The sequence below is a fragment of the Triturus cristatus genome, chromosome 3_2, assembly GCF_964204655.1.
Source record: "Triturus cristatus chromosome 3_2, aTriCri1.1, whole genome shotgun sequence".
Taxonomy (NCBI): domain Eukaryota; kingdom Metazoa; phylum Chordata; class Amphibia; order Caudata; family Salamandridae; genus Triturus; species Triturus cristatus.
The window spans coordinates 823,323,290-824,356,804 of NC_140584.1; the positions used below are offsets into that span (position 1 = coordinate 823,323,290).

The 1,033,515-nt window shown below is 45.7% G+C and overlaps 2 protein-coding genes across 3 annotated transcripts; both read right to left on the reverse strand.

Moving 5' to 3' along the window:
- Positions 1-150,383: 150,383 nt before the first annotated feature.
- Positions 150,384-200,880, reverse strand: BZW1 (basic leucine zipper and W2 domains 1). Its single transcript, XM_085649033.1, has 12 exons — positions 200,786-200,880; positions 181,245-181,317; positions 180,773-180,949; positions 179,677-179,771; positions 174,722-174,787; positions 173,734-173,869; positions 156,915-157,024; positions 156,371-156,541; positions 153,042-153,188; positions 152,315-152,453; positions 151,385-151,507; positions 150,384-150,857 (listed from the first exon to the last, which is right to left on the reverse strand). The coding sequence occupies exons 2-12, from the start codon at positions 181,306-181,308 to the stop codon at positions 150,826-150,828; spliced, it is 1,260 nt and encodes a 419-aa protein (XP_085505159.1). The 5' UTR covers positions 181,309-181,317; positions 200,786-200,880; the 3' UTR covers positions 150,384-150,825.
- A 210,229-nt stretch (positions 200,881-411,109) lies between these two features.
- On the reverse strand, positions 411,110-953,647 carry AOX1 (aldehyde oxidase 1). Of its 2 annotated transcripts, none has more exons than XM_085649034.1 (35): positions 953,455-953,645; positions 909,121-909,178; positions 880,096-880,192; positions 864,072-864,180; positions 861,880-862,006; positions 843,909-843,970; positions 840,070-840,150; positions 836,898-836,978; positions 834,575-834,719; positions 800,184-800,276; positions 798,843-798,994; positions 798,259-798,352; positions 796,452-796,555; positions 795,253-795,437; positions 789,836-789,998; positions 781,944-782,036; positions 775,903-776,072; positions 730,536-730,653; positions 707,606-707,728; positions 663,090-663,186; positions 657,157-657,278; positions 654,342-654,475; positions 650,988-651,075; positions 647,054-647,140; positions 599,573-599,764; positions 579,136-579,366; positions 578,050-578,145; positions 538,832-538,960; positions 534,415-534,489; positions 524,006-524,058; positions 520,786-520,900; positions 449,776-449,841; positions 448,804-448,992; positions 416,152-416,319; positions 411,110-412,379 (listed from the first exon to the last, which is right to left on the reverse strand). In XM_085649034.1, the coding sequence occupies exons 1-35, from the start codon at positions 953,506-953,508 to the stop codon at positions 412,329-412,331; spliced, it is 4,002 nt and encodes a 1,333-aa protein (XP_085505160.1). In that variant the 5' UTR covers positions 953,509-953,645; the 3' UTR covers positions 411,110-412,328. The 2 variants fall into 2 exon arrangements, with proteins under 2 accessions (XP_085505160.1, XP_085505161.1); XM_085649035.1 differs by having other exon boundaries at positions 412,225-412,379; positions 416,148-416,319; positions 953,455-953,647.
- Positions 953,648-1,033,515: the final 79,868 nt, after the last annotated feature.

Here is a 1,033,515-nt window from a genome sequence, read left to right on the forward strand (position 1 = left end):
TGTTAAGATAAGTCTGTGAGAGCCTGAACTGGGTTGAGACCTGGGAGCCGGGCTTGTTTACCTAGGGGGGATCCCGGGAGGTCGGGTATCCTGAGTACGAGGAAGTGGCCTCTCGATTAATATGGTAATGAGGTTCTCCTTCCTTTTTTTAAACTACAGTAAAGGTTGAAGGTCTCGTTAATTGTTGGAAGCATTGGGAGTGCGGGCTGCCGTTGGAGCAGCAACGCCCCTATCAGAGAATAGGTCCGCCGGGGAAGCTTGAGAGTAATCTCGCACCCCGGTGTAACCACCTCTCTTGCACAGCGTTACTTGTTATGGGTAATGGGGGGTATGATGGCTTATATGGACCTGTATATTCACATTTACACTGCTGCCCAGCGGAGGGGGGGAAGGGTTGCAAAAGTTCCAGTTCCTGGAAGTTTGTTTGGGATCTACGGGGTCACACAGAATTACACCATGATGCACAAGTTCTGGTTGAGATGGGAGGGACGCCCGGGGCAGGGAGAGCTGCACACCTTGACAATACTACCACCTTGCAATGGTTGTTTAAGCACTAACGTTCCTTAACTGTAACGTTTGAGGGATGGCAGGCTTAGTTAAATGCCGTAGAGAGCACGCTTTGCTGAAGAGGTATGGGGTAGACATTGCAGGTCTCCAGGAAACATATCTGGGGAGACACCATAAAATGTTTATGTAAACGGTGGAGGGGGCAGATAATTGCCACATCCTATTCTGGTTTTGCACGGGAGTGTTGGTGTGGGTAGCACCGGGGGTTCCGTTCCAACACCTCCACCACGTACCGGACCCTGAAGGGCGCTATGTTATTCTGTTCGGGAGGTGGAAAGGAAAGGAATTATGTATTATTAATGTGTATGCGCCCAACCTGTACTACCCCTATTTTTTATCAGAACGTGTTGAAGGCAGTACATAGGCGCATAGATACTTCTTTTTGGTGATTTTTAATTGTATACTTGATGGGACTTTAAATAGGGAGCCCCCCAGTGACCGTACCAAACCCCTTATGGTGAAATCCCTTTTGGGTATTCTACGGGGCCTGCAGTTGCAGGATATATGGAGAGCCCGTAATCCTGATAGAAGGGAGATTTCCTGCTACACTCCCTCAGCCAACACCTTTTCTCGGTTTAATAACTGCTCTCTCATGGCCGGTCTTGCTGACACGACAGAGGCCGTCTCTTATCTGCCACTATATCCGTCTGATCACGCGCCATTGCTGTTAACCTCTGACCTCCGGACCGGGTAAATCGCCCATTCCATTATGGCGACTTCAAGCTGAGGCCCTTACAGATCCCCCTTATGTACAGACTGTGAAGGAGGCTCTCCGGTATTACTTTGAGGAGAACTGGGGGTTCACTGCCACGAGGTGCATGGAGTGGGAGGCCATGAAGGTTGTTCTCAGGGGGGTCTGTATGAAGACCACCTATAGGGTCCATCAACAGCTTAATACAGATATTGAGTCCCTAGAAAAACGCTTGAAAACCCTGGAGACTACACTGCATCGGGCATCTACTGATAAAACTGAGTGGGTGCGTGTTAAGGGGGAGTTACTTGCAGCCTGGTCGTGACTGGAGAAATACAAATACACCACCTATAGACAGAGGCTTCATATGAAGGGCGACAGGTCAGGAGCGCTACTAGCTCGGTTGATTAAGACGGAGACGGACCGCGCTCCGGTGTCGCAGCTCCGCGATACCATGGGGAACATGGTATACACACAGGACGCGATTGTCCGGGAATTCGCGTCACACCTAAGACAGACCTGTTCGACCGTAGCCCGGGCCGGATCTCTTGCATTTTCAAGCCTTTTTCAATGATAATAATATAGTGTTTCCTACACTTGGCGATGATGAGGCGTAGGCCCTTGGGGTGCCTCTTACTAAGGAAGAACTACTGACCTCCATTAAACAGCTGAAGAACGAAAAATGTCCCGGGAGTGACGGTCTCAAGGCCGAGTTTTAAAAGACATTTGCCCCAGAATTGGTGAATCACCTTCTTGAGGTATACGCGGAGGCCCTAGATAAGGGGATACTTCCCAACACTATGATGTAGGCACTGGTTTCCATGATCCTTAAGCCGGATAGAGATCCCCACTCCCCGAGCTCTTACCGGCCTATATCCCTTTTAAATATTGACGAGAAAATATTGAGCGGTGTCCTAGCGGCACGACTCTTGCCATACATGACTCAATTGGTCCACCCTGACCAATCTGGGTTTATCCCGAGTCGGAATACCACACATAATTTGCGCAGATTTGCACACTTGTTGCACGCGCCGGATCTCCGGGATTTTGTTAGATATTCGTCAGTCCTTCAATACTGTTGAGTGGGAATATATGTGGCTGGTTCTTGCCCGAATGGTATTGGGGGGAAAACTACTTAAGATTGCTGAAATTGCGCTACCGTAAACCCACAGCTCGGACTCGCCTCCGAAACCAGGTATCGGATAGGCTGGAACTCCGAGGTACCCGACAGGGCTGCCCCCTGTCGCCGCTCCTCTTTGCCCTTGTGATGGAGCCTCTGGTGATTGCCCTCACACGACGAATGGAATGCTGGGGACTTCAGTTCATGTTGTGTCTATGTACGCCGACGATATTATGGTATACCTCCGACACCCTGAAATCGGCTGTCCCTGAGCTCCTCCAGGAGCTCACTAGTTTTGGTGAAATTTCAGGACTTCGCCTTAACCCGGGGAAATCTAAACTTTTCCCCATGGGCAACCTATGGGACGTGGGAATGGACGCGCTGCCTGTAGTGGGGATAAGTTGGGTCACTGACATGGTCCGCCACCTTGGGGTCCGACTGACACACATGCAGGAAGCCTACTTAGAACATAATGTGGGGAGATGTGTGGAGGGTGTTCAAAACTCCATTGATTCTGCCGAGACCTCCCCTTATCCCTGATGGGGCGAATTGCCCTGATTAAATTGGTGGCCCTTCCACGCTGCCTATACGTCATGCAAAACTCTATCTATCGTATCCCATGGGCATATTTTCGAAGGCTGGATTGACTGTTGGTAGAACTCCTGTGGGGATCCAAACGGAAGAGAGTGAAGCTGGATACTCTGCAGAGGACGTGGGACCAGGGGGGGCTGGAGGTGCCATTACTATATAGCGACACAACTTCAGCATGCTATACAATGGCTGGATGAAAATGACAACTGGGAGAAACGGCTGTTGAAGTGTACTCATGGGGGGACTAACCTTTCTGATCTCATGATGGGATCAAGGGTAACTGCGTGATTCCCTTATATCATAAGGCATGTGGCTGCAGTATGGGAAACTGCAATCAAAACTGTGGTGAAGCGAGCGCTGTATGCTCCGGAGGCCCTGCTTTGTGCAGTGATACCGTTCAAAAGAATAAGTCAAAATATGGCCATCACTAGATGGACGGTGGGAGGTTGCACCACTATGGGGAATCTATACATGGTGCAACAATTCCTCACAATGGAGGAAGCTGAGTCGATGTTTGATTTGGGTCGGGGACAATATCTCCAGTATGCGAAGATCTCAGCAGTCGCACTGGAGATATGGCCATAATTTCCAGAGGAACCACCCATAACTGCCACACTCCGGACCCTCATTAGGATGGTTGGGGGCCGCAGATTGGTATCCCAGATATACAGGGCGTTAAGAGAGGACCTTGCCGCAGATCTGCCGCTCCCAGTGCAGGCTAGATGGGACGGACTACTAGAAGAGCCCTTGACAGATTCAGAGTTGGGAAAGGTACATGAAGGGGTCAAAAAAATTAGTTCTAATGTGGGATTTAAGCTCACTCAGTTCTAATGTGGGATTTAAGCTCACTCAATTCAATATTGTGCATCAAACATACCTGACTCCACATACATTACACAGAATTTACCTGGATCGCTCCGCTCAATGCCCCAAGTGTGGTTCTAATGACGCCCAGTTCTTACATATGACCTGGGACTCCCCGAATTTGAAACTCTTCTGGAAATCGATCTTAGAACGTTTAAAGCAGGTGATGGGTGCGGGATCCCACACTCCATCAAGCAGGTACTTTTGAGACTCATCCCAAAGCCCAAGGGTAAGAAGCTTTCAATCCTCCTTGACCTTCCCTCTACGTTTGACACTGTCAATCACGACAACCTACTATGCATTTTTAAGAACAGGATGGGTCTCTCTGGTCGGGTGTTGCAAAAGTTCTCTTTCTTCCTCCACCACAGATCACAAAGAGTCAAGGCGAACCACTCCCTCCCCCAGCCCTCTCCAGTATCCATGGGTGTCCCCCAAGGGTCCGCCCTATCTCCTATACTCTTCAACTTGTTCTTGGAACCTTTAGCTAATGCACTAAGCTCCTCGAACATTCTCTTCCATATGAATGCTGATGATACACAACTTTATCTGAAAATCTCCTCCCCGGATAACCTCATATCGCTCAACACTACTCTAATGTCTACTGAAAACTGGTTAACTGAGAACCACCTCCTGCTCAACACCTCCAAAACAGAATTCCTTCTAATTTCTCCTCCGAATCACAAGCCCAAGCTAGACCTTTGGATGAACCACCTCACTGCCTTCAGCTGCTCCCCCCTCATTATAATCTCTCGGAATCACCCTGAACAAGCATCTGAACATGAAGAATCACATCAGCAATGTGTGCAAGGGAGCTAATCACCTGATGAGGATACACCGGAATATCAAACCATTCCTTCCTCAAGCTGATTTCAAGCAGGTAGACCAAGCGCTTGTTTTGCCGAGACTAGATTATGGAAGTGATACGCCCTGTTGCCTCCCCAAATATACCTTGGCCCCACTAAGGGCATCATTAAACACTGCTGCCATATTGGTTACGGGGACCAGAAGAAATGAGGACATATCCCCAGTCCTAAAATCCCTTAAGTGGTTACCCTATGAAGCACAAATTCAGCTAAAGATCAGGAGGTGGTAGACCCTCAAGAAGTGCTGACTCGTTCCTCCTGAAACCACAGATCTTTCACAAAAAGAGAACGTGCCACCGTGCATTCTCCATCTCTGCCCGAAGATCTGGAACTTTCTTCCACCAGAAATACGCAGAATCTCCTCCATGGTTGCTTTCAAATTGTAAGCCAAAAGATTCCTTATGAACAAGTTCTTACCTTAAATGTCAGTCAGTCAATACTTTATTTCGGCTAACAATAGCCATAAAAGTCAACACATAAAACACAATACATGAATCCATGATACAAATACACAATACATAAGTCCATGATGAACAAATTACATACAATTTATGATGGTGAATATTTATCCATGATTAAGCAATACCAGATAAAATATAAATAACACATTAAATTAGCTAAAAGCCAGAATTCTTATAGTAAGTAATATAAACAAGCATTTACAATGCAATGGTCTCGGCAATATTATAGGTAGAGCTATTGGTATTGCTCATTATTTTTTTATCATTTTTGTATCCCTAAATAAATGGCATTGTCATTTCTATTGGCATTAGCTTTTTTTTGCATATGTGATACCTATTGCATTAGCAGAGAGAGAGTGAGGTAGTGAGATAGAGTGAGGTAGATAGAGAGTGAGGTAGTGAGATAGAGAGAGTGAGGTAGTGAAAGAGTGAGGTAGTGAGGGAGAGGGATGTTGTGAGGTAGTGATATATAAGCATAGAGTGATGAGCCTGAGTCAGGAGGTAGATAGTGAAGTCTTCCCAACAGTAAACATTTTGATGTGGGGGCATGTAACAGCAGTCCGGTAATTGATGGGGGCACAGTGTCCTTTTAATGATTTTAGAGGCAAAACATTGTTGGGGCCCCTTGTATCAAACAAACTTGATTTTTAGTACCCATTCAATCCCACATGATGCTAAACAATACTAAATTAAATGTTAAATTTCAAAAAGGTCAAATAAAAACAGTTGACATATGTCTTTGCCTGTCACCCAAGAATCCTTAAGATGGCACTGGTTTTCCGCAGTAAGAGTTACGTAACAGTAGGTTGTGAGGTTAAATAGAGAAGTAAAATAGACAGAGGTCAAATAGAGAGATGGTTCGGTTTTTACAGGGGGGGGGCTCTTGGAAGGTGGGGCCCCTGTGCACATGCCAGCTTTGCCCATGCCTCAAAACTTATCTGAGGGGGCATGGCCCCTAGGAGAGTTATGAATGATATGGATTCATACCAGTGGAGGGCATCCCCCCGACCAACCAAACAAATAAAACGTCACCCTCATTATATTCAGGGCACCGGCCATCTCCTCACCATGCTCTGATTACCTTGGGAGGAGGTCGGAAGAGTCCATGATGTTGGCCCAACTTTAGGCAGCCAGGGCGCTCGGTGTCAGTCGGGAGTCTGATCACAAATTCATAACCCGCCACGGATTCATCCGCCGGGGTCAGAGGGCGCCGATGGAAGTGGCGGCTGTGGAGTGAGATAATTCAGTGGCGAGGCCCTGGGAGAGATGCGCACACAAGCCGGGCTTTGTGCACCGGGCTAAAAATACCACCGGCTCTGCCTCTCGCTGTCACAGTGGGCACCGGCTTCACAGGCCCCAGATTACTTTCAGAGGAATTTTTTTTTTTATTCTTCTTCTTTACTACAAAAAAGGGAGAGGCGACAGTAGATAAATCAAGGTAGTCGCAGTTCATAAGAAACTGCTGGCAGTGCGGGGAGTTCGTTAAATGAAAAAAAGGGAGGTTTTCAGCACAGAGAGGTGCGCGCGCGGCAACGCGGAAATCGGCCTTTCTCCAGAGCCTGTCTCTGGCCAAGGCACTGGTCAATGTTGTTTGTCCGCAGAATACAGTCATTTGCCGGTAAGACAGCCGGTAGGGTGAATGCTCCTGCTACTGCGGTTTGTATGTGCAACTTGCTGCAAACCAAGTGTGTTTATCCAGCCGGGCCCTCTTTCACTTTCATTCTTCCCGGAACAAAAAGCAGTGGTCACTCAGTTGCCCGTTGTTGTGGTTCAGGGGTTGGAGCTGCCGGGCTGGGGCGGCATCTGCAGGGACTGGGCTTCTATTAACGCTGCCTCTGACGGGCTAATTCTTTGCTTCAATGGTGCGGAGCCTCAGCCTCGGAGCCGCTGCATGTGTCACCCAGTCATGGCGGGTCCCGGCCGATACAGGGCCTAACTAGGCGGGCAGCGCGCGAGAGCGACAACAAGAAGATCCTCACGGCCAGACACCAGCTAAACAATGGCGGATGGAAGCTCCGAAACTTTTTCGGATTCGGGGGCGTGTTCCTGCTGTTCTAAAAGGGCGTGGCTAAAAAGTAGAAAGAACAGCAAGGAACACGCCCCCGATTCTGAAAAAGACGGAGCCTATTTGGAGGGACGGCTCTCTCCTCCAATGGCGGGCCTCCGTTTAGGAAGCCAGCCAATGGAGGAGAGGCAAAAAGAGAGGCGGGCTAAGGAGCCACTCTAGGAAACATTAAATCTCGACTTCCGGTTCTGCCTTCGGCAGACCGGTAGTCCTCGACCTAAAAATTAGGTAGACTTGAGAATAATCTGGTAACTAAAGTAGTCCATGGTTCCTCTTTCTATGATTACAATTTATGACCACAGCGTTTCCTAATAAGGTATACATTGAATAAATATCTACTTATACCATATACCATTACTTGGGAGGAATTGAATTTTAATATGCGCTCAGCTACTTTATATGACTCAATCCCCATATTCCTACAGAGGGGTTTAATCCAAGAGGTCCTTGGTTTCTTGTAAGCCGGACAGAAAAAAAGAATGTGGGGAATATCTTCCCTAGCCCCAAGGGGACACATAGTACACAAATCCAATCCATTTTCTCCAGCCCACCTGCATGTGTAGGAGTTTAACAATAGAACCCCATACCTAAATTGTAGATAGAGAGATTTTGCTAAGGGAGGAGCAATCTCATCCATAAATTCCTCAAAATTAGGTGAATCTTTTGCGTTTAAAAAATTCTGGGTCAAAGTACCAATACGAGAACCCAGGGTTAGTTCACCATTAACGTGGGACCAAAAGGTTGCCTTGAGGAGTTTTTTGGAAAACTGAGTCAAATTATGGGGTTCCTCCCAAAAAGTAAAAAGCCCTAATCTCTTAAACGATGTACAAATATATTTCAGCCATGGGGTTTTCAAATACACGTCCACTTTAATTAGTTCGATCAACCCATCCTTATAGTCTATCAGCTCAGGGGTTGACCATATCCTAATCCAGTACAATAATGGTCTTAATGAAGCCAAGTGCTCTGTTCTTTTGAGATTGATGTCTAAAAACAGGGGGACAACTGGAGTACGAGTCGGTATTTTAAGTAGACTACGCACAAATGTATTTTCTATCATCCCAAATTTGGTAGAATTACTGTATCCCCATATCTCGGCACCATAAAGGGCTGCTGATTGAGCCTTGGCTTTAAAGACCTCCAGTGCTGGTGTAATGGCTTTGGAGCTACTTGCTCCGTGCACCTTTAGGATAGGGAAAGAATTCTGTTTGAGAGACAGTAAGCTTTTATTTAGCTGGCCTTGCCAGGACAGCTTGTTATCTAATATCAAACCCAAATAGTTAAAACTTTCTACCTTTTCCAGTGTGCGGTTATCTAAGAGCAAGTTTTTCCTAAACGTTTTGGTTGGGTTTATGGCCATGTATTTTGTTTTCATTGGGTTAATTTCTAGCCCCTTTTCCACGCAATAATTATGGAAGGTATTAACCAAATTTTGCAAACCTCTCGGGGTCTGAGAGATAAGGATAGTATCGTCGGCAAAAAGTAAGGAGGTAATTGATTCACCGACTAGTTTTGGGGAGTCGTGAGCACAGTTCCTCAGGTATGTTGGAATATCATTAACGTACAGTGAGAACAATGTGGGTGCTAATACGCATCCTTGACGCACCCCTCTATCTACAGGAATCGCTTTAGATAGTTCTCCTGCTTTTCCCCATCTGATTTTTGCATAATTCCCTGTATGGAGTTTGATGAGTTCATTAAGTAACTCGCCAGGGATGTCTAGCTTCTTTAGTGTAGACCACAGCAACTTCCGGGGAACGAGATCAAAAGCAGCCCTTAAATCTATAAATGCAACATAAAGACTACCCTGTCTGATCTTTATGTATTTCCAACAAATACACATAAATCTGAACACCTGATCGACTGTGCTTACTTTAGATCTAAAGCCAGCTTGGTATTTTGACAGTAGTTTCGTCTCCTCAATCCAAATTAAAATCCTATTTAAAATATGTCTGGCGAAAATCTTTTGTAAAACATCAATTAAACTAATGGGGCGGTAGTTGCTAGGATCATGGCGATCACCTTTTTTAAAAATTGTTATAATTTCTGCCCCTTTCCATGATTCTGGAATAGGTGTACCGGCCACAATTGAGTTACTTAAAAAGTTAATGTACGGCCCCCACACATTGACATCGTGTTTCAACAAGTCACCAGGAATTTTGTCAGGGCCTGGGGCCTTACCTATTTTTACAGCTAATAATGCCTGAACTGTTTCTTCTAAGGTAAAATGTAATGGTACAGTACTACTAACTGGATTAACGTCTACATTAACTAGGGACAAATCATCCTTACTAATCGTGTAAAGTTTAGAAAAGTGATCACACCAGGTCAGTTCATCCAGAAAAATATCCTTGGGTGATCTACCCTTTTTATTTCCCTTAGCAATTAGATTCCAGAACGTACTTTGGTTATGTAATTTAGCTGCACTCAGTAAGTCATCCCAAAGATTAGCATCCCATGCTTTTTTAGCTTGACTCTGGGTGTTTTTATAGATCAGTCTTGCATTTTTTATATCACATTGGCTCCCATTTTTTACTACGTGAATCAATTGTGATTTAGCAACCCTACAATCTTGGTTATACCATTGGTTTCCTGGTTCGACCTGATCCATGGTTTTATTCCCTTCTTTTTTATAAACCTTACTCAGAAGGGGAGATAATGCGTCGACCAACTTCAAGTGTAAGTCAAGAACTCCCCGGGTGCCTAAGGATGGCATTTGGGGAGACCCTATGATTTCACTGAATTTGTTATAAATGTTGGCCAGCGCTTCTTTTTTACCCGCAATGTAAGACCATTTTATAGCACGTCTATTATTAGAAATCTGTATATCTCCAATTTGGAGATTCAATGGGCCTTCTGCAGGTAATCTTAGAAGGAAAAGGGCAGGGTCTAACCATAATTGGAGGGGAAAGTGATCACTCTCTATTCTGGAGTCAACCTTAAAATCAATTAATGATCTCCATAAATTTCGAGAGGCCATTACGAAGTCAATATGTGATCTGATACTTCCCTTGAAATAAGTGGGAGCTGACGGAGTGTCTGAAGGAAAGCGACCATTACATGATCTTAGATCGTGTGATACAGTCATCTGTAGGATCTGTGTGGCAGCTATTGTACTTTTAGCATAACTTATGGCCTCCAGGGGCATGATACCACTAGCAGTATCTTGTTCAACAAACAGACTATCAAGAACCTGGATAGGTTCGTATTTACAGTTAAAATCTCCACAGATTAAAACACGAGCATTAACTCCCAATCCATCTAGGGTGGAGTCCAGGGTGTCTATCAACTTAGATTCTCTATTTGATGGATAAGGTCTATTGTATATGTTTAATAAGTAAATAACACTTTTGTTACTGGTCACAATTTTTAGTCCTAACAAGTCCGGGCAGGGAGTAGACAACTGACTAACCTCTATTTCTAGGGAAACTTTAACCCAGATAACCAGCCCCCCGGATGCCCTTCCCCTATTGGATGGCATCGCTTTAGAGCAAAAAGTTTTATATCCTACTCTATGAGGGGGTTCTACCATCCAGGTTTCCTGAAGGGCAATTATATCATGTTTTCCAAAAAAAGAGCATACTGCCACATCCATCAGGTTCCTAGAGAGGCCAGCAATGTTCCAAGACAATAGGCTGACATTAAAATCCTCAATTATCTTTGGAGAAATTCCCCTTAATCCAATGTCGTCACTAGTATTATTAGACGCTGGCAAGTTATCTAATACCATTGTATATTTATCAATGACAATTTTATTGCCTAATGTCTTTGCCTGTGCTGTAGTTATCTTTGGAACAATATCAAGCCCAGCTTCTACTTGTACTCCCTGCTTACTTCCAAAGGGCCCATCCGTCTGTGACTGCTCATCCAGTAGGTTAGAAGGAAACCCCAGTGCCACCGTATTTTTAGAGCCAGGGATTCCACAACCGTTAAAAGTCTCTAAAGGGTGAGTAACCAGCAATGAGACTAGGCTCTTATTTATATCAGCCTCTGGGAGTCAATCATTTTCATCTAGGTCCCTCAACACTGCATATCTATTTGCCATAGGGATTTCAAATTGTAATGGTTTATTATCAATGCGGATAGGACTATCCTCGATTGTTCTTTGGAATAATCTATCTGGGTGTCTGTAAAAATAACCCAAAGGGTGTACACGTACAGCATTTCCTCCTGATGCAAGGGAAGCTGCCCTTAGGAGTGTAGTTGCCACATGCTGGGGATGTCTGAAGTTTATTATAACACAATCCCCCTTACATGTTTTCCTTGTATTACCTAACCAGGCAACTCTTCTAGTGGACAATATTTGGTTTGAGAAGTTCGTGGGGAAACCACAGTTTTTATTTAGCCAAGCAACTGATTTCCTCTTAAGTGAATCATGAGATTCATCCGAGACTTTAAGAGTACCAGGGACAAGTGGGGGGACATTAGACAAAATAACCACATATGGTTCACAAGCTGGTGGAAGGTTGGCACAAATTGGTTTTTGTGCTATAGGTATAGGACCCTTGTTACTAGATGGATCTGTGTTGGTTCGAATACCACCACCAGCTGGTTGTAATGTTGTCATGCAGCCAGTTAAAGTTAAATTTCCCTCCTCTAGAGGGGGATCCGGAGCAGTATGAACAGGTTTCAGTGGTACCTTAGGCGGTATGATAGGCGGTATAATATGCTGTTTCAATCCCTCCACAAGACCACCCAGCCTTGATACCTCTAATGACAGGGTTTCAATTTTGTCTACAAAAGGCTTGATCATAAGCACCAATTTTTCCTCCAGAATTTTGGCTATAGTCTCAGCGAGAGTAAAACTCTCAGCTTCATTACGTGTCTGTGTTTTAGCATGAGCCACAACGGGCCTCCGGGGTTGATCTGACAATGATTTATGGTGTACACTACCCTTCTTAAATTGAGACTTTCTACATTTTCTAACTGCTCTTTTCGGAGGAGAAGGAGGGACTTCAAGCTCGCTCTGGGACTCCGATATATCTTGGCTTACAATATTAACCTCATTGTCCACAATGCAATCAGATGAGTTCCCCACTAAGGTTGCTTCGGTTAAAAAGTTCCCTATAGCTAACCCGTGGGCACCATCATCTATACATAACTCTGGATTATCTTCCGGAGTCACCTTCCCAAGGGACTTCCGTCTTTCATTATTTATCATGCTGACCCTTTTGACCAAGTAATTGTCCATCGTTATTTTAGCCTTTGCCATCATAAGCACTGATTAGGTCATAGACAATTACAATGTAGTTGATATCACAAATAATCCCAAGGAAACAGGATTAACACTAGTACACTATAGCAGTAAATTTAAAACTTTTACACCAACAAGTTAGGAATTTTTAAAGACAGAACAGTAACCAATAATAATACACTTAAATGTATAACCTATGAACACACGACTCTAACACAATCAAGAGAAGCTCATGTCTGACTGAGTCCATTAAAAGGGAATACTTGCAAGAGCGTGTCCACTACGCAATCAAGGGGGGTGGCCCGACCCGACCGCCTACGACCTCCTAACGGCCTCACAACGGCCCGCCCTTTGCCCGGGCTTAGCCCGGCGTCGCCCGCGCGCGTCCCGCGTCACGGGGGTCGCGGTGGTGTTATATGCGCCTCCTGGCGCGAAAACTGCGTGGGCGGCTTCCCTGCCGCAACCGGTTCTGGGGAATGTAGTCCCGTCCCCACTCCGCGGCCGCAGATGGTGGAAGCGGCGGCGGGGGACGGAGCTTCGGTGACAGGGGGTGTCCGGCGTCAGGGAGCAGGAGCGGCAATCAGCGATATCCCTGGTAAGTCCAAGTGAACAGTGGCTTTGGATCATCTGCTCTAAGTCAGTGGACTTACAACCTTACGACCTGCACTGGGTGCTACACTTCTTTAACCAATCATTTGCTCCCCTCTTGTTCTCTATGTACCGGTTATTGTATTACTTTCTATTGACCCCTTTTGTTTTGAAACTGTTATTTTGGTTATTCTTATTGATGCCGGTACTGCAATTTATTACCTTCCTTCCCTCCTATTGTAAAGCGCTCTGATATCCTTCGGGATCATGTTCGCGCTATATAAAACTTTATAAATAAATAAATAAGGAGGTTTCTACAACTAGGGCTGGTGCTGGCTAAAAGACGATTGGAATCAGCTGGATGGGTGTGCTGCACCCCACAATGACAAACTGGGCTAAACACATAGAGGAATGGGCCACAGCGGAACTACTCCACATGAGACAAGTCCGTAGGGATGACAAATTAGAGGATGATGTGAGGGCATGGCAGGTTATGATCTCAGAAGTCTCCCCTGGAGAGAGTCCCCTACACATGCCAATGAGGAAACGCAGTCGGTCGGACATAGATCGGAGGAGGGATCACGACCAGCAACTAATCCCGGTTCGTAACCCTCTGGTGAGCCCCGAAGAATAGTTCTAACTATTCGGGGAGGTGTATTCCAAGGTAACGGGGGGGGGGGGACGGACGTTGAGGCTCACTGTGTATGGGCTCATCTCGGAAAGAATGCACACTACTATGTCAGTACTGGTGATTATATGTATTGACTTGTTACATTTGGAGGGTGTGATCGGGAAGTTTATTTCATTTCCTGGAGCGGTTTCAGACATTACTTTCCAGCAACTGCCACTACAACACATATTGGGATTGGCAAAGTTGCTGGATTCTTAGAGGGGTAGTCTCTTTTTCAGCTCTACAAGACTGCTGCCTATCAGCCTGCGTTTTTCACTTCATTTCAAAAATGTTTTTCAATGTCGTTTCGAAGCAACAAATTGAGATATGCTGCAAAGAGGTTTTCACCCTTTTATTGTCAGAAGTGTTTTTCTTCGTTTTTAAAAAGGGAGTGGAAAGCTTGAAATTTGGAAAAATTGTGCAGTGATAGGCCGCAATGCTATTCTATTTCTGGCACTATGAATACAGTTATTTGTACCATTTATTTCTATATGGTATAACTATTTATGGTAAAAGAAGTGTTCCAGGATCCCTTGTGGAACGGGGCAAATTTGAAGATGCCAAAACTGAAGAACTAGAATTACAAGTAAGCAACTTTCCCATATTCAGTTTCAGAAATAACTCCAGGATTCTGTTTAATGGGTTTGTTTCCAGCCACTTGGGCTTGATGGTCTCCTTAGGTATAATTATGGTACGCTGAGTTTTTTGTCTGGATTTAATAGGTATGATCACCATGAACTCGACCGAAGGTATTGGAGCACTTTACCGGTTCAACGGTTACATTAGACAAGGACACATTCAGTGTATAGACAGGGAAGAGTACATAATTTGCCTATAATCACAGGATGGTGGAGCCGACGCTGAGACTTGAACTTGGTTCCCCAGCTCAAAAGTCTGCAGTTCTGGCCATTATGCCACAACCTCTCAACTAAGCTTTGCTTCAGAAGATCGCCGCTTTTAGCTATGCTGAAAGTAAAAGCAAAACAATGTTATTTTTTTTACAAGATTATCACCTCTAACACAGAAAGCATATATTTCTCTCTACAACCTCCCTTCTCATCCTAGAGCTAATTGGCAACAATCCTTCAGACTGTGCTCTTTGCTAAAAAAAAATTACATTAAATTTGAGGGCCGCATGATTCTTTAAACTTTACTTTTAACCATGCTACACAGCCATGTTGCTGCATAACATGGTTAAGACATTGGCAAAGCCGATAGCTCTTGTATAGACGAGACCTGTTGGTTTTGCCAATGCTTGTTTTTCTCCTGCAGTTAAAGAGCGCAGATGCCATCGGGTCGTTTTGTTTTGCAAACAGTGAGTGAAGGTGAGTGGGAATTGGGATCTTTAGCCGCAAAAGCTGGAGGTGTGTTGAGATTTGCATCTCACCCCATTGGCATTTCTAAGTGAATGTCCTGGTTATCCGGCTACGGATGGCTCTGACCACCTGGGCGGCGTTGGCAGCGACAGAGAAAGCTTGTTGTGCCATAAAGCTAGTGCGTTGCGTGGTGGTTGCCTGCTAGGGAGGTCTGGTAATTGAGAATAAAGATGGTTTACATCCCTATGTGACGGGCACTTCATTGGAAGCGCTGGGACGAGCACCGGAGCTCTCTCGGCCACCAGTGTTGTGCATGTCCATAATCAATCCAGGGCTTCGAGGAACACAGATTAATGGCGAGAGGCGAGCACTGTGGGATCAACGTACACACTGATGGAGGAGGGACACAGAAAAACAGCTGTGAGAGAACCCAGCCAAACATGTTCTCCACACTGGGACACAGTAATGCTCTATTACTTACCGGTAATCTTCATTACTCCGGGTCCCGTTGTCCTCGTCCCATTCATAACTATGTGGAGATAACCATCTCCCGACAGAAAAAAAGGGTCAGAAGAATGCTGGGACACTAATCCCGCCCCTCCCACTGGGAGTACATAAGGGGTACTTACCCAGCATTCCGCCTGAACAACCAAGCTCACAACAGGAAGGCCGGCCGTCCGGGAGGGAGGGCGGGTAGTATGAATGGGACGAGGACAACGGGACCCGGAGTAATGAAGATTACCGGTAAGTAATAGAGCATTACCCCCAGGTCCCTTATGTCCTCGTCCCATTCATAACTATGTGGAGAATACCAAAGCAGAAAAGCCGGCCTTCCCAAACAAAACAGAAGCAAACCCCGGAAACCACACCAAGGCAGCAACCGCAGGAAGCAAAGGGCAGAACCGGCGAAACCCCAGGCAGAGCCCCCGACAAGTGGGAGCCCCACAAATACAGGACACACTCAACAAAACAACGGGAGAACAACCAGAGGACCAGACCGCACAGCAGGAACACTCCACAGCCAACCAGAGAAGGGGAGAGCACGGGCACACACGCCAACCGAGGCAAGAAGGAAACAACAGCGAGGAGGCAACCCAAAGAGAAGGGCCAAGAGCCACCAGGCCAGCAAGCCAGAATCGGGCAACAGGAGCCAAACCCAGGCACAGAGAACCCATGCCAGCCGAACAAAGGCCACGAAAGAAAGAAACACCCAGGGCACAAGAGGGCCAGAGAAACGTGAAACCCCAACCAAAAACAACCAAAGCCATCTCCGGAGAAAAAAGGCAGAGAAGCCCACCAAGGGCAGGACGAAACCAAAAGAGAAGGGAAGCAAACAACCCGAGACCAGAGGACAAACCCCCGGAACCCCAGAAAAGAGCAGCGAGCCCCATGAGAAAAAGGGCAGCAGCAGCCAACAGACCACCAGCACCCAGCCCGGAAGGCGAGAAAAAGCCCACAGACAGGGAAAGAGGGAAAACCAAGGCACCGGGGAAGGAGAACAAACCCCGGCAACCAACCCACCAGGCCCGGAGAGACCAGGAAACAAGGCACCAAGGGAACCAGCACCTCCAGGAAGCCAGAGCAGCAAGAACCGACAAGGGCAACCAACCAGGACAAAGAGACCCGGAAAAACAAGGAGGAAAAGGGAAAAGAAGGAACCACAGGAACCCCAGAACACAGCACCAGCAAAACACCCCAACTACAAACCGGAGGAAACCGGAGCAGGAAGCAACAGCCCGAAGAAGGCACACCCCGAACACCAGAGAAGGAGGGCAACCGGACGGACAAACGACCCAGAGAACCCAAGACCAAAGCAAGGGAACCCCAAGGGAACCAACACCAACAACAGACAAGCCCAAACCAGAGACCGGCCAGGCAGAGACGACCCCAAACAGCCCAAGCAGAAGGCAGGGCCAAAGACACAGAGGCCAGCAAGATCGAGGGCCAACAACCCCTAGAGGACCCGAAGGAGCGGGCCAGGCCCAAACACCACAGCACGGAATCCCAACCCACCAGGGGAGAGAAAACACAAAACAACCCGACCACAGAAGCAACAGAAGCCAGGGCGGAACGCACAAGCATCCAAACCCAACAGCCCGGCACAACCCAAGGCAGGGCACGCGCAGGAGAGGAACAGCCAGGGCAAAAAACCGCAACCGAGGACACAGTCGGGAAGCCAAAGCCACCCGCACGACCAGAAGGACCCGAAGGCTCAACCCAAAAACTGGGGAAGGCCAAAGAAGGGAAGGCCCCAGCCGAGCACGGGCCAGAGAGCAAACAGCCCTGGCGCAGCCCAAACGAAACCCAAGAGGAGGCAAGCAGGGAACACAGGAGTGGGTGACAGATCCAAACAAGCACAGCCAGAACCAGAGGCCACAACACCAGGAACACACCACACCAGCAAGGCCCGGAACCCGATAGCAGAGGGACCAGCCACCCCACAGGCAGAAAAGACACCCGCAAAGAAGAGCCAGGCCACCCAACGAACCACCAACACCCAGCAGGCAGCAGGCAGGGCAGGACCGCAGCAAGAGCGGAACCAGGCAACCTGAGCAGGCCGTACCAAACAGAAACCAGCAGACAGCCAAGCACAGGAGCCAACTGGGAGGAAGCCTGAAGGTAAAAGCAACCAAAAGGAGGCACCGCCCAAGGGCAAGCAGAAGCCACCGCAAGCCGGCAGACCAGGAGAGACCGATACACGGCCCCCGGAACAACAGGAGTACAGGTAAAAGAGGCAAAAACTCCGGCAAAAGGACCACCAGAAAGGGTAGGGATAACACCTGCCCCCTCGAACCAAGCCAGAGAAGAACATCGTAGGCCAGAAGAGACCCTGTGGAGGCCAACAGCACCCGGGGTACCCAGCCAGGCAACAAACACAAACCACCCAGCAACATCACTGATACCAGACAAGACCAGAATAGGCAGGGAGAAAAGGCCAAAGGAAGAAGCAGAGCCAACAGCCAAGAGGTCAAACACAAGAAACCCCAGGGGAAGCAAAAATCCACAGAGGCACCAGAGCGGACGAGGCACCAAGAACACCAAGCAGCAGCGAGGAGCAGAGAGGACCACCAGGGCATCCTGAAGCACACCGGCAAGGGATACAGACCCTGAAAGTAAGCCAGACCAGCACCACAAGGCCCACCAAGAACCAGCAGCCCGGGGAAGCAGAAAAAGAGGAACCAACCCCAACCAGACAACCCCAGCGGGCGACCCCACCCAGGAGAGAAGCCATCCCCAGGGGGGAAAGGCCAGAGGCAAACACCCGGAGCCCAGGACCGCAACCACCAGGTCCAGGACACAGCCAAGGCCGAATACATGGATAGCAGACAACCAGGGCAAAATGCAGCACAAATAAGCGAGCCAGGAAGAACCACACAGAAGCGCATGCAAAAGCAACATGGAAAGGAACCACGAGAGGCAGAACAGCGGCAGGATGAACAGAGACAACAACCTGGCACCGCAGCCACGGGCACATCCTCCAGGACAAGCAAGCACAAGCGCAGAGCACCACCGAAGAGACACAGAAAAGCCAAGTCCCGCAAACACGGAGAGAAGGTCGGGACCCCACCAGGAACAAGGCCCCCACCCCAACAGAGACAGCCCAAGGCAGCCACGAAGGCAACGCAGAACACAGGACCCGAGCAGAGCCCAACAACATGCTCCAGCCCCGTCCAGAGGAGCCTGCCAAACGGGAGGTAAAGGCAGCAGCCCAAGAAACAGGGCGCAAAAGACACTGCCAGGTCATGGCAACAGCGACGGACCCCCTCCACCAAAAACGTAGGAGAAGCAAAGCAGAAACCCACGGAGAGCTGCACGCCTCCAGGGAGACCGAGCGAATGACCAGCAAAACCAACCGGACAACCGCAGGAGTGAGCGCAGAAAGCGAAGCCCCCCCCCCCCCAGGCCAGAACCTATGGCAGACACGAAGCACACAACCATGCGCCAAGGAGCAACAGGAGAGCGCAGGACGCCAGGCCGCACCCACGAGTGCCACAAGAAAAAGCACAGACAACAGGGAGCACACAAAAACAATGCACCCCACACAGCCAAAGCATGGCACAAACAAGGGAGACCAAGGGACGCGCCCAGAATCACCCGACCCCAAAGCAAGAGCACCGTCCGGGACAACAAACACGGGACTCCATGCCCCGGGACACTCTGAAGCACAACACCAAACGGAGCAGTCGGAAACACAGCGCCACCCAAGCTGGACAGGAGGCAGCACATGTGACACAGTGCAGAAAGGGAACAGGAGTGAAAAACCGTCAATGACCCAACGCTGGACAGACGGACACACCCCACACCACAAGGCACGGGGTGGAAGAACCCCGTAAACCCCAGACTCAAGCCATGCGGAACAAGAACGGAGGCAGGGAGCCAGGCAGGCATCACAAAAGAAGGAGGAAAACAGGGCGTGCACGGGAAGCACCGCAACATAGCGGGGCACCAGAGTGCTGAACAAGAGCACCACAGCCACAACACACATGCAGGCACAGGGAGGGGAGAGCAAGCGAAGTGCCCAGAACCACAGGAGGTGGACGCGACACCGAGGCACGAACCCCGGACTCCAGCACCAAAGTCAGCAGCCAAGCCGACGGACCGCATGCGCACCACAGCAACAGGGAACACAACAGCCAAACGCCCGGATCCCCCCGCCAGACACCACCACCAAATCAGCTGCAGCAGCCAAAGCAATGGAGAGCGCACGCTCAGCACGCGAGAGGCATTGGGAATGAGGCCCGCATCCACTACCCCAAACCAAACTCATGAGGGCAGAGGCGGGGACGCAGCACAGTGCAGGAGAGAAACAAAACACCGCTACGCGGGACTCACCCGGAGTGGGGGCCGGAACACCAACAGGAACAAGGCCCCCACTCCAACATCCAGCTCCGGAAATCCATGGGACAGCAAGCGCAGCGCGTCTTCCATCCGGCCAGGCCCCAGAAAGACGCGCTCAGCTACCCGGAAGCAGCCGGGAGGCGGCGCACCAGCCGCAAAGGGCCGGCAACCAGGATTTCCAGCCAGGAAAAGCCATGACTCCCAGCAAGCCCGGCAGGCCGGGAGGCAGACCAACAAAGAAACATCCCCCCCCCCCGCCCGCGAAGCCAGGCAGCCGGGCGGGGGGAGGAGAGAAGAAGCGCACTCCATCCCAGCCCAGCAGGAGCAGGAGCAGCACCAGCATCCAAGACCATCCTGTCGACAGACAGGACAAAAGAACAGGCGGAATGCTGGGTAAGTACTCCTTATGTACTCCCAGTGGGAGGGGCGGGGTTAGTGTCCCAGCATTCTTCTGACCCTTTTTTTCTGTGTCGGGAGATGGTTATCTCCACATAGTTATGAATGGGACGAGGACATAAGGGACCTGGGGGTAATGACAATTCCTCAATGTGTAACCAAGTTAGTACATATTGACGATTTAGATGATCTTACAGTGTGACCTGAGGTCGCACAAACGAGCAGTTCAAGTGAATGGGCAGGTTCTGGGGCAGCATGAATTCACTTTCAGTGGCAGATAGATTATCAACCACAAGAATAGACACAGATGTGACCCTGACTGAGGTGTACCTACAAGTTTGTCTGTAATGTGTCGATCCCTTGAGACCACAACCATCTTTGATAAACTAAAATGGCTTGTGCACGAGGGGAGACATCACAAGTCTGTGCCTATCTTTTATCTTACAGCAAATACCCATCATGGGTATGCTGTACTAGTGAGCGAGACACAGTGACATCAGTGCCCACATCCAGGACAATTGCCTAGCAATACTATGGTGAGCTAAAGGAAAAACACCAGAGTGCCAAATCTTACATAAGCCTGCTACTGTGTCACAAATGACCAAACACCTACATTTCCTTATTGGATGAACCAGAAATGCCCAGTCATAAGTGTGTAAATGCATTTAAGCTGTATATGTTGGCTTCTGCAATTCAAAGTTTATTAGACGGCCTTAGGCCAATTTACTACATTGTTTAGGTAAAGAAGAACAAGTTACTTACCTTCAGTAACGATGTATCTGTAAGATACATATGTTAGTTATAGATTCCTTACCTTAGAATTACCCCCAGGTGTCAGACTGGATCTGGCCAAATTTTTTCTTAGCATTACCCCTGCGCGTTGGTAGGTGGCGTCGGTTGACTCCGCGTCTGTCGTCGGCATTCTGGTCACCGGGATGACGTCACGGTGCCTACTTAGATGCCGCCCCTGCATGCTGACATCAGTTCTGACACATTTTTCCATGCCAGAAGCGTAGAGCCATGAAAGACACTGACCACTGGTGCGCCACAACTAGGGCCCTGCAAGGGAGTCCCTGTCCCTAGAAATCAGTTTGCAGAGCATGGAGGATGGGTGGGGCGGTAAGGAATCTATAACTAACATATGTCTCTTACAGATACATCGTTACCAAAGGTAAGTAACTTGTTCATCTGAAAGAGACTGTTAGTTATAGATTCCTAACCTTAGAATGGATACCCCAGCAATACCATCTCCGAGGAGGGACTGTGAACTAAGTTCACACCAGAAAGTCTTGGAGGACTGAACGGGCAAAATAGACGTCCCTCCAGACTTGGCTGTCCAGGCAGTAATGTCTGGTAAACGTGTAAATAGATGCCCACGTGACCAACTGGCAGATGTCAAGAAGTGGGACTCCATGTGCTAATGCAGTGGTTGCAGCCGTAGCCCTAGTGGAGTGAGCACGCAGCCCTACTGGAGGTTCCTTTTTCGCAAAAGCATAACAGATTTTGATACAAAGGACAATCTACAGAGAGATGGTATGCTTTTGAACAGCCCAACCTTTCTTGGCACCTACATAGCCAACGAAGAGTTGATCATCTACCCGCGCAAGGAGGAGTCTCTCCTCCTTCTTGGAAGGGTGCGGAGGTAGGAAAAAGGTGGGCAAAGTGATTGTTTGTCCTATATGAAATTGTGTAACCACTTTAGGAAGGAACGAGGGCCTTGTCCTAAGCAACCGCGGTCCGTGCAGCTACAGCAGTGGGGCCCGGTGGGGGGAGCTTTCGAGGGACAACACAGCCCCACTGCTCCACCGCTGTTACCTGCACAGACTGCAGCTGGTCCTAAGCACAACTTTGTCGGTATGCGCAGAGAAGGAAGGGGGCTTAGAAGATAGAACTTGAAGCTCACTCACTCTGCGAGCAGAGGTGATGCAAACAAGGAAGGCAGTTTTCAGAGTGAGGAGCAGAGAGGACAGTGTGAAGAGGCTCAAATAAAACACACGTGAGATAAGTTAAAACAAGGATTCAAGTCCCACAGGGGCATTATGAAAGGAGATGGAGGAGAGAGATGAGTAATGCTCTTAAATAATCTATTTACAATAGGGGACTTGAATAAGGATGGCTGATCTGGCAGATGAAGAAAAGCAGAGATAGCAGCAAGATAACCTTTGAGAGTGCCCAGGACTGAGCTCTGCTGGGCCAAGGAAAGTTTATAAAAGAGGACCTCTGAAAGAGGGGCAGAAAGGGGATCCACAGCCTTTGCTGTGCACCATGCCACAAACTTGTTCCATCTATAGGCGTATACCATTTTAGTGGATGGACGATTGGCTGCTAAGATGACATTACAGACTTTGGGAGGATGGTCAAAAGCTGTCACCTGTTGCCGCTCAATCTCGACGCAAGAAGGTGGAGGCTGGACAGGTTCAGCTGATGAACTGTCCCCTTATGCTGCGACAGAAGGTAATCTGAGTGTAGGATCGATGGCCATGCTCGGGAGCTCTGGGTACCAGACTCTTCGTTCCCAGTCAGGTGCCACAAGAATAACTTGGACCTGGTTGTGCTTGATCTACTTAGGCACTCTGGGCAGAAGTGGTACAGGTGGAAAGGCGTACAGGAGGCCGCAGTTCCACTCACGAAGAAAACTGTCGCCGAGCTAATGCCGCCTTGGAAACTCCAACTCGCTGACATTGCGCGTTCTCTTCGGTGGCAAACAGAACTAACCAAGGCTCTCCCCACCGTTGAAAGAGGCTTTGTACCACCTCCGAGTGAAGACGCCATTCATGATCTACCAGGCACCGATGGCTAAGATTCATCCGCCCTTGCGTACAGATAACCTGCCAGGTATTGAACCACCAGGGTCATTCCCTGATGTTCCAGCCATTTCCAGAGGCGAAGAGTCTCTTAACATAGGGTCCATGACCCCATCCGCCCTGTTTGTTGCAGTATCACATGGCGGTGGTGTTGTCTGTGAACACCTGCACCACTTTCCCCTTGAGAGAGGGAGGAAATACCTTCAGTACCAGGCGGATTGCCTGGAGCTCCAGCAGGTTGATATGGAACCCGGACGCAGCCGGAGACCAGACGCCTTTGCCCTGCAATTCTCCCAGATGGCTGCGCCATCCCAGAAGTGATGCATATGTCACTACTGTGAGATCTGGTTGGGGAAGGGAGAGGAATCTGCCTCTGACCCAAGCTTGGTTCGTTAACAACCACTGTATTTGTTGTGTAGTTCCCTCCGAGATCTGGACGTAGTCAGAAAGATTCCCACGATGCTGCGCCCACTGGAATTGCAGATCCCACTGCAGAGTCAGCATATGCCAACTGGCATGATCCACCAGCAGGATGCAGGAGACCAGGAGGCCCAGCAGCCTCAGGGTCATTCTCTCCAAAATGAGGGATAGAGGCTGAAACATTGGTTATCATATTCCGAATATCCCAGACTCGCTGCTCAGGAGGATAAGCCCGAAACTGCACTATGTCCAGAACAGCTCCAATGAATGGGAGCGTCTGAGAGGGAGTAAGGTGTTTCTTAGGCACATTGATAGTGAACCCCAGCGCATGCAGGAGGTCTGCCGTAGTCTGGAGGTGGGAGACGACCACCTGGGGCGAGCATGCCTTCAACAGCCAGTCATCGCGTTAGGGGAAGACTAGAACCCTTGATCTGTGCAGAAGAGCACGACCACCGCCATCACCTTCATGAGCACCGAGGGGCACTGGTAAGGCCAAAGAGGATTTGGTGAACTGAAAATGCTCATGGCCTACCGTGAACTGTAGGTAGCGTCTGTGGTCTGGCAGGACGGGGATGTGGAAATAGGCGTCCTGAGGGTACAGCGCCACCATCCAGTCTTCAGGATCGAAGGCAGACAGGACCTGAGCCAATGTGAGTAATTTGAACTTCTCCTTTCGGAGGAAACGGTTAAGCCAGATGTCCTCAACCAGGCCTAGCACCGAAGGGCTATCGATGTGGCAATAGTTCTGCCTAGTGAGTCGGTGGTATCCAGTCCACATCTTATTGTGAATTTGACTGTGTCTCTCCCATCCGCCACTGCCTGGGAGAGAATGGCCTGTGCCTCCTCTGGGCACTGAGGCAGCACTTGCGCAACCGAGTCCCAAAGAGGCATGCGGTATTCACGGACTGCAGTGCTAAGCTGGAGGAAGAGAACATGTGCTTCCCAAGGTGATCCAGCTTCTTGGATTCCCTATCCCCTATTCCCTGCTCTCATGTGCAAGCACACCATGCACACTCGTGTGGCCTAAAGCTTTCACCTGTCTTGATCTTCTATCCAGAGTGCTTCAACGCACACTCAATGGCAGTCTGGGTTGAAGCACTTGGGTAATTCCGCGGTGCCCGATCTTTGAACAAAGTGTGGCTACACGATTGCACCGATCGCATGACCGGTTTGAACTGCATGACCCTTGACATAAAAAACTAGAGGAAAATCCTCAAGATAGAAGATCAAGACAGGTGAGAACTTTAAGACTCACAACTGTGCATGGTGTGCATGCACCTGAGAGCAGGGACACATAAAACACAGCCCTGACGAAGGCTCCAGACCCGATCGGGCTCTTGAGTGGGACGAAACATGTTGGCACAGAGGGTATAACTGCAGGATTATATTCAATAAAACCCAAGAGATTTATTTCATACCCCAGGTACCCTCAAAATAAAGAAGAATCTTTGGGTATACCTAGAGGTATTTTTAATTAATCACTCTTCTGGATCCCTGCTTGTCCAGCTTGACTTCATCCAAGAACTCCCTTTCCATCTATGGTTGAGTCTGCCCTGGTGGTACCATCTTACCAGGGTGGGGCTAGGCGCCGATGATGAAGTATGTCATGCAGAGGTGCTAACCAATATCTTGAAATAGAGGTGATTTATTTTCTTCCCCGGTTAGCCTCCTAGATAATTCAGTTGCTTTGGTGTTTGAGTATCGTCAGCAGGAGAGTGCAACTGGCTTGATCGTCTCTTGCTCTCCGTTGTGATGTGTTGGGTAAGGAAACTAGATCGCCTGGGGCCGGGCGATGGCGGCGGGCAATCATCCTCTCCACAGGAGCTCCTGTGCTGGGCTTTGACCAGGTGCCCAGGAGGACGTCATTGAGGGCTTCATTGAAGAGCAATAGGGGTACAGAAGTGAATGCCACAGGCTGAAGCACCTCTGTTAGGAGGTTAGTTCTGACTTCCACTGAAGGGAGCTCATGGCCCAAGACCTCGGTCACCCTTCTAACCACCACAGCGTAGGATGCTCCCTCCTCCGTAGCCACAGTAGGAGGAGAAAGCATGCCAAGGTCTGGAAACGTGTCCAGACCACTGGCGTCACCCATGTCCTCTCTCTAATCTGGTTCTTCTAGCTGGTCTGCTAAAGGGTAGGAACACCAGGGATGAACAGGGGAACAAAAGTACCCTCGGGCATCGGCTCCGACATCTATTGACGGTGGTCCGGCTCTGAGTCCATCTCGGGGGTGAAGATGGGGACGGTGTCGGCCAGGGGCACAGCCGGTGCTGGGGGTCGTCGTCTCTGGGGAAGGTCGAGTAAGATTGACCGGCGCTGATCCGGATCTAGGCCTGGATTCTCAGGAACCCTCCGATGCCGGGGCTGGAGCCGCCGGCATCGATGGCCTAGGACCTCAGACCGGCTCTGCTGGGCCCAAAGGCGCGCCAGCAACGTAGGGCTGCTCAAAGACGAGGTGGAGGGCCTTGTAAAACTTGCAGAGTTGGGCAGGGGATGCTCCGGCTCCCGTAAACAGGGGAGATGTGGAGTTATCCCTGAAGAAGGCACCGGAGCCTTAGAGCAATGATGCTCCAAGTCCCGTGTAGCGTCAGCAGACCGATGGGGACAAGGCAATGAGCGCCAGTGCTTCTTTGCCTTCTTCTTGTGTTTTGACTTACCCGAAGACCTCGAAGGACTAGGGGTACGACAAGGTGTGAGGGCTCCGTGAGCGGGCTCGAGACCTTCCTCTCGAATGAGACCGGTAGTGACGCGGAGCCGACCACCCGGCCTCCAAGAGCATTTGGGACTCCTCCTGCAAAGACTTTGGATTCATGGACCCGGCAGTCGGAGCACGACTTCGGGTCGTGGTCGCAGTGTGCGGCGTGCAGCAGTGTGCTGCGTGCAGCAGTGCGCGGCGTGCAGCAGTGTGTGGCGTGCAGCAGCATGCAGCAGTGTGTGGCGTGTAGCAGTGTGCGGCGTGCAGCAGTGTACGGCGTGCAGCAGTGTGCGGCGTGCAGCAGTGTGCGGCGTGCAGCAGTGTGCGACGTGCAGCAGTGTGAGACGTGCAGCAGTGTGAGACGTGCAGCAGTGTGCGGCGTGCAGCAGTGTGCGGCGTGCAGCAGTGTGTGGCATGCACTGGCATGCAGCAGTGTGTGGCGTGCAGCAGTGTGCGGCGTGCAGCAGTGTGCGGCGTGCAGCAGTGTGCGGCGTGCAGCAGTGTGAGGCGTGCAGCAGTGTGAGGCGTGCAGCAGTGTTTCGTGTAGCAGTGTGGGCGTGCAGCAGTGTGCGGCATGCAGCAGTGTGTAATGCAGCTGTGTGCGCAGCAGTGTGTGGCGTGCGGTAGTGTGCGGTGGCAGCAGTGTGCGGCGTGCAGCAGTGTGCGGCGTGCAGCAGTGTGCGGCGTGCAGCAGTGTGCGGCGTGGTTTGTAAACAACAAGAAAAGCGGACATCAAAGGAAGGGTGGGAGGGAACGAGCATATGGGGTGTGAGTTATAACGAAAGTTAATTGTTGTAAGAGGGGATGCAGGAAGTGAGGCCGAGCTCGCGCTGGTGAAAGCAGTCTGCTGCTTTCAAGTCCGATGCCAGATGCCAGCTTCGCGCTTGAATGCCTCACATGCACTGGCCATAAACCGCATTCCTACGGTCTTGTGCCCCTTACTAAATCTCTCTGAATGCGTGAGGCGGCGCACGTTCAGGAAGTAGCTGGTGCCAAATGGAATGCGCGTGGTTGTGCGCGTAACCGCCACCCGATCCGCCTGGGAAGCCTTTGGGAGCATTTTCTTAAGCCCCTACATAGGTCTCGCTGAGCAATCGCTTACGCGATAGCCAGGCGAGACCTAAAAAGCATAGCAGTTAATAGAAGGTTTTAAGACTTTAGTTACATTATAAATCATTTGATGATGGTACCATACTCATTTTAGGAATTGTGGTGTGTTGTGGAATTGTGAATCTAAGGTGATTTTACCATGTGAAAAAGCCTTCTGCTGGGATATCATGAATCATGTTTGAGAGAAAACTATTTTCTCATGCTTTTCCCGCAGAGGTTTGGAAGGTGATCTATAAGCTAAACTGAGAGTATATTTTCTGTAAATTCACATTATCTTTCTCAGTCATGTGAGAATGAAGTCTGACATTCTCAGTAAAACATGTGCATCCAACAAGGGCAGAGACTGTCAGTTGATTCCTTTGCGTTCTACTGCAGCTTCCCAGAGTGTTCTAAAAAAACAACTAGAGCGCTAACAGTCCTACTTATGACAAACATATTGCACACCTGAAGCCATCTTTATTGGAATAAAGTGGTAACTCTTAAAACATTTAATTTAAAATGGAACAAAATGAGGGGGTTAATTTTGCCATATAAAGTATGATTAGTGCTGCAGAAAGAAACATTAGGGCACATTTTGAGTGACTTCTCAAATCCTCTTCTATTTCATTAAAAAATTCTGATATGCAGACTGAAACATGCACTTTCAATACCAGCAGCAGACTTCCCTGGTGAGCAGTAGCTTTACTACAGTGATCTAATGAGCAACTAGAGTGCTAACATTCTGAATTTATGGCAAATGTGTGACACATCTGAATACCTTCTTGATGGAATCAAAGTAAAAAACAAAGTATTTCCTACTGAGGAGACTGTGGTAAATGAGGAAATTAGGAAACTTCATAACAAATAAGTCTCCCAAGATGGCCACCAGAGACAAAAGAGCGCAAATGTAGCACAAATATCACCCAGATGTAGCCCAAGTATAGCCCAATGACAGAATGTCCCAGAGTGTTCTAAAGAACAACTAGAGCGCTAACAGTCGTACTTATGACAAAAGTATGGCACACCTGAAGCCATCTTGATTGGAATAAACTGGTAACACTTAAAACTTTTATTTTAAAAAGGAACACAATGAGGGCGTTTATTTTGCCATAGAAATTATGATTAGTGCTGAAGAAAGATAAATTAGGGCACATTTTGAGTGACTTCTCAAATCCTCTTCTATTTCATTAAAAACTTCTGACATGCAGACTGAAACATGCACTTTTAATACCAGCAGCAGACTTCCGTGGTGAGCAGTAGCTTTACTACAGTGATCTAATGAGCAACTAGAGTGCTAACATTCAGACTTTATGGCAAATGTGTGACATATCTGAATACCTTCTTGTTGGAATCAAAGTAAAAAACTGAAAGCATTTCCTACTGAGGAGACTGCAGTAAATGAGGAAATTAGGAAACTTCATAACAAATAAATCTCCCAAGATGGTCACCAGAGACAAAAGAGCCCAAATGCAGCACAAATTTCACCCAGATGTAGCCCACATGTAGCCCAATGACAGAAGTGTGAAAAACACTTTTTATTTTTTGTGTTTTTGCAGTTTTATATAGTGCAGACTTGGCAGGTATTGGAGTGCTTTACATGAGCATTGGTTACATCACACAAGAACAAATTCATTTTGGTTGTAGACATGGGGAGATTAAGTGATTTGACCAGAATCACAGAATGTCGAGCTGAAGCAGAAACTCCAACCTGGTTCCCCAGTTGCAAAGTCTGCAGCTCTGGAAGTAACACCACATCCTCTCCACTAAGTGCAACATTTAATCAAGTGGTCAACTGGATAAAAAAACATAAAGATAACAAATAATTTAAAAGCGCTTTGTCGCTATTTGAAAACTCAGAAAATATGTCCTCATTTTAGTTTTTTAGAGCACTAACCATAATTTTGATGCAAATAAGACCCTCTCATATATGTAATTTCTAAAGGAAATTCTCTAGGTATTATAGCTTTGATTACATCAAGATGACGTTAGACTTTCCACACTTTTGTAATAAATCTAGAATGTTAGCAATCTAGTTGTTCATTAGGATACTGTTGAGAGGCAGAGGCCAGGGGCACGGACTCTGAAAATTGAAGGCAGGTAGGAGGGTGCAGAGGCAACAATTTGACCACACTGGGCAGGCAGGAACGGTAGTGGCAGCACACCAGACTATGGAGGGCAGTGGAAAGAGGGGCAGGGGCAGCAAACCAACAATACAGGACTGGCAAGAGAGGCTGTGGCAATATAATAGACCATTGTGGGCAGAAGGAAGAGGCAGTGGTAGTACAACCATACATGCCAACAGACCCGATTCAGCCAGGAAACGTCCAATGTTTTTAAGCTCAAATGGGCTTTATTTGATCTGTCTCCTGTCTACAATCTCCTCTTTTTCAATGGAACTCAAAGGGGAAAATCAATACCCCAGTTTTGTTTCAAAATCTCCCTCTTACTAAGTTCAAAATGTTCGCAAGTATGGTACATTGGATCATGGAAAGCAGGAGGAATTGGGGTAGGGACATGGACTCGGATAACAGACGACAGGAGGGACATGGAGGGGTGCACCAAACTGACCCTACAGGGCAGGCATCAGGGTTTGCAGCAGCACAATACACCACACAGGGCATGCGGGACGGGAGTGCAGCACAACAATCCATAGAAAGCAATAGGGAGGGGACAGGACCATGTACATGGACAACAGAGAACAGAGGGGAAAGAGGCAATGGTAGCTAGCTGACCATAATGGACAGACAGGAGAGAAAGCTGCAGCATAACAGACCATAAAGGGCAGGAGGGACGGATCAGGGGCATTACAATGGAACAGACAAGCCAGGAGGGAGGGAATAGGGGTCTGCACATGGAAACAGAGGGCGGGGGGCAAGGGGGCAGGGCAGGAGCAGCAAGTTGACCATGGAGGTCAGGCAGGATGGGCACTAGAAGCAAGACACACCATGGAGAGCAACAGTGAGACTATGATGGCATACACACAGACCATGGAGGTAAGGTGGGAGGGGGTCAGGGGCAGCTAGCTGACCACACAGGGAAGGTGGGAGGTGCCGTGGCAGCACAGAAGACCATGCATGGCAAGCGGGAGGGTTAGTGGCAGCACAATGGCCATGATGGGCAAGAAGGAGGGTGTAGGGGCCAGGGGCGTAGCTAGAGTCCGTGGCGCCCGGGGCCATCCCACAGACTGCCGCCCATGGCATCCGCAGCCCCGTGATCGTGCGAGGCCAAGTCTCGACTCTAATTTCGAATATCACCCCACTGTCAAACCTCGGGCACAAATATTTCTCACATGTATCACCGGAATGCCAGCTCCACACCGGTCCACCAACCAGTGCAAGCAAATGCCAACCATCTAAACTCGCAGCCGCAGAGGGCCACGCGCAGCACCCCGGGGCCACTCGCCCAACCATACCGGTGTGATTCTTCCAAATACCTCCAAACATATCCGTCAGTCTGCCTGACTGTGATCTGCACGAGCGTCACACTGGCTCTCCCAAGGTCCGCCCATCCACCATGCCATCACCCACATGCTCACCGCGGCAGCCGGAGTCCGCCAGTCAGCTCACTCCAATGAATCCACGTTATAGGCCCAAGTCAATCGAGATCCGTGCCAGGGACTCCCACACCCCGCCACAGTCTGGGCCCATCTCTCACCGCCCCGACCCATGTGCCGAACGGCCTGTGTCCCACTCCACCACCAGCACAGAACAATTCCACAGGTGGGCGCAGCCACCCTCAAATCCTGCTCACCACAGCATTCAACACACCCAATGCAATGTGTCCCGTTCCCACACATCGGTCCGAGTCTCAACTGCTCCCCTATCCCAGCAATTGTGCCACTGCGTGGCAGCCACATCCATCCACTGGCTCCAATTCACCCAGTCACACAAATCCAAACATGTACATCATGGAACTGTTGTGAAGCATGGGCTATTATGCAGCTGTGACATAGGGTTGTTTCTGAAAGGTCTTTAGCAGGAGGTACAATCCTCTCAAATGTTTCTTGGCCTTGAAGTTCAGTAATACATATTATATAGGGCATAGCTGCCAAGGTTTGAGATTGCTTATGTGTGGCGTTTTCATAGTTTCAGTGTGACTATGAGTGACATTCAATGGCCAAATGTGTGACACTTAGGAGTGGAACTGTCTTGCGAGTAAAATAAAGTAATGCAGTCCACAGAGAAAGATAAATATCAGAAGTTACACCCATATGAGCAACGAGAAACTAAGGTCTTGAAACTACTGCAAAGCGTCTGAAATAGAAGGGTACTAACCTCTCTCTTTCATGTGTTCCATTGGTTTTAATGAGCTCCTCATACCAGTGTAGGGTGTCAGAGCACTTTACATCATACATACATTATGCAGAGACAACGAATTGTATGTGTGTAAATCAGTCTACGGAAAATGATCCATATGACAGTGAGGATTACAAGTTGTAGGAATCTCATGCCATCCATACAAGTAGGCAGTATATTTTTTAAGTGTTTGATCCGGGGAAGTACAGGCTCAGGATTTAAAAAATACCTTAGTGGTTGGCTGTACTATAAAAAGAATGTATTTCCACCCCAAAAAAAACCTTTAACAACATTAGGATAATTAAAGACTGGAGGTAAAAATAAAGTTTTAACATACTATGCAGTTTGAATGCAGCTCCTTGATGGGAGTTCATATGTAATTGTGCTATTAGGATTGTAACTTATGAACTGCAAGTAACCCAAGGAGCTCTGTGACTAAATGCAGGAACTCACTCAGATAGACACATAAAATGCAGTTTAGTGAACTGCATGGTACACGTTCTTTGCAGCAGGCACATTAACCCTATGCGCTACTTCATGATCAGTGAGATTCATGAACAGTGATATCTGCAAGTAGACAATATGCTGATCTTCCTTCAGCAGGAACAATTTTTACTTGTGTTATGACATTTTTACCATTTCCTGAAAACATCTGGACACACAAGGAAACTTAACTTCAGTGTGGCTGGTGAAACAAAACTGCCAGTAGATAAAACTTGGCCCTGTCAGCAGGAGCATCAATAGCAGCAAGTTATTTGGCTAACCTGCGCACCTCAGAATCTTACAACTCTGTGCTGCAGCAGCCTGCTGCCTTAAGTGCCCATGAGCCACACTGACTACAGACAGTTGCTGTGGTCCTGGACATCACGATTAAGTCTATGGCGAGATGCTCTGAGTGGTGGCACCACTGTCTTAATTTTAGAGATCTGCAGTGTATGCACTTTTTAAAGACACTCAGCAGCTCTGCTCTCAACATCACCAGACACCTCCATTCAAACGATAGGGCAGCAGGAAGCAGCATGTATGTTGAGGTCATGGAGAACAGCCAAACTACGGTGGGCGGCAGCAATTCCAGGGGGCCCCCATATCCACTATAGCATTCGCTTAATTTCCACTTCCAGTCTTGCACAGTTGAATCGATCCTCCCGCGCGTGGCAAGAAGTGAAAGTCCCTCGAGGCCCTGCCCAGACCACAGCCGGGCTAATCAAAAAAGCAAAAATTTACTACCGAGCCTGCCCCTTGTGACCACATTGGACCAGTAGTCACTCCGGGGGCGGAACAGCAGGATGAAGCAGAGCCGTCACACTACCAATGATTGACGGCCCTGTCAAACTTACTGCATAAGCTATGCAGCGTGCTTTCCCCTCATTCAGCCAGCCAATCCCCGCTGCCTGTGTGCCACTTAGTAATGATTGTCTGCGCCGGCCCAGCCTTAAATTTGCACACAATGGGACAAATATCTGCCCAAAATAAAGCCACCCGCCAAGTATGGGTTTTTCCCGCACAAATGGGAAAAATGTCACCCATTTGTGCAGGAAATAGCCCAAACTGGGAACACTGGCTGCCGCCCCCAAAATAGAGCCGCCAGGGATGGACTGCCCCCACTGCCCCCCCTAGCTACGCCACTGGAACAGGATAAGCAACGTATACCCCGCTTTTGGTGTTCTGCTAATTTCTACAAGTTTGGTCTGAAATCGTGGAGTCATGTGTGACAGATTTCTCCTTCACCACACAGGTCAACAATATGACCTAGAGTGGGTTCTTTCACCTCTCTTGCCTGCATGGAAACTGTTCACTCATCAGTATTGTCCTCATGATGGCCTTTTAAAGCATTGATTAAATTAATGATTTATGAATGAACGGGCATTTGTAAAGCGCACTGTTACTTCATGAGTGTCCTGGAGCTCTGCACCATTTGGCGGTCTGTCTTGAAATACGGCGAGAAAATCTCAAAGACCTGAAAACGTTGCTGTCTGGCTGCTTTTGGAAGCATGTCTCGCTTGTAGGATCAAAGTGCTGCCTGCATTGATAACACTTCACTGATTGCCAGTCGAATGGAGGACTGGATTAAAAACTCTCTGTCTGGTTCATAGGAAATAACATAAGAATTAGCCTGACAACCTTTCTACACTATGCCTCCCATACAATCCAACCAGAGGCCTAACATTGTCTTGCCAACGACCTTTGTCACTGATGCAAACAGCTGTTAGAAAGTCCCCCATTTTGTATAACCATCTTGAGAATCTATTGTCCAAGCTCCTACGTGTGGGGTTAGCTTCAGGATATTGTGCAAACATCGGACAACCCACCTATTCCAAAAAACCCTGACACTTCAATTAGCCAAAGTTATCTTTCTAATGTTTCTCCTATTTTAACTCCGCAGTCTCGACGAGCACTTTGAAGCATGTTGTGGGTGCATCTGCACTTTACAAAACGTATGCATAAATGAATTAATTATATTCTACCAAATCAACAAAAACGAGTTAAATAATGCATTGATTCTACCTCTCTCAATGTTGTCTACGTTTCATTATTTGGCCAAGTACTCTTGTCAATTTAGTGATTAGGTAGAAATCCTGTTCACGAGTTTACCTTGCTTCTTTCCCCATCACACATCCTCTGCGATGATGCATGGTGTTCAGCGCGACATGCAGTGCTCGATTAAACACCTGCACTGTCCGTGGGCTGCGCTGCCGCCTCTGATGCAGGATCCAGGGTTCAAGCCTCGAGGTCGCGTCCACATCCTGTGATTCTGGGCAAATCACTTAATCTCCCCGTGCCTGAATGTGTAATGTAAATAGGGTGCTATGTAAAGCGCTCCAATACCTTCGAGTCGAGTTCACGCTATATAAATATGCGGGGAAAAAAAATTAAAGCTGAGAGGCAAATTGCGCTATGGCGGGAACCAGCGTTAGAAGAAAACAAAGTGAGTCTCTCACATTAACGTACTGTTAGAGCAGGTGATAGCAGGTGTAAGGTCTCATTCCCTGAACAAATGCATGATTACATGCGATGAATAGCAGAACGGATGTACATCGCCACCCGGCATGCTGAGGGCAGTATTTCTACGACTGAATATCATCCTTTCCTCCACAGGGCGACGCAGCCCCGCTGCGCAGCATCAAACACGCACGCTTCTCCAGGCAGACGTAGAGGGAGGGAGGGAACGACGCAATTTGTCATGCACCGTTAGGTGAGAAATGGGTTTGCCGCAGCCTCGTCTCTATAAATCTCTGCCACATGAGCAGATTTCGGAACTCGAGCAAAAGTACAATTTTTTTTTAAGGAAATAGCCAAAACTAGCCGCCGCCCACAAAATAGTGCCGCCTGGGGCGGACCGCCCCCACCGCCCCCCCCTAGCTACGCCACTGGTAGGGGCATGCACAAAGGACCATGAAGGATAGAAGGGAGGGTCAGGACCTGGGCACAGAGAGTTCAGGGGAAGGGGCCTCACAACAGACCACGTGGAGCAGGCAGGAGGAGCAGTTGCAGCACAACAGACCGGGGAGGGCAGAAGCGTGTTGCAGTACAATGGACCATGGAGGACAGGAGGAAGGGGATAGGGGCATGGAATCTGGGCAGGCAAGGTGGAGGTGGCAGGGGCAGGTTACAGTTATCTGACAATGCTAGGAAGTGGGAAGGGAGTGGCAGCTCAACAGAACACTCAGAGTAGAGAGGAGTTGCAGGTCCATGGAACATGGTGGGCAAAAAAGATGGAGCAGGGGCATGCACAAAGACATCGGAGGGCAGGGGGAAGGAGAATAAGGGCAGCAAGCTAAGCACAGAGGCTAAGCGGGAGGTCAATGATGGGGCATAGAATTGGGCAATGGAGGGCAGGAGGAGTGGACTGGTACATCATGCTAAATGGAGGGCAGTGGCAGTACATCAGACCATGCATGGCAGGAGGGAGGAGGCTAGTCCATGGATTCAGACAACAGAGGATAGGGAGGAGGTGGATGGGGCAGCAAGCTAACTGTACAGAGAAGGCGGGAAGGCCAGTGGCAGAACAACGGCCACACAGGGCTGTAATAAGGGAACAGAGACATGGACTTGGACAATGGATGGCTAGGAGGCGGGAAGGCCGGAGTAGCAAGCTTGGGTGGGGGCAGCACAATGCCAGGCCCTGCTTCCAACCCCCCACTATCCATTGTGATATGCATCTTACTTAACGTTAAAAAAAAAACTAGAAATTTGCTGAAAAAAACAAAGATTACAGGACGGTATAGTTAGACTCAGATTTCACTCATACACAACCAGTGAAATTCAGCAGTTATAGTTACCTAAGCTAACTATAACTTACGCCCCGCAATGTACTGCTAATGACCTCAGACATTACAACATTCATGACATGTCAGTTACATCACTCATGACATCTCTAATGAGCAATGAATGGAATGAAACTGTAATCACTAGGACTTTATTTAGGGATAGTGTGTGTACATTAACACCTCTTTTTTTCCTATTCTTTCGTGTAAGAACCATTATAATATGCAACGTGCCCAGATTAATATGGCAGATAGCCTTTCACTTTAAAGTAATGTGTAGTCCATTGTTTATGTTGATGTTTGCAATTCTAAGTATGTTTATTATGAATAAGTCATGTTGACGAACATACAGGTATGGCGGTCAAGGGGCAAGATATGCTGAGATGACATTGTGTGCATATTAACACTTGTTTTCTTTTCTTTATTGTATCAATTCCTGAATTTTCACATTGTGACCAGGCCAATATGGCCGCCAGCTTTTTGGATTAAAGTAATGCACTGCTGATGATGTCACATATTACATCACTCATGACATGGTCAGTGACATCACTGATGACATCATCTACATGATCATCTGATGCACCTCCTCACATCCTAAAATACAGACTACCATTCTCTAAACCATAGACACACCAATACTAGTACAGCTACAATATTCTGTGCACTATGCATGCAGACCTCTAATCAGCTACATAGCTTTAATACAGTCTTTTAAATACTCAGTTAGTACCTATGCAGTCTAGGAATCCTTCTGTCTGTCCCATGCACTTCTCCATTCAACCATCCAGCACTATCTACGTATCCTATCACTCTGCCAATACCTAAGCACTAATACATTTAGAATGCACTCTCTTTGCAGCACTGAAATTACTCCAGTTATTAGTCATATACTTAAGGAATGGCCTAGCCACTAACACAAGTGCAGGTACAATATTTTGTACACTATGCATGCAGACCTCTAACCAGCTACATACTATTGATACGCTCTTCTAAATACCCAGTTAGTACCTATGTAGTCTAGGAATCCATCTGTCTGTCCCATGCACTTCTCCATTCACCCATTCAGCACTATCTACCTATCCTATCACTCCACCAATACCTAAGCTCTTATAAATTCAGCACGCACTTTCTTTGCAAAACTGAAATTACTCCAGTTATTAGTCGTATACTTAAGGAATGGCGTAGTCAAAAACACAAGTGCAGGTACATTATTTTGTACACTATGCATGCACACCTCTAACCAGCTACAAACTATTGATACGCTCTTCTAAATACCCAGTTAGTACCTATGCAGTGTAGGAATTCTCCGGTCTGTCCCATGCATTTCTCCAATCACCCATCTAGCACTATCTACCTATCCTATTACTCCACCAATACCTAAGCACTTATAAATTCACTATACACTCTGTTTGCAATACTGTAATTATTCTAGTTACTAGTCATGAACTTATGGAATGGCCTAGCTACTAACACAAGTACATCTATAATATGTTGTGCACTATCCAAGAAGAACTCTAACTAGCTACATATTATTGATACACTCTTCTAAATACCCAGTTAGTACTCATGCAGTGTAGGAATCGTCCAGTCTGTCCCATGCACTTCTTTAATCACTTATCTACTTATCCTATCACTCCACCAATACGTAAGCACTTATAAATTAAGTGTTCACTCTGCTTGCAGCACTGTCATCTTTCCAGTTACTAGTGGTATTCTTATAAAATGACCTAGACACCAACACAAGTACACATAAAATATTCTGTGCATAATCCCTACAAATCTCTAAGCAGATACATACTATTGGTTCACTCCATTAAATACTGAAGTAGTACCCATACAGCTTAGGATACCTCCTGTCAGTCTCATGCAATTCTTCAATCACCCATCCAGCACTATGTTCTTATTGTATCAGTCTGCCAATACCTAAGCACTTATGGGGCAGATTTACAAGCACCCTGCGCCACCAGTACGTCACTTTTTGTAACGGCGTGGTTTTTCCCCTCCTTGTAAACACGACCCCTTCATACACAGAACATTGCGTTGAAGGAGTGTCCCATAGGTGTTGCTGTGGGTGTTCCCACGCAACACCCATAGAACAAGACACATCTCCAGATTTATGAGAAATCGTTAATCTGGAGATGTGTGTGAATCCTGCGCCATCCTAGAGTTGGTGTAGCAAGGCGCAACGAGGAGAATTGTTTTTATTTCTCCTCATTTTTTCCTCTTTCCTTGCATGCTGCATTCCACAGCATACATTGAAAGAGGAAAATGCCTTTACTGATTGTCCTTTCCTGCACAAAAACAATCTCCACACGACACAGACATCCTTGCACCATGGTGCAAGGGTGCCTGTGTCACCGCATGGCTGCAGTTTGTGCAGCAGTGCAGACGGAAGCACAGAGTTGCAACATATTCATGTACATATGTCACATCCCTGTGCTTTGGAAGAGCCACAGTGCAGTGCAGCTAAAGAGCTTGCAGTGTCACGCTGCAGTACTTCCTCATAAATCTTCATCTGTAAATTCACCATACACTACTAATGCATTCTTTCAGTCAATTATGCTGTATACATATATTCAACCAAACTTTCACACATTACCTTGCAATTATAGTTCTTTCTTTAACCAGATACGGTAGTTCTGATAAGAACTTTTTTTTTTCTTTTTTTTTCTTTTATTTTTTTTAACAATTTTGTATTTTTGTTTTTTTTTTTCAAAAAATGAACAAATAAAAGAACGAATAAAACCGGAAACATTTTGAATTACTTATCATTCCAAAAACAAAAAAATTAACAACGATGGTTGCGTTGCGCAGCACAAACTGCATCCACCGACTGCTCACCGAAGCATATACGTTTCTTATACTTCACGCAGTGTTGTTCGAGAAAGGCGAATTCTGGCCTAATGTCCATTGCAGGTGTTCCTGAGGACGCTCCAGATGTACTTGCCACAGCAGGTGAGGGGTTCAAAGCAGCTCGCCTCATTTCCTCCCGAGCAAGATTGAGAGGATGTGTGGTCCGGAGATGCTTGTACATAGAAGCAGTGCCACAAGAGAATTTATTTTCACTGCCTCTTGACGGGACTCGGTCACAAATTTTGCACGTCACCTTTCTCGCATTTACTTTCTTCTCTCCAGTTGGAAAAGGGTAGAATTTCCACACAACAGATTCCGGCCTCTGTGGACGTGGTGCCTCCTGCAAGAATTCTTCTTCAGAAGATACTTCCTCTTGCTGCTGCTGCTGCTGTCCAGATGCCATTTTATTTGATATTTTTTGAAAAACACCCAAAAAAACAAGCAAAAAGGGTTCTTGTAGGAAAAGAGATGTCTCTATAAAGATGCTCCAACAAGAATGAGTAAAATGGGTTCAATAGTTACAGTGGGAAATGTTATGAACCAATGAAATCTTTTTTTTTGAGGTCACATGGGATCCGCGCACTCTGCGCTCACGAAGCACGCATCCGACGCGACTTCACGAAAATATATTTCAAAATAATATAAGTTTATTATAAGTACAAATATATAATTTTGATGAATATCTTAGATAGTCTCTTGCCCTAATATGTATACTAAACACACATACATATCATTTTAGACCATAAAAAAAATTCGCAGGAATCACGCACCCAGCACGCCCCCAGCACGTATATGACGTAACGCGGAACCCGCCACCGCCCAAGCGTCGCGTACCGTAATGCACATATGTCGCGAATGCACGGGAGCAGGAGTCGCAGACTGGTCGCATACCAATCGCGCACATCACGTAATATTTAGGTGCCGATTCCGGTCCGTTAAAAAAATTTACCGTCCGACTCGTATCCGTATTTTTTTACGTACGAATCGTACAAGTACCGTACAAACTGCAAAGTACGATTCGTACGTGAAAAATACATCCGAATTGCGTCGGGAAAATGGTCCGAGAGGGAGCCATAAATTTTTACGTCCGAATAGCGTCGGGAAAAGTGTCCGATAGGGAGCCGGACATTTTTACGTGCAAATCGTAAAACAGAAGTCCGAGCGAGCAAGTACGATCCGTACCGCCCGTCCGAATACACAACCGCATGTAAAAGGCCCCGTACGGAGCAAACGCTGTAGCCTACATGTACACGGGTAAACTTGTGCCCGAATACGAGTCGTACAGCCCCCCTTACCCCGCACATGTCAGCACCGTACCCCAACACCGTAGCCCAGCCCCGTACCTGTACGCACCGTACCCCAACACCGTAGCACAGCCCGCACCTGTACGCGCCGCACCCCAACACCGTAGCACAGCCCGCACCTGTACGCGCCGCACCCCAACACCGTAGCACAGCCCCGCACCTGTACGCACCGTACCCCAACACCGTAGCCCAGCCCGTACCTGTACGTACCGTACCCCAACACCGTAGCACAGCCCCGCACCTGTACGCACTGTACCCCAACACCGTAGCCCAGCCCATACCTGTACGCACCGTACCCCAACACCGTAGCACAGCCCGCACCTGTACGCGCCGCACCCCAACACCGTAGCACAGCCTGCACCTGTACGCGCCGCACCCCAACACCATAGCACAGCCCCGCACCTGTATGCACCGTACCCCAACACCGTACCCCAGCACCCTCACCCAGCATCGCGTATGTACGGCCCGTATCTCTATGGCGTACGCCTACGGCAACACTACCATAGTGCTACGGGCCCTACACACGCGGGTATGGCCCGTAGCACTAGGGTAGTGTTGGCGTAGGCGTACGCCCTAGAGATAGGGCTCGTACCCGCGTATGTACGGCCCGTATCTCTACGGGGTACGCCTACACTACCCTAGTGCAAAGGGCCGTACCCGCGTGTGTAGGGCCCGTAGCACTAGGGTAGTGTTGCCGTAGACGTACGCCATAGAGATACGGGCCGTACATACGCGGGTACGAGCCCTATCTCTATGGTGTACGCCTACGCAAACACTACCATAGTGCTACGGGCCCTACACACGCGGGTACGGCCCGTAGCACTAGGGTAGTGTTGCCGTAGGTGTACGCCATAGAGATACGGGCCCTACACACGCGTGTACGGCCCGTATCACAATGGCGTACGCCTACGGCAACACTACCAAAGTGATACAGGCCCTACACACGCATGTACGGACCGTATCACTGGTGTAGTGGTGCCCTAGGGGTACGTCAGGAATGCACCGTACCTGTGTGTGGATAGTGAAATTACATAGGTGATGCATGAGGGACAAGTATAAGGGCCTAAATGCATGCTGGTTGTCATGGAGACCGAGTTTCCAGTTCAAAATTTTGCATCAGGTGGCCAGCAAAAGTCGGTTGGAGACAATATACTATGTTGCAAAGTGGTTGTTGACTTGACATCATGCTCAAATTTTGAACCATGCAAAGGCCCTCACTGGGGTAGGTTTAAAGGGATTGGAGGAAACGTAGCATGCAAATGAGATTGACCAATCACTCTGTACTCCTGTTAATGAAACAGCCCAGCAAGGGAGATATAAGGCAGCCAGGACCCATGAGAGAGCACTTGCCTGCGCAACCTTTCATTCCACACCACTGCTGCTGCTCGTGATTCCTCTGGCACCATGTCTAGGTCTGTGGAGAGGGCCCAGCCATTCACCCAGGAGGAGAATGAGGCGTTGCTGGACGTCATCCTCCCACAGTACCCCAGCCTATATGGGAGACCAGGGGAGCAGGTGAGTGCTGACTCCACTAGCTGTGACTGTGCCCCTTTTTTGTGTCTGTCACTTCTGGCATTGTGTCCAGGTGTGACAGACATGCAAAGTTGTTCATGGTGGGTCCCAGGGGGGGAATGCCTTATGTCTCCCATGCAGAGCCTGATGTGGTTCATATCTGCACTCCTCACTTGCATTGTGCTTACTGTGACAATCACTGCATGGTGCATGCCACATTCAGCCTGGCTAATCCCCTTGGGAATGTTGTTTCCATAGTCCTGATGTGATTGTGTGGTCCCCCCAGTGTGACAGGTGACTGTACCCACAGATGTGTGTGAGTTGAGTGTACCTGTGGTGATAGTGTCCAAATGATGTGTACGGCCCCTGGACATTGGTGTGTGTGTAAGTCCCCTGTCATGTGGGTGAGTGTCTATGTGGAGTATTGCACCCCAGCTGCATGGAGGATGCATATGCCCTACCCATCTGATGTGAGCAGGGAGCCGTGCTGTGTGTCTGATGTGCTGAGCTAGGCCCACACCTGTGACTCCCCCCAGTCAAGTGGCACATGTGCAGAGTGATGTTTGTACCCGCAGTTGCCAATGGCAGGTGATTGTCCTGTGCCTGTGTGTGTCTGTGTACTCCGCTGAGGTTGCGTCAGTGGCCTGGGGCATGTGACTGCTTTGAGGTGCTGTCCATTATCCTGGTGTTGCTTGTGATGCACAGTGTGAGCCATGATCATTGATTCTGTCGCACCCCTCGTGCCACCTGTGTACTTTAAATGCCACATAGTGCATTTGGCCTTCCCCAGAGGATAATGTCCCTATGACAAAGGTGCAATAAGTTTGCTGCATACTATGCCCTGTTCAAACAAGCCCAATTGTTCTAATGTGTGTCTCTGTGACATGGAGCAGGTGTATTGATGTTGTCTCACTTTGTCATCCTCACAGGTAGCCGCCTACGCCAAGGGGGAGATTTGGAAGCGGGCCGTCAGGGCCGTGAGGTCGGTGGAGGGTCGCAGTCGGCGCCTGGCCCAGGTGAAGAAACGCTGGCAGGATATCCGGTGCTGGACCAGGAGGATCGCCCGGGTCCTGCTGAAGGACTCACCTCCACGCAAACACGGCGGGCGCCGGCGCCTGACCCACCAAATGAAGCGTGTCCTGGCGGTGGTCTTCCCTGACATGGATAGGCGGCTACAGGAGAAGCAGCAGCAGGAAGGGGGTAGGTACATGTGTGTTTGTTGTGTGTCACCAGCTTTTGGAAGTGCTCAGTCGCCTGGATACACTGCCAGGGTTTATATGTGCAGTGCATATCCTGTTCCCCAAAGTCAACCGGTCCTGTTCTTCCTCCCTTCCCCTCCTTGACATGTGTTCCGTGGTCTGTGTGTAGTCACTCTTGCACAAGGTAATCTAGGCTGGCAGGTAATCCAAGTGCCCAATGCTTGCAGCATCATGTGTGGGGGTGGTCTGTGACATGTGTTGGGACCTTACCTAGTTCAGTCATTTGGGGGTCCATGATTGTTGGCACTGATGCAGTCTCAACATAGGAGTGTGAGGCTTAAAATGAACTGCCTTGCAGCATGCATGACCGATGTTGTGGCCTCAGACATGATGTGCATGAGGGGGAGATATGCATAGTGCGGGGACGGTTGCTCCTGTTGCAGTCAGATCTATCCAGGACCATGGAGCAGTGTGGCCACTACAGTCCCCTGAGACACCTTTTCCTAGGAATCATGTGTATCATCCAACACTGTGGACATTCTCAGTGTCTTCAGCATAGGTTGGCCTCTGTGGCATTGTACCCTGGCCACATTTGTATTTACGTAAAGTGTGCTACATGTGTACACTGTACAGGGTGACCCAATGTGGCTTGTGCATCCTCACACCGGCCAGTGCATGTGTGTCTGTGTACAACTATCTGATGATGGTTGTTTGTCAATATTATGTGTGGTCCGCCCCACGAGGGGTAGTTAGAGTGCAATTAGGATTTAACGGAGCCCATTTTTGTGATCCCTGATTATGAGGTGAAGTCCTTCCTCTGTCTCAATCACATTGTCTCAGGTAGGGGGGGGTTGTGCAGGCAAGGCCTACATGTCCAAAGCTTATGTCTCCTTGCCAGGTCTGGCCTGTGTGTGATGATAGTCGGAACAGACACTCAACAAGTATTGACCCAGTCATGTTGTGCAGGGTTTAATGTTTGTGCTTTGCAGCATGTGTCAAAAGTTAAAAGACATGGTTCCTGCTCATCCATTTTTTGCAACGGTGTGTGGTCCAGATGCTGTGCTCGACTGTCCACAGACACTAGCTTCTCTGTATAATTCGATATCAAGTTCTTTGCTGTTGTGTCATGCTCTCCATTGTATCAAAGTGGCATGGTGGGTCAACCAACTGTGTAGTGCAGGGCCTACATATGTGCGTAGTATTGTAGATGTTACTCATGATGCGTTTCATGCTATGCTCTGTGACCTATGTAGTTTGGACTCATGTGTCATATGTATACAGGTGTCTGATTATTTCCTGTCTCTTCACCTTGCCCACAGCATCGTCGGGGGACACCGAGGGAGACACTGGCATGGACGTGGAGGAGGGACAGAGATCTCCATTGCTGTGTCTCTCCATAGGTAAGACAACCCCTTACCCCGATGTAATTGACTGGTTTTAGAATTTCCTCACTTAGGCAGCCTCTGACTAAAACCTCCCCTCATTTTCAATTCCTTTAAGCTCGGATTGTAACATATTAGAATATAGAAGCAATACCTCGGCGCATAGAAATGTGGCCCATCTGCACCACAATCTAACCACCCAACAGCAGATCCGGGCAAGGAGCAGCACGCTCAAGCACCTACCAAGGTTTATAGAAACCTTAATTGCAAGGTATGTGCCCTAGACGTAATTACATCCCAATCCTACATCGATTATGACACACCAAATCCAACTGCAATGTAACTTTTTTCACAGCGACCAAACCAAAAGCAACATCCTTGACGTTGGTCTTCATTGCCAGTTTCCACTCTGATCTGCCATATGTGATACCCCTATGTCCTCAATTGGGGTAAGCATACACCTTACACTTATTTTTCTCACTGAGTCATGCGCCATTCCGAAATGGATAACACCCCCGGTCACTTGTTTCTCATAACTTCACGTCTTCCCGATACCGGTTCTCAAAATTTCTTTCAATAAACACGACTGTCCCCCATGCCGCTCACGATCGGAATGCGTATTCACACACCTTTTAATATCTCACGCGGTTCTAGTTTTTAAACCATCTACGTAGGAACTAGGTAGCCTGCTGAGGCCTTAACTTCAAAACACCTTCAGTCATTCACCATTCCCCCATTGAATGTCACTTATAAAATCCCGCTTGCCATAGCACACTCACAAACAAATCCCCACTCACTTGACCGGAACAGGCCCGAGCACGATCGTTTGAACCACAACTCCATGTGCACAATTGATAACCCTGACCTTCTGACATGCTATAACTTTCGAGCAATCTTAATATGTTCTAAGTTTTTCCCTTGTTCACACAAGCTATTTTCTTTGTTTTCTTTACTCTAACAGGCGTTAAAAACCAGGCAAATGTTATAAATTTAGTCCTGAAGATGATCCCGTTAATCAAGGAGCTTGGGATCGAAACGTCGACTTTGTAAAAAATAGTGCCACAAATATCCATTGTGCTTACTCGTTGTGGTCTCTATTTTGTCAAACTTGCCACAACTCCATGTATGCCTGCAAGTTGCTACAGCTCTCAGTCTTTGCCTGTAACTGTTGTTTGTCCAAAACTGTCTGCATTGTTATTCCTTTTTTCCCCCGCACGTTCCCCATGTTGTAGGGTGCAGGATTGTGCCCCACGATAAATGTAGTGTTTTCATTATCCTTGACCATATCCTTGAGTATCTGATGAATAAAAAAACCCCTGTCCGGCTGGACATCGGATGTATATAGTAACCCATTGTGGTCTATATTCAATTTTATGTAAAATTTAGTGTTTGCTCAGGACCATTGTTTTCTACATATATAGTGGAGGAGGGATCCAGCACCGGTGCCACCAGTGCTGGGGAGTCTGGCGCAGCAAGTGGCACGGAGGGCGAGGGGAGTCAGGCGGAGGACCTGTCCAGTCCCAACACGACTATGACGCTGACGGGTCCGAGGCTGAGCTCCCAGAGGGGGCGGAGGCTGCTCCCACAGCTGAAAGCAGCAGTACATATCTCGCCGCCCCCTCCATTCCCATCACCGCCCTCCCACTTGCTCGGGTCCCTTCTGTCCGTGCTAGGCGACCACATGTCTCCTTCGTGCCAGGCACCGCACCCCCTGCCCCTGTCTCCCCTGCTGCCGTCAATGCCGAGTCTGTGGACATCCTGCGGCAGTTGCAGGCTGGTCAGACATCGCTGCTTAATGTCCTCCATGGCCACACCAGACTGCTGACACAGATGGTGTCGTACATGGAGGGCATGTCATCAGCGATGTCTGACCAACGGATGTTGCTGAGGTCCATGGACTCGTCACTGACGGCAGCAGTGGGTCTCCTGCAGCGCTCCGTCCCCCCCCCACCCCTGCCCCATTCACACTTCCCACTCCCATGCCTGTCCCAAGCACACCCAGACATCCCCATGCACGCACCCCACCAGACACAGGCAGCACACCAACAGGGAAGGCCAAGCGCACACCTCCAGTCACGCACACACAGGGAAATAGGCACACCCACTGGGTCGGGTGGCAAACGGCAGCCATGCAGCCACAGTGGGAGTCCGCAGTCCTCACGACCCACTTCCTCCAAAACCACTCCCCTTAGCTCCCCTGCCCAACAGCCGGACAAAGAGTCCTTCATGGCCAGTCTGTCCCTCAGCCCCAGTGTGACACCACCCCGCAAGCGGTCGAGGAAGTCCCCAGGCAGGGGAGTTGAGTCCCCCCCCCCCCCCTGTCCACACCCTCCCCCAGTAGCGCTGCAACCCATCCCTCCGACCCCCCCACCCCCCTCCTTGGGGCCTGTGGTTCCTTCGGGTGCAGGGGACACGCTGGCAGACCTTGCAACCGTGTGCAGCGCCATCCTAACCACCACCTTTGGCGCTGCCCCACCCCCTGTGGTGGAGTCGTCCGTCCCTGCACCCACAACACCTACCCTTGCCCCTCCTGTCCCTGCGGTGCCTGGTCCTTCCCCCCCCCCCACATGATGCCCCCCCCCCCCTGTGGATGGAAAGGATCTCTGAACTGTGCAGGCAAGCTAGGGGAGACGCGTCCCAATGTGTCCCCCCCCGGAATTCGCATATGGACTGGCCTATGGGCCTTGTATATAGTGTACATTTCAAATCCACTCTTTTTTATGCTGAATAAAGCTTTTTGTTTTTCATTTGCACACGAATGCTTTTCTGGTATTGCTGTTGGTGCTGCTGCTCCCTGAGTTGGGGTGGTGATAATGTGTTAGGTGTCTGGGAAATGTTGTAGTGTGCTGCTCATGGGGAGGGCCCTGGTATCTGCGTGCCATCACAAGGTCTCTGCAAATAATCTTTGGTCATGTAAGCTCTTACTGTATGGTGACATTGTCCCAAGGAGTGTTCCTTCCTCTGTGGCACCTGACTTCTTCCCTGCAGGGTGTTTCCCAATTGTTGTGCTGACCTGTGTCTACATTTCCTTGCTGTGTGAGGGATCCCTTCAACTTTACCCATGCCTGCTCAGCAATGTCTCCGCCTGCATCGTCCGTGCCATCCTTGGTAGTCACTGTACTTGTGTATGGGGTATGTTGCCATGGCTTAATGTGGACATGGTCCCTTTTCCGCACTATGCATGTGTGTACTCCCAGCCTAGCACACGTGTGTTACTTGTTCTGCAGGGTATTTGGGCACCTGACTGACAATTGTGGGCATTGTATCTGTGGGTACTCCACCCTTTTCCTTCCATGGGAGGCAACAACTTGTTGGCTGCCCCAGCACCTGTACATTCCTATCAGTTCTGGAATGTGGGTGACAGTGTGTGTTCCCTTAGGCTCTCTTAGTTTAGTGGGGTTTCACATGAGGATATAGTCTTGTTGCATGATCTCAGTGTGTGTATTGTGCTGCCACCGCCAGGGGTGGGTATGCATGTGTAATTTGTCATCACACCCACATGTGGTGTGTCATGCAGTGGGGGAAGGGCATCCATCCTCATGGGAGTGGGACACTGCTGTCAGTGATGTGTTGTCATGGCACTATCAACATAGTGGCACATTGTGGATGCCTTCATGCACCCATGGAGTTTTGCTAATGGGAGGATGATGTACACACCCCAATGTCTCTGTCCACTGCTGGGAGGCATCTGCACCCACCCCTCACATGTCTGGGCACTGCTGGGAGTGATGGGCACCCACCCCTCATATGTCTGGGCACTGCTGGGAGTGATAGGCACACACCCCTCATATGTCTGGGCACTGCTGGGAGTGATAGGCACCCACACCTCATATATCTGGGCACTGCTGGGAGTCCTCTGCACCCACCCCTCATATCTCTGGGCACTGCTGGGAGTCCTCTGCACCCACCCCTCATATGTCTGGGTACTGCTGGGGGTCCTCTGCACCCACCCCTCATATGTCTGGGCACTGCTGGGAGTCCTCTGCACCCACCCCTCATATGTCTGGGCACTGCTGGGAGTGATAGGCACCCACCCCTATGTCTCTGTCCACTGATGTGGATCGTAGCACGACACCCACCCACCCGCCCACATGCTCTGAAGGCCTGGGTACGGGGCGTACCACCATTGTTGGGGTGCCGTAGGGGTACGGCCCGTACCCCAGGCCTACAGAGCGTGGGTACGGGTCGCACCACGCGTACCCCTACATCACCCCAACAATGGTGGTACGGCCCGTACCCACGTTCTGTAGGCCTGGGTACGGGCCGTACCCCTACGGCACCCCAACAATGGTGGTACGGCCCGTACCCACGCTCTTCAGGCCTGGGTACGGGCCGTACCACCATTGTTGGTGTGACGTAGGGGTACGCGTGGTGCGACCCGTACCCACGCTCTTCAGGCCTGGGTCGGGCCATACCACCATTGTTGGGGTGACGTAGGTGTACGCATGGTGCGACTCGTACCCACACTCTTCAGGCCTGGGTACGGGCTGTACCACCATTGTTGGGGTGACGTAGGGGTACGCGTGGTGCGACCCGTACCCACGCTCTTCAGGCCTGGGTACGGGCCGTACCACCATTGTTGGGGTGACGTAGGGGTACGCTTGGTGCGATCCGTACCCACGCTCTTCAGGCTTGGGTATGGGCCGTACCACCATTGTTGGGGTGCCTTAGGGGTACGGCCCGTACCCAGGCCTACAGAACGTGGGTACGGGCCGTACCACCATTGTTGGGGTGACGTAGGGGTAGGCGTGGTACGACCCGTACCCACGCTCTTCAGGCCTGGGTCGGGTCATACCACCATTGTTGGGGTGACGTAGGTGTACGCATGGTGCGACTCGTACCCACGCTCTTCAGGCCTGGGTATGGGCCGTACCACCATTGTTGGGGTGCCGTAGGGGTACGGCCCATACCCAGGCCTACAGAACGTGGGTACGGGCCTTACCACCATTGTTGGGGTGACGTAGGGGTAGGCGTGGTGCGACCCGTACCCATGCTGTTCAGGCCTGGGTACGGTGCGTACCACAATTGTTGTGGTGACGGGACGCGTCCACGTCCACATCCGTTGTGGCGGGACGCAGGCCTTGGTGGACACGCCCCCCCCCCCGAGTGACCAGTCCCTGGAGGTACGGTATGTACAGGGCATGTATACATTTTGCCTTGGGTGGGGGTTATGTTTCCTGCCCCTGCCCCCCACATTTGCCCATAGGTGTTGTTCTGACCTTCTGCCGCATCTGAGTCGGTTCCTGTGCACCAGGTCGTAGGCTAGGAGGGCCGGGATGACACGTAGGATGGGGTCCATGGCTGTCCATCGCGTACAGGTGCTCCTTCCTCACATCCTCCTCAATTTCCCGGCAGTTTTTGGCTCCCGTAAAAAATGCTACGTGCGGAGTGACGTCGGCACGAATCGTACTTGCTGGTTCGTAAAACGCTGCCTGACTCCGTCCGGACGTCACGTACGCGGTGTCCTGGATCGGAATTGTGGGTATATTTTAGCCGGTAGGTGTTTTGTACGAATCGTACGGAAATGGTATTTCTGTACGAATTGTACTTGTGGGTTTGTAAGGTGGTTTTCCCAGGTACGAGTCGGATGCAGAAAACGCTCCGTACGACGGTTCGTACCCGGGTTTTACAGGATCGGAATCGGCACCTTAATGTATATGATGTAACTGAAAAACATGCAGCCGTCGCAGACCATACGCGGATCCTTCACGACATTTCTAAAATGGCGGCTAGAATACGCGCACCCACCGTGATGTGTACGCTTTGGGTGCGCGACTCCGAAAAAAAAATGGGATTTAAAAAAAAAAAAAAAAGAAAATATAATAAATATATTAAAATACAAAAATAAAACAAAAAAATGTAACAATATTTCAGATGTAATTTTTTTTTAATTTTGTTTTGCAATTTTCAGAAAAATATGTTATTTAATGAATAAAATATTTATAAATAGTTAAAAAACTGTAGAAAATCAGTACAAAAAAATAGGTATAACTACTTTTACACTTAAAAATTAGCATTTAAAAAACCTTTGAAATTCACTGAAAAAACCATAGGTTTCAGAGACGTTATAGTTAGAAATTAGCATTTAAAAAAGCTTTGAAATTCACTGAATAAACCATAGGTTTCAGAGACGTTCTAGTTAGAAATTAGCATTTAAAAAACCTTAGAAATTCACAGAAAAAAACCATTGGTTTCAGGGGTGTCATAGTTAGCTGGACATTTCACTCATACAAAACCATAGAAATTCCTCCGTTATAGTTAGTTCTGCTAACTATAACTTGCGCGCCCGCAATGCACTGCTGATGATGTCACATATTACATCATTCATGACATGGTCAGTGACATCACTGATGACATCACAGATGACATCTCAAATGACATCACTGATGACATCATCCATGTGACAATCTGATACACCTCATCATACACTAGTATAACCTTTCATCACTCACTGTAAAATACAGACTACCATATTTGAAACCATTGACACACCAATACCAGTTACGACGTACACACTCACTGATTCCTAAGTCTACACACACAACTACTCACTCAACAACAGAATCACATATACATGCAGTCACTAATTAATAGAACACTATCAAATGCACTTATACACATATATAGACATCGACACATCAGCAGTCATCCTACTCGCTCATGAAAAAAATGAATCACACTTACATTCACTCACTTACACAATTATACACACAACACCTCATTTATTCAAACACATAGTAACTCATCGTTAATATGTTAAAAAATCACCATTACAATTATACACTCCTTCATATAGTTACTCTCACAATCACTGACTCTTATATATACTTATTTATATACACCAACTCTCACATACAATGCCTTTTATTTTTTTACTTGGTTGAAGATGTACAACTAAAACATATATTCGCTCACCAGCACACAAATAAATACACTCAGTCACCCAAACAACTGTTTCCACATGCACTCTTAAACCTATAAACCTAGTCAATCAACCATTCACACATCTATGCATAGTTACACACACCCCATCCAACCACACACAAACTCAGTGTCTCATATAAATACTCACCCAACTAATCAATAACTAATATACACACTCATGTAGTTAGTGACCAACTGATGCAGCATGTTATACAACAACAAAGACAGTGATGCACACATTCACATAGTTTAGTTACCAATCCATGTATTAAGTGAGACACTTTTAATTACTCACTTAAACAGTCAGACAGCTATTAAATCCTCCATCCAGACAGTTATATATCCACTCAATCTTCAATACAGATTGGTATATATATAATACATATTTAAATTTCAAACTAAACCACATTCACTGGATGATGTCATCAGTGATGTCATCAGTGATGTCATTTGAGATGTCATCAGTGATGTCACTGACCATGTCATGAATGATGTAATATGTGACATCATCAGCAGTACATTGCGGGCGCGCGAGTTATAGTTAGCAGAACTAACTATAACGGAGGAATTTCTATGGTTTTGTACGAGTGAAATGTCCAGCTAACTAGAACACCCCTGAAAACTATGGTTTTTTTCTGTGTATATGTGTATATATATATATATATATATATATATATGTATATGTATGAGCTCGATACACGGGACTCAATTGTGGAGCACAGATCTTGGATCTAGAGCAGTGACGCATTCCAGGGCTCACTGAGGGCTTTATCGAGCATTTAACAAGAAGGCATCCATCAGAGGACCTACGGAGGACTGCATTTCCCAGACTGCAACGTGTTGCTCATCCAGAGCGGACCAATCAGATCCCACGATTTAGCATAAGTAGGAAGTGGCAGCCCTCCTTGCCTTCTCTCGACCGCCAGTGCCTATGAGGAAGAGTTAATCTCGAAACGCGTCAGGCAGCGGTCGGCTGCTTTTAATGGACTGAAATGTGTACTGCTCATACCAATAAAGGCTTTTTATTGGGGAAAAAGCGGTCTGTGGTTTCGAGTGCTGCTCGCTTGTCGGACACCCCACGGAGCATGATTTATTGGCGGCCGTCCTGCCGCCGAGCAAGCACCATCCCAGAAACAGGGGGCCACTGAGCTCGATACACGGGACTCAATTGTGGAGCACAGATCTTGGATCTAGAGCAGTGACGCATTCCAGGGCTCACTGAGGGCTTTATCGAGCATTTAACAAGAAGGCATCCATCAGAGGACCTACGGAGGACTGCATTTCCCAGACTGCAACGTGTTGCTCATCCAGAGCGGACCAATCAGATCCCACGATTTAGCATAAGTAGGAAGTGGCAGCCCTCCTTGCCTTCTCTCGACCGCCAGTGCCTATGAGGAAGAGTTAATCTCGAAACGCGTCAGGCAGCGGTCGGCTGCTTTTAATGGACTGAAATGTGTACTGCTCATACCAATAAAGGCTTTTTATTGGGGAAAAAGCGGTCTGTGGTTTCGAGTGCTGCTCGCTTGTCGGACACCCCACGGAGCATGATTTATTGGCGGCCGTCCTGCCGCCGAGCAAGCACCATCCCAGAAACAGGGGGCCACTGAGCTCGATACACGGGACTCAATTGTGGAGCACAGATCTTGGATCTAGAGCAGTGACGCATTCCAGGGCTCACTGAGGGCTTTATCGAGCATTTAACAAGAAGGCATCCATCAGAGGACCTACGGAGGACTGCATTTCCCAGACTGCAACGTGTTGCTCATCCAGAGCGGACCAATCAGATCCCACGATTTAGCATAAGTAGGAAGTGGCAGCCCTCCTTGCCTTCTCTCGACCGCCAGTGCCTATGAGGAAGAGTTAATCTCGAAACGCGTCAGGCAGCGGTCGGCTGCTTTTAATGGACTGAAATGTGTACTGCTCATACCAATAAAGGCTTTTTATTGGGGAAAAAGCGGTCTGTGGTTTCGAGTGCTGCTCGCTTGTCGGACACACCACGGAGCATGATTTATTGGCGGCCGTCCTGCCGCCGAGCAAGCACCATCCCAGAAACAGGGGGCCACTGAGCTCGATACACGGGACTCAATTGTGGAGCACAGATCTTGGATCTAGAGCAGTGACGCATTCCAGGGCTCACTGAGGGCTTTATCGAGCATTTAACAAGAAGGCATCCATCAGAGGACCTACGGAGGACTGCATTTCCCAGACTGCAACGTGTTGCTCATCCAGAGCGGACCAATCAGATCCCACGATTTAGCATAAGTAGGAAGTGGCAGCCCTCCTTGCCTTCTCTCGACCGCCAGTGCCTATGAGGAAGAGTTAATCTCGAAACGCGTCAGGCAGCGGTCGGCTGCTTTTAATGGACTGAAATGTGTACTGCTCATACCAATAAAGGCTTTTTATTGGGGAAAAAGCGGTCTGTGGTTTCGAGTGCTGCTCGCTTGTCGGACACCCCACGGAGCATGATATGTATATGTATATATATATATATATATATAATATATATATATATAATATATGTATTGATTACAGCCCTGATGAAGTTCAAGTTATCTATTTGAACGAAACGCGTTGGCTGGAAGTTTTATATATGGAAATAAATGATCAGAAAATAAAAGAAAAAGGAACACCTATCACTACGACTGTTTGCTTCATTTTGGATAAGAAGTTGACTGGAGCACCATTCCAAATCAAGTACAAAACTCCTGCCATTTAGTGTTGGGCTCAGACATATGAAAGTTGTTTTTCTTCAAAGTCTTTTCTAGTCAATAGTTATGGTGACTCCACCTAATGCTGGTAATGTGCCTGGGCATCGGGTTCATTGGCAGATTGTTTTTTTCACACGAAGGGTGAGGATCTAGATGGAGCACAGAGATACAAAATAGGTGACCATGAGAAGGAAAGATTAAGGATGAAATTGGAAAATGTCTGCAACATCTAAAGGAGTCGGGAGAGTAAGGGGAGAGCATGTGACTCTACAGCACTACATGCTATGAACAGATACTTACAGGTTAAGTAAAATTTTCCGTTTGTGGCATGTGTAGCTGTAGAGACACATGCTGTGCATAGACTGTAAATCAGTCCTCCCAGAAGCAGTGGCTAGCCTTAGGATGTTGCAAATGATTGGAAAAGTATGTGAAGGAAAGCCTAACCAACATGAGCTTGTTGATGAGCTAAGGCATCCACACAGTAATGTTTTGTGTATGTGTGAGGCGTAGACCATATAGCTGCTTTGCAGTCATCAGCTATAGAAATATTACCCAAGAATGACATAGAAGCTCCTTTTTTGCTGGTTGAGTGGGGTCTGGGAGGGACAGACAAAAGTCTTTTCACTAACATAGTAGGTTTGTATGTATATGAACAGCCAGCGTGCTATATCTACCTTAAAGAGAACACTCCCTTTGTGTGGTTTGGAGAAAGAGACAAAGAGCTGTTGTGTCTTACGGAAGGGCTTTGTCCTGTCAATGTAATACTTAAGTGGTCTTTTGACATCTAGTGTATGGAGAGCCCATTCTGCTACTGATTCTAGATGTGGGAAGACTACGGGGAATTCTATGGTTTGATTGAGGTGGAAGCCAGAGACCACCTTAGGAAGGAATTTAGGGTTTGTCCTGAGGGCTACCCTATCATGGTACACTTGGAAAAAGGTGTTTGCAGAGGAAGAGCCTGTATCTCACTAACACGCCTGAGAGAAGTGATGGCTACCAGGAAAGCCACCTTCCAGGAAAGAAACTGTAAAGGGCAGGAGTGGAGGTGATTCAAATGGAGGGCCCATTAGCACAATGTTGAGGTTCCACACAGTACCGTGTGGCACCCATGCTGGAATAACCCTTTTCAGCCCTTCTATTAAGGCTTTGATAACAGGTACCCTAAAAGCAAATTCTGTTCTCTGTTTTGTAGATAAGCAAAGACAGCAGCTAAGTGAAGTCTGATAGAAGTATAACCCAGGCCTGACTTCTGCAAGTAAAGCAGGTAACCAACAATTTCTTGGAGGATCAGTGTGTGTAGGGAGACAGTAGTGTATGAACTGTTTCCATGTAGCTGCAAAGCAGGCTCTGGTTGTAGGCACGTGTGCCTCTTTAAGAATGGTCATGGCATTCTGTAGGCAAATTGAGGTAAGTCAAATCGCAAAATTCAGCTGTTTGGGGTTGGGATGCCTGAGAGTGCCTTTATTTTGGGAGAGAAGATCTAGCTGGTTGGCCAGCTTCTCATGAGGCACTGAAGTGAGGTCAGGAAGGGTAGTGAGTGAGCCAGGGCTGTCTAGCCGATGCTGGGGCTTCTAAGATCTATGTGAGGGGTGTTTGCTGAAAGTTCTGATCCACAAATGGAACAAGTGGGAGAAGGGGAATAGTATAGGCAAATATTCTCAACCAGTTCATCCATAGTGCATTTCCCATGGGCTTTGGAAGGCTGGAGGCAAAGTTTGGGCATTTTGTGTTTTTGGCAGTGGCAAACATGTCCAAGTAGGGGAACCCCCAACTGTGGAAGTATGGGAGTAGGGTTGAGTTCCCACTCTTGGACTTGATGTATCCCGCTGACAAGGCTTTAAAGACATTGTCCATCCCGGCTATGTACTGTATGAGGAGATGGATTCTGTGATGTATAGCCCACCTTCAACTGTTCTGCCATAGAGAAGACAACTGCAAGGAGTGTGTGGCTCCCTGCTTCTGTAAGTAAAACATGGCAGTTGTGTTGTCCGTCTGGACTAAAATTACCCTGTGTTTAATGAGAGGAAGGAACGCCTTGAGGGCTAGCTGGATCGCTAACAACTCCTGGTGGTTGATGTGGAAGTTCCGTTGGTCAGGCACCCACACCCCTTGTATGGTCAGGTCTTGAGGGTGGGCTCCCCAATCAGTGAGTGAGGCGTCCGTGGTGATAGTCGCTTGCGGAACTGGGTCAAGGAAGGGCAGTACCTGCAATAGATTGCTGGCATTCCACCACTGAAGAGAGCGATGAGTGCGGCTCCAGACCAACACTAAATCCCCCCATTGACCTTCTACCTGTGACTGTTGTGCCGCTAGGCACTCCTGCTTGAGGCGCTTGTGTAACCTAACATGTAGGACTATGGCAATGTAAGAGGCCAACATACCTAGGAGGCGCTTGACTTTCCTGATCGTTATCTGGCGATCTGGCTGAAAAAGAGGTAGCAGCGTTTGAAATGCTTGTACCCTTGCTGGACTGGAGCATGATTTCTCTACTTGGATAAAAAATGGCCCAGACAAAGGATTTCCTTGCAAAGGACGGAGATAGGACTTGGTGACATTGATGGTGTGCATTAGGCATTTCTGCAGTGTTGCGCTCTTAATCAGCCAATTATCCAGGTAAGGGAAGAAGTGGACACCGCTCCTTCTGAGGTGATCGGCTACCACTGCAAAACACTTTGTAAACACTCTGGGAGATGTGGTTCCTCCAAAGGGCAGCACTTTCAACTGATAATGCTGGTCACTTACCACAAACTGGAATCTTCAATGTGCAGGGTGGATGAGAAAAGAAAGTAGGCCTTCTTCAGTCGCCTTGCTGTAGTAGAGGAATGACATCCTGGAGTGTCACCTTGTGGAAGGGCTCTGACAGGATTTACTTGTTGAGGGGCTTGAGGTGGAAAATAGGCCTTAGGAACCGGTCCTTTTTTGGGAATCGAGAACCATCAGGAGTATACCCCTTTGCCGCAGTGTTGTGGTGCATGCATCTCCTCTTGGAGCAGACGCTGGTGTTCCGTGCAGTACCGCTGTGCTATATCTAGAACACACTGGTACAAGGTGATCTCCACTCAATGGGGCAGAAACCCTTGCAATCTTCCCCCAATCTTCCCCCAACAGGTGTTAGATGGTCAGGGGGAAGAGTAAGAAAGTCACTGTTTTGAAAGTGCGGCTCCTTTAGGAGATGCACCTTTTTCCCTGACACTTCCATAGTTGCCTTTGTATCCTCCCGTGAAGTAACCCCAAGAGAGTTTGCTGCTGTCTGGAGAAGGATGTTAATAGCCCCTCCACGATATGGTGTGTGGCGCAAAGGACCCGCATGCAGATGGAGACAGATAAAGACATAGGTGCCATACAGACCCCTTGTCCTTCCGAATTTCCTCCAACATCTTATCAACTTGCTTGCCGAATAGATGCTGGCCATCGAACGGCAAGGTGAGAGGAAGATGTTGCATCTCTGGTTTGAGTCCAAAATGCGCAGCCGGGCAAGTCTGTGATGGATGACCCTGGTGTTAACACTTTGAGCAGCAGTGTCTGCTGTATCCAAAGCACATCTAATGTTGGCGTTGGAAATATTCTTACCTTCCGCTACAAACTCCGACTGAGTTTCCTATATTGGTTTGGGACGTGCTGAATTAAGCCTTCTATCTCATCCCAGTGGGACGGGTCGTACGGGGATAGCAGGGCCACTGAATTTGCGATACTCCAGACAGGGCGGCGACACGTTCGCCTACTGCATGAATCTTTTTGCTCTCCAGGTAGGGAGGGGTCCACCTTCTGTGCCCTGGTTATTACCATGCTTTTGTGCTGTGTGTACACCCAGGGAGTCAGTGGTGGTTGACCCCTGACGTAAGGTGGGTAAGAGGGAAATGCTTAATCATTTTTGTCCATCCTAGGTGTGATGACTCACTCCTTCACCGGCTCTTTAAAGATGGGCAGGCCTAAGCACCCCTTTAAGATAGAGGTCTTCAAAAGTTTTCGCTCTGAGTCCTCCCCACCAGCAAAAGGTTTTAAAGTTGGGCCTTCCCTCCAAAACTACGGCAAGGCTTTTTTTCCCTTCATTTTTTCATTTATAGAGCACCTGAAAACACCAACCAGAGTGTCGCTGGACTTTGCAAATTCGAAGGAATAAAAGTAAAGAGGAATTCAGGGCATATACTACATGGAGATGACTAGATTAGAAGGCAGTTGCTGAAGATCCAAGTTTTCAGTTTTTTTCTGAAATCCATTTCGGAAGGGGAGTCTCTGAGAGCCCTTGGGAAAGAGTTCCACAGTTTGGGTGCTAAATAGGCAAAGGATCTTGCTCCCATTCTGACCCTATTTACCTTAGGCACCCTAGCTAAATTTGCATCCGGGCATCTAAGACTGCGCGTGGGCACATACATTTGCACCAGGGCATAGAGGTAGCTGGGGCCCTGTTTCTTTAAGATTCGTCGGCAAATGCATAAAGCTTTAAAATTAATTCTTTTCATCGCCAGAAGCCAGTGAAGTGAATTAAGAGCATTAGAGGCTGATGATCTTTTAGGGAGATTTAAGACTAGTCAGCTGCTGCATTCTGAACTCGTTGCAGCAGTTTGAGGCTTCCTTTGGGAGCACCTAGATAAAGTGCATTCCCACAGTCCAGCTGTGAGATAATAAGTGCATGAGCTATGGTTTTTCTTGATCTGGTGGGAATTAGATCAAGAATTTCCTTTAAAACTTCCAGAACCCCTCTCGTTGAGTGGAACTAGTCTGACACACAAGATTTAAGAGTAACCTGAAAGGATCTGTCCTGTTGAAAAGAGCTAAACCATTTTAGGGCATTGCCTCTAATACCGGTCTCCTGGAGTCTATGAAGTAATATATCACGTGATAGCGCCTCAAAGGCTGCACTCAGGTCGAGTAGTATCAGAGCCGACGCTTCTCAGCATTCTGTCTCAATGTTTCTTCTGACAAAAGGAGAGCGGATTCAGTGGAAAAGGTTGCTCTAAAACCCGATTGAGTGGGGTCTAGAAACTCATTGGATTCAATGAACCTAGTCAGGCAGTTGTTAACATGCTTCTCCAGTATTTTCGCACCAAATGGGAGAAGTGAGATGGGTCTCATGCTATCTAATACGGACGGGTCTATTGAGAGATTTTTCCTGATAGGCATTCCCATTGCATGTTTCCAACATTTAGGTACAGTGCCCGAGCTAATTGATAGCTTCAAACCTCCTGTAGAGAAGGGACTATCACTGAGGCCCCTAATTGCAGGATTCTAGGTGGGGCTCAGTCCAGTGGAGAACCTGATTTGAGGACGCTACTGACAGAATGGGGAGGTCTGTTAGGTCATTAGATTGTTCCCTACACCTATCTGTGCATTTCTCACTAAAAGAGTCTGAAAAATGTTCTTATATTTTAGCCACTGTATTAGAAAATGTCATTGCACAGCTTACGTGATGAAACGAGGGTTGCGGAGGTGTGTTCCGCCTTCGTTAAAGATTTAAGAAGGGAGAATAATTCTTTGGTAGGATTGCGCGCAGAATCAATTTGATTGGGCATAGTATTCTTTCCGTTCTAGTCTGATCTGTTTATGATAGGTCTTCAGAGCTGTTTTAAGGTGAGCTTGGGCCGTCAGGCTATAATCCTTCCGCCATTTGCGCTCAAGGCACTTGCATTGTTTTTTAACATGACTATGAGTTCATTGTACCATGGCAAAGAGGGGGATTCTCTCACGTTCTTTCTCATGGCTAACGGAGTCAGAGTGTCGATGGTTTCAGTTAACCATGTCTCATATTGGGAGTTGGCAAGTGCCATCTGATCTTCCTTTCCAATTTTAGGTTTATTTTTTTCGAGTGCTTTTATAAGTTTTTCGGGTGTACTTTTGGTCCAGTTCCTACTCAGGACTGCTGGGGCTACTACCTTGGTCCACTTACTGTCAATCGGAAATCTAAAAGGAATTAAAAAGTGGTCGGTCCATGGTAGTTTCACCGCATTTTCCACCGTTAAAAAGGGATAATTAGAACATATGGGGTCTAGTGTGTGACCTTTTTTGTGTGTGGGACCTTTAACTAATTGGAAAATGTCTTTCGTTTTGCACTCAATCTCAGAGATATGATCTCTTTTGTGAAATTAAACTCAGGTAAATCGGAATTTATTCAAGTGTAACTTGAGTTTATTAACGGTTAATAAACTCAAGTTACACTTGAATAAATTCCGATTTACCTGAGTTTAATTTCACAAAAGAGATCATATCTCTGAGATTGAGTGCAAAACGAAAGACATTTTCCTATTCAGGAACGTGCTATCATTATCTACGATTTGAATTCCCTACTCAGGGGGATTAATTCGTTTGCACCAACTAATTTTGCTTAAAATATTGACCTGGAGAAATTTTGAGTGCGCAACTTCTGTTCTAACTTTTCATATGAGTCACCTTTAACTAATTGACATAGTTGAAGAGTCTGCAGGTCACCAATTAGAGAAAGTGCTGTATAGCAGTCCTGTGATTCAAAATGCAAATTGAGGTCCCCTAGTATAACCAATGTTTGTGCCTTAAGGCTAGCACAGTGGCAGATTCCATTAACTTAGCAACAAAGTTAGTTGGTGGACCTGGGGGGCGCTACAGCAATAGGCCCATCAGGGATTGATTATTGGACATATGAATGGTGAATTGAGCCTCCTCACTATCCAAGTAGTCTATTTTATAAAAAGGAACAAGTCCAAATATGTTTAAAAATAATGGCAATACCGCCACCTTTTTGCCCTATTCACACCTTACAATGCTATAGCCTACAGGTAACGCATCTAAAACATCTGGCCTCAGAGCAATCACCCAGCCAGGTCTCGACTAGAAAAAGTGCATCAGGGGTTTGTTCAATAAATATATTTGAAAATATCAGACCTGTGTTTCGAAAGGGAGCAGCAATTAAGCAGAAATCCGTTAAAAGAGCTAATTTTGGTGCTTGGATTGTCAGTCAGACTAAGGTTATTGACTTGTGCTGACTTAAGGGAGAAAGAGCAATGGCTACAATGTTTTTTGCCATCACTTCAGTGGTCGAAGTGGAGGGAAAAAGTAGGGGAACTGTGGGTGGAAAATCAGAGGGCGGGAATAACCCATAGACTGAGTCAGTGGGCGGAGTCAGAGGTGTGGCCAGAAAGAGCAAAACATCCTAATTTTTAGTATTTGTTTGGTATTTCACTGACCATTTACAACTTATTACATTATTTAATCCAACCAAGGGATACACATCTTTATTAAAGGTTGAATATGAGTTATTGACATTAAAATGTATTCACAAAGTGGGATACGTTTCCAATCACAGAATGTCCCAAATACACATAAAAGTGAAAGTACAAGACATTTGTCTCCAAGCCATGCAGTTTCTGTCATCAGCACTTCTCTTCCCTTTTTCCACAAGAGCAGTTCAAACAAGAATGACCAAATATCCCAGTTTGCACATGTTTTCCACCTAATTATGGCTCTGCCATATTTGACACATAATACGCCATCTGCTGCATAATTTGATGATTTTAACTAATAAATTGTTAATAGCTCAAATGGATCAAAAGTTACAAAAAATGTGACTTGTGTTGCTGCGAAGTGGAGGGCCCTTTGCAAAGGTTGACTGGTAACCTTTCTCACTGATGCATTTGACTGTTACACTGGTACTAATGAGTCAAAATATTTGCAGAAACCTTTAGTATGTATAAAAAATGTAAAAATAATAAAGTATCAGAAAATATACCGCATTTTGCTACAGACTTTTTGTTTGCTGCATAATTTAGTCAACACTTTGGCATAATTTTGTTCTCTCTTGCTGCATAATTCTACTGGCCCCAAAGCAGGCAGCACATGTTAAGAGTGCTTGTGCAGGGAGCAGAGAGGCCGTGAAGTTTGCGAACTTAGTTTGGTGTGCGTGCAAATCGTACATTGCCGATCCCTGGTGAGTTGCACTACTATTGCTGAAACAAGGCCAATTGAGGTACCAGTGGGTGAGGCAGACTGACTTCAAGGGTCCTGTGATCTCAGTGACCAAGTAACTGTCACTCTGTGGTGTGTTGCTTTGTAAGCCTGCCCGAAAGACTGGAGGTGATCTTCAGAATGGATTGTGGTGGACAGGCATTCATGGGTAACCCACAATTGCCACTGCTAGGGCCCACCTTCTGGTGCTAAGACACCTGGACTCCTACAGTCTAACTGGGCCTTCTAAGGTCTAGCATGGGAATGTGCTCCCTCTGGAGAGTGGTTTGGTGGAGTGGTCAAGAAGGCTGAACTTGGTTCCCCAGACCCAAATTCGGCAGCTCTGGCCATAGTGCCACATCCTCTCCCACACTGAACACCATCCCGCCCCACTGAGTGAAACTCGCACTGCCTTCATCTATAATCCAGTTCTGCTGTGCTATAAACACCTGGATGTGACTCAATTCAAATTATGCACTAGACAAGTAATATGCTGCCTGGAAAAAAAAGTAATAACATCTTGGGAAAATCAATTACTCATAGGGAATGCAAGATTAAGTAAAACATGTCAAATGTAAGCAGGAACAACGTGGTCTTAACAGGGCACAACAAGGAGAAATGCTTTATTTCTCCTTGTTTTTGCTGTTTTCATGTGTGCTGCATTGTGCAGCACACATAAAAGCAGCAAAACCCCAGGCATGATTGTTTATGTACAGTAAGGCGTCCCTTCCTGCACATAAACAGTCATTTAAAAAATGACCAGTTGCAACTTCTATTTGTGCTGCACAAACCAGCACAAATAGCAGTTACAAATCACCATTTAAGATTGTTTTTGTGCAGGAAGGGACACCTTCCTGCACATATTCATTCCGCCGCAACGCAGGCACCCTTTCACTACAGTGCAAGAGAGACTGCGTTGGCAATCGGAAGCTAAAATTATCACCAGCGCAGGGGGAAATACAGGGCTGCATCGTATTGTTGTAAATACGGTGCAGCCCTGCATTTCAGAAGTGGCGGAGCGAGGCGTTAAGCCATGAAGGCTAACTCTGCGCTCTGCCACTACTTTGTAAATATGCCCAGTTGTTTAAAGAAAGATGACAAAACAAAAGTGGCGCTTCTCTGGCAAACTCTGTAAAGGGGCCCTAATGTGTTTTGTTGTGAATAAAACCAATCTGGCCACTTTGCGATGACTCTGAAATGTTTTATTTAGTTATTTTTAGTATTTTGAACCATTTTTCTCTCCGCCCTGAGACTGCCCTCTGGAATAGGAAAATGTCAGAAAAAGACATTGTGGCATGCTATGTCACTATTTCTTCTCTGTTAGGTCTATTTGTATGTAAATTGGTATTAGTAAGGCTATTGGATCCCTTCATGTTCTAGGTCGGAACTCTGTTGTGTCTATTTGAACTCTACAGGTCTTCGTGCTCCTGGGCCCTTGATACCCAGAGTTTATCTTCAGCCTACAAATAAAAAACGACTAAATTCTTTATGAGAAGCATCTTCAATACATTACAGACATTTGCTGCAAAAGGGCTTCATTCTTTTTTTGGATCCATTTCACAGGGAAACAAATAAAGGAAAGAGAGAGTAAAATTAACGGTTTTCAGCAACAGAGAAGGAGCCGCACAGAAAGAGAGGCAATGAGGGGAAAGAGAGGCAATAAGGGGAAGACGTGAGAGAGATGGGGGGCAGCTGCCAGCTGCAGAGTGGAAGCGGACACTGTCCTTGTCTTCCCTTGACAAGAAGGAAGTGAGAGAGAGAGAGAGAGAGAGTCCTTTTCCTTCTATGACCACCCTGCCCGTCCCCGCACCCCCATGAATGGCCGAAACTTATCTATAAGCTTTCGCTATTTCTGCCGTCCCGGGACACATTTCTAAAAAAGAAAAGTAACGGATTGCTTACATTTTAAGAAGTAGGGGCGCGCCGTGCCCTTCCGATCCCGCCCACTTCGACCACTGCATCACTTACTTGATTAGAACCTTTACAGGCTTCTAGGGTTGGAGGGGTCAGATTCGTAAGAGTATCCGAGGCGAACTGCAGCCGGTGGCTGTTCAAACGAGCAGGGGGACTGGCCCTTGGCCCCGGACGGGTGCAGACGGGCTTGCCTTTGGCGAACCAGCAGCATGTCCGCACATTGAGCATGATCAAGTAGCCTCGTCAGAGGAGGCAGCGAATCAGAGGAAGGCGGGCCGCCTGAGCTGGCGTCACCCAGCAGTGGTGAGCGAGGATCTCTCAGGGGTAGAGCTTGTCCAGAGTGGTAAGGCAGCAAAGCAAGGGGGCCAAAGAGGGGTGCCAGGCACTTCCCAAGCACCGTAGGTGCTACAAGGAAATAAACTGGGAAGAACAAAGGCAAAAACACAGTCTAACAAGCATTTGCAATGCAATAGGTCTCGCATTTACGCGAGTTTGAGCTATTGACATTATAAATGACAATGCCTTTTACTTACATTTTAAAAAACGAAAACAAACAAAAAAAGGCATTTTCATTTACAATGTTAATAGCTCAAACTAGCGTAAATGCAAGACCCATTGAATTGCAAATGCTTGTTTTCTTTACACTGTATGCCCCTTTAATGAGCAAAATACTGTTTAATTTTAGGGGACCAATTAAGTCATTCAGCAATTCACACAAGGGGTACCACACCCCTGCCCTCCTCCAGAGAGTGTACACCGAATAGAAATTTAAATACAAAACGATCTTCCCTAGAACTGCACCCCTGGTTAAACAAATTAACACATTTTCCTATTTTATCACAGAATACAGATACTCAAAAATGCTACAGTATACAGATACCTGCTTTCAGTGAACATATTCATTCTTGGCTGGTAAAAAAAAACATTTTTCAAGCCTTTCTAAACTAAGCCATGGGATAAAAATGCAACATGTTACGTGTATCTCATTGTTCATCAGTGCAATCTTGGAGTACTTGTGACATTTACAAAGCAGGTGTTCTTTGGCCACCTACTTTTAACCACTGATGTTTCTAATATTTATATAAAACTTGGTAATGCATAAAATCACCAAATTTAGTAAATTCCATGCTTTGTTACTTTAGACTTCGACAGAAAACAACAAAGCACCAAAAAGATTCAAAACATTACACTAGTGGGACATTACAATTAATATAAATTAGAAATCATAAACTTTCTAGCGTCGTCTTTTTCCTACTCACACCCTGATATAGAGATTAAGCTGCATGTACAGAGTTAGCTAAACTGAATGTCATTTTTTGTGTCTTCAAAACACCGCTGTTTACTCACTTTCTTATTTACATCTACGTATACATCAACATTAGGTATAATAAACAAGACTGAGGCGCAAAAGTGAAAGCAGGCTGGCTGGCGAGTGGTGTGCGATGTGTGCGCACCATGACGAGAGAGGAAAGCCATATGGCGCCTCTGCTCGTCATTGTGCGCGTAACCGCACGCCCGTCGCCAGTGCACGCGCCAGTGGGCTGAAGTGCTTCCCCAAAAGTGGATTGCATGGCGGCACGATGCACGTTATTGTGCGCGTGCTCGCCATGCAATCCACTTTTGGGAGCACTTTTGGGAGCCCCTTACTAGAGTCTCGCATAGTGATTGCTACGCAATAGCTAGGCGAGACCTAAAAACGGGAGCCAGGCACCTCCCACACATAGTGTTACAAGGAAATAATATGATTTAAACACAGCAGCAAACAGGTGACTTTTAAAAACACTCCAGAACTAATGAGAGAAATACTCGGGCAGGAGTGGAATTTGAACTCCAGAGTGGAGTAAGGACTATCAGGTTCGATTCGTCCGCGCATAATCAAATAGCCTCGTCAGAGGAGGCAGCCAATCATAGGAAGACTGGGCTGACTGCCAGAGCGGGCGTCACCCAGCAGTGGTGAGTGAGGATCTTTCGGTGGTAGAGCTCGTCTAGAGCGGTAAGGCAGCAAAGCAAGGGGGCTAAAGAGGGGAGCAAAAACCAAAGGAAATGATGGACGGAGTGTTGAACATTGCAAGCACTCACCCCCAGTCAACTGATCTGGGTTTAATCCATCATCGTTCTTTAGCCCACTCTGCCACCCCAGTTCAGACATGGCCATGTGCCTGGCTAAAGAGGGGAGCCAGGCACCTCCCAAGCACCGGAGGTGCTACATGGAAATAAAAAAAGGCACAAACACAGTCTGAACAAGCATTGGCATAGCCAATCGGTCTCGCTTTTGGGACCTTCTAAGTATTTAGTTATGCAGCACAATATCCTTGGTGCAACCCCATCAACTGTTGCGTGGCTAAACACTTATAAGGTCCCAAAGGCGAGACCTATTGGCTATGCCAATGCTGTGTGTGTGTGTGTGTGTGTGTGTGTGTGTGTGTGTGTGTGTGTGTGTGGTTGTGTGTGTGTGTGTGTGTGTGTGTGTATGTGGTTGTGTGTGTGTATGTGGTTGTGTGTGTGTGGTTGTGTGTGTGTTTGGTTGTGTGTGTTTGTGTGGGTGTCGTTGTGTTTGTGGGTGCGGTTGTGTGTGGATGTGTGGTTGTGTGTGTGTGGTTGTGTGTGTGGTTGTGTGTGTGGTTGTGTGTGTGGTTGTGTGTGTGTGGATGTGTGTGTGTGGTTTTGTGTGTGTGGTTGTGTGTGCATGGTTGTGTGCGTGGGTGTGTGTGTGGCTGTGTATGTGCGGTTGTGTGTGCGTGGTTGTGTGTGTGGTTGTGTGGGGTTGTGTGTGTGGTTGTGTGTGTTTGAGCGTGTGGTTGTGTGTGTGTGTGTGTGTGTGTGGTTGTGTGTGTGTGGTTGTGGTTGTATGTGTGGATGTGTGTGTGGTTGTGGTTGTGTGTGTGTGGTTGAGTGGTTGTGTGTGTGTGGTTGTGGGTGTGTGTATGTGTGTGGTTGTGAGTGGTTGTGTGTGTGTGCGGTTGTGTGTGTGGTTGTGCGTGTGGTTGTGTGTGGTTGTGGTTGTGTGTGTGACAGTAATACTAAAAGCATCTCAAAATAAAGGAACACAAACATCGTGTTTGTTGAAAGAGAAAGCACGTTGTAAGTCAAATGGGGGCAGCAAAGCATTAACACAACAACAAAACAAACAAGATCACTTAGTGAAGACTGAGTGCTGATAATGGATACACACGGCCCATCATCTTAAGAGTTCGATTGCAGCCAATGTGCACTCAAACCTGCCCACTCCTTGTGAGTTGCACCCCATATTTCATGAGTTGTAACTGCTGCACCCACCATAGCGCTTTGAGATCTAAAGCGCTACATAGGTCTAAACAATTAACCAGTCGCCAACATGCTGTGCTTTTAAAGAGAATGTGCCAAAATTTTCCAGCTTCCTTATCATGTCCTCATGAAAGAATCAACGAAAGGACTCACTGAATGGTGCAACGGACATGAAGCAGTCGCTGCGATCAGAAATAAACACTGTGAACTTTGTCCAGTTTCACAGTAACATTTCCTTAATGTTCTTTAAGTCACAAAACAGTAATACTAAAAGCATCTCAAAATAAAGGAACACAAACATCGAGTTTGTGGAAAGAGAAAGCACATTGTAAGTCAAACGGGCGCAGCAAAACATTAACATAACATGTTCTTTGATGTTTGATGTTCTTGAACGAGAACATCAAAGGGGCGCCGCAGAAGTGAAAGTGATCGCGGGCGCTTAATGAGCATGGCGAGGTTTGCCAGCATCTGCTCCTAAGTGCGCGCCCGCGCACATGCACTGTAGCTATAGGCTGACCTTGGTAGCATTTTTTGAGCCCTCACAAAAAGTCTCGCCAGACCAGCGCATGCGCTGGGTCAGGCGAGACCTAAAAACGGGGGCCAGGCACCTCCCACACATAGTGTTACAAGGAAATAATATGGTTACAACACACCAGCAAACAGGTGAGTTTTAAAAACACTACAGAACGAGTGAGAGAAACACTCGGGCAGGATTGGAATTTGAACTCCAGAGCGGAGTAAGGACTATTCTTCTGAGATCAGGTCCGATGCGTCCACGCATTGGGCATGATCAAGTATCCTCGTCAGAGGAGGCAGCCAATCAGAGGAAGGTGGGGCGGGGCTGACTGCCAGAGCGGGCGCTACCCAGCAGTGGTGAGCGAGGATCTCTCGGGGGTAGAGCTTATCCAGAGCGGTAAGGCAGCAAAACAAGGGGGCCACTGCTTTGGGCAGTGGGAGGGATGATCGCAGGCAGCGGAGTACATGAGATCATTTCAGTGGTGCCTTTCTGTTGCTCGTCACGCCCCACAGTTTGAAAACCTCTGGTTTAAGCGTATGCAAATACTGCATAGACCTATGTGCGGAGGAGAGGTTCTCCATAACAAAGTCATCCTCCTTAGGCTGCTTATGCATCTCCACCTTGTGAAAGGGGGCTGCCCAGTTCTCGTGTTATGAGGGGGTGTCTGGTGGTAAAGGCTTGGACGGATAGAGGTCCGGCTCAGTGTAAGCAGTGGAGGGAGATCTATGTCACGGTAATCCTAATGTTCCAAACAGTATTACTTTTCCCAGAACTATCTCAACTAGATGGACACTATGGAGATGACTTCAGGTCAACAGCACTACATATGTGTCACTGTGGACATGGAGATCTCGGGCGAGCACTTTGCTCCAGTAGGCAGCTGTCGTGTACAGCTCCCTTGCAATCCCCCATGCCTCAACATGTGCAGAAGTATCTTCCAGTCCAGTCAAGGGGGTGAGCTGTCCTGCAGCTCACATGCTCACCTAATAGACATGTTGCATCAGTTACAAGCACGCAGCCAGGCTAACACTTCCAGAGCCAGAATAGAGCCCCATTATTCAGAAACGCAGACAATGGTGCCCCGGAAGAGGCGTTGCTGAAAAGCTGAGTTTAAAAGGCTTTTCAGGGACTTCCATCCTGACGACTGACAGCTGATTGAAGTGGAAGCACTCACCTGGCATTTCCACAAGACACCAGGATGATAAAGGCCGACGAGGCATGTCTTAGTGGCATTAGGAGCCATTCAATCTTTACCAGGCCACTGTTACATCTGCATATTATATCCTAATCCCAATCCCTTTATCACTCCTGGAATCAGCCTTGATTGCAGTTCGTCACTGTCCTTAAAGAGCATTCATTAAGTATGGGTAATAGAGCTTTACGGTTGTCCTTTGTTGGTTCAGGGATTCTTCATTGCATGAGGTCACACTCCTCTGTAATAGCAGATCTAATGGTCTGTAATAGCGGGTCCTACATGTTTGTTAATGTAGCATTATGTAGACATCTGCACAGTAGGTCCTCCCAAACAGTTACCATGTGACCGTGTCAATTCAAGCTGGCCTCCCATACTATGTTCTATACAGATTGTGTTCACAGTGCCAATGCAGGGACATGTGAGGTTTTCCCATATATGTTCAAGGAAGCTCAACAGTCAGGAGGGCACCAGATCCATTGGTCTTCTCTGAGTTTTGCATGTTCCACGACAAGGGGGAAAAAATGCAAAACACCTGACGTCCAGCACAAGCTTCCTACAAGATTTGAAACAGACCCCATATGTGGCAGAGTTCCAATGGCCATACGGAGATGAACAAGTTACTTACCTTCAGTAATGCTATTTTCGGTGGATATTCTAACTGCAGATTCCTCACCCTACGAATATTCCCAGGTGTCAGACTGCAGCCAGTAACTTTTCAGCAGAACCTTTATGTGCTGGTAGGTGGAGCCATGCAGCTCTGCACTGTCATCGTTGCACCTCAGATGTGACGCATGGAGCCATATAGAGTGCCACACATGCATACTGACAGCAGCTGCTTTCTTAGGCTTGTCCATGGCCTCGAACACAGAGCCCATTGAAAAATTGGCATGACCAGTGTGCAGAACTTCAGACTAGACATTTTTTTTTAAGATGGAAAACGAATTCATCTCATAGAACAGGGAGATGGAGGGTTGGTGAGGAATCTGCAGGCAGAGTATCCACCAGAACGAGCTTACAGAAGGTAACTAATTTGTTCTTCTGAAGGATACTTCTAACCGCAGATTTCTGACCTTGTGGAGAGATACCAACACCCTTGAGCCATTCCAGGAGGTAAAGGCAACGTGTCAACTGGGTTGCTGGAAGGCTGCCACCTGCTTGGGATTAGGATGCAGCCTTGGTCAAGAATAGTTCCGCTGGAAGTAAGAGAGCATGATCGGGTGCACCTCTTCCTTCTGCATCAATGCTAGAAGGTCCAGCGCAGGCCATGACAACAGGACAGAAGGTAGAACCAAGCTAGAAGGTCCATCGCGGGTCATGGCAACAGGATTGAAGGCAGAACCAAGCCAGTGCGGAAGCCACTGCGGGCTAAAAGGTCCTAGCTGGCGTGGAGGGCACGCCTGCCAGTGGGATTCCAGTTGGAAGTCCTCGTAGTTCCTTGAGTCCAGAAGGCTCACCAGAGGGAACCAGTAGGGCACCAAAAAGATGAAGCATAGATCCATAGAATTCTTTTATCTGCTATGGCATCACCAATGGACTCGGAAATTCAGGTTGCCTCAGAATAGCTCAGATTGGCTCTGAAGATGATCAGCTGCGAGACTGAGGTAGGTTGACACCCTCATGCCTTCTCCGGAGTTTCAGAGTGGCAGGAAGGGGCAGAGTCCGCTTGGACGTCTTGTGCTGCTTTTTTGACTTACCAGATTATTTTGACAGAGACAATGATCTGCTGTGGGAATGGGACCTCTCCTTTGAACCTGACCGGTCACAGCACAAGTCTTTTGATATTCGGAGACTTAAAGCTTCTCCTCACAGTTCCATATGGCCTTTGTGTTCGTCTGGCGGCAATCTCTGCAGACTTTGGAGTTACCCCCAAACTCCAACCTACGAAAGACATACCTGTTGGGGATATCACAGACATCTGTTTGCAACAGTCGTTACAACGCTTTAACCCTGCAATCTTGGTGTGCAACACCTCCCTCGCACACTGGTATATTTTTTAACTTTTGATAGAAAATAGTCTTGTCAGAGATAAGAGGGTAGCTTTGGATCAAGCAACAGATGTCAGCATGCATGGGTGGGGCTTATATCCACAAGGTCACCTACCCACGCAGGGAGGTAGCGCTGAAATGTTTGAGGATCCAGTCTGAGACACCTGGGGAATATTCACCAGGTGAGACTTCTACGGTTAGAAATAGCCATCAGAAAAGCTATTTCCAAACTCGGGACGACACAACTGCACCCCTATTGACTTTTTCAATGTATTTTTTACTGAGACAGTGTTTCAAACTAATTTCTACGCCAAGAAGTATTCAAGGCAGAGCAGTGACATGCTAGTGCCATATTTAAGACTACACCAGTTGACTCCAATCTTGAGTCATGTAGTTTTTTTCTCTTCTTCATCACTAGACATCAATAACATTATTGAGAGGTACCAGATTCTGATTATATGGTTGAAGCTCATACTGGACTCAACCACTTTCCAGCATTTTCTTGATATGTAAAGCTGGACAAAATTTAGGATTAACCAGCAGTGTGGTAGCAGAGATAGCTGATGTTCATGCAGTCCGCCCCAAGCATGAGCATGGAACAGTATTATGTTGAACCTATTTTATGATAGCTTTGAGTAACACCGAATCATTTAGCCCAGGCAGGGACAAACTCTAGCTTTTTATCTTTAGTTATCAATGTGAAAATGGATTGTGATCTTGTGTCATCTTTCAAACACTTTCAAGAGTTGCTTTCTATTCCTGCATCTAATACAATCAGAAGCAACAGAAAGGGGTTTCTCAAACAACTAGTGGTTAAGAAACTTACAAGAGGACAATACTTTGTTTATTTTATTTGAAAGGTTTTATAAAGTGCAAACATGACCCGTCAGTGTATCAGAGCGCTGTACAAAAAGCATGCAAGATAATTAGGGAAAGGTAGCAAATTGAACATGTAAGTACTTGAAGGTAACATGCAGAACAAATGCATCATTGATCGTTAAAACAAAGCTGTAGATCAGAAATAAAAGTTAGTTCAGGTGGCTTCCAATCTATCATTGCAGGTGGTTATTCAGGAGCAACCATTTGACTTCTTTTTTTAATGTGGCAATCAAGCGGTTAGATATGATTTCGGGAGGACGAGTGTTCCAAATTCTCAGAGCAAGGCCGGAGAAGGCATGGTTATAAGTTCTCTTCTTATTGAATTTTTGTGGTTTCAGGAGTAGATTATTAGAGCTTAGGAATCGATTCATGCCAGATAGTTCAAGTTTTTTGCCAGGTAAACTGTAGTGTTATGGTGAATTGCTTTGTGCGTCGAGCAGGCTATCTTGAAACAAATCCTTGATTTGAAGGGGAGCCACTTGAGATGAATTAAGTCTGGTGTGATGTGCACACATTTGCTTGAGCCCGTGATGAGTCTGGCTGCAGAGTTTAGAGTAGCCCTTGAAGGGGCTTGTTTGGCTTTGGGAATTCCATCCAGGGTAACAATTCCGTAATCTAAGTGGGAGATAACTAAGGATTGGACAGCAAGCTTCATGTCGTCAGGAGGAGGGGTTGAATTTTATGGCATGACACGGAGGCCAACATTATGCAAATTCTCCTTTATTGCCACAGCTCAGCAGTAACAATGAAGAGAATACAGAACTTGGGGAGATTCTATAAATAGTATAAAGTCCATGAGCACACAGCCATCATCCTTCTTTGTTGCTGCTGCTCATCAAGATAAGTACTCTCTTTTGATTTGTGCTTATTCAATTATATGTGTAATGGTTTATATTAATTTTTATATAAATTTTTCCTCTATCACATGACTTGGTCCCATTGACCCTACTATGTGATATCTTTTACCTATTATACGTGTTTTAACACGCTTTTCAAATACTTTTCTATGTATCTTCATGACTTTATCCCTTTAGTCTGGGTCTCTTAATATTTTGTGTTTGTTCCTTAAATCGCTCCTTATTAATTCATAAGCCTTTCGCTCTTTTCTATACCAGGCATCATTTAAAATAGACGCGAGTACTTGGCTCGCATGTTAGCGCTCGTGAGAAAAACACTGGTTGTCTGGCGACATATACAGCGCGAACCGTAGCTTTCACCGGGACGCGTCTCACCCCTCCTTCATTGCTTTGCCTCGACACATGCTCTTTCCTCCGACACACACCCTTACCGCTTGCACCGGACTTAACTTAGTCCTGGAGCCGCCTCGATTCTCTCGTCTTCCCCTCCGCAGTCTACGTTTGATCGCGTACCGCGGAGGGAACGTACCTTTAAGAAAAGAACCTTAGGAACGACCACGCTCATTAAACAATGCGTGGTCGTCTAGATTACAGCAGCAAACTTGACAGTTGCTGCTGTAACTCGATCGTGAATAAATCAATAACGCGCGCACTGAGCCCTTTTTAGCATTTTATATGTTATAAACCCGATTTTAACTCCTTATAAACATTACCCCTACAAAAAAAAAAAAAAGGGGAGAAAAGAAGAGGAAGATTAATGCTAGAAAGGTAGGGATGGATAGACATACCTGATTAGACACTCTTTTTATTACCAAATTCTATTAATTAATACATTTGATTAAAGGGGAAAGACAAGTTTGGTCTCACTTGTCTTATACAACTATTCACCACCCCCCTTTTTTTCTACATTATGTCTTCCAACCCTGATACCTCACTAGAAACCAATTTAGATTTAATGGTTTCAAATGCCATGGATAAAGCCATGCATTCATTTAATGAACTTAATAATAAAAAATTTAATGACACCATCAACAAAAAGTTTGAAATGTTTACGAGGGGATGGCCCTCTACTAGCGGCACTCATTATTTAAGCGCCAAAGAAGGGACAGTTAAGGTCCCCAAGAAAAGAGCCGGAACAGACCAACCTGGTTTAAACTCAAAAAGAACAAAGGTGTCATCCAAATCGTCTCGATCTCGCTTCCAAGGCGGAGAGTAGAATGATGCAGAGGGCATCACAGACGGGCAAGAGATAGGCCCAGAAACCCATATACATATTGATAGCGATGACCAAAACGAAGCGGAGATAGATCTCTCCTGCTCATCAACCTTTGATTCGGACATTGAGGTCCAAGAAGACAATTCAATTGAAAATTCTTACGAGGCAAACAAGGCCTCAGGATCAAAAATGGGTATAACTGACCCTTTTGGAGACAATATGTTCGATCCACTGTTAATAAAACACCCCCTATTTCTCGAATGGCTACCATCACAACACATAGCAGACTATATTAGCTTCTGGCTAAGAAGGGAGATCCCTAAAGAAGTCAGATCCAGGTTAATTTATAGCTAAAGGTGCAAAGGCTCCAAGGAAGGGCATAGACCAAAGTATTAGGTCATGTCAAGACCGCCTACTTGATTTAATTAATACAAAAAACAAGGGTCCTAACTCAATAGTTACCACAACACAATAATGTCATTCAGTTATATCTTTTCAAGTTTAGAGCTAAGAGAGAACATTTAGGGTAGCTCAGAATATTCAATATAGCATTCTAACATGAAGCGATGCAACATCCAGTACTTGATTCATCAATATTTATTTACAAAGAGAGTATAAATTGCATAATGTTCGGCGCATGGTTGCTCCAGAGGGAACGTGCATAAAACGAGAGTGCTGAGAAGTGAATGTGTAGAAGCAGAAGATTAGGAAAACAATAGCGCAATTATTAAAAACCTTTACAAAGTACACGGTTATAATTCACCGTAAAAGGTGTCCTGGTAACGTTTGAACATATCAACAAACCGTTTTGGATATTTTATGCACAGAATTTAATTCATGTTGTAGCACGTTGGGGAATGGCGTATACCAGGCTTAACAACAAGAGGGTGTCGACGTTTCGACCCGTCTCTGGGTACAGAGGTATTTTGAGACCTTGACCGTGCGGGTCTTCTTCAGGACAGCAGGGAGGGGGAATTGGGGCAACCTGACGTAGTCCTCGACTTGACTTCTGTGTCTGAAATAATGAGAAGGGGTGATGAGGATGTTGCATTGATGGTGCACATTAAACACCAGTCAGAGGGGGTGTAGGCTTACCTAATATGAATCCAGGTCTGACTCTACCACAGATCGCGAGTCACAATAATTCAATTAACATGTGTGCAGTCCTGTCTAGTTAATTCCACAGGCTGTCGAGCCGAAAGTAAGCAGAAGTGAAAATAATGAAGGTGCGGGTCAGCGATTAACTCGCTCTCTCTACAGTACCGGGGGCATAAAACTGATAGGTATCAACATTACCTGCAGTTGTAGAATCAATCAATTGTACAGTGTCTCGGGCCTTCTATTTAAGGGAAGGAAACGGAGTTCATTTGGGTATCTCGTTTCCAGCCGCTGGGCGCGCTGTAAGGAAACAGAGTGGGGAGTATGAGTAAGTGATTCCCAACGGTGTAACCTGAATCACTGGAAGGGGTCCTCGCAAACTCCTACCTGCGTCCATATAGGTACGTGCTTCCCGTAGCGTCTCAACCGAGAGTGGCGGGAGCGCGTTAGGCTCTAAGTATATAGAGTCACCGGGCAACCGTTCACGTAGTGACGGTGCGTCGATGAATGTCACGGTGGAAAGACTCACCGGAGCCGTACAATTGTAGTTCAGTCAAGGTGTGCGGAAACATCCGTAGTGAATAAGGACCGAGTGAGTGATAATATTCAATGTGTGACTTAACCGTAAGTAGTTTAAAGCCCAATGCACAGTCGGGGATTAAATTACAATTATAGTTGCAAGGGGCGCCTTATAAGAAACTGAGGTCCCAGAACGCCATGGTACATGGGAGAAGGGGGGAGTGCAATCTCGCGGTTTAAAAACAATTGTGAATACATAATCTCACAATAGTATCAACAACAATATCTTATTTATATGTCATTACAATTAATGATTAAGAAAGGATAAACAAACAAATTGAACAATTAGACTGATAATGACACGTACATATACTTATCAAACAAACATATAGTTAGAAGGTCCCTCGGCTGTCCATATATAGGGTTAGCTATCCAATGTTGATCAATTGTAACCATGAACAATAGAGGGGTATACCAATATGTCATTACAATGAATGATTAGGAAGGACAAACAAATAAATTGAACAATTGGACTGATAATAACACGTCAAACAAACATACAATTAGACAGTCCATCGGCTGTCAATATATAGGTTTAGTTATCCATTGTTGACCAAATGTAACCATGAGCAGTATACCTGAATCAAGAACAGTCACAGACCCCATTAGCCATTGCTCATAATGGAGATCTGTCTATTAATCTCCTCCAGTTCATTCAATCCTCTGTTAATTGTGTCTAAGGAATGTATCCATCTACACTCCCTTCTGTTTAGTATCATGCTGAAGTCCCCTCCCCTGGGATTGGGCTTGATCTTTTCAATCACCCACCATTTCAAGCTGTCTGCAGTGTGACCAAAACTCGTGAAATGGTCAACCAAGGGTGCTCCCACTGTTTTACAGCGTATGCGGCTACAATGCTGAAGGATGCGACATTTAACCTTTTGAGTCGTCTGTCCCACATACATGAAGTCACATGGGCAAACAATTGCATATATGACCCCTGAGGAGTTACAGTTACTGAAGCCCTTCAAAATGTGTACCTGTTCATTGTGCGTGAATTCACTGATTTCCTTGGTCAAGGAACAGGCTTTACAGGATCCACACTTATGGTGTCCCACAATCGCCGGAATACCCCATAAGGTGGTCTGACCAGCATTCTGAGCCATGGGTAGTAGAGATTTAACCATGTGATCTCTCACATTTTTGCCTTTCTTGAAAGCATGCAGGGGCGTTGGTATGTTACCCAATTCATCCGACACTAAGTGCCAATGTTTATTTAATATCTTTTTGATGTCATTACTTTTTGTGCTGAACGTTGTGACACACACCAGTCGTTCTGCCTTGGAGGTTTCCTTAGATTTAGGGATCAGAAGCTATTCCCTATGATTATGCCATGCCCTTTTCCGAGCTTTTTTAAGGAGTCTAATAGGGTAGCCCCGATCAGTCAAACGTGCTAGAAGACCAGCAGATTCTTCAAAATAGTCTTCCTTTTTGGAGCAATTCCTACGTAACCTCAGGAACTGTCCGAAAGGTAAGTTATCTCTGAGGTTACACGGATGGTGGCTAGAATAACGTAGTAAAGTGTTCCTTTCACTACTTTTTCTATAGAGGCTAGTGTGGAGTTTGCCCTGCTCAGATTTTATAAGAATGTCAAGGAAACTGATGGTTTCTCTACTGAATTCAATAGTGAATTGTATGTCCCTCGAACATGTATTGAGCCACTGATGGAACCCTTGAAGATCTTCAACATCACCACGCCAAATGATGAGCACGTCATCAATATAACGGCGCCATATTTCTATATTCTCCCTGTATGGGTTAAGATCGCTAAGGACATATTGCTGTTCATAATGGTTCATATAAATAAAAGCCAAGTTAGGAGCAAAGCTAGCCCCCATCGCTACGCCTTTGGTTTGAATGAAAAACTGTCCCTGAAAATTAAAGTAGTTCCTGGTCATGGCAATCTCGAGAAGTTTTATGATGAATTCTGTGGGAACTGGATGGGGTGCAGGTCTGGTGTTCAGAGCCTGTTCCATACAATTTAGTGCCAGATGTTGCGGAATGTTGGTGTACAGGGCAGTTATGTCCATCGTCACAAGCACTTGGGTGTTAGAATCAAAGGGATAATCATCCACTAGTTGGATAGTCTGCATGGAATCCCTTAGGTAAGTGGCAGTGTTATCTGCTAAAGGTTTTAGAAAAATATTAATGTATTTACATAGAGGCTCTAGAATAGAACCACAGCCGGAGACAATTGGTCTCCCCGGAGGGTCTTTCATGCGTTTGTGTATTTTGGGGAGGGTGTAGATTGTGGGTAGTCTCGGATGTTTCTTGTTTAGATATTCATACTCCAATTTATTCAAAAAACCTTCTCCCAGAGCATCTTTTGTCACTTTATTTATCAGCTTGCCCAAGTCCTGTGTCGGGTCTTTATTGAGCCTAGAGTAATTACCTTCAACAGCTGTAGAAGAAGTGGGACGGTTGACTAAGGAGATCCTTGAATTAAAAAAGGAGATCATCGAGGATAGATCACTACTTAATGCGAAAGAAGCCTTAGATAGATTAGAAAGGACCATACAGGAGTTTGACGTCTACACACAGGCAACTAAGCTTGATAAGGTAGCAAAGGACATCAAGTTTTATGATAAAAAAGTAACCTATCCTTACCTCCAGGAAGGATACTACATAAGGGAACAGCAGGGCACCTTCGCGAGCAGAGGGAGGAGTGGTTTCAGAAGGTATACCACCTTCTCGGGATCGTCACTGGGGAGCAGTTCTGACAGTGACATAGAACGTCCAGGCCCCAGTGGAGCAACCTCTACGGCGGGACCTAACTACCCCAATCAACAGCCTTTTTTAGCAGAGGAACCATGGTGGGGTCAACGAGGACGTGGCCGCCCCTGGGGCAGACCCAGGGGGGCCAGAGGACAAATGTGGAATCAAGGGAGAGGCCAATCCAAGAAACAGACACACTTCCAAGAATCTCATGGGGAAATACAGACACGCCGCCAGCATTACAGATGGTGATTCATAAGTCAGACAACCCCATAGTCAATCTCTCTGACCATATACTCACTCCTAATGAGCAAGGGATTCTTGCCAAGGGTCTCTCCTTTGTCCCCACTTGTATGCCCAATGACTTTAACTTGAAACTTGAATTGCACCATTTCTTCCGGAAAGTCCGTTTAAAACAGTTCTTCTTAAAAACCCCTTACAACCCGGTCTTCTCAGGTAGTGGTCTTCGACCACCATCTAAGTTCAATCCCCCAGTACATGCGGTACCGCACAAATTACTGGCGTATGAGCAAGTGGTGATGAGGGACGTTGAGAAGGTATTATCGAAACGCCAATATGTTAGATATAACATAACCAGAGAGGAACGAGATGCCCTAGAATCCTTGAAGGTGAATGGCAACATTGTAATCAAACCCGCTGACAAGGGGGGGTGCCATTGTGTTGCAAAACACAGAGGATTATAAGAAAGAGATCCTCTCACAACTAGCTGTTGAAGGTAATTACTCTAGGCTCAATAAAGACCCGACACAGGACTTGGGCAAGCTGATAAATAAAGTGACAAAAGATGCTCTGGGAGAAGGTTTTTTGAATAAATTGGAGTATGAATATCTAAACAAACATCCGAGACTACCCACAATCTACACCCTCCCCAAAATACACAAACGCATGAAAGACCCTCCGGGGAGACCAATTGTCTCCGGCTGTGGTTCTATTCTAGAGCCTCTATGTAAATACATTAATGTTTTTCTAAAACCTTTAGCAGAGAACACTGCCACTTACCTAAGGGATTCCATGCAGACTATCCAACTAGTGGATGATTATCCCTTTGATTCTAACACCCAAGTGCTTGTGACGATGGACATAACTGCCCTGTACACCAACATTCCGCAACATCTGGCACTAAATTGTATGGAACAGGCTCTTAACACCAGACCTGCACCCCATCCAGTTCCCACAGAATTCATCATAAAACTTCTCGAGATTGCCATGACCAGGAACTACTTTAATTTTCAGGGACAGTTTTTCATTCAAACCAAAGGCGTAGCGATGGGGGCTAGCTTTGCTCCTAACTTGGCTATTATTTATATGAACCATTATGAACAGCAATATGTCCTTAGCGATCTTAACCCATACAGGGAGAATATAGAAATATGGCGCCGGTATATTGATGACGTGCTCATCATTTGGCGTGGTGATGTTGAAGATCTTCAAGGGTTCCATCAATGGCTCAATACATGTTCGAGGGACATACAATTCACTATTGAATTCAGTAGAGAAACCATCAGTTTCCTTGACATTCTTATAAAATCTGAGCAGGGCAAACTCCACACTAGCCTCTATAGAAAAAGTAGTGAAAGGAACACTTTACTACATTATTCTAGCCACCATCCGCGTAACCTCAGAGATAACTTACCTTTCGGACAGTTCCTGAGGTTACGTAGGAATTGCTCCAAAAAGGAAGACTATTTTGAAGAATCTGCTGGTCTTCTAGCACGTTTGACTGATCGGGGCTACCCTATTAGACTCCTTTAAAAAGCTCGGAAAAGGGCATGGCATAATCATAGGGAATTGCTTCTGATCCCTAAATCTAAGGAAACCTCCAAGGCAGAACGACTGGTGTGTGTCACAACGTTCAGCACAAAAAGTAATGACATCAAAAAGATATTAAATAAACATTGGCACTTAGTGTCGGAAGAATTGGGTAACATACCAACGCCCCTGCATGCTTTCAAGAAAGGCAAAAATGTGAGAGATCACGTGGTTAAATCTCTACTACCCATGGCTCAGAATGCTGGTCAGACCACCTTATGGGGTATTCCGGCGATTGTGGGACACCATAAGTGTGGATCCTGTAAAGCCTGTTCCTTGACCAAGGAAATCAGTGAATTCACGCACAATGAACAGGTACACATTTTGAAGGGCTTCAGTAACTGTAACTCCTAAGGGGTCATATATGCAATTGTTTGCCCATGTGACTTCATGTATGTGGGACAGACGACTCAAAAGGTTAAATGTCGCATCCTTCAGCATTGTTGCTGTAAAACAGTGGGAGCACCCTTGGTTGACCATTTCACGAGTTTTGGTCACACTGCAGACAGCTTGAAATGGTGGGTGATTGAAAAGATCAAGCCCAATCCCAGGGGAGGGGACTTCAGCATGATACTAAACAGAAGGGAGTGTAGATGGATACATTCCTTAGACACAATTAACAGAGGATTGAATGAACTGGAGGAGATTAATAGACAGATCTCCATTATGAGCAATGGCTAATGGGGTCTGTGACTGTTCTTGATTCAGGTATACTGCTCATGGTTACATTTGGTCAACAAAGGATAACTAAACCTATATATTGACAGCCGATGGACTGTCTAATTGTATGTTTGTTTGACGTGTTATTATCAGTCCAATTGTTCAATTTATTTGTTTGTCCTTCCTAATCATTCATTGTAATGACATATTGGTATACCCCTCTATTGTTCATGGTTACAATTGATCAACATTGGATAGCTAACCCTATATATGGACAGCCGAGGGACCTTCTAACTATATGTTTGTTTGATAAGTATATGTACGTGTCACTATCAGTGTAATTGTTCAATTTGTTTGTTTATCCTTTCTTAATCATTAATTGTAATGACATATAAATAAGATATTGTTGTTGATATTATTGTGAGATTATGTATTCACAATTGTTTTTAAACCGCGAGATTGCACTCCCCCCTTCTCCCATGTACCATGGCGTTCTGGGACCTCAGTTTCTTATAAGGCGCCCCTTGCAACTATAATTCTAATTTAATCCCCGACTGTGCATTGGGCTTTAAACTACTTACGGTTAAGTCACACATTGAATATTATCACTCACTCGGTCCTTATTCACTACGGATGTTTCCGCACACCTTGACTGAACTACAATTGTACGGCTCCGGTGAGTCTTTCCACCGTGACATTCATCGACGCACCGCCACTACGTGAACGGTTGCCCGGTGACTCTATATACTTAAAGCCTAACGCGCTCCCGCCACTCTCGGTTGAGACGCTACGGGAAGCACGTACCTATATGGACGCAGGTAGGAGTTTGCGAGGACCCCTTCCAGTGATTCAGGTTACACCGTTGGGAATCACTTACTCATACTCCCCACTCTGTTTCCTTACAGCGCGCCCAGCGGCTGGAAACGAGATACCCAAATGAACTCCGTTTCCTTCCCTTAAATAGAAGGCCCGAGACACTGTACAATTGATTGATTCTACAACTGCAGGTAATGTTGATACCTATCAGTTTTATGCCCCCGGTACTGTAGAGAGAGCGAGTTAATCGCTGACCCGCACCTTCATTATTTTCACTTCTGCTTACTTTCAGCTCGACAGCCTGTGGAATTAACTAGACAGGACTGCACACATGTTAATTGAATTATTGTGACTCGCGATCTGTGGTAGAGTCAGACCTGGATTCATATTAGGTAAGCCTACACCCCCTCTGACTGGTGTTTAATGTGCACCATCAATGCAACATCCTCATCACCCCTTCTCATTATTTCAGACACAGAAGTCAAGTCGAGGACTACGTCAGGTTGCCCCAATTCCCCCTCCCTGTTGTCCTGAAGAAGACCCGCACGGTCAAGGTCTCAAAATACCTCTCTACCCTGAGACGGGTCGAAACGTCGACACCCTCTTGTTGTTAAGCCTGGTATACGCCATTCCCCAACGTGCTACAACATGAATTAAATTCTGTGCATAAAATATCCAAAACGGTTTGTTGATATTTTCAAACGTTACCAGGACACCTTTTACGGTGAATTATAACCGTGTACTTTGTAAAGGTTTTTAATAATTGCTCTATTGTTTTCCTAATCTTCTGCTTCTACACATTCACTTCTCAGCACTCTCGTTTTATGCACGTTCCCTCTGGAGCAACCGTGCGCCGAACATTATGCAATCTATACTCTCTTTGTAAATAAATATTGATGAATCAAGTACTGGATGTTGCATCGCTTCATGTTAGAATGCTATATTGAATATTCTGAGCTACCCTAAATGTTCTCTCTTAGCTCTAAACTTGAAAAGATATAACTGAATGACATTATTGTGTTGTGGTAACTATTGAGTTAGGACCCTTGTTTTTTGTATTGATTCTATTCCCAGGTCCCTGACTTTCGGGGTAACCCCATTCTTTGTAATGGCCTACTTGATTTAATTGGCCCGCTAACTAAAATCTTTGACATGGCGAAAAACGCCTACGTTGGTGGTATTTCTATTGATCCCAAGGAACTACGAGACTGGGTGCAAAGATATATCTGCCTTCTTGGCAATGCGAACACTGCCATATCAAATGAACGAAGGAAGGGGATACTCCTTAAAATGTATCCCAAACTAATAGAATTGGCTAACAAAGAGGCAGGTCCCACCTCACAAGGACTCCTATTCGGGGAAGACTTCATCCGCGACATGGCCAAATATGTCGGAGCATTCAGCTCGATTCAAGAGTGCCAACGCAAAATTAAAAAAGTCTTCCAAGACAGAATTTTTGGACGGGCCGGGAGAATGCGGGGTTGATTCCCCGGCCGTGGACAATGCACCTCAAGACCCTTTCTGGGACGAGGAACTAGGTTCCAACAAACATCTTTCTACGGGAACCAAACCTTCTATCCTCAGAGACAACGCAATAGAGGAAGATCATTTAGAGGCGAAAGGAAGACTAGAGTTTTCTCAACAGGTAGGTGTATCGACAGTCCTTTCAGATACCCCTGTAAAGGTGGGAGGGAGACTAGCCCTTTTCTCTGGCAACTGGATATAGATAACCCAAGATCCCTGGGTCCTACAAACCGTAAAAGGTTACGAAATACACTTTATAGACCTTCCCTTCCAATCAGAAACACCACGCAAAATATTCTTCTCCCAAGAACAGAAAAAACGTGTGTCTCAGGAAGTCAACAATCTTCTCGCCAAAGGGGCTATAAGAGAGAGCTCCCAAATAGGTTTCATCAGCAATATTTTCTTGGTCAAAAAGAAAGACAACAAGAAATGTACGTAAGAGGGCCCCTGAAAAGCTAGATGATAGGGGAGGAGGGCAGGGGAAAATGAACATAAGAAATAACAGTACCTCCCCCAAATATATTTAAGTCGGTAATGACTCCCACAAATAATAAGTTAGTGCCTCATTTAATCACAGAGACATGAAAAAATAACTTTTTAAACCATTTTATTATTTATGTAAGCAAAAATGTAAAAATAGGACTGATACAATAAACATAGTTTCAATATTTAACACTGACAGAAAGCCAAGTGACGCCCACAGGGAACATAATTTTAACCGAAATACATTTTTAAACATACAAATAACACAAAAAATGGACTTAACATATAACCATACTACACATGAGACATATACAAAAAAACAACATAAAGATAAGCCACCTACAAAGAAAAAATTCTCATTAGTAGCACAAGTTATTCATATCAGTAGTAAGAACAACACAAGCGCCGACGCGCGTTTCGGGGTGGACCACAAAGTCCACTAATTCCTTCGTCAGGGCGCAAAAGTAGATGAATAGAACAATGATCTGTGTTTTCATCAATCGAATCTTTGTTTAGTGCATTAAGGCAACGTGGAGAGCAAGGCTTAAAGACAGGGCTTCTTGGCAACCCAGAGCATACTCAAAACGAACTCTGTAAAAGGAATGAATGAGGCAAACAATGAGCCAATATATACAAATTAAAAAACACACAATGATCTATTTCTGTAGGAGCAAAACCATCACCAAACGAGGAAAATCGATAAAAGTGCCAAAATAATCAAGTAGAAAGTGCACGCTAATAGTAAGTTAAAAAGGAATATTTACTACAAATCCAAAGAATACACCCAAGTGTTGGGAAGATACAGGTGGTATGAAGTGACAGAAATGAAGATCCCAAAGAAAAAAAGAATTGATAATAACCAGGGGAAATAAAGAATAACAAGCTCAGCAATTATATACCTACTGGATAGAAGAGTAGCTGTGAATGTTCCAATGGACCAATAAAATAGGACAAAAAAGTGACAAGGCCAATGCAAGCGATAATATTAGGAGACAGCAACGCTAGGAACAAAATGAAATAAACCCATAAATATGTAGATCAGTTAGAGAACACTAAATAACGTGGGTAAGCAAGGAAGTCACAACTTACACCGGAATTGAGGTCTGACGTAAAAATGGAAAGGAGAATATGGAACAACAGCTGTGCCAGACAAAGATACAAGCCAGCCTATCTCATAGATGATGCAGAATAATGAGACCTAAGTGCGAAGATCGTCACAAGGAATGGATCAAACGAATCCAAATAAGTACGTTGACAAGTTTCTCAAGCCACTTGCCAGTGGACTCCGAGGATATGTTAAAGATACAGGCCATCTTATCAAAACTATCGAAGGCCTCCCATTTATTGTCCATACTGAGATACTCGTATCTATGGATATTGAGGCACTATATACTAACATCTCGCAAATTGGTGCCTTAGAAGCAGTTAAACACACGCTGGAAGCTGTCAATAGCTCAGATGACAAACTATTCATTCTGGAATGTCTCAGCATAGTGCTCCAAGACAACTACTTTGAATTCAACAAATCCATTTACAAGCAAATCCAAGGAGTCAGTATGGGGGCTGCCTGCGCCCCAAATGTTGCTAACATCTATATGGGGTGCTTAGAAACTCGTTTTGTCTTTAATGAAGTGGCACCATTCTCCGAAAACATCACCCACTGGCATCGATATATTGATGACATTTTCTTTATATGGAATGGACCAGAAGAAGATCTCACTGAATTTATCCTATGGTTGAACCTATGTGACCCTAATCTCAAATTTAGTCCTAACATCAGCAAGACCATGATTGAATTCCTGGATATATGGATCCAGGTGGTCAATGGTACCATCGAGGTATCCCTGTACACCAAGCCCACGGCCAGGAACACACTCCTTCAGTACCAAAGTTTCCATCCTCGTAGTCAGCGCGACAGTATTCCTTTTAGCCAATTTTTGAGACTACGTAGAAATTGTACCAACCTCAGAAACTTTGAATGCCATGCGGAGGAACTACGCAAAAAACTACTTATTCGTGGTTATCCCCGTAGACTGGTGCGAGACTCCTATAAAAGAGCAAAATATTACAACAGAGATGCCCTTTTTTCGGATAGACCCACCAAAGACCAAAATAAATTGGTTTGTGTCACCAGACACTCAACCATAAATAACAAATTACGTCAGATCATTTGTTCACAATGGCATATACTAAATTCGGGTCAGCTGATTACTCCCTTACCCAGACCCATTTTTGCCTTTCATAGAAACAAAAATCTACGTAATTTCCTGGTCAAATCTAAACTTGAGAACACTAAATCCATCAATCAGAAGTCCATTATTGGCAGCAACCCTGTGTTAGGTAACCACAAATGTGGTAATTGCCATGCCTGCAGTACTGCCATTGTATCCTCTGAATTAATATGGGAAAAACATACATTTCAACTTCAAGAGATGACCAACTGCAGATCTGCCAACGTTATCTACCTTATTCTCTGTCCCTGCAACAAGGGATATGTGGGGGAAACTGGCAGAGAATTCAGAATCCGCCTCAGTGAACATAAGTCGGCGATTAAAAACAAACGAAGAGGGGCTCCTCTCGTCCAACATTGGTTAGATCACCAACATGCGGATAATGAATTCAGATGGACGATACTTGAAAAAGTACACACTCCGAGTGACAAAAATATCAATGGTCTCAGAGGTAAGAGAGAAGTATTTTGGATTTTCACTCTACGTACTGCCATTATTGGACTTAATGAATACTGTCCTTGGCAGAATGACTTATTATGAAAATTTCTGGCAACGTTCCCTGTTCCCTGCAGGTGAGCTATTCTTGCCTTTCATTTTTTGCGTACTTCCTTAGCCTTTATCATACAGCATGAAAGAAGTGTTCTTTCTTTCTGACTAGTTTTCACATTGTTGTCGTTGAATACCTTCATCTTTTTATTTACCCTCTATCCCATAGTCTTATTCTTTTTCCTCTTCATTTATTTTTTCATACCTATATTCCTTTTGCCTATTTTTCTGAGTAGCTCTCTACCGTGTATTATGGACCTTCTGTCTTTTTTACAGTCTGTTTTTTATTTATATTTGTGTTCTATAGTCTGTTTTTTATTTTTATTACTTTTATTCATTCCTTTTTTGACAACTCTGCCCCCTTGGAAATTCATATAATCCTTTATTTATTCTTTAGACACTATTTCTGCCTTCGTATTTTTGCTTCTCGTTAATGTGCCACCTAGGAGAATCGAACGCTCTGAGCTCTTACTTCCGCATACTCCCAAGATGGCGGCCAATCTTCTACTTCCTAGATGTTGGGCCGTTCACGTTTTTCACGTGGTCCTTCAGGTGTAGATCTTTGAATCAGGGATTTAAAGCCAGCCATAGCGTGTACCTCCGCCAGACCTAGCCGTTACTTTGTTGGATATCGTGTTCCATCCTCAAGTAAGTTCACCTACGGGAATTTCCAACTTTGGCAATCAGAGTAGCAGGTTTCACTTTATTTATGTTATTCGTTTTACTTGTTTATTAGATCGGTGGGCATCCGCACGTTATTGACTTGACTCCACAGGCGATGACAACTTTGTATGTATCCTGCCACTAAGCTTATTTTATACTCTACTACAAGTAAGTTTTAATTTTTTCTCGGGACTGCTATATTCTATTACTTATTTTAGGACCCTTACTTAGTTTTCATATCATTTCCACAGGAGTTCCATGTCCGTAACTCAGTAATTTGGGTGGCAGCTGCTCTTATTTGGATTCGTTTGATCCATTCCGTGTGACGATCTTCGCACTTAGGTCTCATTATTCTGCATCATCTATGAGATAGGCTGGCTTGTATCTTTGTCTGGCACAGCTGTTGTTCCATATTCTCCTTTCCATTTTTACGTCAGACATCAATTCCGGTGTAAGTTGTGACTTCCTTGCTTACCCACGTTATTTAGTGTTCTCTAACTGATCTACATATTTATCGGTTTATTTCATTTTGTTCCTAGCGTTGCTGTCTCCTAATATTATCGCTTGCATTGGCCTTGTCACTTTTTTGTCCTATTTTATTGGTCAATTGGAACATTCACAGCTACTCTTCTATCCAGTAGGTATATAATTGCTGAGCTTGTTATTCTTTATTTCCCCTGGTTATTATCAATTCTTTTTTTCTTTGGGATCTTCATTTCTGTCACTTCATACCACCTGTATCTTCCCAACACTTGGGTGTATTCTTTGGATTTGTAGTAAATATTCCTTTTTAACTTACTATTAGCGTGCACTTTATACTTGATTATTTTGGCACTTTTATCGATTTTCCTCGTTTGGTGATGGTTTTGCTCCTACAGAAATAGATCATTGTGTGTTTTTTAATTTGTATATATTGGCTCATTGTTTGCCTCATTCATTCCTTTTACAGAGTTCGTTTTGAGTATGCTCTGGGTTGCCAAGAAGCCCTGTCTTTAAGCCTTGCTCTCCACGTTGCCTTAATGCACTAAGCAAAGATTCGATTGATGAAAACACAGATCATTGTTCTATTCATCTACTTTTGCGCCCTGACGAAGGAATTAGTGGACTTTGTGGTCCACCCCGAAACGGGCGTCGGCGCTTGTGTTGTTCTTACTACTGATATGAATAACTTGGGCTACTAATGACCATTTTTTCTTTGTAGGTGGCTTATCTTTATGTTGTTTTTTTGTATATGTCTCATGTGTAGTATGGTTATATATTAAGTCCATTTTTTGTGTTATTTGTATGTTTAACCTTTTCGGTGCTCATGACGGAACGGTTCGGTCATGAGCGTCGGTTGAGCTGTGCTCATGACGGAACCGTTCCGTCATGACCACGCCCGCGCAAGAAACGGTCAGCGCTGAGCGGGAATCGGCGCCGCATCGAAGAGGTTAAAAATGTATTTCGGTTAAAATTATGTTCCCTGTGGGCGTCACTTGGCTTTCTGTCAGTGTTAAATATTGAAACTATGTTTATTGTATCAGTCCTATTTTTACATTTTTGCTTACATAAATAATAAAATGGTTTAAAAAGTTATTTTTTCATGTCTCTGTGATTGAATGAGGCACTAACTTATTATTTGTGGGAGTCATTACCGACTTAAATATATTTGGGGGAGGTACTGTTATTTCTTATGTTCAAAAAGAAAGACAAGACACAGAGACCTGTCATAAACTTAAAAAGCCTGAACAGTTGGGTATCCTACCATCACTTCAAGATGGAAGGAATACATCTCTTAAAAGAGATGTATTGAGAAAAGGCGACTGGCTAACACGCCTAGACTTAAAAGACGCCACCTGGGAGAAAAAACTCTGGGAATTCTGCAGTCTTCCATTCGGTCTATCATCAGCCCCTTGGTGCTTCACCAAGGTCCTACGCCCTGTAGTAGCATGGCTAAGGGAAAGGGGTGTAAGACTAATAATCTATCTAGACAACATCCTTATCATGGCCCAGTCCAAGACGATAATTTCCTACCACACGGACCTTACTATCCACCTTCTGGAACATCTAGCGTTCGGCATAATTACAAAGAAATCTTGCATTATCCCTTCTCAAGAAACCCAATTCCTGGGGTTTATGGTAAACACGATTTCGGGAGAATTAAAGTTACCAAAGGTAAAGATAAAGAAACTCAGAAAGGAGTTAAAAAAAGATGCTTTCTCTGGAATCTTTCCCCTTGAGACTTTTAGCAAGAATTCTAGGTCTCCTCTCCTCAACCATTCAGGCAATATTTCCAGGCCCTCTCCACTGCAGGGCACTTCGGAGACTCAAAGCAAAAGCCTTGAAATCGAGTCTGTCTTACTCCCAGATTACTTCCTTAGACCTAGATTCGAGGAAAGAACTCTCTTGGTGGCTGAAAAATGCAGAAGCCTGGAATAGCAAAGCCATCTTCGGGGAAAGCCCAGATTTGATAATAGAGTCAGATGTGAGTCTAGAGTGTTGGGGTGCAACTTGCGCCAACTTTTCCACAGGGGGGCGATGGACACGCAAGGAGAAGAATCTGCATATCAACTACCTGGAGCTTTTAGCTGGTTCCTTTGCAGTTCGAAGCTTTACCCAGAATTCGATGAAATGCTCTATAAAGTTTTCTGGGACTATTGTTTGAACAAGGGACTGTCAGTTACGGCAGAACCCATCCGGGTTTGAGCAACGGAGTAGCAGATTGGTTCTCCAGAAATTTCAGGTATTCCAGCAACTGAAGGTTGAACAGGGAAATTTTCTTGATCATTCGGCCTCTTCGCAGACAGATTAAACACTCGGATGGTGAAATTTTTCAGTTGGAGGCCGGACCCTCAGGCATCAGGGGTGGATGCTTTCCTCCAGAACTGGCAAGGCTTAAGACCATATGCCTTCCCGCCTTTTGTAATGCTTCCGCGCCTTCTCTTACACGCTCGTCGATACCTTCAGAGTATGGTGGTAGTAACCCCCCTCTGGAGGTCTCAAGCATGGTTCCCAGTCATCTTGGAGATGACCATAGACTTCCCAATCCTAATTCCATCTTTCAGTCGTCTTCTCCTGGGTCCTCAAGGCGAATCTCATCCCCTCCTAGATCAAGAAATCTTAGTCCTCACGGCATGGAGGATTTCAGGCGACAGTGGAAGATCCCTGGCCTTTCGATCAATGCTTTCCGACTCATATCTGAATCTTGGGCACCTGGAACAAGGAAGGCATATCGATTGGCATGGAACAAATGGCTTCGCTGGTGTCTTCAACGACATTTCGATCCCGTTTCAGCTGATTTAGTTCACGTAGTCAATTTCCTATCGGAGAAATTTGCTTCTGGTCTTTCTTAGAACCGTTAATGTTTATAGGTCAGCAATAGCTGCAGGTCATTCCCTAATCAATGGTGTATCCGTTGGTCAATCTCTCTTAACTAAAAAGATTATGAGAAGCATGCGGGTTCTCAACCCTCTAACTCCAAAATATACAGCCTTATGGGATGTGAGAAACATTTTACATCTTATCTACTCCTGGGGAGATAATACTTCTCTCTCTCTCAAACGGATTTTTTATAAGCTTACTGCCTTACTTTGTTTAGTTTCCTTTAGACGTACATCAGATGTAAAATCTTTAGATTTTACTAGCAGACCTTATCAACCAGAGGGAGTTTGTTTTTATATTAAAAAAAGGACCAAAACTATGTCTTCCTCTATCTTCTATCCTTTCTTTCCTGAGAACGAAAGTTTGTGTGTTGTGAAATGTCTTAAAGAATATGAAAAAAGAACTGTTAGCTTAAGAGGAACTGAAACACAACTCCTGATCTCCCATAGATCTCCTCATAAGCCAGTTTCTTCTCCCGCTCTCACGAGATGGGTGAAAGAAGTGATGAGTGAATGTTGTGTCAACATTTCTATATTTGGCGCACACTCTCTTAGAGGTGCATCAGCTTCTAAAGCTTTTATGCTTGGTGGTGGGCTCCAAGATAGAGCCGCTGACTGGTCTAATGAGAGTATGTTTAAAAAGTGTTATTTTAGACTAATCAATAATGTGATTGACAATGTTCTTCTCAATTCACTTTAAACTTTCATAATGTTGGCCTCCATGTCATGCCATAAAATTTAGATTTTTCACAGCCTGCTGGGCAGAAAATCTGGATTTTATTAAAGACACGGAGGCTAATATTATCCCTCCTCTAATTGCCCCTCCCTGAGGGTTTCATCTTTAACCTTTTCTATATTTCTTCTTTTTCAGAATAAGAATATCTACGTTGGTTAATGGAAATGACTCCTTCAACGTCATATTTAAAAGTTTGGATTTACTGACTTTATTCTTTCGGTTCGCAGCATCGGACAAAGAAGGATGATGGCTGTGTGCTCATGGACTTTATACTATTTCTAGAATCTTCACAAGTTCTGTATGCTCTTCATTGTTACTGCTGAGCTGTGGCAATAAAGGAGAATTTGCACAATATTATCCTCCGTGTCTTTAATAAAATCCAGATTTTCTGCCCAGCAGGCTGTGAAAAATCTTAAATTTTCCTTAACATTTCGAGTTGGTGATTAGCTCCTCTAGTTGTTGCATATTCAGGTGTTTGTCCAGAGTTATGCTTAATGATCTAGTGGAATCTTCCACATGAGGAGTGTAATTGAGTGCTGTTAGTTGTTTGAGCCAGTCCTGAATGGGTGAAAAGTGGTTGTGAGGGAAAATCAGTAGGAATTCCATTTTCAAAGTATTGAGCATAAGGTGATTGTGAGTTAACCAAAGTTGAGTTTTCAAAAGTGCAGAGTTGAGAGTTATGATGTCATCTGGTTTAGAAATGTTCATGTACAATTGTGTATCATCTGCGTACATGTGGTAATGTATGTTCCATTGGGTTAGAATTTCGGTGAGAGGATCCATGAACAAGTTGAAGAGCATGGGTCATAGTGCAGACCCATGAGGCACTCCAATTTAGACCGGGGTATTGTAGGAGAGGAAAGGGTGGACTTTAACTCTTTGAGTTCTATTATGTAGGAACAAGGCAAACCAATTTATGACTGGTCCTGATATCCCCATCCTTTTTTTAAGTAGCTCAATCAAGATGTCATGTATGACCATGTCAAACGCTGAGGAAAGATCAAGGAGGATAAGTAGGCAACTTTCATTCTGGTCCAGTAGTCTCAAGGCGTCGTCAACAATGTGTGTCAGTGCAGTTTCAGTACTATGTACCGATCTAAAGCCTGATTGATAGTGGTCAAGTAGTTGAAATGTTCGATGTGATTACATAGTTGTGTGTCTACGCATTTCTCAAGTAGTTTGACTAAAGTCATAATATTGGAAATAGGTCTGAAGTTGTTAGGATCAGTTAGGTGTGCATTTGGCTTTTTTGGGACCGGGGAGACTTGTCCAACCTGGAGGTAATCAGGAATTAGTCCTTGCAGGAGAGATTCGAGGGCAATTTTAGACCAGAGTGGGAGCACGGAGGATATAAATTCTACAAAGAGATTGGCAAGAAGAGGATCATTGAAATGATCTGAAGATTTTAATGTATATAGTTTTGAGTAACTGTACATCATCTGGGAGTATAAAGGTATTCCACGATGCCTGTTTTTTAAGAGAGTAATACATAGAGCCAGAAAGAGGGGAAGTCATCTGGGGTAGGGGAGAGGCAGTGGGCTGGGAAGGAGAGTGCATATTTGGTGTGATGCGTAATTGTTCTAGTTCGATCTTTCTTGTCTTTTCAATTAAGTGCGTAGAAAAGGCTACACTGCTAGGGGTTAAGCCATTGAGTGTTTGTTAGTTGAGTAGTTAGCTTGCTGTTTGATGATTTCAAACAATTTTTATTTCAGTTGAAGCAGTGCCTGCAAGCACTTTCCTTGGTCGGACAACACTTTGCATATAGAGAGAAACCCCACCCTTATTAAAGGTGCCAAGTTCATACCAGACAGGAAACGAGACCAGAACCACAATATTTTACTTTGTACCGAACAGAGAAAGTTTTGAAGAAGTCTTTAAAAAGAAAGTTGTGGTACAGCTCAAGCTTCTAGTTTGTTTGCAATATTTTCAGAGCTTATATTGTACCTTGCTAGGCAAGCATCTTGGTTTGCATGAGAGACAAGGATGGACACTTCTGCACGTATGGTTGACTTGGTTTCTAATAGTTTGTTAATGGGCTTAGATGACAGCCCTCTGGTAGTGTTCTAGAGTGGCAGTGTTTGCTGGATGACTGAGAAGCAGTGCGGCTGACATACAAATGTTGGGGTATTTTGTGCCTGTGGCAAACCGAGTTACAAAAGAAAGATGGACTGGGATGTGGACAACAGTAATTACCAGTGGCTGGGAATAATCAAGCCTTCCATCCATCCCTTTTTAGGTCTCGGCCTGCGTAGGCTGCGCTTGCACAGTCTCGCCGACGAGATCTTATGTTTCTTAGTGTGGGGCTTGAACCAGCCCCTCTTCTCCATTGGCTGGCAAAAGGATGCCAGCCATTGGAGGAGAGGGGCGTCTGTCCATTTAAGCCCCGTCTTTTTCAGATTCGGGGGTGTGTTTTTTAGTTTCTTTCTCTCCTCTGGAATGTAAACATTCCAGCCAATGGGAAGAGGACAGAAAGAAAAACACGCCCCCGAATCTAAAACTGACGCTGCATTTCTCTGAGGCATTTCTGCTTGACCTCGGAGAAAGATGGTGGTGTTAATGGCGTCATCCCCGTCCACCATGGTACCCCGTACACGGCCCCGCTGGTGCTCGTCCCCTCTGAAGTTCTGCAGTACCGGGTAACTCCTCGAAGTCTATTTTTGGTTGCAGGCAGCACAGACAATATATGTTTATTTTCGGCTACAAAGTCATCAATCTTTACAATAAAGCGTGTTCTCTCAAATTAAAACCGGCTTCGTTGGTCAGCATGCTCCGCAGACTGGGAACACTCAATGAGCTGAAGAACCCCAGGGCTCCTTCTATCAGAACGGGTGCTCGATTCCCTACTTTCCATCTTCTATTTCTCTGGGTGTACACCGCCAAGTCCTTCTACTGTTTCCATCGCCTATCTTCAGGTGGATGCTTTCCAAATGCAATGTCTCCCAGGCAGTCGGATCTGTAAAGGTAAGAGCCTGGGGCTCCAGTTTTTCTTGTCACCCGCCCCCTGGCCAATAGACGTGCTCCATAGTCGTCTAATTGCCATGAGGATCGAATGTATTCACCACGTTATTAGCATCCAGGACCACGCCTCTTCCACAATAAATAACTTGTCCTCGGACCGGCTTTTAGTGCAGAGTAGCCCCTCCTACTCATCAAAGGCTATAAAGGTGGGAAAGGACTCGTTCTTTTCTGGTGCTCGCTGAGCCCGACGGAGATATGGAGCCGGGAGCTGTGGGATGGATGCAGGAGGAGTTACCGGGCTGCAGGTAAACACTCCTACCAAATCATAGGAGAAAATGATAGTTTCGCCCTGCTACGATCTGTCATTTCCCGGCCGATACAATGTCTCACGTTGCTGACCTTATGCCTTCGGTTCTGTAGCGAACTACGCTGATCTCTGCAGATAAGAAGCCCAGTTCATACATCTCTTCACGCCATAATTCAATAGCATGTAACGGAAACCCCTCCCTTGCGAGTAATGGTCTATCTTGAGTGTAACGCGTCCCCCATCACGTACCGCCCCCTCTCCTCGGCAACATTCACGTGCTCATACCCATCAATGCCGGTTACCCCCTATCCCCCCAATATTTCTTATCGTAGGTATATGAAGGTATAACTAAAGTGAGCACTTTTATTACTGCTCTGTGCGGCCCTGACTCTCTATGTACGTTTTAAAAATCAGGAGTTTTACCATAAAAATGCCAACTAACGTTGGCTTTTAAAAAAACTTTTTTTTATGTCCCGTGTATGTTTCGAAATTGAGTACTTGGCTTCGAAATGACACTAACTGGCAGCTTAAACGAGTGCTGCCCGTTTGAAACCATTTATAAACCTCTTTCCAATACGTAAACGTGTCTTTAAAACGAATTTCTTGCAGTAATGCGATTTTGGTGTTTCACCGGCTTCCAAGCCCAAACTCACTTTGCATGCCCGTTAGATGGAAGGGCTAATGATGTGTTCTTCTCACCCCTTCACAGATAAGCGATTTAGTTGCAGCTTCCTGTTGAGCCATTCTCACAGTGGGTGCTGACAGTGGAATGGGCTGTTAACACACTCTGTAGCCACATTGCAAGGAAATGTTTGTAGATGCACACGACCAGCACCAGGGCATACCATAGTGAGGCCTCCATCAGCCAAGGTAAACAGCTGTAACTTCTTAAAAATGTTGGCGGGAGTGCAGCCCGTGTCCATCTCAGACTTGTGCCCAGATTGTGATAATTTGTTAGTTAACCTTTTATTGTTAGGTCTCGGCCTGCGTAGGCTGCGCTTGCGCAGTCTCGCCAGCGAGATCTTATGTTTCTTAGTGTGGGGCTTGAACCCGCCCCTCTTCTCCATTGGCTGGCTTCCTAAACGGAGGCCAGCCATTGGAGGAGAGGGGCGTCTGTCCATTTAAGCCCCGTCTTTTTCGGATTCGGGGGTGTGTTTTTTAGTTTCTTTCTCTCCTCTGGAATGTAAACATTCCAGCCAATGGGAAGAGGACAGAGAGAAAAACACGCCCCCGAATCCGAAAATGACGCTGCGTTTCTCCGAGGCATTTCTGCTCGACCTCTGAGAAAGATGGTGGTGTTCATGGCGTCATCCCCGTCCACCATGGTACCCCGTACACGGCCCGGCTGGTGCTCGTCCCCTCTAAAGTTCTGCAGTACCGGGGGATTAGTGGGGGTTTAGTAGTGCAACGAGGAAAAAAATGTAACTATAGAAATGTACGCTCTAAATTGGTGCTCATGTGAAGCGCTGCAATAACTTTGTGTCGAGTATGCGCTATATAAATCTGAAAAGAAAAAAAACAGAGGGTGCCGTGCTAGAGGAGTGCAGAGCTGCACCCCCTGAACAGAGGGCAAGGCAGGGTGACATGGGAAGGACGGCCTTGGTCCCAGTTTCCCTCCCCATGCCCCCGCTGTACCTTGTCAAATAACGAGGAGCATACGTGAGCCCCCCGCGTCACCTTTTTTTTTCCGAGTTCAGCAGTCTCCGGACACACCCACTTCCTGAGCCGGTCCCGCCCACTGCAGTCACAGCCAATGGGTGATGATAAGGGCCCCAAGCACCACCCCCGCCCCAGACCTCCCGGGGACTGTGAGAGGCTTGGGGGAGGCGAGTGGGACATTGTGAAGCTATTTGTATTGTTGTGGGGTTGGGGGAGTGCGGGGAGAGGGAGGGCGCCGAGATAAAGAGGCAATCTCCTCCTGCTGGGCCCACCTACGACCCTCGTTCCATATGTATGGACAGCCTGGGGTTTGGAGAGGTGGCGGATGAGTGGGGGTCGTGGTGCGTAGGTGTTGGCACTGATCTCCCACTCGGGCTGCTCTGGAGTAGATAACACCATGCGTGGAATAAAAGAGGCGAGGTAGGGGGTGCTTGCATAATAGCACAAAGCCACCCCCATACATTTGGCATTTGTTAAGAAAACATTAATGTGGTGTTCTACTTGCATAAAGATAATTTAACTGCTTTCGCTGTCAGAGCTCTCTAATTGACCCATGTGGGAGGAGATGTGGGCTAACGGCTAGAGCTATCGACTTTGGAATCAGCTTCAGAGTCCCGGCGTCGGCTCAGCATCCTGTGATTCTGGACAAATCACCCAATCTCGCCTTAAACACATTAATAGTGAATCTGACCTTGTGTAAAGTCATCTGCTGCGTATGTAAAGTGCTCCAATGCCATTGGGCCTAGTTCGCCTGTTTAAAACTGCAAATAAAAATAAAGCGTTTCGCCGTGTTCTGTGAAAATTAATGAATGAGCGAGTTCAAAGCTGGTCGATGAACCAGAGAGTGCAAAAACTGATGAATTGGTGAGGGGGGCTGTTAAAACTCCCCCGTCCTTCTGCTGCCCACAATGTGAAATCCACGGGATGCCAACTCGTAGGAGGAGTCCTTGTCTATCCATGACTGCCAACCATCACCTACTCTTAGCTGATGCCTCCTCGTCACCATGGACGCAAAGCTCCAGTCTAGTACTTTTCTATTTCGATTGATTGTTTTTTAGGTCTTTTAGTTTAAATGGATGAAATTAAGTGAACTAAAATTACAAATCCTTGTCTGCGTTAATTTTTTTTAAGATCCGGGACTGCCATTTAATTATGTGTTTTTACACAGCGCTGACATTTCCCAAAGGTGTCCCAACGCTTTACAACAGAGCAAAGAGCGTTACATTTGAAATTATGAGTAATAGGTGACAATACATATAGCTACTACGGTATTCATGACAAGAGTTACATATTTTTAAGTTACATATTCATTACAGATTACATATTTAGAAAAGTTAAAGAGATTAAGGTTACACAAATACATATTAAATATTTACAGAGTCAATGCCAAAAGGCTGTTAAAACTTTCAAGAGTGGCATGTAACAGTCAGGCTACCATCTTGTAATCGTACCCACAACACTTAACCACAGATCCCCCCCATTCAGCGCCTTGAGACCTTTACTGTTTTTGTATGGGTGGCTTCGTGTGTGTGGCTCTGTGTGTGGGTGCAAATGCAATAGGTCTCGCATTTCAGAGTGATTAAGCTATTGACATTGTAAATAACAATGCCGTTTCTTTAAATGTTTTAAAAACAAAAATAATGTCACGAGCAATGCCAATAGCTCTAACTTTAACAATGCCGAGACCATTGCATTGTAAATGCTTGTTGTATACTTGTGAGCCGCCTAAGTGGGACGAGCATGCCCAGACTTGGGTCCCATGCACACAGTGTCACAGGAGCCAAGCTATACCTGCCTGATGAGCCCCAAACTGAAATCGGTAGTGGGTTTGACCGATTTGCAAATGGCTGGGTTCAAACTAAGGTGGTATGGTGTTAAAAAGAACAGTGGTCTGGGATGCAGTCCAGAGTTATCACCAAGCTGAGATTATTTCAAGCATTCCATCCACCACTTTTTGTATAATTTTGAGTGTAGTTGGCAGGCAGGCAAGTGATAGGTGACTTTCAGTTGGCAGATGACTAGATGTGTGAATCTGTAGCAGTATGTAAACTGGACAAGTGGTGGTATGAGGGATGTATGAATTGACAGCAATACTGTTGGAAATTAGAAATGGCTTTACTTCTCACATGGATAATATCCACGCGCCAAACCAATCTCTATGATAGAGTGGTTGTTTTTCTAGTGGCCATCTTGTATCGTTATGCGGTGTGTGATTTAAGATTTGGTCATACAAATCCTCCATAATTGTAATTCGCTTACTACCCCTGACGAGGTGTCAAATCACTTTTTCTGCAAGTGGTACACTACTTCGGAACAAAAAAAGGATTAGTGGTGAATTAGGATAGAGAATTATGAAATTAATTTGAGTGGTGGACATGTTAGCCTGTTATTTGGATTTAAAAGGATAGTGAAGGGTTAGAAGAGGGGAGGGCCTAGAAAGTATTTTTTTAGTTCATATCAGTAGGAGGAGGTTTGGGCTGAGTAAAGATCACGTGGAGTGGGATGAGTGAGAGGGAAGGGGAAAGGCTTGTTTGGGAGATCTGAATTGTAAGAAAGGTAGGAGAGGATGCAAGGGGGTAGAGGAGGAAAGAGTCTAGGAAGGGTTATTTTGGAGATCATAGTAATGGAATGGGGTTTGGGATGAGTGAGCGAGTGGAAGTAGAGGATAATTTGAGAGAGGTATAGGGTGAGAAATAGGGTAGTGCATGGGAAAGAGTAGTAGAACGAGATTTGAGATGAGTCAGAGTTGAGGTAGAGGATATATTGAGAGGTTTAGGGAGACAAATGGGGTAGTGCATTGGAGAGAGTAGTTGAATGCTGTTCAGTGTTAAAGTGCAAGTGCTCCTACTGTAAATTGTGTTTATGGATTGGTGTTTCCATGTTTGAATTATTTGATTTACTGTTAAGTCCCTAGTATAGTGCACTGTGTGTGCCCAAGGCCTGTAAATCCAATGCTGCTAGTGGGCCTGCAGCACTGATTGTGCCACCCACATATGCAGCCTTTCAAAGGTGTCTCAGACCTGCCCCTGCAGTGTCTGCGCGGAGTTTTTACTGCCAAGTCGACCTGGCGAGTGCCCCTACTTGCTAGGCCCTAATCTTCCCATCTTTACATGTAAGGCACCCCTCAGGTAGGCTCAAAGTACCCCCGTGGGCTGGGTGCAGTGTATGTGGAAGGAGAGATGTCCTGGTATGTGTGACATGTCCTGATCGTGAAATACTGCCAATTTCATTTTTCACTATTGACAGGCTATCTGTCCCAGAGGCTAACATGGGAGTTGCTTTGTAACCTCTTACAAGCCTAACATTCCATTGAGACAAGATGGCGAAATAGAGTTTAGTATGCCTGAAATCAGGATTTAAAAATACATCTTTTAATAAAGATGATTTTTAGGTTGAGCCTGGGCAGCGCATGCGCTGCCAGGCGTGCTGTATTCACTTATGGACTTGAAGCTACGCCCATATTTTCAATTGGCTCCTGTTACTGTCCTTTTTAAATCCTTGCTTTAGATTCTTAAATAGGCTCAGTAGCCCCTCCTTGGTACCGCCTCGTCTGCATTTGTAACCTTCCATCAGGACTGGACTTTTTACGTGTGTTGTTACACGGTCTGCTTTATCTAATCTGAGCACTATTTTCTTTAATGACACAGCACTGCCTCTTTAAAGGAGGCTTTAGCGTACCGACCCCCACCCCCCCTTTTCTTTTTTTCTCAGAGCGCCTTGGGTTTTCCGTTTTAAAATGGTGGTCGCACACACCACTTGCAGGAGGCTGTTCTTGAGGAATAATGGCGGGAGATTCTTGTTTTAATTTATAGTGCGCCATGTGTGCTTTCACTTTCTTTTTGTTTTCAGCGCGTCATGCGCTTTCCGTTTTACATTGCGTACCGCCCACACTACTCATGGGACGCTGTACTTGATGAATAATGGCTTCTTGTAATTTTTGGCACCCTTGCTCACTTTCATTATTTTTCTTGTCAGTTGTCATACAGCCACACTGTCATTTTCGTAGGATGACTTTGCATTACTGTTGTTTAGATGACAATGACTTATTTTTGCAGGTTTTTTTAAACACAAATAAAAGGCATTACCATTTACAATGCCACAAGTTCAAAATGTTGCAAATGAGAGACCCATTGCATTGCAAATGCTTGTTATGTGTGAAAATACCACTTTTAGAAAGTGGGTATTTTCTTGACTAACCATTCTGTGTGCCTCTGCTTGTTTGTGTATTGACTGTCTGGTTTTGGAATGGCAGAGGCTGGGGCTGTGCATTCACTATAGAAAGCCACAAAGGAAGGGGGGGCGGGGGGAAAGGTGGGGTGACTCATGGTTGGACTGAAAAGGCCTGGTCTGAATTTAGAGTGGTAGGAGTGGTTTTCACTAGCACCTGAATAGACAGCGTTTCCTCTGCACAATGCGAGCTCCACCTCCTATAGTGAAGCTCGGCCTGAGAGGGCAGAACTGATTTGGGCTGGGCTCAGAGACCCTTGCCACTAAGAGGACAAAGAGAAAATGTGATATAAATATTGGGGCCCTGACCCTAGGACTTTAGAATTCTTTCGGATCAAGGAACCTGCCAAGAAGAGGAGCTGTAAAAGCTGTGAGAAGGAACTACCACTTTTCTGTGTAGGCCTGTAATGTCTGCTCCTGTTTGGGCAGAGAAAGGAGTGGACTGAACTTTCTGCAACTTCTTTGAGTTTCTACATGGGCTTGGGGTAGAGCTTCCCTTCTGTTCAAGAAGTCTCAGAACAGCAAAGATTTCATGTTCATCTGCTTCCAGCCCTGGGAACGGTGTTTTGTGCTCCAACAGAAGAAAAAGCAACCCAACGCCACTGCCGGCTCAGTGTCCTGAAGGCACTGTAGAGGGCACCACCGCACTGCAACCCTGGTCTCACAGATTCCGCCCAACGCTACCACCGAGCCACTGTTTGCTCCATGACCTGTGCACACTGCACTTCACACCGCCGCCTTGGTATCCCAGACAACACCGCTCCACGCGGACCTAGACGCCACTGCTTGCACCGTGGTTTGAAGGCACCACCCCGTCTCACACCGTGGCCATGGCCTACCGACACCATCAACTCCGGTTCGCCAGCTGACAACAGCCCTTAAGCAACGACGACGCTGCTTGCACCATGAACTACCAGCTATGCACCACAGCCCTGGTCTCACAGACACCCCTGGACCACCGTCACGGAGCCCAATCTGAGGGCACCACATGCCACACCGTAGCCCCGATGCCCACCGGCACTCCTGATTTCAACCACACAGTTCCATCTGCCAAGTGTGTGACTTCAAGGCCCCGACGCTTCCTGCACCGACCTCCGAAGCTCCCCGCAGCCATGAATTTCTAAAGGTACTGTTTTGCAGGTCTTACCGACACCATGGCTAGCCCATGACACCAGGTCAGCCAGAACTGTTTGGATTTGTTGTTCATGCCACTGTTATAGTACCGGATGGAGCTATTTACTTCAAGCTACTGTATTTTAAGCCTATTTTTTCTTATTGCTATTGTTTTAGGTCTTGCACAGATAAAGTATTGGATATTTTTTTTTAAAACTGGTGCGGTGTACTTTTGCAGTGGTATTACTGTTTGTTATGTGCAAATGCTTTACACACTGCCTGAGATGAGCATGACTGTTCGAGTCAAGCTACAAAGGGGGTGAGCAGGGGTTATTTTAGAAGTGTATGTCGCCTTACCCTGACTAAGAAGGGTCCCTACTTTGACAGGGTAACAACCTGCCAACTAGAGACCCCAGTTTCTAACTGTAATACTGGGGAAGAGCCGACGGTCTCTGGAAAGATGGTTTCTTCTTCCCCAACAGTGATCGGGAGGGTTGCACCTCTCAAGATGTCCATTTTACCCTTATTTCTTTTTTTCTAACGTACCTTTAAAAATCAGTATATTCAAGTTTATTTCAGACATAAAAACTTATGTTCCAAAACTTTTCAAGGATTACATTTTCAGGCAATAGTAAATCTCAATAAAAAAAAAAAGCTCCATTATAAAAGTCAGAAAATTAAAACAGATACATGGGCAAAAAAGCTATTATCAATCCCATGTCTGACTAAGCAACTAACCTCCAGATTAGTTCTCTTTGAGTATACGATTAAAACCATATTTGAGATGATCTTCTGTTAGATCTGCTCTATCGTTACGTTAGATTTGTTGCGAACAGATATTTTATATACGGTAGCGTACTTGCAGCCATCATGGGGAATGTCCAGAAAAAACACAAAATAGGAAGCAGCTGGAGAGAGTACAGTCATGTTCTCGAACTAAGCAGTCTCACCTTTCTAGCCTAGTTATTCTAGCCTACAGTTTTAGATCCTTCACTTTCCTTATTAACCCCACTAAAAAAGGATTTGCTTACAGTAAAAAACAGTGTAAATAGATGTGTCACCCTTCAATAGCCTTAGGGTCTTCATGTGCCTCCAGGTGTCAAAACGGCCTAAGCTCTTCCGTGGTCTAGATTCTCATCCAGGATAAGAGGTGACCTTAATCTAGCGAGATTTCAACCCCCCCCCCCCCCATTACACAATGTCAAGAAACATAGTTGTTCATGCACAAGTTACTACTTGTGTAACAATATATCTGTAAGAGACATTAGTGAGTGATAGATTCCTTACCTTAGAATATCCCCAGGCATCAGACTGGATCCGGAAAGTTTTGCTAGCAGTATCCCTGTGCGTCAGTAGGTGGCATCGTGCGGCTCCGCATCCGTCGCTGGCGTTGTAAGCGCCGAGATGACGTCACGGAGAATACTTAGGCACCACTGATGCGCGCGGACATCAGTTCTGTACATGACTTTCCGTGCCAGGAACACAGAGCCATGCAAGAAACTGACCACTGGTGCCAAGAAACTAGGGACCTGAAAGGGATGACCTTAACCCTAGAAATCAGTTCGCAGAACGGGGAGGATCGGTGGGGCGGTAAGGAATCTATCATTAACTAATGCCTCTTACAGATATATCGTTACACAAGTAGTAACTTGTGCATCTGAAAGAGACACGTTAGTGATAGATTCCTTACCTTAGAATAGATACCCCAGCAATACCAACCCCGGAGGTGGGTCTGCGAACAGATTACACCAGAAAAACACGGAGAACGGAACGGCCAAAGAAGTAGTCTCTCCGGACTTGACTGTCAAGGCAGTAATGCTTGGTAAACGTGTACAGCGAGGCCCACGTAGCTGCCCGACAAATGTTCTGCAAGGGAACGCCGCATCCCAAGGAAGTAGTGGCTGTAGTTGCCCTAGTAGAATGGGCACGCAGCCCCACAGGAGGCTCCTTCGTAGCCAAGGAGTAATTGATTTTTAAGCACAGAACGACCCACCGAGAGATGGTCCGTTTGTGCACGGCCCAACCTTTTTTGGCACCCACGTAGCCAACAAAGAGCTGGTCATCCACCCGAACTGTCGTGTACGTGTCAGATAGAACGAGAGCGCGCGTTTTGGGTCCAGACGGTGGAGCCTCTCTTCCTCCCTCGAAGGATGTGAGGGCGAAAAGAAGGCGGGCAAAGTAATGGTCTGCCAGATGTGGAAGGGCGTGACAACCTTTGTCAAAAAAGAAGGACGGGTCCTTAACACCACCTTGTCCGGATGAACAGAAAGGAAGGAATATGCTACTTACCAGTATGCATCTGTTCTTGGCATGTAGAGCTGCAGATCTACACACTTTTGCATAGATCGCCATCTGGTGTTGGGCCCCGATGTTTGCAGTTTGTTTTTCCTCTTGGAAAGTCACGAGGTCGGTGACTCCTCCCTTAGTCCGTATTGCGCATGGTCTTCGGCTCTATCCTCAGATTGTTTTTCGCCAACAGGGAAAGATGGAGCGTAGTAATAATAGTGAAGACACGCATGTGTGTTGTATCTAAATAAGATAGACTGGAACAGATACAGGTAGCCGGGGAGGCGGGTGGGCGTGTGTAGATCTGCAGCTGTACATGCCAAGAACAGATTCATACTGGTAAGTAGCATATTCCGTTCGAGGCATTTGAGCTGCAGATTACACACTTTTGCATAGACTATATAGCAGTTCCCAACCCTAGCGGCGACCACCGGTATCTGTTGCAGTGGTTTGAAAAAGTGTTTTTAGTACAGCCTGGCCCACACTAGCTTGTTGCTTGGTTTGCACATCTACACAGTAATGTTTAGTGAAAGTGTGCGGTGTTGACCATGTAGCTGCTTTGCAGATATCATCTAAAGGGATGTTCCCTAGAAAAGCCATAGAAGCCCCTATCTTTCGTGTAGAGTGGGTGTGGTAGCAAATCTGTATGCATTTTACAATCCACCTAGCTATCCCTGATTTAGAGATGGGGCTGCCTTTATGTGGTGGAGAGAAAGAGACTAACAGTTGTTTTGTCTTTCTGAAAGGTTGTGTTCTCTGGATATAGTAAAGTAAGGCCCTTTTAACATCCAGTGTGTGTAGAGCCCTTTCTGCAACAGTTTGAGGTTGCGAGAAAAAACCCGGTAATTCTACCGATTGGTTTAGATGAAAGGGGGAAATGACTTTGGGTAGGAATTTTGGGTTGGTACGGAGGACAACCTTGTTCGGGTGCATTTGGAGAAAAGGTTCTTGTATAGTAAGTGCTTGTATCTCACTGACCTTTCTAAGGGAAGTGATGGCTACAAGGAAAGCTGTTTTCCATGTGAGAAATTGCAGTTCACATTTATGCAAAGAATTGAAAGGCGGTCCCATTAGCCTTGTGAGAACTATGTTTAAGTTCCACACAGGTGAGGGTGGTACTCTGGGGGGAATTATTCGTTTGAGGCCTTCCATGAAGCCTTTAATGGCAGGCACTCTGAAAAGTGATAGGTGCTGTCTGTTTTTTAAGTAGGCGGCAATTGCTGCGAGGTGTAGCCGGATGGATGTATATGCTAGGTTACACCTTTGTAGATGGAGTAAGTAGCATATGATGTGCTGTATAGATACGTCTAGAGGGTTGATTGTGTTGTTATGGCAATAAACAACAAATCTTTTCCACTTTGCCGCGTAGCAGGCTCTAGTAGTAGGGCGTCTAGCTTCTCTGATGACATTCATACAGTCAGGGGGAAGGTTAAGGTATCCGAATTCTAGGATCTCAGGAGTCAGATCGCAAGGTTGAGCTGAGCTGGGTCCGGCTGTCTGATCTCTCCATGGTTCTGGGTTAGTAGGCATGGCGAGAGGTAACTTTTGGTGTGGCACTACCGAGAGTTCCAGCAGCGTGGTGTACCATGGTTGTCTGGCCCATGTTGGAGCTACTAGAATCAGTGAGGGAGTGCTGTTGTAGCTTTCGCACCACTAATGGAATTAGTGGGAGTGGTGGAAAGGTGTACACAAATTTGCCTGACCAGTTCATCCATATCGCATTGCCTTCGGACAATGGGTGTGGGTATCTGGCGGCGAAGCTTGGGCATTTTTTGTTTTCGTGGGTGGCGAAGAGGTCTATGTGTGGATGCCCCTACATCTAAAAGAACGGGTGAAGTTCCCACTCGTGGATCTGCTGCGTTTGTCTGCTGAGCAGATCTGCCATGGTGTTTTGTACTCCTGGGACATGTTGGGCTAGGAGAAAGATTTTGTGTGGAATTGCCCATCTCCATATGCTCTGTGCTAGTTTGGAGAGCTGTGGAGAGTGTGTGCCGCCTTGTTTTTGTATGTAGTACATGGCCGTCATGTTGTCTGTGCGAATAAGGACTGCCTTGCCTAAAATGTGAGTGTGAAAGGATTTTAGGGCTAGAAAGATTGCCAGTAACTCCAGATGGTTGATGTGGAGTAACTTTTGTTGCAGCGTCCATGTGCCCTGCACTGTGAAGTGTAATAGATGAGCTCCCCAGCCGGAGAGCGATGCGTCTGTTAGGATTATTTGTGGAACCGGGTCCAGGAACGGTCGACCTCTGGAAAGATTCGTGGTGTTCCACCACTGCAGAGAGCGATGGGTGCAACAGTCTACCAACACCAGATCTGTCAGTTGCCCCTGGGCCTGGTTCCATAGGCGCGCTAAGCCAGTGGCGTAACGAAACCTGAGGGGGCCCCCCTGCAAAGTACAATGAGGGGGGGCCCCCCCCCAGCGGCCCGGCCCACCACCTACCACTTTGCCCCACCGACAAAAATAAGCAGTCACCTAAAGCCGTATTTTCAGCACTTATCTATGCATACTTCGAACAGCAAATATAAATAGAATGCACTTTAATTGTGTTCTAGGGCTGCCTGAATGATGAGATCCATGACTGATAATTAAAGGGAACAAAGACAGAATAGTCACATTACAAATGAATACATAACTTTTTTATTTATAAACCTATTTAGTGCCAAGACGAGGTCTTTCCAGGCTCTTTAAACACATAGCTGGCATTTTTCTTTTGGCAACCCTACTTTATATTCCTTTTCATGAAATGCATTCTCACACTACAGTAGTAAATGTAAATTTCAAATGCAAGGAATAGGCAGAGTGGGGGCCCAGGGGGTACTGGAACCAGAAAAAATCTAAGCCTCGGTAACCAGTTGACAAAGATATGTTGACTGTGCACCTCGCATAGAGCATACAGCTGACCGTTGTGGTGCACTGTAGCACCCAACGAGACTTTTCAATAATGTACACCAGACGCAGACATGTAATAGCGCTCACTGGGTTGAGCTTATATAGCACATAGCTCAGAAATACCATACTGTCTGGCTAATTTAGAGACGACCCCAACAACAGTTAATTATTAACTCAATATACATTAAAATCGAATATTTCCTACCACCCAAGAAATTCTTATCGTTTTGGGGCCTGAAACAGTCCAAACTGTTACACTTGTAAGAGTGTGAATGTTAGTACTTGTGCTGTCACTGTCATTGGCTGCGATGGCAGGGGCAATGTGTGGTGCAGGGTGCAGTGTCCTCCTGATGACAGCCCTGGCACTTATTTTTCTACAAATTAAGCACTGCTCCAAACCTGGTAGTGGGCAAAGCACTGGGTCAATGCTGTGCCCTTCCCCGGGGTGTTTGCAATAAGTCCCGGCAGCACCGGCACTGGTATCCTAGAAGTAGGTATAACGGGTAGCCCATTCCCTAGATCCGCCATCTTAAGAAGGCAGAGCTTCCTTCATCATTATACACATGCTTGCACTGGCTGCCAATGTGAGGATACCCCATTCTCCTTGCGGGTAGCCCCCCCCTAGTGGTAAGGGCCCCACAGGGACTCGCATACGGCGTGGCCTAGATACCTGGTGAGAGAAACCACCAGGGGAGTTCAGGTTATGGGCTGATCCAACTAATCTGAAGGTAGGTTGTTTGGAAGACCTTTCAGGGTTTTGTGGGAGCGTTTGTGTCTCTATGTGACCCCTGACCATTACCAAAGCTCTGGGTGATCGCCCCAATGTGTTTGTCCCTGTGGGAGCGCCCTGTACCTCCCTTAATACATGAGTATTTAGCACTTTGCTTTGGCATCCATAGTGGGGGAGAAGGGAGGAGACACGGGTGCAGTGGCAGGGTTCTTCAGTTCCTGGATGGCTAAAATTCCAAGTCCTAGTTTCGTTGTACGGAGGTACTGTACAAGGGAAGACTTGCACTGCACACACCCTTGCTCTGTGCTTTTACCCACCTCCTACTCATTCACCACCAAAGTATCTAGTTCCTAGGCATGTGGCGACAGCACGTTACACCCTGATCTAAGGCCATCATTGTATGAGGCGGGGGTGAGGCTGCAGAGACTACTGAGGGAATGGAGGACTTAAGGGGGTGAAATTTTTTTTAAATCGAGTGGGGCAACAGGAATAAAGGGTTTAAGGAGATGGGGATTTAAAGGGGTAGAAAGAATAGGCGTGCAGGAGCTCGGGAGGAAGAAGCTGCGGATGGCTTCATTCCCACCCCACACACCCACTGAGACTCCTCGCCACCACGGACCACTCCTGCCTCGGCTCGGCTCGGACAGACTCACCTGAGGCCTGGCCTGCAGCTTCAGTGGCAGGCGCAAGCGGGCAGCAGAAGAGGGCAAAGGCAAGGCTAGCTACGCAGGGGCTAGTACTAATTAAATTATGGCTGGGGGCACCGCACGGTGACGGCCTTTCTCAATATTCTGGCTGGGTCCTGGGATGCCTCACCTCACTCACACTTTTAATTGCGCTGCTGCGCAATTGCCATGACTGTATGGCATTGGTCACCAGCCCCACTCTATGCCCCACCCTGAAGACGCGCAGACACAGTGACATCTGTATAGCTGCCAAGGTTTCAGATTGCCATGTGTGACATTTTCATAATTTCAGTATAATTATGAGTGACATTCAACAACTATGAGTGACACTTTCTCGCAAGCAAAATCAAGCAATGAAGGCAAGGGAAACAAATATCAGAACCCACGCGCTCCTTATAAAGTGAATTAAAGGAGTGGCACAACTTTGCAGACAGACTAGTGACTGCTGAGTTTGGTGTGCCCTCGATCTCTGTATGACTCGGAGCACTGCACGCATCAGGTCTTGGCCCCATGTGCAGAAGCCCTCAAACAGTCTAGTATTTATTGCACTGCCCCTTTTGGCTGCAGGTTGTCTATGTATAATAGACTGCGGGTTCATTTTGTGTGTAGCAGTGGGCACCACAGAGTGTGCAGCTGTGTGATGCTGTTTGTGTGCAGGTGGCTTGCATCTGTGTGCACAGTGTAGTTGTACACGATGCTATGTGCATGCAGGAGGCTTGCAACTGTGTGACCAGTGTAGCTGTGCACTATGCTGTATGGATGCAGTAGGCTAGCATCTGTGTGCACAGTGTAGCTGTGCGCTATGCTGTATGGGTGCAGGAGGCTTGCGTCTGTGTACACACTCTAGCTGTGCAAGGTGCCATGTGCATACAGGAGGCTTGCGTCTGTGTGCACAGTGAACTGTGCGCTATGCTGTATGGGTGCAAGAGGCTTGCGTTTGTGTGCACAGTGTGGCTGTGCATGTTGCTCTGTGCATGCAGGAGGCTTGCGTCTGTGTGCACAGTGAACTTTGTGCTATGATGTATGGGTGCAGGAGGCTTGCGTCTGTGTGTACGGTATAACTGGGTGCAGCAGACGTTAGAGATCATGCCTCAGGCCGCATCTCTCAGACTCTGCCTACATGCGGCTGGATGTCTGTGTGCAGCAAGCTTCAAACTGCATACAGTGCGCCCCGGCCTCAAACTCTGTGCAGCACGCCTCAGATTTGTCATCCAGCCCCATGGCTCTGACTCTGTGTGCACAAGACCCCTGTCTCTGACTGTTCGCTCCAGTTTAAGGCTTTTGCTGCTCAGCAGGCCTCTGGCTATCTAGCGAAGCAGGCCTCGTGGTGCTTACGTTTAGCATTGTGAGGTTCAGTCTCCAAGTATATGTTTATTTTACTTTGCCATTTTCTATAGCGCGAACAAGACCCTATGGGGTATCAGAGCGCTTTATAATTAACCCAAGGCACACAGTTACTTGAAATTAATATGCTGCTGTATTTCCATATATCTGACGCCAGCAGCCTCAGTACTTTTAATCTGTTCGAAAAGCACCTGGCTGCCAATAAATACAGGTAATCCCGTCCCCGCTTTCAGTATTGCTGAAATAAAATGTCTTAAAATGTCCACGGTCCGGATCGCATTTCATTGCAACTCAATTCTAGAAAGCACGCCTCTTAACACTATATATTCAGCAGTGATCGACGGGAACAAACCGGAGACCTGCAGTCGACCGGTGATCACTCTTTTCTGAAGTTTCTCTACTAGTAACTATTTAAGGACATTGCAGATGCCCGTGTTTACAGTGCGCACAAGCTGGAGCCCATTAGAACTTACTTTTGGGGCGAGATAAGCGTAAACCAACTCTATTACACTGAAATAAATTGACACACGTTACCTCATTGTCGTGAAGCCTATGGTAATTCCTCAGGAGACAGATCATTGTCTTTGGCACTGGAACAGACATGGTATGAATCAGGCGGTGGAACCAACTTGTTCAGGGGAAAGAAGAAAGATTACCAGCCTTGCTCGCCAATTTTAATTGCAGCTCTTCTGATAGCGGAGCATAATGCGGCGGGACGGTGGAAGCAGGCAGCTCTGCTGCGAGCGCCATGATTCGCCGCAAATACCTCTAGCCAGCCTCCCACAACATGCAGCAGGATGTGACGTCAGTCGCACCGCGGCAGGATTAGGAATCAATCACTATTTCTGACGAAATACTCTGGCCCTGGCGCGCACTATTTAATTCATAAGGAGGCAGTGCACCATTTAATTTATAAAGAGGAGCAAGCAAGCCTCTTTATAAATTAAATGGTGCACGGCCTCCTCATGATTTAAATCAAGCAGCCACACGCCCAAGCTGTGTGAGGGGGCCCCCCTGGAGTGAGGGCCCCCCCCCCGCAACGCAGGGGCTGTGGGGGCCTGTGTTACGCCCCTGCGTTAAGCACTCTTGGAGTGGACGCATCTGGAGTCTTGCATGAGGCACTACGAAAATGCAAGAGGCCATCATCCCTATCAGTTGCATAAACACTCTTGCTGGGAGAGTGTTGAGGTATGAATCTTTGACGCAAAGCCTGAATGCTTGCAATCCTGGCAGGATTGGGGTAGGCTATGACTTTTGAGGTGTCTATGGTGGCACCAAGGTATTGCTTTGTGTGGGATGATATTAGCTGGGACTTTTGGTGGTTCACCGTGAAACCTAGCTGGTGAAGTAGTTGGATTGTAGTGGCGGTGTGAAGTACACATTGGTTGTAGGACGTGGCTTTTATTAGCCAGTCGTCCAAATATGGGAAGACGTGAATGTGCTGTCTTCTGAGGTGTGCCGCTACTACCGCTAGGCACTTGGTGAATACCCTTGGTGCTGTTGTGACCCCGAATGGGAGCACCTTGAACTGGTAATGTTGCCCGTCCACTACAAATCTGAGGTACTTTCTGTGAGCATGGTGTACCAGAATGTGAAAGTATGCGTCTTTCAAGTCCAGTGTGGTGAGAAAGTCGTTCTGGGTGAGGAGCAGAAGTACCTGCTGAAGTGTTACCATGTGAAAATGGTCCGAATGTATGTATGCGTTTAGAGGCCGGAGATCTAAGATAGGTCGTAGAGTCTCGTCTTTTTTTGGTATCAGAAAATATAAGGAGTAGACCCCTAAATTTTGCTGATTGGCGGGGACTTGTTCTAACGCCTCTTTTTGTAGGAGGGAGATTACCTCGTTTTAGTAACGTGGAATGTTCTTGTGACATTGGGCGTTGCCTGGGTGGAATGTTGGGGGGGGTAGATGTCAATTCTAGGCAGTACCCTGAACGAATAATTTGGGTCACCCATCTGTCTGATGTGATGGACTCCCAGACGTGAAGGAAATTTTGTAGTCTGCCCCCGACCGCAGTGGGATGGTCTGGAGGGGGAAGTCATTGGGTAGGCGGTGTGGCAGAGCGGGCGGTATTTGTTTTGCCTCTGCCTTTATTGTTATTGCCTCTATAGCCGCCTCTTTGATAACCCCTTGTGAAGGTGGATTGAGTAGGTGATTTGTAGGAAGTGGACGCGCTATCTGAGGAGTAGCCTCTGCCCCGAAAGGAAGAGCGGCGAAAGGAGCGCCTAGGAGGGTGTGACTGCAGGGCTCCCATAGATTTTGCCGTATCTGTGTCCTTCATCTTCGAGGGCCTCATCTACCTTTGGACCGAATAGATGTTCTTGATCAAATGGATGATTTAATATGGAGGCTTGTACCTCAGGTTTAAAGCCTGAAACTCTCAGCCAAGCATGGCGACGGAGGAGGACGCTAGTGTTAATGGCCCTGGAGGCTGTGTCTGCTGCATCTAAGGCACAGCGTATAGAGGTGTTAGTTATGGTCTTACCCTCTTGAATTAATTCATTGGCCCTATTTCTGTATTTTTCTGGGAGATGTGCATGATGGTATCTAGTTCATCATAATGCGCTCTGTCGTATCTGGCCAATAGCGCTTGCGTGTTGGCGATACGCCATATATTGGCTGCCTGTGACGCAGTGCACTTTCCTGACGTGTCCAGTAGCTTTGACTCTTTGTCAAGTGGTAGTGCTTCGCGTGACGCCTGGGAGTTTGATCTCTTCCGTGCAGTGGATACCACTAGGGAATTCAGTGGCGCTGGCCCTTTGATGTAGGCAGGATCTGTGGGGGCAGCTTTATACTTTGTCTCTATGCGTGGGCTAATGACCCTAGCCCTGACTGGGTCTTTAAAAACCTCTGGCGCATGTTTTATTACCCCTTTGAACATAGGTAGTATAGAAGTAGACCTATGTGCTGTATCAAAGGTGTCGAGGAGGAAATCTTCCTCTACCGGGTCAGTGTGTAGCTCTACCCAGTGATAAAGTGCCGCCCTCTGAAGTAGGTGGTGAAAACCTAATGAGTCTTCTGGTGGAGATGGCCTGGATGGATAAAGGTCATCTTGTGGGACATCTGGAATGTCTGGATCATTATAATTGTCCCATGGGTTTGGGGATCCTGTAGGGGTGGGGTCTTGTGGCACATCCCCTGGATCGTAGTATGGGTCCCCCTGATCATAATGGTCTGGAGACTGGGTCGGTGAGCGATGAGGCAGGGGTGGAGAAGGCGGAGGGGGCGGAGGTGGAGAGGGTGGAAGAGGTGGGGAAGGCACTCTGAAAGGGGAGGTAGCACAATCTTTCCTCTTTGGAGGTGGAGGCGGGGCTGGTTTGTCCAAATGTCTCTTTTTAGAAGAAAGTGCCAAATGTCCAGTTTTTGGATCCTTGGTAAGTGTCTTTTGCAAAGGATCTGGTGTAAACAGTTCTTGAGACAATGGTTGTTCGGTCGGCGCCAAAGGTTTCGGGGCAGATGGCTTTTTAGGCTTGTCTGTGCCGTGCTTTTTTGGAACCTCCAATTTTTTGGTCGGCGCCGAGGCAGGCTTTGGCGTGGGAGTGTCGGTGCCAAGGGCCTTATGATGTTTGGTCGGTACCGAGAGGCTGGGTTTCGACACCGAGGTCTTTGGTGCGGAGCTCGGTGTCGAGGTAGAGGCCGGTCTCTTTTTCGGTGCCGAAGTGTGTTTATCGGCACTGCTGGCAGGCTGGCTCGAGCCCGAGCCGCCGGAAGGCTTATTAGGCTTCTTCACCGGGCCCGAAGGTGGGGGTGTTCGAAGCAGTGTCTTTGGTCTTGCCTAGGCCCGGAGGCGAAAGCGTGACCGAAGCCTTTTTGGGTGTCGGCGCGGGTGTGGGAGGGGGTATTTTACTCACGACCCTCTGCACCGGGGTGATGTCCTTCACATCCGAGTCGTCGGCTTCGGAAGCACTGACTAGGTCCTCTTCGGTGTGCTGCTGTCCCGGAGCTTCGACGTCGTCCCCGAAGATGTCGAATGGAACGGAGGTGGAGGAGTGCACCATGTTTCGTCTGGCCCTTCAATCTCGAGCCTCGTGTTCAGGGAAGAGGCAAAGGTTGCACACCTCATGAAGATCGGTGTGGGGGAATTTGGACCCACATCGAGGGCACTTCTTGAATGGAGTTCTTTCCATGAGCCGGGACCGGCGCTTAGATAGGCCCGAAGGCCGCCGTCGACGACTGGAGTCGAAGAGAAGGAGATTGAGGAGATGAGGATCTGAACATTACGGCGATGACCGAGGATTCCGCTTCGATCGTCGAACTGGAAATGTTCGGAACCGGAGCGCGAAGTATTACATCCGAGCCCGATGGCGGAAAAAAAACAATCTGAGGATGGAGCCGAAGCCCTTGCGCAATACGGCCCAAGGGAGGAGTCACCGACCTCGTGACTTCCAAAGACTTTCCAAGAGGAAAAACAAACTGCAAACATCCGGGCCCAACACCAGATGGCGATCTATGCAAAAGTGTGTAATCTGCAGCTCATATGCCTCGAACAGGAGGTTTAGAAGAAAGAGCCTGGAGCTCACTGGCTCTTCTGGCAGAGGTGATAGCTACCAGGAATGCAGTCTTGAGTGTGAGAAGATGTAAAGGACAGTTATGAAGGGGCTCAAAAGGAGCGCACATCAGAAAGGTCAAGACAAGATTCAAGTCCCATTGAGGCATTATGAAAGGCACGGGAGGAAACGTGTGCGAAATGCCTTTCAGAAAACAGTTAGCAACCGGGGACTTAAAGAGAGAAGGCTGATCTGGAAGCCTTAGAAAGGCAGAGATAGCCGAAAGATAACCTTTAAGAGTGCCCAGAGCAGAGCCCTGCTGGGCCAAGGATAGGAGGAACAGAAGGACCTCAGAAAGAGGGGCAGAAAGAGGATCCACAGCCTTAGCTGTGCACCATGCCACAAACGTGTTCCACCTGCAGGCGTACAATGTTTTAGTGGAGGGACGCATGGCTGCCAGAATAACATCACAGACTTCGGGAGGAAGATCGAAAGCTGTCAACTGTCGCCGCTCAATCTCCACGCATGGAGGTGGAGGCTGGACAGGTTCGGGGTGCAGACCATCCCATGCTGCTGCGACAGAAGATCCTCCCGAAGAGGCAGACAGATCGGGGGATCGATCGCCATGCTGAGTAGCTTGCGATACCAGTATCTTCATGCCCAATCCGGAGCCACAAGGATGACTTGGGCCAGGTCATGCCGAATCTTCTTCAGCACTCTGGGCAGAAGTGGTATAGGCGGAAAGGCGTACAACAGACCGCAACTCCACTCGCGACGAAAAGCGTCACCGAACGAGTGCCGCCTTGGAAATTCCAACGTGCAGAACTGATGACATTGCGCGTTCTCTTCGGTGGCAAATAGATCTAACCAAGGCCCTCCCCACTGCAGAAAGAGACCTTGCACCACATCCGAGTGCAGGCGCCATTCATGATCCATCAAGCACCGGCGACTGAGTTCGTCCGCCCTGGCGTTCAGAGAACCTGCCAGGTGTTGAACCATCAAGGTAATGCCTTGATGTTACAGCCAGGTCCAGAGGCGCAGAGCCTCCTGACATAGGGTCCACGACCCCAACCCGCCCTATTTGTTGCAATACCATATGGCAGTGGTGTTGTCCGTGAACACCTGCACCACACTTCCCCGGACAACGGGAAGGAATGCCTTCAGTGCCAGTCAGATCGCCCGAAGCTCCAAAAGGTTGATATGGAGGCAGGACTCCGCCGGAGACCAGTCCTCTGATCTCCACCTCTCGCATGTGGTCTCCCCATCCCAGGAGGGACGCATCAGCCCCCACCGTGTGCTCCGGTTGGGGAAGGGAGAGGGATCTGCCATTGACCCTATCGCGATTCGTGAGCCACCACTGCAATTGTCGTGCAGTGCCCTCCGAGATCTGGACATGATCGGACAGGTTGCCCTGATGCTGCGCCCACTGGAACTTCAGGTCCCACTGCAGAGACCGCATATGCCATCTGGCATGTTGCACTAGCAGGATGAAGGAGGCCATCGGGCCCAGGAGCTGGAGGGTCATCCTGACAAACCCGGGATAGAGGCTCAAAGATCGGAATCATAGCCTGAATATCCCAGACTCGCTGCTCGGGAGGATAAACCAGAAACTGCGTTGAATCCAGGACCGCTCCGATGAAGGGGAGCTTCTGAGAGGGACTCAGGTGCGACTTCGAAAGGAACGAAAACCAGGAGCGGCTGAGCTTTTCGTGGAAAGACCGAAGGACTTGGCCGTTGCCTGCGAGTCCTTAAAACGCTCCAGTGCACTGTCGGCCTTATCGCCAAACAGGCGAGTGCCATCGAAGGGCATGAGCGAGCTTTGGACATCTGGCGAGAACCCGGTAGATCACAACCAGGCGTGGCGACGAAGCGCCACAGTCGTAGAAATCGCTCTACCCAGTGAGTCCGCGGTGTCCAAACCACACCAAATGGTGAACTTAGCCGCATCCTTACCCTCAGCAACACCTTGGGACAGCACAGCCTGGGTCTCTTCAGGACACTGAGGCAACACCTGTGCAACTGTATCCCACACTGCGTGAGAATAGCGGCCCAATAGGCAAGCAGTGTTCACCGACTGCAGCCCGAAGCAGGCCGAAGAGAACAACCGCTTACCGAACTGCTCCAGCTTCATAGAGTCCTTATCCGGCAGAGCCGTGGGAAAGGCACCGACGTCGAGGCTTAGATGACCAGGCTCTCAGGCATAGGATGAGTGGTCAGAAAAGCGGGGTCACCAGGTGCCTGTCGGTGACGCCTGGCGACATTCTTATCCACAGGGGCCCCTGTGGCAGTCGCGACCAAGTGCCCAGCAAGACGTCAGTGAGGGCGTTGTTAAATGGTAGCAGGGGCTCCAACGAAGCGGATGCCATCTGGAGCACTTCAGTGAGGAGATTAGTTTTGAGGTCCACTGTAGGGAGATCAAGGTTGAGGACCTCAGCTGCCCGACAGAGCACCATCGTGTGGGAGGCGCCCTCCTCCATGGTAGGCAGGGGGAGAGGCAAACCCCGGGTCAGAGGAGACGTCGAGGTCGCCAGCATCCTCCAAGTCGTCCGCCCAGTCCTGCTCAAAGTCACACTGACGGGCAAGAGGGTCCTCGGACCCCTCCCAGTCGTCCTCCACCTCATGTGGTACACACCGCGGCGGCAGAACAGGAGCAGGAACAAACGGCGTCGGGAACGGCGCCGGCCGGAGCGGAGCCGGCGCAGTGTCCCAATGTGGTTCCTAGGTAGGAACAAAATGGTCCTGGAACCTGGGCAAGGGCGGGACAAATGGCACCCACTGCAGCACCAGAGCCAAGGGTGGCTCTGGGGTGGGAGCCAGCAGCGATGGACCTTGCGGCGCCGGAGCTAACAGCGCAGGATCCTGTGGCGCCAAAGCTGGGTCCGCCGGCGGCCCAACAGGATCCTGACACGGGACCGCGGGGCCCCGAGGGTGCGCCGGCAGGAGCCCGAGGCCTAAAAAGGCAGTCCATGGTAGCAAGAAATTCAGGCACCTGAGCAGGAGTCGCCGACGGACCCGTGTAAGGTGGTTAGGCAGCAGGACTCTCGAGCTCTGAAGGAGCCGCGGGGGCAAAGCCCCCGTCCTCTGCATCCGAGGACCCACATGCTTCTTACTGTGTCGTCTCTTACCCGAATCCGAGGGTGATGACTTGGAGCCCGAAGAGCGACGAATGTGGCCTCGCGAGCGCTCCCTGTCACGACCCCTGGACCGGGAACGGTGCTGGAACGAGTGCCAGACCTCCAGCAGCTTCCGGTGCCACTCCCTCAAGGCCTTTGGAGCCATGGCCCGACAATCCCGGGAGTCGTGGTCAGCCTCCAGGCAGTAGAGGCAGACATCGTGGGGGTCCGCCACTGACATGTGATTTAAATACAGGCATCCCTACGTGCACCAAGGAAACCAAAATAGTACAGAAGACAAAAGTCTCAAAAGGGTAGTCAATAAGTGACTAAGGTACATGCTCTAACCGGATCTGTGCTTTCTGGCACGGAAAAAGAAACAACTGACGTCAGTGCGCATAAGTGCGCCTAAGTAGTCTCCGTGACGTCTCGGCGCTTACGACGCCAGCGACGGACGCGGAGCCACACGACACCACCTACTGACGCGCAGGGGTACTGCTAGCAAAACTTTCCGGATCCAGTCTGACGCCTGGGGATATTCTAAGGTAAGGAATCCATCACTAACATGTCTCTTTCAGATATAGTGCACTTAAGGAGATGGAGAAACAAGCGAACAAACTTATTTTCGCTTGCAGTGAAAGGGTCTATACTAGCATGGTCCTAGACTTCATCCCTGTACAAGGCTGCTGATTAGGCCTTTAGTTTGAATAATACTAGGGTTGGGAGTAGGGCCCTGTAGGATGTTCCCTGGTAATTCTTCTAAATCGTTGCAGCTGGATACTGGGCCACAACCTTTTTTGATATGGGGAGACCATGATAACCTCTTATCAAGCATTATACCAAAGTACTCGAATCGAGAAATGCTTTCATTACCCAGGGACAGAGTATGTTTAAATAATTTATTGAGTCTAAATGACATGAACTTAATTTTTGAAATATTTATCTACAAGTCCTCGGAAGAGCAGAAAGTACTAAAAATCACCAAAAGCTGCTAGAGTCCCATGGGAGTCTGAAATTTGAAGGGTAGCAACTGATAAAGGTAGTACTGGCACCCTAGACTCATTCAATTTTGGTACATCTATTTTGCCTTGTGAAAGGGTCTCCACTACATCATTGAACTATAGGGAGAAAAGAATATGGGCCAATACGTACCCTTGCCTCACATCTCTACATATTAGGATTTTGTCTGTTAATTGCCCCTGGGGACCCCATCTTACTTGGCCAGTTATTGTAGTGGGGGTTTAGGAGTTGGACAGCTTCTAGGACCCCCTGGGTCCCTTAGGGATTCCCAAAGCAGTCATCTAGGGACCAGGTTGAAGGATGCTTTGAGGTAAACAAAGTCAATGTAAATGTCACCTTCCGAGTCTGGCGTATCTCCAAATAATGAGCAGTAATCTTAGAACTTAGTCAATGCTACTGACTTTGGGCTTAAACCCTGCTTGATAAGGGGTCAATTTCCGTACTCTCAACCCAGTCATTTACTTGATTAAGCAACTGTCTTGAATAGACTTTCTGGAGGGTATCCAGAAGGCTAATTGGCCTGTAATTAGCAGGATTCCCCAATTCCCCCCTTTTAAAGATGGGAATAATTTCCACCCCTTTCCACGTATAGGGAATTAAGGCTCCTGATGAGACTGCATAGGTCAGGCAATTAACGCAGGGGACCCACCAAACAGACACCGTGACACAATAAATCCCCTGGTATGTGGACCTTGCCCAGTTTAACAGAGGCAATTGCTACCCTCGTATCCTCTAATGAAGATCGGGGGGTTAATCTGAAGGGGCAAGGAGGCACTTCTAGCAATGTATGGGCCTCTTCATACAACTGGGTGAAGCAATCTACCCAGGACCATGGGTTAAAGTGACAATCTGTGGGGTTTGGGACCTACTCAATATGCAAATATTTTTGCAAAATAGCCTGTCCTCCCCCTCTTTTGCAGCCATGACCAAGTCTCCCCAAACAGGCGTCCTCCCACAAGTTCCGTGCAGTTCTTAGTCTTTTTATATGCGCCCCTCAGTATACAAACCTTTTGCAAAGGTTTACCTTTGAGTGCATCTACTAGAGCTTTTTTAGCTTCACAGCAATCATTTGAATACCAAAGGTTGCTTTCCTCGCTATGAGTTTTGACCAAGGCTTTCGTTATTAAAGGTTTGGTCAAAACCAATTTCAGGGATTCTGCCAGCTAAATACGTATATCTGTTATATTGATTATAGAATTAGCAGAGACAGGTGCTTCTGATATGGCCTTCATAAAAGTATCATATACAGGATTAGGGTCTCCTGGTTACCCCAGCATGAGGGCCATTTCATGGTATAATTTAATTATTTCCCATTACTGGGGTGAAAGTTAAGGATGCTGAAGCGCACGGGATGCTAGACCAACAATTCAAAGCTTTGGCATTGAGGGGGCTATTAGTCACTCTCTTCCCCAAGGTCCATCTTAAAACCCTCCAACAAATCCCACTTAGGCTTTTTGTTCAGAATGTAATCCAGTTTAAATGATAAAGACTTTTCTAAATGAGGGCGCTCCCTGCATATCGGACATGGATCTGCCGTTATATGCTCTCTACCCATTAGATGATGTAAAGCTAACAACCTGTATGGCAGCCACTGAGCTCAGGACAAGGTGTTTGGAGTTATGGAAGGGTGTGCCCCAGCACTTGTCCTCTTCAAGGATCATATCATAACCATATATCAGTTCAAAGTTTATATTAAGGTCTCCCCCTATAATGATCCGATCTTTAGGATTAGTTATGTGGATAGTGTTGCAGGGTAATCAGAGTAGATGATTCTGCACTCCTACTTCTAGGCCTACAATAGACATTATACAAGTAGATAAATGTCCCTTCTGGTGAGGATATTTTCAGACCCAAAATATCAAGTGAGTCAATGTTTAGAGTCACAATATGCAGATTTATATCTATTCTTACCCAAATTCCCCACGAGCAGTCAGTAGAGTATTGATATATGTGGTGTAGCCCAGTTTATACAAGGGTCCATGGCCCCTGTCTCTTGGAACAAACCAACATCAAATGATCACTATATACTATCCAGCCCAGTGCCAAGAGGTTAGAATTGATGCCTGCAATGTTTTAAGAGGAGGTTGTTTGCAACAATAGGAATGTTTTTTGTCCACTGTAGAAAGGGTCTGCTACCCTGATTTTTAGGTATGGGTGGTAATGTAGATGGGATTTGTCAATGAGAGCACAACCAGTCTAGTTCAGTTGAAGACAAGGGGGCTTTTACAAGTGGATCTAAGACACCTGCATCGGCGGGTGCTGTTTTCAGTCACCATCAGTCTTGGACATTCAGGGATGCTAATGGCTTGAAGGGACTATTTATTGGTACATTACAGGTTGTTTGACCAGGAGTGGCAGTGATTCTACAGTGGCAATGTACAAGCCTTTTAGATCTTGTGGTGAAAGGCAAAGGTTTATAGAAGTAGCACAGGAGAAAGGCCTTTATTTTTCCTTGGTGCCAATGGTAAGCTGCTTAGGCGCAGATCCACTGACATGGGGGATTTAAAATTCACCAGAACACAGTCCCATTCACAGTCATTTTGTATTGATGCCAAGCCATGAAGCTCTTCTTACCAAAATGATATCCTGGGCTAAATCATAAGGCCAACTTGAATTCATTCAGTCTTATTTTTCCAAGGCTTGATAGATTTCGGCAAAAGCTACTTCCAGGAGCTGGATTCTCTTATAAGAGGTTTTGTTCGTAATAAGAGCCCTTAGGGTGAAATACTCTGTTTTGCATTTGGAAAAGGCTCAGGAAAGTCTGGTGCTAACCCATATGCAGACATTATCAAGGGGCATTATTGACATCACAGCAAGACTTTTGGAAGGCAGAGGTGTATTAGATACCTTTTTTTAATTTTAAAGAAAAATGGTGCAAGGATCTGTAATAAATATACCAGCCTTTATCAAAACAGCAAAATTCCCCCAAGAAGACTAGGTACAAGACACTCCAGGAGTTTGGTGGTCAGATGAAAGCAGTTTAAATCACATCAGATCCCAATGGGCTACATGCACCTTAAACTGCAGAAGTGTTATTATTTAGGGCTGACTGTATCTGGAACAGAGACGAGATTCTGGAATTCTCTCAGCTTCAAGGAGTTAGGTGATTTTCTCTTAAGGGGCAACTGCACTACATGGAAAGAGCTCAACCCAAGGTGTGGGGCTCAGTGCCACGGTTTTAAAAATAAAATTAACAGATAACCCATGTTATAGTTATTGATTCCCAGGTAATGAGTCAAGAAGTTCATCCAGGTATGCACACTCACAAAAGTAAGCTTGTGGGTTACTGATATAAGTTGCTACACAAACATTCGATCCAGGCCCAAGTTACCAATTTATTGGGGGGAAAACACGATGTAGATTATCTGAAGGAGACTGGCATGTCAGAGATTGGATATAAATCTTTGAGCGCAGCAAAGATTAAAAGGACGTCATTTTTGTCCAGATGGATGAAATACAGACCTTCATGAAATATTTGACAGTTTCAGATCAATGTTTGTCAACAAGAAGGTGCAGGGGACTGGCTTCACACTTTTTATACATGTCCAAAACTGTGGCCATTTTGGGGAGGACTATTTATTAGCCAGGGTGTACAGATTAAGATAGTTCTGGCAGCAACTCTAGCGTTATTTGGGGTGAATCAATAAGCGGGGGCAGTTTTAAATCTCTATAGCACTAACGATAGCCCGCTCATTGATTCTCTAAATTGGAGAACACAACTAGTTCCAAATTTACAGGCTTAGAAAGGTTAGGGGGGTGGGAGTGGAAACATCAAGAATGAAGTAGTATGAAGAGGCATTTGCAAAACATGTGGGTGATTGAGAGGTTTACAGCCATATGCCATTATTTGGAGCTTACTGAAACCAACCAGAGATATAGTACTCCAATAGAGTAATTTGGAGTTTTTAAAGTATCGGTTTCTGCGAGGTTTTGCACTTTTTGAAAGCAGAGTCCACACGATTTGTATCTTAACTTGGTATCACTGATACGATACAAGGATAGTGCATTGTCACTTTACCTTGATATTAACTGTAAACACGTATTTGTGTATTTAAAAAAAAAAAAAGTTTTTTAGTCTACTTAACAGGGTTATTAATGATGGAGAAATAATTTTTTGGGAGTCAATTTATCAACTACTGTCATAGCACTATTCATCAGCAATACATTACTTTTCCCTTTGTAATGGAAACGTTTATTATTAGCATAGTTGCACTTAAACATTTACTTTGGAAAAAAAGGGACCTGCTTATATTCTGCCTGGACAAACTAGAGTATGCTGCTAACCTCTTCTGTCTGAACTATGTGCTAGGTCAATTTAGGTTTGCTATATGCTGTTCATTATTTACATCTCTTGTTTTGCTAGCCTGCTTCTCTTGGTATTGACTGTGCATTTCTGCTCAGTAATAAAAAGGCTTGCCTAGTCTACATTCTACCCCATGCCTATTTCTTCATCCACCCAAATATATATATATATATATATATATAACGAATATTCCTCCGCTGGCTTTCACCAAACGGCTCCCGAAGGATGGACACAGACCCAGAAATTTGTGCAAAGTTATTCCTTTATTCCTTTGTCGCCATTACGCGTTTCGGCTCACCTGAGCCTTGATCACATGACCGAGAATGGAGAACCAAATAAATGCATGGTGAAGTGAAATTTGATTCCACAAGAGGAAGGATGAAAGGGGTGGAGGGAGAAATCGCTAGACAGTTTTCAGACCAACTCCCAATATTTCTGCCCTGCATTCACTTCAAATCGTCCTCACCCATACTTTACCTGTGCTGTGTCCTGCGAGTTTGAAATGCACCTTTGCCAGCACACGATATGTAAAAATGTGCCTGTTTTGGCATTTCGGGCCTTAGCGTGGGCTACAAACACTTCTTAAATGACCCACAGGCTTGGTAATTGAGAGTCCATCTTAGAACTTTTACTACAAATTCGGAGCAATCGTAGCATTTTCTTAAAAACCTTTCAAGGTAGACGATGTGGCCTTACAGCTAGAGCGGTCAACCCCAAAGATGGGGAACAGGGTGCGAGTCTCGGCAGGGACGCTCAACAAACTGCGATTCTGGGCTAATCACTTAATCTTCCTGTGCCCAACGAACAAGTTACTTACCTTCGGTTACGTTATATCTGTAAGAAACATTAGATTCCTTACCTTAGAATATCCCCAGGCGTCAGGCTGGATCCGGAAAGATTTCAGCAATACCCTTGCGCGTCGCTAGGCGGCGTCTGCGGCTCCGCGTCAGTCATGATCGCCGGGATGACGGAGTACTTAGACACCGCCCTCGCACGCTGACGTCAGTTCTTGTACATGCTTTCCGCGCCAGGACCGCAGAGCCATGCAAGAGACCGACACTGGTGCCATGAATCTAGGGCCCTGAAAGGGATGACCTTAACCCTAGATATCAGTTTGCAGAACGGGGAGGATGGGTGGGGCAGTAAGGAATCTACCTAATGTTTCTTACAGATAGATCGTTACCGAAGGTAAGTAACTTGTTCATCTGAAAGAAACACGTTAGATTCCTTACCGTAGAATAGATACCCCAGCAATACCAACCCCGGTGGTGGGTCTGCGAACCAAGATCACACCAGGAAGTCCTGGAGAACGGAACGGCCAAAGAAGCAGTCTCCTAGCTTGGCTGTCCAGGCAATAATGCTTGGCAAACGTGTGCAGCGAGGCCCACGTTGCTGCCTGACAAATGTCCTGCAAAGGGACTCCCCATCCCAGGGCAGTAGTAGCCGCTGTGGCCCGAGTGGAAAGGGCCCTCAGCCCCACAGGAGGCTCCTTTTTAGCCAAGGAATAACAGGCCTTAATGCACAAAACAACCCACCGAGAGATGGTTCGCTTGTGCACCGCCCGCCCCTTCTTAGCACCCACGTAGCCAACAAAGTTGTTCGTCCACCCAGAACTGTTTTGTGCGGTCCAGATAGGACAGCGCCCGTTTTGGGTCCAGATGGTGGAGCCTCTCCCTCTTTCGAGGGATGCGGAGGTGAAAAGAAGGTGGGCAGTAACAGACTGGCCCATGTGAAAAGCAGTTACCACCTTAGGGAGAAAGGAAGGAAGAGTCCCTAGAACAACCTTGTCCAGATGGACAGAAAGGAAAAGAGGCTTAGAAGATAGAGCCTGGAGCTCACTCACCCTTCGAGCAGAGGTGATGGCAACCAGGAAAGCAGTCTTAAGAGTCAGAAGATGAAGAGGACAATTATGAAGTGGCTCAAAGGAAGCACACATCTGATAGGTTAACACCAGGTTCAAATCCCACTGAGGCATTATGAAAGGGACAGGAGTAATGCCCTTAAAGAATCGAGTAACAGGGGATTTGAAAAGATCAGGCCTTTGCTGTGCACCATGCCACAAATGTGCTCCACCTGCAGGCGTATACCGATTTAGTGGAGGGACGCCTGGCTGCCAGAATGACATTACAGACTTCAGGAGGCAAGTCAAATGGCATCAACTGTCACCGCTCAATCTCCACGCATGGAGGTGGAGGCTGGACAGGTTCGGGTGGAGGACCGTCCCCTGCTGCTGCGACAGAAGGTCCTCCTGAAGAGGCAGTCGAATCGGGGGATCGATTGATAGACTGAGTAGCTCGGGATACTAGTATCTTCGTGCCCAATCCGGAGCCACAAGGATGACTTGGACCCGGTCGCGCCTGATCTTCGGCACTCTGGGCAGAAGTGATATAGGCGGAAAGGCGTACAACAGACCGCAACTCCACTTGCGACGAAAAGCGTCTCCGAGCGAGTGCCGCCTTGGAAACTCCTAACGTGCAGAAGTGATGACATTGCGCGTGCTCTTCGGTGGCGAATAGATCTAACCAAGGCTCTCCCCACTGTCGAAAGATGCCTTGCGCCACGTCAGAGGTCAGACGCTATTCGTGATCCATTATGCACCGGTGGCTGAGTTCGTCCGCCCTGGCATTCAGAGAGCCCGCCAGGTGTTGACCCACCAGGGTGATGCCTTGTTTCAGCCATGGCCAGAGGCGCAGAGCCTCCTGACAAAGGGTCCACGACCCCACCCCGCCCTGTTTGTTGCAATACCAAATGGCAGTGGTGTTGTCCGTGACCACCGGTACTACACTTCCCCGAACAGAGGGAAGGAATGCCTTCAGTGCAAGCAGGATCGCCCGCAGCTCCAATAGGTTCATATGGAGCCGGGACTCCGCCGGAGACCAGAGGCCTCTGAGCTCCGCCTCTCCCATGTGGGCCCCCCATCCCAGGAGGGACGCATCCGTCACCACTACATGCTCCGGCTGTGGTAGGGAGAGGCATCTGCCACTGACCCAATCGCGGTCCGTGAGTCGCCACCACTGCAACTGTCTTGCAGTTGCCTCTGAGATCAAGATGTGGTCGGACAGGTTGCCTCGATGCAGGGCCCACTGGAACTTCAGATCCCACTGCAGAGCCCGCATCCGCGACCTGGTGTGATGTACCAGCAGGATGCAGGAGGCCATCAGACCCAGTAGCCGCAGTACCAACCTGACCGAAAACCGGGATAAAGGCTGAAAGATCGGAATCAGAGCCTGAATATCCCGAACCCGCTGTTCCGGAGTCCAGAACCGCCCCGATGAAAAGGAGCTTCTGAGAGGAACTCAGATGCGACTTAGGCACGCTGATGGAGAACCCCCGCAAATGCAGGAGGTCGGCCGTAGTCTGGAGGTGGGAGACTGCCTGGGCCAAGCCCACCTTCAATAGTCAGTCGTCGAGATGGGGGAAGACTGGAACCCCTAATCTGCGCAGATGAGCTGCGACCACCGCTATCACTTTCGTGAACACCCGAGGGGCACTGGTGAGGCCGAAGGGGAGCACGGTAAACTGAAAGTGCTCGTGGCCTACTGTGAACCGCAGGTAACGCCGGTGGGCCGGCAGGACCAGGGATGTAGAAATAAGCGTCCAGCAAGTCCATCGCTACCATCCAGTCTCCAGGGCAGCCAGAACCTGAGCTAAGGTGAGCATCTTGAACTTCTTCTGGAGGAAGGCGTTGACGCTCCTGAGGTCCAAGATAGGGCGTAGGCCCCCTTTGCCTTTCTTGGGAACCAGAAAGTAGTGGGAATAACAACCCCAACCTACTTCTGGGCCAGGAACGCGCTCGATGGCCCCCTTGGCCAAGAGGGCCGTAACTTCCTCCTGCAGAAGTTGCAAGTGATCCCCCGACATGCGGTGGCATGGCTGGAAGGGTCGCCTCAAAGGGGAGGGAGTAGCCCCTTCGGACGATTTGCAGCACCCACCTGTTCGATGTGATGGTACGCCAGTAGAGCAGGTGATGGCGAACTCTGTCTCCCACTGGCATGGAATGGGCCTGAAAGCTCAGACTAGGAGGGCTTTGAGGCGGATGCAGCTGGGGCAGATGTGGGCTGACCGGCTCTGTTCCCCTGCTCCCCCTCGGCAGAATCCACGTCCGCGACCGTGTTGAGGCTGGTTCTGTGGCCTGTGGCTAGGACGTGTGGGGACACCCCTTCCTTGGCCATGAAAGGGGTGAAAAGCAGAAGTTTGCGGGCGTGGGGTCGTGAGGCCCAAGGACTTGGCTGTAGCCCTGGAGTCCTTAAAGTGCTCCAGCGCACTATCCGCTTTGTCGCCAAAGAGGCGACGGCCATCGAAGGGCATGTCCATGAGGGTGCTCTGGACATCCCCGGCGAAGTTCATGGATCTCAGCTAGGCGTGGCGACGAATCGCCACTGTGGTCACAATTGCCCTGCCTAGCGAGTCCGTTGTCAAGCCCACATCGTATCGAGTACCGTGCTGCATCCCGCTCCTCGGCAAGAGCCTGGGCGAGCAGTGTCCGGGCCTCCTCCGGACACTGGGGCAGTACGTCTGCCACCGTATCCCACAAGGAGTGGGTGTAACGGTCCAAAAGGCACACGGTGTTGATAGACCGCAACCCCAAACTAAGGGAGAACAGTTTCTTCCCAAACTGTTCCAACCTTTTGGATCACCGACCCGGGGGAGCGGATGGGAAGGCGGTCTGGGAGGTAGAGGCCTGGATAACCAGGCTCTCGGGCGTGGGGTGCACCGACAAAGCTGGGGTCGCCCAGTGCGGTGGCGCCGGGCCACGTCCCGATCCACAGGAGGGACTGTGGAGGGCTTGGACCAGGTGCCCATCAGAACGTCTGTCAGTGCTTCATTGAACTGCAGCAGAGGCTCCAAGGAGCATACTGGTGGTTGAAGCACTTCAGTGAGTTTAGTCCTCACGGCCACTGCAGGGAGCTCCAGCAGCTCTGCGCAGCACCACAGAATAGGTAGCACCCTCCTCCGTAGCCACGGAGGGAGGAGAGATGAAGCCAGTGTCAGGGGAGGTGTCAAGACCACTGGCATCCCCCAGCTCTTCTGCCCAGTCCCGAGATAACTGGCACTGCTGTGCCAGAGGGTCCTCAGACCCCTCCCAGTCACTGTCATCCGACTCCTGGTAGACAGGTGGAAAGGTCGGAGCCGGGCGGCAGATGAATCTGTCATCCATCGGCGCCAGAGACTGCAACGGGTGGCACCGCTCCGACGCCGGGCCCGGACCGGGACTAAACCAGGGGACGACGTAGTCCGAAGACTGCGCTGGGGGCGGCACCGAAGGGGTCAGCGCCGGTGGAGGGGTTGTAAGGTCGACCGGGATCCCACGAGGGCCTGCGGCGTTGGGACCGAAGACGATGACTGGACCGGGGCCGGAGCCGCCGGCTCGCTAGGCCTCCCAATCAGGCCTGCGGGGCCCAAAAGCACGCTGGCAGGCCTAGACATCGGGGCCAGACTCCTCATGGCCACGAGAAAGTCTCGGATCTCCGCCGGAGTCGCATCAGACCCAGGGACCGGAGGGTATGGGGCCGGACCAGACTCCAATGGAGCTGCGCAGGTGGTGCCACCCGAACCCTCAGCCAAGTCGCGCAACCGGCGAGGTGCGTCAGAAGAGCAATGTCACCTCTTCGACGACATCTTATTGTGCCTCAACTTACCGGAATGCGAGGACTTCGACCCAGACGAGCGGAGATGGCTGCGGCTCCGCAACTGGTCCCTCGACCTCCTCCTTGACCAGGACCTTAAGCGGCGCGGAGCAGACTGCCGGATCTCAAGCAGCTTGCGGGACCGCTCCCGCCTAGCCTTCAAGGTCAAGGCCCGGCAGTCAAGGCACAACTTGGCATCATGGTCGACCCCAAGGCAGTAGAGACACCGGCGGTGGTGATCTGTGACCGACATCAGGCAGTGACAAGCGTCGCACGGCTTGAACCCAGGCATCCCTACCGGCACCAGGATTCGAGGTCGACTCGAAATGGGAACCAAAAAGTTTAGTCAAAAAGTGACTAAAAGGGTATGCTCTGCGCTTACTGGCACAAAAAAAAAAAAAAAAAAAAAAAAAAAAAAACTGACGCGAGGGCGGCGTCCAAGTACTCAGACGACGTCATCCCGGCGATCACGACACCGGACGCGGAGCCGCAGACGAAGCCTAGCGATGCGCAAGGGTATTGCTGATGAAAAACCTTTCCGTATCCAGCCTGACGCCTGGGGATATTCTAAGGTAAGGAATCTAATATGTTTCTTTCAGTTAAAAATGAATGCGCGTCTGTAATGCTCAAAGAGCGATCCGATACCTTCAGATTTCACAAGAAAGTGAACTTTTTTCCATATACCTAGATGTCCGTACGAGAAGTGTAAACACATCTGGCTGTAGAAAACTGTATTGTAATTGCATTTAGAGAGCACTTACTACTCCTGACGAGGCGTCAAAGCACTTTATCGGCAAGTAGCAAGCTAACTCCAGAACCCATAAAGGATTGGTGTTGAATTAGCATAGTGAAAATATGAAAGTAATTTGAGAGTGGAATAGGTTAGTCAGGTATTTGGATTAAGAAGGATAGTGGAGGGATAGACTAGGGAAAAAGGTTTGCATTTATAATCCGCTTGCTACCCTCGATGGGGTGTTGAAGCGCTTTTTCGGCGAATAGCACGCTACTTCAGAACCCATAAAAGTAGTACAGGGGAATTATTATAGTGAAACTATAAAATTAATTTGAGTGGACAGGTTAGTCTTATTTGGATTGAAAAGGATAGTGGAGGGATAGCAGGAGGCGGCTTGGGATGAGTAAAAGGGAGGTGGAAGAGTCAGAGGGAGGGTTTAGAAAGGTTGGTTTTGGGGGATTGGAATAGTAAAAGATGCAAGGAGGAGTGGAGTAGGGAAGAGTCTTGAAAGGGTTATTTTGGGGATCATAGTAGTGGTATGAGGTTGCCAGTTTGCATGGATATACAACACCCTCACCCAGTAAGTACCAGATATACCGACAGATGCAAAATAACAGCCCACAATGTAGGAAGGCTTCATATAACTGGGTAGCAACAAGCCTAATTGGAAGGACCCTAACAAATACTTCGCCAGTAGTAGGAAAGTGCCTCCTTTTGACACGGTCACCCCCACTTTTTTGCTCTAGTACTGATGCTTTGACTGAAAGTGCACTCGGTCACTGCTAACCAGGTCCCAGTGTCAGTGCTCTATCCCTTAAAAAAAGTTAAATGTCTAATTGCACCACAATTGGCAAGGCCTTTAGCATCCCTGCAAGTCCCTAGTAAGTGATAGTCCTGGTACAAAGGGCATCAGTACTAAAGAGGGTCCCCAAGGGCAGCTAGCTGTATGTATTTTGCCACCCTAAGGGACCTACATACAAATTGCACGCAGACTGCCACTGCAGGTTGCGTGAAATGGTACAAACCACATTGAAAACACCTGGCGCACTGTGTGCCATGCCCACTGCATTTACTATATGCAAGTCATCCCGACAGGGTGCATTATAGTATAGGTGAGGACCTTTCTGCATAAGTAGACATGCCCCTTTGAAGTCTGGTTGCATTGACACATTGCAAGTGTTCAGGATGCCATCATGAGTATACGTACTGTGCACTGGTCATGAAGAGTTATCCAGCTACATGATGGCTCCCTGAACATAATAGCGTTTGGTATCAAACACCTTGTCTTGACAAATCCATACTGATGCCAGTATTGCATTTGTCCTGGCGTGCACCCAGAGGGCACCTTAGAGGTGCCCCACGAATCCTACCAGTCTTAGTGTGCTGGCTGACTGGAATCACCCAGCCTGCCACCACAGACAAGGTTGGGTGCATTTGGTCAGAAAACAGGCCTGATCGAGTGTTCACACCTCCTCCAGCAGGATGGCTAGATTTAGCATACCAAATACAGAGGCTTCAAAACATATACCGCCTTTGATATGTGGGAGATGCCACCCCTGCCCCGAGTCCCATTTGGCACCAGGACAGGTGGGAAAATTCTCTTGTCAGAAGGAGTGCTCACTCTCAGGCTAGTCACACCCCAGAGGTGGGCTACCGGAACTGAGCAACAAAAGAAGGGTCCCACCATCTTGTTTTTAGTGTAACTAGGAACTCTGGGTCCGGTTTATGCCCACTCTCCACAGAAAGTCGTCATTTAGGGGGTGTAGGCATCCCAGGAGTAGGTAGCCCATTGGCGACTACCTTACACTCCCCGTAACACCCCTAAATTGATCATTTAGGTGGCCCTCTGAAACCAGGAACTCAGATTTGTCTACTGGGAAAAGAATACCAGAAGAGCTGAAAACAGGAACTGGACCAGCCAAGGAACTGGCAGCAAACAGTGCCTGCTGCTGTCCCGACAACAGCAAAGAGACTCGTCCAAAAGCTGAGCAGCCTCCTAAAGCCTTGGCAGGCGGCACTTCAACCAGTCAGCATCTCACTTGAAGTGGAAGTGCCACTTCCCTGCAGTCACCAGGTGCATCAGCCTGGTATACCGTTCTGCTGACCTCTGGCTTCACCTAAGAAGCAGCCCCCCAGGAGAAGGACTTAGTGGCTCCACGAGGCCAGCCCCGTCTCACAAGCGAGTTTTGACCCACTAGACCCTCCAGGAGCACCCATACCCTGGGTACCAGCGCCCTTGCAGCAGCCAAGTTTTAAGTGTCCAGTCCGAACACCCACCCTTACAAGACCAGAAGAGGGACATCAGCATCACCATGGCCCAGCTTTCCTCTTTGCCCGCGGATGCCCCACCCTCAAGAAAAGAGCCCCCACCCCTTTGGGCTTTGCAAGTCTTGACTCCACCCGTCCCAGTACCCCACTTGCACCATTTTCCTTGTTGCACAAGTTACTACTTGTGTAACGATCTATCTGCAAGAGACATTAATGATATATTCCTTACCTTAGAATATCCCCAGGCATCAGACTGGATCTGGAAAGTTTGTTAGCAGTACCCCTGCGCATCAGTAGGTGGTGTCGTGCGGCTCCGGGTGCGTCGCTGGCGTCGTATGCGCCGAGATGATGTCACGGAGACTACTTAGGTGCCACCCATGCGCGCAGACGTTAGTTCTGTACACTACTTTCCGCGCCAGGAACGCAGAGCCATGCAAGAAACTGACCACTGGTGCCATGAAACTAGGGCCTTAACCCTAGAAATCAGTTTGCAGAACGGCGAGGATGGGTGGGGTGGTAAGGAATCCACTACTGTCTTACACATATATCGTTACACAAGTAGTAACTTGTGCATCTGACGTTTGTGATAGATTCCTTACCTTAGAATAGATACCCCAGCAATACCAACCCAGGTGGTGGGTCTGCGAATAGATTACACCAAAAAGTCACGGAGGACAGAATGGCCAAATAAGCAGTCTCTCCGGACCGGACCGGATTGTCAAGGCAGTAATGCTTGGTAAACGTGTGCAGCGAGGCCCACGTAGCTGCCGGACAAATGTCCAAAGCAGTCGTGGCCGCCACTGCCCTGGTAGAATGGGCACGCAGTCCCACAGGAGGCTCCTTCTTAGCCAACGAGTAACAGGCCTTGATGCAGAGAACGACCCACCAAGAGATATCCGCTTGTGCACAGCCCGACCTCTTAACGCCCACGTAGCCAACAAAGAGCTGGTCATCCACCCGGAACTGTTGTGTGCGCTGCAGGTAGAACGAGTGTTACAGCAAACAAATGGACGGAATGTTGACAAAGCAAACATTGTCCCCTAGTCAAAAGATATGGGTTAAATCCATCGTTCTTTTGCTCACTACGCCACCCCAGTTTGGACCCAGCCATATGCAAATCAGTCTTGACCCTGTGCGCCATGGGAACCGTCCAGACTGAACTGCCAGGCCAGGTCGGGTCGGGGGTGTCAGACTTGCTCACTCTGCCACTGGATTCAAGATAGCCTGGCTGATGAGGGGGATGAACCCGAAACCGGTCCCCGAATGCTTGTTTCCGGTCCAGGGAAGACATGGCTTGGCAGTTCGGGCTGGACTGTTCCCATGAGGCACAGGGTCAGACTGATTTGCATATGGCCGTGTCTGAACTGGGGTGGGGGAGTGAGCTAAAGAATGATGGATTAAACCTAGATCAGTTGACTGGGGGTGAGTGTTTGATTTGCTCAAATGCTCAGTCCATCATCCCCTTTGGTTTCGCAGGTAGAACGAGAGCGCACGTTTTGGATCCAGACGGTGGAGCCTCTCCCTCTTTCGAAGGATGCGGAAAGAAGGTCGGCAAAGTGATGGATTGCCTGATGTGGAAGAACGTGACAACCTTTGGCAAGAACGAATCCTTAAAACCACCTTGTCCGGATTAACAGAGAGGAAAGGAGGTTAGGAAGAAAGCCTGGAGCTCACTCACTCTTCTGGCAGAGGTGATAGCTACCAGGAAAGCAGTTTTGACAGTGAGAAGACGCAAAGGACAGGTATGAAGGGGCTCGAAGGGAGCGCACATTAGATATGTCAAGATAAGGTTTAAGTCCCATTGAGGCATTATGAACAGCACAGGTGGAAAAGTGTGCGTAATGCCTTTTAGGAAACGGTTAACAATCGGGGACTTGAAAAGAGAAGGCTGATCTGGAAGCCGTAAAAAGGCGGAGATGGACGAAAGATAAGCTTTGATAGTGCCCAGAGCAGAGCCCTGCCGGGCCAAAAAAAGGAGGAACAGGAGAACTTTGGAAATAGGGGCAGAAAGGGGATCCACAGCCCAAGCTGTGCACCATGCCAAAAAAATTGTTCCACCTGCAGGCGTATACCGTTTTAGTGGATGGACGCCTGGCTGCCAGAATGACGGACTTCAGGAGGAAGATCGAAAGCTGTCAACTGTTGCCGCCCAATCTCCACGCATGGAAGTGGTGACTGGACAGGTTCGGATGGGGGACCGTCCCTTCCTGCTGTGACAGAAGATCCTCCCGAAGAGTCAGACGGATCAGGGGAATCGATCGTTAGCTCGGGATACCAGTATCTTCACGCCCAATCCAGAGCCACAAGGATGACTTGGGCCTGGTCACGCCGAATCTTCAGCACTGGGCGCAAGTGGTATAGGCGGAAAGGCGTACAATAGACCGCAACTCCAGTCTCCAAGCGAGTGCCTCCTTGTAAATTCCAACGCGCAGAACTGATGACATCGCGAGTTCTCTTCGGTGGCAAATGATTCTAAACAAGGCTCTCCCCACTGCTGAAAGACCTTGCACCACTGAGTGAAGACGCCATTCGTGACCCATCATGCACCGGCAGCTGAGTACAGAGAACCCGCCAGGTGTCGAACCACCAAGGTAATGCCTTGATGTTCCTGCCATGTCCAGAGGTGCAGAGCCTCCTGACATAAGGTCCAGGACCCCACCCCGCCCTGTTTGTTGCAATACCACATGGCAGTGGTGTTATCCGTAAACACCTGCACCACACTTCCCCAGACAGAGGTAAGGAATGCCTTCAGTGCAAGTCGAATCGCCCGAAGCTCCAAAAGGTTGATATGGAGCCAGGACTCCGCCAGAGACCAGAGTCCTCTGATCTCCACCTCTCCCAAGTGGCCTCCCCTTCCCAGGAGGGACGCATCCATCACCACTGTGTGCTCCGGTTGGGGGAAGGGAGAGGGATCTGCCATTGACCCAATCGCGATTCGTGAGCCACCACTGCAATTGTCGTGCAGTGCCCTCTGAGATCTGGACATCCGACAGGTTGCCGTGATGCTGCGTACACTGGAACATCTGGCATGTGGCACCAGCAGGATGCCATCAGGCCCAGGAGCCGCAGGGTCATCCGGACTGAAACCCGGCATAGAGGCTGAAAGATTGGAATCAGAACCTGAATATCCCAGACTCGCTGCTCGGGAGGATAAACTCGAAACAGCGTAGAGTCCAGAACCGCTCCGAAAAAGGGGAGCTTCTGAGAGGGACTTCAGCACGTTGATGGAGAACCCCAGCAAATGCAGGAGGTCGGCCGTAGCCTGAAGGTGGTTGAAGACTGCCTGGAGCGAGCCCGCCTTCAGCAACCAGTTGTGGAGGTAAGGGAAGACTGACACAACCGACCTGCGCAGGTGAGCTGCAACCACCGCCATCACCTTTGTGAACACCCATGGGGTGCTGGTAAGGCCGAAGGGGAGCACTGCAAACTGAAATGCTCCTGGCCTACCGTGAACCGCAGGCAACACCGGTGGGCCGGCAGGACGGGGGTGTGAAAATATGCGTCCTGCAAGTCCAACGCTACCATCCAGTCTCCAGGGCAGCCAAGACCAGAGTCAACATTCTGAACTTCTCCTGGAGGAAGCGATTGACGTTCCTGAGGCCCAAGATAAGTCACAACCCCTCCCCCCCCCCCCCCAGTCATTTTTGGGGACCAGAAAGTAGTGGGAACAACCTCTCTCTACTTCTGGCCCAGGAACGCACTTGATGCCCCCCCTTGGCCAAGAGGGCCGTGACATCCTGCCGGAGAGTTGCCAAGTGTTCCTCTGACATGCAGTGGTACTAAGGTGGCATGGCTGGGTGGGGGGGGGGGGGGGGGGGGGGGAGAGAAATGAAAGGGAGTAACCCTTGCGGATGATCTGCAACACCCACTTGTCCGACGTGATAGCGTGCCAGTGGGGGATGTGATGGCAGATCCTGCCACCCACTCGTGTGGGGTTCCGCCCCCCCCCAAGCTCAGATTAGGAAGGTTTGGAGGTAGAAGCAGTGGGGCGGATGTAGGCTGACCCCCACGCTGATTGCCAGACCCGCCCCTGCGGAAGCCACGTCCACGGCCACGCTGAGGCTGGTTCTGTAAAGGCTTGCTGAAGGAACTAGCCTGGGCGCCCCTGCCTTGGCCACAAAAGGAACGAAAACCAGGAGTGGCTGGGCTTTTCGTGAAAAGACCCAAGGACTTGGCAGTAGCCCGCACGTCCTTAAAACGCTCCAGCGCACTGTCTGTCTTATCACCAAACAGGCAGGTGCCATCAAAGGACATATTCATGAGGGAGCTTTGTACATCTGGGGAAAACCCGGTAGATCTCAACCAGGCGTGGCGACGAAGCACCACAGTCGTAGAAATAGCTCAACCTAGCGATTCCGTGGTGTCCAAACCACACCGAATGGCAAACTTAGCCGTATCCTTACCCTCAGCAACAGCTTGAGACATCACTGCTTTGGCCTCTTCAGGACACTGGGGCAACACCTGTGCAACGGCATCCCGCACCGCGTGGGAATAGCAGCCCAAGAGGCAAGCGGTGTTCACCGACCGCAGCCCTAAGCTGGCTGAAGAAAACAACCGCTTCCCAAACTGCTCCAGCTTCTTAGAGTCCTTATCCGGCGGAGCTGTGGGAAAGGCACTCTGGGACGAAGCTTGGATGACCAGGCTCTCGGGCGTAGGATGAGTAGTCAGAAAGGCAGGTCACCGGGCGATGACACCTGGCGACATTCTTATCCACCGGGGCCTCCGTGGCAGGCCGCGACCAAGTGCCCAGCGAGGGCGTTGTTATATGGCAGCAGGGACTCCGACAAAGTGGACGCCATCTGGAGCACCTCGGTGAGATTAGTCTTTAGGGCCACCGTAGGGAGATAAAGGTGGAGGACCTCAGCAGCCTGACGAAGCAACATCGTGTACGAGGTGTCCTCCTCCATGGTAGGCAGAGGAGAGGCAAACCCTGGGTCAGAGGAGAGATCAAGGCCGCCGGCCTCCTCTAACTTGTTCGCCCAGTCCTGCTCGGAGTCACACTGACGAGCAAGAGGGCCCTTGCACCCCTCCCAGTCATCCTCCGCCGTATGTGGGACAGGCTGTGGCAGCAGGGCAGGGACCGGGGAAGGAACAAACGGCACCAGCAACGGTGCCGGATGGGGCCGAACCGGCACCGTGTCTCAGTGCGGATCCCAGGTAGGGACAAAAGTGTCTGAGAACCGGGGCGGGACAAATTGCACCCACTGCGGCGCCGGGGCAGAGGGCGGCGCTGGGGCCGGAGCCGGCAGCACGTGACCTTGTGGCGCTGTGGCCGGAGCCAGCAGCGCAGGATCCTGCGGCGCCAGAGCCAGGATCCTGACACGGGGCCAGAGGGTACACCGGCAGGAGCCAGAGGCCTAAACAGGCAGTCCAAGGTGGCAAGAAATTATTGCACCTGAGCGGGAGTCGCTGACAGACCTGGGTAAGCCACAGGACTCATGGGCTCCGAAGGAGCTGCAGGGGCATAACCCCTGTCCCCCTCATCTGGGGACTGACGTGTGGGGGGGGGGGGCTACAGGACAGAGCGACAACGCTTCGTGTCGTCTCTTACCCGAATCGGAGGGTGAAGACTTGTACCCAGAGGAACAATTAAGATGGCCCCGCGAGAGTGCCATGGAATGGCCCCTGAACAGTGAGCGGCGTGGGGACGAATGCAGGACCTTAGCTTCCGGCGCCACTCCCGCAAGGCCTTCTGGGCCATGGCCAGACAGTTCATACAGGACCGGAAGTCATGGTTGCTCTCCAGGCAGTAGAGACGTGTTGTGTGTGTGTGTGTGGGGGGGGGGGGGGGGGGGAAGAAGGGTTCGCCACCGACATATTGTGATGGCAGGCCCCACAAGACTTACGGCGCAGAAATAGGAAGAACTGACGTCAGCATGCATGGGTGGCACCTAAGTAGTCTCTGTGACGTCATCTCGGCGCATACGACGCCAGCAATGGGCGCGGAGCCGCACAACACCACCTACTGACTCGCAGGGGTACTGCTAACGAAAAAAAAATCCGGATCCAGTCGGACGCCTGGGGATATTCTAAGGTAAGGAATCTATCACTAATGTGTCTTTCAGATACTGGGCAAACTTGTATTTAACAGTTAGCGTTTGAGGGTGCCATTGCAACAAGCATCTCTGCACCTGGACACTAGGTCAGGTAAATCCAAACTGCTGGTTGTTCTTTGTACCTTGGCCCCTAAGCATCTCAAGTCCAGGAGAGTAACCCAAACAATCGCTTGTAAGTACCTTTGCAGTGAATGTTTCTCCCATAGGATAACATTACTGCGTTCAAGGCTCATGTCTCAAATCTGGCAGCTGTGATTTTCTACCGTTTTACCAGTTAAACTCTATAACGTCTAAAGTACTTAACCAATTCCAACGATCTTAGGGTCCAAAAGAACAATGCTACTTACCTAGAATGCATCTGCGCCTGGCATGTAGAGCTGTAGATTCACATGCTGTGCATAGCCTGCCATCTAGTGTTGGGTCCAGATGTTTGCACTTTGGTTTTCTTCGAAGAAGTCTTTTCCAGTCACGATGTAGGGACTCCTTTCGGTGATAGTGTGCATGGGCATCGACTCCATTGTTAGATTGTTTTCCCCGCAGAGGGTGATAGAGTTAGTAAGAGTAGTAGAAAGAGATGAACATATATGTATCAAAGTAAGATGTCACTGCAACAGGTATAGGTACCTGGGGAGGCAGGTGGGCGCATGTGAATCTACAGCTCTACATGCCAAGAACAGATGCATACTGGGTATCATTTTCTATGTGAGGCGTGTGAGCTGAAGATCACATGCTTTACATAGACTATACAGCAGTGATCTCCCAAAGCGGAGGCTTACCTGTAGCTGTTGCAATTGTTTGAGATAGTGTACAGAAAACTGCTTGGCCCACACTAGCTTGCTGTCTTGCTAAGACATCTACACAATAGTGTTTTGTGAATGTGTGTGGTGTCTACCATTTTGCAGCTTCGCAAATGTCATCTATGGGTATATTTCCTTAAAATGCCATAGAAGCCCCTAGTTTGTGTGTGAAGTGCGCTCTAGGGGGGAATGGTCAATGTTAGTTCTGCTTTTGCATACCATGTCTGAATGCACTCGACTATCCACCGTGCAATACCAGATTTTGATATGGGATTGCCTTTATGTGGAGGAGCAAAAGCCACAAATAGTAGTTTGATATTACAGAAAGGTTTTGTCCTTTCCATGTAGTAGAATAATGCTCTTTACACATCGAAGGTATATAGCACGTTCTGCACACAGAATCTGGTTGAGGGACGCACACTGCATGTTCTGGTGTACTCAGGGTAATTTTCCTGCCCACTATTCTGGATTTAATCAAATAATTCTCTGTTCCATCACCTCATTTCACTAAAGGTCCTTTTTCAACTACCTGTAGGTGCCCCCACGGTCTTGATGAAGACCCATCTGTAAGGCCTTGAAATTCCTACTTCAACCCTGGGTCGAAACGTCAGCCTTATTTTATATTTACCAAATAGAGACCAGTGTGATAGGTTCACCGGTTTCTCTCAAACATTATGGTTGTATAAATGATTTAGCCTCGATTAAGGCTGGATAGGCTCTTATGTTTGATGTATATATTGTTCACTGCCCTTCTGCTCTCACCCTCACTTTGGCACATTGCTACACTTCTCTACCCCTCCCCTTTTGGGCACCTCGTCGCAATTATATGGACGAATGTGCTGGTTTTTTGACAGGTCATTCTAGTTGTCCAAACTTCATTCAATTTACTCAAACATGAATAAGTACTGTTTGTAATTGATTTAACGGGTGATGTTGATGTTAATTTATTATTGCATCTCCACTGGGACCTGCCCCTTCATGTACCAAGGGATGAACACAGTCAACGCAACAAATTGGTTGATATGAAAGGCAGAAATGACCTTTGGTAGAAATTTAGGGTTGGTCCGAAGAACCACCTTGTTTTGGTGTACTTGTAAAAATGGTTCTTCTGGGGTTAGTGCCTGAAGCTCACCCACTCCTCAGTGATGTGATGGCTATAAGGAAAGCTACCTTCTAAGTGAGAAATTGCAGCTCACATCTGTCAATGGCTCAAAAGGTAGACCCATCAGTCTGGTGAGGACAATGTTGAGATTCCACACTGGAGCCGGTGTAAGTTGTAGGGGAAATGACTCTTAAGTCCCTCCATAAATGGCTATTCTGAAGGTATGCAGCTATTGCAGCAAGATGTAAGCGTATGGATGTGTACACTAAGTTTGAACGCTGTAGATGCAATAAATAGCATATGTTTTGAACTGAAGCATCAAGCGGGTTGGGGACTGGATTGTTATTACAGTATATGACAAACCGCTTCCATTTTGCTGCATAGCAAGCTTTTGTGGGAGAACATCTAGCCTCCAATGTTCATGCAGTCTGGCGTGAGATTGAGGTAGCCAAACTGACTTCAGGTGCCAGATCGCAAGGTGGATAGGATTGGGATCTGGATGTCTTATCTCTCCATGGCTCTGCGCGAGGAGATTGTGTGCAAGATGTAGTTTTTGGTGAGGAACTGAGCGCTCCAACCGGGTGGTGAACCAGGGTCGACTGGCCCATGTGGGAGCAACTAGAATTAGTGTCAGGGACGCCTGTCTGAGTTTTCGCACCACTGATGGAATGAGTGGGAGAGGCAGAAAAGCGTCGGCAAATATCCCTGACACAATTCATCCATTGTGCATTGCCTCTGGACAATGGGTGTGGATACCAGTTTGCGAAGCTTGGGCCTTTTGCGTTTAGATGTGTGCTGAACAGATCTAGGTCTGTGAAGCCCCACATCTGAAAGAATAGGAGGAGAACTCTAGGGTGGAGTCCCCACTTGTGGATCTGCGGTCTTTGACGACTGGGCAGATCTGCAATTTGATGGTTTATTCATGGAAGGTGTTCTGCGAGGAGATACTTTGTGACGTAAAGCCCACCTCCAGATGGTCTGTGCTAGTTGTGACAGCTGGTGTGTGGTTCCAACCCCCCCAGTTTCTGTATGTAGCACATTGCTGTCATGTCTGTACGTATCAGGACAGCTTAGCCTACTAGATGAACTTTAAATGGTTTGAGCGCTAGAAGAATCGCTAGCAGCTCTAGATCATTTATGTGAAGCTGCTTTTGCTGCAATCTCCAAATGCCCCGAATTGTGTGCGTTCGGAGAAGAGCTCCCCAACCAGTGATCGTTGAGTCTGCTGTTAGCACAATCTCGGGAACCAGGTCGATTAAGTGCCACCCTTTTGAAAGGTTGTGGACTCCACCACTGCAGAGAGCAATGGGTGTGGCTGTTCAACACTAGATCTGATAACAGACCCGAGCCTGGTTCCACTGACGTGCTAAGCATTCTTGAAGGGGACGCATTTTAAGTCTTGCGTACTGGATTATTAGGATGCAAGATGCCATCATTCCTAGTAACGGCATAAACACTCGAGCTGGCAATAAGTGTTGAGGCTGAAACAGAGTAGAGTCTGCATATTGAGGATTCTGGTCAGATTGGGGTAGGCCAGAGCCTTGTGTATCTATAGTGGCTCCCAAGTACGCTTGCGTGCTGGATGGTTTGAGAAGAGACTTGGACAGACGACCTGTGAGTCTAAGATCGTGGAGCTACTGCACTGTTTTGCGAGTATGATTTAGACAGTTTTGTTGCGAGCTGACTTTTATGAGGGTATGGGAAGACGTGAATGTGTTGCCTTGGTAAATGGGCTGGGACTACTGCCAGGCATTTGGTGAAAACCCTGGGTGCGGCGGTTACTCCGAATGGGAGCACCTTGAATTGATAGTGCTGAACCGGAGGTACTTGCAGTGAGCGGGGTGTATTGGGATATGGAAATAGGTGTCCAAGTTCAGAGTGGACAGAAAGTCGCCTTGCTGGAGTGTCACCATATGAAAGGGTCTGAGTGTCTAGCTTTAGTTCTGAGTTCTAGTATGGCCTGAGAGAGCCATCCTTCTTGAGAATTAAGAAGTACATAAAGTACACACCAGCCCCTTGATATTGTAAAGGGACTGCTTCTATAGCTTCCTTTTGCTTGAGAAGGTTGAGATGTTCTTGTGTCATTGCGTGTGATCTTGGAAGAACGTTTGGGGGAAGTGTAAGTTCCAGGCAGTAACCACATTGGATAATTAGAACACCACATTTGTGTGAGGTTATTGTATTCCAGACAGGTAGAAATTGGGAGAGACCCCCCCGATAGGAGTAGAATGATCGGGGGTAGCAGAAGGAAGTCACGGATTGTTGTTTGCAGGGGGAAGTGCGTGTTGAGTTGCCTCTTCGCTTTCAGTGGTTACCTCTAAAATAGCCTCTAGATGAGAACGTTCGGCTGTGGCCTTTGTAAGTGGAGCCACCCCTGTAAAAGGAGCAATGAAAGGATCTGCCATTTGAAGGTAATTGTAAAGCCCCCATGGTCATGGCAACCTCCGTGTCTTTAATTTTTTCTAGCCAAATGTCCACTGCTTGGCCGAAGGTGTTCTTTGCCAAATGGTTGAGAATAGAAGCTTGAACCTCCGGTTTGAATCCTGAAATTCTCAACGAAGCATGCCTGCATACCAGCACGCTAGTGTGGACTGCGCGTGCTGCGGCGCACCTGATGGAGGTATTGGTGATTAATTTACACTCGTGAATAAGGTCATTAGCTTTTAATTTGTGTTCATCAGGCAGAAACTGCATTTGTTTCTCTAGCTCGTCGTAATGAGCTCAGTTATAGTGAGCTAACGAAGCTTGCGCATTAGCAATGCACCAATGATTGGCCGCTTGTGACATTACCCTTTTGCCCGAGGCAATTCATTTTGACTCCTTATCAGGAGGAGGGGCCTTACATGTAGTCTGAGTCAGCTATCTTGCGAGCGTTGGGAACGACAAAAGAGTCTAAAGGCAGCTGACCTTTGATATAAGCGGGTGAGTAGGTGCTGGCTTATACTTTTTCTCCACCCTGTGTGTAATAATTCTTGCCCTCACGGGATCTTTAAAGATCTCATCTGTATGCTCAAGAATCCCTTTGAGCATTGGTAGTGTACGAGGAGCTCTGAGAGAAGCTTAGGGTTTTGAAGAAATCCTCTTCTAGGGCCTTTATGTAGCTCCACCCCATAATTAGCAGCCCTGTTAAGTAGCTCAATGTATCCTATGTGGTCGTCGGGTGGTGAGGGTTTGGCAGGACATAGATCAAACTCATTATTAATGTACGGATCAGTGTCAGTCTTCACATGGGTCAGTATCCTGTGGCCTACCCCCTTCATCCTGTGGGTCAGGTGATAGTGGTAAATTTGTGGGTGTGATGAACAAATTGGGATCAGTGGGCAAAGGAAGTGGAATGTAAGGCGGAAAAGGGTTAGTACCCACATTTTTTCCTCTTAAGAGGAATGTGGTAATCCTCCTGCAGGCCCATTTTCCTCTTTACTGGTAAATTGGCATGAATATGTCCAGTGTCTGGATTACCAGTTTTTTGTTTCGAATCAGAGAGCGGAACGTCGGACAGATTTTCTTGATGCAGACCTTGGCACAAAGGCAGATGAGTGACCAGAGCCTTTTACTTGGCTTGCTGGGGCAAGGGGGTTTCTGTACCTACAGTACGCTGACCCAGTGTAACTTGCTCAACTTCCATGTCGGAGTCGTCCTCGGACACAGATATGCTCTGCTTCTTCGGCTCCTTGAGTGTGGTATTCTTCTGTCGGAATCTTCGCTGAAGAGGTCAGGTTCAGAGCCGCTCTGATGTTGCATTTCGTGATGTCGAGCCAGACGGTAACGGAGCGTCTTTTTTGACTGGAATGATTGACATGTGTCGCAGTCTTTTTTGGTGTGTTCTGGGGATAGGTAGAGGTTGACACTTTGTGCAAGTCGGTGCGTGGAAACTTAACGCAAAACCCTGGACGGGGCTTGAATGGAGTCTGTTCCATCAACTGCTAGCAAGCTTGACGTGGGGTAGGCCCAACGGCCCGCCACGAGTTTTCCGATCGAAGACGTTTGATTAGAAATTACACGCAAAATGGGAAACGCAATCGAGAAATGATACAATTGAGTAGTGGATTGCGTGTTGAAGGGAACCTGAGAAAGTGACGAACAAAAGCGCAGCAATTCACATCTGAACCAGATAGCACTGATGTAGCGCCTAAAGGTTTGAAAATTGTAGGGGTTCATCATATTCACTGTTAGTTGGCACCCGCATATAATGAATGTATCTTTAGCAATGCTGCGTGAAACGTATTAAGAAATGTGTTAGCTATATCGCAATGTAGAAGAATTGGGAGACGCGAAAATGTATAAGGGAATGTATTTAGCAAAATGCATAACGATAAGTTTGTTTAATGCAATGTACTAGACTAAACGTGTAACCTGATTTAATTAATTCATGTATGTCGTTTATCCACGTATGTGAAAGTAAAAGCACTAATGTTAGAATGTATTTTAATAGTGTGTTTAACCTAGTAGAGGCCCGAAGTCACATATTGTTGAAGAGAAAGGCCTGGTATTTATGTTAACAATTACGGTAGGCCGCAAGCGATTTATTCTAGTAGAGGTTTTGGGCTGCAGTAAATCGTAGAGTTAAAAGATGCGAAGTATTTCTCTATCCCATGATCTCACCGCAGGTGCAAGGACAGTTGGTTCGTTAGTACAAAGGTCTGTCTAACAGTTGAATTATGGAGGAAGCCAGACATGGGAGTGCATTGGAATGTGCCAATCGCAGCTCCTAGTGCCGACGGTGTCTGGGACTCAAGGCCAAGCTGATGGAAGATGGACGGAGCCGGATGGAAAATTACTGGAAGAAGACCTGGTTGAGGAGGTGTGCCGGAGGGCGTGTTCTGTGTTTTAGGGTTTCGTATTAGGGACAGCGCCCCGAGGGTTGAGAAGAGGTAGGTGAGGAGCTAGAAGGAACGTGTTTTAGATCAAGCTCTCCAAGTGAAGACTTGTAAGGAAGTTCACTTCTGACACCTTTTCAGGATCTCTTGGGTCTTAAGGGAATGGTAAGCAGGGATGTCATCTAGCATAGAGTAGGGACAGAAATGCTTTGGTTTAATGATTCCCAATATCGACATTAGCTTGGTAGTTCTCTACCTCATGCTTTTAGAAGCTGTACTTTTGTTCATATTCAGTCGTATGCGGATTCTTCGTAGAGTGGCATTTGCATTAGTACCCATTTACCTGTTGAGCCTTGTGCTAAGGTGCATGTATCTGCAGATGTTTTTCTTGATAATAAAATCCCGAGAGAAATAGAAATTGACTTTCGAGTCTTCAATTATGTCAAATTGTGGAAAGTATTCTTTGATAATTGTTTGCTCCCTCCACGCTATTAGGCAAGTAAAAAGATCCAGTCGACCAGAGTGGGTTCTTGAGATAAATGGATACTAGAAAATTGGGCCCCAGCAGTTGGTAGCAGAGGATGGTTACTTCCGATAGCGAGGGACGATAAGATAAGTGATCCTTGAGACCCATAGACGATGAGTAATGGTGAATCATTAGATGGTGAGCGGCAGACGACTGCGGATGATGAACATAGACAGCGAGTAGCAGTGCAGCAGGAAGCAGCAGTTCGTGGAGTGAGTATGAACAGGATGAGATGTGTAGATTGCGGTGTTGATTTGTTGTGTGATGTCTTGCGGAGTTAGAGTGAATGTTGAGTGATTGTGAGATCAGGCTGTGAGCGCGCACAGCCCGGGAATTGTGGTGTAGAAGACATCGATCACCTGGACCGAGATAGGGGGAGCGAATGTGTGAGTGCATGACAACTCTACGCTGGTCGTGGGTTGCTGTATGTGGATTTGAGTATTTGTAACCTATCAGAGGCGAAGTTTCTGCCCGGACGGGCACAGAGTTGCCAACCGAGGTCAACAATTTCGAGAGACTGTGGACAAACAGTCAGAGGCTGTGGACAGACAGCCAGAGAAGTAACTTGTTTGGGATAAACGGTTATTTCAGTGTATGAATGGGACGAGTGCAGGCGTGAGACGCAAACAGTAAGGAAAGGGAACTGCTGCGAACACAGGAAAGGTGCCGTCAGAGTGTGTCGCGCTGTGATAGGTTGGTTGGTGTTAGTCGCGCTGTTATTGGAGGGTTAGACATCAAGAGGTAAACAGCGTGTGAGATCGAATTGTGTCAGTCATGAAGTGTTTTAAGGTCTTTCAAGAATTGTGTAGAGGCGATAAACATGTGGTTACTCGAGAGGGAGAAGAAGCCCCTCCAGAGGATACTCCAGCACATTATATGGCAAAGAATGTGGGATTGCATACGATCATTTGGCTTGAGAATTGGCATAAAAGGACTCAAAGTGAAGGGGAATTAGCATTCCCGAGGTATGGCTCGTTCAGGCTAGCAGTGTTGTACCAGTTGAAATCTGTAATGGCAGGCTTACGACCTTTGCCAAGGCCAACACAGTTCGAAGCACTACATACGTGGATTAGAGCAGCGCATGATAGGGATAGAGGAAGGAATCAGGAAAGGGTGAAGGTCGATCAGGGCTTACCAGGATGCTAGATGGGACGCAGCAGAGAAAAGGTAGAGAGTGCAGGCGATAGAGGGAGAGAGACTGTATCCCTTATTGATCACATCAGAGGGGGTAAGGAATGCAAAGCCAGAAGAAGAGGAGGATGAGTGTGAGATAGACGATGACTTATTGGAAAGATTGTTGCCAGAGAGACCACCTCCGTATAATCCGGAGGTCCCAGAGGGGACATTGGTTCAAATAGAAGATGCTAGAGGAGTAACAAGCCATCCAGAAATGAGAGTAGAAGGAAGACTCAATAGGAACAGAGAGTACGAGGAGCCCGTCCGAGGCAATCATAAAGGGTGAGGGAGAGAGGTTACCGGATGCTTTTAAGGTACCGGTTACCATTGGACCCATTGTTTCGATTTACCACCCAGATACAGAGGAGGGCGAAAACCCAGAGCAGACAGCCGAGGGGGTTAGGAGAGAGGTCACAGAAAGTGGCCAAACGGGTGCAATGGCCCGGAATCCGAACCCTATAGAATGGAGTACAGCCATGTCAGATTCATCTGGGGAACAAAGAGAGCAGAGACCAGAGAGGTCGAGGTCCCTGATGGAGTCGAGATCAGATTTACGATCATGGGTACCGCCCCTGAGAGGCCAGGACCCAAGGGTAAGAATGGCAGAGAGAGCAGGTCAGCTTCGGAGATCGGTCCGCTCCAAGGGAAATGTTCCGAGAAGGGAGGTCGCAGGACCATGAATGTGAGGAAGACGGTAGAGGAAGGGTGGTCTGCCGAGAGGTGCTGAAAGGAGCCCTGGGAGCCGGGATGATAGATGTAGTAAGGTTAAAAGCAGAAGTGGATGAGATAATAAGCGGAAGCTTATCCCTTGAGAGAGTGGTAACATATGGACCGGATGAAACTCTGTGGCGAAGGATGTGACTCAGAAGGCACGAGTTGTACATGAGAAATTGTCAGAATTGGCTAGGCGATACGAGGTAGATTTGTCTAAAACTAAAGCATTGCAAGGAAGCCATAGGTTGCAGTACAGTGACCAGGAATTGGAGGAGAAAAGGTTTGTCGGATTGAGGGCCCATAGCAGAGATTTGATCCTAGCCATGCGTATATGGATGACGTTTGATAAATGGGAAGAAAAATGGTCCAGGAAGAAAAGCTCTAGGGGAATGATAGGAGGGACCCCACCTCCGGGTGGAGGGCAGATAAAGATAGGGAATTTCCCTTTAAAGGAAGTGCAGAATGGAGGATACATGTACGTACCCTGGAGCAGGGGCAATTTGGCGGCTTTTACCAATGATTTCCCCCGGCTTAGGGAGAAACCAGTAGAGTGGTATAAGCAGGTTGATCGGTTTGATAAAATCTCAAAGGTATTGTGGACCGATCTGAATACTTTATTCGACATCGTGGTCCCGGGAGATTTGTTGGCGGCATGTAAGACTGCCATTGATTGGCCAACTCAAGAGCCTGAGAGAAATGCATATACGAATGGCCCATCACCGGCAGTAATGAGGATGTATGATCGAGTGATTGCCTGGTTGAAGGAGAAAGTCTCACCCCAAGACAACGATTGGGTAAAGATAGACAGGACAGTGCAGGAACCCAAGGAAACGGTACATGAATTCTATGAGGGACTCTTGCAGGCTTTTAAGCAGTACAGTGGCTTAGATGCGTTGGACCCAAAGGATATGGGACAGTTTGTTTCAAAGTTTGTGTTGGGATTGAGGCCAGAAGTTAGCCTTATGATACAGCAGCATTTGATTTGCTGGCAGAATAAACCGGTTGACGAGATTTTGCGCTACGCTAGGTACTGTACGGATGAGATTGAATCCAAGCATAGGAAATTGAAGGATAACTTGATGCTTCTTCAGATGCAAACCGCTTAGGGACAGCCTAATGGGGGAGCCTTGGTAAGGAGACAGGGGAATTATCAGGCGGGAAATCAGAATGTTCCGGGGCAGGGAAGGCCAAGGCCAATAGACCCTAGGACAGATGTGGCGGCATTGAAAAGGACTACAGCATGTCATCAGGTTGGACACTGGAGACGCGTGTGTCTCCTGAACCCATGGAATCAGATGCAGCCGGAAGGAGAAGTAGTTCAGGTCCCTGGGGCGGACAGTAACTAGACCTAGGACGATGAAAAGGGGGGGGGGGGGCTGGTGTTCCGCAGGTGCAGGTTCCCCAGCCACCCAGAATACAGACTGTACAGCAGGGAGCTCACACTTATTTGCAGATGCCAATGTTTGAAGTGAGTGAGGGAAATGATACAAGCTTGTTGGCACGATTAGGGTCAAAAGGAGACGCGGATTGTATGCTTAGGGCCATTCTAGAAGTAGATCAGGCAGGGCCCTTTGTGGAAGCAGATCTTGATGGTCACCCTACAACCTTTTTGGTTGATACGGGGGCTACCAGATCGACCATAAGGTCGGCAGTGGTTCCACGGTTGGCCCTTTCTGGACAAAGTATCCAGGTTGTTGGAGTGGCAAATAAGAAGTTGGTTAGTCCACTGACGGAGCCAATTCCAATCAGGATAGGAAATTTCAGTGACCAACACCAGTTCGTGGTGTGTGACTGTAGTCCGGTTTGCTTGTTAGGAAGAGATCTACTGTGCAAGCTCAACTGTACAATCTACTGTACCCCAAAAGGAGTGGAGGTACAGACGAGAGACGATAATGCGACCTTTAAGGTTGCAAATCAGCGTGTGTGCGTGGAAATGTACCCAGCATCAACGGTGGAAGAGCTTCCACTTGATCTGAGGGACTCGGTGTCCATTGACGCATGGGACCTTAGTGGTGAGGAGATTCGTTTAGTCAATGGAGTAGATCCAATGAAAATGCAGATTAAACCAAATGTAGAATTTCCGAGGACACCCCAGTACAAGTTATCCCCTGAAACTATCGCAGGGATTAAACCTGTGATTGAGTCTATGATCAGGCAGGGAATACTGATGGAGATTATGGGTAGCCCATGTAATTCGCCCATTATGGGACTGCAGAAGCCAAGCGGGAAATTTAGGATTGTGCAAGACTTGCGAAAGATAAACGAAATTGTTCCATGTTGTCCAGTGGTACTGAATCCATCTGTGATCCTATTTCAGATCCCATGCGAAGCTGAATGGTTCACAGTAATTGACTTGTGTCAAGCATTTTTCTCAATTCTTTGCATGAGGACAGCAGATTTCTTTTTGCATTTAGGCTGGAAATCACTTGGAGATCAAGCTCTCCAAGTGAAGACTTCTTAGGAAGTTCACTTGTGACACCTTTTCAGGATCTCTTGGGTCTTAAGGGAATGGTAAGCAGGGATGTCATCTAGCATAGAGTAGGGACAGAAATGCTTTGGTTTAATGATTCCTAATATCAACATTAGCTTGGTAGTTATCTACCTCATGCTTTTAGAAGCTGTACTTTTGTTCATATTCAGTTGTATGCGGATTCTTCGCAGAGTGGTATTAGTACCCATTTACCCGTTGAGCCTTGTGCTAAGGTGCTTGTATTTGCAGATGTTTCTTGATAATAAAATCCCGAGAGAAATAGAAATTGACTTTCGAGTCTTCAATTATGTCAAATTGCGGAAAGTATTCTTTGATAATTGTGTTTGCTCCCTCCACGCTATTAGGCAAGTAAAAAGATCCAGTCGACCAGAGAGGGTTCTTGAGATAAATGGATACCAGAAAATTGGGCCCCAACAGCAACAAAACGAAAAATTGAGTCGAAGCCCATGCACACCATCACTGAAAGGAGGAGTCACCTACCTCGTGACTGGAAAATACTTCAAAGAAAATCAAAATGCAAACATCCGGACCCAACACTAGATGGCTATGCAAAGCATGTGATCTACAGCTCACATGCCTCGAACATGGTGTTATTTTTCTAAAATGGTAGAGTATCTCATTTATTGACTGTACAACAAATGCTTAACACTACCCTCTGATGAGCCTTAACTGCTCGCCCATACTACCACATATAGATCATTTGTGACTATTAATTTAATCCCTGCAAACCAATAAGGGCTGTCTGGACTTTCTGCAGTGTACCTCATTTTGGTACACTATATGGAAAGCCAGTTTCTTACAGCAACTGTCTCCCAGTTTCTCACTAAGCTCCAAGCTACCCTTCATCCAAGTGACAGCAGGAAACACTGCAGCACTATCCATTCCTCATCCACCAGAAGTCCACATCCTAAGGAGCAGAAATTTCAAGTGAGCAGGGAATGCCGCTCGACAGATAGGAAAACCTTATCAGGTTGGTATGACTAGAGGCTGCGATCAGAAGAAAAATTCTTTCTAGGATACAAGGCACAGGTTTATCACATGGTATTTAACTTTTATATGTGCAACAATAAAACTCTTTAAAACGGAACCAAAGTCACCAAGTAACAGCGATCATTTACAATGCTTTGCTATTGTATGTGACTGCAACCAACAAATGTTTTCACTTAACAGATTGAGCTGGCCTGTTCGGCGCTTCACACTTCCAGAGCTACCGCTAAATTGAACTCCACGGGAAAATGCAAATCTCTGGCACTGATGTGTGCCCCACACGGTGAGCACATGTTCCAGGTTTGAAAATTATCCACATTTAGTTTTGCTTTAATTTCCAGGCAGATGCGTGGGTAGAAAAATCAGTTTGGATTACATTAGTGCAATGTGACATGCACCTTGCGTTTCCAATTTTAGGTGTTAGGCGCCTTAAGGACAAGACTAAAGATATTTATCTGTTCCCACTGCCGACTATTTCAGTGGCTTAGTTTCTATGTCTTAATAAGTGACATTAAGGTCCGGCTGGCTTTCAGGACCAAAGTAGAAATGCAGATGTAAGTTTCACGTCCCCTGTATTACAGAGGTTGGTTTGTCTTTAATCACTGAAAATACCCTCCTTTGCTGGTCACTCTCAGTGGGTGCACATCCAAATCACTAAATTGCTTGTCACAGTTCTAACAGTCTATACCTGTTTGTTACTAATGGAGGATACAAGGCATAGGCTGTACATTGATACGATTAAGTGCAGGATCAAAGTTTAGATACCTAAAGCAAAACGTTTAATACAAGTAAAAAGAAAAACATGGCCAAAAACGATTGTAAATAAATTGGGTCTTCCAGAAAACATTGTCAAACAGTTTTTTTTTTTTTTTTTAACAGATGTAGGCAACAACTCACGTTTTCAAAATAATTGTGCATTTGTAGTACTAAACTGGTTGGGCTGCAAATCCATCACAATTTAATACATATATTAAGTGTAGTAAGATACTCTGTGGCGAGACTGATGGTAGAGTAACGCTCCACATGAGGGAAGAGTCAAATTAACAACAAAAGAAATAGGAGTTTTTGCTCCCAAAGTTCTGCATGAGTTTATGTAGATGTGCTACTCTGTTCATGATTACATTAACCATATTGCATTTCCTTGGATTACTGCTGCATGGGAACGTTACTCACATTTATCAAAAGGATCTTTATTACTAGGATAAAGAGTCCGACAGCGCAAGTGAACACTTTTGTAAATCAGAGCATTGATTATTCAGATCAGGAAAGCACAAAAATAATCTAAAAACAAAGTAAATTTGACTTTGAACACTTCATATAAAAGTCATTTTTAATTTTGGATTATCGCCATTTAATTTGCAAATAGTTTGTCCATAACAAATTTGCCAAATCATAAGTACTTGTAAACTTTATTTATGTAGAAAACCTGGGGGGTAAAATGAATTGCTCATTTTGAAAGGCCTTAAATTACATTATTACAGTAGAAAATACAGGAGGTAGAATATAACTGAAGGGGAATAATGTAACATCTGATTCAAATCTTGTCATCCTGCTGCTACTTAAAACATGGTTTGAAAACTAAACCGACATTACTTCACCACAGAAACAATTAAAATAAAAATTTGCCATGAAAGCCCTTATATCATGCTTGATACAGGAGGTAGGATGTAAAAACCAGGACACATAATGAGACGAGATGCAACAGTTTTATCTACAGCTCCTGTGTTTGCTTACTGGGGACATGGTTTAACAACTCAATCACCCTCTTCGGTTTCAGACTCTGATTCTGTTGGATAGAAATAAACACGTTAGCAGTATTAAAATAATCAGCAAAATAGGTTAAACACGCAAGTCACTCCCATCTTTTGCATTTCCAATACTGCAAGACAAGACTGACAGAAGAAACCATGCAGTGTACTGCAGTGCCTGCCAGACCCATTCAAAGACATGGCCATATTAATCTGTGGAAAACCAAGCTAATGAAATTTAACTTGGACTACGAATGAACTGCCAGGGGTAAACTGCTAATGCAATGTTTAAAGTATCACATTAAAGTGCACTACTAAAAAGGCATTCTGTAGTAACCGTTTAGGGGGAAGGAGTTTCTAAAACTCGACAACCAGAAACGGTGTTAAAATGCCTGAGCCATTTTCTTATTCAATTCGAAGCACTATTTTCCTACCATACTTTTGCAAGGGAATGACCACAGCTGGATTACCTGCAGTCTCAATTAATGCACCATACAACCCCCCCCCCCCCTTGTGTCAAGTTCAGACTAGTCTGGGTAGTTCATTGGACACAGAAAGAGCTTACCTTCTTCAGCATTCTTCAGCCATTCTACAAATTTTTTCATTTGTTCCAGAAAGACACTTTTCCCCTTAGCAAGATGTGCGTCTTTATACCATTTCAAGATGGGCTCCTCGCTCAGAACTTCAGCTGAAAGTTAAATCAATTAGGTCAAATGGAATGGCATTAGCTTTTGTGGTTGTGCAGCTTCAATATCAGCAGACATGCAAGTTGGCCACTACAACAGCACATCATATTATCAGTGTGATGCTAGAAGCTGGACATGCACCAAGCTTGCTTTAATGTATAATACATTAAAGATAAGTTTTTAAACGATATTTAGCCAACGTGTTACTGCTCTTCGCTTTCCACAAGAACAGTCTAAAATGTTAACGTTTTCAGCTGAGATTTACAATCCAGATATCTAAAATTTTATAAATCAGAAGTATTTGCTTCAATTCTGACAATGTGAACTCAGAACTGGAAAACAGGTATGGCAGTCTTCTGGAGGAAAACTGGTCATTTAGTAACAGCGTATTTGCAACATGGTCTTACCTCATACTGCAAACCAAGCAATCCGTAGCCTCCTCAATACTGCACTTGTGCGTATTCTTGGTACCAAAAGTACATAAACTGTCCTAGGTGTCTGTTTTGAAGAGTCCTTGTTGGCAACTGCCAATTGTCATAGTACAACGTTTGGCATGGTTACACCAGGTTACAAAAAAAATGCCCATTCACCTCCCCTCAAGAAAAAACAGTTGAGTGCCTTATGCGAGGTCAGTGAGATAAGACAAAGGAATGCATTTATATATTTTTTCCCCTTAAGAGGAGCATTACGGAGGAGGGAATGTTTCTAAACATTTGAAACAAAGACATGTATACCATAATGCACAAGATGTTTAGCAGTTCAAACAGGAGCAAAAAAAAAAAAAAGGGGGGTAGGAAACCCCCACATACCTTTATAAAAAAGCACCACGATTTTCTGGAAGGACTTCATGAAGTGAATGTTGTCATAACAGTACTCCTGAATCTTCAGCAGCAGAGTCAGCTCGGACTGACCTTGGGTAGTAAAGGCAGCAAGGAGAGGGCTGTATTGCTAGAAAAGTTGCAAAGGGTCACCGACCACAACAAACCAGTGTGTAAATATAAAAGTACAACAAGCAACACATGACCTTTTAGGCAACAAATCAGATTTGGGAGGACAAAAAGCAACATTCTATTCCCACCGCACTAGAAGCCCAAGTTAACAACAGGTCAGCTACTCTGATTCACTGCATAGTAGCCGGTCAGACTGCATGAAAATAGGGGCCAGTCTCAGATTTGCTGAAGTGCACTGCAGCCTCATTGACTCAGGCGACTTAACCTCATACTCCGAACAGGAGGGTTGCAGATTAGGTCGAAGGCCACAGCATCTCGTACCGCTATCTATCCAGGTCAGAAATGTCCATTAAAGAGGGCCATAGAGTAAGGGGTTAAAAGAAATTGGTTTGGGGTGTTCATCCCTTCCTAAAACCACACTGTTCAAATGTTACTGCATCACAGCTTAACTCGCTGCTGTCATTCAACCGTACACACTTCATGATTAGTAGGAACATTTTTTTACACTTAAACTTTTTTTTAAATTCAGTCATAGTAATCGAGTAGTAGCAACAGTAATCGGACAGTCACAATAAGAATAATATACCTTCAAGTGCTTGATGGCTTGCTCCGTTACCAGCTCCTCCTTTTTGTTCCATTCAACAAGGCTCATAACACTGGACCACATGATACCTATTACAGTTTGTTCAGAGATGTTGTTTTTCTTCATCTCTTCCTTGACATACAAGCTAATCTATAATTAAAAAAAAGAATTAAAAAAGAAGCATAGAAATGTTGCCTTTAATTTTACTGCCAAACATTTAGAAGGATAGATTTGCAAATGGTATACAAGCATACAGCAACAAGCATTTGCAATGCAATAGGTCTCGCATTATGAAAGTGTGAGCAGTTGGCATTGCTAATAATGCAACACTAGCCATTGTAAATGATGCCATTTATATAGGGGTTTAAAATATGCATTGTCATGAACAATGACAATAGCTGAAACTTTCGCAAATGCGAGACCTATTGCATTGCAAATGCTTGTTTTGAGAGGGGGGTTGAAAGAGCCCCATACGTACTTTCACTTTAATGGTAGCCGAGCCCCTTTCTGTATATGCGGCTCGCTGTAACCTGTAAACAGCAAGCAGCGTCTAAAGAAAGGGGCACGGACACCATTAAACTGGTCTCACATTTGCGAGAGTTTGAGCTATTGGCATTATAAATGACAATGCCTTTTATAGGAGTGTTGGTTTTCAAAACACAAATAAAAGTTGTCACTTACAATACCAATAGCTTAAATTCTACAACATTTAAGCCCTATTGTATTCCAAATGCTTGTTGTGTAATGGGATCAGTGTTCTCCACTTTCGGAGAGTCTTTCGGAGTGTAACAGCTGTTACGTATTTTGTGACTCCGGACAGAAATGACTAATCAGCAGCGAAAATAGGCTTGACTATTCAACCGGACGAGTAATTCTGCAATTGTTATGGTTCTCTAAACCACAACGCTCCGGAAGTACTGTTCCTGACGTTGGGCTACCAGCCCTCTGACGTCTTGATAGGTGGGCTGCCTGAATATCGACCCCTTTCACCACTTCACTGCCAGAGTACTGGCCCAACACAGACCTGCAACCTGATCTGTAGTGCCCTGCTCCAAAACGGCTGACCTGAACAAACGCCAGTGACCCCACCAGAGTGTGTTTTTGCCATTAGATCGTGTCAGACTGTGAAGAAGCTTCTCTGTAGGGCTTGTTTTCATGCCCTCGTCTCAATTTAGATCTCCAGCGTCACAGGGAGAGACCCCAATCGGTTACACAGCTGAGCTGGTAAGGAAGATAGGCCCATGGGGGAAAATCAGCTCTCCCTGTGCTTCTTAAGGCCAGAGGGCAGCGTAACTCGTACAAACAGCCGATAGGGAAAGCAGGAAAAAATGATCTGAAAGGCAATGGTCACTGAATGCTTGGAAGGGCTGGAAAATGGGGAATTTCACACACACAAGCCACTATACAAAGCCCAAAAGTTCCCATCAGATCTATGCCTCTGAAACGCTGCGGGAAAAAGGCAGGCATTAAACCTTGCCGCAGGAAGTCAGTTGCAAATTACTAGGGAAACCTCTCAAAGTAAAACAAGCATTGGCCGTATGCGCGCCTCGCGCTTAAGTTTAAAAAAAAAAGAAAAGAAAAAAATAACTCAAACAGGTCTGTTTTTTATAAGCACCCTAGACGAGAAAGGGAGGCTATTTCCGTCATTTGTGAGCGGAATGTCACTCTGCAGGAACCTCCATCGCTTTACCAGAAGCTGCACGAATATCATCTTGGTCACTGAGCCCTTCAGCGAGCTTCATGCTGGCAGGGAACGACAAGCACGCAAACAGCAGAAAGGAATGAAGGTGTGCAACTCGCGCTGAATAACGCAAAATGAGGAGGGAATGTACAATCAGAGACGCTGACGGGAACGAAACAGGAGAAAAAAAAAAAAAAAAAAAAAAAAAAAAAGGAAAGGAGTCAGTGTGGAGGACTGACTCAATGTAACACGAGGAAGTAAGATAACATGCAAACACTGAGTAAACAAGACAAGCCCGGCGGAGCGTAGCGTGCGCGCTTGGGGGCGGGGGAGCACATTCCAGGCGGGGGAGCGGACCCTTTGAAGTGCTCCCAAAGGCGGATTGCATGGCGGCACGATGCGCGTGATTGTGCGCGTGCTAGCCATGCAATCCGCTTTTTGGGAGCACTTTTCAACCCCCTTACAATAGTCTCGCTTTGCGATCGCTTACGCGATCGCAAGGTAGAGACGTAAAAATGACAGCTCTCCATTTGGTTTACTTTATACCTATTCGAGGCCTATCAGATTTCCAGTTACTCCTGCTTTGGCGTTTTAGTCATGCTATGTTTGAGGTTACTTTAACTAAAATTAAGCTAGCATATGTAGGCTAGCTCCTAATCACAGGCAGATCGGTAATTCTCTACAGCAGCAAGGTGGCAGAGGGCTTTCTGCGACTTCAGCCTAGCATGGAGGGAGCAGGGCAACCCTGCAGTGGTTCCAGTCCAGGCTTCAGTATCTTAGCCTTTCAAAGTGCTTGTGCACAGTACCACCTTGGTAATAAACGATGAACAAACTACAGGCTGAGGCAGCCAGTGTTTTTACTCCATGGCCTATCCAATCAGGAAGCCTGCAATTAAATCCCAGGGAGTATTCTTCCCCTAATTAAACTCACATTTAGAGGTTCTGCTGTTCACCTGAATGCTGCCTTGGTGAGCCATTTTACAGGGGGTTGATGTATCATGGAATAGAAAGCTTACATGAACCTTTATGGGGAGTAAGACAGGCCTCTTATAGAAGTAAATACGATCATAGCTTTACTACTATGTGAAGTCTGCTTTTTTTTTTAGAATGTAAACCTCCAACTGTATTAAAGTCAAAAACCAAGGCATCTATTTAGTCAAATGCAGCTGTACTCAGTGACAGATCAGTTACACATAGCACTCACTTGCAGTTAAAGATACTGGCAACTGGTCCAAACCAGGTTTGTCAAATCTGCAGGGTGAATCCCACATGCCCTCTCACACCCAATTCTTATTTAAGAATCAGTACTCTGCACCAATATGGGAGAAAACATACCAATGAAGTTGACCACTTATTCTTGAACACATACTGCTAGTGAAATACTTTACAAACACGCACCAAAGAGCCTATACTCTTTTGGGCGTTTTCCAGGAAACCACGATCAACCTGGGACAAAAAGAATTGCCCCGTCACTCAGGTAAAACAATGTCCTAAAGTTTGATATAACTATGAAAAATATATTTTTTTAAACCCACATTATCCAAATTAGCAAACGCAACAAATCCAATCCGCAACTACACAGATTCTCTCGTAGGACACTACCTAGAATACATTACATATTGAAACTCATTCAGAACAAAAATGCACTTACGTCTTTAAGAGGTTCTCCATGAGACATCATCTCTGCAAGTTCCTTCTGAAGCTCTTTGCGAGCTCCAATTGTTTGCTGGTTCCGTACATACTCCGAAAGCTCTTTCAGTCCAGCATCAGTAAAATATTTTGTGAAGTGTTCCACGCTTTGTTTATTAGCAGGAAAAAGTTCCTTCAAGAAATATCAATGAGACTGCAAGTCAGGCCGAAGCGATTAAGAAAAGGTGGTCAAAATGCAAAGGAGGAATTGTTATGGCTCAGTGTCGATATGAAAAACAAACATTGCCAACTGAAGATTATTGGCAAAATGAGACAATGCATTGCTTGGAAATAGAAGACAGCCACCATTAAGTCTTTAAACTTGAAAACAGCCCACAGAACAACTGATCCTAGAAGGAAAGCCAACATGGCTTATGGAAACTAAATGTAAACAGTTAGAAAAATTCACATTTCAATCACTTAATATTTAGATATTTGTGGGTAGAGGTTGAATGCAACCAAGAAACTAAACAGAAGGCAATTAAAAAGCATCAGCTTGAGCTTACCATAAGTCTATTGTCCATTCCAACTTTACGAAGACTTCCAGCCACTGCGTTTATGTCTTTTTCGTTTATCCATGATTTGAACAGTTTGACTGCAAAGGCAGCAGAAACACCTACACAGAATAAAGCAACTATGACTATTGGCAAGCTGTCATTGTGGACAAATGTGCATCACATTAGCATCAAGCCAAAAATAGCACATCAAGACTAGCTTTGAGAAAAGGCAACAGTTTAGGTTACCTGTACTTCAGACTGGTGATCAGCTTAGTCAACATATGTCTGCAGGCAACATGCACCTTCCACAGCACGGTCCATTTAAGCAGCCCATCAGGGGTTCCAAAATGATCAGAGTGCATTTGCGGCTAACCCATCTAGGCTAGAAAGCAGGAGTATCTCTAGCAGATGACAAACTGAGTGCTCAATTTTTCCACTCAGCTTGCTCACAATTAGCTGGCCAAGGCCAGACATTTGTCAGTGAGGACCCAGATTTGTACATTGCTACTTGCGAGAGGACTGGTGAAGTCCAATCAAAGCTGAACAGAGGAAATATCCTGGGAAAAGGTTATTGAAAGTGAACTAGTGTTTTAAGTATGCCTAAACTTGTTGGTTATATTCCGTGTATTACTTCAATTACAAAGGTCACTTTAATCCCGATATGCTCATTTTTAGGGCGAGCCTTGTTTATTTTGGTAACTAGCAGAACACGTAGTACTGTTTTATAATTAACTGTTGCTGCAGCACGGCTTTCCACTGTTTTTAAACAATACAGAGCACCTCACTTGTCAACAGCATAATCAGCATGTTGCTCGCTCAATTTGTCAGTGCCTCCGTCTATATCTTTTAAGGAAATTGGTAGCAATGTGTAAATGGGCGAGGCTAACTTTGTGAGATGCCTAACGGATTTTTCCAATGGTACAGCAATGTTGGATAACTATTCATTGTCTTGCTCCTAAAAACCTTTTGACATTGAAGGAATCTTAAGTCCAATAATGTCTTTTGCAATTACATTTTCTTTAGGATTGTTCTGTTCATGGCATGCTTTAACGTGCCACTGAGGATTTACAGCTGGGCAATAGACAGACCAATCTTCAGTATGAAGTTAGGGGCTGGAATTGCCAAAATAATATTTTTTTCTTGGAGGTGCCCTTTAAAAAATGTATTCTCAATGGCTGTAAATTCAGAATTGACAACATTTGAGCAAACATACAAGCACTTCTTCTGATTACAGGAGATTAAACCAGCTCCTGTCTGCGCTTATAGCCTTCATACCCCCATGCTCCACCTGACCAACTAGAAACAAGGGCAGAAGTGTGTGGATTTGGCACTTTATTTTGAATAGCAAAAAGTTGTGATTCAGAGCAACTGGAATAAAAGTACGCGTGCAAAGTCAAATTTGCTTGTTATGCACTTCGTGTGTCTGGCTAATGGTGCAGTATTATAATATATCAAGAAACTATTGTGCCATATGTATAACAAGCCAAGAAGATCACACCGCCTAAAAAACATAGTGCTTCTAATGCACGCACCAGTTTTTCTACAGAGTAAGCTATCGTCCCCCCCCCCCCCCTCTAAAGCAGGAGTCTCCAACTAGTAGCTGCTGTAGCTCTCCAGCTACCTCATAGTAGCCCACCTGTGTGCAACCCAGCTTCTTAAATCAGAAAGCTTTTGCTGAATTGCATATAAAATTTTAATTATGCAACACTATTATTTTGTCAGTTCAGAAAAGGTTGGAGACCCCCTTGCTCCAATTTCTTTTTTTTTTTTTAAACTATATATATATATATTTTCACTGAAAGGCAAAATTTACAGGTGGGAAAAGTTGTTAACGCAAGAAGTGTGATCAATAGCAAGCGTACAATTACATCAATGGACCATAAGTCATGTTGCAGACTTTAATACTAAACACTCACAAAACCCCCATAATTCCCCCCCCCCCCCCCCCCCCCCCCCCCAGCTAGATCCAGCTTGTAGTACATCAGCCATGGGGACCAAATTCTCCGGAATTTACGTGGGCATCCCCTCGCTTTATAAACTACTTTCTCCGCAGCCATGTAGATCCATATTGGATTTCCACTCCGTAAATGTAGGAAGGTGTTGCGCCACCCAATACTTGGCTATGTCCCTTTTGGCCACCACTAACCCAAGATTGGCCAGTAAAAGCCCATAGTGTGGCAGGTCAATATCTGAGAATACCTAGGAGTAAGAATTTCACATCCAGCCCTAGGCTCGCCCCTAGTATTTTGTTCAGTTCACCCATGATCGCCCTGCTCTAATTTCAACCTTTTTCCCCACTTGGTCACCTGATCCACCCAGCTCCATATGGTCTCACTTTTATAAGTGGACGCACAGATACGTGACATCAAGAATCAAGACCAAGTCAGTTTTCCAAAACTTGAGATATCAGTACAATCATATGGTTGTTGCTCTCAAATAAGGCTCCGCTTTAGCGGATTTTTACAGATAAATACAGAAAGGATTATGCTACTTACCAGTATGCATCTGTTCTTGGCATGTAGAGCTGCAGATCTATACACTGTGCATAGATCGCCATCTGGTGTTGGGCCTGGATGTTTGCAGTTTGTTTTTCCTCTTGGAAAGTCTTTGGAAGTCACGAGGTCTGCGACTCCTCCTTTGGTTCGTATTGCGCATGGGCTTCGGCTCCATCCTCAGATGGTTTTGCGCCAGCAGGGAAAGATGGAGCGTAGTAATAACGGTAAAGAAACCCATGTGTGTTGTATCTAAAGAAGATAGACTGGAACGGATACAGGTAGCCAGGGAGGCGGGTGGGCGTGTATAATAGATCAGCAGCTCTACATGCCAAGAACAGATGCATACTGGTAAGTAGCATATTCCGTTCGAGGCATACGAGCTGCAGATTATACACTGTGCATAGACTATATAGCATTACCCAACCCTAGCGGCGACCACCGGCATCCGTTGCAGTTGTTTGGAAAAGTGTTTAGTACAGCCAGGCCCACACTAGCTTGTTGCTTGGTTTGCACATCTACACAGTAATGTTGTGAAAGTGTGCGGTGTTGACCGTGTCGCTGCTTTGCAAATGTCATCTAATGGTATGTTCCCTAGAAAAGCCATAGAAGCCCCCATCTTCCTTGTAGAGTGGGCTTTAGGGGGGGGAACAGATAGCGTTAGTTTTGCCTTGTGGTAGCAAATCTGTATGCATTTTACAATCCACCTAGCTATCCCCAATTTAGAAATAGGGTTGCCTTTATGTGGTGGAGAGAAAGACAAATAGCTGTTTGGTTTTTCTGAAAGGTTGCGTTCTTTGGATGTAGTAAAGTAAGGCCCTTTCAACATCCAGTGTGTGTAAAGCCCTTTCCGCAACCGTTTGAGGTTGTCAGAAAAAGGATGGTAATTCTACCGACTGGTTGAGATGAAAGGGAGAAATGACTTTGGGTAGGAATTTTGGGTTGGTGCGGAGTACAACCTTGTTCTGATGCATTTGGAGAAAAGGTTCCTGTATAGTGAGTGCTTGTATTTCACTAACCCTTCTAAGGGAAGTGATGGCCACTAGAAAAGCTGTTTTCCATGTGAGAAATTGCAGCTCACATTTATGTAATGTTCCAAAGGCGGTCCCATTAGCCTTGTGAGAACTATATTCAAGTTCCAGACAGGTGAGGGTGGTACTCTGGGTGGAATTACTATTTTGAGGCCTTCAATAAACGCTTTGATGGCAGGCACCCTGAAAAGCGATAGGTGCTGCCTGTTCTGTAAGTAAGCAGCAATTGCTGCGAGGTGTGACCAAATGGATGTATATGCTAGGTTACACCTTTGTAGATGGAGCAAGTAACATATGATGTGCTGTATGGACACATTTAGAGGGTTGATTGTGTTGTTATGGCAGTAAACAAATAGTTTCCACTTTGCAGCATAGCATGCCCTAGTAGTAGGGCGTCTAGCTTCTCTGATAATATTCATGCAATCAGGGGGAAGGTTAAGGTATCCTAAATTCTAGGACCTCAGGAGCCAGATGGCAAGGTTGAGCTGAGCTGGGTCCGGGTGCCTGATTTCTCCATGGTTCTGGGTTAGGAGGCATGGTGAGAGGTGTAACTTTTGGTGTGGTACTACCGAGAGTTCCAGTAGTGTGGTGTACCACGGTTGTCTGGCCCATGTTGGAGCTACCAGGATGAGCGTGAGAGAATGCTGTTGTAGCTTTCGCACCACTAATTCCATTAGTGGGAGAGGTGGAAATGCGTATGCAAATTTGTCTGACCAGTTCATCCATATTGCATTGCCTTTGGACAATGGGTGTGGATATCTGGCGGCGAAGTTTGGGCATTTTTTGTTTGTGGGTGGCAAAGAGGTCTATCTGAGGATGCCCCCACTTCTGAAAGAATGGGTGAAGAACCGGTGGGTGAAGTTCCCATTCGTGGATCTGTTGAGTTTGTCTGCTGAGCAGATTTGCCACGGTGTTTTGGACTCCCAGGACGTGTTGGGCCAGGAGAAAATTTCTGCGGCATTGCCCATCTCCATATGCTCTGTGCTAATTGAGAGATCTGTGGAGTGTGCCCCCCTGCTTTTGAATGTAGTACATGGCAGTCATGTTGTCTGTGCGAATGAGGACTGCTTTGCCTGAAATCTGCGTCTGGAAGGATTTTAGGGCTAGGAAGATTGCCAGTAACGCCAAGTGGTTGATGTGGAGTAACTTTTGTTGCGGCGTCCATGTGCCCTGCACTGTGTGATGTAACAGATGAGCTCCCCAGCCGGAGAGTGATGCATCTGTTAGGGTTATTTGTGGAACCGGGTCCAGGAACGGTCGACCTTTAGAAAGGTTTGTGGTGTTCCACCACTGCAGAGAGCGATGGGTTTGACCGTCCACCAACACCAGATCTGTCAGTTGCCTCTGGGCCTGGTTCCACTGGCGCGCTAAGCACTCTTGAGTGGACGCATCTGGAGTCTTGCATGAAGCACTATGAAAATGCAAGAGGCCATCATCCCTATAAGTTGCATAAACACTCTTGCTGGGAGAGAGTGTTGAAGTATGAATTTTTGACGCAGAGCCTGTACGTTTGCAATCCTGGCAGGATTGGGATAGGCTATGGCTTTTGAGGTGTCTATGGTGGCACCGAGGTATTGTTGTGTGCGATGGTACCAGCTGGGACTTTTGGTGGATCACCGTGAAACCTAAGTAGTTGGATTGTAGCGGCGGTGTGGTGCACACATTGTCGTAGGACGTGGCTTTTATTAGCCAGTCGTCCAAATATGGGAAGACGTGAATGTGCTGTCTGAGGTGTGCCGCCACTACTGCTAGGCACTTGAATACCCTTGGTGCTGTTGTGACCCCGAACGGGAGCACCTTGAACTGGTAGTGTTGCCCGTCCACTACAAACCTGAGGTACTTACTGTGAGCATGGTGTACTGGGATATGAAAGTATGCGTCTTTCAAGTCCAGTGTGGTGTGAAAGTCTTTGTGGGAGAGGAGTGGAAGAACCTGTTGAAGGGTTACCATGTGAAAATGGTCTGAATGTATGTAAGTGTTTAGAGGTCTGAGATCTAGAATATGTCGTAGAGTCTCGTCGCTTTTTGGAATCAGAAAGTATAGGGAGTAGACCCCTAAATTTTGCTGATTGGTGGGGACTTGCTCTATGGCTTGTTTTTGCAGGAGGGAGATTACTTCGTTTTAATAACGTGGCATGTTCTTGTGACATTGGGCGTTGCCTGGGTGGAACGTTTTTTGGGGGGGTGGGGGGGGAGGGGCTAGATGTTAATTCTAGGCAGTACTTCAAAAACCAAGAGAGGAATCCGAGGTCTAATTCTACCAATCTTGATCAGTGATTCAAGAGAGTTGGCTAATAGCAAATTTTATGCCAATAGAAAAAGGTAAACATGTGATAGGACAATACAACAGATGAAAGGTGCAGAAGGTGAAGCAAAAAAGCTTGATCTAAGGATAATCAGCATCCCATCATTACACTCTTATAGTGCCCAGTGTCATCATCTGGGTTACCAAACAACTCTTCACAGGGTCCTCTTAATGTATCGAGGTTAGATGAATGAGTTGTATCCTCTTCTCAAGAAACATCCAAAAGAGGAGGAAAAAGCAAGAGTATATGAAAGAGTGTAAAGAAAACAAATGAATGTTTTTGTATTTATCAGTGCTCATAAAACAGAATACACAATTGATATGTACTAGATATACGTAAGTACTAGACTGTGCCTCATCAATCGTGTTTCTATCTAAAAAAGTGGAAAAAAGGAAAAAGGAGGCAGGTAACCAACGTTTACTGCCCACCGTGTGGTCGACATGTTTCAGCCATCCGGAGAAACTCTCCTTGGCTTTCTTCAGGACCTCATAAACAAAGTCCCTAATATTTGGACTTTGAGAAAAGCAACTGGGTTACTACCATACCCTTCACTATGTCTTCAATTCCTCTATGTGATTTGCTGATGTTCGTTGACATCAAACAATATCTGAGGACTGGGACTCGTACTGGGATGGACCTCCATCCCAGTACGAGTCCCAGCCGGAGGTACCGACGGACAGAGCGGGGCCTCTTCCTTGACTCAAGCTGGTGCCGAGTGAGGTGGGGCTTTTTCCTCAGATATTGTTTGATGTCAACGAACATCAGCAAATCACATAGAGGAATTGAAGACATAGTGAAGGGTATGGTAGTAACCCAGTTGCTTTTCTCAAAGTCCAAATATTAGGGACTTTGTTTATGAGGTCCTGAAGAAAGCCAAGGAGAGTTTCTCCGGATGGCTGAAACATGTCGACCACACGGTGGGCAGTAAACGTTGGTTACCTGCCTCCTTTTTCCTTTTTTCCACTTTTTTAGATAGAAACACGATTGATGAGGCACAGTCTAGTACTTACGTATATCTAGTACATATCAATTGTGTATTCTGTTTTATGAGCACTGATAAATACAAAAACATTCATTTGTTTTCTTTACACTCTTTCATATACTCTTGCTTTTTCCTCCTCTTTTGGATGTTTCTTGAGAAGAGGATACAACTCATTCATCTAACCTCGATACATTAAGAGGACCCTGTGAAGAGTTGTTTGGTAACCCAGATGATGACACTGGGCACTATAAGAGTGTAATGATGGGATGCTGATTATCCTTAGATCAAGCTTTTTTGCTTCACCTTCTGCACCTTTCATCTGTTGTATTGTCCTATCACATGTTTACCTTTTTCTATTGGCATAAAATTTGCTATTAGCCAACTCTCTTGAATCACTGATCAAGATTGGTAGAATTAGACCTCGGATTCCTCTCTTGGTTTTTGAAGTATTTAGGAAGGGGGCTTTGGTATCCTTATAGGTCTTTAAATATTTGCCCTCAGACCCTACCTGTTTTGATTGATAATTCTAGGCAGTACCCTGAATGAATAATTTGAGTCACCCATCTGTCTGAGGTGATTGTCTCCCAGACGTGAAGGAAATTTTGTACTCTGCCCCCGACCAGAGTGGAATGGTCTGGAGGGAGCGGGGGAAAGTCATTGGGTAGGCGGTGTGGCAGAGCGGGCGGTATTGGTCTTGCCTCTGCCTTTATTATTATTATTGCCTCTGTAGCCGCCTCTTTGATAACCCCTTGTGAAGGTAGACTGAGGAGGGGATTTGTAGGACGTGGATGCGCTATCGGAGGAGTAGCCTCTACCCGTTCCCCGAAAGGAAGAGCGGCGAAAATAGCGCCTAGGAGTGTGTGACTGTAGGGCTCCCATGGATTTCGCCGTATCAGTCTCTTCATCCTCGAGGGCTTCATCAACTTTTGGACCAAATAAATGTTGTTGATCGAATGGGTGGTTCAATATGGAGGCTTGAAACTTAGCCAGGCGTGTAGACGGAGGAGGACACAGGTGTTTATGGCCCTGGAGGCTGTATCTGCCGCATCTAGGGCACATCGTATAGAAGTATTAGTTATAGTTTTTCCCTCTTGAATCAATTCATTAGCCCTATTTCTGTATTTCAGGGAGATTGTGCATGATGGTCTCTAACTCATCATAATGCGCTCTGTTGTATCTGGCCAATAGCGCTTGTGTTGGCGATACGCCATATATTGGCAGCTTGTGACGCAGTGCGCTTCCCTGACAAGTCTAGGAGCTTGGACTCTTTGTAAGGTGGTGGTGCTTCGCCTGACGCCTGAGAATTTGAACGCTTCCTAGCTGTAGATACCACTAAGGAATCCAGTGGTGCAGGGCTTTTAATGTATGAAGGATCTGTGGGGGCGGCTTTATATTTTCTCTATACGTGGGTTTAGGACCCTAGCCCTGACTGGGTCTTTAAAAACGTCTGGTGCATGTTTGATTACTCCGTTTAGCATAGCAGTAGACCTATGTGCAGTATCGAAGGTGTCTAGGAGAAAATCTTCCTCTACTGGGTCAGTATGTAGCTCTACCCCGTGATAATGTGCCGCCCTCTGTAATAGGTGGTGAAAACCTAACGAGTCTTCTGGTTCTGTAATAGGTGGTGAAAACCTAACGAGTCTTCTGGTGGGGATGGCCTAGATGGATAAAGGTCATCCTGTGGAACATCTGGGAAGTCCCGATTGTTAGTCATCCCAGGGGTCTGGGGATCCAGTAGGGGTGGGGTCTTGTGGCACATCTGCTGGATCGTAGTAAGGGTCCCCTTGATCATCATGGTCTGGAGACAGGGTCGGAGAGCGATGAGGCAGGGGTGGTGGAGGTGCAGGGGTGGAGGAGGTGGGGGGGGAAGGCACTCTGAAAGGGGAGGTAGCAGTGTCCTTCCTCTTTGGAGGTGGAACTGGTTTGTCCAAATGTCGCGTGTCAAATGTCCAGTTTATGGATCCTTGGTAAGAGGATCCGGTGTGAAAAGTTCTTGCGACACTGGTTGTTCGGTCGGCGCCGAGGTTTTCGGGGCAGACGGCATTTAAGGCTCGTCTGTGCCGTGCTTTTTTGGGACCTCCGATTTTTTGTTCGGTGCAGAGAGGCTTCGGCACGGGAGAGTCGGTGCCAAGGGCCTCATGATGTTTGGTCGGCACCGAGAGGGTGGGTTTCGACACAGGGCTTTGGTGCTGTGCTCGGTGTGGAGGTGGAGGCCGATATTTTCTTCGGTGCCGAAGGGTGTTTTTCGGCACCGCTGGTAGGCTGGCTCGAGCCCGAGCTGCCGGAAGGCTTAGTAGGCTTCTTTACCGGGCCCGAAGGTGGGGTGTTGAAGTAGTGTCCTTTGTCTTCCCTAGGCTCGAAAGCGAAGGCATGACCGAAGCCTTGTGTATCGGAGGGGGTATAGTACTCACGACCCTCTGCGCCGGGGTGATGTCCTCCACATCTGAGTCGTCGGACTCGGAAGCACTGATGAGGTAGTCGTCTTCTTCGATGTTCTGCTGTTCCGGAGCTTCGACGTCGTCCCCGAAGATGTCGACTGGAGCGGAGGTCGAGGAGTGCGCCATGTTGCGTCTGGCCCTTCGATCTCGAATAGTCTTTTTCGATCTATAAGACTTGTAGGCGGGACAGTCTCGAGCCTCGTGTTCAGGGAAGAGGCAGAGGTTGCACACCTCCTGAAGATCAGTGTGGGGGAATTTGGACCCACATCGAGGGCACTTCTTGAAGGGAGTTCTTTCCATCAGCCGAGACCGGAGCCAGGATAGGCCCGAAGGCCGCCGTCGGCGACTGGAATCGAAGAAGTGTAGAAGAGAAGGTGATTAAGATGATTTATTATCTGAAGAATCTCGATGAGCGAGGAAATTGCGTCGATCGTTGAACTGGAAAAGTTCGGAACCGGAGCGCGAAGTATTACATCCGAGCCCGATGGCGGAAAAAAAAAAAAAACACAATCTGAGGATGGAGCCGAAGCCCATGCGCAATACGAACCAAAGGAGGAGTCACCGACCTCGTGACTTCAAAAGACTTTCCAAGAGGAAAAACAAACTGCAAACATCCGGGCCCAACACCAGATGGCGATCTATGCACAGTGTATAATCTGCAGCTCATATGCCTTTAACCCCTTCAGCGCTGGGCGAATTCCGCCGCGGTGCTGAAGGGTTCGTGCGCGGGCGGGCCGATGACGGAACGGTTCCGTCATGAGCACAGCTCAACCGTGGCTCATGACGGAACCGTTCCGTCATGAGCATGGAAGGGGTTAACACCATTTTCTTGTCTGTATTTATTTTTAAATGTGTATAAAAACAGAAATTGGGAGCTTTGACCGATTCTAAATACACTTTGCCATGACTGCCAGGCCAATAACTGTGTGGATGGCTAGGTAAGGGTGTTAAGAAAGGAATTTTAGTGAACAGGCTTAACACAGCAAAAGATATGTACAAGGCTGATCCGGACGTGCATATTAGTGTATATACAAGTGCATTGATTCATCTTCTGCAGGTGTTCATATCACTGAAACATGAGGCATTGAAGCAGGACTGCATATTTATTGGTCAAGTAAATGTGGATATATGCCAGTTTCAGCCTCCGCCACCCCACAAAAACCATAATATGTATAAATACAGATAAAGTTGACAATAAAATATAAATACAGAGACGGAACTGTCAAAAAATTAAATACCATAAACCAGGTGGCCCTACTACAAACATCCCATGTGCTGCAGAGACCACAATGTCAAAAAAGTCCAATGGGGCATACCCAAATAACCCTCCCACGCCTGGGTAAGGAACATCTAGTAGATATAAAGAAACTTGGCTAAGAGGGATCAATCTCTTGTTTATTTTTACTCAAGAAACAATCAATTTTCTCGGTAATTACTTATTTCTTATAAGAAAGTGTATTCATCATTATTTATCAGGGACGAATATCTCTTGGTAGACATCAGAACACTTCAACACATAATATATACAAATTTAACAGACATGAAAACAAAACACCTCTATCTACAATTTCATTAGATCATATAAATACACATACACTTTATGTACACAGCAAATCATCAAATGTCAATTCCCCTAATCGTGATTCCAAATCGATGTATACTTGTTATTTACAGTAATACATTTGGAGGTAATCCTTTTTGGCATCCGAGGTATTACTCCTCTCCTATTGTTTTATGTGTCTGCCAAACAAAATAATTCTTGGATCAACACAATCAGTGGATTCCTTCTACGTCAGTATGTCGACGCGTTCGCGTTTCAGCCTCCAAATATTTGGCCTCTTCAGGACGGGGATAACAGACTATCTACAGAATAATGTAATAAAATAAAAATAAATTAACAACAACTATTTATCTCAGGCTATCCCAGATTAGCCCATGCAGTGTTCGGAAGGACCACGCGTGAAAGACTCCGCGGAAACACGGAAAATCAACCTTAATCCCAAACAAATATTTGAATTTGATTGGGATTAAGGTTGATTTTCCGCTGAGTCTTTCACCCGTGGTCCTTCCGAACACTGCATGGGCTAATCTGGGATAACCTGAGATAAATAGTTGTTGTTAATTTATTTTTATTTTATTACATTATTCTGTAGATAGTCTGTTATCCCCGTCCTGAAGAGGCCAAATATTTGGAGGCTGAAACGCGAACGCGTCGACATACTGACGTAGGAGGAATCCACTGATTGTGTTGATCCAAGAATTATTTTGTTTGGCAGACACATAAAATAGGAGAGGAGTAATACCTCGGATGCCAAAAAGGATTACCTCCAAATGTATTACTGTAAACAACAAGTATACATCGATTTGGAATCACGATTAGGGGAATTGACATTTGATAATTTGTTGTGTACATAAAGTGTATGTGTATTTATATGATCTAATGAAATTGTAGATAGGTGTTTTGTTCTCATGTCTGTTAAATTTGTATATATTATGTGTTGAAGTGTTCTGATGTCTACCAAGAGATATTCGTCCCTGATAAATAATGATGAATACACTTTCTTATTAGAAATAAGTAATTACCGAGAAAATTGATTGTTTGAGTAAAAATAAACAAGAGATTGATCCCTCTTAGCTAAGTTTCTTTATATCTAGCAGAGACCACAATGTGCACAACCAAAATCCATTACATTTTAATTTATTAGAGATCTTTGCAAAGCACATCGGTATAAATCTCCCTAGGGCAATTGTGAATGTAAGAAGAGATTTTCAAGTTACTCTGAAATTTTAGAAGTATTAGGTACACTCCCACAACTTATACAGGGAGAGAAGCATCAGGAACAGAGACAGCTTTCATAACATTTCAACATACACAGGTAACCCTTCGGTTCACATCACACCATCAACAGCAAGTAAAAAAAAACACTGGAACACCAATAACTAACATTCATTAGGCCAGCGTCTCCATGTTTCATGTAAATCCACCTTATTCAACAGTTTTTAAAGCTTCCAAATACACTTTAGCTCCATACACACGAACACCCTTGATAATGTTGGGACTTCACAGAGTCCTAAATCTTCAAATCTACCTCGGCAGCACCTCATGTATGAATAAAATACATTTTGTTTTAATGTTGCTTCTCTCACCAGTCTAGTCTACACTGGAAAATTACTCAACATTGCCTAGTGTATCCAAACCGCATTTGTGCCAATTTGTACCCAGCACGCTCGCACATAACTCAAAAAAGTATCCTCTACGGTCATGTGAATTATCAGCATACATACATTCACCAGCTCTCACTTTTTGCCAGTCTAAACTACTCACCAGCAACCCCTGAATGCTTTCTTCAACCAACTTCACACATTCTCCTGCCCACTGGTTTGAATGCGCGATACAAAGCTACAACTCCTTTATTTGAAGAAGCAAACAAGCCTAATCATAATTTTCAAACCCCACCCCCTCGGGCACAAAATATAGCTATACTTTCAGAGAACACTAAATCACTAGTACCAGAGCATATTGCATTCCTCTGAATTATGTACCAATTGACCAACTAAATCACAAGCATCTTCATCACTGGCCGCACAACTCCGCATTCTGCAAACGCCGCACAACTCCGCATTCTGCAAACGCCGCACAACTCCGCATTCTGCAAACGCCGCACAACTCCGCATTCTGCAATATGCAGAGTTGTACACCACAACTCTGCATTTTCCAAACGCTGTACTTATTATATGTTTATCTAGTCACAGCCTACAAGCGTAACCTTTAAGCTTAAGTTAGGCAGGGTGTTGGAGGCCTAAGCATTTACACCTATAGTATGGTTCCAACTTCCAATCAATTGGTTTGAGTGTAACCGAGTTTTTTTTTTTCTAAATTCAGGACAACCTCTACCATGTTCATTTTGACATGGTCGATTTCTTAAAACAATTTTGAATGCAGGATTTGGTAACCGTATTTTAGGGTTGAGGAAGAGAATGAGCTAGCACAAGTCTCGCTTGCAAGACGTGAAAAAAAAAAAAAAAGGACTTGGAGCCCGCCCATAGCTTACAATTTGTTGGCTTGATATTTGTATTGCAAAGAGACACTGTGTAACTTCTGAAATGCTTTAACACAACTGTGCAGTACACGCTAATTTGCCCCACCACCTCATTCCATAACCACACCTCCGTCCATTACAAACCACCCAACCGCAAACAATTTCAATCCAACCCACATAAATCCAGACCGCACATCCACACCTCAGACCCACAACACATGGGTAAAATACATTGACATTTTTTTTTAACTCACGCAAATGCGAGATCTACTGGCATTGCCAATGCAGGATATCCAGTTGTAACAAATGCAAAAATAACTATTGGACAGAACGCAGAACAGTGTCATACATTCACCCCAGTACAGAGATCTGGGCCTAAATCCATATTTTTTTGCTCACCATGCCATTCCAGTTTGGACCCAGCCATATGCAAATCAGTCTTGACCCTGTGCCCAATGGGAACAGAGCAGCCCTGTCGGGCCAGGAGTCAAGCTATCCTGGCTGAAGAGGGGTGAAACCCCGAAACCGGTCATAGGATGCTTGATTCCGGTCCAGGGAATACATGGCTTGGCAGTTCGGGCTGGACTGTTCCCATGAGGCACAGGGAAAGACTGATTTGCATATGGCCATGTCTGAACTGGGGTGGCGTAGTGAGCAAAATAACGATGGATTAAACCCAGATCCGTGACTGGGGGTGAATGTTTTGCCAATGTGCAACATTCCGTCCATCATCGTGTGTTTTGCTGTTATCCATTTTAACAGCCTACCAGGATAGAATTAGTTTCACTCTACTCAGCTATCAAATGTGCAAAAAACACTTCATCACCTTATAGTAAAGGCAATGTCGTATTGCTGACATTGCAAAAAACACACCTTAGCTGAACTTGCATCCTAGGTCTAACGAGATACGTTTACCCAGTAATCTAATAGCCCTCCCCTGCTGAGGACATGGATACTATGTATGCGACAAAAGATGTGCAAATGTTACTACAAGCCCCAATTCTTTCGTTTTGCAGAACGGAGAGATCTGTGCATACCATGCAAGACAGGTGCAAGTGTTGAACTTCTGATATACAGACCCATCTCTGTATTAAGGTTCCTAGGGCCACATCCATCAGGTGCAGATATTCATACAAAAAAAATAAAAAAAAATACCAAAAACTAAAGAAATCCAGCATTTACCCACCACGCTTTGGCAAGAGACAAGGGACGAGCTGGTGGGGCACGTCTGCTTGTGTACGATTTGAAACCTCAAGTTCTGTTTAACGTGCTGCTTCTTATCTTCAAATCAGGTCTTTAGTTTAAATTAGCTCATGTATTTTAGCAACTGACTTTGGCTTGGACTTCACAGAACAGTAAGATTGTGGGTTGAGCTCTTGCAAGCTGAAAGGGCTTATCAGCTCCCATACTTGCTCTGTTAAAAGACAAAGTTATCCCTAAATTACAATCCATTTTGTCACCAAGGCAATCAATACAGGAAAAGTCCACAAGGAAGAAATGAGCCTATATTAATTCTGGCCTTTTATCCAGTTAACACTAATCACAGTAGCTGGAATTTGGTAGTGGGCAATTAGAAAAAAGGATTCTACAGCAGGCCATAGCCAGGCTTGTCCATATTTGGTGGGAGAATATGGTTATCGCCAAAGTTCAAAGGCAGTGGTGCCTATAGCAGGAATCACTAGAGCCCAACTTGCTGGCTCCTGAAGTGAATCGACACCCCCCCCCCCGTTTCAAATACTTGGTATAAACGCACAGCCTCTCTGGACCGGAACCTCCCATAGTCTCCTCCTCTGAGCCCCCTGACCAGCAGAGGCGTGTTTACCTGGATTGTTTATTTATTTATTTGAGGTATTTGTAGAGCGCAGCATTCATCCCAAGGGATATCAAGGCGCTTAATGAGAAAGGGCTGCTGAGGTTTGGACCGGGGGTTTATTATTTGGGGAAGAGATGAGTTTTGAGTTTTTGCCTGAATACAAGGAGGTTCGTGGTGTGTCTCAGATCCGCCGGTAGTTCATTCCAGCGTTTGGCCGCCAAATGCGAGAAGGCTCGTCCTCCTGTTCTTGTTTTGTAGATACGCCTGGGTTTTGCTAGGGCTGAATTAGTGGATCTTAAGTTTCGGTTTGGAATGTAAAATTCAATTTTCCCTTGCAGGATAGTAGGGCCTGTTTTATGGAGGGTTTTGTGCGCATGACAGAGTAGTTTGAATGTGGCGCGCTGGCGCATCGGCAGCCAGTGGAGTTGTTTTAAGCATGCCGATGCTGAGTCCCTTTTGCCTTTGTTACATACCAGCTTGGCAGCCTGGTTTTGCAGGACCTGGAGGCGAGAGAACAACTGCTCGTTCATTCCTTCGAATAGAGCATTGCCGTAATCCAGGCGGCTAACTAGGAGGGCCTGTGTGATTGTGCGACGACAGTCCAGTGGGATCCATTTGAAGATCTTGGCGAGGAGTTTCAGGATTGCAAATCCCTTACCCCAAAGTGTGCGTACGTGGTCCTTCATGGATAGTGCGTCATCCATCATGACACCCAGATTCCTGGCGTGTTGTTTCGGGGCGGGGGCTGTCCCTAGAGCCGGTGGCCACCAAGAATCATTCCATGATAGTTTAGCTCCTCCGAACAGTAGAATTTCGGATTTTCCGGCGTTGAGCTTAAGACAGTGATTACGCATCCAGTCGGCCATTTCGGAGAGGCAACTGTGGAGTTTATTTTTAGTTGTTTCTAATTTCTCCGATCTTTCATCCAAGGTCACCATCAGCTGCGTGTCGTCGGCATATGAGCAAATGTTCTAGGACCCTTCTCTACCACGATTGGGATTTCAGTTGCGATATGTCGCCACTACTATAGAAATAGGAGTAACCTGTTCCTGATGGCCTAAACACTTCAACAGGCCGAAACGCCGTCGACTTTCAGCGACAATTTCGGTGCTATTTCCTCAAGGATACCCAGCTTGATTTCTTTTATACATTAGCATTTATTGTTTGGGTATCCCGACAATGTAAATCTCACCACCATTTGTATTTTGTTGTTGCGCCACTTCCTGTCGCTGTACATACTTTCTCACTTGTGAGCACTTGGGCATCCCACATGTTACATGCCATTTAACGTAAAGCAGTGCTATTTGTACATGTTTGAACGTATGAAGTTAAAAGACAAATATAGGTATCTACTAAACTCAATCCTATGTTGCCAAATTGTTCTTTTGTCTCCATGTTTCTCCTTCCGCTCCCAGCAATTAATTGTGCTGCTTTAAATGGACCTTTAACACCCTTAGAAACATTGTTGTACGTTACATAAGCAGGAATCAGACCGCACTCAGTTTTGCTACTCCTGCTTGGTAGGAGTCATATGCATGCAAAAACTCAGCCAAAAAGATAGGCATGAAACAGACTACATAAAACTGAAGCAGGCCTGGTTCAAAGTCTGGTCGGGAAGTGAGAGACTAGGAAAACTCTGCACACCATACAAAGAATACAGCTAGTAATACCACAGAGACAAGTTCTCATTATTAATCTGCCAAATGTAACCGCATCACAAAACTTACCTTCCTTGACCAAGTTCTCATTATAAAGGCTGTTGAGAATTGATGCAGAAAGGTTACCATTGGCCAACAAAATGCCAGTCAGCATGGCCAGCTTGTTTCGCTCAGACTCTGTAAAACCCTTTAGAAATAGCAGCAGCTGAAAAAAGAATGTATGCACAGTTATATTAAAGTATAACACGTCCAGATGACCACCGATTGAAACGGCGACAAAACTAACAGTTTAGTTGACATTACAACTGCCCAGTATAAAGCAACAGGCATCAAATCAGTTAACCAATACACTCGAGATCACTGTATTAAGCCAACATTTTGTTGTAGTGTTGTGCTCTACAAACTGTGGGTACACCCATCAAATGGGTGTATTACCCATGCTAATCCGTAGAGCAGCCAACGTATTTTAACATTTTACCTGCCACTTGCAGCAATAACTACCATTCAGTACTTGTTGGATGGAAGCAAAAAAAAAAAAAAAATCAAAATAGATAAGGCATGTGCAAAGCCAATTGGTATTACCCACACTTGAGTGCTGACAAAAGCAATTCAAAATACCTGGCCCAAAGGCCAATAAAATCATACAGCAGGAAATTCAGCTAGGAATATAGATGGACCCAGAAAAATCTTACTTCAGAATAACTATATAGTGCTGCTTTATGCAATTGAAAGGAGGGAGGGCAACTATGAGATGGAAAATACTGTGGTGACAGTTAAATAAAATGTATGATGTGCTGTTACCAATAAAATGGTACCAAAAAATTAGATGCAGACGACAAGCGCCACTACACAAATTGCCATGACTGACAAGCCCAATTACGCAAGCAAAAAATTAGAGCAAAATCCCATGGCTCCAACAGGCAAATTCAAAAAAAATTTGCGCAGTAGAGTCCTTGATGAGAGGAAATGTTATAAGCTAACAGAAGCACGCAAAAACAAACATGCAGTCCCCAAGCAAGACATTTATGTTCAGAAATCAAACTATTGCTAGACCAACCTTTTTCACCTCTTCTTCGAAGCCTTTCTCCAGGTACTTGTAACGCCGGATTAGCTTGTTGAAAACCTAAAAACAGAAAGTCGGTCATCTCATTTGTGATAGATTAAACATTTATAAACCTATACAAAGCTACAGGCTACAACCTGAGGGGGAACCAGAAGTCAAAGGGAAGACAAAAAAATAAATAAAGGAAAAGCAACTGAACCATACTCTACCCAGCCCTCTCACTCATTAGGTCCCAACACGTTCTTTCCAGCTCTCCTGCCAGTAGACTTACTATGCCTACTAACTAGGACGGGACTTACATGCAGTAGCTTATGGTACTTAGGACGTGTAAATTGACAGAATTCAGTTGAGAAAGTGTGCTATATAGAGATTATCTCCCTGAATGATTATCCTTCATGTTCTTTAGAGTGTGGTATTCAGTGCCAGAGCCTATAATGCCAGTTAGTGTAATCTGGAATCCTGTCCGTGTCTCAAAAGGAAATTGCCTGGAGTGCAGCATAAACCGCAAGAGCAATTTGTCAAATTCCTAATTTTACGCAGAAATATTTGCTTAGGAGGTGGTCCTAATATTATGCAAGGCCGGAAGTGCAGGCTGTGTACATTTAATGTTTTCTATATCATACAAGATACTCTCCCAGTATAGTCAACATGGGACAATTCCACAAACTGAAGGAGTGTACCCCCCACAACCCCACCAGCATTCCTTTTCAAATCTGGGCACCATTTCAGAGTCAGAGCTGGGGTAAAATACCAATGTATTGCTATCTTGGTCATTGTTTTGCGGCTAAATATTCCTGGCTGTATTTCTGGTACGGTAAAAAAATCTTACATTTTTATTTGCACTTATGCCCTAAATCAGCTTCTGACCAGCGGATCTTTCCAAATTGTTTGGCTAGTAAAGGATATTTTTTGAGATTAAGAGTATAGTTGTCATTAGGAAATTTCACTTTTCGAATGATTGGGGGGGGGGGGGGGGGGGGGGGGGAGAAATCAAAAACACAAGATGGACGGAATGTTGCACATTGGCAAAACATTCACCCCCAGTCACAGATAGGGGTTTAATCCATCGTTATTTTGCTCACCACGTCCCCCCAGTTCAGACATGGCAATTTGCAAATCAGTCTTGACTCTGTGCCTCATGGGAACAGTCCAGCCCGAACTGCCAAGCCATGCATTCCCTGGACCGTTATCAAGCATCCTAGGAACGGTTTCGGGGTTTCACCCTCTTCAGCCAGGATAGCTTGACTCCAGTGACGTAGTGAGCACGGGACCCACGTCTGGGCATACCCTTCCCACATAGGGCGGTGGGGGGGTTGTCAGGGACTGCTCGTTGGGGTCTGTGTACCTTTGTTTTAACTGAAGGGTCTGTGCAAACATCTGAATCAGTGTGCCCATATTTAGTTATTTGCTGTCAAAGGGCATGAGCCCATCTGTGTCAAATAAATTGCAAACCAGTTTGCTGTGGTGTGCCAATAAGATAAATATCCTCCAAAAGACCTGGGGTGAAGTCTGGTTTAAAGAGGACTGGCATCAGTGGCGATGAGGTCAAACCCCTCCTTGCTGCCACCCAATCCCATCTGCCAAAGAGGCTTTGGTTATAGGGGCGGATATAGGCCCCATGCTGCATTTTGGGCTGCCAGAAGACATTCCAGATGTGTATGCTTACAATCACTTGATGTACCAATGCTTTTCAGATTCCTCACTTCCACCATACCTCAAGAGGAATGCCCAACAATATAGAAACTACAAGAACACCCTCATCTATAGTACATTTGTGGCTTCTGCCCACGCTTACAGATTTAGATCCAATGGTAGTGTGTTAAAGGGCGATTGTAGATGGAGCACCTGGAATAAAAACAAGATATTGGGTAGGGCGTTAGTCTTTAAAAAGCAGCAATCCATCCAAATCAAGAAAGGTAGTACTGCTGCCAGAGACCTTGTTTAACTGGTCTGTGAAGCGGTTGGTAATCGAGGTCCCATTTCCACAGCAGACTTCGTGATTTGTGGGGTGCAAATTTAAAAATGGCAGTCTCAGCACAAGCTGTCGGAAATTCAGCACGAAGAATGTTGATGCGTAGGGGATATGCGGAGTATCTGAAATTTAAACCATGCTCTGTACTCTAAGAATGTCTACCAAGGCGGGCAGAGAATGGAATTGGCAAGCGCAGCTAGCATATAGGCTGATAGTATGAAACTCCCGAAAACCTTAGCTCTTAGATATCCGGGTTCTCTCAAACAATTTGAGGCCGTAGCTCATAGAGGGCAAAAAGGAGCAGTGACTACAGGAAGTCCTGAAACCTACTGGAAGTGAAGTTCACCTGCATCATTGCCTTGAGGAAGCTAAACTGCACAGTATTCCACCAGAGAAGCAATCCCCAATACCAAAATATTTTAAGTCTGGATGCAGCAAGGCCAGTGGACCCTGTCAAACACCTTTTCGCCACAGATTGCAAACAGCAGGGCTTCCTTTTTGAGACCTTCAAAACTTAAGTACACTATGTGTAATATTCCCCCCCCCTCATTTTCACTCCAGGATAAAAATCCACCTGGTCCGGCTCCAAGAGGTTGGACATACAGGGATTCAGCCTGGCAACCAGGATACTTGGGAAGAGTTTTGCATAGATGTTACATCAGCAACACAGGACTATGAACTACAATGCTGTTTATTTTTTACTTTACTTGGATGATAGACTTCTGTAGCAGTTATCACCAATTGCTTTCAGCAAAGGAGTTAAATAGCTTGGTAAGTATCGGTGGTATAGTCTAGCAAAAGATACAATACTAAGGTGTAAATCCATCCAGACCCAGATATTTAAAGGGCTTCAACCTGGCAATAGCAGATGTTACTTTTATTATAGGTTTGTCTTGGTCCGACAAATCCAGGGGTTAATTTGGTTTTATGGAGTTCTTTGTAGACAGTGAACTTATACCAGTGTTATCTTCTTGTGATGAGTAATGGGTCTGATGAAAGTCCACAAATTTCACAGTGATCTGGTCATCCAGTCATCTCCACAACCATGACCATGATAAAGTGTAAATTGGAGCACAATCTATGTGCTAGTAATATCCTGCATTGCTGCCACCCACATAGCATTATATGAAGCAGAGCATATCCTGCTCAGTCCAGATTTAGTCATATTAGTTGCGCTCTGAGTCTAGTTTATGCCGCATTCTTTAATGAATGGCTTCCAGTTCTTGCATCAGCTTTCTCAGTTCCTTCTCTCTCTCTTAGGCCTGTTTTCTGTGGCGAATAGGACCATCAGCTCCCTTCAAACCACTGAATCCCTGTCTTTTTCTTGCACATACTGAAAAACGAATAACGGTTGGGTGCACAGCTTTTAGATTGGTCTCCTGTGGTATAATTCTGTCCCGAAGCTCCATGGACTGAGTCTTCCCTTTCCACACACAATCTGAAGAATAGACACTGGAGTGTGGTCAGAACGTGCTTCTATACACACTCTGAACGCCAGCATTTCAGGCCAATTTACAGAGATTAGTCTAAAGAAGCACAGGTTTTATTGGAAGCTGAGAAACTACTAATCTCTCGGGGTAGGGAAAGTTTTTTTTTTTTTTAAATGGAGAAAAAAAAAAAAGTGGTCAGACTTAACCAGGTCATCCCTTCCTTGGTTAAGACACCAGTTTGATCAAAACGTTGGCATGACCTATCCAAGTCGCAAATCACCACAATTTATTCCCAGCAGGATAGCAGAGTCTGGGATTTGCATGATGTTTGATCGCTTGTTTCATGAACTGCTCTTCATTCTGGTTAAGAAACTAGACCATGGCTATAGTAAAATGTTGCTCCTCAACTTTTAGAAGTTAAGCAAGTATTCTTCCACCACTACTGCCCATCTTATCTGCCACCTATTTAAATGCAAGATAACTATGGCAACCAGTTGTTTCTTGGTCGGACCAGAGTACAGCAAATGTTTGGAAAACCATTGTGATTTTATTCTATACCAATCCCATGAACGGCAAGTTTACTTAAGTAAAGAAGTATCACAACCTCACTGCTTCAGCATAGACAGTATGGCTATCAGCTTTGCTGAATTGATCAAGCCTCATATCCGAATATCAAAGCTGTTGGGGGTTTTAACAGCCATGAGGGAGAGGGAGTGTGTGGGGGGGGGGGGGGGGGGGGGGGGGGGAGCAGAGAGGCAAGTCTAATGAGCGAGAAAACCAACAAAACCCAAAACTACATTGGAATAAGTTAATGATCAATCCAAGAGGCCATCAAAAATAGTTAATTTGTAGTCATGCCTACTGAGCGCAGCCTGGACCGTGGGAAAACCACCATACAAAGAATAGCAATTAGTGGAGGCTTAACCCTCCTCCCTGCCTGTACCACTGGCAGGAAGATGGTGGTCATACAGGGACCCCAGCGACAGCACCAAAGTACCTAATCTTTCACCAAAAGTCATGTTTTTTTGTCTTGAATCGCTGCCAGCAGGAGGTTAATGAATGCTTTCAAAAAGCAGATATAGTGCGTCCAGTCACTCGAGCTATACTTCACCCACACAGGCCAGCAGCAAAAAGTTGATCACCCTTTAATACTTAAGTCATAATTTGTGGCAGAGCCTCAAACACTAATCAGGCATGCTGGAACCAACGGGATGAGCCCTACGAATTGTTTGCATGTGTTCAATATCAAAGTCGATCAGGAGGGGCGAAGACCGCTGTTCTGGTGTTACGTGGGGGCAGTCTTTGACATGCTCTACCTCTGACATCAGGCCACCCAGTAGATCCCACAGTGCCAGGGCGACTGACTAGCTTTATCCTTCCTTTCAGTCCGAAGAGTAATCCTCTCCGCAATCCATCTCCGGAGGGTGGGGAGGGGGCGGGAGATTTTAACACGTGACCTACATATTTCTAAGGGAAGAGAACTTATCCTATTAAGCTTTTGCCTTCCAGATAAATCTCATAGTGCCTAAAATCTGCCAATGACTCACCGAGGCAAATGCTTGCATGGTCTCTAGGTCCTCCTGCGCCTGGAAGACGCAGACATCTGTGTGTATCACGTCATCTGCCAGAGTACCTCCTGGGGCTGGAAAATAAAGTGAATGCAAAGCCAATAAAATGGTCATAAGCCGTGCCATCAGCAGTCAATGTTTTATTCACACAATTGGGAATTCTTTACACTTAACTCGAACAAGAAGGGACTTAATTTTAGCTGATAAGCAAGTTTATGCATTGCCATCAGGTTTCCAATGGGTTCTCACAAGTTGATAAAAAAAAAAACAATGTGGCTCTGATGGCAGATTTTCTTCAGCAGCTGCAGCCAGATAGTACAAAAGAACGCATATGGCCACTCACCTTATATCTTGGGTATTACACTAGACAGGAAGCGAAAACACATTAGTTAAAACTCCGTGTGTGTTTGGGGGCGGGGGGGGGGGGGGGGAGGGGGGTGGGGGTGGGAAGAGAATGAAACAGGAAACAAAGAGAGGGAGAGGATCACTCTCCTGGAAATACTAGTAGAAACAACAAAAGAGTGATAGGTACACAACTAGAAAAACTAGCCAGTAAAACAAAAACATTTTTTGGTAAAAGAACCCTCACTCACCAACCTGGTTGGTGACACGCTTCATCATAGGGTTCCCACCAGAGAGGCAGAGTGCCTGACTGGTGTGCTTCAACGCAGAGTTACAGCGGAGCAGGTTTTGTTATGGGAGTGATTGTGACAAGTCCACTTGTCACAATCACTCCCCATACAAAACCTGCTCCGGTGGGAACCCTATGATGAAGCATGTCACCAACCAGGTTGGTGAGTGAGGGTTCTTTTACAAAATATTTTTTTTCTCCCACACTGTTTTACTGGCTAGTTTTTCTAGTTACGTACCAACCACTCTTGTTGTTTCTAAGAGGATAAAACAAAGCAATTCAACTCTGTTGATTTTAAGAAAACTAAAAGCCAGTGAAGGTGTCCCGAGTTAATGCTAGGTTCAAAGTCAAAATGTAAACCCTCATGGTGATAAAGTATATTAGATAAAAAGTAAATGGCTGCCACATGATGAAAAACTGGGGGAACACTGCTGCCCTGCTTACCCAGCATCCCGCCAGCCACCAGGATGTCGAAGAGAGTCTCTGCATAGCGGCGGTAATCAAGTTTTGCTCCAGAAGCATCAAGAAACTTGGCTACAGCTTCCAAATCACTTCCTGTTTCATTCAAACCTTGAATAATGCAGTCTTGAAACTGAGTAGGATCAAACCTCTCTTTTTCATCTAAAGAAAAAAAGATGTTTGAGGATTTCAGTGTCCTGCATAACTGAAGGAAAAAACAAGTGTTGCCAAGTGGGTTAACGAAGCAATTTTTACCCTACCTGAAAATTTCTCCATTTCAGAAAGGCACACAATAAAATGCATTATCTTTTATGGAGGGCTACATCTTTACATGAACCCTTGCAGGCAGTCAAAAAAGTAGCCCACTTAAACAATTATGAAAACGCATGCAGGAACGCAAACAAACCAAACAGAAGGATTTACTGATCACAAGGTCTGGTATTAGAAGGTCCCGTACCTCTTTTTCTAGTCTTAAAACGCTGGCCGGATAGCGTTGGCTTCTGCTGCTTTTGATTACTCATAAAAGACACCTGTGAAGAAACAGTCATATTAGATTAGCATGAAGACAAATTCTCATTTGTCTAGTTTATAACAAGCAAAACGTACCCACTAAACATTATACACTATAGTCCCAACTATGACCGAGTTATCCAACACAGGCACTGGCATGTTCAAAATTAATTCTGAGAGAGAGGATCTATTGGATTGTTAGAGGTTCTAACGAGCAGCTACTTGCCAAGCTATACGTCAACCTAGATTTATGAATTGCACTTAACATGCACTCTGCCACAAGACAGACTTGCAAGCACATTTTGACCATAGTTTTCCTTCTAACCCTCTAGTTCATTAGCTAACATTATTCAAGATAGTTGTATAGCGTTTGATAGTGACAGGCCATGCCAGCTCATGTTTATCTAGATTAGGAAGACTCCGCATACTCGGCAACCTCTTCATACAAGGGGGCGAGTATGCCTGCACGAATGGCAGACATTACAAATACCCCACTTTAGAGAATGGGTCTTCTAGAAGAGAAAGCTCCTAGACTCATGGTTTGGAGAACCATTACTTATCACTATGTGCAATAAATCTAGTAGTATTGTTAACAAATGTAAATCAAAAAAAACAGATGTGAGAATTTCTATAAAAATGTCCAGGGTGTTAGTCTACCGTGAGCTGGGCAACAGAAGCAGGACTCTAGAGGGAGCAGCTCAGAGTAGGGTTGGGCAGAAGCATCACTTCTCTTCAACCTTTACAGTGCTGGCTAGTAGAGTGACACAGCCATCTTTAAATGAGTCGGTTATAATTTTACAAATGTATTCCAAGATAGCCATAGTGGATGTACGTGCATCAGCAGTGCTCATTTTTTAATGCATGTGCAACAGCTACTCACACTAAAACAAAACTGGATGTGAATGCATCTGCCAGTCGCTGAACTGTTTTTTTCAAATACAAGGACTCACGCTCCGCAGAGCTCGAAGTGTAAAAAAGCAAAAAGCGGTGCACTGATTTTTAGCGACAGGAGTTACTCCAGCGCTATAGAATCAGCGTGAACTGCACCATGCGGAGTGCCAGAGGGAGGCTGCTTCTTTCTCCCACTAGAGTACATCTACTTGAGCAGGAACTCTCAACACACTTGACAGCGACCTGCCGCAACTGCACACATTTAGATATCTCGCTGAAGTGGTCAAGTGCACATTTTCTCTTGCTCTGCAAGCTGCGCGAGAGAAAGCTCTGCATCACTTGCAGATTTTTTGGGAACTCAGCATGGAGTGAGCAAAAAGCTGGTGGAGTGGAATTCTTTGCCCACCCCTAATACAAACCCATTTTCACCTTTTAGTGTTACAAATTCCCCAGACATTGACAAACACAAATTTCCCACAAGCCAACATTCCAATACTTGCTCCATCAGTACCCCACATTGTGAGTGGTTCTATTACACAGAAGAGAAACAGGGATAAACTTTAACTATGAAGATCACATTAAGAGTATGCTCAGTTGCTTGTTCAGGTTATGATGGTCCCATGAAAACAAGTTACTACTTGTAAATAGACCAAGTGAGAAGAAAAAAGAAGCATTGGCATAGCCAATAGGTCTCGCCTTTGGGACCTTATAAGTATTTAGTTATGCAGCACAATATCCTTACTGCAACAACATTAACTGTTGCATGGCTAAACACTATAAGGTCCCAAAGGTGAGACCTATTGGCTATGCCAATGCTTGTTTTATGTTGACACGGTAGCAAAGATAAGCCTGAATCCATGCTTATTCCTAGGTTTGACTTCTTGGAGGGCCTCGAGTTTTGCTTTCATTTGTCGTTAATCTATGTGATGGTCTTATTGGTCAACCCTGGGCGTTGTCCATTGATATCGGTCTGTCCAATGCAGTGAACATCCAGGTGTGAATGTCTTACAGCCACATATTTATGGAAGTTCTTCAAGATGAGAGTTGAGGTCTAATTAATTTTTACCCTTGTCTGTATGCGGGTTTGTAGTATGCTTGCGATGGCTTACAAGTTGCCATTGATAGGTGAGTCGATCTTTTACGTGATGAAGAAAAACACCCCCCCCAAAAATAAAAATCAATGGTGTGGTTTGACTGGTTTTTAGATTTGATTTTTTATGGATGATAGGCCTCCTCTAATTTTGCGCATACGATTTTTATAGATCAGGCAAAATTCAGGAGGGATGGCTTTGTGCCACAAATGTGCAAAGTCCTTGCTGAGCCATATTTCTGTAATGAAGATGTCTGGTGTGGTTTCAGAGAGTAGATCAGAAACGCTGACGTTTGTTTGTGGATCTTGTGTTGAAAAGTAAGGATTCCAGCTAGGTTTCCTTGCTCGTGTCATGGTGTTTTGAGGAGGAGGGGGGGGGGGGGTAGAATGTGTAGTATGGGAAGAGGAAGGCTCCGGGGGTGGTGGGGGGGCGGGTCTTGTGCATAGGGGCAAATGCAATTTATGAAAGTACAGGTCACAAATTGATTTTCAGAATAAGATAGTGTAATTTTTGAATCATAAAATGGTAGAAATCCAGGCGAATTGAATTTTCAAACTTGGTAAAGTTACACTATTTTTTTTACAGCGGGCCATTGTTCAAATAATGTGAACACAAAATCCTGGGGTTAATTTCAGAACCTGGAAGCGTACAAATGTATGCCTGTAAAGGGCAGAGTAAGTTGTGTTCCAGGATAGGAAACTTAATGGAAACAGTAATTACCCACTTGATAGGGGTTTAGGGAAAGGAGTTTCCCCTAGGGAAAACATATTTTAGGGAGAAGATGGAGATTAAGTAGCTCACATACTAAAAAGCCAGGGAACCAGTTTCCAGGTGAGCATTGGACTCTAGGTTCTAATTTCCCGCACTGCTGGTGGTTCTACGACTTGGCACATTTAGTGCATATTTATAATTGAGTTCCACTGTGCTTGTTTAAGTTGGCTGCCATTTGGTAGATCATGTGACCTATAAATATCCACTGTTCTTTTCAAACCATCTGTGCCATTAGCTCTGAAACTCTAGTGCCATCATACCATACCAAGTAAAACAATATACGCCTTCTCTGTAGCAGTGACAGTGTTCTTCCCAGGCGGCATAGCCAAATTACACACATTCCCAGAGTGCAGCATGATTAATAGGAGGCTCACTTTACATTCTACTTTGAGCTCTTGACTCAGCACGGATACATTTTCGCTTTACAAAAACAGGTCCGGGGTAAGCGTCCATCACGTCATTTGTGCTATTTCGTTTTGGTAGTTTGCTGCAGGAATTTAGGAAAAGTACCTCATGGATCAGCAAAAACCATTTCTGGTTTGGCTGTGTTGAAAGTACTTTGACATGGCTTAGAAGCCTCCATATTCATGACATTTATAAGGAACAAAGGCATTGCCACTGAATAAGAAAGTTCAGTATTCACGTCTATGTGGTTTCAACAGCGACATACTCTACTTTGCCCCCTTATTCATTCAAACTTCGAAACTGAAGTAACAAGCATTGCGGCACCAACGCTTTACTTTTAGTTTTAAAAGTAAAGCGCGGGTGCCGCGATTATACCAAAAGTAAAGAAAACAAGTATTGGCCAAAAGTGAAAGTGATCGCGTCAAGAGGCGGAGCGAGGCACGCTTGTGCACGCAATAGCAAGCTGGTGGCCTTTGGTAGCACTTGAAAAACCCGCTTACTAAATGTCTCGCTAGACCAGCGCATGCGCTGGCTCTAGCGAGACCTAATAAAGTGTCGCTGGTAGAATTTAGCTGCTAACCACAAATTCCACAACTTGGTCACTGAAACCAGAGTGATTGTTTCTCTCTAAATATAGGTTTGTACGTTATACTGTGTAAGAAATAAACTGCACAAGCCACAACACAAGGGGACTTCACAGGTGGCAAGTTAAAGAAATGTTGGCAATGTACCTAGGCGCAGACTCAGCCAGGTGCAATATCACATTTAGACTGCATACCCTCGCTACCTGGACAGTACAGAAGGGGTGCAGTTGGGATCAGTTTACAGAGTACTAGGCTAGACACCCAAGAACCACAGCTAAGGTGCAGTAGGCCTGGCCTACCCTGTGGTACCCAAAGGGTTTATGTATGGAAAGGGTACTGGAAACAGTGGATAGAAGAAAGGAACAGTGGAACAAAAATGTAGGTTACCTAGACATGCAAGTACCCACTCAGGCTCCCATTTCCAGCAGCCCCAACACCTTTAAAAAGAGCCATGTACTAACACGATTTAGCGAGGCACAATTTGAGACTCGCTAAATAGGATTAGTGACTATTAGGAAGGGGCGTTTCGAGGACGTCTCTTCCTAATAGTGAGTCTGGGCACTATGAATGACTGTTTAGCGGCCACCTAACAGTCGCAGTTTACCACCCTTCTCAGAAGGGTGGTAAAGCACTCGCAGAAGGGACCCCTTCCCCTTTGTGAATGCAGAGGAAAATAGTTTAGGGGCAGGCAGTGGTCCCAGGGACCACTACCTGCCCTTAACCCGTTCAATGCGTGCACGGAGGATGGCCGGGAGCCGTCCGAACTATGCCAACTGTTTTTCGCCCGCACCGTGGCAGAGTTTACGCTGCGGTAAACTGGTTAAAAAAAAAAAAAAAAAATTAATACATCCCATATACCTTTTAGGAAAACGGGCTGCATAAAAAAAATGCTTTATTTAAAATCAGCCCCAGACATGGTGTGTTGAACCCAGCAGGCCACCATACCTGGGAGACCCAGCCATTCTCAAAGGGGTCGCAAATTACAAGTGCCTCAATATTCATGAGGTATGCAATTTGCAACCCCATTGGGAATCGCAAACAGTGTCTGACACTGTTGTACATTGCGATTCGCAATTTGTGAGTCCCTACTCACAATGGTCGTACATCTGGCCCAGAATCCCTGCTTTTGTTCTGTGTCCAAGTTCTGAGCAGAGCAAGAGTGTCATATTTTAAGAACAAGTATATTGAGTAATAGCAAAATGTTCTTTTAACACTCAAACAGAATGTAAGCACTAAAGAAAGCCACTTTCTGAACTTCTTTGGTCCCATCACTTGTTAAAAATAAGTTAGTTAAGCTTACAATGTGTATTAAGGGCGACGGGAATGCCCAATATCCCTCCCAAACATGTGAGCAGTGCAGCACCCCCCCCCCCCCTGCCCACAAATCTCCATATGAAACAGATTCTCAACTCCAGAGCTTCCACTAATCCAGCCAGGATTAGGAACGGAAGTACAGAAATGACAACAGCCTCCTGAAGGAAATTCAAATCTTTGAACCCTCGCACTAATTTAGTTTACAAGTTAGTGCTTGTAATTATATTTCACCATTTTTTTAAGGACAAAAAAAAAAAAAGTCTTTTTTTAAGGATGTCTTCTAAAGGCGAAGGCCCGATACCACTGGTGTCAGCAAGTATTGCATACAACACAAAGCTACTGAAATATCTCATTAGTTCATCTTCAGAACTGCTGTAAAAGGTGATTTGCATTTCCTTCCAATATTGTTCCAGATACCAAAACAAGCATTTGCAATAGGTCTCGCAGTTATGAGAGTTTCAGCTATTGGCATTGTAATTAATGCCTTTTACAGGGGTGTGAATTTAATAGAATATCTACTTGTCCATGGGGCAGGTTGCTTCATATATCTACTTGTCCTGTAACAAAATCCACTGGTCCCTTTTGTGCCATGTAATGTGGCGACAAATTACGGCAGCAATCTCATTACGCAAGAGTTCTGATAAAGCCTCCAATTATGCCAGGGCTTGTACCATAGTAGGGTTTGAATACTAGCAATTCCCTTATGTTGCTACGTTTCTGAAGGTCTACATACAGGGGCTGAAGGTAGTGGTAAGCAATAGTTCAAGGGTTGGAATGCCCTTTTGAGTCAGTGCAAACCTACTAACTTGCATGTTTTAAGGGTTTTCACCAACTCTTTTCTAATCTTTTCCCATACTGAAAAAGGTTGTAAATTTACTCCTGGCAGTGGCAGATGTAAAACTTCAGGGTTGGGGGAAAAAGTGGTGGGGGGGGGGGGGGGGGGTGAAAGTGAATGTGGAACTTTCAGATCTTTCACATGAGCAAATCTACACATGCACATTTGCTCATGCTAAAATGCAGTTCACAAGTATTTTCTAGGAATACTATTTCTTGGCCTACTTCTGTAAATTATAGTGAATGCATGGAGGCTGTATATATGCACTTAATGCAAGGATATATACCATGGATGCACTTTGGGTCTCTTTAATAATTTGGCCTCTAATTAGGTCTGGGGTTAACCATGACCGTTTGTGTCTAGTAATATTATGTCTTCCTCTCTCTCTCTGCCCTTCTCTCGGTCTAGCAGCTGGCTTCACTGTGAGTGACAGTATTCTGCTCTATTACAAGGAGCACATAAAGTAGTTTTGTTCAGTGCCTGGAACTGCTGTGGCAATGTGTGCTTTGAGACCAAAAAGTCTCTTTTGCCAATGCTTGTTAGAATGGCGAGGGCCCCACAGCTCCCACACAGGTAAGGTTTTACAAAAACCATGCCTAAACAAGTCACGCATTGCCAAAACCAAAAGCCTGACCACCAATTTTAGACCTACTGGCTTTGCCAATGCTAGTTTATTTTTGTTTCCCAGAATCATATTTTAACTGGTTACACTGATTTTCCATTATGAATATTTTTGGGAAATACAAGCATACATCGTGTCACTAAATGATGCTGCAGTAGTTAGCAAAATATTTTTCCTACTTGCATTTTTTTGTGAACTTTGTTTTGAAACAAAGAATCACTGTTCCTTTCAAGCTTCTGCAAATATTTGCATATACCCGAGAGCATTCTACATAGCCTCATATTACTAAACTTTGAAAACGTGTGTACACGTTTATACTGGAACCACCGTCAGTAGTGCAGGCAGAGCTAACATTTACTTTTAGTGCTCACCCTAATAATAAAGGCTTTGCATTAATGAACCATAAATACAAGTTTGAACAGTGTTAACACATGGACACATTACCTTAACTGATGTGGTACTGTAAACTGGCAGCTAAAGGGTTTGTGCTGTAGGGTGTTGGGCCTACTTGTCCCAATGACAAAATAGACATTAAAACATGTTGCCCTTGACCACAAACAATGTCCCGGGCTATAGGAATTTCACATCCCTGCTTTTATTTATGTTTTTAAAACAAAAATAAAAGGCATTATTATTTGCAACGTCAATAGTTCAAGTGGCAGGGCCTATTTTTGATGCCAATCAAACCCTATGCAAACCTATGGCATGTCTCAGTGTGGGGCACGAGCCTGGTCCCCAAGTAAGAAGGAAGGATTATCCGCATCAGCAGATGCAGCCAAGCCTGCTATGAGAGGCTGGGAGATGGGGCCAGTACTGCTATGGGAGGCTGGGAGGTCTGGCTCTGGGGGCGGCAGGAGAGCTGAGCTGTGAGTGCAGCAGGGAAGGGGCGGGAGTGCGGTTGGGGCAGGGCTGGCTCAGGCTGCAGGTGCAGGTGCTGTGCTGCCAGCGGCTAGTAGAACTGCTTGGCTACCAACAGATGTGGAAAACCATCTCCTAGTGCGATAAGAGATTGATAGCTTAGACGTTTCATGCAATATTGCATTGTGGAGAGAGGTTCAGAGATCTTAAGTGTTCATTTTGCTCCAAATCCTTTAACAACAGTGTCAAAGCTGGGCAGTCCCACAGGACATGCACTGTGTTGCAGTCATTTTGAGAAACACTCATAAGATAAGCCTGCTGCTCACAAATGTGCTAGAGGCTAGCGCAGAGCATGCAGCAGGCTATGCCTTTCATACACAAATGAAATCCGACCAATGATGACCGAACTACGAGAATATAGTGTTCGGGTGTTTATATTGTGCTTTCAGTGACAAAACACCTTTCCAGGATTGGTAGGGGACTTTACATCGTAAAGTTTTGTTAAATACTTGCCAGATTGTGGTCTCATTTTCTCAATTACTGGAGCACGCGCTCAGAAGCAGTCTGACCGCAGCGAGCGCTACAAACACAATAATCTAGAAAATTTTACGTAACAGCTAGAGGCATTTGCTTCATCTGAACAGTGGGGAGCAAAGCGTGCACACTTCTTCATGCCTACAGTTCAGAAGGAGGCACAACAGCAGGGTATTCATGCCGGAGTGTTTGGATATGTGGATCCCCCTGTGTGTGAGGGGCTTGAGGGCAGGCAGGCAGTGTCAGTGCTGCTGCACGGAGCAGCTCGGAGGTCCCGGGCAGTGCAGAAAGGGGGCTGTGTCCCCTCTTCCTTCCCTGCGAGCGGCAGGGTCCGTGGCTATGTCATAGACACCTCCCCCCCCCCCTTCACGAAAAAAATAAATCTCCTCAGATGTCCGGGCATGCCAAGAGCTCGAGGTGAGCCCTGCTCTCAGTATTCCTGCGTAAAATGTTCGGCATTAGGGGCCAAGGGGAGTTTCTGCTCATCGGGGCACTTTTCAAGCGTTCACTTCAGCTAGTCCGAGTCACTGGCAAGAAGTTTCCTCCAGGAGCCAGCAGCCCCCGCCTGCCTGTCTCTGCCCCTCCCCCCCCCCCTGAACAGCCGAAATGCTGGACGACAAGGTAAGGGGGAGGGGGGGGGGGGGGAAGAACATGCTCGTACGCTTACAAATTTAATATTCTAAAGGAAATGGGAAGGCAGCGTGTGGATTACTGTATCTGTGAAAAGATGACTAGACCGTCCCCAAACTAACCCTATTGTCTCCTTCAAATAAACGTTCCTACTTGATAGAGCTGCGCACTCCCTGGGTTTGGTCATTTATGCCAACTGAAACCAAGCGTGTGACTGCCTTGTAGTGTGAGCACGCACTGGGAGCGCGAGAGCCAGAAAGGAGACGCCATGTGGGCACGCACATGTACTGAAAGCCAAAATGAAGCACACAGAGAGCCTGTAAAACAGAGGAGACGCCATGTGCGCGCACATCGCCTGTCCGTGCGCGCACATGGTTTGTCTCCCTTTGCTAGCAAAACCAACAATAGTCTCGCCAAGGCGAAGCAGTGCATGCGCTGCGTTCGCTAGGCGAGACCTAAAAGTGACTGGGCTACACCTCCAGAAAAAGAAATAAAAGTCGGCCTGGTGCTCGTTTCATTACAAACTGAGCACTGGGTAAGATGCTCCACAGTCTACAGGTTTTTAAAAAGTGGTGTGATTGGCAACAGTGGCATTCTTTATCTAATGCAGGGCAACTGGAATGCTGAGGACCAAGTCATGTGGCGGAGTGGACTAAATTATGGGGCAAGAAAAGGCAAATTATGCCGTACTTAATTCAGTAGTATTACATCATTTTTAGGTCTCGGCTAGCGAAGGCTGCACTTGCGCAGTCTCGCTCGCGAGATTAAATGACTTGGAGAAGAGGGGCTTGAACCCGCCCCTCTTCTCCATTGGCTGGCCTCTTGAATGCTGGCCAGCCATTGGAGAAGGTTTGTCTCTCCGAACAGGCCCTGTCCTTTTCGGATTCGGGGGAGTTTGCTACTTCTCATTATCTCCTCCAGCCAATGGCAAGAGGAGAGAAAAGAAACACGCCCCCGAATTCGAAACCGCCGCTGCCTTTCTCCGAGGCATTTCTGCTTCGCCTCGGAGAAAGGCAGTGGTGTGCTTGTTATAAGCATATTTCGGAAATGTTTCGCCCCTTATTTATGAGAAGCTAACAACGTTTCATTAAAACACACTCGGACACTGTATCTGAAACATACCAAGTCCGAGATTTGTGCAAACTTGTCAAATGGTTTAACGCAGCTAGTCAGAGAAGGCCCTATAACGGAGTCTCGCCTCCACCTCTAAAATACATATTGTGCGATCTTGGGTAAGTCGCCACCGACCGAGAGATTTCCCGGTAGACAATTCATTCTTTCCGAGCTTTCAACTGCCTTGTGCAGCAAAGTTAGCAAGTGAAATGCCAACAGGTCCTTGGCTGAATCACGTTCAAATGCCTACTAAGCATCTGCCACAGCTCGATCTTCAGGCGCACTGCGCTTTTTGTTTGGAAACAGACTGGCTTCCCGAACAGGTAGCCAAAATAATGGATAAGTGCCTTCAACCGCAACCCCGTCAAATTTCTAATTAGAATTGCAGATCACATGCTATTTGTGAAACAAGCACTTCGGGGCGGTGGGCGGTGTTTCTCGGGCCAGCTGAGCAATCTGTTCCGGGGCAGAATCCTTTTGTGACCAATCGCAGAACAGAGGAGGGTTGTGTGAGACCTCACCTAGTCCCTTCTCGTTTGCTGTAGCTTGTGGTATGATGTGGTGTGACTTGCCTGGCTCCTCGTTTGTCTTCGCTGTTTGAAGTCACCTGGTGTCGTATGCAAGAGGGAAGCGTTGCGACTTAATGATCCTGCGTTAGGAGGTAAGACTGGCGCCCTGAAACGCTCTCCGGGATCACGGAGGGGCAGCCCCACGCTCATCTCCGGTAAAGCCTCACTTAAGAACCGAGACACACATCTGTAACAGAGAACTGTTGCATGGTACTTTAATTTAAGCACCCATCACCAAAGGCACACGCATCACTATACATGGTTTGGATTTCTTTTCTATTTACTCATGTAATATGCTGGCGGCCCTAAACCATTTCAAAGAGGCGCAGCAGCGAGCCTGGCGTAGCATAGTGCCTGGTTCGCGTGCACTCCAAAACTTTTTGTAAAGTTTGACACCTGACGGCCTGTCTAAACAAGCATAGTTAGTAATGCTGTTGGGAGGCTGCTCTAAATAACTATGACTTAATAGGGGACAACTCATTCCTAATTCTTGAAACACTAAAGAATCAACAGTTCTCAAATGACCACAAAGTCTTTCAGGATGCTGTCTTGCAATATCACCTAAGCAAGAATGGCGCTGCTTTGTATGAGGTTCTCTTCTGAATGCTGCCCTCACTTCACCACCAAGACGAACCTACAAGGAGAGCAGTGACGGAGACATAGCCCCCCCACCCCCGGAATAGCTTTGAGGAGAAACACAGCCCTGTGTGCCTGCTAGTGTCAGCACGCTAAGCTGTTCGAAAACAGTCTACGGCTTCTCACAATCAGTGGAAATGCGAATCAGATCAGGGACCATAAGTGGGATGTTTGTTTTCGGTGTTTGCCTGGAACTCGCTTAAAGGTCATTTCATTGTGGATGTGCATGTGGTAGGACTTGATCCCATTCAGTCTTTAAATGTCCTTCCACACCTTTCAACCCACCTTGTTCCCTAAATCCCAGTGCGCGGCCTTCCTCCTACAACTCTCCTCCAAACCTCACCACCTTCTCTTTCTTCCCTCTTCACACCAACTTACCCACAACACATTATTTCACCAATCTAGGTTGGTTGCCCACAGTTCTCCATGCTTCACCACAATGTCTTCCCCACACTTCACTGAGCCTCACCACACCTCTCCTTCATGCACCAACATATTGTCCCCTGCCTCTTTTATGCCGTACCACACTCCACCATCGCTCACCACACTGTCCTCTTCACTCTTCTTTACACCTTTTCCTCAATCCCACTTGCCTCACCTTTCTTCTATTCATCGACTTCTCGCCTTTCCTCAGTCCTCCTGTACTGTCTCACCTTTCCTTAGTTCTCCTGTTTATCTCCGCTTTCTTCTATTTTGACTTCTCTCAACTTGCCTCAGTGCTCCCGCTTGTCTCGCCTTTCTTCTGTTATTCTACTTCTCTCATATTTCCTCAGTCCTGCTGGTCTCACCCTATCATCCCCAGGAGTTAATGAATGCTTATTGAATGGATTCATTGTCACTTAACACAAACCTACCTGAGCGGAGCTAAGCTCTGCACTTTAGTGAATGTTGTCAGATGATGCAAAATCAAATACATTAAGTGGAGATTTACTTCTTTTGAATTATATAGGTGCATCACAGGCTACACATTTACAATCGTAGGCACAGGGAGATTAGTCAAAGTGCTCTGTTCATGCGTCCAGGTTAATAAACTGCTTTTGCGCATGATTGGCACTAATCGGCATGACGGGTCATAGGGCGATCACGCGGGAATGGGGAAGGTGGCAGCTGTCTCCACCCTCAGCCCGTGTGTTGCATATTTCCTAACTGCACCAGCTGAATTCTGAGACAGCCGACAAATGGGTGTGCACGTCCGAGGCCCGCTACTTAACGTGACCTTCAGTGGCATGGGTGAACCTGCTTTCCGGGATCGACATACGTCAGCTCCCTGGCTCTCCAGTGCGCTGTGGGAATTGTAGTGCACCGTGTGCTCCTGGACAAATTCCTTTGTTTCCGTTCGCCTACTTTTCTTAAGCTATTGACATTGTAAATAACAATGCAGTTTCTTTAAATGTTTTAAAGACAAAAACATAAACAAAAATAATGTCATGAGCAATGCCAATAGCTCCAACTTTAACAATGCCGAGACCATTGCATTGTAAATGCTTGTTACACTTAATATGGTCTGGGCATAGGTTTCACCTCAGTGCCAGTTTAACATCCATATACAGCAGAAATGTGACCACTCAATCTTCGTGAAGGGCCGTCAACTGTGCAGCAACATGTGAACGTTTAGGAATTTTGTTTGAGCTAAATAGTTTGTTAAAACCTGCAGCATAAGCAATAGATGGCTAGTGTGGAAAATCCTCAAGTATGTGGGAAATGCAGTGGTTACAACAACAACAACAAAAAAAAATCCTTTGAGTAGCCCTGATGTAAACTTTCCTGTGCTGGGATTGGAGGACCTGGTCGAGTGATGGCAAAGAACTTTTAATGATATTCTTGTGACCAGTAGAGAGCAGTGGAGTGACCAGATCGGTTAAAGATGCAAACTTGCCTGGCTGAGTTATCACCATAGCCCAGAAGGCAGCAGATACAAGAAGCCACCCCAAGCAAGATGATCACAAGTACCATGTACACAACCGGTAATTCTGCCTACAAGAGTCTCATTGTGGTTTGACACTGCCAATGAGAAAAAACCATACAGAAGAATCCTTAGCCAAGCAAAAAGACTGCTAAGAGAAGGGTGGAGAGTTGTACCCGAGCTTGAGACTTGACCACCAGAAACTAAAGTGCATAAGAGCTTCACCAAGGCCCCAACTTGAAGCACATGAACCGTGCACCCAAGTTTCGGATATTCTTTTCAGCACTGAAATGAGCTTACGTGCTACAACAGACAGCACTCCAGCTGCAAATAAGTGCAATCGTGGATATTGTCCATGGGCAGTGCCATACATAACATACAAGTCTGGAGCACAACATATAAAGAGTGATTTCTGATGTTTAAAGTGTGAGCTGGTGGCATGCAAAACTGCATTACAGGAATTAGGTTTCATATAAAGGCTGGAGGCAATGCTTCGGTTGTGTAAATAGTAACGTATAAAAAACACAATGGACGTTTTACTATGACGTGAATCGAAGATTGAATAACAATGAGTACAAATATAATACCAACTCATTACAGGAAGAATCAGATCCTGTACACGAGAAAAATGTAGTCAATGTACCTTCCCCAAGACAAGAGGTTGTCAGTTAGGGATGGTACACATGACTTCCGGAGATGGAATTTCTCAAAATACCCCATGGTATTGTCTGCATGCTCTTTTCCATTCATTGGTGGAGTTTGTTTAGAGTCAGCATGTTCCACACTTTGTTGACGTTATATAGGTGTTTACCAACTTATGACATAACGCGTCTTTCTGACTCTACAGCCCTGAGAAAGTCTGGGATAAAGACGCAACACGTTTATGTAGAATGCGCTGGATATTAGGATTGTTTTTATTTATTATTTTACAGTTTTACAATGGTAGGAGGGCAGTTTAGTGGCGTGATGGTCTTGATCCATTCCTGGATTTGGTTGGGTGGGGAGATCAGAAGGAATTCGGTTTGGTTTGCGTTGAGTTTAAGCTGGTTGGCACTGAGCTAGTGGACTGTTAGCTTCAGTGCCTTGTTTAGGGAGAGAATGTCCTGGGGGGGGGGGGGGAATGAGATTTTTATGTAGACCTGTGTGTCGCCGGCGTACGTAAGGTAGGAGATGTTGGCGGCACGAAGCACCTCGGTGAGAGGTTCAAGATAGAGGTTGAAAAGGGTAGGAGAGAGGGTTGATCCTTGGGGGACTCCCACGGAGACTGGAGAGGGGGTGGATAGATCGCCATTGATGAGGAGTCTTTGTGAGCGGTTTTAGAGGCAGGGCCATCCCTCTTGCACCTGGCTGCCCATAGCAGGCAGACTCTTGCCACTAGAGGTAGGGGGGGGGGAATGAGATTTTTATGTAGACCTGTGTGTCGCCGGCGTACGTAAGGTAGGAGATGTTGGCGGCACGAAGCACCTCGGTGAGAGGTTCAAGATAGAGGTTGAAAAGGGTAGGAGAGAGGGTTGATCCTTGGGGGACTCCCACGGAGACTGGAGAGGGGGTGGATAGATCGCCATTGATGAGGAGTCTTTGTGAGCGGTTTTGGAGGAAGGATCTAAACTATTCAAGGACGGTGCCCTCCAACCCCATCCTGGATTTGAGGTGTTAAAGGAGAATTTCGTGGGTCACCGTATCAAAGGCAGAAGAAAGGTCTAGAAGGATTAGGAGACATGTTTTGCCTAGATCTAGGGCTTGGAGAGTGTCATCAACAATGTGGAGGAGGGTGGTTTCTGTGCTGTGTCCCGGTCTGAAGCCTGATTGAAAGTGATCTAGCAGGTGAAAGTTGTTGATGTGAAGGCTTAGCTGCTGCACACATTTTTCCAGAACGTTGGCAAGGAGAGGATGTTGGAAATGGGTCTATAGTTCTCGGCGGAGGCAGGGTCCAGCGTAGGTTTCTTTAGGATGGGGACAAGCAGCTACCGCCACACGTCCTGAGGGAATTCTCGTCTCAGAAGACCTTGCTCCATGGAGGGAGGGGCCACCAACACACACTTAAGCGCCTGCTGAGACCCGGGACACATGCGGGCCAAGGACAGGCCTGTCTTTGCCAGAAAGAGGCAGGGCCATCCCTCTTGCACCTGGCTGCCCATAGCAGGCAGACTCTTGCCACTAGAGGTACTGTGCGTGTTCTTTCTCCTCTTTCGATCAGTTGGCTCGGGCAAGGTCTGGACTTGTACTTCTTTGATTTCAAGCAAACTGGGTCTGCCTGTTAACACATTTTGTGTAATGGTTATGGACCTTTGCCGCTAGTCGTTTGATCTTATTCCATCTTTGCCCTGCCTCGGCCCAATTAGTGATCTTCTTGTGGCAACTTTTTTCTTGTCCCACAGGCGGCCCAAGTAGTGGGGAGAAGTTATTTAGGCACCCACCACTTTCTACTAATTTAAGAATGAATCCCCTTGCCTAGCCCCAACCCCTCACTACCCAGTTACTAGGCTATAGCCCACCGAGTGATTGTGTAGGCTACTTGTTGAACCAAGTATTTACTTTATTACCACTGCTCTGCTTTAATATTGATAGGAAAATGGTTGGGCTGGCTTTCATCTGCCTTGGACCACGTGCGAGGGATGAGAAAGAAAAACTATGGAGGGTGATGGTGGTGGGCAAGTGGAAAAAGGTATAACTTTTGTAAACCACAAAAAAAAAAAATCAAACTGCTGAAACACCCAGGCAATTGCATTCTAGATCACATTGATAACCTGATTAGCGAGTGCGAAGGCATTCTAGAAGATGAATCTGCTACCTAGACACCTCATCTGGCCAGCCCCCATTCCAGATTCTCTAGCCCAAGCCGTTCACCCACCATCCCAGCGATGTTCCAAAAAACACTATATAGGAGGGACCCTTAGATACAATCAGGAAGCATTATCTGACACTGCGAGGGTTCACACACCCCCCATTCATCCCTAGCAACATCACTCCGCAGCTAGGACCTGCTATTCCTGGTGTTAGCAGGTTCACTCCTTTATTGAACTGGTCTGATGACCCCAGGGAAGACACTCCACCAGACTTATTTTGGGATTGCTGATGCGATTGCATCAAATTTAGAACTCCAGAACACCCACCAACTTATTAATACGCTCAGGGTTGAAATGGGGACAATGACATCCATGATTGAGAGCCTCACCATCTTAATTGAATTACTGTAGAACGGCTCACCTCCTGAATAGCTTGGCATCCTTGCGCCAGGAGCTCATTTGCAGCCTACCCGTAATCACCACATGCCCCACCAGGCAGCTATCCGCAGAAGGGGCACCACTTCTCATGGGCCTACTCTTCTCAACCCTGCTATTCCATTTCATACCCAAGTACCATTCGAACCCACTGCCAACAGAGTTAATTCAACCAACACAGTTGTAGTGCATGGTCTCCCTAATCATTCTAGAAACACCTATCTACCCCAGAGCCAACTATTGCCAAGCCACAGCCGGAATCAGCTGACTCACTCAATTCCATACTTTTCACCTGCCCAGAAAATCTATATTGTTAATGTCCCCAAACTTGATAAAAGGAAGGGGTATGAGGGTGAAGATTCAGACTACTAAAGCGATCCACCGGATCCATCATGTATGGGGCTGTCACTCAAATTTGAGACGACATTAGGGCTCAGAGGTGTATTTTTCCTGCTCAACCATTTGATTGCATCAAACTCACCCTAAAAAGGGCAGATCTGCCCAGAAACATCCTTGCCTTGAAATTTCGAATCCCCCTTCCGATGCTTTTTCTATCCAGTTTAAGCTCTTCACACCCCATGACCAGAGCAGACTATCTGTACACCAACCACTTGGCTGATCTATTTGGTGGCTTCAACTTGGAAGTCAATGGTTGACTTCCAAGGGAAGTTCACCAGCATCCTGGGTTACGTACTACTTTTTAGCTATGCAGAAACCCTACTCAGTACTGAGGTTCAGCAGATGGTGCCCCATCCAAGACAAGACAGCCCCCCCACCCCCCCAAAGAGTGAAAGCAGGTATGAGCAGCGCCCTTACCAACATTTGTGAGGTGGTGGGTGTGGATTTTTCCACAAGTCAAAATTCTCAAGCACCTTTACAGGCTCTCAAGCACCTTTACAGGCCCCCCCCCCCCCCCCCCCCATCAGCCACTGCATCCCTACTTTAAAATGCTGCACCTGGCCCTGCTTCTCACCAACAGCTTAGGGTAGTATCATTGAATCTGGCTGGGTTAAGGAGCAAAGTGTCCCACCCCCACTGGAACGATCTAATTGAGGGTTTTGACATTTGCATCTTCCAGGAGACCTGGAGTTGGGTTCCTCTATTCAAACCAGGCTTTGTATGCTTTTGCTCACCAGCAACTATAGTAGGGAGAGGGCGTCCGGCAGGGGGGATTGATTATCTGGGTATACGTTGCCCTGGGTTGCCGGATCACCTGCCACACAAGCCCCGATATTCTGGGAGTTAGTATCAAGGGACCCCGGGGAGGAGGGGGGAAGGGAGGAGAGGGATTAGGAGAGTTCCGCCATCTACTTGTTCAATGTTAATGCAAGGGGGAATACAGGGCTAGACCCTCACCTACCATTACTCTATTGGAAGAGAGATTAGCCAGTGGCTAACCTCATTATAGAGTGGTGGTAGCAAGAGACTTTAATAGCACCTTTGAACCACTCGATAAAGAAGAACTGCTAGGCATCGAGGATGACTACACCAAATGGTCTTTTCCCCCCTTAAACCTATCCCCAGTAAAAAGATGGATGCAGACGGTGCTCCAGCTTAACGCCCTTAATGTAGAGTTCGGCTTGAAGGCAGTTAATGGCAGAACCTCCCCGGATAGGCAGGGCACAAATACATGCAATAGAGTAGGCTGCCCGTCCCGCATTGATTACAGCCTTTGATGCAAGACTCTGGGGAGACTTGATTGACGTGTTTGGGCACCTCTGTCCAAGCATGAATCCTTTGTGGGAAGCTCCTTACTATCCCAGTAGTAGCTCACCCCTGACCCTTACTAGGGAGATAAATTAGTGTTTCTAATACAATTTCTCACTACAGAAAGTGATAATTTTGAAATCACTATATGTCGTGCTCCAGACTTGTGTTCGATGTCATTCCACTAGTTCTTGTCACAGTACAACCTGATTAAATTTCAAACAGAACCCCCAGTCACTATGGAGTTAACACCAACAAATGGAGTATCAATGTTTCAGGGTCAGTCAAACACTTATTTATGTTTAGCAAACAAGAAAGGGAAGGACACTAGTGGTTTCAGCTCACAATGAAAGCTATAACGATTAGAACAATTTACGTTTCTAATTAGACATCACCACCAGTTACTTCCTAATAATCCTGTGATAAATTTATGGTGAAGGGAGATTTCCAAACCTAGTTTTTAACTCTGGAACATTGCTTCTATGGTAATTTAGTATGCAGATTACTACTGCTGTGACATTTTGCAGTTGTATTCTCGGTAGTATTCAACTTTGTGAAATAGCCCAGAAGCAAAACAGAACAGAACACAGCAACACATTTCCAAAGCATGCACACCTTTGGAACAAGACATCAGCTTATCCCCACAGAACCTGCCTTCGCAATGCTACACATCAAAAGCACTAGGTACATTGGAGCAGAAGTAATCATCCAACAAATTAGGAACAAGAATTCCAATACCACCATCCTTTAAGATGATGGCTAGCATTTAAAACAAATCGATTGCATCTCAAAGCAACCAGACGCTTTATTGCATTTGGAAATTGGAAATTATTCACTTCGGTATTTTCAGTCATCTGCTCTTCTTGAAGACACATGCAAAGCCATAAATAGGCATCACTGCTGGCACATCATAAAAGCAATTAAATGTCTTCTAGAAAGATAACGTGGCGTGCTGTCAAGTGAAAATATTTTCTGCGATGCTATTGCATTAACTAAACTTGAGCAGTAGTTAAACTAAAAAAAAAAAATTATATATATATATACACAAATTATAACGTTTTGTAGTCATCCCGGCTGGAGAGCGAATACACAAGACGTTTAGTAGGCACCCATTATTTTAGGACATGAAATCCATAGGACAAAAATAGAAGGGTACAGGAAGTCAAGAGTTTATGAACGTGCCACTTGGTTGGATGTAAAAACTGAGAAGTCTTTGTAACAGGCGGGCAAAACATACCACGAAATGTCTGAAAGCCACGGCATTAGATTAATACAAATTCAGTAATCTGCGTGTTGAAATGGAAAACTTAAAGGTCCATGCGTACAGTTAGCCCAACTATTCATTTAGACAGTGTGTGCCTTAGAATCATCTGGCCGGTGTCAAGTCCGCATGACATTTCCGACTAAGCACCGGCTCCGCACTGACACCCCGTTCGTAAAAAATCTTTCCGACTTAGATCTTTAATTCAACGACCGATAGAGACAAACGTGAGCCGCAGGAGAGTGAGCAATGGATATGTTCTCATTAGGACTCCAGGTCGCTCTGTATAAAGTAAAGGATTAATCCATGTACCCCCGCCACCCCATGACAGAAGATCCTGAGGCCTTCCCGGCCGCCAAAGAATGACATAGAAGCCTTCACAGCACCGGAAACATAGGCCAGAACCATAACCGGCCTTTTGGAGAATACTTCACCCTTCTAGACAAGGTGCCGCCGTGGCCAGGAAAGACCGGACAGCCCCTATCCAAGCAAAATAGCATGCTCATGCCTTTCAGTGTACCAAAGGACTCGGTCACAACTCACCGAATGAAAGTCTGAAAAGAAACGGGCGACGTGAATGGGCTGAGCAGCGACGACTGTGCGGACTTCCCCCCCTTTACGCTGTGCGACGCCGAGAGGAGGGAAAGAGGAGAAAAAAGGCTTATTAACGTCACGCAAAATCGTCATCGCGAGAGTTCATGTAGTCGGGTGAGTCCATTCCGCTAGTGGTGTATGTGTTAAGTCTTCCTATTCGCCTTTGGATACACTTCACGCCTGTAATACTGTAAGCGGTCACTAAAGGGAGTGATGTTATTAAATATTTATATACAACTTGATATTTGCGGCTGCCAGTGCCCCTTCAGAAGATTTAAGTTACAATGGCGCTTTAACTCCCCTTTTTTTATTTATGGACCCTGCCCTAAACATTGCGTAATCACGCCACAGGCCTCTTCCTGGCGAGCACCAGATTTATCCGACATGGGCGGAACCTTTGGTAATAGACAGAGAAGAAATATTGAGCTGTCACGTCGCAACTGGTCAAGTGCCAGTGGCAAGTGACTTCAACGCAGCACCCATGTTGGATTGTACAATTTACTGAGTGAGCCGTGCAGTCTTCAATTTTGCATTAAGTTAATTATCTATAGAAACAGCGAATGTTGTTTTGGTTGTAAAAAATAATTGAGTTGTGCTGAGTTCAATAGATATTTTAAGTCGGAAAGCTCCAATCTAACTTTTTTGTCTTCGCTTTTGTCAGCAAGAAACCTACTAGATAGATAGAGAGTGAGTGAGGTAGTGAGATAGAGAGTGAGGTAGATAGAGAGTGAGGTAGTGAGAGAGTGAGGTAGTGATAGAGTGAGGTAGTGAGGGAGAAGGATGTTGTGAGGTAGTGATAGATAAGCATAGAGTGATGTTGTGATGTAGTGAGATAGAGAGAGAGGTAGTGAAAGTGAGTTAGTGAGATAGAAGTAGTGAGGTAGTGAGATAGAGAGTGATTGAGGTAGTGAGTGAGAGAGTGAAGTTGTGAGGTTGTGAGCTAGAGAGTGAGGTAGTGATGTTGAGAGAGAGAAGTTGTGAGGTAGTGAGATAGAGTGGAGTAGTGAGGTAGAGAGAGTTATGTAGTGAGAAAGAGTGAGGTAGTGAAACAGTGAGGTAGTGAGGGAGAGGGATGTTGTGAGGAAGTGAGATGGTCGGTGGTTGAGATAAGTAATGACTGGCTGATACTGGCCTTCATTCTTGAGGGGTCCGTTGGTGGCTGGACTGTAGCCCACATAGGGAGCTGTGATGTAACAGGGCTTCAGAGACAGGTTTTGAAAGTAAAGTAGTGTCACTTCTCGTGAATATATCATGACGTTCACGGGACACAACTGACTCATCTCATAAAATAGTTAACTATGGTAGGATATTGTTAGCATGGTCTTTAAGGCTTCCGTACTTGAATTGGGACAGCTACAGGAACTTCTCTGCACAATGAAGTAGTACTGGCGGATCTCAAAAGGACTCCTGTGTGTCAGATGAGAGGGACTGGCCTGTATCAGCTGTAATCGAACACTTTCTGTCGGACAGTGTACGCACGCCTATGGATCATTTGAATACTTTTCATGGGACAGCCGCTGCAATTCTCAGCTTTTTTCTAATAGTTTTAAGGGACTGTGCAGATTTTTATCAGCAGGTATAAAATGAACTCTACAGTGGTGGCGCTTCTTTACAGGATTCCTGTTGTGTGATGGCACTGGCACTTATCAAATGAAATCATGGCACATCTCAAAAGTATTATGTTACTTTTAAAGTGACATCACTGCCACACTACTCGGCGCTGGCACTTCTCAGCAAAATCCAAACACTTTTCATGGGACAGCCGTACCACACTGCTAAACATGACGCTACTCAGCAAGATTCTAGCACTTATAATGGGACAGTAGTATCATGCTGCTCAGCAGTGACACTTCTTAGCAAGATTCTAACACTTTTAATGGGCCAGCAGTAACACACTGCTCAGCATGGCATTTCTCGGCAAGATTCTAACACATTCGATGGGCCAACAGTACCACACTGCTCAGCACTGGCACTTCTCAGCAAGATTCTAAAACTTTTGACGGGACAGCACTACCACACTGGCACTTCTCACCAAAATTCTAACCGTTTTAATTGAACAGCGCTATCACACTGCTCAGCACTGGCACTTCTCAGCAAGATTCTAACACTTTTAATGGGAATTCAGTATCACACTGCTCTGCACTTGCACTTCTCAGCAACAGTTTAACACTTTTCATGGGCCAGCAGTACCACACTGCTCAGCACTGGCACTTCTCAGCAAGCTTCTAATTATTTTAAAGTGACGGGAATCGATACTCTCCACAGGATTATAATGTTTTCAGTGAGCCAGTACTCGCTCGTAATTCTGTGCTCTGTTGCAGTATTTGTCAAAGTTAGTGTGCTGGCACAACTGAGCAAGATGCGAGAACCTTTAAAAGTCTTATCCACAGGATGGCTTTGATTTCACTGGGTAGAGGCGGCACTTCTGGCAGGGGCTCCAGACAAGTTGTAAAGCGGTATCAGCGACCCTGTAAAAGTCCAGAGCATTGAATTTGCCTTCTCAAAAACTGTGGGCCTGAGAAGCACAGGTTCCAATCCCGCAGGGCACATCCAGCCATTTCTCCTTCGCAGGTATACAAGTCCCTTCCAGGATGCTGTTTCCATCAGTGCTCTTTGGTAGATTTGACGTGTTCTTGTTGGTGCCTCACAGGTCGGCCTGCTTCCAGAGCTTACAGAAATGTTGATGTTTGTTGTGGACACTATATGACTGGCAGTACATCAGGGCAGACGAGAAGGAGAACATGTGTAAAATGGGCGTTAAGGAACATGGTTTGAAAATGGCAGCTTCTCACACTGGACAGTATGAGTGCAGCCTGGATAAAGTCAGAGACTAGGTAGGCCTCTAGGTTCGGGGGTAACCGACAAGAGGGTATGAGAAGAACAGAGTGGTGTTGTTTTCCAGTCGTCACTTCAAGTGATTTTTGGCTAATCTCCCTGCCTACACCACTTCAGGCTGATGTGTTTCCCTAAACAGTGTGATATTTTTAGACATTTCCTGTGTTTACGCGAGCTGCAAACACACCTCAAATTGCACTAAACATCTACATCACCACACCCAGAGGCCTCTCCGTCAGTGGCTGTAATGGCGAGCTTTGGAAGTCTTAGCTATTCCGAAGAGAAGGCAAGTAACGCACTAGCTAACACGGGCCTCGGTAGACGCCATGCCAAGGCCTGTTCGATGAACTGTTTCATGCAGTGGTGAGAACGCTTCCTTCCAATAATGTTTAAATCCCTGAAGAACCGTACACAGACATGCAAGGCCCGCATCTGCCAAGTGGGTCCATCTCACGTGTGGCATGCTCGACCAATCCTAGCTTCCAGCAAAGAGCCCGTGCCATTATGGGAGCAGAAGGCAAATACATATTTTAGCAAGAGTGCAATGAGAAATCCTCTGATGTACACTGGTAGCAGAGAGGCATGGCCGGCTAGCTGTGTGACACGTGAAATTAGGTTACATGGCAGCTAACATATTTCTGCTGGATTCAACGCTAAGGATTCCAAATGGCGTGTCACTCTTTCCAAGTGGGGAGCACCTTTACAGCAACCGTATGTTCATTTCAGTCAGACAGCGGATACTGGACAATTGTTGACACACACGACGATTTAGGTAGCGGTCGATGCATTCCAATGCCGATTTGAAGGGCTGCAAATAACAGGTGTGCGTTTTCCTATTCCAAACAGTGCTGCACTTATTTTCACATGCAGGAAAGTGCGTTCTGAAAAGGGTATTTTCTCCTGAATTGTGGTAAATGCAGGCTAGATTGGCCCACAAAAACTGGCGGAGCCAAAACCGTCCTCAGTTAATTAAGTCCCGGATGACAATACAAGGAAACAATGGCGCTGACTAAACAAGGCGAAGCTGGAGACCGCACAGGGGCAGACAGGGAAGCACGGGAAGGCTGGATGGGCCGTGGCTCCGACTGAGAGTGCACATTCGCACCCGTGCCATCTCGAGAGTGCACATTCGCACCCGTGCCGTCTCTTTTGAGGATTCTAAAAGCGGTTCTTGTCATGATTTCTTGCAAAAATCCGATCTGAATGAGCCGTGTGCTTTTATAACGCGTGGAATAACGGCGCATGCGCAGTGGGACACATTCGTCGCCTCACATCCCTTAGCTGCAGTATGAAAACCAGAGCCTGGGAAGGTGAACCCCCTCTGAACACACACGGAACCTCCAGGCCAATCTGCCATTCGGATCTTTCCACCCTACCGCCCTACGCGCTCTTCAACTCAGTCTACAAATCTAAACCATGTCTGAAGTCAGGATTGATCAAAGTGATAATAGTGAACAGCAAACACAGCCACTCCTCGTTCCCTACTTGTGTAAGGGGTCCTGGGGTCACACGAAGAACGTGATACATAAAGTAGTAACACTCTCAGCAGGTGAGATGGTACCCTGCATTGAGTGCCTGTTGTTGATGTGTGTATTAAGCCCACAGGAGCGGCCCCAGCAATCTCTCCTTGGTGGATGTAGTGTGCACTGAAGTGTGGTACTGGTAACGCGCTTATTCTACAGACAACGGGCAGTTCAAGTTGCAGTATGTGCTATATAAAAATGACTAATGTAGTTTGCGGTATTTTTATGAAAACGCGCACAATAGGTTACGCTGCTGTTACCAAATTTACTGAAGAAAAAAATACATGAATACATGGTTAATTGCTAAACAAAGGATCATATCTGCCTCGTTTGCTCACTTACCTTCCCCTCATACACGAGATTGTTTTCCAGGCCACGAAACGTCCGTCTGTCCGCTCTTCACGAAGGCGGGAAATGGCAGCAGTTAAGGGTTAGGGGTGAACGGAAACAGAAGGAAGTAAAGGGAGAGATAAAGTGAAGACAAGCGGAGTGCTTCATGCAGTGCCGGGAGGGAATGGGCACGTGTTTCGAATGCTGTCTTTGATCTGTTTCTAAGCGCTACTTATTTTGGAACACCAGAGAGCTAAATTACATGGAGAGCTAGTGATTTGATAAAGATCACATGGTTTGGTACAATATGGTTGAGCTGCGATTAGAATCGATTTGAGACCTGCTGGTGCCACAACTCGCAAGTCAACAACTGCCAGTTTGCTTGCCTCGTCCACGCGTGAATCTCTGCTACAATTAGCTCCGGAGGCACAAGGGGGAAAGGCGTCCAAAGCATGGTGCGGTTCCCTGCTCATCGAACTGGAGCCTGCCCCGGCAGCGCCGCCACCAGCACAACAACACGGCGCCGGACGGATGGCAAAAAAATGGCGGATGGAAGCTTCGAAACTTTTTCGGATTCGGGGGCGTGTTCCTGCTGTTCTAAAAGGGCGTGGCTAAAAAGTGGAAAGAACAGCAAGGAACACGCCCCCGATTCTGAAAAAGACGGAGCCTATTTGGAGGGACGGCTCTCTCCTCCAATGGCGGGCCTCCGTTTAGGAAGCCAGCCAATGGAGGAGAAGCAAAAAGAGAGGCGGGCTAAATAGCCACTCTAGGAAACATTAAATCTTCCGACTTCCGGTTCTGCCTTCGGCAGACCGGTAGTCCTCGACCTAAAAACGGGGACAGGTCATAGACATAGAAGTAGGACTACGGTTTGCAGTAACCATCGACATAAAGGTAGGACTATTTGACAGCTGCCATGGACATAGAAAAAGGACTATAATGACAGCTCCCTCCACAGACCGAGATGAAGCATTACAGACGACAAATCAGAGGTCTTTTATTGGCTGTAACCATTAATTCCATTAAAACAGACTTTGCCTCAACATTTGCTATAGTTGGTGACCACGGCTTTAGTGCTGGTGGCGCCCTGTGCGACAGTGTTTGTTGGCGCCCCCCCAAGACCACCTCCACCACGGATTCTCTCACTAGCACCCTTTAACAGTGACCAAGTCTCCATAACCACACTCTCTCAGATGCATTGAATTAGTTATATAGCGCCACTCATACCAGTGTAGGGTGTCCGAGCACTTCGCATCACACACACATTACACAGAGACAATCAATCATGCATGTGTAATCAGTGTATAGGAAATGTTACATAAGCCAAAGGACTAAAAGTGTAGGGAGTCACATGTCATCCATACTGGTAGGCAGTATAGTTTAAGAGTGCTTTGTGTGGAGAAGCACAAACGCAGAGTCGAAAAAGAAACAGCATAGTTGGGAGTTTTCTTTAATAATAAGAATCGATTTCTAGCCAAATTATCCCTTTTTGCAACATTAATCAATGCTCTAATAATGTATACTTTGCAGTGTGTATGCAGTTCTAGGATGAAAGTTAATAGCTCACTATTCTATATCAGGACTTTAAGTTATAAATTGCAAGTAACAAAAGGATATCTCTTTTGAAAGCAGTAATCTGCTGATCTGTTTACATCATACGCACTCTGTAATCTACTTGGTACAGGTTCTTTGCAGCAGGCATGTTAACCCTCTACACTAACTTCACCGAAGTCAAAACCTCAACTATACAAAATGCTGATCTCTCTCCAGGAAGATTATTAATCACACGAGTTATCTTGACATTTATGTGAGGCCTGGTAATTGCTGGGGGTAAAGAAACGCTGCAGCAGGTGCTTCAAAAGCATAATAAACTTTAAAACACGGCGCCCCCAGGAAGCCAGCACCCGGTGCGGTGGCACTCGCACCGCCCTAAAGCCGGCCCTGGACACGAAGTACAAACAGGTTACTGTTTCTAAACAAGGATATAAGCAGGTCCTGCAAGTAGGCTTTTACAAAATAAAGACATTCAAAGACGCACTGCCATCAGTAGCTGTTGGAGCAGGAGCGCTGCATTAACAAAACAAAGGTATCTCTGGAAGCACCCTAAGTGACCGGCATTCAGGTGTGAATGTATGCAGATTGCATCCTTTGACTTCTCGGCCTGGAGACAGAGGTCACATTCAAAGCGCTGAACCTCGCGCTGTGGAATAAAAGGAGCACCTCTCCCCACCCCCCATCCCATTCAAAGCCCGATTTCCCTTCCTGCTACAATGCTCACCTAAACGTCACGCTTTAATCAGTGCAAAGAGAGCATGCACGCGCATGCTCAAACAACCGAAACAAACGAAAAACCGGGACATTTGTATGTTTAACCCGGACACTGTTTAAAAACCCGGACATTTCATTGAATTGGAGAAAAGTGTCGGGACACGGGGACACTTCTCCAAAAACGGGGACCGTCCGGGGAAAACCGGGACGTCTGGTCACTCTACCTTCACATTGCTATTCAGCTTCCTCTTTCTTTGCCTCAAGTATCAGCAAAACTGTTAAAAAGTCAGAGAGCCCGAATCGAATGTCCTGGGTCCAAGGGATCCGAAGTCCTCTGCTTGCGACAACAAGAAGATCATCACACGAAGAATCCAAATATCACTGGAGAATACTTTCAGAAACATCGAGCTTCCACATGGCATGACACGCTTGTCCTTATTTCCTATGAAAAATGAAAACACTAAAGCCCTAAGCACTAGCTCATATATCAGAAACTATATCAGAAACAGGGATGTGGAATTCCTATAGCCCAACACCCAGGACATATTGTTTCGGGTCAAGGATATCAAGTTTTCATGTGTATTTGGTCCTTGGGGCAAGTAGGTCCAGCGCGCTGAAGTACAAACCCTTTGGCTTCCAGTACCACATTATGGATCAGGGAGGGTAATATTTTTGCCCGTATGTTAACACTGTTCAAACTTGTATTTATGGTTCATTAATTGAAAGCCTTTATTATTAGGGTGAGCATTCTAAGTGAATGTTGTAAGCTCCAACTGCACTACTGACAGTGTTTCCAGTATAAAAACGTGTACACACGTTTTCAAAGTTTAGCAATAAAAGGCTATGTATAATGTTCCCAGAATGGTCTCTGATTTGATGCAAATATTTGCAGAAGCTTGAAATCAAGATTGATAATTCTTTGCTTTCAAAATCAAATATTCATAAAAAAATTAAAGCAGGATTTTTTTTTGCTAAACTCCTGTAATTTCAGGTACCATTTCTTTGCAACATCATTTAGTAACGTGTTGATGCATTCTAGTATTTCCCAAAAATATTCATAATGAAAAATCAGTGTAACCCGTTTCAATAGGATTATTGCAAAAAAAAGAAACAAGTATTGGCAAAGCCAGTAGGTCTGAAATTGGTGGTCAGATTTTTTGTTTTGTCAATGTGTGACTTGTTTTGGCTTGGTTTTTGTAAAATCTTATTGGTGTGGGAGCTGCCTTGCCCTCACCATTATAACAAACATTGGCAAAAGCAAAAACTGTTTTTTGGTCTCAAAAAGCACACACTGCCACAGTAGTTACCGGCACTGAACAAAACTACTTTGTGTGCCGAGAAAGAGGAGAATGCTGTCACTCACAGTGGAGCCAGCTGATATATATAGAGAGAGAGACAGAATTTTAATAAGCACAAAAGGTCACGGTCAATGCCAGACCAAATTAGGGGCCCAATTATTAGAGAAAGTCTCAAAAGTGCACCCATGGTATATGTCCTTGCATTAAGTGCAGCTATACAGCTTTCGTGAAGTCCCAAGAATTTAAAGATGTAGGACAAGAAATAGTACTCCTAGAAAATATTTGTGAAATGCATTTTAGCATGAGCAAGTATGTATGTGTAGATTTGCTCATGCGAAAATCTGAGTGTATGCAAGTTCACTTTCCCCCCAACCACTTTTTTTCTCAACTCTGGAAGAAGGTTTACATCTGCCATTGTCAGGAGTAAATTTCCAACATTTCTTAGTATGGGAAAAGATTAGAGAAGAGTTGTTGAAAACCCTTAAAACATGCAAGTTAGTAGGTTTGCCTGGACTCAAAAGGGCTTTCTAACCCTTGAACTATTGCTTACCACTACCTTAAGCCCCAGTATGTAGATCTGTGGAAACGTGACAACATAAGGGGATTGCAAGTATTGAAACACTGCTATGGTATGAGCCATGGCATAATCAGAGAGGCTATATCAGAGCTCATATATAATGAGATTGCTGCCATAATTTGTCGTTGCACTACATGGCACCAAAGAGGCTAGTGGATTTTGGTACAGGACAAATTGATTTTTGAAGCAACCTGCCCCATGAACAAGTAGATATTTTATTAAATTCCACACCCCAGCAGAAAACATCATGAAATAATCAATACTACGAGGGAGGGAAAAATACATACACCATATAATTCATTCAAATACATATATGTGCAAATGACTAAGTGGGATAATCGTAGTCTCTGTGACCTTAATAGAATTGAAAATTCTTGTTGCGAATGCTAGAACATTTTTGGTTCTATGTCACGACCGATTATGCCACTGACTGAGCCACCACCACAGAAGCAACATACATCCACAATCGGCTTATAATAGAATTACTTAAACGCGATATTCTGACAACCAATCTGCCGCTCTAAAGATGTCCTCTAAACGTGAACCTAAAGCAAATGGTTTTGAAGCCATTGCCCCTGTAGCGGAGTGAGCATCAAAAACAAAGATATCAATGCCCACTTCGGACAATAACCAATGCATCCACCTAGCTAGTGGTGAGCTGCTACAGGTCTAAAATGTTTCTGTAAAGCAAACAACAATTGACCTCTCATATCAGTAAGAAATTCAGCAGTACTTATCTCGTATGCTTCAGGCACTGAACCACGCAAAGCTTAGAGTTATCTGAAACGTCAGGTAGGATACTGACCTGGAATTGTATTTCATCTATCTGGAAATAGAAAAAGAAAGGCCCTAAGGCGAAAAAACTCACCTAGCTAGGTCTGGGACACACATGCCAGACACTAGCCTACATGAAATTAGACACAAGAGCATAGTTAATTTAGCTGTTGTTTCCTCAATAGTTATTTATTTTCAGGCCAAGATTCTAAAAACCACAGGACTATGTTAACGTCCTATAAAACAGAGTACTTTGGTTGAGGTGGTTTCACCATTCGAGTACCTCGCAATAACTTACACACCATAGGGTCTTTGCCAATCGGCTTACCAGCAACCGACAGATGCCATGCCGAAATAGGAGAGATGAATTTGTTCACTGATCGATAACCAATGCCAGACGAGGCCAGCGACGACAAACAATGTATGACTAACTGTTAGACCTACGTCCTAGGGGTAGCTTGGCTCCGGTCACATGGCTCACCAGTCCGTTTGGCTTTTCAGGCCTGCATCCTACTCAGCTCGCAATCTTGCGCAACACCACTCAAAAAGAACAATACACCGATTTTGTATAAGGTTTACTGTGAACTTTATAACATTTCTTTCTTATTAAAATCCGGTTTTCAGTTTGACATTACAATCTGAACCATTTCATTTCATTTGCATTTGAACCTCTATCTATATTCTAAGGCTAAACCTGGACGTTACTGTAGTAGATAAACTCTTCTTCAAAGGCTTCTTTTTCTTCGACTCTTAACACCCTGTTTCATTTACAAATGGCATTTCCAGGTATGACTTGACAACTTTTGACATGAAATATTATTAACAACTTGGCATCTTACTACCACTCTTCCTGAGGCCTATGCACAGCACTTGAGCTCTGGAAGGACCTCTAATCCCCTGTGTAACCTTGCTCGGTAACCGCCCCCTATTGCACACCCTCCAAGATTTTACATCCTTCAACACATTAGTGGATTAAACAGCCTATACAAGGTCCTACTGACACGACTCCTTTTACTGGACCTCCTGATCCTTAAGGAAGGTTCTCTAGATTGCCTAACAGCAAATTACTTTAGTACCGTTTACTAAGGCCCTCTATTGAAGCTATGGTTCCCACCCGGGCATCCAGAGGCTTATAAGGATTCCAAACGTGTCATTACATCAGTTCACAGCATTATATAGGCTTTAATCCCCTCATGATCTATGCTGGTCTACCATTGATCGCGGCTTCCCATAGATTAAAAATAATAAAAGGTTCCATTAAGACGTATCCTGAACCCAGCTGTGGGCCACGCAGAACTCTCTCTCCCCCTCCCCTCTCTTCAGGGCCCAGCTTACGGTACAGTCCCGTGGTCCTCTGCTCCAGGAGTCCCGCCGGAACTGGGTCGGCTGTCCCTTCACGCTGGGGGAGGCGGGGCTTTCCTTTCCCGCATGGATGGCGCAAATCCGGGTACTTCCCCAGATCTACACTCCCTTCCCTCCGGGTCAGTGCCTCGCTCCGCCACGGCTTCTTGACAGCCAGCCGCGGTAACACCAGATGGGGACCTGGGAGTTTCTTGTACCCCGCCTCCGAAGCCAGGGTAGTGCAGACTTCCTCCTTCTCGTCAGCGAGGGGCGGCGCTACGGCCCCTCTTCACGTGATCGGGGGACGGCGGCCTCCAGGCCGGACCCGCCTCCCTTGCCTGCTTTCTGAAGTGACTCTCCTCAGATCTCAGCGGTCTCGCTGACCCCCAGCTCCGCTTTTCCTCCAGCCCACGGGGCACCGCATGTCCACTCCAAGGACCACCGGCCACCCGACGATCTCAGAGTGGCAATGAGGTCCGCTTCAGGTAGGGACTCGTCGCGGGTGTTTTACGAGGGGGTGGGGGGGGGGGGGGTCTGGTGCTGCACGTTGCTACCGGGTAGGCTCCGGGACAGTTGGACAGAGTGGCCCAGTCCTCTCGCTATGGCGGCAGTCCACTCCTCGACAATTATGGATGGGGGGGGTTACCACCACGGCCAGTCTGTTTCTTCCCCTGCTGCCAGAAAGGTACTCGGGATGAGTCGGTCCTAGGTCACAATCCTAGACTCCCTCCATGGGCTCCAGCCCCTAATGAAAATTCCGGTATTACGCTGCTCCTCCAGTTCACTGCCTGCATTCAGGGACCGGTCACAAGGGTAGGGGTGGCGTTACTAGGCTTAGGACTCTGTGCAGACCCGTGGACCTGTCCGTTCCCCTCTAAGTACAACCACCTCCTCACACAGGCGCCTTACTCCTGAACCTTCCGCAGTTCTCACCTATTCTAAAATGGCTGCCCTCCTGCCACCTCTATTTATCACCTTGGGCCTGACTTGCCAGAGGGGCCCAGAAGGTTCCGGAACCTCTCATGGCAGTCATGGCCCAGGTGCTGAGGTGACAGTTGGAGCCACCATTTTGTGAATCCCACCTTCCTCATCTATCTACCTCAGTGGAGCACCTTGCGCCTTTCCCTCATGCGGTGAGGAAGAGGCACCCAGAACCTCTACATCAGCACCCCAAAAAGCTTGGTAGACAGAAAAAATGAGAAGGGGAAAAGGGACAAAAATAATAAAATGAGGAGGGAACTGCCAAAGGGCTGACAGGTCTAACACGCGTCCCCCCCCAGCTGAAAGTGGGGAGAGCTACCCAACCCCTTGGGAGTCCTCTTCACTAAGGCGGAAATACCTGGAGAGACCGTCAGCATTGGCGTGGTCCACTCCTGGGCGATGTTCCACCCTAAAGTCCATCCCCTGTAGGGAAATGGACCACCTCAACAGCTTGGGATTCTCGCCCCTCATTTGCATCAGCCACCTGAGGGGCCGGTGGTCGGTCTGAACCAGGAAGTGCGAGCCAAACAGGTATGGCCGCAGCTTCTTCAGAGCCCACACCACCGCAAAAGCCTCCCTCTCAATTGCACTCCACCTCTGTTCCCGGGGGAGTAGTCTCCTAGATAAGAAAACTACCGGTTGGTCTAGACCCTCGTCATTGAGTTGCGACAGCACTGCCCCAATACCATGCTCCGACGCGTCTGTCTGGACAATGAACTCCTTGGCGAAGTCAGGGGCCCTGAGAACAGGTGCCGCACACATGGCCTTTTTCAAGGTGTCAAAGGCTTGTTGACATCCCTCGGTCCAGATTACCCGTCGAGGGTGCTTTTTGGAAGTGAGCTCAGTCAAGGGGGCTACAATTGTACCGTATCCCTTGACAAAGCGTCGGTAGTAACCAGTGAGGCCCAAGAAGGCCCGGACTTCTGTCTGAGTCTTGGGGGGTTCCCAGGCCATGATGGTTTCGATCTTGGCCTGGAGAGGTTGCACCTTGCCCCTACCCACCAAGTGACCGAGGTACACTACCGACCCCTGCCCGATCTGGCACTTACTGGCTTTGATCGTCAGACCTGCCTGCTGCAAAGCCTGAGGAACAGCCTGAAGGTGACACAAATGGTCCTCCCAGCTGCGGCTGAAGACAGCAATGTCATCCAGGTACACAACTGACAAGGCTTCCATTCCAGAGAGGACCTGGTTCACCAATCACTGGAACGTAGCAGGGGCGTTCTTGAGCCCAAAGGGCATCACACAGAACTGGTAGTGACCCTCGGGTGTGGAGAAGGCTGACCTTTACTTCGCTCCATCCGTCAGGGAAATCTGCCAGTACCCGGATGTAAGGTCAAAGGTACTGAGATATTGGGCAGCTCCCAACCGGTCAATGAGCTCATCCGCCCTCGGGATAGGATGAGCATCTGTCTTTGTCACTGAATTCAGTCCCCTGTAATCCACACAGAACCGGAGTTCTGGGGTAGTGCCCGGTGGGGCAGCTTTGGGTACCAGTACCACCGGACTGGACCAGGGACTACTTGAAGGCTCAATTACTCCTAGCTCTAGCATCTTAGTAACTTCCCCATGGATGCTAGCCTTCACCTTATCCGACAGTCGGTAGGACTTGGACTTCACAGGTGGGCTGTCCCCTGTGTCCACGTCATGGGTACACAGATGAGTCCTTCCCGGGATAAGGGAGAACAAGGAAGCAAACTGCTCTAGTACCTGGCGACAGTCCTTCCGTTGTTCAGGAGTTAGTGACGGTGAAAGGATCACTCCCTCCACCGATCCATCCTTCTCTTGGGACGCAAACAGATCGGGAAGAGGATCACTTTCCTCTTCCTCTGACCCATCAGTCACCATCATTAACGTGACCTCGGGTCTCTCTTGGTGAGGCTTGAGGCGGTTAACATGGAGCACCCGATGGGGCTGCCTGGGGGTCTTAAGATCTACCACGTAGGTAACCTTGCCCTTCTTCTCAACCACCTCAAAGGGGCCTGACCAGCGATCCTGGAGGGCGCTAAGCTCTCCAGGTTCCATCACCCATACCTTCTGGCCAGGCTCCAGCTCCACCGGGTGAGCGTTTCAGTCATACCATTCCTTCATGACCGTTTGGCTGGCTTCTAGGTTTTCAGAAGCTTGCTTCCACAACCTAGCCATTTGGCTACGAAAGGCCAGCATGTAGCTCACCACATCTGGGGGAAGTTTTCTGGGAGTCTTTTCCCATCCATCCTTCACCAGGCTGAGTGGTCCACGCACAGGGTGCCCGTACAACAGTTCGAAGGGGCTGAAGCCCACTCCCTTCTGTGGTACCTCCCTGTAAGAAAACAGCAAACAAGGTAGGAGGACGTCCCATTTCCTCCGCAGGCTCTCGGGCAGACTCCGGATCATGCCCTTTAAGGTCTTGTTAAACCTTTCCACCAGACCATTGGTCTGGGGGTGATAAGGGGTGGAGAACCGGTAAGTGACTCCACACTCCTTCCACATAGCCCGCATGTATGCCGACATGAAGTTGGTACCTCTGTCCGACACCACTTCCTTGGGGAATCCCATCCGGGTAAAAATTCCCATAAGGGCCCGTGCCACTACGGGTGCAGTAATGGTCCTCAGAGGGATAGCCTCTGGGTACCGTGTGGCATGATCCACCAGAACAAGGATAAACCTGTGACCGGCAGACGTTGGTGGATCCAATGGCCCAACAATGTCGATGCCCACCCTTTCAAAGGGGGTGCCAACGACAGGCAGTGGTTCCAGGGGAGCCTTCAGCTTCACCCCTGTCTTCCCACTAGCTTGGCAGGTTACACACGTCCTACAAAAAGTATCGGACGTAATCCTCATCTGAGGCCAGTAAAAATGAGGGATAAGTCGAGCAAAGGTCTTGTATTGTCCCAAGTGTCCTGCCAAGGGTATTTCGTGAGCCAGTCCCAATAGGAAGGCTCGGTAACGCTGGGGAACTACCAAGGCCCGGGATGAACCATGCACCGGAGCCTTGGGTTCGCTATACAGGAGTCCATCTTCCCAATATACGTGGAAGTTCCCCGAATCGTAACCCGCTGCCTGGGCTTCGGCCTGCCGCCGTAATCCCTCAAGGGTAGGGCACTCCTTCTGGGCCCGACAAAACTCTTCCCTAGTAGGTCCTCCCTCCACCTGCCAGTCTGCAGGGGTAGGTAAGCCCTCCAGGGAAGTTACATCCCCCTCCGTAGACTCCGGGACTACTTCAGTTGCCCCATCCACCTTTGGAGGGTCAGATGCCAGGGCAGGTTTCCCCCTACCCCGTTTACCCTTTCCGGCAGCTGGTTGGGCCTTTGTCCCAGGCTCCAACCTCGGTGAACTCCCTCTTCGGGCAGTCACGGACCGGGTGTTGGCACACGTCCACTCAGGGGTCCCCAACATTTCCATGTTGGCCCTGAACTCAACCTCCTTCCACGCCGAGTGTTCAAGGTCGTTTCCCAACAGGCAGTCGACCGGCATGGCAGGGCTAATCGCAACTCGTAGAGGACCCGCAACCCCTCCCCACTCAAAGGGAACCTGGGCCACCGGATAGTGACCCTCTCGGTTGTCAGCCATCACAACCGGGTGGACTACACTGGGAACCACCTGCTCTGGGGACACCAGCTGACTCCTTACCATAGTCATGCTGGCTCCTGTGTCCCTCAGAGCCTCCACCCTCTGGGCATTGATGGTGACCCATTGCCTGTACTTAGTAGTATTCGAGGGCATCTGGGTCTTAGGAACCATCTCACAATCCCCTAAGGACAGTAGGGTTAGCCCTGCCCACTCACCTCCCTTATCTAGGGGCAACTCCTCCCCGAGCACTACACTCGCCACCCCAGGGGTCTTTCCTCCAATGGGAGGGTGTGGTCTCTTGGGACACTTGGCATCCCCCTTATAATGCCCAACCTCGCCACACTCATAACATCGGACAACCCTAGGCTGCTGACCACGGTCAGGATAAGGGGGTTTGTGGGGGCCAACCTTAGGGGGGAATCCTATTCCCCTCCCTTGGGAACTCTTTTGGGGGCCTTTAGAGAACTCCCTCTTTTTGTCTCCCCCCTCTTTCTTCTGGGGGGTGCCCTGTCCAGCCCCTTGGAAATTCCCTCCAGACCCTTTTGAGGATACCCGGGTACTCGCCCAGATATCCGCCTCCTCTGCAAGCTTCCTGGGATTAGTTAGCTTGCTGTCTACCAGGTGCTGACGCAGCTCCGGAAAACTTTTCTCGAGGAGGTGCTCCTTTAAAATTAAATTGTACAGTCCCTCATAGTCCTTGACTTCACTGCCCTGCACCCAGCCCTCTAAGGCCTTCCTGGCATAGTCCAAGAAGTCCACCCAATTCTGGGTGGGCAACTTCTGACTGCCCCTAAACCTCTGCCTCAATTTTTCAGGGGTCAGCCCAAATTTCCTTACTAGGGCTACCTTCATGATGGGGTACCTGGTCTGGTCTGGCTGTTCTAGCGCTAACAAGGCATCCCTCCCCACCGGAGGCATATACCTATACAGCCCACCCCCCCACTGAGCTTCGGGGACCCCATGGGCTCTTAGAGAAACCTCGTAGGCAGCCAGCCATTTCACAATGTCATCCCCTACACCATAGCTAGCAACTACATCTTTGGGCAGGTAGGGCCTGGACTCTCTCGGGATTTCTCTCGGTATGCTGCCACCATTTGGACTGCTGGGGGTTCCAAGTTGAAGGGCTTTGAGCTCTAACTCCTTTAAGTGGAGCTCATGGAGGAACCTCCTCTCCTCCCTCTCCTTTTCCAACCGGGCCAGATCCATTCTAAGCTGCCTCTCTTCCCTCCGGTCAACTAGGTCAGCAGAGGACAAGCTCCCCCCGGAGGCGCTACTACCCACTCTTGATGGGGCCCGGGACCCAACGTCCATGTGGCCGCTCCCAGGGGGAAAAAGGACTTCTGGTTCCTCCAGGGGGTCTAGTCCTGGTTCCTCCTCCCGTTTCCCGCTAGGGTGGGCCATGACCCAGGCTCTTAAGCTTGCTTGGAGCTCTATTTTCTTCGCCCCCTGCTTAAAGAAGAGCTCCCGCTCCTGGCAGAATTCCTTCAATTGGGCCACCGTATATTCCTCCAGCCTACCCAATTCGAATTCCATCCTACCAGATCGGACCCCAACACAGTCAAAAAGAACTTCACACTGGAAGACTTTCCCTAGAGAGGAAGTAAAACACAGGACAATTTTGAAAACCCCCAATCAGAAAAATAATCTGGAGAAAACTCCCGTTAAAACAATCAGGTGTAGGTGGTGACACGCGCAAAACTGCTACTAAGCGGATGCAAGCACTGAATAAGTAATCCCACCGCTGAGCACCAATTTGTTAGACCTACGTCCTGGGGTAGCTTGGCTCCGGTCACATGGCTCACCACTCCGTTTGGCTTTTCAGGCCTGCATCCTACTCAGCTCGCAATCTTGCGCAACACCACTCAAAAAGAACAATACACCGATTTTGTATAAGGGTTACTGTGAACTTTATAACATTTCTGTGAGAAGTTGGCCTGGTATATGATGTTCACTAGTTAAAGTGACCACCTTGTACCATGCCAAGCAACCCTTATGGTGTGGTTGTAAGTCAACCTTTTCGGACCAGCTGCCCTAGTGGTAGCGTAGGCTAAGCAGTCTTTGAGGCTAAACTCGTGAAGCGTGTTAAGCAGGCTGTTTTACCAAATGTAACCCCCTTTTATACCAATGTAAGGACACCACACAGATATATATTGAAAATATATATGTATTTATTTCTCAAAGTATCCCCTAGACTCTTTATGAGCACAGGAGCACAAATCGTTAAACAAGAATACGTTAGAATACACAGAAGTTGCACTTTATATGGATAGGCCCTGGTGGCCACTCGAACCATATACTAAAATAGTGGTATAAGTACCACGAACAGAAAAGGGAAAAGGCCTAGGGCCTCTAGAATCGCTGGGCCTACAAGGAGCTAACTTTAGTTAGTGACCAGGAGGTCCTCGGGTTGCGTGTGCAGAGCAAATAGTCACACGCGAGCTCCCATAGGTTTTCAATGGGTGCGTAAAAGTTACAAAGTTACTGCAAAAAGGATCTTCCGGATGGACTATGAACTCAAGATTGGAAACACATGGAGGAGCCAAGATGGCGACCGGGACGGCAGCGTAGGCTCCCGGCTCCGTGAACCTCCACATCCCGCACAGATATCCTGCATGTGATCCTCAGCCTGCGCTACATGCCCGTGTTGGTGATCGAGAGCGGCAACCGATCGTGTGATCCTGAAGCTTCCAGCGGCGGTACCGCCCGAGAAATGCTCATTTGAAGTTTGCGGCCTGTGCAGCCCTGGAACCGGGACCTCGGGTGGACAACATGGCCGGGCGGCAGTTCAACAACAGCGGCCATTGGTGACCGGGTGGAGTCGGACTGCCGAAGCGGCGCGAACATTGGCCTGAATCTCGCAGTGGTCGCTCCTATCACCGAGAGTAGCGTGACGGGTGCATACCCGGGGTGACGATTCCAGGGGTTTATCGGCGATCGCCTGGACCCTCGCCAGTGAACTGATCGGACGCGGCCTGTGGCTCGTCCCGATTTGCGCGGGCTGCTCCCGGTTTTCGCGGACACTGGCCCAGGGGGAGAACGACTGTTACCTGTGGCCGCACACGGTATACACCTTTTGCCTGCCTCCGGACCTTTGTTTGCAGGGATATGGAACTTGCTGCGCCCGTGCCTGAGACCCGGTCCCCATCTGGGATGGCCCTGCCCTGCGGCCATCTTGATGGGATGGACTCTGTTATCCTGTACACTGGGTCACAGCAAGATTGGGAGTGTGTGGCGCAAAGGAGCGTGGCGGAGCGAGCGCGGGGGACCGTGCTGGGGTACGGTGACCTTCTAGATGCTCTCGGAGCCCTTCATTCCACCCTGGTCCACGGCACCCGGGTATTGGGGAGGAAGCTGGATGGTATTGCGGCAGCTTCGGAAAAGTTGCGGTCTGCCTGTCCCCAGGTACATAAGGCTCTGTCTCACCTTCCACAGGAGGAAAGTACCGTGACCGCCTCTGTGAATAAGGGACGGATGGAAACTTTGGACACTGTGGCAGCGTGTGGTCGGCTGGCTGTGGGGTCGGTCTGTTCCGGAGGTTTTGGATTTGAGCAGACGGTGGTGACTTTGTCCCATGCGCGGCCTCCGGCGACCCAGGTAATCTTCACGCAACGATCGCCTGCTCTGGCCGATTTCTCCTTCCTGGACCTTGTGTGCGGCGCGGGCCCTGGGGCAGTACTGGGAAAGGTGATCTTCCATGACGATGACTGTGCTGATGTTTCGAAACGTCCTCCCCACATGTGTGTGTCCCTTCCTAGTTTTCTCTGGACGCTCCTCTTCCTTGAAACTTTGGACATGATGGTGGGTCGATGGGTATGCACTGGTGGATTCGCAAAGAGTGGCCAAGGATAAGGCTGATTCTTCCGAGGTGATCAATTAATAGGCGGGCGGGCTGGGGGGTTGTGTGCTTTCACGACGTAACTAATAGTGTAGCCAGTGCATAATGCTCCCCATTTCTCTTAGATATGGCCGAATTTTTGCTGTTTACTGTTTGCGCTGGGGAGGAATATATTGTGCGGGAGGGAGAAGCCGGGGGCATGGTTGACGGCCCTCCTCCGTTTTTTTTTTTTTTTTTTTTTTTTTTTTTATTACTCTCTCCCCTTTTCTGTTAGGGGGGGTTTCCTCTCTTTCCCCTTTTTCTCTGTTTCTTCTATATTTCGGGCCTGGTTCTGGGGCGACAGGCACGCTGCGGGGGGGGGGGGGGGGCCGTAGTCATCTGCAGAGGTGCAGGGTGGGGGGGTGGGGGAGGGGCTTCTTTAGTCCTTTACTTTGTCTCTATGGCCTCCTTTTTCTTTTCTTATTCTTCTTTGTCTTTTTCTGGGGTCAGTGCGGTAGGTGTCCTTCGTGGCCAATCATTGTTTTTCATTTGTGCCGCATTTCAGTGGGGTTTTTTGGGTCCTAGGGCAGGAGACTGCAGGCGCAAACGGCTCGTGATATTCCTCCACATCCTGAACATTCTGTTTCTGCGCCATTGACTTGATAGCTTGCCATTTATTGTTGACGTTCATTATTCTGCCTGCCTTTTTTCGCTGCTGAGAACTTGATTGGCACCTGATCCTTCTATCCCTTATTGTAAAATGAAAACCTTTTATATCCTGGTTCCCCTCTTGGGCTATTCGGTGGACAAGAGAATAAATACTAGCATGGAAAATCTGCTTCCCGAGGTGCTACATGTGATTAAAATCTGTTTGCTGTTAATTTCACTGCTTAGCGGCCGGCCCCGAGGGTTGTAGGCCCATACTTGTCTTTATTTGCAATGTCAATAAAGGTTTTCCAAAAAAAAAAAAAAAAAAAAAAAAAAGATTGGAAACACAGACACTAGAGATGATACTCTACACTTGGGCACCGGAGTACCAGCTTTACCTCACCCACAGGAAGCGGGTGCATAGGTCTCGAAGTGCGTCGGGTTTCTTCTATATGTTCAATGGAGCCTGAAGACAAAGATGCTGCAGGCGGTCGGTCCGGAAGGGATGCGGTGGATCCAAGGGTGGACCGGAGTTGTAGAAGACCTGTAAGCAGAGGGGACAGTGTTCACAGTCACTAGCCAGTGACCAGCGTGGCACCAGGTGGGTACCAGGCGATGTCGGGTGCAAACAGGAGGAAAGGTGCAGCTTGTCTCTGCAGCCACGTGGTCCCTGAAGGTCGACGACGTCCAGGAGTCGGTTCACGAGCTGTCCCACGCAGGCTCTCGCTGTCAGCGGTGTCGGCGACTTGGTCGAAGCAAACAAGCCTTGGCAAAAGCAATTGTTGTGGAAAACGAAATAAGCTGATGGTTCTGACCAGCAAGGTCAGAGGGAGTGCTCCTTTGGAGGGGAGCAAGGGCCAGTCTGGAGCAACCAGACCAGTGGTGTAGTTCTTGAAGTTCGCCACCAAGATGGCCACTAGCCAACGGGCCAGCAACCGGTTAGGCGCGTCGAGTGGCAAAATGCAGAAGGGCCCCACGCAGATCGTGGAGATGCTGGAGGGCTCACCTTTGGTGCAGATGCTGCTCGAGGGTTGGGCTTCTCAGATCCCAAAGCACAACTTGGAGGGAGCCTCGGTTGTTGCGCTTGCAGCTTGTCGTGGTCTTTTCAAGATGGATGGCTCCACGTGTCTCGGTGCCTCCACGGGTTCCTTCTTTTCAGGGACTGTGGATCGGGCGGTGAGAGGTCTGGAGGTCCAGGTCTTGTCAGTCTCTGGGCTCGGGCTCCGGCGGGAGGCGGCGGCAAAGCAGACGTTGATTCGCTGGATGGTGCTTGCGTTAGCAAGGTGGTCACTCCATGACCACAGGGGAGATTGGCTTCACTCCTCTGTGCGGCAGAGCGTCGAAGTTCCCGTCTTCTTCTTGTAGTTAATTTGATTCCAGGATGTCTAAAGTCTTAGGACACAGCTCCTACCTTTATTCGGATTCTAGGGGCCGGACTACCTGCTAGGTCCCTCCCTAAGGGTGGGACCAGGAAGGGGGGTGGTTACACCCCCAATCCTTTGTCCAGCTCGCCCCAGGTCCAGGGCTGGTGTGCCCCAGGACCGGTTTGAACTGGCATATGCACCGAGGCTCCTTGTGAGCCTCAGGCATGTCTGGTTTCTTTCAAGCCCTACCTGACCAATACACAAAATCCTGTCTGGGGTGGTGCACGCACCTCCCCTGGCAGGAAACCCTTTGTCCACACCTCCCAAGCTGGAAGGACTCCCAGCAGCAGGAGGGCAGACTTGTGTCTGTGGTGGCAGCATCCATTTTGTGGAGCTGAGGCTATGTCTGATTTTACCCGGGTTTCAGGTACTGTACATGTCGTGTCCCTCTAGAAGGGTGGAATGCTAACCCTGTCGCCAGAATTGGCGAGGGGTTAGTATTCCAATTCGTATGACACCTTACTCGACATGTTTTGATAAAGCCAAACCAAAGATAGCATTTAACCGCGAGGTTCATAATGCACTTAAGAGTATATGGTATGACGATATCTGGAAACAGTAGAAGGAAGTTGTTCCGACCACTGCAGACAGGCTCAGCTCATGCCAGAGCACCATCTCACATGGAACCAAGCACTCTGCCTTCAGGATTGTTAAGGCCTGCCATAGGAGTGACTTATAGGTTAACATGTGTCCCATTTAAGGTTAGGTGTAGGTATACTACACCTAAGTAAGAGGTGGTTACACCAACTTACCCCAGCTGAGTGATCAGCCAGTTGTGTCAAATTTGTTAGGCCAGGCCAGGGGTGGCACAATACATGCTTCAGCCCCTGGTAGGCCTTAGATACACCAATGCCCTGGGTACCTAGTGTACACTGGTACAGGGGCTCACAGGGTGATCCACTTCCAATTGGTTATGCACCTAGGGTGCATAGTGTAAATTTAGTAGAGAGAACAGCAGGCTGGGGGTCTGATTGGCAGGCCCACAGCCTCAATATGTCAAAAACCAGTGAAGCAAAAAGCAAAAATTTGGGGTGACCATAGGATAGCAGACTCTACTTTCCTACAATTTCTTTCTTATTAAAATCCGGTTTTCAGTTTGACATTACAATCTGAACCATTTCATTTCATTTGCATTTGAACCTCTCTCTATATTCTAAGGCTAAACCTGGACGTTACTGTAGTAGATAAACTCTTCTTCAAAGGCTTCTTTTTCTTCGACTCTTAACACCCTGTTTCATTTACAAATGGCATTTCCAGGTATGACTTGACAACTTTTGACATGAAATATTATTAACAACTTGGCATCTTACTACCACTCTTCCTGTGGCCTATGCACAGCACTTGAGCTCTGGAAGGACGTCTAATCCCCTGTGTAACCTTGCTCGGTAACCGCCCCCTATTGCACACCCTCCAAGATTTTACATCCTTCAACACATTAGTGGATTAAATAGCCTATACAAGGTCCTACTGACACGACTCCTTTTACTGGACCTCCTGATCCTTAAGGAAGGTTCTCTAGATTGCCTAACAGCAAATTACTTTAGTACCGTTTACTAAGGCCCTCTATTGAAGCTATGGTTCCCACCCGGGCATCCAGAGGCTTATAAGGATTCCATACGTGTCATTACATCAGTTCACAGCATTATATAGGCTTTAATCCCCTCACGATCTATGCTGGTCTACCATGGATCGCGGCTTCCCATAGATTAAAAATAATAAAAGGTTCCATTAAGACGTATCCTGAACCCAGCTGTGGGCCACGCAGAACTCTCTCTCCCCCTCCCCTCTCTTCAGGGCCCAGCTTACGGTACAGTCCCGTGGTCCTCTGCTCCAGGAGTCCCGCCGGAACTGGGTCGGCTGTCCCTTCACGCTGGGGGAGGCGGGGCTTTCCTTTCCCGAATGGATGGCGCAAATCCGGGTACTTCCCCAGATCTACACTCCCTTCCCTCCGGGTCAGTGCCTCGCTCCGCTACGGCTTCTTGACAGCCAGCCGCGGTAACACCAGATGGGGACCTGGGAGTTTCTTGTACCCCGCCTCCGAAGCCAGGGTAGTGCAGACTTCCTCCTTCTCGTCAGCGAGGGGCGGCGCTACGGCCCCTCTTCACGTGATCGGGGGACGGCGGCCTCCAGGCCGGACCCGCCTCCCTTGCCTGCTTTCTGAAGTGACTCTCCTCAGATCTCAGCGGTCTCGCTGACCCCCAGCTCCGCTTTTCCTCCAGCCCACGGGGCACCGCAAGTCCACTCCAAGGACCACCGGCCACCCGACGATCTCAGAGTGGCAATGAGGTCCGCTTCAGGTAGGGACTCGTCGCGGGTGTTTTACGAGGGGGTGGGAGGGGGGGGGGGTCTGGTGCTGCACGTTGCTACCGGGTAGGCTCCGGGACAGTTGGACAGAGTGGCCCAGTCCTCTCGCTATGGCGGCAGTCCACTCCTCGACAATTATGGATGGGGGGGGTTACCGCCACGGCCAGTCTGTTTCTTCCCCTGCTACCAGAAAGGTACTCGGGATGAGTCGGTCCTAGGTCACAATCCTAGACCCCCTCCATGGGCTCCAGCCCCTAATGAAAATTCCGGTATTACGCTGCTCCTCCAGTTCACTGCCTGCATTCAGGGACCGGTCACAAGGGTAGGGGTGGCGTTACTAGGCTTAGGACTCTGTGCAGACCCGTGGACCTGTCCGTTCCCCTCTAAGTACAACCACCTCCTCACACAGGCGCCTTACTCCTGAACCTTCCGCAGTTCTCACCTATTCTAAAATGGCTGCCCTCCTGCCACCTCTATTTATCACCTTGGGCCTGACTTGCCAGAGGGGCCCAGAAGGTTCCGGAACCTCTCATGGCAGTCATGGCCCAGGTGCTGAGGTGACAGTTGGAGCCACCATTTTGTGAATCCCACCTTCCTCATCTATCTACCTCAGTGGAGCACCTTGCGCCTTTCCCTCATGCGGTGAGGAAGAGGCGCCCAGAACCTCTACATCAGCACCCCAAAAAGCTTGGTAGACAGAAAAAATGAGAAGGGGAAAAGGGACAAAAATAATAAAATGAGGAGGGAACTGCCAAAGGGCTGACAGGTCTAACGCGCGTCCCCCCCCAGCTGAAAGTGGGGAGAGCTACCCAACCCCTTGGGAGTCCTCTTCACTACGGCGGAAATACCTGGAGAGACCGTCAGCATTGGCGTGGTCCACTCCTGGGCGATGTTCCACCCTAAAGTCCATCCCCTGTAGGGAAATGGACCACCTCAACAGCTTGGGATTCTCGCCCCTCATTTGCATCAGCCACCTGAGGGGCCGGTGGTCGGTCTGAACCAGGAAGTGCGAGCCAAACAGGTATGGCCGCAGCTTCTTCAGAGCCCACACCACCGCAAAAGCCTCCCTCTCAATTGCACTCCACCTCTGTTCCCGGGGGAGTAGTCTCCTAGATAAGAAAACTACCGGTTGGTCTAGACCCTCGTCATTGAGTTGCGACAACACTGCCCCAATACCGTGCTCCGACGCGTCTGTCTGGACAATGAACTCCTTGGCGAAGTCAGGGGCCCTGAGAACAGGTGCCGCACACATGGCCTTTTTCAAAGGTGTCAAAGGCTTGTTGACATCCCTCGGTCCAGATTACCCGTCGAGGGTGCTTTTTGGAAGTGAGCTCAGTCAAGGGCGCTACAATTGTACCGTATCCCTTGACAAAGCGTCGGTAGTAACCAGTGAGGCCCAAGAAGGCCCGGACTTCTGTCTGAGTCTTGGGGGGTTCCCAGGCCATGATGGTTTCGATCTTGGCCTGGAGAGGTTGCACCTTGCCCCTACCCACCAAGAGACCGAGGTACACTACCGACCCCTGCCCGATCTGGCACTTACTGGCTTTGATCGTCAGACCTGCCTGCTGCAAAGCCTGAAGAACAGCCTGAAGGTGACACAAATGGTCCTCCCAGCTGCGGCTGAAGACAGCAATGTCATCCAGGTACACAACTGAAAAGGCTTCCATTCCAGAGAGGACCTGGTTCACCAATCGCTGGAACGTAGCAGGGGCGTTCTTGAGCCCAAAGGGCATCACACAGAACTGGTAGTGACCCTCGGGTGTGGAGAAGGCTGACCTTTACTTCGCTCCATCCGTCAGGGAAATCTGCCAGTACCCGGATGTAAGGTCAAAGGTACTGAGATATTGGGCAGCTCCCAACCGGTCAATGAGCTCATCCGCCCTCGGGATAGGATGAGCATCTGTCTTTTTCACTGAATTCAGTCCCCTGTAATCCACACAGAATCGGAGTTCTGGGGTAGTGCCCGGTGGGGCAGCCTTGGGTACCAGTACCACCGGACTGGACCAGGGACTACTTTAAGGCTCAATTACTCCTAGCTCTAGCATCTTAGTAACTTCCCCATGGATGCTAGCCTTCACCTTATCCGACAGTCGGTAGGACTTGGACTTCACAGGTGGGCTGTCCCCTGTGTCCACGTCATGGGTACACAGATGAGTCCTTCCCGGGATAAGGGAGAACAAGGAAGCAAACTGCTCTAGTACCTGGCGACAGTCCTTCCGTTGTTCAGGAGTTAGTGACGGTGAAAGGATCACTCCCTCCACCGATCCATCCTTCTCTTGGGACGCAAACAGATCGGGAAGAGGATCACTTTCCTCTTCCTCTGACCCATCAGTCACCATCATTAACGTGACCTCGGGTCTCTCTTGGTGAGGCTTGAGGCGGTTAACATGGAGCACCCGATGGGGCTGCCTGGGGGTCTTAAGATCTACCACGTAGGTAACCTTGCCCTTCTTCTCAACCACCTCAAAGGGGCCTGACCAGCGATCCTGGAGGGCGCTAAGCTCTCCAGGTTCCATCACCCACACCTTCTGGCCAGGCTCCAGCTCCACCGGGTGAGCGTTTCAGTCATACCATTCCTTCATGACCGTTTGGCTGGCTTCTAGGTTTTCAGAAGCTTGCTTCCACAACCTAGCCATTTGGCTACGAAAGGCCAGCATGTAGCTCACCACATCTGGGGGAAGTTTTCTGGGAGTCTTTTCCCATCCATCCTTCACCAGGCTGAGTGGTCCACGCACAGGGTGCCCGTACAACAGTTCGAAGGGGCTGAAGCCCACTCCCTTCTGTGGTACCTCCCTGTAAGAAAACAGCAAACAAGGTAGGAGGACGTCCCATTTCCTCCGCAGGCTCTCGGGCAGACTCCGGATCATGCCCTTTAAGGTCTTGTTAAACCTTTCCACCAGACCATTGGTCTGGGGGTGATAAGGGGTGGAGAACCGGTAAGTGACTCCACACTCCTTCCACATAGCCCGCATGTATGCCGACATGAAGTTGGTACCTCTGTCCGACACCACTTCCTTGGGGAATCCCATCCGGGTAAAAATTCCCATAAGGGCCCGTGCCACTACGGGTGCAGTAATGGTCCTCAGAGGGATAGCCTCTGGGTACCGTGTGGCATGATCCACCAGAACCAGGATAAACCTGTGACCGGCAGACGTTGGTGGATCCAATGGCCCAACAATGTCGATGCCCACCCTTTCAAAGGGGGTGCCAACGACAGGCAGTGGTTCCAGGGGAGCCTTCAGCTTCACCCCTGTCTTCCCACTAGCTTGGCAGGTTACACACGTCCTACAAAAAGTATCGGACGTAATCCTCATCTGAGGCCAGTAAAAATGAGGGATAAGTCGAGCAAAGGTCTTGTATTGTCCCAAGTGTCCTGCCAAGGGTATTTCGTGAGCCAGTCCCAATAGGAAGGCTCGGTAACGCTGGGGAACTACCAAGGCCCGGGATGAACCATGCACCGGAGCCTTGGGTTCGCTATACAGGAGTCCATCTTCCCACTATATGTGGAAGTTCCCCGAATCGTTACCCGCTGCCTGGGCTTCGGCCTGCCGCCGTAATCCCTCAAGGGTAGGGCACTCCTTCTGGGCCCGACAAAACTCTTCCCTAGTAGATCCTCCCTCCACCTGCCAGTCTGCAGGGGTAGGTAAGCCCTCCAGGGAAGTTACATCCCCCTCCGTAGACTCCGGGACTACTTCAGTTGCCCCATCCACCTTTGGAGGGTCAGATGCCAGGGCAGGTTTCCCCCTACCCCGTTTACCCTTTCCGGCAGCTGGTTGGGCCTTTGTCCCAGGCTCCAACCTCGGTGAACTCCCTCTTCGGGCAGTCACGGACCGGGTGTTGGCACACGTCCACTCAGGGGTCCCCAACATTTCCATGTGGGCCCTGAACTCAACCTCCTTCCACGCCGAGTGTTCAAGGTCGCTTCCCAAAAGGCAGTCGACCGGCATGGCAGGGCTAATCGCAACTCGTAGAGGACCCGCAACCCCTCCCCACTCAAAGGGAACCTGGGCCACCGGATAGTGACCCTCTCGGTTGTCAGCCATCCCAACCGGGTTGACTACACTGGGAACCACCTGCTCTGGGGACACCAGCTGACTCCTTACCATAGTCATGCTGGCTCCTGTGTCCCTCAGAGCCTCCACCCTCTGGGCATTGATGGTGACCCATTGCCTGTACTTAGTAGTATTCGAGGGCATCTGGGTCTTAGGAACCATCTCACAATCCTCTAAGGACAGTAGGGTTAGCCCTGCCACCTCACCTCCCTTATCTAGGGGCAACTCCTCCCCGAGCACTACACTCGCCACCCCAGGGGTCTTTCCTCCAATGGGAGGGTGTGGTCTCTTGGGACACTTGGCATCCCCCTTATAATGCCCAACCTCGCCACACTCATAACATCGGACAACCCTAGGCTGCTGACCACGGTCAGGATAAGGGGGTTTGTGGGGGCCAACCTTAGGGGGGAATCCTATTCCCCTCCCTTGGGAACTCTTTTGGGAGCCTTTAGAGAACTCCCTCTTTTTGTCTCCCCCCCTCTTTCTTCTGGGGGGTGCCCTGTCCAGCCCCTTGGAAATTCCCTCCAGACCCTTTTGAGGATACCCGGGTACTCGCCCAGATATCCGCCTCCTCTGCAAGCTTCCTGGGATTAGTTAGCTTGCTGTCTACCAGGTGCTGACGCAGCTCCGGAAAACTTTTCTCGAGGAGGTGCTCCTTTAAAATTAAATTGTACAGTCCCTCATAGTCCTTGACTTCACTGCCCTGCACCCAGCCCTCTAAGGCCTTCCTGGCATAGTCCAAGAAGTCCACCCAATTCTGGGTGGGCAACTTCTGACTGCCCCTAAACCTCTGCCTCAATTTTTCAGGGGTCAGCCCAAATTTCCTTACTAGGGCTACCTTCATGATGGGGTACCTGGTCTGGTCTGGCTGTTCTAGCGCTAACAAGGCATCCCTCCCCACCGGAGGCATATACCTATACAGGCCACCCCCCCACTGAGCTTCGGGGACCCCATGGGCTCTTAGAGAAACCTCGTAGGCAGCCAGCCATTTCACAATGTCATCCCCTACACCATAGCTAGCAACTACATCTTTGGGCAGGTAGGGCCTGGACTCTCTCGGGATTTCTCTCGGTATGCTGCCACCATTTGGACTGCTGGGGGTTCCAAGTTGAAGGGCTTTGAGCTCTAACTCCTTTAAGTGGAGCTCATGGAGGAACCTCCTCTCCTCCCTCTCCTTTTCCAACCGGGCCAGATCCATTCTAAGCTGCCTCTCTTCCCTCCGGTCAACTAGGTCAGCAGAGGACAAGCTCCCCCCGGAGGCGCTACTACCCACTCTTGATGGGGCCCGGGACCCAACGTCCATGTGGCCGCTCCCAGGGGGAAAAAGGACTTCTGGTTCCTCCAGGGGGTCTAGTCCTGGTTCCTCCTCCCGTTTCCCGCTAGGGTGGGCCATGACCCAGGCTCTTAAGCTTGCTTGGAGCTCTATTTTCTTCGCCCCCTGCTTAAAGAAGACCTCCCGCTCCTGGCAGAATTCCTTCAATTGGGCCACCGTATATTCCTCCAGCCTACCCAATTCGAATTCCATCCTACCAGATCGGACCCCAACACAGTCAAAAAGAACTTCACACTGGAAGACTTTCCCTAGAGAGGAAGTAAAACACAGGACAATTTTGAAAACCCCCAATCAGAAAAATAATCTGGAGAAAACTCCCGTTAAAACAATCAGGTGTAGGTGGTGACACGCGCAAAACTGCTACTAAGCGGATGCAAGCACTGAATAAGTAATCCCACCGCTGAGCACCAATTTGTTAGACCTACGTCCTAGGGGTAGCTTGGCTCCGGTCACATGGCTCACCACTCCGTTTGGCTTTTCAGGCCTGCATCCTACTCAGCTCGCAATCCTGCGCAACACCACTCAAAAAGAACAATACACCGATTTTGTATAAGGTTTACTGTGAACTTTATAACATTTCTGTGAGAAGTTGGCCTGGTATATGATGTTCACTAGTTAAAGTGACCACCTTGTACCATGCCAAGCAACCCTTATGGTGTGGTTGTAAGTCAACCTTTTCGGACCAGCTGCCCTAGTGGTAGCGTAGGCTAAGCAGTCTTTGAGGCTAAACTCGTGAAGCGTGTTAAGCAGGCTGTTTTACCAAATGTAACCCCCTTTTATACCAATGAAAGGACACCACACAGATATATATTGAAAATATATATGTATTTATTTCTCAAAGTATCCCCTAGACTCTTTATGAGCACAGGAGCACAAATCGTTAAACAAGAATACGTTAGAATACACAGAAGTTGCACTTTATATGGATAGGCCCTGGTGGCCACTCGAACCATATACTAAAATAGTGGTATAAGTACCACGAACAGAAAAGGGAAAAGGCCTAGGGCCTCTAGAATCGCTGGGCCTACAAGGAGCTAACTTTAGTTAGTGAACAGGAGGTCCACGGGTTGCGTGTGCAGAGCAAATAGTCACACGCGAGCTCCCATAGGTTTTCAATGGGTGCGTAAAAGTTACAAAGTTACTGCAAAAAGGATCTTCCGGATGTACTATGAACTCAAGATTGGAAACACAGACACTAGAGATGATACTCTACACTTGGGCACCGGAGTACCAGCTTTACCTCACCCACAGGAAGCGGGTGCATAGGTCTCGAAGTGCGTCGGGTTTCTTCTATATGTTCAATGGAGCCTGAAGACAAAGATGCTGAAGGCGGTCGGTCCGGAAGGGATGCGGTGGATCCAAGGGTGGACCGGAGTTGTAGAAGACCTGTAAGCAGAGGGGACAGTGTTCACAGTCACTAGCCAGTGACCAGCGTGGCACCAGGTGGGTACCAGGCGATGTCGGGTGCAAACAGGAGGAAAGTTGCAGCTTGTCTCTGCAGCCACGTGGTCCCTGAAGGTCGACGACGTCCAGGAGTTGGTTCACGAGCTGTCCCACGCAGGCTCTCGCTGTCGGCGGTGTCGGCGACTTGGTCGAAGCAAACAAGCCTTGGCAAAAGCAATTGTTGTGGAAAACGAAATAAGCTGATGGTTCTGACCAGCAAGGTCAGAGGGACTGCTCCTTTGGAGGGGAGCAAGGGCCAGTCTGGAGCAACCAGACCAGCAGTGTAGTTCTTGAAGTTCGTCGCCAAGATGGCCACTAGCCAACGGGCCAGCAACCGGTTAGGCGCGTCGAGTGGCAAAATGCAGAAGGGCCCCACGCAGATCGTGGAGATGCTGGAGGGCTCACCTTTGGTGCAGATGCTGCTCGAGGGTTGGGCTTCTCAGATCCCAAAGCACAACTTGGAGGGAGCCTCGGTTGTTGTGCTTGCAGCTTGTCGTGGTCTTTTCAAGATGGCTGGCTCCACGTGTCTCGGTGCCTCCACGGGTTCCTTCTTTTCAGGGACTGTGGATCGGGCGGTGAGAGGTCTGGAGGTCCAGGTCTTGTCAGTCTCTGGGCTCGGGCTCCGGCGGGAGGCGGCGGCAAAGCAGACGTTGATTCGCTGGATGGTGCTTGCGTTAGCAAGGTGGTCACTCCCTGACCACAGGGGAGATTGGCTTCAGTCCTCTGTGCGGCAGAGCGTCGAAGTTCCCGTCTTCTTCTTGTAGTTAAGTTGATTCCAGGATGTCTAAAGTCTTAGGACACAGCTCCTACCTTTATTCGGATTCTAGGGGCCGGACTACCTGCTAGGTCCCTCCCTAAGGGTGGGACCAGGAAGGGGGGTGGTTACACCCCCAATCCTTTGTCCAGCTCGCCCCAGGTCCAGGGCTGGTGTGCCCCAGGACCGGTTTGAACTGGCATATGCACCGAGGCTCCTTGTGAGCCTCAGGCATGTCTGGTTTCTTTCAAGCCCTACCTGACCAATACACAAAATCCTGTCTGGGGTGGTGCACGCACCTCCCCTGGCAGGAAACCCTTTGTCCACACCTCCCAAGCTGGAAGGACTCCCAGCAGCAGGAGGGCAGACTTGTGTCTGTGGTGGCAGCATCCATTTTGTGGAGCTGAGGCTATGTCTGATTTTACCCGGGTTTCAGGTACTGTACATGTCGTGTCCCTCTAGAAGGGTGGAATGCTAACCCTGTCGCCAGAATTGGCGAGGGGTTAGTATTCCAATTCGTATGACACCTTACTCGACATGTTTTGATAAAGCCAAACCAAAGATAGCATTTAACCGCGAGGTTCATAATGCACTTAAGAGTATATGGTATGACGATATCTGAAAACAGTAGAAGGAAGTTGTTCCGACCACTGCAGACAGGCTCAGCTCATGCCAGAGCACCATCTCACATAGAACCAAGCACTCTGCCTTCAGGATTGTTAAGGCCTGCCATAGGAGTGACTTATAGGTTAACATGTGTCCCATTTAAGGTTAGGTGTAGGTATACTACACCTAAGTAAGAGGTGGTTACACCAACTTACCCCAGCTGAGTGATCAGCCAGTTGTGTCAAATTTGTTAGGCCAGGCCAGGGGTGGCACAATACATGCTTCAGCCCCTGGTAGGCCTTAGATACACCAATGCCCTGGGTACCTAGTGTACACTGGTACAGGGGCTCACAGGGTGATCCACTTCCAATTGGTTATGCACCTAGGGTGCATAGTGTAAATTTAGTAGAGAGAACAGCAGGCTGGGGGTCTGATTGGCAGGCCCACAGCCTCAATATGTCAAAAACCAGTGAAGCAAAAAGCAAAAATTTGGGGTGACCATAGGATAGCAGACCCTACTCTCCTACAATTTCTTTCTTATTAAAATCCGGTTTTCAGTTTGACATTACAATCTGAACCATTTCATTTCATTTGCATTTGAACCTCTCTCTATATTCTAAGGCTAAACCTGGACGTTACTGTAGTAGATAAACTCTTCTTCAAAGGCTTCTTTTTCTTCGACTCTTAACACCCTGTTTCATTTACAAATGGCATTTCCAGGTATGACTTGACAACTTTTGACATGAAATATTATTAACAACTTGGCATCTTACTACCACTCTTCCTGTGGCCTATGCACAGCACTTGAGCTCTGGAAGGACGTCTAATCCCCTGTGTAACCTTGCTCGGTAACCGCCCCCTATTGCACACCCTACAAGATTTTACATCCTTCAACACATTAGTGGATTAAACAGCCTATACAAGGTCCTACTGACACGACTCCTTTTACTGGACCTCCTGATCCTTAAGGAAGGTTCTCTAGATTGCCTAACAGCAAATTACTATAGTACCGTTTACTAAGGCCCTCTATTGAAGCTATGGTTCCCACCCGGGCATCCAGAGGCTTATAAGGATTCCATACGTGTCATTACATCAGTTCACAGCATTATATAGGCTTTAATCCCCTCACGATCTATGCTGGTCTACCATAAATTAAAAAAAAAAAAAAGGTTCCATTAAGACGTATCCTGAACCCAGCTGTGGGCCACGCAGAACTCTCTCTCCCCCTCCCCTCTCTTCAGGGCCCAGCTTACGGTACAGTCCTGTGGTCCTCTGCTCCAGGAGTCCCGCCGGAACTGGGTCGGCTGTCCCTTCACGCTGGGGGAGACGGGGCTTTCCTTTCCCACATGGATGGCGCAAATCCGGGTACTTCCCCAGATCTACACTCCCTTCCCTCCGGGTCAGTGCCTCGCTCCGCTACGGCTTCTTGACAGCCAGCCGCGGTAACACCAGATGGGGACCTGGGAGTTTCTTGTACCCCGCCTCCGAAGCCAGGGTAGTGCAGACTTCCTCCTTCTCGTCAGCGAGGGGCGGCGCTACGGCCCCTCTTCACGTGAACGGGGGACGGCGGCCTCCAGGCCAGACCCGCCTCCCTTGCCTGCTTTCTGAAGTGACTCTCCTCAGATGTCAGCGGTCTCGCTGACCCCCAGCTCCGCTTTTCCTCCAGCCCACGGGGCACCGCAAGTCCACTCCAAGGACCACCGGCCACCCGACGATCTCAGAGTGGCAATGAGGTCCGCTTCAGGTAGGGACTCGTCGCGGGTGTTTTACGAGGGGGTGGGGGGGGGGGTCTGGTGCTGCACGTTGCTACCGGGTAGGCTCCGGTACAGTTGGACAGAGTGGCCCAGTCCTCTCGCTATGGCGGCAGTCCACTCCTCGACAATTATGGTTGGGGGGGTTACCGCCTCGTCCAGTCTGTTTCTTCCCCTGCTGCCAGAAAGGTACTCGGGATGAGTCGGTCCTCGGTCACAATCCTAGACCCCCTCCATGGGCTCCAGCCCCTAATGAAAATTCCGGTATTACGCTGCTCCTCCAGTTCACTGCCTGCATTCAGGGACCGGTCACAAGGGTAGGGGTGGCGTTACTAGGCTTAGGACTCTGTGCAGACCCGTGGACCTGTCCGTTCCCCTCTAAGTACAACCACCTCCTCACACAGGCGCCTTACTCCTGAACCTTCCGCAGTTCTCACCTATTCTAAAATGGCTGCCCTCCTGCCACCTCTATTTATCACCTTGGGCCTGACTTGCCAGAGGGGCCCAGAAGGTTCCGGAACCTCTCATGGCAGTCATGGCCCAGGTGCTGAGGTGACAGTTGGAGCCACCATTTTGTGAATCCCACCTTCCTCATCTATCTACCTCAGTGGAGCACCTTGCACCTTTCCCTCATGCGGTGAGGAAGAGGCGCCCAGAACATCTACATCAGCCCCCCAAAAAGCTTGGTAGACAGAAAAAATGAGAAGGGGAAAAGGGACAAAAATAATAAAATGAGGAGGGAACTGCCAAAGGGCTGACAGGTCTAACACTAACTACAATTTGCTCCAATGGGATCTGCGCTCCATTCACAGTACCAACTCCTCCATGTTTAAGCATATCTCCTGTGTGTTATTGATGACCATGCTTGGCAGACGAAAGCATTAGTTTCCTGCGAAAGGCCTGGGAGACTCCATCTTTCCCAGAAACTCTCCAAGTCACCAGAGAAAGATGTACCAACAGGATCAGTTGATGTGGAACGCCCACTGGATCCACAAGAAGATTCCAATGGGAAGAGATCAAAGCCAGGCATGCACAAATCAGTTCCAGAATCACCAAAAACCAAGCTTTTGCTCTGCAGTGTGGGGTCACTAAGATCAAGCCTGCCTTCTAGCATCTCATCTGTGCCCGAACCCTGGAAGTCATCATAAAAGGGGGAAAGGCATAGCTCAGGAAGGGGGAACAGTCCTGGAGAAATGCATCTGTGGCTTGGGGTTCCGGATCCAGGCACAAACTGAAAAAAGTCAGAAGTTGACGATTGAGACAAGATGCAAAAATGTCTACTGAGCTCAGTCCCCAACTGTGGGGAATGGCATGGAAGACTTTTGGGTGAAAACTCCAGTCACTAAAATCACACAGATGTCAAGAGTGCCAGTCTGCAATCATATTGCGTTGTGCTGGGAGATATTCTGCCACTACCGAGATTTGCTGTTGAAGGCAAACATGCCAAAAATCTTTGTCTGTCTCCGTCCTGAGACGTGAGTTAGTCCCGCCCAATTTGCTCACATTCCTGACCATGGCACATTGTAGAAGGATGCAACTATCTGTCTTCTCCGGCAAGAGATTCCGAATTGCAATAGAACCCACTTGGAGTTCCAGACAACTGATATAGAGATCCATTTCCGCCCTGGACCAGCGACCCCCGGTGGAGATCAGACCGCAATAAGCACCACACCCCGGCGGCTGGCATCTGACTCTATTATCATCTCTGGAGTCGAGCCAAAAATTGTCTTGCCAAGTCAGTTCCAGAATCACCGAAAACCAAGTTTTTGCTCTCCAGTGTGGGGTCACTAAGATCAAGCCTGCCTTCCAGCGTCTCATCTGCGCCAGAACCCTGGAAGTCATCATAAAGGGGGAAAGGCATAGCTCCGGAAGAGGGACCAGTCCTGGAAAAATGCATCCGTGGCTTGGGGTTCCGGATTCAGGCACAAACTGAAAAAAGTCAGAAGTTGACTATTGAGGTAAAATGCAAAAAGGTCTACCGAGCACAGCCTCCAACTGTGGGGAAGGGCATGGAAGACTTTTGGGTGAAGCTTCCAGTCACTGAAATCACACAGATGTTAAGAGTGCCAGTCTGCAATCATATTATGTTGTGCTGGGAGATATTCTGCCACTACTGAGTTTCGGTGTTGAAGGCAAAAATGCCAAAAATCTTTGGCTATCTCCGCCAGGAGACGTGAGTTGGTCTTGCCCAATTTGCTAACACACCTGACCATGCAACATTGTCCATACTTAGGAGGATGCAACTATTCATCTTCTCTGGCAAGAGATTCCGAATTGCAAGAGAACCCACTAGGAGTTCTAGACAACTAATATGGAGATCCAGTTCTGGCCTGGACCAGCGACCCCCGGTGGAGATCAGACCGCAACAAGCACCACACCCCGGCGGCTGGCATCTGACTCTATTATCATCTCTGGAGTCGAGCCAAAAATTGTCTTGCCATTCTAGGCTTCCATGTGGTCTAGCCACCAAGACATTTCCATCTTGGTCTCCTCTGATAGAAGAATTGATAGAGGAATCTGTTCCGAATAGCTGAGACCCTTGCAGAGATGCTGAATTTTGAGCTGCTGAAGGGTACGATAATGGAGGGGACCTGGAAAAATGGTTTGGCTCGATGAGGTTAACAGTCCCACAAGGTGAGCTATCGACCTCAAGGATACAGTGTGTTTGCTCAATGCTGACCTCAACTCTTTCTTGATGTTTGACTTTTTAGGTTGGTAAGACATGTTGAGACAGCAGAGAGTTTACTGCAAAACTCAGGAATTCCAGATGTTGGGAAGGGGTTAGGATTGATTTATGACAAAACCCAGATCTTGTAGAAGAAGGATTGTCTACTCTAGATGAGCCAAAGCCAACTGGGGGACAATGAGCCATGATAATTATGTTGTCCAAAAAGATGATCAGATGCACCCCTCGAGCCCCATGGACTCCACAACAGGCCTCCTGATCTTTGTGAAACACCTTAGGGTGGATGAGAGGTAAAAATGGAGAACTCTGAATTCGTAACAAAGACCCTGACAAAGAAACGGAAGAAAGCGTCCATGCAGAGGAAAAATAGGGACTGTTAAGTAAGCGTTTTTAAAATCGAATCAAACCATCCAATCTCCCTCTTGGATGATGTCCCTCATAAGCTAGATGTCCTCCATCTTGAAATGACGGTAGACTATCCAACCATTGAAGTCTTTCAGGTTTAACAGCAAGCATGACCCACCCCCCTTTCTCCTTCACCAGAAAGATGCAACTGAGAAACCCATTCGGGTGGGGGGGATACCACTTCTATAGCCTTCTTCTCTGATAGAGTTTGGATTTTTGAGGAGATAAAATCTTGCTCTTGTTGGGAAATATACATTGTGGGCGGAAATCAGGGTTGGACAGGGGTGTTGTAAAACTCAAACTTGTAACTGAATAGATTCAAGAATAAAAGGGTTCCACGTTAGACTCTGCCAATTGCGAATAAATAACTTTGTTCTGCCCCCCAGTAACACTTCTGAAAGTGGAATAATTCTTACCTGTAGAACCAGATTTTTTTTTTTTACTTATTTTTATTGTTGTTGGCATAGTAGATGTGATCAGAATCAACATATCAGTGGAGTATTCGTTATTAGAACCATATTTTTAGAATGATCCTTGCAAACCCCTGTATCGCCCTTTCTTGAAGCGATTCCGGCTGCCACGGGAATGGGAAGAGTAGAAGATGAGTATTTGTAGGATTCCTGATTTCCTTCTCTACCTCGTTGGTAGAAGTCTTGTGGGGCTTGGTGGTAGCCGTGTCCGAACGCACACCCTCCGAAGCATCCGCTACTACCAAAAAGTGGGCTGACTATCTTTTTAAGGGATCTATGTCAAGATTGCTATAAGGAGCCACAAACTTAGAAAGTTCTTTTAGAAAAGGGGTCCCAAACAAAAGGCCTTGAGCTATCGTCCCTTAATCAGACGGCGCAAGGTCAGTGAGCTTTGGGTAAATTTTGAGGAGGATGGATCATTGACGTTCTCTGGATATAGCGCAATTCACAATGCCTAGTTGGCACACTGCTGTTTGGGCCCAACTGACTAAAACATCTGGATCTATGTTTTTCGATTAATTCTTGGCCTGATAAGCCTATTCCAGGATTTTAGTTAGTGGGCCTTAAACATCCAGTAACTTTCCCTGGGTGCTGCGCCAAGCACAATCTAGTCCCTTTTTAGGATCCTTAGAGTATTTCTTTAGGAAGGTCACTGTGTTGCTTCTGACTTGGAATAATGGGGCACACTTAAACTCAGCACTCCCAACATGAGGCAAATATGTGTTACTGCACCTTTAAATGACACATGTAGAAAATAAACCCAGCACTCTCAAAATGAGGCAAATAGGTTGATTCAGGTGCATTTAAAATGAAATGTGTATTTATTAGTACCACACCTTTAAAAGGAAGACAAAATATATGTGTAATAAGCCAACTTCTTCCCAGACGTTAAATGAAAGAGTCAAATATAAAAGGCATGTAGACACAGCATAAAAACATATGAAATATGTACACAAAACAATGCAGCTTATAGCATATATACACAAAATAGGTAAGAGAAATACATCACAGAAAGAGTTTCTTTCAACATTCTGGCCAGCACGACTTGGGCGACCTTTTACAATCAGGCAGAAGTGTCGATTAAGACCCTCAAAAGTTTCCTGCAGCGACACGTCTGTTCCACAGCGAGCTCCTGTCTGACAGCCAAGATTCCCTGTCTTTAATACCTTTTACTCAACCAGAGGAGAGATTTCTAGAAACCTCTCCCCCTTCCTTCTGTTGCAAAAACAAGGCTGGCAATACCGGTCTGCATCGGTCACTCACAGAAGCTGTCCAGGCCCCTATGTTTGCTTCGAGGCAGAGCTGTACATTCTACACATTTCTCTGGCAAGAACAATCTGAATCCTGTGAACGGTAGCAAGTACGCATCCCACATGATATGTTTCAGCTTATTCGGCACGGTGTAGAACAAAAACTAGTAAAGAGCAAATTCATCCCCTTCCCACCATGCACATGAGTGAGAGCATATAAAATGGAGTCAGTTATTCAAAATGGAGCCGATGGTCAATTTCTCGTTTCCCATTGCATCTCACTCCACATTTTGATCATACCATATTGGTCTGAAATCAACAGTTTTAGGTCGAAACATAGATTGAAGATTGGGCACACACTGAACACAACACCATAATAATATCAGAATGCAGATTGCCATTATTATTCCACCTAACACAGAGCAAAGTTTACCAAAGTCTGGCAACCACCCGAAAAGCCAATCCCACCATCCTTTATCTACATCCTGTCTGACTCCTTTGACCAGTTTGTTTAAAGCTTCAATGTGAGAATGGATTGATTTAGAGTGACCTGAAAGGTTAAAACAACACATACCCTCACATTCTGAACACCCATGATCATGTTTCAGAAGTAAATGATCGATTGCTTCTCTATTCTGTAAGATAACCTTTATTGCCCCTAGCATATCTAATAATAAGTGTGCCAAAGCAATAGATGTGTGATTAATATTTTTAACCATCAAAAATGCTAATTCATTAATAGTCCTATAATTCTAAATGGTGAAACTGGAACACCTACTATTGAAGCAGCTAAACTTATATATTCTGACTTAGATAATAAATGAACATCAGAGTCACAATCTGCATTGAGCTGAATAGTTTCACTCATATTCCGGACATGCAATGCTGGATTCAACTGAAACTTCATAAGTCTTAACTGCATGAAAGCACACGGTCAACCTGATATATTTGCTGAAATATAGGAATATGTAACATTAGCACAAGAGAATATCCATCCTATTGGCAATTTAACATGCTTGATCTGAATAGCAGCAGATACCACGGGGCTTATTATGATGGCGGGCAGACATCAGTCCGCCCGCCAACATAACGGTTTTGGGACCGCCCGCCAGAGATGCGACGGTCCCGCCACTGCAATTAGGATGCGCCTGCCATACTGGCAGGAGCATCCTGGCCTTTTCACATTGCGGACGGTACTGCTGGCTGCAGCACTGTCCGCAATGTCAAAAGAGCATGCACAGCATTTCCCTGCGTATAATCAGAAGGGGGGGACAGGAGAGCTGGTTATTTAGAGAGGTCCTGTTCTGATGCTCCCTAGGGTATACGTAGGAAAAAACAGAAAAGAATAGTTCCTCTTAATGGCCAAGTTAGTAGGGATCGCTATTAGCCAGCTGTTAGATCTAATCTGGGAGGGAAATTTAAATTTCAGATCTTGTTGCCCTCACACACCTGTTAGGGTGTCATGCTTCATCATTGGGCGCTCCTCGTCGGACCGGCGCTGCAATGTCCAACGGGCCTGGTGGCATCTTTAGCGGAGATCTTCTGATCTGAGAACGCCGTTATGTGAAGACCATGTGTGAAATTGTGGAGGACAGTGACTCCTAAATTATGTGGGGACTCGAAAAAGCTAAAATAGACCCTGGCCCCTAAATGATTTTAATTAGGTTATGTAGGGCTGGGACTAAATAAAACCAGGGAGGCTACTCATGTGATTCTAGGTATCAGAGTAGCCTATAGTTGACAGAGGTCAACATGTTTCGTGTCGTGAGTGCTCAAAATCGAGCGACACTTCTTCAGGACCGTAGGACCACCAAGAAGTAGATATACCTCAATTCTTATCAAAGGGTACCCTGGGTCAACCACAAGCAATGCTAAACCCTAATTAGGGTCCAGATATGAAGTCTCCGCCTAAAAAGATGGAGATAAAATGGAGAGGACAAACAAAAGACCACCCATTAACAGCTCGATCAAGGAAATATTGTCCAAACATATTACGGAGGGGTCAAAGATACCCCTCCAAAGGACTAGGAGTTCCTGCTCTCAATAACAAGCTAGTTAGAGAGACTAAAAATAAAAGAAACAGAACATAAGCTAATACAAGTAAAACCATAATTAGCGAGATTTTCAAGCAACAATAGACTCGAGTGGCCTGGGATGCCACAGGAGAGTAGAATTTACTAGTTCTTACCTCAGAAGGGAAGGGTCAGAGCTTCATAGATGATGGAGAAGCAACCGGACCACTGGAACGGTCCCACTATAATAAAACAGAAGAGAACAAAGACATCGCCAAGGAACACGCATGCTATACATCAAGGACCAGGGGCGTGAAACTACCCGCTCTAAAAACACTATGAGCGTGGAGGGTGTTGCTCAGACCGGTCAAATTGCCAAAATGTCAGGAGAAAGGACATCTCTTGTTAAACATTAAATACCAGGATAATATAGTTCACTCCATAGACCTGCACCTTTGTGTTTACCCATATTATGTACCGGTGTCTTATCAGTATTCACTCGGGACCCGGAAACTTCAGGGACCACTACTTACATTTCGTATGTAGCCGGGTGCACTCCCTACGTCCGACTTCACTTTGGGACTTGCTTCTCACGAACTATGTCTAGAGGATAGAGATGTCCTTTCTCCTGACATTTTGGCAATTTCACCGGTCTGAGCAATACCCTCCACGCTCATAGTGTTTTTAGAGCGGGTAGTTTCACGCCCCTGGTCCTTGATGTATAGCATGCGTGTTCCTTGGCGATGTCTTTGTTCTCTTCTGTTTTATTATAGTGGGACCGTTCCAGTGGTCCGGTTGCTTCTCCATCATCTATGAAGCTCTGACCCTTCCCTTCTGAGGTAAGAACTAGTAAATTCCACTCCCCTGTGGCATCCCAGGCCACTCGAGTCTATTGTTGCTTGAAAATCTCGCTAATTATGGTTTTACTTGTATTAGCTTATGTTCTGTTTCTTTTATTTTTAGTCTCTCTAACTAGCTTGTTATTGAGAGCAGGAACTCCTAGTCCTTTGGAGGGGTATCTTTGACCCTTCCGTAATATGTTTGGACAATATTTCCTTGATCGAGCTGTTAATGGGTGGTCTTTTGTTTGTCCTCTCCATTTTATCTCCATCTTTTTAGGCGGAGACTTCATATCTGGACCCTAATTAGGGTTTAGCATTGCTTGTGGTTGACCCAGGGTACCCTTTGATAAGAATTGAGGTATATCTACTTCTTGGTGGTCCCACGATGCTGAAGAAGTGTCGCTCGATTTTGAGCACTCAAGACACGAAACATGTGGACCTCTGTCAACTATAGGCTACCCTGATACCTAGAATCACATGAGTAGCCTCCCTGGTTTTATTTAGTCCCAGCCCTACATAACCTAATTAAAATCATTTAGGGGCCAGGGTCTATTTTAGCTTTTTCGAGTCCCCACATAATTTAGGAGTCACTGTCCTCCACAATTTCACACATGGTCTTTACATAACGGCGTTCTCAGATCAGAAGATCTCCGCTAAAGATGCCACCAGGCCCGTTGGACATTGCAGCGCCGGTCCGACGAGGAGCGCCCAATGATGAAGCATGACACCCTAACAGGTGTGTGAGGGCAACAAGATCTGAAATTTAAATTTCCCTCCCAGATTAGATCTAACAGCTGGCTAATAGCGATCCCTACTAACTTGGCCATTAAGAGGAACTGTTCTTTTCTGTTTTTTCCAGCATTTCCCTGCACCACGTGGCAGGCACCACGCGGTGCCTGCCACTTGGTGCATTGAACTGCAGGGGGGTACCATGGGTACCCCCCAGTGCACCCCCCACCTACACACAGAGGGGGCCCACAACAGGCCCCCAAAGCCAGTCACCGCCTGTCTTTCTGCGGCGGGATATCTGCCGCAAAAAGACAGGCAAAAGGGCAAACCCTAATGACTACGGCGGTGCCTGCAGAGCACCGCTGCAATGTTGCTCTGGTTCCGGGTTCCGCAAGGCAGGTGGAAAAGGACCACCTTGCGGAACCATAACGGACGGACTTTCCGTCCGCTGCGGAACCATTGTGATTCCCACCGCCATCCTAATTTGGCGGTGGGAATTTTCAGTATGATGGCGGAAGGACCGCCACCGCCAGCCCAACGGTGGCGGTCCTTCCACCATCATAATGAGCCCCTACATTCTCACATGACATACTGTTATGCACATTTTTACACATATTTTCATTTCCAACTTCTACTTAAAATTTGCTGTTTTTGCTGGATCACTGGTTAAATTGTAGCACACCTCACCCACAGTGATATTGTATGTTGTCACTTGAGTTACATTTTCCCAAGTATCGTCAGTAGCTTCTAGATAAAATCGACAAAATTCATACTGTGACATTTGAGTTCTCACATGACTTTCTTCCACTGCCCCGTCTGCACTTGTGGTATTGAATGCCTGCAGTAAAACGTTAACGGGGTAGGTATGGCTACCAAGCAGGTGTGAATAATATCCATGGTTCTCTTTATGTTTGTAATGCAAAAATATGACCTGTTGAGGACAGTCTGTGCGAGATAGTTCCAGACATTGTCAGGTCAATTCAGCAAAGATGTCAGTCTGCGCTGTTGGCTGGTCATTTCGGAGTCTGTACAGTTTCGGAGCATGCAAATCAGGACCTGCAGCCTCTGGTGTCACCTGGTATGGTCCGACGGTTCCGGGCATTGTCTCCCAGTACAGAAAAGTATTAGTGGCCACATGAGTTTGAATCTGCAAAGCTGGTGTTAGCATCTGCATCAATGGATCTCTGCATCAGCAAAGGGTCTGTTGTTCAATATTTGTAACGGTTCATTCAAATGATCTCTCTAATTTTTTAATGACCCATGTGACAACTTTCCCAGTTGGTCTTTCAACAATCCGTTCATCCGATCTATAAAGGCCGCAAGCCTGCGGGTAGTAAGGAATGTGAAAGATCAACTTTATATTGTGTTGTGCACCATAATCCTGCACCAATTTGCCTCTAAAATGAGATCCATTATCACTTTGGATCTGCAGAGGAATTCAATTGTACAGAATCAACAAGCCTAACATTTTGCGTGTATTCAACTGAGTAGCATGGTTATATGGAGTATGTATCAACTGCTGTGCATGCATATTGACATCTTCGACTATTTGACGTGGGCCCAATGTAATCAATCTGCCATATCTGCACTGGAAATTTTTCTTTACCTAGCTGACCTCTCACTATCTGTGAGACTTGGTCGGTGTTGAGTGTGCTGACAAATAGGGCATTGTATAATCACAGTTTAAATCAAATCTTGGGGAATATGCATCCTTCTATTCTCTGCCCACCTGTTAGTGGCTTTTTCTCTCAGGTGTACACATTTTTGGTGTGCTTACTTAGCCATTCCCACCAAATCAGAAGCCTGCGCCACCACCTCAGCCTCCGATATTTTAGCCTTTTCATCTGTAAGGGAATTCACTTATCTAGTGAATCCGTGGGACAGTGGGCGTCTATATGATACACAGTAACTGTGCTTTGCTGGGACATTTTTCCAGATCTCTTGCTACAACTCCTTATCCCACACCTCTTTGAATGTATCATCGAATTATGAGCATGCCATGTGGGAAGCCAGGTGGCTAGCCCATTGGTAGTAGACCACGAAGCTGTGTAAATGTGGCACTTGCCTGGCTATTCTTGCTTTAAAGCCTGATACAAGTGGCTGGCTACTCTTTCCCTCTCCGGTTGTAGCCAACAATTTCTTGATCACAGGATTGTATGACACTGCTTTCCAATGCCTCTTAGCTCCCACCTACCTGGCTGAGCCATCAGTAAACTACACATGTCTCTTGTCTTCTGAAGGCAATTCTGCAAATGGCTCACCCTACTTCACAGTGGACTCCTGTATCTCAGGCACATTGTGGAAGTCCTCTGTATCCTACAATTGGGCCTGTGCCACAGGGCCGGACTGGCCGTAGCGGGCACCGGGCAATCCCCCAGTGCGCCGCACGGGTGGGGGCCGGTTTTGGGCCCCCAGGGGCCGTTTTTGTTACAGGGCCGTTTTTGCAGCATAGCTGCAAAATTGGCCCTGTAACAAAATTGGCCGAAAACCGGCCCTGGCAAAGAGCTCGGCAGCAAACCGGGGTGCCGCTGAGCCCTTTGCCAGGGCCGGTTTTGGTTCCCAGTCCGGCCCTGCTGTGCCACCTGCTCATGCAACACTGCAGTGCTTTTGGGACCTACTCAGGCCCTGTCCTGTGTGTGTGTACCACTTCCACTTGATTATGCTAGCTTTTTGTGCATGCCCTATTCTTTGAGTTTTGGGGGAAATCATCACTGCATTATAGGAATCTCAGGTTTTAAAATCACATTGTGCCCAGGGCAAATTGTTCAGTGTCCACGAGAGCCCAATAACATGAAAGTGTGGGAAAGTAGGATGTGCTTCTTATAGTTACCCCCACTTTTTGCTAATGTGATACTGTTTTTGACTAGTCTGACTGGGATTCTGCTAATCAGGACCCCAGTCTATCTGTTTTCTCCTTAAACTATTATGTTATGTACTAAGGTACACTCCAGATTGGATACTCAGATACCCTTGTCAGTCCCTAGTATTTGGTACCTATGTACCCAGTGCATAGGTACCCCAGAGGCCTCCCTTGGGCTGAAGCATGTATTATGCCACCCATGAAAGGCCATGCAAAATGGAACCTACAGGTCCGCCATTGCAGCCTGTGTAAGTTGGTGCAGGCACCACTTACTTAAGATATAGGTTTACTATACCTAAGGGTCACTGCACTTAAAACCTATGTCACCCCTCTAGCAGGCCTTTACAATACTGAGGGCAGGGTGCTTGGTTCTAAGTGAGAGGGTGCAACTGCATGATCAGCACACCCGCGCAGCCTACGGAATCCATTCTCCTGGCTTGTCAGTGAAGCAGCCATATACAACATATAGAGGGGCATTACTCGACCGTGTGATGACAACTCTAAAATGGATGAAACTAACCCAATCGTGTTTGGTGTCACACTTGTTGGAATCATACCCCCACACCTGTAACCAGTGTGGGAGGTATGGTTCCACCCCTCAGAAGCGAGCTTTGAGGGGGTCCCTGGTGTTCCCGGTACCAGTCTTCTAGTCCCGGACAGCACAAAATGGTTGCTGCGGACCAGAGACACATTTCTGCCCTCCTGCTGCTGAGCCAAGCTCGAGCAGGGGTAAGCAGAACAATAGGCATCGTGTCCCAGGGAGGTGTGACCATCTCCCACACAGGATTTAATGTATTAGGGCTAGGTGGGTGTGGTTGCCAGCGACTGAAAGTCTGCACGGGGGGCACATTTGGTGTCCTTGTGCATAGTCCAGTTCAAACCAGTACTGGGAGGCATTGGCTCCCACTCTGGCACGAAACTGGACAAAGGACATGGGAGTAACCTCCCCACTGTCCAGACCCTCGCCTGGGAGGGTCCCCTGAATCTTGCCAACCCTCTTCTGTGGGAACAAAAAGGCTTACCTGTCTGTAGGACCTTAGATTCAACGTGGACAAAATTCTGAACTAGAAACCACTGAGCTTCGACCGTCTGGACACTCGGGACTTCGCTGGACTTCGTTTGGGCCTGACTTTGTCCCCCATTCAGTCTGCTGCATTGTCTGTGCCTGTGCACCATACAGGATCCATGCAGGACCTGTGGAGCATCAATGACAACCGAAGATATTTCCCTTGGAGTGAAGGAGTCACTCCCCTGCATCCACAGGCACCTCAACAGTGCTGTCCAGTCTGCTGATCCTTTGCTCCTACGGACTTCAAAGGCTTCAGCAACACAGCAGGTGGGTTTCTACTTCCCTCGAGGTCCGAGCCCTCCTCTCACCAAGATTGAGTTCAGAATCCCTTGTGGGGGCTGCAATACCCGAACCCCTGTGCACTGAGTACATTTGCAAGTGCCCATGCTTGTTGGCATTTCCCAAACAAGAGCATTGGGCTCTGAGTTGCCCCAGCCTCTGGCACCATTTCCTACGAAGAACTTCAACCTCTTCGCACCGAGTGGTCTGTGGGCTGTTGATTGGTGAAATCGCTTGAGGTCCTCTCACGACTCCTGTGCCTCCGGCCTGTGGGTCCATTTGAGGGTCCACCTTTCTTTTCTTGGGCTCCCCTGGTTGCTCCAGGCTCGCCCTGACTTCCCTGTACTTGGTGAGTGTCCTGACCTTGCTGGTCCGAACCGTACACATCTTTGACCTTCTGCGTGGGTTGCTGTTGCCAAGACTTGTTGCTGCTCCCGCCGGACAGCGACCCCTCAGCACTTGACATCCTTTGTGGGATAGCTCGTATCCGGCTCCTGGTTGTCCTCGACGTCCCCGTAGCTGCAGAGTCAAGGACTCCATCAACGCACCTGAAGTACCTGAAGCACCCAACATCAGTGGGCATTCATCTACGAGCCCCTGGTCACTCCTAAGTGGCCCAGACTCTGTCTCCTCTGCTTTCAGGTACTCTTCAACAAGAATCCACCTTTGGATTCCAACTGCCACTTTTCTTCCTTCCAGCAGCGGCTCTTCTTCGAAGTCCTCCATTGGGTTTGACAGAAGTTTCAGATGCCACTTCAGACCTATGCACCGGCTTCCCTGGGATAGGTAACTTGGGTATCTCGGTATCCACGAGTGGGGTGGTTCTCCAACCTTCTGTCTTCCACGGGGTTCTTTGAAGTCCACTGGGAAAGGTCTTTAAACTCTAAAACTTCAACCGCGACTTTCCCATAGAATTGTACGGAGCACGCGGTCGTGTTCCCACACTACACCCGTCCTCCATGGGGTCCCTACTTACTCACCTTGGGCGGTTCCTTCGGATCCCAGTGATTCTACGTCCTCTCAACACTGTCTTGACTCAAGTCGTGGTTCTTATACCACTTTCTTAGTATATGGTTTGGTCTCCGCCTGGGGCCCACTGTGTATTAGTGCTATTTACTGTCATTTCTGTACTTTAGTATTGTGTGCTTTGTGATTATCTCCATGTAGGATATACTGTGTCGTACTAGATAGTGTTATACTAATAAATACATATTTGTATAACTACTGTGTTGTTCTCCTTTCATTTAACCAATACTATAAAGTTGCATTCTGGAAAAACAAGCTGCTTAACATTCCTTCAAAGACTAAGCCTGAAGGCCTCTCTCCACAGCTACCACTCGGATAGCTTTCTAAGGTTATCTTTGACCTCGCAAACCACCAGAAGGGCTGTTTGTACGGGTGCAAGGTGCCCACTTTAATTAGTGAACAGCATATACCAAGCCAACTTCTCACATTGGTGTGCAGCGGTTAGGATTCAAGCCTGCATTGTTTTACCAGATAAATATTTGTATTGATTGACTGAAAAACCACTAGTACTAGGGTCATATAATACTAGCTTAGAAAAAATAATTTGTATTGTAGTGGCATGCGTTGTAATGGCATGCGTTGTAGTGACATGCATTGTAATGACTGCGTTGTAAAGGTAGTGTGTTGTAATGACTGCATTGTAATGGTTGTTTGCCGGTCGACTCTGATCTGACTTCTCCCCAAGCACTGGGAAAGAAGGCAGGTAAGTGGGTTAGAACGAGAGTGAAGCAGAAAAACCAGAACAATGGTGGTGACCAGAAGAAGCAAGATTCTAAAACTCCAGATAAGGTGGGGCCAAGGATAAAGATCAAAAACAGTCTTCATCAAGGCCCCAAAAACCTGCATCTGGAAGGGCGTCACAATCCAACAAAGGTAAAGGCTTCGCGTACCACCACTGTCCCTAAGGCAACTGCGCCCCCTAGCACAAGTACAAGTGGTGGTACAGGGAACAAGGGATTAGTAGGGTTAACCTTGGGCTCTGAGATGGGTTCTGGCCTAGTCAGAACTCCAGCTTAGGCAGTGCTTGTCTTTGATGGTGGCATGGATATTGCCCCCTATTTGTCAGTTCCAGTAATCTGGACAAATACAGGCCTTTAATTTAGCCTTTAATCAATGGTAAAGAAGCCATGGCATACAGGGACACAGGTACAACTGTCACTATGGTGACAGAGGATCTTGTGGCCCTGACCACATCATACTTGGAGAAATGTACCAAGTGACCAATTCAAACAATGTCAGGAATGACCATTCCTTGGCAGTTGTTAATTTCAGCTGGGGAGGGGTAACTGGCCCTAAGAAAGTTGTGGTTAGCTCAGACCTACCAGTAGAATGTTGTTGGGCAATAATTTGGAGCCTTTAGCCTGGGCTGAAGTGGAATTTAGGACTCATGCAGCAATGCTGGGCATCTCTGCAGATTTGGTTGCTGTGGCCAGGTCACAGGCCAAACTGACTAGCACTGAACTGGCCTTGGATCCTGGAACAATGGACCAGGTGCCTTCCAAGAGAAGGAGCAGGAGGGGTAAGGTTGTGTTTTTCCCCCAGACTCAGAGTGAGGCTCAGTCTCTTGAGGGAGATGATCTTATTCCCTGTGAAGGAACTGTCTCAGATGAACTTGAACCTGACCAGGTTGAGTTCTTGGGGACAGGGGGCCCTTCCAGGGCAGACTTGAGTTTGGAGAGCAAACCTGCCCCTCTCTTAAACCCCTCGGACAGCAAGCTGTTGCTGAGGCTACTGGGAGTGTCAGTGGATCCCACAGGATCTATTTGGATGAGGGACTCCTTTACTCAGAGGGTTGAGACCCCAAGCCTGGTGCCACCAGGAGGTTGGTCATACCTCTGAAGTTTAGGGGCTTCCTACTCACCTTGGCACATGACATTCCCTTAGCAGGACACCTAGGCCAAAGTAAGACTTGGGACAGGCTTGTCTCTCACTTTCACTGGCCTCACATGTCTGAGTACACCAAGGAGTTTTGTCACTCCTGTATCACCTGCCAAGTCAGTGGTAAGTCAGCTGGTACCACAAAGGCCCCCCTCATACCACTACCAGTGGTGGGGGTTCCCTTTGAGAGGTTTGGGATTGATATCATTGGTCCCATGAACCCTCCTACAGCATCTGGACACAGTTACATACTAGTGGTGGTGGACCATGCCACTGGGTATCTAGAAACAATACCCCTTAGAACCACCACAGCCCCTGTGGTGGCCAGGGCCCTCCTGGGAATCTTTTCCAGCGTTGAGGTCATAACTGACAGAGGTACAAACTTCATGTCAAGTTATATCACTGCAATGTGGAAGGAGTGTGGAGTGAACTAAAGGTTCACCACACCCTATCACCCACAATGCAATGGGTTAGTTGTAAGGTTCAACAAAACCCTGAAGGGCATGATCATGGGCCTCCCAGAAAAGCTTAGGCGAAAATGGGTTGTTCTGTTGCCCTGCCCACTCTTTGCCTAAGGTTTTATACCGAACTCCCAGGATCGGTCCGATGCTCAAGTGGGTCCACCTCTCAATCATCCCACTCTCCCAAGGCTATCATAGCACAGATGGTTGGGGGGATTAACCAAGGGAAGGGAAGGATGGGGATAGCGGGGAGGGAGACCTATAAGACAAAAAACATTATAAGAGATCAATAACTAACTTCTTCTTAACTAAACTACTATATGTTTGTAAAGGTCTCCATTCACATGTAAAGAAAAAGAAGGCTGCTCTGAATATCACCATATAAAAGTGTTCCTTGTTTTATGCAGAAGCTCTTCTCTTTATCTGTGCGTGTTTGTTCTAAAACATATATGAAAAAACACCATTAGCAGGAATGTATACGCTAGTTCCTACCATTCATACTTATTCATGCATCTTCACCTACCACATATAGTAGACTACGGTGGATCACAGGGGAGGTTCCTTCAAATCACACACCAAAACACCCCTGCTAAAACAAAGGAAATATTCGGCATACATCAATACAGCAATTAACATCCTGCTGCCAAAGGCATTATTGAGCTCATGCCCTTATTCCATGTAGAAACCAAGAAACTGATGTTTTACTTCACATCAGTAAAACCTATACTATGAGACTGCGTACACTCAAATATCAGCATAATGTAATTCGCAATACAGTGGTTTGTATGAATCGCAGCACGAAAACCAATTGCACCGTAAGGTAAGCTTTTCCTTGTTAACCTTTGCTTCAAGGCCAATGAGTAGATATAGTTCCGTAATAGTGAGGAAGTAGAGTCGGGCGACCCCTTCCACGAACTCAACTTAATAGTACTTTCCAATAAGGCTTTTCGCTGATACGCACTAATGTTCCAGATACAATCCTCAAAAGGGTGACTTAGTCACCCTTACCGCCTTATCATCAAGGGTTATTCTCAGGAAGTTTTCTCTGACAACGAACAGATCCGGATAGGAAGAGAATACGCAACAAGTGACAGACACCGAAACGATTCCTTTAGCGTCCGGGTCACTGTGTCGTCACTTGCGCATCAGAGAGGGTGCCTCGATCCAGGCCTGCTGGGAATTGTGGTCCGTGTCTCGCGCGGCGTCCAAACGAGAGGAGGTTGTCCGGAGACGCCGATTGTGCACAGCTATGGAAGTGTTAGCGACAGCATACACAGCTATGTGGTTTTCTTTATTTTTAGGTATGTGTAACACCTACAGAGAGGTCCCACAGAAGGGGGTTGGCTACAGCGCTTTTGAACTTCTGTTTGGGCATCCAGTTAGGGGTCCCCTGTGTTTGGTGAAGGAGGGATGGCCTTGCTGTGTTTACCCATTCTCTGTGCAGCTTCTCATGTGCCTACTCTCCACTTTTGACTGGCCACTGGCCTTGATGTTCATTGCTGTGATTGCCCATTCCCTGTGCAGCTTCTCATGTACCTACTCTGCACTTTGGACTGGCCACTGGCCTTGATGTTCATTGCTGTGTTTGTGCCCATTCCCTGTACAGGATCTCATGTACCTACTCTGCACGTTGGACTGGCCACTGGCCTTGCTGTGTTTGCCCATTCCCTGTGCAGCTTCTCATGTGCCTACTCTGCAATTTTGACTGGACACTGGCCTTGCTGTGTTTGCCCATTCCCTGTGCAGCTTCTCATGTATCTACTCTGCACTTCGGACTAGCCACTGGCCTTGCTGTGTTTCGCCATTCCATGTGCAGGATCTCATGTACCTACTCTGCAATTTGGACTGGCCACTGGCCTTGATGTTGATTGTTGTGTTTGCCAATTCCCTGTGCAGGATCTCATGTACCTACTCTGCACTTTGGACTGGACACTGGCCTTGATGTGTTTGCTCATTCCCTGTGCAGCTTCTCATGTGCCTACTCTGCACTTTGGACTGGACACTGGCCTTGATGTTCATTGCTGTGTTTGCCCATTCCCTGTGCAGGATCTCATGTACCTACTCTGCACTTTTGACTGGCTGCTGGCTGCTGGCCTTGATGTTCATTGCTGTGTTTGCCCTTTCCCTGTGCAGATTCTCATATACCTACTCTGTACTTTGGACTGGCCACTGGCCTTGATGTTCATTGCTGTGTTTGCCCATTCCCTGTGCAGGATCTCATGTACCTACTCTGCACTTTTGACTGGCCACTGGCCTTGATGTTCATTGCTGTGTTTGCCCATTCCCTGTGCAGGATCTCATGTACCTACTCTGCAATTTGGACTGGCCACTGGCCTTGCTGTGTTTGCCCATTCCCTGTGCAGCTTCTCATGTGCCTACTCTGCACTTTTGACTGGCCACTGGCCTTGATGTTCATTGCTATGTTTTCCCATTCCCTGTGCAACTTCTCATGTACATACTCTGCACTTTTGACTGGACACTGGCCTTGCTGTGTTTGCCCATTCCATGTGCAGCTTCTCAGGTACCTACTCTGCAATTTGGACTGGCCACTGGCCTTGATGTTCATTGCTGTGTTTGCCAATTCCCTGTGCAGGATCTCATGTACCTACTCTGCACTTTGGACTGCTCATTCCCTGTGCAGCTTCTCATGTGCCTACTCTGCACTTTGGACTGGACACTGGCCTTGATGTTCATTCCTGTGTTTGCCCATTCCCTGTGCAGGATCTCATGTACCTAGTCTGCAATTTGGACTGGCCACTGGACCATGCTGTGTTTGCCCATTCCCTGTGCAGCTTCTCATGTGCATACTCTGCACTTTTGACTGGGCACTGGCCTAGATGTTCATTGCTGTGTTTGCCCATTCCCTGTGCAGGATCTCATGTACCTACTCTGCACTTTTGACTGGCTGCTGGCCGCTGGCCTTGATGTTCATTGCTGTGTTTGCCCTTTCCCTGTGCAGATTCTCATATACCTACTCTGTACTTTGGACTGGCCACTGGCCTTGATGTTCATTGCTGTGTTTGCCCATTCCCTGTGCAGGATCTCATGTACCTACTCTGCACTTTTGTCTGGCCACTGGCCTTGATGTTCATTGCTGTGTTTACCCATTCCCTGTGCAGGATCTCATGTACCTACTCTGCAATTTGGACTGGCCACTGGCCTTGCTGTGTTTGCCCATTCCCTGTGCAGCTTCTCATGTGCCTACTCTGCACGTTTGACTGGCCACTGGCCTTGATGTTCATTGCTTTGTTTGCCCATTCCCTGTGCAACTTCTCATGTACATACTCTGCACTTTTGACTGGACACTGGCCTTGCTGTGTTTGCCCATTCCATGTGCAGCTTCTCAGGTACCTACTCTGCACTTTTGACTGGACACTGGCCTTGATGTGTTTGCTCATTCCCTGTTTAGCTTCTCATGTGCCTACTCTGCACTTTGGACTGGACACTGGCCTTGATGTTCATTGCTGTGTTTGCCCATTCCCTGTGCAGGATCTCATGTACCTACTCTGCAATTTGGACTAGCCACTGGACCATGCTGTGTTTGCCCATTCCCTGTGCAGCTTCTCATGTGCATACTCTGCACTTTTGACTGGGCACTGGCCTTGATGTTCATTGCTGTGTTTGCCCATTCCCTGTGCAGGATCTCATGTACCTACTCTGCACTTTTGACTGGCTGCTGGCTGCTGGCCTTGATGTTCATTGCTGTGTTTGCCCTTTCCCTGTGCAGATTCTCATATACCTACTCTGTACTTTGGACTGGCCACTGGCCTTGATGTTCATTGCTGTGTTTGCCCATTCCCTGTGCAGGATCTCATGTACCTACTCTGCACTTTTGACTGGCCACTGGCCTTGATGTTCATTGCTGTGTTTGCCCATTCCCTGTGCAGGATCTCATGTCCCTACTCTGCAATTTGGACTGGCCACTGGCCTTGCTGTGTTTGCCCATTCCCTGTGCAGCTTCTCATGTGCCTACTCTGCACTTTTGACTGGCCACTGGCCTTGATGTTCATTGCTGTGTTTGCCCATTCCCTGTGCAACTTCTCATGTACATACTCTGCACTTTCGACTGGACACTGGCCTTGCTGTGTTTGCCCATTCCATGTGCAGCTTCTCAGGTACCTACTCTGCACTTTTGACTGGACACTGGCCTTGATGTGTTTGCTCATTCCCTGTGCAGCTTCTCATGTGCCTACTCTGCACTTTGGACTGGACACTGGCCTTGATGTTCATTGCTGTGTTTGCCCATTCCCTGTGCAGGATCTCATGTACCTAGTCTGCAATTTGGACTGGCCACTGGCCTTGCTGTGTTTACCCATTCCCTGTGCAGCTTGTCATGTATCTACTCTGCACTTTGGACTAGCTACTGGCCTTGCTGTTCATTGCTGTGTTTCTCCATTCCATGTGCAGGATCTCATGTACCTACTCTGCAATTTGGACTGGCCACTGGCCTTGATGTTCATTGCTGTGTTTGCCAATTCCCTGTGCAGCTTCTCAGGTACCTACTCTGCACTTTTGACTGGACACTGGCCTTGATGTGTTTGCTCATTCCCTGTGCAGCTTCTCATGTGCCTACTCTGCACTTTGGACTGGATACTGGCCTTGATGTTCATTGCTGTGTTTGCCCATTCCCTGTGCAGGATCTCATGTACCTAGTCTGCAATTTGGACTGGCCACTGGACCATGCTGTGTTTGCCCATTCCCTGTGCAGCTTCTCATGTGCATACTCTGCACTTTTGACTGGGCACTGGCCTTGATGTTCATTGCTGTGTTTGCCCATTCCCTGTGCAGGATCTCATGTACCTACTCTGCACTTTTGACTGGCTGCTGGCCGCTGGCCGCTGGCCTTGATGTTTATTGCTGTGTTTGCCCTTTCCCTGTGCAGATTCTCATATACCTACTCTGTACTTTGGACTGGCCACTGGCCTTGATGTTCATTGCTGTGTTTGCCCATTCCCTGTGCAGCTTCTCATGTGCCTACTCTGCACTTTTGACTGGCCACTGGCCTTGATGTTCATTGCTTTGTTTGCCTATTCCCTGTGCAACTTCTCATGTACATACTCTGCACTTTTGACTGGACACTGGCCTTGCTGTGTTTGCCCATTCCATGTGCAGCTTCTCAGGTAACTACTCTGCACTTTTGACTGGCTGCTGGCCGCTGGCCTTGATGTTCATTGCTGTGTTTGCCCTTTCCCTGTGCAGATTCTCATATACCTACTCTGTACTTTGGACTGGCCACTGGCCTTGATGTTCATTGCTGTGTTTGCCCATTCCCTGTGCAGGATCTCATGTACCTACTCTGCACTTTTGACTGGCCACTGGCCTTGATGTTCATTGCTGTGTTTGCCCATTCCCTGTGCAGGATCTCATGTACCTACTCTGCAATTTGGACTGGCCACTGGCCTTGCTGTGTTTGCCCATTCCCTGTGCAGCTTCTCATGTGCCTACTCTGCACTTTTGACTGGCCACTGGCCTTGATGTTCATTGCTTTGTTTGCCCATTCCCTGTGCAACTTCTCATGTACCTACTCTGCAATTTGGACTGGCCACTGGCCTTGCTGTGTTTGCCCATTCCCTGTGCAGCTTCTCATGTGCCTACTCTGCACTTTTGACTGGACACTGGCCTTGCTGTGTTTGCCCATTCCATGTGCAGCTTCTCAGGTACCTACTCTGCACTTTTGACTGGACACTGGCCTTGATGTGTTTGGCCATTCCCTGTGCAGCTTCTCATGTACCTACTCTGCACTTTGGACTGGCCATTGGTCTTGCTGTGTGTGCCCATTCCCTGTGCAGGATCTCATGTACCTACGTTTCACTTTGTACTGGCCACTGGTCTTACTGTTGTCTACTTTTGATGCCTAGCTGTGTAAAATGTGAATAAAGACAGTTACTCCTGTTGTCTGCTTTGTCAGTGTCCTTGCTAAATAAAGGGTTTTCTGTGTGGGTATGGTTTAATGTGACACATGCTCTGTATGCCACTTTAACATTGCCAATGGCTGTTTTAACTTTTTTCAGGGTTTTGCAGAGGTGACAGGCACTTCAGTTCTTGACGCTTTGGCTTGGGGGTGCAATGATGGTTGTTTGTGATGAGCTACTGTTATCATAATCAATCTATGGTGATGTTAGCTAAATTGTGCACATGTGGGAGTTGTAAGCTGTGGTCTGTGCGGTGTGTTGGTGTGTCCTTGCACTTCTGGGGACACCTAATTGTTGTTGGTGCCAATTGTGAGTATGCAGAGTGTGTGACTTGCAAGTCATTGTTGTGTTATGTTGATCAGCCATGTGTCTTGCTACTGTTTGTGCTCACTGTGCAGACCTGCTCAGCCACACTGACAATGTGGGTGTGTTTTCTCATGCATTGCTGTCAATTGAGGCATTTATTTCTCAAGTATGGCATGTGGGATGTGGAGTTGTAACATCCCCTATATGTGCTTCTGATGCCTACCCATTGTAAATGAGCACTCCATCTATTTGTGTATGGTGCACTCCTGCCATGTCCACTACTGATGTACACACCACTTCACTCTCATGTAAGCTGTCCCCTTGTTGCCAGTGTGTGTGCCTCCCCACCACTTTATTTGTTACATTATGCTTTGTGGTGCTGATTTCTGCACAGGACCAATGTGCCACTCAGGACAGTTTCCCAATTGGTTATATGTGATTTTCTTGTACTGTTTTGCAGTCATTGTTGCTCATATGCAGTTCAACTGTTTGTGCTGCACAGTCCTCTGGTCATGTTGTTTTCACTTGGGTGTCCCGGACTTGTGCATCTGTGGGTGATGGGTGAGCTGTATGTGTGTTTGCTGAGGTACTTCTTTCCTTCCTGAGTGTGATGTCTGTGTGCTATGGTGATTTGTGTTGTGGGGGCTTCATGGTGTGGCACTCCTATCTGTGTGGAACTGGTATGTTTTGTGTGCACACATTGCTTGTCGTGCATGCAGTGCTGTGAGTGTATGTTGCCTTGTACTTGCCTGGTGTGCATCCCCTAATGTCCAGTTGTGTTTGCAATGTGATGTATTTGCATGTGCATCTGTTGTGTGTTTGATGTGGATGTGTGCAGTGTTTGGCCTGTGTTGTCTCTTGCAGCTGACAGATGCTCTGTGTGTGATGTTCTATTTGCATGTCATAGTGTGTGATTTGTTTATGCATTGTGATACATTCAGATGTGTGTTACTTATGTGTCTGTCAAATGCACCTAGGGCTATTCCTGTCCCTCTTATATTTGACCTGTCACTTGTCAGGATTGTGCATGTGCAAGCATGTGGTACACTATGACACCATGTTGACTTAATGGGTGTTGTGGTATGTCTGTCTGTGTTTTCTTATTGGCCCATTGCTCCCAGTTTGCGTCCATGATTGTTTTGAGATGATGCACTTCTTGTCTGCGTTGGGGTATGTTGTCTGTGCATTGTTCCTGAGTGATGATGTTGTGTATTCCTGTTCTATCTGGGCTCCCATCACCTTTCCACTGTTTTACTGCACAGGTCTGGGCTTATTGTACTTCTGTGTATGTTGTTAGTGAGTTTTCTGTTTGGCTGTTGTTTTTGTGCCTGCATTGGTTCAGGCATCCCTGAGTGTGTGTGTGTGATGTTTGTGTATACCCCCCAGGGAGTGTGATTGTTTGTCAGTGTATTCACAGGACATTATTGGCACCATTCTGAGTGTTTGACACTGGTGTTGAGTGTTGCAGGTGTGAGGTGGGTGGGAGAGAGGTGTGTGTGAGGGATCCAAATTGTGTTTGACAGTCATGGAGTGTGACAATGGGCCCTGTGTGTTGTGCTGTTGACATACACCTGTCAATTGTTGGATACAGATGTGTGGCTGATCACTGTTTGACTTCAGAGACTCCCTATCATCCCTGTGCCTATGCATAGGTTGCCCTGCTGTCTCCCTGAGTTATTGCATAGAGGAGACTGTGGTTTAATTTCACTCACTGTGCCAGCCATGTGTGATTTGATGAGCTAAGGGTGTTGTTTTATGTTCCCTCTCTTGCATGTGATGTAAACATGCTTTGTGGCTAGCTCCTTGGCTTTCCATTAGTGTCCACCTCACGTTAGCTTTGCCCATTTCTTGTCCTCCATTGCTGCTGACATCTGGTCTGTGTATGTCTCTGTGTGTCAGTGTTGGGTGTGTCTAGTTGAGTGATTGTTGATATTCATTGTGAGTGTTCATTTTGTGATTGGACTGAGTTTGCTTGACATGAATGTAGTTTTGGTGTGGTGCGAGGGTTGCCCTGGCCCTGAGCTTCTGTGCTGTGTGTTCCTCTGTAGCCCCACCTGCTGAGACTGTCTCCCTGGTTGTTTGGTGTGTGGTGCAGGGTGTGGGTTCACCTGGCTGGGTATTGTGCATGGTGGAGCACAGGAGGGTCACATAGCATGTCCCTTCATGGGTGTGGTGGGCATAGTGTGTGGAGTGGTGGCCTATTGATCTTTGTGGACTGTCCATGTCTGGCGCTAGCCCTGCCTTCTACATTGTGCGCATGTTTTCCTGTGTCTTCACCGCTGCGGTGACGTGACCGGGACATTGCATTGATATCACGTTAGATGGGTGACCTGGATGCTGAGGGGTGATTTAGTGACAGGTAGGATATGTGTGGGTACACATGTGGATGTCTTCCTGTCCCCACCAGGGTGTCTGGTGTGGACAGGAACCGTATATCAGCCCTGGAGTTGTGTGTTGTGGTAGTGTGCGGAGTGTGTGTTTGCGTACCTGCGTCGTCGTCCGTGATGGTGCTTAACTTGCTAGTAATGTATCAAGTACAGCACCGGGAAGACGTGTAGAGCTGGATCCAGTGCGGTTGGGACCGGGTAGAGGGGACTGGGAATCTGGTTTCGCGCTCCGCAGTCGTGCTTCCGACATCTCGAGTTGGTCGGTTTCTTCGCTGCGGTGTGACTGTCTGTTTGGGGCATCCTGATTTGCACGGCGGGAGGGATGCCATTACGCACGGCGGTGGGTCTCTATTGGCTCCCACCGCCGCTGTGTCGTGAGCATTTCTATGGCGCTTCACGTCGCACCGCGGTGGACGGGAAATGGGCTATGTTTGGCCATAATAATATGTGGGCGTGAGGACCACTGCTGGCGTGCGGAAAATGGCATTTTCCGCCACCTCCAGCACCGCGGTGGTGCCTCCACCCACCATCATAATGGTGCCCTTAATGCAGAGGGTCAGGATCAACCAGTAGCTTTTATCAGCAGAAGATTGACCCCCCAGAGAGAAATGTTGGTCAGCTGTAGAGAGGGAAGCTTTTGCTGTGGTCTGGGCCCTGAAGAAGCTGAGGCCATACCTGTTTGGCACTCACTTCATTGTTCAGACAGACCATAATACTCTCCTATGGCTAAAACAGATGAAGGGTGAAAACCCCAAATGTTTGAAGTGGTCCATTTCCCTACAGGGGGTGAACTGTACAGTGGAACATAGACCTGGAAGTAACCATTCCAATGCAGGTGGACTCTCCAGATACTTGCACTTAGAAAATGAAGACTCAAATGGGCAAGGTTAGTCTCATCTTCTTACGTTTGGGGTGGGGGGTGGTGTTGTGTAGGAAAGTAGGATCTACTTCTTATGGTTACCCCCACTTTTTGCTAAATGTGATACTGTTTTTGACTAGTCTGACTAGGATCCTGCTAATCGGGACCCCAGTCTATCTGCTTTCTCCATAAACTGTTATGTTATGTACTTAGGTACACTCCATATTGGATACTGGGGTATCCTTGCCAGTCCCTAGTATATGGTACCCATATACCCAGGGCGTAGATACCCCAGAGGACTCCCTTTGGCTGAAGCATGTATTATGCCACCCATGAGAGGCCATGCAAAATGGCACCTACAGGTCTGCCATTGCAGTCTGTGTAAGTTGGTTCATGCACCACTTACATAACATATAGGTATACTATATCTAAGGGTCACTGCACTTAAAATCTATAAGTCACCCCCCTAGCAGGCCTTGATAATCCTGAGGGCAGGGTGCTTGGTTCTAAGTGAGAGGGGGCCACTGCATGAGCAGAACACCCCTGCAGCCTACGGAGTCCATTCTCACGGGTTGTTAGTGAAGCAGCCATATACAACATATTGAGTGGCATTACGCGACTGCGGATGACCAACTCACAAACGGCTGAAACTAACCCTATCGTGTTTGGTGTCAAACATGTCGGAATAATACCCCCACACCACTAACCGGTGTGACAGGTATGGTTTCAGCCCTCCCATGCGAGCTTCGTGAGGTCACTGGTGTTCCCGGTACCAGCCTTCTAGTCCCGAGCAGCACAAAATGGTTGCTGCCAACAAGAGACACATTTCTGCCCTCTTGCTGTTGAGCCAAGCTTGAGCAGGGAAAGGCAGAACAATAGGCGTCCTGTCCCATGCGGTCCGAACTGTCCTCTCACCAAGTTTGAGGTCAGAATCCCTCGTAGAGGCTGCAATAGCCGAACCCCTGTGCACGCGTATATTTACCAGATCATATGCTTGTTGGACATTGGACTCCAAGTAGCCCCAACATCTGGCACCATTTCCTACCAAGCACTTCGACCTCCTCTCACCGAGTGGTCCGTGAGCTGTTGTTTGGTGTAATCGCTTGAGGTCCTCTCGCGACTCCTCTGCCTCCGGCTTGTGTGTCCATTTGAGGGTCAACTTTGCTGATCTTGGGCTCCCTGGTTTCTACAGGCTCACCCTGGCTCCCCTGTGCTTGGTGAGTCTCCTGGACCTTGCTGGTCCGAACCGTACACATCATTGACCTTCTGTGCTGGTTGCCGTTGCCAAGGCTTGTTGGTGCTACCGCCGGACACCGACCCCTCAGACTCAACATGCTCCGTGGGATAGCTCGTATACAGCTCATGGTCATCCTCGACGTCTCCTGGTCCCCGTAGCCTCAGAGTCAAGGACCCCATCAATGCACCTGAAGCACCCGACATCGGTGGGTATTCGTTTACCGAGCCCTTGGTCACTTCTAAGTGACCCAGACTCTGTCCCTTCTGCTTTCAGGTACTCTTCGACAAGAATCCACCTGTGTATTCCAATGGACACTTTTCTTCCTTCCAGCAGCCTTCGAAGTCCTCCATTGGGTTTGATGGCGGTTTTCGACGCCACTTAAGACCTATGCACCCGGCTTTCCTGGGATAGGTAACTTGGGTACCTCGGTATCTACAGGTGGGGTGGCTCTCCAACCTTTTGTCTTCCACGGGGTTCTTCGAAGTCCACTGGGAAGGGTCTGTAAACTCTAAAACTTCAACTGCGACTTTCCCATAGAATTGTACGGAGCACGCGGTCGTGCTCCCGCACTGCACCGTCCTCCGTGAAGTCCCTACTTACTCACCTTCGGTGGCTCCTCGGGTCCCAGTGATTCTACGTCCTCTCAACACTGTCTTGACTCGAGTCATGGTTCTTATACCACTTTCTTAGTATATGATTTGGTCCCCCCCAGGGCCCATAGGAATCAATGAGAAGACATTCTCAATTTGCGATTCTCAATTAGAGAATCGCAAAATTGAGAATGCAATTTCAAGGGTGCAAGGGTGTCAAGACGACACCCCGTTGCACCCCTAAAATCGATCTGTGCACAAATGTTGCGCACACACATGTCCAAAGGACATGTGTGTGTGTAATCTACGACTTTGAAAAATGCACTTTAGTGCATTTTTCAAAGTTTTCGCTATTTACCATGTGGTATGATTCCACGGTAAATAGTGGGCCCAAATAGCGAAATCGCTATTTTTAAAGGCATCTTGCATCGCAGTTAAGGAATCGCAATTTGCGATTCCTTAAATGCAATCACAATTTAAGAAATCACAAACATTTGCGATTTCTTAAATTGCGAGTAGCAAGTTGTTTCATGCATCGCAAAAGCTATTTTTGCGATCGCAAACGGCCGATTTTTGCCAATCGCTCCGTTTGCGATCGCAAAAAGCTTTGATGCATGTGCCTGTAAGCCTGAAGGCTACTCTCCACAGCTACCACTTGGATAGCTTTTTAAGTTTATCTTTGACCTCATAGATCACCATAAGGGTTGTTTGGACTGGTGCAAGGTGCCCACATTAATTAGTGGACAGCATATACCAGGCCAACTTCTCACAGCAAACAACTGCTTTTCAAAGGGAGTGTACCACTCTCCAGCATCTGGTAACTTCTTTGCCCAAAATCCTAAAGGCACCCTCTTCTTTTCTCGTTTCTGCCACAAACTCCAATTGGCATACTGCCCCTGGACTGTCACATGCAGCTCAATATCCATCTCTCGTACTGGCCACAAATCTAAAGCAGTCTGTATAGCCTCCTGTACTGATTCAAATGCATTCTGTTGCTGCTCTCCCCATTCAAACTAATTTTTCTTTTGTGTAACTTTGTACAAAGGGGCCAAAATCTGACTCAAGTGAGGAATATGCTGTGTCCCAAAATCAAACAATCCAATGAACCTCTGAGCTTCCTTCCTGTTTTGAGGCACAGCAAATTCTTTAATCTTTTGCCTCACTTGCGACACCACCTTTCTGTGTCCCTGATGCCATTGGATACCCCAAAATGTCCTATTTTGAGAGGGTTACTGTACCTTTGCAGGATTTATCTCCCATCCTTTACTCTGCAAGTGTTCCAAAATCCTGTCCAGTTGGATTTACACCTGTTCTTGTGTCTCTCCCCGTATCATCATTTCATCAAAGTAATGGCATAGCTGAACCCTGGGAATGACTGATACCTCATCCAAGTGCTCCGCCACAAGCCAGTGACAGATGGTAGGACTATGCGAATACCCCATAGGGAGTCTTTGAAATGTAATCTGCCTACCGGCCCAGTAGAAATCAAATTGCTCTTGGTTCTCAGGGGCTATTAGTATAGAAAAGAAAGCATTAGCATTATCAACAGTCGCATAAGAGGTCCCAGTTTGTTTCTGTATTTTCTCAATCAAAGTAATCGTATTTGGGACAGCGGCAGTCAAAAGAGGAGTATACTTGTTCAATTCGCAATAATCAACTGTCATGTGCCAACTATTATCATTTTTGCACACGAGCCACAAGTAGGGTGACCAACTGACATGAGTGCAAATTCAGGATTGCGAGTGTAAAAATTCAGGACAAAGGGTCAAAATTCAGGATACAAATATAATAGGACGGGAATCCCTCGCCGTCCTACACTTGGGTAATCAACTCCCGTTGCCCTTAGTACGCTATCCAGTTCATTAATATAAAAATTAAATAAAATAGGGGTCAAAATACAGCCCTGCCGGACTATGATATTAAAATCCCTCGTGACCTGCAATCCTGTGAGAGCCTGACATTAGCTTTAGTTGACATGTGCAGGTCCTCCAGAAAATTGACAATACTGTTCTCCACTCCCATTTTCCTCATGGACTGTCATAGCTTGTTCCTGTTGACACAGTCAAACGCAGATGACAAGTCCATGAAGGCAAGGTGAATGGTCCCAGTACGAGCAACAGTATATTTGCTCAGTATCATAAATAAATTAAGTCACTGAGCAACGGTGGAACTTTCCGATCGAAAACCATACTGGACTTCCGACAAAATCTTGTTGTCCTCCGCCCAAGTTGATAATCTCTGTAAGAGGACCCGTCCTACCACTTTAACCACTGAGTCAATGAGCGAAATTGGTCTGTAGCAGTGGGTACTATTTCTATCGCCCTTTTTAAAAATAGTAACTATAGTAGAGGTTGCCCAAGACTGGAGACAACCATTCTTTGCTGCAGCATTAAAAACTGCCACCAGGGGGGCGTGGCTAGCGCCCGTGCAAGATGGCGGTTCCTTCGTAGATCTCCCGGGCGACGCGGAGAATGCGGCACTCAGCGAGACTCCTCACAGCGATTTAACCCTTAATAACTATGGGTTTCTACTTTGGAATCGGTGCAGGTCTGCTGGGAAAATTTCGATGCCTAAATTCATCTGTGGGTAATCCTCTCCTTCAAAATACTGTGTAACGTCGTTACTTGAGATTACGGCCGCCATTTTGAGTTAACGCTTACGGAGCTCCGCTCCTAGCGTTTTTCGGCCAATTACGGTGACTGAGGATTCATCTACATTTCTCTACATCTTTCTTCCCCTGTCAGCCTACTAGCCAAGCTGTGTGCCCATATACCCTTTACTAAGTACTTGGGCTCTTATTAGCGCGTTTTTGTTTTTGAGCGCTCTGGATTTCCTATCATCGTGCTTGTTACTATTTCTTCATAATGTTGCTGCAGCTTGAAAGGAACTCATTTTGACGATACATCCTCATACACTTCAACAACTGTGGGTCAAATGCTACTTACACTTCTTCGTAATATGCTATATTTACTTCACAATTACCGAAGAGTCGACCTCTGAAATTGTGGCCGCCATTTTGTGAAGCTGCTGACAGGCTTGAGGCGTTAAAATGTTATCTTATTGTACTCTACGCCATTTAATGTCCCATTGTTAGGATATGTTGCATGTTCTTTTGCAGAGATGTTTTGCCTTTCTGGTCTAAATTGCTGTTTCTTTACTCAATTTTATTATGTGGCTCTTTCAGTTGTAGCGTTTGTTCATAGCGCTTCACTCCATTGTATTTACTTATATGCTTTTTAGTCCACCAGCTCTTTTCTGATGGTTCTTTTGCTTTAATCCCTCAACACTGTTTTGGGCTACAGTTGTCATTTTCTATATGGGTAGACTATCTAAGGACTTGCGCAAACCTTCTCCTTCTACAACTTCTCGCAAATTTCTCCTCTATACGGGTTCTAGATACCAGTGTTTACAAATGGATGACTCTTCTGACCCCTCTGCTAAATGTCCTTCTTCTGCTTCAGCTTCACAAACGAGCAGTGCCACCAAAGGTTCAATTAAAAGACTAAAAAATGACCCACCCTCTCCTCCCAAGCCAACTTCAACAGTAACAATGGATATTCTTTTAGAAGAAATTAGGGCCTTACGCCCTTTTATTGAAGAAACTAAAACTACGCTGGATGACATCAAAACTACTCTTCAGTTGTTATCCGACAAGTGGTCGAATATTGATGGCCATGTTACCCTTTTAGAACAAACTGTCGATACTCTTACTTCATCTGTTGCCAAAGTTGATCCACTATATGCCCAAGTCTCTACTCTCCACAAGCAACTTGAGAACTTAGAGAACAGAAATAGGAGAAATAATCTTCGCATCTACGGCCTGGCGGAAAATTCAGAGGGATCCAATGCTCTTGCTTTTTTCAAATCCTTCTTGCCAAAAATTCTTCAGTTGCCAGAGTCCACCAATTTCAACATACAGAGAGCTCATCGTTTAGGTCCTCCTCCTGCTGGGATTTCTACCACCCATGTTAAAAGGCCGAGAGGTGTTATCCTCTATTTTCTAGAGTATACGGATTTACTCACAGTTCTTTCCGCAGCCAAGGCCCTCCCTCGAGTTACCTGGTCGGGTAATCAACTTTTCTTTTCTCAGGATTATGCTAAACCTACTGCTGACCGGCGTAAGGAATTTCTTTCACTTCGACCACAGTTGCGTTCTATGGGAGCGAGATATGGTCTTTTTCACCCATGCCTTTTTAAGGTGACTTTTAACAACAAGACTACTACTTATGAGGACCCGCTAAAATTAAAGAGCTTTCTGTACTCTCATAATGTCAACAGCATGGATTTTGCTGCTTCATCAAGTTCTTCATAACTGGTTTTCATTCATTTGTTTTGTATTACTGCGTTTATGCAATGTTCCTTGCAGGTCTTCATGATTGTTTGGTCTACACAGTTTTTCTAGTTGTTTGTTTTATATCCATCTTCTTTGTTCTCAATATTAAATACTCATCCTTTTTTTTTTTTCTTTTCTCTCCTGTACACAGATTCCTCCTTCACGTCATTACCCATCTTCTTGTTCTTGGAGTTCGTTGCAGTTGTCTTCCTTCCCCGCCTTCCCTATGGAGCTTAAGGCCCGTCTTTGTTTCATGTGGCCTCCAACCTCCTCTCCTTTTGTTTGTTCTCGACAATTTGTAAGTCTTTTGGTTTTTTTCTTCTGGTATTATGTTCTTACGTTCTTCTCTCTGTCTTCTTTATGCTCCTCAATTACTTCCTTCCTTCTTGGCTATGTCTCTCTCCACTGTAATTTCTACCCTCCTTTCTTAATCCAGCCACTTCATTTTCCATCTTCTTTGCTTCTATCTTCTTTATATCTCCTCTTTTTTACTTTCCCTTTCTCTTTTCATCATGTAACTGGCTTTTACCTTGTTACTTTTTATGAAATTTCCTTCGTTTATTTCAGATGTACCTTATTATTATGCCTTTATGCTTTACATGTTCTTCTTTTTCAAGATCATTCCTCAACTGGTTTCTGGGTATGCATATTTAATGATGTTTTATGCCTTTGAAACTTTTTTCTTGGAATGTTAGAGGTTTACATTCACCAATTAAAAGACAAGAGTATTATCCCATTTGACCAAGCTTAACGCAGATATAGCCTGTTTACAAGAATCACATTTATCGGCAGTTGAATCTGCTAAATTGTAAAGGGGTTGGGTGGGTGAAGTGTATTTTTCCCCGGGCGATGGCAAACGCAATGGCGTTTTGATTCTGTTTAAAAAATCTCTACCAGTCAAGTCAATGACGCATTTTGCAGATACTTCGGGTAGGTGGGTGTTAGTTAGTTTCATTCTAGACAATATCCCTCTTTCCATTTTAAATGTGTATGCTCCGACGAGTGGTGATGCCTCTTTCTGGACGTCTTTAGCTCCGCTAATCACTCAACACTGTGTTGATAACTTTATTCTAGTGGGTGATTGCAATGAAGTTTTTGACCCCTTTTTGGATAGGCATTCAGCTAGCGCATACACTCCACATAAATCACAAAAATCTTTCACTCACCTCATTGCACAATACAAACTTACTGATGCTTGGAGACTATGTAATCCTACTCTACGAGAATACTCTTTCTTTTCACCCCCTCACCAAACTCAATCTCGACTAGATTATTTTTTTATTTCACATCACTTTACCCAATCCCTTATTTCTTCTGATATCGGCTCCATCTTGATTTCAGATCATGCCCCAGTTTCTATTACTCTGGATGTATTACGAAAGCCTACTTCTATTAAAAAATGGCGTTTCAACAACACTCTCCTCCTTGATACACAATTTGTCTCTTCCTTTACGTCCTTTTTCCACGAATATTTCCTGCTTAATCATACGGGTGAAGTTTCATTCCCTGTTGTTTGGGATGCTTTCAAAGCATCAGCCAGAGACTTCATCATTAATTATGTCTCTCGTAAGCGGAAGAAATCCCAACAAGATACCAATCTTCTACTCTCTAACATTAAACAATTAGAACACCTATATTATACTTCTAAATCTAAAGATTGCTTAAAAGATCTCATTTCTGCTAAATTTCAATTTAATTAAGGACTCCACTTTTAATGCCTCTAATTATCTCTTAAAGTCTAGCGCTAAGTTCTACGGTGGGCAGATTAAGGCTGGGAAGTTGTTGGCCAATTATTTAAAGGTGAGACAAAACAAAATCAACATTGAATCTATTTATGGTCATGACGGGTTATTAAAACACAAAAGCGAAGACATCTTGCAAGAATTCTTACACTTTTATGAAGCATTGTACTCTTCCGAAGCATCCTCGTCTGAACAGTCCATCTCCCAATTTTTGTCGACCATCTCTTCTCCTTTCGATGCTCTTCCAGACCTTTCTTCTTTAGAATCCGATCTTACTCACAAGGATCTCTTCCAAGCTCTTCACTCTCTCAAACGTGGAAAAGCCCCGGGGCCGGATGGCTTCACTGTTGAATTCTTTTCTTGTTTTTCAAATTTGCTCGTCCCCAAATTACATCTGCTTCTCTCTACCTTTCTTCAAACTGGTTCCGCTTCCGTCTCCTTCTCTGATGCCCTTATTTGTATTATCCCGAAACCGGGCAAAGATCCACAGCATTGTAAAAATTATCGCCCTGTTTCTTTAGTAAATATTGATTATAATTTTTTTTCCAAAACATTAGCTTTGCGCTTAGAATCTTTATTACCCGATCTCTTAGGGAAAGAGCAGTCTGGCTTTGTTAAGGGCCTTCTGTTGTCAGATAACACTAGATTATTTTTTGACATTCTCTCCAAGACCTCTCATTATCCCCATTCCCTCGCAGCTATAGCTTTGGATGCGGAAAAAGCTTTCGATCGGGTTGAATGGCCTTATTTGTTTAAAACTCTGAAGTGGTTTGGTTTTGGTTCAAAAATTTCCTCTCTAATTTCCTTCCTTTATTCTCGTCCTAGAGCAGCAATTTCGGCAAATGGGGGCTCATCTCCTTATTTTTCACTAGGAAGAGGGGTTAGACAGGGCTGCCCACTTTCACCTTTTTTGTTTAATCTTGCTTTAGAACCTTTCCTTCTGCGTCTTCGTCAGAATGATAACATCCATGGTTTTAACTTTCACGATTCTGACATTAAAATGGCAGCTTACGCTGATGATGTTCTATTATTTCTCTCCCAACCAGATACCTCCATCCCGGCCTTTTTAGACGAAGTTCATTCTTTTGCTCAAGTATCGGGTTACAAACTAAATAAAGACAAGTGCGAAATTTTACCACTCACTAAAGCTACTTTTAAAGATGACTTCTCTGCTTCAGGTTTTACTTGGAGCCCTAACTCTCTTAAATATTTGGGCCTCAATTTTCATTCCTCTCTTTCTGGTACTAACACTAAGTGTATGGAAGATTGCATAAAAAAATTAACCACTCTCACTACCAAATGGCATCCTCTTTATTTATCTTGGTGGGGAAGATTGGACACAATTAAGATGATGCTTTCTCCCATTGTTTTATTTACAATTTCTAACATACCACTCGCTATCCCCTTGAAATACTTCAAGAAGATAAACTCTATTCTCTCTTCCTTTTTGTGGGGGCACAAAAAATCCCGTATGTCTTTGTTTAAGCTTATGTGCTCTAAAAGAGAGGGTGGAGTGAACTTTCCAAACTTTTCCTTATATCATAAGTCCTTTCTCTTACATCAAGTCTCTCATTGGATTGATGATTCCTCACCATCCTCTCCTCTCTGGTTGACCTTAGAAAAGTTTTTCATTTCTCCCTTTTCCTTCAAAGAATATCTTATGTTTTCTCGCAGACCTCAATCTTTATCAACCCCCATTCTTAAATACACCTCCAAAATTCTTCCTTGTCTACCTCTTTCATCCTTTTTTGATCAACCTCTTTGGCATAACACGTCTATTTTAATCAATAATAAGCCAATTTTTTGGGAAATCCTGGAGAATGCGTGGGCTTATTTGGGTGCGTCAATTGTTCCACCATACTCAGATTATTTCCTTTGATTTAGCTGCCACATCTTTTAATCTTCCTCTCGCTTGTCGAAACAAATATTTGCTACTGACGCGTGCGTTACAACAGGTCTTCGATGCTTACACTGCTAAATATCCTTCATCAATCCATATATCTTCCGATACTTCCTCGCTGAATTCTTTACTTGTTAATCATTCTAAGGCTTCAAAGATATACGCTTTCCTTCACACTTTGTCCTTACCTCGCATTAAAACTGCAATAGAGGAAGATTGGGAAAAAGATTTTGCTATCTCTTGGTCTCTTGAGTTGTGGGATAAGTTGTGGTTGAAGATTCGTAGATCTTCTAGAGCCGCTAATACCACCCAAACACTATTTTTTATTTATAATCGTTTATTACTTTCACCACTTACTCTCAGCAAACATTTCCCAGAAGCCTCTGACAAGTGTTGGTCCTGCTCCTCACCACGTGCAGATCTTTTTCATATGCTTTTTAGCTGTCACCTTGCACTTAGTTTCTGGAAGCAGGTTTGGTCTCAAATTAATAAGATTTTTTCCTCCACTCACTCCTTTTATTTTCTCATATTTTTTTGGGAAGCCTTTCCCCCATCTGGGATCATTGCACCTGTACCACCAGAATAATAGACTTGTTATTAGCAGTAGCATTCCAGCAAATCACTAAAAATTGGAAGGATTATACCAAACTATCTTATAAGGCTTGGTGGTATGCCGTTTGCTACAATCACAGATTAGATACGACTTTTGTTTACCCCTTAACCTTAGCTACCAAGCGAAGAGAAATGTGGAATCCAATTACAGTTTTTTTTTACTTGAGTGCTCGTACCTCTCTGCCTTTATCCCCGCTACAGCAAGAAGTTCCTAAACCTCCATGATTTCCTGTTCTTCATCAAACATGATTTTCCTTTTTCTCTCTTTATTGTTCTTTCTTATGCTTGTGATGTATAGCCCATATCTCTTTATATTGCTTTATTTCATGTCAATTGCCAGTTTTTGCTTATAATCATTCTCAATTTTTTTTTTTTAATGTTTCTCATTATAGCAAATGTTTTTGCCATTATTTACCCTGATATGTATTTTTAATTGTTAGCTTTTCTTATCTTTCCTTTATTTTGTAACACTTGAGCATAATCTTTCAATAAAATTCTTTTTGAACTTAAAAACTGCCACCAGTATCGGCGCCCAAAAGGAGGGGTCTGACTTAAATAAGTCTGGGGGGATCCCGTCAGGACCAGGCGCTTTACCAACAGATAATCCTGTGATACCTTCCAGGATCTCACCCTTCTCAAATGTTAATTCTGGGTCCTTCCTGTCCTGGGAGTTCCTGCAGTTAAGTTCAGACGGGCAATCAAACATAGTTTTAACATGCAGTACCCACTCCTCCTCAGTGATGAATGAGCCGAGCCCCCCCCCCCCGGCACCCCCCCCCTTCATGGTCAAACAGGGGCCTGTTCACAACACTGCAGAACCTCGAGCTATTTTTGAGAGTGCTGGAATCGATCAATTCCTTCCACGTTTCTAAATATGAGACTGGACAACCCAGGGCAGTAACCATATAAATAGATAAAAATCATATGAAATACCACAAAAAGACCTACACAGTTTCTCAAAGCTGCGCTCCTACCACACCCGTGAGCTGCATGATTGTCTCAACCTAATTTAAACTTATTTTGACTTATACTTATGTTGGTTGTCTATTTACTTACTTATATATTATTGCGTGACCTCCTCTGATGTGTCTATAAAACGTACCTTTCGTCTAGAATTTTTGTCCCGAAAAATGACCGTCTGCCCTGAATTTGTATCCTGAATTTTGACCCATCATCATCAGAAAAACTTTATTCGGTTTTTGCTTTCAAACCATAAAAGTTGCATTAACATAAAACAATTTAAATAAAAATGCATAAGTTAAGACAACAACCAATACAGCAGTTGAAATGACATGAAATAAATAAATGAAAAAAAGCCTGAGGAAATACTCTTTACACATCCATATAACTCCTAGATTTAACAGTGGCTTTTAAAAACCCTACTATAAAAAAATATACAGTCCTCTTTCAATAATTGCAGGTACAGAAGTGCCGGTCGAGCCTGTCTAAAATTCATTCTTTTTAAAATAGAAAGCGTTTACGCGGAATTTCATATAATTTACATAAAAACAGGAAATGCAGCGTATCCTGCGAAGACTGTCCGTCGCAGCCGCAGGGCGCTAGCTCTTGACCTCTATTAAAACCCTTGGGTCTGGCGAGCAAAAGATGAAAAAGGTTCAACCGCAACCTGATTAACAAAAATTTCTCATGTGTGGACAGAGACCCCATGAGGTAGGGTTCCATCATGGGGGTTGTTTTAAGCATTATATACGTCCGCACGCTAGGTTTCAACACCTCCTTGGCTTCCCTTTCCATTTACCTCAATGTCAAAAAGGCTAATTTGGTCGAATCCACATCCTTCTTTGTAATCAGGGTTGGCAAATAAGTCCTCCCGCCCTAACCCATCAAGGCTTTTTTTAATATATCTCAGCCACAGAATACGAGCCGAGTTGTCCAGAGACATGCATTCTCTTAGGATCAGGTGGGTGAGAGAAAGATCTTTATTTAACCAACATTTTAGCCAAAAAATCAGGGGTCGCAAAGCAAGTGCATCACTTAAATAGGGAACCCCCAGTTCCTCGTGGACCGCTAAATTAGATGTGCCACGGGGAACACATAGTAAGCATTTCAAAAAATCATTTTCCGCTATCTGTAAGGTTTCTGCAATAGTGTATCCCCAAATTTCACTGCCATAAGAAGCTATGGGCAGGCTTTTGGCCTGATACACTTGCAGCATAGCTCCTGTTGGTTTCTTCCCTATTTTAGATGCAAAATTAAAAATTGCTGAATTAACCCTGGCCAGATCCCCTTTTTTTCTGTAATAGGGGGCCCCATTTGAGCTGGTCATCAAAGAGGACCCCTAAATAGGAAAATACATTTGTACGGGGGATCTTGGAATCACCTACACTAAACTGGAAATTCTTTTTCCCCAATTGCACCACTTGCATGACATACAACTTGGTATTATTAATGGCCAAATCCCGGTTAGTCATGAATCTGGAGAAGGCAGTTAAAAGCGATTGCAGACCGAGTTCAGTCCTGTATATGAGGACGGCGTCGTCTGATATTTTGTTTACAGTTTATGGTCCTGAGCAGACAAGTTTGGTGACAGAAGTGGTCGGGAGGATCTGCTCGGATGGACTGTGTTATTAGCATCTCATATCTGAGTGCCATTCTGAGATGTAACACAGCATGCATGAATAGGGTGTAGTTAATTGGGACCTGCAGTGCTGGACTAGAGTGCAGTCCTCCGAGTGGCCAACTTTATGTGTCAGATCGCTTCAGGTATTCCATGTCTATTCAGCTGTTGATGACTGGTTTAGGGGCTGGTATGGTGCTGAGTGATGGCTAAGACCCATAGCAGACAGGTCTTGTGTGAGGGTAAGAGCATTAGGCAGGAAAAGAGAGTTATTAACCAGCCTGCATGAGCTGTAATTGGCTGCAGACTACTGAGGGTTATGGTACTGTATGCCAGAACAGTTAGATAGGAGTTAACATTACTATATAATGCCCTGGCTAGCTATATATCAGTCCTCTTTACTTTACCTGTAAATGGAAAATAGAATACGGATTGGACTGTTTTATTTCTGTGAATTCCAAACTGCAAATTCTCATTGATGCACAGAAGTGTGCTACAGACTCGAAACTGTATACATTGTTGAGGCATTATTGTAGGTCAGAAGGAGGCACTGTCTCTTACATACAAAACATTTTCCATTGAAATGGCAGCAACACCAACATGCAGTTTTACTGCTAAAACTATATAGCACTCAAACAATAATGCACGGAAATGTGGTTTCAGCAAATATTTATCATTTGAACATCATCCAGTAAAGTGTCTTTAGTCATCACACTTCTGAATTACAAACAGGTGCTCCATTTGTGTTTTCCTAACTGCTGATATGTTTTGAAACAATTGCACAGTTCATTTACAGGTATTTAAAAGTTGTTCTGTGTTACAAAAAAACTGATAGCTTACATCCTTTGTTTTCACACACTCTTTACCACCACTACAAGACTGTCAACTAGTCCACTCTACTATTCTGGGGTCGATTCCGATCCAGGTCGGACAGCTCTCCGAGAGCTGGCCGTAGCCGTACCGTGCGGCCGACACATACCCGTAGCCGGTCCGTCCTGTAGATGAAGTACGATGCGCATAACTGCCAAAAACCCGACTGACACGTAGGCTGTGATTCAAGCTTCATTCTCCGTCCGAGCCGTAACTCCGAACGCCGAACCGAGTTGCCCGGAAGCAGTATCCATAGCAGTATCCGCCCTGACAAGTACGATGCGTACTTCCTACGCGCCGGATGGGTCGCCACGTACGGCACGTCACAGCATCCGGAAAAAAAGCATATCAGCTACGATTCGCACCACAACTCAATCCCCGGATACGAGACGGACCAGCTTGCAACGGGTACGAGATGGAGCAACAAGCAGCGTGTACGAGACGAACACATCATGAAACCCTTCGCGCAGGTCATACCAGTACTCTACATCTATGACCGGATTAGGAACCGGCGCAGACGGTAAGTCAGACACCTACCACACAAACAAACGACACATATCCGCAAAATGGCACACACACACAGGGGATCCACATCCTGGCCACTAACAACAGGCCACAATAGGGGTTGTATGGCCAGCAACACTACCACCCCCACTCATAGGGCTTATGTTGCGCATCACCCCTGCCAACCCCACTCATAGGGGACCTGTTGCCCATCACTGCTGTCACCCCCACTCAAAGGGGACCTGTTGCCTAGCACTACTGCCACCCCCACCCATAGGGCTCCAGGTTGCCCATCACTACTGCCACCCCCACACATAGGGGACCTGTTGCCCATCACTACTGCCACCCCCACTCATAGGGGACCTGCTGCCCAGCACTACTGCCACCCCCACCCATAGGGCTCATGTTGCCCATCACTACTGCCACCCCCACACATAGGGGACCTATTGCCCAGCACTACTGCCCCCCCACTCATAGGGGACCTGTTGCCCATCACCCCTGCCACCCCCACCCATAGGGGACCTGTTGCCCATCACCCCTGCCACCCCCACCCATAGGGCTTTTGTTGCCCATCACCCCTGCCACCCCCACCCATAGGATGGGTGATGCGCCACACATCCATCACACTCCAACATTAGGTATGTCAGCAAAATACATCCCCCCTAACATCATGACAACAGTGTGTAGTCTGTGACAAATGCCCACAACAGTGATTATAACTTCGAACACACAATGTAACTAACAGCACATGTGTGACTAACAAATGAGTGTGCCCTACACAAGGCAAGCATCACTATAGCACTGTGTCAATGTAAAACTAACACTCCCTCACTGTGTAGAACACAAGTTAAGTGTGGGGTTCCAAACTGCAGCAAATGTCGAGCATTGTGGTGATGGGGTCAAAACCCCCCCTCATCACAGTGACCAAAAGGTAAGTGTCATCATGGTCAAAGCTGCAAATGCCAAACAGCATGTATGATCCCTACTCCCAGCACATTAAACACTTCTGGGGCAAACTAGTGGTTATGTCCCATACCCACAGAGATGTGGTGAGGCTAACAGTGCAGTGAAAACAAAACATACTCTCGGCCATGTGCAGACAAGCACCACAAATGGGGGCTGACAATGCATACAGTGTACAATGACACAAGAGCAGAAGTGACCATCACAAAGCATACACACATCTCGAAAATAGACACACTAATCAAAACAACCTGCATAGACTGTAGGTGTCAGCTCACAAACTCCCATTCCATGCCAGCAATGGCACCTAACAACCAGGATGAATGTGCACAATTATGTGATATGACTCACAGGGACAGCAGGGAAAATCACAGAAACAGCATCCAGACAATGGCCTACAACAGCAATACCAATGCACTGATGCAGATGCACAAACACAAACAGGCAACCTCACACTGCACATCTGACACAACGTGTGTGTGTGTCTCAGTATCCCTAGGCAACTACACAACACATGAGGGGGGCTGAACCACAGTGACACAGATGTGGACACAGTGCCATACAAAAGTGGGAAATCAGGCATTGTGAGAGGAGAGGGAGCACAGCAGACACATGTGACACAAGCTGGAATGAACACCAACTAACACAGCAAAATACTGACACACAACAGCACTACCCCCAGGAACCAGACATTGGGGTGACACAAGCATGCATGACACCTCCACTGTGATGACAAAGGTAGATGTCGTACAAACTAGGAAACCCTGTTTCCTGTGCCACAAACAGGGTGGCACTGTACCACAAACTTACATCACACCTATACAAACACAAATCACTCAGCATGGCCCGTCATCCATGGACAAACGGGAGCTAGGGGCCCATCCATGCAAACATTTACATCAGTCCACCCTCAACACCACACACCCTGAACTGCAACAATGTGCATCTGTGAAGCCCACATGGACAGGAGACAATGCACATGCACCCATGACAAACACAGGAATGTTGGGAGGAACTACGGTGCACAGACTCATCACACAAGGACAGTTTACAACCCTGGTGAATGACAGACATACTGCACAGTATGCGGTACATGGCCATGACGTCAAAGCTCACGTAACCTTCCGAATACATGCCACAGTCCCAGGGCAATGCAGAACCCAAGGAGAACCACAAGACACACATGCTGACACCTGCAAACATTGCAGCCCTGAACCGAACAAGTGGGAGCAGTCACACACACATACACATGTCTCAATCACTGAAAGGTACCACCTAGGGACAATTACATGATATTGCGAACAAACAAGTGCCTTGGGGACCCCTGACTGTGTCCCATCTGTGTCTGACCACATCATCACCACTCAGAACAGACAAATCCCAATGACGAACCACCAATTAACAGTAGTGTGTCATGCACCCACACATCTGGTAGCCCATGGCAAAGTTGTGGGATGAACACAGTACCACTCAGCAAGCATCAAAAACAGGAACATATCAAGGGAACACTGCCTGTGTATGAAAAGGGATGTGGACACACACACACATGCTCACACAACACACACCATGGGCCAGGCTATGTCACGGGACAATACATCCGTGACATAGCCTGAGGGGACCCAACTCCTGTGTAAGTCCAGCTGTGCCAAACATAGTCACAGCACTTCCCACTCATGTCAGCAGAACACTTGGTCAGTCAGCCATCAGTTACCACACAATGAAGGCTCTGGGCACAACAGCCTGGGTATGTGAGTCTCCCCTTAGTCATCTGCACATAGTCAACACATATGTACAGCAAGTTGCACAGAGGACCCAGTTGCTCCTTTACCAATGATGCCCACACCTGTAGGTCCAGTGGAGATGCGCCCAAAGTCAGGGAAATAGACAAATTGGACAATGGGAAGCACATCATATGTGCATGGGTGCAAGCCACAGATGTGACCATGCAAATGAAATGTTCACAGAGAGGTCCACAAATTGTTGATCATGACACACCCAGTTAGCTGCAGAGGATGAAATGGATACCGACCAGAATAGGATACATATCTCATGGACCACATGGAGTACCTCACATCAACACCTCAGTATTCAACATTGGAAGCCAAGCATTACAGGTGCAAAGGCATGCTAAACGTCATCAACCTAATGTACAGCTAAATCAAGTTCACAAGGATAAAGAAAAAAGCTTTATTCAGCATATGAAAATTGAAACGTCCGTTCAAACAAAAGGCCAATGGCCAGTCCATTATCAAATTACAAGGAGTGAACTTGAGTGACAACTGTCACATGTTGCTTGCCTGCACTGGAAGGACAGGTGACATCACCTCGGAGAGGCATACATGGGGGCAGGCCAGGCACCGCAGGGACAGGATCAGGGCGCAGCAGAAGAAGGCAGTGAAGGGGTGGTGGATGCAGGAGAGTCACTTGCAACTGCAGTGAAGCTGACTGGAGTGGTGGGTGCAGTCACAATTGTGGGGCACAAGTCAGATGGGGTGGGTGCCGGCACAACTTCAGTGGGCAGGTCAGATGGAGTGGATTGGGTCCCCACTGCAGTGCCCAAGTCAGACGGGGTGGTCGTGGACTCCACTGCAGTGCCTAAATCCATGTGAGCGTAATGGGGTGCAGGTGAGGTCTGCAGGACAGAGGGGAGGGACATGGTCCCACATCAGTGGCACTAACCGTCTGACCGGGTGTGGAGGAGCAAGTGGTAGGGGGGGGAGGGCCTCAGCATTTTGGGGATGGTGTATCTGTGGGTGGGGGAACCCGGGGCAGGGTGTGGCGGGGGAACCTCTGGAGTGGTGGCCTGGGGGATGGAGGACGGAGACTTTGCCTTGGAGCTGTTTGGCGGTGGTGGGGTCTTGCTCTTCCTGCTCTGGGGGGACTTGCGGGTGGGGGCCTCAGTCTGACTGCGCCTAGGGTAGGGTGTCCGGATGTGAGGGGCACTCCCCTCTGTGTGTGGGGACTTCCTTTTTCCCTTGTAATCTGGATCTGCTGGGTTGGTGGGGAAGCGGCCAAGGTCACAGAGGAAGAGCTTCTGTGGAGATGGGGTTGCAGGTGAGGCAAGGGAAGGGGGCTGGGAGGGAGAGGTTTCGGAGGACTGCGGAGTGATTGTGGATGACTGTGTGTGTGTCTGCAAACCATCCCCTGTGAGTGTGGAATCAGTCCCCTGGGCTTGCTTGTGTGCATGTCTAGCCCTTCGTTTGGATGTTTGTGTGCTGCCCGTGTCTGTGGCTGTGTGAGAATGTGCAGGTGTGTGTGTGTTTGGGACAGGTAAGCTGCTAGGAATCGTGGGTGGTGCAGAGGTAGGAGGGGTGCGGGACTGTTGGAGGAGGGACACTACTGCCGTCAGGGAGGAAGCCACGGACTGATTGGTCCTCTGTAGGGCAGACATGCCTGATGAAATGCCCTCCAGTTGTGTCAACAGAGTGGTGTGTGCATGGAGGACACTCAGCATCGATGTCTGCCCTACATGGATCTTTCTAAGTAAGTCCACAGACTCCTCACTCAGGGCAGCAGGGGACACAGGGGCAGGGGGTGCGGTGCCTGGCACAAAGGAGACATGCTCCCTTACTCGGGAGCCTCCATGGACCTCTGGGATGGGAGCCGATGGGAGGGTGGTGATGGTTGTGGTAGGGGCGGTGGCGGGGACAGCCTCACTCGCTGGGGTTTGGTGGCTGCTGACACCCGCCTCCACAAGGGAGTCATCCTCAGAGCTGCTGTGGCCCTCAGCTGGGGGGGATGGTGCTGACGACTCCTCGGTGTGGCTCTACTCGCCCTCCGTGCCACTGGGTCCCCCCGACTCCTCTCGTTCTGTCCCTGTCAGGCTCTGTGGCTCCTCCTGGTCCGTGGAGCTGTCCCCTCCTGTGGCCGTGGATGTATCTGGATAGGAATAGGAAGAAAGAGAACAACATCAGTCACCTGCACTGACTGCACACACCACAGTGAGTACATCACATCACAGGGCAAGGTCTGGCATCATCAACTGAACACTGCTCAAAGTGCCAACACTGTTTATAATAAGCCAATTGTCATTCTCAACATCAACCATGGCACACATATCCCTTCTTGACTTGCACCCATATGTCTGTTGCATGTTGGATGCTAGTACCCCAATGTCCCGACATGCACCACCCACACATCAGTTGGACATGCAAGTGAACATGTAGGAGTATGTCACTATACACACAGCACATCTCTTACCACTGACTCAGTACAGGTGTTCGGATGAAGGGATGGGCAGAGACTCATTTCACATGCTTGTGATGCATGCCAGCAACACACACTATGATGTTCTCATGTCCTGATAGTCAATGCCACAATGGGGTGCATGGTGTACACTTGAACACAATGCAGGATCACTCATAGCAAATTAATTGCCATGGCACTGGCATGCCTGGAAAGTCAGTCAACACTGTCTCCTGTCATAGGGGCAGGGCATCCAACAATAACAGTATGCACTGTGTCACAATCATAGCTCAGGCATAAAGCTAACTCTGCAAACAACATATCAAGGACCCAGAAGACCACACATCATGCAAATCAGACATATGTGTCTCTGCAAACACAACTCCATGTACATTAGCACATCACAGTCTGCCGTGCATGTAACTCAGCTGCCTGAAGTACACAGTTGCATACACCATTGTGCGCTGTCAGATGATCACACACCTATATGTCACACAGGTCTTGTCTCTCACAGTCACATCTCAGATGTCCTGCTGACCCTCAAAATCATGGACACCCAGTTGTACCTAACAGGAAGCCACACCATAATGACACAGAGGCAGACACCTGAAGGCACATGTCACTAAGCACAACCTGTAAGTGGATACACAGGAGTGGGATTACAGAGTGTTTCTAGATGCCCTTGAGGAGGCATGACTGCCCAGGTCTACGTGAAACAGTGTTTGGCCCTGGACAGTAGTCAGGTGGCTAAGCAAGTGTGACATGCTTGATATACATACTCCTGAGGCCCACAAATTGGAGTCCCCTGCTGCATGGTTTTGTTTGAAATACCCCTGCCACATGTGGCGAGTCAGACCAGCAACTGCAACACATATCAAGGGCACACACAGATCACATGTCTTGCCTTGTGGTGTGTACGTGATACGCCATGCCCATGCCAGTGTCGATGTGCAATACAGGGACCCTGGGTATCTGCATGGCAAAGATCTGTGATGCCTGGGAGACATCAGGCCTCACTTGTCACTGTGGTGTGTGTTTGTAACGTCACAGCAGAACAGCCTGATGATTGGCCATTGCACTACATGAGACTCATGTGGACATGTGGAATTGAGATGTGAGGTGATGGTCATGTAGGTGACATATGTGTCCATGCCCAACAGTACACACCTCAGTACATTGTGTAATGTCATGATGTATCATGTGATATTGAGCCTGGTCATGGCCACATGGGTGGATGAACCGACAATCTTCCTTTGTTCATCTCTGTTCTGCAGGACACCAGCTGTCCATCGACCGTTCCCAGACCTTGCAACCATGCAGGAACGTGACTGCAACCGATGGTACCGCTTCACCAGACCACTGATTGAGGAGTTGGCGGAGCAGTTGCTGACACATCTGCTACCTGGCCAGACATACCTTACAGCACCGACCCCAGAGGTGAAGGTGATGGCAGCCCTGCACTTCTTTGCTACTGGTACCTTCAAGTACACTGTGGCTACGGCAGGTGGGATGTCGCAAACTATGTTTAGTCGTGTGCTACGCGATGTCTTGGAGGGGATGTTGCATTTCCTTGACCTGTACATCAAGTTCCCTAGCCCAGCTGAACTCCCTGAAATAAAGGATGCCTTTTATACACTGGGGAGGATGCCGAACATCATCGGATCGATTGATGGGACACATGTGGCCCTGATACCACCACAGGCACATGAGCAGGCATACCGTAACAGGAAACATTTCCACTCGATCATTGTTCTGGTGGTATGTCTTGCAGACATGTGTATCACACATGTGTGTGCACGATTCCCTGGTTCTGCGCACGATGCCCACATAATGAGGAGTAGTCACATTGCAACGCTGATGTCACAGATGCCAGCTCAGCATGCCTGGCTTGTCGGTGTGTACCAACTGTTTATCATTGTGTGTGTTTGTCAATGTTGTATTCCGCACACCTACAAAACTCAGCTACTTCTTAATTTTTGTGTGTGTAGGTGACTCCGGATACCCCAACATGCCGTGGTTGCTAACACCCCTCAGGAACCCTGTGACACCAGCCGAGATGCGCTACAATGAAGCATATGGTCGGAGCAGGAGGGTGATTGGGCGGACATTCGGCCTCTTGAAAAGCCGCTTTCGCTGCCTGGACAAGACCGGAGGGGCCCTCCCATATGAACCTGCAAAGGTGTGCAAAATAATCCTTGTATGCTGCATGCTACACAACATGGCAGTGCAGAAGAAGGTGCCTCTCATCCAGGATGACAATGACGATGACCAACCTCCGGCACCTGTGGAGGATCCCAGCCTGGGCCAAGATGCCAGTGATGATGAGGATGAGGGTGACGTCCGCTCACAGCTCGTCAACAACTTCTTCACCAGAATGTGAATTTCCAAGGTTGTTATGTGAATGTATGGAGTTAGCCTGGAATGTGTTGTGGCTACTCTGTTGCTGTCTGAGTGTGTCTGTGTGCCACTTGACTGGATGCGTGCAGTGATGTTTCCATTCAGGTGGTGTGTACTCCACAATAGGGTAGTACTGCTAACTTGTTTTTGTGTAGGTTTATTGTGACATGTTTTGTGTCACAATAAACACAAGGGTGTTCCTATTTATCGCTGGGGGAAACTTGATATTAATGGATTTAATCATCATCTCTCCAATACTTGCCCCAAGGAATGCATGGCTTCAGTTGGTGAGATGAACACAGCCGTCTCTAACTGGCTTACAAACGCTGTGACTACTCTTCTTCCGCCTTCTGCTATTCATGTCAGATCACACCGCCCTCCGGCGCCATGGTTTTCTACTGATTTGAAAGCCCTGCGCACTAAATGTAAGGCCCTGGAGCGGAAATGGCGACTATCTTATTCAGTTTCTTCGAAGTCTGTCTATAAAGAAGCTCTAAGAGATTACCATCAAAAATGTAAAACCGCCAAAGCGGTTTACATTGCGGACACTGTCACTCAAGCCCAGAATTGTCCTCGTACTCTTTTTACCGTTGTTAAAAAACTGACAGGAGCTGATACTATTCCAACTCCTCCAGCACTAGACGAGGCTCAGTGTAACTCTATCGCTCAATTCTTTATAGCCAAGGTTGAACGGATCTACGACTCTATGAGCCCCCCTTCGAACTCAGAAGAATTGCGTCCTGAACTGATTGGAGATATTGATTTGTCCCCTCCCAGGGTAAAATTGACACAATGGGAATTGTTTGACGACACTTCATTCTCCATCTGTTTAAATAGTATACGCTCGGGCTCACCTCGTGATCCTGTTCCTGCAAAAATCTTGAAATCATTAGATCTCACACCTCGTAGGGTTCTTATGAGACTTTTAAACGCCTCACTACGTGAATCCCAGGTATTGCGGGACTGGAAACACGCAATGGTTGTCCCACTTCTGAAAAAGGCTGGAGCAGATGCGTCTAATCTCGCCAATTTCAGGCCGATATCGTTGCTACCCGTACTTTCTAAAGTGCTGGAGAGACATGTTAACACCCAACTATACACTCTAGTGGAATCGTCAGACTTTCTGCACCCATCTCAGTCTGGTTTTCGTGCTAATTATTCCACTGAGACCGCCCTTCTTGGAGTTACAGAGAGTTTAAGACACAGTGTCGACCGCGGTGAAACATCGGCGCTTATCCTTCTGGATTTAAGTGCGGCGTTCGACACTGTGTCTCATTCCATTCTTCTTAGCTCTCTCTGTTCCCTGGGACTGGACGGTCCAGCTTTAGCATGGATTGCCTCCTTTTTAAGTGAGCGCACCTTCCAGGTCTTTTCTACGAAAGCCTCCTCTTCCACTTATACATCAGCATATGGCGTTCCTCAGGGGTCTATACTCAGCCCTCTGCTGTTTAATATCTATATAAGACCCCTTGCCTCCATAGCAGAAGACGCTGGGCTGACCATCTTTTCATATGCTGATGATACCCAGATTGTTTTTTCCCTCTCCAGCTGTGAAAGCAACGACATATCGGTTTTGAAATTAGGGTTGTCCCGTATAGCTGGGTGGATGCAAAGGCATCTCCTTAAGCTAAACGGTGACAAAACCGAAATTCTTATTTTCGGGAAAAAGAAAGATCTATGGGGCCCCCAACATTGGCCTACCGAGATGGGACCTCTCCCACAGCCTTCTTCAGTGGCCCGCAATCTTGGCTTCCTTGTAGACGATAAACTCTCTATGCGACAGCAGGCCACTCAGGTGGCCGCCATCTGTTTTACTACTCTACGATGGCTCCAGAAAATTCTATGGATGCTGCCTCCATCTACTAGGAGAACCGTCGCACAGGCGCTGGTAACTTCCCGCCTGGACTACGGAAATGTCCTCTACCTTGGTGCCGATGCGGCCACTGTCAACAAACTTCAGGTTGTCCAGAACTCTGCTGCCCGTCTTCTCTGTAACATCCCGAGAAGACAATCAGCTAGGCAGGCTCTACGCGAATTACATTGGCTTAGGATTCCCAGCCGCATTAACTTTAAAGCCTTATGCTATCTTTTTAAAATCAAGCAAGGCTCGGCTCCAATGTATCTGCGCAACCTCGTTCAACCTTACACACCAATTCGAACACTAAGATCGTCTGCTAATTGTGATTTTGTCATTCCTCGATTCAAACTTGTTAAAATGGGAGGGCGGGCTTTCGCCCATCGCGCCCCCAAATATTGGAATACGCTACCTTCCTCCTTGAAAAATGAGACTAATTTTCTTGCATTCAGGAAACGTCTAAAAACGCTCTTATTCTGCTGATTTGCATGGGTATTTAATTGCCTCAGGGAGCTGCTAACAATGGTCCGTTCTCTTCTTTAGTCTATCCCTCTGCGCCGGGAAACCCACTGTGGGTAGCTGTTGCGCGTTATAAGTTTAAATAAATAAATAAATAAATAAATGTGTATTGCATTTCTCTCCTGTTCTGCTGAGCTTTTGACTGTGTCTTGTGTCTGTCCTTCACAGGGTAATTTGCCTGTTGTTTGTTCAACACTGACCCCCAAAACCCAGAATCCGACACCAGTGCGGGAGTAGTCAATTGACAACAAGTGATGTGCCACACACCCCTGCACTACAATTCTCAGACACTCTGTGACCGTGTGTCCACATTAACGTACATTGCCTTGCAACTATTTTTGAATAAACATGTTGCTGATGTGTAATGAACCTGTGCTATGCTTTGTTAGGTGCGTTGTCTGTCTTCCCACATCTGAATGACATTTGCTTACCTCACCTGTGGACTTGTTACCACTGACTGTGGATAGGTATTGTGTTTGTGCATACCTATGTGTTTCAGGTCAACATCATTGTGTGGGATGAGTAACATGGCCATGGTGAGTATGTGTTGTGTTGCCATAGTGGTGTGTCTCCCTCACATGTGTCACATCACCATGACTCACCTAACGTTGGTCACATTGTTGCAGTATTTGGCATGCACTGTGTTATGTAGCAGATCGATATCTCCATGACACATGACAATTTGGAATCACAACAGAGGCAAGTTTGGTGTACTGGTGAATTTATTTTCGAACATGTGTGAGGAAAGTGCACAGGATGGTGGGTGCTGTACATTTGTTTTGGAATCCAAAGTTCACATTAGAGTTGGAAGTGCTGGTAGATGAAATGTCCAGAGTAAAGTCCACAGTCATCTGCTACATTGGCCCAACATGAACCCTCCATGTCATGTGGGCGAGTTGTGTGTGATTGGACAAGGTGAACGGGTTGCGCACAAAGAACATTGTCCAGAACAGGTTTAGAGGTCCTGGAGGATGTGCTGGGACATTTGCCTCTCACATGTCCTTCGGACGACCCCTCTTCTTCCTGGGAGGGATCCTCAGGTGCAGGCCTCTGCGGTGCAGGGGACTCTCCGCCAGAGTCCTCCTCCCCCCTGTGGCACTGGCAGATGGTGTTGCAACAGATGTTGTGGCCACACAGGGAGGTGTGGACAGGTTTGTGTTGATCTGGCGGAGGCATTAGAGTATGTCCCGATGCACCGCAGTAAGGGCATCCCACTTTGCCTCCATGCGGGCATGGTGGCCAGCCTGCTCCTGTTGCATGTCCTTGAGGATTCCCACTACCTGGCCAAATCCTCCGGTGCTATCCTGGTACGCATCTATGATGCGTGCCAGTTGGGGGTCATCATGCAGTCCAGACCCTTCTGCAAGGCGCGTCCTCTGCCTCCCACCCCTCGCAGCCCCCTATCCACATGGGCAAAACCAGCGGCGGGACGCACAGGTGACACTGGGACCCCTTGGGTGGTGTTGCTGGTGGTGTTTGCTGTAGCTTCCGGTGGGTCCTGTGTCCCTGTGCTGTGGGTGTTCAGTGGCCTTGGTCTGTCCGTGTTGGCGGGGGTGCCCTATCAGTTTCCAGATGCTGGAGGTGTGGGTACAGGGGGTGCAGATGTTGATGCTGCTGGTGCTGCATGATGACTCACACTGGAGGGGCCAGGTTGGTCGTCGTCATCCGAAGAGGACAGAGACAGAGTCAAACCAAAGAGCTCAGTGTCCACCAGGGTCTGGGACTGGGAATCCTCTTCGTTTGGTGCTGGGTCCCCAGCACCACCTGTGTTTGGGAGAGACACACAATGTGAGTTATGTTTCTACAGGCATCAATGGTTCACAAACATGACATTTTCTACTGTACGAACAGATGCCTGCCTGTACACTGCTTTTTTCCAGCTTGTCACGGACAGAGTTTGATATTGTTGTTGCCCATTTCCCAGCAGGGCCTTGTACTCCCCACAACAGAGCCTAGTGTCAGACATCTTGTCAGTCCCTTCCCACTCCCTGTGAGGCAAGCATGGTTCAGTGTATGCTTGCTGGGCCATGTGGGTGGGTGTAGATTGTCTGTGACTGCGACTCCCATCATACTCTTGGCTACACCCCCCTTCCCAGCATGCCCATACTTCCTCCCTCTTGACTCTGCTTCGCTGTGAACGGGTGTGACAGCAATGGCAAGATGGCTGACTGTGAAACCCTGGTGTTTGTTTGGCTACAAGTCCAAAGAGAGCCCCTGTGCTTCACACAGCAGCACCCAGTACGGGGTATCTTTTGATGATATTTCACAGAGGTGTGGGTCAATGCATTCTACCCGGTGAGTTGTGTGGAGTTTGTGTTGAGGGGGGGTGTCTCCACATGCTGGTAAGTATGGTTAGAGCTGTCAGTCCTCCTTCCCACTCGGCCAGATATCCCACCATGAAACCTGCTTCCATTGGAGGGCGTGCAAGTTGTCTTTCAGGATGTCAGTCAGTGGTGTCCTGCTTCTGATTTGCACACATGCCCTACCAGGGCCTTGTGCTCCGCACAGCAGGACCCAGTGTCAGCCATCTTGTCAGTCATTTTCCACTCCCTGTGATGTGGGCATGTTTCAGAGAGGCCTTGATGGGCCAATTGGGAGGGGGAGCATTATCTGTGACTATAAACCCCATCATGCTTTTGGCTACACTCACTTCACCTGCATCCCCACTATTCCTTCCTGTCAGTCAGCTGCACTGTGAAGTAGTGTGTTTGTGGTGGCAAACTGGTTGGCAGTGTCTATTTAGCTTTGTGCCACTGCCTTGCTCTATTTGTTTGTAGGTTGGTGCATGTCATGACACAGTTCCAAGTCACTATGAGATGGCAGGTATTGTGTTTGTCTGACTGGCATACACATCTTGGGATGATTATTGGTTACTGTAGCTTTGCTTGCGGTGCATGGTTTCACTGTCACCTTGCCACACAATCTTGGGTATGTTGTTTGTGTACTCACCAGGCTCTGGTATGTCTGTTAGACCATGGACGCTCTCTGGTGGTAGGATGTCCTGCACCTTCTCCTCCCAGGTCCTGAAGCAGACTGGTTTGGCAGGAGGGCCACTGCCGGTGCACTGACTCAGGGCATGATCTTTTTCAATGAGTTTTTTGACCCTCCTGCGCACGTCATACCACCTGTTTTGGATATCGTCGTTTGTGCGCCTTGCTGGTGCTTGAGCGTTCACCTTGTCCACAATCCTCGCCCACTTCTTGGTTTTCTGTGACATGGGGGTTCTTTGGACCAATGTACCAAACAAATGTGGCTCTACTCTGATGATTTCGTCTACCAGCACTTCTAACTCACTATCTGTGAACTTTGGATTCTTCTTTGGGGGCATGGTGATGGGTGGTGGTGGTGAGGGATGTGTGTGTGAGGGTGCAAGTGAGGGTGGGTTGGTGTTGGTTTTGCTGGCTGTATGTGTGTGTGATTTTGGATGAGGTGCTGATGGTGTGTGAGTTGTGTTATGGGTGAGTTGTGAGTGTGTCTGTGGTTGCTGTGTAATGGTGTTTGCTGCTGGCTGTGTCTCCTGTTTGCAAGGGATCATGGTAGTGATTGTTGTCCTTTATATATTTAGAGTTGTGGGTGTGTCTTTGTCCCAGGTTTTTTTTATTTGATATTTATTGGCTTTGTCATTGCTTGTTTGGTCCTTTTTTTGTCTTTTTTCCTTAGGGTTTTGTAGGCATGAAGGAGACGTTCATCTGACGGAAACGGACGCTGATGTTGGCTCGTGCGGGCTTCTCCGCATAGTTCACGCTGCCTATCTTCTGTGTTTCATACGCGTCGGTCGCGGAGATCTCTATTACTTGTGGGCCCGGTTTTCTGTGCGTGTCGGTTGTGCTGCTTGGTCTCCGTGCGAGTCGGTCTGGGTTTACACGCATTGCATCGTACTGCGCGGATCGGACATCGCGGGTTCGGGTCGTTCGGGTTCATTCCGGGTTCGTGTCGGTCTGTGAAAATCACGTTGGTTTTCCGGCCGGTTCACTATTTTCCCTACGGCTCGGTCATACGGCTTGTATTCTGTACGTGTCGGTTGTAATTCACATGCGTTGCATCGCACTGCACAGGTCATAAGCGCTGGTCCGTGTCGGTCGGTATCCGGTCCGGGTCCGTGTCGGTCGCTACAATTTGCGACCGGAATCGGAATCGGCCCCTTTGTCTTTGACTGCAAAGTTAGAGAATGGTCAGGTAGGCGTTAAATGGGCGCCTGGGTGTTTCCACACATATTGATGTCAACCCATATTAATAAAGACTAATAAACAACTGTTTGTGCAAAATGGTGTGCCTATCTGAGGTAGGTGCAAGAAGAAGAGATATCATCATTCCTCCTCGTTACTTCCTCTTTGCATGTGTGCTGTATTCTGCAGCACACATGGAAAGAGGAAATGGCTGCAAAGGATAGGTTTCCCTTCCTGCACAAAAAACATACTTTGGCCGCAGTGTTTTTAGCGCTAGTCAGTACAAGTACCCCAAAAGTAGGACAGAGCAGAACTGCACCATATGTTTGAAAATACTGTGCTGTGGTGCTCTTTCTGTTTCAGGCAACACAGTGCAGAACTTCCCTTCCTGCTCTGTGTTGCATGAAATATACCCATCATAAATTTGGCACAGGTTTTTAGACATATATATTGTCTTGGGCATTGTACAGTGCTCTGCTGCCTCCTTGGCTAGGGTCACACTACATAAATAACATATACACACATACAGATAGAAAATCACAGCTTGTTAGGAAGAAAAGGCTATTTTTCTAATAATGAGGGAGAAATTAATCCAAGGCTCCAGCTCGGAGCATTTTCTGACAGGTTACATTGGGGCACTGCAAGGTTTTGCAATTAGTGCACACTAGTTTTGTTATGTTAGACATTTCTAATGGTTCTATCCATTCTACGTTAACTGGAAATGGTGAAATAAAAACTGTACAGAAACACAGGTTATAATAAAATAAAATCCCTCTGTTTATAGGTTATGTCTTCCTACTAGTCTGTCCTACATTCAGCTCCTGAAGTGCTTTTACCTCAGGGCCTTGGCCACAGCCTAGCCTGCAGAAATTATAGCTACGACCTTGGCAGGGACAGCTTTAGTGCTTGTGGCACCCGGTGCGACAATCTTTGTTGGTGCACCCTCCCACAAAAGTAGTGGCATAACGCAAAACTATGGGGCCCCCGGCAGAATAAAACATGGGGCCTCTGAGTCTCCCATATCTCACATATGTACACTGGATTTAGGCCAGAGGTCTTTAAACCTTTGTCGGCTGAGCCCCCCCATCTAGACCTCTTTACACGTCGAGCCCCCCCACCACCACCACCTGACCAAAAAGTTCTGGAAGCTGGTACTCTGCATCATTGATGGTCATTCCCTCCTGCAGAGCCCAGGTCGTATAGGGCAAATAATATTAAATAAAGTAAAAGTTTTTAGTAAAGTGAAGTTTTTGTAGTGCTTGTGCTTATTATAAAGTTCAAATGAAAAGTCTCCAAGAAAACATTAGCACAAAAAATTACATTGGTGCTTTATTTTTCATATAAAATACAAAATTTAGGATAGATCAGTAAAAACACTCCCAAAACATAGGTGAGGGGTGTGCTTGTTTTTCTCCACAGAGACAGTCAATGTGTGGATGGATTCTTGCTTCTGCCATCCTTAGGTTGTGCTCCACTTCCAGTCTTGAGCAGTACCTGGAAACTGGAGTGCTCACAAAATTTTGTAAAATATTCTTTGCAGTTTTATATAGTGCGAGCATGACCCAAAGGTATTGGAGCGCTTAACAGGAGCATCTTTTACATTACACAAGCACAAATGTATTTTTTTAAGCACAGGAAGATTAAGTGATTTGCCCAGAATCACAGGATGTTGAGCAGACACCAAGGGGTCTATTAGTATGGTGGTCGGAAAATCACCTGACAGCCATGGTAGCGGGAAAAGACCGCCCGCATGGACCGCGGCATAACCGCTGGTCCAATTAGTATGCTCCGCGGTCGAAATCCGACCGCGGCAGTACGATCAGGGCCTTTAACATTGTGGCGGGCGGTGTTGCCAGCAGCACCACTGCGATGTTGAAAGGAGCATGTCCTGCATATCCCTGCTCTGAATGGCAGGCACTGCACTGTGCCTGTCACCTGGTACAGGGAAATGTAGGGGAGTTCCACGGGTACACCCCAGTGCACCCACATCCCCCCAACACATTGGGGGCCTGCAATGGGCCCCCGGAATGAGTCTCCGCCAGCCTTTCAATGTTGGTTCCACCTCTGCGGAAAGGCTAGGTACAGTCGGCATCCTAATCGTGTCGGCGGAGCCTGGCAATGCACCGCCAGCATTATAGTGGTCCAGCACCGCACGCCAGGCCAGCGGGCGGATTGCTACCGGCCAAAAAGCTTCAGGTTGGATTTTCTCTCTGCCACGGTCACCACCGCAATCCAAATTGGACCGGTGTGTTCCGGGTTTCGATCGCGGTCAGATTTCCACCGCCGGGCCAATAGACCCCCAAGAATTGAATTTGGTTCCCCAGCTCCACAGTCATCAGCTCTGACTGTTGTGCCACATCCTTGCCCCTAAACAAGATATTAGAAAAAGGGGTTCCACAAAACATGCTTTCTGACACAATTGAAAAATCTGTGATTACATGGAGTATAGCCAGGTGTTGCTATGCCGGTGGGAGGCTAGCCACAGTTTTCCAAGAAGGCCTAGGGGACATTTACATCATACACATGTGATATAAGTGAATCAAGAGGATATATACATCTTTATTCTCTAGCAGCATCAAGAGTCAATTTGTTAGCGTAGTTGGCTTATAAAGAAGATCACCTTCCAAAGCTTCAGAAATAGCTGCACACAAAAGCATTTAAATTTGGTCTACCAAAGAAGTGAGGACAGATGGTAGGCATACTTCACAATATTTGTTATATTAGGCTTGTGGACTCAGCTCTAGGGATTGGAACATGTTGAACAAGCACCAGCGACTGTAATCAAGGTCAAATTCTTTTTTTGTAAGTCATTGGTAAATTAAGTGATTTTGCCCAGGATCACATGATGTTGAGCCGATGCCAGGACTCAAACTCGGGTCCTGAGAACCGTTAATGGCATTAATGCCAAATCCGCTCCTCCTTGAAACATCCAACGATCCCACTAGTAGTAGGATGAAGGGGAAAGGAGCGAGGCTTTAAAAAAATATAAGAAAAAGCTCTTCACTCTTATCTGCCAGAGAATGGAATCTTCAGGATGGATACAACCGTTGTAAATTCCTTGCAGTGAAATGCAGTAGCTGTGAGGGTACAAACCAGGATAACCTTGAGGGGGAAGGGTTCAAGAGCAAGGCAAACTGCAGCAAACAGATGTTAAATTCAGCAACCACGAGGCAAAAGGCAACTGTGAAAAAGTGCTGTTTCATCAACAAAGTTGAAGTATTTTGCAGCTTTAGGTATACAAAATTTGCGGCACTCCCTGGCATCTCTCCTGCTGCCCAGTTCATTGGAGGAACATCAGTGCTGACGTCAAAGCAGTGCTCTGCTGCAGGAACTACACGCTCATTGGCGGTTCTGAATGACTACTCCAATCAGAGAGCTCTAACTCGAGATGGGGGAATGAAAAACAGGCAGCAAACGTAATTCCGATGTGGGAAGCAACCACGGGCGCAACTAGACCCGAACTTTGGGGGGGCTAAGACTCCCAGCCAGGGCTGGGCCTAACACGTGTTGCGCACCGTGCAACAGTCTTTTTATGTGACCCCTCTCCCATTTCCTCCTTCTCTATGAATTCCCTCACTACTACTCGCCAACAATGCACCTCATCTCTCTATAGCCTCTTTCTGACCAACATTTCACTTTTTTATAGGGCTACCCGTAGTTTACTAACAAACAGTTCTGTGATCTGCATAGTACACATTTTTTGTAGCAGGCACATTAGCCCTCTGCGCTGTGTGGGTGACAGGAGTGCCCATGTGAGTGCACGGCGAGCGATGCGACAGTGTTAGAGTAGGGGGAGAGGTGACTGCAGGGTGAGTGACATGACCATATGAATTTGAGTGCTGATGTAAGTACAGAGTGGGACAAATGAATGTATGGTTAGTGATGGGCTTGTTTGAGTGAAATTACACAGCGAGCATTGAGGGGGACAGGTGAGGGAAGTGTCACTTGAGCAGGGTGAGTAGTGTGCTATTTGACTGCAGAGTGAGGTACAGGGTGAACACCGCAAGAATATTGTGAGTGCAGAGTGAGCGGTGTGCTCATGTCACCGCAGGGTAAGAGGAGGGAGAACGGTGTGAGTTCACGGCAAGTAGCATAAGTGCAGTGTAGTCACTGTGAGTGCAGGGTGAGCGGGTGGCGTGAGTGCATGGTGATCAGTGTGAGTACATTGTGATCCCTGTGAGTGCAGGGTGAGTGTGAAAGTGAAGGGCGAGAATGTGGAGTGAGTTGTCTTAATGCAGGGTGCATTCCCAGACACTTGAAGTAACTCAGCATGTTATTGAGGGCTGACGTAGGGTTTCAGATATAAGTTTAACTATTGCTTTTATGGCATTTTTCAATAACCAGGGATCGAGGGCGGAGGAAATAAATATTGTGCTCATCCTGCAACAAACTTTCAGTCTTGCACTTAGGGTTGCCAGTTCATTATATTGATGTCTCATGCAGTACAAAAATAAGCAGTCCCCTAAAGCCTATTTTCAGCACTTATCTGTGCATACTTGGAACAGCAAAAATAAATAGAAAGAATTTTTAATTGTGTTCTGGGGCTGCCTGAATGATCCATGGCTGATAATTAAAGGGAATAAAGATTGAAAAGTCACATCATAAATTAATACATAGGGGCCGATTCCGATCTGGATCGGAAGGGCACCAAAAGCGATCCGGCCGGAAAAACTACGCGCCGTATGCGTGTTTCCCGCCGACTCGTACAGCTGTACGAGCGAGCAAGTACGATGCGAGCTCCATGAAATTCACCAACCGACTCGTTTCTGGGTCCGAACCGCTCCGTACATCGTAAGCTAACCGTGGCGTGCAACGGATGCGATCCATGACCGAGCCAGTACGATGCACGCGTCGGACAGCCTATGCGAGCCATAGTGTCTGGCTCGCAAAATGTCTGGGTGGTTGCCTTTGGGGGTCCGCGTCGGACCCCCTGACACCCGCAGCCCTATGACTCGGACACAGGGGGAGACCCATGGGTCTCCCGAACACAGGCATGTATGGTGCGGATGGTACCGACTCGTACTCACTGTAGGGGGTGCACTTGTCCGCGACGTACCCATTCAGTCAATGGGAGCCCATGTACTAGTCGTACGACCGGCTCCCATTGACATCTATGGGAGTCCGACCAAACCGAGTCCGACAGCATACGGCCGTCTGTTAAAGATCGAGTTTTTCACAGATCTTTAAAGACCATTTGCATATTTACATACCTTTTTAAACTGGTTACAGAGGGTGTTTGTTTTCTGTTTCCAGTACCCCCTGGGCCCTCACTCTGCCTATTCCGTACATGTGGATTTTACTTTTTACTGCTTTAGTGTGAGAATGCATTTAATGAAAAGGAATATAAAGTAGGGTTACCAAAAGAAAAATGCCAGCCATGTGTTGTTTAAAGAGCCTGAAAAGGCCTTGTCTTGACACTAAGGGGTCTATTAGGATGGCGTGGGGATCGCCACCGCCCTACCGGCGGTGGCAATCCACACGCCAAAGCACCCCGCCGGTCGGCCTTTCACCCCCGCCACATTAGCATGGCGGGGGTACCGAGGCGGGATGTTGGGTTTATTGGGGATAAGGGTGGGGAGTAATTTAAAAATGTAGATGAAAAAATTATATTATTATTACATTTTTTATATATTTTATTAGTGGGATTTTTGGTTCATAGGGGATAAGGGTGGGGAGTAAATTATTAATAATTGTTTTGTAAAATTTCTTTTTACATTTTTGAATTTCTTTATATTTCGGAAAAAAAGTGGTAGTGAAATTTTTCAAGTAAATATTTCGAAATTATTACGATTTTTTATAATATTTGAATTAATTATTTACAATTATAAACAAGATGAAATTTTTAAATGAATTGGAAGATATTTTAAAATTAATTGCAATTTGTTTTATTATTTATGAATTTGTAATATTTATAGACAATTTTAAAATATTCATTCTTTTTATTTTTTGGAAAAAAATTGTATTTGTTTTTTAATTATTAAACAAAAACGTAAATTCTTTTTTTGTGAATAATCTAATTTTTGGGGTTTAAAAGAAAAATGTAGGGAGGGGGGTTTATTTATTATTTTCCTTTATTGAAGTTTTTTTTGTTGGAATAGTTAAATATTATGGTTTACTATCCAGCACTGTAGTGAAGTTCGTTATCTATATATGTACAATGCTAAGTTAGCACAACCGCGTTAGATGTTAGAAAGCCATCTTGCCGCTTTTGCTGCTTTTGCACACAACACTGTAGTCACATGTTATTAACTTGAGAAATGCTTGCTCGACTTTGCTTCACATGAGAACTGTCTGTTGTTCACATCCCAAACAGTGAGCAGCCACCTTGGTCTGTACATCGTGTAAAGAAACAGTCTGGGTCGCTAGACGGTGCATGTTGTTGGGTTCAGGTTGATCGGCCCACTATTTAGCCATAACACGCACACAGCTGCAAATACCTGAAAGTCGGGAGCTTTTAATATTGCAGTGTTACATGTTTTCATTACATTCGGAAGAAGAGCTTTCCCAGGAGCAGAGCCTAGCTGATCCTGCGATGCGATCTCACTGAGCTGATCTTTATGGTATGGGGTTCCCCATTCAAGCCTAGAGACCTTTTACTAGTCTAATAATAATAATATTAGTTTGCTAGCGAAAGGAAGGTGGCTGAGATCCACTGTCATTTTTAGTATGATTACTCCTTTCATTTTCTATGGTATTGTAACTATGCTGATAGTTTTAATTTTAATCGTTTGTCTGCTTATGTTAGCCAAAGTACTGCATCTTAGGACATGAGGTTTATAAAATAAACTCTTTAAACTTTACCGTGTCTCTGTTTATTCTGTTGTGGACTGATACGAGAATAATTACGAACAGGTATTTCTGATTCCCACCATTCCTGAGAAATACACTAAGTCGCTTGTTCTGGGTTGTCTATACATTGAGACCGCCGAGATAAACCTCGGATAACGAATGGGACACTGATGCTGGTCGGATAAGGGGTTCTGGGTTCTGAGGTGAGTTTTTGGTACACCACTATTCACTGAGGTCCTGGTTTCCTGTGCATAAGCAGAATCCCTGCAACATGGCACACCTAACGTTTGGTCTATTGATTTGAAACGCCTTAGTAGTGCTTATATTAGTCCACAATTCCCTCACTCTGGTTTCCGGTTGACGGGAGTGACGGTTTAACCTACCTGTGTTTCGACTAATAGGTTCCTTCAAGCTTGATCATTAAAAAGGTTATTTTTACTGAACCCCAGTGCTACTGTTGATATCGTTGATTCTCTTTAGTGTGTCCTAATGGCGGTTGACATAGCCGCGCATAGTCGTGCACCTCTACGCCGTCATTTGACGATGTATGGGGTGCCAGATGATGGGTTGGCTGTTATTTTTGTGGTGAGCGCTGATGCGTCATACCCGTATGAGTTGTTTTACTCATGGGTGACTTTTCCGGTAGTGGATGACGATGATACGTTTCATACCTTTACTCCCACACAGCTGCCTGCAGTCTATACCCCGTATAGGACACAAGAAATTCCAATCTCTGCCTGGCAGCATACTATTTGGTTTAATGGTGCCCTTCCCCATTCGGTTGCACTGGCGAGAATGGGCCCGTTGTCTATTGCAGGGGCCACATGGCCGGTGCTGGCCGGTTTTACGCCTCATCCCCGTTATCTCACGGTGACCGTGGCTGAGTTGCGGGTGTTGCACACAGCCCTAATTACCGTTCATAGGGCTTTGGTGCAGTATGTGTCACGCAACGTGCAGGTGGGGGTACCTTCTGTTGCGGGACAACCAACGGACCACCACGTGGTGGTTATTAGTCCTGTTATGGTTAATTCGGTAGTCGACAAGCACCCACAAAATAAGGATGAATTTCCTTACTGGCTTGCTGAGAAATTTGACCAACTGGAGGCGGTTTTTCCGCATACCACTCCTGTGGAGAAACACAGGATCCTCACCATTAGTTTGCCGAAAGACCTGGTCCCGGATATGGCCGATTGCACTAACTGGGGTAAGGTCTTTGCCGCGACCTATTCGAAGTGCTATGGCACTCCGTCTATGTCTGTGCTACCGTCCGTCATCAAAAAGGTTCAGGAGAATCACGGTGCGGAGGCTGCTATTGAATTGGGAATGAGGCTTGTCGACAGCTTCGATGTGGTATGCTCCATGGTAATGGGCAACCTCAAAGGAGATGCCATGCAGTTCCAAGTTGCAAATATGATGGACCGCGTGGATGACGTCGACAAGCCCAAGGAGTTCGCTAAAATAATTGCGAAGGCATACAGGACCGTGGGTCGTAGTGCTTTGGGTGTAAAACCAACTGTAATCATTCCTGATATAGTACAGCAAACTAAGGTGAGCTCGTCTACTAAAGACGAGCGCCCCAATTTTCCTAAACAAAGTTGGAGAGCAAAGAAACAGGGGAAGCAGCAACAGAAACAGGGGTCTCGTCCTGCCTCACCCGTACAGTCGTCTAACGAACGCACATATGATCTGCGCGATCGATCTCGTATTAAGTCACCTGATAGATTTCAGGTTTCTGAACAACGCTCTCCTCGTTCTTCACAGGAAACATCGGCTTCACAATCCGGTGGCGGAGACCGTGGGAAAGGAAAGGGTGCCCAAGGTCGTGAGCAACCCTGCCAGACTGACGGCAAAGGCAAGCAGGACGAGTCTGCGCGTCAACGTCCCCCGTTTCAGAAGAAGAAAGTTGCTGCACTAACAGCGAGGTATGCCACAGATGGTGCGGACGCAGCTTCTGAACCTGACATGGGCACTAACGCTGCTCGACAGCGCGGCGGAAGTTACAGTAGTGCGACAAGCACTGCGTCCATATCTGGTGGCGACAGCAACTGATACGTTCATTACTGTAGAAACTGCTGACACTAGAGTGGCTCCCCCTGACAGACTATATAACATAGTCCTTTTAATTGAAGGTGACAGTCAACGCACGATTAAAGGGATTTTTTGGGATCATCTGACCACTTCATATGATATTCTATTAGCTGAGGCAGATTGGCCCCCGGCTTTCGTTTTAGAAGCTCCTAGAGGAGAGGAGGTAATCCTCCCGTCCTTTGCGCACACAGTGCCAAAGGTCCAAGCTAAAAAGTTCGCCGAGGAGTGGGCTCTGGTGCTTGCACCTGCGCTGTATCGTAATCAGGTAGGCTGGGATAAATTGTCCCCCAGCCATGAAATTCCGTTGCGGTCCACGCCCCAGCCACAACCCCAATATCCCATGCGTCGCGAAGCAAGACCCCACGTTGCGGCTATCCTTGAACAATTGGAATATCAAGGAGTAATTGAAACTTGTGTGTCACCAATGAATAATCCTTTATTCACTGTGACGAAGCCTGACGGGTCGTACCGCCTAGTTTTGGATTACCGGCATTTAAACTCTCATTGCCGGACATGCGCAGTGCAAAATACCCACAGTTCGGCTCTCGTCGATAGTCTCGTGAGAAAAAGGTTTAAAACCACACTTGACATTTCCAATGGCTTTCATAGCCATAACCTGTCCTCTCTTAGTAGTGAGTGGACGGCATTTACCTCGGGTGGCAAACAAAAACATTTCAAAAGATTACCGATGGGCTATAAAAACAGCCCTGGTGTCTTCGCCGCTCGCGTGGTCTCTCTGTTAGAGAGCATAGACCCTGATGCGTACTCGTATGTGGATGATATTTATCTCACAGATGACAAGTTGGAACCGCATCTCCGTCGCGTTGATCGCATTATTGTTTTGTTTGCAGACTTCGGTTACAAATTGAACTTTGCGAAGTCTCACATTGCGGAATATACAGTGTTGTTCTTGGGGTACGAACTCAACAATGAAGGTCGAGGATTGGCTCCGCACTTCCTAGAGAAATGCGCATGCCTACGTGCTCCCACGACACTGAAGAAATTACAATCTCTGCTGGGTTTTCTGAATTTCGGTCGAACTTACATTCCGGATTATGCCCAGCGTATCAAGCCGCTTTATGCCCTGATACAACCTACTTTTTGCAAATCTTGTTGGCTGCCAGAGCATTCAGCTATATTGCAGTCATTGCAAGCTGATCTTCTTGCTTCAAAATACTTACTGACGCGTGATAACCACACTAACCTGGTCATAAGAATTGTGCCAGGCGCAGTGGGTTTCACATACTTAACGTTCAATGAGGGCGACACCGTCCCCATTGCCTACAAATCTCACTTGTACACTTCGGCTAAACTGCGATTTTCCGCTGTCGAGAAAGTTCTGACGGCAGTGCAGATGGCGATTCTGAAAGAACGAGCGCTATCGCAAGGTAAACGCATGTTGGTGGTAACACCGTATCCTGCCCTTGAGGCGGAGACGAAGGCTAGTGTACCAAATTCTAAGGCTTTGCATCCAAGGTGGATACAATGGGCCACATCCTTGACATCGTCTGACGTCACATATATCTTTGACGCGGCACTTCAGACTCAGGAGTTTTTGCAGTATGAATTCGTTCATCCAGCTCCTCTGTCTTTGCGCCGGCTCGAGGATTACCATTGTGTCATTTACATGGACCGTTCTGCGCAACCGGCAACTGGATCTAAGCACGCCTATTCAGCGGCCTGCGCAATTGTGGTCGGTACTTTCGTAAATGGTGATTTCCAATCCGATGTCGTGCATACGCAGTCATTGGGTGATTGTACCGCGCAGTTGGCGGAGTTTCATGCTCTGGTACTAGCGCTAGTGTTTGCTGATCCCCGAGTCACTACTCTTATAGTGAGTGACTCATTTTATTGTGTCCAATCATACAACGACAATCTACATTTTTGGTCTCAGACTGACTACCATGATTCCAAAGGTAGCACGATTAAGCACAAAACGCTTTGGGTTCGAGTGGCAGAACTTAAAGAACATCTGCCTCTCGTGAATTTTATTCACACTCTTGGTCACCAACGAGTTGGTGTCCATGCTGTCGGCAACAGCCTGGCTGACGAGGCAGCAAAAATAGCAGTGGCGACATACTTAGTAGCAGCAGTTACAAGATCCAAAAGTAAGATCGATGATGACATCTTGGCAGCTATTGCTGCTACAGAGAAGGGAACGAAATTTCCTAGAGGTTTCCCTTCTCGTTACCATTTTCGCTTAAGTCCTGATAACGTCCCATTAGTGAGGATTAATGACGTTGGTGACAGATTGATTCCCAACGTGGACTGCAGACCATCTTTGATATTAGCAGCTCACGAGGGCATGGAGTCCGCGCATGCCGGCGTTGCAGCTACTGTATCTCTGTTACAACAACGTTACTGGTGGTGCGGTTTATATAAACAAGTCCGAGCTTATGTTCTTAATTGTGACATTTGCCAGCAGATAAAACCTTCAACTGAGGCGCGCCCACCACAAACTCAGTTGTACATATCTAATAAACCACTGGGTTGTGTTTATTTAGATCATTGCGGTCCATTTACCTCTGATACTGCGTACAAATACATCTTGGTTGCAGTAGATTAGTGCACAAGTTTTCTGTGGGTGTGGCCACAAAGGAGTGCTGATTCCCGTACTGTCATAAAGGATTTGCGTGTCTTTGTTGGAAGTTTTGCATGTGGTACCTTTCATTCTGATCAGGGCCCTGCGTTCGCCTCTAAGGCGTACAAAGAAGCCATGAGAAATTTGGTGTTCCAAGTCAAATTTTCGCCTCCATACCGACCTGAGGGTAATAGTGTAGTGGAGCGAATGAACCGTGACTTAAAGCTATCTTTGACAGCCAGGGTTTTAGGTACTGACCGGAACTGGCTAGCCCACTTATATGACGTGCAACGTGCACTTAATAATCTCCCTAGAAGGTCTCTGGGTGGGCGGACCCCATACATGATGCTCTTTGGCATACGAATGTTTGTCCCGGACCTTGATGGTCTAGACATGGCGGCGTCAGCCGCACCCTTTGACGTAGATGATCACTGTGCTGTATTGCAGACTCTCCAAGAAGCCAGAGACAGTCTAGCGAAGGAACACGTACCCTCCTCATCTGATGCTGCGCTTCAGGTTCCGGTAGTCGGCTGGCTACCTCGAGTTGGTGATCTGGTCCGTGAGAAGGTGGAGAACAAGAAGGAGTTCGGCCCCTCGCATCGTGCACCAGTTCCAGTGCTTGGAGTACAGGGTACACGAACAGTCATTTTACCTCCACTTCCTGGTCGAAAGGATAACAGGTACATCTCTATTGACAATGTCAAGCTACAGCGAGTGGCCGATTCTTCTTAGTATGACACCGGAAGTTTCTTGCCCTTCGACGCTGAGAAATTCTGTTGTGGCCCAAGCTTCTAACACCGTGCCTGAGGTTGCCGTCAAGATGCATACAGTTACTGGTCCTTTATTGCCACCGACACCTGGTGGTGTACCTGAAGATGTTGAGTATGCTTATCCTGCGGATGTTACATTGCCTGTTTTACAATCCAAAACAGTTGCCCACTGACAAGACTCTTTTGACTCTAATTCGATGACTTGCATTGCCCCGTCCAAAGTTTCGATTTTGGTGGCCTGGTTCAAAAGACATTTTTTAATTCCCCCTTGGACTTACATTTGGCTGGTGCTCATATGTATTTTTTTGTTTATGTCCATTGGCTTTGTGGTAGTGTTTTTTAGACTTATCAATGGACACTACCTGAAAGAAAGATCTACAATTCGACTAATTGATGGAACTTTGGCCCCCCACTCCTCATCACATATCATGAAAAGGGACCAGACTTTTGTGAACATTACTGCCTGGCCCGGTGCGTGATGGGATCGCTTGGGATGCTGTAAAATTTCAAATTCATGGCCCCACTGAAGTAATCAATGTGCCAAATGTATTTCGTGTTTCTATGGGTGATGTAGTTAAGCAGAACATTCACTCGGATGACTGGGTTGTTCAAGCCATAGAAGCACTGTTTTCTGATTTGAAATATTATGCTGCATTTGATGCTGAGGATTTGTATTTAGATACTGCTAATTATGATGAGCAATTCTGTTATCAACATTATGGCACGCATTTCCTACACAAAGCAAATACGTTTAGGAATTTTGTAAATTTCACACAATGGGAACACTGTCCCGCCCCTAGGCTGGGCAGCTCCGCCACGTTAGTGGACAAATTCACTTATTTTTCTGATTTCAGTGTCAAATCCGGCCTCCTTTTATTTTAAGGTTGCGCCTGAGTCTGCTTCTAAAGTTAGACTGACACACACCAAATTGTTGTATTCCAAGTCCTTTATGGACGAGATGGCAATTGGAGGATATGATCTGTGGAAAGCTACTATCGATCTTAAATCGGTTTGGGGTTCTAAACCATGGCAGGTACAGGGAACAGAAGCTTTGCATCGTGCCTGTCTTATCCCGAATCACATGTTATTTTTAAATTTGTCAATTTTTCAGACTACCTGTTTTGGATTGGCTACTTCTAAAAAATTAAATTCTCCCTCCATTCCGGGTCTGGGTGCTTATCCAAATTGGGGTAATCATACGGATCTGTCCCTTGCTACGTTGCAGACATACGTTTCCAACACATCCTTCAATATTTCTGAATTGAATCCAGAAGGGTGGTTGGTGTGGCAGACGAGTTCGGATTCCTGTCAACATCGGTTTCTGGATTAGCGCAGGGGTATACACAAGTTCGTGTAGACCCCCGTTTTGAATCTTCTCACACTGTAACTACCTACTCCGTAGGGAAGTTATGCCAATCTTGGCTGCAACATTCCACCTTAGCATCAGTTAAACTTCATTTAGCACGATTAAACGACAAAATAGATTTGAATGATTTTGTTAAGGGTCCTGCGGTTGGCAGGTCCAAAAGATGGGTATATGCTGTTTATAACGAAGTTTGGAAGTTATCACAAATTGAGGCTGCATCCAGATTACGTGCTATTGATCTAGCCAATATGGAAAAGGTATTGTCTGTAATAGATAATAGCATTAACACCCTGTCTTCCAGACTTTATACCTTAGACAATATTGTTTCATCTGTGGTAGACATTGTGCAGGATGATTTGTCTGTATTGTATCATGGTCAAAATCAATTGCGTTCTATTATGCAGTTTGCATGGACGTTGCAAACGTTAAAGGCTGGGAAAGTCCCTTGGGATTACATGAACACTTCATCTTTGTTCCTTCCTTTTAATTTAACTGCTAAACAACAGTTCATGTCCATGAAAGATGCTACATACTCATTACTGCACATTGAAAAATTAGAACCTTTACCTTTCTCTGTTGCTGAATTAAATTCCGCTGTGTGGCTTATACATGGGTTGATCACATTACCGTTCCCTCTGTTTAAGTTCAGTTTGTGCATGAAACATTATGGTCTTGGCAGATATGAACAACTTGGTACTGCCTTCCTGCATAAAGTTTGGTCACTCCCATTCACGTATAGATGTGTGAGAGACGGCAAAGAGGTATACTTAAAAGGTGAAGAGTGCACTTCCACTCCGGATCACTCTGTAGTGTGTAGGCACATTCAATTGCATGGTGCATGTAATGTGCACGCCCCCAATTTAGCTTGTGTCCTGAAAGGGATCCCTGTGCCAGTTATAACACCGTCTTTTATGCTGCTTGCTAACGGTAGTTATTTGCTATTGAATAATGAAGCTTGCTGTGGGATGTTAGTGGGAATTCCATACATAGTGACTGTATCACAGAGAGTAGTTTGCTGTAATAACGTCCTTTTCCCACCCCCACATGGACGGCTCGATGTATCCATCTGGCCTTCCATTCCAACCTTGAAAGCAGAATATATAGGTTTGCTAGGTTTCCCTAGGTGCCGGCAGGGCTAGGGTTAAAAAACTACAGCTAGTCACTTTGGCAAAAAAGGGTCATTTTTCACTGCAAAATTGAGGTGTGACCACGTTGCGTTTTGCGCCGTTTCCTGTCGCGGGCACTAGGCCGACCCGCACAAGTGAGGTACCATTTTTCTCGTAGGACTTTGGGGAACGCGGGGTGGGTGGAAATTTGGGGATCCACGCAGATTCCAGAACCTTCCATCACAGAAATGTGGGGAAAATGTGTTTTTTTTGTCAATTTTTTAGGTTTGCAAGGGATTTTGGGTAACAGACCATGGTGGGAGGCACTCAAGTCACCCCATCCTGGATTTTCCTGGGTGTCTAGTTTTCAAAAATATATAGGTTTGCTAGGTTTCCCTAGGTGCCGGCAGGGCAAGGGTTCAAGAACTACAGCTAGTCACTTTGACAAAAAAGGGTCATTTTTCACTGCAAAATTGAGGTGTGACCACGTTGCGTTTTGCGCCGTTTCCTGTCGCGGGCACTAGGCCGACCCGCACAAGTGAGGTTCCATTTTTCTCGTAGGACTTTGGGGAACGCGGGGTGGGTGGAAATTTATGGATCCATGCAGATTCCAGAACTTTCCACCACAGAAATATGGGGAAACGTGTTTTTTTTGTCAATTTTTAGGTTTGCAAGGGATTCTGGGTAACAGATCATGGTGGGAGGCAGTCAAGTCACCCCATCCTGGATTCCCCTGGGTGTCTAGGTTTCAAAAATGTATAGGTTTGCTAGGTTTCCCTAGGTGCCGGCAGAGCTAGGGTTAAAAAACTACAGCTAGACTCTTCGCAAAAAATGTGTAAATTTGCAGTGAGAAAATGTGGTGTGTTCACCTTAGGTTTTGAGCCACTTCCTGTTGTGGGCACTATGCCTACCCACACAAGTGAGGTACCATTTTTATCGGGACACTTAGGGTAGTTTATATTTGTAAAGCAACTGTTATTACCTATTGATTTTTGATGCATTTCTCCCTTCCAAATGAAAGACATTGTGTAAAAAAAAAAGTAATTTTGAAAAATGACCAATAATTGTCATGCAAGTATGAGTATTCCCAATTTCGAAAATGTGCAAATATGCACTGTTTCTAAACTCTGTAATTTGTTCCCATTTCAGAAATACATAGGTGTCTTTCATACCAATTTTTCCATGTATACATTTTCACACTATAATTGCCATATACCCGGAACAAAAAAAAAAAACATTACAAAATGCTGCTCAGTTTTTAGGTCTCGCCTTGCTATCGCGTAAGCGATCGCAAAGCGAGACTATTGTAAAAGGGCATTTCAAAGTGCTCCCAAAAAGCGGATTGCATTGCTAGCACGCGCACAATCACGCGCTTGGTGCCGCCATGCACTCCGCTATTTGGGAGCACTTCAAAGGGTTTGCTCCCCCGCCCCCAAGCGCACACGCGCCACGCTCCGCCGGGCTTGTCTTTTTTTTTTTGTTTTTTAACTTTAAGCGCGAGGCGCGCGTGCGGCCAATGCTTGTTGTACTAAGTTTCGAACTAGCTCCTCTAAAATGACTCTCCCTGAAACAAAAAAAGAAGCTCAAATACGGTGTCTGTTTCATGGAAAGGGTGGTTTACTAACCTTCATTTTAACTTCTTGGTGTTGGCAGGTACGGTCTGGCCCCTCCCCCCGCGACCTTTCCCGTGGTACGCTCTGACACCTGATAAGAAGGCGGCGTGGGCGAGTAACTAGACTGTTTTACTGCTCAGTGGGGATGAATCAAAGTGAGGTGGAGAGACGCGGCACCCAGCAACAGGAGGAGAAGCACCACCAGGATGTGGGGCTCGCAGACCCCGTCGCCGCTGTGGAGCAGGGCTCGGACCAGCGGGCCTGTCAGTGCTCAGAGGGGAGGGAGGAGACTCCCAAAGGCTGCTGCCCCGCGCCCTCCCCGGCGTGCCTGTTACTCCTCAGTGATGAGGTGCTGCTGCTGGTGCTGGACCCCTTCTCCCTGCTGCGGGCCGCCTGCACGTGCACCGTGCTGTGGCGCGTCTGCTCCACCGCCTCCCTCTGGCGCAAGCACTGCACGGTTAGTCCCGCACAAGAGTATGGTGTTAACTGCTGTAGACGAGTTTAAGTGGGCTGGGTTCTGCCGGTACTCAGCACCGGCAGTTCTAAAAAGCAGGTGCGGAGACGGGTCTCTATCGGGCTCTCCATTTTTTGTTTAAGTTAGCGAATGCGTTAATAGTTTTATAACGGCAGCTGCATGTCCGCTTAGTTCACTAGGGAACGGGCTATTGTACCAAACCGCGCTTCCTTAAGGGCTAGCGCAGCGATGTATACCTGGCAAGAGTTTATGAGGAACGATATTAGTTTTTTTAACGGCCATGTGTTATTTTCCACCATTACATTGCATCCTGGGGCGTGTAGTTTTCGTTTCCGGTTGTGTACGCCTTGACATTGGCCATTGGCTAAAGGTCCAGGACTGGTTACAGGGCGGGTCCACTCGCAGTCTTGCATGATAAACGATCGCCAATATTTTCGTAAACAGCTGAAAAGTAATGGTTTAGAATGCTGCATTGGTTAGATGGCCCGCGCTAAAGATGCACGCATTCCTCAAAGAAACCACGCAGGTGGCGGTGTGCGCGGCGCTGTGCAAACGCTCTGATGAATTACATTACTGATCTTAAATGATAGATAAGAAACTTGATTTTTTTTTTTTATGATGTCACAGGCAGTGGTGATATTACCTGTCAAGGGCATGTGGATGGGGGTCTGTGCAGCCAAGCTTTTTGCCGCCTGCATGGGTGAAGGTGAGGTTAGCTTCTGTTAATGGCGGGTTAGCGGCTTGAGTGGATGGGGCAGCTGCGAAGGACATCTGGGATCTGTGATGGGCCCTATGTGCATCTTGGTGGATCTGTGAAGTTGTGGGTGTCGAGGGGCGAGTGGGTTCCAGAAGGGATGGCTTGTGAGGAAAGGAAGGCACTGAGAGTCCCCTGAGAGAGAACAATAGAGAACAATAGAGAGAGGCAAGGACAGTGATGCAGGAGTCTACGTTGGTGGATAACAATGCCAGGCGTGGAAGAGATTTGGCGATCAGCCTTGCTCGAGTGTGTTTCGTGCAAATACCTGTGGGACTTTCCAGTCAGGATCTTGGAGAGCTAGAAAGTTGTTTGTGTGCTGCATGAATTCGCTAGCACCAGGCAAACTACAACTGGTGTAGATATCTAATTAAGCAGCTTTCCCTTCTTTGGTGCGGATCAGTTTCAGGCCTGTGCAAAGCTCTGAAGTCTTGCTCACCGGCTGCTATTCATTCAAGCCCGATGGTTCTCTTCCTTGGGTACACCAGGGAAAAGACCCGTCCTCTTTCCATCAATTGGTTCTCTTCAAAGGGTAGCTTCTAGTCAGTTCAGTGAATGAATGACTGTGCACAGCAAAGCTAAACATGTCAGCCTGGGGAGGGATGACTTATCCAAGAACGACTGACTGCGTGATAGTGTGGAAAAGGCTGCTTTAATAAAACCGGTGCACACGCTTTATACCTACCTTGACTCTACCCTTTACATACTAACTCAATCTGGCCTCCCTATACATTTTTATAACTTTCCAAATCCTCCTCCCCTAAGCAACTCTTCCCAACCAAACACAATCCAGTTCCAACTCTCCTGACTCAAACTCCCTGCATCCAAACCTCGTGCATACAGCACTGTTGCCACTCATTCCATTAATAAACTCTGCCCCCCCTAAACTTCAACTGGGTCTAAACATGATCAATGTTTTTTGCAATAACTCTTGAACTTGTGTACCAAACTGACACCAGACCCCCCCCCCACCCCCCCATTCCCCCACATAAAAAATGTGTACTTTGCCAACCGGCAAATGCAGCATCTCCACCAAAGCACTTCGTACCTGCATCAAATACAGCCCCCCCCCCCCCATAGATGGACAGATGTACCCTGTCGTCATAAAAAAATACCTCCAGCAACTCATATTTGATATCGGAATGTTCCATAAATATCAATTCCTCCGCTTCGCAAAACTTCCGCAGTTTTCTTTTCCCTTTCCTTTGTTCCCTGTCAATAGCCCAGGTTTCTTTGCCCCACCAAACTCCTCTCAGCATTAACTGACAGAGCAACAGTGGTACCATACCAAAACACTTTTATTTGCATCAAATCTTCCTTATGTTCACCAGCCCTTTTAACTGCACTAAAACAAGTCTCCCAGGTGCAAAACCAGGAGGCTGCCCTTCACCAAAACATTTTGTTGTTTACCTTCCATGCCACCTTGCTGACTGAATGTGCCCCTCTGGGGACCGCACTGAGTAAGCATGTGCTCCACCGCACTTGGAGCAATCAAGCCGATATTAGCAATGCTCCCACAAACCCAATTGCTACCAAGGCACGCCTGCTCCCCTCTTGTCCCCGACCTGCCCCATCCAAACTACCTGGGTGGGATGCCCTCGCACGGGCTTGTAGGCCAGCCACTAATTTTATAAGCCGATGGGGCTAACCGCTTGGGCGTCATACTCTGAAGAAACCACTCATTGTCTAGCTGTCCCCAAAACTCCATCTTTCATTTCAGCGAGCACCACACCTTCCGCGGATCTCTGCTTTGTCTCTCTACATGTGGGCCACCCGCTGCTTGCAGGGCCCCCTCTGCTAGCAGGTCCAACCAGCCTGCCTCCTTTAATACCTGCAGAGCCTGGCACACACTCTGGTTAAGCCATGGCTAATACCAAATTTCTAAACTGTGTATAAAATCCACTGTACAGCAAATGAGCCACTAATCGAAACCATTATCAAACAAGCATTTGCAATGCAATAGGTCTCGCATCATAAAAGTGTGAGCAGTTGGCATTGCTAATAATAATGCAACACTAGCTATTGGCTTTGTAAATGATAATGGCATTTATTTATATGTTTGTTTTATAAAATAGATTTAAAAAGTCATTGTCATGAACAATGCCAATAGCATAAACTTTTGCAAATGCGAGACCTATTGCATTGCAAATGCTTGTTTACTCTAGGTTTGTTGGGCTCTTGGTGAACCTACAAGTCCTATATATCCCCACAACCAGGAAGGTCCAGCGGATGTAACGGTACATTGCTTTCTAAGAGATGTCATAATTAGAAGAAGTTACAGGTGAAAACGTTGACACAAAAGGCTGCTTTTTTCAACTAATTTAAAATTTTTCCTATATTTAACTGTTAGTTTCTATAAAGAAACCTTGATGGATCTACACAAATGACCCCTTGCTGAATTCAAAATTTTGTCTACTTTTCAAAAATGGTGTGTCAAAAAATAAGGTACGGGAGTGGTACACAACCTGCAAGTGAGCTGGGAACTGGAGAGAATACATGATTTTTAGATCCTTTAGGCACACCTTGGATGTCTGGAAAGATTGCCATTGCTACAGAACCATTCTGGTATAATCCAGTAATATCATGATTCGATGTGAGTCGTAAAAGAGGTCTCCTTTCATCCTGGCATGTTTGAGGACAAGGTCACGGTCGTGATAATTTAAAATGCGTGCAGTTATGGGCTGTGGCCTAGCTCCTGGTGGTGGGCGCTGCAGTAGGGATCTATGTGCGCATTCTATGATGAAGCATGGAGAGAGGACATCTCCCGGGATCCATAAGGTAAGCAACTCCAACACAAATGTTTTGGGGTTGTTACTTTCACAGTTTTCAGGGAAGCTCACAAAGCGGAGGGTATTTCTGCGGGCCTGCCCCTCAGCGTCCTCCACCCGCGTCTCCAGGCCCTTGGTTAGTTTTTCTGGGGACGAAATTTTTGTGTGAAGCACAGAAACTGCATCTTCCACTCCTGAGAACTTGGATTCTGCCTCTGTTAGTCGCTCGCCCACTACCCGGAGGTCCTGGGGCAGTAGCGACACCTCTGAGCAGACTGGTTCGATATGGGTCTCTAGCGCTACTTGTTTGGATGATCACTGCTAAATATGCAGCATTGTCTAGCGGTGTATTAGGGCTCCCCTCTATGACTGCAGCCTTGGCCCCAGCGCCTGTGTATGGGTCCATGGTATTCTGCTTGGCGGCACTGCCTGCCGATTTATCTTTGGTCGTGGTGGCGCTATGTGGCTGTTGGGTTTCTCCATGTAATGGGCTTATGCTAGCAAGCTCTGCTTTGATGCAATGCAGCGAGATCTCTCAGTCCCTTATGGCGGTCGCTATGGTATTAGGACGGGGATGGCCCTCTCATACCACAAGTCACACCTGGATCTAGCCCAGCCTCTTCGGTGAGCGCAATATGACACCCCCCCACCTTTAATGGGCGCCTTACCTCTCCGTTGTCTTCGCCCCGGTTAAAAACACTCAGTTGGGCGGGGGCCTTGAACCGACTCCCAGGTGATCCTTGGGGAACCGATCAATCCTTCCCCATGCAGCTCTCTAGGTCGGTACCTTGGAGTGAGGCAAGAGCAATTTCAGTGTGTTCCTCGATGTGACTCACGCTCTCAGGAACCAGCCCTGTTCTCTGCAACGATGCCCACTGTGCAGTTGCGTGGGTGTGCCTGGCCCAATTCCGCACTGGGGGCACCCTTTGCCACGGTCCAGCAGCTCACTGCCCCGATTACAGGCAATCCGGGACTTTTGTCCAGCCCCGCCTGGTGCATGCACACCCGGCATCACCACAGTCCACGGTCAGGTCCAGGGTCCTCGTCAAGCAGGCCTCACTCACTGCGCAGCACTAGGTCCAATCACAGGACGCCTTCTTCTACAGACGCACACCCCAGCGCGTCTAAGGCCTCATTTTACGGCCGTAAGATCTCACTCTGCGGGGTCTCATTCGCCTTCGATTTTTGGCCGCAGCTAGTCACGGATCCTAGGCTCCGGCACCTCCATCTCTCAGCACGCTCGTGTTTCGCTGCCGCACCAAGGCCGCCGATGCGCAGGCTTAATGTCTACCGCTGATCCTGGCTCCGAAACACTACTATCTCACAGAGTTGAGCTCGGTCAGCAACGTGTCCGCTTCGTCAGTACTTTCGGGGACTGTTGTGGGAATTGTGGCAGTAACTGGCACGGTTTCAGCTAGATTAGAGATTGGGCTGGCGGAGCTTGTCTAAAGTGCTTCCGCCTTGTCGGACCACTTAGCCACGCACCTTTTTAGTTATTTTTTCACTCATTTGAGCTAGATTTTTTAAAAAATTAGAATCTTCAGATTATGCAGCCGATGATGAATTATGTGGCAAATGCGGCAAATCCATAATCAGCCTCACAATCGCATAATTCCAGTGGCCTGGAATACATGTTAAGAGTGCTTGCCCTGGAGAAATACAAACTCAGGATTTAAAACACAACATAGTAGTGGGGGCTGTCCCTACTAAAAATATTTATCATAATCCAAATTAATTATTTGATCTGCATGTTACACTTTGTGCTTTGCAAGAAGCGCATTATCCCTCTGTGCTTCTTTATGATGAGTCAAGACCGGGATTAGTGAAAACTGAGATCTCTCCAAGAGATACATTAATTACCAGAGTTAAATAGACATTTTTATGAGAGCCCGTCGTAACAACATAAGAGTGGTGGGGGTGCCTGAAGGGGCAGAAGGGCCGAGCGTGGACCTCTTCATAGAAGACCTTATCCTCAATCACCTCAAACCCAAGAGACTCTCCCCGCTATTTTCTATCGAGAGGGCGCAGTGGGCTTCAATCCCGAAACCACGGCCTGGTGCAGCGCCCCGCACTATTATTGCCAGTATCTTGAACTTTCGGGACCGGGATGCAATCCTTCAAGCAGCTAGGGTGAAAGGAGATCTCCCTTATGACAATGCGATGATTAGATTCTTCCCGGATTTCACCCTGAAGGTCCAGCGAGACCGTCGTTCCTTTGAAGGCATCAAACCGGTGCTCAGGGACAAGGGTCTCAAATACATGATGTTCTTCCCAGCTAAACTGAAGGTACTAGATGGAGAAAAATCTTGGTTCTTCACGACACCGGAAGCCGCACAACGATGGCTTGAAGGGGGCTCGGCTGCGTCCCAATGCCGAAGAGAAGAAACCGTCAATAGAAACGCCAATTCCTACTCCAAAGACTCTGATCGCAGACTCGAAGACAGGCGACGCTCCCCGTCAAGATCCAGAAGCTCTAGATCTGGGAGTCCTGGCAGCGACACCGCACGTTCCGGGAAATGAAGGACTGCAATGACAATGGTCGATAGATATCTTACTTACTGTCCTGTCTATGATGGTGGGTAGACAGGTCCCAATCTGAACACGTCAGCGGCGCCCATGCACGAACTTGGGGTGCACTGTTTCAGTGGGGGATTGGAGACAATTATCTGCGTTATTATGGAAATACAATGTACTTTGGGAATGCTGCGTGCCCGGTAGGGAGAGACTACTAGGCGCTAACATCGCGCAACCCTACGTTTATGATTTAGTCACTGTTGGGGATCATAGACACTCTGCTATTGGGGAAGTGGGTAGTTTTGAACCTACTAGGCAGGGATGCAGGGAGGGGGGATGTGTTCGGGGGGGAAGGGGTAGGAAGGACATTACCAATACCGGTGTATTTCCTCGGTAGAAATGTTCTTCATGTTATAGTGCTAATGGTTATGGATCTGCAATTGTCACTGTATATTCACTTTGAAAGTATGCAAATAATGATTTTCACACCTCAACATGTCACGAAGACAAACATACCCAATGGCATCACATGACCTAACGACACAGCGCACCACACGGCCAAAACTGTCCTTCCTCTTCTGGAATATCAATGGCCTGCGGGATAAGATAAAACGTGGACTGGTGCTACAGTACTTAAAACGCATGTCTCCGGCCGTTATACTGCTACAGGAGACGCACCTAACTGGCTCCACCTGTAGGGCCCTTGATAGATGGGGGTTTCAATTAGTGTCCCATTCAGAGTTCACCACCAGATCCTGGGTGGTGGGGATTCTGATACGAAAACGGTTTCCCCTCATCATCCATCGTACATTTAAAGATGACCAGGGCCGATTTGCGGCAATCTCAGTTCAATGGGAAGGGCGGACGATCAATTTTATATCTGTCTACATACCACCTGCGCTGCAGGTCCCCGCCCTTCAAGATCTGGGCAAAATTCTCCTAGCGTTGCCAGATGGAGATTTAGTAATAGGGGGAGATTTTAACATGACCGCAAATGACGCACTAGACCGTTCACCTATTCACCCACAACATCGTGTCAGCTCACCTTTGGCCGAATTTTTAGACGCACATGGCCTGTTAGATGTGTGGAGGTTCCAAAACCCATGTGAGAAGCAATACACATTTCACTCAGACGCTCATAACAGCCTTTCCCGTATAGATTACATACTCGTAGCAATAGACAGCATAGGTAAGCTTGGCAGAGCCGCACATTTGCCCAGGGGAATCTCAGATCACTCACCGGTTACGTCTGAACTGTTGACACATTGTACTACTCAAAGTCGTATGTATCCTATATACACGTGGTTCCTCCTGAACTCTAAGATCAGAAAACAGCCTTAATCAGGGCAACCACTATTTTCAAGATAACGAAGCGTCAGTCCCCTCCCCAGTTACGTTGTGGGAAGCTTACAAGCCAGTGATAAGAGGTCATGCTATTTTGCATATTGAGGGACATAAGAAGGGGAAAAAACTGGATATAGAGACCATGGAGCATGAGTTAGAGCAGTTGGAATCCCGGCAGGCGGCGAACCCCACGGATGGGAACAATCACACACTGCGCACAAAAAGACAGGAAAATCATGAATATCTCCGGAATAATGCCATGTCCCGCATGATAGCCACCCAACACCAGATCTATGAGCCCGGAGATAAAGCGGGCAAGCTCTTCACATGGCTTGACAAACGGGAACAATCACATAGATGGATAGCGCAGATAAAAACGGATAAGGGCAAAACTACATCTGACCCACAACTCATAGTGAATCCACTGGCACGGCACTACGAGCGAGTTTACACTTCCACGAATACCACCACTATACAGGAAGCACTCGCCTTCCTTAAGGATATTCATATACCGCGGCTCACGCCCCAAGAAGCTGACAGGCTAGAAGCAAACATAACGGTGGACGAACTCAAAGTAGCTATCACTAAAATACAATCTGAGAAGGCCACCGGTCCAAATGGTATTCCAATAGAATTATATAAGTGCACAGCAGACAAGATAGCCCAATACTTGTTACGTATATATGATACAAGTCAAGAATTGGGGACACTCCCTAAAGACCAACGGTTAGCTACTATTGTGGCCATACATAAGCCAGGCAAACCAGTGGACGAATGCTCATCGTATCACCCGTTCTCATTAATTAATGTGGAAGGGAAAATATTAGCAAAAACATTGGCGCTTCAACTTGCACCCTATCTCACCAAACTGATTCATCCGGACCAGTCCGGTTTTATGCCCGGTAGAAACACCGCACTAAATCTAAGACGCCTGCACGGCGTATTGGGCAGACAACACACTATTCTGGAAGACGCCGCAGTCCTATCGCTGGATGCAAATTTGGCCTTCGATTCGGTGGAATGGGCCTTCCTATTTACGGTACTCCAACATTTAGGATTTGGACCAAAATTTTGCTCATGGATACACTTTACACCAACCCCATAGCGCACGTAGTTGTTAATGGTCACATATCAAAGGAAATCACCCTGGGTAGAGGCATGAGACAGGGCTGTCCATTATCGCCCCAGCTATTTGCATTAGCCCTAGAACCATTGGCGACCTGGATAAGGTGGGACCCCATGATACGAGGTCTAAAGTGGAGGGAGGAATGGGAAGACCGTATCTCCCTCTATGCTGATGATGTATTGCTGTATATCACCTCGCCTACGCGATCCCTTCATGCAATACTTAATATCTGTGCTGTGTTCGGCTCTGTATCAGGATATGCCATTAACTGGGACAAGTCGGAACTATCTGTCCTACATGGGGCATCCCCACAGTTGTCGAGAGACTGTAAGGTTCAGGTAGTCATGAATAGTTTTAAGTACCTGGGCATCCATGTCACCTCAGATCAAGATTCCTTTTTTGCCCTCAACCTACAGCCCCCCTGGCAAAGACTGAAACGGGACATTAAGCATTGGAAGGCACTACCGCTCACGCTGCTAGGTGGAGCGGCCCTCTTTAAAATGATGGCCCTGCCCAGATTCCTTTACGTCCTGCATAGTACGCCATATACAGTCCCCGACTCATACTTTAAGGCAGTGAACTCTGAGGTTGCGGCCCTTGTATGGGACGGCAAACCGGCCAAAGTGGCTGCACACAAATTGATGCAGAGTTGGTACGATGGCGGGATAGCCCTGCCAGATATAAAGGCGTACTATTGGGCCTCGCAACTCACGGTAATCAACCAATGGCTGCACATATCACCTAGACAGAATGACCCTGGGGAATGGAGGAGTTATTAGAGCACTTTACGCCCAACGAAGAACCAGTAGCTTCATGGGTCCAGCGATGCATACTGTTCGCATATGGCATATGGTTAACAGACACCTGGGATGGACGGGCAGATTTACACAACACACGCCCTAATGGGACACAGGCCGACTAGGAACATTAGGCAACAGCAAAGGGTTTCGAAACTGGGACGTGATTGGTATCTCCTGGCTGGGGGACCTTTGGCGTAAGGGAGAGGTAGTCAGTTTCGCCTATCTGCAAGAACAGTACAAAATGACCCAGAGGGAACAGTTCAGGTATATGCAAATAAAACATGCCATAGAGGCGGTCCTCCCTCCTGCAGAGAGTCTCCCGGAATCGTCACCCCTAGAGGACCGATTGCTCACGGACCACTTGTATAAACGAGCAACTTCACTAACATATAAAAAAATCATCAATAACCGAGCAGATCCACTCTGCCGACTCAGGGAAGCCTGGCAGTTAGTGGTGGTAGACATGGGTGATCCTGACTGGCGAGATGCTATAGTGTCGCCCAAGGAGGTGGCAATCTCCTCTAGACTACGGCTGGCAGAGTTCAAAATATTACATAGGACCTACTACACCAGGGTGGTTTTACAAAAGATGGGAAGGTCCCCTGACCCGGGTTGTCTTCGACAGTGTGGGGACATGGGTACCTTCTACCACTCTGTGGGGCTGCATGAAACTGGGACCATATTGGGAGACAGTGGTAAGAATCATTGCAGGGAAACGAGTCCCGCAGGAGCCTAAATGCTGTCTTTGAATATGTGGGAGTATACGGATCTTACTTACGCCGAACGACAATGGGCAACGACAGGCATGATGATAGCCAAGAGGAATAGTTCACAAAAATGGGGGATCGAGAATGTACCATCTGTGATGCAATGGGGTAATGATATGGATGTAGTCATGGTAGCGGAGAAGACCACATTTATTAATAGGAAATGCCCCAAAAAATGGAGTAGAATATGGGGAAAATGGAATACATATGGGGAGACATCTGCACCCCCCCAGAAGAAGAGAGTGACTCAGATGATGACGTGTAATAGTGAAGAGGGCATATGTGAAGTCTTAAGTTCATAATTTGTATTGAGTAACTGTAATGAAGTGTTGTGCAGATGATAAATGTACATGCAGATCTCTGTTGTTTACAATAAAATGTTAATTAAAAAAAAATAGAAATTTTTGTTATGGTCTGAAAATTGCAGGCACACAAAGCACTCAGAAGTCTTTACCTTTAATCCTGTTGGACATTTCAAAATGCAGCATAGTCCTCCAGCTTGGCTCCCAGACAAAAGCAGAATGCCATAGGTACGCCACATGCTGTAACTACACAAGGGTCTATTGTCATTCTATATGTGATTTTCAGCTGTAGGCAGAAAGACAAAAAAGGGACAAAATGGGGAGTAGAGAGGTACCACTCAACATGAGTAGTGGAGGGGGATACATCCTCCCGAGGTTAAGTTTATAAACATAGTGATCCACCCACAGGTTTGTATGTACGTCAGGTCCTCCCAGATTAGGTATGTATCCCTACAGTGGTGGAAAGTACACACTAGTTGTTTAAATACCCCTCACACACCAAAAGGGCCCTTGGTGTCATGCTTCATCATAGGGGTCTTCCCGCCCCTCTACGGGACGGGGCGTGCTGCGACCTACGTTTGCGAGGGAGCACTGTTGTTGTGAGACAACTATGTGTTGTGTAGGGGTGTGAGAGGAAGGGTCAGGGGTGAATGGGAGAGTGAGTTAAAAAATACCTGGCTCGATGGTCTAAAAAATTTAATATACCTTTGAGCTGGTATTAATAAAAGGTGAGGGAGGAGGTGCGTATGCCTCAATGAACTATGCCTCCTATATCTGCCGACATGTTTCGAAGCTCCCCAAGCTTCTTCTTCAAGACCTTAAGGATCCCTTCCTATACTCACAGTGATGTGTTATATCGTCATAAATGTATGGTGTAGGAAAAATTATTATGCATGAGAATTTGCTGCATGAAATTATAAAGCCTCAATTGGTCTTTGTAATCGTTAAACTTGAAGTTTGTAAGGTTAATGCACCATGAGCCTTTGAACGGGTGGAGGGAGTGCCTGATAGGCTATGACTCCTGGGACAGTTCCCTGCCTCGTGCAGCCTCCCCGAACGGCGGAGTCATAGCCTATCAGCACTCCCTCCACCCGTTCAAAGGCTCATGGTGCATTAACCTTACAAATTTCAAGTTTAACGACTACAAAGACCAATTGAGGCTTTATAATTTCATGCAGCAAATTCTCATGCATAATAATTTTTCCTACACCATACATTTATGTCTCAACATTCAATAAAGGAGACAGTAACCTATGGCCGGAGAGCTTGCGGCCATGGTAAGAGACAGCACCTTCCCTTTGGTCATGCTGGAATTACTGATTTTCATAACACTTGTTTACTCCACAGCCCCAAAGGAATGTCATTGGATTTGCAGAAAAAGGCATGATGAACAACTATTTGAAGTTGTTCAATAAAAAAAGACTGAACTCCTTAAAATGCTATTTTTTTAAATGAAAAACAAATTGATATCTGTATGGTTTTAACATGTCGTGTTAGGAGTCTGCCATTTATAGTAGTTCTGGTGAAAGGCATCACAGTAGTGCTTTAAAAAAATATTTTAAGAAAAAAACTAATTTTTGTTGATTTTTATACCAAAGGAATTCACATAATTACTATTCATCTACAATTGCTTCACTATTAGGGGGATATATATAATATAAATAAAACCAAATAAATTAACTTAACCCTTTCCCTGCGTGCGTCGGCCAACGGCCGTCGCGAGCACTACCTCCGTAGTGCTGCGCACGTCCGTTGGCCGATGAGGCCCCGCCCGCGCACGGAAACGCCCACACCGCGGCGGATTTTCTGCCGCTGTTAACGGTTAAAGTACAGCAAAACTTGAAGGTCTGGGTTTATTTAATATAACTTAAATCTAGATAAATTACCTTACTAATAGATACATACCTTCCATGTACTTTTGGATCTTTATATGTATTACTTTACTTCTAATTCAGCATCTCCAATGCACTACCCTATATCTCACCCCATACCTCTCTCAATATATAATCTATCTTAACTCTTTGACTCATCCCAAACCTCAATCTACTACTCTCTTCAATGCATTAATCTATTTCTCACCCTATACCCCTCTCAATATATCCTCTACCTCTGCTCTCGCTCTCTGACTACTGTGACCCCCAAAATATCTCTTTTTAGACTCTTTCCTACTCTACCCATACTATGGTCCCAAAAATAACCCTTCTTTGGCTCCTCCCTCCTCTGCCCCTCCCTTGCATCATCTCAAACTTTTTTTACTATTCAAATCTCCCAAACAAGCCTTTCTAAAACCTTCCCTCGGACTCTCCCTCCCGTCTTACTGATCCCAAACCTGCTCCTGCTGCTATGATCTCTAAATAAACTCTTTCCAAACCCTTCTCTCGTCTATCCCTCCACTATCCTTATCAATCCAACTAACAGACTTGCAAGTCCACCGCTCAAATTAATTTCATATTTCCTTATACTAATTCACCACTAATCCTTTTTGAATTCCAGAGTACGTGCTACTCTTCGAAAAGTGCTTTGATCCTCATCAGGGGTGCCAGGCGCTATATAAATGCAAATCCCACCCTCTTCTATCCGTTCACTGTTCTTTTGAACCCAAATAACAGACTCACATGTCCCCTGCTCAAATTAATTTCATATTTCCCTATACTAATTCACCATTAATCCTTTTTGGGATTTGGAGTAGCTACTTCCAGAAAAGCACTTCAAAGCCTTGTAAGGAGTAGTAAGCGCTATTTAAAAGCAATTACAATTACAATTACAGTTAGCACAATGCTTTGTCCCTTTCCAGACACAGTGATGGGGCAGCCTCAAAACATCGAAGGTAAGTCATTCATAGGTCGCTACTGTTGAATTATTCAATTAAAAAGTCTTATAAATGGCTGAGTATTGCTTTTGTGATGTCGCACGCATCCTAAGTTCCTAGATAGACCGTCACTTATGAAACTCAGAAAACTTGTCATGTGTGGGACTAAATCAACTTCAAGGACTGGAACGTCTGATACCATCTAATAGTGTGATACAGGTCCCCACTGTTACAACTTTCAACTACATAACCCATTGCCCTGCTACTATATAGGGAAGAAGTCAACTGTCCTCTCAGGTGACTACAATATTCTGCAGCCAATGAGTTGGTGAGAGAAAATAAAGGCACGCAAAACTTCCACATACATTTCCTGAAGAAGACCAGTTAAACTCTTTGGGGCCCATTAGGATGGCGGGTGGATCGCCCCGCCGGGACGGCGGTAGCCACCATCGGCCCGGCGGGGGGGATCCGCCCACCATCCTTCCAAGAATGACCCCCCGTCACATTAGGATGGCTGGGGGGGGTCGGCGGCGGACGGGAAGACCGTCCGCCGCTTTTCCGCCGGTCGACTCGACGACCGGGCGGAAAAGTGCCTGCATATGGTGGCGGTGTCTGCAAAACACCGCCATCCATATTGGGATGCATGCCTTCTCATGTCGGTGTTTCTGCATGGAAAGTCATGTGGTCCTTGCCTTCGGGGGCCCGTTGAAGGTGTGGTGCACATGGGGGGTACCTATGGTACCCCCCTACATTGGCATAAACAAGGTGGCAGGCACTGGGCGGTGCCTGTCACCGGGCGGTGCCTGTCACCTTGTGCATGCCAATGCACAACGTGCATCCACAGCATTGTGGAGGGCACAATGTTGTGGATGGGGGATGCCACGGTGGCGGTGGCATCCTAATTTGCATGGCAGGACCACCACAAATTCGGCCGACGGTCCCGCATACCATTACGGTGGCGGGTGGACTCATTGTAATAGGCTCTTAAGTTCCTGAAAATATTAATTGTAGGCAGCCTTGTAAACATACACACCTGAGTACCTCCATAGAATCGGATTAAGAGATGCGTCTTGCGTGCGCTGCTCCGCGAGGCCGGCTACCCTTGCCCATCTGGCCTGGTCATGCCCGGGGGTGGCGAGATACTGGTGGGATGTAGGTGCAATAATCGCTGATGTGATTGGGGCCCCCTTCTCATTGACATCCAAACGATGCCTATTAGGTTTTGTAAAAGACGCCACAGACCCATACCGTAGACTGATTGCACTGCTGCTGGTGCTGGCTAAGCGAAGGGTAGTGATACATTGGATGCGGAAACTGGTGCCCACGACATGTGCCTAGCTGCATGATGCGGCGCGACATTTCAAGCACACCTCCTACTGGGACCTTATGCCCCCGAGATGTCGCCCGATAGACTTTTGGGAACCCCTGGTGATATATCTGAGACAAAACAACGCCGCTGCATTGCCCCCGCTAATATGTGTTGCGCCGGGCCCCGGGCTTGCCTCTGACGGTAGCACAACTCCGGGGGAAGGTAATTAAACCAAGCTGAAGGGGTGAGTGTGCATAGCACCTGTGAGGTACCTGCGGTCAACATGTCCCACAAGAAGAATTGCCATGATTCTATTTAGATATGCATGCGCTGTTAAATCTTACCATGCTGGGGATAGTTAGCTCTGAAAGAAATGCTGATGTGTTTTTTTTCATGTCTGTAACAACACTCCAAAGTCCTTACTGTATGTACGGATTATGTTTAAATAAAGGTTTTATAAAATAAAATATAAAACTCTAGATTAATGGATTGGCGTGAAAATGGCCTCATCTCTGATGGGGAATATACTTATTTAACAGTCAGAGACCCACGCTCTCCATGTATTTACATGTTTCCAAAAATTCACAAAGGTGGCTCCTTTAACCCAGGACGCCCCATCATTTCTAGAATTGACTCATCCATAGAACAAATGTCACAGTATGTAGATAGATTCTTACAGCCATTTGTAGTCAACTTACCGGCTCACATTCAAGACAGTAGGGATATACTACACAAGTTGGAAGCAGTGACTTGGTCTAATGACTTAATGTTTGTCACTATGGATGTCACAGGATTACACACTCGCATACAGAAACAATTTGGGATGATGGCGAAGCAATCTTTTTTACGAACCCGCACTGCAGATCATATTGAACACAATGAAATGCTCAGGGAGATCATTGATATCATCTTGTCAAAAAACGTTTTCCTGCACATTGGGGATTGGTACCATCAAACACAGGGCACCACCATGGGTTCCAGGTTGGCACCTTCTTACGCCGCCCTGTTCATGGGCTGGTGGGCTGGTGGGAGAGGGAGCATGCCTGGGGCAGATATGCCTCCCCCTGGATGGACTTCATTGTCTTTTGGAGAGGTATATAGATGATATAATTTTACTATGGAGAGGTACTGTATAAATGCTGATGGTGATGGATTTTCACATTTTTTCTGAATGAGAACCCATATAATGTGTCTTACCATCAAACATAGCCACTCAGAAATTGAGTTCCTTGATCTCCTATTCTATGCGGAGCATGACATCATACAAAGCACTATGTTTCGTAAGCCAACTGCATAAAACAGCACCTTACACACCACTACTGCACACCCTAGGTCTGTGATCAGGAACATTCCATTTGGAGAAATAATACGAGTCAGACATAATTGTAGTTCATGGGATACATTCAGAGATAACATCACCGCTGTGAAAAGCAGATTTAAAAATGGGGGATATAAGGAGGAAACTTTGATGAAGGCCGAAAACAGAATCATGAAAGTTACTAGGGAGACAACTCTAGCCAAAAGATCTAACTTGAGCTGCTAGAGTAGAAAATATACTCATCTGGCTTTTATCACACAATACACTACCAATAGTGACAAGGTATACAGAATTTTTAAGAAACATTGCGGCATACTATGTGAAGTACCCAGTCTCAAGGAGGCCATTCCGGCAACTCCTAACATCACTTACTGGAGGGGAAAAACACAATAAGAAGCATGCTCTGTCCCAGTTACATAACAACTAGAACCAACAAAACATGGTTGCCCCCGGCAATACATGGGTTTTTCATGTGTCAGGAGTGTTATATCTGTCCCATGGGAAGGAATAAAATAACGAGATTCAGTTACAACTCAGACAGGGAGTATGAGATTAGACACTGCATAAGCTGTAAAACAAAGTATGTGGTCTATGCCATTGGTTGTGATTGTAATAAAATATATGTGGGGAGCACAGTGAGGCCATTAAAACTAAGGGGCCGATTGCGATGGCGGAAGGACTGCCACTGCCAGCCATGTGGTGGAGCTCCTTCTGCCATCGGACCACGATTTTCTGCCTGCCACATTGCGATGGCGGTGAGATTTGCTGTCGGAACACAGCGGACGCAAAGACCGTTCACCACAGAACCGCTACAGGCAATCGTTCCGATTTCCTGGCGGGGCGGTTTGCATCCATAAAATGGTGGCAGTGCCTAGCAAGCACCGTCCGCCAAATTCCGATGCTGTCTTCAGCCAGCCTTTCCATGGTGGCTAAACGGTCATTGAAAGGTTGGTGGAGATTGGTTTTGGGGGCCCATTGCGGGCCCCCCATGTGTTGGGGGAGGTGTGGGTGCACTGGGGAGGTACCCATGGTACCCCCATACATTTCACTGCACCAAGTGGCAGGCACCGTGTGGTGCCTGCTTCGTAGTTCAGTGAAATGCACAACATACTATTTTAACATCGCAGCGCCCACCGCAATGTTAAAGTGCAGAATCCGACCGCCATGGTGGCGATCCCATCATAATTTGGTGTGCGGAACCGCAGCATGTATTGCGGACGGTCCCGGTCACCAGCACGATTGCGGACGGACTCCAGTCCGTCCGCCATCGTAATCGGCCCCTAAGTATACAAGAGCATGTTCGGGCGACAAAGAACAATGACATGAGATACCCAATGTTGTTTTCACATGGGTGAATGCTATGGGGGAGACTGTAAAATCTTGGTTCATGGCATTGACCACATCCCACCGATTCACGGGATGGGAATCGAGAGTTGGCCTCTATAGCTGTCTACACAGGTACCCTGGAGTTATATATCTGGTGTCTGTGTGTTTGGGTCTGACGGCCTATTCCGCAAATATGTATAGCTTTTTTGAGTCACCCCTTATCTCTTGGATCACATCATCACTGCAGCATCGATAACCTCGCTAAGCCACCACTTCAGGCACCCTGGAGTTTAAAAACCTGACACCTATGATGTTGTTTTGACGGCCCATCCTTTTTAGGCATACATACTATCTCTTTGAGCCATCCCTTCCCTCTTGGGATTGTGGGGCTGATCAACTTACCCTCTCATTATAATTGTGCCATAGAATTTCTCACATTCTTTGGCTTTGCACTACACTCGCATTATCCACTTTCCAAGATGGCAAACTCAGTATTGATGGCCCATTTCATGTATTAATAATAATAATAAAAATATAATTTTTTGAGCCATCCCCTATCTCCTTGAGACTATATGTTCGATCCATTTACTCTTTCTGTTTTGCTTTATTTTGTATTTTGTATAATATATATTTTGGCTATCTCTTCCCACTCACAATATTCCCTTCCTAGACGGCGGGTCTTCTCACCATCTTAGCTCTATTACTTGTAAGGACCACGTGACTCTGTCACGTCTTCCGCTTGGGCAGCTGCGCACACAAAAGACGCTGAAGAATTGAATTCGGCTTCTTCATGTCTTTGCATTGAACGTCGAACTTCGGAGGAATTTCTCCGGTTTCCTGACAACTCAGCACCCATCGAAGTGAGTAGGGAAAGGGGACCAAGTTGTTTTAGGGGGATCACTGGAGGAATGCTTTTAGGTTGTTTTCCGGCTCATTATCATTTTCTTCTGTTGAAGGTTTGTGCATTTTTCACATATACCTACACTCTCTCTCAGTTTGTCGCTTTATCAAGTCATTTGCCAGTGCCGTTTGTAGTGCGCTGTATTAACATGCAACTTTTGGCCATGAACTGGAATCATGCCTTAGCCAAATTGGCCCTTGGAGAGATCCTGTTATAAAGTATTTGCTTCTCTATATAAATTTGTTTGCATCAGCTTAATTCGCAAATGTTTGTTCCATGGCATATCATTTCAGTGCATTGGCAAAATTTATATTTATATGTTCCGTGCACTACATTTACACCGTCATCTCATCGCTTTTCTTGTCTACAGGTGCCGTGTATAGGGTGGACATTCCCCTATTGAAATACTGTTGCCATTGTGATAATCTGAGCTCCATACCTGGGGGTGTACTTGAAAACCTTGGTCTTAAAGTGCACGACTAACACTATATTTGATACAGGTATGCATTTCTTCCATCAGCAATATTAAGAGCTGTGCTTCCTTAAAATGGTTCAACCATGTTCATTGTTAACTTATTCTCTGTTACGCTTTTTGCTCTTGGTTTCTCCATTTGCAAAATGTATATGTAAGGATAACACTCTCGCTCTTCATTAGGATTGTGTCTATTATTTGTAGATGCCACATCAGAAAAGGCTCTGCACAGTTTATGTGTATAGTTTGTTTATATGTTATACGTATGTTTACAATTTACAGCCCTGAAGAAGTCCATTATTTATTGGATGAAACACGTTGGCTGGTTTTCTATGAACTTTTTATACGAAGCAATAATAAATGAAGAATATCACTGGACCACTCAAGAATTATTGTTATTTACTATGAAATATTGATTTGTTAACACTGTTCTTTCATTCGTATATGGTGAAACTCTGTTCCCTGTATCTGTATGAATTTTTCCCCCAGTGTGGGGAGCACTTTGTGGGCAGAAAGTGCATATAGAGTAGTGCACATAGGATATAGAATATTATCCATCTGCTATTGATTCTAAAAGGGAATTTACTGTGCAAGTGCTTCAGCTGTGCTCAGGTCCACTGCTCAGTTCTAAATTTCTCACTGTCATGGATGGTTGGGGGGGGGAGTACTCATGGATGTTGCCAGAGTCTCAAATTCCAGCAGTTAGTTTCATTGTTATTTAGAAGGACTTGTGTCTTGTAGGAGTTTAGTATTAAAATGTTGGAGTTCATCCAACCACAGATGAGGTTCAATGCATAAGGCAGTCTTTTATATTTAGTGGAATTCTTACCTCCTAAACGCAGAAAAAGCTGAGTGTCATCCAGGGGAAAGAAAAGGCAATGTCCACCGTGTGCATCATGAATACTAGAGAGCACATGTAAAGGTTAAAAAGATGAAGGGAGAGGTTAAGGTAAAAGCTTCAAACTGGATCAATTGACTTTGGTCTGAGAGAAAATATTTAATTGATTGGAGTACTACTGTTCTTATAAATGCCTCAGACAAACGTCCAAGCACAATCTGGTGGTTTGGCATGCTAATAGATCTAATAATATCAGGACTTTGACACTGCCATCATCCTTTACTGTTCTCAATTTAGTGAGCATTGAGGTAAATACTAGCTTTGTAGTAACTTTGGGGTGGAAACCGGTATGACAAAAGCCCAGAATGGAATTTTCTTCAACAAATGTTTGCAGAGAAACAAGTATACAAACTTAGGGGATGTCCAAATAAATGGGGAAAAGTCGGGAAACCCGGCAACAGTATATACACATATGTGTTGGGGTATAGCCTTTGTAAAGATGTTACACTGTCAAGGAAGGGAGCAAATGATGTAGAATTGAGGGAAAGATTATGATGGCTCATCAGTGTCGGAAATAGATGGCTACATTAACTATATGGAGAAACTGTTAATTGTTAAATGTCTTGTTGAATGTGGCTGTTGATTGTTTCTTTGTTGTAAACTCCAATGAAAATATTTGTGAAAAATACACAAATTATGGAATATTTTATTTAAGTCACTTTTTCAAAATGTAATTTTATTTCCAAAAGATGAAGTGATTTGCTAGATTCTAGCAAATTATTTTGTCTTTTTTGTTCCTACTGAATGCTCTCTTTTTGTGGCATATTCGAGTGTTGCTTCAAATAAGAACACCAGTCCTCCATTCTAGATTTTGCTAGCTGTACTTGTGTTTCTCCCATGAATCAATATAAGGACACCAACTTAGGGGCAGATTGAGAGTTTGGTGGAGAAGGTTATGGTACCCTAACCACAAAACTGAAGGTTCCCCCACCTGATTTACAGATGGGGGGGACCTTCAGTATGTAGACAGCGGAGACTACTCTGCCTCTGCCGCCTACATACCGCTCCAATGCCCAGGCTGAGTGAGGGCCCATCAGAGGTTTTGCCATGTATCTGCCCACCTAATTTAGAGTGGGCGCACACATGGACAATTTTTACTTTTGTAAACTGCCACCCATAACATTGCGGTATGTAAAAGTAAATAATTTTCAATGACTCCCCCCTTGGCAAGGGAGAAATCTCCCATTTTTTTTTCAAAAACAAAATCCCACTTAGGGATTTTGCTATGTAAATAAAAAAGAAAAGAAAATGAAAGTGTGCTGTGCTGTCATGTTGACGGAGCCTCATGGCACACCTTCAATGCATCTACAGGAACCGCCAGAACAGTGGTTCCTGAAATGCAACAGATGTCCACTGGGACGGTGGACAGTTCTAAATTTGGTGGTGTATTACCCATGCCATGGCGGGAGTGAAGTACTCTGTCATGGTGATGGTTTACTCTAGAATCCTCGGCTGATGGACTGTTGGTGTCTGCCTGGAAGTGTAGAGGGTAGAAATAACTTTTCATATCAGACCTGAAAACACCACGATTTATGACTCCCAAGAATCACAGACTCCAGGTTCTAAGTTTTAGTGGTTTTTTTAGAAAGCCAAAAATAACTGGACATACAAGCACCTCAAGATGAGGTTGTAAAAATGCATTGGAACTAATACAAAGCCAAACCTGCGGGCAATTCTCAATCTTTGGATCATGAAAAGGATGACGAATTCTAAGACCAGGACACAGGCAATAAGTGCCCCCACCTCAAAGATTCGACTTCATTGAATGTTTGTAAGTAAAAAGCATTAGTCTTTCCCTACACTACAACTAACGTGACATCCCTACTTAGCACTTCCTAGGCAAGTCAGGAAAAAGGTGTCAGCGCATGAAGACTTCCTAAGAAGTACACTCACGTTGCATGGGTCAAGAAGCCAAAGGCTACAGAGCTCGTTCTAAGATGCTCCTTCCTCACCATCTATCTCCTTTCCTCTCCTTACTAATCCCTCGGGGCACTGTCCCTAATTCAAACACCACAATATCAGATCACGCCCACTGCTCATCTTCCGATCACCTCATCCAGCTAGGCACTCCTCATAGGCGATTTTCCATTTAGTTTCGATACTCCCAGCTCCTGGCTCGATGACCTTGATTCTAGGCCCTTCTCCAGTGAGAAAGACCACCTTCTCACATTATCAGCACTTGTGCGAATGTATCATCTCCTCCCCTGAGCCTAACTCCTAAAACAAAAGCCTCATTTTAACTAACAAAGACGGGTTTCTCCACCTGCAACAGAAACGTGAGAAAGGAACAAATCCAATATGCACATGAAATTCAATTATTAAATCTAAAAAGCGAGAGCATCTGGGAGAATACATTTCAGGCTTACATAAATCGGCCAACATAAAAGAATAGCATATAAGCCTCATAAATATATATATATAAATGAACTCTTCTACTGAGCATTTCTAAATCAACACGTTACATGGGCGCATCTGATGCATGAATAAGTGCAAGCATCTAGAACAATTTTACACGTTCATATTTTCAGCTAAACACACATATACTGCAACGATTCACGTTTATGTGGAAAATACACCCAGCACATCACATTTAATTTTAAAACAACAAAATAATAAAAGTAAGCGCAAACTACTCATGATTATAATGCACCCCTACAAATGAAAGAGCAGAATCGCGCTCTATCAGCACTAACCTGTCCACCAAAGTCAAAATCAGGCTATTAACTTTTCGCTCCCAATTTTAAATTCCTTATCATTTATGTTCCTTCACATCTATATATGTGCTTTCTTAATCTGCTAATAATATTTTATTTTCTACGGTGTGACAGACCTCCTGATTAGGTGTGGCAGACACTCAAGGGTCCATGGACCACAGATGTAAAACCATTGGTCTAAATCTTGCTCCATTGGACCTTTGTAATGTTGTAAGAGTATTGTAGGGTCACACAAGGACACATCAACCTTGGCATAGTTAAACTCTTGGCTGATGATGACTTCAAGTGCTAATTCAAAAATTGTATTCCAAGAGTGAGATTTAGGGCCTAATTATGATGTTGGGTGGACTCATGTCTGCCAGACACCGTGCGGAATCGGGACCGACTGACCTCTGATCAGCCGTTGCGACAACAGCATTGCAATGCGCCGCACATGGTACGGTCGCATACTCCCATTTCTCTATGGGAGCTTGTGCTGCAGCCGGAAACTGGCTGCAGGGTGCAGGGTTTAACATAGGTGCCCCTCGGCCCCCAACCGTTCGCCGCAATGAGGGCCCCCTATGACCCTTTCCGACAGGCTTTCCATGTCGGATAGCCTGACATGAAAATCCTGTCAGAAAGCAACATCATAATCCCTACGGCAGAAACGCCATCCAAAGAAATTATGGTCAGGCCTCTGAATGACCGTCCAGTTTCCCTTTCGACCGCCTGCATCGTAATGCGGCAGTCGAAAGCGAAACACGCGATGAGACTCGGAAAGCCTCTGATCTGCGGTTGGAGGCTTTCCGAGTCTCATCGTAATTAGGGCCTATGTCTTTAATAATTTATCTGTTTCTAATTTTATGACCAAACCACTTATTGAGAAGCGGATTAAAAAGTGATCAGGCCTAGTTATTCAAATTGGGTGTCAATTTTTAAGTTGTCAACTAAGGAGAAAATAAAAGCAGGTGTATAACCTGCAGCATCAAATAGCAGACTCACCCTTGTTTTAAGTCCAAGGACTCCAGGATGATTTTTTTAAAGCTTTATTTATTGTTTACAACAATACAAACAGTGCATTTAGAGTTGCTGACGTTGTTATATAAATACATCACGCTTATATGTCAGTGGGGAATACCATGCTATCTGTGACACAGGCTGCTATTATACAATGCTTCTTATAGAGACACATTTCGGCTCCACCATCTTCCCTGTTTTGCATTTACTATTTCAATCAAACTACGTTAAGAGGGTCGTATGTGCAATATCTATCTTTTGCTTTATGGTGCGCTTCAAGTCTATGATGTTTCACGTGTTGGCCCTCTCTCCGCTTTGTCGCCCTGCTCCTGTTCACAGTGTTCTGAATGTTGGCTATCTCTGTTGGCGCCAGTGCTTGTCTTACAGCTTGAAAGGGCCTCCACACATTCCGGAGTCTGCTTCGAATCCGCCTCGATGCGTTATAATTATCTGAGTTCTTGTTGCAATATACCATGTCTATGTGCCACTCACCACTACCTCTCATCCAGCACATAGCCACTCGCCTTTTAGCCAGCAGCAGGCCCATTGCCACTAGTTTACGGTCTTGCTTGCGGACTGTTGTGTCTAGTCCAAGGAGGACCAGCATTGGGGATACTGGTACCGCTGTTCCTACTAGCCCTTGCAGTTCTGCTATTACTTCCAGCCAGTATGCGTGTATTTTTGGGCAAAACCAGGCCAGATGTGCCAACCCGGCCCCCTCTGAGCCGCAGCGCACACACCTGTCATCTTCCCACAGTCCGTATCTACGTAATCTGGCCGGGGTATAGTATGCTCTATTAAGATATTTAAAGTCTACCAGCTGGTGTCTGCCATTTTGCGATACAGTTTTGGTGAGGGAGCAGCGATACACCCACTGTTTGTCCGTAATTGTTGCGTCCAGGTCTGTCTGCCATTCTAGCTGCTCTTTCTTACTATGTGTGTCGTCTGTGTGCCGAAAAAGCTTATAGAGTATGGAGGTCCCATGTTTTGGGGACGTTTTTTGCAACAAGTAGGTCATTGGAGCTATTTATGGTGACTCTGCTCTGTTTGCCTCTAGTTGCATCCGAAGCGATTGATACGCTCTGTGACATTCATGTATGTTACTAGGAGTAGTTGTGGGCATAGATGCTTGGAGCTCCCTATAGGACTTTGACTACATGATGTTGGCAGTGCTTTATACTGACTGGATAATTGACAATGAGCCCAATGTTGAAGTTAGTTAAGATGATTAATTTCTCAAAGTGGGCAATTCAATTAAAGATGGATTCCTCAAATCATTTGAGAAAGCCTCCTGAGGTAATCGCAGATATGTAAAGAAGGAGACAATTAGGTGGTTTGATTACAATTAATTCTTTAATAATTTGTTTCATTTTTTTTACTGCTGAACTCCTACTTAAGAGAGTTTGTGACATGGATGTTGGAAAGGAGAACTCCTCATGTAGAGGATGATCCATTTGAGAGAGCAGATGCAGGAGATTAGGTGAGGGTAAACAGGGAGAAGGAAGACCATGCAGACAGAGGGAGCGCAGAGTGTCTCCATCACTGGTTGGCATAATCTGAGCATATGGACCACCCGTATCCAAGGACCAGATTGTTAGATGGAAAAGAGCACCCACACCTTGATGTGCAGTGACAAACTCTGAGCTTCTCTGCATGAGGTCTCTACCAGTACCAAAGCTTTCCTTCTCGACGGCCAGCTCACCAACCCTGCCCAAACCCAGGAGGGAAAGCATTACTACGTGTGTGCTGTGTGGCTCTTCCCACATCAGTGTTGGTTCAGTATTAACCTGGCTGAAGGACCACAGATTGCTGTGCAACGGGTGTAAGGACAGTGGGGGTAAGGAAGTGACAGCCACTGAGAGGAGGGGCTCAGTAGCCCTCAGTTACAGGAAAAGACGAAGCACCTGCACCGGAAGCAGGGAAACGGGTGCAAATGTATAAAGGGTGTGAAACACTGATCAATGGGCGGAGAATGCACCAGTCAAATAGCCCACTGACTGCACAGGGTCAAATGAGGATTTAAAGCCCCATGTTTTTGTCAATGGTCATTTGATGTGGGGGCAAGCAGGCCAGGAAGTGGCCTCGGTTCTGGACAGATAGAGGGTTCATAACGAACATAAACTTCCTGGAGCTCTTCGCAATAAATATTAGTTGCAGTTAAAGTTTGGCAGCATCATTTGCGTAATATGGAGCTAACATTATCGCCAGACAGTCAAGGGATGGTACCAGGAGCGTCCCATGCAGGTAAGAGCAGTACCTTTCCTTAGAATTACCCCCAGGCGTCAGAACGGAGCCAGAACGTTTTTTCGTCAGCAGTACCCCTACATGTCGGAAGGTGGCAAAGGTGGCGTCGGTCGACTCCGTGTTCGTCGTCTGCATCATGGTCGCCGGGATGACATCGCGGTAGCTATTTAGACGCCGCCCTCAAGCGCTGACGTCAGTTCTTTCTTTTTCTGTTCTAGCAAGCACAGATCCGGAGAGAGCGGTACCTCCAGTCACTTTTTGACTGAATTTTTCTCGACTTTTGTCAACTTCGTTTTTTGAGTCCATCAAATCCTGGTGCACGAGGGATGCCCGACTTCAAGGCTTGCGGTTCCTGTGACCGACTGATTTCGGTGACGGATCTGCACCGCATGTGCCTCTACTGCTTGGAACGCGACCACGACCCCAAGTCGTGCTCCGACTGCTGGACCATGGCCCAAAGTCTTTGCGGGAGCGGTCCTGAAAGCTACTCGAGGCCCGGCAGTCGGTTCCACGGAGGTTGAGGGACCGGTCGCGGAGCCAACACCATTCTTCATCCAAGTGTTCGCACTCGGGGTCAGGTAAGTCAAAGCACAAGAAGAAGTCGAAGACGCATTGTCGCTCTTCGACTTCTCCCCGTCCGTTGGCCGACGCGACGAGGGATGCAGGTGGTGCCCCTCCCGCGGCTCCGCGTGCGGAGCCCGTAGGGTCGGCCCCGGGTTTCCCTCCCTTCCTGGGACTGGGAGCGACCCCTGCCCAGCTTCTTCAGTTTTACAAAACGATGCACGCCATATTTGGGCAGCCCGACTCCGCCGGCGCGCATTCGGTCCGCGGACTCAGCTGGGAGCCCTAGGCCTATGACGCCGGCGGCTTTGGCCTCGGCGCCGTAGGGTCCCCTTGGATCCAGGCCTGGATCTGGATTGGCGCCGGTCGACCTTGTTACGCCTCCCCCGGTGCGTCCACAGTCGACATTGGCTGTCTCCCCAGCCGACATCGTCCCCGGCCTCCACCTCGAGGTAGACAAGGAGCCGGACCGGCATCGATCGACACTGGTTCCGATGCCGATGGGTACTTTTGTGCCCCTGTTCTACCCTGCTTTTTGAGACCATATTGGCAGCCAGAAGGGGGTGAGGAGGACTGGAGAGGTCTGTGGACCCTTTAACCGACCAGTTAGGTTGTGAACCGGACTGGAGAGAGGAACTGGGGGAATCCAATGGTCTGGATACCTCCCCAGACCTTGGCATGTTGTCTCCTCCTACCGTGGCTACGGAGGAGGGAGCGTCATACACAGTGGTGTTGCATAGGGCGGCCGAGGCTCTCCACCTTGGGCTACCTAACGTGGCAGTCAGGACTACACTCCTGACAGAGGTGCTTCAACCAGCAGCGAGCTCTTCGGAGCCCCTGACGCTGTTTAATGAAGCCCTCACGGACATCCTTTTGGGCACCTGTGAACGGAATGATTGCCCGACGCCACCACCCGGCCCCGGGCGACCCCACTTTCCTCTCTCAACACCCCACCCCTGAGAGCTTGGTGGTCCAAGCCTCCACCTCCAAAGGTTCATTCTTTAACACACCCCCGATAGGGAATCCAAAAAACTGGACCCCCTTGGGAAGAAAATGTTTTCATCCTCCAGCTTGGGATTGAGGTCAGTAAACACTGCATGCCTGTTGAGCCGTAAACTCCCACTCTGTGTGGGATACGGTAGCGCAGGTGCTGACCCAGTGCCCGGAGGAGGCCCGGGCCGTGCTCTCCCATGCAGTTGCTGAGGAGAGAGACGCAGCAATGTTTACCATCCGCTGTGAGCTGGATGCTGCTGACCCACTAGGCATGACGATTTCCACGTCGGTAGCCCTTTGACGCTACGCCTGGTTGAGGTTAACTAGTTTTTGGGGGATGTCCAATTCAGTCTTATGGACATTTCCTTTGATGGCCGTTGCCTTTTCGGCGACAAGGCAGACAACGCGCTAGACCGCTTTAAGGACTATCGAGCTACGGCCAGGTCCATGGGCCTCTCCACCACCCGCCCCGCGCAGTCTGCCTTTCGCCCCTTTCCTGGCTACGGAAGGGGTGCCCCACCATGTCCCGCCCAGAGCCACATGCCGGTGCAAGCTGTTCAGCCTCTGCACGGCCGGGGATGTAGGAATCAGTGGGCCAGTCCACCACAGCCCCCGCTGCAGCAGCCTCTAACTGAACCCTCCTAGTCCGACCTTTCAGGGCCACCAAACGCCTGTGGGCGGCAGGATTCGCCATCAGTTCCCCCACTGGCGCACCATCACGTCGGAAAGGTGGGTTTTGCAGATAGTACAAAATGGCTACTCCCTACACTTCGAGACTTCCCCTCCATCTATAACACCTCAGTACCATCGCATGTCGGAGGATCATCTGGCCCTTCTCCAACCGGAAGTTTCGTCACTCTTGGCCAAGGGAGCCATTGAGCGCGTTGAGAAGTAGGTCATGGTTGCTATTCCCACTACTTTCTGGTGCCCAGGAAGGACAAAGGCCTGCGTCCTATCTTGGATCTCAGGAACGTCAACCGCTTCCTCCGGAAAGAGAAGTTCAAAATGTTGAAGCTCGCTCAGGTCCTGTCTAACCCTCAACCCTGGAGACTGGATGGTAGCTTTTGACTTGCAGGACGCTTACTTTCACATCCCTGTCCTGCCAGCCCACTGGCGCTACCAGAAGTTCACGGTAGGCCACAAGCATTTTCAGTTTACCGTGCTTCCCTTTGGCCTTACCAGCGCCCCTCGGGTGTTCACTAAAGTGATGGTGGTGGTCGCAGCTCATCTGCGCAGAGCAGGGGTTCCAGTCTTCCCCTATCTTGACGACTGGCTGTTGAAGCCGGGCTCTCCCCAGGCTGTCGTCTCCCACCTCCAGATGATGGCCGACCTCCTGCATTTGCTGGGGTTTTCCATCAATGTGCCAAAGTCACACCTGATTCCCTCTCAGAAGCTCCTCTTCATCGGAGCGCTTCTGAACACGACTCAGTTTCTGTCTATCCTCCCGAACAGCGAGTCTGGGATATTCGGACTATGATTCTGATCTTTCAGCCTCTATCCTGTGTGTCCGTCAGGATGACCCTCAGACTACTGAGTCTGATGGCCTCCTGCATCCTGCTGGTGAATCCTGCCAGATTGCATATACAGGCTCTGTAGTGGGACCTGAAGTTAAAGTGAGCCCAACATCAGGGGAACCTGTCCGATTGCGTCCAGATCTTGGAGGGCACTGCACAACAGTTGCAGTGGTGGCTAACGAACCAGGATTGGATCAACGGCAGATCCCTCTCCCTTCCTCAACCAGAGTTCACAGTGGTGACCAACGCATCAGTTCTGGGATGGCGCGGCCACATGGGGGAGGAGGAGATCAGAGGCATCTGGTCTTCTGCGGAGTCCGGGCTCCATATCAACCTTCTGTAGCTTTTTTGGCGATTCGTCTTGCACTCAAAGCATTCCTTCCCTCTGTCCGGGGAAGAGTAGTGCAGGTGTTCAAGGACAACACCACCAGCATGTGGTACTGCAACAAACAGGGTGGGGTGGGGTCGTGGACCCTATATCAGGAGGCCCTCTGCCACTGGACATGGCTGGAACATCAGGGCATATCCCTAGTGGTTCAACACCTGGCAGGTTCCCTGAACACCAGGGCGGACAAATTCAGCTGCAGGTGCATGATGGATCACGAATGGTGTCTTCACTCGGAGGTGGTGCAAGGTCTCTTTCAGCAGTGGTGAGAGCCTTGGTTAGATCTATTTGCCACCAAAGAGAACGGGAAATGTCAGCTGTTCTGCATGTTGGAGTTTCCAAGGCGGCACTTGCTAGGCGACGCTTTTCGTCGTGAGTGGAGTTGCGGTCTTCTATACGACTTCTGCCCAGTGTGCTGAAGAAGATCAAGCGCGACCGGGTCCAAGTCATTCTAGTGGCTCCGGATTGGACACGAGGAGTCTTGTATCCCGAGCTGCTCAACATGGCCATCGATCCTCCGATCCGACTGCCTCTTCGAGAGGATCTTCTGTCGCAGCAGCAGGGGACGGTCCTCCCCCCGAACCTATCCAGCCTCCACCTCCTTGCGTGGAGATTGAGGGGCGGCAGTTGGGGTCTTTTGACCTGCCTCCTGAAGTCTGCGATATTATCTTGGCAGCCAGGCGTCCCTCCACTAAGATGGTATACGCCTGCAGATGGAACACATTTGTGGCATGGTGCACAGCTAAGGCTGTGGATCCCCTTTCCGCCCCTCTTTCTGAAGTTCTCTTGTTACTCCTTTCTTTGGCCCAGCAGGGCTCTGCTCTGGGCACTCTAAAGGGCTACCTCTCAGCCATTTCAGCCTTCCTTAGGCTTCCTGATCAGCCTTATCTTTTCAAGTCCCCTGTTGTAAATAGATTCCTTAAGGGCATTACTCATCTTTTTCCTCCTGTTCCCTTCGTGATGCCCCAGTGGGATTTGAACTTGGTCCTTACATATCTTATGTTCACTCCCTTTGAGCCGCTACATAACTGTCCTCTCATACTTCTCACTTTGAAAACTGCTCTTCTGGTGGCCATCACCTCTGCACACAGGGTGAGTGAGCTACAAGCTCTTTCTTCCAAGCCTCCCTTTCTGACTGTCCATCCGGACAAGGTCATCCTTAGAACTAGACCGTCCTTTCTTCCCAAGGTGGTTACTTATTTCCACATTGGCCAAACCATCATTTTGCCCACCTTCTTTCCGCTTCCGCATCCTTCGAAAGAGGAAGAGAGGTTCCACCGTCTGGATCCAAAACGTGCGCTTTCCTTCTACTTGGATCGCACCAAACAATTCCGGGTGGACGACCAGCTCTTTGTTGGTTACATGGGTGCTAAAAAAGGTCGGGCCGTGCACAAATGGGCCATCTCCAGGTGGGTCATTCTGTGCCTCAAAGCCTGCTACTCTTTGGCAAAGAAGGAGCTTCTAGTGGGGCTGCGCGCCCATTCCACCAGGGCGACGGCAGCTACTACTGCTTTGGGACGAGGAGTCCCCCTAAAGGACAGCTGTCAGGCAGCCATGTGGGCATCACTGCACACGTTCACCAAACACTACTGCCTAGACAGCCAAGTCCGGAGAGAAGGCTTCTTTGGCCATTCTGTTCTCCAGGACTTTCTGGTGTGAACTTGGTTCGCAGACCCACTTCCGGGGTTGGTATTGCTGGGGTATCTATTCTAAGGTAAGGAATCTATAACTAACTGTTTCTTTCAGATGAACAAGTAACTTACCTTCGGTTACGATATATCTGTAAGAAACATAGGTTAGTTTTTTTAAATTTTTATCTATTTTATTGGTTAATACAAACAGCTACAAGACACAGCAATGCATCATGACAATGCGCTCAGTTTTCAATGTGAACAGTTGCCACTTTAACATCAGTGCGCTTCTAGATGGACATTATGATACACAGGTAACAACACAAGAGCACCCATATGCTCTTGGGTATAGGCAATGTCAATAAATATACAAGACCCCTGAGGTGAAAGCCACCAATATGCATGATTAACATACAGTAGGACTGTCATGTACAGAATCGTCGGTGGGCTCAATGCAACCCTGGTATTGGGACTCGTCATCAGCAGCAGTAGCAGTTAGCAGGTAAGTAGTGTATAATTTCCAAAAAGTATTTTGCCTGTTTCGTGGAGGGAGTAGTTCACTATTAACTTCAGTCTGCGTGCTATAGTATGTCATGTCCTCTTTCCACCTCAAGATTGTCGGTAAAGGACCCCTTAATCGCAACCCTGCGTTTAGCCATCAGTAGCCTTATGTCTATCAAACGTCTCCCCCACCCCCTTGGGTAGTGGTTTGAAATAACCCAACAGTGCTAGTGCTGGGTCAGGCTCAAGGACTAACTTTGTAATATGACTCAATTCTTTAAACACCTCCACCCAAAACGACGAAATGCCTGGGCATCCCCATGCCAGATGGAGGAAGTCAGCTACTTGCGCCCTACTGCGGTCACATGCGCCACTATCCCGTAACCCATATCTGTGCAGTCTCTCCGGGGTGCAAGTATTTAAAGTGCACCAGTCGGTGTCGGCCGTTGAGAGAAATTTGTTTCGTGCTTGTACAGCAATAGGTCCACATGTCATCATCTATTGCTATCTCTAAATCACGCTGCCACGCAAGATGGGCCTTCGTATACTGGTGCGCTCTGTGTGCCATCGTTATGCTGTATAGTCTGGCAACCAAATGTTTCGGGATGTAGTACCAATAATGTACGTAAAGGCAGACACATCCGGGGACTCAAGGTATTCATCCCCTAGCAAATCCCTCAGCGCTAAATCGGTTCTGTGAAATTGGAATCTGGTCAGGGCGGTAGGGTGGTGGTCAACATTACTAAAGTCGTCCCATACCTTGCAGACCCCCCTATAAACAAGTCCCCGACCGAGTGGGCTCCCAACATACCCAGTGCCCTTGTGACTCCCCTTTCATTACAAGGGGCTATCCAGGTGCACCAGTCCAGAGGAGTTTTCGGTGAGTATAATATAGCACCCGCCTGCAACTGTAGTAGCTGGTGCCAGGCATTTGCAGTGGAGTTAATTAAGTCTAGGATGCATGTCCTACGATCTATATTCTGGAACAGCATCGCAGGCAGTGGCAGTAGTGCTGCCACCTCTGTTTCTATCCTAAGATGCGATATGTCAGGGGAGTCATGTATCCAGTAGTGAGCATGTGCACATTGTGCAGTTCTATAATACAATTCAAAATCTGGGGCTCCCAGCCCGCCCAAAGAATAAGGCAAAACTAGGATTTGCCACCTGACTCGCGGTTGCTTGCCTGCCCATGCTAACCGGATCATCAAAGTCGTAAGTCGATCAAAAAAGGCCTCCGGGAGCACCATGGGGATATTTGTAAATAAGAATAGCAATCTCGGTAACACCACCATTTTCATGATAGATATTCTACCCAGCAACGACAGGGGTAGCTTAATCCATCTCTCCACGTCATCCTCTAATTTACTGAAGGTCGTTCCGTAATTTTCCCGGAAGACTGTCTCGGAGTCCGTGTGGATCCGAATGCCCAAATATCGCACCGCATCCGTGGTCCATACGAGGGGGTAGTCTAATTCAAATTTAGAAGTATTCAGCATAAGAGGAAAGATAATTGACTTGGACCAGTTAATATGGAGTCCCGACAGTCCGCCAAAGCGCACTACCTACCGGAGTACGACTGAGAGGTTAGTGTCAGGGTGTCTAACGTACAGTAGTGTGTCGTCAGCGTAAGTTGAGAGTATAATTTTATAGTATGGAAAACTTATTCCCCTGTGCTGGTGATATTCCCTTAGCGCACACGCCAAAGGGTCCGCCACCAAGGCATACAATAATGGCAACAGGGAGCAACCTTGCCGCGTGCCCCTGGTAATGTGTATTGGGCCTGTGACTATGTTGCCTATTTTTATTCGGGCTGTAGGTTTACTGTACAAGGCATCCAACAACTGGAGAAAGACAGGGCCCACTCCCATCCTGGATAAGACATGTGTCATGAATGGCCATTCAACGGAGTCAAACGCCTTTTCTATGTCTAAAAAGACCGCCGCTGCCGGTGTGTCCGGGTTAAGATGTTGCAGGGCACCAAACACAGTGCGTAGGTTATAGGTGAGGTTCCTACCAGGGACAAATCCCGCCTGCTCCGGGGCTACTAAGAGTGGGACCAGCGGAACTAACCTATTAGCAAGGATTTTAGCAAACAATTTAGTGTCCACATTTAGCAGGGACAGTGGACGGTACGAGGCACAGTCGTCTGAGTCCTTGCCGAGTTTGAGAAGCACAATTATCACAGCCTCCGACATGGTAGGCAGCATAGTACCTGCAACACAGATGTAATCGAAAAGCGTAGCAAGCTGCGGGAGTAGCAGATCGATAAAAGTTCTATAGAACGTGGCTGTGAGGCCATCAGAGCCCGGTGCACTGCCTGCACGCATGGAAGATAAAGCCAGTAATATTTCGTCCCTCTCTATAGGCCTCATAAGAAATTCCCTGTGCATGTCAGACAACCAAGGCAGTTTGATATGCGCTAGATAGTCAATTATATCCGCATCCGCAGCGACAGCGTGGGTGGCGTACAGTGCTGTGGAATATTGACTAAATCTATCCGCCACCTCTTTGGTGTCTGACAGTATTGTGCCCTCCGCAGACTTAATCTCTACAGTCTGCATCGCTTCCTGACGATTCTTAAGCAGCTGTGCCAAAACCCCTCCCGGCCTTTCCCTCTCTCCATACGTCCTAGCCACGTCATATTTGCCCAGATGTTTAATCTCATCATCTGCCTTCTTGCTGTAGTCACCCAGTGCCTCTGCAAGTTTCCCTTCCACCTCCTCGTCTGTACATTGCAGCAGTCGGCTCTCTAGACCTTTGATCTTCCCCTCCAGGTCATGTAACTGGTTGCGTATGGCCTGGAGAGCCCCCGAGTGTTTTGCTATAGTGATCCCCCGGATATATACCTTAAAGGTTTCCGACGATTTAGTAGTCTTCTACCGATTCCACATTCTTTTCGAAGAAGAGCTCTATAGCCTCGGAAAGCTCTTCCTTAAACACCGCATCTAACAGAGAGTAAGGAGGGAACCGCCTGCTGGGTGTCTCTAACACTAGGAGAACCGGAGAGTGGTAGGAAAGCGTGCGTGGAAGTACCTGACAAGTGTGGATTTTATCGCATAGCGAGCTAGAGGCGAGGCAATAATCTATACGAGTGTGGATGTTATGATATGCGGAATAGTGCGTGTAACCCCCCGTGTGCGGGTGCTTCTGATGCCAAACATCGCATAGGTCAAACCTAACCAGAATACTATCCAACTCCTTGGCCGCCGCAGTAGTGCGCCGTGTAGGGCCCCCGATCTTTCCAAGCAAGGATCATGGACCAGGTTGAGATCTCCTCCCCACAGTTGGGAAATACCACCATGACAACCCACCACACATGGCTTGGCAGTTTGGGCTGGACTGTTCCCATGAGGCACAGGGTCAGACTGATTTCCATATGTCCATGTCTGAACTGGGGTGGTGGAGTGAGCTAAACGAATGATGATGGATTAAACCCAGATCAATTGACTGGGGGTGAGTGTTTGATTAGCTTAAACGCTCCGTCCATCATCCCCTTTGGTATCGCTTTGTTCACCCTAAGTTGGCAGGGTATGCCCAGACGTGGGTCCCTTGCTCACTTTGCCACTGGATTCAAGATAGCCTGGCTGAAGAGGGTTATGAACCCGAAACCTGTCCCAGGATGCTTGTTTCCAGTCCAGGGAAAACATGGCTTGGCAGTTTGGGCTGGACTGTTCCCATGAGGCACAGGGTCAGACTGATTTGCATATGCCCATGTCTGAACTGGGGTGGTGGAGTGAGCTAAAGAATGATGATGGATTAAACCCAGATCAATTTATTGGGGGTGAGTGTTTGATTAGCTTAAACGCTCCATCCATCATCCCCTTTGGTATCGCTTTGTTAACCCACCACACATGCAAGCTCTGAGAAAAATTCCAGATTGTCAAAATTAGGGCCATATATGTTGACCAACAACAGATCCATGTTCTTCCCTCTACATCTAGTAAGTGCATATCTCCCGACATTGTCGGTGACTATTAGTGTGATGGTGAGGGCTGATTTAGGATTGACCCATGTAAGGACTCCACACGCATGTGTGGTAAATCCCGCTGCATGTATGCTCCCCAGTAGGCCCTTACAACGTAACATAGGGGAAATAAGCGGGAGATGCGTTTCTTGCAAAAATGCTACATCTATGTAGTGCCTCTTCAAGTAGGCAAGGACTTTTCGTACTTTTCTATAGTTGTTCAGTCCACGGACATTCCATGTTATCGTTTTAAGTGTGTCCACCCCCGGGACCTGCCCTTCTTCAGTCACCTGTGTCATAAATTCGTACTAAGTCACCATCGCTAAAAATTATGCAACTAAATAGAACTGTGCTGTAGGCGAAATCAATTAAAGCGAGCATACAACATTGCTTGTGTCCCGTACCCCAACCTCCCACCACCCACATCAAGGCCCCCCCAACCAGGACCTGAAGGAAAAAAGACCCGAAGTGCCCCAGGAACAAAACATACATACTACAAAACTTAAACAAAACGACCCCCCCTCCACTCCCCTCTGCTTCCCTCTCTAAGGTGCAGCAACAACAAACTCCCCTGTGTGTGATTCACTCGTGGGCGGAGGTTACCACCTATGCACTACTAAACCAACCGTTGGGAAGGTGCAGGCTAGTCCGCACATCAACTTAATAACGTTACCCATTGATGTGCGAAATGGTGAACTTACTTACAGTCCAAAGAAAGACTCCAATCATTTGCCCACCCCTGCACTTCAAAACTGCACAAAAAAGATCAGCCCGAAGAGCTAACAAATACTTCTGAAATTTCCATACCCCATCATAGTTAATACAAGTTCCAATTAGTCCCACAGCCCACACCCTGGCCCAGAAGACTGATTAACTCTATATTGCAATACCCAGTCCCATAGTCACAGGTTCCTTATCTGATTGGTGTTCAGTCTCGTGGTCAGTCCTGCTCATCAAGCGTTCCTCCTGCAGCCTCAGCTCCTGCGGACTTTTCCGGGCTGCCCCTTTGCTCCCTGGACCAGTCTTTGATCACTTTCTGCAGTGCCTTTGGGTCAGTGAAAAATAGTGATCTACCTTGCCGGTTGACCCGGAGTCGGGCCGGGTACAGCATTGCGTAGTCGACGTTCTTTTCTCTCAGCCGTTTTTTGAGTGGGGCGAACTGGGGACGCGCCTCCTGTACCCTCGCTGTAAAATCAGGAAACAGGACAAGCACTGATCCCTCATAGTGTAGTGTCTGCTTCTCCCTGGCGACTCTCAGCGCTGCGTTCCGATCGTGGTAATTAAGCATTTTAGCAATGATGGGCCGCGGTGGTTCGCCTGGTGCCGGCCGTGGACCTAAGGATCGATGCGCCCGCTCGACCACGAACATGGGCGGGAAAGTGTCACTGCCCAGCAGCTGTGTCAGCAATGTCTCCATGAATTGTTCCATGTTTCCGGTGGGAGTTGATTCTGTCAGGCCCGTGATTTGTAGGTTTCTCCTCCGTGACCTCGCTTCTAAGTCTTCGGCCTTGTCCTGTAGTGATTGTATCACCTCTTCCATGTGCTTACGACTTATCTCCACGTCCGTCTGTGCTTCCTCCACTTCGGTGATCCGACGTTGAGCCATGTCGAGACGTTCCGCATGTTTGTCCACTCTTTCGGACATCCTGTCTGTGCGGTAGGAGAGGGAGTCGATCTTTGTGCCCAGCACAGTTAGCGAGTTTTGTAGTCCTTTTTCCATCGAGGTCAGCATGGCCTTAATGTCACTGTGCAGTAGTTCCAAGGACCGCTCCTCACTTGCGCCTCGATCGCCTGCCGAGAGCGCACGATCCCTGGGCCGGCGCTGATCAAAGGATAGTTTCTGCTGAGTTTTGTCTGTCCGGCCCATAGTAGCTGTCAGCTGTAGCAAGCTTCCAGGCAGTGATGGCACTCTGCAGACCAGTCAATGTTGCCACAAGGGAACACAGGGCAAGGCGTGCACAGGGGGAACCGTCAGGAACCCTAGCCCGTCGTTAGGCCTCCGACGTCTGCAGAACAGCACAGGGCGTCATCCCACGCAGCTCCAAGTCCGCCACTCAAATCGTTGCAATGGAGCCTACTACTCAGCACTTCCCAATCACCGACACCGACGCAGTCCAAATGTGGGCTATGCACCACGTAGCCCCCAAGCGTGATGGCAGGCAGGCAGTCCTGGCGGTACTGACCCAATTGGCCGCGATGTACAAGGAAGGAGCTTGGATTAGCCGTGTCTCTGCCCAGAGCTGCCAAGCAAAGACTGTCTTCGCCAATCCACCAGTGTTCAAAAATAGCGGGGGAGTGCCGGAGGCATCGGGGGCGCCCAGCGGACAAGGGCTATGGCGGGACTCCCTCCGCGCAGCAAGGATCGTGCCCCACGTAGCACTGTCCACGGGCCCCTGCCGTGTATCACCTTTGGGGGGAGGGCCGACAGGGGAGGTCAACAGCGCGTGTGGGAGAGTGCGCCAGACCGGAGCACCCCGCCGGACCCCGTACCCACTCAGCTCCCACCTCCTCTGTTCAGGCGCAGCGAGGAGCGAGGCGCAGCGAGGAGCGGGACGCAGCGGTCGTACCTGGATTCCGCTCGCTGCCCCGCTTGTCCCGCTATCCGGTGAGATACTTCCCTTTCCAGAGCTGGGGACACGCAGTCTCTCGGCCCCCTGCGATGTCGGCGAGGTTTGCTCTTCCTAGTGCTTTTTCAGGCGTGCTCGCCCAGCCAGCTTCAACTTGCGGTCGGCCTGATAAATACGAGAGGCCGGGGATGCACGGCCTTGTGCACATGCCGCAGCGTCTCCGCCGGCACGGCTCTCAAGCTACACCAAGGCTGGAGCTAAAGGGCTTCACAGGTACTGGGTGCTTCCTCCTATTCGGAGCTGCTCATTTCGGGGCAAATAGCGTATGCCAATGTCGGATAATTGCCGAATCATTAATGTTAGCGCGGAGCTCTTCTGTTAGGCGGCCGGCAAGCTCCGCCCCCACCTGAAACATAGGTTAGTTATAGATTCCTTACCGCCCCACCCATCCTCCCTGTTCTGCGAACTGACTTCTAGAGTTAAGGATTTCCTTTCTGGGCCCCAGGTTTGTGCACCAGTGGTCAGTCTCTTGCATGGCTGTGTGCTTCTGGCATGGAAAGTCGTGTACAGAACTGACGTCAGCGAGCGAGGGCGTCATCTAAGTAGCTACCGCGACATCATCCCGGCGACCGCTACACCGACGATGAACGCGGAGTCGACCGACGCCACCTTCCGACGCGCAGTGGTACTGCTGATGAAAAAAACTTTCCGGGTCCAGTCTGACACCTGGGGGTAATTCTAAGGTAAGGTATATATAACTAACCTATGTTTCTTACAGATATATTGTTACCGAAGGTAAGTAACTTGTTCTTTAATGACGTGTTGCGTTTATTTATTTATGCCTCCAAGATTACATAATTAATGTATGACTTGATTTATGTCTTATTTTATTTTATGACTTGATTTATGGTTTGATTTATTTCGTACATGAGTAGAAGGAGCATCATTGTAGGTCCCAAGTAAATCCGGTACCTTGAAAACTGTTTGATTACAGGGAAAGGCTTCCTACCTCACCACATGTAGCCTGGGCACAGTCATGGTTGAAACATGTGTAAGAGGGCAATCCTGCAAAGAGGCATGCCATTCAGTGCCATTTTACTCCATCAGTGTGGAGTAGTACTGGAGCCTGAAAAGATTTATGGAAGATGCCAAGTGGGGAGGAATGACATAATTTTACAAAACAAAGCTTACTTGGAGCCAGGCTGTATATGCCTTGTTAATTACATGAGTCTTGAATTAATAAGAAAGATGGGGAACTTTGCACAGTGAGTTACAGGAGATGAGAGCCATATTTTATTACCAGGATCTCGATTGTGGATAAAGTTGAGACAGAATCTGAAACTGATTTGAATGTTGGGTGTCTTTAGCATATTGGTAGATTGTGATGTTACGTGATCATCAGAGTATCTGAAGCTTTCATGTAGAAGGTGAATAGGGTGTGTGCAAGGTTAGAACCTTGAGGAATGCCATGACTGACAAGGAGTGCGGTTGATCTGCATGTCACCCATGGGCGTCGATTCACCAAAATGCCAGGGGTAGCGAAGGTGATATCACATACACTTTAACCGTAATAACGTCACAAAAAGTTTCATCATTTGACCCTTGTCCCAAGTTCTTTCTATGAACGCATGTCACATGACCCCAACATCACACTCGCACTCAATTACCGCTTACACACATTCTTATTCAATTTGACTCACATGCATTCACACTTAATCTCACTCATACTCACTCATTTTTACTGACACTAAGGCCCAGGTTTACTAATGCTTTGCACTGGGTTTGTGTCACTTTTGTGATGCAAATCTAGAGCAAAGTGTAAGGGTGGGATTAATAATCCAACATATATTCTGATTTGTATGGAATAGTGTGTCAAAGTAAAGCAAAATTAAGCTATGCACTGCTTTGTGTTATTTTGTATCAAATGGGCATTCCATGAATGGCGCATGGGCATTCCTATAAACCACCTATGGGTTATGACGCAAATCCTTATCTACAAACATTGCTAGAGAGGAATTTGCCCCAAAATCTTACAACTGCTTGAGGCAGGCATAATGAGGAGAGATGTTTTAATTTCTCCTCATTTTTCCAATTTTGCATGTGTGCTGCATTGTACAGCACACATCCGAAGTGGGAACGCCTTAAAACATAGTTTCTGTGCTGGAATGTACCCTTCCAGTTCAAAACCTATGCTTCAGAGAAGGTACACACCCTAGCACTGTTGTGGAAAAGTGTGTACATTGGTGTGTGGGTGTCAAAAGTTCATTTGCGCACAGGGAGAGGAACAATGCACCTCCTAGTAGATATGTTTCATTTTTTCTCTCCCTCTCATGCAAGACAACGCAGCATATTTTGTGCTGCGTTGCCTTCTGTAAAAAAAATCGAAAATTTGGGCCTCAATTTTACACAGTCTTAAACACTACCTGTCACTGACTCTCACTCACTTTCACTCACAGACACATGCTTACACATATAGACACATGCTCACACATGCGCACCCGCAAGCACACACACAACATACATTTAAGAATATTTGTACTTACTACAGCAGTCACCAAACGTTCTGTGCCAGCTAAGTATGCTCCATGTTCTTTTGCACTAATATTGAATAACTGAACAACATTCACTATTGAAATAAAGTAAAACATGCTAAATATATGGAATGTGGAGCTGCCCCATGTTCTTGGCACTGAATTTGCCACCTCTAAGGCCAGGGGTGGCAAAGCCAGTGACAGGGGTCGCAAGGGGCAAGCAAGAGTCACAGCTGTGACCCCTGCTGACCCATAAATGATGTCCATGATGTCACCATTTGGACCAGTTGATGGTGACAAACAATAAAGTAGAACCAGTGGAGGACAAACTGAGTTATACCCGTTTAATATTTCCTCTATCCACAATATTAAGTAAGATATTTTATCACTTTTATGAGGGTGGTCTGGGCTTACTGCATCTGGAATGTACACCAGCTCTATATGGCTTTTGATGGTTAGTGAGAGACTGCAGTTGAACTGTGTTGTAGCTTTATGATGTGTCAGAATTTTGAGGACTTTGTATTACATGGTTTTTACTGTATTGGTGTTCTACTCTTGGGCAGTTGGTACCCAGCTGTCCTCTTGAAGGAACATCAGGGCTCTTGTCCAATAAAGTCTTCTGTTTCTCATCATGTGCTTGTCCTGGCGATACCTACATTTTGCGAGTATAGGTCAGTGGCTGTCACTGCAGGACAAGACTGTGATGAAGTAAGAATCCACCCCGGACAGAAGCAAGGCTTAGCTCACTCTCTTTTCTCTACCTGGAAGTGACTATGCCTGGCAAAAGGGACAAATATTTTCCCTGGCGTACTTCACTGTTGTTGACCTGTAAACATTGTATATTACTATTGCTGGGCCTGGTTGACACTTGCACTGGACCTAGAGCCCAACGGCTCCCTGGATACTGCAGTGCTTGCGCTGCCTTTGTTAGTAGGGTGTATTGCACTAACACCCATGCGCACTCTTGGTGGCCTTGATGCACCGGGAGGCGTGCACAGCTCCCATTCACAAGTATCCTCTCCACCTTTGCTACAGTTCCACAGGAGTGCAGCTCCTCAGCAGCGCTTCTCTCTGGCTGAGTTGACTGAATTCTGTGGGAGACACAGAGCAGTCAGAAAGTTACACGAGAGAGGACCAACTTATTTTCCTGGAGCCTCTGCTCACAGCTGCTAGTCTTAAAATAGTATTACACATGTTCCCACAGCTACTGAATGGGCAGTTACTGCTATCTGTTGTTTTTTCCTGAGCCATAGCAGTCATTTCAGTTATATACAAATGTAACTTCTTAGCTCTTCATCAACATCACTCCTTGACTTTGTTGTTGTGGGGCATTTTGAAGTGTTTACCAGAACAACACCAGTGACTACCTTTTAGCCTTCATTTGTTTGTCTTTGTTTACCTGGAGCTGCATCATGGAATCTACACAGCCCACCATAATCCCATTGAATGTTGTCCATCAAGAGCTGGGACTGGGAGCAGAGCGAGAGCTGGTGTGCTTTTTTCTCGCCGTTGGGTCCCGCTCCTAAAAGACCAGTGCAATGTGCTTTCTCTGCTATTGTGGATGTTCCCCCTGCTAGCACTATATCGGTACCTTATTGGTACAGCGCGGCATAACTGGCAGCCTTCTCGTTTCTTGGAGCCTTCCTGTTTCTTGTTGGTGTTTCTTGGAGCTGTGGGGAGTGACTGCCTGTGGGGGAACAAGACTCACCTTTTTTCTCCTTGTGCTTTGGTATTTCCCAATCTGGAGCCAGGACTACGGCTCTCAGGCTATCAGGCAGAGAGAGGAGAATTGAAGTTTTGCTGCTTTTTCTTCCTCTATGCCATTGGGATCACCAGGTTTCTCTCCAAGAGGGGTAAGTGCACGTGCTTTTCTTACCTGCTGGCATATGGGGGTTCCCTATACTACTTGGTTGAGGGTCGCTGGGGGTTGTCCCATGTGCTAATTTTGGCTACCTTGTTACGAGGTCTGCTCGACAACTTCATTATGCAAAATCTCACTAAAGGCACTGTAGCAGCCCACTCCGACTCCCCAAGCCTGGGTCTAAGGGTGAAAAAACGCGATGGTCAGGCTGCTGCTTGGGCAAACCGCGCAGCGGCTCTTAGAAAAGATCTGGGCCCGCACACTGAAAACGTTGAGATGGCAGGTCCGGAGTCTGGTAAACAAGACCACCTTGGAGGTGCTTCTGTGGACTTGGATTCCAGCATCAGCCCCCTCTCTATTGCCTCTTCCAGGGCAGGTACCTCCACTTCATCAGATCTGGCCAAGAGAAAGACAACGACGCTAGTCGATTCAGCTGGGGAAACCAAGGACCTTAAAAAGTATCCTTTATTTTTCAAAGTCAAACCCGGACTATCATCTGCCGAGGCGGAGGGGACTGGGAGCGTGTTTCCTCTAGTCAACAACCCTCCGGACCGAGTAAAGATGGATGTCCCAGGGATGGCAGCCACTCTCCTCCTCAATCACCTCCTCTGCCTTCTTCTGGGGGGAGCTCATCTAAACTATCCGCTCTAGTTGACGCTGGCTTGACCGTTCTAGTTGAATCTATATCCTCTGACCCACTAAAGACAACGACGCTGGTCGATTCAGATGGGGAAACCAATGACCTTAAAAAGTATCCTTTATTTTTCAAAGCCAAACCCGGACTATCATCTGCGGGTGGCAGCCACACTCCTCCTCAATCCCCTCCTCTGCTTCTGCCTTCTTCTGGGGGGGAGGCCCATCTGAACTATCCGCTCCCGATGACGCTGGCTTGACCATTCTAGCGAAATCTATATCCTCTGACCCACTGGCTTCGCAGTCTGAAGTTGGGCCGGAATTGACCCAGGGCAACTTTTCCCAGGATAATAGACCCTTCTCTATGCAATGGGATGCTAAGACCCTTCTTAATTTGATTCTGTATGAGATCCGAGATCTGAAAGCCTCTCAATCCACGGAAATTGCTGCAATCCACGCTCGCCTAACTAAAATTGAAGAAAACATGGCTCAGGTCCCGGCACGTTTTCTTGAGGCAGAGACTAGGATTTCGCAATTGGAGGACCAAGTTTCAAGTATGAATAATAAAGTTGCTGCCTTTCAGAGCCCAAAAACAGCATTGGAGTTCAAACTGGAGAAATTGGAGAATCATTCTAGATGTTCCAATCTTCGCATTCTTGGCATTCCGGAGGGTCTTGAGGGCCAGGAGACACTACAATGGGTCGACTTGTTTATTTAAAAAAATGTCCTCCCGGAGTTTAATGGTGTTCTGACTCTTATGCGAGCCCATCGGGTGCCAGCACATCTTCCTCCCAATGCTACATTTCCGCTGACAATCATGGTTAATTTTGGGGATTTCAGGGTCAAGGAACAAATTCTAGCCAAGGCCATAAAGCAGCCACAGTTTACCTCGTCAGAGGTCCCACTTTGTCGTATCTTCCCGGACATGTCGGCTGCCGCAGCCAAAAGGCAGAACGAGTTCATTAAAATGTTACATCTGTTTAAGGAACAGGGGGCACAGGCAATGATTGCCCAACATAGCAAACTAAAAGTGCTTGTCAAAGGCAGATTCCATGTATTATGTGTAATGTCCCGGAAGCTCAGGAATTACTCCAACAAATTTCTTTGGATAAGTCCTAATGGCTTGCAGACTTCAAAATGTTAATGTAATGTCAAAATGTTAATGTAATGAGTTTACAAATGTTTTCAATTCCTTATTTTGGGCTTCTTATCCTGACGTCTCTTCCCTTTTAGGCATATCCTCTTAGGCAGCCTTTTTTTAGGCTGCTAGTGCTTATTTTTTTTTTTTTCTCTCTCTCTTTCCTGCTTTTTCTTTTATTGAAGGGGGGTAGGTAGACCGGTAGCACTTGGCACCAAGTCATAGTGCCAGTTAAGGTGGAGAGGGACAGCCTGTTATGTGTGAGCAGGGACGGTGGTCTATACACTGTGGCATTGGGGGAGGGTGGGGTTACAGGGGTGGTAGAGGGAGCAAGAGGGAAAAAAGAAATCCATTTTTAAAATTCAGACTCATCCATTTATTATCAATAAACCCATATTTGGCTAGGCCTTGGATGGGGTTATTGATTGATGCCTTAGTTCTCCAGAACACTTTTGTCTATGTTGCTAGGCTGTCCGCATTATATCTTGCCATCTGCTAATGGATAAAAAGGAAATTTTGAAAGTGGTCTTCAATGTTAATGGTCTTAACAATAATAAGAAAATGCGGGCCATTGAGGCGTGGATTAAGACAGAAAATCCAGCTGTCATTCTAATACAAGAGACTCATATACCGGCAGGGAAACTAGTAGATTTCCAAATGTATAGGTCCCGGGCAGCTTTTAGGGGCTTCTCCTCCTCTTTGGCGTCTCATCGTGGCACGGCGATCTTCCTGGGTAAAAAAACTTCAGGCTGAGGTAGTTAATTTTGCAAGCGATCAGAGGTGGTGCTGGGTTACCTGCAATCTCGGAAACAGACTTCTAACTTTGGCCAGCATATATGCCCCAGTAGAGTATAATCATATGCCATACGAAGAGTTTTTTCAATCTTTAATTCAAATACCTGGTGAATTGATCATAGGGGGAGATTTCAATTTTTTAATGAACCCTAAAATTGATTCCTCAGCTATATCCAAAAAACAGCTAAAACCAAAAACTTTAAAAGTTTTACAAAATTATGGCAAGACCCTGGACATATCTGATCCATGGAGGGCAGTATTTCCAGCTAAGATCGCCTATACCTGTTTTTCGGGTAGATTTCGCACTTCTTCACGCATTGATTTTTTCCTCATCTCCAGGAGACTGGTTTTTAGCCAGCAGAGAATCCTCCCAAATGGATTTTCGGATCATGCGATGGTCATACTGGAGTTAGAGTTAGGTAAATATATAACGATTCCTAAAAGGTGGATGTTAAATAGGCAATATCTAGAAGAAAGATGGGTGCTTTTTGTCAAAACGGAGATGAAGGAGTTTCTTGGGTGAAATCATGGCTCAGCACCACCGCATGTGGTTTGGGACTCGCTCAAACATATGTACGGGGACTAGCCATCGGAAAAGATGCCTACAATTCAAGGAAAGTAAAGGAAGAAAAGCAAATTTTAGATCAGAAAGTGCAAAGGTCTTTTGATATCCTTCTTAGTAGCCCCTTGGATTTTAACCAACGGCAATTTGATCAGGCTAAACGGGAACTTAGCGAAAAATATTATGTTAAAAGTGAATCCTTTTATCAGCTCCATAGGCTAAAGGTCTATGAAGAGAGCAACTATACCGGGAGGTTTCTCGCGTGGCAGGCCAGGGAGCAGGCAGTAAGCAATCAGATAAGCGCACTGAGATGTCCTATAACGGGTATTCGTTCTGATGACCCGGGAGTCATAGGGGATATAATATCACAACATTATAGGAATATATATGGCCAACAACAGCCTATTGACAGGGCATCTTTGGGAGACTTCCTTCAGAGATATGAAATGCCCGTACTTTCAGATGATGAAAAAATGAGTATGGCGCATCCTTTCACGAAAGAAGAACGGGGGGATGTTATTAAAAATCTCCCGAATGGCAAAGCCTGTGGCCCGGACGGTCTCCCGGCTGAATTTTTAAAAAGCTTTTCGAGCGCCATTTTGGATGAGCTTCTGCTGATTGCTAACTCAATTTTAGAGGGTGGTTTAATATCATTTTCATTTAGAAAAGGGAATATAGTTCGTTTTTTTTAAAAAAGGAAAGGATTGTGAAGACCCAAATTCTTATCGCCCCATCACGCTTTTCAATTCTGATTATAAAATTATTACTAAACTGTTAGCCAACCGATTTAATGTAATTGTCTCGCACCTGATCCATCCTGATCAAAATATTTTTATCGCAGGGAGGCAGCTTGGGACCAATACGCACTATCTGGCTGAAGCACTTGATTATTTTGAGATTTGGAAGATACCAGCTCTGGTCTTCTTATTAGATGCTGAAAAGGCATTTGACCTGGTTGTCTGGGGGACCTTATTTTTTATTCTGTTACATTTTGGCATACCTCCCAAATTTACGGGGCTGATTCATAAATTATACTTGAATGCAGAAGCCAACATTATCGTCAATGCCTCGGAGGTAGGCCAAGTCAGTGTGAAACGGGGGACTAGACAAGGCTGCCCACTGTCTCCGGTGTTATTTGCCTTTTTTATTGAGCCTTTGGCGATAGCAATTTGGAATAGTGTGGATATTCGTCCTCCTCTACCAACTATGGGAAAATTGAAATTATACGCCAACAATATCATGCTCATAATAAAGCCTCAGAAGGAGGTGCAAGCAAAAGCTTTTGAGAGTTTTGAGCAATTTGAGTCGCTTGGCGGATATAAAATCAATTTTAAAAACCCAGAAATAATACAGTGTGGCTGTGAGCCTGCGGATTTACATCTCAACATTCTTCCATGCCTAAATACAAAACCGAAAAGATATCTGGGTGTTTATTTTACAGCTTGAATTTGCGAATGAAGAGATTTAAATTGTGCTCCACTTCTGCGAAAAGTTCAGGACTTATTCCTTCGATGGAATTCTCTTCCATTAACCATTATAGACAGGGTCGCATTGACTAAAATGTCTGTTCTTCCGTTATTTAATTTCCTATTTCCTATTTTCTGCGACTCCCTGTGTTTTAACGACCTCTTTCTTAAAATTAGAGTCTATGTTTACATCATTTGTCTAGGGCAAGAAGGTCCCCCGGAATACACTTAGAACTTTATATGAGGTGCTGGAAAATGGTGGATTAGCTCTCCCTAACCTTAGGGATTATTATTTTGCATATTTCGCACAATATATGTCAAGGTTTAAACCGGAACTACAAATGGGTCTATTTATCAATTATTTTGTAAACTTAATTTGTAAAGAGAATCAGATTCACTGCCCACTAAAAATCATAAAATCTCCCAAACTGGTATGTTATAAGTGTATGCAGTTATCGGGCCACATTTCACTATCTGGGATTTGTCTGTAATTACACAAAAATGGGCCAAGGTTGGCTTTGGGAAAAGCTCCGATTTCTTAAGGAATGATAGATGGCTGAATACAGCTGAAATGTCTCATTTAATTCCAAATGATTTCCTTCCCCTTGGGTCATATAACATTTTTAGCAAATTTTGAGTAAACTCGATTTGGTTCGGATCAGAGAACAGAAATACTTAGGGGCCGATTAGGCCCGCCACCCTAGCGATGCAGGGACCGGCCGCCAGTGGTGCAGCGGTCCCGCACCTGCAATTAGGATGCCACCGCCACCGAGGCGGTGGCATCCTCTATTCCCAGCATTGTGGCGGGCGGTGCTCACTGCACCACCCGCAGCAATGCTGGGAATGCCCTGTGTGCATTGTCATGCACAAGGTGACAGGCACTGCGAGGTGCCTGCCAACATGTCCATGTGCACCCCCCAACCCTCCAATACCCTGGGGGCCCGCAGCGGGCCCCCGAAAACAGACTCTGCATGGCTTTCCATGGCGGGGTCTCCGCCATCGAAAGCCATGAGCTGCTGCCCATGCTAATATGGATGGCGGTGTCTAGCAGACACCGCCACCATATATAGCCCCTTTTCCGCCCTGTCACCTGTGTGACCGGCGGACAGTCTTTCCGTCCGCCGGGGTCCCCCCCGCCATACTAATATGGCGGGGGAAATGGGTGGCGGGCGGGGAAGGATATAGGGCGGACCGCCACCACCATGCAGGCGGTGGCGATCCGCCCTACATCCTAATCGACCCTAAAGTATATGAATTACTAGACAAAAGTACATTTAAGAAACCCGGGGAATTGAAACAGCGTTTAGCCTCTATGAAAGGCATGGATCTTGTGGAGAAAGCAATAACCAAATGGGGAAAACATGAGGAGTTGGAAATTACAGCGAGTATGTGGTCAGTAGTAAATAATCTCAACTTCAGTACGTTAAGGGGCGCTAATTTTCATAGGATGTTATTCTTTAGCAAATGGCTATTATATAGAACCCCACTTTTCTTATCTAAGGCTTATCCCAACCAATCTGGGCAGTGCTTTTGTTATCTTAACCATCCTTCAGCCAATTGGACACATATCATATCACAATGCCCCTTAATCCAGGGGTTCTGGAATGACATTGCCTGCTATTTGGAAGCCGAATGCTTAATTACAATAGATTTGAATATTCAGCTGAAAGTGTTTGGCTATGACCCTGCTCTACATCTTTCTGGCAAGGTGATCAAATTATGCAATGGCAGTTGCTAGATCACTTTTGCTTCAAAGATGGCGATCGGATCTTATACCAACCAAAGGTGAATGGGTTCGGAAAATGAAGCAAGTAAAGAAAAGTTAATGAGTCTACGCACTGCGAATTGGGGGGCTTAAGAAGTTTGAGATGGTTTGGACAGCCTATTTCGATTAAAATCTTAAAATTGAGCCTATATTTCAGGAGGTATTGTCAGCATGTTCGAATCTTATGTATAGTAATATTAGCACTTTAATGTACTATACGACACTTTAAATTTATTGCTACATAGCTGTATTGTTTGATATAGGATTAAATATTATTCTGGGCATACTTGTTGATTTCTCTGTATACATTTAAGGTACCGAAGGTTCAATCAATTGTTTAGTTTGTGTTAATATTGGCAGTGGATGCTGTTCTCAAATATTATGCGTTGCATTAATTTTTTTAATTATTAATTTTGTTTTAAAGTCAGAGTCATAAGATTTATTAAATTCATCTTCTTGCTCTTTTTTATGCAGTATTTGAGATCCTCAAATCGTTGGGGAAGGAAATATCTATTGTAGAGGATCGAAAGTATCTTGGGAACAAACCATCAGTACATTTCATGAATATTGCTTGGGAAGATAATCAATGCTTCCCGTATATTGATAGGCTACCAGATTGTGGATTACGGAGGGTGGTCCTTAGGGTAAGAGTTGGGGTAAACCCATGTTATACAAACCATATGGTAAAAAGCGCCATGGTCGACAAGATGGGAAGATGTACTTACACTTTGAACACACAGTGCGATTTGTTACATATATTATTAGATTGCCACAGGCTTTTAGAATTACGATGCATGTTTTTAAAACCATTATTTAAGTTATATGAGATCAAAACAAGGATACAGGCTGTCGCACTGTTAACCGAAATGACTAATTTAGATATTGCTGTTGCTATGGGGAAGTTTTTGCAAAAAGTGAAAGTATTTTTGAATACTTTTATTGAGCTGTAGCAAATAGATCACATGCAACTTAGGTTATAAAGGTGTTTAAATGAGTTTTTAAGATGTATTTTAATGTTTTAAAAGAAATGAACTTTTTAAGATGTAATTTTATATATTGTGTGTTTGGTTTATGGATCTACGGTCCGAATAAACGTGAATTAAAAACAAACAAAACGAATGCTGACTTAAATGCATATATTGTCTCTTTCTTACTGATTTTAAGATTTACTGTTTTCAGGCCTACTGGGTTAATTTAACGATTTTGTATTACTCAACACATTTAATGAATTATATGGATGTATGTATTGATAAAATGTTTCTTTTTATATGGATTTCAACAAAATAATATACAAAAAAAAATAATGATAATTTTGTCCCTCAAGACAGTACCCCTGACATTGAAAGGGATGAGTTGATAGCGACTTTTGAAAACTATTTGTAGGTGAAGTTAGTCTCGACTTTTCATCTAGCCCTATTACTAAGATCTTTAAGGAGAGGAGGCCAACTTGTCTACTTTGAGTATTTACCAGTTGCATTGGATGCTCAAGGTCTGGCCATTTTGAATGTCTGCATGAGACAAAAACAAGGGTAGAAACCATCAATCATATGATGTCGCAATGACTAGGCATTCACTTTATATGTCACCAGTGACATGGGTTGGAGGCAAGATTGCGTGAACTCACCATAAAATTCCAATTTGGTCTAAAGACTGATGAGCTAATTAAGAATCAGATCATTGTCCAGTGCCCCTCCAGGAAGATACAAAAGCCCTGTGGTGTCTTCAAGATGCCAGCTGGGTACCTACCTGTGTAGTTGGAAGATGATTTCCCTTGATGTCTTAGAGGGGCACTCATAGGATGTGACAGAGTTATACTGTTATGTTTCTCGACTGTTAGGGCACTGTTTTGTTTTAATGTTGGTTTTCTATCTTAATCACTTTTCATGAATATTTCAACATGTTTATTGTGCTTATGTGAATATATTGTTTCGTTTTCAATTGTATTATTTGTTCTCTGCCTTCTATTTATTTATTTGATTTTCTTGGGGATTGGAGATGTTTTATGACTTTAAGATGCGTCAGAATGTTAAGGTGCCTTAATAATATGTTTTTCTCCTATGCTTATGTTCTACTCTTGGGCAGGTGGTATCCAGTGGTCCTCTTGGAGACACCACAGGGCTCTTGTTAAATGAAGTGTTCTTCTTCTTACCATGTGCATGTCCTATTGATGACTTCAATAAACTACTACCACTTCCTCTAGAATTTTGCTAGGGAATGCTATTGGGTGATGGGACAGTAACAGGAGAGTTTGTCGGCATCCAAATGATGTCATTTTAAAGAGAGAAGAAGACAAGATGTGTCTGTCTTTTAAATGGGACAGAGGAAAGAGAGGTAATGACAATGTTGATAAAATGAAGGAGAGCTACTCACTAGGATCAGCATAAACACAACCTAGGAGACATGCCACACATTAATAAACAGTATTGTTTAAGATCACAAACATAAAGTTACCAAGAGACTCCATGTCATCATGGAGACAATGTTCCAGATTATCCATCCTGGCCTTTCCTTTAACAGGTTATTGTATTCTTAAGGTTGTATGCTTTTGATATTTCAACGAAGTCAGTTGGACTAACACACCAGAAAATACGTTATTTCAAGTTAGAAAGTTCAGAATTGGAACATGGTGTCCCTGTGTGACAGGGACTGATTTAGTAACCTTGCACTTACATCAGAACAGAAACTCTGAAAGTGGGTTATATATCACATCCAATATATTCTGAACTCTGGGGTGTTTTTTTAATCTTTGCAATAATACCGAACACCCCCTTTAAGGCACTTGTATTTATGCCCTAACATGTACAAAAGGCAACAGCAGTATGTAAGGTTCCAGCACCATGTCCAGCAAACACTAATGAAGCATCATGATCCACAAACCAGTTTAAAACGAAATAGTTTATTTTGACATATGTTAATTTGTGGCCATGGACATTCTGGGTCAGGTTCACAAAGGTAAGTATGTATGTGTTTATTGACTCGTGTATTTCTACTACTACACTGAGGCGCAGTTCTCCATTACTTGTTCTCCATTTTTTGCTATTCACCATTTCTGAGTGGAGATTACATTTCTCCCCTCTCTCCAATATGAGGGTGGGCATCCCATGATGGTGTTTACGACCGTAAAGTTACTTTACAACCACATTCATGTTCCGACTTGGTTGTCATGTCTGCCACTGCAGCAGAAACTTCTGCCATGGAGATGGTGAGCTCCCCATATGAAAATTAGGGAAATTAATAAAGTTTAATTTAAAATTTAAAAAAAGTTTGCAATGTGCACTATAGGCATAAATTAATTTAAAATATTTATTATTAACCTTGGAATAATAAAATAACATTTAACAGCACATTAACTCCACAAAATAAATGTGTTTTAAATAATAAATTATTTTAAAAAATATATTTAAATGTAAATGTTGTAGACTTGTAAAGCGCACAGCTGCCCCAGCAACGGGGCGTCCTGGCGCTGTAGACCGCTGGGGAACCTGTCCTGGCTATCCCTGTGAGATGGTCCCTTTCTGGGTATCTCCAAGGTGAAACCAGGCATCCCCGGCGTCTGTGGGGTCCGTTGTAGAGATGAGGCAAGCTTAATGCCCAGAGTTGCCGAGTGTGTTCCTGGTTAGAGTAGGTACCGAGGCAAGAATTATCGAGTCCGTTTTGACCCTGGTCCACAACCCTGCCGCGTCGGGAATTGAACCCTGGTCCCTGGCCGATTCTCTGCTTACGAGTCTGCTGCCTCTAACCAGTGAGCCACACCTCTCCATTAATCTCTTATAAATATTAATTTATATATAATGAAATTCAAAATCACGATTTTTTCCAATAGTTAGTAAACTTGAGTAAAAAGCTATATACTAAATTAATTTTTTAAAAACATTTTAACATTTTAAGTTTTTTTTTGTAACTCTTTTTTATTGAAACCTACAACATCTGTACAACAAAGAGCTTTAATGGTACGGCCACAGTTGTTCTGATTAGTACAGTCATAACCACATTATCTTACCAAAAATAATGATTGATACAATTGGATCGAGCGGTCCCTTCTATCCTCAGTCTTGTTCCCTCCTTTATAGACCCCGATTTGTCTGCCATGCCCCCATATTTTCTCTCCTTTATTGGGTCAACCGCTACTTTTATAGATAGTTAACTCTGCTTGCCAGCACCAATCCATATCGCTTTCCCAATCTTCCATTTAAGTTATTTTTTAATTACGTTTTTCATTACATTTAAAAAATAATTATAATAATTGTACATTTAAATGTTCAACTAATTTAATTAATTTAATGTATTATTTAATTTACCTGCCTCCATTAATTTTAATGAGTGTGTGTTGCAGTACCACTGGTAGGCGATGTGTAGTGTTTGACTTACTCCAAAGCTGGTTTTGTCATGTTCGAGGCTGTTGTAACTTTAGAAGTGTATTTTGTGACTTGCAATGTATTTCTCTTTTGTGGGTCCGTGTTGTGTAATAGATTGTCGCTCTCTCATCCTCCTTAATTTTACCTCAAGCAATACCTTTTAGTAGTATTTTCCATTTTGCAGCCAATTCAGGGCCGGACTGGCTGTAGCGGGCACCGGGCATTTCCCCTGTGGGCTGCCAGGGTGGGGGCCCATTTCGGGCCTCTGGAGGCTGTTTTTTTTTTAACTGGGCCATTTTTGCAGCATAGCTGCAGTAATGGCCCCTGTAACAAATTCGACCAAAACCGGACCTGGCAAACAGCTCGGATGCACCCCCGAGAGCCCGGGGGGATAGCCGAGAACTTTGCCAAGGTCGGTCTTGGTTCCCAGTCCGGCCCTGAGCCAATTCCCATTGTCACTCTCAAATTTACTAGAAAAACGTATACACACCTGTGCGAAGATCTCTAATCTCCACACAAAAATGTTAGGAGATGTCTCCAGTCATAGATTTGTGAATTGTCTGAGAAGGTGGCCTGGTATATGCTGTCCACTAATTAAAGTGGGCACCCTGTACCAGTCCACACGGCCCTTATAATGGATGAGGTCAAAGATAATATTTTGAAAGCTATCCTAGTGGTAGCTGTGGAGAGCAACCTTCAGGCTTAATCTTGAAGGAATGTAAAGCAGCTTGTTTTACCAGAATATCACCTCCTGAATGACTAAATGAAAGCAGAACCACACAGCAGTTCTATAAAAATATTTGTTTATGAATATAACACTCCCTACTATCCTCTACATGAGGTTGGAACACAAAGCACACAATACTGGATGAATAGAACATTCGTAAGTAGTACAATACTCAGCGGGCTCCAGGGGGAGACCGAACCATATACTAAAGAAATGGTATAACAATCACGACTTGACTAGAAACAGTGCCTAGAGCACGAAGAATCGCTGGGACACCAAGGAACCACCTAAGGTAGTGACACAGGGAGCCCACGGAGGATGGGTACAGTGAGGAAACACGACTGCGTTCTCCGTACAACTTTATAGGAAAGTCACGGTTGCAAAGTTACAGTTTAAGAACACTTCTACGAGGACTTCAAGCAATCCCTTTGGAACATAGGAGGTTCTAGAACCAATTCACCAGTGAGTACCGAAGTACCCGTGTTACCTATCCCAGAGGAGCCTTGTGCAAAGGGGTCAAGTGGTGTTGGAAACCTTTGTCGTTTCCAGTGGAGAGCTGCAAAGAAGTACTGCTCCTGGGAAGGCAGAGAGTGTCCGGTGGAATCCAAGCCAGGATTCTAGGTGAAAGGAACCTGAAAGCAGAGGGGACAGAGTCTGGGTCACTTCAGGTGGCCTAGGGGCTCAGTAGTCGAATGCCCACCGATGTTGGGTGCTTCAGGTGCGAAGAGGGGATGCTTGACTCTGCAGGCACGGGGACCAGGAGATGTCGAGGATGACCAGGATCCAAAGGTGAGCTGTCCCACAAAGGATGTCGAGTGCTGATGGGTAGATGTCTGGCTGGAGCACCAACAAGCCTTGGCAAATGCAACCCACGCAGGAAGGACAAACAGGTTACGGTGTGCACCAGCAAGGTCCAGGGGACTCTCCAAGCAATGGAGTGTCAGGGCACATCTGGAGCCACCAGGGAAGCCCAAGAACAAACAAGGTGACCCTCGCCAGGACCCACAGGCCATTGGACCCGGAGTCGCGAGGAGACCTCAAGCAAGTTTGCAAAGCACCAGCCCACAGCCCACTCAGTGCGAGGGGGCCAGATTTCTTCAGTGCAAATACTGGTCGGGGACGGGACTACACGGAGCCCAATGCGCAAGCTCGGGAATCGCCAACAAGCATATGCACATGCAAATGTACGCGGTGCACAGGGGTTCGGGTCACGCGGTCCCCACGAGGGATACTGGTCTCAGAAACGCTGAAATGGCAGATCGACCTCAGGGACCTTCGGAAACTCACCTCCTGTGTTGCTGAAATCTTCAGAGTCCTCAGGAGCTCGGGAGAAGCAAGCCGGTCAGATGCGCTTAGGTGCCTGCTAGTGCAGGGGAGTAACTCCTTTACTCCAAGGGAGATTCTTCAGTCGTCCAGCGTCATGCAGACAGTCAAAGTACTTGGCTTCTTCTTAGTAGAATATCGTCCAGGTAAAATCTAAAGTCCTGTAGCCAGGTAACCCACTTTATACCCACGGTAAAGGGTTGGACAGATTCAGTGGACCCTCCTAGGGGAGGGGCAGGACAGAGGAGTGGCTACACCCATGTCCTTTGTCCAGTTTCGCAGCAGAGCAGGAGCCAGTGGCTCCCAGAACTGGTTTGAGCTGGATTATGCACAGGGACACCAAATGTGCCCCTAGTGCAGACTTTCTGGCACTCTCAGAGTGCACCCACCCAGCCCCAATACACTAAACCCTGTCTGGGAGGTGCTTACAGCTCCCTGTGACAGGAGGCCTATTGTCATGCCTTCCTCTGCTCAAGCTTGGCTCAGCCGCAGGAGAGCAGAAACGTGTCTGTGGCTGGCAGCATCCATTTTGTGCTGCCCGGGCCGAGAAAGCTGGTACCGGGTAGACCGGTGACCCATGAGGCTCGCTTCTGAAGGGTGGAATCATACCTCCCACACCAGTTACTGGAGGTATGATACCAAGGTGTTTGACACCAAACACGACATGTTTCTAAGCAGCCGTTTTAAAGTTAGCATTTACCGCAAAGTTATAATGCAACTTAACCTATATGTCTGGCTGCATCACAGACAACTTTGGAGAATGGTCTCCGAAGGCTGCAGAGTAGCCCTACTCGTGCAGGGGCACCCTCTCGCGTAAAACCCAGCACCCTGCCTTCAGGATTGATAAACCACTGCCATAGGGGTGACTGATAGGTTTTAAGTGTAGTGATTTACATAGACATAGTGAACCTATATCTAAGTAAGTGGTGCAAGCACCAGCTTATACAGGCTGCTGTAGCAGACCTGTTGTGTCATTTTGAATGGCCTCTCATGGGTAGCATTATAGATGCTTCAGCCGATGGGTGGCTTCTGGGGTACCTATGCCCTGGGTACATGGTGTACCATATACTAGGGACTTATATGGGTACCCCAGTATCCAATCTGAAGTGTACGTAAAGTACATACATAGCAATTTAAGGGAGAAAGCAGATAGACTGGGGTCCTGGATAGCTGGATCCCAGTCAGACTAGTCCAAAAACAGTGAGACATCAGCAAAAAGTGTGGGTAACCATAAGAAGCAGATCCTACTTCCCTACACAAACCCCCCTCAAACGCAAGGACTTTAAACTAACCTTGACCAGTTGAGTCTTCATGTTCTAAGTGGAAATATCTGGAGAGTCCATCTGCATTCGCATGGTTACTCCCAGGTCTATGTTCCAATGTATAGTCCATCCCCTGTAGGGAAAATGGACCACCTCAAGAGTTTGGGGTTTTCACCCTTCATCTGAACAATGAAGTGAGTGCCAAACAGGTATGGCCTCAGCTTCTTCAGAGCCCAAACCACAGCAAAGGCTTCCCTTTCCCTTTCAATAGCTGACCAACGTTTCTCTCTGGGGGTCAGCCTTCTGCCTATAAAAGCTACTGGCTGATCCTGACCCTCTTCATTCAATTGTGATAACACAGCCTCTACCCCAATTCAGATGCATCTGTTTCAACAATGAATTGGTTGGAATAATCAGGACTTTGCAGAATGGGAGCAGTGCACATGGCCTGTTTCAGGTCATCAAATACCTTTTGACAGCTAACTGTCCACTGAACTTTCTTAGGCATTCTTTTATAGGTAAGATCATTTAAGGGGGTCACTATAGATTCATAACCCTTTACAAGCCTACTGTAGTACCCAGTCAGGCCCAAGAAAGCTCTGATCTGAGTCTGGGTAGTCGGAATATCCCAGTCCATGATGGTCTGGATTTTGCTCTGCAATGGTTGAACCTGGCCTCCACCCACAAGGTGGCCCAGGTACCCAACCTAACTCTGCCCTATCTGGCACTTGGTGGCCTTGATAGTGAGGCATGCCTTTTTCAGGGCCTCCAGAACATTTCTCAGGTGGACCAGGTGATCCTCCCAGGTGGAGCTAAAGACAGCAATATCATCAAGATAAGCTGCACTATAGGCTTCCAGACCTATGAGAGCTTTATTCACCAGCCTTTGAAATGTGGCAGGTGCATTCTTCAGTCCAAAGGGCATCTCCACACATTGGTAATGCCCACTAGGGGTTGAGAATTCTGTTTTGGGTTTAGCATCCTCAGATAATCTGATTTGCTAGTAACCAGCTGTCAGGTCAAATGTACTTATAAATTTGGCAGAGGCCAAAGTGTCAATAAGTTCATCTGCCCTTGGAATTGGATGAGCATCAGTCCTAGTGACTGCATTGAGTCTCCTGTAGTCAACACAGAACCTCGTCTCTCTTGTACCACCCTGGGTGTGAGGTTTTGGTACCAAGACTACTGGATTAGCCCAAGGGTTATCTGAGGGCTCAATCACTCCCAGTTCCAACATTTTCTGGACTTCTGTCCTGATACAGTCCCTGACATGGTCAGGATGCCTGTAAATCTTATTTTTAACAGGCAGACTGTCACCTGTGTCCACCGCATGTGTACACCAGGTAGTCTGACTTGGAGTCAGTGAAAACATATGTCTATACTGATTGAGGACTTTCCTGCAATCAGTCTGTTGCTATTCAGTGAGGCTGCCTCCCGAGGCTACACCATCAACTGAACCATCATCAGGGTTCTGTGAGAGGAGGTCAGGGAGTGGGTCACTCTCTTCCTCCTATCCCTGATCAGTAGCTGTGAGCAAGCCCATGTCTGCCCTGTCCACATATGGCTTGAGCCTGTTCACATGAAGCACCCTGTGGGGGCTCCTGGGAGTTCCAAGGTCCACCAGGTAGGTAACCTCTCCATGTTTCTCAAGAATGGTATAGGTCCCACTCCACTTATCTTGGAGGGCTGCTAGGGCCACAGGCTCCAACACCCATACCTTCTGTCCTGGCTGATACACAGTCAAAACAGCCTTTTGGTCATGCCAGGATTTCTTTAATTCCTGGCTAGTCTCAATGTTTTTGGATGCCTTCTTCATGTACTCAGCCATCCTGGAGCGGAGACCAAGTACATAGTCCAGTATGTCTTGTTTAGGTGGTTTGAGAGGTAACTCCCATCTCTCTTTAACTAAACACAAGGGACCCCTAACTGGATGTCCAAACAGAAGTTCAAAAGGGCTGTAGCCAACCCCCTTCTGAGGAACCTCTCTGTAGGCAAAGAGAAGGCAGGGCAAAAGGATATCCCATCTATGCCTAAACTTTTCAGAGAGACCTTTTATCATGCCCTTTAGGCTTTTGTTGAATCTCTCAACTAACCCATTGCATTGTGGGTGATAGGGTGTGGTGAATTTGTAATTCATGCCACACTCCTTCCACAAAGCAGTAAGATAACCAGACATAAAGTTTGCATCTCTATCTGATACAACCTCTTTAGTGAAACCCACCCTGGAAAGATTCCCAGGAGGGCCCTGGCCACAGCAGGAGCTGTGGTGGTCCTAAGGGGTATTGCCTCTGGATACCTAGTGGCATAGTCCACCACCACTAGTATGAATCTGTGCCCAGATGCAGTTGGAGGATCTATGGGACCAACAATGCCAATCCCAACCCTCTCAAAGGGAACCCCCACCACAGATAAGGGTATCACGGGGGCCTTTGTAGTACCACCTGCCTTACCATTGGCTTGGCAAGTAGTACAGGAGCGACAAAACTTCTTTGTGTCCTCTGACCTATGAGGCCAGTGAAAGTGAGGGACAAGTCTGTCCCAGGTTTTACTTTGGCCTAAGTGTTCTGATAATTGGATGTCATGTGTGAGTGTTATTAGGAAGCCTCTAAACTTCAGAGGTATAACCAACCTCCTGGTAGCACCAGACTTGGGGTCTCTACCCTCTGAATATAAAAGCCCATCCTCCCAGTAGATCCTGTGGGACCCACTGACACTCCCAGCAGCCTCAGCAGCAGCTTGCTGTCTAAGGGGTTCAAGAGAGGGGCAGCTCAGCTGCTCCTGGCTCAGATCTGCCCTGGAAGGGCCCCCTATCCCAAGAACTCAACCTGATCAGGTTCAAGTTCCTCTGATACAGTTCCTTCACAGGGACTGAGATCATCTCCCTCAGGAGACTGATCCTCACTCTGAGGCAGGTGGGAAGACACTGCCTTACCCCTACTGCTCCTTCTCTTGGAAGTCATCTGGTCCATTATTCCAGTATCAAGGGCCTGTTCAGTGGAAGACATTTTTGCCTGTGACCTAGTCACTGTAAACACATCTGCAGAGATGCCCAACATTTCAGCATGTGTCCTGAGTTCCACTTCAGCCCAGGCTGAAGTCTCCAAATCATTGCCCAACAAGCATTCCACAGGGAGGCCTGAGCTAACCACAATCTTCTTAGGACCAGTTACCCCTCCCCAGCTGAAATTAACAACTGCAAAGGAGTGGTCTGTCCTGACATTGCTAGCATTGGTCACTTGGTACATTTTACCAAGTATGATCTGGTCAGGGCCCACAAGATCTTTTGTCACCATTGTAGCACTTGCTCCTGTGTCCCTAAATGGCATGGCCTCCTTTCCATTTATCAAAGTCTGTTGTCTGTACTTGCCCAGGTTACTGGACTGACAAATAAGGAGGCAATATCCATGCCTCCATCACAGACCAAAACAGCCTGAGTTGGAATTCTGACAAGGCCAGAATCCATCTCAGATCCCAGGGTCAACCCTACCAAACCCTTGTTCCCAGTACCACCACTTAAAGCTGAACTAGGGGGAACAGTTGCCTTAGGGGCAGCGGTGGTGTTGGCAGGAGGATCCTTGGCCCTTGAACAATTGGCATCTCTTGTCCAATGGGTTTTCTCCTTACACAGGAAGCACCAAGGTTTATTTTTGTTTGTACCCTTGATAGATTGTGACTCCTAACCAGATGCAGGTTATTGGGGCCCTTGTGAAGACATCTGGTCTTTACCCTTCTCCCTACCCTTATCTGAGGTCTTAGCATCTTGCTTCTTTTGGTCATCACTTTGATTCTGAGCTTTCTGCTTCACCCTAGTTCTGACCCACTTATTTGCCTTCTTACCCAATTCTTGGGAAGAAGTCAGATTAGAATCAACCAAGTGCTGATGCAACAACTGATTTTGGCAATTATTAAGGATCTGCTCCCTCATAATTAACTTGTACAATCCTTTAAAATCATTCACTTTGCTGCCAAGTAACCAGCCTTCCAGAGCCTTAGTAGCACAATCTACAAAGTCTCCCCAGTCCTGTGTCTGTGTCTTCTGGGTGTCTCTGAACTTAATCCTGTACTGTTCAGTGGTTAAGCCAAATCCATCAATAAGAGCACTCTTCAGGACTGAATAATTGTCAGCATCCTCTTCTCTAACATAGAGGAGCTTATCTCTACCTTTGTCAGCAAAGGAGAGCCGCAAGATAGCTTCTCACTGCTCCTGAGAGACCCTCTGTACCCCACAGGCCCTCTCTAGTGCAGTTATCCATTTGTGGATGTTATCCCCACTCAGGTAGGGAGGGACTATCTTGTTCAGGTTTCTATGATCATGAGTATATTCCTTAACCCTAGGGACACTGTTGCTGCCACTATGGAACTCCGGTCCCAATCTCTTTGTAGCCCTCTGGAGCTCTCGGGATTCTCTGTCTAGAGCCAACTGCTCCTTCTTGAGCCTAAGCTTGATTTTCTCAAGCTCCAGAAGTTGGCACTGTCTATCATAAGAGGATTCCCTCTTATTTGATATGGAAATCCCTACAGAAGTTCCTGAGTGTCGAGATTCTACAGAGGGAGATCTGGATTTCCTAGGTAAACTCTGTACTCTTCCTGGTGGAGTAAAGAGAGGGCCACTGTGGCCTTTCCCCCACCTAATGGAAAATCTATGTTGTCCAGGTTAGAATCATTTTGATCCTCCTGGTCAGGGTTTGAGTCCAGGTCAAAGAAGGTTTCACTTCCTGGCCTTTTCTCATTCCCTGCCCCGCCCACTCTATCTACCCCATCAGACCCTGGGGTCTTCCTAAAGTCATCCAAGTTTAACACCTCAATGAGACGTTGGGTGTTTGCACTTCTCCCTGTCCTCAACTTCCTAGACACACACATGGCTTTCAATTCTTGGAATGAGAGGCCTTTGTACCTAGTTGGCAGAGAGCCACTGGCTTCTCCTCTAGAAGACATACAAGTGTTATGTGGTGTAGGCAATTATCTAACCTAGAGGAGACTGAACTCTCTTGAGTTGGAGAACCCAACTCCAAGTTCAGCAGAACTTACTTATTCAAATCTTAGTATTATATGTGCCTAATACTTAGTGGTTTTCAGTTAATCAATCAATGAGATTTATCTGGTAAAACAATACAGGCTTGAATCCCAAACGCTGCACACCAATGTGAGAAGGTGGCCTGGTTTATGCTGTCCACTAGTCAGTCAGTCAGTGAAAACTTTATTCGGATCATTGACAATCCATAAAAGTACAAAAGAAACAATTATAAAATCATGCAATAAAATAAAATACTGTTTACACATGAGGAATAGTCCATCTAAACTTTAAGACAATGTAGACCGGGCACGAACCGCAATTTTTAAAAAAGAGCTCACACGAAAGACAAGTTCATCATCGTCTAGGGACAAAATCATTGAAAATGCAAGTTCCAGGCTAATTGGTTTTGATTTTTTAAAATACGGAGTTAAAAACCATTTAATATACTTCATATAAAATTTACAAAAGAATAAAAAATGTAGAGTTGTTTGCCTACTCTGGGAGTCACAGGGGCATGGCTCAACACATTGGTCATTGAAATTCCATAAAGGGAAGCTAAGTGCATGTTTAATGGTGCCTGCCCTAAGGCGAAATATAAGGCCTCGCTCCCAATGGCTCAACGGAAGAGTTAAATATCTGGGTGTGGGATATATTATAAAATTACAGGCTAAGTAACCAGAAACACTAGATTTCAAGGACTCCCTTGCTACCCTTTCGACATCAAATAACGTATAAAGTGCTTTTTTAAGTTCACATTTAGTGGGGGGCTTAGTGGTGGAGGGTTTCAGGAAAATGTCTTCAAAATTCACGCTGCGAGGAGTGCTATGCACCCCTGATAGCCAGGGAATGGTCATGCCCCTGTCGCAGCGGAGACAATCCTCAATGATGTCCCTAGTCAGTTCCAGATCGACAGCCAAAAAAGGGCTGGACGAGCACGAATAAAATCCCCTATAAAATGCAAACCCAATTCCCTATGGCATATAAAATGTGGGGAAGTAATGGGAACACAGAGAAGTTTCCTACAAAATCTATGTTCCTCGGTAATTATATCAGAGCAACTGGCAATACCCCAAACCTCAGCGCCATAAGTAGCAACCGGGACGCATTGAGTTTTGTATATTTTTAGGATAGCAGGCAATGCCCCGGTCAGTTTTGGACGGGGGAGGCTCAAAATTGAATTAATGGACTTTGAGAACTTACTCCTGGCGTGGGCAATATGCCCACTCCAGGAGTTGTTCGCAGCAAAGACCACTCCCAAATACGGGAAACTGCCAGTTGACCCCAGTCTTTCTGCCCCCACTACTATGCTGCCAATGTGATGCCTCTTCGGGCCGCAAGACATTACAAAAGACTTTTTAAAATTGGTCTTCAGATCTAGGGAGTCCATATGTGCAACAAAGCCATTCACCAATATACGTAGTGCGTTTGGGGTGCGTCCCATAAGGACCGCGTCGTCTGCATATAGCAGTGCGGGGAGATGGTTATCTTTTATAAACGGGACATCACCGGTTAAAGAAACCAAATATCTGTGTAGGCCGTTAATGTATATTATAAATAAAAGGGGGGCTAGGACACATCCCTGTCTGACCCCTCTATTGACTGTAACAGGCTCAGAAACCTCACCCCCAGTGCCAATCCTGACACAGGCCTTCAAATCCCTATGCAAATAGGCCAAAAAATGTACCAGCGATTCATCCAAGCCGTAATCCAATAAGGCCTTCCAGAGTAATGACCTATTGACAAGGTCGAAGGCGGTGGATAAGTCCATGAAGGCCAGATAAATTGGGCAATTACGTGCTACGGTGTACTTGCCCAAAATAAGGTTCAGATTAAGGCATTGCTCCGCAGTTCCCACTTTATTGCGGAAACCCAACTGACAGCTCTCTAGAATATGGTTATCCTCGGCCCATAACAGGATTTTATTATACAGTACTCTCCCTAAAATCTTTAGAGTATTGTCAATAAGGGAGATAGGGCTATAGCATGATGGTTGTGAACGGTCACCCTTCTTAAAAATAGGCACTATAATACTAGATGACCAGGTTGGAGGTGGTAAAGAGGTAAAATTTAAATTCTTAAAAACATTCAATAAGAGTGGGGCCCATAAATCAGGGTGGGTCTTAATAATGTCAATTGGGAGGCCATCTGGGCCAGGGGCTTTATTCCCCGCGCTCTGTGCGATGGCCTCCATTACCTCAGATAGTAATATATCAGCCCGTGGGGGGCTGTTAAATATTGGGATGGCCGCCGCAGAAGGTGGAACCGCATAGATCTTAGAAAAGTGGTCCACCCATGCAGCTCCAGGGATGGTACAATCTATTGGGGTCGCGACCTGGCCCGCGCAATGCAGGTCTTTGACCGCGGCCCAAAAAATATCTCCCCTACCACGGGCAGCAGTTTGTACTAGCACCTCCCAGTGCTCCTCGAGAATCTCCTCCTTCCTTCTCCTAATGGCCAATTTATATCGTGACCTAGCGTTTTTTACATCAGTCAGATTCCTCGGGCTAACAGATAAGGCTAGTCGCAATTCGCGGTTGGCCAGGGAACACTCATGATCAAACCATCCCTGGTCATCCGTCATGGCGCGCAAAGGAATCGTGAGCTGTGCACGAAGGACTGAGCAGATCTTGACAAAATCGTCTACTACCCCAGGGTTAGGACTTAAATCGGACAAACATGAGAGGAAAAGAGGAAAGTTATCTCTGACCAGGGTCTGTACAGTCATCATCACATTAATACCCCTCCATTTTAGTCTGAGATTATTTGAGCTTAAGGAAAGGTTCCTAGCGCCGCATTCCTTATTGTAGACCGGTCGATGGATAATCTTTAACTGATCTTGATAGGATTATGGTCCCTTTGGGACATTGGAATTACCTTGGCCTCACTGATGCGGTCTGTCAGGCCAGGGGATATAAAAATGTAATCAATTATTGAAGAACAATCTCTACCTCTGAATGTTGGCACTAGGGGGACAGTGGGAAAGCGGTCCATAACATTCTCCAAATTATGTGTACTCAAAAGAGTAGTTAATTCCACACCCCTTTGGCACCCCAGACCTGAGTTACAATCCTTAAAAGTTGGGCAATCACCATTTAATTTAGCATTAAAATCACCACCCAATACAAGGCCGGAGGTATCATTAAAATCATCCCTAGCCTCCAGAGTGGTGATAAAATTAAAAACGTTCCTAAAATGTGTATTAGGTAGTGAGCTAAAATCATTATTATAAAAATTTACCAGGAAATTAAAGTGGGCACCCTGTACCAGTCCACATGACCCTTATGATGTATTAGGTCAAAGATAGCCTTTAGAAATCTATCCTAGTGGTAGCTGTGGAGAGCAGCCTTCAGGCTTAACCCTGAAGGAATGTAAAGCCAGAATACCAGAATATCACCTCCTGAAAGACTAAATGAAAAGAGAACCACATAATAGTTATATAAAAATATGTATTTATTAATATAACACTCCCTACTACCCTCTACACGAGATTAGAACACAAAGCACACAATACTGGATGAATAGAACATTCGTAAGTAGCACAATACACAGCGGGCTCCAGGGGGAGACCGAACCATATAATACCAAAAATGGTATAACAATCACGACTTGACTAGACACAGTGCCTAGAGCACGTAGAATTGCTGGGACCCCAAGGAACCACCCAAGGTAGTGACACAGGGAGCCCACGGAGGACGGGTGCAGTGAGGAAACACGACTGCGTGCTCCGTTCAACTCTATGGGAAAGTCGCGGTTGCAAAGTTACAGTTTAAGGACACTTCTACGAGGACTTCAAGCAAACCCTTGGGGACATAGGAGGTTCTAGAGCCAACCCACCAGTGAGTACCAAAGTACCCGTGTTACCTATCCCAGAGGAGCCGGGTGCATAGGCGTCAAGTGGTGTCGGAAACCTTCGTTGTTTTCAATGGAGAGCTGCAAAGAAGTACTGCTGCCAGGAAGGTGAAGAGTGTCTGGTGGATTCCAAGCCTGGATTCTAGGTGATAGGAACCTGAAAGCAGAGGGGACAGAGTCTGGGTCACTTCAGGTGACAAGGGGCTCGGTAGGAGAATGCCCACCGATGTCGGGTGCTTCAGGTGCGAAGAGGGGATGCTTGACTCTGCAGCCCCGGGGACCAGGAGACGTTGAGGACAGCCAAGATCTGGAGGTGAGCTGTCCCACAAAGGATGTTCAGTGCTGAGGGGCTGATGTCCGGCTGGAGCACCAACAAGCCATGGCAAATGCAACCCATGCAGGAAGGACAAACAGGTTACGGTGTGGACCAGCAAGGTCCAGGGGAATCTCCAAGCAATGGAGAGTCAGGGCACATCTGGAGCCACCAGGGAAGCCCAAGAACAAACAAGGTGACCCTTGCCAGGACCCACAGGCCAATGGACCAGGAGTCGCGAGGAGATCTCAAGCAAGTTTGCAAAGCATCAGCCCACGGAGCACCAGTGCGAGGAGGCCGACTTTCTTCGGTGCAAATACTGCTCGGGGTCAGGACTACACGGAGCAAAATGCACAAGCTCGGGAATCGCCAACAAGCATATGCACTTGCAAATGTACGCGGTGCACAGGGGTTCGGGTCAGGCGGTCCCCACGAGGGATACTGGTCTTAGAATTGCTGAGAGGGCAGATTGACCTCAGGGACCTTTGGAAACACACCTCTTGTGTTGCTGAAATCTTCGGAGTCCCCAGGAGCTCGGGAGAAGCAAGCCAGTCAGATGCGCTTAGGTGCCTGCTAGTGCAGGGGAGTAACTCCTTTACTCCAAAGGAGATTCTTCAGTCGTCCAGCGTCAAAGTATTTGGTTTCTTCTTAGTAGAATCTTGTCCAGGTAAAATCTAAAGTTCTGTAGCCAGGTAACCCACTTTATACCCAAGGGAAAGGGTTGGACAGATTCAGTGGACCCTCCTAGGGCAGGGACAGGACAGAGGGGTGGCTACACCCATGTCCTTTGTCCAGTTTCGCACTAGAGCAGGAGCCAATGGCTCCAAGAACTGGTTTGAGATGGACTATGCACAGGGACACCAAATGTGCCCCCAGTGCAGACTTTCTGGCACTCTCAGAGTGCACCCATCCAGCCCCAATACACTAAACCCTGTCTGGGAGGTGGTTACAACTCTCTGAGACAGATGCCTATTGTTATGCCTTCCTCTGCTCGAGCTTGGCTCAGCAGCAGGAGAGCAGAAACGTGTCTGTGGCTGGCAGCATCCATTTTGTGCAGCCCGGGCCGAGAAAGCTGGTACCCGGTAGACCGGTGACTCATGAAGTTTGCTTCTGAAGGGTGGAATCATACCTCCCACACCAGTTACTGGTGTGGAGGTATGATTCCAAGGTGTTTGACACCAAACACAACATATTTCAAAGCAGCCGTTTTAAAGATAGCATTTACAGCGAGGTTGTAATGCAACTTAACCTATATGTCTGGCTGCATCACAGACAACCCCGGGGAATGGTCTCCGAAGGCTGCAGAGGGGCCCTACTCGTGCAGGGGCACTGCCTTCAGCATTAATAAGGCCTGCCATAGGGGTGACTGATAGGTTTTTAAGAGTAGTGATTTAGATAGTTATAGTGAACCTATATCTGAGTAAGTGGTGCAAGCACCAGCCTACACAGGTTGCTGTAGCAGACCTTTTGCATCATTTTGAATGTCCTGTCATGGTTATCATAATACATGCTTCAGCCCATGGGAGGCCTCTGAGGTACCTATGCCCTGGGTACATGGTGTACCATATACTAGGGACTTATAAGGGTACCCCAGTATCCAATCTGGAGTGTACCTAAAGTACACACATAGCAATTTAAGGGAGAAAGCAGATAGACGAGGGTCCTGGATAGCAGGATCCCAGTCAGACATCAGCAAAAAGTGGGGGTAACCATAAGAAGCAGATCCTACTTTCCTACACATTGCATTCTATATTATATCAGTAATGCCCTGATTACTGACTTCAGATGGTTTGAGCATGGAATAAAATCCAAGCTTCGGATCATGACGCCTTACTTTCTCACTCAAGCATCATTAAGGAGACCAGCCCTGTCCAGATGGCTGAGGACTATTATAATTGGCTCTACACAGCCCTAAAAGTGGTAGCTCCTGCTAGGATTTAGAAAACCATTGACAGTAAGATCTCTCAGCCGTGGTTTACGGATTCGCTCAAAGGACTAAAACAAGATTGCCGGAGGCAAGAACGCAAATGGCGTGCTGTGTGCTGCAGTGAGGAATGGGCAAAATTCAAATCTTGTCTCAAAGAGTCTATTCTGCAGGCCAAATCCAAATACTTTACAGCTCAAATTAACTTAGCCACAAATGCCTATAAAACCCTATTTCAAACTATTAAAAAACTGACTATCCCGAGCGGAATTGAAATGGCTTCCACCTCTCTAGAGCTCTGTAATCCTCCTGCCAAAACCTTTCAGTCTAAAGTCCTGAATATCTTTAACAACTACAACAATGGCGGTGCATTAACCAGTCTCGCTAACTCCAGCCCCAAGCCAAAAACCTTTAGGCAATTTACCTCTTCCCCAGCAGCACAGATTGCGTAACTCATACCCAAGATATATTCGGTATCCCCTAGGGACCCATGCCCCCCTAGGGTGGTTCATACGATACCGGAGGTTATAGCTTGTTACCTTGCAGCTATCTTTTCCACTATGTTCAAAACTGGTGTCTTTACTACTAGCTGGAAAGCTTTATCTGTGCTTCCTTTATTAAAAAAACCTACCCTTGATCCACTTGATCCTCATAACTATGGATCAATCGCTCGACTTCCCTTTCCAGCCAATGTAGCATGAATAACCAACTCTCTGTCTTTCTTGAGGCCAATTATCTTCTGGATGATATGCAGTTCGGCTTCAGAGAACACCACAGTACTGAATCTGCTCTGCTTACAGCCTCTGAGGAAATCAGGCCATCGCTCGATAAGGGAGGAAATGCGATGCTGATCCTTCTTGATCTTTCAGCGGCCTTTGATACGGTCAACCACAACGTACTGGTTGACCGTCTGCAGGACCTGGGAATTAGCGATTCAGCACTGGTATTACTCAAATCTTTCCTCTCAGGTTGGCAACAAATGGTGTAATTGGGGATTTTTAACTCAGGAACTTTCTGCCTGTCTTGGGGGTTCCCTCAAGGATCCTCTGTGTCCCCAACTTTATTTAATGTGTACGTTACACCACTTGCTGCTCTGATCAGATCTTTCGGGGTGTCATTGGCATCGTACGAAGATGATACTCAAATCATAGTCTCAATCCCCAAAAATGAAATGGGGGCTGGCGAGAATTTCAACAAATGTATGAGCGCAATCAATAGCTGGATGGCCAACAACTGTTTAAAGCTCAACTCCTCGAAAACAGAAATCATTCAATTCGGTAATAATCCAGCACTCTGGTCCCCCCAGTGGTTGCCATCAGACTTGGGCAGGGCTCCTACTCCAACATCCAAGGTAAAAAGCCTGGGGTTTATGCTTGACAATGAACTAAAATTCGAAGAACAAATCAACCTAATCACTTCCTCCTCTTTCTATTGGCTCAAAATTGTCAAGAAAATAAAAAACATTCTGCCGGCTGACTTACTGAAAATGGAGGTCATAGCCCTGGTTCTTTCGCAAACTCGACTATTGCAATAGTCTCTACATTAGCCTCACCAAAGGCTTACTTAAAAAACTGCAGGTCATTCAAAATACAGCTGCACGGTTTCTCCTAAGAATCCGCTAGTAGGCAATTGCACTGGCTTCCAGTTTGCCATCACATTTAATCTAAGGTTCTCTGTTTAGCGTACAAGGCAATTTATGGAAAAGCACCTGCCTACTTAAAGGCAAAGCTGGTGCGCTATTCCCCAAACAGAAATCCTTGCTCCAGCTCAGCTACCTTGCTGAGGATTGCCCCCTTCAAACGGGCCACTTGGGGTGGGAGGAGCTTCTTTAGCACATCTCTTCTTTGGAATCGCTTGCATTGGAACTGAAATCAGAACCCACGCTCCTGGCTTTTAGAAAGAATCTGAAAACGTGCTTATTTAACCAATGATCCGGCAGTTTATGGCCCTCGTATTGTTCCTTCTTGATCTCTTCAGCCCCAAGACGCCTCCGGGTATTTGTGCGCTTTATAAGATGTATCATTCATTCCTTCATTACTTACTGGTAATCTTCATTTCTCTTAGTCCTACTCGTCCTTGTCACAGTCATTATGACATGAGCGTGACTCCATGCTCCTAACAGAAAAAACACACAGGGGTATTTGTAAGCCCATCCCCTCCCTACTGGGTACCAAGGGTATAAGGCATGGGCTTGCCCAGACTCCTCCTGAAATATGCAAGAAAAACAAAATGCTCAGAGGGAAGATCAGAGGGATCATAATGACTGTGACGAGGACGAGTAGGACTAAGGGCCTGATTTAGATTTCGGCAGACGGTTTACTCTGTCACAACGGTGATGGATGTCCTTTCCGCGGAATCTAAATGCCATTATTTCCTATAAGCTTTAGATTTCGGCGGACAGGATATCCGTCACCGTTGTGACGGAGTAACCTATCTGCCGAAATCTAAATCAGATTGCCAGTAAATAATCAGAGCATTACTACTACGTTCGTCGTCCTTGTCCCAGTCACTACAACATGAGTACTGAATAATCAGCCTTTGATAAAAGCACATTGCACAGCAAGTATGCACACCAATGTTTTAATGCAGACTGAACTAGGGGCAGCTCCTCCACTAGTGGAGGAGCGTCACCCAACAAGTCCCAGAGCTGAAAAATAAAACAGTAATAAAGTTTAATTATTACCATTTTATTTTTCAGCAACTGTCCTGAACTAAGTGTCAGGATTGGGCAGGCCAGAGCTGCCAAGTGACAGCAGCAGAGAACTATGCACTTTAAAAAGCGCATGTTTCTTTGCCCGGCCGACTTGGGACGGCCAGCCAAACATGCACATTTTAAAGTTCTCTAACCTAGCTGTCTTACTCAGCTGGGTTAGAGAAAGTGCAGGCTTCCAGTTCTCTTAGGAGCCCTGAGAGAGGCCGCTCTAGCCAATCCTGGTGCTGCTTGCATGATGTGAAAGCAGCGCTAGGACTGGGAAGTGCAGTTTCCTGCTTCCGGGCTTCCAGAAGATACCGGAGGAAGGAGGACGTCACGCAGCGATGAAAGGAAGGTAAGTTCATTTTCTTATTTTTGTTGTGCCCCCTGCCACCCACCCTGACCCTCAGTAAATTGCCAGACACCACTGCACTGAACCTGTGAAGTAATAGAGATTAAGTTAGGCAGTTCATTTCAAAATGAAACTTAACACCCCACACCAACATTCTTAGTACAATCCAGAACATTATTCAGTCTGTAATGTCTCACAAAAAAGAGTCCGAAGACCAAGTGGCTGCTCTACAAATGTCTGAAAGAGAGACACCCTGGAATTCCATTCAGGAGGCAGCAATGCGTCTGGTAGATCAACCCTAAATCAAGCCACCTCCAGAAGGGCCCAGTTGAGCCTGCAGGATAGTGTCCTTTAACCAACTTTTCAATGTGGCTCTAGTTGCAGACCAGCTTGCTCAAAAGTCACAAAATGTCTATCTGTCTTCCTGAATGCTTGAGACCTGTCAAGATGAATGGTGGGAGCATGTTTTAACATCCAGAGAGTGAAAAGCCCTTTCCTCCTCCAAGGAAGGCGAGGAAAAGAAAGAAAGAGGGGAGAAACCCCCCTTGGGAAACATGAATGAAGGTGAGTGATCAGGTATGAATACGCAACAGCTGCTACCGATGATGCGACATGCACCACCTCGATCAGCCAGTACCACATCTAGAACCATTCGCTTCTGGAGAGCTACAATCCTTGCAATTTGCAGCTCCTCCGTAATGTTCCCAAGTGCCATAGCTGTCTGATTGGTAACAGCTTCCACAACTCGTTAATCGTCTTACTTTCCTACTGTTTAATGCAGCACCCACAAAGAAGAAAAAACCTAAATTAAAATCGACATATTGTTGCAGAGTGGTATCAGTTTGGTCTACTTCGTCAGTACTTATTGTCCTCTTGTATCTATTTCTAGAGATATTGTTAAATAATTTAAGGTCCCGGTGATATGATGCAGGTGCCAGAAACACAGGGGGCAATAGAAAGGACACATAGCACACACCTGACCACCCAGCATGTAGTTGATAATATCCGTGGCTACCACAGACAAAATAGGTATTATGTGTGGCTATAAAACTGCTATTATTTATACCTTCAATAGTCAGAATTAGAGTACATTCCATTTTCCCCACTGGAATTCTCCCAATACTGCTTACACATAGATCTGCTTTAGCTCTAGTAACAGAAATCACAAATTGTTCATTACTGGTAAAAGTTCTCATATTTCTGAAGACATATGGTGTTGAAATATTGTCCGGTTAATACTCTTCCCGTTCCCATTTGGTCCCTTTGGCTTGAGGATAACCATCTTTATCTTGGTAGCATACTTTATTAAGGCGAAAAAGAAGCCCGCCTACTGTGCGTCTTCCAGATGCAAACAAAAGCGCATACCAAGCTTGACAAGAACCATTATGAGAAAAGGGAAGAGGAATAAAAGGTGTTCCTCCTTTCTTTTGATGTGCAGGTATCATCCCACACACCCAACAGTTGGTAATATTTGTGGCATTATGAGTATGATGCAACATCTGGATAAATGTATTATTTAAATAAGATTGTCGATGCTTCTGCTCATGGTAGGGAAGCGTAAAGTAGTGGTGTTCAACTAATACTGGAGTAGTGGCGATCAAAAGCTCTCGAGCAGGAGCCACTTTCTCAACGAACCAGGTTATTACTGCTACCGCCACCATAGCAACAACAAACCCTATAGCACAAATGATCTTTCTCTTAGCAACAGTTGATTTCATTGTGGACATGATCAGCTTGTCGTTGAAAACAATCGTTGGAGCTCTTATCCCTGGGCAGCCGTTGGTTTCTTCACCGAGGGTCAAGACGGGTGTCGCTACACTATACAAGACTGATCCTCCCCCCTTGCCACATCGGCATTCCGTTTCACTAACCCAGGGCGGTTGCTCAACCAGTCTATTTCGACGATGCGGGCTCTTTCCGTTGTCTCAGTTGGTATCAGGATACTCCAGGAATCCTGTGGTCCGGGAAGACTCCCTCAAGTTCGTCAGGTGATATGGCTTGGCCTGTCTCTGTATCCAGGATGTCCCGATGGTCGATTAAGGCAGCAGGATCCACCAAGGTAGATTGCACTTTCTTGCAATGGGTGGAGTGCACCCAGTTCCTCCTGTTCGTCACTCGGACCGCAGTTCTCGTTGAAAGGAGCACCTGCTCTGGGTCGCGCCACCTCGGTTCCAAGCTGCTCAACCTCTGGAATGATCGGATCATCACCTGGTCTCCAGGTCGAAGTCCATGGCCTTCACCTGCAGACCTATCAGGAAGAGCTTCTCTAACCTGTTGATGAATAGAAACCAAACTGTCAGTCAATTGTGATAGGTAGTCACTCATCAACACACATGGTACATCATGTATGGGGCGTGGTTTAGGAATTCCCCAAATGTTCATAGGCCTTCCAAACACCACCTCATATGGTGTAAGACCAGATCGCGAATGTGGCACTGATCTAATGGACAACAGTGCCAAAGGTAATGCGTCTGGCCAATTCAAGGATGTTGAAGCTAGTATTTTCGCCAGTTTCAATTTAAGTGTGGCGTTATACCTTTCCACTAGCCCTGCTGATTGTGGATGGAAAGCAGCGTGGAACTTGTGTTTAATTCCTAATCCCTTCAGGACATAGTCGACAACTTGGCCAACAAAATGGGGTCCGTTATCACTCCATAAAAGCTTACAGACACCAAATCTAGGGAAGAATTCCTTCAAAAGTACCTTTGCTGTAGTGAGAGCTGTATTGTCCTTCGTAGGGTATGCCTCTATCCATTTACTGAAGGCACATACCACTACCAAAACATACTTTAAGTTATTGCAGCGCTCAAGCTGGATGTAATCCATTTGCAAAACTTCAAAAGGTGCGGTTGGCGTAGCAAACCCTCCTGTAGGAGTTCGTGTCCCTTTACCAGGATTATGCTGAAGACAAATCAGACAAGACTGCACCATCTTTTTAGCTGTGCCGGCAATTTCTGGATGCTCCCAAACTTGCGTGAGCAATTTTTGTGATCGAGGAGGCTCCAACATGTGCCGGCCCATGTGCCATATGAATCATAGGTTGTAAATAGGCTGTAGGCAGTCTCCACTTGCTCATCTCTTTATTCCTCCAACAGCCCTCATCGTCCAATGTTCCCTCCTTAGACCATTGCTCAATTTCTTCTGCAGAAGCAGATCTCTGCATATCTAGCACTTCCTGTCTGGTATCATGCCAACGTTCAGCCTGTGACTTCACTACGTACATAGACGTGGTGCTTCGCTGCATGGCAGTTTCACAGGCTGTTTGGTCTGCAAAAGCATTGCCTTGTCCCATCTTATCAATTATTTTCTTATGTGCGCTACATTTAACAATTGCTATTCTCTTCGTGTATGTTAAAGCAGTCAAGAGAATATGTACTAATTCTCCATGCATTATTTGCATCCCGTGGGATGTAAGAAAGCCCCTCTCCTTCCAGAGTAGCCCAAAATCATGAGCCACTCCGAAAGCATAGCGGCTATCTGTATAAATGTTCACAGATAAGTCAGTACTAAGTTCACATGCTTGTGTTAAAGCTATTAGCTCAGCTGCCTGAGCGGACTTCTGTTGAATCCGAGCTGTCACAACAACCGTCTGAAGTGTTGTAATTGCGTATGCAGCTGACGTTGTACCATCTGGTAACTTCAAACAGGACCCATCAACCCATAGTTCCCCATCAACACTTGAAAGGGGCGTGTTTTGCAAATCGACACGACCCTTTGTCTGTTCCTCAGTGAGGAATATACAATCATGAGACTCCGGTGACTGAGACTGAGCCACCTGGTATTGCAACAAAGTGGCTGGGTTTAGTATCGCACATCTCTTTAGTGTAATGTGAGGGGCCAACAATGTCAATTCGTATCCTGTCAGACGAGCACTAGTTAAATGCTGTGTTATGTCAGAAACCACGGGGTATTGTGGTACTACAATCTTGTTAACTTCTCGCAAATCAATAATGAATCGGTAAATCCTAGTGTCAGTATCTTTTTTCAGAATAGGAAGAATCGGACTGTTACAAACATTGTAAGGAACTTCCTCAACAACCCCCACTTCAATGAGATCATGGACAATACGTATGAGTGCTTCTTCACCTTCCTGTGAAATTTTGTATTGAGGCAAACGTGGCAGCACAGCGCCCTCCTTGACACTAATATATACTGGTGGAATAACCATTTGCCCTACATTAGTGTCTGAAGTAGCCCACAAATTACTAGGGAGTGAAGCTAAAGCAATATCCTCTTTAACAAGACAAGCTCTCTCCTTTACAGGATGGTTGTCATTCAAGATAACACGTACACCTTCTGGAGAACATCGTATCGTAGCCCTGAAATACTTGAGCATATCAAGACCCACAATATTGTCTGGTGTATTCGGGGAAAGCAAAAATGGACACGGAGCAGTAAATTTATCCACATGGAATGCAAGTGGTTGTGACAATGGGCTAAGGGAAGGGGTTCCATCGAAACCTATCGATGTAATGGTTAAGCCAGACAGGGGACCCCTTGGAACCAATTGTTTAGACAAGGTGCTACGAGTAGCTCCTGTATCAACCAGAAACTGATCAGTGGAACCCAAAACATTTGCTGTAACATAGGGACCCCTCTGATCTACTGGAACTTCAACTGATTCCTTACCCCATCCCAGGCAATCCTATGCATAGGCAGAATCTTGAGAATCAGACGGCACATAGTTGGACATTTGATATTGGTTCCTTCTATCAAAAGTGTTAAACCCATTCTGCCCACCTATATTAGCATCAAACCTAGCACGATCACCTGTGCTTCCTCTAGGCCCTGAATATCCTGAACGATTTCTCATTTGTCCCCGACCACGTGGACACTGCTGAGCACACAGTGCTGGACAATCGGAAGCCCAATGCACAAATGTCTTACAGTACGCGCACTGGTCAGCAGACAAATTCGAACGAGTATAAGAAGGGAAAGACGAACCATAAGATCCACGTCCACCTCTATCACTACCTCTAAAAGGCGGACCATAAGCATGAGCCAACATAACCTTCGTTTTTAATTCTTTAGTCTTCTTATCCTCATTACCCTTTGCTTCTAATTCCTGGCGTTCATAATACTGAGCCATAGTCAAGAGAGAAACCGGAGAATAGGTAGTCCATGAACTTTCACTGGCTTTTAAGCGACTAGCTATTCCTGGCAACAGGTTTGCGACATATTTATCGACAAACAGATGTCTGCCCGTGTCATCTGTCAATGACTGGCCACTAAAATCGTGGAATGCTTCTTCAAAGCGTGTAAAGAAACCAGAGACCGATTCATCTGCCTTTTGCTTACAAGACGCTAAAACAGTCCAATCTATCTTTTTAGGGGGAATAATCGTTTTTAACTTAACTAATATAGCTGCGGGAAGATCTAAAATTAACTGACATAGCTTCTGTGCGGGTTCCCTTTCTACATCCATTTGTTCTAACTCTTTCCATAACGCCCCAAAAGCTGCACAATCATCAATTTTACGAACGGTTCTCCTCATATCAGGCGGTAATATCAATCCGAAAAATAAATCAATATCAGTCAAAGTCATAGTACAAGAGCTAATAGCACCCTCAACTTCCTCATAAAAAGCGGCTGGATTTTTCTGCGGATCAGGCAATGCAGTTTAAAGTGCCATGACATCCGTCCTATTCCAAGGAGTGTAAACCCAATTATAAATAAAATAACCCTTTGCATCGATAGAGGCCTTATCATCACTTGTACCCTGTCCTTTAGGAGGAACATACAAAGGCGCGGCCTCCCGCATAGGTTTCGCATGAACTATCATAGTCTTATCTGTTCCGGAGATAGAAGCTTGTACCATGCCGGTCTGAGATGTCTGTGCAGCTACGTCTGCAGGCTTTTTCTCCTCTCGCAAACGGACTGCATCAACACGCAGTTTAACCAAACGCCTGATTGTATCATTCACCTGGGGGAAAACAAAAAGACCATCACGCATTTGCTTACAATTAACTGCTACATCGTCGGGCTCTAACTCCTCAGAATATTTCCTAAACAGCTCAAGGACCTCTGCGGCAAACACCTCAGTAAAATACAGCTGCTCCCTTTCCTGCCACCCTTTCATACTATCTAGAAGTTCAGAGGCGGGGGCAATGCTACGAACTGCTTTACGAACAGCAGATCTAAGCTGGGTCGAACGCGCAGCGGTCAACATAGAACGAGTTTCTCGTGCCTTGTGTTCCTCCGAACTAGAGTTCTCATCTGACTCATGAGGGGCAGAAGGAACAGTATACGGAGGTGGAGGACGATCTAATAATAAGGAATCATCTTGTGGTTTATTAAGTATAGGATAAAGGGGCCGCCGTACAGCGTATTGGCCAGTTACCTGTAAACTGATCTCCCTATCTTCTCTCTCTTTTAACTCTTTTATTTCTTTGTTCTTCAGCTCTAATGCTTTCACATACATGTTCTTTCGCTGTTCTTTTTCAATCAAGGCTTGCTCACGCTTCATTCGTTCACACACTTCTTTCTCCCACATTCGTACACAATCAAACATTTCTTGCCTAGTCTTTCGCTTACACATACTCAATATTTCGTAAATCAAATGACCCATACATAGGCCAACTCAACTCAGGATCCTTACGAGTGTATTTATTCCATAATGTGCTGTACATTATAGAAGAAAGACCATGCTTAATATACATATCCCTATTAGGCGTCCCCTCCGGGGGGGCCGGTTGTGCTTCATCGAGTCTCAAATTGGTACCACTACAAAAGCAACACATCCTACGAAGTGTGCTAAAACAGGCATGCCAAAAATAGTGCAGAATATGCAGTATTATAATCAAAGTAGCACTTAAGGTACCTTTAGTACAATGTGCCGTTCAAATCAATTCAGACAGAGAAAATTCTCCTCATTACCTGCCTATATAAATTGCAATTTATATATGAATCACATAGAAATCTAAGTTGGCCAACACAAATCCAAAATACAAAAGCCGCAGTAAGTGTTACTAAACTACCTTACCAATCCCAGGCATAAAAACCAACAGCAAGCGCCGCAGAATGACACTTACCAATCACTTGGTGTCCAGGTTCCAACTGCCAAGTTCTAAAACCGACCAAATGGTCACTGCACGGCGAATCAACAGAAGAGATCTCAGTCGAGGACCGGCACCACCTGGATGGTCAGATCAGAAAGAAAGGAAAAACGCCGTGGTTGCCAAGACTCGGGTCTCATCGGGCAGCGATCGCGTCCAGAGCGAGATTCCAATCCTTCGTCGCGACCAATCCTTTGGGCATCCGAGTCGCCGATGAGCCCCACTGGTTGGGCGCGAATTTGTAGAAGTGGACCTCAGCTAGGCCTACCAGTGCAAGGGGTTTGCCCTTCTCTGCACAGAGTCCTCAGACCAATAGGAAGAAGTTGGCACAGAAACTGGAATAGAAAATACAAAGTTTAATAAACCTCATGAGGTGGAACTACATTCACACAGCACCCTTCGGTATTGAATGAAGTAGCACACCAAACAGAAGGAGCATGGTCCTTTTATACCCACACAGGGGCTTGAAAGAGGGCGGTACAAGTACAGCAGAAGATTTTATGTACATATAAGGTCATATAGAAATGCACAGTCGACAAGTAGGAGGAGTTAACAGTTTGCCAATGCTAGTAAACACATCCTGACAGTTACATACTACTAACAGCTGCAAGGACAGTTGAAAACTCACTGGGCATGTGCAAAGGTGGAAGATGCTAAATATAGTTAGTTTCTAGGCAGATTACAAGAGCAGTCAACACTGAGAGAGGACAAAGCACATGGTGAGCACATGGCAAACAAAATGGCGCAAGCGCGACGCAGCTCCAGCAAGGCTCGGGGGTGCCCTATCCCTTACATGCTGCGTCAATCCTTACGCCTGCTTCAAGCAGGCGCAGGGTTTTGACGCAGCATGGCCTTAAAAGTGACTGAGTGAAATCTTGTAGATTTCACTCAGCCACTTTTAGGAGGCGTTCCTGCGCCGGAACGCCCCCCCTGCTCCAGAACGCCTACATGTGGCGCAGGGCTTTACAACGTGACGCATCTGCCAGATGCGTCACGTTGTAAATACCCCGCAGCATGGTGCAGGATTTGCGCCGCCGCTGCGTCACAAAAGTGACGCAACGGTGGCGTAAATGAGGCACAAGGGGCTCATAAATCTGCCCCTATGTGCCCTCTTTGGCCACTTAACTGACAGTGCACATGCAAACTCATCCAAATTCTAAATGTGTTTCCATCAAATACTCAGGGATAGTGACGTGTATCTTCAATATTGTAACAGCAGCTCACTAACATTACCACAAATTATCTCAGTGACACCCTCCAATTTCTCATATTTGAGGTCCTGCTTTGATCTAAAAGAAACTTTTTTTGGGATGTGGCATGGTACATAAACACTACATTTCTCAGAAAAATTTCTGTAATAGACTTTCACACATCTCCGCATTACAAATAAATGAAAGGAAAATGGTATTTAAAACAATTGCATTTAAGAATTATTCAAAGTCATCAGAGCAGTACTCCCTGCAGAACAGAGCTGTCTCTATCAAGGGGTCCCCCATAAAAGGCTGGGGCCCTGGGCCAGAGCCCACTTTGCCCATGCCTTAAAACGTCTCTGCACCAGGGCAAGGGTAATTGCAATAAACATAACATGCTCATAACTTGAATATGAGATTATAATTCATATACCCGGTGTACAGGTGCAGTATTTAGTGAACTATCACCCCAGCCCTGGGTGATGTCCCAGTGTTTTCATGCCATTTTGTATACATGTTTTCCCGAGCACTGCGTCCACGAGGGATTATCAAATCCCTCAGAATGAGCCCTAACCGGTGATCAGTCGCTAGGTAAGAGTCAGGGCTTGGGCTTTCAAGCTTATCAATCAATCAGTATTTGTAAAGCGCAACACTGTCACTCCTAGGGGTATCCGGGCACTGTGTCTCAATTGAAGAGCCAGATCTTGAGTCTGTGTTGAGCCTAAGTTAACAAGATATATCAAGTGCATTGTCAAATGTAGGGTTTCAAAAATGTAATGCTTTCCAAACTTTACACAACAGTTACTTACAATACATAAAATGAGTCTTGCTTATATCATACCCTTTACTGAGTAGCACAGTCACGCAACATAATGAGTGATCACACATTCCCAGTTACACTACAATAAATAAATAAATAAATAATAGATGGTATAAAGTTGTGTTAATCGAGTTCTGTTTGTTTATCACAAATCACCAGCCTGTGTACTCACACTTGCAGATATTAACCCTGGTTTAGTTTGTTGGGAGCAATGAGCCAGGGGTGCAGCTCAGCACAGACTCTGCACTGCAAGACTTTTGCCAAGTCACTAATTTGCACACGTTTGGCAGTGTTAGGGATTTCATTGCCAGAGGGCTTCTTGTCATTGGGACTCTTCTCTTCAAGTTATGATATTTCGATCAACAAACCAGTGCACTCTGTGACTTATTTGATTTCAGAAGAACTGGCAAACATAACAACTGGCATCATGGTGCTTCGTTGACTGTTAAAAATTGGGTTACTGGTGGACTGGGGTGTGAGCCCTGTTCAAGCAACAGTCACAATCCTACTCAGGGTAAGGCACAATCAAACCCCATATTAACCTGTGTTCAACCCCCTGGTAGCTTGGCACAGTGCAGTTAGGCTTAACATAGAGGCAATGTGTAAAGTATTTGTGAAACACTTCAAATAGTAACACAGTGAAAACACCACATAAAAAGATCCCACAACAGGTTAGAAAAATAGAACAGAATTTATTAAATAACTCAAGACCAAAAATACAACAATCCAATCAGTAGAAACCGAGTTATGAATTTTTAAAGAATAGCGTCTAAAAGCAGAAAGCGCCAACGCGGCTATCTGGTCGCACTACACCGGGTCAAAGTCAAAAGTTCAGGCCGACCACAATGAAGCACGGGTCGGATACGGTTCCAGATTAGACCCGCTGAAGTTTTACCTTGTCGGGTTTTGTGCAAGAGTCCCTTTCCCATTGGAGAGGGTCACAGAGAGCGAGGAGAGCGTCGGGGCTGTGGTTGGCATGAAGCAAAGAGCAAGCTGGATGTCATGGATGGGCTGGGTGGAGCTTCACATCGGTGGTCCTCCGCGGGCTGTCGATGCTGCTGTGTAAAGAGATGGGCTGGTGGTGGCTCACGCTGATTTTCAGTGCGAGAGGCGCGGTTCTGGTGTGAATGGACCCGTTCACATTCGCAGTGATCCCAAAAGCTTGATTTTAAGAGCTCGAGAGCCACACGAAAGGTCCAGGACCTGAGGAGCACCACTTGGGAGTCAGGAACTTGCTGAAGACAAGTCCATGAGCTGTAGGGGAGCCTTTGATGTCCCTGAGGCTCAAATATGGAGGCAAGCAGACTAACCCTTTGAGTCACTCTAGGGTGCTGAGTTTAAGATGGTTTGCAGGACCGGTTCTTCCCCCCTAGGCAAGAGAGCAGCAGCCAGCAGATCAGCACAACAGAGCATTAGCTCCTTCAGAGTAGCAGTTCAGTAGAATGGCAGTCCTTACAGCATCACAGCAGTCCTTCCTGGCAGAGTATCAACAGGACCAGAAGTGTACTGAAGAGTTAGTGTCTAAGGTCTCTCTTTTATACTCTGGTGTCCTGGTTCTAGCAGGTGAGAGAGACTTCTAGACATTGTCTTTGAAGTGCATGGAATTCCCTACCTTTCCTGCCTTGGATCAAAGCTGGCTGAAGTGACAATACAGGGTTGTTAGGCCCTTTGTGTGGAGACAGGACACAGCCTATTCTGGTGTAAGCGAGGTTGGCCTAGCTCCTCTCTTCCATCCTGCCAGTGATTGCCCATCCAGTCACACCTAAGCTCCCATTTTATGTGGCTGTCTAGGAGGAATACGCAAAGCCAACTGGCAACTACAGCCAGTCATGTGACTAGAGACAGACCGCAGGCACCAACTTGCTAAGGCAAGAATAGGACAACTTTCTAAAAGTGTCATTTTCAGAATTGTAATTTAAAATCATACTTCACCATAATTTAGGATTTTTAAATGAGGATTTCAGAGGCACCAAACATGAACTGCTTATTCCTTCCCATATTTAATTACACATAACATATAATAAGGCAACTCCAATTTTATCCTATCGGAGAGATAGACCTTGCAGTAGTGAAAAACGACTTTAAGAGTCTTTCTCTACCAGGACATGTAAAACTTAAAAGTACATATCCCACTTTTTAAATACATTGCGCTCTGCCCTAGAGGTGACGTACATGTATTAAAAAGGAAGGTTTTAGCAGCGTAAAATGTTTACTTTGCCTGGTCGAAATGGCAGTTCAAAACTGTACACACTGGCTCTGCAGTGGTATGCTTGAGACATGTTCAAAGGGCTACATAAGTGGGTGGTACAATCAGTGCTACAGACCCACTAGTAGTATTTAATCTATAGGCCCTGGGCAGATATTGTGACACTTTACCAAGGGACTTATGCGTAAATTAAATATGCCATTTGGGTATAAGTCAATCTAACATGTTTTATGGAGAGAACACAGCGCTTTAGCACAATTTAGCAGTGGTCAATTGCACAGAGTCCCAAGTCCAACAAAACTAATTCAGCTAACATAGGAGGAGGAAGGCAACATGTCTGGGGATTTCCCTACATGAAGGGACCAGGTCAACACTGACAAGGAGCAATAAAGAATCCCTTGTTTAGGAGCATGAGATGCACAGATCACATACCTCTGTTTGGCTGGAACTGGCTCTGACACAAAACTTTGCACGCTTGAATTAGGTCCAGTATTCCAAGGAGCACTCCTACATGGAACATTATTGAAGGGTAGTATTTAATTGCAGATCAGCACTGTTTGACATTATTTCTCAGCTTTTATTGATGGTACTACAGGGTTTTCCTGTGTTTGTTTTTAAATTTACTATAACAAACGATTATTGATGGTTATTACTTCTCCTGGAACACTATTTGTGTTTGACACTACTCATGCTGTGGTCCAATATTTCAGATAATTTCGGAAATTGTACAAATGAGACACAAATGTTTCTATGAAGAATATAAATACTATACATTTGAAGATCCCAATTATATTTGTTTTTTCAGGTATTTTGGAGGTTTTGTATTCACAATGGCTAGGGACCCACTGATGAGGACTGAAAATTTGCATACCTCCACTGACAAAATTATGAAATCTTTTTTCATAATCCTGGTGGTGGTACAAAGGACTCACTCGACCGAGGGAGGAATGTCCAGATTCTATAGTAAGAGGAAAAAGAGAGAATATGTATTTACTACCTCTAGTGCATTCTAGCCTCTTACCTGAGGCACTATCAAATCATTTCTAGATGTGAAAGCTTAGAGAACAACACTCAATTCAAGTATTTGCTTGGAACCCCTATCCCACCCTCAACTCTCACACTACTGCCTCCATTACTGGTACAGTAATGCAGTAGCTCCTAAGAGGATACCACTCCACAACGCTCTGCCGTGTTTCCAAACTCACAATTCTAGTCTGAAAACACAAGACCTTATCTTACCAAATACGGATCCACATCCAGACAGAAATCACAGCTAGAGAGAGGCAGGCACAGCACCACCCCTGCACCACAGGGGATCAGACTTAGCTACTCTGAGCCAGGTCACATCATCTCCTCACCCTGAATTCTGACACTACCCCCTACCTTCCCACCCCCTTGACCTGTACTGCCTACCTCATACACGTCATTTTACATCTGCTCAGAGCAGGCGGTAAATGTCAGTAGGATATTTTCTAGAAAAAACTGGTGGATTTCCACAAGTATGCCTAGATCCATGGGTATGCAATCAGTTTTATTTGGGCATCCCAAGGCCAGGATTAAAATCAGGCTATAACAGGAAAGGATTAGACCTGTCTTAGAATGCAATATTGGTCATAGGTCGACATGTTTCAGCCTAGTACCCTCATAAGAGGTGTGGCGGCCTTCTTCAGGACCTTGTGGGTGTTACTACAAGATGTGTGTAGGCAAAATGTAAAAACAAAGGAAAATTGTTAAAACTAATTGTATATCCCTGAACTAGTCTTAACTCACATTTATTTTTGTTTTGTGTCCCTCACCACACCCAATTCACTTAAGGTATTTAGTATACCTCTTTCAGACCAACAAAACATCCCTGAACCCCTCCCTCTCACAGAAGGGGTTGTAGCCCGCACTATGACTAGGTTACCCTATGATGTAGCATGCCACCTTCGGGTGGTTAGGGAAACCGTCCTTTAAAAGGGACACCCCATTAGCATTCTTCCAATTCCTTTTTTTAAAAAAAATTTATTTATAAAAATTTTAATATTATAGACGTTCAAACATTACAACATCATAACGCATACAAAAATACATCATATTGTTCCCACTGCACCCAGGGCGGCTACGCAGCACATTGTATGGTGTATTGAATACATTCAGGAAGAGGGCTGAAACTAGCAAAGCATTTAGGCGACAGGTGAACCATCAGGTGAGAGTACACATTGATTAGACAGCAAATATGCGGTAAAGGGGGCCAAATGTCCTTAGGTCTTGTTGGTACTGGAAGTTCCTCCGAAAATTGGGTCAGCTGATGTTTATAATATGTAATATTCATTAACAAGTGCTGGAGTTCAGGAACACCCCTGCCCTCCCAGTTCATGGCGTGGCCAGAATAAGTAGGCCCCCGGTGGGCTCGCCTGCCCCAATACCCACTGGGCCACAACGTTCCTCGGAACATCGTGGACGCAGGAGCTCGGAGGAACAGCATTTGAGTGGGGCTAGGAGGGTGCACTCTGCATCTCCGGGGGGAGAGGGCATGGGGTTTCAGGGACCACGAGGAACTCCATTACGAGAAGGACAGTCTGGAGGAGGGCGAGTTGCGGGAAATTGAGGACGAGGGCGTGGGGGGGCAGAGTAATGCTTTGTCTAGTATTTTACAGGTGTCACGACGCCCGGCAGAGCCCACGGGTCAGACATCGCGTTGGGACGAGCGGTCGGCCCTATTGGCAAGCCGGACTGCAGGACGACGGGCGGATTCATTAGAGCCAGGTAAACGGGATGGGGATTTCGGCCCCTAATGGTGTCAGTGGGTGTGGGGGGGGGGACAAGGAGGGGAAGAAGGGGTTCAGGTTGCTGAAAGGAAAGTATGTTATGGATGTGGGAGTGGGCACAGAGGATGCAGGTAAGGCGTAAGAGAGCCCAGGGAACAGTGTTAATGCCAAAAAGGAGACAGGGATAATAACGGCAGTGGAGTTCGAGAACAAATTGGGGAGCATAAGGAGTTGAAAATAAAACGGTTGCCTTACATGGGAGTAACCAAGTTGTTGGGCACGCACTTAATGCTGGCTACTAAGGAGCGGATCTGGAAGGGTGAATATGTGGAGATGCTCAAGCTTCTGCACAGGGAAGTACGGGCAAAGGAGGGATCTAAAGAGGAGGAGTACAAATTGGCCAAGCGGCCTTTTTGATATATGCAAGTGTGTACTGTGAAAAATCCCCAGAAAGGTGTGTGGCCCTGTTCAAGTACATGAAGGTGATCAGGAAGGCCCAAATTACGGGGGGTGGATATGCATGGGCTCAATACGACGAGGACTTTAGGGCACGCATGGCGTGGGACATAGAGGCAAAATGGGGGGAATTGGATACAGACCTGTGGCAACACACTATGGGGCTTTCCGGAGCAGACAAGACTATTTTCACGGCCATCAGGCTACCGCTCGTGTATCGGCCCTTTCAGGGGCGCCCCACCCGGGGAGGGGTGGGTGGTACAGGTAGAGGACAGACAGGATCAGGGGGGCCTGCTGGGTTTTTGATAAGGGACTGTGCATCCGGGAGTATTGTAGATTTCGGCATGACTGCTCTAAATGTGGAGGCAGACACGCCTTGGTTAACTGCTTCGGGGCCGTCCAGGGGCAACAACAGGGCAACCAGCAGTGGCAGTCAGGGGGGTTTAAGGCAGGTGGACAGCAGCAGCAGTCTTTCACAGGCGGGCGAGGGGCTAAGGGGCCTGGGCCAAAGGGCTCGTACTCCGGTTAGAACAGATCGACTGATCGCAGCCTGACAGGGTTATGGTAACCGGAAGGCTACAGGCAGGGTTTAAGGAGGGCTTTAGACTAGGGTATATGGGACCTAGGATGAGAAGGTGGTCCGACAATTTACAATCTGCAAAAGCACATCCTAAAATAGTGCAAAGAAAATTGGATAAAGAGGTGAGCGAGGGTCGCATGGTGGGACCCTTTGAGGATTGGCCACTTGAAAATTTGATTGTGTCTCCCATAGGAGTGGTGCCAAAAAAGGAACAAGGGCAGTTCCGTTTAATACAGCATTTGTCGTGGCCAGAAGGGAGTTCGGTGAATGATTTAATCGATGAAAGGGAGGCTACTGTTTCTTATTCGTCAGGTGATGTGCCCATGTCACTGGTAGTGACCGCGGGCGCTACGGCGATGTTGGCAAAATGCGACATAAAGCCAGCTTTCCGGTTGCTTCCAGTCCACCCGGATGATTGGGATCTTCTGGGCATACATTTCAATGGTAAATGGTACGTGGACAAAGCACTACCGATGGGCTGCTCTATGTCTTGTTTGAGTGCTTCAGCACGTTTCTTCAGTGGTTGTACTCGGAGCGGACGGGTCACCAGCTGATAACACTACCTGGATGACTTTTTCTTTGTGGGCACCTCAGACTCCACGGACTGCCAGGTAGCTCTGGACAGCTTCAATGAGATCATGAGGGAACTTGGGGTGCCTTTGGCACCGGAAAAGACTATGGGGCCCTGCATGGCTCTGTCCTTTCAAGGTCTCGCCTGGCAAACGCAGCGCGAAGCGCTGCTGTCGCCAGCGAGATCTATTGTTGCTGACTTGCCTCGGAAGTGGGACAGGAGATGGGCACGCGCAGGCTCTTGGCGGATTTGAGCCGGTGTAGGCGCATGTGAACACGCACGTCCACACATGCGATGTGCACATCTCCTGTCCCCCTTCCGACCACATGCCAGCCCCGTTGGAGCGGCCCTCTGCGAGACGGGGCCGCTCAGAATGCCAAAAGGACACTTTGCACCAACAATAGCCCACACGGAGCCCCCCAGCCCTTCTCCACTCACCGGGCTGCTCTTCTGGGGGGGGGCTCCTCCTCACGGCTGCAGCACTTCTCTTGTGGGGCTTCCCTGCACTCCTGGGAGCCCCGCGCTGCTGTGGGCAGCGTCGGCCGCTGCACTCTTCACCCGGGCCCCCTCCTGGGACCTGGGGCTTCTCTCCACTCCGGCCGCCACCGCGGGGCTCTCCTTTCAGCATGGGAGCCCCGCGTTAGCACGGCACGCCGGTTTCTGTTTTTGCCAGAGCAGGCCCCGCCCACGTTTGTTTTCTAACCAATTGCAAAGTTTACAGGGAGTTTCAGTCACAAAGACCCGCCTTAGATCTATTTAGGCTGTCAATTTAAAACCTAATTTCTTTCTGATTCTCACCATTTTTAAGGTGAACATCATTCGATTGTGGAATAAAAGAGCGCAAGGCCAATCGGGGTTTTAACATCGTCTGTTGGTACGTAAGAACCAATGTTCGATAAACTCCAGTTTTATTCTAAAAAGTTGCTGAGCAAAAAAGTGAAAAGGATTATCTTAATTAAACATTGAGTACGATGGGTAACTCGTTCTGGAAGCAAGCTGTGACGTACAATCCTTATTTATGAAAGACTTCACACAAGCTCGAACTTAGCTTTTGTTGATTCGGACTGAAGAGAAAGGATGCAAGCTTCTACTGTTATGTGTGTTTTCTTTGTGTTGTGTATATGCGGTTTGTAATCGGTGTGGGCTTTGTTGTGTTGCGTGATCGGTCCTGCATCTTGTGTATCCGACCGTTTTATACTTTCATTATATTGGTATTATATCATCTGGTGTTGCTGCTTTGTGTTTGTGTGATGCATAAGGAGGGAGGTACGTTTTATTATGAGCCTGTTTCGTCTTTCTTGTCATTCAAGGTCGACAAACTGTGCATCAAGGAATAACAGGAACATGTGGTATTTACAACTCTAGGAATCTGCAAGATTGTGCCAGTCAGAAATACGCATATAGAAAACATTCCTTTTGCGGTCCTTCATAAACTTAGCTCTTTATCTGAGTTTAACTCAGTATAGCCTGAATTTACAGGTAATGGCTCTGTATATTATTCCATAAGTTACTCGCAAAATGCCTAACTAGTTATTGTTCTTGTGCGCTATATGAATATGGTTAATAAACTTAGGTGTCACCTACAACACCTCAAGCTTAGATTGTAAGACATTGATTCAAAGAATTAGTTTCTGTGGAAATTTACCAGCGGAATGAACTTAGTACTATGGAAGATTTTCTGTAGTAGTAAATTTAGGGTTCAGTGATGTTATGAGTGATGTTTCATTCATCGCAGGACATTGGAATCTTATAGATTTGAACCCCCCAGACTCGGCACAGATGTGGTGGCAGGTGGGTTCAAAAGGGGCAGCGACTGTGATAGTCAGCTTAGTGGGACAGTACATGTGCATTAGATTTTACATATTACCCCCACCAAAAACTGACAAGGTGGAATGCAAAAGCTGATCATTCTTACGTTATTGTTTACAAATAGACGACGTTCAACAGACTGTCCTTTATTTTGTCATTACACTTCACACAAACAACCAAATAAGCCCTGTCTGGTTTCTTCTTTATTTAATAAAAGTGTGAGAGAATTTCCAGAATAGTCCAAACACTGTTTTTCTAGTCAACCTCGTTTGTATTATTGTCACTGACTTTTAGGTCGAGCCTGGGCAGTGCATGCGCTCCTCTCCGAAGCATGCGGTATTTGAGTATGGATTTGATGCTCCGCCCACTCTCCACCCACATTTTTCATTGGCTTTTGTCTTTGTCCTTTGTAAATCCTAGGTTCTGATTCGGTAATATGCTTGTTAGTCCTTGTCTTCATTTGTAACCTCCCATGAGGACTGGCCCTTTCACTTCTGTTGTTACACAGTATGAATTATTTAGTCTGTAAGTCCTTTGGGACATATTATCAAGAAACGGCGTTAAATTTATCGCCGCTTTAGCGGCAGAAAACTGCCACTAAAGCGGCGATAATGGGCTTGATAATATGCCCTTGAGAATTCCCATAGAAGCCCATGTTCTGATGTCAACATGGGCTTCTATTGCAATTCTCTGCAGCAAATTATCAAGCCCATTTTCACCACTTTAGCGGCAGTTTTCTGCCGCTAAAGCGGCGATAATTTTAACGCCATGCTTGATAATATACCCCTTTGTTCTTTAATGAGTTTCTCGTACTGCAGGCATGACATGATTTCCTGCAACATTCAGCACGCCATGCATGCTTTCTCTTTCCAAGCAGCCTGGGACAATGGCAGCCTCTTTCAAATTAAATGGGTCTCGCATTTACAAGAGTTTGAGCTATTGGCATTGTAAACGACAATGCCTTTTATGTATGTGTTAATTATCAAAACTGATAAATAATAGGCATTGTCATTTACAATTCCAATAGCTTAAACTCTCGCAAATGCGAGACCTATTGCATTGAAAATGCTTGTTGAGGATTGAGTTGGACTCTCAGTTGATGGAGGCACACCTTCCCGAAGACAAAAAGCAGCAAATCTTGGGGCTGCTGGCGACAATGTTGTCGAAAAGCAAGTTCACAGTAAAAAAGATTCAGGTGCTGCTGGGCCACCTCAACTTTGCTTGCAGAGTAGTGTGAGTAGGGTGGACGTTTTGCAGACGACTGGGCAGGGCGCTAGCAGGACAGAGACCTCCACACCATCATGTACGGCTGTCTGTGGGAGTGAGAGAAGACTTGCGAATTTGGCAGTTTTTCTTGCAGGATTTCAACTTCATTCCGCTGATGCGGGAGGGTGACATGGTGTGGGATGTCCAGATTTTTTCCGATGCAGCAGGCAGCAAGGGTTTTGGCCTCTATTGGCAAGGGAAATGGTGTGCTGAACAGTGGCCTGCAGAGTGGGCGGGTGGGTAGGAGTATCGCATTTTTGAAATTCTTCCCTTTGGTGGTGGCAGTCACACTTTAGGGGAAACACATGGCAGACAGGAAGGTGACATTCAGGATTGACAACATAGCGGTGGTGGAGATTGTAAACCGCCAGTCGGCCAGGGAGGAACAGGTTTTGAAGTTATTGAGGGTGTTTGTGTTGGGTTGCTTATGTTTTGATATCACTTTCAGAGCGTTGCATGTGCCAGGAGTGGACAATGACATAGCGGATGCTTTGTCTCGTTCACACTGGGGGTGATTCCGTGGGCTAGCCAAGGACGCAGACAGGACTCCGACCTGGATGCCGCAGCATTTGTGGTACGTAGGCAAAACAGGATGTTGCAGCTGGTTTTAGGGTCCCTGGCACAATCCACGAGGACGTCATACAGGACAGTGTGGGAGGAATTTTTGCTCTCAGGAGCAAGGCGTCGGTCTTCACTGGAGCATCGAAGGGAGGATGTGATACAGTTCATACTGGATTTGATTGATAAAGGACTTTCTAGGGTGACGATCGTGGGTAAACTGGCGGTAATTGCATTTGTGGGAAAGCTGTTATGGGGCTATGTGCCATCCGCAGGAGAAATCAGGACGCGGATGCTGGAGGGGTGGGCTCGGGAGCAAGGCCGGGTAGGCAGGTTGAGGAACCCTTTGTCTTGGAATTTGCTGGCGAAGGTGTTACAGACTTTGCCAGGGTTATGTTCTGACGGTTATGAGTCGTGCCTTTTCTCCACACTGATGGTGTGGATGTCCTTTGGGGCTTTTCGAGTGTCGGAATGTTGGGCACAAAATCAGGGGGGGGGCTGCAATGGGGAGAGGTGACACCTTAACAGGATAGAGTTTGTATATGGCTGCGCACATCTAAAACGGATCAGAGGGGAGTGGGAAAATGGGTGTCTCTTCAGGCTTCCGAGCCGCGGCTGACTTGCCCTTGTAGGTGGGAAGCGTAGTGGAGGAACCTGGCAGTCGGCAAGGATGGCTTAGTTTCTGTACATGCGAATGGGCGCCGAGCTTCGGCTTTTCAGCTATTGGCAGTTTTGAGAAAGACGCTGGCGGAGCTGGAGATTGACGGCAGGGGTTTTGGGACACATTCCTTCAGGATTGGGGCAGCGTCACAGGCAAGCAATAGGGGTTGGGGGCGGGGGGACATTATGAGGTTGGGTAGTTGATCCTCGGATTGTTACCAGTGCTATGTGCGCAACGCAACAGGGGGGGGGCTGTAGCGCGGCTTAGTTATTTCTCCTGCTCATTTACTTTTTCTCGTTTCAGGTTTGGTGATGGGTGCCCTCGCCAGGGAGATGACAATCTGGATAGTGGGACATTCATTTGTGAAGTGGGCACAGGTTCAGGCCCGCTCCAGTTATTTTGGGGAAAATTTAGGTTTTAATAAGGATTTGTTTAAAGTTTTCTGGAGGGGTAAGGGGGGCATGCACTGGAAGGAGCTGGTGCAGGTTTTGAATGGCGTGTTGGCGGCTGGTAGGTGCCCCGACGTTTTGGTGATCCATCTGGAGGAGAACGGGGTTAGCTTTAATGAGGAGCATGAAGCGGGACCTATCCTTGATAAAGCAGCAGTCGTCGGGTTGTGCTTCCATTTGGACGGAGTTTGTTCCCAGTAGAGTTTGGAGGGGAGCTGTTAATCCTGGGGCAGTAAGAGAGAAACCAACCAACGGCTACACGCCAGCACCCTGATTAAATACCACCGAGCCCAGCGGATTCCAAGAGGTCTTAGAGTCCTATTGAAACCACTGTTATGCAGAAACAGTCCCAAATTTGTAGAACGATGGTACGCCATACTGAATAAATGCTCCTTAGATTTAATCTTACTCACCATCGAAGAACTTTCGAGAGTCTTGGAAGAATTGAACAAAGAAATTGCACAATCCAAATCAGAACTCCAAGGGATGATTGAACCTGAAGACTGGCAGAAAATCCTGGAAGACATTAACCTACAACTCAACAAATATACAGAAGAAATCAGTGAAAGAAAAGTCCGTAAATACAAGCGAGACACCATTGATTATAAGATGGGAGAGGTATATTCTTGGGCGGAGATCTACTCAAAACGCCGACAGAACAAGCCTTTTGTTGGACTTGGCCCTTTTCCCTGAATTTTTTCACTTTTATGGGGAACCACATGTTATGTAAATGCAAATATTGAATGCTGTGCGATGGTGTACGCAGACTGATTTTCCCCATTTTAAACATGTAACTTTTAAAATGAATGCCATAGCTGTGTGCTTGTGCCGCCTGACTGAGCTGGGTTACCAGTCTAGTTGTTATTTCCCAGCAACCCCAGCTTTTGGAGGGAAGCCAGGCACCCAGAGTGCTCTACCCCTCCCCCTAGGCCAGTTAGAACCAGTTTCCTCAGACCCTTCTAGAAGCTTCTGGCACTGTCTGGTAGGTGGGGTGAGGGGCGTATAAAGGGCGGAGCTGGGCTGCCATGTGCTCAGTCAGAGGGTGGACCTGAGAGAGAGGGGACCTGCTGCCAGGGGTTACCGCCACGTGGCCCTGTGTGCTGGGCCCTGAGCTTACCTGCACCCCTTTGCTGTCCACAGAGCAATGGAGAGCCATAGTTGGGGCGATGCTGACCTGGAGGAACCTACGCAGGAGACTTAGGCGGTAGGGCTTAGTCAGGGACCTATACCACTGGGAGTGACAGGGCTTAGGTGCTGCCTTCCAAGCTGTGTGAGGAACACTGGACTAGCCTACTGATCTGGCCCGGCGGGAGGGGAACCCAGGGACGACCTGCAGAGACGGATTAATCTGCCTTCAGCCCCCAACTCAAACCCCCCCTCAAGAAACCCTCAACCAAGGGGGGCAGGAACCAGCAAGCACCTCGTGGGACCCTGACAGTATCCCCTGCGGAAGGAGAGCGCTATATTCAAGTCGCTAGGGGTAGGGGAGCGCTATATTCGGTGGGCGCTATATGTTAATTGACTGTGTTCTGCTGGTGGGCGCTGCATTTCAATTCCCCCGTGGTGTAGCAATAGTTTTGGCATATTGAAACCAGCGGGAGCCCACCCCATGATTCTGGCACCTTTGAGATTATTTAAATCGGAGCGGGAGCCCACCCTGCAGTATTGCCGCCCTTTTGCCGATTTGAAACTATAGCGGGTGCCTACCCCGCTTCGTGCATATTTGATTAGCGGGTGCCCACCCCGCGCTGTGCACCCTCATCGTGGGAGCCTACCCCGCACTTCGAATTGAGGACAAATCACCGCCGCCGGCCCGAGTCCCGGCGCACCTAAAGCGGGAGCTGTGGATCACCGCCGCCGGCCTGGGGAGCTCAGAAGCGCCGCGCGGGCTTCCCCGTGACGTCAGGGGAGTCGCGCAGTGATTGGTGCCGGCTGAAGCGCCGCCAGGAAGTCTCGCCTCGCTGTGAGGGCGCCGCGGCTGCAGAGGCGCCAGGCGGGAGCCTAACCCGCGCTGGCGTCAGCCCCACGACTCGACGGAGACGTCACTTCGTGGTGAGGGGCTCTCCGGAGGCGGAGGAGAGCCCCGAGTGTCGCCGGAGTCCGGGTGGGGCTCTCGCCTGTGAGGAGAGCCCCGCGTAGAAGTCCCGGGTCCCAGGAGGGGGCCGTGGTGAAGGACGGGAGGTCCGGAGGTGTGCTGCGGAAGGCGGGGCTCCCGTGGTGCAAGGGAGGGCCCCGCGTGTCCCCCCGTACTTGCTGCCGTGAAGTGGGAAGCCGGCAGGAGAGGTCCGGGAAGAGCAGGGGACAGTCAAGGCACACCTCGGTGCCTGTCCCCTGCCAGAAGAGTGCCGGTGAGTGGGGGCTTGGTCAGCGCTTGCTGGGGGAGGTATCGGGGCACATTGCCGGTGCTCGCCTCCCCCCGGGGCCGCGTGGGGGCAGTCCCCAGTCCCGGAGGGGGACTCCAACGGGACCGCCCGAGCTTGGGTGTTCCTCAGCTGCCCCACTTGACAGCGGGCAGCTGCAACGGGCCCCCAGAATCGCTTTGAAGCCCCCGGAGGGCAGACTCCTCCACGGACAGGGCCCCAGGGCCCTGTGGGGCTATCCAGCAACGCTGCTGCGGCGGGTTGCTTCACTGAAGGGGCATTTTCGGTTGTAGACTCCCAGAAGAGGGGCTCCCCCCCCGGACAGTGTCAGGCCAGGTGAAGTGGTAAAGGAAAGGGGCACTGCTACTGTTCTGGGAAGGGCAGTGCTGTACTGCTACCCTGGTGGGGACATTTATAAGGTGTATGCCCGATAGGAGGTACTGTTTACATTCCTAAGGCAGGACAGTGGGCAGCGGCAACGACCTTGGGGATATTTATGTGGAATGCCATGATGTTTTGGGTTTATGCCTAACGCACCTGACCTAATGCTGTTACGCCTAACGAGCTGCATGTTGTTTTTATGCCATGATGTCTCCATAATGCCTGTGTTTATAATGCGAATGGCTTCTTTTCCCTAAGGCTACAGCGTTGGTGTTCTGCATGACGTGTTCCTCATGTGAAGTAGGCCAAAGGTTTACATGTTTATGCCACAGGTGATTGCCTAATGTTTTCCCCTTACAGCTTTCATGCCTCGGGGGTGTTCATGCCGTTTACACTTATGGTGATACCATGATATTTTATTGCAGGTGTTCCGGACTAACGCCTAATGTTATGCCCTGATGTATTTTATTGCAGGATTGAGGCCGATGGACTGTACCTTTATTCCTCACGTAGATTTATTCTATCTGTATGTCGCAATGGTTCCGGCAGGGGCCCGATTGGCCCTGCCATGTATATAATTCCCCCCTGTGACTTTTGACCGAGCGCCAGTTGGTGCAGTATAGAGATTACTAATAATACCTTGTGTTTTGACAATACAAAAGTTATTCTTACACAAACTTGTGTAGTGTCTCTTTTTGGAGTGTGCCTGGGGTGTTGCCTGTGTGTACTGCGTGGATGCTTTACACATTTCCTCCAGAGTTTGGCCCACCCACTCTGCACCACGCTACCCGTTTCCAACAACTTTCAACCCCAATACAGAAAGGGACACGGATTCTTCGGAAGGAGAAGGGCGGTCCGTGATTCAAAAAACTACAACCGCGCAACCATCTATCACCGTTTCAACTCAACCGAATGCTGGTGTGCCTTTTTTGGAGGTAGGCCAAAAAGGCACAGAAGACCCAGGAGGGGAAAAAGACATCACCAAATCACACCCAGTCCAAAGGTCCAGCCAACAATGGGCCGACGAAACAAGGGGAAGAAACCTTGAACCCCGAACAATTGGTCATCAACATTTCCTCTTACAGCATGAATCAAATGGAGCTACAAACGCTTCAAAAAGGAACCTCTTATGTACCTACCCATCACACCAACAAACTAGAATTAGATGTAAGCCTATTCTAGATAATGCAGAACCTGAGATCACGGCATTTTTTTTAAAACGTTGTACAAACTCCAAATAGGGAGGAAGACCGCCAGCTTAAGAATCTCAGAATTAAGAGCACCTTCCAAGCACCAGTCTCCCACAAAACCTTGGATTCTTTCGAGAACTTGGTTAAAAATGACATACAGAAATTCAATTTCAAAAGACGACCGAAATAAAAAAATTTGACCAACAAAGAACATGCTATATTAAAAAACTTGGCCCACAATCCCAACATAATCTGTCAAAAAGCAGACAAGTGCGGCGCCCTCGTGATAATGGACACCAATTTTGATCAAACCCATGTAGACCTACATGTAAACGATCATGACACATATATGGTACTCAAACCCAACAAAGGACACTGTTCCTGGATGCAGGGTGCAAACAGTCACCCAAGCATAAGGATGCAAGTCGTCACCCATTTCTTTAGAGAAAAAATGAAAGGAAAATAAAGCTAAAAAGGGTATCCTAGGTGAAAAAGACCCACCACTAGAGTGAAAGAACAAATTTTGTCCTCTGTTGCCCTCGCACACCCCAAGGGGTGTCATGCTTCATCATTGGGCGTTTGCTCCTCGTAGGGCCGGTGCTGCAATTCCCTACGGGTCCCCCGAAGGGTCTCTTTATCGGAGATCTTTTTTAGAACAGCCGGATGGTGCATGCAGGTGTGTGGGGTAGGGGTCCAATGAGGGTAAAAAGTGCATGCCAAGTGATAATTGAGTTAAAAAAGGGTAAACATGCAGCGGACGCCCGCACATTACCGGGCAAGAAAACAGTTATGCCCGGGGTGCTGCCTCCTTTACACCTACCTGTAAAGGTACAACTGGCTGACACATAGACGGGGTAGGTGTAAAGGAGGCAGCACCCCGGGCATAACTGTTTTCTTGCCCGGTAATGTGCGGGCGTCCATTGCTCTCGTCAGAGGAGTTATCCCTCAGCTATGCGAGGTATTGATCAGGAGCGGTAAACTATACACCATGCAGCTGTAGCCATATTACCGGTATACAGGTTTACTGCCCGCTCTGATTGATTTAGGGGGTTCTTAATGATTTTTTCACGTGCACTTTATTTTATATCTTTGGTCCTGATGAAGCGCCGACGACCCTTAAGGCAACGCAGGCGCGAAACATGTAGACCCATGAGCTTCTTGATACCTGGGGATAGTGTGCTACAGGGACAAGATTTTATTTAGCAGTTGTAGTCTGCTAAGAGTATACAAATAAGACATCCGCTGCATGTTTATCCTTTTTTAACTCAATTATCACTTGGCACGCACGTTTTACCCTCATTGGACCCCTACCCCACACACCTGCATGCACCATCCGGCTGTCCTAAAAAAGATCTCCGATAAAGAGACCCTTCGGGGGACCCATAGGGAATTGCAGCGCCGACCCTTCGAGGAGCAAACGCCCGATGATGAAGCATGACACCCCTTGGGGTGAGTGAGGGCAACAGAAGACAAAATTTGTTCTTTCACTCTAGTGGTGGGTCTTTTTCACCTAGGATACCCTTTTTATCTTTATTTTCCTTTAATTTTTTCTCTAAAGAAATGGGTGACGACTTGCACCCTTATGCTTGGGTGACTGTTTGCAAACTGCATCCAGGAACAGTGTCCTTTGTTGGTTTTGATATTGACACAAGGAGCATGGACACTGGACCTTAATTAGCTCCTGGGTCCCCCCCTCCCCCTTTTTTTGATAAACATATATGGTACTCCCACAGAATCCCACAGACAAATTCCAGAAACAGTTACAAGACATACTGAACAGAGCTGTAGACACAGGGGTCATTAATGAGAGGACTAAGAAATATTTGATATCATCTCATCCGAAAACACCAACCCTGAACATGCTCCCCAAAATCCATAAGAATCTCAGCAACCCCCCGTTTCGTCCCATTGTGTCTACTAGGGGAAGCATACACGAGTCAGTCGGAAAATTTCTAGACGCACACTTACAGCAATTTGTGGTAAAAATGAATACCTATGTCAAGGACACCACTGACTTTTTGACAAAAATCAAACAATTGGAATTTCCTACCGATTTAGAAATATTGCTATGTACCATTGACGTTAAATCCATCTACACCTCGATCCCTCATAACCTCAGGATAGAAGCAATAGAAGAAACACTTCTGCAATCAGAATTGGATCACGATTTCCAAGTGTTTATCATGGAATTACTCACCTTCACATTGTACCAAACCTACTTCAGGTGGAAAGATGAATACTATTTACAATTAACCGGCACTTCAATGGGCAATTGTGCCGCACCGGCATATGCGAATATCTTCATTCACGTCTTTCAAAATAAACACATTTTAAACCTTGACACCTGGAAGAAACACGCATGGTTGTTCCTACGCTATATCAATTACATCTTTGTATTATGGCGTGGCACGTTCGCCACCTTAAAATCAGCTTTGGAAAATCTGAACACAATCAATGACTGTATACAATTCACCTTTAACATCCACAACACTTCCATAGCCTATCTGGATGTACTTCTGACAAAACATGGCAATAAACTTACCACCACCATGTTCAGAAAATCAACTGACCGCAACAACTTCCTACATTACAAATGTTTCCATCAACCGTCATTGAAAAATCATTTACCTTTCTCACAACTACTCAGAGTAAAGAGGATAGTATCAGATGATCTGGAATTGCAGTCACAGACTAAGAAGATGATCCGTCGGTTCCAAGACCGCGGATACCCACATCAAATTCTACTAAATGCCATTACCAAAGCTTCCAACAAAACTCGCAATGCTTTGTTACAACCTTCGAATCGCATCGATCAGCAACGTATGGTGGTAGTATCTCGGTATTCCACCATGAGTCATCGATACAAACAATCAATCAAGAAACATTGGCCTTTATTGTCCTTAGAAACCGACTTTAATGGGATCTTTCATGAGTTACCAATGTTTGCGTATACCAGGAGTAAAAACATCCAAGAACTGATCAGACCAACCATCAAATCACAAACTGCAGAATATCGGGGAACCATCCCCTATCATAATTGTAGCAACTGTCACAACATCATCAAGGGTAACAAGATCACGCATCCCATGAGAGGTACTCCTGTCAAGCTATACGTCAACGCTACCTGTGATACACTTAATGTGATCTATCTACTGAAATGCACATGTTGACTTGTTTACGTGGGCAAGACGGAAAGGAAAATCAAAACCCGTATACACGAACATAAAAGCAATATATGTACTCATAACATCAAGTCAACTGTTGCTGCGCGCTTTTTTGATAACCATCATAATGTAGCACAACTAAAGTTTATCATTTTGGAAACCGTTGAAAAACTGAAGGTAGAGACAATAACACTTTTCTCTTACAAAGAGAGGACTTTTGGATATATAAGTTGGAATCTCTGAAACCTAAGGGTCTTAATGACCGCACGGAATTCGCGTGCTATTTATAACCGGTGTAATTTTCAGCTCTTGTAATTTTCAGCTTTCAGCATTTTGTGGCAGTCTCTTCATTGTATGTACATTTTAACATCGTTTTTTTTTTCCCCTTGAAAGTATTCAGTCTTTATTTGCATTTTTTCTCTATTTTTATTTCCAATTTTTAGGGCTTTTTTTATTCTTTTAATTTGTAAAGCCTTTCCATTCACCCCTGACACATCTTTACATGGCCCGACACTGGCTCCATACTAACGCACTGCACCCTTCGCGTTCTAGTCTTTTTCAAACCCATTGTAGTCCGTCTTAAATCCCTTTAACTAGCAACAATCGCGTCTCTTCGGTAAACCCGACGCACGTTTAGAATTAATCGCATGCAGACACGGAAGGTAAGACACTCATTTACCTCAGCGCATTACTGGGTTTTAAGGCATTTTATTTCACAGCGTTCTTTTATCCGCGCACCAACCACTTAGCTGTTATTCACCCCTGATTACTCCAGGCACACAAGTCCACAGTTTGGCGTTTACGTCCGCCTCTGGATATACATCTGTACACTTGTTTTAATTCTTTTATATTTGCTGCTATTATTTCTCTTTCATTGTGCCATTTTGTCCGTTTAACTGCACTCGCGTCCCGTACAATTCTTGACACACTGTGACTGAATATCTTTAGTAACTAGAATGGAGATTTAGAGGAATGTTCGTCTGCTCATCCCACCACCTCTATAGAGCGTACTATGCATGCAACCACAGAGTTGACTGATCACAGCTGGTGAATCTTTTTCTTTTTCTTTCCAATATGGGCACCATAAACTAACCACCAGTTACATGAATATAATTTTGCTATTGACGTGGTCCCTCATTTGACACTAGCTTAATTTATTGTTTAGATTCCCCTGATGAAGGGCCCCCAGTGAGCCCGAAATGCATTGGGACCATATATGAAAGACTTTGCAATCGCATCAGGATGTTGTTCCACATCGTTGACATGAATTGAATTCATCTTTATGAAAGAAATAAAGTATACTTGCAATTCTTGGCACAAGATTTTGATTGAACTTTACCAACCTACTTAAATTTCGCCCACGGGATTCTCCTTCGTAGCGCCCAGAGGGACGTTATCTAATGGTAGATAACGCTTGTTGGATTCTTGTTCTATAACACTCCCTGGCTCAGAGAGTGATACCTCCGAGGCACACGACAACCTACTTACCCCTTATTCACCATAGGCTTGTGCACGTCTAAACTTCAATATATTTAAATCCTGGGGCAGTAGACAAGGCTCGGAGAAAACTCAATACCGAAATAATGCGTTTTTGCAGGTGTCTGGGTTTTGCTAGGATCGCACATAAGGACATCAGGTATGACAGAGCGGAATTTTTCAGGGGAGATGGAGTTCACTTGTCCAGGATGGGCATGGATTTGTATCTGCTGGAGATAAGGGAGGTCCTGGCCAGGATGTTGAATGTGCAGCAGCGCTAAAGTGTCATCTCCTATGAGGCAGGGGGGGCAGGAAAATGGGGAGGCGGCGTTTCCGCCTACTCTCCCGCCTTTTCCTGGGTGGCGGGGTTGTTAAAAGTTGGCCAAGATTGGCTGAAGTTTTTAGTTAAGTGTTGGTAGTTTGTGAGCAGGGGCAGGGAAAGGGTGAGCAGGTAGGCTAAGTTTAGACTAGATGTTTGGTAGTTACAGTTGCACAAAGGCAGGTAGGGGTTTTGGTATTTGGAGGGCAGGGTTTGTAAATGCAATATTGTGTAATATTGTGTAATATGGTTGCTATGTAATGTTATTTTGTTCTCGGTAGGGTGGGGGATTTGATGTGGGGATCATGGGGGTGGGGGAGACAGGGGGTCAGGTAATTTATGTATAGTGAGGTTTTAGTTTTGTAAGGCAGTTGCCAGCGTTGATAATTGTGATATGCACCTGTTTCAATAAAGCAGCCTTTTACACTCACAAAAATTGGTCTCATTTGGCTTGTCCTCCTCCCTCCCAAACCGCGTTTAGTCAGGGAACCTAATTTGTGCGCGGCGCGCCCCATGTTTTGACAAGTCAGGGGCTGGGCGGGCAGGGCCTTCGCTTTAACTTAACCCTGGCGGCCCTATTGAGATATAAGTGTACGGCGGGCGGGCTCAGCGGCTATTAGGCCAGGCAGTCAGTAAATCATTGAATCTTGTGGAGCCGGAGGCGAGCTACTACCACCGTGATCTGACGGCTGTCACGCCACCACGCCCCCCCCCCCCAAAAAAAGAGCATCGTTGGTTTGGCATGGCATATTATTGGCCTGGCTAGTTGGCCACTACTTAATAGTTAATGTACCGTTACTTGCGGTGGGCCTTGCAGCCGGGACACACTTCACTGCCTTTTTAACTGATTTGGCCTGGTGATGCTTGTTACCAGTACTGGTTGCTTCCTGCTGCCCTCAACGTCGTCGTCAGGTAGGGTTGACTTAAACCATGATTCGTGGTGAGCTGTGCGGGTATGCTGGGGCATGGCAATCTGAAAATAATCTGCTGCACAGCCCATACCTCAGCAGAACCAAAATCCAGCCCTAAACAGTACCCCGCCCAAAGGCAACACTGTACTAAGGGCCGTGTTATCATATGAATCTCCTCTTGGCTCAGGGCAGGCTCATTCTCACAGCCGCAACACTCTCAAGCGTGACTCACTCAGGAAAGGAGAAAAACACTACGCCGAGTCTAGTAGTGAGGTTAATTAAATACATCAATATCATCAATGCAATATGTGACGTGTGCAGCAGATGCATGTAGACCCGGCCCTGATAAGCACCGGCACAAATTAAGCACTGTGTAAATCTACTCAGCCAGGAGGACCCGCCAGCCAGTCAGGTAGTATGGGAGGTTCAAAACAGGTTTCCTGACTAGGCCGGGCCCTATCTTTCTCCTGTGGGGGTCGTCTGTTACAATTCCAGGAGGTATGGCGAAGTTAAGTTTCTGACAGCTGGGTAATTCAAGTTTTTTCTCAAGATTACATTCTATGAGACTCCTCATAGTTTCAGGAACCTCATTTCATTCAGACCCGATGGCCACGAGAGACTGTAAAGAGTCTGGCCTTGTAAGAAAGTATAGCATCTCTGGTACTCAAACAGGCGATAATCAGAGTCCCATCCTAGGAGAGAGTTTGCAGGTGTTATTCTCATGTGTTCCTGGTCCAAAAGGATTAGGCAGATTATCAGATGATTATTAACCTGCAGTTCCTGAACAGGTTCATTCATACAGTACACTTCAAAATGAATACCTTGCAGCAGGTAATTCCTCTGGTTTCTCCTGGAGAGTTTCTGGAAAAAGCCATCCCCGGGATACGTATCTCCATGTACCTGTCGCTTCTGCCTCCCAGCAGTTTTTCTGATTTTCTGTGGGATCCCAGCACTGGCAGTTCTGGGTACTCCTGTTAAGACTAAAGTCCTCCCCTCAGATATTTACAATGGTTATTGCTCCATTGATAGGTCTCTTGCATACTTGGGGGATCATTGCCCATCCCTGTCTGGATGATCTACTCATTCGGGCCTCTCTCAGCAGAAGGCTCTGGTGGAATCGATGGTACAGTGTCAATACTGAAGCTGAAGGAGTTTGGTTTCCTGGTCAACCGATCGAAGTCTCTTCTGGTCCCTTCTTAGAAAGTGGAATATATGGGGCCGTTTTGGACACGGATCAGGGAACTGTCTTCCTCCCCGAAGCCAGACACACCAAGTTAAGAAGTCCAGAAGGCTTTGGCAAGAGTTTGGTCATGATTTCAGGGATGAGATGGCAAGCTGGGACAGAGACCTCTTTGATACTTGAGGTATTTCTCACAGTGGTATTGTTTTTCACTGTTCTCTGTCCTTTCCTTTTTAGGCAGAAACTTTGGACATTATATGGGTCAGGTGGTTTGACATATCTTGCTCCATTGGACACCAGCCCAAGAAGATTACAATGTGCAGATCCCAGTGTCAGCATCGATCAAACTGGAACTTTCCTGGTGGTTGCTCCTTCCTTCTCTGAGAGGGATTCCCCTCTATGTTATCCTGACCCCTTGATTCTAACCACAGATGCCAGTAGTTTGGACTGGGGGGCAGTATTAGGGTGTAACACAGCCCAAGACTGTGGCGGAGAGTGTAAGAACTGGACGGAGTTGAGGGGGGTTTGGAATGCTCTGCTTGCTTTCTCGGGGACCCTGAAAGGTCTCTATGTGGTAGTCCGCATTGACAACTGAATAGCGATGTCTTATATCAATCGCCAGTTCGGCACCAGCTCCCCTTCCCTCAACAGTCTTCCCTGCCTCATTGGCTCCTGGATGGAAGCCAAGCTTCCGGGGTGGAGGGTCACCCACATTCAGGTTCGATTAAGTTGAGGGTTTTCACCCTCTCAAGAGTTTGTTCTAGCTCCTGAGGTGTTTTCCCAGATTTGCATGCGATGGGAGGGTCCAGTGGCAGATATCTTTGCCACTCCTCTGTACTCCGAATGTCCTCTGTTTTTCTCTGGGTTCTGCTCTCAGGGTGCTTTATGCACCAAAGTTCTTATGAGTCCTTGGCCTTCGATCATCCTCTATGCATTCCCTCCAATATCATTGATTCCGCAGTTTCTAACTTGTCTTCTCAGGGAATAAGCAGAAGTGGTACTGGTGCTTCGTTTGTGGGTGCGGAGGCTTTGGTTCGATGTTCTCAGGCATTTTGCTCCGGAACGGCAATGGCTCCTTCCTCTTGATCCATCTCCCCTGTCCATAACTGTTCTAGTGGTGCATACACAAGCCAAATTAAGACTCTCGGTCTGTAGATTGAGAGGGAGGGTTTCTTGAATAAAGGACTTTCTTTGTCTATATCCTGTTCTCTACAGTCTTCAAGACGAGCTTGCACAAATAAGGCTTATGAGCATCGTTGGGTTCCTTTGATAGATGGTGCAGGTTGAGGACTTTGTCTCCTGTTTCTGCTCCTGCTACTGAAATGTTTCAGTTTCTTCAGGAAGGATTTGATAAGGGCCTCTCACTTGCAACTCCTAAGCTTCATTGGTTCTCCATTAAGACATTTTGTGCTCTGTGGGACAATCTGTCCTCCATTGAACTGATGGCCTCTAAGATCTTAAGGGTTTTCAGCTCCTGAGACCTAAGATCCGTACTTCTTTTCCTCTGTGGGTGTTACCATATCCCTTTCTCACTTACAGAGTAACCATCGGAACCCTCTGAGTCAGTTTCTCTTAAATTCCTTATCTTGAAGGTTTGCTTTTTTGTGACCATTACTACGGCCAATAGGTTTGGGGGAACTAAATAACCTGGTCTTCCGCCATCCATATTTGTGGATTTTTGAAGATAGGATAGTTCTTTCTCTGGATCCTTAGTTCTTGCCGAAGGTCAGTTCTGTGTTTCACTGTGACCAAGGGATTGTTCTACCTGTTTATAGCAGGAAGCCTCTGACCCTGACCCGTCTCTGGCTCTTTTCTTAATTTTAGTCTTCCTCTCCCTTGGTCCGATAGGTGAAGACAGGAATTTTCTTCGCTTATCTGGCTCACGGTAGAGAAACACGAGGAGGGATCACAACTCACTCTACTAGAGGTATGGCAGCTTCTTGGACAGAGTGGTCTGGTGTTTTTTTCCGTAGAGACATCTGCGGAGCTGCTACATGGTCCTCCTCTTACACTTTAATTTCCCATAATTGGTTGCCTGTTGCTCAGGGGTCAGAATTATGTATTGGTTAAGGGACCTGGAAGGCTACAAGATCTTTTTCATAGTCATATTCTTTGTGGACTCCCTGTTCCTCTTTTTGAATGTTCTTTGTCACCTTAATTTGTCTTATGGGTTGTTGGGACCTTTTCTGGAGGTTTCTGTGCTTCTGCTCTGTTCTGAAAGATTGATAAAGAATTTCTTCTTGCTGATTTTGTGTGCCCCTTGTGGTTTTCCTGGAGGTGCTGAAATAGGTTTTTGCTTTGGCATTGCTCCACCAAGTAAGGAATGGGACGAGGAACGGAAGAAGAGGAGGTATTCCTCGGATTGCCTAATGGTACTCTTCATTACTCTGATTTTCTTCCTTACTTGTCCCATTCCGTGCCTCCCTCGCTGCCCTGTTCTTTCACCAGCTTGTGTTTTGGGCTTTCTATTCAACAGGCAGAGCAAGGGGAAGGGGAGGGGTTATATCGATCTTTCCCTTTGACTGTTTCACAGAAAGGGAAGAACCAGCTTTACAGCGGTGGATACAGGGGAGTGAATGGGCACACGCACTCCACCAAGAAAGGAATTGGTCGAGTAAGGAAGACTCAGAGTAATGAAGATTACCGGTAAGTAATCCGAGCAATACATATAATGAATAGTTCTTCGTGCAGGCTTTAGAGTGTTGTAAGAGCGTCTCAGTTCGAAGCGCTCTGAACCATGTTTGAGATTATAAAAAACCCCCCTCTCATGGATGGATTGTATAAGAATCTTTAGGAGTCTCTGTTAGTTTTTGTGAATTGGAAACTACTGATTTATTTCTTAGCTTGTAATGAAGTTCTTCTAGTCACTATGAGACTTTATCTTCGCCAGTGGAAGGACCTCAACCAACACACAGAAGCAGACGGTCAATAATGCACCTGGCACCCACAACATGACGCCACACTGAAGACAACTTACGAGCAGTACAAATTAAGCTCCTGTAAGATAATTTTGCACGTTTCAGAAGGGGTCATATTGGATATTCGCAATGTACAGAAAGACTTAAGATACTAGAAAATGTACTCTCTAATACTTGTACGCATGGCGACCAAGTTGATTCGTTCCAGGTGCGAATCATCAACACTTTGCAATCAGGAATATTAGTTTCGGCTTTTAGCGTAAGCAACAGGGGCATAAAATTCATATCGTGCCAACTTTGGTTATTAATCTCCAGGTCTGGCAGAAGGGGCCGCACATGCCATGGGCGCAGCTGGCAGCTGTATATCTGAGGCAGGTGCAGGAAGTCTGACATTTACTCGCTATTAAAGAGACTTTTGTTTGCTCACAAAATGTGTTCTTCCGAGTCTCTGCTCTCCCCTGGCATTCTTTTTCGCCTGCACGATGCCACACAGGCAACTTTCCCAAAGCATTCCTATTTCTTTCCAGGTATAATTACCCGCAGGGCGTGGAGCGCCGTGGGCTCTATTCATAGAAGCCATTTCGCCACTAAATGTAACTGTGGCATTACTGTAAGGAGGGCGCGGCCTCTGCACAGACACGCACGCACATTGCTCACGTGCTTATCTTAACTCATTTGAGATGAGCATTGAACGTGTATCTGCAAGTATTTTAGAGAGCAGAGCTTTAATTCTCTTTATCTGACTGACTCCCTTTTCCATGTCCCTCGGGGAAAACCCAAGCAACCGAAAAGAGTTTAAACTAAAGTCGGTGTAGTCAGGCTAACCATCTGCAGCCGCGAATCGTCTTACATTAAGTGTTATCACAGAGCCTGGTGGGCACGCTTCCACACATCACCTACGTGTTGTAATATCAACATTTCCGTGCTTCAAAAAACTTCAAGTACGTCTGGAATTTGACATTATATGCATAAGTTTGTCTCTGAGAAGCTATGCCATTTCCCCCTCATTTCATGGCAGCAACACCACTGACAGCAAAGGCGCTCACATCCACGTTGACATCAAATCAGTTGTTACAGCCTGACACTGCCTCACACCTACAACCCATGATTGATACCAAACCCTGACTACTTCCAGCACTCATCTGACAGCAACGAAACAGGCCCTGTCTTACTTGACTGGCATTTGCCATAAATCGATAGCAATTTCATCACTCACAGAGGAGCTGCCAGTCCACAGTCTACTTGATTTCACTTTATTCTCATAATTTTGAACTGTGACTATTCGGCAAGTTTACCTACAGAATACAAAATGTCACCTATACTCTTGATGCCTGGTAGAGCCAAAGCAAGAAGTAAAATCAATTGATCCCCTGGCACATTTCACTGAAATCGCTGGACTTGTGTTAAAGCTGTAATTTCCGGATGCAACTTTTACACCTTGGATGAACACCACATCCCCCTTAATACCTAGTGTGAGCAATACTTTAAAATATACATGACCTGGGTTTTGGCTCGGTCCAAAGCAGCACGTTTCTTTCACGTTGTTCTATTGGAAGCTTGGTGTATCTTTCTGCTTTGCATGGCGTGTTTCCAATACAATGCATAAAAAGACTAATTTTACATCCCAAAAGTATACTGAATCATCACCCATAATTTCTTAATCACGTGGATGCATTGCACGTAGAATAGCTGAGGATTTGTTTATTCACTGCAGCAGAATAAAAAATAAAAAAATTGAGAATCTTTTTATTGAAACAACAACAAACCACCCATTTGCCGGATACATATCATAGTAATTTAGCAAGACCCAAACAGATTGACAAGTCTTTAACATTCTTCTTATTAGTGGTTTACATCTCTCACCATCGCCCCTCCATCGCAACCCCTTCCCTTCCTTCAGCTATATTGTCTCTTGCCCCTGTTCAGGTCGAGCAATCAGACTAGACAGCATCGCTCGATATTCATTCCATTTCCCGCAAATCTTTGTCCATTTTTACGGGCATCCCCTGCTCTCATAGAGTGCCCTTTCCACATAGCAGGATTTATTTTTAATATTTTACTCAGGACTCGAAATGCAAGCCAGACCAATTGGCTTTGCTAACGCTTGCTTAAACAAGCATTGGCATAGCCACTAGGTCTTGCTTTTGGGACCTTATAAGTATTTAGTTATGCAGCACAATATCCTTGGTGCAATAACATCAACTGTTGCATGGCTAAAAACTTATAAGGTCCCAAAGGCGAGACCTATTGGCTATGCCAATGCTTGTTGCTACTTTGCACCTGGGGAATAAATGCTGAGCTTGGAAAAAAATCAGTGTCTTAAAATCTGCGTGTGTGTGTCATATGTGTTATTGTTCCAAAGGAATGTTATATGCATTAAATGAGTCCCCCATTTCACTACCTATCCAATTATGAGCATTAATTTGCATTCTGCCTAACACAGGGGAGCGAGAGCTCTCAAGAGCTGAGATGTTGCAGGTGCATAGTACAAGGCTGGCTCTTTAATATGCATGAGCCGGCTGGGATGTTTGCAGTCACAGTATATTCAGTTCGGTTCATGTGAGGAGCTATGATTGCATAATCAACATAAGGACAGGAAACCAAAGAAGCTAATATTAAAATGTATTTCTTACAAATAATGTTTTACTCATCGGTCTAGTAATAATAGCGATAGACTACAGCAGGAAGGCAAGCTGTTGGTGGAATTGATTAAACATGGGTAGTCTACTGCCAAAAATGGTAAAGCTGGCATGCATGGCTAAGCCTCTAAATTTCCTTCAGCCCAATCCATCCAGACCTCTCCCACTAAAAGACATCTTATAGGAACATTATATGTTTGTTTTGTGACTGATGCGGTTACACACATTCCAATGCAATCATCTACCACTACGTATAATCCCTTCTTCACACATTGATAGCCCAGGGCGTGAAGGTTTCATTCTCATCTTTTGGAATCTGAAACAGAGAGAGAAAGATTAACTATTAAGTTCTCATTGTGCCCATTTTCCAATGATTGAAGAGTTGTCCTATATTCAACTGAGAGATGTGAAGCAGTTATGGGTAGAATAAACGACAAAGAGATAAAACGAGTCAATAATAGATAAGACCCATTGACAGCGTCTCTACTTTACCAGCTCCTAAGGAGGAGGAATTCAGTAGAGCACAGGCAAGACTGAAATGGTCTATTTCTTTGCAAATGCAGTTTGCTAACACATTATCTGCCGCACCAATTCTTGCCACAACAGATACAATGCCTCTTTATGGAAAATATTACTTACGATTACCTCTCAGTTTGCAGCTTGTTGTGTTGTAGCACACATGCTGTGCAGTCTCCTGTCATTTAATGTTGGGTTTGGACTATTACAAGTCAGACCTGTGACAACATGCTTGAACCCCATCATCCATTAGGGCACTTTAGAGTGTATGCTTGTCATTTCCCCATTGGGATTTTAGTCTGTGTCTAAATGTCTAATAGCTAGGAAGAAAGTGATTTCCCTTCAGAAACATCCTGCTACTATACCAAACAGGGAGGAGGGTAGGAACATGTGAATCAACAACCCTGCAAGCTACTACCTGAGTGTTACAGGTAAGTAATGTGGTAATTCAACTGATTCAATCATATGAAGTGCTGGTACTACCTGTGGTAGAAAGCGTGGGTTAGTGAGTAGAACTACCATGCCATAAGGGACTTTCAAGTATGCTTCCTCAATAGGTAGCACTTATAACTTGTCAACTCTATTTAAGGATGAAACAGCTAACACAAATACCTTGTTCTAGGAAAGATACGGTTGTGGACATAGCTGATGTCCCCATGATATAAGTTAGTACGATGTATAAGTCCAAAGAAGGGGCTGGTACAACTCCTGGTGATGCAATTGTAATCAATTCCTGCTTAAAAACCCTTGTGACTGGGACTAAAAAACGAAGAATATTCCTTCTTTTGCAAGTATGCACCCACTGCTGTTAAACGCACTCTTATGGAAGCATATACTATCCCAGATCTTTCCAAATTTATTGGTCAATGTTTTGTACCATACAATAAGTCACAATACTTTTGTTTTTTCATCGTAACATGGGGAATAGATTCTCCCTGCTCTTGACATTAATGAAAAAGAGTGAACTTTTGGATGCTCACACCCTGTTTAACTCTGCAACTAAAATGTTATCATTCTCTTGCTCAAAGAGACTTGGAATCAAGAAATTGTTGTTCCTGATCCGGGTTATCAATCTTCAATTGTCCTCCCTTGTTTCCCTTCATCCGCGTTCTTTGTAATACTTTACACAATGTATACATTTATCTCATGGTTAGTACCACTTTTTCCCAAATCCTTATCTTCTCAGTTTTTCTGAGCTTCTGCAGAGGAGTTCTCCCCACCCCACTGCCTGTGGAAGACAATACTTCATGCAAGTATAAAAGTCTACATTGCCCCCCAAAACAAGGCCACCTCAAGAACGCTGTAATTCAACATTCTTTCCAATTATTTGTCACTTGAATCTAGCAAGGTCTTTTTGCTTAAGCTGTCTCCTGACTGACCTTCCTTCTTACCTCTTCCCTTCTTTCTGACCTCCTCTATGAACACCCCGGACTGACCTGTAGCTTTGCAATGTCTTGCTAAATATAAGGTATCATGGATGTGGAAAGGAGTTAAGTTCTGATCCACGCAGATTTTAATGACCGCTTTTACTAAGTTTTTCTTTCCTTACATTTTGATTCCAGAACTCTTTAGCCTTCCCCATACACTCATGCTGAGAAATTGTGGAATTTCTCCAACCTTCAGTTTCTCAATTGCCACCCTGAATCGGTGCAGTTTGTATGCATTTTGCATTAGCATGAGAAACTCCTTTAGAGGCTATTATCCAATTCTTTTTTCTCCATTCACCAAGATTTAACTTTCTTGCTTTGATGGCGTTTACATCTTCTCCCTCACTCTTTGTTTTCTTTGTGCTCCTTTAACTTTTATCACTCATATGGCTTTTTTGTACTTCTAATGCTATTAACTTACCCATTCAGCTTGTGATTTAATAGAGTGGTTTGTACCTTTCTTCTGTAATCTCTATTGCAACGTGTCAGGAGAGACAACATTGGGCCCTGTGATGCTGTTTACACCTTTAATTGGGTCAATGTGCGCTCTTTGAGCGATAGTTTAAACATTGTACCTTAACTCAACGCGTAATTGTACAACCACATGAATTTTCGTAAATCAGCAGGATTGATCAGTTTATTAAAGCCCACTTTAGTAAGGTTTTACTTGCCTCTAGTGTGGGTTTCCACATGCCAGGGTTTTAATACTATGTGAGAAAGTACTTGGTACAGGCCATCCAGCAATAGTAAATGGTCTTTAATACAGTGCTGCATCAAGTTCCTGCAGTTAGTGGATGTAGAGACAGTAAGAAAAGGTACACTGGAGTGTTCCTGTTGGCAGTTGTGTACCACCACCCCATCGCCTCTACAGCTTTTATTTCTTGATTGTCCTGTTCACACATTGTAAGGTAAGCAGGACTGACTGAGCAGATCATACTCACAGTTACTACAACACCTTCAAAATAAAACCAGCAACTCAAAGGCTGGAAGCAAGAAGGCGAGTGCAGGAAAAGCGAAAGTGGTTGCAAGTAGTACTTCAACCATTTGAGAGAATGACCACTTCACGCATGAAGAGTTTCCTCTCAAATGGACAATGTCTTACCAGAGTGCTCTCTCAAATGGACAATGTCTTACCAGAGTGCTCCTACTGCGTGTAGTCCAGGGGCAAATGTTGGATGACATGGCTAATCTTCTCCAATGCACAATTTATAATATGTGCCCTGATGGGGAACTGGTGAACTGGTAACACAGTGGTAACATTAAAAGATGATCTCACTCGCACATGCAACCAACCAGGTTCGCTGTACCCTTAACATTTAGTTGCAGTTGATTATGTTGTTATGAATGGTAGTACAAATGAGAAAAAGTACTCAAGTAAGAAAACTTCCACTTGGTCTTCTGCACACAATTCAGAGCAAATCTAGTGAGGGGTTTCGACCCCAACCAAAGCAGAAACAGAAATTGTGGACATGCATACGTTTACTGCTCAACTGCATCTTTTAATATCACTTGTTGACACAATACATTTGTGTACTTAGCCTACTTAGTATAAATGTTAATGAGAAATGCTTCTTTTCCACCCAATGTGGAATTCTGACATTCTGCAGAGGAGTAATCTGCAGTTTCTCTAAGTCCCACTCAAAGCAGCCATGAAATCATATTAGAACCACCCTCTGAAAGTGACATTTATACCTACTCTTCCCAAAGAGGAGTCAGTCAATCTGATCAATTGCTCTCAGATGAAGACAATTAAGGTGAGCTCTGGTGCCAATCTGATTGGTTGTAGTGTGGTCAATCAGCTTGGTTCCCCTTCAGAGAACCACTCAGTTTTAACAAAAATGCAGTTCTAACCTGCTGGTAGTGACTAGGGCCCTCAGTTTTAATAATAGTGAAGTTCTACCTTTTGCCAGTGTTACTGGACTTAGTGAAGCACTCCTGAGAAAGGCTCCCTGAACAGGGCCATGTGCTATTCCTCATTCAAGAATTCAAAATCAAAATATGCCAAAAGTCAAAGTGCACTGTAAATATCTTGGTAGAAACTATGCTAGAAAGCAAGACTTGAAAAGAGATAAATAATCACTTTACGTCTATGGGTCACTACCCGCATTTACTATGATGTCATCTGAAGCTTCTGCACATACCTACCATGTTAGTTACATTATCTGAACACGCCATCCAGATACGCTCAGCAGTCAGCGGGGTCCTGGTCACTGCAGAGCCTTCCAGTTTCCTTTCTTTCCGTGCAGCATCTATAGCATCCTTGATGGCAAAATAGACGGAGCATCCCAGAAACAAAGATGGCTCCCCCACACCCTACAGGAAGCAATACATTTTTTTTAAAACAGAATCGTAGCAGACCTAATTTATCAAGAGCAGAACCATACAATGCAATCTCTACCCATTTACTAACACTGTCATTCTAAACATGTTTCTATTGTGATATACAACATGAACAAGTCACTTACCTTCGGTAGAGCTCCTTTTAGTGAATACAAAATATAACCACTCTATATTACTATTAATTTAAAATACTCCTCAGCCGCCACACTAGACCCAAAAACCTTCTCAGAGATGCTCTTGCACGTTACTAGGTGGCACCGTGTGGCTCTGTGTGGACTCCATATCAGTGCCACCCCTTTGTGCTGATGTAAGCTTCTTGCTTGATCTTTTCCTCACCCTCAGGCATGGAGCGTGAATCAGTTGTTGATATCAGTACACATGTTCCTAACTTGGGACCATTTTATGTGTTAAATAGATGCCACTCCACAGAACAGAGAGGTGGGAGGGTGATTAGGAATCTGCAGCTGGATAGAATATGCGCTAGGAACATTGTTACCGAAGGCAGGTAACTTATGCTTCTGTTGGACTCTTCTAAACACAGATTCCTCTCCCAAAGCAGTACCTCCCCAAGGTGGATCTGTGGTGTGGGTTCATACCAAAAAGACCTGCAAAACGGAAAGTGTGAAATGTCCTTCCCTGCCGACCTGGTTGTCAAGGAAACAGTGTTTTGTGAACGTGTGCACTGACACTCAGGTCACAGCCTGACATATATTAACAACAGGGACTCCACAAGCCAATCAATCTTAAACCTGATGGAATGAGCTCTCAGACCTTCTGGAGGCTGCTTCATGACGAGTGCATATCAGATATTCATGGAGAGGACTATCCCCCTCAACATGTTTCTCTGCACCACACCTTTCCTTTCTTTGTCCTGGAGAACCCCAGAAAAAGCTGATCATCTACACGATGGTCCTTCGTACGATCAGTGTAAAAGCATAAAGCACTTTTGAGGTCCATCTGATGAAGCCTCTCCTCCTCTTTTCAGAGGCAAAGAACACTGGCAGAGTGGTGGACTGCCCAATGTTAAAGGGAGTCACAACATTTGGTTAGAAGGCTGCCTGACTCCTCAGCATCTGTTTGTCGAGTGAAAGGTGGTCTGGTTCTAAAGGCGTACACTGAGAAATATCAAGACCACGTTAAGGTCCCACAGTGGCATCACAAATAGTGAATTAAAACCTTTTATAACCCGCATGACTTCAGGTGAATTAAATAAGAACGGTTGGTCCAGCAATCATAAAAAGGCTGAAAGGGCAGACAAATAACCATGAAAAGTGCACACTATATGGCCTTGCTGGGCCAAAGACTAATAGAACCATGGAACATCTGACAATTTGGCTTGTAAAGGATCTATCTGGCAGACTTCACACCAGGCCACAAATCTGTCTCAGTGCCCATCGTGCATGAACTTCAGGTGGCAGACTAAATGCAGTTAACTGCTGCAGCTCAGTTTCCAAGCACGTAGGTGTAGAATGTGCAGGCTTGGGTAAAGCACCCTGTCCTGCTGCTGCGACAGGAGATCCTCTTTAAGTGGATATCCGATTAGAGGTCAGATGCTTCTGCCCAGAAGATCCGGGAACCACACTTGCTTGATCATATCCAGAGCCACTAGCAGGACCTTGGCCTAGTCCTTCCTGATCTTTTTCAGAACTTGGGCAGGAGAGGTAAGGGTGGAAAGGTGTACAGGATTCCAATGTTTCATTCCAGCCGGAATGCATTTCCTATCTAGTCTCTTTGCAGAAACACCAATGCGCAATACCTTTAACACTGCGCATTCCTGTCAGTGGTGAAAAGATCAGGCCAAGGATCCCCCTGCTCAGAAGATACCCAGTGCCACCTTAGGATGTAAATGCCATTTCTGATCCAACAGATGCCGTTGACTGAACTTTTTCATTCTGGCATTCAAGGAACCTCCAGGTGGTTCATGATTAGTGAGATAACCTGATGTTCCAGCATGGCACATGGTTTAGAACCCGACGCTGCCCAGCTGGTTGCAATATCACATGGCAGTAGTTGTCAGTGAGAATCTCCACCAGCCTCTACCTTGGCCGAGAGCAAGAAGGCCTTCATTGCCAGATGAATAGCCTGCAGCTCCAATAGACTGATATGGAACCGAGCTTCAGCTGGAGTCCTAGTTCCTCTGCTCTCCACCTCCCCAGATGACCGTTCAAGCCCATGAGTGACATTTGTTGACACCGTGAGTTCTGGTACCAGAAACAAGCATCTTGGGACCGGTTTCGGGGTAACACCCCTCACCAGCCACACTAGCTTGAATCTGGTGGCGAAGCAAGCACGGGACCCACATATGGGCATACCCTTAACACTTAGGGCTACAAATGCAAAAAGAACAGATGATGGACGGAATGCTGAATTAATCAAACATTCACCACCAGTCACAGATCTGGGTTAAATCCATTGTTTTTTTTGCGTGCCACGCCAGGAGATCCAGGACTGAAGTTGAAACATCCGGACCATTGCCCGAATGTCCTGTTCTCACTATAATGGAGGGAATACATTGAATTGCACTATGACCAGTATAGCCCTACTGAAAGCCAATCTTTGTGATCGAATCAGGTGAAACTTCATCTCGTTAATAATGAACACCAACGATGTCAAGAGATTTGCATCTTCTGGAGTTGGTCTGCCATTGATCATGGCAAGCCCACCTTCAACAGCCAGTCGTTGAGATAGGGGAAGACGGGTACCCCTAACCTCCAAAGGTGTGCTGTAGTCACTGCCTTCACTTTGGTCAAAACCCAAGGGGTACTGGTGAGGCTGAAGGGGAGCACTCAGAACTTGAAATGCTTTTGGCTGACCTTTAACCACAGGTAACACCTGTGGGAGTGGTGGACGAGTATGTGAAAATACACGTCCTGAAGATCCAAGGACACCATCCAGTGAAGATACACTTCCTGCAGATCCAAGGACACCATGTAGTCTCCTAGACCCACAGTGATAGGATATGGGCCAAAGTGAGGATTTTGAATTTATTTGTCCTTCCGCAAGAAGGCATTCAGAAGTCAATGGTTCAATATAGGCCAGATGCCTCTGTCCTTTTTCAGCACAAGGCAATAGTCAGACCAACAATCCTCTCCTCTTTCCTAGTCTGGAGCCCTCTTGCTAGCACCATTGGAAAGCAACACTTTTATCACTTGCAGCAGAATGGATAGGTATTCCTTTGAAAGTCGATGGGATGTGGGGAGAAGATGTGATGGAGCAAATAGAAATGGTAGGGCAAAACCGTGCTGAACAATCCATCTGACCCATCTGTCAGATGTGATTGATTGCCTCCCTTGAAGGAAATATTGAATTGTGCCCCCTCGTAGGATGGATGTGTGCTGCTAAGGGCAAAATAAAGTGGCTAACATGAAATTGTTGCAGGTGAAGGGCACTGGGGGAACTAATGCTCCTGGTGACCTGTACAATGTCTACAAGACCCCTGTCCCTAACCTCGAAAGAATTGAGGTAACTGCTGTAGTTATTAGGGCAACTAGCACCAACCCCTTTAAGTAGCCCCTACATTTTTGAACCTGCTGCAGGAACTACTTGGTAGGGTTCAATAGTCCCAGGGAACATGCCAAAACTCTACTGTTCGTGAAAGGCTTGAGGAAATAATCAGTTTTTTCTGAAAAATCCAAACCAAGATAGCCCAATTACTCTGGATTACTTTGCATCCTGTTTGGCACTGTAAAAGGGCAATCAATTTAAGTTCAGCTGCTTCACACTTGTGATTTTCCATATATCTTGTTGGGATGATTACAGAAATACAAGGCAGTAAAACTCCCCCCCAACAGAACAGGGACACCAGCAATATTTTACATCAGCAAGTAAAGAACCAGATCACCACATCCACGGCCTACATGGCCTCCATTTCCGGCAGTCCTGCAGTATCAGTGTATGAGTTCTGATCTACAACATCGAATGTTAGAAGATATGATAACACACAGGGCCCAAAAGTCTTAAGGTTGTGATGCATAAGGCAGTTCCTCTGCATAGGATTCCAGCTGTGCCTTACAATACGCCATATCTGGTTTCCAGTCATCGAATTTGGGAACCCTCCTACCACCCCAGCACGTTGACACCCTTTGTTTTGCATGCAACAGTGCCACAGCTACAATTGTATGATTCACTGCCTGAATAGGCTTCACAAGGCCCAGGAGACAGATTAAGGGCGTGCACCCCACCTCCTCCATCACCATATCTGAGAGGGCCTTGCCACCTCCCTCTAATTCCCATGTACCGAGGGGCATTCCCAGGCTAAGTGCAAAACCCCTGCTGAGGGGTACCGGCAGTGTCGAAAACTTGCATCTTCCCACAAGCCAAATTTGTGTAGTTGGAGTGGGGAGTAGTACAGCTGCTGCACGTATGTAAAATGGATTATTCGTAAATTGCAGTTTGATGTCGCAGCAGAACTCCCAAGCGTCCAGCGCGATCTGCTGCTCTAAAGCCGCATTCCAGTGGTCCAGAGCAGTGGTGGGGTGCTCAGACAATTCACTCTGGGAAGCGTTATGGAGCCTAGTTATAAATTTCTTATGGTCGGCACAAGTGAGGAGTTTCTGCAGGGACCTCAGTGTCCCTGGTTCTTGTGGGAAGGAGGGAAATAGTGTTTTCAGGGCCAGTCGCAGCCTGTGGTATGTGAACTGCAAAAGTGGATTTGTGCCATGCCCGCCCACAAAGTCCTCAAATACCAGAAACGTTCCCTCCTGATATAGGTCTCCCATCGACCCTAAGCTCAACCTGTCCACCTGGGCAAGCACCCCAGGCTCCTGAGTGACCGAGATCGCAGGGTGATGTATTAAAAGTAGAGCTGGCACATATAAAGGGAGCACATAAGCACGAGCAGCTAATGCATGCCAAGCTTGCATAGTGCAATGTGTAGTGTTAATTTCTGTGGTCCGTGTGCCAATATTTATGTGTGTCAGTATAGCTTTGAGGGGGGGCAGGGTGGGCCACGCCACTCTCAATCATAACGTGTGAGGTATATTTCATGGGGTAGTGCCAGTAATGCATAAAGTGCACTTGCGCACACAAGTAATAAAGGTAAAAATCAGGGGCCCCAAACCCTCCTCATCTATATGGGAGCGTGGGCGTCTGCCAGCAAAGCCCAGGCAAGGGTTCTCATGGAGAATTGCAGACTTTTGAAAAAACCTTGGATTAGTGGCATGGGATTGTTCACAAAGATGTATAAAAATCTGGGAAGCACTCCCATCTTCATTATGGCCAGTTATCAGCCAGGGTTAGGGGAAGGTGTATCCAGCGGGATATCTGTTAGTCAAGCCTCGTGATGGCGATGGCATAATTCCGGTGAATGACAGTTTCAGGGTCCCTATATACCCACACCCCCAAGGTATTTAACAGGCTCAGTGCACAACTCGAAGGGGTACTCAAAAGCTAGGGGGTCCGTGCAAGTTGTGATCTGTAATACGGTCGATTTGGACCAATTACTACTCAGTCCAGAGTACATTCATATTTTATGTATTCTCTAATGACCTGCGCCAGGTTAACTTTGGGATCTTGGACATGTCCTCCACATACAGGGCCGCTGCTGCATGTTTCTGCCTTATTATACATGCTAAGGGCTCCAATGCTTGCACAGATAAAATTGGGGACCGCGGGCAGTCCTGTTGCATTCCCCTGTGTATGCCTATCGCCTCTGTGGAAATCCCATTAACCCTGACCATCACCATGGGATTAGTATACAACAGATGGATCCATTGAAGGAACGCCTGAGGCATCACCATGCGGGACATCACCACAAACATATGTGACCATTGTATAGAATTAAAGGCCTTGGCGGCGGCGAGTAGCCCCGCCGCAGCGCAGATGGAGAGATCCAACTGGTAGAGGACCGAAAAAAGTGTGCGCAGATTATGGGCAGTGGACCGGGAGGGCAAAGAGCCTGATTGGTCCGGCAGTACCAGTGAGGGTAGTAGGGGCTGCAGGAGAGTGGCCAGGATCTTGGCAAGTATCTTCACATCTGTGTTAATTTTAATTTTTTTTTTTTTAATGTCTTTTATTGGTTTCATAGAATATGACATGTTACATATGAGTCAATCAGATAGAAACAGTCTCACAGCAACAAAGAACAGAGCTGCACTTAAATCTCATAGCTTTTGACTAATATGGATGACTGTAACTTGCTACACAGTTCATCACTGGAGTCTTCGCATCTTCTAAATATACAATGCGGTACACAATATGGTCATATTGTAAAGTGTCAAGCGATAGTATGAGAGCAGGATTGCCATTTGTATGGGAAGGGAGCGGGTAACCAGGGTCGGTGTCGTCACGTTTACATATGATGGAGTACGTGGTCTTTAGTGAATTTGGACGTTCATTCCGTAACTTCATAGGAGCCTAAACTGGGGGAACAGTTTCTGCTTTCATGTGCAAACATCTGCAAGTACGTTCTCAGGGGCTGCCAGATGTTTTTTTTGTCTCGATGCAGGGGTTTGGAGCGAGGCATATATGTCACTGGTAGTATCCCAGTTAACCACGTCCTGCCTCCAGCGTTTGACTGAGGGGTGGGATGGTGCTCCCCAATGCAGAATTACCTGGCGCTTGGCTAGTAATAACGCGATGGCTGTGTATTGCCGGATTCCCTGCGGCAATGGGAGGACATAGCCTAAAAGGGCTATAAGTGGAGAAGGCTCTATATCGGTTTCTACCATCTGGGATAAGATGTGGAATATCTCCTCCCAATATGACAGTAGAGGTGCACAATTCTAGACTAAATGCACGAAGGCTGCATGGTCTGATGTGCATCTACGACAGTGATGGGGTTTGGCAGGATGGAGTTTGGATAGAAGATGTGCAGTAAAATATGAACGATGCAAATACTTAAAGTGTAATCATTTGTGCCGGTGGTTGTTTGAAACTAGTTTGGTTTGCTGGCGACAGTAAAACCACATTTTGTCAGGCAAAGGGAAACCCAAGTCTCTTTCCCAGGCTGCCCTCGAACCCCTGTCAGTGATGGGCTTCATGTTGGGTGCTGCATGTTAAAGTCTGGATAGCAAATGAGTACTGTCAGGGACCGTGATTACCTCCGATAGTAGGGAAAATCGGGCGGTTCAAGGGGGGCAGTGGGGATCACAGCTTGAAGCACACTATGTAGATTGAATGTATCCATCTGCGTGACGTTGCATTCCTCATGAAGAGAGGACACCAGTGTAATCCAGCCTGACTGAACATATCGCTGATTTGCATTCAGCAGGTATGGAGCATTTTTCGGGTGAGCGTTTCCGTTGTGACAGATTACCATGGATTGTTTGTTATAGGAATGTGTGGTGAACAAAGGTATCCGAAACCAAGATATCGTAGAAGTTTTATCCATGCCCAGCATGTTGTTGCAATTGTTTGAATATCCGGGACATTTCTGCATAGTCCACGTGGTAAGAGTGTTTCTAGCGGATAGGGTTGAACCTGCGAGCTCTCAGGCTTAAGGAACTGAAGCTGTGCGTCAGGATGGTACCAGTGATAAGAGAAATGTACTTGTGCTCCTAAATAGTAAAGGTAGAGATCTGGGACTCCGAATCCTCCATGTTCATAGGGCAATATTAGAGTACTCCAGCCGATCCTGCGGTGTTTCCCCCCCCCCCCCATATCAGTCGAGTAAGTGCGCCTCGGAGGCTATCAAAGACAGCATTAGTGAGCGCAATGGGGATATTTCGGAACAAATATAAGAACTGGGGAAGTACCACCAGGGAAGTACCACCATCTTTATTATTGCGATTCTTCTGGCCATGGACAGAGGGAGTTTTATCCATTTTTAGAATATTTTGTTTAGCCTATCTATCGCGGGCCGTAGTTCAGTCTTATTACTTCATAACTTTGCCAGTGTGGGTAGATACCGAATAACCTAGGGGGATCCGAGCACCATTGGAGGGGGAAGTCCAGAGGAGTCTGAAAAGTCGCATCTGTCATTGGGAATATTTCAGGTATAGACCAAATGATCATGAGACCAGACAATGCTTTAAAGCGAAGCACTTCTCTGAAGACTGGAGAGAGGTTTGACTCAGGATTTCTGAGAAACAGCATAATGTCATCAGCGTCTAGTGATGCTAAAAATGGGCCGTGTTGAAATCTCAACCCTCTTGCCAGGTGACGCTCTTGGAAATGTCGAACAAGGGGATCCATTGCTTTTATGAATAATAGGGGGGATAGGGGACATCCCTGCCTTGTACCTTGGGACTGGAGCAACTGGTCCGTGATGGCACCGTTCACTCTTAAACGCGCTATGGGGGCCGCGTACAATAGGCGAATAAGGTTACAAAAGCATTTAGTGCAACCAGCTCAATGTGGCAAATAGGAACGCCCATTCTAAGGAGTTTAATGCTTTTTCAGCTTCTAATAGGACCGCGGCTGCTGGGAGGTCAGGGTTAATTTGCAATGGTCAGGTGCAAATATAGTACGCAAATTTACTGACTTAGAGTGGTTGGGAACAAAACCTGTCTGTAACAGGGAAATTATTGTGTTAATCAGGAGAGACAATCTGGTGGCCACTACCTTGGCCAAAATTTTATTGTCGTGGTTTAATAAAGATAACGGGGCAGTAGAATGAACAGTATTCTGGTGGTGTAACAGGCATCTATAGGAGGGTTATAACTGATTCTCGCACTGTCTGGGGGAGGACACCTCATGACAGAGCCTCCACATATACCTCAAGTAGGTAAGGGATTAAATCATCTTTATATGACTTATAAAACACACCAGAGAAGATGTCTGGATTCGGGGTGCGTGTGCCGTTAAGGTCATCAATTGCTTGTGCAATCTCCTCACAAGTGATTGGCGCGGCTAAGAACTGTTGTTGTCCCACCTATATCCAAACCATAGCGATTTCTGAGAGATAATCTGCAATGGTACCTGCAGCGGTATTGGATTTAGAGGAGTATAAGTTAGTATAATATTGCATTTAAGTGTGTGTTATATCTTTCGTTGCTGTAATTGTGGTACCATCATCTAGATGGAGGGAGGAGATAATTGTCGCCTGGTATGGGGGACGCAGGGTATTAGCTAATGTGCGGCCGGGCCTCTCCCCTTCTCCATATATTCTTGTGCTGTCGTATTTACTTAAATACTTGACCTTGCGGTGGGCTAGCTCCTGAAACTACTGGATTAACGCAGTCCTTCTCCGTAAGTGCGTGGAGTGGTCTCATGCAAGCATCTCAGAATCAAGTGTTTTTAGTGCTTGTTCCACTTGTTAAGTGTCTGCGGATTGAGCGTAGAACACTATAGTGCTTTGCTATGCACACCCCCTGATGTATGCTTTAAAAGCGTCCAAGCGTGTCAAAAAGTGTTGCACTGTGCCTACGTTGTGCTGGAAATATTCAGTGATTGCATCTCGGACTTCAGTACGGAAGATCTCATCCAGTAAGGCATTCGTAGGGAAAAATCAGGGTGCACATGGTGGTAGGTTGTCTGATATCTGCATCGTGAGTAGCACGGGGGAATGGGCGGACAACGTTCTGGGTAAATGTGAAATATCATTAAGTGCAAGTGTTAGGTTTGGCGTAATGAACCAATGATCTATACGGGAACAAGTACTGTGTGTAGATATTTGAATTGCCATGCACGTGTTAAAAGGTGGAATTGTCTGAGTTCACATAAAGCAAGCAGAGAATGTGGTGTCGTGGAGTGGCCTGGACCTGTTGTATCGATCATCGGATTCAGGGAGAGATTAAAGTCCCCACCCATGAGTATAGTGGAGGAATGTAAGCAGGTAAGGGAGTCTGTGTTTGGTGCATAGATATTAACTAATAGTAGGGGGATGGTACCCAATATGCCTGCAACAACTAAATACCTACCATCGAAATCAGCAACTACTTCACATGTGGTGAATAGTATCGCCTTATGTGTTAGGATGCAGACCCCTCTGGAATATGTGCTATAGTTCGCTAAGAACCGGTTCGTGCCCCAAGTGGAGGTGTACCGAGGTGCTGCACCTGGGGTGCAATGTGTTTCCTGGAGAAAGGCGACCTGTATGCCATGTCTGGACAAATAGGACAGTACCCATCGGCCCTTTCGGGGATTGGATAGCCCCCGCACATTACAGGATATGCATCTTAAGGAGGAGAGGCTAGAAGTCATGTTGGGTGTAGTCATGGACAGTGGGAGTTAGTCAAAGTGGTAGATAAGCATGTGTATTATAGTTGCTAGTCAGAACAAGGCAAGTTATTCGTACAAGATTTGGCATGCACAGTGCATATGTAGTGAGTCCAATAGAGTAAACTAAATAGAATTATGCAAAAAAACAGATAGTATAACACGAAACACCCTGATACCCCCTACCACTTCCAGCAGTATAACAGATACTGCCAGAGAATCCCAAAAAACATGCCCCTATCAGAAAACAAGAAAATATTAATGGAGTCATCCTTGGGGGGAGACAATGCCCAAGAAGAGCACCTATTTGACTATGGGCATGTATATATAAGTAATGGCCTAGCTAGAAAAGAGATCATGACCTTTATCACATCAACACTGTTTCATACATTTAGGAATTACTGCTGCATCGATGTGGGAAAAAAGAAGAGAACATTTCATGTAGCAGTTACCAGTGGGGGGAAAGCTTACCTCCCCGTCAGGGATAATACAACATAATCTGAGTAACTGTCAACCCCCGGTATCAGTCAGGACCATGGCAACATTATATGGTGGATGGGTGGGCAGGAGACAAAGCGGCAGGCGCCTTATTTGTAGGGGCAAGTTCTACATGGTGGCGTTTACAAAATTGGGCAGCTTCATTTGCTGTTTCAAAAATATGTGTCTTGCCACCAAGCTGGACACGAAGCTTCGCCGGATAGAGCATAGAATATTTCACATTGACTGCACGTAGGGTGCGCTTGATTCCTGTAAATTAAAGGCGCGCATCTTGCACGATTGGGGTGTAGTCTGGGTAGAACGTTGGCATCATGCCCTGATATTGTAATGAGCCTTTCTCACGGGCAAGCCGTAGTATTGAATACTGGTCTTGGTAATTAATAAGTTTGGCGATGATCAATCTAGGAGGTGCATCAGGGGCAAGTCGGGCCCGAGGGTTCTGTGGTCCCTCTCAATTACGAATGAAGTGGAGAAGGCCTCTTTGCCAAAGAGTTCAGTGAGTAGGTGTTCCACATACGACCCGTGTTCGTGGACTCAGGGATTCCTGCAATGCGCATGTTATTTCTGTGGGATCTCGCTTCAAAACCTTGACTGCAGTTTGCTTGAGTAATTTTCCAAGTTTGTCAATCTGCTTGGTACTAGTAGAATGTGTGACTTTGATGTCCGAGAGTCATTGTTCTGCAGTGGAGATATGCGCTTCTTGTTGGTCAGGGCGTTCATGCATACCTTTCAGTTTTGACGCTATGCCATTGAGTTGAACATCAACTGCACTGAATATGGCTATTAATTCAGGAAGAATGGCTGCAGTTCCCTCCGGCATCGTGGTGCCCTTATCTCTGGATCCCTGGCCTTCACCACCACGCAGTTCATCTCCACCACGCCTAGGGGTTTTAGAGGAGTCAAATGACAATGGGCGCTGGCAGGGATCAGTGCGCCCCATTGTGACAAGTGGGTGACTAGGGGAGAGATAATGAAATGCCCAGTTAGGGGCCAGAAGCACAGAAGCACTGTATTAGGCTGAAAAGACCCCCTCCATGACGAGATCGTCCCACAGTCAATGTGTAGTGGTGGCACGGCTGAGTCGCGGCGCTAGATGTATCAGTGGTGCTGCAGTGTCCACATTCCTCCATCCAGCACGGCGCAGCCTTGAGCTGACTGATGTGTATCTATTTAATACCATGGGTTTCATGTAGGAGCAGTATCTGGAAGCGACCGTGCCGCTGGTCAGGGATCCTTACTTACAGTCCAAGGAGGGAGTGTGGTCTGGAGTGGTGCCTCTGAATGCTGGAGGCTCTCCTCCTGTCACGAGGTGTGCTGGGATAGTGCAGTGCATGCATTTAATGTTGCTGTGCCGGTGTGTGCATTCTGCAAAGCAGGCAATCCGCCAGATAGCTCCAGGCAAGTGTCAAGAGAGAGAGCAGATGCCCACCGCCAGCTGTAAGCTTATTGTGAACTCACCCAGAGGCCTGGAGAATGATCCCAGTCTCAGGGAGACGTCTGCAATGCCGCGAGCCCTCCATCGTGACGAATAGGCTGCCAGGGTGCGGCCACCGAGCAAAGCAGAGACCCGCCCTCAGGCTCAAGCTACCGCCGCCGGCAGCCGCATCAGTGCTCCAATCGGTGACATTAGGCCCGCGTCTGGAAGTTCCCTAATGGCTTAGGATGATGTCCCTTGGTTTAATAGCTCTTGGTGGGCTATTGCTGGTGCATACTTCGGAGCTTCAGGTTCAAGCAGCCATTTTGGTCCTCGGCCTGGCCACGCGCCCCATCTGTGTTTATTAATGAGAGTGGGCGATATGAGTCACATTTTTCAATCGGCTTCCTGGGCTTGGGAAGTGTTTTTAGCAATGCTTCCCGCAGTGTCTGTGGCAGGGTACCTTTGTTGTACTCCTCTTGGAGTAAACCGAGGAGATGTGGTACTAACAGTTCTGCATACATTCTGTAAAATTCACTGGGGAGTCCGTCCCTACCCGGAGCCTTCCTGCTTGTTAGTGTATGCATTGCGTCTCTTATTTCCTCATCTGTTATGGGCTGAGTTAAAAATTCCCTTTGCCCAGGGGACAGCCAGACAAGAGCAATATTGTAAGTATAGTGTTGCTTCCCTCTCGGAGGCAGAGGTAGGAGCACTGTATAATTGGGTATAAACGTTTACAAATGCCCTCATAATGGAGGGGGTATCGTAGTGCGTGCAGCCCTCAGAATCGGCAATTTTCATCAACTGTGTGTGACCTCTAAACCCTTTTATCTTTGCCACCAGGTTCCGACCTGGACTATTGCACTCCCTATATATCTGTGCCTCCCATCTCTCAGATATATAACGTATTTCTTGGTCTGCAGTGTCATTGTATTCTGTGATGTGTGGCTGGATGTCAGCTAGCGTCCGGGGGTCCGGCTTAGTTTGGTACTCCCTCTCTGGTACCCACAAGGTGGTGTCCAAAGCACTAAGTCGAGCACGGATTGACTTTAGCACTCCCGATTGGAGCCCAATGCAGACACCCCTAATGGCAACCTTGAAGGCCTCCCACAACGTACCCTTCTCCTCAACCGTATTCTCATTGGTGGCAAAAAAAAATAAGATTTCAGCTTGGATCCAATCCCGGAACACCGCGTCCAGTAGTGCCGATGTCCGCAACCTCCATTGAAACTGGTGAGGCGTGTGTGTAGGGATCACTACAGACATGAATAACGGAGAGTGATCTAATAGTGTTTGCGGCAACTGCCGAGTCTCGTCTATCCATGTACAAAATTATTTTGTGACTAACCAGTAATCTAGCCACAACCACATATTGTGGACATATGAAGTGAACATGCCCTCTTTCGTGTTGTGGTGCCGCACCCCCAGGAATCCAGCAGGCCATACTCTTTCATACCCTCCCTTATTATTCAGCTAGAGCTCTTAATGTGCTTGTCCGCAGTGGCAGATCTATCCATATCCGATTCGAGCTAGACATTGAAGTGCCCTTTCCCATATAACTGCCATCGGTGGCAATTCCCAGCAGCTTACTCCAAAGTGCCTCAAAGAAGGCGGCGTCATCTACATTAGGTCCATATATACTTATTAGTGTGACTATTGTGCCACCTAGGTTACCCCGTACTAGCACATATCTACCATGATCATCTACCTCAGAGTGTGTCAGAAAAAAGGGCGTCCCTTTCTTGACCAGGACACCTCTAGAGTATGACGAGCACGAGGATGCTATGCGCACGTCGCCGATTTGGTCCCTACACTTCTGGCTGCCTGCGTGGTGAGGTGCGTCTCTTGCAAGAATGCGATGTGTATGGTCTGTCGTTCCAGATAAGCAAGGACTTGCCGGACTTTCTTGGGGTTATTTAACCACCGCACATTCGATGTGAGAAAGTTAAATCATCCTATGGACTGGGCCATTGTGGGTTGCGGGGTAATCTGTTGCATTGTGTGTGGTTCTACACTGGCGATGTAGTGACAGGTCGTAGTACTCAGTAATGTCATATGAAGCTGGAATACAATAAAACACACCAACATTCCAACCCCCTCCCACCGTACCTTTGCTAAAGCCATCCCTAGTAATTGAAACTAAGAACCCCAAACTGATAAACTGCATAGTGAATAATCGTTGCAAAGAGAAACAAAAACCCAGGTTGAAAACCATGTGGGGATCACCCTCACGGGGGTAGCTAGAGGCCGGAAACCCTCCAGATATACTGAGGTGGCCAGGCGTTACTTCAGGAGCTTAGGATAACAAGAGTGTATTCTCAGTGGAGTACCGCCTAAGTGCTACGGGGCTCGTCAGCATTCCCCTGCCAGTTACATGGGTCCAAAAAATTTTAAAATGGGAAAAGAAAGAAAAGACAAAAAGGAAGGGGGGAATGTATGCCTTGGTCAGATGAGGCAATTGTTCGCCCAAACGAGGCATGAGAACTAGAATGCAGCAAAGGTAAAACAATATCACCCTGCACATTGGATCAGTCCCCAGAAGGCATCCATATGAATCAGTCCGGAGTAGGACTCTCCCGGGAGTAGCAAGAGGGTTGTCGCTTCATCAGTCCTCTAGAATGGAACCCAGCCTTGGGAGAGTTGCGGTTGGATCTCGTGATGGTTTTGACAAAGTCCAAGGACGCTTTTGGTGTGGTAAAAAGCTTCTGCGTTCCCGCATGCTCTATGCAGAGGCGGGCAGGGTATAACATTACATATGCTGCACCAGCCTCCTGAAGTTTCTTCTTCGCTGGTAGGTATTACCATCGAGCAGACTGCACAGCCGCCGTAAAACCTGAGGAGAAGTCGAGGCGGTTGCCTTGGTATTGGACGTTTCCTTTTTCTCTAGCTAAGTATAGAATTGTGTCACGATCTTGGTAGTTGAGTAGTTTCGCGATTAATGGCTGTGGTGGAGCACCAGGGGGCGGATGCTTTTGTAGGGTTCTGTGTGCCCTCTCTACGATTAGTACAGGGGACAGGTGCTCAGAGCCAAAGATCATTGTCTCTATGTAGCTCTCCGGCTGGCCGTTATGCGGATGTTGCGGCGGCATGACCGGGCCTCTAAGTCTTCATCTTTGGACTGCATCAGCTCCAGCACCTTGTCCATATTTATCTCTTTTGCGGACATCACATGCACTTCATCCTCGGCAGACGATTTGCACTGTTCTGCTGTGTTTGGGAGGCATGTTTGTCTAACTTGGATGCCATAGTGTCCATTCCGAGACTAAGGGCATCTATTTTACCATCGATAGATTGCAGATTGTTTTGCAATGTGGCCTCCAACGTAGTGGTAGCCTGGGTTGGCTGAACTTGCACAGAGTCCGAGTGAGCACGTTGCTGTACTCCAAGTGTGTGTCGCGATTCGAATGTGAGCCAAGTTTGTTGCATGTCCCTTTTCCCCATAGTGGGTGTGTCTGTGGGTACTGCCAACAGCACTCTGGAAATACCCCCAGCTGCTCGTCACTTACAGGCTTGGTAGCAGGAAGAAGCCTAACCTGCGTCTTCGAGCGACACTGGAACCAGGTCCTAGGCGTAGGTATGCTGATAATGGGGCCAGGCTCTGGCACACAGTAAGTCCTTGCCACCTTTCACTTGCCTCCAGTACCCCTACAGGCAGTCAATGAAGCTGCAGGTAGTCGCCATGTCACATTCGAAGGCTCCATTCCAGTCCGGCCCCTATGAGTCGAGCAAGGTCGGGGTCAGAGCCCCACGTGGGCCCCTGTCAGCAGCAGCACCTCTGTTGGTCTTTTGTTTCCCCCTCGCTGTGGGTTGGAGGTCACCAGGAACAGACTTGTTCACTTCCAGCAGGGGCAGCGTCCAGAAGGCACACCACAGCAGAGCACCGGCACAGCCGTACTGTAGGGTGCCACAGGCCAAGTCACCCATCTAGGCAGGAGCAGGCAATACCCTCCCACTGGCCATCCGTCTCGGCGTCCAGCCCAGGCCCTGGACAGTCAACCTATCATGGCCTGGCAGCCCCAGATAAGGCAGTCCGTGTCCGGGCACCCGGCGCAGGCCAGATCCCCCGCCTGCGGCACCCCAATCCCTGGCATGGGGTCCCCAGGCACGAGACGCAGTGGAGCGTGGCCAACACCCTGGAGCCGATGCGCCTGGGGACCCATTAGCATCCGCGGCAGGCCGCCCGCCCGCATCTTGTCAAGAATAGTGCCTGCGCCTTATTTTCTGCGATCGGAGATGCATGTGTTATATCAATGCCATACTCAACTGTACATACATGGATGGCTGCTTTCCATGAGGATATAATTAGGATTATTTAGCCTGGCCGGCAGAGATACACTAATGTGCAGTCATCTTGCCGTGGGCTCTCTGGTGCCCCCCTGCTTCACACTTGTGCTTGCTTGAGTGCTTGCTCACTAGACTGTGGATTCTTAGCTTCTCCAGATCCTGCATTGTTATCATTTTTGGCTTTTCGCCTTTCTGCTTGGTCTGGACATCTTGAAGTTTTTCTGGTCTCCATTTTTCCCATTCCTGATGGATATTATCTTCTTTAGCAATTCTAGACACATTTTCATTCTGGCTTCTCAGTTTCTTTCTGAGTATAGTAGGCTTTACCTACACACTAAGAATACCCTACACCCAGCACCAATAAGACGTACTCTTCACAGATATGCTCTTTGATGGCTCATGCCTTTTTGTTGAAAAAAACGATTGTGCTGATTGTTCCCCCAAGCGTTTCAAGGCTCTTTGGACACAGGGACTTCCATAATTTTGAGATGTACTGAGGACCATGATCAACAAGCATTTGCAATGCAATAGGTCTCGCTTTTACGCGAGTTTGAGCTATTGGCATTGTAAATAACAATGCCTTTTATTTATGTTTTAAAAACAGAAACAAAAATAAAAGGCATTGTCATTTACAATGTCAATAGCTCATACTCACGTAAATGCGAGACCTATTGCATTGCAAATGCTTGTTGAAAAGGCATGTCAAACAATGGTCTCATTTTTTGTCTAGATGCACAACAGAGGTAGGTGCAACATGCAGTCGATCCAACAAGGTAGTGTAGCAAATACACATTCTCCCAAGAAGGGAGGCATGGATGGGCAATGAATGGGTAGGTCATGAGCCCCCATAAAAATTCATAGTTGTAGAAGGATGAGGAATCTCCCACAATATGGTATGATTGAATATGGGTATAGAGTCCCCCACATAATCATTGCTTGGGGAGGAGTTCTGAGCCCAAAATAGCTTTTTTGGTTTGGGAGCGGTCTGCCAGCAACATGGCAGCCTTAAGGATGAGTAGCAAACTCTATGCAATATGGTGGTTCAAAGAGAGGCACAAACTCAAGGTATCCTCTGAGGGTAAACATCTACAGGAAGGGTTAAGCCCCAGGGAACAGGGATATTTTCCAGATAATTTGGGTTATTCTGCAAAAAAGGCAAAGCCACTTGTAAACATGATGGTGGCGAAGTCATTTTATGGATAGTGGCTGCGTATTCTCTATCCATATTCTACATTTAAAATAAATGATGGGGTTCTGCAGAGCCATGCACTCACAATTGGCCAAAAAATGCTCTAAAGGAATCCCTGCGTGCGAAAGGCAATTTCTGGGGAAATGGGAGCTGACAAATGCCCGACTTTGCTATAAATAGCGCGAGGGCTTTTTCATCGTGATTGCAGGATTCATGTTGCGTTGATGATGGGAAAAAAGCTTTCCATCGCCACAGCACAAAACATTTTGTGCACAGTAAACAGTTCCAAAGTAGAAGTTTACGTCCTCCTGGCTAGCATTCAGTCACTAAAGACCTCCTATAAAAAGCTGATTAAAATGAAATATAGCGCCGCAAAAGCAGGCAAAGCAGGAACGTGCACTCATTGGCCAAATGTATCTTTTTAATATGCACACGTGGCAGCTGCTGAAACGAATCAAACGTTTGGGGCAAGCTGTGTATACATTTTTCCGATAGTTGTTTTCACTTCACTATTTTGCTGCACGAGATTTGTTTCCTCTGCTCTGCGTCCGGGCGCTGCCTGTCGTATCGACGAAGTTCCTGCGAACAATAACGGGATCGCTTTAATCACATATTCCCGGAGATTTATTGCGTGATGTTTAAATGGTGGCTGAGCTCGCAGACTTGAAATGTCAGCGAGCCTGTGGTAAATGGCTGCTAGCGATGGCCCTCCATCTTGTTACGTAGCCGAGAGTGTTTTTAGTGTACACCTGAAGGTGATGAATTCCCACCATCTCCGCTTTCTGCGCTTCAGTAATTACACTGGAAAAAAACAAGAATGAAATTAAAACCAGCGCGGCGCTCGTAAAACGGGCGCAGCGCTGCTAAAGTATATCCACAATATTACAAGCTCCACAGGATTTACTGCCAGCCACATCATGAGAGCTGCCTGGGCACAAACGTACTTATTTTGCCAAGTCTCGGCTCCCATAGAAGTTGCAAACGGACTGAATGCGCAGCATTAGTTACCATATCAATAACTAAAAAGTGCAAGTTTCAGCTATGCTTCGTTGAACAGCCTTTTACTACAAGCACCCTTGGTGCCAGTGAGACCCGTGTGCAGCCGGTGCCTTTATTTCAGCAGCGGATGCGGGCGGGTGCATCGATCCGCTCCCAGTTTACATTTAGCTCATTATCATGTCCCGCCGCAGCGCCCGGAGATAAAACGGCGTGGGGAAAATGGATTTCGCGTCCATCAGGCCCGCGCTGTCGTTATTGGCCGTGTGTGTGGGAGAGGGCCCTATGCTGTTACCAGGCGAGGCAGCCAGTGGGAGGGGGGAGGGTAGGTCTGCGGGCGGAGGGAGCTCTGCAGCTGCCTGGGGCTGCATGTGAGGTGCGTCTGAAGTTATTGCACGCTGCTTTACCTACGCACACCGGCCTACCCGCAACGTCTCTTACCACACACTGACCTCCACGCAGTGGTATGATGTTACAGCACACCGACCTCCACGCACCGCGCACACACGCTGGGGAAGCGCTTACAGACCGGGAGCTGGAAACGACGGAACACCGGCCAGGAAGAGAGCACGGGGAGATGGCGCTTTAAAGTTGAAAGCACGGCGCTTAGGAAATGGGCGCCACGTGTGAAGTTAATTAAAACAAGCCCGGCGGAGCGTGGCGCGCGCGCGCTTGGGGCGGGGGAGCAAACCCTTTGAAGTGCTCCCAAAAAGCGGAGTGCATGGCGGCACCAAGCGCGTGATTGTGCGCGTGCTAGCAATGCAATCCGCTTTTTGGGAGCACTTGCTTCGCGATCGCTTACACGGTAGCAAGGCGAGACCTAAAAATGATTTTCAAAGGCAATCTATGAAATCAAAATATGTTAAAGTAGAAAATCTCTGCCATATCTGACTCAGTTGGCAATTATGAAAGACTAAATAAGTGAGCCATTTTAGTATATGAATCTACAATAGCCATAGTTGTGGTATAGTTCTCAGATGGAGGCAAACCCACTATGAAGTCAGTCGAAGTAATTTCCCAAGGGTTAGAGGGAACTTTGGGCGTCAATAATAATCCTGCTTTTCTTTGTGTTTCAGATATATTTTGAGCGCAGACCTCGCAGGAGTTGATAAATCTTGGGACATCGCAGTGAAGGGAAGGTCACCAGAACTTCCTTCTGATTAATTCTTCAGTGACTCTTTGACCTCTGTGTCCAGAGATTAAGGCATCATGGCATAGTTAAAGTATAAGTCTTTGTGAATGTTCAAAAATCAAACCATTTGTATTCTTTTTCTGGAAACAAGGAAAATGCCTTTTCTAGGTTGTGGAGATTAAATTGCTAAACTTCTTGATTCACTGACTCAAGAACTATAGAGGTAGTTACAGAAATAAATGAATGATTATCTCAACTATTCCGACATTCAGTCTGTTGAAGCACTTTTGGGTTTCTGTGGCCGTTGCAGACAGTTACCTGAAATTTAGCTCCAAGTAAAAAGTGCCTCCTTTCAATAAAGGCTGTCTTTCAGGGCTTAATTTGTAATAGAATACGTGCAAGTGCCGAAAGCTCTACTCAGAACCCTGCAGCTGGTGCAATTAAATGTTGGTGTGCCAAATAACAAGGCTTCAGGGACCACTTTCATTGGGGGAACACGACTGGTAGGTGTAGCAGTGTGCGACCAATCTGGTTTAACTTTATATTCAGGCTCCCTTGAGCCGGTGGAGTCGACGGACTCATGGTTACGCACCTGCGCGCTACGAGAGGTACTAGACCTGATAACGATTTTAGCAGCTTACACAGCAACCCCACACATTTTCCTACTCCCTGCTGACGAGAGGCAACTACCTCGAAACACGTGTCCAGGGATGGCACACGCCACGCATACTTGCATTCATACTCGAGCATAGGTGTATCCGCCGACGCTGACCTTCAGGGACCACTTTCATTGGGGGAACACGACTGGTAGGTGTAGCAGTGTGCGACCAATCTGGTTTAACTTTATATTCAGGCTCCCTTGAGCCGGTGGAGTCGACGGACTCATGGTTACGCACCTGCGCGCTACGAGAGGTACTAGACCTGATAACGATTTTAGCAGCTTACACAGCAACCCCACACATTTTCCTACTCCCTGCTGACGAGAGGCAACTACCTCGAAACACGTGTCCAGGGATGGCACACGCCACGCATACTTGCATTCATACTCGAGCATAGGTGTATCCGCCGACGCTGACCTTCAGGGACCACTTTCATTGGGGGAACACGACTGGTAGGTGTAGCAGTGTGCGACCAATCTGGTTTAACTTTATATTCAGGCTCCCTTGAGCCGGTGGAGTCGACGGACTCATGGTTACGCACCTGCGCGCTACGAGAGGTACTAGACCTGATAACGATTTTAGCAGCTTACACAGCAACCCCACACATTTTCCTACTCCCTGCTGACGAGAGGCAACTACCTCGAAACACGTGTCCAGGGATGGCACACGCCACGCATACTTGCATTCATACTCGAGCATAGGTGTATCCGCCGACGCTGACCTTCAGGGACCACTTTCATTGGGGGAACACGACTGGTAGGTGTAGCAGTGTGCGACCAATCTGGTTTAACTTTATATTCAGGCTCCCTTGAGCCGGTGGAGTCGACGGACTCATGGTTACGCACCTGCGCGCTACGAGAGGTACTAGACCTGATAACGATTTTAGCAGCTTACACAGCAACCCCACACATTTTCCTACTCCCTGCTGACGAGAGGCAACTACCTCGAAACACGTGTCCAGGGATGGCACACGCCACGCATACTTGCATTCATACTCGAGCATAGGTGTATCCGCCGACGCTGACCTTCAGGGACCACTTTCATTGGGGGAACACGACTGGTAGGTGTAGCAGTGTGCGACCAATCTGGTTTAACTTTATATTCAGGCTCCCTTGAGCCGGTGGAGTCGACGGACTCATGGTTACGCACCTGCGCGCTACGAGAGGTACTAGACCTGATAACGATTTTAGCAGCTTACACAGCAACCCCACACATTTTCCTACTCCCTGCTGACGAGAGGCAACTACCTCGAAACACGTGTCCAGGGATGGCACACGCCACGCATACTTGCATTCATACTCGAGCATAGGTGTATCCGCCGACGCTGACCTTCAGGGACCACTTTCATTGGGGGAACACGACTGGTAGGTGTAGCAGTGTGCGACCAATCTGGTTTAACAAGGCTGCATAGTCCTATTTCCACTTCACACTGCTTTAATTTACTACAAGACAGACTCTGCCCCATCATTTTACTCTTTTAGGCTCCTGCTTTCTCGCTTTGTGAAAGTTTTTTTATCTTTCTTTTCCTCCGTCCTTATGCTTTATGTGTTGTTCCCTCTCTTGTTCACAGTAAGTATCTGATGCAGATAAATAAGTGCCCGTCTACAAAAATGAGTGCCGGGAACCTTCACCAGCAACCACCAGCTCAAATTAAGCACTGCTGTCTTTATAGACAGACATTCATCTCCAAAACAGAATAATTTCTGTCTGCTTGTTAGAATTTTCTGGAGAAGAAGGTGATTGGAAGTTCTTCTCCATCGTGACCAAGTTGAATTAAGGCTGCTCATCTAGCCAGATCTGAGGCATTTGTCTTGAGAATGAAGGGCTTGGAGGCAACCCGATTGTTGTAATATTGGAGCTCAAATTAAGTCTTTTTTAAGCCTTTCAAAAGTAAGGGTTGTGCTGTTATTTCACTGAAAGGCCTAGTTCTTTTCATCAGACCGAAAAGACAAGCTTAGAGAAATTCTTGATGAATTTTCAATAGTAATTTCCTAAGGCCTAAAAAGCTGAAGTAGGAGTGGGCTAATCCAGAACAGCTTGAATCTTCCAAATGTCCATGGCTATTCATTCAGATGAAAGAGCATAGCCCAAATAGTCTATGGACTCTTTTCTAAACAGATCGTTTTTAGGTCTCGCCTGAGCCAGCGCATGCATGCACTGTCTCGGCGAGACATTTAGTAACTGGGTATTCAAAGTGCTACCCAAAGGCTTTTTCCGGCCACCAGAGAGAGGTTACGCGCACATGCCATCTGACTTTCTATAATGGCTCATTAAGCCTTACAGCGCGTGAATCCCCTCCCCTACCCCCTCCCTTCTCCCACTGCCTCCTCCCACTCCCTCCTCGTCAACTTCTCTTATTACAAGCTTTCCGCTTGCGCGGCAACTGCTTGTTTAACTAAGATTTCAGAGGTATGAATACTAATTTATTTATCCACTAGTTGGCAGACCAATGTAAGCAATGCTCAAACGTAATTTTTTTGTCAACATGAGTTGCCAACAAAATCTGCATTTTCGTACCGTTTTTGCGCGTGGGAATAAGCTAGCATTATTGGCATGTATATATGCCAAGTGTAACGTGCCATTCCTTCACCTCTTGGCGCTTTGTAGTGTGATGTGTTCATTCTTGCACCTGTGCCTCTGTGCTTGTCGGTGATGTGGTGTCGGCGCTGTCTCCAGGTAGCTCTGAGGTGTTCACAGTAGTCAAGATTTCGCCGAGCGAAATCGGTTTCCTCGCTTGATGTCTTCTTTTCGCAGCGTAGGAATATTTTTATGTTCGCTGCGCATGTATTTTGCTGTAAAAATGTGTTTTTGAAATAAATACAATTTTAAAACATCTGCAGAAAAGAAAGAGACGTGAAGTGAAGGCATCTCGCCAGTAACACAGCATTTAATACTGTGACACATAAAAAAGGCTCAGGCACCAATGCCATGCACCCAGTGACTGAGGTCCGCCCCAGAGCTCACCCACCTACGGCGATCCTCAGTGAAATGTGTCAGGAATGAAGCCCTTGGGGATGAAGGCCATGTCTTTTACGGGCTCACTCCCAACATTAAAGTGCACTTCAAATTCTAAATCTATATATCATCTTCAACAGAACTCAAGCAACTCAATAATTCAGACAGACACAGAAACAAATATTCTGCTCTTTGGCACTAGGACATTTTTTTTTGTAATTTGTCTACTCTTTAATTTTACACAGATGACAAAGATTAAAAAAGATAGTGGGTAAAAATTGCCACATAAGAATAAATAAACCCTAAAACGTACTATTTTTGGAATAAAAACGTCTGTCAAAAGCAAAAAGCAAATAAGGACCTTTTAAAAAATTGCCACGGAATTCTGAAATAAGAAAAAAATACTAAAACGTACTATTTTTATAATAAAATCTTCTGTCAAAAGCAAAGAGCAAAAAAAAACCCAACATATTTTAGCTGGAAATTTTTGCAGGAAATTTCATCCATAGGTGAAGTTTGTCCCCTTCACTCAAGTTTGTCAACGGAATCATAATTTCACACAAGCATACGCTGACACAATCTGTGACATATGTATCATCAATGCTTATTTATGTAAGGCACAGCCTCTCTCCGACCGGCTCACCTGATTATTTCAAAGTACCAGGCTTTAGGCACACGTGGGATTTGTGTTTGCTTCTCATAAAAGCGTCAAACAAGTGCCCTTGTTGCCACTGGAACAACACCCGCTTATTCACACTATCCAAAGTTATTGCATAATGTTCTACATGAATATGTGGAAATCTGTCTGTACCCACGTACAGCATATAGCACTTATGCCCTCGGCGGATGAAATGCTTACCTTACACAATAGTGCAACAGATCACCACCATTTACTACACATTTCAACACTTGATTCATTTACTATTCTAACCACATCTAGAATGTTTGGTGTAAGAGCTGGAAATGGTGAGGTTGACAGTGGTGCTGCTGAAATTCTGGTAAGACATTTATTCAAGGTCGAGAGCTCGGTGGTCCATGTCCTGCAGCCTCTGTAGGTGCAGTCTGTTTTCACGTGGAACCATGAGCCTAAATAGGAACAGACCCTCCAAAAGGAAAGCTTTACTTTAGAAATAGTGATGGACCGGGCAAGCCAGGTGACCCCTAAGCAAGTTGACTCCCAGAAGCTTAAAAAATTGCATCCGTGATAGTTATTGAGAAGGCGTTTCTGATGTAGCCATGCAGCACAGTGGGTGATGTCCCTGCGCCCTTACTAAACTCTGCACTTCATTGTACAACAGTTAATGCAAGTGCCATCTTTAGGATTTTGGGGGCCATGGACAAGACATATTTTGAGGGACTCTGTGCAAGCTAATTTGAAATGTATTGCCCATTTCCTACTAATTTAAGCACACACAATGCCAAACAATGCAAAATTATATAATGGGGTCAGACAAAAACTCTTCTGAAATGTCTTGCGTGGGACCCCAAAGTCAGAGAGGGAGAGTTTGAACTAGAGAAATAGAGTAGACAGAGGTCAAACAGAGATAAAGTTCACTTTGCCAAGGAACCCCTTGGAAGTTGGGGGTCCTGGACATTTGCCCACTTTGCTAATGCTTGAAACGTCTCTGCTTAACACCTCAGTGAATCTGGTGAAATTGTGTTTATTTCTATGTGTAATGTGCCGGGTAAACTCTCGTGAGAACTGAGGGTATTACGTGGCGTTCTGTGAGGCAGTTGTCTATGTGTAAAATTATACCAAAGATTGCCCTTGGGTACAAAAGGCACACAGGCTGCCTGATCCATGTTTTGTCCGCACAGTTTCCATGTTGCCAGCTCAGCACAGGGCGCAATGGCACACATCCTGTGTCAAAGTTCCCATCAGATATTTTCTGCTCAAACCAGTCTCTTGCAAGAGAAAATCACCGCAAGAAATTTTATTAATTTTTCTAAATATGTAGAACCCAATAATCAGGATTTACCTGAGATTATTCTTGTGTAATACATATTTCGAACCTCACTTACAATCTTTCGACGCACAGTAAAGGGCAGCAAGCCTTCCTGCTGCGCTGCCATGCGTAAAAAACAAGCATTGGCATAGCCAATAGGTCTCGCTTTTGGGACCTTATAAGTATTTAGTTATGTAGCACAATATCCTTGATGTAACAACATCAACTGTTGCATGGCTAAACACTTATAATGTACAAGGTTTAGCCATGCAACAGCTGATGTTGTCGTTCTACAAACAAAGTCTGGTCTTCCAGAACTTGTTCTTGTTATAGCGAATCCAATTTGACTCAAAAGCATGTTCCAATGGGCAGGGCAGCACATTGCTAGTTTGCCTACATTCGCTTTCTTTTACAGGTCTCTTCAGTGGATAAATCAAACAGTAGTCAGCTTCACGATTTGATCAGCGTGTGCATTTCAAATGGAAGTGTGAGTAGCCTGTATTCTCTCTGCATTGATAGGTCATGTGAAATGGAAAAAAATGGTGGGAAGGGGTTAAAAAATAACTGACTATAGCTGATACGTTACCAAAGCTTGTACACAGCACGCATACCACCTTCCCCTGAATTCTTTTCTGAAACGCTTTCATCCAATAATCAAGCCACAGTAAAACATAGTGTGCACGTTTCGGAACACCAATATCTCTAACGCTCACAAATGCAAGACCGACTGCATTGCAAATGCTTGTTGGGTTTGGCCAGCAATTTGTTTTCTCTCAGATGATGCAGGACTTTTTTGACATGAGATGGGTAATCTGCTAGGTCTTTAGAAAAAATAAAGAGGTCATCTTAGTAGACAACCATTGTCTGGAGGGTTACATCTGAGAAGATAGTGTTCATAAAATGCAGGAAAATTGCAGGGTTGTTACAGAGACCGAATGGCATCACCCAAATGTCAAAGTCGCCACATGCAGTTGCAGCCTGTCTGTACGGGTGGAGTGGCCACACCACCACCTTTTTATCTCAACAAGAAAAGTGTCTGTCAGGCTGAACATAGGTCAGCCTGACAGACACTCTTCTTGTTCAAGTGAGGCAGCCAGGAGCTAGACATGTGCTAAATGCGCAGGCACCTGGCTCCCTGAGCTGAACTCTGCCACGCTGAGGATGCTCATTTCCAAAAACTAGTGATTGGAGAGTGTAAGCTTTTAGTTGTCCTATGTTGTTTTTAACGACTTGTCAGACAGACGTTGCAAAAAAGCTTTAACACGTGTAATAATCCAAGGACGTTGCTTCAAATGCGTCCGTTTTTTATATATTAAGGCCAGCTCCGGAGTAAATCTTCCTGGCGTGCTGCCTCTGTTGGTGTGAAATTTCTTTCTTCAGTCAAACTTCAGCGTTGCGCTCACATAGCACACGTGTTGAAGCTTTTTTGCAATGTCTGCCTGACAAGTCATTAAAAACAACATAGGACAACCAAAAGCTTACACTCTCCAATCACTAGTTTTTGGACAGGAGCAGTGGATTCTTTCACATTATGTAAGAGCTATTTTGGTCCTGAAAAGAAGTGGGTTCGAAACGAGTCGACCTTGCGTTATTTTGCCAAACAAACTTGTGTTTAATTGTTTTGCTTTTGTGCACTGCAAATTTGATGTAAGTTTAAAGGGCTGTGTATTTTGTGTAGGATGTGTAGGAGTGCACTTGAAGGACTATTGTCTAATCTTTTTGTATTGTTTGGTTGATACCCCTGGTAGTTCGAAATATCAAATAGGTTTAGTTAACCAGGAAGAGGTTGTGGTGTATGGCTGGAGTTGTGTGTGGGTTATAAGTGTATACGAATGGGGACTGTGAGTTGTATGAATGAGATGATAAGAAGAGAGTGTGGTGAGTTTGTATTAAAAATGGTCTGAATATTTGTGTACAAAGAGTGTGTTTTATTGTTATTTTTCTATAAAGTTTTGATGTGAATTTAAAAGAAGCTTCCCTGAGATAAAAAGATAAAAGAATTTTGAAATAAATTAGAAAAAATTAAACTGGGAAATAAGGTTGTCATAGACTTCATTTCTATGCACCACTGAAGTGTTGTTTGATGGAATATCAGTACTGGCAATTTTTGTTGTTCTGTTTATTAGAGGCTCAGCCTTACTGATTCGAGCCAAGACCCGTTGTTGTTCTTTGCTAAAATTACCAGCCACCACTGCCCAAATAGTGTTCTGAAGGCTGTTTCCACTCATCCCCTGATCTTACCAGATCAGGTGATAGGCTCCTCTCAAATCCAACTTTATGAACACTTTAATCATTTGGCCAGCCTCCACAGTATCAGAAATGAGGGGCAAGGGATAATGGTTCATGACAGTCTAAATTCGAACCTCTAGACCTGTTGTCAATGCAATGCTAAAGTTCAGAAGTACCCTTCTTTTGATACAAAAAAAGTGGCTCCAGTGAGGGATTTAAATGGAGTTATCAGAATATTCTCTAAGTTAGCGTCAAGATACTCCCTTTGAGATTGTCTTTCCTTAGGAGACAAGGATAAGACATGCCCATAAGAAATTATAGCCTCAAGAAGGAGTTCAATGGCACAGTTAAAGCAGTGATGAGGAGGTAACACCTTGGTGGTGGACCCTTGCAACACATCACGGTATTCATGGCAGATGTCAGGGATTTCAGACAGTTGGGCAACAATCTGGGAGGAACTGTTATGAAGAAGTTCAGAACTTCGAGTAGAAGAAAGGTGATCAGCTGAGCTGTACAATGGAATACACAAAACTCTGTTTCCAAGAAAAAGGATTTTGCAGACCAATTTGTATAAAGATTATGTCTAGCAGGCCACTAGATACCTAAAATAACAGGATAGCAAGGAGAAGAAATTAAGTCAAAGGCGAGTTTCTCCTAATGGGCAGCAATCTGGAGTGGCAAGGTTAGAGCTGACTAGGTTCAACAGCTTCTACTGCAACTGGAACTTCTTTTTTTTAAGAATGAAATCTGATGGTCTGAAGCCTATTGGACATTCATATAGACATTGGATACTTCACAGTCTACAAGAATGGGCATTAAAAGCTGTTGAGGCAAAATAAGTAGTTCCCCTAGCAGCAGGACGAAAATAGAAGATTTCAGAGGAAAGGTAGAGGTGTTTGATTGCTAGCCACCTCTATTCCCTGTACTGGAGCAAGCTTCTTTCTAGTTCCCTTCTACTTCGGAAGACAAATAGGGTGTATAGGGCAAGAATAAAAAAGATAACCTTTATAAAGCCCTTGTTTATGCCTTCTTAATCTTTTTTCATCAATCAGAGGACCTCTTGTAATACCCACTTGCATGGATTCATCTTAAGAATCAGAGGCCTTGGATATGTTTTGAATGCAGGTCTTGAAGGGGGTTTAGACTGTAATTGTTTACGACATTCAAGTTGTAATTCTTCAAGACGATTGTCGATCTGGATGGACAGCTGAGTAAAGTCTTGTAAGGATGCTGGCCTAACAACTCTTGCAAGTTCATCCTTTCACTCATCCGTCAACCCATTTTGAAACATGGTGAAATGAGCTGTCAGGCCAGTCGATCTCCCTAGCTAAGTACTTGAATTTGAAGATAAAGGTATCCAGGTCTGAGGAACCTTGGATGAGTTTCAAAATCTCCTCCAATTTAAGACCTTTATGGACAAACATCTTCTTGAATTCTGTAAGGAAGGCAAGGAAATTATCCAAAAGTGGACTGGCACCTGAAACTAAAGGAATGGCCCTCACCACAGCATTTCCAGTGATGTTACTGGCTATAAAGCCCATCTTGGATCTATCAGTGGCATAAATGTGAGACTTTAAGGTGAAATGTGCCTGGCATGTGTACCGAAAGGCATTTTGTTTACCGGGGCTCCCATCAAACTTTAGTTCCACAATGCCAGCCAGAAGAGGATCTAACAAATCTTGCTGTAATAAAGCAGGAGAATGATGAAGCAAGGTGGTTTCTGTAATCAGACTTTGGACTTGGACAGTCAAGTTGTTGACTGCTGATAATAGTTCTTGGACCTGATCTATCTTCATATTGCATTGGCATCGCAACCTGTCAAGAGCAGGTCCTCTTGGCACCGGTTGTAGGGTCTTCTTCATGTGCAGGAATAGCCTGAGATATGTGAAACAATGCCAGACACCCGAATGAAACTGGAAGTCTAGAATTGCTCCAGATGATTATATTCAGTGGGAAGGGAACACTGGAAACCAGAAAAAGCATCCTGCTGTCCAGGTCAAACAGCAAGGTGAAGAGCAAAAAAGGGTAACAAGGAAGGAAGTGGAGAAGCGCAAATGTGAAACTCAAATGGACTTTATTTTTAAAGTGCCAAACAGGACATGATGTAATCCAGAATAGTTCGACCACCTTGGATTGGGATGAAGAATATTTCAAAACATACAAAATAATGCTTTATATAATGAGTCTAACTCCAGGGTTCACATAATTATATTGAGAAGCAAAAATGCACTTATAACAAGAATGTTGTAGAATGTGTAAGTTCCTTTGCATGCAGTGTTAGTAGAAGAAGGCTTGCATGAGGAAAGATAGTCACCCCATAATTCCCTGTGTGAGCTCAGAAGAAGCAGACGCACATTGGGAACTCAATACAGGTCCTGGTAATGACACCACCACATGGGCTGGCAGTGATACGGGTGGGAGTTCATTACAAGAGAACTGAAATTGTTCTGAATGTTACCACACATTGTGAACTACAGTCCTTTATAAGTGTTAAACTGCAGAAAATATGTTTTCAAGATCAGTTTTCTTCTGCATATAGACATGTTTTCACAGCATAGCTTTCATAGGAATAACGAAGAGGGCCAGGATTAAAAGACGATTGGGTGGAGGTGACTATTATGACCATGTACTATAAAGAAAAAACTACATTTCTACCTCAATTTTCTATATGGTCACACATTGGTAAACGTAGAATGACAGACCAATCTTCCTGAACTTTAATGCTCCATTTCAGTTTGCCTTAAAAATAGCAGACAATATTCTATGTAACTTCTATGAGTGCACTTTAGTAGCCGTAGTATGCCAGGTGAATCTACATGTATTTTAATGTCCTCTTCTACTATGTTTATTTTAGCTTGGTGAGCTGATTTTAATAATGTTGATTATCTATTTTTATCGGTCAGATTATGCAGTTGTATTTTGTACAAAATTTAAATTCTACCCAATAAAGTTATATGGTCACGGACCTCCTCAGTGACCTCCAATATCTTTATAATGTACACTGGGGTTACTTTCATCTATATATAATACATGGTATTCTGTAACTCCTATATAAATCAAAAGACACAGAATTGATGGACGGAATGCAGAACAAATCAAAACATTCACCCCCAGTCAAGAGATCTGGGTTAAATCCATCATTCTCTTGCTCACCATGCCACCCCAGTTTAGACCTGGCTATATGCAAATCAGTCTTGACCCTGTGCCTCATGGGAACAGTCCAGCCCGAACTGCCAAGCCAGGTCCTCCCTGGACCGGAAACAAGCATCCTAGGACTGGTTTCGGGGTTTCACCCCTCTTCAGTCAGGATAGCTTGATTCCAGTGGCACAGTGAGCCCAGGACTCACGTCTGACTGGCCTGGCAGTTCGGGCTGGACTGTTCCCATTAGGCAGCAGGGTCAAGACTGATTTGCATATGGCTGGGTCCAAACTGGAATGGCATGGTGAGCAAAAAAACGATGGATTTAGGCCCATATCTCTGTACTGGGGTGAATGTATGACATTGTTCTGCATTCTGTCCATCAATAGTTCTTTTTGCATTTGTCACCCCGAGTGGGACGGGTATGCTCAGACGTGAGTCCCGTGCTCTCCATTCCACTGAAATCAAGCTATGCTGGCTGAAGAGGGGTGAAACCGCGAAACCGGTCCTAAGATGCTTGTTTCCAGTCCAGGGAGGACATGGCCTGGCAGTTCAGGCTGGACTGTTCCCATTGGCCACAGGGTCAAGACTGATTTGCATATGGCTAGGTCCAAACTGGAATGGCATGGTGAGCAAAAAAACGATGGATTTAGGCCCAGATCTCTGTACTGGGGTGAATGTATGACATTGTTCTGCATTCTGTCCATCAACAGTTCTTTTTACATTTGTCACCCCGAGTGGTACGGGTATGCTCAGACGTGAGTCCCGTGCTCTCCATGCCACTGGAATCAAGCTATCCTGGCTGAAGAGGGGTGAAACCCCGAAACCGGTCCTAGGATGCTTGTTTCCAGTCCAGGGAGGACCTGGCCTGGCAGTTCGGGCTGGACTGTTCCCATTGGGCACAGGGTCAAGACTGATTTGCATATGGCTGGGTCCAAACTGGAACAGCATGGTGAGCAAAAAAACAATGGATTTAGGCCCAGATCTCTGTACTGTGGTGAATGTATGACATTGTTCTGCATTCTGTCCATCAATAGTTCTTTTTGCACTCCTATATAAATGCCAGTATCTAATTTCTTTATAATTGGCGACTTGTGACACACCCAGGCGCGGATTATAAAGAAAAGACATCAGAACTCAACTATTATAAGTTATTACAGTCAAGTTATAATGTCACAATGCCTGCTGCCAGAGCCGAGGGGGAAGGCAGGTCAGTTCAAGGGCATAAGTGAAGCAGCTGTTTAAAGAAAGAAAGAAAACGGAACATAGCTTTTCTTTCTTCCGCTCTATATTTTAGCTTACAATGACAAGCAGAGAAAACATGTTTATTTTTTGCACTCCTTAGATAGTTAGAGAAAAGCTAGAATCTTTCTGCATGTTTTTACACATTCTGAGCTAGTGCAGCTTTTTTATTTTGATAGAAAACTTTCTTCTATTGAACTGTTTCTAAAACTGTTTGCAACAGATAACTAACAAGTTTTTGAAGTGTTAAATTTTGCATTAGAGGTTTTATTTTTATTCTTAAAGTTTGCAAAAATGCTCGCTCTTTTATATGAAAGAGCTACGCACCAAGGTTTTAAGTGGTGTGTGGGAAAGGTGATGGTGTGACCATGTATGATGTGGGATAAAGTACCCACTGGCAAACATGATAAGGATATTGCAAGTCACCTCTGAGTTCCATAACATCAAAAAGGAACTCACCCTTCGGCCACATTCCTGAATATGGTTATGGAACTCCTCAGTGAATTGCATTATCCTTATAATGTACGGCATGGGGTTCTGTATCACTTATATTATCACATGTAATGGTAGAAACATAACTCAAAAGAAAATGAAAATCGCTTCAAGCCCACTGAAAGTGTGTACAATCACTTGCCCTATGCACAATGATTTGTGCATGAGGCCCAGCTTTGCTTACCTTTGATGAGTAGATGGTGTACGGGTTTACAGATGAAGCAAGCAGATAAACAAAGAACTTCTCTGGAATATCAGCGACAGCAGGAATCTTGTACTGATCCGGCCCTCGAGTATACAGGGATCCCTCTGGGGAGTATTTCAGCTCTTCTAAGGTGTACAGTCCCACTCCTTGCATGAAGGCACCCTCAATCTTCAGGGAGAGGAAAAGCAGCAGTAAGTGTTAACATTCTGTCAACCCTGGGTTGATACCTACAAAGTCATCAAGTCCTGTATTCTCCAGCCTGTCTTCACTCAGGGTAATCACGGGCAGATGGAGGTTCTCACAGTGATGGTGGGAAGTATGTATAATCCAAATCATGCCTGAAGATACCTTGAATAGACGTAATCTGCCCTACAGAAGCACCCAGATACAGACTGGGGATTTCCTTGCCCTAAATGTAACTAGGGTTTGCCACAATATAATGTACTCACTGTCTTATGCAGAGACATTTTAGGACATTGGCAAAGTGGGCAATCCTCCAAGGCTCTCACCGCCCAGTGGGCCCCTGAGAAAGATAACATGTTATATATCTTACTTCTGTTTATTTCTCTATCTCAACCTTTAATATATAATACAAAATTGTTTGGCCTGATGGGGCTTGCATTAGCAGAAAATATGTAATCAAAATGAAAGTTGTTCGAACAGGACCCCACAAAATATTTCTAGCCCAGCCCCACAAAATCCTTAAGATGACACTTCTTATGTATGATTGTGCATTCTAATATAGATAAAGAGTGTCATAGCCATACTGGATTTTCATGAGAAACATTTACAGTGAATCTTTAGGAAACTCATTTATGTAGTCTATTGTACTCTAAAAATCTGGCATGAACACAACTCTCCTGGACCTAAGTTAGACACCCCATATGAAAAGCAGTACAAACAGGAGATTTATTCAGAATAATAATTGTCAAATCAGCACGCACAACATACCTGCCCCACATCCACACCTGGGTTTATGCTGGCACCAATATCCATCACAATGTCCGACCTGATGATCTGTTGTTAAAAAAAAGTAAACAAATGACACAGTTTTATGGGAGGTGATCTGTGGTAGAAGGGAGTATGTGGCTAGTGAGCCCATGTCATTAACGTGTCTCTTTACAATATATTCTTATAAAGAAAACATAAGCTGGCAAATAATTACAGACATAATTTCTTATTTCAAAGTGCTATGTGTAAGTTGTGTAAGTAAGCTTGTTTCCAAGTGCAACATACAACTTGGACATCACTTGCCACAATCAGAGCAATGACGCTCAGATGCGCGCTATGAGCAGAGACTTAGAGTTAGATGCATTTATCTTTAATTCTGCAAAATTGCGCCGTTAACAAAGATTGCCAGCAGTCTTGCTCCTGGTATTCATCACCTCCTTTCTCAACTTTTATTCATAATGGTTGCATGCTACTGGTCCAAACAATCGACCACCAAAAAGAGATGCACATTGAACATGGACAATGAAATAATTTTCTGTAGAAAGTCAATGTTTGGGGTAGTTATTTAGTGCAACCACTAGGCGGCATCCTAATGTCTTATTTTGCCCTGTGGAAGGCTGCTTTGATACTGAATCATGTTCTTTAAAGCATTGTCGTGATAAGGGTTTGCATTTACAAAATATTCTGGGAATATTGTTGGTAGGTGCACAGGGCCATTGAAGAGTAAACAGGACTTCAGAGTACAGAACCTATTTGGCAATTAATGGCAAATTAAAGGCAAGACACATTAACGGGACTTGTAGAGGAGAAAAAACTCAAATTTATCCTTGGGGTTTGTTGAGTGTCTAGCAGTGAACCAAAGACTGGATCCGTGCCAAGGACCTCAGGAGGCAGTGAACCAGAGATGGACTGCCCATTATCAGAGGCTTATGGGATGACAGACAAGGGATGACAGAGGGGCCCATGCCCTAGAACAAAAGAGGCTTCTGTCATGGCATGTGTACCCAGGGACTGTAGTAAGGAATATCGATGGTACAGAATATCATTAGAACAATATCGAGGAACAAACTATCTCAAGGTAAATGCACAGAGGGTGGTACTTATTTTGAAAATATGATCTATAAATATATATCTGACAGTATATATATATATATATATCTGGCATACGTATTTCTATATGTATATATCTATCTACATATGTAGCTTGCATATATATCAGGATATAGCATAAATATATATACACATATATATCTGGCATTGATATAAATATACATGTGTGTGTGCATATATATATATATATATATTATCTACTGGCGGTCGCCAGTAGATAGTTATAGTTAGGACCGTGTTTCCATAGGAAATCTGAAAATTCTATTTTGAATAACTTTGGTGCCGGTTGACGAATCCTCGCGAATTTTTCAAAATAGGTGGGGCGCTCCGCTCCGCTCCTACCCTGAAAGTCTCGGGGTGATTCGTCAAGCGGGGGCCGAGAAAAAAGGGGGGTCCCAAAACGCGTTTTCCCCATGCATTTTTCCATAGGGACCTTTAGTCCAAGGTACAGCCCGAACGGCTGAACAGAATTACTTGAAATTTGGCAGAGATGTAGTCCTCAGGTCAGGGATGTGCCTTTTGAATATCTGGACTCAATCTGTTCAGTAGTTCCTGAGAAAATTTCAGTTAAAAGTACATATATATCTATAAGCACGCACCGTGCGCACACGGTGAAAAACCTGAAAAAAAAAATATTAATAAATACATAACGTAGCATTTAAAAAACTGTACAAATTCACTTAAAAAACCATAGGTTTCACACACGTTATAGTTAGGAATTAGCATTTAAAAAACCTAGCAAATTCACTTAAAAAACCATAGGTTTCACACATGTTATAGTTAGCTGGACATTTCCCTCGTAAAAAATCAATGAAATTCCCCCGTTATAGTTAGTGCAGGCAACTATAACTCACGCGACCGCAATCCTCTGCTGAGGACGTCAGATATTACATCACTCTATTTAGACACCTATTTACCCATGTCTTCTTCCATTAATCTTTAGCTATACATATATTACAAATATTTATTTGTCAGAAAGACACATATGTAATCAGTGATGTAATATCTGACGTCATCAGCAGAGGATTGCGGTCGCGTGAGTAATAGTTGCCTGCACTAACTATAACGGGGGAATTTCATTGGTTTTTTACGAGGGAAATGTCCAGCTAACTATAACATGTGTGAAACCTATGGTTTTTTAAGTGAATATATATATATATACATATATATATCACCAAGCACTCTTCCATTCCGCGCTTCTTCCACCAGCCACGGCAAAAAGAGCACGGACCACGATTCTTCAAATACCGATAAGTTTTATTGTCCTGTCGGTTACATCGACAACACAGCAGCCATTACGCGTTTCATCCCTGCATGGGGACTTGATCACATGACGCTGAACCACCAATAATGTTACACTTTTAAAGGGGTTGGGCACTGTTTGTTCAACAACTCTTTTTTTATACATAAAGCTTTTGTTTCAACATGTTTTTTTTTCTTTATCTTTCGAATTGTCCTTTCACTGTTTACTTAATCTATCAATGTAGACATCTTTAGGTCTCATTTAATCAGATACAAAATATCGAAACAGAACCCCCACTAAGGCAATACAATCATTCATGTAGATAGTGGATAACTTAATAGCGCCCCAATTATCATGAAACATTACATCTGTAATAATCCCTGGTTGTAGTTTCACCGTAAGCTTTAACCTCCACATTTTTTTACATGAATTATTGCCTCATAAATGAGTATGTTAATCCATACTGGGCAAAGTTCAAATAAACAGATAGTATTACATGACTCCAAATAAATATATAAATATATAAATAGATCAATCCATACATTTATAAATACATACATGGTATCTAAATACACCAGATAAAACCATATATAAATATATAAATACAGGAAAAATCATATATATATATAAAATCACATATATATAAAAAATCCATGTAAAAGCTTGGTAATAATACCAGATTTCAATAAATATAACCATAAAAACAGTCTTTAATACCAAATTGTAATAAAATCACTGTTTAGTATGTATTAATAAAATCCAAGGTCGCCCACCCATCTGCCACACACAGGGAATAATAGGATAAATCCTTTATTTGGGTATAGTGCAATCATTTATTATTATGGATTCATTCTATGAGTATATTGAGATAGTCCTACTCTGTTTTAATGTTTGCCCCTAAAACGATTGGTTCGTTACCTAATTACTTTATGGTTGGAACCAAAGCTCCCTCCGTTAATTAGTTGGAATTGGCATACTGGGATCAAAGGGTTCACTGGGGTTCCGCATCCTGAAAGGAAAAGCAAAGAAAAGAAAAATCGGGTTGCCTCCTGGAAGATGTTCCCGGGCAAGCCTAGCCCAAAACATATTTATAGTTTGTTTAGTTTTTATTTATTTTTATATTAATTGATATCTATATAAATCTAGATGTAGAGATGTGCAAAATGTGCTTCAATTTAAAACTACTAGAAAAAAAGTGATAAGTGCTGGTAAAAAAAGAGAGAATATATATATATAAAAAAATATAAATATATCTATATATATATGTATGTAAAAGGAAGCTAGTCTAGATGTCATAGTAGCCCAATAGTTACTATAATATCAGCCGATATATAAATAAATAGTAAAGTACTGCTGGAGCTTAAAATTAGTGCAAGCAATTATTTGATATTGATCTGATTTCATATCGGAGATTGGAACAGGATTACAGCAAGGAAAAAATATGAATATATGTATATCTTGTAAATTGGTACCATCACATTAACGTGACCCTTACAGACTGGCGTGAAGCTCCTCCGAGCTATTTAGTCCATTTGGGTGCTTACTATCTAGATTTAGAATATAGTACATTTCCAATATTCTGAGCGTTTTTTCTCTATCCCCCCCTCGTTTGTTTTTAGGGACAGAGTCAATGAGAAAGTAACTTAAATCTTTTGGGTTACCCTCATGTTTCGCCTGGAAATGCCGTGCCACTGGGTACGCCTGATCATGGTTTTTGATGGCACGTATGTGTTGGAGTATTCTTTTGTGCCCTGGTAGGATGGTACTCCCAATATACCTTAATTTGCAAGGGCACTCCAACACATATATCACATGATCCGTCTTGCAGCTCAATGATTTGGTAATTTCATTGTTGGGGCCCCCAAAAGGTGTAGTGTAGTTAGTTGTAGAGACCCCATATTGGCAGACCTTACACACCTTGCATTTGAAGAATCCCCGTCTTTGTGACAGCCAAGATCCTTTGGTTTCCACCCCGCAAGGGTCATTATCTACCAACATATCCTTCATGGATACTCCTCTTCTGTATGTGATAGCTGGGCGTTTGGGGATCATTTTACCGATTATGGGGTCCTGTCTTATAAGGTACCAAATTTATTGATAATCTTCCTTACTGCTCCCTCCAAGTGGTTGTATTCAAAAATAAATCTGAAATTATTGATTGACTCATCATCTGGGACATCGCGTTTTGGGGTTTGACTAATCAGTGTCCCTCTATCAACCTGATTGCATTTGTCTAAGGCTTTTTGTAAGCATTTGTTGCTGTAACCTCGTTCCTTAAAACGGCCAATGCATTCCTGATGGGCTATTTTTAGGGTTTCGCTATCACTGCAAATACGTTTGATTCGTAGAAGTTCCCCATAAGGAATGCTTTGAATGAGGTGCTTGGGGTGGGAGCTGCTGGCATGCAGGTTTGAGTTCCCTGCCGTTGGTTTTCTATGTAATTTTGTTTCCACTCTCCCTTGTTCTATATACACCTCTACATCAAGAAATATTACTTTCGTTTTGCTGATGTTGGATGTAAATTTGAGGTTTAAGTCATTAATGTTGAGCTGGTCGATAAAGTCCCTAGCTCCTTGTTCTGTTCCTTTCCAAACCAAAAAAAGGTAATCAATGAACCTAGACCAACATTAAATGTTGTTTTCAAAAATCTCATTGTATTTAGTCATGAGTACAAGCTCCTCCCACCAGCCCATGTGTAAACATGCATAGCTGGGGGAGAAGCTTGCACCCATTTCCACCCCACGTAATTGTTGGTACAATACGCCCTGAAACATAAATATATTATTTGTTAAACACAGCTCAACCATGTTCATCAACATTTTATTGTGCTCCGCATAGGTGGTTCCTCTTCTTGCTAGGTAATATTTCAGTGCTCGAAGTCCGTCACTGTGTTTGATTGATGTGTATAGCGAGGTTACATCCAAAGCAATCAAAAGAAAGTTCTCATGCCATTCAAGATTTCTTATTTTAATTAGAAAGTCACCCGGGTCCTTGATATATGAAGCCAAATTCTGAACAAAGTCTTGTAAAAAGAAATCTACGTATCTGGACGTTTTTTTCAAATATGCTGTTACGTGCCGATATGATCGGTCTCCCCGGCGGATTGATTTTATCCTTGTGGATCTTAGGTATAAAGTACATAATGGGGATTACAGGCTTTTGGGTCCACAAATATTTATATTCTTCTGTAGTTAATAGGCCCATCTCTCTCCAGGCCATTAGTTTTACTCGGTATGTTGAATTTACTGAGTTCCACATTACTCTGTTACTTGTCCCATAGCATAATTTATCATCCAAGTGGCTCATGGCTTCTTTCAGATAGTTTTCTCTTTATAGTAAGACTACATTTCCGCCTTTGTCTGCATTGCGGACTACTATTTCTTTAGTATTTTTGATTTTTGTCATTAATTGGTGGTATTGCAGTTCCTTGGTATTTTTTCTGGCCTTGGTTACTCTGTAAATTGATTTGTTAAGATTTTTTAGATCAGCAATCACTTGCTCCTGGAAGCTATCAATTGTATCTTTAATTGATAAAGGATAGAAAGTAGACGGTGGTTTGAAAGGGGTTTGGCATTTCACGAATCGTTCTGTGTTCGTTTGAGATGCACTTGACATAGTTGCTTCACTGGTTAGATCACTCTCTTGCTGTAATTGATAAAGAGTATCAACTAATTCCTGTGAGTCTTGTATCCTCTCAGTTTCATTTGACGCAATTTCTGTTGGTGTTTGTGTAGTCAAAGCTATCCTTTTCAAAGATTTATTTGATAGCATATGGAATTTCTTTAATTTAAGTTTTCTGACACTTTTATAGACATCTACTCGAGATTTAGCATAGTTAAACGAACTTTCTGGACAGAAAGAAAGACCTAAGGCCAGTAGTTGTGTTTCAGCCTTATTGAGAGTCAGATCCGTTAAATTAATTACAGTTGACTCACTGGATTCGTCAAGAGTGGTAAATTCTATTTTTTCGAAAATTTCCTCGGTTGTTTCTTCTGTTGCCTTTTGTTTGGTCCTTCTCCTGTTGGCTTTTCTTCTCTCTATATATATATATTTAGCAGTGAAGTCAAGATACATTGTGCTGCAGAGCTTGGGTGCAGGAGCACACCGGTACCCCTGGCGTACGTGCCAGTGACATGAAGAGAAGTTACAACTCTGGCATCTCGTGGGCCATCTAGTGGTTGTGAGAGTGATGCTTAGAGCGCTGGGTAGCATATGGCATAAAAGATTCTGTGCCTCTGGCAGTGATTAAAAGCGAAAACATGTGCCCGTGGATTTGGGTGTCTAGCAATGAACCGAACAAAATCCATGTGCCTAAGAGATTGTGGGCACTTTGCTGTGAACAGAATGTTCCAAGTTTGAGGGTCCAGTAGTCAAATGTCACTGAGTAATAATCACCACTACTGTTACCTGAAGCGTATAGCCATGGTTGCATTGTACATCAGTGGCGGCTAGTATTTGAAGGCGGTGGGGGGGTCAGGTCTTGGAGGCGGGGGGGAGAGGTAATGAAATACAAAAATTAAAAATCACACTTACCTGTCTGCCGCTGTCACCCGCCATCAGCGCCGCCTCCTTTTGGTCCTCTTTCTCGCTTCCAGGCAGGAAGCATGATGCACCCAGCTCCCAGCCTTCCGATAGTCAATCACAACGCTGCAACACTGCAATGCAGCTTGTGATTGGTCTAGGCGCTGTGGATCGGCGCTCACCCAGAGAAGGGGAGGCTGAACATGTTCTCCAAGCAGGCTGTAATGCAGTCTGAATGGAGAACATGCAAAGTGCGCATGAATGTTTGACCGGCCCCAGAGGTCTGGCCAAACCCTAATGCGCACTTTAGGGTATGATATTATTGTGAATAATTTAATTATTGTTTTTGAAGCATTATTGTGCGATGAGATGAAGTATCTCTTTCATTTCGTTTCTTTGGTCTCATGTGACGTTTGCTGTTTGTCTGTCTCAATTCCATTGGTTTACACTGGAGGAGGAATGATGTTTTGCACTATATCTGTCTCCATTGGTTCAAGGGTTGTCATGTGATCAAGGTCGTGGCAACATGGCCGAAACGCGTCATGCCGATTAAGGAATAAAATTGCACTATATACTACGTTCAGCGTGCTGTGGTCTGTACCTGTGCTCCTTTACACATTTTGGACCTGTGGAAAATCCTGTTTTCTTCATATATATATATATATATATAAATATGAGTTCCAAAAGCTGTCTCCCACTTCCTGACGGCGAGGAAGAAGCACACGGACACCAATTCGTGCTTCACAGGTTTTAATAAAGATCAGCACCCACACAATACGCCATTACGCGTTTCGGCCACCAGATGGCCTTGATATATATATATATATATATATAAGCGTATGCAAATCTGCCTGACCAATTCATCCATATCACATTGCCTTTGGACAATGGGTGTGGATATCTGGCGGCGAAGCTTGGGCATTTGGCGTTTTCGTGGGAGGTGAAGAGGTCTATCTGCGGTTGCCCCCACATTTGAAAGAATGGCTGAAGAACTTGCGGATGAAATGCCCACTCATGGATCTGTTGTATTTGACGACTTAACAGATCGGCTATGGTGTTTTGGACTCCCGGGACATGACGGGCTAGGAGAAATATATTCTGTGGTATAGCCCATCTCCATGTGCTCTGTGCTAGCTGAGAGAGCTGCAGAGAGTGTGTCCCGCCTTGTTTCTGTATGTAGTAAATGGTTGTCATGTTGTCTGTGCGGACTAAGGCAGCTTTGCCTGATTTTGCTTTTGGAATGCTTTTAAGGCTAAGAATATGGCGGATGATGTGGAGTAACTTTTGTTGAGGTGTCCATCTGCCCTGCATGGTGTGATGTAATAGGTGAGCTCCCCATCCGGAGAGGGATGCGTCCGCTGTCATGACAATTTGCGGAACTGGCACTAGGAACGGTCGCCCGTTGGAAAGGTTTTTGGTGTTCCACCCCTGCAGAGAGTGATGAGTGCGACCGTTTACCAACACCAGATCTCTTAGTTGACCTTGAGCCTGGTTCCATTGGCGTGCTAAGCACTCTTGTAGCGGACTCATCTGGAGTCTTGCGTGAGGCACTATAAATATGCAAGAGGCCATCATCCCTATGAGTTGCATGAACACTCGAGCTGGAAGGGAGTGTTGAGATTGAAATTTGGGCAGGAGAGCCTGCATGCTTGCTATCCTGGCTGGAGTGGGATAGGCTAGCGCTCTTGAGGTATTGTTGTGTGTGGGATGGTTGTAGATGAGACTTGTTGTGGTTTACTGTGAACCCCAGGTTGTGGAGTAGTTGGATTGTCGCATGAGTGTGGTGTACACACTGGTTGTATGAGCTGGCTTTTATGAGCCAGTCGTCGAGATATGGGAAGACGTGAATTTGCTGTCTTCTTAAGTGGGCTGCTATTACTGCTAGGCAATTGGTGAATACCCTTGGTGCTGTTGTGACTCCGAACGGGAGCACTTTGAATTGATAGTGCTGCCCGTCCACTACAAACCTGAGATACTTCCTGTGAGCTGCGTGAATGGGAATATGGAAGTAGGCGTCCTTGAGATCTATGGTAGCAAGGAAGTCGCCTTCTAAAAGAAGAGGAAGGACCTGCTGAAGTGTGGCCATGTGGAAATGGTCTGAGTGTATGTATAGGTTTAGGGGTCTGAGGTATAAAATAGGTCTCCTTCTTTGCCGTCCTTCTTTGGTATGAGAAAATACAGGGAGTAGACTCCCGTGTTTTGTTGGTGCAGGGGAACCAGTTCTATTGCATTTTTTTGTAGAAGGGATATTACCTCCTGCTTTAGCAATGATAGATGTTCTTGTGACATTGGACGCTGTTTGGGTGGTATGTTTGGGGGGGTAGAGGTAAGTTCGAGACAGTAACCTGATTGAGCTATCTGTCACACCCACCTGTCTGTGGTGATGTTGGTCCAGACAGGAAGGAACTGTTGTAGTCTTCCCCCGACAGGAGTGGAATGGTCCGGGGGAAGCGGAGCAAAGTCATTGGGTAGGGGTGGAGGCAGAGCGGGTGTTGTTAGTCTTGCTTCTGCCCTAGTTATTGTTGCCTTTGTAACCTCCTCTCTGGTAACCTCTGGTGAAGGTTGACTGGGTGGGAGCCTTGTAAGAGGTGGAAGGGTTGTCTGATGAGTAGCCTTTGGAGTTGCCTCTGTAGGAGGAGCGACGAAAAGAACGCCTGGGAGCTTGTGATTGCAAAGCTCCCATTGACTTGGCTGTGTCCGTGTCCTTTTTCATTTTCTCCAGGGAGGAGTCTCCATCAGGGCTCTTGGTCGAATGGTTGGTTCAGGATCGAACTTTGTACCTCAGGCTTAAAGCCTGAAATGCGTAGCCAAGAGTGCCTACGCAAAAGGACACTGGTATTTACAGCTCTGGAGGCGGTATCTGCCACATCAAAAGCACAACGTATGGAGGTATTGGTTATTAGTTTACCCTCCTGTATGAGGTCGTTGGCTTTGTTTTTATATTTGTCCAGGAGGTGTTGCAATAGGGACTCTAACTCGTCATAATGTGCCCTATCATATCTGGCTAGCAGGGCCTGAGTGTTGGCGATGCGCCATATGTTAGTCGTTTGTGAGGCTGTCCTCTTGAGTGGGCTAAAGAACGGTGGTGGATCAAACCCGGATCTGTTGACTGGGTGTGAGTGTTTGATTGGTTCTGATGCTCCGTCCATCACCACCCCCTTTTGTACCGCTTTGTTCGCCATAAGTTGGCAGGGTATGCTCAGACGTGAGTCCCTTGCTCACTTTGCCACTGGATTCAAGCAAGCCTGGCTGAAGACAGCTGAAATGCCAGAAACCGGTCCTAGGAAGCTTGTTTCCGGTCCAGGGAAGGCATGGCTTGGCAGTTTGGGCTGGACTGTTCCCATGAGGCACAGGGTCAGACTGATTTGCATATGGCCATGTCTGAACTGGGGTGGCAGAGTGGGCTAAAGAACGGTGATGGATCAAACCCGGATCTGTTGACTGGGTGTGAGTGTTTGATTGGTTCTGATGCTCCGTCCATCACCACCCCCTTTTGTACCGCTTTGTCCTCTTGCCGGAGGCATCCAAGAGTTTAGACTCTTTATCAGGTGGGGCTGCGTCATCTGATGTCTGAGAGTTAGCTCTCTTCCTGGCATTGGATACCACCATGGAGTCTAATGGAACAGGGCCCTTAATGTAAGCTGGATCTGTAGGGTCAGCTTTGTATTTCTTTTCTATACGAGGGTTGATGACTCGAGCCCTAACAGGATCTTTGAATACATCAGGGGCATGCTTAATAACTCCTTTGAGCATGGGTAAAGTAGATGTTGACCTTTGTGTGGTGTCGAAAGTGTCCAACAAGAAATCTTCCTCGACGGGGTCTGTGTGTAGGTCGACCCCGTGGCACTGGGCAGCTCGGTGTACGAGCTGATTAAAGCCCATGGTGTCCTCTGGTGGGGAAGGCCTAAAGGGGTAGATGTTGTCTTGCGGGAGATTAGGGACATCAGGTGTATTATAGTCATCCCAAGAGTCAGGGGAACCAGGTGGGCTGGGATCCCACAGTGGCACATCGTTTGCACCCCCCCGTGTCATCAGAGGTGTCATCATCGTCTGATGGTGTAGGAGAATGAGGTGGTGGGGAGGGGGAGGAGAGGGGTGGAGGAGGTGGTGGAGGAGGAGGTGGAGAAGGGACTCTGAGAGGGGATGTAGCAATGTCCCTTTTCTTAGGTGGTGGAGCAGGTGTAGGCTTGTCCAGTGGTCTTTTCCTGGAGATTAGTCTCAATTGACCAGTTTTAGGGTCTTTAACCAGAGTTTTTTGTGCAGGGTCTGGTCGAAAAAGCACTTCTGATGAAGGTTGGTTTTTCGGCGCCGAGTGTTTCGGTTCAGAGGGCTTTTTCGGCATTGGCTCCAGAGTGTCCTTGGGTTTGGACCCGTGTTGTTTTGCAGTCTATGTATGTTTTTTCGGTCCCGATGATTTTTACGGCTCCGAAGAATGTGAGTCCGAATTTTTGGGGAGAGGCTTTTTGGTCGGCTCCAAGTGTTTTTTCGGTGCCGGCGAGTCGTTGCTTGTTGTTTTCGGTGTCGAGGGCTTTGAGGTGGAAGCAGCGGTCGACATGGAGGAGAAGGGCGTTTTCTTTTTCGGTGCCGAAGATTGAGTTTCGGCACCAGACGCAGGCTGACTCGAGCCCGAGTCGCCTGAAGGCTTGGTAGGCTTCTTTGCCGGGCCCGAGGGCGGGGTGTTAGAAGCGGTGTGTCGGTGTGCACCTGCGCCCGAAGGCGAAGGTGTGACCGAAGCCTTTTTTGTATGGAGGGGGTCGGGGTCGACGTCTTTACTTACGACCCTCTGCGCCGGAGTGATTTCTTTGACGTCGGAGTCATCGGCTTCGGAAGTGCTGACAAGGCCTTCTTCAATCCGCTCCGGCACCGGTACATCGACGCCTTCTTGGAAGATGTCATCGGGGATTGCGGTCGTCAAGCTTACCATGGTCCTCCGAGCTCGCCGATCCCGAATGGTCTTCTTGGAGCAGAAAGAGGCACAAGCTGGACAGTCTCTGGCCTCGTGGTCTGGTGACAAGCAGAGGTTACACACCTCATGCAGATCGGTGTGGGGAAACTTCGACCCACATCGAGGACACTTCTTGAATGGCGTCCTTTCCACGAGCCAGATGCTAAGGTCCAGGTAGGCCTGAAGGCCTTTGTCGATGACCGGAATCGAAGACTTCGACTTGGAGAGATGCATGACGATTAGGGTTCGTGATCGACAATACCGTAGAAAGGGTGAAGGATTGTGCGTCGAAATGGAATCGGTAACAGTTCTGAAGTGGAGCGCGAGAAACACATCCGGGCCCGATGGCAGAAAAAAACAATCTGAGGATGGAGCCGATGCCCATGCGCACTATGATCCAAAGGAGGAGTCACGTACCTCGTGACTTCCAAAGACTTTCCAGGACAAAAACAAGTGCAAACATCCGGGCCCAGCACCAGATGGCGATCTATGCTAAGTGTGTGATCTGCAGCTCATATGCCTCGAACAAATATATACACACACACACACACACACAGATATATATATATATATATATATTATATATAGATTGGTGTTTGAATGTTTGATGTTTGTAGTTAATGTATTTGTTGGGAAGTGGTTTATTGTTCATATTTTAGACTGATCATTTTTTGGGGTGAACGGTAAATATTTTGTTGATGTAATATATTTTTATATCATTTTACTATGTGTATGACAAGGTGTGGGTTTATTTGAAGTATGTGAAAAGTGTTTTTTTAATCTACTTATAAGGATTATTGAATTATTTTGGCGATAATATAGTAGTCAATATTGTGTGAATCGATATTTTTGACGTACTGGCACTCATGAGGATGTCGGTCGGAAAGCCTCCGACCACAGGTCGGAGGCTTTCTGGCTTACATCTTTGGTTAAAATTCTGACCGCCGTATTAGGATTACAGCAGTCGGAATTCACACCGACCACTCATCCCAGCTGGCTTCCTAAGGGCTCAAGGAGCCATAGGCCAGTCGGAAACCAAACATAATTCCGTGCGGACAGCATTTCTGCCGTTGGGATTATGATGTTGGTTTCCAATAGGCTTTCCATTTTGAGCTTTCCGAAATGGAAAGCTTGTCAGAAAGCGACTTTGCGGGCCCCTAGCAGTACCCCTTCTCCCTGCGGCTTCTGGTTGGGGGACAAGGGGGCACCTATGGTGCCCCCCTGTAAATCCCTGCACTGCGTGGCAGGCACTGTGAGGTGCCTGCCACGCAGTGCAGGGCTTTACACAAACTCCCGTTGCTCTATGGGAGCTTGTGCTGTGGGCGGTTTCTGAATTTGTCAGCTAAAATTAAGTCCGAAATAGTTATAATGCCCTGTTCAGTCCACGCTTCATGATGGGGCCGAGGAATTTGTCTGTTGAGGGCTGCCAGTCCCATGAGGGGGGGGTTGCAGGTGCATAGAGGGATCTGTATTTCTGGAGCACTTGTGAACATCGCAGACAATGTAAAGCTGTGGAAAGTAGTTGTGGGATTCTAAGAAGAGAAGTTGTCAAAGCTAATATTACTGAATGTAGTCAACCAAAGGGTCTCTCTATGGGAGGTAACCCTATTTCAGAGAGGGAATGACCTGCCAGCCATTGAACCTGCCACTGAAGTTGTGGTGCTAAATAATATTGAACACACAAAAGGTGATGGGAGGAATGCTTGCAATTTATCTAGTCACTGGCAGTCGTTAGGGGTAGCATCCCAACCCATGAGGAGCAGGGTCAAGACTGATTTGCATATGGCTGGGTCCAAACTGAGGTGGCATGGTGAGCAAAAAAACTGTGGTTTAGAGTGCTACCTCGAGTTTTTGCCAGTGGTTAGACTTATTGCAAGCAACCTCCCATCAGCTTTTGTATGTTTCATGTACTGCCCCAATTAGCATAGGTATGCCCAGATATGGGCCCCATGCTCACTGTGTCACTGGAACCAAGCTGTAACCGGAAGATGAGCCCATAACTAGGGCAAAACCAGTCCTGGGTTGCATGTGTATCGGTTCAGGGAGGATCTGGCATGGCAGTTCGGGCTGGACTGTTCCCACGAGGAGCAGGGTAAAGACTGATTTGTATATGGCTGGGTCCAAACTGAGGTGGCATGGTGAGCAAAAGAACGATGGGTTGGAGTGCTACCCAGAGCTATTGCCAGTGGTTAGACTTATTGCAAGCAGCCTCCCATCACCTTTTGTGGGTTTCATGCTAAATAAGATTGTTAAAAATCTGGATGTCCCAAACCTCCTACCTTGGTTGAAAGCTTGAGGGTTGATATCACCACCCATCTGCGACTCTTATGCCGGATGAACTCACTAAGCATTGTGTCCAGATCGAGTGCAGGAGTGGTAAGGAATGATTGACAAACAAAATATAATAGACATGGGAGCACTACCATTTTAATTAACGCTTTTCTTCCCATAACGGAGAGAGGCAGAGTCGGCCAAAGGGAAAATTGTGTTTTCAGTGATCGGATTACTCTGCCGGATCTACCTTACCATAAGTCTTCCAGTAAATGATATATGCTAATACCAAGGTAATGGCATGTGATCAGCTCTTCATGAAGGCAAGGTCTAATTGGAGGGGTAGTGGAAGGATATTACTGGCACAAAGAGGAAAGATGCAGGATTTAGACCAGTTAACACTAAGTTAAATCTCAGCAAAATCAGCCACAAGGCGAGCAATCGCTGCGAGTTTTTACTGGGTATCTCTAACATATAGAAGGATGTCATCTGTGTAAAGAGATGCAGCATGGAGGGCGGTTCTGATTGGGAAACCTAATGTATTTCCTGTTGCCTCAGCTGGATCGCCAGTGGTTCCATCGCAAATAGCAAAGGTGAGAGTTGGCAACCTTAACAGGTGCCCCTGCCTATGGTGAAGGATCGCGAAACAGAATGTCCCGTCTTGACGGTGACAGTCTGGCAGGATATAAAAGGTGAACCCATTTGCACTAGTTCAGACCAACACCCATCTTGTTTAGGACCGCCAGCATGTAGTCCAAGAATTCAGAGTGAAATGCTTTCTCCAAATCTAAGGCAATGCATGCAGCTCTTGGGAACTAATCTGATACACTAGAAATGACATCTCAAATTCGTCGCAGATTATGGGAGGTTCTGCAACCCGGAATAAAGTTCGACTGGTCAGGGTGGATCAGGAGTGGGTGGTTCATAAGTAAGCGACTAATTAGCAATTTTCTAAGGATTTGAAAATCAGCATTATGGATCAGTAGTGGGCAATAGGAAGACATGTCTGTTGGACCCTTATGGGGTTTGAGCATCGTGGAAATAATATAATAATTTAAGGAGTGAGGAAGATGCTCCTGCTCGAGGGAGCCATTAAAAAGCTGAAGCAGGTGGGGTGCCAATTGAGGGGCAAAGAGAGTATAGAATTTAGATGTCCATCTGCTCTGGGGGGGTCTTCCCTCGAGGTAGGTCACACAAAACCCCATTATGCTCCTGCAGTGTCAAGGGAAGATCGAGTTCCCACCTACCTGTAGCCGATAGATGAGGAAGTGGGTCAAGAAATAGCACCTGTGCCCCTGTGGTAGAAGATGGGGGTTAAGAAGGGGGTTTCATAATAGGCCCAGAAAGCATCATTGATGGCTGACTGCTTGGTCAGTCTCAGGAAAATTGAAGTTGAAGCTCTTGATTTCGCTAGATAAGCCAACAGCCAATCTGCTCTGTTGCCTTCATTGTGAGTTTTGGCATGGTATGTGGCGTAATCGAAGAAGAACAATTTTTCTAGGGTGTCAGTGATAGGGTCTGGCCAAGGTTACCTTGGCCGGGTTGGTTGGCAATAACTCCTCAAGAGACCGTAAGGAGGTCGCCAATCGAGTAAGCTCCCCCGCTAATACTCGTTGAATCCCCACAACTGAGTTAATACAAAATCCCTGGGTGGAAACCCAGTAAGAGGGCGGAGGCAGAAACCTTGTTATCTGCAAAATAAGAATCAATATGTTCAAGTAAGGAATAACTAAACACTGTATCATTCAATACTGATGTCTGTAAATGCCAGGTCCGGATCAGTGTCAATTGCCTTCCCCAAGCCAGCTCAGACTGTGGTGTACTGGAGAGTAAAAGGATTAGTCCCTCCAAGCTGGAATTTCAAGCACCCAAAATGTCCAAGCTGCTATCCCTCAAGCCAGGCCTGGAGTAGTCTATGTGCTGGGACGGGAGTGAAGGCATAGAATTATCTGAAGATTATCAAATACACAATTCAGATATTCTCCCAGCACCCAATCAAACAGACAAAAACACAGAAAAACGAGTTTGAGCTACTTGTGGGGCATATATACCTCCCAGTACGAGGGACCAACCATCCAGCCGGCCACACAGCCATACATAATGGCCATCCATATCAATCCTAATTTCGTCAATAAAGACTCCGGGCCTCATCTAGGGCACAACTCCTCTTCCATAGGCAGAGAAACTAGTCCCAACCACCTGACTGTACCATGTATTGCAGAGTCTGTATACCTCGGGACCGATAGATGAGTCTCCTGCAAAAAAGCTATATGTGCTTTCTATTAAACCAAGGTACAGCACATTGTATGACATTTCTGAGGAGAATTCATCCCCTGACATTCCATGTCACTAGTTAAGTCGTCAAGCCCTGATAGGATCGAAGTGGGAGACCAAGTCAGCCAGGATACAATGATATGCATTGTCAGAGTGTGTGGTAAATGTGTTGAAGGAACCCCCAATAAAAACCAACCCTGTCAACAAATCTGTAGGCCAAGGCCCAACAAAAACCCCACTGAGGGTAGTTTCTCACCCAGAAACAAGCAAAGGAGCATGGTAAGGAGGGTGAGGGCTGGCAGCGCAGAAGCCTGCCAGCCTGTACGTCAGCCAGAGTAATTTGTGAAGAAATCTTCTTATTGCATCAGTTGGTGCAGAGAGGAGTCCAATAGCCAGAGCAGAAAGGTCCAGAACCCGAGACCGAGCATGCTACCCGCAGTTCACCAATGGAAGGTCAGATCCACATAGCCAAGGCATCCTGATATGAGTAAGTAGTTCCGCACATTTTCAAACCTAGGTATAAACTCGAAGAGGCTGAGTGCAGTGCCTGAGAGGGAAGGGGCTAATACAGGTTGTCTGCTTTTTATGACGTGATGACCGGTGTGTCCATCATCTCAAGTTCGACCACTCCCAAAGATGCATCGTCACAGGAGATGCTGGACCCTGAAGTGGAGAGTTGAGTAGTTGCTGATAAGTCCTGTAATGACATGAGAGCTTCCACTCCATGTTGTGGTCACGCTGTGCCTTGGTAGGGTGACGACCCTAACACCTCTGGCTCTGGGGGTGCAGATTCCGAACAGTCAATGAGACCTCCTCCAGATGAGGATACAAAGTGGACGGTACTGGTAAAGAATGGCGCGACTAGCTTTCCCGGGCTCTAAACCAGTCCCAAACTCATTCCGGGTCGATGACAAAATTTGACTGCCAGTCGGTCATAAAACACAATTTGTCAGGAAAAAGTGTTTCATATTTATATCCCAAGAAGCGTATTCTCTCTTTAACCTGAATGAAGTAAGAGCATTTGTGCTGAATAGCAAGTGTATAGTCAAAGAAGTTCATGACTTTTGCATTTTTTACACAGATCTGGTCTTTTTTTGCGGGCTTCGGATAAGACCAGGTCCTGGTCTTTAAAATTAAGTAGCCATGCTATCAGGGGTCGTGGAGGTGCCCCAGGAGGAGAGCGCCGTGCTGGAACCCTGTGAGCCTTCTCCACAAAAAAACAGGCCTTAAATCATGGGGGGTCCTTTCCCTCTGGGAGGCCAATAAAGCGAATATAACTGTATTGGGACCAACCCTCAGCATCATCAAGTCTATCTTCGAGGGTTTTCAGGCGTTTCATCACATTCTGGGTGTGTTGAGACAAGACAGCAGTGTGCGGAGTAAGAGTATTTCATGGCTGCAATATTCTCAGCTACTTGGCAGAGATTTTCCTCTGGTTCACACAAAACAATGTAAAGTCAATAGTCAAGGCATCAATCTTGGCTTCCAAAGTGGCCCAGGAGTCTGCCAACATTGCATCCAGTGTAACCGGCTTCTGCGACATGGCGATTCCTGAGGGGGAGGGTCCAGCGAGGACATAGACAACAGGGCCGTCCCAGTCTGTGATCCAGCACAGGAACACAAATTGTGCTTTCATGACCTGTGGGTTTTACCCATATGAGGGAATGCAAACTTTAGTCAGTGAAGCTGTGAGTCTTAATGTGCCCATGCTCCTGGGGCGCCCTTACCCTGCGCTGAAAAAAGAAACACTTAGTGGGCGGAGACAAGGGTGTTAGGGGAGAAACTGACCATTTGGCAATCAATAGTCCATGTGTAAATGTCAATGGTGCGGTTATTAGGGCAGAGAACCAAGTTTGGTGGTTACATTCTAAATTGTCCCTAAACCGCTTCACCGTATGGGTTCTGTCTCACCCTTGATGTCTGACAGGGGGGCAAACGATTTACTACATGGGGCAGGAGGCTGTCATAGATATTGGCAAGACTGGCCAGGGAGGAGGGAAGAACAAGTCACACACCCAGCCCCAAGGCCTCCATTCGCAATTGCGGGCCCACCAATTCCCACATGGCACGCCAGCCGGTCGAGGTGAAAAATACCCTTGGGTACTACTGCAGCCCCGCCTGTGGCCTTCTAGCCGCCCAAGGAAAAAAGCCCCAAGCAGCAGCGCTAACTGCCGCACTCGGCAGGCACCGCCGCTCCTAAGTCTGAGAGAACCATGCTAGGTCTTCCCGGCTGGCATATCTCCAGGCCACGAGACCATACACATCCAATGCCCACGTGAAGTCAAAGGCATGGTTTACAGAAACCAAGGGTCAGCATCAGTCTTGGCCGCTCCAGACAGGAAACTCTGATGTGTCCCTGCACTGCTGGAATATCAGGATCCAGTTGGCTGCTCATGGAACTCCCTGAAACTACTGGCACCATATATATAGTATATATATATATATCTATACATATCTATTTATATTATCTACTGGCGGTCGCCAGTAGATAGTTATAGTTAGGACCGTGTTTCCTTTGGAAATCCGCAACATTCTATTTGGAATAACTTTGGCGCCGGTTGACGAATCCTCGCAAAATTTTCAAAATAGGTGGGGCGCTCCGCTCCGCTCCTACCCTGAAAGTCTCGGGGGGATTCGTCAAGTGGGGGCTGAGAAAAAAGGGGGTCCCAAAACGCGTTTTCCCCATGCAATTTTCCATAGGGACCTTTAGTCCATGGTACAGCCCGAACGGCTGAACAGAATTACTTGAAATTTGGCAGAGAGGTAGTCCTCAGCTCAGGGAAGTGCATTTTGCAGGTCTGGTGTCAATCTGTTCAGTAGTTCCTGAGAAAATTAAAAGTAAAATCATATATATATGTGGGCGGAGCCTAACCACACATCTCATCCTGAGATCTGATTGGCTGTCAGCACTTCATCCAAGAAGTGTTGGCAGCCATCTTGGGACCAATATACATGACAGCACCTCATTAAAAAGCACTGCAGTTAATAGAAGGTTTTGTGACAAGGCGCCGGGAAACCCTTTTTGGGTAGCTGTTGCGCCCTACAAATTGATAAAATAAATAAATAAATAAGACTTTAGTTACATTATAAATCATTTGTTGATGGTACCACATTGGAACATTTTAAACACAGGCACTATGCAACTTGAAACCCCTAGATTTTCATTCAAACGTACAAAAAACTTGAAGGACACCTTGATTCACACTCGTCCACCCCCACAGGGGCAACCAATCCAAAGACAATTATGGGATCTGCCACCTGTAACTGGACATTACCCCTGTGGCTCATGTTCGGTATGCCCCATGACTACAACACACAAGTCTGTCCTTTTTGACAATAATTTTAAATGGGAGTTACGCCGCCACACTAATTGCAACACAGCCAATTGCATATATCTGATTACATGCCCTTGTAGATTACAATACGTTGGCATGACCACCCGCCCAATTAAAACACGCATGACTGAACATCGCAGCAACTTTCGCTGCAGAAAAATCAACACTAGAATGTGTACACACTTTCTAGAAAAGGGACATCCACCAGAGTCATTCACCTGGCTCATATTGGAATCATTTTCCAATATCACCAAGGAAGCTTTGCTTGCTAAAGAACAGAGGTGGGTGTTTAGATTGGGCTCCCATGTGACAGGATTAAATGACGCCATTCCTTGGGCCTCCATCAAACCTCCTTGAACAATACCACCTTTGTGCTAACACAAATTCTTGACAAACTGCACTCTCCGATACTGACGTATATGCCTGAGTGGACAATAGAGTGTGTTTAAATCAGAGACCCTGAAAGAAATAAATAGAGTGAATCACGCAGACCCGTGGAATAGACTCTTTCTTTTGAGTGATTGCCTCTATGTGTACATGCAACAACAATTGACATAGAACAAGAACCGTTGCACTTCACGAGCACCATGACGACACCAAATAAACCCCCCCCCCTTCCCTACCACCGCTACTTCCTGGTGGTGTCTACACCTCACGTCAGCCCGGAGGTTCAAGACCCTACCATAAAGATATATCAATACAATAACGAGCCTCTTCTGACAACACGGAGTCAGGGACCACCCCTTCACTCAGAGAAAGTACCTAGATCAGTATAACAACGAGTCGTTTTTGTGTACATGTATCCTGGGGCCAACCCTATTCAGGATGAGTACAACGACCATACATTTCGTACCTATAAGTAGAATGCCCAGACAGCGGCTCAATCACCAAGATGATTCAGTAATGCACATTGGTAAACTGAAAAGTGAATCACACCCCTGACACACATTGTTATGGGACTAGATCCCTCACTCAAGATGGCGACCGGATTCACCGCCGGTCGGGATGGGGTAATGCAATCTCTAGTGTCTCTTTCACTTCCGGGTCTGAATCCAACAGACGCTGCCTTCATATACCGACACGAGACTCGGAGTATCGCCACCCAGTCCTGGTAGAACGGGGTAGGTGTATACGAGACACGGACTCGGCGCGTCAGTAAGTAGACCAAATCTTACTTGTTGACCCTTTACTTTTGTAAATTGAGTTGTGCATGGGGTGAATAATATTTTTGAAACAGGGATCCGGCGTGTCATTAAATAGACAGAAACCTCACTTTGTTGAGCCCACGTTATGGTTTGATTTTTAACTGAGGTGCTACTCGCTTATTTACCGTGGCTCCTTCAACGTTCATAGATTTACTATGTGGGTGATCTTCACTTCTAGATTCAACATTGGATGAGTATAGAGTTGACTGTCAATGCCAGACCTAAATGAGATAGCATTTAACGCAAACCTATTCAATGTTGTGTCTGGTTATGTATCTGACAAACGAAATCACAGCACACAAACTACTCTGACAAGAGCACTTGAGATGGTCACATTTACATCTACTGAATATATTTATTTAGTAAGAGACTAGGGACTGAACCATCTCCAGATATAGGGGTGTTGGATATTGCGCTCCCCGACCGTAGTTCTCTTCAGACCATGACCCGTTAATGCCTTAACAAAACCAGAGAAGGGATTATTTTAATCGAGGAATAACCTGTTTCTAACCACACTTGCCAGTTTTATGATCTGACTTTGGCAATAAGAGAAGGGGTTACTAACAACCCTGGAGTATGTTATTTCTAACCACCCCGTTCCTCTAGCTTTCTCCCTATATAATTACAGAACGCGAGGAACTCCTTGCGTTTATCTACCAGGAACTGCAGTGGACTATCCTTAGGAATTCTTAGGGTAAGTCCCTTTATTAATTTAAATTTCACTTTCATCACTTGTAGTAGAAGTCACTTCACAGGGTTCAGATTCACTAAGTTTTTTACCACCCTTCACGTTTAGAGTGCACTTTCACCACATTTGCACTCAAGTGTTCACGTGATATTCAATGTCAGTACACAGTGACTGTTCCATGCATTCTTTAACCTCCTTGGCCTTTATCCCCTTACAGGTAGACCGAGCTGCAGGTAACACTACAACTGTGACTTAGAATGCTCACTGTTTATTAAGATATTATGATGAATTTTAGATGTAGATAGAGAATATCTTTTGGTCCTGAGGAATCGCCAGAGTATTTCTCTAATGGAGCGAGAAACATGTCGACCTTACTGAGGCAGTGTATATAACCTAGTCTATAACCCTAAGTTAGTAACACTCAACCTCATAGTTTTTTAATTAGGGGAGAAGGCTTCCTAATAAATTGGTTGAGTAAGCACTTCGATCCCTATTTTTAATCAACACACTTCATCTACATCACCCTAGAGCCCCACACACCCATGCAACTACCGGCTTCATTGGATAAAAAGATCTCCATAAAAGTGCTCCTTAAACAAGAGCCCGTCGGGTATTGCACCAGCCGACTCGACGCAGGAGCAGCCCGATGATGACGCGATACATCCGAAGGGGTACGTGAATCACGATACCCTTTAGGTTGTGTGAGGGCCTCAATATCCAATATTTCAATTGTCCGTGAACACAATTTCTTCCCTCTTCCCTTCCCTTATCTTTCCACTTACAGGAACAGCTCTGTCATTTTTGTTGTACATTCTGAGGGCACACACAGCTGGACCTTTTCATAAAGCGCCTTTACGCCCCCCCCTGTTCATTCTTTGGATATATTGATGGTACCATACTCATTTTAGGAATTGTGGTATGTTCTAAGGTGATTTCACCATGTGAAAAAGCCTTCTGCTGGGATATCATGATTGAGAGAAAAATATTTTCTCATGCTTTTCCCACATAGGTTTGGAAGGTGATCTATAAGCTAAACTGAGAGCTTATTTTCTGTAAATTCACATTATCTTTCTCAGTCATGTGAGAATGCAGTCTGACATTCTCAGTAAAACATTTACATCCAACAAGGGCAGAGACTGTCAGTTGATTCCTTTGTGTTCTACTGCAGCTTCCCAGAGTGTTCCAAAGAACAGTTAGAGCGCTAACAGTCCTACTTATGATAAACATATGGCACACCTGAAGCCATCTTGCTTGGATTAAAGTGGTAACTCTTAAAACATTTAATTTAAAAAGGAACAAAATGAGGGGGTTCATTTTTCCATAACAAGTATGATTAGTGCTGCAGAAAGAAAAACTAGGGCACATTTTGACTTCTGAAATCCTCTTTTATTTCATTAAAAAATTCTGACATGCAGACTGAAACCAGCAGCAGTTTTCCCTGGTGAGCAGTAGCTTTACTACAGTGATCTAATGAGCAAAAAGAGTGCTAACTTTCAGAATTTATGGCAAATGTGTGACATATCTGAATACCTTCATGATGGAATCAAAGTAAAAAACTGAAAGCATTTCCTACTGAGGAGACTGCAGTACATGAGGAAATTAGGAAACTTCATAACAAATAAATCTCCCAAGATGGCCACCGGGGACAAAAGAGCCCAAATGTAGCCCAAAATCACCCAGATGTAGCCCAAATATAGCCCAATGACAGAAGTGTGCAAAACACTTATTATTTTGTGTTTTTGCAGTGTTATATAGTGCAGACTTGTCAGGTATTGGAGTGCTTTACATGAGCATTGGTTACATCACACAAGAACAAATTCATTTTGGTTGTAGACATGGGGAGACTAAGTGATTTGACCGGAATCACAGAATGTCGAGTTGAAGAAGAAACTCCAACCTGGTTCCCCAGTTGCAAAGTCTGCAGTTCAGGAAGTAACACCACATCCTCTCCCCTAAGTGCAACATTTAATCAAGTGGTCAACTGGATAAAAAAACATAAAGATAACAAATAATTTAAAAGTGCATTGTCGCTATTTGAAAACTCAGAAAATATGTCCTTATTTTAGTCTTTTAGAGCACTAACCATAATTTTCTTTTTTTGTGTCCTCATTTTGCCCTCGGAAGGTCACATAAGAGCATTAGGAGAGAGAAAATGAACCGTACTGTCACAGATGAACTGGTAGTGCCATCATGAACCAGAATGGTACTCAATATAGTTCATACTCTCCAAGGATGCGCCTCAAGACACCAACCATAGAGAGCAATATAGCTGCTAATAAATGCCCAATACAAAATCTGGAAAATCCTGATTTTGAGTAAGTTTAGGGAGGAGAGCCGACCAAGCAGCGTTAATCATTGGACAGTGAAAAGAAAAAAAAAAAAAAAAAGGGGACACCTAGGCCCAATTCAAAAGGCGCCAAAAGTCTCGTTTTTCAGGGTTACCCGATCTTGCTAGGTCAATTTTTGAGGTTTGCAGAACTGACATACGCCAATCTAGCAAGGTGGGAGGTAAAGGATCCTTCCATTTTCTACAGATCTCTCTCCTTGCTAATAAAATTTAATAAAAGAGGAGTTTTTTAACCGGACCTTGGACTTCCAGTGATGTTCCGAATATAGCAAGCAATGCGTTAATTGAGATTTGATACCCCAAAGATGTTGACAAGAGAGTACTGATGGAGTCCCAAAAAGGTAGCAAAAATGAACATTCATAGAACATGTGTAAGTCCGAGGCTGCAAGCAGCCCACACTTAGGGCATGCCACAGTGGAGACAGTAGAAAATTTCGATAAACGCTGTGGTGAATAATACGGCCTGTGTAGCGTAAAAAGATGGTTCCTACGCAACCATGCCGGCTTCACTGTGTCCCACAAGATCTTAAAAGAGGAATACCAAATATTCTCAAGGTCTTTTCCGTAAAAGGAGGAGCTCCATAAAGACTCAGGTAAGACAAACTCCCCATCAACCTCTTCTAATAGCATATTATACCAGAGCGAAATCTCCTTAGGTGCTGGGGGTTTGTCCATCATCAGGGTTAGTATGCTGCTGTCTCCTCCCAATTGGAATCTACTCCTAATCAAGCTCTCAGTATGGGCCCAACTCACTATCTGTAGGTATTTAAATCTTGAAAGACCCCGCCCCACTCAAATGAATAGGGGAGGGGGAGAGGAGGGGGGGAAAGGAAAAAACAAAGGAAAAAAAAAAAAGGGAAAGGAAAAGGGGAAAAGGGAGAAAAGGGTAAAGGAGAGAAACTAAGGAAGAAAAAGAATACTTTATAATCTTTGCCCTGTTCCTCTTCTTGGAATAATTATTATTATTTTTTTTCTTTTTTTTTTTCTCTCCTACCTCTTTCCTACCTGTTTCTCAGCCCTCCTTTTCTTTTTCACTTTCACTTATGTAAATGTAAAAGGTGATGGTTAGTTGGGACAGGAACTCAGCAGGAGTGCCATCTACTGGTATTACCAGATAGATAGAGCAAGGGTTTCCCATGGGGTGGTGGGTGGTTTAGGGGGGCACGAGGGGGGGGGTGTTAGTAATAATTGAAAAAAAAGTCCTCTTTTTTTGCCTATTGTTATTATCTTTGGTAATGGAGAGTTATAGGTCTGGAGGTAAATGCTGGCATGGCCGATATAGATCTTTTTTGTGTTTATGTGGTGATTATTTGGACGATAGGGAGTGGATATTGTTTCCATGGATAATTTGAAAATTCTTTCATGGAATGTTAACGGCCTGCGTACTAGTCCAAGAAAGTGGAATATCATGCAGTACCTTCGTGATTCTGACGCCCAGGTACTCATAATACAAGAGACCCATCTCACAGAAAATGAGATTCTTTCCCTAGTTAAAAAGAACAGCTGGGTTGACTTTTGCGTTTCCACCACACAAACTTCTAGTACTAGAGGGGTCGCGATTCTCTTTAAAAAATCATTAAAAGCAAGGCTAGTTGACAAACTTGTAGACTCAGGGGGCAGGTGGCTTATTGTCTCGGTAGTTATAGCCGGGGCCCCAATCACGATATCAGGCTACTATGGGCCTAACCAGGACGATCCGTCAGCTTTAAGTTCTGTGTTCTCCCACCTCCTTTTATACCCTGAACCAATTGTTTTGGACGGTGACTTCAATGTGGTTTTGGACCCTATTCTCGATAAATCACCATCTAATAGACCTATACCTGTATCCAAAACTAGGGTCTTTCTACTTGAAAGAATGAAGGAGTATAGCTATGTGGACATATGGAGATTTAAATCTGGGTTAAAACAAGGCATCTCTTTCCGCAATTATAAATACCACCATCAGTCAAGGATAGACTTAGCGCTGGTCAGTCAGGAATTAGTTAAATTGGTACAAAATGTTTATTATCTTCCTTTCCATCTTTCTGACCATGCTGCTTTGTGCATGGAACTGGCCGGATTATCAAAACCCATATCAGGAACATGGTCTTTTGATCGCTCACTCCTTAATGCTCCAGACGATATTTCCTTTTTAAAAACTGAAGTACAGAGTTTCTTCGACAATAACCTCGGGTCGGCTTCCTCAGGCTGTGTATGGGATACATTTAAGGCTTTTCTGCGGGGCCTAATTACCAACAGGGTCTCGTATAGAAGGAAGATCTATAGAAATTTGGTTACCTCGTTGGAAGCTGACATGGCTAGCGTACAGGAGAGTATCTCGCTACATCCTACCGCTTCACCAGAAATTCTAAAAGATTGGCAAAACAAGTTAATTACATTAATAGGGGAACTGGGCTCGATCTTGAACCTACGAGTTCTCCAGAGATGGGAGGCCAGTAAGATGGCCCATTTCGAGTATGGAGAGGGAGCAGGGAAGCTCCTGGCCTGGAAAGCTAAAACAGACCGTCTTAGAAATAACATAGACCATATCACGGTAGAAGGCGTGGCTTATTCGGCAGATAGAGACATCAGAAGTGCTTTTCGCGACTTCTTTAAGGACATCTATCATGAAGATAAGAACATTGAGGCGAGGCACGTTGAGGACTGGCTGAATGGAGTAACTCTCCCTTCTCTTTCGTTCGATCAGAAAGCTATCTTAGATAGACAGATAACGAACGATGAGGTTACTAGAGCTATCTTAGATAGTAAGAAGGGTAAGGCATCAGGCCCCGACGGCCTCCCTTCAGAGGTCTATCGGGCCCTACTATCAACAATAGTCCCCTTTTTAACTCAGCAGTTCAATCAGATTTTTCAGGAGGGGTTGTACCCTCCTGACTCTTGGAATGATGCCTCCATTACTTTGATATTGAAGCCTGGCAAACCAGCTGATAGTTGCGGTTCATATAGACCGATTTCCATTCTAAATTCGGACTATAAGCTTTTCACATCCATCCTTGCTAGAAGATTGGGGGAGGTGGCACCTTCTATTTTACACCAGGACCAAGAGGTTTTGTGAAGGGCCGCCAGCTCTTTGAGTTGACTTACGACCTATTAGGAGCCATTGACATGGCGACAGCGGACTCTCTGCCCCTAGCTGTCATCACGTTGGACGCCACCAAGGCCTTCGACAGGGTGAATTGGATATTCCTGTCGGAGGTCTTGGGGAAGTTTAATATAGGTGAGAGATTCCGTGGAGCCGTGGGCTTATTGTATCGGAACCCCACGGCTTCTTTGTTGGTCAATGGCGAATTGTCAGACCCTTTTAACATCACTCGGGGTACCAGGCAGGGCTGCCCCCTCTCCCCTCTCCTATTTGATTTATATATTGAGTCCTTTGCTCAGCGGTTGAGGGACAATGTTAATATCAAGCCCTTTATTCATGGGGGATGGGAGAGGAAAGTAGCCCTGTACGCGGATGATATTCTAGTTTTTTCATCAGATCTGGGCACGGCACTCCCCGCGGTCATCACACTAGCTCATGACTATGGCAGGATCTCTGGATACCAGATTAATGCATCAAAAACGGAGATGATGATGTGGAATGGGGCTGAGCCAGTGGCAGGGGCTCGGCTAAGCCACTCTATGCGTTATCTAGGACTCACCATAGTTAAGGATATAGATAAAATTGTGCAGTTGAACCTTGACATCGTGGCGAAAGATTGTAGAAAGCTCATGAGGTCTTGGTCTCTACTCCCTCTCTCCATCCTGGGTAGAGCTAATCTGGTCAAGCTGTTTATTTTACCTAAAATCTCCTTTCTGTTCAATACTGTTCCATTATACTTTGAGCCCTCTATTTTAACAAAGTTGCAAGGCCACATTAGTTCTTTTATTTGGAACGATCACATACCTCGGATAGCATGGAAAAAAATTAGGCGCCGTAGAGAAAAGGGGGGTCTGGCAGCACCTGACCTACAACTATACGCATGGGCTTTCCAACTCTCCCATTCAAGGATGCTGCTCAGGATGCCGACAAATGTGGGAGTAGGTAGCATGTTTGCTGCCTTACTGAGAGGAGAGGGAGCAGGCCAGCAGGGTTTTTTGTTTAAATTTGGGGATCCTAAGTTTAAAAAAAAAATTAAGCTGAAGATCTTGTTGGGTTTCATAAAGACATGGGTCAAATTAAGAGGAGCCATAAAAGTAGGTTATTTCACAAGTAGGTCGCCACTGTGGGACTCGCCGGGTAGTCCGGCATGGCTCCTCGACAGCTTGGCAACACCCTTGAGAGAGGCTGGACTGGAGGTATGGGGCGATCTTTTTTTCGATGGTATGTTGTTATCTTGGGACAATCTATCAGCACTAACCATAATTTTGATGCCAATAAGACCCTCTCATATATGTAATTTCTAAAGGAAATGCTCTAGGTATTACAGTTTTGATTACATCAAGATGACGTCAGGCGTTCCACACTTTTGTAATAAATATAGAATGTTAGCAATCTAGTTGTTCATTAGGATACTGTTGAGAGGCAGAGGCCAGGGGCACGGACTCTGAAAATTGAAGGCAGGTAGGAGGGTGCAAAGGCAACAATTTAACCACACTGAGCAGGCAGGAAGGGCCGTGGCAGCACAACAGACTATGGAGGGCAGTGGAAAGGGGGGCAGGGGCAACAAACCAACAATACAGGACTTGCAAGAGAGGCTGTGGCAATGTAATAGACCATTGTGGGCAGAAGGAAGAAGCAATGGTAGTACAACCATACATGCCAACAGACCCGATTCAGCCAGGAAACGTCCAATGTTTTTAAGCTCAAATGGGCTTTATTTGATCTGTCTCCTGTCTACAATCTCCTCTTTTTCAATGTAAACTCAAAGGGGAAAATCAATACCCCAGTTTTTTTTCAAAATCTCCCTCTTACCAAGTTCAAAATGTTCGCAAGTATGGTACATTGGATCATGGAAGGAAATGGGGTAGGGACATGGACTTGGATAACAGAGGACACGAGGGACATGGAGAGGTGCACCAAACTGACCCTGCAGGGCAGGCATCAGGGTTTGCAGCAGCACAATACACCACACAGGGCATGCGGGGCGGGAGTGCAGCACAACAATCCATAGAAATCAAGAGGGAGGGGACAGGACCATGCACATGGACAACAGAGAACAGAGGGGCAAGAAGCAATGGTAGCTAGCTGACCATAATGGACAGACAGGAGAGAAAGCTGCAGCATAACAGACTATAAAGGGCAGGAGGGACGGATCAGGGGCATTACAATGGAACAGACAAGCCAGGAGGGAGGGAGTAGGGGTCTGCACATGTAAACAGAGGGCTCGGGGCAAGGGGGCAGGGCAGGAGCAGCAAGATAGCCATGGAGGTCAGGCAGGATGGGCACTAGAAGCAAGACACACCATGAAGATCAACAGTGAGACTGTGATGGCATACACACAGACCATGGAGGGAAGGTGGGAGGGGGTCAGGGGCAGCTAACTGACCACAGAGGGAAGGTGGGAGGGGCCATGGCAGCACAGAAGACCATGCATGGCAAGTGGGAGGGTTAGTGGCAGCACAATGGCTATGATGGGCAAGAAGGAGGGTGCAGGGGCATGCACAAAGGACGATGGAGGATAGAAGGGAGGGTCAGGACCTGTGCACAGACAAGAAAGTTCAGGGGAAGGGGCCTCGCAACAGACCGCACAGGACAGGCAGGAGGAGCAGTTGCAGCACAACAGACCAGGGAGGGCAGAAGGGTGTGGCAGTACAATGGACCATGTAGGACAGGAGGAAGAGGATAGGGGCATGGCATGTGGACAGGCAGGGTGGAGGTGGCAGGGACAGGTTACAGTCATCTGACAATGCTAGGCAGGTGGGAGGGGAGTGGCAGCTCAACAGAACACTCAGAGTAGATAGGAGTGGCAGGTCCATGAAACATGGTGGGCAAAAAGGATGGAGCAGGGGCATGCACAAAGACATTGGAGGGCAGGGGGAAGGAGAATAGGGGCAGCAAGCTAAGCACAGAGTTTAAGCAGGAGGTCAATGATGGGGCATATAATTGGGCAATGGAGGGCAGGAGGAGGGGACTGGTACATCATACTAAATTGAGGGCAGTGGCAGCACATCAGACCATGCATGGCAGGAGGGAGGAGGCTAGTCCATGGATTCACACAACAGAGGATAGGGAGGAGGGGGATGGGGCAGCAAGCTAACTGTTCAGAGAAGGCGGGTATTAGGAACTTTATTGTTTTTAAAACGTGTGTCTGTGCGAACTACTTAAAATATGAACAAGTATGCAGCATAATCTCACTTTTATTCAGGAAGAAGAGGACGTTTGTGACTGCGACTCCGGGCTCACTTGGCAGAAACACCCCCTGACCCTCCACCCCCTATCGCAAAATGTAATGCCCGTGAAAAGGGTAGGTGAACACAGTGTTATATAGAACATAGTCCTGAGAGCACGATTGAAAATGAAAACTAGATATAGTGTATGGTATAAACTATGCACCAAAAAGTGTGATATAAGATGAACCGGGCGTGAAATATAATATGCAATACATTGTGTGCAATGACAGATTCATTGGAGAGCGCGAGATAGCACAGGCACTAGCGCGTGCTATGCGATGTGCGCCTTGGAGTGTAATATGCACAGGGCAGTGTTGAGTAACCTAACTAGTCTCTAAAGTTGTAATATAAAATATGTGCTGGGGAGTGTAACGTTGCATATGCACTGTGACAAAGATATGGATCCCAGATTGTAATATGTATGGCATAGCACTGTGCGTTATAACATAGGCATCGAGGAAGGCACGTTAGATGGGGCAATATAACCCGTGCGAAGACAAGTGTGGCATGACATATTCACGGGGTGGTGTTACAGTGCAAATGGGCTAGAGAGTGTCATAGCATATGCACTAGCTGGTGGAATACAACACAGAGGTGTGTGGCACTCGGCAGGCAATGGTGGGTGTAACACAGCATTGGGCTCCGCCAGGAGCACGCTGTGACTCTCAAGTGATGTTCGTCCCCTTTCCAGAGAGTAAAATAAAAAGTATTACACATCCGGCAGTGGATGTGTGTTATATTAACCGTGAGGGGGGTTTCTTACATAGTTTTTGACGATTTTTTGTCGAATCCCCTTTGAATGGCTTGGTGTGCATGTGTATTAAATGTGCCCGTCAATAGCTACCCATGTTTGTCTAAATAAACGACAAGGGTGTCTACCGGGATTAGGCACGGTAGGGCATCAGACATGTCAGAGCTTCACTAGTGGTGTAAATACATTCCACGTGGATTCATTGTATGCATAGTCGCCTTTTAATGAATATCACTCAAATCGTCATGGTGATAGGTACGTACGGTTTGTCCAGCATGTCCTAGGTGTGTCTATAAATATATATTTTTTAAAAATAATAAAAATAAATAATAGACTGGCATCGTGCCGGAGGCCACGCCCCCTCCTTGCAGCACTCTGCAAACGCGCCCCCTGGCGAGTTGTAAGTTGGGGAATTAATTCCTCTTCAATACTGAGGGTCCCTGAGGGCCAACTAGCCCAACAGGCATCTCCAGTATGCGCCAGGGAGCTGCGCTGCAGACAGGTGTTCTGAGGCCAAGCCCCTTTTTACACCTCTCTGCAACGCAGCTCTGTGGCGCTTACTGGAGGTACCTAGTGGTCTAGTTTGACCCTAGGGACCCTTAGGATTCAAGGGGACTTAATCTCTCAACTTAGAACAGCCACAGGGCGCGTTTACACAGTGGTGAAGGGAGGGGACGGGGCCTGAGGTGACGTGTGCAAACACGCACTATGGCACGTTTTGAATTGGGGATATAATTTCCCTTCAATACTGAGGGCCCCTGGGGGCTAACTAGCCCACCAAGTGCTTCCAGTAAGCGCCACTGAGCTGCATTGCAGACAGGTGGTCCAGGCTGTGCCACTTTTTACACCTCTCTGCAACGCAGCTCTGTGGCACTTACTGGAGGTACCTAGTGGGCTAGTTGGACCCTAGGGACCCTCAGGATTCAAATGAACTTAATCTCCCAACTAAAAACAGACACAGGGCGTGTTTACACAGTGGTGAAGGGAGGGGACGGGCCTGAGTTAACGTGTGCAAAAATGCCCTGTGGCCTGTTTTAAGAGGTAGTTTTAATCCCCCTGCCCTATTATATACTAGTTGCTTACAGAGGAGGTCATGCTAATCACAGGGGGACCCCAACGCATAATGTTCCCTAGTGTATGTAGGTGTTTTCACTGTATTCTAAGTGTCTTTTAACATAGCACTGGCTCTAGGACTGGTTAGTCAGACTCAGTTGCCACCAGTATCCATCTGAAAAAGTTGAGGGTACAGGATGATTTTGCAACAAGGATTCTTTCTGCTCTTCTTTTTGTTCTTTCTGCACGTTATTCTTCTTCCTGCACTTTTCTTCGTCTTTGAGGACTTCTGTTGCTTCTTTCTGCACTTCTTTTTTTTCTTTCTGTGCATTTTTTCTTCTTTCTTCACATGTCCTATCTCTGTAGGCATAGTTAGAAATTAGCATTTAAAAAACCTTTGAAATTCACAGAAAAAACCATAGGTTTCAGGCAAGTTATAGTTAGGAATTAGCATTTAAAAAACCTCAGAAATTCACTGAAAAAAACCATAGGTTTCAGGGGTGTTATAGTTAGCTGGACTTTTCACTTGTACAAAACCATTGAAATTCCTTCGTTATAGTTAGTTCAGCTAACTATAACTCGCGTGCCCGCAATGTACTGCTGATGACGTCACATATTACATCACTCATGACATGGTCAGTGACATCACTCATGACATCACTGATGACATCTCAAATGACATCACTGATGACATCACTGATGACATCATCCTTGTGATAGAGTGGCAGACCTCCTCTCACCCTAATATAACCTTTGATACACACATTCAAAAATAGAGACTAAAATTTTCAAAACAATGGACATACCAATACCAGTTACAACAACCTCTTCAGTAATTCTAAGATCCACATACACATCCACTCATTCACCAACAGTCCTATACAGTCACTCATACATGTACTCACTCATCATATGTACTCATACACCTATACATCCTGTTACACAATGCCACTCATCCATAGAGTTACTCACACACATAGTCACTCATGCTAATAAAGAATCAAACATACATTTACTTGCATATACAGTTATACACACACCACCACACTTACTTCTATGGAAACTTACACATACTTAGTCTTTTAAACAATCACTTATAGAAACACATACTTATTCATACAGGAACTCTTTCAATCTCTCACTCTCACATATACTCACTTATATACACCAATAGTCACATATACTAGTTTAAAACATATGTAGTTACTCATAAAGACACTATTGAGACAGTCATTCACTCACTAACACACCCATACACACACTCATCCACCCATACAGTCCTGCACACATGCTGTCTTCAACACATACAAACAGTGAGTCACTCATTCATGCACCTATGCACTACATAATACCCCCCACCGAACCATGCAGACACTCAGACTGATACTCAAAAAAACAACTAATAACCTATATAGACACCCATGTAGCTACTCACCAACCCATGCAGCCACTTATACACAAAGTGAGAGACTGATACAGATATTTACATATTTAAACATTACTCACTAAGCCATGTATTCACTATGATACACTTAATCAGTCAGTTACACAATCAATTTTTCAAAAACAAATCATCCATTTAGACACTTATATACCCATTTATTCTTCCATCGACCTTGAGATATACATATATAAAACATATTTAATTTTCAGAAAAACAGACATTCACTGGATGATGTCATCAGTGATGTCATTTGAGATGTCATCAGTGATGTCATGAGTGATGTCACTGACCATGTCATGAGTGATGTAATATGTGACGTCATCAGCAGTGCATTGCGGGCGCGCGAGTTATAGTTAGCTGAACTATATATATATATATATATATATATGTATATGTATATATATATAAATATATTCACTGAAAAAACCATAGGTTTCACACACGTTATAGTTAGGAATTAGCATTAAAAAAACCTTGCAAATTCACTGAAAAAACCATAGGTTTCACACATGTTATAGTTAGCTGTACATTTCACTCGTAAAAAACCAATGAAATTCCCGCGTTATAGTTAGTGCAGGCAACTATAACTCACGCGACCGCAATCCTCTGCTGATGCTAATACTGTATTTCCACACTTATTTGCCCATGTCTTCTTCCATTAAATTTTAGCTATTAAATTTTAGCTATACATATATTACAAATATTTTTTTTTCATAAAGACACATATGTCATCAGCAGAAGATTGCGGTCGCGTGAGTTATAGTTGCCTGCACTAACTATAACGCGGGAATTTCATTGGTTTTTTACGAGTGAAATGTACAGCTAACTATAACATGTGTGAAACCTATGGTTTTTTCAGTGAATTTGCAAGGTTTTTTTAATGCTAATTCCTAACTATAACGTGTGTGAAACCTATGGTTTTTTCAGTGAATTTGTACGGTTTTTTAAATGCTAAGTTACTTTACGCCATTCGTGGCGTGCGCGCCCAGTTAACGCAGTTCATTCCGTGCGCACACGGTGCGCTTCGCGCACCGTGCGCGCACAGTGAGCACGCGGTGCGCTTCGCGCACCGCGCACCCACTTTACGCAGTTAGTGCCGTGCGCGCACGGTGGTCACGCGGTGCGCTGCGCGCACCGCGTGCCCACGTTAAGCGGGATGGGCCATGTATGCACGATGCGCTTCGCGCACCGTGCGCACATGGGGGACATATTATGCGCATCTTTGTGAAATGTATTCTTTGTTAAATTCATAGCTGCAATATGCCATGCACAAATGGTGCCCTTCGGGCACCATTTGCACACGGGGTGGGGAGAATGTGGATAATTTTTTTTTTTATAAATTTTTACCGTACGCGTACGGTAAGCGTAATCGGCGATTTTCCGAAAAAAAAATATTTTTTTTTTTGGGCTTGGGGGTGGTTTGGGGAGCCCTGTATCAATGCTGGGTGGTTAGGATCTCATGAAACTGCCTCTTTACACATTTTTGGGGTTCGTTTTTGCTGCCCAACTCAGGGAGCGAGAGAGAAAATGGCGGCCGCCGCTTCCTGGTTTCGACCGATTCGAATGTTTACTAAGAGCTAAGAGCCAATCAAAATCGCGCTCGCGCACGCCACCGTACGCGTACGGTAACCGCACCGTAAGCGCACCGTAAGCTGGCTCAGATATATATATTGATTTAAAGGCTATTTTCTCAGAATCTACTGAACAGATTTACACCAAACCTACAAAAGGCACTTCCTTGACCTGAGGACTACCTCTCTGCCAAATTTCAAGTAATTCTGTTCAGCCGTTCGGGCTGTAGCTGTGTCTAAAGGTCCTATGGAAAAATGCATGGGAAAAACGCGTTTTGGGACCCCCCTTTTATCTCAGCCCCCGCTTCACGAATCCCCCCGAGACTTTCAGGGTAGGAGCGGAGCGTAGCGCCCCACCTATTTTGAAAAATTCGCAAAGATCCGTCGACCGGCGCCAAAGTTATTCAAAATAGAATGTTGCGGATTTCCTATGGAAACGTGGTCCTAACTATAACTACCTACTGGCGACCGCCAGTAGGTAATACATATACATATATATATACATAGAGAGAGAGAGAGCGCGAGATGGATATGTATGTATATATATATATATATATAAATATATATATATATATATATATATATATATATATATATCAAAGAAATATCCTTTCAGGCATAGAGTGACGAATAAATTATGCAAAAAAAAAAGCAGAGAACTCTGGGTAGTTCTCAAGTTTAGGTGGAAAGCAGCTCCTGTATGGAGCACTCTCAACACCAGCGACACTCTAGATCTGCTCACCTCAAATGTCTTTTTTTCTATCAAAATCTTTAAGCATAGGATTAGCACAGTGCCATCCACGCTGAGATAGAAAAGGACAAAGTCTTTTGCAATTTGTACAGCAAAGTCTTTAAGCTTAGGACTAGCACAGTGCTGTCCTTGCCGAGCTGTAAAATGACAAAAGCCAATTACCACTCCAGGCACAGTATTACAGCTGTAAATTGGTAAAATACCAATCAAGCCAACCTGAAATGAGTAAAAGCGACCCCTGACACAGTGTTCCGCTCTAATTAGAGCTCTTCTTTTGCATATATATATATATATATATATATATATATATATATATATTAACACCCTGATCGTCTTTCCACAAACAGGCACCAACACCGTGAAGAATTATGGCACAGACGGCGATTTATTTCAAATTCAGGTCAGACGCGTTTCGGCAGTAAACCGCCTTGCTCACTGCATATATATATATATATTACCTACTGGCGGTCGCCAGTAGGTAGTTATAGTTAGGACCACGTTTCCATAGGAAATCCGCAACATTCTATTTTGAATAACTTTGGCGCCGGTCGACGAATCCTCGCGAATTTTTCAAAATAGGTGGGGCGCTACGCTCCGCTCCTTCCCTGAAAGTCTCGGGGGGATTCGTCAAGCGGGGGCTGAGATAAAAGGGGGGTCCCAAAACGCGTTTTTCCCATGCATTTTTCCAAAGGACCTTTAGACACAGCTACAGCCCGAACGGCTGAACAGAATTACTTGAAATTTGGCAGAGAGGTAGTCCTCAGGTCAAGGAAGTGCCTTTTGTAGGTTTGGTGTAAATCTGTTCAGTAGATTCAGAGAAAATAGCCTTTAAATCAATATATATATCTGAGCCAGCTTACGGTGCGCTTACGGTGTGCTTACCGTACGCGTACGGTGGCGTGCGCGAGCGCGATTTTGATTGGCTGTTAGATCTTAGTAAACATTCGAATCGGTCGAAACCAGGAAGCGGCGGCCGCCATTTTCTCTCTCGCTCTCTGAGTTGGGCAGCAAAAACGATGCCCAAAAATGTCTAAAGAGGCAGTTTCTTGAGATCCTAACCACTCAGCATTGATATAGGGGTCCCCAAACAACCCCCAAGCCCAAATAAAAAAAAATTTTTTTTTCGGAAAATCGCTGATTACGCTTACCGTACGCGTACGGTAAAAATGTTTTTTTTTTTTAAATTATCCACACCCTGCCCACCCCGTGTGCAAATTGTGCCCGAAGGGCACCATTTGTGCATGGCTTATTACAGGTAAGAAATAAACAAAGAATAAATTTCACAAAGATGCGCATAATATGTCCCCCATGTGCGCACGGTGCGCGAAGCGCATCGTGCGTACATGGCCCATCCCGCATAATGTGGGCACGCGGTGCGCGCAGCGCACCGCGTGACCACCGTGCGTGCACGGCACTAACTGCGTAAAGTGGGCGCGCGGTGCGCGAAGCGCACCGCATGCTCACTGTGCGCGCACGGTGCGCGAAGCGCACCGTGCGCGCACGGAACGAACTGCGTTAACTGGGCGCGCACGCCACGAATGGCGTAAAGTAACTTAGCATTTAAAAAACCGTACAAATTCACTGAAAAAACCATAGGTTTCACACACTTTATAGTTAGGAATTAGCATTTAAAAAACCTTGCAAATTCACTGAAAAAACCATAGGTTTCACACATGTTATAGTTAGCTGTACATTTCACTCGTAAAAAACCAATGAAATTCCCCCGTTATAGTTAGTGCAGGCAACTATAACTCACGCGACCGCAATCTTCTGCTGATGACATATGTGTCTTTATGAAAAAAAATATTTGTAATATATGTATAGCTAAAATTTAATGGAAGAAGACATGGGCAAATAAGTGTCTAAATACAGTATTAGCATCAGCAGAGGATTGCGGTCGCGTGAGTTATAGTTGCCTGCACTAACTATAACGGGGGAATTTCATTGGTTTTTTACGAGTGAAATGTACAGCTAACTATAACATGTGTGAAACCTATGGTTTTTTCAGTGAATATATATATATATATATATATATATATATATATTACCTACTGGCGGTCGCCAGTAGGTAGTTATAGTTAGGACCCTGTTTCCATAGGAAAACCGCAACATTCTATTTTGAATAACTTTGGCGCCGGTCGCATTTTTCCATAGGACCTTTAGACACAGCTACAGCCCGAACGGCTGAACAGAGTTACTTGAAATTTGGCAGAGAGGTAGTCTACAGGTCAAGGAAGTGCCTTTTGTAAATCTGTTCAGTAGTTCCTGAGAAAATAGCCTTTAAATCAATATATATATCTGTGGCAGCTTACGGTGCGCTTACCGTGCGCTTACCGTAAGCTTACCGTACGCGTACGGTGACGTGCGCGAGCGCGATTCTGATTGGCTGTTAGATCTTAGTAAACATTCGAATCGGTCGAAACCAGGAAACGGCGGCCGCCATTTTCTGTCTTGCACTCTGAGGGGGGGAGGAAAAACAAAGGTGCAAAATATGTAAAGGAGCATGTTAGACAGCTCCTAACCACCTAGCATTGATTAAGGTGCCCCACAAGACCCCCCAAGACAAAAAAATCAATTTTATTTTTTTTCGAAAAAACGGCGATTACGCTTACCGTGCGCTTACCGGCACTAACTGCGTAAAGTGGGCGCGCGGTGCCACGAACGGCGTAAAGTAACTTAGCATTTAAAAAAACGTACAAATTCACTGAAAAAACCATAGGTTTCACACACGTTATACTTAGGAATTAGCATTTAAAAAACCTTGCAAATTCAGTGAAAAAACCATAGGTTTCACACACGTTATAGTTAGCTGGACATTTTACTCGTAAAAAACCATTGAAATTCCCCCGTTATAGTTAGTGACGCAATCCTCTGCTGATGACATATGTGTCTTTATGAAAAAAAAATATTTGTAATATATGTATAGCTAAAATTTAATGGAAGAAGACATGGGCAAATAAGTGTCTAAATACAGTATTAGCATCAGCAGAGGATTGCGGTCGCGTGAGTTATAGTTGCCTGCACTAACTATAACGGGGGAATTTCAATGTTTTTTTACGAGTAAAATGTCCAGCTAACTATAACGTGTGTGAAACCTATGGTTTTTTCACTGAATTTGCAAGGTTTTTTAAATGCTAATTCCTAACTATAACGTGTGTGAAACCTATGGTTTTTTCAGTGAATATATATATAGATAGATATATATCCAACGTAAAAAGGTTACCCTTATTAGAAGAGCCGCAAACAGGTAGATATTAATTTCGTTTTATTCATGGAAGCTGCAACACGATGAAAAGGGATTCTTTTCAAAAGTTCAGGTGCCTGACGCGTTTCATGCGTTCTCACATTTCCTCAGAGGCACATAATTGAATCACTGCGTGCAGCCTCAGGCAGTCTTTAAATATGCAATCACCTGCCCATGTGGGCGTCGGCTCCCGCTGAGCCTGCTGGTCAAGGTAGTGCCAAAATATAACTCAACTGAGTGGCTTGCAACGAAGGGACAGTGTCAAAAAATAAAAACCCCAGTGGGTCTGAAAAGAGTCTCTAATGCCACGTCTTGCATTACCTTTCTTCCAAGAAACGATCTTCCTGCCCTTGTTGGTGCCGCTCACGCTCAATTGCAGCACCAGTCCACTCAGTCATGGCAGGGCTCTTCAAAACGACCGGTACAGCCGTAAAACATCCAACGTAAAAAGGTTACCCTTATTAGAAGAGGTAGATAATAATTTTGTTTTATTCATGGACTCTGCAACATGATGAAAAGGGATTCTTTTCAAAAGTTCAGGTGCCTGATGCGTTTCATTTTCTCTCGCATTTCTTTACCTCCAGCAACCCAAAGCCTGGGACAGAGAAACCTGCTCACACACTACAAGCGGAAAAGGCGATCCATGTTTCTTTAATTGGGCCGAGCTGGCTGCGGACCCCGCCCACACGGATGACGCGGATAAAGGGAGGAGTTCCGAACACGGAAGCTGTCAGCGACCAGGAGTAGCGAGTACGGAGGGAGCGGAAGAAGAGAGGAGAGCGTTTGCAGAGGAGAGGCGAGAGAGAGAAGAAGACGAGGGACCGGAGACCCAGACCCCGGAGCCAGGAGGCCAACGACCCGGCGATTTGCCCCGCCACGTTTCCGGAGAAGCGTGGCACCAACAGGTACGAGCTCGTATCTCGGTTTGGGCGGGATGACAGGGTCTAAAAAAGCCGTAGGAGACGTATTCCCCTGTTCCCCTTCCCTCACACTACCGTCACATAGGGAAATAGAGAGAGCACGGTGTGAATTCCTCACCCCCGGCCCTTCACGTTAAAAGCCCACCAGAGCACCTGACTTACACCAGTCTTGCTTCTCTTTTACTCCCACGCCCGGGACCTGAGAACGGTGCATTGTTCCGAAGGAGAAGGCATCCTAAAACGGGGCGTGAGAAGAACGTAGAGCCCACACCGGCGGCCAGCAGCAAACAAAGAGGCGGAACTTCCCCTACCCTATTACCGGGCAGAGACTTATCATAAAAGAGTGCTCAGACCAATAAAACACACCTCCCCAGCACACCCAGTCTCTGAGTCTCCTTCTAGCCCGCTACACATACATAACTTAGCATTTAAAAAACCGTACAAATTCACTTAAAAAACAATAGGTTTCACACACGTTATAGTTAGGAATTAGCATTTAAAAAACCTTGCAAATTCACTTAAAAAACCATAGGTTTCACACATGTTATAGTTAGGTGGACATTTCACTCGTAAAAAAACAATGAAATTCCCCCGTCATAGTTAGTTCAGATAACTATAACTCGCGCGACCGCCACTCTATCACAAGGATGATGTCATCAGTGATGTCATGAGTGATGCCACTGACCATGTTATGAGTGATGTAATATGTGAAGTCATCAGCAGTAGATTGCGGGCGCGCGAGTTATAGTTATCTGAACTAACTATAACGGGGGAATTTCATTGGTTTTTTACAAGTGAAATGTCCACCTAACTATAACATGTGTGAAACCTATGGTTTTTTAAGTGAATATATATATATATATATATATATATATATATATCAATTACTCGCTTCACCCACGCCATCGAACTCGCAGCGGGTGCCTCCGGACGGGGGGTGAGTCCGTCATTGTTGCACAACAACTACGATACGAACCTTCGGAGCACTCTCGGGAATTCAAGTGAGATTTATTCATTGTAAATGCATTTCGGCATCGGCCTTCATCAGTACAGATAAATCCATGTTTCAAATACAGCTTGGGGTTTCTTTTAAAAGCAACAGCATCTTTCCTCATTGGTGCGGCTCATGTCAACTCTGATTGGTGACATTTTCTTTTCAGGGGTGTGTCTTTCAGGGAACCGGTGGCCTCAGTTTCCCACAATGCAGCAATACCTCATTCATTGTGTCCCAATCGGTATTTTCCACAGCGCCACTCCTGTCCCCTTCATCTCATCGCCGCAAAGTTGCTCAATAATTTTAACACTTGCCGTATTAAATTTCCCTCGCCTGCTGCATATGGACTTCACGGGAATAGCGCAGGTAACACTCTTATGGCAGTTTACCTTGGATTTGCATAATCCACGTCCTTTCGGTTTGGCGCTGTTCCTGCTTGCAGTGGTTCAGACGGCGAACATAAATCAATTACTCGCTTCACCCACGCCATCGAACTCGCAGCGGGTGCCTCCGGACGGGGGGTGAGTCCGTCATTGTTGCACAACAACTACGATACGAACCTTCGGAGCACTCTCGGGAATTCAAGTGAGATTTATTCATTGTAAATGCATTTCGGCATCGGCCTTCATCAGTACAGATAAATCCATGTTTCAAACACAGCTTGGGGTTTCTTTTAAAAGCAACAGCATCTTTCCTCATTGGTGCGGCTCATGTCAACTCTGATTGGTGACATTTTCTTTTCAGGGGTGTGTCTTTCAGGGAACCGGTGGCCTCAGTTTCCCACAATGCAGCAATACCTCATTCATTGTGTCCCAATCGGTATTTTCCACAGCGCCACTCCTGTCCCCTTCATCTCATCGCCGCAAAGTTGCTCAATAATTTTAACACTTGCCGTATTAAATTTCCCTCGCCTGCTGCATATGGACTTCACGGGAATAGCGCAGGTAACACTCTTATGGCAGTTTACCTTGGATTTGCATAATCCACGTCCTTTCGGTTTGGCGCTGTTCCTGCTTGCAGTGGTTCAGACGGCGAACATAAATCAATTACTCGCTTCACCCACGCCATCGAACTCGCAGCGGGTGCCTCCGGACGGGGGGTGAGTCCGTCATTGTTGCACAACAACTACGATACGAACCTTCGGAGCACTCTCGGGAATTCAAGTGAGATTTATTCATTGTAAATGCATTTCGGCATCGGCCTTCATCAGTACAGATAAATCCATGTTTCAAACACAGCTTGGGGTTTCTTTTAAAAGCAACAGCATCTTTCCTCATTGGTGCGGCTCATGTCAACTCTGATTGGTGACATTTTCTTTTCAGGGGTGTGTCTTTCAGGGAACCGGTGGCCTCAGTTTCCCACAATGCAGCAATACCTCATTCATTGTGTCCCAATCGGTATTTTCCACAGCGCCACTCCTGTCCCCTTCATCTCATCGCCGCAAAGTTGCTCAATAATTTTAACACCTGCCGTATTAAATTTCCCTCGCCTGCTGCATATGGACTTCACGGGAATAGCGCAGGTAACACTCTTATGGCAGTTTACCTTGGATTTGCATAATCCACGTCCTTTCGGTTTGGCGCTGTTCCTGCTTGCAGTGGTTCAGACGGCGAACATAAATCAATTACTCGCTTCACCCACGCCATCGAACTCGCAGCGGGTGCCTCCGGACGGGGGGTGAGTCCGTCATTGTTGCACAACAACTACGATACGAACCTTCGGAGCACTCTCGGGAATTCAAGTGAGATTTATTCATTGTAAATGCATTTCGGCATCGGCCTTCATCAGTACAGATAAATCCATGTTTCAAACACAGCTTGGGGTTTCTTTTAAAAGCAATATATATATATATATATATATATATATATATATATATATATATATTTCAGCCAAGATCCTCCTTTCTGGTGTCCTCAATCTTTAGAGGGTGGCGCGATACCGGCGGAGCAAAACCGGCAGTAAATATGTCCAAAAAAAACGAAGTTCCACTCGCGCTCTCAGACGGCAAATGCAAAGAACCAGCGGACACAAATCCAAAAGTAAAGGGGGTTTATTTTAAGTCATAGACCCGCCGTCTATGACTTATATATATATATATATATATATATATCCAAAACACAGTATTCCACCTGGGGCCAGCCGAACTCGCAGCGGGTGCAACCGGGAAGTGGTGGTGGAAACCACTTATTACACAGCAAAAACAAGGAGTTGATGGTACTCCCAAGGTCCGGTGCACTCACGGGGCATGTGTCGGCTACAAAACATCCGCAGACGCGTTTCTGGCTCTTGCCGTCATCAGTGCGGAAAAACCGTCAATAAAAACATCCCCTCGCCTGCCGCTGTTAGAACGAAAACTCTGTGAGTGTCCCACATATGGTGAAGCACTCTAGCTTTGTATAAGCCACAACCTGAATAGGTCAACAGAGTCCGCAAGCGGCGGTTCAGCCGACACATGCCCCGTGAGTGCACCGGACCTTGGGAGTACCATCAACTCCTTGTTTTTGCTATATATATATATATATATATATATATATATATATATATATATATATATATATATATTATGTTTTCCAAAAGTGCCCTGAGCAATGAAAGGTCACTCGACCGTGCCCCCACCATATGGTAATTAACGCCTCACTGCTGCCTGTCTTGAGATCCCAAGCATTATTCTCATGGCCGACGCGTTTCGAGGCAACGCCTCTTCTTCATGTGCAGAATCACGCAATTTAAGTCATCTCATTTCCGGTGCACTTTTATTCAGAAATCGCCCTGATTGGCTTTTGCTTCGTGCATCATGGTTAGTGCATTGTGGATGTTAAAGTCTATAAGATGCATTGTCATTCATTCTTGTAGTAAGTACATTGTCGTGTTTGCAGTTTAAAAATCGTTTTTCACCTTAGTAGGTTTGGCATCTTCAAGGCAGGCTGATTTATATATATATCTCCCTCCTATCCCTCTGCAGCCCTTCTCAATCCAAATACCTGACTAACATATCCACCACTCAAATTACTTTCATATTTCACTATATTAATTCAACACTAATCCTTTAATGTGTTCCGGAGTAGCGTGCTACTCGCCAAAAAAGTACTTCAATACCCCATCAGGGGTAACAAGTGCTATACAAATGCAAACCTTTTTCCACTCTGCTATCCTTCTCAATCCAAATAAATGACTAATATCCACCACTCAAATTACTTTCATATTCACTATACTAATTCACCATTAATCCTTATGGGTTCTGGAGTAGAGTGTTACTTGCCAAGAAAGTTCTTCAACACCCCATTCAGAGTAACAAGTGCTATATAAATGCAAACCTTTTTCCTTCTTCTATCCCTCCGCTATCCTTCCGAATCCAAATAACTGACTAACCTATCCACCACTCAAATTACTTTCATATTTCACTATACTAATTCAACACTAATCATTTATGGAATTTGACCAAGTGGGGGTATTAATTACCACAGGATTTTGCGGTGGAGCTTGCCAAATTCACGTAATGTAAGCAAATTGATACAAGTATGTGCGGTGCCACAGGTGAGGGAAAAAAACCCTAAACCCTCAAATTTAGGACCCTAGGATCCAAACAAAATAACAACAGTTCCTATGTAAATAAAATACAGTTAACTCATTTCTGTCGGTAAGGATGAAAACAAATGGTGTCCTTTAAGAATAATTTCTTCTTCTTTTAATTTGATATTGCACAAAACACCAGCCAACACGTGTTTTGTCAATAGGGAGTTAACCATTGATTTCTTCAGGGCTGTAATGAAATAATTACTAGCTTAGACTTCAATACCGGTGATAATTCCGACCCGGCGGGTCATACGTAGTTCCAAGCACTTATTTAGAAGGTAATTGTAATCTTCTCTATGTCGTGAGTCTTGTACTCAGGGCATCAAAAGAAAATCACACTCAATTGCCGAGTTATGTATTTCCATACAAATACGAGCCAAAGTGGGCGTTTCCTATGTAGTTCCCGAATCTCGAGTGCTGTGTTCACCACCTCGCAGATCCGTTGGCATCCAGTACGGAGCACACTACCGGAAGTATCAGACGGTCCTGCGTACACGCGAGAGACCGAACCTGGAGGCTGACCTCGGCCTGAACGGATCTGCGAGGTGGTGAACACGGCACTCGAGATTCGGGAACTGGGAGAACCTTTAACTGACCAGTTGGGCTATGATCCGGACTGGAGAGAGGAACTGGGGGAAGCCAGTGGTCTGGATACCTCACCAGACCTTGGCATGTTGTCTCCTCCTACCGTGGTGTTGCGTAGGGTGGCCGAGGCTCTCCACCTCGAGCTACCTACGGTGGCAGTCAGGACTAACCTCCTGACAGAGGTGCCTCAGCCGGCAGCGAGCTGAGCTGGGTCCGGGTGTCTGATCTCTCCACGGTTCTGGGATGAGAGGCGTGGTGAGAGGTGTAATTTTTGGTGCGGCGCTACGGACAGTTCCAGTAATGTGGTGTACCACGGTTGTCTGGCCCAGCTCAGCTCTACCTTGCGATATGGCTCCTGAGGTCTTAGAGTTTGGTTACCTTAATCTTCCCCCAGACTGTATGAACATCATTAAAGAAGCTAGACGTCCCACCACTAGAGCCTGCTATGCAGCCAAGTGGAAGCGATTTGTGATATATTGTCATAACAACACCATCAATGCCCTAGACGTGTCTATCCAACACATCATAGGGTACCTGCTACACCTCCAAAGGTGCAACTTAGCCTATACGTCTATTAGACTGCACCTTGCTGCCATAGCAACATACCTACAAAATAGACAACACTTATCACTTTTCAGAGTACCTGCCATCAAAGCCTTTATGGAAGGCCTTAAAAGAATAATTCCTCCCAGAGTTCCACCCTCACCTGTGTGGAATTTAAACATCATTCTCACGAGACTAATGGGCCCTCCTTTTGAACCTCTACATAAATGTGAACTACGGTTCTTAACATGGAAAGTTGCTTTCCTAGTGGCCATTACTTCTCTTAGGAGAGTTAGTGAGCTACAAGCGCTAAATATCCAAGAACCTTTTTTGCAAATTTATCATAATAAAGTTGTTCTACGAACTAATCCTAAATTCCTTCCAAAAGTAATTTCTACTTTCCACCTCAATCAATCTGTGGAGTTGCCTGTATTTTTCTCACAACCGCAGACAGTCGCAGAAGGAGCTCTTCATACTTTAGATGTTAAAAGAGCATTGCTTTATTACATCGAGAGAACACAACCTTTTCGTAAGACCAAACAACTTTTTGTGTCTTTCTCACCACCACACAAATGCAACCCCACATCAAAGTCGGGGATAGCTAGATGGATCGTTAAATGCATACAAATCTGCTAGCACAAAGCCAAACGTACTTTATCTGTTCCTCCAAAGCCCACTCTACACGAAAGATAGGGGCTTCGATGGCATTTTTAGGGAACATTCCCTTAGATGATATCTGCAGGGCAGCTACATGGTCTACACCGCACACATTCACAAAACACTATTGTATAGATGTGCAAACAAAACAACAAGCCAGTGTGGGCCAGGCTGTTCTTAAAACACTATTTCAAACTACTGCAACAGATACTGGTGGTCGCCGCTAAGGATGGGTACTGCTATACAATCTATGCTAAGTGTGTGATCTGCAGCTCATATGCCTCGAACGGCAGTATGCATCTGTTTTTGGCATGTAGAGCTGCAGATCCACACATGCCCACCCGCCTCCCCGGCTACCTTTATCTGTTCCAGTACCATCTTATTTAGATACAGCATACATGGGCATCTTTCCTGTTTCTTACAAAGCTCCATCATTTTCCTGCTGGCAAAAAACAATCTGGAGCCGATGCCCATGCGCACTATGATCCAAAGGAGGAGTCCCCTACCTTGTGACTTCCAAACACTTTCCAGGACAAAAACAAGTGCAAACATCCGGGCCCAACACCAGATGGCGATCTATGCGTGTGTGGATCTGCAGCTCTACATGCCAAGAACAGATGCATACTGGTAAGTAGCATTTGCCTTGTTTATTTATAGGCAAACATATCAAACTGTTTATCATACATCAGAAATAATATCTAAATTAGTGTTTACCATAGGACTCAACTGATAAAAAAAATTCTTACTAAACCTACCATCAAAATCTAACTATTAACTTTAACCAATAAAATCAAACAAATAATTAAATCAACAATATAAAAAAGGCACACTAATTCAAACATCTAAATACGTCAACAACAAAGAATCTCTGTTCGATTCTCTCTACAAACCATTAAGGAAGAAATATATACATCTCAACAACTACCTTACCAAGTAAGCAATACTGATATTTAAACTAAAACGCAATTGTTCAATACAGCACACTCGACGGCGGACCATCATAGCTGCACTTAAATATTCTGTTACTTCCTTTGTATATTTTATATTTTAAATGCAGATGTGCACAACGATTCCTGCACCTGCCGTTGTTCGGTGCAACTGCAATGCAGAACAGAAATCTTGAATTTTGGAATGATGCACCATCAAACTTATTGTCCACAATCAATATGGATATGCGTAAGCACCGATAATCCTTGTAATTCTTTCTTTATTTATTCAATTCAGATTATTTGCATCAACTCACAACATCCAGCCAACACGTTTCGTTCAGTTAACACTTGAACTTCATCAGGGCTTTTACAATAATAACACATTGGATAGTCCAAATTCCTCTCAAGATGCTTCATATGCACTACGGTCTGCCAAAGAAAAACTGACGGGTGGGTCCCGCTCTTCCTGGAGAAGCACAATCTGCAAGAGCAGCCATGAATAGAGGAAGCATCCGGTAGCCACACAAAATAGTCACAGAACCAGCTAAGAAAAGGCACACAGCTTACACCACTTGGCATGGGAAACAGCATTCCATGTAAAGAATAGACCACACCTTAAGGACTTAAACAACGGTTAAACAAGGATACGTGTCTCACAAGAACATTTGCCCTGAAGAAGACCTTCTATACTACAATTCAGATTCACCCATGAAGGTCGAAACGTGTCAGCGTATGCAACATTGAGGCCACGAGCTACCATTTCATGCTAGTGTTAGTGCATAGGGGGCACTACAAGGAATAACGTAACACAGGACGCTAAACCAGTTCAATAATAATAAGCTCTGACTTCCCGAGGGCCTTAGAAGAGTGTCATTATGTGAATTAGAGGGAGGACCTAAGGGAAGCAGGTTCCCAGGACATTAAGAAACAGGACACCAGGGAAAACACTAGATATGTAATCACAAATAGGACTTACTCTCAAGAAAATGTGGGTAGAGCAATACTTGTAAATATATATATTGTAAATATGTTTCTACTTGTGTAAATGCACTGTATATGTAAATTGAAGCATCATACATTGCCTCAAGCGTTGTCACAGATCATTTGTTTTGTATTGTCACGGGGTATGTTGTAAATATTTCTGACATATGTGTATATGTGTATATATATTGAAAAGGATTGATCATAAAAATCCATTTGGCAAACTCCAGATCAGAGAGTTTTGTTATGTAGAAGTTGTTTAAAGGTAGAAGTACGGGCCACTACTTACCTGTTCAGAAGTTATTATAAGTTAAGGAGTTCATCACTTGAACCTAAATAGGAAAACTCGGGTAGATTCCTATACTTATGAAAAGACTTTCATTTACGGTCTGGGAGGCACACTGTTGTTGATAATCATATGTAAAATATGTCAAGTATATATTTCCAAAATATAAATTTCCGTCACGTCCGAAGCAGGCAAAGTTCGAAGAAACATCGGCGCATATTAAGGCCACGGGTATGATAGCCCATCAAATACGCCAAATTGAAATAAAGAAAGAATTAAACGGATTATCGGAGCTTACGCATATCCTTATTGATCGTGGACAATAAGATTGATGGTGCACCATTCCAAAATTCAATAAAACGCAATTGTTATTAAAGTTAAAAATGCAAAATAGCAAATAAATATTCATGCACTAACTAACTTTTATCTTTTTACACACATTTCCTATAAGAAAAAATCTACGGCTTGAAAACCGAAAAACTGACAGAAAATAACTATCACAAACCAGCAAAATGATATAAGAAAATAAGTATACATAAGTAAATAACAAAATATAAACTCACCCATATAGCGGACAAAAATAACAACCTCAATCTCTACAAACTACCAACAAAGAAACATTTAAAATGAAACTTGCGTTTTGTTTTCATCCAACAGAAAAGAAAGCACCTGCTCCAAATTAGAACACCCCCAACAGAAAAGCTGCAAAACCATGCAAAATATTTCAACAGAACCTACATGTTAAGTTAACAAAATAAAAGTAGTTGCATTTTTTAACATGGTAATAACAAACGTGCAAAAGTTAAAATATAATATATATTTATACTATTACACTACTTTCAGATACAATAACAGAGGCTGGCAAATTTATCACTTCACAGAAAGGAAAGCAGTTACTAAATGACATGGGCTACACCTACAGCTAGGAAAGGACATTATTAGAAATTATAAACTGGAACTGTACTAAATATTATTCTCATGCATGCTATGGGAGGGAAACTATAAAAGATGATGTTGTATTTTATGTAAGAGAACACAAACACTCCCCAAATTTGACATAAATTCGTAGAAAGAGAAATATTGAAGGATATAAGAGAGGCAAGCATTAGCTCCCAGGAACCCACAAGCACAATCCTTAAACACATAAGAGGCCAACTACCACTTATACCCACTTTAAAACATTTAATTGCACAAACTAAAAAAGTCACCAGCGATAATCCACCTGCCCTAAGAAGATACCAAGGCATACACATACCTGAACATTTAATAATTACACATGAGGAACCTTTCCTTTAACATGACAATCTAAATAATGAGAAACTAATCCTAATATTCTCTACAGCAGACAACTTAATAAAACTTAGTCAATGTCAAACCTGGAAGATGGCTGGAACATTCAAAATGAATCGCAAACTATTTGCTTAGATATAAACCATACATGGTGAATATCAAACACAAATATCCCTTTTATATTTTCCCTACTACCAAAATATGACCTCCTAAACCTTATAAAACATAAAAAACTACTATTCCCCAGAAATAGTCATAAACTCCGAGAAAGCAATAATTCAGATCATTCTAAAAATATATCCCCACACAGCCATACAAGGCTATTACTATCATATCAATCAAAAGATATGTAGCCACCACCAAAAGTCTGCACTAAGTATAGAATCTTCCATAAATATTCCTTTGAAACAAAACAAATTGATAACACTAGCCTCTGCCCCTTGCACTGAGGTGGCCAACCACTAAAATTTACTAATAGAAAGCTCTTTCTACAAACAAAATTAAGGCAAACTTGGGGCCTGATTTAGGGGCCTGATTACGAGTCTGGTGGTTCATGGACCACCAGACTCGTGGTGGCGGGGTTCTGTCCGCCGGATTACAACTCTCTTAGTTGTTCTGTTGGTGGACTGCTGGCTGCGGCAGGGAACAGCTGTTCCCTTGCAGTGGCGCAGCGGAGGGACAATGCAATATGCTGAGAAGGACTGGCGCAGTACCGCCGAGCGTATTATGAGTTCCTCTCACCACCAGCCTTTTCATGGCGGTGAGTCCGCCATGAAAAGGCTGGTGGTGGGGGAATATAGGGGGCCCTACAGGGCCATGGGGATGCATGTTGTGCCCCCCGTCTGCTTGCACCTCCGAATCCAGCACTGCATGGACATTAAGGGAATCGCCTACTGATATCACCGGCTACCAGTCTTCCTAAATTCAACTCCTGAGAGCGCCTCTTTGGCCGTAATGCCCCCCTCCCTTCTTTTTCCATGATGCGCTTCTTAGCCCAGTTGCAGTTTGTCCTTGTGCTTCTGAGCCATACCTGACCTGCCGCCGTTTCGGCCCTGCAGCTGGGAGCCCTGGGGAGCGATGTGAAGCCGTATGCACTCTCTTCATAACCTGCTTGTCTTGGACTAAACTGCCACCACGCTCTTCTCTCAAATCACAGATAAGTGTTGAAGCTGTATGCATAATGACTGTATAATCTCACTGTTGCATACTCTCACCTTAATATGCCTTATGTTGGTATGAACTGTTTCCCCAACTGATGCTGCCCTTTTGTTCTTCACATATGACATTTGAACGCAGCTGGCGGTTGCTTGATCGCCGTACCACGTTTGCCAAGTACCCTCCCCCCCTTGACCAACAGCGTTGGGGGAGGCACTCATTGCACACTGGCGTACCCCCATATAGGCGATTCCGTTAGGTCACTCTTTTTTGCGTAATGACTACTTTCTTATTGCACTGTTGCAATGTGTTCACTGTGTTAGGTGATGGTAGTGCTACCGGCACATTTGGGGTGACGCTGTGGGTGGAAGAAGGGAGGTGGGATTACGCTCTCTGATTGTATTGTTTTTTACACCTATTGACAGGCACAGACTCTGTACAACGACACACATGGCATTGTACCCTACACAGGCCACTTGTTAACCTTGATGACATAGCCTTTCATGCAACAACACGCTGAGCCCTCACGTCTTAATCTAATCTCCTGGCATGTTAGAGGCATCCGGGATCCTCGGAAATGCAGGCAAATCCTCTCCTACCTAGACCGGCATCATGTGCACATAGCGGCCCTGCAGGAAACCCACCTCGACCCCTCCCGCTCTCCCACGTTTGCATGTAAGTGGGCCATGACACGTGTTTTCTCCTCTTATTCCACATACTCCCGGGGGGTGGCGATCCTCGTTAAGCGCAACCCACCCTTCGTTCTGGGGGGCACACAGCAAGACCATATGGGCCGCAGTTGTTTACTCTAGGGTACACTTGGGACTCAATCCGTCAAAATCGTGTGCTGCTACAGCCCTAACATAGACGATCCGGATTTTTACACCACACTATGGGGACGTATTCTGCAAATTGGCTCCACTCACATTATTTGGGGGGAGATTTTAACTCCGCTTTCAATCCGGCAATGGACAGATCTAACCCCCTCCCCATTCATTACACCAAAACGCAAGCAACTTTACAGGGAACACTCGCAGCCCATGAGCTCACTGATGCTTGGCGCCACCTTCATCCCTGGGATAGGGAGGGTACCCACTACACTGCTCTCCATGCCTCATGGGCCAGACTGGACTACTGGGTGGTTTCCCACTGCACTGTTTCCTGGATTGAAAGTGCCACCCAGCTCGCCAGGACCTACTCAGACCATGTGCCAGTGCTCATAACTATTGCCCCTCCCGATTTGCGATCCACCCCTCGACTGTGGAGGCTTGCTCCGGAGGCCCTGCTTGACCCAGTCTTCAGGGCGGAGATTGGATAGGAAATTATCTCCTTCTTCCAGACCAATATTGATTCAGTCTCTTCGGTGGGGATCGTGTGGGAAGCTTTTAAGGTCACAATACGCGGGGTTTGTATGGCCAAAAGCTTTGGGTTCCTTCACGATCTGCGCTGTACCCTTCATAAACTAGAGAGCGAACTAAAACAGTTAGAGGCTGAACTGTGGGGACCTAACTCGAACCAGCGCCTTTCCACATTTAGAGATAAACTCACGGAATATCAAGAAACGGCTGAATCTGAGGCACGCTTCCGCTGGAAATACTTTACTGCGCGTAAATATGGTGAGGGCGAACGCCCAGGCAGGCAGCTAGCGCAATTGATCCGATGCCCTAGATTTGCCAATTATGTTCTCGAGATTAAAGACTCGGAGGGAGTACAACACAGGGACAGCCAGGCCATTCTGCGCACCTTTACCGATTTCTACACCACGTTATACAGTACCTGCAGGGCTGAACCCCCCTGATTTTACCCTTTTTCTGCAAGATATCACTCTTGGTTGGCTGGGCGACTCACAGCGGGAGTTCCTTATGGCTCACTTTGAAAATGATGAAATTCACGAGGCAATAATGCAAATGAATTCTGGAAAGGCCCCAGGCTCTGATGGCCTCCCTGTAGATTTTTATAAAGCTTATATCGCCCAGCTGCTTCCCATTTTAAGAAGCGTCTTTAATGAAGCACTGGAACTTGGCTGCCTCCCCCCCTCCATGAGGTTAGCATTGATATTGTCCCTTCTTAAACCTGGCAAAGCGGCAGATTGCTGCGACTCATATAGACCTTTATCCTTAATTAATACTGGCACCAAAATCCTTGCAAAACTTCTAGCTAATCGTCTCAGCCTATTAATGGACAAGCTGGTGCTCCCCGACCAAGCTGGTTTTGTCCCTGGCCGGGCGACCTCACATAATCTCCGCACGCTCTTCTCCACTCTCCATACAATAGACCCGAAGGTACCCCTAGCCGCTGTATTCCTTGATGCCACAAAAGCGTTTGACTTTGTAATTTTAAAAAACATGGGCTTTCCGCGGGGGTTTATTTCCTGGGTTCGCCTTCTCTATACCAAGCCTGTAGCCAAAGTCCTTAATAATGGCCATTCCTCACCTCCCATCCCAATTTCTCACGGGACCCGGCAGGGGTGCCCGCTGTCGCCGCTCCTGTTCGCTCTGGCGATCGAACCCCTCGCAGCTAAAGTCAGACAATACCATCAGGATAAGGCCCTTCGCTGCCCACTCCGACATATCCTGATTCCTCTGTATGCGGATGGTATTACGCTATATGGAAAGGAACCCCAAACAAACCTCAAGCCGCTGCTCCGAGAATTCGTGAGATTTGGAAGTTTGTCTGGGATCCATATAAATTGGTCCAAGTCTCAACTATTCCCCCTCACCTCCTCGGTTACGAAATTCGCTTCGGACTTTCTAATTGAGTGGTGCCCTGACGAAGTTAAATACCTTGGTATCTGCATATCCGCAAATCACGACGAATTGATGCCCCTTATCTACGGCCGTGCCCTCGATGGGATATGGGACAATGTTACGCGTTGGGTTGCTCTCCCGCTATCCATTGCAGGCCGCATATCCTTAATTAAAATGGTTATCCCTCTTAAACTCCTTTATTTATTCCCGAACGTACACTATATCCCGGGTAGAGGTTTTTTTTCGATGCTCCGGGCAGAACTCATTCGCCTCACTTGGGTTGGTAAACAGCCCAGAGTACGGTGGAACACACTCACCCGTTCCTACGCACAAGGGGGGTTCGACATACCCAATTTCGAACTTTATTATATCTGCGCGCAGGCCCATTACGCGCATTTATGGTTTCACCCCCCCAGATACATGCCTTAAGTGGCGGCTGAACAATGGCTATCGGATCCTATTCCATTAGACGGCGCTATCTTTGCTGCCGGCGCTGGCCGTGCGGATGCTCAGACCCTGCTCACAACCACCGTTAAGGCATGGCAACAGATTGTTACACAAACTCGGCCCTTATGCTGTATTCGCCACTGCTTCCCTTGTCATACCACCCGCAAATGCCAGTCTTGCAGGAGGAATATTTAAGAAAACACTAGCCAAACATGGGATTAAGACTTGGGGGACCTCTATCTCCAGGGCAAATTCAGAACCTCGCAACAACTCTTCTCCGCGCTACCCCCCTCCCCATGGACCTTTTTTTATACACCAGTTTGCGGCAGGGTTTCAAAAAACATACTCCTTCCTTCCCCCGAGATCCACCTGAAGTCACTACGCTTCGCCTTATATTGTCTGGGGATGCGGCGCCTCACCTAGTTTCCTCCCTCTACCATTCTCTGTACACCACTCAATGCACTTCACAAAATTCCTCCAAGGATAAATGGTGTGTAGAATTGGCGGTAGCTCTAACAGAGGAGCAGTGGACCTATTGCTGCGGGCAAACGGAGCACAGCACGTCCAGTAGTCGCCTCCGGATCCTTCACTATAAATACTCACACCGTACATATTATACACCAGCTAAACTTTATCGCTTCCAGCTGCGGGATGATGACAGGTGCGATCGATGTGGGGCTACGGGGGCTGACTTCCTTCACTTGGGCTGGGACTGCGCTGTTGTACAGGAGTATTGGCTCCAGGTCTTGGAGGCCCTGGAACAAATGACATGGCTACACCTCCCACACACTCCCCTTTTTGCTCTCCTTGGTTATACTGCAACCATAGCAGTGAAACACAGAAAATTCAGTCTCCTCCTCGCCAAACTGCGTATTGCATGCCGTTGGGGCCGAGGTCAGGCACCTAAGTTTAAGGAATGGATCCAGGATATGGTATTCTGGTAGGACCAAATGTACACGTTTTCTGAACTGCTCCCACTAACCTCCCGCCCTCTGGACAACTGGGGACCCCTCACAACATATCTGCTCGCACACCCTGTTGCTGACTTTGATAACCCACAGCCTGACACTGTGGCACCCACCTGAACCACTCAGACCCTTTACAGGTTGCTACGGGACCCTCTCCACCCCCCCTCTTTTGAACTTGACTTATGATTGAATACTGCTACTATGTGTAATATTTGGATGTCTCTTCTTATGTTGCCTCTAATGCCTCAATGTATGGATCATTCACTCACCGTGTTTTACTGGCCCTCAGATTAACTTCGCTGGTTTACTGTACCTGTTTCATCTGTACACTTGCAATGATACCCTGTCTGTACTTTTGTCTGCCTGCTCTGTATTTTTGAAAAAGTATAAATACATTTTATTTAAAAAAAAAAAAAAACAACAATTATTTAAAATCCCAATGTTAAAGACTGAAATAATAAAATTATATATAAATGTTTTTTTTTTTTAAATGTAACCATCAGCGACCAAGATAGTTAAGACCAATCTCAATACATCTCATAAAATAATTACAAAACATAAACCAAACAATTCTACATAAGAATCACATAAATTTGACATAAATGTTATAATATCACATTTACCACCCAACATAAATAAATTAAATAAATAATTAGGTAAATAATATCCAAAAATCCCCTCTAAAATGCAAAAATATAATGAATCCACAGAAATTCCCCAAAGCAATCCAAAGTATCTAGGGGCCATATGTATTAAGCAAAATTGCGATCGCAAACGCCGAAATTCGCCGAATTTCGGCGTTTGCAATCGCAATTTGGCTAAGTGGTATGTATGAAGGCAAATCTGCGTGCAAAATAAGGAATTGCAGAATTTGCGATTCCTTATTTTGCAATTGCATTTAATGATTCTCAAAATTTGCGATTCCTTAAATGCAATGTAAGAAGCACCAAAAAAGTGCAATTTGGCCTTAAGGAATCGCAAATTACCACCAACTACAGGTTGGTGGTAATTTGCGATTTCTTTCAAAAATGCATATTTTTGCATTTTTCAAAGTTGCATGTGGCGCACACACATGCCCTTAGGGCATGTATGTGTGCCACATGTGCACCCATGCTCATTTCAGGGGTGCAACAGGGTGTCCTTTTGACACCCTGCCACACTTGAAATTACATCTCAATTTGCGATTCTCTAATTGAGAATCGCAAATTGAGAATGTCTTCCCATTCATTCCTATGGGCCTCTAGGCCCATAGGAATGAATGGGGAGGTATTCCTTAATTGCAAATTGCAATTTGCAATTCGCAATTAAGGAATATGTAGGATTCGCAAAATTATTTGCAAATCCTACATACATAGCATTTTGCGAATCTCAAATAGCGATTCTCTAAAAATCCCTATTTGAGAATTGCAAAACCAAAGTTTCATACATATGGCTCCTGGTTCCATAACAAATCCAAAAAAAGGGTTTTAAAAAAAGAAATGCTCCAGCAAACTAGAAAAAAGGAAATGAAAGTAAAAAACATTGGTTATTATAAATCAAAACTAATTTCCTTTTTAAAAAAACAAAAAACCTAAACTCCAAATACCCATAGAACACGTTTGTAGACAAAAACCTGTAAAATACATTTTAAAAACCCATATAGAAAACACGTTACATTCCCAAAAATACATATACATTACAGTTAATCATCAAAATATAACTAAGATCACACAATTTAACATAGCATAGTTATACATTACTAAAACAGTGTTCAAAAATATAAACTAGTGAAAAACACAAAAAAATGGTCCTTAACCCCTTCAGCGCGGCGCGGATTTCCGCGCCACGCTGAAGGTTCTGTGCGCGGGCGGGGCCATGACGGAGCGGTTCCGTCATGCGCACAGCGCAACCGACGTGCATGACGGAACCGCTCCGTCATGCGCGTCGAAGGGGTTAAAGGAAACTAAAAAAAAGACTAAGGGCCTTATTATGAGTTTGGAGGTGCGGAAGTGGGACTGCCCGCTCCTGTACCACCAAACCCATGATTGAACCACCCGCTAGATTAGGAGTTTTCTCCTGTCTGGCGGGCTGTTCTTTGGTGTTCTCAGGGCGGTGCCCATGAAATAGGATACAGCGATGGGAACATCAGAGGCAGTACCTGCACGGCATGGACTGCTGAAGCCCATGGCCTGCAGGCACTGGTGTGCATGTACACAGGGGGTCACATGTTGTGCCTCCGTGTGTGCATCCACATGGCGTGAGGCACAAGGGGGCCCTGTAGGGACCCCTTTGTTTCCTCACCGCCACACTTTTCATGGCAGCAGCACTGCCATGAAAAGTGTGGCGGTGAAAAACTCATAATATGCTTGGTGGGCGGCAGCAGCCCAACCAAGCATATTGCGGCCTCAGGACCACTGAACAACTGCCAGGGAACGGCGGCAGATATGGTGGTCCCAGGGCGACCCGACCGCCCTAGTCATGATAGGGCAGTCAGGAGACCGTCATCGTGAGTTTGGCAGTCCGTGGACAGCCAAACCCATAATAAGGCCCTATCTCCTCATAGAAATGAATTTGAAATAATGTAAAAATGTTGAATAAATGTTTAAAAAAATGTTACAAATTATTAAACATGTAAAACATATATGTTAAGAAACGAAAAAAAAAAAAATGTAAAGTATAAACTAAATTATAGCGTAAAATATATACAACTATTTAATATATACTAATGAAACATTGTTGAAAATATGTACATAAAAAAAAGTTGGGTTGAAAATGTATAACAGATAAATGTATATAAATATGATTTACATGTTTTTTTTCTTTAAATAATTAAAAATATTTTATTTACTTAACTTTACATATATTCTTTATTTTCCTTGAAGTATTATATGATTAAACATTGAAAACTATACAATAAATAAAGATTAGAAACAAATAAAAATAGAAAAATGTTTGACATGTCTTCATTATACAAAAAATTTAATTAATAATATTATTGGTTACAAACATACAACAATTTTTTTATATTTCTTATCACCAACACTATTCCCACTCCAATCTAAAACAATTTGGAGAAGGCATTGGATACTAGAGGGGTGACATCTACTATTCCTACTCCAATCTAACCATAATCGGGGAAGGTGTTGAATACTAAAGGGGTGAAAATTCCTATTTCCATTCCAAATTAACTGTATTGGGGGAAGATGTTGGGCACTAAAGGGGTGGCACTTACTATTCCCACTCTAATCTAACCATATTGGGGGAGTGAGATAGACACTAAACGGGTGACAGTTACTATTCCTACTCCAATCTAAACCACTTTGGAGAATGTGTTGGATACCAAAGGGGTGACCTTTACTATTCCCACTCCAATCTAAACCAATCTGGGGAAGGCGTTGAACACTAAACAGGGGACATTCACTATGCCCACTCCAATCTTCCCATATAGGCGAAGGTGCTGGACACTAAAGGGGTGACATTTATTTATTTTATTTATTTATAAAGATTTATAAAGCGCACAACTACCCAACAGGGTCACCCGGCGCTAAAGCAGGACCAAAACATAAGCCACAAGTTGCTGAGAGAGCAGAGGGAAGTTAAACCTGATTATAAAGGAAGGTCTTTCATTTTTTGCAGAAGGCTAGGAGCGGCATTTACTATTCCCACTTTAATCAAACCATATTCGGTGAAGGTGTTGGATACTAAAGGGGTGACATTTCCTATTCGCACTCCAATCTAACCATATAGGGTAAGGTGTTGAACACTAAAGGGTTGACATTTACAATTCCCACTCCAATCAAACCCTATTTAGTGAAGGTGTTGAACACTAAAGGGGTGACATCTCCTATTCTCACTCCAATCTAACCATACTGGGGAAAGAAAGTGTTGGACACTAAAGGGGTGACATTTACTATTCCCACTCCAATCTAAAGCAATTTAGAGAAGCCATTGGACATCTTCAGATAGGTTTAGATTGGAGTGGGTTTAGTAAATAAGGTGTTAGATGCTAGAGAGGTGAAATTTACAATATCCACTTCAAAATAAAACATTTTACATAACATATTACAAAATAAAAATATTACATACACAACCAATACACCATATTCCCATATATAGCATTAACTAAAATGTTATCGAAAGGCACACTAGTCCAACTACAAACCTGTATATACATATCTACATTTTAAAATATACAACTATTTTAATTACTATTAAAAAATAAAATATAAATGAAAATATTTACTACTATTCATAAACATTAAAATTAAAATTAAACCATAATACCAAATCAGTACTCATAAATGTAAACAATATTTAAATATTTTTAATATTGTAATTTAAAAAAAAAAGTAATTTAAAATTAAAAAATCTATTTTTAAAACAAAAAATAAAAATTTAACATTTTAAATATTCTGTTAAAATGTAACATTTTAAGAACAAATATTTCTAAATATTTTACTCTATTAAAATAATATTATATGTTTTTTATATTTATTTTTTCTTATTAAAAAATAATCTTTAGTACCATTAATTGACATCAAATTAAAATATGTAGGCAATATTAATATAATAAATGTAAATTTTCTAATTTATTAATTTGAATATCTTTAAAATTATTACCTAAAAATGTAAACTTAAAACATCATTTTAATAAAAATTGCCCACCCCATCCCCATAAAACTCAGTATCCCGCTACTAAAAAAATAATTCAACTGTTATATATATTCATACAACTAACAATACAAATTTCACCAATTTCATATGTAAAAAATGATCTTCCTAAAACACAAATAAAAAATACTATACTACAATACATTACATACTAATTAACATTTACAAATGATATTACATACAATGATATTTTCTAAATTAATATTTTTTACAACAATAATAAAAACACTAAAAGCAAATACTTTTTTAAAACTCTATTGGTACGTAAACAATAATTTGTACATACAAGGAGTATTTATATTGTGGCATCATTCCTTTTAAAGTTTCAACTACTATGCATAATATGACTTACTTCCCTCTTAATTAACAATAAACGTTATATCACAGTGTCCATCCTATAATCCGCGATATGTCTGCCAGGCCCCCCAAATTCTCTCTTTATTCTTAGGGCACCCTCTGCTCTTCTATATTGTATGTTTTGCTTCCCAGCACCACTCTAAATCCTTTTCACATTCCTCCACAGTTGGAGTGGCAATTGCCCCACATTTCCTTGCGACATTTCGCTTTGCCACTATTGCAGCCAGTGTCAGCCATTGCTTTACATGCCTTAGCCAATCGTCATTTGTAGCAGTTACCAGAAGGATGCATTTTGGCTCTAGCAGAACTTCCATGCCCACCACTTTTGTCATTGCCAGTACCCCTGCTGGGCTGGGCATTCCCAAAGTAAGTGATAGAAAGAACCCTCAGAATTAAATCCTCTATGGCACAGCACATTTTCGCTATGTCCCACTCTGTGTAGCACTGACCTGGGGTAGTATACCCTGTGCAGCACTTTGAGCTGTATAAGTCAGAATTTTGCTCATATTGCCACTTCTCTCTGGCCTTGGAACCCCTCCACCCAGTCCTCATTTTGCAGGAAACCTATGTCTTGTTCCCAGGCAGTCCTCAGGGCGCCCATGGGATCCGGGGCATTATTGATTCTTTTTTATAGAGTAGGGCTATGGCTTAATCTTGCAGTCGCTCCGTCAATATCCTGTCTTCTAATGGTGAGGCAGTTTTCTCCCCTGATGTATCTCCGCAGGGCGTGCCCCAATGGGATGTATTTGAGCCACTCCCCTTTCCCCATGTCATATTCCACTTGTGAATCTGCAAATGTAATGTATGCTCGTCCCCTCCAAACATCTCCCAGCATCTCTAGCCCCAGTAACTCCCATTTGGGGAAGCCATCCAGCTTATCTACTCCCTTTAGAAGGTCGCCTGCCCCTAGAGGTGTCATTCCTGTGAGTTTGCCCTCCCAACCCAAATATTTAGTCGCTGTGGACCACATATTGACCACTGTTTTGGTGTGTGTTGGGAGGTTCCTGCCTATTTGCTTAGCGTTAAGTATTTCCTTTGGGCCTCACGCTCCCATTGTCAGTCTATCAACCCTATATGCTGGATCCGTCCTGTCCTCAAGCATCCATCCATTCACATTCACTAGTTGGGCTGCCCAGTAGTAACTATGAATGTCGAGTACTGCTAGTCCTCCGTCATAGACCCCTCTTTGGAGCTAACTTAGGGCTAAACGCGTGGCCGCCTCACACCACAGTAACATGTCGAGTTCCGAGTTGGAAAAAGGAAGCGCGCACTTCATATGGTATGTTTTGCAATGCATATAACAGATGTGAGAGAGCCATCATTTTGAACATTGCTGCCCGGTCCATCAATGTCAGAGGGAGGGTACGCAAGCGTTTAGCATCTGTTATAAGTCTATCGAGCTGCAGGACCGCGTTCTGTCTATGAAATTCTTGTGGATCTCGTGTTATGTAGATCCTAAGATACTTAAAACCTCGTCTTTGCATGGGTACTACGCATCTGGATGTCGTGGTGGGTGCTTTCCTGGCCAGGGGATATAACAGGGACTTATCCCAATTGATTCAGTATCCTGAGTACTCCCCATATAAGCGGAAGATCTGTAAAATGCGGTCAACTGTGTGTCTCGGCCTTCTAACGTATAGTAGGATATCGTCTGCGTAGAGCGATATTTGATCTTCCCACTCTTCCCCGATCGGTATCCCCAGATCAAAGAGGCTTGCCGTACCCATGCAGCGAGTAGCTCCAGGGCTATCACAAACATAACTGGAGATAGTGGGCATCCATGTCTAGTACCTCTCTGTAGGGTAGACATGCAGGACACAGTGGCATTTACCCGCACTCTGGCTAATGGCTGTTCATACAGGAGCTTAACCCATCCTATAAATTTGGGACCCATCCTGAATCGTTCTAAGACTGCAAAGAGGTAGTTCCATTCCACACTATTGACTGCCATGCTAGCATCAAGGGACAGAAGGGCTGATTGCTCCTTGGGGCATTTATCTGTTATGTGGAGTATTCCAAACAACCTTCGGAGATTTAATCTAGTGCTCCTGTTGGGCATAAACCCCGCTTGGTCTGGGTGGATAAGGATGGTAATCACTCTGGCTATGGGCGTAGATAGGAGCTTGGCTAGCACATTCACCTCATAATTGAGTAGCAAGATTGGTGTATATGACCCACACTCGTTGAGTGGTTTACCTGGTTTTGGGATTACCGTTATCACCGCCGTCGTTGGGCCGACTGTAATATGCCCTCCTGCTGTGCTTGGTTTAGCATATTTAGCAGGTGTTCAGCTGCTACATACAGCATGGCCTTATAAATCTCTACTGGCAGGCCGTTTGGTCCTGCTGCTTTCCCTGATTGTAGGTCTCGAGATGCTGATTTAATTTCAGTGGCCGTCAGGTCTACCGCCAACAGCTCCCTGTCCTCTTCAGTGAGTCACGGCAGGGAAATGTCACCCAGAAAGTCTCCACAGTCCTCCTCTGTCTGTTTCGAACAAGATGCATAAACCCCTTCATAGTATTTGGCAAACTCCTTGGCTATTTCCGCCCCTGTTTTGTACTTGCTCCTGTTTGTATCTAGCAGTCCTGGGACCCATCTTCCTTTCGTCTGTCGTGGCGCCTCTTTTCACCTGTGCTTGACCTCTGAGGACCGTTTTAAATGCTTCCCAGAGGGTCACTTTGGATTCAACCGTTACTACGTTGTCCTCAAAATATTGCTCAGTCCCCTCCCGCATGTCCTCCCTGAGGTCTTCATCCTTGAAGAACCACAGGTCTATTCTCTGTAGCAGTCTGTGGTCCCTCACTGGGCCCGCTAACTTTACTTCCAGTGGGAGTGGTCGGATATCCCTTGTGCCACATGTGTGGCGTCCCTAAATTCCCCCAGCCCAGAACCTTGTGTAATGAGGTAGTCAAGCTTGAAAGGCTTCCAGTTGCTGTAGACAAGTGTGTATAATGCTTCATGTTATCTTATGTTATGTTATAGTGGATTTATACCGCACACAAATACTAAAGAGTGTCCTGGCGCGCAAAGTAACCGTGACCCAGTGGAGTGAAGAATTAATTCGGCTGATTAAAAAGGAAGGTTTTAAGTTGTTTTTTAAAGAGTCGAAAGTCCTGGATATACCGTAATTCCAAGGGAAGGGAATTCCATGCCATAGCTGCTTTAACGGAGAGGGACTGACCCCCCAGCCGCGTCCTGCAGAAGCGGGGGATCGCCATCCGTCGTTGGGTGGCTGAGCGCAAAGATCTGCTGGGGACCTAGAAAGCAAAACGCTTCCTGATATACATTGGTCCAAGACCGTGCAGGGCTCTATGAGCCAGAGTGAGGGCTTTAAATTGCACTCTGTGGGCCACAGGAAGACAATGCAGATCTCGTAAATGCTGTCTTACGCTTGATCTTCCAGAGATGTTAAACAGAATTCTAGCCGCGGCATTCTGTATGGTCTGCAGTTTTTTTAACAGATATCCAGGGATGCCAATGTACAAAGCATTGGCATAGTCAATGCGGGAGAGAATGAGCGCACGGGTGACCATTTCCTTGGCTGGCCTTGGAAGCATGGGGAAGAACCTTCTTAATGATTTAAGGGTGCCAAAGCAAACTCCGGTGAGTTTCTTGAATTGCACTGAACACCGAAGGTATTCTCCGAAACAGACCCCCAAGTTCTTTGCTGGATCGCCCACTAAGTTGGGTCAAGGGAAGTCTGGTGGCCACAAGGTTTCTCTAAAGGCAGGCGGAAGCTGACCATACAGAAGGACCTCCGACTTGTTCTCGTTGCATTTCAGTTGGGCACGTGTAAGCCACTTAAACATGGACGAGAGACATTTCTGGGCAGTTTCTGTCGACAGGTCGGAGTCCTTCCAGGTAAATAGGAGCGGGGTGTCATCGGCATAGGCTATTATATTTGCTCCCAGCTCCTCTGCCGGAAAAATCAAAGGAGTCAGATAGATATTAAAGATAAAGGGCTCAAGGTAGAACCCTGTGGGACTGCGGTAGACATTTTCCTGGCAGCCGATGAAAAAGGTGGCATCCAGACCTGCTGAGTGCGCTGTTCCAGAAAGGATTTCATCCAATCCCAGGCGGTGCCAATGATGCCAATGTTTGAAAACCGGGCGAGAAGTAATTGATGGGGCACCGTATCGAAGGCGGCAGAGAGGTCAAGCAAAAATCAAGGCCGCCCTGCCGCCCGCGTCCAGGCACTCCCTAATCGCCTCAGCCATTTCCACCAGTGCGGTCTCTGTGCTATATGACGCCCTAAAACCGGATTGCGCTGGGTGAAGAGCACCGGATGCTTCAACATAGGCCTCTAGCTGTCGAAAGCCCACCTTTTCACAAACCTTTGTCAGTGCCGGTAGGAGAGAGATGGGTCGATAACTAGCAAGTTTGAAAGGATCTAAAGAAGGTTTTTTTAAAATTGGCAAGAGCTTTGCCTGTTTCCAATTCAGAAGTACAATAGCAGTCTGTAAGTATAGATTAATAATCGGATTTATCTCTGGATAGACCACCTCAGCAAACCCGGCCAGAACTCTAGCTGGACATGGGTCTGTCGGGGTACCCAACTTAAGTGATTTGAGGATGGCCAATGTATCTGACCCAGCTATGGGCAGAAACTTCATAAATGGAGGAGCTGAGGTGGGGGGAGCTAGAAGGAGTAAATGAGAGGAATCCCTCTGCACCAGGGAACCCGTCCCTAGGCTATCTTGAATGTTTTGTATTTTTTCAATAAAGAAAGACAGCTTCTCACACCATTGAGATGAAACTGGAAGGGCCGTTTGTTCAAAGCAGGGTGCCAAAAAACTTCTAGACATGGAGAAAATGTTGTTATTAGTTTTAGTGTGTTTGGGTGTTAGTGTCTCCAAATGTCGCCCAGACCCATCGCCTCGAGGAACCCCTTCAACTGACCTCCCTTTCACGTGATGCTTGCCCCCGTGGGATGTTTGCTGGCTATATCTAGTTCCGTTGACACAGTGTCATTCATATCGCCTCCCAGGACCAGCCTGCCCTCCAGCAGTTGCAGCAATAAGGGACCCAGAACCTCCAGTGTGGCCGCCTGCAGGCCCAGGGGGAGTACACTGAACACAGGTTGAGTCTTTTCCCCTCCCATGTGCCGCTCACAGGTGTATATCTCCCCAGAGCATCTGTCCATACATTACTTTGGAGGAAGGGGAACGCACGTCTAGTCAGAATTCCCACTTCTCTGAAACCAGAGGTGTACCCTGCGTGTGCTATCAGAGTGTAGCCGTATCTATCTAGTGCCTTGCAATAATTACCTTTAATATATGTCTTCTGCAAGAGAACCACATCAGGTGCATGTCGTTTAAGAAATTGCAACACTGTCGACTTTTTTAATTTGCCATTGAGACCAGAAACGTTCCAGGACCATATCTTCATTGAGGACTGGGTCCATCTATGGGCCGCCATCTTTTTATATGTTCTCTGTCAGTGCCCCTTCCCCCATATAGGCCCTTTTCTCAGTAGCAGACTTACTCGCACTCCTTTTATATATGTCTGTGATATCGTACTTAACTACAAATTAGACCCCCAAATCCACCCATTCCCCCACCCTGCTACCCTGCTTTTTAGGTTGTGGGAACCCCAACTCTCCAACCCGCAGAGCGCCTGTCGCCCCTGAACTTGCATGACAGTTCTAATAGATTGGGGGGTGCTCGACACAACGGGCCCAAAGTCAATAAACTCTGTTCCACCCCCTCCCTTCCAAGCCCATTCCCAGCTGGTAGCCAAGTACCATTGGAGTAGTAGCCGCTGGGTTTTCTGGGCAGGTCTGTCCCAAAGTCCCATTACTTGTGTGAACCTCTCTGGTTTGCCATCAGGAGCAAAGTCAGAGGGGCCGATTCACAGAACTAACTTAAGACAAAATCCTAAACTTACTACTTTTGGTATTCACAGAAGTTAGGATTTTGTCTTAAGTTTGTCTTAAGACAAACTTAAGACAGACTTAAGACAGTCTTAAGACAGACTTAAGACAGACTTAAGACAAACTTAAGACAGACTTAAGACAGACTTAAGACAAACTTAAGACAAACTTAAGACAAAATCCTAACTTAAGTCTGTCTTAAGTCTGTCTTAAGTCTGTCTTAAGTTTGTCTTAAGTCAGTCTTAAATCTGTCTTAAGTCTGTCTTAAGACTGTCTTAAGTCTGTCTTAAGTTTGTCTTAAGACAAACTTAAGACAAAATCCTAACTTCTGTGAATACCAAAAGTAGTAAGTTTAGGATTTTGTCTTAAGTTAGTTCTGTGAATCGGGCCCAAATTGTTTCAGTCTTACCTCCGCTTCGGTCTCACCATTCACTATTCTTGTGCTGCTTCTGCCCTAGGTGAGCTAGCGGGTCTTAAGGATGGAGTCTGCTGGCCTCACCCCACTCCTGTCTTGCCAATTTCTTTAGAAAGTCCACTTCTCCAGTTTGGATCTTTGCCTTGTCCCCTGCCAATTGTGCGCCAACCCTCCAACAATTCCCAAGTTTCCTCAGGAGCTGCAAAGTGCCAGGTCTTCCCTATGGCTATCACCCGCAGTCGAGCTGGGAAGAGCATCATATATTTTAGGCCTCTAGATCTTAGTTCCTTTTTCACTGGTTCAAAGCTCCTTCTTCGTCGCTGTACTTGAAGAGTGAAATTCCGAAAATAACCTAATCCCGGTGTTTTCGTACTGCAAATCCCCTTTCGCTCTGGCAGCCAGTGGTATCGCATGTCTGTCTTAATGAATAAATATTCTGGCAATAATCGTGGGTGGCGGGGCTTCAGGTCTAGGAGGATTTATCGGTGCCCTATGCTCTCTCTCAATGGAAAAGAGCTTCGACAAGTGTGGGGGCTGCAGCTTGTTGATGATAAGATCTACTAGGAACAGATCAACACTGGGTTGCTCTCCTCTGGTGGGGGTGCTTCGGGCATCCCCACTACTCATATATTGTTCCTTCTCGCTCTCCCTTCTTGATCTTCCAGCCGCTCTGCCATATGCGATGCCTGCAGTGTCAGGGTGTGCACTTGTTCTTCGAGGCGCATTGTCTTTGACTGGAGCTGGGCAATGTGAGTCTCGGCCGTAGACACCTCTCATTCAATTTAGAAAGGTCTGCCCTGATCAGGGGGACCTCTGTGGACATTAAGTCTATTTTTTGCATTCATTGCGGGCTTTCTAATGAAATGAAATGGGGCATTTATAGAGCGCAAACTGTCGCTCCCAAAGGAGCCTCCTGGTGCTAAACAGATAACTGGCCAACTAATGAGGAGTTAGAGCCTAGATAAGGGCAAGAAAGGATTTATCACTTATTCCGTAGATCCAGGTCTTTAGAGCTTTCCTAAACAGTTTTTCTGATACCATCGTTCTCAGTTTATTAGGCATAAACTCCCAAGCTTTTACGCCTAATACTGTAGCAGTTTTCCTTCCCCTGGTTTTAAGTTTAAAACTGGGCAATTTAAGGAGGTTAGCAGATGTAGATCTAAGTATCCTCCCTGGAATGTATGGTGTAAATCTCCTAGAGAGATATTCTGGTCCGATTTGGCGGGTAGCTCTGAAGGTGATGACCAAGAGTTTGAATAGAATTCTCTTGTGTAGAGGCAGCCAATGAAGAGTTTTCAGAGCTTCAGATGCTGATGACCTACGTGGAAGTTTCAAAACAAGTCTAGCCGCTGCATGTTGTACTACCTGTAGTCTCTTCAGAGTTGGTTTATTAACCCCTGCTAGAAGGCTGTTACCGTAGTCTAGGCGTGAAAGTATTAACGCCACAGCCACTGTTTTCCTTGTAGCCAGCGGAATCAACTCAAATAATTTTTTCATGGTTTTATTCATGCCAAACCAAGTGCCCACCACCTTAAGGGTATGGTGTTTAAAGGAGAGAGAGGAGTCAAACCACACTCCCAGATTTTTGGCCCCTTCCACTGTGACAGGGGGGACTGCTGCCTATTCCGGCCACCAATCCTTCGGTTGAAAGGGATTGTCTTTCCCGATCAACAGGATTTCTGTCTTGTCTGTATTACAACAGAGAGGGTTGTTTTTCATCCATGTGATGACCGCCGTAAGACAGGCTTTAAAATTTGGCGCAGTTATCCATTTTGCTGGTTTGGACTGGGCCTGCACCTCTGGGCTTCCCCATCTTCCCAAGATTTCACAGTAAAGGGTCCTCCACTTACCCCCTCTTGCATTCTTCGTTTGTTGGGGCCCTCTTTCTTTAATTGCTTCCTGGTAGGATTCTTTCTGGTACGCCCTGTGCCCCTTCAGGGCACTTCCTCGCCGTAGTGTTGGTTATTTTGGTCACTGGGGATCTATACCTGGATCCCAGTCGCTGGTACTAATGTGCGGTACTTTGCTGACCCTATGGATTTGTCCAAGAAATTATAGAGGGTTTGGATATACGCCTGGGGTCTTTCTTGAGGGTCCTACATATGTTTGTGACTTATGAGTTCCTAATCCTTGTTGGGGCTGCACGCTGTTCCTCTGTGGGGCGGGAGTCTTGGATATTGTCCTCCGTGCTGGGTCCGTATCACCATCTGCGGTTGCCTTGATTCCCCAACGACCTCTCCTTTCCTCAGGCTCAATTAGGAATGAATACTAAGTGGCCCCCGGTGTTCTGCCCACCTCCTTCGTTGGCTCTCCGCTTCTCATCAATCTTATTGTATACTGTTGTAGCCCCCCACAGCAGCCGTCTTTCTCTGGACTCTGTCAGCTTTTCCCACCACAGGTCGTTGGGCTGCAGTCCGCTCCCTGGGCCTATATTTGAGTTAATCTGGGGCCCAGCTGTCTACACGGGAGCTTCCTTGCTAGTCTGGTGTGCGTGCGGCTTACGCCGCTTTAAACCCTTAGGTAGGTCGCCAGTCTTAGCTTCATGGAGGGAAAGGATTACAGGCAAGGATCGGGCGTCCTCGTTCCGCCTCCTGCTGTGGGGCAGAGTATGTCTCAAGCAGCCCCTTCGTCTCCGGGCCCAGCTTCAGGATACCTGTTAGTGATCCCCCCGGCGTCGCTCCTCACCATCTCTATGGGCCCCTCTCTCGCGGCCTTCACGCACGATGAGGCCCGCTATCCTCGTTATGCCTCCTGCGGTGGGGCCGTGTAGAGCGCAAGCAGCCCCCTCGTCCATGGGCTCATCTTCAGGACACGCGTTGGTGGGCCCCCCGGTGCTGCTCCTCACTGTCTTTTGGATCCCTCTCTCTCTGCCTTCATTCCGATCGTCGCCGCTGCTGCACATCGCCGCCCCGTCCCTTTTCAAATCCTGTCCGTGCCTGATCTGTGTGCTGGGTGGCTGGCTTGGCGACTCCGTTCTCTCCCAACTCGGCTCCAGCCTCTGCCTACCTTGGCTTTTATTCTGTTGTCTTCCTGGGACTCTCCTCTACTGTGCGCCAGCCAACAGCCGTCCGCGCGGATACCAGCGTCTGCACAGGAAGCTCGTGCGGAGTCAGATCGCGTTCCCTATGGCCACCGCCCAGGGCCAGGGCAGCTCCTTTCCCTTGTAGCCCCGTATTTGGGGGACAGTCAAGTCACCGATTGTGGCACCGGGTGGATGCCCCTCTGCTCGATGCGGTTCCCCAGAAAAACGTGGTCGTCAGGGGCCAGGAAAATTACGGATTTTTAGGCTTGGCCCAGAGAAAAATATTTTTGTATGAAGATTTTTTTCTGGATATTTTGTCCAAATACTGCCAAATTATTGTCTTTTAACACATTTATGACAGATTTTTTGATTCCCCCTGGCCATTTTCTCACTTATGTCCAAATTAAACGTTTGCTGAACATTACCTTCCAGGTCCATAACTCTGAACCTGCCCCCAATGCGGTCAAACTAGTGCTGTCCACCTTGAGAGACAGTACACACCTGGTCCGATGGCTAAACCAAGCGCATCTACAGAATTGGGAGCAATCCAGGGGCTGCCTCCAAAGTAAATGGGAATGGGACCGAGGCCGCTCACTGCTCGACTCAGAATGGCACCGTATTCTGTCATATCTGTATAAGATGTCCCACAATTCACGCTTTAGGTACATACAATTCAACATATTTAACGGAGCATAGCTCACACCTTGCATCTCCAAAATCTATCAGGGAGTCTCCTTACTTTGTCCTTGGTGTAGGTCCCCTAACGCAGACCTACCTCATATGTTATGGTCTTGTGGGGTGCTATAGGTTTATTGGACCAGGGTCATCGACCCCCTCCATCACATTACGGGCACCTTCTAACTGTCTCCTTGAAACACCTGATCCTAGGCCTTTTCCCTCGCCCACATTCATGAAGAGCTTCAACTAAATATTTGGACTTGACTCTTCTGTCTGTGAAGCGCCATATTAAAAAGAGATGGAAAAACCTTATACCACTGGTGATAAATTCGTGGGCACATACAGCCACCTCTTGGTTGACAGCTGAGAGTATTCATCTCCAAAGAGAAAAAAGGCTGGTCTATGCAAGCACCCCGTTGCTCAAGAATGGGACTCCCTGGTGGAGACGTATCCACAACCCATCAAAGATGAAACACTTCTCCCCCTGAACGTTCCATGGTTGTATTATTATTTCAAAATTCTTTACTATGTAGGTGCTAGATGGCCAGGAAGGTACTTGTGACTTACGATTGTGACATTACATTTTAAATCCGAGCTGCCATTTTAACTCAGGTGATGGGGTCCGTAACTCATTATGTTCCACAGTAGTAGTCCGTTAGGTGGGTGTTTATGATTTGGGGTGGGTGTGAAGATGGGTTAACTTCAGCAATAGAGTTGAAAAGAAAAAGGAAAAAGACATGTCTAATTCGTTATTGCCCCACATGGATACTACTATTGTGCAGAAGCTAACGTACAATGTAACCTGCTATGAAATATGCCAATAAAAGATAGTTTAAAATCAAATCTATGTACATATATAAATCTGTTACAATTTACCTTGTGATTGCCAGTTAGGCAGTCAATTTCAACCTCTGAACATCCAGCTCCGAAAATATAATAGGGCGTCACATGGCCTTCTCCAGTTTCCCAATTCATGCCAGAGTCATAGCCGCTGGAGGAAACAAAGAAGTTGTAACAATGTAGGTGGACAAAGGAATCCATACTTGATCAACCACAATACTCATTAAGAAGGCATATGCTACACACCATACTTTCCAAAGCAGGGACCCAAAACGGATTATGATGGAAGAAAAGACATTCGTGCAAATGCCTCCACTAGAGTTGTTGAATAGACCAATGGTTCCTTGTCTACCAGTAACCCTCAAATACTAATCCCAGTTATGCTTTTTCTCAAAATGCACATTTTCTTTGACCACAATGTAAAATCCCGCCATTTCCAATGAACCCCGACCCCACAAAAGAACACCAACTTGTTCATGCTATTGTATGTTTTGAAGTTTTTAATGGGATCAGTAGGATGTAGGGCTTCATATATATTTATTAATTTACCCGGGCTTTCTGATGAATCAGGCACATTAAGAAGAACAGCAGACACTCCTTTAATTGAGAGTGGATGGAGAAATTGCCAATGTCAATGACAAATTTGCATCTGATCCTGAGATTCGGGTAGACCTTTGCAAGTGGCTATCTATGCCAGTGCATGTGAAAGTTACCCATTTCAGAGAGAAACTCAATTGGTATGTCACGGCAAGGACGCTTAATTCAGGCTCCGCCATGAACCTGATTGTTCCTCCTTTCAGGAGAACCAACTGGGGTGGGAAGAGCTTTTTTAGGGCCACAGAGGTGCTCTGGAACAGCCTCCCATTGACACTAAAAGCTGCCCCCTCCCTACTTACTTTCAGAAAACCCTTAAAGACCTGGTTGTTCCCGCAGGAGTAACAGGCACCCAGCCACTGGCTAAACTCGCTCAGACAACTACTGCAACAACTTTTTATCGTGTTCCAACAGCGCCAAGACACCTTTATTAGTTGCACTTTATAAAGTATATAAATAAATAAATAAAATAAACCTTTTTACTCTATACTGTTTTGCTTGACATTTTATAAAGTGGAGCACTCTCTTCTTTTCTACTCTATGTTAAGATTCTCCTCTCTTCTTGTCTGCTTAGTTAACACATCTATTATTTTTTAATTATTATTTTTACTCACCGCTTTCTTATTGTACCCTATTGTACCCATGTCTACTATGTTCTAATCTTTATTACTGCATTCCAGTGTGTTCTATTCTAATGCTTTCTCCTTTGCTCTTTTTTGCTTCATACATTTTAGTATATTCTGTTTACTTTGATTCGACCCTGCAATATTCTTTTTATTCCCACTACAAAGTGCTCTCTTCATTACAATTGTATTTTATTTTATTACTGACGCTAGATTTTCCTATGCTACCTTATTCTCATATTTTATATTATTTTAAACTCTACACTCTGGGCCTGATTGACATCACTGCGGGTTCGGGACTGACTGACCTCCAGTTGGAAGTCCCGCCGCTGCCATTACCATGCGACCGCACATGGTGCAGTCGCATACTCCCATTTTTCTATAGGAGCTTGTGCCCTTAAACCGGCCGTTGCCACAAGCACCATTGGAGAAATGGGAGATTCTGTTAATCCTTGCACTGCGTGACTGGAATGCAGGGATTAACAGGGGGGCACGATAGGTGCCCCCTCGGCCCCCAACCAGTGGCCGTGTAGGAATGGGGGCTCTGCTAGGGGCTCCCAAAGTCACTTTCCGGAAAGCCCGACATGGAAAGCCTGTCGGAACTGACATTGTAATCCCGACAGAGGAAACGCAGTTCGAAGGTATTACGCTGGGGCCTCCAACTGGCTGACAGGCTCCTTGAGCTTGGGCTCGGCCCGTCAGAATGGAACAGAAATGAAACCAGAGATGTCGGTCGTAAAGCCTCCGACCTGTGGTTGGAGGCTTTCCGAACTACATCATAATCGACCCCTATACATTCAGTGTTATTCTGCACTACTTGTATAATGTACTTTAATCTAAACTTTCTCATTTAATTCATATTTATTAAATTCTTTTCAGTTCTGCACTCGTCATGTCTCTCCTCTTTTCTTCGCAACTACTACATGCCAGTATTTAAATACAGCACCAACAAATGCAGGGTGGTACATTTTTCTACTCTCCGTCCTTGCCAGGTCTCAAAAGTAAATATTTTGTCAGAAGTCACCACAAGACAGCTGCTGAGTAAACATTGGACACAGATTGCTACCGCAAGTTTTACAAAACATTGCTAGATACTTTAAAAAACAACTTTTGAGAACAGTAGAAAATCTGCTGAGCCTGTAGTAGTATTTCATGAAATCAAACTGATTAAAGTCTGTTGCCAGTAAGAGTCCTTTATAAGTTGACTATGTGATATAGAAATCTCTGTGTAGCTTGAAGGCCACGGGTTAATATTGGCAGAGAAGTAACCCTTTCATCCTTCCAAGGTGGATATAATTGGAACCATTAGAATGTGTAATGAAGACAATTATATGTTTGTTGAACACATTGTTTAAATAGTTAATATTAGATTAGATTTCCTGTTCTGTGCATTCCTTTGTGTCAGTGGGAGGGAGATCGCTAACTTCACTGTCAATAAGTGCAGACACTGGAGAAACCAAAGCTACACGAATGAGGAACCTATAAAGCACAGCTATTGAAAGTTAAGGCCTCAAAGCACTACTTACCTCATGATCCTCCTTAATAAAAAGGGATGATGCCTGCCCCCTCACTGCCATTGTGATTGCTGCTCTAGGTTGCATGATTAAAAATGCACTGGCAAAGTCAACAGGTCTTGAGTTTGTTGCCAGCCTTTTGACTTTGTAAGGGCTTGTTTTGTCAACTTTATTGTCAGCCCCACAACTATAACAAAAACAAATTGGCTAAAAGGAAAAATATTTTTGGTCTCAAAAGCCATACATTGTCATAGTACTTCCAGGCAATGGAGGGAACTACTTTTGTCTGGATGTGCTCCTTGTGAAAGAACAAAATGCTGTCAATCACAGGGAAGTTAGTCAATGGCTGACCCGCTGTTCTTTGCTGTAGCATAAAGGAGAAATATGTGAATGATACAAAAACAGTCCAATGGAGAAAGAGGTCTGGCTAAAATCCGAAATGTGCATATAAATATTTCTGTAAAATTAAAAGCGCTTGGCTAACGCTAAACCCAGAAAAGAGGGGAAACTGGTGGTATTCCTTACTTGAAAAATCCAGTTGCTGAAAGACATATTTTAGAAGCAAAAGCAGCACCAATCTGAAATATAAAGCATTTTGTTCAATAAGTTTCTTTTTTGATGGAAAAATTTTAGTGTTTAGGAGAAAAAATCTAACACAAGGCAGTAATGCTTCAAAGATACAACAAATGAAAACAATTATTTGAATGTATATATGTATGTGAGTATGTATGTATGTGGTTTTTCTATAGTGCGACCCTAGCCAAAAGACAGCGACGAGTTGTACAGGGCCAAAGACAAGCTAAACGTCAATGAGTGATAGAAGGTGGCTGGTGTGTGGACTGTTAAGGAAGTTTGACGTAGTATTTTAAAAGAGGTGCCTCCTTCCTAATTTGGAGCAGGTTTGCGTGCAGTCCTAATGGGTATTGCGATGTTGTTCCAAATCCTAGGTACGTGGATTGAAAAGGCCTGCTGTCTTGCTTTTTCTTTTTACACTTCTAAGGATGCAGTCTTTTATTTTTACATTTTTATTTATAGAATTTTTCCAACAAAAACGAGGATCAACAGAAAGTGGGGAGGGGAACAAAATGTCAAAATAGAGCGTAAGCATTTGCGTCATCACTAACCCAAGATACATTATGTTCAGTAAAGGGCAAGTCTGTACATACAGAAAAAAATAATTCTGACAGTTCAAGTTACATTTAAAAGAACAGTAGGGGAGATCAAGAAGGGGCAGGAGATACAAGCTATGGGGAAGTGTGTTCCATCATAAAGATAAGCGTAGCATTATATATACTGGAAAAGACTCATCGTTGTAAAAGTGCATAAAAAAAAAAAACAACGTACAGGCTTATGTATGCATATGTACTGAAACGGAGCCAGGCTTAAGCACCACACAATCACTCCGTCCCCTCAGGATGAAGTAATAAATAAGACTGCAGTGGCTGCCAAATATTTTTGGGTCTGGAGGTAGGTGGTTGCAGTGTATCATACGTGATGCTAGTAGTGTCAAAATCCATTGTCCCGAATCCAAGCTTTCACCGTTGGGACTGTGGGTCCCCCCCAGGGTAGAGGGACCTGTCTCTTAGCGAGAGGCAGAGCAATGGTAGAGAACTGCCAAACTCCAGCAGCTGGTGGCTTAACATAGCCCAACAGTGCCAGCAGTGGGGTTGGTATATTTCAGATTCAGTCGCCTGGGAGAGATGACGAAAAAACGTACCCCCAATATGCCATTATTGGGGCGCAGTTCCATGCCAAGTGAGAAAAATCAGCATGCTCTGTTGCACATCTAGAGCAGCAATGTCATTTGGTGGGGTCCACCCTCACCAGTAGATGCGGTGTGTTGTATGCTCTATGCAAATATTTAAAACGTAGTAGTTTATGTTGATGATTGTTGGATATGAACAGAGGTTGCTCACAGCAATAAGCCTATGTCTTATCTGATAGGTGGTGACCCAGATCCCGCTCCCATGCTGCCCAAGCTCCCACCCCGACCGCCGGCCGAAGTTTCAGAGATAAATGATATAGTTAGGAGACCAAATGGGCACCACTAGATGATGTGATGACTAACGAGAGTGGGGGAAAATCCGCCAACTATGCTGGGGAAAATGGAAGTGTGGCGGGTATAGAATTCCGTAGTTTGTGCAGAATAAACCTGTCCATATAAGACACATCATGTCCTTCGTCTAGGGTTGCTACAGAGTGCAATTGCGCATCGCAATAGAGGTCGCCCAGAATGCATAGTCCACACAGTGCTAAGGTCCTTTTAGTTGGTGCTTCTGTGGTCGGGGACAGCTAAGTGTTATCCAAAAGTGATATGTGTGGAGAATAGAGAAAGTCGACATTCAAATATTCTCCTAACTTAACCCAGGCACATTATGTAGTTTGAAGTGTTTGTTTTTCTGCCAGTGTCCTAGGTAGGCAGCGAGGTACGACAGTGGAGACCGAACATGGGTGGGTCTGCGGCCATTCCGGTTTCAAGTATTGCAGCCTTGCGTCTGGGTGCCACCAATAGTATGCAAAATGTGCCGCTGCACCTAACTAGTACAAAGAAAAATCCGGGACGCCAAATATGGTAAGGCACTGCCAGCGTTTGCCAACTGATTTGCGGCTGCCCACCGGCCCTAGCCTAGTGAGCATACCGTGGAGAGTATAAAACATTGTAGTCGTGATTCGTGAGTGTTATGGGAATGTTGAGAAATAGGTATGAAAAACGGGGCAGCACCACCATTTTAATGATAGCAATTCTGCCAGCAATCGACTGAGGGAGTTTAATCCAATGATCAATTTGTGTTGATAGTCTATCAATTACCAGTCCGTATTTAAGATGGATAACCTCCACAGCATTACGGTGTAAAAAAAATGCCTAGGTACCAGGGTGATCCTCGCACCAACGCAGAGGAAAGTCTAAAGTGAAGGGAGCCGTGGTGTCTGTCAATGGAAATATTTCTGATTTGGTCCAGTTTATAACAAGTCCAGAGAACACCCCGAAGTGCACAATTTTGCAAAGAAGTGGAGGGAGATTCGTTTTGGGGTCCCTAACGAACAGCAATACGTCATCTGCATATAACGAAGCCAACAGAGGCCCACGGTGAAATCTTAGCCCGCATTGTAAATGGCGCTCCAGGAGATGACGCACAAGGGGGTCCATGGCGATAATGAACAGTAGTGGCGACAGAGGACAGCCTTGTCTGGTACCCTGTGAAAGTGTATATTGATCAGTGAGGTCACCATTCAATCGAAGCCAGGCCAATGGGTTCGTATACAGGAGGAGAATAAGATCAAAAAAACGTTTGGGAATTCCCAATTTCCGTAATGTGGCATATAAAAAAGACCATTTAGTGAATCAAATCCTGTTCAGCGTCTAACAATGTCGCTGCGGCGGAAAGTTCAGGAGTAATTTGGTTAATAATCGCACACACTGTGCAAAGGTTAACAGATGTAGATCGATTTGGGACAAATCACAGTCTGGAACGGGGAAATTATCAGTAGGGAGAGGCGAGTTGCGAGAACCTTAGCCAGAGTTTTATAGTCCTGATTAAGCAAGGACAAGGGTCTGTAAAAGGCACACTGGCAAGTAGGCTTGCCCGGCTTAAGTAGAGGGAAATCATTGCTTCTCGCATCGTAGGAGGGAGAGATCTGCCCTTTAAAGATGCTGCATATACTTCCAACAGTCATGGAACCAATAAAGGCTTATAAGTCTTGTAAAATATGCCGGACAGCTGTCAGTGCCTGGGGACCAACAGTGCCAGCAGTGGGGTCGGTATATTTCCGATTCAGTTGCCTGGGAGAAATGACGTAAAAACTTCCCCCTAATATGCCAGTATTGGGGCGCAGTTCCATGCCAAGTGAGACAAGCATTTGCAATGCAATAGGTCTCGCAGTTACCCGAGTTTAAGCTATTGGCATTGTAAACGACAATGCCTTTTATTTATGTTGTTGCCATTTATCAGTGCTTTTTAGTCCTGACGAGGTGTTGGGGCGCTGCAGCACTTTGTGGATGGAAAGCACTGTTCTTGTGGGATTCTTTCCATATTGCAAACATTTGTCATGCAATAAAATTTAAAACGTGTCATGCTGCTGATCACACACCTTCCCCTCAGTTCCTAAATAGTTTTCCAAGCAATTTGTCAAACAATCTGTTATATACATTTGTCACAAACTGTCATGCAATCTGTCATCCTATGTTCGTAGGAGATTATTCAAACTATCCTACAAGCAGCCATTCATGTGATGACACATGCAGGCGTGTGGTGATCACACAAGCGGACATGGGAGCAGTCTTTCACGCAGGTAGCTGCAGCCTGGCACCCGTGATACCAACATAATACATGCACTCACCCCAGAAGCGGCTGATTTTCAGCCCCTGGTTGTAGTCTGTAGTCCTCATGACTTTCCTAAATTACAATTTGTTTTTGACACATCACCTTATTTCCACTCATAAGTCAATTACTTAATTACTTCGAAAATTCTTCTAGAAGCACTTTTTCTTTCGTCGAAAAGTATTTATTCGTACACCTGAATCACTGAAAAAGCTTGCTGGGATTGACCAAGAGCTCGATCTGACCAACTGCCCCGGAAACTGCCCTGTCTCCTGCCCCTAAGGTGACGTCCATGTGTATTCTGCTTGAGGAAGAGCTCGCCACGTGTGTTGAATACAGTGTGCAGGTCTCGTTTTCATGCTTTACGTCTTCTGAGATTCGCACTTCTCTTCCTTCCTCAAGTCGTTCGTGCCTCGGTTGCTATTGCCTGTCTATTGCCTAAGCTTGTTTATTATACGACCTATATCAGGTCTCCATCACTGGCTTCAGTGAAACGCCGGAGTCCAGAGCGACTATATTGCATGTCACCTGCCAGCTGAAAAAAAAAAACAATCATGTATTTCATGCTGTCAGAGGCTACACTGAGTTGTTGTTGAGCAGGGAGTTCAGTCGAAGAGTCTGTGTCTAATTTACAAGGCCTATCATCATCCTGAGCAGTTGTGTCTCACCCATCGACCTCATCCATACCCCACCTGGAGCCCTCTGTTCTGAAACCCAGCTGCCACCTCTGGTTCAAACTGTCTCGGCCCAGTGGTCTGTCAATTAAGTTTCTCGACCCTAATCTGTGGAATCATCTGCCACTACAATTGAGACAGTTTGAACAGTTTTCTTCTTTCAGAAAATCGCTGAAGACCCCTTTTCATTCTGCCAATTTAGTCTTCTGCTCAGTTCCTCAATGCGCCAGGAGGCCAGTTAATATATACTGTGCTCTATAAGAACAAGCATCGCGGCACCGACACTTTACTTATAACATCAAAAGTAAAGCGCGGGTGCCACGATTATACCAAAAGTAAAGAAAACAAGCGGCACTGAAAGCGATCGCGTCGCGATCGCTATTGTCAACAACTAGGGGTGCGCACGCACCACAGACGGAGGGGGGGTGAGGGAGCGCGGCAGCGACAGCAAGGCGAACGCGCGATACTGCGCATGCTGGCCACCGTCGGGAATGGGCGTTTCAAAGGCGGGATTCCGCCTTTGCCCAATCGCGTGCCATTTAAAAAAAAAACAACACGCGCAAGCCAATGTCAGACGGGCACTGCAACGCTAGGCGCAAGATCTAAAAAATCAGCTTGCTCTGATGCACATCTAGAGCAGCAATGTCATTTGGTGGGGTCCATCCTCGTCAGTAGATGTGGTGTGGTGTATGCTCTATGCAAATATTTAAAGCGTAGTAGTTTATGTCGATGATTGTAGGAACAGAGTTTGCTCATAGCAATAAGCTTATGTCTTATCTGATAGGGGGTGACTCAGATCCCGCTCCCATGCCGCCCAAGCTCCCACCCCGACCGCTGGCCGAAGTTTGAGACCATAGCCACCTCGGAAAGATAATCGCGAGGTACATCATCGGTGGGTGGGATCGAGTGGTATACAAGCGAGTGTAGTAGGAGAGAAAAGCAGCAGTGATGTCTTCACTCCGTTTGATCGACGGCCCATCATCTAATTGAAGTTGTGTAATAAAGGAGGATTGGTATTGGGGGCGAAGTAGCCTAGCTAATGTCCAACCCGGTCTTTCGCCCTCATTATATACCTATGCGTACTCACCGAGATAATTGATCTCACAGGTCAAGCAAGCTCTTGAAAGTCGCGAGGAGCGTCGCCCTATAGTGCATCAGAGGAGGGGGCGTCATCGGTCAGTGCTCGTGCATCGGGCTCCTTTAGCGCATTTTCAGTAGTCTTGAGCTCCCGGCATATAGAGTGCAGCACTCCAGCCTGTTTGGCAATACATATCCCTCTGATATAAGCTTTATAAGCCTCCCAAACTGAAGCATGACATAACACTGTACTGGTATTAAGCTGAAAGTACTCTACTATGGCATCTCTGACCTCACTTCTAAACACATCATCCAACAGGGTTTCTAATGGAAAGCGGCAGGGTACGCACAATCCCATGACGCTGTGGACGGAAAGGCTCAACAGTACCGGCGAATGGTCCGATAGGGTACGCGGGAGGTTCTCAATAGAAAGACCAGCTAGTAAACTCGGGGGAAAGGTCTATGCGCATCCAGGACCCGTGCTGAGCTGAGTAAAAAGAATATCCCCTATCAAGGGAGTGCTGAGCATGCCAAGCGTCCGCTAGGAGAAAGAACTGCAAAATAGTCGTGAGCGCTCTCACTGAATGGGGTTTAGTGATCTGCGCAGTGCCCGTCATGTTTAATTATGGGTCAAGTTAAAATTTAAATTGCCACCCCATAGAATAGTGTCTGCTGAAAGTTGGGAGATATGTGTGGATATATTAGGGAAGAACTCTGGTGAGTCTATATTTGGGGCATAAATGTTGACCAGGAGCAGGCTTTCAGTCCCCAGAGTGCCGGCCACTAACAGATAGCGACCTTCAGGGTCTGCAACCACCTCCCACACTTGGAATGGGACTTCTTTGTGGAGCAGGGTACACACCCCTCTGGAGAATTTACTATAATTTGAGAAGAATCGATTGTCTCCCCAGTTTAATGCAAACCGATTGGTGGAGTTCGGGCGTAGTGGGTCTCTTGTAGAAACGACACTTGGACAGCGTGTCTGGCTAGGTAGGACAACACCTACCTCCCCTTTTGTGGGTTGGAGAGCCCCCCCACATTCCAAGTCATACATTTCAACTCTAGCGCCTCATCTTGCTTAACTGGCAGTGTCATGTAGACCACTGATAGATGTGTGAACATGTAGTAATGTGTAGAATAGACATATGCATAGCTAACAGCATAATCAATGCCCTGTATGAAACAAACACTGAATATATAATACAAAATAACCCACAGACCCATCCCCCCACCCACAACGGATAACAAACCAACCAGTATCCAGTGAATCCCATCATTTCCCAATCAACCATTAGAAGAACTCCTTGGGGGGAGGCAACACTCAATGGAGACCATCAAAAGTCCATAACTTTGATGAGATCATGTGCAGCCAGTTATATCGCAGTGCTAGGAGGATGTAGTGGAAGTTCCAGCATAATACATCGGGAGAGCATGAGGTTAACCAGAAGACAGTCAGCGGGAGGGGCGGTGAACAGCCAAGTGGCAAAAAGGGGATACAGCGCCAATCAGTTTTCACGGTTCGGCAGAGTTTGAATGAGAGGAGGTAGCCGCTACCCTACCAGTAGGAAAGTCAGATTTGACTCGATGCTGCCTGCAACACTCTGCTGCCTCCGCAGGCGAATCGAAGACATGGATTTTGCCATTTAGGTGATTACGGAGCCGTGCTGGGTATAACATAGCATAACGGACGTTAACCTTCTGGAGCGTGCGTTTAATGCCCATGAATTTACAGCGGGCCTCCGGTACTAGAGGAGTAAAGTTCAGAAATAATGCAAATGTTATGCCCTGATGTTTGATAGTTTAACTGTCACGGGCCAGGTGAAGAGCGTCGTCCTGGTAATGGTAATTGAGGAGCCTTGCATTGATCAATCACAGAGGTGAGCGAGGTGCTGACATCGGGCAAATGATCTATGGGCACGCTCCACTGCAAATGTCGATAAAAAAGCCTCCCTGCCGTATAGATCCCCAAGGAGTCGCTCTACATAGGTACTCATGGGGCCTGTGTTGGTGGATTCCGCCACGCCAGCTATACGGATATTATAGTGGCGCGACATGCCTCCAAATCTTCCGGCTTAGCGGCAATCATCTTGAGAAGTTGCTCTCCTCTTTCAAGCCTCTTGGCAGTAGCAGGTTGGGCGTCCTCCAGCTCAGACAATTGCTGTTCAGCAGTTTCAATGTAGGTCGCATGTAGCTCAATACGACCATGCATGCCCTCCAGTCGAGCCGTCAATGTATCAAACTGTGCATCGATTGATTTGAAGCCTGCCGCAATTCCGCCATGATGGCCGCAGCTCCATCTATGGGTGGGGGACTTCCTTTCCCAAATGAAGTGGGGGGTCGCTGCAGGAGGAACCATAGCTCTCCTCACGTCAAGGTGTTTTGGTTGCGTCAAAGGAGAGCTGGCGCTGCTTAGGGTTACTGCGTATTATCTTGTGGCGGGGAAGTGCAGCGGCGTGAAGAAAGGCAAATATCAAGAAGGGGTGGGGGGGGGGGTAGCATACCAATACAGCGCCACTAGTGGAGGCCGGTAAGCAGACTCTAAACCCCCTTAGAAAGCCGTGTGCTCCCCACGGATCGGCGGCAGTTCAGCACTAGGAGTAGCTACCTGAGAAGGTACAGTACGCTAGAGGCCTGTGCTGCAGGAGTATAGTACTAGTGAGATGTTGAGTAATGGCCCAGGTATTTGCTCACTGGAGCTCGAAGTCTCAGGGGACCCTCAGCCTCAGACCAGTATATTGGGCATATGAATAGTATCACTCAGGTGAGAGTCACGATGCATTCTGAACATTTGGCGGGCGGTGTAAGTAATCCTCCGCAAATGGCACAAGGAGATGTGTTTGTTGCGCGGTGCGCATCGTCGCTGCACCTCTCAAAGCATGCCGAGCATGAGTCCCAACCGAGCCAAGAAGGGAGGCAGCATAATTAGGGAATGCGAACACTCACCGCCACAGCTCGTTGTCAAATGCACTATAGTGCAGGGCATGTGCCCCCAGTTGCTGTGAGGATCCCTGAGCCCATGCCGAGCTTCAGGGCTGTAGAGAATCCCTGGCCTCAGTTCCAGCGCCGTGGCCTCGCAAGCCTGCGGCCCTGCCCTCAGGCTCACCCATGACCCCTGTCATCGCAGGGCCTCTGAGGGCCGCATCAGGCCGCAGACAGTGAAGGCCTTTCGTCTCTCCATCAGTGCTCAGCCGGTTACGCACCGGTCCAAGTCTCTCTGCAGGCCAGGGGACATATCCTCACCCAGCAGCAGCCGCAAGGACACCTGTGAAGTGGAGAGAGGCTGCATTTATGATGCAGCGGCTCCCGAGCTTCACAGTCGAGCGGCCATCTTGGTGCTCGACCTGGCAACGCCCCCCCTTAGTATGCAGTCTGATGGTGTCATGGCTGGGGGGGTGCCCAGAACCACAAGAGATTGTGAGCTTGTCTGCAAGATAAGCAGGAGTCCTGGTGGTGAGGGTTTAGCATACCATACGATGAGCGGGTTTTAATGATGGTGCGGATCGACAAGGGGAATCAATGGAGTTTCATTGGGAAGGGGGTGATGTGAACATACTTCTTGAGGCCTGAAAGTGACATTTTGTGGCGTTCGGGATGTCCTTAAGGGGTGTCAGTTTGGAGTTTGGGAGGCCATTCTAAAATCAACAATGTCCGACTTCAGCCTCCAGAAAGACTGCATATGCCTCTCTTTACGCTTTGCATTAGCATGAGGTAACTTCATTGTCATATCAGTTTATCTACACAGGCAAAGTGTAGATCAGCCTTGAATAATAGTTGATTGTTCTTGAAAGAAAATTATTGAAAACCTTTGATGGGCGTGTTATTTTTATTTTCTGTTCTCATATTGTGTGTCTTTGTGAGTCAATGCTTTTCTGCCAAATGCTAGTTTTCACTGACCATCATCAGGAAGTGTGAACCCAATTAATCTTGAGGCTTAGTCTCTGGGTTTCTTGTTTTTTCATTAAGATGGGGTGGGTCTGTAAAATGATTAAACCATGCTGCTCCTTGCCTTTTGAGTGTGTTTTCACTTCACATTCACTGTTCATTTTCTAATTACTCAGGGTGCAATATGCATCTGCTGACTATATCCTGTCATTCCAGAGATCTATTTTCTCTGGGAAATGCGATGCATTGGATGCAAAAACATCCTAGCAGTATGGACGAATGCCAGGTGACTGCTTTTAGCATCTGCAGATTTATTCTCAACTGTCGGTGTATAAGTGGAACAGCTGGGTCAGGGGATAGCTGTGTCAGCTTTCTAAGAAAAGTATTTCACAAATGGATTGTAACTCGCCAGTGACTTTAGAGAAGTGTAGAGAGGTGTCATTTCTTAACATTATAATATAAGTTCAAGTGACCAGTCACAAAAAGGAGGGCTAAAATATAGAAAACCAAAGACTGGTGCATTCTGAAGAATTTGGAGAAAATATATGGCAGACATTAAAAGTCCAATACTTGAGGCCATTTGTAGTAAATCTCTGGACATCGAAAAGCCACTGTGGAGCTTCAGAGCCCATCATCATAACTAAGCCAAAGAATGTTGTTTTTGATCAAGTATAACATTATGCTTGAAGGGCAATTACTAACCATGAAGCCTCCGGAGATACAATGAGCAATGTAGTTCTATTTAATTTTGGGAAGTACCCACACTTTTCATTCATAGCCTTTGCTTTATTCACAAATGTAGAGAATATAATTTTGATCTGGTATCGCATCTGCCCATAACTTGGGATAACAAGAGACGTGATCTTCATTTCTCAACTTTCACGTTAAGCTTGCCCTATCTCATCTTCATGAGGTCAAGCTCTTTTCATTAGATACAATGACACTTACTCAGTTATTACACTCCTCTTCATTGACTACTTACCCACTCTTCCCACTTGCCCGTGGGGTTGCTGCTAATGATAGGTTGAAGACGCTCAAAGAGAGTTTCACAGGCTGACTGATGGAAGAGAATGGTTGAGATATATTAGGAGACCCTTTTTTTGCACCAAATACTTCTACATACAGGGTTAAATGACATCAGCCCATTTTATAAAGTGTGGATTCGTCTGGTCTACCTTTTCACAGCAAAAGCTGCAAAGCAAGGTATGCTCTGCAACAAGATTAATACTGTACTTGGGAGGCCAAACTACTGATTGCCAGCCAAAAGCGATATATCAATTGAAGATTCTGCCTTTGGCTCCCAAAGCCCTCCAGAGCAGGTCCCTCATATTTATGTCAGAACATATAACCCTCCTTACCAATAACAGATCCCTCTGATGTTCCAAAATGCATTGAACCACCCCATCTCTAAACTACGACTCCTCTAATAATAGTAAGGAATGTGAAATAGCAGGATTCCTTCTCTGGAAGCTGACTCCCCCAATGGATAGAAACATCAGTGACTTACTGTAATTCAGAAAGGAGCTGTAAACCTGTGAGAGGGATCTTTGACATAATACATTTTGCATCTCTTTGCTTCCTGTATCTTATTTGGCTCTCTGAGCCTTCTGTTTTATGTTCTCCATGTAAATACCCTGAATATATAAAACATATGATCCTCTTCACCTCTCCATTCTCTCAGTGATGCCTTCATCCAGCGACCTTATTTTTTTAACCCTGCTGTGGGTATGTTCTGCCACAAAGCATTGTCTGACTTGATTTACTTAGGGGCATATGTATCAAATACCGTTATTGCGATTCTCAAATAGTGATTTTTAGGGAATCGCTACTTGAGAATCGCAAAACGGTATGTAATAAAACAATTCACAAATAATTTGCGATTCCTTGGCATTCCTTAATTGTTGATTAGCAAATTGCGAATCGCAATTAAGGAATACCTTCCCATTCATTCCTATGGGATATGAGGCCCACAGGAATGAATGGGAAGACATTCTCAATTTGCGATTCGCAATTAGAGAATCGCAAAATGAGACTGCAATTTCGAAGGTGCCAGGGTGTCAAAAGGACACCCTGTTGCACCCCTGAAATATGCATGTGTGCACATGTGGCGCATGGCAATTTGAAAAATACTAAAAAGTGCATTTTTCAAAGAAATCGCAAATTACCACCAACTTGAAGTTGGTGGTAATTTGCGATTCCCTAAGGCCAAATCACACTTTTTCTGTGCTTCATACATGCATTTAAGGAATCGCAATTTGCAATTCCTTAAATGCAATCGCAAAATAGAGAATCACAAATTTTGCGATTCTCTAATTTGCAATGCCCTTTTGGGATGATACATCCCAAAAGGCCTTTTTCCATTCGGCCCGTTTGCGAATGGGAAAAGGGCTCGATACATATGCCCCCAGTGGACTTCGTTGTGTAACATATACATATATTTATTTTATTTTTTAGAAAATCCCATTGTCTGTCATCACTGCCAGATAGTCATTAGCAGTTCTTGGTAACTGTGCAGACCCTCAGCAAGCACCCCGTTGTTTATCTCCCATCATTTTTCTATGTGTGCTCAATACTCTAGAGCAACCCATATTCATAAAGGAATTATTTACTTGCTTTTCTTGAAGTGTCCGACCATAGCTATAAATAATAAAAGCATACCAGTCACTTCATTGGCAAGCAGGTAGCAGGTCTGTCTAAAGCTCCTCACCATAACACTACGCAGAGGAAACTTCATCATTAGTAAAAAGCAGATAATGTTTTCCTTTAACATACATTATTGAAAATGTTAAAAGGAAAAGCATTTTGCTCTTTCCTCTACCCATAAGCTTACTTCACCTGACAGTTCAAAAGGCCTGGTCCAGTGGCAGCTGCCGCAAAATTTAAGTGGGGGGGGGGGGGGGGGAGGGTGGGGGAAACGGAACAAGGGAAATAATTATAATAAAATGTAAAAAACATACCAGTTCCGCCGCTGCCGGCAGCCTCGGTGCTCCTCTTCTTCCTGATGGAGTTCCAGCAGTCCCTGGGACACGAGCACAGACTCCCCACCCAATCCTGGAGCTGTTCTCAATAGCATGAGAGCAGCGCCAGGATTGGTCTGAGCAGCTAGCTTTGCCGCTCAAACAGTGCCTGGGAGTCTGTGCTGTTTTCTCCAACCCGGCAGTGCAACACAGCTGGGTTGGAGAAACCTAAGTGTGCATGACGGTTTGGCCGCCCAAAGATGGCCAACAAAATGGTCATGCGCACTTAAGTTGTGCACTACACCTGCCCTGCTGGCTGAGCCTGTGATGACAGCCAAGCCGCGCCCGACTTGGCTGGCTTTAGATGGAAACAGGAATAATAAAATGATAATAAAACCAATTTATTATCATTTTATGTTTCCTGTTTCCCTCAGCTGGCTCACAGCAGCGGGGGAGATGCTCCTCCGCCATAGCGGATGAGCCTCTGCTGGCCTGGTCATGACTGCTATAATTCACATTTGCATGCTTGCATCTCACTGTGATGCACTCGTATTTAAACAAACATTCAATTAACCCATTCCCCACCCAAACTACTTTCCTCTCCAGATGTGCAGGTTGTGATTTTTAACTCGCAGTTTATGGCTCAAGGTTGCCCCGAGGTGTTTCCAGCTGCGGGCCTAGCGCTGGCCAAGATTGCTAGGGGCCATGCGGTGCTATGCCTCACCTACCTGGCAGTGCCAATAAGAACGGCAGTAATAGGGAGTGGAGTGGGGGTTCTGGGATGGGATAGCAGGATGACAAATGGGGGATTCTGAGCGGAGCTGAGAAGGTTTCTGAGGGGAACTATTAGGGACTAGAGGGGAGATTATAGGGATATAAGGAGTGAACACAAAGCCCAAAGGCAGATGACACCGGGTAGAGACTGAGGCCTCAAAGGCAGCTTGACAGATGGGGCAAGGAGCACTTGTACTCACTGCTTTTGGCTCATGGCTTTAATGGTGTTTCTCCCAGAGGTGTCTCTTGGCTGCAGCTGGTGAAGGAAGGCGGGAAATACAAGCCCAGCACATGCCAAAGGAAGCAGTACTTGACCTCATCGAATAATCCGAGCTCTGGTAGTAGGTGAGTAGAAACTGGATGACCACTCTGAGAGAGAAGTCTGAGGGCCGGCTGCGGAGGATAGAGATCCGAAGGAAGAGCTGGAGGCAAAAGCTTTCAGCAACGGTGAGGGGGGACATGTGAAAATCCTGCCTCTTATTCTCATGGGCTAACAGTATCAAGGGTCGGTCAGTCAGAGGAGGAGTTGGGATCCTAGAAGGATGTTCTTAACTATGTAACAGATCCGGGCGAGCTGAGTACTTGACCGAAGCCCTGGAAAAACTACTTTAGGCTGCTTTTGGCAGCGCCTGATAGCCCTCACCTCTGCCTCACAGACACGCACTGTGCATGAAGGATTTGACGATATTGAAGTCGTCCACTTCGCAAGCACAGCGTTTGTACCCGGCTGTGCTGCACTGCTACTTCCAGACTAGACGGTAGTGCCTCAGACCAATCTTTCAATCTCCTACCTCCAGGATTGGTGGGGCTCCGCCCCTTACACCCTCATGCAGGAACTGTCCCTGGTTCAAAATACAACCCAGAATATTTGCAAAGGATAGATTCCTAGCTCTGCCAGAAAATCTCTTGTAGCATGTCAGCCGGTGCCACGCCGACCATCAGAATCTCAGTTTTAGAAAGGTTCATTTTAAACCCTTATTAATCTTTTGTCAGCCATCAACTGATCAGTAGATTCCAAACACCGACTATTCTAATTTTAGTATATTCTAAGATCATTAAAAATAAAGGCACAATGGTTGCCTCGGTACAGTGGGATGGTCTGACACTTGATGGAGGCCTAATTCGAATATCAGTTCTTTCTTCAAATGGTTGAAGCTGTCTAATCACTGCCGTTCTAGCAACTGGGCTCAACAGGGTAGCCTGGACAATGGTTTTAACTGAGAGGGTTGCACACCTTTGTTTTTATGAGTGCTACCACTGAGTCTTTCACTTTATTGAGAGCACTCCTAGTTTAAAATACTTTTTTTAATGTCCTTAAGAATTCTTCAAAATGCTTTGTTGCAATCAAAATGTTAAAGGGGACATCCAGTAATACATTTTAAAACGCGTTTGAGAAGTGGCGCACCTCAACAAATTAATACATCAAAGTGACTCGCTCTCTTTAAATCAGTATCCTTCTTTCCTTTTCAAAAACTTTCAATGATGATAGCCTTGTGGAGAATATTAGAAAGACCATGTTGCTTTGTTTTTAAATTTGCAGTTACAATGTGATGAGAGTAAGCTACCATATAAAGGGACTTGTATTCTGACTTAGAGAAAAACATAAATGTTGTAAATAAAGTGACATTTAAAAACAGAACGTTGTATCATATAGAGCAAATGAATCACCTTTACTGCCATTCCATAAACATCAGTTCCAATTGTTCCTCCGGACGGGCAGGAGTTCGGAACAGTGGTGGTACAAGTCTCACAAATGTAGACTTTAGATAGGGGTATCTTTAGCACCCGGCTGGCAATCTGTTGTGGGAATGAATAGTGAAAGCATATTTCAAAAATGCTGTGCAAACAAGCACAACTTATTCAGAAACCAAATTGACAAATATTTGTTACAGAGCTTCATGGCATGCCTTACATTTACACCAAACATCTTTTATGGTATTCGTAATGTTCAGCACTGGAGCAAATTTGGAGATGCCTAAGTCTATTTGATATGCACTGGGGTAAAAAGAATTCACAAAGGTTTGTATCTTAGACTTACATCACTGGTGTGTATCTTTTTAAAATGATATAAAAGTCTGGTGTAAAAATATTACTTACCTGCAACTGTAGTTTTTTAGTGTTGGTATAGTTCATAATAATAATAATTATAATAAAGAGTGTTTCAGCTTCTCACAGCACTTCAATAAGAAGAATTACTATTACCTAAATCAAAGGAAACTTTTTTTAGCAACTTTGGAAGCATAAAATGTGCTGTGCACTCACCAGGGTTTAACCCAACCTATCACACTGAGTTATCCTACAGGCATATATTCACATGCTTTGAATAATTCCTGTTATCAGGCTGGCAAATCTTTAAAAAAAAAAAAAATTGTATTAAGTTTGCAACAAGTAACAAGCATTTGCAATGCAATAGGTCTCGCATTAGGAAAGTTTGAACTATTGGTATTGTAAATGCCAAATTTTATATTTATGTGTTGGTTTTGAAAATAGCTAAATTAATAGCTTTACAATTCCAATAGTTTTAACTTTCGCACCAAATACATAGCACCGACAAACATTGACCGAAAACAAAAAATAAATGCTTAAAATGCGTTTTGGAAACGTTTTGTTCCTGTAACGTGAAAATGCACCTACTGACATCGTACAAAATAGGGGGCAGTGTGTAAGGGGGCAGTGTGTGAGGGGGCATTGTATGAGGGCAAAGTGTGAGTGTGTAAGGGTGCGGGCTCTGTGTGTGTGCGGGGTGCAAGGGTGCAGTGTGTGTGGCCTAAAGTAGTGTAAGTGGGTAATGTGTGAGGGTGCAGAGTGTATAGGGGCAGTGTGTCAGTGGGGCAGTGTGAGGGGGTGCAGAGTGTGAGGGGGGTGCAGAGTGTGAGGGGGTGCAGAGTGTGAGGGGGGTGCAGAGTGTGAGGGGGGCGCAGAGTGTGAGGGGGTGCAGAGTGTGGGGGGTGCATATTGTGAGGGGGTGCAGAGTGTGAGGGGGTGCAGAGTGTGAGGGGGCAGTGTGTGTGGTCTGTGTGAGAGTGGGGCAGTATGTGTGGTCTGTGTGAGAGGGAGGCAGTGTGTGTGGTCTGTGTGCGAGGGGCCAGTGTATGTGAAGGACCAGTTGCAGGCGATTTGCGAGAGCAGAGTTCAAGACACAGCAAGGCGCAACAGAATAAAAGTGCTGTTAGTGGAGAGAGTGATCTTCATCAGAACGTAAGCAGGAAAGCAAAGAATGAAAGTCATACAAAAGCATACGTGTTTGGGTGTGTAAAGTAAAATAATGAAACACACATTCAAAAGTAAATAAATATAAGAGATGAATGCAAAGCACAGAGGCAGGAGGTCAAGTAGTAAGTCACACAGAGCCGAGATTCCGGAAAAGTTGTGAGAAAGAGAAGGCGGGCGGAACTACTCGGAAGGGGAGAGACGCGTGGGCGGAGAGGAGCCTGTGAGAACGCGCTGCGGAGATCAAAGAAAAGACCATATGGAGAGTGAGGGGGTGTGCAGCCTGGTGAGCTGACTGTGTGTGGCCACAACATTTTCAGACCGCAACATCCACGTGAACTTTGTTCATTTGTTAAATAAAGTTAAACCAAAATTCTAATTTAAGCACAAAACACCTAGCACCAATAGACATTAACCGACGAAAAAACCCCAAAATCTACTGATGCGTTTCAGAAACGCTTTGATCCTGAAGTGTTTGTGTTTTTGTTAAAATTTAGAAAAGGCACCTACTGAAATTGTACAAACTAGGGGGCAGTGTGTAAGAGGGCAGTGTGTGAGGGGGAATTGTATGAGGGCACAGTGTGAGTGAGTAAGGGTGCGGGCTGTGTGTGTGTGTGTGCAGGGTGTAAGGGTGCAGTGTGTGTGACCTAAAGTACTGTGAGTGGGTAATGTGTGAGAGCAGTGTATGTGGGGGCAGTGTGTCAAGGGGTCAGTATGTGAGGAGGGGTCAGTGTGTGTGGTTTGTGTGAGAGGGGGCAGTGTGTGTAGTCTGTGTGAGAGGGGGGCAGTGTGTGTAGTCTGTGTGGGAGGGCAGTGTGTGTGGTCTGTGTGAGGGGGCAGTGTGTGTGGTCTGTGTGAGGGGGGCAGTGTGTGTAGTCTGTGTGAGGGGGCAGTGCGTGGTCTGTGTGGAGGGGTAAGTGTGAGTGGTCTGTGGCAACAGAGGGAGAGCACGGCGCATGAAGTGTCTGGTAGAAAATGTAAGCTGTAAAGAATGCGCGTGGTTGTGACAGTTGTAGACAATGCGCGTGAGTGTGTTCACATGAACTGTACACGATCCGCAGCTAGGTAGACTTTTCGGACTGCTTACTATAATCTCGCCTATCCATCCCTGCGGGATAGAATAGGCGAGACCTAAAAACATAGACAGCACCTATTGCCACCAACATTGTCAGAGTATAAGTACACCACATTAGCAGTATTTGTTCCGCTGCCGCCTCTCGAGCCCACTCATCCCCACTTCAAGCTCACACTCGTTCCTCGTTCTGTCAATGGTCATGGATTTATGCTCGTACCCCTGTATCATTGCCAGGGCTCCATACCCTCTCCAATATTCACGGGCATCTCCTGCCTTCGTACACCTTATTTCTCAATTATAATACACAAATCCATGTTCTCCGTCCAGGTCTGAATATCTGGTGCATTACCTGCCCCCCAGTTATGTTTCTCTTAGTTACTGAAAGCCACACCATAATTAGTAGCTTGGTATACTTAGGTGGATTGACATCGCCTCACACATTAAGTATCATGGTTTTAACTGTATTGTATAGTTTTTCCCCGTTGCCATGTACAAGGCCTTCCGCACTGCCTGCTAATAATGTTGAATTATCACACAAGACCACACAGTGTACAGGAAGTCTTCTACTTCATTGCAACTCCTACTACATGTGCTGAAGCCTGCTCTTTCCCATTTTGTGCAGGACTTCCCTGGTGTAATACAATCTATGTAACATTCGCAGTTGCACCAGACTGAACTCGGCACATATCGCAATCTCTTTGGGGGCCTGGAGCGCCTCCTCCCACTCTCCATTCTTGAGTGGGCCCACTTCTCTCTCCCAGTCCATCTTGAGTTTGGTCATCACCTCTGGAGACTTGTCCATTTTGTCCCTATATATCAGGGAGCTTGGTTTTTTAATCAGTGGTTCCACCAGTATTCTTCCCTCTAGGGGCGATGTTTTTAGACTACTGTTGTATCCTTCTGGATGTGGCCCGCTAACGCGTGCCTCGTCTGCAAGTACCGGAATACTTATGCATCTGTCAATTGGTATTCCTGCCTGAGCCTCTCCGGGAACATCAGGCCATTCTTGTCCCAAATGTCTCCTAGCATAGCAATTCCTATCGTGATCCAAGGGGAGAATCCTTCCAGCCTGCCACACCTCCCTCAGAACATCGCTATCCCAGGGAAGAGTTGATTTTGTCAGTTGCTGCCCCCACCCCAGGTATCTCCTGGCCTGTTTCCAGACCCGGGCTACTGTGAGAGTATGTTTTGGGAGCTAGATCCGGGGTCGGTTTCTGTAGCTAACTGCTGGGTAACCCCTACTTTACATCGCATGTCTGTCAATCCGCAATGCTGGCTGCGCTAATGGTGCGAAGACCCAATCATTCACTGTTACCAGCTGTGCCACCCAATAATATTTTTTAATATAAGGTAATGTAATCCCCCGTCATACAGCCCTCTCATCCGTTTTGCTAGCGCTATACGAGGTGCTTTCTCATGTCACAGCAAAAGACGCACTTCATTATCCAATTGTCGGGAGAAGGCATCTTGTATCCTGTACGGAGTGTTTTGTAGCACATACAACAGTTTCGGTAATGTAATCAGTTTATCGATGGCTGCTCTGCCTAAGAGGGATAGTGGAAGAGTTCCCCAATGTTTCACATCCTTCCTAAACTCTTGCAGGAGTCTATACAGGTTGTCCTTGATTAATTGTTCCTCACTGCTTGCAACAAATATGCCCAGGTATCAAGAGCTCCCTAACACGATTTGCAATGTGTGGTTTCTAGGAATTGCCTCTCTGCCACCAGACAGCTGGCGTAGATGGGATTTCTCCCAGTTAATTGTGTGGCCTGAATATGTTCCATAGGTGTGGAATATTTATAGAAGTCTTGGGATTGCGGTGTCCGGTTGCGCTACATAGAGTACCACATCGTCTGCATATATTGGGATCCTTTCGTCCCATGTAGCATCCCATCGTAGCACCCTCACAGGCTCATCTTTCCTGATCCAGGTCGCTAGTGGCTCTAATGCCATGGCAAAAAGCATTGGTGAGAAAGGGCGCCCCGGCCTCATTTCCTTTTTTTAATTGAAAGGCTTTGGAGTAAACCCTGTTTACTCTGACCTAGGCTATGGTCAGCTGTATAAAAGCTGTACCCATTTCCTATATTCTGGTCCTATTTTACCTGCGCCGTGTCCCACTCTGTGCCGTGGTACAATAGACAGGTGTACCTTTTGACAAAAGTGTGACTAAAAAGTACCCGGCCTTCTCTGTGACCATGACGCTGATATTCCCTATACCTTAGGGTTGCAAAGACAAATCACTTAGCAACAGGTAGGAAAATATGGTAGGACCTAAATAAGGAATCCACCGTGAACCAACCTTATCAATTCGAATAGAAATTTGTTTAGGAATTTTTCACCTATTGGGATCCACATGCCCTGATGAATGACTCAGGCCTTACAGTCTAGTAACAGTGGGCAGAACATGTTGGCAAGTTCTTGGATGTGAGTCATTAAACTCTAGTACCTAACCCATTTAATTTTTAACCTTACCTAATGTTCCACTAATACAAGTAGATTTCCCCAGGGACACTAAGGTATTTTTAGAATATTCATCTGGATCCCCTGTTACACTGTGTTGTCCAGTAAGATTTATGCAAGAACTCCCTCCTATTTAGTCAGTCTTCAATGAGGATGAGTCCGCCCAGGTGGCATTGTCCTACCAGGGTGGGGAGAGGACTCCTCTGATGAAGCATGACACTAATAAGTGTGTGCGGTTTCCCCTTCCACTAAGGATGACTTCTCTGAAAGACAGGAATCCAAGGTTTAGTCCTGCAAAGTTTGCATATGCACCAGAGCCAATAACTTTAGGACTCTGAGTACACGGTTCTATATATCACTGTCACACTACAGTTACGTTGTGTTAGATGTTATTTGAAGGGACGCACGGTGTCATACCCTTCTCTTTTCTTTATGATGTTTCCCTATTTCAATCTCATCCACTGAAAGAACTGGCTTCAAGCTCTGTCCTGAAGGCTAACTCAAATTCTAGAAACATGTAGAATATCACTTTAGTTTGGCTTTTCATCACTATGAAAGTAGGCAGCCCACATATGAATCTGTGCATGGTATCAAAACACTGAAAATCCACTGTTACAGGTAAGTAAAAACAATTCTCCAACATTAGCTATTTCACAAATGTATGTGCTTGAAACAGGGTACAGAGCAGAGGTTATCTTGGAAACTGGAAAGGCGAGGCTTCAAAAAAACAGATTGCCTCCACAACCGCTTGTCCTACCTAACTCTCACATCTATATAAAGGTCCAGGTGCTTTGCAAGCTTCTGTGTTTTTCTCCAAGTAGTGTTTGAAAAAACGCTGGAGAAGTGTATCTGCATGGTATGCTGAAGAGGCAGTGATGCCTCTGGTCTAATTTGCTGTGCCTCATCTCAGAAGAGATGTGTGTGTCTTCTGATAGCACAGGCTGATACAAGAGAAAATCCATCAGGCTATGCCATGTCTTAAATAAACTTTTATTTTTGTTGGAAGGTTTGATTGTGTGAAGTCCTTAGATCTGTCTACATTATATCTCAGAACGTTTTCGATATCTAAGTTATGTACTCTCCTCCCTGCTAGAATTTTTCGTATTGCAAATAAAACAGGGAAAAGATACCAGTGGCTTCCAATTTTTTATTTAAGCCGCAAATCGCCTCCCTCACCTGTTAAGAGCATAGTGTTGGGAGTGACCAAGAACTAAACCAATAGTGAATGACTGCGGGAAGCAGAACAAAGACAGAAACAGAGATGAACAAGGGAGAAAAGAGAGACAAAAAGGAGACAGGGAAAGATTTGGACAGATGGCATAAATACTTATGGCCTCATTTATAGTATGGAGAACTGTACACTGTTCCACCAGGACAGCATGCACAGACAGACAACTGGGAATTTTCATGTTAAAGTTAAAAAGGCACTTTGTTTGGGAGGCACAGGTAGCTTTGCCCCTTCTTGATAAATCTGCACTAGATTTGTGGGGACGAAGGGTCAGATGTATGTACCTAGTATTTTGCGATTCTAAAATAGCGATTTTTATCGAATCTCTATTTTGGAATTGCAAAATACTTTGTATGTAGGAATCGCGATTCCTTAATATTACCTAATAGCGATTCGGTAAATAGTGAATCTCTATTAGGTAATATGACTCCATTCATTCGAATGGGCCTACAGGCCATAGGAATGAATGGTATTGCATTTGCTAATTTGCGATTACCAAATTGGTAATCGCAAATTAGCTAATGAAAAGCCAAGGGTGCCCGAGGGCCTAAGCCCCCCCCCCCCGAAGTACCCCCAAAATGTAAATAGTGCACATGTAAAGGGCACACATACCCTCCGGGCAAGTGTGCACAACATTGCACTTTGAAAAAAGCATTTAGCATTTTTCAACATTCGCACATGGTTACCATCAACTTGAAGTTGATGGTAATTAGCGTTTCCTAAATGCACAGTTCGCATTTAGGAAAGGCTTCTTACATGTGCAATAGGGATTCGCAAATTACGATTCCCTATTTGCACTCGCAATTTAGGTAATAGCAAAAAATTGCGATTACATAAATTGTGAATGCCTAAGCCTTTCATACATAGGCAAAAGCCTTTTTCCATTCACAAACAGGCCGTCTGCAAGCACAAAAAGGCTTGATACATCCGGCCCGAATTTTTGAACTGCATCCTTCCAGAGTTCACCATACAAATACAAATCAAGGGTGGCATAGTTATAAATAATGCAACATTTGGGTTTTCTAGGGAGGGTTTTGTTCTACCTTAAGGCCAAGCATTCTTGGCTGCTCAGTATCTTCATCTGGTTCCCTCTGTCTATTACTATATACACCCGCATCTTACTCTGGGCCTTCATCCTCAATCAGCCTGGTGCCCCAGGGACTTTCCACAGATGACTCTTGAATCTGACGAGCACACCCTCCAATCACGACCACTCATTTGCTGACTTAGGGGATCCTGGAGCAAAAGTTTGGCAAATGTCACAATCCTCCATGTCACAGTTTGGATGAAGGCAGTAGATGAATTGCACATCAGAATCTTCTAAAGCTATATTTTGATTTCCTTTTTGATTGTGTTTTAAAAAAGAGCTTTTGTTTATTTTCTCAGTTATGTTATTCAAAACAAAGCTAAAATACCTGAGACAGACCTGATTCTCTGACATGTGGCCAACAGCCTTCGGGAGATAAGAAGAAAAGGGTGACAAGTTGCAGAAACGCTACTGGGAAAGAAACCCCGTAGTACAAACAGCAAAAAATGTTTAGTTGTCAATATATAAATGTGGGTAGGGATTACATCAAGGAAGTCCTCACTAAGTAAGGTAAAATATGGGGCATGGCCTCTGGGGCGTAGCATGAAGCCCATCTCATCAGTGAGACAGAAACAGCCCAAAACAAGCATTGGCGTAGCCAATAGGTCTCGCCTTTGGGACCTTATAAGTATTTAGTTATGCAGCACAATATCCTTGGTGCAACAACATCAACTGTTGCATGGCTAAACACTTAGAAGGTCCCAAAGGCGCGACCTATTGGCTATGCCAATGCTTGTTTTACTTACGTTAAAATAGGAAACATAGCCTTTGATTAGCTGCCCATGATGTTACTAAGTATGCCGGCCTCCCGAGTGGGCAGATTGCCAGCATGGCGAGTTAAACTAAACAGAGATGCCCTCCCATAAGTCCTGGTTCTGCGGCCATTCCTGCCACATGCACTTGGCTTTCAAGTTCGACCAAGAGCTGGGGCCCCTTTCATCTGAGCATGAGAAATGTTCTGTGCGATTGTAAACAAGCTTCCATTATGAGCTATTTGCTTGACACGAACAAAAACCGTCTGGATCCACAGTGTTGCACAGAATTAACTTTTCTAACGTCATTAGATTTCTGCACAGGAGCAGACGAGGATGGATGGATGGAAGTGCTCTGTGAGCCAGAGATCTACTGAGGCTAGCCTCTGACTCCTATGCGAAGCTGTGTGGTAAAATCGGGGACTCGTGCCTACACAGGAGCATCACCACCACACTCCAATTTACAAAACAAATATAATGAACAATAAGAACACTGTGGCATAGCAGTTCCCCTTTATCAGCAAACTATTATTTTAGTGGCTTGGAGACCATGTTTCTTTTTTTCCCAACTTTATTCCTGAAGTGTATCAGGGGTATAGGGCACACACAGAAAAGACACCAGTATTCGCTGTATACAGTTTACGTTACTTAAAAAGCAAGATAATAGTAGGCATCGACAGCCAGCCTCGTACATTATGGCTCAGTTAGGCCATGGTTCTAAAACAATAACTATGCACAGGCCATTAACAGAAGAGCAGATAAAATAACCCAAAATTAGAGCGTGCACTAGAGGCGAAGCAAAACTAACCAATCCATGTCTGCAATCTCATCACGAGGCCCTGGGTCTGGTAGAGCCTGGTCCTCCTTTCAACCTGCACCTCACCGACAGGTGGCACTGCGGAGCACCGGGTGCATGAGGCTAGAAACACTGCAGACCTCCCCTCCTGGGGGGGATCCCACAGTGTTATCACCCCCTTTGAGTGTACCATTCCAGACGATTCGAGACAAGTCTGTGATGAGAGCTCAATCTTACCTCCTCTGTTCCCCGGTGAAAAGATACTCTGTTGTATCTGAGGATTATGCTAATATTTCTTTCTGTGGCAACAACAGGAGGAACCGGGGAGGGAACGATGCTGGTTATGACAGCCTGTCTGATTTAAGACACAAAAGGACAAAGTCGGTTTGAAAACGAAAATCTTGAGCGATGCGATGTAGCGCCTCCTGTGACAGCTCGCCTAGCACTAATGCATCACACGTTATTTCTGCGGGGGGAGGTGCCTTTTATGAGCGGTCAGTGGGAATGAATGGCCCAACCTTAAGGTTTATATAAACTATCCTCCCTAATCAAAAGGCAGCGGGGAGAGTGTCAGCTCACATAACGCACAAACCGGCAGAAAAATGAGACTTCTCTCTTCCGTTAGCGCAGACTTGAGCCGGGAGTAACGCTGCTCCTGGCATGCCCTAACACAGCCCTAGCAGAGAGCTGGCCTTCTGACTGAGTACAGGGGGCACTCTAAGAGAGCCTGAGAGACAGAGGGCTACAGGGGGAGAGCGGCTGGAGAGAGGTGGAGGAATGGCGAGGGTGAAGACAGAGATAGAAAGAGGAGTGAGAAACGGAAAGATAAGAGTGGGGAGAGCAGGACATTGAGGGAAGAGTGAGGAGCGGGGTCAGACAGCTAAAGTACAAGCGTGCGCGCCTCGCGCTATAAGTAAAAAAACACAAGTGGCGGCAAAAGTGAAAGCGTTTCCCTTGCGGAAGCGAGCAGCGCCAGGAGCGATAATTGCTAACAGATGGCGCCAAAGCTCGCTCCCGCAAGGAAATCGCCAAACGTGCAAGCGTTGCCATTGAAAGCAATGTAACGCGTGCATATTTTTGCCTGCAAAGCTGTGTCGATTACAAAAGGTCTTTTTCCTCTGCAGCGCTTGTGCGCTGCGTAGGCGAGACCTAAAAAGTGGATTTGCTATCATATTTTCTATCATTTTATAGTTGTTTCTAAAAGGGTTATGTATGTATGTATAAAGTATCCCGTGCCTGACTATGAGAAATATTTGAAACAAGTGAATCTATGAAAGAGTCCATTGTAGAAAAACTTGAGTTGGGCATTTCCTAATTTGCTCAACAGGCAATCTCTGTGAATTAGGTAAATAGGATGCCCGCCATTTTCTATAATATAAATCACATGTACATCCATTTACTTCAGAAACTGCATATTTCCTAATTACAAGTTAGGATGTTCTTGTCAGGGTTCCGCCATCTTGCCATCAGGTGGTGCTCACGAGGGCCCTGTGGGGTTCAGATACTACACCAAAACTTTTTTCAACTCCTGGTATTTCCAGCTCCACCTTATATTCCAGTCCAGGCTTCTTCACCTCCTTCCTGATGCATCATGGTCCCCCTAGTCCCTTCTGTCTCCAAACCCTGCTCTGGTCATGCCCTGATGGTGGTGCTCTATTCTCTCTCCTTATTCCTGGATCCCACGGCCTTTCCTACCCTTTTATATCTGCATTCTGGACTTTTCACTATCTCAGTTCTGACCTGTATCCGTTTCCTGGCTTTCCTGTGCCTGTCTTGTGTCTGCCGGATGCCCTGATCTTCCCTTTTCAAAGTCCCGTTCTGCCTTCCCTTCATTGGTTGCTCCCTGATTCCTTGCACCTGGTTGATTCCGTGCCCCAGGCTCTCTCTCTGCACGTGTGCTCCTCCCCTAAGCCTCCTGCTATTTCTGCATAGTGATCCCATGCTACAGGAGCTTGCAACTGACCCTGCTGCTGAGTCTTCTTATGCTCTGTTTGATCCTGTTTCTAAATTCTATGCTTGTCTTTGAATTTCTGTTTTCATACTTGTTTGACTCCATGTTGATGTTCCAAACAGTTATTTTTGTCCCTTGCTTATCACTTGTTTATCCTGCCTCGTTTCAAAAGTTTGACTGGTTCCTAGTTATGACTGCACACATCCAGACCTGTCTTGGGTATGTCAATGCATATTACTGTCCTGCCATAGTTAGTGTGCAGATTCCCAGTATTCATCGTTCTGTAGATTCCGACCCTGACCTTGACCCTTATTCCAGTCCATTTTTTCCCTGAATCCAGTTCCTGTTTCTGTGTACCTTCCACTGTTCTCCTTATATTTTTGTGTTATATTATTATCCTGATTTTCTTTGCTTCCAAGGGCGCCAGTTAGACTCCAAGGTTTGTGTCTGTGACATAGAGAGCCACCCATCACTCTTTTTCAAAAGGAACTGCTGGGTGTCTCCTTGAACTCTGTGAGATTAATCTGCTACTTGCCTTCTCCTAAGATCTTTTCCACCTCACAGAGAAATCACTTCTGAAGAGCAGGTAAAATATCATTTATGATAGTTTGTCTATCATTACTGTACTTTCACCATCCTGTGATTAGTACTCATGTTATTTTCAGAGTTTCCATTGCAGACTTCTCAGTTTCCTGTACACTACCTGCTTCACACTGAGGCGAGCAGGACCCCTTGGGATTCTGCTCTCCCAGCACGCCGCTCCACCACAGCGCTCCTAGGCAGTGTCTCTGCCTCTACACCTCCTCTGACTGCGGTTCCAGGCCGTGTGCCTTCTCTTAGTTGCTTTTCTTTTGCTTTCTTTTTCTGTGCCTTCTCTTAGCTGCCTATCTGCTTCTTTCTAGCTTATTTTGCCTTTTCTGTGTCTTCACTTATTTGCCTATTTGCTTTTTCTCCCTTTCCCTTTACTATCATCTGCCCCCTTCTGCCATTTCCCGCCGCTGCTGCCCCCATGGCCCTCCGACATTCTCTTGCGATCTCCCGCTTCCCAGCTGTCCAGCCTTCCCCCGACCCGTACTTAATGGTGACCGCGCTCAGCAGGGACGCCGTTGGCACACCAAAGGCACGCCAAATGCAAGCCCGTCTGCGCCCGCCTACAACCCGATTACAGCCAGCACCAGGAACCCTGGTCCTCTGACCCACCAGTGCTACAGCTCCTCGGCTCTCTACGCACTCGACATCGGCAAGAACAACAACTGCAAGTTCTCCTCCCTTCTCAACACCCACGGACCCTTCACCTGGCGACACTGCCGCCACTCCTTCACCTTCGCCTATGCCCAGGATCCGCCTCCACCCCCAGCAACAACCCCATCACACCCCAAACCCTACAATGCATCCTACTAAACGTCTGTTCCCTCCACAGACACGCCGCGGAAATCTGGGACCTCCTCGACCGCACCTCCCCTGACGTCACCTTCCTCATCGAAATCTGGACAAACGCCGCCTTGGGACCAGATATCACGATCGCCAACCCCGAAAGATACAAAATCACCCGACTGCCCCAACTGCCCCAGGAGAGGCATCGCCATCGCCCACAAGGCCATCCTCCTTCTGAGCACCTTCACCGACGGGCCCACAGACCTGATGGAACACCTCCACTTCAAGATACAGACCAACCCGTCCATCACCCTCTGAGGCACCATCATCTACAGACCCCCCCAGACCCTGCATGCTTTTCTCTGACTCCATCACCGACATCATCACCCCACATGCCATCACCTCCACCTTGCTGGGAGACCTCAACTTCCACCTTGACAACCGCCAAGACCTCAACTCCACCTCCTTCCTGGACAACCTCCACAACATCGGACTCAAACAGATCGTACCAGAACCAACGCACTCAGCAGGACACACCCTCGACCCCATCTTCACAGCAGGGAATTCCATCACCTTCAGCCACAACTCCGAACTCCCTTGGACGGACCACCGCTGTGTCCACTTCACCTTCAAAAATAACATATCCCACAGACGTTCACACCAGCTGCAGTGTAGGAATTGGAACAAGTTCCCCGATGACCAGCTCACCGCCGCCCTCAGCAGTTCCGCTCCCACTGCAACAGACGATGACCCTACCACCGCCGCCCGCACCCTACACAACTGGATCATCGACTGCGCCAACACCATCGTCCCCTCAAGAAAGCTTCCAACCCTCACGCCAAGAAAGCCAGCTGGTTCTCCACTGAACTCTGGGAATCTGTATGTATGTATGTATAAAGTATCCCGTGCCTGACTATGAGAAATATTTGAAACAAGTGAATCTATGAAAGAGTCCATTGTAGAAAAACTTGAGTTGGGCATTTCCTAATTTGCTCAACAGGCAATCTCTGTGAATTAGGTAAATAGGATGCCCGCCATTTTCTATAATATAAATCACATGTACATCCATTTACTTCAGAAACTGCATATTTCCTAATTACAAGTTAGGATGTTCTTGTCAGGGTTCCGCCATCTTGCCATCAGGTGGTGCTCACGAGGGCCCTGTGGGGTTCAGATACTACACCAAAACTTTTTTCAACTCCTGGTATTTCCAGCTCCACCTTATATTCCAGTCCAGGCTTCTTCACCTCCTTCCTGATGCATCATGGTCCCCCTAGTCCCTTCTGTCTCCAAACCCTGCTCTGGTCATGCCCTGATGGTGGTGCTCTATTCTCTCTCCTTATTCCTGGATCCCACGGCCTTTCCTACCCTTTTATATCTGCATTCTGGACTTTTCACTATCTCAGTTCTGACCTGTATCCGTTTCCTGGCTTTCCTGTGCCTGTCTTGTGTCTGCCGGATGCCCTGATCTTCCCTTTTCAAAGTCCCGTTCTGCCTTCCCTTCATTGGTTGCTCCCTGATTCCTTGCACCTGGTTGATTCCGTGCCCCAGGCTCTCTCTCTGCACGTGTGCTCCTCCCCTAAGCCTCCTGCTATTTCTGCATAGTGATCCCATGCTACAGGAGCTTGCAACTGACCCTGCTGCTGAGTCTTCTTATGCTCTGTTTGATCCTGTTTCTAAATTCTATGCTTGTCTTTGAATTTCTGTTTTCATACTTGTTTGACTCCATGTTGATGTTCCAAACAGTTATTTTTGTCCCTTGCTTATCACTTGTTTATCCTGCCTCGTTTCAAAAGTTTGACTGGTTCCTAGTTATGACTGCACACATCCAGACCTGTCTTGGGTATGTCAATGCATATTACTGTCCTGCCATAGTTAGTGTGCAGATTCCCAGTATTCATCGTTCTGTAGATTCCGACCCTGACCTTGACCCTTATTCCAGTCCATTTTTTCCCTGAATCCAGTTCCTGTTTCTGTGTACCTTCCACTGTTCTCCTTATATTTTTGTGTGTTATATTATTATCCTGATTTTCTTTGCTTCCAAGGGCGCCAGTTAGACTCCAAGGTTTGTGTCTGTGACATAGAGAGCCACCCATCACTCTTTTTCAAAAGGAACTGCTGGGTGTCTCCTTGAACTCTGTGAGATTAATCTGCTACTTGCCTTCTCCTAAGATCTTTTCCACCTCACAGAGAAATCACTTCTGAAGAGCAGGTAAAATATCATTTATGATAGTTTGTCTATCATTACTGTACTTTCACCATCCTGTGATTAGTACTCATGTTATTTTCAGAGTTTCCATTGCAGACTTCTCAGTTTCCTGTACACTACCTGCTTCACACTGAGGCGAGCAGGACCCCTTGGGATTCTGCTCTCCCAGCACGCCGCTCCACCACAGCGCTCCTAGGCAGTGTCTCTGCCTCTACACCTCCTCTGACTGCGGTTCCAGGCCGTGTGCCTTCTCTTAGTTGCTTTTCTTTTGCTTTCTTTTTCTGTGCCTTCTCTTAGCTGCCTATCTGCTTCTTTCTAGCTTATTTTGCCTTTTCTGTGTCTTCACTTATTTGCCTATTTGCTTTTTCTCCCTTTCCCTTTACTATCATCTGCCCCCTTCTGCCATTTCCCGCCGCTGCTGCCCCCATGGCCCTCCGACATTCTCTTGCGATCTCCCGCTTCCCAGCTGTCCAGCCTTCCCCCGACCCGTACTTAATGGTGACCGCGCTCAGCAGGGACGCCGTTGGCACACCAAAGGCACGCCAAATGCAAGCCCGTCTGCGCCCGCCTACAACCCGATTACAGCCAGCACCAGGAACCCTGGTCCTCTGACCCACCAGTGCTACAGCTCCTCGGCTCTCTACGCACTCGACATCGGCAAGAACAACAACTGCAAGTTCTCCTCCCTTCTCAACACCCACGGACCCTTCACCTGGCGACACTGCCGCCACTCCTTCACCTTCGCCTATGCCCAGGATCCGCCTCCACCCCCAGCAACAACCCCATCACACCCCAAACCCTACAATGCATCCTACTAAACGTCTGTTCCCTCCACAGACACGCCGCGGAAATCTGGGACCTCCTCGACCGCACCTCCCCTGACGTCACCTTCCTCATCGAAATCTGGACAAACGCCGCCTTGGGACCAGATATCACGATCGCCAACCCCGAAAGATACAAAATCACCCGACTGCCCCAACTGCCCCAGGAGAGGCATCGCCATCGCCCACAAGGCCATCCTCCTTCTGAGCACCTTCACCGACGGGCCCACAGACCTGATGGAACACCTCCACTTCAAGATACAGACCAACCCGTCCATCACCCTCTGAGGCACCATCATCTACAGACCCCCCCAGACCCTGCATGCTTTTCTCTGACTCCATCACCGACATCATCACCCCACATGCCATCACCTCCACCTTGCTGGGAGACCTCAACTTCCACCTTGACAACCGCCAAGACCTCAACTCCACCTCCTTCCTGGACAACCTCCACAACATCGGACTCAAACAGATCGTACCAGAACCAACGCACTCAGCAGGACACACCCTCGACCCCATCTTCACAGCAGGGAATTCCATCACCTTCAGCCACAACTCCGAACTCCCTTGGACGGACCACCGCTGTGTCCACTTCACCTTCAAAAATAACATATCCCACAGACGTTCACACCAGCTGCAGCGTAGGAATTGGAACAAGTTCCCCGATGACCAGCTCACCGCCGCCCTCAGCAGTTCCGCTCCCACTGCAACAGACGATGACCCTACCACCGCCGCCCGCACCCTACACAACTGGATCATCGACTGCGCCAACACCATCGTCCCCTCAAGAAAGCTTCCAACCCTCACGCCAAGAAAGCCAGCTGGTTCTCCACTGAACTCTGGGAATCTAGATGCACCTGCAGACGCCTCGAAAAGCTATGGAGGAACTCCAAAAGCCCAGCAGACCTCGACAACTTCAAAGCAGCCACCACCGCCCACCACAAACTCATCAGATACTCAAGGAAGCAAGGACTCCAGGGCAGAATCACCACCCACGCACACAACAGCAAGGAACACTTCAGCATCATCAAAGAGTTCACCCAGCCCAACAGAGAGACTACCACATCCACCCTCCCAGGACCTCTGAGACAGACTCAGCGTCTTCTTCCACCACAAAATCATATATGACAACTTCGATGACAACAACCTTCACAGGAACCGTCTCTCACCGTTCCCCATACCACGCAGCAAACACTGAACAGCTGGTCCGCCGTCAGCATCAAAGACACCCTAAGGACTATGAAGCCCACCCACTCTGGGCCCCCACCAAATCTACCACAGACATCATCGCCCGAGCGTCAACGAATCATCAACCACTCCTTCGAGACCGCCTCCTCCCAAACGACTGGAAACACGCAGAGATCAACCCTCTCCTGAAAAAACCCTCGGCAGACCCCACCAACCTCGAAAACCCCAGACCGATCTCCTTACTCCCGTATCCAGGGAAAGTCATGGAAAAAGCCGTCAACAGTCAACTCATCGCCTTCATTGAAGAAAACAACATCCTCGACTCCTTCCAATCAGGCTTCAGGAAGAACCACTGCAAAAAGAACAGTTGATGGACAGAATGCAGAACAATGTCATACATTCACCCCAGTACAGACATCCGGGTCTAAATCCATTGTTTTTCTCTCCCCATGCCATTTCAGTTTGAACCCAGCCATATACAAATCAGTCTTGACCCTGCGCCCAATGGGAACAGTCCAGCCCGAACTGCCAGGCCAGGTCCTCCCTGGACTGGAAACAAACATCCTAGGACCGGTTTCGGGGTTTCATCCCTCATCAGCCTGGATAGCTTGACTCCAGTTCCATGGAGAGCATGGGACCCACGTCTGGGCATACCTGTCCAACTCGGGGTGACAAATGCAAAAGGAACAATTGATGGACAGAATATAGAACAATGTCATACATTCACCCCAGTCAGGATTCGCCATCTTGCCATCATGTGGTGCTCACGAGGGCCCTGTGGGGTTCAGATGCTACATCCAAAGATTTTTCAACTCCTGGCATTTCCAGCTCCACCTTATGTTCCAGTCCAGGCTGCTGCACCTCCTTCCTGATGCATCATGGTCCCCGTAGTCCCTTCTGTCTCCAAATCCTACTCTGGTCATGCACTGATGATGGTGCTCTATTCTCTCTTGATTCCTGGATCCCACTGCCTTTCCTACCCTTTTATATCTGCATTCTAGACTTTTCACTATCTCAGCTCTGACCTGTATCCCGTACCTGGAATTCCTGTGCCTGACCTGTGTCTGCCGGATGCCTTGACCTTCCCTTTTCAAAGTCCCGTTCTGCCTTCCCTTCATTGGTTGTTCCCTGATTCCTTGCACCTGGTTGATTCCGTGCCCCAGGCTCTCTCTCTGCACATGTGCTCCTCCCTTAACCCCTTGAGTGCCCCGCCCTTTCCCCCTCCTGTGCCGGGCCTTTCATTAGCGGGCGGGGTCCATGACGAGATAGTCTCGTCATGGGCACAGCGCAACCGCGCTCCATGACGAGACTATCTCGTCATGGGCATAGAAGAGGTTAAGCCTCCTGCTATTTCTTCCTAGTGAGCCCATGCTACAGGAGCTTGCAACTGACCCTGCTGCTGAGTCTTTATATGCACTGTTTGATCCCGTTTCTAAATTCTATGCTTGTCTTTGAATTTCTGTTTTCATACTTGTTTGACTCCATGTTGATATTCCGACCAGTTATTTGTGTCCCTTGCCTATCACTCGTTTATCCTGCCTTGTTTCAAAAGTTTGCCTTGCTCTCCAAAAAGAACAACTGATGGACAGAATGCAGAACAATGTCATACATTCACCCCAGTACAGAGATCTGGGCCGAAATCCATCGTTTTTTTGCTCCCCATGCCATTCCAGTTTGAACCCAGCCATATGCAAATAAGTCTTGACCGTGTGCCCAATGGGAACAGTCCAGCTCGAAGTGCCTGGTTCCTTGCCCTTTAGTGCGCCGGGTATGCCCAGACGTAGGTGGCGGGCTCACTGTGCTACTGGATTCAAGCTATCCTGGCTGATGAGGAGTGAAACCTATGTATCCTAGGATGTTTGTTTCCGGTCCAGGGAGCACCTGGCTTGGCAGCTCAGGCTGGACTGTTCCCATGAGCCACAGGGTCAAGACTGATTTGCATATGGCCAGGTCTAAACTGGGGTGACATGGTGAGCGAAAGAATTATGGATTTAACCCAGATCTCTTGACTGGGGGAAAATGTTTTGATTTGTTCTACATTCTGTCCATCAATTGTGTGTCTTCAGGAAGAACCACAGCAGCGAAACCGCCCTTCTCGCTGCAACAGATGACATCCACTCCCTCCTCGACAGAGGAGAGACTGTAGTCCTTCCGGACCTCTCCGCAGCCTTCAACACAGTCTCTCATCGTACCCTAGCCCACAGACTCCACGATGCAGAATTCTGGAACAAGGCCCTCGACTGGATCCGCTCATTCCTCTCCAACAGAATGCAACGGGTCAGACTCCCCCTTTTCCTCCCGGATCCCACACCGACCACCTGCGGAGTCCCCCAAGGATTCTCCATCAGCCCGACCCTGTTCAACGTCTACATGGCCCTGCTTGCATCCATTGTCAGATCACACAGACTCAACATCGTATCGTACGCCTACGACACCCAACTTATCCTCTCCCTGTCCAACGAACCCAAAATCTCCAAACACAACTTTCAGGATGGAATGGAAGCAGTCGCCAGGTGGATCTAGAACAGCTGCCTACAACTCAACACAGACAAACCCGAGGTTCTCATCATGGGCCCACACCCCGATGCCTGGAAAGACACCTGGTGGCCCCCGCCCTCGGGGACCCTCCCGCCCCCACAGACCACGCACGCAACCTTGGTATCATCCTGGACTCTGAACTCAAAATGGACCGCCAGACCTATACTGCCACTTCTTCCTGCTACCACACCCTCCGCCTGCTCCGAAAGACCTTCAGCCGGATTCCCCTCGAACACAGGAAAACTGTCACTCACACCCTCATCAGCAGCAGACTGGACTACGGCAACACACTCTACGCCGGGATCAACAAGAACCACACTTGCAAACTCCAGAACACCCTGAACGCCGCCGCCAGACTGGTCCTCAACCTACTGCGCCACTACCACATCAGCCATCACTTACGGACACTACACTGGCTACCTGTCGAGAGGAGAATCACCTTCAAACTTCTCACCCACACCCACAAAGCCCTCCACAACACTGGACCCAGCTACATGAACCACCGCCTAGCGTTCCACACACCCCAAAGGTCCCTCCGCTCGGCCCAGCTCTCCACTGCGACGGTACCACGCATCAAGAAGACCAGATCAGGGGGGGGCATGGCTACGGCTACGATGGTAGATGAAATGTTCGGGTAGAGCTCCAACAGAGGCTCCCCCAAACAGGCCCTGAACTCCGACGATAGACACCCAAAGTGCTCATAACCGAGCGCAACCTTGACAGGAACACGGACCGGACCTCCGCTGCTGTTCTCGTCTGTTTCGAGACCTGCTCCGCGAACCTAGCCGAGACGGATCGCCCAGCACCTGATCGGCATGGCCGGCGCGCACTAGGCGAGCCCGGGGACTGGATCCGCCTACAAGGCCGAGAAAAGATGGCGTAGCGGCACTGGCTCGGTAGACAACGGGCTGTGGCTACTCGCCCTGCCGCCGCCTGACTCAACGCTTGCTGGAAGGGGGTGGGCCCTCCCGCTGCATTTTCTGCCTGCCCTAGCCTCATGGGCTCCCTGTGTTGGCCATTGACTATTGGATTGTGGGGGTGTGGACGGCAGGCGGTGACGTCGCCTAGGCAGCTCGCTGCGCCGCTGCCTCCGAGGTGCGGTTGCGGTCTGTGACACCCCCCCCCCCGCCGGATAAGGACGCTGAAGGCTGTTTGCACCATCGCCGAAAGGAATCAGACAGCAGCCCCTGCTGGATCGCCCACGCACCTGCGCTGTACGCAACCTACTATATCGGCTGCCAGCCGCCACGAAAGGTGAGACAGGGTGGCGGACGCGGCAGCTGTTTGGGTTGCTCGACTGCCCCCACGTTTAAAAAGTGTCCCCATATACAGAAGGAGTTATGGTTGCCCACTCTGCCGCCTAGTGCTGCCTGCTGCAGTGTTGTGGAGCTTTTACTGACCTGCCTGTGAGAAACTGCTGCATGTACTTCAGGGGGTGAGCGACTGGCTGGTGCTGGATCGAGAGAATAGTGGCAGGAGAAAAGGGTGCCAGCCCTGCTGTCATAACGGCTGCCCTCCTGGCAAGCTCAATCGGAGTGAGCCTCTGCTACTGAACTGCCTGCTGAGACCTGTGGACCCATATCTGCCTCATTGCTGCCCTCCATGCTGCTATTTCAGGTACCGGCGTCTAGGGCGCGGATGTCATGAACTAAAAGATGTGTGAAGAGGAGTAAACTGCTGATGCCCCTGTGAGAGCGATGTGGTGACACTTAGCAAGGAACGGAGCCTGCCCCTCCTGATGCCCGGGAGTGGTGGCGCTTGAGATCCCCTGAGCCCCGCCACATGGACATTTGGCTGATACTCTAGAACATTGCACCCTAGCCTTTGTGTTGACGGAGGGGCACATATTGCTAACCAGCAGATTATTGAACTATTGGCACAGGGAGGCTTCTGCATTGCTGAGCCGCGCCTGAAAGACTCTGTGCAGGACATTTGGGTGGCATTGGGAGGTGCGACTTGCTGGCGCCCACAGACTGTTGCGTTGCAGACGCGGGCGGTACCCGCTCCTTCCCGAGGCGACAGTTAATGCCACGACCTGGAGCAAACCAGATGCCTGCAGGAAGTGGATGGTGATTGTATTGCGGTGGAGACACCGGTGCGCAGCGGAAGTGCCCTACCACCAAAGTCCTGAGCTGCGGGACGGTCGCGGTTGCTGCTCGCAACCTATGAATACCACCGCGGGACCCACTGTCACCTTGAGATCCTGTCCTACACGGAGCGGCGCAGGAGTGGGACCGCAGCGACTCATGTCGGGGGGCACCCGGGCGTGGGCCGGAACGAGAGGAACACAAGCCCTACAGCTGCCGACTAAGCCCAAACTAGACAAAATGGCAAAGCAAGGACACACTGATCAAGTTGCAAATAAATTGGATGCGGTGCTTGCTGCGATGGAGCGTATTGAAGAAACCCTCAATCAGACCCATACATCCTTGGAATCTAAGATTGACAAGGTAGCCATTGATCTCACCCATCTGCATGCTGACCATCGGAAACTAATGGACCGCACGACCGCCCTGGAGTCCACGTTTGCAGACATTAAGCCGCAAGTGGCCCAGACAGATAAACATGTACAAGATTTGCTCAACCGAGTGGAGTTTCTGGAGGACAGAGCCGAGGACGCAGAAGGACGGGCGCGTTGAAACAACGTGCGCATAGTCAGTGTGCCGGAACCCTGGGAAGGAAGGGAGCCTACCCTACACATGGAAAAGTGGATCAGAAACCTACTGCTGGAAGGAACCCTCTCGCCTCACTTTGTCATAGAACGTGCACATAGAGTCCCGGCAAGACCTCCCCCCACGGGGTCTAATCCTCGGCCCATGCTCCTTCGGCTTCTCAATTATCGAGACCGTGACTCTATCCTACAGGAAACCAGAAAGCTACAAGATTTTCAAATAGATAATCATAAAATAATGTTTTTTCCGGACTATACCATCCAGGTGCAGAGGCAAAGGTTCTCATTTATGGCAGTGAAAATGCGTCTTCCGCAACACAACCTGAAATACTCTCTGCTTTTCCCGGCGCGCTTCTGGATCATGGCAAGTGACAAGACGCATTTCTTTACCACATCAGAGGAAGCGGAGGACTGGCTGGACACCTTCACTGCTGCGGGGCCTCGTGATGCCCCTGCGACAGTGGCCCCATCGAGACTGAGGGGCCCCGTCCGCCGCCGCCGGAGAGAGCGCAGGCCGACGGGGATCTGAACGCCACCCTCACCTGCGATGGGACCACACACAGATTTGATTCTTAGCGGACAACGAGACGCCCTGCAGGCGGTGGCAGAGATCAGCGGTTCTTTGGTGGCCGAGGACGCATCCAACTCCAGCCAGCGAGACCTGTCCAGTGATGACGAGAGAATATATGGCCTGCAGAACTCACAGGACTCGACTGAGCAGCCGGACGTCACTCCGCAGACAGCTGACACAATCATATAAACATTGCGAGATTTAATCCTCGTTTGGACGGCGGACTTAGGTATTGTAATCTATGCATGGGGGTATGCAGCCGCTCACGGTGTAGTTATGTGTAATAGTACTGACGTGACTCCGAATACCGCATGTAACGGTGAGTGGTATCATGGAGCGGGGGTGGGAGAACGGGACCTGACCTTAGGTTTGGTTGCCGCTGTGCAGTCACCAACACACATTGTTAGCCTGGTGGGTGATCCTGAGCTGGGGTACACAGTTTGCTTTTATTATACTGTATTATGCCTGCAGGCGGGGAGCCTCTGAAACACTGGACACATATATTGTAAGTTATCGGTACGTGATACGTAGCGCATCCCCCCGGATTGGTTGTTACTGTTACCTCTAATGGGAGTATGGACGATTGCTGGTTACATCATCGCCCTTTTGGTATTTTTCTTATGTTTTCATCTTTGTTTTGGTTTTATTATGAGATATCCATTATTGTATGCTATTTACACACAACGCATAATGCCTTGGGTTACTGTGCTTGGGAAGTGGTACGTTGCTGGGCCCTTTATACTGCATATGTTTGTTGTGCTGCCACGGATGCCTGGCCACCTAATACATTGTAAAAACTATGTCTGCACTTAAAATGGGTACATGGAATGTGCGGGGCATGCACACACCGTCACGTAGGTACCAGATATACTCGTACCTCAAACGACATCACATACAAATAGCTCTTTTGCAAGAGACGCACATGGCCATATCAGAAATCCAACGCTTGCACCGCCGCTGGCGTGGTCAACTGTATGCCACGGGCTATTCAGCCTATGCAGGAGGTGCGCTAATCTGGGTGCTACCAAGGGTCCCACTTAAAATCACACAATCATTGGTAGACACGGAGGGCAGATATGTGGTGGTCAGGGGCACATTGGATGGCGGACAGGTGGTAATTGCATCAATATATGCTCCCAACACGGACTAGGCTGTTTTCTTTGACGATATGTCGCGCGTCCTAAAGCCATGGCATGATATTCCTATGCCCTTGGGCAGGCACTACAATTGTGTTATGTTATGTTATGTTATGTTAAAAGAAATTTGTAACGCGCACTATCACCATAGGTTTCTTGGCGCTCAATTGACCAGTAGCGTGATCAGGAGAGAGGGTTAATCATATGCAGAACGAAAAAGCAGAGTTTTTAAAAGTCTGCGAAAGGAATCATACTGAGGACAGAGGCGGAGTGAGAGTGGCAGGGAGTTCCAGGTAGAGGAAGCCTGGACTGAAAAACTCAAGCCACCGTGCTTCTTCCTTTTAAATTTGGGGACCTCAAGGAGATTGAGAGAAGCTGAGCGAAGGGCCCTAGAGGGAGTATAGCGAGTCAGGCACGAGGAGATGAACGCAGGGGCTGCATTCGAGAGGGCCTTGAAGGTGGAACATGCCAATTTGTAGATGCAACGCTTGGAGATGGGGAGCCAATGCAGACTAAAGAGGAGGGGAGTAACATGCTGATATTTGGGCTGGTGGTAAATCAGGCGGGCAGCTTGATTCTGGACCAGCTGAAGTCGATGAAGGAGACCGGCTGGGATACCCGCATACAGCATATTGGCATAGTCAAGCCTTGAGGTAATAAGTGCAATAACAACTTGGGTCAAAGCATCTTTGGTAAGAAACCTGCTAATCTTACGGATCCGCCTGAGATGGAAAAAACAGGCTGAAGTGACCGAGTTGATTTGCGATTTCATTGAAAGATCTTCCGAAATGATCACCCCGAGGCTTTTGACTGAACGCACGGGAGTCGGTGCGGCCCCCAGAGATGTTGGCCAGTAGGTGGAATTCCATGGGTGGTTAGGGCCACCTACCAAGACAAGCTCGGTCTTGGTAGGGTTCAGTTTTAAGTGGCTGTGATACATCCACTCTGCGATAGTCAGCATAGTAGTCTGAAAATTAACACGGGACGAGGGAAGAGGGTCAATAGGAAAAATTAACTGGAGGTCGTCCGCATAATTAAAGATTGTGGCTGGAGAGTTTCGGAGGGAGGCTAATAAGGGTTGGAGATACAAATTAAAAAGAAGCGGGGATAATGCCGAGCCCTGTGGGACTCCGCAAGGGAGGGAAACAAAGGGTGCGGACAAAGTGGAAAGATAGACGGACTGTGATCGCTGGTGGAGAAAAGATCTGAGCCAGTCGAGGACCACTCCCTGGATGCCGGCATTGTGGACACGGTCGATCAAGATGGTATGATCGACCGTGTCGAACGCCGCTGAGAGATCTAGTAGGACAAGGGCCTGAGATATATTATTGTCAGCGCCCTTCCTGAGGGTGTCCAAGACTGCTACTGTGACCGCCTCGGTGGAATGGAGGGGTCTGAATCCCGCTTGTTGAGGATCCAAATAAGAGGATTTCTCTATAAAAGAGCTCAAACAGCGGGTAACGTAGGTCTCCAGAATTTTTCCTAAGTAAGGGAGGAGAGAGATAGGTCTATAATTACTAAGTATAGTGGGATCAGCGTTAGACTTCTTCAAGATGGGTAGGATAGCGGCTTGCTTGAAAGAGAGAGGGACCTCCCCCTTTGCAAGAGAGTTGTTTAATAAAGCAAGGGGGGGGCCAGGACAAGCAAGAAAGGCCTCTCTCAAAATCTGCGGGGGGCAGCAATCATTAGGGGAACCTGACTTGACTTTGAGAAGGAGTGAGGTGAATTCTTGAAGGGAGATAGGTGGAAATTCCGACAAGATACTGATGTTTCTGGGAGGAAGAGGGGGGGGGACAGGAGATGCCAGGTTAGGGATATTGTTCCTTATGGTTGTTATTTTCTCTATAAAGTAAGAGTTTAGTGCGTTACAGAGGGTTTGGGTCGGCTGGGGCTGAGGGGTAACCCTGTCTGGCAAGGAAAGCTCATTTACTATCGAGAAGATGTCTTTCGATTTGTTGTTAGAGTCCAAGATTAATTGGGAGAAGTATGCCGTCTTGGCTGTTAAGATCGCTTGTTTATAGGTTTTTAGAGCCCCAATATAGACAAGTTTTAACTGTGGGTCATAGTGGTGACGCCAACGGCGTTCAGCTTGCCGCAAGGCAAGTTTATCTGCTTTGAGTTGGTCCGTAAACCATCGTTGCGCGTCATGGGGGCGCTTAGTTTTGATCTTGTTTAGAGCGGCTACTTTGTCACTAGCCTGACGTATCCATTCTTCAAGATTAGCTGCCTGAACCTCAAGAGAGGTCAGAGATATAGGAGCAGTAGAAGCGAGAATGTCATGGAATTCGGACAGGTTAGCTCTTTTCCAGTTACGGGCCATGAGATTCTTGATGCGGGGGGGAGGACACGGGATGTGCAAATGAAGATAGAAAGAGATAAAATAGTGGTCCGACCAGGGGCAAGGAAAGACTAAAGGGGGTGAGATATCAAGATCCGATGTCCAGACTTGGTCAAGGATATGACCCTTTAAATGAGTGGGGGTGTGGATGTGTTGGGAAAGATTCATGCCTTTCAAAAGGTCAGAAAACTCGGCCGATAATTGACTTTCGTGGGCATCTGAAGGCCAGTAATTGAAGTCGCCAATCACCACAAGGTTAGCGTGGTCTATTGCTAATTGGGTGATGGAGTCGCTGAAGAGTTTGGGGAAAAGAGGCATATAGTCAGGGGGTCGATATACAAGAACACAAATGAAAGACGATTTAGGGGAAATGAATTTCAGTGCCAGAAAATCCGATTTGGGGATAGAAGTTGCCGTAGCCTTGGAGAAGGTGTGTGTCGAGCGGATGATGGCCGCCACTCCGCCACCAGTCTTCCCCGCAGGCCGGTTAGTGTGTATAATATAGTATCCCGAAGGGATTGCTGCAAGAATATCCGGAGCTGAATCTTCAGTGATCCAGGTTTCTGCTAAAAGAAGGATATCTATGGTGCTTTGATGCAGTAGTTGAAAAATCTCAAGCTGATGGCCAATGAGGGAACGGGTATTGAGATAGTAGATCAGTAAAGAGGCAGAGATCTGCGGTGGCAAAGGGGAAGGGTCATACACAGAGTCCGGTGCCGAGAGGTCAGAAGGAATGTGTATGCCACATGCTTGGGCCGCTCTGACAGCACGGGCAGGAATGGGACCTGAGGATTTAAGTCTCATAAGCTCGGTGGAGGAATAAGAATAGAATTGGGCATTACGGCAGGGCCCTGGGCCTGGACGGCCGCGGACGGGCGCAGACGGGCTTGACTTGTGCGCGACTTCGGCGCGAAGTCGGCGCTCCCGCTGCGCTCGTCCGCTGCGCTTCCTCCAGATGGCCATTAAGTACCTGAGGCGAGGGAGCACTAGACCGCTAACCTGCAAAGATGGCGTGCAGGGCGGAAGTGGTGTCGCGAGCAGGGAGTGGGATTCCTCGAGCTGACCCTCCGCACAAACGGCACAAAGCCGGGACGGAACGGGGTCACGAGGGAGTGCAAACAGGTCAGTAACAGAAGTGCAATACAATGTTTAAAAACAAAGCTTTTTTAAGCGTGCTCAGTAAAATCATTAATGAAGTACAATTCCATAAGCATAGGCAGAGTCCGCATCAACATGCCACACGCAGCCTAAATCGCCGCGTTTGTACTACACGTTTCATTGGACCACTCCTTTCCACCCCTTCCAGGCACAAATACGCACATAGCCATGAAGGCGCTAACCAGCTGGGCAAGGCAATGGCATCTCAGGGATGTCTGGAGACACCGGAACCCCCATGACAGGGTGTATTCCTATTATTCCGGTGCTCATGCGAGGCATGTCCGGTTGGACCGCTACATGCTCTCGTAGGAGTTGCTCCCACATATATCTGCAGTATACTATTTAGGCAGGACACATTCAGATCACAACCCGCATGCGTTGGAGATGTCATGGGAGCACCCCCGGCCGCCAGTTCCTACCTGGCGATTGCAGCCGGATGTGTTACTGGACGCACCTTTCCGGAGCCTCCTAGCCGCGAATATTACACAATACTTTGAAGAGAACACTGGCACAGCTACAACGCCTCAAGTGGAATGGGACGCATTTAAATTAGTGGTTAGGGGCGAATGCCTTTGTACACAAGCGGGTATGCGGAGACAATTGGAGACTGAACTCACACACCTGGAAAATGAACTGCTCCAAAGAGAGGGGGAGGCACTGGGAGGCGACGATGGGTCCTTGGCGCAAATTAGAGGGGAACATTCCAGATTGCTAGACCGGCTCCGCAATCTGAACTATGCTGCACACTCAGCACGCTCCCACCATATGGGAGACAAACCGGGCAAGCTGCTGTCGTGGCTGATAAGACAGGAGGCAATCACCTCACCTGTGACGTCTATACGAACCGTACACGGTGACCTAGTACATACCCAGAGAGACATACACAACGCCTTTGTAGAACACTACTCCATGGTGTACAGGTCTTGTCTACTAGCTACAGACCCGGACATAATGGAGTTTCTTTCCGCCCTGACACTGCCGCAACTGATGGACCATCAGCAGGAGGAACTGGGTGCTCCTTTGCTGCCGGATGAACTGCGTGATAGTATTTTCTCCCTCTCAAATGGGAAATCTTTGGGTCCGGATGGACTACCGGCTGAATTTTATAAAGCCTACTCGGATATATTAATACCGGAACTGTTACGGGTATATTCAGCGGCCTGCTACCTTTCGCACATCTGCAGCAGGGAGATTGGATGTGTTCGCTGGATCTGCAAGTTGCATATTTCCATGTCCCGATCAGTCCTCATCACAGAAAGTTCCTACGTTTTCTGGTGGGATCGTCCCATTATCAGTTCAAAGTGCTGCCCTTCGGGTTGAAGTCAGCTCACCGAGTGTTCACAAAGTGCATGGCAGTAGTGGCAGCCACTCTAAGACGCAAGGGCATATTTGTGTACCCCTATCTGGACGACTGGCTACTAAAAGGTCCTTCCACCCAGAGCGTGAAGAGCCATTTCCAGCAGTGTTTAGACCTTTGTCAGCAACTGGGTCTACATGTCAACTTTGAAAAGTCGACTCTGCAACCCACTCAAAGAATTCATTATCTGGGTACCACAGTAGACTCCACAATAGGAAAATAGTTTCTTTCGGAGGAGAGACTGTTATCTATCACTGAAAGACAAACAGATTTTAAGTACCAACATCCCGTTGGTCTGTCAGATTGCATCGCTTCTAGGATCGATGGCATCCTGCATTTTTCTGGTCCAAAATGCCAGGTTGAGAATGTGTCCTTTACAGCAGGAACTGGAGGACAAATGGGATCAGAGAACGGCTTGATGGGACGACAGGATACATCTGTCAGAAGCAGCCAGGACATCAATCCCATGGTGGATACGGCAGGAGAATCTTCTGGTAGGGGTCCCTTTCCATCAGGCTCCTCCCTCCCAATCATTAATCACAGATGCCTCCCTTCAGGGTTGGGGAGCTCACATGGGGTCACTCCAGACTCAGGGTCGATGGTCAACGAAAGAACAGTTGTACTACCTCAGTATGCTGGAGTTGAGGGCTGTTCATTTAGCTCTCCAAGCTTTTCTCCCTTCGATTCAGTCCAATTCCATTCTAGTACAAACGAACAATATGACCACCATGTACTACCTGAACAAACAGGGAGGGACTCGGTCGAGGACTCTATCGCTGGAAGCTCAGGCCCTCTGGCAATGGCTCCTGGCGAGGAATCTAACGATAACAGCAATACACCTACCGGGAGAGCAGAATTCACAGGCAGTCGCTCTGAGTCGGCACTTTGAGGACCAGCAGGACTGGGTTCTCAACGATGAAGTCGTCGAAGAAATTTTCCAAGAATGGGGTCATCCAAGCATCGACCTGCTCGCGGACGACTCAAACAAAAAATGCCGAGACTTCGCCTCGAGGTACTACCGACCAGGGTCGAAAGGGAATGCCCTTTTGATCATCTGGTATGGGGCATTTGTGTATACCTTTCCACCTCTTCCACTCATCCCGAAGGTGGTGACCAAGCTCTCGCAGTCAGATATGAGGATGATCCTGATTGCTCCAAACTGGCCCAGACAATGGTGGTACCCGGACCTTCTGCAACTTTCAGAATGCCCACACAGGAGACTGCTGTGCAGACCGGACCTGCTGTCCAAGATGAACGGCAGCATTCATCACCCCAGCCTTCCATCACTGAGCTTGGCAGCATGGCTCCTGAGGTCCTCCAGTATGGTCATTTAGGACATCCTCAAGACTGCATGACCATCTTGAAAGAAGCTAGAAGACCCTCCACAAGACACTCCTATGCTTGTAAATGGAAGCGTTTTTATTTATGGTGTGTGCAAAATAATTGTAATCCTACCAAAGGTCATGAGGAAGTGATTTTACCAAACCTGCTTTACCTAGCTAAGGCAGGACTAAAATTCTCTTCCATTACGGGACACCTTGCTGCCATTATGGCATATAGGCGCTCCCCTCCTCAGCCGTCCTTTTTCAACTACAGGTAATAAAGGACTTCTCACAAGGTCTAAAGAAGGTCTACCCTCCTGTTCGGCCTATTTCACCCACTTGGGAGCTGAATTTGATTCTTGCTAAACTGATGGGTCCCCCATTTGAGCCTATCCACAAATCAACCCTACAACACCTTACGTGGAAGGTAGCTTTCTTAGTGGCAATTACCTAAGCTCGCAGAGTGAGCGAGATTCAAGCCCTCTGCTCAAAGGAACCTCACACAGTTTTTCATCTTAATAGAATTGTATTAAGAACCCATCACACCTTCCTTCCGAAGGTGGTGTCAGATTTCCATGTCAACCAAACTATTTCACTACCGACCTTTTTTCCTAACCCTTCCACACCAGCTGATAGGTCTTTGCACTCATTAGATCTAACAAGAGTTTTGAAATTCTACTTGGACAGGTCTAATTCAATTAGAAAATCTGATCAGCTATTCATTAATTATGGCGCGATCAGAACAGGGTATCCAGCCTCCAAGCGGTCCATCTCAAGGTGGATAGTTTCATGTATCAAATTGGCTTATCAGTTAGCTCAAAAGCCACTCTGGTCTACACCCAAGGCTCATTCCACAAGAGGAAAAGCGGCTCCAACTGCTTTCCTTCATATTGGACCAATTTCCGAGATCTGTAAAGCAGCTACTTGGAGATCTATACATACATTTATAAGGCACTATTGCCTTTATTCAGACACCAAAGCAGACACCCAAGTAGGCCAGGCCTCCTTGAGGAATCAGCTTCAGCACTGTTAACTTATGGTGGTTTTTTTGTTGGGGCATTCCTTCTCATTTGCCCGCAGGCGGAGGATGGGCTTGCTAGTCTATTCAGTGCTTATGACTATTGATGAGGATCCCCTGGAAGAGAAGGATAAGTTACTTACCTGCAATCCTAGTTCTCTTCCAGGGGTATCCTCATCAAAGTCATAAGCAATCCACCCACCCCCCCAGGCAAAGGAGACTGTTGCATTGCTGAACTATATCTTTGTGCCCTGACCTTCGGGTCTCCGCAACGAACAACTGACCTAACTGTCACCCCTGAGACATGATGGGAAGCTAGGGGTCATGGCTGCCTTAAAGGCACTGTACCATTTTTTTTCTGCAATTGCTTTCATTTTCTATGCTATTGATTTACAATGCAGCCTGTAGGCTAACAATGCCTGCTCTTTTGCAGTTTGCATGAGTCTTACTCATTAAAAAGAGTTCAAGAGGTACTTGCCCTCCTGTGGTTTATACATTCATTGGGTGTTTGCAAAAGCATCTATTTATTATTGCATTGTTTAGCCTCCTATATGAGGGCTGCATTGGTATGAGAAAAATGATATATGTATATATATATATATATAGAGCTGTATATATATGTTTTTCATATATATATTTTATTATTTCCGGGGTCCCCGCACATGGGCGGGAATATTCAGTGCTTATGACTTTGATGAGGATCCCTTGGAAGAGAACCCTAAAAACACCCTTACCACTCAATACCTCTGCCCACCCCAACCCTAAAAATACCCATACCACCCTATACCCCTACCCACCCCATAACTCTTAAAATGCCATTACTACCTTACACTCTAAGCCCTAATCTTTACATATATGTGTATATATATATATATATTTTTTTTGCTCCTCCGCACTCAGGTAACTGCCGCCACACACCAAACCAGAGGGTGCGTCGTCTGCCACGGGCTACCCCAGCAAAGCCCGCTTCATATCACCAAGTCCTCTGTACAGATTCAAAGGATGACGACGCCGTGTCCAGGTTCAAAAAAAGATTTATTGCTTACACAGCCGGATTGGACGCGTTTCGCCTGCCCAGCAGGCTTGTTCACCAACTGTTCGTACACATTTCGAAACCTTATTTACATGTTTTCGTGCTCGTACCAAGTCACGTGACGTGACTACAACCACAATAAAATGGAAGACAGACTCGTAGTCTCTACGGGAGAATCCTTTACACTTGGTAAAAACATTCGTAATTCAATATGAATAGAAACAAATCTTATTTCATGGAAAATAATATGTTGGCACATCCATTGTCGTGATAAAAGGTTACGTGCAACTGCACAGCATATTACTATTATTATCACTGCATCTGGTGGAGTATCGACCACATTCAAATTGCATTATGCCCGATTTTACCAAATTTTTCCAAATGTTACCACATTTTTCCAAATGTTACCAAATTTTTACCACATTTTTTACCACGTTTTTTACCAAATACAGCCCAAGTGGGCCTAAGTTCATTTATATTCTTAAAGGTCTACCCATTTGTTGTGTCAGACAGAATAAATTCCACATATTGTATACCGTGCAAAAGAAAAACACACCATAAAGAAGTTACATTAAAAACAGTATCGAGGGAGGTTTTTTGGCTGCTAATCTTCATTTATGCACTACAAAGATATTTATAAGTGCGTGATAAGGTCTTCTTCCATATTAAGACCTATGGGGGTGCGTGTATTTAATGCAAGGATGTAAGAAGATTCAAGTTTCCTTAGATTCTTCTCGCGATTGCCCCCTCTTACGTTCGGCAGAATGCAATCGATGACAAAATAGGATAGGCCTTTCTCATTCTTGGCATGATGGGATTCGAAATGACGGGCCACTGGGTATGTTCGGTCCCCGTTTTTGATGGCCCTCAGATGCTGTAAGATCCTCTTATGCACCGGGTGGATTGTGCTGCCCACGTACCGCATGCCGCAAGGGCATTGTAGTACGTAAACAGCAAAATCCGTCTTACACGTGAAGCATCCTTTGATCTTTTTTACTCTTTTTGACAGACCTAGTGCATAAGAAACGGTATTTTTACCGTGAATGCAGGCCTTGCATTTGTTGCACTTCAAGAAGCCCGGTTTTCTCATTAGCCAGGCACTGCCTTTGGACACTTGTTTTTTAGGTGTAAGCATATTAGATACTAGCATCTGTTTAATCTAGCTTTTCGAAAAGTCATTGCCGTTTTTTTCCGAACAAATTGCCCCAGAAGAGGGTCATTACGAATTATGTGCCAGTGTTTGGTGAGTATGCCCCTGATCTGTCTATGGTTTCTGTTGTAGGTAGTGATCATTCGTATTTCATTATTATTTCTTTTAGTTTTGCTGTGGCTCACATTAAAGAGAATATCCTCTCTAGATCTTTTTTTAGCTTTTGTTATGGCTTGCCCAATGACCTCATCTGTATACCCTCTGGCCTTAAAACGATTGTTTAGTCCTGAGAGTTCTTGCTCAATGATTTCTTCCTCACTACAGTTCCGAATTGTCCTGAGGCTCTCGCCGTAGGGAATACTTCTAATCAGGCTATAGGGATGGAAGCTTTTTGCATGTAGTACTGTATTACTGGAGGTTGGCTTTCTAAACAGTTTGGTATGTACCCTATCCTCTTTAATGTAGACAGTGAGATCTAGAAAGTTTACTTCAGTTTCACTGATTGTACTAGTGAAACTTAAATTCAGATCATTGGTTTGTAATTTGTCAATAAACTTTTGGGATGTTAGTTTTGACCCTTTCCAGATGATAAAAAGGTCGTCAATATATCGACTCCAGAGCAGCACATTTTCCTCCCATTCTTCCTGATGCATGCCCCTGACCACCTGCTCCTCCCACCAGCCCATATGCAAATTCGCATAGCTGGGGGCGAAGCAGGTGCCCATCGCTGTACCGCATGTCTGATGGTACAGTTGGTCATTGAAGAGGAAAACATTTTTTTTCAGGCAAGTAGAGATCATAGAGAGCAGCATTTGAGTATGTGACCATAGTTTGATAGGGCGGTTGCCCAAAAAATATTTGACAGCTTTGAGACCATCTTCATGTCTAATACTAGTGTATAGTGAACATACATCTATAGTCACTAGTAGAAGATCTTCTTCCCATGGGAGATCGTAGATTTTCTTCAGAAAATCTCCCGTATCTTGAATGAAAGCTGGTAAAGTTCGCACCAAGGGACATAAAAAGGAATCAATAAATTTAGACGTATTTTCGAAAGCTCCCCCTATGGCGGAAATAATCGGCCTGCCAGGAGGGTTCTGCATGCTTTTATGCACCTTGGGAATCAGATAAAATACCGGTGTCACAGGATTGGCAATTTTCAGGAAGGCTAGTTCATCACGTGTTAGCAAGTTTTGACTGTACCACACATAAAGCTGATCATTGAATAGTTTATAACTTGCATGCATTACAGTGTCACTGATTTTTTTATAATTGTTCGCATTGTTCAGTTGACTATCTGCTTCTGTAAGGTAACTCTTTCTGTCCCATAGGACAATGTTGCCCCCTTTATCAGCATTGCGAACTATACAGGTGTCATCTGTGGCAAGTCTGTTTATCAATGCACTGTACTCTTGTTGGTGCTTAGACAGAGATTTGTATTTAACGCTTGTGCATTTCTCCAGATTTTTAAGATCATTAACCACCAGTTCGTTGTATACATCCACTGCATCTCTGGTGGTTAGCGGCATGAATCTCGAAGGTAATTTAAATTTTGTAGGGTCGTTGCCCCTAATATCTACTTCCTGATGCCTGGCTATATCTTGCGCCTGACTGCTTGTCACTGGTGTATCCATTGCATTAGTCGATGAACCCTCATTGTCCAAAGGGTTAGATAGCTCATCCATCGGTCTTAAATTTAGTAACAAGTCCATATCATTCACGGCTAGTCCCACGGGGGATACGTCATCTACAGTACTGGGTTGCACTGCACGTGATCCCTCGTCGCGATTTGTGGCAAAGTGTTTTCTCAACTTTAATGTTCTTACAAATTTGAAAACATCTACTCTTGTTTTAACATAGTCAAAGTCGGCAGGTGGGCAGTAGGAAAGACCTAGGCTTAAAATATTTTCCTCTTGTTTAGAAAGTTTAATTTCGGTCATGTTGATTATTAGATTATTTTTCTCAATACCGCAAGCCATCATTGCTTGTTGTTCTTTCCTCTGCCAAAGTTTTGACCCCTTGCGCCTTTGTTGCCTCTGCCTCTTCCTCTTCATGCGCCCACGTTTGTCTGAGGTGGGCGTGGACGGAGATTGAATCTCCTTTCTTGCTCTAAAAAACTAAATTCATCTATTACAGAGGGTATTGTAGCTCCATCATGGCCATAGGCAGTTTCATCGACGTCTGTATCTACCTCAGAACTTGGAATGCTGCTGAGCTCTGCCTGGGCATTCGCCTGCGCATGGCTACTCGGATTCATCCGTTGTCTCCGTAAAGTATCAAATTTCCTGGCGAATGTGTAGATTTGCCCACGCTCATAATCGTTCTTATCCCGGATGAATTTTTGTGCCTTTCTCTCTTTGATTGTGTTCTCCAATTTAAGCAGTCTTTCCTTCATTTCTTTCGTGAACTTCTCAATCGGCGCATGATTGCTTTCTTTAGCCAACATTTCTGAATTTGAGAAATTTCTTCCATAATCTTATTGCGATCGATCTCTGCGTATTTCACCAGGATCGCCAACATCCTGCATGAGGACTCAAAGTTGTTTTGAGCCCATTCGTTAAGCATGAGTGGGTTCGGGTCTTCATACGTCGGGGCTACCATAATACGGAGTCCATGAGGGATTCTTTTGACCTCTAGATACCGTTGAAGGGACTTTGCTTCCCACCACTTAGAGAGCTCGCTACGCTTAAGTTTTTCTAGGCGTTTAAGACGAGACTGCACATCCGAATTTTTTTCACCGGTTGCTTGTGTGCCAGAATTAGGTAACGTTGTACTTGTATCACTGAAGATTGAAAGAGCAGCCTCCTCCCTCTCTTTCATTTCCCCGGCTGACATATTCATCGCAATTGGCAAGAGTTTTTCCAGCGATTTGCTGTGATCCTGGAACCGTCTGCCTCTACTCAACAAACTTGTTTGTAGAACATAAAGTCTTAGCTGACTTCCCCTCTTCCCGTGACCGTAAAAGAAATAATAATGAAATACGAATGATCACTACCTACAACAGAAACCATAGACAGATCAGGGGCATACTCACCAAACACTGGCACATAATTCGTAATGACCCTCTTCTGGGGAAATTTGTTCGGAAAAAAACGGCAATGACTTTTTCGAAAAGCTAGATCTTTTAAACAGATGCTAGTATCTAATATGCTTACACCTAAAAAACAAGTGTCCAAAGGCAGTGCCTGGCTAATGAGAAAACCGGGCTTCTTGAAGTGCAACAAATGCAAGGCCTGCATTCATGGTAAAAATACAGTTTCTTATGCACTAGGTCTGTCAAAAAGAGTAAAAAAGATCAAAGGATGCTTCACGTGTAAGACGGATTTTGCTGTTTACGTACTACAATGCCCTTGCGGCATGCGGTACGTGGGCAGCACAATCCACCCGGTGCATAAGAGGATCTTACAGCATCTGAGGGCCATCAAAAACGGGGACCGAACATACCCAGTGGCCCGTCATTTCGAATCCCATCATGACAAGAATGAGAAAGGCCTATCCTATTTTGTCATCGATTGCATTCTGCCGAATGTAAGAGGGGGCAATCGCGAGAAGAATCTAAGGAAACTTAAATCTTCTTACATCCTTGCATTAAATACACGCACCCCCATAGGTCTTAATATGGAAGAAGACCTTATCACGCACTTATAAATATCTTTGTAGTGCATAAATGAAGATTAGCAGCCAAAAAACCTCCCTCGATACTGTTTTTAATGTAACTTCTTTATGGTGTGTTTTTCTTTTGCACGGTATACGATATGTGGAATTTATTCTGTCTGACACAACAAATGGGTAGACCTTTAAGAATATAAATGAACTTAGGCCCACTTGGGCTGTATTTGGTAAAAAACATGGTAAAAAATGTGGTAAAAATTTGGTAACATTTGGAAAAATTTGGTAAAATCGGGCATAATGCAATTTGAATGTGGTCGATACTCCACCAGATGCAGTGATAATCATAGTAATATGCTGTGCAGTTGCACGTAACCTTTTATCACGACAATGGATGTGCCAACATATTATTTTCCATGAAATAAGATTTGTTTCTATTCATATTGAATTACGAATGTTTTTACCAAGTGTAAAGGATTCTCCCGTAGAGACTACGAGTCTGTCTTCCATTTTATTGTGGTTGTAGTCACGTCACGTGACTTGGTACGAGCACGAAAACATGTAAATAAGGTTTCGAAATGTGTACGAACAGTTGGTGAACAAGCCTGCTGGGCAGGCGAAACGCGTCCAATCCGGCTGTGTAAGCAATAAATCTTTTTTTGAACCTGGACACGGCGTCGTCATCCTTTGAATCTGTACAGAGGACTTGGTGATATATATATATATATATATATACATATACTCTTAAAACACCCTTACTACCTTACACTCTAAACCCAAATTTCTACACACACACACACATATATAAATGTATATATATATATATATACATATATATATATATACACACGCACACACCCACACACATGTAGGAATTAGGGTTTAGAGTGTAAGGTAGTAAGGGTGTTTTACGAGTATATATATATACACACACACACATACACACTTACATACTTACCCATATACTTATCTTAAATACACTTACCTTGTGCTGTAAAGGCATGCATGTTCAAGGTATATATTCGTGGTAAACGCATTATGTTGTAAAGGCAATTCGTGGTAAATGATGCCTGGTAAAGGCATTGCGTGGTAATGCCTGTGCTGTAAAGGCTGTTTCCCTTACTTTCTTGTTTATATTTAGTCTCTTTCCTGGAAAATCTGCTTAAAAAAGGACCTCCTTTTACCTTGTCTCCTTGCCCTGAACTCTGGTAGTGTCCCAGACAGATTGTTCTGATCTTCACTAGATTCATGACCATTCCGCCACAACTCGCTTAGGTCCTTAAACAGGGACACGAGAGAGGAAAGTGCCAAAATCTGCAACAGAAAGGGGTCAATAACGGAAGTATATTTTCAACTTCAGTTTTGCATTTTGTTTCACTTGGCTTATTGCTGAGGATGTTTGAGACTCTACTAGAATGTTAGATGTTTTTCCAATTAAAAATTCTATTTTTCATTTTAGAGAACAATCATATCTAACTTGACAATGCCAATTTCCTCAAAATTGTTGAAGATATAGACTTGGAACGTTTGTGGGCTCTGTGTGGGCACTCCAAGTCTAAGAATCAAGGCAAAATGATCGGAACCCTGCATTTAATCCTTTTACGGTTTATAAAATCAGTACAATCAAATTGACAAATGATAACAATTATTTTCATGCACCATAATGAAATGTAGTTTGTAGTGTGAATTGTGTACATGTTCAAAGGGAAAAAAAACTACAACACAAGGCAAATACAACTTTGTTAAAAAATAATAGATTTAAAACATTATTTTGGTCCTGCTTTTTGTTGTTATTTTTTATCATCTTAAGCCGTATGGCTAATTCTATATGGCCCTATAATTGTTTATGGAGTGCAGTCATTTTCCTAGAGCTTTCCTTCTATTCACAAAATCTACAAAAACAGCACTTTGGAATAATAACGATAGTGCATTTTATAAAGCACGTAGCTACCTCAATGAGGTGTTCCAGTGCTAGGTACAGGAATCCGCTGCCACAAATACAACAATAAAACTCCCCTAGCTCCCACCCTTAAAGAACCACTGCTACTGAATTTGGCGACTGGTCAGAGGCAAAGAATTCCATAGTTTTGATGCCAGGTAGCCAAAGGAGCTCCCACTTAAGCATGTTCTTTTAATGTTAGGAACAGACACCAGCCTTCTTCCCCCAGCCAATCTTACATTTCTCGTTGGTATATATGGTCTGACCAGAGATTGATGGTACTGTGGTCCTTCTTTTGCAAGTGCCTTGCGACAATAGCACAAGGCTTTAAAAGATTACCTATGCCTAACCTGCAACCAGTGCAGCTTCTTAAGTGCGTCTCCCATAGACACATCACTAGGAAGATTCAAAAGAAGGCAAGCAGCGGCGTTCTGCACTCTTTCAAGTCTCTTGATCCAACCCTGTGTGAACCCCAGGTACAACATGTTACAGTGATCAAGCCTTGACATAATCAGAGCCACTGGCTCTGGCAGGAGGCAGAGAATCTTAGCATCTTGAGAATTCCAAAACATCTCCCCACCACCACAGTGAGGGAAAACAAATCAAACACAGTCTGCCACTTTTTTGATGTGTATGTGGTGGCTCATATCCTAAAGATGACTTTTTCATTACACGCCACTTCATCCTAAATTTGGACTTTATCGATTTTCCTTGAGATCAAAGAAGTTGGTACTGGATGATCCCTGCTTCTGTGACTTCAACGTTAATGTTAAATCAGGGCAAAGCCCTAAACCCTATTTATATACTGTTCTTTCATAAAGTATGTTGTACAGTGATTCTAATGACAGTTCTTCTAACTGCACCTAAGTGATGCACTTCTACCATTTGACCTTACCTGTGAGACTTTGGTATGGACCCCCTGGCCCATCTCTACTCCCCCATGAGTCACCAACACCGATCCATCCAGGAAGATATTGACTAAAGCTCCCGCCTAGGGACAGATAAAACACCAATTTACATGTTATTTTGATTATTCTTCAATGAAGTCCAGCTACCAGGAGGGACCGTACCCTGCCTTGGTGAAATCTCAATGATTAGCTGAGCTAATATGGATTCCTCTGGATAAGCTGACTGAAGCAGTAAATTAGTATACATAAACCTTTTCACCTAGGGGGACCTGAGTTATTATCCCAAGAGAAGTATACACTAATAGTCATATCAGCCATACTGGGGTCAATTTAGTTAATCTCGTGTGGCTACTGAAAAAAAACATTACAAAATTTCATGTGGGGGGAACCTCTGCCTTTCTACAAACTGTGTACTTCATTCAATGCGTAACTAATACAACCCAAGATTACAAAATATACAGATCTTTACCACCATGGTTGTGTGCCACTATTCTTTTCTTAGATAGTTGTTCCAACTCAACAAATACAAAACTTATGGATGAAATCTCCTTGAATGACCTGTGATTTCATATTTCAAAAAATGTGCCTTACTGGGAAGACATATTACTAATATTATCACGTTGGTGCCAGGGGCATGGCAGCTATGGCCTTTATGCATTACCCATGTACAGGCATTTCAAATTGATAAAGCATTTTTACATTTCTGCCTTGCCTGGTGTGCTGAGGTGATGACTGTTGGTAATCATAGGGTAGTCACTAAGGTGATCTTCCCTGATGTGGTCACAATTACAAAACTAATATTATTAGTAGCTCACAATGATTTTCACTGAACTTAAGCAGCTCTTATAATAGAAAAGGGTGGAGACCCCGCTTTATATTATTTGTGAAGTAAACAGCTGACTTATAGGCAGCTCCTAAATTTACCATCATAGGTCAATAGGCCCTCTCGATCCCACCTCACACTTGGAAACACCCAATCTGCTTTGCCCCTCTTTGAGTTATCCTGACACAAGACAAAGGGGTTGCTGTTCCAGCATGAATGTTGCTCTTTAAGCCATGGCTTTAACTCTGACCTGGTGGAACGACCCGTCAATGAATCCCACGGAGAACTTCAGAGGTAGGATGGCGATGCCCTTCTTCTTCCAGAAATTCTGCTTGTTGTACTCTTGGATGGCTGACCTCCGACTAAGATACAATGACTTCTCCATGCATTCATCCCAACACCGTGTGAGGTTTGTGGCGTCAAACGTCTGTTTGTAGAACGTCTCACTGCTTGTGCCCTTGTGCATGTTTCTCTCCCTAACCTGTGATACAGACATTACAAAAACAATTATTCTACACGTTCCTGTGTCTATAGTGGATCTTTTCTTTGCTTGCCTCCATGCTCAAATTTTACATAGCAATTTTTGTTGTTTTTACACTAGCTTTGTATCCCACATAGATAAACGTCCCAATCCTCAATTTAAACAAGCATTGGCATAGCCAATAGGTCTCGCCTTTGGGACCTTATAAGTGTTTAGCGATGCAACAGTTGCACAACTAAATACTTATAAGGTCCCAAAAGCTAGACCTATTGGCTATGCCAAGCGGCCGTGGGGCCGCTAAAGTGATCGCGATCAAACACCAAAGCGGCAATAATCGCGATCAAGCGCGGCGCGCGCGCCCGCGCACATGCACTGTAGCTCTAGGCTGGACATGGTAGTACTTTTTGGAGCCCTCTCAAAAAGTCTCGCCAGACCAGCGCATGCGCTGGGTCAGGCGAGACCTAAAAATGAAAATCATTAAATAGGATCCTCTGCAATGGCAATATACAGAGCTTAAAAGAACCCCCCTCCACCTTGTCCATGGAGCCGCACGCCAATTTTTTACAGATTAACTCATCTACCCTCCCCCCCACCTCCGTGTCAGGGCATCGTGTCAATGAACAGAGAAAAATGCACAGATGCGTCCCAGGCATCCCAATGTGCTCTCGAATGTCGCCCATCATCTATCATCTAACACTCAGCTCTCCGATGTACCTTCACCTTCAATATCCCACATCCCTGAGGCCCGTGGGACTCGCAAATCAGACAGCATACAGGGCCATGCCTGAAGGTCATCTTCAAGTTTTTCATCTCTCTGGACGTTTTTCATTCATACCCTCTCTGCAGTCGTCCATTCGCACATGTCTCTCACCCATGCTTCGACACATGGTGGCACAAGCTGAAGCCACACAATAGCAATGTGTCTCTTTTCTAGTACCAGCCCTAGAAGAACAAATCGTCAACTAAGTTTCTTATTTTTTGGGGCAGGAAGTAGACCAAGCAGCACTTGTAGGATCTCCATGGGAACCACCCAACCTGTAGCCCCTCGTAGGCATGCAAGCACAGCCTCCCAGTAGAAAGTTAGTGACGAGCTGGCCCATGTCATGTGGAGAAAGTCAGCTTCTGGTGACCTACATTATGGGCACATACCAGAGTGGGCTGGGTAAATCGTACACAATGTTCGTGGGGTAATGTATGTCTGATGAACAAAATTATATTGAAGGAGCTTAAAACATGCATTGGAGCTTACACCCCTGACCCCCTCAGGGACCCTCAGCTAGTTCCCCTCCGTTAGAGGTTCTGCCAACAAGCACATCCCATTTCAACTGTACAGGTAGAGCCCCACCCGGTAAGTCATCCCGTAAGGCTCAGTAGAGATGTGATACCCATCGATGCCCCTAAGCTATATACAACATTACCTTCAGTATATTAGTGTTGGAGTGTTCCTCAGAGAAGGGCGGCCAGACCTCCTGGGCAAACCTTGATATCTTTTCGTACTGTAGAAACTCTCCCGTTCCCAGATTAAAGGAGGTCATTGCCTCCTCTCGTGATATAAAGTGCCCATGAACATAAAGATCTCCCAGCAGCTGTCATCCTCCCTCTTTCCAGCACCTCACAGACATGGAGTCAGCGATACATGAGAAAGGTTGTATCGCCCATAAAGGCATATCTGGGGAATAATGGGCATGCTGCACCATCCTCCTAACCGCGAACTCCCAGGTGATAGTCACATGTTGTACAATGTAAGGAAGTGATGCGGGACCCCGGTACCGAGCATCAGGAGGTCCAGCAGAGAGAGGTTACTGCACCTACCTGCTAGGAGTCGCTTCTCCCAGTTATCGTCACTATCCAACCAGTGAACCACATGTTGTAGCTGGGAAGCCATGTAATAAAATTCCAGGAGGGGAACTTCAAGACCCCCTCTATTCTTCATGGTCTCTGTAGTGTTGTAAGGGTACCCTCACAGGGGTCTACCAACAAACCATCTAGAGTCTGGAAATAATGCCTGGGGATCACATATAGTGAGTTTTGTAGTGCATATAGACATCATGGTAAGATCATAATTTTCAGGATTGCTAATCAGCCCATAAGAAACAGGGGCAAGTCCCTCAAAACCAATATGGAGCCACGTATTCCTTCCACCACTCTTCCCACATTGAGATTTAAGTAGGAGGAGACTGTATTCGACAGTCGGATCCCCAGCTATCTAGCTCCCGCGTTCACCCATGGAAACACAACCCATGGTAATTCCCTCTCCGGTCTCCCCGCCAGTCTTCCCAAGGGGATCAGTTTAGGATTCGCACCGAACAAGCCGACTGTCAGAGGTACACCAATGTGTCATAGGCAGAAAGGGAGACCACATGGTTTGTCTCCCTCAAAGTTATCTCCCACAAATCCATTGTATTGCGCAGGGCTGCTGCGAGTCTCCATAGCAACAGCGAATAGGAGTGGCGATAGAGGGCAGCCTCAAAGGTGTCCCAACATAGCTCAAATGGATTGGATGTTATGTTATGTTATAACAATTTTTATAGTGCACTAATACCCTTAGGTGTCTAGGCACTTACGGACCGCATACTGAAAAAGGGAAACTAGTGTTTGAAAAGCCATGTTTTAAGATTTTTCCTAAATTCAAGCAAAGAAGATATCTTCCTGAGAGCAAGCGGAAGAAAGTTCCATAGCCTAATGGTGCTATGTCTGAAACTCTTCCCTCCCCAGTTCATTGTCCTGACTCTGAAGGTGGGCATCAGGAAGGCATTAGCCGATCGTAATAGTCTGCTTGGGCAATACCATTTGAAAGAGTGCCATAGAAATCGTGGACCTTCTCTGTGAAGTGCCTTATGTGCTATACAAAGTGCCTTAAATTTCACGCGTTGGGCGACTGGCAGCCAATGCAGCTCTTGTATCCCAGCCCTAATGGACTGACATTTAGGGACATCTAACACCAATCTGGCAGCAGCATTCTGTACCGATTGTAATCTTCTAAGTTGATTGGACTGTAAGTTTGTATATAAGGCATCACAGTAGTCCAACTTTGATAAAACCAGGGAGGTTAAAACAGTTTTTCTTGTGTTTTTCGGGACAAACGGGAGAATTTTACGCACGGTTCTGATGGTAAAGTAAGCAGAAGACACCACTTTAGAAACCTGCGATTTAAAATTAAGCTTCCCATCTATTATGACACCCAAATTTTAGGGGAGAAAGCTTTCCAAAAAGCTTTCCAAAAAGCACCACCTCGGTTTTGCTCGAGTTAAGCTTCAAGCACTGCCTGCTCATCCAGTTGCTCAGGGAGACCATGCAATCATGCAGTTTGTTAGAGTGGTCGACATCCTTATCAATGGTTGAAATAACCAATTGGGTATCGTCGGCATACCAATCCTCCAAGGGAGTGGCATAAAGCAGTTGGACCCATGTAAGGAAGCCATGACCTACCCCGATCCATTGGAGTACTTGCCAGACATAAGACCAGTCCACAGACTCAAAAGCCTGTTCTATGTCTAAAAGTGCTAGAGCATAGTCGTCCTGCACAAGGCACGGGGCATGCCACACATGACCCAGGCATTGTAGGTTATAGGCGGTACTAAGCTTCGGGATAAACCCCGCCTGATCTGTATGTATAAGAAGGGGCATGTGCGGGAGAAGGCGGGCCACCAGAATCTCACTAAGAATTTTCACATCCAAGGTTAAGAGCGAGATCGGCTGGCAGGAGCTAGCTAGCAAAGGGTCTCTGTCAGGTTTTGGTATCATGGTCGCCAAGGCTTTATGCATGGAAGCCGGCAAAGAGCCACCCTCGAGTACATCATTCTGCCATAGTGTGAGGGGCCACGGGAAGCTCTGCCTCCACTCTACCCAGTTTCGCCTCTGGCGTGTTTATATCATGTTCTAGCTGACGCAGGACCCCATAGGCCACCTTGATACACACCCCTCTAAGGACGACCTTCAAGGCCTCCAACTCCAGCGCTCGGCTCGATGCAGACCCCCATTTTTCTTCAAATTAACTCGTCAAGGTGTCCGAGTCCGTAGCTGTGAAGGGAGGTTCTGTCAGTGCTTTCGCCCTAAGGTACCACAGGGGTATCACTGGGCAATCCTGGACCCCCCAAAGACTCAGCAGGACAGGCGAGTGATCAGAGAGGTATCTAGGCAAGTATGCTATCCTTTTCACCCTGGGTGTAAACTCAACTGAGAAAAAGCAGTAGTCCAGGTGGCTAAAAGTCCCAAACGCTGGGTAATGACAAGAGAACAATCTCTTCGTAGGGTGATAATCCCTTCAAATGTCACATAACTGCATGCCAACCAAAATATCCCTTACTGTCCTAGTCAAGCGGGGTTTAGTGTGGGCCAAATGGGGTTCATGATACAGCGATCCATCAAGGACACAATTAACATCTCCTGATAATATTATCGCTGCACCCAAATAGCGAGACAACGCTGACATCACAGCAGGAAAGAAAGCAGGGCAGTCACCGTTAGGGGCATACACATTAATGATACAGATTTCCTTCCCCTCCAACTTCCTGTGTAAAATAACATACATTCCCTCGGTATCTGCCAAAGGGAACTCCTGGTGACACCCATATGAGGAGCCCTTGTGCAAAGCCAGAATATGAGGTGGCGTAAAGCTGACCTCTCCATCGTTTCTTTAGACATGCCAGGGAGACCCCCCAAATATGAGTTTCTTGCAGGCATGCCACTGCCACCCTGACTGTTTCAGATAAGCAAGCACTCTTCTGGGTTTCTCAAATGCAGCGATACCGCAGACATTCCAAGTAATGAACTTTGTTATGGAGGCAGCCATAAGTCACATAATACTCTCACATCACCCCATCTTAGCCACCCTGCCCGAGACAACCCATGCAGCCACTGGGAGCCTCGTACCAATCCAAATATATTTTTCAGACACGGAAGCAGGGTCAACAACCCAACCACACTACAACAGGTACTTTGTTTTCCAATTCAACTTCCTCCCTCCCATTGGGTAGTACCAACATCCCCTACGGTCTAATATCAGACAGGGTAAGGATTTGCGATTGCCATCCCATGCCCAACGAAGCCCAAAACAATGAAGAACAAGGAACCACAACCTCATATTCCCCATTTTATTTTCCTTCCCCCCTTTTTTGTGTTCATGTCTTAACTTTCCACATACATTTGTGCAGCGCTAGTGGTTGGTCAGCTGGTGGGGTGTGAGGCCAGAACCTCCAGCCCCCGCCCAGTTGCCAACCTCTGGGGGTTAAGCTGCTGTCGACTACACTTGGCTATATCTAGAGGAATAACTCCCTCATACAGTACTTCATGCAGATATCCCTCCCACATACCAGCCCCAGCACTTCCTCATATCATCTCAGGGATATATCATTTCACTTATCTTGCCCAAACATCCATGTCTGTTCCTTGCTGTGAGCATTCCAAGCCTTAAATAACGATGTCCTCATCAAAACCTAGGTCTATCAGTTGATCTTGAGGTGTCCCCACCCCCTCTCCCCGAGTCAGGAAAAACTTCCGAGGCCTACAACATACCATCAGGGCAGACTCAAATTCGTCCAGGGCTCTCAGTCTTATCACGGGATCTCCACTGAGTCAGTCATTCCCAATCTCGGGCTGATCTCCCCAACGCCAACAATCGAGATGACTCCGATGAAGGGCACCAGACAGGCCCTCACATGTTGCCGGGAGTCCAACCAGTCACTCGCCTCTGCGGCAGAGAAAAAAAACAAGGCTTTTCCCTGGCTTTTGACCTGCAGTTTGGCCGGGAAGAGGAGGCTGTATTTGAGATTACTGTCTTGAAGATATTGCTTTACCTCAAGAAACGTTTTCTGCTGGTCTTGCACTCGTTGCATATAGTCTGGGCAGATTGAGATAGGGTGGCCTTCAAACAACAAAGGCCCTCGGGTGCCAGTAGTTTGTAGAATGGCTTCCAAGTCCTGGAAATTAAAAAGCCGGGCTACAATAGCTCTCAGGTGGTGCACCAGGCTTAGGTGGAGGGACAAGCACTCTGTGCGCTCGCTTGATAGTAAAAAATTTAGAGAGCCTCTTGGGGGCCTGGACAGGGATAAACCAGTCTTCCAGGAATAATGCTGCAGACGGCCCTTCAGCCTTCTCAGGGAAACCTACAAGACACAGGTTGTTCCTACGCGACCTCCCTTCAGAGTCTTCTACTCGGTCATCCAGTCGCACCACTCGTTTCTGGAGGTCAAGGACTGTGTCTCGGAGTGTACGGACCTCTGCTTGTAAGGGGTTTATGTTTTGTTCAGTAGTAGTCACCCGATCTGATACTTTATGTAGATAACAACGTAGTAGGTTGACCTCAGTGGTGAGTCTATCTTGTGGACCATCTCATCTCGAGTAGTTTTGATCGCTGCCAACACATCAGCAAGAGAGGGGGCCAGTTCCGTAGCCCGCTGCCCCGCAGCATGATCAGTCAGAGTAATCTCTTGTGCCCCAGGACCCGGGGGTGCTGGCTGTACATAATTCAGGATTTTGTTGCTTTGGGCTGCCCAGTTTCCTTTCTCCTTTATCATCATTGGCAGCCCCTGAGGAGTCGGGTATCCGAGGGACCCACCAGATGCACCCCAGGATAACTGAGGAGCGGATTTGTTCTAATTGTCACCTCTAGGACATCCTATCTCGCAGTCGGGGACAAGCGGCCACCCAGGTGTCTCCGATCCTCTCAGACAAACACGACCCCCACAGTCCTGGGGGACATGACCTCAGCGGGTGACCAGCCTAGCCCCGGCCCCCAAGTGGCAAAGTAGAGACAATGCAGGTAATGAAGGATCTTGCTCCCAGCCCCAGGATGTCAGCACTGGCCTGGGCTGGGGTCCTTCATGCACCCAGGGGGCCACCAGGGGCAGGCCCACAGATCCACTACCCCAGCCAGATATGGAATTCAAACTACCCAGTAGGTAAATGTTCTCCATTTCCCCAGGCATCCGAGCAGCCCCCACCGGGCCTTTTCACTCACTGTGGCTTCAGCTCCAGTCCCACATGCGGGCCCTTTCTCTCCTTCGTTGGTGCCACAGGTCCCAGGTAGGCGGGTAAGCCGACCTAGATTTGCAGCTCTACCACATGAGCCCACCATCCTTCAAGGCCATAGGAGTTTCTCGGAGATAGCCGACTGTTCACCCCCTCCTGGGCTGCCTCCACATCAGGGCCAGCTTATCGTAGCAATTCAGGCCTCTGGCCCGCGCCTCGTCCTCTCATCAGGGTTCAGTGAGCAGTGTGACCGGCTGCGGCTACCCCAGGATCCATAATCCTGTTGGTCAGGATCTTCTGCTCTGAACAGTGAAGCGCCATCCCCCAAGGTGTCTCATGCCCGAGGTAGCGCCACTACGGGACAGCCGCAGGAGACCCTCAAGCATGGCCCCACAGGCCTGAAATCGCCCCTTTTTCACTAGAGTCCGGCTGACGAGGGGTTCTCCAGTCCGGCAGACGTCAGGGGATCCCTCTGGGGACTCCCTACAACCTCGAGGGCCAACCCCTTCCAAAAGCACAGGGCTCACAGCACCGGTCCACCACTGAAGCAGGCCTCTCTGCTCTGGGGCAGTCATCCTAACAGTGCCCCTCCCCACCAGAGCCCCCTCCCCACCGGGCAGGCGGAAATCACAGGGAGGCCGGCAGGTCAGCATCGTGCACCAGTTAATCCATTTCAGCAGGGCCCATCATGATATCTGCCCTTCCCGGTCGCTCGTACTGATGCATATTGCTGGACGGCTCTTCGCACCCTAAAAATAGTATTGTGAATAAATAGGATTGTTACGCAAGTCTTACAGCAATATTATGCGCTCTCAGCTTCCTATCAATTCAGAGTTCTCAGATATTTCTAAGTCCTCCTATTACGTCTCCAGCAGAACTCATTTGCTAAAGTGACTGACATCTTCTTTGATGAAAATGTGTTGCTATCATTGACCAAAGAAACATAGCATTTCAATGACTAATCTGCCATCGTCAGTGCTCTTGATGATGAGGCTGCTGTTGGTGTTCCAAAAGAAAGGAATGGCTGCTACAGTCATTCTCTTGTCACTGGCGTACTTGATGCTGAGGTTGTTGGCACTGATGTTAATAACTGTCGGTAGAGTGATCAACATTGAGACTATCATAGTTGAAGATGGGGTAGATGTCCCTGAAGATTAGAGAGTTGCAAATGGAATTAAAAAGTGAGCATCAAACTTGATGGTGCATGGGGGCTCGTGGACAGATTAAACCTGCAGAACAGATTAAACCTGCAGAAGAGGCGCTGAAAGGCAAAGATATTGTAGATAGAGTCCACCAGGTGACTATCTTAGATAGTAAAGAATGCATACTTAGACACTGACAGCAATTCAAGGGGGGTCAACTAAGGCCTAATCAGTCACAGGTCTGTGGTTTTATCTTCCCTTGGTTCCTTATCTCTTGAATGAGATTTGTGAATTGTATGCTCAGGACCTTATGGGAAATTAGTACCTATCTTCTCCTCACCGAAGAGATAACATGAGCTCTCTGTGCAATTTCTTTGCCTGAAGACAGAGTTGATTCCTTATTGAAGGAAAAAATAGTCTTCTGTTATTCGCTTGTAGAGTTCTGGCAGTGTGACAGTTATAAATATAAAAGTCCTGCACTGTGCACAGACAGAATGCTATATGCATAACGAATAGGATCCTAGAAGTACATTGGTCTTTGATTACATTCTTTGAAGGTGTTCAAAAGGCAGCACTTAACTCATATGATGATAAGAACCTGCTTGGCAGGAATGCAGGTTGATGCCTCATGAGCTTTCAAGATAGCAGGTGGTTGATCCTCAATCAGCTTGCCTGAGTTCGAGAAGAAATAAGTTGCAGCTGTTTCGCCAGGAGGTTAAAACATGTTCCTTATAGAAATATTCCTTAAAGGTTTAACAAACAGAAATTTAAGCAAATACTTTATTGTATTGAAAGAGTATTACATGACCTTCACTGGAAGGATTTGAGATCTGCCACTCATTGGCTTAGAGGAACAGAGTGCAAATGATGTAGATAGGTGACGTTTTAAGAGTTGTTTTAAAGTATTTTTTTAACTGTTATGTTATTCTTTGTTGACCTGATAACTGGACATCTTCAAAGCATGTAAGTCAATAAAATATCCATTGATGGAGAACAATAAAGGGGTACTAAGGTACCAACACGCAAGCAGTGAGAACAATTTTCATACCATATTAAGTAAATAAACATGAAATGTATTTCTTCAGGCTTGAATAAATATGTCCTTTAATCAGCATAAGAATTGTATCTAACAATCTGAATGGTAACAGGTGTGGCACAATTTATAAAATTGCTGTCATTTTGCAAGGGTCATACAATGACAACCATATTAATTTAATAAGGCAGCCACTAAGACATATTACTCAGAACAGAATGTGTGGATGTTATTGCAACTAAAGACCTATGAAATAACTTTAATACCAGCCTTCATCATTTCAATTGCAAGAGGCCAGCAATAAAGATGAAGCAATCTACTGCAAGCATACTGCCCTTTCAGAGAAACTTTGTGTCAGGTGCCATCTTTCCCCATTCCAGAAACAGTACACTCTTTACCTGGTATGCTGACATCTCACTGATAACAACATGGGTGTCCAGCAAAGTATATGTGACTTCATCTATGAAGCATGATAAGATGTCAGTGCACAGACGGGGTTGCAGATACTGTGGCTGCGCCTGTCAAACTCTATATATCACACATGTTAGTTCTTTATACTTTCACATTATATATATATATATATATATATATATATATATATATATATATATATTTTTTTTTTTTTTAGAGTTTTATATAGCACAAACTAGACCCTAGACATCGGGTATCAGAGCACTTTACATGAGCACCAGTTTTGTTACAGATGGACACATTCCCCGTGCCTTTTTTGTTAGGCACGGGGAGATTAAGTGATTTGCTCAGTATCACAGGATGTTGAGCCTCGTTGCCGAGACTCGAACCCGGTTCCCCAGCTTCGAGGTCGACCGCTCTAGCCGTAAGGCTACATCCTCTCCCCCGTATAATATTGAAGCTCAGAACGCCTAGATGATATCACAGATTACAATGGGCTTACCTGCACTTCAACAGTGTTCGAGAGCTTAGTGCTTGTGTGTACATCACTCTCTGTTTGCCTGCCACTGTCTTCCAGGCCGCATGTGCGCCTGTGCTCACGGTCTATGAATTGGTGGTAAAGTGGATGCTCAGGCACCAACTCCAAAGCAAAGCATGGCAGATGATAAAGTAGTGACTGTGCATAGGTATCCTCAAACATTTCCCCCCTTTTACCTTAAGAAATTGGCAAAGCTATGGAAGTCAAAATTCTTGGCTAAGACATATTTGAAACTCTATCTGACTTGGGTTTCAAAAGACTGTAAATCCAGTGCAAGGTCTCGGTCAACCAGAAATCTTCAGTTGAAAAGGTTGTGACTCAGAAAAACGTGTAAGCCTTGGCTAGACTTGGGCTTTGAGAACTCAGAAACATTTTTCATGAGCTCCAGGCCACTGTGTACATCATCTATGAAATTGTCAAAATATTCACAAGTCAAAATTCAAACTAGGTTTGCTGCAGGTTCAGTGACTTCAGTTTTGGGGGTTCTCCTGGTTAGAATATGGAGCCTTTTGAGTCTCCAATTTAAAATAGAAAACTATGTTCTCCTTCAGAAATGTTCCCCATATTACCAGGATATGTTTCCTGTGACTCTGTTAACTTGCAAGCAGAGTTGTGAGGCACCAGAGACCTGATTTAGAGTTTAGGAGATGCTGGAGAGTCACCAATAAATATGGGCTTAAATGAGTTCCTCGGGATAAGACTCACATTACCATGAGCTTCCAACTTACTTTGTGATGTATTAAATCACAGAAACATCATTAAAATCCAGAGGAATATAGTATTGTACTCTAGGTTCTGATTGGCTGAAAGATGTATAACTGCACAAACCTTATGTGCACTTGACAGTTAACTTACGATATACCAGTTAAACATTTGCATTATATTTCAGAGCCATCTTAGAGATCAGACCTTCAGTAAAGGAATATGCTACTTACCAGTATGCATCTGTTCTTGGCATGTAGAGCTGCAGAGTTGTACACTTAGCATAGATCGCCATCTGGTGTTGGGCCCGGATGTTTGCAGTTTGTTTTTCTTCTTGGACAGTCTTTGGAAGTCACGAGTTTGGTGACTCCTCCTTCGGTCCGTACTGCGCATGGGCTTCGGCTCCATCCTCAGATTGTTTTTCGCCAACAGAGAAATGATGGAGCTTGGTAATCACAGTGAGAAACCCATGTGTGTAGTATCTAAATAAGATGTACTGGAACGGATACAGGTAGCCGGGGAGGCGGGTGGGCGTGTACAACTCTGCAGCTCTACATGCCAAGAACAGATGCATACTGGTAAGTAGCATATTCCGTTCGAGGCATATGAGCTGCAGATTGTACACTTAGCATAGATTATATAGCAGTACCCAACCCTAGCGGAGACCACCGGTATCTGTTGCAGTGGTTTGAAATAGTGTCTTTAGTACAGCCTGGCCCACTCTAGCTTGATGCTTGGAATGCACATCTACACAGTAATGTTTTGTGAAGGTGTGCGGTGTAGACCATGTGGCTGCTTTGCAGATGTCATCTAAGGGTATATTCCCTAGAAAGGCCATAGAAGCCCCTAACTTTCTTGTAGAATGGGCTTTAGGCGGAACAGATAATGTTCTTTTAGCCTTTTGGTAGCAAATCTGTATGCATTTTACAATCCACCTAGCTATCCCTGATTTAGAAATAGGGTTGCCTTTATGTGGTGGAGAGAAGGAGACGAACAATTGTTTAGTCTTCCTGAAGGGCTGCGTTCTTTGTATGTAGTATAGCAAGGCCCTTTTTACATCGAGTGTGTGTAAGGCTCTTTCTGCAACAGATTGAGGTTGCGAGAAGAAGACAGGTAATTCCACCGATTGATTGAGATGGAAGGGGGAAATGAACTTGGGCAGGAACTTCGGATTTGTGCGAAGTATGACCTTGCTGTGATGTATTTGTATGAAGGGTTCCTGTATAGTGAACGCTTGTATTTCACCAACCCTTCTAAGGGAAGTGATAGCTACGAGAAAAGCTGTTTTCCAGGTGAGAAACTGTAGCTCGCATTTATGCATTGGTTCGAAGGGCGGACCCATTAGTTGTGTAAGAACTAAATTTAGATTCCATACAGGGGAAGGTGGTGCCCTGGGAGGAATTACTCGTTTAAGGCCTTCCATGAAGGCTTTAATAGCGGGCACTCTGAAGAGAGATAAATGCTGTCTGTTTTGTAGATAAGCAGCGATCGCTGCTAGGTGTAGGCGTATGGATGAATATGCCAGATTACACATGTGAAGATGGAGCAGATAGCATATGATGTGCTGTATGGATGCATCTAAAGGGTTGATTGTATTGTTACGGCAGTAAATAACAAATCTTTTCCACTTTGCGGCATAACATGCGCTAGTGGTAGGACGTCTGGCTTCCATGATGATGTTCATGCAATCAGGGGGAAGGTTAAGGTATCCGAATTCTAGGATTTCAGGAGCCAGATCGCCAGGTTGAGCTGAGCTGGGTCCGGGTGCCTGATTTCTCCATGGTTCTGGGTTAGGAGGCATGGGGATAGGTGCAGTTTTTGATGTGGTACCACTGATAGTTGTCGTAGCGTGGTGTACCACGGCTGCCTGGCCCACGTCGGAGCTACCAGAATGAGTGTGAGGGAGTGCTGTTGTAGCTTCCTGACCACTAATGGAATTAGTGGGAGAGGTGGAAAGGCGTATGCAAATCTGCCTGACCAGTTCATCCATATCGCATTGCCCTTGGACAATGGGTGTGGGTATCTGGCGGCGAAGCTTGGGCATTTTTTGTTTTCGTGGGTGGCGAAGAGGTCTATCTGAGGATGTCCCCACTGTTGGAAGAATGGCTGAAGAACTTGCGGATGGAGTTCCCATTCGTGTAGTTGTTGCGTTTGTCTGCTGAGCAGATCTGCCATGGTGTTTTGTACGCCTGGAACGTGTTGTGCCAGGAGAAAGATGTTTTGGGGAATTGCCCATCTCCATATGCTCTGGGCCAAGCGGGAGAGCTGGGGAGAGTGTGTCCCCCCCTGTTTTTGGATATAATACATTGCAGTCATGTTGTCTGTGCGAATGAGGACTGCTTTGCCCGAAATCTGTTTTTGGAAAGATTTTAGGGCTAGAAAGATCGCCAAGAGCTCCAGATGGTTGATGTGGAGCAATTTTTGCTGTGGCGTCCATAGACCTTGCATTGTGAGGTGTAGGAGGTGCACTCCCCAGCCGGAGAGCGATGCGTCCGCTGTTAGAATCACCTGAGGAACCGGGTCCAGGAACGGCCGCCCTTTGGAAAGGTTTGTGGTGTTCCACCACTGCAGAGAGTGATGTGTGCGGCCGTCCACCAACACCAGATCCGTCAGCTGACCCTGGGCCTGGTTCCACTGTTGTGCTAGGCACTCTTGAAGTGGACGCATGTGTAGTCTTGCATGGGGCACTATAAAGATGCAAGACGCCATCATTCCTATGAGCTTCATGAACACTCTTGCTGGAAGAGAGTGTTGGGGAAGGAATGTTTTGCGTAAGGCTTGAATGCTTGTGATTCTGGCTGTGTTTGGATAGGCAATACCTCTGGAGGTGTCTATAGTGGCCCCGAGATATTGCTTTGTGTGAGATGGTATGAGGTGGGACTTTTGGTAGTTCACCGTGAAGCCTAGCTGGTGGAGCAGTTGGATGGTGCTGTTTGTATGCTGCACGCATTGGTGGTAAGACGCGGCTTTTATCAGCCAGTCGTGTAAGTAAGGGAAGACGTGAATGTGTTGACGTCTGAGGTGTGCTGCTACTACCGCTAGGCATTTGGTAAACACCCGTGGTGCGGTGGTGACCCCGAAGGGGAGAACCGTGAATTGGTAATGTTGCCCGTCCACCACGAACCTGAGGTATTTCCTGTGAGAGGGGTGTATTGGAATGTGAAAGTATGCGTCTTTCAGATCCAAGGTTGTGAGAAAGTCTCCCTGACAGAGGAGCGGGAGGACTTGTTGTAGGGTGACCATATGGAAATGGTCTGAATGTATGTAGGCATTTAGAGGCCGGAGGTCCAGAATGGGCCTGAGGGTACCGTCTTTCTTTGGTATTAGGAAATATAGGGAGTAAACCCCTAGATTTTGCTGATTGATGGGGACCTGCTCTATAGCGTGTTTTTGGAGGAGGGAGAGTACCTCCTGTTTGAGCAGTGTGGAATGTTCTTGAGACATTGGACGGTGCCTTGGTGGGATATTGGGCGGGGTAGATGTTAGCTCGAGACAGTACCCTGACCGAATGATTTGGGTCACCCATTTGTCCGATGTTATGGACTCCCATGCGTGGATAAAGTTTTGTAGTCTGCCCCCGACCGGAGTGGAATGGTCTGGGGGGAGCGGAGGGAAGTCATTGTGTGGGCGGGGTGGCAGAACGGGTGTTGTTAGTTTTGCCCCTGCCCTTATTGTTGTTGCCTCTGTAACCACCTCTTTGGTTGCCCTTTGAAAAGGTATTTTGAGGAGGGGATTTGTAGGAGGTAGAGGTGCTATCGGTGGAGAAGCCTCTGCCTGTGCCACGAAAGGAGGAGCGTCGAAAGGAACGTTTAGAGGCTTGTGTTTGGAGTGCCCCCATAGACTTTGCTGTGTCTGTGTCCTTTTTCATCTTTTCCAACGCTTCGTCTACCTTGGGCCCAAAGAGAGTTTGTTGGTCAAAGGGGTGATTGAGTATGGACGCCTGGACTTCAGGCTTAAACCCTGAGATCCTGAGCCAGGCATGGCGACGAAGCAGGACACTGGTATTTATGGCTCTAGAAGCAGCGTCGGCTGCATCGAGGGCACATTTAATGGAGGTGTTTGTAATGAGTTTACCCTCCTGTATTAGCTCATGAGCCCTACGCTTGTGTTTCTCGGGGAGGTGCTGCATAAGAGCCTCAAGTTCGTCGTAGTGTGCTCTGTCATAGCGCGCAAGTAGCGCTTGTGTGTTTGCAATGCGCCACATGTTTGCAGCTTGAGAGGCGGTGCGCTTGCCAGACGCGTCTAGGAGTTTGGATTCCTTGTCTGGCGGTGGGGCTTCTCCTGAGGACTGGGAGTTAGCCCGCTTTCTAGCTGTAGAGACAACTAGGGAATCTAAGGGAGCAGGGCCCTTAATGTATGCAGGGTCTGTGGGTGCCGCCTTATACTTTTTCTCTATTCTAGGGTTTAGTACCCTGGCCCTGACAGGGTCTTTGAACACCTCTGTGGCATGCTTGGTGACACCCTTAAGCATGGGTAAGATAGAGGTGGATTTGTCCTGTATGTCGAATGTATCCAGTAAGAAGTCGTCTTCCACTGGTTCAGTGTGCATGTCCACCCCATGGTAGTGTGCTGCTCTCTGCACTAAATGATGGAACCCTAAGGAGTCCTCTGGAGGAGACGGCCTGGATGGGTATAGGTCGTCCTGAGGAATATCGGGTACATCAGGGTTATTGTAATCCTCCCACGGGTCTGGGGTCCCTGGTGGAGTGGGATCCATTGGGGCGTCCGCCGGATAATTGTCCGGGTCCCCGTCATCCGGATCTGGGGACGGGGCCGGAGAGTAGTGAGGTAAAGGTGGCGGAGACCTGGGAGGGGGAGGGGGTGGAGGAGGTGGAGGAGGTGGTAGTGGGGAGGGCACTCTGAGGGGAGAAGTAGCAGAGTCCTTCCGTTTGGGTGGTGGAGGAGGAGCCGGAGTATCAAGGCGTCTTTTCTTGATAATTAAAGTCAATAGCCCAGTCTTTGGATCTTTGGACAGAGTCTTTTGTAAAGGGTCTGGTGTAAACAGAGCCAATGGCGCCGAATCGTCCGTCGGCACCGGTGATTTCGGAACCGAGGACTTCGATGGTTTGTGTGCGCCATGCTTTTTTGGGGCCTCCGTTTTTTTCGGCGTCGAAGGAGTTTTCGGCGCCGGAGCGTCGGTGCCGACAGATTTGTGTTTGTGTTTGGTCGGCACCGAGAGTCTAGGCTTCGGCACCGGTGGCTTCGGAGTCGAGCTGGATATTGCTTTCTTCGGTGCCGGATGCTGTTTTTCGGCACCGGGCGTCGGCTGGCTCGATCCCGAGCTGCCGTGAGACTTTGGAGGCTTCGACACCGGGCCCGAAGGTGGGGTGATCGAACCTTTGGTCTTGGTTTTGCCCAGGCCGGCAGGCGAGGGAGTAACCTGAGTCTCTTTGGTTTTGGGCGCGGGGGTGGGAGGGGGCACAGTACTCACGGCCCGCTGCGCCGGTGTGATGTCCTCCACGTCGGAGTCGTCGGCCTCGGAAGCGCTGACGACGTCTTCTTCCTGCTCGGTGTGTGTTTGCCCCGAAGCTTCGGCGCCGTCTCCGAAGATGTCCGGTGGAGCTGCAGACGATGAGTGCGCCATGGTGCGTCGAGCTTTTCGATCCCGGATGGTTTTCTTCGATCGAAAAGACTTACAGGCGGGGCAGTCTCTGGCCTCGTGTTCTGGAGAGAGGCAAAGATTACACACCTGATGGAGGTCGGTGTGGGGAAATTTAGACCCACATTTTGGGCACTTTTTGAACGGAGTCCTTTCCATCGGCCAGGACCGGAGTCGAGGAGGGCCCGAAGGCCGGTGCCGATGTACGGGATGGAGAAAAGTGCCGCTTCGAGAGATGAAGATGATGATGAAGAAACTCGAAGAAACGAGGATTTTCCGTCGAGGCTGGAACCGTAGAAGTTCGAAGCCGGAGCACGAAGTATCACATCCGAGCCCGATGGCGGAAAAAACCAATCTGAGGATGGAGCCGAAGCCCATGCGCAGTACGGACCGAAGGAGGAGTCACCAAACTCGTGACTTCCAAAGACTGTCCAAGAAGAAAAACAAACTGCAAACATCCGGGCCCAACACCAGATGGCGATCTATGCTAAGTGTACAATCTGCAGCTCATATGCCTCGAACACAGGATTTCAGCATCGGAGGCTGCAATAATAATACGCGATGTATATTTAGCGTAGCTCAGTTCACAGAAGTTGTCAGGGGCCCAAAAACTGAAAAATCGTGATATTTGTATCAGTAAAGATGAAGTTTCTGACTGTGTTTAATTGTTGATCTGGTGCTAGGTAGTGCATAGCGGCATGCATTCTGATTGGAAGAAACAAGAATGGCAACAGAAGAGGACCACCTGAACACTGAGGGATGGACTTTTATAGGCATCAAGGAGCGAAAATTAGTGATGATGTTTGTGCATTCATATTGTTGGAAGGAAGGTTAACTAAGGAGGGTGGACAGAAAGTAATTGTAGTATGTAGATGGTGTCCGCGTCAATCTGGGGGTTCTTGTTTTAAAGTATTCGAATGGCTTTTAAGGATAATGGACACTGATCTGAGGTAGCTGCTGCCGGTTGGTGGGTAGCCACTTGGATTGCTCAATATTAGGTTGCTTTCAGATGTTACGCTCATGATCATGCCAATGCTGTAAATGTTTCATGCAAGCTTAGGGGGGCAGTCAACAATGGTTTCAACAATTAGCACAGTGCTTCTGGGGATGGTTTTGGAGATGAATTTGGGGTACTTAGTAGTCAGCATGTAGGTCCATGCCTGCAAGGCAGCCCGGACTCAAGCTAGTGGAATGGGTGAAATACATTTCTAGCAACATTGCAGTTGTAGAACTCAGTGATCTGACGCTGGCCTGTCGCACTACTCCATTATGGAGGTAAAACACTATTTGGACACCGTTATTCTGTGAGTTTGACCAGGTAGTTTAGTTATTGTTGCATTTTCATCAGCCAATATCCCTGTTGTGCTGATAAATGTGGTGGAAAAGTGTGAGTGTCGCCCAGCTGTGCTCACCTTTAGCTTCCAACACTTACTCAGAGACACAAAAAACAGTGACAAAATTATATACCTGCTGCCTCCATCTTCACTTGCTCTTTCCCAGGCAGCACTAACAAAGCATGTAGATGGGCCTCCAATATTTCTCATTCATTATGGTCATCGACTCCTTTGCACTTTGTATAAAAAAACACTAATAAGCACACTAGGTGCATAGACAATATACTGAGTATATATGCCCCAAAACATTTGCACTGGAGCACATACTGCAGTAATATAAAGTGGCTTGCAGTAGTCAGGATTCAATTACACCACTTAATTCTGCACACACATGCACATACATAAAATAACTTAGGCAGGGTGTGAAACACTCTCCTTCCCTGATCTATGGTTGCTATCACAGCCAGTTTCAACACTTAGCTGACAACTTCAGTGTCAAGTGCACGTTTGAAACTTTTATAGGAAAATGTGATTCTTTTACATCCTTTCATCATTTTGAATTATAAGCATTTTTAGAGATAATGTGGTAAAAATGTATTCAAGCATAAAAATGACTTTCATACAAAAAAACAGATTCCATGGTTTTTTGTGTGAAATTCATAAGCATTGCCTCAAATCAGTTCCAAAGATGCACAATATGCTATCACCTACAGAATTCGTACGTAGATGATGGTCACAGATGAAATATTCTGATACACTGCTAGTCGTGAAACAGCGCTTCTCTCCAGATCTCCGTTTGCACCCAAACACTTCACAGATCAGTGCCTGCCCAGACAGTTCGGCTGGACTTTTCGTATTGGAGCAGGGTCAAGACTGATTTGCATATAGCTGGGTCCAAACTGAGGTGACATGGTATGCAAAATAATGATGGATTGGGATGCGGCCTCAAGTAATTACCATTGGCTGAGATTAATTCAAACATTCTATCCATCACTCTTTTGTCTTCTTTAGTATGCCCAGTGCATTGTACATGATAGAGTGAGGACATTATCTGAGCCTATAAAATGGCAATTACACTGCTGTCAGATCTTGTGGCTAGAACACTGGACACAAACTTCTTATGGGTGGTGCATGCACACATTGAACAACATCCAATACCAGCAATTAAAAATGTATGATGCAATGTACCAGTGAAATATCTGATAACCTGCACTGGGCATTAGGCACAAGAGTCCTTGTAATGTTCTTGAAATGCATTAGGTCTGTGCGGATCTAATGCCATTTCTAGACATCCCTTATTATGACAGACATAAAGAGTAAAGAAAATAAAATGCAAGCTATTCCTCTAGGAAATGCTTTCGTAGGTTGATGGTACAGAACCAAGCATTTTTATGTAAAATCTTTGTTAAGTCATCCAAAATCCACTTTGTTCAGTGTACAGGGAAGCTAACAGCTTGTCTTTGTTTTACACTTTCTAAACCTGAACGCCTTCAGAGAGAAGTTAAAAAGGTAAAAATTGGCAGGATATTGTATGGCTCTCACCTCTTACTTTCAGTCTTAGTCAGGAATACATGGAACAGCATAAATTAATATCTTAGCTGGCTGTTTGGGGATCTGTTTATGTCTTTATACTCATGAAGTGTGACAAGTTCAATCGCAGCTGTGAATTTTATTTAAGGTGAGTGGGTTATAAACATTTTTGATTCTGTTAATTTGATCTACTGTTGGTCATAATGTGAAAATGTGGTAAAGTAAACCATAAGTCCTACAATTGATCTTATCATAAATTACCATAAATTAACATCCACCACTGTTTCACTAACAACAAGCTGCCTCCATATTATAACATCGCTCTGTTTATGTGTGCCGGCTTTCATATGTACCTTATTGCCCCTGTGGTCACACTTCTGATCACCGCAACTACGTTATAACAGACTTGGGTGCATATAATTGACCCATACCACTATTCTATTTCTATTGGATGTCCTGGAGTTACTTACATTCGCACTATACATTTTCTCTTTGGATGTCCACACCAAGTGTAGATCTGCCACCAAATTCACTCTCTACTTTTTTCACCAAAATGCCCTATGAAGCCTTTCAAAGTAGTACAGGGCACATTCCTTAGCTAGCACTTCCAAAATCCTACACTCTGTGCTCATTCCTGCTTGCTACGCTCTGCTCGCAATAGTCTCCTGTATTACCGCAAGCACCCTGAGCCTCATTTATCTTTAGGTCTTGCAATCCTCCCAATCCCCTCCACTGGAATGCCATCACCAATGTACCACAGGTCTCCTCAGTATATCTGCATGCAACAACACTATCAGCAATGTATCTATGTACAAGCCAATTGCGTCATACCGCGTTCTGTTTGAAATGCTCTTTGTTCCAATACATACAAATACAAACAAAATTGCAGACAGTTACTCAGACACCAAGTAATTCACAAGTAAGCATATTGACTACTAGGTGACTCACCTTCTCTGGTGGAAGGCCACACTTGAGGGCCACAGCATCCACTAAGGTCTCTGTAACCACTCCTGTCTGCGGAAACCCAAATCCTCGGAAACCAGTATTTGAAGGTAAGTTTGTCTTGCATGCCCGACCGCTGACTCTGACGTTTGGAAACCTATATCCATTATCCATTTTCAACAAGGATATGACGATGACCTAAATAAGGGAACAAAAGGCACTATATGCAATATTATGAGTAGTGGTGACCTGTCCTTACAAGTGGTGGTAGCATGTCAAGGAAATAAGAAACAATACTTTGTACTTATGTCACAAGGACAATCGGTGCATTTTTTATGAGTAGGTACTTCCCTCTTCCTGAGCTTCCTGACTGTTTCTGTTGATATTTCAAGAATGTTCTTCCTGAAGTAGCACTTCTCATGGCAGTTTGTACAAATGAAACCCTTAACTGCACATACAGGGTCTGTGTAGAGATTTTTGCTCAGAAGGAAAAGCGTTTTACTGCTCACTCTCCCCCACACACCATTGCTATTTGTAGGGTATTTCCATTACCTGGTAGTATAGCCCACCAAATCTTGGTTTGCCATAGAACTTGTTAGTTAGAATGCACCTATACCAAGATCACTAATCCTTCCAAAATACATTTTAAAAGTTTGAGAGTTATAAAGGAAAATAAAAACCACAGTTTAAAGTAAAACATCTTCTCTAATATGGTCAATTTTGTTAAAAAGCAATCAATTTCTAAATCCAACTTGGCTAAATTATCCAGCTCTGAAGCAGTTAGGCATATATTCCAAAAAATCAAGTCTTACTTTCAGAACAATAAATATGTCTGTCTTCCAGTGAACTGAGACCATGGCACTAATTTAGGCAGCAACATCCTTATTACATTTCTTAGGAACGCATTCCAATGCACCCAACTCCTTCTTTAGGTCTGCCTTGACAGCGTAGCTGTCGCCAAATGTAATGTGATCAACCTAAAAAAGAGCTTTAAGAAGTTCCACAGAGAGGGCTTTGGCTCCGCTCACATGTTGGTTGCAAGGAGTATATGTATTGATTGGGCAGAAGTTGTGTGCTTGCACTGACAAAAGTGTTCCCCCTCCACTCATCTGTGATTATTTTATTTAATTATTCAGCTGTCTGAGCCAGCAGCAGTATGGCTGTCTTAGCTTGAACTTTCAGGGTTACACATCTGACATTGTAATGCTGTTAAAGTGTCTTAGATAACTAGATGATTTATGATGTCTGGTTTTTTTTGGCAGCAGCCAAATGAAAGAAGGAAGGAGGAGGGTGGTCATGAGAAATATATGGCTTTCCTAACACCCTCATCTATCATTAATTTTAGACCTCGGTCAGTTTCGTGTTTGAGAGCAGTATAGGATGCCCAGGGCTACACTAATGTACATGGATTTTAGATCTGACCTGACAGTGCAACTGCCGCCTAACCTTATGTGAGCATGAAAAAGAGCTATCAGAGTCAGACTGAGAGAGGGGCTTAGGCTCCATTCACACGTTGGCTCTCCAGAGTACAGGATCTGATTGGTCCAAATTTGTGTGCTTCTTCTAAAAGACTGCTTGTATTGCACTTTTTCACTTGTGGCAAAGTTTATACGTGATACGGCAGGACAGAGTTGGTTATGTTGGCAAGCATATGGCCTGAACTGTTTATTGTGAAATGTTAAGATAACGGCACTGGGCCTGATGTATTTATTTTTAAAGGCATGTTTGACTAAATAGGGGTTGAAGTGTTGGTTCTTATTATTCCATTTTAAAGCCTACTGATAGATATGTTATTACATGGAGTCTCATAGATCACCATAATAAGCAATGGAATTGGTGTTTAACCTGTGTGACAAACCGTGGATATAGAAGGTTTGCTCTGGGAAAATCCTAAATAGGCCATTTCAGGAGAGATAGTGTTTTTTCAGCCAAAAGCAATTATGCATACATTCTAATTTTATGAATGTGTATCTGGTAGTTGCCTTGTGGAAAAGCTTACTCTCACAAGTCTGGGCCCGAGTTGGTTATGATGACAAGCTATAGGCAAGACTGGTGTACTGGGTAATGGTGCGTCCTATGCCAGAGGTCTCGTCTGCTTATTATGAAACATTATGACAAAGGCAGTTGGTCTAGCTTGAAACACATTTGTTAAGTAGAGTAAACCTTTAACTGTTGGTTGTTTTAACATTGTGCTACAGGCTATAGACAGGTATTTTGCTACATGTAATCTCACAGACTGCCGTGGAAGACAAGGTTTTTGATACTGGAAACCCACTGACAAACCCTGGGGGTTTTCACTGTGATTAATCTTATAAGGTCCTGTTGAGAGGGGTTGTACATTATTTTGTAAGTTGTATTTTTCATAGGTTTAATCTGTTTATTATGAAAAGTTATGACAGAGCCAGCGGGCCTGAGCTACTTATTGTGAAAAGCATGCGTTAAAGACAAAATGTTTTTAAGGATGGATTGTTACTACACTGTGATAAAGCCTGAAAGCAGGTATTTTATTACATGGAATTTCACAAAATATTGTGGTAGGCAAGGTTTTTGGTGTTGGTGATCCACCTAAACAAAGATATGCACTACAGTAATCCTTGTTAGGCTCTCTTAGGAACAATATTATTTTGCTTTGCTGACTGTCATTTTGTATACATTGTACATTCATGACTGTGGAAGAGTACACTCATCACTTAAGAAGGCTTAAGTTGGTTGTGAGTGAAAAGAAAATGATAACGGTTATACGCTTGACTATTTACTACAAAAAGTTACGATAAAGGCAGCTGGCCAGGCATATTGTTTGTGAAACGCATATGTGAAAGTCAATAGCCATTTAATGGCAGATCTTTGTTACTCTGAATTAAGGCCTACATTTAGGTTTTTTGTTACATGGAATCTCACAGATTACTTTAGTGAGCAAGGGTTTTGTTGTTGGTTACCCCCTCTGACAAACAATGGATATAGATTAAACAATTTGTACTGTGAGAATCCCTGTTAAGCCCTGTTAGGGTAGAGAGTATTTAGCTTTGTCAATTGTAATTTGTATACATTTGCAATGTTATGACTGTTTGCCTGATGGTTACCTCCAGGGAAAGCTCACACTCATCTCAGTAGGACTGAGTTGATTATGGTGACAAGCCAATGACAAAAGCTATAGGCTTGATTGGTGTGCAGAGAAAAGTTATACCAGCAGCCATATGTCTGGCCTGTTTATTATAACAAGTTATTGCAAAGACAGTAGGCCTGGATTAATATTATAGCATATGGTAAAGCCAATAGACTTCTAACATTGGATAGTTATCACATTATGTTACAGGCTGTGGAAAAGTATTTGGCTACATATATCACAGATTACCATTGTAGGAAAGTGTTTTGGTGTTGATCACCCACTTTGAAAAACATTTGGAGTAGAATTTCACTGTGATGATTCCTATTAGGCCCTATTGAGAGTGGTTGTATATTGTTTTGCCAACTGATATATTGTAATTGTAATTGCATTTATATAGCTCTTACTACCCCTGATGAGGCATCAAAGCACTTTTTGGTGAGGAGCACGCTACTCAAGAACCCAAAAAGGATTAGTGGTGAATTAGTATAGGGAAATATGAACTTAATGTGAGCGGTGGACGTTTGTAATTTGGATTGTGTAAAGGAAAGTAGAGGGATTGAGGAGGGAAGGGTTCTGCATTTATATAGCACTTGTTACCCCTGATAAGGCGTCGGAACCGCTTTTTGGCGAGTAGAACGCTACTCCGGAACCCAAAAACAGGATTAGTGGTGAATAAGTATAGAAAAATATTACAATAATTTGAGCTGCGGACATGTGAGTCTTTTAGTTGGATTGAAAAGGATAGTGGAGGGATAGAAGCGGGGAGGGTCTCAAAAGTGTTTCTTTTGAGATCATAGCAGTAGGAGGCGGTTTGGGATGAGTAAAGGGGCGGTGGAGGGGGAAGAGTCAGAGAGACGTGTTTAGAAAGCCTTGTTCAGGAGATCTCAATGGTAAATAGAGGTCTGAGATGATGCAAGGAGGGGGAGAAGAGGCAAGAATCTAGCAAGGGTTATTTTGGGGATCATAGTAGAAGTATGGGGTTTGGCATGAGTCAAAGAGTGGAGGTAGAGAATATACTGAGAGAGGTATAGGGTGATAAATAGGTTAGTGCACTGGAGAGAGAAGTAGAATGAGGTTTGGGATGGGTCAGAGAGTGGAGATAAAGAATATATATTGAGAGAGGTATGAGGGGTGATATATAGGGTAGTGCATTGGAGATGGTAAATTAGGAATTAAGTAATAAATATAAAGATACATAAGTACATGGAAGGTATATGTGTATAAGGAAGGTAATATGTCGAGATTTAAGTTGTATTTAATAAACTCAGACTTTCAAGTGTTGCTGTACTATCCCTATTTATTGTTTTCATAATTTATATATATATATATATATATTTTATTGATATATGCTTACAACCGTGCTGATAACATAAGACATTTGCAAATCTTGTACATTTTCCAAGGTAGCTTGTCGGGTGGTACAGAGTACATATGTGCTTTACCCTCCAATTTCCCAGACACAAGTTTTGCAATCTCTGATCCTGGGTTGTGCATGTGGCTCAGTGATAGTTCATGTGCGCTAGTCACTTAGTATATTTTATTTTTAATTCAATAGTGAAGCAATTGTAGATAAATAGTTATGATGAAAATGTACTTATTTATGCAGTGACCTATATACATGTTAAAAATAGAATATTATAACTATAAGTAGTATGTACATTTCTTAAGCAGAACTGAGAGACATACTTATTATACACATTTATACAAAGGAATACACATATCTTAGTACATATATATAATCCAAATAAATGCTAATATACACAGGGATATGCTCTATATTTATGTTTGAGTATGGTGGTTATATGGGAAAGAGCCAACTGTTGAGAAGTCTTCTGAAGATAGGGTAGTTATCCGTGGATCTTATGTTGGGGGTAATGAGTTCCATAGTTTAGCTGCTTGAACAGAGAAGGATGTGCCACCTATGTTTTTTCCTTATGTGGTGGGATTTTGAGGCGAGGTGCCAATCTAGAGTGGAAGTTCCTTTGTTTAATGTATTTGGTGATTTTACTCCTGATGAAGAGCGGCCCTGTTCCATGTATCAAACAAAGCATCTTTAATGTGGATCTTCTGGCAACCAGTAACCAATTTAGAACCTTCAAGGCAGGGGCGATGTGGGCTGTGGATTTATATGTAAGAGTAGTCTGGCAGCAGAGTTCTGAATCAGTTGTCATCTTTTCGTAGATGATCTCTGGTAGATGCTGATAGCGTAATTGAGTCTAGACAGAACACGAGAGATAGTAGCCTGGACCTTGTGTGAAAATTGCATGTGGGGGAAGATGCGTTGCAGAGTTTTTATAGTAACGAAGCTTTAACTTGCTAGTTTGTCGACATTCATTGATAGCTTGGAGTCCATGGTAATGCTGAGGTTTCTTACTTCCTTTGATACTTTAGGCGGTGTTCCCAGATCGTCAGGCCAGGCGGCGAGGGAGGTCATCATTTTCCCAATCGCCAGCTTGCTTTGACCAGGTCCACAAATTCATTGTGTGATATTTGTTGAAAGGAATGCAGAGGCTGGGTTAGTCTACTCTTGGAGGGATTGTTTGGAAAAGGGTGAGTGCTGGTGTTTTTTCTTTGTTTTAAATAGGAGTCCAACCTGTCTGCTTTGATCGTGTAATGATTTGCCAGTTTGTCTGTGAAATCTTGAGTAATGGGATGAGCTCCTTCTAGGCAATTTGGTTAATGAAATTCATTGAGAATTTTATAGAATACTTTATTTGCACATTTAGCATTTTGAAATCTGTCTGAATAGTACATTTTCTTAGCTTTTTAGTTTGCTGATTTGCATAATCTGTTACGTTACTGTAGGTGAAGTTTGTCTTGATTGGAGTTTGTTTTGAGCCGGGTGCGGTGCAGCTTTATAATTTGCTGCGTTATCTCTTTTAGCTCTGCATTTCTCCAAGGTGCCTATTTTCTTTTGTTCTGTTGTGTCGTTCTTAGGTGTATTAGGATAACAAAAGCTTCCTGTAACCACTCATATATTTTTTGAATGGAAAGTATTGTATCTGTAATGGATGTTATTTGCTTTTCCAAGTGCTCAAAATTGTGTTTGTTCCACAGTCGATATGTGGATGCATTGAAGGTGGTTTTAGGTGTGTTGCTTTGGGTTGTTTTATGTTGGAAAAAAAGCAAATGGTGGTCTGACCGTGTGACTGGAGTAATCGTTTGAAAGGTAACTAATTCTAGATTTACAAAAATGACATCTAGGATGTTTCCAGCGATGTGTGTGGGTTTGAGAAAGATCTCATGTAGGTTCAGTTCAGCTAGGCCAGTGATGATTGTTTTCTGATGGAGCATATTAGGTTTGTCAAACCAAATGTTTAGGTCACCAAGAATGCATAGGTTGGTGTGAATTGTTATCAGGTTTGAAACTGCATCTAGATGAGTGTCTGTGAATGTTGCATTGCTAGGTGGAGGTCTGTAATGGAGTGGGAAGTTACAGGAGGAAGGTGGTGTAGGGTTTCATCTGGTGAAGAGGGCCTCATAACCTTATATGGAGATATTGTCAGCTTTAGTGATATTTAATGTTTGCATGAATACAACAGCTAGGCCACCTCCTCTTTTGCCTATACGATTTTGTGTGCTAGTTTGATAGCCTAGGGGAACAGCTTAATGCAACACTGGAGCCATGTCATCCCCCAACCATGATTCAGCTATGAAGAGTAAGTCAGGTTGTGCGTCAGTGAGAAGGCCGTGGATGTGATGCTTGTTTTTTTATATTGATCAAGCATTTATTAGTAGGCAATTTAGAGAATGTGTTATAGTGTTGGTGTGACTTTGTTTTGTAGAAGAGTGAGAAGTATTTTGTGGACTTGTAGCAGGCGTGTCCTTATAGTGCTGGTATTAGCTGTATGAGGATAGCAGTGTAGCTGTTCTGTATTGTATTCCTTGTCTAGAAGGCTAAGAAAGCATTTTCTGGGTCTGCATGTGTAGGTGGTGGAGATGGTGGCTGAGAGTGAGTTGGTGAGCTGTATTGTTTTTGTAGAGTAGCCTTGTAGTGCAGTAGGCATTGAGATGCAAACTTGTGAAGAGTGGCATGTTGTTTATTTTGTTTGTGCCTGTTTAGGGTGGAAGGTGTATGAGTTAGGGGTGGTGGTGCAGCATGTGGGTCATGTTATAAGGCTCTAAATTGTCCAATGGATAAAAGGAGGTTAGAAGAGAGTCGCTGTGTTGCTGTATATGCATTAGGTGAGGGGGTAGAAAGAAGGCTTGGTAATAGAGTTGGTTTAAAGTGTGTATTCTTTGTGTAGTCGGGAGGGTGGGACTGGGTGTATGTTTCTAGTTTGTGATGGAAAGTATTATGAGGTAGTATGTGTGTGATTTTGTTCTGCTGGTGTGTGTGTTATGCTTTGCGTTTGTGGAGCAGTGAGAGAAGGATAAGTTACTTACCTGTAATCCTAGTTCTCTTCCGGGGGTATGCTCATCAAAGTCATAAGCACTGAATATTCCCACCCATGCGCGCGGACCCCGGGAACTACAAAAAAACAAGCGTTTGCAATGAAACAGGTCTCGCATTTGTTTGGAGTTGGAGGTATGGCAGTGTAAATAGCAGTTTTTTTATTAATGTTTTTTTGTTTGCAGTGGAAGGATTATGGGCCAGATGTATCAACGCTTTTTGCGATTGCAAATTGGCCCGTTTGCAATCGCAAAAATGCGTTTTGCAATGCATCAAACATTTTTAATTCGCAATATGGGTAATCACAATTATTTGCGATTACCTAAATTGCGAATGCAGTTAGGGAATCGCAATTTGCGATTCCCTAAATGCAATTCTTGTAGTTATCGCAAAATGCAAATTGGCATTAAGGAATCTCAAATTATCACCAACTTCTAGTTGGTAGTAATTTGCAAATTCCTAGAAAACTGACAGTTTAAAAAAATGTCTAAGTGCCATGTGGCGCACATACATGCCCTTAGGGCATGTATATACACCACATGTGCACACATGCATATTTCAGGGGTGCATCAGGGTGGCCTTTTGGCCCCCTTGCACCCATGAAATTGCATGCTCAATTTGCGAGTACCTATTTGGTACTTGCAAATTGCAAATATCTTCCCATTCATTCCTATGGGCCTCTAGACCCATAGGAATGAATGTGAAGGCATTCCTTAATAGCGTATCGCAATTTGCGACTTGCTATTAAGGAGTATGTAGGATACGCAAAAGTTTTGCAAAAACCTACATACATTGCATTTTGCGAGTCTATAATAGCAAATCGGTAAAATTAGCTATTATAGACTCGCAAAATGTAATCTTGATACATATGGCCCTATAAGCTTTATGGCAACTGTACGGTACAGCTATTGTTATGTTAACGTAAACCGGTGTAAATAGATGGATAAAAATACAAACAAATTATTTTAAAATGCTCAATGGAATGTATAGCAGCAGGTAACAGGGGCTACCTATTATTTAATAAAAAATACATATTAAAAAAAAGAGGCATGCACAGAACGTGAAACCTGCGCACTTCAGGAACGTGGCTGGCAGCAGCATGGTGATAGAGCTAATTTGTTTTCTTTAGGACAGCGCGTCAGTTATGCAAACCCAGGTGGCACTAATAGGTTTACAGTAATAATTGTTGTCCTGTTGACTTTCCCAGGACTGAAATCGGAAATAACACCCACCCTCTCTGAAACAAGTAGAAAACAAGTGCATGTACTATGGAAAGAAGCCAAAAGCAATCCCAGCCTTCAAAGCAAGCCCATGAAGGTGATGGACGTTAAAGATATATGAGTGCCCTCCGTTGACAGTTTTCCCCATTGTAGCCAGTCCTGCCAAGAATCACGCATCAGGCGTTAGTCTAACGCATTTCAGTGTGGTGACCCGCATCACTGCACTGAAATGCATTACTCTCGCATTATAGCGCTGCTCATCCGCCAATGTAGAGTGCTGCTTTAATGCACTATGCCATGACTGTGTGAGCAGCAGTAGCGCGGTGCGCGCTGCTGCCGGCATGTTAAGGGTCTGGCAGCTCGCAGCTCTGCGAGTACTGCTCTGTCACTACAACAATGTATCCAAGCTAGACACCCCCGGCCCCAATACATGAGCATAACTGACGTCAAAGTCAGTGCCCGGCCAGTCACGCTTTAGAGTTAATTAGGCTAAGGTCAGTCGGGGGTGAGAGTCAAACGCCGCGGGGGTGGGGAAAGGGGTTGAGAGACAACTGCTCATCGTCGCGGCGGCGGCCAGTGGTTGTAACGACGATTGGATCCCACACTGGCCCAGCAATTTGACCCCTGTCCACTGGGCAGTGGCACCTGAATCATTAGTAAATATTTGTCTTCATAAAGGAAACACCTGCCTTGCTGTAATTTCATTGCTGTTAAGTGTGCCTGGCAATTTGGCGGTAGTAGTAAGCAAGAGCCGCATGGAGTGCTTGTGCCGTTCTCCCTTCCTCTGCAGCAAAAAATGGGGTGCCTGTCAGCCAGCTGAAATATCTAGATGGTGAGGCAAATGGCAATTGAATGATTGCCTCTGATAAAGGTCACTTACTTGTGAAATTCTAGTAGGTCTGGTCCAGGTGAAGCATAGATCCAAAGGTAGTGTGGAAGGAATCTGTATTAACCTGGACCAGCTGGCTGACAGGCACCCCATTTTTTGCAGGAGTTTACTCACTCCTTCCATCTTATGTTTGGGAACCACTGAGTCCATTGTCCCTCCACCAGCGAATTGTGAGAGGTCCCTCCCTAACCATTCACGGTAATTATATTGATCAGTACCCTCAGGGTAACTGGCTTTACTTTGCTTTTAACTTTAATTATGGTCCTGAAGCACCATTTTTTTGTCCCTGTTGGGTGCCCCCCGCACTCCCCACGTTCGTCCTGAGGAAGACCCCGCCTGTAAGGGTCTGAAGAAACACTTCGCTATTGCCAGTTTCTCTCAACAGTACTTACTTTACTGTGGACTTGTATGCTACATGGCTAAATATGCACAGATAAAATGTGATAAATATGCTATTGTTTCTTGGGCTTGCGAACTGTATATGCCCTAACGTTTGATTGCGATATTCATATCACCACCTATATTTTACTTACCTCACCACCTCACATAAATCACTTTCTCTCCCCTTCCTCCTCCCCTTCGGGCACTGTAATGATGATGTTTTTTACAAAAATGTATGTCGTTTAATACTTGTTTGACTATATGCTAATCAGTTTCAGTGTGATTAAATAACACTGAAACAACGGATTCAGTCTTGCGTTAACCTTTTGCTTTAAGTACTATTGCATTTTTTCTTCCCTTCTTTTACACAATTTTGATGTTCTAATACTGGGACCACCGTAATATATACAGAGAATCAGTGCAGGCGCTTTGGATGAGCACTGAGCTGGAACAGTCTAGGCGCTTTATACACAATGCAACAACTCCTGTGAAGCATGTACATTAACTTACTTTGCAGCATCGTCTTGAGCATCTTTCCGTCCACCCTGAAAGGCTCCTCCTCTAGTAGCAGATGCCCGGCCAGGGGATCTGAGTCCGGGCAGAGGGGGGTCGGTGGGCGGCCTCACTCCTGGACGCTATCCTTGGTGCCTTGAGGCACTTCCTCCGCACTCATCTTGCCGCTGCCTCTAGGGGTCTCTCTAGGATGCTAGGTTCCTCTGCCGTCCTCCAAAGCGCCAGGCGGAGCTCTCATTGTGCCCACAGACAGGAGAAGCAGACGGTAAATCACCCCAGCTCGGCTCCCTCTCCCCCGGCTGAGCCGCGGCTCATTATCATTAGCAAAATAACACACGTAGCGTGTAACAACAAAGTAAAGGGGCCAGTAGCCATGGGAGGTTACAAATGACGACATGGCTGTACTAAGGAGGGACTAATAAGCCTATTAGGGAATCAGACGCCAACATTTACGTAGGGCAAAGACACAAGCCAATGAAAAATAAGGGCGGGGGAGTGGGCGGGGCTTCTCTCCCATACTGAACTACAACAGATCTTTGCCAGAGCAGCACTTGCGCGCTGGCTCAGGGTTGGCCTAATTATATATGGAAACATTTATATACAGCTCTATATATATATACATATATCATTTTTTCACACATCAATGTAGCCTCCTATAAGACAAAAAGGCTAATCAATGCACTGACAAAACCTGCTTTTCCAATCATATACGATAGAATATAGACAACAGGAGGACAAGTATAACTTGAACTATCTTTAATGAGTAGAATTAAAAACTCAGTCTGCAACAGCAGGCATTGTTAGCCTATAGGCTGCATTGAAAACCAACAGCATAGAAAATGAAAGCAATTGTAAACACAAAGACTGGCATCATGCCTGTAAGGCAGCCATGACCCACAGCTTCCCATCATGCCTCAGGGGTGACAGTTAGGTCAGCTGTTATCTGTGGAGATCCGAGAGTTAGGGCACAAAGATATGGCTTAAAGAAGTCTCATTTGCCTGGGGAGGCGGGTGGGTTGCTTATGACCTTGATGAGGATACCCCTGGAAGAGAACTAGGATTACAGGTAAGTAACTTATTCTTCTCTTCCAGGCGATTCTCATCAATAGTCATAAGCACTGAATCGAACAGCAAGCCCATCCTCCGCCTTCAGACAAATGAGAGGCGACCAAATAAACTATCATGGCTGATTTATCATTGAAACAAATTTCTCAAGGAGGCTTGGCCTACTTGAGTTTCTGCTCTGGTATCCGAATCGAGACAATAGTGCCTCGTAAACATATGTATCGATTTCCAAGTGGCTGCCTTGCAGATCTCAGTAATCAGTACATTGTTCAGAAAAGCTACTGTAGCTGCCTTCCCTCCATTGGAATGAGCCTTGGGAGTAGAACAAAGTGGCTTCTGTACTAACTGATAAGACAGCTTTATACATGACGCTATACATCTGGAGCTGGAATGTTTAGAGGCTGGAAAACCTGTTCTGATTGAACCATAGTTTACAAATCGTTTTCCTAATAGCTTTAGACTTATCCAAGTAGAATTTCAAGAACCTTTTCAGGTCTAATGAATGAAGAGACCTCTCAGCTGTTGTGGAGGGATTAGGAAAAAAGGTAGGCAACGAGATGGATTGGTTAACATGGAAGGCTGACACCACCTTCGGAAGGAAGGAGGGGTGGGTCCTCAGAACTACTCTGTTGTGGTGAAAAACCGTGTACGGTTCATTAGAACAGAACGCTTGTATCTCGCTCACCTTGCGAGCGGAAGTGATTGCTACCAAAAAGGCGGTCTTCCATTTAAGGTGTTGGAAGGATCCTTTGTGGATAGGCTCAAATGGAGGACCCATGAGTTTGGACAGAACCAGATTTAGCTCCCAGGGAGGTGAAGGAGGTCAACTAGGAAGATAAACCTTCTTTAACCCGCGCAAGAAATCCTTCACCACTTGCAATTGAAAAAAAGAAGATTGAGAAGGTTACTGCCTGTATGCCGTAATGGCCGCCAGGTGTACCTTTATGGAAGAGATTTTTAGAACTCACCTGGCTAAGTGGAGGAGATAAGGTAGAATTACCTCTTCTTGCCCCTTGGTAGATGGAAACCATTTTGTACCCACCACAAAAAGAAGTGTTTCCATTTTAAAGTATCAGAGTGTCTTGTAGAAAGCCTTCTCACTTTCTCTCAAAATGCTCATGCAGTCCTGAGGAAGTGTGAGTGCCCGTACTGGAGGACCTCAGGAGCCATGCTGCCAAGTTCAGCGAGGGAAGGTTGGGGTGATGAATGCTCCCATTCATCTTGGACAGCAGATCCGGTCTGCACGGCAATCTCTTGTGTGGACATTCCGTTAGGTCTAGAAGGTCCGGGTACCACCACTGTCGCAGCCAGTCTGGAACTGTCAGAATCATTCTCATCTTGGAGTGAGAGAGCTTGGTTATGACCTTCAGGATGAGAGGAGGAAGGGGGAAAGCGTAATCAAAGCCCCCTGACCAGTTGATCAAAAGGCCATTCCCTCTCAACCATGGTCGGTAGAACCTTGATGCGAATTCGCAGCATTTTTTGTTTGTATCGTCCATGAAAAGGTTGATGATTGGATGACCCCATTCTCGGAAATTCACGGGGACCCCGGAAAATATATAAAATTTATATATGAAAACATAAATATACAGCTCTATATGTATATATACATATATATAATTTTAAAAACAATCAATGCAGCCTTCCAGACACAACTGGCTAAACAATGCTGTGCTATCGAAGTTACAATACAGCATATGGGCTAACAATGCCTGCTTTTCTCTTTGCAGGACTACTTTTCTACTGTTCATTAAAAGCAGTTCAAGTATCTTCTGGTCTTCCTGGTTTGTTGGTATAGGTGCAAAGATAAGATTTTACCGCATTGCTTAGCCTGTTGTGTCTGGAAGGCTGCATTGATTGCTTTTAAAATTATATATTTATGTATATATATATATATATATCTATATAGAGCTGTGTGTATATATATATATATATATATATATATATATATATATATATATAAGGTTTCCTGCTACGATAAGCAAAAACACGCTCTCAGAAAGGTACAGCTAGTGGGAGTGAATAAACTCCCACTAGCTGTACCTTTCTGAGAGCGTGTTTTTGCTTATCGTAGCAGGAAACCTTATTGACTTTAACTCGGCGGTGGGATTGGCCGAGTGCAACACGCCACCTGACAATGGGATATGGATCCCGGAAACGAATCCTTTTGTGAAGCGACTGAATATATATATATATGTTGTCATATATACATTTTATATATTTTCTGGGGTCCTCGTGCGTGGGCAGGAATATTCAAGAGCTTATGACTATTGATGAGGATCCGCTAGAACAGAAAATATGCTTCTTGCAGATCTATCAAACACATCCAGTCCCCTTGCTGGAGATGAGGATGGGGAGCCAACATGCAAAAAAATTCCTTCCGGATGGATTTGTTGAGAATGCGCAGATCCAGAATAGGTCTGAATTCTGACTTTTGACCTTTCTTCCTCACTAGAAAGTACCTTGAGTATACTCGTCGATGGTTGATTTTCGTAGGAGAGTGGATACTTCCCGCTGCAGTACTTACAGCTGGTGGCACACGGATTTCACCAGAGCGATCGCCGGAGGCTGATAATGAAAGCGTAGAGAGTACCCATTATGCAACGTACTTATCACCCATTGATCTTTTGTGATGCTGCACCACTCTTCCAGGTGGTTGGCTATACTTCCCCCCACTGGAGTGGGAAACGGCAATGGGGGAAGTGAGTGCTCATTGCTTTGATAGAGCTTTTGCTGAGGCAGCAGATTGACGTGGGGCCCCTCTCCCTCTGGGGGTGCGACACACCTGATAATGGGTTCTGGCTTGGTGCTGCTGCTGTTGGTGCCTATGCCACTGAGGGGTTTGAACCCTCTGATGGAATGGCCGGTGGTCGTACGGCCTGTATCTGCGCCGGAACTTTTTTTTCTTTTCAAGACCTACCGCCTTCAAGTTGTCTAGCTCCGACTTCATTCTTAAGATTTCATCGTCCGTGTGTGTGCCGAATAAGGAAGATCCTAAGAAAAGGAAATTTAGGATCCATCGCTGAGCTTCTGGTTTTAGCGCAGTAAGCCGAAGCCAGGATGAACGTCTGGCACAGATCCCGTGCATAAGATTGAGCAGACAGGGTTGCTCCATCAGCTGCACTGCTAATAATTTGATTAGCCACCAAACCTCCTTCTTGCAATACCTCCTCAAAATCTCTGCTATCCTCCTTGGGAAGCTTCTCCTTAAATTTTTCTAGAGAGTCCCACAGGGCTCTATCATAGTGCCCCAAGAGAGCTGAGGCACTAGAAACCTTCAACATGGAGGCCGAAGTACCACAGACTCTTCTTCCCCGTCTGTCCCGAGCCCTGCTTTCCTTATCGGGAGGTACTGTTGAGGAGGAGGCCACTGCGTGTGTCTTTTTAGCCGCTGCAATGATTACAGAGTCTAGAGGTGGATCGGCCCTAAGGAAAAGTGGATCATCTTCTGAAGGTCTGTATTTCTTCAATATCCATGCTGGTGCGGTCTTGATAGTTGCTGGTGTGAGGAACAGGTCCATAACAGGCTGCAGAAGCCCAGGTACTAGAGGCAATAAAGGTCTGGCCTCTGATCTTAGGGGCAACATTTAAAAAATCACTGAGGAGGGAGTTTGAGGGGTAGGGATATCAATGTTTAGTTTTGTTGCCCCCCTGGCCAGTACATCTTGGAAGGAACTGACATCATCCACCGGAGAGACCCTTTCAAGCTGGACTGTCTGTTAGGGTTCAAAAGTCCCTTTTTGAAGATTGAGTCAAAGAAGATGAACGTGTAAGTGATCTGCGTCTTCTCCGATGCCCACGAGATGTAGACCTCCTTCTTGAGGAAGCTGTCTCTGCACAAGCGTGATCTTGACCCGTCGAGAAAATAGTTGGCAAGTGATCTACTGCCTGCACCATCCGAACCAGTGGTGACCTGTGTAGAGGACTAGAGTAGTCCTGTGGTTCTCGCACCTGCCCCATTGACGATTTCTGACAATGATGTAGTGGCAACATCCACCTAGGATAAAGATGCACAGAGGGTGATGTTTGTCTCCTTGACTCTTGTTGTGTTTGGGGCTCTGTCACCTGTGGACAGGAACGCTCATGAGATGCAGCTGAGCTGCTCGACGTTAATAGGATAACCTCCGGTGACCTCGAGGCTGACGAAGCCATGCGTCTTGGAGTCACTGCCTCTTGAATCACCAATGGCGATTGAACTCTTGACGTCGGGAGAGTTGTCACTGACAGAGAGAGGTGCTCCAGCTGAGTTTTATCCCTCGACGTTGATCTCAACGGCGAATGTCTTGACAAAGATCGTGCAGTCACCAACGGAGACCGATATCTCTATGTTGTGAGATGCGTCACCGACGTCGAATGTCTTTTGGAAGGTGTCCGACGACGAGAATTTGTCAGTGTGGATCTGGGTCTCGACGTCGACCGTCGCCGGGTTAACGAAGACGGAGTGGATCACCTCGACGTCGAACGTCTATATGACGATGTCAATGGAGTCCTGTGTCTCAAAGTTGATGGTTGAGCCAATGCCGACCGATTCCTTGACGTTGAACACCACAGAGTTGATGTCAACGGAGGAGGCTGATCCAATACCTGTGAGTGACGTCAATGACTCGACGTTGAACTTGTCATCTTCGATGTGGTCTTCGGCGTTGTGTGGTGCAGTTGACGGTGGAGGTCTCGACGACGGAGACACCAGTTTCTTTGCCGCTGGAGGCATATTCGACGCCTAGCCTGATGGGGAACAGATCAGGACCTTACTTTTTGATGTTGATATGGACCTCTTCTTTATCTGCCTCACTGGAAATCTTCCTCTCGAAGAAGATTTTTGCTTCTCAGAGAGGCCGTAGAGAGGAATTCTCTCTCTCCTTGAGAGTATGCCTAGACAGTTTTTTGCAGTGTTGGCAGGCCTCAGAGTGCGTGTCAGTTTTGGCCTTCTTCTTGCCACAGGAGGGACAAGGATTAAAAAGAGATGGCATGTTGTGACAGAAAAATTGCAAGTTTCTGTCAGAAAAATGGAAGTACCTCACTCTACAAGATGAAAGACGCAGAGTGAAAGGGAAAAACCACTAATAAAAGTTGAAAATGATTGACCAAAAGTCAAAAATAGACAGAGCTGAAAAATCCTGGCTCCTGACTGAAGGAGCTAGAAAGAACAACTGACCTAACTGTCACCCCTGAGGCATGATGGAAAGCTACGGGTCATGGCTGCCTTAAAGGTACTGATGGAGCAAGGACTCGTAGAAAAGAGACTTGCTCGGAAGCAATCCTCTCATTTAACTTCTAATATTGTATTAACCATGTATTGTGTAAATTAATACGCACCACATTGAATATAAAAGACAGAGAAGCTTGCCTATGTGTTTGCTAACATAAATAACTCAAGCAAAATTCTAAAATGGCTGCTAACGGGAAATCTTTATTGCGCATGCGTCCACTGTATCTGCGCAGTATGACGAGCTGTCGCTTGGCGGGAATTTCTTGCGCTTGCGCAGACGCTATTAAAATGGCAGCTTCAAAGCTCACATGCTTGGCATCTGCTTTGCCGAAACTAAACTAAGCTTGTTTACTAATGCTAATGCGGGGAAATCATGAATAAGTAAATGGGGTTAGAGTAGAGATAGGTGGTATACAGTGAAACCGATTATTCTTGAAATTAGTATTTTTCTTTCTGACTCTTTTATTAGTGTGCATTTGGGCCTCTTGTATGAGTCTAGAGTCCATTAACCACCTGACCTCCATGCATGCTTAGTGGGAATGAGCCAGAAGAAGTGACGATATACTTGAATGCAGTCCAAGGACACAAAAGAAACATGCCCTGGGAACAAGCATTGAAAACCTCTGGATGAATAGAAATACATTATAAAATATACACTTGTTTCTAATATGATGTGAATACGGGTGGGAATAAAGATTTGTGAATAAAATCTAAGGGGTGGGATCTTTGAACAATAGACTAATAGACTAAGATAAAAAATAAGTATGGTGTGATGATCCTCCCCTTGCCTGTCCAATCAGAGTTAGTACTTTTACAATACTGAAACATTAATGAGTGGTACATACTTTTTGAAAAGTATAATTGAGGTAGTTTTAGTTAGTTAGTCAGACGGAGGTTTGCTGAATGCTGCAGAGCTTGGGATGCTGTCAGAGATGCTGATGAAGAATTGAATGAAGAACCATTTACTTTAACGAATAAATTTAGAAGAAGATCGCGGAAGAATCTCGAGGAGGAAGAGAGTGTCAAAGAGGGGTGCTACGCAAGCGTCGGTGTTAGAGAGGTCATCTATCCTGTCCTGAAGCCTTTGTCGCCTGATCTTTCCCGGGGAACGCTTCCCAGCTCCTTGGCCAGGGGGCTGGTTTTCACACCATCCTAGGTAGTTATACATTCATGAATGTGCAAATGTTCTTTTCTCTCTATCCTCTCCTTTCTAAGCAAAGTCAATGTAGAGTATGACATATTTGTTTGATAGATTGATTAATTGAATCTTCCTTCCTATGAGTGACGGAGACTGCACTGTACTTTGAAAGTGGTTCACATGAACCTAATTTAGATAAAGACTTAAAATGTTCCCCGAGTCTGTGGTTATTTCATTGCAAAAAGAAATAATTCATGTTATTTCACCATCAACTAGTTCAACTAATGGTCCATTGACCAGAGGAAAGAACGTTTTGATCAGTGAAAGATTAGTTGAGAACAAGAGGTGACTAATCTTGAAATGGTAAAAATCATAAACTTTGACTCCAGCGGTTAGTACCAGGCTGTGTGAATGTGTGTTTATGGGCCCAGGTGAGTATATGGTATTGGAGTACCTGTTGCTGGTTTACCGCTGGATCAGTTTTCTGGTAGCAGAGCTATGGTTATTACTGACTAGTTTAGTGATAAGTATTGATTATTGATTTATGTTTAACAAAAAGAGTTAGCGTCTTGTTTTATGTTGTCTGGAAAATTCCCGGGAAATGAATAGCGGGTGGTGATAGAAGCCATACTGCAGTGAGGTTACTCGTCTGTTGGAATAGCACTGAGAAGCTACGCAGGGATGGCAGTGTTAAAGTAGGGATTATTTTGTATAAATGTTGAGTGTGAATGATAGCGAAAAGGGTTCGCTGGTGAAACTTTGGTCTTATATCACCTAGAAAGGGTAACACTGAAGGAGTAATAGGTTCTCTTGGGCTTGAATGAAGGGTAAACAGAGGTTTCACTCGCAGTAGAAGAGGAGAAATTTTGAGTCTCCAGAATAAGACGGAAATCTATCCTTTGCTTTAGTGGAACAGGTAGAGTGGCGAATGTTTTATGCTGTTACTAACAAAATTCAGTTAAAAGAAGAGTAAGGAAATACGTTTTCGTATTACCTTGTGAAGGGAGGGTCAGTCGCCGGAGTTGCACTGATGTCACAGAGAGCCACGCTGGGATAGGTTGAAACAGTATGCGTGTGACTGACACGAAATTGTAAAGGAGGGGTCAGTAGTAAGGCGCAGAACTGACGACATTGAAAAAGGCCGCACTGGCATTGGTCAGACCACGAGCGTGAGCCGCAATCTGAATGGGTGATTGGATGAAAGCTGTTTTTAGATTGGTTGGGGAAAATTTGTATGGTTGATTCTCATTAGTCTTTTGGTGTGAGTCGCCCTGACAGAAAAGCTTGAGGATTTTCAGATTATTGTTCTATGTATCGAGTGTCCAGAATGTATGGAGAAAAGAGAAAAATGTCATTTATATAGAAAACTAAGAATTTCTTTGAGAAAGATAAGGCTATTTTAACTAGAGAGGGAATTCCTATTCCACTGTCAAAAATGCCTGCTTCATTTATGATGATGGAGAGAGGATATCATACGTGTGTATGGATGGAGATTTGGATAGAGTACACGAAAGATGATGGTGTTTTAGCTTTTCCAGAACATGGTATGTTTAATGGGAGAATTCTTCAGAATTTAAGAATGCGGATGAATGATTTAGATCCGAGACCTAGGATGCCACAGCTTGAGGCATTAGAAGAATGGGAGACTGAATCATATGAACGAGAGAAAAACAGGAGTGGAAGATACATGGGTCATTTCCCTAGGTATTTGCATGAGTTACGTGAGGGTCACATGAATCAATGGAGAAAACCAATAGTATCGGAAGGTTTATATCCAGTGTTAATGGCTGAGGAACAGTCAGGGGGCAAGAGTAAGGAAAAAACAAAATTCATGAAAGTGACAGGTTATAGGGAATCAGAAGATGAATTTATGGAGGACATTTTAACTAAAAACCCTCCACCGTATCAGGAAGGACCCAGTAGAGTCACCCCGAGTGCACCAGTCCTGGGAACACCCTTGATTCCACAGATTTTACATGATCCATCAGTTAATAAGGTACTTTATGATAAAGAAAAGGAAGCGTTGAATAAAAACAGAGAGGAATTAATACAGAAAATAAGCCAACTACATTTAAACCCTGAAGCATTGACAATACCCGTAACTATAGGCCCAGTTGTTCCATTGTATGGAGACAAGAGAAATTGTCCAAAACCACAAGCTATAACAACTGCTTTGAATAATCCGAGAAAAGTAATTGTAATAACTGATGACCAAGCCAGTGAGTGTGATTCAGTAATTTCATTAATGGATCTGCCGATAAGGGAATCGGTAAATGAAACCCCGAAAAGAGTTACACCCGGTAGTTCAAAAGAAGGAAGGTCAATGACATCCTCAGGAGTAAGAAGTGCAACAGTGGTAACTCCAGAAGATCTGGAGAGACGGGCACAGGGAATAGAAAAACAAACTCACCCCCCAAGATCTTACATATTTACAAACTGAAAGGAGAATTGGAAGAGATGATAGCTGGAAATGTGGGAATAGATAGATTAAACACCTACAATGAGGAAGAGTTGTTGTTTATATGTAGGAGTATAACCAGAAATGTGAGATTGTTTCATGAGAAATTGACAGAGCTTGCTTCTGAGATGGGAATAGACATAAGGAGATCAAAAGTGTTACAGAAACCACATCGAGTGCAATTGACTGACAAAGATTTAGAAAATATGAATGTGTCTGGAAAAAAGTTACAAGTAAAGGAGTTGATGAATATCTTGCAAAAATGGGGAGACATTGACAAGTGGAGGACAAGGTGGACAAAGAAGACGGAGGAAGCACAGGCAAAAGAGGCGGCTACTGCATATATGTTAAAAGAGTCAGGGAAAGTAGAAAGATTGTGTCCCATGAGAGAGGTACCTGTTGGTGGATATGTTCATGTTCCATGGAGTCTACAAGATATTTTGTCATTTACAAATGTCTTCCCTAAACTGAGGGAGAAACCAGTTGAATGGTACAAACAGGTTGAAAGGTTTGTGAAAGGTTCGAAGGTTTTGTTGAAAGACTTGGATGGTCTGTTTGACATAGTGGTACCTGCTGATTTATGGACAGAATGTAAGATCACGGTTGATTGGCCAAGTGACGAGTATCCAAGAGACTCAAAAACAGGAGCACCCTCAGATGATGTGATGAAGAAATATCACCAAGTGATTACTTTCCTGAAAGGGAAGATTGGGTAAAAATAGATAGAACAACCCAGGAGCCGAATGAATCTGTTCATGCGTATTATGTACGACAGCTGCAAGTGTTTAAGCAGTATATTGGCTTTGAGAACATTGGAGATAAGGACATGGGTCATTTTGTGTATCGGTTTGTGTACGGTCTAAAACCAGAAATTAGTCAGATAATTCAACAGCATATGTTGTGTTGGCAGGGAAAGCCCATAGATGATATTCTAAAATACGCAAAGCATTGTGGGAACGATATTGAGGCAAGGCATAAAAAACTAAAAGAGAAAATGATGTGGGCACAAGTGAAATTGGTAGAACAACAGAAACTTAAATTAAATAGTCAGACTGATGGTCAGATGAAAGAACAGAATCAGAGAGATAATGTGGCGAGTGGTGGTAAATCAAGAGGACGCATGAGTAGAGAGGTTGCAAAGAAGAAGTTTCCATGTCATGGGTGCGGAAAGCTTGGACATTGGAAAAACGAGTGCAAAAATATTCAGAATAATAATGGCCCAAACCCAAATTTAAATCCACAGACGCAGAAAGAGGTGCTTATGAATCAGTCGCAGCAGTTAGTTAATCAGCAGTGTCAGGTGCCACCTGCCCTTATGTCAAATTTTGTGAACAAGCCACAGTGCAGTGCGGACGCTGGATTTCAGGGAAGTGGTAAGAAAAATTCTGTGATTTCACAATACCTTTTGTATAATAACTATGAAAGTGAGAATGAGCAATGATGGTGCCTGAGAGGGGAAGAAGAGGAGTGCATACTTGGTGCATCTTTACCGTTAGATCAGTCAGGTCCATTTATTGATGGGAAAGTGGAAGGCAATTATATCAACTTTCTATTGGATACTGGTGCTACCCGTTCTACTGTGTGAACAGCAGACATCCCAAACCTACCCCTCTCGGGAGAAGCAATCCAAGTAGTCGGAGTTTCAAATCAACAGATTAGAACCCCAATTACAGACCCTATGGAGGTGCATATTGGAAACTTTAGAGACAAGCACCGATTCTTAGTCTGTGATTCTAGTCCAGTGAATTTATTAGGAAGAGATCTGTTGTGCAAAATGAACTGCACAATTTATTGCACACCGAATGGTGTTGCTCTTCAAATCTCTGATGAAGATATTGTATATAAGATAATGCTTGCAAAACAGGGCACAGAGATAGATTAAATGTATTCTTTAATGAATAAAGATGACTTGCCAGAGCTGAAAACAACTGTGAACCCAATGGTATGGGATGTCACTGGAAATGAAATAGGGCTAATGGCAAATGTAGACCGGTTTACCCCAACACCCGACAATACAAATGAGTCCAGAAGTAAAACCAGGAGTAGCTTCAGAGACCGAATGATTAAACAGGGCATTTTAAAAGAGATAATGAGCAGTCCTTGTAATTCACCTATAATGGGTCTTAGTCTAGTGGAAATTACAGGATAGTACAGGATTTAAGAAAGATTAACAAAATTGTAATGCCTTGTTGTCCTGTAGTTCCAAATCCAGCAGTGATTCTGTATCAGATACCTCGGAATGCAGGATGGTTTACAGTAATTGATTTGTGCCAAGCCATTTTCTCCATTACTTTACATCCAGACAGTCAGTATCTTTTTTCTTTTAAATTTGAGGATCGTATCTTGGCATGCAACCGAGTTCCTCAAGGGTATACAGAAAGTCCTTCAATTTTTTATTGTATCTTGGCATGGAACCGAGTTCCTCAAGGGTATACAGAAAGTCGTTAAATTTTCAATCAGATTTTGAAAAAGTGCCTAGAGAAGTTAATTATGCCCAGAAATTTAGTCTTAGTGCAGTATATTGATGACTTACTTGTGGCATCGAAATCCAGAGAAGACTGTGTTACTGATTCAATTGCATTACTGAATCATTTGGCTGACGGAGGACACAAGGTGTCTCCAGAAAAATTGCAATTTTGCCAAACAGGAGTTAAATGCTTGGGTCACCAGATAGAAAGGGGAGTGGGGAAAGTGACCCCTGAGAAAATTAAAATAATCAAGCAGATGCAGTTACCGCAAACACAAAGCGAGATCAGAATGTTTCTTGGAGTGGTGGGATACTGTAGACAGTGGATTGTAGGTTTTTCCTTACTAGCAAAACCATTGATTCAGACGACATGGAAAAGAGTGAAAGATCCAAAAGTTTGGGATGATGAAAGTGTGGAAGCATTTGTAAAATTGCTAAATTGTCTATGTGAGGCCCCTGCTTTAGGTATGCCTGATTATTCGAAATAATTTGCACTGTTCTGTTGAGAGAGAGAGGGTTTTACGCTTTCACTCTTAACCCAGAGACATGAATTAAGCTGACGTCCAGTCGCATATTTCTCTGCTACTTTGGATCCTGTGGCTTCAGCATTACCCGGCTACTTAAAAGCAGTAGCTGCTACCTGTATGAGTCTGGAGCAAAGTGAGTAAATTGTGATGGGACATCCAGTAAAAGTCTATCTTCCACATTCAGTTGAGATACTGTTAACAAGAACTCGAACGCAGCATCTTACCCCTAATCGGATGACTAAATATGAAAGAATAACTCCGGGAGCATCAAACGTGACAGTGATTAGGTGCACAATGGTGAATCCAGCTACCTTATTGGCGGATAAACGTTGTGAAGAAGTGAAGGATGAAGTAGATCATGATTGCTTAGATGTGACTGAAATGTGCACTACGCCCCGCCCTGATATACAGGAAGAGCCTCAGAAAGAGCCCGACCATGAACTATTTGTCGACGGCTCTTGTTTAAGGCTTGAGGAAGGAGGACTGAGTGCAGCTTATGCTGTTTGCAAAATATCTGGGGTCATTGAAGCATCCTCTTAACCGGGAGTCAAGTCTGTACAAGTAGCCAAATTAGCTTTAATAAAAGCATGCAAAATTGGGAAAAATTGGAAAGTGACCATATTTACTGACAGCCAATATGGTTACGAGGTTGTGCATGACTTTGGCCAGCTTTGGATGCAGAGGGGATTTCTGACTTGAATGAATGAATGAATTAAAAAAGTATTTAATAAAGCGCACTGTGGCCACGTGGCTTCCTGGCGCTGAGAGTTCCGGCCAGCAATCACAGAAATAACCCAGAGAGATTAACAGGAGTAAGCCTGAGAAAACAAGAGGGTTTTCAGAGCTTTGTGGAAATGAGAGTAGATAGGGATAGCACGCAAGACTGTTCCAAAACCGGGGGGCCAGAACAGAGAATCGGGTGCCTCCCGTTCTGGACTTGCGAAACCGGGGAACATTGAGGAGGGCCAAGGAGGAAGAACGAAGAGGGCGGGCAGAACTATAAGAAGAAATGAGAGAGCAGATAAAGACCGGAGCGGAACGAGCAAGAGCCAGGAAAACCAAGCAACCCAGCTTAAAAAGGGATCGCTGATGAACAGGGAGCCAGTGGAGGGACTTAAGTACAGGGGAAATGTGATGAGTGCGAGGAAAATGAAGAATAAGACGGGCAGCCTGATTTTGAATTGCTTGTAGGCGACGTGTTTCATAGGCTGGTATGCCCACATACAGGCTGTTCCCGTAATCAAGACGGGAGGTAATCAGAGCCGAGATAATGATTTTAAGAGCTTCAAAAGAAAAAAAACGAGATATTTTTCGGATAAGCCGAAGAGAAAGAAAACAGGAAGAAACAACAGAACTAACTTGGGCGTGCATTGAAAGATCCTGACTAACCTTAATGCCTAAGGTCCTAACAGAAGAAACTGGTGTGGGAGAGGGTCCTAAGGCAGGGGGCCAAAAAGCAGAGGACCACGGACTGGATGAGCCACCCGTCAAGACCAACTCGGTCTTATCCGGGTTTAGCTTGAGATGATTTGCGCTCATCCACTCAGAAATTAAAACCAAAGTAGAACGGAACTTAGGAAAAGACATAGAAGAGGAGGAAAGATCAACAAGCATTTGCAATGCAATAGGTCTCGCAGTTACACGAGTTAAAGCTATTGGCATTGTAAATGACAATGCCAATAGGCATTGTTATTTGCAATGTCAATAGCTCAAACTCGCGTAAATGCGAGACCTAATGCATTGCAAATGCTTGTTAATGGAAAGTTGAAGAATTACGATATCCTTTTACAAATTATTTCGTTATTTAAGAAAGCACAGCTGTACACACTGAATGTCATTTCAGCTGTGGTTTATACATATACGCCACCGGGAAAAGGCATGCGCGGATGAATGAGAGTGTTGGTGATACATTTTAATATGCTTTTTTTTATTGTCAGACGAAGATGTAGTGACAAACTTTAATAGTCTGCTTATTGGTGTTTTTAAAATATGAAATAAAAGAATGTTTCCAAACGAACGCGCTGACAGTTTGATCAACGGAAATCATCAACATACGATTAATTCGATTACCTCCATTGCACAGGGGTAAATACGTGTGTTTGGAGCCGGAAAATTAACTCCCTCGGCCAGCGGATATCGGATCGGTTTTCAGTCTCCACCATATGAATCAAAATTGAACACAAGAACAGACCATTCAAAGAGACACTACTTTAAAAAAAAAAAAATTGGAAGTGTCCCTATTTCCCCGAAACGGTCCCAGTTTTGTAAGATAAGTTGAAGAAAGTAGGAACGTCCGTTCTTACCTTTATTTCAATTTTCTATAGTGTTAACTTGGCCCGAGGTCACTGGAGCAATTTACAGGAGACGCAGGCTAGATACATAGATGTATAGGGATTCAGAGATTACGAGATATGCCCAGAATCACAGGGTGTTGTGCCGAGGCCGGGATTTAAACCTGACTCCTTAGTTCCAAAGCCAACACCGCTAACCGCTAGGTTGTTGTATATGGCTTCAGTGAGCTGTAAAACGGGTTGCTTGGATTTTGGAATGCTCCGTTGGGGGGAGTATGGTGTGTGTGTGTTGTGGGGGGCTGTTTGGACATGCCTGGAGCTAATTACAGGCCGTGGCGGGCATGTCCAGCCTGGGATAACAGCAACAGGGAGGCATCTGTCTGTCCCAGCGCAGCACTTGGTGACTCATTCTCGAAGGAAAAACCTAAGGAGCAACAAACGGGCGTTGAGGAGAGTGGTCGGGACGAGACAGATGCACCGCCCTCTCTGTGGGGGGTGGGGGAGGGGGCGAGGGCGTGCATTAGCATCTGCGCAAGCAACATCCCCAGTCATTAATACTTTTTGGGTTCCGGAGTAGCGTGCTCCTCACCGAAAAGCGCATTGATGTCTCGTCAGTAGTAAGCGCTATATAAGTGCGATTAACACGCAGTAATATCATGCACGCCAGGTAAGTACCAGTAAAAAACACACACAAACACCGACACACGAATAGTCCCACCAGAAAAGCAGGCACAGAATGGCATGAATGAACGGCCTGACAAGTGCATGCAATGCAGTGTTTTACGTGGAGATACAGAAGTGCAGGGACTGACTCTTGAGTGCTGCTTTCTTTTGAGAAGTGCAATTAAATGCATTGCAGCAGTGCTGAGACATACAGGTACTGTCCCTTTCAAATGAAGGAATGGCAGGTACTCAGTACGGGTAGTACCTGCCCATTTCAAGCACTGATGCAATGGAATTCTAGAAGTGCAGGCACTCACTCCCCCAGAGTACCTGCCTGCTATTTGAAAGTGCTGGTACTCTTCCATTCAAAGGCTTACACCCCTGCTGAGAAGCGATAGGTCTCGCAGTTACACGAGTTAAAGCTATTGGCATTGTAAATGACAATGCCAATAGGCATTGTTATTTGCAATGTCAATAACTCAAACTCGCGTAAATGCGAGACCTAATGCATTGCAAATGCTTGTTAAAAGTAGGTGCTGAGACGGGTCCCTATCGTGCTGACCTACTGCTAACTGCCGTGCAGGAGGAGGATATATACATCAGTACTGCCGCGATTGCCTGTTCGGTGAAGAAGTCATATTGCCCCAAGAAGAGTGTGAACCTTTTCCTCGCCTAAGGGAGGAATTCGTGCTCGTTTGCCTCCATCACCTCCCCACAACAGCGGCTGTCTGTCTGCTGAGAGGCTGTGTGAGTTGGCGGGCAGCATAAAGAAACGCATACAGCGCTATCCGCAGGACACCGATGACCGATGCACTTTGGCCCATCAAGGTATGATGGGGCCCACAACATGCCATGACCCCTACCTAATGAGGTGCCAGTAAGCTGCCCCCACCTGCCAGCGCACATGAGTGGCACTACTGTCAGAGTTACTCTCCTATGCCACGGTCTCTCTGGTGGAGGCCCTCTCCCCCACTTTCTTAGTGTATTAGGACATGATTTGTGGCTGCATGTCTGCACTCCATCCTTTCTATCATTCATTAGTGTGCCAAGGAGATTTACTGGAAGACACCATTTAAAATTAGGGATTTTTAATAAAACTGAAGTTTCAGTTTGATTGAGTAAACGAGCGATCAGTTGAGCAAACCGAGTCAGTGAGTAAGAGTGCACTAGAAAGTGAGTAGGTGAGTGAGTGCCTGTCCTTTTGGAGCGAGTTAGACATTGAATGAATGAATAAATGCCTATATGAGTGAGAGAGGGAGCGAGCATGTATTGAACCAAAGATGCACTTCTCATTCTCAAGGCCCTGTCCTAGACAGGGGGATTGTCGCATTGAGACTTCAGAATCATGGAACATAATTGATGTCTGTGTCTTGTGAGCAAAGAGGCTTTTATTCTTCAATTTACTTACTATTCTTTCAACGGGCAATGAGGAACTTTGTCATTCAAATGCAATAACTCCCATGATAGCTAGTGGAAATTCATCTCCGAAAAAGGCATCCTTTACTTTATATACATCAAGTGTGGTTTAAAATACAAATCCACATATACTCCTGATAACAGCTGCTGGCAATGCCGTGTTTGATCTTTACTCCAGATGTGTCCTGAGAGAGGTTTAAAGGGTCTCTTTCATTCCGTCGCCCGAAGGAGCTCCGGGCTCGAACAATGTGCCCCTGATGCTGGCGCAGGCTTCCTGGCAGCCGACCCCAACAATGGCTTCCTCAGCAGCCACGCGCACAGCTGGAGCACATGGGGTGCAGGACAGGAGCGCGACTGTCAACATGGGCCTGGGTGTCAGTGCATCGGGTTTACATTTTTATCACAGGAATCGCTAATTCAGGAAATTACATATGGCAATTAAACGGAAGGTGTTATTGGTATAGAGCCAGAGCTTAATTTGAGCCGGTGTTTGCAGCTGGGGCCTGCATCATACTTTGACACAGCAAGAGGGTGGAAAAAACACGAGGGAGGGAGAAGGGGGAAGAGAAAGAGGGAGAACAGTGATAAAGAGCGAAAACACGTGTAAACAAGCCCTTCGAGTGTAAAAGAGAAGGAAATATCTGTCTCCGGAGACTCTGATGGGTTTTGAAAGGCTGAAAGAGAGAGAGAGTGTGTGGAGTGTGTGTCACAGTGTGTATGTGTGATAGCGATGCGTATATGTTTGCGGTGCATTTGCACACGTGCTTGTGTCCATGTATGCACTCGCACGCATACACATACACAAGGGTATGTATTTATGTGTGTGAGTAACGGGGGGTTGCAAAAGACGGGGCAACACCAACTATTTCAGTTAGTCCAAGAAAGGGGTGTGTGGCGGCCTGAATGGGTGCCCCCTTTGGAGGCACAGCAGAAGCCAGCACTGCCAGAGATCAAAGTCACGGGCTTGCTGAACAGCAAGCAACAGCGCCGTCTGCCTCCCCGCCGCCCTCTCAGCGCCAGACGCCATTCACCAAAGGATCATGAAGTGTCACAGGCTGCGTCCCACCACCAACACCAGCAACATCACGGTCCACTTTCACTTTCGTCCGTTGTTAAAGCTTTATTGTCTTTATGGGACCATGTGTTTGAAACACATGGCCCCATAAAGATAAGAAAGCTTTCAGGCGGGGGAGTGGACCCTTTGAAGTAGTATGATGCCGAGGCTGTGGCCAGTGGGCTGAAGCGCTTCCCCAAACGGATTGCATGGCGGCACGATGCGCGTGATTGTGCGCTTGCTAGCCATGCAATCCGCTTTTGGCGCACATGCACTGTATCTCTACTTTCAATATCCTTGAAACATATATTTGCAGTAAATCGCCAAGATATAATTTCAGTACATTTTCCTTAAATACCCCAACCTCGCCTTAATTTTTTTTAAAAGGCACTATTTAAAATAGGAACTGCGCACTGAAACGCAAGCGGTGTATGGACCGGTTTGTAATGGTTTTCTAAAGATGTGCCTCTAAAATAATATTCTGCTTCATTGGCCGATGCAGTTAATTTGTTATTAAAGCTGCATCTTCCGGACGTGAGTTTTCTTTATCCTAGCTTTGATCTGTAAGCAGGGTCCCTACAATGATGTGTGGAGAGTCTGTGTTTAGCGTGCGAGGTGTGTAAAGTTCAAACATGTAACTGAATTTCTCCAAGTTAAGGCATGGATTGGAGCAAATTGGCACCAGTGCGAAGGGATTGCCTTCCTCTTTCCGAACTTGTTTAAAATGCACACACCCGGCTGTAAAAAAAACAAGCAGTAAAACGAAAAACGGTTTCATTTATTGTTAAAAGTAAATCTTCCAGCTAAGAAGCACAAATAAGGTTAAATTAAAATGATACGTGATAGCAAAAATTTAATTATGTTTAATATTTTAAAGCAAACACGTGGCTGCCAAGTTTAAAAGAGGTCATGTTTTTTTCTCGTTTTAATTTTTGTTGTATGTATTTGCGGTATACAAAAAAACAACCCAAAAAAACATTGCTAATGCGGATTCCCTCAGAAAATGAATGTTTTACAAATGAGTAAACTGGCCTACTAGCACTAGTGCTAAACAAAAGTGACTTTATTCTTGTGTAAAAATATCTGGAGATGAGATGGGTGGGAACTGAGAGGAAACGATGCGTTTCCGACTCAGGGGCCTGTCTGCTTGTGAAGTATGAGCCCTTCGGCTTCTGCGCACTCGTAGCTTGAGTTGCAGTGAAGGCTTAAAAAAGTCTGGCCTTGGAGTCGATAAGCAGAGCCTTTGTTTTAGCTCCTCGGACCCCTTAAACTCGCAGCGCAGTACCAAAGATTCTACAAAGGATGCTGCAAGGGGGATTATGGGTCGCTTGAGCTCTTCCTGAAAGGTAACCAAGCTTCCTAAATCCACCCCCACTGGCCGCGCATGACTAAGGGATCAGATAACGCTGCAACACAATAGAGCAGAGGGAAGGCGAGTAAGGGATCCTGCTGACACAGGACCACACAATGCTGGGGGGAGGGAAGGAATGTGAGGTTTGTATAACGAGCCGTACAAAGCACATGCCATCACATCAAAGCGGCCGCGAAATTGAAAGTGATCGTGATCAAAGCGGCCGTGCGGCCGCGAAAGTGAAAGTAAGCGCGGCGCGCGCGCCCGCGCACATGCACTGTAGCTTTAGGCCACGGCAGCACTTTGTAAAGCCCAGATATAAAATGTCTCTTCGAGCCTTTGGCTCGCGAGACCTAAAAACGAGCTGGAGGTCATCTGCGTAGTTATACACTGAGACCCCCAGATCGAGAAGAGAAGTAATAAGAGGATAGATGTAAAGATTAAAAAGAAGAGGAGAAAGAGAGGAGCCTTGGGGAACTCCACAGGAAACTGGACGAGCGGGAGTAGAGATTCCGGAGAGATGAACCGCTTGGGAGCGACCCGAAAGAAAGGACGCAAGCCAGGAGAATGCGGATCCTCGAATGCCCACTGCGCTGACACGGTCGAGAAGAATGGAATGGTCAACCATGTCAAACGCAGCGGACAGATCGAGGAGGACCAGAGCTTGAGGAAGAGAGGAGTCGGCTTTCGATTTCAACTCGTCAAGGACTGCGAGGACCACCGACTCCGTAGAGTGGCCCGAGCGAAAGCCTGCTTGATGGGAAGCCAAAAGATGGTTCTCCTCGATGTAAGAGGAGAGGCAAGAAATGACGTGGCTTTCCAGGATCTTGCCCAAAAAAGGAAGAAGAGAGATAGGCCTAAAGTTGGAGGGAAGAGAAGAATCTAAGCCAGATTTTTTAAGGATAGGCAGCACGATGGCAGATTTGAAAGATAAAGGGACTATGCCCTGGGAGAGAGAAGCATTAAGAAAAGAAAGAGGGGGGACAGGACAGTTAGAAAATAGAGCTCTCAAGATACGTGCCGGGGCGCAGTCGGCCGGAGAGCCAGACTTGATTTTTGTGAGCAGAGTAAGAAAAGAGTCGAGAGAAATAGAAGAAAAAGAGTCGAGAAAAGAGCGGGGTACAGGAAGAGGAGGAGAGGAAAAGGAAGAAGAAACAGAAGGGATATTGGATTTAATCTTAACGATCTTCTCGATGAAAAAGTCGTTTAGTGAAAAACAGAGAGCCTGGGAAGGAATGAGATTGGGATCGGCGCGATCAGAAATCGCCAAGTTGTTAACCAGAGAGAAAATCTCTTTGGATTTGTTGGCGGAGAGGGCAACTTGCTCAGAGAAATACTTGGTTTTGGCCGCAAGGACAGCTCTCTTATATTCATTGAGGAGAAGTTTGTATTTAGCCCGGAGAACCGGGCAGTAGTTACGTCTCCAATAGCGCTCAGAACGTCTAAGGTCCAATTTTAGAGCTTTAAGCTCTTTATTGAACCACTTGTGAGCATCATGAGGGCGAACGGCCTTCTTCAGGATCCCCCATAAGAAATGGGAAATTTGCGAAAGAACTGATGGAAGCAATACAATTGCCAAAGGAAATAGCAGTGGTCAAGTGTGCTGCTCACCAGTCAGGAAATTACTATGTAGCGGCTGGTAATCGATACGCTGCCTCTATCATAGTGCCCCAAGAGAGCTGAGGCACTAGAAACCTTCAACATGGAGGCCGAAGTACCACAGACTCTTCTTCCCCGTCTGTCCCGAGCCCTGCTTTCCTTATCGGGAGGTACTGTTGAGGAGGAGGCCACTGCGTGTGTCTTTTTAGCCGCTGCAATGATTACAGAGTCTAGAGGTGGATCGGCCCTAAGGAAAAGTGGGTCATCTTCTGAAGGTCTGTATTTCTTCAATATCCATGCTGGTGCGGTCTTGATAGTTGCTGGTGTGAGGAACAGGTCCATAACAGGCTGCAGAAGCCCAGGTACTAGAGGCAATAAAGGTCTGGCCTCTGATCTTAGGGGCAACATTTAAAAAATCACTGAGGAGGGAGTTTGAGGGGTAGGGATATCAATGTTTAGTTTTGTTGCCCCCCTGGCCAGTACATCTTGGAAGGAACTGACATCATCCACCGGAGAGACCCTTTCAAGCTGGACTGTCTGTTAGGGTTCAAAAGTCCCTTTTTGAAGATTGAGTCAAAGAAGATGAACGTGTAAGTGATCTGCGTCTTCTCCGATGCCCACGAGATGTAGACCTCCTTCTTGAGGAAGCTGTCTCTGCACAAGCGTGATCTTGACCCGTCGAGAAAATAGTTGGCAAGTGATCTACTGCCTGCACCATCCGAACCAGTGGTGACCTGTGTAGAGGACTAGAGTAGTCCTGTGGTTCTCGCACCTGCCCCATTGACGATTTCTGACAATGATGTAGTGGCAACATCCACCTAGGATAAAGATGCACAGAGGGTGATGTTTGTCTCCTTGACTCTTGTTGTGTTTGGGGCTCTGTCACCTGTGGACAGGAACGCTCATGAGATGCAGCTGAGCTGCTCGACGTTAATAGGATAACCTCCGGTGACCTCGAGGCTGACGAAGCCATGCGTCTTGGAGTCACTGCCTCTTGAATCACCAATGGCGATTGAACTCTTGACGTCGGGAGAGTTGTCACTGACAGAGAGAGGTGCTCCAGCTGAGTTTTATCCCTCGACGTTGATCTCAACGGCGAATGTCTTGACAAAGATCGTGCAGTCACCAACGGAGACCGATATCTCTATGTTGTGAGATGCGTCACCGACGTCGAATGTCTTTTGGAAGGTGTCCGACGACGAGAATTTGTCAGTGTGGATCTGGGTCTCGACGTCGACCGTCGCCGGGTTAACGAAGACGGAGTGGATCACCTCGACGTCGAACGTCTATATGACGATGTCAATGGAGTCCTGTGTCTCAAAGTTGATGGTTGAGCCAATGCCGACCGATTCCTTGACGTTGAACACCACAGAGTTGATGTCAACGGAGGAGGCTGATCCAATACCTGTGAGTGACGTCAATGACTCGACGTTGAACTTGTCATCTTCGATGTGGTCTTCGGCGTTGTGTGGTGCAGTTGACGGTGGAGGTCTCGACGACGGAGACACCAGTTTCTTTGCCGCTGGAGGCATATTCGACGCCTAGCCTGATGGGGAACAGATCAGGACCTTACTTTTTGATGTTGATATGGACCTCTTCTTTATCTGCCTCACTGGAAATCTTCCTCTCGAAGAAGATTTTTGCTTCTCAGAGAGGCCGTAGAGAGGAATTCTCTCTCTCCTTGAGAGTATGCCTAGACAGTTTTTTGCAGTGTTGGCAGGCCTCAGAGTGCGTGTCAGTTTTGGCCTTCTTCTTGCCACAGGAGGGACAAGGATTAAAAAGAGATGGCATGTTGTGACAGAAAAATTGCAAGTTTCTGTCAGAAAAATGGAAGTACCTCACTCTACAAGATGAAAGACGCAGAGTGAAAGGGAAAAACCACTAATAAAAGTTGAAAATGATTGACCAAAAGTCAAAAATAGACAGAGCTGAAAAATCCTGGCTCCTGACTGAAGGAGCTAGAAAGAACAACTGACCTAACTGTCACCCCTGAGGCATGATGGAAAGCTACGGGTCATGGCTGCCTTAAAGGTACTGATGGAGCAAGGACTCGTAGAAAAGAGACTTGCTCGGAAGCAATCCTCTCATTTAACTTCTAATATTGTATTAACCATGTATTGTGTAAATTAATACGCACCACATTGAATATAAAAGACAGAGAAGCTTGCCTATGTGTTTGCTAATATAAATAACTCAAGCAAAATTCTAAAATGGCTGCTAACGGGAAATCTTTATTGCGCATGCGTCCACTGTATCTGCGCAGTATGACGAGCTGTCGCTTGGCGGGAATTTCTTGCGCTTGCGCAGACGCTATTAAAATGGCAGCTTCAAAGCTCACATGCTTGGCATCTGCTTTGCCGAAACTAAACTAAGCTTGTTTACTAATGCTAATGCGGGGAAATCATGAATAAGTAAATGGGGTTAGAGTAGAGATAGGTGGTATACAGTGAAACCGATTATTCTTGAAATTAGTATTTTTCTTTCTGACTCTTTTATTAGTGTGCATTTGGGCCTCTTGTATGAGTCTAGAGTCCATTAACCACCTGACCTCCATGCATGCTTAGTGGGAATGAGCCAGAAGAAGTGACGATATACTTGAATGCAGTCCAAGGACACAAAAGAAACATGCCCTGGGAACAAGCATTGAAAACCTCTGGATGAATAGAAATACATTATAAAATATACACTTGTTTCTAATATGATGTGAATACGGGTGGGAATAAAGATTTGTGAATAAAATCTAAGGGGTGGGATCTTTGAACAATAGACTAATAGACTAAGATAAAAAATAAGTATGGTGTGATGATCCTCCCCTTGCCTGTCCAATCAGAGTTAGTACTTTTACAATACTGAAACATTAATGAGTGGTACATACTTTTTGAAAAGTATAATTGAGGTAGTTTTAGTTAGTTAGTCAGACGGAGGTTTGCTGAATGCTGCAGAGCTTGGGATGCTGTCAGAGATGCTGATGAAGAATTGAATGAAGAACCATTTACTTTAACGAATAAATTTAGAAGAAGATCGCGGAAGAATCTCGAGGAGGAAGAGAGTGTCAAAGAGGGGTGCTACGCAAGCGTCGGTGTTAGAGAGGTCATCTATCCTGTCCTGAAGCCTTTGTCGCCTGATCTTTCCCGGGGAACGCTTCCCAGCTCCTTGGCCAGGGGGCTGGTTTTCACACCATCCTAGGTAGTTATACATTCATGAATGTGCAAATGTTCTTTTCTCTCTATCCTCTCCTTTCTAAGCAAAGTCATTGTAGAGTATGACATATTTGTTTGATAGATTGATTAATTGAATCTTCCTTCCTATGAGTGACGGAGACTGCACTGTACTTTGAAAGTGGTTCACATGAACCTAATTTAGATAAAGACTTAAAATGTTCCCCGAGTCTGTGGTTATTTCATTGCAAAAAGAAATAATTCATGTTATTTCACCATCAACTAGTTCAACTAATGGTCCATTGACCAGAGGAAAGAACGTTTTGATCAGTGAAAGATTAGTTGAGAACAAGAGGTGACTAATCTTGAAATGGTAAAAATCATAAACTTTGACTCCAGCGGTTAGCACCAGGCTGTGTGAATGTGTGTTTATGGGCCCAGGTGAGTATATGGTATTGGAGTACCTGTTGCTGGTTTACCGCTGGATCAGTTTTCTGGTAGCAGAGCTATGGTTATTACTGACTAGTTTAGTGATAAGTATTGATTATTGATTTATGTTTAACAAAAAGAGTTAGCGTCTTGTTTTATGTTGTCTGGAAAATTCCCGGGAAATGAATAGCGGGTGGTGATAGAAGCCATACTGCAGTGAGGTTACTCGTCTGTTGGAATAGCACTGAGAAGCTACGCAGGGATGGCAGTGTTAAAGTAGGGATTATTTTGTATAAATGTTGAGTGTGAATGATAGCGAAAAGGGTTCGCTGGTGAAACTTTGGTCTTATATCACCTAGAAAGGGTAACACTGAAGGAGTAATAGGTTCTCTTGGGCTTGAATGAAGGGTAAACAGAGGTTTCACTCGCAGTAGAAGAGGAGAAATTTTGAGTCTCCAGAATAAGACGGAAATCTATCCTTTGCTTTAGTGGAACAGGTAGAGTGGCGAATGTTTTATGCTGTTACTAACAAAATTCAGTTAAAAGAAGAGTAAGGAAATACGTTTTCGTATTACCTTGTGAAGGGAGGGTCAGTCGCCGGAGTTGCACTGATGTCACAGAGAGCCACGCTGGGATAGGTTGAAACAGTATGCGTGTGACTGACACGAAATTGTAAAGGAGGGGTGAGTAGTAAGGCGCAGAACTGACGACATTGAAAAAGGCCGCACTGGCATTGGTCAGACCACGAGCGTGAGCCGCAATCTGAATGGGTGATTGGATGAAAGCTGTTTTTAGATTGGTTGGGGAAAATTTGTATGGTTGATTCTCATTAGTCTTTTGGTGTGAGTCGCCCTGACAGAAAAGCTTGAGGATTTTCAGATTATTGTTCTATGTATCGAGTGTCCAGAATGTATGGAGAAAAGAGAAAAATGTCATTTATATAGAAAACTAAGAATTTCTTTGAGAAAGATAAGGCTATTTTAACTAGAGAGGGAATTCCTATTCCACTGTCAAAAATGCCTGCTTCATTTATGATGATGGAGAGAGGATATCATACGTGTGTATGGATGGAGATTTGGATAGAGTACACGAAAGATGATGGTGTTTTAGCTTTTCCAGAACATGGTATGTTTAATGGGAGAATTCTTCAGAATTTAAGAATGCGGATGAATGATTTAGATCCGAGACCTAGGATGCCACAGCTTGAGGCATTAGAAGAATGGGAGACTGAATCATATGAACGAGAGAAAAACAGGAGTGGAAGATACATGGGTCATTTCCCTAGGTATTTGCATGAGTTACGTGAGGGTCACATGAATCAATGGAGAAAACCAATAGTATCGGAAGGTTTATATCCAGTGTTAATGGCTGAGGAACAGTCAGGGGGCAAGAGTAAGGAAAAAACAAAATTCATGAAAGTGACAGGTTATAGGGAATCAGAAGATGAATTTATGGAGGACATTTTAACTAAAAACCCTCCACCGTATCAGGAAGGACCCAGTAGAGTCACCCCGAGTGCACCAGTCCTGGGAACACCCTTGATTCCACAGATTTTACATGATCCATCAGTTAATAAGGTACTTTATGATAAAGAAAAGGAAGCGTTGAATAAAAACAGAGAGGAATTAATACAGAAAATAAGCCAACTACATTTAAACCCTGAAGCATTGACAATACCCGTAACTATAGGCCCAGTTGTTCCATTGTATGGAGACAAGAGAAATTGTCCAAAACCACAAGCTATAACAACTGCTTTGAATAATCCGAGAAAAGTAATTGTAATAACTGATGACCAAGCCAGTGAGTGTGATTCAGTAATTTCATTAATGGATCTGCCGATAAGGGAATCGGTAAATGAAACCCCGAAAAGAGTTACACCCGGTAGTTCAAAAGAAGGAAGGTCAATGACATCCTCAGGAGTAAGAAGTGCAACAGTGGTAACTCCAGAAGATCTGGAGAGACGGGCACAGGGAATAGAAAAACAAACTCACCCCCCAAGATCTTACATATTTACAAACTGAAAGGAGAATTGGAAGAGATGATAGCTGGAAATGTGGGAATAGATAGATTAAACACCTACAATGAGGAAGAGTTGTTGTTTATATGTAGGAGTATAACCAGAAATGTGAGATTGTTTCATGAGAAATTGACAGAGCTTGCTTCTGAGATGGGAATAGACATAAGGAGATCAAAAGTGTTACAGAAACCACATCGAGTGCAATTGACTGACAAAGATTTAGAAAATATGAATGTGTCTGGAAAAAAGTTACAAGTAAAGGAGTTGATGAATATCTTGCAAAAATGGGGAGACATTGACAAGTGGAGGACAAGGTGGACAAAGAAGACGGAGGAAGCACAGGCAAAAGAGGCGGCTACTGCATATATGTTAAAAGAGTCAGGGAAAGTAGAAAGATTGTGTCCCATGAGAGAGGTACCTGTTGGTGGATATGTTCATGTTCCATGGAGTCTACAAGATATTTTGTCATTTACAAATGTCTTCCCTAAACTGAGGGAGAAACCAGTTGAATGGTACAAACAGGTTGAAAGGTTTGTGAAAGGTTCGAAGGTTTTGTTGAAAGACTTGGATGGTCTGTTTGACATAGTGGTACCTGCTGATTTATGGACAGAATGTAAGATCACGGTTGATTGGCCAAGTGACGAGTATCCAAGAGACTCAAAAACAGGAGCACCCTCAGATGATGTGATGAAGAAATATCACCAAGTGATTACTTTCCTGAAAGGGAAGATTGGGTAAAAATAGATAGAACAACCCAGGAGCCGAATGAATCTGTTCATGCGTATTATGTACGACAGCTGCAAGTGTTTAAGCAGTATATTGGCTTTGAGAACATTGGAGATAAGGACATGGGTCATTTTGTGTATCGGTTTGTGTACGGTCTAAAACCAGAAATTAGTCAGATAATTCAACAGCATATGTTGTGTTGGCAGGGAAAGCCCATAGATGATATTCTAAAATACGCAAAGCATTGTGGGAACGATATTGAGGCAAGGCATAAAAAACTAAAAGAGAAAATGATGTGGGCACAAGTGAAATTGGTAGAACAACAGAAACTTAAATTAAATAGTCAGACTGATGGTCAGATGAAAGAACAGAATCAGAGAGATAATGTGGCGAGTGGTGGTAAATCAAGAGGACGCATGAGTAGAGAGGTTGCAAAGAAGAAGTTTCCATGTCATGGGTGCGGAAAGCTTGGACATTGGAAAAACGAGTGCAAAAATATTCAGAATAATAATGGCCCAAACCCAAATTTAAATCCACAGACGCAGAAAGAGGTGCTTATGAATCAGTCGCAGCAGTTAGTTAATCAGCAGTGTCAGGTGCCACCTGCCCTTATGTCAAATTTTGTGAACAAGCCACAGTGCAGTGCGGACGCTGGATTTCAGGGAAGTGGTAAGAAAAATTCTGTGATTTCACAATACCTTTTGTATAATAACTATGAAAGTGAGAATGAGCAATGATGGTGCCTGAGAGGGGAAGAAGAGGAGTGCATACTTGGTGCATCTTTACCGTTAGATCAGTCAGGTCCATTTATTGATGGGAAAGTGGAAGGCAATTATATCAACTTTCTATTGGATACTGGTGCTACCCGTTCTACTGTGTGAACAGCAGACATCCCAAACCTACCCCTCTCGGGAGAAGCAATCCAAGTAGTCGGAGTTTCAAATCAACAGATTAGAACCCCAATTACAGACCCTATGGAGGTGCATATTGGAAACTTTAGAGACAAGCACCGATTCTTAGTCTGTGATTCTAGTCCAGTGAATTTATTAGGAAGAGATCTGTTGTGCAAAATGAACTGCACAATTTATTGCACACCGAATGGTGTTGCTCTTCAAATCTCTGATGAAGATATTGTATATAAGATAATGCTTGCAAAACAGGGCACAGAGATAGATTAAATGTATTCTTTAATGAATAAAGATGACTTGCCAGAGCTGAAAACAACTGTGAACCCAATGGTATGGGATGTCACTGGAAATGAAATAGGGCTAATGGCAAATGTAGACCGGTTTACCCCAACACCCGACAATACAAATGAGTCCAGAAGTAAAACCAGGAGTAGCTTCAGAGACCGAATGATTAAACAGGGCATTTTAAAAGAGATAATGAGCAGTCCTTGTAATTCACCTATAATGGGTCTTAGTCTAGTGGAAATTACAGGATAGTACAGGATTTAAGAAAGATTAACAAAATTGTAATGCCTTGTTGTCCTGTAGTTCCAAATCCAGCAGTGATTCTGTATCAGATACCTCGGAATGCAGGATGGTTTACAGTAATTGATTTGTGCCAAGCCATTTTCTCCATTACTTTACATCCAGACAGTCAGTATCTTTTTTCTTTTAAATTTGAGGATCGTATCTTGGCATGCAACCGAGTTCCTCAAGGGTATACAGAAAGTCCTTCAATTTTTTATTGTATCTTGGCATGGAACCGAGTTCCTCAAGGGTATACAGAAAGTCGTTAAATTTTCAATCAGATTTTGAAAAAGTGCCTAGAGAAGTTAATTATGCCCAGAAATTTAGTCTTAGTGCAGTATATTGATGACTTACTTGTGGCATCGAAATCCAGAGAAGACTGTGTTACTGATTCAATTGCATTACTGAATCATTTGGCTGACGGAGGACACAAGGTGTCTCCAGAAAAATTGCAATTTTGCCAAACAGGAGTTAAATGCTTGGGTCACCAGATAGAAAGGGGAGTGGGGAAAGTGACCCCTGAGAAAATTAAAATAATCAAGCAGATGCAGTTACCGCAAACACAAAGCGAGATCAGAATGTTTCTTGGAGTGGTGGGATACTGTAGACAGTGGATTGTAGGTTTTTCCTTACTAGCAAAACCATTGATTCAGACGACATGGAAAAGAGTGAAAGATCCAAAAGTTTGGGATGATGAAAGTGTGGAAGCATTTGTAAAATTGCTAAATTGTCTATGTGAGGCCCCTGCTTTAGGTATGCCTGATTATTCGAAATAATTTGCACTGTTCTGTTGAGAGAGAGAGGGTTTTACGCTTTCACTCTTAACCCAGAGACATGAATTAAGCTGACGTCCAGTCGCATATTTCTCTGCTACTTTGGATCCTGTGGCTTCAGCATTACCCGGCTACTTAAAAGCAGTAGCTGCTACCTGTATGAGTCTGGAGCAAAGTGAGTAAATTGTGATGGGACATCCAGTAAAAGTCTATCTTCCACATTCAGTTGAGATACTGTTAACAAGAACTCGAACGCAGCATCTTACCCCTAATCGGATGACTAAATATGAAAGAATAACTCCGGGAGCATCAAACGTGACAGTGATTAGGTGCACAATGGTGAATCCAGCTACCTTATTGGCGGATAAACGTTGTGAAGAAGTGAAGGATGAAGTAGATCATGATTGCTTAGATGTGACTGAAATGTGCACTACGCCCCGCCCTGATATACAGGAAGAGCCTCAGAAAGAGCCCGACCATGAACTATTTGTCGACGGCTCTTGTTTAAGGCTTGAGGAAGGAGGACTGAGTGCAGCTTATGCTGTTTGCAAAATATCTGGGGTCATTGAAGCATCCTCTTAACCGGGAGTCAAGTCTGTACAAGTAGCCAAATTAGCTTTAATAAAAGCATGCAAAATTGGGAAAAATTGGAAAGTGACCATATTTACTGACAGCCAATATGGTTACGAGGTTGTGCATGACTTTGGCCAGCTTTGGATGCAGAGGGGATTTCTGACTTGAATGAATGAATGAATTAAAAAAGTATTTAATAAAGCGCACTGTGGCCACGTGGCTTCCTGGCGCTGAGAGTTCCGGCCAGCAATCACAGAAATAACCCAGAGAGATTAACAGGAGTAAGCCTGAGAAAACAAGAGGGTTTTCAGAGCTTTGTGGAAATGAGAGTAGATAGGGATAGCACGCAAGACTGTTCCAAAACCGGGGGGCCAGAACAGAGAATCGGGTGCCTCCCGTTCTGGACTTGCGAAACCGGGGAACATTGAGGAGGGCCAAGGAGGAAGAACGAAGAGGGCGGGCAGAACTATAAGAAGAAATGAGAGAGCAGATAAAGACCGGAGCGGAACGAGCAAGAGCCAGGAAAACCAAGCAACCCAGCTTAAAAAGGGATCGCTGATGAACAGGGAGCCAGTGGAGGGACTTAAGTACAGGGGAAATGTGATGAGTGCGAGGAAAATGAAGAATAAGACGGGCAGCCTGATTTTGAATTGCTTGTAGGCGACGTGTTTCATAGGCTGGTATGCCCACATACAGGCTGTTCCCGTAATCAAGACGGGAGGTAATCAGAGCCGAGATAATGATTTTAAGAGCTTCAAAAGAAAAAAAACGAGATATTTTTCGGATAAGCCGAAGAGAAAGAAAACAGGAAGAAACAACAGAACTAACTTGGGCGTGCATTGAAAGATCCTGACTAACCTTAATGCCTAAGGTCCTAACAGAAGAAACTGGTGTGGGAGAGGGTCCTAAGGCAGGGGGCCAAAAAGCAGAGGACCACGGACTGGATGAGCCACCCGTCAAGACCAACTCGGTCTTATCCGGGTTTAGCTTGAGATGATTTGCGCTCATCCACTCAGAAATTAAAACCAAAGTAGAACGGAACTTAGGAAAAGACATAGAAGAGGAGGAAAGATCAAAAACGAGCTGGAGGTCATCTGCGTAGTTATACACTGAGACCCCCAGATCGAGAAGAGAAGTAATAAGAGGATAGATGTAAAGATTAAAAAGAAGAGGAGAAAGAGAGGAGCCTTGGGGAACTCCACAGGAAACTGGACGAGCGGGAGTAGAGAATCCGGAGAGATGAACCGCTTGGGAGCGACCCGAAAGAAAGGACGCAAGCCAGGAGAATGCGGATCCTCGAATGCCCACTGCGCTGACACGGTCGAGAAGAATGGAATGGTCAACCATGTCAAACGCAGCGGACAGATCGAGGAGGACCAGAGCTTGAGGAAGAGAGGAGTCGGCTTTCGATTTCAACTCGTCAAGGACTGCGAGGACCACCGACTCCGTAGAGTGGCCCGAGCGAAAGCCTGCTTGATGGGAAGCCAAAAGATGGTTCTCCTCGATGTAAGAGGAGAGGCAAGAAATGACGTGGCTTTCCAGGATCTTGCCCAAAAAAGGAAGAAGAGAGATAGGCCTAAAGTTGGAGGGAAGAGAAGAATCTAAGCCAGATTTTTTAAGGATAGGCAGCACGATGGCAGATTTGAAAGATAAAGGGACTATGCCCTGGGAGAGAGAAGCATTAAGAAAAGAAAGAGGGGGGACAGGACAGTTAGAAAATAGAGCTCTCAAGATACGTGCCGGGGCGCAGTCGGCCGGAGAGCCAGACTTGATTTTTGTGAGCAGAGTAAGAAAAGAGTCGAGAGAAATAGAAGAAAAAGAGTCGAGAAAAGAGCGGGGTACAGGAAGAGGAGGAGAGGAAAAGGAAGAAGAAACAGAAGGGATATTGGATTTAATCTTAACGATCTTCTCGATGAAAAAGTCGTTTAGTGAAAAACAGAGAGCCTGGGAAGGAATGAGATTGGGATCGGCGCGATCAGAAATCGCCAAGTTGTTAACCAGAGAGAAAATCTCTTTGGATTTGTTGGCGGAGAGGGCAACTTGCTCAGAGAAATACTTGGTTTTGGCCGCAAGGACAGCTCTCTTATATTCATTGAGGAGAAGTTTGTATTTAGCCCGGAGAACCGGGCAGTAGTTACGTCTCCAATAGCGCTCAGAACGTCTAAGGTCCAATTTTAGAGCTTTAAGCTCTTTATTGAACCACTTGTGAGCATCATGAGGGCGAACGGCCTTCTTCAGGATCCCCCATAAGAAATGGGAAATTTGCGAAAGAACTGATGGAAGCAATACAATTGCCAAAGGAAATAGCAGTGGTCAAGTGTGCTGCTCACCAGTCAGGAAATTACTATGTAGCGGCTGGTAATCGATACGCTGACCAGGTTGCTCAATACTGTGCGTGAAATAATATGGCAATAATTAGCTGGAATCAGCTGCCAACTTATGCTATTCTCAGCTTTCGAAACATGGGATGAGGTGAGACAGTTGCTGGTTTACCGCTGGATCAGTACGGTGTCAGTTTTTGGGCCAGGTGTACAACCATTTTTTGCGGTCGCAGAGGGGAATTCTGCCCGTTTACGACCGCAAAATAGGTCTGACCATTATACTAACCCTATTTTGCGAGTTGCTAACCCATTAGCGACTCGCAAAATAGGGTTAGCGACTCGCTATTAGGAAGGGGCATACCAAGGGCATCCCTTCCTAATAGCCAGTGCAAATGCCATGTATGAGTGTTTTGTGACCGCATTTGAGGTCGCAAAAATCTCACAGTTCACCACCTACTTCAAGTAGATGGTAAACCATTTGTAAACAGGAAGGGGTCCCCAGGGGACTCCTTCCCCTTTGTGAATGGGTGCGCAATTTTTTTTTAAGAGCAGCCAGTGGTCACAGGGACCACTGCCAGCCCTTAAAAAATGAAAATAAAATGTTTAATTTTTCTCTTTTAAATGCTTCCAGTTTTCCTTTAAGGAAAACGGCTGCATTTAAAAAAAAACTGCTTTATTGAAAAAGCTGTCCAAGACATGGTGGTCTGCTGACCCCAGCAGGCCACCATCCCTGGTAGTGCTAGCCATTCTCAATGGGGTCGCAAATTGCTACAGCCTCATTAATAGTCATGAGGCATGCGATTTGCGACCCCATTGGGAATTGCAAACAGTGTCTGAGACACTGTTGTACATTGAATTTTGCAACTCGCAAATTGCGACTCGCAATTTGACACAATTTGCGAGTCACAAAATTCAATGGTCGTACATCTGGCCCTTTGTGTTTACAATTGCTTTCATTTTCTATGCTCTTGGTTTTCAATGCAGCCTATAGGCTAACAATACCTGCTGTTTTGCAGATTGAGCTTTTAATTCTACTCATTAAAGAGGATCCCCAGGAAGAGAAGATGAATCTGTTTTCTGAGAAGTACCTATATTTATAGTATTGTTGGCGAGTGGAAGTTGCAAGGTAGAGGGGTTGGTGATGTGTTTTGGAAAAGAGTGTATCGGGTGTGTGAGAGGGGATAAGCAACAGTTAAGAGTGTTCGTGTTAGATTTGATTGCTGGAAGAAGTAATATGTTTGGTAGAGTGGAGAATAACGGCTGTGTGGTTGTGTTTTTTTGGGAAAAAGAGGAGGAGGATGATAGTGGATTAAAATATGGAAGGCTGAGTATAGGTTCGGTGGTGACAGAAATGGGTCTGTTAGGAGTAAATAGAGGGTAGAGCTGGTGCTTTGTATGAGCAGGGAGTGTGTGTCTGCATGGGAAATAGTTATGTATGGTGTGGATTTGTGTTCTGTTGGTGTTCAGTTGATTGGTTAGTGGTATGGGATAGACTTATGTTTTGTGTGAGAGTGAAGGTGCCATTGTGTTATGGTTGGGGTAGAAGGGTGTATAGGTGTGGTTTGCAGGGTTTTGTAGTGGATGTTGAGACACTGAGATGTGTAGGGTTTGTTTGTAGTAAATTAGTAGAGTACATTTGCTGTGAGTGTGTTAATATGTTTGTGGATGTGGATGGGTTAAAGTGGGAGATGGTGAATGAAACAAAAGGCAGCATTTCTGGCCCTAGGCCCAACCAGGCCGAAACAGGCAACTACCCTTGTCCTCTCCCCCCTTAGCCTCAACACCTAGGCTGAGACGCCCTGCGCCTTAAGCTTAAATAGCCCTAGTAGTCAGATAACCCCTTCGGCCAATGGGAACCCTAGCTCTAATCCTAACTAATCACATCTCTAGCCCCAAGCCCTAGGACCAATAGGAGGCCAGGATCTTACAGCCAATCACAGCCCTAGTCCTAGCAGCCAATCAGAGACCAAACCCTGAGCCCTAGGTCCAAGAGAAACCTTAGTCAAAAACCTAAACCTATCCACCAATCAGAGCCCTAAGGCCTAAATCCAATAGAATCACAACCCCAGGGACCAATCTGAACCCCAGACCTATCAGCCAATCAGAAACCTAACCCTAAGTCCAACAGAAACACCAGCTATAGCAGCCAATCAGAACACAGTAACGTCCAATGGCAAACTTTTATAAGGAGCATGTGACCTCATGCACAGGTTGCTGGCAATGGTACAGTCAGCTGCTTCCGAAGAACAGAATCTCCTTGGATACAGACAGGCTCAATCCACACTTGGTGGTACACATTTGCGATTTTATAAATGTATGCATGAATATGTGCAGTTCAGTAGTCCTGGGTTGTAGATAGTGTCAAGCCACTGAGATAAGGCTAGCAGGCTTATTGGACCTCTGGAAAAAGTTACGTCAGATTCCTTACGTGTGATTTGTTTATAATGAAAAAGCAAGAAAGGCTTACTCATTTATTGTGAAAAGCATGTGTTAAAGGCAATACTGTTTAAAGGGTAGATTGTGATTACAATGTGCAGATGCCTGTAGGCAGGTATTTTGTTGTATGGAATCTCCCAGATTACTGTAATAGGCAAGGGTTTCGGTGTTTTGAACCACTCAAACCATGGGGCTAAGCAATTTTCATTATGGCAATCCTTCCTAGGCTCTATTAGTTGGGATTTTATATTGTTTTGACGAATGCATTTTATAGATATTTTCAATTTGATTGTGTTATACCTGATAGTTGCCAGTGGAAAGACCAACTTATATCTCCCAATATAGATGGGCTCAATCTCCCTTAGGGTACCATTTACGCACGGGTGCTTGGCATCTAGTTAAAAATATATTCTAACTAGAAGTCGAGCACCCGTGTGACCCGCTGGCTAACACGGAGAGCTATTAACGCCTTGAGGCAGTGGGATACATTATGAAAGTTTACCCTCGTCCTGAAAATACATAACGAGAAAGCTTTTCAGCTTCTACATTGATTTATGGTCCCCTATGGGAGATTGATCCGATCTATATTGGAGATATATGGTGGAGATATAAGTTGGTGGTTTCCTGATGTGAACTAGGTGATTTGATAGTGCTTCACCATATTATTAGTGGTTTATGGGGGGAGTCCTTTTGTAATCTCAACTATCTGAGTGTTCCACACCGGATTGTTTAGATAGTTATATTGTTAGGAGGAGAATATCTTGTTGTTCTGAAGAAGGTGGTTTTGTATTTTTTAACCCACCAAAACGCGTTGACACCGTGTGTGTTAGATTTGAGGAACATATGTTCACATTAGAAAAGAAATTGGTTTCTGTAATGTAGTAGATTTATTGATTCTTACAAATTAACCCGAATTACTGACAGATGTGATTGTCTTGTATGTTTTCTCTCCTTTACATGATTGTATTTATGGTGATATTTATGTAGATACATATTTTATGTCTTGTTTTTATTGATGCAATTTTAAATTTATGAAATGATTATAACAATTTCTGATATATTGAAGGAAAAAAGCTTTTATTAAATTTGGTGACATAAAGATTCGAATCATTGTGCAATATTCAACTCGTTCAAGCCTGGGGTTGAGAATGTGTGGTGATTGGATGCTTGTATATCTGTTTTATTGAACGTCAGTGGTTTCCAAAGGTTGTTATTTATGACTGGAAAGTCTTTTACAGAGTTCTGTCCCTTTGGATTGTAGGTCCCCTCTTTCTTCATTTGATCTAAATTTAATTTAACAACATTCTTTATAGACAGATTACTGAAAGGGCTAAGATGATCCTCCGGTCAGGTAGAATGTTGACCTCACACCATCCAGTAACATATCAGCCCTTTACTTACATGGCCAAATCTTCGACTAGTTTCTCCTTGCCTTCCTGCTACTGTTTGAGGTTATATGTGGGACACGTCGCAGATAGAGCTGTCAGCACCACTCATTTTGTTGAGAATATTGTCGCATACTGGAGTGTTGTGGCAAAGGCACAACACTCCAGTATGGCATCCTCAACTTTAAGCACACGTCACCCTTACTCTAAATTTGGAGTAATCAATGAGTAACAATCCTGTTTAAAATGTGTCATTACATTTCTCCTGCAATGGGTTTAGCACTCCAAACTTTAAGTGAGGACCTGAGAATAAAAGGAGCACAGCAGAACGAAAATGGATATCATCTGAGAATCTGTCTTCAAAGAATTTGCAAAACTAAGTGTGCAGATCTATGCAAAGTTTCAGCTGAACAATGTGTGTACAGCAGAAATAAACTACTTGAGTGAACCTTACCAGAATAGACTCGTCAGGTGTACACCCTGCATTGCTGTAATGTAAGATGTCCACAGCCATGATGCGCCCATCGTTCATGAATCCCACCTGGAGAAAAAGGTGTCAAGGATGTGTTGATTACTAATAAATGTTCACTATAAAGCACAGCTGAATAAAGTACATTACAGATAAACATAACTCATTTCTGGCAAAAAATTGTTTTTCTTGGCCAATGACGGTTTTCCTGAGTCCACTCAACCTTTTTCAGTTTTATTATCTGGAAAGATAATATTTTATATACCAGTCAGTATCTGTTTCTGCATAGTAGGTACTTGTCAATACCACTTGTACAACGTAAATATCTTTTTAATAAAGTTAGAGTATGCTCCTTTGATGAATCAACCAGATGTATCCAATGGATGTATAGAGGTTGCACATATTTCCCCTTTGGTTACTACAGATCCATTTTATTGAACAACATTCATTGCTTTAATCGTCAAAATATAATTTTATTTCATATTGGAAATGCACGCATTGTATTTTTGCTGGGAAGTGGAATGTGTCCTTCTTTGGTTCTGAACCTCTCTTAATGTGGTGTTTAGCCAATTTTCTATCTGACCAGACTTTGCTATGTTTAAGGTTGGTGTAAATTCTAGAAGTGTAACTGTAAATTTCTTATGCGTATGCATAGTCTGAAAAGCTGAGTGGATGCCACAGCAGGTAAGTGCATTTTTTTAAAATAAATAAATTAGGGAGGGTGGAGGGGCCAGCCAGGGCCGGCTTTAGGGCGGTGCGACCGGTGCCATCGCACCGGGAGCTGGCTTCCTGGGGGCGCCTGTTTGCAACTTTATCATGCTTTTAAAGCACCTGCTGCCACATTCCTTTCCTCCTGCAATTACGGGGCCTCACAAAAATGTCAAGATAACTCCCATGATTAATGTTCTTTCTGGCCAGAGATCAGAGTTTTGTGTAGTTGAGGTTTTTGACTTATGTGAAGGTAGCACAGACGGTTAATATGCCTACTGCAAAGAACATATACCAAGTAGTTTACAGAGTGCATTTAATGTAAATAGATCAGCAGATTACCGCTTTTAAAAGAGCCATCCTTTTGTTACTTGCAATTTATAACTTAAAGTCCTAATATAGAATAGTGAGGTATTAACTTTCATCATAGAACTGCATACACTCTGCAAAGTATAGAACATTGATTAATGTGGCAAAAAGGGTTAATTTGGGTAGAAATGGATTCTTATTATTAAAGAAAACTCCCAACAATGCTGTTTCTTTTTCGACTCTGAGTTTGTGCTTCTCCACACCAAGCACTCCTAAACTATACTGCCTACCGGTATGGATGACATGTGACTCCCACACTTTTAGGGCCAGCTGTATCAACGCATTTTGCGATCGCAAAAGGGCCGATTCGCAGAATCGGCCTGTTTGAAATATCCAAAAAGCGTTTAGCAATGTATCAAGCTTTAAGAATTCACAAAATATGGGGAATCGCAATTATTTGTAATTTTCTAAGTTGCGAATGCAGTTAGGGAATCGCAATTTACGATTCCCTAAATGGTAGTCTTGTAGCCATCGCAAATTGCGATATTGCTTTAAGGAACTGCAAATTACCACCAACTTCAAGTTGGTGGTAATTTGCGATTTCCTAGAAAAATCGCACTAGAAAAATTCAAAGTGCCATGTGGCGCACATACATGCCCTTAAGGCATGTATGTGCGCCACATGTGCACACATGCACATTTCAGGGGTGCAACAGGGTGTCCTTTTGGAACCCTTGCACCTTTGAAATTGCATGTGTAATTTGCGAGTACCTATTGGGTACTCGCAAATTGCGCATGCAATTACCATTAAATTAATGGGAAGCCATTCCTTATTTGCAACTCGCAATTTGCGAGTCGCAAATAAGGAATGCGTAGGAATCGCTATTTTAAATGCGAAACCTATATACATTGCATTTTGCGAGTCCTTAATAGCGAATCGGTAAAATTCGCTATTAAGGACTCGCAAAATGCAATGTTGATACATCTGGCCATTAGTCTTTGGCTTATGTAACATTTCCTATACACTGATTTACACACGTATGATTGATTGTCTGTGTAATGTGTGTGTGATGCAAAGTGCTCTGACATACTTTACTGGTATGAGTAGCGCTATATAACAAATTCAATGCATCTGAGAGAGAGTGGTTATGGAGATCTGGTCACTGTTAAAGGGTGCTAGTGAGAGAATCTGTGCTGGAGGTGGCCATTGGGGGCGCCAACTAACATTGTTGTACTGGGCGCCACCAGCGCTAAAGCCGGTCCTGGGGCCAGCTAACTCCGCTGTTTTGCCTGAGCGCCGGGTTCTCCACGGAGCGCGGAATAGGCAAAACTCCGTAAACTCTACTGGCCGAGAGGAGTTCTCAGCCCGGGGTTACTTTTTAGAAAAGAAAAATATCCATTACGGTTACAAAAACAGAAGCAACAGTCATATTAGATTTTGGCTTCGTCTCAGTACAAAATTAGCAAAACTGGTGTTTTGATATTTATAATAAATGTATAGCTTTTACTGTGTTTTGGCAAACAAATGCATTGGGTTACAAATAACATCAGATGAAACGGATGTCTTTTTGAGAGTATTAGTCTATTGCTATGCTATACAGAGTAGGAGGTACTAAAGTATACAAAAAAGTGATGGATGGAATGCTTGAATTACTCTCAGTCACTGATAATTACTCAGCTGCATACCAGTCCATTTTTCTTTTTGCAATTTTGCACACCGTGCAACCTCAGTTTGGACACAGATATATACAAATCACTCTTGACCCTGCTTCAGTGGAAACAGTCCAGCCCAAACTGCCAGGCAAGGTCCTTCCTGAACTGGAACACAAGAAACCTAGGACTGGTTTCGCCCTAGTTAGGACTACTCAGCCAGGTATAGCTTGGTTGGCAGTCAGGGTGGACTGCTCCCATTGGAGCAGGGTTAAGACTGATTGGCATATGGTTGGGTTCAAACTGAGGTGGCATGGTGTGCAAAATAATGATCGACTGGGATCCGACTCTGAGAAACTACCAGTGGCTGAGATTAATTCAAGCATTCCATCCATCACTTTTTGTATACTTCAATATGTCAGCCTAAGTGGGACAGGTATGTCCAGACGTGAGTCCTGTGTACACTGTGTCATTGGAACCAAGCTATACCTGTCTGAAGAGCCCTAACTAGGGCAAAACTGGTCTTGAATTGCTTCTGGTTCGGTTCAGGGAGGACTTTGCATGGCAGTTTGGGCAGGATTGTTCCCATTGGGGCAGGGCCAAGACTATTTTGCATATGGCTGGGTCCAAATTAAGGTGGCATGGTGTGCAAAATAACGATGGACTGGGATGCAGCCCGAGTAATTACAATTGGTTGAGATTAATTCAAGCATTGCATTAATCAATTTTTTTGTATACTTTTGTATGTTGCCCTAAGTGAGACGGAAATATGCTCAGACGTGAGTTCCGTGCACACTGTCACTGGAACCATGCTATACCTGGCTACGAGCCCAAACTAGGGAGAAATCGGTGCTGAATTACGCCTGTTACAGTTTAGGGAGGACCTTGCCAGGCAGTTCGGATTGGACTGTTCTCATAGGAGCAGGGTCAAGACTCATTTGCATATGACTGTGTCCAAATTGAGGTGCCAAAATAACGATGGTCTGGGATGTGGCCCAAATAATTACCAGGTGCTGAGATAGTTCAAGAATTCCATCCATTATTTTTCTGTATATTTTAGTATACAGAGAAGGAGGAGTTTAATGTTTTCATAGAAGTCTGCTGCTGGCACTGCTGAATGTCAGGGTTGCTGAATACCAAGAGGTGACTAGTATTGATTCCACTGTATGCTTTTAACATTTCCTGTCTTTTAATTCTACTTGTGCAAGTTCTTGTTCATCCCTTTATTTTACACTGTTCATTGTTTTACCTACCTTATACTTTCCAAGAAACGGGTGTCGGCCAGCTGTCATTAGCATATCAACGTCACGTTCTAAAACACAGCGCACGGGGAGGCTGATCCTAAAAGGAAGCATAATATATATGTATTCAATTGTGCTTTCGAGAACAGTAAACTAGTAAATGTGTTATTTCACTCTTAATTTATGCACAGTACTGTAGATCGCTCAAAGTAATTTGCATACACACTGTTTGCATGGTATCAATCTAGAGAGATAGCAAGTATATTAATCATACATAATTCATTATCTGCAGATTCTAGGAATGCTGTAGGACCAGAGGGTAGGACAACATGCAAGACAGTACCTTCTAGGCAATAAACTACATTTAAAGAAGAAAAACGTTAGAGGGCACAGTACTACTTTGTGGTCAAGAATTGAATTAGAGGATACAGTAGTACCTTGTGATCATGACTTGTGTTAATGGGTACTGTAGTACTTTGTGGTCAAGACTTGTATTAGAAGGTACGGTAGAACCTTGTGATCTATACTTGTAGTAGAGGGTTCTGTAACACATTGTATTGAAAAGAGCAGTAGTACTTTGTGCTTGATACTTGTATTAGAGGGCACAGCAGTACTTTGTGGTCAAGATTTGTGTTAGAAGGTAAGAAGGTATTATAGTATCCAGTGGACAGGACTTGCATTAAAGGGTACTGTCGTACTTTGTGGTCAAGAAATTTTTGAGGGTACTGCAGTACATAGTGAACAAGACTTGTATTAGGGGATACTGTAGTAGTTTGTGGTCAAGACATATAAGAGGGCACCATAGTACTTTGCGGTCAAGACATGCATTAGAGGGTACTGTATTACTTTGTGGTCAAGGCATATATTAGTAAGAACAGTACTAATTTGTGGTTGATACGTGTATAAGAGGTTAAAGCAGTACTTTGTGGTCAAGACTTGTATTAGAACGTATTGTAGTACTTAGTAGAAAATAATTGTATCAGAGGTTACTGTCGTAGCTTGTGGTCAAAACTTGCATTAGCGAGTACCACACTGCATTATGGTCAAGTCGTATACTAGAAGGCACTGTAGTACTTTGTGGTCAAGACTTGTATTAGAGGGTACTATGGTACTTTGTGGTCAAGAACTGTATTAGAGGGGATTAATAGTACTTTGTGGTCAATACTTGTATTTGAGGGTACTGTTGTACTTTGTGGTCAAAGCGTATATTGGAGAGTACTGTAGTACTCTGTGGCCAAGGTGTATTGTGGAGGTTACGGTAGTCTTTTCTGGTTAATAAACATGGATTTATGGGTACAATCATGGTTTGTGGGCACTCAAGCTTGAAGAAATAGTGATGTTTTTTTAGTCAACATGTTTGAATGCATAGTTGTGCTTTTGGTCACCAGACATGTATATGAGATTGTAGTAGTGCTTTGTGATCAATTAACATATATTTAAATATACATATGAAGGAGAATACTATGTCTTCTTGACAAAATAGTAGGCTTTTGAAGAAAAGGCCATGGACAGGTATTTGAAGTTTCAATAATTTTTTGTGTGCAATTGATCAATATTTGACAGAACAGTAGTTTTGTGTAGGTATATCCGTGTCTCATAGATAATACAGGTTATTTTGAGTACTGTCCTGTGGACAGAACAAAGGTATATGGCGATAAAGTAGAGCCCTCTGGACAATACACTTGTACTTGAGTACACAGTAATACTATGTAATCATAATACCATTATTTGACATACATTAGCGCCTTGTGAGCAAGACATAGCTATTTAAAGGAATAGCCACATCTAATGGACACAATCAACAGGTAAGTGCGATATTGTAGTGCATTGTGGACAATACAAAGGTATCTGATGATACAGTAGTGCCGAGTGGATAATACAATCAATCAAGAATTTGTAAATCACGGCAAATCACCCATGAGTGTGTCGAGGTTCTGGAATTCCTAACTGCTCAGTATTGTTCTGTTCATCTGAACAGCCAGAGTCATTTCCTGAATTGCTTGAGCAATGGGTCGGTCCTGGGGAGCTTCCTCCGCTGTTGCCTTGACGGATCTGTGGGGTGTCTACGAGGAAGAAGGAGGTGTATCGTAGGTATCTGGTTGGTTGGTGGAAGGTAATGCGTTTGTTGATGTATGCTGGTCCTTCATTGAGATGGGCTTTGTATGCATAGGTCAACATCTTGAACTGACATCTCTTCTGTATTGGGAGCCAGTGTAGCTTCTTGAGGTAAGGTGTATTGTGAGTGGGTGTGGTGTGATATGAGTCCGTCTGGGGAAGTCGAAGAAGAGTCTTGCTACTGAGTTTTGTATTGTCTTCAGGAGGCTTGCAGTTATTCCTATGTAGAGTGTGTTCCCATAGTCCAGCCTGCTGGTGACGAGGGCCTGTGTGATGGTCCTTCTGGTATTAACTGGGAGCTACCTAAAGATCTTGCAGAGCATGAGTAGGTTGTGGAAGCATGCAGATGAGACTGCGTTTACCAGTTTCTTCATAGATAGCTTGCTGTCCAAGATGATGCCGAGGTTGTGGGCGTGGTCTGTCCGGATGGGGGATGGGCTCAGGCCACGATGTGACGTTCCATGGCGAGGTGTTGTTCCCAAGATAAGGACTACTGTCTTCTCCGTGTTGAGCTTTAGACAGTTGTCCTTCATCCAGTCGGAGACATTCATCATACATCTGTGGAAGTTGGCTCTGGTGGTAGAGGGGGTCTTCCGACAGAGAGAGGATGAGCTGGGTGTCATCAGCTAGGAGATGATGTCGAGTCCATGCAATCTGATGGTGTCGGCCTGGGGTGTCATGTATGTGTTGAAGAGGGTGGGGCTGAGGGACGATCCTTGGGGGATGCCGCTGACGATCTTCTAGGGTTCCGAGATGAACTGTGGGAGATGGATTCTCTGGGTTCTTCCCGTGAGGTATGAGGCAATACACAGGCATTTGCGGATACAGCTGGTGCTTGTGAACAATGTTCAGGTTTTTGCGGCTGTGGTAGTATCCTGTGGGTAATACACAGGTATTTAAAGATACAGTTGTGCCTTGAGAACAATGCAATACTTAAGTATATGGTTGTGTCTTGTGTACAATGCACGGGTATTTGAAGATATAGGTCGGACCTTTTGGACAACCGAGTCATAATGATAAATTCCACATAAGGAAGTTTTTTCTCTATTTAGTGTTTTAATATTTACACTGGTTAAGGGATCTTATTGGAGGTAAATGATATAGCTTCATTTTCTGAGAGCTGTAATACGTAATTCCTGTTCATTATTGTAGTAGCTCAGTAGGAATTTCAAGCTGAATGCCACATGCATCTCTGGAGTGCAAATATGACTGTAATTCCTAAATTTGGTAGTGTGCAAACTGAACACTTACTTGTTAGCTGCGACGGCGGTAGCGCAGGCAAGTGGAGTTGCCTTTGTTAGCTTCCCTCCGAATCCCCCGCCAATCCTTTTAGTATGGACGGACACTCGGTTAGAAGGGACACCCAAAGCTTTGCACACCATTTGCTGCAAAAGATAAAGACTGTTTATAAAAAGGCATGGGTTAGAAGTTTGCAGTTTATATGACTTTAGACACTTAAGGCCAGATGTAAGACCGCTTTTTGCGGTCGCCAATGGGAAATCAGACTGTTTGCAACCGCAAAAAAGGGTGGTGGTTAGTGCAAATGCTATTTTGCGAGTCGGTGACCTACTTCAAGTAGGTGGTAAGCCACTCGCAATCTGGAAGGGGTCCCTAGAGGACACTTTCCCCTTTGTGAATTGGTGCCAAAAAAATTCATTTTTTGTTTTTAAACACATCTCATTTTCCTTTAAGAAAAACGGGCTGCATTTGAGAAAGTTGTTTTATTGAAAAATCAAACACAGACATGGGGGTCTGCTGTCCCCAGCAGGCCACCATCCATCAATGGATTGTAAATTGCGACCTGCCTCATGAATATTAATGAGACAGGTCCCTTGCGACTCATTTGAGATTCGCAAACAGTGTCTCAGACACTGTTGTACATTCCATTTTGCAAGTCGCAAATTGAGAGTCGCAAAACGTCGCAATTTGCTACTTGCACAATGGAATGGTCGTACATCTGGCCCTTAAGATTTTTGCTGCTGTTCAGAAGCCCATTGGCCTGTTGGAACATATGGAGATGCCCTGTCAGGTTGGAGTCTCTGGAAGGGTGGCAGGCACTGTAGAGTCAGTCAGAAGAATCTTGAGTAATAGTTAAAATAGTTAGGCCAGTCAGGCCTGCACCATTTGCATACCTTTAGGGGATGATCACTGCTATGATATATTAATTGGTTTGGGAAGCCTTGCAGTGATGGCCATCCAGCATTCATGTGGAAAGCTAGTTCAAGAGTGTACCCTTACCACCATTTCTGACATGCAACCTGAAACCGGCCTAACTATTCAGTCCAATCAGATCTGTCCCACCCTAACAAAGTTATTCAATGAACAGAAGGACAAATGAGATTTACACAATATGTATTTCTGCAGTTCTATTCAATGCAAATAAGCTGAGTGAGGCCTGAAAGAGCTTTAATTCATTCATCGTTATTTGTGTAAAAGACATATATAGCCCTGGCATTTCACCTTATAGCCACTTTACAGAATGACCGTTTTGGAGGAGAACTGTCCTCTTGGCACCTGTAGAGTCCTTGCCTTAATGGAGGAAAGTTATTGCGGAACCCTTGTTGGACTCTGTAGTGAGAACTGATCCTCAGAAGGCTTTTGATCCCATCTGGCAGAATGTTGGCGGAGAGAGGAGCAGGGGGTAGTCCTGATGAAATGCTCTGGTGCTGTTCTCTGTATCTTAAAGGAGATGGCGATAGTCCTGAGTCTGTTACCTCATTTAAATCTGAATGCTTTAAAAGAATTATATCAGGAAAAGATGATCTAGATTATGTACAACTGTTTTAGGCCTTGAATAGCTAATCAAAACTAAAGAAAGCATTTGCCATAGTGGACTGGGACATTTTTCTCCTTAAAACACCCTTCAGGTAGCACACACCATAAACGTAATTGATGCTTGATACTTAAATACCAGTCTCTATTTTTAACACATGTCAATAGTATGAGTTTTGGCAGTCTTTTAATGAGAGCATGAGTAGACCATGCAGGGATTTAAATGTGGTCTAGATAATGCCCACTGTGCTAGCCTACCGGCTTGGAAAACAGCCATTACAATGAAACTATTACAACGCATGCCAATAGAACGCATGCCATCACAACGCATGGCATTACAACGCATATGCCTTTACCACGCATGCCTTTACAACGAGTTTCGTTGCAAAGGCATGAATAGTAAAGGCATATGTGTTTTACATGTAAGTGTAAGGTAAGTACAGGGTGTGTTTGGGTTTTGGGGTGTAGGTGTAATATTAGGGTTCATGCGGGAATGGGTATTAGGGTGCCAAGGGTAATTTTAGGGTTCAGGGTGGGTATGGGTTTTGGGGTGTAAAGGGTCATTTTAGGGTTTAGTGGGTATGGGTATTGGGGTGGTAAGTTAATTTTAGGATTTTAGGGGGTTTGGTTATTGGGGTACTAATGATACTTTTTGGGTTTTAAGAGGTATTAAAAAAACATGCACACACACACAAAATAATATATATATATATATATATATATATATATATATATATTGTGTGTGTGTGTATGTTTTTTGATATATATATACCATTACTTACCTTAACCACTTTTACCAAGTGTGCGTCGTAATGGAAACGCATTGTAACAGCACTTGCATTGTTATAACCATGTAATAATGGCATGCGTTGTGATGGCATGCGATGTACCGTCATATATGCTACAAGCTTAATTTCCTTGCACATCATTTGCAAGGAGTCAAACCTCTGTTCACAAAGGGGGCACATGCTTTTTTTAGGGATCTATTGCAAGCTATACCGTGCTTTGCATCTCTCCAACTAATCATTTTAATTTCGAAAGGCTGACGGTTGCCACTTGATACGGCCCAATAACTTAGTACAACTGGCCCAAAATCCCCATTAGTAAAAGGGTAAATTAATTTGATTGTACATCCCAACGTAATCACAAGCCTGTCTTGGCCAAGCGGTTTTCCAATTAATTATTTGACGCCTCTCCGATATTAAAACAAACTAGGTGCGGCATTGGATTAGGAGTTAAACTGTGTGGGTCTAGGAATTCTTGTCCCACAATAGTAGGATGGTAGCCAGTTCACCTGGGCAAGTGCAACACTTTGTGTGGAGAGATAAATATCCATTTCTTTATCCTCTTTTGGGACAACCAGGGCAGTGTTAGTTTCCATGTAGAAATGCTCCTGACCTCCAACGTAGAGCTGTCCTATACCAGGAAAAAACACAAGAAACGACCATCAGTAACCATTGAAAGGACGTTGGCCCGAAGGGGGCACATACATAAAAAATATAGCTTACCCATGTATAGTCATATTGCACACATCACAAAATGAACTGCCACTGGCACTTACTTATTAGCTGCTCTTTCTGCTCAAATACATTTTTTCGCTCTCACAACAAAATTCTGAGTCGCACCAGTCAGCTTTCTAGCTGCAAGACCTGGGCCTGTATTACCTGAACTTTGCATTGGTGCAAAAAAAAAAAAAACTTAATAATTGTGCACCATTTTAAGGTCTTGATACCTATGAGCACAGATTTTAATTGGGCAAATGTTGTGTGCTTTTGCTGAAAAAGAAATTCTTGTACTGCACTTTTTGGCTTATGTGAAAGCTTATGGTCAATATAGCAGGACTGAATTGGTCATGGTAACATGCCACCGATCAAGGTCATAGGCTTGACCTGAAAAGGTACAACAAAGACAGTGGGTCCTACTTATTTATTGAGAAAAGCATATGTTGTAGCCAATAGGCCGTGGATTGTGATTACACTGAAAAAAATCTTGTAGACAGGTTAACCACGGGACAAACTCTCTTGCAATTCAAAATGCTTGTTGTCCCATTTTAGGAAGGGTTGTATATTGTTTTGCCAAATCTAATTGTGTACATATTTGTAATCATATGACTGTATACCAATAATTGCCTTGTGGAAAGGCTTATACTGAATACAGTAGGCCTAAGGTGGTTATGATGAAAAGTCAGTGATAAAGCCAATAAACCTGATTGGTTCACTGGAAAGAATTATATCAGAGGTCATAAGTCTAATCTGTCTTAAATGGTAGATCATTATTAAACTGTGTTAAAGCCCGTGGACAAATATTGTGTAACATGAATGCTCACAGATTAGTGTAGTAGACAAGAGTTTTGGTGCTGATTACCCCCTCTGGTTGTCCCCTCTGACAGATCCATTGGGTTGAAGGTTTACACTTTGGTCATCCTTGTTTTCCCTTTGAGGAGGGGCTGAATATTTTTTTGCTAAATATAATGGTGTGTATATTTATCATTTTCTGACTGTATGCCAGATGGTTGCCTTGTGAGAAAGCACAGGCAGAATTTAGTAGTCATGCTGGTGATGGTGCCAGAAAATGGACAGGCCCAGTGGTTTCTTTTTCCTTGTGTTTGCTTTGTTCGCCCTAAGTTGGCAGGGTATGCCCAGATGTGGGCCCCATGCTCACTTTGCCACTGGATTTAAGCTATCCTGGCTGATGAGGGGTGTTACCCCGAAACCGGTCCCAGGATGCTCATTTCCGGTCCAGGGAAGACCTGGCTTGGCAGTAAGGTCTGGACTGTTCCCATGAGGACAGGGTCAAGACTGATTTGCATATGGCTGGGTCTGAAGTGGGGTGGCGAAGTGAGCTAAAGAATGATAATGGATTAAACCCAGATCTGTGACTGGGGGTGAGTGTCTGAAAAGTTTCAGTACTCCGTCCATCATCTCCTTGTGTTTGCTTTGTTTGCCCTAAGTTGGCAGGGTATGCCCAGACGTGGGTCCCTTGCGCACTTTGCCACTGGATTCAAACTAGCCTGGCTGATGAGCGGAGTTACCCCGAAACCGGTCCCAGGATGCTTGTTTCCGGTCCAGGGAAGACCTGGCTTGGCAGTAAGGTCTGGACTGTTCCCATGAGGACAGGCTCAAGACTGATTTGCATATAGCTGGGTCTGAAGTGGGGTTGCGAAGTGAGCTAAAGAATGATAATGGATTCAACCCAGATCTATGACTGGGGGTGAGTGTCTAAAAGGTTTCAGTGCTCCGTCCATCATCTCCTTGTGTTTGCTTTGTTCGCCCTAAATTGGCAGGGTATGCCCAGACGTGGGTTCCTTGCTCACTTTGCCACTCGATTCAAGCAAGGCTGGCTAATGAGGGGCGTTACCCCGAAACCGGTCCCAGGATGCTTGTTTCCGGTCCAGGGAAGACCTGGCTTGGCAGTAAGGTCTGGACTGTTCCCATGAGGCACAGGGTCAAGACTGATTTGCATATGGCTGGGTCTGAACTGGGGTAGTGAAGTGAGCTAAAGAACGATGAGGGATTCAACCCAGATCTGTGACTGGGAGTGAGTGTCTGAAAAGTTTCAGTGCTCCGTCCATAATCTCCTTGTGTTTGCTTCATCCTTGAAGATGGCAGATGGAATTCCACTCTTTCTGGACGGTGTTTCCCATGGGGTGCTTTGGCTGGGTTTTTTACGTCTCCGGATCATCTGTCTGAGCACTAGATTGGTCTGACTATGCCGCCAGGTTGAAATGTTCAAGCAGCAATTGATACCAGGTTGACTCTGAGATGTTGGAAGAAGCCACATTTTGAAGATGTCTGCCAACTCAGTTTACAGTCCGCCAAATGTTTGCGGAGTTGTTTGTCTTAATATCATGCAGCAGTTTTACCCAGAAGGAGTTCCATCGCTCCCTTTGACGAACAAGTTACTTACCTTCGGTAACGCATTATCTAGGAGAGACTAGCTGCAGATTCCTTATCTTTCCGGATCCAGCCTGACGTCTGGGAGATTCAAAGGTAAGGAATCTGCAGCTAGAAGTCTCTATCAGATTATTCTTTTTCTCCCTTTTTAACATTTTTCTAGCCTCCCATAAGTTGTGCAGTATTGTAAGGTCCCTTGGCAACCTTTTGAGCACTCTCCACAAATAATTTACCCTCCTTTTGGTCCTTCTTATAGAATAGTTATTTCTCCGCCCAAGAAGGAGGGCTGTGTGGTGTGCTTGAATCTTTTTCTTGACCTGGAGAGGCTTGGCATGCTGGCTAGAACAATTTGTGGTGGACCTTTTACAGCCAGTCAGAGGATCTTCCCCCAAATTGAGTGTAGATGCTGTTAATTGTTTAACTTCATGCATAGTCGACTAGGCTTATGTCAGGGGCTATCTCTTGTGGTTGATGATCGCTTTCCAATTTCTTCCCAAAACCAAAGGACAAAATAGTGCTCAGTAGGGGGAGGCTCACAAAGGTGTAGTTGATTATAAATGCCCCAAAGGACGTTAGGTATGAAAGGCCTGCCAGTTTTTCTGGGGGTATGCGTCCGTTTAAACCTCTGAGACCGAAGTGTTCCATAATGCCTTGTAAGGTCCGTCCTCTCTTGTAATCTTTGTGCCACCCAGGAGTATCTTGAGGGGGAATTGACCAGTGGCTATCTTGCATCTCTGTGATGTCATTAGCAGGTAGTGTACTAATTAGCCACCTATTGAAATCGCCTGATCTGACAAGGTCATTACTGCGCCTCTTAGACCTTAGGCCTAATGTGATATCAATCAGCTTGTTAGAGAGTTCAGTCCTTGTTCTTCCATTTGGATGGATGTCCACATTTATCAAGGCAATTTTCTTGGTCTGGCGTTGGAAGTTTTGAGTTTCATTCCTACTACCTGCAGTCCTGCATCATTACTGTCCTGTTCCCAACATTTGATTGCACTGGTGGCAGATATGTAAATGGCAAGACTGCCCTTGCTGCACCCATACTTGTGTTCCATAGTTGCAGGGATTAAGTGATTTGTATATCCCTCCAAGTGGAGCAACTTCTGTGAACAGCTCTCTTGTAAAAGTTCTACATAGAATGAGCAGAGATACTGAAGGATTTCAGGGTCTTCCAATTTGTTAGCCAGGCCTTTGATGTTCCAGGAGCATACATTTAGCACCTGATCTGTGGAGTCAATTGTGTGAGTGCATTGTCATCGTAGAAGTCTGGTTGAGTTCAAAGCGCCTGACAGCCATCCCCATTTAGCTGCCATGTCGGGTCCAGAAGCAATGTTACCCGGAAGCCTACCAGTTTGTTGAGTTGGAGGACCTGGTGATTTCCTTAAGGCATTTCTTAGGACCCAAGAGACTGGTCTGAGCTGGGTTGGTATGGTGCCTTCTTTATAAAGTGAGTAGGCTTAATTGGTTCATCAGGAAAGGTTATGTCAGATGACATAGGTCCGAACTGTTTATTATGAAAGATTATAACAAAGGCAGTAGACCATACTTGATTATTATAAAAATCATATGTTCTGACCAAAAATTTCTTCATGGTGGAATAGTGCGATAGTGTGTTAACGCCTATAGACAGGCATTTTATTACATGGAATCTCCCACATTACTGCAGCATGCAGGAATTTTGGTGTTGGTTGAGAAACCCTGCGGGTTGATTGGCACTGATAACCCTTCCTAGACCCTCTAAAATTGACCTAAAACAGTGTAGTGTCTGGGTCCTTGTAATATAAAATAACATAAAAAAGTCTACCTGCATAATCATATATAGAGGGTCTTTCATCAGCCATCTTCTGTCTTTATAACATCATTCACATTTTGCTTCTCCCCATGACAGTATACTGCTTGGAGTACTGGGTCAGCCCATTTCTGCCACTGAGTCTCTTGCCCTGTAAGTAATCGCATTTTGCCTGATCCCGTTTGCACATGCACCTGAACATTAGTGTGACTCAGTATCTGGGCTGGTGGCCAGTTCCCTGGTTTGCCATTTTTTCTTTTTGTAGGTCTCCTTTCACTTCTTTCCATCTTCTCTCTTTTTTTTAAGACCATCCTGCAGCTCTCTAAAAAGTGCTACTAGGCTTTACGTTTGCTGCTCAATTTACCTCACTAGTTCTAAAATGGGAAGTAGGTACTGGTATAGTATTGTACATCCTATATCATTGTTTTACTATTAAAAGATGGACATCATGTATCGAAGCATTATGTTGGCCACTTTGGAGCAGTGCAACACTGATATACTATGCACCTAGCATTCAAAGATGGCCGCCCAGTGCAAAGTTTACTGAGCAAGCATCTTGGAATGGTATTGCTCTTAGTGTTTCATTGTTTTTACTGCTCCAAGATGGTCAACTTTTGGCTTCTAAACTTTGCTCTGTTGGAACTTTACAACAACAATACACTATGTACAACACCATTGCAAGATGGCCACTTGCTGTTATGTTTAATTTTATTTTTACAATGCAAGTTTATGCCTCGCACGTTTAGGTGGTGGTATGTTTTCTTTTTTTCTTTTTTCATTCTTTTATCTTCCATACGCTTGTTAAGTTTGTATGTTGTTTGAGGATGGTTAATTGGGTGAAAGCAAGAATGAGTCAGTTGGTGGATGAAACAATGTTTGAGTGCAAGGATGAGTCACAGAGTGCATGCATGACTTTTTGCATGCCTAAACTCCTCAGGGACTGAAGAGGCATTTTCAGTTATAAGTCAGGCATATTTGCATTGCCAGTGCTTGTACTGCTTGTCTAATATGTAAAAGGTCAAACATATTTTTCTCCAGTTCATATTATGGAAAGATTTTTGCACGAGGGCAAACATGGAGGCAAGTAATTGTAAAACCATATGGATGTCAAATATTGGTTTTAAATAGAGTACCTAGTCCATGAATGGCTATTTAAAAATAGAACAAATCGATTGTGCATTATTTTGGCTACTGAAATTATAAAGTGGAACTAGCACATTTTTGTATTCAAATGTAGCTACATCTTACATGGGGATAAAACACTTTTCTCCACTTTATATTAAGCTTATCATTAAATGTAAAAACAGAAACAAATGGTGTACAATCAGTGCATATCATTCATGTCTGTCTTAATGCAACTACCCATCGCTCAGTTTCCCATCACATATGCAGTGCAAACGGTGAGAAGAGGTTTGCCCTGTTATTTGTACCATTACATCACTTTTGTGAAATGGCACATGCAGGCTACATGCAGAGCACTGCAAATGGCGCTCAACCATCCTACATCATGTGTTACCCAATACAGGCACATGTTGGCAGTACCTTCCAGAATATGATCGCAGGCCTTAAAAGCTTCGTCCACATTTCCATAATGTACTTTTCTTTCTGGCTCAAAGTAGGAATTGTTCTTGATGGCGTCCTGAAAGAGAGCACACACTGCATCCATTAGAGCTCTAAAAGGGGATGGGGCACAGAGGTGTCTCTCCTCCAGTTGTAACTGTCTCACCAACCCTCCAGTCTTTACATTGGTTGTAAAGGTGCATCACCCTTAAAGGAATGAGCATCACACATCCATAGCACGAGACCATTCTTTCTTCAGCACAAATGCTGGACCGACTGACAAGTCAGACCGCTGCATTTTCGGTCGGCCCCATTTGCCACAATATATCCTTTTAAATATTATTGTACTGACGGAAGTTCTCTTTCACTCGCTGGAACTCTAAGGTTGCAAGAATAACTGACAACCACCTGGAGTTTCGAAGACCATTAAAAACTAACTGCAATCACACAATTCCTTGATAGCGATCACTGCTAAGGAGAGTGACAACACCTATGCTCCCACCTTTTACCACCCCCTTATGCTTACTCAGAACTACAAGATCTCCACACCATCAGTGGAGCACATCACCTACCATCAAAGCAGCAAGACCTACACATCCCAAATAGGCCAGACAACCACCAAACACTCTTTGAACCATGCATTTAAAAAGCACCCCCCCAGAAACCAAGAGATTACCACAGAGCTTTGCGGGCCTCATCAGGGCTATCAAGAGCTATATAAATTCTCCAATAAGCTAAAATAAAATACACAAGCCCACTTCCATGTTTTATAAGACTGGGGCAGGGATAATAAGAATGTATTATAATCAATGCTTCAAAAAGGAAATAAGTTACTTACCTGAAACTCCTTTTCTCCAGCATTGGTATCTTTCATGCTTGAATACATCTTTGTTAGACTGGGAACCCCTTTTAACATTACAAACAGCAGTACACATATATACATATATTATATTAACATTGATACTCATTGAAACTTTACCACATGATTATTTATCATCCAAACTCTAGCCAATCAGAACCACCTTCACCAAGCTGTTTGCTTCACCGATGACTCCAACTGTCAGATTTTTGGAACCACAAGCTCCTTTCTCATATTTTTAGATTTCCCATATTTTTGGAACCCTTATAGAAGGGGAGGTAGGTGGGCCGCATGTGAATGAAATAGACATAATTGTTTTTTATTTAAAAAAAATCTTTTTATTGAACATACAAAAGGAAACAATTTAGCAGCAATGTTTCGATCAGCCCACGTGAGAACAGCCATCAAATATGTCTCCCATGACATTTTTTTACATTAACATGTAGAACCACTTCATATATCTTCATCTGGGACCTCTACCCCCCTGCTTCCTCTACCAGTGAGAGATCTCCGGATATGAGGAGACTTGCATATATCACCTCTGAAAGTGTTCCACTTTCCCCAGACCCGGTCCCATTTCCAGGGACAGCCTATATTCTTATAAACTTCCACTTCAGCAATCATACACCAGTCTCTGTCCCGCTTCCATTCAACTAGGGTTGGTGCTTCCGCCACACCCCACTTCCGAGATATATTGCATTTCGCTATCATTAGTCCCATAGTAGTCCAGAGTTGTTCAGCTCGATTCAGGTCGGCAGCCTCCCATACATTCACAATACAAGAACAATGCAGGGGACAATTGGATAGCTTCACCACTTACGTCCTTCATGCATGCAATTATTGCTTCCCAGAATAATGTAATAGCTGGACACTCCCAAAGAGAATGGAAGAAGGTGCCAATACTTCAGCATAGTCTTCTGCACCCTGCCTTCGAGCCTGCCTATTTTAACCAGTGTGGTGCATGTAATATATGTTCTATGGAGTATTTTTAATTGAACAAGTCGCAATCTTGATACTATTGCCACTTCGCGAAGTGATGCAAGTGCCTCCCTCCAATTCCTCTTCCTCTAGGTTACCGCGTCCACCTGCCAACGTACTCAGAGACTAAGGAGCGGGTCGGGTAGGTTATTAATAATTTTTTTGCAGGTCAGGGAAATGGCTTTACCCGGCAAATATTAAGATAGGCGCCTGTCTTCCAGTGAGGCAAAACCAAAGGGGATGATGGACGGAGTGTTGAACATCTTTCTTTAGCTCACTCCGCCACCCCAGTTCAGACATGGCTATATGCAAATCAGTCTGACCCTGTGCCTCATGGGAACAGTCCAGCCCGAACTGCCAAGCCATGTCTTCCCTTAATAACCCAATGGGCGGATCATGAGAATTGCAAACTGTATAATGTGCAAACTGTAATGTCAAAAAAAGAAGTTAAAAAATGCACAAATGTCCATATTCTAAGTCCTGATGAGCCATGCCATTAGATGAAACGACTATGGGTTGTGGTGAAGCACTTGCCATTGTTCCTTGGAAGTAAATGAACATCTGGCTTGAACTTCACTGGCTTTCCTACACACAATTCGAATAGGTATGCATACCAATGTTGATGTAGCCATGCAGGCGCATCTAAAATCAACGTGCAACTCTACTCATCTTGATTTTAACTCTTGCAATTAACAGTATTGGTGGGAACTTATAAACAAACTTCTCTGTCCAATTTATTGAAAATGCATTGCCTTGTGTTCCTGGGCAAAACCATCTGTTCGCAAACTCTGATCCATTGCAAACATATCCAACCTTTGAAATATCATGTCTATTTGCCGTGAGTCACATCCCTACTCGTGTATTCACATAACGTCTGCTCAACTGATCTGCCTCTTAGTTGTCCACTCCTGGAATGTGCTCCGCCATCAACGTGACATTGTTGGCAATCACCTATCTCCATATCTTCTGCTCTTCCCTGTTTATCCTTGCTCCTTGCTTCTGAATATAATACATTGTGGTTGTATTGTCTGTCTTTATTATTACTTGACAGTTCTTTACTAAATATCGAAAGGCTCTTAGTGCTAGCCCTACTGCCCTAAGCTCCAATACATTTATGTGTAACCTTTCTACCTCTTTTGACCCCACACCATGTACACTCATGTTGTATAGATGCACTTCCCATCCTATTATGGAAGCATCCGTAGTCAGATACATCTATGACTTTTCCGACTGTAGTATTTGACCCTTGAAAATATTCACGTTCCACATTCACCAGCGAAAAGCATTAGTCATACTCCAATTTACTTCGACCATATCATCCCATCCTTTTCTGCTGCCATTGCCTGCTCAGCTCGTCCTGAATAATCGTCATCTGAAGGCAGCAATGAGGAATTAACTGAATGCATGAGGACATAGTCCCTAGAACTGCCTTGAGCATTCTTACTGTTACCTTTTCTTTTCCTGTCAAAATTGTCATTTGCCTCATTAGCTTCATGCCTCTTTCATGTGATGGAAACTCTATCCCTTTTGATGTTTTTAAACTCACTCCCAAAAAACACCAAATCACTGCTCGGGTCCATGTTCGATTTCCTAATATTTATTGCAAGGCCTAACTTCAAGAGGATTTCCTTCGTAAACCTGGTCATTTCTTTGGCCTTTCGCAACGTGCTTGCTTTTACAAGCCAGTCATCCACATATGGATACACCATACCCCCCTTTCTCCTTATAAACACTGCTATTGTAGCTATGCATTTGATGAAGACTTGAGGAGCTGACCTCAGACTGAAAGGTAGGGTTTTGAACTGATATGACTGACTTACCACCATAAAACAGAAATATTTTCAGTGTTTCTTATGAGGGTATATTGAGATATGCATCCTCCAAGTCTTTTGAAGTCAATAGATCTCCCTTTCAACAGAAGAACTTCCTGTAATGTGTCCATGCGGAAACTCTGCTTCTTTATAAATGTGTTCAATGGCCTTAAATTCAATATTGGATGCCATTCTCCAGATTTTTTCAAAATTAAAAAGAATCTCGAGTAGATGCCCTTCTATACTTCCTCCAACAGCACCATTTCGATAGCTCTTTTCTTAAGTAATTTTGCTATCTCTGCCTTTAATTCTCTCAAATGTTTGTGTCTCTCCTTTATTGGCGCGGCTGATGGTAGTTCCTCAGAATATGACCATGTACCATGTACTCATGTGTCTGATGTCATCTGTTCCCAACTTCTCATATGAAACTGACCTCTTACTGGCAGCTGAATGTTGGAGGCACTTGGAAGTCATAATCGTCCTCCTTAGCCCTCAAATTTTGACGGTTAACTCACTTTTCGGATTCTTACTTGCTCCTGCTAGTAACCTTTTCCTCTCTGCTGTCTTTGCTGCCTCGCCTGCTGTCTGTATGAACTGTATTGGCCATATGCTCCATATTGCCTGTAGGGTCAAAAAACACAACCCTTGCTGCCCCTGACCTTGGCAATAAAATTATCTCTTAAATCCACTGTATGGCTGACTATTCTGCAGCATACCGAGCGAATGTGCCGTCTCTGGTTCTGCATTTATTGCCTGAAGAGCCTTATCCACCTTCTTTTCGAAAACATTATTGCCATCAAATGGCAGGTCCATCATTCGTGCCTGGACTTCTGGTCTAAACGATGTGCTCTTCAACCAGCCATACCTCCGCATGACAGTCACATTTCCATCCAGGAGCGGCTCCTCCATTAGAGCATAGGAGCAAAAATGCCCCCCAGAACAGCACCAGAGATGAAAAATAAAATTAATAAAGTTTATTTATTACTATTTTATTTTTCATTGCTGCAGCAGGGAGGAGTGGTGGGCTGGCTGTGCACTTAGGTTTAAAGCATGAAAGTCTCTTTGGCTGACTATAGTAGAACATGCGCATTTTGAGCCTCTCTTTATTTATTTATTTATTTATTTAAGCAATTTATAGAGCGTGCAAATACCCGTGGGTGTCTCGGCGCTACGGACTGCGTGGAGTAGGTGTTATTGAAATGCTCATTGATTGAAAAGCCACGTTTTTATGAGTTTCCTGAAAGTAGATAGTGTTGGGAATGTTTTTAGGTGTTGGGGAAGAGAGTTCCATAACCTGGTAGTGGCAATGGTGAAAATCTTGTCACCCCAGGATGCCTTATATATGCGGGGAACCTTTAGCAAGTTGGCAGTTGAAGAGCGTAGGGTTTGATGAGGCACATGGGCACGAAAGGCTTTTTTCAAAAAGTCTGGTCCTGTGTTGTGAATGGCCTTAAAGGCAATACAGAGGGCCTTAAACTTGATGCGGCTTGTTATTGGTAGCCAGTGCAGATTCCGAACCACCGGGGAGAATGAGTTTTACTTAGGGGTGCCTGTTATCAGTCTGGCGGTGGCGCTCTGCACCATCTGCAATCTCTTGATGATCTTTTTTTGGGCATTCATAAACAGGCCATTACAATAGTCAATTTTTGAAAATACTAGCATGCTAACCAGTGTTTTTCCTGCATTTAGGGAAGGAACGGAAGTAGTTTTTTAATCATTCTGAGAATATAAAAAGATGATGAGACAATGGTGTTTGTATGGGCTGAGAAGGATAGCTTGTCATCAAATATAACCCCTAGGTTTCTAGCCTTGGGTACAGGAATAGGTGGAGGTCCCAAAATGGTCGGCCACCAGGTAGGGGACCAAGCTGGATGTAGTTTGCCAAATATCACTACCTCCGTTTTGTCGGAGTTCAGCTTTAGGCAGTTCTCAGCCATCCAGGAACTGATGGCAAGCATGCCAGTTTGGAAATTGGCTGCGATTGCTTCTCAGTCGTTGTTAATTGTAAGCACCAGCTGTGTGTCATCGGCGTAGGTTGTCAGCCTGATCCCATGGGTTTTAATTACCTTGGCCAGGTCCGACACATAGATATTAAATAGTGTCGGACTCAAGGATGATCCTTGTGGCACTCCGCAAGGGAGGGTAAATGGAGGAGAGTTAAATTTGCCGAGACTCACCAGCTGAGAGAGATTGGATAGGAAGGAGGCCAAAAGTTCCTTTGCTTTAGATTTAACACCTAAGTTTGAGACACGGTCGATCAGAGTGGCATGGTCGACCGTGTCAAAGGCCGCTGATAAATCCAGCAATATCAGAATTGCTGGTCCACCATGATCCCGAGTGGATCTGATTTCATCTGCTGCCTTAATAAGGGCAATTTCCGTCCCATGGCCACTTCTAAAGCCAAATTGTGTCTCATTCAAAAGATTGTTTTCTTCAATGTAGTCGGCCAGTTGCGTATTCATTACTTTTTCAAACATTTTAGCTGGGAAAGGGAGGTTTGTAATAGGTTGGTAGTTTTTGGTGTCTAGTGGGTCTAGATGCTGCTTCTTCAGCAGAGGTTTGATGGTTGCCCTTTTCCAGGCTGTGGGATAGATACCTGTGTTAAACATGGCGTTACAGATGTCTGTAAGGTTAGGTGCTAGTAGGTCAGGAATGAGTTTTAATACCGTGGGTGGGCAAGGGTCTGTTGGGGAGCCCGATTTTATTGTTTGGATGTGATCTTTTATTAATTTAGTTGAGACTTGATGAAAGTGCGAAAAAGAAGGGGAGTTATTGTTATTTCCAGGAAAGATTAGGTGGTCGTCTTTTGCTTGCGTGGGGAAATTGTCGTATATTTTGCTGACTTTATCTTGAAATGCACTGGCCAAGGCATTGCATAGGTCTTGGGTGGGAGCGGGCTGGGGATTTACTGTAGATCCTGATAGTTTAAGAACTACTTGAAAGAGACTCTTATTGGAGTCTTGGGCTCCTTCTATTTGATTGGTGTAGTATTTACTTTTCTCGGTGATTAGGAGCTGTTTGTATTGGTGGATTGCCTCTTTATAGCATGTTTTATCAGAGATGTTATAATCTCTGCGCCAGTGTCTCTCGAGGTTCCTTCAGCGTTGTCTTTCTAGTCTAAGGATTTCGGAGAACTAAGGTGCTGAAGGAGAGGTTCTGTTTTTGGACAGATTTTGGAGGGGTACCAGTACTTTAAATGCATTGTTTAGCCAGTTGGAGTATTTAGAGGAGGCTAGTGTAGGATTGGCTGTGGGCTCGTAGTTGGATGCTGACAGTTGAGCGTTAAGGAGCTGCTGATTTATTTGGCTCCAGGCTCTAAACTGTTTAGGCCTGCTAGGAATAGATGAAGGGGAGTTTTTTTTTGCCTGGATGTTAAATAACATTGCGCGGTTATCAGTCCAGGTCAGGGGTAATGTTTTAATAATGGATAAGTTGGTGTTACTAGTGAAGAGCCCGTCTAACGTGTGACCGGCTCTGTGTGTAGGACCGGTGATCAATTGTCAAAGGGAAATCGCCTCTAGCTCAGTGAGTAGGGTAGATGTGTCTTTATCGTCAAGATTTTCCAAATGGTAATTAAAATCACCTAGAATGGTGAAGTCCTTTTCCCCTGCTACGGGATTCAACAGGCTGTCTAGAGAGGTTAGAAATCCTGATCGTGAGCCTGGGGGGGCGGTATAAGAGGATTCCTCTGAAAGTATAGGAGTTTTTAATGTTTATGGAGAAGGTTAATGCTTCACAGGTCATACTTGGGAGAGTCTCAATTCTTACCGAGTATCTGTCTCGGTATATAATCGCCAGACCACCTCCTGATTTATTATTTCTGTCCTGTCGTAGTACGCAAAAACCGTCTGGGGAGGCGGTACAGAAATCTGGGCCGGATGAAGGATCTCCCCATGTTTCAGATATGAAGAGGATATCTAGTCTTTAATTGATTATGAAGTCTGCTACTTCATATCTGTGTTTAGGAAGTAAACGCAAATTTATCAGTGACGCGTGTATATATTCCTGTTTGAAATGGCTTTGTCGGGTCGGGGCATCTCCTGAGGTCGTGTGGCTGTTAATGGTGTTAAGCAAGAAAGGGCATGCGGGACAGCTGAAGGTTATGTTGGTTTCTGACGAGCAGGAGTGGCGATAACCTTGCTGTCTTAGGCAGCTGGGCTAGAGAAAGCACAGGCCTTTAGTGCTCTTGAGAGCGCTGAGAGAGGCCACTCTCTCCGTCCTGTTGCTTCTCTCAGGCTGGTTACCAGCATGAGAGCAGCACCAGTATTGGTTAGGGGAATTGGCTGGAGCCTGCAGAGATTGGAGGAGACAGAAGCAGAAGACGGACCGGAGCGAGGAGGATGCATGACGTCATGCAACAAGCAAGTGATGGAGCAGGTAGTGCAACATTTTGTATACCTCCTCTATTTTGCATGAAAGTATTAATTGAATAACCTACTCATTTTAATACTAATTGTGTGCTGTGATATATTAAAAATAACCAACCTGCATACACGAATTACACGTGGGAACTTGCTATTGCATGGCAAAATAACTCAAATAATTAAAATACGTACGCATATTAACAGTAGTATATCTGATAATTAGATATCGCATGCTTTATGTTGCTTTGTGATGTTTGCACCTTCGTGGAGAACCGTAAAGGTGAATATACTGCTTTAAATGTTGCTATATGCTAGGAAAATACTAATACGTAAAGGGATTAGTGAGGGTATAATATTAGCAGCATCTTTTCTTCGTATTAATTATTCTTTTGAGTTTGTTTCGCTTAAGGTGACATCTTGGCCTAACAAAAGATGGCGGCAGAGTACGGATTCAGAAGTGGCCTCCATCTCGTGATGCGCGAAGCCTAGTGCGCAGAATCGGATGGTACCGTGAACTTCCTAACGACCTCGGTACACGCCGTTCCTGTCAAGGATAGGTTATTGGTGGACTGCCAATGACCCCAGATGATAGAAAGTGGTATAAATGAACAATGGTCTCATTAAACTAGAAGTCGAAATATTGCAAGAAATCAGGATTTGGTCACAACCGGAAATATATCAGCAAAATCCATGTGAACCTGGACTCTACAAATCGGACGTTTTCCCCTGACCAATCACAGACTCTCTACGCCCAAAAATGTTTCATGTTATCCCGAAATTTTTTATAGTAGTAGAATAGGGTGGGGTTGAGATGAGAAGGGTTAAGATCAGAGGGGGATGATCGCTACGCTATTCGAGACCTTTTCGATGACAGATGCTGGCACGATTTCTGGTTCTTTGATGATCGTTGGGACTGTAACGTGCTGAGCAAAGGATTTTCGGACTCTGAGATCTGGCCTGATCCTTGGACAATTCAACGACAAAATTTGGTTATGCTGAGCCAATGAATTAGAGAACAACACAGATAGCCAGAATAGGTAAATATGGTTTTCTGTGATTTAAATAAATTGATCTAGATATTCTAAAATTTGAAGAGACAAATGCTAATTTAATGATAATTTAGATAAACAAATATTGATTAACAGAATTATGAGTTTGTGGTTCTTTGGAAAGAGAATGGAGGATTCTGAGTCTTAAATGTGTTTTAGCTGGTTCTAAATCACCATCAACCAATCCAACTATTTGGTCCTATCGACCAAGTGGGCGGAGTGTCTTGATGTTTAGGATTAGGAATCTATAGGTGGCGAATGTTAATGTATATGATGTAAGATAACTTTTCTTACCCTATAGGTTATAAGGTACTCCCAACCACATGTCCGGAACATCATTCCCCCTCCTGTGTACAGACCTGTGAAAGAGAAACATATGAGTGTTGGTGTTATGGGCCCCACCAATGAATGCGTGAGTGAATGAGTTAGTGTGACGGCGGGTCTGCGACGCAGGGAGGATAGTTGTGCTCTCACTTTTCACCGAGTTGTTGTTTGCGCTGGATCAGTTTTTCTGGTAGCAAGATGATGGTTTTATTGCATTGGTTTGGTGATTATTGCTTGTAAATTGCTTATTGATTGTGGATAAGTATTGGTTTATGTATTAACACTCTATGTTGAGTCGCGTTGCGTTCCATGTTGTTTGACGACTTCTGGGATGTAGGAAGTCGGAAGTTTGTAACGATTCCGCAGTAGAGCAGAGGTAAACGCTACTCTCGGGAAAGACGGGATTGTTGTTACCCTGTAGGTACACTGGGAAAACATGTGACGATTGAAGTTGCATGACGCATTTTCTGGGTTCGATTCGGTAACATCGTCGTGTGTTGCCATTAGAGACATTTTCTGTATGAGAGAAATGTATGGTAGCGAAGGTCATCTGTGAAATTTTGGTCTTAAGTACCAGGAGTCCAAAAGGAGCTCTGATTACGCTTATCACTGGAAAGGTAATAGGTGTTCCCTAAGCTTGCTAGAAGGATAAAGTAGAGGGAAGTGCCACTTTATTAACGAATGAAATAATTCTGTAGTAGGGCAGAGGTAAGCACTGCTCTCGGGAAATACAGGATTCTGAGTGAATGAACTACATTTTCCGTATGAATGTGTGTAAATGAAATAGCATTCAGGTTAATTGTGAAACTCTGGTTTTAATTCTCAGGAGCATTGGGTCTCCAACAGGTGTTTTATTTCTGGAAAAACGGTTAGCTAATGCTTGCTAGAAGGGTGAAGTAGAGGGAAGTGTTACTTTATCAACGGAAGTAACGATTCCGTAGTAGGGCAGAGATAAGCGTTGTTCTCGGGAAAGACGGAATTCTTGTGAGAAAAGTCAGGACTATTCTTTGTTAGCGAAACAGACAATGGTGGCGTTTTTATGTCGTTACTAACAGAATTTTGTAAAAAGTGAATGTAAAAAGTTTACCGATAAATTGTGTAAAGGAGGGGTCAGAAGGAGCAGCAGCAGCGAGAAAAGCTCAGAAAGACCGTGCTGAGATTGGTCAGTCAGTAAGAGACGTAGATGCTCCAGATTGGTGCGTTAGTGAGAGTCGCGCTAGGAGTGGAGAATTACAGGGTGACGTAGATGCTCCGGATTGGTGCGTTAGTGAGAGTCGTGCTGGGATTGGAGAATTGCAAAAGTGACATAGACGTTCAGAATTGGTGCGTTAGTGTGAGTTGCGCTACGATTGGATAGAACAAACCAAATAGTCGTAGAAGAGAACTAGCGATATAGAAAAGAGAAAATTATGTATTATGATCCACCAGAAAAGGAGAAAAAGTCCTGGTTCGGTACAATCAAGTATATATTTAAAAAGGACAAACCGATTGTGACTAGAGAGGGACAGTTGCTCCCTCCAGCGAAATCACCTGCATCTTTTATGATTATGAAATATGGTTATCATACATGTATTTGGTTAGACAATTGGGCGAAGTATACAAAAGATGATGGAGTTTTGGCGTTTCCGGAACATGGTTCATTTAATTCAGCGGTTTTGAGAAATCTGAGAAAAGAATGATGAAATTAGAACCGAGACCTAGACCTACACAGTTTGAAGCATTGACAGAATGAGATGTATGACAGAGAACGACAACGAAGTGGCGGAAGGTATAGATATATGTTTGGTAGATCGTATGGACAGGAAAATCATGATGATAGAATGAAGAGATAATGAAGTGAAAATATGACTGATGGGCTGTTTCCTAGAGGAGACAACTAGTAGAAAATGTACGGAAAAGAGAAATAATACAGGATCAGAAGAGCATAAGTATGGTGTGCATGAGATGGAGGATGATGTGCTTGAGGACATGTTTTATAAAAATCCACCCCCATATCAACCAAATTCCACATTGACACCGAGTGCCCCAGTAAAAGAAATCACCACTGAATATAACATTTGAAACAGTACCTCATGAGGCAGGAAGAAATAATCCTTTTAGAGAAACAGAAAATACTAAAGTTAGTAAAATGGCTAATGAAAATTCAGCTGAATTGGCTAGAACCACTTTAGAATTGACTGGAAAGATTAAAGAATTAACTAAAAATATGGAAGCAGTAACTGTTCCAGTAACAATAGGACCTGTAATGCCGATTTTTGATAAACAGAAGGATAGTGAGCATTGTCTGACGATTCCTTATAATGGAAACAGAGAAAATAAAATACAGCGACGAGATACAACAGAAAATTTGTGGGAACAAACGGTAGGAATTTCTTAACAAAGTACTCCCAAAAATTTGACAGTAAATCAGAGTTTAGTAAATAGAGCAATAATGACGACAGAGTCAGTACCAGGATCACCAAAAGAATTGGAACAGACACGAAATGAAATGATTCCTGTAGGTCCTACTTCTGATGAATTAAGTGAATGGCTGAGAAGTTTACAACAAAAAGATGCTGAGCCTAAACCTTTAGATGTGTCCAAATTAAAAATAGCATTAGAGGAATTAACAGTAGGGACTATTCCTACAGAAAAATTAAAGAGTTATCAGGATGAAGAATTAATGTTTCTATGCAAAAGCATAACATGGAGAGCTAGAAATTTACATGAAAGATTGGAAGAAGTTGCAAATGAAATGGGTATTGATTTTGAAAAGGTAAAGTCATTACAAAAACCATTTAGAGTAGTTTTTTTCTGAAAAAGACATTGAAAACCTAAACATGACAGGACGAATGATTCAGATTAAAGATTTAATCATATTACTGCGAAAATGGGGTGATGTAGACAAATGGAAGAGTAGATGGTTTCGAAAACGAGATGATGCAATGGGTAAGACTGTTGCAGCTTACCCAGTAAGAGAAAAGGAAAAGGTAGTGACTGAATGTCCCATGAGAGAGATTCCATGTGGAGGCTATGTACATGTCCCCTGGACTAGACAAGATATATTGTCATTTACCAATGATTTTCCCCGACTGCGCGAAAAGCCAGTTGAGTGGTACAGGCAGGTAGACAGATTTGTGAAATTATCAAACGTCATATGGATTGATTTGAATAGTCTTTTCGATGTAATAGTACCTGCAGATTTATGGACAGAGTGCAAGGTAATGATCAGCTGGCCTACACAAGAATACCCTAGAGATCCAAAAACAGGTGCCCCAGATCCAGAAGTAATGAGAAAATATGAACAAGTAATTCCTTTTCTGAAAAATAAAGTACCTCCTAAAGAAACTGAAAAATTGACAGAACACATCAAGAAGCAAAAGAGTCGGTACATGCGTACTATGAAAGGTTGATTCTTGCCTTTAAACAGTATAGTGGTGATGAAAACTTGAGTGAAAAGGATTTGAGTCATTTTGTATATCGATTTGTGTATGGATTGCGACCTGAAGTAAGGGAAATGATTAAACAGCATACAGTGGATTGGCAAAATAAAAAGATAGATGAAGTACTAAGACATGCTAAATATTTTAGTGATGAAATTGAGGCAAAGCAGCGTAAATTAAAAGAAAAAGCCATGTGGGCTCAGGTAAAGGTAGCAGAAAAACAGGAAGCTCAATTATTTGAACAAGCGACTGGTACAGGTATGAAACAAAAATTTAATAATGGAAAAGGGAAAGGACAATTTAATATAGATGAAGCCAAAAAGAAATGTCCATGTCATAATTGCGGAAGAATGGGACATTGGAAATCCGAGTGTAAATTTCCCCCGAATGCTAATGGTGATAATGCATCATTGAATCCGCAGGTGCAGAAAGAGGTGAGTTGTCAACGGCAACAGCAGCAGGTTGTTCCCCAACAGAATCAGGCGCCAAAACCGCCTTTTCCACAGAGCGTAAATCATCAGAAATACAGTAATGAGACAGGATTCTACAATGAAGAACAGGTAACTAAGCTGCCGTGTGCTAGTGCTGTTTCGCAGTATTGGCTACAACGCGAAGAGAGTGAGTCAGAAGAAGGTTATTGATGGTGCCGAGGGGAGGAAGAGGAGTGCGTACTTGGCGCAATTCTAGAAGTAGACCAGACAGGCCCATTTGTGGATGGAAAGGTAAATGACGAAAACATTACTTTCCTAGTAGATACTGGTGCTACTCGCTCAACTGTCAGGTCAGCTGATGTTAAAAATCTTCCTCTCGCAGACAAAACAATCCAAGTAGTTGGAGTATCCAACAGACAGATAAAAACGTATCTCACTGATCCAGTAAAAGTTAACATAGCGAAATGTTCTGAAATGCACCGCTTTGTCGTGTGCGATTCAAGCCCTGTAAATTTGTTAGGGAGAGATTTACGGTGCAAGATGAATTGCACTATATTTTGTACTCCAGATGGTATAGCATTTGAAACTCCAGATGAAGATGTACTGTATAAAATGACCATGGCTAATATGGAACCTGAGATTACCGAGGCATTTGCTGTATTTAACCCTGAAGAGCTGCCTCAAGAGTTGAAAAAAAAGACAGTAAAGACGGAGGTATGGGATTTCACAGGAGAAGATGTGGGATTAATAAAAAATGTAGATCCTGTAAAAGTTGCTCTAAAAGAAGGAGTAAGTTACCCAAATATTCCACAGTACAAATTGACACCCGAGATAATTGCAGGAGTTACTCCCATAATAGACAGAATGATTAAACAAGGTATTCTGAGAGAAATAATGAGCAGTCCATGTAATTCACCAATTATGGGCCTGAAAAAGCCTAATGAGACATTTAGAATAGTACAAGATCTGAGGAAAATAAACAAAATTGTGGTATCATGTTGTCCCATTGTACCAAATCCATCCGTGATTTTGTATCAGATTCCTCATGATGTAGAATGGTACACAGTGATTGACTTGTGCCATGCTTTCTTTTCTATCCCATTGAATCATGACAGTCAACAAATTTTTGCTTTCCGATTTGTCGAACGTATCTTGGCATGGTGCCGAATCCCACAGGGGTACACAGAGAGTCCCTCAATATTCAATCAGACATTGAAAAAGTCTCTAGAAGATTTAAAAATGCCTGAAAGTTCAGTTCTAGTACAATATATAGATGATTTGCTTGTAGCGTCAAGAACTCGAGAAGCTTGTGTAGTGGATACCATTGCGCTGCTGAACCATTTATCAGATGGAGGACTTAAAGTATCCCCATCGAAATTACAATTCTGTCAGAAAGAAGTACACTATTTAGGCCATAAAATTGAAAAAGGACTGAGAAAAGTAACTGCAGATAGAATCAAGATAATAAAAGGAATGAGAGCCCCAATGACACAAAGAGAAGTGAGAATGTTTCTTGGAATGGTTGGATACTGTCGTCAGTGGATAAGTAACTTTTCCCTGATTGCAAAACCTTTGATACGCTTAACCAGAAGTGATGTAAAAGATCCCATTGAATTAAATAAAGAAGAATTGATGGCTTTTAAACAATTGAGAGACGGTTTATGTGAAACACCAGCACTTGGTATGCCCGATTATGAAAAGGAATTTGAACTCTATTGCAGCGAAAGAAATGGATGTGCACTTTCTGTATTTATACAGAAACATGGAAAACTAAGGAGACCAATTGCATATTTCTCAGCTATATTAGATCCTGTAGCTGTAGCATTGCCAGGATGTCTGAAAGCCGTTGCAGCCACTTGCAAGAGTTTGGAACAAAGTGAAGGAATTGTGATGGGATATCCTGTGAGAGTGTTTGTACCTCATGATGTGGCAATCCTTTTAACAAGGAGCCGCACCCAGTTCATGACGCACAGTCGTCTGACTAAATATGAGAAAGTTATCCTAGGTGCAACAAATGTGAGCCTAGTGAGATGTATGAATGTGAATCCTTCAACGTTACTGCCTGATGCTGAGAATGTGGAAGTCAAAGATGATGTGGATCATAACTGTTTGGAAGTGCTTGACTTCTGTACGAAACCCCTACCTGATATAAAAGATGTACCTTTGACCGAAAGTGACTATGTGATGTTTGTGGACGGATCATGCTTGAGAACAGATGAGGGAATTCTGAGTGCAGCATATGGAGTATGCACAGTAGCAGCTGTTTTGGAAGTATCGTGTCTGAAAGGAGTAAAATCAGCCCAAGTTGCTGAACTATTTGCCTTAACAAGAGCATGTAAGTTGGGAAAGAATGTGAGAATGACTGTGATACCGATAGTCAATATGGCTTCGGTGTAGTGCATGATTTTGGTCAGATCTGGTCACAAAGAAGATTTTTGACATCAAGTGGAACTCCTAAAAGGAATGCTGAAGTGGTTGAAAAATTGCTTCAGGCGATACAGCTGCCTAAGCAATTAGCTGTTGTGAAGTGTGCAGCCCAAACAAGGTCTAATGATTATGTGTCGGCTGGTAACCAATTCGCAAACGATATGGCTCAACATTGCGCACGAAACCAGAATTCTAACAGGGGAAGAGAAAGGGAAATTAATTCATGCCCTTTGTTGTTTACTAACACTGTGAATACATGGGAGGAAGTGAGGCAGTTGCAGGAAGAAGCAGGAGATGAGGAAATGAGACAGTGGGTAAAAGCAGGATGTGCACCATGGGATACAGATCATGCGTGGGTTTATCGGGATGGAAGACCAGTTATGCATGATAGCATGGTGTCTGTCATGGCACGGATGTATCATGGGCAAGCACATGTAGGAAGAGGTGCAATGATCAGACTATTTAAACAGACATGGTACAATGCAACATTTAGACTTGTAGCTGAAAGTCTTTGTCAGAGATGTCTTATATGTCAGCAGTTCAATCCTGGAAGAAAAATAGTGGTAAGTCTTGGAACAATTGGTCGAGAAGGAGGGCCTTTCACCAGAATGCAGATTGCAGATTGACTTCTTTGAAATGCCCCCCTGTAACAGGTTGAGGTATGTTTTGGTGAAGGTTTGTCTGTTCCAACGAGGAGAAGTGATGGAATTACCGTAGCCAAGTTATTACTAAGAGAGTTCATTCCTAGGTTTGGTTTTCCAGTCACAATTGAGTCAGATAGAGGAAAACATTTTCATAATGAAATTATGAAGTTGATTTGTGAAGCATTGAATGTACAACAAAAACTACATTGTGCCTATCGACCAGAGGCATCTGGTGTGGTGGAACAAGTAAATGGCACCATTAAAAACAGACTGGGAAAGATGTATTTAGCCACAGGTTTGAAATGGCCTGATGTCTTGCCTCTGGTACTCATGACTATTAGATCAATTCCAGATAGGTATACAGGTCTGAGTCCCTATGAAATTGTCATGGGAAGAGCAATGCGAGATGTTTTCATACCAGTCAACAAGCTATTGCCTATATCTAATGACTTGGTGTTGGATTATTGCAAGGGGTTGGCTGATTCTGTTCATTCTGTGTTCCATCAGGTTGAATCGGATGCCACCACTCTTGAAAAGAAGCCAGCTCATGATTTGAGCCCAGGGGACTGGGTGAGAATAAAAGTGCACAGAAGACGAAACTGTTTGGTCCCACGGGGAAAACCACGTCAGGTGATCTTGACCACGACAACAGCAGTAAAATGTGCAGGAATAAAGAACTGGATTCATGCTAGTCACACCTTGCGAATTCCTAACCCCGTGCATAATAAGGAGGGAGAAAACTTTGAAGAATCAGAAACGAGCTCTGAATCCGATACTGAAGAAATAAGAACAAGAAAAACTCCTGAAAGGGGGGAACCAGAACAAAGCCCAGCTATTGCACCAGAAAATCTTCCTTTAAAAAGAAAGTTACAGATTTCTGACACCAGCTCAGAATCAGACACTGAATCTGTTCAAGTACAAAAAAGAGGGAGTAAAAACAGTGAAGAGACTGTAAAAGACAGTCCCGAATGAAAGTTCAAGAGAAATTCCACCTGAAGTAATAAAATTAGATGGTGAGGTACCAGATACAGAGAGTGAGGGAAAGGTTTTTGCAGAAGACCCCCGAGGAGTTGTAGGGAATGGACATATCCAGTTAGAGGAAAGGACAGTTAGTCAGCAGGAAGGTTGTGTGGAAGAATGGACAGAAGTAGGGAATAAAACAGAAGTGGTGGAAAGAAGAACAGTTGAAAGTAAAAGTCAAGTTGGAACTGAATCAGAGGACAGTGATGAAGAAGTACCAGAAGGTCGAGTCCTGAGAAAGAGAGCATGGAGAACTGGGAGAAATGAAAAGGGAAGTAAGTTGAAAAGGCCAGCAAGAGATGAAATTTGGCCCAACACGATAAAAAGGTTAAGATACAGATTGACACGAGTGAATTCATCTAGGGCTGAACAGGTAAATGAAGTATCTAGCCAAGAGAAACTGAAAGATGTGAAACAACGGTAGAAGAAAATAAAAGAACGAGTAAACCTAACCGGAAGTATAAGTCGCCAGAATGGTCATATGTGGCATTGCCTGAAATAAAAGAAGAGGCAGATAGCCAAGGGGATCCAGAGGTGACTGTACCAGGAGTGGTAGAGGAAGACGAAGAATCGGAAATCCTGATAGTTATCTTGTCCGACATCGGAGAAGAGACGGATGTTCAGGAAATCCTACAAGACTACGAAAGAAAAGTGAAAGACGATCAAATGCCAAATTGAAAAGATAATGGTGTTCAAAATGGAGAAGCAATAAATTACCGGAAAAGATATAAAACTGAAAGAACCAAGTATTTTTCGAAATGGCAAACACAGAAAATAGAAAATCTAAATGTGTGTTTCTTAGAAGATGGTTCAAAATGTGTTGTTGCTGTACAGGATTACTAATGCTTCTGTGGAGTGCGTTAGCTCTAATGGTTTCATTTAAGGGTACACTAGAAACAATAGAAGGACATAGTGAGAATAAAATTAATGTGGAAAAGATTCAGAAGATATATCCGACTAAAATAGATAGAAATTATTTACATAAAGATAGGTCTATAACTGATTTTTCTAACAATGTATTTTCAAAATTACTATATGAATATGTGAAGACGATGGACGTAAGGGATTGCTACGTCTGTATGCAATTGCCAGCGTCTGTATCTGAGGGAGTGACTTATCATCACCTCCCAGTAACATATGGAATAACATGTAGTGTAATAGCAAGTTTGTTTTACAAAATAGGGAAATTAGAATATTATTTTTCAGATGTAGATAATGTATTTTCACAAGTACCTGTAATTAACAAGTTGAATAAAGTAAAACCTGCAAAAGTGTTAGGTGAATTTTTCTTAGAAACTAAAGAATTAACATTAGAATCAATATTCAGAAATAATCTAACTTGCAAGTTTAAAGAAGGAGGAGAAGGCTTTCTTGGATATGGTCGAAGAAAGGAGATTGAAAATGCAAAGGAAAGTACCCGAGGGAAAAGAAGAAAAGACAGTTTGGGATGTTGAAAGAGAAAAACATTTGAAAGGAGAAGCTAGTCCAACAATGGCTTTAGATTGGCCTCAGAAAGGGAAATTGTGTATTAGAAGGAATCAAACTGCATATGATAAATATTTTGTAGGCACTAGTGATTGCCATGATACTTATAGAATCATGGGTGGATGGGGATTTAAAGGAGGAAATGATCCAGTTTTTCCTGGACTATATTTTATCTGCGGGAATAAGGCATATTATCGATTACCAGATCATTGGTATGGCACATGTTATCTAATCCTGGTTTTCCCAAAGATATTCCACGTGGGAAGAGGAAAAGATGGTGCACATGAGTTAGGTAGCCAACTAACACGTAATAAAAGAGAATCTTGGTCAGAAATTGTAGGAGACATTTTTGGAGCATTGATACCAGCAGTGGGAATATCTCTGAATACACACAAAATTAGAAAACTATCCACAGTAGTGGATCGTTTGTCAACAAGCACCGCTGGAGGATTTTTATTGGTAAATACTGAAATGGTTGCCATGCATGCCATGGTAATGTAAAATCGACTTGCCCTTGATATAATTTTGGCAAAAGAGGGTGGAGTCTGTGGAATGCTGAAAGTTCAACATTATTGTGCTTACATTCCTGACGAAAGTCAAGATTTGAAAACATACATTAAGAATATAACTGATTTGCACGAGGAAATTGTTCCACTGGAGGTTGAAGGTATTTGGGAAAAGATTGGGAAAAAGTGTTCTACTATTAAGAATTTCTTACTTAAGCTAGCTAGACCCTTTATTGGTAAAATATTAATTCCAGGAACATGTGTGATTATTTTAGTATTAATTCTAAGACTAGGATGTTTATGTAGGAAGAAAAGGAAATTACAAAAACACATAAAAAGAGAAACTGTAAGAAATAAAGAGAAAGAAAGAAATGAAAGAGAATTTGAAGAAATAGAATTAGAAGAGTGGAAAGACAATATGTATAGAAAAACAAGAGAAGAAGAGACAAGGGAAACAGTAATGTAATCTAACAAACGATTGAGAGTACTGAATTCATTTCTTTTACTAAATTTTTCCCAAAATTTTAGGGTAGTGTGGTGATGTTAAAAATCACCAAAGGGGGGATTGATGGAGCAGGTAGTGCAGATTTTTTTATACCTCCTCTAAAATAGATAGAAATTATTTACACGTGGGAACTTGCTATTGCATGGCAAAATAACTCAAATAATTAAAATACGTACGCATATTAACAGTAGTATATGTGATAATTACATATCGCATGCTTTATGTTGCTTTGTGACGTTTGCATCTTCGTCGAGGACCGTAAAGGTGAATATACTGCTTTAAAAATTGCTATATGCTAGGAAAATACTAATACGTAAAGTGATTAGTGAGGGTATAACATTAGCAGCATCTTTTCTTGGTATTAATTATTCTTTTGTGTTTGTTTCGCTTAAGTTGACATCTTGGCCTAACAAAAGATGGCAGCAGATTACGGATTCAGAAGTGGCCTCCATCTCGTGATGTGCGAAGCCTAGTGCGCAGAATCGGATGGTACCGTGAACTTCCTAACGACCTCTGTACACGCCGTTCCTGTCAAGGATAGGTTATTGGTGGACTGCCAACGACCCCAGATGATAGAAAGTGGTATAAATGAACAATGGTCTCATTAAACTAGAAGTCGAAATATTGCAACAAATCGGGATTTGGTCACAACCGGAAATATATCAGCAAAATCCATGTGAACCTGGACTCAACAAATCGGACGTTTTCCCCTGACCAATCACAGACTCTCTCCGCCCAAAAATGTTTCATGTTATCTCGAAATGTATTATAAAAGAGTAGTAGAATAGGGAGGGGTTGAGATGAGAGGGGTTAAGATGAGAGGGAGATGATCGCTACGCTATTCGAGACCTTTTCGATGACAGATGCTGGCACAATTTCTGGTCCTTTGATGATCGTTGGGACTGTAACGTGCTGAGCAAAGGACTTTCGGACTCTGAGATCTGGCCTGATCCTTGGACAACTTAACGACGAAATTCGGTTATGCTGAGCCAATGAATTAGAGAAAAACCCAGATAGCCAGAATAGGTAAATATGGTGTTCTGTGATTTAAATAAATTGATCTAGAAATTCTAAAATTTGAAGAGACAAATGCTAATTTAATGATAATTTAGATAAACAAATATTGATTAACAGAATTATGAGTCTGTGGTTCTTTGGAAAGAGAATAGAGGATTCTGAGTCTTAAATGTGTTTTAGCTGGTTCTAAATCACCATCAACCAATCCAACTATTTGGTCCTATCGACCAAGTGGGCGGAGGCTCTTGATATTTAGGATTAGGAATCTATAGGTGGTGAATGTTAATGTATATGATGTAAGATAACTTTTCTTACCCTATAGGTTATAAGGTACTCCCACCCACATGTCCGGCGCATCATTACCCCTCCAGTGTGCAGACCTGTGAAAGAGAAACGTATGAGTGTTGGTGTTATGGGCCCCACCAATAAATGCATGAGTGAATGAGTTAGTGTGATGGCGGGTCTGCGACGCAGGGAGGATAGTTGGTCTCTCACTTTTCACCGAGTTGTTGTTTGCGCTGGATCACAAGGTAAGTGGCTATTTCACTTTTTATATATAGTCACCAATAGCCTTACAAGCATGCACCCACCCACCCACCACCCATTTGCCTGCCCCCCTCTTCCAAGTTGCCAGCCACCGCTGTTTCCAACCTGCCTTAATGCGCAAGTTGAGGCATCAATAGCTGCATCTATCAATGAAGAAGGTGCTTGTTCTCCATCTCGCAATACCGCTTTTGCTTTATCCTCCTCTGGCAATTTTTCAAGAAACGACACCATGTCGTTCCACAATTGTCTGTCACATCTTGCTTCAATTTAAGAAAAATTGGCAATCTTAATTGCAACAGCTGCCAATACATTTACTCTCTTCCCTATAGAGTCCCATTTTCTGCCTTGTTTCTTGGTTGGTGCTGTATGAGGGGATGAAGCATTCCTTATTCTTTGTCGTACTTCTGGTGATATTAATGAGTCAATACGCACTTGGTTCAAAATACATCCTGCCATATCATCTTGATAAATTTACTGATGCAGGTGCTGGATTTTGCATCATCACTAGACCTTCCTCCCACAGATGTTCTAAGACAGGAATCAAACTCGTGCTCCTTGTGTGTTTTCCCTAAAATCAAACAGAAAACAAGATTTTTCGGAAACAGAGATTGGCATACTGAAGCGTTCTTAAGCTTTCTCGATTAAAGAATGAAACCTCCCAATATTATCTGGAGGTGAACTTATGTACTGGTGATGGATTAGCATCCTTCTGTACTGTAAATTGATTTCATATAGAATCTTCTGTTGGAGACCCTGATTGACTGTGTGTACTATCATCATCATCATAATCATTATTGTCATCATCATTGCCACTAAAAGGAGACCTTACTCCATCATCTGCTCTCCTTCATACAAAGTAACTTGCTCTGGATCCACATCCTCTTGTACTGTTTCCTTCCCCTGACTTTAAAGGGTTTGTGTTGGAACGGACTGTAGATGTGGTGGCTGAGGAGTCTTTGTTAATTCTGAGTCCTGCCCCTTCTGTGCTGCTCGAGGAGGAAGTCTCTTATAAATATCTGCAATCCTATCATGTAATAATGTCAGCATTTGCATTGGTGCCTGAACCAATCTTTCTGAAAGATGCATCCACTTGTCCTTTCTTTTAGCCTGTGTAAAACTAACTTGGGGATCATAAGCTCTTCATATACTCCACATCATCATCCTCATTATCAATGCTTTGGAAGTTTAACTCTCCTGGATGAGTTTCTCTTACTTCTTCCTCAGAACTATCTCCTTCACTAAAGAAAGCTCCCATATGATCCAGGTCTTACGTAGTGCCTTTTTGATAATTTAACAAATTATGTTGCTCCTCCGGAGAAATTTCTGCAACCAACGTTGTGGTGGTTGCAAGGATATTGGCGACACCAGCATAGATTCCAAAATGGGTACCACTTCCCAGTCTTTCATGCCCTTCAATAACCCCCTCAATGTTGTGGGTTTTACTAATGTTTGCTTCCTTTCGGTTACCAACTTACCACTCATCAATGGCAAATCCCTCGTCGACGGCACTTCCTTTGTCGATGACAATTCCCTTGTCGTCTGCAATTCCCTCGTCTACGGCATTTCTCGTGTTGAGTGTACTTCCTCTGTTGATGATGTCTCTTTCGCCAATGATTTTTCGCTCGTCAACGGTAACACTTTCGTCGACGATCCCTTCTAGGATGGTGAACCAAACTTGTCCCCTACATCAGTAATATCACCTTCAAACTCAATGATGCCGTCGACGGTGATGGTCTTACTCTCAGCAAAAGACAAATCTTTCTCACCTCTTGGAGACTTTTGAATCTTTCTCATCGTCAGCAACTTTAGTCTTGTCGACATGCTCTAATCATCTTTTTTCCTTGACGATTTATTATCTGACCCTGAGGCTACCCTAGATTTTTTTAATGGTACCTCTTCTTTTGTAGGATCTCCACTTTTTTCCTTGTGCTTTTTGTGTACTTCACCGAAGTTCTTCAGTCCAGAAGTCTGCTCTTAACAGCAGAGTCAAGCACCTCTCCCGATCTTTGAAAAAAATATTTGTAGAAAGATTTCTGCAAATACTGCAATCTGCTGGCATTTGCTTAGGATGTAAGCAGTATAAGCACTTCGTATGTGGATGTTCCACGTAAATCTTCTTTCCACATGATTTACAGGCCTTAATCAAAGACTATTTACGACCTGTTTCAGCCACAATGTGATCATTTGCAATTCTTCTGCTTTCTGTTCTCTCCACAGAGCTGCAAAGAGGGTTCCTCACACTTAACATGCAGTAGAAAATCTGACAGTTGGAGGAATCAGTGAAGGGAACAGCTGGGTGAGGTTGGTTCAGATTGGCTGGAAATTGGATCATAAATAATTATGTGGATAGGGAATATTACAGAGGGTTTCCAGTCTGATGATGGAGAAGGATTCAGGCATGTGAATCTATGAAAGATCCAATGCTGGAGAACAGGACTGCATTTCAATATTTCACAGCTGGCTTGCTCAAGAGCGAGTATGAAACAGTACACTGATCTCTGTAAATGTAATTCTGTAATGGTATGTGATAGTGATTAAAAATAACAGAGACAAGACACCTTTGCTATTTTATTTGGCATTATGAAACAAGTCTGCGCACTAAAGGTCACTTGTCAGCAATTTTTTTAAATGAACATAAACAAGAAGCTAGCTTATTATTCTTTTGTTGGAGGCTTTCAACTGGTTTTGTGTTAGCAAAGACCTAGGGATGAGATTATATATGTAATTGTTTTAACTTGTTACCCTTCATGCACTCAGAGGCACCAGATCGAGGACCTGCTGTGATTCCTCCAGGCAGGTGAGATGGTGACATTAGTCTGTTCTCCGGTTGTCTGTTGCATCCGACCTTCAGGTGGTGGAGGTTTGTGGTTCTTCAGGCAAATTGTCGGGGGGACGATCATTCCAGGGAGACAGGATGGGCTGGGGCGATCCTAGTATGAGGAAAAAGTTTCCTTCAAAGAAAATCTTTTTCATCCCTTTCAAATGAAGCTGGTTGATATGATTTCTCAATTCTTGGCTCATGGTATCCCAGAGGCAAGGAACAAGAACTCTGGTGGCTCTGCCCCATGTGTCTTCAGGATGAAATCAGACTCAGTAATCAACCTCACTGAGCTTGATCTCACGGTGCAGACAAGTGTGTAGAGGCGATCAGTTCTTTTAGGTATTGTGGCCTTTCCCTCCAACAGCCTCGTAGACAGTGCAGAGTATTTTTAACATGACCCATTGCTCCACTGGGTGTTAAAGGTTGTCTTTTAGATCTAGTATGATATGGCCTCATTCCTTCAGGCGCATGCAGAGGCTGGCATATGATTCTGCATTCTCTGTATCTTTGAAATTCTTTTTTTGTAATTTAATTTTTAGTAACATTCTCAGTCTACAGAACACATGACAAAGACACTTAACAGGGGCTGTACCAAAATCACACTACTCCATGTAGGGAAAGACCACTTTCATTAATAATCATTCCTCATCAATATCAACATTAGAGCCAAGTAAAACAGTCATCTGACATAACTACTTTGTATGCCTCAAATATTGAGAGATGAGCTTGCACTGTTTTCCTAATTAGTAGTTCTCAAATAAATCCATGCTTGATTATCTTGGGCTTTTCTGTTCTGCTAGCTCTCTTTGGCTTTAATAAGGGTGGCACAGACAATGCCAAACCTATGATCCATCAGGGCTCAGACTGTTAACAGGCACTCTGCCTAGGGTGGAGAAAAAAATAAGTTACTCACCTGTAAATGTGGTTATCCAGTATTGGTATCTTTCATAGATGCACATGCCTGAATCATGCTCCGTCGTCGAGATGGGAGTCCCACGGTAAAATATTCAAGCAGTGCTTTAAAAGCTTCATAGGCTATAAGGGCCTTAAGCCAAGTTAATAGTAGCCTATCTATTTCCTTTTTAAAAAAGGACCAAATGTTGGAACCTAGCCACTCAGATGCCAGCTCCCTCTAGAACACTCTTAGCAGAGGCAAGTTCTCTCAGACATTCTAAGCACAAGTGGGAAGTAAGAATCCCAAAAATTTAAGAGAACTACCTCTACGGGGAGGAGGGTGGGTTGCATGTGAATCTATGAAAGATACCAATACTGGATAATCGCAGTTAGAGGTAAGTAGCTTATTTTCTTATCCAGTATTGGGGTATCTTTCATAGATTCACATGCCTGAATCAGAACAGCAAGCAGTACCTTAAATTGTACTGTCGTTAGAGGAAGGAGGGAGACATGTAAAACATAACCCCCCAAGTTACTGAACTATAACAATAACATTTGTAATCGTGCATATACCCTTCAAATTCTGGACAGCTGTCAGAAAGATGCCTACAAAAAGATATGCAGCCTTAACATACTATAATTCTCAAGATGTATGCAATAAAGTGTTTCAGTAGAATAAAATACTAGGACAATTAGGACGCTGTTCAACTTCCAGAGTTATACAAAAAATCTACAGTGACAACAGAAAGAAAGTAAAGTTATACATTTTAAGTAAAATATAGGATTCCTCTTTTATCACACAAAGAGGCTGACCTTAATGGAAGAGATGACATAGTATCGCCTGGCCCACAGCTGCATCCTCACGTTGTGTAGATTGGAGACAGTAATGCCGTGTAAAAGAGGGGGCATTTTTCCAAGTCGCAGCATGGCAAATTTTCTCCAATGTTACTCCAGCGAACAGAGCTGCTGACGTAGAAACTGCCATGGTGGACTGTGCTTTAGTTATTGTTGCTAAAGGTTTGTTAGCTTTGTCATGGCAGAATTAGATCGTAGAAGAGACCTAACCGTGGCCTTAGTTACTGCTGTTCCAGCAGCTGATCCGTATTTCTTATGTCCTTTGTTTTATGCAGGTAGAATTTTAAACACCTCTTAACATCCAAAGTGTGCAAAGCCCATTCTGCGGGACTAGATGGGTTTGGAAAGAAAGATTGAAGTATCACTGGTTTATTGAGGTGAAACTTTATAGGGACTTTAGGGATAAAAGTCGGGTTCGTCCGCAGAGCCACATAGTTATCAGTGAAAGGTTCCTTGGTTGTAAAAGCTTCTATCTCGCCAACCCGCCTTGCAGAAGTGAGAGCCGGTAGGAGGGCCACCTTCCAGGTGAGAAACCTGAGCTCTGCTTTGTGAATTGATTCAAACAGCTGCCTCATTAACTATGCAAGGACTAAGTTAAACTTCCATTCCGGAGGAGGCGCATGCACCAGGGGAATTGCATGGAAAAGGCCCCTCATGAATTGTTTTATGAGACTAGAGGCACAAAGAGAAGGAACTTGAGGAGACTTCCTATAATGGGAAACCACAGACAGGTCACTGAAGAGAAAGTGAGACCTGCTTTGGCCAAAGAGAGGAGATATGGTAAAATCTTCACAGGAGGCCCTAGAAGCGGGTGAAGGTTATTTCGCTGGCAACAGGAACAGAATCGCTTCCATATTAGGCGGTATGTCTTGTTAGTGCTATCCGCTCGAGATTTGGCAATAACTTCTCTGCACTCCTGCGAAATATCCAAGTCCCTGAATTCTAGGAACTCAGGAGCCATGCGTGCAAATGAAGAGACTGCGGGTCTGGATGATTCACTTGGCTCTATTCTCTTGTCAGCAGAGATGGGGATGGCTGCAGGCATCCAGGCCTCCACTCTGACAGCAGGAGTACTCAGGGAACCAGTGCTGCCTGGGCCATCATGGCACTATCAGGATAAGACAACAACTTTCCGTCTTCATCTTGGTTAATACCCTGGGATTTAACGGGATGGTTGGGGGGGGAGCATAATCATATATTCTGGACCATTGCATTGAAAGGGCATTCCCCCTCGACCCTGGTAGAGGGAACCTGCTGGCACAATACTGGCATTTGGTGCAAAGAGGTCTAACACTAGTTTTACTCACCTTTGTAACACTTTGTCGAGTTGGGACTGCTCCAATTCCCACTTGTGACATGTGGCCTGCATTCTGCTTAAGATTCCATGTTGCGTCATCCAATTCCATAGCACTTGCGCTTGATGGATTTGGTTCCCCCTTGTTTGTTGACATAATACATGCTGGTCATATTGTTCGTACGAACCAGTATGGAGGAGCCCGCTATCCTCGGCAAGAACGTCTGAAGAGATAGGAAGATGGCTTTGAGCTCCGGCCTGTTGATGTGCTGAAGTCTCTGTGCAGAGGACCATTTGCCCTGAATTTGTAACTTGCAGGTGACCTCCCCAGCCCTCCATGGAGTTGTCCGTTGTCAGTATAAGGTCTGGGATAGTCTGGAGGAAAGTATGACTTTTTACCAGATTTGGAGCATGAAACCACCATTGAAGTACCTCTACCATTCGTGTTGTGATCTGAACTACATCCGAAGCCTTCTACCATTGCTTTTTGTAGCTTCTCTGGCTAGTGGCACCAGATCTATTGCTGAAGAACACATCCCCAGGAGCGACTTGTACATTCGCACAGAAACTGACCTTTTTCTTGATATGTTCATCGCAAGACTTTGCAAAAGTATCTGTCTTTCGTGAGATAGGAAAGCTTTGCAGTGGATGGTATCTATGGACGCTCCCAGGAAGGATATGACTTGACATGGATGGAACAAAGATTTCTCTTAGTTTACAGTGAGTCCCAAAGTCTTAAACATGTGAAGGCAGGTGCTTGTAGCTTGACTGACCTTCTGTGATGTGGGTGCTTTGAGCAGCCAGTCATCGAGATATGGGAATACTTGAAGTCCTTGAGATCGCAGGGCTGCTGCTACAGGCACCAGGCACTTGGTAAAGATCCTTGGCACCGATTTGAGACCAAACGGAAGTACTTTGTACTGGTAGTGGGTATCAGCCAACGTGAATCTTAGGAATTTCAGATTCTTCGGAAGGATTGGGATATGAAAATATGCGTCTTCCATGTTGAGCGAGGTCATGAAGTCCCCTTCGTTCAAGCAGCCTAAGATATCGGAAAGAGTTACCATTCTGAACCCTTGTTTCTTGAGAAACTTGTTGAGATTCCTCAGGTTCAGTATCTGTCTACATTCTCCTGATTTCTTTTTTATTAGGAAAAAACGAGAATAAAAACCTTTTCCCTTTTACGACATACTTTCTTTATCGGCAAAGCCTCTTTGTATAATAAGTGAAGATGAGTGGGGGGTGGGGGGGGGCACCCTTGGGTGGAGTAGTCGGAAAGCACTGAATGAATTCTAGAGTGTGATCGCTGGTGACAAGGTCCAGCACCCAGAGAGGGGTTGTTATTTTGCGCCACTGGCGGACATAGCTGGAAATCTTTCCACCCTGGTGAGAGAAACCAGCTGCAGATGACTGAAGGTAAGGTGGAGGATTGTAGGATTGTCGGTATTGAGACTGGAATGGCTGATACTGCTGATCCCTCTGGTAACCTCCTTTGTAAGGGTCAAATCCTCGCCCCCTAGCACCTCTGAAGGACACCTTTCTGTTTTGTAATGTGCCCAACGACTTTGCGGTGTCCATGTCATTTTTAATCGCCAACAGCGCCCCATCGATGTGCTTTCATTGCTAGCCATATCCAAAACCTTCATCTGCACCTCAGGCCTGAAGGTGGTTGCTTTCAGCCATCCTTGCCGTCTGAGCACAGCAGCTCCCGCCAGTTGTCTAAAACCAGTATTGGCTACATCAAGGGCACAGTCAAAGGTTTCTGAAGCTGCATGCTCACCTTCCACTAGTATCTCTCGTGCCTCTTGTCTCTTATCTTCAGGAATAAGGTCTATTAAACCTGCCATGTCTGACCACATTTGGTGGTCATAGCGGCCGATAATTGCTAAAGCATTTGCTGCCCTAATTGTCACTGCTGCCATAGAAGAGAAACGTTTCCCTAAAATGTCCATCCTACGCTCTTCCTTATCCGGAGGAGTGATAATCGCGGTAGGTGGGTTTTTAGAGCATCTTTGTGGCGCTTGAGAAATTATTAAAATTATTATTATTTAAAAGAGACTCGTGGAGCGTGCAGCTACCCGAAAGGGTCTCCCAGTTCTAGAGCAGACAACGAGCAGAGGTGCATAAGCCAGAAGGCAGAGGCCACGAAGCTCAGTCAGGGCAGTACAAGAGTAAAGTCTTTAGGTTCTTGTGGAACGTAAGCAGAGAGTGGCAGTTCCTAAGAGTTATAGGAAGGTAGCTCCAAAGTTTTGGGCCTAAGTATGAAAAAGGCCGTGCCTAGCTCGAAACATATAGCATAAGGCCTTGAATTTAATGCCCATAGGTTACACGTGCGCTTGGCTCGATTCATGGTGTCAGATGGTCTTTTGCAGTGTGTCACAGATTCTACCTATATGGGGCGTACACACTCTGATCATAACCCGCACATCATGGAGCTACAATGGGAGGATGAGTTGCCGCCGATACCAATTTGGTGCCTTCAACCAGACACTCTCCTGGACGCGCCTTTCCGAGACTTATTGGCATCTACAGTGGAACAGTATTTTGAGGATAATGCGGGGACGGCTGCGTCGTCGTTGGTGGAGTGGGTTGTTAGGGGACACTGCTTGGGGACACAGGCAGGCATGCACGCACAGCTGGAGAGAAACCTCCTCGTTGTGGAGCGCAGGCTAACCGCCGCAGAACAGGCAGACATAGATGGCACTCAGGAACGGCACAGCTCCCTCATGGAGGAACATCCGAGGTTGCTTGAGCGACTGCGATGTCTTAACTATGCTGCGCACTCGGCGAGAATACACCGTATAGGTGACAAGGCAGGTAAATTGCTCTTGTGGCTCATCCGTCAGAATGACTCGGCTACACCCATAGCATCAGTAAAAACAACGGCAGGGGCAATAGCATACATGCAGCGCGATATCCATAATGCGTTTGTGATACATTACCGTGACTTATATAAATCGTGCGTGCGAGCTACAACCCTGGAGATACAGTCGTATCTGGATGGATTTGACTTGCCGCACCCAACGCACACACAAAGAGATGATCTGAATGCTCCTATTAAGTGAGAGGAGATTCGTGACAGCATCTTTTCTCTGTCCAATGGGCGGTCGCCTGGACCAGATGGTCTACCGACTGATTTCTATAAAGCATTTCCACATATTTTGGTACCACAACTGCGCAGAATTAAGCTTTACTGGTCTCCCTCCTCAAGCCAGATAAAAATCCCAACTTATTAGGCTCCTATCACCCATTGGCGCTCCTTAACACGGACTATAAAAATTTTGCCTCATTGTTAGCCTGACGTATTTCACCATTAGTGAAAACCCTGGTTCACCCTGATCCGAATGGATTTGTCCCGTCGCGTTGTACCTCCCTTAATATACGTAGATTTTTTAGGATACAGCAGTACGCCACACAAGCTTGGCCCTGTTCGGGCTGCTTGGTGCTCGTTCTGGAGAAAGCCTTCGATTTGTTGGAGTGGCCGTATCTGGCAGCTGTATTGGGTAAATACGAACTAGGAGACTATTATTTAAACATGGTGCGCTTACTGCATCAGCGCCCCACTGTCTGGGTCCGTACAGGCAGGTTAATTTCCGATAATATCAGAGTGAGGCGCGGGACACATCAGCGATGCCCACTATCCCCGTTGTTGTTTTCCCTGGCTATGGAACCTTTAGCCATGTTACTGCGGAGGGATGGGGAGGAATGGGGGATACGACTGGAAGACGGGCTACATGCCGTTTCTCTGTATGCTGATGATTTATTGCTGTATCTCCGGGATATTACTGCTATCCCGACGTCCATAGCTGATATACTTACATCCTTCGAGGGGAAGTCGGGACTCCGGGTAAACTGGGCTAAGTCGGGGGTTTAATCATTCAGCGCTCACACTACAGAGGTGGATGTCTCTTTACATGGTATGCCCCTCACGTGGTACTCTACCACGTTCAGATATCTTGGTGTATTCATCTATCGCTCACCTGACGACCTAATGGAAGGCAACTTGACGAGAGCGATTTCAGCCATACGCGCTCAGACGCATTTTTGGAGGACGCTTCCTCTGAATGTGATGAGTCGCATCACCCTGTTGAAAATGATCGTGCTCCCCAAACTACTCTATTACTTTTCTAACCTACCGCTGTACATTCCTCCTAAGACATTCCGAGAACTGGAGAGATTATCACGGGATTTAATATGGAATACGGGAAGACCACGTATTGCGTTATGGAAAATAGTTACTTCAAAATTTCGAGACCTTGGTCTCATCACTGCAAAGCGTCTCATAACCAAAAAATGGAAGGATGCACTCCCTCCGGAGGTAGTTAGCTGGAGGCGTTCACTCACAGTGTGGGCTCAGACGGAAAGCGCAGCACTGCATAGAGAGGAGATAGCTGGGCTTCGCAAATTCCCTATTGCACAAGACTGGGACGAGTTGCTAGTTGCCCTCCAAATTGCTAATCCGACAGCACCAACTGTCACTCTGTTGGCCATTCCCTGACTGCCTTACCTGGCCCCCCACCACTCAGCAATATGGAGCTGCACGACTCTGAGCCCACGACGTAGATCCATACTCTTTCATCTACGCTGCCACGGATAACTCCCCCATACGCCTCCTCATATGCCCCCCCACCTCAAACCCTAGACATGCGGACACAACTTGTCAGTGATGGCTCAGAACTGTTTTGAGTATTGGGTTTACTATTGACTAAGTGTACGGCTGCGTGGTAGTGCATTGATAATGCATATTAATGTACGGTTCTGTGTGGTTAGGGCTAACTAAGGTCAGTGTGTGGCAGAGGTTCCTTCAGATGTTTTAAGTTTCAGTTATGTTTCGGTAATTTTGGGGAAAAATATGCTTTGTTGGAAATCACTAGTGACCGATATGTGTGTTTCACAATCATTTAAGGTCTTTCTGATAATAAGTGACTTGCCGGTGCGATCCAACCGGTTCCGCACTGGATGTACCTGATGCACGCACGTAAGCTCCTGTTAAGACTGTATTATTATGATGCGCTTCAGGAAGATGCAGCAGAAAACAATGACATTACTTGGTGTTCTATGATGTAGCTCGATAATGGGCAATAGCACACAGAGGTACTCCTGCGTATGCTCCAATATGATCTGCATGTCAGCGATCAGGCCTATCATAAATGTGTTATATCTAAATTGTTGTGATTGCTAATACTATTTGGCACCTGAAATTTGTATTTATATTATTCACAGCAGAGCATAACCAATAGCTTCTTTTTCCTTGTATAGATTCAAACTGTCAGCCATGATAAACAAGTAAAATACCAATAAAGATATTTAAACAAAAAATAAGGCCTTGAATTTAATGAGTTTGTAGACCTTAAGCCAATGTAGTTTGCGGAGCAAAGGAGAGACAGAAGCATATCTAGGAAGCCGAAAGAGAAGGCGGGTGGCCGCGTTCTGAATAATCTGCAAACGGTGGATCATGAATTTATCGGCGCACAGATACAAAACATTACCGTAGTCCAATCTGGACGTTACTAGGGCCTGCAAAACCGTTCTTTGGGTATTCAAAGGAATCAGCCAGAGGATTTTCTTAAGCCATTTGAGAATGGAAAAACAGAAGGCTGTGAGTTTGGAGACCTGCGGCTTAAGTGAAAGGTCCTTATCAATAATGAAGCCAAGATTCTTAACTTTATTCACCGACATGGGTAAGGGTCTGAAAGAGACAGGACAGTGGTTAACTCCCCAATGTTTGGGATTATGGCCCAGAATCATGACTTCTGTTTTATCTCCGTTAAGCTATAAGGCATTCCTGTTTATCCAGCGGGCGAGATTAGTCAAACCTTGCCTGAGTGGGGAAGGATCTAAGATCTGAGCATTCGATAATGAGAAAATAATCTGGGAATCATCAGCATAAGAGAACAAAGTGAGACCAGACTCCTCTATCTCATCCATCAGAGGGTGAAGGTAAATGTTAAAGAGCAGGAAGCTCAAAATTGAGCCCTGCGGAAACCCGGAGGTCAATGAGTGGGTCTTGGAAGACTTATTAGCTGATGAGACCTGGAAAGTACGGTCTTTCAAAAAAAAGGACATCCACCTCAGGCCAGGTCAACAATGCCTAGTACCTCCAGTCTGTCCAGCAGGATAGAATGCAAAACTGTGTTTAAAGCCGCACTTAAATCCAGAAGGATAAGGGCGGCTTTCCCACCGGAGTCGAGTTCTTGCCTAAGGAGTTCAGTGATTCCGAGCAGGGCAGATTCCATACTATGGCCTGCCCTAAAGCCAGACTGAGATGAATGAAGCAGGTTACATTAAGTGGCGAAGGAGGAAAGTTGGGTATTGACATGCTTTTCTAAGATCTTACAAAAAGCAGGGAGAAGGGAGATAGGCTGGAAGTTAGACCAACAGAGAGAAATGACAGAGTCTGGCTTGTGGTGACCAATGAGGCAAGATGGAGAGTCCTCTGGCGCCCTATACTTAATGGGCAGCATCGGTGGTAAGGACGCTGGTGTCCTAATTATTTTGATGCCTTCCTGCCATAAATAATCTATAATTGGTATGGAGCCTACCAACTTCCTTCTGTCTTCTTTGAAGTTATATAAAAAGCATTGGGTCCGTTTGACCGTATTAGGCAGATGAAACCTGTTAGCTGCCCTCTGCATTATGTTATGAAAACCTCCAATATCCTCTGGAGGAGAATCTGATGGGAGATGTGGAGGAGGGGAGGGAGTTTGTATAATATAATCATCCCAAGGATCTAGGAGCAGAGATTGGATCCGGCAGCTCACCTTCCTCTTTATCCTCGTCCGAAGAGGAGACACCTGGTGCTCCAGGGTCGGCTGACCGGGGGTCCCGAATATTCACCGGTGTGCTTGGCGGTTGAGGGGCTGACATACCTGGAGGTTCTATTTAAGGTACCAGCCTGTCTGGCTGATTCTGTTGCAGCGGGAACCTCTGCCGGTAATCCGCCAACATAGCCTGTAGATCCTGTATCAGTGAAGGTGGCAGATGGGCCAAATCCCTGGGGCTCGGCTCTGGCTAAAAACCATATGAATAGTAAATGTGACGCAGAGCCATATACCCCTGCTGGTAGTATTGCGTCTCGTCATTATAGTCCTCATTCTCCTCATCCTGACTCTTTACATGGAGCTCAGATGGGCTGTGAGCCACCCCATAAAGACCATCATCGTCATCATCATCCTCATCTTCTACATAGCCCTCTAGCAGATGTGATGGAAGTAAGGGCGAAACCTTACTAAACTCTTGCATGGTTGGCCGTAGGAAAGTCTTTGTTACTCTGGAGACCTGAGTAATCCTCGTCAACAGCGGCGTTGATGGTGCAGAAACCACAGGAAAAGAAAATTCAACTGTCGACAGTGTCGTCGTCAGCGAAAGAGCGGAGATGCTAGTAGACATTATTGGAGCCTGGATTGCCGTCTTCGTCGATGTAACACTGAATGTCATCGACGAGTGAGGGAGCGACATAGACAATGATTTTTTGAGAATTTTCTTCCCCACAGGATCTGACGAGGAGGTTCTGGGACGATCTCCTTCCTTCCTGGCATGTGAAGAAGGTACAGATAACGTCGGCTCAGATGAATGTTTAGCTACCTTTTCCTGTTTTTTGAAGCCTTGGAGTCCTGGGAAGGCTTGTGATGTTTTCTATCTTCACCTGTGGAACTGTCCTTTGATCTGGCCCACTTATGGGATGTAGAGGCTCTCTCATCTTCCTCATCAGAAGAAGGCGACTGGTGTTTAGTGGTCTGAAGCCACAATAACAACCTTCCTTCTCTGTCCTTGAGGGTTTTATTTGCGAAGGTGCACCAGATCTTACATTCTCTCACCTCATGTACATTCCTTATGTGGATCATCCACATGGACTCTTTTCTTGCCACAGGTTTTACATGGTCGGAAACGGCCTTTTTTGTCTGACATGATGTCAAGATTTTTAGAAAGTTGAAGAAAAACTGAGTAGCACTCAGGAAGACTCCCTTCCACACGACGTGCGGTGTAAATCTGAGAGAACTTGCCTCTGCTGAGAGTGTTATAGAGGGTGCTAGCAGCTGATTGGCTAGGTTCCGACATTTGGACCTTTTTTAAAAGGGACATAGATGGGCCACTATTTACTTGGCTTAAGGCTATTATAGCCTATGAAACTTTTAAAGCACTGCTTCAATATTTTACTGTGGGACTCCCATCTCGACAACGGGGAATGATTCAGACATGTGAATCTATGAAAGATACCCCAATACTGGATAACTAAGCAGGGCAGAAAATGTAGAGTATGACAGCAACTAAGTAAGATGGGAAAGTGTGAGCCTAAAGAAAGCAGAAATGGCCATGGGGCATGCATCTGATGGGCGGCAAGAAAAATGTTGGATGAAAGGTGGCACCGTGCGGCCAGGGAGCCAGGGGACTCTCATATGTTATCCTCTGGAGTCCTAAAACATAAAACTCTATTCCATGGTCATATGCAGTATCACCAGTAAACAGAAAGAAATAAACGCCTGGGGTGAACTAGGCAACCAGGACGCATTGCCTCAAACTCTTACCCCTCAACTACCCCAAAGCTAGGCAGGCGCCTTCAGTAGTCTCATCCACAACAGACAGATTGACAACTCTATTCAACTCATTGCGTCCAAAAGGATTATCTTGATCTGCAGCACATGTTGTTTCCTCCTCTTAGGGTCCTCAGAACCAGTGAAAAGAATTTCAGTATTCAGCACACTTCAGCACCATGGTGTCTCCTATGCCAAATAGAATGAAACAGCACTCCTCCAGTATCTTCTCTTAACGTTTCTCACAGCACAATCCCCTCAGACCATGCAACATACTCTCTATCACCATCTCCCAGGACAGCTGGTCCGCTTCCTCATCAAATAATGTTTCCCTCCATCGGTTCTCTCTCAATATGTAGGTATTGAATTTTGTCATCAGTAGGGAACGTACCCTCCCGATTCCGCATAAAAGTTACCACAAAACATGAACATGGTGCTTTCCTTCACTCGTTGGCATCATTCTGCTTCTGCCCATTGTTGCCACTCCCCTCCTTGAGGTTCTTCCAGTATCTAGCCCTCATTACCACACTCAGTGGGTATCACAGTGCCTTTTGATGTTCTTGTTTTGCCATCACTCTGCATTTTTCTTATCTAAACCGACTCTGTAAGTCAGCAGTTATCTTCCCCAGAGGTCAGAGTTCACAGATAGAAGTACTACTTGAGCACCCCTTAGAGTTGCCCAGATGCAGGTCTGCCTTGTATGCTTTAACGTATTTCACTAGTTAGTGGTAATGAAGTAGTCATTGTCACCTCTGCTAATCATCCATATGGTCATTGTTCCATAAACAGCACAGATATTGTACTTTGGCATCTACTCCATCTATCAGTGTCATCCAAAGGATCAGATGATACCCTCTTTAGGGCAAAGCCACCAAATTGGTTTTCTGGCAGTCTACGCTCAGTCACTGAGACTGCCATATTGACCACTTTGCCAAGCCCATCTATCTTTGAATTTCTTTCTTCAGGGAAGACATAGATTATATTACAATATTCTAGCAATGAACGAAAGTATTAAGGACTGTGAGAAGTACTCACATCTTTCTATTGAATTGCCTGAGGAAGGGGATCCCCTTTCTAGCTACTGGCAAGCCTTCACAGTTGGGTATGTGAAGGTGACCTGTCAATTCTAGAAATGATCTCAAATGAAGAAAAAGTCACAAGGCAGAATAAGTCTCCAAAGCAATCTTGATAGAAGGTGATCATAGTTAATGAGGAAGGCACACAGCACCAGACTTTTCCCAATAATGGGCCGAGAAAAGAGCAAGCAAAGAATCTGGAATCAGGAGTACAACAGGAGACTAGCTGAAGAAAAAAGTGAGCATAAATCAAGGACAGAAATTGTAGCAAAGGAACGATAAACACAATGAAAAAATAGGCTTTAAATGTGTTGCAATGCACACTACACCAACAGTGGTTTTCCTCTAAATGGAGAAGGCAGGAAGTGATGTAAGATGACATTTTCAGCCGCCATCTTGGATTGATCACAAATGTATACCCTAAACTGAATGGCCGCCATCTTTTATTGGTAAATATAAGGTTTCTGGCCATGTCCACAACCTTCTGGAAGAAGAAGTAGAAAAATAATGGAGGTACGCTCCTACTAATTTCACAAAATTTGTTTCTTTTCAAGCTGGTCCCTAGAGCCAGGACTTGAAGTGTATGGAATTTGTGAACTCCCCCATGGGCCAGAGACCAAAGAACAACCACAGCAGGAAAGGGGCACAAAACTCCTCACTGCATTTAGCGAGACATACCTAATCTGTTCACTATGGGAGCATGTCTCCTCCTCCCAGGTAGTCATTTGCAGTGCTGCTTGAGCTTACTGGAGATTAGACTGAGGCACAAGGTGTGGGGTGGTAGCACTGCCTGCGCCAGATGTTGATTGGAGTGTTGAGTGGGCTCAAAAAGTGGCAAAGTAGGACCGGCACCACAAGAGGCATATACACAACAAGACCAAAGCCCTGGTGAGCTCAATTTCATGGGCTAATTGTGCAGTAAACTCCTTTCTAACTTTATGAGTTGCAAGTTGAATCTTTGAATGACTGGTGTGATTTGTTGTGCGGAGGATATTGCTGGATAAAAGCAGACCTACTTTTTTGACTTTGTGCATAGAAATAGTTTTTTGCCTGCAACCACAAGAAACAGAGGAGTACTATTAACAGTAGTTCTGGTTTGTGTCATCCAGGGTCTTTTATGTCTTCTACAATAGTTTTAGAGAGTTTTTTTACTCACTAGTATCAACGAGTGTAATTTTTAGGCCTGGGCAAAATTTTGTGTAGGACACCAAAATCTCATGCAAAGTCTGGCATTTCATGTTACACTTGTTACACAAAAAACCTGAAAATACGCCATTAGGCAATATTATTTAACTGACATTCCACTGAAGTAAAAAGATTATTGCAGGAGTACGGGAGCATTACAGGTGCGCCACACGTAATTATACATTTTTTTAGTGCAAAATTGTGTTGTCGCATCTGAAAATGAACTGAGGACACATTTCATGCTAAGAAATGCACAAAATGCTGGATCAGTGTTTCGTGTGATTTTACATAATTTCCTTTGTAGAAATTATGTGAATTTTGTGTTGTGTGATAAAGTTCAATGAAGCATACCAGGAGCAGACAGGAGCAAAAAAAGCAAGAAAGCCAAAAGTCTTGGGAAAGCTAGGAGACATCTTCAATTTATGAGTCACCTACAGGTGGCCATCGGACAGTTTATGTATGGGAGCACTTTAGCTGAGCCACACTAACCAGGAGACAAATATTCTCCATGTACTCAAACTAATCACTGCCGGCAAAATTGTGGGTAGGTGTAGGATGTCATTTGAGGAATCAAAGTAGGGCCTTGGTATTACTCTTTAAGGAGGGAGGGGTCTTATACCCTGAATGCACCTGACTGGAAAATAGAGTCCAGTGCCGGTGAGGAGGCAGAACTTGGTTTATGTCCTCATCCTGTACTTTCCTTTGGAATCATGGGGCAAAGGTCTGGTAAATGATGCCTAGCACCATATGTTGGCTTGGAGCTTCATCCTTTCAAAAAGGCGGCAAAAAATCAGAGTTGGAACAATGGCTTCACTTGTCAAACACACTAACTTTTGCGTTCTTCCAGGATCATTGCTTTCTCTGCTGTTCCCCAACATCTGCATGCAGCTGATAGCTGAGGTTAGCATTCACCACCTATTGTAATTCGAAATGTATGCTGCAGATACTCATTTCCACACCTGGCCTGCAACGTTTGCTATCAGTTGTGAGCAAACTGCAATATGGTGTGTACACTAGAGGCTCAGAGGAGGACAGAAGTGATGGCTGGGGTTTCATTGTTTTGGCCTGCTCTCACCCTAATTTCCCACCACAGTTTGTTGCTGACTCCCTCTAAACCCCCACACAAGCTAATAGTGAAGAGAAAGATGGATAATGAACTGCATTCAACATGGATCGGCAACACCACAGATTGGCTATGACAGGCTGTGAGAAGGGTAGACAGAGTTGGGGAGAGAGAGGAAGATAATGGATGAGAAGTGGAGTGCTCATGATATCTGGTCTCTGTATTGCTGAGGTCCAGCAAAACAGGGACAGCTGTCTATGGCATCCAAGCACCCAAACTGCTTAACAAAGTAGGCTGCAATGGCATGGGTCCCTTCTCCGGATCACCTGGAACCAGACGAATGCAAACTGGTAAGAAGGACTGAAGACAGTATCCTAGCTATCTGCAACACAAGAGTGTTATTTCACTGGAATACAGAAAAGATAAACATTGTGATGCAGGCATGGTCTGTTCTGGAAAGGAGTTAGTTTAGCTACTTTATGTAACTTTCTAGCTACAATCCATCCGTGTAAAGTTCACAACCTTACATTTCTTGAGGGCTCCAGGTGCTGTGCCTTCCTAAAGGTTAACATCTACAGACACCTTCCACAGGTTATTCTGTGACCTGTGTTCCAGGGGGAAGAAGCAAGAGGTCTTAGGGCCCACCTGGAATCTAATATTCATTTTGCCCATGTCCTGTTTCACCTACCTGATTCCTTCTACCGTTGCCTACCTTCAAGCCCCATGCTAGAGGAGGTTTTCTTTGTCATAGTTAATGTTTCTCTATGGGATGAACGCTTTTTAAGGAGGTAGTGTCGGGGTACCCTACTACTTGCTGCCATTAATCAGACGGAAAATGGCCTGTAGAAAAGCAATGGTGGATTTATTGTGGCTGGTGAGAACGGTGCTGCCCCGATCAACGTGAAATCAGAAGCAGACGTAGAGCAGAAGGTATGGGTTTGGAGTTGGATTTTGTAGTAGTGCAAGGGGGTATATCTAGTGTCAGTTTATCTCTTTGCTACCCTTATGAGCCTTGTTACCGGAGGGCAAAATATTTACCGCTAAGGTCTCTGTCTTTTAAAATGAATAATAACTAATTGACTGGGTTAACTGGGAGTGTTGCTGTTCAACTTGTCATAACACATTATCTTCATGTGGATGAGGTCAGTCAAGTTAGAATGTTCAACAAACCAAGCGGATTTTTGGCAGGCACTTAAAGAACAGTGTACTGTATCCATAATCTTGTCATGTGAATTAATAGTTTTACTTTGTCCATCATATGGTAAACTGATGAGGCCTTATGTAAGACCTATTGCAACCACCATTTCGGTTATTAACTTTGAGATATCTATTTTTATGAACATCAATTGACACCAACACAATCTATTTACTTTTATATGAAGAGTTTTAGGACTGAAGAAAACTGCTCACATTTTATAGAATATAGTAATGTGTCTTTTCTATTCAGTATATTTAAATCATAGAGCATAATTAAAAACAAATGGTACTTATGTGAAATGTACCTGCATTGGGATTGTCTTGTTTATGTCAATATTAAATTGATATCTGAGTGAATAAATACACTTGAAACTTAAACTAGAAGTCAAACGTACTCAGCAAAATAATTAATATATTAATGAAAATCACAAGGAGAACTTCACAAAACTTGTGAGGGTCGAAACATGTCGATACTGGTGAAGAAGGAGTTGCTCCCAAGTCTTGTCACAAATTTCAATAATATCACATGTGCAAACTGCACATTTTCAATACAGTGCTCACTCATTAGTGATTTCTCTCCTTGTTCTTTCTCTGTTAACTCTTTTTTTATTGCAATTTCTCTACTGGTGTTTTGTGTTTTGAGTCCCATAAAATGACACAATTTTATATTTACTCACCATCTGTATACTCAAGATTTTTTGTTACAACGTTTTGACCAGAAAAACATATTGTGATCTACAGCTCAACTTCTTTGGCTCTTATTATGATGTGTTATATGGAAGTTTGCTACTTTTGGATACATGCATAATGTTAGATGCTCCTTTTCATCCTGCTGCTTTCCCCTTTTGTGGGTTACCCCTTATGTGCAGTTGTGGGAATCAGCATTTTAACTTCATGCCAAGTCTTTGAAAAATTTTAAATATCTTGTAAATTCTGTTTCTACCTGCTTTGGACTATGTGGAATGAGAGATTCTCTTGCCTAAAAACATTCATTTTATTTGTTCAACATCTTATTTGCAGGCTAAAGATACCTTCTAATACGGCCAGCATCTTGTTCACAGGCTGAAGTTAGCATTCTACTCAGCTAGCATATTATTCGCAGGCTGAAGTTTACTTCTTATTCTGTCTGCATCTTTTTTCAGCCTGAAGATAGCATCTTATTTGGCCAGCATGTTTTTCACCAGTCAAAGTTAGTCTAATCCATAATGCATGTGTCTATGCATTGACAAATCACAATGGTGTCCGAGCTTCTCAAGTTTTGAATTTAGCCAAATACAGTCAACACACACCAGATCCAGACACTGTGTTTTACAGTAGCATATGCTGATACTGGAACATGGAAAAGACACACAATTGATGGACGGAATGCAGAACAAATCAAAACATTCACCCTCAGTCATGAGATCTGGGTTAAATCCATCATTCTTTTTGTCACCATGCCACCCCAGTTTAGACCTGGCCATATGCAAATCAGTCTTGACCCTGTGCCTCATGGGAACAGTCCAGCCCGAACTGCCAAGCCAGGTCCTCCCTGGACCAGAAACAAGCATCCTAGGACTGGTTTCGGGGTTTCGCCCCTCTTTCGCCAGGATAGCTTCATTCCAGTGGCACAGTGAGCCCAGGACTCATGTCTGAGCATACCTGGCGCACTTAGAGTGAGTAAGCAAAAGACACACAGTTGATGGACGGAATGCAGAACAAATCAAAACATTCATCCCCAGTCAAGAGATCTGGGTTAAATCCATCATTCTTTTGCTCACCATGCCACCCCAGTTTAGACCTGGCCATATGTAAATCAGTCTTGACCCTGTGCCTCCTGGGAACAGTCCAGCCTGATCTGCCAAGCCAGGTCCTCCCTGGACCGGAAACAAGCATTTGCAATAATTTTGAGATAAAGATTTAATAAGTTTACCAAGAGTCTGTGATTATTTAGCTGATTGAATAGTTAGTTAGAGACTAATATCATTACCATCAACTATTGAACTAATTGGTTCATCGACCAAGTAGAAGGAAAGTTGAAGTATAAGTTAGATAAGCATTTTACAATGTCAAACATGAATTCTAGAGGTATAAGAATTGAACGTATATAAATTGACCCAGTGCATCAGGGAATTGGGTGAATGTGTATGGGCCATTGTTCTGTGATATTATTGAGGGGGAACAACCTTTACAACGCAACTTTTACAACGCACTACCATTACAACGCATTTTTTACAACGCATAATCCATTACAACGCATGATATTACAACGCATGACACTACAACGCATTTTTAAAAACTACCATTACAACGCATTCCATTACAACGCATAATACCATTACAACGCATACCATTACAACGCATAATATTACACTATACTATCCAACACTTACCCTACTGATGCACCCCCTGGAGTTAGAATAGTCATTTTTACCCCTATACTATCCAACACTTACCCTACTGATGCACCCCCTGGAGTTAGAATAGTAATTTTTACCCCTATACTATCCAACACTTTCCCTACTGATGCACCCCCTGGAGTTAGAATAGTAATTTTTACCCCTATACTATCCAACACTTACCCTACTGATGCACCCCCTGGAGTTAGAATAGTAATTTTTACCCCTATACTATCCAACACTTTCCCTACTGATGCACCCCCTGGAGTTAGAATAGTAATTTTTACCCCTATACTATCCAACACTTACCCTACTGATGCACCCCCTGGAGTTAGAATAGTAATTTTTACCCCTATACTATCCAACACTTACCCTACTGATGCACCCCCTGGAGTTAGAATAGTAATTTTTACCCCTATACTATCCAACACTTACCCTACTGATGCACCCCCTGGAGTTAGAATAGTAATTTTTACCCCTATACTATCCAACACTTACCCTACTGATGCACCCCCTGGAGTTAGAATAGTAATTTTTACCCCTATACTATCCAACACTTTCCCTACTGATGCACCCCCTGGAGTTAGAATAGTAATTTTTACCCCTATACTATCCAACACTTACCCTACTGATGCACCCCCTGGAGTTAGAATAGTAATTTTTACCCCTATACTATCCAACACTTTCCCTACTGTTGCACCCCCTGGAGTTAGAATAGTAATTTTTACCCCTACACTATCCAACACTTACCCTACTGTTGCACCCCCTGGAGTTAGAATAGTAATTTTTACCCCTACACTATCCAACACTTACCCTACTGTTGCACCCCCTGGAGTTAGAATAGTAATTTTTACCCCTACACTATCCAACACTTACCCTACTGTTGCACCCCCTGGAGTTAGAATAGTAATTTTTACCCCTATACTATCTAATACTTACCTTAAATGTAATTTAATATTATGCGTTGTAATGGTATGCGTTGTAAAGGTAGTATGCGTTGTAATGGTAGTGCGTTGTAAAGGTATTTTTTTAAAATGCGTTGTAGTGTCATGCGTTGTAATGTCATGCGTTGTAATGGATTATGCGTTGTAAAAAATGCGTTGTAAGTGCATGCGTTGTAATAGTGTGCGTTGTAACGTCATACATCCATTATTGAGTATTGATACCTGATCAGGTATTAGCCACGCACTGGATCATTTGTAAACATTAAGAATAAAAATTGAAGATGCAGAGCAAATTATAACCAAATCGTAGTCAGATATTTGTTGCAGAAAGATATCAGAAGCAGTTTAGACTAAGTCAGATTTTAAAAAACGCTAAAGTAGTATAAACACGCAAAGAGATTCTATTTTCATAAATTTACCTAAAACGTGGAAAATAAACATGTTGCAATAAATATCTGCTTTCTGTTTATCACTGTTTATCTAGAAAAACAGAGCAGAAGGAGAAAAAATCATGTTTTGATTTTCGATTTTTAAAGCACAGCTTTAATTATGAACTATCAGTTCCCTCTGTGGCTGGCTCGGTCAGCAGGCATTGTGTTAGCTATTACATTGAGCGCTTACATAATTTTTTTTATTACAGGTGACCAGAGACATCACAAGTCACCTGTAATAAGGAAAATAAAGACCACTTTTACAAAGGAATTGCATGTTCCCACATATTATAAGTAGAAATGTACTATTATTAACTCCACATCTACTTACCTAAATGTACTACGAGATATAAGGATTAGGTTATTGTTGTGATATTACTGTCATGCAATATGATGCAAGTAATATAGTGAGGATATACTGGTAACATGTGAAAGTATTACCTCAATTGTAATGATGGCAGGATGAAGATCTTCATAGGCAATGACCACTTTCGCAGCTGCCAGTTTCGCATGATCCTGTGTATCTGCCACCACAGCCGCAATTGCTTGACCCACACAGATCACCTAAAACAGGGGACAAAAGCGAAACACTGACAGTTATTTGCCTGACGGATTTCCCCCAAATTAACCATGTGTCAGCTGGGATGTCTTTCAGAGGCAAGAGAGCAGTGGCCACCTCCTGCCATGAGAACATGGCTGATGAGACCCACCGCAGACCACACCTGGGTTCCTCATTCACCAGCATGAATTGTGCATGGATTTGGCACAGCAAGCCCCATGCTGGGGAGAGAAACAGCATTTCCTCTCATCCATAATGGATATTAGCGGTGTTTATCTGTGTTAATACAGTTACTGGAGTGATCATTAAGGGTGAAATCTCTGATGGAAGGTTTGAAACTTCATGTAATAGTTTAGAGAACTGATGTGCCTTCTGCTGAGCATTGCACGTAACTTGTAGGTCTCCCATTTATTCGAGGTATGAAAGGTTAGTGGGTTAATGTGGTTATTGCAGACACCTTGTGTAACCAGTAGGTGATAGGATATAACCTAGGATATTACATAGGATAGCAGATCAGAGTGGTATGCACCATCTGCAAACAACTGCATATACCCTGCAAGCGATCTTAAGGTATCATAAGGAATATGCTACTTACCAGTATGCATCTGTTCTTGGCATGTAGAGCTACAGATCTACACACTGTGCATAGATCGCCATCTGGTGTTGGGCCAGATGTTGCAGTTGTTTTTCTCTTGGAAAGTCTTTGGAAGTCACGAGGTATGTGACTCCTCCTTTGGATCATATTGCGCATGGGCTTCGGCTCCATCCTCAGATTGTTTTTCGCCAGCGAGGAAATGATGGAGCTTTGTAAGAAAACAGGAAAGAAGCCCATGTGTGCTGTATCTAAATAAGATAAAACTGGAACAGATAAAGGTAGCCGGGGAGGTGGGTGGGCGTGTGTAGATCTGCAGCTCTACATGCCAAGAACAGATGCATGCTGGTAAGTAGCATCTTCCGTTCGAGGCATATGAGCTGCAGATTACACACTGTGCATAGATTGTGTAGCAGTACCCCCTCCTAGCGGCGACCACCAGTATCTGTTGCAGTTGTTTGAAACAGTGTTTTGAGGACAGCCTGACCCACACTAGCTTGTTGCTTAGTTTGCACATCTACACAATAGTGTTTAGTGAAAGTGTGCGGTGTAGACCATGTAGCTGCTTTGCAGATATCATCTAAGGGGATGTTCCCTAAAAATGCCATGGAAGCCCCTATCTTACGTGTAGAGTGGGCTTTAGGGGGAACAGATAGTGTTTGTTTTGCTTTGTGGTAGCAAATCTGTATGCATTTAACAATCCACCTAGCTATCCCAGATTTGGAGATGGGGTTGCCTTTGTGTGGTGGTGAGAAAGACACAAATAGTTGTTTGGTCTTGCGAAAAGGTTGTGTTCTCTCGATGTAGTAGAGTAAAGCTCTTTTGATGGCTAGGGTGTGTAGAGCTCTTTCTGCAATGGTTTGTGGCTGCGAGACGAATACGGGCAGTTCCACAGATTGATTGAGGTGAAAGGGAGAAATGACTTTAGGAAGGAATTTTGGATTAGTGCGGAGAACAACCTGGCAGGGCTGGGGTAGGCTCACGCTTTTGAGGTGTGTATGGTGGCACAAGGTATTGTTGTACGTGGGAGGGATGCAGATGGGACTTGGCGTAGTTTACTGTGAAGTCCAGGTCGTGAAATAGTTGGATGGTGGCGTGAGTGTGCTGTACACACTGGTTGTATGTGCTGGCTTTTATAAGGAAGTCGTCTAGATATGGGAAGACGTGGATGTGTTGTCTTCTCAGGTGTGCTGCCACTACTGCTAGGCACTAGGTAAACACTTGTGGCGCTGTGGTGACTCCGAAGGGGAGTACTTTGAATTGGTAGTGGTGACCGTCCACTACGAATCTGAGAAACTTTCTGTGAGCGGTGTGAACGGGAATGTGGAAATAGGTGTCCTTGAGGTCTATGGTAGTTAGGAAGTCGTTTTGAGAGAGCAGAGGAAGCACCTGCTGGAGTGTGATCATGTGAAAGTGGTCTGAGTGTATGTATTGGTTTAGGGGTCTGAGGTCCAGAATGGGCCTGAGAGAGACGTCCTTCTTTGGTATGAGAAAATATAGGGAGTAAACTCCCTTGTTTTGTTGGTGGGCAGGAACTGGTTCTATTGCATTTCTTTGTAGGAGGGAGATTACCTCCTGCTTTAGAAGTGACAAATGTTCCAGTGACATTGGGCGCTGTTTGGGTGGAATGGTTGGGGGGGTAGATGTTAGCTCTAGACAGTAGCCTGATTGGATTATTTGTAGTACCCATCTGTCTGAGGTGATGGTAGCCCAGACAGGAAGGAAATTGTGGAGTCTGCCCCCGACTGGAGTGAAATAGTCTGGGGGAAGTGGAGGGAAGTCACTGGGTGGGAGTGGAGGCAGAGCAGGCAGTGTTAGTTTTGCCTCTGCCTTTGTTGTTGTTACCTCTGTAACTGCCTCTTTGATAACCCCAAGTGAAGGATTGGGTAGGGGTTTTGTAGGAAGTGGAGGCGCTGTCGGAGGAGTAGCCTCTGGTGTTGCTTCTAAAGGAGGAACGGCGAAAGAAGCGCCTGGGAGCTTGCGACTGCAAGGCTCCCATAGCGCCGTGTCTGTGTCCTTTTTAATTTTTTCGAGGGCTGTATCGACATTAGGACCAAACAGATGTTTCTCGTCAAAGGGCTGGTTGAGGATGGAACTTTGAACCTCAGGTTTGAAACCTGAGATGCCTAGCCAGGCATGCCTACGCAGAAGGGTGCTGGTATTTATTGCCCTGGAGGCGGTGTCAGCTGCATCGAGGGCACAGCGGATGGAAGTGTTTGTAATGTTTTTACACTCTTGAATCAATTTGTTGGCCTTATGTTTATATTTGTCAGGGAGGTGTTGCATGATTGACTCCAGCTCATCATAATGTGCCATGTCATATCTGGCTAAGAGTGCTTGGGTGTTAGCGATACACCAGATGCTGGCCGCCTGGGACGCCGTCCGTTTGTCAGAGGCGTCTAGGAGTTTAGACTCCTTATCTGGCGGTGGAGCCTCACCTGATGCCTGGGAATTGGCACGTTTCCTCGCATTGGAGACTACCAGGGAGTCTAGTGGTGCGGGCCTTTAAAATAGGAGGAGGTCTGTTGGGGCGGCTTTAAATTCTTTCTCAATGCGTGGGTTAATGACCCTGGCCCTAACTGGGTCTTTAAAAACCTCTGGTGCGTGCTTAATAATCCCCTTAAGCATCGGCAGGATTGAGGTGGACCTGTGTGCAGTGTCAAATGTATCTAAGAGAAAGTCCTGCTCTACGGGGTCTGTGTGAGATCAACCCCGTGGTAGCGGGCAACCCTATGGAGTAGCTGGTTAAAGCCCATGGTGTCCTCTGGGGGGGAGGGTCTAGAAGGGTAAAGATCGTCCTGCGGGACGTTAGGGACGTCTGGGATGTTGTAGTCGTCCCATGGGTCTGGGGAGCCTGTAGGAGTAGGGTCCCCTATTGGTTGGTTGTCCGCCCCGTCCCCTGTGTCGTAGATAATGTCATCATCATCATCCTCATCTGGAGATGGTGTGGGAGAATGATGGGATGGGGGAGGAGAAGGAGGAGGAGGAGGAGGAGGGGTGGAGGAGGAGGTGAATGAATCCTCAAAGGGGAGGTGGCAAAGTCTATCCTTTTTGGTGGTGGAGCTGGTGCAGGTTTGTCCAGTGATCTTTTTCTGGTGCTAAGCGACAAATGCCCAGTCTTTGGATCCTTTACGAGGGTTTTTTGGTAAGGATCGGGTCAAAACAGTTCGTCTGTAAGGGGCAGATCCTTCGGTGCCGATGGTGTCGGAGCCGTGGGTTTTTTAGGCGTCGATTTGGCACTGGTTCTTGGTTTTGAACTGTGGGGTTTAGCAGTGTCTTTTGACTTCCTAGGTTGCGAGGTGGCTTTCGGCTTCGAGGTTTGGGAGTCGAGGCTTTTTGGCTTCTTGCTCGGCTCCGAGGGTGTTATCGGTGCCGACGAGCCAGTGCCAGTCTTCGGCGCCGAGAGCTTCGGTGTCGACGAGGAAAGGGGCGTTTTCTTTTTCGGTGTCGGTCCCGATGAGGTTTTTTCGGCACCGAGGGTAGGCTGGCTCGAGCCCGAGCTGCCTGAAGGCTTGATGGGCTTCTTAACTGGGCCCGGAAGTGAGGTATGGGAAGCAGTCTTTTGGTGCATACCTAGGCCCGAAGGCGTGACCAAAGCCTTTTTCAATGGCCTGGAGGGGGGTTTAGGGTCGGGGTCGACGTCTGTACTCACGCCCCTCTGTGCCGGAGTGATGCCCTCGACGTCGGAGTCGTCAGCTTCGGAGGCACCGACGAGGCCTTCTTCGGTGTGCTGTTGTTACGGGACATCGACGCCTTCTTCAAAGATGTCGTCAGGGATTGAAGTCGACGAGTGAGCCATTGTTCTCCTTGCTCGTCGGTCCCGGATCGTCTTCTTCGATCGGAAGGAGGCACAAGCTGGACAGTCCCTTGCCTCTTGTTATGGGGAGAGGAACAGGTTGCACACCTCATGGAGATTGGTGTGGGGGAAAGTTCAACCCACATCGGAGACACTTCTCAAATGGCGTCCTTTCCATCAGCCAGGACCGGAGCCCAGGTAGGCCCGAAGGCCTTCGTCGACAACCGGAATCGAAGACTTAGATTGTTGAGAGTCGCATCGAGTGTTGGAGAACGCGATCGAGACAATACCGTCAAAGGGGGGAGGATTGCGCGCCGAACAGGAAAACTGGAACTGTTCCGAACTGGAGCGCGAAGAACACATCCGAGCCCGATGGCGGAAAAAAACAATCTGAGGATGGAGCCGAAGCCCATGCACAATATGATCCAAAGGAGGAGTCACATACCTCGTGACTTCCAAAGACTTTCCAAGAGAAAAACAACTGCAACATCCGGGCCCAACACCAAATGGCAATCTATGCACAGTGTGTAATCTGCAGCTCATATGCCTCGAACTGATATTTTTGTTCAGCAATTTTATTAAGGTTTTCAAATGAATTAACAGCGTCAAAGAGGTTAATCCAATCATAAGACAACAGAGGTTTCATGATTCTGAGGTTAGAAAAAGGCATCCTGTTTGGTGGTATTAGCGCGTATTGTTAATTGCTATAATACAGTTCTGTTTTCAAACTGGCATGATTCAGCCAGTTGAACGCTTGCTGCAGACACTTCAGTGATCTGCAGGTCACAGATGTGAATCTGCTCCATCCATGTGAGGTTAAGTGGTGTAATGGTGTTAGTATTAGCCCATAAAAAGGATTATAGAGACACCTTTTATTCAAAGTGCTTTGAAACGTGACAAATGTGCAATATAAAAAAAGACAACCTTTCAAATCTTTTTGTCTTTTGGGTATGCATGACTTGACATGGCATGTTTTTGTTCCCCTGATGGGCTTGTCTACCCAGATAAGGAGAGAGATTCTAGCTGTCCTCTCACTTTGACCTCTTACACTTGATGCCAGCACAGCAATTCTCCTGACAAAGAGACTTGTGATTGTGCATGAAGTTGGTCATTTGAAGCCAGGCACATGAGTGGGATAAAGCTCTCCACAGCACATACACTGAATTTGTGTGTGCCGGTGCATGTGTCCATGTGTTGGTCCTCTCCACTGGGACTGGTTTTGTGGAGCCAAACTGAATACAACCAAACTAAACAAGGTGAAAGAATGAATGTTTGAATTAATCTCAGTCTTTGGCAATCACATGGGGCAGCAACCCTGTCCATCGTTTTTCACCCATTATGTCCCTATAAATAGAAACCAGGAATATTAAATGTTATCATTTTGAATCGTCTAGATGAGAGGGCCCAACCTGGTAGTTCAGGCCAGACTGTTGCTAGTGAAGCAGAACCAAGACTGATTTCCCTATGGCATGTCACTTTCAAGAGTGGCATAGTTGGTCAATCAAGAAGGACTGGAATGTGGATCAAGGGATCATCACTGTCTGAGATTAATTCAAGCATCCCGTCCATCACCTTGTTGTTTGTTGCAGTAGATGCCCTCACTGTGACCAGTATGCCCAGACGTGGGTCCAGTGGCCACTATGCCTCAGGACTGCACATTATTGATGGGGCCTAGATTTACCGACTCTGGTCTGAGCTGCTTGTGATCCTGTCTGGAGGGAACTGGATTGTTCCTATTGGGGCAGTAACAAGATTGTTTTGCATATGGCAGGTCTCTCTCTAGAGCTGCTAAGTCAGCAACAATTATGGACTGAAATGTGGTCCTGAATGACAACCAGTGGCTGAGATTAATTTAAGTATTCCTTCCATCAAGGTGTTTGTTGCCAGTACTCACTATTTTCCAGTACTGCCTCCTATCTTGTGCCCTCCGCCTTTGCATAATTGGGCATGCTATGATGTTTTTTAGGAAATCTCAGACTCACACCTCCCTAACAATCTTTTTTTTATTTTTATTTTTTATTGATATTTGTATTAATTGCAAACTGCAATCAGTCACAGGCAGTAATATGTGTTCATTTCGACCTTGTGACATCAGGTGTATGTTATTTTACAGTGAACAATAAGTCAGTCAGTCATTCCAGGTACTCGGTTGTTATTCCTTGACAGTTCCATTTCTCTAGACAGGGATATACACACAGGTCCTCTCAATATGCGTTCCACCCACTCCACATTTCATCCCACTTCCTGGGACTCCCTCTAGATTTATACACTTCTTTTTCTGCAATCATACACTTATCCAGTTTGGCAGCCCAAGTCTTTATCGATGGTCTTTCCATTACCCCCCACTTCATTGCTATTGCTCTTTTCACCAGCGTGTACCCCAAAGTAGCCAGCTGTTGTTCCACCTCCGTGAGATCAGTCGCTTCCCAAATGTTAAGAAGCCCCAATGATGGTGTAAGGTTGATCTTTTTCCCTATTGCGTCTTGCATGTGCGTCGTTGCCCTCTCCCATATGGGTCGTATGAACGGACAGTCCCATATTGTGTGGTAAAAAGTTGCCTCTTGGTGACATCCACGCAGAAACAGTGTGTCCTGTCTAGTTCCTATTCTCGCTAGTGTAACCCCGGTGAGGTACATTCTATGCAGGATTTTTAATTGTATCAGACGAAAGCGAAGTGCGATAGCTGCCTCTCTTGGGGACATCAGCGCGGTTTGCCAATCATCGTCTGCAATGTCTCCTATGTCGGCTTGCCATCTACTCCGGAGGGCCTGGAAGGGGTCAGGTAGGTTGTTGCATAGTTTGCAGTATGTTAGTGATATGGCTTTATCTGGAATTGGTTCAGAAAGCAACCGGTCCTCCAGAGGGGATGAGTCCGGTAAAGTACTGAAATGTCTCCCCCGGAGCTAATTCATATTTCTCCTGTAATTTTACCTTTCTTAACTAGATGGCCTATGGTGGAGATTCCGATTGTATCCCATTTATCAAATCCTGGTTGATAACACAGGAGTCCCAAGTTCTGAGTGGACCACAACGGTGTGGCTAGGGTCATTACATCAGTCCAGCCTAGACGTTTAGTCGCCTGATGCCAAATTTCCACCGTTCGAGCTGTAGGGCCCAGATATCTCCCTTTTCGGAGCTTTGTGTATAAAGCTCCTAGGCATCCCTCCTTCCCCATCTGATATCTGTCTAGCATATAAGCAGGGTCTATCGGAGAACGGTACATCCAGTGATTTACAACCACCAGTTGTGAAGCCCAATAGTAGAGCCATATGTCCGGGAGTGCAATCCCCCAGTCGTACCATCCTTTCGTCAATTTGTGCAGGGCTACGCAAGGCGCTCTGCCATTCCATAATAACGATAGGACCTCACTTTCGATGCTGTTAAAATACGAGTCAGAAATCTTATTGGGGCAATTTTGGAGGACATATAGAAACCGCGGGAGAGTCAGCATCTTAAACAAAGCCGCTCGGCCTAGCAGAGAGAGCAGCAGAGATCTCCAGTGTTTGACATCATTGCAGAGTCTCTCTAAAGGGACGCTCCCAAACAATCTTGACTAAGATACACCTCTGTCCATACCATTTTCCTTTAACATAGCCTCATCCACGTGTGCCTCCTTCTAATTTCACTGTACTCTCCCACATCATTCTACTCTTGCCACCTTCTGCCTCCTTCTCCTACCTCTACCAATATACTCTTCTATGCTTCTCCCATCCTCTCTAACTTATGATTCTCAATTTGTCCTTTCACCTTCCATTCCACATTTTAACCTTAACCCTTCTCCATCAACCCTTTGGTGCTTGCATCGTCTAATGGCCGATGCAAGCACTACCTCCCTGGTGCGGCGCACGTCCAATGGCTGACACCAGAGAGGGCCCCTTTAATCCACAGGTACAAAGCACCAGGGTTTTTTTCCCTAGGGGAGACGTGGAAGACTTTCCGCGTCTCTCCCCAGACCCCCTCCCACCCATCTGTGACATCAGCACACCCCGAGGAGCTCTGACGTTACAGTTTTCCCCACCGAAGCCGAGAAAGCAGCAGGTAAGGCTGCGCTTAACTCTGTTGGGGAAACCAGGCCGAAAACGGCCTCCCCAGCTTTCAGGGAGGCCTTGTTTGAAAGGAGAGAGTCTCCTGAATCGCCCCCCCCCCAACTGCCCCCCAGGCATATATATTTTTTTTAACTTTTGCTTCTCTGTTAAAAAACATTTTTTTTTTTAAATGGCGGCGAAATTGGCTATTTTTTTTTTATAGTCATGTGCTTTCTGTGGCGGCCACAATCGGCCCCCAGGGAAGCCATAACTATAAAAAAAATATAGAGAAAGAGAGATCTCTCTCTCTCTTTATATAAGGAATATGCTACTTACCAGTATGCATCTGTTCTTGGCATGTAGAGCTGCAGATCTACACACTTTTGCATAGATCGCCATCTGGTGTTGGGCCCGGATGTTTGCAGTTTGTTTTTCCTCTTGGAAAGTCTTTGGAAGTCACGAGGTCGGTGACTCCTCCTTTGGATCGAATTGCTCATGGGCTTCGGCTCCATCCTCAGATTGTTTTTCGCCAGCAGGGAAAGATGGAGCGTAGTAATAACAGTGAAGAAACCCATGTGTGTTGTATCTAAATAAGATAGACTGGAACAGATACAGGTAGCCGGGGAGGCGGGTGGGCGTGTGTAGATCTGCAGCTCTACATGCCAAGAACAGATGCATACTGGTAAGTAGCATATTCCGTTCGAGGCATATGAGCTGCAGATTACACACTTTTGCATAGACTATATAGCAGTTCCCAACCTTAGCGGCGACCCCCGGTATCTGTTGCAGTTGTTTGAAATAGTGTTTTTTGTACAGCCTGGCCCACACTAGCTTGTTGCTTGGTTTGCACATCTACACAGTAGTGTTTAGTGAAAGTGTGCGGTGTTGACCATGTAGCTGCTTTGCAGATATCATCTAATGGGATGTTCCCTAGAAAAGCCATAGAAGCCCCTATCTTTCGTGTAGAATGGGCTTTAGGGGGAACGGATAGCGTTCGTTTTGCTTTGTGGTAGCAAATCTGGATGCATTTTACAATCCACCTAGCTATCCCTGATTTTGAGATGGGGTTGCCCTTGTGTGGTGGAGAGAAAGAGACAAACAGTTGTTTGGTCTTTCTGAAAGGTTGTGTTCTTTGGATATAGTAAAATAAGGCTCGTTTGACATCTAGCGTGTGTAGAGCCCTTTCTGCAACAGTTTGAGGTTGCGAGAAAAATACCGGTAATTCTACAGATTGGTTTAGGTGAAAAGGGGAAATGACTTTAGGTAGGAATTTTGGGTTGGTACGGAGAACAACCTTGTTCTGTTGCATTTGAAGAAAAGGTTCTTGTATGGTAAGTGCTTGTATCTCACTGACCCTTCTAAGGGAAGTGATGGCTACAAGAAAAGTTGTTTTCCATGTGAGAAATTGCAGTTCGCATTTATGCAAAGGTTCGAAGGGCGGCCCCATTAGCCTTGTGAGAACGATATTTAAGTTCCACACAGGTAAGGGTGGTACTCTGGGGGGAATTATTCTTTTTAGGCCTTCCATGAAGGCTTTAATGGCAGGTACTCTGAAAAGTGATAGGTGCTGCCTGTTTTGTAGGGAAGCAGCAATTGCTGCGAGGTGTAGCCGAATGGAGGTATATGCTAGATTACACTTTTGTAGGTGGAGTAAGTAGCATATGATGTGTTGTATAGACACGTCTAGAGGATTGATTGTGTTGTTATGGCAATAAACAACAAATCTTTTCCACTTGGCTGCGTAGCAGGCTCTAGTGGTAGGGCGTCTAGCTTCTCTGATGACGTTCATACCGTCAGGGGGAAGGTTTAGGTATCCGAATTCTAGGATTTCAGGAGCCAGATCTCAAGGTTGAGATGAGCTGGGTCCGGGTGTCTGATCTCTCCATGGTTCTGTGTTAGGAGGCATGGTGAGAGGTGCAGCTTTTGGTGTGGTACTACCGAGAGTTCCAGCAGCGTGGTGTACCACGGTTGTCTGGTCCATGTTGGAGCTACTAGGATCAGCGTGAGGGAATGCTGTTGTAGCTTTCGCACCACTAATGGAATTAGTGGGAGAGGTGGAAAAGCGTAGCAAATTTGCCTCACCAGTTCATCCATATCGCATTTCCTTTGGACAATGGGCGTGGGTATCTGGCGGCGAAGCTTGGGCATTTTTTGTTTTCGTGGGTGGCGAATAGGTCTATTTGTGGATGCCCCCACGTTTGAAAGAACGGGTGAAGAACCTGCGGGTGAAGTTCCCACTCGTGGATCTGCTGCGTCTGTCTGCTGAGCAGATCTGCCATGGTGTTCTGGACTCCTGGGACATGTTGGGCTAGGAGAAAGATTTTGTGTGGAATTGCCCATCTCCATATGCTCTGTGCTAGTTGAGAGAGCTGTGGAGAGTGTGCGCCGCCTTGTTTTTGAATGTAATACATGGCCGTCATGTTGTCTGTGCGAATGAGGACTGCCTTGCCTAAAATTTGTGCCTGAAAGGATTTTAGGGCTAGAGAGATTGCTAGTAACTCCAGATAGTTGATATGGAGTAACTTTTGTTGCGGCGTCCATGTGCCCTGCACTGTGAGGTGTAATAGATGAGCTCCCCAGCTGGAGAGCGATGCGTCTGTTGTTAGTATTATTTGTGGAACTGGGTCCAGGAACGGTCGACCTTTGGAAAGGTTTGTTTGAGAGCGATGTGTGCGACCGTGTACCAACACCAGATCTGTCAGTTGCCCCTGGGCCTGGTTCCATTGGCGCGCTAAGCACTCTTGGAGTGGACGCATCTGGAGTTTTGCGTGGGGTACTATGAAAATGCAAGAGGCCATCATCCCTATCAGTTGCATAAACACTCTTGCTGGAAGGGAGTGTTGAAGTATGAATCTTTGTCGCAAAGCCTGAATGCTTGGGGTAGGCTATGGCTTTTGAGGTGTCTATGGTGGCACCGAGGTATTGTTTTATGTGGGATGGTGTTAGTTGGGACTTTTGGTGGTTCACCGTAAAGCCTAGTTGGTGAAGTAGTTGGATTGTAGTGGCAGTGTGGTGTACACATTGGTTGTAGGACGTGGCTTTTATCAGCCAGTCGTCCAAGTATGGGAAGACGTGAATGTGCTGTCTTCTGAGGTGTGCCGCCACTACCGCTAGGCACTTGGTGAATACCCGTGGTGCTGTTGTGACTCCGAATGGGAGCACTTTGAACTGGTAGTGTTGCCCGTCCACTACAGAGGTACTTTCTGTGAGCATGGTGTACTGGAATGTGGAAGTATGCGTCTTTCAAGTCCAGTGTGGTGAGGAAGTCGTTCTGGGAGAGGAGCGGAAGCCCCTGCTGAAGCGTTACCATGTGAAAATGGTCTGAATGTATGTATGTGTTTAGGGGCCGGAGATCTAGAATAGGTCGTAGAGTCTCGTCCCTTTTTGGTATTAGAAAATATAGGGAGTAGACCCCTAAATTTTGCTGATTGACGGGAACTTGTTCTATTGCATGTTTTTGTAGGAGGGAGATTACCTCCTGTTTTAGTAATGTGGAATGTTCTTGTGACATTGGGCGTTGCCTGGGTGGAATGTTTGGGGGGGTAGATGTTAATTCCAGGCAGTATCCTGACCGAATAATTTGGGTCACCCATTTGTCTGAGGTGATGGTCTCCCAGACATGAAGGAAATTTTGTAGTCTGCCCCCGACCGGAGTGGGATGGTCTGGAGGGAGCGGGGGGAAGTCATTGGGTAGGCGGTGTGGCAGAGCGGGCGGTATTTGTTTTGCCTCTGCCTTTATTATTATTTCCCCTATAGCCGCCTCTTTGATAACCCCTTGTGAAGGTAGACTGAGTGGGGGATTTGTAGGAAGTGGACGCGCTATCTGAGGAGTAGCCCCTAGATGTACTCCGAAAGGAAGAGCGGCGAAAGGAGCGACTAGGAGGGTGTGACTGCAGGGCTCCCATTGACTTCGCCGTATCAGTGTCCTTCTTCATTTTTTCGAGGGCCTCATCTACCTTTGGGCCGAATAGGTGTTCTTGGTCAAAGGGATGATTCAGGATGGAGGCTTGCACCTCTGGTTTGAAACCTGATATTCTTAGCCAAGCATGGCGACAGAGGAGGACGCTAGTATTAATGGCCCTGGAGGCTGTGTCTGCTGCATCTAAGGCACAGCGTATAGAGGTGTTAGTTATTGTCTTTCCCTCTTGAATTAATTCATTGGCCCTAGTTTTGTATTTTTCAGGGAGGTGGTGCATTATGGTTTCTAATTCATCATAATGTGCCCTATCGTATCTGGCCAATAACGCTTGGGTGTTGGCGATATGCCATATATTGGCTGCCTGTGACGCAGTGCGATTTCCTGACGCGTCCAGTAGCTTTGACTCTTTGTCAGGTGGTGGTGCTTCGCCTGACGCCTGGGAATTTGACCTTTTTCGTGCAGTGGGGACCACTAGGGAATCTAGTGGCGCTGGCCCTTTGATATAGGCAGGATCTGTGGGGGCAGCTTTGTACTTTTTCTCTATGCGTGGGTTAATGACCCTGGCCCTGACTGGGTCCTTAAAAACCTCTGGCGCATGTTTTACCACCCCTTGAGCATAGGTAGTATGGAGGTAGACCAATGTGCGGTATCAAAAGTGTCGAGGAGGAAATCCTCCTCCACTGGGTCAGTGTGTAACTCTACCCCGTGATAATGTGCCGCCCTTTGGAGTAGGTGGTGGAAACCTAATGAGTCTTCCGGTGGAGATGCCCTGGAAGGGTAAAGGTCATCTTGTGGGACATCTGGAATATCTGGGTTATTGTAGTTGTCCCATGGGTCTGGGGATCCTGTAGGGGTGGGGTCTTGGGGCACATCCCCTGGATCGTGATATGGGTCCCCCTGATCATCATCGTCTGGAGACGGGGTCGGAGAGCGATGAGGTGGGGGTGGAGAAGGCGGAGGGGCGGAGGTAGAGAGGGTGGAGGAGGTGGAGGAGGTAGGGAAGGTATTCTGAAAGGGGAGGTAGCAGAGTCCTTCCTCTTTGGAGGTGGAGGCGGAGCTGGTTTGTCCAAATGTCTCTTTTTGGAAGAGAGTGCCAAATGTCCAGTTTTTGGATCCTTGGTGAGAGTTTTTTGTAAGGGATCCAGTGTAAATAGTTCCTGTGACAATGTTTGGTCCGTCGGCGCCGAAGTCTTCAGGCCGATGACTTTTTAGGCTTGTCCGTGCCAGTTTGCTTAGCACAGGGCTTGGGAACCTCCGATTTCTTGGTCGGCGCCGAGGTGGGCTTCGGCGCGGGAGTGTCGGTGCCGAGGGCCTTATGGGGTTTGGTCGGTACCGAAGATGGCGTCGGTACGGGAGCGCTGGGTTTCGACCCCGAGGACTTCGGTGCGGAGCTCGGTGTCGAGGGAGACGCCGGTTTCTTTTTCGGTGCCGAAGTGTGTTTCTCGGCACCGCTGGCAGGCTGGCTCGAGCCCGAGCCGCCGGAAGGCTTATTTGGCTTCTTCACCGGGCCCGAAGGTGGGGTGTGTGAAGCAGTGTCTCTGGTCCTGCCTAGGCCCGGAGGCGAAGGCGGGACCGAAGCCTTTTTGGTTGTCGGCGCGGCTGTGGGGGGGGTATATTACTCACGACCCTCTGCGTCGGAGTGATGTCCTCCACATCTGAGTCGTCGGCTTCGGAAGCACTGACGAGGTCCTTTTCGGTGCTGTCCCGGATCTTCGATGTCGTCTCAGAAGATGTCTACTGGTACGGAGTTCGAGGAGTGTGCCATGTTTCGTCTGGCTCTTCGGTCCCGAATAGTCTTTTTCGATCTGAAAGACTTACAGGCCGGACAGGCCCGAGCCTCGTGTTCAGGGGAGAGGCAGAGGTTGCACACCTCATGAAGATTGGTGTGGGGGAATTTGGACCCACATCGAGGGCACTTCTTGAATGGAGTTCTTTCCATCAGCCGGGACCGGAGCTTGGGTAGGCCCGAAGGCCGCCGTCGACGACTGGAACTGAAAATTTATCGATGAGAAGGTGCTTTGATTGAGGAGATCGCGATCAAAACAATACCGCGATGTGAGGTGAGGATTCCGCTTCGATCGTCAAACTGGAAATGTTCGGAACCGGAGCGCGAAGATTACATCCGAGCCCGATGGCGGAAAAAAACAATCTGAGAATGGAGCCGAAGCCCATGCGCAATACGATCCAAAGGAGGAGTCACCGACCTCGTGACTTCCAAAGACTTTCCAAGAGGAAAAACAAACTGCAAACATCCGGGCCCAACACCACATGGCGATCTATGCAAAAGTGTGTAATCTGCAGCTCATATGCCTCAAACATATTATATATATATATATATATATATATATATATATATATATAGAGAGAGAGAGAGAGAGAGAGAGAGAGAGAGAGAGAGGGAGAGTCTCTCTTTCTCTCTGTAGACTATATATATATACATATATGTAGAGAGAAAATCTCATATATATATATTTACAGAGACATCTCTCTGTGTCAGGGCCTTGCGTTGGATGAAAAATGCTGAGGGGGGGGGGAAGAGGTGTGGCTGATATAATTAAGGATGTGGCTTTAAAACACGTAAGCTGAAACTCTGTGCTTAGCTTAGGGTTCTGCCCAACAGGTATTTTACGACTTCTGTCATGCCATTCAAGTATAAAACTTACTTCTAATGTAACTGCTGCTTATTCTTGAAGCAAATCAGCTACCCATGTCAAATCCTCGATCCTCTAATCACCCCACCAAAACTATTTCTCCATTCCATCATCCACCCAATGCAACATGTCCTAGAAGACTAATCTGTTCTATTACCTCCTTTGTCTCTCTTTTGATCACAAGTACCACTCAGCCTAGCCTCCTGATTTCTCAAATCACATCCTTGATCTACTACAAATCACAAGATCCTCCAACAAATGTCTTCCTTCCACCTCCATGTGCTAATGTGCCTTGCTGCAGCAATCCCCTTCATTAAGAAATAAACAAGGCTCACATAAATACCTTCTTTTGTCCCAAAGCACTCATTCTCTCCTTACTTTCTATCCTATTTTCTTCTTCACATCATGCTTTCTAACACTTTCATTGCAACTTTTCATAACAACTGACCATCAAGTGCTGACCACCAAAGATACCACTTAATTGCTAGCCTTCTCTTCCTTCTAAGTATCTCCTGCACTCACCCCTACCCCATCCTACTTAAGTCTCTACTCTACCACCATGAGCAGCTTGAATGAACCTCGATTTTTGTTCACTGCGATTCATCTCTCTCCAACCAGTAGCTAGTGAGCTACTTTAGCTCTCCAGCTACCCCTGAGTAGCTCTCCTGTGTGCAGCCCAGCTTATTAAATTAGAAAGCTTTTGGTTGGTTAAATCAATATACAAATAACAAAATTTAAGATTATACAACACTAATAATATTAGTAGATCTCAATGCATTTAATTGAATATGAGCAGCACTCATTACAGAAAAGGTTGGAGACCCCCACAATGCTTCCCTCCCCCTTATCTGCAAACCTTTCTTAAGTTGTTGCTGCTCTTCTGTATTACTTTCAGTAGACCAGCTTCTTTTCTTTTCATGTTTGGGCCGGACTGAGACCTAAGATGTGAAGACAAGCTCCAGCAGTCCGCCCTTTTTTCCTGTTTAATGTGGGTGACCCCCCTCCATTCCCACTGTGCTCCTGCTTTTTTTCCTTCACAGGAAAGCGCCCTTATGCTTCCCAGCTTTTTATAGTGGGGATGCTCCTTGTCCCTCCACTTCATAACGTGCTGCTGATTCTAACATTCTGCCACATGCCACTGCTGTTGTGGGCTTGTAGTTGTTGTGATACAGGTGATAGAATGTCCACTCACAGGGATGATGTGGCAAGAAAGTCTCGTCCCACACTGACAAGAGTGATCATTAGTTCCTCCCTATCAACTAGAGAATTCCTCAGCTTCCCTGAAACCATCCTACAGTAAGCTTATCTTCAGGAAACCTGGATCTAATCATTTTAATCCAGCAAATTCCACCAATATCCAATGGTCTGTTTCTAGACAGGCTCATTGACAAAGCAGATTTTCAACTACCTTGTACAAACTGGATTCAGACCTACAAGAAGCCCCACATCAGCAATTACCTTCACCTGGGAGCATATCAAGAATACCATTGATTCTAAGAGTCACCAAGCTACTCCTACTTGACCTATAAGTGAGTGTGCAAAGGACTTGACCTGTAGGGGAAACAGATTGACACTGAGGTTCTTTGCCAGAGCAGGAGGGGACCACGATTGGGTGCAGAGAGACAAGGTCTACAGTGTGGTAGGGATGGGAGGCCCAGACCGGGGCCCAGTGAGTAATAACAGGGGACTATGCCACTATACAGAGAGTCAGCACTACATGGCAGGGGTGGAAGCCCTGGACTATCAAGTACACACTGATACTTAATTATCAGAGCCAAGGCCGAACAGACAGAGACAGAGGGGACACTGGAGGCATAATGGGCTAGGGAGTAGAGCGGACCTTTACCAGTGGCCTGCTCTCCTTTGGTAGTTGGGAGCAGCATTGAAAGACTAACGACCTCAGAACCTGAGAATCTGTCACCAACTGGTGCGCCCCTCTGCTATGCGACAGAGAGAGGAGTGGGAACCCATCATGGGCAAGCTGAGGCTGAAACAGGGGAACGTGCCTACGGAAGGGGGGAGACTCTTCACACATCCAGCGAAACTGGGGCAGAGGAACCAGGGGCTGCAGATCAGTCATTACGCATGCACCTGGACAAAGTATTGCCCGCAATAGCGGACATGAATGCCACACTTCAGCAGGACATTGGAGGAGCGTCTGTCGGCCTGGGCCTGTTGCAGGCAGAACACCATAAGTTGGTGGACAGAATGAAAGACGTTGAACAAACAATTGAGGTCCTGCGGCCGGAACAAGCTGCATCATCCCGCAAACTGGATGATCTAACTGCAAGAGTGTCGATCTTTGAAAGGGGAGCCAAAGAAGCTGAAGGGCAAAATCGACGTAACAATATTAGTGTGGTGGGAGTTCCCAAGGGCGCGGTGGGTACGGATATGGTGTTGTTCCTTGAAGAGTGGCTACGGAATACAGTGGCTCCGGGATAGCTTATGCAGTTTTTTGCACTGGAAAGAGCACGCAGAGTGTCCTTGCACCTGCTGGTGCCCGGTCGGCCCCCTCGCCTTGTAGTGGCACGCCTTTTGCACTACAAAGATCGGGACATCTTAATATACGATGCTCTTAGTAATGGACCATACGTAATTGGGAACAGTAAAGTGTCCATCTTCCCAGACTTCATGGCGAAAGTGAAAGCCCAAAGAGCTTCCTTTCTGGAGGCCAAGAAAGCGCTTCGAGGAGAGGGCATTTCATACTCCTTGTTGCTCCTTGCCAAACTACAGGTAATCCCGGATGGGGCGACACACTTCTACGTTTCCCCAGATGAACTGTGGACCTGGCTTGAGACTTATCAGACGGGTGCATCAGTGCTGCGGCCAGGAAACAACGCCCCAATAGCAAATAGGCTGAAACGGAAACAGATTCAACATTAATCCAGGAGGATCCAGCTGTGGAAACCTTCCTCATCCCAGACGGCACAGGAAAGACTGGCGGCATTACAGGCAGTTGCGGAGGCTGTGGCACCACGGGTGGAGGGAGGGGGCTCCGGGTAATCTTCAGACCACAAGACAGAGGAATCGTACACTGGCGACTCTACCCAGACTGAAATGGTCCTCCCAGATGTGACCCCGCAGACAGCAGACAACTTGATCTATCAGCGAATTAAAGGGGCTAGTGTTCACAAGGTGTTAAGAAAGGAGGTATGGATTAACCCCTCCCAGCTAGGACGGGGACACATACAAGTATGGAGAGCCCGATACTAGAGGAGATGTGATGGGCCTAAGTCGTGAAGAATTAAATTAGCCTACCTACTACGGGGCCACCTACTAGGTACTACCCACCACAGGAGGGACTATGGTCCCTGGCACTGGCTTATGGGGCTGGAGAAGGAGACTGTTTCTGTGGTTAGCTCCTTGCACCCCCAACTAGATAGCCCCTACCAGACAACAAGAGGAGGCCAGCTTCTTCTGATTTTTTTTGTTCTTACAGGTTTGGGCAGTCAGCCTTTGCAAAGCTGCCCTGAGGAGGGGGCGTTACTTGTTTGGGATGTTTGGTGGTCTTCTGGTGGTTATTACTGCTTTGCACTGGGATGGCTGAGAGACCAGGGGGAGGAAGGGGAGAATGGGGAGGATTTAGAGAATAGAGAGTGTACTACCTGAGGAGACTGTCAACACCGCTTGCTCTGCTTGACACATCAGATATCTTACTAGAGGGAGACTTTGTGTGGCAGACATTGACCTAGATAGATCGACCCCCAGTTAAACGATACAGTAGTGTCTAAGGTAACAAAAGGGCTTAGGGAATGGCTGGATCGGTGGGACATGGTGGACATCCGAAGAGTACAACATGGGAACACACGGGATTACTCATATTACTCACACCTTTATAGCCTACATACTAGACTGGACATGTACACCTGTTCGGCCAGCCAGGGACCCGCTATCACCCACTTTGAATACCTAGGGCGCACAATATCAGATCACAATCCATTATTACGCCTACCAGAGCCCACCCAAACTCCCACTTGGGGGCTTGACCCTACTTCCTAGAAGATGTACACTTCCATACCTCGTTACATCCAGCGGTTCTGAATATTTCCAGTTCAATCAGGGTACGACAGGCTCTAGGACTGTGGAATGGTAGGCTTAAGGTAATGGTAAGAGGACATTGCATGAGCCGAAAAGTGGGAATGAGGAAGGAAATACTAGAGGAACTTGCCGGACTAGAGGCTGAGCTATACAACAGGGGGGTTCAACTGACGGCTGAGGTAAATACACAGGAACGAGACGGCAACCTGAACCCGGTTATAAGGTCATTAAACTCATGTGTCCAGTTCTGGCGCTCACTAAGACTCCCATTAATGGCACGCATAATGTTGTAAAAAATGATTATGCTTCCCAGACTCCTATACTTTTTTGTAAGTTTACTGGTGGTAGTCACGCCTCCATGGTTTGCGGGCTTAAACCAATTACTAAGACTCCCATTAATAGCAGCATAACGCCATCAAAAATGATTATGCTTCCCAGACTCCTATACATTTTTTGTTGTAAGTTTACCGGTGGTAGTCATGCCCCCATGGTTTGCGGGCTTAAACCAATTGCTCCAGGAACTAATATGGGACGGGCGGAATAGAGTATCTTTTGTTACAAAGGGCACCTTGAGCTCAACTTTAATGGATAGCCCAGTGGCTAGACAGCAGGAATCTCGAACTGTTGGGAAATTAACAATGATGGAATAGTCAGTGATGGTTGCGGTTTAGACTCTTACATCCAGCGGTGATCATACCAAAGCGTATTATTACAAGCTGCACTATACTGCTGGAAGAGGTGCCTTCGACATACAAACGGAGCCCACCCCTATACACCAGATCTGCCCCTGATTGGGATACCACATGGTGAGTCTCTAGAGGACTTTCTATCTCAATACGATCTATCATACGGGTAATTTCTGACATACCACTTAATAACAAGGACGCTTCAAGACCTGTGGAGAAACGGCCAGCAGGAACCACAAACTCACTGAGTCCTTCAGGCTTTGATAACTTTAGGGGCGGCCAGACACTTAGTTAAATGGCTGTATAGAGCGTTACTGGACATGGTGGAAAAAACGCTTGTTCGAACTCGAGAGAAATGGATGGAAACTATAGGAAGAGTGCTACTTGACAAGGAATGGATCCGGGACCTAGGGGATGGTCTGAAATGGGTGTCTAGAAACTCAAATTTTAAAGTGATTCAGTTCAACTATGTTCATATGGTATAGCTGACGCCACATAGACTGAATGTAATACATGGAGGGGAGGTCCAGGTTTGTCCTAGATGTGGACTGAGAGATGTAGGGTTTGCCCACATGACCTGGGAATGCGCATATTTGAAAGAGTTCTGGGAGACAGTTCTGAACATGATCAAGAAAACACTGGCCCGCACCCTTCCTAAAACAATAGAGGTTTGCCTGCTGGGTTTGTTTTCCAGACCAAAAGCCAAGAAAGTAGGTAACAGATTTGTGGATTTAGCATTGGTCTTGGAGAGGAGACAGCTAAGCCTAACATTGGCAGGCACCTGCAGGTCCCGTGATAACAGCATGGGAAAGCAACATAGATATCTGGGCCAGGGCAGAGCAGAGAGCATTTCAGAAAGACGATGCAGGGGGATTCGCCGGCAACCCCTACCAGACCTATGGACGGATGTTTTGAGAGCCTGGGAGACTAGACATGAAACAGATTCAGGAAGTAATGATGAGACTGCAGAGGAGCAGGTTAACGATAGCTCCGGGTCTGGGAATTCAGTAGTGGGGTTTAGATGAGAAGCACCTAAGTGAGAATCCCTGTCTAGTTCCCTCACTCTTCCCTCCCCCACACATCTGATGACCAACATAGATCCAGTACTTTGAGATGAACAGAGCTCTTTCCCCAGGGAAATGGGTATAAGCCAGGACTCAGGGTAAAGGAACGGCTAGGAGACGCACCACCAAAGTGTTTTCTAAAGTTTGAAGCATGATGTTAGAGCATTGACTGTTTAAGGTATATCTTTGTTTATTGGATATTGGCAACTTTCTCAAGTACCAATGGATAAAAGTACATAGAACATTTATGAGACATTCAATGATTAAAGTTTGGATTCCCATCCACGGGCATAAAGTGGGACATATTGTTCAAAATCTTGGTTGAGCCATATATGACCACTGGCCGGTGGATGCCATATATATGACTGTACATGTTAAAAAAGTGTATACTCTAAAAATGCCAATAAATATATATTTAAAAAAAATAAAAGTCAAGAAAGTAAGAAGAGATCCTTTCTATACAATGCAAGCACTGTGACGTGTCTTTCCTTACTTAGGATTTTACAACAGTATACACACATCAATATTTATTGGTGCTGTTACAGCTTCATTTTGGTGATGAGCACTACACTGGATTATCAGGTCTTAAACTTACTCAAAATGGACTGCTTCACTTACTTGACCTCAAAACACTACACCAGTTACCAGTCGCAAGAATAAAGTCTTTCAAATTTCTCTGCATTGGCTAACTGTTGATCCACGAACAGGACTAATTTTACAATCTGACCTCAAAATGTATGGTCAAAACAGAAAACTGAGATCCAGAATGGTTCCACCACTGTCCATTCCCAAAACCTGGATTGGTGGGAGTTATTTCTCTGTATAAATATGCAGGATTTGAACCTTGCTCCTGAAGAGAACAAGATCATTCATATTCATCTAGAATTCTGAAAACAAGTAAAGACCTGTATTTTATGCAAATCATGACTCTGTTCCCATTATATGAAGTCATATTGGTTTCCAAACTGAACCTGTGTAGATATCTCACATTTTTTGCATGTCACATCTTCTGTAAAGCACTGCTACATGCCAAGCAAAAGACTCAAAAGGTATCAGTTAAAATTCAGATTTTATCTCTTGAATTTAAACCATCTGTAGAGGGAAACATCCATTACGACGCAGTTATTACATCGCACTGCTTTTATAACGCAACTGTTACAACGCGAGTGCCTTTACATCGCATGCCATAACAACGCATGCCATTACAACACGTCATTACAACGCATGCCATTACAACAAATGCCATTACAACGCATTATATGGTAAGTAATGGAGAATTTTAAGGGGTGTTTTGAGGGTGGGGGGTTCTTTTGGAGTTATAGGCTTGTTTAGAAAAGCAGATGAAGGACAATGGATCTTCCGGGCCAACCCCGACATCCTCCTGAGCCCCCATTGAATTTCGCCGCCCGACCCCAGGGTTGTGGGCTGAATGGCTGTGTAAGCAACATCCGGAGGGGGATGGAGGGTTGTGTTTCAATGCTCTGGTTTGAGATATAATGTTGGCCGATCATGTAACGATTTACTGATTCCTGCAATAAAAATAATTTAAAAAAAAAAAAAAAAAGTAATGGAGAATTTTAAGTTTTAGGGTGGGTATGGGTTTTAAGGTAGTTGGGAATAGTAATTCTTACCTCTACACTATTCAACACTTTCCCTACTGTTGAACTCACAGGAGTGGGAATAGTAATTTTTACCCCTACGCTATCAAACACACTTCCCCTACTGTTGCATCACTAGAGTGGGAATAGTAATTTTTACCCCTACGCTATCCACCACTTACTGTTGCACTAAGAGTATTATTCATTGTTATGGTATGCATTGTAATGGTATGCGTTGTAATGGAATGCGTTGTAATGGTAGTTTTAAAAAATGTGTTGTAATGGCATGTGTTGTAAAAGCATGTGTTGTAACGTCATATATTCATCTGTAGTGTCAGGACCACAAAGTTCAAATATCAATTTCCACACATGACCAAACACCTTCTTTAGTAAATGTGAGATGCCTAAAAAAAAGGTGACAGTTAATCAAACACAGAATATACCTTTTCAGATGCAAACACTTCATCTCCTTCTTGAAGAAGGTTTGCACCAGGGACATCTTTTGCTGTGATAACATCAACCACTCCTGGTAGTTTCAGGGCCTCCGCAGCATCAATTTTCCTTGAAGGATGAAAAAGTAAGCCACAATTTCACTATAGGGAAAAGACACTAAGAAAACAGCAAAGTTGCAAAACACACTTGTGTCCCTCTTCCCTCTAGTAACATGCTCAAAATAGGTGTAGAGCACAGCCATCCCCACCTCCTCAAATATCAATTTCGGAAAATGCCTTTGATGAGGAGGTGCCCCCATTAAACTGAACTTCATGTTTTTGCTCGAGTACGACAAAGCAATCATGGTCTGATTAGTGAGCAGTACCCAGTGCCTCTGGAATTATGCGGTTTTGAGGCTGAGACATTTTCTTCATAATTATGGATTTGCCACGTTGAGGCTGAGGCCTTTTCTGGATAATTATTGATGTGCCGCATAATCCATCATTTGCTACATATTCTGCAGATTATACCTAAAAATAATTTCTGGTTGAAACGGATCAAGTTACTAAATAAATAGCAACATGTGTTGCCATGGTTGTCATCTTTCTGTTACTGTTTGCTGCATTTGCGTGTCAGTCTGGTACAACTTAAGTGAAACCTTTGCCCAGACAGTTTTCATCTGTAAAAAAGTAATGAGGTAATACTACACAAAATGTGCTGCATGATGCAGCATAATTTCTTGCAGGGTAATTTAGTCCACCCTGCTCCATAATTTCGTCCTCCCTGATGCATGATTCCCTTTTTTTTTTAAACTTTTTTTATTGCCATTTTTAATCGAGAATCTACGCATATAGTACAGGAGACAGACTAAGTATGAAAGTCATATAATAGGCAAACACTACATCCCAGTATATTGGCATGAGTTAAAGTTTGGTAGTAAATCATAAAATGCTATGGGGGTCACACCACAGTAACAATTAAAAGGAAATATGGGAAGGATAGGACCATAATCACCGCGTCTCGTAGACGAGTAGCCAATGTATGCATCGTAACTTTGAAAACAAAAGTCAATAACATTATGAACTGGCTGGTGTTTCCCATAACAACTAACTGGAAATGTGGAGACTCGAGTGGTAGGATTATGTCACAACATGAGGGGCGACGACTGACAGGTGCTCCAGGGGAGGCAAGGGAGCGGGAGGAACCCCAATATATTCCTTCCCAGGGGGACCGCCTTCAGTGTCCATAAACCATGCATGTGTGGGTGAATGGATCCCCCAGTGGGCCAGTCTAGGTATCCAACTGGCTCCCTGTGGCAGGCTCCGCAGCCCGAGGTAGTGGGAGGCAGATTCAGGCTGTCAAACAACATAAGAACATAGTGTCCCACATCATGGCTGCTCCATCTTCTCCTTGGAGGACACATCATGGCTGCTCCATCTCCCCCTTGGGGTGGGCGATCACGAGTCATGGCATCTACCTCTGCTAGGGCCCATTTATGAGTCACTTGTAGCCAGTTCTTATTCGTGGGTGGGTGGGAGGACTTCCAGTTCATTGCGATCAAGTGCTTTAAGAGGACCAAGGCTAAATCAACGAACATATATGTATAAATATACCATATGTGTAAATGTGGCATCTCCGTAGCCACATATCGGGCATGCAGGAGATACTGCAGGGTATGTTTTGTGGAGGCGGTGCGGTGTGAGGTATGTTTGGTGCAAATAATTAAATTGCGTACATTTTAGACGGGCATTACAAGAAACTTGCTTCACCACCTCCCGAGCCATGGCTCACTGCTTGGAGGTTAATTCCATGCTGAGGAAACCCTCCCATTTGAGTTGGTCTTGGGTTGAGAAGTCCAGACATCCTCCCTGTAGAGCCGCATATAATACCGCATATAATACCGAGATCGCCCGGCGACCAAGCTTATGTGTCAAGATGCATTGCAATCCCAGGTGCAGTTGTGGCTCAGCCTGCCCCTAGAGCCCACATATCCCCAGTTGCTGCCATAAGTGTATTATGGGTTAGGAAGAGACAGGCACCAAGCCCATAATGTTCCTGCAGGCCCTGGAAGGATAACGGAGCACCATAGTAGTAAAGATCACCCAATTGGGTGATTCCGGCCTCTCACCATGGAGAGAGATCCTGGACTTCCATTACAGTTTGCAGAGAAGGCACACTCCAGAGGGGGAGCTGTGGTGCATAAGGTACCGGTGTTTGCCTAGGTTGCATATATTATTTCCAAACGAGCTTGGCCACTCGAGTGAGCAGACCCAGTTCCCAGGTAGGTTTTCTTGAGGAGAACCGCCAGTCTAGCATGTAAATTCCCCTCAGTGTGGTAAATAATTTAATTACCGGAACTTAATTTGATGCGGAAAATCTATAATAATAGCTCAGTAAAATAAGAGGCAGAATCCGTGGTATTAGAGGTTGGGAACGGGCTTTATTCCAAAATCAATTCGAATTGATGGACTCCATATTCCATCACCACGAAGGTTCAGGAAGTGAAGGACCAACTTTATTGACAAGTAATCATTTTTATACAGAGGCATTATAGTGAAAACAGATGCAGGAGGCGTAACAGTTGATAACAAAGATAAAACATACATGCGTAACTAAAATGGGTGTAACTAGGCGTAACTAAAGAACGTCATTAGATATGATGTCATAAATGGGTGGTTCCATGGAAGAATTTCGCAATGTCAGCAAAAATACTTGGCAGAGATGCGCGCGCAGCAGCATGACGTGTGATTGACGTACAACTAGGGGGTGAAGGGGACTTGACATTCAGCTCTACATGTGGAGACAGAAGTCTGGGGTTATGTCAACCTAATCCCAAATCATATCTAACATCCTATGTTTAAAGAACTGTGTTATCCAAAAAGAGAGGTCTCTTAGGATAGAATCTTATTCTATACTGACTATACTGACTGTTAGTGCGTGTACAAGCGTCTAAGTGTCTACACTAGATGCGAGGGGGTAGGAATATTCCATGGTAACAGGGCTATGAATTACTTGCATAAAGACAGAGAAGCTGGGCCTTTTGCTCGGTAGCTGAAAGAATGTTTACTTAAACTACTAGACAGGAATGCATTGGATGAGGAGCGGAGCAGAGCAGATAATCTTGAAGGTGAAATACAGTTTTTTTTTTTTTTGGCAAGCAGACAGGTCGAGTCAGGCACCGTTAGCCGCGCAGGGAGTAGGACAAAGTTCATGGATACAGATGCGAGCTCAGACTGGAGCTTTCAGAGGCAGAAGGCAGGAAAAGGGCTTAATGGCAGAATCAGGGCCTACTCGCCTGGACTGTAAAATGGGATAAATGAACCATATAAAGCCGGTGGCCTTTCATACTTAGAAATAGAATATCCGGCCCATTCATGGCGGATCTGAAAGAGGACATGTTGACGGTGGACGCACATGTGTTTGCGTCTTCATAACTGGAACTGGAGGAAACATACATGTACTTGTGATTTATACATGAAACCGTTGGGGTCCAAGATAGGGGACATAACTGATCATAAAAATCCATATTTCCACATTCCCTCCTTGTCCCCTACTTGCCCTTAAGAGATATCAATCTTCATCAATCCGTTGATCTGTTCATATAACATCATTTGTTCTTCTTTCTTCTTCCGGGATCTTGAACGAAAACTTGGATGTGGGATACACGAGGTGGCACACAGACCACAAATCGCTGACCCACATTGTAGACATAAGCAGCAACTGAATAGTATGAGAAAGCCAATACCTAGGAAGGAGAGCATTCTCCAACCCCAGGCTGACAACACGCCCCAGAACCAACCGGACCAAGTCCAGGTGCCTGGATTCTGATGTATCTGGCTTACAATCTTATGAAGGCGGGTTATGGCTTTATATACAGACGGCGAATTTTCTGGTATGAAAATGCAACAACTTGATCCGATGACCCTACAAGCTCCGCCCCTATCGGCCAGGATGACGTCAAGGACAAGACGATTTTGAAGCACAACAATCCGCATAGCAGACTGCTCTTCTGTTAAATTGCCTAAGGCGGAAATAGTTTTGTTCACTACTGCTTCAAGGGTTCTCGTTAATCTACGTATCAGCTTACTATTAGTGACTGTACCTATATAAGGAAAGAAACCCTTATTGAAATCTGTGTATTTTTCCCATGCTGTTTCAGTGTAATCGACGATGGGGAGATCTCTCTGCTGTCTATTGTGTACTAAATGAGTATTTCTATGATAATCAGGAGGAGCTAAGAAAACAGGTGGCAGAAGGAATCCGATGTAACAGGTACCATCCCAATCTAGAGGCAAACGTGTAGATGCAGTCTGACCACATACGAAGTAGGAATGGCGAGAAGCTCTAAATGTAGACTTGCCTTGATCACTGAATTCTATTACAGTGGTGCATTTACTATGGCCCATGTGTATGGAGCCATTCTTTCTTATACATAATTCACCTTTAACTGGAAATACTGACATAGCGGGCAAAATTGGTGCAGCTTCGGATTCGACATTCAGGATCATGAGATTAAGCGTGAAATTACCTAATCCATATACTTCATTTTCTAGATCAGTTCCTGTTCTTTTGGGAAGTCCCTCCTTGTTAGGGTAGCAGACTTTAAGCAAAACTAAGTTCAGGTTTCCCCATACCCAGTTGTCTTGATAAACTGCGGAATTCGAATCTAGGGAATTAATTAAACTAAACCATGCTCCACAGGAGCCATTGTGTGTGAACGGATATGGAAAGAGAGGCAGAATTCCCTTATAGTTCTGATAGGGAGGGAGTCGGCCACATATCCAACAATTTGTAGCATTGCTAGCCTAATGGGAATGATGTAACATACTAATAAAAGTGTTATTGCGCAGCGCAAATCTATAGGACAACTCATGCGGGGGTAATTCACTAAAAGAATGTTCAGCAGTAACATTGTAAACATGTTTAGAAATAGGATAATATATGTGCAACAATATACTTGCCGCGATTATTAAAAGACATAAGAAAAACAAAATTAATAACGTCACTGTGCAATGACTACGCAGTGATTTACAGTACGCATGTTTTTTCAACTGTATTTGATTATTTCTTTCTCTATTCTGGTCCAGAGGATACATGTCAGAAACAAATTCAACCGATTCACCTTGGAGAGGACTTAAACAATCAAATTGTCTGACTGACTGCACCGTAGTTTTAGTCTATATAGTTCTGAGTTCGTTTGCTCAACAAAAGGGAGCTTTGAGTCTGTCTTTGAGGCAATACAGGGTTTAGTCTCTATATCGGATGGTAGTCCATAAAATTTCTTGATATGACTCGAATGTATCCAGCCTTTGCCACCTTCGATCTTCACGGCTGTCCTCGTGGTGAGCAGTACGAGTTGAGGCGATTTCCACCTAGGATCCAGCTGAGAATTCCGGTCATAGTTCCTCACTAACACCAGGTCCCCGGGAACTATGTCATGGGGTTTCACCTCGGTGTTGTCGGGAAAGGCTGCAGCTACCTGTGAACGACAAGATTGTAGTGCAGACATCAAGGAAGCCAGGTAATCTGTCAGCATATTACAGTCTACATCAGTTATTTTGCGTGGTATAGGCGTCCCCCACATATTTGGTGGTCTACCGAAGATCACCTCATAAGGGGATAGCCCTGTTCGAGAATGTGCTACCATTCTCATGTAAAAGAGTGCAACTGGTAAGGCTACTACCCAATCTACACCTTTCTCCCTACATATTTTGGACAATCTAATTTTCAGAGTTTGATTATGTCGTTCCACGAGACCTGCTGCCTCGGGGTGTCGGACACAATGAAATCTCCATTGATAGCCTAACAAAAGTGAAACGTGTTTCATTAGTTCGGATGAGAACGGCTGGCCGTTATCTGAGTAGACAACACGTGGTAAACCGTACCGTGGGAAGAATTCTCGAACTAACTGTTTGGCAGTTGTCGGGGCAGTGTAATCTGAAACCGGGTATGCCTCTGTCCAACGGGAAAGAGCACAGACAACTACAAGAACATATTTAAATCCCCGACATCGTTCCATCTGGATATAATCCATCTGGAGGACTTCAAATGGGTGCTCAGGAGGCTGAAATCCACCCTGTTCTACGGGAATGCTTTTACCTGGGTTAAACTGACAGCAGATCATACAGGTACGGACTTTTTGTTTAGCTGCTGCTCGTAAATGTTTGTTGAACCAAATGTGTTGAATGCTGTCTAGCATAGCTTTTTCTCCTAGGTGTGCTGGACTATGTATTGTATTAATGATAACTTGGACCATTGAGTCGGGAAGAAACCATATAGATTTTTCCTTCGTCATCCATCCCTGATCGGTTTGGATCCCTCCTAATTCAGTCCATTTCTTTATTTCTTCTGGTGTAGCATGTGTCTGTATGTCAATTACGTCAAGAGCGGGATCCTTAACCATCATGCAATGTGTTGGTGTCGGAACTATTGTCTTTGTCATGTCAGATGTGTGAGTTTGAGCAGTCTGTTTAGCTGTTCTGTCAGCTAGATCATTGCCTTGGGAAATGATATCAGTAACTTTCGTGTGAGCTTTACATTTCATAATTGATATTGCAGCGGGTAGATGTATTGCGTCTAATAAAGCATGAATGAGGGGTCCGTGCTGAATGTGGGCACCGTGAGAAGTTAAATAACCTCTCTCTCGCCACAGTACGCCGAAGTCATGGACGACTCCGAATGCATAACGTGAATCAGTGTATATGTTGACTTTCTTATTTGTGGCTTGAATACAGGCTTGTGTCAGAGCGGTGAGCTCTGCTGCTTGAGCTGACAAGGTATTAATACGATTTGTTTCAATGACTTCAGTGTCTGTTGTGACTGCATACGCGGCCACTAACTCTCCTGTACTTGTTCTCATACATGAACCATCTACATACAACGTCAGGTCTGGATCTGACAATGGGACGTCTGTCAAGTCTTGTCTAGGTTTCGTCGTGATAGTAATAACTTCAATACAATCATGTGCTAATGGGTCTGTTCCGTTTACTGGTAACAGTGTGGCAGGATTCAATGTACTACAACGTCTGATTTCTATGTGTGGCTGAAACAATGTCAATTCGTAACCAGTGAGTCTTGCTATAGTCAAGTGTTGTGTTTGCGTTCGGTTCAAGAGAACCTCTACTGCGTGTGGTACTTGTACTGTCAATTGATGTCCTAACACTATGGCATCGCTTTGTCTGATTGCTAAAGCTGTCGCTGCCACTGATTTCAGGCACGCAGGCAGAGCCTGAGCTACGGGATCTAATGTACTAGAAAAATAAGCACATGGTTTGTGTGATCCTGCTTGTTCCTGTGTGAGTACTGACAAAGCAGTACCTTCGCGTTCTGTAACAAAGAGTGTAAACTGTTTTGTTGTAACATGGTGTTGCTAAAACGGGTGCTTGACATAAAGCTTTCTTTAGGCTTTCAAAAGCTTGTGTATGTTCCTGAGTCCAAGGGAGGACAGTCGATGTGGCCGCCTCCTGTGTTGTCAACTGAATGAGTGGTTTTGCTAGAAATGCATACTGAGGGATCCACTGCCTACAATATGAAGTGAGGCCTATAAAAGCCCGCACCTCCTTTTGTGTCTTGGGTATTGGCATGTTAGCAATTAACTGGATGCGATCGGGTGTAAGCTGCCTTCCCTCCTTGGACAGCGAGTGACCAAGGTAAACAACTCGCTGAACACAGAATTGCAGCTTAGAAGGGGACACCTTGTGCCCCTTTTCGGCCAAAAATTGTAAAACCGTCAGTGAGGCTTTTTCACATTCAGGTTCGCTTCTAGCGGTGATCAGCAGATCATCGACATATTGAAGCAGGGCAGTGTTGACTGGCATGTGTATACTGTCAAGTTCTCGTTTCAGTGCTTGGCTATAGATGCTGGGGCTTTCTGTGAATCCTTGAGGTGCGCGTGTGAATTTAAAGCTTCGTCCATTTAAACTAAATCCGAACAAGTATTGGCTTTCCGGATCTATTGGGACGCTGAAAAAGGCATTCTTGAGATCAATTACAGTAAAGAATGTTGCTTCGGAATCAATGGCAGTCAGTAATGAAGAAATGTCTGGGACTACGGGGTATTGTGGTACAATACATTTATTTAATTCGCGCAGATCAATAACCAATCGATATACTGGCGGGGCTTTTGGATCAGTTCGTTTAAGAATCGGAATTATCGGTGAATTACATACATTGGAGTCGGTTTCCACAACCACTCCTTGGGTAATAAGCTCGTCAATGATTTGCAGTAAAGCCAATACAGCATCTGTGGGTAACTTGTATTGTCGCATTCGTGGTAGTACCACTCCTGTCTTTAGTGTGACTCGATATGGTGTAATGTTCATGCAACCAACATCTGTAGGGCCTTGTGCCCATAAATGTGCGGGTAAAGTCTGCAGTCGGTGATCCATGTCTCGGGACACGTAGTGCCCTTTGAAATCACGTAAAAACAATCTTACTCCTTCCGGAGAACAACATATTATAGCTCCTAGAGCTTTCAAAGTTTTTATACCTAACAGGTTTTCTGGACATGATTTAGTAAGCAATAAATCTGTAGTTCGTGTCAAGGGACCAATCGTAAGGGGAAGAGGCTGTGATACTTCGTTAATGATAGGTTTTCCTGAAAAACCAAGGGAAATATTCTGTGAGCCTGAGAGGGGTGCCCCTGGAACTTCACTACGTTTTATAGTTGTTCGGCTTGCCCCTGTATCAAGTAAAATTTTTCTATCTTGGCCTAATAGTTCACTGTGTACATAAGGTCCTTCTTGATCTACAGGGACCTCGATAAGGGGTAAGCCAACTTCCCTCTCTAGGCTGTTTCATGAGTATCGTTGATAATCAGGATAGTCATACTGTGCGGTCTGGTACATCTGTTGTGTCGTTGTCTGTGTGGCAGCAATGGGCTGCGGTGGTGGAGCTGGCAGAGACTGTTGCGGAGCTGGCATGGACTGTGCATGCTGCGGGGCTCCTTGTTGGTTCTGATCCTGTCTAAGTGGCCGTGGTCTTTCTTTAGTATTACCTATGGCGATATTATGTTTTAAAACTGGACAATCGTGTACATAATGACCTGGCTGTTTACAATAGTTGCATGTCCCTTTTACAGGACCTGCTGAAACACTGGACTGTGTCATACCCTTTTTATGACCGTCAGCTGGAACTGTCTGAGAAACTAGCATTTTCATTTTCGTGTCTTTCATGCGTCTTTGTTCATGTTCTTGTTCCTCTCTAATTCTATTGTGATGGTACTGTAGCATTTGTAACATTTGTGACGGAGTGTTACCTTGCCAGGTACTCTCGAATTTCAATACTCTATTCTTAACTTGGGGCAAGGAATTTTCAACTAATTTTGTCACAAACAGATGTGGATACGATTCGCTACTTGCTTTTATTCCACTATTTATACCAAAACATTTTTCGAATCGGGCATAGAAATCACTAGTGTCTTCATCTTGCTTTTGTTTACAGGCTGAGATTGCACCCCAGTCTTCCTTTTTCGTAGTTAATAAACGTGGTAGTACCTGTACTAGTAAACCTGGTAGTGTTTTGGTCTTGTCCCCAAGCCCTGAACCTGGACCTCGAGCTTTTTCTTCGTTTTCTAATGCTGTCCAATCTATCTTTTGGTCTCCCACCTCCCAATCCTTTTCCTTGAGTTTTTCGTAAATGCCCGCAGGCATTAATACTTTTAATATTTTCATAATGTCGGGATAGGTATACTCTCCCATGAGCAACATGTCTTTAATTTCACGGTGGAAACCCGCTGGGTCTTTGTCATGACTGGGTACCACTTTCTTCATTTCTAATAGTTCTATTTTAGATATGGGTGTGTATACAAACACACGTTTAAACTGATTGTCATCACCTTTTATCGGGTGCACTTCGCGTAAGGGATTCTGTCTATCCATATAATACGTCGTTCTTTCCTTGATGGGCAGTGAGACATGTTCGGGGCATACAAAAAGAATGTACTGCTTTCTGGATTCTAGTATTTCTCTAATTAACTCAGTACCTGAACCTCTCCATTTATTCGTGAGTAATTCAGTCAATATGTCAGGTAAGGGACCAGGATCAGAGTGTTGGCTTTTATATAATACGAGGAGTTGTTGAATCATATAGATACCAGCTAAACGCTGTTCATCTGGGTTGAGGTTCAAAAACGTGTGTGCTAGTGTATCATCACTATATTTTCCGGGACTGTCAACCCAGTGAACGGCTGACCTGGCTAATTCTTGTTCGTCCATAGAATCGAGTATATGATAACCCCTTCGTTCTCGGAGTAATTTGTCAGCGGCTTGGAACGCATGTTCGGGGGACCTTATATTTATTATAGGTGTTTGGAAATTTCTGTTATTATCTGGACGTATCGGACGTATCGGATCAGTAAAGCATCTAGTATTATTGCAAGATCTTCCTCTACCTACATAGGCCACTGTTTCTAACTGTCCTGTGGGTAGTTCTAATTCTTCCTCCTCCTCGGTTTGTTCAGGCTGGTCCACTGCTAATCTTTCTTCGTGTATTCGTTCTACTTCTTTGCGTATTTTTCGGCACATAGCTATTATACTTAATCGTTTATCATGTCTCCCTTCTGATATATTCCGACTCCATGTGGTAAGAATTAGCATTTCTTCCGGATTTACTCCTGGTCGGTCTTGATTTCTGACCACACAATTTATGAGGAAACGTAACAGTTCCCCCTGTATTTCCACTTTCTGGTACTCCATGGCTCTATTAATACTCTCAGAATCTCGCCCTGACTGGACAAAGTGATATATATTTTCTAAATGTGTAGTCATTCCTGGTAGCCTCCCTAAATATATTGCAGCTCGTCTGATACGTAATGATGCCAGCAGCATTTCGTCCTCTTTGCCGGGCACAGGATCATATCTACAATCTATTAGAAGTTCCTTAAGCGTGTCGGGAGTTACTAGTTTGGGCGTACGTTGGTGGGCTAATTCTTGAAAGGAAAGTTTATTTACTCTGGGTGGCGTGGAAAAAATGTTTGATGCACCTCCTGTAGCACCACCTGGGGTGCTGGATGTGAAAGGATTCGTTGAACGTGATATAGCAACCATAGGTGTGGGTACAGCTGTAGAAACAGATGTGCTTGCCGGAACTTGTATCGGAGTTTGTTGTTGCGGAGGTACAGACGGAGGAGGGTCTTGGCGTTGAACCCCCTCGGCAGGCGGTCTATGTGGCGCGGTATTAGCATACTCGGGAGCTGCGTCGTCTAAATAAGAAGAAAGGAAAACATCTTCTGCGGTTCTGGGATGCCCTTTGGGATGTGCTTTTATCGGAAACAATGGGGGTGGCAAGTCTTTGGGTATCTCCGGAGTAGCCTTAGGTAACCCTTCGGCCAGAAGAGGATACATACCATTCATAAGGGCATTTCTTTGTCTGTCTGATTTTACTCGAGTACCTTCTTCAATTAATAGATTTTCTCGAACTTTATTTGAATTCTCCTTACTCTTCCCTTCCTGTCTGAGTGCTTTTTCTGTACGTCTATACGATTCTTTACGCCATAATTCAATGGCATCTTTCTGTGATTGTCTGGCTTCCTTTTTCCATAATTCTTCCTCTACTTTCATGATGCAATCTGCATCCCAGGTCCCAGCTGCGGGCCACCTCTGACTTTCTGGTAATTCCTTGGTGTAGTCTGCCCATAAATCAAGAAATAATATGGCGTCTAGGCCATGTTTATGATACATGAAGTACCCTGGAGTGTCCCTAGGAGGAATGGGAACAGCTTCTTGGAGTACCCCTTTTCTAGTTTTGATCTGTCTTAATTTCGAAAAGAGCGGCATATTGAGAACTGATCTGATACCTAATTTTGAACACGTTTAATACAACAAAACACAATAATGAACAGTCATTCACACCACAATATGCAGAACGTATTTAAAACATTTTAACATTTAACATTTAATGAACAACAATGATGGCCATTTAGGGAACTAGTCACTAAGCATAATACTCGGCACTAACTAGGTAATTCTGGATTATATACTAGACATACTTGATATACTGCTAAACAGTACAGATACACTGCTGAAACAGTGCAGACCGGATTTGTGTACCCAAACCCGTCTTGACCGGCACAACCTATGTGCACGTCAGAACGCCTCCCCGGCAATGGTACTCACCGGGTAGCTCGGAACGGAAGGCCTCGGAACTGAACTGAACTGGACTCGGACCGGACTGGACTCGACTCGAAACTTCGGAACTTCGGAACTAGTGGGCCTCTGTATACCTCGGATCTTGCTCTCTCAGCTAGGCTCTGGTCGGGATACTTCGCACTTCTCACCGCCTCGTCTGGGTGTTGATCGCAGCCTCAGTTACCCCCGCTCGGCAGGAGGGAGATACAGGAAATCCTGTGGGTACGCGTTGTTGTCCGTCCAGCTATGGCAGGAGACCGGGCCTGCAACGCACCTCCGGCGCGTGAGATGAGAAAGTGTCCCTGTTCGGGCGCCATATATGTGGTAAATAATTTAATTACCGGAACTTAATTTGATGCGGAAAATCTATAATAATAGCTCAGTAAAATAAGAGGCAGAATCCGTGGTATTAGAGGTTGGGAACGGGCTTTATTCCAAAATCAATTCGAATTGATGGACTCCATATTCCATCACCACGAAGGTTCAGGAAGTGAAGGACCAACTTTATTGACAAGTAATCATTTTTATACAGAGGCATTATAGTGAAAACAGATGCAGGAGGCGTAACAGTTGATAACAAAGATAAAACATACATGCGTAACTAAAATGGGTGTAACTAGGCGTAACTAAAGAACGTCATTAGATATGATGTCATAAATGGGTGGTTCCATGGAAGAATTTCGCAATGTCAGCAAAAATACTTGGCAGAGATGCGCGCGCAGCAGCATGACGTGTGATTGACGTACAACTAGGGGGTGAAGGGGACTTGACATTCAGCTCTACATGTGGAGACAGAAGTCTGGGGTTATGTCAACCTAATCCCAAATCATATCTAACATCCTATGTTTAAAGAACTGTGTTATCCAAAAAGAGAGGTCTCTTAGGATAGAATCTTATTCTATACTGACTATACTGACTGTTAGTGCGTGTACAAGCGTCTAAGTGTCTACACTAGATGCGAGGGGGTAGGAATATTCCATGGTAACAGGGCTATGAATTACTTGCATAAAGACAGAGAAGCTGGGCCTTTTTCTCGGTAGCTGAAAGAATGTTTACTTAAACTACTAGACAGGAATGCATTGGATGAGGAGCGGAGCAGAGCAGATAATCTTGAAGGTGAAATACAGTTTTTTTTTTTTTTGGCAAGCAGACAGGTCGAGTCAGGCACCGTTAGCCGCGCAGGGAGTAGGACAAAGTTCATGGATACAGATGCGAGCTCAGACTGGAGCTTTCAGAGGCAGAAGGCAGGAAAAGGGCTTAATGGCAGAATCAGGGCCTACTCGCCTGGACTGTAAAATGGGATAAATGAACCATATAAAGCCGGTGGCCTTTCATACTTAGAAATAGAATATCCGGCCCATTCATGGCGGATCTGAAAGAGGACATGTTGACGGTGGACGCACATGTGTTTGCGTCTTCATAACTGGAACTGGAGGAAACATACATGTACTTGTGATTTATACATGAAACCGTTGGGGTCCAAGATAGGGGACATAACTGATCATAAAAATCCATATTTCCACATCAGGACCGCCTGGACCAAGGTACTGTCTGCCATCTCATCTCCAGGCAGTCATCACATAGGCCATTTCCATTGGGCTGCCGTGAAATATAACTCCAGGTCTGTGACCCCAAGTCCCCCCTCAGGCATGGGACGCTGAAGCATGGAGCGAGACCTGCTTCCGAGCAAAAGCTCAGACACCATTCTTCTCACAGGTCTGAAAAAGGACCTAGCCGGAATCACTGGCAGAGCTGCAAAGAAATATAAAAGCCTTGGTAAAATTAGCATCTTTACTAACAATGCCCTGCCCATGGGGAAGAGGGGCAATCTGGCCCAAAAGTGCTAATCGAGGCCAGGGCCTTACCATGATAGCCATTGTGTAAGTTGCGGTCATTATAGTAGATATTCACACCAAGGTAATGAAACATGTCAAACCTCCAAGAAAGGCGCCCTGCACCCAGCTCCTCTCTACGGTCTGGCTGAATTCTGTATTAAGGGAAGATACACAGCTTACCCCAGTTAACCTTGAGGCCTGTCATCTCTACAAAGAGATCAAGCAGGTCATCGAGGGATAGCAGTGAGTGGGAATGGTGTCCCAGATATATCAACACATCGTCCAGATATAAGAACACAGTGTGCCAGTTCGGTCCCACCTTGATACCCCAGAGAGTGCCCCTGGCATGCAGCAGTGCAGCAAGTGTCTCCATGGCGAGCGCAAAAACCATCGAAAAAAAGGAACACCCTTGACGGGTTCCTGTGTCTATAGAGAAAGTAAGCAATATCTGACAGCCAGTGCGGACCCTGGCTAGTGGACCTGTATACAGGAGCTTGACCCAACCCAGGAAGTTAGGACCCATCCAAAACACCTCCAACACTGGAAGCAGGTACGACATATCAATTGTATCAAAAGCTTTTTCGAAATCTAGGGAGACCGCCACTGACAGGTCAGCCAGCCAGTCATCTCATCCATGATGTGGCACAACTGTTGAATGTTGTAGTACGTTGCCCTCAGTGGCACGAACCCACATTGAACCGGATTCAGCAGAGAGCGAATCATCAGGAGCAGTCTATTGGGCAGGACCTTAGTCAGAACTTTATAATCAATGTTCAATATTGATATTGGGCGGTAGGAGCCAACCTCAAGAGGAATTCTGCCCAGTTTCGGAAGCACCACTATGAGAGCCTCACGAAGAGATATAGGCAGGATGCCCCGATGGTTTGCCTCCTGGTATATTTCCAGTAGACGAGGAGCAAGGGTGGAGCTAAAAGCCATGTAGTACTCCAAAGGAAACCAATCCGTACCTGGAGTCTTACCACACGCCATCTGGCGAACTGCTAGATTAAGCTCCTCAGTCTGAAGAGGTTTCTCCAGGTCTAGCAGTTACAGCGGGGTCAGGCGGGAAAGGGCTGCCGCTCAAAAGTAATCCCGCACTTGTGCCAGTGTGGGCTCCCGGGGGGAGGAGTACAGCCTCTCATAATACTGGGCGAACCCCTCATTAATGTCCGTCTGAGTGGTTCTCAAACCACCTGTGTCATCAATCATGGCGCCCACCTCCAACCTCAGTAACCAAGCCAACATATGCTCCGGTTTATTGCCGTCAGCGTGTTGGCAGGTCAGAGCCAATTTATAGTCCAGGTCACAAAGTCTCTGCACTTCCTCCTGACATTCATGGCGCAAGCCACCAGCCGGGGTGTGCGTCAGATGCTGATACCGCCTCGATCTCTGTGCAAGCAGCCCTCTAAAGTCAGAACTCTACGAGTGAGACAATTTCACACCCCACGTAGTGGCCCGGCACGGCCCCCTCATAACCACCTTTATGGCATCCCATTCCAAACCCCGGGAATCCACCAACCCAGTGTTCTCCTCCAAATAGCGGGAAAGGTGCACAGCAATGGTGTCTTTGTATGCCGTGCCCTGCAGGGCCTCTGTCGATGCAGCCAGGTCAGGACATGAGTCCTCACCCCCTCCACTGGAACGTAACCAAGAGTGGGTTATGATCAGACAGGGTCCTACCCTGGTATTTAGAGTTGCGTATAAGGGGCCAGCAATCCACATTGCAGAAGAAATAATCTAACCTGGTATGGACCTGATGACCTGGTGCATAATAAGAATACTCTGCCTCCCCTGGATGTCCCAGCCACCAGACATCATGCAAGGTGGACATCCTGGACCATTGTTGGAAGTGTTTTATCGCTTGTGTGCCAGGGGGTGGGGGACCAAGCGATTCAAGTCAGTGTTGTGTATGCAGTTAAAATCTCCCCCCATAACTCCGGGGCTTGGGGATCCTGCAAAAAAGTAGGGGATAATGTGTCTAAGGAAACACACCATGAGATGTATTAGGTGTATAAAGGGAAACCACGGAAAAGGGGCGCCCATCTAAGGTGCGCACCAGGATTTAATAATGACCCACCTTATTAACAAGGACTCTCGACTTCACAAAAGGTACCTCCAGAGCAATCCAGATAAGGACCCTTCGGGCTAAGGCCGAGTATCCAGTACTAAAGACCTGCCCACTCCAGCACCTACCCATCTTGCTGTGGTCAGGTGGGTCTCCAGTAGACAAGCAAAATGAATGTGTCTGGGCTGGAGATAAGCATATAGCCGGTGTTTCCTGGCAGGGGTCGCTATACCATGGATGTTCCAAGATAAAGCGTGAAAGGTGTGGGCCATTTGTGCAGACTACATACCCTGTGGTTCATAGGTCCCATCCCGTCCCTCTGCCCCCAGCTGGGCCCCCAAACATCCCGGTCACTCCCCCAACCAGCCAGGAAATAAAACACAATTGAACAAATCAATAGAACAACTCCCCGATCCTAGGCCTGATCACCTTCTGGCTTCATGCCAAAACCCCTCAAACCATGCAACTGGCACACAAATAATGCCTTTGAAATATTCAAGTCCACATGGAATACTCCAATGGGGAGCGGGCCAAATGAAGCTGTGTGCAGCCTGAAAATGTCAAAGTTCAAAGGTTCCGCTGAGGAGGCCCATGGCGAGTAATGTGACTTCCAGTCCTCGTACTCCGTGTAGATTACCTGCAGGGAGATAACAAATCCAACAGCAATGCACCTTCACCGGGTCACTCACCTCCCTGGCAAAAAGAACAATGTCAGATGTTGGCCGCCGACCGTAGAGTGAGTTTCGGGCCCTGGTAGACCCCAGCTGTCGATGTCAGTGAGCCACCCGAGTACAATCCTGACTCCAATGGAGGCTCCTGGCGTAGAAGAGCGAAGGAGTTTGTGCTATGAAGTGAAACCTCCGATACCGCACAAGGTTGCTCCGCTGCCACTTGATCTTTGGTCGGCTTTGTTTTAAGGTATACATGTTTGCTCCATCAGCGCCTAAGTCTTCAGATGGAGTATGCATAAAGTCTTTAGCATGGAGTCAGGTCCATGCATCTTCTGGTGAAAGAAATGTGTGTACCGTATCACCATTGATCACCCTAAGCATTGCAGGGAACAAGAGCACATATTTAAAATACAGCTCACGAAAACACTGCTTGACCTTACAGTAAGAGCCATGGCTCCTCTGTACTTCAATTGTGAAGTCAGGAAATGCTGTAATTGTCTAATTTTCATACTGCCAAGGGCCCTTAGTGTGAAAACGCTGCAACAGCAGGTCACAGTCATGTTAATTAAGAAGGTGTGCTATAATGGGACACAGTGGAGTGCCTGGAAGGGGTGACTGGCCTAGCGTTCAATGCCCCCTTTAAATGGAGAATTTTACCACCTTATTTTCAGGGTCGATGGTCGCCATCCAGTCCTCTATGAACAATTCCACACTGGGACCCTCAGATCATTGAGGAAAGCCCAAGAGGCAAATTTTATTGCACCGGGATCGCACCTCGGCATCCTCCGCTCTGCGATGTAGAGTAGTGACCTCCTCCTCCATATGTTTCAATCGCCCCTTCAGGTCATGCATTGTTGCCCCACGGTGGCCAATAACTTGCGATGGTCAGAGCATAGCAGATTCATGTTGAGTGAAACAGTTTAGATTTGGGCTTCCAGAGACGTTTTAGTATCCATGATGGCTTGTAGGACCTTTTAAACTGAGTGGAAAGAATCCGAAGAGTCGCTTCAAGGTGATGGGGGCTGTCAAGAGTCCTGTCCGCAGGAGCGGAGATAGACGTCGCTTCTCCAGCGCCATTGACTTGGTGGTCTTGGTCTTCCCCATCATAGTCAGCCAGGTAAAACACAGCTAAGGGTAAGGGTAAGGAAGGGGCAATAGGTGCAAGAATTGTTTGCAGTCTGTAGTCCACAGGGTAGGACAAACTTTGGCACCCTCAAAACAAAGTGGGCTTTCCCCTTGCAAAGGCTCAAGCAATGTGTATTACATTCAATTTACAAATTTCAGAAGGCTATCTACATGAATGAAATAGATACAGGTAAACAAATATAGTACAGTGGCACGAGAAGGAGGAGAGCATTAATGGTGGGCGGAGCAGGACCAATGGAAAATGCAGAGGATTATGGACCTCAATATTTGGTGAGCAGGTGCAGTTTGAGGTCTTTTTTAAAGCTGATGTAGGAGGGATTACAACGCAGATCTTTTGGGGGGGTATTCCAAATGTAAGGGGCGTTTCCAGAGAAAGAACTAGATTGTGTGGTCTTCTTTTTTAACGGAGGTGGGATAAGGACGAGAGCATTGGTGCTCTCAGGGGTCTTGTGCAGCCCCCTTTGTTAAGTTTATTAGTGAGATACAAAGGGGCATTTTGATGAAGGGCTTTGTGCGTAATGCATGCAATCTTGTAGGAGGATCTGCCTTCGATGGGAAGCCATTTAAGACCTTTAAGGGCTCGGGAGATGTGGTCAAAATGTTTGCAGTCAGAGATTAGCCTGGCCGCAAGGTTAAGAACAGTTTTGAGTGGAGCAAGGTGTACTTTCGGCAATCCGGAGCATAGCGTTTCCATAGTCAATTCTTGAGAGGACGAGAGATTGGACAACCGATTTAAAGTCGTCAGCTGGAAGGAAGGGTTTAAGTTTCTTAAGATGGCGGTGAGTGAAGAGTGCTCCTTTGGCCGAGTTTTTTATGTGGACATTAAGAGATAAGCAGTTGTCAATGTGGAAACCAAGAGATTTTACAGAGTTGGATAAGGAAAGCGGACAATTGAGGGCATTAAGGTTAGGGATCCATGATTGGATAGGTAGAGGATTGTTTTCTGGAGAGAAGAGAAGGATTTCCGTTTTATTGGGGTTGAGTTTTGAGATGATTGGAGTGGAACCAGGATTGGATCTTAGACAGGGTGTTGTTAAGATGCAGAACATCAGAGTGGGATTTAATCTTGTAATAAAGTTGTGTGTCATCATCATAAAGGTGGTAATTGATACCAGCTTGTTTGAGTATGAGGATGAGGGGTTCCATAAAGAGATTGAAGAGAGAGGGAGAAAGAATAGATCCCTCGGGTACACCTAGGGAGACTGGAGTAGGGTTAGAGAGGCAGTTGTAGATTTTGATTTGTTGTGTTCTGTGTTGAAGGTAGGAGGAGAACCATTTAAGGGCCAGGCCACTGAGGCCAAAGCAAACTTTGATCTTCTATTGTTGCCTAAATCATTTACACTTGTTTTGTTGTTCTCAGAGTTTCAATAGGAACAAGCATTGGCATAGCCAATAGGTCTCGCTTTTGGGACCTTCTAAGTATTTAGTTATGCAACTGTTGCATGGCTAAACACTTCTAAGGTCCCAAAAGCGAGACCTATTGGCTATGCCAATGCTTGGTTTTTTTTACGTGCAGGTGGCAGAAGCAACGCAGAGGGTTTATCTGTGGAGAAGCAACACAAAGAGCGCAGGTAGAGAATTAAGCAATGCAGTGGTGAATTGACACAGAGGGCGGGGCAGAAGCAACACAGAAGGCACAGGTGGGGGAAAAAATATGGAGGACGATGGGAAGCAGAAAGCAACACGGATGAGAGAGAGGAACCAGAAGCTGTTGCGAGAAGCACATATTGGCAAGCACAATAATGAGGAGTCTGGAGACAAGCACACTGGCTAGAGAGCAACACAGAGTGCGGCAGAGAGAAGAGCAGCACACAGAGAGACATCTGAAAAACAAATGCAGTTTTATAGAGCGTTTAAAAGAAAATAAATTAAAAAGGTAATGCTTCAAAAAGTGACCAGTGGAAAGATACAAGTAATGCGTCCATGCTCCACGGGAGGGACAAACACATGAAGAGGAGGGAAACCTATGGCAACTGACCATTAAGAAACAAGAGAGTGACAATGAAACCAACCAATGGTAAGCAATAGGCGACCTCTAAGCCTACTGTTAATAAATAAAATGCCCAGTCGAGACCTAAAAATGAAATGCTGACTAAAACCTTACAGTGAAACTGAAGTTTTGTAATCGCCCTATAGTGGTAATAGCACCTATTTAGCAAAAAGCTATATAGGTAAAGTACATGCAGAAGGGTAGAGTCACTGCTATGTGCATCACTGGCCACTGGAAATGTAGAAACGAAAGCTGGGGTCATAAAGTCAAATAAAGGAAGCGACAGAAGAAGCATGAGGTTGTTTTTCCGTGCACTCATTTTATGCATTTAAGTGTCTCGCTTAATTTTGCTTGTCGTTTGAATTCCCATGTTTTAACACAACCTTCCGCTCGACTCGAAACTTAATAAGCTGCTCCCGAGGCGTAATCATTTAAAATATGGGGCAGCAAATGAGCATGAAGAAAGCAAACACCGCTGACATCTAAAACCGTGAGATTACCTAGAGTCGAAAATGAGTACAGAATAAGGGGTTGTTAGAGGAAGTAAGCAATTAATAGGGTTAAATGAAGGTTGACTGGGGGCTGAACAAGTAGTTCTTGATTCAAATTGCTCCAAACAGCAGCTACTCGTCTACACAGGTTGCTGCAACTTAAGTTACACCTCTATTGCAGACACTCGTCACAAGAAGACAACGAAAAAAAACGTACAGAAACGTTTCCTCAGATTCGTTTATACCCTGCAACATACAAAGGCAGAAGTGCTGAAAGCATGCTTCTGCAACAGACCCACCAAGGGCAAGCCTTACTTCCTCGCAGCTACCATTGTTTTTCCTTCCCCGGGGGGGGGGAGGGTGATGCGTCCAGCAACGCGCTCTCTCCCCGTTAGGACTGCTCGGTAAAGCAGAGATCACACAGTCAAAGGGAGCTCACCTGCAGCAGCCGAAAGACAGAGGTGTGTAAAGTCTGCGGGGCGCCGGTGTTTCCGTACTAGAAGCCCACCAGAAGCGATACAACCCCACCAGAAGTGATGTGTCTGGGGGCGCGGGGCACTGCAGGCAGAGGCGGGCAGGATCAGTTTCCAGTGCATCATTACAGCGTGGAACAAACTCGGGGGAGCTGCGCGCGCGCATGCTGCAGCCCGTCAGTAAACGCACGGTGGCATTTTAAGAAGTTTACAGTTCAAACAACGTTGGCTTTTAGGAGGATTAAAAAGAAGCAGGAATGGAAACAAGCAAAAGTGAAAGTAATTGCGGTTAAGCGCGGCGATCAAACATCAAAGCGGGCGTGCGGCCCCGAAAGTGAAAATAATTGCGGTCAAGCGCGGAGAGCGCGCCCGCGCACATGCACTGTATCTCTAGGCTGGCCTGGTAGCACTTTTTGGAGCCCTCTCAATAAGTCTTGCCAGACCAGCGCATGCGCTGGGTCAAGCGAGACCTAAAAAGGCTAAGCCATTCAACAATAATGATTGTATTCCCTGGATTAAATACATAAGAGATTGTGTTATAAACCCGGGTCATCCAAAATGTTGTAAACCCCACAAAAATAGTTAGAGGTACTACGCTGTGCATATGCATTTAAGATATCTAGGCCCTGTAGTGATTTTCCTTCTTGACCCACTTTGGTTCTCCCTTAGTTTTGCGTTTTAGACGCCTTAGGATGCCTATGCCCGCTCGGCCTAGCCTCTTATAACACATTTGTTTTGTGACAGTATTTTTTAGAACAGGCTGTACCTGTTGTTTGGTATTCAGGGACTGTTCTTGGGATTTCGCCAAGGACACTAGAGTTAACAAAGACTAATGTATGATATTATGTCCTACTCAAAACCACTGAGGAGGTAGAGTCTCATCTTAAGTGGGTGAGGAATGTCTGTGAACAACTCTTGCTAACTTGTTTGGGATTGGGAATACTGCATCATTTGCTGTTTTTTTTCCCCAAAGGGTGGGCCTTTTCTGAATCCACCAGCTAGCTGTAAAAATGTGTGTTCAAGCGTCTAGACATTTTTTTTATTTTTGGGTTAGGGGCGTTATTTAAAATTGAGAAGATTTTTTTTGCCTGTGCTATGGTCAGCTAATTATACAAGTTTAGAACACCTTTTTTATATTTGTTAAAGATATTTAATCATTGCCATGGAGTGTTTTTGACTCTGAATGTGACACCAAGGAATATCACAAACAATATCATATTTAACCAAGGCAATTAATTGATAGTTTCCACTTGTCCTTTTTTCAGATTTAAAATTGCATTTAAAATTTGATATTTCAAGATTTGCAATAATAGCGTCTGTCTTTCAGATGTTATTTCTAATGTACAATCTGACACTAACTACATTTTTTTTATTTTAGTCTTGGTAAATGTACATTGAATTAAATTAATAGGTTGTTTTGGTAGACTTAATAATGAAGGAATTTATTATTTTTGTAATGTTCTATGGATTTTCATTGGCAAATCTGAGATTACCAAAATTGACTGAATTAAGGTCCAAACCTTCTGACGGTTAAAATTATTGTCTGCACTACCGATCATAAACTATAAAAAATATCTTCATGTTGACATATTTTTCTTTATTGGTTTACTTTTTTAAGTTAGAGTGTAAGACTGTGACCATGAATGCCCAATTCCTATCCTTAACTTGGGACACCTGTTGCCTTTTTTATTATATTCATACTCATTCCATTTCTCCTATTAAAAAGTAGTATCAATTATGTTTATAGAGAACAGCTATAAACCTAAGCTGCTCTCTCCATGGTCAGTTCTAAAATCCAGTCATTCCTGATGCTTCCCATGCTTTGTTTCCGATGTGATCTAGAGCTTCACATCTTATTACCAATTAATCCTTCCTCATGTTTCATTCATTTTTTACATTTATTTATTAGTAGTTATGTATAGAATCAACAAGACTCAATGGAGGGCAGAGCACTGTAAATAAGAATAATTGCATATTTAAAAATCTATATTTTTTTGTTTCGTGTCTCTACTTCTTCATTCTCCTAATCACTCTATATTAAAATGGCATTTTTATCACCATCAAACATGGAGTGATCACTGACTGTCCCACATTAACATATACCTGCTAGTCAAAGCTGGAACTTAAAGTGTTGCAATCTTTAAAGTCACTACTCTTACGAGAGGGGTATTCTCTCACTAATCACAAATACATTTTAAGAGGCAATGTAAAATCATCTATAAATACATAACATTCAGTGTGGCCTGAATATATCAAAACTTACATGGAATAAGGCTTTTTAAAATTGCAGGCTTCCTGCCTTGAATGGACTAACAAATCAGTAACTCTTATCTGTTGAGCATTTGAAAGGCCAGGCTGCATTAAAGTCTTTTGGGTAGACCTACTGCTGGTTTATATATATCTATGTTATATATGCTATATGTAGTAAGAAGCTTCTCTGTTAAGTCGTTTACAATTGCAACAAACATTTATATTGTAATTGTAATTTATATTGTAATAAGAGAAAACAAGCATACAAGCATACAACCAGTAATAATGAATTCAAATGTTTTGGTTTGTACGGCGTTAAGAAATCGCTGAGTATGTTTTTTGTTTTGTGATTATTGAAATTTATTTTTTATGGTAAGTGAGGCACATTGCATAACTTGACAAAAATGACCTACAATCTCAGTCATTGTGGATCCGCTGGGCTCCACGGATGGCGCTCCACCAAGGCTGGACTAGCCGTAATACAAAAAACCCATGAAGTTGCCCTCTAGGTACGATTGAGATTGTACGTCATTTTTGGATCGACAGGCCTTTATTAATACACGGCATTTGCAGAGATGGAACTTTGGATTGAGCCCACTGGGGCATTGAATTTGGACACTGTCACACTAGTAAGAGCAGACCCACAGGGGTAAATATTATTGGGCAGAACTACGTATACCATGATGCACCTGTCAACTCACTGGAGTGCTAACACACGGGAGGCCCAAGTGGGCGGTACCTTCTGCTAATGGATATTAAGTGGCTGCAAATTGTGGATGCTTCGCTGTGTGTCAGGCCTGTGAGCAAGGACTGTTGAGTCTGAAACGCGTAAGACAATATGTTTTCAATCTTTGGGCATCTGCTGTTGGTGAAATAAAGATTTTTAGCCTGCCTGAGAGTGCTCCTTCGCTAGAGGGCAACTTATATATATATATATATATATATATATATATATATATATATATTCACTGAAAAAACCATAGGTTTCACACATGTTATAGTTAGCTGGACATTTTACTGATAAAAAACCAATGAAATTCCCCCGTTATAGTTAGTGCAGGCAACTATAACTCACGCGACCGCAATCCTCTGCTGATGCTAATACTGTATTTAGACACTTATTTGCCCATGTCTTCTTCCATTAAATTTTAGCTATACATATATTACAAATATTTTTTTTCATAAAGACACATATGTCATCAGCAGAGGATTGCGGTCGCGTGAGTTATAGTTGCCTGCACTAACTATAACGGGGGAATTTCATTGGTTTTTTATCAGTAAAATGTCCAGCTAACTATAACATGTGTGAAACCTATGGTTTTTTCAGTGAATTTGCAAGGTTTTTTAAATGCTAATTCCTAACTATAACGTGTGTGAAACCTATGGTTTTTTCAGTGAATTTGTACGTTTTTTTAAATGCTAAGTTACTTTACGCCATTCGTGGCGTGCGCGCCCACTTAACGCAGTTCGTTCCGTGCGTGCCCACGTTACGCTGGATGGGCCATGTACGCACGATGCGCTTCGCGCACCGTGCGCACATGGAGGACATATTATGCGCTTCGTTGTGAAAGTTAATCTTTTCAATTTACAATAAATTACTTATGCCATGCATAAATGGTGACCGTCGGGCAACATTTGCACACGGGGTCGGGAGAGTATGGAAAATTTTTAAAAAAATAAAATAATTTTACCTTACGCGTACAGTAAGCGTAATCGGCGATTTTTCAAAAAAAAAGAAAATTGCATTTTTGGCCTTGGGGGTTCTTTGGGGACACCTTCATCAATGTTAGGTGGTTAGGAGCTGTCTAAACAGCCCCTTTACATGTTTTTTGCCTTTGTTTTTCCTCGCCCCCTTAGAGTGCGAGAGAGAAAATGGCGGCCGCCGCTTCCTGGTTTAGACCGATTCGAATGTTTACTAAGATCTAACAGCCAATCAGAATCGCGCTCGCGCACGGCACCGTACGCGTACGGTAAGCTTACCGTAAGCGCACGGTAAGCGCACCGTAAGCTGCCACAGATATATATATTGATTTAAATGCTATTTTCTCAGGATCTACTGAACAGATTTACACCAAACCTACAAAAGGCACTTCCTTGACCTGTAGACTACCTCTCTGCCAAATTTCAAGTAATTCTGTTCAGCCGTTCGGGCTGTAGCTGTGTCTAAAGGTCCTATGGAAAAATGCATGGGAAAAACGCGTTTTGGGACCCCCCTTTTTTCTCAGCCCCCGCTTGACGAATCCCCCCGAGCCTTTCAGGGTAGGAGCAAGGCAGAGCGCCCCACCTATTTTGAAAATTTCGCGAGGATTCGTCGACTGGCGCCAAAGTTATTCCAAATAGAATGTTGCGGATTTCCTATGGAAACAGGGTCCTAACTATAACTATCTACTGGCGACCGCCAGTAGATAATATTACCTACTGGCGGTCGCCAGTAGGTAGTTATAGTTAGGACCCTGTTTCCATAGGAAATCCGCAACATTCTATTTGGAATAACTTTGGCGCCAGTCGACGAATCCTCGCGAAATTTGCAAAACTAATGGGGCGCTACGCTCCGTTCTTACCCTGAAAGTCTCGGGGGATTCGTCAAGCGGGGGCTGAGAAAAAAGGGGGGTCCCAAAACGCGTCTTCCCCATGCATTTTTCCATAGGACCTTTAGACACAGCTACAGCCCGAACGGCTGAACAGAATTACTTGAAATTTGGCAGAGAGGTAGTCCTCAGGTCAAGGAAGTGCCTTTTGTAGGTCTGGTGTAAATCTGTTCAGCAGGTCCTGAGAAAATAGCATTTAAATCAATATATATATCTGTAAGCGCGCTCCGTGCGCTTACCGTAAGCTTACCGTACGCGTACGGTGCCGTGCGCGAGCTCAATTCTGATTGGTGGTTACATGACTGTAAACATTCGAATCGGTCGAAATCAGGAAATGTCGGCCGCCATTTTCTGTCTCTCGCACTGAGAAACAAAGGTGGGGAACGTGAAACGGGGGCAACGAACAGAGTTGCAGACCCCCTAGTGTTTGTCAGGGGGTCCAAGAAGGACCCAAAAGTACGAAAAATAAATTTAATAATTTTTTTTAAAAATGGCGGGGTACGCGTACGGTAAGCTTACCGTACGCGCACGGCAAAAAAAAAATAAATAAATAAATAAATAAGTAACAATCACATTTATTAATTAAATAAAAGGACCCACAAGGGAGAAAAAAACAAATGTTACTGCGTAAAAAAAGGCGAGGCGCGCACGGCATGGACTGCGCAATGTGGGCGCTCGGTGCACGAAGCACACCGCGCGCCCACAGCGCGCGCACGGTGCGCGAAGCGGACCGTGCGCGCAGGATGTTCGCATAGTGAAAAACCAGAATAAAAAATAAAAAATAAATACATAACTTTAGCATTTAAAAAACCGTACAAATTCACTGAAAAAACCATAGGTTTCACACACGTTATAGTTAGGAATTATCATTTACAAAACCTTGCAAATTCACTTAAAAAACCATAGGTTTCACACATGTTATAGTTAGCTGTACATTTCACTCGTAAAAAAACAATGAAATTCCACATTATAGTTAGATCAGGTAACTATACCTTGCGCGACCGCAATCCACAATGTGTAATTTCAGATGTCATCATTGATGTCATGAGTGATGTCACTGACCATGTCATGAGTGATGTACTATGTGACGTCATCAGCAGTTTATTGTGGGCGCGCAAGTTATAGTTACCTGATCTAACTATAACGTGGAATTTCATTGGTTTTTTACGAGTGAAATGTACAGCTAACTATAACATGTGTGAAACCTATGGTTTTTTAAGTGAATATATATATATATGTACACAACATCCAGCTCCCACAGAAACATCTATGGAATATATATATATATATATATATGTATATATTCCATACATATATATATATATATATATTCCATATTATTCTATTATTTCCTTTTCCCTTGCACTGACCGCATTGGTCAAACCTCCTCTTCCTAAAAACATTTGGGTCAGGAAATGGGGTAAAGCGGACATGCCCTCCTTCTGTTCAACTTTGACCAAACCCGCTCCCGACCTTATAGACCTCACTGCTACGTCACAACTGGCCGCCATTGAGAATTGGCTGACTTTGGCAGGCGATGAATTCGCCCCCATGAGGCGACTCACTGTCAAGCGGGCCCATGCAGCCAACCGATGGTTCACCTTAGAGCTAAAAGAACAGAAACTAGCAGCTAGAAGAGCCGAGCGAGCCTGGAGGAAAGACTACAGCCCAGAGCTAAAGACTATCTATCTGGCTGTTTTAAAAACTTACAAAGCCGGCATTCTAGCGGCCAAAACTGCATTTTATACCAGCAGGATCATGGCAGCTGAGTCTCGCTCAAAGGAAATTTTTATCGCGGTTCACGAATTAGCATTATCCACTCGAACCACGACTACCATCCCCCCCTCTCAGTCCTTCTGTAACTTGCTCAACGAGTTTTTTATTGATAAAATACTCAAAATCAAACTCAATATTCCACCTCCCTCCCCTGCATTTGTCAATTCCTCCCCTCCCTCCACTGTCCCCAAACTTAACCTTATCCCACCATTAACGGAGGACGCCTTCTTCTCATTACTCCACCGAGTCAAATCTGGTTCTCCCTTAGATTTTGCCCCCGCCCATATCCTCAGGGAAATTTATTTATCTTCCCCCACTCCCCCTCTGACTCTCCTTAATGACTCGCTAAAGAAGGGAAACGTTCCTGATCTACACAAATCAGCGGTTGTTATACCTATTATTAAAAAGCCTGACGCTGATCCCTCCTCCCCCTCCAACTACCGTCCCATTTCCCTACTGCCCTACCTAGCAAAAATTTTGGAAACTCACGTCACAACCACCTTAAGTACTCATGTTGAAACCAATCACTGTCTTTCCCCCCGTCAAGCAGGCTTTCGCCCATTGCACTCCACCGAGAAAGTGGTGATCTCGGTTATGGACGTGCTACGTGAAGGCATTGACACCAACTTTCCGCAAGCCTTGATTTTATTAGATCTGTCCGCCGCCTTTGACACGGTGGATCATTCCATTCTTCTTAGCCGTGTCAGGGCGGCGGGCATAGAAGGCTCTGCCTTCTCGTGGATTGAGTCCTTCCTCACAGGGAGGGCCCAAGCCGTCCATTTGGCCAACTTCACTGCTGACCCTCGCAAAGTGGAGTGCGGAGTTCCCCAAGGCTCATCACTTTCCCCACTTTTATTTAATTTGTACATTTACCCCCTTATTTTTTCGTTACAGAAGATGGAGGTCGCGGTGTTTAACTACGCTGATGATCTCCAGCTAATCTTTAATCTCTCCAACTCCCCCTCATCTGCCTCCAATGTTCAGACCGTAATGACCTTCATTCAAGACTGGATGAACTGCAACCACCTCAAACTCAATCCGGACAAGACTGAGTTAGTCCTGACCGGAGGTGGTTGCAGTCCATGGACCTCTGCCCACTGGCCCTTGTCACTTGGTGCTCCCCCTCTTCCTGTCTCTAAGGTCAAAACTCTTGGGATTTTTCTTAACACACAACTTTCTATTCACTCACAGGTGGGTTCAGTGGTCTCTGCTTGTTTCTTTTCTTTAAGATTAATTAGGAAAGTATCCTGTTTTTTCTCCCTTCCTGCTTTAAAAATCATTGTGCTGGCCATGGTACTGTCGAGAGTTGACTATGGTAACATCATTTACAATGGAGCTCCAGCATATGCGGTCCATCGTTTGCAGCTCATTCAAAATCAAGCGGCTCGCTTGATTTATGGCCTACCCAAATACCATCGTGCCACTCCCCTGCTTAAAGCTTTGCACTGGCTCCCGGTGAGGGAGCGTGCCCTTTTTAAGCTGGGTTGCCTTACCTTTCAGGCTAGAGCAGGTACAGCCCCTGAATTCATTTGCGCCGCCATAAAACCGTACCTCCCAGGCCGTGAACTTCGCTCTGCCCATAGGGCCTTTCTTAACATTCCTCGCTTTAAGAAAAAGAAATCTGATGGAGCGAAATTTGCTGTTCTGGCTCCGTTTTTTTGGAATTCTCTCCCTCCTGCTCTCCGATCTTCTCCGTCATACACACAGTTTCGGAAAGACCTTAAAACCCTGTTATTTGAGCAAGCTTACACTGTTTAGCCCTTCCGCCGACCGCTACTGCATCACTTAAAGCGCCATGAAACCGCATGGTAAACGTGCGCTCAATAAATGTTTTTAAATTCAAATTCAAAATATATATTCACTGAAAAAATAAAGGTTACAGCAGAGGAATTCAATCTGTGGGACGAGACCCCCAAGGGGGCCCTGGAGTCTTGGGAAGGAGGTTGCACATTTCCAGGCCTCACTTCCAAAACATTCGCTCTTCCTTTTGGGATGCTTCATTCCATAACTAGAATAATTCCGCTGAAGATAGTTGAGTCTCCTGTGATGTGAAACAAAGAAGCGGGGCAGACAGGTAAAAAAAATCCTGCATGCCAGGGTGCCTGCTTGCCTGAATGAAATGCAAATGTGTGTGTCACAGGGGGAGGTGGACTGAGGAGCCTGTCGTACAGGTCAGGACTGTGACCGACAACCTTTCCCCTCTTTCTTTTCTTCAGCAGAACGAGTGGTTCCCTACAGGAGCACAGCCACCCGTCACGAACGAAGAACCCGGACTCTGCACCTTTAACTGGAAGGGATTTGACGATTGCTCCGCCCCCAACAGTGACGACGAAGAAGGCCGGGCGGATATAGGGTCCAACCTCCAGTGTGCGCGGACACCGGAGAGAGGAAGGAGGCGTTTGAGCAGCGGAGCGAGAGAGTGTTTTGGGCAAGCGGAGGAGCAGAAGGCGAGAGAGAGAAGGTCAACACCGGGAGGAACAAGGACGAGGCGTGGGACTGCCATCGAGCGAAGGAGGAGCGGAGGACGACGGCCGGAGAGGAAGCGGTACCCAAGCTACGAGAGACAGGAGGCCACCGACCCCGTGAGCCGCCCAGCCACGTTCCTGGAGGAGCGTGGCTCTCCAAGGTACGAGAGCGTCTCTCGGGCTGGGGAGGTAGAAAGGGAGGTACTGACTAAGGGGACGACCGGGCACTAGAAGCTAGCGTGTTGGTGTCACATCCCACTCACACCCCTTCCTGAGCACCACTTTATACACGGCCTGACTGAACGTGCACCGAGTGTTCCCTCACCCCCTTTCCTGAACAAACCTAGCCTAAAAATCAGTTACTCAGGGCTGTTTCTTTCCTTTCCTTTGAGCGCTTGAGCCCCGGGGAAGAAGCTCACCACGACCCCTACAGTGCCGGAGCCCGGAGAGGAAGGACCACGGCGGGAAGGAGAGAACCCAGGGAAAGGACCACCGAGGCCCCCCTGCCTTATTACAGGCCCACCCCGTTCGTAAAAGACTATATAAAGCAATAAAACCATTAAAAACTCCAGCTTGGTCTCCCGGATTGTCGTATTCCTCACAGTGTGCTAGGAGTTAATCTGCAAATGTAAAGGGTGCTTGGGAGCGGATCTGGCTTCAATTGCCCGAATCACCCCAAGCACTGTGATGGCAAAGATTTGGTTTTTTTTTAGCGCTCCGTCCATTATCTCCTTGTGTTTGCTTTGTTTGCCCTAAGTTGGCAGGGTATTCCCAGACGTGGGCCCCTTGTTCACTTTGCCACTGGTTTCAAGCTAGCCTGGCTGATGACAGGTGTTACCCAGAAACCGGTCCCAGTATGCTTGTTTCCGGTTCAGGGAAGACCTGGCTTGGCAGTTCGGGCTGGACTGTTCCCATGAGGCACAGGGTCAAGACTGATTTGCATATAGCTGGGTATGAACTGACGTGGCAAAGTGGCCTAAAGAATGATGATGGATTCAACCCAGATCTGTGACTGGGGGTGAGTGTCTGAAAAGTTTCAGCGCTCCGTACGTCATCTCCTTGTGTTTGCTTTGTTCGTCCTAAGTTGGTAGGGTATGCCCAGACGTGTGTCCCTTGCTCAATTTGCGACTAGATTCAAGCTAGCCTGGCTGATGAAGGGTGTCACCCAGAAACCAGTCCCAGGATGCTTGTTTCCGGTTCAGGGAAGACCTGGCTTGGCAGTTCGGGCTGGACTGTTCCCATGAGGCACAGGGTCAAGACTGATTTGCATATAGCTGGTTCTGAACTACGGTGTCAAAGTAAGCTACCCACGTGATCCCCACCTACGCTTCACGTACACCAGCAGCAAAGACCCGTTACCTTTCCTGGACCTACTGATCAAGGCCGCCAATGGTAAACTGTCAACCACCACATATTACAAACCCATGGCTAGAAATTCACTACTGGCCTTTTGAAGTTTCCACCCACGACCTCTAAGGGCGAACCTGCCCTATGGCCAATTTCTACGCATAAGGCGCAATTGCAGCAATAAGGAGGACTACAACACACAGGCCACAGACCTCTCCCACAGATTACAACAACGGGGTTACCCAACAAGGATCATCAACAGGACCAAAAAACGGGCAAAGAACCAAAATAGAGACGCCCTCCTGGAAACACCAACCCGTCAAGAAACAACAACACCATTTACCTGTGTCACCACGTACAACCCTATCTCCAATACAGTGGCCAAAATCATCAAGAAAAATTGGAGAATAATCAACACGGGCAAACAAGACTGGGACCTGCCCCTTTTCGCCTATAAAAAATCTAGCAGCCTATGGGATCAACTCATCTCCACGCGGCGGAGAACCACGGAAACAATCACCGACCCCACACTACATCAAGTGTGGAACCTCCCTAAAGTCACAGGTCACTACCCCTGTGGCGACTGCAGCATCTGCCACCTCACGACACATACCAAAACCCTCGATCTGGAAACCGTAAAAACATGGCACCAACGTAAGCACACAAACTGCAATTCAACCAATGTAGTGTACTTGATCGAATGCCCATTCCAGCTCCATTACGTGGGGATGACCACGAGAAAAATACGCACCAGAATCACTGAACACAGAAGTACGATTCGGTGCAGGAAGACTATCAGCAAACTCACAGACCACTTCCTTAGGTTTGGACATACCACCAATGACCTCAGATGGACGGTCATTGAACAGATCCCTGTCCACCCTACAGACAACGAGAAGCACCTACTGTCCAAAGAACAACGTTGGATCTACAGATTGTCCACCCACATGGAGGGACTGAAGGATAGTATTCCATGGAACAGCCTCAGCAGATGAGGCCCCCCCTGCCCCCCCTCTTCTGTTAACACTTGACAGATCATTGGCACTCTCCGAGTGCCACCTCACCAACAGGGCCAGCGTAGGGCACAGGATGTCCAAACGTCCTCAGTGCGTCGTACTGGCTCGAACTCCTGGGTGGTGACCTTCTCACTCACAGGTCCTTCTCAAGCTAAGGGGCAACATCAGATCCCGCCAACTGATGGCCTGTGAACCTTACTGCAGCCGGCAGGGCATCTAAACTCGACGTCTTGCCCGGACCCACTACACTGTGCCAGGTTATACACTCACACGAGACCATAATGACCTCGCGGTGTACCCTTCATACACATACTCATGAGCCCCCACACAGTGGGTTCATCACCCCCATTTTTTAGCAGGGCCAATATGCAGCAACATCCCTGCATATTAACACACGTTACCTACTTAGCTCCGCCTAGTTGCCGCTTACATTTAAATAGAGAGGGTGCCCTCCCATTGCAGTGCACAGATGGAGCGCGACTCCCCCTAATGGGTTAGCACTCCCCTAAATAAAAGCACATTTCCACGCACATGTTAGCAACTTAGACATCCAACTGCATCTTGGAAACAAATAGAGAGAGCGCCACATACACCTGCATGCGAGTCTTTCTTCTATTTCCTCTACTTCAGGCACCTCCTCGAGACAACAGGAAGCTGAATACGCCCCATGACTCGTGCCCAGGCCAGAACACCTGACCCAGCTAATAAGCAACACCTGGCCCTTCCCACAGGTATTTAAGCGTTTTCTACACTGAAGCTCATTTCTCACGGAGCCTCTGCCCGGACAACAGGTTCATTGAGGGTCCAGCGACTTTGTGCAGTAAGTACCTGAACTTGACCAAGCTAACGGTACAGCCACCTTTCATGCTGCCCCCGGCCGTGTCTGTGTGTGCATCCTTTTACCGTTACCTTGTTGGGTGCATATCACACACCTCCCCCAACAGCCTTTTTCCTTTTCTTCCCCCTATTTAGAGTGCACATGGTCCTGGCCCCCGGCTGAGCTCCATGCTGAGTTGTTCGCTATAATCAGGTGTAAGCAACTCCACTTTACTGTTTTCACCAACACTGGTTACATTACATAGGCCTAATTTCACACACAATAACGCATATTGTGAGACCGGCCACTCTTTCACTGCCCGCCACTGACGCCAACACTATCGTCTTGTCGGTGGTCACCTCTAGGCACTTAGTACTAGTACGGCCTCACTATAAGCTTTTAGCCTACTAGTAGGAGCCTTTACTTAAATGTTATGTCTGTCCCCTTTTTTTACCCCCTACAGGTACAACCCGAGAGGAAACACCTCTTGCACATATAAGCACCGTAGCGTGTGCTTTACACACAGGGCACTGACAAACTCATAACAACCCCTGTAACACCCCACACATATAAGGTCCTGACGAAAGCCAGTAGAAGAAAAGGCCTGGCTGAAACTAGTTGACTGCACAGGACGTCGGAGGCCATAAGCCTACCGCGCACGTCTGATAGCCTTTGTTTTTATTGACTGCCTGGGGCCCACCATTAAAACAGTCTTTGGGACAATGATGAAGCATGCCACCAACCAGGTTGGTAGGTGAGGGCCTTCATAAAAACCTAATGGTTTTCCCCCACCCGCAGACATACAAACAATTTAAACAAGAGCTAGTTCCCCTTGCTCACTTTACCACTGGATTCAAGCTAGCCTGGCTGATGAAGGGTGTTACCTAGAAACCGATCCCAGGATGCTTGTTTCTAGTTCAGGGAAGACCTGGCTTGGCAGTTCGGGTTGGACTGTTCCCATGAGGCACAGGGTCAAGGCTGATTTGCATATAGAAGGGTCTGAACTAAGGTGGTGAAGTGAGCTAAAGAATGATGATGGGTTCAACCCAGATCTGTGACTGAGGGTGAGTGTCTTAAAAGTTTCAGCGCTCCGTCCATCATCTCCTTGTGTTTGCTTTGTTCACCCTACGTTGGCAGGGTATACCCAGACGTGAGTTTGTTGCTCATTTTGCCACTGGATTCAAGCTAGCCTGGCTGATGAAGGGTGTTACCCAGAAACTGGTCCCAGGATGCTTGTTTACGGTTCAGGGAAGACCTGGCTTGGCAGTTCTGGCTCGACTGTTCCCATGAGGCACAGGGTCAAGACTGATTTGCATATAGCTGGTTCTGAACTACGATGGCGAAGTGAGCTAAAGAATGATGATGGATTCAACCCAGATCTGTGACTGGGGGTAAGTGTCTGAAAAGTTTCAGAGCTCCGTCTATCATCTCCTTGTGTTTGCTTAGTTCGCACTAAGTTGGCAGTGTATGCCCAGACGTGGGCCCCTTGCTCACTTTGCCACTGGATTCAAGCTAGCCTGGCTGATGAAGGGTGTTACCCAGAAACTGGTCCCAGGATGCTTGTTTCCAGTTCAGGGAAGACCTATTTTATTTATTTATTTTTATTTATAAAGTTTTACATAGTGTGGACTAGACCCACTGAGGGTATCAGAGCGCTTTACAGAAGTTACATCACAAGAAAAGTTGAGCGCTAGTCACATATAAATGAGCATCTAAGATGCGATCTTGTAGATTGTAAGTTCTCGTTGAAAGTCAGGATTGTGTTGGTCATTGTTAGACCTGGCACCATTGGTGTGAGTCTCCCCCATTTTTCGCAGTGTCTCCTCTGTTTTTGCTGGTTATAGATGCTCTGGGCGCTGTGCCACTGCCATTCAGTGCCACAGCGCGAATGCTCCCTTTGTAAAGATGACATGTGAATTGGTACATCCGTGATTGGCTTATTTGGTTTACCTGTTAGTCCCTAGTAGCGTGGCCTGTGTGTGCCCAGGGCTGGTAAACCGAATGCTGCTGGTGGGCGTGCAGCACTGGTTTGTGCCACCCACAGAAGCAGCTTGTAAAGTGTGTCTCAGACCTGCCACTGCAGTGTCTGCGTGCAGTCCAGAACTGCCATCTTGGCTGTGAAGTGTACCCACTTCCCAGCCCCTGAACCTTCCCTTGGCATCATGTAAGCCACCCTTATGATAGGGTGCATTGTATGTGTAACGTAGGACCTGCCCTGATGTGTGTAGCATGTCCTAGTAGTGAATTACACTCAATTTCGTTTTTCACTACTGTAAGGCTACCTGTTCTCCATAGGCCAGAATGGGAGGTCTGGGCTATTACATTCTATAGTCCTAACTGACCCACAGAACATGGTAGAAAAACGAATTTAGTATGCCTGAGCTCAGAATATTAAAATACATCTTTTAGTAAAGGTTATTTTATATTCTGTGTTTGAAACTACCACTTTTAGAGTATAGGTACTTTCTTGCCTAAGCCTTCCAGTTTGCTCTGCTATTATGTGTATTGGCTGTCTGGTTTTGGAGGGACAGGGCAGGCTGAGTCAGACCTGGGTTGAATAGAGATATCTGCCTTGGAGTGAGGGGAGTGGTAGCTCCTGCACTTGAATAGGGCTGTGCCTGGCAAGGTGAATGCTGGCTCCACCTCCCACTGTGCGTCTGAAGGCAGACCCCCTCTTTCTGAAAGGAAGGATGCAGCCTGGTAAACAAAGTGCTCCAGGGCTGGGCAGAACTGGTTCTGAGACTTGTGACCCCTAAGAACAAAGACTTTGGGGGTATAAATATTTGTGCCCCAACCCCTACAATTTGTATTGCTCCTGGACAACAAGAAGAACCTCTGTCCTTGTGACTACAGGAATCTGCAGGAGAAGGACTGTCCTTGTGCTTGTGTGCTGTTTCTTGGATTGGCCTGCAGTGGTTACTACTGGACTTGGAAGAAGAGGAAAAGGACTTTGAAGGAACTTTTATTTTGTGGCTACAGCAATCACCCAAGGGCTAGAAGAGAGATAGCCTCCTGCAGGAGTCTCATGCACATCAGACTCCACCACCAGCCTTCTGTTTCCTCCCAGCGAGGATTTCTATCTGCAGGTGAGGCTCCTGTGAGTTCCAGGGCCTCTAGTTCTACTGCTGAGAAAAGAGTGCTGAAAATCGTCGCTAACCCCCATTAGCGAGCCGCTGCAGCTGGTGAGCGTGAGAAAAATCGTCGCTCTGCTGTCGCCGAGCGCTCGCTAACTCCGAAGATTATCGCATCACCCGTCAGCTGGCCTGAAAACGCCCGCTATCCCGAAGATCGTCACATCACCCGTCAGCGGGCCTGAAAACGCCCGCTATCCCGAAGATCGTCGGATCACCTGTCTGCGGGCCTGAAAACGCCCGCTAACTCGAAGATCGTCGCAGAGTCTGTCAGCGGGTCTGCAAACGCTCGCTATCCCAAGGATTGTCGCATTGCTTGTTAGCGTGCCCCAAATTGCTCGCTAACCCCAAATCATCGCATCAAGCTCATCACAGCGCGGACGCCGAGCGTTCGCCATTTTCCCCGCATCGCATCAGGATCGTCGCTCCCTCGCGGAGCGCCATTTTCTCTCATCGCAGCAAGTTCGCACACGCGACAGGCTCGGTGCATCATCCTCCCTTAGCGGCAAGGATTTTATCGCATCACCGGCTTAGCGTGAAGAAAGTTTCGCTTTGTCCTGCCCGCAACCCAGTGCATTATCCTCCCTTGCGGTAAGGATTCAACGCATCGCTGGTTAGTGTGAGGAAATTTATCACTACAACTCCTTAGCGACATTTTTGTTGCTTTGCTACAGAATCCAGATACTTTGTGAGTAAAAGGGTCGCAGAGACCACTGCATTGAACTGAACATCATTTTGTGCATCTTGAACTATTTTTGCAGCATTTTTAAAGTAACTATATTTTTCTAGTATTGTGGATTTTTACTGTTATTGGTCTTGTGATTAAGTCTATATAAATATACCTATTTTTTATAACTACTTGAGTGGTGTCCATTTGTAGTGTTCCTCATTATATTACTGTGTATGGTCATAAATGCTTCACACACTGCCTCTGAGATAGGCCTAACTGCTCGTGCTACGTTACCACAGGGTTGAGCAGGGGTTATCAAAGGGTGTAGGCTGCTTACTCTGACTTAGGAAGAAGGGTCCCTACTTAGACAGCGGCCAGCCATTGCCAACTAGAGACCCCCATTTCTAACAGTCATTCTCATTGAGAGATCATCATGTATCTTGGTAGATGAGCAGCTTCAGGTTGGTAACAACTTGCCTCATGGCTGGGATCGGTAGAGAGTTTTATTCATTAGAAGTAGTTTGACTTCTTTTTTGAAGGAGGTGGTGGAGGGGTTCATTCTGATTGTTTGGGGCAGGGCATTCCATATCCTCGGTGCTAGGCCAGAGAAGGTGCGTGTGTAGGTTTTCTTTTTCTTAAATTTTTGTGGTTTAATAGCAGGGTGTTGGTGCTTCTCAGAGTTCTGCTACTGCCTGATAATTCAAGTTTATTCGCTAGATACTTTGCTGTATTGAGGTGTAGGGCTTTGTGCGTCATGCATGCAATTTTTAGCTGTGCTCTTGCCTCACAAGGGAGCCAATTCAGTTGCTTTAGATCCGGGGTGATGTGGTTGTTCTTTCTGGAGCCAGTGACGAGTCTTGCAGCCACGTTGAGTGAGGCTCTTAGAGGAGCAAGAGTGGATCTCGGCAGGCCACATAAGGTTGTATTCCCATAGTCTATTCTGGGTAGAACTAATGATTGAACGGCTGTTTTTAGGTCGTTGTCATTGAGGAAGGGTTTTAGTTTTCTGAGAATGCTCATATGAAAGTTGGCTTCTCTGGTGGCTGTGCTGATATGTTCCTTCATGTTGAGATTTGTATCCAGTATTATTCCGAGTGATCTTGTGGAATCGATAATACGAGGTTTGCATTTGAGGGCTGTTAGGTGTTTAATCCAGCTTACTATGTCACCTTGTCCTTGTGGTGGGGAGATTACGAGAAAGTCAGTTTTGAGCGCATTGAGTTTGAGGTGGTTTTTTGTTAGCCAGATGTGGGTTTTTGTAAAGTTGTGTTAAGCAGGCAGATGTCATCCGGCGATGATATGACCTGGCTTAGCAATTCGGGCTGGACTGTTCCCATGAGGCACAGGGTCAAAACTGATTTGCATATAGCTGGTTCTGAACTAAGGTGGTGAAGTGAGCTAAAGAATGATGATGGATTCAACCCAGATCTGTGACTGGGGGTGAGTGTCTGAAAAGTTTCAGCGCTCTGTCCATCATCATCTTGTGTTTGCTCTCTGGTTACACACAGACCTCTGCAGTGCATTAACTAATAGAAGTTTCATAATGTACTACAGTGCATTTGCAACTGAGTAACAACTTTTTAAAATGTATTTTTGTTTTAAGCTACCCATTATTTTATATGTAGTTACCTGATGGTGAAAGACCTAAAAAACAAACAAAATATTTTGGGACCGATTTATGAGAGGCTTGTGCCACCAAAGCGTCACTCTTTGTCAAGCTCCGGCGGCACAAGCGTTTTAATCATATCTATTAGGTGTCGCAAAGTCACCCTGCGTGGCTGTGCATGGCGTCATTGAAATGGAGTAAGACAAAGCAGCGCAAGTCACTGCGATGCCTTACTCTATGTCAAATAGGCGTTCCCTGGGCATTGAAGTGGGTGTTTCCATACAACATCCATGGATTTTGACGCTGCCTCAGATTTACAAAATCATGTAAACATGGGGCAATGCCAAAAACTTGCGCCTCCCCACAGCAGTCATAACGAGGATAAATGTTTTCATTTCTCCTCGTTTTTTCCTCTTTCCCTGTGTGCTACATTCTGCAGCGCACAGGGAAAGAGGAAAACCCCTCTCAGGATTGTTTTTGTGCAGGAGGGTGTCGCTCCCTGCACAAAAACAATACTGCCAACGTTGGCACTAGACAGCAATTTGTGCGCCAACGCAGGGGGAAAGGACAGGAATTCACCATATTTTAAATAAGGTACATACCTGCCCTTTCACACTGGAGTAGGGCAGCGCAGCAAGAAGACTTGCGGCGCTGCCATACGCCAATTCCTCATAAATGAGGCCCTTTGTTTTTAGCCACATCTTAGACCACGCCCCCACGCTCACTAACCTTTTGTTTGCTAAACACTGTTTGATATTATTTCTCCACCGTAAAAATGATTTGCAGTGGGAATTGGGGTTGTTTATGGTTGTCAATGATAGGGATTACCAAGTTCTAGAAATGTTTGTCAGGAGGGGGTCCTAACGCCTAAAACATTTGACAGGAGAGTCTTGGCATCAAAACGCTTGAAGACCTCTGGGTCATCAGTGATGTCATCAGTGTTGCCACTGACCATTTCATGAGTGATGTAATATGTGAGGTCAAAAGGAGTGCATTGCAGGGGCATACGTTATAGTAAGCTCAGGTAACTATAACTGCTGAATTTCACTGGTTTAGAGTGAGTGAAATCTGAGCATAACTATAACATTCCTGTAACCTTTGTTTTTTTCAGTGAATTTCTAAGGTTTTTTTAAACTTCTATTTTCTAACTATAAAGTCCCTGTAACCTTTGTTTTTTGTAAGTGAATATCTAAGGTTTTTCAAATTCAATTTCCAAACTATATTGTCCCTGTTACCTTTGGTGTTTTAAGTTCATTTTTATATTTTTTTTTAACTAGTAGTCTCATTTGCAGAGTGGTGGAGAAAGGGGGAGGGGCCATTGACCAGCTCTCAGGAATCTCGCTCTATGGGGCTTACTGGAGGTAACAGGAAGGTTTCTTGGCCCCCAAGGTCCCTCAGCATCCACGAGGACTTCATCCCCCAACCAGTAGTGTGCCAGGAAGCACGTTTACAGAGTGGTGGAGAAAGGGGGCGTGGCCTCCGAAGACCTCTCAGCAATCCCGTTTTGTGGCACTTACTGGAGGTAACAAGAGGGGTAGTTGGCCCCCAAGGACCCTCAAGAGCCAAGGGGAATTCATCCCAGAAACTAACAGTGCACCAGGAGGCACGTTTGCAGAGTGGTGGAGAAAGGGAGCATGGCCTCCGACAACCTCTCAGCAATCCTGCTGTGTGAGACTTACTGGAGGTACCAGGAGGGGTAGTTAGCCCCCAAGGACCCTCAGTTGACAAGGTGACTTCATCCCCCAACCAGCTGTGCGCCAGGAGACGCGTTTGCAGAGTTTTGGCGAAAGGGGCATGGCCTCTGAATGCCTCTCAGAAAACCCGCTGTGTGGGATTTAATGGAGGTAATAGGAAGGCGTGTTGGCCCCCAAGGAGCCTCAGCAGCCAAGGAGACTTTATCCCCTAACCGGTAGTGCACCAGGAGGTGTATTTGCAGAGTAATGGAGAAAGGGGGAGTGGCCTCCGACAACCTCTCAGCAATCCGGCTGTTTGAGACTTACTGGAGGTAACAGGAGGGGTAGTTGGCGCCCAAGGACCCTCAGCTGCCAAGGCGACTTCATCCCCCAACCAGTTGTGTGCCAGGAAGAGCTTCTGCAGAGTGGTGGAGAAAGGGGGCTTGGTCTCCGAAGACCTCTCAGCAAACCCACTGTGTGGGACTTACTGGAGGTAACAGGAAGGCTTGTTGGCCCCCAAGGAGCCTCAGCAGCCAAGGGGGACTTCATCCCCCAATCAGTAGTGCACTAGGAGGCGCGTTTGCAGAGTGGTGAAGAGAGGAGTAGTGGCCTCTGATGACCTGTCAGCAATTCCACTGTTTGGGCCTTACTGGAGGTAACAGGAGGGCTTGTTCGCCCCCAAGGACCCTCTGCATCCAAAAGTACTTCATCCTCCAACCAATAGTGCACCAGGAGGCGCGTTTGCAGAATGGTGGAGAAAGGGGGCGGGCCTCCAGCGACTTGCCGGAATGTTTTTTTAAATAGCTTTTTATTTATTAGGGGAAGAGGCTGCATGGTCTCCCCTCCTGTGCCGATTTCGGCCCTGGGGACCCCATCTCCCAGGACCCGGCCTTTTAATTTAATTTTACGAAAATAAGGGGAAGGGGGCCTTCCGGTCCGATTTCACCCCAGGGACCACATCCCCCGAGGCTATGCCTCTACTGTGGGTACCCTGGTCCCACCCAGGCCACCCACTCCCATCTGTTGGGGAGCCTGGAGGCCCCAACGGTTCCTGCCGGCTCCCTGCCTCCTGCAGGAGGTGCCATTGCTTCACAGAGAGGGAGCAGCTGAATATGGGGCTCCCTCTCTATGAAAGCAATTCTGCTCCGCTTTCAGCAAGTGAGAGCAAAAATGATCTTGCTTGCTAAAAGCTGAACGTTTGCTGTAGCTTGGCGGGAGCGGCAAAGCTCCCGCCAAGCCACAGCAAACAGCTATGTCCCAGGGGAGGGTACCCTGAGACATAGCAGGAGCCATCTGTGGGTCCAAGAGGGGGGCCCACGGCTCCCCTCCTTTCTTAGATTTTGCCCTGGGGAGGTGATGATCCCTGGGAATCCACGCGGCCCCCACACATTTAATTTGAGAAAAGACACAGGGAGGTGGCGGTCCCTGGGGCTGCAGGGAGGACCGCGCACTTCCCGCATTTATTCAAATTAAAGCCCTTTTTTTGTTTTGGGATAAAGCCATGGGGAGGTGGCAGTCCCCAAGACTGGGCCTCCTCGCCACGGCCCCACCCCCATTCAACAAAATTAAAGCCCCAGCAAGGTGGCACCCCCCAGGTTGTGGGTGGTCTGAGAAGCCCCTCCTTTTTTATTAAACAGGTCATGGGGAGGTGGTGGTCTCCAGGGAATTAATAAGCCCCAGGAGGGTGGACCTGTGTGGCCCCCCCTCCTTTATTATGAAAATGCCAATAGAACCTGGCCCACCCGGGGGCCAATTATTAAAGAAGCGCAGGAGCCTGCAATTCTTTTTTATTTCATTTTCTTTTTTGGCCCTGCTGTGTCCTTGTGGGATCCCTGACCGCTTTACTTTCTTTTTCATTTTTTCTGGGACTCGGCTCAAGCTGAGTCCCAAGATGCCTGCCAACACTGGTTTGAAGTGTTGGCAGCCAAGCCGATCTCAGTACGTGATCAGGAGGGGTCGCGGACCAAGCAGACCATGCAGACTTTAAAACTGCCGTCACCGCACACAACCACCTCATCAGAATAATAAAGAAAGCAGCCATCCAGGAACGCATCAACGCCAACGCACACAACACCAAAGAACTCTTTGTCGTGGTCAAAGAATTTGCCAAACCCAGCACAGAGACATTCCCCCTCTCAAGACCCCTGCAACAACCTTGCCACCTTCTTCCACTGCAAGATGAAGGAGACCTATGACAGCTTCGTAACCCACCCCACCCACAACCACCGCACCCATTTGCTCCAGACCCCAGCAGACCTTGCCCACTGGACCACACTCCCCTCTGATGACATACACTAAGAATTATGAAGAGCATCCACCCTGGAGCCCCCTTGGACCCTGCCCTTACCACATCTTCAACAGAGATGGCACCTTCATCATACCTGAAGTCTGCTGCACCATCAACTGCACCATTGAGTCCGCCACCTTCCCGGAAGACTGGAAGAACGCAGAGATCAACCCCTTGCTGAAGAAACCCTCTGCCGACCCGAAGGACCTCAAGAAATACAGACTCATCTCTCTGCTCCCCTTCCCAGCCAAAGTCATCGAGAAAGCCATCAACGCCCAATTCTTCGAGTTCATTTTAACGAACCACATCCTGGACCTCCCTCAATCGGGCTATAGAAGCAACCACAGCACCGAGATCACTCTCCTCGCCGCTACAGACAACATTCGCACCCTCCTAAACCCAGATGGAACCGCTGCCCTCATCTTATTGGACCTCTCAGCCGCCTTCAACACTGTCTCCAAACACACCCTCTGCACCAGACTCCACAACGCCAGCATCCACGACAAAGCCCTAGAATGGATTCGCTCCTTCCTCACTGGCCGAACACAGAGAGTCAGACTTTCACCGTTCAACACAGAACCCACAAAAATCAGTTGCAGAGTGCCTCAGGGATCCTCCCTGAGCCCCATCTTCTTTGACAGCTACATGGCTCCGCTGGCAGCCATCGTCAGAAGCCATGGACTAAACATAGTCTCCTATGCCAACGACACCCAGGTGATCCTCTCCCTCACAGACAAACCCACAGCCGCCAAGATCAACTTCCACAACGGATGAAGGACAGCTGCCTCAAGCTCAACTCAGACAAGACCGAAGTCCTCATCCAGGGCTCCTGTTTCGTCCTCCTGCTTCCGCATGGTCCGTTTGCTTTGTAAGATCTTCAAGTTGATCCACACTGAGTCCAGGAAAAAGGTCACTCATGCGCTGATCAGCAACAGACTAGACTACGGCAATGCACTCTATGCCAGCACCACCCAGAAGCTCCAGAAGAAACTGTAGAAAATCCAGAATGCCTCTGCAAGACTCATCCTAAACATCCCACATGGCAGCCACATCACCGACCACCTGAGAGACCTTCACAGGCTACCTATCAACAAAAGAATGACCTTCAAGCTCCTCATGCATGCCCACAAAGTCCTCCACAACGCAGGACCTGAATACCTCAACCACCGCTTCTCCTTCTACACTCCCACCGGACATCACCGCCCCGCCCCTGGCCCTGGCCACCATCCCACGGATCCTCAAGAGCAAGGCTGGAGGAAGATCCTTCGCCTACCTCGCTACCAAGACCTGAAACTTCCTGCTGCTTTGCCTCAGGCAATCATCATCGCTGCCGCAATTCAGGAAGGACCTCACGACCTGGCTCTTCGACTGAACCATAGATCCACCCCCCCACACAGCGCCTTGGAGACACTTAAGGGTGAGCAGTCATGTTTTATAAGAATCCTGATTGATTGATTGATCCTCTGCGTCCCTATATACACATTTGGACTACTGAACAGATTCACACCAAATCACTTCCCTGAACCAACATCTACCTTCCTACCAAATTTGGTGTAATTCCGTTCAGTAGTTCGGGCTGTAGCTGTGTCTAAAGGTCCTATGGGAATTAACATGGGAAACACATGTTTTTGACCACCCCCTTTTTCTCAGATCACCCCGAAACTTTCCATGCGCCACATGTATCACCGAGGCACTTATTTTGGAAAGTTTTGTGAAGATTCATCAAACGAAGTAGAGATATAGACAAGTAAATAAAAATGCATTTCCTATGGAAACTAGGTACTAACTATAACTACATACTGGCGACTGCCAGTTGGTAATATATAGACTGTCATTTGATACAACCACATTCTATAGGCAAGGATGGAGAACAAAAATGTTTTTAAATGTTGTTGGGATTTTTTGTCATATAAAATGAGGTAAAATAAATGTGTCTTTCAGATATTTTGAGCTAATGAGTTGGCCAGTGGGAGGTATCTATTTGCAAGTACTCAAGAATTGTATGTTTTTTTTTTTTTTTTTAATATATCCAATAACAACTGAGGTGTAATTGTGGATGGAAAGTTTGTGATAGATGTGCCCTGCTAGAGCCTTTCTTTTTTTGTCTTGATAGTCCATGCTGTAGAAGGTTACATTGGCTCTCCCCTTGTTTTCTGGCATATATAGGCCCTAGCACAAGCAATTAAATGCTCGCTTGGCTCCTGATTGGGTAATAATAAAAGAGCAATAATTGGAGGCAGTGCCCCCCGTGCCACCAGACTCTAATGGGAGATTACCCATATGCTCCCATTAGAAATTACTCCACTAAAAGCACAGCACCTGCTGCATCACTGATAGCTATGCCCCTGTTACTAGCTCTAAAGGTAAAGGTTTCTAAAATTGTGCTTATTACTCTGTTGTGCAGCTCTGTACTCATATTTACTTTGTAAACAAATGTTGGCTACCTTCAGGCATTTTTGCACAGCCTAATGTTCAAGTGGTGCAGGGCTGCCTGAAGGACATTCAGCCACTGCTGTGCATCCAACTGAGAATGCTCAATGGACATTCAGCCTGCGCCAGTCAAAGGATAACTAGCCAAGGACACAGTCACTGGTAATGAAAATGAGGCCTGCAGAATCTTCATTTGTAAAATAACTAAGTAACTGTTTGAGGTGGAGCGCTGCTAGGCCAGGTGAAGTGCTGAAAATACAAAAAGTCCTGTGTCTATGCTTCCTTCATACCAATCAAATCCATTTTAGAAATGGAAAAGCATTTAAATGACAAACTGAACAGATGCCTTCAAAATAAGTGCAAAAGAGGACTGAATTTAGTAAGCACTTTTGAAACATTGGTTTTGATTGTGCCTTTAATGTTGTTGAAGCATACATTTTAATATCCAAGGCAGTGCTCCTCAAGGTCCTATAACATCTGGCACTGTAAATTGTGCCCATACTTTACAAACCTATGTTATACTTACAGAATCTTAGCATAAGCCCTGGTGCTGGTCACATAAGTCATGAAGAGCTCTCTGTCCACTGTAGGAATATCATCAACATACACTGCCTCCCCAGTGGCTTGTTTGATAGCAGACAAGTGTGGGATGGGACGCCCAACAGGATCTTCTGCTGGCTGATTGGACGGTACCTCCTAGAGACAAAAGTGATGTTACCATATCATGCAGCATGGTGCAATATCTTACAAGCTAAAAGATTGCAAACAAGGGGCTCACATTTCAAAGTAAAGAAGTATTAAATAAATACGATAGTGCGTTTCTATGACATGTTTATCAATTTGTTGATCTTATACTCAGAAATGTTAGCACTTTTGGAGAACAGAGAAGATGTTTTGTAATTTAATTTTTTATTTTAATTTAACAAAAGACACACCTTTTTCCAGTGGACACAAAATATTGAGGCGATGTAGACCCTGTGCTCTTCATAATAACATTATTTAAAACTAATCTCTCCAATCTTTCTTTCAGTTTTCAAAGTGTTTATTGCCTAGTATAGTGTATCCTAGCTTCGTTCCTGAGTAGGTTCTTATATCTTCCTTTTTGGTGCTTCTGCAACCAGGATGAGAAGAACAAGTCACTTGCCTTTGGCAATGCTCTTTCCGGTGGATACTTTATACCCCATGCACCAGTCTATATGTTTAAGCTTTTCAGAGGAATATTCCCATGCACTGCTTGGTGGCACCATGTGCCTCCGTGTTGGCTTTGTACTGCCTCAGAAGTGATGGAGAGGAGCTGGATATAAGCACCATCCTTGCATGCGGATGCCAGTTTCTTGCTTAACTCTTTTCATGCCTTCAGATATGGAATGTAAAACATTTGTTTGTACCAGTGTGCTGACTTCTAACTTGGGACCTTTTTAGATGGTAAGAAAAGGCCACTCCACAGAATGGGGAGGCGGGAGGGCAGCGAGGAATCTCTGATTAGAAAGAGTATCTACCAGAAAGAACATCATTGAAGGTAAATAACTTGTTCTTCTGATGGATACTACAAGCCGCAGATTCCTCACATGGTCTGTGTAGTGGAGTGAGACCAAAACTTCTTGCAGGACCAAGTGGGCTAAATACCCTTCCCACTGGACCTGGTTGTCAAGGCAGTAATGCTTCTTGAATGTGTACGCAGCTGCCCACATCACCTCTTGGCAGATGTCTCTTCAGTTTGGCACTGGATTCCCTGAACCAGAATAATCTGTTGCACCGATCATTACACCTATGAATGCCTTAGATGCATTGACTAATTGTGAAACAACTGTCATCATAGTAAGGCAAAAATGATGTTATAAACATGAATTGAAGTAGCACTCAGACAAAGAAGCACAGGTGTGTGCCGTCAGTAGGGTCCTTTGGTCTTGTGGTAGATGTTGTCCATGCATCTTTAATTTCCCTTTTCAGTCCTCATTAAGCATGTAAAATGCTTTCTCCCGAGGACTTGCCTGGGTTTGTTGCTGCTTACCGCTGCTGTTCCTATCTGACGCCTGACACCTTCTGCAACAGGAAGCTCCGTCCCCCGCCGCCGCTTCCACCATCTGCGGCCGCGGAGTGGGGACGGCACTACATCCCCCATAACCCTTTGCGCCAGGGGAGCCGCCCACGCTGTTTTCGCGCCAGGAGGCGCACTAAATACCACCGTGACCTCGGCAGAGCGGGCTCTGCTTTCTCCCGAGGACTTGCCTGGGTTTGTTGCTGCTTACCGCTGCTGTTCCTATCTGACGCCTGACACCTTCTGCAACAGGAAGCTCCGTCCCCCGCCGCCGCTTCCACCATCTGCGGCCGCGGAGTGGGGACGGGACTACATCCCCCATAACCCTTTGCGCCAGGGGAGCCGCCCACGCTGTTTTCGCGCCAGGAGGCGCACTAAATACCACCGTGACCCCCGCGTCGCGGGACGCGCGCGGGCGGCGCCGGGCTAAGCCCGGGACAAGGGCGGGACCGTCTGTGGCCGTCCGGGGCCGGAAGAGGCCGGGCTGGGCCACCGCTCTATTAGCTACTACCATAGAAGGTAATTAGTGTGACTGTGTATAATTGGTAATCAAAATGGTGAAAGGAAAAAGCACCAGAGCAAAAACACCTGCTGGTGCTACACTAGACTCATTCCTGGTTAGGGCAACGACTCTGCTGGCACATGAAATAGAGTTGACCGAAAGGAGATTGTCCTTGGAACCTGGATGTCCCTCACTGAGATGCCAGGGTTCGCCCGCTCATTCAAACTCCCAAATTAGTAATCAAGCCTCCCCAGGTATTCCACGAGATTTAGTTGGCTTTGAAGATCCTATTCCACATCCGACCCCAAGCGTTGGAGACGGTAATTCAACAACTGACATTCATCCAAGTCCACCGATCTCCATTGAGTCTTTAATATCACCGCCCAAGCTAAGAGAGACCAGAACCAGGAATACGTTGCCCGTCCATAACCCTAGGGTCCTTAAAGTGACTTGTGCAACGAAAAAGAATGTTCTGCAAAAAAAAACTACCAAAAAGCTTCATCAGCCTAAAGCAACCCTTTCAACATCAAATTTACCTGTCCCTTATGTCATCGACCAAACCCCAATTTGGGACGATTTACTTAAGAAATTAGACTCTATCATAGACCCGATAATCGACAAATTGGCAAGCATCGAAGTAAGGATCTCTAAGTTGGAGTCACGATTTGATAATTTTCCAGCAACAGCTCAGAATAATGCTATCCTTGATGGTCCCTTATATGGGCCTCAGCCAACTTCAACGGAAAATACTCCCATGCCAGAGTCTCAAGCCGCCCAACCTCCGATCATAACAGCCCTATCCGTAGTGCAACCAGAAATCACTAGGAGCTTACAACATCCCAATGCCCCCCAAAATAGAACTGAAGGGCCCTGTGCACTACCCCAGCCGGAAACATCTAAAGTTATACTCACTACGATAAATACAAAACAAGTACAACCAATATTCCACTTATCTCCTCTAGCGGCTCCTTTGGCGTTGGTCCTGGCACAGGTACCCCCGTTATTACCTAATCAAAGCGAGACTACTATCCATTTAATGGACAAATGTGCACACTGGATATCGTCCAATCTTAGTGCCCCTGAATGGGTATGTCAATCACTTGTAAGAAAGATCATCATGGCGAGAAGAGTTGACTGGGTGGGCTCTCAGGAGAAGAAGCTAAAAGGGGACTGTGTTATTGTGCACTTTTCGAGCACTAATGTTTTGCCTGTACTTCTTAGAAACTTTTTCCCACCTCAAAGGAGATCGTTTGAAATAGTGCCTCTAACATATCATTACTTTTACAATAAACGTCAATTTAAAATTCCAAGCTTGACCAGGGTAAAAAGCTCTACGGTACAGTCTAGTGCCCCCACCATTGTCAGTTCACCCTGTGTTAATACAGTATCACTGACCAATAGATTCGAAGCACTTTCCAATCTGGAAGAATGTGATTGACTCGGGTACAATTCTTTACCTTTTTCACAAATCCCAAACAAACACATGAAAGTACATGCTAATGCTATTGAACCTTGTTTTAACCTATATACTCCAACCCATTTGTCTACTTATTGTGTATTGCCTAGTTTTAATGAACCAGACGTAAGCGAAGAAGCCAGTAACCCAGCTAATGTGGAGACTCCTTGTATCAAACGCCAACCAACCATAGCCTCCCCCTCAGATCTTAAAATCAGGATCCTATCATGGAACATCGCTGGTATAAATTCAAAGATAGACAACCCAGAGTGGTCTAAGTTTATATCAGAATATGATGTTGTATTATTGCAGGAGACCTGGTCGCTTGTGCCTACACAGTTCTCCGGGTTTTCGGCACATACCGTAGTAGCGACCAAGGGGAAGAGGGGTAGGCCTTACGGGGGCCTCTCCATATGGGTCGCAACTCATTTAGACTGCACTATTTCTGAACTAGATCTGTTCTCACTAGATCTTCAAGGTCTGGCTCTTTTATTCAAACCCAATTTTAAACTAATTCTTATTAACGTTTACTCACGTCCATCTAGCCTATCCCAAGATTCTCCGATTTTTGACTTATTATCTACTAGCATACCAGACCTACCTAATCATGATAGACTAATAATTGCGGGTGATTTTAACTGTCAATACGAACCGCTAGTTGACCTCCCATATATATTAGAAAACGAGGAAGATAATTGTAATCTAATACCAGATCCCCAAATTCAGAAGGTAAAGGCTTGGACCCCATTAGTTATGCAAATTAATGCATTTGTCCTTACGCATTCATTGAGGGCCTGTAATGGTCGTTTAAAATCTGACCAGCCAGGGAAACCTACCTTCAAAAGGGACAATTATTCCTCCCTAATAGATTATATTCTGGTGGAGGTATCTTCTTGGAATAGTATTGTAGACTTTACTGTCATTTCTAGATTTGACAGCGACCACGATGCGTTATTGCTTGAGATATCAATTCCTGTCTCTCAAGCATCTTCTACCATTGGCCCTATGCCCGACCGGAATCTTTCTCTGGTCAATAATAAAAGAAGAATTAGGTGGGATGCAGTAAAACGCACCCCGGACAAAATTTTAGAACTTTATGGGCTGATTCTCCCAGCGCTCCTAGAAACGGAAAGGTTATTTACCCCACTTCCAAGCGACTGGGATTTACAAGCGGTAGAATCAACGTACCTGCATCTTACCTTGGCTCTTAAAATATTCTTTAATCCCCCATCAACTAAGCCCAGGCAAAATCACTTTTTTAATACCTGGTATACTAAAGAATGTAGGCAGGCAAAATCTGCTCTTATTAATGCAATATTAATGCTTTCTCAACTTTAAATAACTTAAAGTTTTTTTTATTTGATCACTAGTTTTTAGACTAAAGTGTAGAGTTACTGAGGCTGTGTTCCAGAGAAATGGAAGGTTATAAGGAATGGGAATAAAAAAATCTGCTGATTCTCCGTGGCTGTCATCAGATAGCTCATGGTCAGCCTGAAGGAGTTAGACTACAACACATTTCACTGTGTCACTCTAACTGGCTTCCAATGAGTCATCGAGGCTGCATTCAAAAGTCGTGAATGTCCCTCATAATTGAGACTGTAAGAAAGTCTGTTAAGTTTCTCTGTGGCTGTCTCCTAATGGCAGTCATGTCATCTTTCCCCTCAAGGGAAATGGACAGCCACAAGAAAGAAGATGACAATAATGACCACTGCGTCACTGCGGCTGCCTTTCAATGCATCAGGGCAATTCTAAAGCGTGATACTGAGTCACTGTGTCTGTTTTCCAGTGAGTAGTGAATAGTCCTAAGGATTAAGGTGAAAAAATTGCCTACAGTCACAGCAGCTGTCGTCTAATGAATCAAGGATGGCCTTTGGGAGATGAAAGAAATATCCACAGTCACAGTGTATTACTTCCAATGACTGGGGGTGCCCAGGAGTGGATTGGGGGTGCCCAGGAGTGGACATTTCACAGGGAAAGCCAGGAAGGGTTCCACAGCGGTATGAGTTACAGCGCCAGGAGACCCTAATTGGGTAGCAGTGCACTTTACAAATACAACCACACACTCAGGAACAATTTAAAGGAGTGAGATGACAGGAAAGTCTATGGAGTCACAGTGGCTCTCTTTTGGCGTGTCAATAATGGTCATAAGGCATGGGACTATAATTCAGACTATAGTCACAGTACCTGACTTCCAATGAGTCAAAGATGATCCTATGGAGTGAGATGATAAAGTCTGCTGAGTCCCTGCATATATATGTTAATAGGCTATTCAGGCCTTAAGGGGTAATGGCAAGTAGGTCTAGAAAGTCACTGCTGCTGTATTCCAGTGAGTAGTGAATGGTCTTAAAGAAGGACTAAGATAACAAGACAGTCTATAGGATCACAGTGGTTGTCTTCAAATGATTAATAGATGGCCTTACTAAGACAGCAAGAGGGTTTACAAAGTTGCTATAGCGGCATTCCAATGACTCAGGAATGGTTACTATGAATTAGACTTGCCTGCCCAGTACCTGCCTTTAGGTTACACTGCAATCTGGAATTTGCCTTAATGTTATACAGCCAATCACTGACCTGATAAATTTCCATGCTCTGGGGCATGCCTTCCTGGAAGGGTTCCATGGCACTGAGGAACGTCAGGGGAATATCCTGGGAGGAAGATACATTCTGGAACAAATGCAAACAAAGAACGAGAACAACAAAAATTAAGAAAGAGTTAATGATCTAACATGATAGCAAAATCTCCCCTCTACCCATCGTTTTCACTTCCTCACACGGTTTGACCAGTAATATTGTCTTTTTTCTTAGGACCTGATTCAAAATTATTTTTGGCACTCTTCATTGAGAAGTAGACACTCCAAAAAAGATATCAGGCATTCAAAATGTCACACCATGAGTCTTCGAATCAGATGTGATGGGTATTTAAAGCTCAAAGTGGACTTAGAGCCTTGGAAAATATGCAAGTATAATAGTTTTTGACCATCATGGTTTCTGGGCTAGGTGCAGGAAAGGGGAAAAGGTGATGGGAGGGATAGTGCAGTTATCACCCACCAGTGCCTAGGTCTGTGAATGTTTACAAATATTTTGCTGGTAGCTTACCATTAATGGAACACACATAAAAATACTCCTTGAGTAAGTGCCTTTTCAGGGTGTGGAAGGGAACACTCCAGAATATAGGCTTCGTCACTGAGCCTATTTCTAAATACTTAGATTGTATCCTATGTCCGCATATATCCAGAACTCCATCATATATTAGGGATACTAAATCAAATGATGCAAACAGTGGAAGGCTTACCATTTGATGAACTTAATGAAACCTTGGGTACCTTGAACGTGGAGTCGCTATATAGCAACATACCACAGCAAGGGGTCCTCACAGCAGTAGCCTGGTTTATTAATCAATACCAAATAGACTGTGACTTAGAAATCATCATAGCAACTTTTGCAATTGTCCTGGAAGAAAATACTTTAGATTTTAACGGACAGCTATATTGCAAGATAAAGGGAGTCAGTATGGGAGCATCATGCGCTCCCACTGTAGCAAATATATATATATATGGCTCAATTTGAGAGCATACATATATATAATGAAATAGCCCCCTTTTACGAGTCCATTAAAAATTGGGCTCGATTTATAGACGATATATTCTTCATCTGGACTAATGACCCAGACCAAATATCTGAATTTGCATTGTGGATTAATGCATGTGACTCCAATTTAAAATTCACTGCCCACACCAATCAAAAACACATTGAATTTCTTGATATAGAGATAAAAGAGAGGAATCATGAACTTGAAGTAGACCTGTATGTGAAACCAAGCGCAAAAAATATGTTACTGCACTTCACAAGCTTCCACCCAAACAAACAAAAAGAGAGTATCCCTTTTGGCGAGTTTATCCAGTTAAGGAGAAATTGCACCAACATCACTGATTATGACATCAGATCAGAAACGATGAAAGCCAAATTTATATCGCGAGGATATCCAAAGAGATTGGTTAGAGAAGCCTATAAACGCGCACGGTTCTATGACAGAGATCACCTATTGAACAATCATCCCCCAAAACCATCACCAACATTAGTATGTGTCACCAGACATTCGACAGCGAACAAAAAGTTAGACAAGCAATATGTGCCCATTGGCATATATTAAATGCTAACTCAGAAGATGCTAGTATGTTGGCGCGCCCTATGTTTGCCCATAGAAGAAATAGAAATCTAAAAGATCAAATTGTCCACTCACGTATGACAAGAAAATCACCGACTCAGTTGACTTTAGATGACTCTGCACCACTAACAGGCAATAACAAATGCACACAATGCAAAGCCTGTGACACTGCAATAATCACAAAGACGTTTACTTACAATTCATACAATATCACTTTAAAATTGTTTATGAATTGTAAGACAAAAAACATTCTTTATCTACTACTATGTCCATGTAAAAAGGGATATGTGGGGGAAACATCCAGAACGCTGGCAACTAGGTAAACTGAACACCGTTCAGCTATCCGAACAAAAAAGATGAATGCCCCTTTAGTGAAGCACTACTTGGAAGCAGGACATAGCCATGAACAAAATTAATTGGCTGATCCTGGAAAAAATCAATGACAGGACAGGTACCGATTCAGAGGAAGTCCGCAAAAGAAGAGAGGTATTTTGGATATTTTCCCTGGATACATTTACACAAGGCCTGAATCAATAGATTCCGTGGGAACAGGCAATACGATATAATACTAGCTGAGTCTGTTGCCTCTTACCACTGAAATCCCTCTATTAACTGCACATTAGCATCTTGAGGTCATCTATAGAATAGTTCTCCAATTCATTATGTCAAAATTAGTAAGATGGAAGATCTTATTATTAGAATTCAGGCTCTATTGTTCAAAAGCGGCGTTATCTTTATAAACTCGATGAATAGATCAATAGAAACACTAACAAAATATCACTGAAACCCCATATTGTGCTCGTATCCAGTCGCAAATAAAGTTCTTTTGTTATCATCGTACATGATTGGATTAATACTGTCATGTGATATATTGTGTGATTCGCTATCCCCCCTCATGTGACATTCACCCCCATCATGTGACATCATTTACAGCTGTAAATAAACTTTTTGTTTACATCACACATGATTGGATTATAACCGCCATGTGACATATTATGTGATTGGCTATCCCTCCTCATGTGATATTTACCCTCATCACGTGACAGAGTCGATTAGTACATTTAGTGGAACTTTATACCACTCGGGTCAATCAATCAATCAATCAGAATACTTGTAAAGCGCGCTACTTACCCGTGAGGGTCCCAAGGCGCTGAGGGGATGGGGGTGGCTGCTACTGCTCGAAGAGCCAGGTCTTGAGGAGTCTTCTGAAGGCAAGTAGGTCTTGGGTCTGCCGTAGGTGGGTGGGGAGGGTGTTCCAGGTCTTGGCGGCGAGGTAGGAGAAGGATCTGCCACCGGAGGTCATTCGTTGGATGCGGGGGACAGCGGCGAGGGCGAGGCTGGCAGAGCGGAGCTGGCGGGTGGGGGTGTAGAAGCTGAGTCTGCTGTTCAGGTAGGCTGATCCGGTGTTGTGGAGTGCTTTGTGTGCGTGGGTGAGGAGCTTGAAGGTGATCCTCTTGTCGACGGAGAGCCAGTGTAGGTCTCTCAGGTGGGGGGTGATGAGGCTGCGGCGGGGGATGTTGACGATCAGTCAGGTGGAGGCGTTTTGGATGCGTTGTAGTCGTCGTAGGTGTTTGGCTGGGATTCCTGCGTAGAGTGCGTTGCCGTAGTCCAGTCTGCTGCTGACGAGGGCCTGTGTCACCGTTCTTGTTTCGGTCAGGATCCACTTGTAGATCCTGCAGAGCATGCAGAGGGTGTTGTAGCAGGAGGAGGGGATGGCGTTGACCTGCTTAGACATGGAGAGGGAGGAGTCGAGGATAAATCCTAGATTGTGTGCATGGTCAGTGGGTGTTGGTGCTGTTCCCAGTGTGGTCGGCCACCAGGAGTCGTCCCAGGCTGAGGGGGTGGGTCCGAGGATGAGGACTTCCGTCTTGTCCGAGTTCAGCTTCAGACGGCTGCTCCTCATCCAGTCGGTGACGGCCTTCATTCCCTCGTGGAGGTTGGTTTTGGAGGTGTGTGGGTCCTTGGTGAGGGAAAGGATGAGCTGGGTGTCGTTGGCGTAGGAGATGATGTTGAGGTTGTGAAGGCGGGCCACTTGTGCGAGGGGGGCCATGTAGACGTTGAACAGCGTCGGGCTGAGGGATGAGCCCTGGGGGACGCCGCAGAGGATGTGGGTGGCTTTGGATCGGAAGGGTGGGAGGCGGACACTCTTGGTTCTGCCGGAGAGGAAGGACATGGTCCAGTCAAGAGCCGTCTCTTGGATTCCGTCTGCTAGGAGGCGTGTCTTTGGAGTGCAATGGCATACCGTGTCGAAGGCGGCTGACAGGTCCAGGAGGATGAGGGCTGATGTTTCGCCGTTGTCTAGTTGGCACCTGATGACGTCTGTGGTGGCGATGAGGGCTGTCTCGGTGCTGTGGTTTCGTCTGAATCCGGACTGGGACGGGTCCAAGATGTTGTTGTCTTCCAGGTGGCGGGTCAGTTGCATGTTGACAATTTTCTCAATGACCTTTGCCGGGAAGGGAAGCAGAGAGATGGGCCAGAAGTTCTTGAGGTCCTTGAGGTCCGTTTTGGGCTTCTTGAGGAGGGCGTTGATTTCGGCGTGCTTCCAGCTTTCCGGGAATGTCACTGTTACAAAGGAGATGTTGATGACCTTTCGTAGTTGGGGTACGATGGCTGCGTCTGCTTTGTTGAAAATGTGGTGTGGGCATGGGTCAGACGTAGATCCCGAGTGGATGGAGTTCATGACCTTGCGTGTCTCGTCGTCGTTGACGTTGGACCAGGAGGTCAGGTGGTTGGCGCTGGTGGTGTTCACAGGAGGGGGGTGGAGTCTGGCGTAGTCAGGGTGGTCGTGGTGTTGAAGCTGTTGTGGATGTCGGCGATCTTGCGGTGGAAGAAGATGGCTAGTGAGTCGCACAGTTCTTGTGAGGGCGGAATGTCGTTGGCGTCGGCGCTGGGGTTGGAGAGTTCCTTTACGATGCTGAAGAGCTCTTTGCTGTCGTGTGCGTTGTTATCCAGGCGGTCTTTGAAGGAGGATCTCTTGGCTAATCTGATGAGGTGGTGGTGTCTGCGGGTGGTGTCCTTGAGGGCTGCGTGGTTGTCCGGTGTGTGTTCGTGGAGCCATGTCTTCTCCAGTTTCCGGCATGCGCGTTTTGGACGTCTGGAGCTCATCGGTGAACTGGGTGGCTCTCTTGTTGGCGTGGCTGTTGGAGGGTTTCTTGAGCGGGGCGAGGGTGTTGGCACAGTCGTCGATCCACTGTCTGAGGTTGCGGGCTGCGGCACTCGGGTTGGTGGGGTCGGTGGGTGGGTTCTTGGCGAGGGAGGTGATCAGCTGGTCTTCAGTGACTTTGCTCCAGCTGCGGCGAGGTAGATGTTGGGTGCGGTGGTGCATGGTTGGTTTCTTGAAGGTCAAATGGATGCAGAAGTGGTCGGTCCAGTGGAGTTCGGTGGCGTGGTCGAAGGTGACGTGGGGGCCTGTGGAGAAGACGGGATCCAGCGTGTGGCCGGCGGCATGGGTGGGTGCAGTGACGAGTTGTCTGAGGCCGAGGTTGGCGATGTTGGCGATCAGGGTGGCGGATTTGGCGTCATTGTTGTTCTCGAGGTGGAAGTTCAGGTCCCCGAGGAGGATGTAGTCCATGGAGGCGAGTGCGTGGGTGCTGGCGAGGTCGGCGATGGAGTCGCTGAACTGAGCCCGGGGTCCGGGGGGATCTGTAGATGAGTGTTCCTCTGAGGGTGGTGTTGGGGTCGGTGTGGATCCGGAATTGCAGGTGTTCAGCGGTGTTGAGGGTGTCGTCTGCATGGGTGGCGACCTTGAGGGTGGACTTGTGGACGATGTCTATTCCTCCTCCGATTCCGTTGACGCGATCCCTGCGGGTGATCTTGTAGCCGTCCGGGATGGCTATGGCGATGTCTGCGCCGAGGAGTCGTTCCACCAAGTCTCGGTCAGGAAGGCCACGTCTGGGGCGGAGGTGTCGAGCAGATCCCAGAGCTCGACGGCGTGTTTCAGTGCGGAGCGGGTGTTGAGGAGTATGCAGCGGAGGTGGTTGGGTCCAGTCCTTGGAGGTTTGGTGGTTCTGTCGCAGGTGAAGCTGCAGGTGTGGCAGGAGAAGGGTCCGTGGGTCCGTTTCGGGGCAGCCTGGAAGCAGGTGTGGTTTCGGCCGGCGTTGAGTGCGTGGAGGGTGCTGGCATCGTAGTGGATTCTGGTGACGTGGCGTTCGCAGGGTCCAGGGGTTCTGGCGCTGGGCGCGGTCCAGGCGCGGACGATCGCAGACGGGCATCCCTTAGGTGTGCCTTTGGCGCACCAGCGGCGCGCCCGCTGAGCGCGGCCGCTTCTCGGACTGCATATGAGGTGGCATGGGAGGGAGGAGCAGCTGGGAGGCGGGAGCGGGGAGGCCAATGGGTGTGCAGGGGGGAGGCTGCGGGGGAGCAGCGGCGGGAAGGGTCGGAACGGGAGCGGCGGGGAACTGGCGCACAGGGCAGAGGGGAAGGAAAAAGGAAAAGAGCCCAGGAACAAGGAGGCAGCAAGGAGGCAGGAACCAGGCGGTCAGGTGACGAGCAGCGGCGTGGGGGTGACCTGCCTGCAAGCAGGGTCAGAGGTCGCTCCTGCTACCGCTTCTCGGCCTGCATATGAAGTGGCTCGGGAGGGAGAAGCAGCTGGGAGGCGGGAGCGGGGAGGCCAATGGGTATGCAGGGTGGCGGGGCCGCGGGGGAGCAGCGTCGGGAAGGGCCGGAACAGGAGCGGCGGGAGGCAGCGGGGAACTGGCGCGCAGGGCAGAGGGGAAGGAAAAAGGAATAGAGCCCAGGAACAAGGAGGCAACAAGGAGGCAGGAACCAGGCGGTCAGGTGACGAGCAGCGGCGTGGGGGCGACCTGCCTACAAGCAGGGTCAGACCTCACGCGGTGATCGTAATCTGCGGAGGACTCTTCAATTTGGCAACAGAACCCGACACACAAGTAAGTCATCGTCACTGTATGCTGTATAAATTCAGTTTAACCGGCTGGATGAGCACGAGCTAAAAAAATATTAGCAACAATGGAAATCCCATAGTCGAAGTGTTTGGTTGAGTATCTACTCGACCTACACTCAGTTGGTGCACATTTTTATAGTTATTAATTGTGTTTCAGACGTTAGCAAAGATTTATAACGCATCCGCTGTCACAGCTAAAATCTAGTAAACTGCAAGCGTAGTCTGGCCATGTTTCTAATCTGATTATAATCTGAAAAAGCATGCTTCGTTGAAGTTTAAACTTGACAAACAGCTCCATGACAGACATTAAAGTTTTTTCTCAATGTGACTCGAGCGCAAGAGATGCAGAGTCTTTAACCTTGCTTATACCATTTACGACTTTAAGTCACAACTCCTAAACAAGAGACAATCGTCTGTAGCTAAAGTAAAGTAAAATATGAAACTCCAGTGTGTCACCACGGAATTTCATCGCTTTGTTAGATTCGCACCGTACTCTATGTTATAACCTTGAGTGTACATATGTAATCAACATACGCAGTCACACTAGCAAATGAAAGACGCTCTATCATCTCCAAAAGCGCATTGTATTGAACCCAAGAGATTATTACTTGTGTGCCACACTGTCTTTTTTTCATTAAAACCTGAAATTGTTATCCTTGCACTCACTTGAAATGTAGAAAAGTGACCAAATTTAATGTACACTAGCTTTCTACTGTATGAATGAAGATGAATGATTGAGTTTGTATGGGACCTTCTTTTTTAATGTAATGAACTTTCTAATATTAGCATCAATAAAATTATGTCTATTCTATGTGAAAACAAAAAAACATTAATAGCCTTCAAACCCTCAGAGTTTTCAACCAGGGTGCGGGGATAAATATTTAACTACAGACCGTCCACTCTAAATAGGAAAGGTGGGCTTACTCTGACAGCTCCTACTCCACTGGGCCATCGCAATACGTTTAATAACAATAGAGTCAGTGGGGTCACTGCTGTCGAAATACTGACGTCCCTTCTGACTCATAATTGAGCGGGTGGGCTCAGAGTTTGGGTACTCTTGGACGTTAGTGTTGGAACACCCTGTCCGCCAAACTCAATGTCAGGTTTCTAGGCCTCTTAATAGTGTAGACATAGTAATGCCAAGGTTTATACTGATGTTGACCCCTCAATGGCACAAATCCCCATCCTATGAATGGTATGGAGAATATGTATGACGACTTTCAACTGGGGACACAAAAAAGATCTCTGTTCTTTCGGTGTCACTCTGAACAGAATGCACATTTCTCTTGCAGACTTCCGGTTGAGGTGAAGTGTCAACTAAACTTTGCTGCTAAAGTTATAATCTGCTGCAGTGGAATTAAAATGCTGGAGCAGCTTGGACAATATCAAAGGATGTACCATTTTCTTTAGCTCTAGCAATATCTGCAGGTAGAACTTGAAGAGGAAGCTGAGTGTGAGAGACCTCCTGTAATCCACCATTCCTCCAGAAGCGGAGACGGGGAGGGTGACTTCATCCAGGATGTTCTTGTAGGCTTGGTTCAGCGTCTCCTCATTCCATTCCCTGGTGTTAAAAAAAGTCACAGTGTAAGAAGGATTAATTTCTGTGTGGGAGAGGGGAGATATGGGTTAAAAAAGCAACTAAATGTGCATCTCTAATGCTGTGCTCATATACGTGCCCACTGTGTACATCAATTTTTTTTTAATCCAGATCCAACTTTAGTCTCTCTGCTGTTGCTCTTTTTCAGTTCCCCCTCCAAACATAACAATCTAAAGCAATGGTTGTTAACTTTTTAATTCTGTGGACATCCAAATAATCATGTCTGGAATCCGGAAACCCCCACTGAATCACTATTCAAATCCCTGGACCCCCACTAAGGGGCACAATACGATGGCGGGCGGACATAGTCTGTCCGCCACCGTAACGGTAATCGGGACCGCCTGCCAGGTGTGCGGCGGTCCCGCCATGCAGATTAGGATGCGACCGCCACACTGGCGGTCACATTCAGCATATTATGCATTGTGGCGGGCAGTGCTGTCAATAGCACCCGCCGCAATGCACAATATGCATGTTGAGCATTTGCATGCACAACGTGGCAGGCACAGCGCGGTGCCTGCCAGCTTGTGCATGCAAATCGAGGGGGGTACCATAGGTACCCCCATGTGCACCTCCCACCCCCCCAACACCAAGGGGGCCCGCAACGGGCCCCCAATTGCAAAGACCGCATGCCTTTCCATGGCGGCATCGTCGCTATGGAAAGGACTATTTCCGCTGCCATCATAATATGAATGGCGGTGTCTTGCCATATTGTGTCCTTTTTCCGCCGGTCGACAAATCGACCGGCGGAAAAGCGGAAGTCGGACATTCCGTCCGTGGTACCCCCGCCATCATAATATGGCGGGGGGTAAATGGCATGCGGGCGGTGTATTATGGTGGGCGGACCGCCACCGCCGGTCGGGTCGTGGCGATCCGCCCGCCATTGTAATGACCCCCTAAGTTATTATTGGAAACGGGGGATCACAGCCTAGGCAATTTCGATGATTTGAATCGCAAAACAATACGTAAAAATGCAGAAACAAGCACTGATAAAAGAAATACAAGAATGATAAAATATTATATTTCACAAATATAAAAACATCGAAATTCTAATTTTAAAGGGGAGGTTGGAGCTTTTTAAATTCAACTGTGGCCCCTCATCATCCACATTATATTCTGTTTGATGCACTTGTACTGACTGCTCCCACGAACAAATCTGAGCACACCAACCTCATTTTTAGCCCCTAATTTCGATTTTCTTCACATTTACGGAATGTTTTAAAATTTTCAGTTTTACATGTTGCTTCTTTATTTATATAACTTTATTAATCTGTTAACATTATTTAATTTTCTAAGTTGTTGAGGACCCCAGGAGTAGTCTTTGCGGACCCCGTGGAGTCCCCCGGCCACAGATTAAGAACTACTGCTCTAAAGAACTTTCTTATCAGATTCTGGCAATGGTAGTCCCATAGCTTAGTGTGTTAGCCCCCTATGGGAGAGATCTGCGACCAATTTGTTAGAACAGACTTGGATTTTCTTTCTTCCGAGATTAATACAGCAGCATTATTTTATTGAACATTCGTTATCACAGTGCCTAAAATAGAGTTAAAACACAATATATGTTAAGGTACACATGTGCACTAGTTTTCAAATGTGGGGTAAAGTACACCTTTCTGAGCAATATAAGGAAATAAGTCACCGAGGAGTTCCATGACCACACAGAGGCATGAGATCGCTGGCTGGGTGTCTTTACTGATGACTTGCATTATCCTTCATAATTTAACTAAGAGGGTACTTTATCCCATATAATATGTGGACCTCTTGCTCTCTCCTTGTCAATGTATATTCCATAGCTAACCACTGGCCCTGTGTTATATTTGACATCCTCTGCTGTCTTGTTAGCCCACAGAACGTTGCATGTTGTGATTTTCAATGTTGAAACAAAAGTGCATATCCCTGAACGCAACCCGCAGTTGATTAAAAAGGCAGGACACGCTGATGGTGTCACAGATGGCATGGAGCCTCCAGGCATCTATGCTTGGGCAGTCTCCAGAAATCATTGGATCTAACCTATTTAAGCAATAAAAATCAATACAAGAGACTGGGTGCCTCATTCTTACTACAGGTGCACGTGTACCAAGAAAGCCCCAGCCTCCACATTCTTTCTATGACCCTGGCACACACAGTGTAGGGGCTGCAGCATTGCAACGAGTTACCTTTGGTTCTAGGATCATGGTTGTATTGATCCCACATGGCTACTGCACTGCGGCAGAGACTCACAGACTGATGATTGGTGTTACATGAGTCACTTCTGTGTAGTTTAGTGCTTTGATATGCTGCCACTTTAATATTGGTAAAATTATATGCTCATTCTACAGTTTGTTGGTATGGTTGTGAGTTTGTTTCTGTGCTTGGCGTTATAAGGAAGACGGGCTTTTAATTTGTCTCTGAAGAGCACAAGGATGGATGCCTTGCGAATGTTCATGGACTGAGGGCATTGGGAGATTGGTTTAATGTGAATCATAATGCCAGGGGATGGGACGTTTTCGGAGAGGTGCCTCATTCCAGCACCTGGAGTGAGATGAAGAAGATTGGATGAGAAGATGAGATTTGTAAGCCAAGTTCACAGAGATGCTAAACGCATATTTTAAGTGAAAACGTACATTGTGTTCAATGATACAGGTTTTCTATTGAGACAGTGGATTTCACAGGTGTAGATCTTGCATGCGCATTATATGAATTTTCAATAAGAAAATTCGGGAAAGGTTACATATAGCTATAGACCCTCTGAGCTTCAGGAAACAGTAGCAGTAGTTAGGAGTATAACACTGCCATCCATTTGTTTAATTATTATTAGTGCCAGTTTAAATAAGAGTTCAGGAGCTGGTGTACAGTTCTTAAACAATAAAACAGCTAGAAAATAGCTAATATTGGATAACCTAGACTACTAAGATCCCAAAATGATTGCCATTGATAGTGATAGCAAGACCATCAGAAGGAAAAATCGAGTATTTGTCAACTTAAGGAGAGTAAAAGGTTGCATCTGAGTTGCGAGATATCCCTTGCTCACCATCAGTTAGAACTTTTGTTTCGACCCTAAATAAGCTACATTGAGAAATATAAATATTTCCAAAGCATGACACCAACCAGCGTTACATCCATGTATAAGCTAGGTGCACTAAGTGGAAGTTAAAGGCACAAAGTCTGACACAGCTTACACGTAGTAAATCAGACGATGGTATAAATCAAGTGACAGATCTGACTGAGGTAATGTTTTCAGCTTCTCGGCTCAAAAACAAGTAAGGGTTGGTTTACTGTTTTGATAGAGTTTTGAGGAACGTATCAACCATGTGTGTTTAATAAGATCGAGGGAAAACTCCTAAGATCCCTCTCGAATTTTAATAATGCTTGTTCACTGGCTGCGTGTAGGCTGGACTTCGGACTCAGGAGTGCCTGGGTTCAGGGGCTGTGCGCCTTAATAAGGTGGGTCGCCAACTTAGCCAGAGCGAGAGAAGGAACCCTGCGAGTCCTACTCAAAAATGAACTTTTGGGCAATTTTAAGGAGTTCTCTAAACTTGTTAACAATTTTAGAAGGGCTGTGAATATCCTTAGATTGGATGAAAGCGTGCTTTTCTCCTACTCTCCCACGCAGTTAAAACAGGTCCTTAGGGAGGCCTCGTGGGAGTATTGTTTTCAATCCGATAAAAAAACAGTTGGAGATAAAAGGAATGTGGAGCTGCTGGTCTCCTCCTATAGGTTGAAACAGCCCCAACCGTATGCCCAGTGGAATCTGCCACATGGGATTCGTAGGTTTTGGTTTTTATTACGTTATGACTTAATCCCTCTTAATGTGTTGTTGTCTAAATGGTACGGCACTTCACCGTTGTGCAACCTATGTAAATTAAATAATCAGGACTGTATACATGTACTTTTGATTTGTCCTATGTTACGAAGCCTGCGCAAGAGATGGCTTAAAGTAATTTGTCTTCGCCTTAGCATTGTCACTTTACAAGATTTTCTTCATGCACTTTATTGCCCACCAAATGAAATGTTTTGTGCCTATGTTTTTAACTTTTTTAAAGGATTTTTAGATATTTATTAAATTTTCTGGAACATTGTGCCGGCCTGGCTATGTGGGACTATGGGTTTGCAGTGTACCTATTCCGATATGAATACCATGCCTCATATTTTTGTATTGTTGTAGATTGTGTTGTTTTGTTTGTATATGCTTATGTGGCCCTCTCGAGAGCCAAAACATAATAAATAAATTTGAATTTGAAAATTTGATGTGTGTTTTTTAGCAAATTCCCATTTTCTTTGTCTCACAAGAGGATTGAATTCTGTATGGAAAAATGAGGGTGGAATAGTTTTTGAAGGATTGTGAGATGTCAGTTTAGCACTTACCCACATACATCGAATGCAAGGTCAACAAAGGACTGTTGGGTGATGCAAGTAATGATGGGGTGGATGCAGTGTTTACTCAAGAACATAATTAGCTGATTAAATGATATATGCGTCAGAAGCAATTTAATATGTATTTAATTATATATGTCTCCGAAGGTTTTATGTGTTGCAAAAAAGCGAGCTGTATTTTGCACTTGACAGGGAGGCACCGGCCTGTTGTTGGGCATCTGCACATTTCTTGGCCTTTCTTCAACCATTTACACAGGTGACAAGCTCAGGGACCGTCTACATAAGGGTTCTAACAGTGCCTCACTGACATTAGCATTATTAAGGGAACACATGAAATGTTGTATCCTAGTAGTAAAAGATCCAACTGTTTGTGAGATGGGAGTAGTAGATGAGATTCAGTGGCTTTTCTAAGCGTAGAGGCTGCTGGTGCTTTTATCTAAAAAGAAGTGGGATAATGCATAAGGACACTTTTAGGCGCTGGAGTTGGTGAAGTAATTTATATTCGTTTGATGGAGGGAGGAAAATAAATTGTTGAAGGTGTGCCTTTACATTTGTGCAGGAATTCTGTAGAGTTTGTTTTGGTAATGGGGTCGTACCCTGCATGGGTTTGAAAACCAGGATCTGTAAGGTTGATCTTATGAGTGGCACTTGGGAAGTTTTTTTACTGCATTTTGCACATTTGAATCCTGAAGGGGCAGATTCAGCCATTCATCCTGTGGTTGATAGTGTGAGTGGAAGTGAGTTGTATAATCACTTGCCCAAAGACAAACTACAAGATTTGAGAAGCTAGCAGCATAGAAAATAACAAGTTATCACCAGTCAAGAAGGTGTAGGATGTGTGTGAGTGTGATATAAATAATTTTCTCACCTCCCTATTAACTTCTGGCAGGATTTCCTTGCACTCACTGTGGTCGGGCCCATTCCGCCATAGAAAATATTGAAGTCTTCAATGGTGTTGGTGCCTGCTCTGAAAAGGACCCGCATTCCAGCATTAACAAAGGCAGTAGCATTCTCATGTCGCATCGATTGCCTGAATGACATCACGTGTTCCCACTGCAGGTGTAGAAGGTACAAAGGCACAGGAACATCAATAGCTGTGGTTCTTTAGGGATACCAGTGCTGTCTAGCTGGTAGCGTTGTGTGTGTTTTCATAAGTACGAGGATTTAACAAATGAATTGTGGTGTAAAGGTCTCAACCTCCAGGCCATGGAATGAGTGTAGATCAGGCTGACAGCGACCACAAACCTTTAATATGGAAAACACAAAGTAAACTGCAGAGAGAATTCCCATGCTTCATATGGTGGTGAGGGGTGCATGTGACATATGACCTACCTAGCATTAGCAATACTGGTTACTCACAGTCAAAATCCTGTGGCGTAATATCTTGCTTTTCCCGTATGCCAGTTCTCTTTGGTAAGACACTAAGGGGTGGATTTTGATTATGGCCAGAGGGTACTCCATTCGGGATGGCCGAGGAAATTGCCTCACCATCTTGAGGGACTTATGCCCGCCAGCCTGCCAGACAACTCTTTTGATAGGAACCACTGTCAATGAGGTTCCTGTCTATGTTGTAAACATTTGACAGACTGCTCCATCAAACATGAATCCTGCCCGTCAAACTTTTACACACCTTTTCATTTTTCAAAGATAACTACCAAAGTGGGAGTTTGTTTTGAAAAACAAAACATTAATGACCCACACACCATTGTAGGTTGCTTCTATGATGTGGAGGTCATACTTTTTTTATCGTCCCTCATTGCTAGTGTTTACCTGGTTGGTGATGGACAGCAACAAAAGCCATCTGACGGCCCACTGTAAGGGGGGGTCAGATAGCTATTATCCAAAGACCCAAACTCCTTTGGGCCATGAGAGGTGTAGGTCACCAACGGAGTCATTGTAGAAATCTTTTTTCCCCCCGATCGTAAATTAGGCAGGCAGATTAACAGTTTGGCAGAAAGGGTACTCCATGGCTGTTACGATGGAGTACCCTCTCTGCCGAACATTAAATCGGCTTGTATATCTTCCTTTACATTATTACAACCCATAGTATTAATGATGTGTGCTTACCGTCTTTGAAAAAGGAATAAGAACGGAAACTACAATCTCTTCATGCTTCAAGGGAGATGTGGCAGTAAAAAATGCCTCATCTAAAGGAATCTGTCGCATCCCACCTGTGGAAAAGATTACAGTTAATGATCTATGCATAAGAAGAAGAAATAACATACACTCAGTCTAGATTAGAGCCTCTTTTAGTTGCAACACTGGGATTTTCTGGCTAGTTCTGGATGCTACATCTGGACCCATGTGTCCTGTTCTAGAGTACCAAGTGTTGTGCTCAGTTCAAGAGACCACATCTCTGAAGGATAACTGAAGACTGCAGCTGGTCTGAAAACAATAGACCAAAGAGGTATATATATGAAAAGTACTCTTAGAATAAAATAGGCAAATGGACATGAGTGGAAGAAAAAGATTGGAAACATGAAGGAACAATTCAAAACCAAAAATAGAATACAAATAGTGCCCAATGCTGCATTTAGCAGTGAAAGGGTAAATGTAGAGATGGTTATCATGATACAGGACTGTAGAGGGATAGGTGCCATTGAGGACCTCGACAAGCAAAGATCTTGGAGAAACAAGTCCTTTCCAAAATTAGCATTAACCTTTTTATCTTCTGTTCTAGGAAGCATTTCCTAGAGATCCAGTGCAATTGAAAAGTCAAATACTAGCATTTAGGAAATAAGTGAAGGTAGCAAATAGCTCAAATAGTTCAAAAGCACTGATATCAAGGGTATGCTCAATACACCATTCAAACACCATCAGAGTAACACATCCTTACCCATCCTTCACCTTGGAATAGTTACAGGTACAGTACAAGCTTTTTGAATGAGTTCCTCAGCCTAGGGCAATGCCTGAAACATAACTTTCAAAAACATTTGTCATTCATTGAGACAAAGGGACTCATGTGGACATTGGTAGGCCAGTCTCCAAAGTTCATTGTGGGGGAAGGAGTGTCACTGCCCGAGCCTCGGCTGGACTGCCTTCCAACATACAGGTGGCATTTTTTCAAGCTGAAAAGTTACCATGTGTACCACGGGAGCCACTCTGTTTGAAAAACGAATGCATGATGACAGATCTACCATGCTGGAATTAAATTGTTGACTTGTTGTCACTTACGTTATTTCTGAGATAGACCCACAAAGTAGGGGTCCATCGTCAGAAATGAAACAATTAATCTCCCTGAGGAGCAGGGAGGTTTTCTCTACAAAAACACCATAGTTTCATGATGAAGGCTTGCTCCCTCCGTTTGGTAGGTGGTGAGTCCCTGCTCCTAGCAGTACTTAAAAACACTCCAGGACCTGGGTCTCTTACTATAAGTGGCTTCCCCATGTGTTATTGTGGTGCCTGATCTTCGGTTGGCGGATTGTATCCAAGTTGTACAACCAAGCATCTTGGTTGAAGAATATCCTCTCTCTCCAGTGTAATGATGATGAAAAATTACATTTTAAGTTGCTGGTTTATTTTACAGTAGAGCACTTTCTCTTTTATAAAGATTATCCTATAATCCCTTGTGTCATTCAAAAGAACGGAGAAAGTATATGGATGGTAAAAGGATGCAGAATGTATCATGACACATACCCTGGTCACCCTAAAAGCTTGTTGAGTGGCTGCAGGTCTCTTGACAGAATAGCATCCTGCATCTCTATCATTCAACTAATAAAACCAGAGGGTAAAATATTTACATGAATTCATGCATGCATTTTCGCATTATGAAAAGACAAGTTATGGATTCATATCACTAGTTAATATTTTTACACTGACTTACTTCAAACATCATAAATAGTGACACACTAACACAGTCATCTCCATGGCTTACCTTTGGACGAGAGTTTGAGGATGCTGTTACCCACAGCCAGAATGGGATTCAGGTCAGAGGTTGGGCTTCTGCTGACAATGTGTCCCCCTAGAGACTGAAAGCATAGAACATTTTCCAGTCATTTTCCGGTCATTTTCTGGACTTGTGAACAATACGGAGCTTCCTTACCCACCTCTTCGGATCTATGTAATTGCCACAATATCATCAGTCAAACAAAACCTACTTCCTCCGATAGGTTTCTCAGAAACAATCCAGCTCTCTCAGTTTAAACATGGCATGCATTCACCCAAGCTCATTTACCTGCCCTATCATCTACTTTACCATACTCAGCTGATACAGACAGTGGGGCAAGGAGCCTTTTCAGATATGGAAATCAGGAGATTACCTGCCACGTCTTTCCCTCCAAAGGCTCAGTAGAGTCGGCATGCATGAGAGTCACATGCCAAACTCACCTGATATCTGGGTTGCCATCTAGGGCTTTGACTTGATGGGGGAGTATCAAATTAATCATTTTTTTAGATCTTACAAGTAACAATAATAAAATACTCCATTCTAGATGTGCTTGGAATACATTGGGGACTTACCGCTACATTCCTTATCTGCTCTGCGCCTAGAGTCTTCAGTTGTTGCAGCAAAGCTTGGAAAGTCTTGGTCTTCTCATTGGGGTAGTCTGCAATGGCTTGTTTTAATATGTCCTTCATTAGTGTCAGGTTACAAGCTGCTCCCAGTGACAACCCTAGAACCATAAAGCAGGGTTTACCAGAAAAAAACAGAATGGTAGAGTCATGGTTTAGTAGTTATAAAATGAGGCGACATGAGATGTAATCTTTTATTCCCCACCTGACTAATTTCTTTGATTCTGGGAAAATCACTTTATCGCATTGTACCTAATTTTCCTAGTCTTCAAAACTAGTTCTATACACCATTATTAAGATCTATATAATAAACTGAACATTCATGGTTACTGGTAAAGGACTTCTGGTAGAGGGTTTAGGACATTATGATGCAAAACACTCAAGCCAATATTTGAGAAATTGTGACCCACTGTCTCATTAACATTAATTATTGAAAACAGGATAGGTCTGAAGAAGTGGAATATTCCATAGAAACAAAATATTTTCTTCTTTTCCATGTTAGTTTTGTCCTTTTCAGGAAAATATATTCTATTGAATTTCACCAGTGACTGTCTTCATCTCTGAATATTCAATGTCAATAGAATGGGTGGGAAGCAGTGCGTAATTGGTACTGGCAGGTGCAGGAGGTGGGCACTGGAACTCATTTTGGGGAACCTGGACTTATTTTAGTTTTAAATTTTACCCAAAGTCAGAGAGAGAAAGGCAAACAAAGGTTAAAAACGAGGAAGAGAAAGCTAGGAAACCAATGACAATGGGATAAAATAGAACCAGTAAGTGCATATTCAAGAGTGTTTTTATTGATGCTATGTAAGGTAGGTGTTTGGTGGAGGGAGAAAGAGGTAGAATGAAGACTATGTATCCTTGATATGCGGCGAACGCAACATACTGCAATGCCAGTGATGGGCTCTTACGGAAAATAATGGGCCATGCATCTATTTTTATAAAGAATTAAACACTGGTGGGAAGGCACAGGAAGGTGATTGCTTTCAGATTAGAAGACACTCAAGGCTTTCAGAGGATTTCGGTTCTTTACAGAGAAGAGTTTGGGGGTTTGTAACGTGACTCACGTGCCTCCAACCAAGTTTGGTACATCTTTAAGGAAAAGGAATTAGCTGTAAGTAAAAAGTGGAGGACATGACATTGTCAGGGCAGCTCATAATGCACCGAGAGTTTACTGGAAAACCCTGACTAGAACAAGAATAGTTTCCTTTTGACAACAATATGGTTTATGTACTGACAGATGCCATCCAGGAGGGAGAATCAGCAAAGAAAATCAGAAACTCGGCTCACCTTTGTCTGTGAAAGTTACTACAGTCAGATCCGGAATCTTGATGGGGGAAATGAGAACTGGGTAAAACACTCCATTTGTTTTCATCTCGAGACCTGTTGGTGAAAGGAATACTTATTAATTATTTTTGAATGGAGAGGGCGAGAAGTATACACCCCGCAAACTACTTACACATTCCATGCTTGTTTTTTGGTGAGAAGTAATGGGATAAAGAATAAGATGGTGTTGGTTAATGTATTGTGTTCTTGATTATAGCAAGTACTCTTAAATGCTGTGGTAAGTTGTAACATGTTAAGATACTTATGTGGTGTTGTGTATTGTTATATTAGAAAGTAATATGTACTTGTTTCTTAAGATGGTGTGATACTATTGTATTTGTTGATGGGACATGCTGTTGTGCTGTTGTGGGGTTTGTTGTCGGCCAACGTGATATTTGGTTAAGGGCCTCACAGGATGGGGCATTGTTGTGTATGCTGATATCCATATAACTTTGTAATTTATTGTGTCTTTTGGCATTGATGGATGTATTATGTGATATAGGCTTGAATGTGTAATAGTATTTTGCAGTTTGGTGTTGTGCATTGCGGGGTGATAAGATCAAGAGAGTTATTGTTTGCAGTCTGAAAGTGCGATGTGACTGATAAAGTGTATGTGGCACGTGGTGGATGTAGGTCAAGGTGTTGTGAGATGATGTATATGGATGGTGCCATGTAGTGGTAGGGGATGCATTGTGGTGTTTGTTTGTTTTTAAAAAAAAATGTATTGAGTGTTCAATTCACAGTTGTTCATATACAAAATAAAGTGCTTGCGGTGCTCAATTTCAATTTTGGTTGACATACTCACACAAACATGGTCCATTCTCAGATCACAACAATATCAAAAGTGCCATTAAAAGGTACATAAGTGCACATCGAAAAAAAAAGGAAGGCCACATATTGCAAGATTTTCCTTTAACATTTCGTCTTTACAGAATCACAGACTAGCTTCCAATGGACTTCCGGCGTTTCTCAAATTTTGTTAGTGACCCTGATCTTAATGCAAAGCATCTCTCCAGCTCTTTAACTTAGTGAAGCCTAGCCCGCTAGGCATGGAAAGTTGGTACAGTATTACTTTGCCAATTCTGGAGAATTAATGATCTTGCCACCAGACCTGATATAAATAAACATTCCTCTTGTATTTTATCTATCGCTATGCTTGGTGAACACCCCAGAACTGCAGTATACGTGTCAATAGTTAATGCTCGACCTGTAGTCGTTCTGAGATATTTCTCTATTTCTTCCCATAATTGTTTGATCTTTGGGCAATCCCAAACAATGTGAGTCCAGGTATCTCATTCCTCCCTCTTCGGAGCAGCGGAAACACATGTCTTCAATCAGGGGGTATATATTATGGAGAAATGATGGGGTCCTATATATTAACCATTTTGTGTAGAATTGCATTCTCCTAAAATTGGTGCCTCTAATTGTTGTTGCATTGAGTTTGTTAATTCTATTCTAGACCATTCTAGGGATCTGGAGGCCTTTTTTCTTCTGCCATTTGTCTCGGGTCATTTCATAGACAATAGAGAACTTATGTTCATGATACAATTTCACCCAGCTGCTTATTGACCGCGTATTCGTTGTTTCTAGTAGCGCTTTGCTTAGTTTTGATCTTACACCTAGCCCTGTTGAGTCAATATTTTCAAAATAATACTTGATTTGGATAAAGGACCACTTAAGCATATCTCTAGAATGAAGCAGCCCATTCTCTATCTATGGCCACTTTTTCCAGGAATCTGAGTTGAAAAAGTCTACCACTTGCCTGTACCCATTCTCCTTCCATTTCTTTAGTACGCCAGTTTGCAACAGCCTATCCTCCCCGGTATATAAATCGTCCAAACTTGTAGAGCCGTTTATCCGTGAGATTCCATAAAACTTAGACAGGTTTTTTTTTTTTTCGTTTTAGAAACCACTGGAGAACCTTATATCGTACTTTCGTAGGGTTCGTAACTATCCTCATCGGATCTGCGATTTTGTATTTGTTCATTATTTTTTTCATTAAAAAATTGTCCATATCTGGCGAATTAAGATGATTATGGAATCTGTGCTTATTGTGAGCAAAATTTGCATAGTAGTACTCCCTCTGGTTTGGTAGGGATAACCCTCCCTCCTCGTACGGATAGTTTAAAGTGGCTAGTGCTAGTCTTGGAACCTTACTGGCCCATAAGAAAGAAGAGAATAGGCCATCTAATTCTTTAAAAAAGGACTTTGTAGTGCACATGGGACTGCTGCAAATAAGAAATTGAATAGTGGTAGAATTGGCATTCGTAAAAGGACCCCCTGAACTATTATTGATATTGGGAGTTGATTCCATTTTGCTAGTAAACGTTTGACTTTTTGCACTACAGGGACATAGTTAAGTGTATATAGCTCTTCAACTCTTTCTGACACATAGATCCCCAAGATACTTCTTGGGCCTGGAGTTATGTTATAACCGTAAGCTTGGTATTAATGTCTCACCTGAACAATCACATAATACAATTTCTGGCTTGGCCTTATTTATTTTATAGCCACCCATTGCTTGCAATTCTGAGAAAATCCCCAGTATTTCCTTTTGGATGTTCTCCCAAGACTTAAGAAATAAAACAATGTCATCGGCATAGAGTTTTATATTGGTCATGCCTTGTAAAGGTGCAGTTTGTAGTGCTTTTTGCCTGATGGCTATTGCCAGGGGCTCTATGAATAAAAGAATTGGGGATAAGCGGCACCCCTGCCCTGTACCTCTACTTATTCTGCAATTACCCACATTTCTAGAATTACATATTATTTGTGCTATCAAGTCCTTATATAGACTTCTCCCAATATGTATAATACTTTCTGGAAAACCAAATCTAGCAAGAATTAAAAGAAGACACTCCCAGGTCACCAGATCAAACGTTTCTCAGCATCTAAAAACCACACCTGTGCCTCTGTGTTATTCTTATTAAAATAGTCCAAAGCTTCTATCAAAAACTTTGTATTCGAGGAGAGTTGCCTCCCTGCTACAATGCCACAATGGTCCTTGTGGATTATTGATCCCGCAATTTTATTGAGCCTGTTGGTAAGAAGCTTTGTAAAAAATGTATAATCAGCGTTGAGAATGCTTATTGGCCTATAGGAGTTGGTGTTTTCCCTGTTTTTGTCCTTCTTCAAAATGCTAACTACCACCGCCGTATGGAAGGAGGCCGGAGGTGCACCCCCCTCTTAGTATATAGTTAGCAAGTTGTGCATTTAAAGTTGGGGCAAACCTTTTATATAATTCTACTGCCAGTCCATCCTCCCCAGCTGCTTTCCAGTTAGCCATTGAACTCACCAATGTATCTATTTCTTGTGGTGTTTGTGGTATTTTTGTGTAGTCTGGTGTGGTGCCGTTTGGGATCTGATGAGATTATAAGGGGCGAAGTGTGGTTATGGATCTTTGTGTGGTGTGTTATGGGCTGGCATTGTGTACTGTATTGCTTTAAATGTGTCATAACGAGTCATGTTGTGATGCGCTAAGCTGTTTGCTAAAATGTGGTGTGATATGCTGAGGTGTGCTATACTTCATGTGTATGCCAATAGCCAAGATGCAATTGTTTGCAATTTCTGAGTCTGTCTGTGCGTTTTAGGAGTAGAGTTCCAAGAATACTTGTGATGGAAAATCTGAGTGTCTCTATTGCAGTATTGGATCCTGGCCCTCATAGGGCTGAACAGGGCCAAAAAAGAATCACAAAGGACTTTCTCCCTTTGCACCCTTGGTCTTTCACTCAGATGTCTGTGCGAAGACGTCCCTGGTTCCTGACTAACAGCAGGGCCAAATGACCCAGGGTGACCAATGGACTGTCCTCACAGTCAGTGGCCGTGAGGGGTTCTGGATGGGACTGGGCTTGGTATAGGAAGGGGGAATTTGAAAGCTTGGGGACTTATTCTCTAGTTGTCTTATAAAATCTTAGAATTGTAGGCGCCTCCTCAAATTCATTAATTAAAAAAAAAAAATAGTAATAAGATGACTGCTTCTCTGAAGGAGTTGATCGCTTACGAAGCCCTGACTTTGCAACTCTAATTGCACGCTCGAAATTTCTCACCCTATTGGATGCAAAACACCTCGCCACCTAATGCTTATCTCTGTGCTGCAATTGATACAAAAGACGATATGGTTCTTCTCAGCCGACTGCAGTGAAAGGTGGGATTCTCATAGCGTAAATAAGACCTTTCTGTGTGATGGTCCAGGTTAAAACGGGAGAGATCACATTGAAGAGAGCGTACATTAAAGCCAGATTTACAAAAACAGGTGTAAATTACAAAATGCTTTGATTATAAGTATGCATAGTTGTAATTTAGATCTGTTTGGCTCATTCACTATTTTTTTTTATTTACTCATCCATAACTCACAGATGTTGGGTCAGAACTAGCGGACACTGATTTTCTCACTTTATGTTTGTGTCCTGCACACAATGCTTACAAAACACGTTTGAACTAAGATGTTTTAGGAAATTTCATGTTTTCCTTTTTGTTTGAATAGTTCTTTTTTCAAAACACAATTTTTCTGCAAAATCTCACCTTTCTATGCCCCAAATCTCATCTGTATCCAGTTTGGTGCAAATTTGTCACCCATGCTGCAGAACATATCCTTGGATCATTCTTTAGTAACTTAGATGTGCCATTATAAAAACGTGCACGTGAGTTTACAAAATGTAACCATTTGAGGCTACTTATAATGTTTTGAGAGTGTGCCCCAATTATATACAAATACACGCAGAAGCATATAAGTGAGGCTGATTGTTTGCTATCAATACAAAGACAAAAGAAACTGCAACTTGAAAAAACGTTTTGGTTAACAATTGTGTAACTTTATAAGCCATTTCTCTGATGCCTCATTTAGTAATGTGTTTGATAGATAATAATAGTTCAATTAAAAGCATTACGATGGAGAATCGATGTAAAACTATTAATAGGCAACATGAAAATAAAAACAATTCTTAAAGGAACTCACAAACGTGCACCCACATGTGTATATCCCAGCATCGGTACAGATGTACAAACTTCAGGAATTCAATTCACAAGAATTTACAGCAGCAGGCAAATGTACACACGCACGGATATCTGACAATGTGAAAATCTGCATGTTAAAATTGACGTTCCCTACACCCCCTTTTCCGTACTCTGGAAAAATGTTGATCCTGCCCTTGTCAGAAGTTAATTTGAAACCTTTTCCAATGCGGCAAGAGATTATAGGAGAGTTGGTGAATAAAGCTAAACATGCAAGTTTATGGGCGCGCGCAGATTCACAGGGCATTCCAACCCTTGAATTACTGCTTCAAGCACTGTGCAGAAAGGTTGCAAAAGAGAATAATATATTATGAGCCCTGGCTTACTCAGCGAGGTTATTAGCAGAGTTTTGATATAATGAGGTAACTTTCTGAAGCATTCGTACTCTTGAACATGAAGATATTACATACAATTCCTCATCCCTGAAAAATACATAAATAAATGTTTGTGAATCACAACTTAGTTCACACAGGGTGAGCGTTGACCACATATGCAGCATGCAATTTTCCAGACCCCTGAACTGAAACAAACCTGGGAACACCCACAAGTGTGAACTAAGTTAAACAATAATTCCAGAACTTTCTACCTAGTGTACACACTGAGCAGAAGTAACATGTGTTGTAAGTGATCGTGTAGTTTAGGTGCCTTGTTTTACATTGGAGCGAAAATGGGGGAATAAAATTCGTAAACAGTTTTAGCATCAATTGTATGTACATTGTTACCACATATTCTCTGTTTGCTGCTCACTGTTACCACCAAATTGAAGCTAGTTATAGGAGTCCGCACAAAATAAAAAAAACACTGTTTGGGATAAAGTCTCATCAAGTGCATGGAGGTGAGAGGGGTCCGCAAACACCCTATATCAATGGAATGGGCCATGCTATTATATCAGTTCAAGCAGCTATCCCCGGGAGCAGATCCAACAGACGGCCCGCCCACATCGTCAGCCCTGCACACGCAGTCACAGACCCTGCCCAACCAATCTCTCGAAATTCCGACCACATGACCTCATAACATACCCCAGCGTCAGTTATGCTATCGCAATTCTAGGTCGACCCAAATAGGATAGGCGATCCTGAGTCACAGAGGTGCCTTACCCATGCGACGCTACATATCCTCGCCAGAGTAGCTGGATGTGTTCTTCCATGCCCGTCCCCTAGTTTATGCCTGCGTTACACCCCAGTTTCTGTGCCATATCTGGAACCTGAGACAACAGGGTATACACATCACGATAAATCTGTACGTTGTTTATGTTCCCCGGTGACGAATCACCGGTATATACAGTTGATGTGTACCACTATTGGATGTACAATCTGATATAACTATTTGAAAGTTTTGTATGATGTACAATGTGTAAAATATGAAAATGGCAATAAAAATAAGTTAAAAAAAAAAAAAGTCTCATCAAGTGCATAAAGCATTTGTGTTTGTTATTTTGTTGCGGCACCATCCTCTAAATGAAGACGAGTCTGCTAGACATCTGGATAGGGCACCCAGTTACACATTTCATACTTTGGGAAAAGACAGTAACACTACGCTTGGGTAAATTACAACTTTTTTTTCATAAGGTCAGATATATACTCGGAAAAAACCGTTGTGAATTATGCGATAGGTGTGAAGTATAACCTGGCTTGTTCCTCTCAATCTTTTCTTGTAAAGCTTTGATGTTCTTCTTGGCACTGTTCACTTGATCCTCATCATCATGTGAATTTCAATGGGTGGCAAATCATTTAATTCTAGATAATGAGCCTTGGAAGAGCCAAGAATGTTGCAGGACTAGATGAGAGCAAACAAACCTGCGTAACCGCAGCATGTTTGAGATTGATTTCTAGATCACGCTCTTGGAGTGCTGCCAGAGGTGACATCAGTGAGCCACACCCTACTTCATGTGCGTATGTGTGAATTTTGATGCTGTGTTTAATTTCCAGGTCAATGTGCTGTCTAAGGTGTCTCACCTTCATTTTAACAACCTGGGTTAGGAGTAATCTAATAATGTTCTCCTGACATTGCAAAGCTTTAGCAAAGCCAATAGGTTGTCAGTGCCTGTTGTCAATATGCTTGAGATCTTACCATACCTGTTACCGGCTTAGCATGTGGAAGGTTTGTTAAGTTTGGCATTTTGAAATGAAATGACTCAAAAAGTGGTACTACAAATTCGATTTGAGAGAATAAAGTATAAGATTTCTTTATGAAAAGGTGCAATATAATAAGGATACAGCCCTTATTTCGGGTAAGGTGGCTGAAGTGTTGTAGCACATTCTTGTCTGGTAGTAAGGATTTGAGGACAAGAATGGTTGGAAGATAGGAAGTCTTTAAGGTTTTGAGGAGAGATGTGTTTGATATGTTTATGTGCATTTTTCAGTGGATGTTGAAATATACCAAGCAAATCTGATCACAAAAGGTGTGGAAATCAATACTACAATTAAAGAAGTCATCAATAAAAATAATTTTACTCCAGGCGAGTAGTATAAGATGTTTACTTTCAGTAGTGTAGGTGTAGGTGAGTTAATTATAGCTAAGAGACATTTATTGAGTTATTTAGTTTCCATTTAAGGGACTCCTTCTCGATAAAGGCAATCCAACCAGTGTTCTGTTCTATTAAGGTGGAGGATGTTGCGTCTTAGTGGTTGTGGTGAATATTAAGAAAACCAAGTTTCTGTGAGTACACTAGCATCAAGGTCCAAATCTTGAGGGAAGATATGAGTTGGTGCATTATAGGCTATAGACCTATGGTTCAGGGCAGAAAATTTAAAGTGATGTGTGTGAGACAGGCCAATATGCTGAGAGAAGCTTGTTCTATTGAGTTTGCTTGGGTAGACAGATCGTTGTTGTTTGCTGTTGTTCTGGTGTAGATAGAGTGGTAGAGAGGAATGCATATCGAGGGGCAGTGGTGGATACTGGAATGGCTGTGGTTTTGGTCCTTGACAGTATTTCGGTCTTGGTCAGTGCAGGAATAGCTTTGTTTGCTTGTATTTATGGTGACATTATGCTGTCAGGTTTCATTCCTTGGTACAGGTGTGGCTGATAATGTCGAGTTGGGTAGACAGGAGCAGGTTGAGCTAGTGGCGTTTTATCTCAGTAGAGATGGTAGGCATGATATCAGTATTGATGCCACTCACTATTTAGGGTCTTCAGACTACCCAATAGTGTGGTAAAAATATATGTTTACATCAGAGAACTAGATTATGACCGTCCCATTTTCAAAATTGTGATGCATAGCTCACATTTCTGTTCATGGTAACCTGCAATTGTAATTTTGTTTACTGCAAGGGATGTTTGTTTTCTTTCTGAATATAAATAATAATTACAGCTTTGTACTCCAAAAGAGCATGTCTGATTAAAAAGAGTAAGTCAGTTTTAATGGAGCCCAGTTTGAGACATTTATATTTCTCAAACTAGAACATAAAAGGTTTCCTAGAACATAAACAATAAATAAAAGGTTTCAGGATTGGCCATCAGCGTTGAGGGTGGTGTTTAAGGATAGTTTCGAATAAGCCTTGTAGCAAAATCACCTTTGAGTGCAAAATCACATTAGGGAGCAATATTGCCTGTGGCCTAACTTCAGCAAGAGTATTGAAACACTTTGAGGGGCACTAATGACAGTGGATGATCCAAAAAAGAGTAGCTGAAAGGGGCTCACTGACGGTCCTCCTATGTGTATGCTTTTGCTGTGGATGAAAAGGGCTCTGGCAGCCATACCTAACATCATGCATTACTACATGATTCCATCATGTGACTAGAATAGATCATGGCATCATTGTGTAGGAAAAAGAGCTTGTGGTAAAATACTGCTTCAGTATGCCCTTCGATGGACAGTACACTTAGAGGCCATTTTGCTTCGAAATCAATGAAAACACTTCTGAGAGAATATTCACATTATCTACCAGAAGCAAGGTGATATTCTCGGGATGCTGCCTTTGAAACATCTAGAGAAGCCACAGTTAAGAAAGCACATAATCCTTGAGATATAATGATTGTGTCCACTTTTATATAGTGCTCTCTGCCATTTGTCTACCATTTTGTATATTTACTAACCCCATTTTGTGATTTGGAAACGTTTTTCCAAATTGCAAAATAGGCTTAGGAATCCTAACCAAATTATAATTTTGAAGGGGTGTGTTAAGGGCGTCTAATTCACAAACCACCTTCAACGCTGGGGTTATAACTGATTGGTAAAGGGGAAGGAGTCCACTTTGGACCCCTTCCCCATTGGGAATAAGGGTGACAGCTTCAGCGGGCAGTGTGCCCGGGGACCACTGCCTTCTCTCACTGGTGTTTTCCAAAATGTAAAAGTTAAAAAAACAAAGCAGCCCAGGTTCCTAAAGGGAACTTGTTGTGCTTTTTTAAAAACGTTTTCTATTTAGGAATACAATCACAGGGATGGTGGTTCTGCTGTCCCTTGAAGCCCACCATCCCTGTGATTGTAGCTAATTTAAGGAGGGCAAATTGTGAACTGGCTAATGTATATTAATTAGTCTAGTAATTCTGCAAGTCCACGTGATTCCTTATCTTGTCAAATAACCTATTAGTATATAGGTCACTTCACTAAGTAAAAACTTGATTACAAAAAGTCTGGCACGCATTTTGCGACTGCTTTTTGAGAACAGTTTGTACGTACATCTGGACCTAAATCATTTTTGGTAGTGTGTTCTGTATGAAAATATGGTGAGTACTAAACATTAGGCCTTTATTATGACTCTCCAGCTCACATTGAAATGATATCCCTCACAAAGCTTGCTCTGAGATATGCGTCTGCGTACCATGCTACTCCTGTTGATTCACTTCTGAGTCACCCTCACTAGCACACTCAGTCTCTTGGTGACTATGATGCTCCTATAACCTTCATGTGTGATGTTAACAACAGGTCACCTCACGGAATGCCGAATAATCAAGGGCATACCTCTCAACAGGACAATATACTGATGTTGAGAAAGCTCATCTTGTACATTATAAAAGGATCTCAGTTCCAAGAGGTCACATTTTCTAAATGCCTTTTTGATGTTTTCCATGTCCCTCCAGCATTGTAAAGTGATGAGCTCAGCAACAGCAGTAAGCACTGTTTAGGAGAAGGCATCTCGAAATATTGCAGCTTCGTTCATTCGCTGAACCACGTAGCATAGCTGGTCATCCTCTATGAAGGGCTTTAAAGAGGAGAAGGGCAAAGTAAAATATAAGAAAAAGATCGCTGGACTGTGTGAACACTACAAAAACTATAGCTCCCAGGGTGAAGACCCCAACTCTCAATCCTGAAGGGCATCTTCACTTTGAGGTTGCCAATGGATTGTGACAGGGCACTGATGATCTGTAAGTATTATGTAAGACTTGCCTTACAATAACAAGTAGAAAAGTTAGCATGACCTTAGTATTGCAAGAAACTCATTTTCTGCCCAGGAACACACCATTTCAGGTTAAGTAAGACTTTGTCTTTAGAGTGCATGCAATGACCTTTGCGGGTGCAATGGTAGCATCTCTATATTGTGTCAGAAAAATGCCAAGATGGACTGGCTGGAATGGACTACAAATTCAATGCAAAAAGATGGGCCAAAGTAAGCCATGTCCCTGGCATCAGCAATATTCTGTCTGAAGCTACTAAAGCTCGCTTTGCTTTCCAAGATCAGTTGAATTCCTGTCTCCATTTTTGGGGCCCTCTCTCAATGGTGCACTGATGGAAGCAAAATTCTTAATGTATCTAGTATAGGAACTCACTATACACAACATAGGCGGGAGAAGCATACATTTGAAGAATACATGTGCCCATGCAGGCTTCCATTCTGTCTAGGTCTTGTCAATGCCATTACATTTCAACAAGGTGCGACAGAAACTATGCCTCGTCATGTTCTTGTGGAGACTTGCCAAACTCTGTCTCACAAGCAGTTGCAAATGTCCAGAATCACTTTGCATATTTCTTTCAGAAATACTTCTGCAGTTGATAACAAAACTCAGAATAGTGAATCTGAACTGATTCATCGTTTTGGCAAAAGTGATGATGCACTGGTACAACTCTTCCTACTTACTGGAGTTTGGAGAACAATTGAGCACCGCTCGGAAGATTATTTATTTCTTGAACCCAGAGCACAATGTGACTCTCTGTTTGGATTCAACTGCCACATGTCTACAGATGTGCAAATCTGACAGCCAGACGGATTTCTGGGCACCAGAATGATCGGATATACCAGTTGTGTCAATCTCATAAGGTGCTCACTGATGTCTTGTAGGAGGTTGTTGATCTTCCTTCCTTCTGAAAGTTAAAGGTATGCCCATGTTTCTTTGCGGTTGCACAGCTCACAAAAATGATGTGGGAAAAACTTGGTGACAATAGGTTGTTATTGATTGAGGATTGGGGATACCTTGTTTGCCTGGACTTCGCCGTGGGCTGTTCCCTGCACCTGTGGTGTTTTTCTTCTGCCGCAGCTCCTCGCCGGACCCGCTCCGCGGGTCCCGCTTCGTGGTGTGGAGAGAGGCGCCTTGAGCATAGAGGGGCTCTGATCTTGGACACCGGACTCTGGGCTTTGGCAGGCAAGTACAGGGCTGCGAGCGGACCCGCAGGGACTCCAACTCCCAGGAGCCCCTGCGTGAGGTCAACCCACAACACCTGGGTCGCTCTCCCTGACTGCCACGCCCCCGCCCTAGCACTTGAAAGCAGCCCCCTTCCTGATCGACGTGGGATACCTTGTTTGCCTGGACTTCGCCGTGGGCTGTTCCCTGCACCTGTGGTGTTTTTCTTCTGCCGCAGCTCCTCGCCGGACCCGCTCCACGGGTCCCGCTTCGTGGTGTGGAGAGAGGCGCCTTGAGCATAGAGGGGCTCTGATCTTGGACACCGGACTCTGGGCTTTGGCAGGCAAGTACAGGGCTGCGAGCGGACCCGCAGGGACTCCAACTCCCAGGAGCCCCTGCGTGAGGTCAACCCACAACACCTGGGTCGCTCTCCCTGACTGCCACGCCCCCGCCCTAGCACTTGAAAGCAGCCCCCTTCCTGATCGACGTGGGATACCTTGTTTGCCTGGACTTCGCCGTGGGCTGTTCCCTGCACCTGTGGTGTTTTTCTTCTGCCGCAGCTCCTCGCCGGACCCGCTCCGCGGGTCCCGCTTCGTGGTGTGGAGAGAGGCGCCTTGAGCATAGAGGGGCTCTGATCTTGGACACCGGACTCTGGGCTTTGGCAGGCAAGTACAGGGCTGCGAGCGGACCCGCAGGGACTCCAACTCCCAGGAGCCCCTGCGTGAGGTCAACCCACAACACCTGGGTCGCTCTCCCTGACTGCCACGCCCCCGCCCTAGCACTTGAAAGCAGCCCCCTTCCTGATCGACGTGGGATACCTTGTTTGCCTGGACTTCGCCGTGGGCTGTTCCCTGCACCTGTGGTGTTTTTCTTCTGCCGCAGCTCCTCGCCGGACCCGCTCCGCGGGTCCCGCTTCGTGGTGTGGAGAGAGGCGCCTTGAGCATAGAGGGGCTCTGATCTTGGACACCGGACTCTGGGCTTTGGCAGGCAAGTACAGGGCTGCGAGCGGACCCGCAGGGACTCCAACTCCCAGGAGCCCCTGCGTGAGGTCAACCCACAACACCTGGGTCGCTCTCCCTGACTGCCACGCCTCCCGCCCTCACCTCCTTCTCTTTTATTTTTGCACTGGGATCCCGCTGCGCGGGAGCGCGCGGGAGGGCGCCGGGAGAAGCCCGGGACAAGGGCGGGGCCGTCTGTGGCCGTCGTAGGCCGGGCTGGGCCTACCCTCTTGGTTCTGCCGTTTGCCATCAAGTCCCTAGCACAACAAGCTGATAAATTGCCCCATAGCTATCATCACACTCTAAGATACCATGCCGTCCCCGGTAAAGGAAAGTACCCCCATAAGGCAGGCAGGAACAAAAGATATGACCTTAGAGAATTACTTTCCTCGGGCGGGGGGAGATGGGGACAAGGAGAACACATTAAGCCGGCTCAGAGCTGAGCGGAGACGCTCTATAGATAATTTGAAAGGTAGACCTCTAGGAGACTATCCTCCCACACCTAGCGAAGACTTGACACTAAATGAAGATGTTCCGATCCTGCTTAGGGATGTTACAAAAACGCCCCCAGTGGTACTTATGAGCTCAACCCCAGTGAGTAGCACAAGCCCAAGTAGGGGGACGATTGACTTAATTTCTCAACCGCCCCCAGCATCAAAGTCTAGGAAAGCCAAACCTAAAATAGCTGTAGCACAAGGGGTTTTTGGGCCACCACCAAACAAACGTAGGAGGAAGTCGAGGGGTGCCCAGGCTAAAAACAAACCAAAGATCCCTCATTCTGATTTTGGGAAGTCATCCAAACCCTCCATATCAATTGTGACAACGGTGGCTGACTTACATTCTAAACCCGCTGCACAGGATGGTGTGGCTCCCGTCCTGACTAAAGAGATGGCTAGCAACATTGTTAATGCCCCCCTCTCTGTTGCTCCGCTGGGTAATTTGGAATTCCTGCTTAGGTCACTTTTGTTACCAATTAGTGAAAGCATCAAAAAAGTGGAAATCAGACTAACCATTCTTGAGGCTACACTAAGTAGTATGAAAAATCTGGCCAATTCTCATGAGAGGGCTCCTAAACCTATTGCCACCCCAACAGCTCCAAAAAGTGTTATGCATCTTGCTCCCTCACAGGTTGCAACTGCGGCCGCCCCACCACAAACCCAGAGGAATAACCCTGCCCCAAATAAGCCACCTAACCCCATAGGACCTATACCCCCTGCAAATGCTGTTCCCCCGGTACAGCCCCCAGATAGTGTTGCACCGACTCCACTAATGAAGCTTCCCCCCAGGCCACGTAGACCCAATTTACCACCAGAGGCGAATGACTTTACAGTAGTCATGGCGGGCGTCCCACCACTAGAGGCAGGTGAAGCCGAGGATTTCTGTGCTCTGAAAAGTAGGGTGATTAAGTGGCTAAATTTGAATAGACCCTTACCCGTACACTTAAGCAATGAGATCATAATGGTCAGAAGGGTGCCTTGGATAGGGAGAACACGCAAATCCATCATAGGGGATTGCATATTGGTGAGCTTCAGAGATGCTGGAACAGTTGCTCACATATGCCAGGGAAAGAATAGATCACAGGTAACAACAATTCAAACACTTCATGTGTCTTTCTTCTTTCCCCCCACCCCAGCCCCTGTACACGTGACCCGTTCATATGACAACTGGGAAAGGGTGGGTCGAAGGGGTGTCCATCATGAGTTCAATCCCAGGCCATTATTTAGCCGCCCAGAGCTACCCTTCCATACATTCAATCGGTTCCACTGCCTGGATGGTCTTGAGGGGGTAGATTGACAAAGAGATAACGGTATATGGGGTATAGGGGGTAGAGGGGTTCCAAATGCTGAGTGGGAGAAGCACAGCCCCGAGGCAAAACAAAAGTCATCAAGTTGCGCCCGGAGTTATGTGCTGGATGAACCTAGGGTTGCAGATATTGCATGTATAGGTGACGCACAGGGACCGGAATTGGGAAAACAAGTGCGAGAATCACCTGGTGGGTCACTGGGAGGAGGGGTCCAGGGGGGTGAGGCACTAAAAATCATCTCATGGAATATAGCTGGCCTGGCTGGGAAATTTAATAACAAAGAGTGGCTTGACTATATCAGAAAATTCCATGTAATTTGTCTGCAGGAGACCTGGGCCCAGGAGAATAATTTCCACCTGCAAGGGTATAAGTGTTTTTTTGTTCCTGCTCAAAAATCAAGATCAGGGAGAGCCATGGGAGGTTTAGCTATTTATATAGATCTGAGCCTTCCGGGAAGTTACACTTGCCTTGATTGGAATTCCCACAGGATTCAGGCAGTCAGGTTTACTGGGAAAGGTCTTAGATTTGTTGCAGTAAACCTTTATAACAACGAGATAGCGGGATCTAACATCTCTCTTGTTACTGAATTAGATAATAGGTTGGGCCAGGTCATAACAGGCCAAAAAAATGGGCAGCCACATGGGTTGGTGGTTATGGGAGATTATAATTGCCACTTGTGCCCGGCACTGGTCCAAATAAGCACAGATTGGTCCCGATGCCCTATGGAGAAGGGACCGCATTTCTCTCATACGCCGTTGGGCTCAGCTTTCAGAATGTTACGGTTTAAATATGACCTTGAACACACCATTAATATGGTAGGGATGCAGGAGGATGGCACACTCCCCCCCACATTTAAGGGTAGAGGATGCTCTTCCTTCATAGATTACATTCTGGTCTCAAGGTCCTTAATTAATAAGACAACTAGTGTAGGGATCGAATGGAGTGGCTTTAGTGACCATAACCCTCTTGTTTTGGAGCTGCAGTATATGGTGGGTCTAAGTATTAGAGTTCAACGCACCTTCACTGAGAGAGCAACAGACCAAGGCAGGAGACTAAAATGGGCTAAAATAGACGGGGAAAAGTTCTACAAGGGCCTGGTGGACGCAGGCATACTTGCTATTAATGATTGTTTGGACACAGAAGTCCGCGGACCGAGGATAATGGAAGCTTTCGACCAGATCGCTAATCTGGTCGATGGTTTGCTAAAGACTAGTGTCCCATTTAAGAACCACGGGAATCCCCGATGGTTCGACAAAGACTGCTCTAAAGCTTTGAGGGAGCTGAAAAGCTGCCTTAAAACTAAACCAAGGGTCCCCCACAAAGTTAAGGTGTGCAGAGAAATTTATAAAAAGGAAATTAAGAGGAGGAAACTTGCCTTGCAGGCGGAAGCATGGGCAGATTTACGAGAAGCGGGGGAAAGAAAGGACCTAGCAGGCTTTTGGAAAATAATTAATAACCCAACTTTCCAGGAAAAAGATACCCCGGATATAGGGGCTAATATTCTCCCAGAGCAGTGGGTCAACCACTATAGGGGCCTGTACAATCATGAGCCTGGTTCTACTGTAGACCTACCGGCCATTCCAACTGAGGCTCCACTGGTAGAATTCTCCATTAAGGAGATCATTGCAGGGATTGAGGGCCTGACCAAAAATAAAGCTCCGGGGCCTGATGGAATCCCCCCTGATCTGTTTTTGAGTAACATCGAACTCTGGGCTCCCCTAATGACAAGGGTTATTAATACTGCTATCATCTGTGGCCTGCCCCCGTCTTGGTCCACGGCAGTAATTGTGCCGATTTTCAAAAAGGGCAACAGGGATGACCCAAAGTGCTACCGCCCGATCTCCCTGATTGATGTGTCAGCAAAACTTTTGGGGAGGGCAATTCTTAATAGACTGTCCGAGTGGACCGAGGAAAAAAACATCTTCTCGGACACTCAATACGGATTTAGGGCAGGGAGGTCCACTAGTGACCAGTGCCTGAACCTTTATTTGCTGACTGCCAAGTATACCATGGCTAGTGATGAATCCATTTACATGGGTTTCATGGATCTGGCAGCAGCATTTGATCACGTCAATAGGGAAAAATTGTGGGGCATGATGCTTAGTATGGGGATAGAGAGTGGTCTAATTAATATATTGAGGGAACTGCACAGTGACACCACCGCCAAAGTCCGCTTTAATAGGGAGGGGGGGCTGACTAGTTCTTTTCCCTGTAAGAGTGGAGTCCGACAAGGCTGCATTCTTGCTCCCTTTTTGTTTTCCCTCTATATTAATAATTTGGAGCAGTATCTGTTGGGTCTGAAGGCAGATTGCCCAAGGGTTGGGTCGCGTCATATTCCTGTTCTGCTTTATGCAGATGACGCGGTACTGATCGCACGGACACCAAGGAGCCTACAAATCCTGATTGATGGTTTTGTTAGGTTCATGAGTGCCTTGGACCTTTCTGTAAATCTGAGTAAATCCTATGTGCTCCTGGCGGGGAAAAAAACCACCTCTAAATTTACATACAAAATAGGGAGCCACATTGTGGAAGAGGTCAAAACGTTTCCATACCTTGGTGTAACATTCGATGGTGCCCTGCGGTTTGATACCCTGGTGGAGGAACGTTGTGGTAAAATGATTGCATCTAACGGGGCAATTGCTAGCTATGGCAGGAGGCTAGGAAGATGGTCCCCGGAACAGGTGATAAATCTGTACAGCTCAGTATCATGCTCCAAGGTAATTTACGGGGCAGAAGTATGGGGCTTTGTCAATACCACTAGTATCCAACGTGAAGAAAATAAATATCTGAAATCACTCTTGAGGGTACCACAAAGTACTGCTGGTTTGATTGCCCATAGGGAGCTAGGGAGACCATATATAGAAGATTTGATAAAATTGAGGCCTATTATCGCTTGGTTAAAAATCTGGTACAATCCTGATGCGACACTTAGTAGAGAAATCTTATTGGACTGCCTAAAAAGGGACAAGTGTATGCGCATCCCCTGGCTCCTTTATGTGAAGAATACCCTGGAGGAGCTATGTTTTGGGAACCTCTTTACTCATCCTGTAACTATTGTAGCCCAGAATAAACTGCATGTAGGGAGAATTTTTCTAGAGCGGAAAAACCTACGCAGAGATGAGGCTGAAGGGTGTAAAAAGACAGTGAGGGCCCATCACCTAGTGAAGAGCGTGGAAGGTATGGAGCCATACTTGTTCCTCATGTACAATGCACAGGATAGGTTCCTGATGTGCCGTTTCAGATTGAACCTTCTCCCATTTATGTTGGCATCACCAGCGGGGTTTGCTACATCAATAGAACAGAAGGGGCCCTGCGGCTGCGACAACAGGTCTCCGCAAGACTCCCTTCATTTTGTTCTACTCTGCCCCTTTTACTCAATGCCCAGACGCAGATACCTTGTAAATATTTTAAAAAATGCTAATTTGGTCCACGCTAGGGAGGCACTTGTATTCTTACAGAAAGCTGAGGAACCCCAAACACTGTGTAGTATTATGAACTTTATCAAGGTAGCACTTCGTTTAAGGCTTACTAGAGGAGAAGACTGAAATGTTTTTACTTTAACTTTTAAGTGTTAAATATGGCTATATTGTTGTATTTATGTTTTGTTAATTCACTGTACAAAGAACCCTGAAATGTTTAATGATTTTTTAACATGTAAATATGAGTGTGCTTTTATGGTGTTTTTTAATCACCGAATAAAGATTCTTTGACTACTGCACTAACATTTTCTCTGTTTGTGATAAATATCTTAGCCTATCTACCACTAGTGCTACTCAGTTATGAGCCCTGAAATTATCTCCCTAGCTTCAAAATGCCCAGTGTATTATTGAGTCACTTACGCTCTTTTAATATTATTATGAACTTTAGATCAATTTATTTATTCAATCGCAATTTTTAATGTTTGCATTTTTAACTTGACTGATATTATAAGGACTTACTGTACTTAGATTATAGTATTTTGTGGAAGGTTAACTGCTTTTTTACTTTACACTGTCTTTTATGATCTTAATTGATCGAAATAAAGATTGATTGAATTGATTGATAATTTACAAAGCAAGCTTTTACACCAAAGGGGGGCCCTGGTGCAATGAAAAATCTGCATAGAAACACAAATTACAGATTGAATAAACGAATTTTGAGAAGCTTCCATGTGCCCCTAATGAAGAAGGCAGAGTGGAGGGATGTAGGAAGAGAACTTCAGGCCTTTCCCATTTGAATCTTGGAACTTGAAGAAAAGCATGAGAAGATCAAAACGTTCTGAAGGAGTAGTATTAAATGAAAGAATTAAAAAAATGGGTAAATATAGGACCAGTTGAGTGAAAAGCAGGATAACAGGATCCGAGACCCTTGAATAGATTTGGTTTGAAATAGGGAGCCAATATAAAGAATGTAGATGAATTGAAACATAGCAGGGTTTATCTTTAGACCCATTGTGGAGAAAGCTACCATATTTTGAATGATCTGGAGACAGTTTAGCATCTGTTGAGGAAGACAGAGAAAAAGTGAATTGCAATAGTTAAGGTGGGATAAAACAACCATTATATAGACAGTTTGTGATAGGAAAGCGGTAATTAAGGATGACTTCCCTTAACACCATCCGAAAAAAGAAACAAATTATGGTTTGTTAAATGAAATCTCAGAGTAGAGTAGAGTAGAGTAGAGTAGAGTAGAGTAGAGTAGAGTATCACCTGAAAATACGGGCAGCAGGGACCGGAGAACCATCATGGCCTAAATCTGTCAGCCACCAGTGGCAATTACATACGGAGGGAGGGCCAAAAATGACTTCTATTTTAGAGGGATCAAGACAAAGGGAGGTGACACTCATCCATGCAGCGGTGACTGAAATGTAGATTTTCAACTGGGACTGAAGTAAGAAAGGGCATGTTTTTCATTTTTTTCTTAGAATATTGGTACATTGTTATACATAAGAGCAGAATCTTGCACGATGTAGAACAAGGCTATTTAGCCTTCTTACATTCAACTGTTGTGTCAAGTCGAGAAATAGTATATGTTGCATATAGGCACTTTGCATTACATAAATAAAGCGGTAATCATAGGGTTTAACTTAAACAATGCTAAAGTGTCCAGAATTATAAACGATATGATTTAGATTAAGTAAAAAAAGCAAACTATAATATATAAAATCGTCCTGAGGATCTGAACGCCTGTAAAATATGTAAGGCTCCACTGTGGCTCACACATCTTAGTGGGTCGCAGGACTTGTAGTCCAAGATGTAGACGAGAGAAGGGGGCTCTACAGGACAGCCCATCTCTCAGATCAACCCAACAACCATTCAGAGAGGTCTACAGGAAGCACTCACTCCTAGAGTGAGTGGGGGAAAACAAGCATCATCGTTCATTCTGGGTTTCTACACCCCATATCTGGAAGGGGCTCCACACGCAGCCTCCTGGGCTCCAATCTCTTCTTCTTTCAGTTAACAGTGTCTACTGTTTTCCCAAGCAAGCACTAGGTGAGCCCTCATTACTTACATGTGGCATGGGGTCACCTCCAGCCCCCTCCCTCCAGTTGTCTTTCTTCTCTGTTATCCCACGCCTCAAGCACCTCCGCCCAGAGGCCCGCCAATGGGCATCGCCTTTCCCCCGGTGCATCATCTCTAATCAATGCTCGCTCCTCTGCCTTGGCACATATGTCTACATCTTTTGACCACAGTGCAACTATCGGGCCCACCCCGGCACTCCATCGCAATGCTATCTGTCGTCTGGCCAACACTAAGGCCAGATCTGCAAATCTAGAATCAATCTTACGTGCTTTAGGTCTGGGGAATAATCCCAAAAGGCACACCTCAGTAGTACAAGGGAATGAACTGGCCAACTTGATCGTGGCGACCACCGAATCCCAGAATGTTCGCAACCCTGGACAGCTCCACGTAATATGCTCAACATCCGCCCCCAGCATCCCACATCTGGGGCAAGCCCTCGCCCTCCCCCGTACATAACCTGCAATCTATGTGGGGTCAAACTCGAGTGTAATCGAGTGTATGTATGGAAAGAAGTGTTCTTTAACGCTGTACCTATTTTTAATCGCTAATCTTGCACATTTTCATTTCCATTGCTGCTGAATGTATTTTAAAAAGAACACCTTGTAATTGATTGAATTGTTTTTAAAGTTCAGACTTTGCTACTTTTTAATCACTAATTTCACACATTTTTTTTTTCATTGCTGCTTAATGAATCTTAAAACGAATGACCTGTCATTGATTGAATTATTTTAAAGGTCAGGCTCTGCCACTTACGTTTCGCTAGCTGACTTCGTGGGGTGAACGCCATCTTAGCGGAAGAAGGTCGGCACTCTAGTCGCCTGTAACTTCCTGGGGGGAAAGCTTAAAGCAAATGCAGGGCCGGACGCGCAGCAAAACTTAATCGAGTGTATGTGTGGAAAGAAGTGTTCTTTAACGCTGTACCTATTTTTAATCGCTAATCTTGCACATTTTCATTTCCATTGCTGCTGAATGTATTTTAAAAAGAACGCCTTGTAATTGATTGAATTGTTGTTAAAGTTCAGACTTTGCTACTTTTTAATCGCTAATTTCGCACATTTTTTTTTTATTGCTGCTTAATGAATCTTAAAACGAACGACCTGTCATTGATTGAATTATTTTAAAGGTCAGACTCTGCCACTTACGTTTCGCTAGCTGACTTCGTGGGGTGAACGCCATCTTAGCGGAAGAAGGTCTGCGCTCTAATCGCCAGTAACTTCCTGGGGGGAAAGCTTAAAGCAAATGCAGGGCCGGACGCGCAGCGGACGCGCGCAGTGGGCGTGCCGTCGGCGTGCCGTCGGCGCGCCAAAGGCGCGCCTAAGGCAAGCCCGTCTGTGCCCGTCCCCGCCCGAACGGAACCAGGGGCCATAAATGCTGCTCAATTTTTGACCAATAAAAATAAGCCCCTCATTTATACATCAGAGGCACTTGCAGCTATAGGACACACTTTTAGCCCCGATAAGGCATGTATTAAAGCATCGCCTGAAATATTTGAAGGCCCTTTTTCTTGCAAACACTGCAAACGGGGTAGCTGTGAGCTGCAATTTACTCACCCATTGAAAATACCCATACCCAAACATATTATGCAGGATCTAAACTGTATTTACTTTAATTCTAGATCACTCCCTAAACACAGTATCGAAATCTGGGAGATACTGGACGATCTAAGCCCAGACTTCGCTTTTGTTACTGAGACCTGGCTTGATGATAATAATACTCCCGATATTGTCACTGCCTTACCCCTAGGATATAAAATTTTACATCTTAATAGGAAGGGCGGTAAGAGAGGAGGGGGGACAGCAATTTTATATAAAGACCATCTCACCTGCATCTCCATTTCGGTCACTAAAGCAGGCACACATGAGATTCTAGCGTTCTCAGTGTCTGTAGGTAACCATAAATTATTTGGAGGGGCAGTCATCTACAACTCTCAAGGGTATCAGCCTGATTTAAGCTCTAATTTACTAATACAACTTCTTCCTCTTTGTTTGAAACAAAATGAGTTTTTAGTCATAGGAGATTTCAATCTTCACTACGAAGGGCCTACAAATCCAGGAGTTGAAAATCTTGACAATGATATGGCCATAATGCAACAATCTCAAAGGATCTCCAAACCAACTCATGTGGCCAGCCATACCCTTGATCTATTGTTCTCTAACATAGAATCATTATGTATTCAGGAAATTAAACCTCTAATATGGACAGGACCATTTTCTAATCTCCTTTTCCTTAAGCTTACCCAAACATACACCAAAGTCCGAGATAAGGGGTCAGCAAAGATCTAGGGCCTTGAATCAAATAACGGAGGAATCTTTAAGTGCCATTTTTTCCTGTATCTCGAAGCCTCTGCACCAAAATTCTATAAATACATTAGCTACACAGCTACAGTACGATATTGAAGAAACACTTGATCGGTGCGCCCCCAAATCGACTCGGACATTAGTTACTAAAAAATCCGAAAAATGGTATACGTCGAATTTAAAACTTATGAAAAGAGAGTGTAGAATTAAGGAACATAAATGGAGACTCTCAAAACCTAGTACAGATAGATGTATCTACATAGCCAAGCAAAAAACCTATCATGGAGCCCTAAAAGAGGCCAAAACCAAGTATTACTCGGAAAGAATCGAAGAAACAGGAAGCTCATCTAAAGAACTCTATAAAATAATTCGGGAACTCTGCAAACCTACTCTGTTGTCACAATCTATGGCACCCTCTTCCGAGAACTGTGAGCTACTCAATAACTTTTTTATGAACAAAGTGACAAAAATGTACACAACTTTTACTTCTCTAAATTTGGAAGACTCCAAGGCTTGGGAAAACTTAGCTCCTCATCCCGCAGCCCACAACCACCTAGATAGGCTGACATCTTTTTCTGAGGAACACGTCGCCAAAGCCATGATTGAAGTTAAGGCAGGTTCCCCATTGGACCCATGTCCACATTTCATCTTTTCACGCTTGGTCTCAGTACTTTGTCCCCATGTCACTAAAGCTCTTAATCAATCACTAGAGCTTGCTTCCTTTCTAGATATCTGGGAAAAAACAGTTGATTTTCCCCTTTTAAAAAAGCCAGGTCTTGAAATCTATGACCCAGCCAACTATAGACCTATATCTCAATTACCGTATTTATCGAAAGTCCTAGAGAAACTGGTTAATAAACAACTTACGGCCTTTATTGAATCCAATAACTTACTTGATTCCACACAAACTGGATTTAGGGCTAACAACAGTACCGAGGCTACTTTACTAGCTGTATCAGATAACTACAGGTTACTAGTCGATCAGGGTAAAACTGTGGCATTGATCCTTCTGGATCTTACAGCGGCTTTTGACACTGTATCCCACAACAAACTGCTGCGAATTCTGCATGAAAAAGGATTATGCTCAAATGCTTTAGCATGGTTCGCGTCATTTCTTAAGAACCAAACCCAGATAATTCAAATGGGACCCTACTCTTCTACTGCTAAGAGCATTGACTATGGAGTTCCACAGGGAGCTACTCTGAGCCCTACTCTTTTCAATATATACGTCTCCTCCTTGGCAGATATCAGCAAGAAATGGGGCTTTGATATATGCTCCTATGCTGACGACACACAACTGATAATTCCTCTGTCGGATAAGCTGAAAAAAGTGGATACTAAGGATAACCTCATCAATTGTCTTACTGAAATAGCAAACTGGATGTCTGGACATTGTTTAAAACTCAATGCCGGAAAATCAGAGATTCTACTTTTTGGAGGAGCTCAGACAATTTGGGACAATAGTTGGTGGCCCCAGGCTTTGGGAACCGCTCCCGAACCTAGGCAGGCCGCCAAGAACTTGGGCATCATCTTTGATAATGCTCGGTCTATGCAGAACCATTCACTATGAGGAAAAGGTTTTGCCATATTAAAACTTCTTAGAAGACTTTTCCCATGGATTCCTTTAAATTGTAGGAAAACCGTAACACAGGCGCTACTGGTGAGTAGTTTGGACTATGGTAATGCATTGTATATGGGCATGGCCGACTATCTTTTCACCAGATTACAAGTAGTGCAAAATGCAGCTGCCAAACTTGCATGCAATAAGAGTAGATATAGTTCTGCCTCTCTCTGCATAAAAGAATTACACTGGCTACCCGTACGTCAACGAGCCAATTTTAAGCTCATGTGTTTTGCACACAGAACCCTATACAAAACTGGCCCACAAATCTTGCATGGGAGACTAAAATTTCATGCACCTTTGTGTAATTTGAGATCCCGCCATCAGGCATTGGCATCAGTCAAACGTACGACCAAGGCTTGGATGGGCAATCGATCGTTCTCGAAACTAGCAGCAGTCAATTGGAATAAACTCCCTTTAGAACTACGTATGAATGAAGAATACTTAATGTTCAGGAAAAAACTAAAAACACATTTATTTCCCGGCCACTAAACTGCTAGCAGGAAATCTCCCCCACCTACATTCAGTTATTGTTTTTTAGCGCCGTGATGTCCCCTGGGATGAATGTTGCGCTTTATAAATAAATAAAAATAAAATAAATAAAGTAGGTCATATGAAAATAGTTAAATTGGACATACTTGAATCTTGTATTTCTGGAAATGTGCTTGGGGCTTGCCCCAATCTTAAACACTTCAGGGTCCGGGAGATTCTTACCCAGCAATTCCCACCACCACTCTCATATTCTCACCAGTGGGGCCATGGCCATCTCCGTGTCTCAGACTCCTGTCGGCTATCAAGCCACAGGTTCCCAAACGTTCACACTATGGCATGGTACGATAAAGATTGTCCGGAGGGTAACTGACTCTGGGCCATCAAGTCTTCCAGTGCAATAAACACTCCAATTTGGTAGCACTCCCAAACCGTGATCAGGCCCACTGTGGTCCATTCGGTTAACTGCTGTTCTATGAATGGGGAGGGGGTCACCATGCGGCAGCCCCACCAACGGCAAAGCTGAGGCATACAAAGGAGTCCCAACTGTCTTCTTCAGGCTTCTCTGCCAACAATGTATCAACACTTTCAACAACACTCCCGGACGAGGAATCATCATTTTCGGGTCGAAGAGCTTTGCCATTAAGTGCCATGATTACCCACCAACCCAATGGATCCAGCTCTTCAAGATCCTCACTATCTAACCATTGAGTTATCCATTGAAGTTGGGCTGCTAAGTAATATAATTCAAAATCAGGGGAACCTAGGCCTCCGTCACTTGGAGCTCTCCAAAGCACCGCCAAGGAGACTCGATTGTGGCCTCCATTCCATATCAACTCCTGGAGCAACGGGACCAATTGATTAAAGCAGGAGTGTGTTATCTTAACAGGGATGTTTACAAAGAAATATAACAACCAGGGCAGCATAATCATCTTGGATAAAGAAATTCTCTCCATCACCAGGAGTTTCAGGGAATGCCAAAACTGACCACAAGACCTGAAAGAGCGAAGCGCTGGTCCCGGATTACCTTCTTTAAGGTCCATTAAAGCATTGAACACCTGAATGCCCAGATACCTGAAGGACAGTGGTGGCCATCTCAACCTTGGGGGCATAGCAGCTGGTTGCAACATTCCTATCGTCATAGGGAACAAGTGTGTTTTAGTTTTATTAACCCGAAGCCTGGCAAGGACCGCAAAATCACCCAACAGGTTCTGTGCGTTCTCCACTCCCCGTTGGCCATCCTTCAAATACAGCAACAGGTTGCCAAAAAAGAGAGAGATAACATGTTCCCTTTCCTCTACTACCATCCCGTGGACCGCTCAGCTCCAGTGGAAAAGCTCTTCTAATGACTCAATGGCTAGGGCGAACAGCTGAGGAGAGAGAGGGAACCCATGCCTAGTCCCCCGGTGGATCCCATATTTGATGGAGATAATGCCCCCCGTCCTAACTCTTGCCGTTGGATTAGTATACAGTAGCTGAACCCATTTTAACCAACCTTCTCCCAGCCACATCTTAACCATAACTAAATCGAGGAAATCCCACCTCGCAGAATCAAAAGCCTTTTCTAGGTCCACCGACACAAAGAGGGCATTTGAGCAAGAGATAATATTCCAATGGTATAGTATATGATATAACTGATGAAGGTTTTGTGATGTGGACACACATTCTGGTTACTGTGGACACAGCTCAGCATGTGAGGGAGCAGCACTGCTAAGAATTTTAAAGTCCATCTCCAACATGGAAAAGAGGCAGAAGTCGGACATATGTGCTCCCAACATTTTTGATTTCGGGAGGGGTACCACCAGAGCATCTCTGGTGGGCTCCGGCAACGCACCCAGGTGCATCGACTAGGCGTACCCGGCCTCCAATCGAGAGGCCAGATCAGAGGCGAAAGTAGCGTACAATTCCGCCATTAGCTGATCTAGGCCTCCCAGATCCTCTAGTTGCACAGGGTCAAGTGTGCTTAAAGACAGTGGTGTTGGATACTCAGTCAGAGCATACTCAGTCAGAACCTCCGGCAATATTACCTCCAGGCGCTGATAAAGAGTCTCATAGTATTCATGGAAGCCTGTATTAATGGTCCCTGGAGAATACAGCAGCGCATCATTGTTCAATAAGACCTGTGTAATGGGTGTCCCCCTCGACTCTGGGCAGACCAACCAGGCCAGAAGTCTCCCCAACCTACCTCCTTCTTCGTGGGCCAGCGCAAGATAATCATTGTAATCATAACATCGGAGACATTCCAGTGTGGCATTGTATTAACGTCTAACTTATGTGAGCTGTTCCTGAATAGTATCATCAGTACCCAACAGATTACCCAACTCACTCAGGCAATGTTCCAGAGAAGTAAGTTCTGAGTTCAATTCTCTCGCAACCCCAATAGACTTCCCCATTCAGTGGCCCCCCAACACCACCAAGAGGGCCTCCCACTCAATTAAAGCGCTGGTAACAGAACCCGCTTAAGCTGAAAAATTCCGAGATGGCCGTTTGCAGGGATTTTCTAAAACAGGTGTCTTCCAACATTGCAGGGTTAAGGTGCCAGTTAGGCGTCACCGGGCGCTCTGACGTGGGACAGAAAGTCAACAGTAACGGGTTAGGGTCTGACAGTGTGCGCCCTAAATACTGAGTATGTGTCATGGATGGGCAACGTTTGTATAACACATGACAGTGTCTCAAAGGGTATTATTTGGGAGATCATTTTTAAAAAAGGGCAAAATAAATTGGCAAGAACAGGGGAAGGGGAGCAGGGAGACAAAAGATTAAGGAATTGCTTTTCATACATATTGGCTTAATATTGTATAAAGGCCGAAACGCCATCGACTCCCACAGTGTAATTTACGGCACCTCCCTCGTGATTGTCCAGAAGAATTAATCTTTTCATAATGTACTAAATGTATGGCATCACTAAGATTACACTGTATATATCACTCTTTTTGCGCCTTTCTTACCGCTGTATATACTCCTTCACATGTCACCAGCGTCGTTCACTTTCTCACAAGCACTTGTGCACAGTATATTACAGGTTACATGACATTTAATGTAACACAGTGCATTTATGTGTGTCTATTATTTTTGACTGTATAAACAAATATATATGAAAAGCAATTTCTTAATCTTTTGTCTCCCGGTCTTTTGTCTCCCTGCTCCCCTTCCCCTGTTCTTGGCAATTAATTGTGTTCTTTTTTTAATTATCTTCCAAACAATAACCTTTGAGACACTGTCATGTTATACAATATTTACCCTGATCTCTATCGGGTTTACGGGTAACCTTCTGTAGTTTGTTACTACATGGATGGGCAAAGGGCAGATGAACAAACAAACATATTGAGCCAGATGTACGACCTGTTTTTGCATGCACAAACAGGTTTGCACATGCAAAAACCTACAGGGCCATGTACATTTCGTAAATAGCGAGTTGCAATTTATTTGCGACTCGCTATTTAGGAATTGCGAGTCGCAATTAGGAAAGGGGTGTTCCCTTCCTAATTGCGTCCGCAAATATATGTACGAATGTTTTGTGACAGCAATTGCGGTCGCAAAACACTCGCAAATTAGGGTGGTAAACGAGGGTGGTAATGTAGTCGCAATCCTCTGGGGACCCCTACCACTTTGTGACTGTCTCTATAAATATTTTAAGGGAAGGCAGTGGTCCTAGGGACCACTGCCTGCCCTTAAAAAATGAAACAAAAATTTTACTTGTTTTTTTTAAAATTCATCCTGTTTACTTTTAAGGAAAACCGGGATACCTGGGAGGGCCTGTCATTCCCAATGGGCTCGCAAATTGCGAAAGGCTCATAAATATTAATGAGCCTCGCAATTTGAGACCCCTTGGGAATCGCAAACAGTGGTCAACATGCAAGTGGTAGAACATGCAAAATAGCGTCTCGCAAAATGCAAGTCGCAAAAGACCCCAAATTTGAGAGGCGCTATTTTGTGCGCCGTACATCTGGCCCATTGAGCCTAGCATGACATCTATAAAGATGAAAAATAATAGAAGTAATCATGTTCAAGCCAATGGTGCACTCTCCAAATCTCTGCTAAATCCCAATGCTCCAACCAAGCCTGGAAGTCCTCTGAAACCCTGCATACCACTGTCCCCCGAAGGGGAGGAGTGGACTGATCCATGTTAACATCTGCCACACAGTTGAAGTCACTAGGATGAGATCATCAGTCACTAAAGTGGACTGGAAGACAGGCAGCGCCCGAAAGAAATGCACTTGATGGATGTTTGGAGCATATACACTTCCTGGTGTGACCTCCTTGCCCATCAGTCTACCCTTAACCAGGACATATCACCCTTCTTTGCCAATAATGGAGTTTATATGCTCAAAAGGGATCCCTTCCCATATCAAAGTTAGAGTCCCTCTGGAATATGCGGAGTAAGAGGTCGCATAAAGTTTTCCCACCGCCTGCAAGGCAGACAGGCCACCCCGTCCGCTGTGAGGTGTGTTTCTTGTGTCATATCCATTTGGGCTCCTCACCTCCGTAGATACCTATGAATATTAAGGCGTTTGGAAGAGAAGCCCATTCCCCTAACATTCCAAGACATCATTATCATATTGTTATGCACATCTCCCATAGTGTAAAAAGAGATAGCTCATCCTCCTCACCAGTATCCATCTCGCCCATCCACCCCCCAGCAACATCAGACCAATCTGGGACCCCCAGGACACGTAAGCAAAACCTCAAATGTAAACTCCCTCACCCAAGGGCAGTTCAGCAACTACTGACCATCCAAACTAGAAAAGAAACAACATTGTTAAGATAAAGACATCTCTAGTTTCCTAGGAGGTGCAATCAAATAAGGGGGCGGGTAAGATAAGCCTAAATTTGCATGGGCTGCACCAGTCCATTTGCCATCATATCCACTAGGCATTGCTCTCCATAGGGCAAGGACCTTCAGCTCACCCTGGGTTCAGGGACACCATCCCTGTCACAACTGTGGCCCTGGGTCCGATCATCAGTACTACCAGCAAAGCCAGCTTTATGTCCCCAATTAACAAAGTGGAGCCCCACATCTCCAACTGGGAGTCCTGAGCAAACCGGAGGCCACAGAAGCCCTTCAAATTAATTTGGCAATAGACTGTGGGGTCACCACGGGAATGTCTATCTTACACATGATCGAACCTCCAGAGTAAGAAATCAACAATTTATGATCAGAAGAAATGTCTGTGCCTGCCTCTGTCTTCTGCGTTGACGCTATCTCCGCTACAGTGAGCAATGTCTCTACACGCGCTCGTTATGTTTGAGAGGGCCTCCCCAAAGCGATCTTTCGAGGTGGTCTTCTGAAACGTTTCTTAGTTTTATGTCTAGCTACAGCAGAACGGGTTTGGGATTTTGGAAGCAGTGCTGCTGCTTTGTAGGCCTCCAACCAAGGCCATGCTGCTTCTGGTATGTCACAGAAATGGGTACTGCCATCTAGCATGATCTGGAGTTAAGCAGGAGATATCAATGAATATTGTAAACCCTCCTCGCAGAGGAATTTCTTGGCATCCACGAATAACACGCATTGTGCATGAACTTTGGATGTAAAGTCAGGGAATATTAGCATCTTACTATTGGTTATTGCGAATGGACCATTGTTACGGGCTCGCTGGAGGATAATGTCCCGGTCTCTATAGTGCAGTCATTTTGCCACCATCAGACAGAGAGGCCGCCCAGCATCAGCTGGTGGGCCGGAACTTGATGTACCCTCTACAGGGCAAACAAACCGTGTTGGGCCATCAGGCACTAGTTCATTGTGAAGCCAGTTCTCCAGAAAAGACACCATATCTGCGTCCTCAATTCCCTCCACCACTCTAATGTTATTGCTGCGGTTATGAACTTTCGCAACTGCCCACCTTTCCAGTATGCTGACCGTGGTCTTTAGGTCATCCACCTTGTTGGAACATCTCTTGATTGGCAGGTATAACAGTACTGAATGACTGCTCCACCTCCTTGACTCGGTCTACCAGCTTATGGTGCTCTGCTTATAGGAGGACAAGCCCTAAGGACACTGCCCCAATGTCTTGCTTAAGTGTTGATTTGGTGTCTCCTATAGCGTCCAACACTTGATCTAAGTGTGAGTGAATTGAGTCATTGGAGGAATCTCTATTATCCATGTTCCCCGGGAGGGACTGGAGAGGTCTTTCTCATCTCTGGCAGTGTGGCCCTATGTTAATTTCTTGGCTTACCCATGTCCTCACAATGCAAGGTGTGGGCCATGTTGCTGTAGCACTAAACCTCCACTCAGAGGGCAGGCATCTGAATCTCAGCCCACTAGATAGCGGGTAGCCAGGCACATCCTATCTCACATTTCAACTAGGGAACAGGATGTCTTCCAGGAGAAGGGTCCCCAGTTAGTTGTATGTTCCAGCTCGCCCGACAGGGGCCACCATAATATGGTCCTCTCACACTGAGGGATCATTGCAGCTCCAGCTCCCAAAGGGCAAACTGTATGCTTGATCGCCCACAATGACCTTCTATGGCCCCCGTCTCAGCTGCACTCCAACCATGGCAGTCAGCAGTCGCCTCAGTCAAGAAACCGGCCTCCCCAGGGCACCAGTTATGTGTGCAGTACATATGTTGCTTGCGCCATCCGGTGTCTCGGTGCACGAGGGCCCCAGCAATGACGGTGGGGAGGAGGGGCCATAGCCACGCCGTTGGGTGGATGGGGAAGGATTAATGCTGGGCTGGTGCAGAGCATCAGGCTCATGCAACCGCCATCTTCGGTGCCAAAGACACGGCCCCTTCGACATAGGCCTGGTCAAGAGTTTGGTGCACCGATTACTCTGATACAAAATTGATGGATATCCAGTATGCCGTATTACAAGTGCATTATATCTAATGGCACTTGTGATATGGTGGACAGGATATTCGTCATGTTAGGGATAGAGTGAAAGAGACTCGTCCACTGAACTCTAAATCAGGCCCTTAATGCGAGCATTTAATTCAGGATAAGCTGCACTTCATCTGCATAGGTGAAGAAACTGAATCTAAAGAAATTAATTGGAAAAGCAAATTGGGATGCATAATGACTGAATAAAGTTGGACTGATGGAGTCTTCCTGAGGAACATTACAGGAATTTAATTCAGATTGAATCGTGGGTAGAAAACTGCAGTCTGTCACAATAGAAGAACAGCAGTCGAAGATACGGCAACCCAATCCAGAATCGGCTAAATAAGAAATCAAGATAGGATGGGAGACCGTGTTGAAAGCAGCACAGAGCTCTAGTAAAATAAAGCTGATTCACCACAGTCATCCAGGCATGTGCAAATGAAATTTGAACTGAGACCAGAACTGATTTGTTGCAAAATGAGGGGCAAAAGTGAGATTGATGGTGATCAGGATGAGTATGGGTTTCAAAGAAGTCAGACAGCAATGAATTCAGCAAGGTAGCGTAGGTAGCGTAGGCAGCGATTTAGATGGGTTGATAATATGAAAGGACATTTGGATCAAGGGAAGGTTTCTTCAAAAGAGTAATCTCTGAGATCTGTCTCCAAGACTTCAGTACTTTCACCAATTGAAACTTCAGCTTACAAATAGAGGTAAGATGAGTTGCAATGAGTGGTACCCAATGTTTCAAAGTTTTGACTGGACATTGATTGAGGGAAGAACCAGAATATGAAACAGATTGATCAACGTCATGAGTATTAGGACACAAAGAGGAAGGTGAGAAGGAGTTGAGGATATCTGTGATTTCATTTTGGGAGAAGTCAGAAAGGTCAGAACAGAGAGATATCCCCTAGCCTTTCCTTCAAGGGACACACAGAGGCAAAAGCAGTTCTAACAAGAGATGAGCCATATGTGAAGATCTGGGTGAAACTAAATGCTTTTTGGTAGATTTACAAATTCAGTATCTATCATCACATTAACTGTAGCTCCTGTGTTTCCTAGAAAAGAAACCATCAAGCTAAAATTGCTGATACCCAGCGAAATCCCTTGAAGTCATCATCATCAGTGAAGAGATTTTGTCTGGATGTAGAATATATTTGCCGCCCTGGACAGTATACTGATATCCAGCATATGTTCTGAGATTTCATCATCTTTAGTGATGATTCTTAATGTAGAACATGTTTGCAGTCCTGGACGATGAGTGTTTAAAGGGTGCAGGGGAGCTACTGGAGTATCTCTTTTCAGTGTTTATTTCTCGCATACAATTCTGTTAGCTATGTGACATGTCAGCACTTTTTGGCGCATTTCATAAGGGTATTTTTCAAGTTGTCTCCCTGTGATTTTTCCACCGTGTAGTCTGGAAACATCCTTACATTAATCTTCTTGCTGCTATTCATGATGCCAGATGTAGAAACTCAAGAAAGAGGGGCAACAAAGACTACCTGGTCACCAATTTTGCCACATAAGGGTGAGTCTTTTTTTTGTATCATGGAGAAATAATAGTACAGTTACCTTTTATTTGTATTGCCACATCTCCCATATTTACTCTCACAAAATATTAACTTGCCTACCCAGCTAAAACCCAGCTCCTCATGTTTTTCCTGAAACAAAAGGAAGAAGAGTCCTATATATGCTGTTCATCTTAATACATAGGACTCATTTGGCTGTTTGTCATCTCCATTGGTATTTCACATACAAATTCTCTTGAATTAGATTTCATATGGTGAATAGGTGGTAGCTCGACTATGAGCTACCTCATCACCTGTGGGGCATCTATTTCAATTATGGGAAGTACTGTGCATTCAGAGACAAGTGCAACAATATTCAATTTGGGCATGTTTGAATGAAAGACCAAGCGCATTGTATTTTTAAGACTTTGTGTTGACATTTTTGCTTGGCTATCCCTCATTCCTCCTTCTTGAGGGAATCAGCCAGATTACTACTTACATGGTATTTTCTTTAAAGATTTTATATAATCAGCACTCATTATTACTGTAGTGGGGAGCAAATGAAAAATCAATTAGAAATCCAATATTTTTCACAACTATCACAGTTACGAGACAAGACTCGGAAGATGAGAGAAGATAGATAGACATAGCTGGATTGCCAAACAGCATGATCTCTGTTTTTGTTGGATTAAACGTAGGAAAATTGTTATACTTGTATCTGACTGGCAGCTTCAGTCAGTCAGCAGATGAGAAATTGGACATACTGAAAAGCAAACATTTTAAATTCCAAACTGATCTGGATGTCATCAGGATCCTTTAAGAATGTAAACTCATAGGACTAAGTGAGTGTAGCCATGGATATGAGACAGACATTGATGAGCCATGATTCCTTTTAATGGATTAGAATCTTCACATTTTTTTCTTAATACAGTATCTAATTGAGACTAGAGGCAAAGCTCACACTAGTGTCTAATGGTTCTTTCTTCTTTTTCATGGTATAACAGTGCACCACATTTTTTTTGGCACACAGTTATATCATTCCACGTGGTGCAAAGTCAGTGTGAAGTCTGACAGGCAATTCAGCATGGGCGCTGTATCGAAGGAGTTCCCTCACTGACAAGGCATCATGAACCCAGTGCTTAATTTGAGTTAGTGGTGGCAGTTAGGTCCCACCAGCACTCATTCTTGGCAACCAGTACTTATTGTGCTTCCTCAGACTTTAACCCAAAGCAAGAGTTTGAAAAGAACACAAGGATAAATGAATGAGGAAGAGAAAGATTAAATAAAATGGACAAAGGGAGAAATCAGGAACATGCAAGTCTGAGATAAAGGGACAGGCAGTGTCTGGTGGTGGATTAAAGAATAATAAGGTCTAATGAAGGCTACACAGCCTTGGTATCCTGCACACCGACATACAGTAGCTCTCACCCCGAGCTACTGTCCAAAACTTTGGGCCCGTGTACTTTTTCTTTTACAAATTCAGCACTCCAATGCTCCATTCAAATGAAGCAATGCACTTTTGAGATCGCACAGGGGTGCAAGTGCACCCTCACAATCTATATTACAGAAGGGGTTTGAGACTGTCTGTGGTCTTTTCTCTAATATGATAGTGCCATCGGAGGGGATCAAAAGAAGGATACCAAGCCATTTTTTACATTGTATACAATAAGTGTTGAAGATAGGCTGGGCTTGTACAGGACTTTGATGGTGCTAGTGGTATTCTGGGCACAAATGGGAAGTTCTTAATTCCTTGTGCAGATGCTGTATGACTGTCTATTCCTTTTGTTTTTGCTTTATGTGTGTACCTTTTTTCCTACTTACCAACACTTGTATTTCCAACAACAAGGGGTGCCTGGGGGTACTTTGCTTTCAGATCTAGGAGTTCAGCAAGTGTCGCAGGGGAAATCCAGGTCATTCTTTCACCGTGGAAAACCATTTTCTTTTTCTTCTGGCTTCTTGCCATTATCTGTTGTAAGGAAGAAAGACATACAGAGGAGGCAAAGTAAAAGAACTTTTTGAGTGTAAATGAACAGTTCAATGCCCAGGTACTCCCTATGAGACACACGTTCTCCTCACAACATGTTAGGACACTTAAGCATTGACCCAAATCGAATTAGGGTTTATGACTTTTGAAAGACTGGGCTGGTATCCAACAACAAACAAGTTTCGATCTGTTGTCTAAAATGTACGTAGGCTGCTCACATTCCACACTACTTGTAGAAGGCTATTCCATCGATATGCTCCAGCAAAAAAGTCTCCACTAATGGTTCTTTAAAATATGTAATTAGGCATTTTTAATACTTAGAGACTAAAGATCTCTTTTAGGTAATCAGGTTTCTCCTGCCCCCAACATATCTTAAATTATTTTATTGTTAATGTCTTTACTTCAGTGAAGGTAAACATGCATACCAACAAAGTGATTTCAGTCCCTCAGTCATTATTGTTGATTACTGCTACACTTCTAGTAACTCTTTAATGAACAACACAGTCATCACTTTCACAATACTACTTGTTGTTCCCCTAATTATAATGTATCACAAGTAGGTGCTAGTGAATATTTTTTACCCAATGGTGAAAACAGTGTAATCTAAGAATAAACAACTGACTCATAAGTGCCAAAAAGAATTTAAACCATGATAAAAAGGAAATAATCTATGATCTGCACAGTAATGAAACAAAAAATCCTTAATTGGCCCGGGCCCTAGATTTTCAGTGCACCAAATTGCAGGGATTACCATGATACAAGAAAATGACCAGACGTAAAGGACGTAAACAAATTGATTGGATGAGTTATATCCTTCTACTGTTGCCATGAGGGAAATCTTTTTTCATTTTGCATTTGCGCTACATGGTTTTGTCCCACATCCCTACCAGCGGAACTCTCACTAGTGCATGCTTTTTTTCTTTTTCTAAAATTGCATTGGGACCTTTCTATGGACTCCTGCGGGCATGCCGGTACTTACTGAGTGAATTGTGTGCTTAATACACGGAGGTCATGATCTTGACCTTTGAGGTTTTATCTACTGAATTGGGAGCTATACATATTGTTCACCCCTCTATGCACTAACCTTTGCTTAATAGATGAACTGACGACTCTGGAGATTACTGATATATGTTATACTCCAGGAATATTACATTACGTGCCTTGAAATAGTCACCGCTTGTGAGGAAACACATGTTGGCTGTTGTCTTGATAGTATAATCATAAGGATCATAGGATTTGCTATGCATTTATTTTGAATAAACCTCCTTGGATTGGACTCTCTACACCCTAATTTGTGGACTTGATTTGTTGACCTCTCCAAGAGTGCTATGGTACCTTTCTGTACTTCATTATGTGCGATAAACCCTTTGGGTTTACTGTTGGCTCTACCCATGGGTAGTAGGGTACTCGATACCAAGCAAGCAAACAACTGATATTTTTGTGTTATCAGTACTAATCCCTAAACATTGTATGTTTTAGGGGGTACGATTATTATATCACTACTACTTACCTCTTTGCCTAATTGATATTATGCAAACAATAATTGATTTCAACCTTCAGTTTAATAGTTGAAGATAAACCTCTTTAAACAGATCCCTTTTTATTGTTCTTGAGCATGACACACTTCATGTTCTCGGAGTCTAATCAAGCTTGGATAGTAAAGAACCTCGATGATAAGTGAAAAAATACATTGATAAAAAGAACTTCTGTTGAGCAAATGCAATCCCCACATTCCCCATATTCATGTAGCTAAAGCTATTAGGTAGCTATGAAAAGTAAGATGTTTTATACTGTGTAGTGTACCTGCTAATCACACAATGGCTCTGCATTTTGTAAGAAACAAAAGACATGATCATCAGAAAATGTGTGAAGGAAGTGTTAGATTTTCCATTGTAAGATTCTCCTACAGAGAAAAGTGGAATCACCCTATGTATAGTACAGATCGTTCTGCGGACAAATTCTCTCTCTTTCAATTCTCACTTGTTCCACAAATCAGAACCCAAATCTAAATCATACCTAGAGTAATTGAACACCAGACAAGGTTTATACCAAAGTACTAAAGGTATCTGCAAGCATTTTCTTTGAACTGCTACTACCCAGCCTGGATACAGAAACTCCAGTCTAGATATATAACCCATCCATCCGTACACAAACTCTTACCATGAGTTCAGGTGGAAAGATGATTTCTTGAGTAGGGTCAAAAGGCAGAAATCCACCTTCTATTTTCAGTTTTGTGGAGGCCTGAGAATGAAAAGAGTGTTTTTAAATGTTAAATACTATAGAAAGCCATGCATTGCTTGGACTTTATGGCAAGAGCAACATTTTCAAAACTCAATCTTTGACTCTCAGAGTTGAAGATCACAATATCACCCAGCTTGCCAGTAGAAGAGGAGAGCGTAAATGATGTTCAGGTACTGATGAATTGGTCAACACATTACTTAGAAAAGTGTGGATTCCGAATATCTAATATTGAGGAAAAAAATATTGACAGGTAAGTATGTATAGATTTTCTATACCTAGCTCCACATTTTTGAACCATTATGATGTATATCTAGCTTCAAGGCATAAGTGGATTTAATATCACTAAATCTGTATTTCTTCATATGCACTTCTCTTCCGCTGTTTAGGTCCTTTATGTTTTGGCTTCAATATTAAGATTAAGGTATCAAAATATTCCTTTACTCAATGTTCTAGGCTATAACCCTCAGAAGTACATGCTTATAACATTTTATAATGTATGACTACAGGATATTTTTTGAGTTTCTAAAACTGCATGACTTAATAAAAAACACACCATGAGCAGTTAGGTGGCTTAGTTAAATTCTTCTTCTAGTCACATCTTTATTATGTTTCTATTTACATTTGTCTGTTTGCATTTGAAACTATGACCTTTTGAAATCAAACCTTGTATTAAATGGCATTCCTTTCACTAACAAAATCAATGTTTTCAGTCCTATTTCTTTAGCAGCATTCATTCTGTAAGCCTAATTCCTGTTTGTCCGATTCTTTCCTCCCTCCTGTGTCTGTTCATTTAGTCCATCGAGAGGAAACACAGAAACCGACTTGTCTCTCCGTGCATGTTTGGAACAGAAGTAGACGACCAGTTGAAAGAAAACTTTGGCATGTAAAAAAGGTTCAGAAGCACTTACATTTACGCCTTTACGTAAACTAAAGAATAATTACATAAGTTAATGCTGAAGGGTACGGATGTAAGTGGTTGGCAATAAGATACTATGATATCTTTAAAACTGGGAGAAAATATAATTAATCTTTTTTTCTCCACATGTTACAGAAAGGCAGGACTAAAGTGTTCGGCGTGGTATGTGAAGTTGTTGCCATAAAGCTATGGAGGGTAGGATTTAAGTGGAGCATAATTTAAGGTGAGCTGTTGGATTGGGCTCTAACAGGAATTTGGAGGTGGGAATTCATCTGTAGAATTTTTAACGGCGGAATATAGGGGACAGGGTTTAAATGTGACTCTATTTAAGGTAAATGGTAGCTTCGAGGTTATTCGAGGAGGATACAGAGTGGGATTTTACTAATTGCTCTAGGAGGGCGAACAGGGGTGGGAAAAATAGGAAGAGTTACTTTAGCATCTATTAAATTACAGCATTCAGAACTGAGTTAATTGTTAAAGGGCTTTGCATGTTGCATATGATACAACGAGAGTCAACTTAACAGCCGTGGTCAGTGATTCACAGTATTGCTCAGCGTTTTGAGCACCTACATATTTAAATAGGGTAATAATGCAGAGTGTAGAAATCTGGCTAATGTTATCTCTACAAAAGTAAGCCCACCAGGGCTAATAAATGGTGAAAATTAGGGAGGAATTTCATAAACCTTTCGTTTTCTGGAATATAGTGTGGATAACCACACCCTAAGCTTGATGTGTTTGCCATTCCCCTTTTTGGGGGCATCATCAAAATTTTAACAGCCCTAATAAAAAGACATATTGGCAGTTGGATTTTCCAGCATACTGATTGACCAAGCTTAGGTTAAAGCTGATTTCTTTTAGAAATATATAGCCTAGAAACCAGTTATTTTAGCAAGATTGAGCTTTAAAGCATTGGTAGTCTTGTATTGTGAAGGCATTGAACAGCAGGGAAGGCTGTGAATGCAACTTGGCTTATGGACACTAGGATAGAGCCAATGCAATGATTTTGGGACTTCAGGCAAAGTCTCTTATTGTCACATCACTCCTCACCATGTATACATTTCATTCTTCTAATGGCTATGTCAAACCAAGTTAGTTAATATCCAAATACCAGAATTAGGATACACAACCTATGTCTTAAAATATCTTCTGCACATAGCTGGCACCCTGGAAGACTCTAATATCCTTCAGGTCCCAAACAAATTATTGGCTTATATCCATCCTGGATACATAATAGTCACAAGTGTATAAATAGCAGAGTCACATGGGAGTGTGTGTAATGCAGTCCGCCCACACAGATCTCTATCTGTCTTTTTATCCCTCTCCATTCAAATGTGACTGTTTCCCCACTTCCAAAATAAACAACACTCTTGAGAGTTATAAACCCAACGGCTGCAGTCAGCACTGGAATAAAATGGAAACGGCAACTGAAAACAAACACAGCTTAGAGGACCTGCAGACTAAACCATAACCGCCAACAAATCACAATGATACTTTGTGCGTCTGTCTCTGACACTTCTTTCATCCATCATATTGCTAGGCGCTGTGTCACAAGACAAGATAAGAGCACCTCTGTGGTCTCACTCATACACAATACCTAAACATTTCCCACAGAGGTTCACAACAACAAGTAAATCATTCTTCCCCCACTCCCCCTTCGATGTGCATTGTTACCTGTCCTATAATGTGCTTCGACTCGCACAATGGGGCATGAAGCATTATATAAATGCGACAAGAAAATAAAATATAGACCTACATTGTGAGGGCTTACGATACATGGGTGGATTGGCAGGCAAACAGTGTGAAGGACATGGGGCACATGAATATAGTGTGTGAGAAACTTAGGGCATACATATACAATATGTGAGGAGCTTAGGGCATATGGCCACAGTGTGATGAGCCTGGGGTAAGTGGACAGTCTCTTTGTGTGAGGAGCTTGGGGCGAGAAAATAGATGTACTTAACAATACTTGTATAGCACAAACCTAGCTGGGAAGCAACAGAGCACTGGAGAGGGTAAGAGCCCCGATGTATGATTCAAGATCATTTATAACAAGAGATGTGTCTTCATTTTCTTTCTGGAGTATTGGAGGGAAAGCCATCAACAGCATGTAATAATACTATTTAAAATACATACATCACATACAATAATGATAAGTAAACATGCATGTGGACTTACTTTATCATCTTCAGACACGGCAAGTGAGCCTCCCACTGGATCCATACAACATCCAGACTTGTCTTTCTTGCCACAGCAACTCTAAAGGGGGAAGCAGCATCTTTTATAAAGTATTGCACATTCAGTTGCTGCTCTTCCCTACTAATGCACATATCACTTGTGAGACACATTTCGGACTGTGTGCACCAGTCATTATCTCCTGCTGCCAACCTGCAGATGACCGGTTGGATACACCGCAGCATCTCACTATTAATAAGAAAGCTATTTATGTCTCAGGCCCAAGACCCAGTAGCCCTGAACATACCCAGCTCTAATACCTTCTGATACCCCTGATCTCCTTATATAGAATAGTGGCATTTCCTTGCGGGGTGACAAAAACTCGATAAACAAACTGGAATGCCATCTGTCCTGCAAGCTGAGAATGAGGAGGCGCCCATTATCCAGTATCCCTAAAAGACCAGTTAGGACTGGGAAAGAGTCAGTAAGATGTCATGCTCGAGATGTAGGGGGAACAGGCTCCTCATTTAACCACTGGCAGAATGCTGTGTGTTTGTACATGAATGATCTCTGAGGGTAAACATGGAAAAAGTGAAGTACTTCATGTGCAAACCAGAAAAGCCTGTCAGCGCAGGGTATGGTGTCTACCAAAATCAGTATCAATCTCATGAGGAGTACAGACACCTACCTGGGATACCTAAACAAGATATTTTACTATGTTACTGGTTCTGCTTCACCTTTACTCCTTGGTTGGAGGCAGAGCAGTGGTCATATTTCGCAGACATGCATGCCACCATCGAAATTAAGCCATACATCTGGTTATAAGATGCTTGATAAGAACCTCGATCATGAGAAACTGGCAGCGCCTTGTGAGACTGACCTGCCCCCTCCCCCCTTCAGTGCACCTCGGTCGACAACCTAGCGGTTCATTATTCCTTAACCATATCCGACATTATCGATGACCTGGCACCACTAAAATTAAAAAGAACTCAGATCAAAGACAGGAATCCCTAGTTCAGCGGATCCCTCAACAAGGAGAGGAGATCCCTTCGACAGACTGAACAAAACTGGAAACAACACCCATCAGCAGTCCATCTAAAATTTCTCCGCCAGGCCAGAAATGCCTATAATAAGAAAATCCTCAACTCTAAAATATAATTTTTCAGATCTGAACTTGAGAACGCCGAAAATCGACCTCACAAGCTGTTTGACTTGGTCAAACACCAATCCAACAAACTAGCAAAAACCTCCAAAGAAACACCTAAACCCCTAATATCAAGCGAGGAATTTTCATCCTTCTTCTGCGACAAAATCTCTGCCCTAGGAAATGAACTTAAATCCGCAACTCACCACCAAACTCAAAATCTGCCAGCTCTACCTATTCTCTCCGAGCTGTCTTCCCAAACCTCACCCAAAATCCTAGCGCACTGGTGCAACTTTAAAATCTATGACGAACACACTATCTCGAGAATTCTTGCCTCCTTAAACCCGAACAATCACTTCAATGATCCTCTCCCGTCTAACTGCCTAGCTGCCGCATCTCAGGCTATCATCCTTTCTTGGACCTCAATAATCAAAGCCTCCCTCCTACAGGGTTCAATTCCTGATTCACTCAAGGCTGGCCAAGTTGTCCCCATCCTAAAGAATCCTACGCTGGACAGTGCTTCCGCTGAGAATTATAGACCCATATCCAACATCCCACTCCTAGCCAAAGTTCTGAAAAAATGTGTGCAACAGCAGCTGAGCCAACACATCAACAACTTCCACCTGCTAGATGACTTCCAATCCGGGTTCAGACCTGGACACAGCACGGAAACCACCCTCCTCCACATCGTGGATGACGCCCTCCAGGCCCTCGGCCAAGGCAAAACCTGTCTCCTAATCCTCCTAGACCTTTCTTCTGCTTTTGATACGGTTAACCACGAAATTCTCCATAAACGCCTCAAACTCAGGATGGGGTTGGATGGCACCATCCTTGAATGGTTTAGATCCTTCCTCCAAAATCGCTCACAGAGAGTCCTCATCAACGGTAATCTATCCATCTCCTCTCCGGTTATGGTTGGAGTCCCCCAAGGATCAACCCTCTCCCCTACCCTCTTCAATCTTTACCTTGAACCACTCAGAGGTGCTACAAGCCGCCAATATCTCCTACCTTATGTACGCCGACGATACACAGATCTACATAAAAATCTCTTCCCCTGAGGACATTTTCTCCCTTAACGAGGCCCTGAAGCTGACAGTCCATTGGCTCACCGCCAACCAGCTTAAACACAACGCAAATAAAGCTGAATTTCTTCTAATCTCCCCACCCAAAACCAATCCAGACATCCAGGAATGGATCAAGACCATCACAGCACTAAACTGCCCTCCTACCATTGTTGACTCGGCGAAATCCCTTGGAATAACCCTTGACGGCAGCCTGAACATGCGTGGCCATATAAACTCGATGGCCAAAATGGCCAGATTCCACCTGAGTTACCTAAGAAACCAAAACACTTCCTCGATGTTTCTGACCTTAAAACGGCAATCCAGGCACTAGTCATTTCCAGACTAGAATATGGATGCTCTACTCTCGCAGGGCTACCCATGAACTCTCCGACCCCATTGAAAGCCTGCCACAACACCGCCGCCAGACTCCTAACTAGCTCAAAGAAATTCGACCACATCTCTCCCCACCTCAAAGTTCTGAACTGGCTTCCCCTGGAGGCCAGAATCCAACTTAAACTGGCCTGCATTACTCATAAAGCTCTTTACTCCAATTCCCCTGCATTTACCACCCGAAAACTTGTGATATCCAGAGGATCAAGAAACTCCTGATCTGCCACAGACCTGTTGCTGCAACCAGCAGGCTTCCGGAAGAGAAAAACCTACAATCGGTTCTTCTCTGGGGCCGCTCCAAGAATTTGGAACTCTCTCCCACCCGCCATCAGAAGACTTCCGTCCTTGGCACACTTTAAAAAGGAGATCAAAACCTTCTTAATGGGCAAATACCTTGTTTAATGATTACATTACAATCACCTCAGCGACATGAGCTGAGCTGCCTCGATAAAGCGCCGGGACACTCTACGGAGTAGCCGTGCGCTATAGAAATAACAGTTTAACATAACATAACATAACATAACATGTGCCACCCTCCACCTCAGCATTTTCCACGGCTTCTACGGATGATACCTATTCCTGCACTCCTGGGCATCCCACCCAAGAGTTGAGACTGCGTGCCTTCTTTTATAATGTATCTACCTGTTTACATTTTTATCCCACATTTTATAATGTATCTACCTGTTTTAATTTTTATCCCACATGTAGCCGGGGCCTTACACTGCGTTCTTTTTCTAGTATAATGTATACCCTATTTTACCCAATTGGTCCCTCCCTTCCTAACGCTTTGTATTCCACCCTTAATCCTGTAAAGTGCTCTGATACCCTCACAGGTCTGGTTCACACTCTATAAAACTATAAAAATAAATAAACAAATAAATAAATATAAGGCCAAACTTTAGGCTTCATTTTGCATATTTTACCTACCACCTATGTAAAGAATGCTATGAAGAGGTGCCTGCCTAACAAGGCAGCCGATTGCAACGGTGAGCTCTAGGCTTTTTTTAAAAGTACACATTCTCCACTCATCCATCATTAAAAGTCTTTACTTAGAATTTGGGAGGGTGATTCGGAGAGGAATTCCAGACCCCCACTAAATAGGCAAATTCATTTTAGATTAGTTATTTGTGTTTTGACAGCTTTACTATGTTTTACTGATATTAAAATACATATTTCTGAAGGAAACAACAAAATGAGAAAGTGAGATAAAAATGAACTATTAGCATTATTAAAACAAAACTCACTGAAGAGAAGGTCTTGCAGCCATCAATGATTGGTCTGTACCCTGTGCAGCGACACAAGTTTCCTGAAGGGAAGAATTCAGAAAAGTGGGTTTCTACATAGTGTATTCTCCTAGCATTCCACATTTTAAGGCAGGAATATTACAGATTTATAACGTTCCAAGTAAATTTCTTTTAACTGACTGAACTTGTAATCAGAACTTATGTTTGTTGTAGCAACATATAGTGTGCTTGTCTGCTTTTAGTATGCAGAACCTGAAAAAGATGCTGATATTTGTAATGAAAAGTAAGGCGCCGTGCCCCCATGATTTGACTGGGAGTCTACTTACATCAGGACTGATCACTTGTTGATGTTTAAATGCAATTATGGATATTACAACAGAATACATTGGAAAAATGTGATTACCGTAGTGGAGGTTTTTGTTCTGAAATAGCTTAATACAGACTGGAACGGATGACATTACAAAAATGACTAGGGCGATGTTGGCTGCTTTAATGGTGAGCATCTATATTTTTTGCACTATGTCTCCTTGCTATTTTGTGAGTATTCTAGCTGGGGTATCTTTCTTAAAATGCAGCGGCACATGTAATATTGTCACCTCAAGTCTCATGCATCAAGGAACCATCCGCACGGTCCATCTGGAGACCCAAACGTCCCGATTGGTGCCGGAGCCACCCGCGGGGATCCAGTAGGGGTCCTATCCGAATCCACAGGGCCCGAAGGCACGCCAGAGGGAACAGCCATCCAAATATTTGTATCAACCCTTAATATACGAACAGCAGTAAAAATGTGGACATTGATACACCTAGTGGAGCTGAAGAGGGGTTGATAAATCTCACACGGACTATCCATTATGTAGAAAAAGTCATAAACCAACATTGGAGGACCTAAATAGTCAGCCAGAGGGTCAGGATGCAGGTGGAGTATCATCAAGTGACAGTGCTGCGAATTTGGTACCAGCACTAGAGAACGGGGAAGTGCTGAGCATTGGTCCATTGGTGGAAATGGAAGTAGGGAAAGTTCCAGCTGTACTTCCTCAAGCCACAGGACCCGAGACATTAACCCAGGAAGGGCCATTTCAAAGACTCCAGGAGGCGGAAGAGCGCACTAGTGGAGCGTGTTAATGCTAATGATATGGGATGTCAAAACCAACAGCAAGTCAATGAGTTGTCAACTGGTCTATCTAGTTATAGCCAACACTTAATGCATCACGTCTAGCAGTTCTTCGAAACTATCCTAGCTGAGATTCGAAAATGCAAAACTTTGCAGGCCCAGTAAATTGCTGCAGTTCATCAAAGGCTGGATAAAATTGAGGGTATGGTTCAACAAATTCAGGAACAAATTAAAAAACTTGAGCAAAGAGTGTCAGACATTGAGGGCCACTCTTTGAGCTGCGACAGTGATATTGCTACTCTTTGGAAAAAATTACAGGCCTCACAATTTAAAATGGATGAAATGGAGAACTATGCGAGAAGATCTAATCTGCGTTTCACGGGGATTCCAGAGGATAATGAACGTATAAACGGCCATACTAACCCCTTGTTATTTATGGAAACAATGATTAAAGAACAAATACTTGCGAATCCGCCGAAAGACCTTACCATAATGAGGGCGCACAGGGTTCCGCACAACGTTTAGTTGGGGCGAAGTACCCAAGGACAATGATTGTACTTTTTTAGATTTTCATGTAAGAGAAGCCATTCTAAGTTAGGCAATTCAGAAAAGGATATTTTGAGTACAGGCGTCTATCATCCAACAGTCCAAATTTTACATTTTATTCAAAGGTCCATTTAATCAATGTGTTACTCTAGAGGAAGCTCATGATGTACTACAAAAAGTGGTAAAAGACAGTAAAGGCTAGTGCCAACCAGAGGCTAGACCAGTTGAAGAGAAAATGTGATATAAGAAAAGATAGAAGATTACTGTGGTTAACTAGAATAGGCTGTAGGTAAACCGGTTACTGCGGGAGGCCACGGGTAGAAGGATAAGCACTAGTCGCTTGCTTCATGGCAGATCCAGTTAAGTCACATGAGCTGCAAGGTTTTGGGTGTGGTATACAAATCTACTCTGTTAATTAACCTCTGTAAGCTGTTAGGTTTAGATCTTATGCACTTAATGCACTTTTTATATTTTTTATACTTTTTATATTAGCACTTTTTCTATAGACCTGAATTGGGTCATCTTGTTTCAGTAGCACTTTAGGATTGGCTGAAAACTGTGTTTCTTAGGTTTATAAGCTGTCAGGGTTCTCTCTAAGCACTTTGCACGTTGCATTTTGTAGGTAGGACCACTTACGCTGCTGGCTGGTTACCACATGTATATACCCGAACCGGGTTTCTCTGTTATAAGGTTCTTATTTATCTAAACTGTAAAGGCCTAAGTTTTGGGGTACAAGTTACTTTACCGATGGGTTTCATCCGGCCAGCCGGGGTAAAAAATTTGGCTAGGCCGTACAAATTTGTCAAGTATATTCACTTTGTCGCACAAGCACTTCCTACATGCAAGCACTTTATTCTTGCTTCTGTGTTGTCGAGAAGAGGCATCTGAACATTATGGAGGGGTGGAAGCAAAAACGCGTGGGTAGGTGCCAAGTCAAGACGCCAACATTTTGGGTGGGTTGAAGAAGGGAGTTAAGGGCCATTTCCCTCTTTGGGTGGGGCAGTGGTGAGGGGTTGGAAGGGGAGGGATGGGAAGCAGGGGTATGCAGTTAAAAAAGAGCAAGACAAGAGTAGGTTGGGAATGGGCAAGGTATAGGAGCATGAGGAGAAGAGGGGGGAGGTGGTAATTGTGGAAAGCAGGGGTACGGAACAAGTTCAGGAAACAAAGGGCAGTAAGGTTATACTAGGGGGGGAAATAAGGGGAAATAAATCGTTTACTGCACAAGCAGTGGTGATATGTATAATTTGAGGGAATGTCACAAAGGATAAAGAAAATCTCCTGTAATGTAAATGGCCTTTTAAATGCACGTAAAAGTGGGGCATTGTTAAAATGGTTGGGATCTTTTACTCCTGAGGTACTATTTCTTCAGGAAACGCATTTTAAGTCTAACACCCTCAAACTGTTGTTGCCAAAGAAATATTCACAAGCGTACTTTGCTTCGGCCATTATGGTAGTTCGGGGAGTTGGTATTCTGTTTTTGAGTATGTTGGATTGGGAGGTGAGAGAGGTGAGCCAGGATGAGGAAGCAAGATGGTCCTGGATTGAGGTTAAGGTTGTTGGGGTCCTTCTTATTTTCTTGAATTATTATGGGTCAATCTCTGACGATATTAAAGCTTTAGAGCAGATTTATGGCTGCAATGCTTACTTTTTGACTCAGGCTATTGATTATTTTTCAGTCAACAAGGACAAGGCTCAACTTTAATAATGGATGCAGAAAAAGCGTTCAACCTTGTTGACTGGCAGGCTCACTTTTTTATTTTAGGGGAGTTGGCTTTCCTTCCCAATTGATAGTGATGCTAAAGGAAGTTTACAAGGGGGCTGAAGCAAAGATAATTATTAATGCGGAACAGGTGGGAGAGGTTGGGATTAGGTGGGGCACCCTTCAGGGATGCCTACTATCCCCACTCCTGTTCTCTCTCTTTATTGAGCCACAAAATCCTCAAAATCCGCTCTAATTCATCAATCCAAGCCCCCATGACGGGGATGGCAAAAATTTAACTTTTTGCAGATGACATCATCTTAAGGCCAAAAGTGCAAACATACAGGAAGTGCAGGAGGAAATCCAGACCTTTACAGGCATAGGTGGTTGGAGAGTCAACCAGTCCAAAACAGAGTTGCTTCTGTTCAACTCTACGGATGCCCAGTTGCCAGCAGGGCTACAGACTTTACCACAACAGCCTGTAAGATACTTAGATCTATATGTAACAAATGATTTTTCACAAATGTTCCATTCAAACTATGGGAATACCCTTATAAAGGCTATTAGAGAGGTGGACACTATTATCCTTGTTGTTAGTGGGTCGAAGTTTATTGGTCAAAATGTCAATACTCCCCTTGTTTGTATTCTTGTTTCTGAACCTCCCCTTTGAGAGTGCCGAACTCATACTTTTGGGGAATTAGACAATTTGGTAAGTCAGTGAATACAATTAGTAGCAACATCATCGAAATATGATAATTTTATTCTAAATCATATGTTAAATGAAAGTGCAATTTATTTACCAGTTTTTTTGGGTCAACGAAATTACCTCAGAAAACGAGGTGCAAGGTCAAAACAACAATAGTATCACGCTGCCAACCATTTTTTTTTATCTGTTTTATTGTTTTCAAATAACTGTAAGCACATTTATGGTACATGCAACATTATTAACAATGATACAGTATATTAATAACTTGGTGGATTCTGTCAAAATTCTTATAGATCCCCACAATATCCTGAGGGACCTTATAACAGTACAGTGCTGGTATGCATGTAGTAGTTCCCATTAGACTCTGGCAAGTGTTCCAAGCTTCAAGGATTTGTGAATACAGATCCAACTAACATTTTCTGCGAACCAGCCTAGTATAGCAGAAACTTGATATGTGGTTACTTAAGGCAGCGCTTTGATCTTTATAATATTGTTTAGGCATCTTATACATCGTCATTAAGTATTTAGTATACTTCCCCCTGTGGTATTATTTCTATTGAGAGTCTAGTTTACTGAATATATGCAGTAGGACATGAAAACATTCCACGGTATAGAACATATAGTGTGGTTGCACAGCCTAGATAAGAAAGGGGGTTGCAACGTAGAGGCAGGAGTCCGCTGGTGTCCATTAAAACAGGGTAACTAATCAAAACAAGGAGAGGAAGGGGGAAAGAGGTGGGGCCAATAGGAGTCGTAGCTTGAAGCCTGGCCCTGTTCGTGGGTGGCATGGAGAGGAGCCAAGGGGTTAGGGCAGAGATACAGGGGGGACAGGATTGGATAGAGGGTCACTCGCCTATGCTGCTGTGGGCTGTTCCACTGTGCGAATTTATCCCCTCGTGGTAGCAGTGTATCTTCAAAGAGCTGTAGAGCGTGAAGGTGAGGGGTAAAGTGACAGTGTTCTAATTTGGAGAGATGCTCTAGCAATGGTTGCCATACATGCATGAATTTGGTTTCAGAGTGTGTAATACGACAAGTTAAAAGCTCTATTGCCATAGTGTGCCAAAGGCGAGTAAACCACAGCAAGATGGACAAGGGCAAAGGCTTTTTCCATTGCAAGGCGATTGCTGTTTAGCTTCCCTTAGCATGTGCAGGATCAGGCGCCAGTCAGTGTGCGTCATAGCTTTGAAAGATTGGGGTTGGATCTCTAGAATTGTTACCTGCGGCGTGTTCGGTATGGGGAATCCCACTGTGTCTTTGATGTGGCTCAGCACCTCCTTCCAAAAGAGAGTTAAAAGTGGGCAAGACCACCAGATATGGATGAAAGAGCCCATGCCAGAAATGCAGCGCCAACACAGGGGTGAGGAGGTGGGGAACATTCTCAGCAACCGGACAAGTGTGTAATACCAGTGGGTCATAACTTTACAGGCAGTTTCACCCTGAGAGATGGTTCTATAAGTCCTAGGGATGTCGCGTCAAAGCTGTTCCCACTGATCCAAGGGAATAGCATCTGGGGTGTCTGAGTGTCTCTGCGTTTAGTAACGGTGGAGGGGCCTAGGGGTGGAGTGTTGTAGAACCTTGTCTGTGTGCAAAATCAGTCCCCGCCAGCCATCGGAAGAGCTGACGCGTGACCCATGGTGTATTAGTGGGCGTGAGTAGCCAGTGTCGTGGCGGGGATGTGGAAATCTTGTGTGCATTGGTCAAAAGCCTTATAAGTTTCCCCCTCAAAAAGATCGCTGATCGTGTGACACTCCCCTTCCCCCCCAGGCTAAGAAGGAGTGGGGTTGCAGGGCTGGAGGAAAGCTAGGGTTCCGGGCCAATGGGGTGTTGGGAGAAGGGAAGGAGGTGAGACCCCTGGTGACAACAAGTTTGTCCCATAAGTCTAAGACCGTTCTTGTTGGGGTGGCAATGTGAGCACTGCGTGGTCTTAATTGCTTCGGTGGCCAGGCCAAGTCCCAAAGAGGTCTGCATGCCACCACCCTGTACACATGAAACCAATGTTTTTAGTTTCGTGAACCACCCACTCCGAGATGTAGTGCAGGTGCGCCGCCCAGTAATAAACAAGAAGGTTGGGACAGGCAAGCCCCCCGATCCCTGGGCAGCAAGAGTATCCTATTGGAAAACCTCGGCCAACCCTGTCCCCCAGATAAAGGAGTTCACGTCCTTCTGGAGGCGTGTGATAGCTATTTGGGGAATAGGCGTAGGGAGAGTTTGGAAAAGATAAAGCACTTTGGGCAATATTGACATTTTCACTGTGTTGGGTCAACCAAGCCACGACATGGGGAGCGACTTCCAATGCCTCAGGTCTTCCAGGACTGAGAGCCGGCATTCCGGCCAATTAGCTTGAGACCATGAGGCCAGTGAAGGTGTCACATTGAGACCCAGGTATCGGATCAAGTGGGTTGTCCATTGAAACGGGGTGAGTGATCATAGCTCAAGGACTTCCTGTGGTGAAAGTGTTAGGTTCAGCGCCTGCGATTTAGCTGTGTTAATCTTGAGGCCTGAAATTTGTTCAAACGTGTGAAGGACCGTGATCAGTGTAGGGAAAGATTCCGAGGGATTGGTCAAAGTAAGCAGAAGGTCATCTGCAAATAGCGCAACTTTATGTTTGTCACCGCCAAAGGGGATACCCTTGATGTTAGACAACCGACGGATAGCTATCACCGGGGGTTCCACTGCTAAGGCAAAAAGTAGGGGGGGAGACTGGGCAACCCTGTCGGGTACCTGTGCGGATGAGTACTGGGGGGAAGGAGCCCGTTAACCCAGATTTTCATGGTGGGGGCAATGCAAGATGCCATTATCCAGGAGACCATGATTTGTCCAAGCCTGATCCTCAGCAATACCGCTCTGAGAAAGGTCAAATCCACCCTATCGAAAGCTTTCTCAGCGTTTAGGGAGAGAAGATACGCTGGAATGTCTTGTCGCTGAACCTTCTCATCCAAGTGAGCCAAGCGATGGATGTTGTCCGCTCCCTGGCGCTAGCGAATAAACCCGACCTGGTCTGGGGAAATCAGGCCAGGTAGGTATGGCTCCAATCGGTTTGCCAAGAGCTTGGTATAGATCCTGGCAACAGTGTTGATCAGGGAGATGGGACAGTAGGATGCGCAGAGTGACGGGCGCTTCCCTGGTTTAGGTATAAGAGCTATCTCAGCCATGGTCATCGTGGGTGTTAAGCTGGTGTTGTCAGAGAAAGGATTGAAAAGGTTAAGCAGGTGGTCCTGTATTTGGGGTAAAAACAAGTGATAGAAGGAGACCGTAAGCCCGTCAGGGCCCGCAGCCTTACCCACCGGTAGATCTTTCAGTTCCCGATGCACCTCAGCCAGTGTGAATGGGGCCTCCAGACTTTGTGTATGAGTAGGATCGAGAGGCGACCATGGGCATGAAGCGAGGAAGGGACCTGCCTCTCCTTGGGACGTATTGCCTTGGCTATATTGGGTGGAACACAATGTATTAAATGCCCGCTGTTTGTCAATTTCAGAGGTGGCCCACGTGCCGTCTTTGTTTTTAACTTTGGAGATATGGGTACGGGAGATTCGGGTGCGTATTCGACGGGCCAGAAGGGACCCGACCTTGTTCCCTCCTTCACAATATTTTTGTTTCAGAGTGAGAATTGAGCATTCCGCTTTGTTCACCCGCATTGCCCACAGTTGGCCATGAAGTAAGGCTAGCTGCTTCTTATGCCGTCGCGAGGGCGCAGCATGATCCAGGTGTTCCAAGGCCTTGATGTCCCTGAACATCCCATTTTCCACCAGCCGAGCTTCCCGGGTACGGGCAATTACGAGTGAGGTAATGGAGCCACAGATGGTCGCCTTGAAGGCGTCCCACAAGGTATGCCCATCAGTATCAAGTTGGGCATTCACCTCGAAAGAGGCTTGGTTCTCTCGCCGGATTTCTGCAACAAAGACCGGGTCGCGTAAAATGTGAGGGGGGAGCCACCAGCATGATGGAGGGCGGTATGCCACACTGATGCCCTACAGGGTCATCTCAAGGTGTGCATGGTCCGAGATAGATATATCAGAAATGATCGCCGACTCAAGGGCTCGGATAAATGAGTGCGATAAAATGAAATAGTCGATGTGTTAATACTAGCAGTGGACATGGGAGAAAAAGGAGCATCTGGCAACTTATAGTGCCAGTCGTCTACCAAACACAGAGCCGTGATATCTCTATTCAGTGCCATCAACATCGTTCCCGCCCCCTGAAAGTTAGTCGAACTGCGATTCAGCTCAAGGTCCCACACCAGATTGAAGTCCCAACCAATGAGCAGCTGTCCGTCCTCTTGTAAAGCTAGGTCCTTGAGGAGGTTTCTAAGGTACATGTCCTGGGATTGGTTGGGGGCGTAGACGTTAATCAAGATGAGGGGTCTGGCATTAATTTGGGATTTAATTTTGAGGTAGCGTCCCTCCCTGTCTTGTATCACTTGAGCCCCCTGCAGACCAAAACCTGCCTTGAGGAGAATGGCGACCCCTGCCGTCTTAGTTAAAATAGTGTTGAACCAGGTCCATACAAATATCACCGTGTGGATTAAATGTGAGGGCCGTGCAAGAGCTCTCGGGTGTGCCTGGTCCCTCTCAGGGGTATCATTGTTAATTCAGGCTCACGTACCGTGCATCGTCCATCTCTTGTCTACGTGTTGGAGCAAGAAGATCGCCAGGGTTGCCCCCCGGGGCTAGTGAGGGCATGTTAGCGGACGACCTCTGTGGTCAAGGCATATGTGGAAAGGGTGCCACAGAGGCCTGAGGAGTATGAGTTGGTGATTAGGCGTCATCCATGGAGCGTAAGTGCTGTATAATGTCCTGCTTGGCCTGGAGAGATGATTTTCCCCTAGCCTGGGGCTTATATCTGGGGTGCTGTACAGTTGTCCACTCTGGGTGTAGAGAGTATCTAGGCAGAGCATGTTGCTAGAGTAGGGCTAGTGGGTGAGAATCTGCCGAGATATGCACCGGCTGCTGAGCTTCCCCGAGGGATCGCAGCGATCTGCCTTTGCCTTCCCATGTAAAGATCAGGGCAAAGGGGTGGCCCCATTGGTATTTAATGTTGAGTTCTCACAACTTATCGGTGACCAGTTTAAAATGCATGCAGCGTCAAAGTGTTACAGGCGAGAGGTCCTGGAAGATTTGGATGTCCTGTCCATTGTAGGTCAGCTCTGTCTTGTCCCTGGCAGCCCTTAAGATTGCCTCTTTCTCTGTAAAGAAGTGCACCTGGGTGAGGATGTCCGGTACGAAATCCGGGCCGCCCCGTGGGGCCGTGACCCGGTGGGCTCTGTCTAGGGCTGGCGGAGAGGCATCATCATCATCTCTGACTGCCTGGTGGAGGTCCGCCATGTAAGCTATAATGTCCGGCCCCTCCATGCCCCTAGGGATCCCCCTAATGTGGAGGTTATCCCTCCTACTCCTGTTTTCCAGGTCTTGTTGCTTTACTTGGAGCTCTATATGTTGTTCCTCCAAGGTAGTCATCCTGCGTCATAGGTTCTCCTGATCCCCCCTCCGTGAGTCCAGGGTACGTTCAAGATCATCAACCCTGCCCACAATTTCCACCACATTGCACCTGAGGTCGTGAAGACAGGCTTTGAATTGTGACTTGAGGGAGCCTATCTCTGCTTTTATTTCTTGTAGAAAGTTGGTCATGAAGGTCTGCGTGAGAGGGCTCGCCGCTGGTTCCCCAAGGGCAGGTGTTAGAGGGGGTCCGGCGGGGCAGATGCAGAAGGACCTGACTTTAGCCACACGGATGGGACTGTAGCGTCTCTAGAGGAAGCAGCTGGTGTCTCCTTTCCGGTTTTAGTGCGAGGCATGTTCATCTGGGGTTCTCGCCCCACAGAGACTCCAGATGAGGGTGTTGAGGGCTGGAGCGAATACTGCTGCTCTGCAGTCGGGGCTCAAGGGGACGATGAGTCTGATGCCTCAGGGTTCCAAGGGGTGGAAGGAGCACAACCCCACCAGGTTCACCCCCTTCAAAAACACAATATCCTAGCACACAGAGGAGTAGTCCAAAGATGAGCCTCAGCGTCACCCCAGAGACCAGAGTGGAGAGCAAGGTAGGTGGAAGAACCCACAGCGAGATCCAGGCCCGGGCCACTTGTTAGGCTAGTGCGCTGTAGGTACCTCCAGTGTGAAGTTCGGCAACAAAGTCATGGGGCTGCATGGGAGGGGGAGGTGGGAGGCGGACCCCAGGCCAGTCCCCTTGACAGGTAAATCTGGACCCGAAGAGGCAGGTTCCTCCGCAGGGGCCCAAGGGCCGGACTCCGATCATCCACTAGCGTCTGGGAGGAGGAGATAAGCACTCGTTGTCCGACAGTGCAGCCGATCGCCCCCACCCCACTCCAGGGGCCCCACACCGTTGGTTAGGTCAAGGGTGCCCCTCTATAAGATTCAGGCCCAAGCCGGTCACTAAATAGAGGCAGAAGAGCCCCTAGAGTGAGACAGGTCAGGAGGCCCCAAGTCTGCATCGGGTATAAAGGAGAGGGGGAGCCCAAGTCAATCTCTCCAAGGGGTGTGCACCAACCCCAGGTAGACCCGGTTTTCAGTGGGGATTCCCAGGCCCAAGCAACAGAAGTCTTTCACAAGCGAAGGATGCGCCTCGCTGTGTCTCTGCTCTCCTGCAGCTGGCCCATACTTATCTTTTAGCATCGGGACCCTTGAGCCGGAGGCAGATCCCGCTCTAGCCCATCGCCTGTCGCCTGACACACCTTACAGGTGCTGGAGACCTCCTGGGGTGAGATAACCAGCTGGAACACTGAGGCCCGTGGATTGAGATCGTCAGGACCTGCCATCTTGGGGTCGGACGAGACGGTGGCGGTGCGCCCCCTGAGGCCCAGGACTGACGTCTGGCCCACTTTGGGTCCCTTGTGGGTGCTGCAACGCCTGCCTGGGCCTGGGGGTTGGAAGCAGCTTTACTGAAGTCTATGAGGCATGTAGTATGCCAACCATCTAGATAGAAAAGCCGGTCTCTTAAAGTTTGCAGCTCTCAAGGCTTTGTGACCAATCTCACTATAGTTGCCATTCTTTAATATTAAACCTGCAGCCAATTTCTTGCAAAATGTTTAGAAGCTACTCCTCAATAAGTTTAATATTGGCACACTGGCGTAGCAAGCTGTGCCAGTTTCCTATTCAACACAATTTCTTATTGTTGATCCACCTCATTATTGTTCTTGCTGTTTCATTAATCATCATATAAATATTTTTAAGGAAACTGGGTATTTGGTTACAGCATAACCATGGAGCTCAATGTTGGCTGCCAACTTGCTGTAATATCGATTCCCATGTTATCAGGTTAGTAAGATTATAAAAATCACCCAGCTTCAGAAAACCTAGGTCACTCCCAGACCCCTTGTGAAAGCTGTAAGCCCCAAACCCCACAGTCTTGGAGAGAAGTAAGTGCATGGCATGCCGCTACATTATGTGCTTTAAAAAATAGCTGGCGTGGCGTGGCCGGGCTGCAGATGGAGTAAATGTAAATGTAAGGCTGCTTTTATATAGCGCAGACTGTCACTTTGTAAGGAGCATCCTGGCGCTGAGTAAGCGGAGGTAAGGGGGGGGCCCTAAAATTCCTAAATAAGAGAGAGACACAACTCGTCTGGGGCCACGAATACCCAAGTCTTCAGGGCCTTCCTGAATAGTGTCTCTGTATTCAGCAATCTCAGATGGAGTGGTAATATGTTCCAAGCCTTGGATCCTAAAACAGCCACTGTTCTACCGCCCCTAGTTTTGTATTTGAAGATGGGTGGTTTGAGGAGGTTGGCAGTGGAGGACCTGAGTTTAAAAAGCGCTGGCAGTAAGTTGTGCCAAGTACCTAAGGAGGGTAGTGCAGTGAATGCTTGGTAGGCGCTCCTCACGCCTTACACTCCGCACAATAGTGCACACTTTCACTCTTCGGCAGCCTCAATGGCCAGATCCACTTTAATGGAGTTTTGTTAGTACAGAAATCATAGATTTTCGGGAAAAGCATCAACTAATGGTTCAAATCGATTAAATACTACTCCTTGGGACTGTTGGACTAAGAGATCTCTGATAGAACACTTTTTGGTGGCAGGAGGTTCATAGGAACTGGCCTTGTTGCTACAAAAGAACAAAGGGCTTGCACAAAGGATTATAAAAAAAACTTTGTTTTTAATTTAATTTGGGAGAGCTTCTGTTGCTTGTTCTTTAGGTACTTGAGTCCCAGATATCAGTAAAAAATGAAAAATCAACGTATAATACGTTCATCATTGTCGGTTCCATTCACATGCCAATTGGCAGTTAATGATTTTAATGGGAGAATATTCGTGCACAATAGCGACCAAAACCATCTAATATCATGGTCAATGTTCCAAGTCAGGTATTGCTGTGGTTTTCTTGCGATGCATCAGGTAAATATTGGATCGAATGTCAACCTTTTGCCACAATATTCAGTATCTATATAAAACCTCAGTTTACTTGAAATATGCATACAATAGATTTTTATTAGGCCTGAGCGAAAAAACTACGCTACGCTCGCGGAGTGTGCGTAGTTTGCGCAACTACGCGAATCGCACGTAGCACCGTGCAAAAACGCGTAGCGGCCATTTTTTGCTCGCTCGCGGTCCTCAACATCAAGTTGGCAACCGCGAGAAAGCAAAATCAACATCCCGGTGAGAATTTTTCCTCGTTCGCGATCGGCAACATCAAGTTGACGATCGCGAGCGTGGAAAATAAACCTCCCGGCGAGATTCTCAACGTGGGGAGGTCAGGTTTCTCATTGCGAGTGGTTGTGTATGCTTGCGACCGCCTGCGATGAGAAACTACCAGTCCGCGTTAAGAAAGCTGCTGCTCGAGTACAAATCTACTCGAGCGCCACAAAACAATCGCTTGCACTGTGCATGATGCCGTTCGCAATGATTGCACAGTGCGGACAAGCATCCGGCACTGTGCAATCATTGCGAACAGCATTTACCTACCGCACTACGCAGTTTGCGTAGCGTGCATAGTGCACTTTGTGTAGCTACGGGTAGAGCACCTATGCGAACTACGAACAGGGTTAGTTTTTACCTGCAAATCTCTTTCTGTTTTAACTCAAAGACATTTTAATGTATACATAAAATTCCTATAAAAGGTAGTCTTTTCTTTTAGTTCATTTAATAAAATATCTTTACAGAGGAGTTCACATCAGCCTTCAACAGCTGGTACTCCCCATTGTCCCAATGCCAGCAGGCCTTGCACAAAAGCACCTGTTAACCCAAATTCTAATCTTAGTGCCTGTAAGGCCTCTAAAGAGTTGAAATTACATAATTTCCATCAGTATTTAACTTGATTGATGGAATGTGTGCTCTATAAACAGAGAGTAAGTGAATGAGTTGCCTATGACCCACCGCATTATAAAAAGCCTTTGGGCCATTGGTTTGAGAAGTGGCCTTACTAGTGCTATGGGACATATGCTTGTTGTCGTTCAGACTGCTGGACATTATTTTTCCCAGATAAGGGTATGACTTTGACACTTCCAGTTTCTACTTATTAAGATACCAACAGTAATTTAAATGTTTCCGAAATTTTTCACCTTGAAAATCAACACTGTCATTGTTGCGGTGATTGCTTTATTTGCTCTAATTGCAGACGCTACTGATATTGAGTTTTAAACAGAGATGTTGTAGAATGGAAAATGTCTCAGATGAATTCAGATCTAGACCATGCAAGCCCTGTTTAAGTGGTGGTTACTTTTGGAGGTTCATACTAGCAGCTGAGCTGTTACCGATGATAGAGGGGGAAGGGGTAAATTGGAAATGGTAGTTTTAGGGAAATATTGTATTACTTGAATCATTCCCGTAGCAGGCACTTTGCATGACTCAGGCGGTACTCTCATGCTAAGGCCACTATATAGAAGTGTCAGAAACTCTGTTTCTAATAGTGAAGACCTGCAGATCCGTGCAAGACTGGCGACAGGCACACCCCACAAGGTGGTAACACTCTTATATCTCCACAGCTGTCTCATTGCCCCATTAAGACCATGCCTTGGTGTTGAGGGTCAGTATGTAATGGATAGGGATATGCAGATTTCCTATTTTTCACATATTTTCCGGTCACATGTCACTTAAATTAAATCTAGCGACCTCCCAGACATTTTCTAAGAGGCATCTTCGGCGATTTATTGTATATATTAAAGACATCTGAACTAGAGGAGAATACTAAGTTCTTTGAAGAACATAAGAATCTGCAGGTAGCACGTTGTGGAAGACATTTATGGTACTGATGGTTCGGTGAATCTACGTTGTTAGGAATTATCAGTGACATTTGTGATCTAACTGGCCTCCTTGAAATGCATTGGGTGCTGGGGGAGGGGATACCTGATACGCTAGGTGGCAAATCATTGCTGTAGCACATTAATAAAGGCAGTTGCATGTTTTAAATATATATTTTATGAACTTAGCAAGACTCAATTTTTACCATCAAAAATGAATTGTCCATCTGCTCTCTCACAGCTTACAAACCAGTCTCTTGATTTGATCGTACTTCCTGGGCCTCCTTCGTAGCTTCTTTAATTTGGATATCCTTCTCTTTGTTCTGTTCAACAACAATGGTTTGTTTGGCACCCGGAAAAAAAATCTGTGCCTGAAGTAAAACACATTTCTGATTTTAGGAGAAAATCTGGGCTCGGAGTTAACTGACCGAAATCAAACTTTTTTTCACTGGCAAGGGTACTTCATCTAACAAATCAGTCCTATTCCAGTGCTACCCAGAGGACATAGGATAGTGATCAAAGTGAGGAATAGCAGGAACACTCACTCTCTGTTGGAGGGTTATTTGCCTTTGAAGTTGGAGATCAAGGCAAAGATAGGAAGGTAGATGCAGTTCCCTATAACATTGGCATGCAGGTTCTCTAACGTGAAAATGGTCCCTAAGTTCTATCAGTTGTCCTCACTAAAGGGTTCTTCCACAGGATTCAAGGCTATCTATCTAGGCTGGCCTGTGAGGAGGGCGCCATGTTCAGATTCACATAGACATGATCATAGATCATGTTCCCAGCAAAGATTTGCAGGTCTAGAAAAGGAGCTGTACTTATTAGTCACTCAGGATCAATTTGCCACTAGGAGGTTCAGCTTGGTCTTCCTCTTTACATCCAGATCCATCAGGCTCGTGTAAGATCTGGTTTGCTGGATACAGACCTCCCTTGGGGGGGAAACCGGCCCTTGCGGGCAAGGACAGTCTCATTAATGCTACATAGAGGGCATGGGTGGGGGTCATAAGTGCAACCCAGTTTCCACAATATTTCTCCACAGATCTAGGGATCGAGGTAGCTTCCATTTGTACTAGCGCCCAGTCAAAGCTGAAGTCACAAAAGGTGGCTATTTTATCACTGACAGCCTCTTCTTAAGTCCAGAAAAGAACATGATAAATTGTGAGAAAATCCAAGACGCTGCTGCAGCATTCTAGACCTGTTGCAAAAACACGTTTTCTGACACACCAGGCATCATCCCAGCACCTCTTGTCACTCAATTTTTTGGAGATGGAGCAGACACATGGAAGATGGTCTAAATGTTTTGACGCACAGTGATTCTGAGGGGTTGGACTGTCCTGCCTGGGACGCTGTGATTGTGACTTGTGCACTCACATGATTGACGAACAATGGCGATTCACCTGCTCCCTCTCTCACAATATCTCAGTAAATCAAAGTTTGTACCTACTGTATTATAAATAGCTGTATGGACTACTTTATACTCCTGCTAGCAATCATACATTTTTTATTTGTGTTTCCAATTGTTAGAGCAGATGCCGCACCCAGGTGGGTACTTTTATTTAGCTAGGTGATTTGATGCTGCGTTTGGATTTTGGGCTGAAGTGATAGATACCATGGGTAGATTTCTGTGCCACAGAACAGAGATGCTCCTTTAGGGGTGTCAACTTGGAGTATGTTGACGGCCCAAAAGATGTAATATGAAATTCATGTGGCATGCCATACTTCTATCTAGAAAACAGGTGTCCCTTCATTGGTGTGGATGGCCAGCCCAGGCATGATGTAAGGGTTTAGAGCTCTTTCCCAAACTAATGAGCCAGACGAATCATAGGCAGATACAATTGCCCCTCATTGCAGATACAAGGATGAATGGATCAGGTTTCATCATGCCTACTTGGCTGGTTGAGAGCCAGACTTTATGCCTGATTTGGAACAGCCATTTATTATTTTCTTTCGTAATCCATAGGATATCAACCTTCAGTTGTTTATAGTGTCTATAATAAATGATCAGACATGCAAAATTAAATTAGTATAGGAAGCACAAATGTTTAGTCTATGTGTGATGTTATCCATTATATTTCATCTCTCTGTCATAAAGAGTATGCCACGAACTGGTGTTTGATTTGATTGCTCGTAACTGGCATTTAAACAAATTTAAAATTAAATGTAAATATGCAATCATGCATATAGATGGTCATTGTGAACGTATCTTTGTCCACATATGGTATTTAATCTGCTCAGTGATGGTCACTAGGTCTTGAGCTAAGCCCACATACATTAATTTAGATAAGTTGCCCTCCTGATTGATAGTTATTTCAATTTTAGTCCATACCCTCAAATGGGATTGGATGTTCACTTGCACCACACATGTTGCTAGTAGAACTATTATCTGCCTCGCCTACAGATTTGACACCATATTCCCGCCTGCAGTTTTTCAGTAGAGCTTCAGTCCTACTTGTGGATCGCTGTTGAGAGTTTTACCTCTAGTTGCAGATGGTTATTGCAAATGATCATTTTAGCTTCGATAATGCTTGCCGTCAGTTAGTAGGGCTTCTATCCATCCCTGCAGTTACTTAGTAGACCGTCCTGCCTCTGGTTGGGAAGTAGAGCCGCTGTCCTGCTTGTGGTCAGTGAGCAGAGTTTCTATCCTACCTCCGGTCGAATAGCAGAGATTCTATCCTGTCTGCAGTTGGTTAGTGGAGCTTCAACCCTGCCTGTGGTCAGTTAGTAGAGTTTAAATCCTGTCTCTGGTTGGAAAAGAGCTTCTGTCTTGCCTGTGGTCAGTTAGTAGAGTTTATATCCTCCCTCTGGTTGGTTAGTAGAGCTTCCATCCCGCCGGCACAAGGTTAGTAGGGCTTCAATCCTGCCTGTGATTGGCTAGTGGAACTTCACGCCTGCCTGCTGATTAGTCCTGGCTATAAACAGGGGCATAGCTAGGACAGTCAGACTGGGGGCGGTGCGGATGAAGTGAGCTTCAGAATTTCCAACAATCATGCTGGCATATCATATTAATTATTATATGGCAAGCAACACATAAGGGGGCTTTAGGGCTAGTGGAAAGGAAAAGGAGTGCTGATTCTGAGGGGTATCTAAAACGCAGTTTTCAGACCTTTAAAACAGAGATATGTGTGTATGTGTGTGAGTGTGCGTGTGTGTATGTTTTTGTCTGAGTGAGTATTTAAAAATCCCAGTTAAAATCCAACAGACACCTTAGGATGCCCGACTGAAGGCTCCTGTACCCAACTATCTCTTAAATAATGCATTTCTTAGAGGGGTGTAACACCCCAAACACCCCCCTGAAGCTACGCCTCTGGCTATAAATGATCATTAGATCTTCTAGAGCTTTTGGCCTGCCTAAGTAAGTTTATTACAAACTTCTCCCTGTCCACATATGGATATTTAAGTTTAATTCCTGCTTACCTATGGATGCTGGGGTTTTGATGCTGACCAGAGATAGTTATCCAAACTTTAGCCATGCCTGAGGAACATGGGGTGCCTAGAGGATATTCATTTTAGAATTGTGCCTAATAAACACATTTGGTCAGTCACTTGTTGAGGAAGACTGTGATTGGTTAGAGAAATGTTCTAATCAAATATTTCACAGGATACCTTTAGCTGTGCCCTGCCCTTTCATTAGTCCATCCCTCTCCTGCAATTAATGTTTAGGTATAACATTTGTGCAAGTGAAACACTCCATAACTGGCCGACTGGAGCCAAGGTAATGATCACATACCTCCCAGGGCTTCCAAGATCTGCTCCATAGTTGGATCCGGATGATTTCGCAGCAAAGTGTACATGGACATCACCATGCCGGGGGTACAGAAGCCACACTGGGATCCGTGGGATTTTGCAATCCTTTCCTGTAGAACACAAACAATAAGCCATTTCAGCAGACACAGCTTGAGAAATTAGTCAAAAACAATTCCTCCACTGCCCTGTAGATGGCTTTGTAGGATGCCTGGGTGGGATGGAAGTAAGGAGGTGCTTTGTGGAATGCAAAGAGTTGGACATGCTAGACACTGTACTGTAGTGTGAGTGATAACAGAACTTGCATTACAAGAAAGCCATTGATTCTACGTCCTCCTTCCTGTCTAGATACAATTCATCCTGGGGATATCCTATATGTTGCCCTTTAGCCTATCCTTAGTACATGACTGAACATGGGTTATTGGAGAGAGGAAAATATAAGACAGAGGAAGGATAGCCTTTTTGCAAATCAGACAGTTTCTAGTCAATAGAGTGCTTTTGAAAAGCACTGTGGTAAAGAGGTAAGCTGACATTAACATGCCACATTTTCAAGGGCAGTAATAACCGCTATTAAAATCAGTGCTTATTTGCTCTTCATAGTCCTTTTAGGAGGCTGCCTTGAGAAGTGGCTAGTCAGTGGCAGATTCGTGCTTTGGATGTTCTGGATTTAATACCCATTAAATGTAGTCTAGGTTCATGGAATCTTCCTCTTTTGTTCTCCCCCTCAATGTGCGCAGAAACATAATGTTTGTGTTTTTTACACTGGAGATACTGAAATCATGGTTTTACGTCAAAATAATAAGTGTGTGTTTCTTCCATAAATGTTGACAAGATCTTGAAGTATGGAAGGCTTCACTGCATCAGGGCAGCGGTATACATCCGCCGCCGCACTGGTGGAATGGAGTGTAGCCAGTTAATCTTTAAATGAGGCTCAAAGATACCGCGAAAGCTGATCTACACATCTTTCTGAAATGTTAATAAAGTGTTACAGTTGTTGTGGGAATGGCTAAAGTATTCTGCAGTCGACTATTCTCTTATTCTAACAGGAAACAAATGTTTTCTTTCCAGTTGGTGTAATTTTATATTTATTAAGAAATACTTTGTTAAATAAGTCACTTGGGGACCCCTGACTTTCGTAAATGTTTTCTTTCTTTTCTATTTCATGCACTCATTTTTCATTGCCTAATAGAGAGCGTATCCTCACAAACCAGGTTTCCAGGGTTGGGGCCATTGACTTTCCCCTATAGTCCTACTATAAATGTATAGTATATAGAAAGAGTATAGTGGTTAGATCCCTTCTGATGGCCTGCCTAGTAGAATTATCTCGAGGCATCGCTCAATCTGACTCCCTGTGACCTCTTTATTTGCACCTAAAATATTCCTCTAGAAATCTTCTACTTTGGGGCAGGACCTAACTATATGCACAAAATGGACGTCGTTACATCCTCTCCAGCATTTATGCGGTCTGGCTGGGTCTATGAAGTGTAGTGTTGCAGGTGTTCGGTGCCATCGATCTAGGATTGTATATAAGGCTTCTCTCTCCTTTGCATGTCTGGCAAGGTTCATGCTTCTGATGCAAATGTCTCCCCATGGGTCCTCATCTCGTTCGACGCCTATTTCCCATTCCCAGGCTATCTGGTAGGTGGATTTGTTCTCTTTGTGGGACCTCAGCATGGTTTATATAAGTTTGTAACAGCATGAATCCTATCTCCCTGATTTCTTAAGCATTTCTCCGTTGCCACGCCTTTATCAAGGTTCCATTCTAAATGCTGGAGTACAAAAACGTTAAAAATGGTAAAGGGGTGTATAGTTACAGAAGAATGTTTTTATGTTTATTTTTTTAATGCATTCGTTTCAGTTCTGCAAACCAAGCAAAGAGGAGGTGTTCTAGTATGTTAGTGATGTCTCAACTCCTGGATCAAGAACTTTTTTCCTATGGAAGCTATAAGCAATTTTCCAGTTTTTTTATTGTCTAGACGTAATATTAGGAAAAACACAAGTCCAAAGTGTAAAAAGCAAGCCAGCATTCAACGGCTTCATGTACTGTGAGGATGGTGATGCTCTAAAGCCCCCAGTTACCCTTGTCCCCTCTGTCCCAGTCCCTCCTGAGCGCTGACCAGGCGTGTCTACTGCCCAATGGAAGCTCTGAGTGCTTCGGATAGTGCTTTCTGCTCTTACCTGAACTGGATGGAGTCTGGTCTTGGTACTTCCAATCCCTTCCACTGTGGTAATGGCCATACCATCGAGGGAACATATCGGGATCAGGCAAGCCACAGCAGAATAGTGCCTTTGAAAGGAGAAAGAGAATTCAAAAGGAGATTCGGCGACATGCAAGGGTTGCCAGCAAGACAAGGGTTGCATCCAGTGCTGTGTGTCATGTCATACATTGTTTTCCTGTGTTGCTGCACTTTGTTTAGCTTTGAAGGGAGGCAGAAGTGCTGCATCCTGCCGTGTCCCTTGATACTCTCTCAATCCTATGTCTTGTCCGTCTTACGGGGTATAGGGTATTCCTGACTGTGATGCCATAGAGTGCTGGGCCAGCCTCGCTTCCACAATTGGTGGATGACACAGAGACCATGGGCTGAGCGACAGACATCAAAGCTCCTGGTGGGGCCTAAATCCCATGTGCGTGTTATGATTCCTGTAACTGTACATAAACCCATGTTCGTTTAGACTGGGGCGTGGCTCTTCTTTGTCAAGTATGCGGGCAACTAGGGGTAAAGGTGGTTGGTTTTCTAATTGTAAAACCAATATTCTTAGGAAAAGACGGCAAATCGGAAACACATAAAATTAACATGACTTAAAGCGAAATGTTGTTCTACTGCCTCCCTACAGTAAAACACAAGACATTGAAGCAATACAAATTAGTGATAGTCACAAAAGAAAGCCAGCAACCAAGATAACACTAAATACCTCTGATAACTACAGAACAGGCACAAGCAGTATAAAGCAAAACACACAAGACTTGCATATGTAAGCGACTGAAGGTAATCACACAATAGTCATACATGCCAAGGCGAAATTACAGCAATTCCCACCTATGGAAAAACTTGTTATGTTGTTTAATTACCCTGGAATTGGCCTGGGAACTGACTTTGTGCAGCTTCAACATAACAAATTCCCACACAGAACAACTAGTACACGAAAGCCAGAATACAAAACCCCAGCACAATAAGACGCCTCGCATTCTCTTTCCATCTCTTCCTCTCTGTAACTCTCACACTCAAGAAGCAGATAACTAGAGGTCAGTGCAGTGGCCACTCTCCCCTGCAGCCAATCTACAGATCTCTCTTACCTGCAGCAAGACCACTAAAGTAACCAGAAGCTCAGGACCTAACAATCTTGCAGTCTATTTGTGGTTCCTCCTTCACTGCAGAAAATCGCACAAGAGCAAGATAAGGCTCAGATTTTCCCTACTCTGCAGTCGGTCTACTAACCTATCTATCCACAGTTACACTCCAACAATCGTTAAAGTCTCACAGTCTACCCAGCTGTAGCCACATCACACCTGTATGTAAGGGCTCAGGATCTTGCTGCTCTGCCGTCTGACTCAGCCACACTACTATAATCTGTAATTTCTTACGGATTATTTACTCTGAAGCCACTCATGGCATACACCTACCTGCAGTCGCACCACAACAATCAGTAAAGCCCTAGGATCTACATATGTTGCAACCGGCCTACAAGTTTACATATCCGCAGAAGCAGCACAACCATCATGGTTTTCGGCTGACTACCCTACAACCTGCTTGTGGGCATCTTTGGTTTGTGTCAGAATCATTAGCAAAAATGTCAACTGACTGAAATATTATGTCCTAAATAAAGTTTACAAAAAATATTGCCATATTGGGTGTGAATTGACTATATTTCAATCTCATTTACCAGCCTCTATTCCTAAAATGCATAAGGTATAAACTAAGTACCCAGACATCCCCATCCAAGTACACACATTCAGAACAAGCAGACTTAGAAACCCAAACACAATTTGCCATGACACACACATACATGATACATCCCAGGTAACCCCAACAAATCTGACACCTGCAGACAGTGGATTATTGTATAAGCACAAGATGCATGCATGCAAACAAATCCCCAAAATAAAGAGCACAAACACAAAACGTAACCATTTGCAGCTGCTTTACAAAAACTGCTGGAATAGAGGAGAGTCAAGCCATGTTCCCATCCTGCATCTCTTCTAGAGCAGGAACTGGGATTCTGGGCTGACCCTGGTCTTCCTCACTACGTTGCAACACAGTTTGAAAAGACTAGATTTAATTCGGGGGGGGGGTGAGGTATGGAGAGAAATGTAAGGAGAAATGAAAGCATTTCTCCTTCCTTGTGCCTAGTTTAAAAGGGGGCAGTTTTCTCAGGCTAAACCCAATCTACTGTAATCAGTAAATTGGGTTTAGCGTGAGAAACCTTGGGTGGTTGCATGGGAACGTCTATGCACCACCCTTAGTACGCCCCCATGGCGCAAAGTATCACCACCACAACGCCGTAAAAAGTGTCGTTGTGGTGGCGATAGGGGCTTGTACATATGCCCCTATTTGTATGTAAAATATAAAACAGAATAGCGGAACAAGCGCTATTTTCCCACCTTGTCCCTTTGTTTTGCACTAGAGATTCCCACGCAGGCTGTCACTGATCAGCTCACCCTGATGACTCCATCCTGTTTCGGTGGCGACTCCATACCCTAATGTGTGGGTTCGCGATCGCGAGGTATTTTTTCTATTTCCAGACTGACTACAAATCAACAGTACCATAATTATACTTCTGTAAGTGCTTGGACCCAGCGCCTCAAAACAACTAACTGGCACATGCATCAACAATGCCATTTGCGATTCCTTATTAGCGAAAAATAAGGATTCGCTAATAAGGAATAACAAAAGGCTATGCATGTAGAAATTGCTTAAAAAATAGCGATTTCTAAACATTCCTTAATTGCGACTCGCAAATTGCGAGTCGCAATTAAGGAATACCTCCCCAATCATTCCTATGGACCTAAAGGCCCATAGGAATGAATAGGAAGACATTCTCAATTTGCGATTCTCAATTAGAGAATCGCAAATTGAGACTGCAATTTCAAGGGTGTCAAAAGGACACCCTGTTGCACCCCTGAAATCTGCATATGAGTACATCTTGCACACACACATGCCCAAGGGCATATGTGTGTGTAAAAAACTTTGAAAAATGCACTTTAGTGCATTTTTCAAAGTTTTTGCAAATTACCATGAAGTTCAACTTCATGGTAATTTGTGCCCCCTATTAGCGAAATCGCTCGTTTTTTTACTTTAATGCATTGCATTTAAGGAATCTCATTTGCTATTCCTTAAATGCAATGGCAATTTAAGTAATCGCAATTTAGAGATTACTTAAATTGCGACTTTTGCATTTGAGATGATGCATCCCAAATGCAAAAATACCGGTTGCGACCGGTTTTTTAGGTCTCGCTGAGCCCAGCGCATGCGCTGGATTGAAGAGACATCTTGTAAGTGGGATTTTGAAAGTGCTGCTGGCTGGCCTAGCGCTTGCGTTCACGCGAAGGTGCATGCGCGCAGCCAGCCGCCAGCACCACTTTGAAAACTCGTGCGTCATCGCGATCACTTTCGCTTTCAGAGCGAACGCGATGACGCACGCTTTCAGTGCTTGTTTTCCTTGCGATCAATGGAACCCGCGCTTAGAGTTTAAACATCTTGAGCTAAAGCGCGGGTGTCGCAATAGCTTTAAAAGTAAAGAAATTGAAAAAATCTTTACTTTTACAGCAATCGCGGCACCCGCGCTTTAGCTTAAGATGTTCAAAGCCTAAGCGCGGATGCCGTCATTGTAATAGTTGCTGTGGAACTGAATGCCTGCTTCGCCGCTGTTATCTGCTCTCCCTCTTGGCTCGGGCTTCTCGTTAATAGGCACATTAGTTACACAGAGCCAGCCCCACGTTCAGGGATGACTTCAAAAATACAGAGCCGTGTCAGACCGGGCCTGGCAGAGGCAGCCGCTCGTCATCAGCTTCAGCCAGCTCAGGAGCAGGAAGCATAGCGCCGCCTGGCGTTCAGATCTAGTTAAGACAACCTAGTGTGTTAACAATGCTTTGAGATTTATGTAACGCCATTTACAAACATCCAAAATAAGCCAGTGGTCTCTTTGCGAAACATTTCTGCCATTTAAGTTGCCACCTCATCCCTTCATTGAACTATTCTGGAGAGGTTGTTGTGGCCTTACCGAAAGAGCTGCCGACTTTGGCATAAATAAGTGAAGTAAAAGTGAAAGGAAACAAGACCCATCCCAATGGCTAGCTAGTGAAAAAAGGCCGACATTGAGCTGCAGTGGTCCTGCACCTCCCTTGCTATAGTCATGTTCCAATCTCATCATTCCCCCAGCACTGCATAACTCCTCGAATAACTCTAGCTGCTCCTCCTGTTTCTTGTTCTCTGTATCACGCTACCGTTCGCTCTCCCCACTCCCTTTCTACCTCTCCACTTTCCCTCCGCCTCTCATTTGCTATTGATGGCTATAATTCCCTAGTCCCCTCTCCCTTTTTTCCTGCATCCATGAGCACCTTTCTGTCCCCTGTAGTGCTTTACTTTCCAGAGGAGTTGGCCTAACGGCTAGGGCGCTCGACCTCGGACCTGGGGGAGCTGGGTTCGAGTCTCGGTAACGACGCTAAACCTCCTGTGATTTTGGGCAAATCACTTAATCTCCACGTGCCTAACTAAAAAACATAATGTGTGTCCTCGGGTTAGGTAACTGGTTCTATGTAAAGCGCTCTGATACCTGATTGGATTCGGGTCAAGTTTGCGCTATATAAAGCTAACTCTTCCCTATTCTTCTTTTTTCCTTACCTTCTTCCATTCATATGTCTACTCTACCGTCCTGTAGCTTCCACTGTATTTCGTCACTTTTTATGTTTCACCTCCCCATTCCCACCTGTACCTCTCCATTCTGGTCCGCAGCACCCTTCTACTCTTTTTTTTCTAATTCATCAGCCTAGTACCTTTTACCTCTCTTTCCTTCTCTTAGCGTTTCGATGTGCCCTATTTTACCCAGTATCTTGGTCTTCATATTTATGTAGCTGCTTTGCTCCTTTTGCTCTCTCCTGTACGTTTCCATCCACCTGTATCTAGCTTCTTTACACCTTTTACTCTGCGCCGCATTTCATTATCCATCTCCATCGAGCTGCTTTACACCTGCTCTCTTCACTCAATCCTTCATCTTGCTATCCATCTGTAGATAGCTATTTTCTGTCGTTAGCTCTCTCCCCTATATACCCTATTTCATCTATATATTGCTACTTTACGCTCTCCCACATAGCCCGGTATCCGTCTGTATCTAGCAGTTTTAAATAGTTTGCTATCGACCACTCACCTATCTTCTTCTCCATATGTTTCCCGCTATTTTCCGCCTTCCGTTCTCCGCCAGCCACCATTTATGGCACTATCCATCTTCATCGAGCCGCTTTACACCTTTGACTCTCTCCCACATCCCCCTGTAGTCCTCTTACCTTTCTTACAATTCCCCAAGTAGATTGAATATAACATAACACCTGTTGTTAAAGAGCAGGTTCACCCAAGCCTTGGATCTATTGGCGCTAGAATAACATGTTTATTGCTACTAAATGGTACTCATTTTATGAACCTGGGAAGGATGACAGGCTAAGTGGACCCGCTGGGATTTGAATTTATGAACATGAGGTCAAACAGATCCCTGGAGTAATATGCATTAGCTCACTGAGTCACTGACTCGATCTTACATCCATTCTTGTATATCCTCACTTTCTCCTCCTCGCTCTACATTTGTATCTCACTTTCTATTTTTCAACCTCTTTCCACTCTCCACTGTATATCTACGCTCTTCTTCCCATTATACCATTCACTCCTCTATTTTACTAGTAATTTTTCTCTACTCTCACCTCATCTGTTTTCACACACGCACGCGCGCGCCAAAGAATCCTTCCCGAGACCGCTTTCTACCCTGCCGCTCCTCTGAGGCTGAACTGAAGCTGTCCAGCGCCAAGAGCCAGGCGAGCAGCCCTCGGAGCGCATGGCTTCTGCGTTTACAAGACCTCCTCTCAAGAAGCTGCTTAGGAAAGGGGGAGGGGCTGTATTTTCATATATGGGATTCATACATACATTCCCGTGGTATACTGTACATTTTAGTTTTGTGAATACATTTTATAACTTTTTTTTTTTTACCACATATGATGTGTGATAAACTGTCTGTACAACATTGCTGCATGCTCCAAACACGTGTGATGTTTTATATTGGGGATTGCTTTCTCAATTCCCCCTGTAGACACTTTATGGTTGCAGGCGTGTCCTCTGCTGCACCATCAGTCCCGACCTCACCTTATTCCAATACTGACCATCTTCATTTGTAGATATTGTGGGTATTTTGTGTTCACCCCTACCATTGTGATGTGTTTTTTTTTACTGTTTCATCCCTTCTCTCTTTCTTCCCTGCCTCTGTCCTTCTCTCTCCTCCCTCCTTTCTCTGCCTCAGGCCTCTTCTCCTTCCACTACTTCAGCCTCCTCTCTTTCTACTCCTACCCACTTTTGGCTGTCGCAGCCCCCTTTCCTAGCTGTCCCTTCCCTGCCTCAGTCCTTCTCTCTCTCTTTCCTGCCTTCTCTCTCTCTGCCTTGTTAAGAAAGTCCGCAAACTCCATGTATTTCCTCAATGACCTTTCTGTCACCTTGCTCTGTTTTTCTCTTTTCTTATGATTGTGACATCTCCCGGACACCCTTTTGAATATTTGCACAATATATAAAACTCTTCATTGATATATTTATCGTGACAAACTTCACAAAGGTACAGCTATTTTCACCATTAGAAACCTTTTCATCTGGTGAAATTTCCTGAAACAGGTTTGTGCAGGAAAATGTTTTTGCAGGAGAATTCTACAGGAACAAGCATTGGCATAGCCAATAGGTCTCTGCTTTGGGACCTTATAAGTATTTAGTTATGCAGCACAATATCATTGATACAACAGCATCAACTGTTGCATGGCTAAACACTTATAAGGTCCCAAAGGCGAGACCTATTGGCTATGCCAATGCTTGTGCTTTGATGCACGTGGGCCTAAATGCACTATTTGGTCGCACACCGACCCTATTCAAAATTACCGGAGCCTGGATAGCGCCACAGAAACCCCGCTGTTTGTTAAACAACATAACACAAAATACCTCGACCTCGATGTTTATTTTCCAGGTGTAACAAACCACCTTCCAGTCCCGCCTTGCACAATTGATGCGCTGTTAGAGACCACGCGGATTTACATAAAGGCCCACCGGTGGCCGCACCGTGCATAGCACCGAGAGTTTCAGTCGGTCTTTGTTTCACACGCACCTCAGAGTTCACAGGACGAGCACTTCCTGTCAGGGTAATGTCTCCCCAGTGAACTAGCTCTCGCAGCAGCGATGGCTGAAGTGCAGCAACCCTGGGACAATAGCGACTCTGCAGCCCGGTCTGCAGCCGCCACTCGTTGGAGTCCTGGCCCCCAAACAAAACGCTGAAAGCTTTGCCCCAGGCTGAAGGCCACAGCTCCCTTCACTCCTTGTGAGCTGCGCTGCCTGAATACACAGAGCTGGTGGCGCACAACTCAATGTCTTCGGTCTTCCTCTCAGCTGACACGAGCGAACGTTGGCTGCGCCAGGTCTCTATGACATCACACGGTCGGTATCTCCAAGGAAACTAAGGGGTCATCATGCACGACACGAGACACAGCTGGATGCATCAACAGCGGAGTGGATTAACGTGTCTGATCACTATACTCAGTGGGTAGTACGATTCCTGCAGCTGTATTTCCATGTATTATTTGTGCTATTTTAAGGATTAACTTTCATAAGTATGGCTCTATTTTTAAGGTAGAATTATTTTTTTTGCAGTTTTATTAAAGCGTTGTCTTTTATTACAAAATACGTACCTCCTGTGACTGGGGATTCCCATTCTTATTGCAACAGTAATAATATAGTACCATATCTCGATTCATCCTTCACATCATCTCCATTGAGCTAAGGAGTGACTCCTAGATAAAAAGAGTTAAGAAGAAGGCTTGGGAGTCCATTAACATCGGCTAAGTACACTGTATCCTTGTTAGAGGGCCAGCATTATTGAAAGTACCCCAGGGACACAATTTCCGTCTGTGCCCCCTTCTTCCACTCCAGGGCCAATTTGGTATTATAGAGGATGCCAGAGGCTTGTGTGGCACCCTCAGTCACATCGATCTCGAAAGTGCACATTTTGCACAGTCACAAAAGGGTGTTCCCTCATTTGTGTGGGTGCCTGGACACATGGAAATATGGGAACACTTTGCTGTTGCACCCGTGCTGTACTGCAGTCATGGACGCAGAGGCAAAGGAGCTGCTGGCAGGCACTCTGTTTTGCACCATATAGTGGTGGCACACAGTGCGCTCCTGAGGGCACCCCTGGATGAGTTTATGGTCCCCAGAGCAACCTCCAGAAACCCCCTCCCGCAGACAGGTGCAGTCATCTACCTGCAAGGGGATCTCTGTCCCCTTTTAAAGTCAGGCCAGGTTACCATCTGCAGTGAAAGGCAGGCTGCTGGCTTCAGATAGCCGCTAAACCATTCAGTAATCTACTCTTCAGAGAGCAGGTGTGAGTTTGCTTCTGCACTCTAAACAGCGCTGTTAGACCTGTCAGCCTGATGGTGGTCTTTTCCCAAACTTTTTGCCTTAGTCCTCCATTTTTGCTGATCTCGTTTTTGTTGGCCTTAGGCCTCTCGGCACTTTACCACTGCTAACCAGTGCTAAAGTGCATGTGCTCTCACCTTTAAACATGGGGAAATTGGCTTACACCCAATAGGCACATTTAATTTACTTGTAAGTAATAGTAAAGTGATAATGTATGTACCCAAGTCCTGTAAATTAAATGCTAGTAGTGGGCCTACAGCACTGATTGTGCAACCCAATTATGCAGCCCTTTTAAACATGTCTCAGGCCTGTCATTGCAACCTGTGTGCACAGTTTTCGACGTGGAAAAATAAACTTTTTGCCAGGTCTAACCCTTCCTTTTTAATACATATAAGTCACCCCTAGGGTAGGCCCTACACAACCCGGAGGGCAAGGTGCAGTGAATTTAAAAAGTTGGACATGTACTTTTAACTTTTACATGTCCTGGTAGTGAAAATCTCTTACATTCGTTTTTCAGTACTACAATGCCTACCTCTCTTGTAAGATAACATGGAGTTAACTTATTACATTTAATAAGCAATAATCTTCAACTGGGAATAGGTAGGAATAATAAATTTTGTGTCTAAAGATTTGTAATTTAAAACCCTCTCCAATGGTAAAGTCATATTTTAAGCCACAATTCTGAAAATGCCACTTTTGGAAAGTTCAACAAAAGCCCAGAGGTGTGTCTGGGAATGCCTAGTGCACTACGAGGAAACACTATCCAGTGTAAATCTTTCAAATTTCTGAAATATTAAATCAAATGTATCACATGAAACACATTACAAATTTGTGAATCCAAAAATGTATCAATGAATCAAACAGAGTCCAAACGAAATCATATGTCGATTGTATAACAGTTCTTCTTTACTGTCAAGGAAGATCAAAGTTCATGATTGATGCAGCAACGCACTGCATTTGACAGATGATCAAAACAAACGTCTCAATTTCTGAGTTTCCCAATGCATTTCGGGCTGATAAAGCAAAGCCCTTCGTCAGGGGAATCTTTGAAACATAAACGACAACAGTCTACATGTTTGTCATAACAACATATATATACATAGAAATTTACATTCAGGCCCATATGTGGACAGGACTCACGACTTGCCAACAGTACGTGATGATGAAGGAAACGGAACATGAAACGAAAATAGAGAAAGGAAAAACAATAAAGTTTCAGTGAATCAAAAATCAACTGTGAAACAAAATGATTCCACACACCACGAGTGCTGGTGAAAAAACAACACGAGTTCTGGTAGATAAACAACCCTCTCCCCACACCGTGCTTGATAAACTGCAAAAGGTCTGAAATGTAATATCGTACCGAGAAACGGTCATAAACACGATTTCGGATGAATACCAAACAGACGTCTAACAAGGTTGGGGAACCTGAACGATAAATAAAATGAAATGAAGTGAGCGGAAACGCAGTATTTACATAAGATGACCATCACCATGTGTTGTATTTGCATCTTACCACGTAGATTGATGCTAAGTACGACGGTGGCCCAAGAACAGACGGTGTACTGCAAAATACGAAAACCGCGCCATCAAGTAAGTAAATAAGTAAGTTTAACGCCATAGGCACTGATTGGTCAGCAATACACTAAAAGAAAGCCGTCTCCCGCTTACCCATCGCCATGAAACGAGCGATTCTTCACCCACAGTGTCGACTCTCACAGAAGGGAGGAGTGTGGCGTTGTGTGAAGCATGCGCGTCTAAGTAAGAATCAGCAGAGTGAAAAGAGGACTACGTGAACAAACTAAGGTAGCCATATTGAAAGATGCATCGTGCAAAAATGTGCATAAAAAGTGAAGAAATGGCAAATAAACATGCTGCAATTAATAAAACTTTTGGAAAGTTGGCATTTTCTGGACCCAACCATTTGATGCCTGCACCCTGTATCCTGCGTCACATGACTAGGTCTAGACGGCAGTTGGTCTTTGTGTATTGCGCCGAGACAGTGAGACAAAGGAGAATAATAGCTGGCAGGATGGGCAATCTCTGACTTGATGAGGAAGAAGAGCCATCACCTACTGCTCATGCACATCACACGAGGCTCTGGCCAGCACACTCACAAAGGGTTTTGGCACAAGTCTTTTCTGACCCCAGACAGGGTGGGGCCAGGGCAGAGAGACAGGAAATTCCAAAGACTTCTGATGGCAGGACCTTCCAGAACCCTCTCCTACTCCAAAGTAGGCACCATGTATAAAAGGTGAACCCTCAGACCCACCTCTTCGGTACTCTTTGGGACCTGTTCATACTACAGAAGAAGGACTGCTGTGCTGCTTTGCTGCAAGAAAGACTACCACTCTGCAGCCCTGCCACTCTGCAGCCCTGCCACTCTGCAGCCCTACCACTCTGCAGCCCTACCACGCTGCAGCCCTACCACTCTGCAGCCCTACCACTCTGCAGCCCTACCACTCTGCAGCCCTACCACTCTGCAGCCCTGCCACTCTGCAGCCCTGCCACTCTGCAGCCCTGCCACTCTGCAGCCCTACCACTCTGCAGCCCTGCCACTCTGCAGCCCTGCCACTCTGCAGCCCTGCCACTCTGCAGCCCTACCACTCTGCAGCCCTACCACTCTGCAGCCCTGCCACTCTGCAGCCCTGCCACTCTGCAGCCCTGCCACTCTGCAGCCCTGCCACTCTGCAGCCCTACCACTCTGCAGCCCTACCACTCTGCAGCCCTACCACTCTGCAGCCCTACCACTCTGCAGCCCTACCACTCTGCAGCCCTGCCACTCTGCAGCCCTGCCACTCTGCAGCCCTACCACTCTGCAGCCCTACCACTCTGCAGCCTTATTACTCTGCAGCCCTGCTTGCTGAGAAGGAAGACTAGTCTTTCACCCTTCATCCAAGGCTGAAGTGAATCCAAGGGTCAGCTGACTAACCGCCTGTTGTGATTTGCAGGTACATAACAAGTTCGAGAGGCTCACTGCAACTGCCCAGCTGACCTGCTGCCTGGACCTGCAACTGGCCCAGCAACTGGACCTGCCTGAGCCCCTGCTGGCCTCTGCTGAAGTGAGTTCCGACCCCCTTGAGATGCCCCTCAGGTCCTGGACCCTTGGTGTGATATCAGTTGTGCTCCTCTCGAAAGAAAAGGAGAAATCCTGAAATTTCAGGCACTTTGTGACCACGAATGGAACTGCTTGCGGCAAGATCTTGCTGCCTATGCCACCTGCCAACACGAAGCTCAGCTGAACCCAAATCTTCATGCCACAGCGATTGCCAGCGACTCCCGGCAATGCGAGAGCTGTACTTCTGGATACAGCATTGACAACTTGCGGTGACAACCAACGGAAAGCTCCAGCAACGACCACCGACAGCGACAACTGTCTGCGATGTCCAGCCTTCACTTTGCACTACATTGACGACCAACTGTGACTCTCTCCCTGCTTCTTGCGGCCAGCTCCATCGTAAACGGCACTCTTCGTGTTGGACTTTTAAAGGTAACTCCTCCAGTAGGACTACCCTGGTCTCTGTATACCTCAGCTGGCCTGAACGTGTGACTTTCACTCGGTATCGCATGACCAGATAACCATGAGAGGCGCTTTGTGCTTTTAGGTGCTATAGTTACTGGAAATCTCTAAAATAGCATATATCTGGTTCTACGGATTGAATTTTTGTCTTTATAGTCTCAAATAATTGATAACATCTTACTAAATTTTCCTAAATTGGGTTGGGATTTTTTGAGTGTTGTGTTTTTACTTTATTACAGTTTGAAGTGCTGCATAAATATTATACACATTGCATCTAAGTTAGGCTTGAATGCTTGTGCCAAGCTTCCGGATGGTTAAGCAGCGGCGGGTTCTCCATTTGGGCACAGCAAAAGTGAAAAATAAAATGGAAATAAAGTGACTTTATTACCATTTCAATTTTTGCTCTGCGAGCCGTCGTGAGGGCATTGTGGGGCAGGGCCATTGCTGCAGTGCAGACTGGGAGCAGGGAGGAAGGATGCCTGGCTACTCCAATTTAAACTGCACGTCACTTTAGCCGGCTGTCTTGCGATGGCCAGCCTGATATTTGCAGTATAAACTTCAACCCAGGTGCGTTAAACAGTCAGGTGGATAGACAGCACAAACCTTTAGCGCCAGTACAAGTGTTGAGCCAGCTCACTCTAGCCAATCCTGGTGCTGCTTTCATGCTACTTAACAATATAAAAGCAGCATTGGGATTGGTTAGGGGAGTTGGCTCTGGGGACATGACCCGGGTCATGCTGGCGCCACGAGTACGAAACCAAGGGTTGACACCGTAGGCCAGTGCAACACTACACCGCGTGGAGGAAGCGCACCCGATCAAAGATAGGCATGACCTCCTTGAGCCATAGAATGACTTGGTCATCTACAGGTGAGGCTTTTTATGTCGTTGCCAGCCTTGGAACGTGTTACACTGGAGACTTGTGAGTTTGAAAACATCTGGGAGTGTTTGGAAGCATTGTGCATGCTGAAAGTGAGCCTGCTTCAACACCAGCCTGGGTGTTTCTGTACAGCCTGTTTGCTCACCCCGCCACTTTGAAAAGTCGCCAGCCACCACTGTCATTAAGTACAGGTTTATCTGGGATTTGCTTGTGATTTCACCTTGACAGAAATTGTGGCTGCTGCTTGAGTAAGGTTTCAACCAGTCATCCAATTTCCAACAAGAGCATTCACCATAATAGGGAATCACTTGGTTCAAGAAATCAGTACCCTGATTAAGAAAAGATCGCTGGAATAATTTGGAAACAAAGTTAGAAAGTTGCATACCACCACACATTTCATATAGGATGAAGTGGTGCAAAGACAGAATTCAGACCAATGTTGGAACTCAAAAGGGCAGATACATGTGTATAACTGAAGTCAACATTTTGATAATACTCCAATTTTTCCTCAGCTGCTACAAGTAATCTAGATAGATGTGCATGGTAGACTTACAGAAGCATACATTGTTTTACCATTACTGAGGAACAGAAAGTATTTGACTGCCATTACCTGAACAACTGCCTCATAAAAAACACTTCTCAATCAAAGACTCTGCATTAATTGCCACATTTCTACAAACACTGAGACTGCAGGAAAACTACTTCAAGTCCACATCCATGTATAGTCAATATTGGAAGTAACAGTCAACACATGGGCCACAAAAGAGGCCTCTTTGGAGGATTGACTATGTTCTACATATCAGAAATGTTCTCTTGTCCAGATGATTTTCCATCCATAAGAGAAGCAGGATGCTCTGTCCTAGGCTCAGTGGTATGAAGAATATTAATTCTTCCACACGTAAGACGACACGTAATGAGGAACTGGGAGAAATACTCTGATTTTGTGGTGCCATGAAACAAACTTGTTGGAAAGGGCACCATTTTAGAGACAGCACCCACCCCACATGATTTTATTCATCCATGCTGGGCTGGGACGACAACTGACTACTCAAGGAAAATGGTCTGATGAGGAACAGTTTTAGCACATAAATATGCTGGAGCTCAGAGCTGTCCATCTGACACTGAAGTATTTTTCTGCGTTATTCTGAGATCACACAGATTGAAACTTACAACCTTACCACCATTCACTATCTCAACAAAAAAAGAGGGAGTCCTGGGTTCTACCTGGAGGCTCAGTCAATTAGGTTGCCACTAAGTCATAGCAAGGGACATACAGACTGTGGCTAGGTGTACAAATCCTTAAAATGGACGAACTAAGCAGACTTCTAATGGATTCTCAGAGGCAAAGTTTTCTCAGACATCTTCAGGCAAAGGGGAATCCTGCAACTGAGCTTTTGTGCCACCACAATGAATTTAATTTGCCATGACTTTGTGTTCAGGTTGCCAGAATGCTATTCCAGTTGAAGTGTCTTTTTATCCGGCCAGTTGGACCTTTGCTTTGGCTTTTTTCCCAATTCATCTTGCGCATCAATCAAGTAGCACAAGCTAAAAATGGTCATCATCTGCAAAGTCCTTCCTTAAATCTGCACAATTACGACCAGAGCTATACAACCTCCTAAATTCCTCTACTCTCGAGTCAATGAGACCACGAAGCGAAGACCAACACAAACTCGATCTTGTTTTAACTGTTTCAGAACAATTTCCACTGCTGCTAGTCACCCGGACCCTTTTCCTATATGCTGCTACTTTTATGCTATGCTTTTGTATACAATGTTTTTCACTAATATGTTTTACACCTTGCTCTTTATGTAAAGCGCTCTGATACCCTACTTTGGGTCTGGTTCGCGCTATAGAAAACTCTAAAAATAAAATAAAATAAATGCAAGAGGGTTCCAAGCAGACTGAATCTCAACTCAACAAACTCGAGCAAGGCTCTGCACCACACCCTTCCGTAGCTGAACTTGAACGCTTGGCTTCTCAGTGTTTACAGGAGGGTCATTCACACCATACACAAGATTCATACAGATGCAGGGATAGGCTAAAATTCAGCCACCAGACCTTGTGTGGCTCCAACTGGAACAGATCCTGCATCTGCTGAGAAGCCGATCTATTTGGGAGATAGTCTAATAGTCTAATATTTATGAAGTCAAAGAAGAAACCGTGAGGAAGAATAGATAATGTTTCCTTTTACTCACAATTACATGGAATGGATGTTATTATTAGAAAATGGAGGACATAGGTAACCGATACAGTAGTTGTAACTAAATGACTTGCCGGGAAGAAGCAGCAGCACAGAGTCCTTGTGCCATCATCCTTTCATTGGTTGGCTACAGGTTAGTGCTAGTGGAGATCAACCCAAGGGTCTTGGCGATCGGGATCTTTTTGCTTGGCTTTTTTGTTCACTTTGACCTTTGCTGTTGTTAGTAATAATCAAAGGTGAGAGCACAATATGGGCCTCCAGTCTAGAAATAATGGGCGTAGTCACCAAAGAAACATGCCTTACGCATTATATAGATATGGGCCTGTGCACTGTGATGATTTCAGATGTCTTACCTGATTCACTGAAGCGATAGGCTTACAAGAGGTGGCTCTACAACCTTCCTTACTTTTCTGGAAAAGGCCTTTCTCAATTTCTCAATGATTATTGATTTTTCGCGCTCTGAAAAAACTGAACGTGCTGGGCTGGGATATGCTTAAAGTATTCCTTACCTCAGACAACCTTGAAAGTTGGGAATGCTGTATGCACTGTCTTGCACTTCCGGGACCACGTGTCCCTAGCTCATTTCGGTGTAACTTTAGAAGTGCATGTACATGTGAGAAAGACCCCACATAGCTGTGATTCTGTAGGCGTTCCCCTCATTTTCATGGGCCACTCTCCTCGCATTGCCCTGGGAACGCGCACAAATGCACAGCTAAGTGTCTCTTATGGCTGCTGAACAATCCACATATATATCTTAACTTCTGCACACCCAAAACGAGGCTGATCCGGCCTTCGTGACTCAGGACCGGATGTGTTCAGCGGTGCCCCCTTCTTGCACCTATATGAAACCCAAAATATACTGCACCAAAACGAATCCAAGTCACACATGAATGCATATTTTAAAAGTGACAGATAACACCCCGTGTCAGCAGCCGACGAGAGCCTGTATCTGTAAGTGTACCGGATCTGCTTGGAGACGGGGTCGTAGGTTGAGACCATCACGGTGCAGGCGCCGCAACCACCGACTCCGCAGCCATATTTCGCTCCTGTCAGACGGACTGAAGTTGAGCAGTTAAGGGTCATATTTGGTGGTTTACATGGTCACACGTTTTCTGATTATTCGTATTTCTTAAAATAAAACCTACTGCAGGGAACCACCATTGGAAGCTCTACCGAGGGGGCACCCGCGTCACTGGACCAGCATCACTGGAATCTCTCCAGGGGCCTCTTCCTACTAATGGGACTTGTTTGGCCGCGTAAGGGCTCTGAGCTGGAGCTGAGACCAGACCCGCTGCGCAGTTCGGCAGGGGTGTGTGAAACATGACGCACAGCTTCAAATGGGGAGGTACTTCCGGTACTGAGTACCTGCACTGCTTTCATTTGGAATATATTGCAGCTGTGCTTCCTAGTACTACTGCAATACATTTAATGGGAGAGTACTGGCACCTACTCTAAAGAGTGAATGCCTGCTCTTCTATATTTCCATTGAAGCACTGATGCCATGTGAAAACGGCACACGGTGTTTCCTCTCCACCCTCTAACATTCTTTGAAAAACAATGACATTGGGGAAAGGAAGGAGAGTGGGTGTGGGGCCACAGAAAGAGTTTTCAACCAGGAAGTCATTTAAAGAAGATTCATAAGCAACAATAAAAATGTATTAGGGTAATTGCCCTCTACCTAGGGCGTTAACAGTGGCTAACGCCCTGAGCATGGGGCATTAACTACTGTTATTTCCCCACTCTGCAGTTCTAGGCCCTACCTAAAGAAAGGGAGAGCATGAGAAAAAAACTAAATTAACCGCTCTTAATATTCAAAAGCTTGTGGACAATGAGGGAGTAGCTCCCATCCGCATAATCTCATCCACTAAAAATGGGTACCCTGCCCTGTGGGCCACTCCAGCCAAAGGGTGCTAAGTGTAGGTCTGGGAGAGCTGTACACATTCCAGTTTCAGGACAGCCACCCACGATTTGCTTACATTTAACAAATGTAAACAGTCTCATTTACATAGTCAGTGCTTATCCCAATAGTTCGTAGAGGATCCACCGATTGTGGACTTACATGGGACACCTCAGACCCTTGTTGAGGGTCGTTTTTCCTACGAAGAAGCACCCGTAACATTACCAGGCTGAGAGACTTAGGTCTTTTGTTTTCACTTTCACCAGTTTGCAGTGCCATGTATCACAGAATTTGACAGCAAGATATGTTCATATGCTTTGAAGTGTCTTTGATTTAAGAATGCAATACTACCCAAAAAACCCTTATGGGCAGTTTCTGCATTCAGAGTATGCTGTGTACAGTGTTTGGGTGTCGATATTGTTTTAGAAGCGGGACTACACAGGTGGAGGTGATTTGTTGCTACTGTGCTGATACAATGTGCTTATTTGTTTGTGGACTATTATGTACATTCTATTCACAGTAGCAAGTTAGTTTTACGTTTTGTTCATCTGTATGTTCTCCAACTGTTGATGACAAGACACAACAATAACTTATAGTAGGAAGATACAACCGTCCTAATGAAAGCACTGGACCCAGAGATGCCGCTATAAGAGGCTTAAACATGTCGACACTACACAGGGTGTAAGGGCAATAATTCCCAATAACACCCACATAATCTTTTTTACCATACCATGGGTGCCCAATATCAAAGAGCAACTGAGGTGTCCCTTAAGTATATTCGTTTTAGGATCTCCCAGTACTATCTAAAGCGCTCCCTGGAACACAGTCGAGCCCATCCTGTTTTAGAGGGACGAGGAAGCGACCTGATGATAAAGCATGCCAGTAACAGATTAATTTAGGGTCTTTAAAAACAAGGTTTGGTTGTCCTTAGGTTTCTTCCATTCTTTACAGGTAATAAAAAATCATCTTGAAAATCAGTTTGTTGCAGTTTTTCATTACTAAGCAGCAAAAAACCCCACCAAATCAGTTTGCTGAATTTTTATAATACAGTTAGTAATGGGATATACGTTTTGTTAAAATGGCACAACACACAGACATGGTCATTTATAAGCAATATGTATCATATATATTTTGGAATGATTTCACAATCACTTTTCTTAATTTTGCCTCAGTGCAAAAATGTGACTGCAATATTTAAAAAAAAATCTTTTTATTGATTACAGGTTAAACTTATGATCATACGGTTACCAAATGTAATCTTGTTATACATAGCACGCATCACATCACATTGATTCCTCCATTAAATCCATACAGTTACTACAGTGATACTGTGCGAGCCCGCCCGCCACGGTCCCATCCCCATCGAATTCAACTCAACTCCGTTTCTGACTCGATCTGGAGTGGAGTACAAATGTTCCCTCTATAAGCGTTCCATGTTCCCCATACCCGTTCCCACTTTTTGGGGCATCCTCGATATATATATGCCGCCCTTTCTGCCACCATAGCACCAGCCATATCCCCACACCACTCTCGATACGTCGGACAAGTTTGTGATCCCCAGTGTTTGGCTATGTTTCGCTTGGCGAACATCATCCCCAGCGTTGCCCAATCTTGTGCTGCATGTCTGCATTATTCAGTGGAACAAGATGTGTTGCAAAGTGGATTTACTCAATGTTTTGCAACAGTGGAAAATATATTACAACACTAATAAAACAAAAAAGCTATTTTATTACAGCCCCACCTGCAAATGGTTGCAAATAAGTTTCAGCAGAATGTCCTAATATTCTGCGCAGAGAGGTATAAAAGAATGATATGAGCGAGGTGGTATTGGAGTAGCAACCAATAGAAGCTACGGTCGCTAGTTGACTCGCGAGGATAAAATTTAACACGTAATTTGAGAGCTGTCTGGCAGGAACATAAAATGATTAACATTTTTTTGCTAGTCTGTTTAGGTGAGATAAAATGCCCCAGGGGTGACAGGCTGATACACCTGAGACATGTAGCAACATACCTTGGGTTTGGCTGAGAGTTCCCACAAGATGCCTTTACAGAGATTAAAGACTTGTAGATTGCTCTTCAAGACTGTATGTGAAATGAGTGTCTCTCTCCAAGAGCACGTTGTCCCTGATTACAAGTTGCAGGACAATGGTGGGCTGCCAACTCTACACCTGTAATTACCAGCATCCTGTGGTAACCCCACTCCAGAACTGTGCAATTAGGAGTTAAACCCCATGGAATTCCGGGAGGCTTAATGCACACATTTGCCACCAGATTTAGGCACATTGCTGACACTTTGAGGTGCAATATTCCTTCTGGAACAAACAGCAGCAGGGCTTTGAACACTGGGCCTTCTTGCTGACAGGCACTTTGTACTAGAATGAGGCCTCTCCGTTGATATCAATCTCTGAACATGTACATGCAAACTATTTCATCACTCGGCACTTTATTCGAAGTGATGCAGCCTACAAGAAGTTGTTGCACTATATCAGGCTCTCAGAGATCCCTATCCCTTCTCCTTTTAAAGTCAGTAACAAATCTTGGTGATATTAAAACCACAGCATCCTCTCCAAAACAGATGAGTCTACGAATGGGGACTTACAAACATTATAAAATCAGTACTTTTACAATAAACATTCGATACTGTACCTTAGCAGTGCTGCAAAGTGCCTTTTTGTTTCTAATGCACTTGTACTCACTACATTTCCTCTGAACATAATGGAAAACTATGTTGAGACAGTTCCTATATACTAAATGCCAGGGCACTACTGCAGCCCCGAGGGCTTGTGAGGGATCCCACGACACTAGCAGGCCAGACCTGAGGATTCCCCACAGAGCCATGTGGAAATGCCTGTGTGGTATGCACAGCTACTGATCTGGGTGGTATGCGCATCTACTGATCTGGGTGGTATGCGCAGCTACTGATCTGGGTGGTATGCGCAGCTACTGATCTGGGTGGTATGCGCAGCTACTGATCTGGGTGGTATGCGCAGCTACTGATCTGGGTGGTATGCGCAGCTACTGATTTGGGTGGTATGCGCAGCTACTGATCTGGGTGAAGTTCTCCAGCACCTTCATGGCGTCCTGGCCTTCTCCAGCCCCACACCTCCTGGGGAAGAGAATGGCTTCCTTCTCCAGTACCATCATCGTGATCCCAAAAGTCTTTGCCTGCGTAGCGCTGTGTAGTAGGTTGGCAAAGGAAGAACATGGAGTAGTTTGTGTTCCTAAGGTTCCTGGGTTTTACCTCAAAACTTCAAAAATAGCACTTCTAAAAATAACACTTTACAGTCACTAGTTCTAAAAATAAATACTTCGAAAAAAGAACACTCCCAAAGTGATTGTTCCCAAAATATACTGAAGTAAGGAGAGTGGGAAAGAGTTGAGGGGTTTAAGGCTACAGGGGGTACGTTTATGGGATAGGGGGTTTGGATTAGGGTTATAGGGTTAAAGGTATAGCGTTAAATGCTTGGGGTATACGGTTCGATGATAGGTCTTAAGGGTGTAGGGGTTTAGAGTATATGATTAGGTTTTGGAATCAAGAGTACATGGATATTGGTGAGAGATTAAGGGTTATGGATATACTGGGGCCTGGATGTCAAATATACACCTGGCATGAAATTTCAGCTGAACTGTGGGGCGTGCAGCAGATAAAGCAATACAAGTGTGCCTTGCCCCCACCACTATGTGTGAAGGTGCATTGCAGAGAGGAACCTGTACAAGCAATAGGTAGGCGAGAAAGTTTGGGGCCAGATGTCAGGGAATTCACGTGCATACAATAGAAGATGGCTTACCAGCAGCTGGTAGCCATCTTTGAGCCATTACTGCCACAAATATTTCCTGTACGTAGGTCAGCCTGATGGAACTCCACATACTTTTGAATTTCACTTGGGTTTATTTCAAATTGTGTTTTCTTGGCTGGCTGTAAAAGGCTCTTCAGTGCCTTATTTTTTCATTTGACTCACAATAATGTTTACAGTGGTAAGTATTCAAATCGTCCACATTATGCCCAGTTCTCATGTACTGTATTAATAGTTAGAGCACTTTTCAAAATCCTTTCGACGTTTTAAGTGATTCTGCCGATTGTGGCCTTCTAGCCAGTGCTTCGAAGCAGCTCCCAAGCATCACTATGTGGATACCCCCAATCCAGGTTTTTCTTGCTCTCTGTATATCCCATTATAAACCAGGAATCACAAGTGCCAAATGCAATGAAAAACAGTATTTGAGGACCTACTCACATGTATAAAATCAGAAAACTTGAGAGCTGATAGGCTCAGAGTCTTGGATTTTTTTTCTGCAATGTTATTTTTTTTCCTACCCTATAACAACACAGTGTGTCAAATAAGCAGTGGGGTGGCTCAGTGAGTTCAACTTTACAGCTGTGATATACAGCGAGTGATTCAAATCCCAGCAAGACTAACGAAGCCTCCTATCCTTCCAAAGTTGGTACCAATAAATTACATAATAGCACCTGTTATTTTCGGCACCCAGAAATGCCCCTGACATGGTATCAAGCACTTTATAACAAACATGTTGCTACTATTATTTTATTTTTAGTAATAGATGGCAAAATGTTTCCTATATAAAAAATAATCTCATTATTCTCCCAAGTGTTTCCTATTAAACTTGTCAACTGTTGAGAGAAATGTCATGATTCCGCATACCTGTCTCCTTTTCAAGGACAAAATACAGCAGGGTATATTGTGAGCAGGGTTTTTAAAATAACTTTATGCAGTGAATTTTTAAAGAGCTTAATATCCGGGACGCACTAAAGACGACTAAGTTGCCTAAGCGAGTACATTGTAAGAGCTCGATGTGGTTCTTTAGGACGCGCGGAGATCTCTACAGGAGATACTCCATTCCTCAGATTAATGTGGCGACTCCCTTGGCTGCTTTGGATATAGGCTCAGGGGGGAAGCTCTCACCCGAAATTGATCAAAGATGGGGCAAAGCAGGTCATTGGAATATTTTGGACTTCCTTATGGGGGATAGATGGCAAAACGTAGGGGAAGTAAGACAGCGTATACAGGATGACTTTCTCCTCTCGGGCTCATTTTGAATAGTTAATAAAGTTCTGTTGGATTTGGATTTAGGCCAGGTTCTTAGTTGTAGAGAGGTGGCGTCCGTCCTAAATGAGGACGGGGCTCTAAAAAGGCCAGGGGAGTGGAAAAGAATGCTTGAAGTATGTAAAGGTCTCGATCCTGCTAAAAAAGCAATTACAAAATGGGATAAGCATGAACGCCTCGAAATGACAAGTAAGATGTTGAAGGAAGTCGCTATATTACATTTTAAAATGTTAAGAGGAGCCAATTGGCGTAGGGTGCTTTTTGTTTCTAAATGGCTCCTATATAATACCCCAGCTTTTTTAACAGGTATTAACCCGGCCCTACCGGGCAATTGTGCCCGGTGTATAGGGCATTCCCCGGCAAATTGGATGCATGTTATTAGCCATTGTTCAGCTATACAGGGATTTTGTATGGAAATATTTTGGTACCTTGCAGGTGCTTCGAGGGTCAACCTGGCACCAACTATCTGGTTGAGGGTTCTGGGTTACGAGCCAGCATTGGACTTGTCCAATAGGTGGGTAAAACTAGTATATATTGCAACAGCAGTGGCTCGATCTCTCTTATTTCAAAATTGGCAAACTCAGATAATTCCTTCAATAAAGGACTGGTTACAAAAAATGAGACGAGTAATAAATAGTGAACAGTTTTATGCAACACGAATTGGAGGAGTTAGGAAGTTTGAGAAACTTTGGGGGCAATATTTTTAATCTGAGGATGTAGGAGCAACATGAAAGGGATTGATTAAACTGGCCCAGGCTTCCATCCTCACTCTATTGTAGGTATTGTATGAGCTATTGTTTCTCCCTGTTAGTTGATTTTAAGCCAACTGCATTTAGAGATTAAGAGGTTTTATAGTAATTTTTGCTATGATGAAATTTTGTTACTATATGATGCTGTACCCTATGTATTTATTCTATTTATGCAATATTTGTGTTAAAGATTCTCATGTGCAATCTATGATGACTGTAACTTATTTTGATGATATTACAATACCTGGTTCCTAATAAATAAAAAAGAGAAATGGCCCTAACATGGTATCAAGCACTTTATAACAAACATGTTGCTACTATTATTAGTATATGGTAATATCTTTTCTATATAAAAATAATCCCATTGTTCTCTCAAGTGTTTCCTATTAAACTTGTCAACTGTTGAGCAGAATGTCATGATTCCCCATACCTGTCTCCTTTTCAAGGACAAAATCCAGCTGGATATAATAAGTTAAAGTTGTTTTCATTAACCAATTACTTCCAAACTAGAGTATGAATAGCTCTGGATTGAATTGAAATATTTACTTTAAATGACCAGTACATTGTGTAGACCAGCTGTTCTTAACTTGTGGTCCAGGGACCCTTGCGGGTCCACAACACCTGAACAGGTGGTCCGTGACTGCTTTGAAGTAATAAAGCAAAACTGTGTATACTCTGCACCTCTGCATTTCCTGCGTGTGCCTTGAACCCGCAAGCAATGATTTATCATGCTTTATATGTGAATGATTTGCAGTGGTTGGGCTGAAAAGGCGTTGGGTTTTGATCACATTTTCCAAAAATGGATAGACGTTTTAGGATCGAGAGGCATAGTGTGGCTAAACACATTATGCAAATTAGGCCATACCCCTTTTGTGTCATGATTTTCAAACCTTAAATTGGCTGTCACTATAAACCTTGATTTGTATATCTTAATTTTCACAATTTTGTTCCATTGATTAAGGCTTGCAGTAGGTGATCAGGTTTTTGAATACCGTTTTTCAGGACTTTCAGCAATGGTCCCTTAGTATTACATGACGCAAAAGAAGGTTTAATTGGGTAATTTAGGGTTTGGGGGATGTAACTAAGGCAACCGCTAGAAATGACCAGAAGCCCCATTCCGGTGAGGCACAGATCCTCTTTTAAAGCCATGTGTTCTTGTCACAAGGCGTTTGCTAACAAAGGACCACAGTACCTCCAATCTTTGGTTAGACCATATGTACCAGTGAGAAAGCTAAGATCGGCAGGGTAGATGTTGGCGTCTGTTCCAAAAGTAAAGAGTGCACATAGGTGGAAGCTCTTTACGCTATTTATCGCCAAAATTGTGGAATGCTTTGCCACTGTCGGTTCGTCAGGTCCAGTCAGAGTGGTTTAAGAAACAAGCATTCCGTCCATCACCTGTCTGTCTTTTGCTTTCTCGCCCTAAGTGCGCCGGGTATACCCAGACGTGGGTCCCGTGCACTCTGTGCCACTGGAGTCAATCTAGCCTGTCTGATGAGGGATGATGCCCCGAAACCGGTCCCAGGATGCTTGCTTCCAGTCGGGGAGGACCTGGCCTGGCAGTGCGGGCTGGACTGTTATCATGGGGAACAGGGTCAAGACTGATTTGCTTATGGCTGGGTCTGAACTGGAATGGCATGGCATGGGGAGCAAAAAAACAATGGATTTAGGCCCAAATCTCTGTACTGGGGGGAATGTTTGACATTGTGCAGCATTCTGTCCATCAATTGTTCTTTTTGCATTTATCTTTAATTATGGCGACCGTGCCTTTCTTTTATTCTCCATGGCGCTGCTTGCAGGGCAACTCGCCCTTTACCAAATGCGCCCCCCCGTAACCGAGGTACACCAATACAGCCTGCAACTCCTTCTGCTGCTTCGGAGTGCTGTCAGTGAAGTGCCGCGCAGCAGCACTTCACAGCGCCTCATGTCATTATGCACAGCGCTGGCCCCATACTCGAGGCACACCAACATCGCCCATATCAGCTGCACATCATAAATACGGGTACTACCGGGCGCACCTTTCTGTTCTTATTTGTGGTGCCGAACGGGGCCGCATGCCTTTTTTCCCTATTTCTTTACTTTTCTTACAATGGCGGCACCCGGGTATTACCTGAAAACATCTTAAGCTAAAGCGTGGGTGCTGAGATAGCTTCAAAAGTAAAGAAATAGAAAATAAATGTATGGGGTTGCATTTCTTAACTTTTGAAGCAATTGCGGCACCCACACTTTAGCTTAAGATTTTTAAAGCTAAAGCGCAGGCGCCATCATTGTAACAAAAGTCAATAAATAGAAAAAAATGTGTCTGCGTGCTTTTTATTTGCGATTTCTTCACTACTGTTACAATCGCGGCACCGCGCTTTAACCTTAAACATCATAAGCTAAAGGGCGGGTGCCGCAATTGCTTGCAAAATAAAGAAATAGAAAAAACCCCACATTTGCAATGGAATAGGGACTTGGGTCGGAGACTTGTCTTTATCTTAAAGGAGACATTAAAACGGTGTTTGTGTCACAGAGGGTAAAAAGTGTTTAAAAGTTCTCCCCGTGGCCTGTACTTGAGCTCCGTGAATGTGTGTTTTTTTCCTCCTTCTCGCTGAGACACTCGTGGTACTGGGCTTCAGGGCAAATGGGATTATGTTTGACCCTGTTTGCACTTCAAATCACAAGTATTCCTTTTGGCTAGAGCACTGACTGAGAACGCTCGAGTGAGAGTCATATTTACATGTATTCTGCACTAAGGGTTGACAGATTTTCTACGGTCGTCAGTTTAATGCCCATGGTGCAAAAATAAGCATAATCACCTAAATGCACTAGTTTCCTCCTTATCACTACATACTTTTGAAAGGAATCAAACCCCTAATTTAGATGTAGGCCCTAATGATTCTGTTTTACCTGTCACTTGCCCACAAACTGTGAAATATTATGTAAAAAAAGAAAAAGAGTATAATGGTGTGGTGAACGTGCATGTTAAGTTGCACATTTGTATCTGGAAATAACCTACAGCCTGCTTTCAAAAAAAGGTCTAAAATGCGCTCTGGCTTAAGTGTTCTTCCTTACTATTTTATTCTGGCTGAGAAACTTCCTGTCTTGGAATATGGAACAGGAAACTGGGAGCAGCAAGAATGTCCCCATTGTAGTCTGTAAGTGTGGCGTGAGAAGTCACGAACACAAAGAAAACCTGCAGGAAATGTATGTAATCGTGGTGGGACATAACGGAAAAGCAGGAAGCTTTTTTTATTGTGAACATTGTATTAAATATGGATCTATGCCAAAATTAGTATTATAAGAGTAGACTCGAAGTGTATGTAAGTTGAGACTGACTTGTGCTTTTCTTATAGCACATCACTCTCCCAGCTGAACTTACCTGGCCTATGCAATAAAACTGTTTGTACTCCCTTTTGTTGCAGATGTGGTGATTAAGGGGCATATGTATCAACATCTCCATTTGCGATTCTCAAATAGCAATTTTTAAAGAATCGCTATTTGAGAATTGCACGACGGGATGTATTTAAAAAATCGCAAAACTTTAGCGATTTCTTAAAATTCCTTAATTGCGATTAGCAAATTGCGAAATCGCAATTAAGGAATACCTTCCCATTCATTTCTATGGGCCAGGAGACCCATAGGAATGAATGGGAAGTAATTCTCAAATTGCGATTCGCAATTTGCTAATCGCAATTTGAGAATAATTTCAAAGGTGCAAGGGTGTCATGATGACACCCTAATGCACCCCTGAAATGAGCATGTGTGTGCATATGGCGCACATACATGCCCTAAGGGCATGTATGTGCGCCACGTGGCACTTTGTAAAATTACAAAAAGTGCATTTTTAACTGAAAACGCAAATTACCACCAACTAGAAGTTGGTGGTAATTTGCGATTTCTTAAGGATAATTCGCACAACTTGGGTGCGTGTTACATATCAATTAAGAAATCGCATTTTGCGATTTCTTAAATGCTTACACAAAATTAAGAAATCGCTAAATTAGCAATTCCTTAATTTTGCGATGAGATATTGGCTCATACATCCCGATTAGCGATTTTTTAATCGCAAACGCTGTTATTTTGCGAATCGCAGCGTTTGCGATTAAAAAATCGTTTGATACATATGCCCCTAAATGATTTGCACTGCTTAAAGGATTTTTTACCGATATTGTGGCACAGCCAGCCAAGAGATCCCCTTTGCTCCGGCCTGCCGCTGGGAAGGTTCCCCTTCGGGCCCCTTCGGACCACTAATTTAGTCGTGCACAATTTGAGGAGGATGACAGACGCCCGTTGAGACAAAAGATCTGTTTTTTTGGACGACTGTGGTACCGGTCTGGGGGACGTCTGCAGCGGCCAGATAAGGTAGGAAAAAAGGGCGATCGTCGAATCCATGTGTATTGATCCACAACTGTTACAAATGGAGATGTGAATGTAGTTAATCCTGGCAGACCTTTGTTTAGGAAACGTCAGAGAGGAAGAGAGAGAATTAAATGTGTTTTGTTGATCCTGACAGACCGTTGTTTAGGAATCGTCAGAGAAATATATGTTTATCTAGTTAAACTTGGCAGGCTGTTTTTCTTCCCTTGGGGAATTATTAGAGAAATAGGTATTATATAAAAGGTTTATCCTGACAGTTTGAATTAGAAATACGTCAGAGAAAGATATTTTGTATTACCACGTTATGGGAGTTTCTTTTTTTGAACAATATATATATATATATATATATATATATATATATATATATATATATATATATATACAATGTAGATTTGTGATTGTTATATCATGTGCAATAGTTCATGAGTTCTCTTGCATTATCAGAGGTACCAACTGTTTTTTTTTGTGTTAACTCCATTAGAACAGGAGCCTTTATAATAGTAAAAGTTGGGTCTACTAGGATACCAGGTAGATTTATTCCGTGTAATATAGATCCATCTGACTTGAGTGTAGGTGTGTCGTGTGAAACTCTTGTAAGTATCACACAACTTTCCTATTTAGGAATAACTGAAGATGAGGCAGGAATAGTAAAGGTTTTTGGTAGATTAAAAGATAAATTGTGAGGTCATGCCTTTATTTAAGAAATATTCCCAGGGGAGGCAGGGAGAGAAAGGGACTCCTTTAGGCCATATGATTTCCACATTTCCAGGAGACTCTGATAGAATAAAAAGATATTGTCAGGAATGAGCAGAAGGCACAAAGACTTCCCTTGTTCCATGGCCACCAGATGGCTCTTTACAGTGATAGCCCATATAATATCATATATCTTCGGAGCATATAAAGGTTATAAAGAACAAAAAGATTAGCATCATTGGACATGTGGAAGATATTCAGTCAGGATTCCCATGTAGAAGCCACAGCACCACCCCCAACATATTCTGAGATAATTAAAGGGCCCTAATGCCGTCAGGGTGTGTATCCATCATTGTCAGTGGAAGATAAGGAATCCACTACCTCAATAGACGTAGTGGACACTGATGTTCCAGCTTTAGGCTATAAAGATCCGATATTAATACCCTTGACTGACATAAACAAAGTTACACCAAAGGTTGATTACTTATTAAAAATGGGAAAGGTTGATCTTGCTCAAACAATTGATAAAGATACTCTTAAACCTGAAAAAGTATATGCGGGAACAGTGTCCTTAACAGGAGACATTACAGTACAATTAAGACAAGACAACAATGGAAAATTGCTGGAACAAAAGTCAAAAGACATATTAGAATGGGCTAGCAAGATTCCTCAAAACTCAAGTGAGGGAAATGGATATTATACTAGCACCCCACAGGTGAAGATTGATTTAGGGGCACGATCAGGAAGAGGATAAGGGTTATCGTGACATGACCACCAGTGTAAAGAGAATACAGAATTAAATTAAGATATTAAGCCTTATTGCTGATGACTGTTCAAATATATGTAATTCCATATCATTTAAACCAGATGAAAAGCTAGTTGTAAGGGACATAGGAGATGATCTAGCATTCAAGAATGTGACAGGAAAGGATAAGCTAGATGAGGAAGAAAATAACTCAGTGGGGAGTGAAATTAGAAGAGTTCGGGAACGCATGGAATTGTGGCAAGAGGCTGAGAACAGAAATGCTGAAATAAATGGAAGAAGATTAGAGGAACAAAGTGCCTTTAGAGAACAAACAAGAGGAGAGCAGGTGTTTCCCAGTAATATAACAAGGTCTGGGCGTCCATTTCGAGCAGAGGGTATGATAAAGTTAGGACAAAGTTCCCCTCCAGCTGAAGTAAGATCCCTACATGTACGAAATATGCAGGGAATAACACGTTTTACACAGAGAAAAGTAAGGAAAGGGAACAGTGACTTGACACCCAATGAAATAGTAGCAAAGGGAGAAAATAGCTAGTATATTGTTGTTCCATTTACTAAGAACATTGCAGGATGGACAGCAGGTATGGTGCCACAGATGAAAGTGTGGCCAAGATCAGGAGCCTTTGACCCTGAATTGATAAATAAGGTTGATTTATGTATTTTTCAAGGTTATGGGGACCCAGAGTGGGATTATGGTTACATGCAACAAAGTCTGTGTGTGTGGAAGAAATATGCTTTTAGGTCTGAGACACCTTATGAGGGACATGGTGGAAGGACAACTGCTATAATGCAGATGCCACTGGTGTATAAGGCACAGAGAGCACAGCTTGTCTATGTTCCATGGCAGCACATGGATAAAGAAAATCTAAAAAAAAGGCCTGCCTTCATTACACAAAGGAGCAGGGAAATGGATAAAAGCATTTGAAAGTGCAACAGCTGGGATACATTTAGCTCTTGGGGATGTAAAGAGCCTTTTGAGCTCCATAGTAGGGGATGAGGTGGACAGTATAATGAGAAGTGCAGGGATACAAGAGGTAACTATTACTAAAGGAAAACATGATGGGTCTGCTTTTGGAGTAGCGAGCTCTAGGGTATGGACTGAATTAAGGAATAGGTACCTAGACCGACCAGATATTGGGGCATTAATGACACAAAATATGTCTCCAGGACGGTCCTGTGCAGACTACATAACAATGATGAATAAAAGGTGGGAAGCAGATGTAGGACCTGTAGACATGGGAGGGAGTTGTAGATTATTCTACAATGTTTTAAAAACAGGGGCTATCAGGAGACATACAAGACCATTTAGATCAGGTTGTGGCGTTAGATGTAAAACCCTGGGCAGAAATACAAGCACATATTATACATTTTTGTAGAAAAGAGGAAGAAGACATTTTAAATGCCATTACTGGGGTAACATTGGACATTTTATTGCTGAATGCCGCATTAAGAAGAGTGATGAAGCACAGGGAGTGATAGGAATAGGGAGAGGAAGGGGAAGACAAAATGTGAACACGTCAGGGCCAGCTCCTCAATATGGTCCTTATCAGTATGTCCCCTATCCTCAACAACAAATAACTCCACTACCACAGGTTTATAGGCCACAACAGCAATTTGCTAATATACCTGTTCAAGGGGCACCATCCCCTGTTGTGCAGACAGGAGGCATGCATCAGGTGCAGACTACTGCATTGGTGAGCACAGGTAGTCAAGGACAAGGGGGAGTGATTGTTGAAGGCGGAAACCCCTTTTATCATACAGCCTGATGGGACGCACCAGGGAATCCCAATTGTTCTGCGGTAGCTAGGACTCTAGACCCAGAGGAAGAACCAATGGTAGAAATTATTATACTGGGAAGGAGGTATGCTTTCTTGGTTGATACAGGGACAACACAATCTTGCCTCTCAGAAGGAAATGTTCCATTGTCCTCTGCCACCATGGTTACTCAGGGCTTCTCTGGTGAAGTACAGCCCATTCCATACACAACACATGTGCCCATAGAGGTGGCAGGGGTGCGAACGCAGGACTGTCTCCTTTATTCTCCAAATTCACCAGCACATTTATTAGGAAGGGAAATCATGTTTAAATTAAACATGACAATAAGGTTTTCCTCTGATGGGTCCATGAAATGTGAAATACCAGGGCAAGCAAAATGTGGGATACATCTGCTAAGAATACCAGAGGAAAATGTGGTTGGAAGGGCAGAGCCAGTGCATTATAAATTGCTAGCAGATGCAGTACTTACGGCTCTGAAGACAGAGGAAATACTTTTAGGGAGATGGATAGAATTGCCACCTAGACTAATTTTCAGGAGACAAGCTGGTGGTGATGAACTGGTACAGGTGAATACCCTTCACCTTGACTGCATGGAAATATCCAGTAGGTGGGGCGCTTTGGTGGCCTCAGATAATGATGGAGGAATTTGGAAGGTCCTGACTTTTTTTATGTCTGGTCTGAGACCACGGGCCATTTCTGATTCAGAACTCTTTTCAGACGGTCCCACCAGGACTGAGATAGTTTATACACACTGTGCACCCTTGTTAGTGCGTGTTTACCATGCACAGACCACATTACCAGTTGTGACATCACCCTCCAGTGATATTGAAGCACTTGCAGCAGTCCCGCCTTGTCTCTGGATATCAGCTCCAGATGAGGTAGGACTGATAATATCTGCAGAACCATTTAAGATAAAGTTGAAGCCAGGTGTACAGTTGCCACGTGTAAAGCAGTATCCACTGTCTAAAGAAGCAAAAGAAGGTATTAGAGGGACAATACAAAGACTGAAGGATCAGGGTTGTCCTGTATTCCTGCCTATCACCTTGTAACACCGCAATTTATCCTGTAAAAGAATCTACAGGTAAAACTTGGAGGATGGTTCAGGATTTTTGCCCCCTTAATGCCATCGTAATAGCAGAGTACCCCATAGTGCCAGACCCATCTGTGATATTGACTACATCCTGACAGTCATTATTTGACAGCCTTCAGTTTTGATGGTGAACAAATCATGTACTCTAGACTCCCACAAGGTTATTGTGAGTCTCCATCTGTGTTTAATAGAGTATTGAGAGATGATTTGTTAAATTTCCAGTCAGACAGTACAGTCTTGCAATATGTAAATGATTTACTAATATGTAGTAAAACAGAATCTGAATGTGTTTTGGACACTGTCAATTTCCTAACACTACTTGCTACTAAGGGATACAAAGTGGACAGGAAAAAATTACAGTTTGTGCAAAAAGAAGTGCTGTATTTGGGCCAAGTGTTGTCTGCAGAAGGCAAAAAGATAGCAGGTTCTAGAATACAAACTATACGTGATCAGCCTCAGCCCAAGACAGTAAAAGACATGCAGAAATTTCTAGGCCTTTGTAATTTTGTACGTCAGTGGGTATTTGATTATGCTACCATCATACAACCACTATTATATGCAATAAAGCAAGCTAATGCTGACAACACAGGCATACAGTGGAGTGATGACAGTGCAAGTGCATTTCAGACATTGAAAGAAGCAATTGCTTCAGACCCAGTGCTAGCAAATACAGACTATACAAAGAGATCTTTTCTGTTTTCGCTGCCACAGAGGATTCCATGATATCTGTCCTTACTCAAAAATACCCGATGGGTCACAAACCCGTTGCTTATTTTAGTGGACTATTAGATCCACTAATGAAAGGTCACTTTCCTTGTGAGCGAGCGTTTGCAGCAGCAGCTTTTGCAGTAGAAAAGAGTAGTACTATTACAGCAGGATGCCCTGTAACATTGTGTGTTGAGCACTCTCCATTCACTGTGCTGCAGAAAAGTAAAAGTACATTGACCACTCAAATAGCGACAGGTTATGAAGTAATACTGTCAAACCCTTCTATCTGCATTGAGAGAGTACACTCATACTCAGTCAATCCTGCAACTTTTTTAGTGCACCCACTAGTGCCCATTGATCATGACTGTAGTGTAACATTGGAGGAGGACGATCACCTGGCACATGAGGACCCCTTGTCTGATCGCCGACAATTGTTTATTGATGGTTCCTCATGGATAGACCAGGAGACAGGTAAAAGACATACAGGTGCAGCTGTTTTTGAGGCTATTGGTACCCCTACTGATTATATCTTACACACATTGCACCTCTTACCCTTGCCATCCCAAGTATCAGCCCAAGTAGCTGAATTAAAAGCATTGATAACGGCCCTACAGGCTTGTCAGGGTCAGTCAGTAACAATATAGACTGATTCAGCATATGTAGCCTCCACAGTTCACTCAGGGCTGAAGAGATGGGAATGGCGAGGATTTCTTAAATCTGATGGGACACCAGTAGCGCACCAACCTCTTTTAGCTGACCTTATTGCTGCATTGCAAATACCATGTCAAGTAGCAGTGGTTAAGTGCCAGGCACACACAAAAGGGACAGATTTGGTGTTTAAGAGAAATGAAGCTACTGATACAGCAGCAAAGGAAGCTAGTTTATATGCAATGAAAACATGCAGTATGCACACTTTAGATGCAGATGATGAGGTTGAGATACAACACTATGAGAATATTTCTACAGATGCAGTATTAGACATTCAAAATGCAGCACCACAACATGAAAAAGATCTCTGGAAATCAAGGGGGGGGGGGGTGCCTGCATTTCAAGATCTCCTTTATAGATCAGCAACTAAAGTTATAATGCCTCAGTCACTACTTATAACAGCCCTTCGACAACTTCATTTACCAACACACAACTCTAAAAGGGTAATGATGGATGCATTAAATAAAAGCTGATTTATCCCTAATCTAGGACCATTGGTTGATGTATTCCTAGCTTTATGTCATGTGTGTTATCAGTACTCTAATAAGAGGTCACCAAAATTGCCTTCATCCTCCATTCCAAGACCAATAGGTCCTTATATAGAGTAACACATAGACTTTGTAGATATGATACAAAAATGTAATGGATATAGGTATTTGTTAGTAGTGGTGTGTCCATTTTCATGATGTATTGAAGCAGGACCCTGCTCCAGATGTGATGCTGACCAGGCAGCCAAATTCCTGGTGAGAGAGGTCATACCGAGGTGGCAAGTTCCGGCGGCAATACGCAGCGATAATGGCAAAAACGTTGCTAACACAGTATTTCAGCAAATTACTACACTATTAGGAGTGGAACACCAGTTTATCTCTGTTTACCACCCAGAGTATAATGGAATTGTTGAGAGGATGAATAGCTTATTGAAAAGCAAAGTGTCAAAAATTTGTGACACACTGAAAAAGAATTGGCTTTACTGCCTTCCCCTTGTTCTGTATTCATTGAGAAATGCCCCTTCAAAGGATCATCATTTAACCCCTCACCAAGTCGTAACAGGTAGGCATTCTAATTTTTCCTTTAAACAAAATCAAATGATTCGTTCTGATACTAAGTCTGCATCAGAAAGTGTTTGGCAAGACATTAATGCATACATGCCTGCCTTAACAAAAGCTGTACACGTTTATTATAAACAGGTTCTGCTGCAACAGTCCGACAGTACTGCACCACCCCTGCCCTTGTCTACAGCCATCAGCATCGATTCCTGGGTCTTCGTGCGCAACTTCGTGAGAATATGGAAAGACCCCACGTTTCTAGGCCCCTACCAAGGAACACAGAGCACGCCAATGGCAGTCAAAGTGGAGGGGATGCAGAACTGGGTGCACGTAACGGACCTTATTCCATTTTTGGCCTCACTCCCACAGAGAGTGGAGTAGGCAATGGTCCAAGAACAAATTATACAATGAAGAGACAGTTAAATTATATTTTTCATAGTATAATAATGAGTTCAGTGGTTATGATTATCACTCTGATAATTTGCTATTGTATTATGTGCTATGTAGATGCAAAAGATCCCACCAAGAGGGATGAAGTATTACGCTTTCGTAGAGCTGTTTTCAATGAAACAGATATACATCCTCTGCATAATTCTCTACTTGATAATTTGTGGTATAAAAGCATGCATGATATAGGTACCAATACACCAAATGATAGTTGTTATGTATGTTCTCTTATTCCCCATGCCATAGAAACACCACCTTTAGTGTATCCTAAAGAAGTGCCTGTTAATATGACAAAGTGTTTATTGCACCTTTTCTTGTGTAGGATAAAAGCACAGTTACAGCCAACGCATTTTAGTCCTAAGACTGCCAGAGTTAATACAATTAGATTTGATACAACCCCTGAAATTTCGCAAATTTTGACAGATAAAACAGAGATAATGAAAGAGATATCCAGAATGAAGGGAGCAGGGCAGAAATATAGTAATGTAAATTGGGAGGAAGCAGTATTGGATGAGGTATTCTAGTAAGATCTAATCCACCATCCACCTGTAATAATTATTCTGCCAAACCACTGCCCCCAGATAGCGCAGCCAGGCCAGTATTAAGTATTAAAGCATCAGTATGTGCCAATAATAAATGGTTTACTGGAGCTAGGTTTTCATGTAGGGCCATATTTTATAGAATGGCAAAGAAACAAAAAATCATTTGAGATTTGATGACATAAAAGTATCATGTCAGAAAATATGGGATGAAAACATACAGAGATATCCATGGACTGGAACTAAATGTCATCCTAAACTGGCTGTGAAACTAATGAGATTTTTTCATTGCTTTCAGGGAAATGGGATTGTTAAAGTGGGACAGAATCTCAATTGCAGCTCAACTATTTACAAAGCCAATATGCAGAGCGGTACCTCTAGCCTTATGGATATTTTCTGGCAGTGTGGAGCTCGAATATGCCCTCAATTACCCCCTGACTGGAGCGGAATCTGCTCTCTGGAGACTTTGCATACCCTATCTTTGGTAATACCAGCAAAAGAAATAAAAGATTTGCATTTGCATTCCATGAGTAAAGCATCAATTTTGCTGCATCATCACAGGAGAAAAAGAATGGCTGAGTACTTTGGAACTTCAGCGTGGCAGGATGTGCCCAAAGAGTATAGGTTCGTCAGTGAAGCCCAAACATTTTTTGGGAGTCTGATACCTATGTTTCAAGCAAAAGCAACTGCTCGCTGGGTTCAGATCACCCGGTGGGAATTAATCAAAGCAATAAATGCTACTGAAGATGGCTTTAATGCGATTAAAGAAGAGCTGTGTTCAATCAGACTTATGGTGTTGGAAAACAGAAATGTTTTGGACTTAATGACAGCAATCAAAGGAGGAGTATGTAAAAAACGTAATTCGGTATGCTGTACTTTCATACCGGCAAATGAGGAAGATAAAGGAAATCTAACTTAGGCCATATTGACTTTGCATAATTTGCATAAACAGATGAAAAAAGAAGGGGGTGCTCCAGATGAGTGGTTCACTGGCTTGTTTGATTGGGTGCCATTCTGGATGTCGGGGTTGTCTAAGGCCTTGTTGCCTATAATAGTTCTGTTGCTATTGATGTGCTTGGTATTTCAGGTTATTTTAGCATGTTGCAAGAGGGTTACAGCTAAAATGGGAGGTATGTTCCCTATAATAAGAAATAAAGAGATGCAAAATACAGAATTGGAAGAAATGCACAGGGGTAGTGAGGAAGTAGTCGAAGAACCGACTAGAGAGGGGAATGAAAGGAATCAAACCCCTAATTTAGATTTAGGCCCTAATTATTCTGTTTTACCTGTCACTTGCCCACAAACTGTGAAATATTATGTAAAAAAAAAAAAGAGTATAATGTTGTTTAAATGTGTAGTTAAACATGCATGTTAAGTTGCACATTTGTATCTGGAAATTACCTATAGCCTGCTTTTAAAAAAAGGTCTAAAATGAGGTCTGGCTTAAGTGTTTTTTCCGTACTATTGTATTCTGGCTGAGAAACTTCCCGTCCTGGAATATGTAACAGGAAATTCGGAGCAGCAAGAATGTTCCCATTGTAGTCTGTAAGTGTGGCGTGATAGGTCACGAACACAAGGAAAACCTTCAGAAATGTATGTAATCTGGGTGGGACATAACGGAAAGGCAGGAAGCTTTTTCTATTGTGAACATTGTATTAAATATGGATCTATGCCAAAATTAGTATTATAGGAGTAGACTCGAAGTGTATGTAAGTTGAAACTGACTTGTGCTATTCTTATAGCACATCATTCTCCCAGCTGATCTAACCTGGCCTATGCAACAAACCTGTTTGTACTCCCTTTTGTTGCAGATGTGGTGATTAAATGATTAGCACTGCTTAAAGGATTTTTTCCAGACAATGTAAACAAAAAATATAAGAAGGCGTTTTAGGACATGCTCTAGAGCTGCCTTAATAATCCCTAAAGTAAGAAAAAAACGGAAAAGTCACATTACCAAAGCAAAGTGATTAATTTTTATAAAGTTCTATATACAAATTATGTCCGAGCTTTTGCAGAACCTTAACCCCTTCGCTGCCAGGCCTTTTCCCCTCCTGTGCCACGCCCTTTTTTGGCTATTTGGGGTAGTGCGCGCTGAGGCCCCTGTAACTTTTTGACCACATAAGGTATCCACGCCAAATTTGCGTCCTTTTCTTCCAACATCATGGGGATTCTGAAGGTACTCAGGGTTTGTGGATTCCCCTGGAGGGGTCACAGAAATGAGCCAAAATACAGCAAAATTTAGTTTTTTTGGGGAAAATGGGAAAAACGGGCTGCAAATGAAAGCTTCTGAGTTTTTCCCTGCAAGTGTTATCAAAAAAGGGTTTGTGGGGATGAAATCACCATTTTCCCAGCTTTTAGGGGATACCAGACTTTTGTCAGAAACCCAAAATATTTTACACAGTTTTGGCATTTTTCTGGGACATAGCCTATTTTTGCTATTTTTTGTGCTTTCGACCTCCTTCCAGTTAATGGTAGAAATGGGTACAAAAGCAATAATGGATCCTGGAAAGCTATACATTTTAGAGAAGTAGACAAACTTCTGAATTCAGCAAGGGGTCATTTGTGTAGATCCATCAAGGTTTTTTTTATAGAAACTAACAGTTAAATATAGGATAAATTGAAAATTTGTTGAATAAAAAAGACTTTTGTGTCAACGTTTTCACCTGTAACTTCTTCTAATTATGACAGCTCTTTGAAAGCAATATACCGTTACATCCGCTGGACATTACTGGTTGTGGGGATATATAAGACTTGTAGGTTCACCAAGAACCCGTCAAACCCAGGTCCAAAAACTGAGCAGCAACTTGCAATGGTTTTTTATTATGTACCGGGTATATAGTAATTATTCTGTAAAAATGTGTACATGGAAAAATCGGTATGAAAGACACCTATGTATTTCTGAAATGGGAACAAAATATAGAGTTTAGAAACAGTAGATATTTGCACATTTCCGAAATTGGGAATACTCATACTAGCATGAGAATTATCAGTCATTTTTTAGAATGACTTCTTTTTTACACAATGTCTTTCATTTGGAAGGCAGAAATGCATCGAAAGTCAATAGGTAATAACAGTTCCTTTACAAATCTGAATTACCCTAAGTCTCCCAATAAAAATGGTACCTCACTTGTAGGGGTAGGCATAGTGCCCACGACAGGAAATGGCTCAAAACCCAACGTGAACACACCACATTTTCACAATGCAAAATTACCCTTTTTTAGCAAAGTGCCTAGCTGTAGTTTTTTAACCCTAGCTCTGCCGGCACCTAGGGAAACCTAGCAAACCTATACATTTTTGAAAACTAGACACCCAGGGGAATCTAAGATGGGGTGACTTGACTGCCTCCCATCAGGTTCTGTTACCCAGAATCCCTTGCAAACCTAAAAAATTGCCAAAAAAACACCTTTTCCCCACATTTATCTGGTGGAAAGTTCTGGAATCTGCGTGGATCCACAAATTTCCACCCACCCCGCGTTCCCCAAAGTCTTCCGAGAACAATGGTACCTCACTTGTGTGGGTCAGCCTAGTGCCCGCAACAGGAAACGGCACAAAACGTAAGGTGGACACACCTCAATTTCGTAGCGAAAAATGACCCTTTTTTGGCAAAGTGCCTAGCTGTAGTTTTCGAACCATAGCTCTGCCGGCACCTAGGGAAACCTAGCAAACCTATACATTTTTGAAAACTAGACACCCAGGGGAATCCAGGATGGAGTGACTTGACTGCCTCACACCAGGTTCTGTTACCCAGAATCCCTTGTACACCTAAACAATTGCCCAAAAAACGCATTTTCCCCATGTTTCTCTGGTGGAAAGTTCTGGAATCTGCGTGGATCCACAAATTTCCACCCACCCCGCGTTCCCCAAAGTCTTCCGAGAAAAATGGTACCTCACTTGTGTGGGTCGGCCTAGTGCCCGCGACAGGAAACGGCGCAAAACGCAACGTGGACACACCTCAATTTCGCTGTCAAAAATTACCCTTTTTTGGCAAAGTGCCTAGCTGTAGTTTTTGAACCATAGCTCTGCCGGCACCTAGGGAAACCTAGCAAACCTATACAATTTTGAAAACTAGACACCCAGGGGAATCCATGATGGGGTGACTTGACTGCCTCCCAACAGGTTCTGCTACCCAGAATCCCTTGCAAACCTAAAGAATTGCCAAAAAAACCAAATTTTACCCACATTTCTGTGGTGGAAAGTTCTGGAATCTGCATGGATCCACAAATTTCCACCCACCCCATGTTCCCCAAAGTCTTCCGATAAAAATGGTACCTCACTTGTGTGGGTCGGTCTAGCTCCCTGGAATCCACCGGGTGTCTAGTTTTCAGAAATGTGTGGGTTTGGTAGGTTCCCCTAGGTGGCCGCCGAGCACTGAGCCAAAAACCCAGGTGACCCCCCTTGCAAAACCAGGTCGTTTTGAGGTAGGCAATTTTTATGTCGCCTCAATACGTTTTGGGCCCTTGCCTGTCACGAGTACTTGGGCCTCCCACACGAGTGAGGCACCGTTTTCATCGGGAGACCTGGGGGAACGCTGGGTGGTAGGAAATTTGTGTCAGCCCGGTGATGCCATAACTTTCACACACAAAAATGTGTGAAAAAGGTGATTTTTTTCAGCTACATTTGAGGTTTGCAGGGCATTCTGGTTAAGGAAACGTTGGGGGATCCATGCAAGCCATACCTCCCTGGAATCCCCCGGGTGTCTAGTTTTCAGAAATGTGTGGGTTTGGTAGGTTCCCCTAGGTGGCCTCCGAGCACCGGGCCAAAAACCCAGGTGACCCCCCTTGCAAAACCAGGTCGATTTGGGGTAGGCAATTTTCATGTCGCCTCAATACGTTTTGGGCCCTTGCCTGTCGTGGGTACTTGGGCCTCCCACACGAGTGAGGCACCGTTTTTATCGGGAGACCCGGGGGAACGCTGGGTGGTAGGAAATTTGTGTCAGCCCGGTGATGCCACAACTTTCCCACACAAAAATGTGTGAAAAAGGTGATTTTTTCAGCTAAATTTGAGGTTTGCAGGGCATTCTGGGTAAGGAAACATTGGGGGATCCACGCAAGCCATACCTCCCTGGAATCCCCCTGGTGTCTAGTTTTCGGAAATGTGTGGGTTTGGTAGGTTCCCCTAGGTGGCCGCCGAGCACCGGGCCAAAAACCCAGGTGACCCCCCTTGCAAAACCAGGTCGTTTTGAGGTAGGCAATTTTCATGTCACCTCAATACGTTTTGGGCCCTTGCCTGTTGCGGGTACTTGGGCCTCCCACACGAGTGAGGCACCGTTTTTATCGGGAGACCCGGGGGAACGCTGGGTGGTAGGAAATTTGTGTCAGCCCGGTGATGCCACAACTTTCCCACACAAAAATGTGTGAAAAATGTGATTTTTTCAGCTAAATTTGAAGTTTGCAGGGCATTCTGGTTAAGGAAACGTTGGGGGATCCACGCAAGCCATACTTCCCTGGAATACCCCGGGTGTCTAGTTTTCAGAAATGTGTGGGTTTGGTAGGTTCCCCTAGGTGGCCGCTGAGCACCGGGCCAAAAACCCAGGTGACCCCCCCCCTTGCAAAACCAGGTCGTTTTGAGGTAGGCAATTTTCATGTCGCCTCAATACGTTTTGGGCCCTTGCCTGTCGCGGGTACTTGGGCCTCCCACACGAATGGGGCACTGTTTTTATCGGGAGACCCGGGGGAACGCTGGGTGGTAGGAAATTTGTGTCAGCCCGGTGATGCCACAACTTTCCCACACAAAAATGTGCGAAAAAGGTGATTTTTTCAGCTAAATTTGAGGTTTGCAGGGCATTCTGGGTAAGGAAACGTTGGGGGATCCACGCAAGCCATACCTCCCTGGAATCCCCCGGGTGTCTAGTTTTCAGAAATGTGTGGGTTTGGTAGGTTTCCCTAGATGGCCGCCAAGCCCGGGGCCAAAAACTCATGGGACCCCTTTGCAAAACCAGGTTGTTTTGTGATAGGTAATTTTGATGTCTCCTCAATAGGTTTTGGACCCTTGCCTGACGCGGGCATTAGGCCTACCCACGCAAGTGAGGTACCATTTTTCTCTGAAGACTTTGGGGAACGCAGGGTGGGTGGAATTTTGTGGACCCACGCAGATTCCAGAACTTTCCACCACAGAAATGTGAGGAAAATGTGTTAATTTGGACACATTTTTAGGTTTGCAATGTATTCTGGGTAACAGAACCTGTTGAGAGCCAGTGAAGCCACCCCATCCAGGATTCTCCTCGGTGTCTAGTTTAAAAAAATGTACAGGTTTGCTAGGTTTGCCTACGTGCCAACTGCGCTAGGGCCCTGGGGGGGAATCGGGGAAGGGGGTTTCATCCTGATATGCCCCTAAAGGGGCGGAAAGACTGTGGCTATTTTTTGTGGGGGTGTGGGCATTGGTATGACCATTTTGGGTAGCCCCCACCCCCACGCATAAAAAAAGCCTGCATACTCGCTGGTGCCTAGTGGGCTTTCTGCACCCCCAGGGGGCAGATCAGGGACCACTGCCACCATCTGCCATCCCGGGGGGTGGGGGGGGGCAGAAAGACTGGAATTTCTCTGGGGGTGGGGTGGGGTATTGTCATGCCCATTTTGGGGAGCCCCTACACTAATAAAAAATCCATGGTTTCTAGTGGGCATTCTGCGCCCCCAGGGTGGGGGCAGATTGGGGGCTACAGCTCCCATCTGCCTCCTGGGGGGCAGACAGACTGTCATTTTTGTGGGGAGAGAGTGGGGGCATTGGCGTGCCCGTTTCGGGCAGCCCACACCCTAAAAACAATTGCGCCCAAAAAATCCCTGGTGTTTAGTGGGCTTTCTGCCCCCCCGAAGGGGCAGATTAGGGGCCAATGCCCCATCTGCCCCCCGGGGGGGGGGGGGCAGAAAGACTGTTATAATTGGGGGTTGGGTGGGGGTATGGGCCTGCCCGTTTTGGGCAGCCCCCACCCCTATTTTTATTTTTTGTAAAATTCCCTGGTGTCGAGTGGCCTTTTTGCCCCCCCCCGGGGGGCAGATTGGGGGCCAATACCCCATCTGCCCCCTAGGGGGGGGCAGAAAGGCTGTAATGGTGGCGGGTGGGTGGGGGCATTGGCATGCCCGTTTCGGGCAGCCCCCACCCTAAAACAAACTGAAAACAAATCCCTGGTGTATAGTGGGCTTTCTGCCCCCCCCGAAGTGGCAGATTAGGGGCAATGCCCCATCTGCCCCCCGGGGGGGGGCAGAAAGACTGTGATAATTGGGGGGTGGGGTGGGGGCATGGGCCCCCACCCCTATTTTTATTTTTTTTACAATTCCCTGGTGTCTAGTGGGCTTTTTGCCCCACCGGGGGGGGGCAGATTGGGGGCCGATGCCCCATCTGCCCCCCAGGGGGGGCAGAAAGGCTGTAATGGTGGCGGGTGGGTGAGGGCATTGGCGTGCCTGTTGCGGGCAGTCCTCACCCTAAAAAAAACCTAACAACTAATCCCTGGTGTTTAGTGGGCTTTCTGCCCCCCCAAAGGGGCAGATTAGGGGCCAATGCCCCATCTGCCCCCCGGGGGGGCAGAAAGACTGTAGTAATTGGGGGGGGCATGGGCCTGCCCGTTTTGGGCAGCCCCCACCCCTATTTTTATTTTTTTTTATTCCCTGGTGTATAGTGGGCTTTTTACCCCCCCGGGGGGGGGGGCAGATTGGGGGCTAATGCCCCCATATGCTCCCCAGGGGGGGGCATAAAGACTAAATGTGCCAACGTTAGTTGGGGGGAGCAAAGGCCCTTGCCCAAGGGGCCGCTCCCCCCTCCCTGGTGTCTAGTGGGTGGATCCCTGCTTGAGGATCGCCCTCCTGTGGCGATCCCCAAGCAGGGATCCACTGGGGAGGGGTACCATTGGAAAGGGGATGTTCTCCCCTTTCCAACGATACCTCTCCCGTCTTTCTACGTGCTCAGGGGGCTGAGATAGCCCCCTGAGCACGTAGAAAGTGAAACTGAAATGAGCCTCTTGGCTCATTTCAGTTTCACTTTCACTGTAATGGCGTTGGCGCGACGTGCGCGTCGATCGTCATTACAGTGAAAGGGAGGGGGGGGCCTCCCAAGGCTATTTTCACTAAAAGGGAATCCCTCTCGTGCCCTCACCAGAGGGATTCCCCAGGGAATGCCTCATGACGAGCTGGACTCGTCATGGGCACAGCGCAGCTGTGCTCCATGACGAGTCCAGCTCGTCATGGGCACACAAGGGGTTAAAAGATTAACAAATTGTAGCTATTTTTACTTTTTGAACTGTGGCAACCCTCCGCTGGTCTTACCGACAGAGGGTGGGGAACATGTCTGTATGTATAGACTTAGGAGTCAATTCCGATCTCTGTCCGAAGGGCTTCAAATAGGATTTGGAATTGCCTAAACCAATCCGGAGCCCTTGTTTCCGACCGAATCGTTCACAGTTCCGAACAACCAAGTACGACGCCTGGAAAGCCTTATCGCTGATCGAATCGATTCCGAAAGGCATTCGGAGAGATAGATACATCCGGAGCCAATTCATACAGCTATATGGACTAGGGTTTCCGAGTGAGCAAGAACGATGAACGATTCGGACAGCCTTTCCGATTCAGTTTGCCCGGATCGAAAAGGCTTCCGGAATCGGTCTTTGGGAACCGGCTGCAGGCCCCCCTTCACCCGGGGCACTCCAAATCGGGTCCGTGGTGGTACCCATGGGTCCCCTCTTCCCAACCATGCACAGTGTGGCAGGCACCATGGGGTGCCCGCCACAGGGTGCACAATTATCCATCACTACCCCTTTTGTCAATGCGAGCCTGTGTACGCGTTCGGTACACAGGCTCCCATTGAAGTCAGTGGGAGTCCGAACGAATCATATCCGGATGCATTCAATGCATCATACTCATTTGGTCGTACTCCCCCAATCCGAGTCATATGGAAAGCATTCTGGACCTGAGTCGTTTGGCATGCTTTCTGAACTTGATCAGAATCGGCCCTTAGAATGAGAATGCATTGCAAGTGCAATAGGTCTCGCATTTGTTGGAGTTACTGGCAGGATATACGGCAATATTTTTTACCAAACCATGTTGCACAACCATATGTGGCCAAAAGAGGTCCTTTGGGACCTCTTTTGGCCACATATGGTACTGCAGCCTGCAACATGGCTAGGTAAAAACACTGGCATTTATAATGCCAATAACTCCAAGTCCAACAAATGCAAGACCTATTGCATTTGCAATGCTTGTTGGTTTCAGGTTAATTCGAGAGAACCCTCAATAGACAAGTTGCACACAGTGGAGGTCTGATTGCTTGGCCTATACAGTAGAATAGATAAGATGAACACTGCTAACAGGTTTATAGACTTAGCCCTGGGCGTGGCTCGCAGGGACACGTGCTGTAGTAGAAATCCCAGATGACCCACCTCACAGTCGGTGGACGATAGAGGTTGAGGCTGAGGAGCAGTACTGCTCCTAGGTGAACAGAGGACTGAGTACAAATCCATTAGCAGAGCAGTGGATGGAGGGAGCGGCTACTTTTACCAGTCTGAGCGGTGATAGCCTGGTGGGGAGGACCGCAACGTTGATAGGGCCCTCACCATGACTTCTGGAACATCCCTGGCAGGTGGAGAGTCCTATCTTCCCCCAGTGCCAACTGGAAACTGGATGAAAACACTGTGCCCTCGCCTCAGCGTCATTGTTACCCTGATCATTAGATGACTCTGCAGCCGAAACTGGAAACATTTCTACACGTCATAGCACAATTTACTTTATTACGTTACATACTGTTAATGCAGTATGCCACTGGGTACCCATAGCGTGTTGGAGGCTTAAATACGTCAACCTGACCCCATTGAACTCTTTTCGGAATGTGAAAGCGGGAGTGTCACTAAATGACACTTGCTTGATGTATTGCTTAAGAAAAAAGCAGTAAAGAAAAAGTTTTAATAAAAAGGGGGTGGAATCAAAACAGCGCTATTAGATTTGATGATTTATAATCTTTATAGTGAGAGAGAAAAGTACATAGTCAATTTAGTGTCAGTTATAAAACTGTTGAAAACCATTATATACTGGTTTCTGCAGAATTTGTTGCTGTAATGGGGACGAGGGCCATGATTTCTTAACGAATATTAATAATCTCTATGGATGTAAAACAATAAATTTACTTTTAAACATCTTAAACAATGATTGCATGTAGCTGATGAAGGTAAAGGATACGGTTCTTTCTCAGGTAGGGCAGGAGCATCTGTTCGGGGTCAGCATCCTTCTCCACGATCTGCAGGGAGCACAGAAGACACCAGCATCAGTCAATCCGCACACCAATCACTGAACCAGACATTAAGATTGGATTACGTGTACAGGAGGCCTGCCTCTTACTTTAAGCTGGGTTCCATGATCCTAATAAGTCCCAAATACCATGTTATTGCAGAAGAAACAAACACAGGGAAACCTTGTAAAATGGTAGAGCGCATGCAATGCCTTTACTCTGGATTCCGGGCAGCCATTGGAAACGGTAGACCGGTATTGGTTCCACCAGGACCAGGCTCGCAGGTAGTATTGGACTCCAACTGGATAAGCGACTCGCTTTCTACACTTCGCAAAGGTAATCAGTGCAAGTAGTCAAGGGCTATTCCTGCAGGTTGTTGAAGGTTTGTAACCCCCAGACTGTGTGACACAAGTGATTTCACTCATTAAACTCAGGGCTCTGCCAGAGCTATCTCCTTAGAAATTTCTTTTATTTACCATAGGGAAGTAGGGCAGTTCAAATTGTGAAAATTCAAAAAACACACAGAATGACTTAGCACCTCTTAGCCTGAGGTACACCCTCAAACACAATTATAAGGCTTATGTGGTTAGGCACGAGTAAATACCCAGTATCGTCCTACGGGCAATGGTTTAGGTGTTATTCTTGCCTATCTTGAGACACCCTTGGATTTCCAGCCTTTACTGTGGGCTGTGCTTACAAAGCTGCCGTTATCAGGGCCGGACTAGGGAACCAAAAACAGCCCTGGAAAATGTGTTCAAAGCCCGCTCCCTTCCTGTTCCTGATCTATCTCTGTCTTTCCATCCATCCATTCTCTCTCTCTCTTATCTCTCTCACCAGCCCTCTCTCCCTCTTTCCCTCTTTCTCTTAAAGGGACCTGCCCCTGTTGCAGTTATTCTCTGGGAGCTATGGAAAGTTACAGAGGCACCAGAAGCTTCCCTGGGCTTTAAAAGGATCACTGACAGAATATCAGGAACAACAATATCGTCTGGACAGAATATTGTGTCAAAAATATTGAGGACCAAAATATTGAGACTGTAAGTGCACATAGGTAAGTATAGATTTACTTTTCTTAACTCCACATCTACGTACCTTGAAGATCCATATATATCATCAAAGTACATATATGTGGAGTTAAAGATAGTAAACTTTGCGTACCTATAGAAAATTACTTTCACAATATTTTTGTCCTCAATATTCTTGGTACAATATTTTGTCCCACGGTATTTTGTTTTCGATATTCTGTCTAAAACCCTTTAATAAACGACCTCCAGTGGCTCCAGCCTACCACGGAAATGCCTGATGGAATCAAAGACCAGTCTGGCCCTGGCAATCATTGAGTCAAAGGCGCCAGAAAGTATCGTAAAATGTATCAAGTTTGCTATGATGGTCTGTCCTCTTTCTTAGTTTTCTTGGCAGACCGTGGAGCAAGACGAGGCAGATCAGGAGGCTTGATGCCAGATGACAGCGAATCCACTAAAGGTTCCAAGAATGTAAAATCATCAAAAACCCACCACCCAAAATGAAAAAGGTTTCTACCCAAGTCAATTTGGGATACTTTCAAGGGATAGTTCTGGATATCAGTAGTCTTGGTGGCTCATTTTGAGCCAGGCAGGAGGCCTGCCTGCCTGCCAGGTCAGCATAGACGGTGGTGGCGGTTAATGCAGGTTCCTCTGGGGCACTAAACATTTGAGGGCTGTATCTCTAAACTAGATGTCATAATCTCTAGGTGGTGGGGAATGCATGGGACCTAGGGGACCCACAGGATTTACCTGAACACTGTTCAGACTACAGACCAACGAATTAGGGTTTGCCCAACCATGAGAACTACTTAAATACACAAAGTTTATAATTCTAATTCAAACACCTCTGTGTATCAGATGTCGTTGACAGGTGAGGGATGGTGCAGAACGCTGTACAAGAGAGTCAATGGCTGAAGTGGGCTGTTGCCTTGCCCCGTTTTGTATGCTTTGGTGGGTGTCAGCAAAATGTGAATGGCACTTGAACAGACCAATGGACGAAGATGGCTGACTGAAAGACCCTGTACGCGTACCCACTTATGTTTATTTATTTTATATGGAAAACATGGGGCTGGAGAGAAAACTAAAGGTCTTTCAAGTCCTAATCTGTCGCCAGACCTAAAAACTAACATGCAACTTTTGTAGACTGCAGGGCAGAGTATGAGCAACAACCTTGAATATATTCCAAGCAATAACTCAACTAATGAAACAATCAATCAACCAATAAAACCATCAATGTGATTATCTAGGTAACCAATCAATAAATAAACTAGACCTGTAGGTTTGTCTCCGTCTTTCGCTTTATCACTCAGCGTTATTCATCGTTAGCATGAACATTTCTCAGTGAATATATATTCATGTACATATACATATAAATTGGATTACAAACGTTTAAAAAAAATCAATAGATGCTTACTGCTGAAATACAGTACTACCAGTGTGAGGCCTGAGATGAAATGGCTCCTTATGTAGTGCCACCTCTGGTCTCCTGCCAGCGTCTGGGCTATCATTTTAATGACAGTCGGGTTCTGACCCTCTACCATTATTTGTGGTCCACTATTTAATGTCAGTCGGAATAGAACCTAATGTTAGCATCTATGGCCTTCACTTCAAAGACTGCCAGGTTGTGGCTTGCTGCTGGTGTCCGTGGCACTAACTTCAATGACAGTCAGGTTTCGACCTGTTACCAGGGTTAGTGTCTTCAGTTTAAAAAAACACACAGGTACTGATCTCTAGCACTGGTCAGGGTTGCAGGGCCAAACTGGCCGGAGAGGGCACCGGAGGTATTCCCTTAGGGCCAGAAGAGTAGGGGCCTGCTTTGGACCAATGTGGGACGTTTTTGTTACTGGAGGCCGGCTTTGCAGTAGTGCTGCATTATCGACCCCCGGAAAAAACACAGCAGCAGTGTTGCGCACCAGGACACCAACCCTCCTCCACCGGGCCTGTCCCGCTTAATTGCCAGGGCTGGTTTGTGTTCTCAGTCCGGCCCTGCAGGGCTGGGCCCTCTCTTTAAATGACAAAGGGAGCTCTGGCTTGCTCCCAGTGGCTAGGGGCTTCCGTGATAATGGAAATCGAGTCCTGCATGCTGCCAGTGCTAGGCCCTCAATGTTAGTGGCAGAGGGGTGTTGGCCTGCCCCCAGTGACTAGCCCCCCCCCCCCAGTCTGAAAGAATTGGGGGTTCTGGCTGCCTCAATTTTAATGACAGGAAGGCTTTGGAATCAAGGGCGTAGCCTGAGGGGATGGTTTTGGGATGTTACACTCACCTAATAAATTAATTATTTTGTAAATAGTTGGGTACAAGTGCTTTCAGTTGGATATGTTGAGGTGTCTGTTTTTACTTAAACACACACTCTATTTCCTCTCTGTTTTGAAGTTCTTAAAAAGGATATTTATTTTACAAAATACTGTTTTAAGTACCTCTAGCAATCGGCATTCCTCTACCTTTACACCGTCTCTAAAGCCCACCTCATGCCCTGCTCCTCGTGTAATGTATATTACCATGATATGCCAGCATGTTTGTTGGAAATGCTGAAGCTTGCACCCCCAATCTTTCTTACGAAGCCTGAAATGCTTCCCTGTTCTAGTGTCCTGTGGAAGAAGTTCTGCTCATTCAGGGTTTCCTAAGGAAGCGTGCCTCACAACTCAATGCAGCAATAGAAGGGTCGCCTTATACACCCAGGGACTTACCGCGATTTCAGAATCAATATTCCCTCTCTCAAAATTCGCTTATATTTCCTAAATTGCCTAACTGCATCATCGTGCCCATTTTTCTACTTTTCGCAAAGTGGCTGCAAGAGAAAGTGTTTGGCGTCATTTTTTTTTTTTTTTTTATTTTTTTTTTTGAAACCGTTTATTACATGTTAAAAAAGGTTACAAGTATGGGCCTACAACCATCCGGCCGGCCGCTAGAGTGGCAGAAGCATATGACATACCTACAGTAAGAGTCTCTTGGCGGTGCAGATCGGTAAATCAGGAGATATCAATAGCGCAGGCCACATAACTCCAAGCCCACAATACGGTTTCCTTTTTTTCAAAACAGAACAACACAAAAAACCACCCCCGCAAGGCAACCCGCAATCCAAAGTGACGGCACGTGCTCCTTAAGTGGGGGATCCCAACCAGCAGCCAAACTCTGAAGAGGGGAATGGGAATAGATCAGGGACAGGGGAACCACATGCCCGCGGCTGGGGGAGGGGGTCGGCTAGGGGGACGGAGCTGGTGAGGCGGCCGGTAGCAGTGGCGGCTCACAAATACCCCCGCGATAGGCGTTCCAGGGGCCCCAGATTTTCACCCACGCCCCAGGCTTACCCCTCGCCACATACACTACCTTTTCACGAAACATACACCAATCCATATGGTCTTTCCAGGCCAACACCGCTGGGGGCCACCGGGATCCCCACAATTGAGCAATGTCGCGCTTAGCTATCATGTATCCCAGAGTCACCCACCGCGTCTGCGGGACCGAATAGTCATTTGGTTCCCACACATTCAGCAAGCATCTCCTCGCTTCAGGCAACAGCGCGACACGCGTCACCACACGCAGGACCTCATGCACACCACGCCAGAATCGCTCCACCTGTGGGCATTCCCACAGAATATGCATGAAAGTTGCCAAGGCACCACAGCCACGCTTACACAATCCGTCACCAACAAAGCCCATACGTAGAAGCCTTGGCCCCGTCACGTAAACCCGGTGGAGGATCTTAAGCTGGACGAAGCGAAGGCGAGCCGGGATGGCCACCTCCTTCGGAGAGGCCACCGCGGAAATCCAGTCCTCGTCGTCCAGTTCCAGCCCGTCGGCAACCCAGGCCTCGCGGAGACTAGTCAGCAGGCACGATCTGTCGTTGATCAGTTTTTTATATATAAGGGAGATCGTGCTGTCTGGGACATGGCCATCCAGCACTCTGTCCTCCAGGGGGGAAGACTCCGGAATGGACGCGACATCAGGGAAGACGGAGCCCAGCGCGTGGCGGACTTGTAAGTACCGAAAGTACTCACTGCCTTGCAGCTGAAATTCCGTCCGCAGCGTCTCAAAAGTTTTGAATCCACCCCTTGTCCAGAGGTCTCCCACTGTGCTGATTCCGATCGTGTCCCACTTCTCGAAGCCCTTCGATGTCCACAGGGAGCCCAACCTCTCAGACGCATATAGCGGTGTCGCCCGGGTCAAACGGTCCTTCCACCCCATCGCTGCATTAGCCGCGTGCCAGACACGCACCATGACACGCGTCGGTCCCGTCAGACGGGAGTCGGGCGCGCCAGAGTAGAGCGCTCGATTGTAGTCGCCACCGGGCAAGAGCATCTTGTCCATCTCAAATGCCGGGTTCAGGGCGGGCCCGTAAAGGCCATGATTAATTGCAGCTAGCTGGGAGGCCCAGTAATACCGTTTAATGTCCGGGAGGGCAACCCCCCCATCGTACCACGGGAGCGTCAATTTAGCCAGAGCAATACGCGGCCTCCCGTCCCAGAACAGGCGCCGCTGCAGGCTCTCCACCTCACGGAAGTAGCGCGCCGGAACCAAGTCCATAGTATTCTGAAGCGCATACAGAAAGCGCGGCAAGGACATCATCTTAAACAAGGCCGCTCGGCCAAGCGGCGAAAGCGGAAGACGCCGCCAGCGCGCAACGTCCTCCCGCAAGCGCTGGAGGGGGGGTAGCAAGTTCCGCTCGTAGCGGGCCTCCGGGTCTAGAGTAATATATATACCCAGGTACCGGAACCCCTGGGAGGCAATCTGGATCGGGCAGTCCCGTGGTAGGGCCGGAGCCTCCCCGGAGAGCACATACACGCAGGATTTCGCCCAGTTGATGACAAGGCCTGAGTTACGACCGAAGGAGCGCAAAACATCAACCAGGACAATCAGCGAGTTACGCGGGGAGGCGAGATACAAAAGGATATCATCGGCGTAGAGGGACACGCGGTCCTCATGCTCGGGGGTCCAGCGGAGACCACGGATGGAGGGGTGCCACCGCAGCCACTCCGCCAAGGGCTCCAAGGCCAATGCAAACAGGAGCGGTGACAAGGGGCAACCCTGACGCGTGCCCCGCCCCAGCGCGAAGGGGGCCGAGACTCGCCCATTCACCACCACCTGCGCCAATGGGCCCGAATACAACAATTTGACCCAGCTAATGAATCCCGGTCCAAATCCAAATTTCGCCAGCATCGCCCAGATGTATGGCCATTCAAGCGTGTCAAACGCCATGGTGGCGTCTAAGGACGCCAAGATGGCCGGCTCCCGCACAAACGGGACACGCGCGAGCACCCCATGCAAGCGTCGCAGATTAAGAGCCGTGTTGCGATGGGGTATAAAGCCAGATTGGTCTTGGTGGACCAAATCGCCCACCACGCCAACCAGCCGGTTGGCCAGTACCTTGGCGAGGATTTTGGGCTCCGCGTTCAAGAGCGAGATAGGCCTATAGGATGTAACCCGCTCACGGGGTCTCCCCTCCTTGTGGATCACCACGATTGTGGCCAGACGCTGGTCCGGCGGGTGGGAACCCTGCGAGTGGGCCGCCAGGAACATGGCGCGCAGGTGGGGCGCCAGTACATCCGGTCGTAGCTTGTAGAGCTCGATGGGGATACCATTGGGGCCCATGGCCTTGCCGGATGCGACCGAGCGAATAGCCAGGGCAATTTCGTCCGAGGTGGGAGGAGCGTCCAGCAAATCCCTGTCCTCCACCGTAAGGGAGGGCAGCGCGATGTCCCGAAGCAGGGCATGGGAGTCTTCCTCCGAGCAGGGAGAAACCGGGGAGTACACCTCGCGGAAGTAATCCGCGAAGCAGGAGACAATGGCTTCCGGCTCGGTGACAGGCACACCATCCATCCCCTCAATCAAAGGAACCACACGACTCGCTCTCTCCCTCTTGTCCAACCACGCAATCAATTTACCAGCCTTATCACCCACATCATACAGTCGCCCCTGTTGCTCTCTACTGAGGCCCCTGGCCGCCTCCGTGACGAGGGCCCTATAGGCCGCCTGCTTGAGGTGCAGAACATGCAACTTGGCGTCTGTTACCCCGCTCCCCAGGTCACCCTCCAGTTCCGCAATTTCGGCCTCCACCCGGGTTACCTCCTCCCGCTCGCGCCTCCGGGCATGGGAGATAAAGGAGAGGGCCTCCCCTCTGAGAACTACCTTAAAAGCCTCCCACAGGGAGATGGCCGAAGGGACAGACCCCACATTCTCATCAAAGTATCGCTGTAAGGATTTGATCAAGTCGGCACGAATAGTGGGGTCACGCAAGTACCAAGCATTGATTGGAGCCACCCTGCCCTCCCCCCTAGGGAAGACATCGAAATGTAACAGTACTGGGGAGTGATCTGAAATGCCCCGCGCCAGATGGCACACCTCTCCCACCCTCCCAGCATAGGCCGCCGGGACAAGGATGTAATCAAGACGCGAGAGGCTACCATGGGCACCCGAGTGGAAGGTGTATTGCCGCTGCGCGGGATGCTTTAGTCGCCAGCAATCCACCAGGCCCAGAGTATCTAAAAGGCCGGACAGCCAGGCCTGTGCCCGGGGGAGGTCCCTAGGGGGATGGCGATCCAGAGACCCAGAAACTACCGCATTAAAGTCCCCCCCAACCACCAGCAGGCCACCCGGGAGGTCAAGGAGGAGGCGCCCCAAATCCGCAAATGTAGTAGATTGTAACCCAGGCGGGACGTACACTGATATAAAAACAAACACTCTACCCTCCATTCTACCCACCAGAACAGTGTAGCGTCCCCTCTCATCATGGCGCACCTCATCAATCTCCAACGGGAGCGAGTTCTTAATCATGATACCCACCCCCCGCGAGCCCGAGGTGAAGCCCGAGTGGGCCACCAAACGATAGCCTCGCCGATTCATGGCATGAAAGGAGTTACCTATAAGGTGTGTCTCCTGCAGGAAGATAACATCTGGTGAGATACGTTTCAGGTACTGCAGGACCACACCACGCTTAATCCTGTCCCCCAGGCCGTTAACATTCCATGACAACACAGTCAAATCCCTACCCCCCATCATACGTAGAAGCAATCAGTCGTCCCCCACAGAGCATCTCGAAAGCAACAATACAGTAAAGGGCTTGCCTTGCGGTGCAAACAAACGACACACCCCCCCCACCCCCCCATCCCAACAGAACTCCCCCCTCCCTGCACCCCTGCATGAGCCCAGACAGCCCCCCCAAAGTGCAGTGTGCCTGTCGCCCCATAGATGAAAAACTAACTAGTCCCCCAGAGGAGGAGGGAAGCCCCCAACAGACCCCACACGACCTCCATCGGAGGGGAACATAAACGATCAGTAAATGGTAAAGGAATGTTGTCCAGAGCAAGGCCTATTCTTCACCCCTCAGTTCTGATCCGGCGGGCCCTCCCCGCCAACCGCACCCCCCCCACCCCCTCGGCCCCGATCTCCAGGCAGAGTGTCCAACCAGTCCCCAGCCGCCTCGGGTCGGTCAAAAAAGTGCGTGCGCCCATCCACCTCCACCCTTAGCTTAGCTGGAAAAAGCATTGAGTACTTAAGGTTCAGGTCCCGTAGGCGACGTTTAACTCCGAGAAAACTCAATCTCAGTTTTTGGACCGCCGGAGTAAAGTCTGGGTAGAAATGCACATCCATGTTATCAAGCTTGACCGGTCCCTGTTGCCTGGAGGTCTGCAGGATAGCGTCTCTGTCCCGAAAATTAAAAATCCGGGCAATGAGAGGCCGCGGCGGGGCACCGGCCTTAGGTCTGCCCCCAGGGACCCGGTGAGCACGTTCCACCGCAAAAAGCTTACTCAGCCCCCGGGGCTGAAGATGGGTAAGGATCAATTCTTCCACAAAAAGATCTGCCGCCTCCGCCTCTCGTCCCTCCGGCACTCCCACAATGCGAACGTTATTCCTCCGGGCCCGACCCTCGGAATCCTCCAGTCGCCGGTCCATCAGGGCGCTCGCCTGGCCAAGCCGGCGCACCTCCTTTTGGAGGGCCACCACGTCCGTCGTGAGGCTCGTTGTGGTGTGGGCCAGGGAATCGACCCGGTCGTTGGTTTTGGACAAGTCAGCCCTCACAAGGCTAACATCCACCAGGACCGAGTCTATCTTTTGCGCTAGGGTGTCGAAGCGCTGGTCCACCGAGGCCTTCATCTCTGCGATGGCGCCCATGACGTCCCGGAGGGTCAGATCCACCGGTTGAGCAGATGCCTCCGTCGGGCCCGCCGGGGATGTGCGCGATGTCTCCGGAGATCCCTTCTGGAGGGTGTAGCGGTCCATACTGTTGGATTGAGGCGCCGGGCCGCGGCGGGTCGTCTTCACCTTCGCCCGGTCGCCATCTTGTTTGGTGGACATGCCTGCTCTCCCACCGTCGTGCCAATCTCCTCGAAAGGGCCGATAAACCAGTTCACGGGTTCCGGGGGGGGGGAGGGCGACCACTGGGCCGCAGGACGACTCACGGCCGGCGGGTCAGCCGGGCACCTGGACAGGGCCACACCAGCGCACCCCGCTCCGCAACCCTACCTCGCTTGAGGGCAAGGAGAGCGCAAAAGCGAAAGTGAAAGCACGGGATACGCGAGTCGCCCAGCCCTGCCCGCCGCTGTTGTTCGCTTTGTCCCCGGATCACCCCACTACTCCAATCCGGGGGGCCAGCGCGGAGAAGGCCGCAACCTTCAATCGGTGCTCCCACCGGTGTCCGGGGTCCGATTCGAAAAGGAAAAACGGATGGCGCCTCAGCTCGGGTTCACCGATGCAGTCCCCTCAACAAGGACAGGATATAGCCAGGATTAATTCAGGAGGTCGTGGTGGTCCTCAGGAGCCTCGCACCTACGCGGCCATCTTGGTTGCGCGCTAGGCTCCTCCGTGTTTGGCGTCATTAAAACAATCTACATAAATAAATATAAGGCCAGACTGATGAACCGGGCCCTCTGACATTTCCCTGGTGGATGCCAGGTGAGCGGGCTGCTTTAATGACTGGATGGGCTGCCAAGATCTAACCTTGAAATCGTCCTTGGTCCCATGTAGACAGTGCTTTAAATGAGCCAGTACTCACAGGTACTGAGTACCAGCACTTATTATTTTTATCATTCTGAGGACCGGCACTTCTCTACTGCCCAGGAGCGTATCGGTACTCATGAAAGGTAGGCTCTCTGGCTGCTAGTGCTGGTGAGCTCCAGGCTGTCAGAGTGGAACCTGTCTCTGACAGCCAAGGCGCTTCTTTAGCTTTGAACTGAGCTGCTGCTGAACTATTCAGCATGGGCTCATTTGCATACTATCTGGGTGTTCACCATCATACTATGTTTGACAGAGCAGGATCCCATTCAGGCCCTTTGCTGTCAATCACATTCAAACTATGTGTGAATTTGTACAAACACAGGAATCCAGGCAGCCCGCTGACAGCAGCAATTAGGAAAATTACAGGAGGTAAAGAGTGTAAAATGGCTTTAATCCCACTTGAGCCTTTTGCGTCAGTGTCTAATTATGTCTGTGTGTTGCCTGCTTGTGTGTGTTATTGTGAGAGAGGAAAGCGGGAGAGAATTGGAACACTCGGGAGGTATTTTAAAGGAAATGTGTGGCATGCTTTGTGTGCGCATGCCTGCTTGTTTCTTCCTGTGTATGTATGCACGCTCCAGAATATATAGTTTTGTGCCAAACGACAGCAAATAACAGTATGGCATTAGGAAGCTGCAAATATTATAGAACAAGGAAATGTTAACATATTGCGTTTAGCTTTTATTTTATGTAAAGAGTTAACCTGTTTTGTTTATATTAACATATGTTTTATGTGTTTTGATATGTGCTGCAACTGGAATAGAAACCATTAAGTGTCAGCTTGTCTTGCCCTTAGCCCCGCCCACTCGCCACACCTCTAGCTCATTTTAAAGAGTACCTGCACTTATTTTTTCCCATATAAAAGGACAGATTGTAGCCTCTGTCTCCTGCAAGTGCCTACACTTGCTTGGCAGGCCTCCTTGTTTGAAGTCTTACAAGGGGTGATCAGTATGGAAAATAAGCACTGTGTTAAATGGTGCTAGACTGCAGGGCATGTATACACCCGTAGAAGGGATCATCTAGCAGCCTAGGGCAAAAGGCTGAAGTGGGAAGCCTGTTCTGTCTCCTCACAAAATGAGGAAGAAGGAAGCACAAGTTATGTCACAAGCGGCTCCTTCGCTAAGGCTGCTCATTGAGCAGTGCAAAAGAAAAAGAAAATGATAATAACAAAAAGATATCATTTTATTTTTCGGTGCCACTGATAGCCATGTTAGGTGCGGGCGGGGCTGTAGCAGGAGTGGTTAGCACTCCCTTAGCATGTTCTCCAGTGGGCTGTGTTGCACAGCCCGGTTGAGAACTTGCCCAGCCTCCCAGGTACTGCCTGAGTGGCCAAACAGGCTGCTTAGATCAATCATGACGTTGCACATGCAGCGTTGTGATTGGCTGGAAGAGTCCGGGAGCCTGGATGCTTCCGGTGCTACCAGCTGCGCGAGGACAGAGTAGAGGCGTGCGGCAGTGAAGAAAGTACGTTTATTTTGTATTTTTTCATCCCTCCTGCCCCACCACCCCATTCTGAGGCAGTCGCCACTGGTTATGGTTTATCTTCACTGCAGTGTATTACATAGATGCTCATTGGTTCAGGCATGGGTGAATAGCCACAGTAGCTTAGATGGGAGTGGGTAGGATGGGATCAAATGGTGGGTGAAAGTTTGACTAGATATTATGTTGGCAATGGTGCCTGCATAGAAATGGGCTTTACATTAGAGGGCAACTGGTTTCTGAGCTGAGAATGGTGCTGCGGATTTCTGTGTGAGGTAGATGGTAGCATGACAGCAGTGCATGACAGTGACACTACATATACCTGGGCAATGTGCCATCTGACATAATTGCCAATGGATTTGTACAAGCCAGTACAATGTGGATGCTTGAAGTGCAATGGTACTCTCCATACTGGGGCAGTGCGGTTTCTGGCTTGACACTGGTGTGGCAGTGGTAATCTGGGCTCTGATATTGCAATAGTGCTTTGCATACTCTGACATGGTACTTTCTGGACAGGCTGTAGTATTTTACAGACTGGTCATTGTAGTGTCAATGGGTGGTGTTCAAACTAGGGTAAAGTGGACAGTGGCGTAGCTAGACCTACTGCCACCCGAGGCAGGTAAGAGTGGGGGCGAGGGGGGATGACTGTCCGACTGCCGACTTGTTCCGAGTGGCGGCGACTTGTTCCCAGGGGGCCTGTGGTAGTCGATAGACATGATTTCGTCACCCCGAAAACAGTGCAGCCCCCCCCCATCCCCCAGCTACGCCACTGCAGTGCCATCATGACAGTACTTGTACCCTGTGGATAGCTGCAGGATTTGAGGCCCGAGTCTGTACAAACAGTACCCTGCTCCAATTATACCACCTTGAGCAGTAGCCCTGGTACTCTGAGCCGGCCCTGGCACAGGGACCTGCAGTGATCTTTTACAGCATCAACAGTCACATTTGAGAGGCTGGAATTTAGAGACGCCCTCTGGCATGCGTGTGCAGTGTCCCTGCGAGCCCAGGATATTTATCATAATATCAGTACCATAGACCTTTTGTGGGTTCTCAAGGCAGGACAGCGATTAGCATTATGTCCTGAAATAGGTGGTAAAAGCTTTGTTATTGCTCTCAGGTTGGGATTTCGGTTATCTGTTCAGTGTGTGACACTGTTTTAGAGAAGCCCGGTATGTCTTGTGCACAAACATTCACCTGCTCTGCATCCAGTATTTTGGTCCTGCCACAAAAATATCCTACGGGGCCTGGGAATTTTTGCTGAGTATATTTAAAAAAATATTGCTGTGTGATGCATCGCTCATGCCTATTTTTCACTAGAAAAAGAGAGTTGGAGCCAACCCAAACCAACTTAAATATAGGGAACGGTAATCAAATACATTAATGAAGTGGTAACAGACACATAGGCGTTGAAGCACCTCAAAGTAACCATGCTGAGTTCAGAAGACAAATGAGCAATAAAGATGCCTTTAGATTTTGTTTTTAATCTGGTAACATTTGCTGTACTTTAAAGAAAAAGGTCAAATGTCAGGAAATAACTTCTGGCAAATGGCCCTTAATTTTTTTAACGTGAAGATTGGGGTTTACATTCTCTATCTGCAAAGCAAGATGATTTTGTAACATAAACTATGTGGCAATCTTGTCATTTTTTCTAACACATAATAACATGTTAATGCCTGTAAGCGAATTGTGCAAATGTTTCAGACTATATCGTAGTTCGGAAAGGATAAATGAAGCACATTTTGTAATTATGAAAGTGATGGAAACAAAGATTTTAATAGGGCCAAAATAAATCAAGACACCCAATTTCCACACATTATTGCTTGTGCATTTTTATCATTAAAAACTGTACTCTGAGCAAACCTAGAGTACAATTCAATTGGCAAGTGTGCTGTCTGTGAATGATACTGTGCTACCATGCTATAGTAATATGTGTGCAACAGTGTTCTCCATAAAGCACCACCAACTAAATACTACACCCATTCATACTACTGTCCTGCTGAATATATTTGCTAAAGGTGCTCCTTGCGTGGCACCTGGAATCATCACAATTCCCATGACCTCAGTGATGTAACATTGATGGCAGCACCTACACTCTGAAAATTGTTCAAGTACAAATGAACAGAAGCACTTGTTACTCAGACTTTTATATTTATAGATCAATAAAAATGAATATCATTGAGCTGGGTAATAGTAATACGTGTAAATTCAAATGGTATACAATTGCTAAGGTATTCAGGCTGTAATTGTTACATAAAAACATTATAAAACGGGTGTGGTTTAGAAAGACAAATGGTGTCGCCCAAAAACGTCATCATAAATAACATATTTTAATGAAAGTCTGGTTCCCTGTTTCTTTTCCCACACACTTCAAATTTAACTTTTACAATGACAGATCTATACATTAACTTGTTTTTGTCATATGATGGAAGCGTGACACATTTAAACTTTCTTTGCAAGCCTTTTGCAGGCAAGTTCAGACTTAGGGCCAGATGTATGACCCTTACAATCTGCGAGTCGCAAATTGTGTCACTTTGCGACTCGCAAAATGTAATTTACAACAGTGTCTCAGACACTTTCAGCGATTCCTAATGGGGTCGCAAATTGCCTTCCTCATTAATATTCATGAGGCAGGTCCTATTTGCAACCCTATTAGGAATGGCTAGCACTCCCAGGGATGCTGGCCTGCTAGGGTCAACAGACCACCATGTCTGTTACATGCTTTTTAAATAAAACACTTTTTAAAAAAAAAAATGCAACCCGTTTTCCTTAAAGGAAATTGGGATGCATTTAATAAAGAAAAATGAAATGTTTCGGTTTCATTTTTTAAGAGTAGGCAGTGGTACGTGGGACCACTGCCTGCTCTTAAACAAGTATTTGGGAGGCAATAGGTCTCGCATTTTCAAAATTTTGACTTATTAATATTGTAAGTAACAATCCCTTTTATTATTGCAGGTTTTTTAAACACATAAATAACAATTTACAATGGCAATAGCTCAAAATCTCGCAAATTTGAAACCTATTGCATTACAAATGCTTGTTTATGGGATGCCAAAAGAAGGCCTTCAGGTGAGAGGACATATGTGTTCTCAGAGCAAGATTGAGAAGCAACCGGGCTGCCGAGTTCCGTAACATGTAATAGCCAGTCCCTTGAGCCCACAAGTAGTCAGTAATGCATGAGGAAAGTGTGAGAGAGTGTTGGGTTCAATCAGAGGTAGAAATCGAGGAGGAATTACTAGTCTCATCTCCTGAAGCCATGTGAGGACTGTGCTACAATGAACCCCGTCCATTCAAAATCATGCCAGCTAGACCCAACCTGCACTGGTCAAGTCACCCATAGACGTGATGGGCTTGAGGATGAAGGCTGCACTGGTGCCAACAAATAGCACCCACCAGGCTGCTGTGACCAGCACCACAGCGTGGTTCTGTGTTTTTTTCCTCTTCTTTACGGTAGAGTGCGGAATTGAGAAAATGCGACAAACAGCGAAATAATGAGAGTTTGTGTTGTTTCACAGTGGTTTTAGTGGTTCACCTGTTTGTGTGGAGGTAGGGAGGGAGGAAAGCCCCCAAATTCTGAGACTCTGAAGAAAATCTGCAAAAAAGTTACAAATCCGCTCTGCATGCAGAATTTCCCTTGCAGGCAAGTTTTACGTGTTTCACCAAAAGGTTTCATTTACCATTTTGAAAGATATAGCTGTGGAAGCATTTTATTATTTCATGCGCCAAAGCAGCTATTTTGTGTTAAATACTTACTTATGTTGGACTATTACTCACCTTGTACTACTATCCTAGCATACTGCTTGAAACGAAACTTATTTAAAATGAAAAGATTTTATTTCTATATTTGTAATGCTCTGTTGTTGTCCCATATCAGACTCCATCTCTTTCCAATTTCATTTCATTTCATTTCATTTCATTCTATCAAACACAAGGAGATGTAGGACGGAGCGCGGAAACTTTTCAGACACGCACCCCCAGTCACAGATCTAGGTTGAATTCATCATCGTTCTTTAGCTCACTTCACCACCCCAGTTCAGACCCAGCCATATGCAAATCAGTCTTGACCCTGTGCCTCATGGAAACAGTCCTGACCGGACTGCCAAGCAAGGTCTTTCCTGGACCGGAAGCAAGCATCTTGGGACAGGTTTCGGGGTAACACCCCTCATCAGCCAGGCTAGCTTGAATCCAGTGGCAAAGTGAGCAAGGGTCCCACTTCTAAACATACCCTGCCAAATTAGGGTGAACAAAACAAACAGAAGGAGAAGATAAACGGGCGCTAAAACTTTTCATAAACTCACCCCCAGTCACAGATCTGGGTTGAATCCATCATAGTTCTTTAGCTCACTTCACCACCCCAGTTCAGACACAGCCATATGCAAATCAGTATTGACCCTATGCCTCAGGGGAACAGTTAAGACCGAACTGCCAAGCCAGGTCTTCCCTGGACCAAAAACAAGCATCCTGGGACCGGTTTTGGGGTAACACCCCTCATCAGCCAGGCTAGGTTGAATCCAGTGGCAAAGTGAGAAAGGGACCCACGTCTGGGCATACCCTTCCAACTTAGGGCGAATAAAGCAAACACAAGGAAATGATGGACAGAGCGCTGAAACTTTTCAGAAACTCACCCCAGTTACAGATCTGAGTTGAATCCATCATCATTCTTTAGCTCACTACGCCACCCCTTATCAGAACCCTGCCATATGCAAATCAGTCTTGACCCTGTGCCTCATGGGAACAGTCCAGACCGAACTGCCAAGCCAGGGCTTCCCTGGCCAGGAAGCAATCATCCTAGGACCGGTTTCAGGGTAACACCTCTCATCAGCCAGGCTAGCTTGAATCCAGTGGCTAAGTGAGCAAGGGACACACGGCTGGGCATAGACTGACAACTTAGGGCGAACAAAGCAAACACAAGGAGATGATGGACGGAGCGCTGAAACTTTTCACACACTCACCCACAGTCACAGATCTGGGTTGAATCCATCAGTGTTCTTTAGCTCACTTCACCACCCCAGTTCAGACCCAGCCATATGCAAACCAGTCTTGACCCTATGCCTCATGGGAACAGTCCAAACCGAACTGCCAAGCCAGGTCTTCCCTGGACCGGAAACAGTATCCTGAGACCGGTTTTGGGGTAACACCACTCATCAGCCAGCCTAGCTTGAATCCAGTGGCAAAGTGAGAAAGGTACCCACGTCTGGGCATGCCCTTCCAACTTAGGGAGAACAAAGCAAACACAAGCAGATGATGGACGGAGCGCTGAAACTTTTCAGACACTCACTTCCAGTCACAGATCTGGGTTGAATCCATCATCGTTCTTTAGCTCACTTCGCCACCTTAGTTCAGACCCAGCTATATGAAAATCAGTCTTATGAGAACAGTCCAGACCGAACTGGCAAGCCAGGTCATCCCTGGACCTGAAACAAGCAGGGTTGGATTCGGATCAAAAATCGTCCCGGGCACATAAAAAGTGGCCCAAATTTGTGTATTGCCTTTCGGCAAAACACTGCTTCAGCGAAGTTTTATGAAAAGAAAGGGGATGGGGGAAGGTTTCATTAACTTCATTTAAATAAACAAAATGCACAGATTAGTTCACAGTTTTGAGCCACACATGAATGCAAGTGAGACCACTTCTGCTCAGGCCCCCTGCCCCTGCTCAATCAGCATACATTAATCGGCTGGTCCAGCGAGAGAAAGGGAGTGATACCTCTGCCTATTTGCCTCTAGAAAGGCCACTCAGGCACCCACTGGGCGGCTGGCGGCATCATAACAACACAGAGAGCCCCCAGGCTGCCCAAAAAAGCAGCCCACAGCTGGAACTCGGCTACCGGCCCTTCGGCCATTTCCAGAGTGCCCGCATTACCAATCCCACCCTGGAAACAAGCATCCTGGGACTGGTTTTGGGGAAACACCTCTCATCAGCCATGTCTGGGCATACCCTGCCAACTTATGGCGAACAAAGCAAACACAAGGAGATGATGGATGGAGCACTGAAACTTTTCAGACACTTATACCCAGTCACAGATCTGGGTTGAATCCATTGTGGTTCTTTAGCTCACTTCACCACTCTAGTTCAGACCCAGCCATATGCAAATCAGTCTTGACGCTGTGCCTCATGGGAACAGTCCAGACCGAACTGCCAAGCCAGGTCTTCCCTGGACCGGAAACAAGCATCCTGGGACCCGTTTCGAGGTAACACCCCTCATCAGCCAGGCTAGCTTGAATCGAGTGGCAAAGGGACCCATGTCTGGACATACCCTGCCAACTTATGGCAAACAAAGCAAGTGGGATGGGTATGCCCAGACCTGGGTCAGGTGCTCTCTATGCCACTGGAGTAAAGCTAGCCTGGCTGATGAGGGGTGAAACCCTGAAACCGGTCCTAGGATGCTTGTTTCCAGTCCAGGGAGGGCCTGGCAGTTTGGGCTCGACTGTTCCCATTGAGCGCAGGGTCAAGACTGATTTGCATATGGTTGGGTTTAAACCGGAATGGCATGGGGAACAAAAAAACTATGGATTTAGGCCCAGATTCTCAGTACTGGGGTGAATGTATGGCATTGTTCTGCATTTTGTCCATCAATTGTTCTGCATTTGTCACCCCGAGTGGAACGGGTATGCCCACAAGTGGGTCCTGTGCTCTCCATGCCACTGGAGTCAAGCTCTCATGGCTGATGAGGGGTGAAACCCCTAAACCGGTCATAGGATGCTTGTTTCTAGTCTAGAAAGGACCTGGCCTGGCAGTTTGGGCTGGACTGTTCCCATTGAGCGCAGGGTCAAGCCAGATTTGCGTATGGCTGGGTTCAAACTGGAATGGCATGTGGAGCAAAAAAAATATGGATTTAGGCCCAGATTTCTGTACTAGGGGGAATGTATGACATTGTTCTGCATTCTGTCCATCAATTGTTCTTTTTGCATTTGTCATCCAGAGTGTGACGGATATGCCCAGACGTGGGTCCCGTGCTCTCCATGCCACTGGAGTTAAGCTATCCTGGCTGAGTGAGGGGTGAAACCCTGAAACCAGGTCCTAGGATGCTTGTTTCCAGTCCAGGGAGGACCTGGCCTTGCAGTTCGGTCTGGACTGTTCCCATTGGGCGCAGGGTCAAGACTGATTTGCATATGGCTGGGTTCAAACTGGAATGGCATGGGGAGCAAAATAAATGATGGATTTAGGCCCAGATCTCTACACTGGGGTGGATGTATGACATTGTTCTGCATTCTGTCAGTGAGAAGTTGGCCTGGTAAATGATGTCCACTAATCAAAGTGGGCACCTTGCGCCAGTCCAAATAAACTTTATGGTGATTTAAGAGGTCTCACACAACCTTACAAAGCTATCCAAGTGGTAGCTGTGGAGAGCAGCCTTCAGACTTAGTCTTGAAGGAGTGTAAAGCAGCTTGTTTTACCAGAATGCACTCTTATAGTATAGATTAAATAAAAAGAGAACCACACAGTAGTTATAAAAATATGTATTTATTATATAACACTATCTAGTACGTTACATTATCTCCGACACAGAAATAGACACAAAGCACACAATACTTCAGCAAAGAAATAATAGTAAATAGCACTAATACACAGTGGGCCAGAGGGGGGGACCAAACCATATACTAAGAAAGTGGTATAAGAACCACGACTCGAGTCAACACAGTGTCGAGGGGACATAGAATTGCTGGGACCCCAAGGAACCGCCCAAGATGAGTAGATAGGGACCTCACAGAGTGTGTGTGCAGTGTGAGAACACGACTGGGTGCTCCGTACAAGTCTATGTGAAAGTCGCGGTCGGAATTTTAAAGTTTAAGGACCCTTACCAGTGGACTTCGAAGAAACTCTGTGGAAGACAGAAGGTTGGAGAGCCACCCCACCCGTGGATACTGAAGTACTCAAGTTATCTATCCCAGGGAAGCCGGCTGCATAGGTGTGAAGTGGTGTCGGAAACCACAGTTGAACCAAATGGAGGACTTCATGAAAGTGCTGCTGCTGGAAGAGGAGAAAGTGTCCATTGGAATCCAAACGTGAATTCTGGATGAAGAGTACCTGAAAACAGAGGGGACAGAGTCTGGGTCACTTGGGAGTGACCAGGGGCTCGGTAGGATAGTTGATGGGGGTCTTGACTCTGCAGCTGCAAGGACCAGGTGATGCTGAGGATGACCAGGAGCTGGATATGAGCTGTCCCACGAAGGATGTCAAGTGCTGAGTACTCGGTACTAGGTGGTTGAAGATCTTTGCGGAAGAAGTTGCCAGAGGTTGGGGCTACTCGGACCCCAAAGCACTTGTTGCAGAATTGCCAACAAGCACTTGCACAGTTGCACAGGGGTTCGGGTATTGCGGCCCCCACAAGGGATTCTGGCCTCAAACTGAGTGAGAGGGCAGCTCGGGCCTCAAGGGACGTAGGATTCCACCTCCTGTGTTGATGAACCCTTCGGAGTCCGTAGGAGCTTGGAATCAGCAGTGTTGCAGTGCCTACGAATACAGGGGAGTGACTGCTTCACTCCAAGGGAGATTATCTTCAGGCTTCTTGGATGCTCCACATGTCCTGCACGGATCCTGTATGGTGCATAGGCATAGACGATGCAGCAGACTGAGAGGGAGACAAGGCCAGGCCCAAACGAAGTCCAGTGGAGTCCAGAGTTCCCAGACGGTTGAAGTGCAGTGGTTTCAGTTCTGAATCTTGTCCACGACAAATCTAAGGTCCTACAGCCAGGTAAGCCCTTAAGTACCCATGGGAGAGGGTTGGAAAGATTCAGGGGACCCTTCCAGTGGGGGGGGGGGGATTGGACAGGGGGGAGGTTACTCCCATGTCCTTTGTCTAGTGGCCAGAGCGGGAGCGAACGGTTTAAAGGACTGGTTTGAACTGGGCTAGGCACAGGGACACCAAATATTCCCCTCATGGAGACTTTCAGGTGCTGGCAAGCGCACCCACCCAGCCCCAATACACTACATTCTGTCTGGGAGGTGGTCACACCTCCTTGTGACAGGATGCCTATTGTCCTATCTTCCCCTGCTTGAGCTTGGCTCAGCGGCAGGAGGGCAGAAATGTATCTCTGCTCGGCAGCAACCATTTTGTGCTGTCCGTGATGAGAAAGCTGGTACCGGGACCACTGAGAGTCCAAAGAGGGACGCTCCTGATGGGTGGAATCATACCTCCCACACCAGTTACTGGTGTGGGGGTATGATTCCAACATGTTTGACACCAAACCCGATAGGGTTTGTTGCAGCCGTTTTAGAGTTGGTCATCACACTGTTGCATAATGCCCCTCTATATTAGTATATGGCTTTTTCACTGACAACCCGGGAGAATGGACTCAGTAGGCTGAAGGGGTGTCTAGCTCATGCAGGGGCACCCTCTCACTTAGAACCAAGCAACCTGCCTTCAGGATTGTAAAGGCCTGCTCTAGAGATGACTTATAGGTTTTAAGTGCAGTGACCCTGAGATATAGTAAACCTATATCTATAGTAAGTGGTGCATGCACCAACGTATACAGGCTGCAATGGCAGGCCTGTAGTTCCATTTTGCATGGTCTCTCATGGGTGGCATAATACATGCTGCAGCCCATGGGAGACCTCTGGAGTACCTATGCCCTGGGTATATGGGTACCATACACTAGGGACTAACAAGGGTACCCCAGTATTTATTCTGGAGTGCAACTAAGTACATATCATAACAGTTTAGGGAGAAAACAGATAGGCAGAGTCCTGATTAGCAGGATCCCAGTCAGACTAGTCAAAAACAGCATCACATCAAGCAAAATGTGAGGGTAACCATAAGAAGCAGAGCCTACTTTCCTACACTGTCCATCAATTGTTCTTTATGCATTTGTCACCCAGAGTGAGACGGGTATGCCCAGATGTGGGTTCAGTGCTCTCCATGCCACTGGAGTCAAGCTATCCTGGCTGATGAGGGGTGAAACCCCAAAACCGGTCCTAGAGTGCTTGTTTCTGGTCCAGGGAGGACCAGGCCTGGCAGTTCGAGCTGGACTGTTCCCATTGGGCGCAGGGTCAAGACTGCATTGCATATGGCTGCGTTCAAACTGGAATGGCATAGGAAGCAAAAAAACGATGAATTTAAGCTCAGATCACTGACATTGTTCTGCATTCTGTCCATCAATTGGGTATTTTCCATCTCTTTCTATGTAAAGCGCTCTAACATTCCTCCATATTACGTTGGCGCCATAGAAAAGCTCAAAGTAACACATCATCAAGTACTATCCTCGCTAGATATGTTCGATACCCAATGTCCACATTTAACCAGTTCTTGAATAGTTGTAGATGAGGATTTCTGGACCTATTTCTCTAACGACTGTTAAATTAAAGTTTTGCTGTAGTTTTTAGCAGGGTCTCGTATTTACTAAAACATTTATTTGGGAGTTTTGTAAAGCGCTGCGTGTGACTTTGCCGTTACTTCATTGCAGTACATTTACCCATTGTTTTGTTTATGTTGCAAGATGTATGCGGTTCTTTTTCCCGATAGCGCATTGGCATCCAGTTTAAAGCTCCCAGGGGCTACACTGGGGCTCATTTCTGTATCGTGGGAAGTTGTAATTTGATTGTTTGAATCGGTACCTCACCCTGTCATTTGGTGTTTTACCGCTGTTCGATTACAGATATCCTCCCTGACTCACAAGTTGTCGGTTTGCGTCCTGTGACAAGTGGGGTGAGTGCATGACATTGTTCTGCATTCTGTCCATCAATTGTTCTTTTTGCATTTGTCATCCAGAGTGGGACGGATATGCCCAGACGTGGGTCCCGTGCTCTCCATGCCACTGGAGTCAAGCTATCCTGGCTGATGAGGGGTAAAACCCAGAAACTGGTCCTAGGATGCTTGTTTCCAGTCCAGGGAGGACCTGGCTGGCAGTTCGGGCTGGACTATTCCCATTGGGCGCAGGGCCAAGACTGATTGGCATATGACTGGGTTCAAACTGGAATGGCATGGGGAGCAAAATAACGATGGATTTAGGCCCAGATCTCTGTACTAGGGTGAATCTATGACATTATTCTGCATTCTGTCCATCAATTGTTCTTTCTGCATTTGTCACCTCGAGTGGGATGGGTATGCCCAGACGTGGGTACCGTGCTCTCCATGCCACTGAAGTCAAGCTATCCTGGCTGATGAGGGGTGAAACCCCAAAACTGGTCGTTGGATGCTTGTTTTCAGTCCAGGGAGGACCTGGCCTGGCAGTTCGGTCTGGACTGTTCCCATTGGGCACAGGGCCAAGACTGATTTGCATATGGCTGTGTTCAAACTGGAATGGCTTGGGGAGCAAAGGAGCAAAAAAACTATGGATTTAGGCACAGATCTCTGTACTGGAGTGAATGTATGACATTGTTCTGCATTCTGTCCATCAATTGTTCTTTTTGCATCTCTTTCTATGTAATGCGCTCTAATGTTTATCCAGATTACATTGACACCTAGAATAGCTCAAAGTAACACATTATCAAGTACTATCCTCCCTAGGTATGTTCGGGACCCAATGTCCACATTTAACCAGTTCTTGAAGAGTTGTAGTTGAGGAATTCTGGACATATTTCTCTTACGACTGTTAAAATAAAGTATTGCTGTAGTTTTTACAAGGGTCTCGTATTTACTAAAGCATTTATTTGGTAGTTTTGTAAAGCGCTGCATGTGACTTTGCCGTTACTTCATAGCAGTACATTTACCCATTGTTTTGTCTATGTTGCAAGATGTATGCGGTTCTTTTTTGCTATAGCGCATTGGCATCCAGTTTAAAGCTCCCAGGGGCTACACTGGGTGCTAATTTCTGTATCGTGGGAAGTTGTAATTTGATTGTTTGAATCGGTACCTCACCCTGTCATTTGGTGTTTTACAGATATCCTCCCTGGCTCACAAGTTGTCGGTTTGCATCCTGTGACAAGCAGTGTGATCCAACATGCCCCGTTATCAGAGTTTGTGGTCTGTGAGTTAACTTCCTGCAGTAGGGGGGCTCCTACATTCCTAAATAATGACCCTAGCGGGGAGAAGAGATAAAAGGACTTTGCACCTCGCTGCCCCAGACGCATCTTTATGCCTCTGCTTCGCATTCATGTTGGATCCGGGCCTTGTGGCCAGCCAGAGGGGGTGGGAGGTGGGATGAGAGGGCAGCCGGAACCCACGGGTGTCGGTGCAAGTTGCGCAACGCCCATAGGGCTCAAAGGGCTTCACCCCCCATCGTGTGTCAGCCCTGGCTGAGACAGCTTCCCGGGCACACACACAGACAGTTTTTGAGTACTTCACAGGCCTTTAAAAGACCATTTACTTGTTAACAAGGCTTTGTTGTTTTTTCACCCCTTCTTGGAGCCCCTGCATCGCCACTCTGCCTATTGCTGGAAGAATAAGCCGTCCCTGAAAGTTTTTTCGCCTTCCCCCGAAATTTGGCTCTAGTTGCGCCTCTGTTTGGTGCCCAATCTCATCAGGTCACACCCACATGGTTGATATGAAATTATACCAGAGGAAGCGATAATGCCCCCTCTCCAGATATGAAGTCTTTGAAGCACCTCATTCTTCAGTCATTTCCAGAACTGTAACAGGTGCAGCAGAGGTTCTGAAAGCGCCTCAGGGCCTCCACCTGGTAGAAGTGTGCTATACAGATGTATGTAACACAACAAGACATGTATTAACCTGCTGTTAATCTAAGTTTAAGTATGTTGCATAGTAGGTGTTTTTCCTCAACATGTGACAGGCTCAAAGTAACCAAATATTTTTGAAGAAAGTTAATTCAATATAAATTAAAAATACCTGCTATGCATGCAGAAGTCTTCCGTGTGTACTTTTTAGTTTGATCACGTTGTGACTGCGCCTTGGGGAGGTTCACTGATTTTTCCTCCTCGACATGAAAGTGGTGAAGGCGTGTGTTGGACAGCTGCAGGAGCGCTGGCTGAAACCGAAGGAGAGGCAGCGCCGTGTGTGTGCTGCGGAGGACTCTTTAACCGAGTGTGAGGGCTGCCCCAACATGGCAAAAATACTCAAACACCATGAAGAGGGCATCACATAAGTTAAAAAACAAATTACAAGCTACACGAAGGACATGTATGGAGGAGGGGGGGAACAATGGAGGAAGTATCCGGATATTTCTGTAATTAACACAGAGCCCGCTTCGTGTGGCGTCTGTGCAGCGGTGGATGGGTGGGTGGGGGAGAGTATATCTAAAAATTAAGCTAACGCCTATTAAGTGAAAGCATGCATAGCGTGCTGCAAATACCAATAAAAACACAACCCGGTGGTCACAACTGCGCACGAGAGACCCTTCTACAGTAAGAGAAACTCGTTAAAGAAAGTAGTGCTTACAGACTAAATAAGATGTACTGTGTAACAACCGAAGTAAAAGGGCGAGCCCTCATGGGAGTTTATAAATTAGGACAAGGCGGTACTAAGGAGGGACTAACAAGCATAATAACGAATCAGAAGCCAGCATTTACGAAGGACAATGACACAAGCCAATGACAAATATGAGCGGAGAGTGGGCAGGGCTTCCAGTGCATACTCCAATACAGCATGCCTCGCAGAGCGAGCAGCGCATGCACGCTGCCGCTAGGCTCGATCTAAAGTTTTTTTCCGCATACACTCACAAAGGGGAAGGGTGCCCTGGGCACCCCTTCCCGTTTGCGAGTGGCGTATCACCTACTTAATGTAGGTGGTAAACTGCAAGTCTTTTGTGACCGCAATTGCAGTCGCAAAGAAATCTTGCATTGTAGTGCGAGTCACTATGAGGGAGGGACGCCCTTGGCACGCCCCTTCCTAATAGCGAGTCGCAAACCCCATTTTGCGAGTCGGTAACCTATTACCGACTCGCAAAATAGAGTTTTTACATGAGGTAGACCACAGAATATCGGCCCGTTTGCAACCGCAAAATATGATCCTACTTCTGGCCTTTAGAATCCATTCATCGTTTCCAGACGTTAATTGCATGCTCTGGAAATTCTTCAGTTCAGAGCCTAAAAGGAAATATATCACGGAAAATAACCTTTTTTAGGGTTCGCCTGACCCAGCGCATGCGCTGGTCTGGCGAGACATTTTGTGAGGGCTCCAAAAAGTGCTACCAGGCCAGCCTAGAATTACAGTGCATGTGCGCGGGCGCGCGCGTCGCCCTTTACCGCGATTACTTTCACTTTCGCGGCCGCGCGAAGATGTTTGATCGCAATGGCGATCACTTTCGCCCATGTGCGCGGGCGCTTGACTTTCGCGGCCGCGAAGATGTTTGATCGCGATCACTTCGCGGCCGCAAAGATGTTGTCCGTGAGGCTTCAATAGATTGCAGCAGTTAAAACAAGCATTGGCATAGCCAATAGGTCTCGCTTTTGGGACCTTATAAGTTTTTAGTTATGCAACTGTTGCATGGCTAAACACTTATAAGGTCCCAAAGGCGAGACCTATTGGCTATGCCAATGCTTGTTTGGACTGCTGTTATGCTGGTCTGGTGGCTCAGAGAACTAATACAACCGCTCCAGGACTGCAAACTGGACTTTATGGGCACAGGTTAAAAACCTGCAGGAAGCACTCAACCTTTTACCTTTCTGGGGTTGATAAAATTAGTACTATTTAGCTAGGCAGCAATAGGCATCTTCATTTAGTTCCACAAGGTAAGTGAATGTATGCATTACCAATAGATGATATTTCAAAAAATAACATTTCACACACATGTTGCCATCAAGAGCTTTTTACTGCTAATAAATTCAAATTCTTTCCACGTAAATGTGTTTATTTTTTTGCAGATTTATATTCCGCAAACTAGACCTGAAGCTGTTTGAGTGCTTTACAAGAGTACCAGTTACAGTACACAAGCATTGGCAAAGCTAATAGGTCTCGCCTAAGCAAGAGCTATAGGCTTTGCCAATATGTTTTAGCAACGTTTTACACCAGAGTGGCTGCTGTTCAGCATGGCTAAAAGTTAGTGGGGTAAAAGGGTGTCATAAAGTGGAGTTGAGTGGAGTGTTATGGAGTGGCATAGAGTGGCATGGTGTACGGTAGAGTTGAGTGGCATGGAGAGGGGTGAAGTGAGGTGTCATTGAGTAGCGTACAGTGTAGTGGAGAGTCGTGATGGGAGTAGAGTGTTGTAGAGTGGAAGGGGCATTGAGCTGAGTGGCATAGAGTGGAGTACAGTGTCAGAGTTGACTAGATTGTCACATAGTGGAGTGGCATAGAGTGTTGTGGAGTGGTGTAGGGCAGTGTGGAGAGGCGTAGAAGGTGTTGTGTAGAGTGGAGTAGAGTGTTGCAGAGTAGAGTGGACAAGATTGTCATAAAGGGGAGTGGCATAGAGTGGAGTACAGTGTTGTAGAGTTGAGTGGCATCAAGTGGAGTGGCATAGAGTGGAGTGGCATGGAGTGGAGTTGTGTGTCATAGAATAGAGTGGAGTAAAATGGCATGCAGTGGCATAGTGGGAGTTGTGTAGAGCGTTGTAGAGTGCTGTGGAGTGGCCTAGAGTGGAGTAGTGTCAGTGGAGCAGAGTTTAATGGAGTAGAGCATCATAGAGTGGAGTTTTAATGAAGTGGAGTGTCGTAGAGTGGAGTATCGTAGAGTGGCACAGAGTGAAGTGGTATAAAGTACAGTGGTGCAGAGTAGAGTGGTGTAGAGTGCAGTGTCATGGAGTGCATTGGTTTAGAGTAAAGTGATGTAGAGTATAATGGCGTGGAACGCAGTGGGATAGAGTAGAGTGGCATAGCGTAGACTGCAGAGGTGTAAAGTGATGCAGCGCAGAGTGCAGTGGTATAGAGGGGAGTGGAGTGGCATAGAGTGCAGTGGTGTAGAGTAGATTATTTCAGAGTAGAGTGAAGAGATGCAGGTTAGAATGCAGTGGTATAGATTAGTGGCATAGAGTGCCGTGGCGTAGAGTAGAATGGCATAGCTCTGATTGCAGTGGCATAGAGCAGAGTAGCGTGGAGTGGAGTAGAGAGCAGTGACGTAAAGTAGATTGTTTTAAAGTAGAGTGAAGTGGTGTAGAATGTAGTGGTGCAGGGTGAATTGCAGTGGTATAGAGTAGTGGCGTAGAGTGCATTAGCGTAGAGTGAAGTGTTGGAGAGCAGAGTGGCACTGAGTAGAATAGAGTGGCCTAAAGTGCAATGGCATAGAGTGCAATGGCATAGAGTATATTGTTTCAACGAGAGTGAAGTGGCATAGAGTGGAGTGGTGCAGGAAAGAGTGGTGTGGTATACAGTAGTGTCATAGAGTGCACTGGCATAGAGTGCAGTGATGTAGAGTGTGGAGTGCCGCAGAGTGGGGAGTTGCAGAGTGGCGTGGTCTAGACTGGAGTGGTGTAGAGTGTAGTGGCATAGAGTGTATTGGTTTTGAGTAAAGTGGTGTAGAGAACATTGGTGTAGAGTTCAGTGACATAGAGTGCAGCTGTGTAGAATATAGTGGCGTAGTGTGGAGTGGTGAAGAGTGGAGTGGCACAGAGTGGAATATAGTAGCATAGAATGCAGTGGCATAGAGTAGATTCTTTCAAAGTAGAGTGCAGAAGTATACAGTGTTTTATAGTGCAGTTGTGCAGAGTACAGTTGCTTAGAGAGGACAGGCATTGAGTACAGTAGCATAGAGTGGAGTGAGACAGAGTAGAGTAGTGTAGAGTTCAGTGACAAAGAGAGCAGTGTTGCTGGTAGAGAGTGAAGTGGCATAGAGTGGAATAGTGAAGAGTAGAGTGGTGTGTTGCAAGGCAGAGTGTGGCGGCATAGAGTGGAGTGATGCAGAGTAGAGTGGCATAGAGTGCATTGGTATAGAGTAGAGTGGTGAATAGTAGAGTGCAGTGATGTAGAGTGGCATAGAGTTGAGTGGTGCAAGTGCAGTAGCATAGAGTGCAGTCATGAAGAGTCGAATACAAAACACACAAATGTGGCCTGAGGAGGTTTAGAGACCAGCAGCGGGCGACTCCCCTCTAACACAATCAAAAGTCACTAAATTTTACCCCTGGGTCTAAATCTCAAACGGAGTGCAGTGGAGTCCATTTTAAAGGACGGTTTCCCTCACCCAACCATAGGAGGCATGCTTCATCATAGGGTAACCTCCTCACACTGCGAATCTAGTCGCAAAGCGATCTACAACCCCCTCACTGAGAGGGAGGAGCTAAGTGATGTTTTTTATGGAGAGAAGACATTCCAGGTCTAGTCTGAGTTCCTATATAGATTGGAGTTTCAAGTTTTCTGACCGTTTCTTGCCACCAAGCAACTTTACACACGGGCAACAATGTGCCAATATGAGTTGTCAATAAAGTTTTTGTATTCAAGATCCAGTTTGAGATCTTTTCAGACTGGAGTTCTAAGTTTTTTGTTTTCAAACTTGTTTCTGTGCCTGCAAATAAAGTTTTGGCTGCCATTCCTAAATTTAGCATTACTATGTTCTGCAATGTATTTTACACGGTTGGGGCAATACCGTTATCAATCGTTACTGATTGCTTTTCCCAATATTTTGGGTTACAGTCGTCCTAGTTTGGCGCCAAGTATTTTTTCAGTATCCACTCGCCATCACACAGAGGTGGGCGAAGCCACGCCTTGAGCCGAAGCTCAAATACCAGGCATGCCTCACTTGCCGGCGTACCTTCCAAGGTGCACGTTGCAGGTTAGAGGACGACATCCTGCAGGTACTGTGACACCTTGTCCTCATTTTTCCCAACCTCCATAGGTATACTGTAGCTCGCGAGCTCCAATAAGCCGCGAGCTACCTTGTTTTCCTTACTCCCATGGGTATACTGAAGCTCACGAGCCCCACTGAGCCGCAAGCGGCGCGTGTTGGGCATAACACCCCGGACACCGAGCCCTTACTCTCACTTCTGGCTTCCCTTGCGTACATGTACTTTGTTGAGTCAGAGCCCTGTATGTCGGGCGATTTTCCCCGTTAATGCCACAATTAGCTTTTAACCAGTCGCAGGCATCTCTGCTTTGCCGGCTGGCTAATGGCATTTTCTGGACAAATCTTGTGTATTGGCAGCCTTTTTGAGACATGGCATATTCTTGTTTAACCCTCTGTATTTGGCAGCCATTGTTTGACATGAGTAATTTCTTATGGTTTCTCTGGGTTGGCAGTAGCATACCTAACATAGCATCCTCGCTCTTTTTCTTCTTGGCGTCTTAACAATCCTACCATTAGGCCGACGCCTTTTCTATAGGTGGTTTCAGACATCACTATAAGTCTATGACTGCTCTTTCCTCAATACCCATATAACAGAGCCTTGATTAATGGTAGTGATTATGACATTCACATAATATTCCCCATGCCAATGTTTTGCTTTTACAAGTGTATTCACATCTAGTCTACTGTGTGTTTTTTTATGGTTATGACTGCACTTTAGCTTTTATTCCCCACTTTCCTCCTGTATAGGAACTGGATGCCACTTTGAGTGTGTGTGCCAAGGTTAAGGTGCCATTAGCTCACCTGATAATACGGGTAAGCACTCAGGACAGTCACTTTCATACTGTAATAGGCCACAACTGCATTTACAGCATGTACACATGGTGATTCATAAGTGAGTGCGTGGTGATATGTGTTATACATTGTTTATCCAACACTTTGTCTCTTTTGAGTGTTTACTATACCCATTAGCTGGTTGTATGCCTTTTTTTACCACCTACTGAGTTTGGTATGCGTGATTATTTCATTTCACTCTTCACATTTGGTCCTGAAGAAAGAGGGTGCTAGGCTGAAACATGTCGACCATTACTAGTCTATGATAGGTTGAATTCCCCTGCCATAGCTTCACCTTTTTAATCCTGATCTCTGGATGCCCTATTAACGTTTGTTCTGGCATACCAGGGAGTTCGTTTTAGCTCACACACACTTCTCATTTCACTCCCTCCACACACTGCTCATCTCAAGGTTGTAGGATACCTCTTCTCTACATAAAAAACATCCCTGAGCTCCTCCCTCTCAGTGAAGAGGTTGTGGCCTGCATTGCGAAAAGGTTCATGGTTGCAAGGAGGTTACCCTATGATGAAGCATGCCACCTATGGGTGGGTGAGGGAAACCGCCCTTTAAAAGGGACTCCCCTGCACTCCGTTCGAGAGTTAGACCCAGGGGTGCAATTTATTGACTTTTGATGAAGAGTCCAGTGTCAGAGTGTAGTGTTGTACAGTGTAGTGACATAGAGTGCAGTCATGCAGAGTGTAGTGGTGTAGAGTGCAGTGGTGTAGAGTGTAATGACGCAGAGTCCAGTGGCGCAGAGTAGATTGTCATAGAGTGCAGTGGCATAGAGTGTATTGGTTTTTAATAAAGTGGTGTGGAGAGCATTGGTGTACAGTGCAGTGGCGTAGAGTGTAGCTGTGTTGAACAGAGTGGCGTAGTGTGGAGTGGCATACAGTGGAGTAGCGTAGACTGCAGTGGCATAAAGTAGATTGGTTGAGAGTAGAGTGAAGTGGTGTAGAGTGCAGTGGTATGGAGTAGAGTGGTGCAGAGTGGCTTAGAGTGGATTGGCATAGAGTACAGTGGAGTAGAGAGGAGCGAGGCAGATGTAGAGTGGCATAGAGTTCAGGGGCAAAAAGAGCAGTGTTGCAGAGTAGAGTGACGTAGAGTGAAGTGGCATAGAGTAGAATGGTGCAGAGGAGAGTGGAGTGGTGAAAGGTAGAGTGCAGTGGCTTAGAGTGGATTGGTATAGAGTTAAGTGCTGCAGAGTAGAGTGCAGTGACGTAGAGTGTAGTAGAGTGACATAGAGTTAGGTGGTGCAGAGTTGAGTGCAGTGGCATAGAGTGAATCATGAAGAGTAGAATGTCAGAGTGTAGTGTCGTAGAGTGCAGTGGCATAGAGTGCAGTCATACAGAGTGTAGTGGCATAGAGTATAGTGGCGTACAGAGCAGTGGAGTATAGCGCAGTGGCATAACGTGCACTGTCGTAGAATGGAGTGGCATATAGTTCAGTGGCATAGAGTGCACTAGTATATAGTGGTTGTTAGAATTGGGAATCTCTAGTTGGCACAGGTATGCACTTGCGACAAGCAGGGACTCTCAATTCTAAGTCAGAGTAAGGGGATCACCCTTTCAAATAACCCCTGCTCACCCTTTAGGTAGTGTGGCGCAAGGAGTCAAGACTATTCTCAGGGCGTCATAGGTTAAGCATTTGTGAACACATACAGTAATACAATGACACACCACAAATGGACACCAGTCAAGGTTGTATCAAAAATAGTTCTCTTTATATAAGGCTTAGCACAAGACCAGGATAACGAATAAAATGACCACAGTATTATTTTAAAGTTCAATGTTCTTGTAAAAAGGCTTAGAATACAAAAATAGGCTTCTTTCAGTCAATTACGCTTCTTTTCAGGCTTTGTACGGTTCGTACCTGGATGTGCGACTCATGGGCATTAAAAACAAGGAAAGTACGAGTCAAACAATCGTTGCGGACTCCGGGGTCCGTAGCGTGCATGCTGCGGTGCGAACAGAACAAAGTACCTTAGTTTTTGTAGGGTCCGCGATGGACAGTGCGGGACAAGTCGATGGGTCCGGGTCGTAGCTCGGCAGCGTATTCAGATGCTGGTCGGGTCGCGGCATCGGGACGCGGCGTTGGTACGGGACCTTCAGGGATACGTGCAGATGGCCCGGATCGGCTTGCAGAGTCCGTGGCGTTCGGCGTTCGGCGTTCGAGCCGTACCTTTGGTGCGGATAGGCGGCGACACTTCTCTGCGCCGTACAGCGTACGGGGAGGATCTGTGCGATGTGGCGTCTTGGCTCTGAGCATGGCACGGTGCAGTACGTTAGCAGCGTACGGACCGTACCTGCGGGACAGCGAAGCTTGGGTCCGGCGTACAGGATTAGGCAGCCAGGGTTGTACGTCTCGAATCGGCGGGGAAGGTTAGGTGCGATGCGGCCGGGAGGAATACGGTGCGTACCAACGCTTTTGGATCAGCGTAGACACACGGTGCCGGGCGGCAAAGACACGGCTTCGCGGCGGATGGGGTACGAGGCGTACTGGGGCCAAATCCAGCGGGAAACAAGCAAGAATTGTCCAGGCAACTCAGTTTTGGAAGGCAGATGAGTCCAATGGTCCTGGGACTCAGTTCAGGGGGCAAGCTCTCTTCCAAGCCCTTGGGGATTTGTTGAAAACAAAGTGCAAAGTCTCTCTTAGTCTTTTCCTCTCCTTTCTCAGCAAGGCACCAACTGCAGGCCAATACCCCAGGTCAGGGAAATGTACTCCTCCTTCAGCTTCTTCCAGGTCCTTCTGGTCAGGCAGAGTTTCTTCGTGGTTCAATCAGGATCTAAGCGCTCACCAGGCGCTAGAAACAAAGTCCTTGATAGATCAAGAAAACAGCAAAAAGGCCCCACAAAGTCCATCAGGCATCCAGGGGCTGGGCAGGGCCCAGGGAGGCAAGCCTTCCCCTGGGCCCCAGCAGCAGCACGCCCCTAGTTGTTTCAAGTTACGCACAAGAACATTTTCATGGGGTCACAGCCCCTCTTTTATACACCAAATCCTTTGTCTCAAGGTGCAGGGAAGGGGCGAACCAGATACAACTGGTTCTTGAGCACTTTGTTTTGCTCAGCCCCTCTCCCTATTCACAGAACAGGCCAGGGTCATCAGTCGCACCACAGGGGGCGGAGCCAGCATTGTGTGGGGAAAGCCCAGCCCTATTCAGGTCCTAGGTGTACTCCTCCCACTCATCAACCTGCAGAGTTCTCCCCCCACCACTGGGGCAGACCCACCCTGACTCCTGGAGCCAGGCACACCAGCCAATCACACGCCAGACAGTCGCTGCACATTTATGCCAGTGTCTAGAAGTGGCGCTTCTATACTAGCTACAGTAACGCCACACACATCATTGCGCAGCATTCACTCTCACAAGTTTGCACATATCAAACTCGACCCTGCACTCCCCACGCATCAGGAACTAGCATGGTCACTCAGATCCCCCATGCATTCCTATGGGAGGGCAGGTCAGTCTCATTCAACCACACAGAGCGCACGCGCTTTCCACTGGGACACAGTGTGAAAGCGCCTAGAGGCCTAAAACCACTAGTACAACACAGGAAAAAGGCTAGGATACTGCAAAAAGTTCTAGGGGTGAACTTGCCAGAAGGGCCAAGTCCAACACAACCCCCTTCCAGCCGAAACGCAGAGCAGACCAATCACCACCGTGATGGTCTTCCCTGCTTGGGGCGATAGAACACGGACGCAGGCCCGCACTGCAGGGACACCCTCCGGTTCTACGCCATTCTGAATCATCATGGTTCCATCTGAAAAAACAACCGGAAAAAAACTCAAGCCCAACTAGGCTACCCGACCAGTACTACCTAGTTGTCCACGGCCAGGACCAGGCCCTAGGCCACCTAGATACCACTGGTCCTTACCAAACCCAGAGTGGGGGGTAGTAACCCCTGGCATACAAGCCATTCTCCACTCTCCCTCTCAGTGTAGTTCCCAATTACCACTGATCCTTCAACCTAGGGTCCGCACCCTCAGGCTGACCAGAGGTCACGGGCAAGAATGCCCCACCCTACCTGTACTTCTGGGGTTCCGCACCCTCCCAGGGAAGCACCCACCAGAACACAACTCTCCTACCAGTTCAGGACCTCTCTCCACCAACTGGTCTACCACCTGGGATCCACGGGGTCAGAGGCGAGGACTCCCTCCCTCTGCACCCCCTTCCACTGTAGAGCAGGGTCTCTTCACCCAAGATGAGCCTCCCCTGCCCTCAGGACTACAGCTGCCCTCACGTCCAGATCCGGAAACACCGACTACTGGCTCCCCAACCGAGGGACGTACCCTTTGGTCAGATGCCTGGCGAACCAGGACTTAACGAGGGTGACACATAACTAATGGGTCGTGTGACAGTCTGCCTGGCACTGATCTCACTACCTCCTGTCCATCTGACAGTGCGTGCAGACCCCCCAGGACAGAAGTGGCGACACCACGGTCACTCAGTGGCGACTCAGCCCTCCCGGGTGGTCCCTGACCTACTGGTTCCCACTGGGAAATCCCTCCCCCTCTCACCCCTCCCTCTGGACTTCCGCACCCTCCCAACTGGGCGGTACCGCCAGACACCAGGACTACTGGAGCTCTGATTACAGACACTCCACATCCTCTAGACGCTGGGAGATCCTCCTCAAATGACCTATTGGTACAGCCTAGGCCCCCGACCTGATGTTCCCTAAAGAAACCATCCAGGCCCTGAGACTGGGTTTCGGGCACCTGGAGACACGCAGTCCCACCCACTCCTTCTCCGCAGAGACAGGATGTGAGCCCCTACACCGAGACCTAGCTGGGCTACTCTGAACCTCTTCCACCACGCTGGGCTGGAAGACACCTCAGCCACTCCTTTTGGAATCACTCCCCAATGCAAGCTCCCTATCCCAGAGAACTCACACCCAATCAACCAGCAAGCTCCTTATTTCAGAGAACTCACACCATTCATCCACACACACACCCCCCAGACTGGTAAGACAGTTTCTACCGCCCCTGATTTCTCAACCTGACCACCCCGTGTCACAGGTACCATTACTCTGGGAACTGGGAATGAGACATTCACATTCATCCAGCGCATTACACATTCATCCCCACCCCTCCCAAGACTGGTAAGACAGTTTCTACCGCCCCTGATTTCTCAACCTGACCACCACGTGACACAGGTACTATTACCCAGGGAACTGAGAATGGGAATACATGCACTGGACACACATCTGCTGCCACCACTGGATCCCACCCTTACTAGTGAATCCAGAAACACATTTCCATTTGAAGCTTTGCCATCTCCACTTCATGTGCTCTGGCAGCAATCCTGTCGGCCATCTCCTCTGGTGACAGGCCTCTGCCAGGCTCAGAAGCACCTTCTGGGGGTATCACCTCCAGCACATTCTCTGGGAACTTGGATTCGTACCAGGCCCTCAGCGCCTTTGTATACTGCTCCTTGTTTTTCAATCCAGTTTGGTTAATTCTGTACTTGGAGAGGTATCCTTTCAAGACTTCACTTGTGCACCTCATCAGTGCCTTCTCTTCCCAATTTATGTCATCAACCCCAGAGAATATAGAGGACGCCCTGCCTCCATTGACTGAGCTAGGCATGGTTTCTTAAAGTGGAGATTCTTCAGCAAAAACAAAAATCAATACTGTGTGGCTGCGTTATCGGTCTGAACTCACTACGTGGTGTTCACTCAATCACTGTACATGAATCACAAATGCAAATTCAAATCCTCACCGCTGACCACCAATGTTAGAATTGGGAATCTCTAGTTGGCACAGGTATGCACTTGCGACAAGCAGGGACTCTCAATTCTAAGTCAGAGTAAGGGGATCACCCTTTCAAATAACCCCTGCTCACCCTTTAGGTAGTGTGGCGCAAGCAGTCAAGACTATTTTCAGGGCGTCATAGGTTAAGCATTTGTGAACACATACAGTAATACAATGACACACCACAAATGGACACCAGTCAAGTTTGTATCAAAAATAGTTCTCTTTATATAAGGCTTAGCACAAGACCAGGATAACGAATAAAATGACCACAGTATTATTTTAAAGTTCAATGTTCCTGTAAAAAGGCTTAGAATACAAAAATAGGCTTCTTTCAGTCAATTACGCTTCTTTTCAGGCTTTGTACGGTTCGTACCTGGATGTGCGACTCGTGGGCATTAAAAACAAGGAGAGTACGAGTCAAACAATCATTGCGGACTCCGGGGTCCGTAGCGTGCACGCTGCGGTGCGAACAGAACAAAGTACCTTAGTTTTTGTAGGGTCCGCGACGGACAGTGTGGGACAAGTCGATGGGTCCGGGTCGTAGCTCGGCAGCGTATTCAGATGCTGGTCGGGTCGCAGCGTCGGGACGCGGCGTTGGTAGGGGACCTTCAGGGATACGTGCGGATGGCCCGGATCGGCTTGCAGAGTCCGTGGCGTTCGGCGTTCGAGCCGTACCTTCGGTGCGGATAGGCGGTGACACTTCTCGGCGCCGTACAGCGTATGGGGAGGATCGGTGCGATGCGGCGTCTCGGCTCTGAGCACGGCACGGTGCAGTACGTTAGCAGCGTACGGACCGTACCTGCGGGACAGCGAAGCTTGGGTCCGGCGTACAGGATTAGGCAGCCAGGGTTGTACGTTTCGAATCGGCGGGGAAGGTTAGGTGCGATGCGGCCGGGAGGAATACGGTGCGTACCAATGCTTTTGGATCAGCGTAGAAACACGGTGCCGGGCGGCAAAGACACGGCTTCGCGGCGGATGGGGTACGAGGCATACTGGGGCCAAATCCAGTGGGAAACAAGCAAGAATTGTCCAGGCAACTCAGTTTTGGAAGGCAGATGAGTCCAATGGTCCTGGGACTTAGTTCAGGGGGCAAGCTCTCTTCCAAGCCCTTGGAGATTTGTTGAAAACAAAGTGCAAAGTCTCTCTTAGTCTTTTCCTCTCCTTTCTCAACAAGGTACCAACTGCAGGCCAATCCCCCAGGTCAGGGAAAGTTACTCCTTCTTCAGCTTCTTCCAGGTCCTTCTGGTCAGGCAGAGTTTCTTTGTGGTTCAATCAGGATCTAAGCGCTCACCAGGCGCTAGAAACAAAGTCCTTGATAGATCAAGAAAACAGCAAAAAGGCCCCACAAAGTCCATCAGGCATCCAGGGGCTGGGCAGGGCCCAGGGAGGCAAGCCTTCCCCTGGGCCCCAGCAGCAGCACGCCCCTGGTTGTTTCAAGTTACGCACAAGAACATTTTCATGGGGTCACAGCCCCTCTTTTATACACCAAATCCTTTGTCTCAAGGTGCAGGCAAGGGCCGAACCAGATATAACTGGTTCTTGAGCACTTTGTTTTGCTCAGCCCCTCTCCCTATTCACAGAACAGGCCAGGGTCATCAGTCGCACCACAGGGGGCGGAGCCAATATTGTGTGGGGAAAGCCCAGCCCTATTCAGGTCCTAGGTGTACTCCTCCCACTCATCAACCTGCAGAGTTCTCCACCCACCACTGGGGCAGACCCACCCTGACTCCTGGAGCCAGGCACACCAGCCAATCACACGCCAGACAGTCACTGCACATTTATGTCAGTGTCTAGAAGTGGCGCTTCTATACTAGCTACAGTAACGCCGCACACATCATTGCACAGCATTCACTCTCACGAGTTTGCACATATCAAACTCGACCCTGCACTCCCCACGCATCAGGAACTAGCACGGTCACTCAGATCCCCCATGCATTCCAATGGGAGGGAAGGTCAGTCTCATTCAACCACACAGAGCGCACGTGCTTTCCACTGGGACACAGTGTGAAAGCGCCTAGAGGCCTAAAACCACTAGTACAACACAGGAAAAAGGCTAGGATACTGCAAAAAGTTCTAGGGGTGAACTTGCCAGAAGGGCCAAGTCCAACAGTGGTGCAATGTATAGTAGTGCAGAGCAGTGACGTAGAGTACAGTGGTGAAGAGTAGGATAGAGTGGCGTAGAGTGCAGTGACGTAGAGCCAAAAGGTGTAAAATTATGTGGTGTGCAGTGCCGTAGAGTGCAGTGTCATAGAGTAGAATGTTGTAGAGTATAGTGTATGTTTTTGTCCTTGTTTTTTGCACACATAGGTCTGACCTAATGGATATTAGCAGCGGCCTATTTCCTCTCCATTTACGAGAGTGACAGCCTTAAATAACATCTTCTAATTCTGCCTTGATAGGTAAGCTCCTATGAATAGTACCTAGTAAACTGGAAAATAACCAAGTTTTATACCCACGGCCAGTCATTAATCGTTTGACTATGTACAGATTGATGTAGATACGATTTATGCTTCTTAGAACACCGATTTCAAATACAAGCTGATTAAGTCTATTTAGATGGTACGACTAAAATTTTGTCTGTTCCTGTGTCCTATTTTAGTTTATCATGATGAGCTTAAATCCAACATTCCCCTTTGTAAAGTTCAGCTTTTGGATTTCTGTTATTTATCTATTACATATTTTTCCTTTATGCTTCTCAGGCTTTCGCTTGGTCTATGTTGATTCTATTATTTTTTTGGTTGTTCAAAAAATCTTTTCCTACCTTTTCCCTTGTTAGTGCATATGTGTCTCTATTTTAAATGATCTGTATAAGTATATTTCAAGTATATTTAAATTATTGTGTAGTGTGACCCTCAGTGCTGTTGACCATTACCTCATAATATTTAGCTGACTGAATTTTTTGATATGTTTACACCGAAGAAATGTTACAATCACTTTTTACCTTTGACAGGCCCCATTGCCTCCTCTTTTGGAATATATCTCACATGTGCCCTGAAGAAGATGGTACCCAAACGAACGGGTCTTTCACCGAAACGTGCGTCTACGCTTTAATATGAGTCCCCTCCTCTGATATCTTGGAATTTTGTACTTTTGAAACAACGTTGAAATACGTAGATTAACCCTTCATTTGGAAATGACAAGTACCTTTGATTGATTGAAGTGTCCTTGAGAGCTTTGCTATTATGGATCTATTAACAACTGTTTAAGAATGTGTACAATTTACTATATTGCTCAGTAAACTAAACTTGATGCTTTGAACATCAATAGATACTGTGAGGGACTGCGGTGCACATTAAGCTTGTTTTGCATATATGTGATGTACGCCTCTGTGGTTCTGTAAGAGCATGGTTTGGGTATGCAGTTGGATGAGTGGTTTGAATGAATGCTGTGCAATGGGATCTGGTTTGTCCAAACAAAAATGTTTGTAGTTAGGATATTTATTTATTAATATATTGATATTTTTGTATTTAAAGCATATATAATAATAATCATCAAAAAAAACTTACAATAAAATAATGAATCAAATTATGAGTATGGGGCATATGTATCAAGCCCTTTTCCCGTTCGCAAACGGTCCGATTCTCAGAATCGGCCCGTTTGCGAATGGGAAAAGGCCTTTTGGGATGTATCATCCTAAAAGGGCATCGCAAATTAGAGAATCGCAAAATTTGCAATTCTCTATTTTGCGATTGCATTTAAGGAACCGCAAATTGCGAGTCCTTAAATGCAATGTATGAAGCACAGAAAAAGTGCAATTAACCCATAAGGAATCGCAAATTACCACTAACTTCAAGTTGGTGGCAATTTGCGATTTCTTTGAAAAATGCACTTTTTGGCATTTTTCAAAGTGCCATGTGACGCACATACATGCCCTTTGGGCATGTATGTACGCCACATATGCACACATACATATTTCAGGGGTGCAACAGGGTGTCCATTTGACACCCTGGCACCCTTGAAATTGCATTCTCATTTTGCGACTCTCAAATTGCGAATCGCAAATTGAGAATGTCTTCCCAGTCATTCCTATGGACCTCCTAGCCCATAGGAATGAATGGGAAGGTATTCCTTAATTGCGATTAGCAATTTTCTATTCGCAATTAAGGAATGCCAAGGAATCGCAAAACATTCGCAAAATATTTGCTACATCCCGTTCGCGATTCTTAAATAGCGATTCCCTAAAAATCGCTATTGGAGAATCGCAATTACGGTATTTGATACATATGCCCCTTAATCCTCTTAAATGTTTCTATATTCATGTTAATGGTCCAGCCAGAGTGTCTAATTTAATTTATGACGTATAGCATATATTTAAATGAAATAGGTAGAGTTCATTTTTTGTGAATTTTGGTTATAGTGGCATAAAGAACAGTGATGCAAAGTTGCTGGCGTAGGTGCAGTGGCGTTGGGTGTTTTGGTTTTGAGTAAAGTGGTGTAGAGTGAATTGGTGTAGAGTGCAGTGGCATAGCGTGGTGCAGCATAAAGTGCAGTGGCATGGAGTGGTCTGGTGTAGAGTGGTGTAGAGTGCAGTGGCATACAGTAGATTGACGTGTGGCATGGTGTAGGGCACAGTGGAGTGGAGAGGCATAGGGTAGTGGCCTAGATTTGAGTGGTGCAGAATGCAGTGGCCTAGACTGGAATGGTGAAGAGTGCCGTGGCAAAGAGTGCAGTGCTGCATAAAAGAGTGGGGTAGAGTGCACTGGCACAGAGTAGAGTGGTGCAGAGTAGAGAGACATAAAGTGAAGTGGCGTAGACTGCAGTTTCAGAGTGCAGTGGTGCACAGTAGATTAGAGTGGTGTAGAGTGTAGTGGCATAGAGTGCAGAAGAGTTGCGTAGAGTGGTGCAGAGCGTAGTGCAGTGGCCTAGAGTAAAGTGGTGCAGAGTAAAGTGGCATACAGTTCAGTGGCAGAGAGTTCAGTGGCAGAGAGTGTAGTGCTGCAGAATAGAGTGTCACAGAGTGCAGTGGTGTAGCGTGGTGTGGCATAGAGTGCATTGGTGTTGAGTGCAGTGGCGAAGAGTGGTGCAGAGTAAAGTGATGTAGAGTGAAATGGTGTAGAGTAGAGCGGCGAACAGTGCAGTGACATAGAGTATAGTGGCATACAGTGCAGGGGTAGAATAGATTGGCATAGAGTGTATTGTGTTTTAGTTAAGTGGTGTAGTGTGCATTGGTGTAGAGTGGTGCAGAGAAAAGTGACGCAGAGTGAAATGGTGTAGAGTATAGTGGCATACAGTGCAGTGGTGCAGAGTAGGTTGGCATAGAGTGCATTGGCGTAGAGTGTATTGTTTTTGAGTAAAGTAGTGTATTCTTTTGTATTGTAATTGTATTTATATTGCGCTTACTACCCCGGACGAGGCATCGAAGCGCTTTTCGTCGAGAAGCACACTATTCCGCAACCCAAAAAGTATTAGTGGTGGATTAGTATAGTGAAATTTGAGTTAATTTGAGCGGTGGACATGTAAATCTGTTAGTTGGATTGAAAATGATAATGGGGGATAGAGGAGGGAAGAGTCTAGAAAGTGTTTATTGGGAGATCATAGAAGCAAGATGAGGTTTTGGATGAGTATAAGGAGAGATGGAGATGGGAAGAATCTCTAAAAATGGATTAGGGAGATCATATTAGTAAATTGAGTTTTGAGATGAATCAAAGGAGGGATCGGTGTGGAAGAATTTATGGAAGAACTCAGTATTAAAATGAGGTTTGGGTGATCCAAGGAGGAATAGAGGAGGGAGGAGTCTAGAAGGGTTGTTTTGGCAATCATAGTAGTAGAATAAGGTTTGGGATGAGTCAGAGAGTGGAGGTAGACACTGGCATAATGAAACTTGAGGCCCCCCCCCTGCAAGGTACGTGGAGGGGCCCCCTCCGGACCCAATTAGGAGCTCTCCAGCCAAAGTATTGTGCTGAGGGGGCCCCCTGTTGCTTGCGGGCCCCCTCGCACCGTGGGGGCTGCAGGGGCCTGTGTTATGCCACTGAAGGTAGAGGATATATTAAGAAAGGTATAGGGTGAAATATAGGGTAGTGCATTGGAGATAACATGGCTAAAACATGTTAACTAGCAGACAAATGCAATAGGAGTTTTCGTACACCTATCCTTTTTTAGGTTCAACCAAAACAACAGGTTGCTGTCAAGGGTGTGTAAGTGCACATTGGTATAGACTGCAGTGACTTAGAGAGCAGTGGTGTAGAATAGAGTGGCATAGTGTGGAGTGGCGTAGACTGCAGTGGCATAGAGTAGATTGTTTTAGAGTAGAGTGAGGTGGCGTAGAGTGCAGTGGTGCATAGTAAATTAGAGTGGACTGGCATAGAGTGCAGTGGTGCATAGTAAATTAGAGTGGACTGGCGTAGAGTGCAGTGGCGTAGAGTGGAGCGGCGTAGAGTGGAGCGATGCAGAGTAGAGTGACATAGAGTGCAGTAAACATTGAGTAGAATGGCATAACGTATAGTAGCAGAGAGTCCAGTGTTGCAGAGTATACTGTCATAGAGTGCAGAGGTCTATAGTAGAGTGGCGTGGAGTGCATTGGTGTAGAGTGCAATGGCACAGTGTAGAGTGGCATTGAGTACAGTGATGCAGAGTAGAATAGATTGGCATTGAGTGCAGTGATATAGTAAAATGGTGTAGACTGCAGTGGTGTAGAGTATAGTGGCGTAAAGTGCAGTGGTGCAGGGTAGATTGGTGTAGAGTGCATTGGTTTTGATTAAAGTGGTGTAGAGTGCATTGGCATAGAGTGCGTTGGCTTAGAGTGGTGCAGAGTAGAGTGATGCTGAGTGCAGTGGTGCCGAGTACAGTGGCATAGAGTAGATTGTTTCCGAGTAAAGTGCAGTTGTGCAGAGTAGATTAGGGTGGCATAGAGAGAATTGGCATAGTGCACTGCCGAATAATGGAGTGGTACAGAGTATAGTGCAATGGCATAGATTGCAGTGGCAGTGTTGCACAGTAGGGTGGTATAGAGTGGAATGGTGTAGAGTGTTGTGGCGGAGAGTGCAGTGGTGCAAAGTAGAGAAGTGTGGGGCAGAGTGCATTGTCATAGATTAGAGTATAGCCTAGAGAGGAACAAAGTGGAGTGGTGCAGATGAGAGTGCAGCGACGCAGTGTGGAGTGGAGTGGCGTAGTGTTGAGTAGTGCAGAGTGGAGTGCTGTGGCATGGAGTGATGCAGAGTAGAGTGGAGTGGGGTAATGTGGAGTATGCATGGTATGGTAGCATACAGCCATCACAGACAACACATCTTCAATTGAAATAACCATTACATTTGCACTCATATACAGTTTTACTGATAAAAATTATACAGTGAACAAACGATAATGTGTGGAAATGTCATCACCCAATGTATTGATTTGATCGTCAGCACAATTTATTTACAGACATTTACATTTTATGGTGTACTAGAAAAAAATAACATTGTATAGCCTTCCTACCCTAGTAACAAGGAACAACTGTCATAAATCTCTCACTCTGAATTCAGAGAAAGAAAGAAAAATAAACACCAAGCTCCCTGGAAGACACAGCCTGTCATTTGACCTCTGTCTTTGAATGCACAGCAAATGTGACCAGATAAGAACACGATTTAAAGGCCTGTTTACAGAAAGAGAGTTTGTGATGGAATGCAGTAAACAAGGTGTGGGCAACTGGCGGGACGTACTCGAGCTGGACAGCCTAAAGCAAATAAAATAAAGCACATAAAGCCAGCAAATATGAGTTACAAAACAAGGGGCAGAATGCATTCCTAGCTCACCCTTCTGAATGTTCCCAAGATGTGTTTACCAAAGGTAAGCTGCGACCTAACAAGGACACATTCATGTTTGTTAGGCACTGGGGTGATTAAGCGATTTGCGCCTAATGTCAGGATGTTGAGCGGACACATAGACTCGAACCTAGTTCCCCAGTTCCAAAGGCGTCAGCTCTGGACGTAGTAACACATCCTCTCCCAATGTTCATGGAACACGAATAATACAGTCGACAAATTCAAATACCGCTGACATAAAACTTCAATGGCTTAGATGTAAGACAACGAAAGCGAGCTGCATATTTCACGTATGAAGATGTGGGTGAACTGAAAATCCATTTTAAAAAGCCACGCACAGGAAGGAATGCGTCCCCGCGAACGGTGTGGCCTGCCTCGTGCATAACCCTTCCCAGATATCAAGGCTTCGCGGGAATCTGCGCACCTAAGTTCTAACTGGGTGCTTCCTGTGTTGGGGTAACCTATGTATGAGCCATTTTAGTACAGAGGACTGGGACATCATAGATAGGCGGCTCTCTCACTGCCCCTGCTGGAAGCGGCGCCTCGCCTGCTTGCATGGGGCCTCTGGTGTATTATCAGGGCATGAACTGGTACCCGCCAGGACCCATCTCTGGATGGCAGAGCATGGGGAGTGGATGCGAGGGCCGGCGCCACGAGGAAATCTGCTTCCAAGCTGCTGTGCCCATGCTGCAGTGCTGCCCGAAGAGCCTTGGCCGGGCGTCCCGCTGAGGTCCCCCAGACCCGTCGTCCAAGCCCTCCGTAAGTCTCTGCGAGCAGACTGTGTTAACAGCGCCACTGGCCTCTAATTGACGTCAACGCCAGTCCTAGGCAAAGACCATCCTCATGGCCCATCATGTGTGAAGAATCTCCTACAAACCTCTGTGCAACCTGCTGGATGCAAAGTCTCTTTTGACACCGCCGAGCGCCAGCGGTGAGATAATCTTACCTTTTTTCCATTCACAAAGAAAACCAGCTCGTCGGAGCACACCGCAGCAGGCATAGTGCTCCTTGGAGAACAGCCGGGCTCAGAGCGCGAGGTGAGTGACAAGCGAGCGCGAGGTCACCGAGCAGCGCCTGCTCTTCAGGTCAGGTGTGACTGCAGCCAGCAGAACCCGTCTCCCGGGGTAGATGCGCGAACAGCACCAGTGGGGCGGCTCCTGTCGCTCCTGGGCAGATTAGCTGCGGATTGTTTAAGGACAACGAATAATGCACTCATAACATACGTGTAACTTGATGCGCATTGCCCGTTGCCCCACCTTCAGCCTAGAGCTCCGAGCATTGCACAATACAACTCTCTCTCCTTTTCAGTTGTTAAGGAATACGGCAGCGTTAAATCGGGCACTTTTCATTCGGTTGACTTTACCGAATGTTACAATAATTTCTTCATTCGGTTTTCAGGGTTGTTAAAAGTTTTATTAGGTCCTAAATCGTACACACAGTTCGGCAACGCAGAGACAAAATTGAACCTTGCAAACACATCGCCCCTCTGACGAAGTTCAGCTGTCAAGCCTCTAAAACTTTTATTATAAAAAAAAGTGAGTACTTCATTCATCCCATCAGAGTTTTTGAGTGGCCTTAAACTGAGCACCAGTTTCAAGGAACATTACTGGGTATTTATAGTTATGACCTAGTTACCATTGATGGTTTGCTAATAACTTAATAACTTTCCTGCCCTTTGACTAAACTTTTTAAGAAGGAAGTTCATCCACCTCAGCTCCTTCCTTGAAAGTTTCAGAGTGATCCATCAAGGGGGGGCTGAGACAAAAGGGGGTTCCCAAAACTTAATGTCCCCATGCTATTTCCATAGGGATTTTTTTTTTTTTTGAAAAACCTTTATTGACATTTCAACCAATAACAAGTATGGGCCTACAACCCCCGGGGCCGGCCGCTAAGCAGTCAGAGTAACAGAAATCAATATTTATCACAGGCAGCACCTCGGGGAGCAGAATCTCCATGCTGGTATACTCTCGGCCACTGAACAGCCCAAGTAGGAGACCAGGATACAAAAGGTTTTCATTTTATAATAAGGGAGAATGGAAGGATCAGGTGCCAAACAGTTTCCCGGCAGCAAGAAATGGCAGGTAGAATAATAAACGTCAACAAGAAACAGCAATTTATCTAGTCAATGGAGCTGAAACTAAAAGTTCAGGATGTGGAGGAATATCACGGCCATTTGCGCCTGCAGTCCCCTGCCCTAAAACCCAGAAAACACCACGGGAATTGTGGCACACATGAAAACGCAGCGATTAACGACGAAGGAGTTCTACCATGCTGATCCCAGAAAAGAAAGACAAAGAAGTATAAGAGAAGAAAAAGGAGGCCATGGAAAAAAAAGGGGTTAAAGACTAAAGGATCCCCTCCCCCAACCCCCCACCCTGCACCTCTGCAGATGAGTACAGCCCCCCCCCCAGCAGCGTGCCCGTCGCCCCGGAACCAGACCCGAAATATAGAAGAAACAGAGAAAGAGGAGTAAGAAAAGAACCCCACCAGACGGGGGTGTAGAGAGAATATTAATAAAACTGGAGGAGGGCCTTCAAAACATGCCCCCGGCTTCTCCCTCCCGCACAATTTGTTTCCCCCCAAAGCAAACAATAAGCAACACAGAATCGACCAAATCAAAGAAGAATGGAGAGCATTATGCGCCTATTACACTAACAGTTATGCCGTGAGAGCACGCAACCCCTGAGCCCGCCCGCCTATTAGATGACCACCTCTGAAGGATCAGCCTTATCCTTGGCCACTCTTTGCGAATCTACCCGTGCATACCCATCGACCCAGTGCCATGTCCAATGCTACAAAGAAGAGGAGCGTCCAAAAAAGAACAGGAAGCGACACACACAGGTAGGGTGGAAGTCTCTGATCACCAACACAGTCAGCAGTATGGAGAGTCGTCTTTCCCAGTGCTGCCCCAGGATCTGCACTGCACACAAGGTCCAAGAAGGCGAAATCAGCCAGAGCAGGCGACCGTTGCTGGAATGTTGCCTGGGTTGCCGGAGGCCGCGCACGGGACAAGGCCACCCCCCCAAGACCTCCGGGACAGACCAGACCCACAGCCAGCCGATCACACGTTGAGAAACTGTCCGGAGTTTCCAGCTGGTCACTATCCACAGGGGCGGCCACGACACTGTCCTCCTGTGTGCGGTGTAGGAAGTCCCCGTGTACCTGGGGACAGGCAGGCAGCAACTGTTCCGACGCTGATGCCACCCCATCAAGCTTACTCTCCAATACCCAGGCGCCGTGAACCAAGGTGGAATGAAGGGCACCGAGAGCCTCGAGAAGATCACCATACCCCAGCACAGCTCTCGGCGCTCGCTCCGCTACGCTCCTCATAGTCGCACACTTCCAATCGTGCTGCGACCCAGTGTACAGGATGGTAGACTTCGTCCTGTCAAGATGGCCGCTGGGTAGGTCCAACCCAGATTGGGACCAGGACTCAGGGACAAGCGCCTCAGGTTCCATGTCACTGGAGTCAGGGTTTCGGGGGCAGGCAAAAAATATACCCGGTGTGTGGTCACGGGCAGCAATCATCCCCACCACGGATCTGCGCCCGCAAAAATCCGGGAGCAGTCCGCAAGAATCAGGGCGAGTTGCGGGCGGCGGCCGGGCAGCTCACCGGCGAAGGCTGAGGCAATCACCGGGGAATCTTGGATTAGCCACCTCGGGCATGCACTCACCGCTCCGGTTAGTCCGACTCCACCCAGTCACCAAAGGCCGCTGTTGTTGAACTGCCGCCCGGCCATGTTATCCACTCGAGGTCCCTGTTCCAGGGTTGCACAGGCCGCAAACTTCAAATGGACATTTCTCCGGCGATACCGCCGCCAGAAACTTCTGAGTCACACGATCGGTTGCCGCTCTCATTCACCAACACGGGCATATAGCGCAGGCTAAGGATCTCATGCAGGATATCTGTGCGGGATGCGGAGGTTCACGGAGCCGGGAGCCTACGCTGCCGTCCCGGTCGCCATCTTGGCTCCTCCTCCTCCATAGGGATTTTTGAGCAGCGCTACAGCTGAATGGAATGAAACCAACTTTGGCAGAAAGTTAGATCCTCATCCAACAAGCATTTACAATGCAATAGGTCTCGCAATGACATTGTTTTCAGCTATTGGCATTGAAAATGTTATTGATTTTTTTGTTTTCCCTTCGTGAAATAATGGCGTTGTAAATGAAAATGACCCCCGCATACCGACATACATAGAAACCGCACTACAAACGGGCACACATGCATGCACACGCTGAGAAACACACACACCCCGTGAGACAGACACACTAATACATAGAGGCACACGGGTGTACCGAAGCACGTGATCACACACACAGGCATACTGAGTCACAGGCACACTGACGCTTTGGGTCTGGCAGACTAGCCGACACACCACACTGTCACACTGAGTAGAGGCGCACACATGCTGAGAGGGATGTTTTAATTATCAAGCTCAAGGTGCTCACTGTAAAAGTCAAGAGGAGTGGAAGACTGACTTGACATTATAAAGTTGAAACTGAGGAGTTACACACGTCTGCAACATATGCTCAGCCTCCTGAGCTAATTTTGTGTCAATAACACATATACCGGAGACCTTGACCAATGCACTTCCATTGTGAGCCTGGGGATGCTGATGGTAAGTGCTGAACTTTCCAACATCATCCTCAGGCCCGGGGTGGGTGTTGGTAATGATGATATATAGACTCACCATCTGGGAAGGCTGTAAGTGCCTGGGGGAGGTCGTGTAAATCCCAGAATTCTTCCAGTATTTCTCATTTCTCCATTTATTTTTCCTTCTGCTCCTCTATCCTGATTTCTCTCCAGCTCTAGTTCCTTTCTTTTTTGCCCTCTCTTTCTTTCTCTTGTTTTTTCCTTAGTTTTTGTCCCGTCTTCATTTTTTTTCTACTTGTTTTCAGCCTTATCTTCTTTCCATGTCTTCATCGTTTCTCCTACGTTGTTCTTTCTCTGTCTTGTTTTCGTGGCTCAGGTGACTTAGAAGCGCGCCCAGACAGAGAGGCCCTACCGCCCCACTCACACCCGAGGGCTGCAGTGCATGGGAAATCAATATATATTTTTTTGCATCTTTTATATAGCGCAAACTCGACCCGAAGGTATTGGAGCGCTGTACATGAGTACCGTATTTACATTACATATTCAGGCAGGGGGAGATTAAGTGATTTTCCCAGAATCACAGGATGTGGTCGTGCACATTATGCATGGCTACAGTCCTAAACAATACCCAACATGGCCAGTCCTGCGCCCCTTGCCTCCCCTTCGCCAACCCAATGGCACTCAATCTCCTTGGCAGCGATGAAGCACGGAGCTGCCATGCCAGCAGAAATGTCTGCTGTGGAGTACGTTGTGTGGGGACAGCCTCTCTGCACCCTACCCCACCACAAACCAGACTTCCTTCGGGCACAAACAAGCGCCTGCCAAACGATTCCGTTCTACAGGGGAGCAAAGCAAGGGGTTTAGCGAAGAGGCAGGGGAGGGGGAATAGAAGGAAATTAGGATTGGGCGGACTGAAAAATGGGAGGAGGAAGCGCGGGGAAGGGAAGGAGGGAGAGCTAGGAATGGTAGCTCCGAGAAGAGGGGCCGTGGGAGGGGAGGAATAGAGGAAATGGGGAAGGCGGGACAGGGCGTGGGTGGGATAAAGGCAAGAATGGTGAACGTGAGAGGCAGTGCCTCTCTTCCCATTCCTCACCCCCATTCCTTCGCCACTCTATTTCTTGGCATGAGTCTACGTGCCCCTTTATTGCACTTTCCCGCCCCCTTATGTCTGTTCCCTTCCTCCTCCCACCATCACTCAGCGCCCCTCCCTAGCCCTGATGCTGTTTCCACTCTTGCTTGTGATTCCGTTGTTTACAGAGCACGGCCCGGGTGACTTAGAAGCGTGCCCAGACAGAGAGGCCCCGCCGCCCCACTCACACCCGAGGGCTGCAGTGCATGGGAAATTAATATTGCATCTTTTATATAGCGCAAACTCGACTCGAAGGTATTGGAGCGCTGTACATGAGCACCGTATTTACATTACATATTCAGGCAGGGGGAGATTAAGTGATTTGCCCAGAATCACAGGATGTGGACGCAACCCCGAGGCTCGAAACCTGGTTTCCAGCACCAAAGTCGGCAGTCTACACATACAGAGCGGGCTGAGATGTTCATGGATGAAATGCATATGTGGCAACATTTTAGAGCAGGCAAGTGAGGTGGAAATTCTAACAAGCGCTCCCATGACGTTTTCGTTTCGCTTTTTCTGCCGTCCCACTTGGATGGCCTCGCCTGTTAAAAGGTTTCTTGTCTTTATGGGGCCATGTGTTTGGCTCCATAAAGATAAGAAACCTTTTGCGACAAACGCAAAGCAAGCGAGTCCGTCCAAATGGGACGGCTCGAAAAGCCAAGCAAAAACGACATCGACACCTCTGTTCCAATGGCTGGCCACCGTTTAGCATAAACGGTGATGCCAGCCAATGGAACAGAGGGGCGGGGCTTAAAGCCCCTTACAGAAAATAACCTGTTAACACTAAATCTCGCCAGCGAGACTGCGCATGCGCGCAGCCTACGCCAGGCGAGACCTAAAAAGTGTGCTTTTGCTGATTTACTGAAAATACAATCAGTAGTTTGGGAAAAATTAAGGTTCAAAATATCTGTATATCTGGATTGTTAGGTTTGAAGGAACCTCGTGAGAGTACTATGCAACTTCAAATATTAGAGAGATCTAATTGGCCGAGGGGGCTTTTTTCTGCATTGGCTGTTTTGCTCCTGCAGCAGAAGCATATGTCCTGATTGGCTGGCTGCAAAATGAGGAAAGAATTTGAGGCCACCATTTCAGGATAGGGAACTTGGTCCTCTTGTTCTGAATAAAAAAAAAAAAAAAGAAGGTATTATGGTGCACTCTGGACCCTCTGGACCTTGTAAGTGGGCCCCAGAGGGCCCCCAACCCAGGGCTAAATAAAAAAAAAAATCTTTTGGGTTGCAGAATTCCCACAGGAAACTTGCAGAAGCCAGCAAATCCCCCTGCTCCCTCAAGAGCCCCACAGGAGTGCGGGGACCCCGTGACTCCCCCGGGATCACGGCCACCATATAAAACAAGCATTTACAATGCAATCGGTCTCGTATTAGTGAAAGTTAGAGCCATTGGTGTTCCGGCCTCGCCTTTGTGTTTCTTATTAATGCATACATTAGCATAGCTTTTCATGCACGCAGCATTGCGAGTAGTCCGCTGTACTAGGAGGTTTATGCACCTAGCTGCCCCGTGCAAGGGCTCTAGAAATGATTAGGTTTTTTACATGGCACATTAAAGTAAATGAAGCTGTAAACCACGCTCCGCCAGTGAGCGACAGGGAAATAACGGGCTGCAAGAACATTTTGCTATATCAGACCCCAGAAGTCCAATGCATGAAAAAGTCTCCATATGACCAATATAGGTTCTACTTGAATGTTTACATAACTACAGAACATTATCCTTTAAAACTAGGAGGTAAGATAACCTAGCACAAGTAAGCATTTTATAAGGACGCTGGGCAAATATATCCTATTGTTTTATACAACCCATCACCCGTTGATGTACCTCTGTGAACAACAGCTACAGCGTACATTGGTAAATACAAGTTACCTAAGGAAATTAGAAGCTGCACAGCACTGCGAATACACGTCTTACCCAATTTACATATTTGGATTGAAGTAAAATCAATTTCATAACACCTCATCATACGTCTCAAAACACAAAGGCATTCACAGCAAGACTAATAAGAAGCTGTCCACTGCATAGTGTACAAACATGTAAAGCTGGCGGTATATCGATGTCAAGTAATGCCAGGGTACCTACTGGGACAGGAACGCAAACTGGCAGCATTATTGGCGGAAAACCATAATATGATTTACATGCGATGTGCGGCCGGTCACTCATCCCTTCAAGAGTACTACACAAGCGAGCCATCGTAAGCAGATGACTGTTCACTCAACAAAGCCACCAAAGATTTAAAGACAAAAGCTAGCTGTCAAATGACCCAAGCAGCTCTTTGTTTACTGATTGGCAGGGATAGTGAAGCTGATAGGCATCGATTGACATAACAGGCATATTTTAAACTTCAAAGGAGATAATTAACGCATTAACAGCTAGACCACAATTGCTGGTTCCAAAAACTGGATGAACTAGAACACAAAACGCTGACCTGGAAAAATTGAGAGAGAGAGAGAGAGGCGCAGCACGTTGGACAGCAGTACAATTACAATGACGGGAGGGAGGGGGTGCAAGCGAGGAGGCAACAGATGGCCAGAGCTGGCCAACTAAAAGAAACAATCAAGCAGCGAAGAATAGCACAGGAACATTACGTAACGGCAGCTGGCCAACCAAACAAATCAATTGGTGATGTCCGCTGGGAGGGAACTAAGCACCCAAAGGCGGGACAGATGGACACAACTGACCAACCAGAGATAAGGAATTTTGAAAGGCAGGCCATCCAACCAACCAAAAGCTCTGAGCGTGCCGAAATCCCATATACTAAATACAGCATGCCTCGCAGAGCAGTGCATGTGCTGCCTAGGCTTGACCTAAAAAGAGGGGGCACGAGTGACTGTGGTGGGTTGGTGTCAAAATGAACAATGTGTGTCTTTCCTTTTAAGCCCGAACTGTTGCTGCGTAGAGGTGATATGGACCCAGCTCCGTATACCCTACCTTTCTTACTTGCGAATGACTTTAAACAAAGAAGATGAACGGATCAAGAGTAAGGCAGAGGGTCTTGATGAAACGTATCTTACATGTTTCTGGGAGAAGTTGTTGAACCTTCGATAAACACAAGAAAATCCAACTACCGCTCTGTCCCTTTAATCCTTAATTCCCTCCCAACTACTCTAACTGCTCTTTGATTTCAACAAGCGTTATTCTATAGAAGATGCTTATGTAGTTTGGAAGGCTTCAGATATTCTGTCTGTATCCTCTTGGGGAAGGATGCTTATGTCATGCAGGGAAGTTTCCAGATTCCCTCTTTGAATCCTTTGTCGGGTTTATTTTATAACAGGGGCTTCTCCTCCATTAGGGTAGAGGAGTGTCGACCCACTGCTTTCTCGCAGTGCGAGAAGCAGGTACATAAAATGATAAAACTACCATTTTATGTTTCTGCTTCTCGCACTGTGAGAAAGCAGTAGGGTTTGGTTGCAGGAAAGCAGGTGGGCGGGTCTGCTCTAGGGCAGGGGAGGAGTGGTTTGCCCACTGCTGAGGGCGCTGACTGTGCACTCTGCCTTTTCTTCATGTAGGCTACATGCAGCCTACACGGAGAGAATTACCTCCCAGTAGGCCCCTGGCTGGTCGGCGTCCCAACCAATCACAACACTGCCATTGCAGCGTTGTGATTGGCTTAGGGGAGGGAGGCTGCTTGCTTCCTGTTCCTGCCAGAGGCAGAAGAGCAGGAAAACGCTGGACCTGCAGACAGGTACGTTTTAAAAATGTATTAACCCCCCCTCGCGCGACCCTCAAGCGCAACCCTCCCCCATCCGCAATTAATGCCAGCTGTGACTGTTCTATAATAACAACTTGGTATAGTGAGTTTCTAGTTATCAAACAACACTTCATACAGTATAATAAGTATAGCACATGTAGTGTATTCAGTTACAAATGTACCATATCGCAGTTGTTATGTCTCTGTAACTTTCTTTCTTCCAATGCTGATAAGCACACCCTTTTTCAGGTCCTTAAATCAGTTTCAGTAGCGATGGTCTTTAAACAATGTTTTCCAGTCATAAATCGCAGATTTCTATTGGAGTCACAGTTTGGTCTTTTGTATAGCTATGCATTTGTAAACAATAGAAGTTGATACCTTGTTTCTTCTCTAGTTCGATTTTCAGTTTTTTTTCAAGTACAGTTCTTCCTTTACAGGTGCTGGCAGCTTGAGAGGTGAAGGAGAGAAGATGACCGGCACTGTACACATGTGAAAGTATCCACAGTGTGATTATTAGAAATGGAGGTGGGGCATCTGAAGAATATTTGGAGTCCCTTCCTTTCTGACACCTTCTCCCAGCCAGGACATAAATGACAGAAGGTGTTAGTGATGGCCCATTACAAAGCGGCTTACTGCCACTAATTCTTTTCAGCTGAAAACAAAACACTGTTATTAGCATAAAGCTTCTTTTGGCCAGAGTCTGACGCCCCCCACCCCCGGGATCACTTGAGGCCTGCCAGTTTGAAGACTCATGGCGGTTTTCGTAACCATCTTTAATACAGATTCAAAAAAACATAGCTTCGTCTAACTTAGTAGAAATCCAACAAAATTTGTCCTCTCTAATGCTATCATACCTTATAAAAGCCCTCAAATATGGATTGCAGGTGCCTTTTAACAAGATAAATCAGTTACTAGTCGCACAAGCCGCCAAATGCAAAGAGGGATTGTCTCAATCCACCTCTGCAAAAGAGAAAGACGACATTTATGGTCCTGTGAGTAAGCTCACATAACTAACATAGAAGAAGGGAGTAGAATCCTGACTAATGTTGATGTACACATGATAAGACACACATCTCTGTGTCATACTCTGAGAACTGTATGAGTGACAATAATGTAAAACCATCTACAAGTGACTATACTTATGTAAATCACAATTATTTAGCAGGACCTGGGGTCACGGATTAGGCATCAGCTTTCTTCCTTTAATCCCTTAGCAGCCAAATAGACAAATACCAAGAACGTTTTAGTACCTCAGAAACAAGGTCAGAAAAAAAACACTACAGGAGCACATTTCCCATGAGTCGATAGGGCAACATTGTCTAATAAGGTGTCAAGTCTCCTCTGCACAAGCCCTCAGGAGAAGAAGCACTTCTTTCTTCTACACTGCTCAGCAACCAGATAAGGGAATTCTCTCCCCAGGGTTTATGAAGACTGTGTGAAATCTACGACTATGTGTCAGATCAGTATCTCATCTGAATCAGGAAATATACATTTTCATTTTTTATCAAGTTTTTACTACTCACTTGTAGGATAACATATTGTGAATATTGCATACTTTTCATCTTGTGTAGATTCCATATGATACATATCTGTATTTATATCACTGTATGTTCACGCGTTTCAGGGCTCGCTGTCCCGCCATCAGCGGGAAGGGTCACTTAATCTATATGCACTAGAAACAGAAATGAAAAATAACCACAAAATCAGGAGAATCAATTTCTTAGAACACTCTGTTTGCCAGTGTGAAACCTCTGTGTTAGTAGCCAAATTGTTGCCCCAAATATGTTATCCCTTCATCAGGGTCACCTGCACTAAATAAGGGGACAGGTAGTGTGGAATCCCCGACTTTGTCCAATGAGGATGCAGGACCCAATAGACCACGGTGAACAGGATTGAAACTAAATACTTTACTTGACAACTTTATAAAAAAAATCCCACAGTCAGATCATTCAGTCTAGGGGATTTCCCTAACTATAGATGCGTGATAGCAGCAGATGTCACATATTTGATTTGGCCCGCTTTATTTCCAGCTTCATATAAATGTCTTTCCATACTCAGATAATGGGCCCTAGCTTTATAGGGGACTAGTTGTCTTTATAATCCAGGGGTCTCCAACCTTTTCTGTAGTGAGAGCTACTTCTGATCAGTGAAAATCATCCTGTACTACTGAAGGTTAAGCAGCTCACGCATTGTTACCAGACACCCTACGCCCAGCTCCATTGAATTTAAGCCTAATGTCCATAAGACCAGATACAATGGTTTGAACAAAATACTTTGACCAAGGGCTGTATGACAGGACTGCCATGTGCGTCAGTGAGAGTGTGGCCTTTGGGGATGTGTGAATATGTGTGCATAGGAATGGGATGAATGTATATGGGTGACTGAGAGCCTATGTCTTATATACTCAGTGGCGGCTGGATAGTCTGCCAATTAGAGGGCGGGAAAAGAATAAATACATTTTAAAAGCAGCACATACATACAATTACATACACAAAAGAAACAAAAAGTCCTCCTCGCTCCGGTCGTCTTCTTCTCCTCACATCACAACCCGCCCTGAGCAGAGTGTCAGGACGGGGCAAGGCCTGTTGAGTGACAGAGTTTTGGGCTGCCTGACTGGGCACTAGTTTATAGTATGCATGTCCCGTTGGCTGACCGTCTTGCGACAGTCAGCCTGACATTATAAACCTCTCAACCCGTCTGTCTTAGACAGCCAGGTTGAGAGGCTACACAGTGCCTCCAGTGTCTTTGCGAGAAGCGAGAGAGGCAACTCCCACCAATCAGGGCACTGCTCACATGCAGCACCAGGATTGGTTAAGCCCAGCTGGACGTAACGTGATGTGAGGAGAAGATGACCGGAGCAAGGAGGACTTGTCTCCGGATAATGTGGTACGTGCCTTTTTTTCTTTTGTGTATGTAATTGTATGTGCTGTTTTTAAAATGTATTTATTCTTTTTCCCACCCCTGTAATTGGCAGACTATCCAGCCGCCACTGAGTACATAAGACATAGGCTCTTAGTCACCCACACACATTGAGCCCATTCATACGCACACATGTTCACACATCCCCAAAGACCACACTCTCACTGACACACATGGCAGTCCTGTCATAGAGCCCTTGGTCAAAGTATTTTGTTCAAACCATTGTATCTGGTTCTATGGACATTGGGCTTAAATTCAATGGAGCTGGGCGTAGGGTGTCTGGTAACAATGCGTGAGCTGCTTAGCCTTCAGTAGCTCAGGATGATTTTCACTGATCAGAAATAGCTCTCACTACAGAAAAGGTTGGAGACCCCTGGTCTATCTTATCAGCATTGCTTCATCTTTCAAATAACTTAAAAGGAGCGTTTTGAACCTTTCTGTGAAGCACAATGAATCTAGGGCAACCTGAGAACAGGATGGAATGAGTTCCATGTTCTCAAACCATAGCCACAGAATGACTGATTAAGGGTTTCTTCTTTGCTGAAATTGTTATTTCTGCATCTTTACTGCACAGTTCTCTGAGATCACCTGAGATGAGGAGTTTTTTCGCCAGGTGTCTTGATGTATTGTAGTGGGCAGATTTGCAAATAATGCAGATTGCTTTGCAGCCAGAGCAAGTATTGAGATAAGAGTAGATGTTTTAAGATCACAAGTACACATACCCAATAACAGACAAAGGTTTTCATTTTGGATTGCTTTGAGTGGCACACGCCTTAATGTTGGAAGTATTGAGTTTACAAAGTCCAGTATAGAGAGGATCAGTGCTGGCAAAAGGCATTTGGAAATACGATGTACTTGTTTTCTTTAAAAAGACATATATGCAGTTGCAGCTACGATCATTTCAATATAGCCTTAGAGCCCACCAGAGCGGGCTCTACTGGCCACTAAAGGCCCGCTCTAGCGTAAAAGGCCAAAGGTGAGGGCCTTTAACAAAGGAGTGGGCCTTTAATGGCTGGTAGAACCCACTACGGAGACCTCCAAGGCTATTAGAACATTCCGCCCCTAGAGGGCAGAATGTTCTAATTTGTAAAACAAGGGCCTCACCACCCCTGGCTCCACGAGGCCATTTGTTCACAGCAATAGCTGTGAACAAAAAATGGAATGTTGGAGCTCCGGGCTACTACCAGCCATTAGATGCCCAGAGCCCTCACTTGTTGTCAATGGAGCTCTCAATATTCCAATGTTCTAATATGGCTCACATATTCTTGTTCAGGTGACATGAGGGTCTTTGTAGGAAACATCTTTTAGGATGAAGCCGGAATCACGCTGTGCCTTCACAGTAGAAGGAACGCGCCTTTAGCATGCATTCTTTCAGCATGCAAGTCGTTACAACTACTTGCTTTAGGGGGGCTCATTGGTGGAATGGTATTGGATTAAAAGTCCAACACCTTCTCTACTGTTGTGCAGACTGGAGTTGGAATAGTAAACTATTCCAAAATCCAGTGGCCCCCCTAAGGCAAGTGGTTATAAAGTCTTACGCGCTGAACAAATGTATGCTAAAGGCACATTCATTCTAATGACGGCGTTGAGAAGGCATGCATACTAAACGAATGCAGAAAACTATCATACATTCAGTCTCTGCACAGGAGACCATGGTGGGTGCAATCCGATTTGGCTGGGCGTAGTTTAGACAGTTTTGAGAGGGTAGCCCCAGTAGATTAGCTGAAAAGGGGACGTGTTTTTGTGTGGTTGGAGTTTCAGGAAGGGATGTGGCATCGATCCATCAGTGGTTGTCAGACACATGCTGAGGGGGACAATGGTGGTTCTTTTGTCATTTGCATCTACATTTATACGCAGAGGTGAACTGAGGTGTCCAGCTTATCAAGCAGAGCTCCCAATGGTTCCAAGTACACTCTGAAAGTGCAGGAGATACTATGCATCCTGGTACCAGTGGGGGTTTTGATTTCTTTATCTAGATGACTTGTGAACATTTATTCAGTCTTTCTTCTGCAGACCAAACTTAAACGTGTATTAATTAATTTCAGTATGATGTCATGGTCTCCTCTATCAACGCCTCTGACAGATCTAGCAGGGCAAAAGGGCAGAATTTGCAATTGCCCATAATACAAAGCGCATCACTGATGACCTATAGAGGGTCAGTTTCTGTCCTGCATCCTGGGTTTAAGACAGACTAAAGATCGCCGTATAGGTCGCTCATGGTGCAGGAACAGGGGCGTAATAAAGGCCCCCGCAGCCCCTGCGGTGCGTTGGGGCTTCCACACTTTCCTACACTTGAAGGGGCCCCTTCGGCCCCACCCTGAAGTGAGTGCTGAAGCATAGGGCCGACAGGCCTGAGCACTGCACATTAGTTTCCGTTTAACTTTAGCCTTTCTTTGGGCAGGTGGCAGTGTTGTGAAGATCTCGGGCACAAAAAAGAAACAGTTGCAATTTATAGCTCTTATTTCTCGCCCGTGCAGAGAGGCCTCGAAGGAAAGGCTCCTCAGGATTTATCTGTGAATCCGAGTGCTGAAAGAAACATTCAAGGGAGCGGCGACCAGGAGAAGGTCACAAGGACGTTCAAAGGAAGAAGCAATGTTGAGACAGAAAGACAGATAGAACTCTGTGTGTGGGAGTGTGTGCACACACAGGGGCCTAACACTCCCCACCCACCCCATGGTGCAGGAGGCCCCAGGGACTCCCCAGCCACGCACCTTGCTTGTCCTGATATCATTCAGCAGACTGCAACTTGCTCTGTTCTTTGTGCAGAGACAGTGCAATAGGTTGACACTGCTCTGTAGAAATGTAACAAATTATTGTTACATTTTAGAAAGCCACTGACTGTACAGGAAGCCAGGCTACGTTTTTTTTTAATCGTAGGAGTGGGTGAAGGGCTCTTGCAGAAGGCCTGAATGGATGACTAAAGCAGAATTCAGTGTTTTAACTGTGGACCCTCCCACATCCAGCCTGCACCCTCAGTAAGAGTCCAGTTTTGGAGTCACACTACAGAGAAGGCAAACAGCAAAGAGACAAAGGGCTGCATTTGGGTTTCATGCATCCTGGTGCTGTAGCAGCTTTCTCCCAGGCCATGTTTGCATCCTTAAACTGCTGAAGGGCTGTGATTCCTGGGGATTAAAGAAGAGGTGAGGCTAGTGCTGGACCAGCTGGTGTCCCCCAAACAGGTGAGTCCACCGACAGCCCTTTTCTTTCTAACTTGATGTATTAAAGGGAGGCATAGAGTAACTGGCTGGCACTGGGGGTATTGGGACCATACCACAGAAGCTTTCATTATGCCTCACCTCCTGGTCACACCAGACTTAACAAAAACCCCAGAAGCCCCCACAGGGCGTTGTTCACTGGGGCCCCTGCAAGTACTGAACAAAGGCAACTGTTTTAACAATGCCTGACAACGGATGGAATCTGAGTAGGAGTGACTCCCTGCATTGCTTTGTCTGGCTTTTCAGAGGTAGATTCCCCCCCCCTCCCCAAAAGTGAGATCCGACCGAGTAAATGTACCTACATTACCACCAGCACACAGTGCAGCTGAGAACTTCCAACCTGAAACAGAATTACATTTACCGCAGAGGTGGATTGCAGATGTTGCTCTTGTCTGAGAATGTAAAGGAGAGCCAAGCCGGGTTCAGATCCTGTGACTCTCGTAGTGGCGCTGTTGGCTCAGACTGTCAGTGTCTAGGTTTTGTAGCAGGGTGGCCCTATGGCTCTGAGCCCTGGCCTGCAGCTCTATCCCAATGATCCTCTGAATAGTGGACATTGCTCCTTTTACATGTATGTTTTTCCTCCATAATTATTGAAATCTGGGCGAGAAAGATAGGACAGCTTTTCCATTTCTTAAATTGCACTAAAATTAGTGCACTATACTCCTTTAAAATGTATGCTTTTCAAGTTGTAGGAAAGCACTGCCAACTTGTGTAAAAACTCTGAGTTCTGCTGCTTGAATTAGGGCAAATATTTAAAATACCATAGTCATCCTGCATTCAATGTACTTATTTCTTGCGACTTCCCATCCCCTTGCAAATCTCTACTTCCAACACATCCCTTTCTCTGTTTTTTCCCTTGTTTTCTTCTCTTTCCCATAAATGTCCCTCCTTTCTGCTCTTACCTCTCCGACCTGTTTCTATCACACTTTCCTTTATCTCTTTGCCAACTGTCCTGACTTTCTCAGTAGTCTTTCTCTCTCTTTATCCCTAACACTTTCACTTACTCATTCTTTAAGAGTGCTCCTCCATTACTCACTGACTCTGTCTACCCACTTTTTGTTATGGACTGTCCTTGATCACCTTTCCTTTCTCTTTCCTTGACTGTATCATCTTGCATCCTCTTTTAGTCTCTCTTTCCTCTTATACTTCCATTATGGCCTACTGTATCTCCCTATTTGACCACTGTTATTTTCTGTCTGCTTCTCTCCTCCTGTATAGTTTCTCATTAATGACGGTCACCCTCTCCTGGAAGTCTCCTCCTCTCTTACAGCTGCCTCCTGTTCATGAATGTCTTTTGTCTAACTATGATTCTAACTCATGCACTCCATCATTCATTATGTTCCCTTGACTGTTACCATTTGTTTACCAAGACATTATAAAAGACCCATGGGTCTGCAGGGCCGAGGGAGCCTTACATAAATTCAAATTAAATGTCGAGTAGCAGTGATCTCAAAGACCGATGTTTGTGAAGGAACTAGAATGGTGTCAAAATGCAAGGAAAAGCCTAAAAGGAGGACGGATTCCCATCACTCACCGAGGTGACATGCTTCATCATTTGGGATCTCCACCTGGTTACACACTAGGGTAACCAAGAGCTGCGACCTTCTATCTAATAGAAGGGAGCAAACGGATGTTTTTAGTTCACGCTTAACTAAAGGGAGCTATGCAGCACCCCTCCAGAGTAAAGAGCTAGAGTAGCTGAGTGATGGGCGCAGTGCAAAAACTAAATAACTAATAGTGATAAGTACTGATTAAAACTGAATATCAAAAGAAAAATATTTTTAATGTGTATCCTTTGATATCCAAACTAAAAATAGTGCAAGGGCAGTTTTAACAAAATAACTGCTGGAATTATTGGGTCTACATGTTTCGGCCAGTTGGACGATAGATAGTCCAAGGCCTTCCTCAGGACCACTGTATGTACTATTGCTACTGCGGATATGAACTCAAGTCAAGTGTCAACAAAACAAAAATACAAATATACAACCAAGGTTGGAATAAATACAACCAGTTAACCTGAATTTACAGGCGTAGAGATCCTCCAAACATCACAGGGTGCTCTTGGCACCTGTAAAGAGAATGTCTATGAAAAAGAATCCTACTCATGACATGTAAAATGTAAAAAGACTTCTATTTAGAACGTGGTATAGAAATTGCCATCTATCCATTTGCGTACAACTGCTTCCTGTATAAATGTGTAAAGCTGTAATTGCTCACCCATGATTTACCGGACCGGACCTCACCTCACCTGGCAACAGCTGACGTGCCCTTGACAGTGAGAGAATGCCGGTATTTAAACCTAGCCAGCATGTCTCTTCATTACAGTTTTGCCTGACAACTCTATGTGTTTTTTCGGAAAATTTGCGATCTAGGAACACAAGATATTTCAGTCACTACGGGAGAATACCTGCTTGCTAATCTTCACCATGAAGAGATGTGCATTCCCCTTTTTGCTAAAAGGAGTTGTGCTTTCCTTTTTGAAGGATGACATATATATTTATTCCATTGTGGACCCTAATTACAGAATATGTTGTTTTTTCATAGTGAATTTCAGCAATGCTAATATGTTTGCTAATACCAAATACAAACGCGAACAGTATTGCCCTATATGTTACATTCTGAACTACCAACTGCAATAGGTTTTAATTTTGTTCTACCCATTTATAATCTCGGCGCTTTCACAAGATCGTAGCGGGTATTGCACTCACCCAGGTGTGTGGTCAAAGGAGGGGTGGAGAGTCACATGAAGAGAAAGGCTTGCTGCCTGCCTTTTGATTGCCCGTCTTTTCTCCCTCTTTTTCCACAGAGCGGGGCCTCTTTTCCTGAGCTGCTACCAGGTGAGGTGAGGTCCGGTCCTCATAAATCACGGGTGAATTACAGCTTCAAACATTTATCCAGGAAGCAGTTGTACGCAAATGGAACGATGGCAATTTCTATACCACGTTCGAAATAGAAGTCTTTTTACATTTTACATGTCTTGAGTAGGATTGATTTTCATAGACATTCTCTTTTCAGGTGCCAAGAGCATCCGGTGATGTTTGTAGGATCTCTACGCCTGTAAATTCAGGTTACCTGGTTGTATTTATTCCAACCTTGGTTGTATATTTGTATTTTTGTTTTGTTGACACTTGACTTGAGTTCACATACTCAGTAGCAATAGTACATACAGAGGTCCTAAGGAAGGCCTTGGACTATCTATCGTCCGATTGGTTGAAACATGTAGACCCAATAATTCCAGCAGTTATTTTGTTAAAACTGCCCTTGTACTTTTTTTAGTTTGGATATCAAAGGATACTCATTAAAATATTTTTCTTTAGATATTCAATTTTAATCTGCACTTATCACTATTAGTTATTTAGTTTTTGCACTGCCCCCATCACTCAGCTACTCCAGCTCTTCACTCTAGAGAGGTGCTGCATAGCTCCCTTTAGTTAAGCGCGAACTGAAAACATCCGTGAGCTCCCTTCTATTAGATAGAAGGTCGCAGTCCTTGGTTACCCTAGTGTGTAACCAGGAGGAGATCCCAGATGATGAAGCATGTCACCTCGGTGAGTGATGGGAATCCGTCCTGCTTTTAGGATTTTCCTTGCATTTTGACACCATTCTAGTTCCTTCACAAACATCGGTCTTTAAGACCACTACTACTTGACATTTCATTTGAATTTATGTAAGGCTCCCTGGGCCCTGCAGCCCTTGGATCTTTTATAGTGTTTTGCATTTCATAGATGGGGAATAGGTCCACGCTTGGTCTTTAAATATTTCCTTAGACCCTCCCTCGTGTAGTTTTGTATTTGATTGTGTGCAGCTGTCGGCTGCGGGTCTCTATTGAACTGTACTTGATTGACAGTTTTTCGATTCACTTTTTGGAACTATCTAGCTCCCTTGGAGGGTGCTTGACACTGCTATAGCTGTTGAAATGGCCGAATTTAGCGGTTTAGCCTATGACGACTATACATATCAGGAAATACTCTCAACTACTCCTAGCATCCTAGACACCATTCCTAATACAATAATCAATAGCACAGATGACTGGACCACATTGTTGGGACTTAAGAAAACACACTCTAGGACAACTATTCACGATGTGATCATGACTGACTATCTTAGGGGCAATTGTGTCCCCACAGGCTTGATCGTGACCAACACACCAAGACAATTTCTGACTGACAAATCCTTCCTAAAAGATTGGTCCCTTATAGCTTGGCGCTGTATGCATGATTGGTTGATTTTAGTTATGTTTACCGCAAAACGAGTGGCAGATACCATACTGGTGGAAATACAATTGCTTGAATCACAGATCGAGACCACCATCACAGGCACACTTTAGAAAAAGAATCTTGAAGAAACCAATAAGACCAAAAAAGACTTCAAGGACAACATCTTACTCACTACAATCGAGAAATTTAAAAAAGACCTGGCACTCTTTGCACTTGAAAAAGTATATACCTATATAAGCGAGGATTACAATCTGCCAGAATACAAAAGGAAAGGACGGCAATATGGCTCATCCTATTCGTCAACCAGCTCAGATGAAGGATCAAGTGATTCAGTCTCGTCCCCCAGGAACAAACCATATTATGGTGGTCGAGGCAGGAATTATAAAACAAATTGGAGAAATGCTCCACCGACACCACATTTCCAACAGTGGTGGCCTCCCACTCCATGGGGTTTTCCTACACCGCCCTTTCAGCCACAAATGGGTTTAACAACCAGCCTTTTTTAGGCTTTGGCCGCGGATGCTCCAGAGGCAGAAGAAGAAACCCACAAGCACAGATACACTGGAATGATCTTCCAACCCCAATGAGCAAGCGCAGCAACAAGAAGAAGACTCAGCCCCAACCAGGGACGAGTGCAGGGACAGTATAGTTGTCAATTTGAGCAAAAGAATCTTGACACCAGTTGAACAGCAGTTGCTAGAGCGAGGCTTAGGGTTTGTTTCCATGTTTGATGGAGACCCTTTCCAGACCCAAGTGGAACTAGCGAACCTTTTCCGGAAAGTTCGCTTACATTATTTTTTCAAGGACAAAGACGAAACAGCTCCAGAACAAGAGGAAAACAATATAGGTCTAAAAAGACCTTCAACTTTTAATCCTCCAACACATGTGGTGCCTCCACAAGTTTTAACTTTTGAGAAGGCAGTCAAGTCTTTGTGCCAACAATAAGGCATCCTACAACAACTTACCTAAGATAGAGCAACAAGCTCTATGCACGTTAACAGAAGTTGACCAGATAAGGATCAAACCGGATGATAAAGGTAGGGCGATCGTTATTCAGGACACTGATGTGTATCGGCTGAGTGTCTGCGCCAATTGCAAGACACATGATTCTATCGCCCATTAAAAACAGACCCGACCCAGAAGATCAATCAATAAATTTCAAATATGGTTGAAGAAGCAACTGATGAAGGCTGGATTACCACACAAGAAGCCGCCTTCCTACAAACCATACATTCAGTGACACCATATTTTTATACACTTCCTAAAGTGCATAAACCGCAGAGGCCTCACCCTGGAAGGCCCATTATATCCGGCCTGGGTTCGGTGCTAGAACCTCTATCCACGTTCGTGGATCACGTCCTCAGGCCCATGGTCAAGGAAATTCCTACGTATCTACAAGATACAATGACGTTTTACGGCTACTTCCAATGGTGGAGTTCGATCGAGACTCGGACTATCTAGTCTCTTTCGATGTGGAATAAGCTTTATTCATCAATTTCCCAGGATGAGACACTAGAAACGATTTCCTTGTTACTGGCCCACAGGAATTTAAACTCCATTACCCCTGTACAATTCATAATGGCTTGTGCTCGCATGGCTATGAAGGAAAATGTCTTCAGGGTTGAAGAAATGATCTATCTTCAAACCTCCGGTACTAGTATGGGGAGCGTTTTCGCGTCCAGTTTGGCGAATTTGTACGTGCATGCATTCGAACAAGAACACATACTGTCGATAAACAACCCCTTCCATGAGTCGATTAGCTTATGGAAGCGATACATCGAGGACGTGCTGGTTGTGTGGAGAGGCAATTCTGATTCTATCACTGAATTCCTAGCTTGGCTCAATAGCAGAAACAACTTTCTCAGATTTACAGTAGAATATGACAAAACTCGACTTCCATTTCTTGACCTGCTCATCTTCTCAACACCTACAGGTCTGGAGAGTGAGCTCTACAGGAAACCTATGGCGAGAAATGCTCAATTGTGTTCTGATAGTCATCATCCCAAGTCACTCTGTGACAATTTACCATACGGTCAATTCCTCCGTTTACGGAAGAATTGTTCTACCAGGGAGAAGTATGATGACCTCTCTAAAGTACTATCCAAACAACTACAGGAGAGGAAATACCCAAAGAAACTGGTCAAACGTGCACTTAAGAGGGCCACCAATAATAACAGAGAGGCACTTTTAGATCCACCGGTTCCAAAACCTCCTTTAACACGACTCACATTTGTTATCACATTCAGTACATTGTCAAATGGTATTCAACACATTGTACAGAGACACTGGCGCATACTGAATATTGGCAATGAGAGAATTCCAACACAATTATTCTTATTCAAAAGGGGGACTAACCTACGTGATCATCTGGTACACACCAGACCTAAGACACAGGCCACACATGTTGTCAGAACCCTCTGGGATTTGCCAGCGGTCAAGGGCCATTACCCATGCGGGTCGCGTGCCTCTTGCGCACAGACTTGCCATTCCAAAACATTAGATATTGGCACAAGTAGACCCTGGACGATTGGCTAATTGCAATAGCGATAAACTAATATACTTACTACCATGTCTGTGCAAGTACCAATATGTGGGGATGACCACCCACAAGGTCAAATTGCGCATTCTCAAGCATAAGAGCACAATCAGGTGCAAGAAACAAGAGACAAGAGTAATGAGACACTTTCTAGAACTTCAGCATAAAGCAGAAGATCTAGCTTGGACTGTACTTGAACAACCCTTCATTCCGAGCCATGTCACAGATGTTTCCAGGTTCCTTTTCATCAAGGAACAGAGATGGGTTTACAAGTTACAAAGTGACAAATTTGATCTCAATGACGAAATACCGTGGACTGTCCTGTGATCTATGTGAGGTTTAAACGTATGCAATTGTACAGTTTACCAGGCACTAGTTACAACTTTTTGGAGTTTAAAGATGTTAAGCTGTTGCTTGGAAAGGCGCGCAAAGAAGGTAAAAGAGAACAAGAGATGGATTGGATAAACATCTAACTTCCACCTCAGTTTGAATTGCCATACCATACCACTCCTAATGAGATGCGGTCGATTATACATCACGCTGCGTTTCCGCCTTATCATTACGCATCTGACTGTAAGACTTTGAGCCCTGGTGAGTCTCGACTTGACAAGATCGAGATTTAGGAGATTTCTGATCATACTAGCCCTGATGACACGCAGTGCCACACAGATACATTATGCTGACATAATCCTTGAAATACATTTCGGATACACAGATACATTAAGCGGACACAATCCTTGAAATACATTTCACATGTGTCATTATCTAAAGGATCAACACACCAGGATACATGTTTCTGATAAACATTGAGCACGAAAATTGAACTGCTCATATCTTGAGCCCAACAAATTGTGCATTTATAAGTATCGGGATGCGAGTGCGGGAGACAACAATCTTCATGAGTCAATCATACACCATGACGCCAACAGCAAGCGTTTATTTAGGAACAACGCATTAGGCAACATTTCCCATCAGTCCTTGTGGTCCAGTGATATCATCAGTCAGCGCTTCGAAGGTAGATGCCATCGGTGCGTTGCTGAACTGCCGTGAAGTTATTTATGCGGAGAGCATCCTGCCATCTGTGCCTCCATCAAGAGCTCAGTATTAGCTCGGGGTACCGACGGACAGTTAAGGACCTCCAACGTCTGAAATTAATCAGTATTATTATCTTAGAACTTTACATGGCACTATTATTTAATTCCTTTCTTCTACCGAGTTGACTGCCTTATTGTTGTTGTTTCCGACTGGATAGCACTGTGCGAGGAGTCTGGCAACATTCAACACACGCACTAGACTGGTGGGCTAATCAAACCAGGTGATGGCTTAGCTGTCATGTTTGGCACACCGTTACCGGAGATTCGCCTATGAAGAGACAGGCATTCTCAGAAGTATAGAGTGGACATACTATACATGCAGTGTAAACAATTTCTGCCGCGATCTTTTCACTAACACGGGGAGCACACCATAGCAAGGTTTACGCTTATGCTGACGCGCATTTGACAGTGAGAGAATGCCGGTATTTAAACCTAGCCAGCAGTTTCGCCTGACAACTCTATGTGTTTTTTCTGAAAATTTGCGATCTAGGAACACAAGAGATATCAGTCACTGTGGGAGTATACCTGCTTGCTCATCTTCACCATGAAGAGATGTGCTTCCCCCTTTTTGCTAAAAGGAGTTGTGCCTTCCTTTTTGAAGGATTACATATATGTTCCATCTGTACCCAGTATTGGGGCTGTTTTGTGTACCCTAATTACAGAATATGTAGTTTTATTATAGCAAATTTTAGCAATGCTAATATGTTTGCTAATACCAAATACAAACGCGAACAGTATTGCTCTATATGTTACATTCTGAACTACCAACCGCAATAGGTTTTAACTTTGTTCTACCCATTTATAATCTCGGCCCTTTCACAAGATCTTAACGGGTATTGCACTCACCCAGGTGTGTGTCAGGGCTCAGGCATCCTGTGCGGTGTCTAGAACTACCTGTCCCGGACTGCTTAGCAAGAAAGGTGGTTGTGTGCTGTCCCATACTGCCTTGGGACTGGTCAGGTGATCGGGAGGGTCTTAAGCCTTCTGAAACTCTAGCGTAACGCTTGGCTTCATTTGTGGAACCTGCTCTGTGCCTGCTGGTACACCTTCCCTTGACTCCTGCGAACGTCTGTTCTTTCCTGCCGCCTTGGATTTACTCTCCGCTCGGATTACTGGTTTGTTGGAGACGCAAATTCACTCTTCTCTGATTGACCGAGTGTGTTCCCGATAACGATCCCCGCACCTGCTTTGAGTCATCAGCGCAAGGATGCGCTGCTACGGAAATCAACTGTTACGGGTTGGTTTTGTTCTCCTACAAACACGAACATTTCAAGACGCCGCTATTCAACGCGAGTACGCGTTGAAATTCCTCCCACCGGCTGCTCTTTCTTTTTGGTTCCTTTTGCTTCCCCATCCGGATTAAGCCACGCATAGAAGCATTGATTAGTGGCTCACCACTATCACGGATTACCAGATCCCTGCCTGTTTTTTGATGTAACGCGAGAACGCGTTCATTACCGGCTCGTTGCCGTTTCTTGACCCTCCAAGCTTTTTGAGGTTTTGGCTGAGCTAGCACACGTTAGCTTCCGGCTAATCCAGGCCTCTTTCTTCCCCCACCCTTAAGGACTGCTGCTACGTGAATGCAGAGAAGTTATCTGCATTGATTTGACTCCTGCTTTCCTGGGAATAAACCTATTACCGTGCCGGGGTGCTACGTGAAAGAGCAGGCTTTAATACTCTCGTTTATACTGCCTTCTGGTCAGCACTCTGGTTAAGCAGCCACCAGTTTTGTACTTTATTTGTCAAAGAGACCTGTGTACACTCAAGGATCATCCTGAAGAATTGCTTCCCGTTTTTTAAAGGTAAGGTGTGGGAGAGTACACAACCTGATCTGTAGCAGTTTTAAGTTTAGACACTAGACCTGAGTTGTATGAATAATTTCCTTTTTTGTCTCTTGTCTTTGTATTTAGGGATCTTACATTTACTGGCACCGAACCAGCTCCTTTTGCGGCATTGGACCTTTTGCCGAGTATCCTTCTGGGTCTCTTCATTTTTTGTAGATAGTTGTCTTCCTCTAGTGTATTCATTTGTGGCACTGGGGAGACTGTTTCTTTGAAAGAAGGAGGGACTTTTTCTTCGCTCCTGGGGAACGGGATTCTTCTGCTTGGGACACCAGTCTACGCTCGACAGAAAAGCCAAGCCCACAAAATTTGTTCCCCCGAGCGAAGACGGTAGAACGGCTTTCCGTCCCAACCATAATGGATGAGGCTATGTCTGCCGAGGCTACAGAAACCACGATGAGAGAGCTAGCAGCTGCTGTAGTCAATCTGCAAACCGAGCTTAAATTGATGAAGGGCAAAAACCAACGCCTTCTCTCCGAGATAAGCGTGTTGAAGACACTAAAACAAGTGGAGGTTAGAAGTACAGACAGTAACCATAAACATAAACGAACATACATACAACCTGCACACTTCCAGGTCCCCTCCCTCGCCTCTACTTCAGTACCTGTCACTCCGCCACAGACCCCTCTTGCCATGCCCGGGAGATTTAATGGGGACTGTAATAGATATGGGGTATTCATGAATCAATGTCATTTACAATTCCTATGCAGAGCAGCCTCTTTTCCCGATGACGCAGCAAAGGTTGCTTTTATCATTTCCTATCTGAGTGGCAATGCTGCGCTTTGGGTGGTGCCTTTGGTTGAAAACGATGATCCCATTCTATACAATTTGGCTCTTTTTAAGGATAGGATGAGGAGTATTTTTGCTAGACATTCCTACATGCAGGCCAGTGACAATGAATTGTTAAACCTAAAGCAAGGGTCTAAGGACTTGTTGACTTATATTACCACATTTAATCGTCTAGTCACGGAAACTCACTGGCCTGAAGACAAGAGGACTTTATTTTTTTTTTTAGAGGTCTTAAAGATGAACTTAAAGACATACTTTCACAAATTGTAGACCCTCCCGAAGACTGTGCTGCATTCATGGATTTAGTTGTGAAGTTAGATCATCGCCTAACGGAGAGAATAGGGGAAAAGACCAAAGGGGATTATCCTCGATTGCTTCCGGCAAGAAGTGAAAAGAAAGAGGCTAAAGACACCAGCGAACCGATGCAGATAGGAGGGATCAGAGGACCTTTGACCGCCGACGAAAGAGAAAAACGTAGGAAATTGAATCTCTGTCTGTACTGTGGCAAGTGAGGGCATTACGCAAGAGAATGTCCAGTTAAACCTAAGGCTTCTCAAAGAACAGCTACTGGTCGAACCGGTATGGGCGTGCATTCGGAAAACTAACAAACTTGGGGAGTATCGAGGTCGCTCTTCCAAGTCTTATTGTGTCTAAGACCTCTAAATACCTAGCCAATACGTTGGATCCGGTACCTTAGCATTTTTCTATGAATGCGGTGTTCCTTTTGCCGTCTCAGCTGAGACAAACCATGGCCATTTTGCTAGATTCCGGAGCAACCGGAAAGTTTTTGGACATAGCCGTTGCCAGAGCTCTGGGAATAGGATTCGTTCCGAAAAAACATCCTGAAAAAGTCAGGGCAGCAGACGGGTCAGAATTGTCATCTGGCCTGATAACATACCAAACGTCCGACATTATCATGCTGTGCGATAATGGACATTCGGAAGTTATTGTATTTGATCTGATCGATACTCCTACGTTCGGAGCCATTCTAGGAGTTCCCTGGCTCCAGAGACATAACCCCCAAATAGATTGGGTCTCTAGGACGGTTACTCTACGCTCTCCATATTGCATAAACCATTGCTATCAAGAAATCACCCATTGGCATTCACCTGTGTATTGTGCACTCTCAACGACTGACAACTCTCCCTTACCAGACGCATACCAACAGTTCGCAGACGTCTTCGACGAAGTAAAAGCTATAGCCCAGCCACCCCATAGATCCTACGACTGCAGGATTGATTTGGTGCCTGGCTCAGATCTACCGGTCAGTAGAGTGTATTCCCTTACGGAACCAGAGACCAAGTACTTGTCCGAATACCTACAAGATATGTTACAAAAGGGGTTCATAAGACACTCGACCTCCCCTGTTTCCTCCCCTATTTTTTTCATCCCTAAGCGGGAAGGGGGCTTAAGGGCTTGCTTGGATTATCGTGCCGTGAACAAGGTGACCATTAAAAACAAATACCCTCTTCCGCTCATCTCCAATCTCTTGGACCAGGTTAGAAAGGCCACCATTTTTACAAAACTTGATCTGAGAGGGGCATATCATTTGATCCGAGTCAGAGAGGGAGATGAGTGGAAAATGGCATTCCGCACTAAATTTGGTCTCTATGAGTATTGCGTTAAGCCGTTTGGCCTATGTAACGCTCCGGCAGCTTTTCAGTGTTTTCTAAACGAAATCCTGAGAGAGTATTTGGATATTTTCGTCATTGTTTATATAGACGATATATTGATTTATTCCCAGAATGAGGAAGAACATGTGGATCATGTGAGCCTGATACTACGTCGGTTGCAAGAGAACCACCTCTTTGCCAAACTGGACAAATGTCTCTTCCATACACGCAAAGTAGTCTTTCTAGGGTTTGTCATCTCCCCAGATGGAATACACATGGATCCTGCCAAGGTGTCTGCCATCACCAATTGGGCGAGTCCTACCACGGTAAGAGAGGTCCAATCCTTTTTAGGATTCGCAAACTTTATAGACGGTTCATTCGTCATTTTTCTGAATTCATTACTCCCATCACTAAACTCCTTAAGAAAGGAGTGGAGTTCGAATGGAACCTATCTGCTGAAAAAGCTTTTCAAGACTTAAAAAATAGCTTTACCTCTGCTCCCATTATTCGGCATGCAGATGAGACACAGCCCTATTATGTCGAAGCTGACGCCTCCCAATACGCAGTAGGGGGGGTATTATAACAGCGGGACCCTAACACTGGAACTCTCCACCCCGTAGCCTACTTCTCTAGGACCTTGTCACAGGCAGAACAAAACTACACCATAGGGGAACGGGAACTATTGGCCATTAAAATGGCTTTTCAAGAATGGCGCCATTATCTGTTAGGGTCACCGCATGTAATCACTATTCTGACCATCGGAACCTGCAGTATTTCAGAACCGCCAGAGCACTTACTCCTAGGCAGATGAGATGGGTATCCTTTTTCAGCGAGTACGATTTTGCGATCCATTTCCGCCCTGGAGTGAAATAAGGAAAAGCAGATGCCTTGTCTCGACTAGGGAAGGAACATAAAATCTTTTTGGAGGCACCTGTACCTATCATCCCTGAACACAAGATCGTGGCGGTAGGAGATAGTAGTTGCTTAGAACCAGATAACTTTCTCCCTCACCTAGAACAAGCCTTTACCTCTTTGAATCAAGAAGAATGGCTAACAGACCCCCAAAATACGATATCCAACAACCTTTTTTACCATGAAAATCGACTATTCCTTCCCACAAAAGACACCCAAAACTTGATTATGAAATGGTGTCATGCCTTACCATTGGCGGGACACCCTGGAATAACTAAGACTTTACAGACATGTCAGCGATGGTTCTGGTGGAAAGGCATGACCCTCGACATCGCTGAATACGTCAAAACGTGTCCAACTTGTGCCAGGAAGAAAACCCTACACTGTGCTCCTGCTGGGCTTTTGCACCCTTTACCTGTACCCAAGAGCCTGTGGTCTTCCATTAGCATGGATTTTATAACAGACCTACCTAAGACTAGAGGATATACCACTATATTAGTGGTGGTAGATATGTTGTCTAAGATGGCTCATTTTGTTCCTCTCAAGAAACTGCCCACTGCCATAGCACTCACAAACACATTCATACAACATATTGTTCGTCTTCATGGATTGCCCTCTGTGATTATATCTGATAGGGGCCCCCAGTTTATATCCAAGTTCTGGCAAGGATTATGTAAAGCCCTCCACATAGACCAGCGTCTCTCTACAGCCTATCATCTGCAAACGGACGGCCAAACAGAGAGAACGAATCAAAAGCTTGAACAGTACCTGAGATGTTTACTTAGTACCGTCACAGGTGATTGGGTTCAAGCCTTACCCTTGGCCGTGTTTGCTTACAATAACACCACACACTCAGCCTCCAAGGTTTCACCCTTTTTCTTTACCACGTGATATCACCCCAAATTCCTTCCTTTGAATCTGCCCCTTTCTGTGGCTCACACACCTGTCATTGCTGATCATCATGCGCACCTCCTGACTATTTGGGAGCAAGCCAGACATAAATTACTTGAAGCTAAAGAAAACATGAAAATTCAAGCTGACAAATACAGACGCCCTGCTCCTGATTACAGACGCCCTGCTCCTGAAAATTTGCGATCTAGGAACACAAGAGATATCAGTCACTGTGGGAGTATACCTGCTTGCTCATCTTCACCATGAAGAGATGTGCTTCCCCCTTTTTGCTAAAAGGAGTTGTGCCTTCCTTTTTGAAGGATTACATATATGTTCCATCTGTACCCAGTATTGGGGCTGTTTTGTGTACCCTAATTACAGAATATGTAGTTTTATTATAGCAAATTTTAGCAATGCTAATATGTTTGCTAATACCAAATACAAACGCGAACAGTATTGCTCTATATGTTACATTCTGAACTACCAACCGCAATAGGTTTTAATTTTGTTCTACCCATTTATAATCTCGGCCCTTTCACAAGATCTTAACGGGTATTGCACTCACCCAGGTGTGTGTCAGGGCTCAGGCATCCTGTGCGGTGTCTAGAACTACCTGTCCCGGACTGCTTAGCAAGAAAGGTGGTTGTGTGCTGTCCCATACTGCCTTGGGACTGGTCAGGTGATCGGGAGGGTCTTAAGCCTTCTGAAACTCTAGCGTAACGCTTGGCTTCATTTGTGGAACCTGCTCTGTGCCTGCTGGTACACCTTCCCTTGACTCCTGCGAACGTCTGTTCTTTCCTGCCGCCTTGGATTTACTCTCCGCTCGGATTACTGGTTTGTTGGAGACGCAAATTCACTCTTCTCTGATTGACCGAGTGTGTTCCCGATAACGATCCCCGCACCTGCTTTGAGTCATCAGCGCAAGGATGCGCTGCTACGGAAATCAACTGTTACGGGTTGGTTTTGTTCTCCTACAAACACGAACATTTCAAGACGCCGCTATTCAACGCGAGTACGCGTTGAAATTCCTCCCACCGGCTGCTCTTTCTTTTTGGTTCCTTTTGCTTCCCCACCCGGATTAAGCCACGCATAGAAGCATTGATTAGTGGCTCACCACTATCACGGATTACCAGATCCCTGCCTGTTTTTTGATGTAACGCGAGAACGCGTTCATTACCGGCTCGTTGCCGTTTCTTGACCCTCCAAGCTTTTTGAGGTTTTGGCTGAGCTAGCACACGTTAGCTTCCGGCTAATCCAGGCCTCTTTCTTCCCCCACCCTTAAGGACTGCTGCTACGTGAATGCAGAGAAGTTATCTGCATTGATTTGACTCCTGCTTTCCTTGGAATAAACCTATTACCGTGCCGGGGTGCTACGTGAAAGAGCAGGCTTTAATACTCTCGTTTATACTGCCTTCTGGTCAGCACTCTGGTTAAGCAGCCACCAGTTTTGTACTTTATTTGTCAAAGAGACCTGTGTACACTCAAGGATCATCCTGAAGAATTGCTTCCCGTTTTTTAAAGGTAAGGTGTGGGAGAGTACACAACCTGATCTGTAGCAGTTTTAAGTTTAGACACTAGACCTGAGTTGTATGAATAATTTCCTTTTTTGTTTCTTGTCTTTGTATTTAGGGATCTTACATTTACTGGCACCGAACCAGCTCCTTTTGCGGCATTGGACCTTTTGCCGAGTATCCTTCTGGGTCTCTTCATTTTTTGTAGATAGTTGTCTTCCTCTAGTGTATTCATTTGTGGCACTGGGGAGACTGTTTTTTTTAAAGAAGGAGGGACTTTTTCTTCGCTCCTGGGGAACGGGATTCTTCTGCTTGGGACACCAGTCTACGCTCGACAGAAAAGCCAAGCCCACAAAATTTGTTCCCCCTGAGCGAAGACGGTAGAACGGCTTTCCATCCCAACCATAATGGATGAGGCTATGTCTGCCGAGGCTACAGAAACCACGATGAGAGAGCAAGCAGCTGCTGTAGTCAATCTGCAAACCGAGCTTAAATTGATGAAGGGCAAAAACCAACGCCTTCTCTCCGAGATAAGCGTGTTGAAGACACTAAAACAAGTGGAGGTTAGAAGTACAGACAGTAACCATAAACATAAACGAACATACATACAACCTGCACACTTCCAGGTCCCCTCCCTCGCCTCTACTTCAGTACCTGTCACTCCGCCACAGACCCCTCTTGCCATGCCCGGGAGATTTAATGGGGACTGTAATAGATATGGGGTATTCATGAATCAATGTCATTTACAATTCCTATGCAGAGCAGCCTCTTTTCCCGATGACGCAGCAAAGGTTGCTTTTATCATTTCCTATCTGAGTGGCAATGCTGCGCTTTGGGTGGTGCCTTTGGTTGAAAACGATGATCCCATTCTATACAATTTGGCTCTTTTTAAGGATAGGATGCGGAGTATTTTTGCTAGACATTCCTACATGCAGGCCAGTGACAATGAATTGTTAAACCTAAAGCAAGGGTCTAAGGACTTGTTGACTTATATTACCACATTTAATCGTCTAGTCACGGAAACTCACTGGCCTGAAGACAAGAGGACTTTATTTTTTTTTTTAGAGGTCTTAAAGATGAACTTAAAGACATACTTTCACAAATTGTAGACCCTCCCGAAGACTGTGCTGCATTCATGGATTTAGTTGTGAAGTTAGATCATCGCCTAACGGAGAGAATAGGGGAAAAGACCAAAGGGGATTATCCTCGATTGCTTCTGGCAAGAAGTGAAAAGAAAGAGGCTAAAGACACCAGCGAACCGATGCAGATAGGAGGGATCAGAGGACCTTTGACCGCCGACGAAAGAGAAAAACGTAGGAAATTGAATCTCTGTCTGTACTGTGGCAAGTGAGGGCATTACGCAAGAGAATGTCCAGTTAAACCTAAGGCTTCTCAAAGAACAGCTACTGGTCGAACCGGTATGGCCGTGCATTCGGAAAACTAACAAACTTGGGGAGTATCGAGGTCGCTCTTCCAAGTCTTATTGTGTCTAAGACCTCTAAATACCTAGCCAATACGTTGGATCCGGTACCTTAGCATTTTTCTATGAATGCGGTGTTCCTTTTGCCGTCTCAGCTGAGACAAACCATGGCCATTTTGCTAGATTCCGGAGCAACCGGAAAGTTTTTGGACATAGCCGTTGCCAGAGCTCTGGGAATAGGATTCGTTCCGAAAAAACATCCTGAAAAAGTCAGGGCAGCAGACGGGTCAGAATTGTCATCTGGCCTGATAACATACCAAACGTCCGACATTATCATGCTGTGCGATAATGGACATTCGGAAGTTATTGTATTTGATCTGATCGATACTCCTACGTTCGGAGCCATTCTAGGAGTTCCCTGGCTCCAGAGACATAACCCCCAAATAGATTGGGTCTCTAGGACGGTTACTCTACGCTCTCCATATTGCATAAACCATTGCTATCAAGAAATCACCCATTGGCATTCACCTGTGTATTGTGCACTCTCAACGACTGACAACTCTCCCTTACCAGACGCATACCAACAGTTCGCAGACGTCTTCGACGAAGTAAAAGCTATAGCCCAGCCACCCCATAGATCCTACGACTGCAGGATTGATTTGGTGCCTGGCTCAGATCTACCGGTCAGTAGAGTGTATTCCCTTACGGAACCAGAGACCAAGTACTTGTCCGAATACCTACAAGATATGTTACAAAAGGGGTTCATAAGACACTCGACCTCCCCTGTTTCCTCCCCTATTTTTTTCATCCCTAAGCGGGAAGGGGGCTTAAGGGCTTGCTTGGATTATCGTGCCGTGAACAAGGTGACCATTAAAAACAAATACCCTCTTCCGCTCATCTCCAATCTCTTGGACCAGGTTAGAAAGGCCACCATTTTTACAAAACTTGATCTGAGAGGGGCATATCATTTGATCCGAGTCAGAGAGGGAGATGAGGGGAAAATGGCATTCCGCACTAAATTTGGTCTCTATGAGTATTGCGTTAAGCCGTTTGGCCTATGTAACGCTCCGGCAGCTTTTCAGTGTTTTCTAAACGAAATCCTGAGAGAGTATTTGGATATTTTCGTCATTGTTTATATAGACGATATATTGATTTATTCCCAGAATGAGGAAGAACATGTGGATCATGTGAGCCTGATACTACGTCGGTTGCAAGAGAACCACCTCTTTGCCAAACTGGACAAATGTCTCTTCCATACACGCAAAGTAGTCTTTCTAGGGTTTGTCATCTCCCCAGATGGAATACACATGGATCCTGCCAAGGTGTCTGCCATCACCAATTGGGCGAGTCCTACCACGGTAAGAGAGGTCCAATCCTTTTTAGGATTCGCAAACTTTATAGACGGTTCATTCGTCATTTTTCTGAATTCATTACTCCCATCACTAAACTCCTTAAGAAAGGAGTGGAGTTCGAATGGAACCTATCTGCTGAAAAAGCTTTTCAAGACTTAAAAAATAGCTTTACCTCTGCTCCCATTATTCGGCATGCAGATGAGACACAGCCCTATTATGTCGAAGCTGACGCCTCCCAATACGCAGTAGGGGGGGTATTATAACAGCGGGACCCTAACACTGGAACTCTCCACCCCGTAGCCTACTTCTCTAGGACCTTGTCACAGGCAGAACAAAACTACACCATAGGGGAACGGGAACTATTGGCCATTAAAATGGCTTTTCAAGAATGGCGCCATTATCTGTTAGGGTCACCGCATGTAATCACTATTCTGACCATCGGAACCTGCAGTATTTCAGAACCGCCAGAGCACTTACTCCTAGGCAGATGAGATGGGTATCCTTTTTCAGCGAGTACGATTTTGCGATCCATTTCCGCCCTGGAGTGAAATAAGGAAAAGCAGATGCCTTGTCTCGACTAGGGAAGGAACATAAAATCTCTTTGGAGGCACCTGTACCTATCATCCCTGAACACAAGATCGTGGCGGTAGGAGATAGTAGTTGCTTAGAACCAGATAACTTTCTCCCTCACCTAGAACAAGCCTTTACCTCTTTGAATCAAGAAGAATGGCTAACAGACCCCCAAAATACGATATCCAACAACCTTTTTTACCATGAAAATCGACTATTCCTTCCCACAAAAGACACCCAAAACTTGATTATGAAATGGTGTCATGCCTTACCATTGGCGGGACACCCTGGAATAACTAAGACTTTACAGACATGTCAGCGATGGTTCTGGTGGAAAGGCATGACCCTCGACATCGCTGAATACGTCAAAACGTGTCCAACTTGTGCCAGGAAGAAAACCCTACACTGTGCTCCTGCTGGGCTTTTGCACCCTTTACCTGTACCCAAGAGCCTGTGGTCTTCCATTAGCATGGATTTTATAACAGACCTACCTAAGACTAGAGGATATACCACTATATTAGTGGTGGTAGATATGTTGTCTAAGATGGCTCATTTTGTTCCTCTCAAGAAACTGCCCACTGCCATAGCACTCACAAACACATTCATACAACATATTGTTCGTCTTCATGGATTGCCCTCTGTGATTATATCTGATAGGGGCCCCCAGTTTATATCCAAGTTCTGGCAAGGATTATGTAAAGCCCTCCACATAGACCAGCGTCTCTCTACAGCCTATCATCTGCAAACGGACGGCCAAACAGAGAGAACGAATCAAAAGCTTGAACAGTACCTGAGATGTTTACTTAGTACCGTCACAGGTGATTGGGTTCAAGCCTTACCCTTGGCCGTGTTTGCTTACAATAACACCACACACTCAGCCTCCAAGGTTTCACCCTTTTTCTTTACCACGTGATATCACCCCAAATTCCTTCCTTTGAATCTGCCCCTTTCTGTGGCTCACACACCTGTCATTGCTGATCATCATGCGCACCTCCTGACTATTTGGGAGCAAGCCAGACATAAATTACTTGAAGCTAAAGAAAACATGAAAATTCAAGCTGACAAATACAGACGCCCTGCTCCTGATTACAGACGCCCTGCTCCTGAAAATTTGCGATCTAGGAACACAAGAGATATCAGTCACTGTGGGAGTATACCTGCTTGCTCATCTTCACCATGAAGAGATGTGCTTCCCCCTTTTTGCTAAAAGGAGTTGTGCCTTCCTTTTTGAAGGATTACATATATGTTCCATCTGTACCCAGTATTGGGGCTGTTTTGTGTACCCTAATTACAGAATATGTAGTTTTATTATAGCAAATTTTAGCAATGCTAATATGTTTGCTAATACCAAATACAAACGCGAACAGTATTGCTCTATATGTTACATTCTGAACTACCAACCGCAATAGGTTTTAACTTTGTTCTACCCATTTATAATCTCGGCCCTTTCACAAGATCTTAACGGGTATTGCACTCACCCAGGTGTGTGTCAGGGCTCAGGCATCCTGTGCGGTGTCTAGAACTACCTGTCCCGGACTGCTTAGCAAGAAAGGTGGTTGTGTGCTGTCCCATACTGCCTTGGGACTGGTCAGGTGATCGGGAGGGTCTTAAGCCTTCTGAAACTCTAGCGTAACGCTTGGCTTCATTTGTGGAACCTGCTCTGTGCCTGCTGGTACACCTTCCCTTGACTCCTGCGAACGTCTGTTCTTTCCTGCCGCCTTGGATTTACTCTCCGCTCGGATTACTGGTTTGTTGGAGACGCAAATTCACTCTTCTCTGATTGACCGAGTGTGTTCCCGATAACGATCCCCGCACCTGCTTTGAGTCATCAGCGCAAGGATGCGCTGCTACGGAAATCAACTGTTACGGGTTGGTTTTGTTCTCCTACAAACACGAACATTTCAAGACGCCGCTATTCAACGCGAGTACGCGTTGAAATTCCTCCCACCGGCTGCTCTTTCTTTTTGGTTCCTTTTGCTTCCCCACCCGGATTAAGCCACGCATAGAAGCATTGATTAGTGGCTCACCACTATCACGGATTACCAGATCCCTGCCTGTTTTTTGATGTAACGCGAGAACGCGTTCATTACCGGCTCGTTGCCGTTTCTTGACCCTCCAAGCTTTTTGAGGTTTTGGCTGAGCTAGCACACGTTAGCTTCCGGCTAATCCAGGCCTCTTTCTTCCCCCACCCTTAAGGACTGCTGCTACGTGAATGCAGAGAAGTTATCTGCATTGATTTGACTCCTGCTTTCCTTGGAATAAACCTATTACCGTGCCGGGGTGCTACGTGAAAGAGCAGGCTTTAATACTCTCGTTTATACTGCCTTCTGGTCAGCACTCTGGTTAAGCAGCCACCAGTTTTGTACTTTATTTGTCAAAGAGACCTGTGTACACTCAAGGATCATCCTGAAGAATTGCTTCCCGTTTTTTAAAGGTAAGGTGTGGGAGAGTACACAACCTGATCTGTAGCAGTTTTAAGTTTAGACACTAGACCTGAGTTGTATGAATAATTTCCTTTTTTGTTTCTTGTCTTTGTATTTAGGGATCTTACATTTACTGGCACCGAACCAGCTCCTTTTGCGGCATTGGACCTTTTGCCGAGTATCCTTCTGGGTCTCTTCATTTTTTGTAGATAGTTGTCTTCCTCTAGTGTATTCATTTGTGGCACTGGGGAGACTGTTTTTTTTAAAGAAGGAGGGACTTTTTCTTCGCTCCTGGGGAACGGGATTCTTCTGCTTGGGACACCAGTCTACGCTCGACAGAAAAGCCAAGCCCACAAAATTTGTTCCCCCTGAGCGAAGACGGTAGAACGGCTTTCCATCCCAACCATAATGGATGAGGCTATGTCTGCCGAGGCTACAGAAACCACGATGAGAGAGCAAGCAGCTGCTGTAGTCAATCTGCAAACCGAGCTTAAATTGATGAAGGGCAAAAACCAACGCCTTCTCTCCGAGATAAGCGTGTTGAAGACACTAAAACAAGTGGAGGTTAGAAGTACAGACAGTAACCATAAACATAAACGAACATACATACAACCTGCACACTTCCAGGTCCCCTCCCTCGCCTCTACTTCAGTACCTGTCACTCCGCCACAGACCCCTCTTGCCATGCCCGGGAGATTTAATGGGGACTGTAATAGATATGGGGTATTCATGAATCAATGTCATTTACAATTCCTATGCAGAGCAGCCTCTTTTCCCGATGACGCAGCAAAGGTTGCTTTTATCATTTCCTATCTGAGTGGCAATGCTGCGCTTTGGGTGGTGCCTTTGGTTGAAAACGATGATCCCATTCTATACAATTTGGCTCTTTTTAAGGATAGGATGAGGAGTATTTTTGCTAGACATTCCTACATGCAGGCCAGTGACAATGAATTGTTAAACCTAAAGCAAGGGTCTAAGGACTTGTTGACTTATATTACCACATTTAATCGTCTAGTCACGGAAACTCACTGGCCTGAAGACAAGAGGACTTTATTTTTTTTTTTAGAGGTCTTAAAGATGAACTTAAAGACATACTTTCACAAATTGTAGACCCTCCCGAAGACTGTGCTGCATTCATGGATTTAGTTGTGAAGTTAGATCATCGCCTAACGGAGAGAATAGGGGAAAAGACCAAAGGGGATTATCCTCGATTGCTTCTGGCAAGAAGTGAAAAGAAAGAGGCTAAAGACACCAGCGAACCGATGCAGATAGGAGGGATCAGAGGACCTTTGACCGCCGACGAAAGAGAAAAACGTAGGAAATTGAATCTCTGTCTGTACTGTGGCAAGTGAGGGCATTACGCAAGAGAATGTCCAGTTAAACCTAAGGCTTCTCAAAGAACAGCTACTGGTCGAACCGGTATGGCCGTGCATTCGGAAAACTAACAAACTTGGGGAGTATCGAGGTCGCTCTTCCAAGTCTTATTGTGTCTAAGACCTCTAAATACCTAGCCAATACGTTGGATCCGGTACCTTAGCATTTTTCTATGAATGCGGTGTTCCTTTTGCCGTCTCAGCTGAGACAAACCATGGCCATTTTGCTAGATTCCGGAGCAACCGGAAAGTTTTTGGACATAGCCGTTGCCAGAGCTCTGGGAATAGGATTCGTTCCGAAAAAACATCCTGAAAAAGTCAGGGCAGCAGACGGGTCAGAATTGTCATCTGGCCTGATAACATACCAAACGTCCGACATTATCATGCTGTGCGATAATGGACATTCGGAAGTTATTGTATTTGATCTGATCGATACTCCTACGTTCGGAGCCATTCTAGGAGTTCCCTGGCTCCAGAGACATAACCCCCAAATAGATTGGGTCTCTAGGACGGTTACTCTACGCTCTCCATATTGCATAAACCATTGCTATCAAGAAATCACCCATTGGCATTCACCTGTGTATTGTGCACTCTCAACGACTGACAACTCTCCCTTACCAGACGCATACCAACAGTTCGCAGACGTCTTCGACGAAGTAAAAGCTATAGCCCAGCCACCCCATAGATCCTACGACTGCAGGATTGATTTGGTGCCTGGCTCAGATCTACCGGTCAGTAGAGTGTATTCCCTTACGGAACCAGAGACCAAGTACTTGTCCGAATACCTACAAGATATGTTACAAAAGGGGTTCATAAGACACTCGACCTCCCCTGTTTCCTCCCCTATTTTTTTCATCCCTAAGCGGGAAGGGGGCTTAAGGGCTTGCTTGGATTATCGTGCCGTGAACAAGGTGACCATTAAAAACAAATACCCTCTTCCGCTCATCTCCAATCTCTTGGACCAGGTTAGAAAGGCCACCATTTTTACAAAACTTGATCTGAGAGGGGCATATCATTTGATCCGAGTCAGAGAGGGAGATGAGTGGAAAATGGCATTCCGCACTAAATTTGGTCTCTATGAGTATTGCGTTAAGCCGTTTGGCCTATGTAACGCTCCGGCAGCTTTTCAGTGTTTTCTAAACGAAATCCTGAGAGAGTATTTGGATATTTTCGTCATTGTTTATATAGACGATATATTGATTTATTCCCAGAATGAGGAAGAACATGTGGATCATGTGAGCCTGATACTACGTCGGTTGCAAGAGAACCACCTCTTTGCCAAACTGGACAAATGTCTCTTCCATACACGCAAAGTAGTCTTTCTAGGGTTTGTCATCTCCCCAGATGGAATACACATGGATCCTGCCAAGGTGTCTGCCATCACCAATTGGGCGAGTCCTACCACGGTAAGAGAGGTCCAATCCTTTTTAGGATTCGCAAACTTTATAGACGGTTCATTCGTCATTTTTCTGAATTCATTACTCCCATCACTAAACTCCTTAAGAAAGGAGTGGAGTTCGAATGGAACCTATCTGCTGAAAAAGCTTTTCAAGACTTAAAAAATAGCTTTACCTCTGCTCCCATTATTCGGCATGCAGATGAGACACAGCCCTATTATGTCGAAGCTGACGCCTCCCAATACGCAGTAGGGGGGGTATTATAACAGCGGGACCCTAACACTGGAACTCTCCACCCCGTAGCCTACTTCTCTAGGACCTTGTCACAGGCAGAACAAAACTACACCATAGGGGAACGGGAACTATTGGCCATTAAAATGGCTTTTCAAGAATGGCGCCATTATCTGTTAGGGTCACCGCATGTAATCACTATTCTGACCATCGGAACCTGCAGTATTTCAGAACCGCCAGAGCACTTACTCCTAGGCAGATGAGATGGGTATCCTTTTTCAGCGAGTACGATTTTGCGATCCATTTCCGCCCTGGAGTGAAATAAGGAAAAGCAGATGCCTTGTCTCGACTAGGGAAGGAACATAAAATCTCTTTGGAGGCACCTGTACCTATCATCCCTGAACACAAGATCGTGGCGGTAGGAGATAGTAGTTGCTTAGAACCAGATAACTTTCTCCCTCACCTAGAACAAGCCTTTACCTCTTTGAATCAAGAAGAATGGCTAACAGACCCCCAAAATACGATATCCAACAACCTTTTTTACCATGAAAATCGACTATTCCTTCCCACAAAAGACACCCAAAACTTGATTATGAAATGGTGTCATGCCTTACCATTGGCGGGACACCCTGGAATAACTAAGACTTTACAGACATGTCAGCGATGGTTCTGGTGGAAAGGCATGACCCTCGACATCGCTGAATACGTCAAAACGTGTCCAACTTGTGCCAGGAAGAAAACCCTACACTGTGCTCCTGCTGGGCTTTTGCACCCTTTACCTGTACCCAAGAGCCTGTGGTCTTCCATTAGCATGGATTTTATAACAGACCTACCTAAGACTAGAGGATATACCACTATATTAGTGGTGGTAGATATGTTGTCTAAGATGGCTCATTTTGTTCCTCTCAAGAAACTGCCCACTGCCATAGCACTCACAAACACATTCATACAACATATTGTTCGTCTTCATGGATTGCCCTCTGTGATTATATCTGATAGGGGCCCCCAGTTTATATCCAAGTTCTGGCAAGGATTATGTAAAGCCCTCCACATAGACCAGCGTCTCTCTACAGCCTATCATCTGCAAACGGACGGCCAAACAGAGAGAACGAATCAAAAGCTTGAACAGTACCTGAGATGTTTACTTAGTACCGTCACAGGTGATTGGGTTCAAGCCTTACCCTTGGCCGTGTTTGCTTACAATAACACCACACACTCAGCCTCCAAGGTTTCACCCTTTTTCTTTACCACGTGATATCACCCCAAATTCCTTCCTTTGAATCTGCCCCTTTCTGTGGCTCACACACCTGTCATTGCTGATCATCATGCGCACCTCCTGACTATTTGGGAGCAAGCCAGACATAAATTACTTGAAGCTAAAGAAAACATGAAAATTCAAGCTGACAAATACAGACGCCCTGCTCCTGATTACAGACGCCCTGCTCCTGAAAATTTGCGATCTAGGAACACAAGAGATATCAGTCACTGTGGGAGTATACCTGCTTGCTCATCTTCACCATGAAGAGATGTGCTTCCCCCTTTTTGCTAAAAGGAGTTGTGCCTTCCTTTTTGAAGGATTACATATATGTTCCATCTGTACCCAGTATTGGGGCTGTTTTGTGTACCCTAATTACAGAATATGTAGTTTTATTATAGCAAATTTTAGCAATGCTAATATGTTTGCTAATACCAAATACAAACGCGAACAGTATTGCTCTATATGTTACATTCTGAACTACCAACCGCAATAGGTTTTAACTTTGTTCTACCCATTTATAATCTCGGCCCTTTCACAAGATCTTAACGGGTATTGCACTCACCCAGGTGTGTGTCAGGGCTCAGGCATCCTGTGCGGTGTCTAGAACTACCTGTCCCGGACTGCTTAGCAAGAAAGCTGGTTGTGTGCTGTCCCATACTGCCTTGGGACTGGTCAGGTGATCGGGAGGGTCTTAAGCCTTCTGAAACTCTAGCGTAACGCTTGGCTTCATTTGTGGAACCTGCTCTGTGCCTGCTGGTACACCTTCCCTTGACTCCTGCGAACGTCTGTTCTTTCCTGCCGCCTTGGATTTACTCTCCGCTCGGATTACTGGTTTGTTGGAGACGCAAATTCACTCTTCTCTGATTGACCGAGTGTGTTCCCGATAACGATCCCCGCACCTGCTTTGAGTCATCAGCGCAAGGATGCGCTGCTACGGAAATCAACTGTTACGGGTTGGTTTTGTTCTCCTACAAACACGAACATTTCAAGACGCCGCTATTCAACGCGAGTACGCGTTGAAATTCCTCCCACCGGCTGCTCTTTCTTTTTGGTTCCTTTTGCTTCCCCACCCGGATTAAGCCACGCATAGAAGCATTGATTAGTGGCTCACCACTATCACGGATTACCAGATCCCTGCCTGTTTTTTGATGTAACGCGAGAACGCGTTCATTACCGGCTCGTTGCCGTTTCTTGACCCTCCAAGCTTTTTGAGGTTTTGGCTGAGCTAGCACACGTTAGCTTCCGGCTAATCCAGGCCTCTTTCTTCCCCCACCCTTAAGGACTGCTGCTACGTGAATGCAGAGAAGTTATCTGCATTGATTTGACTCCTGCTTTCCTTGGAATAAACCTATTACCGTGCCGGGGTGCTACGTGAAAGAGCAGGCTTTAATACTCTCGTTTATACTGCCTTCTGGTCAGCACTCTGGTTAAGCAGCCACCAGTTTTGTACTTTATTTGTCAAAGAGACCTGTGTACACTCAAGGATCATCCTGAAGAATTGCTTCCCGTTTTTTAAAGGTAAGGTGTGGGAGAGTACACAACCTGATCTGTAGCAGTTTTAAGTTTAGACACTAGACCTGAGTTGTATGAATAATTTCCTTTTTTGTTTCTTGTCTTTGTATTTAGGGATCTTACATTTACTGGCACCGAACCAGCTCCTTTTGCGGCATTGGACCTTTTGCCGAGTATCCTTCTGGGTCTCTTCATTTTTTGTAGATAGTTGTCTTCCTCTAGTGTATTCATTTGTGGCACTGGGGAGACTGTTTTTTTTAAAGAAGGAGGGACTTTTTCTTCGCTCCTGGGGAACGGGATTCTTCTGCTTGGGACACCAGTCTACGCTCGACAGAAAAGCCAAGCCCACAAAATTTGTTCCCCCTGAGCGAAGACGGTAGAACGGCTTTCCATCCCAACCATAATGGATGAGGCTATGTCTGCCGAGGCTACAGAAACCACGATGAGAGAGCAAGCAGCTGCTGTAGTCAATCTGCAAACCGAGCTTAAATTGATGAAGGGCAAAAACCAACGCCTTCTCTCCGAGATAAGCGTGTTGAAGACACTAAAACAAGTGGAGGTTAGAAGTACAGACAGTAACCATAAACATAAACGAACATACATACAACCTGCACACTTCCAGGTCCCCTCCCTCGCCTCTACTTCAGTACCTGTCACTCCGCCACAGACCCCTCTTGCCATGCCCGGGAGATTTAATGGGGACTGTAATAGATATGGGGTATTCATGAATCAATGTCATTTACAATTCCTATGCAGAGCAGCCTCTTTTCCCGATGACGCAGCAAAGGTTGCTTTTATCATTTCCTATCTGAGTGGCAATGCTGCGCTTTGGGTGGTGCCTTTGGTTGAAAACGATGATCCCATTCTATACAATTTGGCTCTTTTTAAGGATAGGATGAGGAGTATTTTTGCTAGACATTCCTACATGCAGGCCAGTGACAATGAATTGTTAAACCTAAAGCAAGGGTCTAAGGACTTGTTGACTTATATTACCACATTTAATCGTCTAGTCACGGAAACTCACTGGCCTGAAGACAAGAGGACTTTATTTTTTTTTTTAGAGGTCTTAAAGATTAACTTAAAGACATACTTTCACAAATTGTAGACCCTCCCGAAGACTGTGCTGCATTCATGGATTTAGTTGTGAAGTTAGATCATCGCCTAATGGAGAGAATAGGGGAAAAGACCAAAGGGGATTATCCTCGATTGCTTCTGGCAAGAAGTGAAAAGAAAGAGGCTAAAGACACCAGCGAACCGATGCAGATAGGAGGGATCAGAGGACCTTTGACCGCCGACGAAAGAGAAAAACGTAGGAAATTGAATCTCTGTCTGTACTGTGGCAAGTGAGGGCATTACGCAAGAGAATGTCCAGTTAAACCTAAGGCTTCTCAAAGAACAGCTACTGGTCGAACCGGTATGGCCGTGCATTCGGAAAACTAACAAACTTGGGGAGTATCGAGGTCGCTCTTCCAAGTCTTATTGTGTCTAAGACCTCTAAATACCTAGCCAATACGTTGGATCCGGTACCTTAGCATTTTTCTATGAATGCGGTGTTCCTTTTGCCGTCTCAGCTGAGACAAACCATGGCCATTTTGCTAGATTCCGGAGCAACCGGAAAGTTTTTGGACATAGCCGTTGCCAGAGCTCTGGGAATAGGATTCGTTCCGAAAAAACATCCTGAAAAAGTCAGGGCAGCAGACGGGTCAGAATTGTCATCTGGCCTGATAACATACCAAACGTCCGACATTATCATGCTGTGCGATAATGGACATTCGGAAGTTATTGTATTTGATCTGATCGATACTCCTACGTTCGGAGCCATTCTAGGAGTTCCCTGGCTCCAGAGACATAACCCCCAAATAGATTGGGTCTCTAGGACGGTTACTCTACGCTCTCCATATTGCATAAACCATTGCTATCAAGAAATCACCCATTGGCATTCACCTGTGTATTGTGCACTCTCAACGACTGACAACTCTCCCTTACCAGACGCATACCAACAGTTCTCAGACGTCTTCGACGAAGTAAAAGCTATAGCCCAGCCACCCCATAGATCCTACGACTGCAGGATTGATTTGGTGCCTGGCTCAGATCTACCGGTCAGTAGAGTGTATTCCCTTACGGAACCAGAGACCAAGTACTTGTCCGAATACCTACAAGATATGTTACAAAAGGGGTTCATAAGACACTCGACCTCCCCTGTTTCCTCCCCTATTTTTTTCATCCCTAAGCGGGAAGGGGGCTTAAGGGCTTGCTTGGATTATCGTGCCGTGAACAAGGTGACCATTAAAAACAAATACCCTCTTCCGCTCATCTCCAATCTCTTGGACCAGGTTAGAAAGGCCACCATTTTTACAAAACTTGATCTGAGAGGGGCATATCATTTGATCCGAGTCAGAGAGGGAGATGAGTGGAAAATGGCATTCCGCACTAAATTTGGTCTCTATGAGTATTGCGTTAAGCCGTTTGGCCTATGTAACGCTCCGGCAGCTTTTCAGTGTTTTCTAAACGAAATCCTGAGAGAGTATTTGGATATTTTCGTCATTGTATAAATATAGACGATATATTGATTTATTCCCAGAATGAGGAAGAACATGTGGATCATGTGAGCCTGATACTACGTCGGTTGCAAGAGAACCACCTCTTTGCCAAACTGGACAAATGTCTCTTCCATACACGCAAAGTAGCCTTTCTAGGGTTTGTCATCTCCCCAGATGGAATACACATGGATCCTGCCAAGGTGTCTGCCATCACCAATTGGGCGAGTCCTACCACGGTAAGAGAGGTCCAATCCTTTTTAGGATTCGCAAACTTTATAGACGGTTCATTCGTCATTTTTCTGAATTCATTACTCCCATCACTAAACTCCTTAAGAAAGGAGTGGAGTTCGAATGGAACCTATCTGCTGAAAAAGCTTTTCAAGACTTAAAAAATAGCTTTACCTCTGCTCCCATTATTCGGCATGCAGATGAGACACAGCCCTATTATGTCGAAGCTGACGCCTCCCAATACGCAGTAGGGGGGGGTATTATAACAGCGGGACCCTAACACTGGAACTCTCCACCCCGTAGCCTACTTCTCTAGGACCTTGTCACAGGCAGAACAAAACTACACCATAGGGGAACGGGAACTATTGGCCATTAAAATGGCTTTTCAAGAATGGCGCCATTATCTGTTAGGGTCACCGCATGTAATCACTATTCCGACCATCGGAACCTGTAGTATTTCAGAACCGCCAGAGCACTTACTCCTAGGCAGATGAGATGGGTATCCTTTTTCAGCGAGTATGATTTTGCGATCCATTTCCGCCCTGGAGTGAAATAAGGAAAAGCAGATGCCTTGTCTCGACTAGGGAAGGAACATAAAATCTCTTTGGAGGCACCTGTACCTATCATCCCTGAACACAAGATCGTGGCGGTAGGAGATAGTAGTTGCTTAGAACCAGATAACTTTCTCCCTCACCTAGAACAAGCCTTTACCTCTTTGAATCAAGAAGAATGGCTAACAGACCCCCAAAATACGATATCCAACAACCTTTTTTACCATGAAAATCGACTATTCCTTCCCACAAAAGACACCCAAAACTTGATTATGAAATGGTGTCATGCCTTACCATTGGCGGGACACCCTGGAATAACTAAGACTTTACAGACATGTCAGCGATGGTTCTGGTGGAAAGGCAGGACCCTCGACATCGCTGAATACGTCAAAACGTGTCCAACTTGTGCCAGGCAGAAAACCCTACACTGTGCTCCTGCTGGGCTTTTGCACCCTTTACCTGTACCCAAGAGCCTGTGGTCTTCCATTAGCATGGATTTTATAACAGACCTACCTAAGACTAGAGGATATACCACTATATTAGTGGTGGTAGATATGTTGTCTAAGATAGCTCATTTTGTTCCTCTCAAGAAACTGCCCACTGCCATAGCACTCACAAACACATTCATACAACATATTGTTCGTCTTCATGGATTGCCCTCTGTGATTATATCTGATAGGGGCCCCCAGTTTATATCCAAGTTCTGGCAAGGATTATGTAAAGCCCTCCACATAGACCAGCGTCTCTCTACAGCCTATCATCTGCAAACGGACGGCCAAACAGAGAGAACGAATCAAAAGCTTGAACAGTACCTGAGATGTTTACTTAGTACCGTCACAGGTGATTGGGTTCAAGCCTTACCCTTGGCCGTGTTTGCTTACAATAACACCACACACTCAGCCTCCAAGGTTTCACCCTTTTTCTTTACCACGGGATATCACCCCAAATTCCTTCCTTTGAACCTGCCCCTTTCTGTGGCTCACACACCTGTCATTGCTGATCATCATGCGCACCTCCTGACTATTTGGGAGCAAGCCAGACATAAATTACTTGAAGCTAAAGAAAACATGAAAATTCAAGCTGACAAACACAGACGCCCTGCTCCTGATTACAAAGTAGGAGGCAGGTTTGGTTGGCTTCCCGAAATCTCAAGTTAGGCGGGCCACGCAAGTTACAACCCAGATACCTAGGCCCCTTCATAATCACTCAAGTTGTTAATCCTGTAGCCCTTAAACTGTAACTCCCACCAGAAATGCAAATACATCCTGTTTTTCATACTTCTCTATTAAAACCATACGATCCTCCCTCATGTCCTGAGCCTCCACCCCCGCCGATTAATATAGAAGGAGAGCTGGAATACGCAGTTAAACGTATAATTGATTCCAGGAGACATAGGGTTAGATTGCAGTATTTGATAGACTGGGTGGGATATGCCCCAGAGGACAGAACTTGGGAACCAGCTGAAAACGTGCATGCCCCTTTGTTAGTTAGACGCTTTCATGCACTACATCCCTCCAAACCCAGACCTGTGAGGAGGCCATTAGGGGGGAGAACTGTCAGTGCTCAGGCATCCTGTGCGGTGTCTAGAACTACCTGTCCCAGACTGCTTAGCAAGAAAGGTGGTTGTGTGCTGTCCCATACTGCCTTGGGACTGGTCAGGTTCTTTCCTGCCGCCTTGGATTTACTCTCCGCTCGGATTAATGGTTTCTTGGAGACGCAAATTCACTCTCCTCTGATTGACCGAGTGTGTTCCCGATAACGATCCCCGCACCTGCTTTGAGTCATCAGCGCAAGGACGCGCTGCTACGGAAATCAACTGTTACGGGTTGGTTTTTTTCTCCTACAAACACGAACATTTCAAGACGCCGCTATTCAACGCGAGTACGCGTTGAAATTCCTCCCCACGGCTGCTTTTTCTTTTTGGTTCCTTTCGCTTCCCCACCCGGATTAAGCCACGCAAGGAAGCATTGATTAGTGGCTCACCACTATCACGGATTACCAGATCCCTGCCTGTTTTTTGATGTAACGCGAGAACGCGTTCATTACAGGCTCATTGCCGTTTCTTGACCCTCCAAGCTTTTTGAGGTTTTGGCTGAGCTAGCACACGTTAGCTTCCGGCTAATCCGGACCTCTTTCTTCCCCCACCCTTAAGGACTGCTGCTACGTGAATGCAGAGAAGTTATCTGCATTGATTTGACTCCTGCTTTCCTGGGAAGAAACCTATTACCGCGCCGGGGTGCTACGTGAAAGAGCAGGCTTTAATACTCTTGTTTATACTGCCTTCTGGTCAGCACTCTGGTTAAGGAGACCTCAGTTTTGTACTTTATTTGCCAAAGAGACCTGTGTACACTCAAGGATCATCCTGAAGAATTGCTTCCCGTTTTTTAAAGGTAAGGTGTGGGAGAGTACACAACCTGATCTGTAGCAGTTTTAAGTTTAGACACTAGACCTGAGTTGTATGAATAATTTCCTGTTTTGTTTCTTGTCTTTGTATTTAGGGATCTTACATTTACTGGCACCGAACCAGCTCCTTTTGCGGCATTGGACCTTTTGCCGAGTATCCTTCTGGGTCTCTTCATTTTTTGAAGATCGTTGTCTTCCTCTAGTGTATTCCGTTGTTGCACTGGGGAGACTGTATCTTTGAAAGAGGGAGGGACTTTTTCTTCGCTCCTGGGGAACGGGATTCTTCTGCTTGGGACACCAGTCTACGCTCGACAGTGTGTGGTCAAAGGAGGGGTGAAGAGTCACATGAAGAGAAAGGCTTGCCGCCTGCCTTTTGATTTCCCATCTTTTCTCCCTCTTTTTCACAGAGCGGGGCCTCTTTTCCTGAGCTGTTGCCAGGTCAGTTGAGGTCCGGTCCTCGTAAATCACTGGTGAGCAATTACAGCTTTAAACATTCATCCAGGAAGCAGCTGTACGCAAATGGAACGATGGCAATTTCTATACATCGTTCTAAATAGAAGTCTTTTTACATTTTACATGTCATGAGTAGTATTGTTTTTCATAGACATTCTCTTTACAGGTACCAAGAGCAACCTGTGATGTTTGGAGGATCTCTACGCCTGTAAATTCAGGTTACCTGGTTGCATTTATTCCAACCTTGGTTGTATATTTGTATTTTTGTTTTGTTGTTACTTGACTTGAGTTTACATACGCAGTAGCAATAGTACATACAGTGGTCCTGAGAAAGGCCTTAGAATATCTATCGTCCGATTGGCCGAAACATGTAGACCCAATAATTCCAGCAGTTATTTTGTTAAAACTGCCCTTGCACTGTTTTTAGTTTGGATATCAAAGGATACTCATTTAAAATATTTTTCTTTTGATATTCAATTTTAATCTGCACCTATCACTATGAGTTATTTCGTTTTTGCAGTGCGCCCATCACTCAGCTACTCTAGTTCTTCACTCTGGAGGGGTGCTGCATAGCTCCCTTTAGTTAAGCGCGATCTAAAAACATCCATGAGCTCCCTTCTATTAGATAGAAGGTCACAGCCATGGTTACTAACCCTGGGCGTAGTTTGCGAAGTAGCGCTACGCGTAGCTACGCGAAGTGCACTTCGCACTACGCGAGCTACGCGTAACTTCGCAAACTGCGTAGTGCACTGTGCAAGATGCTGATCGCACTGATTGCACAGTGCTGCATGCTTGTCCGCACTGTGCAATCAGTGCAAACTGCATCTTGCACAGTGCAAGCGGTCGTTTTCTGCCGCTCGAGTCGATTTCGACTCGAGCGGCAGCTTTCTCAACGCGGACTGGTAGTTTCTCATCATGAGCAGTCGCGAGCATACACGACCACTCGCAATGAGAAACCTGACCTCCCCGCGTTGAGAAGCTCGCCAGGAGGTTTATTTTCGACGCTCGCGATCAGCAACTTGATGTTGCTGATCGCGAACAAGGAAAAAGTCTCGCCGGGATGTCATTTTGCTTGCTCGCGGTCGCCAACTTGACGGTGAGGTCTGCGAGCAAGCAAAAAATTACCGCTGCACTATGCTACGCTACGCGTGTTTGCACTGTGCTACATGCAATTTGCGTAGTGCGAAGTAGCGCAAACTACGCGAGCGTAGCGTAGTGCTTTGCCCAGGCTTATTGGTTACCATAGTGTGTAACCAGGAGGAGATCCAGATGATGAAGCATGTCACTTCGGTGAGTGATTCGAATCCGTCCTCCTTTTAGGATTTTCCTTGCATTTTGACACCAATCTAGTTCCTTCACATATATCGGTCTTTGCGATCACTACTACTCAACATTTAATATGAATTTATGTAAGGCTCCCTGGGCCCTGCAGACCCGTGGATCTTTTATAGTGTTTTGCATTTCATAGATGGGAAATAGGTCCACGCTTGGTCTTTAAATATTCCCTTAGACCCTCCCTCGTGTAGTTTAACATTTGTTTACCCCCTCCACTGTTTTCCCTTCTCTCAGTTACTTGGCTAATCTGATTGGTGTTTGGAGAGTTGCTGAATAAATGAGTTTGCCAGTTGACAGTCACTGTGGTTAATGGGTGGTGACTCTGCCTTAAGGAATTGAATGTAAATATTGGATGTGACTGTACAGAATGTTTATTTATGAGTATGCCTCGCACCTGTCAGAGTCGCAAGCACAAACCTATACCTATCTTTTGAGCCTTTCATAGAAAAGATTAAACATGTTGTGGTCTTAAATTGTTTGGATGAGGTCAGCTGACAGCACATAGGAGACTGGGTCATTAAAAGTGTCTGTATGTTCGTTTTCAGAAGCTCAGATGTTAAAGCTGTGCATTCATTAGTTTTACTTCCATTTTTCACTGATATCATGAAGGGCAATGACGGTGGTGGGAAAATGCATCTTTGCCAACAGTGGCAAAAACCCTGTGCTTTTGGTCCTTGGTCCCATCTAATCATGCCATACACAGAGCCCACACTAATATATAAACACATCTATCTTACATACTCTTATCCTCACACCTTCCTCTTATTAGGAAATACTAGGCTGACATATTTGTCAGTATACTTCTGCAGCTTTCCCTTTTCTTCCTTGACTTCCTCTCTCTGAAGCTTCTTGTGTGGAAGATTGTTAAACTCATTGTGTATGTGCACGCTTGTAGGATATAAGTGTGACAAAGTGTGAAGAAAATTAATTTGTGAGGAACCGTGTTGGAGATGATTAGTTTGCATGTGTGTGTGCAGATGTTTGTGTTGATGAGTTGGAGTGTGCATTTGTGTGAGTGCTAAGATGTGTGAAGTGCAACTAAGAGAATTTGGAAGACAGAGCTTGTAAGAGGCATTTCAAGACCTCCTACTCATTACATGCAAGTATTGACTTTGGATATGGTAGCTGTCATTATTTACTGTTCAAAGAGATGTGAAGAACTACCCTCCCTGATCACTACTATGTAGCTTTTTAAATTGCCCACTGTGCTATAAATGCTCTTTTTTGCACAGTTTTTAAAAGGATTATGTCAGCATAATGTATCTGTGTGGCACTGCGTGTCATTAGGGCTAGTATGACCAGAAATCTCCCGAATCTCAATCTTGTCAAGTCGAGACTCACCAGGGCTCAAAGTCTTACAGTCAGATGCGTAATGATAAAGCGGAAACGCAGCTTGATGTATAATCGACCGCATCTCATTAGGCGTGGTATGGTATGGCAATTCAAAATGAGGTGAAAGAGGATGATGGTGGAAGTTAGATGTTTATCCAATGCATCTCTTGTTCTCTTTTACCTTGTTTGCGCGCCTTTCCAAGCAATAGCTTGACATCTTTAAACTCCAAAAAGTTGTAACTAGTGCCTGGTAAACTGTACACCCATCTCTGTTCCAAGATGAAAAGGAACCTGGAAACATCTGTGACATGGCTCAGAATGAAGGGTTGTTCTAGTACAGTCCAAGCTAGATCTTCTGCTTTATGCTGAAGTTCTAGAAAGTGTCTCATTAGTCTTGTCTCTTGTTTCTTGCACCTGATTGTGCTCTTATGCTTGAGAATGCGCAATTTGACCTTGCGGGTGGTCATCCCCACCTATTGGTACTTGCACAGACATGTTATTAAGTATATTAGTTTATCGCTATTGCAATTAGTCAATCTGTTCTGAGTCCAGGGTCTACTTGTGCCAATATCTAATGTTTTGGAATGGCAAGTCTGGGCGCAAGCGGCACGCGACCCGCACGGGTAATGGCCCTTGACTGCTGGCAAATCCCAGAGGGTTCTGACCACATGTGTTGCCTGTGTCTTGGGTCTGGTGTGTACCAGCTGATCACGTAGGTTAGTCCCTCTTTTGAATAAGAATAATGGTGTTAGAATTCTCTCATTGCCAATATTCAGTATGCGCCAGTGTCACTGTACAATGTGTTGAATACCATTTAACAATGTACTGAATGTGTTTACAAATGTGAGTCGTGTTAATGGAGGTTTTGGAACTGGTGGATCTAAAAGTGCCTCTCTGTTATTATTGGTGGCCCTCTTAAGTGCACGTTTGACCAGTTTCTTTGGGTATTTCCTTTCCTGTAGTTGTTTGGATAGTACTTTAGAGTGGTCATCATACTTCTCCCTGGTAGAACAATTCCTCCGTAAACGGAGGAATTGACCGTATGGTAAATTGTCCGAGTGACTTGGGATGATGACTATCAGAACACAATAGAGCATTTCTCGCCATAGGTTTCCTGTAGAGCTCACTCTCCACACCTGTAGGTGTTGAGAAGATGAGCAGGTCAAGAAATGGAAGTCGAGTTTTGTCATATTCCACTGTAAATCTGAGAAAGTTGTTTCTGCTATTGAGCCAAGCTAGGAATTCAGTGATAGAATCAGAATTGCCTCTCCACACAACCAGCACGTCATCGATGTATCGCGTCCATAAGCGAATCGACTTATGGAAGGGGTTGTGTATCCACAGGATGTGTTCTTGTTCGAATGCGTGCACGTACAAATTCACCAAACTGGACGTGAAAACGCTCCCCATACTAGTACCGGAGGTTTGAAGATAGATCGTTTCTTCAACCCTGAAGACATTTTCCTTCATAGCCATGCGAGCACAAGCCATTATGAATTGTACTGGGGTAATGGAGATTAAATCCCTGTGGGCCAGTAATAAGGAAATCGTTTCTAGTGTCTCATCCTGGGAAATTGATCTATAAAGCTTATTCCACATCGAAAGAGACTAGATAGTCCGAGTCTCGATCGAACTCCACCATTGAACGTAGCCATAAAACGTCCTTTGTATCTTGTAGATACGTAGGAATTTCTTTGACCATGGGCCTGAGGAAGTGATCCACGAACGTGGATAGAGGTTCTAGCACCGATCCCAGGCTGGATATAATGGGCCTTCCAGGGGGAGGCCTCTGCGGTTTATGCACTTTAGGAAGTGTATAAAAATATGGTGTCACTAGATGTATGGTTTGTAGGAAGGCGGCTTCTTGTGTGGTAATCCAGCCTTCATCAGTTGCTTCTTCAACCATATTTGAAATTTCTTGTTTGATCTTCTGGGTCGGGTCTGTTTTCAATGGGCGATAGAATCTTGTGTCTTGCAATTGGCGCAGACACTCAGCCGATACACATCAGTGTCCTGAATAACGATCGCCCCACCTTTATAGGCCGGTTTGATCGTTATCTGGTCATCTTCTGTTAACGTGCATAGAGCTTGTTGCTCTATCTTAGGTAAGTTGCTGTAGGATGCCGTATTGTTGGCACAAAGTCTTGGCACAGCCTCGTTGACTGCCTTCTCAAAAGTTAAAACTTGTGGAGGCACCACATGTGTTGGAGGATTAAAGGTTGAAGGTCTTTTTAGACCTGTATTGTTTTCCTCTTGTTCTGGAGCTGTTTCGTCTTTGTCCTTGAAAAAATGATGTAAGCGAACTTTCCGGAAAAGGTTCACTAGTTCCACTTGGGTCTGGAAAGGGTCACCATCAAATGTGGAAACAAACCCTAAGCCTCGCTCTAGCAACTGCTGTTCAACTGGTATCAAGATTCTTTTGCTCAAATTGACAAGTAGACTGTCCCTGCACTGGTCCCTGGTTGGGGCTGAGTTTTCTTCTTGTTGCTGCGCTTGCTCATTGGGGTTGGAAGATCATTCCAGTGTACCTGTGCTTATGGGTTTCTTCTTCTGCCTCTGGAGCATCCGCGGCCAAAGCCTAAAAAAGGCTGGTTGTTAAACCCATTTGTGGCTGAAAGGGCGGTGTAGGAAAACCCCAGGGAGTGGGAGGCCACCACTGTTGGAAGTGTTGTGTTGGTGGAGCATTTCTCCAATTTGTTTTATAATTCCTGCCTCGACCACCATAATATGATTTGTCCTGGTGGACGAGTCTGAATCACTTGATACTTCATCTGAGCTGGTTGAAGAATAGGATGAGCCATATCGCCGTCCTTTCCTGTTGTATTCTGGTGGATTGTAATCCTCGCTTAAGATGTTGTCTTTGAAGTCTTTTTTGGTCTTATTGGTTTCTTCAAGATTCTTTTTCTAAAGTGTGCCTGTGATGGTGGTCTCGCTCTGTGATTCAAGCAATTGTATTTCCACCAGTATGGTATCTGCCACTCGTTTGGCAGTACACATAACTAAAATCAACCAATCATGCGTATAGCGCCAAGCTATAAGGGACCAATCTTTTAGGAAGGATTTGTCAGTCAGAAATAGTCTTGGTGGGGAGGAGGAGCCTAGCGCGCATCCAAGATGGTCGCGTGAGCACAGGGCTCCCCGGACCCTCGCTGCTCCTCGGAATTTATCCTGATAATATCCTGATGTGGTTTATGGAATCTGGGAGATGAAGACCGGCTGAGCACGTATCTCTTTTCAGAAATTGAATCGGACCTGGGAATCCTGAGTTATCGTTGTTAGAACTTTTGGGACCCACCCGACGGAGGTGCCCGGGGCGAAGGTGAACAGTGGAGCCGTGTCGCAATTGAACAACAGCGGCTGCAGCGCGGTGCCAGGGGCCGCTCGACCACTTTCGGTTTCACTTTCGGACCTCAGGGGGCTGGCCGGTGGAGCGCTTGAGGTGGCGGGGTGTATCCTTGGCCTCTGCACGAGGCTTTGTCTCCATCTGCCACTAGAGTGCCTATCGCCTTGGGTCGCCCCGCACCGCCATATTGTGGTCTCGGATGAGGCGCTAGTCTCCGGTGCCGGTGCCTCTGCTACTTTGATCGGCGGTCCCCTTCGGTGTCCGTGACCACATGGGGGGCAAGGGGGGCCCCGAGGGGCGTAAGACTAAGGCCTCCCTCCGGGGGGGATCGGTCCAGACCAACAACATGGACCGCTACACTCAGGGCAGAGGCTCCCCCGGAGCGGCCGGTCCCCCCCCGGACGCCACCGGTGGTGGCACGTCCATCTCTTCGGAGCTTTCCCTACAGGATATCATGGGCGCCATTGATGGCATCAGGGAAACCATCGCCACGCAATACGAGGCCCTGGCCCGTAAAATCGACACGGTGGCAATTGATGTCACCTTAATACGGGCGGATCTCTCCAAAACAAATGAGAGGGTTCAGGCTCTCGATGCGCGGACCTCCACCCTTGGGGCGGATGTGTCGGGCCTGCAGGCCGCACTTGGTGACATCAAGGTGGTCAACGATCAGATGGCCCGGCGGCTGGAGGACTTCGAGGGACGGGCCCGACGCAACAACATCCGTGTCATAGGCGTACCGGAGTCCTCCGACGACCGCCCGGTTGACCTCCTGGTCGAGGAGCTCATCCTCCAACAGTTGACCCCTGCTGGCTTGAGTAAGTTCTTTGCCGTGGAGCGGGCCCATCGAGTTCCGGGCGGTCGACCACGGCCGGGGGCCCCCCCGAGGCCTATCGTGGCCAAGCTGTTTTACTACAGAGACCGGGATGCGATTCTGCGGGCCTCACTTGTCCATGGCCCGGTTCGATATGAGAACTCCTCCATTAACTTTTATCCGGACTTTACCCAACTTGTTCAGAAACAGCGGATGGGATTCCAGGGGGTGAAACGTCGTCTTCGTGAACTGGGCCTAAAGTACTCTATGCTCTACCCTGCAAAGCTCCGAGTGGAACATGAGGATCGGACTGCCTTTTTTGACTCTCCTGTGGCCGTGAGTGACTGGCTGGACTCGCTGCCGGACAGAGGTGGCCGTCCCGGGCCCTCTGCAGGTGCCAACGGGGACGGGTCCCCTTTGGAGTGACTTTTGGTCCTTGATTTTGCCATTTTGCACTGTTCAGCTGGGTTGTACTTCTTTGGTTCATTGTGTCTTGCTAGGACCTGTGTGGGGGGCGGGCGGGGTCGGGTCCCTTTCCTCCTCCGGGGTCTTTTCGTAGAATGGGGTTAGTTGGGCGACAGGCACACTGCAAGTTGGGGGGGTTTTTTGGCCCGCAGGGGTGCAGGGTGGGGGGAGTTGGATGTTGGGGGGGGTGTGGGGGGGAAGGAGGGGTTGTTTTGTTGTGTGTTTTTTGTTTGCAGGGCGAGGTATTGATTTTTGTCCACCATCGGGAACTGTGCTGCTTACTGGGGGACCTTTGATTTATTGGAGGGGATGGGGGGGGACGGGTTGAAGCTGATGTCATGGAACGTCAATGGGTTGGGGGACCGTATCAAACGGGGTGTAGTACTGCAGTACTTGCGTCGTCTGACTCCTGATGTGGTGTTTATCCAGGAGACGCATCTGGTTGGTAATGTCTGCCATGCAATGAATAGGGGGGGATACCGCCTCGTGGCTCATTCTGGTTTCACAACTGGCTCCAGGGGGGTGGGCATTCTCCTGCGATCCTCACTTCCGTTGGAGATTACCAGGGTAGTCTCAGATGACAGAGGGCGTTATGTGTGTCTGACTGGGAGGTGGGAGGGGCATCCCCTTGCCCTGGTCTCAGTTTACGTCCCCCCGGGCCTCCAGAACTCCACCTTCGCGGACTTGGGTCGAATGCTGCTTGAACTTCCGGACAGTCTTTTGCTTATGGGCGGGGACTTTAATTCGGTGGTCTCGGGGGACCTGGATCGTCACCCACCCAGGGCCCTCCCCGCTGCCCAGGCATGGCTAGGTGGTCTGTTGGAGACCTTCGGCCTGGTGGATAGTTGGCGATTAATGCATCCGACCCAATGTCAGTACACCTTTCACTCTGGGGCACATGGGAGTCTTTCTAGGTTAGACTATTTCCTTATGCCCGCGGCGCAGACTGGTCGAATTCGAGAGGTCAGGCACCTGGCGAGGGGTATCTCCGATCATTCCCCGCTGTGGCTGCTCTTTGACACCGAGTCGCGGTCTGCAGGGCGGATCGCCCCCATTAACCCGTGGTACTTGCGAGACCCTACGACTCGCGATAGCCTGGTTAAGGCTATGGACCAATACTTCCTTGAAAATGAGGGGTCGGTGTTGTCTGCAATGTCCCTGTGGGAAGCCTTTAAAACCGTAATCCGCGGACACGCCCTCTCCCAGATAGTGGTGGCTAAGAAGCTCAAGAGTGAGGCAGTGGTGAAGCTGGAGACTGACATCTCTGGGCTGGAGTCGGCCTTGGAGGAGGGTGTCACTCCGGACGGGCTCCATGCCCTCAGCCTGAAACAGTTTGAATACAGGTCTCTTGTCACTGACGCTGCCAAAACTATGTATAGGGAGCAGCAGGGTCGATTGTATGATGCCGGGGACAAGGCGGGTAAGTTGATTGCGTGGCTGGACAAGAAGGAGAGAGTGAATCGTGTGGTCCCGGAGCTGCGTGTCTCGGATGGAGTGTGTGTGACTGAGCCTGGTGAGATTGTGGAATGTTTCGCCGACCACCTCCGGGCCGTGTACTCCCCGGTGACTGATAGGGATGAGGAAGACTCTTGCCTTCTACTGAGGGATATTGCTTTGCCCGGCCTGTCCGTCGAGAACCGTGAGCAGCTGGACGCCCCCTTGTCGGTAGATGAGATAGCAACTGCGATTCGATCCCTTCGCTCGGGCAAGGCTATGGGTCCCAACGGTCTACCTATCGAATTATATAAGTTGCGCCCGGATAAACTAGCGCCCTTCCTCCGTCGTATGTTCCAGGAGTCCCTTGAGGCGGGATCCCTTCCTGTCGACCAGCGACTGGCCACGATAGTCGTGATCCCCAAGGAAGGTAAGCCGCGGGACCGCTGTGCCTCCTACAGGCCTATCTCACTGCTAAACGCAGAGCCTAAAATCCTGGCTAAAGTCCTTGCCAATCGTTTGTTCATCCCGCATCGCAACACCGCCCTCAACTTGCGGCGTCTTCATGGCGCCCTCGCCAGGGCGGAGTACCTCTCCGAACCGGCCGTGCTGGTTTCTTTAGACGCCACGATGGCCTTCGACACCATCGAGTGGCCGTTCCTCTGGGCTGTCTTGACCAAATTCGGCTTTGGGGAGGGATTTCTTGGCTGGGTGAAGCTTCTCTACACGGGACCCATGGCCCAGGTGGTGGTTAATGGGCGGGTCTCTCGGCCCTTCGCGCTCGGTCGGGGTACGAGGCAGGGGTGCCCGTTGTCCCCTCTGCTCTTTGCTCTCGCCCTGGAGCCCCTCGCTGCTTGGCTCCGCTGGGAGCCCTCGATTAAGGGGATCCGGTGGGCCCCGGGCTTCGAGGATCGGGTCTCGTTATATGCTGACGATATTCTCCTGTATCTTACCTCGCCGCGGCAGTCGCTTAACGTTCTCTTTGACGTTCTGACTTCCTACGGGAGAAATTCGGGTCTCACGATTAACTGGTCTAAATCCTGTGTCTATCCTATCTCCGGTGGCCCTCCTCTCTTGCCGCCTCGGCTTCCGATCCAAGTATCTCTGGCCGGCTTTAAATACCTGGGGATATACGTCTCGTTGGACCCGGTGGCTCGCTATGAGCAAAATCTCCTGCTTCCACTGCGGCGTTTGAGGGAAGACACGGCTCGGTGGTGTAGGCTGCCCTTGTCCCCGCTGGGTCGGGCAGCACTGTTTAAAATGATGTCCCTTCCCAGATTCCTCTATGCACTTCAGAACTCCTTCGATGTCATTCCAGTGGCCTACTTTCGGGAGGTGGAGAGCCTGCAGAGGAGACTGGTGTGGGACGGACGGGCGCGTATCGCCCTGGCCAAGCTTACTCTCCCCTCGTACGACGGGGGCATCGCGCTTCCCGACATTCGCAGGTATTATTGGGCCTCGCAGTTATCGGCCATTAACCATGCCACGTATGCGCCTGGCTTGAATCCGGCGTATGAGATGGATAAATTCTTGCTTCCCGGCGGGAATTATAACAGGGCGCTTTACTCCCGCTCGGCTGGACGGACCCTGACGGGCCCTACTAAGATTGCGGTGCGGATCTGGAAGGCGGCCAATGTAGCCATGGGCTGGAGTGAGCGACTAACATGTGCTACTCCTTTATTTGCCTCCGACCGACTGGGAAGCCTCTGGACGACTAAAGGGTTTGACCGTTGGGACACGATTGGTATTAGTAGGGTGGGAGACCTATGGAGGAAGGGCGCGGTTAAGACCTTCGCGGCGCTCCAGAGCGAGTACGAACTCACGGACAGGGAGTTCTTCCGATATGCCCAGGTTCGGCACGCCCTGCTCTCCGTCTTTGGGGAGGGGACTAATATCCCTGCCTCTTCGCCCCTCGAGGACCGCATACTCGATGGTCATGTCCCCGACAGTGCTATCTCTTTAATCTATAAAAAACTTATTAATAATCGGGCTGACCTATTGGTGCGCCTTCGGGAGACGTGGACGGGGGATGGGGTGGAATTAGACGACGAGGACTGGCAGTCCGCACTGTCGTCCCCTAAGGAAGTGGCCATTCCAGCCCGTCTCCGCCTGGTCCAGTTAAAGATTCTCCACCGGGTGTATGTGACGGGTCCCCGTTTGGTCTCGATGGGATTCTCGGAAGATGGGCTCTGTAAGCGGGGATGTGGGCTCAGTGCCACCTTTCTCCATATCCTTTGGGAGTGCCGCGAGGTGGCGGAATACTGGCGTCGGGTTCATGGGGTCATGGGACAAGTCACCGGAGTTGCGCTGCTGCCGGAGGTGCGCCGCTGTGTCCTGAATGTGTGGGAGCCCAATGATTATAACGCGGCTCAGACTCGGTGGGCGGCCCTGGGGAACATGATTGCCAAGAGGGATATAGCGCAGCTTTGGGGCTCCCAGCGGCCTCCCACCGTGTCAGTATGGAAGGAGAACATGGACTGGTGTATGTTCAGGGAGAAGACTGTGTATGTGGCCCGTGGTAAACCCGGGGCATGGGGTAGAATTTGGCGGCAATGGAACGCATATCGTGGGGGTATCTGTGCTCCCCCCCTTGTGGACACCGATATTGCCTTGTCCCCCTGACCCTTGATCGTTCCTTGCAACTTGTTGTAATAATCGAATATAGATGTTCCTCTAACGTTACCCCCCCCCGATCTTTCACTGCTCCTTCCTCTTGATAGCTGATTGAAGGTCCGAAGTAGAGTCCCCCGGATGTAGCCTGACCCACGTTTTTTGCCCTTATGCCTCGCCTTTTGTTTTTTAGTTGTTATTTATGTTAAATTTATGTCTCCTGCCTCCTTCGAACTATCCGGAGCCATTTACGGGGCTGGGCCCCAGGAGTCGCCTACTGCCTTACCTAATGCACGATCCTTTCTGAATCTAGCGGCCGGCCCTGGTGGTTGTAGGCCCATGCTTGTAACTGATTTATTGTTCAATAAAAAATTTAAAAAAAAAAAAAAAAAAAAAGAAATAGTCTTGGTGTGTTGGTCACGATCAAGCCTGTGGGGACACAATTGCCCCTAAGATATTCCGTCATGATCGCATCGTGAATAGTTGTCCTAGAGTGTGTTTTCTTCAGTCCCAACAATGTGTTCCAGTCATCTGTGCTATTGATTATTGTATTAGGAATGGTGTCTAGGATGCTAGGAGTAGTTGAGAGTATTTCCTGATATGTATCGTCGTCATAGGCTAAACCGCTAAAATCGGCCATTTCAACAGCTATAGCAGTGTCAAGCATCCTCCAAGGGAGCTAGATAGTTCCAAAAAGTGAATAGAAAAACTGTCAATCAAGTACAGTTCAATAGCGGCCCGCAGCCGACAGTTGCACACAATCAAATACAAAACTACACGAGGGAGGGTCTAAGGAAATATTCAAAGACCAAGAGTGGACCTATTCCCCATCTATGAAATGCAAAACACTATAAAAGATCCACGTGTCTGCAGGGCCCAGGGAGCCTTACATAAATTCATATTAAATGTCAAGTAGTAGTGGTCTCAAAGACCGATGTTTGTGAAGGAACTAGAATGGTGTCAAAATGCAAGGAAAATCCTAAAAGGAGGACGGATTCCCATCACTCACCGAGGTGACATGCTTCATCATCTGGGATCTCCTCCTGGTTTCACACTAGGGTAACCAAGGACTGCGACCTTCTATCTAATAGAAGGGAGCTCACTGATGTTTTCAGTTCACACTTAACTAAAGGGAGCTATGCAGCACCTCTCTAGACTGAAGAGCTAGAGTAGCTGAGTGATGGGGACAGTGCAAAAACTAAATAACTAATAGTGATAAGTGCAGATTAAAATTGAATATCAAAAGAAAAATATTTTAATGAGTATCCTTTGTTATCCAAACTAAAAAAAGTGCAAGGGCAGTTTTAACAAAATAACTGCTGGAATTATTGGGTCTACATGTTTCGGCCAATCAGACGATAGATAGTCCAAGGCCTTCCTCATGACCGCTGTATGTACTATTGCTACTGCGTATGTGAACTCAAGTCAAGTAGAAAACACAACAATAGGGGAGGGTCCAAGGGAGAAAAGTTTATAGACCTGCAAGATAGTGATACCCCAATCAAGTTTACTACAAAACACAAAGAACTATCTTGGGTCTAAGAGTGAACAATGATCACAAGTGACAGAGGTTAGTTACGGTAAACTCCCACTAGGAAAAATCCCTTTATAGGACTGGAACCCTCACTCACCCTAGGTGACATGCCTCATCATTGAGTTCTTTCTCCCGATGGAAAAATCTAGTTCCACCGAGGGCTACAACCCCCTCACTGTGAGGGAGGAGTCCAGGGATGTTATATGTAAAGATGAGGCTGTATACAAAGGAGATCCTTTTTAGTCCCTTATGCGGTGAGTGGAGTGAGAAAACAGCAGCGCACACAATAAGCTAATTTAGGAAAAACTGAGTGGTGGGAACCAAAATATTTTTATTTTGTAGGTTTCACCATCAGGGTTAAAAAGCAGTGCAAATAGAGCAGTATAGAGCTTTACTCTGCTCGATGTAAGGTAATTTTAACCCTGATGGTGAAACATTCAAAATAAAAATATTTTGGTTCTCAACGTTTTAACTTCACCACACTCTTTTTCCTAAATTAGCTTTATCAAGACTGTAAGACTTTGAGCCCCGGTGATTCTCGACTTGAAAAGATCGAGATTCAGGAGATTTCTGGTCATACTAGCCCTGATGACACGCTGTGCCACACAGATACATTATGCTGACATAATCCTTGAAATACATTTTGTATACACAGATACATTGAGCGGACACAATCCTTGAAATACATTTCACGTGTGTCATTATCTAAAGGATCAATACACCAGGATACATGTTTCTGATAAACATTGAGAACGAAAATTGAACTGCTCATATCTTGAGCCCAACGAATTGTGCATTTAAAAGTATCGGGATGCGAGTGCGGTGTGATTCACAAACTGAATTAGATCAATATGACATAGAGACAATAATAATAATTTGCAGGAGACTACAATCCCCATAAACCTATCTGTAGGAGACTACAATCTTCATGAGTCAACCATACACCATGACGCCAACAGGAAGCGTTTATTTAGGAATAACGCATGTAAAAAGCCTAATTTATCCTCAGCTGACAATGAAGTTTGCAACACATAAATTCTGTTTTTCATTAGATATGGGTACACATAATTTTAATAAGTAAAAGTACATTGAAATTGACCGATACTAAAGGCTATGTTTAGATATAGGCTAAGGTGCTCTCTATAAAGGATTTTTTAAAAAAATAAGAGACATAGGGCCTCATGTAGGTAGCTAAATACCGGTCGGTAACGGCCAAAATTCGGTAAATATCCCGTTACCGACCGGTATTTAGCTATTTGGGATGTAGGAGGCATAATTCAGGATTCGGTAAATTACCGAATCGGTAAAATACCGAATCGGTAAATACCGAATCCTGAATGTAGGGAGCACTCTAAAGAGTGCAAATTAGAATTAAGAATTTGTTATTTACCACCAAATACAGGTTGGTGATAAATAACGAATACCTTGCAAAACGCAATATTTTGCAGATGTAAGAGTGCCATGTGGCAGACATACATGCCCTTAGGGCATGTATGTGCGCCACATGTGCACACATGCAAGAATCAGGGGTGCAACAGGGTGTCAATGTGACACCCTGCCACCCTTGTATATGCTCCCCCCATTACCGAATCGGTATTTACCGAATCGGTAACGGTGACTGGCTTCCCATTGATTCCTATGGGCCTCCAGGCCCATAGGAATCAATGGGAAGGTATGCCCCATTACAGAATCGGTAAATACCGATTCATATTTACCGAATTTTTCCGAATCGGTAAAATTTACCGATTCATTACCTACATCACATTTACCGATTCATAAATACCGAATCGGTAAAACTCGGTATTTATGAATCGGTAAATGTGTTGCTACCTACATATGGCCCTAAGTGTGTATCTCAAGGTAAATTAGCACAACAAAACTGACCAGAGCCTAATCTGTCATAAATATGAGCCTTCATAGGAAGTTTTGAAGAGGTCTCATTCGAGGGTCCTTTTAAAAACTGTGCAAAAAAGAGCCTTTTAGTGCAAAGCGGGCAAGTTAAAAAGCTACATAGTAGTGATCGGGGGGGGGGGCAGTTCTTCATATCTCTTTGAACAGTAAATAATGACAGCTACCTTATCCAAAGTAAATTCTTGCATGTAATGAGTAGGAGCTCTTGAACTGCCTCTTGCAAGCTCTGTCTTCCAATTTCTCCTAGATGCACTTCACACATCTTAGCAGTCACACAAATGCACACTCCAATTCATCAACACAAACATCTACACACACACATGCAAACTAATCATCTCCAACCCGGTTCCTCACAAATTAATTTTCTTCACACTTTGTCACACTTATATCCTACAAGCGTGCACATACACAATGAGTTTAACAATCTTCCACACAAGAAGCTTCAGAGAGAGGAAGTCAAGGAAGAAAAGGGAAAGCTGCAGAAGTATACTGACAAATATGTCAGCCTAGTATCTCCTAATAAGAGGAAGGAGTGAGGATAAGAGTATGTTAGATAGATGTGTTTATATATTAGTGTGGGCTCTGTGTATGGCATGATTAGATGGGACAAAGGACCAAAAGCACAGGGTTTTTGCCACTGTTGGCAAAGATACATTTTCCCACCACCGTCATTGCCCCTTATGATATCAGTGAAAAATGGAAGTAAAACTAATGAATGGACAGCTTTAACATCTGAGCTTCTGAAGACCAACATACAGACACTTTTAATGACCCCGTCTCCTATGTGCTGTCAGCTGACCTCATCCAAACAATTTAAGACCACATCATGTTTAATCTTCTCTATGAAATGCTCAAAAGATAGGGCACTGCTAGTTTGAGGAGTGAAGGAGGTAATTATGTATATAACTTACAACTTAAAATCCTTGAAGGATAATTTAGTGGGTTGATGTGGTAGCACAGCAAACTTTGTATAACTGCATTTTTGGTTGATAATGGACCTGACGTATAGGGAGAAGAAGTGGTTTGCCTAGGATCACACAATTTGTTGGTGAGTGCAACTTAAGAGCATATACCTATGACAACAGCCTCTGGGCCAGTGTCTTCAGTTCTAGTTTAAATGGAATCCTGCCTTTTCTGTTGTAATGAAATTTAAGATAATAGGCATATTGTTTTAGACTGTATTGACCAATAAGTGGAGAGGTAAATGATAAAAGATGACTATGCTCAGAAAAGAATCAAATTACATTCAAGTGATATGTTACCACTAAAGTTGTATCATGCTTGTAATCAGAAAATAATGTTAGTATTTTTAAATGAAGTATTCTATAGTTTAATCTTACTTACCTGTATTCCTGAAAACAAAAGAAAACACTTATAGAGCATACAATAGAGCTTGTGTTTGACAGTCTCCTAAACGTACATGCCAGTGAAAATAAATGTGGCCCAATAGCACACGTAATGGGCTAAAAAATCCACATTTGCCTATTTATCACCATTGTTGATGAGAGAACCATTTTTTGGCCTTCATAGCTCTCTAAACGAGGGACATGCTATCCATCAGTCTCCTACTTTGTAAATCAATCTCATAATGTTCACTTTGTTTATATGTAGTGCTTCATACCGCTGTAAATATCACAGAAATAATGATTTTCTGAAGGGGAAGGGGAGCAGAACACGATGAGGGGGCCCCTTCAGCATATCTTGCAGGGGGGGCCCCTTCAGGTTTTGCTAAGCCACTGTGCAGCAATGCTGTGGTGGTTGTGCTAAAGTCAAATCATATCAATATCTACACTGCAGAGACATGTATTCTTCACCTCAGCTGATCAGCAGAGCAGAGGACCTGCTCGATATGGAACTTCAGGCACAATCAAAACAAAGCATTATACTGTAGTATGATGTTAGATACATGACGTGGCCGACGAGAGTACAACGCTCAGTAAAACACATACCAAAGAAGAAGCGACACTAAAACACTATGGCAAGGATTTTCCAGGAGGTCAAAAAATACAAATAAAAGTGCTAGGAATGTCACAGTGGCTTTTTTGTGGAAAATATCACTCAAAAGGGGAGACACTGTTCCAAAAGAGGAAGGAAATCGAGAAAGGCTCAAAAAAGGTTTGGGGAGATAAAGTCCTAGGCTATTATTGGACCCAAGTACGAGAAGGGGAAGCAGAGCTTAATTTCTCTTGTTGCCCTCACACACCCCGAAGGATGTCATGCTTCATCATTGGGCGTTTTGCTCCTCGTCGGGCCGGCGCTGCAATGCCCTACGGGTCCCCCGGAGGGTCACTTTAGCGGAGATCTTTTAAGAGAAAACACCGTTTGGTGCATGCGGGTGTGTGATTTGGGTCCTAATAGAAGGCGAGTGGTGATACAGTTGTGTATGTGATGTTGTGAATTAAAAATGTCTAAGGGTTGCTAATAGAGTAAGATTTAATAAAGACAAAAAGATGGCACCCTTGACACACTAAAAACCAGTAGGTTAGGTGTTACCTTGATGGTGATAATGTTCCATCAGGTAACTAAAATGTGGTCAAAGTGGTCGACATGTTTCGCGCCCCAGTGGTCCAAAACGGATCCGTGGCGCTTCCTCAGGACCAACTAAAGGTGTAGTGAAATGTGAACGTGAACTGGGGGGTAGTACCCACAGTATATATCCGGGCGTCCAGGGAATGAGTGGCCCTGCTCTCTGTTGTGTCAGAGTAAGAGTCGCTCCTGGATATAAGCCTAAGTGTAGGGAGAACGATGCTCCATAGACTAGGGGACGAGCGTACACACCTTCCTCCTGTCCTTTCCAGACAGGAGGACGGCTGGGGTAGGTGTGTGAGAGGCCACACCGGAGAAAAACCCACAAGAAGGTGTGTACGCTCGTCCCCCAGTCTATGGAGCATCGACCACTTTGACCACATTTTAGTTACCTGATGGAACATTATCACCATCGCCTTCTATTAGGACCCAAATCACACACCCGCATGCACCAAACGGCGTTTTCTCTTAAAAGATCTCCGCTAAAGTGACCCTCCGGGGGACCCGTAGGGCATTGCAGCGCCGGCCCGACGAGGAGCAAAACGCCCAATGATGAAGCATGACATCCTTCGGGGTGTGTGAGGGCAACAAGAAAAATTAAGCTCTGCTTCCCCTTCTCGTACTTGGGTCCAATAATAGCCTAGGACTTTATCTCCCCAAACCTTTTTTGAGCCTTTCTCGATTTCCTTCCTCTTTTGGAACAGTATCTCCCCTTTTGAGTGATATAGACGATACACGGAGCACAGACACTGGACCACAACAAGCTCCTGGTCCCCCCCCTCGTTCTGTTTTTGTGGAAAATACATTGAATACCTCCATTTCTATGACTCGAGGATTGCTCTCAAACGTGCATCTGCTGCAGCAAGATTACTGACCCTACCCTGGCCTCTCTCAGGTAGCAACTTTTAAAAGTTAAAAGTCATATTTTTGAAGGCTTGCAAAATCCACTTTGCATGGCTTTAAAAATATGGAGTAATGCAACCCAGTGCAAGCCGAAGTGTTGCATTACTCTGCACAAGGGAGGCATTCCCTGGGATTTGTGTTTGTGTTCCCACACAACTCCTATGGTTTTTGACGCATTCCCAGATCTGGTAAACCTGAAAATGCGCCAAAAAGATATGCCTCCCCAGGTGAGGCATAACGAGGAGAAATATCTTTATTTCTCTCCGCTTTTTCCTCTTTCTATGTGTGCTGCATTCTTCAGCACATGTAGAAAGAGTGAAAAGCCGCTCTGGAATATTTTGGTGCAGGAAGGTGCTCTTTCCTGCACAAAACAATCCTGCCTACAACACAGGCACTCTTGCACCGTGGTGCAAGGGTGACTGTGTTGGCGCTAGGAGGCAAACATTGCGCCAGCGCAGTGACAAAGACAGGAATGCTCCGTATTGGATAAATACGGCTCATTCCTGCCCTTTTTCTGTGATGCAGGGGAGCGCAGCAAGGTGACTTAAATATGGCCCTCAATTTGGAAAGCCATTGTCTAATGGATTAAAATTATGATTCTATCGATGTGAATGATACTAGTAGATCACTTGAGACCATTTTTAATTTAATGGCTTATATCTGATCTATTTCTGCATGCAGTTTACTCACATTGCACGTCCAAGAAGATTCGTCATCCTAAGCTACATGCTAGCTCATGTTGATTCCCTGCCTGCCCTTGTGGCAGAAGTGCCAAAAATCCTTATCTTTACTGCTTCAAATATATTCATTGGACTTGATTCTGCTTGTGTGTCTGATTTTCCTACGGTAATAAAATTATATAACATAAATTAACTCTGCTGATACCGTGTATTCACATTTGGTCCTGTCTTCTGTATAATCACACACAATTATCTGTTTTTTTCAAACATGTATTCACAAAACCAGCTTGCATGCAGAGTTCTTCTCCCGCTTCTTCTTCCCCAGCTGTTGGTAAGTTTTTTGGCTTCATTTGTAAATCTGATTCCACTCGTTCCTGACCCACTTTCATACCCCCTTCATTTCATATCCCAGCCGTTTCTGAAACGCATTTGACCGCACGCCTAGGTTGAATTAGGAAGCTAAGTGGGTCCACAGCTTGATATCTACCTAAATGATTTGATGACGGATTCTCCATGGAAGGTGATAACTTAATCCATTACTTACCGGTAATCTTCATTACCCGAAACCTCAGTCCTCCCCATTCCAGTCAACACCTCTTTTTATTTCCAATTAACCGAAAAAGGAAGCTTCTGGATTAATGACCTTAGATCTGACTCCAGCTTCCAAAGTTTAAGCCATAAGGATCTTCTTTCTGCAATTGATTTACCAGCCACCATCGATCCGCCCACAACTTGTCAAAGATTGTATCTGACAAGAATTTTTCCAGGCGCTCCATTTTACCCAAAAGAGCTGTAGGATCTTATTTGGCCTCTAATCAATCAAAGAGGGTTTGGAAATCCTTCAGCATGGATTGTGAAGGATATGTTGAATAAGCATGTGTTTTAATGTCAAAATTTGCAGCTGCATTCACCCTTTTTAGGGCACTATTTGTTCTTTTATCTCCAGGATATGCCAGCGAAGCTTCCTCTGAAGCCAACGAGGAAGATGATGCCATGCTGGAGAGTATAGAACTGACCTTCAGGTTTGGAGAAAATCTGATTAAAAATTCTCCAGACTATTGTTAATCAAGGAAATGGGGTATTGTTGATTTGTTCGCATCTTTTCATTCTTTGAGTACCACCATGAAAAGGCATTTGGTCCTGATTACATTCCTCTTATTGCAATTAAAAAACCTTCCTCAAGTGGTGGTGAAGGTTTAAACGCAGAACTTCCTTTATATGACTCAGCATATAAAACGGCTCAAAAACGGAGGTTCTGGTAATTGGAGGAAGGGATGCGAGCTGGACCAAGGAGTGGTGGCCATCATGTTTGGGACCGCTACCCACTCCCTGCAAAGCAGCTAAGAATCTGGGGATCTGGGTTGATCCCAGACTCTCTTATGACAACCATGTACACAAAGTGGTTGGGAAATGCTTCGGGGTAATGAAGACCTTGAACCGTACCCTAGACCTTCTCCCTCTGGAAGCAAGGCGCACTATGACCCATGCTCTAGTGACATCGAGGATAGACTATGGCAATGTGCTCCTGCTCGGAACTACACAAAAAAACTTCAGGAGACTTCAAGTACTCCAAAACACAGCAGCACGCCTAGTCCTTAGACTTCCGAAAAGATCAGCCTCTAGGCCAGCCCTAGCCACTCTGCACTGGCTCCCCATAAAAAAGAGAGTCCTATTTAAAGCTCTTCTAATGTGCTATAGGATCATCTCACACAAAGCTCCCCTTTACATGACAGATCTGGCTATCCCCTACGAGCCTACCAGAACTCTTCGCTCTGGGGGAACTGGATTGCTTAAAATTCCCTGCGTTAAGAAAGCCAGAATGGGCGGATGTTCTTTTCGTGCTATGGCTGCCAAAGAATGGAACTCTCTCCCCATGAGTATCAGGCTAGCGGATTCAGAGACCTTGTTTAGAAAACTTTTAAAAACCTATCTGTTTTCTCTTTAAACTTCCCTCTCTTGGCCCTGTCTCTTCTCCACAGCGCGGGGACACGCCGGGATGGCGTCACCATGCGCTTTACAAGCTCCTTTATTATTATTATTATTATTATTATCATATGTTGGAAATGCTTACCCTGTCATATATATGTTCCTTTAGGTCTGCAGTATTGGTCTCATTGGAGTCTGGTGCTTGTCTTTTTGAATCAGGTTCACCTAAAGCAGATGAAATTGACTCCTGAATAAGCATCTGAAGGTCTGCTCTGGACACAGTAACCATATCAGTCTGATCATCCACCTCCAAATGGGGGTGTTTTGTAGTAGCCTTCTGGCCCTCCATAGCTGGCACAGAACAGTGGTGTCTTCTATGTTCCAACAACCACTTCCTGTTTCTGTGGTACTTCTACATTGACAAGATCTTATTAGTGTAGAAAACTTCCTTGTGCACTGACGAAAAACAGCAACCCTGCGCCTGCGCTGGGCCAAGGTCATCGATCCATTTCCCCCGCTCCAAAGAGGAAACATTTCAGTAAATAAAGCGGATGCTTGGCTTGCACTATCTGTGTCTCTGGAGTCAACTGGAGCCCTCTGCTGAACAATGAGTAAAGCTTGGAGCTGCGTCTTCATAAAGATATAGATAATGAACTCAAAATATTGCCCAACATGCTTTAAGAACATTTCACCAATACCTTCTCCACCTACCGTGTCCTGAACAAAACATTATTCTTTCGGGAGGACGTTTTTTTGTGGGGAGGGACGGGGTCTTAATTAGAAATAAAAAGAGGACTTTACCCACAGAGTCTGCGAGGAGGCCCTCCTCAAATGGTGTAAACTGACATGGGCAACGGGTTGTGGGACAATTAATTGGTGGTCCCAGTCCATTTTCAAGTGCGAAGTTGTGCTCTCTAGGGTGGTGTGAGAGACATTTTTTTCAGTCCATGGTAAGTGGATGCAAATCTGTCAGTAATGCTACTGTTTTTACAAGTGCTCACCCCTGACTGGAACACAGTAGGAATCCAGGCAAAATGACCAGCCAAGCAAAAAATCCTCGTTCCGCACAGTGAAGAAAACACGGAACAAGGAATTCAGGGCTAAGATTATTTAGTTAAATTCAATTTTAATTTTCCATAACCTTTAGTGGTACTTGTTGCAACGAGGGTTAAAGTATTTCTCCATAAATTACGCTCTGCAGACCAGTTGTGTCTGTTACAGTACTACCTACCTATGCTTATATTACCTAAAAGGGCAGGAATATATGTATTCTATATCAGGAACGGAGGCTTCGGCCTTCTCTTCTTTACTTAGAAAACACAGCAGCCAATCGAACTTTAATCTACATAACCCAAGAGCCCCCACAGCTCCTTCTCTCCACCAATCACAGGGGTCATGCCTGATCATTAATGTCCACGACCAGCATACCTGAACCACTGTCTCTCATTCCACATACCCGCCAGACAACTTCGCTCCACCCAACTTGCCCTGGCCACCATCCTACAGATTCACAAGATAAGAACAGGAGGAAGATCGTTCTCCCACCTCACAGCCAAGACCTGGAACATCCCTACCCCTCCACCCCAGGCAATCCCCGTCGCTGATCTAATTCAGGAAGAATCTCAAAACCTGGCTCTGTGACTGACCCTCCACACTCAGATGGATGGATCAGCAGCCCCCCCCTCCAGCGCCTTGAGACCCTCACAGCTGAGTAGTCGTGCTATACAAACTCCTGATTGATTTACCAAAGAACCTTAGTCCTTCCTAGCAGCTGAGTTAAGTATACATTTCATTGGTTTATACAGTGCAGTATATATGTGTAATTATTGATTGCATGCGAGCATTATTCAAACTCTTTGTATTTGTGTATGGGTGATTGAGTGCTCACGTGGAGTAGCCTCCCGATCACCTGGCCAGCGGTAGAGTGGGAGCTGGAACAAGGGTGCTTTGTGCGTGCATTGGGAAGTCCTCTTTTATTGTTTATCGGCCTCGCTCATGCGCGTGGCTGATCAGATTAATTATCTGTTGATCGGCTACTCGCGCTGCTTGTGTTTGAGCCAGTGCCTTTTTGTCCCTTCAGACCAACCGACAGGGTGCAAAAATGGCAAAGTGCTTTGCCCTAGGAGAGTTTTGGGGTGGCCCCATCCACAATGTATATTGTGAAGTCTTTAGATGGAATATATATTTGAATTAAAATACTTTGCTCGCCTTAGCAATTCAAGAGACCTCAATTCACCCTTGGTCTTACTCTCCCCTTGAACCTCTCCCAGCCCCCCAGTTCTCAGAATGGCGTACTATGCAGAGGAGGGTGAGGATTATGTGTAGTATGAAGAAGTGTCCTATGAGTACCACATGAAAGAGCAGTTAGCAGAGGCATTAGATTCACATGTGCACAACTCAGTGAATCGTGCTGTTACTTAAGCTTTGCAACTGTCTGGAATTCCTGGCGGGTTCTTTTGCAATTTGTACTTTATCTCTGCGCAAAACTAGTTGTTGGATTCTTTTGAGAATGGACAAAATATCGGCAGTCCAATACATCAATCGATATGGGGGGGGGACGAGATCTCACCTCCTAGTGGAGATTGCCAAGGAGATTTGGCATTGCTGTCTCCAACATCACATATCTGTGACGGGGGAATATATTCTGGCCAGGTCCAATGTGGTAGCGGGCTGGAACATTCGATTCCTCTGCGACTCTAGCGACTGGAGCCAGGATTTTTCAACTCCTGAATATACGCTGGAGCCCTTCTACGAACAACTTATTTGCTTCCTGCCTAAATGCACAACTTCCCTTCTTTAACATTTGGAGACCAGATCCAGAGTTGATCAGATGCCATTCTCCAGTCTTGGTCGACGGGGTGCTTTATGCATTTCCCCCATTCACCATGATTCAGAGGGTATTTACGCACATGAGTCGATAGATGGTGGAGTTCGTTCTAATAACCTCTTGTTGGAAAGGACAGTAATGGTTCCCAGTGGCCCTGTATCTGTCCTGTGCACCTCCGGTGCATCTTCCCTCTTGCCTGGATCTTCTCTTGAATCAGATAGGCTTACCACATCCATTGGTGACTCAGGAGCTCTTGTCCCTCATGGTTTGGAGACGTTCAGGCAACACTGGCTAGTGCCAGGAGTTTTGCAGGACTCGTTGTTCTTCCTGTCACAATCTTGAGCTCCCTCTACGAACAAAGGCCATGAAGAAGCCTGCCGTAGATGGGTTTGTTGGTGTAGTGAGTGAAGTGTGGATCCTGTGGGATCCGGAATCCACATGATTGTAAAATTTCCTGTTAGATCTTGCTTATCAGGGTCTGGCTTATAGGACTGTGAACAATATCCGCTAAGCAATCTCGGCAGGTCATCCCCATCTGGATGGTAGACCGGTAGAAGAACATCCACTTGTTTGTCAACTGTTGAGAGGTATCAGGATGGTTCATCCACCTTCCAAAGTATTCCATAGTGTGGGATATGGATGTAGTGTTACGTTTTATCAGAGATTGGCCTGCGAATAAGGGTCTTTCACGCAAACAATTGTCAGCAAATCTCACTCTCCTTTTATATCTTATTTCCTGTTGATAGGTCTCGGATGTGGGGTCCTTGGATTTGACAGGTAGAGTATTTACTCCTTCGGGGTGTCTTTTACTGTTTCTAGACGGACCAAAATAAATTAGAGCTGTTTAAGTTACCCTACCTTTCTACTTCACCAGAAATTGTGTGTTGTTAAGTGTCTTAAGTCATTTGAAGACTGTACATGTGAATTGAGAAGTGATGTTACTGGACAGCTATTGATTTCTTTGCAGAAACCTTTTCGTCTAGTCTCTTCGACTACCCTGGCCCGTTGGGTTAAATGGTTGTCCGAGGCCAAAATTGATGTCTCTCTTTTCAGGTCTCATTCGGTGGGGGGGGCTATGGCCTCTAAAGCTTTTTCTACTGGTTCTCGTTTGAAGGACATTATGGCTGCAGCAGATTGGTCTTCTAATTCGACTTTTAAAGTATTCTTTCATAAGCCAATTGTAGATGTTTGCATCTAATGTGGTGGCTCAACTTTAAACTAGCATAAACCGAAGCCTTCGTCATTGACATAGAATAAGCATTTTTCTAGCCATCACGTCAAGAGTTTTTAATTCTGTTAAGGACACGGAGGCGAGAATTATACTGCCCCAGGCTGTTGTACATTGACATACTGTTATCTGGTGGTTTTCATGTTCAGGTTGATGCATATGTGTTTATGATGATATAGCAGTACATTTTAAAGTGACTATTGTACAATTTACCCCCATGTTTGTTAAGGAGCTCATGGAGGGGGGATATCATGGGTTTTGTTTTCTTTTCATGCATGACTTGAAGTGATCTGAAGGGTGATTGGCGCTGTATCTGTTCGTGTGAAGGGTTTCGATCTTCGCCTGTTGGAGCTGGCCCGTGGAGTAGTCCTTTGGCTTTTTGATTTACATACCTGCTGATTCAAGGTTTTAATGACTTAAGTTGTTTTTTAGCAAACAAAGAGGAAGGACTGAAGTTCTGTGGACATGTGTGCTCAGGCATGACCCCTGTGATTGGTGGAGAGAAAGAGCTGTGGGGGCTCACGGGTTATGTAGTTTAAAGTTTGATTGGCGGATGTGTTTTCTAAGTAAAGAAAGAGAAGCATAATCCTTGCCTCCATGTCCTTAATAGTACTGAAAATGATGTGATCTAGAATATTTTTTACTCCTTAAACCCACATCTGAAAAAGCACGTGCAAGAATTCCTGAATACCTTAAAGAAACTGGATCCCTCAGGACTCAGTCCTCTTTCACTCTTCAAGTCTCAGTGATATAGCAGTATTTCTTGTAACAATCGATAGGCTTAGGGGCCATTGCACATTGCCACAGTCTGAAAGTGCACCTGCCTAAAACTGTTGTTACCAAGATATTAACCTCCTTGTTCATGGTTTGTGTGACAAAGCTTGTTCCAACCTCCTGTGCAGCTGTTGACACCATTTCCCAACTTGCCATTGATAGATTATAGTCAGGGCATGTCCCTTATACTTCCCTGCTTTTTCTAGCCCTCTACTCGCTGCCACCAGCCAGCTACCCTTTATAATTTCCTGCCCCTAGCCAGTAGTCCTATTTCAGTTTCCCTGTCTCCAGCTTTTCGGACTTTATTCTATTTGCTTCTATTGATAGCCTCAGTCCTGTTTATACTTTCATAGAACTGTCACAGGGCTCTTTTCCCTGTGCTTCAGTCCGAGGTCTGCCCCTTGTTCTAGTTAGTACTTTATCATTGTTTGCAGTATGTCCACTACTTCATCTTGCCTTAGTCTTTAACTTATTACTTAGCCCGCTTCAGCTTGCCTTAGTCTTCAAATTCTGACTCAGCCTGTTTAGCTTGCCATAGTCTATCGTGTATGCTTCATTCAGCTTGTGGTAGCCTTCCACCTACAATTTAGGCTGCATTGATGACTCAGCGTACCTTAGTCTTCTGCTTGCTCAACAGTCTTCTTCGGTTTTTCTTAGTTATCCTTGTTTTCTACAGCCAGCTTCAGACTGACGTAGTCTCCCACATGTACAACAGTTTGGTTCAGATTGAAATAGTCTTCCTTTCAGTAGTTTCACTACCTACTCCTGCTTAGTTTCTGCTTAGCGTGTTTTCCCCCTGCTTCAGTTTTTCCCTGTCTTCTGCTTGGCTTAATTTAATTGTTGGCTTTTCTTCACCCTGCTTCAGTTTGCTGCAGTCTTCCAACTGGCTTAGTCTTCTTATTGGCTTGTTTTCACCTTGCTTCAGTCGTCTTCATGGTTTAGTCTCATGCTTGACTTGTTTTCACCCTGCTTCAGTATGCTTCAGTCTTATGCGTGGCTTATCTACTTTCTTACTCTATCGGTTTCCCAGTTCTGGATTTCAGTATCTAGGAAATGCCTACATTGCTAACTGTACTGCACCAAATCTGCTGAAAACGGTTTGCTTTGAATTAATGAATGATGACAAAAGAGGAGAAGAGTTTGAGAGTTAAAATGATGTCTGAGAAAAGGTAATCTTCATCACACTGAGTCCTACTGGTGCTTAGTCCAATTCCTACATTATGTTAGTAATTCTGACACTTCTATTGCCCTTTTTAAAATTCAATATGGACACAAGTAATCCTATCCCAGATCATGAACTAGGGTGACCAGATTTTCAAAGGCCAAAAACTGGGACACACCAACGACATTGAGGAACTAAAATATTCTTGGGACATTGAAGGCAGCCACTCTCGCTGCCACCCAAAAAAGTTTAATTGTTAAGTGTGTTAACATTGATGACGTCATGTTAAAGTTAGTGAAAATTGGCACAGGAAGCATTCATGGCATAGGTGTCAAGGATCCCCATTGCAATGTGGGACACCATAAGCCCTTTCTGGCATTTTAACCAACAGTCAACGAAGAAGATGAATTCCCTTCGGTAACCAAATAAAATACTTTTTCAACCAATCATCTTAAATATACCGCAAACTATTCATATCAATCATACAAAAAACCCATATACCTATATTTGCAATGTCACAAGACATCCACTGACTAATAATGGAATGCCACCTATATTTATTAAAGAAATGGTGGAGCCATTAAAAAATGTTCATTTTACAGAATTTATAAATCTTCATATTATAAAAAACACATATCATTATACAGTTTCATGTATTACATAGATAGCATATCAATTACCCAAAAGGGAGATGCAAAAATGCATCAAGTTTCAAAAACAAATATATCACATATTTAAATCCTACAAATAGTATATACACTATATCCACGTATTAAATGCAAATAAAAATGTATAGTCTAAAAGAAAGATAAAACAAAAGACGAAGAGAGACAGACAGACAGCAACTACGACAGTACACTTATTAGTGGCTCTTGTATTAATCCAGGTAAAAAATTCAAAAGCAAGACATGTTTGCAGTCCACGTGTTTTTATCTCAATGACTGGCCGGTACACTGGATTTAGTTTATCCCAAGCGTCGACGCATTTCGGTGGTGTTCGCAAGGTAATGGCCACCTTTATCAAGACAACTATAATGTGCCTCTCTTTTTAGAATCTTCAAACAAATACCCAAGCAACTGTGGCGAATATCCTAAAGGCATAAATAGTCATTGTAGGGAAAAGGGGCCACCGTTTACTATAGGGATACCATCATTTGAATTGAAAATTCCGTTGTGAATGTTCTATTCAATTGTGCCCAACTGTTGCTACAACACTAGCAGATCGGACGCACGGACGCCAAAGGACTGGAAAACACTATATGATCTAAATGCTTTCAGGGGATTGTTGGTCAAGCAGTTTGAGATCCTGGAGTATCCACTCATAAGGAGGGACAGTGTAAGCAGATTGACCTGGAATCCTTGTGCACAGATCCAAACTGCCCCACCCCCACGGGGGGCCCGCAACGGGCCCCCGAAGTCAATCCCTGCCAGCCTTTCCATTGCGGTTGAACCACCATGGAAAGGCTGGTGGGGATGCAGTATCCTTATCTGGCAGAGAGGGCTTGCTAGGCACCACCACCATTCTGAGGATGTGGGACGGGTCCAACAGGCAATCGTAATGATTGCCTCTGTTGGACCTATGGCGGTCGGGCTTTCTGCCCGCCAGCACACTGCCTGCCATCACAATCTGGCGGTGGTGAATGGCCTTACGATGGCGGTGAACCCGTCACCCTGCCGGTGGTGGGTTCTCCGCCATCGTAATCAGGCCCTTAGTGAGTTATAAAGATCACTATTCTGGCTTGTTCCCCAAAGAGTTTGGGGTAAATGTGTGATAAATGCTGTATTTTAAGGCTTATTGGGCAGTTTTGTTTCTGAAATCTCCAGAGGATTTAAAGCAATCTTCATTTCCAAAGAAATTATTGGAGTAACAAAGCTCTAATGGACCATTTCCCAACATATTGACTTTGCTCAAAACTGAAAGGACTGACAGCTCTCTGAGAAAGTCATGAATCTCTTCAGTGGACCATTGAGTTGTGGGGAAGAAAGTTGCTCACAATACTGTGCAAATACGTCTGAGATCCCTTCAGGGTCGGAGACAGTTTTTCCCAGCTCTGTCACTATTTGGGGGTGCCCATCCTCTTTAGTTTTAGCTTTTTGAGCTAGAGTGCTATTGTAGACGTTCCACCAGGGGATTTGGACTTTGGTTGTCGACGTCCGCATAGTCGCTGTACTCCGGAGGTAAGGCGGAAGAGACATCTCCAGCTGTGGCACAACATATGACAGATTGCCAATGAGCGGCTTCCTGATAATAGTGTAACACACAGTAATGGGAACGTAAGGTTACTTTCCTGGAGACCGAGTCGATGTGAGGGTTATGTACCTGCAACCAAGGTACACCTAGAATGGCACCAAAGTTCGGAGTATCTATCAAATCGAAAGTATTGGTCTCTGAATGTCCATTGTCACACAACATAGTAAGGTCGGGCATTTGGTAGGCTAGCAAGCCTGACGATAAGTCAGTACCGTCAACTGCCCTTATCTTCTCGGGCTGAGGTTTTGGAATAAAGTCTATTCCAAGTGCCTTGGCCAAAGAGATATCCAGGAAATTCCCTGTCACCCCGGAATCCAACAGTATGGACATGGTCTTTCTGTGTTGAGAGGACTGTATCAGCACTACAGTTATGGTGAAGAGTTTAGGCTCAGTAGTCAAGGTATTAACAAGAAACTGTAGGAGAAAAGGACTTGGAGGATCGATCCCTGTGTCCTCCAAGTCTCCTAGTTTTCCAATTGAGTAGCATACCCAGTTCTTACCATAGAGGTTTTGAGGACCGTTTTTGGTTTAACAGGGCAATCCTGAGCGTAATGACTGCCCTTTCCATAGTAGAGGCAGAGGTTAGGCTTCCTGCGTTTTACGCGTTCTTCACTGGATAACGGACCCCAAATACCCCCTATCTGCATAGGTTCACTAGTGTCTTTCACCTCTTTCTTTTCACTCCTAGCCAACAAAAAATGGGGGTAATCTCCTTTCGTTTTTTCCCCTCTTCTTTCGCTTAGACGGTGATCTAACTTCACTACCAAGTCTATAAATGCCGAACAATCTTCAGGAGGGTCGACTATTTGGGATAGGATGTTTTTTAGCTCGTCCTTTAATCCTCTATAGAACATGGAGGTTCTTTATTCTTCAGCCCAATGAGTTTCTGTGACTAGCCGATTGAAGGTGGTAATGTAGGTTAGCAGATCCTTTGAACCCTGTTTAAGCCCCAATAACTCATTGTCGCTTGCCTGCATATATGAATGACGTGCAAAAAGACTTCATTCTATCCTTACACTGCGACAAATCGTACAACACAGGGTCGTCGTTTTTGACGAGGGGCCCGGCCCAAAGGGCGGTGTTGCCACTTAAATAAGAGATTATGAAGGCAACCTTGGCTGCATCGTCTGGAAAGGATGCTGAGAAACACAAAAACTGTAGGTGACATTGGTTCACGAACACCCCATATTTACTGCTATCCCCATTGAACCTCTCAGGCACGGCTAGAGGTATTGGAGACTGCGTCATCACAGTCACATTAACCGGAGGAGCACCATCCCCCGCAGAGGCAGGAATAGAAGAGGAAGATGGAAGTGAGCAGGGTGTATGTAACTCTTTTTATACTTGGAAGGTGCGGCCGGCTTTAGGGCGGTGCGACCGGTGCCACCGCACCGGGTGCTGGCTTTCTGGGGGCGCCGTGTTTGAAAGTTTATTATGCTTTTGAAGCACCTGCTGCAGCATTTCTCCCCCCCCCCCCCCCGGCAATTCCCTGGCCTCACATAAATGTCAAGATAACTCGTGGGATTAATTATCTTCCTGGAGAGAGATGAGCATTTTGTCTAGTTGAGGTTTTGACTTTGGTGAAGTTAGTGCAGAGGGTTAATATGCCTGCTGCAAAGAACGTTTGCCAAGTAGATTACAGAGTGCGTATGATGTAAACAGATCAGCAGGTTACTGCTTTCAAAAGAGACATATTTTTTGTTACTTGCAATTTATAACTTAAAGTCCTAATATAGAATAGTGAGCTATTAACTTTCAGCCTAGAACTGCATTCACACTGCAAAGTATAGATTATTAGAACATTGATTAATGTTGCAAAAAGGGTTAATTTGGCTAGAAATCGATTCTTATTATTTTTTTTTTTTTTTTTTTTTTTTTTTTATAAACCTTTATTTAGCACTGTGTACAAGACAAATACGGGCCTACAACCATCCGGCCGGCCTCGACACTTCTGAAGCTTGATAGCAAAGTATATGTCCACTCGGTGGCACGGCAGCACATAAAAGCATACGACCTAAGTTACAATAAATCCACGTGCACCGAGTGGCAGGAGACAGCAAGGTTAATTTTAAAAATTTTTATGTAAGGAGATACAGAAACTAGAACGGATCAGTGTACAGAACAGACGATCATATGATAAATGGGTAACAGCCAACAGGAGAGTCAACTAACAGTGAACACATCTAAAATGGGGGCACGAAACTATAATACCAGGATATAGATACGCAGCGAGGTGTGCCTCCCAGCCGCTACCCTCCTAACAGCAGTCCCCCCCACTGACCCTAGAAAAAGACGTAAGAAAAGGACGGAAAAAGGAAAAAGAAGGCCCATAGAAATAAAAAAAAATGTGCCGAAGAAGACCCCCCACCCTACACGCATGCCGAGGCTATGGCCTACCCCCCCCCTAGCTACGTGTCTGTCGCCCCATAGGAACCCGAAATGTAGAATTAAGAAAAGAAGAAAGGAAAAAGAACCATAGAAAAGGAAGAGTGCACTACCCTATTACTCCCAGGAAAAGGAGAGCGGGGAGGAGCCCACCCCACTGCCGAACTCCCGGACTCCCGCGCCGCCCATACCTCCTGCGCCATGTACAGCACAGTATCAAAAGACCCACGTAAACCCGGTGGTCTCGAATCAATACCCCCCAGCACTTCAGTACGTCACAAGTCTGCCCCCCGGCAGAAGAAGGAAACAGGGGGCGAAATCACAGCGACATGTAGCAAAAAACAGGTCATTAAAAACTACTCAGCCAATATAGCAAAACGTGTATCAGTCCAGGTCTCCGTCCGCCGATCCAACCAAAGCGACAACGAGCCTGCCATCACCCCTGTCCGGACCGGCAGATGTAGTTCAGGCCCGTCCATTGCTGCGAGTCACCTTCAGCCAGGACAAAGAGACAAGATGGCCGCTCTCGAGGAAAGGGGACAATAAAGCCATATCGTACCTCAGGGTCCCAAACGCAGCAGTAACATGCCACAGAAGCTCCAGCGATAGGTGCCTTCAGGGTAACATCTGGCAAGGGAAGTGAAAGGCTAGGTCTCAACAGGTAGTTCGTAGGCAGAGTCACAGCGTTCAAAATGGAGGGTGTCCCTGCAACTGTATCCGTGTCGATGGGTTGACGCGTTACATTGTAGCCAGGAGGACTCCGCGCCACCGCCCCTCCGCTCTGCAACATTGTTTCACCTCCAGGAGAAAACATGGGCGGCGGGGGATCCTCCAGCCGGGAACGTCCCGTTGCGAACAGTGCCTCATCGATTCTCCGGGTCAGCGCCCAGCAAGTACTC

Coding starts and splice junctions, on each gene's coding strand:
- BZW1 (XM_085649033.1), bottom strand. CDS start 181,308: ATGAGTAATCAAAAGCAGCAGAAGCCAACGCTATCCGGCCAGCGTTTT. Junction 180,950..181,244: donor TTTTAAGACTAGAAAAAGAG/GTACGGGACCTT, acceptor TTTTTTCTTTAG/ATGAAAAAGAGAGGTTTGAT. Junction 156,542..156,914: donor GAATGGACAATAGACTTATG/GTAAGCTCAAGC, acceptor TATTTCTTGAAG/GAACTTTTTCCTGCTAATAA.
- AOX1 (XM_085649034.1), bottom strand. CDS start 953,508: ATGCCTGCTGCGGTGTGCTCCGACGAGCTGGTTTTCTTTGTGAATGGA. Junction 840,151..843,908: donor GCTGCAAGACCTTCTCTTCA/GTGAGTTTTGTT, acceptor TTCCCCCTTTAG/AGTTGCTGTGGCAAGAAAGA. Junction 654,476..657,156: donor AAAGTGTTGCACTTGCCCAG/GTGAACTGGCTA, acceptor TATCTTTTGCAG/CAAATGGTGTGCAAAGCTTT.